Below are 953,951 nucleotides of genomic sequence, written 5' to 3'. Positions count from 1 at the left end.
ATTTCTTTTATATCACCTCATAAGAGAGTTATTTTTACAATTAGATTTCTTCGTTTATCATGTAGTGAGAGCAATATGAAGAAAACATCCTATTTAGCCTCTAAATAAAGTCATATTGCTTTTAATCACTAAAATAGCCATTTTTGGTTCTCCAATTCAAGACCCTGCTATATGACAGAGCTCTCATCTGGGAATCAATAGGCTTTCTTTCTCCACCCAGCTCCACCACTGACTAGACCTTGGACAATTTAATACTACCCATAACAAGATTTCTTATTAAAAACTGAAAATAATAATCTGTTGCCTCTTTTCCAAGCCATAGAATATGAACATTAGAAATGACTTCTAAAGCCCTTAAGGAAGTTTCCTTATTTAAAAAATGCTGTAAAATCCCCCTCATAGTGTTTTGGCTGTTTATTGTTTGCACAGGTGGTAATATGCTCATACTGACACCATCTGCATTTCTTCCTACAAAAGACTGAACGGTAGTAACTGGAACAGAGTACAGACCAGAAACACATTAGTACCTGATGGGAATCTGATTTGACTCTCTCAACTGCACTTCCCTTTTGTTTCTTAGTTTCTGCTTTGTATTCCTTTCCAACTTTTCTCAGGCCCTTGGTTTGCTATTGAAGTTTAACAAGTAGGTCATTGTTTAACATTTCTCAGTACATTCCCTTGAGTTCTTCACAGGAAAGTTGTTCTTTATATGTAAAAATGAACCAATAGGAAATGGAACTTCTATTGTGTTTTCAAGGTAGGTGGTATCCCATTGTTAAATGGGCCAATCCATCAAAGCCAGTGCCTTTATCACCCCCCAGCCACACCTTAACACTACAAAATGTATAAAATGATTTTTAAACATCCAATCTCATGGGAAAATAACATGTTCTCTTTTTTTTTTTTTTTTTTTTGCTAGCAATTTATTAAAAGAAAGAGACTAGTTCTGGTTTGGAGATACTCAAGGAAAAATAATGTAGCTGTCCCAAAAGGAGGAAGTACTAATCTACATACAGGGTCACACCTGCTGCTCACAATCTAGGTTGACTGTTTACCCTGCACTTTGAAATGGGACAGAATGTGCTTGAAATCTTTGCACCTGAGCAGTAATTTCCCTCTCCTCTTCCTTCCCAACTATTGGAACTCTCTGCCTTTTCCTTCCTCCTCCACCAGAAGGTTCAACGCCTGAGCAGTGAGGTAGTCAGAAAGGCCAAGAGCCAGCCTTCTCTTCTCTCCCGCCAAGTCTGGTCACAGAAAAGGAAGCTCTCAGCCCAAAACAGCTAAAGGTCCAGGGAGGGCTACCTGTGTGAATTCTCTAGACTCTGAGACAGGTTGCTCTCTGGTTCTTGCAGGTGTGGTTGTTCCTCCCGTTAGAACAGAAGATCCAGAACTCTGCTCTAGACTCTAACTAAAGGAGAAATAAATAAAGCAGACTACCAGATGACTTGGTTCCAAGCCACATGAACACCTCACATAGGGCCTAGCCCATCAGAGTACTGCATTGGGAACTGAGCCAAAGCCCCAGCTGGTTATGCGAATTAGTTGTCCTTGACCTCTTCCTATATATAGTCACCTATATACAGGCACTTCGGTGGGAAGAGTGACCCATTAAGGACAAGATTTAGGTTCTCTGGAGTCCATAGCCAGATATCTGAATTCACTTCCTAAATTTCACACCAACATCAGCTCCCAACACACAGCACCAAAGTTCCAGAAGAAATGTCCAAAGACAGCCTATCTCATCTAGTAAAATCTTCAGCATTGCAAGGAAGATAAAAATATTCTGAAAACCATATTTGTTTTTGTAACAGCAATGGTAGAAATGAGATCTGTTTGCACACTGATTATAATTTATGAAAAAGTCTAAAAGGAAATATACAAATATTTTAATGATTTTGCTAAGACACAGGATAACAGCAATTTTTTCTATTATCCCACACTTTCTATAATACGTGTTTTGCTGTCTTTAATCCTAATAATATCAATAATAGTCATTAACACATATTGTGCTGGTTAAAAATGATAGAGAAAACCTGGGCTTCCCTGGTGGCACAGTGGTTAAGAATCCGCCTGCCAATGCAGGGGACACGGGTTCAAGCCCTGGTCCAGGAAGATCCCACATGCCACGGAGCAACTAAGCTGGTGAGCCACAACTACTGAGCCAGTGCTCTAGAGCCAGCAAGCCACAACTACTGAGCCCATGTGCCACAACTATTGAAGCCCATGTGCCTAGAGCCCGTGCTCCACAACAAGAGAAGCCACCGCAATGAGAAGCCCGCGCAGCTCAACGAAGAGTAGTCCCCACTCTCCACAACTAGAGAAAAGCCCAGGCGCTGCAACAAAGACCCAATGCAGCCAAAAATAAAAATAAACAAATAAAATAAATAAATTTAAAAAACAAACAAAAACATAAAATAGAGAAAAGCTGTCTTTAAGCTCAGAAAAGATTTTTTTCTTAACTATTCAGAAGCCCACAGAAATTTCAATGACTATAAAAACATAACTTATTTAACTGTTTATAACCAGTAACTAGAGTATGTCCATACCCTGTGAATACATATACATATACATACAAAATACATGCATACATAAATATCTAATAGGTAATAGAACAGCAAAATGCTCTCCCTGCCTTTTTCTTCTCCCCATGTTTTATCTTTCCTTCTTGGACTTCCTTCATCTAATTGCTTAAATAGCCAAAATAGGAAAATGAAAGGAGAGGTTTTTTCTTAATTATTATCATCATGCTTTTGACATGTTAAATGTTGCATGCTCTCAATTTCAAAAGCACTTTGTTGGAGTTTCACATCTACATCTTACAGACCAATCCCACATTAACAATAATTTATAAACTCCAGACAAAATATAAAAAACAACTACCTGAGGATTCTTAGAAGTAAACAAAAGCAGGCAGGTTGTGGAGAAGAGTTAAAACTTATAGAAACACTGACCTGAAGGTGAGTTTCCAGGCTTATTGTGGCTTTTCCCTAAATGCCTTCCATACTGAAGGATGGAATAATGCAGGTGGCAAAGACTTTGATAGAAAGCTCTTCCTCATTCTGGCCAGAAGAATTAGAGAAAAGAGCCCAGGCAACAACCACCACTAAGGAGTGAGAAATCCCAGAGGAGAGAGAGCCAGAGAAGTTAATCCCCCAATTCTGTGCCTAAACCCCACACAAGTCTAGACTGACCTCTGAACATTACACATATGGGACAAACTCAAAGGTCAATAATAGTACCTAACACTTATATTGTGCTGGTTAAAAATGATATAGAAAATAGAAGCAAAGGCTTAAAGAGCTGGACTGAGATTTAGCTGAACTTAACCTCCAACCACAGAGAACGAGATGGAGCTTACAGCAAGTCTAACCTGGTGAACTGCCTGCTAAATGAAAAAAGTAAACATTCTTCAGAGGGATATAACAGAACCCAGAGTTTACACAGTCAAACATTCACAATGTCCAGGATATAATCAAAAAATACTTGGCATAAAGAGATTCAGGAAAATGTGACCCAATGTCAAGAGCAAAGATTAACAGATGCCAGTCCAAAGATGACCCAGATGTTGAAATTATTAAACAAGGACTTTAAGGCAGCTCATAGCTTAACTATGCTCAATGAAGTAAAGGAAAATATGTTAAAGAGGAATAAAAAGAGAAAATCTTAGCAGAGAAATAAAGAAATAGAAACTTTATATCTGAAAAAATATAATATTGTCAATAAAAATTTTACTAATGGAGTGGAGATGTCAGAGAAAAGAGTCAGTAAACTGGAAGATAAATTAACAGAAAGTATCCAATATTTAAAAGAGAAAAAAAAAGTTTTAAGAAAAAAAAAAGTCCTCAGAGCCTTGTGAGAAAATATCAAAAGCTCTAACATATGGATTATCGGTATCCCAAAAGGAGAGGGCAGAATGGAGTGGAAAGAATATTTGAAGAAATGATGTCTGAGACTATCCCAAATTTGGAGAAATACATAAATTTATAGATTCAAGAAGCTTGGAATAAAGAAGCTTTTATTCCAAGCTGGATAAAGAAAATCCATGTAAGCTGCTGGAAACCAAAAAGAAAGGTAAAATACTGAAGGAAACAGAAAAACAACACATTAATTATAGGGAAATAAGTCAAATGACCATGGACTTCCCACCAAACATCCCTGAGACCAAAGGACAGTGAAACAAGATCTGTAACATGCTAAAAGACAAAAAAACTGCCAACCCAGAATTAGATATCTAGCAAGCATATTCTTTAAAAAATGAAGGCAAAATGAAGACACACTCAGATACAGGAAAACTAAGAGAATTACTTACCAGCAGACTAAAACTACAAGAAATGCTAAAGAAAGTTTTTCAGGCTGAAGGGAAATTAAAGGAGTGGAAAATCAAATTTTTCAGGAATGAATGAAGAAGATCAGAAATGGCAAATATCTGGGTACATTTAAAAAACCACCTTTTATCATGTTTTTTAAAATTGTATGAACATTGTCTCATGGGGTGTTTGTATACATATGACAACATTGTCTCATGTGATGTTTGTATACATAGATATAATGCATATGACAACTAAAGAGACTGCGATGGGGGTGGGTAAGGGAAATATGGTTGTTAAGATTTCTGCATTTTATGTGAACTAGATCAATATTAACTCTAGACCATGAAATGTTAAGGATATATATTGTAATTCCTAGAGAAAAAATTTTCTTGTGGCTTGTGGGATCTTAGTTCCCTGACCAGGGACTGAACCCGGGCCACCGCAGTGAAAGCACTGGGTCCTAACCACTGGACTGCCAGGAAATTCCCCGAGAAACAATTTTTTAAAGTAATACAAAAAGGTGTAACAAAAAGTTAATAGATAATAAAATGGAATACAAAAAATTATTGAATCTTAGAAAATATTTTAGACTTAATAATAGTAAAAATACAATATATCAGAATGTCTGGGGTACAGCTAAAGCACTGATTAGAAGGAAAAGTACAGCTTAGATGCTTACATCATAAAGAAAAAAAGGTCTAAAATCAATAACCTAAGTTTCCACCTTAAGAATCTAGAAAAAGAGGAGTAAAGTATACCCAAAGTAAATAGAAGGATATAAGTATAAGGACATATATCAATCAAATAGAAAACAGAAAAAATAATTGAGAAAATTAACAAAGCCAAGAGCTAGTTCTTTAAAAAAAAAATCAATAAAATTTTTATAACCCTTAGCTAATTCAAAAATTCAAAATAAAAGAGAAAAAAATCACCAATATCAGCAATGAAAAAGGATTTCACAACAGATCCTAAAGATAGTAAAGGATAATAAGAGAATATGATAACTTTATGCCAACAAATCCAATAATTTAGGTGAAGTGGGCAAATCTCTGAAAACTGCAACTTACCAAAATTAAAATAAGAAACAAACAACAAAAAATAAGAAACTGAAAATCTTAATAGTTCTATACTAATCAATGTAGTCATCGCCAAAAATCTTACCACAAAGAAATCTCCAGGACCAGATAGTTCTCTCAAACACTCAAGAAACAAATAATATCAATCTTACACAAATATTTTCAGAAAATAGAGGAGGAAGGAACTCATTTTTTGAGATTTGCATAACCCTAATACCAAACCTGACAAAGACATTCTTTTCAAAAAGGAAAATTATGTACCAATATCCCTCATAAACATAGATGCAAAAACTTTTAAAAAAATATGAAATAAATCCAAAAATATATTTTTGAAAAGAGTAATATATCCTGATCATATAGAGTTTATCCCAGAGTTAAAAAATTGATTTAACATTTAAAAATCAATATAATTCACAACATTAACAAAGTGTAGGAGGAAAAAAAATACGATCATTTCAATAGATAGTGGAAAATCACATGAAAAAATCCAACACCCTCTGTGATAAAAATAAATAAGTAACTCTGGGAAAACTATGAATCATAGGGAATATCCTCAATCTGATTAAGAGAATTTACAAAAAACCTGCAGCTAACATTTTATTTTTGCTTTCCCCCTAAAACTGAAAACTAGCAAAAATGCCTCGACCCTTATCACATCTATTCAACATTGTACTAGAGGTCCTAGCCATTGAAATATGACAGGGAAAAGAAATAAAAGGAATTAAGACTGAAAAGGAAAAAGTAAAACTGTCCCTATTTGCAGGTGACATGATTTTTAGGTTAAAAATCTCAAGGAATCTACAAAACAATTACTAGTGCTAATGAGTGAATTATCTAAGTTGTACAATACAAGGTTAACATACAAAACCAATTGTATTTTTATATACTAGCATCAAACAATTGGAAAATAATGCCCCCCCCGAAAATAAAGTACTTAAGAATTAATCTAATAAAGATGTCTAAAATCTCTACACTGAAAATTACAAAACATTGCTAAAAGAAATTAAAGATCTACATACATTTAGGAACCATGTTCATAAACTGGAAGACTCAATATTGTTAAAATGGCAATTCTCCCCCAAAAGATCTATAGATTCTGTGCATTCCCAATCAAAATTACAGCACAGGAGGCTTTTTTCTAGAAATTACAAGCTGATTATAAACTGTATACACAAATTCAAAGGTCTTAAAACAGCTAAAGTAATTTTTAAAAAGAAAAAGTAGAAGACTTACACTACCCAATTTCAAAACTCACAGTTTATTCAGTAATCAAGGCAAAGGTCCTGGCAAATCATTACGCTGCGTAAAGAAACCCAGACACAAAAGAGTATATATTGGATGCTTCCATTTATATAAACTTACAGAAAATGCAACCGATTCTATGGTGTTACACAACAGATCAGTAGTTGGTTGGGGGCAGTAGGAGAGGGTGAGAGCAGGGGTGGACAGCAAAAGCAGTAGAAGAATGAAAAAGGTTCTGTTAGTTTGATTGCAGTAATTGTTTCAAAAGCGTACACATCTGTCAAAACTCATCAAATTGTACACCTGAACATCATACAAGCCATAGATTCTGTACAGCTTATTGAATACAAATTATACCTCTATAAAGTTGTAAATAGGGGAAAAAATGTTAAACTTTTATATTTGAATGTTAACAATAAAAAAGAATTATTGAACTTCTTTAGATCCTTGCAGTGGTAGTCCCCAGTAGATTGATTGTGGATCTGTGGCCTTCGATACCAAATAATTCTTGAATTAAGCCTAGAGTGTCCCACTGCCTACCGAAGAGTTGTAGGACCACACTCAGGAAACAGCTCCCTATTCCGAAGTTAGACACACTGACCTCAGTGGGGGAGGTCACCTAACGGTGTTTAAGGTTTGTCCAAAACAACCAGCCCCCTGTCAAGGGATAGCAGAAAAGGTCAGGGAGTTGGATAATCAAATTCCCTCCACTGTGACCTTTCGCCCTCCCCACCGCCCCTCCGATTCCTCCTCCTTTTTTGCCTTCCTTACTCATTCTTTTCCCTACAGCCCAGTCATCACAATCTACCCATTATTCCCTCCCACCAGATTTTCACTCCTCTCAGCTCCTCCTCAACCCTTGCTCCCAGCCCCAATCCCTTCTCCAACCTCAGCCCTATCTTCCGCCCTGATTTTCATGGAGATTAGAGGGGCGGAACAGAGGAGACAACTTCTCCGCCCAAATATCGCAGCCACTGCTTCCCACAGCCTCCCAGACGAAGTTACCTGAGCCCCAGTTCGCGTCTTCCTCTCACCCGCCTCCCGGGGCGCCTCTGCCCCCATTCAGGTGTCTGGGAGGTTGTCAGGACCACCGCCCGGCCCAGTATCCAACCGGCCTTTCCCGGGCTGAGCTGCCGGGTAGGCTCGCACCAGCTCTCGGGGAAGGAAGAACGTGCGCCGTCGCCCAGCAACAAGCCGCGCGCGCACCTCCGCGCCGACCCTCGCCCCTGGTCTTGGCCCTCGAGGATTCATCCGCGCTGCGGGCTACCACTCGCGCGTTTCTGCCTCGCAGAACCAGCTCCAGGACCGCCTTGGAGTCTGAGGCCAAACAGTTGAGAGGCCTCACCTCCTCGGGCGGTGTAGACGCTGGTTTCAAAGAGTCTCCTGGAGTAGTCTCCTAGGTCGCTGCTTTTGCCCAGCTTAACCCAGCTACTTTCTTGGCACTCTTGTGGTTCTTTCTACGTTGAAATGAATACTGGACTACAAGAATAGAAGTATTCTTTTCTTTTCTTTTTTCTTATTATTTTTTAAAATATTTTTAAGCTATATGTCTACACTACATGCCAGTTAAGGGTACATCTGGGGGGCAGGGGTTGCCATGCTCTCCACCTAGAGCCCAACTCTTAAACATAATCTTAAAATCAAAGGCATGATATTCAGACTTCTGGAGAGTTCCTATTAAAATACCGGGTTCAACCATATTCAGAGTTTTTGATGTCCAAGATAAGAAAGGTTATAAGGAGCAAAAATTGGCATTAGCAAAAATTGGCATTATCTATTAAAGTTGAATATCCACAAACTCTATGACCCAGCAATTTCACTCCCAACAGAAATGAATGCACATGTGTACCAAGAAACATGTACACCAATATTCATAACAGTTTCATTCATAATAGCTAAAAACTGGTAAAAACCCAAATATCCATCAAAAGTAGGATGCGTAAATTAATTGTGGTATATTCTTAAATGCAATACTATACTTGAAGGAGATGAAGAAACTTTCTCCGTGGGGAACAACAAAGATGAATCTCTAAAAAATGTTATGTTGAACTAAGAAGCCACACCCAAAGGAGTACTTACTGTACCATCCCATTCAAATGAAGCTTAAAACCCAAGCCAGCAAAAACTATAGTGCTTATGGATGCATGCTCAGCTGATGGAGTACAAATAAACACAAGAAAGTAATAACTGTAAGACTCAAGATAGTAGTCATCTCAGGAGGGGAGAAGGTGATGGTGAGTGGGTGGACAGTATAGGCGGAGTCTTGAGTTGCTAACACTGTTCTAGTTTTTAACGTTGGTGATGGCCGTTTGAGTTTTTTCTTTAGATAAAGCATTCTCTGTCTTGCTCATTTTCCTGTGTTATATCTCATCATCGTTTAAAAAGGCAAAAAGAAAAAGAAAAACCACTAGATGAAATCATATAGATGATAGTGCTTTGCTCAGTGCCTGGCACTCAGCAGACCCTCAAATGTTTATTTTATATTCCTCTACTCTCTACTAACCTGTCTTTCTCCAAATACCCAAGCAACTAATAAACGAGATCAAGAAAGTGGCAAATAAAACCTTCTGGAAGTCTTCCACAGGACTCCAGATGCTGGAAGGGGGCAATATGCTTCCCAGAAGTGCAGCCCAGCTGTGGAGGTGAATGCACTCAGGCATCCTTAGGCCTCCCTGAGGAAAGCTCCTGCTCTATAGGCATACAAAGCTAGGTAGGGAAGCCCAGCTTTGACACTTGGGCAAGTTGCTTCCCTCTCTGGGTTTCTGTAACCTCATCTGTAAAAGGAAGATAATACTCTTACCTCGAAGGTTTGTTGCTTTACCCCCTCACATAACGCGTTCAAAAATTGTTGCTGAATGCCCACAAAATGAGAAGCATCCTACAGAGAAGGCCCTGCCTCCCACATCACATCTCACGCCCTGTGGGTGTTCCATGAGGGCAGCTTCATTCTAAGCATGGGAGTAACCCCTTCAGACAATAAGAAAATTACTTTTCTGTGCCAATTAAAATAATAAGCAAATAACCAAATGCTTAGGAAGTGACTAATTGTTCTTGGTACCATCTTGGATGCTGCAAAAAAAATAACATATAGGCCACGTTCTTAAACTGGAAAAATTCAAAAATTAATGTAACCTTGAAATATGTATAGCATATGATCAGGAAACAATTTAAATGGTAAATAAATATTGTTCATTAGTACTTCTAATAATCAACAACAGTGCTTAAGTATTCAGATATCTATATCATAGGATAATACAATCCATAAGCTAGATACTATTAGCTTCATTTTATAGATAAGGTACTAATGTTCAAAGAGATTAAGGATTTACCTTGGGTCCCCTAGCTAGCAATCAATCCTGTACTAGGAACTCTATTCTAGGTCTGCTTTCACCAAAAAAAGAAAAGAAAGGAAGAAAGAAAGAAAGAGAGGAAGAAAGAAAGAAAGAAAGAAAGAAAGGAAGGGAGAGAAAGGAGGGAGGGAGGGAGGAAGGAAGGAAAGGAAGGAAGGGGGAGGGAGGGAGGAAGGAAGCAAGGAAGAAAGGAGGAAAGAAAGAAAGGAGGAAAGAAAAAAAGGAGGAAAGGAAGGAAGGGAGGGAGGAAGAAAGAGGGAAAGGAAGGAGGGAGGAAGGGAGGGAGGGAAGGAAGGAAGAAAAGGAAGGAAGGAAGGGGGAGGGAGGGGGGAAGGAAGGAAGAAAGGAGGAAAGAAAGAAAGGAGGAGAGGAAGGAAGGGAGGGAGGGAGGAAGAAAGAGGGAAAGGAAGGAAGGAGGGAGGAAGGGAGGAAGGGAAGGAAGGAAGGGAGGAGGAAGGAAAGGGAAGAGGGGCAAGAGAGAGAAAGGAGGAATACAGTTAGTTATTAATCTAAAAGCATTTCAGATTCATTGTTGATATTGTAATGCCTTCGTATGAAAATGTTAATACTTATGGTGCCATCGTAAACAGAGAGAACTTAAACTCAAAGAGCAACATAAAATTACTCATCAATCACTGGAACGCTGATTTCATCTAGTTCTTGTCACTCTCAAACTGCCACCTACCCATCCTCTTGTCATCTAGTTTTGGAGCCCCCTATTGGTTCACTACATAGCAAGTAAAGGAAGGTCCAATGTAACATTCAGCTTCTGTACCTCCAACGTATCCTCACGGAACAAATTCCAAACAAAGTTTTCCAAAGAGAATTCAAGGCCCCTCACAATTAGGGCCTGCCCCAAGGTCTAACTTTTTGGAAAATAAATGATTAAGGTTATACCTTCACTTCATATAATAAATTCCAACTGGATAAAGATTTTGTTATATGCAAGAGTAGCAGGTGTAGAAAAGACTTGTAAGCATTGAACTACAAAAGGCAGAAACTATAAATTAAAATATTGATGGATGTGTTCTTCAAAATCCATGCATTTAAGAATAAGCAAAATTATAGTGTAAATGAAAACCTGGTGAAAAACTCACAGTATTTATGGCAGACATGGGATTAATATTCTTTAAATGATAAATAGATAAGCACTCAAAACTTTAAATTGGCTAAAGAAGGTGTGAACAGAGATCCCAAAAGAAGAAACATATAGGACCAATAGAAATATAAGAATATTCAACTTCAGTAGTAATCTCTGAAATGCAAATTAAAACAATCGTATGTAATTTTTGCCACACTACAAAGTTACGGGGTACATGCATAGGGGTGAGGATTTCCGTTGCTGTTTTGCTAGGTGTTGTGTAGCAAAATGTCTCAGAAGTCTTAAACACTTACGTCTTTTGATCCAGAAAGTTCACTTTTATTAACTTTTCCTAATAATAGAGATATGCAAAAGTTAACAATAATGATACTGAAGAATCATTTCAATCATTAGAAGGCAAAACGCTTGTCTTAAATTGAGTCTCCTTAGTGTCTAGCACAGAGCCTGGGACATGGAGAGTGCTCATTGATAGACACACCTAAATAATATCACTGACTTAGCATTAGTCAAGACCAAGTTGTTGCCAGAGCACAGGTGCAGGGAGAACTGAGCTCAAAAAAAAAAAGGTTGGATACTATCAATATTTGGTTTTAACATCAATTACTTTCACAATGGTATCAAACGCAAATTAGCAAATTAACACGGCGAATATAAAACAAATATACTCAGAGTTTGCTCCCCTGCTAGACCCAAAGGCAGCCTTGCCTGCAGAAAGCAACCACCACAGAAACCCTGGAGCCTTCACAACTGCACCCCACCATGGTGACAAGGAAAGAGTAGAGCCTTCTGATGAGTTATATGAAGATCACAATGGAAAGAGTTAAAGACATCGTATTTGACTTCCATTCCTCTCCTCATCAGTTAGATCCCCACAGGGGACAGATGGCATGCTCGAAAGGCAGGGGGTTGGGGGGATACACACAGAGAATGGAAAGAACTCTTTACAGGGTATAGGCGGGGTTAAAGGGAACTAACATTCAAGGTCTAGCAACAGCAGGAAGGTATTACCACCCTTGATCTGAAGGGGAAAAGGGGTAAAAAAAGAGGTGTTAGCAGAGCCTGGTGAGAGCTGAAACTGGGAAGAGGAGCTGCCTGACAGGAGCTATAGACACAGAGGCAGTTAAGGACAAAGCCACACTGATGCAGGGAGAAAGCAGGAGGAGTAAGTACTCCTACTGTTCTGTCCTCCTGTTCTCCATGCCTGCATCATTATCCCTACTTTGGCCAAATCCAACTGGAAGTCCCATGGCAAGGAAAACTGGGTAATGTGCCCCCATAGAGATTGGCCTCTGGGGCAGAGGACAGAACAGAGGAGGGAGCTCAGAGGAATAACAGAGAATAACTAGCAAAGTCTACTACCCAAAGTTGCCTGTACTGCTTTAATCCACAGAAACTAATGAACTGAGACAGCTTCCCCTGCCTTAGGGTCCTCCCTGGCATTGCTCACCCCAGCCTGCTCACCTACTTTCCCTGTGGTGACCTAATTAACATATGCCTGGCTTCCCTCCTGACCCTGAACTCTGATTTGACTCTAACACCTGAGCTTACGGAGTTCAGGAATGGACCCCTGGGAAGCTAGCCATCACCCTTCCCTGGGGTATCTCAGAAGTCTGGCGCCAGGCCTGATCTCAGGGTTTTTAAGGTAAGATAAAAATAGCAAGCACAGAGCAGAAAGAAAAGTCTGTGAGTAAGACTATCCACTTGAAAAGAAAAGATACAAATAACACTAATAAGCCTGGTCCAAAGCAGGTGTACCTGGCTGAGAACTAAGGATTTATTTTTCTTGGAGGTAGTGGATGGTATTTGACATTCCAGTTACACTTTACACTTCCAAAGGGCTTTGCTTAGGTGTTCTCCAAGTATGGTAATGCACTAGAGATTTTGCTGAGTTTGGGGTCAGACCATTTTTTTCTAAAGGTAAGCATATAAGACTGTTGGATATGCTTTGTAGCCTAAACACTGAGCTTAGAGAACCAATGCTTGGTTTATGCTTAGAAAAACTAACAACTCTCCCTAAGTAAGCTGTAAAAACAGAAGCTGCATTTAGCTAGGGATCCCTTGCTGTCTGAGACTTCTGTGTACCAGCCCACTTCCCCTGAATGCACCTCCCCCAATACCAATCCAAGGAAAATTAATAAGCTTTGAAGATGTGTTGTTTTTCTGTCCTTCAGTGAAGGAAATATTTTATTTTATCTGCCTGGTTCTTATTACTAAGTGAAGCAGAATTCAAAAACTTACTAGAACCTTGTACACAGGACCTTCTTAGCCCATCCAAGCTCTGTCTGAAATATGTGGGCTGTTATTCATATGAGCTCCAGGGATTCACCCCAAAACTTTAGCTCTTCCAAGCCTCCTCAGTAGGAAGGGTTAATCAACTCATGAATTTTCACCTCATCAGATGAATCTATATGTATCTGGCAAAATCCTTTTGTGGCTTGGTCTTTTCATATACTATAATTATTTGTCTTGATTACACCTCAGTGCCCCACTAAGCTTTCTTGCACATGCAAAGTACTGTTTAGGGTCTTCAATATTTGAAGGGTCAGACCTAAGTCCAGCATGCTTGCTTCATTTCAGATGGACTTAGACTACCAGAAAGAAACTTTTTTATAAGGGAATCTATACCAAATAATGATAAAAGACAGGAACTAAAGTTTCCTTGCAGTAGTATTGTCTCAGGTTTTGAGGACTTTAGAAAATGTCTTAAGTGATACTTCTCCAAATGAGTCCTAAGTGGTTTCTTCTAACTCAGTCCATGACAGGGACAGTGGAAGTGGAGAGGGTGATCCCAGGGAGAAACAAAAAAAGTGTTTGGGCGAATCAAGGGTCCTGCTTTCTCACCTCAGTGCTCCCCAAGTTCAGGTGCTGAGGGTGGAATAGCCTCCCAGAAGCCCAGACTCACTCCCTTCACCTCTCCCACAGGGATGCTTCCTGGATCCAGGCCCCAGGTCTTGCCTGAGGTCACCGGAGCCAGGGCGATGGTTTAGGTCCACCTAGTGTGCCTGTGCCCCGTCGACGGTGGGGAGGGGGAGAAGCAAAGAAGGGCTTCTGGAGCTGGACCTCCCTCCTCTCACCGGAGGGTGGGGGGAAAGACAATTTGTCTGGCTGCCCTGGGCAGGTTTTGCGTGTCCTAGGGGTCCGGAGGCACGGGATCTCTCATCTCTTCGCCCCTTGAGCCTCCTCCTGCCAGAAAGTCCTTAAGGTGTGCCTGATGCAGCCTCCGGACCTTCATCTGCCATTGCCGGCTCCCCAGAGGGCGGCCCCGCGGCTCGGGGAGTTTGGGAGGAGATTCTAGGCAGGGTCACGATGGACGCCGAGACGTGGCTGGGCTTGCGGCCCTGTGCTCAATAGCCACGCAGGTTCTTCCTCCTCCCTGCCAGCTGTATCCGGGAGAGACCATGATTTCCAGGAGCCTGGCTTGTGACCACCTGGAAAAGACTGGTAAAAAGGGAGGGCTGAAGGCGCCTAGAATGCAGGTTCACTTTACCTGCCACTACGTGTTCCAGCATCCAGCACCGCCCAGGTTCCTAGAGTTCTGTGAAGGCGCTTTACTTTTGTTACCATTTATTGTACTTACACTCTGCACTCAACTGGTGCGATGTACCTACTAATGTGCCCATTTTATAGTTGAAAAAACGGAGGCTCAGAGAGAGCACGTCTCCTGCAGAGTACAGATTGGAATCCAGATCTGATTCCAAATCTGTGATCTTAAACATAAACCCTATTGTCCTTGTCGATGGCATGAACAAGCCAGGTTGGAGCTTGTGTAATGAGAGACTAAGACTCAGAGGCCCTCAGCCTCAGAGGTGCCAGCCCTGCACAAGGGAGTGTGCAGAGCGCTGCAGCTGCTTCCTAGCTGAGGAGGCTTTGCCTGGTCTTAGAAACTGAAACACAGCCTCTACTTTTGCTGCTGCTGCTTGCTGTCTTTGGAGATGCTGGGAAATGGAAAAGGGAAAGGCTTTTGCCCAAAATTAACGGAGAAACATAGACCACAAAACTAGAGCAAACAGGAGGAAAATCTTCTGCTACCTGTTGTCCCAGAGTCTTTGCCCCTCGCAGAGAGATGCTTCACCACTCCAGAAGATGAGTCACACCTCCTCACCCTCCATCACCAGAATGGTTTCCTTCCTAGGTTCACACAGGTCCTGGTTCCCCTGGGTAGGGTCTTCAGACCTGACTGTTGCAGCAGCCACTCCAGGCTTTGTTCCTACAAGTGACGGCTGCTGGAACCCAGGCATCAAGTCCAGGCTCCTCATTTATAAAAGGAGGGAACTGAGGCCCGAAGTATCTGTCTGGGTTCCCCAGCAAATTCAGGGTAGGTTGGAGGGTAGCCAAACTCCTGACCACGCCCCTCCACCCTTTTCAACATCCTGTCTGTATCTCCTCCTATCCTCTCCAGTCCAGGCTTCCTCCCTCTCCCATCTCTTGGGACAATGCCTTGGTTTATTCCCATTCCAGCACCTGAAGGAGTTTTAGAAGCTTCCGCCCCAGTGTAAACCTTCAACCCGAGCGCTGTGCTTTATTTATTGAAACCACTTCTCTTGGGGGGGCGTAAGGGGAGGGTCATGAGGAGGTCAGAGGAGAGTAGCCATTCACAATGGAAGGTATTTTGGCAGAAGGAGGCCAGTGGGGTGAGGAGAGTGGGATCCACCCCTCCGACTGCATCATCGAAAGCATTTGAAAGAAAACAAACCACCAGCAGATCTGTTAGAAGCCTAAGCCTCCAAGGTGGGTCGCGCTCCATCCAAGTGCCAAGCCCCTATCCCGGGCCGCGGAATCGGGGTCCCCGTGAGTAGCTGCCCCGGGAAGAAAGCGTGGTCTGAAAGCAGGGAGTTTGCCGCTTAGCTTCCCGGGCGGCATCCGAGCCTCGGCTGAGCTCACAACGCCGGTGCGGGTGGGGTGTAGGGGAACTGCACATCAAAGACACCAGATGCGGCTGGGAGGTATCGCGCTGCCAGGTGGCTTCCCGAGCGACAGCAGTCCAGAGGAAGAGGCAGACATGCATCCTCTCTCAAGGACTCCCACGCATGGTTTCATGTTAAATAAAACTTCAGGAGGAAAAGTTGACACGACGGGTCTCCAGTTAATACCTTGTAACAACATGGCAGGTTCTGAGAGGTTTGGTGGTCCTTTAAGAAAATCATTACATCCCACTGGGAAGGTGTGTAGACTAAAATGCTTTAGATCCTAAAAACAGGAAGACAATTAAGGTAAAAGCCTGATAATTTCGAGCGCGCTGCCACCTCCGTGGCGCGCTGAGCGTCTGGCACCCGGGAGGATCACATCTGTGACTCTCCCTGCGCAGCCCAGCCCTGTTCGCGCCCCGCCCCGCCCCCCAGGCGCCCCCTAGAGCCAGGGCGGGAACTCAGCGCGCCTCCCGCTGGAAGCCCGGGAGCACATCCCCGGACTAGCAGATCTGCTGCAAGCCTTTTTCTTCTCACTGCGTGGGATCGGCTTCATTTCTCGGACAATTTAAACACGGAGGTTTCCTTTACAGCTCCGAGTGAAACATTTTGCCTGATGGAAAGTTGATGGCGTTCTTTAACTTATGATCGATATCTTTATTGAAAGGTGCGCTGCTGCCTTTTCACAGCGGGGAAAGTAAAATATTTGCCTTGGGTCACACGTTGACGGCCCTAGATGGGCAAGCGCGACCACTGATTCTGCCAAAGGACAGGTACAGGTGAGGTGGGGGCATTTCCCATTTGATCATGTCACCACGATGATTTTGGTTTAAATTAAGCATTACTGCCAGGGAAAGAGCCATGCCCAGAGGGCCTGGAAGCCCGAGGATTCCAGGGCTCTGAGACCCCGGCCATTCTGCCAGAAATATCTGTCCATCCATTTGTTCATTCTACTGTCCATTAGTCCATTCATTTCACAGGCCCACCAGACTGAGATGCGTCCCTGGGGTGCTCTCACTTGGAGACTTTGGAGTCAGTGGATACAGTTTCTAGGCTCTAGCATCCTTTCCCGTCTGACACCAACCTGGCTAGTCTCTGGATTGGGGCAGTTAGTTCAGTGATTGAGTCAACAAATCTTCGTAGAAGTCTACTATGCTCCAGGCTCTGCTCTGGCCATGCAGACAACTGTGGTCCCCACCCTCAGAGAGCTTCTAATCCAGTGGGGGAGAGAAAAGAATGAAAAGACACAAATGGAATTTGCTGTCGAGGAGTGATAAGAGCCCGGCAGGAATTTAGAGCAGGGTGTGGACCTAAGGAGGGCAGACCTCAGTTGGTTGGGGAGGTCTGCAAAATCCTCACCACAGACCCAGGGAGGCTGCACCGGACTTGCCACAGGTAATGCCCAGTGTTGGCAGCTGCGTTTCCTTACTTTGATCCATTTACAGTGGGCAACCAGGATGGCAGCATTCAGAAAGTGGTGAGAGTTCCTACAAATTTTGCTAGTATCCTAGCAAAAGGGAATGCTGCCAAGGAGGCCTCTTCCTAGTGTTTCTCTTTAGAATCAAACTCACTGCAATGTGAGCTAAGTACCGGTTTTGCTCTGTGACCCTTAGGACAAGGAAAATCAAGCGGCTTCAAACAGATGCACTATTTTTAAAACAAAACTCTCCTCTGATGTTAGCTCTGGAATAGCTTGCTGGAAGTCCCAAAGCAGCCACTCAATAGTGTCCTCCAATCGAATTTTAATTTCAAATAATGAATGTAACCTCCCTCTAGTCATGCCATGCCAATCCAAAAGCACAATTTTAAAATTAGGAGAGAGATCAGGAAGCCAATACAATTGGAAAAGCCTGGCTATAATGCATTTTTACCCTTTTCCCCCCATGTGTAGGATATGATTTATATAATTGTTACAAAAGCATGTGTTAAATAGAACTATGTAAATTTGAGGGTAATCACATTTGAATAGCCCAAGTTAAACCACCAGGGCAGACTGAAGGGCCGTGGGAAAGCTCCTGGGTCTACGTGTGGTGGGGCGCGGGGCAGACGGGTGGATGGGGAAGGGGGCGGTTCAGGGACTGAGAAGTTAAACATTCGTCGACTGTTAGGGAAGGATTGAGGTTTAAGCTAACAGCCTCGACCCTCGGTTTCCATCACTGCTCCCTACTAGCGTGAGCTTCTGCGCATTTGGAGGAGTCGAGGTTCTGAAACACCAATGCCCAGGCTTCCAGCCTCTTAGCTCTTGCACAGCCGGAGCAGCATACGGGGAAAACGTCGGGATCTCAAAGTCCCCCACCCACCCGCCCCGTCGGTGGCACACAGTAGGGACTCATCCACTCTAGTCCTTTTCTGTTCTCAGACCTAAAAGTTTGTCACGTTTCCCTCGAATTTTTCAACTCTGAAGCGCGCATTTCCAGCTCCTCCCCCAAGACCCCGTCCCTAGAGGTTTTCAAGTAGCCAGAGGAAAAGTGTGGGCACCACTAAGCAGAGATAGCACTCCAGGGGCGTGCAGGAGTGAGGGGAGATTAGTTGGGACTGGGGCACTTCCTCCAGCTGGCGCTGACCGATGTGAATAAAGCAGTCGTCGGTGGTAACTCGGAGAAACAGCTGCCTGAAGACGCGCGACGGCCGTGGGGACCAGGCCTGGGCGGGGGGCGCTTTGTCCGCTACCCTCCAGGGAGAGAGGCTCCCGCTCTCTGCGAGGACCGACCAGACACTTCTACCTCCCAAGGCTAGTGATTGCTCAGGAGGGCAAGTCGCCCTTCCCAACATTTCTCGTTTGAATACATGAAAATGAGAGTTGCTTTTGGCAAGGAGATGCTGGCTCTCACGGCCAGAGAGACGGTTTTGTCGCCCGCGGGCGAGGCCGGGTGGGAAGTAGCTCCGGCTCCGGCATCCGGCTGCGGGCGAGCCAGGCCCGCGCCTCGGATCGCTCAGCAACGCGGCAGCGGTTCCAGGAGCGGTAGGGGAAGGGACACACCCAGTGGTAAAGAATTGGGATTCAAATGTTACATTAAATTTTTTTCAGTAAAGTGAAAGCCCTAGATGTGCATGTGTTGATCCACACACAGAAACACCGGCCAGGGCTGCGGCCGGAAAACTTAAGACTTCCCCGCACGTAACAGACAAGACAGGTTAAGGCGGTCCCGTGGCCCCTACCTACTGAGGGTCGGATGTCTTGTGAATTGTGAATTAATGTCTTAATTAATGACTTAATGATAGAAGGAAGGGCAGAGGAAGGACGGAAAAAAACAAAAGTAAAGGAGAAGAAAAGAGAGGCAGCCACGTAACAGGAGCTCGGTGCTTCTCTTCTGCCCTTCTGCACCTCGCACTGGTCCGGGCAGCTGCCGGACTCGAAGGCCGCGCCTCGGGCCGTTGTGGGCGCGAGGCTGACCGCAGGCGCGGGGGTCCGCCCTCTCGCGGCGCCCCAGCCCTTTCCCAGCTCCGGCACACATCTCTGTACTCGAAGGCCAGTCACAAGCAAGAGCAAACAGTTGCTTGCAGCGTCCCAGGCCTTCCTCAGTCCTAAACCGACCCGGGTCCCGGTCCCGGGCGACTTTGAACCGCGTGAAAGACGACAGATCTTAGTTTCTTTGCGTCTGATTCTCCCCGGGGGGTGGAGGATTTAAGCTTCTTATCCGGGTGGCGGGTGGGAGCCTGCGGAGGAGCAGGAACCACTCTGCAGCGAGCGTGGCTGGGCCCACGGCCGCGGCCGAGATCTGGCTGAGACTCGTCGGGGGGAGGGTTGGAGGGGAAAGGGGACAGACTTCTCGACCCCGCCGCCCCGGCCCTGCTCTCTGCCCACCCGGCTAAACGGTCCCGCTGAACAGGTAGGACCTAGTGCCGCCAAAGGCAGCCAGCTGGGCCCGAGGCGCGAGCCCCCGGCCTTTGCTTCCTTCTCTCACAGTCGTCACCCTCTGCTTCTCCCTGCCCCGGTGAAGATCTGCGGAACGGGCTCCCAGCCACGTTATGCTGGGAAAGCGAAGCAGAGATGGCCGAGTTTGGCGGGTGGTCCACGTGCCGCCGGCTCCCTTGGCCTTACTGCGCGGGGAGCGGACCCCAAGGGCTTAGGAGGCGCAGCTTCCGCGAAGGGCGGGGCCCCTTCCTCCTTCCTCAGTCACCTGGAGTACCCGCGCACCTCACCGTCTTGACTGCCCCGACTCCCTTCATCTAAGGAGCCTGCCCTCCCCGCTACCTGGGCCACTCCAGGCTCGCGCTATTCGCCCTGGCCCAGGTGAGTTTGGCCCGGGACGCCCCAGGAGCCGCCACATGGCTGCCCTCGGGGCTCCCTTGCCTCGAGTCCCCCCTCCCCCAGCCTCCCCGTGCTGAAGGAAGGTCTGGTTCCCCGGAAAGCGCAGCAGTCTTCTGCAACGAGTAAGGACAGGGCCTATTTGGGAGAAAAGGTTGGAAATGGCTGCAGCAGCCAGGCACGTCACCTGGCTGTGTACTGGTCAGCAACCCAGAGGCAGCAGCTTTGTTTTACTTATTTATTTATTTATTTGTTGTTTATTTTCCAAATCAAAGACCCAGCATGGCTCTGATGCTTCTTTTTTAAACCTCGGGGAAAGGACTGACAGACATCTGGGTACACTAGAACTTCACCTTCTAAACTTGTTAGGTGTCTTGGAATACCGCCCCTGAGATGGAGAGAGGCTAGGAGTTCACCGAGCTGCCACCTTTCCTTCTTCTTGGCCTCGGGCAGTCAGCTCTATGAACCAAAACTCTCTGGCTGAGGGAGGCGTGCGGGATTCCAATCTCGCCTGCGGGCGCTCCCGGGGGGCGCCTTCGGGAGGATTCAGCGTTCCCTTCCTACGACAGGAGGCGCTGTGATCGCGGGCATTCCTCGGGCCGCGGACCAGGGAACCCCCAAGCTGGATCAAGGCTCTAAAGCTGGCAGAGGCCACTCTTCACCACCGATCTTGGGCTGTGAAGAAGCCCTAGAGAAACTTCGCTTTGGCCATCCCCTATGAAAAGTGGGCGCTTGTTCCCCCTTAAGCTGATGTTTTGTTTTTAAGATGAGGCCTAGTAGGTTTGAGATGTGGGCTGAAAGGAAGAATATTTGATTTTCTAATTGACCCTCTTTACGGTTACAGCGTTTTGTTTGGTTTGTTTTTCCCTTAAAGCACGGGCTTTTTGTGCACCATAAAAGCTATTACTAAGTTGTTATTACCCATAGAAAATACCCTAGTCATGCTCGATATGGTTGAAGAGCCAAGAGGGCGTTGGAGAATCACCGCGGGGAGGAACAAGGAAGCTCATTAGCACTGAAAGTCCCCCCTCCCCCCATCGGGCTGAGGAGCCTCAGCATCCGTGTACTTTACAAATGAGACTGAGGTCCTGCTGCTGATGGGAACTTTGCACAAAAGAATTAGTTTCTGACTGTCGCCCTGAGAAATATGTGCAGACCCACACATGTGCAGATACATTTACACAAACTGATAGGACTGACTTGCAGTCACAGGGACAGGCTGCAGTTGGGGAGGGCGCCTGCTCTACTGAGTTCCAGGTGGATTTAATTTCACCCTCATTTCTTTTCTTACAATGTGACGTTTCTCCCCCCCACCTTTTTTTGTTTTAAAAAAAAAAAAGGAATTGAATCCAACGCTTTTATCTTTTTTATTTCCTTAACTGCACATCTTCACCCTCTCGTGCTCCCCTGCTGATTTAAGAGATTTGTTTGGTTCAAGGATTTAACGTGATTCTCTTGCCAGATTTCAAGGAAGAAAGATTTAAAAGAACAAAGCTGGGGGGAGGGAGGTATCTGTTTGGAAGACAAGTTAAAACACATTTCTTAAAATGAGATTAATAACAGTTTAAAACTTGGCCAAACAAGAATATTTTGCGGATTCTTAGTCCTTTTAGAAAGACTTTATTGCTACTTAAAGAAACCTAGTGGTTCTCGGAAAGTACAACACATACATGGTCACACACACACACACAAACTCAGAAACTCACACACGCACCATGGTGCAACCTCTCACCAACTCAGTGCTTATCACCCAGTCACTTTAGTTGGTCCTCCCCAGGACTTGTGGGCAATCCACTACCCAGAGCCTCATAGGAGCCAAGAGGCTTTGCTTGGAGGAGCACTTCCCACCGATGTCCAGGACTGATTAGAAACCAAGAGAACACCGGGGGTCCCAGCCTGGCCACTCCAGATCAGAGATGGGACCAAGCACCGCCGTCACCACCGCTGGCTTCGGCCTGGCACCTCTCTAGCCGAGCGGATGCATTCCCGTGCCCAGACTCTCCCAGTGCGTATTTAGGAAGATGTCCCCTCCCCCTGACCTTTCCCTATCAGAAACCAGACTGTCGCCTCCAGCTTAGTCCCCGAGGCTGCGGAAGGGGGGCGGGAGGAGGAGCTGGGCAGAGGGAGGACGGCCCGACTCGGGTCCGCCTGCCCTATCACACAGACATCTGTTCTCAGTTTCTTCCTCTTTATGATCGCTACAGATGACAAGGGGGAGTAGAGCGGACCGAGGCGGAAAAAAAAAAAAAGTTATGTCATAAAGATATAAAACGGTGCTGTGACTCACCTGCTGTTAGCCGCAGGTACGGGTTTCGTGGCAGCGTCTCCACTCTGCTAGCCAGGAGCCCGGATCGGCCTAACGTCACTCAGCTTGGCTCAGATGGCCGAGTTTCTAGTGACGGGGCAAAAGTGGGGCTTTTTCCTTTATCAAGCCTGTAGACCGGGGCGGGGGCGGGGGAGTGGGAGTGGTGGAGGGAGTCTGTATTTTCCAGTCTCCCGCGGTTGAACTTTAGGTCAGGAATCAGAAGGGCGGGGGCTGGAAGCTGGCAGAAGAGTAGGAGGCAGGAGGGGCGCGGGACGGGGCCGCCGCAAGGGCCTCCGGAGGGCCGTTGGTCCCCCTGGGGAGACCCTGGGGTCATGTAGCCGCACTTCCCCGCGAGCCCGGCCTCCAACGCCACCACCCCCAGCCCTTCTCCGGCTGCGACGTTCTCATCCAGAACCCTCGCTAGACCGCCCGGCCCCGCCTATTTTTCTTTTTTCCTCTTCCAAAGGGGGGTCACACACACACACACACACACCCACCACCCCATTTCCTTCTTCCCCCAGCCTCTCGGCTTAAACCAATTACGCCGCTTGGCAAACAAAGTGAGGGTCGGGTTTGGGGGAGGGGGCTCGGCGGGAGGGGGCGCAGGGGGCGCGCGCCGCGGCGGCGTGGCTGGGCGGGAGGCGCGGCGGCTGGACTGGCGGGTGGCCGCCTCGCAGGTGCACCTCGGGCTTTGTAGGTGCGAGCGTCTTTGTGCGGCGGACAAATGGGGAGAGGACGAGGAGGTGGGCACTCGAGCGACGTAAGATCCACATCAGCTCAACTGCACTCATCTCGCAGAGGCCGCCCGCTCACTTCCCGCGGAGGCGCTCCCGGGCGCCGCGCTCCGCGGCCGCCGCCTGCCCCCTCCCGCCCTGTTGCCGCCGCCGCCGCCGCCGCGCACGCCGCGCCCCGCAGCGCCTGGCTTCCTCCTCGCTAGGGTGGCGTTGGGCCGGCGCGGGCGCTCAGTTGACTGCAGCTACTCCGCTCCCCGCCCCCCGCCCCGCGCGGCTGCCAGTCGCTTCGCACAGGGCTGGATGGTTGCATCGAGCAGGGTGGCTCCAGGATGTTAGGGGCTGTGAAGATGGAAGGGCACGAGAGCAGCGACTGGAACAGCTACTACGCCGACACACAGGAGGTGAGAGGCGGGCAGCAGGCGGGGGGTTCCTGGAGCCCGTACTGGGGGAGGCCGGGCGAGGCGGGCCCCCGGCAGGGCGGGGGGGCTGGCGGACTGGGGGCGCCTCCTCCGTGCCACCGGTGCCTACCCACCGGGTTTAGCCCAGGCCGGGCCTGGGCCGGGCCTGGGAGCCGGATCCGCAGCCCCGCCGGGGAACTGGATCCCGGCGATCGGCGCTCAGAGAGGGCGAGACGGTTTTAGAAACTCTGGCTTTGAAAACACGCGCTCTGAGACGCACTTGCCTCTTCCCTGCCGAGAGCGGGAGCCAGAGCCCGGACCCGGGTCCCGAGCGCGGGTTGGTGGGCGGGCGCCAGCACGAGTTTGAAGCAACTTTGAAAAAGCCAGAATTCGCCCGCAGGGCGGCCTCTTCCTTCCGCAGTTGAATTCTCAGGTGTCTTCTGATGAAAGCGCGCAGCCGCTAAGTTGAGCGTCTTAATAATGAAATGATTCCGAAATTTTGTAAAACTTCTTCAAATGCCGTTTGGAGAGAAGTGTGCTCCTTCCTCTCTAGAACCGCTGGGTGGCGCTAGTGCGAGCTGACTTTTCCTCCAGCACTCCGGGCGGGCGGAGAACCTGTTTCTCTTCATTGTCCCCTTGGTGGCACGTTCATGTGGTTTATTTTACAATGTGCACAAAGGGATTGCGAGGAAAACCAGGTACAGGCAGGACCACCACCTACTAAAAGTATTTGTCTGGAAATAGCTGGCGATTACCCTTCAATAGTTTACCATTATTGAAAACGTTTACTGAAACTGTCTTGGATAATCTTGGGAAGAGGAAAAGAAAAGTAAAAAATACTTTAAGACATGGACAGAAAAATATAAAATCAGGAAATATTTTCATAGTATATCTGTTTCATGGTTAAATCGGTTTGTTCACCTTTTATGTTTTCAAATAAAGTCATATTTTCTGATGAAAATAAATTTAAGGATATCATTATTTTTATTAAATCAACAGAGAAGTAGTTTTTATATTTCTGTACTCTATATTTTTTAACATATCTAGTGCATTCTCAGATTGCTATTGATAAGGGTTTTCTCCTACTGATGATTTAAGAAAGAGCTCAGAACTCTTCCTCAGGTTTAATTCAGATACAGTCATCTCCAGTCACTAGTCAATTAAATTCTCTATGAAAAGAGCTTCTTTACAGGTTAAAACTGGGAACTAGGAAGTAGAATAGCGTTAAGAGAAAATAAGCGGACTTTGATTTTGGAATTGTAAAGTATTTGAAACTATTCGTATATAGTTTGAAAAGCCAGGTTTTGAGATTATCAGCGGCAAAATATCAGAATGTGGAAAAAATATGATTATTTCTACAAACTGTGTCACCAAAATTTTCAAGCCTTAGGGGCCTGGAAATAGGTAATGAAATTAGTGCAAGTTTATGAATGGCTGTAAAGTCATGTTAAAGTTAAATGTATGTAGTGCATTGATATTATTATGCACCCTTCCCTACCCTTTCTCCTATTATAGATCTATTCTTAATTTTTTTCCAAAAGTTACTTAACTTGTGAGTTTTTTTTCCCTTTTAAAATTACAATTGCTACAAGTAGATGGAAAACACTACTTCTAAATATAATAAACAACAAAAAGTCACCATTTGGTGAAAACTGCTAAGACGGTAAAGCCAGTTGTTTGGAAATGTTTGGTCATATGGCCAGGGATGATTTGCTCTATCGGGGAGAGTTTAATTAACGGCCACCCCGCGCAGCCCAGGCCGCTACGTGGTCAGCCGGGCCTGGCAGGCTTAGGTGAGATGGGTGCCGAGCTGGTGCTCTTGCCCTCCTGGGGGCGGGGGCGGGGCTGCACCGCCATACACACCGTACCCTTAAGGTGGAGTGAATAAGCAAAGGATCAGAGATTAATTCTGTTTTCGGAGTTTTAACTCCTTTTAACCAAAAGGGCGCTTTGCCGAGGCCGTGCTGGGGTGGAAACTGGGATACCGCCTGGCATGGATAGAGGCGACGTAGGGGCCCTAGAAGCCGGCCCCCGAGCCTGGCGTGTAAGGCGATTACACATCTTCCTGGGGACATATTTTCTGTGAGCTCTTGTCTTTCATGCCTGCGGAGATAGGATTTTTCCCCTGCCGTGCAAGACAACTCTTTGCGGGTTCTGGGGAGGGCGCCCGACGGTTTGCCCCTGGTGGGGAGTCCTATGCTTTGCAGAAATGCTCTCCTCTTGTTTTTGGATTTGCCCCGGCCGGTAGGCCGCCTGCGCCCACTACTAACTCCGCCCTTCGGGGCCTCTTCACGCTGTCTCCGCTCCAGGCCTACTCCTCGGTCCCGGTCAGCAACATGAACTCGGGCCTGGGCACCATGAATTCCATGAACACGTACATGACCATGAACACCATGACCACGAGCGGCAACATGACCCCGGCTTCGTTCAACATGTCCTACGCAAACCCGGGCCTTGGCGCCGGCCTGAGCCCCGGGGCGGTGGCTGGCATGCCGGGCGGCTCTGCGGGCGCCATGAATACCATGACGGCGGGCGTGACGGCCATGGGGACGACGCTGAGCCCGGGCGGCATGGGGGCCATGGGCGCGCAGCCCGCGGCCTCCATGAACGGCCTAGGCCCCTACGCGGCTGCCATGAACCCGTGCATGAGCCCCATGGCGTACGCGCCGTCCAATTTGGGCCGCAGCCGGGCTGGTGGTGGCGGAGACGCCAAAACTTTCAAGCGCAGCTACCCGCACGCCAAGCCGCCCTACTCGTACATTTCCCTCATCACCATGGCTATCCAGCAGGCGCCCAGCAAGATGCTCACACTGAGCGAGATCTATCAGTGGATCATGGACCTCTTCCCCTATTACCGGCAGAACCAGCAGCGCTGGCAGAACTCCATCCGCCACTCGCTCTCCTTCAACGACTGCTTCGTCAAAGTGGCCCGCTCCCCGGACAAGCCGGGCAAGGGTTCCTACTGGACGCTGCACCCGGACTCCGGCAACATGTTCGAGAACGGCTGTTACTTGCGCCGCCAGAAGCGCTTCAAGTGCGAGAAGCAGCCAGGGACCGGGGGCGGGAGCGGCGGCGGCGCCAAGGGCGGCCCTGAGAGCCGTAAGGACCCCTCGAGCGCTGCCAACCCCAGCGCCGACTCGCCCCTTCATCGGGGCGTGCACAGTAAGGCCGGCCAGCTAGAGGGCGCGCCGGCCCCCGGGCCCGCTGCCAGCCCCCAGACTCTGGACCACAGCGGGGCGGCGGCGACAGGGGGCGCCTCGGAGTTGAAGACTCCGGCCTCCTCGGCTGCACCTCCGATCAGCTCCGGGCCTGCGGCCCTGGTGTCTGTGCCCCCCTCCCACCCGGCGCATGGCCTGGCACCCCACGAGTCCCAGCTGCACCTGAAAGGGGACCCTCACTACTCCTTCAACCACCCTTTCTCTATCAACAACCTCATGTCCTCCTCGGAGCAGCACAAGCTGGACTTCAAGTCGTACGAGCAGGCGCTACAGTACTCGCCCTATGGCACCGCACTGCCCGCCAGCCTACCCCTCGGCAGCGCCTCGGTGGCCACGAGGAGCCCCATTGAGCCCTCAGCCCTGGAGCCAGCCTACTACCAAGGTGTGTATTCCAGACCCGTTCTAAACACTTCTTAGCTCCCTGGGACTGGGGGTTTGTCTGGCATGGCCATGCTGGTAGCAGGAGAGAGAGAGAGAAAGAGAGAAATCAACAGCAAACAAAACCACACATACCAAGCCGACAGCAGCATAGTAAAATCCCAACTATTTTTATTTTATTTTTTTGTGCACAATCTTTCCCCTAGTACAAAAGACTGTTACTTTGTTACTGTTGTTCCGAACGCTTTGTGTATATTACTACAAAAAAAACAACCCCAAACCAACAAAAAATTTTCCTGCAAAGTTTAATGATCCAAAAATGTATATATATAAAATCCTCCTACTTCCTTGTCCCTCTCCCTTTCTTTCCTCTTCCACCTGCAGACGTGTTCTAGTCTGTGCAGGATTTATTTAAAAAAAAAAGAAAGATGGTCAAGCTTGTAAAATATTTGTTTGTGCTTTTTTTTTCCCTCCTCACCTAACCCCCATCCCCACATACACACACACAGGAGTTTACAGGTCTGTGGCAATACTCTTTTAACCATAAGAACTGAAAGGGTGGAAAACAAGTAGACACTAGGGCTGTTAAAAGTATTGAAGGACAATGCTGCCACTATGCAGCAAAACATAAACAGGTTATAAACATCAGAGCCACTTGTTTTTCAGCTTACATTTCGGATACATTCAGATAGCAGATGTCTTAAAATGAAATACATATATATCATATATGAACTTATGCACATGCTCAGCTATGTACATCTTCCATATAGTTACATAACATATAGCGGTGATAGGTAGGAGATATACATGCTCTTGAAAGAGTTGCCTGACCAAGAAGTTACAAAGGCACCCTCCTCCCCTCCTCTCCACCCATATATAGCCCTGGGAATCAATTCCTCGAGAATTGCCCTCCTCAATAACTCTGTTCCTTGCTTTACAGAGGGCCATGGTTTTATCATTCTGAGGTCACATAACGTGTAAAATTAGCTTCTATGTATCCATACCATTTAAAGGATATTTTTTCCAGAAAAAAAAAGGGAATATTACAATGTTGGAGGAGAGATAAGTTATAGGGAGATGTATTTCAAAATTTGGTTCAAGATTCCAAAATCCAGTTGATTGTGGTCATTTTAATTATTGCCATCGTGTGCTTGTTTCATTCAGTGTTAATGCACTTTTCACAGTTGGACATGGTGTTAGTATAGTCAGACGGGTTTCATTATTATTCCTCTACGCTTTCTCAATGTTAATTTATTGCATGGTTTATTCTTTTTTTCTTTACAGCTGAATTTGCTTTAAATGATGGTTAAAATTACAAATTAAAATGTTAATTTTTATCAATGTGATTGTAATTAAAATATTTTGATTTAAATAATGAAAATGATAAATTTTAAGCCGTGGAATATGTTCTTGATCATTTGCAGTTAAGGACTTTAAATAAACCAAATGTTAACAAAAAGAGGATTTCTGTTATTTTCCTTAATTAAATCCAAAATGGATATTCTGAATATGATATTTTTCAAAGTCCAGGCACTGAATATAAATGACAAAAAGGAAAATAATCTAAAAAATTTGTTTTGTTTATGTTTATTATATGAACATCTAGCTAGTAAAAAGCAATTAAGGAGATTCAATAAAAGTTGATAAATAAAAAGGTAGATAAACTGATTTAATATCCTAAGACTTGAGATTTTTAAGATTCTTTATTCCCAGTAATGTTTACTTCAATTTTTGACAAGGTCTTAAGCCTTCTGTGTTTCCTTTGAGCCTTTCCACAATAAACTCAAATATTATTATTTTAACTACCTTCCCCCCCTTCCCCAATGTATCATTTTCCTTTATCTGAAAAGTATTTGAGTAAGAATAAAATATCAGATGTAGCTGATAAAATTAAGTTGTCTACCACAGAGGATCCGGAACCCTCTTTTTATTAAAAGAGCAGCAAAATTTAACCATCATGGTAGCTTTAGAGGGGGCCCGGGGAGGCATGAGTTAATTCATTCCTGCAGGGGAAGCTTTGTGCCACCGGGACATTTCGGGGTTGCTGCTATTTTGTATTTTGTGAAGATATTTTTTTAAAATATTGTTTCTAATTTTTTTCGTGAGAGCTTAAAACTGATGATTTGTTTGCCTTCTAAGAAGCTTTTAAATGCAGCTTCACACCCCTACAGTTGGTTGAGATCACAAAATCATTAATCTCCTTTGATAGTAGGCTCACTTTCCAGTCCACCTATTTCTTTGTAAGCCTCGTTCGGATTGACATCAACAATAACAACACCAGCCCAAGCAGAGGCTGGCCTGCCTGAGCCCTTGTGTATGAACTCCATCCTCGCCAGGGCTTGAACTTGGACAGCCTTTACTTTGATCGCCCCACTCCTTACCGCGGACAAGATAAAAAGAGCTGTGTGAGTCCCTTAATTATCGCGTAATTGCCTCCCCAGATGAGAGAAGGGGTGCCATGTAGCACTTGAGAAAAATTCAGAGATCCAACCCCCGCTCTCACTTCAGCTAATGAAAGGAGGAGATGGAAATTACTGGTTTGAGTAATTTCACAATCTAATTTAGAGGCCTCTCGGAAGGACGTTAAAGTCTCAAAGAGAGGAAAAAGCTTTCAATCCCAATAGTTATTTATATTTATACAACCGGCAAACGTTGGCAAATTCGAATTCCAAAAGTAATATAAAGGCGTGAGCTTGGGCCTCGGAATTTCACCCGGCCCCACTGAACCTAAATCGTCTAACTTTGTTCCCTTCCCTCTCTTTAACATGTTAATAATATCAGTGTCTTGCATTCACCCACCAGGCTGAAGTCGGCCTATTAGCTCTTGCTCTTACTTGGCGCAGACGTTTTCAGGGTTTGCGGCGGCCGAGGCGCCGCGGGTTTACGGCCGAGGCCACTTTGGAGACCTGCCTGGGGAGCTAGCCCTGTGGGTGGCGGGGAGCGGGGCTCGCCTCGTGGGCTTCTCACGCGATTTTCTGACCGCTCCCTCAAGCCACCACTGGGCGATGCCATCTGCGTCCCGTGCGTTAGGGAGCGCGCGGGCTGGGGTCGGGGCGGCCGGTTGCCGGGTAAGGAGGGCAGAGAGAAGGACCGCAAGCATCTCGAGGTGACAAGTGCAGTTAGTTCTTCATTGTTTGGGCATTTTCCCCTCCTAGCGAATAAATCTTCTGTTGAGCCCGAGACCTAAAAGTCAACAAAGAAGGCCAGGCGCCTCGTAACCACTCCTGCGGCTCCAACGTCCGCGCTGCCGCGGCTGCTCCCGCTGCGTAATCCCTTCCTCGGAAACCCGGACACACAAACGCCGGAACGCCCGGGGCCAGGGCGCCGCGCCCCAGGGCCAGGAGGAAAACATCTGTGGTTTCGAGGGAGTGCTGGGACCCTCCCGGAGCGCGCCGCCTTCCCGCGACCCCCTCCCACCTCCCTTTTCGTCCTGGAGCGTCTATATTTCTTCACCTCGGAGGCTCCTGCAGAAGAGGGCCGGAAAGGGGATGCTGATCCCTCAGCTGCGGTCCACCGGACTCGCTTTATTTAGGAATTTCGCCCGAGGTGGGGGAGGGGTCTCCAGAGGGGAGGGAGGGAGGGAGGGAGAAGGGAAAACCTTCCTTTAGACCCAAGTGCAAAGCTCCGGAGGCCCTCCGATCCACTGACTACGCCACCGAGCAAACATTTTTAGAAAACAAGAAAAATGTTTTGAGAGTGAGTATAGTGCTGGGGAGGGGAACTTCAGATGTTACCTTCACCTTGTCCCAGCCTGAAACATTTTTTTTAATGGATTAAAAAAAAAGGCAACTAAATTTAGGGAAGAAGAAAAGCTCACCAGTTCTGCTCAGAAACTACACAACTTAGAAGTGTTCCCAAGTAGAAAGCAGCTCAGTGTTTCCTACACGATAGCTAATACAGTGTTTAAACCAAAGATAAAATTTAATTTCCATTGTCCCTTGGTGATCCCCTCATTGTAGAATAAACTGGTGAAAATTATTATGGGAGGAGGGATTAAACAAACAAAATCCTATTAAAGTTCTCAACTTCTGTTTTCATTTTCTGAAAGCTAGATACCCGACTGATTTCACTGAAAGTATAAAAAACATTATTTTACTCAGGAGTCTAACAGATTTGAATAAGCCATAGCAGAAAAGAATTCCTGGAGTGATAAAATTTTAAAACTTTGTTGTTTTGTCACTTTAAAAAATTGATCTCAATTCCACGAAAATGCTTATTACATTTCTTTCCAGAAAACTCCTGTGATCGATACAAATTCCTTTCAGTGGAGGCCAATGTAGGAGACCTGTAGCCCAAATTAATTAACCTTTCCTCAAGATCAATTGGTCTTCTGTTGATTTAGCAGCAATATTGTAGAACATTTAGCTATAATGTATTTTAATGTGATACCTCAATATGTCAAGAGGAAAAGCTCATTGAAAAGATAAAATTGCTTAAATTATGTAATGGATATTTAATAAATTTGTAAAAATGTTTTACTTTCAAAAATTAAATGTTAATTGCTTATTTGAATTGTAGTAAAATGTGTTTGCAACTAAATGGAGTTAAGATAATGTCTAATTACTTCAAGGTAATTACGTGCAAAAAGGTGATTATTTTTAAGCTACCTTGGGCTAAATAGGAAATTAAATTATGCTGAAATTTAGAAATAAGATGTTCCTGAACCGAAAGAATCATTGGCATCTGCAGAAACTCATGAGAGTAAAAATGTAATTAAATGAAGTAACTTGGAAGGTTTTACAATCTTACTAATTAAAAATACAATCCATTTGGGAAGATATAAGGTTTTTTAAAAGAAGCCATTTATTCAAGTTTTATTTTCTACCGATGATCCAATTTACTGTATCCAAATAACATTTAATAACAGATTAAATATTCTGACTTTTTCTTCAAATAGTAAAGTTTGAGGCCATAATGTTTCCATTGGTGTTTCTCTTTTTAGCTCCTAGTCTAGCTCGTTTCATTGAACTTTGGACAGCTCAGACTGCAGCCCTCACCTTTTTTTTCTTCTCCAGCCATCATACTAGTAAGCAATTTGGGGCTGGAAAATACCCATTCAGTTCAACTTTAACTTGTAAAATGCATGCATTTTCCTACTTATAAATATATTTTTTAATCTAAGAAAGGGGAAATCCTCACTTGCTACCTTTCTTTTTCTAACTTCCTCATTTCTCCAGTTGTTAGCTGTGACTGCGCAGTGTAAGAGCAGAGCTCATGATGAGCGTGAGCTCCCCTCTGCAGCCCTGGAAAGTGAGGAGCATCCCTCCTTCTAGATGCCACTTCCTGATATTTTGGGGTTCTCTATGTCCTAGTCAACTTAGAGTATAAAAGCAGAATATTCTCTCTCAAAATCCGGGAAGGAAAGGGCTTGAATGGAATAAATGCTTGAAGACTTCAAAATTCAAGTGGGATGCTAATCAAGTCACATCCAGATCAAGTTCAGACCCGGGCCAGCACCACTCAGTGTGAGGTTACCTTGGGTTGACTTTCTACTTCTTTCCTCAACTCCTCTTCAAGATTACACATCAGGGCCTTTTTCTTTTCTTTCTTTTTTAATTCCTGAAACTAAGAAAAACAACCTGGAAATACTCCTCCCCCAAAGCATTGCCTGGAATTAGGGAACAATGTTTTCAACTGGAAACCTTAGTTTCTTTCCCCTCTCTCCCATAAAATTTCGGTTACTCCTATGCTTGTCTAATCATGTCCCAGGTCAGTTTTCTGTCTCTCTCTCTCTCGCGCGCGCGCTCTCTCTCTCTCTCTCTCTCACACACACACACACACGGAGTTATTTTAAAACAAGCAATTTAATGAGAAGAATGTAAGGGGCTTCGTGGGGGTTTGTTTCGTTTATATATTTAATTTTAAGGACCCATTATGCACGAGGGAGGAAGGAGGCTCCCGCCTAGCGCTGCACTCCTGCAGAATTGATTTTCTTTGCGCGATTCCGGTGACCGGGGTGTTTCTGGAACGTTCCCGTAGTTCTGGGTCCCATCTGGGAGCCTAGTGCTTCAGTCCCATAGCCCAGCTACAAACGCCTAACTCAACTCCGAGGGCCACCTCCTGCCTCGTTCTCCACCGCTTTTTTCCTAGGTGGAGGCTGATTCACAAGCTTAGACTGCAATGAGCCGTATTGCAGCGCAGGGCACCGGCCAGGTTTCCTCGCCTCTTGCTGGAATCACACTGCCTTCTGCTGACACGCGCTTCCTTTGTGTTATGCCTGGCTAACATACTAATGGGGCGGATAACCCAGATCATTTGAGGAGGGGTGGAGGGGGTTGGAGACACGGAAGGGAGAGAAGGGAACCGAACGGCTCTAGCTGCTGACCCTTGGGCCAACGTGCTCAGAGGCGGGCAGGCGGGCGGGCTGGTGGGCAGGAGGGGGAGGGGTGCGCGGGTTGCGAATCCAGGTGGGGAAAGTTTACGTTGAGGGCGCTGTAAGCAAACTTAAATGCCTGCACCAAGTATTTAGAAAGGGTGACCTGATGCTAATGTGCTGTCCTGCGTTCGGAACTGCGAGGCCCGGACGCCACGGACTCTAGAGAACCTGCCCCGCTGGCCGAGCGGCCGTGCGCCGGCTGCCGAGTGTCCGCTTCCCCGCCCCGTCTTCCGCCCCACCCCCCTGCCCTGAGCCGGGTCGCGCTGCTCGGTGTCCTCGAGCCACAGGTGAAAAGTTCTAACTGCGTGTCGCACGGGTGCCCCTCTCCGAGGTGTACACCTTCGCAGACTCATCAAGCTCTAGATAAGCCAGCCACCTTAGATGCTGGGTTCCAGCGACTAAAGACTTCCAACCTCCCCGGCCCGCTGCGCTCAGCGAGAGCCCTGCCTTACCCGGCCTCACCTCTAAAGGGCTGTCTGGTCTCCCACTCGGAGCCTTAACTCATTAACCACGGCTGGAACTCCTGCGCTACGCCACAAAGTGGGCACGAGGAACCGCGACCCCGGAGCCGGAGGCCTGGGGCCCCAGAGGACGCTACCTCTTGGCGCGGGCCTGGTCTCGGGTCCCAGCCTCACAGCTCGCACGGCCGAGACCCCTCTCCGCCAGGCCTGCGGCCCCGCCCGCCAGACGGTGCCCGGGCGCCCCGAGACATATGCTGTCCGCAGGCCGCGCGGCCCGACGTGGTGCTCATTGCAAAGGCGGTTCTCAGCCCATCAAAAGCCCAGGCTTTCTTCAGCCGTATGGGCCGCGAGGTGAACAACAATGCCCGGGCCCCTTCACTTCAAAAGCGGCGATCAGGGGAAAGGCTCCCCTAGAGAATTTTTTTTTTTTCCTCCTTAGCTTTTCATTCCTGGTTTAAAAAAAAGGCATCAGCAACTCCAGGGCCCGGGCGAGCCTAATGCCCTTTGATGGGGATTGAATTCATTATCTCCAATAACACAATTGTGCTTGGCCAACGAAAAGAGCAAAGCAGAGCTCTATCCCGCCCGAGGGGCCCGGTCGGGCGGGGCGGGCAGGCGAGGAGCTCTCCTGGGACCCGCTCGTAGGCGCAGTCGCGGCGGGCCCGGCGGAGATGCTACACCCACTACGCGCGGGGGCGCGGGCCCGCTGGGAGGCTGCAGGACCTGTGGCGCCGCCCGCGGAGGCAGCGCGGGGAGGGGGCGGGGCGGCTCTCTGGCTTGATTTATTTTTCGTGTCTCCCTTGCAACCATTCCCCGAGGGCGGCCCCTCCGGCTGGGTGTTTACTCTCTTCCCTCCCGGCCTCCAGCTGTGAAGCAGTCCCTGGAGCCCGGGCGCGTCGGCCAGAAAGGACGCCCCTGGCTGAGCGCGAAGGGCTTCCAACATCCTGGCCGCGCCGCCCAACCCCGGCGCCCTCGGCTGGGAGCCAGCTTTACTCGCAACCCAGCACTGATAAACCGGGCTTTAAATCGCCCCTGCCCTGGAGCCCCCTCCGCTCAGGCTCTCCCCACTGGCTTTCACACCAGCCACCCGCACTGATGGCGGAACAGCGCCGGGAGCCTGAGCCCGGACGGCGGAACACCACGTCCGGTACCCAGACGCTGGGTCCGAGCCCCGGGCATGAGGCGCCGTTCCTTCCCTTCCGGCCTGGTGGACAGTGTCCCGGACCCCGACATCCACGCGAGCGCCTCCTCCCGAGTTCCACTGCCAGCCTTGCCCTTTCAGCCTCCTCCAGCCCCTGCTGTCCTGAGTGTACGCAGGTGAAAACAGGGGCTAAAACGGGCACTATTAGGTGCCTCGATTTCAGGTGTGTGTGTGAGAGAAATTCCCTAAGACTCATGAAGACTTCTCTATGGTTTACTGTCTAAAATTCAACTTTAAGTCATTTCATTACTAGGCATACTTCCTACACAATCCTATTTCCCCCCTCACTCATTACTGAGGACAGTATGTATTGCAGTTTCATTTCAGTCAGATAAAGTATAATAATAGAATTTAAAGTATGTTTGTTTATTTTTGCAAGAATACATAAAATGCTCTACGGTAGTAACTGGGTTAGGATTAGTCGTCCCTCGCCAATTAGTCATGACTATCCCAATCTTGAAGCAATTGACTCTTCACCATTCTCTTCAGGGAATTAGAGCCAGCCCACATATACTGTAGGAGATAATATAGATAGGTAGACAGCTATATATGCCAGCATACATATGTGTGTATGCACACACACAATTACATACGCTGATTTAGAGGAGCATACCTAAGATCTTTCTGTCCTTATGACTATCCCCAAAGCATGAAAGCAATAAATTAAGTGATCTGTTGACTTGGGGCAAACCAAGAAAAGCATTTCAGATTTAAGACTTTCAGCTAGGCATTATTCTCATCAGGAGATATAGGAATTTAGTTATTTAATCCCCTTCAGCATTAAGTGGTGAAAACTTTACAAATTTAGCCCGTGTAACTCTGACCACTCCCTCCAATTTTTAGGCCTAGGTACCTGGTGGAGGTGGAGGAGAAAAGTCCATTGTGATAGGTAATGTTGAAGAGAAGACTTCAGTTCTTTTTCCATCCCCTTTCTTTTTTTTCTCTTCTTTTTGTCTTATAGAACAGCATCCTGAATATAACTTACATTAAAACATGTATTTACTTTTGTGAAGACTTTATGGTTTTCATTTACATCAAAAAGTATATAAAACATTTACTTGCAGATACTCTAAATCTCTAATAAAGAGGTCTATGGGTAATGCTAATCTTTAGATGAGTTATCAAACTCCAAATATGTATTACAGATTGTCAAGGAATGAGTGACTTCTCTCCTTCACCCTTACCCCACATTTTATTAACTTATTAAAGAATAGGTCTGAATCTTGGTGACCTATACATTTACAGTGTGGTGTTACTTAAGTCACCTTTTATAAAATCTCTTTTGTAACATCAAGTGGAGGTTTAATCTTTGTCCTCAATATGACATACTATTCCACACCTGGGGAACTGCTGTGTTTCCTTTGTCTATTCATTATCACATGTTTAGAAATACTGGGAAGAGAAAGGCATTTATACAGGGTAAAGATGTCAGTGACTTGGATTTTACAGATTAACAATTTGAATAAGAGTTTAACATAACATGTACGACCAGAATAAATTATATATAGGTATAGCTATTTGGGGATTAATTTTTCCAACATTTTGAGGACTTCAGAGTAACCACATTCTGGACTCAGTGTAAGAACCATCCTGTGAGTAACAATATGTTCAAAACAACCACCAAAAAAGCTTTAATTCTGACATATATCTGTCAGACCACAGAAGCTACAGGACAGTCCTGTGGCTTATCACATAAACAATTTGTCTAGTGCCAGAGCACACATAAAGGATTATGTGACTTCAGGTGAGCAGGGTACCATAGGATGGATGAATTACTGAACAAAAGATACCATGATTTTCATGTAGATGTCTTCAACTATGAAACAAAATTAGGAGGGAAGGAAATGTAAAGCATTTCAGTAAAAATGAGAATTTAATGTTATCTAAAGTGTAACCCCAAAGCATATTTTAGCCTTGAGATTCACTGCCTGGGACTATAGAATATGGTAATGGAAAAGACCGATTTATTATGCTTTCTACTCCACTTACCTGTGAGATTCCTCCCCTCAGAGTTTTCACAAGTCAGGTCCAGAATAGATTTAAATGTCAAGAATAGAAGGACTCCCACTTCTTGAGTTTATCAATGTAATGGAGAAGCACTATATTCACAGTGCAAGACATCTTGCCAACAGAATATTTTCTCTGATATTTAGGTAAAATCGACTTAAATTTTAAAAATACTTCTTTGAGGATCCATTTTTATTCAGTCTTAAACCTGTTTCAGATACCTGGATGCCTGTGTCTCTAACTATTTATTTAACCAATCTATACACATTTACTTTCTTTAGTTCTCACCTAAGATTGATCCAAATAAAGTGTCCCAGGTGGGAAAACACCTTTAACAAGTATAAGCATTTGACTTTCTATTCTTAATACTGAAAGGGGAAAAAATAAAGTTAAACCTCAACAATTCCTTTGAATGATACCAGCATTATAAACAGGAGACTTGGTCCACTTGTGAGATGCCACCTAAATGCTACATCATACAGCTTAGCTTCTTCACCTTTTAAGTATGACTATTGTAAGAAGTCAAAGAACTTCAGCTTATCAAAACGTGTTGAGTTCCTAAATTATAAGAACAGAGTCAAGAAACCATCTGGAGGTTGGTTCATTTAGAAGAAATACTGTTTCTCAGGCTAAAGAGGGTTTAGGGTATTTGTTAATTTGTGGCCCACAGATTTACATGTGACCTACCAGGAATATATTATGTCAGAGTTTTATATAGTAAAAGAGACTGAGGAAGTTCATTATTAAACTTCTAAAGAGAAGTTAAAGCTTTAAATTTCACTTTCAGAGATGCAGAAGCCTGGACCTTCAAAGCTGCATTATGATTTGGAGTCTCAGACTCGAAACTGGACTCTGGGTTTCCAAGGCTCTGAAGGATTCACCCACTTTTTGTACAGTGACCACTGGGCCATGCTTTGCCAAGGATTAACACTCCAGGCTATACCTGTCTCTTAAGTTACAACATCTCTACTGAGTCAGGCAATTAGAAAGGAAATGTTTATTGAATTTGACAAATAATTCACTTTGGAAGTATAATCACAGTAAGAACAGATTGAGAGTTAAGTATGGAGAAAAAATGAGAAATGAGAAGTGATTTCCACTGCATTCCACTCACCTATCTCATCTTATAAAATAGAATAGGTGAAAGGGAAAATTGGAATTTTAATAAAAATGAAAGGTTGTAAGGCTTGTGATGACTCAAAGAGTAACAGAAGTTGTGTAATAATATTATTATCTATATAAATGCATTGAATGCAAGGTTGCAAAGATATCAGCTTCTCCCAAGTTGGCTATTGGGTTCTGAGATGCACAAGTTCTACCCAATTCCTGTTTCATGTGGTGTAACAAGTTACGGTGTTGGGTTTTATTTGTCTCTGTATTTGGTATAACCTTAAAAATATTCAAAGAGCCTTCTTAAATAAAGTGAGGTCTGCCTTTTTTCAGGACATATTTAAAGTCTCACATTCACTTACAGTTGTTGCCAGATGATGTGGTTTGTGAAACAACCTGAGATTTTAATAATAAGCACAAATTAACAGAGTAAGACATAGCCCTTTTTCTTTTAGCCTTATCTTCAGCAACAGAAAGCATCATATAGTAGCCAGTGTTCAACCTGAAAAATAAAAAATGTAGAACATAGTGAAAGATCTTTCTTAACTACACTTAAGACTCCTGAAAATGGATTTATCATGAGGGGTAATAAACAATGATTAACATGCTATGACCAAAACACAAGTTTTTTTTTCTTAGTGTTTTCAACTCAGGAGGTAAACTTGTTTTCAAGAGAAACAAGAAAATAGAGATTGTCAGGGAAATGTAAAGGATGAAAAGATGAGGGAAAGGGAGGGAGGGAGAAGTACCATAGCAGAAAAAGCAATGTATTGGATCTTATATAGACTCACAGACCAAGAGACTGAGGGAGTGAGAGATGGGATGGAGGCAAATTAATGGCTGGAGAGAGCTGGAGAGAGTGTGATGAGGAAGGGCCAGGCGTGAAAAGATTTTGTGTCGCCATAGCAACGGGCTCAGCCCTGCTCCCCCTGAAGCCCATTCAGCTCTGAGCTGCCGGAACACGTTTTTAATTAAAGCGTATAAAAGTTGTTTTGTAAGGACTTCTCCTCATCCGATAGATTTCAAAATGGTTAATCAGGCTTCATCTCCTTTTGATGCTCACAAGAGCATGGGCTCCTGTGAGCACAGAAAATGCTGCTGCTGCCACTGCCCCTGAGTAAGTCATCTCTCAATCACACCTAATACCGGGGATGAGCAAAGCATCTAGTTATTTAGACACACATAAACAGAGAATTCAAGTGGGAGTGGTGGTGGGGGGGTCCATTTTTATGCGTGTAAGTGAAAATGTTGATTTTCTTTGCTCTAGATACTATGGAATTCATCCTTCTGGATGACTGTTGTCTCTGGTTGATGTTCTATTTAGCTTTTGAAAACAGCAAGATTTTTTCCCGCCTTGGGAGATACAGTCCAAAAGCCAAAAATAAAAGTTACAAATTATTCGTATCAAATAATATTTAATCTTGTATGGGTATCCCAAGAAAGAGGTTTGCTGCACCACTCTTGTATAAAAAGATGCCAACCCATCCTATTTTTTTTTTAGGTAATAAAAGGTCTTTCACTTCTAAATCCTCCATAAATTCACAATACACAGCAACAGTTGCATTTTCTTTAGTAAAATGGATGACAATAGAAAACAGCATCTTTTGTTGATTCACTAAACAATGTCTTAGCAGATGACTCAAACCTTCTCCAAGCTTTTTCATCTCCCTTTCTCCTAAAGCCTGGCAGATGATCTTATTTCTAAGTTCACTGAAAAAGAAGAAAACTCCAACCTTCACTATAGTTCCCCAGGGCTAGTATGTTAGCCTGAGAAAGAAAAACAGCCCCTCACATTTGGAAACTGGCTTGACACTTCCAGCTAGGCTAGGCTATCCTTACGATTTGGTCCAGCATTCACAGTTAGGCCCAGGTGTTCTGTCAAACATAAACAACTTTAGGGGCTTCCCTGGTGGAGCAGTGGTTAAGAATCCGCCTGCCAGTGAGGGAAACACGGGTTCGAGCCCTGGCTCAGGAGGATCCCACATGCCGCGGAGCAACTAAGCCCGTGCGCCACAACTACTGAAGCCCCCGCCCCTAGAGCCCGTGCTCCGCAACATGAGAAGCCACTAGGATGAGAGGCCCGCGCACGGCAGCGAAGAGTGGCCGCCGCTCGCCGCGACTAGAGAAAGCCTGCGCAGCCACGGGGAACCAACGCAGCCAAAAATAAATATATAAATAGATTAATTAATTAAAAAACATAAACAACGTTATTGAACACCAATAGGAGACAAAGCCACTTTATAGAAAAGTGAGACAAAAAGAAGACTACTTTGTAATTTTTTCTAAGCACAGATATAAAAAAGGCACTGCAAACCACAAAAATAGCAAACACTCCCCACATCTGAGCTAGGATTAGTAACTTGCTTCTTTATAAAGTACAGCTTTGGCTTTGTTTTACTCTTAACTCCTTCTAGATAAGATTTCTTAAGATACTCCAGCATAGTATTATCCCCACATCCTGACGGCATCCAATTAGAAGTCACACTTTCTTGAGCCCTCCCTCAAACCAAATAGCACAAGCCCCCATACTATAATAAGTCTTAACACCCTCTTACTGAAATGCCACGCAGTCCCTTATGATGTGTGGTCTCCCTTATTTGCAACAAGCAATAAACCCAACTTGTTCAACTATAAGTATATCCCTGTACCATTCTAAAAGTCCATCTCTGTCCCCAACGAAAGCTCCCATCTTATTTCTACACCTGTCTACAAGGTATTTCCATGAATATTTAATAAATTTAAATGACAGCAACACATTTCTCTCAGTAACAAGGCATGCCTCCTGATGTCCTTATTTCTCTCATTCTCTTTGTCACTCAGGCTTGAGAAGTCATAGTCTTTGACGCATCCCTCTTATGGCCTATACATCTGTAATTAATTAATATGCTCTATCGATACCCCCCATTCCGCCAACCTTTTATTCCTTAACATCCTAAAGGTCACAATTTTATTTCCTACTACTGTCCACTACCTGCTGAAATAGCCTTCAGAATCTCTTGGCCAATTTTTGTCTGTATACCATTTCTAGCTTAATATTCCTGAGCAATAGCTTTCAGTGAACACAAATAAGTCCTACCTCTTGAGGCTAGAGTTTTCAGAGGTAGAATCAGGACTTACATATGAATAAATAGCATGATTCCCCCCGACACACAACTTACAAAAGATAAATGCCATTGGTGCACACATGGAATAGGGAGGGCAAGAATGCCCTGGTCACCGCAGGATCATTCTAGATCTATTCCAGATCTATTCTTTGAGAAATATTTAAAAAGTGAGGTGCATTTAAAAGATTCTGGATTAGATGAGAACTGGACCAGCCTTGTGAAGGATGGTTTAGATTGAGGCTGTTTGGCCACAGAATAAAACATTTCTGTTACATTGGAGGATAATTTAGTTATTTCAAGCATGTGTGAAAGAAATTAAAATATTTATTGCATATGATTCTAGAGGGCAAAATTAGGGCCAGAAGGTAGAAATTTGAGAGAATTACAGATTATAACTCAATATAAAGACATTTGTAGCACGGCTACAGAGTAGGCGACCTCAGGAAATAGTGAGCATCTCAATATTGAACATTCAAGGGTAGACAAGATGATCACTTGGGTAAACATGTCTCTCAATCTGTGCTTTATTTATTTAGCTATGATCATTAGACTTTCAATTACAATAGATTTGTTTCTTTTGAACAAAATAAACTTTTATTACATGTGTTCTATTTTTTCTTAAATAGTTAGCATTCATTTATTTTCTCACACATTTACCCTTCCAGGTGCTCTCCTTCTTTGCAATATTACTGTGATTCCATCTGTGATCACTTTCCATTTGCCTAGTCAACTCCCTTTAGGATTTCTTTTATTGGAGTTCTGCTTGTGATATTCTCTGATTTTATTGCCAAGTTTTTAATTCTAGGTTATAGGGTTTTTTGTTTGTTTGTTTTTTGTTTTTTTACTTTCAGCACTCTAAAGGTACTACTTCATTTTATTTTGGATTCTGTTTATCTGAGAAGTCCTCATTCTTATTATTACTATTTTGAAATTAATATGTGTTTTTATTCTTATTTTTCCTCTTTTTTAAGTCTGATAATTTCAACAGCTGGGTCATCACTGGGTCTGGTTCTATTGACTATTTTATTTTTTCACATGGCTCTTCTTTCTTTTTAGTGTGTCTTGTATTTTTTAAAAATTAAATGCCAGATATTGTATATAAAAGAACAGTAGAAACTGAGGTAAATCCCCCAGATGGGAATACCCCATTCACTAATGGGGATTTGAGTGACTTTAGTTAGCATTTGAGGTGAGTTGGGTCTTGTGGCTGCTATAGTTACCTTTAACATACCACAGATTTGAAATTCCTCCAGCGGTGAGCTGGACTTCCACTATGTTGTGTTTGGTGTGAGGCCTGGAGAACTGGAGGGTTTTGTTTGTTTTCTGTTTCCCTGCTCCGCCTTCAGACGACAGCAGGTTATCTATGCCTGCAACATAGAGGGAGTCTACTTCCATGTTTCTGTTCCCCCCACCAGTACATGGCTGTTGCCAGTTACTAGATGCAAGGCTCATGGTGGGGCAGGGGAGGGGTTTCTCAGGCAGGGCCTATGCACCTCTTCCAGTAGCAGACGGTCTCTGCCTATTCAGTGCAGGGTCTAGAGCAGCGGTCCCCAACCTTTATGGCACCAGGGGCCGGTTTCGTGGAAGACAATTTTTCTACGGACGGGGGAGGGGGCATGGTTCAGGCGGTAAATGCAAGCGATGGGGGGCGGCAGATGAAGCTTTGCTCGCTCGCCCACTGCTTACCCCCTGCTGTGTGGCCCAGTTCCTCACAGGCCACGGACTGGTAGTGGTCTGCGGCCTGGGAGTTGGGGATTCCTGGCCTAGAGCACAGGCAAGTTCCTCTTCCTCCAAATTCCATCTTGTGTTGGCGGGGGCATCTTAGGTGTGAGTTAGTTTGGGAAGATCACCTTGATATAGTTGAAGCTGGTCTATTTACAATCTATCCTTGCTCCTATGGCATAGCTTTCCCAGGATCTAAGTCAAAAGCTGAGTCTCTCCTCTTTGGTGAGGCTTGCACTCCATTTATTGTCTCCTCAGCATCATGGGACTGACTAATTCTCTTCTTAGCTTTTTATCTTCTTAGCAAGTGTTTTTTACTTGGTTTCTCTGTGTCTTGTCCTGAATTTAGCCTCTTAAAAATCAGAAAATGCCTTAAGGGAAAAATTGTACATAGTATGTTGGTCTCAACTGTCTATAGTTCTCGTCTCCTGATCTTGGCCCCTCATAGCATAGCTGCTTAATTTAGTTCTAAACTCCATTTTTGATTCTCCAGCCCAGCCAAACTGCCACAAACTCAAGAATGCTGCTTTTGTTATACTTCTGTGCCCCAAACCTTGCATAGGCAAAGGCCTCAAGGGAAAAACACAGCTGGGAATGCAGGACTCACCTCAGCGTATTTTCCTTCTCTCCAGGATCCTGGTCCCTCAGGTCCTGGCCGCACTGGTTGTTCTCCAGTGCCTTCAGATTTTGTTTTGTTTTACTTTATATTTTGTCCAAGTTTTATAGTTATTCTCAGTGAGTGAATTAATCTCATTCTATCAACTCTGTTACAGCCAGAAGCAGAACACGTTTCCTTATTCTAAACCCTGGTACTTAACGAACAATCAAGAGTTGGTGATTCTTATGAGATCCTCTTAATTACCTTGTGTTCAAGCCTCAAATTCATTCTCTTACTTATAATTAATGGATTGATGTATATTTGAGGTCACATTATGTTAGCATTTATTTTTCTATAAATTTTGGTTGATTAGTCAATAAAGATCATGTCGTTATATATTGTAATTCTAGAAGAGTTGAATATCTTGGTACTATTTAATCTAGTATGTTTGTTTTACCTAAAGGGCAGAAAACCACAGATTAACATCATCATGAAGAGCAAACTTTCACACGTAAAATTCAGATCAGTGTACAGGGTTCATATTGGAGTTTACACTGTTTGAATTAGATAAATACATAACTGATTCAAAGTAATATAGTAGTTGAACAATATATAGAAAATAAGTACAGTGATACATGAATCTAGGTTAATCCAAAAATTCCCTTGAAAATGAATTTTAAGCTGGGTTTCAGATAGCTGGAGTGATAGTAAACTTTGCTGATGGAAGCAAAGAGGTAGAATGTTCCAGAGGTGAAGGACATTTTAAGCTAAAGATTGTTGGCAAATAGCAAGAAGATGGAAGATTAGGGAAGAAATGGAAGTGTGTTAGTATTAAATAGTTTTATAATGTCTACAGAAAGAAAAAAGGAAAGATATGAAAAGGCATATAATCTGAGTTTACATTCAAAGCTAAGTCATGTAGGGTGGATTGAAAGAAGGAAGTGACTGATGTTGAGTGATCCTTTTAAGAAGGAAGCTGTAGTATGGTCACCAGCTAAATGAGGTAGTGATGGAGGTAAGTGGAAGGATTTGATTAATACTATAATTTGTGGACTCTTTCAGTGGAATGGATGGAGCTGAAGACAAGGAAGAGTGTAAGAGAATAAGTACAAGGAAATCAAATACCATTTTTAAAAAATGCTATTTTAAGGTGGTTAAGCTGAGGAAGTGACAAATTGTGCTCTTGCAGATAATAGGATGGAATTTCATGGCAGGGAGGATAAAAGATTTGGGTGCTATCTTTGTCTAATTGAATTTCAGGGGATGAATCTCCATTTGAGATTAATTTATTCATTAATATGGTCAATATATTTTTGTAGAACAATTACTATGTGTAAAACATTGTAATAGATAGTTATAGAGCTATATCAGATGATTCTTGACCTCAAAGAATGTACAGTCTGATAGGAGTGATGAGATAAAACTCATGGTTATTCAACCATGGGAAAAAATGTAGAAAATGGCAGTTTCAGTTCCTGGCACATAGTAGGTGCTCAGTAAAGTTTTGTTGAATGAAAGAATAAATGAATGAATGAAAGGCACAGAGAGGCACATATAAATACTAAGAGTTGAGAAGAAAATCTATATGTGGGAAAATTAAGAAAGGCTTTTATAGGGAATATGACAACTAAGACCTAAGCGTCAGATAGGATTTAGATATAAGATTTCAGGGAGATGGTAGTTCCAGGAGGAAGTAACAGTGTCAGGAAATGGAAGGCAGAAAGATCAGAGTGCATAGAGAGGAAGGTGAAGTTGAAGCCTGAAAGAGGAAGCTACAGGAAGATAAAGCTGAGAAAGTAGGCTGGAACAAAAGTCTGCAGGGCTTTGAATTCTCTAAAAACTTTGGAGTTTATTCAGTAGGTAATATTTAGCATTAGAAAGATAATGTATGGACAATAAAATATTTGAATCACTTGAGGATATGTGGTTAGAGGTACAAAGAGAAATTATAAGAAAGTTGGAAGAGAGGAAAGAAATAGAAAGTTTCATCAGGTTACACTTTGCAATTGAGACTGTGAAATTCCTGAATAGAAAAAGGAATAGAATTAGGGATCAAAGACATTCATAATGCAAAGGTGTAGATATGACCCTCCTTCAGTGCTAAGGCTCTTGCTGGAAGGACTTATGCTCTTGAGCTTGTACAAGTGGAATGCAATTTATTTACTAACACAGAAAAAGAAATCCATTACTATCATTGCACTTAATTGTGCTATGCAATGTGAAATTCCTTATTAAATCTTTTCAGAGGCAGCAAGCAAGAAGAGTTAGAAGGTAATTTCCAGGCAAAAGTAGTCTATATTCACTGTGTCTATTTCTACATTTTTCATTCACCTTAGTTAACTGCAATTTGGATTTTGTCTCTCATTACAGTAGAAATTGCTCTCATTAAAGTCATCATGGCCTCCTTAATTGCCAATCCCAATGGCACTTAGCTCCAACACCATCTCCTCTGGGAAGCCTTCCTTAACCTCATAGACAGGGCAAGATACACTTTCTTCTGTTCTGCCAAAGCACTCTGAGCCTACCTCTATTATGGTACCTATGATACTACATTACATTATTTACAGTTCTGTCATTCCCTCTGGACTGTGATTTCCAGGAGGATAGAAATTGTGTCTTATTCAACTTTGTATCCCCAGCACTTGGGATGGTGTTGTCTGAATTACTGATAGAAACAAATACCCCCTCTATTATCTCTTTCAATCCTCTCATCAAGATATACTTTTAGAGAAATACTGAAGATTTCCAAAATATAATCAGAATGGAAACTGTCCTGAGGACTTCCAAATATAACCAGAATAGAAAAAGATCCCCTGAGAACACTACTTTCACCTTCACTTGTACTGTAAATTATTTGTATGACCGTAAATGACTAATATATTAATAGGGCTTAGATGCTTTACAATTGATTCTCTTGTCCCCTAGCCCTTACCCATTGCCACAGTACATCATCTGTAATTCTTGTGACTCTATCGTGATTTCATTGGTAAGGACAATTTTAATTTATGCTAAATGTTTTTAAGTGTCTCCTATGGTCAGTATGTTCTAGTTGGTGCTGGAGATTCACAGATAAAATAAGAATTAATACAATAATACATTTCATGAACAAACTCATTATTTATTATTTCTAATTTCATCTGACACGTATTTGTCTAGTAATAGAGCTCATGGTCAGTAAAGATGCTCAGTATTTTATTATTTTGTTTTGCCACATCCTGACATCTTTAAAATTTAATATGTGAAGACCACTCTTGTCTACATTGTTATAAACACACACACACACACACACACACACACACACACACACAATCTCTTTTATCCAGTTTTGCAAATACTTTGGGATTCACCAAAATTCATTCATGTGGCGGTTTGGAATTATCTTTGGTTCTTTCTCTCCCTTTTGCTCCTTTATTTATTTATTTTATTTATTTATTTTTGGCTGCATTGGGTCTTTGTTGCTGCGTGTGGGCTTTCTCTAGTTGCGGTGAGCGGGGGCGTTTCGGTGCTCGGGCTTCTCATTGCGGTGGCTTCTCTTGTTGTGGAGCATGGGCTCTAGGTGTGTGGGCTTCAGTAGTTGTGGCACGTGGGCTCAGTAGTGGCGGCTTGCGGGCTCTAGAGCACAGGCTCAGTAGTTGTGGCGCACGGGCTTAGTTGCTCCGGGGCATGTGGAATCTTCCCGGAGCAGGGGTCGAATCCATGTCCCCTGCACTGGCAGGCGGATTCTTAACCACTGAGCCACCAGGTAAGTCCTGCTCCTTTATTTTGTTTTTGCCAAAGTGCTTCTCACCGTCATCTACGAAGTCCACACTTTTCATTCTTTTCTTTGTTTCTGGTTAACATCTGCCTTTTCAGTCTTATACTTAATTATTACCACTTCCCCCATTATCTTGTTCATCTATCATTTTGACAATTTTACTCCTGTGAAAGATCTTCTTACAGATATCTTATGGTAGGACCATGAATAAATGATATGCTATACAGACATCTATATATGCCATGGATACAGTCATCCAAAGCCATTCTTGGAAAAATCTGGGGGCAACAGATGTATAGGGCTGTTATCTTTTAAGAAAGTTTGTATCAAACCAGTGTCTAATGCAGTGCAAATTCCAAGAGAAACAAGGATTTGAGTCTAAGAAGTAAATTAAAGTGTTCCATTTGTCAACTCATTATTATTGTGAGCTTATAATTTCCATGAAAAATAATACATATTATGAATTTAAATAACAACATAGTATATAATCAAGTGCTAACATGTGGTAGAAACTAAGCTTCAATAAATGTGATATGAGGGTTGATTCGGGTGGAACCAATAAATGTAGGCAGGGCTGAAGTGGGGAACAATGATGCCCTGATTTGATATTTCTTGTGATAAATGTCCTAACATCCTAAATGTACTATGCATGTATTCCATAGTTTTTAAAAAACATCTTTATCAAACTAATTTTAATATAATAGTTTAAATAAAATATACTATTTAATAAGGAAATATGTGACTGTAGGAATCTATAAATATTTTGCTATGAATTTTTTATTTTGCTACGAAATTTTCCATTTAATAATGCTGAAGATAGTTATTTTGAGTAGAAGAATTGAGTACTAGTCAAGTTAAATATCATGTTCATATTTTTAAAATTAATATCTAAGCTTATACTCAAAATTATTTTTTTCTTAATGTAATAAAAGATAATGAAGGAAAATCATTTGAATAATTACGTTTGTTGGTAGATGCTATTAAAGAAACTTCAAGTACTATATATACTACCAAATGTAAAATAGATAGCTAGTGGGAAGCAGCCACATAGCACGGAGAGATCAGCTCAGTGCTTTGTGACCACCTAGAGGGGTGGGATAGTGAAGGTGGGAGGGAGACGCAAGAAGGAGGAGATATGGGGATATATGTATATGTATAGCTGATTCACTTTGTTATAAAGCAGAAACTAACACACCATTGTAAAGCAATTATACTCCAATAACGATGTTAAAAAATAAAAATTAAAAAAAAAGAAACTTCAAGTATTCATAAAAGCAGAATTTTAAAAAATGTGAACTTAAAAGATTTTGGGAAATACTCTCTGCTGCTTATAAACAACTGGTCTGTTATGAGGGCGGGAAGCAGCCATGGAAATTTTGCTTTTACTTTTAAAAAGAAGCCTTGGAGCGTCTATGGATTTAGATACATTAAAAGCACTGCAAGATTATGCAAACAGACTGAAGGAAAACAGAGGTCAAAATTAGTCTTTCAAATACATCTCATCATTCCTAATGTAAACTTTTCTTCTAATGATTCTTTACTTCTCATAAGGCATAAACTATGCATACATGACAATGTTTGCTAGTAAATGAATCTTAGAAAAGATTTTCAGGAAATAATATATTCTTTACAATGTACCATTTGTTAAAACAAGGTAATGAACAATAAGATATATAAGTATAAACTGGCTCTATATTTATTTAATTTTAAAGATATCAGAATTAAACCACTCATACTTAAAAGCAAGGCATAGTTGTTTGCCACAATTATTTTGATATATTTCTCTTCTAAGATTATTTTAAACTCAGGAAAGGAAGATTTGGAATGGGAAGAGTTAAAAAACACGAAGCAACAGTAACCCCATTTAGATAAGGGAATAGAGGGGTGGAGCAAGGGAACAATACACTAAAGTGCTTTTCTTTCACAGATCTTGGTTCAAATTAAGGTTAAATTCCACAGGAGGATGTGTTTTCCCCATATGGAGTCTTAAAGGACATGCCTTTGTTTCCAACTTCCCAGAGAAGATATATGTTAACACAAACAAAGCATTTCATAATAAATTTAACTTTTATAGAGTGACTAATGCCCCGTGGAGATAAGGTAGGCTCTCAGTCACCTGTGTTTAATCCAGGCTGAAGAAATTATGCCAAGAGCACACTGACAAAACTTTATTCCTTTCGAGAGAATGGCAGTAACTTGGTAGGGAGCAGAAAGGGTCTTGGTTTTAAAAGTCTCATTAGAATGACTCTCCCTTCCTCACTGTGAACATAGTTTAGCATTTATGTACTTTGGAAGGACAAAGAGGTGAGGTAAGCCTGCCAAAATTTGAACCTGGGTTTCTGGGAACCTGTTAGTAGGTCAACTGTTACAAATGTAAGAGAAGCTGCAAAGGAGCGTTAAATACTAGAAATTTGGAAGTTGGACTACAACTTTATTAAAGCCTGCATACTTTTTCTTCTTCTCGATCTCAAGTGAGGTGACATAATGTTAAAAATGCCACAGAGGACCACTATTATTCAATCAAACCAGCCTTTGGTGAAGAATAGGCATTAGGAGGCGGAACAGCATAGAGACAACTCTTTCTGCTAGAAATATTTACAGTTAACAGATAGAAAAATAAGTCTTTAAAAATTACTTGGGGTCTTATTAACAATAATTTATTAATCTATTTCTTCCTTGTAAGAAAGACAAATTACTTTTGTAAATAGTGCTTTTCTTTCCTCTTCCCCTTTCTTTTATCTGCACATTATTCTTTATTAACTAGATGCCTAATTCTTACGTCCTTATTCTTGCAAAATGTCTCCAAATTTGTGTCTAGGTAATTCACTCATTGACTATATCATCCTTTTTCCATGTGACTTCAATATTGACTTCAGTTGAAGATTGAAGATGTAAAAATTAGTCCTGCGGCATGTGAAAAAAATTCCTTTTGTCAGAGAGAGACAAAAAACCTATTTGTGTCAAACGTACCAAAATATCTGATCATATAGTATACAACATTTAATTTATTTTGTATATTTATGAATTCATCCTTGATGAGAGGTTTAGGAAATCTATTTAAAATTTAAATAAAATAGAGTAACATTTTCCTCTCCCACTCACTAAAAAAGGAGTCATTGACATAGAAAAAATTTGATTTTAAATTGCTTTATGAGAATCTTGGAAATATCTCTTTAGTTTATTAATCTGCAGGTCACTAATATCGATTCTAGACAAAATTCTTATCATTTATTCCAAGCTACTAATTTCTTTATAGTGCTCAATTTCCTTCTTGTACTCTAAATTAAATTAAAAATATAAACTCCTTTCATCTTTTTATGTTAGCCAGTGACTAACAGAAGAAAAATTTTCTGGTCTTAGACTGCTAGACAAGAGTAAAGAGGTTTATCTTCTCAGGCTATGTAATACCAAATCCAAATTTCAGAAATCAATGAACTATTCAGAGAGGAATACCACAAGGGGGCAGGTGAATCCAGGCTAGGTCCTAGGTAAGAGGGTCTCAGTGTTGGGAATTCTGGCCAAAGGAGGGGGAAAGGTGAAATGAAAATCAGAAACAACTCTAAAGAGAATATTTCTCCATGAACTTAAGCATTATGTCTGGATTGTCCAAGTGAAATTTTATTTAAAATATATCCAAAGACATTTTTTACAATATACCAAGAAAATGAATAAAAGAAACCAAACCAATGTAGTCACACATTGAAAGTGCCTGCTATATTTACGAAGGCCAATGGTATAGTTTTATCAAGAAGAGAAAGGCTATACACAAACTGAGAAGAAATCCAAAATTTACTACAGAGCAATTAGGGTACTTTGAAAATACTTTGAAAATAAATTACAACCAGATGAAAAAGTATCAAATAATTAAAAAGATATATGAAAAGATACCTTTGCTTCAAAGTGATCTTAATAAGCAACAATTTCATAATAGAAGCATAAACTTTGAATAATAGAGCTATACCAGTTTTTTTTCCCACAGAAAAATTGAGAAATTAATTTCAGACATTTTAGGAAAGATAAAAGCTGCTGCTTAAAAGAATCTGCTTTGATTTTCATTAGAAATTAAACTTAGCCTACCAATAGGAGGCAAAAATTGATAAAAAATTACTTCTCCTAAACAAATACTTAAAATTGACACTAGACATCACCCGTGAGACTGTCAATGACAATATCATCAGTCATATATATATATACCTTCTATGCAAAGTAACCAGGATTAATTCTATTTGGTAAAACTGCAAACTATTGACAGCCTCCCTTTTATACTTCACTAAGGAAACACATTTAATTATTTGATGTGGGTAGATAGTGTATTATTTTATCTTTTACAGATTAGTAAAATGAAATGCATAGACCATTGTAGCATAAAATATTGTATAATATATAGTATAAAAGAGTATAATATATAATGTAGTATAATAAAGTGTACAAGTTTTGTCTCTTACTGGTGGATTTATTTAGTTCCTAATAAAAATTAGAATCTTTAAAATGCGCTTTTAAGTAGCTTCTCTTATTTATGATAAAATTAACTTCTTATTTAGGCTTCTATCATAATTTTTTATAGTAACATTGTAGAAGTCACTTCTTCTATTATAAATCTGTTGATTGATGAAGACATCTCCTAACAGACTTTAGGGAAAGCTAGGTTTTAGAATCTGGGGGCCAAGTTGAGTAATCTTTCTGTTATACTATGATATATTTGGTTTTTTAGTACCACAGAACTTAACACTGGCCAAAATATCATTAAGCCTATTTTTTTAAAAATTTATTTTATTTTTTTATACAGCAGGTTCTTATTAGTTATCTATTTTATACATATTAGTGTATAAATGTCAATCCCAATCTCCCAATTCATCCCACCCCATCCCCCTCCCTTGGTATCCATACGTTTGTTCTCTACATCTGTGTCTCTATTTCTGCCTTGCAAACCGGTTCATCTGTATCATTTTTCTAGATTTCACATATATGCGTTAATATACGATATTTGTTTTTCTCTTTCTGACTTACTTCACTCTGTATGACAGTCACCAGGTCCATCCACGTCTCTACAAATGACCCAATTTCGTTCCTTTTTAAGACATTAAGCCTATTTTTAAAGCAAAGCTCTGGATTCAAATATAAATGTCAATTCTTATGTCACCTTAACAAAAACTATTTTTTTCAAATTCACTCATTCTTCTCTTTGTGTGTATATGTGTATATAAATATACACACATATATAATATATGCTTATACACATAAGCTCACACACACACACATATACACACACACATATATGACGCAATCTGCTGGTGATATTTTAGGTTATTCTTTCTTCTCTTTTCAGTCTGTGAATTAGCTTTCTCTTCCTTGTCTTTCTTTATCCTAAGTAATTGCAGGGTCCTCAGAGGCTTTGTCACCTAAAGGACATGGAAGCACCTTCTGCAATACTTGAAAATAATAATGCTTTGATTTGTCAATGTGAAAAGTTGGATGGCTTTTTAAAAGCTGACCAGTCCAGGGCTATTTGCACATAGTAGACATTCAATAAATATTTGTTGATTTGATTTATTCTAGGGTAAAGACTGGGTTACAACTCTTTTTTTTTCTTCACTGATGTGCTATGATTTAGCCTGTGTACAAATGCATTTATGAGTAACTATTAATGGTCATGGTCATTGAAGATGTTTTAGAGAGAAAAAATATCTAGATCTGCAGGCTGTTAGGAATAGCAATGATTGGGAGTTAAAGTTTAATAAAATACTCTAAGTAGTTATAGATGACAGACACCATAAGACAGGGTCTAACTGAAGTGCATTCTGATAAATTATTTGGAAACAAAGTAGCTACTTCATAGTTTTTGAATCAATCACATGTTGAGGGCTTAAATTTTTGACTCCATATAATAAGGCAAAGGACGTTTTCATTTTAAAAAATTAGGGGTTATATTTTGGTGATGAAATTTAGTGAGCATATTAAAGCCACATTATTTCCTTTGGCATATTCTCCCTTGTGAGAGTCACAAAAGTGTTTATGTATGTTTTATTGACAATTGAGAGGTCGTGAACATAAAAAATGAGAATTTCTCTCAAATTTCAAGTCATGTGTAACTTTTAAAGAGTTAAACTCTCTACTCCTATCATTCAAAAGAGCATAATTGATTTATTTCCGTTTCTCGTGACTAACAGCAAAAACTGTTTCTGAGCTTACAACATGTTAAATTTTGGCTCAAGGCAAATTTACAACAGCAAGGTTTATGATAAAATCTGTCAAAACATTAACCATGGTGGCACAAGTTTCAGCTCTTAACAGAAACGGGGAAGCAGGAGCTTAGGAATGGACGCATGTTTGTACTTCTAGCTCTGAAAATGCCTGCTTATGTCGTATATGAAAGTTACTCAATTCCTTTTTTTCTCATTTTACCCTAATGTGAAAGTTCTATAAGGTGATTATCTGTTTTAATTAACTGGTTTCAAAGAGATGGGCGATCCTAGGATTAAAGATATAAATCTAAGTAAAAAATTACTAGCTAAGAGAACTTCAGATGTTCAAGACGAAAGCTAAAAATCTATAGCACTTTCACTTATTGTCTGATGAATTTCAAGAAAATCAAGTCTTAACGTAGGTAGTGTCTTACACTTTTTGCTACTTTAAGACAAAGATTATTCATTTGGCCATGTGCCAGCATTTGAGCACTATTCATTAAGATGATTTTAATCTTTCGACATGGGAAACAATGTTGGTAGTTTGGGTTTACTATTTCTTGATGAGGAAAGATGTATGTCCTAGAAAATTACTAACAAAATACTGTTATCAAAAGTGAGTCTTTCTGCTGGCAGTCAATTATAACCAAGATAGTTAACTTTGTGTGTGAGGCACATGCTAGAAATAATTTCAGAGAAGGACATACTATCTTGAAAAACATAATTTGATTAGACACAGCTAGGAAAGATGTATAAGAAGAAAGTCTTCTTTAGGGAACTTAAAGGTTTTCAGTGTGTTAATGTCATGGTCACACAAGTAAAGTGCAGTGAATTGTCTATGCTTAAGTGTTTCAAAAAGCCTTTGATATTACTGACCTATTTATTGAAGAATGGTAGTCATTTTTAAGCTTTAGAATCTTCCTTCAACAAGGTGCATGATGAAAATTGGTGGACACTAAAATAGAGATAAAATAAAATTAGTAACTAAATATTAATTTTTGAAGCTGTAGCTTGGTGGGTAATGTTCATGAACAATTTATTTTGGCTCTCAAATATCTTAGAATAGGCCTTAGGTATTGAAAGAATAATAAAGAACCAGAAAATAAAATCTCAAGAAAGCTTATCAAAATAATCAGAATTCAGAAGACTTTAGTTACTTTTAGGAAATAAGGAATTACTGAATTTGAAATCATGATTTAAAGTGGATTGTAGCATTATCAGAAAGCATCCAAACATGCCCACTGGTTTATACATTGCTTGCCTTCTCCCTTTCTTTGAATTTTGACGTACTTGGTTCCAGAAAGCAATTTAGTTATTACTGTTGTTCAATAAAGATTTAAATGACCTCTCTTGTGGTCTGGAAATTTTGTGTAAACTTTCCAAGACAACAAAACCACATCTTCACTTCATCATGGAGTGAAATTTCAAACTATGGACTGTATGGGACCAAAATTTAACAGAAACACAAGAAATTCTGATTAAAAAAAAACAAACCTAAAAAAAGAAAAACAAAAAAAACCCCAAACCTAATCAAATCAAACATATTACCCCCTCCCCCCAACCCCAAAACTCTTCACTTTAAATTGATTACAATTAAAAGTTAAAGTCTTCAGGTAAACTCAATGTTTCACCTGGTAATGTGCCAGGTGCTAGATAATTTGACATAATAGTATATTTTAATACCACTATTTTAAAAAAGGATACTCAAATCTTAATCTCTCAGTGTCATATACTTTTTAGAAAGACAGATTACACAGATGTTTATAAAACAAAAATATAGTTTGAAAATTTAGGTTTCATCATTAACAAGAATGATTATTCATTAAGTATTTACCGGTGCAAAGAAATATGAACAAGACTGAATTTCTGACCTCCAGAAGCTGCATGCTAATGGGAGATAGTACAGGAATAATGAAACAACAGGGAACTTAATAACTGCCCTAATAGAGATGAAGGAAGGGCTATAAATCATACAGAGCAGAGATTAACTTCTACTTGGTGGTGGGGTGGAGGTGGGGAATTAGGGAAAGCTTCATGTTAGGAGGTGGTATAAAAGTGTTCTTGAAGGATGAATTGGATTTAAACTCATGAAGTGAATATGACAGAGCAGAGGATTAAAAATGGCAAATGAATTAAATAATAAAAGTATAGAGTAGGAACTGAAATGGGGAGTAGCGTAGGGTCTAAGGTATTAGTACGAATGAGTCACTTTTATTAATATTCTTGCCATCCACAGAAAAACTAACATATCAGAACCTCGATGTATGATTTGGGCAATTGGTTCTTTTAGAAAATTCCAAAATGGGCCCAGAAAACTTGCACATAGGCACTCTTCATTCTTTGATTCTAGAAATGATAAAGTCACTGTTTGTCTTATTGCAACTTAAAGACAATAATATCTGCAATATTTAAACTTACAGTCCACAAGGTAGCTATAATTTTTGAAAAAGTTGTTGCAATTTTTATAAAAGAAGAAATAAAGTGATTATATGACATGATTGAGGTCTTAATTGAAAGGAAACTGATTTCAAGTTTTTCTTATTTGACAAACGAGATTACATATTCACGTTCCTCTATGTCACCTAAATAAAAGTATATAATTACTCTTCATAGTATGACCATAATTTAAGAAAATAAGATGCAAAAAGCAAATCTAATTTTGTAAAGTGGTAAGACTATGATGTAAGACATTAGTAATCAGTGTACACATTCAAGTAAAGAGTAATTCTTCAAAGCAATAACACTGAGACATTTTATGTCAAATTATTATATCGCTGTTCAAACTATATTTGAATTTTCTCCTCCAGAATTATCTTCAGGACTTGTTTATAAGTTGGGGGAAAAAATTCGGTCTCCTCTCTTTTAGTCACCTGGTTTTTGTTTCAAAACAGTATGTTCAGAAGCAAAACGAAGCTTAGAGATTTAAAATCTAACTTGTCTTTAAAAAGCCAATGTGTACATAATCTATATGGGTTTGAGAAACATTCTTTGTGACATTATCAGGAGGATCTCCCTAAGCAACAAAAACTGTTGGCATGGAAGAAAAGTCCACATGAGACAAAGTATATTTGACTGGTGCATTTGGCAGCTCTTACCTTTTCAAATATTACGTAATTTTGGTTTCTCTATTTTATGCAAAGCTCCTAAGTTTTAAAACAAGTATACATTTTGAAGTTTCTGTTACAGTAGGTGTGATTTTTTGAAATAAAAGCCACTTCTTAATTTAAGCTTTCTTAGGTGCTACCTTGGTTTATTTCTTTATTTTTCATACATGTTATGAACGCTACTATTGAGGGGATCAGTTGGAATAGACAGGCAGGAGCATCTTACTTTCCGAAAGACATATGGTTTTATTTATAAAGCCAGAAATGTTGATTGCTGCTGTTTTCTAAGTCTTACCTTACATGGAACCAGTGTTAAAAGTTCGTTAGCTAGAGCTTAACAACACAATGGCTGAAGGAATGGAGTTACCACACAAGTGTTTAAATTCCATGCTGGATCCCTAGCTACAACAGAGAAGAAAGTTCAAACAACAAAAACAGAGTTGCAAGGTCTGAACCTGTGTGTCACGGATACCTCTTACTCATCACCAGGCAGCTCTTATTCAGGGCAACCAGGCCCTCCCAAGCAACATGGTTAATTGAATAAGGATTCTGAACCTTTTGGCTGCAGATAAACCAAAGTGGCACATGGCTCATAACTCAAGCATTTCATTTTAGGCAGCTGTTAGTTTTCTTGCCCAGGCTAATTTGGATTATTCAATCATTTTCTTTTCTGTAATGAAAAACTGCTTGTAGTTACTGTTGGGGACAAACAGCTGCAATTATGGATCTTGGAAGGTAAATTTATTACCTACTCATTTTAATCATGTATACAAGTGATACTAAATTCAGAACATTTTATTAGTAGTATAATTATACCTCTATGTGTGTGTGTAAATTTAATAACATTCAGCCCTGACTAGAGTTTCCTACTATGATGGACCTGGAACCTCCCACAGTGAGCAACTAAAAATGTTGGACAGAAAATTACAAACGTCTCCTCAAATGCATCATGATGTTGGCAAGTTGCTAAGGAATACTCAGAGGCCAAAACCTAAGTTAAACTGGGAACTCTTAATGGTATGTGAAGCATGAAGGGCAGTTTTTACCTTGAGAGCATTTGACTTATGATAGAGGTGAAGTTGAGCTTTGGTGTTCATGGCCTCCTAATGGAGTAGGGGATAGGGGACAAAGTCCAGGGCCCACCCATGAAGAGAAATCTTAGACTATGAATGGAGGATAGAAAAAAATATTCCCCTTATGAATTTTATAAACACAAGCTAGCCCTCATGTGGATTTTCATCCCAGATTATTATTTAAGTGGTCCAATAAAATTCAAATTAAGATTTTAAAGTGTGCTAAGGCCTGTACATGTTTCCAGGCAGAAGCAAATGCAAAGCCTCTATGAAGGAACCCACCTTCAACTCAGGACTGAAAAGACCCACAGAGACTAATCCTAAGACATATAAACTCACATTCATGAATCAGTAAACATCTAAAGAAACAAGGCAAGATAAATGTAGCTAGCAGAAATAATCTCAAAACTGGAGCAGTAAATACTTGAGATTTTAAAATAATCAGAAGTATAGAATAAGCACATTTAAAACATATAAGAAAATTAAAAAGGGGTTGAAAATATGAGATAGAAACGAGACAACAAAAGTGATCAAATGGATTTGGGAATGAACAAAATATAGCTTCCTGAAATGAAAAATATAATAACAGAAATTAAAAACTCACTGGAATTCTGCTTCCAGACAGAACAGAGTCATTCATGGCAGACCAACGCTCCTGCCAAGGAACAACTAGTAAAGCTGGACAAAATACATAACATATTTGTTTAAAAGTATCAGAGAGGGGCTGAAACAAAGAAAACTAGAGGAACTAAGATTCCAGAGAAGAGAGAACTGAGAGGTAAAGTGATGGTCTGCAGCCGCTCTTCCCCTGAAGGCATTTGCTAGCTCTGGGTTCGTCCTGGCAGAAGACTGCTGCTAGGGACAGGGAAACCAGCAGAGCTTTTGGCAATCTTTCAGGGCTGGAGCGACAGACCGGGAGAACCAAAGGGGCCTGAAACACATGCCTAGTTTCCCCTTTAAAGTATTTGGCAAATTCTGGGCTGTCCTAAGTGGGAGGTTAAAAAAGCTCAGATGAGAATATCTAAAAGGACTGGAGTGAAGATATTACCTTCACTGTTGAGAGCCTAGTGAGCTACCCCATAGGAAAAGAGGCAAACCAGAGAAAACAGCCTCACTCAAACTTCAACCCCGCTTCAACTCAGCATACCTGACTGGATTAAGGTGATTAGCTTCCACTCAATCTTTCCAATAGAGGAAAGGCTAAGCCCTCTCTGGTGGAAAACAAAATCACCTGGAGGATCAGGGTGTCTTACATTAAATCAACAATTGACAGGCATGCCAAGAGACAGGACCATGTATCTCGACACCTAGAAACAAAACAGACAATAGAGAAAGACCCATGGGTGATTCAGATGTTGGAGTTGGCAGACATGGATTTTTAAGTATTATTTTACAGTAACTAAGTTACTATAGTTCCTTATAGTTATAAGCAAAGGGGAGACAATATATTTAGAAAGATAAGTATTTCACCAGAGAATTGAAATGTACCAAAAACATCAAGAGGAGACTGTAGAATTAAAAAATACAGAATCTGCAATTAAGAATTGAATAGATGGCTTTAACAGCAGAAGACAGGATTAGTGAAATAAAAGACAGGTAATTTTGAAAATTCAAAACTAATGCACATAGAGAAAAAAATGGAAAATACAGAAGAGATATGCGGGAACACAGTGAAAAAAATATATATACAATTGGAGTCACAGAAAGAGGGGGAAAAAGATACTGAGCAAAGATTTTCTAAAACTGACAAACAATATGAAGTCAGAGATTTAATAGGTCTATGAACTCAAGCAAAGAACATCACATCTAGGCACAAAATAAAACTGCCAAACAAAACGAAACAAAACAACCCCCAAAACCCAACAACGAAAAAGATCTAAAAAGCAATCAGAGAAAACAGAGATTTTACTTTCAGGAGAAGAACATTAAGACTGACAGCTGATTTCTCAACAGGGGAGAGGGAAGCTAGACATTAAGAAGATGACATTTTAAAAGAGTTATAGGAGAAGTTATACTTTTGGCCATGATGGAATAACAGGGACCACATTTACCCTCCCCACCTTAAAAAACCAACCAACCAACCAACCAACCGAACAAAAAACAAAACCAAAACCCCAAAACCAAACAAAAAAAGAAAAAGAACCACCAAAACCAAAGCAACAACAACAAAAACAACAGTGGGAATACCTGAATCAATGTTTTTGTACTTTGGACAACAGGCAGCACAGGACAGTGATCCCAGAGAGAAGGGAAAGAAATGGAGTCCTAAGATTACCCCAGTTTATCATATGGCAAGTTTACAGAGCAGAGTATAGGAGGGGGAACAAAACAGAGCCTGGCAGCTTCCCTGAGTCAAGAACATAAGAGTTGAGAATTTGGGGAGGACAAGGTGGTTAGAATTTGCAATCAAGAGTATTGGAGAGGGGAATTCTGGAACAAAAATTGCTGCACAGAAAGAGAGTGAGAGAGCGAGTGGGCTCTGGAGAGCTACAGAGCATTCCTTGAGTCTTCCTCTGAGTATGGACAAGCATACGTGTGTAAGTAAACTACCAAGGCTAAGGTAAGAACCGCCAGAAAGGCGCAGGCAGAACAATGACCAAAACTCACACATGGTTATGACCAGTCAGAGCAGAGAAAACTCCTACTGCACAGGGCATCAGGTATTCAGAGGGCGATTGCCTGAGCTGTGGGGGGAATCAGCCCTAGACTAAAGGCGCTCTGGTCCCACCTACTGAACCTCTCTCTCTCTCTCATCTCTCTCTCCGCGTCTGTCTCTCTCTTTCTCTCTCTGTGTCTCAAAACTGTTTCCAAATAATGTAACTGCATCCCTGAAGAAAGTTTGAAAGTTTTCAATGAGAAACAAAAATATCTAACACCCAACAAATTAAAATTCACAATGACTGGCATCCAAAAAAAGTTATCAGGCATACAAAGCAGAAAAATACAAGTCATGATTGCACAGCACAGGGAAACAGTCATTATTTTGTAATAACTTTAAATGGAGTATGATCTATAAAATATTGAACCACTATGTTGTACACCTGAAACTAATATAATATTATAAATCAACTATACTTCAACTAAAAAAATATAATTCATGATAAAGAAATCAATAGAAACAGACTTGGAAATAGAACAGATAATAGAATTAACAGACAAGGACATTAAAACAGTTCTTATGACTGTATTTTTTATATTCCAGAAGGTAAAGCATGAAAAAATTAAGGAGAGAGATGAAAGACATTAAAAGGCCCCAATTTTCACTTTTAGAGACGAAAAATATGTCTGTGAAGAAAAAGGCTCTGGATGGAATTAAGAAGAGCACATTAGACACTGCAAAAGAAAAGTCTGGTAAATTTAAAGACAAAACAATAGAAACTATCCAAAATAAAACACCCAGAGGAAAAAGAGACCTTCCCCAAAATGAACAAAGAATGAATGAGCTGTAGGACAATCTCAAGTGGCCTAATATATATTAAATAGCAGTTCCAGAAAAGAGGAAAGAGGAAAGAGTTTGAGGACAAAAAATATTGAAAAAAATAATAGCCAAAATTTAAAAAACTGATAAAGATTATAAACCCACAGTTCAGGAAGTTCAACAAATCATAAGCACAGAAGCATGCATAAATTTATAACACATCACAATCAAATTGGCTAAAACAAGTGATAAAGGGAAAACCCTTAAAGCAGCCAGAGGATATATGTACAGAGAACAAAAATAAAAACGACAGCAGGAACAAAGCAAGCCAGAAACAGTAGAGCAACATCTGAAAATATTTCTCAAAAAGTTAACCTAGATTTCTATAGCCAGCAAAAAACTTTTCTTTTTCACAAAATGAAGGCACCAAAAAAAAAATAAAAAAAGAGAGAGAGAGATTTTCAAACATACAAAAGCTGAAAGAATTCATTACTTACAGCCCTGCATTGTATAAAAGATAAATACAGAAGAAAGAAAATGGTAACAGGTGGAAACTTGGATCTACATAAAGAAGAGCACCAGAAATGGTAAATACGTGGGTAAATATAAAATAAGGTTGTTCTTACTTTTTAAATCACCTTAAAAAATAGTTGATTGTTTAAAGCAAAAACAATAACAAAATTATTATTGTGTACCTATGTAGAAGTAAAATGTATGACAATATCCCAAAGGCCATACATGGTGAGACAATTTTTTTACACAGTAATATGACAGTTTAGATATTACCAGTTTATAGAAACTTTACCCCAACAATTCCTACTGCCCACCCCACCCTGGTCCTCTTTTAGCCATGTACCTTAAGCTTTAAATTCTAAGTTCACTACAGGTGATAGAGTGTTACATAGTCTGTTTATATTTACCTTATCTTGATTGAATAATCAAACACAACAGTAGCAATGTTTTTAGATTTCAGCTATTGGTTACAGCAAAATTCCACATACAAATTCCAAAATTAGTAGAGGTGCTTTGTAGTAGATTTGAATCAGTCTACTATTTTTTAATTAAGAGAATTTGATTTCCCTTCTTAGGTTCTTTTTTACCATGTTTACCAAAAATACTATCTCTCTTTAATATTTTACTCCTGCCAAGTAGTAAGGTACCTAATATATTTGTTCATAATGAATTTTATCCTCATTAAACTTGTCAGGAAAGTCAGACACAGTTTGACAGTGAACTTAATCTGTTTCCTTACTGCCGTATATTTTATAGGCATATTTAGTACAGTGTCTTCAGGACTGAACACTTATAAGTTTGATTAAATGTATAATAATTGCATTGAAATGTGTAGGATTTGCAGTAGAGAGTTTATATGACTAAAAAGTAAATATATATTTCAGATATCTGAGTTTGTGCATTAAAATGCACCTTTGTTAATAATCTGATAGTCAAGAAACTGGTGGCTTCCAAAGTACAAGCATTCTCCAAAACTATATTTAGAAAACAATATACATTAGAAAACAATATACAATAAACATTAAAAATAAGTGTATTAAGTGTATTAAGATTTCTGCAAATAAATATCAATAGGACACAATATTTTAATGATTCTTAAAAATATACATTTATCATTGTCCAATTCTATTTATGAAATCCTACATTAAAAATAACTTCAACCTTTATAAATTTAACTTAAAGTACATGATAAAAAAGAAAAGAAAACCTTTCCAAAAAAAGTTATTCTAGTAAAAGGATTACAAAAAATTTGGTAACTTGAGATGCTATTCTGGAACGTATGCTACTAGTTCAAATGTGCAAGCTCCAACTTAACAAATGTTTAAAATATTTGAGTTTTTAAAACAGTGCCAAAATAAACCACATCTTTTCTAGAGATGACATATTTAGCTAAGCACGAGCAATATAAATCTTTCAGCCATTTCATGTATTTATTTAAAAGCCTCAGAAACCACATGCATTTGTAATAAAAGGTGAACAAAATGCTGAAATCACTGAAGCCTAACAATTGACTTACAAATCAATTTTTTAGAAAGACAAATGTATTTGTGTGTGTAGGTGTCTGTGTATTTATATATCTATATATATCTCAATACGAATAGATAGACAGGTTAGCTGAAAATAGTAGTTATCAACAACACAATAATGTCTTGTGAAAAATTTGGGTTCTATACAAACCTTATGCCAGAAGACAAATGTATAGGCCATGGCTATTTTATCATTATAATGCCTCACTAGTCATGAGTATTTAAAGACGGACACTTCAATAATTATCTTTAAAAATACACTATCTACAAAATGGTTTTTTATGCAACTTTATTCAATATTAAAACTATAAATTTTTAATATTCTAACTTTTTTTGTGCAATAAACTAATTCTATTGGTAAGTGACCTGATAAGAAGATTCATCAGTTTATTTGAATATGGAAATATACAAAGGATCAACTTTCTCACTGAAAAAAAAATATTTTAAATAATTTTAACATAATGGCTTATTTATAAAAGTAGAATGAAACTTTCTCACATATTAACTAATAACTTCGCTATAACTGCTTAGGCTTTGCTTATAAGCAACTCAGGCTATTTTTTATCAACAATGAATTGTCACAATATTCCAAATTAGCGAAGGCTAAGGCTAAGGCTGCCACTATAACACTATAGAGAGGTAGTAATAATGTGATGCTATTTGCATATGCAGCTCATATTATAGTACTTCATTGAAAGAAATGTGTAGAAAATTCACACATATATGTATAAAAGAAATGGTACAATAATAAAATAAATTGCAGGAGTTAAAATCTTTGATTTTTAATTTTTTTTTTATGAAAGGTCTGGAGACCTACGGTTGCACGGAGTTTAGTCTTAAGACCTCAGCTGTAAGTCCTAGCCAGTCCTTGGCAAATTCCTAGCCCCGCTGAGAGTGTTTCCTTGCTTGCAAAATGTACTACTACTACTACTAAAATTACTATCATCATTATCATTATTACGTGGTTGATATATATAATATATTGTTATTATTATATGATTGTTGATAGGATCAAATAAAAATACAGATGGGAAAGGACTTTGTAAATCATCAAGTGCTACACGTTTATATGATCTTTTCTGCTTTTCCGCTGAACTACTTATTTTTTACAAGGGAAAGTAAATTCTCATGTTACTATAGGAATTAGACTTGATGTTTAAAGTAAACTCAAGGCAACCTCTCTGGGCAGTGGTGGAATACTTCAGATGTTGCATTATAATTGAATATGTAAAGAACTGATCTTCAGTGGGTAAGCTTATTCCTTCATACAACCCTCCCCGCCCCCCCCAAAAAAAGACTACTTGAAGCATTTGTAATTTTGTAGACAACTCATTTTCAAGGAGATGTGGTAATTGGGGGAGATTACCTACACTGAGCAATAGTAGATGTTAGAATTGTTTTGTAAATTTAACGTTATAATATCAAATTCTACAACAGTTCTGGATATTGATTATAGGAACTAGTTGTGCTAATCTGATTGTATAGTTACAAAAAGAGATGTTTGGAAATTGTAAAATGTCTTTATTCTACACTTTGTGTTTTATAAAACCTCAAGCAAAATAACTCGATAAAGGTTTGTCTGTTCTTCAGGAATAAACTGAAAATTCAAGTTTACTTGTGATTTATTTGAAGAGGATTCAGGAATGGACTATTTTGTGACAAGAACTGTTTCTCTTTACTTACCCGCATGACTTGAAAGGTGCTCTTCCTTCACATAGGGAGCTGTTACATGTTTCAGTTAGAGCTCAGAGAGAAGACTACATGCATGACCAAATTATTCCAAATTTGTATAGTTATATAGTCACTGGTTTGTGAGAGGCTATAATTCTCTTTAGGACTGTAGAGTAAATCCAGTTAGTTTATTTTTAACCCCTATCGTTCCTTATTTTCTAATTCTCATAGTTAAAAAAAAATTTTAAAGTAGGCAACATGAGTAAATTCTAAATTTGAACTCAGTGGGATGATTCTATCCGTTAATTCAATGGATTTAATAAGAAAGAAATAGAGCTTGTTTGCATCATGATTCTTTTGTTACCCTATGATAAAGCACCTTTATCATAGAGTAAAAAAAGTTCAAAGGCATAATCTCCAATGGTGTATGTAATAAATTATTCTGTACTTGTCCTGAAAACAGGCAATGGTAGATTTAGTTCAATCTTAAAGATAAATTAAAAAATTGTATGGACTTAGAAAATTTTTCACTTGCCTAAAAAATTTTCACTAATTCCATCTCTACTTGTCAATTTCATCCTGCTCTGCTCATATTTATTTTCTATCAGCTTCTCATCTATTCAATCTAAAAAAAAATTTTTTTTCCTATAGCCAAATACATGAATCTTAGTTTTATTCATAATTTCATATGATTAGAAGTGACTGCCATGATGTAATTGTTTTAAATTATCCCTTAAATTAAAAAAAAGTAGGTATCCTGAACCAAATCACAGGTTTACTTTTTTCCCCAAGTCTTTATATTTTAAATTATAATTTTATTGTATATTATATATTAGATTCCCCTCCTCCATTACAAAAATTCAAATGATAATCTAGATAAAGATAATAAAAAAGAATACTTAATATGTTTGATGGGCTCTTGCCTTTTAGCATCATGCTGGCACATGCTAATTTTCAAGCCAAAAGTATCCCAGCCTATTAGACAGACGTGGCAATTTCTACAGCTTAAATAGAGTTTAGATCATTATTCAGACCCAACATTAAAAAAATATTGACACCATGAATTTATAAGTACACATTAACAATACCCTCTTTTTATTGAAAACAGTGTGCATTATTTGTAGTGAAAGAAAAATCATGCCTTGATTAATGTAATTTTAATATACCAAACTCTTATTAAGGCAAATTACACATTTGATCCTTGGTATCTATACTTAATATTCTTTAAAACTAACAAAGATTACATGCATGCATTGAAGGAAGACTATATACTCTTATGTATGTGCTTCTCTCATTGGTTAAGAAATAAACTCTACATTGAAAAATGTATGTATTTGAAGTTTTGACCTAACACAGTGGATTAAGGTTTAGGCAATATTTACTTTGCTGTATTTTGATTCAGAAAGGGCCATATGTGAAGATATGATCCTGACCAACTTTACTATGTTTCTATAATGGTCTTTCAGCAAAAATCTTTATATTAAATACAGTGAGATATAAAATAGTTACAAAATAAGCTGCAACTTTATAGCTACCCATTGGTAAAAGTCTGTAGTTAATACATTTGGATAAATAACTCAAGTCAGCAGCAAAGTGGTTAAACATTTGTGATTTGATTTTATCTCAGCTTGGAATGTGGTTGGAGTGTCCCACTTCTAACAACTGTTTGCTAAGTTAAGGCTTTAGTGTTTACACAGTGTTGAATGAAGCAGCCTGGTCACCAGATGTGATTGCTTCCCCAGACTGTCGTTTTTTTCTCAGTCAGATCACTGTCCTCATGGTCCCTGTTCCAACCTTCTTCCTCAGGACGTCCACCAGCCTTTCCAACCTAAGTTGGGGGCAGGGGGGGCAGGAGGGAAAAAAATGATTATAAAAAGTGCAATTATTGTCAGGAATGTTTTGGCTGAAAAAGGACAGTATTTGCCTGTGACCAAGCACTCTTGGTAGTCATGTTAAGAAACAAAGCATTACTGTAAGTGAGAGACACGGGTGCAGAGTGCCAAGTATTTCAGGTTAAAAAAACAGCAAAAACACAAACTTTAACCCAGATCTTCAGATTATGTCAGCATTAGATGCTACATGAAAAATCTAAGATACTCATTTTAATACATTTACCTACTTGCATTACGGTTATGAATGAAGTCATTACTATGCAATGACAAGATGGCATATTAAACGTAGAGCAGTTTCAAACTGATTTTCACCAAGAGTACATATTTCAATACATAAATACTATCAGCCTTAGATCTGTTACCTAGCTAAATAAGTAACATATTGGTATACTGTACAACTGTTATGCATTAAATTTCTTCTGTTTAAAGCCAGGTATTAGGTGGCTAGGTTGGAAAAACTTGGTATCTCAATGGTATGAATATAACTTAAATGTATAAAAATGATTTGATGCTAATAAAACCAGACTATCTGTACTACATTTTAAAAGTTTCTATTCCTGAGTAATATAAATAGGCTAGCAATGACTACATATGCTTCTGAGTCAAAGATAAGTGATTTTTCAGTTGATTAAAAACTCACCAATTATACTGAAAATAGAGTCAAAAGTTCAGAAGTCATTCTGTAGGTTCTTAGACTACTCTATGGGAGGGAAATCACATTCATTGAGTGAGAGTTTTGCTTGACAAAAGATGATGGAAGCAGATCATTAATTGTTTTTTTTTTCCTTATTATTTTCTTTACCGTAAGCATAAAACCTCAATCAAAAATCCTGCTTGGTGTCACACACACAGAAATCTTCTTTATAAGTGAAAATCACACCCAGCAGTTTTCATATACACAAAGCTCCCTCCTCAAAGACCGGTGAGTGACACAGTCTAGTCTGCTCCAGCTTGCCTCATTTATATGGACCCATGCATGAGGGTCCTTTGCAAATAAACACAGCACAGAGCTAGACACTAAAGGAATGAGGGTATTCTTAGCGTCATACACACTGTTTTAGATGGACTAATTGGATGCATGCAACACTGAAAACAGCTCAAGTTTATTGGATGATTCTGCATATATCAAGACTTCTGTTAATAGAAAACAGGAATATGAAACAAATAATTCAGTGCATAAAAATATCTTTCCTTTGAGAAATGTAGTAATGATCTTAGAGTAAAAAGGCAAATCTTGCTTAAAATTATTACTACAAATTTCTCAAATGTAAATTTTACACAAGTAATATACAACCATTAAACCAGCTTTAAGCTTTAAGCTAGTGATGCAAATACTTGAACTAGAAGATTTACTGGACAATTCACTGTATTCACATAAGTCTGTATTAGTTGGACTTTCCCTAGTGATAAAAACTAGTGCTATTTTATACACTCTGAATATTATGATTCATAGGATTACATAAATCCTTTAGGACAAAGTTTCACTAAGTTGAATTGTGGAGGAGGGGGAAGAAAAATGTCACTATGAAATTTTAACTGTACTGTAAAATATGATAATAACTTGAATTAACTGTTAACAAATGACTCCCAGTAGAAACCCTGATATACCACTAATAGAATTTCTCAGAATGTACTGTAAAAAGTTAGAAAATATTACTTTCAAGTTGGTTAAATATATCCCTCCCCAAAATATCATTTGCACTACTATTAAAAAAACTTCCTCATAATGTAAAAGTAAGCTCTACTCTGCACAGTTATTATCACTATGAATTCTGAATCAATGGAATGCCAAATTACTGAGATGAACGTGTTTTGTGCTTCTTTTGCCTTCTCCTTTACAGATGGACTCATTTTACTTTAGTTTCTTTTTCATACAGTAGGATATCTCTCCATTTAGAACTCTTAATACATCTTGCTAAGGTAAGAGGTTAGGAGGAAATACTTAAATATCACATTTTGCAATGTATTTACTATATTTCAACAATTACTACATCAACCACATTCTCAGTTTATTCAGGTTGAATGATTTATGAAAATTTGATCTCAGAAATGAGAAAAATGTCAATTACTTAGTTTTGTAAAAGCTTACTGACTTTGGAAACACAATGAAGCACCTATTCTTTCCTGTAAGGAATGGACTACACCTGCCAAACATGGACTGTGCTGACAGGAAGGTAGGTGTGTCTGTCTGTCGAACCACCTTGCAGGATCTGCCTGCAGGCTATTCTTTACTGTCCAAATCAATAACATCCTTTAAAAAATTACATAGTTTAATAAAATAGGCCCCAATGGCTTTACATGTTACTCAGCAATAGCTTCCCACAAACTTCATGAATAGGAAAAGGGTTAGATCTAAGATTAGAATTTCCCTATTTTAAATGACAAAACTGAAGCACAGACAAGGAAACCCTCATACAACGTCGTCGTAAGATAAGACAGTAACAAATATGGCCTGGTTTCCTTGTTTCTATTGCAAAGCTACTTCCACTAGAGTTTTGGCTACTAGAAAGCTACAGATTTCAGATTATAGGTTAATGTATTATTTGTCTTAATAGCTTCATTAAACTGTTTCCTCAAGTTACTACTTAAGTCAAACTGGGTATTTTTTTACTTAACACCTTTATTACAGTATAATTGCTTTAAAATGGTGTGTTACTTTCTGCTTTAGAACAAAGTGAATGAGTTATACATAAACGTATATCTCCATATCCCCTCCCTGTTACATCTCCCTCCCACCCTCTCTATCCCACCCCTCTAGGTGGTCACAAAGCACCGAGCTGATCTCCCTGTGCTATGTGGCTGCTACCCACTAGCTATCTATTTTACATTTGGTAGTGTATATGTGTCCATGTCACTCTCTCACTTTGTCCCAGCTTACTCTTCTCCCTCCCCATGTCCTCAAGTCCATTCTCTACGTCTGAGTCTTTATTCCTGTCCTGCCCCTAGGTTCTTCAGAACCATTTTTTTCCTTTAGATTCCATATATATGTGTTAGCATATGGTATTTGTTTTTCTCTTTTTAACTTACTTCACTCTGTATGACAGACTCTAGGTCCATCCACCTCACTACAAATAACTCAATTTCATTTCTTTTTATGGCTGAGTAATATTCCATTGTATATATTGGCCACATCTTCTTTATCCATTCATCTGTCGATGGACACTTAGGTTGTTTCCATGTCTTGGCTACTGTAAATAGAGCTGCAATGAACATTGTGGTAAATGACTCTTTTTGAATTATGGTTTTCTCAGGGTATATGCCCAGTAGTGGGATTGCTGGGTCATATGGTAGTTCTATTTTTAGTTTTTTAAGGAACCTCCACACTGTTCTCTGTAGTGGCTGTATCAATTTACATTCCCACCAACAGTACAAGAGGGTTCCCTTTTCTCCACATCCTCTCCAGCATTTATTGTTTGTAGATTTTTTGATGATGGCCATTCTGACTCGTGTGAGGTGATACCTCATTGTAGTTTTGATTTGCATTTCCTAAATGATTAGTGATGTTGAGCATCCTTTCATGTGTTTGTTGGCAATCTGTATATCTTCTTTGGAGAAATGTCTATCTAAGTCTTCTGCCCATTTTTGGATTGGGTTGTTTGTTTTTTTGATATTGAGCTGCATGAGCTGCTTGTAAATTTTGGAGATTAATCCTTTGTCAGTTGCTTCATTTGCAAATATTTTCTCCCATTCTGAGGGTTGTCTTTTGGTCTTGTTTATGGTTTCCTTTGCTGTGCAAAAGCTTTTAAGCTTCATTAGGTCCTGTTTGTTTATTTTTGTTTTTATTTCCATTTCTCTAGGAGGTGGGTCAAAAAGGATCTTACTGTGATTTATGTCATAGAGTGTTCTGCCTATGTTTTCCTCTAAGAGTTTTATAGTGTCTGGCCTTCCATTTAGGTCTTTAATCCATTTTGAGTTTATTTTTGTGTATGGTGTTAGGGAGTGTTCTAATTTTATTCTTTTACATGTAGATGCCCAGTTTTCCCAGCACCACTTATTGAAGAGGCTGTCTTTTCTCCACTGTATATTCTTCACTCTTTTATCAAAGATAAGGTGACCATATGTGCATGGGTTTCTCTCTGGGCTTTCTCTCCTGTTCCATTGATCTATATTTCTGTTTTTGTGCCAGTGCCATACTGTCTTGATTACTGTAGCTTTGTAGTATAGTCTGAAGTCTGGGAGCCTGATTGCTCCAGCTCCATTTTTCTTTCTCAAGATTGCTTTGGCTATTTGGGGTCTTTTGTGTTTCCATAGAAATTGTGAAATTTTTTTGTTCTAGTTCTGTGAAAAATGCCACTGGTAGTTTGATAAGGATCACATTGAATCTGTAGATTGCTTTGGGTAGTATAGTCATTTTCAAAATGTTGATTCTTCCAATCCAAGAACATGGTATATCTCTCCATCTGTTTGTATCATCTTTCATTTCTTTCATCAGTGTCTTATAGTTTTCTGCATACAGGTCTTCTGTCTCCTTATGTAGGTTTATTCCTAGGTATTTTATTCTTTTTGTTGCAATGGTAGATGGGAGTGTTTCCTTCATTTCTCTTTCAGATTTTTCATCATTGGTGTATAGGAATGCAAGAGATTTCTGTGCATTAATTTTGTATCCTGCTACTTTACCAAATTCATTGATTAGCTCTAGTAGTTTTCTGGTAGCATCTTTAGGATTCTCCATGAAGAGTATCATGTCATCTGCAAACAGTGACAGTTTTACTGCTTCTTTTCCGATTTGGATTCCTTTTATTTCTTTTTTGTCTCTGACTGCTGTGGCTAAAACTTCCAAAACTATGTTGAATAATAGTGGCGAGAGTGGACAACCTTGTCTTGTTCCTGATTTTAGAGGAAATGGTTTCAATTTTTCACCATTGAGAACGATGTTGGCTGTGGGTTTGTCATATATGGCCTTTATTACGTTGAGGTAAGTTCCCTCTATGCCTACTTTCTGGTGGATTTTTATCATAAATGGGTGTTGAATATTGTTAAAAGCTTTTTCTGTATCTATTGAGATTATCATATGGTTTTTATCCTTCAGTTTGTTAATATGGTGTATCACATTGATTGATTTGCGTATACTGAAGAATCCTTGCATTCATGGGATAAACCCCACTTGATCATGGTGTATGATCCTTTTAATGTGCTGCTGGATTCTGTTTGCTAGTATTTTGTTGAAGATTTTTGCATCTATGCTCATCATTGATATTGGCCTGAAGTTTTCTTTCTTTGTGACATCTTTGTCTGGTTTTGGTTTCAGGGTGATGGTGGCCTCGTAGAATGAATTTGGAAGTGTTCCACCCTCTGCTATATTTTGGAAGAGTTTGAGAAGGATAGGTGTTAGCTCTTCTCTAAATGTTTGATAGAATTTGCCTGTGAAGCCATCTGGTCCTGGGCTTTTGTTTGCTGGAAGATTTTTAATCACAGTCTCAATTTCAGTTCTTGTGATTGGTCTGTCTAAATTTTCTATTTCTTCCTGGTTCAGCCTCGGAGGGTTGTGTTTTTCTAAGAATTTGTCCATTTCTTCCAGGTTGTTCATTTTATTGGCATAGAGTTGCTTGTAGTAATCTCTCATGATCCTTTGTATTTCTGCAGAATCAGTTGTTACTTCTCCTTTTTCATTCTAATTCTATTGATTTGAGTCTTCTCCCTTTTTGTTCTTGTTGAGTCTGGCTAATGGTTTATCAATTTTGTTTATCTTCTCAAAGAACCAGCTTTTAGTTTTATTGATCTTTGCTATTGTTTCCTTCATTTCTTTTTCATTTATTTCTGATCTGATCTTTATGATTTCTTTCCTTCTGCTAACTTTGGGGTTTTTTTGTTCTTCTTTCTCTAATTGCTTTAGGTGTAAGGTTAGGTTGTTTATTTGAGATGTTTCTTGTTTCTTGAGGTAGGATTGTATTGCTATAAACTTCCCTCTTAGAACTGCTTTTGCTGCATCCCATAGGTTTTGGGTCGTCGTGTTTTCATTGTCATTGTTTCTAGGTATTTGATTTTCTCTTGGATTTCTTCAGTGATCTCTTGGTTACTTAGTAGTGTATTGTTTAGCCTCCATGTGTTTGTATTTTCTACAGATTTTCCCCTGTAATTGATATCTAGTCTCATAGCGTTGTGGTTGGAAAAGATACTTGATATGATTTCAATTTTCTTAAATTTACCAAGGCTTGATTTCTGACCCAAGATATGATCTATCCTGGAGAATGTTTCATGAGCACTTGAGAAGAAAGTGTATTCTGCTGTTTTTGGATGGAATGTCCTATAAATATCAATTAAGTCCATCTTGTTTAATGTATCATTTAAAGTTTGTGTCTCCTTATTTATTTTCATTTTGGATGATCTGTGCATTGGTGAAAGTGGGGTGTTAAAGTCCCCTACTATGATTGTGCTACTGTCGATTTTTCTTTTGTGGTTGTTACCATTTGCCTTATGTATTAAGGTGCTCCTATGTTGGGTGCATGAATATTTACAATTGTTATATCTTCTTCTTGGATTGATCCCTTGATCAATATGTAGTGTCCTTCTTTGTCTCCTGTAATAGTCTTTATTTTAAAGTCTATTTTGTCTGATATGAGAATTGCTACTCCAGCTTTCTTTTGATTTCCATTTGCATGGAATATCGTTTTCCATCCCCTCACTTTCAGTGTGTATGTGTCCCTAGGTCTGAAGTGGGTCTCTTGTAGACAGCATATATACGGGTCTTGTTTTTGTATCCATTCAGCCAGTCTATGTCTTTTGGTTGGAGCATTTAATCCATTTACATTTAAGGTCGTTATCGATATGTATGTTCCTATTACCATTTTCTTAACTGTTTTGGGTTTGTTATTGTAGGTCTTTTCCTTCTCTTGTGTTTCCTGCCTAGAGAAGTTCCTTTAGCATTTGTTGTAACGATGGTTTGGTGGTGCTGAATTCTCTTAGCTTTTGCTTGTCTGTAAAGGTTTTGATTTCTCTGTTGAATCTGAATGAGATCCTTGCTGGGTAGAGCAATCTTGGTTGTAGGTTTTTCCCTTTCATCACTTTAAATATGTCCTGCCACTCCCTTCTGGCTTGCAGAGTTTCTTCTGAAAGATCAACTGTTAACCTTATGGGGATTCCCTTGTATGTTCTTTGTTGATTTTCCCTTGTTGCTTTGAATATTTTTTCTTTGCATATAATTTTTGATAGCTTGATTAATATGTGTCTTGGCATGCTTTTGCTTGGATTTATCCTGTATGGGACTGTCTGCACTTCCTGGACTTGATTAACTATTTCCTTTCCCATATTAGGGAAGTTTTCAACTATAATCTTTTCAAATATTTTCTCAGTCCCTTTCTTTTTCTCTTCTTCTTCTGGGACCCCTATAATTCGAATGTTGGCACATTTAATGTTGTCTCAGAGGTCTCTCAGACTGTCCTCAATTCTTTTCATTCTTTTTTTCTTTATTCTGCTCTGCGGTAGTTATATCCAGTATTTTATCTTCCAGGTCACTTATCTGTTCCTCTGCCTCAGCTATTCTGCTATTGATTCCTTCTAGAGAATCTTTCATTTCATTTATTGTGTTGTTCATCATTGTTTGTTTGCTCTTTAGTTCTTCTAGGTTCTTGTTAAACGTTTCTTGTATTTTCTCCATTCTATTTCCAAGATTTTGGATCATCTTTACTATCATTACTCTGAATTCTTTTTCAGGTAGATTGCCTATTTCCTCATTTGTTTGGTCTGGTGGGTTTTTACCTTGCTCCTTTATTTGCTGTGCGTTTCTCTGTCTTCTCATTTTGCTTAACTTACTGTGTTTGGGGTCTCCTTTTCACAGGCTGCAGGTTCGTAGTCCCCTTTGTTTTTGGTGTCTGCCCCCAGTGGCTAAGGTTGGCTCAGTGGGTTGTGTAGGCTTCCTGGTGGAGGGGACTGGTGCCTGTGTTCTGGTGGATGAGGCTGGATCTTGTCTTTCTGGTGGGCAGGACCATGTCTGGTGGTGTGTTTTGGGGTGTCTGTGAGCTTATTATGATATTAGGCAGCCTCTCTTCTAATGGGTGGGGTTGTGTTGCTGTCTTGCTAGTTGTTTGGCCTAGGGTGTCCAGCACTGTAGCTTGCTGGTAGTTGAGTGGAGCTGGGTCTTAGCGTTGAGATGGAGATCTCTGGGAGAGCTTTTGCCGTTTGATATTATGTGGAGCCGGGAGGTCTCTGGTGGACCATTGTCCTCACCTTGGCTCTCCTATATCAGAGGGACAGGCCTGACACCTGGCTGGAGCAACAAGACCCTGTCAGCCACACAGCTTAGAAGAAAAGGGAGAAAAAAAGAAAGAAGGAAAGAAAAAAATAAAAGTTATTAAAATAAAAAATTAAAAAAATTATTAAAAATTTTAAAAAATGAAAAGCAATAAATAAAAAAAGAAAGAAGAGAGCAACTAAACCAAAAAACAAATCCACCAATGATAACAACTGCTAAAAAACTATACAAAAGAAAAACCACAAAAAAACCAAAAACGTACAGACAGAACCCTAGGATAAATGGTAAAAGCAAAACTATACAGACAAAATCACACAAAGTCCACTGCGTCAATTTTGGGATGATTTGTTGTCCTTTCAGGTATTCCAGAGATGCAGGGTACATCAAGTTGATTGTGGAGATTTAATCCGCTGCTTCTGAGGCTGCTGGGAGAGATTTCCCTTTCTCTTCTGTGTTCGCACAGCTCCTGGGGTTCAGCTTTGGATTTGGCCCCGTCTCTGCGTGTAGGTCGCCTGAAGGTGTCTGTTCGTCGCTCAGACAGGATGGGGTTAAAGTAGCAGCTGACTAGGGGGCTCTGGCTCACTCAGGCCGGGGGGAGGGAGGGGTACAGAATGCGGGGCAAGCCTGCTGCGGCAGAGGCCGGCGTGACGTTGCAGCAGCCTGAGGTGTGCCGTGTGTTCTCCCAGGGAAGTTGTCCCTGGATCACGGGACCCTGGCAGTGGCGGGCCGCACAGTCTCCCGGGAGGGGAGGTGTGGATAGTGACCTGTGCTTGCACACAGGCTTCTTGGTGACGGCGGCAGCAGCCTTAGCATCTCATGCCCGTCTCTGGGGTCCGCGCTGATAGCTGCAGCTCCTGCCTGTCTCTCAAGCTTGTTTAGGCGGTGCTCTGAATCCACTCTCCTCGCGCACCCTGAAACAATGGTCTCTTGCCTCTTAGGTAGTTCCAGACTTTTTCCCGGACTCCCTCCCGGCTAGCTGTGGCATAGTAGCCCCCTTCAGGCTGCGTTCACGAAGCCAACCCAAATTGGGTAAGTATTTACTGGTGTATTTCATCTGCTAGTTTAGTAACACATTATAAGAAAGTAAATTGATGACATTGTACATAAGTAGGAAATAATAGTTACAATCTATTATTTTCTATAACAAATTTTTTTGTAAACTTAAAAATACATTTGCAGCTACATTTTAGAGAGAAATCCTAGTTTTTTCAGTTAACATCACTTTTATATTTTCTTTGTGTCTATGTAAGATGTATGTACTACAATGAAATACATAGTTTTCCATCAAGTAGACAAACCATAAGTTATTTACCAATTTTCTGAATTGGTTTACTTTCATTTTTCAATCTTAATGAATATTGTGATACATTTTAAAAGGCAAGTAATACGTAATGAATACTGACTATGTGCCAGGAACTATAAGAAGTAATTTATGCACATATTTAATTTTCATTACAACTCCATGGAGTAGATGTTATCATCAGATGACAAACCAAAGCATATAGAAGGTAATTTGGTCACAGCCATACTGCTATTGAGTTTTGGAGTTGGAATACATTGCAAGGTGTAATTACCACATCCCTGATCTCTCTGATGTGCTACATTGCTTCCAAAAGTACTGTGACTTTTAAGGTTTATTTCTGATTTTTTAATGGGGTTGGACTAGATAATATTTTTTGCAAAGTGAGAGAAAAGTGAAAACAGGACAAATTCCTTATCCTCAATTGAAAAATCTCACTATAGATTCCATTTTTGAGAGCAATTTTTGTATCTGTCAATGTGAGAGGAGAATTCTTGTTGGCTGGACAATTTCCTCCCTAGAAAAAAACATTCCATTTCTACTATTTAGGCAATGAGATTGCCTGATCAAACATATTTGGCTTCTGAATTTCGTTTTTCTAGGAGAAAGAACCAGGGAAATCCAAGAGACATGGATAAAAATCATCCTTCCAATAGAGGAGACAGAAAAGCCACTAGAAACGCTGCCCTTTGGGTTGGTCATTAGTATCAAAGATCTTGCCCTCTTTTAATCATGGCAGCAGGGCGCAAAAAACATTTAAATGTAGTTTCTTCTTTTACTATTATGGCTGTTCTTCCTCTGCTGGTCTCTTAGATGTTGTTTTATCACCTTTTCATAACACTTTTCATACTTTCCTCAAAAGTTGTTATTTGTTCCCTTGATTCCACTTAAATGCTTATGGCTCCCAAATACAGACCATTAACCCAAAACTCTCCTCTGAGTTTCAGACTCAAATATCCAACTGCCTTCAAGATATCTCCTCTTGCTTATTCCACAGGCATATGATAATGAGCATATCTAAAACAAAGCTTATTTTACCTTCCATGCATATTTCAGTATTTCTTATTTTGATTAATGTTGCCATTCATTAACTACCCAACCTTTAAGTTGAAAAAATTTAGAAAACCTTGGTCCATTGATTTTTTTTCTCTCACTGCAGCTTGGACCTGTGAAAACTTTGTGATGAAACCACTAATGTAGACAGTGGGAAGCAATAAAAGGGTTTTAACTCATCTAGTAACATCATTTACCTTTTAGAAAGATCACACTGGCAAGAATGTAGGGATGGGATGGAGGCAAGTTGGCCTATAGGTATGGAATCCAGATAGCTTCTAGTGAGCACAAAAATGTGAATGTACTTAAGGTCACAAAACTGCATACTTAAAAAAGTTTATGATACAGATTTAAGTTCAATCAATAAGCATTTGTTCAGTAATTCTTATAAATGAGGTACTGTTCTAGGCATTGATTATTCAAAGACTAGAACATGATTCTTGATGATAAGGAGCAGTAAGGTGGGGAAGCAGATCTTTATATGGTAACTGCAATAAGTTACTGGTAAATGCTGTACTAAAAGGATAAGCATGGGTACTATACAGAACCTAGCTTGGGCAGGGAAAAAGAAGAAGGGCCTGTAAAGGCTTTCTGATGATGCCTGAGTTAAGTTTTGAAGGATAAGAAGGAAACAGTCACCTCAAGAAGGGTGGGAACAGAGACGGGGCAGGATGGGCATTTCAGATAAAGGAAATAATATATGTACAGGCACTGAGGTATGAAAAGCATGATGTGTGTCAAGTCCTACCAGTTGTATGGTTTCTCAGGATCATGAAGTAGGGGGTGGAGGATGACGGGAAATGAGGCTGGAGAGGTTGGTCATGACTAGGTCTTGCTCTAGGTTGTAACTGAAAGCATGGGAGTAGATGGAAATGCCTAGAGAGAGACATAGGAAAGGAGAAGGGAGGTGAGAAGAGGATAGAACCAAAATGAAAACAAATACTTAAAGTAAAGAGACTGACAAAAGAATCTGAGAAAACAGTCAGGGAAGCAAAAGGTAAATCAAGAGTAGGTGCTGTCACAGAATTCAGAGTAAAGAATTTCAAGAAAGGAGTGATCAACAGGGTTAAATACTTAAACAAGATCAAGGTGAAAAATGATCATAAGATTTGGCAATTAGGAAATGACAACCTTTTCCGTGCAGCTTTAATGGCACAATAGAAGTGGGATGAAGCCTGAATGGAATGTGAAAAAGTGAAGACTAAGTATCAGCTTGGTTAGAAAGTATAAAAGCTTGGCTAGAAAGTAAAGAGGATTATAGTTACAGGGGAATATATGGCTGAGGAAGTTTTTAAAGAAATGGATGGCATGTGAATATGTTTATGGACTATGGAAGAGAAGACCGTAGGAAGACGCTAAAGTAAAAGGGAGGAAGACGATACCTTTTAAGCAGGGTCTCAGAGGATGGAATCATAAGCAGAACTTGCAGCAATATCATTCAAAATATGACTGGACAACTTTTCCTTGGAGATTAAAGGGAAAGAGGTGGGAGGAATACAGCTGTGGATAACTTTGTAGGTGTGGAGGAATTTAACTGACAGAACTCACCATTGCTAGATCCAATTTTCCCCAAGGAGTTAAGAGGCAGAGTTCTCTGCTGAAAGCACAGGGTAAAGAAAAAGGCTGGATGAGAATGGTGAAGGTTTAATGGGACAAGAAAGGGAGGTGATCTGGGACATGTAAAAGGAATGTTAGTGGGATTGATGGGCCATTGACATTGAAGTGTCTTAGCATGAACACAGAAGTTGGGGTAGAGAGGAAGACACTGAATCAGGCGCCTGAAACCCACATTAAAGGAATGGCACTGATCAGGAGATCAGTAGACATCACTGAAGAGGAGAGAGAGAGAGTGATAATAAAGCTGGGTGGTATAAACCTCAAAGAAGGGAGGATTTTTACGTGGATGCAGAAGGTATGAAAGTAGCAAAGGGGAACCAGAGAACTCTCCTTCCTAGTATATAGGGTATGGGGAAAAGACCAGTGTCCAGTGGGCTGCTAGGAAAGAAATGCCCTTGGTAAATTCAAGTTTCAGGTAGAATGTATGTGTGAAATATTCAGTGCAGAAGTTGTGGAAAGATGCAAGGTAGTAACAATGGAAAGAAGGTTCCAGAGGCAAAATGAAAAGAGCCGAGATCAGAGGATTATAGAGAAGGAAGAAAAGATGGGGAAGGGGACTTCCTTTGTGGTCCAGTGGTAAAGAATCCGCCTTATAATGCAGGGGACGTGGGTTCGATCCCTGGTCAGGGAACTAAGATCCCACATGCCACGGGGCAACTAAGTCCGCATGCCACAACTACTGAGCTGTGCGCCTCAATTAGAGTCAGCGTGCCGCAAACTACAGAGCCCATGCACTCTGGAACCCGTGCACCACAACTACAGAGCCCACGCACCCTGGAGCCTGCACACCACAACTAGTGAGGAGCCCGCACGCCACAATGAAAGATCCTGCATGCCTCAACGAAGATCCCGCATGCCGCAACTAAGACCCGACGCAAAAGTCTTTAAAAAAAAAAGAAAGAAAAGATGGGGAAGAAGGAAGCACACAGCTGCAAGAATGAGGATAAATAATCGATAGAGTGTACCCACTCTTCCATGCATAAATTGTAACTAATGAAATAAAAAGTTCCTTTTCAGTTTTAGGCACACTATGTAACTGAAAGATACAGACTAAGATACACACAGATGCACATATACATACAAAAAATGTACATATATACACATATTTATAGATATGTAAAGACACGACCACATAAATATGAACACACATGTGCACAAAAGTATGGGTAAGAAATAAGGGAATATCAATAGAAGACAGAATGAAATGGAGAAGAAAAGGAAGAAAGATTATTCACATTTGAAAGAGAATGGAGAAAGAATTTGTCAGTGAAAAGTTGAATGTAGAAGTAGATGGGAGAGTGGGTTGAAAAGGCACGGTGAAGAAAGTGGAAACAATAATTGGTAGAAAGTGGTTAGAATGGTGAACTGAATAATAATAACGCGGTCAACATTTTTCTTATATTAATAGGAAATCGGCCTCCTTGGATCTTCTACTTAGTGCCTAGACCTACCCTTTAAATCATCACCTTATTTGATTCCCTGTATGAGGTGTTGTCAAAATGTTAAGAGAATTGTCATGTCCTTACTGTGTTATTTTTTTCAAGGTTAATACTTCCAGAGCTGTCAATGGTTTTTCACATTAAAGTTAATAGACTGCTCACCATATTGATTATTCTTTGTGCAGGTTCTCCAGCATGTCTAGTGTTTTTAAAAATATTAAGCCTGACCTAATAATAATCCAGTCTAATCATTAGAAAGGAAAGTGGGACTGATATCTCTCTTGATCTGGACTTTTACTTCTATTTTGATGCTGCCATGTTTCACTACTGGCTTACACTGAGCTTTGGTGCAAATGAATCTACCCACTGGCCTGCTTTGCCTACCAAGCCAAGCCAAGTCTCTCCTATTTTGGACATATACAATTAATATTTCTGTATCATTTATTTATTGCTGTGTAATAAACCACCCAAAACTTGGTGGCTTAAAACAACAGCTATTTTATTTAATCATGTTAATTTGGGCTTGGTGCAGCTGGGCAGTTCTGCTGGCCTTGCCTTGAAGCACTCATGCAGCTACAGGCAACTGGAGCTGAGTGTTCATATGCCTGACAGTTGGTGCTGACTTCTGGCTAGGACTCTCTCTTCTTATGGATCTCATTCCCAAGTAGACTAGTCCAGACTTATTTATATGGTGAGCATGAGTTAGCAAGAGGGGAACACGGGCAATACTCTTGAGGCCTTGTTCAGAAGTCAACATCACTTGGTTTATTTTATTGGTCAAAGGGAGTCACAGGCCACCCCAGATTCAAAGGGTAGGGGAATAGATTCTACCATTTGACAGGAACAGCCACAAAAAAATTGTGGCTATATTGATCCTAAATGTTATGTAACTGAAAAAAAAAAGGCTACCAAGTATACCTACATTTTACTATAAAACAAAGCTTTAACCCAAATCTGTGAATCTCTGATGGAGGAATTTCAGGTATCAATCGATAAGTGTTAAAAAAGATACATTTTGGAATTTGCATTATCTCTTAAACAACACCTAGGATGTGACTCTCATCTCTGTCAACATGTAAGATTGTCCCTATTTGTTGTCAACTGGGTGCTTTTTGCTGGATCTACATTTATTTTTAAAAAAGAAAGAAAAACAAAAAATTTGGTACTTGCAATCAATATTTAGTTTTAAAGCATGTTACTAAACATTTACTAATTAGTTTGTTGATTTCTACCATAATTTTCAATTTAATCAAACCTAATTCAATCCTCTCCCCAAAATCTTTTTGCTATATAAAACATATTTTGTTGTTAGAATAAAAAATACAAGAAAATCATACAGATAGATTAATTTAGCTCTTCAGATATGCTATTATACCAAGTACTATCATTCATTCATTCAGAAATATTTCTTGAGTATTTATTTTGTGAATGGCACCTTTTAAACAGTTGTGTTCTAAAACGTTTTTAATGTGTCTACTGTAGATGTATGCTATATGAAGTCTTTTTATAAATACAAAATCCTCTGTAAAGATGTGCCATGAAAGGAATTTTCAGCTATAGCAAGTTATGATACAGTGAGCTCAGGTTATACCTTTTGCAAATAGTCCTAAGGTTTTACATATTGTGGACAAGAGGGTGTATTCACAGGAAGATAATGAGAAAGTGGGAATAAGTTGTCCTCACACATCACAATTTTGGGTCATTTAATTTACTATACTTTGTTTAGCTTCACTTTTAGATTTATGTTAACACTAAGAAATTGCTTCCCACCTTGAAATTAAGCAATAAACTTGGATTTATCTTTGAGATTAAATAGAATATAGAAAAAACTTAATACATGTATATTCAACTGTGCTTAGATTAGATATATGACAGTCCTTATTCAATGTCACTAATATCTAAGGCAGACAAGGCAATGAAAAGTTACCTATATTTTAAACATAGACTAACATTTGCTATCTTCTAAGTAACCTTGAAAAATTAGTCTCACCAATCAATCATAGTATCAATTAGTATCAATTTAGATGACTAGCAAACATAAAAGTTAGAAATAGAACAATCAAAACATGTAAAACTTGGCATTCTTTACTTTTATTTCACCCTGCTTAAAAATTAGAACATGAAGAAGAATTAAAGCTGTATTTCCTTCTTTATAGGATCTCTAAAGTAATTCTACTTCAAGTTTTGGATTTTAATTTAATAACTTTGGTATAATTTTATCCAGGGCTTAATTAAGACTTTGTTAGTAAATTAGATGTCCAGATAGTCCACTGGATTCCAATTGTCTATGGCAGTACTAGTGCAGTGGGTGATACTATTAGGAAAGTACTTACAGAAGATAATGGAGTTATTTTGCTTAAGCCCCTAACTTAACATCATAAAGTGACTGAGATAATAGGATGAATTAAGATCAAGTGACAAATTTATTGGGCTCTTTAACTTTGTCTATCAGAGGATATTTAAGCCATATGTAAGATTCCCAAGAAAACTCAACACGAGTAACAAGCTCATGAAGCTCCATGAGGGCAGGGACAATATATATTTTGTTCATAACTGTATTCTTGTAACTAGCAGAATAGGCTCTCAAAAATCAATAGGATATTATTTGTTTGTGAACAAATATTACACACACATGCACATGTCAAGGGTCTCTGCAGAAGCACATTAAATGATAAAACAGTTATTTGAAAAGAATAGATTTCTCCCACTTTAAATGCAGGGAGTTTGGGGGCTTGGTGGGAAAGATGTTAAATGAAATTTCATTCTTAGTGAGAACTAAGGTAAGGTTATCCTTTTCGTATCAGGAGGAATTTTGTCAATGTGATAACAATAAATTACTAATTCTGAAAACCAGCATTTTCAGCCCTTCTTTTTGATTTTGTATCTTATCAGGAGAAAAAAATGAAGCATACAAAGGAATAAAATTGCCATGGATGCACCTTCTATGCATCTTATGCATCTTCTATGGGAGAAGCCTCAGAGTCAAAAACAAGCAGGCACATGGCAATGTAGGAATAACAAATTGAAAATAAGGTAAACCATTTTTAACTATTCCATTAAAAACTCTTGATTTCTAAGAATTGAAACAGTGGTATGTTAGTGGTATTTTTTAAAAAGGACACAGATTTGGGAAAGTTCCTTTTTCCTTTTTTTGAAAAAATTATTTACTTATTTGGCTGCACGGGGTCTTAGTTGCAGCTTACAGGATCCTTGTTGTGGCACGCGGGATCTAGTTGCGGCATGCGCATCTTTAGTTGTGGCATGTGGGATCTAGTTCCCTCACTAGGGATCGAACCCAGGCCCCCTGCATTGGGAGTGTGGAGTCTTAGCCACTGGACCACCAGGGAAGTCCCAAGTTCTCTTTTCCTTATTCTGGTTTTTATGTTTTGCCCCTGCTCTGCAGCTTCTAGGATAGTCCTATGAATTACAATTTGCATAAATTATATCTTAAGGCACATAGAAGACCTTTATTTCTTTTAGACTGAAAGACTATTGATTATATCACTCTTCTATTTAAAATATCACAGTTTCACTATTTTTAGAGTGTATTTTGTTAAAAATTAAGGGTAATAAGTCATTTTCTTCTTAAATATTGTTTCAAGAATTGTTCAATTACATTCTCCTAAAAGTTCCTTTTTCCTATGAAGAAACTGATCCATGGTTTCAAGATAAGGATACAGTAAACAAAAGTTTGAAGTTTAATCTCATTCATGATATCATTAGATGGCTAGGCAGTCACTGCTTCTTTCTGTCAGTTTAAAATTGTATGTTATCGATCTTAGATACTTTATATATAGTCAAATTTTTAATACGAACAAGAGAAATTAGTCATTCTAAAATATCAAAATTTAGCTAAGTAATATAACCATGAAAAGGCAGATTTCTCTGAAAAGTTTATGATGCATACTGGTCATAAAACATACATTATTTAATTAGAATTGCCATCAGCACATATTAAAGGAAAATATTTTTAAAGATCTATACTATACATGTAAAAGAATGAAAGAGGTTTATATTTTCATCTATCTCAAAAGAGCATCTATTCCAAACATACACACATTTTTTGGGTAATTTATTGATACAGAATTCTGGATGCCTTCAAGGAGAGCATTTCTGACTGTTTCATTTCCTCCTGATTTCTTATTTTTATATGCCCTTGTAAATGTAATTTCCATTCTTTAATATCAATTCACTTCACAGTTAATACTTTTCAAGCACCACAGAAGACTTGACATTAAATCACATGTATCTTTATTTAAGTGTTAGTATTAAGCATGAAATGGGCTTTATTCTCGGTGTCTAGATTATTCACTGGTGGTAAGTTAGTGACATAGGGACACTAACTTTTTTGAGCTGACAGGACAGTAGTAAATTGCAACAGGGACTGAGCTACAAAGATCTGAAATGTGAATTGTACTTATGTTCAAATTTACTTACAGTGAGTAACTTATTCACTGAGATGGATTTTTTACATGATTTCCTTTAGACTTACGGTATTTGTAGTGTTAACAATACATATAGGTTTTTATATTCTAGAAACTACCTTAAATTTGTCACAAGTAATAATAAATAAGGCCTCATATATTTATAATGATTATGATTTACAGAGTATTAGAGGGAAATTTGTAAGGCCAATAAAACCTATTCTCTTATCTTAATTGGTAGAGCTATTTCCATCTGGATGTGAAGAGCTGGGCCTCAAACCTGCCTTCTGATAAAATTGATAAAATCCTAAAGGTTTTTCTCATATTCTATAAGGCATCATGCATGAAAATTATAATTTGTTATTTTTCCTTAGACTAGGTTTGGGTAATACGGTAGTGTTCACATCTTCTGGTATGTGTTTTGTTACCTAAATTTGGTAGAACTCCTTCTTTTGAGTAAGTAATCTAGGTGGTATTAATGAATAATTGCTATAAATCTTTGCTAGTAGCCTGTCATCATCATGTGTCTTTTTAAACAAAATAATTATAAAAATTTTATAATTTTAAAAATTTAATAATTTTATAATTATTAAAATAATTATAAAAATATATGCAGCAGAAAGCAGCATATATCTGGACTTTTAAATATTCACCCACCAGCCTTGTTCAGACAATTCTTCCCAATGCTCTCGCCTCAGGAACTGATCTGCTGCTTGCCCACTAGAGGAGTTACATATTGCCTTTTGAAGAATGACACCTCAAACCACAGCCTTGACATTTGGCCTATCTTTGAATGGCTTCAGATTCAGCTCTTAAGAACAATCTTTATCATCCAGAATAACTTTGGACATTCTGACTTTTAGCACTGAACTCCACAGAAAGAGTTTAATTATGTGGAAAAAAGGGTTATATAATCTAAACTGCTATCACTCTAAAGACATTCTCATGGGTATTTCTATTATTCCCAGAGAAGAATCCTTAGAAGCCCTTCCCTTCTTTTGCTCTTCAGTTTCCGGAAGCCAATTTTGATGAGTTTTATATCTGCCATCTGAGAGTACTGTTCTCAAACTCAACTTAATATTTTTTCTCATAAGTTTATAAGTTAGAGTTACACAAAAAGAAAATGAAATTAGTTCTTAGCACTGAACTAAAGACATTCTATTAATGGCACTGTGTTGTTCCTATCTCTTAGGCAGAAAATCTTAAAATACTGACTACTTCTTTACCCTTCACATCTCTTTAGTCACCAAATTATATTGTTTTTCTCTATAGTGTTTCTGCTATGAATTCCTTCCTCCCATTCTCACTGCTACCAGCCTATACCAGCACACCAGTTCTCTATATTATTAGACTATATTATTGATTTCTTCTTAGCTGGTATTCTTATCTCTAACACCAACCTGCTTCAATTAATCTTCCACAGTACTAAGTGGGACTGATGTTCCTAAAATGCTATTTCCATCATGTAACCTTTGCTACTTTCAAAACTCTACAATGGCTTCTTATTTCCTATCACATGAAATCTAAATGCCTTTGCATACTTTTGAAGGCTCTCAGTAATTCAGCCTAGCCTCGCCTACCTGATGTCATCCCACAGGAACCTCTGCTCCTGCCAGGCTGACCTCTGTACAGTGTCCTCCCATACATTATACTCATACCTGTACCTCTGCTTCATTTATGCTCTTTCTCTCCTCTCTTATCCTTTCTTCTTTCCTCTGTGCTAATTTGTATCCCACCCACTCTACAGGGCCAAGGTCAGTTTCCTTGAGGCCTTCCTTTTCTCTGTGTTACCTGCACTGAACAATTAACAAGCTATTCAGTACCATTCTGAAAAGGGCAATACATATATAAATATCTTACCAGCATTACATACAGATGCAAGATGGCAGACACTCTAACAATCCCACTTCTAGGAATCTATGCCCTCCCTAAACATTTAGCTACAAGTATGTTCACTGCAGCAGTATTTGGAAACAACTAAGTACCAATGATCTAAATGTCTTGTGAGCAAGAGCTGTATAGCATACTTTTCACTTATTCCACCAATTTGAGTGCTACATACGTAAAACAATTTTTTGGTGAGGTGTCTTTCTCTGTACCTTGTAATAACAGTAACGTAGATGAAAATAAAATCCAAATTCATTGATTCCTCCCCATTACTGTTCCATATTTCTCACTAAGATCCCATATCTTTCCAAGAGATAAAATATTTTAAATTCCATATAGTAGTCAGACTAACAAGAAACACAAGAAACTTTTTGCATTAATGCCTACAATGAAATGGCCAGGAGAAAAGGTATCGCCAGCTGTAAAGGAACAAGTTGCAAGAATTAATCTTACTCATAATCGTTACCTTTTTGCCAAAAAGTTTCCACAGGCAGCGTGCTTCTAATGCTATGTACATACACTCAACAACTTAAATCATTCATATGAACCTGTCAAAAGTGCTGGTCCACTATTTTGACATGTTTACTGAGAACAAAGGATAACTTACTATCGTCAAAGCAAGCTATTAACTCCTGTCTAAACTTTCTCTCTCAATCTGAACTACTGTAGGACGGCTCTTTGATGGGAATCACACTCTGCCTTTTTCAGCTTCACATCATTCTGCTCTATTACATGCCAGTGTCTTTGAAGGTTGCAAAAAAGCCATATTAACAAAGTATAGACATTTTGAATAAAAAGATTCTCAGTCCTTGTACCATAAGAAGTACATCTAAAATTCTAGCTATCACTATATATCCTTATATAGTGATATAACTTTTTAACAATTTAGGTCATTATTATAATAGAAAGTATTTATGATAATGTGTTTTATAATTACAGGGCAAGATGAAGTATTATCTATCTACTATTAAAAAACCCAGCACCATATTTCTCCTTTCCATATGGCTGAAGAAATTTAAATCTGCTGTTCTTCAATGGCATCTCTACAAATGGCCTAACTGTATTCCTAATTAATAGAAACCTTTTCTAACAATTCTAAATACTTTTTAACTCAACGATTCCACTTCTAGGAATTTGTGTCCCCTGCAGTAACTGCAGATATGTGCAAATATTTAGATGCAAGAATGTTCATTGCAGCAGTACTTTAAAACAACTAGTAACAAAAAATGAATTAGTTAAATAAATTATGGTATATCATACAATAGATTTAAAGCCATTTATTTAGTAAAACATTATATATAATGATATAGAAAGTTATTCATAACATATCAAGTGAATCAGGTTATAAAACTGTATGTACTATATGAAAACATTTTTTTAAATGTCAAGTTGCTTAGCAATATTTTAAACATTTTCTAAAATTAGTGTATATTGCTTTAGTAATTTGCATATATATATATATATATATATATAGTGGTTAAAAAGCATTTTAAAAATGTTTGGCCTAACAAAACAATATTATTTAATATTTCTCTTGATAAAGATGAACACATGTACTTAACTACTAAAGTGAACAAGAGGTCATTTAAAAGAAAAAAAATGCAACCTCTTTCTATTCTCATTCTCACTTATTTTTTGTTGAACTCTCCACAGGTTTGGGGATCCAATAAGGCTGACAGAGAGCATGAGGCTTAAAAGTTACCCGAGGCTATAAAGTATTTTTATTCAGTATGTATATTTTGCAGGTTTAAAAATTTTACTTCTTGCTAGCTAGAAATTTCCCAGAAAAATAAATGAAGGGGTCATAAGGTACACAAAGATGGAAGAACTATTTATTTCACTGTTTTTTTAACATCATAAATCAAGGCCGTACGATTTTCCAGTTAAGTTTTTACAATATTTAAAAACATTATTTGAAATGAAAGAGACTTCTTATATAGTGAAGGCTACCTCAGGTACTTTCCTTTAATCTCCCACACCCAAATGAGGCCAATCCAGCAACTAAGAGCTCAAACCTCTCATTGTGTTTTGATCCTGTTTGTTTTATCCTTGCAGGATATTTGCTTTGGAAGAGGAGATTTATAGCTGAAGAACTATGACTAAATAGCTTATTTGCTAAGATAAACCAACCTGCATTAGTATTAAGGTAAAAAAACTATTACCTACTGGACTACTGATGAAAACAACCCTTTCTTTAAAAGAAAAAAGGTACACAAAAATCAAGTTTATAAATAGTTCTAATGCTTTTTCTAGACAGATAATCATAAGTAACAATAAAAGAACCCCTCAAATAAGCAACTTAACAAATAAACCTGACACTGTAACAGAAAAAGTCTCTGTTGAAAAAAAAAGTTTTAAACAAAAAAAAGTTCACTGTACATATAATAAAAAGCTAATTTATTTACTATCCAAAGAGTTCTTTCAAATCAACAAAAATTAACAGTCCAATACAAAAATGGGAAAAGGTCATGAACAGGCAGTTCACATAAAAAGAAAAATACACTGCAATAAATATTAAAAATTGCTTAACTTTATTCATAATTAAGGGAATACATATTAAAACGAGATATAATTTTTCATCTTTCAGATTGGAAGGTTAAAAACTTTGATAATACTAAATAGTGACGAAGCTTAGGGAATAAGCATTCTTGCAGATTATTGTTGGTTGATACAACTTTTTTTTTTTTTTGCAAATTCATTTTTTTTTTTTAAACATCTTTATTGAAGTATAATTGCTTTACAATGGTGTGTTAGTTTCTGCTTTATAACAAAGTGAATCAGTTATAGATACAACTTTTTAACAGAACAATTTGGCAATACTTAGAATTAAAGACACATACTTTTTTTAACCTTAAATTTTTCATTTCTAGAAATTTATCCTATAGATCTAGTGAAAGGACTACACAAAAATATGCTTAAGGAAGGCTGTTCACTTGTAGCAATAGTTTGTAACAGCAAATTTAAAAAACCCAAATAAACAAACCCAAATTCTTTTCTCACAGAACTTGCACTCTAGTCTACAAAAGATATAGGTATACAGTAATATGTTTTAAGATTCAAAGTATTATTTCACAATGTTTTGTATTGGCTGGGAATTAGCAATTAATGCTTATATTTTTGAAAATCTGTAAGGAAGTTGATAATATTTTAGAGACTGAAATTTCAAAGTTAATTTTTTTAGCACTATTAAGATACACACACTCGCCTGTATCTTTCTTGGACACATCAGTATACATTCTTATTCATGGGTAGGCAAAATGCTTTGCTTAAAACAGGGATCATATTCACAGAACTGTGAGGAGAGGTTTTTAGGGAGAAGGTCAAAACAACTTAAATATGGGCTCTAATGAGAACTTGATGCTCTAAAGTAATATGAATTGTTTCTAGTTTCTCCTCTCTTTTAGTGGCCCATCCCTCAAAAGCTAGCTGGAGCCTGTAATAAAAGGACATCTTTTCCAGCGAAAACCACAGATCCCTCTTTCAAAAAAAATCCTTTAGGTATGGCACTTGACTTTTTTTAACTTAATGCAACTAATAGGTGGTTATGCATCTCAGTAAACATAAAACTTAATTGACTTGTAAGATTCCAGAAAAAAAAAAATTAACAACAATGGAATAAAGTTTTGGGAAAATGTTGACATAAAAAAAGCTTCCACTGTGACAAATCTCTCTCAATAAATTCAGCCTAGTCCATTAAGTTACTACATTATCTGATACTATAAAGCAGCATATATACAACTACCCTGATCAGAGGCCTGACATAAATACTAGCCTGGAGAAGCTAACATTTAATAAAGTTATTAAAATTTCTATTTAAAAATATTTATCACACTTTTGTGATTCTTATATCCCTAAAACTTAAACAACTTTTGCTATTCCATAATCTCTTAGAAATACTAGTGGTAAAGAAGCCATTAGGAATATTCTCTACTTTTTCCCACTGATTCTCCCAATCATTGAGAGATAGTCAATATACCATCATAGAGGAATGAGTGAGATCTTTCCTTTAAATTTCAATGATTGATATTATAGGCACAAAAATAATGCAAAGTCTTCATTGGATATCCTTTTGTTAATTTATCAGGTTCCAATTACCTTTTTATGGAAAAGGAGGCTCTATTCATAATCCTTTAATGTACAATTTCAAAACTGAAAAAGTTCTGAAAAACCGAAAGTATTTTTAGAAGTTTGTTGCAAACTCATGTAACAGCAAAACCTGATCTAGGGTGGTAATTCATATATGTCACTGTGCTTCTCCACAACAAATGAAGATGTTAACTAATAAAGAGAATATACATCATATTACCTTTACAAAATTTGAAAAATTCTAAATTCTGAAACACAGTACTTAGGGCTTTAAATGAAGGATGTAGATCTGATTAGGTTCTGTGTTGTTATTTCTTTAGTAGGTGAATATTGTACATATGCTAATAGCATATGCAATATTTTAAAAATCAAAATTTGGGAGGGCTTGAATCTTAGACCTTTTTTCTATGGCATGCTGTAACAGGTAACCAAGACTACTAGCAACAAAACCCACAGAATTAATGAAACATATATGCTTTTCACAACTATGAAACCTCCCCTGACTGATCCAAGTCTGATGCAGGTATCCTCTTTAAGTGTTCCCATAGTAACACACACTTCCTCTTCATAATTGCTGTTTACTTGTCAGTATCGTTTGCTAGACTGTAAGCTCAGTGACGGCAAATGCTGCTATCTTTAATTTTATCTACCAGTGATCCCCCGTGCCTACTTCAATGCTTGGTGAATAATACATACTTGGTTAAAATAATAATTGAATTGAAGAGCAGAAGAAATAAGTTTCAAAGAATTTTCTAAGTACCTTCACATAGTTCAAGGTATTTGGAAATGGGCAGGCACTACTCTCATTCAACTTTTACCTTATCATTATTTAAAGCTCTTTTTCATCTTATTTTACAAAAATATTTTAACAGCTGTCCATTCACTGACATTTCTATTGTAACAATAATCATGTTTATTATTATTTCAACTTATTTTTTGGTAATCTTTCATGTTAATGATTATAATTATTTGCCCTTTTAAAATAAGCTTCAGTGTTTAAAGACTTATATTTGGTAACAAATTTTTGCTGAATTTCCATTGCTACTGATTTTTTAAAAACTGCGTATAATCATTAATAGCATCAATATCAACAATGAACAGATCTGAAATACCAATAACCCTGCTACACTTCAGCATATATTCAAATAATACGGACTGGTTTCCTACATTCACCACAGATGAGCACTCCCCCACCCCCGTTATTTTATTTTTCTCATTTTTACTAGTAGGACTGGCCTAAATCTTGACTCAGATTCTCTGCATTCATTTTTATTTGAAAGAGGCAAAAATCTAACCCCTCCCTCCTTGTTTCTTACACTAGCTAGTGGCACTTTGAATTTTAAAATTGAAATTTATAAGTAGGAACTGACAGCACCAGAGACAGATTCTGCTAGCTACCCTGTTCATGATCTATTAGTTTCTGAATATGCATGATTCCTGGTATTGGATTGGCCAAAAAGTTCCTTCGGTTTTAAAGTAAAAATAAAAGACACATTTTTCATGTTCACCAAGAACATTATTGAACAACATATTCACCCTTTTGTTCCACTAACTTCTGTCATTTTTCAGGCAACTTCATAATTCCATCTTCCCAAAGCTTTTTATCTTTTGGAGAACAGAACTGTTCCAGGTGCATTTCACAGTCTTCCAGGGACTTGAAATTTTTTCCATTAAGAGAATTTTGTAAAGACAGAAATTAATGGAAATCCAAAGGTGCAATGTCTGGTGAATACGGCGGATGAATCAGAACTTCCCAGCCAAGCTGTAACAGTTTTTGCCTGGTCATCAAAGAAACATGCAGTCTTGCGGTAATGTGATAGAAGATTATGCGTTTTCTGTTGACCACTTCCGGACGCTTTTTGTCGAGGGCTGCTTTAAGTTGGTCTAATTGGGAGCAGTACTTGCTGGAATTAACCGTTTGGTTTTCTGGAAGGAGCTCGTAATAGAGGACTCCCTTCCAATCCCACCACAGACACAACATCACCTCCTTTGGATGAAGACCGGCCTTTGGTGTGTTTGGTGGTGGTTCATTTCGCTTGCCCCACGATCTCTTCCGTTCCACATTATAGTACAGTATCCACTTTTCATCATCCGACACAATTTGTTTTATTTTTTCTATTTTTAAAATTTTTTATTGGAGTATAATTGCTTTACAATGTTTTGTTAGTTTCTGCTGTAGAACAAAGTGAATCAGCTCTATGTATACATATATCCCCTCCCTCTTAAGCCTCTCCCCATCCCACCCCTCTAGGTCATCATAGAGCACCGAGCTGAGCTCCTTATGCTATATAGCAGCTTCCCACTAGCTAGCTATTCTACACATGGTAGTGTATATATGTCAATGCTACTCTCTCAATTCGTCCCACCCTCCCTGTCCCCCCTACCACTGTGTCCACAAATCCGTTCTCTACATCTGCGTCTCTTTTCCTGCCCTGCAAATAGGATCATCAGTACCAGTTTTCTAGATTGCATATATATGCGTTAATATACGATATTTGTTTTTCTCTTTCTGACGGAACATTTTTGTTACGTTTAAATAGAGAATCGCATGCGGAAATATGATCAATGTTTTCTTCGCTTAACTTATGTGGAACCCAAACATCAAAGTGATTAACATAACCAAGCCAGTGCAAATGATTTTCAATGCTTGATTTGGATATTTTGAGTATGTTGGCTATCTCCTGCGTGATGTATTGATTTTTCTCAATGTCTCGATTTGATCGCTATCAACTTCAACTGGTCTACCCAACTGTGGAGCATCATCCAGCGAGAAATCTCCAGCACAAAACTTCGCAAACCACTTTTGACACATTCTATCAGTCACAGCACCTTCTCCATATACTGCACAAATCTTTTTTTGCATTTCATTTGTGTTTTTACCTTCCTGGAAATAATAAAGCATAATATGCTGAAAATGTTGCTTTTTTTCTTCAGTCTTCAATATTAAAATGGCTACACAAAAATCCACCAATTTTGATAAATTTTTTTTTAAATGCACGCTGATATGACAGCTGTCACAATACAATCTAACAAAACTGTTTTGAAATACGTTAAAGACAACTAAGCCATCTTACGGGAAAAACCGAACGAATATTTTGGCTAACCCAATACTTATATTTTGGCTCAGGTGTTGGTTTCTGTAGAAGTTTTCACCTTGCCATGACCTTTGGTTTCTAGATAGGATCTTGTAGATTTTCAGAGGATTGCGATGGTTTCCTAAGGTCAGATTGAGGTTGTGCATTTTACAACTATCACCGCTCTTGAAGCAATATGATCAACTGAATGTCTTACAGACCACCAATTTTTAGCTACCCAAGGCCCAATAAAAGTAACTTAACCTTCTGAAAACTTTGTGGGATGCAGCTTCTGACATAGCTCTCAATGATGCCTGCCTTCTGGTATTCACACCATTGTGTAATCCTCTCCCCATCGGTATGGACTGGACCCAAGGACTTGCTTCTAATGAACAGAACGTGGCATAAATGATGGAATGTCACTTCTGTGATTAGGCAACAAAAGGCTGTGACTTCCATTCTGCTAGCTTTCTCTCTCTCTCTCCTTCTTGCCTGCATTCCAGTAAAGCCACCTGCCATGTTGTGAGATGCTACATGGAGAGACCCACATAGCACGGAACCAAAGAAGGCCTGAGGCCTTGAGTGTGAGAAGAACTGAGTAGCTTTGCTCTAACAGCTTGTGAGAACTGAATCCTGACAACAACCATGTGAGGCATCTAGAAAATAGATCCTTCCTAGTCAGGTCTTGAGATTACTGCAGGCTTGTGAGACACGTGGAGCCAGAGGACCCAGCTAAGCTGAGATCCCTTATCCAAAGAAACTGTGAAATAGTAAGAGTTCTAAGCTATGAAGTTTTGGAGTAATTTGTTATAGAGCAGAAGATAACTAGGCTAATATAAACCTCAAAAGTATATTTTTTGTCCTGAAACAAAATATAACTAAATTATGGTTTCAAATTATATACTTAGCTGGTTAATATGTATTCATTATATCTTTTGTATGATATGTATTCATTATATCTTTTAATATGATACAAGTGCATTATTAGCAGGAAATACATATAACAAGGATGAATTCTGTCACAAAATATTGACACATATGTATGAATGACATAGTTTTAAAACCTAAACTGATTCTTGGCAAGATGGTTCAATGAAAACTTTTGTATAAAAAAGTTCTGTTCCATTAGATGGAAAAATATACTAACTAAATAGTGTTCATAGGTTACGCCTGGCATTGTAGACATCAATCATATCACAGTATGTTATCTGGCCTCCTCATATAGCCTAATGGTAAGGTTATCATGCAAGAGAACTGCAGGTTATCCTCTTTTCATTAGAATTTTAAGCTCTAAATATAAGTGATCAGTTTAAATATGTGACATAAATCTCAAGTATTTTCTTAAAGGACCTGTTAACAATTCTGAAGGTTTATCTGTTATAAATGTAAGCCCCTTTCTTGAGAAACTAAGATACCAAGAAGGATAGCTATTTGGAAGTCTTGCGTACTACTCAAATTAAACTCGTTAAAAATGTCCTTCCATTTCACATTTGTTCTTCCTCTAGTTTTCTCAGTCTCAATATATGGTATTTCCATCTATCAGGTTGCTCAAGACAAAAATTTGGGAGCTTCCCTTAACACCCCGCATCTTATCCAGGCAGTTTACTGCTTGGATGCCATCCATGTACATCTCAAGTCCCACTCTTCTCTATCTCCAATGATACTCCCCTGGTCCAAGTCATCACAATTTCTCACGACTGCTATTCCTTCCTAGTGAGTCTCTCTACTTCTATTCTTATCTCATTCCAATCTATCCTCCACAGAGCATTCAGGGTTAATCTTTTAAAAATGCTAATCAGAACATGTACCCTCATTAAAATCTATCAACGACTTCCACTGCTTAAGCTAAAAAAAGGAAACTAACAGACAAAAACCTTGACAAGGGTTACAATGTTCTTCAAGATCTGACTCTGCATACTACTCCATCCTCCTTTTTTGTTCCAAGCTGCCCTCTGGCCACAAAGATCTTCCTTCAGTTTCTCCCATGTGCCAAGTTCTTTGCTGTGGTTTCCACATGAAAGGTGTTTTTCCCCTGGCTGATTCCTATTTATACTTCTGGCCACAGCTTAGTAAAAACCTCATCCCTTTTACACAAATCTGAATTAGATCTGTTATATTCTCTTGCAGTTTGTAGAGAATTTTCCCTCATCATGTTAAGCACAAATTGCAGTTACATACTTATTTGTATGAATATTTAATACTTATCTCTCCTGAACGAAGGTTTGCTTCACGAAATCAAGGTAGAGTTTGATTTTGTTCACCTGTGCCTGACACTGCACATGTTTTAAAAATATTTGTTGGATGAAGTCATGAATACAATTGTTCAAGATCCTGCTTATTATAATTGGTAAAATATTTAAATTATGGACTTTCATCCATTAAGAAACTTTCTCTTTCACCTTTTTTATTTAGAATGAAATACATTCATTTTTGAGATCTGAAAAAATTCTAATATTTATATTGGCATGGCTATTTACTTCCTCAATCAACCCAACTGTAATGATTTATACTTACTTTTTCACTTTACAATAACTAATTAGGATATCTACGTCAACCAATTATAAATACAAACAACCACTTTCTAGTTGTCAAAACGGCTATTTCTGAAAGTGACAAAATCTATCAGGAAAAGAGTATCAAAGCTATGTTTTATCATGAAAGTACAGTTTCATTAAAGAATTAGGCAGCCAGATAGGTTAGCTATTTAAGACTTGGCAAAATTTTAACAAGTAATGAAACGTTACATTAAGCAGGAATTATTTTAAAATGAGCAAGACAACATGATTGTAAAGGAACTTCTTTGATGCATTCATTTTATTACCTTCTAAACACATTTACTTAATCAATGTAGAGTTTACTGTGTTAAATTGTTACTTAAATGTATTTGAAAGTTTTTAATGCATTTTTGCTGCTATTACAATATGATATAGAAAATGTATGAAACCAATATAAAATTCAATGACTAAAGATAAAAATTTTATTAGCAGGTTCCAGTTTCACTCCCTAAGCAAGAAATATGATTTATTAATTTGCTCAAAGATACCACTAACATGTAGCTCTTCAGAATAATTACTTAAAATGTATTCCCATGATATAAACATTTTTATTGTTTTAGTATTCATTGGATCTACTATTCAAAAGTTATGAACAGTGCTACAACCAATTTATACCACACAATACATGATGTATACTGTTAAAGTCAAATGTTCTCAGAGTCAATATAATCAAAACATACCTTTTTTGGACTCATGCATTCACTTATAGTTTGCTTATTATTGCTTCATAGAGATAGGATTTTGTACATTACAAGATTTTATTGATTTATTAGTTATAGAATATACTAAGCATACTCAGTAGACCGAAAAAGTTAGCTCTGGGGCTAGTATCATATAATAGCAAGTTGCAGAATACTTTAGAGCAAAATCAGAGTGTTGGCATAAATGATAAATACATAAAACTGGACTAGTAAAGACTAATATTTAGTAAGTCCCCTAACAAAGAAAATCAGGTCTTAAGAGTTGTACACTTTGCTTATAATGAAAGGAATATTTATTAAGCATCTTAAAGCCTATAGTCAATTATTCTATAATAAACTATTAAATTTCCTTTTTTAAAAAATGTTTTTTTATTTGAAGATATGTAAAGAAACCATTAACATTTATTTATTTATTTATTTATTTATTTGTTTATTTAACATCTTTATTGGAGTATAATTGCTTTACAATGTTGTGTTAGTTTCTGCTGTATAACGAAGTGAATCAGCTATATGCATACGTATATACCCATATACCCTCCATCTTGCGTCTCCCTCCCACCCTCCTTATCCTACCCCTCTAGGTGGTCACAAAGTACCGAGCTGATGTCCCCGTGCGATGCAGCTGCTTCCCACTAGCTATCTATTTTACATTTGGTTGTGTGTATATGCCAATGCTACTCTCTCACTTCGTCCCAGCTTACCCTTCCCCCTCCCTGTGTCTTCATGTCCATTCTCTACGCCTGCGTCTTTATTCCTGTCCTGCCCCTAGGTTCATGAGAAACATTGTTTTTTTTAGATTCCATATATATGTGTTAGCATAGGGTATTTGTTTTTCTCTTTCTGACTTACTTCACTCTGTATGACAGACTCTAGGTCCATCCACCTCTTTATCCATCCACCTCTTTATCCATTCATCTGTCGATGGACACTTAGGTTGCTTCTAAAAACCATTAACATTTATCTAATATGCTGTAATACATACGTTTTCCAGCAAATGATTCCTTTCAATAACTTATATCCTAATTTAACTAATTCAGATAACTTATTCAACTTTAATATGTACTTGTTGGGGGGGCTGCTTAATAAATGATGAAAGTATTTTAAAATATGCTTTTGAGGAAATAAATTTTTTTAAACAATATAAAAATGTGTTTAAATTGATGAAAGAGTAAAGTGGGTGTGTAAAACTTGTAATGAAATTCTCTAAAGGATCATTTTTTAAAATTTTGCACTTTAAAAATTCACAGATCATGTAGCTGAAGGTGATAATGTTGCTAATGAGTAGTGTTCTGAGTTCTATTTTTGAAGCCAAAGCAAAAATTATTATTAAACATTTTTGCCTTTAATTAAATTAATTTATATAGCCTTTTAAAATGGACTAGTTTGAGGTCTTCTGAGTGCACATGAATGAGCAAAATGAAGGTTCAGCAAAGATCAGCATAGAATGTTCATGACTCAATCCCTCAGTTGATTTATCATATAGCTGAACATAGCTGGTCAACACGTTGTTTTGAGCATCTTTTTTTTCTTTTTAGCTGTAAATTGTTTAATTTCTACCTCTAATGGACCACTGAAATACTCAGAGGAAGCAGAAAGTAGACTGAATTTCAATTACAAATGAGGAGCATCAAAATAAATCTGTAAATTCACCTCAAGATTCTCTTCACCAGATCTCTATGTTGTGTTCATTTTATCAGACTACTCATATTACTTATTTAGTAGCCGTTACTTAAAAAACAAAGTTAGAGAGAGAAAACACTGGAATAATAATAATATTAAATTTAGTTTTACATACATTGGAGTAAGCACCAAAAACACTCATAATGTGCTATTCGTGGAAATATTCTAGCAAATGTAGGCTAAAAAACCACTATTATTTCATTTTAAAAGTAAAATGTTCAGAATTCCAAATATCATCTCACAAGCAGTTATTTAATGCCATAATACATTACTAAATTTTAATCTATTAATACTTCCTTATATGTATTTCAAACATCATATGATGTTACATATGAATACTAAAGACTGTACTTAAAATAAAACTTATAAAACAATCAATGCAAATTAACTTCTTTATCTTACAACAATGCAAGAAGGATACTTAAAACTGTGCCTAGAGAATATGTATTACTATTAAAGGGAATTAAGAGTCAAGAAAGGTTAGGAAACGTTGCTATAACATTGCTGAGGTTTTTGATCATTTTAAACCCAGAAAAGTTTCAATTAATGATGGAGGAAGTAAGTCACTGATTTTTATACTGCCAAGTGAAATGCAGCAAGCTAGAATAACTGGTTAGTTTTATTAAGGTATCTTATTAAGATGGCTTATTAAGCTACTCACTATTGTTTTCATAGGGCTTTAGGCTGATACTAAACTTTAAAATGTAGGATTCTTTTCTTCCTAACTTTCATAAAAGTCATATATAATTAGCACTGAATGAAATTTTCTAATGTCAACATTTCAAATTTTGATTAACAGGGAATACAAATCAACCTTATTCAAGTTTAATTCAAAAGACTGGCAACATCCTTTGGGAGACTAGTAGAGATAATATATCAATGAACCTTCAAACTTGAGACTAAGCCAGGGGCCTACAAAGTAAAAGTAATATTCAACTTATTAAGCTGAAATCATCACAGTAATTTTCTCTATCTGATTTATCTTCGATTCATAAATACCATATATTCTCAAACTGAAATCAATGCTTAGGGTCTAGAATACAATCATGATCCTACTGTAGATAGATACAATAACCCAGCTACTCAGATGATTGAAATAAAGACAAAGCAACAATTGATAAAACTGGTGCAGGTAATGACCGTAATGTAAGAAACAGAAATTCAGACAGTGGTAGATTTTCTGGACAGTATATAATTAAAAACCTGGTCAATTTCCATAGGATGGGAAGAACCACAGTTGTTCAGCTCCATTATATGACTAACATTTCTGAACATGAAACACCATTCAGTATAAATCATACACACTAGGGTAACTCAGTAAGTTGTTCTTACTTTTGAATGAGGGTAAACTAGAAGTGCCCTCTTAGAGTGTCTTTTTCATATTCTATAGAGTATTCAGCGCCACATCTAGGGTAGGTGAATGGGGCACTCAATTCAGATGAACAATTTAAAGAGGTGTAAAAAATCTCATTATCAGGATAAATATTTAAATGCAATATTCAAAAAAAAATCAAAATTAACACAAAAACTCCATGATAAACAAAATATCAAAATTTAAATAAAGGATCAGTACCCTAGTCTAATATTGATAAAATCTCTAAGGCAAAACTTCTTTACATTATAGTGAGTTTCTTTAAAAGATGAATTTTGATAAAAGGTTGAATGATTTAGGTCTATCTTCTATCATTTACATAAGCACAGAATATTTGAGTAAGAAAAATTTCTAAAGTAAATTTTAATAATAAATCCCTAAATATTGTTTGAAGGCACCTGACATCTTAAATCCCCATGTCTAAGCCCTCTCTGATTTTTAAGCTCTGAACTCTCTGGTATATGCTAAGCAAGTTTCCCCAAACTAGACTGACTGACTTTAGTGCCAAAGTAGCTTCTTTTAACTCATTACATGGCTGATGAATGGTCTTTGCTTGAATTAATTACAGTGGGGGTTACAAGGTGGTGATTTTCTAATTCTATTATTCTATCTGTACTTGTTAACTGCCGTTCTCCTTTACAAAAGAGATTCTTCCTTTCCATCTTCCATCTTTTTTTTTTAAAGTATCTTTATAAACCCTAGATGTAACAATTAAGGATTCTATAGTCAAATACAGTTCTTCTTTTGAAGCATACATTATCCCAAATTTGGTCTATGGGAACGTTGTCAAGCTGCTCCTGTGCCCTTTCTACATGACTCTATTAGTCTCTGAGTACTTTCTTGCTTTCTGGCACAAAATGATAATCTAGACTCACTGTAGTTTCCATGCTCCAAACCTAGGAGCTTTGGTACCCTTTAATAGGAAATGTATTCAGAAACTAAAATCTGGGTGTTAGGTGTATCCCTTCCTTCTAAGGCCTTTTCAATGAATACAGCTAAGGAAAAATATACATTTTTAAAAGCATGAATTCATATTGATAGTTTCAATTCAAATTGAATATTACAGTTGCTTTTTTCTAATGCCATCTATTTTACAGTGAAAATCTTGGCTCCTAATAATATTGATTTACATATTTCCTCAATCCAACAATATATAGAAAATAGTTTCAAAATTTTAATAATCAGTAGTACAACTAAGTATGAATATACTGAGCAAAGTTTAAGATTACTTTGCATTTCTTTTTGTCCTTAGAATATATGCCACTAATGATGTATATTCAGTCTGATAGTCAAAAGATATTTGAGTTAATTATTTTCTCTCTATAAGAATCTAAGCAATCTCATATAGTTAGGTACATTGATTTCTATTTGTATTCACTTTCAGAGTTTGCTTTTTTAATCTTTTTCATTTGATTTTAATTTCTGAATATTTAAAACATATACATGGTTCAAAAGTCAAAACTATACAAAAAGGCAGTTAGAAAAGTTGCATTCCCATCCTATGCCTGCATCTTTTTCCCATCTATCTCCAAAGGTAACTATTTTCATTAGTTTCTGGTTTATCCTTCCTGTTCCTTTTATTCTTATTTCTCACATAAAAGATAGCATATTATAAATACTTGATTTTTTTCAGTTAGCAATATGTCCTGGATTTTTTTTCAGTTAGCAATATGTCAATCAGTATTAGTTTACAGACATCTTCCTTACTGTTTTTTTTTTTTTTTTTTTTTACAGTTGCATCATATCACGCTACGTGAATATTTGCCATAGTTTATTCAGCTACTCTGCTATTTGGGTTGTTTCTGTTTGCTATTAAAAGTAATACTGTAGGGCTTCCCTGGTGGCGCAGTGGTTGAGAGTCTGCCTGCCAATGCAGGGGACACGGGTTCGAGCTCTGGTCCGGGGAAGATCCCACATGCCGCAGAGCAACTGGGCCCGTGAGCCACAATTACTGAGCCTGCGCGTCTGGAGCCTGTGCTCTGCAACAGGAGAGGCCGCGATGGTGAGAGGCCCGCGCACTGTGATGAAGAGTGGCCCCCACTTGCCACAACTAGAGAAAGCCCTCGCACAGAAACAAAGACCCAACACAGCCATAAATAAATAAATAAATAAATTTAAAACGAAAAAAAAGTAATACTGTAATTCTTACATTGTTTCATATTCAGGAGGTATATATTCAGGAGGGATTCCTAAAAGTGATTTTCTTTAGTCAAAGGATAAATGTAAGTTTGTTAGATACCATCAAATTCTCCTCCATAGGGGTTTTTACCATTTTGCATTCTCACTAGTAATGTGTGAGAATGCACAGAATCCTCTTTACTTCCAGTTTCCAAGATCTATGTGGAGAATCACTTTTTCCAAAGTTACATGACATTTACATTATGTCTCTGAGGCTAAAATATTATTTTTCTAACTTACTATTTCTGGTTCCAAAGAGGTAATTATAACTTTTTCTCTAAAGTGTATATTACAAGTAGAAGATATTCTTCAGTCAATGGCTTGCATTTATAGAGTGTATTATATTTTTCAAAGCACTTTTATGCACTTGCATCTTGTTTGATCTGCACAGCCATGCTTTGAAGTAGATAGGGCAAGTCTATCAGCTCCATCTTCTAGATGAGGAAACTGAGAAGAAACACAATTTAATAACTTGTACACACCCAGTTAATGACAGGCAAGGGTCTGTTAGTTTACTGGTATTCCTATTAGATACTAAGTTGTCTCCTTTTTAACTATCAATTCTAGTATTTTATCATATGTTTGTGTCACTTATTAAAGTATTAGGAATACAGACATTCATTATACTTACTTCACATATAGTAGAAATATGAAAGCTATTAATAAGTCATGTTCATATTTTAAGCTTATTTTGGAAAATAAAGTTTAATTTATTTGGGTTTAGCTCAAGAATTTTACAAACTATAAAGTGCTATCCAAGTCTAATAATAAAATTTATTCTGGAAAAATGCCCCATATTTTAATTTAAAGTAAGATTCAGTTATGTAAGCATAAGTAACAAGTTGAATATAATGAATTACTTTTGAATATATATACTATTAGTATGAATTTACAAAATCTTAGAAAATCAAATGCAAAGTACCAAAAATGTAATTTCAAGACTGCATTGAAGCTCAAAGGCTTCCTTTGTACTAAACAATGTGTCTTTGCATTTTCTAAAAAGGCAAGACAAAAATTCTATTCCAAGTATAAAATATTTTGGCCTAAATTTTTAATTAGATTGATTCATCTTTGAGAATGGCAACATATATTTGTCCTATCAAGTGAGCTTCACGAAAACATTAACAGATGTTATAAACTGAGAGTCCTCAAACAAAAGCTGTAAAATCAATGAGTGTAAATATAAACTCTGATTTTGGTCTCTTTTTCATAATGTAAACTGTTTTCCATAAAACACAATCTGTAGGCTTGTCATTTATTTTTGAAGTTGAAAAATAACGAAAAGACTTTAGACCCACATATAAAAGGTACTCTTTTTATCCTTTTCTGAGACACTGACCTGTATACTCATTTAAAAATGAACACCACATCTTTACGTTATTAAATCTTTGTTTTGATCTATTAGTATTCACCAAAGTGCCATTTTATAAAACCTCACACTGAATAGACAAGGCTGGAGGTGACCATCTGCAGCTTTAGAGTCTGCGTTTGAATTGATGAAAAGAGCTTTGTGTTTTCATTGCCAAGTTTGATTCTTTCAGTCATTAGGCATTCCCCTCAGATCGCATCAATGAAGCCGTACTCTCTTACACCCATGTGTTAAATTCTCTTCTCCTCATGGTTTCCTTTGCCAGCTCTACTCAAGAATGACTATTGGGCCTTAGCCACATTCTTCTCACAGCTGTGTTAAAAAGAGCATCAGAAAGTCTTCTTAAAACCCATATGTGTATCTGGTCAGTTCTCTGTCTTAGGGTCACCTCACATTGTGGTGTGATTATACAGAGATTCATTCTTGTTCTTGAACTGTGCTACTCCCATCATTCTGGGAAAGATTAGGCCCTATAGTCAGTAGTAGAGAACTTCTTGGAAGACTGATGTGAAATACACATAGTTCAGAAGGCAGATTAGTTTAAATTAAGGAAGAAGATGTTTCAAGATTTTAAATATGTTTATATGTTATTTTTACCATTATGTAGCTTGTCAAATGGTAACATAAAGAGAAAGAACATATGCTTTCATTATGCTTTTAGGATACTGTTGTATGTGAAGGAAAAAGTCAAATGATGATGATGTCCCAAGAACTATTCGTTTGTATGCTATAAATGCCAGAGCAATTTAAAAAATTAAAATTACTTAAGTTTAGAGAGTTCCAAAATACTATTTACTATTTTTAGTTTTCACTTTTAGTTAGTCTTTCTATAGAAACACCTGATGAAGTAATAATCTGTAGTAGCAAAACTATTCTTTTCTTTATACTTAGGTTAAGAACTGAAGGAAAAAAACTGTTTCTGTTGAGTTGTTCAGGAATATATAACAATATAAGAAAGAAAGAAGATGGATTTAAGCTATATGTGAATGGATTTAATCATTCATATTGCTATAGAATGATTTTTTTCTCTTTAAATGTAAATGATCAAGAATGAAGTTTATGTGTGGACATTGTTTATGATTTCACTATCAGACAGAGTTACCCTGAAATAAACAAGATTCTTTCATTCTATACTTAGAGGGCCAAATGTGCATTTGGGAAAAATCCCTTAGTGGGGGGATACAGTCAAACATGGAATAATGGGGAGAAATAATCAAACATGGAGTCTTAGAATCCAAGTAAAATTTATATTTCTACTTGCTCTTGGGTTCAATTTAGATTTTTCAATTATATTTTGGGAATAAAACCTATACCTAGTAAGGAAGTGTACATCAGATTTTAGATGAGAATACTGACAATTTATTAAAAAAAACTCAGACCCTGATTTATATAAATATGCAGACATTTTCTATATCAACAGATAGATACATTATATCCACTCATCTGTGTGTTTAAGAATAGAGAAAGCAGAAGAGGACGTTCCCAGTGAGTTATCGATGAGGTTGAGCAACATCCAGGCAGGGATGATGAAAACGTCTAACAATCTAATTTCTACAATAGCTTCCTTTTTTCCTTTACTACAGCAGAAGTATTCTACAGTACACTAGTGGTTAGTGTTATTGTTACCTTTCCTAGGAAGTTCAAATCACTTTATATATCTTATTTTTATCAATTCTAAAACTATTCTCAGGTAAGATGGTTCTCCTATCTTCACAGAAGTACCCTGGAAGCAAGGTTTAAACAGTTAAGAAGGCTTTTAACTGGAGCTAAGAACAGAAGCAAGGAAAAGGGTACTGGTTAGAGCATATGACCACTCTAAGGAACTTACATTTCATATACATGTGTGAAAATCACATTAGAATGTCTCTGCGGTATAAGAACTCCTGTCGTATTTTTTTCAGCCTGTCAAGTTTCAGTTAAAGTGTACTTGATCATTGTTTAGTGGGTCCTATAATTTCCCTAAAATAATAGGAATTCTTATCTCTGACTTTCAATTACTGTAACACTGGGATTAATGAAAAACAACAAAAATTCCTGCATTTTATTTAGTCTTAAACCAAAACTGTATGACTCTCTCTCTTATTTAACCCTTTTGTTCTTTTTCTCTCATTCCTCTCCATAGTGATCATCTGAAACATGTTTTATCTATCTTAGTAGGCTGAAATGTGTACTAGCCCAACTCTAGATCACCTACTGGAAGAAAGATTCTGAAATGAAGAAGCAAATCAAATGTAAGAAGCCATGTTGTAATTTAACTTTTTAGTCCCTACTTTCATGCTTTTTATGATTCATGCCATAAAGTTAACTATAAAAGGGAACTAATCAGGGACAGTGCAGATACTTAGGTTTAAAGAATCCCTTTTCTTCTTTAGCCTGGATCCTTCACTTTCCACTTCATTGGAATTTCTCAATTTTAATAATCCCACTTTAATTCTTCCCCGGTAGAAAGAAATGAGCTAGACAATTAAAACTATGTTTCTTTTTCATGTCAAAGTGAGACATTCCTTGAAGATCAAGGTATAAGCCTCAATTCTTTAGTTTTTATAAAGAAATGAATATAATTATATCACCTATCAAACATGGTAGGTATCTCTGTATATAATAAAAGCAGCTCTAAGAAAACCTACTTTATGTACTCAATGGATAAGAAAGGTGATCCACTATACAAATATATAATGGAATTAAATTTTTTATAAAATACATACTTGTTTGATAGAGTACAAGACTTGTATTTCATAAGTTAAATATGTATTTAATTTAAAAACATGTGTTATGATTAAAAACCCAGAACATTAAATTCTTAAAAAACATATCATGTTCAAGAATAAAAATTAAGCATGCTAGATGCTTTACATTTTACGACAATTGTTTAGGAGGAATCTGAGTCCATCTTCCATATATAAATGACAATAAAGCTGTATCTAATTAGATCTAGATTTAGAAGGTGCCTTCCAAAGCTGACTGGGGTGTTCAACTGTACATAAACTAGCACAAATAAATTAACTATTTGATTTATTATTTGCTGAGGTATGTATCATATTTCACAGAGCTTTTTGAATCTCAAACATAAAAAAGATTGAAGAAATTTCCAGAAAAATTTTAAATCCTCTCATTTACTAATAATACTAATAAATCCAAGTCAACTTTCAACATTGTATTAAATATTGATTTAAACCTTGTGCTGAGAATTTATGAAATGCATTCCTTGATCCAATCAACAAGTATTTACAAAGTGTTCAGATACATCTAGCACTGCTTTGCAACTTGTAGTCCAACCAAGAATTTAGAGGAAAAATATCAAGATAAAGTTGGCAAGAAGCAGAACAATTTTAATGAAAACATAATGTAATTATATAAAAAATTCACTGATGCTTTTCATATTAAACTATGTAAGACTATTTTAGCACAATTATTTTACTAATTATTAACCATTATGGTTAATATCAGATTCTGGAAATAGCAACAAAACTACAAAGTTTAGTAAAGTCTTTTGATGAAAAACGTAGGCTTTAAAAAAAAAAAAAGAATAGCAGGCTTTTTTTTTTTTTTTTTTTTTAAGTCAAGAAACTGTGGAAATGCTCTGTTCCCCTTCCCAGCACCCAGAGTCGTCTACCCTGTTTTATAATTCAACCTGCAAACAGATTAAGCAGCTGAGTTTGTGGAAAGTATGTTTGCTCTACACTAAGAACCCTTGTGTGACACTATGGCGACTCCCCTGATACCTCGAAGAGAACTACAGACAGTTTTCACTCATCAGCAGGGAAACCAGGCTGAGAATTCACGATTTCTTTGTAACCTCAACTTCTTCATAGAAATCAGTATTTGGGCAACAGGCAGGAAAGACTTTTTATTAGCTTTACATGTTTTCTTTTCTTTTCTTTCTGTCAATACCACTCAAAAGACACAGGATGCCCTATATTTCAAAAGGAAGTGTTTTATGCTGATCTTTGAAATTTTAATTATGCAATTAAAAATTAGAATACGTGCAAATGTTAAGTAACCGATTTTTTTTAAAGCACAGAAAGAAAATCCTAAATAGTTGATGAATTTTTTTTCTTGAAAATTTGTTAAAAGTTTACAATTTTTTCTTACATCTTTTAGTCCAATCTATTTATTATATAGTTATATTTTATGAGGAAACTTGAATAGTATCAGTGTAAATCTGGCCCACAGTTAAGATGATATGTGATAAAAGTTATTTCATTGTAAAACCTAGATCTTTGAGAGGTCTTCTAACCATATACGTCTGGTTGTAAACACTTTTATTTTAAGTAACTGTGTGTAGCTTAAACATGTTAAATTTAGTAAAATACATTTAAAAATTCCTTTGAGAAACTTGCTCTAGGCCAGAAGAAGCGTATCTGTAGATGGAAAGACAGATGGAAAAGTATAGCACAAAGAATCAGATTTCATAACCTCTTATGATAAAAAACATCATTTAGTGGATTGGTGTGTCAGCTTTCTCTTTAATAAATGAGGATTATGGATGGTCTGGGCAAAACTATTAAAAGAAGTTTTTCTCGCCAAGTTCTCGTGCTCTTAACCTGCTCTCTAGCCTCCACATAACTCTCTGAAACCAAGTGCATCCAGGATCGGCAAAAGAGTCATCTAAAAAGCTACATCACTATGTGCTCTTCTTCCACAAACATACACATTTTTTAAAGAGATGTAGATAAGGAGAGAAATGCTTAACATGAAGGAATGGATTTCCATTGGTGAAATTTTAGGCTTTATGATACCTGGGCCAAGAAGCTATTTTGGGGCAGTGAGGTCTGGCATTTACCACATTTTACTTTATAAGTGACTATCTGCTATAAACACTGGCTTGTTTATGGATGGTAATTCTGTACAACTTTCCTTTCCAAGTATACTCCTATAGGTTAAAAATTCAAGAAAAATGTTAGACTCTCAAAGAAATAAAATATAAATTTAAAATTCTACAATTATTAGAAATAGTATATGATCTCTCTGTCCTATTACTGAAGATTTCAGGTCTTTTAAATGTAATTAAACTTGATGGAAGTTAGTGGTTAGAACAAGGGTTAAAAGCTGATCACTAGCAAGTAAGAGATCCCAACTCTGAGGAGAGTGGAAGGAGTGGTGATGCCAGTGCCATACTCTTCTACGAAACTTGTGAGCTCTAGGTACTTGGCTGGGATAAAAAACTTTATCTAGGGTCTAGAGCACACCTGAAGTTTTCCTGTGTATTCCTGACCTGATCTGCTTTTATTTTATTCTGTCATTCTATTAAACTATTAAATTGTTCTAGTTCATATGTTCATAAGCATTTATGGAGCACCCACTTTACAGCAGGCATCTGTGCAAGTATTTGGAGGCAATGGGGATACAAAGAGGAATAGAACACTGTCTATGGCTTGGAAAAGCTCGATGATGAGTAATTTTACAGGGATTAGAGTAGATATACAAAGCAATTATAACATCTAGATGATTGAGACCTCTAATAAAGGTATGGACTAAGTATTACGAAAGAATTAAAGAATGAAAAAATAAAGAAGCATCATAGGGGTAACATTTAGACTGGAATTTAAGGAATAACAAAAATCTGGCCAGGTACTAAAAGGGAGGAAGTACGTTTTAAGAAGAAGAAATAGCATGTGCAGAGATATTGTGATAGGGGGCATGTGAGGAGATGCCACTAGAACAATGGCAGAAGGCCAGTGATAGCCCTCCTATATCATGCTAAGTTGTTTAAACTTTAACTTGTAGGGGTTGAAGGGCTCCTGAAAGATTTCAAATGGGGAAATAATATAACCTGATTTCTGTTTTAGAAAAATTAACTCTGGTGGTGGTGAGGAAGATAAACTTGAGAGAGCTAGAGGCAGGTAAACTAATTTTATGATTATTTCAATAGTCTAGAGGAATGATTATTTCAATAGTCATGAGGAATGATTAAGGCCTGAATTAATGCAATTAACAAGGGAAGAGGTGGAGGGAATCAGGAGATACTTAGGCAGCAAACAACATGGAATGATGGCAAAGTGAACGTGAATGATAAGAAACAGTGAGGGAACAAGGACAGTTCTGAAACCGTTGAGGACTAGGAAAGTCACATCAACTCTCCCTGTGAAGCCAATATAACTGTGCAAATTTTTTAACTGAAAAACTTTTGCTTCCAGGAGTTAAGCAATTTGCCCTAAATCTCACAGGTAATAGGTAGGAAAGCAGGGACTCAAACACAGGTCTGTCTGACTTGACCACAAAGCTTGTCTCTATCTTTTATGCTGCACTGAATCTCATAGGACGAATATGTTTCTCATGAGGGAAAAGGGCAAAAGGCTCCAAGGAGAGAGGCCAACGTATATAAATGCATTAGTCCTGAAAAGGTAGTGCCCTTCTGAAGAATGAGATAGTGCAGTATGAGTGAAATGACAAGAGAAGGAGGGACTATGCAACACGCATTGTTCTAAAAGCATCACATGTATTATCTCATCTAATTCTTACAACATTATGAAGTAGGTGTATTACTGTCCACATACTATTGCCCACATCAACGCAGTGTTTTAAAATGTCCTAGTTCACATACCTATGCATTCTGAATCCAGAGTCTGAGCTTTTAAATTACCATGTTGAAGATATATGAGCATCTTTACTTATTTTACCATGCTCATATATAAATTTTATGATAAATTATAATTAGGAATGGGCCATTGTATTCAATAATTAGGAAATTACTGGTAATCTTAAGAAGAACAATTTAGTATAAGAGCTAGCCATAGTGTATTGAGTAGTAGAAGAGCAAATGGGAATTGAAAAACTAGAGGTAGTGAATACAGATCAGCTATTTAAGGAATTTGGTTGTGAAGGGAAAAGGGGAAATGTGGACCTTTTTAATTTAAATTTTAATTATTGCCTGGAATAATGACATATTTTCAAAGGACCTTCAAAAATAATTGCTAGTAATAGTGATTTCAGATTATATGGAGAATACTAATACCTAACAGAATACTAATACCTGCTAATATCTAACAAAGTCTTATACGTTGGCTTCCTGGAAGGTTATCATCTTATATCCAACAAAATAGGCTGATGCCCACATTAACGGTACTGAAGATACACTGCACACTTGAGGGCAATTAAAGATGAAATATAGTAGATTAAATATGAAACGGAAAGCCTGATAATATTTCATCTAGGTCTGATTGCTAGAAATCAGAATAAAAGATTTAACATTTAAATTAAAATTTAACATTTAACTCTTGTAAATGACATAACTGTTGCACTTAAACACTGTCCATGGATTGGTGCCATTTCCATTAAAAAGTCTTGATTTGTCTGTTGTTAAACGTGAAGAATAAGGACAATATAGTTAGTTTTTCAAAAGGTTAAACTTATTTAATTTAAAGCATTATCTGAGAAATGTTATTTCTACTTCTTGGGGTACAAAGTTATTTCTTTTAAAAATAATAACAATAGCTGATGAGATCTAAAAAATAAAAGTTGACAACATTTCCAAATTTTTTTAGAAATCTAATTGCTCTCTGGGAAACACTGTTTTAGGGAATTTTAGTTATGTATAGAAATTAAAGGATTACAGGTAAAGAAAACTTTGAAATTTTTAAGTATTTGTATCCTTTAAGCAAATAGAGCTAAATCCGATCTTGACTGTCAAAAGTTACTGATTTGTAATTTACAATGAAATGAGATCTACCTAAATATCTATCTTGGGGTTCTTAGAATGTTAATATACTTCGTGAATAATCAGATACAGTTTCTGACTGAATATAAACTTAATCTTTAAACCTATAAAAATATAACACCATAACTCATAAGTTTCAAGGTACATATACTGTAAAGATTAATTCCTAATCTGTTTTAAAACAGTCTTGACTACATATTTACCTGATCTTGGGCTAGTAATCAAGATATAATTTCAGGGATGTTGAGGAAATGTTTGAGATGACTTATTTTCAAACAAAAAGTAGTGAGAAGTAAGAAACCTTGAAGTTAGCACTACTTTTTCATACTGTAAAACTGAAAAAAAAAATTGTTAAGGAAGAAGGTATGTCTTAGAAATTGAATTCAGTTAGGTGTGTGAATGATGTAATGCTGTTAACAATACATAAAAAAGGGCTCAGTTAAAATGACAAGTTCTATTACATTAAAGCTGCTTTAGAAAATTCTGCTACAGTGTTCAAGTCCCATAAATTAACAAGTGACTTCCTTGTCTGTTAAGATATTTGTTAATATTTTGCTATCTATCATTAAGGACTGACTGATTATGCAGCTTTATTTAAATTTTAATAAAAATGCAAAGATTACTGAAAATAAATATAATCATGTACTGTGAAAAGCTGTATTGAATACTTCAGAAGAACAACACAAGAAAATTAATTTCACTGTACTGGATTCTATGTGCCTAGAGGTCTCAGATTGCAAGGTCATAGATGATTTCAGCTCAAGTAGGATTACTGTGAAGCTAAATGAGTACAGTTGGTAACTTGACCGTCTCTTCCCCTTGCTAATTACCTATTACCTATGAACTGATTTTAATCGTATGGCCTCCATGAACTCCTTAAGATCAATTATTCAATAAAAATGGTTTGCCCTAAATAGTAACCATGATTCCCAAGTAAATGACTTTTTGACCCCAAATATAGATATGACAGGCCGTCTAAAAAAAGTTCATTTGGCTCAATCCACTTTTGTCTTAAACTATTAACAGCATAAATAATAAATAATATATTATTTAGTTGCCAAAAGAATGTGCTTTTGTTTTGTTTTGTTTCATGCTTTTGAAATAATGCAAGATCATTTTACTTACTTCTGAACTTTGTCATTGGCTGCTCGGGAGGCCTCTATGGTGTGCTGAAGCTCTAATTCCATGTTTGCTCGATCTGTCAGAGCTTGCTGCAGTTGGGTAGCTAGTTCGTCATTTTGTTGTTGAGTGATGGAAACAATGTTCTCTCTATTTTTTAAAGCTTCTTCATAGGTACTAAGGGTATGGTTAAACTGATCCTTCAGATTTTCTTCTTGGGATAAAGATTTGTGTAAACTGAGAAAATACAAAAATAAATAATTTAAACATAAATATGTAGGCTGACTGACCAATGATCTATTTAACAAAAATCTCCAGTTAGAAATACCCATTTCTAAAAATCAAAAAGACAACTTAAATGGGTAAATAAAAATAATTTTTATATCACAATATTATACTTGATAATTATCCATTTCTCTGCTTCTAGGCTGAAAGCTACCCAGACAAATGATTATCTTTGCTACCAAAGCATACAAAAAGATGCTGCAGGATGTTAATTTAATTATATCAGTGTAAATATTACATTCAATTCTCTTTAAAAGGAATAGCAAAGAATTGGAGAATAAAGTATCTCTAGGTAAATAAAAGAATATAATAAGCTGACTGCAAAGAAGTGAGAAGTAAGAGAATGGGCATCAGTTTAGGAGATCCAGGGTCTATTCGGCTGAACACGTAATGAGAATGAATGAGATTTGTACAAATACTGATCAGCCTTATACACAGCATTTTCTACTTGTCACAATTGAGATATAAATGAAGTTAAAATCACAAGTCAACCTGCACAGAAATAATATGTATTCAGATATATTTTCTTTTTGTTAATGAATCTTATGCTAAATACATCCACTCATTAAGTCATACAGAGAAACAGCATATAAATTAAGACTAAATTAATGCAGAAGAAAATGCAGACAAATAGAATCTTAAAATGCTAAAGGTCAGATCTTTGATATGTCATTACACCTACCACCTGAGGTTATTTTGAAATGGCACCAAGCACCTCACTCAATTAAATAAAGACATTTTGAAAATATAAATATTTAATAACGGGAAATTTAAAATCCACACAGGAGATGTTCTTTTTTTATTAAATAAGATCATTTCAGTATATGCATACAAAAGAAATGTCGATGGGAGACTTGAAGTAAAACACCCTAACTATATAATACAGATTGATAATGTTGAAAGAAAGTAATATAATTCTTAAAGCTGCAGAAAGCTAGTCAGGGAACTTTAACTCTGGCTGAATATCTAGTCTGGTACTTTATCTAAAACTTTTCAAACTAAAGTAATTATAAATTTCTTCTTTTTGCTTAAATAGCCTATAAGCCTCTGTGGGGTGCTCACTTTGGAGAAGGTGTCACACAGAAATAAGATGGACTTGAGACAGGGATAGTTAGCATACCAAAAGAAATCATGTCAGAATTCAATTTAGTCCCTAAGAAGAGAGATGCTGCTAAACTGTGGTCAAGTGATTACTATATATGAAATAAGAATGGTGTATAGTGCCAGATTTGCAGAGTGCAGAGAAAGTATCTTCCTTCATGGTTTTCACCTTGTTATGTATCTAACCCTTATTTCATTCTTGGTTCTTTCTACCAATCTATATGCTTAAAGACTCCTGTCTCTTGCTCATTTTCCTAATTCTTTCTCTGTTCTCTCATACTTTCTGCATTCTTCCAACTTCCAATTTCTTTCAATCTACTCTCTTTGTTTACTTGAAACACCCAAGAAAGAAAGAAACTAAAAACAAACAAAACAAAAAAACCTTTAAAAAGTCTATGCTCTTTACCTTTAAATATCAATTTCATTTTTTTTTTCTTTAATTTTTTGGCTGTGCCACACAGCATGTGGGAACTTAGCTCCCCGACCAGGGATCGAACCTGTGCCCCGCCACATTGGAAGCCCGGAGTCTTAACCACTGGACCGCCAGGGAAGTCCCCAATTACATTTTAAATTACATAATTTGCACAAATCCAAAACGTAAAGAATAAAATACAGAACAAACGCAGAACACTCCAGTCCTCCCAGTTGATCCCCTTTCCAAAGGTAATCACTAGTCCAACCTCTATCAAGATTAATATTGCCTGTTTTTGAACTTTTTGTCTGACTTAATATTTTGCTTAACATAAAGTTTCTGAGATTCATCCTGTTGTTGTATGTAGTTCATTGTTTTTTATTTTATGAAGTATTCCATTGCATAAATACATAGCAACTTATTTAACCATTCCACTGTTGCTGCTATGAATAATTCCTGTATGTGTCTTTTGATGGACCTAAGTACCCATTTCTTTTTGGCTTGTTTTTGGTTTTTTCCCCCAGCTTTATTGAGATATAACTGACATAAGTACTCATTTCTGGAGCAGAATTCCTCCATAGGGTGTATATATGTTCAGATTTAGTAGATACTGCAAAGTTTCCCAAAGTGGTCATACCAATCTATACTCCCATCAGCAACGGAGTTCCAGTTGCTCTATATGCATCCGTAGGGTGGGATTGCGAGTCCTCTTAACTTCAGCCATTTTAGTGGGGGTGCAGTGACATTTCATTCTCTTAATGTTGTCTTTTGATGAATGTAAGCTCTTAACTTTAATGAAATCTAATTTATTATTATTCCATTAATGTCAGTGCTTTTTTCTGTCCAGTTAAAAAAATCATAGCCTGCCCTATTCTTTATATTTTAATCTTACATATATGCTCCTCATTTATTATTTATTTATTTAAAAAGGGATTTTTATTTATTTATTTTTGGCTGCGTTGGGTCTTCGTTGCTGCACGTGGGCTTTCTCTAGCTGCGGCGAGCAGGGGCTACTCTTCATTGCAGTGTGTGGGCTCCAGCAGTTGTGGCACATGGGCTCAGTAGTTGTGGCTCGTGGGCTCCAGAGCGCAGGCTCAGCGGTTGTGGTGCATGGGCTTAGTTGCTCTGCGGCAGGTGGGATCTTCTGGACCAGGGCTTGAACCCGTGTCCCCTGCGTTGGCAGGCGGATTCTTAACCACTGTGCCACCAGGGAAGTCCTATGCTCTTCATTTAAAACTTGAAGTAGATCAGCATAGTTTGGGAATTCTGCATTTGTTTATGATACCTAAAACACTATCTAGTATATTATAACCAATTAAATATTAAGAATCAATGACTCAATTTTTAAAATCACACCATTATTAAAATCAATATTATCCCCATTTAATCCCCTTATCATTCATCATTTACTAGTTTTCTACCATTTAGTCTTTTCCTTTTTTTGGCAAATTTATACTACCTGATTTTAATTTTTCTCTCAGATGGACCTGTAACTGGGACCCTTTATTCTCAAGCTCAAAAAGCTACTACTCATTCAAAATACTTTGGAAACCTTTAAATCCCCATCAAGTCTTTCTCAAACTGAAGCAGTTGCTGGAGTGATCTCTTAAAAAGATAAATCAGATAATGTCACTCAAAATCCTGCAATAGCACCTCATCAAACTCAGAATAAATCTCTGAAGATAACAAATTACATATTTTAACTCACTAAACCTCACAACAACTTAGGAAGGGAGTCCTATTAATATTACTTTTTTACTAATGAAGAAACTGAAACAAAGAGGCAAGTAATTTAATTAATCTCATACCCCTACCCTAGCAGAGCCAGAACCTGGACACACATCATAGCCTCCTTCCTGGGCTGGAATCCTCCCCTACTTGCCATGGGCTACAAAGCCCTCTATCATCTGGCCTCTCTACCTACCACCTTTTAGCAGACATTCCATTTCTCAGGTACAGTAAGCTTTTCCTGCTTGAAGCATTTCTTTGAAATGCCTTTCCCTCCATGCTTCTATGTGACCAACTCCTACTCATTCACTAGGTCTCAGCATAAATACTACTTTCTCAGATAAACCTTTTATGTCTCTTCAGTCTAAATTTTGATGTTCCCTCCTTGTTATTCTGTCTCATAGAACCTCTTTTCCTTCTTAGAACTTACAATACTTTGTAATTGTTTTCAGTTTCGTCATGTGATTTACTTCCCAATTCCAACATATTAAATTACATAGGGCAATTTTATTTATGGGAAGAATGTATTCATAAATTTAATAAATCAAAATGTTTATAATTTAGGGAAATTTTCTTATAGGAATAAAAGTGAAGTAGAGAGGATATATTCCCAGCATGTATAAATCTATAACCACTGAAGTGTATTTGTGTTTTAGTGCTGCTTTTTCCCTCAGAAAGCTCTTCCCTAAATTGACAAGAGGGCCACATTGTTTAGCTTTCTTCAGAGTCATATCACATTTAACCTCTGTGCAAAGTTGATTGAGATGCATTGATTTTCAGATGCATTTTTTTGTATAGCAGTGGCATTACAATTTAATGGCACTTAAATGACATTGTATGGGAAAATATTTTAAGTTATAGTAAGAATAAATTATAAAACAACAGAAAAGCTATTAAATCACTCTCAGAAATATTGTGGCTCACACAATATTAACACAGGATGGTAATCATCCCTATTTATCATGAAGATAATGAAGTAATATCAAAAATTCAATTAACTCTTCCAGTTTTGAAATTATACAATTCTTAATTAATTTTTCTAATTTAGTATAGAAAGTGAGACTTTAAAAATATTTTTACTTAGTAATCTTTCATATAATCATAATTCAAATCCACATCAACTGTGACTATACATTATCTCTTAGGCTGCTCACCACGCTGAGTCCAACAGCAGGCCAAGGTAGGAGATGCCATTCAATGGGTATTAGACCATTAAGTAGCATGTAATAGATTCCTTTCTGTAGTGGTTTCCGTCTTCATTTCAGTGTCTCCTGGTCTGTTCCCTCATGACTGTGATCCTGACTATTTTCCTGATCCCTAACTCTCTGTACTGCCTCAGCTGAAAATATCTCGGAGTTTTCAGGTTTATGACCCACTTTTACATTTTGCTTGTAGATATTTATGTTCCCCTCAACTTGTGTTTACCTGCTTGTTGAACTCTCTCTCAACTGTAAGGTCACACATGGATGCATCTTATTCTTGCAAACTAGTACTTTTCCATCTATACCAAGTTTTGATGCTACTTTTCTTGGCTTCTTGTTTCTGTGATCAACTATTTCTTAAGTCCTTTCATGAGATCACTTTATTCACCATCCCACAATATGCACTTACACTTCTGTTTATGCTTCATTTATTCACAGTAATTGCTGAAGCATTCATGTGATCTATATATACTGTTTATTTTAATTGAATAAATATTCTTGGATTAAAAATTTAGAGATGAGGTGTCACAGTATAGGCAAATAGTTCTTTTTTAAAAAAAAAATTAATTAATTAATCTTTGGCTGCGTTGGGTTTTCGTTGCTGTGTGTGGGCTTTCTTTAGTTGTGGTGAGCGGGGGCTACTCTTCGTTGCGGTGCGCGGGCTTCTTATTGCGGTGACTTCTCTTGTTGCAGAGCACGGGCTCTAGGCACGCGGGCTTCAGTAGCTGTGGCACGCGGGCTCAGCAGTTGTGGCTCGCGGGCTCTACAGTGCAGGATCAGTAGTTGTGGCGCACGGGCTTAGTTGCTCCGAGGCATGTGGGATCTTCCTGGCCCAGGGCTTGAACCCATGTCCCCTGCATTGGCAGGCGGATTCTTAACCACTGTGTCACCAGGGAAGTCCCAGGCCAACAGTTCTTAACTAGGAGTAATTTTGTCCCTCAGGGACATCTTGTAACATCTGGAGACATTTTTCACTGTTACAACTGGAGGGGGGGATGCCACTAGCATTTAGTGAATAGAGGCCAGAGATGTTGCTAAACATCCTACATTGCAGAGGACAGACCCTCACAACAAAGAATTATCTAGTCCAATACGTCAAGAATGCTAAATCTGGTAAATGAAAAGATGTCAGATTTGGACTTTGAAGAAGTAGATTCAAATTTCAGTCTTGCTGTTCACTCTGTCTGACCTTGGGAAAAATACTTTATACCTTTAAGTATTAACTTCCTCAACTCTAAAACAATGAGAAAAATCTGAGTTCACATGAGAACAAAATAAGGTGATCTACCTATGTGAAAATATCTAGCACAATACCTGGCAAAAAACAGGCATTCATACATTGTATAATCTTTTAAGAAATAATTTATTTCTAATTAATTCTGTATAAGATCTCATACAATATTTAGATATTTTATAAGTAGTTTGATGAAAAACAACTGCCTGTTGCTACAGGTTTTTCATGAATTGGGAGAACTAAACTAGTTTTCCTAACCTTTATCACTTACTGATAATATTATTAAATCATTCCGAAAAAAAAAAAAAAAAGACGCAGGTTTGGCTTGTTTCACTGAATAAAAATAAATAAAGACAAAGCGAGTATGGAAAGCAGAAGTATGTGCTATGTTGTCCTCAGTATACATTTCCTGAAAGGACAGTGTCTGTTTTTAGTTCCTGGTTTATTGCATGAATTAATTTGATCTGAGTTTCTGCCTTACTGTGATTGCCTTTTCTCAGAAGAACTTCTTTTAACATTTGTTTCAAGGCAGGTGTACAGGTGACAAATTCCCTCAGTCTTTGTTCGTCTAAGAAAGTCTTTATTTCTCCTTCACTTCTGGAGGACAATTTCACTGGATATAGAATTCTATATCTAGATATGTCCCACGTTTTAGTCTGACATTCAAGGTGCTCCAGAATTCTGTTCTAGTTTTCTTTCCAGACTTTTCCCTAACTATTCTATCAAAAACTTTTATTCTAGCCAAATGGAAATATAAACTGTTCTATAAAAATGCCCTCACACTTTTCACTCTGGGATTATTGCTCGCACTGTTGCCTCCACTTGGAATGCTCTTTCCCTATCCCTCCAAGCGCCCGATCGCTACACTTCAAGATCCAGATTAACTGCCACAACCGTCATGAAGTCACACTCCCATATCCTGCCCAAGGAGAAACTACTTCCTCTAAGCTCCATACCCTTTCCATACCCCTTGTATTATATTCATCACTTTCTACTATCCTTTATAGCTACTTTATACTCGCTTTATCTTCCCTACTTTAGTCTAATGCTATTGAAGGAAGGGGCCATTTTTTACTCTTCTTTATTTCCTTCTAGGGCCTAGCACAGTGGCTTCTCTATAAGAGGCAGACAAAAAGTATTTACTGAACGTTGTTGCTTAAATGCTCCATTCGAACAAGTGGGCTCTAGTATTATAGAAGAGTCACATCAGTTTTATTTCCCTTCCTTTTCTCCTTATCTTTATGTGCAGCCTCATATTCTCCACTGCTTCCCTCATCCACACTCCGTTCCATCCATTTTTGAGGAATATTTAAAAATTAACATTTTTGCTTTGAGATCATTACAAATTCACATGCAGTTGTAAGAAATAATACAGAAAGATCCCTCATGTCCTTTACCACTTTCCCCCAAAAGTAACATTTTGTAAAATTATAGTATAATAGCACCACCAAGATATTGACACTGATACAGTCAAGATACAAAACAGTTATATCAACACGAAGATGCCTCATATTTCCCTACTTCCTTACCACTCCATCCCCTCCTTAAACCCTAAGAACCACTAATCTGTTTCCTATTTCTATAATGTCATTTCAAGAGTGTTATACAAATGGAAAGGTTTGGGGATTTTCTGTTGTCTCTCAGCATAGTTCTCTGGGGATTCATTCAGGTTGTTGCACGTATCAATAATGGAATAAGAGTTTTTTTGAGGAAATGGTCTGTTACTTCTAAATTGCCATTTTTATGCATGTAGAGCTGTTCATAGTAATCTCTTATTGTTTTTGTCTCTGCAAAGTCTATAGTGATGTCCTATCATTCCTGATATTCAAAATGTGTTTTCTCTCTGCTCTTATGTGCTTCTTTCTGTTCTTATTTTTAGTATTTTCTTCCTTCTGCTTGCTTTGCATTTATTTTTTTGTTCTCTTTCCAGATTCTTGAGGTAGGACCCTAGACTGTTGATTTGATACACTTCCAATTTTCCTAATATATGTATTTAGTGCTAAAAATTTCCCTCTCAGCACTGCCTTAGCTATGTCCCAGAAATTTTGCTATGCTGTACTTTTATTTTCATTCACTTCCATATATATTTTTTAATTTCCCTTGAGAATTCTTCTTTGACTCATGGATTATTTAGAAATGTGTTGTTTAGTTCCCAAGTGTTTGGAGATTTGTTACATCTCCTTACCACATAAGGTAACAAAGGTTCCAGTGATTTAATGTGGATATCTTTTGGGGGGGCCATTTTTGGCCTATTACAATTAATAAAATCAATAAACCTATAGCCAGGCTAACCAAGAAAAAAGAAAGAAGATAAAAATTACTAATATCAGAAATGAAAGAGAGGTCATCACTACTGATCCCAGGGACATTAACAGGATAATAAAGTAATGTTATTAACAACTCTATGTCCACAAATTTAATAACTTAAATAAAACGGACCAAATTCCTTGCAAGATACAAACTACCAAAATTCACACAAGGATAAATAGACAATCTGAATAAGCCTTTATCTATTAAATAAATTGAATCAATAGTCAATGCATTCCAAAAAAGAAAGCACGAGGCCCAGAGGAGTTAATCAAACATTTAATGAAGAAATGATACCAATTCTTTTTTTTTTTTTTGATACCAATTCTTTAAAATCTCTTCCAGAAAGTAGAAACAGAGGAAATATTTCCTAACTCAATCTATGAGTCCAGCATTACCCTAATACCAAAACCAGATAAAGACATTATTAGAAAAGAAAACCTACAGAATATTATCTCTCATGTAGATAGACGCAAAAATCCTCAACAAAATATTAGCAAATCAAACCCAACAAAGTACATAAAGAATTATGCACTCCTATCCAGCAGGATTTATTCTCGGTATAAAACATTAGAAAATCAATTAATGTAGTCCATTACAAAACAATCTAAAGAAGACAAATCATTTGATCATACCAATAAATGCAGAAGAAGCACTGGCAAATCTAATATCCATTCATGATAAAAACTCTCAGCTAACTAGGAAGAGAGAAGAAATTTCTTAACTTGATATAGAACATCTACAAAAAAAACCCTACAGCTAACATCATACTTAATGGTAAGAAATTAGATGCTTTCTCCCAAAAATCAGGGCCAAGACAAGGATATCTCCTCTCATCACTTCTGTTCAACACAGTACTGGATGTCCTAGCTAATGTAATAAGACAAGAAAATGAAATAAAATGTATACACATTAAGAAGGAAAAAATAAAACTGTCTTCGTTCACAGATAACATGATTGTCTATGTAGAAAATCTCAAAGACTCAACGAAAACAAAACAACAAAACCCCTGGAACTAATTAGTCACTATAACAAGGCTGCAGGATGTAAGGTTAATATAAAGTCAATTGCTTTCTTATGTTGCAGAAGTGAACAATTCCAACTTAAAATTAAAACATAATACCACTTATATTACCACTCCCCCAAACGAAATATTTAGATATAAATCTAACAAAATATGTATAGGATCTATATGAGGAAAACTCAGATGAAAGATATCAAAGGCCTAAATAAATGGAGAGATATTCCATGTGCATGAATAAAAAGACTCAATATTGTTAAGATGTCAATTCTTCCTAACTTGTTCTATAGATTCAATGCAATTCCAATCAAAAGCCCAGAAAATTATTTTGTACATATTGACAAACTGATTCTAAAGTTCATATGGCGAGGCAAAAGATCTAGGACAGCCAACTCAATATTGAGGGAGAACAAAGTCAGAAGACTGACACCATCCAACTTCAGGACTTAAAGCTATAGCAATCAAGACAGCATTACACTGGCAAAAGAAGAGACAAACAGATCAATGGAAGAGAACAGAGAGCCTTGAAATAGATCCATACAACAATGGTCAACTGATCTTGACAAAAGAGCATAGGCAATTCAATGGACAAGGAATAGCCTTTTCTTTAAAAAACTGTGCTGGAACAAATGGACATGCATACAAGAAAAGAAAATAATCTAGACCGAGAACTTACACCTTTCACAAAAAGTAACTAAAAATGTGTTATAGGCCTAAGGAGTAAAATGAAAAACTATATAACATCTAGACGATAACATAAGAGAAAACTGAGGTGATCTTGGGTTTAATAATGAGTTTTTAGATACAACACCAACACCATGGATTTTTCATAATCCATGAAAAAAACAGATGTTAGACCTTATTAAAATTAAAAACTTATATGCTGCAAGACACACTGTTAAAAGAATGAAAAGACAATCCACAGACTGAAGAAAATCTTTGTAAAATACATATCTGATAAAGGACTAGTATGCAAAATATACAAAGAACTCTTAAAATGTAACAATAAGAAAATAAACCTCAATTAAAAAATAGACAAAAGAAGCAGATATATCACCAAAGAAGAAATACAGATGGCATATAAACATACAAAAAGAGGTTCAACATCATATGCTACCAGGGAATTGCAAATTAAAACAATGAGATACCACTATACCTATTGGAATAGCTAAATCCAGAAAAGTAGTAACACGAAATTCTGGTGAGGATGTGGAGCAACAGGTACTCTCATTTATTGGTAGTGGGAATGCAAAACAGTACAAGTACTTTGAAAGACAGTTTGGCAGTTTCTTACAAAGCTACACATAATCTTACCATATGATACACTGATCGTGCTCCTAAGTGTTTACCCAATAGTAATGAAAACCTATGTCTACGCAACAACTTGAACGTGAGTGTTTATAGCAGCTTTATTCATAATTTCCCCAAACTGGAAGCAACCAAGATATCTTTCAATAGGCAAATATATAAACAAACTGTGGTACATCCATACAATGGGATATCATTTACTGATAAAAAAATGAGCTATCAAGCTGTGAAAACACATGGAGGAAACTTAAATACATACTACTTAGTGAAAGAAGCCAGTCTGGAAGGCTATATACTGCATGATTCCAACTATATGACACTGTGGAAAAGGCGAAACTACAGACACAGTAAAAAGGTCAGTAGTTGCCAAAGGTTCAGGGGGAGGCAGAGGCGGATAAAAAGGCAAAAGCACATGGTTGTTTTTTAAGTGCTGTGACACTATTCTATATGAAACTGTAACAGTGAGTACATGATGTTTTGCATTTTTCAAAACCCACAGAACGGTAAAACACAAGGAGTGAGCCTTAATGTAAACTATGGACTTTAGGTAATGATAATGTATCAATATGGTTTCACTAACTGTAACAAATGTGCCACACCAACACAAGATATTAATAATGGGGAAACTACGTGTGGGAGGAGGTATATGAGAACTCTGTATTATCTCAATTTTACTGTAAATCTAAACTGTTCTAATAAATAAAGTCTATTAAATCCCACCCTCCCAAGACACACACACACACACACACACAGTAGTAATGAACGTTGACTAACCATAAGTCCAGTAGGAATCAAAAGTGACATCAGATAGAAAAGAGGGCAAGCGTAGCCAGCCATGGCATAATAGCCAAATCAGACCTAATCACACCTGAATTTAGCTATGTCTGTTATAAGTTATAAATTGAAGCATCTCCACAGAAGGGCTTATCAGGTAGGGTAAACCCTACCTGTGATCAGGTGTCATATTTATGTAGACACTAGATAACAAGCTGTTAGAAATAGTGTAGAAGAAATCCCTGCACAATGTAGAAGACTGGACTCAGTCACCTCTAGGTATAAGTGAGCTCACAATGCTGAGGCCTAGTTAAATGCCAGATATCATAATTTGTCATCCTAATTCTACTGAAATGGGTACTCCATCTAAGAACAGTCACACAAAGGAAGAGTGTCACCCGCATAAGGGTCAGTTCTAGACAAAAAGATTTTTGAGGAGCTTGGCACACACTCTCATTAGCCAATTTCTTAGCAGATGGCTGAGAAGTTTGCTCAACTACTGAAAACTATGTCCCATACCATCTGCATGAATAAATGATTTTACTAAAAATGTAAAAACCTCAAATAACCAACTGTTCTTTTTTTTTAATTTATTTTTTGTTTATTTATTTTATTTTTGGCTGCATTGGGTCTTTGTTGCTGCGCGTGGGCTTTCTCTAGTTGCAGCAAGCAGGGGCTACTCTTCATTGCGGTGCGCAGGCTTCTCTTGTTGCGGAGCACGGGCTCTAGGCCCGCGGGCTCAGTAGTTGTGCCGCACAGGCTTAGTTGCTCCGTGACACGTGGGATCTTCCCAGACCAGGGCTCAAACCCGTGTCCCCTGCATTGGCAGGTGGATTCTTAACCACTGCACCGCCAGAGAAGCCCTAACCAACTGTTCTTACATAGGGTAAATATTTTTCAATTTTATTAGTGATCCTAAGTGACTCACTTAGGAAAAGTAAATAAAGTCCTATTAGATATATAGTTTTATTTCACATTATATAAAGCTTAGGATAAGCACTGATGCTGATCTCAGCTATGAGGTTTAAATAAATTCATTTTATGAGACCATTACAAACGCACAGTGCTTGATACACAGCTGTTGCTGTACAGTTATTTGGTTAATTGAATTGTTGGATAGGGTTCAGTCGGTATGCATACTGGAAGCATGTGCTTTGTTTTACTTGGAATTGGGTGGCGGCATGGTGACACGTCAGGCCCTGCTTCCCTACCTCATGTAAATGAATGACTACTGTGTTCTGGGCACTTTGCTAGAGCTAGAGCTAGAGTAGTGACTAAACACACATTTCAAATTATTTTAAGTGTTATAAAGGAAGGGATGTGACATTTGAGTTGAAATTTAAAGGTAAGAGTAGGTATTAACCAGAAGACAAGTGAAGGAAGCATTTCAGGCACATGGAAGAACATGTGCCAAGGCCTTATAATAAGAGAAAGGATGGCTGATGAGCTCAACGAAGCCCAGTTACAACCAGTGTTCGTATCAGTGAACAAGTGGTTGGGTCTAGATCATAGAGGGCCTTTTTGGAACATGAGGACCAAACAGGAATTTGATCTTTTTCTTAAGGCAAATGAGAAGCTGCTAAAGGATTTTAAAGAGAGAGGAACAAGATTTGCCTTTTAAAACAATTGCTCTGCTCTGGCCAGGGGATGTTTTGTGTCTCTTCATCACCTTATACGACAAACAGCCTCTAACCACTAAGATGCACCTTGCTCCTTCTCTGAGTGGAATTTCAAGAGAGCATGGAACTATATACTGAGGCTTAAATCTAGGAAATAAAATTCTAGAACTCACCTTTTATTTATTTTCTTGGGTCAGATATTCCACTTATGAAGATTTTTTGTTTTGTTTTGTTTTCTGCCAGGGATTCTGACTAAGTTCAAAGGTATGCTAGTCTGGTCTAAAAGATGGGATTTCTCTTGGACCTAGTTTGGGATCATCTCATTTAGAATCAAATTGTCTGTGCTTGTGGTCTTCACCTCAAATTCTCTTCAAGGCTCTGCCATCTGCTCTGTCCACAACTGCTCCAAAAAAGATCTTGTTGCTCAGTATAAAAGACATTTTCAATCTTTATGTTATAGGACCTATCAGAAGCCAATTCTTTCTGGAAATGCCTTCTTTCCCTGCTTTCTATGAAAATACACTTCTGGTTTTCTGCTTCATCAAAAGTATTTCTTGATGCTTCTTAATCTCCTTTGGAGGCTTCTTTTCCTTTACCCATCCCTTAACTGTTGGTGTCTTCTCATTCTAGCCACTCTCCCTTGATTTCAACCCAGTCCCATGGCTTCACTCAATCATTTATTTCACTAATGACTCCTAACTTGGAAGTCTTTCTCTCCAGATCAGATTTCTATCCTGAGCACCAGATCTACACAACTGCCTAGTAGACATCTTCACTTGACCATCCTGCAAATATCTACAACTCAGTATGTCTAAAACTAAACTCATGATCTCATTTTATATCCTTCTACTAATCAGCCCTTTCTTTCCCTCCCTTCTCACTGGGCATCACTTTCTACTCAGTGTTCATGCTCAAAACCTATGCATCATCCTTGACATCCAATTCTCACCTAAAAATCTAATCAATCCTTTTGATTGATCAATCTAATCAATCCCTTGCATCTTTCTAGTATTCTTTTCAGCTCCATTACCATTATCATAATTTAGAGTGCCTGCTACTATTTTCTTAAGTGGATTACTTCAATAGTCTTCACTTGCTCTTTGCCTTGAGTGAGTTTTCTAAAGCACAAATATGAATGTATGACTACCTGGATTAAAACTCTTCAATGACTCCTCACTGCTCTGAGGATAAAGTCCAAATTCCTTAAGCATCCTTTACAAAGCTCTTCATGCCTCTCTATCCAGCTCATTTCTCTTTATTCACCTATTTACCTCTATAATCAAGCCAGGATGAACAAATTTCATATCCCCTAGAACACTGACCTTATCTTCTTTTACTTAACTAGCCCCTACTCATCCTTTAGATCTCAGCATGGATATGAGTTTCTCTAAGAAATCTGACCTGTTGTCCAGATTAGGTGATCCTCTCATGTGTTCCTATAGTACTCTGACCTTCCAACTGGATAGATGTTAAGCGATTTATTTTTTCACCATTTGATCTCTGGTGCCCAGAAAAGGATTTAATAAATATTTGTGGAATTGATTAATTAATTACTGGTTCCATAGGCTTGCTTCATGTGGTTCTTAATTTTTTTAATGTTTTAATGGTTGACTAGAATCTCTGTGATTGGTATGTGCCCTGCAGAATATAAACTATGGATATGTAGTACTGGTCTGTAGTTAACTGATGTGGCTTCCAGGTTGATTGCTTTGTGAACACTAAGAGTAATAAAAAGCCTAAGATTTAGAAAGAAAATGAAAGAAAGGAAAGTAAGCAAAAATAACTCCAATGAATTATTCTCTTCTGGAAGGAGATTTTACATTGACTCTCATTACTATGGCACCATTGTGGATTTCAGCAGTTTTCCTGGAATACTAGAAACAAGTGCTACTGGACTCCCCCCTGGTGGATGAATGAACATCTGCTTGTAGTGAAATAATCCTTGAAAGGAGTCATTCATTCAATAAATATTTACTGAGCAACTAGACATATATAGTACCAAGTACAAATTAAATGCTTGAGGATACAACAGTAACCAAAGCAGATAAAAATGTCTGATCTTATAGAGGTTTTGCTCACTACTCTATCTTTAGTGCCTGGAAGAACTGCTTAATATTTGTAAATTGATTAATTAACGTTACTTAAGGCCTGCTTCTAATCTGAATCATTCTGTACTTCCTTACATCTTGATAGCTTTCCATTCTAGATATGGGATTGCATGGCAGATGCATAGAGAAGGAAGAAGGAGAGCTGTAACACAATCCTCCTGGGGGTAACCTCTACATCTCTCCTATTTTCCTTTATATCTCTGATTTAAAGATCATTTTTAGGGACTTCCCTGATGGTCCAGTGGCTAAGACTCCGTGCTCCCAATGCAGGGGGCCCGGGTTCGCTCCCTGGTCAGGGAACTAGATCCCACATGCCGCAACTGAAAGATCCTGTATGCTGCAACTAAAGATCCCGCATGGATCAACTAAAGATCCCGCAAGCCACAAGAAGATCCTGCATGCAGCAATGAAGATCCAGCATGCCGCAACTAAGATCCGACACAGCCAAATAAATAAATAATTAATTTAAAAAAAAAACCATTTTTACCATAATTTAGTGTAATCAACAAATGCTAGCTTGTGAAATTTAAAGCAGGTCTCTTTATAGTGAACAGAGTTATAAGAAATTATCTTTTATCAGAATTTTGTTGATGGTATGGTAACTGTTTGTTTGGCTATGGTAACTGTAGAGAAATGTTATTCACACACACCAGAATGATTCCTTATTTTTTAGGAAATTACACATGTGCTATATACATCTTATTTAAAAGGAAATCAATCTGTTAATTATTTTGTTATATATTTTAGCAGTTGTTCTGTATAATATGTGAAAATTGAAGACATGAATAAAATCAGTCCAAACTTCTATCAGACTACTTTATCTACATGTTTTAGGGATTACGAAGATAAAAGTAAGGTTATTGTTTCTTTGAGGGCTAAAGAACTCAGTGAAGCATTCATTCAGGTTTCTTCAGAAGGGAACACTTGGTTTATCAGCAGTCTGATAACACTAAAACATGCCTTATATCACATTTATAGGCATCAGAATTCTTTCCAAAAAATGCAGCTAATAATGAGGATGAATGTCATTTACTTTTGTTTTGGTCTCCAGGAAATATTGTTTACTTTGCTTTAAAATTTATGTGAGTCATTTTGGTTATATGCCTTTTTTAATTAGGTTGAAGGAAGCAATCACTGGGGAGAAAGCGGAAATCAATTCTGATCTGATATTGATAGCTACTGTGCTGTAAACTGTGTGTCCTTTCTAATTAAATGTAAACATGTTCAGTTCTAAAGTCCAGCAGCAATGACAACAGTCGCTAGGAAAGATTGCCTAAGTACTTACTGCTCAACTGATCTGCTTGGCCTTTATTTCTTTCATAGTTGTGCTTGTGCAATCATTGCTGGGGTGAACGCTGGTTGTAACTGACTTTTTTTAGGTCATCTTCAGAGAAAATATTTGACAAGAATGTAGAGTGCTCTGTAATACCTAAAGTTATTTATTAACTATGTCCTTCTGATAGCTAATCAATGGCATTGCACAGAGTCAAATTTGTTACGCCAAACTGCCCCCTTGCCCAAAGCTGAGTCTTGGTAAATATTTAATGGCAGTAGAGGTGTTTTGCTAGTTATCAACTGATATGTTAAAGGACTCTTAAAAGCAACTTTATCTTGCTTTCCCTTCCATAAATGATTTGCTCAGCAATATAGTGTGTAGGTGTAAAAGCATCTGGCTTTCATTTTACTGAGTATCTTGCTCAGAAAAAGACCAAGTAAGAATAAACATGAAAAAATGCTCATTTTAATCAGTACTTTGTCACTTAAACATAAGAGGGGAAAACAAACCACCAACAAACTTCTCTCCTTGGTAAAATGCCAACTCAAAGCATAAAACAACCCAGCCCCTTTCACTGTACTAAACACTACACCAGACTTATTCAAAATCCATTGTACAGCCGCTGTCATCAGGAAATGTTATAAAGTTTCTGTTGCTACAGAGTTGCTACGTGCTCTGTAAAGATCAGAAGACGTCTGGATTTTTGCTTTTTATTCAACACAGTAAATGTTGGGTTTTACATCTTTACCTTTTTAATTACTGAATTTTAGGCCCTCTTGTTTCACTTACTCTAACTCCTGGCTGGGCAGGAAAAAATGGCAGTTTTATTTTTTAAATATGGAAGAAATCTCTTCAGACTTAAGTTTTATTAGAATACTTGATAACTGTTTAGAACCTTTCTAGAAATTAGGCTGATTTAAAATTTTTTTCACTTACTTAATTCTTATAGATTTAAAAGGAAGTTAACACATTTTTTATTCTGGCATGCCCATCAGTCTAAAAATTTAACACTAAATTGACTACTCAATACTGTCTTATGAAGTATGAATTTTAATAGCCTAAATCTAGAAGGTCACAAAATTATTCTCCTAAATATCAAATAAGAATGGGTGACTCAAAGCATTGTACTGAATTAATGGCCCTTTACGATGCATCCTACATCAAAAGGGTTTTCTTTATTGAAAATAAAGAAAAAAGTGTGAAAGTAAAAAGTTTAAGTTCTCAGAATGGAAAAATATTACAAATGTGCCAGATCTGAGGTGGAAACACTGGATTTCACAATCCTTGGATGATCTGTTTATTTACTTTGTGGTGGTCTGAAAGGAATGTTTATACATTTTTTTGCCTGACATGGCTAGTGTATAGAAGAGAAATAGCCACCTACTATCAGTGACATATAAATTTTTAAGATATTACTGATGGGCCAATTGCTATGAAGGCAAGGTTTCTCAATTTTTCCTAAAATTCTTTCTAAGAGTTATTTAATAATATGGTGCTTTGAGAGAGCAAGGTACCATACTCCAACTTTAAAAGGAGTTTCATTTTGTACATTGCTGACCTCTGTATATTAAAGTTTAGAAAGATGGCATAGAATATGTATGTTTTTAAATAAGTATTTCTGGTTTATGTCTCTTGAAGACATGTCTATATTCATTTTGATATCTGATATTTTATGTGATATAATGGTGTTTCCTTACTTCTCAAAATTTGGCCAGGGACCCAGGTCAGACCAGAACTAGGGGCAGGCCAGCAGGTACATGTCTGGGGCCTCAATTTTAAATGGTCACAAAAACCTCACAGGAATAAATTTAACATATGGGGGTCATTAACTCATGTTGCACAGGTAACCAATTACTCATGTAAATGAAAAAATGTAAATTGGGTTACTGCTGCTAAATAGATGGGTACCTCAACTGGAAATTTAAAACAATTTTTTTTGCTGTCTCTGATACACAATTACATATTATAATGTATGACAAATCACATCAATTACACTTTACCAGCCAGCTAGCTTCTGAAACCACATAATATGGGGTGTGATGCCATAGGTGATTTAGTTCTAATATGTTTCTTCAGAAACTGTCTGGTTTGGGAAGTTGCAAAAGACAAATAGAAGAAGCTATGGCAGTACATAGTAGGGGCACCTAGCCCAGATTGACTGAGAGGTAGGGAGGAGCTTCTTAGACGACATGATGTCTAATCTGAGTTTTGAAAAAGGAATAGGAGTTGCTCAATCAAACAAAGGTATATAAAGGATGTTGTAGCTAAAGAAGGTCATGTGTATCAGCATGGTGGTACGAGAAAAGCTTTGCTGAAAATATTTAACTCGTTATAGACTTGCAAATATGTCCAGGCCTAAAGAGAAACCTTCAGATCTTTGTAAAGTAGGGGAGGGAGAGGAGATTATTTTAAGAGGGAAAGAGAGTGTTCTCTTACTTCCAAGTATTTTCTGAAACTAAGAGAGAAGATAACTGATGCTCTGATTGCTGTAAGGTCAATGTGTGGCAACTCGTTGGTCTGGTTGAGGACATGCTCATTTTTACTGTCATCACTCATTCATTCAACAAATATTTACAGAACATCTACTTTGTGCTAGACATAGCTCTAGGCATTATGGATAGAGTAATGAATGAAACAGACCAAGATCCCTACTCTTCTGAAATTTTGAGAATGAAGTTTACTTGGCTTTATTTAGCAAAGACCCACCTGGCAGGTGAGGTCCCTTCCTAGAGACCTAACATACAGCCCTAGTCTGAGAGGCTCTCATCTCTCACCTGTTTTCCACTCTATCCTCTACATCAAGACTCCCAGATACCAATTCTTTGGTTTTTAAAACTAATGCTTTATTTCAAATCTTGTATATATTTTCATGGTGAGTCCTCTTTTTATATTATATGTATCTCTGGAATAGATTTTCTGTCAACAAAGTATATCTTGCTATAATATGTCCTTTTTAATAGTAAAGGTATATTTGAATATTATGCAAACACCAAAAAGAATTATTAGTTACAATTTTAAAGAACAATTCAATTGTAAAAACAGTTCCTTGAAGGTAGCCTGTAAAGTGAGTTTTCATATATCCATGCTTATTTTCCAAAAGATTTGATATTCTTATAAGAAAAAACATTAGAATGAACTGAAATATTTTGATAATAAGAAAAGGTCTGAAATCATTAATACTAGATTTTGTAGTATTCAACATCCATCTATATTCTGGTAATCACTGCCCATAAGAGGTTTACTTTGAGGAGAGACAAATATAACTTCTAGGTCTCTTAGAAGTAAATCATCAAAACAAACCAACCAACCAATCCAACAAACTGACAGTTAAATGATATAGCAGGGAAATTTCTACTGTCCTTACAGTCCAATATTTAGCTAGCTTTGGATTGAAATAGTGGATTAGGACAAGATGTACTGCTGCTGAGCTTATTGTAACAAAGAATGTTAGGCTCCTTTCAATAAGCAAGGTTGCATTTCCTTTATCTGAAAAATTCGTAGCTGCAACATGCTTGTTTTTCATTTAATAAGTTCCTATTGTGGGTATGTATAGAACTTATCTGTAATACAAATATAAACATGGGCCCAACTATAATTTGTTCTTCACTTGGGGAATATGTATCTGACCTCATTCACTACTCAAGGAAATATCTGCTAATTGAAAGGTAGATTCAGCTAGGAAAAAATACAAAAAAGACTGATTTGGATGGGTAAAGGACTGAAAGCTGGACTTCAGTTTATTTATTTTATTCAGTTTGTTCCTGCTTTGGGTATGGTAAATTCATAAATAAAGAGCTACCAATATTAATATAATATAGAAGAAACCTATATTTTCATCTACATGAGACAGGGCTTCTGCAATAATATTGTCAGCATATATTACTTTTTTTTGTAACTTATTGAAACATATTGCAAAACAGAATACAATAACAAATGATTATTTTAATGAGAAAATTACGTATATATGGATTAAATCTGATTTGGTAAACATGAATTTACCAAATTTGAGCTATTAAAGGGATCACTCACAACACAATGAAATAAATTTTAAAACTTAAAAACATGTAGTTTTCAAGACTAAGACATTTCTAAAAGTGTACCCGTTTCAAAAATATCTGAGTGTCTATAATATACCAAATACACTACCAGCCCAAGTGTTACAAACTGAATAAGAGTATGTCTGCCCTTAAGAAATTAAAAGTGCAGTTGAGAAGACAGATAATTATACTACAAACAGAGCAGAAGCAGACCTAATTTGGCTGGTGAATGGGAGGTGAGGATGGTAGTAGGTTATTTAGAAGAGAACAATTCCTAAAAAAAAAAAAAGTAAGCAAAAGCCTACTGGTGAATCAACTATACTCCAATAAAAACTTAAAAAAGAACAAAGCACACTGGTGAGAAAAAGAACAGCATGTGGGCAACTGTAAGCAGTCTGTTGTGGATGGGGTCTCAACTAGACAGCAGGAAGAGGGCAAAGATGACACTGAAGAGGCAGTCATGGGGGAGATCCTGAGGAGCCCTGAAAACTATGACATTATCCTGTGGGAATGGAGGACTATTACTGAAAGGCTTTTAAGGAGGGAAATGGCAGCCACGAGTGGGGAATGGACCCGAAGATAGCAAAACTGGCTGCAGAGAAATTATTTAGGGGGCTATGCCAGTAGTTCAAGTGAGATATAATGAGGGTCTGAATAGGGTATTGGTAACCATGACTGAAGAGAGAAAACAGATTCAAGAAGTATTTAAGAAGGGAAATAGATGAATTTGTTGACTCAGGCATTTAGAAGGAAGAGCAGTTTTTTAAATAAAGTTGCTGCCTTCAGTTTCAGACATTCTGAGTTGGGGTGCCCATGAAGTATCATCTGGAAATGTCCAGCAGATAGTTTTCATACATAGACTGAAGCTAAAGAGAAACGTCTGGGCTGTGTATCTGCATTTGGGAATCATTAGCATACAGGTGGGGCTTAAAATCAGAGGAATAAGTAGAGGCAGTCCAGGGAAAAGATTTCTAAAATAATTATTATCACAAACAATGAAAAAAATTGCTGAGAGACAGTTACAATAAAAATCATAGACTTTTTTTTCCAGGAGAGACAGTGTCTTTTTTTCTGATATTCTAAGTGAAATAATAATAAAAAATATTTATCAGCTACCTCCTACGTGCTCAGTATTGAGAGAAATAAGAGAAATGTAAGACTTATTCCCTAGTTAACACTGCCAATACTTTATTTCTCACATAGATTCATATATAGATGCTTCTTCCACTAGCTTTCGTATCACAACAGAGTACTTTACATTTTCATTCTGTTATTATCTTGGGACACTTTTGTTATCCTTTGCCAGCAACAGGATCAAAAGCAGTGATTAAGAGGTGAAAAGAGCATGGGGTTTGTGGTCAAAGGCCCTGGGCTCTTCCATTTACAATGTATGCTTTTGGGCAAATTACTTAACTGAATTTTAGATTCCTCAATTTTAAGACAGACAATTTGCTTACTTCACACAGTTATTATGAGGATCAACTTAGATTATGATTATGAAAGAACTCTGCCAAAAGTAAATCTCTATGTAAGTATTAGCTAACACCATCACTACATCTCTGTGGTAGACTACCTAGACAGCATGGGAAGTGAGGAGTGGAAGATCCACATCAAGGTTGGCAAAGAAAACTGGCCCTGTAGAAGGCCAAACCTGGGAAGCACCCTGAAGTCTATAATCCAGTAGGAGTGAGACCTGGAGCTATGAGCATTGTTCTGGTCAGAGAGCATGGAGTCATGAAGAGCCAGCAGACAAAACACAAGGTGCCTTGGATCAGCAGGTATTTATACTGGGGCAACTGTATGACCTAGTGTGGAAATATCTTATGTTATTTATTCTAGGTCATAGCTAACTAGAAACATTTTCCAGATTCTGATAACTGGCTGTTGAAAAAACTCTCTTGATTATAACAGTGTTTGAAAGCATCTCTTTAAAAATAACAGAATTCTTCAAATCACACATACATGAAAAAAAATCTGGGATTCTGGCCTAAATGACAGACATTCAAACCTTGAATTTTGGGGAAAGGAAAAGAAAGTGATGATACTATTGAGTAACATCAGTATTCACCAGTGGAATAATTCTGACTAAAGACCCTAGACAATTTCAATAATTAAGAGGTAGCACTGCATATGCAAAGAACACTGGATTTGGTTAGAATACCTTGGTTCTAAACTCTATCCTTGTCACTAACAAGCCATGATACCTTGGCTGATCCTGTTTAACTTTTCTAGGACTGATTCCAAATCTGTAGATAAAAATGAAAATGATGCCTATTGTTTTACTGAGTGCTTTCAGTGTTTTAGGCACTCATTTGGGCATTTTACGTACATTATACCTAATTTGTACAATAATGCTGAAAGGTAGTTATTATTTCCATTTAAAATGAGAAACTGGAGGCTAAAGAGGCTAAGTAATTTACCCAAGCTAGTAATGGCTGAGTAGGGTTCCAATCACAATATATATTCTTCCAAAAATTATGTCATTTTTGTTTTTTAAAATATGATTTTCTCAGGACTCTTTCAGCCTTAATATTTTATAAGACCAATGTTTAATCAAGTAAAACGAGTGCAAGTACACATTCTAAGTTCTTTTATGTAGGATATCAAAGATTAGTTATGGGATCCAAAGAAAACTACCGAGCCTCTCCTTGTTTCACTTTTTAAACCATTTTTATAAAGATAGTAATTCATGATATTAATTATCTCACAAGAGGTAGGAAATAAAAAGTGCTTATGACCTTGATGTGGAAGACACAAAGAATAATAATATATAATTGCCTATCATACATCTAAGAAATCTTCTGAATTTTTTTTAAATTAAAAAAATCAGTTTTAATGTTCTATGTATGACCTAATAATAAAGATTATCAGATGGGAATTGAAGGAAATTTCTTCCATTGGTAAGCAAAATGTACATGCTAACATCTTTCATTTTCCAATCCATTACTGCAGCTTTGTAATACCACTGCCTGGTTTCTGAAATGCAATTCCTTAGAAGTCCATTTCACCAAAAATACCTAAGGAATAAAGCTTAAGGAAGAAAGAATGAACATCCTGCTACTTGACATTAATCCCATTAACTCAGAGATCCTAACAGACAGATATGGCATTACTCCTAACTGGAAGACACTGAAATTAAAGCACAGGGCTTTAAAATTAATGGGAGTTGCACAACTGAAACACTGTATGTCAACTTGATAATATGCCCCTAAATTATTGTTCATGGAGAGTGCCATTCCTCTGTTTAATCAAGAGTTAAAGCATGTGCAGTAATTCCCTATTTTCATAATATTCTTTCTGACAATAAAGATAACAACTACGAGAGCAGTTTTTAGCTGGCTAAACCTGATGTACTGGTTTTGTTAATAAAAAATTCATGACAATTAATGACAGGGATCTATTAGGACAGTCCCCCAAAGTAGTACAGCTGCCCCACCTACAAATGAACTTCTCATGACCTATATTATTCAGAAAGAACTGTAGTAACTTGCTCTAAAAATTGTTACATACAAAAGGTTCACACCAAATCAAAGCATTACTCAGAATCTGGCAAGATAATTCAAGAGAAGAATGTTTGATATGGCCACCTTTAATCAAGTTTTCATTTGTCGTTCATATTCACGAGACTATTTCTCTAAACAATGCTTTTCTACTATATTAAATTATAATGAATGCAAATCTATATTTTAAACATCATTTTAAGATATTCATAACTAACACTTGGCTGAATTCCAGATTTCATACTTTGTTATTTCAACTGCACTGAAAAGATAGATTACTGAGTAGCCATATCTCTTTCTTTTCATCTCAAGTCCTTAGTGGTCAAGTGCTAGGCAAAGAGAACAGACAAAAGAACTTTAAGATTAAAATGATTTGTTTGATATGCTTTGACAAATAAAACTCAGCAGAACATTTATTTCATACAGTTTCCCCCTTAAAAATAATCCTTTGCCTGAACTAAGTCATGCTTTGTGTTTAAAATCTATTGGGCGTTAACGCTTTTTCTAACATATATATGTATTTTTCTTTCATTAAACAATTTATGACTATCAGGGAGATAATTAACTCCATTTCCATATACAAAAGTCAGAGTCTACACAACAAAGTTCATTGTACAAGAATGACAGACTTGTACAAAAAGGCAGGTTATGTGTTGTGTTGCCCATGATGAGGATATGGAAAACTTATGACATACAATCTTTTCTAAACCAAAGAAGCCTTACCATATTTAATTTATCTTTAATTTAGGAATTAAAATTATTTTAAAAAATCTCTACTTACACAACAGCTAATGAAGTCCACATCAGATACTAAGCCTATTTTTACCTATGAAAAGACATATGATGAGAGCCACCGGATGAAGAAGAATAAAACAACGTAAATAAACAGAAAACCTGATCCCTCAAAAAACAGTTTAGATGACAAAAATAGGAAAAAAATTAATATAGACAGGAGAGATATGAGAAGACAATATGTTGAGTATAAAAGATCAGGATGCTATGAAAAAGGAATAAAACATAAGAAGGCATTTTTAGAGAATAAAAATTTCATTGACTAAATTAAAAGCAAGTAGAAGGACGTGACTGCACAATGTGAATGCATAATGCCAATGAACTGCACAGTTAAAAATGGTTAAAATGGTATACTTTGTTATATATATTTTACCACACTTAAAAAAAACGAATGTGTGAACTTTTATGCAATTTGCTAACTGGGAGAATATTTCCCAGAAAAACTCCTTTTAACCAATAGCTGCGGTAGAAATTTTGTATCTACAAACAACTTATTTTTATTCTTGGAAATGGAAAGCTACTTAAAAGCAACAATGAGGAAGTATACTGCATTATTTATACAAATAAATGTTTTCAACCCATTGACAAAAAAAAAAAAAACTTGATAAAAAGTTGAGGAAATTTCTAAAACCATGTATCAGAAAAAAAAAGAGAAAAATATGAATCAGTCCAGAAAGTACAACATCTGGTAATTAGGAAACCAGAAAGAGACCTAAGAAAGAAAGAAACAAAAAGAGGAGAGGAAACTCTCGAATAATCTTAAGGAGCATTTCTCAGGGATGAAAGACAAGACTCTTCCAATTGAAAACATCTATAAGTACAGAGCACGATAAATGAAAGAAGATCCACTCTCAGACCCTCCCTATGAGATTTCATAACATCAAGGTGAAAAAAAATTAATATCTTTCATGAAAAAAAGTCTACAAAGGAAGACTGATTTGAATCATTATGGAATCAGTTACTGGAAATAGAAAAAGAGAAGAGTAATATCTTGAAAGTTTTGAAGGGATGTAATTTTCAAATTTAACTTCTATATTCAGAGAACTTAACTATCTACCCTTTGTTTGGAAGTTACCTGAACAGGAAATAAAGCAAGAAAGCAGACATGGAATCCTAGAAACAGAGAAACCAACCCATTAGAGAAGTGAAGAGAATTCCTAGGATGACAGCTGTGAAGCAGCCTAGAGAGCAACCAACAGGTCCAATTACAGCAGGAGGATGGAGGGCTCTGCTGAAAAAGGGAACTACAGAAAACAGAAAGTAAGAGTGACAAGATGGAAAAAAGCTGAAATAATAAAGCACAAGATCCAAGAAAAAGAAAGGTAATTAGAAATTTCAGACAAGATGAAACAACTGTAAAGAGAAAGTCATGGCTCAAGTAAGAAAAAGACACAAAATATGGTATGATTTTAAGTACTTGATGGAGTTTAAAAAATCCTTTTGTCTTGATCCAAAGAACATTCTTCTTTGGCACAGGGACTGACAAATTCAACCCAAAGGAAAGGAACTATAATTCTTGAACACCACATGGCCAGCATAGTTAATAACATTGCTTTCTGTTTTTCAAATAGGAAAAAATTTTAAATCTTAACATCATCTGTATATAAAGCAATAAAGAATTTCATTACTAATTCCACTGAAGGACAGGTGGAGAAAAGAAAATAAAATTCAAATTCTTCACCTTCATTCAACTTGTTGAACACTTTTTTAGGACAACTGGGACAATAAGAGTTCTTTACAGATCTATTTCAATGTTTTCTAGAAGTCTACATTTTGTCAGTGATTATACTGATAAACATAATTATTTAAAATACAATCTGAGTGAATGTTTGCCTTATTTTAATATTTTAACAATTGTTTGTGGATTATCTCTGACAAAGATTTCTTCCATTTTTAAAATTGATAATATCAGTGACAGAACCCATTAACAGGGAGATTAAAAGAAAATGAAATAGAGCTATTGATTCTTAGAAATGACTTTGACATGGCAAAAATTTCAGCCTGTCTGATCAAGTACCAATATATGAAATGAGAAAAATACTCCTCAGGTGACAAAAAAAAGAATGTGATCTCACTGCTATTCCCTTCTTTGCTGGCATAAACCAGATTTATTTTAAGGTAGTCTTTGAGAATGTCTGTGGAGTCATACATGAGTTAGAAAATAAATATGTAAAAATAAATACCTTGAGGAATACCTAAAGGAACATGTCTGTCATGGAATTTGAACATAGTATATATTAATAAATATTGACAAATGCAAAAACTACAAGTGATCTTCATACACATGAAAGAGTCAGCAGCATACTGATTTTGAAATCTGAGCTCTTTTGGTTCTTTTAGTATAATTAACAGTGTAAAAGAAGACTTTCAGTTCTCTAAGATCCCTTTAAGAAGTTTTCCACCCCTTGAACTCCTGATTAACCCCACCCCACTGATTTTAAAAGGCAACAGCATAGCAAACAAAATTAATTTCCTTGTAAGGATTTTAAGACTATTTAATATGTAAGGAATAAAATGAACTAATAAGACTGAAAACTGCTAATGATTTTTCTGGTTGTTATTATTTATTGGCAAATCAAACAATCTTTTAGGAAAAAATGGTCAAGATAGTTTAATCAAAAAGAATTTTGCTATGTATTAGAACTTAATTATAATAATATCAACATCAATAATATCAAACAAAAATAACTTCCTGCTAGCAACACTGTGGGCAGTTTATAAATAAACTACTTCAACGCTAGAACTTAGACTAGTTTCAAACAAAGCAGCATATATAGGACACCTTGATTCACATTCTTGTTTCAGAATATGAGCTGCCTTCTGCAATGATACTTCTGTCCTACATCAGCCCACACTGGTTATTGCTGCTCTTGCTATAGTACAGAGAGGCTGTCCCCTTTAAAAGGAAGATTTGTCAGTCTTGAAGAGTTATAAAGGACTATTAGAACCTAACTGGGGTTTTCTCTCTGGTGAGTGATTGAACTAGTATCCTGAAACACAGCTTTGAAGTATTTAATTTTCTGTGGCTCAGACTATTTTTTTGTTTTCTTTTTAATTTAAGAGCATACCCAGTTTGCAGCCAAGTGATGAGGGAGGTATTCTTTAATACAGCCTACTCCTTTAAGGATTGTTTTATAAAATCAGCCATCAGGAGTCCTGAACTTTACCTGCGATCTTGCTCTTCCGTGTCAATGGTCAAGTCATCTTACCTCTCTGGTTCATCTATCAACATTAATCACTGACTATCTACCCATACATTGAAAAGATAGGTACCAATATCCTTTAACTTTTTTGAGCAAAATAATGTCACATTTTATCTATATTTTTTTTTTAAAGGGAGCTCGCTGGGATGAAATATTAGGGTAAATGAATATGTCATGTTGACTCTAGCTGCCAGTGGGAGTAAAATGCAAATCAGCGGCATCAACAAACAGTACTGAATTATCCACAGGCACATATCATTGTTCTGCTTCTTGTTACTCTATCTAAGTTTAACATGTTCTTATGTTTGCCACTTCTAATAAAATACAAATGCAATGACACAAAGAAATATCTGTAAAACTATTAAGCATTTCAGAGCCAGGTGCGTGTATCTGGAAGCTATGATTGTAAAGTTACCCAGATTGACTCAGTGAAATGAGGGAACTAGAATCTGTCTAATTAGGTTATATCTTATTGAAGCTAAAACATAAAGTTTGTGTATCTTTCTAAAAGTGTGATAATCATCTCTCACTGAGAGTAGAGCTAGAAACCAAGAGAACTAGTCTAATCATTTATTTATTACACAAATAATTATTTAGCACCTACTATCAGACAGACAGTATATTAGATGCTGGAATAAAAATTCAAACAAGACAAAGTCCCCATCAAGGTAATTTTTGTGAATGATGTGAGGGTTAATGTTAATTTTTTACATATAGCTATCAGTTGCACTATCACTATTTGTTGAATAGACTTTCCTTTTCCTGTAAACTGTCTTGTCTTCACTGAAAATAAATAGACCATATATGTGTGGGACTCTATTCTATTCCAATGATCTACATGGTACTTCTATCCTTTCACCAGTACCAGTGTCTTCATATCTGTGACTTTACAGAATATATCTTTCAATCAGGTAGTATAATTCCTCCAATGGTTTGTTACATAAAATTGCTTTGGCAATTCTAAATCAATTGCATTTTCATATATATTTTGGAATTAGTTTGTCAATACCTATAATAGTGGTATAATTTTTATTAGGATAGTGTTAAATCTGCAGATGAATTTGGAGAGAATGAATATCTTAGCAATCCTGAAGACTTAGAAAAGTCTTCCCATTTATGAACACTGTGTATTTCTCCATTTATTGTACTTAGGTCTTCCATAATTACTTTCTGCATTCTGCAGTTTTCAGGGCACAGTGTTAGAATCAGCCTTAAATTTTTCATAATTTTGAATGTGATCGTAAAAGAAACTACAAATTTAACTTCATTTTCTAACAGTCCATTGCTAATAGATAAAAATACGATTGATTCTTGGTTATACTGACCTGAATTCACTTATTCCAGTAGCTTTTTTGAAGATTCCTTAGGATTTTCTATGTATACAATCATATTGTCTATGAATAAAGGCAGCTTTATTTCTTTTCAATTTCCAATGATTATGGGCTTCCCTGGTGGCACAGTGGCTAAGAATCCACCTGCCAATGCAGGGGACACGGGTTCAAGCCCTGGTCCAGGAAGATCCCACGTGCCATGGAGCAACTAAGCCCGTGAGCCACAACTACTGAGCTTGCACTCTAGAGCCCGTGAGCCACAACTACTGAGCCTGCGTGGTGCAACTACTGAAGCCCGCATGCCTAGAGCCCGTGCTCCGCAACAAGAGAAGCCACCACAATGAGAAGCCCGTGCACCGCAACGAGGAGTAGCCCCCGCTCACCACAACTAGAAAAAGCCCAGGCGCAGCAACGAAGACACAACGCAGCCAAAAATAAATAAATAAATAAATAAATAAATAAAAATTAAAAAGAAAAAGTTTCCAATGATTATGACTTCCTATGGGAAGCTATATTGAAGTGGTGAGTGAACTTCCCTGTCTTGTTCCTGATCATACATAGAAAGCACTGAGTCTTATATCATTAAATACGTTAGCTGTAAGTTTTCCCCTAGATGTTCTTTATCAGTCAGATTGAGCAACTGAATGGGTTTTGAATTTTATCACATGCTTTTCCTATATCCATTGAGATAACTGTTTTTTCTTTATGTCGTTAACATGGTGAATTACATTGATTTTTAAATGTTAAATCAAACTTGCATTGCCACCTGGTCACAATGTAGTGTCCTTTTTATATACTGTTGGATTTGAGTTCCTAATTTTTGTTGAGGATTTGGCCTGTGGTTTTGGTTTTTTGCAATGCCTTCACCTGGTTTTTACACTAACGTAAAATTGGCATAATCAACTAAGTTGGGATGTATTCCCATCTCTTCTATTTTCTGAGACTTTATGTTAAGATTGCTTATTGTTTTCCTTAAATGGTTGACAAAATTCACCACTAAAACACTTGGCCCTAGCATTTTTTTGTAAAATGTTTTAAACTATGAATGCAATGTCTTTAATAGACATAGGGCTGTTCAGTTTTCATTTCTTCCTATGTCAAGTATGGGTTTACTTCTAGACTCTCAACTCTGTTGAATTTATCTAGATATCTATCCTTATGCTAGCACCACACTGTTTTAATTACCATTGCTTTGTGGTAAGTTTTAAAAACAGGAAGTGTGAGTCTGCTTATTTTTTTATTTTTCAAGACAGTTTTTGCTATCCTGGGTCCCTTGCCATCCCATATGCAATCTCTACAAATAAGACAGGATTCTGACAGGAATTACATTGAATCTGTAAATCAATTTGGGGAGTGTTGCCATCTTAACAATACTTCTAATCCATGCACATGGGATGTTTTCCATTTATTTTCTTTTATTTCTTTTAACAATGTTTTATAGTTTTCAAAGTGTATGAAATGTATTCCTAAGTATTTTACTCTTTTTGATGTTATTATAAATGTTGTTTACTTGATTTCATTTTTGGATTGCTCATTGCAAATGTATAGAAATACAACTCATTTCTGCATATTGATTTTGTATTCTGCAACCTTACAAAACTTAGTTTTTAATGAATTTCATAGGATTTCCAAAACTATGATCATGTAATCTGTGAACAGAGATAGTTTTACTTCTTCTTTTCCAATCTGGAAGCCTTTTATTACATTTTCTTGCCTAATTGCCCTTGCTACAACATACAGCACAATGTTAAGTAGAAGTGGTGAGGGTGGACATCTTTGTCTCATTTGTGATCTTAGGGAGAAAACACCCACCCTTTCATCATCAAGTATGATGTTACCTGAGGGTTTTTCAGAGATGCCCTTTTTCAGATTGAGAATATTCCTTTCTGTTCCTATTCTGTTGGTTATTTTTGTTTTTTGTTTTTTAATCATGAAAGGTTGTTGGATATTGTCAAATGCTTTTTCTGCATCTACTGGTGATCATGTGGGTTTGTTCTTTATTTTATATTATTTTGTTTATGTTTACTTTTATATTAATGCATATGCGATATGTATGCGGATATGATGGTTAACTTTATATGTCAACTTGGCTGGGCCACAGTGCTCAAATAGTTGATTGGACATCCTAGATGTTTCTGTAAGGGTGGTTTTTGAATGAGATTAACATTTAAATTGGTGAACTTTGAGGAAAGCAGATTGCCCTCAATAATGTGGGTGGGCCTCACACAATCAGTTGAAGGTCTTACTAGAACAAAGACTGACCTCCCATAAGCAATAAGGAATTCTAGCAGTAGATTACCCTTGGAACCAAACTGCTACCATGGCCCTTCCCTGGTTCTTCAGCCTGATGGTCTTTGTACTTGAACTGCAATATCAGTTCTTCCCTGGGTCTCCAGACTGCCGGGCTACCCTTAAGATTTTGGATTTGTCAGCCTCCATAATCACACAATCACATGAGCTGATTCCTTAAATTAAATCTCTCTCTATATGTACACACCCTATTGGTTCTTTTTCTCTGGAGAACTCTAACTAATATAGATTTTGGTACCAAGAGTGGAGTTATATATATAACAAATACCTAAAAATGTGGACATGGCTTTGGAACTGGATAAAAGGTGGAGGCTGAAAAGTGTTTTGAGATGCATGTTAGAAAAAGCCTATATTGCCTTGAAGAGACTGTTGGAGAAAATACGGATGTTAAAAGGTGATTCTGGTGAGGTCTCAGATGGATTCGAAGAACATGTCTTTAGAAACTGGAAGAAAGTTGATCCTTGTTCTAAAGTGGCAAACAACTTGGCCGAATTGTGTTCTAGTGTTGTGGAAAGTAGAAATTGTAAGTGATGAACTTGCATATTTAATTGAAGAGATTTCTAATACTGAAGGTGTGGCCTGGTTTCCCCTCACTGCTTAGGATAAAATGTAAGAGGAGAAAGATCAGCTGAAGTAATTGTTAAGTAAAAAGGAACCAGAACTTGAAGATTTGGAAAACTCTCAGCCTATCCATACTGCTAAAACTGAGAAAGTGTGTCCTGGAGAGAACACTAAGACAGGACATAAAGTGATTGCAGGTGTGACTCATGGATCTAATCAGCCATCTCAGCAGAAGCTAGGAATAGACATGGGATTATATCAGGAGAAACACTGCCAGTCTGGACTAAAGGGGACAGAGACAGGACAAAATGAAGGAAGGCTGTTGGACTTCTGAGATTCTGTAAGATGAGACAATAGAGATATCCATCTTGCTGCACAACATGTGTCATCCTTCAAGAAAGAGAAGAACAACCCTAGAGGTGGTTCAGATATCAAGAGGGCTGCCACTCTAAAAACAGAATTACCGTATGACCCAGCAATCCCACTCCTGGGCATATACCCAGAGAAAACCATAATTCAAGAAGACACATGCACCCCAGTGTTCACTGCAGCACTATTTACAATAGCCAGGTCATGAAAGCAACCTAAATGCCCATCGACAGACGAATGGATAAAGAAGATGTGGCACATATATACAATGGAATATTACTCAGCCATAAAAAGGAATGAACTTGGGTCATTTGTAGAGACGTGGATGGACCTAGAGACTGTCATACAGAGTGAAGTAAGTCAGAAAGAGAAAAACAAATATCGTATATTAACGCATATGTGTGGAATCTAGAAAAATGGTACAGATGAACCGGTTTGCAGGGCAGAAATAGAGACACAGATGTAGAGAACAAACGTATGGACACCAAGGGGGGAAAAGTGGTGGGGTGGTGGTGGTGGTGGTGTGATGAATTGGGAGATTGGGATTGACATATATACACTAATATGTATAAAACAGATAACTAATAAGAACCTGTTGTATTAAATAAATAAAATTAAATTAAAAAAAAAATAGGGCTGCCACTCTCACTACAGGTCCAGGGGGAGAGGCTGTCTCCTCCTTAGTTTTAGGGGGCCAGGCTCCCACCAAGGGTGAAGTGGTGACACTGCCAACCTAGAGGGCCTGGAGGTGGGGCTGCTACCTCACTGGGCCTGGAGAATAGAGCACTGAGCCAAAGAAGATTATTCTAGAGCCTTAAAGTCTAATGGATTCTGCCCCGATAGGTTTTGGACTTGACTGGGAACTGTGACCCCCTTTCTTCTTTCTGATTTCTCCCTTTGGAATGGAAATGTCTAACCCTATGTTTGTCCCACCACTGGATTTTGGAAGCAGATAACTTGTCTGGTTTCACAGCTGGAAAGGAATTTTGCCTCAGGATGAATCATACCTCAAGTTTTGCCCACAACTGATTTAGATGAGATTTGGGACTTACAGTGATGTTGTAATGGGTTAAGACTTTTGGGCTGTTGGAATGGGGATGAATGTGTTTTGAACGTGAGAAGGATATATTTTGGAGTGTTATGACTGAACTGTATCCCCTCCAGATTCATAGACTTAAGCCCTAACTCCCACGTAACTCCCAGTGCCTCCGCATGTGCCTGTTTGGGGATACAGGGCTTTTAATGAGGTAGTTAAGATGAGGGTGTTTGGGTGGGCTCTAATACAACCTGACTGGCGACCTTATAAAAAGGGATCAGGGCATACAGAGATAGACATCAGGGATGTGTGCACACAGAGGAAGGGTCATGTGAGAGCGCAGCGAGGTGGCCACCTGCAAGTCAAGGAGAGAGACCGCAGGAGGAATCAGACCTCTGACACCTTGATCTTAAACTTCGAGTCTCCAAAACTGTGTGAAAACAAATTTTCATTCTTTAAGCTACCTAGCCTAAGGTATTTTGTTATGGCAGCCCTAGCAAAATAATAAAGTGTATTCCACTTATTGATTTTCAGGTGTTAAACCAACTTTGCTTGGTCCACAGTAAATAATTCTTTTTATATGTTGCTGGGTTCAGTCTGCTAGTGTTTGGGTTTTTCTTAGAATAAACATATATGAAATATACTATTAGTGACATTTAGTATATTCACGATGTTGTACAATCACTATCACTATTTAGTTCCAGAACACCTTCATCATCCCCAAAGGAAATCCTGTATTCATTAAGCAGTTACTTTCCATTCCTCACTATCTCCAGGCCCTAGAAACCACTAATCTGCTTTCTGTCTCCATGAATTTGCTGATTCTGGATAATCCATGTCTAAAAAGTCATGCAATATGTACATTTGTATGTGGCTTTTTTCACTTAGCATGTTCATTCACATTGTAGCATGTATCTGCATGCCATTCCTTTTTATGGCTGAACAATATTCCATTGTATGTATATACCACACACTCTTTATCTGTTCATTAGTTGATGGACATTGCAGTTTTTTCCACCTTTTGGCTATTGTGAACAAATCTGTTATGAACATTCATGTACAAGTTTTTGTTTGAGTATCTGTTTTCAATTCTTTTGGGTATATACCCAGGAATGCTGGGCAGTATGCTAATTCTATGTTTAACTTCTTAAGCAACCACCAAACTGTTTTCTACAGTGGCTGCACCATTTTACTTTCCTACCAGCAAAGTATGAGAGTTCTGGTTTTTCTGCATCCTTGCCAATATTTGTTATTTTCCATTAAAAAAAATTATAGCCATTCTGATGGCTATAAATGTTAACTGTAATGATAATTAGAACTTTGCTGGAGGACTTCCCTGGTGGTCCAGTGCTAAAGAATCCGCCTTCCAATGCAGGAGACGTGGGTTGGATCCCTGGTTGGGGAACTAAGATCCCACATGCCTCGGGGCAACCAAGTCTGCGTGCCACAACTACTGAGCTCGCGCGCCTCAAGGAGAGAGCCCGCGTGCCGCAAACTACATAGCCCATACATACGCCCTGGAGGCCGCAGGCCACAACGAGAGAGAGAAAACCCGCACGCCACAACTAGAGAGAAGCCCGCGTGCCGCAACTGGAGAGAAACCCGAGCAGACCGCACACCGTAATGAAAAGATGCCGCATGCCTCAACAAAGATCCCGTGAGCTGCAACTAAGACCCGATGCAGCCAAAAAAAATAAGAAAAATAAATAAATAAAATAAATAAATATTAAAAGAAAACTCTGCTGTATTTTCAGTTAGTTTATTATGAGACATAGCTCTGTGACTGTGTAAACATGGAGGATCTTCTTTCTATCAGTATACTCCCATGCTTGAAATGAATTCACTGTATTTCTATTTAAGGTTCATCTCAGAGACTATTTTATGACAGTTCCATGATTCCATATTATACAAAAATTCATATGATAGTCTTCTGAATGGGTGCCAATACACCTCTTTTATGTGATTCCAAACTCTAGTTTCAGTTCATAGTTGGTCAAATTTTAAATAGGCATAGTATATTTATTTTAGTTTTTACCTTTTACCAGCTGTGAGGAATATGAAAGAAGCTAAGAATTAGTGTTAATATACAGATCAAGAACAATGAGAGAAGTAATAGATAATGCAGGAATTAATAGTATAATACATAGTGTAAGAAACTGGCATAGAATTATTAAGTAAAATACTTTTGAAAAAAAAGTACTGTATAGCTAGTCACAGGAAAAAAGTTTAGAATTATACATTCCAAAATATCATGAAAATGGTAGTGGAACTAAAGCTCACTTCTATTTCTGTAATTTTGCATTTTCTACTATAAATATTATAAATAAATTTTGCTTGGATGACTAAAACGTTATAAAATACTTTCTTTGCACAAAATAGATAGCATGCACTTATTGCTTTTTTCTTTCATAGGTTGACTTACAATGTTTCTAATTTCACAAAATTATTGATGAATATCATATAATAACCTATAAAAAGGAATATGTGAAGACTGAAGTGAATGATGTATGTTCTAAAAAATTAGACATGCTCTCTCTCTCTATATATATATACACACACACATACATACACACATATTATAAGTATAAAAAATGGTAACTTGAAAAGTTCATTCAATGCTAACTACCTCATGAGATGAAGATGCAATCAGCAAAATTCTCACTGTGGAAACTCTACAGAACAAAGAAACCAGTTTTTCAACAAATAAATTGTAACAAAAAAAATAAAGGTGTAGTGGAAACATACAGATTAAAAAATATGTATCAACCAACTGCAATGTGTGGACCTTATTTAAATCATTAAAACAAATAAATTAATAAGACATTACAACATAATGAGACAACTAAAAGTTTCAACTCTGGATATTTGAGGATATTAAGAAATTACTGTTAAATTGTTTCTAAGTGTGTTGATGGATTATAGTTATTTATTTATTTTTTTAAACATCTTTATTGAAGTATAATTGCTTTACAATGGTGTGTTAGCTTCTGCTTTATAACAAAGTGAATCAGTTATACATATACATATGTTCCCATATCTCTTCCCTCTTGCATCTCCCTCCCTCCCACCCTCCCTATCCCACCCCTCTAGGTGGTATAGTTATTTTTTAGAGACACATACTGTAATATTTATAGATGAAATTAAATGGTATATGAGATTTACTTTAAAATAATGCCAGAGAGCGTGCGTATGTGCATGAAGGTGTGGATGGAACCAGGCTGACCAAGAGTTGATAGCTCTGGAGGCAAGCGATGGGAACATGTGAAATTCATTCTTTCTTCTTTATATATATTCAAAATTTAAAAATTCATTTAAGCTTTCAAAATGCTTTAAACTTTATGTAAATTAGAAAGTATATTTCTTTTGAGTATAAATTTTATTTTTAATGTTTTTAAGAAAAAGTTCCAGAGTCCCAAGGCTCTGTTTCCCTAGGGAATACAGAATCAAAACTGAATGCAAGCAAGTTGCAGGGAAAAGTATATAGTAAAATCCCATGTATGTGAAACATCAAATTTATGTATTTTATGTGTATATACATGCCTAGGAAAAGGTAGAAGAATAAATTTTAAAATGCTAAAAAACAAAAACAAAAACAAAAACCAACAACTGGATGCATGTTAGCATTCAAATTTCTGCAACTTTCTCTCAATTCCATAGTGTAACACAGTATGTTCATTACAACTTCTTCATTTTTGCTTTTACTGTTCTAGGCTAGAATGCCCTTCTTCCTCCTCCTCTCCTTCTTTGAATCCTGTCTGTTCATACCTCAATTCCCAAGCATTCCATAAAATTTTGTTTATTTCAGTCTGCAATAATTTCTCCCTTCTGTAACTTTCTATGGCAATGCCAAATTATTTGATTTAACAGCATATAATATCATATGCTCATTTTGAGTATACTTTTTCTTTCTTTCTACTTAATTATAATTTATTTGAGGGTAATAATTGCACCTTACCCTTTGTTACTCTATTTTCTATAAAAGACTACACAATTCTTTGCATAGAGTAGGCTCTTAATAAATTCGTATAGTACTGAAAATGGCTACTTGGTTAATGATTAGTTCTAAACATAGTTAATGTTATGTTAGTGATTGTGCTAGGGCACTGATAAAATGACAATACCACAACATATAAATAAAAATAAATGATTGCGGGGATAAAATTACTTTCAAGCATAGTATTTACCTTTGTTGTCTGACATATGATATAATGCTAGAGCTTAAAGGTTCTTAAAAAAAAATTCAGAGGTAGTCTATAAATTCAGACACTGACTGCGGTTGTAATTCATATAGTTTGGCTGAACATAGACAAAGACTGTTGAACTCCAAAGCAGGTCAGGTTCTTTTATCATTTTAATATGTCTTTAACGTGGTCTCAGAGGTGTGTTTTATGTGATAAACATATCAAGCATATCCAAATCAGGAAAATAATGCTGAAGTACCAGTTTTGCCTTAGCATTATTTATGAGAGAGGCAGGGGTCGGGGAAGCTGTCTAGCAGATAGAGTAAAAGGCCCAAGTATAAGACGGGTTAGGTAATATTTATACGTCTGTTACTGGCCCTGATGTGACCTAGAGCATGTTAGTTTATAGCTCTGCGTTTCAGTTTCCTCATCTGTGAAAAGGGATAATACCTCACAAGGATGTTGAAGAAGATAATGTTTGTACTGAACTACAAGATACAAGACAGAAAGAATAAGGAACATAACTTTAAAATTACATCCTTATTATTTTCTGGGGTAGACTTTAAAACAGAAAACATGGTATATTTTGAATGTGTACTCTATGAAAAAAATATTTTTCATAGAGTAGAAAAAATTGAAGAATTATTAAATTTCTAATTCTCAATAGATTTCTGAACATTAAAATTTTCCTGTGTGAAAAACAACACCTGAAAATAAACTGTTAATCAAAAAGGGCCAAATCTAAGTTGAAGCACATCACTTTGACTAAATATTTTTCTAAGTGTCCCGTAACAAGAAAAATATTAACCCTCTAATTCCAGTGAGAACTTGTTCCCAAAGAAAAATCAAATGATTCTGTATTGCAGTCACAATATTGTATTTTGAGCCAAAAACACTAAAAACATTTGAAATGCATTAATAGAATCTCAAAGAAAAGCAAATGATAGATCAGTATAAACTCAGCATAGGCATTATAACAACAATGGTTCACACTTATTAAATACCTAAGTCTGTACTCCGGTACGGTACAAATCATTTGACACACATTATTTCATTTGATTTTTCTCAAAAATAATATGATGCAGATATTAGTACAATTCCAATTTTACAGGTCAGGAAATTGAGGCTTAGAGAGGTTAATTACCTATCAAAGGTCACCTCAGCTAGGACGTCAGAATCTACACCATCTGTCTTACTACAGCATTAGCTAGGAATTAAAACACTATGTTGTACCAACAGAATGACTGCAAAACAAAAATTTTTACTAATAAAAAGATAAAGACCCAATTAAGTCAGATTTAGAAATAAGTGAAGTTTTCTTTATATAAATTATAACTTAAGTCTGTTTATGTCACCTTTTAATCATGTTACTAATTATAAACCAAAAACAAATATCTATTAAAAATCAAGTCAGAGAATAACACTTGACTTCTTGGTTTCACTTAGTTTTCAGGTGACAGAGTACAATAAGTGGATGAGTGATTATTTCAATTTTGAATCATATACAGCAAAACAAAACAAATAAACAAAGAACAAATGAAACCAAACTAGAGTTAGAAAACGTATACATCTCAGTTATGAGCCAACAGTGTGTCCAACTTTCCAGATCAAAATCTCAATTCTCACATCTTTTCATATAATTGATGTTTTAGAAAATTTTTATGTTTTACAGTTCAGATCAGTTAACCAAGCTTGACAAGACAACTAAACTTTCTACGGATTAAAGCAAATTAAAATATTTATCAGCTCAGTAAAGTCTAATAAAACTAAACTAAAAAAATACCTAGGCTTTTGAATTTCTTCATTGTTTCATGAAATAACAGAATATTGTTTATTTCTGATCTAATCTGAACCAGTTATTTGGGGAAATACTGGAACTATAATAGTAGAATACTGACAATCACAAAACCCTTAAAAAACCCAACGGGAACAAGATATACTGCATAACAACATTTAAAACTTAACTAAAGAAAACAGTAAATTAAACCCTAATAAATTCTGAAGTTTCATAAATACCTGAGGTCTGAAATAGCAAGGGGAAAAAAATATTTTAATATTGACCTGAGTTCATAAAACACATTTTTGTTTGGCAATACAAGAAAAACATTCAATTAAGTCTTTTTTGACCTTTGCAAACTTTTGGAACATCACCTTAAACTTCAGAGAACAACTACTTCATGATTTAAAGAGTGAAGACTCTAACTACTTCACAGATAATAGAGACTGGAATATTTACACATTTAAATGCTCAACTGCAGGTAAACATTTGTCCTTTTGGGAGAGGCCCAGGTGGAAGGGCCCCATGGCAAAAAGACAATGTTAAGTCCCGGATATCTGACCGTACTGCCAGTGCCACCCAGTCTTAAAAATATTGCTGGATCATCATTATCATCCTCAGTCAATATTTACTAAGCTTTTTATGACAGCAGTGGCATTAGAAAGTTTATAAAAATCAAGAGTAGCTCAAAGATCTCAGTTTACTGTATCTTGGTCTGTAAGTTAACTTTGATATTTATTTTTTTTTTGCAATTAATGAATCAATGTTTCTGAACAAAGGTCTTTATTATTAGCTATTATTTACATTTATTTTAAATATTTTAAACTAGTTTAGATTCAATAAAACTTTAATACATTTAATAATGTATATACATCATATGCAGAAAGAGAAAACATTTATAATGCAAACATGCTAAATAAATCTAATTGTACTGAGTGAAGTCTCTTGAAATATGAAGGAATTTTCTCCTTTCATTGTCATTTCTGGCCATAACTAATGTTCATAGGATTGAAGTTTTGTTTTGTTTTGTTTTGTTTTGTTTTGTTTTCATACTATGTCATAATATTGACATTCAGTCCAGTAGGGATTGAAGTTTTTAAAAAGGCACCCTTTTCCTCACTAACCTGTCATGGGCCCCCACTTCTACCAAGTGGCAGAAGAATGTTATGATTAACACTTCTTTTAAAGTTTCTAATATTTTTCTTAACATTTTATTTTTTAAAGTGCTTGAATTTCTGAAATGTAAAGTACTTTGAAAAGTAGTTTAAAATATTTGGCAAACTTAAAACATAAATGAGGTTATCATTTATAGGCATCTATTTCATAAGGTAAGTGAATCTACTTTGGATTATCATTCCCTTATATATCTGATTGTGTTGTAAAGCACAACACTAATAAAATATATTAAAGAGATGAACTTCACTGATATAAATATATTATACACACACATATGTAGACATTACAGACCTATTTTTCATAGAAGCTTATTTTCTTCTAGGCATCAAATTTAATTTGTGCAGGTTATTATGAATAAAGGCATTAAAACTTGCAAACTCATTTTTATATAAAAGTAATGTATACACATAAAAAATTCAAACACTTGATTAGGTTATGAACGCCAAGTTAAAATTTCCTCTCCTCTCATTCACCACATATATAATAAACCTAACTTCTAGACATAGTTCCACTTCCCAGAACACCTGCTGTTGAGTTTCTGATGTATCAGAAAAAATTTTATTGACCATTAAGGATGCACCAAGCACGGATTCAGGTATAAGATGCAATGGTAAATAAACAAAATCCTGGTCCTTGCAGAATTTAATTTCTCGAGGACAATCCACAAATATAGTATAGTGTCATGTAGGCTTATTTCCATTATTAATGAATTATTAATTTCCATTATTAAGAAAAATAAAGGAGAGTAACAAATAGAGTGATGCAGTGAGGAGGTAGGTTATTTTAGACAGTGTGGTCAGGGACATTTAAGCAGAAAGTGGAGCAAAGTGAGAAGCTGACTTGTGACACCGGGGTGGGGGTGGGAGGCAGATCACTCCAAGCAGAGAAAAATAAGTCAAGGCCCTGTGATGGGAGCATTCTTAGAATGTTTGAGATAATAAGGGAGCTGGTGTGGCTGGAGTGAAGCAAGAGTAGACACATGTTAAGAAATGAGGTTAGAGAGGTAGCCAGGGGCCAGTGCACAGTTATATGTGTACAAATACTTCTTTTATAATTAAATAAGAACACAACATACATCAGGGGGTCACAAATGTAAATGCCTATATGATTAAGGCAGTTGATGTTAAATGCATGAAGTAGGCAGGATGGAAAATGTGGTAAAATGGTAAATGCATGCCCCTTTTAGAGAAGGTAGCTTCTACAAAGCCTCAGCTAATTGCTGAAATACACAGGTGTGATGGTTAATTTTATTTTATGTGTCAACATGGCTAGGCTATGGTGTCTGCATGTTTGTTCAAACACCAGTCTAGATGTGGCTGCAAATGTATTTTTTAGATATGATTAATATTTAGATCAGTAGGCTTTGAGGAAAGCAGATTACTGTCCATAATATGGATGGGCCTCATCCAATCAGTTGAAGGCTTTAAGAGAAAGACTGAGATCTCCCGAGGAAGAAGGAATTCTGCATCTTGGAACTCCCAACTGCAACATCAGCTCTTTCCTGGTTCTCCAGCCTGCTGGCTTGTCCTGCAGATTTTAGACTTACCAGCCCTCACAAATGTATGAGCCAATTCCTTAAACTAAATCTCTCTCCCTGTATATACACAGTCTATTGGTTCTGTTTCTCTGGAGAACCCTAATACACATGCCATGCTAAGGGTCCCCGCAGTGGGCAGATCTTCCAGTGTTTTTTTTTTCACTATAAGAAACAATATTGCAAATGAACATGGGATAATGATACTGTTTCCTAAGCTTTTTTTTTAATCCTAAATTTCAAGAAAGGTAAAATCCAAACAAATGTTTCTGATAATGATTTTCAAATCTGAACACTGTTGGCCTGAAAAAAAAAAAGAAACTTTGTTGGCAGATGATACTTTCTTTATCATATGGAGACCTCATCTTGCCCCACACCCCTGCAACTGACTAATTGAAATGGCGAAGTAAGTCCATGTTATCTCCAATCATTTACTCATCATTGTTCTTATTACGTGTATTACACAGACTACCACTCTGCAGAAGAAACTTTTAATGTGAAGAAACTTTCAATCTAGAGTTAAATTTGATTATTTATTCACTTGTTTGGCAAATATTTACTGAAGGCCTATTATATATAAAGAATAGAAGCCCTAGCAGGGAAATGAAGAGAAATATTCATACAACTATTACATAGGTAAGCATGAGGTATGTATTGTGAGAGAGCACTGTGAATAATTATGGTAGTTAATTTTAGGTAGAATGAGATCACCTCTGGTTGAGAAGATCAGAAAAAGATTACCAGAATAGTTAGTACTTAAATTGTGTTCTAAAGGCTCAATAAGAATCTGATAGGTTAGAGATGGAGTATTCCAGGGGGAATAAGGTGACATAAAAGAAAGCACTGAAGTGGGAAATTTGGGGGGGGGGTGTCTAGGAAAGAGCGAACAACTCATTTTGAGAGTGCAAGTAATAGTTGATTTAGTATAACGAATATTTGTTGAGTGCCTACTATGTGTAAGGCAGTGTACTAGCATCAGTGACACAAATATGAATGAAACCAGAAGGTAAAAAGATGATTAGTGGAATACTAAATCAGAAAAAGAGGTGGCACAAAAAAAAAAAAAAAAAAAAGAGGTAGCGGCAATATCTAGGGTTCATGAGTGTTAGGTTAAAGAGTTTGGAATTTATTGTATAGGTAATGTGGTATTACTAAATACTGTTGATGGCTGATTGAGAGGTTGAAAATAACGTTTCAGGCATCTTAAGAGGAGTAAGGAATGGAGACAAGTAGATGAAGTAGCTAGAAAAGCCTGGGCATGAAAATATACAAGTCTGGTCTAAGGCAGGAACTTTGCAAAAGAAGGAGACATTGCAAGGAAAAATCTAGCAAAATTTGGTTACTAATTAAATTTGTAAAAAGGAACAAATCAAAGATTACCTATGTAGAAGGCAACAGGCATCTGTGGAACTATAATAATAGTGCCAAGAACAAGGGAAACACTTTACTTTTTTGTTTAACAAAATATAAAACTAAATTTTTCTCAAGCTGATAAAAATAATGTCAATAGATGGCAAACTCCAGGATCTATAATTGGCAAGCCAATTCTAACTTTGGACCTTTTGCTAACCACAATGATTAAATGGCAAAATATTTTGTTAAATGTTTTTAAAAGAGAAAGCTGGGCCATTTTATACAATAAAAAAGAGCACTTGAGAGCTATACATGTTGAATTTTAGTCTTATTCTTATAACTTACTGTTAAAATAAGGCATAGAAAATAGTGAAACTCAGTAATGCAAAAAAAATGTCCTTCTGGATACAAAGTCATAGAAGACATAAAATATTTTGTTAGAAATAGCCTCTGTAGTAATTTAATTGTTGTCTTATATGTCAATAAAGCAAAAACTTTTAGAGTATTTTGATCAATGATACTATTAATATATTTCCTTTGCACAGTACTTTACAGTTTTCAAAAAACATTCAACTAAATCATCTCCCTGATTTTCATAATAAGCAGCTCAGATATTATTTGTTCACAGGTGAAGTAACTGACATACAGGTGCTACTCATTGGTATAAGACGATAGTTCTTGATTCTAAACATCACTAAACAAAAAACTTAATCTGCCTCATATAAAAGGGTTATAAATTTCACAGAATGTTAGAACCAGAGAAAGCCTCAAGTCCAAGTTAAAGAAATTGAAACCTAGAAAGCTTGCAGCTTGCCTACATTAAAAAAAAATCTGATCAATGGGAAAGATGGAAGAAATCAGGTACTCTTTTGTTCTTTTTATTACTGCTTTGACAGTATGGTACCTTGACACAGCTCCACGATAGTTAGTCCCTATAGAAAATATATATATGACAAAATGTTTATGTCTTTGGGCAGTCCAGTTAGCACAACTGATTAGAACATAGAACTAAGAGGTCAGGATCGAGTGTTCAACCCCTCTTGATGAGGGATTTGCATTGAGAAAAATGTTGCTTCATGGCTAGAGTTGCATGCTATCATCACTGCTGATTGTCTTATTGATGCGTAGTTCTGACTAAAAGAACACACAGTTGAATGAAAAACTATCACCATCACACACAAAAAAACAAACCCAACCAGTTCCTAGTGACAGTCAGTAATATTTCTGATTGCTAAGGATAACATATATACAGACAAAAAAATGGACATAAGAAGTAAAAAAGACCCACACTAAATAAAATTTATAAAAAGAATGTAGAAAATAAGCACTTCACCCTCTTTTTGAGTATATTTTACATGGCTTCTACCTTTATGGCTCTGTGACTTTGAAATGTAGTATATCATGAACCCAGTAAGTAGGATTTATTTTCAGTCCTGTATTCACTATGCCAAACACTTAACTATTCTACTTAATTATTTTTAAAAATACTATTACAATTATAGGAAACGTATCACCTTAAAATATGAAGCACACTATTCAATATTTTTGGTCTAGAATGCGAAATTTACCATGTTCTGAAAGGCATCACAACTTCTCACTTGGAATTACACAAAACATAAAAAAAATTTAAAACATAATCTGCTACTATTACAAATATATTAAATCCTAGTCTACTGGCACTAAACAACAGGATCTAATTCTTATCTACACAGTTGAATTTATACTTTCTGTAAGCAAAAGGAAATATAAGGAAGCACTATAAAATCAGCAAACATTGAAACTTAGGCTTTCTCTCGATTAGAAGAGTTTGTTATTATTATGCCTCCTGAGCTTAGGAATGCAGCACTACAGGTTTAAAGAACAGGAAAAGATCATTACTAAATACAAATCTAACTCTTAAAAGTTTAAGATTCTTCCCTGATGAAACTGTTGAGACTAATGAAGCTGTTGCAAAGGAATTCAGCATTCGGCACAAAGGAGGTACTAAGACTTTACTAATAGCACTTTAGTAATATGTAAAATCTATTTTAAAGCTTCACATTGCTATTCCTCTCCTGCTATCCTTTCTGCTTTAATGTGAAAGAGCCATCAGTTATAATGGTAAGTTTAGTATCCCTACCCATTCACCTCACTTGCCTCTGTCTCTAAGTGTGCCAAAGGACACAAAAGGCCAACATTTCCTTTTCTTAGTATTCAAAGTCTTCTAAAACTCAAAGGAAACAAACAGAATAGAGAAACCTCGTAATATCAATATACACTTCCATATTCCTCATTTCCATTCAGGGAAATGGAATGCTTACAATAACAGTAGCTTTTAGCATAACCCAGCAAAAGAAAATGATTTTTGGAAAAAAATTTAAAAAGAATAAGGTCAGTATCACTAATTGGTAGAAGTAAAGGCAAGGTAGAATAAAAGTCATCAGCATATTTTAATCTGCTCCTAACACTAATAACTGATAACACATCCTCTTCTGCTTTGGCTGCTGGAAAGTCTGAGAGCCAGACTTATTCTTGAGGCTTATTCTTTCCCTGTTTCATGGTATACATGCAAGCTGACTTACTCCTGGCTCTAGCTTACTGTCCTATTCCTAGATTTTTCTCAGTGTATTTTTTCTTAATCATTGATGAACAACTTTCTTTGACATGACAAAATACACGTATGTATGTATACGTACATATATATTTGCATGTAAAACTGATTTGAATAACTGAAAGTGTATTTTTTCTTAAACTTTATTTAAAAAATCCATTATCTATGATGACATACATACAAACATGCAAACACACATGAAAATTACAGAATTAGTCTTGGTTTTCTTCACAATAAATATGGAACTTTTCCCTTGTCCTCTGTAACAGAGGAAACTTTGAAGAAACAAAGGCAATATCTCTATGAATTTGTTGTGTTTCACGTATGGATTTGTAACCACCATCTATTCAGGTGTGTAAGAAATATTGTTTACTTTCACTTAAAGCAGAATCTGAGATTCCAGGAAATTTAAGCTTTGTTGTTTTGGGTAATTGCCTCTCCCTTCCTAGGATTCTACATCCCAGGGATCTTACTCCTGTTCCATTTAAAATAAATTTCTGTATATCCTCAAAGAATGTTCTCTATACCTTAAAAAAAAAAAAGGAACTATTAACTGTGAGCTTAAATTTATTAACATTCACAGCTATTCTTATCTCCTTCGCTCCTGTCTATAAGCACAAGGTGACCATCTTCCTGTTCAAGGCAAACCCTTCTGCAGATTCTCAATTGCATCTCTTTCTAAATTTGGGGGAATTCTGTTCTCTCTGTTGGCTCCTTCCTATGAGCCATGAACATGCTCAAGTGTCTGCCATTTTTCAAAATCAAAAAACAAAATCCTTAATCCACATTCCTTTCTTCTCAACTATCATTAACATCTTTCTTATTCAAGTTTATTCAAGGATCACTTTATAGTCCAAATTGCTATGCTTCTTTCCCTCAAATCACTCTTGAACTTACAAAAAACTGGCTTCTATACCTAATACTCTATTAAAACTACTCTTGTAGAGGTCACTAATGACCACCTAATTTCAAACAAAAAGGATATTTTTTGCCCTCATCTTACTTAACCATTCAGAAACATATGACTTTTTAAAAAAAAATCTCCATCCTTGGCTTCAGTGATATCATAGTTTTTGATTCTACTCTTACCTCACTGACTTCTTGTTGTAAAAATAAGTTTATCTTAACATTAGTTGAGCACTAACAACAAGCCAAATACTGTGCTAAGAGCTGTACATACTTAAAATAACTCTGTAAGATAGGTACTATAATTCTCATTTTACAAAAAAGAAATGGTCTTGGAGAGGTTCATTTATATAAGGTCACGCAAGGCAGCGCTGTCAACTGCAAATCCCTGTAGCTTAACGACATCATTAGCAGATTTTTTTTTAAAAAGTAGCAGTGAGAGCGGTCCTTGTGAAGCTTATCTTTGAGCCAATAGTTGTTAACTCTTTATTTAGAAGAGGTTATTTAGCTCTGTTAGATTCATGTAGTTTAAAAAAAGTCTTTGAAAGATAACTGTTTAAGCTTCATAATTTTCAAGATCTTTCAATAATCTTCTGCAATTCAGCAAAGAGGAGCATCAAGAACTGGTATCAAGGTTTGTTTTTCAGTAAGTAATGTCAATTCTTGCAAGGTTATCGCATTGCTCTCAGCATTCTCAGACACTGTCACTTTAACAACAGAGTACCTGCTGTCCTATCTCACAAGGACGGCAGGAGAGGTTTCCATAAAAACTCTCCCTATCAATGGGGTGAAACTACTACATACCATACTGCAATATCCAAGGTCTGGGCACAAATCACACATTATTCATAAGTCTTAATAAAGGGTTTAATAAATGCTTCTATTATACTACCAAGAAGCAACCCTAATTTAATGCAGCTAGCTGAAGTGTGAATGTAAAATGGCAGCCTTCAAACTTGGCTGCACATGGGAATTTCTAAGGAGCCTGAAACACACTGATAGCTGAGTCTTACCCCAAGAGATTCTGAAGTAATTGGCCTGGGATGGGATGGGGATCAGGATTTTTTAGAGGCTCCTCAAGTGATTCTAATGCACAGTTACAGTTGAGAATTCACTGGTGTAAAATACAGAGGAAAGACTGTTACATTTACTCTCTTAAAAAAAAAAAAAAAAGGATGGGATGTCTTCAACGGCTATCAGGGTTCTGCTTACCTACGTGCCTACTGATTCTAACTGCAAGCAAATGATTCCCCACAGGCAGTCATCAAACAAACATACTTGGTATTCGATAACCATATTAGTTTCCTAGGGTTGCTGTCACAAAGTACCCAAACTAGGGGGCTTAAAACAACAGAAATTTATTGTCTCACAGTTCTGGAGGCTACAAGTCCAAAATAAAGGTTTCTGCTGGGTTGTGTCCTCTTTGACAGCTGTAAGGGAGAATCCTTCCATGCCTCTTCTAGCTTTTGGTGTTTGCTGCCAATCCTTGGTATTCATGTGCTTGTAGATGCATCACTCTAGGCACAAGGCTGTCTTTACCCTGGGTCTTCATATAGTCTTCCCTCCTGCTTGTGGCTCTGTGTCCAAATTTCTACTTTCTATAAAAACTTCAGTCATACTGGGTTAAAGCCCATGCTAATGACCTCATTTTAACTTGATCAGCTTTGTAAAGACCCTATTTCCAAATAAGATCACATTCTGAGGTACTAGGGGTTAAGACCTCAATATATTTTTTTGAGGGACACAATTCAACCCATGACAATAACCAATTACTGTATATGTCAATAACATTGCTCCTCGTTCTTCACACGAGGGTGGGAAAAAATTTTCATCTTTATTTTTCACTCTCATGTAAATACAGTATTTCCTACAATTATGAACACAGGCAACAAACTATAGTAGTATTATTAGTGGCTCTTGAGAGTTTGCGCCATAGAAACCACTGGTATTTTCATGTCACATTTCAGTGTTTGCAGTTATCCTCAAAATACCATTTACAGTCCTCACTACTTTGAAATTACAGTTTTTAATAGACTTGCTGTTAGATCTAGTTATTTAATTATTAATATATTAATAATGTATTAATAATGGCACATGTATTTTATTTCAGTAAAACTGATTTTGATTTAATTACATTTTATGCACTTATATTTTAAGAGGGGGACCAAATTTTAAAAAAATCTTTCAATAACCTACAGCCCCAGTTAGTGAATTCTTACATTTCAGATGAGGTTTCTAAAATCTTTGTGAGTATTAAAAAATATGCAGGGCATTGTACATCACTTTTCAAACCTTTTTTTTTTTTTTAAACTATGATCCACTGTGAGAATATATATTTTGAATATAGCCCAAGACACAGTCTTATTTCTCTCTCACACAACACAAAACTGAAACAAAAATATCACAAAACAATATTCACCCTTTCTGCACTCTGACATTTTCTATTCTATTTCTTTTCATTAAAAAATGCCAGTGTGACCTACTGAATTAATTTCACAACTACTCTTGGAGCATAAATTAAATAAGTCTTAAAAATCCTTTAGTGGCCTTCCTTTAGAAACTTCTCACACTATGATAGGTGAAAGGCTATTATTACTGCTTTTCATGTACTACTTAAAAAATGTATGCCATCATTTTAGAGGTGCCATTTAGATGAGCAAATTGTTCAAGAGCTAAGCAGGTGCCATTTAGACAACTAGTTAAGAGTTATGTAAATTTTATAATTCCCATTTTATAATGGGAGTCTAAACTTATACTTTACCAAATGCAGGAAGGAAAAAAGGTACAATAATTAATATTTTATGCCTGAATCATTTTGAAACTACACTACACAAATGTCTTAAGTGAATAATGTTTAATTTCATTGAGGTATTTCCTCATTCACCACTATAAAATTAGGTAGAAACATTTCCCAAACTAACATTTATTTATGCCTAGGATAAAAAGAATTTTACCTGTAGTAAACTCGAAGTGTCTGGATTTCTTCTTCCAGTTTTTTGTATTGTTGAACTGCAGTTTCTCTGGCTTGTTGCATAGCTAACAACTTTGCCTGCAATTAATTAATATTTTAAGAAATTTAATATTGGTTTGGTACTTTAAAATACAGTACTACAGTATGAATAGAAGTCTTTAATTTCTGGGAGTTTAAAACCTATCGTATTTTTAGTAGTGGTTCATAATTTCCCACAAAATAATCCAATTATATTAATAACAGAAATACTAAAGACATGAACATATTAAATTTATCAACTTTGTTCATTACTAAACTTCAACCTTATTCATCTGTATCATCAGATATATGCCTTTCTGCAATGTTTAACTTTATACACAGAATTCAGAAAGTGGAACGTGGGTTCAGAGCATTATCTAGAGATAAGCACAGTGGGTGTTTCACATATAAATTTTATGTGGCTCCACTGCCTGATTGCTAGATTTTCTTTTAACTTTATTAATAGAAACTCAGAAAATTCTAAATATGTTAAGCCATCTTTGATATTTAACATGAAAAAAAATACACAAGACTACAACCTGATTCTTACAGATATGATTTAACCTCTTCAATTCCTTTTCTGCAGAAAAAAAGAAAATCTCTAAAGGGAGAATGGCAGCAATCTTCAATGTTAGAAATATTTTATTCAAGGGATGTTATTGTTCATCTCTGCCTATAATACTCAAATTTTAAAGAGTCTTAATCAGTTTTTCAATAGGGTTCAAACTAGGAATTTTAAAAGAATTGCTACCTTCCAACCATCATTCCCACTGAATTTCAGGCACAGTCAAAACGAGTTATCAACCGAACTTTTAAAGTATGGTACTGGTAAGTCAGATTTCAGTTTTGTTTATTCAAAGTTTAATTTCCATGAAAAGGCTATCTTTCACTTTAAATGGTGTTTGATAGATAACACAAAGCAAACTGGTATCACATACCTCACAAACTACACTAATTGTAATAATTAAAAAGTAATCAAAAGTTGGAGGCAGAAATTCACTAATTTTGCTGAAATCATATGACTTCACTGAAATTATTTTCTTGCATAAGAATGAAGTCACAAGACAAATTGTGAAATCTGATCATAGGAAAATTAATGAGTGTAATATAAATGAACATTAGACAATGCCACTTTTCTATTTTAATAATGCAGAATTATAAAAGCATGTAGCAGTTTAGATCTTTGTATACAAAATTAGGCGCTAAATTAATTAATTAGTTCTCTATCTGGGCTAGCAAATTCTAACAAAGAGTTACTTTTTAATTAAATTTAAGATGTTTGAGTGCTTGCTTCAACATGTCACATTCTAGAATTATAGATGAAACATTCTCAAAAATTAAAAAAGCATGTAAAGCTGGTTCTTGACGCCAATAATTAACAGCTTTGCCGGTTTTGAGTATACTATAATATGTGATTGAAATGGTAACTTGGAAGACCAGATACCCAATGTGACTAATAACAAATAAAAAAGAATTGCCCAAAAAAGGATATATCACATTCAACTTACAAAACATCAGACATCCTGTTGCATGCAATTTAAGAAATATCAAATATTTGACAGGTTATTGAGAATTTGCTAAATAAATATGTGACAATGTTAAATACCTTAGATGATTATTTTGAAGATTTTGTACCTGGTATTCTGCAAAAAGCAAACCAAACCCCCCCCCAAAACCCAAACCAAGAAACAAAACCAACAGTGTTCTAGCAGGAAAAAGTCATAACGAAGATTCTGCCTAAGAAATTTCTGCAATGAAAATGAGATCGTGAGAACTGTACTTAAATTCCCGTGCTTTGGTAATAATGAATATTTCACTTCTCTTCCTATATTTAGTTGGCTATGAAGATTTGGTGTTGCTTCATAGCAATCCACTTAATTTATTAATTCCAAATGCCTAATCTTGTATCTAGGCCCTGGTGACTATGTTCAAAGTTATTATAAACTTTCTGGCGTTACAAGCTCCTTCCGCTACTTTATCAGATATACGCTTACCTGGTCAACTTTGCCACAGTGATCCTGTTCAGTCTTGGTGGCTAGGATGAACTTCCTTCCCCACTACCTCAGGTATATCTGATCTAGATCGTTCAAACAGAGTAGTCTATCCCACTAGGCCCAGAAGAAAACTGAATCTTGATGACATCATTTGTATCCTGGATCCCGGTACACCAGACAGATCTAGATCCATTTCTTGGACTTCCTGGGTACATAAATCTTTTTTTTTTTTTTGGCTTAGGCTAGTTTGAGTTGGATTTATGGTATATGCAATGTAAGAAAATTTAACTAACTTAAATGTGCCACTTACGTCTACTGCATTTCCTACTTCCATTACTAATATCATATAATTCCATCACATTACAAGTCAAAAATATATTTCATCTCAAAAACAAAAAATTAGCAAACAACATACTTTTCCTGTTTCTCTGTCATCATATTTCCCATATTTCTGGTAATTACTTGTAAATCTCCCACCCCCAATCTTCAGTACTACAAATCTCCTTCTGAGATTTCCAGTTACCTGTTTGTTGTATATCCTTCCAGAAATAGCCCATACACATACAAGCATATATGTATATTTGCAACTAAATACATCTATTTACAATATTGATGGTACTCTTTACACATTGTTAAAAACCTTGTTTTAAATTTAAAAGAATTTTTGTTATTTTGCTTCCTATTAAAAAAGAAATCCTCCACCCCAACCCATGTGTTGCACTCGCTAGCTACATTCCCTTCCTTCCCTCCAACCCACAAAGTGAAACACTTCCATGATTTTGGGTTCATCATTTTCAAGAATATTTTATACGTTTACTATGTAGTTATGTACTTACAGAAAATATATCTGATTGTTTACACATTTCTAAACTTTATATAAATGATACTCTACACATTCGCAGACAATTGCTTTTTTGGACAGTATTATGCTTTTGACTCTTATTTGTATTAATACGTTTATCTATTCTGATTATAGTTACCTTCACACGTTGTGAACATGTGCAGTACATTGGGATTACAGATATATTTGGACTTATTTTTACATGTTCTTCATATTTGGCATCCTTTTCCTTTGTTTCTTTTTTCCTCTACTTATACTGGATTAAAATATCTATATTCCCCTTTTTACTTACTATTTGGAATCTTTATATTTATATTCTACCTTGAAATTTTGGATAAACATACCTAAAAATATATTTTTGAGCAAAGCCTACAGTGAGTCAGAATTTCTATATACCGTTAGCCCTCAGTATCTGTGGGTTCCACATCCACAGTTACTTGATGGCCGACTAAGGGACCTAAACATCCACAGATTTTGGTATCTGTGGGGGTCCTAGAACCTATGCCCTCCAGATAACGAGGGACGACTGTATGGACAACTGTATGCTAAACATTTTACACAAGTATAGCACTTTTTAAACTTGAATTTTTAGGCAAAAATTTTATTGAAGCAAAACATGCATCACATATGTAAGTATACACATGGATGAATTTTTTTAGGCAGGCTTATTGAATTATAATTTAGACAAAGTAAAAATTCACCCATTTTTGATGTACAGCTGTGTAAATTTTGAAAAATGTATAGAGTCATATAATAACAATCACAGTCAAGATACAGAATATTTTCACTACCCCAAAATGTTCCTTCATGCCACACTGCAGTCAATGTCCTTCCTTTACACGCAGCCCCTGGCAACCACTGATGTGATTTTCACCTCTATAGGTTTCCATTTTCTAGAACGCCATATAAATATCATATAGTAGGCAGCCTTTTGAATTTGGCTTCTTTTACTTAACGCTTTTAACATTCATTCATATTATTACATGTATCCGTAGTTCATTCCTTTATATCACTGAGCAATATTCCATTGCATGGATGTACAACAATGTGCATATTCATTCACCAGTTGATGAGTATTTGGATTGTTTCCACCTTTTGGCAGTTTTAATAAAGCTGCAATAAACATCTGCATATTGATCATTTTGTGGAAATATGCTTTCATTTCTCTTACTTACATAAACACCAAGGACTGGAATTGCTGGGTCCCATGATAAGTGTATGTGTTTATATACTTTAAAAGTTATGTATTCTATTAAGTTATATACATTATAAAGAAACTGCCAAATGTGCTGCCTAAATTGATAAAACTTAAAAACATCTGTGCTTCAGCAAGGGAAACCATAAACAAAATGAAAAGACAACCTACAGAACGGGAGAAAATATTTGCAAATGATGCAACCGACAAGGGATTAATTTCCAAAATATACAAACAGTTCATACAACTCAGGAACAAAAAAGAACAAACAATCCAGTCGAAAAATGGGCAGAAAAACTAAATACGCATTTCTCCAAAGAAGACATACAGATGGCCAACAGGCACATGAAAAGATGCTCAACATCGCTAATTATTAGAGAAATGCAAATCAAAACTACAATGAGATACCACCTCACAACAGGCAGAATGGCCATTATTAAAAAGTCGACAAATAACAAATGCTGGAGAGGGTGTGGAAAAAAGGCAATCCTCCTAAACTGTTGGTGGGAATGTATGTTGGTGCAGCCACTATGGACAACAATACGAGGTTCCTCTAAAAACTAAAAATAGAGTTGCCATATGATCCAGTAATTACACTCCTGGGCATATACCCAGACAAAACTATAATTCAAAAAGATACATGCACCCCTATGTTCATAGTAGCACTATTCACAATAGCCAAGACATGGAAACAACCTAAACGTCCCCTGACAGATGAATGGGTAAAGAAGATACATATACACAACGGAATACTACTCAGTCATAAAAAAGAATGAAATAATGCCATTTTAGCATCATGGATGGAACTAGAGCTTATCATACTAAGTGAAGTAACTGAGAAAGAGAAAGACAAATACCATATGATATCATTTACATGTGGAATCTAAAACATGACACAAATGAACTTATCTGTGAAACAGAAACAGACTCACAGACATAGAGAACAGACTTGTGGTTGCCAAGGGGGAGGTGGATGGTGGAGGGATGGAGTGGGAGTTTGGGGTGAGCAGATGCAAACTATTATATATACAATGGATAAATAACAAGGTCTTACTGTATAGCACAGGGAACTATTTTCAAAGTCCTGTGATAAATCATAATGGAAAAGAATATAAAAAAGAATGTATATATACATATGTATAACTGAATCATTTTGCTGTACAGCAGAAATTAACACAATGTAAATCCAACTATACTTCAATAAAAAACAAAACAAGGGCTTCCGTGGTGGTGCAGTGGTTAAGAATCCGCCTGCCAATGCAGGGGACACGGGTTCGAGCCCTGGTCCGGGAAGATCCTACATGCCGTGGAGCAACTAAGCCCGTGCGCCACAACTACTGAGCCTGCGCTCTAGAGCCCATGAGCCACAACTACTGAGCCTGTCGCATGCCACAACTACTGAAGCCCGTGTGCCTAAAGCCTGTGCTCCACAATAAGAGAAGCCCCCGCTTGCCACAACTAGAGAAAGCCCGTGTGCAGCAACGAAGATCCAATGCAGCCAAAAATAAATAAATAAATTTATAAAAAACAAAACAAAACAAAAACCATTTGTGGTTAACTATCAATACAATAGCAATGCCATTTGTTGAATGCCTTCTATGGGTTGGACATTGTACCAAGTACTTGAAATCCATTACTATAGTCTATCCTCACAATCAATCTATGAGATAGCTCCTAGTATCCCTATTTTACAGGTGATAAAACTGAGGTTCATGAACATTAAGCAACTTGTAAATATAACAGAGCTAGTGACTGACAGAACTCAAATACATATTCAAGGTGACTTGGTCCAAAATACATATTTCTCCCTTATACTTCAATATACAGCATTCTGGGATGTGTGTGTGTATGTGTGTGTGTTGTACGTTTTCTCTTTTTTTATTTCCAGTTTTATTAAGATATAATTGACATACAACACTGTATTAATTTTAGGTGTACAACATAATGATTTGGTGTATATACATACTGCAAAATAAATACCACAATAAGTTTAGTTAATATCCATCACCTCACATGATTACAAATTTTTTTTCTTGTGATGAAAAGTTTTAAGATTTACTCTCGTAGTAACTTTCAAATATACATTATTTGAATGTATATTTGTACATTATCACTTCTCCAGAACTTATTTACCTTAAATGACTGAAAAAAAATGTTGGTTAACTAATGTTAGGTTAACCTTATAATTAAGTATCTCATTATTCCTAAACTATATCTATCTGCAGCAATGCCATCTAAATAGGACAACCATTTGTACTACTGGATTAGAAATGAACTACATCGTTTCCTTAGAATTTTACCTAGTAATGTGCAATGACAAAGAAAAGACTACACTATTCACATCACTGAACACTATTTGTTATGGATATTGTGGAGAAACCACTTTTATCTTACTTTAAAATCTTGTTATGTTTGTTTTTGAATGTGTTTTTAATAGTAATAGTCTGATACAGTTAAGCCTTCCTTTGGAACCTGCAAGACCATTAACAGAAATCTGTTTTTATCAGAGAACAGAGGCATTTGATCTTTTTTTTTTTTTTTTAACATCTTTATTGGAGTATAATTGCTTTACAATGGTGTGTTAGTTTCTGCTTTATAACAAAGTGAATCAGCTATACATATACATATATCCTCATATCCCATCCCTCTTGCGTCTCCCTCCCACCCCTCCCTATCCCACCCCTCTAGGTGGTTACAAAGCACCCAGCTGATCTCCTGGTGCTACGCAACTGCTTCCCACTAGCTATGTATTTTACATTTGGTAGTATATATAAGTCCATAGGCATCTGATCTTATGTGTGATATCTGCTAAATAAAGAAACATACAGCACAAATTAAATCACGGAAGCAAATAATGTTAGACCTAAAAAGGATCTCAGAGGTAATACAGTCCCCTACTTTTTTTAGGTGAGGAAACTTTTGCTAATACAACATGCTTAGGGAAACATTTGGAAATTGTTCAAGGTTTCATAGCTGGTTAGAAGGAAAGTTGGAACTAGAATACAACTATCTGGAAAATATTGCTTATTATTAACATGTAATTAACATGTGTGTTGTTTTAATAGAAGTGTTTTACAGAGTAACCACAAGTATATAGACTGTGCTACATTATTAAACACATCTGTAAGATACCTTATTAGATGTTTTCAAACAATATGTCTAATTACACAATTGCTCAAACAATATGACTATAGCCATTCTAGTATTTGACTTTTGAACCTCAGAAGCATGTTAAGAACCTAGTAAAGAAACACTGCAAAAGGATATCTAAAAAAATTAGAAGCTACTATATCAGAAAGATACAAATTACTGATTTCAATTACATTTCCCCTTCATAGGAAGACTGGGATTGTCTACCACAGTATATTACTACAGTGTATTGCTCTTCAAAGGTTATTCCTCAGAGGTTGTTATGTTTTGTCCTCATGTCATGTCTCTCAGACCAAGGATGATCAGGTTCTAGACTTAAAGGCAGTTATATATGCACTGTCTAGTGATCTATCATCTGACATGAGAGAGGAAAGAAATGGAAGCAGAAATAAAAACATTCATAGGCAGACAATGGCCTATGAGCAGTGAGCAGAAACCATGAAACAAGAGAAAAGGAGGGTAGAGAGAACTATGCAAGAAAGAGAGCACAGCACAGTGATTAAGAACAAACTTGGGGGCTTCCCTGGTGGCACAGTGGTTGAGAATCTGCCTGCCAATGCAGGGGACACGGGTTCGAGCCCTGGTCTGGGAAGATTCCACATGCCCTGGAGCAACTGGGCCCGTGAGCCACAACTACTGAGCCTGCGCGTCTGGAGCTTGTGCTCCGCAGCAAGAGAGGCCGCGATAGTGAGAGGCCCGCACACCGCGATGAAGAGTGGCCCCTGCTCGCTGCAACTAGAGAAAGCCCTAGCACAGAAACGAAGACCCAACACAGCTAAAAATAAATAAATAAATTTATTTAAAAAAAAAGAACACACTTGGGTTTGACTTCCAGCAATTAGTTCTTTGAATTATTCTATGAATAACTGAACAGGTTAGGGCCACTGAACCTCAATTTTCTCTTTGATAAAATGGGGGTGATAATCATCATGTCTCAGGATGATTATACAATGATAAAATGAGATAACTTACCATACTATATAGCCATATCAAAGTGAACAAATATATAAGCTGTACAATAGACACGATTGAAACTTTGATGTGAAATTATTGTGGAAATAACTTATGTCAGTAAGGAATAGCATTGTATCAAGTAACAGGTCAATAAGGTGAGAAGGAATTGGGCTTAAAGTGTAAGTTCAAGCCATGTGGTCGTCTAAAGCATGGTTGTTAAGGACTATGATGATAGTAAATATTTTAGACTTGTGAGCCATAAAGATTCTGTTGTAACTACTCAATTATTGTTGTAAAGTGAAAGCAGCCATAGACAATATGTAAATGAAAAAGCATGGCTGTATTCCAAAAAAACTTTATTTATAAAAACAGGCAGCCGGTCCAGAGGCCATAGTCTGCCGACTATGTATCTAGAGTGCCAGAGACTACAGGTTTACATAGAGCCTGCTGAATATCTGTTGGTCTTTATAAGCTTTTGGTTAATGATGTCAGATACATGGGGAAATGAAGAAAGGAAATGTTTGATTTGTCTAGATGAACATGTTTCTGGGGGCGATGAAACAAAATACCTGAAATTCACACTGTTCTAGAACAGGTTTGCCAGAGCACATAATGATAGGAAGGAAAAAAAGGAGTTAATAGTGGTTGTATGGCAACCACGAGCTTGCATGGTAACACTGCATTGTGACAGGAAACCATCTTGTCAGTGAGTCATGATTTCACCTATTGTATATAAAGCAAAATAAATGAATTTAAAAACCTTGCAGCTTTAAATTCTATTTTCCCTGATACTAATAGAGTTTCAACAGCATTCTTTTTATTTGTGTTTGCATGGCATATCTTTTTTACATCCTGTTAACGTCAATCTTCTTTACATGCCTAGGTTTAGACGTGACTACTGTAAACAGCATAAAGGCAGACCTCAGAGATACTGCGAGTTCGGTTCCAGACCACCACAATAAAGTGAATATTGCAATAAACAAAGTGACATGAATTTTCTGGTTTCCCAGTGCATATAAATGTTATGTTTATACTACACTGTAGTCCATTAAGTATGCAATAGCATTATGTCTAAAAAACTGTGCATACGTTAATTAAAAAATACTTTATTGCTAAAAAATGCTAACCATCATCTGAGCCTTCAGTGAGTCGTAATCCTTTTGCAATAGTAACATCAGAGATCCCTGATCACAGATAACCATAACAAATATAATGAAAAAGTCTGAAATAGTGAGAATTATTAAAATGTGACACACAGTGAACAAATGCTGTTGGAAAAATGGTGCTGATAGACTTGCTTGACAAAGTGTTGCCACAAACCTCCAATCTGTAAAAAACTCAGTATCTGTGAAGCGCAATAAAGCAAGGTGCAATAAAATGATGTTTGCCTGTATTTTTTTCCAGTCTAAAAATCTTTGTCTTTTAACTGGGACATTTGATCGTTTTACATTTAATGTAATTACCTCTAGATTTGGGCTTAAGTATACATTCTTATTTTGTGCTTTCTATTTGCCCTGCTAGTTCTGTTACTTTTTTGTTTTTTTTTTTTTTTACTTTTTTTTTTAATTGGCAACTCAATCTACATATATACAGTATTGCACAAATTATAAGTGGGTTGACAGTTATATTAACAATACAAATTCATGAGCATTTACATAAAGCTACTGCTCTTGGTTTTGGTGCATTTTGTGCCTGGTACTTTAGTAAATATGACAAACATAAAGGAACTCAGCCACTTCAATTCATAAGAATCGGCTTTCAAAAAAAGCAAATATGTCATCTCACAGAACACTTAATATGTCAAACCCAGGAAAATCAATAACTAAATGACAAAAGGAACACTGTTAAAGAAAAGTTGGTGATAAAATGTCAGGTTAAAATATTAGGCTTAAAAATTTTAGCGATTGGACTTAGGACCCAGAGTGTACACATCATATTGGGAATTATAAGAAAAGATCCCCATGTTCTGCTTCACAATTACTACTACCTTCCAAAAGAACAGTTCTGGGTGGCTACAATGTCTTCTTCCCTGCTAGTATAAATGACTGTTCCACAGTCCTGGTGAAACAAGATGGTAATTCACATAAATGGGTTTTAAAATAAGATTCTTCTCACCCCAAATAAAATAAAACTAAATATGCTCTCCAAATTACAAAGAAATCTTATCCAAATGTTCACCAGATAAAGAAGCCAGATCACCCGTTTACCTTCACTGACTGCCTCGGAGCGCAGGGCTGGCGTGTCACCTTCAAGAGGGGGAGATGTGGGTGGTCCTGGCTCTGCCCCTACCCAGCCTGCAGTGTGAGGGGGGACAAAAGCCCTTCAGCTTCCCTGGGGTTTTGCTTCCCCGGGTATAGAACTGAGGGGATGGGCTAGATGGCTTTTAAGAGACCTTCTGACGAAAAGGATCTAAGTCCGCTTGAGATCCCATATCCGAGCAGACGCTTAGGGTGGGCAAAAGAAATGGACTTAAAAACAGGTGGGTGAAGTATTTACCTTTTGATCCCATCACTCAGAACTATTCTGCACTACAGTTCAAGGAAATCTTTGTCCAGTACTCTAATGGCTGGGGATGCTGCAGGGTAAGCAAATGAGGCATCTGACAATGAAGTTTTAGATAAAAATGTAGAAACGCTGTGCCCAGTTTGGGTGGAAAAACAATGCAGCACCACACCACACCAGTAGTCAAGACTTCCTGCCTCTGAATGTTAAACGCCATCCATCTTGTTGGGAGATGTACGTTCAATCCTTTTAAAAGATCTACCAATCTACACCTATTAAGAACATGTTTTCTGAAATCCTCCCAGGAAGGCAACTTCCATGAAACTAGTTCTAACAGAAAGGATGCAGGAAGGAGAATTTAATTGCAGAGTAAAACTTTTTTTCTTTACAGATCAGAAAGACGACACAAAGAGAGCAATAGATTCTCATTTTCTGTCCCCTATAAAGAACACAAGTATCAATTCTTCTGGAATCTAACACACTGGCTTCATTTTCAAATGCATCAGTTTATTTTCCTTGTAAGGCAGCCATACATTACAAACCTTAAGCATGTGACAGTCCTATGACTTCTTCAATAAGCCCTAGAGCTTCCACAGCTCTCCTGGGGCCTACAGCTCGAGTAGTCCTGAGGAGTCAAATATTAAAGCTTTCTCCACAGCCACACGTTCCTTTGATGTTTGGGTTATTGAACACAAACTCACTGGATAATTTGCCTTCAACATAGTCCATTTCTGTTCCTAAAAGTGTTAGCTGTGCCTTCTTCTCAATGAACACTCTGACTCTGTCTTGAACAACTTCTTCATCAGAGTCTTCTTTTGTCTTTGTATATTCCAGAGTGTAGGAAAGGCCATTACAACCCCTGGTTCGGACACCAACTTTCACACCAACGTGTTCAGGCTTATCTTTAAGAAGCTGTTTTATCTTGTTTACTGCTGAAGGTGTCAAGGTGAGGGCGGCCCGGGTGGGCTGCAGCTTCCTCTTGCTCACAGCCCGGACAGTGGCCCGGACTAACAAAGCCGACATCCTCGCCGTCCCGGCGCCCCGATGCCTCGGGCCGGAGCTCGGCCACCTCAGCCTCTCTCCATGGACACGGCGGGCCACTTTTTTGTTTTAAAATTACCTTTTCTTGTTATATTTTGGGTTCTTTTATTATCACATTTCTCTTCTTTATTTGAACTTAATACTTCCTTCACATTCTTTTAACGGTTATCCCAGAAATTACAAGACTCAAGTTGACTTATCATAAATCTAATATTAATACTCCTGGACAATGAGAGGACCTAAAATCCTTTAACTCTATTTACTTTCCTCCCAATTTATTTGTTACTGTTCTTTAAATGTATTATAATTCATCTTATTTAGGTTTGAACCCCAAAGGACATTATTAATATTATTTTATTGAGTCAATGTGCATTTATACTTGTCACTTTTTTTGTGTTTCATTCCTTCCTGGTTGGAAGGTTCCTTATGGCAGCCGTCCTCAACCTTTTTGGCACCAGGGACTGGTTTCGTGGAAGACAATTTTTCCAAGGACTGGGGGGTGGGGGGAATGGTTCAAGCAGTAATGCGAGTGATGGGGAGCAGCAGATGAAGCTTCGCTTGCTCGCCCACCGCTCACCTCCTGCTGTGCAGCCTGGTTCCTAACAGGCTGTGGACTGGTACCAGTCCATGGCCCAGGGGTTGGGGACCCCTGCCTTACAGAATCATGTTCCTTCTATTTAAAGAAAGTTTCTTTAATACAAAGCTGAAAATGACTAACTCAATTTTTAGTTGTCTGAAAATGTGTTATTTTCATGTTTTTTTCTTTTTTTGGAAATTGTATGTGATTCTTTTTCAGATTTGCCTGGTGTTTCCTAGAAAACACTGTGGCTTATTCACATAGTTGTGATTCATAATCTATTTATTTAAATATTCATTGAAGCATTTCGTACATAGCTATTCTATATTCTACAGATGACTTTATTGTGTTTGTGTGTTCTCTTTTTGGGTTTGTTGTGTCTGTTGACTACCATTTATAACGGTTTTCTTTCTCATGTGCTTCATTGACCTTTGTTGTGCATTCACATTTTCCAGATAATAATTTATGGGAATTGTGCTGGACTAAATTGGCGATGCCTTTCTCTCAGGAGAACTTGTGTCTGTTTTATCAGTGAGTCAGTGGGGACAATTCCTAGATAAAGTTCAAGAAGTCTGGATTAATGCTGCAGTTTCTGGCTCAGATTGGGATCCCAAGTGAAGATCAGAGTACTTCTATAGATGTTTGCCCCTGGTGTAGCTGGGGTACACTGGTTTGCTTACCATTGGAGAGGGGGATGTTTCTGGTTCAACTCCCAATTTTTTGGTGAAGTAAAATCTTTGGAAGCTTTCCTCTATTTTTTGTGAGTCTAGCAATGCATGAATTAGATTTTGTCCAGGACCTGGCAGGTCAGCAGCAGAACGGTCGCCACAGTATGTTTTTGCCACACTTCAGGAAGGAAAAGCCTACATTGAAATTTAACACATATCATGCAATCAAAAGTAGACCAAACTGTTTTTATAATTTAATGTTTGGAATTCTCACATTTGGTACATTAACTGGATTTAATTATTTTAATAATTTAATAATTTTCCTGAATTGCTTTTAAATAGAAAAGATACAAGAGAAGGTTTCAGATTGCCACTTGCAAGCCCTTCTCTGAGAACAACCCACTGTGTGGCTATCCAGTCTAAAATCCAAATATATGAAACGTAAAGTAAAATTTTGAACACAGTCACCCTAACAATATTTTCAATATCATAACTTTTAAGCTCTGTATTAACTAGTGTGACATGATTAGTATTTCTTTTGCTTCCTGTCTTTAAACAATAGCCTCTTTGTTCTACAATAAACACAATATAATATAAGAATGAAAACTATTTAAAACAGTTTAATGGTCAGAATCACTACAGCAGCTAGCATGGTTCAGTTGAGTGATAAACTGTATAATAAGCTTGTTAGATGTCTGATTTCCAATAACTGCCACATATTCTAATTTAACAAATACTTAGAAGTTATCATAGTCTTGCTTATTTTAAAGGGGAAAGTAATTATTTAATTGATAAAATGTTGAAAAGTAGAAATTGAAACATTCCCCATTAACTACCTTTAACAACGTGAATCCTTCAGGAATAAAAATTCCTTGTGGTGGGAGAACCACTTCTTAGGAAATTATTTACTTAAACCTCTCAGGTTTTAAGGTTATAAATAACAGTTAGTGTCAGAACCAGAATTTGAGTACAGAACTCTTAACTATTCATTAAATAAACAATCCTGAGTCTGTGCATTAACTACTTTGCCGACTTCTTCTCCAACTTTTAACAAGCTGTTATATCCTATTGTGATGACTCTAAAGGTAACATAGTTTACTCTAATTTGTAGCTCTTTTTCTGTTCACTGTCATTTATTTTAAAGTCTTATTTTTGTATTTTTATTTTTAGTGTATGATATCATTCAATTTTTAAGCCATAAGTAATTTAACATATTTATTTTGAACCATTTCTTTGTCCATTAATTCAGACTGTGGAGGCTCTATCTTTTCCACTGAATGAACTCTATCTCAGAAGATACTACTTTGATCTTAAATTTGTTGCTAGTTAGATCCCATTAGATGTCTGGCTCCCAGGACTTCTTGACTATACCTCTGAAAGTCTTTTATACCGATATGTACAAAACCACTGTCCATCTCACTGGCTTCACTAATAATCTATCTATCATTTAATGAGATTTGCTTCTTGTAATGTCTAGAAAACAGGTTAATCATGCAGTATTCATAGTCTTCAGAGAATATCCATTAAATTATTGATTTTCTGTCTATCACACCACTTGTTCTTGAGGTTATTTCCTCTGGAAAAAAAAATTATATGCAAGAAAACACTTAAAGCATCAGCTGGAATGTGAGTTCCCCCCAAAAGTCCATTCTCCTTTCTCATGGCATGATACATTCCTTTCACCAAGCTTGCTCTCTCTGGTACTACCTAAGAACATGAGCACACAGAGAAAATTAAATTCTTATTTAAACTCAAGATGCAAACATTTCCCAAAATGACAATATTCCTCTCCTTTACAGGAGTTGTAAACATTTCTCTACAGGCCAGTGCTCTTCTATTTAGTTAGAATTTTAGTCAGCAGTATTTTGTTTATTTGTTCAGGATCGTGTATGTTTTTCACTACATCTATAATACACTTCACCACCTGAACACCTGCTGAACTAAACTTAAACTTGTCCTGCCAGCAAAAAATTTTGAAATTATGCAATCTGCAATTCAGTCCATGGCAAGCACTTGGGTAGAATTTCTTCTATACCTTTCAACATACCTAACAACAATTAAAGAACTGCCTGCGTAGAAATATTGCCAACTGAAAAGTTAGTGAAGCGAGTTTAATCAAGTGAACTTGAGTAACATTTTTGCTAAGGAATTTTCTAATACTCATATTAAATGAGTACCATAATCACTGTCTATCAGATTAACCTTAACATTAATCTAAAATTTTATGAATGTATTAAAAGGAAAACCAGTATGATCATGTAATCTCTAATAAAAATATCATTCACGGTAAAGTTTTTATATATATAGGCTATAAAGAAAATGTAAGACTATGGAAAAGGCTACTGAAAAATCAGCCATGATAACTGGAAAAACATATTCTTATACAAAGGAAAACAACATCTTAATAAGTTACATTCTACATGGAAATTTTTAAAGAGGTAAACATTAATATGTAACTAGCAAAAATTACAATTATATAAAACATAAATATAAAGCTTTATAACCAAGGTTATATGAAAGATATTTTTACTGAAATAGTTCATAATTAAATAAGAGTACTAAGAAATTTCAAAGAAGAGAAATGTTAATTTATAAGTCTCTCATTTGTGAAACCATTTTACTCTGGTTTCTAACACTAAGCCAGTAAATTTCCTAGTCATCTTAAAAATCAACAAGAAATAACTGAAGTTATCTGAATTAAAGACGAAGTTTTAAAAAAGACCAGAACACATTTTAAAGAAAAACAGAGGAAGCAAGATTTCACATACAAATTAAAAGTTTTCTTGAATACTTTAAGTTGACATAGAGGCATTAAACAAAGCAACTGAAGTTTTTAAGAGATGACAAAATGAAGAGAAACTGCTAAACCTGACTTCATTTGTGTTAATCAATATAAACATTAATTTAAACGAAAATTCTGTATATGAACGTGGAATTATTTGGGAGTTGTGTTTAAGCATGTGAAAAGCATAAAAAAAGAGAATTCCCTGTTTCCTTTTGGATGCTGCAGACAACAGCAACACAGCCTAGGGCACACTGCTGCGGATTTTAACTGTTGTATGGAGCTACTCAAAATGCTTTTGATCCATTTTATCTTGCAAGTTAGCAAAGAAATGTTGCAATAAGAAACACCAACAAAGATCTGAAAAAGTTAAGCTCTGGATTACCATATTGTGTTCTCTTGCCATTCAATGCTTCATACAAAGGCAGTGGTGTTCAAAGTAAGGGAAAAAAAGTGGAGGGAGAGAGAAAAAAGAGAAACTGGTTTCAGAGAGCGCAAAGCACAAAGTAAATAATATTCTTCTACATCCCTTCTTTTTCACAGATTGGATGTTAAAAGAGTTGCAGCAATTAGGCTTTTGTTAATTACCAGCTGTTGAAACAGATGTGTTGACTATCCTTATTAGCCAACAGTTGGGTGGGAAGAACAATTGATGCTCCCTAAAACCAACAGCCAGCTGCTCTGCAGTAATTATCTCCAATTAATAATACAGGTGATAAAGGCAAAAAGCTCTTATCCCACTGTTTCAATAACTTTGGTAGTTTCAATAACTATGGCTTTATCATTACACAGTAATAGAGAATACATTTATTACAGCAAGTAAGGTTGTGTATTTGACTCGCATTAACCCTATGGTAGTTTCCATTATGCAATTTCTGGAGAAGGAAATCAGACAAGTGCTAAGAGTAGAAGCAGACATTCGGTAGGCTTTTATTTATCGTATTTCAAATGTCACTGCCAACTTACTTCTCTAGTACTAACAATAATAGCTAAGCATTAAGTTCTTTGAAAAAGAGAAGCATAACTAAAATCTGTTCTTTTTGATTTCCAGGTGTTTTCACTGATCATGTTTTATATTCAGTTCACTGAAGCAATATATTTCCTCTTGGTAGGACTAAATATCAGTGTCTTGTTCCCTAGTTTACATTTCCTCAGTGACTGGTAGAAGCAATTTTACCAAACCCAAAAAGAATTTACTTCATAGAAGTAAACATTATTTTATGTACACAAAGAGATCAGCAAAGCAAACAAGCAAGCAGGAAAACAAAACATAAAACCTTATTTTTATTTTGTAGACATCATCTTATACAATATTCAAGTTTCTAATTATGATGATGTTAAAAAAGAAACATCACAATGGAGCAGACTAATAAAATAGGAATAATTATATGTATAAAAATTACTTTTCCTATTTTCTATTGTCAAATGTTCATATTAAAATTTCACTTAAAAGAAATGTAAAATAAAGATTTTAAACAAGCCAGGCATCCATCTCTATCCTACAAAAAAGGTATCTACAAGAATTTACAACCATATCTATTCACTAATTAGAGAACACTTAAAGACACTGTCTTTCTGAAAACAAGGATTAGAGCTGGATGAATACACCCCTTTCACAAACCTTCCTCATGTCTCTGTTGGGTCATCATAAGCAGCTTGTTCTTCCAGAGTTAAATACAAAAGCTACTGATTATCAGTTCTGAACGCCCTCAGTTAGGCATCAGGACAATTAATAGGGACAGAAACTTTAAAAAACATGTAAATAAATCATTTCACCAAAAGAGTCTGTAATAAAGAAAAATAATGAACAAGGGCAAACTTTCTATAGAAATATTATTTAGGTTGCCACTTGGGCACTCTGGCTTTCCAATATGAAAAATCAGAAGCTTGCCACATTCCATGTAATTACAGGACTTTCAATATTTATATAATTATATAATTACAAACAAGAGAGATAAGCACATTACAAAAAAAGAGAAAGATGGCCCATTTCTATGAAACCAATTTCCCATGAAAATTTGTAATATTTAAAACTATATAATTCATAAGGAAGCTCCTGATATATAGAAGCTAGCAAAATGTGCAAATAGAGGAGCAAACTGTTGGTTTTAATGTCTGGACATCTTTATTAGGCTGTAGAATTTATTCTGTGATTTCTCAGTTCTAATACAAGACCTAATTTCTCACATAGTACTGTTAAGAGCAAACATCTACCCTGACACTGGAGCAGTCCTCCTTTCCCTCTGCACTATGCAGGAATACTGGAAAAGTACACACGTGACACAGCAGCTGATCATGCTTTCTCTTCTCTGTGGAAAGGTACAGGTTGTGGTTACCATCCAAGGCAGCCATAGCTACTACTGAAGCAAGAGGGCTGTCCTCTCATTATATCCTAGGTGACCTAAACACAGGGAAGGCAGAAGTGAAACCTACTCCTAAACTCACTGCTGTTTAAAAATAAGCCAGGAAATATATATCCGCTCTCTTCCCCCCAAAAAGAATGGCAATATGTAGTGAATATCTGATTGCTGTACACAATTCCTCTAAATGCTGCTTTTTTTGAAATTTAAAAATACCTAGGGATAACTCAGAACAGTACTCAAGTATTCACAGCTAATTTCAACAGGGGGTGCTTCAGATATCTTATTTTCACACCAATTTCAATGCATTTCAATTTGAGAATTTTACTGTATGATTTAATAACCTGGGATACACATCTGCATTTTCTCATCCATAACATACATTTCCACTGTTCAGCATGCCTTTCCCACCTTGCTCACTGGCACACTCATTAACTTGCTCTGCATTCTTTCAAATCTCCCCACAAAAACTGTTCTTTGTCCTATGCTTCACTTCACCTTGTGTATATATCTATTATAGCATTCATCTAATTACATTTGCATTTTTTGTACATTTATCTACCCAATAGATGGCAAATTTCTTTTCCTTTTAGTATTTCCAGCATGTAGTATATAAGATCTTATTATATTTTCAGTGAATATAAATATTGAAAAATAACAAAGATATCTTTGTCTACTTATTGTTCAAAAAGTAAATTTTTATAAATGTAAATCATATCATATAAAGATATGGTTTATTTAATTTAGGTTGACCTACCATGTATATCCCCATGAATAGAAAACTTTATCCTCTTAACTGAAATAATCAATTTGGCTTTACTGAATTTCGTATTCCACATACTAATTCCACTTTTACATCACCTCATAATTGATACACCTCATAAATAAAGGTGAAACTTTAAAAGTAAAAATAAGGTTTTTTAAAACCTCTTCTATCCTCACTTACCACTCCTACAGTTTACTTGAAATAGTTTAAAACTGTAGTCCATGCCATATTTTGGATTTTTCCTGTTGTATGTAACATATTTTGAGAATCCTTTCTCAACGCATATCACAATTAAAATCATCTTATCACTGCTTGAATTTATCTATAAATTTTAAGGCATATTGGCTACCACTGGTTCTTATACATTATCTTTCCTTCTTTTGAGATCTGTTTTACTTTTCTTCAGGCTATAATACTTCTTCAAGTAAGGATAAATAGGAACTTTCTTAGACTTACTTGTTAAAAAACAAGTCTTTGCTTTGCCCACTTGTATAAATGATATTTTGGATAGATATAGGATTCTTAGATTGCAGTATTTCCCTGTAAGATTTATTAATATAGTTGCACTGTACTACTATCAGTTTTGCAGGTGAGAAATTTAATACAAGTATGATGCTCTTTCCTTTGCAAACCATTATTCCTATGCTGGAAAGGAAACATTTTCTCTTCAACAGAGTACAGATATTTTAGCCAGATATATCTATACATTTAACATATGTATATAAATTTACATATGAATAAAAAATTTATTCTACCCAGTCCTTGCGATGTACTTTCATTTTGATAACTTGAGTTTTTCTTTGGTTCAAGTGAATTTTCATCTATTATTTCTTTGAATATGGTTTCCCTTACATCTACTCCTTTCACTTCTAGAGTTACTCCTGTTTTCCACACACTAGGTTTTCTTTGTCTAGTATTTCACTCCAATTCTTTGTTTTCTCCCTTTGTTCTTCCAGATCACTAGATTTTTGTCCCTGATCATTCTGTTGTTCAAATCTCCTATGATATCTTTTTTTTAATGCTGGTCTATTTTGATCACTCCCTCAAAATATCTGACGCTCCATAAGAAGTCTTATTTTAATTTTTAAGTTTTCTTCTTGTACTAAAACGGCTTCAATTGGAGCCAACTGTGTGGTAGAATGTGGTCTTTCTCCATGCAGCAATCAAATTCTCTGAATTACATGTGGACTCTCAAGCCTATTCATATCAGCCCATATGGGTTCCCTCAGCACATTTGAAAACTACAGCAGTGTATTTGGAAGAGTGGTGATGAGCAAGATTTAGTAAGTAGTTTCTTCATTAGGCAGATTGGCAAGTTTCTCTTAGGGCATGATCATTAACTGGACAGAGATAGCTTCTTTCCAAGACAAGAGGGCCTACTGGAGCTCTGGTATTCAGCAAAAACGACTTTTATTCCACCACTTCTTTTCCTATCATTCATTCAAACTTTTAAAAGTTGTATTTGTTTTCCTTTTGTACAAATGGCAAATAGTCCTCCTTTTGGATCATAATATTGACTCCATAGGGAGTTAGTATTGATCCTGCAGGGTTCATTGAACTTTGTCCTATCCTTATCAATGATCTCCAGTCCCAGTAATTTGAACTTATGCACTTCATTCATGAAATACTCCAATAGCCTCCAAGCCAGTCTTTCCTACCTTCCTATACCTGCCTTAGTTAACTCTATTAAAACCTGTGAGATTACTTTCCTCCAACTCTGGAATCATCAAGTCACACATTTTATCATTCCTCCAGGAAAAAATCATCAGAACTGCCTTATTTCTATCATACCAAGTACAACCTCCTTTGCTTCACTTTCAAGAGTCCACTCTCTGACATCAGAGTTGTCCACAGGCTGACCAACCATTTTGGGAAACCCCTCCATGGGATGTAAAAAGTTCTGATCTTTGGCAATGGGTGCAGAAGTTTGGCACGGGGGAGTACAAACTCATATGGCAGTCCAAAAAATAGGGCTGAAAGCAATACTGGTTTTAGTATCTGACGGACACAGCAAAATTATCTGCCTTTTCCTCTGCAGTTGCTGCTTTTTCCTCTGGCCACTAATTTAGCAACCATGATTTGTGGTTCACAATCATGGATCATTCATCATTGCATCACTCCTAGTGATGCAACTTAAGTTCAACAAAAGTACACTGTCAGTGTTAACAGTTCATCTCTGACTTGCTCTGTGCAGTAATTGTTGTGCTTTGTATCAAGATAGTCCTACTAGTCCCCTCCACCAAGAAGCCTACACAACCCACTGAACCAACCTTAGCCACTGGGGACAGATACCAAAAACAACGGGAACTACGAACCTGCAGCCTGTGAAAAGGAGACCCCAAACACAGTAAGATAAGCAAAATGAGAAGACAAAAAAACACACAGCAGGTGAAGGAGCAGGGTCAAAACACACCAGACTTTAACAAATGAAGAGGAAATAGGCAGTCTACCTGAAAAAGAATTCAGAATAATGATAGTAAAGATGATCCAAAATCTTGGAAATAGAATAGACAAAATGCAAGAAACATTTAACAAGGATGTAGAAGAACTAAAGAGGAACCAAGCAATGATGAAAAACACAATAAATGAAATTAAAAATACTCTAGACGGGATCAATAGCAGAATAACTGAGGCAGAAGAACGGATAAGTGACCTGGAAGATAAAATAGTGGAAATAACTACTGCAGACCAGAATAAAGAAAAAAGAATGAAAAGAACTGAGGACAGTCTCAGAGACCTCTGGGACAACATTAAACGCACCAACATTCGAATTATAGGGGTCCCAGAAGAGGAAGAGAAAAAGAAAGGGACTGAGAAAATATTTGAAGAGATTATAGTTGAAAACTTCCCTAATATGGGAAAGGAAATAGTTAATCAATAGTTATGGGACAGAGAGTCCCATACAGGATAAATCCAAGGAGAAACACACCAAGACACATATTAATCAAACTATCAAAAATTAAATATAAAGAAAACATATTAAAAGCAGCAAGGGAGAAACAACAAATAACACACAAGGGAATCCCCATAAGGTTAAGAGCTGATCTTTCAGCAGAAACTCTGCAAGCCAGAAGGGAGTGGCAGGATATACTTAAAGTGATGAAGGAGAAAAACCTACAACCAAGGTTACTCTACCCAGCAAGGATCTCATTCAGATCTGATGGAGAAAGTAAAACCTTTACAGACAAGCAAAAGCTGAGAGAGTTCAGCACCACCAAACCAGCTTTACAACAAATGCTAAAGGAACTTCTCTAGGCAAGAAACACAAGAGAAGGAAAACACCTACAATAACAAACCCAAAACATTTAAGAAAATGGGAATAGGAACATACGCATCGATAATTACCTTAAATGTAAATGGATTAAATGCTCCCACCAAAAGACACAGACTGGCTGAATGGATACAAAAACAAGACCCATATATATGCTGTCTACAAGAGACCCACTTCAGACCTAGAGACACATACAGACTGAAAGTGAGGGGATGGAAAAAGATATTCCATGCAAATGGAAATCAAAAGAAAGCTGGAGTAGCAATTCTCATATCAGACAAAATAGACTTTAAAATAAAGACTAATACAAGAGACAAAGAAGGACACTACATAATGATCAAGGGATCGATCCAAGAGGAAGGTATAACAATTGTAAATATTTATGCACCCAACATAGGAGCACCTCAATACATAAGGCAAATACTAACAGCCATAAAAGGGGAAATCGACAGTAACACAATCATAGTAGGGGACTTTAACACCCCACTTTCACCAATGGACAGATCATCCAAAATGAAAATAAATAAGGAAACACAAGCTTTAAATCATACATTAAACAAGATGGACTTAATTGATATTTATAGGACATTCCACCCAAAAACAACAGAATACACATTTTTCTCAAGTGCTCATGGAACATTCTCCAGGATAGATCATATCTTGGGTCACAAATCAAGCCTTGGTAAATTAAAAAAAATTGAAATCGTATCAAGTATCTTTTCCGACCACAACGCTATGAGACTAGATATCAATTACAGGAAAAGATCTGTAAAAACTACAAACACATGGAGGCTACACAATACACTACTTAATAACGAAGTGATCACTGAAGAAATCAAAGGGGAAATCAAAAAATACCTAGAAACAAATGACAATGGAGACACGACGACCCAAAACCTATGGGACGCAGCAAAAGCAGTGCTAAGAGGGAAGTTTATAGCAATACAATCCTACCTCAAGAAACAAGAAACATCTCAAATAAACAACCTAACATTACACCTAAAGCAATTAGAGAAAGAAGAACAAAAAAAACCCCAAAGTTAGCAGAAGGAAAGAAATCATAAAGATCAGATCAGAAATAAATGAAAAAGAAATTAAGGAAACAATAGCAAAGATCAATAAAACTAAAAGCTGGTTCTTTGAGAAGATAAACAAAATTGATAAACCATTAGCCAGACTCAACAAGAACAAAAAGGGAGAAGACTCAAATCAATAGAATTAGAAATGAAAAAGGAGAAGTAACAACTGATACTGCAGAAATACAGAGGATCATGAGAGATTACTACAAGCAACTCTATGCCAATAAAATAAACAACCTGGAAGAAATGGACAAATTCTTAGAAAAACACAACCTTCCGAGGCTGAACCAGGAAGAAACAGAAAATTTAGACAGACCAATCACAAGAACTGAAATTGAGACTGTGATTAAAAATCTTCCAGCAAACAAAAGCCCAGGACCAGATGGCTTCACAGGTGAATTCTATCAAACATTTAGAGAAGAGCTAACACCTATCCTTCTCAAACTCTTCCAAAATATTGCAGAGGGAGGAACACTCCCAAACTCATTCTACGAGGCCACCATCACCCTGATACCAAAACCAAACAAAGATGTCACAAAGAAAGAAAACTACAGGCCAATATCACTGATGAACATAGATGCAAAAATCCTCAACAAAATACTAGCAAACAGAATCCAACAGCACTTTAAAAGGATTATACACCATGATCAAGTGGGGTTTATTCCAGGAATGCAAGGATTCTTCAATATACGCAAATCAATCAACGTGATACATCATATTAACAAATTGAAGGAGAAAAACCATATGATCATCTCAATAGATGCAGAGAAAGCTTTCAACAAAATTCAACACCCATTTATGATAAAAGCCCTGCAGAAAGTAGGCATAGAGGGAACTTTCCTCAACATAATAAAGGCCATATATGACAAACCCACAGCCAACATCGTCCTCAATGGTGAAAAACTGAAACCATTTCCACTAAGATCAGGAACAAGACAAGGTTGCCCACTCTCACCACTATTATTCAACATAGTTTTGGCAGTGTTAGCCACAGCAATCAGAGAAGAAAAAGAAATAAAAGGAATCCAAATCGGAAAAGAAGAAGTAAAGCTGTCACTGTTTGCAGATGACATGATACTATACATAGAGAATCCTAAAGATGCTACCAGAAAACTACTAGAGCTAATCAATGAATTTGGTAAAGTAGCAGGATACAAAATTAATGCACAGAAATCTCTTGCATTCCTATATACTAATGATGAAATATCTGAAAGTGAAATTAAGAAAACACTCCCGTTTACCATTGCAACAAAAAGAATAAAATATCTAGGAATAAACCTACCTAAGGAGACAAAAGACCTGTATGCAGAAAATTATAAGACACTGATGAAAGAAATTAAAGATGATACAAATAGATGGAGAGATATACCATGTTCTTGGATTGGAAGAATCAACATTGTGAAAATGACTCTGCTACCCAAAGCAATCTACAGATTCAATGCAATCCCTATCAAACTACCACTGGCATTTTTCACAGAACTAGAACAAAAAATTTCACAATTTGTATGGAAACACAAAAGACCCCGAATAGCCAAAGCAATCTTGAGAACGAAAAATGGAGCTGGAGGAATCAGGCTCCCTGACTTCAGACTATATTACAAAGCTACAGTAATCAAGACAGTTTGGTACTGGCACAAAAACAGAAATATAGATCAATGGAACAGGATAGAAAGCCCAGAGATACGCCCACGCACATATGGTCACCTTATCTTTGATAAAGGAGGCAAGCATATACAGTGGAGAAAAGACAGCCTCTTCAATAAGTGGTGCTGGGAAAATTGGACAGGTACATGTAAAAGTATGAAATTAGAACACTCCCTGACACCATACACAAAAATAAACTCAAAATGGATTAAAGACCTAAGTGTAAGGCCAGACACTATCAAACTCTTAGAGGAAAACATAGGCAGAACACTCTATGACATAAATCACAGCAAGATCCTTTTTGACCCAGCTCCTAGAGAAATGGAAATAAAAACACAAATAAACAAATGGGACCTAATGAAACTTAAAAGCTTTTACACAGCAAAGGAAACCATAAACAAGACCAAAAGACAACCCTCAGAATGGGAGAAAATATTTGCAAATGAAGCAACTGACAAAGGATTAATCTCCAAGATTTACAAGCAGCTCATGCAGCTCAATAACAAAAAAACAAACAACCCAATCCAAAAATGGGCAGAAGACCTAAATAGACATTTCTCCAAAGAAGATATACAGATTGCCAACAGACACATGAAAGAATGCTCAACATCATTAATCATTAGAGAAATGCAAATCAAAACTACAATGAGGTATCATCTCACACCGGTCAGAATGGCCATCATCAAAAAATCTAGAAACAATAAATGCTGGAGAGGGTGTGGAGAAAAGGGAACACTCTTGCACTGTTGGTGGGAATGTAAATTGATACAGCCACTATGGAGAACAGTATGGAGGTTCCTTAAAAAACTACAAATAGAACTACCATACGACCCAGCAATCCCACTACTGGGCATATACCCTGAGAAAGCCATAATTCAGAAAGAGTCATGTACCAAAATATTCATTGCAGCTCTGTTTACAATAGCCAGGACATGGAAGCAACCTAAATGTCCATCATCGGATGAATGGATAAAGAAGATGTGGCACATATATACAATGGAATATTACTCAGCCATAAAAAGAAATGAAATGGAGGTATTTGTAATGAGGTGGATGGAGTTAGAGTCTGTCATACAGAGTGAAGTAAGTCAGAAAGAGAAAAAGAAATACAGTATGCTAACACATATATATGGAATCTAAGGAAAAAAAAAAAAAAAGGTCATGAAGAACCTAGTGGCAAGACGGGAATAAAGACACAGACCTACTAGAGAATGGACTTGAGGATATGGGGAGGGGTGAGATGTGACAGGGTGAGAGAGTGTCATGGACATATATACACTACCAAATGTAAAATAGATAGCTAGTGGGAAGCAGCCGCATAGCACAGGGAGATCAGCTCGGTGCTTTGTGACCACCTAGAGGGGTGGGATAGGGAGGGTGGGAGGGAGGGAGATGCAAGAGGGAAGAGATATGGGAACATATGTATATGTATAACTGATTCACTTTGTTATAAAGCAGAAACTAACACACCAGTGTAAAGCAATTATACTTCAATAAAGATGTTTAAAAAAAAAAAAGATAGTGCTAGTTTAATGCTTAACACAGTGAATATTATGAACATGCTTTCTAAGAGTTCAGATAATGAAAATGAGAATGACAATCCCAATGCCGGCATGACCCAGACATCACCAAAAATGAAGGCTAAACGAGAGGACACATGCACAGGTAGATTAGGCAGATAAACAATCAAAACAGAACATACTGTAAGATATGCAGAGAGAATTTGGGGTTGGACATGCTGGAGAGGGAGATGTGAAAGAACATATGGAAACAATCTCCCAAGTCTGGGGTGAGACAGGCAAGTGTTTCTAAATCAAGCAAAAGGGTTTTTTTGTCTCCCCAAATCACGCCAATAATAATAAATTACATCAGGCTGCATTAGCCTGGGCATACTACACAAAACAGACACAAATTATTGTTTTGTTTCCTTGACTGTTCTATGAAACTGAGTAAAATTACCTATTTTGGCTCAGAGGCTGCAACTACGGATAAACAAAAAGGGATTTTGATAAGAGTTGTGCTGGCCCCTTACAGTGTAGTGCTGACTTTGTCAGCACTTAATGGCAATCACGCTTTCTATACCATGTCAAGTGATGTGCCAAGTCAGAGCAACAAAAATCATCCCCCCTACTTATTAGGTACTTTCATTTGACAAATGGAGTTTCAAATTGTCTTCTTGATTTCTATGAGGGTTTTAAACTGTAGAAAACATAAAACAAAAGATTGTTGATATCTTGTCCAAATATAAACTAGACTTTTCTCATTTATCTGGATATTAGGCAGACAGTGTAAATGCAAATTTCGGCAGTTTCTTTTCAGTCTATAAACTTCTTCCCAAAGAAAATGAAAAGATCTTACCTGCCAAATGTCCCACACACCTTGTATGCAATACTTCTAAGACAGGGGTATGATCTGTTTACCCGTGACACTGAGGCTTTTATAACGAAAGTTTTTGTTCACTTTTGATTCTCTCAAAACATGCAAAATTATTTAATGAGATTCTTTACTTTATAGAAATGGAGGTAGACAGCCTCCTTAGATATGTGCCTATGATGGCTATCATTGTTGCTGGCCATAGAAAAGATATTAAAAGGCTGGCCTGTAATAAAATCATATTTTCAAAGTACAGGACAAAAAGAATGTCCTTCTATGATTTGGAAACACAATGAGGATATTTATATGCTTTTCTCTAACACTGTTTGATGATCACTGAAAAAGCTATAAGGAGCTTAAAGAAGGAAGAGTGGACCACCTGAGTTGTTTGATGTTATGTGTAGGTTGTGAAAAATACTTATACGACCAAAAAACAAACAAAGAAGACCATTTTTTGGAATAAAACCGTTTTGGAACTCAAAGTCACCAGGAAGCAGCATTATATTAGTTTCCTAGGACTACTGGAACAAACTACCAGAGATTGGGTGGGTTAAAACCACAAGAATTATTCTCTCACAGTTCTGAGGCCAGCAAGGTGTCAGTAGGATTGCTTTCTTCCAGACAGTATGAGAGAGAATCTGTTTTCTGCCTTTTTCCTGGTTTCTGGTGGTGGCCAGCAATCCTTAGCATTCCTTGGCTTGTGTACACATCACTCCAATCTCTGCCTCTGTCATCACATGGTTTTCTTTCCAGTGTCTTCTGAGTCTGTGTCCAAATTTTCCTCTTATAACGACACCAGTCATTAGATTAGGGTCCACCTTCATGCAGTATAACCTCATTTTAACTTGATTGCATTTGCAAAGATTTGATTTCCAAATAAGGTCACATTAATAGGTACCAGGGATTAGAACTTAAGGATTTTTTAGGAGGACACAATTCTACCCACTACAGGCAGACAAGTTAAACAGGGCTTTCTCAATTTCTGTAGTAAACTGTAACTTATTTGGAATCCAATTTTGAATTCACGAGTTCAAACTACTTCTGTGTTCAACCGATGCTGAGAAAGCCTTTGAGAAAATTCAACATCCATTCATGATAAAAACTCTATAGAACGTCTTTGTTGTGATAAAGAGTATCTACAAAAAATTATAGCTAACAACGTACTTAAAGATGAAAGACTGAATGCTTTTCCCCAAGATTGGGAATAAGGCAATGAAGTCCACTCTCACCACTCTTATTCAACACAGTGCTGGGAGTTCCAGTCAGTGCAATAAAGAAAGAAGAGGAAAGAAGAGACATACACATGTGAAAGGAAGAAATTAAAAAGTCCCTATTTATAGATAAATGATGGCCTGTGTTGAAAATCCCAAGGAATCTTAAAAAACACCCCCAAACCCAAAAAACCTAGAATAAGTGAGTTCATCAAGGCTGCAGGAAACAAGATAAACAAACCAAAATCATTTGTATTTCTGTATACTGGCAATATACAACTGGAAACACAAAATTAAAAACAATATTATTTACAATATTGATAATAAATACTTAAGTGTAAATCTAACAAAGCTTGTACAAGTTCTGTATGCTCAAAACGACAACTGCTATTAAAGAAATCAAAGAAGACATAAATGGAGACACATATCGTGGTCATGGACTGTAAGATTCAAAATAGTAAAGATGTCAATTCTACTTGAATCGATCTATAGGTCAATTCCTAGCAAAATCTCAGCAGGATTTCTTGTAGATGTAGACAAGCTGATTTAAAAACTTACACAAGGAAAGTAGAATAGCTAAAATAATTTTGAAAAGAAGAATAAAGTTGGAGTAATCACACTATTTAATTTTAAGACTTCCTATAAAGCCACAGAAATCAAGACAGCCTGGTATTGGTGAAGGGATAGACAGACAGATCAACAGAACAGATTGGCTAGTCCGGAAGTGAAGCCACACAAATACGGTTAATTGTTTTTTTGATAAAGGTGCAAAGCAATTCAACAGAGAGAGTCGAGTCCTTTAACAAATGGTGTTGGAACAATTATTAAACATCCATATGCAAAAAAAAAAAAAGACTTCAACCTGTCACATGTTACACAAAAGTTAACTCAAAACGGATAAGTCTAAATGTAAAATTATGTAACTTCTAGAAGAAAATGTAGGAGAACATCTTTATGACCTAGGATTAGGCAAAGAGTTCTTAGGATGATGCCAAAACACAGTCCATAGACAAAATAATCGATTAACTGGAATTCATAAAAATCAAAAACATTTGTCCCACCAAAAGTACTAAAAAAATAGCTAATAGATCAAAATTCCATCCATCAGTGGTTCCCGCAACCGGTTACATATGAGAATCACCTGGAGAACTTTTTAAAAACAGATTTTCGGGCCTATCACAGACCTACTGAATCAGATCCTCTGAGGGAGGGCTTTAGAATCTGTATTTTTTAAAAACTCTACAGGTAATTTTGATACACAGCTGATCCACAGACTATCATTTGGAAACAACTGTTATAACAAGAGAATACAGGATTGAGAGCACAGCAGATGGAATAGCTCTGAATAGAAGGAGGGATGTCACCTCCTCTGAGACATTAGGAAAGCAAATAAGGATGAGGTTGAGAGATCATACTTATTAGACCCATTTTCTCTGTGAAGTAAGATGCAAGTTTATCTTCTCAGAGAGAAAGAGGAAGAGCACCGGAATTAAGACCTCTAAAAGAATAGTGGAAGTTAGAAACGGTTGTTGTAGAGATCATGCTAAAAGAATCGCTAAGGGGCACTGAGGACAAAATTAAGGTTGAAGATAAAGCCACAATCACAGCAATTGGCTCAACTGGGTAATTATTTTTTATAGCAGTTTAGGATTAAGAATGAAGAAATTGTACTGTATATACTTTGATGTCACCGCAATAACATAATTGTGACAAATCTGTGATGTATCTATAATTCAGACCACATTTGAACCTCGCTTATGCCACAATTTCCCAAACTGAGTGACGGGAAACTCGCAACCGATGTTAACTTGTGCTAAGGGAACAAAGGGTCCCCTGGTCTTATAAGTGTCCCTGCTGTACTTTAAATCTCTTTTAGAAATGCACAAAGAACATTAGAATATTAAAGACTTTGAGAAATCCCACAAAGAAATGTGTTTAATCTTGTTTAATAAGTATGCAAACTTATTTTCTGGGGAAGACTGCTTTTCAACACACTTATTAACATTCCCTCACTATGTTACTTGCAGTTTTGGAAACTGGGAACAAAATATTGATTAATCACATTGTATTTGATCTATTTGATGCAAGATATTCAGGTAAAAAATTCCAAGATTCCAAGTTTCCAAACATTCGCAAAATTCTATAATTAACTAAACATATTTTTATGTAGATTTTATTATATTTTTTAAAGATTTTTTTGATGTGGACCATTTTTAAAGTCTTTATTGAATTTGTTACAGTACATTTCCTGTTTTATGTTTTTTTTTAAGTCTTTATTGACTTTGTTACAATATTGCTTCTGTTTTATATTTTTGGTTTTTTGGCCCGAGGCATGAGGGATATTAGCTCCCCGACCAGGGATCAAACTCGCACCCCCTGCATTAGAAGCCGAAGTCTTAACCACTGGACCTCCAGGGAAGTCCCCTTCATGTAGATTTTAAATGTATTTCTAACAATAATGTTGGACAAAGCACTAGGACATCCTGGATACCTAAAAAGTCCTTTCTTAAATCACAAATTAATGGAACAAAACCAACATCAAACTCCTTAATTTATCACAAAGAATTATAGTCAAGGTCCAACCATTACTGCAGATTTTGGCATGAGGCAGGTCCATCTTAATCCACTTCCAATGATTTTTACTATTAACTTGTTATAGATAATAAACAGTTAAAGAAAGGAAAAAGGTGAAGAAAATGAGATTGTACATTTTTCTTTTGGCAATGCATCTCTGGGGGAAATAAAGGTGAATGAGGTTAGTAATTCGCAGCTCTATTTTACTGGAGAAATGGGGGTGAGACCTTAGTCCTCTGAGGCCTAAAGAGTTAAGAAAGAATTTTTGATAGGTTGTTAGGTGATCTGACATAAGCTTACTGTGGGCAGAGCTAAGGATATGTACCTTATGTGTTAAAGTGAGAGGATGAAAAATAGCCCATGATATTATCTCTACTTTCTCACTTTTCATTCATTCATTCATTCAACCTCACAAACTGAGGTTTGCTTCCATCAAAATATGAAAAGTTAAGGTGAAAACAACATTCAAACTGTTTACGTGTATGAATACATATCCTTCCTACACTGTATTTTTTTTTTCTATATTTCAGATGTATCCTCCTTTGACACAGGTCTCCCTTTAACTACCACACCATCTGTGTAGTTATACAGCAAACTGATACTTGTTTACATTATCTTTACTTTCTCATTACACATTTTCTCTTCAGCTTACTTCCCCAGAGCATTTATACCCATTGCTCCACTGAAAATGCTCCTACTGAGGTCACCATGTAAGACTCCACACAGTCAAATCCAGCGAAAAGTATTTTTCTTCATTTCACTAGATGGACTATACAGCAATTGAAAGAGTTGACCATATCCCTCTCTGACTTGAAAATTTCCTTGATTTCCTAGCTACTCCACTCTCCTGTGTTTCTTCCTACTCTCCTTTGCTGTTCCTTTCCTCTCTTTCACCTCAAATATGTTAGAATGACACAGGGCTTCATCTTGTTCCTCTTCTCTATCTGTATTCTTCCCTTAATACTCTAATCTAGACCCATGGCCTATTAACCATGTATATAGATGATTCTAAAAATTTACATCCCCCGCCCTGGCTTCCTCTCTGAGAACCCCAAATGTCTGTACCTAACTGCTACCATGGCATATTCAAAGTGACTAAAGTGAAAACTAACATAGTCCAACAAAAACTTTGAGTTCTACCCTATCTCTTCTCATCTTTCCTACCTCAACTGCAATACTACCATTCGCCCAGCCTAAAATCAGAACACTGATCCTTGAATCTTCTCTTTCCTTTAAGTTACTCCCCCAAGCACCCCCCACCAATGAACACAATCACCATCACTATGATATCCAAACACAGAATGCAAACATAAAAGTACTTTCAGCCGTTGTCTTGAACCCATCTACTCTTTCTACTTCTTAACACCCTAATCTAAGCCACTATCATCTCTCATCTAAGCTAATATAATAGTCTCCTAATGGTTCTCCCTGCTTCTATTCCTACCCTTTACAAACTCTATTACACATAGTAGTAGCCAGCATGATCTTCTTAAACCTTAAATTATGTCTCTCATTTGCTATTAAACACCACTGATACATACTTATCATAAAATCCAAAGTCTTATCAATGTAAAAGTCACTTTAAAAACATAATAAAGTTCCAGCTTACCTTTTATTCCCCCAAGTTTTAAAAATGTGGTAAAATACACATAACAAAATTTATCATCTTAACTATTTTTAAGTGTACAGTTCAGTGGTATTAAACATATTCATAATGTTCTGCAATCATCACCACCATCCATAGCCATAATTTTTTACATTATGTAAAACTGAAACTCTATGCCCGTTAAATAATAACTCTCTATTTCCCTCCGCCCCCAAGCCCCTGGCAACCATCATTCTACTTTGTTATGATTTTGACTACTCTAAGTATCTCATCTAAGTGGAATCATAAAGTATTTGTCTTTTTGTGACTGGCTTATTTCACTTACCATAATGTCCTCAAGGTTCATTCATGTTGTAGCATGTGTCAGAATTTCCTTCCTTTTTAGGGGTGAATAATATTCAATTGCATGTATTCACCACATCTTGCTTATCCATGGACACTTGGGCTGCTTCCACATTTTACCTATTTTGAATAATGCTTCTATGAACATGGGTATAAAAGTATCTCTTGAGACCCTACTTTCAATTATTTTGGCTACATACCCTGAAGTGGAATTGCTGGATCATATGGTAGTTTTACTTCTGATTTTCTGAGGAATACCATACTGTTTTCCACAGCGACTGAACCATTTTACATTCTCACTAACAGTGCACAAGGGTTCCAATTTCTCCACATCCTCCCCAACGCTTATTATTTTGTCCTTTTTTTTTTTTTTTTTTGATAGTAGCCATCCTAATGAGTGTGAGGGAGTGTATCATTGTAGTTTTGACTTGCATTTACCTAATGATTAGTGATGCTGAGTATCTTTTCATGTGCTTATTGGTTATTTGTATACCTTCTTTGGAGAAATGGTTATTCAAGTCCTTGCCCTTTTTTTAATTGGGTTGTTTTGGTTTTTTGCTGTTGAGTTTTAGAAGTTCTCTATATATTCTGGATATTAATTCCTTATTAATCATCGATATATGATTTGCAAATATTTTCTCCCATTCTATGCAGTCTTTTTACTCTGTTGGTATTGTCTTTCGATGAACAATTAAATAAAATTTTAATGAAATCCAACTTATTAATTTTTTCTTTGGTACCTATGTTTTTTAGATTCATATCCAAGAAATCATTGCCAAATTCAATGACATGAAGCTTTTGCCCTATGTTTTCTCCTAAAAATTTTATGATTTTAGCTGTTATATTTAGGTCTTTGGTCCATTTTGAGTTAATTTTTATATGTGGTGTTAGGTAAGGGTCCAACTTCATTCTTTTGGGTGTGGATATCCAGTTTTCCCAGAATCATTTATTGAAAATACTGTCCTTTCCCCACTGAATGGTCTTGGCACCGGTGTCCAAATTCATTTGATTATATATATACATGGAGGTTTATTTCTGGGCTCTTTTATTCTACTCTATTGGTCTATATGTCTGTCTTTGTGCCAGTAACACAGTGTTTTGATTACTACAGCTCTGTAGTAAGTTTTGAAATCAGGAATTTTGAGTACTTTGGTCTTTTTCAAGATTGTTTTGACTATTTGGGTCCCTTGAGATTCCATATGAATTTTAGGATGGGTTTTTCTATTTCTGCAACAAATGTTATTGGGATTTTGATAGGGATTTTTCATTGACTCTGTAGATTGTTCTGGGTAGTATTCTTTAACAATATTAAGTTTTCTAATCCATGAACATGGGATGTGTTTCCATTTATATATGTCTTCTTTAATGTCTTTCATCAAATTTCTTTTGTAGCTTTCATTGTACAAGTCTTTCCTCTCCTTGGTTAAGTTAAATGCTAAGTATTTTATTCTTTTTGATGCTATTATAAATGGAATTATTTTCATAATTTCCTTTTGAGATTGCTCATCGTTAGTATATAAAAATGGAACTGATATTTGTATGTTGACTTGGAATTTTGTTACTCTGTTGACTTATTAGCTCTAATGGTGTTCTGGTGGACTCTTTAGGGTTTTCTATGTATAAGATCATGATCATCTGCAAAAAAGAGATCCAGCTTAACTTTCAGATCTAATTTTATATATCTATTCCCCCCTCACTGTGTTCCAGCCATTTTGAATTTCTTCCTATTTACTCACTATATCATGTATATTCCTGCCTCAGAATGTTTATTTTATCAACTCCCCCATCCCCAAATGCTCTTCCCATAAGTTCTTGTCTGCCAGGTTCATTGCCATTCAGCTGTTCTTATTCTAGCTTCCTGAGGTAGAATCTTAGAATATTCGCTTTCGGCCTTTTTGCTTTTCTAATAAATACATTTTACGTATATCACTTTCCCTCTATGGTCTGTTTGAGTTGTAAAGTTCTCTCTCTCTCTAACTCCCCCTGCCCCCACTGTGTGTGTGTGTGTGTGTGTGTGTGTGTGTGTGTGTGTGTGTGTGTGTATCAGGTGGTTAACTATATTGTTGAAATCTTCTATATCCTTTCTGATTTTGATTTGTTTGTTCTATCAATTACTGAGAAACATGTGTTAAAATCTACCACATGATTGTAAATCTGTCTATTTCTCCTTTCAGTTCCATCAATTTTCACTTTATATATTCTGAAACTACTACTGGGTGTATATAGATTTAGAATTGTTATATCTTCTTTATATTTATCAATGTTATATATCCTTTATTTCTAATATAATGCTTCTTAAAGTCCACTTTGTTTGCTATGAATATAAATACCTCAGCTTTATTTTAACACCTGCATAATGTTTCTTTTGTCACTCTTGACTTTCAGCTTTTTGTACCATTATAATTTAAGGTGTATTTCTTATAAGCAGTACACAGCTGGGTTTTGTTTTATTACATAGTCTGACAATCTCTGCTTTTTTTTAAGAGAGAACGTCTTTATTTATTTATTTATTTATGGCTGTGTTGGGTCTCCGTTTCTGTGCGAGGGCTTTCTCTAGTTGCGGCAAGCGGGGGCCACTCTTCATCGCGGTGCGCGTGCCTCTCACCATCGCGGCCTCTCTTGTTGCGAAGCACAGGCCCCAGACGCGCAGGCTCAGGAATTGTGGCTCACGGGCCTAGTTGCTCCACGGCATGTGGGATCTTCCCGGACCAGGGCTCGAACCCGTGTCCCCTGCATTGGCAGGCAGATTCTCAACCACTGCGCCACCAGGGAAGCCCCAATCTCTGCCTTTTAATTAGATTATTTGTGCTTTTCATTTAGCAAACTACCCTTATTACAATTATGTTTACAATTTTAATCTTGGTTTCCATCTGATCCATTTTTTGCATTCCTTTTCTCTCCTTTATCATCATCTTTTGGATTATTCAATATATTCTATTATACCACCAACCTCCTTTAGTAGTTCCTAAGTATACATTGTTTCCTCTCTGATCTTTATTATTTCCTTCCTTCAGCTGACTTTAGGTTTTGTTTGTTCTTCTTTTTCTAATTCTTTTAAGTGGTAGCTTAGGTTGTTTATTTGAGATTTTTCTTCTTTTTAAGGAAGGCCTGTATTGCTATGAACTTCCCTCTAAGAACTGCTTTTGTTGCATCACATAGATTTTGTATGGTTGTGTTTTAATTTTCATTTGTCTCAAGGTATTTTTAAATTTCTGCTTTGATTTCATTGTTGTTCCTAAGCATGCATTGTTTAACATCCTTTTTCATGGTTATCTTAGAGAGTCTAACTTTTCTAACTTGTTTTCCTGAATTTTAACTAATATGAACAGTTACTTTTATCAGTGATGCTTAGACATTTTGAGTACATTACATGCTTGCTGGCATTAGGGTTATTTTTGCCATGCATTTTAGTTATAAATACATTTTAAACCTCAGAAGACATTATTGTTGTTGTTTTTGAATAGGCTACATTAAGTCAATATTTTAATGTTTCTCAGCACACTTATTCTTTTGGTTGCTCTTCATTCCTTCCTACATTTCCCTGTTTATGTTTGGTATTGTTTTCCATTTACCAGAAGAACTCCATTTACTATTTCTTTCAATGCAGACAAGCAAGTGACTAATTCTCTAAGTTTTTGTCCTTTCACTTTGAAGGATATTAAACTGGGCATAGAATTCTACATTGGCAACTTTTTCCAGAGCTTTAATTATGTCATTCTACTCTCTTCTGGCTTCCATTATTTCTATTGAGAAGGCAGCAGTCAGTCTTATTGTTGTTCTTTGAACAAACCATTTTCCTTAGTCTGCTTTTAAGATTTTTCTCCTTCTCTCTGAAGTTCATAGCTTTTACTATGTTGTGTCTATGTGTGGTTTTCATTTATTTATCCTGCCGGAAATTCTTAGAACTTCATGAATTTGTGGTTTGAAAGTATTCCATCAGTTTTGGAAAAATCTTGGTTGTTATCTCTTCAACTACTGCTTCTGTGCCACTGTTTTCCTCATCTCCTTCATTGACTCCAATTACACATATACTGGGCTATTTAAATTTCACCTGTCTTCTCAGATACATTTTTTTCTCACCCAAATTTCTTTGTATCTCTGTGCTTCAATTAAAAAATTTACTGTCAATCTGTTATTTAGTTTACTAATCTTGGCTTCTGCCCCTAAACCAATCTAATAAGTTTGCAATTTCAGATACTGTATTCTTCAGTTCTAGAATTTCCAATTGATCCTTTTACAGAGGTTCCAATTTTCTGGTGAAATACCTAATCTGTTTATCTGCTTTCTCTTTCATTTTCTCTATCTTTTTGAATATTTTAATCATAGCTATTATTTCTTTTTCCAATTTATCCCTCCCCCCCATATCCCCTGGTAACCATAAGTTTGTTTTCTACATCTGTAACTCTATTTCTGTTTTGTAGTTAAGTTCATTTATACCTTTTTAAAATTCCACATATAAGCAATATCATATGACATTTGTCTTTCTCTGTCTGACTTAACTTCACTCAGTATGACAATCTCTAAGGTCCATCCATGTTGCTGCACGTGCCATTATTTCATTCTTTTTTATGGCTGAGTAATATTCCATTGTATATATGTACCATATCTTCTGTATCCATTCTTCTGTTGATGGACATTTAGGATGCTCCCATGTCCTGGCTATTGTAACTAGTACTGCAATGAACATTGGGGTGCATGTATCTTTTCGAATTATGGTTTTCTCCAGATATATGCCCAGGAGTGGGATTGCTGGATCATATGGTAGCTCTATTTTTAGTTTTTTAAGGGAACTCCATACTGTTCTCCATAGTGGCCGCACCAATTTACATTCCCACCAACAATGCAGAAGGGTTCCTTTTCTCCACACCCTCTCCAGCAGTTATTGTTTGTAGGTTTTTTTGATGATGACCATTCTGACTGGTGTGAAGTGATACCTAATTGTAGTTTTGATTTGCATTTCTCTAGTAATTAGTGATGTTGAGCATCTTTTCATGTGCTTTTTAGCCATCTGTATGTCTTCTTTGGAAAACTGTCTATTTAGATCTTCTGCCCATTTTTTTAATTGGGTTGTTTTTTGATACTGAGCTGCATGAGCTGTTTGTACATTTTGGAGATTAATCCCTCGTCAGTTGCTTCATTTGCAAATATTTTCTCTCATTCTGAGGGTTTTCTTTTCATTTTGTTTATGGCTTCCTTTGCTGTGCAAAAGGTTTTAAGTTTACTTAGGTTCCATTTGTTTATTTTTGTTTTTATTTCCTTTACTCTGGGAGACAGACTGAAAAAGATTTTGCTGTGATTTACGTCAAAGAGTGTTCTGTCTATGTTTTCCTCTAAGAGTTTTATAATATCCGGCCTTACACTTAGGTCTTTAATCCATTTTGACTTTATTTTTGTGTATGGTGTTAGGGAATGTTCTAATTTCATTCTTTTACATGTAGCTGTCCAGTTTTCCCAGTACCAGTTGTTGAAGAGACTGTCTTTTCTCCATTGTGTGTGTGTATATATATTATATATATATATATTTTTTTTTTTTAATAAGAGAAAAACTTTATTTCAAACAGGGTCAGTGGTATGTACGCTATAGCAAAGGCTGGTTGTAACAGCAGTTTCATTTCAAACCTGAATTGATGCACAAATGTAACACTGTTTAATGATCAATTACTGCTAAAATGTGGATTAAATCCATCAGTCTGCCAATTCTGACATTTATTATAGACCCTATTATTTACTTTAGTAGTAGAGGGTAATTTTCATCAGAAGAAAATGAAAACAACCTTACATTTCTACTAATGTAATGAACTGTATCCCCAGTATTGCTCTGAAATTATACCCCTAGGTTGTTAAGAGAAATTCTAACTTCATCCAAATGTATTATTTAACTGATAATCTTCAGTCATCATCTACTGTTGGCTTGATGTTACTCCTCTTCTTATCTGAACCCAACAATTAAATGCCAGTGTTTCTCAACTCTTCAGCTAAGGGCTATTTTTTCTCCTACTTTTGTGCACACAGGATTAGTGAGAACTATTTTACCCAAATCAGCCTTGACTGCACTAATTCTTCCTCTTGTTGAAAGGGATCCTATGTTCACCATAAGCACTTCATTCTTAGACAGCTTTTGCACCTTTGCTGCTTTTTTGTCTCCTTCTGTGCATACACCAAGAAGTCGTCTAAGTAGGAAATAGGAAATTTCCAATTCTGTGAAGATCTCAGGTAAAGCTCCAACTGCACCAAGCACCTGCCCCACCATTCTGTCAGCCCGGCACAAAGTGGGGTCAGTTTTTGTTCCAACTCCAATAAGACCCCCTGGAGCAGCATACTGAAGATCACTGTGTTCCACAAAAAGTGATACAATTTTGGAAAAGACTGGTTTACACATGAGTTTTCCTTCACTATTTTTGGAAACAATACCAGGTCTGACTGCTATCTCCTGGCCCACCTGAAACATGTAAGTGAGTAATCAAAATATGTGGGACAACACAAAAAAATATGGAACGTTTCACGAATTTGTGTGTCATCCTTGCGCAGGGCCCATGCTAATCTTCTCTGTATCGTTCCAATCTTAGTATACGTGCTGCCAAAGCGAGCACTCTCCATTGTATATTTTTGTCTCCTTTGTCATAGATTAGGTGACCATAGGGGCGTGGGTTTATCACCAGACTTTCTATCTGTTCCACTGATCTATATTTCTGTTTTTGTGCCAGTACCATACTGTTTTGATGACTGTAGCTTTGTAGTATAGTCTGAGGTCAGGGAGTCGGATTCCTCCAGCTCCATTTTTCTTTCTCAAGATTGCTTTGGCTATTTGTGGGCTTTAGTGTTTCCATATATATTGTAAAATGTTTTGTTCTAATTCTGTAAAAAATGCCATTGGTAATTTCATAGGGATTGCATTGCTATTATTAAGTCCTTGTCCATCTAATTCCAACTAATATCTGGATCAACTTTGAGGTGTTTTATATAATGTGCATTTCTCTTGGTTTTGGTCATGTAGTCTTATCTTTTTTTGTGCCTAGTAATTTTCAACTGAATGCCTGTCATTGCTTGTAAAATAATGGTAGACATTTCAGACATTATTTATTCTGGAGGTTCAGCCTTATTTATGCCAGGCAGATGGAGTAGGAGGTGATCAAAGTAATTCAAACAAGAACTGTGCAGTTGTAAATGCCAGTCTGTAGCCTCTGGTTCTCATAAAACAGCTGTGAAGTCCATCCTGATTCTCAGAGACTTTCTGTTTATGTTTTTAATCTCCTACCCTGTACAGCCTCAGATGTCCTGAAGGCACTACTAAATGTGCACTTGAATTCCCCTTCCCTCAACGTCACCACCAAAAATTTGCTGGTTTTTCTGTGTCCTAGCAGTGACCCTCCATGAGTATAAGGCTGGAATTTTCAGATTTCTACGTACAGATAATCAGCAAATGCCTACAGGGTAAAAGTGACTAAAGAAATCAGTTCTCCTTTCAGATTTTTTGCTACCACTGTCTGGGGCAATTTTGTTCTCATTGCCCCCAACAGCTCTCTGATCCCTTTAAATAAATTATTTTTCTCAGTTGTTCTTGAAAGGAGTGCTGGAATGTTGTAAACCACTTGATCCCACCCAGAAGCAGAAGCTAAAGCCTTTTATTTCAAAACACACTGAATTTTCGTAAATAAATGATTCTCAAGAATAAAAAATCAAGGGCCAGAAGACACAACATAGAATATATACCATAAAAATTGATGAAAAAAAGAATAAAGACCTAGATTTCCAGACTGTCAAGGAATCCAACTTAAAAAACACAGATCTATTCCATGTAGACCATGTGATTAGCCACAATATGTATGAATGAGTATGCATAAATATATGAATGTATATACACATATGCATATGTTAAATTTGTGCTTATCTTCTTTTCTTTAAGAGTTGAAAGGGTAAGGAATAGAAACTAAATGCAGTTTTACTACATGCCTGCATAAATTTTTAGTCATGTTATTAAAGTAGAAATCTGTCTTTGGTTTGTTTTATTATGCTTCTTTTTTAGTTCTTCTGGCAAAATAATATTTCAAATTTCTTTTGGAAACCCATCTGTATTAGTCAGGATTCTCCAGAAAAACTGAACCAATAGGGTTCTAAGAAGTCCCATGATCTGCCATCTGCAAGTTGGACACCCAGGAAAACTTATGGTGTAGTTCAGTCTGAGTCTGAAGGCCTGAGGAACAGGGGAGTCAATGTTGTAAGTCCCAGCCTGAGTCTGAAGGCCTAAGAACTATGGTAGCTGATAATGCAAATCCTAGTCCAAGTGCAGGAGAAGATTGATGTCCCAGCTCAAACAGTCAGGCAGAGAAGGAACAAATTCTCCCTTCTTCTGCCTTTTGTTCTATTCAGGCCCTCAATGGATTGGATCATGCTTGCCCACAATGGGGAGGGCAATCTGCTTTACTGAGTTCAACAATTCATATGTTAATCTTATCTGAAGACATATCCAGAAATAATGCTTAGCTAAATACCTGGGCAAACTGACACATAAAATTAACCATCACACCCTCTTTACCCACTCACAATCTAGCTTTAGGGATAGACCTGGATTGTCCTAAGGCAGTCAGTATATTTCATTCCTTTGGCCACAACAATCGTTTCAGAGATAAGTAAATAAGCACATGATCCCTATTAGTCCAAGCCAAGTTAACTAGCCCCAATTCTAGGATTTCTATTTTTGATAATTTGCTTTTTCCTTTTAGACTTCAACTGGGAAGCATAAAGGCTGAAGTTTCTAGCTCCATATAACCTGAAAATTAAGCTAGTATACAGAGGAAAACAAACAAAACCCAGAGATGGAATAAAACTTCAGAGAGCAAGACTTTCCTGAAGCTGAAAAAAGGAATGAACTACTGATACATGCAACATGGATGAATCTCAAAATCATCATGCTGAAAGAAGCCAGATACAAAAGAGTACATATTATATGATTCTATTAATATAACCTTCTAGAAAATGCAAATGAATTTATAGTGACAAAAAGCAGATCAGGGATTACTGGGGCCAGGGGTGGAGGGATGGATGACTGAAATGCTCTGTATCTTTATTATGACGGACACATATCTGTCAAAATTACTGAACTGTATACCCCTACGATGGATGACTGAAATGCTCTGTATCTTTATTATGACGGACACATATCTGTCAAAATTACTGAACTGTATACCCCTACGATGGATGCAATTTATTGTATTTAAATGATACCTCAATAAAGTTGACTAAAATTACAGTTAACAGCTGAACAAAAAGTAATCTCTGGAAGTTAGCCTTATCCTTGGTCTTTCGGTTATGTGAAAAATAAGCATTTTTTTTTTTTTAAAGAAATTTTGGGTGTGATTTTCTGATCCTTGAAACAAGCAAACCGTATCAGATGCAATTATATTAGGTTTACAAAATTTACTATGGTAAGCAAATATATTAATATATTTTTGAAAGATAGTCAGTATTGGTTGAATTACAGGACTTAAGGTGCTTAATGACTCAGCTTTCTTTTAAATAAAAAACATGGTTCTCCAATAATGCTGATTAACTCAAGTTTTATTTTTAATCCTAAGAAGAGAGTCCAACAAAGTTTCTTAAGGTGTTACATTGTTTCAGAGTTGTTACTTAATGATTTTCCTGATCACTGATTTAGTATTTTTTCTGTTCATGCTTACTTCAAAATTGGACAGGAAATAATATGTAATTCTCCAAGTTACATTATCATACATTTGCATAGTTACAAGCCATATCTTTGGCTTTCTCTCTTGTTTCAATTATCTTATCTTGTCTCATTTAATTTTTAGAATATTTTTTGGATCTTAACGTTTTCCCATTTCCCCTTAAAGTTATATGGGAAAATATTAGTTTTAGAGAAATATGAATTTTAAAACACCCAATGCTTTATAATAAATACATTCCAAACATAGGACTGATAGCTCAAGACTCAGGAAAATGTTGTGTATGTATAGAGAATTATGGTCTTACAACTAGGGAAGTTGAAAGTGTGCTTGAGACAGATACACATATTAAATTTTTATTAAAGAATTATACATCTTATAGAACACAAAAAGTGACTACACATGAATTACGCTGAAACTTACATCAGAGATATATACTACTATCTAACAAGAGCTGCCACCAGGACAAAACTGACACACCCAATGGAAATCCTGTATCAAGTTTCAAGAGTTAAGTTAAGCAATTTGACAGTTTCTGGAACAAATGTACTCACCGCACTAAGAGAATCTTTTCTCCCTTTTACTTCCTCATTAGTAGTCACAGAAAAGAAAAAAATGGAAGATTTTAAATAAAATTATTCTTTTTCTCAGCAGTTTCATTTGACCAAGATAGTTTTTCTGATTCAAGTTAAATCATATACAATAAAGTATTATTATAAATCCTTATTAAAACATTTTAGTTATTTGTCATATAACTTATGCCACTTAATTTTGCTGCTTTTCCTCTGTTTCAAACATTTTAAATTGTCTTTTTCTGAATTCTTTCATATTTTAACAACTTAATTATCAGTTATTTTCCTCAAGTTTTCATTATCTTTCAGGTGATACACATTATTATTACACATAATTCCTTTAAGATACTGTCTGTAGCTGAGCATTATCCACCTAGATGGATGCCTACACCAAAATGATTCCATTTTTGAAGTAGAATATCATCTTTTTTGCAGCTTTTATGTAATGATATTAATTGCCTTTATCTTTCAATAATATAATAGGTATATTGTCAATTGCTTCTGTCTAGAAAAATGAGGTAATTATCATTTTTATTTCAAATCCCCTGAGGTGCTGAGATTAGGACACTGACCATGTGTAGCCATCATAGGATTTGAAGTATATTGTTAAAATACTATTTATATTTAAAGCTGGTAAAATCAATGTCTGCTTTATGTTTTTCAATTCCTAACATGGTGATTTGTACTAAGCACTTAATACTTTATTTGACTTGGTGATTCTCTGATATACTAGGTTAACAACTGTCTATACAACTATCTAAAGAATTAACAACTATCTAAAGAAAATAAGACCTAGAATAGGGTTCTTATCCTGGGGCACATGGATGGGGTTGGGAGGGTAATAAACTCCTTGAAACTATAAACAAATTTCTTTGCATGTGTGTTTTTTAAGGGAAAAGCTTCAAAACCGGCATTTGCTTCTCAAAAGGGTTTAAATACATAAAATGTTAAAAACTAGTTATATGGAGAAATAAAGAACACCTATCTCTTACCAAAAGATAGAATTATTTCTTTTATACACCAAGGAGGCTTGACATTAACTGTAATCTCATGGAAATGTCTTGTTATTATAATCAAGAATTTGAATATTACAGGAATGCATCACAGAGTATATGACATCTGGCTTCAGTCTATAATTAAGAGGTCTGAAAACAAAAAAATACTGAAACAAATAAATCAGTAAAAACTAAACTTTGTTAAACTAAACTGTCATAGGTAAGAATACCTCAATTTTGAGAATAATAAAGTTTACACAATATGTAGGTATCATCTGAATATTATAAAATAATAAGAGATGTCCAAAATAATTATTTAAAAAGCACATGTCCCTAAATTGGAAACAATGACCAGCGAAGCAATGATAGGCAAGTTGAAACATCAACCTATATCCAAACCACTAAAGATAATAAATTAACAAAATAATGTAATACATGTTAGACTACATTCATTTCTCTCTGAAAAGGTATTGAATTTTCATTTTCATTTGTTTCAGTAACATCTTTATATTGTGAATGAAAATACATCTGTACAATATACTGAAGAGTTTTTCACCAGCCTTTTTCCAATCAGTGACCAAAAAGCAAAACATATCTATAAAAATAATTATATATTATAATCTATAGATTATGTAAATAATGCATTATCTGATGTACACATGTAAGTATATGAAGAGATAAAATGTATAAACTAATTAAATGCTTGCAAAAGAAAACTGAAGTATAAAGTTTAATTCTTTCTCTGTATTATAAAAAACCCCAGCCGTCATGAAGGCCTGTGCCATTCTTAGGCCACTTTCAGGCAGACTCTGAAAAGCTGGAAAGTAAACACAGGTGTTTTAAAACTAGAGCTGCTGTCACGGACAACCACAAACACCCTTAACTCTGATGTGGCAACGCCTCTTTCCCGCCCTCTGTTTTTTAAAGCAATGCCCGAAAAGAAAATGTCAAATGTTTCACCTTTCAACACCTCAAAACAAGTAAGAGCTTAAAGTATTGTTTTGCAAACCTCTAGCAAATAGATCATTTTTTCACTACTTTTAAATCTAGCCAATTAAACACTACTTGCATAAAACAAAAGCAGAATTTCGTAAAGAATTACTACCACCCCCAACTTTACACCCCCCTCTACCACCATATTTTATAGCACTTTAGTTTCTGAGAGCAAAATCTTTTGTTTGACCACACTTAGATAGTTTGTTCTGTTGTATAATTTTTACAGAAAGTATCTGATCTTCTATAAGGTTTAACATACAAATGAGAAATAAATAAGAATCTTTTTTAAAAAAAGCAGTCAAGTACCTTTGGTTACAATGCAAGGAAAGATTTAGATTAAGAAAAATTCAAAGCTTGAAAATATGTAATTCTCTTTTAGAAAACTGTCCTAATGAATACCTAAATAGGGGTAGAAATTGTTTACAGAGAAAAATAGAAAGCAAAATAATTTGCAAACTGCTACAGACATGGAACTCATATTCATAAAAGGAATCAATTTTCTAATACTGAAATATCATTTAGTATACAAAGTCCCCCCATAATACTATAAAAGAGCCCCCCCAAAGCAAAGATAACACTCATTAACAGTTGATGAGCTCTTACGTAACTAATGAATATAAAAACCAAGTGAATGAATTATTCACATTTTACCGTAATCATCAAGAAACAGGTGCTGTTAAAAGAATGGCCATGTTTCTATCAGTCCAAATAAATCTTGGGGGATATTTTGAGAGGTTTAGCCCTACCCTCAGAATTCCACATATAATTCCTTTCTGCAATTCATATTATAACTGCTTTGTGAAATCATACTTGTGTATTTGAGTATTCATAATAAAACACTAGTAGTTTCTCATTGCCCGAAGTTTTTTTGTAAAGAGAGATACTTGCCTTTCAAGATGACAAGAAAATGATAAAATAAAAAGTAATCAACAGGAATAAAAATTAAGAGTGAATAACGTTTTTAATCAGTACCTACATTTTTCAAAAATTTCCTCAGATATGTTATAATTTTTTCTTGTATTACCTTTTTCAAAATTTAAAGAACTACATCAGAGCTGCACGATATTGGCTAATCAGAGGCAATCAACTGTAAATGAGAGAAAAGCAAATAAACTTTTCCATCTTGTTCCGATTCACGCATGCATTGCTTCATCTCACATGTGAAGGACATTATACAGCATTAAGGGACAAAATAATAATATTAAGTTGTGACATAAACCAACAAAGTAAAGAAATTTAGAATTATGTTTGACAGTTCTGAACTAAGTCCACAGTACTTTGGTATCACTACACATACATGATACCTACAAGCACAAAGGAGCAAGGAAAGGGCAGTGTGTCAGCCTTAGAAGTTAATTTCCTGCTTTTGTTGGTTTATATTACCATCTAATATTACGTAAACAATCTGTTTCTAGGCAATTTATTTTTTCCATGATGAGCTGAGCTCATTTGGATGCTACCTTTCAGCATATAAAAATCCAGTTTAACAGCAACAGCACAAAAACCCACAATGGAATACTATTTAAAAATCAATTTACAAAAATATAAGATATACAATATCCACTTAACTGGAAAGAACATTATTACTTATATTTTACAACCTCTCAAAAGGTAAAGGTAATTGACAACAGAATTTATTAAAAAAAACAAATGATTTACCTTAGAATACTTAGAGTTTATTAGTAATTATTTCTTGGTCTTTCTAAAGTAAAGTGATTACTTGAAAACTTATGGATCTAGATAAAAGTCAACATAAGTGACTACTAACACAAGTTAGATTCCAGAAACTTTTAAGAAGAATAAGTGAATTTTTTAAGAGGCAACTCAGAGTTAAAAGCTGATCACCATATAATGCAACAAAAATACAGGGGACATATGCACTTTTTGATCAGTGATCATGACTTAATTTCATCATCCTCTTATTCTAGTAAAAATGAATAGTCGTTCTACTATTTAAAATGAATAATTATGTAAAAAATTTAATTTTAAAAACTGGCACTTTTAGAAATGACAGAAAAGTTCATATATCTTCAGAGTAAAATGCACAAAAATGATTCTGGACTTAATATAGCAAGTATCAAAAGGAAGTGAAGATTGAATGAAATAGTCATAAACTGCAAATAATACAGTACTGGAAATAGAATATTGGATTATACTGGGAAGACTTCTATGGGGTATATAAAATCACACTGTATGATTTTGTGAAATTATTAAGGAAGCAGAAATACAAGAAAATATAAATGTCATTCAGATACAATTATGGTTGTGCAAGATTCAAAGTTAACGTTTTCTAAAGAAAGGGTTACAAGTCATCAAAACTCCTGAGGCTGCTATTTATCTAAAAATACTCAAGAGTTTTTTCAAGACTATAAAATATATTTTAAAACACGTATTTAATATGAATATAAGATAATAAAAATGTTGGTGGTATATTTTGTATTGTATTGAACTTTAAATACTAAGCAATAAACTATAGGATCTTTTAAAATGTGTCTACGAGTCACTAGGCAAGAGTGATTTTTCAAGATGCCTTTTTTGTTTCAGTGAAAATTAAAATCCATGCTGTCTAATCCTTGGAGTCAATTTGTAATTAAGGGGATTTGATGAGAGACCAGGCACTGAATTAATGATAAAATTTAATATCTGCTTTAATGCGTCAACATAACAGAAAAACTAACCAACACTGAACAACAGAATGAAGTCATTTTGATACAGAAGACATACTATAGCTATGTCAATTTATGTCAAATGTTAGTTTTCTAAATAAATTAAATATGCCAAAGTTCTGCAGATGCATTACTAAAAACTATGTGTCTAAAAACCACTCAAGTCAAAAATGCTACTATAATAAGGATCTGCTTGGTACAGAAAACTACACTGTTAAATATAGTTACTTTTATTGAGAATTTTATGTAATCTCTAATGAAGGACTTAACTGCTTTCTATCATCATGTCTGAAATCAGAAATATTTTTACTTAGTAGCCAAAGTAAATTAATTGTATTTGATAATCAAGTTTTTAAAAAATATATATTTTACTTTAGAAAGAACATGTAATATTAAAAAAATCCATCAAATTAAATTTCATAGTATTTTAAAAAACCATCTGGATTTCGCACTACACTTTTCAGTATTACTACACTGGAATTCACAAGAGAATTTAATACGTCATTTATTCCAAATCACTATGAGGTACAACCTTGTGTAGAATTTGGTTGCTGGAAATGCTAAAAATGAAAGAGAAAATTTTCATTTGGCCAGCAATCTCTGTGTAGCCTCATCCAGCTTATCCCTAAAATACCAACAAAGAACTTTATAAAAGACATAAAACTGATGATGCCACAAAAATACTGATATCAGCCCAATCCAGAAATCAATTAGAAAATTAAACAAAACTAAAGTTAAAAAGCACAATTGGTAGAAAACAAATGTTATTATTTTTAGAAACAAAAATTCCATAGGCCTAAAGAAGGCTGGGGAAATATTTTGTCCCTATTTTATGTCCAAACACCAAGTCTACACCAGTAAGTTTCCAAATTCAGTGCAATATATTCCAATTCAGTATGCTTTAGGTCAGGCCCAGATTTATTATTTTGTAAACATTCTTTTCATGATTCTGATACATGCCTCTGATACATACATTAAGAACCATTAACCTATACTCATTACCTAACAACCAACAGCGTGGACCTTTATTGTCTTTAAAGTTTCCCAGGGTACTATTTCCAACAATGCATCATGGACTCTGCTCTTTTACACCTTCTTGGCCACCATAATACCAAAGACCAATAGGTCAGGAAAAAAAGAGAGGAGATAATGAGGTGAGAGCAGAAGACAAGGGGAAGGTAGGACTGCTGATGTGGGCAGACTTAGGAAAGACTTGGGAAGAAGTCCTGGGAGCACTGAGAGTTTCTCACATATTATATTTCTTTTCAGATCAGTACTTATTTTGTTATTAAAACAATTTCATTCTAACACAAATCCCTCTCCAGTTTGGCCAGAGACAAGAGGACTCTGGCCAAACTGAAGACAGGATGAGTAGATATTATCTGGACAAAGGAAGTAAGGCAATAGATGATGCAGGGCATTTCAGTCAGAGGAAATACTAGGTCCAAAGACCAGATGATACAAAGACTGGAGAAAAATTCCAGGATCTATCTAAAGTCAGCTCACATAATGGTGAATCTGCCTGGTGTGCCTAAAACTGTCTCCTATTGAAGGTGTATGTCTTCATTCAAGTAGTCATTTTGATTAATTTTTTAGCATACTACAAAATGTATAAAACAGGAGGGAAGCATGCAATGTAATTTTATATTCCTATCACTATTTATCAAAATAATATCTAAATTCCTAAAATAGTACTATGAAAGTCAAAATTAAAAAAACATTAGTAACCAATGTTAGGAGCAATTAAATGTAAGTATTCACAAGTATTACGTTTGGGGTTTGCCACTGATAATCTCCACAGGAGTTTCCCACATGTAATTCAGTATTCCTTTTATGTAAGAGGTAATAGTTCACAGTTGTTTCATCTGAACCTCATCAGTTTTATTGTATCTTGGTGTACTTGATGAACTTACACAGGCTTCGATGATTTGGCTATACCTGGTGCAGTAATCCACAGAGCCACCCTTTAATGTAATTGTTCATTTCAGAGAGCCTAGAATGAATGCTGTCACAGCAATTCCCCATTTGGTATGCAAAGACTGTAAACCTGGTCTAGCTGAGAGTCTTGTTTTTTATAAAGAAAGAAAAAATTTATCATGTGGAAAACAAAGCCTGGCATGGGAACAGAATGCTATTAGGAACCAGGATGGAATTTCTCTCCATCTCCCTTGTTCAGAATTTTGTGTTTTTTAATATATTGGCCCCAACTTTTCCAATTGGCTGATTCATAACTTCAGAGTACCTACGGCCTACAGCAGTCTACCTGGCCCTAAGCGTACCTTGGGATCGTTTGGTTCAGCATTCGAAGCTCACTGTCCTGTTCTCTCTCAGTTTCCCAATTCCAAATTATTAAATTATCATCTGACCTACCAATCTTTTTGAACCAGGCTAAACAGGTCATAACTAGCTAGCTTTGGGCTAGAGAGGCACGCATCAGATTTCTTATAAAAGGAGAATGGTTAAGGATATGTTAGCTATTATTCTCTCCATCTTAAAATCTTCCTCCAGGTCCCATTCACATTACACTCTAACCCTTACATTTTTACTTCACAGAAAAGCTCCTAAAAAATAATCTACCTTTCTCCCACTTTTAAACTTTTCATTAACTATACAATTTACTAGATTCAAGGCTACCACCGGAACCACTGAACTGAAACTGCAACTACAAAGCTACCACTGCCTTCCTAACCGTCAGATCAAATGGACACTTGTGATTTTATTTGACTTCTCTGTAGCATTTGACACTACGAACTACCCCCGTCACAGAACTTTATTCTATTCTGAATCTATGATAACACAATCTCTTTGTAACCCTTTTATCGTTCTGACTATTCCTTCTTAGTCTCCTTTGTGAACCACTTATTTTTGTGCACCAATAGAGAAATGTTGGAATTCACTATTGTTTCATTTATTTCTTTTCTTGTAAATCTGACCTCTGAATACTCTTATACACTTCAGTGATTTGAACTGCAACCTGCACAAGATCTGGTATCATCCTCTCCCTTCTCAAGTAATTTCCTGCCACTATACTTCCCACTGTATGGTTACTTATGCTCTAAGACAAAGATGTACATGCAAGACTATTTTTCAAAGTTTTGCTTATGATATTGAACAGTTGGAATCAAAATATTCTAAATAGAAGACAGAAAATTACATGCTATGTATCAAGCACAGGGATCTACAGAGCCAACAAATGGATGATGCAGATTTGTATTTATATATAGAGAAAGATCTTTATGACGTATTTGGTAAGTTACTCCATTTTTGTTTAAATTAAATCCATAACAATATAGAGAAAAAAGGCCTGGAATCATTGGCTTCAAGTGGTACAGGTGCCTGTTTCTGGAGCCACGCTGTGGCCAAGGGAATCTGACATTCTGATTTGTCAGACCTGAGGCCACAGAGGTATATCACCTCCAACAAAACCACATCTGAGAATGAGGGAAAGTCTGTTTCTTACAGGAGAACAAGGGTTATAAAAATCGGGTGAAGGACGAATAAACTCTGAGTAGCAAAATTACTGCTGAACAGCACCATTATACTAGGTAAAGGTAAAAACAAAACAAAACAAAGAAAAAAAAAGAAAGAAAAAGCAGTTGCTATCGTCTGAATTTTTTCATCACTCCAAAATTTCTATGTTGAAATCCTAACTCCCAAAGATGATGGTATTAGGAAGTACGAGCTTTGGTTTGGGAGGTGCTTAGGTCATGAGCGTGGAGGCTTCATGGTACTGATGTTCTTTTAAAAGACACCCCACAGGGCTTCCCTGGTGGCACAGTGGTTAAGAGTCTGCCTGCCAATGCAGGGGACACGGGTTCGTGCCCCGGTCCGGGAAGATCCCACATGCCGCGGAGCGGCTAGGCCTGTGAGCCACAACTACTGAGCCTGCGCGTCTGGAGTCTGTGCTCCGCAACGGGAGAGGCCGCAACAGTGAGAGGCCCGCGCACCGCGATGAAGAGTGGCCCCCGCTCGCCGCAACTGGAGAAAGCCCTCGCACAGAAACTAAGACCCAACACAGCCAAAAATAAATAAAAATAAATAAAAGACACTCCACAGTGATCCCTTGCCCCTTCTACCACATGAGGACACAGCGAGAAGGTGCCGGCTATTAAAAAGGGAGAGGGCCCTAACCAGATCATTATCATACTGCTGCCTTGATCTTCGACTTCCCAGCCTCCAAAATTGTAAGAAATAAATTTCTGCTACTTATAAGGTACTTAGTCTGTGATATTTTGTTATAGCAGTCTGAATGAACCAAGAGAGTAGTGCTAATACATATATCAGAAATAGAAGACTTAAAGGTATGAAGCTGTAAGCAGTCTGAAGAGGAATATTATATAATGACGGAATGTACATGTATAGCCTAAGAAGACATAGTAGTCATAAACACTATATAACAAAGAATAGAGCAGACAAATGTATAAAGCAAGAAATTCTTAGCAATATGAGAAAATTATAAAAATGCAATTACAGTGGAAGCTTAAATTGAGTTCAACTGAATATATATTGAACCTCATGCTCTGTGAACAGAGACTGTATTTTATTTATTTAGTCGATGATACCTTTCAAAGTGGACTATTTACATGGTAAGAAATAAAACATTAATATGTTTTAAAATATAGTAATTTAAATTATATTCTCTAAATTACCCTGGATCAACCAAAAAAATCAAAACAGAACAAACTAGTGAAAAAAAGTGAACATTTGATCCCTCCCAAAACTATAAGACACAGTTGGAATTATAGTCAAGAGTAAAATGTGTAGCCTTATAATTTTACTTAAAAAAAAAAAAAAAAGACTGAGGTAAGCTAATTAACTTGTAAAAATTAGAACAAAAAAGAGAATAAAAAGATTGAAAAGGTAAACAGAAATGGAAAATTTAACAAGTTGAAAGGATAAATAAAACCAAGAACTAATTAAAAGAAAATAAAATGCATAAAGCCCAGGAAAGACTTTATAAGAAAAAAGAGAGAGAGAAGAAGAGAAAGAGAAAGCAAATATATGTCACAATACAGACAAGACAGTGAATACAGAGAAATAGAAGAGATTCAAAAATTAAGAAAATTATCTATAATTCTATCATACCAAATCTGGTAAGTTAAAGGGAATAGGGTGTTTCCTAGAAAAACATACAGACCAACAAAACTGACTTAAGAAACAGAAAAACTAGATAAATATATTGAAACAATTGAAAAGGCAATTAAATATTCTCTGTTATAAAAAGGCACCAAGAATACATGGTTTTAAAAATTGATTCTATTTAATACTTAAGGCAAGATCATTCTAATGCAATTTTTTGTAACTTTTTTTTTGGGCCACTCCCCTCGGCATGTGGGATCTTAGTTCCCCAACGAGGGACTGAACCCGCACCCCCTGCATTGGAAGCGCAGAGTCTTAACCACTGGACGGCCAGAGAGTCCCCATTCTAATGCAATTTTAAACTTGTCAAGACCACAGCTGAAGGCAGAAATTCTGGTCATTCACTAAGCTAGTAACATTAACATCAAAACGGATACAGCCGAGCTTCCCTGGTGGCGCAGTGGTTGAGAATCTGCCTGCCAATGCAGGGGACACGGGTTCGAGCCCTGGTCTGGGAAGATCCCAAATGCCGCGGAGCAAGTAGGCCCGTGAGCCACAACTACTGAGCCTGCGCGTCTGGAGCTTGTGCTCCGCAACAAGAGAGGCCGCGATAGTGAGAGGCCCACGCACCGCGATGAAGAGTGGCCCCCGCTCGCCGCAACTAGAGAAAGCCCTCGCACAGAAACGAAGACCCAACACAGGCAAAAATAAATAAATAAGCTTTCATGAAAAGAAAAAAAAAAAAAAAAAAAAAAGACGGATACAGCCAAAACAAGCCAGAACAAAGTTGGAGGACTCAGGTCATGATGACATGCCTACTACAAAGCTACAGTGATCAATAGTGTGGTACCAACATACAGATAGATATATTAGATCAATGGAACAGAACTGAGAGTCCAGAGCTAAACCCTCATATTTATGACCAACTGACTTTTGAGAAGGTATCAAGACAATTCCGTGGGGGAAAAATAGTCTTTCAACAAATGGTGCAGAGAAAACTGGATATCCACATGTAAAGAAAGTATTTGGACTCCTACCTTACACAGTATCTAAAAATTCACTAAAAATCTGTCAAACATCTAAATGTTCAACCTAAACGTCCATCAGCTAATGAACTGATAAACAAAATATATTATATCTATACAATGAATATTATGTATCAACCAAAAAGGAATGAGGTACTGATACATGCTATAACATGAATAAACCTTGAAAATATTATGCTCAGTGAAAGAAGCCTATCACAAAGGATCACATATTCTATGATTTCATTTACACAAAATATCCTGAAAGGCAAATCTACAGAGGCAGAAAGTAGTTTAGCGGTTGCTTGGGACTTGGGGAAGGATGTTAGCAGGAATGGGGAATGATAGCTAATGTGTACAGGATGTTTTAGGTGAGTGTTGAAAATGTTCTAAAATTAGACTGCGGTGATGGCTGAACAAATATGTGAATATACCAAAAAACACTGAATTGTAAACAGTAGGTAAGTGAATTTTATGGTATATGAAACATTTATCAATAAAGCTGTAAAATGCAAAAAACAAAACCACTGATGGACAAAAGACCAAGAGAAAGCAAACAAAAACCAACAGAAAAAATGGGGAAAAAACATGAACAAATACATCTATTTATTTATATTCACACACACAATCCCTTGAACATATGAAAAAAATTCAAACTTACTAATAATTAGAGAAATACTTTGGTAAAACAAAACAAAACCTGATACAGTAGAAAAAAAAAACCTCTAGGTAATTTTCATTTATATTTGAGATTGTGAACTTTGGAGATCAGGTGCCCTGTTTCAGATCTGAGGTCCACCAGTAACTATTACTCATAACATTGGTCACATTAGTGAACACATGTTGCTCAGTTTCTTACCCTATAAAATTATAAATAGTTGTACCAACTATCTCAAAGAGTCACTTTGAGGTCTAAATACTACTTAAATACTATATGTAAAGCATTAGTAACAGTTCCCGGCACTCAGTAAGTACTGTATGAGGGCAGACTATTATAAGTTTTAAAATTCTCAGGAAAACAATGACAAAACAAATCCAAAATTTATTCAGGAATTGTTCAACATCAAGAACTCAATAAAATGTGTTACATCTACTAATAAAAACTTTTAAAAAATTCTAGAAAGAAACTACTTAAATATGACAAAACAGTATCAAAATCCAACAGTAGATGTAATGTTTATGCCTAGGTCTCAGAAAGCTGGAACAAACTATCATTCCACATTGACAATAAGAAAAGCTGAATAAGGCACAAAGTCATAACTTTTCTTGAGCTCAACAGACAGCTAAGCTCAGAAGACAACCAGTCTTAATTTCAAGGAGGGACAAGCATCCAAGGCAAATGGGGTACACAGACTAGCTCACCTAGAACAGAACATGAGAAGAAGGGTCAGCCAACACATAGAACCTTCAGAAATTCCTGACAAAAGGGGGTTTGCACCTACCGGTAGATTTTTCCCCACAGATCTCCACCAGGTGCTCATGAGAAATATCAAAGATAGGGTGGAAAACCAGAGATACCTTCCTACAGTGATAGACACTTGCAGGGGATATGGGGGAGGGAACTGGCTGCTGCTATGAAAGGAGCAAACCACCTCCACCCCCCCCACCCCAGTCCCAGTTCCTTCTGTGAACAGAACAAAAGCCATATACAGCTAATAGAGGGGCAGTAACCCTCAGGGCACAGGAAAAAAAAAAAAATCCTGCTTGGGAGTGGTAGAAGAAAGAACTCTTTCTATCCCTGGGTGAGTGGCAGGAAATAGACCTGGGCACAGGATCCTATACCAATACCATTAGATAGCTTATACAGAGAGAGGGGAATGAAAGTCTCTCATACAATACCTGCCTCAGATACAGGTCAGAGTTTGTCTGCCATGGAAAGGAATCCTGAGGAAGCCCCACCCCAAAGTCCAAGCACAAAGGGACTGCATAAGATTGAAGCAGAAAACCCTCAGTCCCCCAACACCAGATGATAAAAATCAGCATTCTAATGCTGGGAGAAGGGCAAGAGTGTACAGTGAGATACCCTCCAGGTGTTAGTATACAGGATCAACTGAAAACAAAATGGTGGAGTATGAACATCGAAAAAAATCTTCCAGTACCTGAGCTTCTATCCTAAGCATAAGGCAACAGCAACCCATTCCAAGAGCAACCTGAAACTTAGGATGCACTAACAGTGACCATAGCAATAAGAAAACCCAAATCCATATCAACTCCTGAGTGGATCAACTCAATACTCATACTACTGGCCTGATGGAAGAAGTACTGTTCTACCCACAAGGTCCAGCATTCAAAAAAACAATTATGAGACACGTGAAAAGCAAAAGCAAAACAAACAAACAATAAACATGACAAAAGACAAAGCAATCACAAAACGAGACTCAGAGATGATCCATATACTGGAACTACCCAACTGAGACTCTAAATTATGAAGGAAAATATAAAATCCCATGGTAAGTGTCAAAACTAATTGGTGTAATACAGAATCCATTCTCACTAAAATTAGGTAAAAGTCAGGTAAAATAGAGTATCTGTTATAATTCCTAGTCAAGATTAATTTGGCAGGTCTAGAAACTATGAGAGGGGAGAGGGAAAATTATTAAAATTTCCCTTATATATCTTAGCACTGTTTTCACTGGCTATGATGAATATGTAAATTTTTAAACAATGTATTATTTTGAAATAATTCAAGACCCACAAAAACTTGCAGAGTAAGAAGAATTCCTGTGTAGACGTCATCTAACTTCTCCCAATGATATCATATATGTACCACAGTATATTATCAAAGCCAGGAAATTGACATCGGAACAATTCTATTAACTCGGATATAAACCTTATACGGATTTCATCTGTTTTTACATCCTCCCTCCATTACTTTCTGGTATAATTCTATGATGCTTTAATATTATAAAATTATAACTGTTATCACTACAAAGAAACTCCCTGTTACCCTTTAAGAATCATAGCCTGCTCCGCAACCTAACTCCTAGAAACCACTGATCTGTTCTCTATCACAACGATTTTGTTACTTTGAGACTGTTATATAAGTAGAATCATATGAACAGAACCATTACAGATTGGCTTTTCTCATTTAGCATAATGCCCTTGAGACCCATCCAAGTTGTTGTATGTATCAATAAACTGTTCCTTTTTATTGCTGAGTAATATAAGCATACATCAGAGATAATGTGGGTTCGGTTCCAGACCACTGCAATAAAATGAATATCGCAATAAAGCGAGTCACATGAATTTTTTGGTTTCCCAGTGCATATAAAAGTTATGTTTATACTATACTGTAGTCTATTAAGTGTGCAATAGCATTATGTCTAAAAAATGTAGATTTTAATTAAAAAATACTTTATTGCTAAAAAATGCTGCCATCATCTGACAACACAGGGTTGCCACAATCTTCAATTTGTAAAAAAAATATAATATCTGCAAAGCGCAATTAAGCAAAGCACAATAAACCAACATACGCTGGTACTTCACTATATAGTCATCTATGAATATTATAATAATAATGTAAATACTAAACACTGATCTAACAAAAAGATGAGAAAGGTAAATCCTTATCTTCATAGTAGAAAGTCAATTAATAATAACTAAAAAGGAAATATCAAGAAATAGTATAAGCTTTTCATTTAGAAATATAGTATAGATACAGAATAAACTGCTAAGAGTTGAAAGTGATTTCTTTTCTGGAGCAGAAACCAGGAGAGGTACGATGAGGATGCTGATTACAATGTTTTTATTAAAACCCTTATGTAATCATTCATTTTCAAAAATATGTGCTTTATCAAAAATTAAAATTTGAAAAATAATAAAATTTTTGTTTGCTAAATGTGATTAAATATTTACACGAAAATATTTTTCACAGCAGTGTTTATAAGAGTGCAAAATTGAGAGCAACCTAAATATTTAACATTAAGGGAAGATTTAAGAAAATCATGGTACATTTGTGGATTGCAATTATATAATATATTAAGGTGATATTTATACAATAAATGTACTGGATAATACTTATGAAGTGCTAAGCAGGGAAAGCAGGATACTAAATTGTACATGTGGTATTAATTCACTCAACAGATATTTATTCAATGGCTGCTATAGGTGTTTGCAGGAGATACATCTATAGCTAGTTTCAGCTGGTACACAAAGGTATAGCTATACAAATTGTTAACATTTGGCATCTGTTATGATTGGTCATATTTGTGACTTATTGCCTGTCAAGTATTTTTAATACCATCAGTAGATACAGAGGTATATGAAGTAAACAAAAATCCCTGACCTCATGGAGCATTTATTCCCATCAGGAAAACAGACAACAAATATAAGATGCAAGATGGCTTCAGGCAATCACTTATTTCCCAGGTTTTTATTTTATTTTTTCTATTTCCACTTTATTTTAGTGGCCTTTTCAGATTCCTTATCTTCTCAATAATGTTGTAAAATATTCTTAAAATAATAGCCTTCCTTTTTATTGTTCTTATCAGGAAAGTTATTCACGATATCTCTGTTTTCTTACACTGCTGAAAATGTTAGACTTAGTAAAGGTTTTGGGGTAGAAAAGTGTCACCTGTGTTTTAGAATGACAGCTAATGGAAGTGTGACAACTGATTACAAAGGTGAGAAACTGAGGACAAAAAAGTTAGTTAGGAGGGTACTATTACCATCTAGATCATGAACTTGACGTAGGGTAGAGGTATGATAATACAAAGGAGACAAATCACTGTCGCAGAATTGACAGGACTGGATGCTCTATCACTTTGTAGTAGGTGAAAGCTTGAAAGGATATGAAGATTATGTCAATTATATTAGCCTACATGTCTAGGAGTATGGTAGTGCCATTAATTAATAGATGTTAACTGATCAATTTGGAAGTAAATAGAAAACTGTTAAGAATAATTTAAAATATAGGGCATCATGTCACCAGAAAAATAAGTCAGGGTATAGTTGCTTAAAGTTCTCAAAGTGGCTCACTGGCTAAAGGGCTCAATGATGTTAAAGGCCAGCTTCTCTTGGTGTTTGCTTCATAGCTATAAAATTGCTGCTGCTGTTCCAGGCAGCAAGTAAGTGTTCAAGGTAATAAGAAGGGAAGAAACAGTGCGGGCTGCATCTGTCATGTCAGGAACACAAAAACTTATCCAGAGACACCCTTCCTTCTTCTCCCACCCCTGCTGCAGAATTCCTCTTATGTCTCATTGGCAAAAAAGAAAGGCTCAGAAAGTGTTTAACTTTTCCAGCTTCTATAAAGCTGTCAAGGCAAACAAAGGAGACTATAACTAAGAATAAATGTTAAGTTATACAGTCAATAGTGTTTGGCTCAGGTCCTGACTTCTTCCTAGGTTGAAGAGAGGGCTTAGGAAGTCGAATTAGGGATTTGGTTTTAAGCTTATTGAGGTTAAGGAGTCACTAAGATATTCAAGTGGAAAGGCAGACAAAGCATCTGTTAGGATATAAATGATAGATGATGTCATAGGAACGGATGAAATTAGAAGAGACAACCCTACAATAAACAAAACACCAAATGCTGGCAAGAATACGGAGTAACAGAAACTCTCATTCATTACTGGTGGGAAGGCAAAATGGCATAGCCATTTTGGAAGACAGTTTGGTGGTTCCTCACCAAACTAAACATTCTCTTACCATACGATTCAGCAATCATAGTTCTTGGTATTTACCCCAATGAGTTGAAAAACTTATGTCCACAGAAAAACCTGCATGTGGATGCTTACAGCAGCTTTATTCATAATTGCCAAAATTTGGAAGCAACCAAGAGGTCCTTCATTAGGGGGGTGAATAAATTGTGGTACATTCAGACAATGGAATATTATTCAATACTAAAAAGAATGAAGTATAAAGCCATCAGAAGATATGGATGAACTTTAAAATGCATATTACTAAGTGAAAGAAACCAATCTGAAATGAACTACTACATGACATTCTGGAAAAGGCAAAACTATGGACACAGTAAAAAGATCAATGGCTGGTACATGTTGGGGGGAAGGAGGGATAAATAGGTGGAACACAAAGGATTTTTAGAGTGAATCTCTTCTGTATGATACTATAATGGTACATACTTGTCATTTATATTTCTCAAAACCCACAGAATGTACAACACTAAGAGTGAACCCTAATGTAAACTATGGACTTTGGGTTACACTGATGTAGGTTCACGTATTGTAACAAATGTACAACTCTTGCACTGGATGCTAAAGGCATGTGGATGTATGGGGCACGGAATATGAGGGAGCTCTGTAGTTTGCTCGATTTTGCCGTGAAGCTAAAACTGCTCTAAAATAATAAAGTTTGAGGGTTTTTTCAGAAAGAAAAATTAAGGGAATAATCACATAACCCAGGAGAACATTTATACCTTAGGAATTGGTAGAAAAAGAGGCACCAGCTAAAGAATAACGACCAAAGAAAAGAAAAATGATGAGGATATAGAAATAAAGAACTACAAGAAAGAATTTCATAAAGGCAGGGGCCAACAAGATTGAAATGTGTTCCTCTTAGGCTGACTGGGTTATTGAGAAGGATAGGAAATGATAAGTCTTAAAGGTTTAACCACCAGAGGTCACCTATAATTTAAGAAAGAATGTCTTTCAATGGAATTACAGTGTTGAAAGCCAATTGTAGGAGGTTAAAGATGTGTGATAAGGAAGGTAAATAAATAAAATAAAAGAGGAAAGAAAGGCACTTGATATGACATTTCTTATTAAATCTAATGCCTGCATATTTGTGGCTATTCTACATTTACTTTAAAATCATTAAATGTTCAAAATTGTGTTCACCAAGAAACAAATTTCTTAATATAAGTGGATAAAATTTATTTTAAAAGAGAAAATAGTCTGTCTTTTTAATTTAAGTAATTCTCAGGGTATAGATTAGTATCAGTATAAATTCAGCCCCTCATCCTATATGTACCACTGTGTTCTATTTATTATTAGAGAAAATTGCAAATATTATAAAAGTAGGGAAAGCGTCATGCTAGCAAATTTATCTAGTATATATTCCACGCTACTTCAAAAATAATGCATATAAGTGATCACCAAAAGTCTAATTTTATGCTCTATCATAAAAATTAATTTAGAAAGAATTTCTTGGTTATTAGAATAAACAAAGACATTATTATTCAAATAGCACTAGATTACTTAAAAGTATATCCACGTATGATAATCATGTATTTGCAATAGTCATCACTTTGGAAAGTTCTATGCAATGTATGACCATTAGCTTAGATTTTTTTCCAAACCTATATCTAGGACTGTTTCCTTTAGGAATTATAGCATAATACAATGAAATAAAACATAAAATTTTCAGCTCTCATCCTATTCAAATTTATTTATTTATTTATATTACTTTTATTACTGATACTAATAATAGTACTACTTATGTTAAAATACTAGAAATATTATTGGCAGACTGAAAGCTCCTAGAGACAGTGACTCTCTTTAAGTATTCTTCCTAAAACTCATCTAATACTAAATAAATATTAAATCAGTTAACAAATTAAAAAAATGACACTTATAAATGCATTGTAAGAGATAAGCATACTGCTCAGAAAGGAGACAGTTTGTTCACCAAATAGCTTGGTAGTAAACTTATTATTATCCATATCTTATACGGCAACTTAAAGACAAGAAGTGCAATAATAAAAGAACTAAATAAAGAATAAAGTCCCCCCCCCCAAAAAAAGAATAAAGTCCCTGAAAGGTAAGAATAATTTTTAGAAAATGATTCAGAATAAAGCAGATATATTATAAATGACCTAATTTTTATAATAAACTTAAGGTTTCTCTATGAGGAATTATGGCACAAAATAACTAAAAAATGATCCAACACAGGGGCTTTAAAAAGACTGAATTGATGAGAGTTTTTAAAAATGACTTCTTAGTCTACAAAAAATTTAATTTGGTTTAGTTGATCAATGAAATTATGAAGGATTAAAAGAACAGAAAAATCTGAGACTTTTGCACAAAAAGATGAGCAACTAGAAATATTTTAACGTAGTGTATTTGTCAGGAATAAAAATGTAGCTTTGTTTATATATTAAATTATATAGTCTACAGTTTATAGAGATTTCTATTTTATGGAGGTTTATTTTTATTTTGTTTTGAACATCCAGGTTTCTTTTGGGCTACAGTTTGCCTTCTAATTTTAATAATCTCTTAGAAATATGCATCTTTTTCTCTTCATAAATAGCAGCTGCCACTTAATTCAATTTAACATAAATACACAACCAAAAATACCAGAATAAAGACTATGCAATTATTACATAACTTAACCTAGAATTTTTATTTTAGGTTCTATTTTAAATAGTAATAGCCATTAACACATAGAGCACATAATATCTGTCCCCTAATGCTGGTAATAAATTAGCACTCATAATGGAAGCTGTCTTTAAAAGATTACATTACTTTTGATTTGCAAATATACATCTAAATAATTATATACTTAATTTTACTCATACAATAGTAGATTCCTCAGGGTAACTGAAAAATAATCACAGCAATTCTTTTCTTTCCCATTTATTGTTCTGGTCTATATATAAATTCAAGAGAAATAAAGAGAAAGTGCATTAAAGAATAATAGCAAAGTTATTACACACCCACCACTGAGAATTTCAAAATGAAGCTAAATACATTTTGTAGAAAAATCTGACTTCAACCATATCTCATACTTTATAAACAGGTTAAAATTATTTCCACATCAAAATGTCACCATTTTTCTCAATATTGGTAGATGATTCTGGCTTAATGATTTACCCTGCTAATGACATATTTTTTCATAATCTGCAGCAAAAAACGAATTTAAGACAACAAAGTACAATACAATCCTCTTGACAGCACATCTTTTTTTAACTGTACAATAACAACAATGATGAATCTTTTATGTTTCCTGTGGATATGCTATGTTTTATTTTTAACCCATTAATGAGAACGTAAGCACCTTGAGGGCAGGGACCCCTACTATGTCACAGGCACTATGCTAGGAACTCGGGCAAAGACAAAAGAAGAGAATGAAAAGTATCTTAAGAAAAAAAAGATAATTAGCAGAATTGAAATAATGTCCTTTTTCATGATTACAGGATCTATATTAAAATGAAACAGAACTTTTGTCATGATATGTACTCTTTACTTGTTACAAGTTCTAGTAGAATATATTTTCTTCCTCTTTTTTTGATGTAAGTAACACTTTAAGTACTCTTTCAATTCCCAAACATATTCACATACCTTTCAAGGAGTGTCAGTTCTGTGCGTTACTAATATTACAAGTCATTTAGAAAATTATTGTAATAAATATTGATGCAAAGAAAAAGCCCATTATTTAATTTTTTTTTTCTTTCAGGGTGGCCACAGTTTATTAACTACAAAAGGTAACAACATATTTTGAAATCAGAAACAGAATGAACATAAACCTAAAGTTATTATTATACCACCACTTGAAATTCAGAAAATATGTTGTTTTCATGTACACATACACGAAATAAAATAATACCATAACGGAAGGGTGCTGTATCTGTGTTTAAAGAACGGGTTGTTGGCAAACACCACAGCTCACTTCTGCTGAAATGTACACAACTGATATATGCAGCACAGAAAGCTGGCACTAAGGGCTTACAACCTTAATTTGCCTGCAAGAAGGAATGGAGATTTACCTTCAGAGCACGTTCTTGATTGTTTTCAGCAGTCAGATGTCTCACGTTGTTTGCTGAAGTCTGGTTCTGCTCTTTCAGATGATGAAGCTCCTGCTCTAGCCGTTTGCACTGCCACAGGGGAAGAATCCCATTAAGTAAAGGAGTTATAGCATTTTTTTCACCAACCCACATGAATTAATGTAAATAATACCATTGTATTCTCTAAAAGACAGAGTATCCTTTGCAATAAGAATAGTAAGTTAAAAGTAATGTTGAATATGAACAAAATAATACTGTTTATAATACTCTGGCAAATTCAATTGCAATTTTCAGTTTGACTTTTATTAATCTAAATACTACCATATAAATTAGAAAAATACTTATTTCTTATAAAATTAAGATCAAACTATATTTAAAATTATTTTCTTCATTAGCCAAATGGCTTTCACTATGTATCTGCTGGCTGAATAAAAGTATACTTCTAAAAATCACAATAGGTTCTAAATAAACTACAATATGATATTTGTGATGATTTCTTATTAATTTTTTAAAATAAAAATATATATGAGGTTTTCCAGATTTTTAGAAATATCTAAAGAAACAGTTGAGTAGAGAAAAAAATAACAGCCAGAGTGCTACACGACTAGGAAACAACTAAGGAACAAGTGTTTTTAATTCCTATTTTGACTAAACCTCACTTTTAAGTGAAACAAGGGATAACAAAGATGTGAAATGACATTTTGACCTACTGGTAATATATAAAAATGTAAGTAAAAAAGAAATTATAAACAAAAGCATAAATGGGCTAATAGAAGCATCTATGTTCAAAAAAATCATTGAAATGTCATGCCATTTGAAAACAAAATCTTAATATAAATATATCAAACATTTTACACAATAATTGTACAGAATATAAACTGATATGCTGCATATCAGGACCATATGAAGATACAAGGGTTATTGGCAAAGGAATAAAGTACTAAATCTATCGTTTAGTAAAATATTAAAAAATCACTCCTTAATTTATCTGTTTTTAAATTAGGATATTTAACAACCTATAAGTAAGTACACATACTGATTCAAGATCTAGACAAAGTTACTTCTACATTACCCAACAAATGGTTAACTGTCATAATGAATTAAAAATCATTATTATGATACAAAATCAAGATGCAGTCATAATCCAAACTGGCATTTTTTAGTACTCTAATGATGATTTCTGCCTCTGACCTCAATATTACTCTGCAATCTGTATCAGTATTTCCCAACCTTGAGTAATATACAAATTCTTTTAAAAGAAAAAGTCTTTATCAAACTCCCGATACTCACTTAAATTATATACGTAGTGATGTTTACATACCAATGACATTTTTTAAAATTATGTGCCTAAAACCTTTGTGAGATGACATCATTTGGACTTTATTTGGAGGGGACACATGATTTACATATTTGTATTTGCCCCTTTTTAGTTTGTAACAATTAAAATACCTGGTCACACATGCAATCAAAATACAAATGTGTTTAGTGAAGACACAAATCATGAGGCATGAAAATGAGTAAGACATAGAAGCATTACAGTCTACTAGACATATTCTCGATTAGAATAATCATCTACATTTTCAATTAATTTTAATACAAACGATTACATACTAAGTATTTAGAATGACTAAATATGACCTATAAGGTTACAAAGGTGGGGTAGATAATTTTGGCTGTGGGAGTAAAAAAAAGTTTCATGGAGCAGATGACATCTGAGTTGGGCTTATTTTGGATACATAATTTTATAAGCTGAAAGAGGAGAAAGAGGAAGAATAGAGGAGAGAAAGACTGAAGATAGAAATATCAGGGGTCAAGTGAGAAAGCATGGTCACGAGTTGTCTGACCACCTATTTTTTTGTGTTTCCAAGTAAATCAGAAATGATCCAAAGATAGAAACGTCTTTCTTTCTACATGATACACACAGAAAAATTCACTCACTCTTGCTCAAGAAATAAATGTTGAATTTATTTTCATTTCTTCATAAAGTTTAAATTTAACACTGACCTGGGAATCAAGCTGTGGCAAGCCCACAATAACTTTAAACTGAATAAAACCATACACAAATGCTCTTGTCAAATACATGTTTGTGACTTACACATATTCCTGAAATTGCATATTCTGTATAATTTTTCCTAGTTTGTTTTTTTAACCAAACTCTTTAACTTTGAAATTTATTTTGAATATTTATTTGGCTGTGCTGTGTCTTAGTTGCAGCACGTAGGATCTTTAGTTGCAGCATGCAGGCTCTTAGTTGCAGCATGCATGTGGGATCTAGTTCCCTGACCAGGGATCAAGCCCAGGCACCCTGCATTGGGAGCGTGGAGTCTTAACTGCTGGACAACTAGGGAAGTCCCTGAAATTTATTCTGAAGCAAAAAGACAGAACTGTTTTTTCATTACCAAGTGCTACACTATTAATTATTGTTACTTTATGATTTTACATAATATTTGTTAAGTAGATAAAGATCCTACCCTTTAATTTACATCTCAAGTTTTCTTGACAATGTCACCAATTTAGTCTCTATACATATTTATGTTTAAAATATTAAAATTTAATTGTCATTTAAATATAAAGAAAAGACGGAATAATACAACAGAAACTGTTGTACTGATCACTAGTATTTACTAAATGAAAATAAATTTGCTATAATTCTTTCAGATTTTTAAAATATAAAATATTGGAACTTTATCACAAATTTTTCCTTCACCCAATCTCATTGCCATCATTTTCTCCCTCAAGGAACCCCTATTTTGAAGTGCATTTTCATTCAACCAATATTTGTTAAGCACTTACTCTGTGCTAGGCATAATTATAAGTGGTGGCGGATACAGCATTTAACAAAATAGATAAAAATCTCTGTCCCCATGGGACTCATATTCTAGATGGGAAAAGAGACAATAAGATAAATAAATGAAATACATAATATGATAGAAGGTGAAAATGTTAGAGAAAAGCAGATTAGAAACATATGGAGTACCAAAAGAGTAGGTACGGAAATCTTTTGTAACTTTAAATACGAGAAATTTTAAGTTGAGAAAACAATATTCGAATAAAGACACTAAGAAGACAAAGCAGTAAGTCTTCAGCTCTTTGGAAGCAGTGGTTCAAGCAAAAGGAACAATAAGTGAAAGGCTCTGAAGTGGAAGCTTGTCTGGTATGCTTGAGTATTAACAGGGGGAAGAATAGCAGGAATGAAGTAAGCAAGGGAAGAATACTGGGAGATGAGTTGAGAAGAGCCTTGAGATCTTACAGACCACGGCTTTTACTCTGAGTGGGAAAGTTGCTGGAGGGTTTGGAATAAAGAAGCACCATGATTTGCCTCATATTAATATAGGTTCACTCTTCCTGCTATGTTAGGAATAGACTACAGGAAGACCAGGGCAGAAGCAGGAAATCTAGCTGAGAGGTTACTGAGTAGTCCAGGAGAGAGATGAGATGGCTCAGACTAGGATGGTAGGGAGCAGTGGAGGTAGTGAGCAGCAGTCAGACTTTGGATGTATTTTAGAAGATGTAGCTCCCCAAATTCCCTTTAAGTGGTGGTCATTCTTCTCTTCTTGTTCCTGACTTTAAAAGGAATGCTTCTATCATATAATCATTTAGATGAATTTTGTTAGATATCACTGGTTACATCCATTTAAATATGTGTATATGTGTAGGAAAAATAGATACCTTAATTTGGTTCACAAATATTTTATATATCAGATTGCTGGTATGTTCCTAAGTGAGACTGACCTGTATTTTTCCTTTTTTGTGCTATCCTTTCCAGTTTTGTTATCAAGGTTGGATTAGCCTCATAAAAAGTGTTTTATTTTTGGAAACAGTTTATATAAAATTATCTGTTCTTATAAGAATTGGTAGAAGTCCCCTATCAAACCATCTTAGCTTTCCTTCTGGGTTCAAGTTCCTCTTTTCAGAGGCACAGCTTTTAAAAGATCTCTCAGTGAGACATTCTGCCTAAAAATGTGATTATTTTGTTCTTGTGACACTCTTTACTGGATATAACAGTTATGACAAAAGTTGCATCTTCAGCACTTTGAAGATACTGTTCCATTGCAGTCTGGCATCTATTGTTGCTAATGTGAAGTCACTATTAGTCTGATAACCATTTTTTTATAGGTTTGTCTTTTCTCAATGGTTGCTTTAAAATCTTCTGTAGTTCAACTTTGGAGTTCTTCAATTCTACAATATGTCAAGAGGTGGATTTATTTTAATCTTCTGGATACTTTCTATGCTTCCAAACCTGGAAAACTCACAGCTATTATATTTTGAAATGTTACCTAGTTCACATTTTGAAACTCTTATAGGTCATGTATTAGATTTACTCATCTTCCTTTCATATCTTTATTTTTTATTTTTTTTTATATTTATTTTTGGCTGTGTTGGGTCTTTGTTGCTGTGCACGGGCTTCCTCTAGTTGCGGTGAGCGGGGGCTACTCTTCGTTGTAATACGCAGGCTTCTCATTGCAGTGGCTTCTCTTGTTGCAGAGCACGGGCTCTGGGTGCGCGGACTTCAGTAGTTGTGGCTCAGGCTCTAGAGTGCAGGCTCAGTAGTTCTGGCACACGGGCTTAGTTGCTCCGTGGCATGTGGGATCTTCCCAGACCAGGGCTTGAACCCATGTCCCCTGCATTGGCAGGCGGATTCTTAACCACTGCGCCACCAGGGAAGTCCCTCCTTTCGTGTCTTTTAATCTCTATTTCATATTTTAAATCTCTCAGTATGTGTGTGAATTCTGAGCATCTATCATTAATCAACTGAGATTCCTGATTCTATCTTCAGCTGTGTCTATCTCTTCCTCTGTTCACTTACCTTTTAATTTCAATGACTAGTGTTTTCACTTCCAGATATTTCCTTGTATTCTTTTTCAATTCTGTCCATCTTTTTTTCACAGGGCTCTTTTTTATATGTATTACTTAATGATTTCTCTGTTTAAATACACATATTTTATACTCTTTCATATTTTCCTATTATCTCAAATTGTTGATGGTCTCTTTTAATTGTGTCTCACAGTGGACTGTTTTCTTATGTGGAGAATCCTGTTTTGGTAGAAGTTTTATATTAACCTGTGTGGGGAAGAATTGCCCAGACTGGTTTTGCATTTGCTTCTTGTGGGGGTGACCCAAAGTTTTTATTCATCTAAGACAGGTTTTTGTTTTTTTTTTAAATAAAATTTATTTATTTATTTATTTATTTTTGGCTGCATTGGGTCTTTGTTGTTGTGCGCGGGCACACACTCTAGTTGCAGCGAGTGGGGGCTACTCTTCGTTGCGGTGCACAGGCTTCTCACTCCGGTGACTTCTCTTGTTGTGGAGCACGGGCTCTAGGTGTGTGGGCTTCAGTAGTTGTGGCTCACAGGCTCAGTAGTTGTGGCTCGTGGGCTCTAGAGCGCAAGCTCAGTAGTTGTGGCGCACGGGCTTAGTTGCTTTGCAGCATGTGGGATTTTCCCGAACTGGGGCTCAAACCCATGTCCCCTGCATTGGCAGGTGGGTTCTTAACCACCAGGGAAGTCCCTAGGACAGGTTTTTATGCTAATGTCTTAGTTTGTGAATCCTCACCATGATGGTTATTATATTTAGTGTCCAGCCCTTTGATTTCTCAGTATAATTGTCCCCCTTTGCTCAGTCATGACCAAAGACAAATTTCCTTGTCCCTTTCCTAAACCAGTAAGTTGCCTATTTTTCCTAGATTCCCTTATACTAAAGAGTTGTTCTTTCTATGGTTCTGGATATACATGCAAGGGTCTCCATTCAGTTCCCACCTCAAGTGGTCCCATCATCATTCCTTTTAAGGGCAATAAAATCCAAGTTCCTAGTCCTTGGGATCTATTTCTGGTCTTATATTCCTAGTTAACTGATATGTTTGTAACTCTTTAGGTTTCCTTTTTCTTTTTTTTTTTGGTTTCCTCTTAATTTTTAATCTTCACAGATTTTCTCTTTCATTCCTTCTGAAAATATGGGGGGGAGGGTACTCGCAGGCCAATTTTTATATGAAATACTGTAATCAAGAGATAAATATAGCTTAATAAAGCTATTTTTGTGATGAGGACATTTATCTACATTGCATAGTTGGGCTCAGTTTCCATGGCCATGCAGTACAAGAGGGACAGAAGATAAGGCCCAGGGACCACTCAACGTGGCAAAGTGTCCCAAAGTGCCACACTTTCAGGTGTTAAATGATTTTCCATAATTTAATGAATGAAAAGAAACAAGACAAATGCTATGGAAGAAGAATGTCCCTAAATTAAGTAATATATAATTTATTCTATAGTTTCAGATGGCTTCGTTTTAAACTGACACAATAATAACACAATATCTTCTGTGTTCATATTCTGCCAAACATTAATGTTCTTAAAAGTTCTAATGTGTGAATTAAGACCTAGGAGGTTTTATTTTTCGTATTTTTTATACTTAAAAATTTTTAGTACTCAAATTGAATTTAAGTAAATTCTACCTGTATAGTGTCAGTGTCCTTGAGAACTAGGATTCTCACCATAACAGACAAAACATACAGATAAAGAACAAGTTAACTAAAAACACTTTAGTTCAGAACTTGAGTTGGAAGTATAAATATGAAGATACAAAGTTTTACCTTTAAAAAATGTGTTTGTGTGTGTTTAGTTTGTCCATTGAAAAAGGCTAGAAACAATAGGAGACCCAGTAGCAATGAGTACCCTTAGCACCCACACTGTGGGTTCCAAGTACCATTTCTTACTAAAAATAAAGAACTTCATGGATATATTGTTGACTACAAGTCTAGGACAAGAAATGTACAATGTGATCCAAGAACATATGTTCTTGGCGGAAGTTTTGTATTAACTATCAAAACTAAGGAAATACCAAAGAAACTCAGAAAGGACTCATGAACTAAACTGAAAAACTCCCCCACTAGCTAAAGACAAGACAATCTGAACATCAGATTAATATACTAAGAGATCTAGGCACTGAGATCTGTTAACAACATAGTTTTTTCACAAACTGACATATGTTTCCAGATGAAACAACACAAACCACATGTAAAATAGTCTTGCTAATAAAAACTAATCTACATCTGATCAAGCCTCTAGATCAAATCACCATACTTACAAAAGACAGAAGAGAGGAACATGTTAAATGATACTACAGAGATGCAATGAATAAACTGGGAAATGCTACAATTGACATACTTTGTTTAAAAAAATAAATTCCAAGGGAAAAAAGAGACAGAAGGGAATCTATAAATTTTAAAAAGGCTTTAAGAATCAATTCAGTCATTTGCAATGTGTGATTCTTATTTAGATACAGATTCAAAACAAAGAGAAAATGTTAGGATATTTATGAGATCATTGGAATTTGAAAACTCATTGGATATTTCACAGTATTAAAGAACTGTTAATATTTTTGGTATGATAATGGTACTGTAGTTATGTTTTAAACAACTGTCCACATCTTTAAGAGATACACAATAAAAGTTACAGATAAAAAGGACATTATGTCTGGGATTCCCTGCAAGATAATAATGAGGAGTAAATGAGTGGGGCATATAGATAAAAAAGATGGATAGTTGTTGTAGCAGGGTGAAAACATCACATAGGTTCATGATTCTGTGCTCTGTAAGATCACTAATAAGAAGAAAAGAATTAAATTTGCCTCTGCAAACAAACAAAACTAATTCTACAATACGAGTGAGCTAAACACATAAAATATATCAAAATTTAATGGCAAATTTTTATTAAAGGATTTGACCCATATTTACTATAAGATCTGTTTTCAACAGTAATTTCCTTTTACTCATTATTGTGAATTCTGAAGAATTTTATCAAGCAGAAAATATATTGTTATGATTCTGTTTTACTTTATGTTTACTTCCTGAAAGATTAACATGCCTTAAGTTTTTAATAAAAAGAGGGAATTCCCTGGTGGTCCAGTGGTTAGGACTCTGCACTTTCAGTGCTGAGGGCCTGGGTTCAAACCCTGGTTGGGGAATTAAGATCCCGCAAACCACACAGGGTGGCAAAAAAAAAAAAAAGTTTTAACAAAAAGTTCTCTCTAATATTGTCTAGGTTTTTAACAGCCGTTGTTTCTGCTCCTGTACAATCTCCTTTCAGTCACAAATCATGTTGATTGCGTTACAATCAAACATCTTCCCACTTGGATGCTATACAACTCTTTCCTTTGCAGACAAAAAATAACACCAGACTCTTCCAGTCAAAACAGAAACTAAACTTTGGTGTCAATGTAAATTATGTACTTTGAACTGCAGACGGTTGGAAGCACTTAGGATTATATAAGTAAGTTTTTTTTCTTTTCGTTTAGAAGAATTTAAAAAAATCACTTGATTTTAGATTTAAAAAAAATAAATAGAACGTTTTTCTCACATTACAATAACTTGGAATAAAGAGCTTCCAAATTCAAAATGGTAACTTGTTTCTTCAAAGCCCTGGCAAAGTATCAACAACTTGGTTAAATTAATAATTTATACAATACTGAGGTTTAAAAAAACCAAAGATTAAAAAAGAAAAACAATAATTATGTGAATGAGTCTCTGAAAACACATATGCTACAGCTGATACACACACGTGTGAGTGTGCATGCACATGTACACACAGACAAAACATAAATTATTTAGTAAACATTCATCGAGCATGCACTAGGCAGTATTATACCACCACTTACCAGGTAACATGCCAGAAAATAAAACGCTTCTACATATTTATATATATGATATCTTAATTATGTTTACATATACCATTTTGAAAACACCATATGAAAGTAAATAACCAAGGATTTAATAACAAAGACAGTAATTAATATTCATTTTAAACAATTAAATTGTTCAAAAAAGATTAAAGAAACATTTTAAATCACATAGTAAAAGTATTATTAGTAAACATGACAATTATTTAAAAAGGTGTCAACATGTATGTAGGTATTTGTTTAGTATGCTATGCTATTAAAATACCATTTTTGTAATACTGTTTAAGATTATTACATTAGTATTCATAAAAAAGCTATTCATTTAAAAAATCATGGTTTACATCTGTTTCAAAATAAAGGTTAACACATATGATTAATGATAGTCAATCGACTCTTAGTGAGAAATTAGTATGTGACAGGCCCTGTTCTAAGAACTTGACATGTATTAAATCAGTCAATCTTCATGTGGACCCTATGAATTAGATATTATCCTGTTTGGCAGAGAAGGAAGCAGAAGCAGAGAGTAATACATACCTTCTTTAAAGTCATGCAACTAATAAGTAGGATTCAAATTCAGGCAGAATAATTGTTTATCAACAACATTTATAATGAACACACATAGGAAAATAGTAAAAGCAATGGAAACAGCTAGAACTACAGAAAAAGTTGATGATGACATTTTAAAATTTGAACTTTGAGCATTTAGAGATACAGTTAATTTTTAAAGTAGTACATAAATCTGATATAAGGAAGTACATAACAGATCAGAGTGGAATATGAACTAGCCAGTATACAGGATTACTACATTTAAGTCAGTTCATTCAGACCTAATCAAGTCTAAGCTAAATTAATAAAAACCACCTTAGCAATTATTTCTCACCTTTTAATTGCACATTCTATGGCTAACATAGTATCTGAAATCATAATGTTCTTTTTAGGAATATAAAACAAAAAATTGCTATTATTTTATTAATGGAAGTATTTTCTTTGAAATGAAGGCCTTTATAAAAGCTACATACATATATATGTATACATATATATACACACACACATTTTTACCCCTATATTAGTATGTTAACAAATATACTTATGTATGCATATACAGAAACACACATACATTTATACATAATTATACATACATATATTTATACGTATATTTATGTATGCATATACAAATAGACCTGATATCATCAGGTCTTCACATGAAAATGTCCAAAATATCTATTTTTCCTTCATATAAACTGCAAACTCCAAGAAGGTAGAGCCCATAGCAAGGTATCTAAAACACAGGTGATATTAAATATGTATTTATTGCATTACTGTATTCCCTGCTTATAAATGGCATTTACCCAATCGTCCTTGCTAAACTTGAAAATCATTTTAAGCTTCCTCCTATCTTTATCCTAAAGTTGGAGTAAGTCCTATTCCTTCAACATGCTTTATTCTCTCTCCCCTATGTCATACCTTTCATTCAGCCTCTAAGTTTCTCATTAACTGGCAAGCGTCATGGCTTCAGTCTGACGCCCTTCCAAACTATCCTCTATTTTGGTAGTTCTCAAAGCTGGCTGCAAAACAATATCATCAGGGGAATTTTAAAAAAGAATGTGTATGTGTACGTGTATGTGCACGTGTTTTCAGGTTGCATCTCAGAGCTAATAAATACTCCAGAAAGCTATTTCTAAAATACAACTCTGATCACACTAACTCCTACCTACCCTATCTTGATATCCTTTATTGGTTCTCCCACTGCTTACAGAATTAAGTTTTGGAGAATGACAGTGGCGTTTCATGAGCCAGACCCATTTCATATTTTCTCATTCCTCCTTAATTACACACTTGCTCTAGTTCAGACATGATAAATTATCCACAGTCCCCAAAATATGAACATTCCTTTCAACTTTCATGCCTTTGCACAAGTTTTTATATATATATGATTTACCCACACAGCACTAGACCCCATCTTTCCACTGGGAAGCCCTCCTGAGGAATACCATTCCCTCCTTGCTTCTATGGACTCACTGCCTTTCCTTTATGTTCCCATCTGCAACCACCTGCTTAGCATTCTTGGTCACATCCACCTACAATCCCAGGGACAAATCCAGCACATAGTTCGCTGAAGCTATATAATGCATGCTTAATAAATAAATGATGTGAATTTTGTTTAAAGAAATCTTATTTTTTCATATTAATTTCCTTGTAAAATTATAGGCCTGTGCCACTAGACAATATTTAGGCTATCATATACTGTATTAATAAGCATAAATGCAGCATAAGAATATAGAAATCTGAAAACATTATACTTAAATAAAAATAACTAATTTTTAAATACAGAAATATGCAAAATGTTTTGATGATGATATATAATATTTCCATCACATCAGAAAGGACTTGGTGCTTCCAATCTGCCCTCATAGCCATAGGCTACCATTGTTCTGATTTGTAATTTCGTGAATTATTTCACTGTTCTTTAACTTCAAAAAAAGCAATGAAATCTTTAAGTTGTAATCCTTTGACTTCTTTCAATCAACATATGTATTTGAGATTCATCTATGTTTTTCTGTGCATGAGTGGTTCATTCTTTTCAGGCAAAATAATATTCTACTGTATGAATATACCATAATTTGTCCATATTCCCACTAAAGAAATGACAGTTGAGTTGTTTTTGGTATTTGGATATTATGAAAGAGCTCCTATAAACATTGTTCTAAAATTCCTACAGCATGTATATGTTTTCATTTTCCTTGGGTAAATACCTATAAATGGAATTGCTAGGTCATGAAGTAGATATTGCTCAAGTGTATAAGAAACTGTCAAGGAGTTTTCAAATCCGGTTGTACCATTTTACATTCCCATTAGCAATGGATCAGAGTTTCAGTTGCTGCACATCCTCGCCAACATTTGCTGTTGTTGGTCTTTTTAATTTCAGATGCCACAGTGCATGTGATATGGTATCACATTTAAATTTGTGTTTCCCTGTTCACAAGTTATAGTAATCTTTTCATGTGTTCATCGGACATTTGTGAAGTTTTTTTTCCAGTCTTTGGCCAATTTTTTTCTTGGGTTGTTTCTTTTTATTATCAATTTGTGGGAATTATTTAAATATACTTAATGCAAGTCCTGTGTCAGATACATGAATTGCAAATATTTTCTCCTAGGTTATGGCTTACCTTTTCATGTTCTTAAAGTTGGCTTTTGACAAGCATTAGTTTTAATTTTGTTAAAGTCAAATTTTTTGTTATGGTTGGAGCTATTTCTGTCCTTTCTGAAATCCTTGCCTACCTCAAGGTAATAAAGATATTTACCCATGGTTTCTTACAACATCTTTAAGGTTTGGTTTAAGCTTTCTTCTTTAGGTCTATAATCCACCTTGACTTTATTTTTGAGTATGGTGTGAGGGAAGAGTCAAGTTTCCTTTTAATTCTATACTGACACCCAGCTGTTCCACCACTATTTGTTGTAAATACATACCTTTCTCCAATGGACTGACCTGATGCCTTGGTCAAAAATCAAGAGTATCACAAGCAAAAGAATGAAGTTAGACAACTTTCTTAGGACATACAGAAAAATTAACTTAAATTTGATAACAGATCTAAATGTAAGAAATAAAACCATAAAAATCTTAGGAAAAAACAGGAGTAAATCTTAGTGATGTTGGCTTCGGCATAACTTTCTAAGCCTTCAAGTGACAAAAGAAAAAAGATAAATGGGACTTCATCGCACTGAAAAACTTTTGTTTGCATATGACATCATTAAGAAGTGAAAAGATTACCCACAGAAAGGGAAAAATATTTCATAAATGATACATCTGATTTAAAAAAAACAACCTTGTATCTACAACATATAAAGAACTCTTACTACTCAATAATAAAAAGAACAACATAACCAAACAATGGGCAAAGGACCAGAACGGACATTTCTCTAAAGTACATAAACAAATGGCCAATAAGCACAAAAGGCAGTCAGCATCATTAGCCATTAGGGAAATGTAAATCAAAACCACAATGAGGAGAATGACACCTGCAAGATGGTGGACAAACAAGCTCCAGGCCCTAGCTCCCCAATGGAAAAAAAAGTAAACAGCATATGGACTAAAGCTTTGTGGGAATTCTAGAAAACAATTAAGGATCAGCAGCAATCAAATAAACCCCCAACCAATTTGACACTCTTCAAATTGGTAGGAAAATATGCAGCATTTTTACTTGCTCCTCCTGGACTGTCTCCATGGCACATCATAGTGATGTCAGTTGGGAGGAGGCTGCCCAATTTTCAGTTCCTCCTTTGGATGGAACAAAAGAGAGGCACTTGTTTCCAACATACTGGTCTGTCTCGGGGCTGCCCCAGGCACTTGTTTCTGTCTTTCCTGAACTGAAGTACTTATGGGAACGATGGCATGGTTTGCATATTAGGTTGGAGGTTGCCAAAAGCTGTAGTGAATGCCGCAGTGATTGAGAGCTATGGGGGAACTGTAGAGCCGTGCTGTCTGGAGTCAAGAGATTATTAGCAGAGGACTACAATACATACCAAAGGCTTTGTGAAGAAGCAAGTGTGAGACTCTAAGAGAAATAAGACATTTAAAAGCAGACAAGTATACAGAAGAACTGGAATAAAAGTGCACACATGGGCCCAGGGAAGATACATCTCCAGAAAAGGCTCAAGAGGACCTTCAGTCATCAGAGCAGGCTGATTAGTGAAAGTCTTCTGCACAGAGCCAGTCTACAGAGAATGCGAGATGTGGGTATTATTTCAAATGCCCAATTTTCAACAAAAAAATCAGAAGGCATACAAAGAAACAGGGAATCACAGACTATCTGAAAGAACAAAATAAATCCACAGAAACCAATCTTAAAGAAACACAGGTCTCAAACTTACTGGACAAAGAGTTTAAACCACTGTCTTAAGTATGATCAATGAGCTAAAGGAGAACATGAACAGAAAACTAAACAGTATCAGGAAAACAACACATGAACAAAATGAGGATATAAACAAAATAAAAGAATTATTTTTAAAAAGACCCTAACAGATATTTGGGGCTGGAAAACACAATACCTGAATTGAAAAATTCACTAGGGTGGTTCAACAGCAGACTCAAACAAGCAAAAAGAATCAGTAAACCTAAACAAAGATAATTTGAAATTATAGTGTCTGAGGAAAAAAGAAAAAATAATAAAGAAAAGTAAACAGAGCCTGAGGGACTTATGGTTCTATCAAGTGGACTAATATACACATTATGAAATTCAAAGAAAGTGAAGAGAGAGAGAAAGGGGATAGAGAGCTTATTTAAAGAAATAATGGCTGAAAACTTCCCAAACTTGAGGAAACACAGGATATAAAAATACACAAAACTCAACTAACTCCAAGTAGGATAAATATAAAGAGACTTGTACCAAGATACATTATAATCAAACTGTTGAAAGTCAAAGACAGATAATCTTGAAAGCAGCAAGAGAAATGCAACTGTTCATATACAAGGAATCCTCAATAAAATTATCAATTGATTTCTCAGGAGACACTTTGCAGGCTAGAAGGCAGTGGGATGATATATTTAAATTGCTGAATGAAACAAACAAACAAACAACCTTGTCAAATGAGGATTTCATATCTGGCAAAAACATGCTTCAAAAATGAGGGCAAAATTAAGACATTCTCAGATAAACAAAACCTGAGAAAGTTCATTAACATTAAACCTGCTCTAACAAAAAATGCTAAAGAGAGTCCTTTGAGTTCAAATGAAAGGACAGTACAGAATAGCTAAAAGCCATATGAAAATATAAAAGTTATCCAGTAAAGGTAAGTACACAAATATAAAAAATCTTTATTACTGTAATTTTGGTTTGTCACCCCACTTTTTATTCTTTTATAAGATTTAAAGACAAAAGCATAGGATACTTAGAAATCTATGTTAATGAGTACATAATATATAAAGATGTAATCTGTGACAACAATAACATAAAGTGGGGGAATAGAGCTTTAAAGGAGTATAGTTTTTTATGTGATTAAAGTTATCAGTTTAAAACAGATTGTTATAACTTTTAGGATATTTTATGTGCAACCACAAAGAAAATATTTACAGAATATACACAAAAGGAAATCAGAAGGGAACCAAAGCACATCACTATAAAAAATCAACTGAAAACAAAGGAAGGCAGTAAGGGCTGAAATGAGAGACAAAGAAGCTATAAGATGTACCAAAAACAATGAATAAAATGGCAATACTAAGTCCTTTTCTATCGGTTATTACTTGAAATGTAACTAGACTAAATTCCTCAATCAAAAGACAAAGATTGACAGAATGGATTAAAAAGCCAGAATCCAACTATATGCTGTCTACAAGAGACTAACTTTAGATCTAAAGACATGCATGGGTTGAAAAAGATATTCCATGCAAATAGTAGCCAATAGAGAGCAGGGGTGGCTTTATTAACATTGAGCAAAACAGACTTTGTCAAAACCTGGTACAAAAGACAAATAAGGACAATATATGATAAAATGGTTACTCCACCAAGAAAACATAACAATAACATGGAGGCTTCACACTTCCTGATTTCAAAACTTATTACAAGGCCACAATAATCAAAAGAGTGTGGCATTGGCATAAAGACAGACATGTAGGCCAATGGATTAGAATAGAAAGCCTTGAAATAAACCCTTGTATATATGGTGAAAACTTTTTTCCCAAGGTTACCAAGACCATCCAATGGAGGAAAAGACAGTCTTTTCAAGAAATGGTGCTGAGAAAACTGGATATACACATGTAGAATAATGAAGCTGGACCTCTACTTTACACCATATATAAAATTAACTCAAAATAGATCAAAGACCTAAATAAATGTAAGAGGTAAAGCTATACAACTCCTAGAAGAAAACATAAGGGAAAAAGTTCAGGATACTGGGTTTGTCAATGACTTCCTGGATATGACACCAAAAGCACAGGCAACAAAAGACAAAACAGATAAATTGGACATCAAAATTAAGAACTTTTGTGCATCAAAGAACACAATCAACAGATTGAAAATGCCTCCGATGGAACAGGTGAAAATATCTGTAAATCACATACCTGATAAAGGTTTACTATCTAGAATACATAAATAACTCCTATAACTCAAAAACAAAAACACCAAACCTGATTAAAAAGTGGGCAAAGAACTTGAATAGACATTTCTCCAAAGAAGATACAAAAATGGCCAACAAACATATGAAAAGATGTTCACCCTTACTAATCATTATGGAAATACAAATCAAAACCACATAATATACTACCTTACACCTATTAGGATGGCTATTATAAAACAAAAAACCCCAGAAAGCAACAAGTGTCAGTAAGTATATGGAAATTGGAAGTGCACTGTTGCACTGTTGACGGGAATGTAAAATGATGCAGCCACTATGGATAACAGTATGACAGTTTCTTAAAAAAGTAAAAATAGAATTACCGTATGATCTAGCAATTCCACTTCTGGGTGTATACTCAAAAGAATTGAAAGCAGGGCCTCAAGATATATTTGTACACCATGTTCACAGCAGCATTATTCACAATAACCAAAAGGTAGAGGCAACCCAAGTATCCACTGATGGATGAACAGATAAATATAATGTGGTATATACATAAAACAGAATATTATTCAGCCTTCAAAATAAAGGAATTCTGACACATTCTACAATATGGAGGACACCATGCTAAGTAAGTGAAATAATCCAGTCACAAAAAGACAAATAAAATCATCAAAATGTTAAATATAGAGTTGCCATATGACCCAGAAATTCCACTTTCAGATATACACCCAAGAGAAATGAAAATATAGGTCCACACAAAAACCTTAAATGTATGTTCAGAGTAGAATTACTTGTAATAAACACAAAGCAGAAATAAATGTCCATCAACTGACAAATGAATAACAAAATGTGGTATATCCATATTATTACTTGGCAATTTAAAAAGGATTAATTTAGCAATAAAAGTACTAATACATGCTACCACATGGATGAACTTTAAGTGCATTATACAAAGTGAAAGAAGCTAGTCACAAAAGACCACATATTGTATGATTCCATTACATAAAATGTCTAAAATAGGTAAATCTATGTAGACAGACACTAGATTACTGGTTGCCTAGGGCTGGTGGAGGGCTGTTTTGGTGGAATGAATGGGAATGACTAATAATGGGTACAGAGTTTCTTTTGGGCTGATAAAAATATCCTAAAATTGTGAGAATGTACAACTCTGTGAATACAGTAAAAATGCTGAATTGTAACTTTAAATGTGTGAATAGCAAGTAAATCTCAATAAAGCTATTAAAATGTAAAAAAAATTAAGGGACTATATACGAGATCTGTTTCTGGGCTCTCTACACTGTTCCACTGATTTGTGTAGGCACAAAGCACAGTCTTGACTATTGTAGTTTTAGTGCAAGTCTTGAAATCAGATAGCATGAGTGCTCTAATTTCATTCTTTTATACTATTCAGCAATCATAATTGGTTCTCTCTGTAACTGCTAAACAATCTAGACAAAATCATTAACACTGTAGAAGGCTTGACTTTTCATTCACTTTGACCTAAGTGAAATTTATAAAACAATCAACAAATGCAGAATACACATTCTTCTCAAAGGAACAGTAAAAAAAGACTATATGCTGGACCTTAAAATATATCACAATAAATTTGAAAAGACTGAAATCACAGAGTATATTTCTGCTCACAAGGGAACTAAATGAGAAATTAACAAGAATAAGATATCTAGACTATCCCTAAATATTTGGAGGTTAAACATTGTTAGACTGCTTGATATTGTTCCATAGATCACTGAGGTTGTATTCTTTTATTTTCATTTTTTCCTCTTTTCTTCAGGTTGGATAAATTCTAGAGATCTGTCTTCAAGTTCACTAATCTTTCATTGTATGGTCTCTAAACTGTTATTAAGCTTGTCCACTGAAGTTTTCATATCAGGTGTTACAATTTTAGCTTTACAATTAAGCTCTTTCTAGAGTCTCATTTCCTTGCTGATATGACCATCAGTTCACTCATTGGGATCACCTTTCCTTTAAATCTTTCAAGGAACTTAGAATAACTTCTTCAAAGTACGTTTCTGCAATTTCTGACATATTGAGGTATGTCAAGACTTGTTTCCGTTGACTATATTTTCTGTGGACTGTGGGTCACATATATCTGCTTCTAGTATTTTTAATTATATGCTGGTCGTTGCAGGTGGTTCATTGTAAGGTACCTAGATTATATTGTCTTTATTTGAAGAATGCGGATTTTTCCTCTAGCAAAGAGTTAAGTTATTGCTGGATTCCTTTGCACCCATCAAATTTATTTTTATAATTTATTTGAGGTCTATTCCAGTTTTGAACTTAATCCTAGGGCGTGACTCTTAACCTAGAGCTGCTCTGTCTGATATGGTAGCCAGAAGGCACATTTGGCTATTAAGATTTAAGTATACATTAATTAAAACTAAATAAAATTTAAAATAAATTATTCTTTTGCACTAGCCACATTTAAAGTGCTCAAGAACCAAATGTAGTCCATGACTACCAAACTGAACAATGCAGAGACATTTCCATTATTGTAGAATGTTCTATTAAACAGCACTGCATTCAGGCTTGGTCCTTAACCCAAGGAAGAATCAATTGAATGACCAAGGTTCTCAGCAATGGACTTACTTCTTTTAACTCACAGTACTCTGGCAGTGCTTTTAAACCACTTGTGTGCAAGCCCTGTGCATGCACTGCAGAAGTCTTGGACAAGGACTGAAGGTGAATAAACACACAGATACCTGGTGTTTCCACTCTAGCCTCCCTCCAAACATATGGGCATAGTTTCCTCTGATCTAATATCATCTCCTGCAAGTTTCAGCTATTTCAAATACCTGGACTTAAATTTCTTCTTTTTTAGTGCAGCAAGACCACTGCTCTGCCTGAGTTCTACCTTCCTGAGTCAGCAAGAGTAACTCCCAGGCACAATACAGGGAAATCATTGAGCTCACCTCTGTGCATTCCCGAGCAGCCTGTTGTTCACACATTTTTTTCCAATTTTATAATTGTTTTTTGAGGGAACACAAGATTGGTAATAATTACTGTGACATGACAAGAAGTCTCTATTGCTTTTCAAGGGACCAGAAGTAATTTTTCCCTAATAAGGAAAAGGTTCCTGCAGCATAGACTGGAATGATAAGTTTTCATTTATTTCAAACTGACTTAACACCCAATGAAACTCTTCCCTTCCAATTTCCTATAACTTTTAATATATCTTTTCCTAATATCTGTAAAACTGGTTATTTTCTATAACAGTCAACAGAAAATGAAATTATGTACATAAATTCCTAAACATTTCCTTAGTAGAAATTTCCCCCCAGGTTTTGCAATAATATGTAAATGATAATAATTACTGAATTATGAGTAAACTAAAAGTAAATTAGTAATAGTATTTACTTAGCTTCTAATAACTAGACACTGCTGACCTACCAAATGTGATTACTGAAGTGGAGAGTTATGAAATTACCTTTTCTGGATTTTAATTAGAACATATCTAGAAATGATTACCAACATTTGAGCTGTTAATAACATAAGAAACTAAGAGATTAAAAATGCCAAGTAATACTTCCCTGAATAAAAAAGTAAGCCAAAACTAACTTATCATTTGTCCATTCAACCTACCCCTCTCTGAGCTCTCTTGCCCAGCATCCTAATTCTCTGGCTGTGTATTCTAACTGGCTGTGTATTATGGCACATTGTTCTGGGAGTTAAAAAAGGGAAGAGTAGGCTGATAAATCCAAGGGAGTAATCTAAACATGTTGCCCAAAAAATGAAGAAGGGAGAAAAATAAAAGTCACAGAGTCCCTTGATTTCAGTAGTATCTGCTGTGCTGGGAAGAGGCACCCCTCCCACCATACCCACAGCTTCTCAGGATCTCAATCTGCTGGGGTAGCCTTCAGGTCTAATAAAAGAAAATGGCAATCTAACACCGAGGCTATTGTATCTCACATCTAATGTATGAATTGTTAATTATGTCAATAATTATTAATTATATGGATTCATAATTACTTAATACATTAAAATTGAATTAGAAATGTGTTTATATAAAATTTAAGAAAAGTTGGTTTGTACTTTCCAGATGTTTTAGGATGATCACCTAAAATCTTAAATAGATTTGAGATTACAATTCTAGTCATTAAATTAAAAGTTACAGGGACTTCCCTGGTGGCGCAGTGGTTAAGAATCCACCTGCCAATGCAGGGGACACGGGTTCGAGCCCTGGTCCAGGAAGATCCCACATGCCACGGAGCAGCTAAGCCCCTGCGCCACAACTACTGAGCCTGCGTTCTGGAGCCCGTGAGCCACAACTACAGAGCTCACCAGCCACAACTACTGAAGCCCGCATGCCTAGAGCCCGTGCTCCACAACAAGAGAAGCCACCATAATGAGAAGACTGCTCACTGCAACAAAGAGTAGCCCCCGCTCGCCGCAACTAGAGAAAGCCCACACACAGCAACGAAGACCCAACGCAGCCAATAAATAAATAAATTTTAAAAAGTTACAATTCAAAGTTAATAACACTTCTTCAATTTCAATAATAAAAACTCTAGAACTGCTTTGAATTTTTGTTTTGTTATGAATTATATCAGAAAAGTACTGCATTTCTAGTTTAATAGGAATAACCAGAAATAATGAATAGTATAACAATATTTTATAACTGAAATAATTAAAATAAAGATAACTATAAAATTACTACATAAAAGATCTAATCTAGCTTATTCAATTTCTATAATCTCTTCAGTGCTGCAAAGGCATTTATTTCTAACATGATGACTTTACTTCTCTGGCTAATGCCACGACTAGGATATGGTACTGTGATCCTTTTTGTACAGTTATAACCTTGTAATGCTGAACCTTGTAGGTAGCTAATGGTCAGGAAAACAAAATTCAGTAAATAATACCATTGTAATGAATTGGTTCTTAAGTAAACTTCAATGGATTTTCTCCAAATCCACAAACAAACAACAGTATAACCTAAATGCTAAGTTGGCAGTTATTGCACAAAATAATAGAGATGCTTCTTATACTATTGTAGAACACAAGGCAGAGTTCAGGAAATAGTATTAGTACGCACCGAATGATAGCCACAGTTTAATAGTTTATTAAGCTCTTTTTTCAGTTATTGTATTCGTGGAATCACAGACGCCTCCTCCTCTTGGTTTGAAAACTGTTTGTTTGCTATTATAAATGTTGTAATCTCAATAGAGCTGTCAATTACTTAAGTGCTCATTCTTAATTTTCTTCTTGTATAATGTGTGTTGTCCAAACGTTGTTAAATCCTAACAGAAGCCACTCCAAGTTCTAAGATTACAACAGGATAAAAACTAAAAAATTGTGTGATAAAGAAAAGTATCAACAAGTTGAAAATTATATAAAAGTCATTCTCTTTGAGAGAGAAGACTAATTATCTTTGAATATGTAAATATAACTAGTGTTCTCCATAGGAAACCAGTAAATACTTGTGGACTGATTTAGTGACTACTATAAGAAATGCTTTGGAAACTTGGGACAATTCTCAGGACACTTCCTAGTTTTTCAATGGAGTCAATCATTTCACCTATTTTTATTTATTTATTTGGCCACGCCATGTGGCTTGCAGGATATTAGTTCCCCAACCAGGGATCAAACCCATGCCCCGTGCAGTGGAAGCACAGGGTCCTAACCACTGGACCACCAGGGAATTCCCCATTTCACCTATTTAAAAAAAATGTTTAAATGTTCTTGAAACTGTTTTATTAATATGCATATGCAAAGCCAGGAACATCATCCAAACTATTTAGCAGTGATTAACTTAAGAGCAATCTCAGTGAAAAATAAGTCTACATTATATTCAGCTCCCTAAAGTCAACTAAAACTTGAATTCGCTTCTGGCTTAGCTCTTTCTCTTACCTACTCTCCTTGTACTTTTGGCATTATGGACTTTGGAAGTACTTTTTCATTGCCAAGATACTTCCATACATTCTTAAGCTTAATCCCTTTATTTCCTCAGCTCAATAAAAAACCACCTCACTTCCAGTGACACTTTCATCTACACCCTCTCTAGTACAGCGTACTCTTCTTTCATATACTGCTACTTCAGAGGCAGAAAAAAAGGACATGTATTTTTTCCTGGTTCTCAACTGTCATTTCCAGTCCACTAATCCTTCATTAAACAACCTTTTCACTTTTGAAATTTCTGTTATCCATTCATAATGTGTGGCCCACGGGCTAGTAGTGGTCCGAAACTGATACTGCCATGAAGCTAGTACTAAAATTCAGAAGAAGCAATTAAACATTTTATAGGAATTTCACAGAGCAAAATTTATGGCTTTGAACCCATTAAAAGAATGTTTGCTTGAATCTTGCATGCCTATATATTTCTTCGTTTCATTTTTTGATAAGTCATTTTTATTTTGTTATAAAAGTAGTGGTCCATAACGCATTGGAAAAACGTTTTTTTTAAACTGGTTTTCACCACAGACAGTTTGAGAAGCACTGATTTGGATGACTTGCTTCTCATCTGTACCACTGTGATCTGACAACAAAGGTTACTTTCCCACATTAAAACATTTGTTTTCTTGTCAATATTCTAGACAAAAAAGCAAGAATCACCCATACAACACTCTAGCCTCACAATTTCTTGACTCATTTATTCCAATAAAATTACCTTCAAACAATAACCCCAGCCATATCCTCTCCTTAGTCCTCTTTAATCCTTAACTCTGAAACTCGTCTCTTGGATCACAAACTTTCATTCTCCTACCTTCTTACCAAAACTGCTCTTTACTGTTCTTACTGGAATAAACACTTTGTCCGGATATGGATTTGCTTCCCTGAATGCAATGCTTATGCAAAAACAGCCATCCATGGACTTACAGAATGCCTTACATATCACCATGAGATTCCACACAGCATTGTTCTGATCAAGGAACTCACTTCAGAGCACATGAAGTGTCGCAATAGGCTCATGCTCATGAACACGGATCTTACCAAGTTCCACATCATCCTGATGCACCTAGCTTGATAAAACAGTGGAATGGATTTTTGAAGACTTGATTATAGTGCCAGATATGTGGCAATACCTGATGGGGCTAGGACAAGGTTCTCCATGACACTGTATATGCTCTAAACCAGAATCCAATATATAGTACTTTTTCATCCACAGCCAATATTCACAGGTCCAGGAATCAAGGGGTTGAAATGGGAGTGGCTTCATTCATTATTACCCATAGTGATCCAATAGCAAGATTTTTGCTTCCCATCTCTGCAAACTGAGATTCTGTTAATCCAGAGGTCTTAGTTCCAAAGGGAGAAAAACTTCCACCTAGTGACATAACAAAAATTCCATTAAACTGGAAGTTGAAACTGTTACCTGGTCACTTAGGGCTCCTCATGCCTCTGAATCAATATGTAAGGAAGAAGGTTAATGTACTGGCTGGGGTAACTAATCCTGACTACCCAGGGGAAACAGAGTTGCTACTATACAATGGAGGTAAGGAGGAATATATGTAGAATACAGGAGACCCCTTGGGGCATCTCATAGCCATCTTATGTATTATATCCATCTATATCTAGTGACTATGTCCTTAAAAAATGAGGGTTAAATAAAGATACATGCAGATAAATGAGAACTGAACTAAACAAGAGCACATGTATATTAGAGAAGAGAAAGAGAGAGAGAGAGAAAGGAAAAAGGAAGGAAGGAAAGAAGGAAGGAGGGAGGGAGGGAGGGGGAAGGAAGGGCTAAAAGATGTTATTCAAGTTAGGGAAAATAACAAAAAAGGAAAATTCATTCCAACATGAAGAAACAGAGAGTATCTAAAATCAATGATGGATAAACATAGAAGAGTATATTTTTAATTCTCATAATTTCTTTAAAAGACAATTTATTATTTGAATCAAAATAAATATAAAAATATATGTCAATGTATCAAAAGGATGAAGGCAAGTGAAATTTTACTGTTTTAAGATTCTTAAATTTAAACCATGTGGTGCATTATTAATATCAAGAAGATTGTGAGAAATACCATGGATTTAAAAAAAAACAAACTGAAAACTGTTAAGATGTCAATCCCCCTCCACTCCAATGATCTATTGATTCAACACAATCTAATCATAATCCCACAAGGCTTTTTATAGAAATTGAATATCTGATTTTAATATTTGTAGGAAAATACAAGGAATCTATAATAACAAAAACAACCTTAAAAAAGAACAAAGTTGGAGGACTTTCAATGCCTAACATCAAAATTTACAGCAATCAATGCAGTGTGGCATTGGCATAAGCATAGAAAAATAGATCATTAAAATAGAATAGTATGTCCATAAATAGATATATATGGTCACTTAATTTTCAAAAAAATGACACCAAAGCCATTCAATGGGGTAAAAAACCACCTTTTCAACAAGTAGTGCTGGAACAACTGAATATTAACTTGTTCAGAAAATGATCCTGAATCTTATACTATACACAACAGTTAACTCAAAGTAAATCACTGATTAAAAGTAAAAACTAAAACAATAAAGCTTGTAGAGGAAAACACAGGACAATATCTTTGTGATCTTGGGGTGAGGAAACATTTCTTAGACAAGGTACATTAAAATACTGATATATCAGACTTCATCAAAATTGAAAACCTCTGTCCATCAGAATATAAAATTAAGAAAATGAATAAACAAGAAAAGACTAGGAGAAAATATTTTTACTACATATATCTGACAACTGACTTTATCTAGAATATACAAAGAACACCTACAAATCAATAAAAAGTCAAATCACCCTATTAAAAGATAGGCAAAAGACTTGAACGGATGTTAAAAAAGGAAGATATATAAATGATCGATAAGCACATTAAAAAGTGTTCAACATTATTAGTCATTGGGAGATGTGAATTAGAACCACAATGATATATATATTACTAGACACCGAATAAAATAATTATAATTAAAAATACTGACAACAATTGTTGGTGAGTATATGGATCAATCAGAACTTCCATAAATTGCCGCTGAGACTGTAAAATGATACAACAACTTCAGTGAACAATTTGCGACCCAGCAATTCCACTTTTAGGTTTTTAACCAAGAGAATGAAAACTTACGTCCACAAAAAGACTTGTAAAGAATTTTCATAGTAGCCTTAGTCATAAGGGACAAAAACTGGACAAATTCAAGTTTCCTGTTCCATCAACAGGAAAATGAATAAGATATGTAAGTTTATACACAATGGAATACTACTTATCAACAAAAAGGAAAGAACTACTGATACAAAGAGCAACATGGATGAATATCATAAATATTTTGCTGTCACTGTATAATCCACTTGAATGAAGTTCTAGAATAAGCAAAATAAATCTGTGGTTAAAAACAGAAAAGTTGTTTGGGTGGGGCAGGCGTGATTGGTAGGGAAGGGAAATAAATGAGGGGACATTCTTGGGATACGGAAATGTTCTATATCTTTATAGGGATGTGGTCGTGTGGGTGTATTTGTCAAAACTTGTCAAATTGGTGATTTAGTATTTATGTATTTCATTTGTGTGTAAATTTTATCTGAAAAAAAAACTGTAAATAAAAAGTAAACATACTAATAGCGAAAAACTCTCAATTTCCAATGACCACTAAAGCAAAATAACACTCATGAAAATCTAGAAATGTATTTATGATTTATAGATATATTTATTGAAAAAGTTTCCAGATAAATTATAATTTAAAAGTATATTTTATTATATATTTTCACCTACTAATAACATTATTATAATTTTTTACCACAAAGGTTAAATAATATTAACAATGAGTTAATATATAAATTTGGAATTTTTTTCAAGGGTTTCTAATACTGAAACAGGCTATTAGTAACAATGAAAACCATTACCCCCTGAATCATTGCAAAGTATCGACATTAGATATTTAAATTAATTCTAGGAGGTGGTTTGGGAATCTGATCTTTTGTGATCCCAGAGCTTAGTACTATGATAGATGAGTCAAGTAGCAATTAATCAAACAAACCTTTAGGCAAATGTACAAGCACAGCCACAGAGTCATTTTCAAAAGAGTGGAGGCCTTGATGTTGAGAATACAAGTTTTATTTTAAAGTGTCCTGATACTTTGGACTAAAGACATATATTTTGTGGTGAATGATATATTCAGATATCTTTATGTTCCTCCTGCAATACTTGTGTAAGCAAGTCAAATAATTTTACTAGATATTTGGTTGCATGTAATTGTGTTTTTGAAGATAAAATTTAGCAGAAATATAATCCACCAAGATGTTAACTGAAATCTTTCCTTATGAAATCAGAGAAGTACTGAAGAAACAAAACCACAGCAGTTTGAATTTTTGTGCCCAAATGGCAGTTTATGAAACTATCAAGTAGTTTTCCAAGAATACTACTACAAAATTTGGGAATTTAAAAATGATAAATTTATAACTTATACAAAAAACTTCACAGTCTTTAGAATAAAGATGGCTTTCACACCAAAAAGTTTATAATACAGGCTCCTCAATACTTAGAGACTTCTAATAATTATCAAACCTGTTCATGATTTAAATTCACACTCCTTGCAATCTTACCCAACACTGCTTCTTCTGGAAAATAAGGATGGGTTTACTATTACACCGAATAACAATATATCAAAGAAAATGGTATTGTGTACTTAATACAGTCTATTATATTTTTTAAAGTATTAGTTACAATGCTGGTGAAGACTAATCTTTATGGAAATAATTCAGATTTTGATATCTTAAGATGGCAAAACTATACGTAGATCTTTAGGATTGATATGCTGAAATGCAGTCATCATTCTAACAGAATGACCCACAGGAATTAGCACAGAAAAAGAATAACAGAAATCCTACATCTACTTCAAAAAGATGAAGAAAACCTTAAGAAAAAAAAAAATCAGTCCTTAACAGCAAGATGCAAGATTAGAAAAATACATATTTCTTACCTGCACAAGAATATAAGACACAAATAAATGTGATCATCTTAGGTATATTGAGATCTCAAGCATATAACTTTTCAGAAAAAGTAAAACTAATTAATGATGTAAAAATATCAGATTGGTGATTGCTATTGGGGAATAGTAGGGGCATGGATTAACTGGAAAGATCATGAGGGAAAATTCTGGGGTGATAACTAATGATACGCTATGCTGAAGAATTCAGAGGCCAAACTACTGATGCCTGCATTTAACTGAAATGCATTAAGTGAGTGAGATAAACTGACAGATAGAGGAAAGGATGGATAACACAGAGATAATGTAATAAATCAGGCTTAGCAAAATATTAACAATAGATTCCAGGTGGTAAGTAAATAGATATTCACTGTAAAATTCTTACAACTATGCCATATGTCAAAAATATTTCATAAGAAAATGTCGGGGGACGTCCCGTCTGAGCGAAGAACAGACGCCCTCAGGCGACCTACACGCAGAGGCGGGGCCAAATCCAAAGCTGAACCCCGGGAGCTGTGCGAACAAAGAAGAGAAAGGGAAATCTCTCCCAGCAGCCTCAGAAGCAGCAGATTAAAGCTCCACAATCAACCTGATGTACCCTGCATCTGTGGAATACCTGAATAAACAACGAATCATCCCAAATTAAGGAGGTGGACTTTGAGAGCAAGATTATTATTTTTTCCCTTTTTCTCTTTTTGTGAGTGTGTATGTGTATGCTTCCGTGTGAGATTTTGTCTGTATAGCTTTGCTTTCACCATTTGTCCTAGGGTTATGTCCAACCGATTTTTTTTGTTTTTTTTTTTTACTTAAAAAAATTTTTTTTCTTAATGATTATTTTTTTAATAACTTTATTTTATTTTATCTTACTTTATTTTATTTTATCCTTTCTTTCTTTCTTTCTTTCTTTCTATTTTTTCTCCCTTTTATTCTGAGCCGTGTGGATGAAAGGCTCTTGGTGCTCCAGCCAGGCATCAGGGCTGTGCCTCTGAGGTGGGAGAGCCAACTTCAGGACACTGGTCCACAAGAGACCTCCCAGCTCCACGTAATACCAAATGGCGAAAATCTCTCAGAGATCTCCATCTCAACACCAAGACCCAGCTTCTCTCAACGACCAGCAAGCTACAGTGCTGACACCCTATGCCAAACAGCTAGCAAGACAGGAACACAGCCCCATACATTAGCAGAGAGGCTGCCTAAAACAATAATAAGGCCACAGACACCCCAAAACACACCACCAGACGTGGACCTGCCCACCAGAAAGACAAGATCCAGAATCATCCACCAGAACACAGGCACTAGTCCCCTCCACCAGGAAGCCTACACAACCCACTGAACCAACCTTAGTCACTGGAGACAGACACCAAAAACAACGGGAACTACGAACCTGCAGGTGCGAAAAGGAGACCCCAAACACAGTAAGATAAGCAAAATGAGACGACAGAAAAACACACAGAAAATGAAAGAGCAAGGTTAAAACACACCAGACCTAACAAATGAAGAGGAAATAGGCAGTCTACCTGAAAAAGAATTCAGAATAATGATAGTAAAGATGATCCAAAATCTTGGAAATAGACAAAATGCAAGAAACATTTAACAAGGACCTAGAAGAACCAAAGAGGAAACAAGCAATGATGACCAACACAATAAATGAAATTAAAAATACTCTAGAAGGGATCAATAGCAGAATAACTGAGGCAGAAGAACGGATAAGTGACCTGGAAGATAAAATAGTGGAAATAACTACTGCAGAGCAGAATAAAGAAAAAAGAATGAAAAGAACTGAGGACAGTCTCAGAGACCTCTGGGACAACATTAAATGCACCAACATTCGAATTATAGGGGTCCCAGAAGAAGAAGAGAAAAAGAAAGGGATTGAGAAAATATTTGAAGAGATTATAGTTGAAAACTTCCCTAATATGGGAAAGGAAATAGTTAATCAAGTCCTGGAAGCACAGAGAGTCCCATACAGGATAAATCCAAGGAGAAACAGGCCAAGACACATATTAATCAAACTATCAAAAATTAAATATAAAGAAAACATATAAAAAACAGCAAGGGAAAAACAACAAATAACACACAAGGGAATCCCCATAAGGGTAACAGCTGATCTTTCAGCAGAAACTCTGCAAACCAGAAAGGAGTGGCAGAACATATTTAAAGTGATGAAGGAGAAAAACCTACAACCAAGATTACTCTACCCAGCAAGGATCTCATTCAGATTTGATGGAGAAATTAAAACCTTTACAGACAAGCAAAAGCTGAGAGTTCAGCACCACAAAACCAGCTTTACAACAAATGCTAAAGGAACTTCTCTAGGCAAGAAACACAAGAGAAGGAAAACACCTACAATAACAAAGCCAAAACATTTAAGAAAATGGGAATAGGAACATACATATCGATAATTACCTTAAATGTAAATGGATTAAATGCTCCCACCAAAAGACACAGACTGGCTGAATGGATACAAAAACAAGACCCATATATATGCTGTCTACAAGAGACCCACTTCAGACCTAGGGACACATACACACTGAAAGTGAGGGGATGGAAAAAGATATTCCATGCAAATGGAAATCAAAAGAAAGCTGGAGTAGCAATTCTCATATCAGACAAAACAGACTTTAAAATAAAGACTATTACAAGAGACAAAGAAGGACACTACATAATGATCAGGGATCGATCCAAGAAGAAGATATAACAATTGTAAATATTTATGCACCCAACATAGGAGCACCTCAATACATAAGGCAAATACTAACAGCCATAAAAGGGGAAAACGACAGTAACACAATCAGAGTAGGGGACTTTAACACCCCACTTTCACCAATGGACAGATCATCCAAAATGAAAATAAATAAGGAAACACAAGCTTTAAATGATACATTAAACAAGATGGACTTAATTGATATTTATAGGACATTCCACCCCAAAACAACAGAATACACATTTTTCTCAAGTGCTCATGGAACATTCTCCAGGATAGATCATATCTTGGGTCACAAATCAAGCCTTGGTAAATTTTAAAAAATTGAAATCGTATCAAGTATCTTTTCCGACCACAACGCTATGAGACTAGATATCAATTACAGGAAAAGATCTGTAAAAAATACAAACACATGGAGGCTACACAATACACTACTTAATAACGAAGTGATCACTGAAGAAATCAAAGGGGAAATCAAAAAATACCTAGAAACAAATGACAATGGAGACACGACAACCCAAAACCTGTGGGACACAGCAAAAGCAGTGCTAAGAGGGAAGTTTATAGCAATACAAGCCTACCTCAAGAAACAGGAAACATCTCGAATAAACAACCTAACCTTGCACCTGAAGCAATTAGAGAAAGAAGAACAAAAAAACCCCAAAGCTAGCAGAAGGAAAGAAATCATAAAGATCAGATCAGAAATAATTGAAAAAGAAATGAAGGAAACAATAGCAAAAATCAATGAAACTAAAAGCTGGTTCTTTGAGAAGATAAACAAAATTGATAAACCATTAGCCAGACTCACCAAGAAAAAAAGGGAGAAGACTCAAATCAATAGAATTAGAAATGAAAAAGGAGAAGTAACCACTGACACTGCAGAAATACAAACGATCATGAGAGATTACTACAAGCAACTCTATGCCAATAAAATGGACAACCTGGAAGAAATGGACAGATTCTTAGAAATGCACAACCTGCCGAGACTGAACCAGGAAGAAATAGAAAATATGAACAGACCAATCACAAGCACTGAAATTGAAACTGTGATTAAAAACCTTCCAACAAACAAAAGCTCAGGACCAGATGGCTTCACAGGTGAATTCTATCAAACATTTAGAGAAGAGCTAACACCTATCCTTCTCAAACTCTTCCAAAATATTGCAGAGGGAGGAACACTCCGCAACTCATTCTACGAGGCCACCATCACCCTGATACCAAAACCAGACAAAGATGTCACAAAGAAAGAAACCTATAGGCCAATATCACGATGAACATAGATGCAAAAATCCTCAACAAAAATACTAGCAAACAGAATCCAACAGCACTTTAAAAGGATCATACACCATGATCAAGTGGGGTTTATTCCAGGAATGCAAGGATTCTTCAATATACACAAATGAATCAACGTGATACACCATATTAACAAACTGAAGGAGAAAAACCATATGATCATCTCAATAGATGCAGAGAAAGCTTTCGACAAAATTCAACACCCATTTATGATAAAAGCCCTGCAGAAAGTAGGCATAGAGGGAACTTCCCTCAACATAATAAAGGCCATATATGACAAACCCACAGCCAACATCGTCCTCAATGGTGAAAAACTGAAACCATTTCCACTAAGATCAGGAACAAGACAAGGTTGCCCACTCTCACCACTATTATTCAACAGAGTTTTGGAAGTTTTAGCCACAGCAATCAGAGAAGAAAAATAAATAAAAGTAATTCAAATTGGAAAAGAAGAAGTAAAGCTGTCACTGTTTGCAGATGACATAATACTATACATAGAGAATCCTAAAGATGCTACCAGAAAACTACTAGAGCTAATCAATGAATTTGGTAAAGTAGCAGGATACAAAATTAATGCACAGAGATCTCTTGCATTCCTATACACTAGTGATGAAAAATCTGAAAGTGAAATTAAGAAAACACTCCCGTTTACCATTGCAACAAAAAGAATAAAATATCTAGGAATAAACCTACCTAAGGAGACAAAAGACCTGTATGCAGAAAATTATAAGACACTGATGAAAGAAATTAAAGATGATACAAAGAGATGGAGAGATATACCATGTTCTTGGATTGGAAGAATCAACATTGTGAAAATGACTCTGCTACCCAAAGCAATCTACAGATTCAATGCAATCCCTATCAAACCACCACTGGCATTTTTCACAGAACTAGAACAAAAAATTTCACAATTTGTATGGAAACACAAAAGACCCCGAATAGCCAAAGCAATCTTGAGAACGAAAAATGGAGCTGGAGGAATTAGGCTCCCTGACTTCAGACTATACTACAAAGCTACAGTAATCAAGACAGTATGGTACTGGCACAAAAACAGAAATATAGATCAATGGAACAGGATAGAAAGCCCAGAGATAAACCCAGGCACATATGGTCACCTTATCTTTGATAAAGGAGGCAAGAATATACAGTGGAGAAAACACAGCCTCTTCAATAAGTGGTGCTGGGAAAACTGGACAGCTACATATAAAAGAATGAAATTAGAACACTCCCTAACACCATACACAAAAATAAACTCAAAATGGATTAAAGACCTAAATGTAAGGCCAGACACTATCAAACTCTTAGAGGAATACATAGGCAGAACACTCTATGACATAAATCACAGCAAGATTCTTTTTGACCCATCTCCTAGAGAAATGGAAATAAAAACAAAAATAAACAATTGGGACCTAATGAAACTTAAAAGCTTTTGCACAGCAAAGGAAACCATAAACAAGACCAAAAGACAACCCTCAGAATGGGAGAAAATATTTGCAAATGAAGCAACTGTCAAAGGATTAATCTCCAAAATTTACAAGCAGCTCATGCAGCTCAATAACAAAAAAACAAACAACCCAATCCAAAAATGGGCAGAAGACCTAAATAGTCATTTCTCCAAAGAAGATATACAGATTGCCAACAGACACATGAAAGAATGCTCAACATCATTAATCATTAGAGAAATGCAAATTAAAACTACAATGAGATATCATCTCACACCGGTCAGAATGGCCATCATCAAAAAATCTAGAAACAATAAATGCTGGAGAGGGTGTGGAGAAAAGGGAACCCTCTTGCACTGTTGGTGGGAATGTAAATTGATACAGCCACTATGGAGAACAGTATGGAGGTTCCTTAAAAAACTACAAATAGAACTACCATACGACCCAGCAATCCCACTACTGGGCATATACCCTGAGAAAACCATAATTCAAAAAGAGTCATGTACCAAAATGTTCATTGCAGCTCTATTTACAATAGCCAGGACATGGAAGCAACCTAAGTGTCCATCATCGGATGAACGGATAACGAAGATGTGGCACATATATACAATGGAATATTACTCAGCCATAAAAAGAAACGAAATTGAGTTATTTGTAGTGAGGTGGTTGGAGTTAGAATCTGTCATACAGAGTGAAGCAAGTCAGAAAGAGAAAAACAAATACAGTATGCTAACACATATATATGGAATCTAAGGAAAAAAACCCAAAAAAGGTCATGAAGAACCTAGTGGCAAGACGGGAATAAAGACACAGACCTACTAGAGAATGGACTTGAGGATATGGGGAGGGGGAAGAGTAAGCTGTGACAAAGTGAGAGAGTGGCATGGACATATATACACTACCAAACGTAAAATAGATAGTTAGTGGGAAGCAGCCGCATAGCACAGGGAGATCAGCTCAGTGCTTTGTGACCACCTAGAGGGGTGGGATGGGGAGGGTGGGAGGGAGGGAGAAGCAAGAGGGAGGAGATATAGGGATATATGTATATGTATAGCTGATTCACTTTGTTATAAAGCAGAAACTAACACACCATTGTAAAGCAATTATACTCCAATAAAGATGTTAAAAAAAAAGAAAGAAAGAAAACCTACGGATGGGCTCATGCTTTCATTCATTGGACAAAAAAAAAAAAAAAAAAAAAAAAAAAGAAAATGTTGGGGGAAAAACGTTGAAAGTAAGGAAGGAAAAGGATATGACATTCAGATACTTAAGTAGACTTTAAGGCAAGAAGTATTATAAAAAAGATAAAAATGGACATTTCATAATGATAAATCAGTCTACTGAATAGGGAGATACAGTAATCCTAAAGATTTAAGAATCTAAGAATATGGCTTCAAAATAAATAAGACAAAAGTTAACAGAATTAAAGGGAGAAAAATTCATCATAATCATTTGATACTTTAAACACCTCTCTCAGAAACAGATACAACAAGCAAGAATAAATCTATGAATACAGAACTGAAAAAAATGATTAATCTACTTGGCGTAAATGACATATAGAGAAGAACACGATATTCGGCAACTGCAGAATACACAATATTTTAGAGCACACAGCTCATCTAACAAATAAAGCCTGTCTTGGGGTCATAGAAAAGTATCAACAAATTTCTAAGGACTGAAATAATATAGTTTGTTTTCTCGCCACCATGGAATTAAATTCTAACTCAATGACAGAAAGGTAACGTCAAATCTCCTAATGTTTAAGTATTAAGCAACACACTTCTAAATGCTTCATGGATTAAAGAAGAAATCACATGCAGAAAATAACAAATATTTTAAGGTATATAATAATGAAATACAACATATCAAAAACTTGTGGCATGCAGCTAAAGCAGTATACAAAGAAAAATTAATAGTTTTCATGAAAATATCAATGGTTTGGACTCAATATTGCTAAAAGGCCAATCTTCCTCTAATTGATCTTAGAGTGCATGCAATTCCCATAAAAACACTAGCAGATTTTTTTTTTTAAGGGAAAATGACAAGCTGAACAAAGGACCAAGAATCCAGAAACAGACCCATACATATACAGCCACCTGATATACTACAATTCACTGGAGGCAGGAGGAAAGGACATGATCTTTTAAATACATGATAGTGGGTCCAGTCAACTGGATATCCATAGAAGAAAATGATGTACCTTGACCATATAAAAATTAATTTGGAACTGATGAAGACTTAAATGTGAAAGCTAAAATAATTAAGCTTCTAGAAGAAAGCATAGCAGAATGTGTTCATCACTCTGGGAAAGCAAGGGTTTCTTAAACAGAACACAAAACGCATTAACTATAAGGAGAAAAAAAATTATAAAATTTACCTCATTAAAATTAAGAACTTTTGATGACAAAATTAGTCTTCACCAGCACTGTAACTAAGAGAATAAAAATGCAAGTCCCAAGCTATATAAGCATTTGTATCCAAATTATATAAATCAATAAGAAAAAAACAAATTTAATATTAGGCAAAAGCCTAACAGACACTTCACAAAGGATATCAAAATGGCCAATAAATATATGAAGAGGTGCTCAACATCATTAGTGATTAAGGAAATGCAAATTAAAGCCTAATGAAATACAACTATATCTCCATCAAAATGACGGAAATTAAAATAAATAATGATACCAAGTGTTAACTCTCACAACTAGAGATGCTCTTACATTGCTGGTGTAAACGGGTATAACAACTTCAGGAAAATGTTTGGCATTACCTACTAAAGCTAATAAATCTGTGACAGCTATTCTTCTCCTGTGTGTATACCTGTATATGTAGCAAAAGTAGTGAATGCTTATGCCCACCAAAAGACATGTAAAGAACACCCATAGTACTTCATTCATAATAAATCAAAAATAGAAACAACCTACATTTCTAACACCTGTTATTTTCATACAATAGAACATAACACCACAGTGAAAAAGATAAACCACTGATAACTGTAACAGTACACATCAACATGCTGGCATAAATAACACTGGATGAATGAAATCAGACACAAAAGAGTACATAGCACAATTCCTTTTATATGAAGTTTAGAAACATGCAAAATGACCTATGGTAAGTAAATAAGAGTAGTGACTACCCTTGGAAAGGAATCCTGACTAGGAAGAGACATGAAGGAGTTCCTCTGGAGTGCTGCTTCTGGGTGCTGCTTACAAGACTATATACATTGGTCAAAGTTCATCAAATTTTTCACTTAAGATATGCATTCCTTACTGTAAGTTATACATCCATTAAATTGTTTTTTTTAAGTACAAGTTTAGCTATTCTTATCTATTCCTCTATCATTTTTCTTGTTTAGACCCGCATTTTCTCTTGCCTGCATTATTACAATGGGATCTCAACTATTTCTTCAGCCTTGGACGTGTATTACTCAATTCACTTTATGCAGTGCTGCCCAGAAATCTTCTTCAAGAATATACTTTCTATATTACCAGAAAACTAAAAAATCTCAGGGGACCCCACTGCCTATAAAATAAAGTCTAAATTCCTTAGCATTTTATTCCTCTAAAGTCCCCTTGAATGAAATCTCAAATAACATTTCTATGTACAATTTTTCTAGGAAGCAATTCAAAAATATATACTTATTTAAAATGTTTATATTCTTTGATCTAGTATTTCCACTTCTAGGAATTCTCCCTAAGGAAATAAACATGGATGTACATAAAAATTTAGCTACAAAAACGTTCCCACTACCAAAAGAAAAAAACATAAACACCCTCCCAAATAGCACATAAGTTCAATAAATCTCAATATATCCATTTATAAAAATACAAGAATATCTGACAAAATATAAAATCAAAGTGAAAAATCAGGTTATCAAGTAGTATATATGATATAATATGCATTGAAAAAAAGACAAAGCATCTGAATATGATTGTTTTCCCTTCTTGCTTATCTGTACTTTTCCAAAGTTATCTATAGTTTCAAAAAGTTGTAAAAATTTTATAATAAGAAGAAAGAAAAGTTACCAGAATAGATCAAATAACAACAATATATTTCAGCAAGATGGACTGGAAAAAAATGCACAGGCAAATAACTGTATGATAGACAGGAAAGCAAATTAACAAACTGACAGGGGAAAAAATTAATAAAATTTAGAGTCACTATAATAAAGAATGTTGAACACGTTTCCTACTTTTCTTGAAAAATGAAACTCTAAATGTTATGATTTATTTTCTTTTCAACTATGAGTTTTTTGTCAAACTTCTAATGACTTAACAAATCATTATTTTGCATCTATTAGGTGCTAGCTACTATGTGAACTACAAAGGATACAAAGTGAAGGCAACACTAACAATGGAGAGATTTAGAAACTTGGTTATGTTTTCCTCTGCTAAGGTTACCTTTGATGGTTACATCACTGGCCAAGACTCCGGGTTTACTTGAAGAGATTTGTTATTTTTATGTTCATTTACACACAAACCAAGACAACTACAGGCATCCTGGGGGTATTCACAGGGGATTGGTTCCAGGAGTTCCTGCGTATACCAAACCCCACAAATGCTCAAGTCCCTTATATAAAATGACGTAGTACAATGAATACAGTTGACCCTTGAAAAACACCAGTTTGAACTACACAGGTCCACGTGGATTTTTTTTCAATTAGTATACAGTTGGCCCTCCATAGTCGGGATTTCCGCATCTATGGATTCAAAACCTACAGATACGGAGGGCTGACTATATTTAAAACTATTGCCTCTTTATAAATCTCCACCACCATCCACTGACCTATCACACTGAGAAACTAAATAAACCTAACATTTTCATTAAGAAAAGGATGGCCACCCCACTTCCTAAATTTATCAACTTGCCAACATATGTATCCATCCAAGTTCTTGGTATTCCTCTGTTAACAACGAACATAGTTTCACTGTCCCTAGCAAAAGACAACTCTTCCACTTATGTTCTAGATCACATCCCCTCTCAATTTACTTATCTACTCCAGGACTTTGCTACTGCAATACTCTCTTCTCTCCCTTAAAATCACCTTTCCTTCTTTTCTGGTTCACTTCCATCAACACAACAACATCATGTCTTAGAATCTCCCATTAAAAAAGAAAGAAAAACTCAGCAACAACTCACCCTAACCCTAACCATAAGCCCCCTCTCCATCTATTGCCAATTTCTCTATCTCCATTACAGGGGGATAAAAGTTGTATACATTCAATCGGTTCAGTTCCTCACCTTCCATTCTGTCCTCTAACTACTCCAATGTGGCCTCTGTCCTGGACAAAACTCTTGTCAAGGCTCTCAACATCTCCCATGTGATCAAATCTAAAAGTAACGATTCCATCTTCACCTTGCTTGACCTCTCAACACCATTCAAGGGAACTAATCATTCTCATCTTTTGCAAACACTTCCTTTTCTTGCCTTTTCTGACACCATACTCTCTTCAGTTTCCTTCTACCTCATTTGCTATCATTTCTAGTCTCCCCTGTGCGCTCCTTCTACTTTGGCCAACTGCTAAATTATTGACAGACCACAGGGCTTGATCCTAAGCCCTTTCTTTCTCAATTATCTTTCCCTGGTTTGATCTAGACCCACAGCTTTAACTATCTATATGCTGATGACTGCAATAGCCAAGTGCCTGCTCAATACTTCCATATGGATTTTTAAGAATCATCTCAAATGTACCACATCCAGAGAAAATGTAAATTCCCTTCTAAAATATGTTGATCTTCCCCCCAAAACTTGCCCATCACAAAAATGGAAGTGAATATCTATACACTGTTCAAGCCCAAAATAGACTCAGCCTAATTCTTCCAGCTCCCTTATGCCCCAAACCAATCTGTCTTCAAGGTCTACTCACTATACTATTGAAATATTTCCCAAATCTGTCTACTTCTCTAAATCTACAATTGCCCCACTGAGCTACCATCAGCTTCATCTTTGACTTGGACTATTGCAACAGCCTTTCTCCCTCAATATCTTCTTCATTTATACATAATTTTTAGCCCTTACCATGGCATACAAGACCTTAGAAATTTGTCTGCTGCCTATCTCTTCTACCTCATCACTTGCTGCTATCTTCCTTGCTCACTGCACTTCAACCATATTTAAGCTTGGAGTATTTACATCAGTGCCTTAAGCACACTAAGCTTATTCCCTCTCACAGGGCATTGTTGATGTATTCTTTTCTGATGGAATGCTCTCTTCACAGATTTTGCATGGCTGGATCCTTCTCCTCTTTCAAGTCTCAATTCAACTATTCACCAAAATTCAACAATTAAACAAAAGGACTGCCTTGATCACCCTATTTAAAGTGACAATCCTCCTACCAATTGCAGTCACTCTCCATTACCCTTTTATTTTCATTACATCCCTAACTGAAAATACTTTATTCATTTATTTGTTCACTATCTCTATTTCCATACTAAAATGTAAGTTCCATAAGAGTAAGAGCCTTCTATATTTGGATCATTGCTGAATTCCCCAACACAGACATATAACAGGTCCTCAATAAAATGTGGATGAATGAATAATATTTCACTAACTTCTTTTAGTTCAATGTATCTTGAAATAGATCTAAAACAGCTAAGCTCATCAGTTCATTAATTCAACAAGCCTATATTTTGTGCCTACACTGTCCTAAGGACTAATAGACACAGATAAAGAACAGTTCCTACCTTCACGCTAGGTGGGAAGACAGGCATAAAGTCAATTAACTGTACTGCAGTGTGACAAGTACTATAATAAGATGTAAAGTAAAATGTGGGCACAAAGAAGGTATCTATAAATATTGCTTCATGTGAGAGAACTTTATTGAAGAGATGATACTTAAATTAGCTTTAAAGTAGTAGGTAGACAAGCAAGTAACAAGTGGATAGAAGCATGTGTCAGTGAGAGGGGAAAACATGCTTAAAGGTAGAAAGAGTTATAAAGCAACAGACCAACTGTACTTTTTGTACATTGTTCAGCTGTCTTCCTAGAATTTTCTTCATTGTATTATTGGACTGGATTCATGTCTTCCTCTTATTTGGTTTATCTTTCATTTTGTTGGGGCTTAGTGCATGGTATAGCTTGCGGCTATAGAGAAGGAGAAACCTGACTAGTGAAATGTTTAGCTGAATTTCTTTAATTAACCTGATGATTACCCCTTGGTCCTCCCTGCTTTTTGTATTTGTCAACTCTGGACCTGAAAGATCTCAGGATCTATAGTTTTCATTATAGCATTTGACAAAAATGAATTAACTATCAAAAAAAGATGTGCTAATTATATTCTGGTTAAAAGAGGCACATAAATGTTTTAGAAATATTTTCAACAACGAACACAATTAAGAAAAGTGTACAAATTAAAAGGGTTAATATTGAATTTAGATATTTGGAGTGACTTATTTCCAGAAAATAGTGGTGAGTTAAGATCCTCTGCATGGTGTTCAGGTAATAGAAATTTATGATCAATCATTCAGCCTTGATAGACCAAGAAGGGAAAATTAACAACTAGAAGACAACAAAAAAAAGGAAACTCAGGGAAGGGGTTGAAGGATGCTGAGATGCTTAGCCTGGGGAAAGAGAAAATAGTGCTAATTAAGGTGAAATTTCTGTGGTATTCTTTCCAAAAACTCAAAATCTCACTCTAATCATAAGAAAATGGTATAGTTCCGGCTTGGGTCCGAAGGCCTGAGAACCAGGAGAGCCAATGATGTAAGATTCAGATGTTAATCTCATACAGAAACACCCCGAAATAACGTTTTACCAAATATCTGGACACCCTGTGGTCCAGTCAAGTTTTCACATAATTATCATACTATTCCTTGGGGTTCTGGCTAAATTAGGCTAGTTCTAGGCTAGCTTCGATTTCCAAGTACATGCATAGATGGTCAGAGCCTGGTAACAGGAGGCTTTGGGCCTCACTGATACTTGTAGTCGGTAGGATAATATTATAGAGATTTTCAGTTATTGGAACTCAGCTGGTACCTGATGCAGTAGGTGAAGGGCCTAGCCTCTGAGCACTGAATAAGTTAGGCATGGGAATGGAGGTTGGGATGTGGACTTTTGCCAAAAGGGCCAGGGGGGTTGGTATACAAAATATATCCAAAACACGAAAGCAAAGGCCTTGTAATAAATACTTGGAATATAGCAGGGATAAAGGAAGAAAGTGGTAAGTTCTCTATGTACATGGGTGTTTTAGTTAACAAAATAGATGATTTCTAAAAAATCAAATGTTTGAGTTTATAATTGTTTCAAGCACATAAAAATAGTTTTGGCTATCTCTTCAACAATATATTGAATGATCCAAGATTGAATACACTTGGTAGGGTAGAAAATGCTAAAAACAGCTGCTCACTTTAAAAGTTTAAATTGAACTTTTCCCAATTTCAATCTGAAGATAAATGTCAGATTTCCACATTGAGATAGAATAGAATCATTTGTGGCATAACAATTCTCCAGCCAAGAACAAGGAAAGCCAGATTAATAAAAAAATATCTGTTTAAGACATCAGAAGGTTGCTGCTGCAACAATAACTTGAGCAGCTAGGATTCTGAAGAGGGGTTAACTGGAGACAGGTGATTTGAAGATCTGAAGTCACTGTTTTCCCCCTGAATTTTAAAGGTTTGGAGAATGGGCAAGAGGCTGAGAAATCCGGCTTTGACTATACAGAGGGCTCATGCTGGAGGACAGAGAAATCATCTAAGCTTCTGGCAGTTATGCAGGGCTGAAGTGACAAAATTGGAGATTTGAGACTTGGTTCCATCTCAAATCATTTGCTAACTCTCAAAACTGTATAGGGCTTAAAGTTAAAAAGCTAAGCCTTAAGCCCTGTGAAAAGAATAATGGAGTTTCCCATAGTCTTACAATGCTAAAGAGACAAAACACTAGAATAGAGGATGCTCCAGGAGTAGATCCCTAGTGAATACTCTGCTCTCAGTGTGGGAAGCAAAAGTACAGGGGTGCACCACAAGCAGACAAAGACTTACCAAAACTTTCACCCAGCCTCCATGGGATATAGTAAAGAATTTCACACAGTGATAGAAATGAACTAATAAGGAAACATTTTATGAAGTAGGAGAGAAAAGGGACAATTGGTTAAGTGATAACCTTAAGCAGGCAAGAAAAGATGTAAACTATGGTGAAACAGAGACGTTGTCCTTAAACAGAAGCATGTAAAAAAGAAAGTAGAAAAGGCAGAGTATATGGGTGCAAATGCAGGTAGGCTGGTGAATGAAATGGTGGGGACAAGCAGAAATTCTTTTTTCTATTGGGAAGCAGACGTTGGATGCTTGAGGAGAAAGAAGAAAGATAAAATAGTCTTCCAGAGGCGGAGAGTGAGTGGAAGGTTGCCAGGCAACACCAAGGGTCTACTTGAAGATGGTGGTCATGAACTCGAGGTAAGTTCAGTCAGCAAATTTGTGTGATAGTCTCCTGCCATATAAAGCTGTGAAGGTGTAGAACAGGCAGAAAGTTAAATTTATAAAACTTAGGTTTTGCTAGGTGAGCAGGATAAAGGAAGAGAGGGCCAAAACAACTGAGGTTATATTACATGCAAGTTGGTGATAATTATGGTGAGCCATGGAATCCAAACTAGATAAAGAGGGAAGTGAGGCCATGAGGGGATTAAGGGATAGGAAAAGAGGTGGTAAGATCAATATAATCAGGTGCCAGGAGAGTTGACAATTTGCTAGAGTTAGAGTTCTAGAGTGAGCTGGAAAGATGACAAATGGTGGTCATCAAGCAGGATGCTTGAAATTGAGACTGATAATGACCAAGAACAGGGTATGACCATAGGGTGGATGGCAGAAAGAGTATAGTGTACGTGGATTATTGGAGGAGAGAGATTCAAAGAAATGAGAGGGATATTGAAAGTATCACCTACATAGATATTTAAATCACCAAGAACTGTGACAGGAGTAGGCTGAAGAAACAGACAGTGAAGTAGATCCTAAAATCTTTAAGAAATGAGGGAAGCAACACGGGAGTGTGTACACGACTGCAACAGGAGTGTGTAATGGGTGATACAATCTGATGCATGGGCCTCAAAGCTGGAGGTGTTTAGAGAGAAAAAAGGAACAATGATCTAAAAACACTAATGAGGAACAAGCCTCCAAGCCCAGTGGTCCAACTGCTGGGCGAGGAAATATATTCACATTTGAGAGGACTGCAGTGGAAGCGGTATCCTCAGGGCGGTAGTCAGGTTTCAGTTAGAGCAGGAAGGTGTAAGTAATGTTCAGAAAGGAATACCCTAATAATTTGATTCCTTTATCAATGTTTACTAAAAGGTACTGAATTAGGCACTGGGAATAAAACAGTAATAAAGACAATGTCAGCCCTCACAAAACTGTGACTCAAGTAAGAAGTCTCATATAAAAGTGATTACTTTAAAGAATATAACTAAAATTTTTTAACAAGCTAACAGCTTTATTAGAATGCATATACTTGAAGAATGATATAACAAAATATGTGATTATTTTAATATAGCTAATCATTGTGGTATTAATTATAAGCTAAAAACTAATTCAAATTAAGAATATGTGGGAAAAAGTCATTTTTTAATGTAAAGAAAGAGGGGAAAATGGTAAGTGTATGCTTTTTACAGATATTGTACATGCAGTTACCTGAGACAAAGCAGCATCCCGTTCTTCAATCACTGCATTCATTTCTTCTGCAGTTATTCTCTTTTTACATTCCTTGGTCTTGTAGATTCTATCCACAATTATAGCTCCATTCTTCTGAATAGCTATCCCTGTGTCTGCATTGTTTATTCTGTTCAGTAATTCCTGTAATGTCTACCAACACCATTATATGTTAGTCAGACATGAAGTTTTAATATATTTTATTTAATATAGGGTTTTAATTAATAGGCACATGTGAATTGTAAATTGACTGAGTGAAGTTATTGAATTTTCATATTGCAGCAAAGATGTACATTATTAGTGTGTCAATTCTTCTTTTTCCCACATCTTAGTTCTTGAAACCCACTCAATTGAACTTAAGCCTCTAAGATATAAGACTGACATCAAGAAATCTCCTCAGAGAATGGCTTACCATGTCATTTTCTTCAGGGTTAATATTTTCTAGCCTAGAAAAAAGGGACACAGAAAGCCTGATCAGTAGCATTTCCTTAGTGCAGCAAAATGAGTTCGCTTTTTAAATCTTTAGAACCTCAAGTAATTTCATTCGACTAGTCTTTAGAGTCAACCATGACATTGAACATATTAAAGTGCCACCTGCTCGACTCCATCTTTCAATAATGCTCCATATCTTCTGCACTGACTTCAGACTGTTAAGTTATTAATGTTTACTGCTATATATGACTACAAGGATCAATTGTTCATATGTGCTTAGATGAAGAAAGTTCCCCAGTGATAGAAGTACTCATTCTCATCATTATATTTATTTCTAGACTTTCAATTCTTACCAGAAACTGTATTTCCTCTCCTTTTTGGACATTATCACAAATAAAACAAGGCAAGTATTTTTATTACAAAGTTTAACTATGTTCCCTCAAAAGCAATGACAAATAACTACCACTAAATTTGACCTGAAAATCTCCTGGTGCTACCTATTTGTTGAAACAAATATGCTATATAGAAAGGCTGACCAAAATTGGTCACATTTTTAAATGACTGTTATTTTCTTTTTTGCATAACATAGAATTATTCAATTTAAAGGCAAAAAAAGTAAACTGGTTCCCTTCATAAATGGACTTTTTGTCTTTTAAGAGTCATAGTGTTTACTGAAATGTTTGTTGATGTTGGTAAATTGAAGAAATGCAGTTAAAGTAAAGAAAGAAGTTCTAAATGACATATTTAGAAAATGTATATAATATAATTTAGGCAGTCATTAAATTGGGTAGATTAAATGAAAACCTGTAATGGGTACCAGTGAAATGATGGAGATTTTAGAAATGATTTCAATTATTTAAAAATTGTACTTGGGCTTCCCTGGTGGCGCAGTGGTTGAGAGTCTGCCTGCCAATGCAGGGGACACAGGTTCGGGGCCTGGTCTGGGAGGATCCCGCGTGCCGCGGAGCAGCTGGGCCCGTGAGCCACAACTACTGAGCCTGAGCGTCTGGAGCTTGTGCTCCGCAACAAAAGAGGCCGCGACAGTGAGAGGCCCGCGCACCGCGATGAAGAGTGGCCCCCGCTTGCCGCAGCTGGAGAAAGCCCTCGCACAGAAACGAAGACCCAACACAGCCATTAATAAATAAATAAATAAAATAAATAAACCCAAAGTTTAAAAAAAAAAAAAAATTGTACTTAAAAGCTTAGATATCCAAATTCGTGTTTCAAGTTTTCCCCCTCCATTTCTGTGCTCCTGTGATTTAACATTTACCACAAAAAAAGGATACTAGGAAAAGATTACAAAAGACACTTAATAAATTTGTTACAAAATTGCTCCAAACTCCACAGTTCAATCAAACTGCTATAATCATGGAGAGAAAGTATAGATTTTAGAACATTGCATTTGCACAGGAAAAAATATGAACACATATCAAAAAAACTATTTCTACCCATATTTAAATGGTGTAAGTCAACAGGTAGGTGTAGTAATTTTGAATTATATATATTTAATGTTTATCTCAAACTACTAATGTCCCCTTGGATTCACATTCCAATAAGGGCAAATATGTACTCTTATCTTTTTCTCCCAAAATAAATCAACCGTTTTCAAATATCCTGTTTCATAAAAGCTTAGTCTACAAAAACTATGAGGATAATCACTTCCTTTTTATTCAATTAAAAAACACAGTGGAAAAGTATAAGATAAAATTCTTACACTTATTTATGATCATGTAAAAGTATGTGAAGAACATGAGCGGTATTTAACCATCAGTTATTGGTTGGCTAAATATGATTTTTAGGGAAGCCATATGTGGTAAGGAATATTTACCTTAATGTTGTTCTTTTTAGATGAAATCAAACTAAGAGTCAATTAATGGCAGTTTCCAAAGAAGTTTCAATTTTTATAAACTTCACAATTTATTAAACTTGATCATTTAAAATGTAAAAAGATACATGGAAATTCAGCATTTAGATTCAAAGATTACTGGGAACTTAAAAAAAAATTAGTTCTCAATATTATACAACTCCCTTTTTTTGTTTCAAAGAGTTACATATGATCAAAAAGAATATAACAGTGTAGGTAGGTTAAGTAATTCATATATTCCAAATAAGCAACATAACAAAAAGTACATGAAATTCCTATGTAATATTTATATGTTTTTTCAGGCAATGCAAAATGAAGAACTGTTACTTTAAGGAAAAGCAAATGAAGAGTTTAAATGTTTTAAATTAACAGCTTTCAATAGGAAATGGTTACGATAACTGTATTTAGTCTAATATTAAATTCCCTGCTAACAACCAAAATTTAAAAAAAATTAAAATCAAATTTTCTTATCAGATGTTATATACTAGATCCTCGGCACATAAATTTAGCATTCTGACTATAAATAACTTATGTGATTGCCCTTAAAAGTACATGATATATAGTGATTTATCATTTTCTGATAAATGAATCTGAATCATGTTTTGGTGAGTGAGTGTGTCAGGTATGACATGCAGGGCATGAGTGAGCCAAGTCAACCACTTGGCATGTGAATCTCTATTTTGCTTTATTATTAGCCTTTATAATTGATATAAATATAGTGATAAATGGTCACTAAGAGGAAAATAAAACTTAAAACCTTTTATTATACAGCAGGTTCTTATTTGCTGTACACCTGCAACTAACACAGCATTGTAAATCAACTATACTCCAATAAAACTTAAAAAAAAATAATAAAAATGCCTCTTTAAAAAAAATAAGAGGTACTTCCCTGGTGGCACAGTGGTTAAGAATCCATGCAAGGGACACGGGTTCAAGCCCTGGTCCCACATGCCGCGGAGCAACTAAGCCCGTGTGCCACAACTACTGAGCCTGTGCTCTAGAGCCCATGAGCCACAACTACTGAGCCTGCATGCCACAACTACTGAAGCCCACGTGCCTAGAGCCTGTGCTCTGCAACAAGAGAAGCCACCGCAATGAGAAGCCTGCGCACCGCAACAAAGAGTAGCCCCTGCTTGCTCGCCACAACTAGAGAAAGCCCGCGTGCAGCAACGAGAACCCAACGCAGCCAAAAATAAAATAATTAAAAAGAAAAACTCTTGTACCTACTAAAGTCTGCCTTTGTAGTGCAAACTCATTCATAGACAATGTGTAAATGAACAGTTATGGTTGTGCTCAAATTTGCATTTCTTTAAAAGTTTCAGGAAGTATTTGTCACAGATATCAAAGATCAACTACATAGTAATTTAGTCTCAACTAGATTATATAGAATAGGGACGAGCAAACTTTTTTTGTAAAGGGTCAGATAATATTTTAGGCTTTACCATATGTTCTCTGTTGCAGCTACTAAATTCTGCCTTTGAAGAAGAAAATCATTCATAGACAATATGTAAATGAACAGGTGTGGCTGTATTCAAATAAAACTTTATTTACAAAACAAGTGGAAGGCGGGATTTGCACCATAGGTCCTTACTTTGCTGATCCCTGATACAGAGTATTGAAAAATGAGATCAGATCTTTGATGTTAATACACTGTAATGCCAATTCAGTATATTTGACACATTTTTCTGAGGTGGGTTATTCAATATCTAGTTAAAGATAAAAAACCAACAATAGTGGCTTCCAGAAAATTTAATTCAGTCCTACAATAAGGACATTACTTACTGTATCACTTAAGAAAACAAAAATTAGACAAACAACTTATCTTTAAGAAAAAGGAAGCAATTTGAAACAGTTATATAAGACACATAATTTTCTATGTAAAATGACTTTTTAGGTTTAAGGTTTACAAGCAGCATGTACAACACATAAAGTTTTACCAGCTTAATAAAGACAAAGTAATAGTTGGTATTATATGACATACAGCCAACAAACTACACATTATGTATCATTAATATGAAGTTTACAATTAAACAAAAGAATTTCAACCTTTTGTAATCTTTAAATTATGCCTACAACAGTCTAACTAGACAGTCATGATAATCAGTAAGAATATTGCTGAAGTAAATGACCATGGGTTCAAGTTTCAATTGATTTCCTATACCATGCAAATTCTGACTGACAACCTTGCACTCTAAGTGAAAAGACTCATGCATGAAATGTCACATTTCTTGATTTATTCCTAAATCAGTCAATATCACATCTTTTCTTTCTGAACCTATAGTCCTTTACCTTGTTCAATGGGAAGAAGCAAAACTTTGACCCCCCAATAAAAAGAACTAGTGATCAGCTTATCAAAAAATTCTAAATTGTTTTTATTTTCTCTAAGTCTCCTTTCTTACACAGTGCCACCTTTAATATAAAAAATACACCAACAATAACAGATTGAAAAATAGATACCATGGTCTCAAAAGTTGGAATGTACATATGCAAACATGTCTATATTGGCATGCATATGTAAGTCATTTTAACCTGAATCCTTTTTACTTTTTCCTAGTTTTGAATAAAAGCAAAAGAGACACAGAAAAGAGCATTAAAAATTCAAGAGGTAAGGGAAAGCAGAGAAGCGGGAGAATAATAAGACAAGACAAACATTATACAGAAAGATGCAAATTAGATCGGAAGTGGAAAAGATGATGAGAGAAAAAAGAAGGAAGGAATTTCCAGATTATAGGAAGCAAGAAGTAAGGAATTAAAACAAAAAGATGTGAAATAATTTATACAATTTCATCTTATGCTCAATGCCTCTAAACATGCCTTTCAGTCAAGCAAAGCTCAGTTATAAATTGGTTCTATCTTAACAAAGATTTAGTCTAAAATGCACTATTGAAGTTCAGAGCCTATAGACTTCAACCGAGTAGAAAAGAACCTCCACAGTGCCATTTAAAACTGTACTGACATGCTATTTGTTGTTGTTGTTGTTCTTGTTTCTTATGCATGATTTTTCCTGACCCCCTCACCTGAACCCCTAGACTGTAATACAGCTGTCTATAAACTTTTCTTAGGAACCAATAAGTCTTCATATCACTTGATACTATTTTAAGTATTTATGTAATTATTCATATTTACTTAATGCTGATCTTCTTAACTAAACTGAGACCATAATGCTGTGTTCCCAGCAACTAGCACTGTACTTGACACATAATAAATATTCAATAAATATTTATTGAATGGACTAATTAACTAAAAGATAAGTCTTGGGATGGGACTGTTTTCCTTTTCTCCATTCCCCATTCCTCCCTCAATAGGAATGCTACCAAGAACAAAATGAAAAAGGCTCTGCCTCAAGGAACCCTAATTTTCATGTACTGTAATTAAAAACTATAACAAAACATATGTACAGATTAAAGTAAATAGACAATGGAAGTTTTAAAAGTTTAGGGAAGAAGGATAGGCTCAATTTAGATCCATCACTTAAAGAGATAGAATGAACACAACTAAGAGACCAATTTAATAGGAGTTCTGAGGAAGAAGTTTTTGTTTGGATACGTGGGCAGGTGGTTGTGCTGCTGATAGGTACAGGGAATTAAGGAGGATCAGGTTTTAAAAATAAAATTAATAATTCCATTTTGGATATGCTAAGGTTGAGATGCCTGTATAGCTCTGAGGTAGATAAGTCCTACAATGTGTACGTGACTGACTATGACTCTTTGGGCAGGGAGTCAACCACTCTAAGTTTTTTCACCTATAAAGCCTGAATATCACTCAATGAGTTGTGACATTGTATAAAAAAACTGATTTGTTATCTTTTGGGGGTGAATTTTATTTCTAAAAACAGTAAAAACTATTTAGAAGCAAATTTTATGAATAAAATTGGTGATCAATCTACATAAAAGAATTATGGTCATAAATTACATGTTAAGTATAGTACTGTGCAGCAGCTGACAAATTGAAGGTAATAGTACTTGCAAATCCCTAAAGAAAAGTTCTAAAGTTATTAATAGCTGCATTACTGAAAAAAAGAAAAAAGGTATCTATTTTGAAGAGTATGTTTAAAAACATTTGGTCCCACCAACTGTTTTTGTAGATAAAAACAAACTGATTCTGAAAGGTATATGGAAAGGCAAATAGAATAGTCAAAATAATTAGAATAGTCAAAATAATTCTACAATAAAAGAGCAAAGTTTAGAGGGATGACATTATCCGATTTCAAGACGTAACATAAAGATTTAGTAATCAAGAATGTGTGGTATTGACAAAGGGATAGACACACAGATCAATGGACAGACAAGAAAGTCCTGAAATTAACACACTTGAATAGTCAAATGACTTTTGGCAAAGGTGCAAAGGAAATTAGTGGAGAAATGATACCATTTTCAACAAATGGTACTGGAATAAATAAATGTCCACATGCAAAAAAAAAAAAGACCATTTACATGTACCATGTATCACTTCACACAAAAATCAACTCAAAATAGATTGTAGACCTAAATGTAAAACACGAAATTTATAATTTATACAAGAAAACATAGGAGAAAAATTGGTGCGGCCTTACAAATGACAATGAGTTTTAGATTCAATACCAAAAGTACAAAACATGAAAGAAAAAACAATCAATAAACTGGATTTTATCAAAATTTAAAACTTATATCCTGCTAAGCACACTGTTAAGAGAAGAAAAATACAAAACATGGACTGGAAGAAAATATTTGAAAACCACATACCTGAAAAAGGACTTACATCCAGAATGTATAACGAATACTTAAAATTAACAAAAAGGAAACAAACAACCCAACTTAAAAAACTCGTCAAATATCTGAACAGACGTTTTACCAAAGAAGATATACAGATGGTAAATAAACATATAAAAAGGAGCTCAATATCATCTGTCATTAGAGAATGGCTAATGTTCAAAAAAAGAAAAAAAGCAAAAAAAGAATGACAATTCCAAATGCTGGCAAGGATGGTGAGCAACAAGAACTCTGATTCATTGCTGGTGCGGTGGGCATATCCCTATAAAACATGACCCTGGAGCAGGTTGCAGTGCCAGTAAGTAAGAAAGTGTTAAAAAAATCAAAAGGATGGCAACATGTCAAGGGGATGTAGGAGCCACCTGAAAGAGTTTCCAATGGTCAAAGCTGGAATACTAAACAGTAGCAAAGATCAATAAAACTAAAAGCTGGTACTTTGAGAAGATAAACAAAACTGATAAACCATTAGCCAGACTCATCAAGAAAAAAAGGGAGAAGACTCAAATCAGAATTAGAAATGAAAAAGGAGAAGTAACAACTGACACTGCAGAAATACAAACGATCATGAGAGATTACTACAAGTAACTATATGCCAATAAAATGGACAACCTGGAAGAAATGGACATATTCTTAGAAAAGCAAAACCTTCCGAGACTGAACGAGGAAGAAAGAGAAAATATAAACAGACCAATCACAAGCACTGAAATTGAGACTGTGATTAAAATCTTCCAACAAACAAAAGCCCAGGACCAGATGGCTTCACAGGCAAATTCTATCAAACATTTAGAGAAGAGTTAACACCTTGCCTTTGCAAACTCTTCCAAAATATAGCAGAGAAAGGAACACTCCCAAACACATTCTATGAGGCCACCATCACCCTGACACCAAAACCAGACAAAGATGTCACAAAGAAAGAAAACTACAGGCCAATATCACTGATAAACACAGATGCAAAAATATTCAACAAAATACTAGCAAACAGAATCCAAAAGCACATTAAAAGGATCATACACCATGATCAAGTGGGGTTTATCCCATGAATGCAAGGATTCTTCAATATACACAAATGAATCAATGTGATACACCATATTAACAAACTGAAGGAGAAAAACCATATGATCATCTCAATAGATGCAGAAAAACCTTTTGACAAAATTCAACACTAATTTATGATAAAAACCTTCCAGAAAGTAGGCATAGAGAGCACTTACCTCAACATAATAAAGGCCATGTATGACAAACCCACAGCCAACATCATTCTCAATGGTGAAAAACTGAAACCATTTCCACTAAGATCAGGAACAAGACAAGGTTGTCCACTCTCACGACTATTATTCAACACAGTTTTGGAAGTTTTAGTCACAGCAATCAGAGAAGAAAAAGAAATAAATGGAATCCAAATCAGAAAAGAAGAAGTAAAGCTGTCACTGTTTGCAGATGAGATGATACTATACATAGAGAATCCTAAAGATGCTACCAGAAAACTACTAGAGCTAATCAATGAATTTGGTAAAGTAGCAGGATACAAAATTAATGCACAGAAATCTCTTGCATTGCTATACACTAATGATGAAAAATCTAAAAGAGAAATTAAGGAAACACTCCCATTTACCACTGCAACAAAAAGAATAAAATACCTAGGAATAAACCCACCTAAGGAGACAAAAGACCTGTAGGCAGAAAACTATAAGACACTGATGAAAGGAATTAAAGATGATACAAACAGATGGAGAGATATACCATGTTCTTGGATTGGAAGAATCAACAAGGTGAAAATGACTATACTACCCAAAGGAACCTACAGATTTAATGCAACCCCTATCAAACTATCAATGGCATTTTTCACAGAACTAGAACAAAAAATTTCACAATTTGTATGGAAACACAAAAGACCCCGAATAGCCAAAGCAATCTTGAGAAAGAAAAATGGAGCTGGAGGAATCAGGCTCCCTGACTTCAGACTATATTACAAAGCTACAGTAATCAAGACAGTATGGTACTGGCACAAAAACAGAAATATAGATCAATGGAACAGGACAGAAAGCCAGAGATAAACCCACGCACATATGGTCACCTTATCTTTGATAAAGGAGGCAAGAATATACAGTGGAGAAAAGACAGCCTCTTCAATAAGTGGTGCTGGGAAAACTGGACAGCTACATGTAAAAGAATGAAATTAGAACACTCCCTAACACCATACACAAAAATAAACTCAAAATGAACCTCCATACTGTTCTCCATAGTGGCTGTATCAATTTACATGGATTAAAGACCTAAATGTAAGGCCAGACACCATCAAACTCTTAGAGGAAAACATAGGCAGAACATTCTATGACATAAATAACAGCAAGATCCTTTTTGATCCACCTCCTAGAGAAATGGAAATAAAAACAAAACTAAACAAATGGGACCTAATGAAACTTAAAAGCTTTTGCACAGCAAAGGAAACCATAAACAAGATGAAAAGACAACCCTCAGAATGGGAGAAAATATTTGCAAATGAAGCAACTGACAAAGGAGTAATCTCCAAAACATACAAGCAACTCATGCAGCTCAATATCAAAAATACAACCCAATCCAAAAATGGGAAAAATACCTAACTTGACATTTCTCCAAAGAAGATATACAGATTGGCAACAAATACATGAAAGAATGCTCAACATCATTAATCATTAGAGAAATGCAAATTAAAACTACAATGAGATATCATCTCACACCGGTCAGAATGGCCATCATCCAAAAATCTACAAACAATAAATGCTGGAGAGGGTGTGGAGAAAAGGAAACCCTCTTGCACTGTTGGTGGGAATGTAAATTGATACAGCCACTATGGAGAACAATATGGAGGTTCCTTAGAAAACTAAAAATAGAACTACCATACGACCCAGCAATCCCACTACTGATCATATACCCTGAGAAAACCATAATTCAAAAAGAGTCATGTACCACAATGTTCATTGCAGCTCTATTTACAATAGCTCTATTTACAATAGGACATGGAAGCAACATAAGTGGCCATCGACAGATGAATGGATAAAGAAGATGTGGCACATATATACAACGGAATATTACTCAGCCATAAAAAGGAACGAATCTGAGTTATTTGTAGTGAGGTGAATGGACCTAGAGACTGTCATACAGAGTGAAGTAAGTCAGAAAGAGAAAAACAAATACCGTATGCTAACATATATATATGGAATCTAAAAAAAAACAAAAAACAAAAAGAAAATGGTCAGAAGAACCTAAGGGCAAGATGGGAATAAAGATGCAGACCTACTAGAGAATGGACTTGAAGATACGGGGAGGGGGAAGGGTAAGCTGGGGCAAAGTGAGAGAGTGGCATGGACATATATACACTACCAAACGTAAAATAGATAGCTAGTGGAAAGCAGCCGCATAGCACAGGGAGATCAGTTCGGTGCTTTGTGGCCACCTACAGGGGTAAGATAGGGAGGGTGGGAGGGAGGGAGATGCAAGAGGGAAGAGATATGGGGACATATGTATATGCATAACTGATTCACTTTGTTATAAAGCAGAAACTGACACACCATTGTAAAGCAATTATACTCTAATAAAGATGTTAAAAAAAAAAAAGAAAGCCCAGAGATAAACCCACACACATATGGTCACCTTATCTTTGATAAAGGAGGCAAGAATATACCATGGAGAAAAGACAGCCTCTTCAATAAGTGGTGCTGGGAAACTGGACAGCTACATGTAAAAGAATGAAGTTAGAACACTCCCTAACACCATACACAAAAATAAACCCAAAATGGATTAAAGACCTAAATGTAAGGCCATACACCATCAAACTCTTAGAGGAAATCATAGGCAGAACACTCTATGACATAAATCGCAGCAAGATCCTTTTTGACCCACCTCCTAGAGAAATGGAAACAAAAACAAAACTAAACAAATGGGACCTAATGAAACTTAAAAGCTTTTGCAGAGCAAAGGAAAACATAAACAAGACGAAAAGAAAGACAACCCTCAGAATGGGAAAAAATATTTGCAAATGAAGCAACTGACAAAGGATTAATCTCCAAGATTTACAAGCAGCTCATGCAGCTCAATATCAAAAAAACAAACAACCCAATCCAAAAATGGGCAAAAGACCTAAATAGATATTTCTCCAAAGAATATATACAGATTGCCAACAAACACATGAAAGGATGCTCAACATCACTAATCATTAGAGAAATGCAAATCAAAACTACAATGAGGTATCACCTCACACGAGTCAGAATGGCCATCATCCAAAAATCTACAAACAATAAATGCTGGAGAGGGTGTGGAGAAAAGGGAACCCATGAGAATGTAATGGGAATGTAAATTGATACAGCCACTATGGAGAACAGTATGGAGGTTCCTTAAAAAACTAAAAATAGAACTAGCATACGACCCAGCAATCCCACTACTGGGCATATACCCTGAGAAAACCATAATTCAAAAAGAGTCATGTACCACAATGTTCATTGCAGCAATGTACCGCATGTACATGCAACGTTCATTGTCATACAGAGTGAAGTAAGTAAGAAAGAGAAAAACAAATACCGTATGCTAACACATATATGGAATCTTAAAAAAAAAAAAAAGGTTCTGAAGAACCTAGGGGCAGAACAGGAATAAAGATGCAGACGTAGAGAATGGACTCGAGGACACGGGGAGGGGGAAGGGTAAGCTGGGATGAAGTGAGAGAGTGGCATGGACATATATACACTACCAAATGTAAAATAGATAGCTAGTGGGAAGCAGCCACATAGCACAGGGAGATCAGCTCAGTGCTTTGTGACTACCTAGAGGGGTGGGATAGGGAGGGTGGGAGAGAGACGCAAGAGGGAGGAGATATGGGGATATATGTATATATACAGCTGATTCGCTTTGTTGTAAAGGAGAAACTAACACACCATTGTAAAGCAATTATACTCCAATAAAGATGTTTACACAAAAAAAAAAAGCTGGAATACTCCAAGCAACAAAATAACATAGTATTAGATTATAATTCAAAGTATTAAATGAATATCAATGAGTCCATACAGATGTAACTAAATAAAAAAATGAGGGATACAAATGTTCTGTACTGAAGAATTACAAATAATTTATATAGATATTCTCTGCTGAGGAAGCTAGAACTCAATTAACCTCCTAGCCCATACTCCCCAGCCCCATCATTGAGTATGGGCTGCACTTTAGTGATTTGCTTCAAAGAGTAGAGTATGAAAGAGGAATGTGGGTAACTTTACAGAAGAGAAACATGGCAAGTAGTACCTTTTCCAGGTGACCAAGATTAACATCACTGGCTGTAAGTCATATTGATAGAAGACAACCTTGAAATGATGTGATGAAAATGGCATTTCACCCCTGTACTCTCTGTCCCATAAAACCAATACCTCAGTCTAATCATGAGAAAAACTTCAGAAGAACTGAAATTGAGAAACATTCTATAAAATACCTGACCAATATTCCAGAACTCTCATCAAAAACAAGGAAAGTCTGAGAAAATGTCACAGAGCAGAGTAGGCAACGGAGACATAGTAACTAAATGTCTATGGAATCCTGGCTAGGATCTTGGAAAATAAAAAGGACATCAGGGAAAAGTAGTGAAATCTGAATAAAGTGTGGCCTTTAGTAAATAGTTGTATAACAATGTTGATTTCTCCATATGGTGACATATGTACCATAGTAATGTAAGATGTTAGCAATAAGGGAAATTGGGTGAGGGTTATAGGAACTCTGTACTATCTTCACAACTTTTCTGTAAATCTGAAAGTATTCTAAAATAAAAAGTTTATTGAAAAAAAAAGGCCAAGTAAAGATGGTGGAGTGAAATCTGAAAACAGAAATCTATGTATCCCATCACACACCACTTGAATGGAAGATAAAAATTAATCAAACAGCAAAGGAAGCAGGACATCATGTAGTAATTTTTAAAAGTAGGGATAAGGTGGAGAGTGGAAAAATGATGTTGAACAGGTTCAACTAACTTCTCTTTTTACACATGAATATAGGTATTGAGAAAAGACAGTGACCTCACCAAATCCTGGAAATTTTTCACTAATACCACACAGCTTGGAAATAACCTGAGAGACCAATGAGTTGAGTAGACAGACCAGAGAAAAGTAAAGAAAATCTTCCTGCATTACTGAAGAATCTTTACAGAGGAAGCAAGAATCATCAGGGCTGGCCGTTTTTTTTTTACTACACTGGTGGAACAAATAAAAGCCCAAAAGAAATACTCCATGGAATCAGGATATCTACAAGACGAGACAGAGTGAGCCATCAGAGCAGTGCAAGACACCAAACAAAGTCCTACAAGCAGAGGACAGAACTTCAAACAAAATCGGTATCTAGCCCCAAGGAGGTCTTCCCAACCACTACTCCTACCCCACTGCCTTACAGCAATGAAGAAAAGTGGCCCAGAAGCACTACCTAGCCAAGAATCAGAGGAGAAGGCAAATAGGTTTCAAATAATATGAAATGTTTATCAAGGAAAATTCACTTGCACTGTATCAGAACAAAGAAAAGTTCTTGACAATATAAGCATGAGCAAGATGAAGAGAAATGACATGTCAACTATGAATTCACCACAAACACATGACAAAATATCATGCAAATGAGATAAAGATCATAATATAAAACATAAACCAAGAGAAAGAAAAAAATTGTCCTATCGTGGTTGGCATTCTAGAAAAACATAAGAAGAATATGAATTCAATAAAAGAAGTTCAAAGAGAAGATGCCAAAACAAAAGAGTAGATGAATAGGGAACTGAAAACTTAAGGATAGACCTGAAACTTATATAATTAAAAAAAGAAAGAAAAGAAAACTTAAGGGAACATTGAGAATAAATAAACAAAATATTTAATAAATGAACTAGAAAGAACAGGGAATGGGACAGTAACAATTGGAATTACTAACTAAAGGAAAGGCTTAAGAGTATCACAGTGAATGCAGAGACAAAGACAGGAATTAAAATAATTATTGAAGAGATAATAGATAAGGATAAAAGTTCCCTAAAAAAACAACTGAAGTCTCTAAAATGGAAAACCTAAAAAACAAATGTAAAATTTCCCTGAAATAAAGGAAGAATCAAATAGTCTTTAGAGAGGCATGCTGTGATTCTAAAAATATTATTACAGATCAACACGAACACCCTGATTAAGTTGTTCTACGTCAAGAATAAAGAAGGAATCATTCAAGTACCCAGGCAGAAAAAATTAAACTACCTATAAGTGAGGAAAAAAGCAATATGATTGACCTCAGACTTCTTTTCAGCCAAACTCAATGTCAGAAAAGTCAGTAACATTTTTACAGTGTTTAGAATGAAAAAATACTTGAGCCAAGAATTTTATTCATAACCAATTTGAATATAAGGATAACAAACAGCCAGTCTGGAGTATGTTAAAGTAGAGAATAAAGTATTTATAAACCCTTCCTTAAAAAACTATTTGAAAATGAAATTTGGTCACCCAGGAACTCCCCACAATAAAGAACTCAGGTGTAAAAATGCCACGTATGATAAAAGTTCGAGTAATGATTACTCAACCCTTTTAAATATAAAATAAAGGTTAAACAAGGGGGGCACTTTGGCTATAGAATCCAATACAGCTTTTACAAATTTTTTAAAAGTAGAATTCATAAAGAAAAAGAAAAAAGGAGTTTAAAAGTGTTATTTATTTCATAGCTGATAGTCAAATAATATTGCTTAACTAAAACACTGCACAAAAAATATTGATGAGATTCCAACACCTTAATGTTTTTCCATCTCTTAAATTTAGACAGTTCTTTAGGGAATTAATATATCTTGTTGAGAGAAAACACTGCCTGAAGTTCAAAAATTTCTTCAGTTTCACTTCAATTGATTATTACTCTTCAATTCAAGTAACATTTATACAGCATTTGCTACAAGTCAAGTATTTTTCAATACTTATTAAATCATTTAGTCCTCATAACAACCAATATAAAATAGCCACTATTTCCCTGTTTTGTAGACAAAAAACAGAGTCCCAGAAACTCTGAATAATCTGTCCATGACTGTACAGCTAGGAAGCAAAAGAGTGAACATTCAAAGACAGGTACCTGTGTCTGGAATCTGTGCTCTTCACCTCTACAATATAATGCCTCTCAAATAAAACAGAATGTAGAAAATGAATTAATTTTTATCAAATTAATTCTATGTATGCATCTATTCAACCATCAACCATCTATCCTTCCAGACAGTAGTGTTTATATAAACAAAGAGAAATGTTTGGAATAATGTTTCCCTATTGATAAAGATAGTTATTTGGCAGTGTAGAATTTAGCTAAATTTTAAAATTTATTTTTAGTTGTCAATGAGTTAATGTTTTATAATGAGTCTCTCCATCTACTTTTTGAATGAGCCTTCCAAAAAAAAATGAAACCATTAATATAAACAAAAACCAAATCACATTACCTAGTCACAACCTGAACGCTACAATATTAATTATTTAATGATTCTGTCTAATGAACCACCATGGGGTTTTTTTGTCTTTTTTTTTGTTTTTTGGCCACGCCCTGCGGCTTGTGGGATCTTAGTTCTCCAACCAGGGATCGAACCCGTGCCCCCTGCATAGGAAGCGTGGAGTCCACTGGACCGCCAGGGAGTTTCCCACCACGTCTTAATTAGTATTTTATTGTGATCCCTCAGAGTCTAGCACAATATTGGGCAGAGCAAACATTCGATAAATATATTGAGGGATCAACATAAAAATATTAGATTACTACATTCTATCTATATTGCAAGTAACATTTCTAGATGCTCTAGGGCCTTTCTACCCAAAGTGGACTCCTTAGATTAGCATCACTTGCATGACCTGGGAGCTTGAAAAAAGGCAGAATCTCAGGCTCCACTCCAGACATTATCTAACAAGAATCTGCATTTTAACAATATTCCCCAAGTGATTGGAGTGCACATTAAAACTGGAGAAGTGGCTACCGAGAAGATGGCAGAAGAGTAAGACGCGGAGATCACCTTCCTTCCCACAGATACATTAGAAATACATCTACACGTGGAACTGCTCCTACAGAACAACCACTGAACGCTGGCAGGAAACATCAGACCTCCCAAAAGCCGTGTGGATGAAAGGCTCTTGGTGCTCCAGCCAGGCATCAGGGCTGTGCCTCTGAGGTGGGAGAGCCAACTTCAGGACACTGGTCCACAAGAGACCTCCCAGCTCCACGTAATACCAAACGGCGAAAATCTCTCAGAGATCTCCATCTCAACATCAAGACCCAGCTTCACTCAATGACCAGCAAGCTACAGTGCTGGACACCCTATGCCAAACAACTAGCAAAACAGGAACACAGCCCCATCCATTAGCAGAGATGCTGCCTAAAATCATAATAAGGCCACAGACACCCCAAAATACACTACCAGACGTGGACGTGCCCACCAGAAAGACAAGATCCAGCCTCATCCACCAGAACACAGGCACTAGTTCCCTCCACCAGGAAACCTACACAACCCACTGAACCAACCTTAGCCACTGGGGACAGATACCAAAAACAACGGGAACTACGAACCTGCAGCCTGTGAAAAGGAGACCCCAAACACAGTAAGATAAGCAAAATGAGACGACAGAAAAACACACAGCAGATGAAGGAGCAGGGTCAAAACACACCAGACCTAACAAATGAAGAGGAAATAGGTAGTCTACCTGAAAAAGAATTCAGAATTATGATAGTAAGGATGATCCAAAATCTTGAAAATAGAAGAGACAAAATGCAAGAAACATTTAACAAGGATGTAGAAGAACTAAAGAGGAACCAAGCAACGATGAAAAACACAATAAATGAAATTAAAAATACTCTAGAAGGGATCAATAGCAGAATAACTGAGGCAGAAGAACGGATAAGTGACCTGGAAGATAAAATGGTGGAAATAACTACTGCAGAGCAGGATAAAGAAAAAAGAATGAAGAGAACTGAGGACAGTCTCAGAGACCTCTGGGACAACATTAAATGCACCAACATTCGAATTATAGGGGTCCCAGAAGAAGAAGAGAAAAGGAAAGGGACTGAGAAAATATTTGAAGAGATTATAGTTGAAAACTTCCCTAATATGGGAAAGGAAATAGTTAATCAAGTCCTGGAAGCACAGAGAGTCCCATACAGGATAAATCCAAGGAGAAACACGCCAAGACACATATTAATCAAACTATCAAAAATTAAATGTAAAGAAAACATATTAAAAGCAGCAAGGGAAAAACAACAAATAACACACAAGGGAATCCCCATAAGGTTAACAGCTGATCTTTCAGCAGAAACTCTGCAACCCAGAAGGGAGTGGCAGGATATACTTAAAGTGATGAAGAAGAAAAACCTACGACCAAGATTACTCTACCCAGCAAGGATCTCATTCAGATTTGATGGAGAAATTAAAACCTTTACAGACAAGCAAAAGCTGAGAGAGTTCAGCACCACCAAACCAGCTTTACAACAAATGCTAAAGGAACTTCTCTAGGCAAGAAACACAAGAGAAGGAAAACACCTACAATAACAAAGCCAAAACATTTAAGAAAATGGGAATAGGAACATACATATCAATAACTACCTTAAATGTAAATGGATTAAATGCTCCCACCAAAAGACACAGACTGGCTGAATGGATACAAAAACAAGACCCATATATATGTTGTCTACAAGAGACCCACTTCAGACCTAGAGACACATACAGACTGAAAGTGAGGGGATGGAAAAAGATATTCCATGCAAATGGAAATCAAAAGAAAGCTGGAGTAGCAATTCTCATATCAGACAAAATAGACTTTAAAATAAAGACTATTACAAGAGACAAAGAAGGACACTACATAATGATCAAGGGATCGATCCAAGAAGAAGATATAACAATTGTAAATATTTATGCACCCAACATAGGAGCACCTCAATACATAAGGCAAATACTAACAGCCATAAAAGGGGAGATCGACAGCAACACAATCATAGTAGGGGACTTTAACACCCCACTTTCACCAATGGACAGATCATCCAAAATGAAAATAAATAAGGAAACACAAGCTTTAAATGATACATTAAACAAGATGGACTTAATTGATATTTATAGGACATTCCACCCCAAAACAACAGAATACACATTTTTCTCAAGTGCTCATGGAACATTCTCCAGGATAGATCATATCTTGGGTCACAAATCAAGCCTTGGTAAATTTAAGAAAACTGAAATCGTATCAAGTATCTTTTCCGACCACAACGCTATGAGACTAGATATCAATTACAGGAAAAGATCTGTAAAAAATACAAACACATGGAGGCTACACAATACACTACTTAATAACGAAGTGATCACTGAAGAAATCAAAGGGGAAATCAAAAAATACCTAGAAACAAATGACAATGGAGACACGACAACCCAAAACCTATGGGACACAGCAAAAGCAGTGCTAAGAGGGAAGTTTATAGCAATACAAGCCTACATCAAGAAACAGGAAACATCTCGAATAAACAACCTAACCTTGCACCTGAAGCAATTAGAGAAAGAAGAACAAAAAAACCCCAAAGCTAGCAGAAGGAAAGAAATCATAAAGATCAGATCAGAAATAAATGAAAAAGAAATGAAGGAAACAATAGCAAAAATCAATGAAACTAAAAGCTGGTTCTTTGAGAAGATAAACAAAATTGATAAACCATTAGCCAGACTCACCAAGAAAAAAAGGGAGAAGACTCAAATCAATAGAATTAGAAATGAAAAAGGAGAAGTAACCACTGACACTGCAGAAATACAAACGATCATGAGAGATTACTACAAGCAACTCTATGCCAATAAAATGGACAACCTGGAAGAAATGGACAGATTCTTAGAAATGCACAACCTGCCGAGACTGAACCAGGAAGAAATAGAAAATATGAACAGACCAATCACAAGCACTGAAATTGAAACTGTGATTAAAAACCTTCCAACAAACAAAAGCTCAGGACCAGATGGCTTCACAGGCGAATTCTATCAAACATTTAGAGAAGAGCTAACACCTATCCTTCTCAAACTCTTCCAAAATATTGCAGAGGGAGGAACACTCCCCAACTCATTCTACGAGGCCACCATCACCCTGATACCAAAACCAGACAAAGATGTCACAAAGAAAGAAAACTACAGGCCAATATCACTGATGAACATAGATGCAAAAATCCTCAACAAAATACTAGCAAACAGAATCCAACAGCACATTAAAAGGATTATACACCATGATCAAGTGGGGTTTATCCCAGGAATGCAAGCATTCTTCAATATATGCAAATCAATCAACGTGATACACCATATTAACAAATTGAAGGAGAAAAACCATATGATCATCTCAATAGAGGCAGAGAAAGCTTTCGACAAAATTCAACACCCATTTATGATAAAAACCCTGCAGAAAGTAGGCATAGAGGGAACTTTCCTCAACATAATAAAGGCCATATATGACAAACCCACAGCCAACATTGTCCTCAATGGTGAAAAACTGAAACCATTTCCACTAAGATCAGGAAGAAGACAAGGTTGCCCACTCTCACCACTATTATTCAACAGAGTTTTGGAAGTGTTAGCCACAGCAATCAGAGAAGAAAAAGAAATAAAAGGAATCCAAATCGGAAAAGAAGAAGTAAAGCTGTCACTGTTTGCAGATGACATGATACTATACATAGAGAATCCTAAAGATGCTACCAGAAAACTACTAGAGCTAATCAATGAATTTGGTAAAGTAGCAGGATACAAAATTAATGCACAGAAATCTCTTGCATTTCTATACACTAATGACAAAAAATCTGAAAGTGAAATTAAGTAAACACTCCCGTTTACCATTGCAACAAAAAGAATAAAATATCTAGGAATAAACCTACCTAAGGAGACAAAAGACCTGTATGCAGAAAATTATAAGACACTGATGAAAGAAATTAAAGATGATACAAATAGATGGAGAGATATACCATATTCTTGCATTGGAAGAATCAACATTGTGAAAATGACTCTGCTACCCAAAGCAATCTACAGATTCAATGCAATCCCTATCAAACTACCACTGGCATTTTTCACAGAACTAGAACAAAAAATTTCACAATTTGTATGGAAACACAAAAGACCCCGAATAGCCAAAGCAATCTTGAGAACGAAAAATGGAGCTGGAGGAATCAGGCTCCCTGACTTCAGACTATATTACAAAGCTACAGTCATCAAGACAGTTTGGTACTGGCACAAAAACAGAAATATAGATCAATGAAACAGGATAGAAAGCCCAGAGACAAGCCCACGCACATATGGTCACCTTATCTTTGATAAAGGAGGCAAGAATATACAGTGGAGAAAACACAGCCTCTTCAATAAGTGGTGCTGGGAAAATTGGACAGGTACATGTAAAAGTATGAAATTAGAACACTCCCTGACACCATACACAAAAATAAACTCAAAATGGATTAAAGACCTAAGTGTAAGGCCAGACACTATCAAACTCTTAGAGGAAAACATAGGCAGAACACTCTATGACATAAATCACAGCAAGATCCTTTTTGACCCAGCTCCTAGAGAAATGGAAATAAAAACACAAATAAACAAATGGGACCTAATGAAACTTAAAAGCTTTTGCACAGCAAAGGAAACCATAAACAAGACCAAAAGACAACCCTCAGAATGGGAGAAAATATTTGCAAATGAAGCAACTGACAAAGGATTAATCTCCAAGATTTACAAGCAGCTCATGCAGCTCAATAACAAAAAAACAAACAACCCAATCCAAAAATGGGCAGAAGACCTAAATAGACATTTCTCCAAAGAAGATATACAGATTGCCAACAGACACATGAAAGAATGCTCAATATCATTAATCATTAGAGAAATGCAAATCAAAACTACAATGAGATATCATCTCACACCGGTCAGATTGGCCATCATCAAAATATCTAGAAACAATAAATGCTGGAGAGGGTGTGGAGGAAAGGGAACACTCTTGCACTGTTGGTGGGAATGTAAATTGATACAGCCACTATGGAGAACAGTATGGAGGTTCCTTAAAAAACTACAAATAGAACTACCATACGACCCAGCAATCCCACTACTGGACATATACCCTGAGAAAACCATAGTTCAAAAAGAGTCATGTACCAAAATGTTCATTGCAGCTCTATTTACAATAGCCAGGACATGGAAGCAACCTAAATGTCCATCATCGGATGAATGGATAAAGAAGAGGTGGCACATATATACAATGGGATATTACTCAGCCATAAAAAGAAATGAAATGGAGGTATTTGTAATGAGGTGGATGGAGTTAGAGTCTGTCATTCAGAGTGAAGTAAGTCAGAAAGAGAAAAACAAATACAGTATGCTAACACATATATATGGAATCTAAGGAAAAAAAAAAAAAAGGCCATGAAGAACCTAGTGGCAAGACGGGAATAAAGACACAGACCTACTAGAGAATGGACTTGAGGATATGGGGAGGGGGAGGGGTGAGATGTGACAGGGTGAGAGAGTGTCATGGACATGTATACACTACCAAATGTAAAATAGATAGCTAGTGGGAAGCAGCCGCATAGCACAGGGAGATCAGCTCGGTGCTTTGTGACCACCTAGAGGGGTGGGATGGGGAGGGGCGGAGGGAGGGAGATGCAAGAGGGAAGAGATATGGGAACATATGTATATGTATAACTGATTCACTTTGTTATAAAGCAGAAACTAACACACCATTGTAAAGCAATTATACTTCAATAAAGATGTTAAAAAAAAAAAAAAAACTGGAGAAGTAATTCTTTCCAGAGCGTTGTTTCTCTAAGTGTGGTACATTATTTACCTATACCAGAATCACCTGGTTCGCTTGCTAAAAATGTAGATTCTCAGGCTGTACCCTATTTCAGGTGTCAGGTCTCAGTTTAGGACCCACAGCTAAAAGATGTAAAAAGTAGTGGAAAATAGGAATGAGCATAGTAAGCAGAGAGCAGTAAAAGAACCCAGAGAGCTGAAATAAATCAAGGAGGTGATAATAAGGAGAGGGAAGAAAAGAGGAGTCACAAAGGAAGGTAGAGTAAGGATATCAACAACAGAACTATGAAGAAATAAAGAAAGTAACTGTACTACGAGTGTTGTGCATTTTTCTTTCTTTTCTTTTTTCTTTCTTTTTTTTTTTTTTTTTTAGTGACTGAAAACTACTAGCATGCCAAAAGTTTTTAGAAAAAGACTGTGGGGATATGGAATTTACCACTGTAACATATAAGCATCAGTAACATTTTTAAACATGTAACCACCACATAATTCATGTCCTTTATAAATGCTCCTAATGTCATATGTAGTTTTAATTGTGTACATACGGTTTTAGAGACATTTCCATATGCTTGGCTCGTGCAATTGCTTCATCTCTCTCCTCATTGGCTAACTGCAGTCGAGACATAATAGCTTCATCACGTTCTCTCTGTGCAAAATACACCTCTTCAACCAGAGCTACCAAAATATATAATTCATAATTAATTAGCGAAAATAAAGTGCATACTTTTGGCAAAAATAAAGAGCAAAAAAATTTATTTTATTCAACTGAGTTAGCATCGATTTGTTTACTTGAGAAAACATTATCTTTTTAAGCTACTGCAAAATTGAGATACTATTTCATACCCATAAAAGCAAAAATTAAAAGGTCAAATAGTAAAAAATACTGAGCTCGTGAAATAAAGGAAACACTCAAATATACTGCAGATAGGTGTATATGTTTCGACAACCATCTGATGAGAAATTTGGCAATGCTGAAGTTGTGCCTAGTCCATAACCTGGCAAATCTCCTCTTTGGTATGAAGCCTAGAGAAATTCTTGCACATGTGCACAAGGAAACATGTATAAAAGTGCTTAGGAACAATGTATAAAAATGTTTATTTCAGCATTATATAATAGCAAAAACTTACAAATAACCCAATTGTCCAATAACTGGAGCAGGAATAAATAAATTACTATACATTAAAAATGGAATACTATGCAGCATTTAAATGCATTAACTATGGACAAATGGACAAATCTCAAAAATGAAAATTTGACAAAAATAGCAAGTTGCAAAATAAAGCAAATCTATTATTCGTGGATAGACACAATTAGTAAAAAATATTAAAATAAACATGGAAATGATAAACACCAAATTCAGGACAGTAGTTACCTCAGTAAGATGATGGAAGGAGAGGAAGGGGAGAGTAAATGGGGGCAGAGTTGTGTTGGTTTAGCACTGAACATCTCCGGGGGCACCATTTATATCGATTATGATACAAATGACATCATGTAAACTTCTGCAGCACTATATAGGGAGCTTTTATGTTACCTGAAATTGTCATTTCTCAAACTTAATTTCTACTTGGAATCTTACATAACTTTTAAAATATCACTGCAATTTTAGACAGAAAGGGGCTCAAATACTTGGATCACTTTTAGGTCATAAAACACTGGGTTTCTGCTAAGATTTGTCATAGATTAATACACTGTTAATCAAGATAGTTACTTTTATATTACTTAAATTATAAGTAGTGGAAAAGAAAAAAAACCCTGAGAAAAAAGTAACTGTATCTCTTCCACAATACAGTATAAAATGGAACATGCAATGGCAAAGCAAAAGTCAAAACTACTTCTAAGAAGCTAAGCCTGAGGGAAGATGAATAAATTAATTAATTCATCAAATATTTATCAAGCTCCTGTGGCAGTCATCAATCCAGTTTTAAGGAATATGAATATAGCAGTCTAAGAAGTCCTTGTCATCCTAGAGTATACATTCTACTACAGGGAAACAGACAATAGAGAGAAAAACAGGCCAAAAATTAGGTAGGTAGGTAGGTATGTAGATAGATTGCTTAGAAGGAAAATACAGCTGTATCAGAGAAAAGAGAGTGATTTGGTAGATGGGGAATGGGGCAGGCTATTTTAGAAAGGGTGGTCAGAAAAGACCTTTTTAAATAAGTGACATTTCAGCACATTCAAATAAAGGAAGAGTAACCATATTCATATTTGAAAATAGACTAAGCTGAAGAAAAACCGGGACAAAGGCCCTAGAAGTATTAGAGATATAACAGCAATACGGCTGGAGCACAGTTAGAGAGGGTGAGAGTTTTGGGAGATCACACTATAAGTCACAGCAAGGAATTAAGATCTCATCTGAATATGATGGTAGCCAATGGCGGTTTCTGAGCAAGGAAATGACAGCATCACATTTACGTTTAAAAAGGAATTCTGGCTTCCAGGTGAGAAGTAGTTCATAGGTGGGGCAAACATGGAAGCAAATTCCAGTAGGGAGACTATAGGAGTAGTTCAAGCAAGAGTTCACATCAATAACTCACAAGAATAACCCTTTCCCTGAAACTTTAAGCTACCTAGAAATAAATATCAACCTCTAGAATAGGAACAATTTGAACAGATCTGTGTTTCAGAAGGAAACTCCCAGAGATGAGCATTTAGTGTGTGGAAGATGCAGGGATCACCTGCATCAACTTCCAAAAGTTGCAGGTTGGACTGTACATGCCCCTTAACCCAATATTAGATTATTATAAAAGTCCACATAAGAAACAATGAAACCCTGAAGTAAGACAAGGGCAGCACAGAAGAGAAAGAAAATAGATTCAATTCATAACAAAAAGTTAAGTATGTACCAAATTTCAGAGGAGAGAAAAATAGGACAGGTGACTTCACTAAGGCATCCCTCAACCTACCAAAAGGTAATCTCCATGAAACTCTGGGGTAAACAGGCTACTCTTCTCCTTACTGCTGCCACATAGATTCCAAGGCAAAAAAAAAAAAAGTCTTAGCCCAGCATTCAAGGAAAACTGGAGTCTAGCTCTAGCCTACCTTCCAGCATCATCTACCACCATATTCCCTTTAGGACAGTATTTCACAAAATATAGGATGTGAAACACATTTTTTAATAGTTATGTCACTTTAATGTATATTAGAAAACCATAACTAGCACATCAGACCTATAATTTCTCTGAGTGGCATTTAATTTAATGTCCAGTTAAAATTCAAATTTCTTTAAATTACCCATATTGTTGAGGTAGATGCCAAAAAAGGGTAATTTTCCATTATTTCATTTATTTAAAGTTCAAAAACAAAAAAGAATGGCCTGGCTATTAAACTTAGGATAATGGTTACTAACTTTTGGAGGTAGTACTAGAAGGGAGGATGAGGAACTTTTCGTGATATCTGGTGATATTCTATTGGAAATATTTGGTTTTTTTACATCTGGGTGCTGGTTATATGTGTGTCCGCTTTCTGAGATTCATAAAACTGCACAGTTATTTGTGCACTTTTTGGGTACAGACGTTAAAACTAAAAATAATTCCATTAAAATATATATTTATCTAGTTAAAAAGATGAGATTTTAAAAGAAAAACATTAAGTGAATAATAGGAAAAAAGTTAGCATATATGATAAAATCTTTGAGAGTATATGTTAGGATTAAATTTTAAGCAACACAGCCTTGTCCTTCTGGTCAAGACAGGGTAACAGGATCCAAATTTGTATTCCCACTTAAAACAATTTTTTTTTAACGGCAAAACGTGCATGGGATGACAGCTTTCAAGATGATAAGGAAACAAAGACAGTGACCTGAGAGAGGAAAACAAAAGAGTTGAGCCCTACGACTGGCCCAGCTTAATACATTGAAAGAGTTTTCTGGACATGGCACAGGAAAGGAAGAATCCAGGAGGAGGCCAGCAGACTCCACAATTTGAAGAGAGAAGAGTCTAGGGAAACCAAAGCAGCTAGAATTCACAAGACAGACTATCAGAGGAAAAAACAGCTGCAAAGAGAAAGCTTTGGAGACATGCAGAGGGTATTCCTCAAGAAATCAGCTGAGGACTGAGCACACACATGTGAGTAAACTACCCATGCAGGGGAAAGAGCCACCTGAAAGTTTTAGAGGCATCAGTGCCCTGAGCTCCACAAAACCAAAAATAGTACATGTTCCCACTAGCCAGATTGGAAAAACTCCTGATTCATGAACTACTACATAGAATACACAGAAGGGTCTTGCTTCAGTAGTGGGGATTAATTAACCCTAGGCTAAACACTGCTCTGGTAATAACCTACCTATCTTTAAAGCATGACCCAGAAGTAGTGACCTGTTTCCAAGAAACATAACTATATCTCAGAACAAAGCTCAAAAATATTTTATAAGAATACAAAAATACCAGCTCCCAAAATGGTAAAGTTCATCATGTCTGGTATCCAATTACGAGGCATGCAATCAAGCAGCAAAATTAGGACCCATAAAGAGAAAATTTAATCAGCTAAAACTGATCAACATTTTGTCAACTAATACATAACCTTGTTTCATGTATGTTTCTTTTTAAAAACACCTTAGTTAATATATATTGTTGATTTATTAGCACTGAACTCATGGCCAACAGTACAATAACTCATGCCTGAACAAAGTTTATCCATAACACACAACACAGCCTTCCGTGTTTCAGGAACATTAGATTGCATTTCAGCATGGAGCTGTTTTAAACAGTGAAATCACCAATATAAGGTACAAAAATGCAATAAATGTAGCACTAAATAAGCTACAAAAAGGACACTTATTTACAATATAAGAGCTGAAACATAAAAGCAGAGTGTGGCCTTAAGATGATCAGATTGTTTTTCTTTTCTTGGTGTGTTATTTTGGTAATATTGATAGATTTTTAAATGGTAAACCAACCTTGCATTCCACAAAATAAATCACAGTACCAAATGCAAAACCTAAAATTATGAAAGTTCTGGAGGAAAACCTCTTTGACTTTAGGTAAGCAAAGTTTCCTAACTATAATAATAGCAAAGCATAAACCAATTTTTAAAAATTGGTAAGTAGGACTTCAATTTAATTCAATTAAAAATTTCCACTCTTCAAAAGATGCTAAGAAAATTAAAAGACAAGCCACAGACTGGAAGAAAATAATTGCAAAGCATATATCTGACAAAAAGACTTGTATCTAGAACATAATTTTAAAAACTCTCAAAGCTCAATAACAAGGAAACAAAAAACCCAATTAAAAATTGGGCAAAAAACTTGAACACTTTTTTCAAAGTAGATATATTGATGGTAATAAGCACAAGAAAAGGTGCTCAACAGCTTTACTCATTACAGAAATGCAAATTAAAACTATGAGATAGCCACCACACACAGCTGACCCTTGAACAACACCGGGGTTAGAGGTGGATCCCACCCCCCACCTCCTGCAGTCAAAAATCCGTGCATAACTTTACAGTTGGTCCTCTGTATCCACAGATGCAGAACCGTGGATCATGTAGTACAGTAGTATGTATTTATTGAAAATAAAAAATGTGCGTATAAGTGGACTTGCAGAGTTTAAATCGGTTTTGTTCAAGGGTTAACTATACAAACCTATCACAATGACTTATATGAAAAGCTGATTAAAGATGTTGGCAAGGATGTAAAACAACCTGGAACTTTCATACACTGCTGGTGGAATGTAAGATAGTATAATCACATTATGTCAGTTTCTTAAAAGAGTAAACATACACCCACCACAAGATTCAGCTATTCCACTCATAAGTATTTATCCAAGAGAAATTAAAGCATAGAAATTAAAGCATATGTCTAAATACAAAGACTTCAATACAAATATTCATAGCATCTTTACTTATAATAGCCAAAACCCAGAAAACACCCCCAATTTTTAGTAACAGATGAATGGTTAAACAAACTATATAAAAAATTGTGCTAGACCAACTGGATATCCTCATGTATAAAACCAAATGCTTTTAATCAACAGTTTAGATAAAGTTAAGGAATTCTTGCTATGAACACAGCTTTTGGAAGATCCAGTAGTTTCCAGTACAATTTTCATATATTTTTTAAGGCTGTATCATTACTCCTATGTGGTTGTCTGTGCCACATTATTCTGCTTCTATGTATCAATTCATCATGCTGTTTTGAAAGAAATTTCTGCCCATAATGTAGTACACAGTAATGAATTTTATTTTCCCCTTCTAGTTGTATACAATCTCCTAGGAAGGATATTCATAACAGCTTAGAGAAAACAACACGATGTATTATGAAGAATATGGGCTTTAATTCAGATCCAAGGTGTTGTCACAGTAAAGTTAGGCAACTTGTTTTTTTTATACTTTTCTTAAATTATGTTAGTCACCGTTCAGGTGTATAAAATGCACAGAATACCATCAGTTACGCTTATTAGGGGAAATTAAATGAGATGATATATAAAAGCTCTTAGTCAAATAAAGTAGATTCTCAACAAACGTCAGTTCCATGCCACCAATACCATCATCACCCTCAATCCACAGACTCACAATTTGGCTTCATTTCCAGACCTATTAAAAATGTGATTTTGATTAATTTGGACCATTTATATCTATAGCCATTTCAACATTTCTTGCTTTTTTCATTTTTACCTTTTTCATTGGCATGCAAAAACTACAAATGAGAACTGAAGGAGATATTATTCAGAACACTACAGTATAATGACACAGGTGTGTACAAAATATGATATTCTAAGATATTTTTACATTATAAAATACTTCTAATTTGTGGGTCAGATAGGATGCACAAAATGATGCTAAACAGTCAGCTAGGTACAGATTAACATGTATGTTACATTGCCCTGTAATATTCTGGCATATTGAAAGGTTAAAACACTGTTTACTAAACTTTAAATGCCGACAGGCCTCCTATCACTTCTGTATAGTGTGATGAGATCTTTATAAAGTGACATTTAATGTAAGCTGTGTTCTACTTTATATACAATAACACTTGATTGAAAAGGTAAAGCTGTTAATATCAAGGGCTTTAATAAGTCTCGTTAACTCTATGCTTAAAGACAAATGCTTTACATCAAGGGTATATTTGGTCCTGTGTGATGAAGAGAAAACATTTTTCCCTCTATAATGCTGTATCAACTCTAAATGTATAAACAATGTGTGTATTTAAAGGAGTATTCTAAGGTTAAATTTTAAAATGCCATAAAACACACACACAAAAAAATCTGATTATATATTTTATAAATGCTAAGAAAAGTTTTCCAAAAGTAAGGTATTACAAAATGATAATTTTTAACACCTATTAGGTTATATGTGAAATTTGTTGATTACGAAAAACCTGATTCTTTTTCTAGAATTCAGTACTTCTAAAGAATCAATGTGCAACTCTCAAATATTTTTAGTAAAGAAAACTTAATTGTAAACACTGAGCTTTTCCAAGGTAGATGACTATTACAAAGTTCACTAGAAAATCAATATAGCATTTTAGTTGGAATTTGCTCATTAAACACCCACAGCTCTAATGCAAATTATGATGGAATGAATAAAGCAAATACATATGCTTCTTTCTTTTTATTAAATGTAAAATCTACTGTTAATTGCATCTCGTATGTCATACAAACTTTTCTCCTTAACTATTAAATAGAAGCTTTAACAAAAGTCATTAGAGATTCTCTTTCTTTGACTTGAATAAATTTCAATATTTGTTCAGTAAAGGTTCACAGCAGTTAAATTACATTAACAAATATTATTAGCTACTATGTAAGCCAACCCAGTAAAATACTTGTATTGTAGGTAGAACAAATCATTGGGTGTTTACAATAATATTTGGATATCTCCATTTTTAAACACGGTTATCAAATATCCTATAATTCTTAGTCAAATGAGAAAGATTCAGAGAGGATCACCCCCACCCCCCACCCACAAATACTCAAATTTGTTTAGTAAGCTAATTGTTTTCTAATATAGGCTAAAGTAAATATGAAGAAGCTGAACCATACTAAGTATGAGTTTATTGAATCAAGACAGAGTACATATTTCCTTAGTAGAACCCAAGTCTATTGACAAGCCCATATTCTACACTTCTCAAACTACTTTTAAAATACAGTAGCAGTGAGACAGTATATTGGAAAACATTTTAGTTTAAACACTGAATCATGATTCTCTAAATAACATAATTTGGAGGACAGACATTTCCCAGGAAAAAGAATCCATTTAACATCTTCAAGGTAGTTATGTAAACAGAAAAGGCTGAACTAAGGAGAGGGAAGAAGAAATCATTAGGATTTGAATTTGAAACATGTAAAATAATCACTGATTACAATTCAGCTTCCAAAATTCTAAGCAACAAATATAATATAGATAATAGTTCGGTAAAAGACTTTATTATATATAAAAGAATTTCAGATTGTCTGAGCATTTACTATTATTGCTTTACATGATGTGAAATGAATTCCTTGCAAACATAACATTTAGTGTTTTACAAAACCACTCATATATATTCCAGAACCACAAACATTATGCTATGTCTTAATTTCCTTAAAATTTATAATTTCTCTTTCTTGGCATAAATTGCTTATTATAAATTTAAACACAGATGGTAAATGCCACACACCAGTAGAGAATTAACCAACCTATTCCAAGTAGTTTGATGGTTCTACTCTTGGCATTACACTGCTGGATTCAACTTATTTCGTCAGAACTTCTTTTACAAGCCAGAATATTGTATTTCTAAAACTGGATTTGAATGTTCACCATTTTACATGATTATTCTGTAAATAACCTATTCTGATTAAAAATACAGGCTCGTAAAAATGTGGGGACAGAAATGTTTTGCATAGCTTTGTAACTTTCTGTGTATAATTAAAATAAACAGGATATGTTCTCATATTCTTCAGTATTATTCAAAATTATAAAATAGAATAGAATAGAATTTAATCATTTGGACATGACATATTTGATTGAACTAAGATGCTCCTAAAATCAGATTTTACACTGTTTCCAATTATTCACTATATAAACAACACTATAATGAACATCTTTGTACACAAATCTTTATGTATATACACAGGTAATTACTAAGGAAAATTCCTAGAAGTATGATTATTACATTAAAAAAGTTTTTTAAGCTCTTTACATATGTTTTAAAATTTTCCTCTGTAAAGCTGCTATAAATTTATACTTACCAAGAGTATAGAAACTGCTAAAGCTTGATTAGAAAATTATACAAAATTGTGACTTTAAGTAGCAAAAATATAAAACAGTAACTCTTTTTGGCAAAACTCGCAATCATTATATACATGTATTGAGTACAGATAACTCAAAAGACTATATAAGAACACTTTCTAAAAATGTTCTTTTTACATTCATACCTTTAATATATCTGATATTAGAGCTATAATTTTTTTTACATGTTTATTGGAGTATATAATTGCTTTACAATGTTGTGTTACTTTCTGCTGTATAACAAAGTGAATCAGGTATATGTACACATATATCCCCATACCCCTCCCTCTTGTGTCTCCCTTCCACCCTCCCTATCCCACCCCTCTAGGTGGTCACAAAGCACCGAGCTGATCTCCCTGTGCTATGTAGCTGCTTCCCACTAGCTATCTATTTTACATTTGGTAGTGTATATATGCCAATGCTACTCTCTCACTTCGTCCCCGCTTACCCTTCCCCCTCCCTGTGTCCTCAGGTCCATTCTCTACATCTCCGTCTTTATTCCTCTCCTTCCCCTAGGTTCTTCAGAACCATTCTTTTTTTTTTAGATTCCATATATACGTGTTAGCATATGGTATTTGTTTTTCTCTTTCTGACTTACTTCACTCCGTATGACCGACTCTAGGTCCATCCACCTCACTACAAATAACTCAATTTCCTTTCCTTTCATGGCTGAGTAATATTCTATTGTATATATGTGCCACATCTTCTTTATCCATTCATCTGTCGATGGACACTTAGGTTGCTTCCATGTCCTGGTTATTGTAAATAGTGCTGCAATGAACACAGTAGTACATGACTCTTTTAGAATCATGGTTTTCTCAGGGTATATGCCCAGTAGTGGGATTGCTGGGTCGTATGCTAGTTCTATTTTTAGTTTTTTAAGGAACCTCCATACTGTTCTCCATAGTGGCTGTATCAATTTACATTCCCATTACATTCCCACGGGTTCCCTTTTCTCCACAACCTCTCCAGCATTTATTGTTTGTAGATTTTTTGATGATGGCCATTCTGACCAATGTGAGGTGATACCTCATGGTAGTTTTGATTTGCATTTCTCTAATGATTAGTGATGCTGAGCATCCTTTCATGTGTTTGTTGGCAATCTGTATATCTTCTTTGGAGAAATGTCTATTTAGGTCTTCTGCCCATTTTTGGATTGGGCTGTTTGTTTTTTTGATATTGAGCTGCACGGGTTGCTTGTAAATTTTGGGGATTAATCCTTTGTCAGTTGCTTCATTTGCAAATATTTTTTCCCATTCTGAGGGTTGTCTTTCTTTTCGTCTTATGTTTTCCTTTGCTGTGCAAAAGCTTTTAAGTTTCATTAGGTCCCATTTATTTTTGTTTTTATTTCCATTTCTCTAGAAGGTGGGTCAAAAAAGTGCAGTGATTTATGTCATAGAGTGTTCTGCCTATGTTTTCCTCTAAGAGTTTTATACTGTCCGGCCTTACATTTAGGTCTTTAATTCATTTTGCATTTATTTTTGTGTATGGTGTTAGGGAGTGTTCTAATTTCATTCTTTTACATGTAGCTGTCCAGTTTTCCCAGCACCACTTATTGAAGAGGCTGTCTTTTCTCCACTGTATATTCTTGCCTTCTTTATCAAAGATAAGGTGACCATATGTGTGTGGGTTTATCTCTGGGCTTTCTATCCTGTTCTATTGATCTATATTTCTGTTTTTGTGCCAGTACCATGCAGTCTTGATTACTGTAGCTTTGTAGTATAGTCTGAAGTCCGGGAGCCTGATTCCTCCAGCTCCATTTTTCTTTCTCAACATTGCTTTGGCTATTCGGGGTCTTTTGTGTTTCCATACAAATTGTGAAATTTTTTGTTCTAGTTCTGTGAAAAATGCCATTGGTAGTTTGATAGGGATTGCATTGAATCTGCAGATTGCTTTGGGTAGTAGAGTCATTTTCACAATGTTGATTCTTCCCATCCAAGAACATGGTATATCTCTCTACCTGTTTGTATAATCTTTAATTCCTTTCATCATGTCTTATAGTTTTCTGCATACAGGTCTTTTGTCTCCTTAGGTAGATTTATTCCTAGGTATTCTATTCTTTTTGTTGCAGTAGTAAATGGGAGTGTTTCCTTAATTTCTCTTTCAAATTTTTCATCATTAGTGTATAGGAATGCAAGAGATTTCTGTGCATTAATTTTGTATCCTGCTACTTTACCAAATTCATTGATTTAGAGCTATAATTTTTAATATAAAAGAGATGAGCTCATCCCTGAAGTATTTAAATCAATATCAATAATTTTAGGCACTTTTGAAATATACTATTAAGGGGTATTTAACTTATTTTCTGCACAGAGTTTCTACTTTAAATTTTAACAAATACCAATTTGAAAATTCTGTGAAATATAACTGCTACCTAACCTTTTTCCAAGATCATTTCCTCTTTAGAATTGGTTATTGTTATGTATGTTGGTTTCTCTCTTTTCCTCTGTGAGACAGACTGAAGCAATGGGAAGACTATAAGCCTTGGAATCAGATGGACTAAGGTTCAAGTCACAGTCTTGACACTTAGTACCGACCATGTGCCTTTGGGCACGTTACTTATTAGCCTCTCCAGGTTTACTTCCTCCCATGTAAGATGTAAATATTAACTAATTTACGAGATTATTTTAAGGATTAGAGACAATGTATAGAAGCACCTAGGATATAACTGGTACTCAGTGAATTGCAGCTAATATTAATATTTGATTATTTTTATCTTTATGAAATTCTTAAATCTTTGATAATGTCAGAAGTCATGAAAACATTTTTGTTCTGTTTAGCTTTTAATTTAAATTCATAGTTCACTGTTAATAGATTTTAAAAGGGAAATAAACAGAAAAGTGAAACAAAAATGTTTGAAACGAAGGATTGGATGATGAGAAAAATTACCACTGAGATATATATATTTATTAGCATTTATTACATTTTACTTAAATGTGAATCTGAAATAAAAGAAATGGGATGCACAGAATTTGGGTTTTAATCTAATATATATCTATGATAAACCTTCATGTAGACTGTTACAACAGCATTTCCTTTGCTTCCCTGTTAGTTTTTACATAATGTGAATACTATCATTATAATGTGATCTCATGTTACAAAATTGGCCATACTCTACCTGTAAGCATTATTTGACCTGGCACTCATTATAATTTTCATACTCATAGGATTCTACAGCCAAAGATAATAATATAATCAGCATTCTACCTATCAATATTTCTAACTGCTGTATTTCACAGAGATGGGACTTCTTGTTTTTATCTGAAATGACTAGCTATATTCTTGAAGTCCTTTTTCCTTCCAAATTAAAAAAATATATATATAGATAGATACATGTAATACTCCATTATATTAATACTGTTACACCATTTAAGTGTTAAAGACTAACATATTTTATTAATGCCCATTTATATACAGAAAAATGGGATTCCACTGTGCATTATTTCTTGAAAGCAAATATTACGCTATTTTCTGTTCTTCTGATATATAGAACTAACTGACTCTTGTTCTTCTTAATCATTATATGGTCAGCATCATTTGAGATATGATATATGGTAACAGGTAATTTTTTTTTTACAAGAGAACAATGTAAACATTTTCTATTACACAACAATTTTTATTTTTCCATGTTAATTAGTTGGGATGTCTTAATATATTTGCTATAACGGTAGATTACATACCTATACTTTTAACATTTACATGTTAACCTGAATAGAAAAACTTAAGTTATACGTTTCAGGGATTCTATGTTCTGATGCTTTGGACAATAACATTAAACTCATCTCATCTCTACCAAAAATAAAAGAACATTCTCTGTAATAAGAAGGGCTTAACAATATTTTCTTTTATTTACAAGTCAGTCTAAATATGGGTGCCCAGGGAAGAATCTATGTTTAAAGAGAAAAAGCAGATTAAACGCTTGCAGAATCAGTACAGTATGCTAACTAAGCAAATTATGTAACCACTGAATTATATGTAAAATGTAACTAAGATAAATAGATAGATAGATTGATTGATTGATATAAATATAAGACTTAAAGAACTAAGGAGTTCTTCTGACTAAAACCCAATATTGGCCTTATTTCAGTTTAATTGGAAGAGGATCTCAAATTCATCTTCTCCATGAGATATCAGGAACGTGGATTTCTCTTTGTACCAAAGGTTAATAAGAAATGTGTCTGCAAAAGTCAAACAGCATTAAATACCAAAATCTGATTATTATTCTACAGGAGTTGTTCTGTCATTCATAATCTCTCCATGCTCCAAGCTTCCACAGCTAATCTTTAATGGATGACATGCAAGAAAGAAAAATAACTAACATATAGAGCAGAGACTCTAAAGTGAGCATTTAAGAAATAGAAATATAAGGCTTTTAAAGAAATATAAATATTTTAAATATCACAAAATAACATAAAAACTATTTAAATAAATACTCTTGTGTAAAAATTTACACATCTGTATACTGTAAATGCAATAGATTAATAAAAATTAAGAGACATTAAACACTAGACAATGCCCACTGAGACTGTTTCAGAAAAATGAAAGGCTTAATTAAACAAATTATTTTTAAAAGTTATAACCACGTCACTCACGTAAGAGTGATTAAATTAAATGGATTCAGATCAGGTCATACAATACTATCTCTCACTGTCAAACTTAATTTAAATAAAAGAATTTTTGAAGTATTTATAGTTTAATCATTTTATTTAGATGAGAAAAGACATTTACCTAAAGGACAGAGACAATGTTTCAGTTGTGCTTCTCTAAAACATCCCCTAGTATTTGAAGGTCATACATGTCAATTTACAAATCATATTATCCACATATATAACTTAATGAGTTAAAACATAATAAGACCTACTTATCAAATTCCTTTATTTTCTTTTTTGTAGAGATGTAAAATTTTTTTTCATATTTTCAAACTTTCTAAATCAGGTTAATTCTGAAAGTCAAGGAAAACTAAAACCTGTGTGGATGAGATGAAGTAAATAAAATATATTTTTAACAAGGAATACATATCAATTCTTTGTGAAACAAAACCATATATAAGTAGCTATGAGATAGTTATTTATGTTAGTTACACTTTGATATGCCCCCTATTAGATCAAGAAGTCTTGAGAAAACACGATGGTGACATCATCACCGTATCATCATAATTACCATTTATTGAGTGCTTTCTAATGGGTTAAGCACTTCACAAACATTATCTCACTTAAACGTCACCAAACTATAAGGTAGGTTTTAACCAAATCTTAGTGAGGCTGTCACTTACACATGATAAGCAGTAGAAAGATTAGAACAAAGGTCTGAATCCAAAGTCTAAGCATTTAACCACTATCTACTACAATGGTGTATTATGAATGAGAAGTGACTGCAAACAAAAAGACATGTTCGAAATACCAAATCTGTTTTATTTGCTGATGCATATTCAGTGCCTAGCACAGTGCCTAGTACATAAAAACCCCTCAATAAATACTTCTTTAATTTTTAAAGAAGTTAGCATAGTCCCTATTAAGCACCTAATAAAAACAGTATCAATGGTGGTGATGATGATGACGGTGATGTCAAAAAAGTAGGGGAAGGTAAAAAGGTCAACCATTTGAGATTTTATCATGATGTAGGTCACAACGGAGTTTCCAACTCTCATGAGATCACATTATAATGATAGTATTCACATTATGTAAAACTAACAGGGAAGCAAAGGAAATGCTATTGTAACAGTGTACATGAAGGTTTATCATAGGTATATATTAGATTAAAACCCAAATTCTGTGCATCCCATTTCTTTTATTTCAGATTCACATTTAAGTAAAATGTAATAAATGCTAATAAATATATATATCTCAGTGGTAATTTTTCTCATCATCCAATCCTTCGTTTCAAACATTTTTGTTTCACTTTTCTGTTTATTTCCCTTTTAAAATCTATTAACAGTGAACTATGAATTTAAATTAAAAGCTAAACAGAACAAAAATGTTTTCATGACTTCTGACATTATCAAAGATTTAAGAATTTCATAAAGATAAAAATAATCAAATATTAATATTAGCTATAATTCACTGAGTACCAGTTATATCCTAGGTGCTTCTATACATTGCCTCTAATCCTTAAAATAATCTCGTAAATTAGTTAATATTTACATCTTACATGGGAGGAAGTAAACCTGGAGAGGCTAATAAATAACTTACCCAAAGGCACATGGTCGGTATTAAGTGTCAAGACTGTGACTTGAACCTTAGTCCATCTGATTCCAAGGCTTATAGTCTTCCCATTGCTTCAACCTGTCTCACAAAGTACTGGGAACATTTTGTTTTATGCGGTTTTGATTATACAAGATTCTTATTCTTATAAATTATACAATCAGCTGGGGAGACAAGTTGGACTAACATATACATAAGTTACGTAATAAAGACATAAAAGTAAAAAAGGGAGAAATCTGAAGGACAAGAAAAATGGCACAGGTAAAATGGCAAGATCTGATCAAAGCCATCACATGGATTTCATATGACGTTGGTTTATGTAATCTTTACGTGTTGAACCTATCACAGGAATTATTTTAAGATTAGAGAGCAAGTAACTTAAAAAAATCACATCTTTTAAAAGTAACATTACTTTTTCTAATACTAAATCACTGCAGAAAACCTGAAAAGGCAGAAAAAATCCTGTTAATTGAAGCATTTATACACCCATTAACACTATCAAAATTTGACTCTCATTTTATATTATATACATGTGTATATAGTTTTTTAACAGAAATTATAAATACAGCTTCCCTCTACTTCTTTCACTTAACTTTAATTCATAAAATTTTTTTCATATCATTAAATATTCTTTAAAAACGTTTTTTAATTACTGCACAATGTCTCATACCATAAAGGTACTTGAATTTATTTAACCATTGCCTTATTATTCGATTGATTCTAATTCTATTGCTATCATAACTAATACTGATATGAATATTCTTATATATATATATAAATCTTTACATTTAATATACTCAAAGAAAATGGCTATTTCCTTAGAATACCTCATATTTTAATTAACATTTTATTTGAAAAACCTATAGACATACATTTTTGTATCCTATTTGCAATTTCCAATGTTCAGATATTATAGCATGTATTTCTTTTAATGTGGAATATTTTGGCTTTTAAAACATTTTATATTCTGCTTAAGTATACTATAATACTTTTACGTGTATGCACATTTGTAATATACTTTAGCAAATACATTTTTATTTTGAATATAAAAATGAGCAGTGATAGAAACAAATATCCATGCTTGTGTGGATTCTCTGTTCTTTCATATGACTAAATAAAACATTTATCACATGTACTCATAGTACCATAATGTTCCTCTTTCTATGAGGGTAGTAATATACTTTTTTTTGTTATTGTGTTTAGCTTTTTGATTACACTTACTATTGATCACGTAGGAGATAAGCTTTTTCAAGATTAGCTTTCGTTTTTAAGATAAACTTTTAAAAAATTCATGTATAATGAGAAAATACGAAAAAGTTCAAGAGTTACCAAGAGTCAGTTGATAAATTTCCTGTAGTTTCAAACCAATGGATTTCTTAAACAATTCAGTTTTTTTCTTCTGACATATTATAATAATTCTCTCTAAGGTTAAAATTAAAATATCTTAAAGTTTTTAATAAGATAGAACTAAAACATTAAAAAGTAAAGATACATTTTGAAAATTTATATTTTAAAAAACTTAGGGGATTTAAATTTTGAGTCATTTTTTTCTTTTTTTAAAATTTATTTATTTTTGGCCGCATTGAGTCTTTTGCTGTGCACAGGCTTTCTCTAGCTGCGGCGAGTGGGGACTACTCTTCGTTGCGGTGTGCGGGCTTCTCACTGTGGTGGCTTCTCTTGTTGTGAAGCACAGGCTCTAGGCATGCGGGCTTCAGTAGCTGTGGCACATGGGCTCAGTAGTTGTGGCTCACGGGCTCTAGAGCGCAGGCTCAGTAGTTGTGGCGCATGGACCTAGTTGCTCCGCGGCATGTAGGATCTTCCCGGACAAGGGCTCGAACCCGTGTCCCCTGCATTGGCAGGTGGATTCTTAACCACTGCACCATCAGGGAAGTCCTTGAGTCATTTTTATAACTAAATGGTTGGACATGTTTCTTTAGGATTGCTTAGCTCCAGAGAAACTATATAGCACTGCTATTTTCATCAATTTAGGAAGCTATAAAAATATCCTAAGCATCTTACAAACATTCAACATTTATTAAAATAGTATTTTGTCATTAATGAGAAGAATTTGATGTTAACAAGAATCATAAAGCAATCAAATTCTTTCCATTTTATGCATGTGTGATTCATACTGTTTAGTAATAGGGAACCCTTAAATATATACCAATAAATAAATATGTAAAGTATATGATTAGCTATATTACACAAAAGTTTAAAGAGTAAATATTAATGCTTAATGAATTTTCTCCTCCAAGAAATAAATGAGCTACCCAGATATATGAATTCATGATTTACAATAAATCACAATGGCCTAAATCTTATTAAATTACATCTGTTAAGACACATACAAAGTTAAATTATAATGCAAACACCTTAAAACAAATGTATTTCTTGTAATACCATTCCAGCATTAGTATACATATTTGATTATGAAAAGCCAAGAAACTTCTAAATTGTTCTAAATTTATATTTGAATTATTCATTTTTAACATACTGTTAATTTTTCTTAAAATATATTACTCTCATATTTCCCCACTAAAAAAGAAACAAAAATTTCATAGTTGTTTAACATAATAGAAAAACAACCATCTGGTATTTGGCTGGAGTATTTATTTATGATCATCTTAGTTATATTTTCATGGTGATGTTCTACTTTGCATGGTAATATTTTGAAGACAGACAGTATCTGTTAATCATGTCTCTGACCTAAAACACCAGAATTCTTTCATATGCAACCAGGTTAAGTGGTTTATTTTTTTTTTTAATTTTTTATGTATGTATGTATGTATGTATGGCTGCTTTGGGTCTTCCTTGCTGCATGTGGGCTTTCTCTGGTTGTGGCGAGTGGGGGCTACTCTTCATTGGTGTGCATGGGCTTCTCATTGCAGTGGCTTCTCTTGTTGAGGAGCACAGGCTTCAGTGGTTGTGACACGCGGGCTTCAGTAGTTGTGGCTCGCGGGCTCTAGAGCGCAGGCTCAGTAGTTGTGGTGCACGGGCTTAGTTGCTCCGAGGCATGTGGGATCCTCCTGGACCAGGGCTTGAACCAGTGTCCTCTGCGTTGGCAGATGGATTTTTAACCACTGCGCCACCAGCGAAGTCCCAGGTTAAGTGATTTATAAAGTATGATTATAACTTCAAACTAATCACAAAATACAATTACTTTTAAAAAGCATTCCAATTGATATAAAAATGTTAAAATAAGGGATCTATAAAGTGTCTCTGAGTGCTAATTTCTACTATTCTATGAAATGTCTCTTTTCTTAACACACTAAAACAGTGTGAGGAAAAGAGTCGCAAGGATAATATATAAAATGTAGAGAGAGAGAGAGAGACAGAGTCCATCAGAGACAACTGAGAATCACCTGATCATATCTGTAACACATCACAGATACATTTTAAAAATTTTCTCCTTGCCATGACCTGTGAATGAAGATAGACTCCAAAACATATTTCAGGCATTCATTTATGATCTTAAACTCTGGCAACCTTTTACCAGAAAACATTATCTTCAGGGAAAGATCTTTTCAGGGCAAACATTACCTTCATCATCACCCACGTCATCAGATGAAAATTAATTAACTGCACAAAACAGATTTTTGAATCAAACGTAGGTTTTCACTGGCAATGAATATATGACTCTCTTCATACAAAGGAGAAGTATTTCCTCTCAACAAGCTAAAACAATAAGTGGTATGTGAACTGCTAGTTGAAAGGTAGAGGCACTGGTAATCATTATTTCCCCTTGTTTGTTCAGGCCCTTCCAACAAAACAAACAACCTTTTTGTGATTGGATTGACATGGTGTTAACAATGCATTTAATGCCCAAATCAGTATGAATACAGGTAAAGCTCTCACTAATACCAGTACCAGGATGTTAAAGCCACCTATTTTCTAAGCAGCCAAAAAAAAAAAGAAAGAAAGAAGACAGAGCTTTCCCTCCTTTGACAAATAAGCTAGTATGCTACTATTCACCAAGCCACATCAGATAATAACCTTGTGTATGACTTTGAATGCCATATGTTAATACTGATCTACTATACCTGCTGTTTTTTCAGCAATTTGAGCTTCTGTTGCTTTTTCTTGGAGTTCCAGTTTAAGCTTTAGTTTTCTCTGTTCTTTATCTTCTTTAGTCAGTTTTTCTTGAAGCTAAAACACATTGAAATAAACATAGATTCTTACTAATAAATTTCTTGCACAAATATAATTAATCCCGAAGATAATTTTTGCTTTTCTCTAGACCCTTACAGAATAACTGTATTAACTTACCGAATACATAACTCCAGGGGAAAAAAAAATTTAAGGTTTTAAGATATTTTATAAAATAATAATTACCTGAAATGACATAGAAATTATAAAAACATTTTAACATACACTTAATTTATGTGTGTGTATAGGCAAATGAAATTAAAGAAGGAACAACATTATTATTATAACTACTGCAGCAAAAAGCAATCTGATCCATTCTTTTGTCTTAAAGCAAAAGACTTGGAAGGGACTATCAAAATAAAATAATGGGTAGCACAAATTATAGCTTCTTAGTAATTCTAATATTTTGAAACAAAATTAATTAAGATAATAATCTTAATATTTGATACAAATCTCCCTTTGAGAATGCTATGCCATCATATTCCATTTAAATTGGCATTGGCACCTGGCTCATAATTGGCATGTAATAAACAGCTGGTAAATGAAAATAAAGAAAATATCTCAGGCTTTCATACAGGATCCCTCCAAATGTTTTTTTAATTTCTCCCTCCGTTTACGTCATTTGTGCTGTTTTCCGTCAGACATGATCAACATTCTTAACATCATGCTTCAGTTTGATTAGGTCAAACAACTAGATTAGAATCAGAAAAGTATGTAGAGGTTAAAAAAAAAAAAAAGAAGGCAAGCATAGAAAGTGAACATTATTTAATAACATTATTTAAAGCTCAAAGGAATGTAACTAGAAAAAGAGTCAGAAAAGATAAAACGTGACATGACAAATTGGATTGAACAAAATGTAGCAGTATAAGATAACACAGGGTAAATGACAATATTTCCAAGCCTTGCTACTTTAAAGTTTACATATATTATTGAGGTGAAATAAAGGGCACAGATACTACTAAAAAAAAGAAAAAGAAGTTAAGAAAGTAACATGAAACCAATGAAGTAAAATTTGAATTTTTTAGGTACCACACCTCTATGAAAAAGGAAGTGATATTGCAAGCCACCAAGGCAGGAAACCAAAGAAATTGCTTTTCACAGCTCATGTCTCAACTCAATCACACCGTGAATGGCATGGTATGGCAACAGCATAAAGCTACTGTTAAAGGATTAAAGTACACAATAAAACTGAATTATGATGAGTGACAAAGCAAACTTAGAAGGTCAACAGCTAAAAGTATACTGTACAATCATCAGACTTTCTATATTGTACCTTTTTATTGCTTGCTTTGAGAATGTCCAATTCTTTGAGAAGCAATGCTATTGTCTCCTCTTCATTTAAGTCTGAAGTAACTTGACAAGGAATCATACATTTGTAATGTAAATCATTATTTCTATGTTCCATAATGCTGTAATAAAGAAAACTATTAAAACAATATACATATAATTTCAACTATATAGGATCTATACATTTTACACTTCAAATGGGGGAAACATTTAATTTTAACAGTAAGTATGTAAAGTTACTTAATTTAAATTTTTTCTTGTTATGCACTGTTAAGAAAATACTATGGATGAAAAAGACTAAACATTGCAATTTCACAGAGGTGCTAATATACAATATATCACAGTGGTGCTAATATATCAATTTCACAGGGAGAGCTAAATCTGTGAAAAGCATTTAGTAATGTCTAGAGATTCATGGTTCAGTATACTTAAAGATCGCAGTTTTTAAGGGCTTGTGAATATTAATTCAATTTGTACTTCTTGTCAGGACTCTAGATACATTTCTTACTTTTCTGAAAATGGGAACAATGAATATTTTTTCATTATAATTGACAGAATATCATATTTTCATTATTAAATTCGTAACATTAAAAATGAAAACCTATTCCTGTAACATTTAAGCAAAAAAAAATTTGTACAATATGTATGCTATTTGAGAACAATATTAACTTGTTAGCAAGTACTATAAAGGAAGGGAAGGGAAAAGAGATGACTTTAGCCTAATCTCTATTATTTACTTTTCCCATGTGGTTATAAAGTTTATCACCTCTTCATTCATCCCTACTCCCCAAAAATGTACTCCAAACTGCACTCTGATAAGAATATAACTGATTGCCAAGAAAGTGGAACATATTAATATATCTACTTCATTATATATTAATATTCATTAATATAGCTATTTCATAATTTTTAAGTAAATAGAAATAGCTATTCCTATGTAAAACTCCGTTGAAAAGTATTCCATAAAATATGATTTTTGTCTGGACTGAAAACATAATATTTATATTTCAATATAATTATAAATTATATTAGTTTGAGAATCTTTAAATTTAGCAGTATTTTCATAGTACATGACTAATTATCAAAGTGCTTTTCTCCCATAGGTAAAAGTCACAGGTGTCAAAATTCAAATCCCTTCATGAAATAGGTAGCTACATAAAGTGAATGGGTAGAAACTACAGAATGTAAAATAATAAGGAAGGTAAATGGGAGAGTAGACAACCCTTCTAAAAGCATTCAAATTCATTTAAATGAAGAACAGTGCTGACCAAAATCAAATCATATCTTTGGGCTTATTTCGTCTTGGAGCTGCCAGGTTATGGCTCTGATGAATAATATCCCATTTAATATCAACTTAATAGCTATTTCTAGATCCTTAATGAAAGGTCACTTAAAATAATATTCAACAAAAAAATATAAAACCTCATGACCTTCATTCAAACTCACCTTGTGCTTTTTCACTCAGTGATTTAGATACATTATATCAATGTAATGAAAATAGTAGAAAACTCTAGTATTAGATTCCTCAAATTCTAATAAGTTAATGATATGTCAAATTTAGGCCACATCAAAAAGAAGAAAGGGAGGGACAGAGAGAGGGAGGAAGGAAGGAAGAGTTCTCCCAATTCTTACTTTCTAAATCTAAGGCTGCTAGCACTCACTTGGACTTTTCTGTAGTGCAGTAAGCTGTCTCATCACCTAGATGAGGACTGATGACTTGAAAATTCCTTGATCTCTGCTCTGGCAATTCTATGCCCTCATAAGTAGCTTCATTAACTAATTCATTGGATTTCTGATGCATGCTTCCCTTAGAATTCACAGGCAGTTGCTCATCTAGCTGTGTACTTTTATTTCTCCCCGTGGTCTCTTGTTCAAGATAACCATGGGTTACGTCTGCATTTAAAACAAAACAAAAACACGAGATATGAAACACCATCATTACATATTAAATCAATCAAATGAATATTTTTGTGGAAATAAGAGCTCTCACAGTTTTAAACATGCACTTACTAACCTTACTCCTATTGTTATCAGATAAACATGTACAGGGTGATTTTGCCACAAATATTTCCATTTCCACAGTCAGTGGGCATTTAGGACAGTGGTTTACAACCTTAAGTGCACATCAGCCGAGGAGTTTTTAAAAATCCTCAAGCTCAGGCCACATCTTCTACTAATTAAATCAAAATCTCTGGGAGTGATCACATGATTCCAGTATACAATCAAGGGTGGGAACCACTGACTTAGAGGTTATTATTTTCTACATTAACTTTTCTTTCCTAGATTTTGAAAAATAGGATGCAATAAGTTAACTGATTACAGTGAAATGATAATGCGCATGGAATTTGGGTATTGGCCTGAGTTAAAATTCTGGTTTTGCCAAGCACATAACTTTGGGGAAATTACTTTACCCTTCCATACCTCAGATTCTGGTTTGCAAAATGGACACATAATAGTACTTACTTGAGTTGTTGTAAGGATTAACTGAATTAAGAATTAATGAATGCAAAGTGCCTGGCCTAGTGTTTGGCACGTCAATCAATGTTAGCTATTATTTTTGTAATCATCATCATATAAAAATGGAAATAATACAAGGAGAATTATTTTTAACTTCCATTTTATCAGATATGTATTATACATTAGAGAATATTTTGTAATGCCTGGCTATCTCATAAATATTAGTTATTTTAAGCTGTAACTAGTAAATAACAGCTATTTCAAAGGAAGAGTGTATATCTGATGTTACAATGAAATTCTGGGGAGAAAATGACACACAAGCAAGTGCACAAAACAAACTCTTTTAACCAGTAAATCAGATCAACAGGCACAAATACTGATTGTAACTAGGACTTTATTATTTCCAACAGAAATAATTCTTCAACTTTTAAAAGCAGGTGAATCTCACCTACTTGTTGATGATGCCTTCTTTAACTTGCCGAACTTAAAATCCCTTTGAGGCAGAAGAAGAGTAGTTTTAGAATAAAAACAAATGGGAAACATAAATAAGGTACTCATTCTTTAAGAAGAAATTCTTTGCTTACATATATGCTGAAATTAGGTAGAGCCAGTCATAAACTCCAAGTCCTGGACATTATCTTATGGGTGGCTAAATGCTAGATCAGAAACCATTCGTTTTTGGTCAATTACTCTCTATTTCCCTGTGTTTGTGGGAATAAACTGGGAGAAAGTGCTATCATAATTACATACTGTGATATATCTATGAAATTTCATTATATTTTGTTTTAAACTTTAACAAATATGGTATCTGAAGATTATTTGTTGATTCTTGACATTTCAAAACACTTAATTTGCTTTAGATGTTCATCATGCTACTTTTCTAGAATAGGCTGGTATTAGTACCCCCAAATCTGAATGAGGTATTATAAAATTTTATACATGGACACTAAGGAATACCACTATCATTAACAGGCCATGCTTTTTTAAGACTAACATATAACTTTATAGGCAATTCAAAGAAAGAAAATTATAAATAGTTATGGAAAACAGTATGAAAATAACAAAAATTGTCTCCAGGGGCATATCAGAAGATAACTATTAGGCTCTATGCTATTCTCCAGTTTATGAGGTACAAAGATTCTTCAAAAGGTAAAAGGATAAGCCAAGGAGCATTGCCAGCTAGAAAAAGCCCCTAGTTCCCCATGACAACACCTTATCAATTGCTTCAGAATCTTAAGTCTTGACTCTGTGACCTGTTTTTGAGACCAAACTTACCAGTATCTGCAACTTGTCCCATGTTTTCACCTCTGTATTTCTGGGTCTAGTGCAGCATCTCTCTTCTTTCAGTTTTTTATTTCTAACCTGTGAGTGCTTACTTTACCCCATCCCTGATATCTATATTGCTATTTGGTTACTAGATTTATAGCTCTCTTTCTCACTTCAGCTTACCTAATGTCAAATTTCATGATCCCTGAACTCTTGGTAAATCACTGCCTTTTAACCTGTGACTGTACTATATTCTCCAAACTGAGAGCAGACATGGAACCTTCTCAATAAGAGGGCTCTTTACTGATCCCTCCTGGATCCTACTAATTATAACCCCCTGCAGTATTATCAAAATAAACTCATCAAGTTCTAACACACTTCTGGATTTTAATTTTAAATGTTTAATATTTTTGAAGAATTCATACTGTATGATTTGGTTCTGTTTCTGGATGTTTCTATCCTTGCTCTGTAGCAAAAGCTTTTAGATTCCTAACTGAAACTGTTCACCAGATATTTGGAACCTGCTCTACAACTATCCATACTCTTCCACTGAGAATTTAATTTTACTTTAGAGTAAACAAAGCTGATTTATAAAATTTTCCTTCCGGTCTTTTTTTTTTTTTTTTGGACCAACTGTTTTAGCAAATATTGCTTAAATCCTCTGAATGCTCTCAATACTCTGCCATATTGCATTACCCGATATCAGAATTTGATCATTTGTATAGAAAGTTTGATGCCCTCAATTTATTTATTTGTTCATTAATTTAATAATAATCCATGGAAATGCTGCAGTGTGATATGTCCTGTGATAAGTACTGGGAAGACAAAGATGGGTAAGAAACAGATTCTTCCCTCAAGGACTCTACAGTAAGAGAAGGAAGACAAACTGATCTAGTAATTTGAATACAATGTACTAAGGAGTATGCTAGGGCTAAAGAGACCACAAAAAAAACCATGCTAGACATCCTGATGCTCTACTGGAAGACTCGGAGAAGATTTCACAAAGGCATTTGTTCCAAAACAGGACAAGCAGAAATATGCAAAGTAATGAACTGTCAAAGAGTTTGAGCTTGGTGAAGTAAACAGAAAGTTGACAGACTATAAGAATAAGAGAACAGGAAGAATGAGTACAGAAGAGAAGAAATCGCTTTAGGAAAAACACAAAGACATTTGTTGTTCTGAAAGGACAAGATGCTATAGTTGAGTGAAAACTTGTAAAATGAGTAACACTGTAAAGACAAATTCCAAGATGTGGTAGATCTGGGAATGTGTTGATTAAATAGATTGATGATGAAGGTACTTGGAGAGGAGGAAGTCAAGGTATCAGGGTACAGGGAGTGCCATCTTTCAAGAAACTGAAGTCATTCAGAAAAATGGCAAGAAATGGAGAGGAGAAATGAAAGACAAATGCAAAAGACTTCACTGACTGCATAAACATGCTAAAGAAGACAGAGCCAGATGAGAAAGCTAACTGATGTTAGTTAACAGTCATTTCTTTCTACCTTTTTACTTTGAAATAATTCCAGTCTTATAAAAAAGTTGCAAAAATAGTACAATGAATTACTATACACCCTTCATCCAGATTCCTCAATGTTAACATTTTACCACGCTTGCTTTATTATTTATTCTATGTCTGTCTACCTACACATACATAATTTTTTCTGAAACATTTGAGAGTAAGTTGCTGGCATGATACACTTCGACTTTTCAAGTCAAATTTTAAGATACTGTTGTATCATACTTCATTTTACCAAATTTTCTTTATCTTATTCACAGCTCAACTTAAATTCAGAGAATACGACAGTATTTAGTTACTCTAACTCAGTCTTCAATTATTTTTCCTGAACTCTCCAGCCCCAGAAGAAGGACTTCTATCAAGTGATAACAGGATGATGCCACTAAAAGCTTTAGTTGAGATGCTGTATTACCCCATCACTTGAAAGAAAATTGCATTAGAAATATACCAATAAAATGCAACAAAAAGTGAAGTTATAGGTCTGTTTCATATACTATTCGAATAGAAAGATAAGATAAATGTTTTAAAGAACAATTCACTTCTGATTCAAATTCATCTCTAGGCAGATGAAAGTTTAAACTAAAACTATTCTATTGATTGCTCTCTATCTCTCTCATATGGTTTGAAATGGAAACTCTATAACTTTCTTTAGTAATTTGCTTCAGTGTTGAATCAATGTCATTGTTAATTGTTCCATCATTATGACTAACAGAATTAATACTATTTAAATTCATTTCTCCATAGGAACTTATAGAATAAGTTGTTAATCTCTTCTTCATAATTCATAAGTCTATGAAATCTAACTTTCTTTTCTCAAATAACAGGAAGTTTTTTATGACAACTATCCCTTTATTTATTTGCTCTTCTGCAGGCACACTGCATTATTTGGACATAAGAATTTTAACCACTTCAAACCAAATATATTCCCCAATTTTTGCTATTACTATTTAATGCTATCACTGCCATGTAAACCTATCCTGTGACCATTTGAAAATGATGTTATGGAAGATTATTACTCACTATTCCTCAAATGCCACCTACTGCTATTGTTAGAGACAGTTTATTCATCTGGGCAAAGTGGGTAAATTTAGTAAAGACTTTTTAGAATCCTAATACTTAATACATGTGCCTAGGCCAGCTGTATTATATGCTTTGAAGACCCTGTATCTCCCTAGTGACTTTCATACTGTTTCTAATGGATCATTTTCATGATCTAACAAATTCTCCCTTTACTCCTGGAGGTATTACTATTGTCAACTATCCCAATGTTAGCGTTGCTACTAAATTCTCAGTTCCTTAGTCTAGAAAATTAACAGCATTATACTATTTCCTAACCTAGTAAAGAAAGCTTTAGGATCCCTTTTGAGTTCAATTCTCCAGACAGTTATACATTAATGTCAGTTAAATTGATTGAATTGAATTAATTGAATATACTCAGTTAAATTGATGCTACCCAAGAAATCATAACTCATGGCCAAAAATAACTGTTACTTCACAACTACTATATAGAAGTGAGGAGGCGGCTAGAATCAAATAGGGATTCTTAGAGGCTGGGGAATTTTGTTCTGTCTGGCTTTGTAAATAGTTTGTGACAACTGGTATCTGTGTAAATGGATTTGATGGTCCCCTGGGGGGTCAATACTGTTTACAGAGCTGTTTCTTCAGAGTGGCTGAGCTAGAATTGTCTCTAGGGATCCTACAGGGGTTACTCAGAATAGCAACATCTCAGGTACCTGAGAGCTCAGTGGCAGAAAAGAGAAAGAGGAATGGAGGTGCTATAGGCAGGCACATTCGAATAAATGGATCTCTCTCCTTCAGATGCAGGTGCTACTCAGGGGTACTTGTATCTAAAACGAACCATAAAGGAAGCAATTTGTTAATGTGCTCTCTGACACTTGCTAACATAATTGGTCACCACTTCTTTACACTATATCTTTTCTTTTTTTGGAAAGGTTATTACTTATATCGTAGCATCTGATTTTATAAATAGAAAAAGAACAAAAACCCCACGTTTATTGCTTCTTTTGTATATTGTCTATCACTACATTATGTAAAAACATCAAAATGATATGATACTTTTTGCTATTAAATAAGTGTAAATTTGATTTCATGATGGGAGTACTATAGTAGTCCCACATTTTAAACAAATGTCTTTTTTTCAATGGTTAAGAATTTTTCTAAACAAACATTAGTTTCAACACAGTATCAGCTAGTGGCTCCTAACCAATTCCTTAACTGAGTTACACGTAGATTATCTATCTGTATGTGTGTATAAATGTTCTTCATTCCCTTTACTAAATATTTCCAACTATTTGCTTCCTTTATGTGTGTGGGGCGGTTAGTTTTCCACATAGATGCATATATGGGTTTTTCTATCCCCAAACATAAAAGAAGGACATCAGAAACTTTTGCCATATCATAGTGGTTCCACTTAATATGAGTGAGTACAAGAGCAAAGCTTAGACCTTCCAAGTAGAATACTGGTGTATTTAGAGTTTCCAAGCAGAACCACAGTGCATGGGCTCTGAAGACTGACTGCAGAGTTTGAATTCTGGCTCTACCACACAGCTGTATGACCTTTACCAAATTACTAAACCTCTCATCAATTTCCCTATCAGTAAAAAGCACATAATAAAAGCACCTACCTCAAAAGGTTATTATGAGCATTAAATTATTTAAATTGTATAATCTCTTGGAAAAGTGTCAGTACAGAATACACACTCAATAAATGTTAGCTATTATTATTTGCAAGAATCTACTTAGCTAAAAGTAAAAGATTTTCTTATTAAAATGTAATAAGAATAAATAAAATATAGTAAGAAAAAATTTTCTTATTAAAATAGCAAAAGACATGAACATGGAAAATAAATAAAATGTTACTTCGTTCAATGAAAAACATATAAAAAAGAGAAAATACTTAAGGTTAAAACTTGTAGTTAATACATAATGGTTTAATAAAGTTTGTATAAGATTATAAAACTAATAAATTACAAAAGTAACAGAACTTCAAAATTCAGAAATCCTGACACTAATCTAAAGAAAGATCCTGAAAGAAAATTCAATCTCATAGAAAGAAAATTAAGAGTATATTTCTGTAAACTCAATCCCATGGCAGGAAAATAAGAAATGTAAATAACATGTTTCTGTAACATAATTTGAACACTACCATATTGGCACATGATATTAGATATGATCAGGATCATAGCTAGTAGACCACAGGTACTTATCCTACAGAGATTCTAATTTAGGAGTCACAAGAAATTAGGTAACTTTTGGATCCCTGGCTTAAAATATGCAAACTTGTTACCTGGATACTGTATACTCTCTCAGGGGGTTTTCAATTTATTTTTTGGCTTGACCAGCCATAAGAAGAAGAAAAAAAAGTACTATAACTTTCATTTTCATTGTTCTATATTCTCACTGCTCACATTTCAAGCACCCAAAACTACATATAGCCATTGGCTGTTACGTTGAAAAGCACAGATACAGAGTTTTATGTGATTCTGATAAGGTGTATTATATATATTGAAGGAAAGTCAAAAACATGTGATGGGGGAGAGCCTGGATATAGCTGTAAGATTTTGAAATAAGGCTTGATAAAGGTTTGTTAACCTGGAAAATCATGAAACCTGTGAATGTCAGTAATTTATTCATTTGGACATGAATTCAAAATAAACTATATCCTTTACATTCCCATACATGGTTGTATCTCTAAATAAACATGTCAAAAAGAACTGGTAAGGTTATTTCATCTGTGATTAAGACAATTCAAAGGCTTAGTGTACCATGTTACAAATTATCCACTGACTAGTCATAGAAATCACTTTACTGAAATTTTGTTATTTGTTTTATTATTAAAAAACTAAAGTGGTGGTACTACACCAAATTTTTATAAGTTTTTGTTTGTTTCAAGTCTGAAATAGTCATGAACACATCAATATTCATTCAACACACTTCTGTGCAAGAACTGTTCTATTGTAACGTTTCAGCTTCTAAATTTTAACGTCTTTCATCAAATGAAGGCCATGAACACAGTATAATAGTGTAATTGCCTAAACCTTACACTGCCTAACTTATGAACATATTGCATAAATTAAAGCTTTGTAAAAATTCTTTCACCCTATTTAAACCATTGCAAATATCATTTAAGCTAAAATGATTGTGAAAACTATCCTAAAATTAGATTAACTAGCACAACAGTACGCTTTATTCTCTTTTTTCCCCAGTGATATGAACTATTTGGCTACTTACTATATATTTCTAAGCTTTTCAATTTTCCTGTTATAAGAATAATTTATATAAAGTAATTAAAATATGAATCAACTAGGTAAGTCTTAAATTTCTACCACTGCAAGTGAAACAGGTTTCATAATTATATATTTTTTGTTTACTAAGTATGAACACATACTAATTATCTATGAATTCAACAATTCCATAAACCATTTATGGAAGGTAACTTTTCCAATAACAATTGTAAAGAGAGAAAAAAAACTATTTCTTTATATGTGCCTTTCATTTTATTTAAGAACATTTTTAGATTTGGAAAACAAAACAGAAGAATCACCAGTCAGATACCAAGTGGAAATCACTGAAACACAATGTTAGTTCTAATGGATGGATGATTGTATTTGGTCTTTTGAAACTTTGAAGTATAGGTAAGTCTTGATCACACAAATTAATAAATCCTAAAGCTGGAGTTAACAATAACCATTACACCCAAATTCTGCAGCTTAGCCCAGCCAATTTTTCAAAAGGTCAGGTTGTGAACTGGAGAAGATCAGGGAGGTCCACCGCATAGCTTTGTTGCCAGGCATCTCTCGTCTGGATTGTTGCAGGCATTTATTAGTATTCGTCAGCAGACTCAACAGAGCAAACAAGAAATTCAAGCACGAATAATAAAATGAAATGCTGCTATATAACCCTTTGTCATTCAGCAAATATGGGACTTTTTAGCTACATTGTTCCTAAACCTGGGTTACTACTTTAATTTTTCTCCCCAGTGCTGACTGAATGAGTATGCATGTGTGTTAAATGCAGAGCTCCCCTAACAACTGCAGGACTGCCATTTAATCTGTTGGTAGATGGACCATTTCCTGTGGGAACCCTAGCTATGATTTCCAGATCCACCAAATAAATCTCAGATTAAGATTCCAAATGAAACCTGCCTTTGGCAGATAAAAAATGTCAAGATGGATATAAACAGTAAAATTATAAATTATCTAGGTGTTGCATGACAAACCAATGTTCAATTTTTTTTTGTTGACATGTGCCTAGATATCAAAACTATATGAGACATTCATCAAATGTCACACTTTCATAATATTGGAGGCATCATTAAAACTGTTTGACTAAGGACCTCAAAGTGTTTAAGCAGTAGCTCAAAAGTATATTTGTGCAAAGTAGAAGAATAAATTTACATATCAGCAGCAGCTCATAAGGGATGGGTAAATATTCTGTTTATCTCTCATTGTAATTCAGGTTACTTTAAATACAAGGTTTTAGGAAATCATTATAGTCTATATGGCATCATTACATAACTTTCTATGCAAATGATGTATGTTTTATTCAAATTCACCATTTGTTTTGGGGGGAGGGAACAAAAGGAAAAGGAAGGGACTCTCATTTTATTAATCAGCTGTGACTATTATACTAGTGCCTTGTTAGTTGCACCATAGCATCATCAGCTCCTTGTTAGTAGTATTTTTTAACTTTTAAAAGCAGCATTGAAAACCTGAGACAAAAAAAGCCTAAGTAAAAAAAAAGAAAAAATTATAATGTTTTCGTTTCAAGTGACTCTGGGGAGAGGCAGAGATTTTCAAAAAAGAAAAAGGTAATGAAAGACCAATATAGAACCTATTAGAGACCAATGGCCTATTAAAAATGCAGAGGAAGCCTCTGATGCTAGTCTCTACTGCATTCTCAGGAGATCAAGGACTTCCTTTTTAATGAAAATTTTTGTTTTGTCTTTGCTCTTCTTACCTGGACTAATGCAGCACTATCCTGGTGTTAAAATACACTGGCTGATTATAAAATATAGGCAATCAAGGTTTCTGAAAGGAAAAAATCAGATTTGCTGAACTGAAATCATTATTTTTTTTAACTTTGAACTCTTAAAAGCAATTGAATAAAAAGTTTCAGTGACTCCAAATTCTGCAACATTTGGTTTCTTGATGAAGATTCAGAATTCATCTAATCTACTTAAAATGGGAATTTTTTCAAATTGTAAATTCTCTACACTTATTTTAATCTGTGGAAAGGATACAGAATATTATACATTCCATATTCCAAATGTTAGAATTTATATACAAGCCTGAATCCTTCAGGACGATGTATTTGTCCTGCTTTTCCTATCATATTTCCTCCAATGTGTGTTGCTGGTTCAACGAAACTAAGGCTAAATAAACCCTACCCCATCCTAATCTGTTAGGGATCAACATTAACCTGAAAATTCTGAACAGAAGGGGTAAAACTTTAAAAAACAGGATATTAATTAAGGAAGGAAATAAGGTATTTTGTGCTTAACTTTGATTATATTTCTATATTAAAATGCTCAAAATCAAAGAATGTTACTATGTTTTAGAGTACATCAAATTACCTTAAGTACAGCCAGTGAAACTATTAAAAAGGATATGATTTTTAATTTAAAAAATATTTAATTAGCAAAAACATATTCAGTAACTATACAAGTATAATTTTATCATCGTGAACTGATCACTTTTAACTTTTCATCCACTAGCACCCTGATTTTAAAGTACCAAAAAGTTTCAATATGTGAAGACAAAAATCACTCAAAAAATAAAGTCCAAATAGAATTTTCTAAAATAATTACTTTTACCTTACATTTGTCAGCACAATTATTCCATTTGACAAAAATTATCACTTTTACCCAAAAGCTACAGATTAGAATATTTTTAATTCAATCATTCATTCAGACTATGAAATAATCTATGTAACCAATTTCAAAATTTTATAGCCTGATTTGTTCTAAATTTGTTTTTCATTCCCCAAGAAAAAACAAAAAACAGAAAAGGCAAAACACAAAGAAAATTTGTATCCGAAACTTCTTCCCAAAATATAATAATGTCTTACACGATAGGTTGTTTTGATTAAAACACACTTACATACATGTACTAAAACCCCAAATTTTTAACTACCAGATTTATTTATAACCAAAAATAGTGAGTAAATGTAGCCACATCAGTCCTATTCTACAAACAGCCAGACAGCCTGAATCAACTGTGTAAATGGTCATAAATTCAGTCTATACACCACTGTATACTGATTCAGATCTACAAAATCAACAAAATGCCAATGCACACTCAGGACTTTACAGTAATCACGCTAAAGGTGACAAATGCAGCTACTATGGAGACCATAATAATCATCTTAAATATGATACACTGAAATTTGAATTTCTAGAAAATTTAAGATTCAATAATATTATATTGAGATTTGCGTCGTAACTATGTGTTCCAGGAAGTGCTCTGGCATGAAAGGGCCATAACCAGAAATGGATGAGGACTTTTATCAAAGAGCTCAGAAACTTAAGAATGGAGAACTTACAACAAAGCAAAAAACTTTTGAAAAATTCAAGTAACTTTTCTATTTCAGAAAAATATATTTATATTTTCATGGCCACAAACAAATTTAAAAGAGCTTATTAAAAGTAGAATTGAGTTTCCTTAAACCAAAGAAATAGTCACAAGCTGTACAAGGAGAGGATCATAGCATAGAAATGGAGAAGTAGTCCTATTAAAAAAAGAAATTTACCATTTTTCATGCTTATTCTTCTTAGTAATTGTCATTTTTATAAAATGAAGGACCAAAGGTGTAGTAAGAATTCCATGTGAAGAGTGTAGCCTGAACTGACCTACCTAAAACACTCTAAATTTAGTAAAAACAAACAAAAAAAGAAATAAAGAAAGACTCCTATTACCTCCCAAACTTTTCCCTTATTAAGAATTTATGGGCAGGTTCATCGACTGTAGCAAAGGTACCACTCCAGTGAGGGATGCTGACAGTGGGGGAAGCTGTGCTTGTGTGGGGTTATGAAGTAGGGGTATAATGGGAACTGTGTACTTCATGTTCAATTTTGCCGTGAACCTAAAACTGCTCTACAAAATAAAGTCTTTTTAAAAAACTGCCAAAATATAAAAGTAAAAAATATTTATGGCATAAATTCATAAATGTGAATTACTCATATCAGAAATGATGAGTCTCAAAACACAGTTTTAAACAAACTTCATAACCAGCTAGAAAACTAAGTTGCCCTTATAAAAATTTTTTGGTTTTCCATTACATTTTCTTAATGAGGCCAAGAGTCAGGACAGAATCATTCACATCAAGCTTAAAAAATAGACACCCAGAATCTCATTTATTTTGTAAACTTATTTTAAAAAAGAGAAATTAATTTTTTCTAAAACAGTATAACCTCCATCATGCTTTTAAGAATAGCCTTAGCATTTCCTCTGGAAATGAATCAATCCTTGTTGGCTCACTGCCAGTAGTCCTAAAACTACTCTCTCAAATATTCTGGATGGTCATGTGTAAGAAACTACCAGTACTCTATTAAGTTAGGTCCTATGGAGAGAAATAGTAAATTTAAGCAGACCTCGATATGCTCTTTTTTTAACCCTTCTATGGCAAAATGAAAATTAAAAATGTATTCTTAAATTCACACTTGCCAAAAGGAAAAGGCACATTGTGTGATATCACTAGTCTGAAGATTTTTATTGCAATTGGGATTTCAATACAGACAAAATTAGATTTTACACTAAATGAATATTAACTGATTTTACATTCTATTCTACAAAATATAAATATAGTAAATACAAACTATGCTACTTAAAAGAAATCAAGTTTCTGATATTGAGGACATTATATCTGAAGAGAATAAACATCCTATAAAACTAATAATAACCGTTTCAAATACTAGTATTTATGTTTCTTAATAATTTTGAAACTTTTTTGTAGACCTACTTTTCACAGCTGGATGGAATAACAATGACAACAACCACCACTTATCTAGGCCATGTAAAATACTTCAACAATCTATTTTTTTTATAAACATCTATAAAAACCATTATCACCACCACACTATTGAAAATAATTACTCTGTATGTGAAACCCATATTAAATAAACTCGTTTCCTGTTTCAGGTATTGTCGTAGGGCTTTTACATACACAATCTCTAATCTTCAAAATGCTCCTAAAGGAAGTATCTCCCTATTCCACACACAAGAAAACCATGGCTTAAAAATAATTACGAAACTTCCACCCAAGTCCAGGTAGGTAGTAAATAGAAGATTGAAAAATTAAAACCCAGGTCTATCTAGTTCCAAAACCTATATTCTTTCTACTATAACATTTCACTGGAATTATTAAATGCATTAGTTCTCCAGTGCAATTTTCCTTTAAATTTAAACAAATAAAAATAAAATTAACAAAGAAAAAAAAATTGTGTTACTCATTCAGGGAAAATATACCATTACTTACTAGAAAGCCAATTATTAAATACAATTCAAATCCTATAATTCAATACAGAATGACTAATTACGTATATATTTTCAAAACCTTGCATTTCAAGGAGGGTCTAATCATAATGTCTAGGGAATCATTTTTTTTCTACCAGCTATCTCGCTGATAGAAATGGATGTCCATTCTATGCAAGTTGCCATTTCCTTCCTGTCTGCTTTAAAATAAAATAGTTTATGAAGATGATATGAGATTCCATAATTTTTGTCATAATGATCAAAGACATTTAAAAGCATCCCAGTTGTTTTCCCATGGTGTTTCTATATATGTCTACTCTTATAAAATGCTTGCAAATCATGCAATAGTTTTAGATGTAATTCAATTACAGAACAATATATGGGCAAAAAGTAAAAAGAACACATACTTTGTGAAAAGAGAGAAAGATAAATGAACCAATAATAAAAGAGGTTGATGGTGGCACACAGGTTCCAAATGCCAAGCAAAAATAAATAGTATTCTGACTCAAGAAGAAACTAACAAACCACTTGTAAGTTACCTTTTGCTACGTTTTAGTTCTAGTTACTTATTTTGTTTGATAGAAAAACCATAAAAATCATGGAAACAAAATCATATCCTCTTTAGAAATATAGACAGTTGTTTTTTACTTAAATCTTCAAGATAAGATTTTTAAAAATATTTGCTAGCCTCCAATAAACTGCAACATGTAAGAAATCTATTGACATAAGCAGTTCTAGAAGGTTTTTCATCTCTCAAGTTTCAAATGAGTTGATGATTTAGAATCATGCTCACTGTTTAAGCTTAAAATAGTTTAAAAACATATGATTCATATCTAAATTGAGATAATACATAAATGAAAATACTGTGTATAAAACACACATTAAATATAATTTCCTAAAATAATAAACCTAACAATAATATTAAAGAAACTCATAATTTTAACAAAATTTTAACAATAATATTAAAGAAACTCAAAATTGAAAGGTTTTTGTCTAAAGCTTCTTCAAGCTGTATGATTCCTCCCATTTCTTACCCTCAATTGGTAAGAAATATTTAAAACATAGCAAACAATGTTTAATTTGGGTAGGCACAGTAACCTTCTTTAACCTTTCTTAGGGAACACTGACCCCTAAAGGTTCTAAATTTAAATAAGTTTCACAATATTCTAAATTTAACTGGCATCCAGACCTCATCTTTACCTATATTATTGTGGGTATGTATACTTATGGCAGACATGTTTATTCATAAATAATACTTAAACTATTTCCAATGGACTGTTGTGTACTATAAAACAATTAAACCATGTTTCTGCTAATTTAATAAAAATCACCAAAATTTAAGAGCTATCCAGAAATTTATCATACTATTCCAAATAATTACTCGTAAGAGATTTCTGACCCCCATGAGTTTTTTCTTACATAGTTAAGTAAATAATAAGTAAATGTTAAAAAAGGCTCAACAATCATATAATAACTGACTCTTTCTGAGGGTTAAATTTGCATATGTCCTTTGTGCCATTTCATTTTTTTTCTTAAAAAGCAGGGGGAAAAAAGGAATGCTGAAAAACAGAAAGCTCTCATGAAAGGACAAAACATCATTTACTTCTTAAGAAGCCAGAAGATGTTACCAGTGCTTGCTTGACAACACATGTTTACTCACTCACCTATTGCCTCCATCAACCTAAAATTTCATTCATTCAGGATTTTTTTTTAACTACCTAAAGAAACCTAGACAGTTTGTAGATGTCTTCACTCATCCTACCTACCAACCTCAGCTTTACATTTTCTAAACTGAGACTAATGACAAAAACTGAGAAAAATGCAATCGTTTTACCTGTTAACATTATTTACCTCATACTCTTTGACATCAAATATTTCAGCAATGTTTCTAAAATAAAGCTAGGAAAAGAATAACCATTTCAGCACTCCTTATAATAAAACTTCTAAGATGATGCAAAGTGTAATAAAAGTTTTAATTAGCTCCATTTCCTTAAAAAAATAAGATAACTTTAAATAAAAATAACTATTTACAAGAACAGCCTATGAATATTTGTAAGATAGAGCTTTGAAGTAATCTGTGCTTTATGAAAAATCCCATGAACCCTGATATCAAAGAAATAACCATGTGAGATTTTACTGTTTAAACATATCACTTATCACAAAACTAAAAGATACTACATTTACCTGTTTAACTTTATTCGTTAATAATGTTTCATTAATAGGCCCTTTATATAAAGGAATGTCTTATTCCTATTTCCAATGTCCAAAAAAATGCCTGTAAAAATGCAAATTTTCTTAATGATGTTTCAGTCACGTCTGTGCCTCCTGCAAACTATTTATGCATCTGTCTTTAGCCCTAAAACCTTCCTTTCCATAAGTGTCCTACAGCAGCTAGGACAGCTTAGAGCAGCCTCAGCAGCTCCGTTCCTTAACATCTTTCCTGGTTATTTTACGTTTATGAGAAGTATTTCCTCTATAGCCCCTATTCTTTAGATATATTAAAAATAATTCCTTTGGCTCCTTAAAGATCCTTTTGTCTATAATGTGAACGACATGGCTTTCATAGCAATGCGGCCTCTGAATAGGGAACATAAGCAACAGGGGCATCATTATTTACTTCCTCTTTTCTTATTTTGTACATATATTGAGTAAGAACTGCTCTGAGTTCTTCAAAAGAAGAGTGTTTGCTTGCTTATTTGCATAAATGAGTAAAAACAACTACAACAAATCAGTTTTCGGCTTCACACCAATACATCCTTACCACAAACTTGAATACAAAGAGTAGACTAAAATTAAGTGCCCCAAAATCCATTCACTAAAGCTATTAACTTTGCATTAAAAACCTTTAACTACGTTACTCAGGTATTACTTGCTATTCCTTTATACACAATGCAATCAGTTACCTGGATTCTAAACTCATAACAAGTAGCCTAGAATCACAAATAAGAGGAGAAATGTTGCTAATGGTCGGCATAAACGACAAGAAAATTTATAACAGCGTAGAAATCAGAAACAAACGCAGAAATCAAAAAAGGTATACTCAGTACAGCATCTTTCTATTCCTCAAAAGAATGTGTAGCTATTAACTGATTTAGTTTAATGATGATAGAACAGTTCCCCAAAATGGCCTTTAACCTTCTGAAAAAGGTAACAGTGTGGTTGATAAATGGTAAAGAAAGAGCCCTGTTGAAGGAGGGGGAATCAAGAGAGAGAGATGTGTGCAATGTTTTGGTAATAATTCTATTTTTTTTTTAATTTAGAGGAAATAAAAACGATGAACATAAAGGCCGAAGTCTTCAATTATATGTAATACTATATTCAGAATGATTTGTTTTCCAAGGATTTCAGATTTGCAACTGTATCCAGATTTAGTGTAAAAGACTTCAATTAAAAACCTAACATTTTTTAAACCTCTGTCTTTATGGCCCTCTCTCTACCTTGCTCTATACATAGATAGATGTGCTCTACTTACCTACCTACGTACCCATACATCCATCCATCCCTCCATCCACCCATCCACCATTTCTCCCTTTTTCAGGCCATCTCTCAGTCTGCCTGTCTTTCAAACTGTATTTCTGTCTGACTGTTCTCTCCCTCTGCCTGTGCATATCTGCATCCTTTTCTCTGTTTCTCTCGTTGTCTCTGACTCTGTTTTCATGTCTCTGTCTCTGTTTCAAAGTACCTTTTTCTGCCTCCCTATGCACATCTCTGTAAGTCTCTGTGGCCCTGACTCTCCAGGGAGAGTCCTCCTCTGACTCCGTTTCTTTGTGGGTGTCTCCAGGTGTGTCTTTCGGTGTGCATGTGTCTCTACATGTGTCTCTGTGCCTGTATGTGTCTTGGTCTGTTTCTCTGTGTATATGTGTCTCCCTCTCCATATATGTTTGTCTCTCTCTGTATATGTGTGTATCTTCCATGTCTCTTTAACTTTGTGTCTCTTGTCTCTGTGTGTCTCTTTCTGAGTGTGTCTGCATGTACACCTGTGCCCCTCTATCTCAGTGTGTCTCTTCCCCATCTCCCTCTCCCTCTCCCTCCCTCTCTCTCTCTCTCTCACTCACTGTATGTCTCTGTCTCCTTCTCACCATGTGTCTCTCACTCTGGTATCTCTCCTTCTCTGTGAGTCTCAGTATGTGTGTCTCTTTCTGTGTGTATCTATGCATGTGTGTCTTTCTCTGTGTGTGTGCCTCTGTATATGCGTCTGTGTCTTTCTCATTGAGTTTAGTATCTCCCTCCTGTGTCTGTGTCTCCATTCTCTGTTTGTGTTTCTTTCTCTGAGTATACTTCTCTGTATTCATTTCTCTACCATTTGTTCTCTCAATCTCCTCCATCACTTTGTGTGTGTTTCTCTCTCCCTGTGTGTCTGCTTTCCTTTTTTCTCTCAATATCTCTTGCTCTGTGTGTGTCCCTTTCTCTGTGTGTGCATGTCTCTTTCTCCATGTGTCTTTGTGTCCCTTTTGCAGAATGTGGGTCTCTTTGTGTGTGCCTCCTTCCTTGCGTGTGTGTGTGCATGTGTGTGCACTTGCGCTTGTCTGCCTCTGTCTAATATATTGGTTAGAACAAACACACTTCATTCAGTGCCTTAAACTAGCACAACACCTGGGGTTTGGTATTAATACCTTAAAAGTCCTTACCTTTTGACCAGTCGTCCATTTGTACTCCCGTTCCTGTTTGCTCTGGCAATGTCTCTGGTTTCTGCGCCAAGATTTGAAGCTAAAATAAAGCCAACTCTAGATAAATAAACTTAAAACAATATATCAGAACACACCTAAACCTTACCTTTGTTTAACAGAGAATTTACAGGATAAATGGTTTTCTAAAACATTTATAATAGGACAATTAACTGTGTATTTCAACACATGAAATTAAATCTTTTTTCTCAGAAAAAAGTTCTTTCATTCACACCTATATTTTAGTAAATACAGTTCAGGTTAAGCTTCTAGACATTCTTGCTCCTTTGGTTAGGGAACCATTTAATTTATTTAACTTAAGTCTTTCCAACTACAATTTCAACAATTAAAAAAAAATTAAAAATTTACTCTATTTGTCAAATTTCAAATTTATTGATTTGAATGTATATTTTCATATAAAACGTTTCATACTTGTAAAAGTAATTTTAAATGCTATTCTAATTTTTTAAAAGATTATCATTAACTTGTGGAATTACTGGTATTTCTCTCTTGCATTTGTTTTCATAATAAAAATGATAAAAGCTATGCAAGTTTGTTTTGGTTTTTTTTTTTTTTGCATGCTTTTAAGGAGAATAAAATTAGATTTACCTCACAGCTAGAACTCTGCGTTCTTTAAAAAGTCCTCAAATAAAGCTGTAGTAAGCTTCTCCTTTCCAATTTTCTCTAAATATGTTGATCTGGAGTTGGCAATCTTTTTCTAAGTTCCTCATTTACTTTTGGATTAGTTGAAAATATACGAAGTTATTAATATCAAAGAAATATGTTCCAGTCAATGAAGCCACTTCCCTCCATATTGCCCAAAAAGGTTAATAATAATTGCGGTCTTTTAATAAGAGATTCATATAGCAAGACATGTAGAAAATACAGCCTTTAATAACCTCTGGAGTATTTTCAAACATGTCTTACAGGTCTTAATGCGCTTAGTAATATACTATTTAAAACCATAATTTTATCCCTCTTCAATATACAGTCACTCTTCCTCATCATTTACCCAGCTAATGAATGCCAGCAATTAGTAAAATGTAATCCCATTGCACAATCATTTTAATGCTTTTAGCACTCAGAAAAGTAAACACCAAATTAATACTGCTCAAGCCATATCAGATCCTAGTTGGAAGCAAGCAATTATAGTTCATCTCCTCAGGTGTAATTAAATGATTGGAATGATTTAGTTCCATAAATGCAAGTTAATTCATAAGCAAGCAACAAATATACTGGGAGTAATTACAAGAAACATTGACAGTCTAAGCAGGGCTAATTCTTTTATGAGACTGATATAGTAAAATGCTGCCCTCTCCTGGGCATATAAGTGAATATTTCAGAGCCAAAAACAAAACATGTCCCCCCAACTGAAAACCTAACTTTTAAAAAGACACTAAAAAAACAAACAAAAAAAACAATAAATCAATTTATCAATTTGATTTCATTCCTTATAAAAAAATTTTAATTTATGGCTTACTGTGATAATTTCTACACACCCTAGTAATTAATGCTTTTTCCATTCAAGTTCTGAATATGAGTCCCAAAACATACCAGGCAATTCTTATAAATCTAATGAAACTAAATCACTCATATATAACACTGACTGCAAGTGAAACTTCTAGTACCCTCTTATACTGCAAGACCAATACCTATATTCTTTCACTGGTAAACCCGAACTGGCATGTTAGAGATAATAATTAAGCTATGCTTTTGTAAGTACTAAAATTTTGTAAGAAAAATAATCTCTGATGAATGTAAAACAAAATACTCGGTATTATTGTAACTATACAAAATGGTCTAAAACGAATTGTTTTTAAGGAACTCCAATAACAAAAATAAAAACTAGAGCACAGGTATAATATCATTACAAGCACATTTTAAAACATAAAGAGGAGCAGGTAGTACACAAAATAAAACACACCCCAGTTTTACTTAAGCCATTCCCCACTTTTTACTTTCTTAGGCTAACATTCAAAACAAATTTACTTCAACACTACTCGATGCTTATTAACTAAACTTACACAAACTTTCAGAAACGTATGTATTATACATTTGAGTTATGCTATAATCAGTAAGTCTGTATTAACACATATGTATTTGTAGCACTAAACCTATTCAGAATCATCCCTTTAACTTTCTGCAAAATTGAACATATTCTCAAATATTACCAATAGCACAACAAATGTTTAATTCTCCAATAAATACAAAAGATACTTGCAGAGGATAATGTTTAACATACCAATATTTTTTGGTGGGGGGAAGGAACATTACTCCTTTCTATTATGCTTTTAAATTCATTAAAATAACCATATTCTAAGTCACGGCCTATGCAAGCTATAAAAATAAAATAAACCAAAATATTAAACAGTCTTGCCACTAAGTTTAAAATGTACAGCACATTTGCTTTGCCCTTGATGTCATAGTCTTATTTTTCAATTCATATCTTGTACACTGTAAGTTAATTGCTTTTGGAAAGTACTTATTATTCATGTAAAAATTAATGTGCCAATGTGTTTAAATCCTCTTAAATGACCATTCATGCATCTTTCTTCTTTAAGTACCAATGAAATCTGTCAAAAGACATCAATGCAAAATGGTCTTAAAGAAAGTTCTAATAGAGATTTGTTTCTGCTAACACAAGATTTTCATATTCACCAACTTTACTTAAATTCCATTAATTTTTTAAGCTACTATTAATAAATTCACCAAGTAAAATTTTTAGGCCCCGAAGTCTGTCATTTGTGTTCCAGCTGACATTATGAATATTAATAACAGTGTTATCCTGATTAAATAGGCTTCATATGAAATCCCTGTGAATCCTATAGCTCAGACATCTCATTTTTCCAACTCTTTATGAATTTGGATTCAGACATTAAACTGGAAAAATCTTAAAAAACAGATTTAATGGCACATTTGCATATTGTCAAGCAAAAATTAGATGTTCTAATGATTCAAATAATTACAACTTACACATCTATATATTGTAATAGGACTAGAAGATTTCTGTAAACATCAACATATTTTACACATCTACTCATTATAGGACAAAGGATTAAGACTATTAAAATACTGATTCCTTTCTTTACACTCACCTTAAAGATTTGATATCAAGAACTTTTCAATCAAAAATTATATATTCACATTAAAACCACTGGGATGATTTTTATAGTAGACATCAGATAAACTAGGCTTCTTAAAGTGCTAAATCATTATATCACAGACAAAATATGTTAATTGCTTTATCATTATTAATGTCACCAGGTTCAAGCAGCAAAATAAAATCTAACTAAACTTCGTTTTTAAGTTGTGTTAGAAAAAATTACCCATGTTAAAAAAGAAAAATAAAATCTTTACTATAACAGACAGAACATACCATATCAGCATCTGTTAAACTAAAATTTTCTCCATCACAGATTCCTGACCTCATTCCTCCAAGTTGTTTTTAGTTCTCAGAAGAAGTGAAAAAAGGAGAAATGAATAGCCAGGGAAACCACATACCCCCTTCTCTCTCTAAATATACTGGAAACTGAATATATCTACCTAAATTTCCTACTTTCACCCTATCGAAAAACAGCGATTGAAAAAAATTAAACACCTCTATGCTCTCAAACGGGACTTGACTCTCCTTGTTTACTCAGCAGTAAAATACTTGATGAAACAAAATTTGTTCTTTGACTAGTCTAAAATTTCTAATCTGCCTAAAAAATTATAAGTAATTCTGACATTTATCCTTCAAAATTAAACAATGCTTCTTTGATAGAAAGGCATTTAAAGAAGGAATTTCATTCCCCAATGTAACAACACCCAGGATTTTTTAAAACTTATTTTAAATAGGAGATACCCTTCTACCTTCCTCCACAAAAGCCACACATGGGCAAGGTGATCGGCTGACTTTGTTTAATGGCGTTTTTTTTCATAATGCCTCCTTAGTTAATCACAAATTTGTGTAATGTGAATCCAAAGTGTCAAACTAGGCATCATTTATAATACTGCCTCATATCCAACTATATGTAACTCCAATTATATCTAACTATAACCATGCCAAATTTTGGATTTTCTAGATTGAGAAATGTTGATAATTTCTGCACTGGAATGGTTTCATTAAATGGCCAAAGGAGAGCACTGTATTTCTGAGAGCCAGATATTTTAACATATAACTCAACATATACAACATATGCATATTTTCTACTGCTGGATTTTCATCTTATGAGACAAAAGTCTCTCAAATAGCCACAGTTCCTGGCACATTCTCTCACAAAAAGAATTCCTTTCACATCACAGCCCACTCCCTACCAAGCTCCAGACAACCCAAGTTCCCCACAGCCTGGAAAAGCAAGAAAAGGTTTAGGGAGAAAGGATAAAAGTAGCCCCATGCAATAGCTATCAAAATTTTAAATGCATATACTATTTGACCCCTCCACTACTAAAAGTCTTTTAAAAATATGTAGAACATATTTGTATGTACAAAGATACACACTGAAGCAGTATTTATTTGTATGAGAAAATACTCATGCTTTAGTCATACTGAACTTCTTTCTGTTCTTGAACTCACCAAGCTTATTCTTGCCTCAGAACCTTTATACTTACTATTCCCTCTGCCTAGAATTCTCTTCTCTAGATCTCTAAACCATTTTTTCTTATCATTTAGGCCTTGCTCAAAATTCACCTCTTCAAAAAGGTATTGCCTGGCCATCCTATCTAAAGTAGAAACTCCTCTCTCACTCTCATCACATTACCTGTGCTACTACCTTCATGAAACCCATTTGTTTAGGTTTTATTTCATTGTTTTTGATATGTATCAGCCAACTATGTATAAGGAAATTACATTCAGACACAGCCCTTGCTTTTCTCTTTCATCTGTGTCCTTAGAAGGGTGTTTGGCATACAGTAAGTATCCAGTATGTATTTGATGGGCACACAGGTGGATAGACAGATGTGGAAGATTCTCTCAACAAGTATTTGTTACGCACCTATATATTATGTGTCAGTCAACTGTTCTAGGAGTTAAATATAAAATAAATAGGTAAGACAAATAAATTTCCTACCCAAAATAAATCTTTAGCTAAAACAATACAGGTACAGAACAGGGATAAATTAAAGACAGAAAAAAATGTAAAATTACACTTACGTATGTAAATATACACGCTTGAATAGGATATACATAGAAAACTATTACCAGTGGTTACTATGAAGAAAGGGCCTAAGAGTTGAGGTAGGGAAACTGAGAGACTGAGGGAAAGAAGTATTTCTGTTTCATTTTATATCTATCTATCTGTATAATTTGATTTTTTTTTTACCAAGTACATGTATTATTTTTAACTTAATGATCAAATATTTATTAATAACCTTGGAATTTAACAAGAAACTCTGAAGGAAGCCACATTACATCTAAGAGATTCAAAATGAATAGAAAGAAAGTAATCTTTATGACTCCCTTGAAACTTTGAAAAAATAATTATTGCCTAATTAACTTTTATAATTACACTTTGTTATGGCTGTTTGCTTGCTTGCTTGCTTGGTTTATGTAGAGTGAAAAGTTCTAATTTAACTAATATATGGCAGAAATTTTTTAGAACAGAAAAGTTTAAAATGAATGAGTTTCCTGAGAATTAAGCATATATTTTTTAAAACAATCACACTGCTTTGTTCAATTAGGGACTATTATAATAGCCTTAGTGTTCGGGATTCTAACGTTTAAAAGTTTATAATAGAATTACTATCAAAAAAAACGAACTACTTCCCATCATTTAAAATCATGGAAGGGCATCAAATTAAGAGGAAATAAATATTTAGTGTTTAAAATATATGGCTTTCAGATTTTCAAAACCTGGAACACTGCATATACCAGACGGAACACTGCAATAGCTTTCAGTGCCAGTTACAAATGACACTTTGAGAATGAATCTGGTATTGCATGGCCTACTGATAAAATTTTAGAAAGCAAAACTTTAAAACTAGCGTTATTTTCAGAGGGTTAATGGGATACAGGATTTTCTAAAATATCCTGAAACGTTTTGCCCTAGGCCAAACTAAACTAAATCACTTAATCTAGCACAGAACAGAATATAAAAACAAAGTCATCTTATAGAATAGTTTCTCTACGGAACAAACAGCCTGTTTTCTTAAGATTCATGTGGTTGCCAAGTTCTGATGCAAGGACACACTCCTTCACACAAAGGCTTACATTTCCACACAACCAACTGAAGTTCTTGGCAAATCAAAGGTAAAAAAGTATTAAGAGTAACTTAAATCGATCTGTAATGACAACTGGTATGAGCAGCCACTTGAAATCAAATAAAAGAACAGTTGTCAGAAAACGTCTTTCTAAAATAAAGATAATCATATAAGTTCTTAATTAATTCATCATATTTCATAATGCTTACTAACAGACTTTATCAAAAAACTGTTTAATAATTCTGTATAGTTTATATAGTTAAATAATAAGTAGTAACAGGGACATTAACAAATAACATCAACATACTCTAATAACAAGTTATACTTTTGCATTTTGAATACTTTTTTTAGTATTAATTCTTTTCTTTTTTTATTGAAGTATAGTTGATTTACAATGTTGTGTTAGTTTGCATTTTGAATACTTTTTTTGTATTAATTCTTTTCTTTTTTTATTGAAGTATAGTTGATTTACAATGTTGTGTTAGTTTGCATTTTGAATACTTAATAGCAATTCATACATTATATAATAAATATAATGTTTATCTATGCAATTTGCTAAAATTACAGTACCTAATCATTCCCAATGGACAGTGTGCTGTATGCAAACTATGCATTTCACTTTTTAAATTGTAATGTTAAAGGCAACTTCTAGGTTGCAAAATACAATTACTAGAAACAAAATCTTTAAAGAAAGTACTACAAATGTTATGCTTGCAACTCTAATTTCTTGTTCAATATCAAGAAAGTCACAGCCATCAGCTTCATTTATCTGACGACCTACTAAAGCTCATATAACTTAAGTCATTCTTAACAAATGTTTTTGTTAGTGAAAAGTATGTAATAAGAATATGATCCTAAAGTAGGTAATCCATAGTTAATGCAGAATAAAATACAATATGAAAAGGAAAAATATAAGAAGCCAACCAGATAGAGAAATTTCCTTCAATAAACAATTTTATTCTTTCTGCATTTAAAATTATAAGATAATGTCAACTATAAATTATAAGTATTATACTAGCTCTTTTGTTCACCACACCATAAAGAGTTTCTTAGGATCTAGAAGTATATGTTCACTAAAAATCTGTTTCAGGAAAGTTATTTTTTAAAAAGTCTCAAGATGGCAAATCAACTGAGTTAAAAATATTACTTACAAAATTAATAGTAATACAACTGTACAGTGTTCCAAAGTACTAAATTAAGCAATGTGTGCTGTTAATTTTTTAAGACATTTTCCAAAAGACAATGCTCTTTCATTTTAAAAAATAAGAATTTTATTTAAGAAATTCCATCTCTACGATGTGTTGATTTATACTATATTCATGATTACTGCAAAATGGCTGTATGAATAACCTGACATTTTACACTACTAACTGTATAAGAAAACCTTTTATAAACTGTGTAGAAAATAAAGAGAAACCAAAAACTGAAACTTATCTAGTCATAAATATTAAAACTATTATAAAAGAGCAGTCAAGCATTATAAGGCTTCTGGTGGAAGTAACACTAACTAATAATAACTAATAAAAGATATTATCCTGGGGTAGGAGTTGTGGGTAGAGATTGGGGGAGGGAGGAGAGCAGGATTCACAGGGCAGGCAGAATATGGTGTGTAAATGAAACAAGATTAACTATCATGAACTATGAAGGATAATTGCTGAAGCTGGGTTATGAGTACACAGGGGTTCATTATTCTGTTTCTCTACTCTTCTATGTTTGCAATTTTCCATAATAAATAGTTTAAAATACATATTATAAAATAAAAGAGTATATACACTATCATTTACTTTCACAGAACTAGCAATGAGTATTCCATTTTATAATAGAATGTTATCAAAATCTCATCAGTCTCATGTCTGATACATATATACGCACAACATATCACGCAACAAATATTGCACATCTTCCACGAATATATACACACACAGCTCACACGGATTCTGTACTGCATGTCATTTAGAGAAAAACCTAAAAATTTCATCTTAGTATGTAGGAACCGAAAAGAGAATATCATCCGCTGAGAGATATGTACTTTATCTATTAAAATGCTTTGGAATTACTCCCTGACCTTAAATTTAACAATTTCCTGAAAGTAAGACCTTATGTTACCAATGACCTAGTGCATATGGGAAACTGAATAGGCATACTCTGTCACCTTTAGCAAACATTCTCTTCACCAAGCCTCTTAGAGGCCATCTGCTGAACCCTGAAGCAACATCCTAGTTAGTTACTGCTAGATTTGCAATGTAAGTAACCAAATTTATCATTTGTTGCAGCCATAACTATATGAATCTGAAATATTCCCTAATTTCATCTTAAAAGACATGTATTTCCATTGCTAGATATGTTTTTCATTTGTAGAACAGTCATAGTTCTTTGTATATGCACAATAATTACCTCTTAGCTAACAAAGATGGTGATTTAGAAGAATCATAAGCAGAAATAGTGACAATGACTATACTACCATGTCTCAAAATTTCAACACCTTTCACCATTTAATAGGTAAGTCTATACTTGCTTGGACCAACAAATTTAGGTAAATTTTATACTTCTTCACAATGTTTAAAAATTATTTTAATAAATAACTCTTCATATCAGTGAAAGAAATAAGTATGTCTGTAATCTTTCACTAAGGTGAAATGATAGTTTGTCATAGGTCAGGTCCCACATTCATTTTCATTTTTATCTCTTCATTTTGAGGAACTGCAAATTCAAATCCCATTCCAGTTGAAATAATTAACCATTTGCTGAAATGCCTCCTAAGAACTACCACTGCAAACTTTGAAATACTGACTAAAATATTTTAAAATATATTTTTAAAAACATAGATAAGCTCAAAAGGAAGAACAAGAAACATCCACATGCCAAAATCAAACCATAACAGAGAGTAGGACTTGAAGCCAAGTAGTCCACGAGAAGATTGAGACCAAATAGGCTTAAAGGTTAGGGTTCAACTATGCAGACTTTCCCCTTTTTCCAACCACCTGCTCAATATCTGAGCCAGACACAAGGCACCCACCAAATTAGGTGGAAAAGTTAACTACCTAAGATCAAAACCAAAAGCCTTTGCCATGGTGGGGCAAGGAATCCAAACTTGTACTTAAGCCAATCAATTAATGTAAAACTGGTTAGCAACCTGAGATCATATAGTACAGCCAGAAATTTAAAAGGGTGGGGGAAAGGGAAAAAAAAGAGAGGGAGAAGTAGGTCATGAGCTAGATTCGTTTATAAGATAATTTCTTTTGAAAATAAACACATAGCCACAAAAAACTATAACATATATGAAACAATCTAACATAAGGAAAAGTAGTACAGGCATACAAAAGAGAGAGGTGGAGACTCATACTTGAATAACTAGAGAAAACTAGGCAACCTGAAATCAATCTTCAAAATAGGTATAATTTTAAATTGCCAGATTGATAAATCAACACAACCCATTAAATAAGAGCAGGCAGTTTTTACAGAAGCATAGATCGATATAAAAATGAACCAACTAGAAATCGTTTAGAAATAAGAAATGTTAATTGAGGTTGAAACTCTATAGATGAAGTAAAAACTAGAAAACAGAGCACAGAATTAATGATTTGGAGGCAGAAGGGAAGAAATTCCTCAGAATGATGCACAGAATAATAGAGTTTAAAAATATGAAACAGTAGTTAAGCAACATGGAAGATAAAATAAGATGCTCCAACATATGCCTAATAAGGGTTAGAGAAGGGGAGAACCATAAAAAGAAAGGAAAAGCAAATAATTATATGTACCCTAATTAGGACAGAAAATGTGTCCCTGGAAAAGAGTAACTGAATCAGAATTATACAGTATTAACATCACATAATTCCCATGGAGATGCAGTCCCAGCAACACATTCTGGCAAAGATCTTTCATTTTCTTCAAATTTCCTGAAGCTACTGCACATCTACATTGTTTTGTTAGCTACAAACCACAGTGATGCATATAATACCCTTCATAATATCAAGAGATGTTTGAAAATGCTAAACCTGTTGATCTTTATCCTCTGTTTCCTCAACCTTTCCATCAAGGCACAAGCAGTCACCAATATAACTGCATGTTAATAGCCAGTGTGATACTATTTCTTCATTTTTTATAGTCCAGCATTATCACTTGCACATCTCTTGTCACCAATTTGGTCAAAACTGTTTGCCAAAAATCAAAATAAATGGCAGAATGCAAAGCCATACTTAAAGGCTGAGAGCATATAGTACAGTCTGCGGTCTTAGTTCTCACAAGCTAAGATCATATTACAGCTCTTGGAGCATAGGTAAAATATGTATTAGCAATGTTCTACAAAGTTTTTCTTTATATACACAGAAATAAAAATAGGACTCAAAAAAAAAATCACCTGGACCCACATCTACATTCCTTCTCAGGAAGCTAGTACATGTGCTCCACCAAAACGTGGGAGTAAAGTATGAAAGAGGTGAAAATAACACCCAAGGTCATGGTGAGAAAAATCACAGGACAATAGCTATACACCAGACATACAGAAAAACCATTCAAAGTTGACAGCATTAAGAAAACTCCAGGCGCAATTTGTTCAAGAAATAGGTGTTTGAGAACAGATTCAAATAAATGATAAGAGAGTTTGGCGTTGAATCAATAATAAATACACAGAAAACCAAGCAACAAGTAAATAAAATAGCAAAAAACTATGCAGGGGAGCGGGAAGGGAAAATAATCAAAATATACTACATGTATTAGTTGTGAATAGCATCTACATGACCATAATAATGTAAATGCTATATATTTTTTCTATACAAAATTATAATATAACTGTATTATAACAGAAAGTGAACATGTGTACTGGGGCAGAGGTATTGAAGAGACCTATATCCTTGTCTTAGTTACCAGGATCAGCTCTCCCAACTTTCACTCTTCCTTTCTATTTGGAAGAGGTTAACAGCTAAAAATTATACTTCCCAGTCTCTTTGTAGCTCATGGTCTGAACATAAAAAAAAAAGCTCTACCAAGCAGATGTTCTCTAGCAAGATATGGAAGGAGAAAGTAAAGCAAAGGTCATCTGTCTGCTTTCAGCATGTAAGGTCAGGCAGCTATGATTGTTTCTGGTGGCAGAGACTCTGCAGTCTAATGTCGAGCATGAGCCTCCTAGATAAGACAGCCACTTGTGGTGTCAGCGGCAACAACAGCTTTCTGACCTCTAGATTGCAACAATATCACAACCCTGAACCATGGTCTAGAGATAGTCCCTGACTTCTGTTCCAGCACTTGGAATAATTTTGTAAGCTGTTAATTCCCTATATAAAGGACCTTTTGCTCAAAATACCTAGAGTTGTTGTTTTGGGGGTTTTTTTTTTTTTGCTTTTTTTTGTTTTTTGTTTCTTCTGTCCTATAATGCAGCGGTCCCCAACCATTTTGGCACCAGGGACTGGTTTCGTGAAAGATGATTTTTCCATGGACTGGGGGAGGTGTATGGTTCAGGCAGTAATGCGAGCGATGGGGAGTGACAGATGAAGCTTCGCTCACTCGCTTGCCTGCCGCTCACCTCCTGCTGTGCGGCCCAGTTCCTAACAGGCCAAGGACTGGTACCGGTCTGGGGCCTGGGGGTTGGGGACCCCTGCTATAATGTGACTGATATCCTCCCCACCTTTGAAAGCAGTAAGTCCATTAATTACGATAAAACTAGGGTAAGGAGGATCAAGAAGCTGGCATATAAGCATGCTATACAGAAATATTTCAGGAGATCTGATTCAAGAAGGTGACATAGGAAAATCCTGAACTCACTTCCTCCTATGACCACAACAAAGCTACAAATACATGCGGAATAACGCTCCCTGAAAGGCAGCTAAAAACTGGATGAACAGAGTCTCCACGACAAAGGGTAAAAGGACAACCTTGAGGCAGGTAGGAGAGGCAGAGATGGTCTCCCCAAGCGAAAAAACACACCCCAGCTTCAGCAATCCACAGACAGGGAAGACTACAACGGTATGGTTATTCCCCTGGGAGGGGAGGATTCAAGCTCCACATCAGGCACCCCAACCCCTAGATCCTGCACAAGAGAGAGAAGCCCCCAACAGCTGGCTTTGAAAACCAATGCAGAATATGCCCAGGAAAACTATAGAACTGCAGGAAAAGGAAAACCTGCTCTAAAGGGCTCGAGCACAGACTCATACCACCCAAAAACCAACATGAAAACACCTGGTTGAAAAGCACATGGAATGAAGGTAAAGGGGTTCCACCCACTAATCTTGAAACGTCTGCTGGTGAGGCAGGAACAGTTGGGACACTCCCTGGAGTCTGAGATACTGATGAGAGTCATTTTTGTGATCTCAGGCTACCTTGCAGATGCTGGGGCTGGTGGGTGCCATTTTGAAATTCTCCCTCCAGCTTGTTAGCACCAGAGAGCACACCCTGTTGAGAGCCTTGCCCACCCCTGTCTCTGCTGGGACTCACAGCCAGAAGGGTGACAACTGCACCCATCAGCTCACTGCAGCAGCCACCATGAGGCCCTGAAGCCAGCTCCAACCACCAACACTCCATACCAGCAGTCACAGCCCCAACATAAAAGAATGCAGAAATACAAAGAATCATAAGAGACTACTGTGAACAATTATACACCAATAAATTGGACAACTTAGAAGAAATGGATAAATTCTTAGAAACATATAATCTTCCAAGACTGAATCATGAAGAAACAGAAAATCTGAATAGACCAATTACTAGTAAGGACATTGAAACCATAATCAAAAATCTCCCAAAAAACAAAAGCCCCAAACCAGATGGCTTCACTGGCAAATTCTACAAAACATTCAAAGAAGATTTAATACTTAACCTTTTCAAGCTCTTCCATCTGAAGAGGGAAATCTTCCAAACACATTTTATGAAACCAGCATTACCCTGATACCAAAACCAGACAAGGACACCACAAAAAGAAAAAATAAGAGGCTAACTTCCTTGATGATCATCAGTGCAAAAATTCTCAACAAAATACTACCAAACTGAATCCAACGATACATTAAAATGATCATACACTACAATCAAGTGGGATTTATTTCAGGGAATCAAGGATGATTCAACATCTGCAAATCAATCTACATGATACATCACATTTTAAAAAATGAAAAATAAAAATCATGATTATCTCAATGGATGCAGAAAATGTATTTGACAAAATTCAACATCCATTTATGATAAAAATTCTCAACAAAGTGGGTAGAGAGGGAACATACCTCAACATAATAAAGGCTATATATGATAAACCCACAGCTGAATGGTTAAAAACTGAAAGCTTTTCCTCTAAGACCAGGAACAAGACAAGGATGCTCTCTCTCACCACTTTCATTCAACAGAGTATTGAACATACCTATCCACAGCAAACAGGCAAGAAAAAGAAATAAAACGCATCCAACTCAGAAAGAAAGAAGTAAAACTGTCACTATTTGCAGATGACGTGATACTATATACAGAAATTCATAAAGATTCCACCAAAAAAAAAAACACCCCAAAATGGTTAGAACTAATAAATGAATACAGTAAAGTTGCAGGATACAAAATCCATATACAGAAATCTGTGGAATTTCTATACACTAATAATAAACTATCAGAGAAGGCAAATTAAAAAAAAAATCTCATTTACAACTGCATCAAAAAGCCTAAAATACCTAGAAATAAATTTAACCAAGGAGATGAAAACCTGTACACTAAAAACTATAAGATATTGATGAAAGAAACTGAAGAAGACACAAAAAAATGGAAAGATATTCTGTACTGATGGATTGGAAGAATTAATATTGTTTAAATGTCCATACTTCCCAAAGCAATCTACAGATTCAAGCAATCCTTATCAAAATTCCAATGACATATTTAACAGAACTTGAACATATAATTCTAAAATCTGTATGGAACCACAAAAGATCCTGAATAGCCAAAACAATCTTGAGGAAGAAGAACAAAACTGTAGGTATCACACTCTCTGACTTCAAACTACAGTTAATCCTTGAACAACTCAGGGGTTAGGAGTACTGACCCCCATGTAGCTAAAAATAACCTATAACCTTACAGTCGGTCCTCCATATCCAAGGGTCTGCATCTTCAGATTCAACCAACTGTGGATACTGTAGTACTGTAGTATATTTTTATTGAAAAAACTCTGTGTATAATGGACACACTCAGTTCAAACCCGTGTTGTCCAAGGATCATCTGTATACTACAAAGTAATCAACAGTATGGTTTGGGTGCAAAAACAGTACACAGATGAATGGAAAGCAACTGAGAGCCCAGAAATAAAGCCATACATATATGGAAAATTAATCTACAACAAAGGAGCAAAGAACATACAATGGAGAAAGGACAGTCTCCTAAATCAGTAGTTTGGGGAAACTGGACAGCCACATGTAAAAGAATGAGACTAGAGCACTACCTTACACCATATACAAATATTAACTCAAAAGGAATTAGACTTGAATGTAAGACCTGAAATCATAAAATTCCTAATAGAAAACATAGGCAGTAATCTTATTGACATTGGCCTGCGGCAATGTTTTGGTGGATCTAACCCCAAAGGCAAAGGGAAACAAAAGCAAAAATAAATAAATGGGACTACATCAAACTAAAAAGCTTCTGCACAGCAAAGAAAACCATAATCAAAATGAAAAGGCAACCTACTGAATGGAAGAAGATATTTGTAAATTATATATCCAGTAAAGGGTTAGTATCCAAAATATATAAAAACAACAACAACAAAACAACCTGATTTAAAAAGTGGCCAGAGGATCTGAGTAGACATTTTCCAGAGAAGACATACAGATGGGAAAATAAACAGAAAAGATGTTAGAAATCAATATTTATGAGGGAAATGCAAATCAAAACCAAAACGAGATATTATCTCACACCTGTTAGAATGGTTATTATTGAAAAGACAAGAAATAACAAAATGTTGGAGAAGATGTGGAGAAAAGGGAACCCTCATAATACTGCTGGTGGGACTGTAAATTGGTGCAGCCACTATGGAAAACAGTACGGAGATTCCTCAAAAAATTACAAATAGAACTACCGTATGACCCAGCTATTGTACTTATTTTAGATAGTAATCAGACTCTTTCAACTATCACTTTCTTTTCAGCTGCTTGGATAAAATCATACATAAAATCCACCTAACCTGACCCAACCCATACAGTTTCACATTTTATATTTACACTACAGCCCTGTTCATAATATATAGTTGAAATTTTTGAGTTGCAGTAAGCACATTAGTATTTTCACCACTACACTTAGGATTCAACTAAAACTTTATTTTCTTTACTTTAAAAATCAACTTCGAGATAAAATTTACATCATGTAAAAATGCATCCATTTCAAGTGTACACTTGACGAGTTTTGACAATTGTCTACAATGGTTTAATATAAAAAAAAAAAACACCATTAAAAAGTTGCTCATTGGGCTTCCCTGGTGACGCAGTGGTTAAGAATCTGCCTGCCAATGCAGGGGACATGGGTACGAGCCCTGGTCCGGGAAGATCCCACATGCCGTGGAGCAACTAAGCCTGTGCACCACAACTACTGAGACTGTGTTCTAGAGCCCGGGAGCCACAACTACTGAAGCCCGCGCGACTAGAGCCCGTGCTCTGCACGCAGCAAGAGAAGCCACCTCAATGAGAAGCCTGTGCACTGCAACGAAGAGTAGCCCCAGCTCACTGCAACTAGAGAAAGCCTGCGCACAGCAACGAAGACCCAATGCAGCCAAAAATAAATAAATTAAATAAATTAAAAAAAAATGTTGCTCATGCCCCTTTGCAATGAATCTAACCCACTTCCCAATCCTAGGCAACCATTAATATGTGTTCCTTTACTATATAAATTTGATGCTACTTCTAGAGTTCTGTATAAATGGGCTCAAACAATGAACACTTGAGTAGTCCAGCTCCTTCCTGTGTGTGATTTTTCAAACTCAACCTTAAGCAATTACAAAAGCTTTACCTGGCAGGTGTCACAGGAAGAAGCTGCCCTCCCCACATCAGACTTTGCACAACCAATGTATTTGCAGTCTCTAAAGTGAGTTGCAAAGACTCAGGCCCCCCACCCTGCTGGCCAACTCTTACGTATATCTGCATTCCTAGCCATTCAGAGGTCTCTTTATCTACAGCCTCCCTCAGAAGCAGACCTCCTTAAGGGGGGGTGGGGGGGGAAGGACACTTTTCTAAACTTTGAGTCAGTAAACAGCACTTTCCCATTCCTAGTCCTTTCCTCTCTCCCTCCTCCCTGCACTTCCCCCAACCTAGGTCCATAATAATGCAGCAACTTTTTGTTAGGGGTTCCCCAAGTAGTGAGATGACCCCCATGTTTGTGCTGATTCACCTGCCCCTCAGGCTTCCCTGGTGGTCTAGTGGTTAAGACTCCAAGCTTCCACCGCAGGGGGTGAGGGTTCGATACCTGGTCGGGAACTAAGATCCCACATGCTGCACGGCTTGGCCAAAAAAGAAGCACTAACACCTGACCCTCAACTGGGTGCATCCACACATCCATTGGGGAAAAATGGAACAGCAGGGAGGTAGTGCTTTCTCTGGTTTAGCCTCTTGCTTATGCTATCACAGTAAGTGATTAAAGCCTTGACTATTAATTTCATTTTGGCTTATTGTTTTAATCTGCAACTCTGACACCTGGCTCATCAGCTCTCTCCAGCTCAGCTGAGCCCTGACAATACTCTCCTGTATCTGAATTTTTTCACTGAGAATAAAGTTTATGAGATTCATGTATGTTGTTGTATAAAACAGTAGACTGTTCCTTTTTATTGCTCAGTAATATTCTGTTGTATTGTTTAAAGATACTGCAGTTTGTTTATCCATTCACCTGTTAATGAATATTTGTTTGTTCCTAGTTGTTTGCTATTATGAATAAAACAGTAATGAATGTGCTGATACAAGCCTTTTTGCAGACATATGTTTTCGATTCTCTTGGATAAATATCCAGAGTGGAATTGCTGGCTCATATTAACTTTATAAGAAACTGCCAAATTGTTTCCTCAAGTAGTTGCACCATTTTACACATCTACCAGCCATGTGTGAGTTCCAGATGCTACACAAAATAGATAGATAGATACATATACACACATATATATACATATATATTTTTATTATTCATTGTAGCTTTTATTAATCACTGTAGCTAATATTACAATATTACAGATTGTAATATTACAACCTAGAACAGACAAAACAATATATTTTGCTTTATCAGGTTTTTTGTATTGATATAATTGACATATGACATTAGTTTCAGGTGTACAATATGATTCAGTATTTGTATATATTGCAACATCATCACCATAATAAGTCTAGTTAACAACCGTCACCATACATAGTTAACAAAAAATTTTTTTCTTGTGATGGGAACTTCTAAGATCTATTCTCTTAAGCAACTTTCAATTATGCAACACAGTATCACTAACTCGTGACCATGCTGTACATTACATCTCCATGATTTATTTCATTCTTTTTAATTTTAGTCATTTTCTTGTGTATGCAGTTGTATCTCATGATTTTAATTTGCATAACCTGCTTAATGATAATATGCATTTTCAAATGCTTATTGGCCATTCACAGATTTTCTCGTGTGAAGTGTCTGCTCAACTCTTTTGCCTTTTTTTTTTTTTTGAGTTGCTTGTCCTATTAGTAAGTGGTTAGAGTTCTTTATATATTCTGAAAACAAGTCCTCTGTCAGATATATGTATTGTAAATATTTTCTCCCAGTCTGTGGTCTGCCTGTTCAATTACTCAATGGTGTCACTTGAGGAAATATTTTTATTTTAATGAAGTGCAATTTACCACTACTTTTTTCTTTTGAGCTTAATATTTTTTTGTGTTCTAAGAAATATTTACCAATCCCAAGGTCACAGCAATTTTCTTTTATGTTTTCTCCCACAAGTTTTGCAGTTTTAGGCTTCACATTTAGATCAATGTTTCATTTCAAATTTTGTATATGGTTATGAGGCAAGGGTCAATGTTCATTTCTTTCCCCCCAAACAGATATACAGTTATTCCAGCACCATTTGGTGAAAAGATTATCTTTTCTCCATTGAGTTACCCTGGCACCCATACTGAAGATGAGTTGACTATATATGTGTGGGTCTCATGTTTGGGCTCTTATTGTGTTCCAGGTCTACCCTTTCAATAATACCAATCTGTCTTCATTACATGAACTTTGCAGTAAGTCTTGAAATGAGGTAGTATAAGTCCTACAACTTTATTATGCTTTTAAAATATTACATTCTAGGCCCTGAGCATTTCCACATAAATACTGGCATGAGCTTGTATTAGTAAATTTCTTTTTAAAAAGCATGCTGGAATTTTGATGGAGATAGATGAATTAAGAAAGAATTAAAAGCTTAACTATCCAATCCATGAACATGGTACACCTCTTATTGTGTCTTCTTTAATTTCTCTCAATGTTTCATAGTTTTCAGTGTAAAGGTCTTGCACATACTTTATACAGGTTATTCCAAGTATTTAATGTTTTATAATGCTACTGTAAATGTAATTGTTTTGTTTTTTTCAACGTTCTCAGCTAAACATAGAAATACAATTGATTTTTTTTATATGAACTTTGAATCTTAAAACCTCACTAAATTCACTTATAAGTTCTGCTCATTTTATTTTAGAGGCTTTAGGATTTTCTACATATAGAATCATGTCCTTTGCTAAGAAAGACATTTTTACTTCTTTGTTCACAGTCCATATGCCTTTATTTCTACAAAGCCAAGTAATCAAGACAGTGTGGTACTGGTGCAAGGATATAGAAATAGACCAATGGAATAAAGAGTTCACAAACAGACCCTCACACACACATGCATACACACTTGATTTATGGCAAATGATCCACTGCAGTGAGGAAAAGATGGTCTTTTCAATAAATGATGCAGCATCAACTGGATATCCATAAAAAAAAAAATTACTCTCCATTCCTACTTCATAGCATACTGAAAACTTAATCTGAGCTAGATGATAGATCTAAAAGTAGAACCTAAAGCCATCAAGCTTCTAGAAGAAACTTAAGGAAGAATATCTTATTGACCTTGGGATGGACAAAGATTTCTTAAAAGGGATACGTTAAACACTAACTATAAAAGATTGACAAATTGGACTTTATTAAAATTAAGATTTTATGTTCATAAAAAAATGCCATTATGAGAATGAAAAGGCAAGCAAGAGGCTGGAAGAAGATATTTGCAACATGTTTAACTGATAAAAGACTCATATTCAAAAATATTTTAAAAAGCTCCTACAAATCTATACAAGAAAGACAACACAACTTCTTTTAAATGGGAAAATAAACTTCCATTTGACAAAAGAGTTAAAAAAAAAAAGGCTAATAAACATGTAAGAGGATCCCCAGAATCATTGGTCATCAGAGAAGTATAATTAAAGACACATTACACATATACCAGTGTGGCTACAACTAAAAGTTCTGACAAGGCAAACTGGTGGAAAAGATGTGAAACAACAGAAATTCTTGCATTCTATCTTATTCATATGATATAAATTCTGGCTGAAAAAACCTAACTAAAACTCAAGCCCTGGTCCAATCTAGGAAACTCTGGAGAATGATGTGTGCCAGAAACATCAAAGACATCCTTAATCTTTGAAAAATAATTTAGTATCCCTTATGACCTCTCCCTAGACAGACAACCCAGACTAGTGGGACTATTTGAGTTTTGGCAAAGCCACGTCTTCCACCTAAGGATGCTGCTAAGCCTATTAATAAAATCAAGACAAAGAAATCTGAATTTGAATAGGGCCCTAAGCCAAAATAACCAATAAAAGATTTACAAAGGATTGTCTCCCAGGCAGTGCCTCTAGGTCCTTTAGTCTAGGACATTATGACCTCAATGCTCAAATTATTTTAGAATATCTTCAATGCTGACACAAGAAGGAAGGCAAGAGCCTTGGGCAGAAATCGATTATTACACCTCAGTAGATTTCAGGAGATGAGTAGAGTTTGGAAAGCTTCCTCATGTGTTCAATATAGCCCTTTAGACTACAGCTAACTTGTTATTGGGTATTAGTAGAGACAGCACCTATCATTGAAGGTCATCAAATAATCCTGAGGTAAGAAACACCCATCATGTGCTGGATGACGACAAAGAATCACTCAAATAAGGAGAAGGCTGCTCGGGAGAGCTCACTGATAACACAGAAATGTCACATGCAAGAGGTGTTCTGCAGGGGTAAGTTCAGGAGGAGTTCATTGCATATACACACAGGCCCATTCACCACCTTTGAAGCCACTAATAGAAATACCCTCTCAGGACCTCCCAGTGTGAATTGCTGTATGATGTGAACCCTATGATTCTCAGCCAAAGCAAAACATTTCATTTGTTATAGCAATGGGAGTTCCCTAATTGTAATGGAGTGCTAAAGCCAGCCTGCCAAGAGGCATTTGTATCTTTTGCCAACTTCAAGATCAGTGGTGCCATGTTTTAAGCTTGAAATCGGCCACAGTGTGAGTATGTACACCACAAAAAACAACAAATGTGACAAATAAGAGCTTTTTTTTTCTTTTCTTTCTTTTTTTTTTTTTTTTTGCCAGAGAGCCTATACTTTATCATTTACCAGCATACCACTGCCTATTTAAGAGTTGTGATATTTTTGAAAATCAGTCATATATGGCTTACAGGCAGTAAAACCATGGTGGAAGGCAGGAAAGGTAAATCTGCACAATGGACCTTTGGGGAAAGACCTAGATATTCATAAAATCTTGGGTCACTCCAGTACTGTCTGGCAAAAAGGCCTTGGATGATTGGGAAATAAGAAAACAATCCCTTAAGAAGTGTCCAGCTATAGAAGTCCCTGTGAACATTTATTTAAAAAAATTAAAGTGCTGGTTCTGGGGGGTGGGGTTGGAATGCTGAGGCAAATGCCCTAGTTAGACTCTAGAACTAGACTCCCAAGTTAATGAAATGAGCAAGCATTGGGTCACACAAGCAATACAAAGATAGAACAAATGACAAGATATTTCCTCTGCACTGAATAAAACTGTATTATAAGTCAATAGGAGGGGACTTCCCTGGCGGTCCAGAGGTTGGGACTCCAAGCTCCCAAAACAGATGGCGCAGGTTCAATCCCTGGTCAGGGAACTAGGATCCTGCAGGCCGTACCACGCGGCCAAAAAAAAAAAAAGTCAATAAGAGGAATGTCAGCAAAATGGCAGGCTAGAAAGTGCCAAGCTCTCATTACTGCAGAGCAATTAAAAAAAAAAAAAAGAAGCAGAAACAGCCGAAGCCAATTTTGTTGGAGCTCTGGAAAACAGTCAAAGTTAATAGCAGCCAAGCAAACACCAAATCAAGAAGAAGCCACCTTTAAAGTGGTAGGAGAGTTTTGCGGTGTTTCCCCTCACTGTTCCCCCACCCAATGCAATGATGCAATGCAATACAATGATGGTCTTGTTCCTGAAGCAACAGCAGCCCAGTTCCCAATTTCCTCCTTCTACCAGAGGGAATCGAGAAGACTTGATATGGAAATTATTGTGCAAGTCTTTTCTAACCTGTCTGGGGGGTATCTGAAGGACTGCCACCTAATTTGGAAATTAGGTGGGTAAAAAGGCAGTCAGTGCTTGGAAAAGCTGCAAGAAAACTACAGACCCACAGATACCCAGGGCAAGAAAAATGGAGACAGACACTAGACCACCTAAGGCCTGGAAGAGAAGCTAGGGGGAGAATCTGGGAAATTAACACACGTAAAAGTAGCTAAGCATATGGGAGAATTAAAAGAGTCAACTGCATGCTCAGAAAAGACCTGAGAAGACCTTAAGCTTTTACCTCAGGCTGATCCCTAGGCTCAGAGCAAGCCTAGTTAAGGGTTGAAGGAGTGCTTAACCACAGGGGTAATCTGCAAAGACTGGAAGAGTTGGCATTCAAGGAAGTCTCTGTAAATATATTAGGTGAGCATGAACTAAAGGAACAAAGACTTCAGTGATCACACACAATGAGGAAGAGTCTGCAAAAATAATTTGGAAAAGTCTCAAAACAAACTACTACAGCCTTCAATAGTTAAAAAAAATAGGACAAAGAATTCGAACAGGTATTTCTTCAAAGAAGATAAACAAATGACCAGCAAATACATGAAAAGAGGCTCGACATCACTAGCCATTAGGAAAATCCAAATCAAAACCACTTCGCACCCAATAGGATGGCTGGTATCAAAGAACTGAAAATACCAAAGTTGGCAAGGATGTGGGGGAAATGGAACCCTTGTGCACTATTGGTAGAAATGTAAAAATGATGCAGCTATAGAAAACACTTTGGCGGCTCCTCAAAAAGTTAAACATGGAATTACCCATAGTTCAGCAACCCCACTGCTAGGTATATACCCCAAAGAATTGACATCAGGGACTCAAACAAATACTTGTAAGTGAATGTTCATAGCAGCATTATTTACAATAGCCAAAAGATGGAAACAACCCAAGTGCCTATTGACAGATGAATGAATAAACAAAATGCGGCATACACATACAATGGAATAATTTTCAACCTTAAAAAGAAGAAAATTCTGACACATGCTACAATATGGATGAACCTGGAAGGCCATATGCTACGTAAAATAAGCCAAACACCAAAGGACAAATACTTTATGATTCCACTTATATAAGGTACCTGAAATAGGCAAATTCATAGAGACAAAAAGTAGAATAGAGGTTATCAGGGGTTGGAGGAGGAGAGAATGGGGAGTTATTGTTTAATGGGTACAGAGTTTCTTTCTATTTGGGATGATGAAAGTTCTGGAAATGGGTAATGGCAATGGTTACACAACATTGTGAATATACTTAGTGCCACTGAAATGTCTACTCAAAAATGGTTAAAATGTTAAATTTTATGTTATGTATATTTTAACATATACACATACAAAGTAGAATGGATGCTATCTATGATTAATAAACAGTCCTCTAATTATAATATGCACATACACAAAGTCAATGTTAATGGGTTAAAAATGGTCTAAGACCTATTATTCCCAAACTGTGCCAAGGTATCCCAAAACACTGCAGCAAACATAGTGGGGTTCCATGTATATTTTAAATTTTCAAAGGAAAGAGCAACATCTTTTGAACACCACATGAACTACTAGTTCAAGGAGGTTCATTGTTAGAACATTAAATCTCACTACATTCTTTCAAAGATTTCATATCTTTGTATTGCTGGGAGAAAAAGCAAGTATCGTGCACAAATCATTGTGGAGCAAGAGGAGGGCAGCTTAAAAGCACCATGAGAATATCACTAAGACACTAAGGGCATCATAAAAAAATGTTGAGGAACTTCTGCTTTAAGAATGCAGTAAAAAAATAAAAAATAAAAATAAAAAATAAAATAAAAAATAAAAAAAAAGAATGCAGTAAGTGGACCATACTAGAGCTCTACCAGTACTGCAAAGACCTATAAACGAGTAGTGACTGGAATTGACACCTGTTTTATTCCAGAATTTGCTTAAACTTTAATAAAAGTATTAAACCACCAAGATTCAACTAAAGGTCTGGAACAGAAAACTGCTTATTAATTTGAACCACCTGAATATGTTTCCTCTGATTGTTACTTATGTACAAAAATAGGCAAAGAAATAAAATAGTACATGGACATAACACATTCCTTACCACTCTCAAAGTAACGATCTCAAAATTGGAACGGGCAATTAAAACATTTGTTACTTAGAATGATAGGAGATAGGGCATCGAGGGCTGGCTAACTCAACTGGGCCACTGAGTTAAAAAATGAAATATGAGGAGAAGTAAGAGGGGACCCCACCAGAAAGGTTTCTAGCAACTAAAGTGGCAGTTAAGGGGATGGTAGTAATGCAATTCACAATTTTCTATCTTTCCCACCTCACAAATTTTTCTTTCATCTTGTAGACCCAGCTGCGCCAAGACCAGGATAGCAGTGCCAGCAGAGGAAGATACTGCTGCACAGGACACATTATCCATAATATACAATCTGGCCGTACATATTCCTAAAGGAACTTTTGACTTCACTCCATGTAGCTAAATTAAGATTAACTGTAAGTGCTGTTTCATTACTAAGCAGGAGACAGTCCTTTCATTCTTTACTTGTCAAATTGTACAAAATTTTCTTAGGAAGAAACAAAAGCAGAGGTTCTGGCAAGGCTGCTGTAACTGCCTACCATGTGGACAGGCAGTGTGGCCAAATCAGAGCATTGCACCAGAGGAGGAAAAGTAGAGGTTAAAATGAATAATAAATGGAAACCAAAATAAATAGTGGCTAATAGTAAGGGAGCAGAGAAATGGGCTATGACACAAGGAAGAATGCTATTATTCTTTTTCCACAAGAACTTTTCAGAGCAAGAAAATAAGAATGACTGAGGCTGGGAAAAAGCAGTTAACCTATTATCTCTAGAAGAACTAAACTAATGCTGACTTATGACAACTACCTCAAGTGATTTGGAGAAAGGATACCAAAGAAAATCCCCTTAATGACTCACTTAAATGGGAATAAATTAGAATCATCATTTAAGTCATTTTTGTTGGTTATATTTATCACATTGGTTCCTTTGCAGTGCTTAATAAAAATTCTACCTTTCAATCAGGTGGGATGAATCATAATAGGTAGCAGACAATTGGTGTATTGTATTGCCACCAATCAAGATCACTCCCTCTTAAGAAAATTACTGGGGTATATGAGGGCAAAAGTACTGCTGCAGCTTAGTCACTGTGTGAAAAGCCTGCTGCTTTGTCCCTTTGGTTATAAAAGGCATGAATACAAATGAAATAGCATTCACAGGATTAAAGTGGTCTCTAAAAGAATGAATCTGATACAACATGATGGCTACTTATCACTCATAGATTTACCCCTGGAATTCAGTAAAGGGCTACTGTATTAAACCTTGTGGTTTACAAAGACTAAACTTTACCTAAAAGTGAAATACCCCCAACTGACAATTTCTTGGGGCACAAAATATATTTGGGTGTGTACATTATATTTAAATCACACTCAGGCCACAAGTACTCAATGCCAACAGGTTTTATGGTGGCTCTATCAACACTGGCCCCAACAATCAAGAGGCCACTGGGGAGCCTTAGGGATAAACTTGGATTATTGAACCAAGCTCAAAAAGGTGTTCCGAGAAGCACTTCATCAGGATAAAATATACTTGTTACCTCAAATAGGGACACTAGAAGGTGCTTTATTCCAGAAGACTGGTCAAGACTAGCAGTCAGTTTAGAAAGATGAAGCTATACATGAGTGAATCCGATGCCTCATTAAGCCAGTAAAACAGTATACAACTCAGCTACACTACAGAAGGCTTATACGCTTACCCAGGAAGGACTATTGAATATTTTAATCACCATGGAATCCGGCAGTTTTAAATCGGCCGTGAGATTTCAATCTTTCTGCCATGGCAGTATGATGTAACAATGAGATTATAGGTTCATTAACAGAATTAAATGAAAATCAAACTTATTTGAGCTCCAGGATAAAAAAAAAATTGAGGAGACTGATTTAAGGTCCTCATTTGATATACTTACGGAAAATGCACTAAAAAAAAAAAGGGGAATTTGACTTCAGAAAAATTACACATGCAAGTAAATGCCTCCATCAACAAATATAAAAAGGTACAAGTATCTGTTGATGGAGGAGGAAAAAGAACAGTCAAAATGGCAAGAGTATATTTAAAAGACTTGTGAAGGGATACAGCTGCGATTAATACATCTTGCAGAAGAAATTCTCATTTTCCATTGGATGGGTCTCCTGGCAATATCAGGATATTAGTATGTTTCCCCTTTTATATAAAAGATTGCATATTTTCAAAACAAATTTTGAAAAGATGACTGAGAAATACATGGCAAGGAGATACTGATAAGGGACAGGTAGTAGACGGAATGAAGGAGCTAAGCTGATACATGACTGGGTTCCTCCCACCTAAGAAATGCCTGAGGTGGTTATGACCTTAACCAAAACTTCTTATAAACCATGATGGATGGAATTTATTAGCTGAAATATAAATCTCTAATCAGTAAGTAACTTTTTCTTTTAACTGTTTTACTTATTTTCTAAGTATTAACTGCATTCATGATGTATTACAAAAGCTACACGTTAGGTACATTGTACAAGGAAAGTGTAATTATATACCAATTATTACATATCCACTAATGAGTTCATTATGAATTATATAATTAGGTATAAGTATTTTAAATGTCATACCATGATAACATCTATATATGACTATATAGATGTGGAAGAGTGTTTCAGTGATACATAGAAAATTTCTGGTTAGGGTTTGGGGATGGGCTCATAACACTTTATTACTTTTTCCATTTAACACAATGGAACACAGGTCCTCCCAGTATCAGAAAATTCACTATTTAATACATTTTCACGATGGGATTATATTTGCACAATAAAGATTGCTATATTTATTAAACCCTAGGAAAAAAATCTATGTATCTCCTCCATTTTCTGGTCCATTTGCACATTTATTTTATACCTATTCTATGTCTATATTATATAGAGATAGATTGATAGATTGATTGATCTATATTTATCTATATTTATTCCAAATGCCTTTTAAAAACTTTATGTTACAAAGTTTCTCAGAACCTCAGAGCTGGAAAGGACCTCAAAAAATCATTTAGTGATATTCCATCTCACAGAGGAAGAAACTTAGGGTTTAGGAAGATAAAGCAATTTCCTCCACAGTCAAAGAAACAAAGTCAAAGGTACATTAGAACTCCTAAGTTCAGTATTCTGAGTACTGTATCAGTTATTGGCCAACGTCTAATACTGATCTAAAGCAGTGGTCAGCAAACTTTTTCTATAAAGAGTGAGAGAGATTGGGATTGACATATATACACTAATATGTATAAAATGGATAACTAATAAGAACCTGCTGTATAAAAAAATAAATAAAATTCAAAAAAAAATTAAAAGAGTGAGAGAGTGAATGTTGTAGGCTTTATGGGCCACGTGGTCTCTGTTGCAACTATGCCACTATAGCAATAAAGTAGCCACAAACAACACATAATAAGTGTGCATGGCTGTGTTCCAGCAAAATTTTATTTACAAAAACAGACAGCAGGCAAGTTTTTCCGATGGGCCATAATTTGCCAACTCCTGATTAAAGACTTGACTCAGATACTAAAAAAAATGTGGCTCCCAGTAAATACGGAAATAAGGAAGGTTGTCCATACTGTAATCCTCCTAGAAAAGTTAAAAGATCCCAGAGAAAATAAATCTGTTGACTCTGAAGACAGAGACATTAATTAAATGACTTTATTTATCAAATTATTATTTCAAAGGGTCCTTCATTTACTAATAATCTATCTAAAAACCAAGAGACCTGTGACTGAAAAAAAGTTACCCTATAAGAAATATCCTAAAAGAAAAGGCAAAGATTAGACCAGAATGCTAGAAACTATCTAAAGGTCACTCTATAAGTAAGTGGCTAAATAAAGTTTGGAACAACCAGAGCATATCATTATAATAATAACAGCACAATCATGGCTCATATTTTCTGAGTGCTTACTATATAAAAGGTAATGTACTAATGTAAAACAGATTTTAAAAGTCATTCACTAAATGATGTAGATCAATATGTACTGACACAAAAAGATATCTACAATATAATGAAAAATGAAAGAAATATCAGAAAAATATGCATAACGTGACTGCATTTATTTTTTTTTAAACTAAAAACTATATACATATACTGACATCCGTATGTGTGTTTGTACAAATGAAAACATAGAAATTGGTCTGGTAAAATACCCAGCTACTTTTAACAGTGATTAACATAGAAAAGAGAAATGAGATTGACAGTAAGGTAAAATGCAAAACATTGAAAATGTGACAAATCTGGGTAGCTCAATACACATCTATTATTCTCTATGCTTTTCTGAATACTTGATACACTTCATAACACAAAACAAGATGCTATGTACAGTGGTACATAAATGTTAATGCATAATCAAAATATTACAATTATTAATTGCAAAAGATGAAGTGAAATTTTCTCAGGTGCTTGAAGTTCTGTGGAAAAGAAAAATATCTGCTGATACCTTTGCCTCCATCCTATCCCACATGAAATCTCAGAGGCCCAAGTGGGGGGAAATTGAATTGAGAGCAATAATGCTAAAGAGAGGAAAGGTTTAAAAAATTATACACTGTAACTGGTGGTATAATTACATGTTAGAGAGACAAGCTATTGGGTTCTTGGCTGCTTAACAAGAAAAGGTACAATCTTGAATGAAAATATACAGCTTAGAGAATTTAATGACTGACAGTGGCTATATCTGACAGACTATCAGTTATTATAAACAAGAAGTTACCTACAATGCTCTGATTGTGAGTTTTCCCTTACTTTAAACATGCTAAATTCCTTCCAATTCATTATGACAATGATCTAGTTTATATCATTTTCATATGAAGAGAGATAATCTAAAGTAAAATATTGCTAATTTTCTATTTAAAAAATGTACTTCTTTGAGAATTTCTTAATAACTTACCCTTTTACAAAAACTACATTACTGGGTTTCTTTCTAAATTAATTAATATTTTTCAGAATAATTTCACAAGTTAATGGTTGACCGTTAGGAGAAACACAGAACAAAAAGTTTAAGTCGAAGAATTAATGGTCAGTGGTAAAGTGGTATCTATTAAGAAGTTCTACCTTATTTCACAATATATATGTATATTAAATCACCACATTGTACAACATAAATATATACAATTCTTATTAGTTAACTATATATCAATAAAGCTGGAAAATGTGATTTACAATATAATAGAGCAAAGCTGAGGAAAAAAAGAGTTTTTTTTTTTCATGCCTTTTATTTTTTAAATTTTTTTTTAAAGATTTTTTTGATGTGGACCATTTTTTTTTTAAGTCTTTATTGAATTTGTTACAATATTACTTCTGTTTTATGTTTTGGTTTTTTGGCCACGAGGCATGTGGGATCTTAGCTCCCTGACTAGGGATCGAACCCACACCCCCTGCATTGGAAGGTGAAGTCTTAACCACTGCACTGCCAGTGAAGTCCCAAAAGTTCTACCTTAAGTAAAAAGTTAATTTGAGTTATTCTCAATACAACAAACCAGGTTATTTGGACCAACCTTCCTGAAAACAACAAAAATATTGGATAAACTGTAATAAATAAAGTGACCTACGATCTGAAAAATATAGTAAGAAATTATTAGGCCAACAAATAGCTAAAGCAAGAACTCAGAGGGCAAACTACAGTAGATGCTGTGGTACAAAACCCAGATCTCTTTCAGTACCAAGGATACAACTCCCGCAGCTGCTAAGAGTGTAGCTACTGATGGCTTTCAGCTAAGACTTACCAGGAACAGCCCTCAGACAGAGAGAGCCACCTCGCCCAGGACCATGCCTCCTCCATCAGAGTAGCCTGTGTGCAGTCTGGGGGTCTATCTGGGGGTACAAAAGCGAGCCTCTTGCCTCAAGATGAGATATCTCTAAAGGGCCACCTGAAGGATCAACTAAAGTCTTTCTTGCAATTGACTGTAGTTCAACTTTTTCCCTCTGCCCACTCCTGCTTCTCTCATTCCTCACAGATGTTGTTCCTGACAGTATTCCTCCAAAAAAATCTCAAAGTTTGTTTCAGAGGAAATCTAATCTATGAAAGAAGCTAAACACAGAATCTGATTTAGCCTAAGACTATTAGCCAAACATAACTAATTGAGCTGCTGGATTTCTTGGTCTTCTGAGGATCTATAAAGGAAGATAAATCCCAGAACGTGCCCCAAGGTACAGTCTACTAGAACATTCCTCTTATACAGATGTGGCCCCAAAGGTTATGAAGGTACCAAAGAAGGAGAGTGTACAGACACCAAAGAAATAAACTCCACCCATCACACCCACACTTATAGGACTGCAGCGAAATCTTCCATGGTATTGTCCAGAGCAGGAAAAAGAGGTCTTCAAGAAATTTTCACCACAAGCCAGTTCTCTCAAAGGTCTGCAACTCAAATTCACATCAACTGGGTGATCCAAAAAATGTCAAACTTGAATTTAGTTTCAAATGGATGCAGAGTGGTAGGGCCCTTTGGCACCTGGCACAAAAAAGCAAAGTTTCTCTCAAGAAAATAAATCTTTATACCAGTCATCCAAGAAGTACCACAGAAAAACAAAAACAAAAAAACAGAACTTTTAAAATATAATGAGTATCACACAGTCAAAAGTATCCAAGCACACAAAGAAATAATGCACTAAAATAAAGAACCAAAAGAAAAAAAAAAAAAAGAAGTTGCGCAAGTCACAAGTAATTCAGCCTTTGGGGCTGTTATCAGATATAAATAATAAAACCATTCATACTGTGTTTAAGGAAATAAGAACAGACTTAAAATATCTGCAGAGAACATGAAGTGATAAAAACTGAACTAACATATATTAAAAGGAAATAAATGAAACTTCTATAAATACAATGTAACAACTGGAATGTAAAATTTAACGTGTGGTAACTTCCAGTAATGGCGACAGGGTAAAGTGGTTGAATGAACCTTCTTACAGAATAATTACAAAATTTAGACAAAATTAAGCCAATGGAAAGCATCCCAAAGCAGAAAAAAGACTGACTAGAATTTCTTCTTGAAAAACTGGAACTTCAAGAAGTAAGATTTATGAGTTTATGGCTTATTTGTCCAAGAAAATTCCCCAGGGGCTTCCCTGGTAGCGCAGTGGTTAAGAATCTGCCTGCCCATGCGGCGGACAGGGGTTCGAGCCCTGGTCCGGGAAAATCCCACATGCCACAGAGCAACTAAGCCCGTGTGCCACAACTACTGAGCCTATGCTCTGGAGCCCATGACCCAACTACTGAGCCCATGTGCCACAACTACTGAAGCCTGAACGCCTAGAGCCCGTGCTCCGCAACAAGAGAAGCCACTGCAATGAGAAGCCCACGCACCGCAACAAAGAGTAGCCCCTGCTCGCCGCAACTAGAGAAAGCCCGTGCACAGCAACGAAGACCCAACGCAGCCAAAAATAAATAAATTAAAAGAAAGAAAGAAAGAAAGAAAATTCCCCAATCCTCACAACTACCTCAACAGAACAATGATCACAGCTGGCTTAAGATGGCAGAGGACAGAGATCAGGACTAGAAGACCACCTGGAAATCTAAGGGTAAGACTGGTTACAAGAGAATCAGACAGTAAAAACCAAAATCTGAGTATAAACTCTGCTCAGATCTCTGATGGACCACAAAACGGGGCATGCTCAGGGAAAAACGCAGCATGTCCACCAAAAAAACAAAAACAAAAACATGACAGAAGAGGTCTACCCTTGAAAGACTCTGCTGTTTTATTCCTTAAACTTTTGCTGAGTGTATTCCCCAAACAACAGGCAGCAAGGGCAACAGAGAGCTGAGGCCTGAGGTATTAGGGAACAAAGCCCAAGATAAGGAGAACAGTGGAAAATTAAGGGAACGATCCTCAGAAACAAGGAAAATACAAAAACTGTAAGCCTCCAAATCTGATAAGTGCTACCTAAATCCTTGGCGGACCACCAAACTATACCGGCACACCAGAGAATGAGGCTAAAAGAAAAAAAGCAGCATGTGAAAGATTGAGAACTAAACACAGATAGCAGCTAATGCAATGTTGAAATTCAGAGTTTGTAATTTGTGTTTAAACAACATAACTGCCTCCAAGGGAAAACCAACAAGAATACCAACCTTTAAAAGAATAAAACAGAATTTTCTGACATGCAAAGAAACAGTACCCAAGGTATACAAAAACTATAAACCCACAGATCCAGGAAGTTCAAGAAACTCCAAGCAGCAAAAACCAGAAGAAAACTACATGATAGCACATGATAATTAAACTGTTCAAAACCAGTGTGAGGGACAAAACATTAAAAAGCAGTCAGCGAAAAAAGGACATGTTACATACTGAGAAACAAAGATAAAGATGACATCAGATTTCTTGCCAAAAACAATGCAAAGCAGAAGACAGTAGAGCAACGTCTTTAAAATACTGAAGGAAAAAACTGTGGATCTAGAATTCTACAGTTGGAAAAACATGTTTCAAAAACAAAAGCGAAATAAAGACTTTTCAAGTTAGTCCAATATTGAAAACTCAATCAATGTACTCCACCACAGTAATAGTCTAAACAATAAAAAACATGGTCATATGAAAAGATGCAGAAAAAGTACATCCTAAAATATAGGAAAACTCTCAACAAACTATGAATAAAAGAAACTTTCTCCACTTAACAAATGGCATCTACAAAAATCCTAAAGCTAACATCATACTTAATGGTGAGAGACTGGAACTTTCCCCCCAAGCTCAGAAACAAAGCAAGGATGTCCACTCTCACCTCTCTTATTCATCAGAGTACTAGAAGTCTTAACCAGAGTGTAGACAACATGATTATCCATGAAGAAAATCCAGGAAATCTACACACACACATACACACACACTCTTAGAATACATGAGTTTTACAAGATTGCAGGATATAAGGTCAACACACAAAAATCAATCATATTTTTGTATACAAGCAAGGAACAATTTGAAAAGGAAATTAAAGAAATAATACCATATATAATAGCTAAAAGAAATTTAGGTAATACAGGATCTATGTGCTGAAAACAAACACTGATGAAAGAAATCAAGGTCTAAATTAATGGTGAGGCATATCACGATCATGAAAGAAGATTCAACATAGTAAAGATACCAATTCTCCCCCAAAGTAATCAATACATTTCATGCAATACCAATCAAAATCACAGTAGGATATTTTATAGATACTAAGTGATTCTAAAAATTAAATGAAAACTCAAAGCAATGAGAATTGCTAAAACAATTTTTAAGAGAAAGAACAAAGCTAGAAAAAGCACACTACCCAACTTTAAGATTTACTATAAAGCTAAAATAATGATGATAGCATGGTACCAGCAAAGAGAAAGGTACCTAAATCAAAGGAACAAACTAGGGAGTCCAGAGATAAACCTAAATAAACATGACCACTTGATCTCTACCTACCAAAGGTGCAGAAACAATTCAAGAAAGGCTAATTTTCAACAAGCACTGTTGGAATGCCCAGATGTTTAAAAGAAAAAAAAAACATACACTAAACTTTACATCATTTGCAGAGATTAATTAAAATGGGTCATAGATCTAAATGAAAGCAGTAGGGACTTCCCTGGTGATCCGGTGGTTAAGACTCTGTGCTCCCAACGCAGGGGGAGAGGGTTCGATCCCTGGTCAGGGAACTAAGATCCCACATGCCTCACGGCATGGCCAAAAAAAAAAAAAAAAAAGCAGTAAATCTATAAAATTTTTAGAAGAAACATAAGACCAAATACACCAGCAATGAACAACTGTATTTGAAATTAGGCATAAATCTAACAAAATATGGATAAGATCTATATGAGGAAAACTACAAAACTGTGGTTAAAAAAAAAATCACAGATCTAAATAAATGGATAGATATTACATGTACGTGGAAAGGAAGACTCAATATTGTCAAGATATCAGTTCTTCCCAACTTGATCTATAGATTCAATGTGATTCCAATCAAAACCTGAGCAAGTTTTGTTGTTGATACTAATAAACTAATTCTACAATTTAGAGACAAAAGATTCAGAAGAGCCAACACAATACTGAAGGAGAAGAACAAAGTCAGAATATTGACACTACACAATTTCAAGACTCAATATAAAGCTATTGTAATCAAGACAGTGTGGTATTAATGAAAGCAGAGACAAACAAATCAATGGAAATGGGCCCAGAAATAGACCCACATAAACAGAGTCAACTGATCTCTGACAAAGGAGTAAAGACAATTCAATGGAGAGAGAACAGTCTTTTCAACAAGTGGTACTGGAACAACTGGACATCCATATGCAAAAAATGAGTCTAGACTGTATACCTTTCACAAAAATTAACTCAAAACAGATCACAGACTTAAATGTAAAACACAATAAGATCAAAACTCCTAGACTATAACATAGATACAAGAGAATATTATTCAGTCTTAAAAAGGAATGAAATCCTGATACAGGCTATAACACGGTTGAATCTTGAAAATATTATGCTAAGTGAAATAAGCCAGACACAAAAGGACAAATACTGTATGGTTCCACTTATACAAGATACCTAGAATATTCAAATTCATAGAGAAAGAAAGTAGAACAGTGATTACCAGGGGCTGGGGGACGGAAAAATAACGAGTTACTGTTTAGTGAGTATAAAGGTTCTGTTTGGAACAAGGAAAAAGTTATAGAGATGGATAGTGGTAATGGGGCACACTGTGAATGCAGTCCATGCCACTATATTGTCCACTTAAAAATGGTTAAAATGATAAAACTTTATGTTATGCACACTTTTTTTTTGGTCGCACGTCTTGTGGGATCTTAGTTCCCTGACCAGGGATTGAACCCGGGGCCTCAGCAGTGAAAGCGCCGAATCCTAACCACTGGACCGCCAGGGAATCCCTACACTTTATCACAATAAAAAAAATTCATAGGAACAGACACCAAAAGAAAAAGAAGTCATTACATAATAATTTAAAATGTAAAGTTAAATAGAAATTGTCAAACTTGATTTTTTATAATCTATCTTCATGTTTACAACAGACTCACCCAAAATGAAAGGGATCAGAAAAGTTGAACAACAACAACAACAAAATGATGTAAAAAGATATACCATATAAATATTAAGCAAAAGACCTTAAGCTGCTATGAGGCAAAATAGACTTTAAGGCAGAAAGAGGATCCCTTCATAATAAGTTTCAATTTGCAAGGAAATAAAAATTCTAAATGTATACAAGCCTAATAACATAGCCTCTACATATGTAACACAGAAACTAACAGAACTTACAAGAGAAAGTGGATAAATCCACAATGATGGAACAAGACCAAAAACTCAGTAAGAATATGGAAGATTTACAAATGTCATTAACGAACTTGACCTAACAAATCTGAACATAAATTAATGTTCTATCCAACATCCATAATACACACTCTTGTTAAGTACATATAATATTGACCATATTCTGGGAGCAAGGAGAATCAAATTTCAAAGAACTAAAGCTTGATAGAGGGACTTCCCTGGTGGTCCAGTGGGTAAGACTCCATGCTCCCAATGCAAGGGACCCGGGTTCTAACCCTGGTCGGGGAAGTAGATCCCACATGCATGCCACAACTAAGAGTTCACAAGCCACAGCTAAGAAGTCCACATGCCACAACTAAAAATCCCACATGCCGCAACTAAGACCTGGTGCCGCCTAAATAAATAAATAAATAAAAATAAATATTAAAAAAAAAAACAGTACAAGAAAAAAACTTGATAGAGCATCTTCTCTAATCACAATATAAGGCTAGATACAGATAACAAAAAGAAAATCCTACGTTTAGAAATTTAAATTCTCACATATTCAGAAATCAATAAAGTTCCCATATGTTCAGAAATTAATAAATAAGTCAATGAAAAAATCATGATTACATTTATAAAATATTTTGAACCCTACAATAACAAATTCCACAAAGCAAAACTTGTGAGATACAACTTAAGTACTACTTGGAGGCAACTTTATATCTTAAAATACACATATTAGAAAAGGAGACTGAAAATTAATGAGTTTGAGCTAAGAATCTATCAAAAGGAATTAGCACTAAAGCAAAATAAGCTCAAAGACATTAGAAGGAAAGAATTAAGAGCAGAAATTAAATAGGAAATAAACATATCACTGAGAGAATTAACAAAGCCAAAAGTTCGTTCTTTGAAGAGAGTAAAAACTTGACAACTCTTGTAAAACTGATCAAGAAGAAAGGAGAAAATACAAAAATAATCAATATCAGGATTAATAATATATATGTATAACACAACATTGTAAATCAACTATGCTTCAAAAAAAAAAGAAGAATATTATTAACATCTTTATGGTAACATATTTGAAAATTTAGATGCAGCAAATACCTAGAAAAAAATAATTTCCAAAACTTACTCAGTAGATATAAAACACCTGACTAATCCTATAATTTTCAAAGAAATTAATCAGGAGTGGAAAATATTCCTGGGAAGTAACATATTTCAGAAATTATTATTATTCCAATCTTATGTGGAATTATTCCAATCTTACTTTAAAATTATCAGCAAGTAAAAGACAGCAAAATCTTACAAGGACAGCAGAAATCTTGATACCAAACCCATATAAGAATACTATAAGAAAGAGGCAAACCTCATTAATGAACACAGATGTAAAAATTATAAACAAAATATTAGTAAGCAGAAACTAACAATATAGGAAAAGCAATCATGTACTGTGACTAAGTTGTGTTTATCTCATTATAGATTTATGCAATATTTGAAAAGAAATTAATGCATTCATTACTAACATCAAAGGATAGATAAACATCTATAGATGAAGCATCTGGTAAAATTCAACACACATTTCTTTAAAAAAAACTCTTTGCATTCTAAAAATATAATAATCTGATAACAGGTGTCTTAAATAACAAGCAAGAAAAAAATCCTCTAAGAATGGTGAAACATTAAAAATTGTTCCCTTGATTATGGAACAAATCAAGAATCTTGGCTATTCACACTTCTTTCAACGTCTACTTAAGGTCCTTGCCATTACAACAATGCAAAACCCTGAGGGAGAAAATAATACAACTTTATTGAGAGATATAAAGGAAACCTAAATAAATGGAGATATTTACTATAGTCATGGACTGGAAAACTTAAAATTATGAAGTGCCAATTCTGTTCAAAATGAATGCAGGCAAGCCAGTTAGGATTCAAGGGCAGAGTGAATGGCTATGAAGGCCACTAAAACCTCATTGGAATGAATTAGAAGTATGATGGCAGTTAACTAAGGTTTCTGTATGTCACTCTTATCTGGAAATTTTATAACATTCCTTGACAATACCTACTATATATGCAGTTGTACTGAGTTAAAATTCAAATGGCACTCTTTCTGGTGACCTACCGTATCCAATTTTGAAACTCATAAATATGCTTCCCAAGAAACTGTTGGTTCAGAAGTGAAAAGAAGAGCTACAGAACACTGAAAAATATTTTGCAAAATCTTTTTCAGAAATGTTTTCTTCAACTAGTGAAAGTTAATGTTTTACTGTTCTGTATAATGATTTCAAGATAATAAAATCAGTTTTCCTTACCCCCACTAAGTAAATGTCCAAACAATATCTACAGGTTTAAAGGGGCTATCCACTTGCCTCTGTCCAGTTCTATCTATACTTAACTTCATCAAAGCACTTGTCAAAGTGCATATTACTTACTTACGTGTTCCTCTCAATTAAGCAATCTGATTGAAAGGAGGCTTATATTTCTCATTGTTGTGCCTCACTCATAACACTGAAGTGTGTGTTGAATTAATAAAATCACATTTTACAGATAAGGTTCTAAGAGAAGTTAATTGACCAGGTTAGAGTCTCACAACTAATATGGAGCAAAGCTACTCATTCATTTCTGTACTGAGCAAATATTTATTGTTCTAGGGCCTAAATTCTAGGACTAAAACCTAGACCTTCTGACTCCTAGTCAAAAAATCGTCTACCTTTTCTTAGTAATGAAATTGCTCTCAGAGGATTATAGTGGGGAAGAGAAACTCCTATTAGAGAGGAACTAACTCACTACTGAACAAAAATTGCCTGTCTTGTATATGTGGAAGAAGACAATCCCTTGCTAGTTAAACATGAAGAGGCCAGAGAACCTAAGGACCAAAATTCAAACTTTTGGCTAAAAAAACAATTCAGCAACAAATCATAAAATCTGGAATCATAAAAAGATAAAAATCATTATATTTACTCAACAATAAGACTGAAAAAGGCTATGTATTTGCTAAACTATCTTTCTGGAGCCTTTGATAAAGTATTAATTTTCTTTTATCTAAATACATTTTGTTTTCTACTAATAATTTTTATTTAGATTTCCTCTAAATAATAATCAGTTAAAACAAGCATATGAACTATAGCAAGAAAGTAATATTAAGAGAGAAACAAACTTTAAATTACTACGCACTTAAGTAAATGCTTTAACTTTAAATAACTTTTATCCAGGACATTCAGCATCTTCAAGAAAAATTTTGTGGAGAGTTATCTCTCAGTTATAAGCATCAAAATGTGAAACTTGTACATGTGTAATCGCTCTGTTAAATAAAAGCACCTTTTGTACAGAATTCCAAGCATTTTTCTGCCTCATAAACAAGTGCATAATCTAGGTTTTTTCCACAGCTTTCTCACACCTACTTTGTTGGTAAATTTTTTTAGCCATTCACCTGACTGTTGCTAAACATCACCTTAGCTTTCACAGGAAGCACACTTTTTATAAAGATATTTCCATTAGCTCATCTAGATTGATTTAAATTATATGACACAGATACAACTGGTATAAACAGGTTTGGGGACAAACACGAGTCCTTCTTGGTATGTAAATAAATCAACTGAACTAGTAGGAGCAGAAACATCTACAAGAGATCAATACTAGCCTGAACATTAAGCATACCACAGGCATCAGTCGGTATGTTTATACCAAAGGAAATGCAGAACTTTAGTTATTCTGGAAAATCATTAAGTGGAAGCCATTTAAGATAATTTCAACTGTATACTGAATTTTTAAAATATTTTTGGCTGTTAAGAGACCATCAGAATTAGCAATCCTACCAAAAAAATCAAAATTACACATTCCCCACAGACGACTGGCAAATAACATTTTTATATATAAGGAATAAAGTTATACTTTACCTTTAGTTATTTATTATTTATTATTTACTTCTATTAATATACGGGTTACTGAAGTTTAACCTTAGTATTACCCCATCAGATAAATGGCCTTGTTTGCTAGAGAAATAACAAGTATACGTCGCCACCTAGTGGAAAAATAGACAAACATTTCCAGCACCTCTGTTTCAGTCCTTTTAACTACTTTCACAGCAAACCTAACAAAACTGACTTTTAAAGTCCACCTTTCACTCATAACAATTAATTACAAGTTTTTTCCTAATCAATATTCTAGCCAACATTTTGCATTTGATCAGTGATATTTATGAATATTTGGGATTTCCTCAATATCTTCAAATGAAATTTTCTGTAGGAAAAAAGAACAGTAACAATTGATTTTGCAAAGGAAAAACTTAGAACTCACTGTTCCTTTAAAGAAGAGAATAAGATACACAAAAGTGTATTGTGACAAAAGTCACTACACAAACATACAAGTATGGAGTAATATTCTGTAGGCAAACACTAATGTAAAATGTTCTTCAAAGTTCCTAAGGTCATAATAACAAACAGCTAGGGAGATATGGACAAAACACAAGCAAGGTTTCTAAACACTTTTTTGATCTTTCCCCACTATTAAATAACATAATAAAAAATTTTTATATTTTTAAAATTTTGATGCAAAACTTAAATGTTATAGCAGCCTTTAAAGACTATGAAAAATTCCCCCTTTAATAACTACTTTAAATACACATATTTTAAAACTATAAAAACATTCTAATCATTAATGTAACTAAACTCAAATCAAACTCAATTATTTCTGAATCATGATGCAATGTATATAAATTTAACTTAATATAAAAGCTGATTAAAATCAGGCACCGGGCATGAAGAGGTATACAACCAGTAGTAATTACAAATCTAATACTCATTTCCACATCTCTGTATAAACTCATTATAAAATTTAAATGTATTTCTCTTTATGTTGTCAATTTAATTAAAATTGTTGCTTAGTCCACTACTCTGTGATGTTAATTCATATGAATAATAGGGTTAGCAAACCTTAATCTTTTAATAATGTCTAAGGATTTAATACTACACTAATTCATATCTCTGGTGCCTATTGAGCACAGCACCTAGCAGAAGAGTACATATATTTTAAATGAACAATCCAACATAAAGACTTTTTATGAGACCGTTGGCTTATTTTGGGGAACTTTAACAACATTTTCAACCTTATAACTTTTCTTTATTGGTCAGGGTGCTTATTTTATCAAATCAAATTGTTTTAAATTTTTCTACCTTTTGGATATCATAAGAGACTAAAAATTTGAAGCAATGTACTTGCTTTGATAAACGCGCTTTTAAATTATTATTTCAGATCTTCAACCTGACCTGAGGCGGTGGGCAAGGATAGTATCAACAGTTGGAAGAAAGAGAATCCACTTGCTAAAACAAGAATCATATCCACAAATAACCCAACACAAAGTTTTCTGCTATCCTTGGTCACTATCATCTGACAAACTTTTCCATAGGAAAAGTTACTGGTTTATCAAAATTACCCTCTTGCCTAGATGCAAGGAATAAATTGTTTACTCTATTTATAAGGACAAAAAATGAAACTGTTTCCAGTTAAGACAAGGTTGGAGTTTTTTCCTAAGGATGATTTTTTATAAATTTATTTATTTTTGGCTGCGTTGCTGTGCGTGGGCTTTCTCTAGTTGCGGCGAGCAGGGGCTACTCTTCGTTGCGGTGCGCAGGCTTCTCATTGCGGTGTCTTCTCTTGTTGTGGAACACAGGCTCTAGGTGCGTGGGCTTCAGTAGTTGTGGCTCGTGGGCTCTAGAGTGCAGGCTCAGTAGTTGTGATGCATGGGCTCAGTAGTTGTGGCGCACAGGCTCAGTAGTTGTGGCGCACGGGCTTAGTTGCTCCGTGGCATGTGGGATCTTCCTGGACCAGGGCTCGAACCCATGTCCCCTGCATTGGCAGGTGGATTCTTAACCACTGCGCCACGAGGGAAGTCCCTCCTAAGGATGTTTTATTCAGAAATTAGGAAGGCTTCCAGTTATTCAGAAACTAGGAAGGGTCAAGACAGCAAACTACAAAGATTGCTGGCTCTCCCCCAAAATCAACCTTGAAAAACTTGAAAAGTGAGAGGGAATCATGGACCTGAGGAACCAACCAAAAACTTCAAGAAATCCATGTGTCAGCTGCTTTGAAAGAGGACTGGGGAAGAGGAGGACTATAGCCTTGGGTGAACAGCAGACACTGATGATGCAGAAAGAAGAACTGAGAGAAAAATTTACCTGGCTCTAACCTCCCCCATGTTGCATTAGAACAATTCTTGTCTGTCCCACCAACACAGAAATCAGGAGCAATAACCCAAGCTGCAAGTGCCATGGGGTAATAAGGCAGTGCAAATATCCTACTGGGTCAGGAAAAGAGATGAGATCTGTCTTAGTCCATTTGGGCTGCTCTAACAAAAATACCACAGACTGGATGGCTCACAAACAACAGAAATTTACTTCTCACAGTTCTAGAGGCTGGAAGTCTGAGATAAGAGTGCCAGCATGGTCAGGTTATGGTGAGAGTCCTCTTTTGGGTTGCAGACTACCAATTTCTCATTGTACTCTCACATGGCAGAGAGCAGAGCTGGGAAGCAAACTCTCTAGTGACTCTTTTTTTTTAATTAAAAAAAATTTTTTTCTTAATGTCAGCTCACTTGGAAGATATAAGCTGAAACTTTTTTTTTAAATTAATTAATTATTCATTTGGCTGTGTTGCGTCTTAGTTGCGGTACGTGTGCAGGGTCTTCATTGCGGCGCGTGGGCTCCAGAGCGTTCAGACTCAGCAGTTGTGGCGCGGGCTCAGTAGTTGTGGCACACAGGCTCTCTAGCTGTGGCATAGGGGCTCTAGAGCGCACGGGCTCAGTAGTTGTGGCAGGTGGGCTTGGTTGCCCTGCAGAATGTGGGATCTTAGTCCCCCGACCAGGGATCAAATCCATGTCGCCTGTGCTGGAAGGCAAATTCCTAACCACTGGACCACCACGGAAGTCTCTCTAGTGACTCTTGTAAGGGCACTAATCCCATTCATGAGGGTTCTGCCCTCATGACCTATTGAATCCTAATTACCTCCTAAGTCCCCACCTGGCACACCAAAGGTTTCAACATATGAATCTGGAGGAGACATAAACATTCAATTCATAACAAGATCTAACCATCATTTAATTTTTTATCTTCTCCCCTTGCAAACCCCAGACTGGTTGGATTATAAACCATAGCAATTCCTGTTCCTGACTGTACAGGAAAACTGCATTTCTTAGCCTTCTTTTTTTTTTAATTTATTTATTTTATTTATTTATTCTTCACTCCGTTGGGTCTTCATTGCCGTGCGTGGGCTTTCTCTAATCGCAGCGAGCGGGGGCTACTCTTCATTGTGGTGCACGGGCTTCTCATTGCAGTGGCTTCTCTTGTGGTGGAGCATGGGCTCCAGGACGCGCGGACTCAGTAGTTGCGGCGCACGGACTTAGTTCCTCCGCAGCATGTGGGATGTTCCTGGACCAGGGATTGAACCCGTGTCCCCTGCATTGGCAGGCGGATTCTTAACCGCTGTGCCACCAGGGAAGTCCCTTCCTAGCCTTCTTTACATTTGGGTCGTGTAACTGAGTTGTAGCCAAAGCAGTGTAGGCAGAAGAGATATAAGCCAATTTCAGAAATCATCCTTAAAGATATTCTATGAGATCCTCTAGCCTTCTCTTCCCCTCCTGCAACAACCTTAAAAACCACATTTGAGATGGTGGCCTCACAATACAGAAGGAACCTCGATCTCTAAGCCAAACTCTGTATGGGTGAGAAATAAACTTGTGTTGTATTAGGTACCAACAAATGTCAACAGTGATTCTATGGTACCTGAAACTCTTTAACTGCAAGCTCACCCCATCCCCTCTTCTGAAAATACACTCACTCTCCCTCTCACACACATTTCATTTTTTTAGACCTTGGAATACCTGTTCAGCTCCATTTCCAAACCCCAGATATGGGGAGACATAGTAGACAGTGGCTCTGTGCTGGTTAAATGAAATCAACTGTACTAAATAAGTTCAAAGAACCAAAAACATGAACAGACTATAAAATGTTAACTGATCACCTCCTTGGGGAAATGTACCATAAAGTTGAAAAGCAGACTGCCTCTAAAGCAGGAAAAGACAAGAAAAGAGAACCTCCCTTATAGAGTCTACAAAGGAACACAGTCCTACTAACATCATTTTAGCACAGTGGGAATCATTTCAGATTTCTAACCTCCAGAACTGTAAGATAATAAATTTGTGTTGTTTTAAGCCACTAGATTTGTGGTGATTTGTTACAGCTGTTGCAGCAGCAATAGGAAACTAATACATATGTCTTGTGAGTTTTCCAGCTCTCATACCACCTATGTTCAGAGATATTTTTAGCCTCTCTTACAGAACAAATTTAAAATAAAAGAGGGATCACAGTCATGAATCAACTGGATATTGTGTTCTTGATGATCAGGAGCCTGCCAAAAGGCATATCTCCACTCTCCCTAGAGGAGTTATTTCTCATACTATTCAGAAGAGAATCCTAACTCAGCATAGCCACATATTAGCTGAAGGATAAAACACTTTCTAAACAGAGTTCACTTTCACTCAGTCACTTCCTGTAACTAGTTTAGGGCTGATTATTGCAGAGTCATAAAATGAATATTTAGACACTGATGCTGCCACTTATTAATGCTGTAGCCTTTGGCAAGTCACTTATTTTTTCTGTTCTAGGGAACTGAGGAAGTAAGTGGTCACTAAAAATTTTAGATTTCACAAACTAGTAAAATTTCCAAAACAAAAATTGTTGCTAGGCTATTATTTTATAAAATAAAGAACATTTTAGCAGAATATATCTTCAAAAAAGACAACTGTTTAAATTGAATAAATTTAACTTTGTGCAAAAGTCAAGAACATTCTGGGAAGACCATGGTAGAAGCTGCATAATTTTTGAATCTCCCCAAATATCTCCATAAAAACAGAGAGACCAGGATAGCAAAAACAAACCCATAAACAAAATATCAACCACAAAACTAGGTAAACACAAAAATACAACACCAACAACTATAAGACCTGCATGACATCCAACATCTGTGCAGGAAAGAGGAGAGGGGAACAACAGGGAGCAAAGCGGTATCTGAGAGCTACAAGAATCTCTATAAGCAGCAGGTATGTTTACAGCAAGCCAAGGTCCTCAACAAGGCCTGAAGTGAAGGGGCTGGAGCAGTCAAAGCCTTATGAACTCTCAAAACATTCGGACAATGTTTCTTGTACATTGAGGAGAAACTGAAAACAGTCGAAATTCAGCACGGAAGACACAATATGGACAAAATAAAAACAAAGTCCAGGAAATTCCCTGGCGGTCCAGTGGTTAGGACTCTGCACTCTCACTTCCAAGGGCCCAGGTTCCATCCCCCGTTGGGGAACTAAAAGCCCACAAGACACGCCGCATGGCCAAAAAAAAAATTTTTTTAATTAAAAAAATAAAGTAAAATAAAATAAAGAGAATATGGACAACACACAAAAATCAGCTAAAAAAAAAAAAAGTCCAGACAAAAGCTAGAGAAGGGAATAATTACTTCTAAATAATTACTAAATAATTACTTACTTCTAAATAATTACTTACTTTTAAAAATAATTAAATAATTACTTTTCTATAATAATTACTTTTAAAAATTTTCACAACTCATTTAGAAAATTTCAAAGGGCTTAAAAATCATTATATTCTTAAAATAAATACACTCGTTACAATCAACTATAATCATTAGAACTCAGAGCAAATCCAATAGTAATGTCAAATGATGCTGGATTCTTGATTTGGTAGAAATCACTGATAGAAAAAAAAAATTAGAGATAGAAATTCTAGGCAGTGCCCAAATGACCATATCCCATAGAAAATAATCCAGAATACACTAAAACAAAAGTAGGAAGAAAGAAAAAAAGATCATTGCTTACATTCACCACCAAAATATGAAATACTCTTAAAATCTTAGTGTGTTTTCTTTGCCACTTTTGTTTTACATATTTATATATGTGCAACCAATGTCTACACATACTTGACTTTTTTCACAATATTATATAAGCATTTTTCTTCAGACCACTTCAATGGTTGTTTAATATTCCATTGGATGGCAATATCATTGTTTCCTGTTATGAATATCACTAGCAGGAACATCATTTTGGCAGCTCTTAAAAATCTCATTAATATTAAATGTGGCAATGTTAAAGAGTAGTCTTAATTTTTATCCACTGACAGGCAAATAATACAGTCTTTTGTTTTTCATAAAGTAATTCCTAAAATTAAGAGCATGTTTTAGAAGAAAAATGATTCCAAAAAACTTCAGTGAAGAAAATAATTAATTTCTCTAATTTTTAAGGTATTTTTACATGTAGACCAAAAGCTTCCAGAACCAGCTATTAATCATGTGACAAAATATTTTAAATGAGATTTTACTTCTAAAATGGCTAACAAACAAAAATATAGGCATTTTAAAGATGGGTATGAAGTTTTTAATTTAAACTAAAATGAAAATTAATCACCTGCAAGAAATAAAGGCAATAGAAACTAAGCCACTGAAATCCTACGCTGAGTTTCTTAACCAGTAAAGAATCACAAGGAAACTCAGACAATGAGTTTTTGTATATGAACTTCCTAAGTTACAGTTCACCTACCCAAATGAATTAGAATAATCTTGCCCACTGTGCCAGCTCATGCCACTGAATAAAATGTTCTACTTTGGGAGATCTTAAGCTGTATCACACAATATCTGCAGCTTCCGTGGTGGTAACAAGCTGTTTGACATAAATTAAGGAAATAGCTTCAATTTACATTAAATTTAAAAGACAATAAGAGTATTAAACTACTAATTAGTTTCAAGACATGCTGCTTAAAGAAGAGGTCTGCCACACTTCAGAAAATGTCATTTAAAAAAAATGAATTTAAATATTTTAAAAAACTTTAGGTTTTATGTATATGACACAATGCAAAAGAGCATTTCAACACCCAAATACAAATAGTATCTGTAAGAAATTACCATTCAAATTCCATCCAAGAAGTAGAGCAATAATGCAAATTTTTTTTCTAATTATGTTATGAACACTTATATCCTTGTACCTTAACATAAAATTACATGCTTTTAGGTCATACTTGGTAAGACATTACTTCCTAAAATCAAAACATTATTTAAAATAAATACATAAATAACAAAATGCACACTGTAGGGGTGAAAAACTTTTCCTTGATCCTCTTGGGATCCCTGGCTGGGCCTGAATAGTAAACTGACAAAGACAGATTAACAAGAGAAAAGCAGACAAGTTTATTTAATATAAGTTTTACATGACATGGGAGCCTTCAAAAGGAAATGAAGATGTGAAGAAAGCAGGCCCGAGCATTTTTACACTAAGTTTATGATGAAGAGTGGAAAGTCATGGAAAAACGTTATAGGACAAAAGGATGTGAGCCAAGGGTAGTAAACTGGGGAAAACTTAGCAAGGCCTGTTCGTTCAGATTCCTTTTGGTATCCTCCATCTTTGAAGATAAGGATGTTCCTTTCCTCCAGATAGAGGGAGGGCACCTCTCACATGAGGGTCTTATGACCTGCTTCAGTGAGGAAAGGGGAGGTCTGAGAGTCCTTCCTGCACCTGCCATTTCTCAAAATCCTTCCGCTTTAAAACATTCAATATGCCAAGGTATTATATTTTGGGGTAGCGTGTTCTGAATCCTGTCAACACAAAATGAAAATATCCTACAAATTACCCTTTCTTAACTATATATTATTTAGGATCATAGAGCACAGTGAAAAAAACAAGCAAATACTAATCAAAAGAAAGCGAAGTGGCTATATTAATATTAGACAAAGTGAAACACGAAACATTACCAAGACTAAGGACATTGAAGAGTTTAAATCACTTACAAGACATAAATAATCCTAAATATGTAAGCACTTCACAACAAAATGTCAAAATACAAGAGGCGAAAATTGATGAAAGGAACAACAGACAAATCTGTGATTACAGCTGGAAACTTCACCATACCTCTCTTAGTAATTAAGAGAGTAAGTACTCAGAAAATCAGCAAAGATAGAGAGGACTCAGCCTTATCAACCAACTTGACCTATTTGATATTTATAGACAGCTCTACCCAGCATAGGAGAATACACAATCTTTTCAAGTACACATGGCACATTTACCAAAAAAAACCCTATTCTGGTCCATAAAAAAAGACCTCAACACATGGATAAGAACTGAAATCATACAAATGATGTTATCTTACCACAAAATAAACTAGAAATCATTAACAAAAAGGTATCTCAAGAATCCCCAAACACTTCTAAATAACACATGGTTCAAAAGGAAGAGTAAAGGGAAATTTTTAAATATTTCAAACTGTATAAAAATGGAAACACAACATAACGAAAATCTGTGGGATATGGCTAGATCAGTGCTTAGAAGGAATTTATAGTATTAAACACTTGTATTGAAAAAGAGAGGAGGGTTCCCTTCTCTCCACATCCTCTTCAGCATTTATTGTTTATAGATTTTTTGATGATGGCCATTCTGACCAGTGTGACGTGATACCTCACTGTAGTTTTCACTTGCATTTCTCTAATAGTGATGTTGAGCATCTTTTCATGTGCTCTTTGGCCATATATATGTCTTCTGTGAAGAAATGTCTATTTAGATCTTCCGCCCATTTTCTGATTGGGTTATTTGTTTTTTTTGATATTGAGCTGCATGAGTTGTTTGTATATTTTGGAGATTAATCCCTTGTCAGTTGCTTCATTTGCAAATGTTGGTGGGAATGTAAATTGGTGCAGCCACTATGGAGAACAGTATGTAGGTTCCTTATAAAACTAAAAATAGAACCATCATATGACCCAGCAATCCCACTCCTAGGCGTATACGCGGAGAAAACCATAATTCAAAAAGATGCATGTACCCCACTGTTCACTGCAGCACTATTTACAACAGCCAGGACATGGAAGCAACCTAAATGTCCATTAACAGAAGAATGGATAAAGAAGATGTGGTACGTATATACAATGGAATATTACTCAGCCATAAAAAAAGAACAAAATAATGCCATTTGCAGCAACATGGATGGACCTAGAGATTATCATACTGAGTGAAGTAAGTCAGACACAGAAAGACACGTATCATATGATATCGCTTACATGTGGAATCCAAAAAAAAAGGGTACAGGGACTTCCCTGGTGGTCCAGTGGCTAAGACTCCACGCTTCCAAGGCAGGGGGCCCAGGTTCGATCCCTGGGCAGGGAACTAGATCCCACGTGCCACAACTAAGAGTTCCCATGCCACAACTAAAAAGATCCCGCATGCCATGCAACTAAAGATTCCACGTGCCGCAACTGAAGAACCTGCATGCAGCGATGAAGATCCCACGTGCTGCAACTAAGACCTGGTGCAGCCAAATAAATAAATAAATGAATATTAAAAAAAAAAAAAGTACAAATGAACTTACTTACAAAACAGAAGCAGAGTCATGGATGTAGAAAACAAACTTATGGTTACGGGGGGATAAGTGGGGGTAGGGATAAACTGGGAGATTGGAACTGACATATACACACTACTATATATAAAGTCGATAACTAATAAGAACCTGCTGTATAGCACAGGGAACTCTACTCAATACTCTGTAATGGACTATATGGGAAAAGAATCTAAAAAAAAAAAGAGTGGATATATGTATATGTATAACTGATTTACTTTGCTGTACGCCTAAAACTAATACAACATTGTAAATCAACTGTACTCCCATAAAAATTTAAAAAAAAAGGGGGGGGGGAGGACAGCCTCTCATTAGTACTTAAGCTTCCGCCTTTAAAAAAATGCAAAATTAAGAGAAAATTAAACTCAGAGTAAACAGAAGGATGGAAATGGTAAAGAGCAAAAATCAATGAAACTGAAAATGTGAAATCAACATAGAAAAATCAATGAAACCAAAAGCTGGTTCTTTGAAAAGAGCAATGAAATTGATACCCTCTTGGCCAGACTGATCAAGATAAAAATAAAGATGACATATATTGCCAATATCAGGAAGAAGAGGAGGATATTAAAACAATCCCATAGACATTAAAAAGATAAAAAGGGAATATTACAAATAACTTCACACCTATAAATTTGACAAATTCCTTGAAAGATACAATCTACCAAAGCTAACTCAGTAAGAATAGATAACCAGAATAGCCCTACATCTATTAAAGAAATTGAATTCATAGTTTTAAAAACCTTCCACAGAGAAAACTCCAGCCCCAGAGGATATAAGATCTCTTAATCCTTTCTTTCTTGGAAACCTCCTTCCTGAGGAGGCTTCTCTCAAATCTGGACCATCTGCTCTCTAGGCCTGCTATATAGCTGTCCTTCCTGGGACATCATTTCACTGTTTTCCTGGGTTGAATTTACTATTTCCTACAAGCCAGGTCTTTCTTTCACTTCTTTATTTTGCTAGAGCACAACTTCTGAGGCTTTTCAGGTGTGAAAACATCTTTGCTCTAACTCCTATACTTCACTGATTGTTAACTAGCCATAGTGCTGGTCAAGAAGACTGACGCTGATATATTCAATTCTTTTTTCTTTTTAGGTTTTCTCTCTGGAAACCTTCCAATTTTCTTTCTTTTCTTTTTTTATTCTTGGTGCTGTGAAATTTCACAAACATGTGCCTATGGCTAGGCTTTTTTATTTTTTTAAATTGAGTACTCTTAGGAAAAGAAACATAGAATGCTGTACACCTGGTTTTTAATGAAGGTTATTTTTGTTGGGGTGATAGAATTTGGGGCAATGTTTTGCTGTCAACTTTTTATTTATTTATGTTGCTTGAAAGAGTGTATAATGGTTATGCATTTATTATTTTCTTAATAAAAGAAAAGAGATAGTTGTAAAATAATACAGTATGACCACTGTTATATTAAGAAAATAAAAAAGCAAGCAAACCAAAACCGTGTGTTTGGATACATATATACACATATGGAAATGCATAAAGAAAGGTCTGAAAGCATTCATTCCAGGATTCTACAGTTTCTACAATAGCCACTAAAAGAATTACAAAGCATGTATAATTTCTGAAATAACAGAGGGTAAAAAATGGAATAATATAAAATATGAATGGATGAAATGATCCAACTACCAAATGCTCCAATTTTAAGATAAAGATGTCCCACTGGATTTTTAAAAATCCAATTCTATGTACACATTAATCAAAAGAAGGCTGATACAGCTATACCAAAATCAGAAAGAGGTCACAGATTGGAGAAGACTCAGGAAACATGACAACTAAATACAATGTGGGATCTGGATTGAGTCCTAGAACAGAAAAAGAACACTACTGTAACGGGAAAACTAGTGATAAAATGTATAGTGACTAGTATTGTAACAATATTAATTTCTTGATTTTGATAATTGTACTATGATTATACATTGTGTTAACATTAGAAGCAGGGTGAAAGGTTTACAGGATCTCTCTGTACTATTTTTGCAACTTTTCAGGAAGTCTAAAATTATTTCAAAATAGTTTTTAAAAAATCAGATTAGACATTAAAACAAACAGCATTACTAGAGATAAAAAGGAACACTTCTTCATGGAACAAAGGTTCAATTCATAGGAAGATAGACTAATTAGAAAGTTGACTACGCTTCCAATAACATGACTTCAAAATAAATAAATCAAAAATTGACAGAAAACTCCTAGGGAGAAATAGAATCCAAAATTACACAGCGAGATTTAACACATAGTAAATTGTCAGTAACTGACAATCAAGCACAGGTGTGCGCACGAACACACACACACACACACACACACACACACACACACACACACACACACATCAGTAAGGAAAGAGAAGATTTTAACAACAGCATTAACAAACTTCACCTACTAGTCACATATAAAGCACTGTACCCATCAATTGCAGAAGTTACATCACACATACACACACACACAGAGTCATACTCATACAACATTTTTTAAAAAGCCAGATACAAAACTCATTTCAATGATTATTCAATTGAAAATACCTGATGGTAGTTACATGGGTATTAACTTTTTATTTATTCATTGAACTGTCCACATATATTTATATACTTCTTTTTTACATGTATTGAATTTCACAATAAAGATATTTAAAAGTTAACTGATCTATATTATTTATTTATATACTCATTTATTTGTTTTTTCAGTTTTTCAAAACTTGTTCCACAGTAGCAAAAACCTCAAGATAAAACTATGAAGATGAGAAGCTGGTAAGCTCCAACAGAAAAATAAAACAAGATTCAGGATTAAGGGTTCCAGTAAAATCATCCCTGTTGTACTCCAGTAGCTTCCAAAACTTATAAATCAAGGGATACTAAAGGCAATTCTCAAAATAATATTTATACATACTCAAATCACCCTAATGCAAAACTGCAGATAAATAAGAGCAGACTACCTGGCTATCTACATCCCAAGCAGTATAAAATCTAAATTAAAAAGACCTTCAATACAGACAATATCTGAATCAGAGGTGCTCTTACCAATTGCCAAAAGCAGTTCTATGGTAAGTTTGTCCCATGATTACCCAATTTAATGAAACGCCAAACGAAACCAACCTTCAAAGTAATCATCTCTTTATGTTGCCATTTTTGAGAAAAACAAATACCTAGCAATTAAGTTAAAACAAACATAGAATAGTTAAATGGTTAATATTTTTCTTTGCACAAAGGTAAAAATAATATCTTCAAATATGCTTAAGATGATAAAAATACATTGAAGCTATGTTTATAAAAAACTTCAAGGAGAATTATTCCTTTTACTAAAAATTTTCTGAAATTAGTAAGAGCACTTTATTGGTTAGCTATTGCTACCTAATAAACCACCCCAAAACTTAGCAGCTTAAAACAATGCACATTTGTTTTCTCACACTTTCTGAGGAATTGGGTGTTGCTCAGTTAGGTTCTCAGTTCAGAGTCTCTCACAGGGTTGCGGCCACAGTGTCAGCCAGGGCGACAGTCATCTCAAAGCTTAACTCAGACATTATCTCCCAACTTCCGTCAGTGGTTGTTGGCAGGATTCAGTTCCTAGGGCGTTGTTGGTCTGCACAGGCTACTGGCCAAAGGCTCCCCTCAACTCCTTGATGGGTGAGGCTATCTATAGGTCAACTCATGATATGGCAGTTGGCTTCATCAAAGTGAGCAAGCAAGAGTGCGCCAGAAAAAAGGAAATTATAGTCTTTTATAATCTAATCTCGTAAGTGACATCCCACCACTTTCGCCATATTCTATTACAAGGTCTAGTCTACAGTCAAGGGAAAGGGATTACACAAGACTGTGACTACACAGATACAGGGTTATCTTAGAAGGCCACCTATCATAAGCAGCATAATGGAAAAAGCAACTGGAATAAAAAGTTAGGAGAACTGGATTCTAGTAACTATGGGACTATACACAATCTCTCAAGGTCTTAATATTTTCACTGAAAAAAACTGAGAGGGCAGCCTAAATGACCTCAAGGGTTACTTAAATTCTAAATCCTGTATTTCTCTACTGTGTCTTTTGGAAAGGATTACCAAGGATTAGAGTTACTTGGTCAAAATGCCTCATTTTACAAAAGAGAGCTGAGTTGCAGGAAGGGTTAACACAGACAGGTAGTAAACCGCACTCATTCTGCTCTTATGCTCAGTGCTCTTTGCACTGTAATGTATTCCTTTCGCAATTAATACCCTAAAACAACACTATCCTTTCTTTATAACAGTCTCAAAATCCAATAAATTCAAAGGAAGAGAGAATAATAGTACTAACAAGAGCAGCCAGAATTGGATAATGTTGTGCAAGATCTCTTTTTCTCTCATCAAACCCTAAAGCTATCTCTGTAGGTGGCATGTGAGATGAAACTGAACTATACTCTGCCCATCCCCAGTCCCAGGTATCTGGACATATTAGTAATAAGGGTATTTGCTGGAAGGCAAGTATGAAAGCAACAGACAATAGATCATAGCAGAGAAATATAGTCACCTTAAACAAAGTAAACAAGATTAAGTATAACCTAAATGAAGTATCTAAAAACAGAAACTGCAACCAGAAAGGGCAAGGTTTGTCCCCACTGGAATCCTGGAAAGTGGACAGTCCCAGAAGTCAACAATGGCAATGCACGCAATGAAGGCAACGTCCATGGGAGCAGGTACTCGAGGAAGCTAATGACAACAACTGAACTGACAGATATATCCTATGAACACAGAAGCATCAATCGGGATCTAGTATGATTACACATTTCTACTACATAAATACCCTATTTGCTCCCATACCAGGTAGGGGTGGGAGGCGGTTTTCACTTGTCAGAGAATCCCCTCCACCAGTATAAACCCTTTACCAGCCACAATAATTTGTAATGACTCCAACTCTGGTGCAAGTAGTGCAGTGAAAACATTGCATATAAGTACAACTGTTCTGTGTGGCAATTATAAAGCAGAAAGGTATTTGTATTAGTCAAAATATGTGTGTGTATATAAACACACACATAAATCAATGCATAACTGGATCCAAAATTTCTATATAAGAAAGGCTTAAGGACACTAGTGGGTTGGTGGTGGAAACTGGGGCCCAGTGGTTATCTTAAATCTGTGTCTGCGTAACAATCAAGCAAGATCATCCATATCAAAGAAAACATCACATTGATGGAGACTGCCCCAAGCCTCTCATTAGTATTAGCATATATCTAAGTATATACCTAAATTCACTTCTATAAGCCATCTAAAAGAAAGAAAGTGTTAGCTAAAAATGTTAACATATTTTCCAAAGTTTTTTTGATACTTTTGGTGCTGAGTGAAAGGCAGGGGACCAAAAGTAAGAGAAGATGAACTGGACAGCCCAATGGGGCATTTAAGGAAGAGAGCACCTCCAACTTGGGCAGGGGTGCCACAGTTCAGTTTCATGGCCCAAGCCATTGACTGTTACTTCCTATATTATGAGCATACTCAATTGGGTAGATATAAATTTCAACCAAGCCATCCCATGATGGAACTGCTCAAAAGACAATATCCATCTCAAAGTATTGCAAAAAGTAGGTATGCTTTTTTATACTTTTACTCAGTGTCGACAACTGCCTGCATATTCATCTCTTTCTTAGCCTTTTATGCTAATCAACAAAGGGTTGTATTTCCTTTCTTTTCTTGCTTCTTAACCTCTTTTTTGTTTGTCAGCTTTAAAGGGATGGGAGATAGCAGGAGCAATAAGAACAATTTAGAGAAGTCTCAAAGAGGTCTCTAATTAGTCTCAAGGTAAAACTGGTAAAAAGCAAAGGAAGTATGTTTAGAGATTTGAAATTTAACACCAAAACACTACAGCACACATTACTTAGTACTATTATGTATTTATACTTTTCCAATATAGCCCCATCTAATGATGTCACCAACAATGAGCAGAAGATCAAATGGTCATTTATGAACAGTCATTTTTCAACATAATAGTGGTTAGCAAAGAATGAAATGAAGGAAGGAAGGAAGGAAGGAAGTTAAAGAAAACAGAAAGGGAGGGAGGGAGGAAAGGAGGGAAGGTAGGCAGGGAAGCAAGCAAACAGGCAGGCAAAAAAAAAAAAAAAAAGGAAAGAAGGAAGAAAGAAAATACAACAGAGACTGTATATGGCCTGCAAAGCCTAAAATACAGGCAGTCCTAGCTAGGACTGCTTTAACTGAAACTCTTCAAAGCAAGACTGCCTATATTAACTATCCAGCCCTTTACAGAAAATTTGATAACCCCTGCCAATGGAGATATCCAAATGGCCAATACGTAGACATATGAAGAGGTGTTAAGTATCATTAGTCCTTACGGGAATTAGGGAAAAACCCCAATGTGATATCACTACCCACCAGAATGGGTAAAATGAAAAGGACAATGCTAAATGTTGCAAACATGTGCAGGAGCCAAAATTCTCAAACACTGATAACAGGAGTGTTAACTGACAACTAATTTGAACAACTTTTTGGTAGTGTATACCAGAAATACATATTTGCATATCCTATAATATAGCCATTTCACCAGTAGGTATACATCCAACAGAAATGTATACATATGTTCACCAAAGTACTTACAAAAAATGTTCAGAGCAGCCCTACTGGTAATACCCAAAAAATGGATGGAATACTGCTACATAACTTGTATAAATCTCATGAATATAATATTGAGCAAAAGTGAGACACAAAGGACTATAAACTGTATGATTCTATTTATATAAAGTCAATAATAAGTAAATTCATTGATGTCAGAAATTGAGATAACGGTTACCTTTGGAAAGGGGACACAAAGTGGGGCTTCTAGGATGCAAGTAATGTTTTTTCTTGGATATGCACACTTTGTGAAAATTCAATGAGCTGTACACTTATGATTCATGCACTTTTCTGTGTGTCTATTACGCTTTAATAATTAACACACTAGAAACATATATCTACAAACTCTATGCCTTTGAAGGAAAATTGTGTACATCTCTCGTTCACTTTTTGGGTTTGCCATCATTACCTCTCCCCAATGAGATATCTTAATTCCTGTTACCTTATATAGAAAGCAGCTTTGTTTTAATTAATTCTCTTGGTATACTATTGCACAGGATACCCACGTTTATGTAACCGTCATTTTAGGTTAGTTCCACACTAGATCCCAAGGAGAAACTCTGAAAAGCCAGTAACTTGTTATTGTGAAAGTTATCTGGGGAAGGAAAAAAAAAAAAAAAACCTCCTTAAAATATTGTTTTGTTTGGCCCTTTGTTTTGGTTCACCTTTGTCTACTACCACTGTGATTTAATCTGCATAAAATGTTCAAAGGAGCTTTTCAAAAAGCCTGTTCTTGTGGAAAGTTTTTTCTTTCTACAACATCCTGTCTAATAATGCTGTTATCTTGTGTTTATCCAGTTCCTTTCATCCATGGAGCTTAAAGTACTTCACAAATAACTGTCGGGTGGTGTCACCTTCCAGTCAGCGAAATGTGGGCCCAGAGACATTGTGAACCCCCAAAAATTCTAACAGTACCTTTGTACAGCATGGCTCAGCGTGCCTAAAGAAGCACACATTCTTTGCCGAAACTTTCAAGTGTGAGACCTGAAATGCAAAACGAATGAGTGACTCTCAAGGGCACAGAGTCAATCATAGGTTGAGGCAGGACCTGAACCCTCCAATTCACTGCCTCTTAAGGGAAAAGCAAACAAACAAAAACCTACACCCTTGAATATATGCTCAGCTGCAGAACTCTTGTAATAGGAAACAGGGGAAGATGCCGAAATCATGCCCAGAAAGAAGACCGGAGGACCCCACGACGCTGACCTTCGAGGGAGCCCCATCACTCCCGGCCGCACGGGGCCAACCTTCACCGGGTGCAGTTTCTGCGCGGTCCCTTCTCCAAGGAGGCTACGGCCGGAAATTCCACGTCTGGCCTCAACCCACTCCTCCTTTTCTCCGGTCGCCCAAACCTCCCACCCTACCCGTTTACCTGAGATGCGTCCCGCACCGCCCCAGGAGCCGACTCTGCGCGCTCGCCCAGACTTTCTCAGGCCCGACGCGCAGGCACCACGTCAACCAATCGACGCTCACTCGGGGCCTCCCAGCCCAGGGCTCTTCCGCGCGGGGAGGTGCGCTCGCCTGCGAACGTCCCCACGGGCCGCGACCGGGGAGCGAGCCAGCCGCCAGCCGCGCGAGGGGGCCCAAAGGGAGGAGAGGCTGAGCGGGCGCCGGGCGGGGGCAGGCGGCGCACACCGGGCATGCGCGTGCCGCACCACTAGGGACGTGGGGCGGGGGCGGGGCCTCTGGGCAAAGGAGCGAGCTTGGGAAGTCTTCGCTGGAGTTTCGGGAAGTAAGAAGGTGGTGTTAGGGCTGATCCGCAGGGCGCTACGGTTGTCAGGTCTGAGACGACGGACGCATTCTGTGAGAGTAAAATATTCCCCGGACAAAATCTAATGTGGTTAGAGGAGGGAAACTGCGTGCTTAAAAACGTGTCTTGTGGCCTCAACTTGAGCGTTGTCGAGTCTCCACAGGAGCAGGCGGAATTGTGGTTTCCGGTTTTGTTTGTGTGTGTTTTGGGGCGAGAGGGACAGTGGGGATGGGACCCCAGGGAGAGAAGAGGGCCGTGCTGGGAAGGGATGGTTGAATGAAAAAGGCCGCAGTTGGGCTCCAGTTGGATAAGCAAAAAGCAATACCTAGCTCCTAGACAAAGAATGCTTCAGACTAAAACTTGGAGATGGTTAACTTTTGATTTAAGTACTTAAGAAAGAGATATGGATACTTAACGTTCAGTATATGGATTCTTTAAGACAAAATGTTGAGCCTTCCAGAATTAAAAAATTAAGTCCTCAATTCGTGTACCTCCCTGTTGAAACAAGAAAGGACTACAGCTGATAGTAATTCACGTGTGGTTTTCTTGCACTACAGATCAGTATTTCTTTTACGAATGTCACGTTAACTCCTTAAGACACCACATAGTCATTGAGCACATACTATGTGCCAGGGACTCTCTGGGTTTGCATAATAAGCAATAATGATGATTTCTTACACATTCCCAAAGAACAGGCATAATATGAAGTGTTGACAGTTTCCCAAGTTAGTGGTTAAAGTTAATGAAAGGAACCTACACTTTAGTAAAAAAGAGTGAAAAAAAAGAAAACATGAAAAAACTGGATGTAAATTAGTTGGAAGAAAATAGGTTATAATATTCACAAACTCTTGGTTATTATATTGTAATGAATGCACAGTGCTCTGAAGAGGTTTTTTGTTTATAGATTCAGCTTTGAAATGCATTTTTCTTTACTTCAGTCAAGGTCTGAATCAGATATTTATGGACAAGAAGTACCATAAAAATATATGAGGCAAAAGAGGAGTGATATAGTTTGTCAGAGTAGATGGCAAGGGTACCCTAATCAGGAAAAATGATTTGTGAAAGTGTTTAGGGCCAACTCAAATTTATGTAAGAGAAAGGAGGGAAAGTTGCTTTTTCTAGCTAAGGAATAACAAGAAATAAGGGGGGGATAGTGACCACAACACTGAGAAAAGCCAAATAATGAATTTATAGGTTAAATTTAGAGAACATGCATATACTATTTTGGGGGGGGTTAAAGGTACATTAACGCTGGTTTTTTAAAACTCATTATCTGGATGCCAGAAGTCTCCAGGGTAAGGAGAAAATCCATATTTTCTTTCCTTTTAGTAACATGTTTTTTCTTCCGTTGTTTTTATTCAATGAGTTCAAACATTATGCCTTTTCTCCTTAGTCCTTACTCCAACTTACCTGAGGTTACTCCTTAATGTCCTTTTCCTGAACTTTTCATACCACAAGAGCTAATTTTTTCTCAACCGCCTTCCACCACCACCATCACGCACATGTACATTTTTCATTCTCTATCCTGCTAACAGTTGCCAGTCTACAAGGAATGAAAGGCACCAGTTAGAGCTTTTCTTCTCTTCTCAAGCTAATTATCAAAGATGTTGTCTATGTCCTTATTCCTCCTATAAGTTGGATAAGTATGAGAGGGTAAAGAACATGAACCTCTTTTTCATTACAGAGAGCAAAAGAATGTCAGATCATGAATACTGTCAAGTTCACAAATATCATCAACCTCCCACAATGTGCCAGCCACACCAGTCAGTTGTGGAAATGAAATAATGAATAAAAACTATGCACGCAAGTAGCTGAGAATGTCATGTGTATTAGTCAGGGTTCTCTAGAGAAACAGAAACTATAAGATTAGTTAGATAGATTTTTATTGTAAAGGGTATCTTGTTTTAATTTGCAATTCTGAGCTTAATCCTCTCCTGATATCAGTATCTATTTATCTTCCACCATTCCCTTATGTACCTAATAACAGAACTTCAAAATACATAAAGCAAAATGTGCTAGCACCACAGAGAGAAATTCACAATTAATATAAAATTATAGTCAGAGATTTCACACTCATCTCTCAAAAATTGATAGAACAAGCAGACAGAAAATCAGTAAGTGTATATAAGACTTGAACAACACTATCAACCACAGCTCTATTAACCAACTTACCTAATTGACGTTTATAGAACACCGATTAACAGCAGGATACACTTTCTTTTCAGGTCTGCATAAAATATTCCAAGACAGACCATAATCTATATCATAAATACAAATTCATTTAAAAGGATTAAAATCAGGAGTGACATTAAGAAAATGGCAGAATATGCAACCCCATACCCTCCTTCTCCAATGGAGACACAAACTTAACAATAATACATGGGCCAATTGTCTTTGTGAGAAATCCAGAAACCAGTTAAGTGGGTCCTGCACCCAAGGTTAGTGTGAAACCAACTGCACCAATGCCTAGTGGGAAGTTTTGTGGCACTCACTTGCAAGTGATCCACCCCCAATATAACATGACTGGAAGGAAACCCTCAACTCCCATCTTCTCCCTGAGGAGAGAAAGGAGTAGAACACATGTCCAGTGATCTGAATTTTCAAGAAAGTGCCTGAGTGACTGGTTTCTATCTTGCCTGAATCTAAGTATTGACAAGAATGGGTGGCCAGTTTGGGGCTGCTGAGAACAAAAGCAATCAATGTGCCCCAGAGTCCACCATACTACAGACAGAAGCTAGGTGGAAGTCCAGTACTACAGCTTACTACTGCACCACAGAGGCCACAGTATTGCAGACAGGTGCCAGAGGGAGATCCTGAGTAGAAACTGGCAAACCTCTTCAATTATTAGATTACATGCACAAGCCCAAAGTGGTCACATCTCCAGATAAGGCTTTAAGAGGTCTCCAGGATCTCTAGCTGGATTGATTGTAGAAAGTCCTCCCTGTATGAAACCAGACCACAAAAACTGGGAGAGGTGGCTGATTTTTCAAATGCTGAAGTCCCAACAGAGGATGACAAGCCATACAAAGAAACAGGGAAACATGACCCATTGAAAGAAAAATTAAATTTGATACCTACCCTAAAGAAATGGAGATATATGAGTTACCAAAGAATTCAAAATAACCACCATATGGATGCTCAGTGAATTAAAAGAGAGCACAGATCAATAATTGATGAAGTCAGGAAAACAATACATTAACAAATGAGAACATTAACAAAGAGGTAGAAACTATGGAGAAGACACAAACAAATTCTGAAACTGAATTCTTCACCAGAGAGAGAAGAATCAGTGAAATCGAACACAGGACTTTCAAAATCACTTAGGCAGAGGAACAAGAAGAAAAAAGAATGAAGAGAAATGAAAAGAGGCTAAGGGACTTGTGGGACACCAACATGTAGAATAACATAAGCATAATGGGAGTCCCAGAAGGAGAAGAAAAAGAGAGGACAGAGAGCCTATTTGAAGAAATAATGACTGCAGACTCACCAAATCTGAGAGAAATGGACATACAAATTCAGGAGGCTCAAAAACTCCAACTAGATAAATGTAAAGACCTGCACTGAGATACATTATAATCAAACTATCAAAAATCAGAGACAAAGAGTGAATCTTGAAAATGGCAAGAGAAAAGCAACTTGTCCTGTACAAAGGAGCTTCTATTAGAATATAAGCAGATTTCTAAGCTGAAACTTTTCAGGCTAGAAGGGAGTGGAATGATGAATTCAAAGTGCTGAAGGAAAAAGAAAAAAACTGCCAATCAAGAATACTATATTCTGCAAAAATGTCTTTGAATAACAGAGGAGAAAAAGGCTTTGCCAGATAAATAAAATCTGAAGGAGTTCATCACCACTAGTCCTGCCCTACAAGAAATGCTGAAGGAAACCATTCAAGTTGAAGTGAAAGAATGATAAACAGCAACACAAAACCATATGAAAATATAAAACTCCCCGGTAAAGGTAAATTTATAGACAAATATAGAATCCTACAGTATTGTAATGTAGATGCATCAATCACTTTTTTTTTTTTAAACATCTTTATTGGAGTATAATTGCTTTACAATGGTGTGTTAGTTTCTGCTTTATAACAAAGTGAATCAGTTATACATATACATATGTTCCCATATCTCTTCCCTCTTGCATCTCCCTCCCTCCCACCCTCCCTATCCCACCCGTCTAGGTGGTCACAAAGCACCGAGCTAATCTCCCTGTGCTATGTGGCTGCTTCCCACTAGCTATCTATTTTACATTTGGTAGTGTATATATGTCCATGCCACTCTCTCACCCTGTCACATCTTACCCCTCCCCCTCCCCATATCCTCAAGTCCATTCTCTAGTAGGTCTGTGTCTTTATTCCCGTCTTGCTACTAGGTTCTTCATGACCTTTTTTTTTTTTTTTTTTCTTAGATTCCATATATATGTGTTAGCATACTGTATTTGTTTTTCTCTTTCTGACTTACTTCACTCTGTATGACAGACTCTAACTCCATCCACCTCACTACAAATACCTCCATTTCATTTCTTTTTATGGCTGAGTAATATTCCATTGTATATATGTGCCACATCTTCTTTATCCATTCATCCGATGATGGACACTTAGGTTGCTTCCATGTCCTGGCTATTGTAAATAGAGCTGCAATGAACATTTTGGTACATGACTCTTTTTGAATTATGGTTTTCTCAGGGTATATGCCCAGTAGTGGGATTGCTGGGTCGTATGGTAGTTCTATTTTTAGTTTTTTAAGGAACCTCCATACTGTTCTCCATAGTGGCTGTATCAATTTACATTCCCACCAACAGTGCAAGAGTGTTCCCTTTTCTCCACATCAATCACTTTTAAATGTGGTATAGAATTTAAAACATGAAAGCATGAGAAGTAATTATAGATCTGTGTTAACGGATATGCAACATAGAAAGAAGTCATCTTCTTTTGTGTGTGTCAACATACAGGGTGGGACAGAGATGTAAAGGAATAGAATTTTTATATGCAATTGAAATTAATTTTTTATCAGGTTAAAGTACATTGTTACAACTTTAAGATGTTTTAGGTAATTGCAATGGTAACCACAAGGAAAATACATAGAATATGCATAATGGGGAAGGAGAAGGGAATCAAAACATGTCACTATTAAAAAAATCAATGAGACATTTAAAAATGACAAGAATAAATGAAGGGATAGGAAAAAAACTACAAGACATACAAAAAGCAATTAAGAAAATGGTGGGACTTCCCTGGTGGTGCAGTGGATAAGAATCCACCTGCCAATGCAAGGGACGTGGGTCCAGGAAGATCCCCCATGCTGTGGAGCAACTAAGCCCATGCGTCACAACTATGGAGCCTGCGCTCTAGAGCCCGTGAGCCACAACTACTGAGCCTGTGTGCCACAACTACTGAAGCCCACGTGCCTAGAGCCCACGCTCTGCAACAAGAGAAGCCACTGCAATGAGAAGCCCGTGCACCATAAGGAAGAGTAGCCCCCACTCACCACAACTAGAGAAAGCCCGCGCGAGGCAACAAAGACCCAACGCAGACAAAAAAAATAAAAATAAAATTAAATCTTTAAAAAAAAAAAACGACAATACGAAGCCCTTCCCTATTAGTAATTACTTTAAATGTAAATGTATTAAACACCCCAATTCAAATACGTACATTGGCTAAATGGATGAGGAAACAAGATCAACTATGTGTTGCCTACAAGAGACTCCCTTTAGATCTAAGGAAATACAGGTTAAAAGTGAAAGGAAGAAAAAAGATATTCCATACAATCAGAACTTGCAGAGAGCAGGAATGGCCATACTTGAATCAGATAAAATAGACTTTTAATTTATTTTTATTTTTAAAATTTTTGGCTGTGTTGGGTCTTCATTGCTGCATGTGGGCTTTCTCTAGTTGCGGCAAGCGGGGGCTACTCTTCATTTCGGTGTGCAGGCTTCTCATTGTGGTGGCTTCTCTTGTTGTGGAGCACAGGCTCTAGGCACACGGGCTTCAGTAGTTGTGGCTCGCGGGCTCTAGAGCGCAGGCTCAGTAGTTGTTGCACATGGGCTTAGTTGCTCCACGGCATGTGGGATCTTCTGGGACCAGGGCTCGAACCCATGTCTCCTGCATTGGCAGGCAAATTCTTAACCACTGTGCCACCAGGGAAGTCCCAGATAAAATAGACTTTAAGATAGAAACTGTCACAAGAGACAAAGATGGACATTATATAATGATAAAAGTGTCAATTCACCAGCAAGACGTAACAATTTATAAATATACGTGCACCTAACATTAGAACTCCTAAATATATGAAGCAAACATTGACAGAACTGAAGGGAGAAATAGATTACAATATAATAATAGGAGACTTTAATACCCAACTTTCAATTAGAGATAGAACAGCAAAACAGAAGATCAAATAAGGAAACAGAAAACTTGAACAACACTATAGACCAGTTCAACCTAACAGACATAAACAACACTACACCCAACAATAGCAGAATACACATTCTTAAGCACACATGGAACATTTCCAACATATGTTAGGCCAGAAAACAAGTCTTAACAAATTTAAGAAGTTTGAAATAATATAAAGTACCTTCTCCAATCACAGTGAAGTGAAACTAGAAATCAACAGCAAGGAAAACAGGAAAATCCACAAATATATGGAAATTAAATAACTCACTATTAAATAACCAGTAGGTCAAAGAAGAAATCACAAGAGAATTTAGCAACTATCTGGAGACAAAATAAAACTACAACATACCAAAACTAAGGGATGAAGCAAAAGGAATACTAATTGGGAAGTTTATAGTAGTAAATGCTTACATTAAAAAAAAAAGATCTCAAGTCAACAATCTAACTTTAGACCTCAAGGAGCTAGGAAAAGGAGACCAAAGGTAGCCCAAAATTAAAAGAAGGGCAGAAATAATAAAGATTAGAGCAGAGATAAATGAAATAGAATAGAAAAACAATTTAAAAAATCAACGAAGCCAAAGTTGATTTTTTTAAAGATCAACAAAATTGATAAGCCCTCACATAGACTAAGAAAAAAAAAAAAGACTCATAATTAAATTAGAAATGAAATAGGAGACATTATCATTGATGTCACAGAATTAAAAAGGACCACAAGCGACAACTATAAACAATTATATGCCAACAAAATGTATAACCTAGAAGAAGTTGATAAATTCCTAGAAACACACAACCTACCAAGATTGAATTAAGAAGAAATAAAAAATCTGAACAGACCTATAACTAGTAAGAAGATTGAAGCAGTAATCAAAAACCTCCCAACAAAGAAAAGTTCTGGACCAGATGGCTTCACTGGAGAATTCTACTAAACATTTAAGAATTAACACCAATCCTCCTCAGACTTCCAAAGAATTGAAGAGGAAAGCACACTTTCAAACTCATCCTACGAGGCCAGCATACTTTGATACCAAAACCAGACAAAGACACAAAAAGAGAAAACTACAGACCAACATCCCTGATGAACAATGATGAAAAAATCCTCAACAGAATACTCCCAAATGAATCCAACAGCTCATTAAAATGATTATCTACCATCACCAAGTGGGATTTTTACCTGGAATGCAAGAATTTTTCAACATACAGAAATCAATCAATATAATATACTACATTAACAAAACAAAGGACAAAAACCACATAACCATCTCAATTGAAACAGAAAGAATTTGACAAAACTCAACACTCTTTCATGATTACATGAAACAGGGACTTTCCTCGTGTTCCAGAGGGTAAGACTCCATGCTCCCAATGCAGGGGGCCCAGGTTTGATCCCTGGTCAGGGAACTAGATCCCACATGCATGCCACAACTAAGAGTCCACATGCCGCAACTAAGAATTCCGCATGTTGCAACTAAGAAGCCCGCATGCCCCAACAAAGAAGCCCACATGCTGCCACTAAGAAGTCCGCATGCCGCAACTAAAGATCCCACATGCTGTAACAAAGATCCCGCATGCCACAACTAAGACCCAGCGCAGCCAAAATTAATTATTTAATTAATTAGTACTTTTAAAAAATTAAAAAAAAAAGACTCAACAAAACTAAGAATAGAAGGAAACTATCTCAACATAATAAAAAGCCTATGGCAAACATGCTCAGTGGTGAAAGTCTGAAAGCTTTCCCCCTAAGATCAGGAACAAGGCAAGGATGCCCACTCTCACCATTACTATTCAACATAAAACAGGGATTCCTAGTCAGATCAATCAGGCAAGAAAAACTAATAAAAGACACCCAAATTGGAAATAAAGAAGTAAAATTAGCTCTCTTCGCAGATGATATTATTTTATACTTTGAAAATCCTAAAGGTTCCACAATGAAGCTACTACAGCTAATAAACAATTTCAGTAAGGTTTTAGGATATAAAAATCAATGCACAGAAATCAGTTATGTTTCTATACACTAACAATGACCAACCTGAAAAGGAAATTAAGAAAATGCTTGCACTTACTATAGCATGAAAAAGGATAAAATAATTAGCAATAAACTTAACTAAGGAAGTGAAATACTTGTACACTGAGAACTATAAAATATTTCTAAAAGAAATCAAAGAAGGTACAAATAAATGGAAAGACATTCATGCTTGTAAATTGGAAGACAATATTTTTAAAATGTCCATACTACCCAAAGTGATCTACAGATTCAGTGCAATCCCTATCAAAATCCCAATGGCATTTTGTACAAAACTAGAAAAAAATCCTAAAATTCATATGGAGCCACAAAACCCTCTGAATAGCTGAAGCAATCTTGAGAAAGAAGAAAAAAATGGAGGCCTCACACTTCCTGAATTCAAAACATACTACAGACAGCTGTAATTAAGTGGCATTTTCCACGTCTCTTCACATAGTCTTCCCTCTGTGCATGTCTACCTGTGTCTAAATTTCCTCTTTTTATAAGGATACATCATATTGGACTAGGGTCACCCTAATGACCTCATTTTAATTTGATTACTCTGTAAATACCCTATTTCCAAATAGGTCATATTCTGAGGTACTGGGGATTAGGACTTCAACTCATCTTTTTTAGAGGACACAATTCAACCCATATCAATAACTTGAGAAACACGAAAATGAAAACACAACATACCAAGGTTATGGGATGCAACAAAAGCAGTGCTCAGAGGGAAATTCATAGCTGTAGATGACTATATTAAAAAAGAAGACATCTCAAATCAATAGCTTAACTTTACACTTTAAGGAATTAGAAAATGGAGAAAACAGCAGAAGGAAAGAAATAAGACTACAGCTGAAATGAATGAAATAGAGAATAGGGGAAAAAATAAAATTAGCTAAACCAAAAATTGGTTCTTCAAAAATGTTTTAAAATTTTCAAAACTTTAGCAACATTGACTAAGAAAAAAGAGAGAAGATGTTAATAAAATGAGAAATGAAAGTGGGGACATTACTACTGGCCTTACAGAAGTTAAAAGAATTATAAGAGAATATTATATACAGTTGTATGCCAACAAATTAAATAATTTAGATGAAATGGACACATTCCTCAAAATACACACATTACCAAAACTTACTCTAGAATAGAAAATCTCAACAGACCTACAAGTAAAGAGATTGAATCAGTAATTCAAGACCAGATGGCTTCACAGATGAATTCTACCAAACACTTAAAGAATTAACACTGATTCTACTCAAACTTTTTCAAAAAATAGAGAGGAGGAAATACTTCCTAATACATTCTATGAGACCAGCATTTCCCTGCTACCAAAGCTAGAAAAAGATATCACAAGAAAACTACAGACCAATATCCCTTACAATGCAAATATACTAGCAAACCAAATTCAAAAGCACATTAAAAGGATTACACTCCATGAACAAGTGAGATTTATCCCACTTTTGAGGAATAAAAAGGTGTTTTGACATAATAGAATCAATCCATGTAGTACATCATATTAATGTAACAAAAGAAAAATACCTACATGATTATCTCAATAGATGTAGAAAAATCATTTGACAAAATTCAACCTCCTTTCATGTTAAAACACTCAGCAAAATAGGAATAGAAGGAAACTTCCTTAATATGATAAAAAGCATTTATGAAAAATCCACAGGTAACATCATATTTAAAGTCAGGAACAAGACAAGAACACCTAATTTCATCACTGCTATTCAGCATTGTACTGGAAGTCCTAGAGAGAGCAATTATTCAAGAAAGAAATAAAAGGCCTCCAAACTGGAAGAGAAGTAAAACTATCCCTATTTGCAAAGGAAATGATTCTATGTAGAAAAAAATCATGAAGAATCCACCAAAAAATTAATACATGAATTCAACAGAGTTGCAGGTTACAATATCAATATACAAAAATCAGTTGTGTTTCCATATACCAGCAATGAATTATCCAAAAGGAAATTTTTAAAAATTCACTTACTACAGCATCCAAAATAATAAAATACCTAGTAATAAATTTAACCAAGGAAATGAAAGGTTTGTATACTAAAAACTACAAAGCAGTGTTGAAAGAAGTTAAAGATAATTATATGGAAAGGCAGTCCAAATTCATAGATTAGAAGACTTAATATTGTTAATATTGTTAAGATGGTACTACTGTCCAAAGTGACCTGCAGCTTCAGTCCAATCCCTATCAAAATTCCAATGGCCTTTCTTACATAAATCAACAAGCTGATGCTCAAGTTCATATGGAATTGCAAGGGCCCCCAAATAGTCAAGACAATATTGAAAAAGAAAAAGCTGGAGAACTTACGTGTTCTGATTTCAAAGTTTTCAAAGCTATATTAATCAAAATAGGTACAGGCATAAGGATAGACATATTGACCAATGGAAAGAATAGAGAGCCCAGAAAGAAACCCAAGTGTCTATGGCCAATTGATTTTCGACAAGGGTCCCAGGGCCATTCAGTGGGGAAAGAATAGACTATTCATCTTTTGGATTTCATGAAAATTAAAAACTTGTGCATCAAAGGACATTATCAAGAAAATAAAGAATGGAAGAAACATTTGCAAATCATATATCTGATAAAGTTTAATATCCAGAATGTACAAAGAACTCTTACAGCTCAATAGCAAAAAGAAAAACAACCCAATTAAAAAATGAGCAATGAATGGGCTTTAATAGACATTTTTCCAAAGAAGATATACAAATGGCCAACAAGCACATGAAAAGGTGGCTAACTTCATTGGTCATTGAGGAAATGCAAATCAAAGCCACAATGTGATACCACTTCACATCCTCAAACCAACAATGATGGCTATAATTTTTTTTTAAATGGAAAATAACAAGTTTGGGGAGGAATGCAGAGGCACAGGAAGCTTTGTAAATTGCTGTGGAAGTGTAAAATGGTAAAGCCACTGTGGAAAACAGTTGGTAGTTCCAGTAATTCCACTCCTATGTATATACCTAAGAGAAATGAGACTTGTACACAAATGTTTATAGCAGCATTATTCATAATAGCCTAAAGGTGGAAACAATCCAAATGTCTATCAACAAATGAATGGATAAACAAAATATGCAACATACAATGGAATATTATTCGGTCATAAAAAGGAATGGAGTACTGATACATCCTACAACTTGGATGCATTTCTAAAATATGGTGCTAAGTGAAAGAAGTCAGACATGAATGGTTACATATTGTATGATTCCTTTTATATGAAACATTCAGAATAGGCCAATCCATAGAGACAGAAAGTATATCAGTGGTTGCCAGAAGCTGGGGAAGGGGTGAATGAGGAGTGATGACTTAAAGGGTATGAGGTGTTCTTCTGGCATGACTATGATTCATACACTGAATTAATATTTATTACATGCCTACTATGTGCCAGGCAGTATTATAGTCACTTTTTCATGGACTTTACATTCAGAAGGAGGAAAAGACTAAGAATAAACAAAAAAATACAGAATATATCTAGGTGTTGAAAATTGTAATGAAGAAAAATAAATCAGTCTAGATAAAGTGTGAAAAGATTAAGGAGAAGTACAATTTTACACAGGTAAAGCCTGCCTGTCAAAGTAATATTTGTGTCGATGGCCTGAAAGAAGTGAAGAAGCAAGTCATGGGAATGTCTAGGAAAAGGACCTTCCTGGCATAAGGAAAAGCAAAATGCAAAGAGGGGGAGCGTGCTTGGGAATGTTCAAAGGAATGCCCCCCAAAATCAGTGTGACAAGAGCAGAGTGAAAGAGAAAAGGATTAGGAAAAGAGTCTGAGGAGGTAGCCCTAAGCCAAATTACATAGGATCTTTTGGGCTATGGCTAAGACATTGGATTCTAGTCTAAGGATGACAGGAAACCACTGGATGGCTTAGAACAGGTGAGTAATATCTGAAACATGCTTTAAAAGGATCACTCTGGCTACTGTAACCACAATATTCAATTCAATTTATGGGAAATATCCCAGACATCAATGCCTAGATTATCAGTTCTGAAGTCAGGAAATGTCAGGCTTTCCCACCCAACTCTTCCCCTAAATAGTTTGGTAATTTAGCCAAGGCCCTCAATCTCTTCACATCTCAATCTCCTGAACTGTCAAATAAGAAATCGATTAAAGTCTCTTCCAGATCTGTCATTCCATGATTGTCGAAAGTTAAAATAGGCTTCACTATTATATTAGCTCTTTTACTTAAACCAGTGCTTCTCAACTAAGGGCATTTTTCCCCTGCAGGGGACATCTGGCTATGTCTGGAGACATTTTTGGTTGTCACAAATGGGGAAGGAGTTGCTACTGGCAGCTAGTGGGTAGAGACTAGGGATGCTGCTAAATATCTGGCATTGCACAGGACACCCTCCTATAACAAAGAATTATCTGGCCCACAATGTCAATGGTGCTGTTGTCAAGAAACCCTGACTTGATAAATAGAAAATTCACACTATTTACACATAATAAAATTTATGGCACTGAAGTTAGTGCTTTTCTAACTTCAGATATATAAAGTTCCTGATACATATTATCAAGTCATTGTTTATGAAAGTCCTTTGACTTTACCACAAGCTATTTACTCTGAATAATTGTACATCTTTTCTGTATGGGTAGAAAAGCTGAAATAAAAATTAGACCATAAAAACAATATAGCTAGTGATTCAGAAATAGGCCTCCTAAATTATATATACTTAGGTTCAAATAATATCTCAAATATTCAGTGTGACTTCAGGCAAAAGTTACTTAACCTCTGTGCCAGAATTTCCTCATTTGTAAGATGAGAATATCTCTATGATATTATGAATGAGATAATGGGTAATGAAATTCTTAGCCCAGTGCCTTGCATAAGTAAGCATTACATGAATATTGTAATTATTACAATTTGCAAGGCAGGCTGAATATGGCCTGAAGGTTGCAGATTGCTCTTCACTTTTCTATAATCTCTCGATTTCCCTCTGCCCTATTCTCTCTTTTTAAAAATATTTATTTATTTAATTTATTTGGTTGCACCAGGTCTTGGTTGTGGCAGGCATGCTTCTTAGTTGTGGCAGGTGGGCTCCTTAGTTGCGGCTCACTGGCTCCTTAGTTGTGGCATGCAAACTCTTAGTTGTGGCATGCATGTGGGATCTAACTCCCTGACCGGGGATCAAACCCGGGCCCCCTGCATTGGGAGCACGGAGTCTTAACCACTTTGCCGCCAGGAAGGTCCCTGCCCTATTCTCTTAGTTTGTTTTTTCTAATCTGCTGTGAACCAAGATATTAGATATCCACCCTATCAACCTTTTTAGAATTGGGTCTAAAATTAGTCCTAAGTGAACCTGGGAAGCTCCTAGGAGGAAAGTGCATGGATTTCTGCATGTTGACAGCTCAGAGGCCTTAACTCCTAGATTCACAGTTATATCTCAAATAACAGAACTCTGTAATATAAATGGCCTCTAAGTGTTGTTCTTATATCACAATAATATATTGAAAAAAGCTTCTCAAGTAATTATTTTGTCCATACTGCCCAGTTAAAGTCCCTTGGAACTTAGAAGTGCTCTGTTAGGTGATAGGATAATCTAATGGATCAGAACCTAAGATCTGTCCTAAATAATATGATGCCTTGGTATCTGTAAGTTATAAATCACTGAGAGCTTAGAGCAGTGATACTCAGACCCGCAGATTTTAAAGCACATAAGAGTCTTTCATTTGCAAACAGCATTTCTTTAATACTTCTAATACTTCTGCATAAGAATATTCTAGAATAATAGGTCTTTTGAATAGTTCAAGAGTTATAATCTCTTCTATTGGTCAAGATTTCTTAATCTGGTATTCACAGACCACTCTTCCCAACTTCCCACCGTATTCCATGGATGGGCTCCACGTATGCTAAATTCTGCATTTGTGTGTCTGTGTGTATATAGAGAGTGTTTTTTTTTTTTTATGTTTTAGTGAATAATCTTTTTTTTTTTTGTGAATAATCTTTTTTAAAAAATTTTATTTATTTATTTTTGGCTGTGTTGGGTCTTCGTTGCTGTGCGCGGGCTTTCTCTAGTTGCGGTGAGTGGGGGCCCCTCTTCGATGCGGTGCATGGCCTTCTCATTGTGGTGGGTTCTCTTGTTGCGAAGCATGGGCTCTAGACACGCGGGCTTCAGTAGTTGTGGCATGTGGGCTCAGTAGTTGTGGCTCGCAGGCTCTAGAGCACAGGCTCAGTAGTTGTGGCGCACGGGATTAGTTGCTCTGTGGCATGTGGAATCTTCCTGGACCAGGGCTCAAACCCATGTCCCCTGAATTGGCAGGCAGATTCTTAACCACTGCGCCACCAGGGAAACCCTAGAGAGTGTGTTTTGACATCTAAAGAAGAGAGTCTCTAGCCTACAATGGCTATGTATCTTTCAGGGAATGGTATTTTAAAATGTGACTCGCAGTTATAGTACGTTGAGTACCATGGGATTATACAGCATTTTCCAGTTAGAAACTGATGAAGATAAACTTTAGACTTGAGGAAAACAAAATCTTTCAAAATGAGCAAATATTATAATTTTAAAGTATAGCTCTTTGTTCCTAAACCTTTTCCCAAACTGTGGTTGACACTGCTAGTTGTTTCCCAATATGTTTTTCCCTTTTTCCATAATGGTATATATATTTTTTATGGACACATTGTCACCCGGCAAAATACTACCTTTCCCAACCTCCCTTGTACCTAGGTTTAGCCCTAGTGGCCAAGTTCTAACCAATGAGATTTATGTAATTTCCAGGGCTTTCTTTGCCCTTCTTACCTTTCTTCCTCTCTGCTGACCCGAGCTTTATTTGTGGCTTACAATTGTGTCATTACATGAGGGGGAAATAAAGTTCTATCTTGTTTAAGTCACTATTATTTTGGTCTTGAACAGTAGCTGATCCAATGGCCCAATACAAAAACTTTATTCCAAAAAGATATTAAAGAAATTGCCAGATACTTAAGTTCAGTAAGTATTTTAAGGTTCCCAAAGGTTTAGTTTCTAGTCACTTTGCAAACTGATAAATCAATAATTTAATTATGTAGTTCTCAACCAAGATCAGCTAAATACAGTAAATCAATAATTAAAAAATATAAGCTTGATACTTTAGCAGTTTTGCTCTAATATTACAGCAAATATTAAAGCATTACGTAAAATAATAATAGAAAGAGTAATGTGATGGATTGTGTCTAAGGAATCTGAACTAGTAGGTCAAGTAAATTTTACTTTTCCCAGTGCTAAACCTCCCAGCATTCCAATACTGGCCATGGGCAAATTTGGCTGCAGATAAGAGCTATGCCCCATAATCAGAGCTCTTAGCACAGTGTGTACTTGTTGACTGTGGATCGACACTGGCTGACTCCCAAGCTCCAGAATGTTCTTATACCTAGGCCCTATCTCCTCAGCTAATCTGGAGGTGTAGGACTAGACTACCTGTAATATCAGGCCTTGCTTTTTTTACTCAAAGATATCTGTTCAGAGAGGTTAAAAAGAGGTAGCAATTTTCTAACAGGGTATTTGGAAAGATGTCTGGGAGAGTCTTCTGACTGAATCTGTAGGGATCCTGAGAGATTGAGGTCTTAGTGAGACCACAAACTTGCACCCACCTCCTCAGGTTAAAATATTGAGGTTAAGATATTTATGAAAGAAAAAGATATTCATGGAAATAATGGATGATGTCAAAAGGCTGTCTTTAAATCTTGACCTGGGAGTATTATTGTATTTCCTGAAATAATCTAGGGAAGGCAAAAATTTACTTACATTGCAACATGGTATGATCTCTTCCATTAGATTATATGCTCCAAGGGAGGATTTTAACTGTTACATTGCCAGCTCATAATGCTGACACTCAGTAAACTCTCAATGAATGAATGTAGAATTTGGTTCAGTGTGTGCCTTGGGGTTTAATAGTATTTAATAATCCAACAAATTTCTTTAACTTTAAAAAATTCTCTACTTACATATGAGTAAATGAAATTAATTTTGGTAGCATTTAATTATTTTAGGTTTCAGTGTGACCGAATGTAGTTTGGCCTGTGGTTAATATTTAAATCTATAATCCCACGGCTGTTAGAGGAGGGAATCCTGGCTATACCATTAACTTATGGTGTGATCTTGGGAAACTTAGTTTCTTCAATGGAAAATTAGGGAAACGTTTTCTATGAGCTCTGAAATTCTGATTTTAGTGCTTAGTATATAATAGGTTCTCAGTATTTTTTGAATGAATAAGTGATTTTATATTGTACTCAAGACCTCATATTTAATTAGTAAAAGACTGAAACATAGCTCAAAAGCTTTTACTATATCTAAATAGCAAAAGTTTCTTAAAACTATTTCTTGGTAAACATTTCAAACTTAGTAATTTTAATCAAATATGAGAAAATTTGTTTTTGCGTATCTGATCACATAAGTAGCAAGTCTCTCGAATTCCTCACTTTAAATAATTTTGCCAGTCAGATTATCATTACCAGCTTTTAATAGCTCAGCCTAAGAAATTAAAACAAAGTATAAAACCAATTATTGTATTTTGTACATTTAATTGGAAATCATATGTATTAAGTTGAACCTTATTACATATTGCTGATATTCAATGGCCTTCAAAAATGGCAATTTTATATAGTTCAAACTGAATATGTTTAGTATTAAGTACCGTGTTTAAGAAATAATATGACAATAAGGGTTCCAAGGCGTCTCATTCTCCCTTTTACTCCTATCATTTCCTGCCTGTTAGGGGTGTGGCAGGTATTTTTCTAAAATTTGAGAATCTTGTGTCTCTCCTACAGAGTTTTTGCAACTTGTGGTTTAAAAATAGTATAAACTAGTATTTTTGTTTTGCTAACTATCCTAAAGGGCTAGTATGAATAATTAAATGTTTTACAGAGAAGGATATATTGGTAGTTACTTAATGTTCCTCGATTATTTGGGTCAGTGGTTCGCAAACTCTAACATTCATAACAATCACTGGAGAACTTATTAAAACACAGGTTTCTGAGCCCTATATCCAGAGATTCTGATTCAGTAGGTCAGGGCTGGAACATGAATTTACTTTTCTTACAAACGCACACATTACGCTGATGCCCACGGACGTGGGGTATAGATAGAAGAGACTTATTTGTAATAAGGCCTTCTTTTTTTTGGTCTTTCAGTAAATAAAACTCAAGTTGATGAGGTATGAGATATATTCCCTTACGCCAAAACCATTTCTTAGAAAAGTACTATATACAGTAGCTCAATTGTAAGATACCTGTAAATTGGATTTATTTTGACTTAGTTGCTATAGCCCACAATTTCGGGACAACTAACTCCAAGGAATTTATTCACCTGTCCCTTCTTTAGAACTGCACTGTGCTCTGGCTTTCCAGAGGGCAAGGGTCGCCTGGGCCCTGCCGCTGGAGTTCTAGGCCAGGACCACTTTTTTACTTGCGTTATCAGAGGCAGAGCGGCCAGCTGGACAAACTCTGCAGAAGGCTCCTGATAGGGAAACCCGTAGGCGCCAATCTAGGAGACCAAACCGATCTGCGGCGGTCGACCAACCCAATCGCATCTACGTGTCTTTTCTCCTTCAGGGTCCCTCCCGGAGCCCAGGGAGCAAAGCGGGGTCGAGAGGGAGCACCTGAAGCAGCGCAACAGGCAGGTCCCGACCCGCCGGAGATCACGCGGCGAGTCTGTGGCCCAAACCGCCCGCCGCCTCCGAGCAGTCGCCGGATTGCCGCCCCACAGGGAGCCACTCGGCCCAAGGACTAACCCAGCCCCGGCACTCTCGCTCAGGAGAGGCTCTGCAGGCCGGCATTCAGGCTGGCGAGCTCGCCCACGCATCTCAGCCCAAGCAGTGGTCGTCTGGCTTGCGAAGATGTCGGCCAAGCCCGCTGTCGGCTTCGTGAACGAGGCTTCTCGGCAGATCCTGGCCGGTGGTTCCGCTGGTAAGGCCGCCCCGCCGGGGGCTAGTCGTTTTTCCCTTCGCGTGTTCCGAAAACGTTTCTCAGACAAGTCTCCCCACCGAAGTTTTGCCTTTTTCCTCTGCCTTCCGCGCTCCCGGGGCAGCGCCTGCCGAGCCCGAGCCCGCGGAGCGCGCGAGCAAAGGAGGCCGGGAGCGGGCGGCGGGCGGCGGGTGTCCCAGGTCAAGTCACCGCGGCGCCCGCGCTGGCCGCTCTCGGGTTCCCCACCTTCTGTGTTCCTAGCTTGTAAAGCAAGGCAGGCAGCCCTAAGGCCTGCGACTTGGAGGAGGCCTTTTTGCCTGGCTGGCTATTTTATTTGAAATGATCCAGTTGGCGTCAGACTTAGTTGTGCTATCAGTTGTAGCCTCTTTTTTCCCGGGCTAACTCAGTTCTTATGTAATTCCTACCTCGTTAAAGTATGTACCTCAGGACTCCACAGGTTTTCTTATTGCATGCTATGCTAGCTTGCTTGCAGCTATTCGTGCCTTAATAAGCATATTAAAATTAAATGAATATATGAACACATGTAAACACCTTTGATATGATAGGTTCACATTAATTTATGGAGAGTTATGCTGTGGGGGAAAAAACCTTTAGGAAGAAACCTGTTATAACTAATCATGGAAATAATGACTAAGTGGCTAGAGAAAGTTACCCGTGGGATTATGTTATGTGAACGTATTTTAAAGATATTTTAAAATATAAATTATGAGTTGATTGAAAATTTAATCTTACATACTGTGATGCATTTTTTATTATGAATATATGAAATAATATAGTTCACTAATCAGCATAAAACATTTTTATAAATGTAACTATTCTCTTAATAACTTATTATGGTAACACTAGTAAATCATATTAAGATGACTAGATGTCTAATGTTTAACTTTGACTAGTAAATTTTATTTTCAAACAAATTTGGACAAATTATGACTAGTTATCATCATGTCACAAACTCCTTGCATCTAGGAGTACCACAAGCAGCCAGATATATCACTTAACAATCTCTACACTTTCCTAAAGATGACATCTCATTAATACGGCAATCAAGGCATTCATTTCTTATATGTAATTGTGCTATGTCTATTTGTTGTTATGATGTCAGTGACCCCACTTTCTACTTTTTTAGTTGTTTCCCAGTAGTGATGATGAATTTGCACCAATTTATACACCATTTTGGTCAAATTTCCACAATGTCCAAGACTCTGCCAGCTGTCCCTGACTTGGCTTGATTCAGAGTCCATGACCCTGATCAAATAAAACTCAGCTGGCCCAGTAGGGAAATGAAGCTAATTGGCGAACATCCTAACCTATGACTAGTGATTCATAAGTATCTGTATATTGGCTTGGATGATCATTCTGGGTATTAGACACAGCTAAACTCAAGGGATGTTAAAAGTAGATCAAACTCTAATCCTACGTACGCTGTTTTGTTGGATGATACATATTTGGCATAAATATAATGTGTTATTCCATCATGTTCTTACAATTGTAACTAATATGAACGAAAATTAGTACATTTATAAGATAAATTAAACATAGCATAGTTGACTTACGTATTTAGTACTATGAAATTACAATTGATAAATGATGAGAGTAATTTATACTTTCATCATAGTGAAAAAGAGTCATTTTTTTTCCCACTTGGCCAATAACATTTTCATAAAACTTTATATTTATTGGACTTTTATAAGGCAGGCTAATCATGTTACATATACTACGTCAAGGGCCAAAAAGAAATTAATATGCGAGAGGCAGAATTTTAATAAAAACAGAAAATACATTTGCATTGCTAACACTGAAGTTCTGATTACTGATATTGTCATCAAATGCAACACCAGTGTGTGTATGTATTATATGATCTTTTGATGGTAAAGGTTAGAAATACTTTCTATGACTGTACAGTAGAAGCTAACACAACATTGTAAAGCAACTATACTCCAATAAAAAGTAATAAAAAAATACATTCTAGCTTTCTTAAGGGTAAAAAAAAAAAGAAGCTGGAGAGGTTTACTGGAGAAATACTAGGGTATCTCATGGAATTCAAAGTCTGAAATGCATTCCTGAGAACTGACTATAATCAGGAGCTGGAGTACTGAGGGGATCTCGGGAAGTGAACTCTTGCCATTTCTTACTTCTTCCCTTGGCCAAATGGTTAAGCATTTCCAAGGCAGCAAGGTGGTGGCTAATAATTCGGTCCCAAGTAATACTTCTGTAGCCATTAGGATGGCTTGTCATACCTCCATAGATTTGCCCAGTGAGGAGTAAACATGACCAAATGGATTCAGACGGTTAATTGCTTACACAGACAGCAAAAGCAAGTCATTGTGGTGTCAGTTCCCTGTGCCCCTTGTTCTATAGACAACACTGAACTGAAGAGGCCAGATAACAGATGGTATGAGTGATGGGTCACTCTGTTGTTGAGGAGCCACCTCAGAACCACAGCCGAGCAGTTTTATAGACTTACGCTGAAGTCTGCAGCTTTACCCTAAGTGGGAATGAGGTGGAAAGTCTTGTGCTGAACTGAAACTAGGGAGATGGATGAGAAATGGCCTTATGTCAGTCTTCCACAAGGTAACGGGAGAAACGCCTCCCAACAGCTCCTCACCAGGCTGTTTATCTTCCCTTATGTTAGAAGAAATCACAGGGCATTCTGCTAAGACTCAGGTCAGACTGTGGTCAAGCCTTGCCTACGTGGTCTATGTGGAGATGAGCAAGGATGTCAGGGTGCCAAGCTTTGGAGCTATTTCCCTGTTCCTTCCTGGTATCTTCATCAGTTTTCTTTCTCACAGATGACTGCTGTTTTCTTCTCTTCAGTCCATATGTCAGAATGTTGTCCCTAATAGCTCCTGAGCTTACATGCTCTTGACTTCTGTAAAGAAAGCAAGAGACTGACTTGCTTTTTTTTCCAGTCCCAGTGTAAAATGCTGGGGAAGGACTCAAAATAACCCAGTATTGGTCAGGGGCCCACCTCTGCACCAATCAGTTGTAGCCAGTGCCCACAGGGAGGGGTGAGGATCTCAGGGGAGATTATTTTCCAAAGAAGCTTAAACACTTCATGAGATGGGCAGTTGGTGTCTTTTATAATGATATATATGTGTCTTTTGTTAAAAGATGGTTTGTAATATTTGCATTTAAGAGACCAAATAATGCACTGATAGTTGCTTGGACAATACACATCTAAAGGTCACATCTGACCTTGAGTTTGTAGCTACAGCTATTATATATAGATATTGTTATCAATGGCAACTTTGTTTTATATGATGAAAGCTGTGTTCAAGACAAGACAATATGTACTGGAGTTTTATAGAGCAGGCTCCTAGTCTGCATTCTCAGCTTCAAGTAATAGCATAAAATTCAGGTGAGTGAGTAGAAGCCAATGATGAGAGCATCAGGAGGATCAACAAGGCCTAATACTGCAGAGGGGGTAAGGATGAGATGGAGAAGAGGCCATTGGATTAGTACTCAAAGTTGGTCCATGGATGAGCAGCAGGGAGGGGCATGGTAGCGCCTGGAAGCTTGTTAAGAATATAGGATCTCAGGCTAAGCTTATTCCAGACCTACCATATCAGAACCTGCATTTTAGGAAGGTCCCCAAGTCACTGGTTTGTACTTTCAAGTTTTAGAAGCACTGAATTAGAAGACCTTTGAGAAAAGAGATTCCATAAAGTGGGAGCCGGATGGCAGAAGGTTGCAAGTTAAATCTTTCTTGGCTTTCATTGCTGACCAGAGAGAGAAGAATGAATTCTGTACTCCTTAATTGCATGCCCTCAATTTAGCTTTCAGGCTTATTTTCCTGTCCTTTGCCATACATTCCATTCGGTTTCTGCTCAACAGATCTGCTCACTATACTCGAATGTTGCCTGTGCCTTTCCACCTTTATTCCCAATGCCTAGACTGTCTTCCCCTAATTTTCTCTACCTTTTGAAACCATGCCCATTTTCAAGGCCTGACTTGAAAACCATTTTCTGCATAAATGCTCCCAGATCGCCTCTACAGACACACCAGCTTTAACATTCTCATTAACATTGAATGATACAAGTAATAAAAATAACTAACATTTATGAAGTAAATACTAAGTGCCATACCCAGTTCTAAGCTTTACATGTATCAACATTTTAAATCCTAACCACACCTCCAGGATGAAGAAACTGATACCCAGAGGGCCTAATTAACTTGCCTGTGGTTGCACAAGCATGCAATCATTTCTATAGGAACAGACTACAAGAGGGACTAGGAAAATATTATTCCCATTGGCAGATATTTTTAGAAGTTGGAGAGATCAAGTCTACTATCCTTTATCATCTCTCTATCTTTTATTAGTTTACATCCCTTAAAACAACTTTTATCTACAAATACAATCCTTACAGTCTTTTTGCATAATAGTATCTTGCTCTCTCCAAATAATTCCATGTGTGGGCACAAGATTTGCATTTACTTTGAAAAGGAAATTCTCAATCCATTTAGGGCCTCTATGTACAGTTGGGCAGATTGTGGACTGAAAGAGGGCTCTGGCCACTTGAGCAAGTGGGACCTGAAATCTAGTCCATGCACTGATTCATAATCTATGTATCCTAGAGCAGAGATGAGTCCGCCTTGGGGAGAAGGGAAACCTTTTTCTACTTCTTGAAAAGACACTAAATGGATTGGCAGCAAACCTGACAGCAACACTGACAGAATTCCCCCAAGCTTGCTAGAGCTCCCAAGATCCCTGGGCCTCAGCATCCCCCAGGTCCCATATCATTCTGTTGTCTGCTCTCAGTGGGGCTCTGGCTCTGGGAGGTTTCCCTTTTATGCACATCTCTTCCTTTAGCCAGGAGCATGGCTCCACCTCAGACCCTCCCATTCTCCCTAATGACCAATTTGGGCTCTTCCATGTGTTTCCAAAGCTCATGGGGTTCTTATTTCCCATGTCATGTAGGCGCCTCTTAGGCCTGCTCAAATGGGTATTCTCCTCAAGTTCTCATAGGGCTCTGGCACTCAACTTCAGAAATCTCCCTGGGTCTCTGATGAAGTCCCCTTGACCCCCTGAGAGACCCTGCTTTTGCCTAGGCCTGTCAGGCTCCCTCCCGAGGGCACACCTAGGCCCTGTCCACACTGAATTTTCTCCACAGTGGCATCGCTAGGACCCTCCTCCTCCTGCCTCCCAAAATCTTACACTCATATTCCTTGACGTCTGCAAGTCCCACTCAGAATTCTTCTTAGGGCATTTCTTCTCCATCTGTCTTATACATGATCACCATGCTGGCAGGACACTGATTTATTTCCCAAAATTTCCAGGCTGTTGTTTCTTCCTCTCCAGCCCCATCCTAATCCCCCGTATCTTGTAGGCAAACACCCTACCACATCTTCAATCACTGTTTTTATTTTGTCCATCTGGCTGGAGATGTCTTAGTCAAATTGTTTAGTCAAAGTATCCTGAAAATAAGTTTTCTAGTTTTGCACTAAACGCAGTTCAATTACTTTGTATAGCTCATCTCATTAATCATCTTCAAGGGATCAAATGAGAAAGTGAAATGAAAGACTTTCTGGAGGAGGAAAACCTGGGATTAATGGATAGGCTCCTGGGAGATTAACTATTGAGAGTGTATGTAAAATGTACCTTATATTGATGGGAGAGAGTCCAAGGCTTTCAACCTAAAAAGGTCACTAAAAAGGTATAGGATAATTTTAAATCTTATTTTCTAAACTCCTGATCTTATATATCTTATGTCACTTCATTTTCACAAGATTTCTACCTTTTCTTACTCTAACCCAAAATAGTTAAAATACAGTTAAAAGAAATGCATTAATAGGCAGAATGTATGCTAGTAGTTCTCTGGATTTTAATTTGGACTTGGTAATAAAAGGCGGATGCACCGGGGGGTAATCAAGGTTAAAATTTTGATCAAGGAAAATTCTTTTTCAGAATGCGTGCAAAGGGGACACACACGTGATTTGGATAAATGCACCTTTGGAAATTCAGGATTTGGCAAACTGCATTTGTTTGATAATAAATAGCAGGTTGTAGTGAAACAGGTGAGCCTTTATGACACATCAAAGGGAGGCTGGAACCCATCATCTGGGTAATTAGGGAGGAAAAATTCCCCTTATTTCAACCCCATAGGAGGAAACAACTCTATTGATCAAATTAATTATGAAATACCTTTAAAGGATGTGTTTTAATTGAAATATAGTCTTGTCTCTCTCAAAGAAAACCTAGTTCTCAAAAATATGAATTTAAGAACAAATAAAATATGAATTACATAAGGACATGTCAAAGGATTTATTTTACTGTCCTTCACTGAAACATGTTTTAAAAGTGTAAGTATAGTATGTGGGCACATGATTCAACTGATACAAGAACATAAAACAACGTTTACACATTTTAGGAACACCTTGTTAAACCAGCCCTTCCTCACTTCCCTACTCTCTGGCCCTGTGCCCCACCACTGTCTTGAGTACAACATCTCAGACCACTGAGAATCTGGTGTTTTAGGTATAGCACAATAGGTGCTCAGAAATGTTTGTTGACTGTATTAATGAATAAATATCAGAAGCCCAACCCACAGAATATTATTCTTAGGGTCCTACTCTGAAGAAAGAAAAGTACTCTGGGGTTCTAGTCATCAGACAACTGATACTTGCAACAATATTTTCCTTCAACAATATTTTATTCTATTGTAATCATTTAAGAAATGACGTGAAAACATTCAAGTCTGTAATCTCTGCCACCTTCTGAGTGAGAGGCCCATGATCACTTCTAAAATTTATGTATCATCTTTTGTTCCAGGACCCCAAACTGAAAAGAGATGCACCAGTCATTTTCAAACATCTTTATGATTTACGTATGTGGTATCTTAAAATGACAATGAATGAAACCAGGTTAAGGGACTTCTACAGGATTCTTTATAATTGTTCCAGATTTTAACTCATTTTTCTTACCAATTTTCTTTTCCTTTTGCTTTTAAATTATTATGTTTGTGTCAGTTATTTCCGTACGTTGATGTGATCATGGTTTATACACCTTGTAAATATTATTTTTTAAAAAAAATTTTTATTGGAGTATAGTTCCTTTACAATGTTGTGTTAGTTTCTACTGTATAGCAAAGAGAATCAGCTATACGTATACATATATCCCCTCTTTTTTGGATTTCCTTCCCATTTAGTCACCACAGAGCACTGAGTAGAGTTCCCTGTGCTATACAGTAAGTTCTCATTAGTGATCTATTTTATATATAGTATCAATAGTGTATATGTATCAATCCCAGTCTCCCAATTCATCCCACCCCCACCTTTCCCCCTTGGTATCCTTATGTTTGTTCTCTACATCTGTGTCTCTATTTCTGCTTTGCATATAAGATCATCTATACTATTTTTCTAGATTCCACATATATGCATTAATATACGATAATTTGTTTTTCTCTTTCTGACTTACTTCACTCTGTATTACAGTCTCTAGGTCCATCCACGTCTCTACAAATGACCCAGTTTTGTTCCTTTTTATGGCTGAGTAATATTCCATTGTATATATGTACCACATCTTCTTTATCCATTCCTCTGTTGATGGACATTTAGGTTGCTTCCATGTCCTGGCTGTTATAAATAGTGCTACAATGAACATTGCAGTGCGTGTGTCTTTTTGAATGATGGCTTTCTCTGGGTATATGCCCAGGAGTGGGATTGCTGGGTCGTATGGTAGTTCTGTCACCTTGTAAATATTCTAGTAGGTCTGTATCTTTTGAATGTTATCGGCAGTCCCTGTTTATTAGTTTGTTAGGGCTGTCTGAACAATGTACCACAAACTGGGTGGCATAAAACAACAGAAATTCATTGTCTCACAGTTCTGGAGGTTAGAAGTCTGAAATCAAAGTGTGGGCAGGGCTGGTTCCTTCCGAATCTGTTGTATGCCTCTCACCTAGCTTCTGGCAGTTGCCCACAATCCTTGTGTTCTTTGGCTGTTATCACATGGCTTTCTCTCCCTATTTGCCTCTGTGTCTGTATCCAAATTTCCCTCTTCTTATAAGAACACTGCTCATTGGATTAGGGCCCACTCCAGTCTGGTATGACCTCATCTTAACTTGATTATGTTTGCAAAGACCCTATTTCCACATAAGGTCACATTCTCAGGTACCAGGGGTTAGGACTTGTACATATATTTTGTGGGGGATACAATTCAACCCACAACAGGCACTTCATTTTATTTTTCTCTTCATATTGTCTTTCTCAAATTCACAGTCCGTATCTCAAGCTATGGTCCTGTGTTTCTCTTCCTTTCATTGTCAAACTTTGTGAAAAGTTCCTCACTCAGTTTTCAACCTACTCTAATTGGCATATCTGCCTTTACCTTTTTGCTGAAACTGTTAACTACTGGTTTTCATTCCTAATTTTACCTAATCTTGGTGGAATTTCACATCTGTAACCAATTTTTAAAGTTGTCTCTGCTGTTGATTTTCACCCCCTTCTCCATGTATGATCACTCTTTTACTGTCTTCTTTGCTGGTTCTTCTTCTTTCCCTTTCCTTAAAAATTGATGTTCTGCAGGGTTCCAAGTTCTCTACCCATCCCCACTCTGCTATCTCTGTGATCTCTGGCTTCAGTATTATCCACGTGCAGGTAACTCCCCGATCTATATTTCCAACTTTTCTGTGCCCCGAAGACTTGAATTTCTAAATTATACAGTAAAAATTATGTGGAAATCAAGAGTCATGTGGATTCTAATGATTTTAAAAAATATTTCGGAGGTAAATTTTGAAACTGATGTTAGATCCTCAGATACCATTTTCTCTTTGTTACATAGCTGTGCTCATCCTTATTTTGAGTTCAGTTTTTCTCATTCATTCTTTTTGTTATCTTATGAAGTTGCAAATGAACTTCTCCGGGTGTTTGTTTGGGTTGGGTGGATCCTACCTAATTATTTAGTCAATAATTACAATAAGACAACAGGAAATGATAAGGTAAATCTTAAGTGCTAACACATTGAATGACTACTATGTGTAAACACCTTACTTTGCTTAAATCGTCAATATTAATTTGTAATTTCTTGAGGATGAGGAAGGTGAAGCTTAGAGAAATTAACTTGCTCAAGGTCAGTGACAGCATGGGCTCAAACTCTGTTTTCTTTGCTTTCAAAGCTTTACTCTTACCCACTACCCCACCTTGCCTTGTATAATAGTATGCAGAATGATATATCAGGTTAGCAGCCCCCATACAGAATACTGCCTTTGTAAGACCTCTTTTTTTTCTGGTTGGGTTAAATATTGTAGCTGCTCTGGGAACTTGAGTACTGATGAACAAACAGGGTCTACCCTTGGTGCAACTGGCCATTTCTTGTTTTTGCCAGATCTTTAAGTGCCAGCCACAGCACTGGTATGAAATTCTCCTTATTACCCAGCAGGGGGCTCTGTCAGCATCTACAGGGCTACATCTTTTCTTCCAGCCCCTACAGGCAATTGATTATGAACAAGCTGAGCCTCAGTCCTCAGGTGATTGTTCATTGAACCCTTATACAATTAGGTAAGGCACTGGAATGACTCACTGAGCCGACTGGACAAGCTAATCTGTGACAAAGGAGGACATTTAAGTTGCATTAAAAATTGATTTGTCTTGAGCCTTTTAACTTGTATGAGTCTGGTAGCTTTAGGTTAGACGCAAGGGTGAATTTAGTTGAATGTCTGTAAAGACTAGAATGGACTATTGTAGGGAGAAGATATAACTTTGGAGAAAGAATAATGGAATATATGTTTCAATAGGATTGAATGACACCTAAAATAGAATTGTGACCAAAAAGTTTTACATTGTGTGTGTATGTGAGAGAGAAGACAGGCCAATGTCCTAATATTTCTTGAAAAGTGACCTATATTTATGAATCATCAAGTCTACCCAAATCAGAATAATGCAATTATGTGAAACTTTGGTTTTAGTTCTTGTTCCTGTGGCTGTTGTTGTTATTATTACAATCATTATTTTGGAGAATGGTTGTAGAGATAGAGTAAAATGCTTTGGAGAGATTTAATAATGAACAGGGTTATTCTGGAACTTTCTTCTAGGGTAGTACCTTTGGTTAGCTACTGTATCACAGTGGGCAGTAACATCTAAGAACTTCATTCTGTACTTGGGCAGACCTATAGATGGTGCTGTCTTCCTAATTTTGGTGATTTGCTCAAAAAAAAAAAAAAAAAAGGGAAAAGCTTTCTGATGACAGTTAGATGTAGAAGTGTCTTGACTTTTAATTAGATTCCACCATTGTAAAACATTTGGAACAGGTGCCTTACATAGATTATAGAGGATTACACACTTGAAAAATGTAGAGGACTGTACTTTCAGAATTAATTTTTCCATTTAATTATAGTTCTTAGCTATATATGGAAAAGTAGGTTGCTATATATAAGAGGGGTGGAAGAAAGTAGTGCTTCCATCTATTGCCATAACGTGGTGCTTTTGAATTTAGGGTCCTAGATCAAATAACAATTGTTGATAAGCTTAACATAAATGTCATATTAGTTGCTTGTAGGTCTTGGAGATTACCTTGTGAAAACAGAACTCCTAGATGCCATAATTTTGTTTCTCTAAATTCTCAGGGTTAGAGTGTGTGTTACACTAAAAGTAAATGATAAGCTTCTGTGAGCAGGATCTAGAGTGCTGAATGCATAGTTCTTTTTATTTATCTATCTGAGGCTGCCACTGAAAATGCCGTTTCTTGTTTTAATCTAGTGGGATTTAACATAAGAAAGTGAGAGAGATGTATGAAGAATATAGTTTTCTTTTTTTTTTTAATTTAAAATTTTTATTTATTTATTTTTGGCTGCACTGGTTCTTAGTTGCTGTGTGCGGGCTTTCTCTAGTTGTGGTGAGCGGGGGCTGCTCTTTGTTGCGGTGTACGGGCTTCTCATTGCGGTGGCTTCTCTTGTTGCGAAGCACAGGCTCTAGGCACGGCTCGCAGACTCTAGAGCACAGGCTCAGTAGTTATGGCACATGGGTTTAGCTGCTCCGCGGCATGTGGGATCTTCCTGGACCAGGGCTCTAACCCGTGTCCCCTGCATTGGCAGGCGGATTCTTAACCACTGCGCCACCAGGGAAGCCCCTATATTTTTCTTAAACATAACTTCCAAACAGGAAATTATCTTTCTTTAGATTAGTAGTATAGAGTGTGTTGTGGAGTTAATGGGAAATACCAGTAAGTCCTTTTTGCTGTAAATGAACCTTTAACCACGAGATGGCAGTATAACTTTCCCATGTCTTTTAAGCTATTTCTAAAATGATTACTAAATTAAACAAATTATTTTTTAATGAGAAATGTATACAGTTATGAAATTTTAGGAAAAAAATAAAGAAGATGAATATTTAAAGTACTTAATATAAGAAGTACCAAAGACTCTAGCGATTTTTTTTGATTGAGCAGTTTTCATTGCACTAAACATGTTTATTTTATATTCTTTTAAGTTGAAAGTAGGAATGTGATGATATCAAAATTGTAAGGCATATCAGCAACTTTCCTTTACAGTGCAACATAGTCTCGTGTTTGCCTGATAATGCATCAAGAAATGATAAGACTTTTTTGTATCCTTCATGTTTTCATGAAAATCTGCCTTGGCCTGTACCTTCTATTCGTTCAAGAACACATATGCTGGAGATTAGAAGGCCAACAGAGAAGCAAAGAAAGGAAAGAAAAGAAAGAAAAGTAGAGATACTGGCACTTAAGTTATTAAAAAAAAAAAAAAAAAAGAGGCAGCGGTGATGAAGTCTAGTGACCCTTGCTGGATTTATATATTCTGTGGTTTAAAAATGTATCATCCTTCCATTCAGCATTGGGTATTTAAATAGCCATTATCCAGTAGTATCTGTATTTTTAATGTTTTTATTGGTATGTTTATATATTACGTAGTATTATATTTCACTCTACATGGATGCTTTTCACAATTACTTTAGTTGTTTAAAAAAATTTTTGTGATTAATTTAAAAGGTTACACTGTATCTATCTCTTGTTTTTTAAATCTTGCGAAGAGTGAGCCCCTTTTAGGTGGAGACCAAGTCTTATTTATTTTGTATCTCTAGGCCCAGCACAGTGCTTAGAATGTAGTAGCCACTCAGTAAATCTATTTTTATTTAAATTGCATTTGCTGCAAAGTAATACAGTTCTGCTGAGACCTATTTTGCTTTTGTGCCCCTGCCTAACCAGCCCTCAGTGTGGCAGAGGTAGAGAAAAGACCTTTTAGTTTAGAAGCCAAGTACTTTGAATTTTTTCGTAGCACCTTGTTTTGCCAGTGGTGAGGGAATGTTCCTTGTAGGAGTGATAGTTTCTCAGAACAGCACTGAAAATAAGACTTTTATTTTTTGATCAAAGGTGTCTAAATGAAAATGGTCCTATGCTAAACAGTATGATTTGCTTTCTATAATGGGATATTTGACATCTACTCAATGTAAGATGTACAGTTGCTGCTTATGTGCAGCTATACACAGAAATATTTTATATTGTAAACTCAAAAAGGAAGTCTGTTACTTTCCATTATTTACATAAGTTATAAATGGATGGCAAGTTTTTTTGTGGGCAAGTTAAAATTTAAAAAAAAGACAGTTACCATGTATGGAAGAACATATAAGACAAATATATAAGAAAAAAAGAGGAATGCAGTTATCATGTTTGAGAAAATATAGAGTTTCATGTAATACCTTAAATTTGTAGGTCATGTTCCAAAAATTTGTAGTTTTAGGTTAAGTTTTTTGCAATCAGGGTGCATTTCCTTCTAGAACAATGTTATGAAATTTGTAGGTGAGACGCAAAAGTCTTTTTTTTAACCTGTAGTAAGTGTGAAATATCACTAATAGGAGCCCTGAACTCCCAGGACATTTAGGACTCTTAAGACCAAGTATAGGATCCTGTGCCCTTCTGAGGTTAGCTTCCCTGGAGGGTTCAAGGGCTGTAAGCAATGGGGAGTGAGAGTGAGACATTTATATGTGGAGATACCCTGGTGGCATCTCCTTAGCAATGAGACGGAAATGTGCCAGCAACCAAGAGGGAAAGGGTGCCAGCAGGATAAGGAGGGCCCTTTGAATGCGGCTTCACATTCACAGAGGACCTTGTAAATTTAAACTTTTGGCATTTCTTTCAAATAAAGCTAGACATAAAGTCATTGCTTTTGTCATTGCAACTGTGTGTTTTAAAAGCATTACTATGTGAAATTTAGGCATTTAAAATAAGCTACATGTTAATAACTCTGTTAGTTGCATTTCTTTACTTTTTAATAGAGGAAATTGAGAGTCTCAAACAAAAACCGGAAGATCCTAGGTCTCTTTCAACCTCTGAGAAACTCTGGTCTTAAGGGACAAGGGCAAATGGGTTCTAGAAGTTCTCACTTCAGTTGTTTCTGGACATATTTGTGCAATGAATAAATGGATGGATGGATGGATTTTGAATAGTCAGACAGCAGAGGAGGACCAAAGGGGAAGTACAAACCAAAGAACTGTAATATAGGAAGCATCAAGGTTGGAGAAAATGAGGGTTGTGGTGGTCATTAGTATGTATAGGTTGTTAGGAAATTAATTATTTCTGCATTGGAAAATGTCTGCATTCTTTGTTATGATTTGTGCAGTCTATATGAACTTATGTATTCTTGCATTTGAATGAACATGAGGGAAGTCATACTTTTAATATATATTTTATTAACATTGCATAGCTGGAAAAATAGCCATATATTAAATTAAAAGAAAAATCCTAGTTTTTATATTTTATTGATCTGTAACATTGACATGTTTATTTAAATGTAAGAATTCATAATACTAATCGTTAAATAAGCTTGATGTAGAACAATGACACATGCTAAAACATGTTCTTATTTCTCTCAGTAGACAATAAGCTCCCTGAGGATAAGAATCTTGGACTGTTTGGTATCCTGCTATATCCCCAGGGCCTAAAACAAAATCTGGTACAGGATAGGTACTCAATAAACATTTGTTGAATGAATAGATGACTGAATGAATGAATGTCACATTTATTTTGGTTTTCAATTTTGAATGTTAATTAATTTGAAAAATTCTAAACCTTTCATCAAGACACTAGAGCATATATTGCTTCCTAAATGACCTGAAGGAGTTGGTTCAGTTCCCGCCAGGCCCAGTACATGTCATTGATGCTGAGGAGAATCATTGCTGCTCTCCTGCCACCAAAGTGAGACATTACCCCAGGAACCACGCACTGCTTAAGTTGCACTATTCCATTTTATTCCTAACAGCTGCAAAGGAAGAAAAAGAAAATCCAAAGAGGCTTAGTTTTCCTGCCCTGATTGTTCTAAGTAGGAGTCAATCTTGGAGGGATTTTAATCCTAAGTACTGTATGTAAGTCCCATTGATTCTGCGAATGGATGTGTGTCTGGATCTTGACTGTGCGTGGGTGTAGACCTGTTTCTTCCCAATACCTGGTTTCTCAGGAATGATTATAACAAGTGTAGACTGATTGTTGAGTTGTTTACTATTTGGAGGTTGGTTTATTTTCTCAAACTCAAAGCCCTGTGTTTTAGTTGTGTTTTCTTCCAGTCAGTCTTTCTGCTTGTCCCATGTTCCCTCAAGAACTGCCAAGTCACCCCCACCATCATTGCAGACACAGAGAGATGCATGTAGTTACATGACAGCGGACTTCTTTAGTGGGGTCAGAGCAACCTAATCTTTATTTTCTCTTCTGGTCTATTAAGTTTCTACTCTGGTATCCCAAAGAGTTATTTAACACATTCATTGTGTGTGTGTGTGTGTGTGTGTGTGTGTGTGTGTGTGTGTGTGTGTGTCTGTGTATGAAATATATATATATATGAAAACATTGATCTACCTCACTTTTGTTATTGGATCTTTGTTTTGGAATTACATAGTTTTCCAAAGATAGTTACACAGATGGCAAACTTTTGAGTACACCTTGGGAGCTAAGCAATGAAACAGGTACAACTGAGATCAACAAAGAAGAAAATAGGACATCCCGTCAAGAGGCATCCATGTTTTAATAGTGAACTTTACCTTACAAAGAGAGTAGAGGTAGTACCAGGAGGTGGTGTCCTGTGGGGATTCTGATGCTTTACCACCTGGCATTAGATCCCAACTCGGATACTCGCTAGATGTGTTACCATGGGCAGGCAGTTTAACATGTCTGTGCTTCCTCCATAAAATATGGAGACATTGCAATCTGCTTCATAAGGCTGTTGGAAGGGTCAGATGGGTTGATATGTGTAAAGTGCTTATAAATGTGCCTAGTAAGTGTAGTTGTTATTGATGGAGAGGGAACACATAGAAGTATTTAGGCATATTCCAAGCATTTTAGAAAATCTTCATAGATGAGTGACACATTATATGAATATAAGGTAACTGTAATTCTGTTCTACAATTTATAATGTAAACTCTATTTTTCTGTTTACCTTTTGGAAACCTAATCTTATTTTTGCTTAACTCGACTGATTTGGGGTGGTAGAGTCTTGTTTTGTTCTCAAACCTGGATATCATTAATATAATCGTATTTTTCATCAGATGAAGTGGTCTTTTTATTCCCCAAATGGAGTCATTAGGTTGTGTCTGGAAATCTTCTTTCCAGTATTCCACAGTGAGCCTAGAGGAGTGATTCTCAATTCACAGCCCAGTGGTCACCCTGTCAAATAACTTGGGGTATGCCCTTATCCCAAGGCTTACTTTTTTAAAGGAGAAGGGCATTTATATTTTTGTAGTTATTCTATTATATTTATCATTCATAATAACTTTTCGTATCTTAAAATTGTATAGTAACGTTTGGAGTAAATTTTATCAAGCATCATTAATCAAGACAAGTAATAAAGACCTTGTCTTTAATGTAGTTATTTCCATATCCCACCCAGAGATAAAGAGACCACCTGATCAACAGCTACTGATCTATAGGTTAACTAGGTTCTGTTAGTCTTTTTCCCAGGCAAAATTATTACCCAAGTTTGTAATTAACTGTCTGTCCTCTTCTCATTAGTTTCTGTATCTTTTTCCAATCACTCAACTCCAAGGTTCAGTGCTCTCATTCAGGGCCTGTCCAGGGCTTCCCACCAAAGCCCCCCATGTTTTTTGACTCTCATCAATAGTGGCTTAATCTGACTTTTTTAAAACCCTGATTTTATTCTAGGAAAATTTTATTCTAGTAGCTAAATTGATAAATTTAATTAATTGTATTTTGTTCCATGGGATAGTCTCCAAACTGCGCCTTTCACCCCGAAAACATTTAACTTAACGGTAGGCCAAGCAGGAAAAAGGTTTTGAACCACCTATAAAATAAACCCACCCCATCTGCTTTGTCACCCCAAATGTTGGAGAAAGCATAGAAGGTGCCTTTCATGGAACCCCAAGCATCTGATCCTTGATACTAATGGTTATGAAATTATGAGTCAAATGCCTTCTCTTTTCAACCTGGTTTCTTCCAAAAAACAACACACACACACACACACACATGCAAATGAACATGCACATCAAAATACTTTCTAGCTGGGCTTTAAGCAGTTGTTCTATTATTTACACACTGACATTATTATTATTTACTGTGTATACAGTCTGCTTTTCAAAAATATTTTTTGAATTAGTTCTCCCCAATGTTCATGAATTCATTCAGAAAATATTTCTTATACATACCAGGCCCTGTGATAACAGGTACATGTGGCTGATCTGATTTTAACTATGAGGAATGTGCAGCATGGAAAGGGTGGTAACAGTTAACTGAGTCCATTTGCCAAAAGGCCGGTGCTTAGTTCACCAAGCCTCACTAAAATTTGATATTTTGCTTTCGCAAGCTGGTTAGAAGAATTGCATAAAAATACTGCCAAATTTTGTCCCTTTTTATCCAAACTTTTTTAACTTGAAAAAGGAATTTCAATGTGTAAAACTTTCCATTGTAAGGCCACCTGTAAACTTAAAATAGTCAAACTGTTTTTTCAGCTGCCTTCAGCTCTGTTTCTCAACTGACTAATACTGACAGATAAAGATGGCTTTCCCCTGAGAAGGATTGTTTTGTTTGTGGTTATTCTGTCACTACCAGGAGGGACAGCTCCCCTGATCTGTAGGGAATGCAGAGATGCAGTTTACAGACGGAATCATATGCTGACTAGCAACTGAAAAATAATAGTCAAATAATGATTTCATTGTTCCTTCCTGTGTCCATGACAACTGAGAGATATGCAGCTAGATCAGGACACTGCCTGGGAGTGTTTTTGTTTGTTTGTTTGTTTGTTTTTGCCTCAAATACTACAATTTTGAGAAAGTTTGCAATTTATTCTGACCATCAGGCTAAGGAGAAAAATGGACATTTTCAATATCTTGTTAAGTTTAGTGTTTTTATATCCCTGCAGGTAATTCTTTGGTTATTTCTATTCACTAGCACTCTGACTTGCCCCTTTAAAAGATCTGGTTTATGGCGTGGTTTCTACCATGAGGGTAGTTCCCTCTCTGGACTTGGAGTTGGAGAGAGCTGTCTCTGAGTCCTCTCTCAGCCAATTAACAGTGGTAGAACCTTGGGAGAGCTTCTTAATCTTTTTAATCTTCATGTCCTTATTCATAAAGTAGGAATTAATAACAGAATCTTTCCCCATAAGGTTGTTGTGAGTTAAATGAGATAATGCACATAAAGCCTTCGCCTGCTACTTGGCACAAGGAAGCACCCCATAATTTGGTGTTTGTTGCTGTTATTAGTAATCTCCCCTACAAGACTATAAACTTCCAAAGCAGTGATTCTCAGCCTTGAGTGCACATTAGAGTCACCTGCGTAACTTTAAAATCTCTGATGCCAGGGCCACACCCAAGATCGACTAAATTAGCATCTTTGGGGGTTGGGTCCAGGACTTACAATTTTAAAAATTGCTTCAGCTGATTCTAATGTGCAGCCAAAATTGAGAAATACTGTCCCTGAAGGTGGGGACTGTGTCATATTAAAGCACTCAGACGAATATGTATGAAAATCTTGCTTATGTGGATATTTTGAAAAATAAAAATCAGTATGACCTAGAAAAAAAAGTGACACATAGTGCTTTGCATATTTTGTAACTGAATAGGGAAAAGCCAAATTAAGTGATTTTTCAAGGAGCCACTTACTATCAACATCATAGTAGAGCAAATCTACAAAGAAAGAAATGGAAACTTATAAAATATGTAGGAACCCAAAGTTTGAATGTGAGAAAGTTATACAAATGGAGACTATAGTAAAGCAAAATTATTTTTATATTTCAGTGTTTTTTTAAAAATGGAATTAACTGACAGCAATGATCATAAAGATAAATCTGTGCTACTTTAACACAAAGATCAGTATAAATTCCCACTTAGGTCATATCTGTGTTTAAATTTGGGGGAAAACCACTGGCAATAGAAGAATCATACTGTCATCATTGCTTATGCTGATTCAACATCTTTAGGCATCTATTATAGTATCAAACCTTTTGGAATGGGAAGGCTAATATCCAGGATAAACTCATTTGTATTAACTATATAAGAAGGCTGAATTTTTTCCTGGTAATTCAAAAGACATTAATAAGTTTTCAACATCTTATAAAGTTAAACAAAATGATACAAGACAAATTTTCCCAAGGGATTTCTTAGCCCCCAGTTTTTAAACTGTACTTCCAAAGTGAATTTCTCTTTATTTTGACGTATCACGTTATTTTGGTAAACAAATTATCTTAATTTTAACCTTCTTCAAAAGAATGTCTTTTAATAAATACTTTGTCTCACATTCAGTAGCTGTTTCTCTGTGTATACAGTTTTAACCTACATATATTGTTGAGAATCATCATAATAATTACACTTGTTTACTACTGTTAGTTTCTGGGATACTTTTTTATGTATGTTCTCGTTCAGTTTTCACAATACTTCAGTGAGGGTGCAGGTTAAGAATCATCCTCATTTTATAGGTGGGAAAACTAAGGCAGTTTATTAGCAGGCTGTTTCAATTGAACCAGGGTACAAATTCTTGGTTTTTTAGATGTTCCTTTCGTTAACTAATTCATGTATTGACCAAGCATTATCAAGCTGTAGGTATGTGTCTTATGCAGCTCTAGGCAGTGGGCATCCAAGATGAGTAACACACACTTCTTGCTTTTAAGGAGTTCCATACACAGTGTCACAAATGCATTTTAAAGTTCTTAGCCTGTAGCTATCAAGGCAGAATACATGACCTGAAATTACCATGGCTAAAGCTATCAGTTCTTCTGAGCCGTAGTCAGGAAGAAGAAAAGAATTGTGGGAGTTCTAAAATCCATAACTACCACCTTCTACAGTTAGATTTTGTCACAGCCTATTAGATGCAAGATCAGCCTGGACATTAATATCCCTTATATCCCTTGTGCCTGAATTTTCTGGTGATTTCTGCTACATTAGGGAATGCTACAGTGTTTTTCTAAGAATGTATTATTCAGCGATGCTTTAATTTGCCTTCTCCAGCTTTTCGACTCCTAACGTTCATTTTAGTTTTGGCAGAAACTGTTTTGAAGATGAAGCATTTTGGTTTATTTTTAATGCTAATTCATCTCAAGTATTTAGCTGGTTTTTGAAGTAATCCTGTTGCTGAATTAAAATACTCTTACTTACTAGAAACAAATTCTGCAGTAAGGTATAGAGTTTGTTTTAATTAAACTTTCTTTAAAATACATCAATTTTTTGCTAATTATAAAGTCTTGAAGGGAAATTATTGCCTTAACTGTCTGTTGTAATTAGCCATGTTCATTTTATTTTAAGGCATAAAGCATGAGTCAATTAAATGGATAGAACTATTTTAGTCCTTGTGGAGGATTCATAGTTGCCCTAAAGGAAGAAAAGTTCAGAAGAATATTGTTAGTTTTTCAGTTACTGAGTGGAAGCATTTTGTCTTGAAAATTTTCCCTGAATATTTTGCAATTGAAAATACATGAAGAGATAAAGGAATAGTGTATAATGTTGAAAAGCTAAAATATAAGTATTGTTAAACAGCAAATAAATGAAATACACCTCTTACTCTTGTAAGAAACTATTTTAACTTAATGTCAATAAAGTTTAAATTAGTTCAGACTTTTCTTATTAGAATAAATGTTTCCTTTTAAAATGCATGATAATCATAATCAAGACAAAATTTGTCCTGTTATTTATTTTCAAAATGATTGTACATGTTTAGCAGACTTTTGATTTAAATCCCCAGTGATATATTGGAGACAGATGTTTAGATGACCTCATGTTTAAAGTAATGTTATATTTGGACACAAGATTAAATTTTCCTTAAAATCTTTCCTTATAAGTTAAACTGTGTGGTAGTATACAAAAACTAATCAATGATTTGCAATGGATTAATGCAGTTCCTGTATTTTAAATAAAATTTTCTATCTTTTATGGAATTCCACATAGTACAAAAGAGCTGATTATGAAACAGCTGTTTACAAATGAAAATACTGTTTTTGGCTGGTCAGCTAAATGGGAAACAGATTTGAAAAGTTCCATGAATTTGAATGCAAATTTACCATATCATTTATACTGAACCAAGGAACATTGGTAAAAGACTGCAACAATAGTTTACCAAAAAAAATTCAGTTGAAGACTGTTTCGTAGAATATTATATAAACATTTAAAATAGTTTTTCCTTTTTCAAAATCAAAATTATATTGAATACTTATGAAAATCAATATACCTATAATATGTAGCTAGTATTTTGGGAAGGTTTTGAAGGAACTCATAAACAATATTTAACATTTCAATGAAGAGAAATTAGCAGAGGGAGCTATTAGAAATGTATAGGCTATTGAGTAGAGTGAAATAGATAAAAGATAAGAGATATTGTTGAAAGACAATAAATTAATGTATGTGACAAATATGTTTAAGGCAGAGCTGTTTAGGTATAAGCATATTGTCATTTTCATCAGCAGCTAGCATGTTATCCTGGAAATCACATTGCTGTAGAAATTATAATTTAAAAAACATGGTCTGCAGTGAAAACCTTTACATTTCCCCTCAAATTTTAAACAGTCATTAAGAATTATTTATTTTGGAAATTATTTTACATACAGTTAAATAAGATTTAAAGGTCTTATCATATGAATTTTGAATATGACTCCTTTGAATGCCAAAGTACATAATTTACTTGAGGTAGTTCATGAGTTAAAACTTATAGGAGAACTATTGTTTGTTTCTTTTTCTTTTTCTTTATCTCTTCTATTGTTTTTATGCTTGTCTCAGTTTTCTGTCATTGAGATCATGTTTCTTCAGTAGCTTTTTAAAAATCACATGGGGAATAAATGCCTTTTTGAGGGGGGGATATTACATCTGGTTCTGTTGTCACTATAACAGAGTGGCTGTTAATTCCCTAAATGGTTGATAATCACTCGAGAGAGAGCAAGTGGAATATGTGCAAACTATTTTATACACTTATTTATTTATTTATTTACTTATTTATTTATGGCTGCGTTGGGTCTTTGTTGCTGTGCATGGGCTTTCTCTAGTTGTGGTGAGTGGGGGCTACTCTTCGTTGTGGTGCTCAGGCTTCTCATTGCGGTGGCTTCTCTTGTTGCGGAGCACGGGCTCCAGGCATGAGGGCTTCAGTAGTTGTGGCACGCCAGCTCAGTAGTTGTGGGTCGTGGGCTCTAGAGCGCAGGCTCAGTAGTTGTGGCGCACGGGCTTAGTTGCTCCACGGCATGTGGGATCTTCCCTGACCAGGGCTTGAACCCATGTCCCCTGCATTGGCAGGCAGATTCTTAACAACTGGACCACCAGGGAAGTCCCTGTGCAAACTATTTTAAGAAACAAGTTTTTGGGCAAAATGAAGGCAAGAAGAATCTAGGAATGCAAGCAACATAAGTAAAAGCACTTAAAAATAAAAGACTATTATATTGACATTGATGAATCATGTCAATGGAAAAATAATGGAGGATCCATCTTTATCGTACTTGAATTGTTTTCTACATATTCTATTGAGTGTCAGTAGTTAATGAATACTTGTACAACGAATTCATTTGCATACAGACATGTTAAATGGTAGACTATAAGTTTTAAAGAAAGGTCAATGCCTGTGGACCCTTTAATGATGTATCCTTTGCTTTTGAGAAGAGCAGATATAATTGCCACTTCCTAGATAAGGCAGACTACATGGTAGTGTTGGCTTATATCACATCATCCCATTCTTTTTGGCTTTATTTGTGATTCTGTAATGTAGTGATGTATAAGAATCAGGCAGCTGGCATCTCAGATGAAGATGCATTTGAGAGCCATTAAAAGAGGTTTTCTTATTTACTTATGTTTCAGCCTAATGTCTTCACACACTTGACGTAGATAGTAAGAACGTTTTAAAAAAAATCAGCTGATATCTATGCCTGTAACAAGAAACTAAAATTGGGATTTTTTTTGTCTATGGGCAAAATTTAATTTTGGAAAGAAATGTAAATGATACAGATGAATGAATAGTAATACTTAAACATAAATGTAACATTTTAATACTGGTATTTAAAAATTCATGCCATACTGATTTTTGCCAAATGCATAATGTCATGTATCCACCATTACAGAATTATACAGATAGTTTCACTGCCCTAAAATCCCTTGTGTTTCACCACAGCACCTGACAACCATGACCTTTTTACTGTCTCTATATTTTTTCCTTTTCCAGAATGTCATGTAGTTGGAATCATACAGTATGTAGACTTTTCAGACTGACTTCTTTCACTAAGCAATATACATTTAAGGTTTCCCATGTCTTTTCATGGCTGGATACCATTCCATTGTATGGGATGTATTCAGTACTACAATTTGTCAGTTTACCTATTGAAGGACATCTTGGTTGCTTTCAAGTTTTAACAATTATGAATAAAGCTGCTGTAAATATTTTTATTTTTATTTTTTATTAAAATATGGTTGATGTACATAGCCATTGTTTTATTTATTTATTTATTTTTTGGCTCTGCCGTGTGGCATGCGGGATCTTAGTTCCCCAGCCAGGGATGGAACCCATGCCCCCTGCATTGGGAGTGTGGAGTCTTAACCACTAGACCACCAGGGAAGTCCCAAAGCTGCTGTAAATATTTGTGTGCAGATTTCTGTGGATATAAGTTTTCAACTCATTTGGGTTAAATACCTAGGAGTGTGATTTCTGAATCATTGAAATATTTTTAAATGAACTTAACTGTAACAATGTCTCTGGTATATAAGAATATCCATATCTTTATTTTTTAATTAAATTAATTAATTTTTTAAAAATTATTTTTTATTGAAATATAGTTGATTTACAATGTTTCAGGTGTATAGCAAAGTGATTCAGTTATACATATATATATGCTTTTTAAAAAATTCTTTTCCATTATAGGTCATTACAAGATATTGAATATAGTCTCCTGTGCTATACAGTAGGTCCTTGTTGTTTATCTATTTTATATGTAGTAGTGTGTATCTGTTAATCCCAAATTCCCAATTTATCCCCTACCCTTGGTAATCATAAGTTTGTTTTCTATGTCTGTGAGTGTATTTCTGTTTTGTAAATAAGTTCCTTTGTATCATTTTTTTTAGATTCTACATATAAGTGATATCATATGATATTTGTCTTTCCCTGTCTTCACTTAGTATGATAATCTCTAGGTGCATCCATGTTGCTGCAAATAGCATTATTTCATTCTTTTTTTATGGTTGAGTAATATTCCATTTTGGTACATATATATATATATATATATATATATATATATATATATATATATATATATACATCTTCTTTATCCATTCATCTGTTGATGGGCACTTGGGTTGCTTCCATGTCTTGGCTATTGTAAATATGCTGCTATGAACATTGAGGAAGGATATATGTATCTTTAGATAATAGTAGGAGAGGCAAAAATATGTTTCCTGGATTCATACAGTTGAATTCTAGATAAATATTCACTTTCTGTTTCTTCCTATATAGTATACATAGGCATGAAAAGGTATTCAAATCCATGTTTGTTTATTTTTGATGAGATTTCAAGGTGAGATAAACTCATAATTTGATAAGACCATTACAGTTAATACTTGAGGATGGGTCATCTCAAAGACAGTGGGAAACATAGCATGTAAAAGATGACTACTAGAATATAGTCAGGAGATTGCAGTGTCTCCCTAGGTTTGTTTGAAGGTCTGTTTCTAAGTTAGTTGTACTAGAATTTGGTTCTGTGCTAGGTATCATTCAAAACCTTTGGTTAGATATACATCCTTCTACTTCCCCTGAACAACCAAGGACTTTTTAAGCTACGGCAGATAATATCAATACAAATATTCAAGATGGACTAGTCATTGAACTATCACAACTATATAAATGATATAACAATAGTTATTATCATAGTGCCTAACATTTAGTGAGCACTTACTACGTGCCAGGTACTGTTCTGAGACTAGAGCAGAACCAGGTTTTGTGGGATCTGTCAAAAACTTCATTTTACAAGTAAGGAAACAGGAAGAGAGAAAGTTAAGTAACACTTGCTCATGTGTAAGTGGCAGCACTGGAATGCAAACCCAGATGGTCTGGTTCCAGAGCTCTCACTGAAAAGCATAAAACATTACTATTTTACCTATTAAACTAAATTATTAAATTATGTGCAGAAAGAGTTAAGTATACTTTTTGGATCAGTGAAGAGGGTGCTATAAGATTCAAACTTGGAGAAGACTTTCAACTGGGATAGAGGAGATCCAATAAAAATGATGTTGAGTAAATTTGCCAAGGGACAAAAGGGCAGGAATTATGGAAGAGAAATCTGTCTCTTCCATAATATAAAACTTGATTATGAATCTCTCTTTCAAGGGAATTATTTGGTAACTCCCTGTACTTAGATATTTTTTCTGGACTATTCAGTTTTAAAGCTCAGAACATAAAGACTAATCTAAAGAGTCAGTGTACTACAGTGGAAGAAGTTCTGAATGTCAGGATGCTTGATTTATAGTAATAATTCTGCCATAGAGGACCTCAGGAAAATTATTTTACCTAAGGGCCCTCTTAATTCTAGGACTGAAATTTGAAAATTTTAAAACTTGAACATTTTTTCATGTACTTTTCACATAAATTAAAGTTGGATTTGGTGTGAAACCCATCACAGGGAATAAAGTTTATTTCATCTTTTAATTTTTCTAATACTTCCTATGAAACATCAATCTTCAAATCTCCCAAGCACAAAAACATTGGGTTATTTTGATCTTTATTCTGCTTTGTGTACCCCTCATCAAAACTGTCGCTCATCTCTCTGGCCTACCTCCTTCTCTCTATTTTGACCACCATTGTTTTGGTTTCTTATAGTTTCTTGGCTAGATGACCTCAATAATTATTTAGCTTCCGGGGTCAAATTTCTCAGGTCTTAGTTTAATAAACATTGAGTGTATTCAGTATCTGCCTGGTGCCAGGTGCTAAGCTTGGACATGAGAAGACAACATGGAATAAGGTGGGTCCTGGGCCTGGAGGAGTCCACCTGTACTGTGAGACCCAAAAGAGGGAGCCAGGAACAACTTTACTGACGAAGTAAATAATTGTGTTGGGTATTGAAAGGTGAGTAGGAGTTTTCTGAGTGAACAAGGACGTTCTAGGCAGAGGATGTATCAGTTGCAGTGGCATGGAAGCTTGAAGAATCAAATGGACTTAGTGGTGGATTGGAATGGGAAGTCGAGTGAGAAAAAGCCTCACGGTTATAGACTGGGTGAAGCTGATGTCTGATGCCGTTGAGCATGATAGGGAGTATCAGAAGAGGAACTCAGCAATAGTGAGTTATGTTTTATGTATGTGAGGTTTGAATTATTCAGTAGGTGGTTGGAAAATAGATGGGCTGTCTATGAAGTTTTGAGAGTCATCAGCATATTTATTAGTGATTCTTACATTGTGTGTATGTTGGGAAAGGGTATGTGTATCAGGACCACCCGAGGTGATTAAAAAGTACATCTCTACCTGAGATACTTAAACATTCCCCTCTCCACACCCTCTGCAGCCCTATTAAGAATCACAGTTACTAGAGAAGCCAGAAGGGCAGAAGAGCAGTACATTCAGAAATCAAAGTAGACGAGGAGAGGAGAAGAGGCAGCAGCTGCATTAAACGAGTCTAAAAAATGAATCACCTGAGAGATGGATAGAGAACCAGAAAAGAGTGCCCTGAAAGCTAAAGACCTTTTCAAGTGAGTCAATAGTGTCAAGGGACTTCCCTGGTGGTGCAGTGGTTAAGAATCCGCCTGCCAATGCAGGGGACACGGGTTCGAGCCCTGGTCCGGGAAGATCCCACGTGCCGCGGAGCAAGTAAGCCCATGCGCCACAAGTACTGAGCCTGCACTCTAGAGCCCGCGAGCCACAACTACTGAGCCCGCGTGCCTAGAGCCGGTGCTCCGCAACAAGAGAAGCCACTGCAATGAGAAGCCTGCTCACTGCAACTAGAGAAATCCCAGGCACAGCTACAAAGACCCAACGCAGCCAAAAAAAAAAAAAAAAAAAAGTAGTGTCAAATGCTCTTCCAATCCATCCAAAAATAGTTGCCTGAAAAACCTTTCTTCTACATTTCGCCCCATGTGCATCTGTCACCAGCAAGTTAAAATTCTGTGCCCTGGTGTTTAAAATTTCCACCTTTAAATTTGTACCTCTTACGCATGCTGTTCTCTCCCAACTTACCTGTGAGTATAGTGGAATGGAAGACAATCAGACTGTCTGGCTTTGAATCCCAGCTTCTCCATTTATTAACAGGTGACCTTGTCAAGTTCTACTTCACCATGGTTCAGTTTTTGCATTTTGGGATTAATAAAACTTATCAGTCTCATAGGGTTGCTGTGAAGGTTACATGAGTTAATGCAAGTAATGTGCCTGACTCAATTATTTTTATGTGTTGAACCTAAAAACATTGGTAGTACAGTATTGTCCTAAGTACCCTTAGCATGTTTCAAAGTACTTCACTAGCAATATAATATCTCCATCATTCAAGGTGGGGAAGAGAATATAAGGGCTATTCTGGACTAAAATTGTGATTTTCCTCCTCAGAAATCACAGATCATAGATACAGATAGCTATGACCAGGATGAATGATGCTGGTCTTCCTAAGCCTAAATGGAGACCAAAAGAAACAAAAATGAATTCTTGTTTTTTGTTACCCTAGGGTGGAAACTGCCTGAGACTTTGTGAACCACTGATCTAACCTGATCTTTCAATATGAACCTTTGCCTCTGGTTAAGCATGCTAGCTGTTCCTAATCATAGGACCTTCCTACTCATTCTCATGTTTCTCTAGGTGATGTTACTCTTACCTGAAATGGCTTTGCAATAGGCTGTCAACCTAAGTCCCAGCCTAAGCAGTAGTTTTCATCCTTGGCTTCACATTAGAATCATCTGGAGAGTTAAAATAAAACAAAACCAAACCCATGGCCAGGTCACTCCCAAGACTAATTAAATCAGAATCTCTGGAGGTGGAACTGAAGCATCAGTGCTTTTAAAAATTCCCCAGGTGATTCCATTGAGCAGCCAAGGTTAAGATCATTGCTCTAAACTAGTTAACTATTCTTGGAGATCTTTGATTAATCTAAATGATTAGTCATTCTCCCTTTAATACTTAAAATCTTAGTGTGAATCAGCAACTTGCTGATATGTTACTTACAGGAAAAAAAGGTCAGTCATTTTTATTTCACTGTGGGCATAATACTTCTCTTACCAGTGTAGGCAGTGCTATGCATCTATGAGGTCTTCTGCATATATCTGCTGGCTGACAACTGCATTGGTTAGTACCAAACAGTCAAACATGAAACATCTTGTTGAGTATGCACCAATAAGCTTGGACTGATGCCACACTGGAATGTTCACAAAGGGACCTCATAAGATGAAATGTCATCACAACATGTGTCTGACTCAATGACATGCCCTAGTGTTACATTAAACAAATTCCTTTTGTTGCTGCTTTCTTAGAAACCCACAAAGATTCTGAGGTTAGTCTGTAATGACTCTCTGTTGAGGAGGGGGCATGTTTTAACTTCTTTACATTTAAAAAAAATTTTGTGTAACACACATAAAAATATACAAATTTTAACTATAGAGCTTGATGAATCATTCTAAGTGTACAAACTTGTGTAGCCACCACCCTAGTCAAGAAATAGAATATTACCAGCAACCTAGAAGCTCCCTTTACTCCTCCCTCCAATTATTACCTTCTTCCTCCCCAGCAATGGTAGGGCATTTACCTTTTGCTTTTCCTTTTTAGTGGCTAGATCCCCTCAGACTTCTTTCTCAATGAGGTGTATTTTGCTTGCCCATTAGGAGAACCTTTTTACAGTCTGGCCAAAGCCAGCAGCTTTTTTTCTATGATTATTTTCCCCATCTGTTTAGAATTCACATCCACATTGTATTGTTGCCTCATCTAATCAAGTGAGGGAATGTCTCAAGAGTATGTGCTCCATAAACTACTTAATTTTCTGAAATACTCACTGCCAGGGGCTTAATGAGAAACCACCAAATCTTCTTTGGCTATAAGTCTCTTTCAGGACCCGTGCTTTTCAAAAGAGCCATGCCGTGCACATGAGCTGCTGTGAATTTAAAAAAATGTTTTTTCTTAAATTTTTGCTTAGGTCATAGTTCCTATCATATTTGTAGTTGTAGTAATGCACTTTATTATTTTTCTCTAGATTTGTGCTTTAAGCAACATAACATACTGCATATGCTTGTTATAAGTAGAAAAGTTAAAAATAATCGGAAGATAGATCCAGTTTACATGTTAATGCAGAGCAAACGTCTTGCTGCTATCTCAGGATCTATATCATGATATCTCTGTGGACTCACACCAGCCATGGCTTTCTCTTAGTGGGGACAATCTGTTACAAAATGGATCTAGGCTGCTTTAATAGCAGGACTCAGCTTTATTTTTATTTTTTGTCATTCTAATAGGACACTGTGGTTATTGAGTCCTTGTTTTAAAAAAAGACTTTTAAAAGTTTTGGATAATGCCAAAGACACTGGTCTTGAGAAAAATTATTGAGATAATTTTCAACTGTATTTGGAGACTTTAATTCAGGCAAGAAATAAATGTAGATTCCTTAATTATATTTATAAGAACTTTGAAACCGTATAATATAATTAGAAAAGACTGTAAACTTATTTTGAAAGCTACATGTGAGTACACTATGGAATATTGATTGTCTGCCTTCTGAGTGGACTGTTTTGAGCGCTCTTATGTAAAATGTGTTTAGTACAGTGTTCCTATCTCAATGATAGAATATGGGACCTGGGGAAATGCACAGCCTTCCTCTATCCAAGATCAATCCTTTTATTATCTTGAGGGCTTATTATGGTTTTTGAAAAGTACAGGATTGTTGCTGGTGTAAATGTACGTGATAGTCACTTAGGAACAATCCTGAAAGGAACACTGGGAGGGTCTGGGTCATTGCTGAAGGGGGAGCATCATGTTTTCCATTTTCTCACCCAACTGTGTTCTAATCCAGACAAGTGGAACTGCACAGATAACTCTTGCCAACAGCAAGATCAGGACAATAGCATCTCCAAACTAGATGTTGACCTGCCACTGTGCATAATAAAGTGCCAGTTGTTGCGTTTCTCTAGGATGTAAATCCAAGAAGGTGATATTTATGGGACTGTGGGGTATAGCTGTCGTTGTATGAGTGCTGTGAAATCAGTGTTGGATCAGAAGCCAGAAATTTCTTGAAATAGAAGCAGCGGCTGTAGCAGTGGGTTCTCTGCTCTCTATCGCGTCCTTCTTGACCGGCACGTTCAAGTAGATCTTTCTGCATTGAGGAAATGTTCTATATCTGTGCTGTCCAATACAGTAGCTACTAGCCACAGGTGACTGTTGAGCACTTGAAATGTGGCCAGTGGGATTGAAGAAATTAATTTTTAATTTTATTTAATTATAATTAATTTATGTTTAAATGGTTATATATGGCTAGTAGCTACTGTATCGGACAGCACCATTTAGATTATGGGTTTGTGCAAACCAAGAAATAATGTTTAAAATGTAAAAGAATGGACCGTATTGACCTGTGTATTTACATTGAAGTGGGGAGATTCTTTTGTGTTAATACATCAGAATAACATAATTCAATTTAACGTATGCTTCACTTTAAGAGATAAAATTCTTCCTAAACAATATAATGTTATTGGGCTTAAAATAACAGATACTTACTGTCTTATAGTTCTGGAGGCTAGAAGTCCAAAATCAATGTGTCAGCAGGGTTGATTCCTCTGCAGGCAGTGAGGGAGAATCTAGCCTCTCTCTCCTAGCTTCTCGTGGTTGCTGATAGCGCTAGGCATTCCTTGGCTCAAATAACATAATGTTTTTAAACCATTGTAGTGTGGGCATTTCTTAAAGATGAATGCCTGTTCACATGAAAATAAGGAGATGTGGAATGAGCATTTCTGTTTTTATAGGAATGGCTGTGCTAAGCACACAACAGACAAGAAAACTAGCTTCCGACTGTTAAGTATAGATTGTAACATAATTTTTTCTTGGTAAGTTTGCTTTTTGAATTCATAGGTCCCTTATCTTAGAGTCACATTCTCATCGCTTTTTGATTGATAGCAAAATATTTGGTTTCTCCTAGTCCTTAAAAATTTTAACAGTCTCTTTTTTGACAGCTTGTCATTGCCTTTACCAAGTGTCAATCTGTCCCATCTTTACCAGAATAATTCCACCACCATTTAAAACTGGAATAAGAAATTATGTTGGTTTTAGTCCACTTCCTAACCAGGTCTCTAGTTTTGAGTGTTCCATATGCCAGTGTGTATTATTTCAGACAAGGCGATTGAATGTAGCAGCTAGAGAACTGGCCTTTTTGCTCTTGAAACTTTACTTTGCATTTGATCAATGAAGATACTGGATTTTAGGTTTATGCAAATAAAAAAGAACAATTTGTGACCCATTCTGACTCTGTGCCAAGTTAGTAATTGCCACACCCTCTTTCAAGCTTTCTTCATTGAGAGAAAAAAAGGCAGGAAAGCACTGGAAGTCAAAGATCTAGCTGTAGAGGAGGTCAAAACTGAGAGGGTGCTGGAAATGCATTGTGTAGTATTTTTTTTTTTAATATCTTTATTGGGGTATAATTGCTTTACAATGGTGTGTTAGTTTCTGCTTTATAACAGAATGAATCGGCTATACGTATACCTATATCCCCATATCCCCTCCCTCTTGCGTCTCCCTCCCACCCTCCCTATCCCACCCCTCTAGGTGGTCACAAAGCACTGAGCTGATCTCCCTGTGCTATGCGGCTGCTTCCCACTAGCTATCTATTTTACGTTTGGTAGTGTATATATGTCCATGCCACTGTCTCACTTCATCCCAGCTTACCCTTCCCCCTCCCCATGTCCTCAAGTCCATTCTCTACATCTACGTCTTTATTCCTGTCCTGCCTCTAGGTTCATCAGAACCATTTTCATTTTTTAGATTCCATATATATGTGTTAGCATACAGTATTTGTTTTTCTCTTTCTGACTTCACTCTGTATGACAGACTCTAGGTCCATCCACCTCACTACAAATAACTCAGTTTTGTTTCTTTTTATGGCTGAGTAATATTCCATTGTATATATGTGCCCCATCTTCTTTATCCATTCATCTGTCGATGGACACTTAGGTTGCTTCCACGTCCTGGCTATTGTAAACAGAGCTGCAATGAACATTGTGGTACATGACTCTTTGAATTATGGTTTTCTCAGGTTATATGCCCCGTAGTGGGATTGCTGGGTTGTATGGTAGTTCTATTTTTAGATTTTTAAGGAACCTCCACACTGTTCTCCATAGTGGCTGTATCAATTTACATTCCCACCAACAGTGCAAGAGGGTTCCCTTTTCTCCACACCCTCTCCAGCATTTATTGTTTGTAGATTTTTTTGATGATGGCCATTCTGACTGGTGTGAGGTGATACCTCATGTGCATCATTTAATTAAAGTTCAAGTCAAAGAAATTTGTTTTGGCCAAATGGTAGGTATCCATGTAGGTATCTATACAGGTATCTCTCTGTAGAGGCAGCTGATGAGTGGAAATTCCTGGTGTTTGGAGTGAGACATTCCTGGCTTAGAATCCTGGTTCTGCTACTCCTAGCTGTGTGACCTCAGGCAAATTTCCTAAGCCCTTTGAGCCTCAGTTTCTCCATTTGTAAAACAAAGGTAAAAATGCCCACTTTGCAAGGTCAATAGGATAATGTTTGCAATGTGCTTGGGACTTGGTTGGCACTTAATAAATGGTAGTTATTATTAATCCTGCCTAACCCAGGGCTGTATTATTATAAAAGTGCTACCCCATCACTCTCTTGTTTTCTTTTTTTTAATTTTTAAATTTATTATTATTATTATTTTTTGGCTGTGCTACACAACATGTGGGATCTCAGTTACCTGACTAGGGGTCGAACCCACAACCCCTGCAGTGGAAGCCCAGAGTCTTAACCACTGGACCACCAGGGAAGTCCTCACTCTCTTGTTTTCCTTTTCAGTTTTACCTTAGTGGAACCTGGTGTTTTCAGAACAAGGGTGGGCAAGCAGTATCTCTTTAATATTAGTATTGTAGAAACGTGTTTCAGGAATTTCCAGTAGACCCTGCTATTTTCTTTCAAGTCATATCAGTTGCATCTTCCCAAGCACAGGCCTGTAGCAAAAATATAATTCATTAACTTCCAGAAAAACCTCTTCCTGGGAACTCTATTAAAGAAAAAAAAGAACCATTGATTTTCTAGGACTTTATTTATAAGGGAGACTAAAATGTCCTTGTAAGCTCCTTGAAGGTAGGGAGGTGATGAACACATCTTGAATGTCCCTTTGTGCCCTGAATCTAGCAGCCACTTTGTACATGCTTGTTAAATTGAATCAGACGGACATGTTCATGTAAACTTTTTGCTGTAATTGAACTATCATGTTGAGTTTATGGATATCAGTGTGGTGACAAATAGCCTCTTATTTTTTATGTTTCATTACATGTGTCGTATAATTTTGCCGAAAACATAAAATTATACACATGTACATTCTTCCTTGCTAAACATTCTTTTTTGTAGTCTCAATAACTTGTATGTGAAATGTACATTTACAGTAGTAATCTGGCATCACAAATAGGAAGTGAAGGATAAATACTATATGTAGTATTAAATAAATTCTACAAATGAGTTTTCCTTCCTTAATTGAGGTATACAATGATAAGGGCATTGATATTGGTCAAATTCCATTTCAGTGGTTCCAGTAAAGCACCAGTGCTGCCAAACTTTGGCTGATGGTTTTGTAATGGTGTCTTGTTGAGCCAGTGTTAATGAACTAACAGTTCTGTGACAGTCAGCACAGCTAGTGCTCAGTTCAGTCCTTATTGATGACAAAGCTGTATAACTCCTGATTGTAGTATACACATAGCAGGTGTGTAGGGAAGAAAGCCATCAGCCAGTCCATAGTGGAGCAATGCCCTGACTTATGATTAAAATAAAAATATAGATAGTATTTTTAACCTAAGTTGTGTGTTGGATAAAAAGAGATGCGATGAAAGACTTAGGACCACATCTTTATATATTATCCATTTTGTTGAAAATTATGATATCATTTGTCAGATTATAGGTTGAAAAATGTAATTGCTCCTTATTTATATGAAGAAAGAATATTTCTTTTGAATTGTTAGGTACCTTGCGTTCCTTTTGACACTTACTCAATACAATGAGATCTTGCTGCAATATTTGGACAGCCTTCAAAGTAACTGAAATACTGTATATCCCAGTTGACTTCTTCTCACTGTGCTAGACCATAAGCACATAATGGATATTTAATGGGTCCAAAGACTTTGGAGTCTTTTGAAACAGAAAGGAAAGGGATTTCTAAACACTAAATCCGCCATTGAAGACTGCCTGTTTCTAGTCTATCTTCACTCAAATAGAACAATAGTAATTGTAACTCATAAGGTAGATATTTATAAAGTACTTTCTAGTCGTGAAAAAGTGCTAGATCGTCCTGCCTTCTGAAGCTAATTATTATATGTGAAGTAATGAGTTAGCATTTGGGTAACTGATTTTCTGCCTCTTAATCTAATCATAATTGTTATGTTTTGTTTTTTAAAATAATTGCTCTCTTACCATCAGCTAGAATGTATGTTACTCCCAGTTATCCTTTCACCAAATAACAGAATTAAAGAAAATCTAACCCAGTGTAGAAACAAGGAAGTTAGAGACTTTCAATCCTTTTTTACCTTGTTTCCCTTTGTCCTCTCTAGGTGCATATTTGAAATCCAAATGATAGATTTTAGAGGTAGAATGGAACTTAGAGATCATCTAGTCCACTCACCTTTGTTTTATAGTGGCCTAAAGAGACCATATGATTTTCAGAAAATCATACCGCTAACGAGTGGCAGACCAGGGGCTTGTAGATTATAGATTCTGGACCCTTGGAGAATCTTCTCATAGCTGTTTACATTGACCTAAGTATCACCCCATTCCATATGTGACTCTCCAGTGTTTAGGCATTTGCAGCCCTCTTTTTAGCAGGGTCCTTCCTTAAACAAGTAAATTGTCTAATTCCCCAATTTTACACATGTGGAAACTGACACTTGAAGAAGTTGTGATTTGTCCAAGGTCACACAGCTTTTTAGTGGCATAACCAGGACAAGAGCCTTGGTGTCCTGACTTTTACCTAGTGCAGAGCTCTTTCTGTTGGGTGGCCATCTCTCCAGGTCCCATTCACAGTTTACCCTATATTTGCATATAAGTGACATCTATAACCAAAAGAGGTCTTACTGATAATTGTAGCCTTGGAAATCAAACCCTCCAGCTTAAGAAAAGAATCATTATAACATGGCCATATGCTCAAGAATCGATTTTTATCTTTGCTACGGGTAACAGTAATACACGTGGAAAATCTGCTTAGTGTTGTATATGCCCTATGATGTAACCCTAGGTATTAATCGCAGGTCTGCAGTCTTTAAACTGGATACTTTATTTACAGGGTTGTTGACAGATGTCCTTGGGCAAAGGTGATAAGAAATTGAAAATTCTGTTATTATTCAAGGTCCTAAATCAGTGCCCCTGAAGGAAAAATAAAATGAGAAGGAAGTACCTTTAAGAGGATATTATTTTCTTCTCTCTTTTAAAACCAACACAACTTAATTTGGGGAATTTGGAAAATATAGAAAAGCATAATGAAGAAAATGAAAATCACTAATAATTCTCCCACCCAGTGATAATCATGGTTATTTTGATATATTTCTTTCTGGTCTTTATGTGTTTATAAATGTATATATAGGATCCTCATGATTCATTTTATAAAGTTTCATATTTTTAATTACATTGTAAGAATATTTCTGTCATTTTGTGAGTGTAAACACCACTTTTTAATGTAGGTATTCCACAATTTATTTAATCAATTCCCTGTTGTTGACTACGTGTTCTTTCCAGTTTTTCACTATTTAAAAAACACATCATTGTATTAAATAGGAAAATTTGAAAGCCTAGTCAGAGAGAGTGTCTGGTGGGGCAACAGAATTAAGTGGCATGTTGATTTGCAGAGTTTGTTTTGTTTTGTTTTTCTTTTAGTTTTTAAAAATTGCTCCATAACAAGGAAAATCACATTCTTTACTTTCTGTACACCTGAACACTCTTATCTTGTTTGTTATATGTGCTTGTTTTCACTTAGTTGTTGATGATTGAAAGTGAGGAATTCGAAGGGCAATTTGTCCAAAGCTGGCTCACTCAGCCTGGGTGCATTTATCTACCTTAAAGGATTATTGTGAGGATGAAATGACCTAATACATAAAAAGTGCATGGACAATGCCATCTACATGCTATATGCTCAAGTAATGTTAACTGTTATTTGTTTACTATTTGCTATACACTTTGGAAAACAGTGACACACAGATAGGTGTTTGAGGGGGTGCTATAGGATTCTCTGACCTTGGTTTAGTCTTATTCAGTTGTTTTACTGATTATTAATTGATGACTTCTCAGATGATTGTTTCTTCCACTGTGCTTCTGTAGTATTTTATTTCATACATTTGTCCTCATATTAATTTTCTCGTATATATCTGTTTGGCTTATTTCTGATGGGAAGATTTTAAGGATATTGATGAAATGGAAGATACATTTAAATGGATGACGAAGATGATGAAGGGTCTAGAAGTCATTTCTTATGGGGGAGGGAGTGTTTAGTCCAGAAAATAAAACATAATGAAGGATTATACTATGAAAGTTAGATTAGGCTTCTGCATGACTCTAGAATGTATAATTTGGATTTATGGGTAAGAGTTACAAAGTGGTTTAACATAAGGAAGGGCTTGTAAACAATTAGAGGAATTCAACAAGAAAAAAATAATTATTCCTTGTCACGAGAGACATTCTCAGAAATGCTAGGAAGGAGTTTGAAGACCTATTAGGGCAAGGCACCATCCTCGTTGTCCTGGAGATAACCAAGATGGTTAAGTTCCTCAAGAAAGAAAAAATGTTCTCACAAGGAAAAAAAAGTTCTCATCATGAGAAAAAAAAATGCTTACTATGAGGTGATGGTTGTTAACTAAACTTATTGTGGCAATCATTTCATGATATATACATATATCAAATCATTATGTTGTACACCTTAAACTAATACAGTGTTACCTGTCAACTGTATCTCAATAAAACGGGAGAAAAAAGGAAAGAAAAATGTAACATAATAGAGCATGACAAGGGGGATAGAGAGACTATTGTCAGTAGAGATCAGAAGAGTTTATTGCTGCCTCTGGGCATTAGGGAACATGATAAAGGACATGACTTGCGAGCTAGTTTTTGAAAGAGAAAGATTGGAGCATGCGAGGAGATGGGGTATAAGGAAGGGTGTCAGCTTCTCCAGCATGAATTCCCCACTCATGATGTTTAATGAAGTCAGCACTTTTTTAGTTAAAACAGATTGCGTGCTTGTATCCATATATTGCTAAATTATTATGTGCCTCTCACTCTTTTTTACACTTCCCTCCCCTCATTTGCATTTATATGCCATTTTATTCCCACCCAAAATGTCAGTGATATTAAGAACATTGAATTAATTGAGCTCACATTCACACAACTTACCTCAAGGTCAAAGTCATGCCCCATCATGTAATCAGCCAAAAGAAAGGACCAAATAATTGAAGACATGATCACTCCAGTAAGGATATCATGAAAATCGAGGTTAGTCTTCAATAATTTTCTTGAGCTTTATCTAAGAGCAAGTGGGGTTATTTAACTTTTTGCTCAGCACAAGTGGTCTGGAGTTCTGAAAAAGTTTGAAAATTACTTTTAAAGGGTGCGTGGCCACCTGCTATTCCCTTGGGGTGTTTACTGAAGTCACCAAGGTTAAAAGACCTTGGCCATGATACTTTTTGCAAAAAAATGTTTATTTGCCCCTTTTATTAGCTTCAGACTGTCCTGACCTCCTTTAACGAGTGACCTCAGCTCTGTAACACCCACGACAGCTCTCTCAATTTTCCCCTTATAAGAGGAAATAATAAAAGGATGAGGCTGGTAGTGCTTATACCAATTAGGACATTTTCACTCTTCAAGGTGTCGAATATATTTTTTCTACTTATATAAAATACATGGAAAACTTCTGCATAGTGTTCTCTCGTTGCTGGGCCTGCTGGAAATGCTGCCACTTATTAACACCAAGAAGAGGACCTTAGAAAAAACATCCCAGGTCTTTTCCTTGACAATTTTTTTTTATCCCCCAAATTGAGCCAACATGCCTGGTAATGAAACTTGAAGGATGGCAGACGTACTGTAGTGTGTAGCATCTTTTTATTCAACGGACCAAGGTGAAGTGGTCAGTGATGGTTTTCCTTGTGCTGCATCAGTGGCCTCACCTACGACCTCTGCAGTACAGAGTTGGCAGCTATGCTTGGTGGCCTTTGTTTCTGACTCTGGATGAAAGTCAGAGAGGACTTAAAATTGGCATTGCATTCTCAGAGAACTGAAGGCAGTATTGATGAACATGAAATCCTTTTTGGTCATTTAAAAACATTTGTCATTTTTACTTTCTGTAACACATTTTATAATAACTTTTCAAGACATTTTCTTTCATTAAATGCATGTAAAATATATGCCTGTTATCAAAAGGTCTAAAGCCTGGGATTTCTCTGGTGGCACAGTGGTTAAGACTCCGTGCTCCCAATGCAGGGGGCCCGGGTTCGATCCCTGGTCAGGGAACTAGATCCCACACGCATGCCGCAACTAAGAGTTCACATGCCACAACTAAGGAGCCTGCGAGCCGCAACTAAGGAGCACGCCTGCTGCAACTAAGACCCAGTGCAACCAAATTAAAAAAAAAAAAAAGTCTAAAGCCCAATTGTTTAAAACACAGATCGATTGAACTTGGAGGTGGTGGATGAGGAGATAATTTGCTCCACTAACTTTTATATAAAACTTAGAAGTTATTAGAGGAAGGGGAAAAGTCTCTTAATTCTGATTCATTTCATAGTCAGTTTACTTAAAGAACAACTTGCTTGAAGTTTTGAGTGATTAAATTTACAAGGTGTAAAAACGTCTATTATTATATTTTTGTAGTTAAATTTTAATGTAGTTCTTATAGCTTATATGAAGTGTGTTCTTCATTGGATAGATTCACAAAAATGTTTCTATCTTATTTTCTACTTTCTAATTTTTTCTTTTTTTTGGCCACACCGTGCAGCTTGCGGGATCTTAGTTCCCCAACCAGGGACTGGACCCACGCCCTCAGCAGTGAAAGTGCAGGGTCCTAACCACTGGACCGCCAGGGAATTCCCCTTATTTTCTACTTTCTATTTCTAAAGTCTGAACACTGAATCTCCTTCTACCACTCATGTTGTTAGAGCACTGGTCCTTTATGACTACTTCTGTAAGAATGAGCACATCTTTTTCCCCCTTGGGTCAATGGCCCTTCTTGAGCTTGAACCCCACCTTTAAGGATGTGGGCTTTTGGTGTGTCAGCCAGGGCAGCAGAGGTGTTTTGTCAATGAGTAGCCTGTCTAACAGCTAACAAGATGGTAAATTTACCTTGTTCCTTCTAGACGTCTTTCATAGATCTAATATACCAGGGGGAGAAAAGGTGTTTCGCTAAACAGGGTAGGAGTACATGTGATGGAACTGCGCCTCCTCCGAGCCGCTGATTCTCTCAGGCTGATTCTGTTGTATTCCTCTTTGCTTTGGATCTGAGACATGGCTGCAGTCATAAGTAATCTATTCAGCTTAGGAGTGAGAGATTCTAAATTAGCATTTTTATTCTTTTGGAAAAGATAAATTGCTCAAGAAGTTAGTGATAAAACAAACTGGTGCTTTAACATTTATTTTAGCTAAATAATTCTTTACTATTGTTAATTAAGAATGTGTTGCGTTTCACAGTACATGGATTTTGCCTCTTAAGTCCTATAAATGTAATACCTAAATAATTCCCCGAGAAGCCCTCTTACCCTGAACCTTCCCATTCTACTTACTCTCCACCCACTCACTTTGGTAGTGGCCCCCCATTTGCCACAGTGGCCTCCTCTCTTCTGATAAATCCTGCCCTCAAGAAGTACCTAAGACTAGGATAATCATATAATTTATCAAGATTGATAAAGCAGAGTTTTTAATAATTATTCCAGGACAAGAGGTATCAACTGGCACTGTCCAGGAACTTACTGTCACCCTGTGGGATCATGCACAATAAGATCTACGTACTTGATAATACATTACAAATGTACCTCTCAGTGAGCTCTTTGCATTTTAATAGAGCTCAAATCTTTAAGTTAAAAAAAAAGCATCCTAATGATGGATTTTCAGATATCATTTTCTAGGTAAGGAGACTATTAGAGTCAAAGAATAAGTAGAAAAGCCCTAAAATATAGTTCAGTGAATTACTCTGCCTAAATTTGAGGCTGGCTTTATTGACTCATTAGTAGTTGTTTCAATCCTTATCTTCAAAATAAGAAAAATAAGTTGTATTGTCATCAATAATAGGATGAATAAATTAACTGTATATATTGCCTTTTTGGGAGGGGGGAATCCACAAAAAAATTAGTCATTTTGTAGTTAAAAATATTTGTTAATTTAGTAAAGCATATATACTATATTTAGTAATTGAACCTTTCCTCCAAAATGACAAACATAAAAATTATGTGTTTGGTGAATTTTATGTGTCCAGTAGCTACTTCCTTTTGCTTTGTTATCCTGTATTTTTATCCTAAGATTGCTCCTTGTATTTCAGCATTTAAGAAGGAGATGGCAGTATTGAGCCTTGGCTCTCACTTGACACTATCTGAAGGAGTTTAAAATTCTTCATAAGAAGTATCACTTTAGCTAAATTCAGTTTCATCTCTTGGGATTTCATTTTCTACCCTCACTCCGCTTTGTAATTCCATATGGAGAATGAAAGAGTGCTCTAATATATGTTATATTAGATCTGTCATACAAAGATACTATCAGATTACTTATTCTCATTTCTGCACATCTAAGAACGCCGATTTATGGGACACATAGAAATAACCCTCTTCCGAAATAAAATGAGGGCCAGCTCTTAAGTGCAAAAATATGTTTACAATGTGCCTGTTTTCCCAAGGCTTTGACAGGAAGAATTAACTTTACATTTCCAAAACACAAAACCTTTGCTGAGCCACGTCTTATAGTAAATAAACTGCTCTCTGCGAATAAATTTTTCTTTTCTTTAGGGCAGTAGGCTGCTGCTAAGAAAATGACATTTTTCCAGGGCTGATGCCCTGAAAAAAAGTTTAGATGATGAGAGGAATTATTTACTTAGTCTCCATTCACATCCACTGTTTTGCCTGCATTCCAAGTTTCAAAAGGATGATTCATATACCTTTTAGCTCTATGTTGAAAAATAAAATGAGTAACAGTGCCCTTTGTCAATACCAAAAGCAATTTAACAGTGCATTTTTAGGTTATAAACTTTGAGAAAGATAGAATGCTACCATGTAAAGTTGTAATAAGTTGTTTTTAAAAGTGTAAGCCAAGATTAGCAAACTAAGCTGCCATGTCAAACGATATGAAACAGCAGTTGGAATGGCACCCAATACTACAAGTTATATTTTGAAAAGCTGTCCTACCATGCTTAAAATATGTAAAAGCAATATTTTAACACGTGAGATTATGTGGGTTTCTTTGAAATCTGGGCAATTAAACCACATGCAAAAAGATGTGTAATTGTTTAGTTTGATTATCATTGATAGTGGGATTTTCTTTTGTGCCTTAATTTTTATATGTTTAAAATTATTGTTGAAATGTTACGTGACGAATAATTTATGGATTTAACTAAGACAGCAAGCCTATTTGGTTTCCATTATAAGTGAAGGACCCAACAACAACATCTTCATTTCATATTGTTCCGATAAATTTAATGACATTATTATTTTTTTGAACCAAAAGGAAATTTCTTCTCAGCTGGATTCTTTCACTGTAGGTTTTAATCGCAAACTTTGAAAATGAGAACATAGCTATTATTTTTTATTAAAAGGATATGTTCTGGTTAGTTTGGAAAGGTCTGCTTAGTAAAGGCTTCCAATAGCATGTCTAAGGACTTAAAATGTAATGCTGAAGTTAGAGGATGTAACATATGCCTTTGGTACCAGTGTGTCTTGTGTGTTGTAAGATGCACACACGGCGAATGCACAGGCCTGGTAAGAAAGTTTATACTACTCTCAGAACTCCAATTAAGAGTAGCCTACTTACAGATTCGTTACTTTGGGTGGGACAAAGGTATATACATTCAGTACCAAGCCCATCCTGTGAGGTGGATAGAAGTGAGAGATTGTATATTGTGTGCCATGATGCTTGAAACACAGTGTCTTATGCATAACATGTGTTCACTTACTATATTCTGGCTGATTTAAATTTTATGACTATCCTTGCTCAATAATTTCAACTTTGTTTTTAAAAACACAGCTCATCCTTTAAAAAATCATTTTGAACTTTCTTAGCCTTCGTGTTAGAGTAGGATTGTTTTTCTGGACAAGTTCTATTTTAAATAAATAAGTCTATGATGTGAATTTCTTTAAAATGTATTTCTACTACATGTATTTTTGTATTTTATTTTATTTTTTTGGCCACGCTGCATGGCTTGTGGGATCTTAGTTCCGTGACCAGGGATTGAACCCGGGCCCTCAGCAGTGAGAGCACGGAGTCCTAACTGCTGGACCACCAGGGAATTCCCTTTATATTTTAATTCTTAATGTAGTTGTTAAGTAGAAGAAACACTTGAAATAGTTAAATATTTTAGTTGAAGTGCTGAATAGTTACAATCACAGTATCTGAAGCATTCATTGGTTTTTAGCTTAATTAGAATGTGCTTTACACTTGCTAGATATGATATCTTACGCTGGTATAGAATGAAGCAATACACTGGACATGATGTTTCAGTCATGCTTCAGTTGTCTCACCAGTATTTTAACCTTTTAAATATCTTTGAGGCTGAATGCTGTTATCAGCAGAATCCCCTTAACTTTTCTTAGCAACCTGAATAGGTACAATGTCAAAGTTAAATACACTCTCCTAACCCTAGATGGATTTCTAGGAGGAACAAGTGTTAGGAAAATGCTGTGCACTAGAATTGTTAGTGTTTCTACATAAAGTGAAGAAGCCCTGAGGAGAGCCTTTCAGTACTTTGGAGTTATGTAGTAATGTGGTGAAGAAATTGGTGCGTGTTCTCCCTTTCCCATCAGTCCTTCCTGCGTCTTCCATGCAGGGGGAGGCCTTATATTCTTTTGCTAGTGATGTGTGATCCTTATTAAAAAAATCCTCTTGATGTTTATTCATTCAAATGTTCATCAGACTCTTCTATAAACTAGTGATGCAGAGGAGGAGAACTAAAAATGGCCCTGTCCTGTTTTCAATACTCTGTAGCATCAGTTCCTGGCAAACTTCAGTGGGGCCTTGGCAGTGCTGCCCTCCCCGACGTGTGCTTCATTATGGTGTGTAAAGAGCCACCTCTCTTAGCCAGGCTTGTCAGGATATAGCCCAAGGGAGAAGATGCCAGAGAGTCTAGGATACTTCTTCTTAAAGAAACTCCTTGATTGAGTGGTCAGGGCACATATATTAGCCAAATGCTTGATGATATGCTGGTATCTGGCCATCCCGCATTTGGAGCAGGATATTATTCTGGATAGAAACGTCATTATTTCAATCTCTTTGGAGCCAGAACAATTGTTATCTTCAGCTGAAGTGCCTATTGTGTCTAGATATGTACCCAAAAGAACTCACTTGACATAATTTTACCAGAATACCATAGAAACTTGATTTGAATACAAAGGAGAAAGCATCAAGATTCAACTTTTCTGAAAAACAAAAGTGAAAACCAGCAATACCCCCCCCAATAAAATTACATTCTGTTTAAGTTGTCCCACACTTCCTCACATCTACTTCCTTCCATGTGCTGCTAATTAGAATGAAGCTCTGCGATATATTGATAATGTGAAATTAAACAGGTTGTTTACTCACTGTTAAAAATAGCACGTTTTATTAGAACAACCTCAGAGGGCCATTAAAGAAAATGATTTAAGTATTGCGCAGCAACAAATAATAATGTCTAGTAAAATTGGATTTTTTAACCTTCTAATATACTTGGTCTGTTTAGAAAACAAATGCATTTAATTGTTTCCATCTCTTAAATATGTCTAGTGAGTTCAGTTTTTAGTTGCTGTACAAATAAATTGGTCCTAGTTGCATTGCTTTCTTTTAAACATCATTTCAAATTAGGGCTTAATGTGGTTTGAGCATTTTGCCAGAACAGTCATCCTACTTTTGTCTGAGGGTGGTTGATTACATCTATCTTTTCCCGCTTACAAATGCCAATATATTTAGAGGAATGCAAACCCAACCCTGAGACCATTTGTCATCACACGTTGATTGTAACTCTATGTTTTATTATCGTACATAGGAGGAAAAGCAAACAATAAAGAGTCTGAGGAAAAATGGAATGTCAAGACATGCTAAACATTTTTATTACATCACCATGTTCAACCTATTTTTCTCTACCACTTTTAATGCTTAATTACCTGGATTATTAAAGAATATATAAATACCTTCTCATGTTGGACTCAAAAATAGCTTTCATATATCTTAGTGGCAAATATTCAAGCAGGTATAAAATATATTGAATGGAAGAGAGAAGTTTAGCATTATTATTTCAAAGCAAAAGTTTCAATAATTATATATGGTATTCTCCAAGTAACTAAAGAAAAGGCTCTGAGGAAAGAAGGCAATGTCAGTGATAAAATAACATATAATTGGTTTTGTGCCTGCATATATTCTTGGTGCTGTGTCTGTATTTGCCCAGTTTGTGTACACTCTCTATCACTCTCTATTTTATTGTCACGAGGAATGAAATTAAAGAATTAAGAGACTAGAAATATTTAGTCAGTTCCACCCCAAATCCATCCCTCAAAACAAAATGGAAAGGTAGAGATGTTTGTCTGATAGGGAAAAAAAGGTGTATTTTTAAGCTCCATGTAATAGGAAACTAGTAGACAGCCATAGTGAACATAGGAGCATGGTGAATGATTTCAGCCTCCTGCTGAAATTTCTTTTGGTCTGTTGAAATCTGAACCTAGCTGAAGTGTCTATGGAAACCCTCAGAGTCACTTTATGAAGCTTTCTTAGTGTGACTTGACACTGTAGGAACTGAGCTAACTTAAGACTCCCTGGTGATTTTAGCCCTCATAACATTGAGGCAGAGCCGCTTATTGGGTGTTGTCTCTTTGCATCTATCCCTATATTTTTGTTTCCATTTTTTAATTATAATAAGGTAGAAGGAACTTCTGTTAATTAGAATATAATCTAAGATGCCGTAATAAAGAGATCTTAAAATACAGAGACTCAAAAAAGGAAGAAGGCATACAGGAGTTTCTGTTCCGTAAGGTCAAGGAATATAGGTTACTTCTATTTTTCCCTGATTTCCCTAGAGTATGATCCCCTTCTGCATACTAAAAGCTGGGTTACCAGCACTATGTCCTCATCCCAGCCTGAACTGGTGGTGGTGTGGTCATAAGTAAGGAGGAGAAGCAACCTCCTTAATAAAGATATGACCTGAAATTGCTTACATCACTTTCTTTAACATCCCATTGGCTGGAACTTAGTCATATGGCCACTCCTAGCTGCAAAGGACTCTGGGAAGTGTAGTTGGGAATAGGCAGTTATGTGTTCAGCTAAAAGTAAGTGGTAATGGTGGGGTTTTCTATTACCAAAAGGAAAGAAGAGTGGAATGAGTATTGGAGTGGTCTCTGCCAGAATGGTCTCTAACAGTTGTGATCTTCTCTAATTCAAATTCCTGATTTTCTTTATTTCTCTTCCCTTTACTCTTCTTTCTCCCTCTTTATTCTTATTCTTCTTTGCTTATTGCTTTTTCCCTTATTTTTTTTTTTAAATTTATTTATTTATTTATTTATGGCTGTGTTGGGTCTTTGTTGCTGTGCGTGGGCTTTCTCTAGTTGTGGTGAGCAGGGGCTACTCTTCGGTGTGGTGCACGGGCTTCTCATTGCTGTGGCTTCTCTTGTTGCAGAGCACAGGCTCTAGGCGCACGGGCTTCAGTAGTTGTGGCACGCGGGCTTCAGTAGTTGTGGCTCGTGGACTCTAGAGCGCAGGCTCAGTAGTTGTGGCGCATGGACTTAGTTGCTCTGCGGCATGCGGGATCTTCCCGGACCAGGGATCGAACCCGTGTCCCCTGCATTGGCAGGCAGATTCTTAACCACTGCGCCACCAGGGAAGCCCTCCTTTCCCTTATTTTATACTGTAGTAATGACAATGCTAATATTCAGCGTAAATAACTAGTGTTCATCGGTGGCCTGTGCCCTGTAGGAAGTAGGTAGAAAAAGAAAAACGAAAGCGCGAAAGTGAGAGAGAGAAAGGAAGAAAAGAGGAAGAAAGAAAGAAAGAAATAAGGAAGGAAAGAAAGAACGAGAGAAAAAGAAAGAAAGAAAAGGAAAGAGAAAGAAAGAAAATGAAGGAAATGAAATAAGACTATAAGCCTTAGGAAGGCAGGGATTTTTGTCTGTTTTGTTCACAGCTGTATCTCCACTATCTAGAATATTGCCCAGCTCATTGTTGGTACCCAAATAATATTTGTTAAATGAATGAATGAATGGATTTATTTTTCCATCTCAGTATTTGTCTTCAAGTTTGTTTCAAACTTTCAGCTCATCCAACATATGTACTAGTTCTCCATTAGAAAAATCTTTCCTGAGTGCAAAGTACTAGGAATTTGCTATCTGCAAATTCTCAAACTGCCTCATAGTAACAGACTTAACTTTTTTTGTTTTGTTTTTATTTGTTTTATTTATTTATTTTTGGCTACCTTGGATCTTCGTTGCGATGCATGGGCTTCTCATTGCAGCAGCTTCTCTTGTTGCAGAGCATGGGCTGTAGGCACACGGGCCTCAGTAGTTGTGGCACGAGGGCTTAGTAGTTGTGGCTCATGGGCTCTAGAGCGCAGGCTCTGTAGTCGTGGTGCACGGGCTTAGTTGCTCCGCGGCACGTGGTATCTTCCCGGACCAGGGCACGAACCTGTGTCCCCTGCATTGGCAGGCGGATTCTTAACCACTGCGCCACCAGGGAATCCCCAACAGACTTAACTTTGTTTTTAGTTTGGATTTCATCTTTGAATAACATTATAATTAGTTGTTTCTCTAAGGGATGGTTGACATAGAATTATTATGTAAAAGAGCAAATGCACAGGAGGCAACCTATACCTTAAACATAATTTGGCTCTCCTTTGACAGGAACGTGATTGGTGAAACTCTGGTTTCCTGCCCTCTTTTCAACCAGAGCAGGTTCACTCTTATCATTTAACAGGTTGGGTTCATTAGTAAATTTTGTTGAAAAAAAAAGGGGTTCTTATTCTAACAAAAGTTTAGAATCCTTCCATTGAACTCAACTTCCTTAATTTATAGTTGAAAACACTGAGATCTAGAGAGAAGTAATTTTTCAAAGATTTCAAAGGCAGAGCCTGGTCCAGAATTTGTATCTCCTTACCCCTGGGCTGGATATCTTCCCGCTACACTGTGCATGCACTTGTTCCCAAGCATCCTTATATCAGTGATTTAGCATTGTTGTTCAAAAAATGAGTAGTTATCATTTTTGGGATTATCTAGTGAGGTTTGGCATAAAATAGGAAACCAAGTTCTTCCAATAGTTTATAGTCTCTTAAAAACCAAATAACATGTATGATAAGTATTGATTCAAACAGGTTGTTCCTCCATTGTGAGTATTATATTATCAATTATTATTATTGATAAATAGTTTGGGAATGAAATATTTTCATTGCCATGGCTTTAACTGACAATTATTGAGTGCAGTATGGTGGGGTCCCTTACATAACTGAATCATGGTGCTGGGGAGGTTTTGTGGGTGGGGATGACCCAGGCCCAGCACAGGGACTGGCCTAAAGAGAAACAAGTGACCCTATCGCCTTCTCTTCTGCATTCTTCAACCCAAGCAGCAGGTACCTTCCTTGTATCTTTATCATAAAAAATTAAGTCTGTACATCCTGTGTTTTCGGTTCTGAGAAATAAAAGTTGAAGATTCCTTCATGCTTAGAAGGGCCTGTGTATGCCATATTTCAAATGGATGTGCTTAATACTTCAGAATTGAATGATACTCACCTGTCCTCTGTAAGCCTATTAGGTGATTTTGGTAAATGTGAAAGTTGCCTTCATCCTGCTATTTACTATCTTATTTTGCATTTAATAATGAAGCAAGTTCCCTAGGGACTAGTTTTCTGGCTAACAAATGCCTTTGCAAACCAATACAAACTCTTAACATAAAACAGAAGTAATAGAAGTTCAGAGGAAATGAGCTTATGGTTACCCTAGAGCATGGTTAGAAAGTCTGAAGTAGTGTTCATAAACTATTGTTTTATAGCAATTATACATTTTTTTTCACAAGTATGAAAATGTTCTTCATGGAAAGCATGGGTCAACTTAAAGTCAGAAGCGCTGGTTCTTGGGATACTATGATGTTATAAAGAGTACTCAAAACATTTTAATAATATTGTATTAGTTTCATTATATATGTTTAAGCTGTTTTGGTTTTAGACATGCAATGTTAATAATTTTCACATCTCTGTGAGAAATCTAACTGGCAAAATATTATTTATTAAATTTCTGTTTTTATTTTCTTTCATAATGACCTCAGATTATCTGTAAAAAAGAATTAGTCAACTATATGGCAGTTTTGCAATGTGAAAAAAGTTGTGAAGCACTTAAGGTATAATCCCTACCATTATTTCGCATTCTGAGAAATGCCTCAGGAACCATGACAGAATCCAGGCCTATGAAAACCAAGTGACTTGCTTGCTCTTGGGCAGTTAGTTAGAAGTAGAGCTAAGGCTAGCATATGAGTCTCCTGACTGCATGACATCGTTTACTTTCACAACCACTCCTTATGACAGGTAAAGACAAAACGATTTTTCAAAAAGCCGAAATTGCATTTATGTATCTTGGCTTCGTATTTCACATTCTAATGACTAACAGATCAGATTTCACTGGAGCAAAAAATTAAGGGAATGCCACAAATCTGACACATGTTTTTATGTACCAAAAGGTTTTTTCCTTCCCTCCTTCCCTCCTTCCCTCTTTCCTATCCTCTCTTCCTTCCTCCTTTCCTTCTTTCCTACTTTTCCTTCCTCGATCCTTTCTTCTTCTATTTGACCAGAGATTTATTGCTTAATTGAAGCAGAGTCAGTTGTTATGGCAATTTTTCTTCCCAAAGGAAGATAGAATAATTCACACCATCATAATTTCTATCTTTGTCTCAGTTTGAAGCATTTATTAAAAGCTCCCCCCCACTCACACAATATATTGTGATCTACAAAGCTGTGAATTTCATGGTGATCAACTGAATGAAACTTCTTAATTTATAGGTAAGGAAACTTTAACCTAAGCTCTGCTTTTGCAAAGAGGACAAAATGTAAGAAAAAAATGCAAGGAATATACTTAGATTTCTTCCCTTATTTTCAAAGAGATGAGTGCATTTGGTGAGATAGTAAATCAAAGAGGAGCAAAGGAAGTGATAGACTGTGATATAATGGCCAATATGTCAGAAAGTAGAGTGTGGCGAAGTGAATGGATAGAAATCAGGGAACAAAAACTTGAAAGCTGAGGAGAGATACAAAAAGATAAAAAGGATATAATACCTTTATCCATTTTAGATGATCTTCTTCTTCCTGTATTTGTGAATTTCCATACCAAAAAGCCAGAACACAAAGGAATAGTCCCTCTCTCTCTCTCTCTTCTCTCTCACACACACACATACACACACACACAGTTACACCCCATGATAGAACTCACACCTTTTAATTCCTAATATGTACGTTATTTGCCTGAATTTCAACTCATTTCTATAGCAGCAAGGTCTCATTATACTTTTTCTTCTTAAAAAAACTATAACTTTTCTTTCTGATGAATTACTTAGCAGTACTAGCCTTTTAAACTGTATTTTTAAATAACAAAACAGTTTATTCTTTTCATTCTGTTCATTTTTCTTGCCTATATGGAAATAATGAGCCAACCCTAAAGTGGATATTATATAATGAAATTAGCAAAACTTCCTTTTCAAGTTTCTTGACATAGTTTCTGGTTCAGTAATAATGGTTAAGAGTGACTTAATGATTTGTTTGTTTGTACTCTATCCTGACACTAAGGTTTCTATCACAAATGTTTGTTTTGTAAGAATAAAAAAGGCATTATAGGGGCTTCCCGGGTGGCGCAGTGGTTGAGAATCTGCCTGCCAATGCTAGGGGACACGGGTTCGAGCCCTGGTCTGGGAAGATCCCATATGCCGCGGAGCAACTAGGCCCGTGAGCCACAACTACTGAGCCTGCGCGTCTGGAGCCTGTGCTCCACAACAAGAGAGGCCGCGATACTGAGAGGCCCGCGCACCGCGATGAAGAGTGGCCCCCGCTTGCCGCAACTAGAGAAAGCCCTCGCACAGAAACGGAGACCCAACACAGCCAAAAATAAATAAATAAATTAAAAAAAAAAGAAAAAAAAAGGCATTGTATACTCAAGGGCAATGAGTCCGCTAACAAACGTAAAGCATCCACCTTCATGCGTTGTGCATGATGGGAGATCAGCAGTTATAGAAGCTTCCTGTGCAGCTCTCTGACATTTGTAACATTGCAAAATATCTTACATTTATACTCTTCTTTATAATGCCACAATAATATCATCTTGGGAGGTAGAAAGAGAGCAAACATTAGCATTCCCATTTTACAGATAGGGAAATTATGGGTAACAAAGCTTAAGAGCCTTGCCCATGGTAGCAGAATAGGGCTTTTCTAAAAGGTTGACCCTGTAATTTATTGCCCAAACTTGGACAGTATTGAGAGTGAAAGGGATACTATTAATAATTATTGGGACAATAGTTATGATCTTGGACTGTCTCAGGGAAACTGAGACCTATTGTCACTTTTACTAGGATCCACAACTGATTCTTACATATTTCCATTTCTCATTGGTTCTCAGACTTCCCCTCTGTTCTTGCTAAGTATGTACAAATAAATATATTATGAGAGGGAATGGCTGGGTTTGAACTTCACTTATTAGCTGTGGGCTCTGGGCACGCCTCGAGCACCTTAACCTTTCTCTACTTCAGTTTCTCAATGAAATGGGGGTGATAATAATAATAATACTCACATTATAGGGATGTTATATGGCTTGAATGAGTAAAATTCTTGGTATAGTGACTAGCACTTAGTAAGCACTATGCATTTGATAAATAAAAATTTGAATATTGACCCTGATAACTACTTTTTAAAGGAAAAGTTAGAAGCTCTTTAGCTAAGAACATTCTTTTTATCCCAGAGCACATTTTCTGAATAAATTCTTGGAATATTGTCTACTTTTGGTGTACTTTGAATATCTATACCTGAAATTACTAATGTCTGTACTAAGGCTTTCAAGGGACACGATCTTACTATCGTGTTAGTATGTAGCACTATTAACATGTACATGGTAAGACAGCATTAGCAAGCTAATTCTCATCTTGGAGCATTTTGGATTTGTAATGAAATGAGATTTAATAATAATCTACCATTTCTTGAATTTTGCTAATAGAATTCTATTAATTCTATTCTATTCTACTAATAGACCTTTATGTCTTTCTTTAAGCTAAGTAATCTGTTATAGTTGAGATCACTCGGTTTCTTCATTTTACTAACTCAGGATATCTGTTTTTTCCCCTTTTGGAATGGATAGCCTTGATTTATCCCCACACTGACTCTCCTCTTTCTTTCTTAAAATTGAAAATAAAATTAAAAAGCACAGTTTAAGATAGGAAACGCACAGAAAGGCATTTCCCCTGCAGTTTTGCATTGTGGTGATTTGGCCCTGAGGAAAAAGACACACACCTCCAGCCCCCCAGGACCTGGTGGGCTTCTGTTTTGGATTCAGGATTGGACACCTCATTTTCCTTTAACCCTTTAGGCTTGCACCTTTTCAGTCAGACCACCTTTGACTAAAGCCATCACTGATTTGATGTCCACAACACTGAGATATTCACTATCTGTTTTATTTGGTGCATGAGTGAGTCCAAATCTAACTCTTTCCTGTGCTTCAAAATTTGGCTTTATTCTCCATTATTTGGGAAAAATGGTAGCATCCAGTTCTGAATTTTTTATTTGATCCCTTTTCTATCTCCTCCCTTAAACTACCACCCTTCTTAATATTTTCTCTGCCTTCCCAGTGATAACAATGCCATAGCTAGGGGAGGTAAAGGAACAGGAAATCCTAGGTAGCTGGACAAAGTCCCAGAAAAAAGAGCTGCACATACATTACTTTTTTTTTTTTTTTTTTGACTGTGTGGCACGGCATGCAGGATCTTAGTTTCCTGACCAGGGATCGAACCCGTGCCCACTGAAGTGGAAGCGTGGAGTCTTAACCACTGGACCGCTAGGGAAGTCCCATACATTACATTTTTTAAAACATTTTTTAAAGAAAGTAAAATTTCCAATCCTAACTGCTGTAATTCATACATATAATAAAGTTATATTGTTGTCCAATAATTTAATATTTAATCATTACTTTTAAAATTTGTCAATTATTTTTATGTCTGTTATCTCATCTGCTGCATTATAATATTTGTGAAACAGATATTCTCGTTGTCCTCTTCTTACCGATGAAGAGACTGAAATGTGAGGGAACTCACATAAGACATTTAACACAGTCTATAAAAGTCAAAACTGGAACTATTAATGATAAAGAAGAAAATAAAATCACCCATAGTTCATCTCATTACCCAAATAAAACCACTGTTAACATTTTAGTGCATTGTCTTTCTTTTGCTTTTTCTATACATATATGGGTATTTGTATAAACATATTTAAATGTGTAATTTAACATAATTAACTGAATTTCTGTATTCTGCTTTTTAAAGTTATTCTTATATTGTAATGTCACTTAAAAATCTTGGCAAACCTTTTTTTTTTTTTTTTTTTTTTTGCCACGCCACACAGCTTGAAGGATCTTAGTTCCCCCACCAGGAATTGAACCCAGGCCACAGCAGTAACAGCTCCAAGTCCTAACCACTGGACCGCCAGGGAATCCCCTTGGCAAATCATAATTTAAAATCCATTGCATGACTATAAAGTTTGTTAGACCATTCTTCTATTATTGAACATTTACTTTTTTCAAATTTTTAACAATTAAAAATATGATAACATTATAATGAATGTCTTTGCATGTGAGTAGTTTTCATGTACCCAGTTATTACATTTTAATAGATAGTTGAGGTTTTTAAAGCATAGGGTGGTATCTTTACCCACTGGCATCTCTTGTGATAAATGATTTTCATCAGTAACATTGGCTAATATTCAGGGTAGATTCTGTAGCCATCAAAAAGGGAACAATCTGATTTACAAAAGGAATGAGTTTATGACCTTGACCACATCAGCATTTGTGTGTTCACACAGGGTCAGACAAGCAGAGTTAGAGGAAGTAAGAATGAAGAAAAATAAACATAGAAATGTAGAGTTTAAGTAGTGGAAGTTTTAGAGGTGGAAAGCAGGAGGTATATCTGTGTTGGGAGAAATTGTACAAGTGAGAGAATGTCTGGTCAGTTAATAATTGTGCTTTGTTTAAAAATCCTCACACCTGTTTGGTGTAGGCATTTTTAGATAAGATTAATACATTACTTTGCAGTACATGATAAAGGCCTTTCGCGAGGCTTCTTTGTGAAATAATCATGTTAGATCATTTTATTTAATTTCTTAATTTGTAATGGCTAATTAAGTTGGCTAACAGTGAAAGAGGAAGAAAGGAGCTGGATGACCCAGGGAATGATAGTAATAGCTAATATTTATTGAACTCTATGTTTTAGGCAGTATTCTAAGCTTACATATAATGTCTACAATATAAATTGTGTTCTGCAGCCACCCAACCTGGTAGGTTATTTTCCTCATTTCATTAATGTGGAAACTGAAGTTACATAAATTGCCCAAAGTCAGGTGTGCTGACTCCAGAGTCCATTCACTTGACCACTGTATTATACTGTCTCCGTTGTACAGCTCTACTCTACTGATGGTGCTCCACAGGGTATATCTGGATACAGTCAATAGGGAGTGGAGAAGTAAGCTCCCAACCTGAGTGGTGTCGGGCGGAGGAGGTCATCTGCTTGTTTTAACTGGCCATATCTCCAGTGCCTAGAATGAATAATGAATCAATGGATGCCATTTCCACCTCAGTCTTAAGTAAGAGATATATCGAATTTGACGGACATCTATTAAGTATCTACTCAGGGTTGGGCCCTGGGAAGACAAAGATGAATAAGACATGATCCTGAACTCAAGAAGCTCATAGTCTAAAAGGAAAATGGACATGAAAAATATGACTAGATTACAGTGTGGTATGACAAAGAGGGATGTATAAGACAGCAAAGAAGAGTGAAACCTTCAGGGAGGAAGTGACATTTGAACTGGGAGGAATAAAGATTGCCAGGGAGACAGGGGTGAGAGGGCCTGCCAGCAGAGCCTCCAGCTATGGAAGTTGGAGCACCACCTGTCGTTCGTTTTTAAATTAATTAAGAAGGAGTGCAATGCAGCATTTGGAGTTAGTCACACCTAGGTTCTTACCAACTATATGGTTTTACGCAAATTAGTCTTTCAGAGTTTAGAATTCTGAATCTGGAAAAGTAGGAAAAAATATGCTTACCTCAACACGAAGGTTAAAGAAGATATAGAGTTCCTAGTGTAGAGCGTGTCATTGTTGATGCCCAGCAAATACTAATTATTAACACCCCAATTATGTAACTAAAAGAATGTGAAAAGCATCTTAGAACAAAGACTTTCTTACCTAAGGGGAGGAAAATGAAGCCTGGCAAGGTCTACCAAATAAGTGCAGAATAATAAGGATAAAACACTGTCCTTCTGGAGTTCAGATTCCATTTATGACTGCTAAATGGAGACTGCTAAGAATAAAAGGCCTTAAAAAGACTCGAGAGGATTCTTGGGACAACAAATGACTGTTACATCAGAATACTTTGATGTGTTAAGTGTAAATTACTCAGAAGCATATTGATTAAATTTCCTTTCAGCAATGCATGGGTTTCAACGTTAACGAGAAAGAGATGCGAGAACAGAGCCCCTCCTGGGTTAGGAACTCTGATGTTTTCCTCAGGAGGGTTTTAGGTGGACTCACAGAGCAAAGGCTGAGAGATGCTCCCTGGGGAAGGTCAAGAGGAGAAGGAGCAGGGAAGGACATCATACCCTCGGCCCCAACTTTGGTGAAGTCCAAATGATTACAAATCTGTGTGGCCTCAACTCCAAAGGCTTGAAAAACATTCTAAGTCCTATTAGGAGTTTAGGTAATAGCCATCGGCCCAGAAAATGGTAGATCATTTTTTCTTCATGTGAATGGTAAAATTCAGAACTCTTCCTGTAAAAGAAGATAGAGGATTCCCCAGACACCCAAAAGCAGAGAGTTCCTATGAAACCTTTCATAAGTGGTGTGAAGTGAAAGAAGCAGTTACCTTAGGACACATCTTGCTAACGGATGCACAAAAAAAATTGAGATAAGGCTCAGATGCTCACAGACACAACAGTTCAAAGCTGTGGTGGCTTGATGCTGAGATGCTGAGTGTAGTTTCCCGGGAAGGAGCTTGGCGGTGACATTCTTGCCGCCATTCTCGCCGCTTGGGAGTGCTGTTACACTCCCTGCAAAACAAATGATGAACACTATTTTCGCTTTTCACCTTTTTTGCCTAAAAGCAAAAATCTTTGGATTTCTATCAGTTACTGAAAACAGGTACTAACGTAGGTCTTTGATAACAGTGAAGACGAGTATAAAGAACTTTTGAAAAGCGGGGGTTAACTGTAATATCCTGGAAAACCAAACCTCCTTTGTAGCAGAAATGGACTTGAAAAGAAATATGGTTGTTCTCTCCTTTTATAGACAAGAGACTTGAGGCCCAAGTAGGTGAAATGACCTGCCTAACACTCCCCAATGAGTTCGTGACAGAGCTGCAACAAGAAACAAGGTCATCTAAGGAATTTCACACTCAAGAAAATTACTTGACTTCATCAAGGCCACACCCTAGGTAAAGTGGGCACTGAGGAAATTTTAACCAAGATCTGTCTAGCTCCAGAGGCCACACACTTTCTACAACTCCACACTGCTGCTTTAGATTAATGAGGCATCCTTTTGACAAAGGTAGCATATGTTCATATTACATTATGACAGTAGAGAAAGATACTAAATGAAAACTGAGTCCTCCTCCCTCTCAATGATCCTATCCCCTCTGCGCCCCCCCAAGCCCTATATTTTCATTTCCTAGAGGTAAATACTGTAAACATTTTTTAGTATTTACTTTCAGAAACTGTGTGTGTCTTTTTAAAAAGTTTTTATTTGGAGAAAAGCTCAAACTTGCAAAAAAGTTGCAAGAATGATAGAAAGAAACTTTTATCCAGATTCAGTGCTGTTGACATTTTGGCCCAGTTGCTTTATCATTTATTCTCTATAGCTGCCTCTCTGTCTGTCTATATATCTATCTACCTATCTATCTATCCATCCATCCATCCATCCATCGATATTATTTTTGTCTGAACCAGTTGAGAGTAAATAGTTAACACTGTGGCCCTTTAATTTCTGTCTTAGTCCATTGGGCTGTTATAAAAGAATACTGTACACTGGATGGCTTATAAATAACAGAAATTTATTTCTCACAACTCTGGAGCTGGGAAGTCCAAAATCAAGGCATCTGCTGATTCAATGTCTGGTGAGGGCCTGATTCCTGGTTCTCAAATGGCTGGCTGTCTTCTCGCTCTGTCCTCACAGAGCAGAAGGGGTGAGGGAGTCCTCTGGTCTCTTTTGTAAGGGCACTAATCCCATTCATGAGAGCTCCATCCTCATGACCTAATCATCTCTCAGAGGCCCACCTCTAAATACCATCATATCAGGCATTAGGATTCAACATATGAATTTTGGGGGGACATAATCATTCAGTCTGTAGTAACCGCTAAATATTTCAGTGTGTATTTCCTAAGAATTAGGATATTCATAAGCATAATACAGTCATCAACTTCAATAAATTTGTCACTGATACAATACTTCTATCAGATTGATCCAACAATATATATTATAGTGTTTTTCCCCCATCAGCATCAGGTCTAGTTTAGGATCTTGCATTGCACTTAGTTGTTATATCTCATGAGTCCCTGTCAATCTGGAATAATTCTTCAGCTGTTCTTTTTTATCTATAACATTGACATTTTTGAAGAATTTAATAGATTTTCATTTTGGGTTTGTCTGATGTTTCTTCATGGTTAGCTACTGGCTATACAGTCTTGGGTGGAATACTATATAAGAGATATGGTGTTCTTTTGGGATATCAGAGGCAAACATATTCATATGCGCCTCATTTGTGATGCCAGTTAAGGTGTTGTTTATAGATATCTTTTTTATTCATGCCCTTTCTTCCATATGTTTTTACGAATAACATAGTTATTTCAATTCAGCAATATTTATGGAGTGCATATGTGCCAAACACTGTTCTAGACCTTGGTGATATAGCAGAGGTCAAAACAGGCAAAATTCCTGCTCTTACAGAGCTTACATGTTATTTTGGACATATATTTTGTACTACCATATGTAGAGCTATTTCAGTTTTTAAAAAACTGGATACTAGTTTTCTACTTTATTGTATTTATGTACCATAGTTTACTCAACCAGTCACCACTAATGACATTTAACTTGTTTCCACCTTTTTTTTTTTTTTTTTGCTATTACCAGCCATGCTACCATAAGCATCCTGCAATGTGGCATATTCATCTAGATGCATGTGTGTAGGTATGTATATCTGTGTGTATGTATGAATGTTTGTGTGTATTTGTGGGTATGTGTGAATGTTTTGGCAAGTATGTATGTGTGTGTATAAACTTGTTTATCTGTGGAATAATTCCCTAAAAAAAGAATTTATGAATCAAACAAATTTGGTTTTTACATTCTGATAGATGCTACCATTTCCTTCTAGTTTTTGTTTTCAGTATAGTGTATTTTGTCCTCAGTACAGTGCTTATTTCTCCCAGTCCTCACTGGGCATTGTCAAAGGTTTTCATCTTTTCCATACTAACTGCGATCATTTTAGCTGGATAGTCCAGCTTTTTCCAGGTCTGGCATGTAAAGTGCCCGGTTTTGTTTGATTGTTGCAGTGCTACTCATCTTGTCCTCCCCAAGACCCACCTCTGGTGAACGGAGAGACTGATCACAGGGTGGCTACTTATATCTTTAGAAAAAAATGCCTAATTATTTTCTTCTTCCAGCTTTACTGAAGTATAATTGACAAAAATCGTATGTATTTAAGATATACGATGTAATGTTTTGGTATATGTGAATGGTTACCACAGTTAAGCTAATGACCACATCCATCACCTCATATAGTTTCCTTTTTTGTGTGTGAGAACAACTGAGATCTACTCTGTTAGCACATTTCAAGTATACAGTACAATATTGTTAACTGTAGTCACCATGTTGTACATTAGAACTCCCAAACTTCTTTATCTTGTATATCTGAAGCTTTGTACTTTTTGAACAACATTTCCCCATTTCCCCCACCCTGCAGTCCCTGGAAACCACCATTCTACTCTACTTCTAAGAGTTGGACTTTTTTAGATTCCACCTATAAGTGAGAACATGCAGTATTTGTCTTTCTGAATCTGGCTTATTTCACTTAGTATAATGTCCTCCAGGTTCGTACATGTTGTCACAAATGACAAGATTTCTTCTTTTTTTAAGGCTAAATATTATCCCATTGTATATATATATATATGTATATATATATATATATACACACACACATAGGGTTGGCCAAAAGGTTCGTTTGGTTTTTTTCCATAAGGTGGCTCTGGTAGCACTTAGTTGTCTTTAACTTCATTCGAAACAATTTTGTTAGATTGTATTGTGACAGCTGTCATATATCAGTGTGCATTTAAAGAAAAAGCTTATCAAAATTGGTGAATTTTTGTGTAGCCATTTTAATATTGAAGATGGAAAAACAAGCAACATTTTCAGCGTACTGTGCTTTATTATTTCAAGAAAGGTAAAAACATAACTGAAACACAAAAAATAGATTTGTGCAGTGTATGGAGAAGGTGCTGTGACTGATCGAACGTGGCAAAAGTGGTTTGCAAAGTTTCGTGCTGGAGATTTCTCGCTGGACGTTGCTCCACAGTCAGGTAGACCAGTTGAAGTTGATAGTGATCAAATCGAGACATTAGTTGAGAACAATCAACGTTATACCACGTGGGAGATAGCCGACATACACAAAATATCCAAATCAAGCATTGAAAATCATTTGCACCAGCTTGGTTATGTTAATTGCTTTGGTATTTGGGTTCCACCTAAGTTAAGTGAAAAAAACCTTCTTGACCATATTTCCGCATGCGATTCTCTACTTAAACATAACGAAAACGTTCCATTTTTAAAACAAATTGTGATAGGCGATGAAAAGTGGATACTGTACAATAATGTGGAACAGAAGAGATTGTGGGGCAAGAGAAATGAACCACCACCAACCACACCAAAGGCCGGTCTTCATCAAAAGAAGGTGATGTTGTGTATATGGTGGGATTGGAAGGGAGTCGTCTATTATGAGCTCCTTCCGGAAAACCAAACGATTAATTCTAACAAGTACTGCTCCCAGTTTGACCAACTGAAAGCAGCACTCGACGAAAAGCATCCGGAATTAGTCAACAGAAAACGCATAATCTTCCATCAGGATAAAGCAAGATCACATGTTTCTTTGATGACCAGGCAAAAAAACTGTTACAGCTTGGCTGGGAAGTTCTGATTCATTTGCCGTATTCACCAGACATTGCACCTTCGTATTTCCATTTATTTCAGTCCTTACAAAATTCTCTTAATGGAAAAAATTTCAATTCCCTGGGAGACTGTAAAAGGCACCTGGAACAGTTCTTTGCTCAAAAAGATAAAAAGTTTTGGGAAGATGGAATTATGAAGTTGCCTGAAAAATGGCAGAAGGTAGTGGAACGAAAGGGTGAACATGTTGTTCAATAAAGTTCTTGGTGAATATGAAAAATGTGTATTTTATTTTTACTTTAAAACCGAAGGAACTTTTTGGCCAACCATATATCTATCTATCTATCTATCTATCTCACATTTTCTTTATCCATTCATCCATTGATGGATGCTTAGATTGTTTCCTTTTCTTGGCTATTTGAATAATGCTGCAGTGAACATGGGTGTGCAGATATCTCTTCGAGATACTGATTTCCTTTCCTTTGGATATATACCCAGTAGTGGGATTGCTGGACCATATGGTAGTTCTGTTTTTAATTTTTTGAGGAACCACCGTACTTTTTTCCATAGCAGCATCATTCTACATTCCCACCAACAGTGTACAAGGGTTATAGCTTCTCTACAACCTCACCAACACTTGTTGTCTTTTGTTTTTTTGATGATAGCCATTCTAACAGGTGTGAAGTGATATCTCATTGTGGTTTTGATTTGCACTCCTCTGATGACTAGTGATGTTGAGCATCTTTTCATATACCTGGATATCTTCTTTTGAGAAATGTCTCTTCAGGTCCTTTGCCCATTTTTTTTTTTTAATTTTTGAATTTTACTTTATTTACTTTTTTATACAGTAGGTTCTTATTAGTCATCAATTTTATACACATCAGTGTATACATGTCAATCCCAATTGCCCAATTCATCACACCACCACCCCCACCCCCCCACGGCTTTCCCCCCTTGGTGTCCATACGTTTGTTCTCTACATCTGTGTCTCAACTTCTGCCCTGCAAACTGGTTCATCAGTACCATTTTTCTAGGTTGCACGTACATGCGTTAATATACGATATTGGTTTTTCTCTTTCTGACTTACTTCACTCTGTATGACAGTCTCTAGATCCATCCACGTCTCAACAAATGACCCTAATTTCGTTCCTTTTTATGGCTGAGTAATATTCCATTGTATATATGTACCACATCTTCTTTATCCATTCGTCTGTCGAAGGGCATTTAGGTTGCTTCCATGACCTGGCTATTGTAAATAGTGCTGCAATGAACATTGGGGTGCATGTGTCTTTTTGAATTATGGTTTTCTCTGGGTATATGCCCAGTAGTGGGATTGCAGGATCATATGGTAATTCTATCTTTAGTTTTTTAAGGAACCTCCATACTCTTCTCCATAGTGGCTGTATCAATTTACATTCCCACCAACAGTGCAAGAGGGTTCCCTTTTCTCCACACGCTCTCCAGCATCTGCTGTTTGTAGATTTTCTGATGATACCCATTCTAACTGGTGTGAGGTGATACCTCATTGTAGTTTTGATTTGCATTTCTCTAATAATTAGTGATGGTGAGCAGCTTTTCATGTGCTTCTTGGCCATCTGTATGTCTTCTTCGGAGAAATGTCTATTTAGGTCTTCTGCCCATTTTTGGATTGGGTTGTTTGTTTCTTTAATATTGAGCTGCATGAGCTGTTTATATATTTTGGAGATTAATCCTTTGTCCGTTGATTCGTTTGCAAATATTTTCTCCCATTCTGAGGGTTGTCTTTTTGTCTTGTTTATGGTTTCCTTTGCTGTGCAAAAGCTTTGAAGTTTCATTAGGTTCCATTTGTTTACTTTTGTTTTTATTTCCATTACTCTAGGAGGTGGATCAAAAAAGATCTTGCTGTGATTTATGTCAAAGAGTGTTCTTCCTATGTTTTCCTCTAAGAGTTTTATAATGTCCGGTCTTACATTTAGGTCTTGAATCCATTTTGAGTTTATTTTTGTGTATAGTGTTAGGGAGTGTTCTAATTTCATTCTTTTACATGTAGCTGTCCAGTTTTCCCAGCACCACTTATTGAAGAGACTGTCTTTTCTCCATTGTATATCCTTGCCTCCTTTGTCATAGATTAGTTGACCATAGGTGTGTGGGTTTATCTCTGGGCTTTCTATCTTGTTCCATTGATCTATGTTTCTGTTTTTGTGCCAGTACCATATTGTCTTGATGACTGTAGCTTTGTAGTATAGTCTGAAGTCAGGGAGTCTGATTCCTCCAGCTCCGTTTTTTCCCCTCAAGACTGCTTTGGCTATTTGGGGTCTTTTGTGTCTCCATACAAATTTTAAGATTTTTTGTTCTAGTTCCATGAAAAATGCCATTGGTAATTTGATAGGGATTGCATTGAATCTGTAGATTGCTTTGGGTAGTATAGTCATTTTCACAATATTGATGCTTCCAATCCAAGAACATGGTATATTTCTCAATCTGTTGGTATCATCTTTAATTTCTTTCATCAGTATCTTATAGTTTTCTGCATACAGGTCTTTTGTCTCCCTAGGTAGGTTTATTCCTAGATATTTTATTCTTTTTGTTGCAATGGTAAATGAGAGTGTTTCCTTAATTTCTCTTTCAGATTTTTCATCATTAGTGTATAGGAATGCAAGAGATTTCTGTGCATTAATTTTGTATCCTGCAACTTTACCAGATTCATTGATTAGCTCTAGTAGTTTTCTGGTGGCATTTTTAGGATTCTCTATGTATAGTATCATGTCATCTGCAAAGAGTGACACTTTTACTTCTTCTTTTCCAATTTGTATTTCTTTTATTTCTTTTTCTTCTCTGATTGCCATGGCTAGGACTTCCAAAACTAAGTTGAATAATAGTGATGAGAGTGGACATCCTTGTCTTGTTCCTGATCTTAGAGGAAATGCTTTCAGTTTTTCACCATTGAGAATGATGTTTGCTGGGGCTTTGTCGTATACGGCATTTATTATGCTGAGGTAGGTTCCCTCTATGCCCACTTTCTGGAGAGTTTTTATCATAAATAGGTGTAGAATTTTGTCAAAAGATTTTTCTGCATCTATTGAGATGATCATATGGTTTTTATTCTTCAATTTGTTAATATGGTGTATCACATTGATTGATTTGCGTATATTGAAGAATCCTTGCATCCCTGGGATAAATCCCACTTTATCATGGTGTATGATCCTTTTAATGTGTTGTTGGATTCTGTTTGCTAGTATTTTGTTGAGGATTTTTGCATCTATATTCATCAGTGATATTGGTCTGTAATTTTCTTTTTTTGTAGTATCTTTGTCTGGTTTTGGTATCAGGGTGATGGTGGCCTCATCGAATGAGTTTGGGAGTGTTCCTTCCTCTGCAATTTTTTGGAAGAGTTTGAGAAGGATGGGTGTTAGCTCTTCTCTAAATGTTTGATAGAATTCACCTGTGAAGCCATCTGGTCCTGGACTTTTGTTTGTTGGAAGATTTTTAATCACAGTTTCAATTTCATTACTTGTGATTGGTCTGTTCATATTTTCTATTTCTTCCTGGTTCAGTCTTGGAAGGTTATACCTTTCTAAGAATTTGTCCATTTCTTCCAGGTTGTCCATTTTATTGGCATAGAGTTGCTTGTAGTAGTCTCTTAGGATGCTTTGTATTTCTGCGGTGTCTGTTGTAACTTCTCCTTTTTCATTTCTAATTTTATTGATTTGAGTCCTCTCCCTCTTTTTCTTGATGAGTCTGGCTAATGGTTTATCAATTTTGTTTATCTTCTCAAGTAACCAGCTTTTAGTTTTATTGATCTTTGCTATTGTTTTCTTTGTTTCTATTTCATTTATTTCTGGTCTGATCTTTATGATTTCTTCCCTTCTGCTAACTTTGGGTTTTGTTTGTTCTTCTTTCTCTAGTTCCTTTAGGTGTAAGGTTAGATTGTTTTTTTTTTTTTTTTTAAACATCTTTATTGAAGTATAATTGCTTTACAATGGTGTGCTAGCTTCTGCTTTACAACAAAGTGAATCAGTTACACATATACATATGTTGCCATATCTCTTCCCTCTTGCATCTCCCTCCCTCCCACCCTCCCTATCCCACCCCTCTAGGTGGTCACAAAGCACCGAGCTGATCTCCCTGTGCTATGCGGCTGCTTCCCACTAGTTATCTATTTTACATTTGGTAGTGTATATATATCCATGACACTCTCTCACCCTGTCACATCTCACCCCTCCCCCTCCCCATATCCTCAAGTCCATTCTCTAGTAGGTCTGTGTCTTTATTCCCATCTTGCCACTAGGTTCTTCATGACCTCTTTTTTTTTTTTTTCCCTTAGATTCCATATATATGTGTTAGCATACTGTATTTGTTTTTCTCTTTCTGACTCACTTCACTCTGTATGACAGACTCTAACTCCATCCACCTCATTACAAACACCTCCATTTCATTTCTTTTTATGGCTGAGTAATATTCCATTGTATATATGTGCCACATCTTCTTTATCCATTCATCCGATGATGGACACCTAGGTTGCTTCCATGTCCTGGCTATTGTAAACAGAGCTGCAATAAATATTTTGGTACATGACTCTTTCTGAATTATGGTTTTCTCAGGGTATATGCCCAGTAGTGGGATTGCTGGGTCATATGGTAGTTCTATTTTTAGTTTTTTAAGGAACCTCCATACTGTTCTCCATAGTGGCTGTATCAATTTACATTCCCACCAACAGTGCAAGAGTGTTCCCTTTTCTCCACACCCTCTCCAGCATTTATTGTTTCTAGATTTTTTGATGATGGCCATTCTGACTGGTGTGAGATGATACCTCATTGTAGTTTTGATTTGCATTTCTCTAATGATTAATGATGTTGAGCATTCTTTCATGTGTCTGTTGGCAATCTGTATCTCTTCTTTGTAGAAATGTCTATTTAGGTCTTCTGCCCATTTTTGGATTGGGTTGTTTGTTTTTTTGTTATTGAGCTGCATGAGCTGCTTGTAAATCTTGGAGATTAATCCTTTGTCCGTTGCTTCATTTGCAAATATTTTCTCCCATTCTGAGGGTTGTCTTTTGGTCTTGTTTATGGTTTCCTTTGCTGTGCAAAAGCTTTTAAGTTTCATTAGGTCCCATTTGTTTATTTGTGTTTTTATTTCCATTTCTCTAGGACCTGGGTCAAAAAGGATCTTGCTGTGACTTATGTCATACAGTGTTCTGCCTATGTTTTCCTCTAAGAGTTTGATAGTGTCTGGCCTTACACTTAGGTCTTTAATCCATTTTGAGTTTATTTTTGTGTATGGTGTTAGGGAGTGTTCTAATTTCATACTTTTACATGTACCTGTCCAATTTTCCCAGCACCACTTATTGAAGAGGCTGTCTTTTCTCCACTGTATATGCTTGCCTCCTTTATCAAAGATAAGGTGACCATATGTGCGTGGGCTTATCTCTGGGCTTTCTATCCTGTTCCATTGATCTATATTTCTGTTTTTGTGCCAGTACCAAACTGTCTTGATTACTGTAGCTTTGTAATATAGTCTGAAGTCAGGGAGCCTGATTCCTCCAGCTCCATTTTTCGTTCTCAAGATTGCTTTGGCTATTCGGGGTCTTTTGTGTTTCCATACAAATTGTGAAATTTTTTGTTCTAGTTCTGTGAAAAATGCCAGTGGTAGTTTGATAGGGATTGCATTGAATCTGTAGATTGCTTTGGGTAGCAGAGTCATTTTCACAATGTTGATTCTTCCAATCCAAGAACATGGTGTATCTCTCCATCTATTTGTATCATCTTTAATTTCTTTCATCAGTGTCCTATAATTTTCTGCATACAGGTCTTTTGTCTCCTTAGGTAGGTTTATTCCTAGGTATTTTATTCTTTTTGTTGCAATGGTAAACGGGAGTGTTTTCTTAATTTCACTTTCAGATTTTTCATCATTAGTATACAGGAATGCAAGAGATTTCTGTGCATTAATTTTGTATCCTGCTACTTTACCAAATTCATTGATTAGCTCTAGTAGTTTTCTGGTAGCATCTTTAGGATTCTCTATGTATAGTATCATGTCATCTGCAAACAGTGACAGCTTTACTTCTTCTTTTCCGATTTGGATTCCTTTTATTTCTTTTTCGTCTCTGATTGCTGTGGCTAACACTTCCAAAACTATGTTGAATAATAGTGGTGAGAGTGGGCAACCTTGTCTTGTTCCTGATCTTAGTGGAAATGGTTTCAGTTTTTCACCATTGAGGACAATGTTGGCTGTGGGTTTGTCATATACGGCCTTTATTATGTTGAGGAAAGTTCCCTCTATGCCTACTTTCTGCAGGACTTTTATCATAAATGGGTGTTGAATTTTGTCGAAAGCTTTCTCTGCATCTATTGAGATGATCATATGGTTTTTCTCCTTCAATTTGTTAATATGATGTATCACGTTGATTGATTTGCGTATATTGAAGAATCCTTGCATTCCTGGAATAAACCCCACTTGATCATGGTGTATGATCCTTTTAATGTGCTGTTGGATTCTGTTTGCTAGTATTTTGTTGAGGATTTTTGCATCTATGTTCATCAGTGATATTGGCCTGTAGTTTTCTTTCTTTGTGACATCTTTGCCTGGTTTTGGTATCAGGGTGATGGTGGCCTCGTAGAATGAGTTGGGGAGTGTTCCTCCCTCTGCAATATTTTGGAAGAGTTTGAGAAGGATAGGTGTTAGCTCTTCTCTAAATGTTTGATAGAATTCGCCTGTGAAGCCATCTGGTCCTGGGCTTTTGTGTGTTGGAAGATTTTTAATCTCAGTTTCAATTTCAGTGCTTGTGATTGGTCTGTTCATATTTTCTATTTCTTCCTGGTTCAGTCTCGGCAGGTTGTGCATTTCTAAGAATCTGTCCATTTCTTCCAGGTTGTCCATTTTATTAGCATAGAGTTGCTTGTAGTAATCTCTTATGATCGTTTGTATTTCTGCAGTGTCAGTGGTTACTTCTCCTTTTTCATTTCTAATTCTATTAATTTGAGTCTTCTCCCTTTTTCTCTTGATGAGTCTCGCTAATGCTTTATCAATTTTGTTTATCTTCTCAAAGAACCAGCTTTTAGTTTCATTGATTTTTGCTATTGTTTCCTTCATTTCTTTTTCATTTATTTCTGATCTGATCTTTATGATTTCTTTCCTTCTGCTAGCTTTGGGGTTTTTTTGTTCTTCTTTCTCTAATTGCTTTAGGTGCAAGGTTAGGTTGTTTATTCGAGATGTTTCCTGTTTCTTGATGTAGGCTTGTATTGCTATAAACTTCCCTCTTAGAACTGCTTTTGCTGCATCCCATAGGTTTTGGATCGTCGTGTCTCCATTGTCATTTGTTTCTAGGTATTTTTTGATTTCCCCTTTGATTTCTTCAGTGATCACTTCGTTATTAAGTAGTGTATTGTGTAGCCTCCATGTGTTTGTATTTTTTACAGATCTTTTCCTGTAATTGATATCTAGTCTCATAGCGTTGTGGTCGGAAAAGATACTTGATACGATTTCAATTTTTTTAAATTTACCAAGGCTTGATTTGTGACCCAAGATATGATCTATCCTGGAGAATGTTCCATGAGCACTTGAGAAAAATGTGTATTCTGTTGTTTTTGGGTGGAATGTCCTATAAATATCAATTAAGTCCATCTTGTTTAATGTATCATTTAAAGCTTGTGTTTCCTTATTTATTTTCATTTTGGATGATCTGTCCATTGGTGAAAGTGGGGTGTTAAAGTCCCCTACTATGATTGTGTTACTGTCGATTTCCCCTTTTATGGCTGTTAGTATTTGCCTTATGTATTGAGGTGCTCCTATGTTGGGAGCATAAATATTTACAATTGTTATACCTTCCTCTTGGATCGATCCCTTGATCATTATATAGTGTCCGTCTTTGTCTCTTGTAATTGTCTTTATTTTAAAGTCTATTTTGTCTGATATGAGAATTGCTACTCCAGCTTTCTTTTGATTTCCATTTGCATGGAATATCATTTTCCATCCCCTCACTTTCAGTCTGTATGTGTCTCTAGGTCTGAAGTGGGTCTCTTGTAGACAGCATATATATGGGTCTTGTTTTTGTATCCATTCAGCCAGTCTGTGTCTTTTGGTGGGAGCATTTAATCCATTTACATTTAAGGTAATTATCGATATGTATGTTCCTATTCCCATTTTCTTAAATGTTTTGGGTTTGTTATTGTAGGTGTTTTCCTTCTCTTGTGTTTCTTTCCTAGAGAAGTTCCTTTAGCATTTGTTGTAAAGCTGGTTTGGTGGTGCTGAACTCTCTCAGCTTTTGCTTGTCTGTAAAGGTTTTAATTTCTCCATCAAATCTGAATGAGATCCTTGCTGGGTAGAGTAACCTTGGTTGTAGGTTTTTCTCCTTCATCACTTTAAGTATATCCTGCCACTCCCTTCTGGCTTGCAGCCTTTCTGCTGAAAGATCAGCTGTTAACCTTATGGGGATGCCCTTGTGTGTTATCTGTTGTTTTTCCCTTGCTGCTTTTAATATGTTTTCTTTATATTTAATTTTTGATAGTTTGATTAATATGTGTCTTGGTGTGTTTCTCCTTGGATTTATCCTGTATGGGACTCTCTGTGCTTCCAGGACTTGATTAACTATTTCCTTTCCCATATTAGGGAAGTTTTCAACTATAATCTCTTCAAATATTTTCTCAGTCCCTTTCTTTTTCTCTTCTTCTTCTGGGACCCCTATAATTCGAATGTTGGTGCGTTTAATGTTGTCCCAGAGGTCTCTGAGACTGTCCTCAGTTCTTTTCATTCTTTTTTCTTTATTCTGGTCTGCAGTAGTTATTTCCACCATTTTATCTTCCAGGTCACTTATCCGTTCTTCTGCCTCAGTTATTCTGCTATTGATCCCATCTAGAGTATTTTTAATTTCATTTATTGTGCTTGTCATCGTTTCTTGGTTCCTCTTTAGTTCTTCTACGTCCTTGTTAAATGTTTCTTGCATTTTGTCTATTCTATTTCCAAGACTTTGGATCATCCTTACTATCATTATTCTGAATTCTTTTTCAGGTAGACTACCTATTTCCTCTTCATTTGTTAGGTCTAGTGTGTTTTGACCCTGCTCCTTCATCTGCTGTGTGTTTTTCTGTCTTCTCATTTTGCTTATCTTACTGTGTTTGGGGTCTCCTTTTCACAGGCTGCAGGTTCGTAGTTCCCGTTGTTTTTGGTATCTGTCCCCAGTGGCTAAGGTTGGTTCAGTGGGTTGTGTAGGTTTCCTGGTGGAGGGAACTAGTGCCTGTGTTCTGGTGGATGAGGCTGGATGTTGTCTTTCTGGTGTGTTCGTCCACGTCTGGTGGTGTGTTTTGGGGTGTCTGTGGCCTTATTATGATTTTAGGCAGCCTCTCTGTTAATGGATGGGGCTGTGTTCCTCTCTTGCTAGTTGTTTGGCATAGGGTGTCCAGCACTGTAGCTTGCTGGTCGTTGAGTGAAGCTGGGTCTTGATGTTGAGATGGAGATCTGTGAGAGATTTTCGCCGTTTGGTATTACGTGGAGCTGGGAGGTCTCTTGTGGACCAGTGTCCTGAAGTTGGCTCTCCCACCTCAGAGGCACAGCCCTGATGCCTGGCTGGAGCACCAAGAGCCTTTCATCCACACGGCTCAGAATAAAAGGGAGAAAAAATGGAAAGAAAGAAAAAAAGAGGATAAAATAAAATAAAATAAAGCAATTATAATAAAAAATAAGAAAAAAAATTATTGAGAGTAAATTTATTAAGAAAAAAAAATTTTTTTTAATTTTTAAAAATAGATTTATTAATTTTTTATACTAAAAATAAGAAAAAAATTATTTAGAAAAAATTTATTAAGAAAAAAAATTTTTTAATTTTTTAAAATAAAAAATATGAAAAAACTTATTAAAAATTTTTTTTAAAAATAGAAAATAAGGAAAAAAGTATTAAGAAAACATTTATTAGGGAAAAAGAAAAAAAAAATTTTTAAGCCAAAAAAAAAAAAAAAAAAAAACAGACGGACCTAACCCTAGGACTAACAGTGAGAGCAAAGCTATACAGACAAAATCTCACCCAGAAGCATACACTTCTACACTCACAAAAAAAAGGAAAAGGGGAAAAGTTAATATATCCTGCTCCCAAAGTCCATCTCCTAAATTTGGGATGATTCGTTGTCTATTCAGGTATTCAACAGATGCAGGCACATCAAGTTGTTTGTGGAGCTTTAATCCGCTGCTTCTGAGGCTGCTGGGAGAGATTTCCCTTTCTCTTCTTTGTTCGTACAGCTCCCGGGGTTCAGCTTTGGATTTGGACCCACCTCTGCATGTAGGTCCCCTGAGGGCGTCTGTTCCCCGCCCAGACAGAACGGGGTTAAAGGAGCAGCTGATTCGGGGGCTCTGGCTCAGTCAGGCCGGGGGGAGGGAGCGGTACGGAGGAGGCGGGGCGAGCCTGCGGCGGCAGAAGCCGGCGTGACGTTGCAGCAGCCTGAGGCGCGCCGTGCGCTCTCCTGGGGAGTTGTCCCCGGATTACGGGAGCCTGGCCGTGGCGGGCTGCACAGGCTCCCGGGAGGGGCGGTGTGGAGAATGACCTGTGCTCGCCCACAGGCTGTTTGGTGGCGGCAGCAGCAGCCTTAGCGTCTCATGCCCGTCTCTGGGGTCCGCGCTGATAGCCGCGGCTCGCGCCCGTCTCTGGAGTTCGTTTAAGTGGCGCTCTGAATCCCCTCTCCTTGCACGCCGCGAAACAAAGAGGCAAGAAAAAGTCTCCCGCCTCTTCGGCAGCTGCAGACTTTTTCTCGTGCACCCTCCCGGCTAGTTGTGGTGCGCTAGACCCTTCAGGCTGTGTTCACGCAGCCAACCCCAGTCCTCTCCCTGGGATCCGACCGAAGCCCGCGCCTCAGCTCCCAGCCCCCGCCCGCCCCGGCGGGTGAGCAGACAAGCCTCTCGGGCTGGTGAGTGCTGCTCGGCGCCGAGCCTCTGTGCGGGAATCTCTCCGCTTTTCCCTCTGCGTCCCTGTTGCTGTGGGATCCGCGCTGATAGCCGCGGCTCACGCCCGTCTCTGGAGCTCGTTTAGGCGGCGCTCTGAATCCCCTCTCCTTGCGCGCCGCGAAACAAAGAGGCAAGAAAAATTCTCTTGCCTCTTTGGCAGCTGCAGTCTTTTTCCCGGACTCCCTCCCGGCTAGCACCGAAGCCCGAGCCCCAGCTCCCAGGCCCCGCCCGCCCCGGCGGCTGAGCAGACAAGCCTCTCGGGCTGGTGAGTGCTGGTCGGCACCGCTCCTCTGTGCGGGAATCTCCGCTTTGCCCTCCGCACCAATGTGGCTGCGCTCTCCTCCGTGGCTCCGAAGCTTCCCCCCTCTGCTACCCGCAGTCTCTGCCCACGAAGGGGCTTCCTAGTGTGTGGAAACCTTTCCTCCTTCACAGCTCCCTCCCACTGGTGCAGGTCCCGTCCCTATTCTTTTGTCTCTGTTATTTCTTTTTTCTTTTGCCCTACCCAAGTACGTGGGGATTTTCTTGCCTTTTGGGAGGTCTGACGTCTTCTGCCAGCGTTCAGTGGGTGTTCTGTAGGAGCAGTTCCACGTGTAGATGTATTTCTCATGTATCTGTGGGGAGGAAGGTGATCTCCGCGTCTTACTCTTCCGCCATCTTGCCCCTCCCTCCTAGATTGTTTACTTGAGATTTTTCTTGTTTCTTGAGGTAGGCTTGTATAGCTGTAAACTTCCCTCTTAGAACTGCTTTTGCTGCATCCCATAGGTTTTTTTTTTTTTTTTTTTTTTTTTTTTTAGCAAATTGATTTTATTATTTATTTATTTATTTATTTTTGGCTGTGTTGGGTCTTCGTTTCTGTGCGAGGGCTTTCTCTAGTTGCGGCGAGCAGGGGCCACTCTTCATCGCGGTGCGTGGGCCTCTCACAATCGCGGCCTCTCTTGTTGCGGAGCACAGGCTCCAGACGCGCAGGCTCAGTAATTGTGGCTCACGGGCCTAGTTGCTCTGAGGTATGTGGGGTCTTCCCAGACCAGGGCTCGAACCCGTGTCCCCTGCATTAGCAGGCAGATTCTCAACCACTGCGCCACCAGGGAAGCCCCTCCCATAGGTTTTTTTTTTTTTTAAACATCTTTATTGAAGTATAATTGCTTTACAATGGTGTGTTAGCTTCTGCTTTATAACAAAGTGAATCAGTTATACATATACATATGTTCCCATATCTCTTCCCTCTTGCATCTCCCTCCCTCCCACCCTCCCTATCCCACTCCTCTAGGTGGTCACAAAGCACCGAGCTGATCTCCCTGTGCTATGTGGCTACTTCCCACTTCCTATCTATTTTACATTTGGTAGTGTATATATGTTCATGACACTTTCTCACCCTGTCACATCTCACCCCTCCCCCTCCCCATATCCTCAAGTCCATTCTCTAGTAGGTCTGTGTCTTTATTCCCATCTTGCCACTAGGTTCTTCATGACCTTTTTTTTTTTTTCCTTAGATTCCATATATATGTGTTAGCATACTGTATTTGTTTTTCTCTTTCTGACTTACTTCACTCTGTATGACAGACTCTAACTCCATCCACCTCATTACAAACACCTCCATTTCATTTCTTTTTATGGCTGAGTAATATTCCATTGTATATATGTGCCACATCTTCTTTATCCATTCATCCGATGATGGACACCTAGGCTGCTTCCATGTCCTGGCTATTGTAAACAGAGCTGCAATGAATATTTTGGTACATGACTCTTTCTGAATTCTGGTTTTCTCAGGGTATATGCCCAGTAGTGGGATTGCTGGGTCGTATGGTAGTTCTATTTGTAGTTTTTTAAGGAACCTCCATACTGTTCTCCATAGTGGCTGTATCAATTTACATTCCCACCAACAGTGCAAGAGTGTTCCCTTTTCTCCACACCCTCTCCAGCATTTATTGTTTCTAGATTTTTTGATGATGGCCATTCTGACCGGTGTGAGATGATACCTCATTGTAGTTTTGATTTGCATTTCTCTAATGATTAATGATGTTGAGCATTCTTTCATGTGTCTGTTGGCAATCTGTATATCTTCTTTGGAGAAATGTCTATTTAGGTCTTCTGCCCATTTTTGGATTGGGTTGTTTGTTTTTTTGTTATTGAGCTGCATGAGCTGCTTGTAAATCTTGGAGATTAATCCTTTGTCCGTTGCTTCATTTGCAAATATTTTCTCCCATTCTGAGGGTTGTCTTTTGGTCTTGTTTATGGTTTCCTTTGCTGTGCAAAAGCTTTTAAGTTTCATTAGGTCCCATTTGTTTATTTGTGTTTTTATTTCCATTTCTCTAGGACCTGGGTCAAAAAGGATCTTGCTGTGATTTATGTCATAGAGTGTTCTGCCTATGTTTTCCTCTAAGAGTTTGATAGTGTCTGGCCTTACACTTAGGTCTTTAATCCATTTTGAGTTTATTTTTGTGTATGGTGTCAGGGAGTGTTCTAATTTCATACTTTTACATGTACCTGTCCAATTTTCCCAGCACCACTTATTGAAGAGGCTGTCTTTTCTCCACTGTATATTCTTGCCTCCTTTATCAAAGATAAGGTGACCATATGTGTGTGGGCGTATCTCTGGGCTTTCTATCCTGTTCCATTGATCTATATTTCTGTTTTGGTGCCAGTACCAAACTGTCTTGATTACTGTAGCTTTGTAATATAGTCTGAAGTCAGGGAGCCTGATTCCTCCAGCTCCATTTTTCGTTCTCAAGATTGCTTTGGCTATTCGGGGTCTTTTGTGTTTCCATACAAATTGTGAAATTTTTTGTTCTAGTTCTGTGAAAAATGCCAGTGGTAGTTTGATAGGGATTGCATTGAATCTGTAGATTGCTTTGGGTAGCAGAGTCATTTTCACAATGTTGATTCTTCCAATCCAAGAACATGGTATATCTCTCCATCTATTTGTATCATCTTTAATTTCTTTCATCAGTGTCCTATAATTTTCTGCATACAGGTCTTTTGTCTCCTTAGGTAGGTTTATTCCTAGATATTTTATTCTTTTTGTTGCAGTGGTAAACGGGAGTGTTTTCTTAATTTCACTTTCAGATTTTTCATCATTAGTATACAGGAATGCAAGAGATTTCTGTGCATTAATTTTGTATCCTGCTACTTTACCAAATTCATTGATTAGCTCTAGTAGTTTTCTGGTAGCATCTTTAGGATTCTCTATGTATAGTATCATGTCATCTGCAAACAGTGACAGCTTTACTTCTTCTTTTCCGATTTGGATTCCTTTTATTTCTTTTTCTTCTCTGATTGCTGTGGCTAACACTTCCAAAACTATGTTGAATAATAGTGGTGAGAGTGGGCAACCTTGTCTTGTTCCTGATCTTAGTGGAAATGGTTTCAGTTTTTCACCATTGAGGACAATGTTGGCTGTGGGTTTGTCATATACAGCCTTTATTATGTTGAGGAAAGTTCCCTCTATGCCTACTTTCTGCAGGACTTTTATCATAAATCGGTGTTGAATTTTGTCGAAAGCTTTCTCTGCATCTATTGAGATGATCATATGGTTTTTCTCCTTCAATTTGTTAATATGATGTATCACGTTGATTGATTTGCGTATATTGAAGAATCCTTGCATTCCTGGAATAAACCCCACTTGATCATGGTGTATAATCCTTTTAATGTGCTGTTGGATTCTGTTTGCTAGTATTTTGTTGAGGATTTTTGCATCTATGTTCATCAGTGATATTGGCCTGTAGTTTTCTTTCTTTGTGACATCTTTGTCTGGTTTTGGTATCAGGGTGATGGTGGCCTCGTAGAATGAGTTGGGGAGTGTTCCTCCCTCTGCAATATTTTGGAAGAGTTTGAGAAGGATAGGTGTTAGCTCTTCTCTAAATGTTTGATAGAATTCACCTGTGAAGCCATCTGGTCCTGGGCTTTTGTGTGTTGGAAGATTTTTAATCACAGTTTCAATTTCAGTGCTTGTGATTGGTCTGTTCATATTTTCTATTTCTTCCTGGTTCAGTCTTGGCATGTTGTGCATTTCTAAGAATCTGTCCATTTCTTCCAGGTTGTCCATTTTATTGGCATAGAGTTGCTTGTAGTAATCTCTTATGATCGTTTGTATTTCTGCAGTGTCAGTGGTTACTTCTCCTTTTTCATTTCTAATTCTATTAATTTGAGTCTTCTCCCTTTTTCTCTTGATGAGTCTCGCTAATGCTTTATCAATTTTGTTTATCTTCTCAAAGAACCAGCTTTTAGTTTCATTGATTTTTGCTATTGTTTCCTTCATTTCTTTTTCATTTATTTCTGATCTGATCTTTATGATTTCTTTCCTTCTGCTAGCTTTGGGGTTTTTTTGTTCTTCTTTCTCTAATTGCTTTAGGTGCAAGGTTAGGTTGTTTATTCGAGATGTTTCCTGTTTCTTGATGTAGGCTTGTATTGCTATAAACTTCCCTCTTAGAACTGCTTTTGCTGCATCCCATAGGTTTTGGATCGTCGTGTCTCCATTGTCATTTGTTTCTAGGTATTTTTTGATTTCCCCTTTGATTTCTTCAGTGATCACTTCGTTATTAAGTAGTGTATTGTGTAGCCTCCATGTGTTTGTATTTTTTACAGATCTTTTCCTGTAATTGATATCTAGTCTCATAGCGTTGTGGTCGGAAAAGATACTTGATACGATTTCAATTTTTTTAAATTTACCAAGGCTTGATTTGTGACCCAAGATATGATCTATCCTGGAGAATGTTCCATGAGCACTTGAGAAAAATGTGTATTCTGTTGTTTTTGGGTGGAATGTCCTATAAATATCAATTAAGTCCATCTTGTTTAATGTATGATTTAAAGCTTGTGTTTCCTTATTTATTTTCATTTTGGATGATCTGTCCATTGGTGAAAGTGGGGTGTTAAAGTCCCCTACTATGATTGTGTTGCTGTCAATTTCCCCTTTTATGGCTGTTAGTATTTGCCTTATGTATTGAGGTGCTCCTATGTTGGGTGCATATATATTTACAATTGTTATACCTTCCTCTTGGATCGATCCCTTGATCATTATATAGTGTCCTTCTTTGTCTCTTGTAATAGTCTTTATTTTAAAGTCTATTTTGTCTGATATGAGAATTGCTACTCCAGCTTTCTTTTGATTTCCATTTGCATGGAATATCTTTTTCCATCCCCTCACTTTCAGTCTGTATGTGTCTCTAGGTCTGAAGTGGGTCTCTTGCAGACAGCATATATATGGGTCTTGTTTTTGTATCCATTCAGCCAGTCTGTGTCTTTTGGTGGGAGCATTTAATCCATTTACATTTAAGGTAATTATCGATATGTATGTTCCTATTCCCATTTTCTTAAATGTTTTGGGTTTGTTATTGTAGGTGTTTTCCTTCTCTTGTGTTTCTTGCCTAGAGAAGTTCCTTTAGCATTTGTTGTAACGCTGGTTTGGTGGTGTTGAACTCTCTCAGCTTTTGCTTGTCTGTAAAGGTTTTAATTTCTCCATCAAATCTGAATGAGATCCTTGCTGGGTAGAGTAATCTTGGTTGTAGGTTTTTCTCCTTCATCACTTTAAGTATATCCTGCCACTCCCTTCTGGCTTGCAGCCTTTCTGCTGAAAGATCAGCTGTTAACCTTATGGGGATGCCCTTGTGTGTTATTTGTTGTTTTTCCCTTGCTGCTTTTAATATGTTTTCTTTATATTTAATTTTTGATAGTTTGATTAATATGTGTCTTGGTGTGTTTCTCCTTGGATTTATCCTGTATGGGACTCTCTGTGCTTCCAGGACTTGATTAACTATTTCCTTTCCCATATTAGGGAAGTTTTCAACTATAATCTCTTCAAATATTTTCTCAGTCCCTTTCTTTTTCTCTTCTTCTTCTGGGACCCCTATAATTCGAATGTTGGTGCGTTTAATGTTGTCCCAGAGGTCTCTGAGACTGTCCTCAGTTCTTTTCATTCTTTTTTCTTTATTCTGCTCTGCAGTAGTTATTTCCACCATTTTATCTTCCAGGTCACTTATCCGTTCTTCTGCCTCAGTTATTCTGCTATTGATCCCATCTAGAGTATTTTTAATTTCATTTATTGTGCTTGTCATCGTTTCTTGGTTCCTCTTTAGTTCTTCTACGTCCTTGTTAAATATTTCTTGCATTTTGTCTATTCTATTTCCAAGATTTTGGATCATCCTTACTATCATTATTCTGAATTCTTTTTCAGGTAGACTACCTATTTCCTCTTCATTTGTTAGGTCTGGTGTGTTTTGACCCTGCTCCTTCATCTGCTGTGTGTTTTTCTGTCTTCTCATTTTGCTTATCTTACTGTGTTTGGGGTCTCCTTTTCACAGGCTGCAGGTTCGTAGTTCCCGTTGTTTTTGGTATCTGTCCCCAGTGGCTAAGGTTGGTTCAGTGGGTTGTGTAGGTTTCCTGGTGGAGGGAACTAGTGCCTGTGTTCTGGTGGATGAGGCTGGATGTTGTCTTTCTGGTGTGTTCGTCCACGTCTGGTGGTGTGTTTTGGGGTGTCTGTGGCCTTATTATGATTTTAGGCAGCCTCTCTGTTAATGGATGGGTCTGTGTTCCTGTCTTGCTAGTTGTTTGGCATAGGGTATCCAGCACTGTAGCTTGCTGGTCGTTGAGTGAAGCTGGGTCTTGATGTTGAGATGGAGATCTGTGAGAGATTTTCGCCGTTTGGTATTACGTGGAGCTGGGAGGTCTCTTGTGGACCAGTGTCCTGAAGTTGGCTCTCCCACCTCAGAGGCACAGCCCTGATGCCTGGCTGGAGCAACAAGAGCCTTTCATCCACACGGCCAAGTACGTGGGGATTTTCTTGCCTTTTGGGAGGTCTGACGTCTTCTGCCAGCGTTCAGTGGGTGTTCTGTAGGAGCAGTTCCACGTGTATATGTGAGTTGTTTTAATATCTTTTCTGCTGACAGCGTCCTCTGAGAGCCTGGCCCTGTTCTGGCTGGCGAGACCTGAGTAAACTCAGTAAGGTCACCACCCACAGCCGTTCTGTGGTAACGTTTCCTCTACGGTAGCCGGTGGGAGACATAGGTTTTTGATCATTGTGTTTTCATTGTCATTTGTCTCTGGGTATTTTTTGATTTCCTCTTTGATTTCTTCAGTGATCTCTTGGTTACTTAGTAACATATTGTTTAGCCTCCATGTGTTTGTGTTTTTTACATTATTTTCCCCATAATTCATTTCTAATGTCATAGCATTGTGGTCAGAAAAGATGCTTGATATGATTTCAATTTTCTTAAATTTACTGCGGTTTGATTTGTGACCCAAGATGTGATCTATCCTGGAGAATGTTCCGTGCGCACTTGAGAAGAAAGTGTAATCTGCTGTTTATGGATGGAATGTCCTATAAATGTCAATTAAATCTATCTGGTCTATTGTGTCATTTAAAGCTTGGGTTTCCTTATTAATTTTCTTTTTGAGTGATCTGTCCATTGGTGTAAGTGAGGTGTTAAAGTCCCCCACTATTATTGTGTTACTGTCAATTTCCTCTTTTATATCTGTTAGCAGTTGCCTCATGTATTGAGTTGCTCCTATGTTGGGTGCATATATATTTATAATTGTTATATCTTCTTCTTGGATTGATCCCTTGATCATTATGTAGTGTCCTTCCTTGTCTCTTGTAACATTCTTTATTTTAAAGTCTATTTTATCTGATATGAGTATTGCTACCCCAGCTTTCTTTTGATTTACATTTGCATGGAATATCTTTTTCCATCCCCTCGCTTTCCCTCTGTATGTGTCCCTAGGTCTGAAGTGGATCTCTTGTAGACAGCATATATATGGGTCTTGTTTTTTTTTTTTAATTTTTTTTTTAAAGATGGGTCACCATAATGGTTTTTTAAATTAATTAATTTATTTATTTTTGGCTGTGTTGTGTCTTCATTTCTGTGTGAGGGCTTTCTCTAGTTGTGGTGAGCAGGGGCCACTCTTCATTGCGGTGCACGGGCCTCTCACTGTCATGGCCTCTCTTGTTGCGGAGCACAGGCTCCAGACGCACAGGCTCAGTAGTTGTGGCTCACAGGCCTCGTTGCTCCGCGGCATGTGGGATCTTCCCAGACCAGGGCTCGAACCCATGTCCCCTGCATTGGCAGGCAGATTGTCAAGCACTGTGCCACCAGGGAAGCCCATGTGTTTTGTTTTTGTATGCATTCAGCAAGCCTGTGTCTTTTGGTTGGAGCATTTAATCCATTCACGTTTACGGTAATTATCGATATGTATGTTCCTATGACCATTTTCTTAGTTGTTTTGGGTTTGTTTTTGTAGGTCCTTTTCTTCTCTTGTGTTCCCCACTTAGCAAAGTTCCTTTAGCATTTGTTGTAGAGCTGGTTTGGTGGTGCTGAATTCTCTGAGCTTTTGCTTGTCTGTAAAGCTTTTGATTTCTCCATCGAATCTGAATGAGATCTTTGCGGGGTAGAGTAATCTTGGTTGTAGGTTCTTCTCTTTCATCACTTTAAGTATATCATGCCACTCCCTTCTGGCTTGTAGAGTTTCTGCTGAGAAATCAGCTGTTAACCTTATGGGAGTTCGCTTGTATGTTATTTGTTGCTTTTCCTTTGCTGCTTTCAAAAATTTTTCATTGTCTTTAATTTTTGCCAATTTGATTACTATGTGTCTCAGCATGTTCCTCCTTGGGTTTACCCTCTATGGGACTCTCTACGCTTCCTGGACTTGGGTGGCTATTTCCTTTCCCATATTAGGGAAGTTTTCGACTATAATCTCTTCAAATATTTTCTCTGGTCCTTTCTCTCTCTCTTCTCCTTCTGGGACCCCTATAATGCGAATGTTGTTGCGTTTAATGTTTTCCCAGCAGTCTCTTAGGCTGTCTTCATTTCTTTTCATTCTTTTTTCTTTATTCTGTTCCGCAGCAGTGAATTCCACCATTCTGTGTTCCAGGTCATGTATCCGTTCTTCTGCCTCAGTTATTCTGCTATTGATTCCTTGTAGTGTAGTTTTCATTTCTGTTATTGTATTGTTCATCTCTGTTTGTTTGTTCTTTAATTCTTCTAGGTCTTTGTTAAACATTTCTTGCATCTTTTCGATCTTTGGCTCCATTCTTTTTTGAGGTCCTGGATCATCTTCACTATCATTATTCTGAATTCTTTTTCTGGAAGGTTGCCTATCTCCACTTCATTTAGTTGTTTTTCTGGGGTTTTATCTTGTTCCTCCATCTGGTACATAGCCCTCTGCCTTTTCATCTTGTCTATCTTTCTGTGAATGTGGTTTTTGTTCCACAGGCTGCAGGATTGTAGTTCTTCTTGCTTCTGCTCTGCCCATTTTTTAAATTGGGTTGTTTTCTTGTTATTGAGTTACTTGAGTTCCTAGTATATTTTGGATATTAATCCCTTATCAGATAGTTTGCAGATATTTTCTTCCATTCTGGAGGTTGTTTTTTCACTCCGTTGATTGTTTCCTTTGCTATGCAAAGCCTTTTAGTTTGATGCAGTACCATTTTTTATTTTTGCTTTTGTTGCCTGTGCTTAGGTTTTCATATCCAAAAAATCATTGCCCAGACCAATGTCAGGAAGCTTTTTCCTATATTTTCTTCTAGTAGTTTTACAGTTTCAGGTCTTACATTTAAATCTTTAATCCATTTTGAATTGATTTTTGTACATGGTATGAGATCAGGGTCCAATTTCATTCTTTTGCATATGGGTATCCAGTTTTCTCAGCACCATTTATTGAAGAGACTGTCCTTTCCTTTTTGCCTGTTCTTGGCACCTTTGTCAAATATCACGTAATTATAAATGTGTAGATTTATTTCTAGGCTCTCTATTCTGTTCCATTGATGTACATATCTATTTTTATGCTGGTAGCATACTGTTTTGATTACTGTACGTGTTGTAGTATACTTTGAAATCAGGCAGAAGAACAATGCCTCCAGCTTTTTCTTGCTCAGGATTACTTTAGCTAGTCAGGGTCTTTTGTGGTACCATATGAATTTTAAGATTGATTTTTCTAGTTTTGTAAAGAATGATATTGGAATTTTGATAGGGATTGCATTGAATCTGTAGATTGCTTTGGGTAGTATGAACATTTTAAACAGCTAATTCTCGATTGAAATCTGTTAGGAAAGAAATCTTTAAAATCTAAATTCCATTCTCGACTACATTGCTGTGATGTAAGAATGTTATCTAGGACTTAGAGACATTTTAGTAGGAAGCTAATGAAATAGTATAATCATAGATATATAACAGAAAAATGTACATTTAGACCCAAATTTTTTTATGCTATCTGATATATTCTATGAAGAATGGGCTGTAACAGTCTCCAAAATTGCTAGAGTATCACTCAAACATTTTTGAGACATATAGTAAACTGAAGAAGAAATATTTGTTCATGGCAGATGGCCTTAGAATTATTTTAAATGTTTAGCTAGATGTCCTGATTTCTCTTTAAGATTATTACTGAGTTTATTTTGGTGGGGGGGTGGTTGGGTAGAATTTCAACATCTTGGGAGAAAAATTCAGATTAAATGGGTTTTTGTTGTTGTTGAAGAAACCATTAATTTTTCCATTTATCCCTTATCACTTCATCCCCTCCCCCCCCTTTTTTTCCTATAAGTCTGCTCCCCTCCATTCATCCTCCAAAAAGGAGGTGTGGATATTTTGAAAAGGAAGCCTCTTTCTTACATGCAATGAATTTTGCACACAATGGGCTAATTGCCAAAGCAGTTGGCCACCTGTGGGAGTAATTAGTCACTTGTCAGTCGTTCTGAAGTTAGTCAATTGCAGTTGCAATTTATTATACGCACAGTTTTGCATCCACAAATAACCGTGGCTTTTAAAACTACCCATGGAGAAAGAAAAGGTGGACAAAAACTTTAAAAAAGTTAGCATATTGCTTTACATTCATGAACGAGACTTGGGTAACATTCAGCCCTATTCATTTTATCCCAATCCACGGAATCTGAAATTAGGGATACTGAAGAAAATGTATTCCAAATTTGTCCTACTTGGAGGGGTGGGCTGGAGATATGATCATGTTTTCTTTGTAATTTTACTTGAAAGTAAAAAAATGATTCTTGATCAGTTATATTAAGATTTTAGCCTTCTGTCGGACATATGTATGTAATGTAAAATGAATCACTTTATGTTTAAGGTAAGCATAAGAAGAACTTTGTTCTCACGGGTGGGCAGCAATGTGATAGCAGCCATTTTGGTTAACCATTGTGTGGTTAACTTGGTTTACTGTTATGATTACATCCACAGAAGGTATTCTCCATTCTACTAATTAAATTTTATATATTTATCAATGGCTGCTATTATCAGTCATGATGCCAGGAAGTAAAGAGTATATAAAAAGATGAACAAAAGATAAATCAGGTAATTAATGTTTCTGTGTGTGTGTGTGTGTGTGTGTGTGTGTGTTTATGTTAGGAGCAGGAGAGTAAAAACTAGCATGTAAATATATCAGGATTCTCTTGGGTACAAGAAAAGCAGAATCTCACCCAAGTTGCCTTAAACAATGAAGGATATTTATTAGTATTTATTAGTTATTGAATTGAAATATTAAAAAATAGATTGGGATAAATGTGAGACTTTTTTCCAAAAGCACAACACTATCACCAAGGACCCAGATTCTTTGCATTTCTCTGCTCTGCTTTCCGTAGTGCCTGCTTCATCCTGAGACTGGTTCCCACCATGGCTCTTACAGAAAGGAACTGTTTTTCCCAGATGAACTCAGCCAATATCTCCTTGTGTGTCATTAACCCAGACTGAGTCATGTACTTGTTCCTAAATGAATCGGTGTGGCCAAGGGGATGGATGCACTAATTGACTTAAAGGCCAATAGCCTAGTCCTAGAGACAACTCCATTTAAACAGCATGAGTGGAAAATCTGAGACCTAGGTAGGTAGGGGGAGGAGGGAGATGGATGCTAGTAACAAAAACTGTCCACTACAGCAAATAACAATAATTTAAGTGCTTCAATAAGGTAGGGGCACAGTACAGAGTACTGTGTAAGATGAGCTGGGTGTGGGTTGGCACTATTACTGCAGTAGTTATAAGTGTCATCAATGTTCATGTTCCTAGGATGCTAAAGAACAGAGCATATTTGAAGGACTTTGTAGCTTACCATGTTATTAGGAATTCTGTGGCCACCTACTTTATCAGTTAGCTCATGAAGGCTTTGCTTGACTTTTAGGCTATGACCCTTGTTTACGGAGAGAAAAAACTCTGAGACCTTCAGTGAGAAATCTGAAGGGAGAAAAAAATGTATGAATGTATACACAGTTGATCCTCATTATTTGCAGATTTAGTATTTGTGAATTTGTCTACTTGCTAAAATTTATTTGGAACCTCAAAATCAGTACTCGTGGTGCTTTCACGGTCATTTGCAGACATGTGCAGAGTGGTGAAAAATTTGAGTCATCTGAAGCCCACGTTCCCAGCTGGGGTTGAATGAGACGATGCTCTGCCTTCCTGTTTCAGCTCTTGTGCTGTAAACACGTGTCCCTTTCACAGTGTATTTAGTGCCACGTTCTTCACATTTTCGTGCCTTTTGTTGGTGATTTCACTGTTTAAAATGGCCCCCAAGCATAGTGCTGAAGTGCTGTCCAGTGTATCTAAATGCAAGAAGGCTGTGATGTGCCTTATGAGAAAATACATCTGTTAGGTAAGCTGTGTTCAGGACTGAGTTATAATGCTGTTGGTTGTGAGAGTTCAATATTAATAAATCAACTATGTATTAAAATAAAGTGTCTTTAAACTGAGACACACATAAAATAAAGTTATGTACTGATTGGTTGATGAAAAGGATGTGACCAGAGGCTCTAAGGAACTCAGCCTTGTTATTTCCCTAGGAGCAATGGGTTTCGTATTCACTAATTCGGTGTTCACAGTGAGTTTATAGAATATAACTTCTGCAAGTAATGAGAATCGACTGTATATGTGTGACTGCATTCAAACAAATGAAGAAAATATCTTGGTGCTATATCCAGGCAAGGATTCAACCACAGAATTCTAGTATGTAAAGGGATAAATGCTTTATTTTTAATTCCTGTTAGTTAAAAGGAAAGAGTTCAGAGTTTCTAAGTAGTCCATTTGAGGAGACATATCCAATCTATCTGGAAGTTACATTTCTCTCCACCTGGACTCTTCCACCTACCTCCTCTCTACCTTCTCTGAAATGATAGGCCATGACTTACAGCTTCAGCTGACTATAGCTTCAGCCTCATTCACAGGATGTAATAAACAATAACACATGATGAAATCTGCTGTCTTGTCAAAGACCACATTTGTTATCTTCCTCTCCCTAATGCCCCCAAACCAAATGTCACAAAACTTTGAGCTGCCCCAGGAGATCATGAGTTGAGACCCACTAAGTAAATCGTGATGGGTAGGGTAAGGAGGTGTCTTCTGCATCTAGGGCTCTGCTTGCATCATTCCATTTGACTTTTGTTTCGCTCAAGCTTGGGGCTGTGTTGCCAGCAGCACGTATGCTGACTGAAAACTGTCACAACAGCGATCATTACAATCTGGGAGTTGAGTTTGACTAGAACATATGTCTTCAATTTTAATAGCTCAGCTTCCCAGATGCCCTAAAGGAGAATATTGCCTGAGAAGGAGCTTTTCATGTAAGAATAATTTGTGTTAAGTAGCTCAGTGATCTGTTTGTTAGGTTAGAGCTGACAGTTTGTTTATATTTCTAAAGGGGTATGATGAATGGGGGAGAAGTTGATGCTAATTAGCCTAAATTGTTCCTAAGAATGTAGAGGGCTTTGCCAGTTTCATTGTTTCTGTTTCTTTGCACATTTTAAATAATTGAATGGAGCTCAGACCATTCATCATAATTTCAGGCAAGATGGAAATAAATGAATTTAGCACGGGTCTGCATGTGTAATGGAAGATGTCACTTTAAAGGGCAATTAGATAAGACATCAACTTGGGGCTAATGCAGACTAGTCTAATCCATTTGCATAAAAATATCAAACATGAACGTTTTCATTTACTCCATTAATTATCTCTGTCATCATAGGAGGATATAGTCCTTCTTTTTGAAAGTCCATCTATGTCCATTAAAGAAGTAGTGCTGTGGTATAAAATTTGAGCTCAGGCTTCTGGACAAAAGATCTGTGGCCATCTCGCTAAGAAAGTACCCCCCCACCCCCACCCCCAATGTCATCAAATGCCTCTAAGAAACCTGTTTGATGGTGGACTTAGTGCCTGGCCAGGTAGATAGTGAAAAAGGCAACAGAGAAACATTTTTGAAACTTGGGATTCATATAATGTTATGAATTCCCCAGTAAGAGCTAATGTACCAGTGGGGGAATATTTTCATTATTTCTCAAGAGTTCTCATATATTTATTTCTCATGTATGCTGGGTTACATAGTGATATGATGCTAAGCCTATGATGTAACTTCCTATCTGAGTCGATCCAGCATTTCCTCTGGGTAATAAGGTTAACATAAATGGATTATTTTGTAAGAGTGTAAGAAAATATATATGTTTTGTTAACACACATTTTGAGAGTTAAAATAAGAAAAAATGAAACTAAATTTAGAAAAGCCTATGATTTTTTTCAACCTTTTAATCCTCATTGGAGGCCATTCTTTTTTAATTTATGCACGTAAAATACCACAGGAAGAGATGGTATAAATTTGTGGACTGTGGAGAATGAGTGAACATTTTTGAATCAGGATCTTTAAAAGGGGTGAAATTTGAGTATGATTAAGTTAGGAAAAAGCCTCGCTTACGGCGGAAGTCGGAGACTCTGTATACATTATGGGCATGTCATGGCTTTTAAAAAGTTATGTTAGACTTCTATACAAATTGTGAAGGAATTTGTATAACCCCAAACAAAATTCTGTGTGGTTCTGAACTTTACAAAGTTGATAAAAGAGAGAGAAATAATGCTGGTTATTATTCTGATCAGGAGCAAACCTTACTGTTGGTGGGCTAGTTGCTTGTACTGCTTGGGTGTTTTCTTGGTGGCTAGTTTTCTCGGAAGGAAATGATCCTAGGCTATGCTAGCCATGTTTGTGCATATATGCCCTATAATTGGCATTTATTAAGGAGACCTTCAGTTTGATGGATGACTGTCAGAGCCGACCCTACTGGCTTTGAAGAGAGTTGACTTTGCCGAGTTTTGTTACATTAACTCATTAGAACTCTGCACTGCTTCAACCCGCTCTTTGTTTACTTTCTTATAATTAAGCTTTTTGAACAATTGATTTTCAGAGACTTGGCAGGGGCCCATTCCCAACTCGGAGACTTTGCCTGACAGAAAAGTATGCAAGAGAACAAATATTCAAAATAAGAACCTGTGACTATTAAAAGTAAGGTTTTTGTACTCTCTTTAGTTAGCTGCACAGTTAATGAATTGCTCTTAAACATAAAATGGTTTATTAATTATCTTTATTTCATTAACTGCATTATTCCTCTACTTAAAAAAAAAGTGAGTCCTACAAAAGCAACAGCTGTAGAAATATTTTCAAACCAGGGTATTTAAAAATAGAGCTTGTATGTATTATGATATTTTAGCAACAATGTAAGCAAATAATTAGGAAATAATTAGAAAAACAAAAGGCCATCTGAATTTAAAGATACATTTTCAAGAGAAAAAATGCATTATACATGCATTTAAACATTTGATTGTGAATAACCAATACATCCAATTGTGTTTTTACTTTTACAATATGAAAATCCCCAAAGCTGTGATGACACGTTTAAAGTTAAAACTGGTATTTCACTTTCTCTTTTGAAACTCCAAAGAAAGTACACATGAAAATGCTGAAAACGAGGATCTTTCCATGCGTTGGTGAGGCGAACCGTATTTCCTCTAGGCTTGATGTCCCTCTCACACACTATCTGGAGAGGCACAGAATGGTGATGTGGTGTTTGGTGTGTGCATTTTGAAATATTTTCAGTTGATAACTATAAAAACTAAACACTTGAGGAGAAAGGATGTGCTTTTACAAAAAGCAAACATGGTTGGAGAGCGTTTGCACTAGGATTTCAGACTCACTCATGGTTGTCTTTTTTCGGACTTGTTATAACCAGTTGATGAGGTGATTATCTGTGAGGTCTGTTTACCAAAGATGGAGGCTTGATGAGTAGGTGCATTCATCACGTTGTCCCAATATCTAGATGAGTGAGAAAGGAAAATAAAGAATGAATGAGGAAGGAAAAATAAACAGCATCTATTTATGAAAATGAAGACCATGCTGGGTCATAATTTACAGGCAGCTCTCTAAGTAATGGGCTTTTAAAGTAATTTTATGGGGAGTGCTACTGTAAAACTGTACTAGGTCACTTGACTGGTGTTCACAGAAGGAGAGGGAAAATGAAACTTGGTTGTTTTCAGGTCACAGATAATTCAACTTTCCTTATTCTCTAAAAGCAACTTGAGTTAGCAGAAAATAGACTTCTTTGCCAATGAAGACAGCCTTTTAAGTTTAGTGATGAAGTTGATTCATTTGTATTTCATTCAGATGATGGAAGATACAAGTAATTGGCTGCCTTTTTGGTCCACGATGTTCAGTTAATGTATTCACAGTTATTACTAGATTAAAAAAATGAATTCACAGGTCAAAACTTCTTTTATTGTGAAGGAAACTGGCAGTCATCAAAAGAACCATTAAAAACAGTTTAATGAGGAAATATGTGACTGTTTAAGAAAAGCGTCTAGTCTAAACTTAGCAGGAGGGCCATGGATCCTTTTCCTACGAGGCTGCAACAGTATAAGAAAATAGTCTTGCATCTTTTAGGCTTCTGCATAAATTTTCACTTCAGAAAGTCATTACTTTAGCTGCACAAATAAAATATAATTTTACATGGAAAGCCTGAAGCTAAAGTCAAGTCTTCCTGCTAATTTTATGTTAAAATGTGTGAAATTATGTTTTAAACTTTTACTTGATATATAAGTGGTAACTAAGACTTTAATTTTAAGTGCTTTTTCCTTTCAACCTAAAAACAATAACTAGCACTTATTGATGGTTCCTATGTAACAAGCACAGTTCTAAGTACTCCACCTGGTTAACATTTAGTCATCACAGCCCCTTGAGTTGGGTGCTATTATTATCTTCACTTTAAAGGTCATTAAACTGAGGTATAGAGAGGATAAGTAACTTGGACAATGTCACACAGCTAGTAAACGGTAGATTGGGGATTTGAACATAGGCATCCTGACTCCAGATTCAAGGCTCTTAACCACTCTGCAATGCAGTCCTTAGTTTGTTTAAGTAGTTGAAGATCTATACATAAACATCTAAATTCCCCAAATTTATTATTCAAAAGACTTTTGGAATGGTATTCCAAAGAATATTTCATTATGTTTAGAAAACTTTTCTAGAAGGAATATTATGTTAATATACCTATGCACATAGTAATATCCTTTTTTCTTAACTTTCGTATCCTGGCACATGACTAACAAAAGGGTTATAGGCTTAACAGTGTGGTCAAGTTTATACCACGTGTGGTTGTCGCATTTTGGGAGGGACAGGATTTGACCTATGGCCTACCCAAGCAGTTGTAATATTGAGCCATATCATAACAGCGTTCTGCATTGTTTTAAAACACAACCATTATTTTGAAAAGAAGATAAAGAAACAACAGTAAAAAAAAAAAAAAAAAAATCTAGGCTCCAAGAAGTAGTTTCTATAAAAATTTGTCAAGTTTTCAGAAGTAAGTGTTTTGAAGTCTGTTTAACAAAGTCCAGCAATATTTAGCTTCAATAAAGGAGGCTGGTTTTTATCACTAGAGTGGAGTAATGAATTCTGGGATAATCTAAGCTGATTAAGTGTTAAAAAATTATGGGGTTTTTTGTAACTTTAAGAAAGCGACATTGCAAAGTTGAGTGAATTACAGCTCATAAACCTCGTTGAAGAGAATTCAAAGGTATAAAATGCAGTACGTAATTTTTTTTTGGCATTCAGACTCCTAGACAAAGAGATTTTGATTGTCCAGACATCTCTGAATTATCTAGCAGAATACAATGTCCGTATAGGAAATACTCTGATGAGGAGACGGGTGAGAATCAGCGTTTTCATCTCAAAGTAAAAAAACAGAAAGTGTGCACAAAGATAAAACTTATTTGAAGAAATTTAAGCAGTAGATAAAATTTTTAGTGTTTGTTTATTCACCGAAACTGATTGAATGTGTTCTGTGGATTGAGTATACAGGAGTGAGCAAGACAGAGGGGCACTAACGTTCTAGCAAAGGAGACAGGAATAAACAAGTAATATAATGTCAGATAATCATAAGAGTTGTAAAGAATGTAAAGCTGAGTAACGGGACAGAAAGTGATGTCATTTGGGGACATGGAGTGGTTTCTATTTTAAATAGAGTGGTTAGGGAAGGCTTCCCTGAGATTCCTTTTGAACAAAAATCTAAACAAATAATACAGAGCAACAGTGGCATTTCTAGTATATTTGTCACCTGGGATAAATAATTTAACATTTCTCTCCTCTTTAGACAAAATTGTTTTTAGTAATATTCATGCAGTGAAAGAATGATAATAATGGCCAGAAAAAAACAACAATGAAAAAAAGTTGCTGAACTTCATGTATTATCATGCCAGTAACAAAATTATTTTAAAAAATAGAATAAACATACTGTACAAAAAAGGGGGTGGAAGTAATGGATTAGTACTTTTTATCACGTCATTTTTTTTATAAAAAGGGAAAAATAACATACTTACATCATATGCGGTTTGCACTGTTTCACTATTTTAAATCTTTTTTTTTTTTTGAACAGTTTTATTGAGATACACAGGCTGTAAAATTCGCCTATTTAAATTGTATAATTCAGTGGTTTTTAGTAAACACATAGAGTTGTGCAGTTATCATCACAATCAATTTTAGAACATTTTCATCACCCCAAAAGAAAAACCTCATACTCTTTATCAGTCACCTCTTGTTTCCCCATACCACCACTCCTTCCCCCCAGTGCTAGGAAATGACGAATCCACTTTCTGGGTCTATAGATTTGCTTGTTTTGGACATTTCATATAAATGAAATCATAAATATGTTCTCATTTGTGCCCAGTTTCTTTTATTTTGCATCATGTTTTTAATGTTCATCTGTGTCATAGCATTTATGAGTACTTCATTTCTTTATTGCTGAATAATATTCCGTTGCATGGATATACCATATTTTATTTATCTGTTCATCAGTTGGTGGACATTTGGGTTGTTTCTACAGTTTTTCTATTATGAATAATGTTGTTATGAACATTTATGTGCAAGATTTTATTTGAACATATGTTTATATTTTGGGGGGTATATTCCTAGCAGTGCAATTACCAGGTCATATGGCAATTCTATGTTAAATCTTTTGAAGAACCGTCAGACTGTTTTCCAAAGTGGTTGCATCATTTTACATCCCCAGCAGTAATGTATGAAGGGTCTAACTTCTCCAACACTCCTTGCCAATGCATGTTATTATCTAAAATTTTGATTCTGTCCATCTTTGTGGGTGTGAGGTGGTAGTTTATGGTGATTTTGATTTGCATTTCCCTGATGGCTAATGATGCTAAACATCTTTTCATTTTCTTATTGGCTATGTGTATGTTTTCTTTGCCCATTAAAAATTTTTTTAAATTTATTTTAAAAAAATTTGATATAATTTTAAAGGTTACTTTCTATTTATAGTTATTACAGAATATTAGCTATATTCCCCATGTTGTACAACACATCCTAGAGCCTATCTTACACCCAATAGTTTGTACCTTTTACTTCCCACTCCTATATTGCCCCCTCCCTACACTGCTAACCACTAGTTTGTTTTCTATATCTGTGAGTCTGCTTCTTTTTTATTATATTCACTAGTTTGTTGTATTTTTTAGATTCCACACATAAGTGATATCATATAGTATTTGTCTTTCTCTGTCTGACTTATTTCACTTAGCATAATACCCTCCAAGTCCATCCATGTTTCTATGAATGGCTAAATTTTGTTCTTTTATATGGCTGAGTAGTATTCCATTGCATATGTATACCGCATCTTTATCCATTCATCTGTTGATGGACACTTAGGTTGCTTCCATATCTTGGCAATTGTAAATAATGCTGCTATGAACATTTGGGATGCATGTATCTTTTTGAATTGGTGTTTTTGCTTTTTTCGGATATATACCCAGGAGTGGAATTGCTGGGTCATATGGTAGTTATATTTTTAGTTTTTTGAGAAACCTCCATAGAAAAAGAACTTTTCCACAGTTCTTTGCCCATTTTTAGTTGCTTTGTCTTTTTATTATTTAGTTGTAAGAATTCTTTATATATTCTAGATATGTCATTTATTAGATTTATGATTTGCGAATATTTTCTCACGTGCTATGGGTTGTCTTTTCATTTTCTTTTTTCTTTTTGGCTGTTTCGGGTCGTAGTTGTGGCACGTGGGATCTTTCGTTGTGGCACGTGGGCTTCTCTCTAGTTGTGGTGTGTGGGCTCCAGAGCATACGGACTCAGTAGTTGTGGGGTGTGGGCTCTCTAGTTGTGGCGCACGGGCTCCAGAGTGTGCGGGCTCAGTAGTTGTGGCACATGGACTCTCTAGTTGTGGCATGCAGGCTCAGTAGTTGTGGCACGCAGGCTTAGTTGCCCCCTAGCGTGTGGTATTTTAGTTCACTGACCAGGGATGGAATCCGCGTCCCCTGCATTGGAAGGTGGATTCTTAACTACTGGACCAGCAGGGAAGTCCCATCTTTTCATTTTCTTGATGGTTTCCTTTGAAGCACAAAAGTTTTTAATTTTGATAAAGTCCAATTTCTATTTTTCTTTTGTTGTTTGTGCTGTTGGTATTATCTAAAAACTATGGCCTAATCCAAGATCACAAAGATTTACACCTATTTCTTTTTCTAAAGGTCTTATAGTTTCAGGTCTTGCATTTGGGTCTTTGGTACATTTTGAGTTGATATAGATGGGGGTCCAACTTTATTCTTTTGCATGTGGATATCCAGTTGTCCTAACACCATGTGTTGAAAAGACTTTTTCCCCCATTGAATTGTTTTGGCGATTTTGTTGAAAATTAATTGATTGTAAACATGAGCATTTATTTCTGGACTCTCAATTATATTCCACTGACATATGTGACTGTCTTCATGCCAGTACCACACTGCCTTGACTACTGTATCTTTGCAGTGAGTTTTTAAGTTGAGAAATGTGATCTTCCAACTGTTCTTCTTTTTGAAGACTGTTTTGGCTGCTCTGGCCCCCTTGAATTTCCCTATGTTTAAAATCTTAACTACAAATCAAAATTCCAAGAAGTCAAATAAGATGACAGAATTGAAATAAGTCAAGTTCTATGTCTTCATCTTTACAGTCACTTCCACAATTTATTTCAAATCTACTGCTTAAATTAAGAAATATGTAGTAACAAAGGGGTTGCGTAGTAACACATAGTTTATCCCAAATAAACTATGACTATTCTGAAACTGTTGGGAATTTACTCTTCAGATGAATGCAAGCTGAATATCTGTGTTTGTGTCTGTTGGGGGCCACCTATATACCTGAGAGTTCTCCATATTAACTTCTCTGTAGAATACAATGTTTATTAAAGGACAAGTAACAAAATATTTTGGGTGGGAGCAGTATTTTATCACTAACATTGTTTAAAATTGCTGGTGCATGGTGATAAATAAAAAGTAGACTGACTTTTAGTTGGCTTTACTATTGTTTTAAAATTCTCAAAATTGCCTGTATGCTGTGCTCCACCAGCCCACACTTGGGATGCTACTGAGGAGGAGCAAATCATTCTGAGATCTAGAGGAAGAGCTGCCCTGGAAGGGGGAACAGAAATGTTAAGGCCTTGAATGAGTTTGAGATCTTTAAGGAACTGAAAGAAGGCCATTATTGTAGCTAAAGAATAGAAATGGGGGATGAGTGGTAGGGCATGTGAGGTTGGAGAGACTGGCAGCCAGGGAAAGTAGTATCTTACTGCTGGGACTACCATGTGACTTGTCGTCCGACCCGTAGCACTACTGAGAGTGAAAGAGGCCACTGTTAATTATATCATGACTACTGTTAATTAATGGGATTTTCGACTTGGTTTGAATTTCAGATTTCTTGGCTACCAACAGGGTGAGCTTGGCAAGTTAAATATTCTTTCCATAGCTCTTTTCTTCATCTGGTAAAATAAGGATTATAATAATCCCTGCTTCATATGAGTGTTGTGAAGAGTTAATGGGATAAAGCACTTGTGTTGTGTCTAGCAGTATGATAAGCACTTAGCATATGTTATTATTATAGTTAGGAAGAAGATAATTCTCATTAGATAAAACTATGAACGTGTTTTAGGTGCTGCATTGTGAATCAGCTCTAGAAGTATATACCTACAACTGTATACCCTAGAACAGTGTATCAGTGCCTGGCATGTAGCAGGCTTTTAATACTTGTTGACTGAGTAAACGAATTTTGAATCCACTTAATAGTACTGTGTGGACTGAAAGAATGATTTCCATCCTATTACACCTCTTTTACTCTTAGAGCCTACCTTACCTGCTGATAAGTGTAAGAATAAGAAACATAAGCATAAGAAAATAAGAAAACATAAGCATAAGAAAAATCCTGCCTCACAGCTGCAAACAATTTGATGTATTAAGCCAGTTAGGATAGATTTAAACTTGAAATTGATGAGACAGTTACATTGGGAGTTTCCTGGTGTTTGGGTATACAATGAACTTTAAACTTATTATACTATCTTCAAATAGAGGTAGTTGTAGAATTATATACTTTAAAATCAGTTTTATTTAGGTTGTTGTGCCGAATTATTGCTGAGTTAAACACAGAGTTGCAAAATGCACTTTATTCACTACCACGGAAGAAATACTTCAAAAAATGACAACCCTAATTTCTATAGGAAAAATAATAGACCAAATTACTGTAAAGAGAGGCCTACGGAATGGGACCTACTCATATCAGATATGAATGGTTTCTGTTTTGTCCAGTGGCTGTGTGATTGCCACAGCACGAAGTAGGTACTTGAGTGTGGGTGGGGAAAGGAAGAAGGAAGAGAACTAAAATTTCTGAATACCTATTATGGGCTAGGTACTTATGTGCTAGGAGATATGCATGTATTAATTCGTGGCTCAGAACCGTCATGCGAGGTAGGTATCATCACTCTCTTTTCATTTCTGAGGACTGAAGCTTTAAAAAGACAAAAAAGAGAAATAAGTGGGCCAAATTTCTTCTCCAGGTGTCCCTATAAAACCCATTCTCTTTTTTACTACTACCTTTGGAAAGGGCACTTATATAGAAAGTCGCTATGTGGTTTTCCAGAAAAGTTGCTGCATTGTCGTAGTTTCCTGGCTCGTTACTAACAACCTTAGATACTGAAGAGATTCTAGTATGGTAATTGAATAGGATTATTCTTGCTAAGCCTTTATGTTTAGCCAGAGTTGATCTAATTCATTCCATAGTTTTCTATACAGTATCTTACTTTATATAATTTACAATGCTGGGATTTGAAGCATCTGTAGTTGAAGTGCAGAATTAAGGAGACCACTGAAAATGTTTTAATTTTTAATTGTTACTATATTTCATCATGTAAGCAATATAGAGTTACAAAACTGTTAAGCCAGTAATGATTTTGGCTTCATAATGTAGTCTTCTATCAGTAAGTCTTAAGAATAAATAAGACAATAAGAAATTCCTGTTTGATGTAACACTTGGGAGACAGGGACTATTTATTTGGAGATGGTCATATTGATAGCAGCAAGGAGCAGAACATTATAAGTGGACTGAGTGCTGGTCGTGAGGCAAGACCACTGCAGGTGGCATGCCTTTTGTTTGGATCATGTCTTCTGACCCAACTTTGGCACAATTGTGTCATTTTCCACGCTGTATCACTAACATTGCATCTTCTGTCAGTTAAACTATTGTAAGAGATTATATCTGATGTTTTATCTAACATCATGAGGAAACATACCCAAGGGTTAGAGAGAGTTAAAATGGCCCTTAAAAAAAACTCTTCTAATTTAGGTATCATTGTAATGCCTGTATAAACCCATGATTTTTCTCATGTTCTCAAGGTTGAAAAAGTTCACAAAAGCACCTTACTGGCAACATGGTCAGGGTCTCAGTGTGTCATTGGTAGTTACTATCAGTTAGACTCTGGGGATGGGTAAAATATTCCTCCAGCTTACTAGCATCTTGAATAACCCCCCACCTTTCTCTAAACTAGGTGACAGGATGAAGGAGAATAAATGGAGGTAGTAAATAACCATTTAACAACTTTGTTTATTTTACTCACAACTTTTGGATTAGCCAAAGGCAAGCATGTCTTTGGGTCTGGCTAAGCTTAGATGACCCTGCTACTATCCTGTTAAGTAGGCAAAATGTGGGGCAAGTGATGCCTATAAATTCTATGAGATGTCTTGATTATGGAGCATCCTGAATCTTAATTTCTATCTGGGATGGCTCACACTTCCTCTGTGGTGAATGAACCAGTCACTGATAAGTATATAGCAGGTCATGTGGCCTGTTGTGCCAATAAAGAAAGAAATATATACATAAGTACATTCATTTGTTCAAAGAGTATTTATTAAATACCTCCCAAGTACCAGGTGCTGAGTAGTAATTAATAAGACAAACGTGGTCCCTGTCCTCATGGAGAGTACAGTAATGTGGAGGAGACACGCACACAATTAAATAGTATGTGATGAGTATTGCACTAGAAGTTTGGATGTTTTACAAGCACAGCTGGGACCTTAATCTATTTTAGATCAAAGAAGTGTGTCCCTAAGAAATTGACATTTGGGTTAAGGATAGGCAGTGAGAACTGCATGTTCCAACTGAAAGCATGGCAGGTTCTAGGGACTAAAAGATGCTCAGTGTGACTGGAAGGGGAACTGAAACCTCATCAGTGGAGAAGTAGGCATAGGCTAGACAGTAAGAGTCTTTCAAGTTAAGATGTTTAGACTTGACTGGAAGGATAATGAGAAATTATTGATGGATTTTACATCTGGCATGTCATGATCGGATTTGTGTTTGATGAGGATCATTTCAAGAAGGATTACTCCGAGGGCTGTGTGGAGGGTAAATGAATCGGATAGGAGTAAGATTAGTGGTAAGGAGACCGGTTAGGATGCTGTTTCAGGAAAATTCATCAGAGATAACAATGAGTTAGGATGACGGTGGAGATGGAGATAAAGGATATTAAAGTGATATTGGGGAGGCAGATTGATGGGATGTGGTCATTAGTTGGATGAGATAGAAGAGTCAAAGAGATCCTTGGATTAATTATTTGGGCTACCTGGGTAGACACTAAAGACAAGGAATGCAGAGGAAAACTTAGAGAAGAAAGAAGGGCAGTCAGTTCACTTCTGAACGTGATGCACTGGAGGGCTTATGAGATACCAAGTAGGCTGTTGTTCATTAGGCAGTTAGATAAGCGGGTCCAAAGAGCAGCAGATCTGGACTGAGATAAAATATGAGAGTGACCCGTACATGGATGCTAACTGAGGCTCTGCAAGTCAATGCAGTTACTCAAAGTGCCTGGAATGAGAACAACAGAGGTCCTGTGACTGAGCCCTCAGAGAAACACTGACATTGAAAGGATCTTTTTCAAAGTGATGATTTAAAGATAATATTAGATGAAAACATCTTAAAAATGTTTTTAAAGAAAAGAGGAAAGCTTGCAAGCCTGAGAGTTTCCTTTCTTTTTCAGAACTGATTTCCCGTTTACTTGCACCTCAAGTGAAGTCATACAAATTCCAAATCAAAGTCTCTTCTGTTGTGGTTAAATTGATTCTTGAACACAAACCATTTTAAAACATGCAATGAAAAAAATGGGGAATAAAGGAAAACCAAAGCATCAAATTATCCATGGCTAAAACTTTTGAATTTAGCGCATAATCAAAGCAACCATAAAAAGCAGTGTTGCCAATATTCAGTGATGGCCAAAGAAGGACCTTGCTTCCTTTCCCTCTTTTCACTGCTGACTTGCAGTATCTTTCCATTTTTAAAATCCTTTAGAGATTTGGATCTCTTTGTATGCTCTCCCATCTTGATCTCACAGGTGTGTGGCAGAAACCAAGAATAATGGCTCCCAACTTGCTCTTTAACTGCTTGTAAAGGACCTTTGAGTAATTGGCAAAGCCACTCTCTTTTTTATGTGGACAAACCCATGTCCACAAAACTTTGATTTTTGGTAAGATTGTAGTGGAACTCTTCCTCCTTCTTAAACACATGGTGGACCTATTCCTTATCCTGACATATCATCCAACTTTGTTTCTGTTTTCCCCCCCTGGGGAAGATAATGTGGTTTACATTCTTTCAGAAGTCTTGGACACCAAGAATGTTGAGGTCAGCCCAACTGGGGAAGTGAAGGAAAGAATGTCAGCTAACCCAGCAGTGAAACCTCAGGAGTGTGCTTCATAAAGCCCATTTCTCCCTGTTTTTCTTTTTTTCCCTTTTGTATATTAACCACAAATAACCCATAGCCTTTAAATCAGCTTCACAAGAAGCCACCAATAAATGTTTAAGGCATCTCAACAAGGTTTCCAAGAAAGTCTTGAATGAAATTGTGTTTGTATGATGAGCAATGTATCAGCTTTCTTTTTTTTTACCCACGGTCTCCTGTTGATGCAAAATTTACTGAAATGTCAAATTTTAAGAAATCAGGAAATGTAGCAGAAGGAATGGTTGTATTTCTCTAAAGTAACTACTTTTAAATGAAATAAATGAAAGCTTAGTTGGACAGGGAAAGGTCAAGGAATGAGAGACTTACACGCCCTCCAAAATAATTGGATATTAGTGTGTTTTATGGGCAACTCTCACTGAGTACAGAGAAATATCTTTCTTTAAAAAATTTAGAAAACATTTCTAAAATGTCTTTGGATTTAAGTTCTTTTAATTTGGGAAGAAGGAAAGCAAAGCCCGATGGAGTAGATTAACATTGAGAGTGTTGTTCCCGGCAGATTTTAGTGGCTTTTTTGTTTTGGTGAAAACCTGTATATTTAACTGAATATTACATTAATACTTTCATTTAGATTTGGGCAAAACACACAAACATACTCAAATATACACACATATGTAAAAGTACTTTCTTTTCCTTTAGGAAATATTTTTAATACTATCCAGCAAAGATTATGAATGGCATGTAAATAACCAGTGTTGGATGGTATGAGAAAGAATAATACCAGGTTTTGAGTATTTTTATAGAGGGATCTGCTCCTTGTACACCTGGTCTTTCATCTGAGGCATATTTCCATGTACTGTGTTACATGTTCTAAAATTCCTTTGTTATTCATTCCACAGAAATTTCCATGGGTTCATAGATTGTGCCTGGGTGTGTAACATAGTGTGAAGATAGTCAAGTAAAGGAATAGACAAAGGGAAAGCAAAGTAATTCACTTGAAATCCACAGACCTTTAGAATGCTGAAAAGTAAGTAAAAGCAGATGTTGTAAAGTTTAGAAAATCAAGACATTATTTTCCTGTTTCCATTGAATTTTTTCTAAACACATTATAAATAAGCTTTGAAGTAATACAAAGTCCTCTGTTTGTTTTGCTGATAGCATCTTTTGTAAAAAACTTTATCAATGCTTGTTTAAGTTATAGACTAAATGATATCTCAGTTGGTGAAAGAACTAACTGTATCTCCTGGCAAATACAATGCTGCAATGCTGAAATTACTTACAATGTCTGAGTCACTTAGATATATTGTTGATTAGATCTTTGAGGTTTAATGTTAAACAGCTCAGATATGTTGCTATCAGAGTACAAACATGGAACCCCAATATTTCATTATTCATACAATTTACATTTAATTTTATATTTTATGGAGACTTTATTTTACTCTGTAATAGAGAGAACCTACTCTATGAATCTTTGGAATTATTCTGAAGAAGGTGGGCTAGTAATTTGAAAATAAGGCTATTTATGCCACTCTCCTCCCTTCTACTATTCTCTAACGCAGACTCTTATTCAACTTTTAAAAGTCTTACAATGTGGTCTCTAGATATGAAGGCCATTTCAAAGGAACTGTCATTTTTCAGATTTGCTTCTAAAGCTTAATACCTAAAAGAGCCCAAGGGAGAGTTCATTGCCAGAGCAAGGTGTTTGCCAGATCAGGGAAGTTCCAGGACAGGTGCCCATCTTCACACACTCCTGCTGGCCCTCATCATTTGGAGTCACTGAATGTCTTCCAGCTGTTAGAGAATGTCCTAGGCTCAAAACAGCACCCCTGCTGAGGATATTTTCAGGGTCTAAGCCAATTCTGGAACTGACTGGCTGCTAAAATATGGAACGAGGGAAATCAGTTTCTATCAATGACATAAACCGTCATCTGTCTGTTATTACCCATTCAGCTGGGTCACATATGACTCAATAATCAAATTACCACCCTATATATCTTAAATCTGTACGTTCATTTGACCACCATATGGACATGGGAAAACAAAAATAATTTAGGCTGTTCTCTTTATTTTGTTTCTTTTGAATGTGTTTTCTCTGTATATATAAGTAAAATGCCTGTAAAATTTTGAAAATTATATAATATAAAAAGCTAAAATCTCCAGTGGTGGCCTCCCCTCCTCCCCCTCACTTGACATGTATTATTAACAGTTTGGTATGTATCAACCACTTAATCATTAATGGAACTTTCTATTGTTAATACTTTACTAATGCAATTTTGGCCTTTTAAAATTAATTTAAGTGGAAAATTAGCTGGATCAATCAATAAAAAAACTTCAAAGGTAGATAAAATTTAAGGGGGAAAAATAAAGCAATTTTTGTTTTGTTATTTATGCTTCAACTTTTTTCAAGAAGCATTTGAAACAGCTTACAATACAAACTAGGGCAAAGGAAAATACAACCAAGAACCATTCATAAAGTGTAAATTAGAGAAAGAAAGGAGAAATATTCAGAGAAGAGGGGAATGTTAAGTCAAGAAGTTGGAGTGGTAGAAAGCTGTACTGTCTGATAAAAAACATTGCACAAGGTTTCAAAGTGGTCTTCCCAGTTCTTACTGGAATGCAAAAGGAAACCAGTTCCTTTGAGAAGAATTTGCATAGGAATCCATCTATGGTCAAAACATGATCCTCACAGGGTCTATGTGATTAACAATGCTTCTTTCAGGTAGGGACAGTGCCTCACAGAACTTTGTGTTTCTAGGACCTAGCACCATGCTGTCCAATAGCAGACCCTAAACACATTTTATACAACAATAAATGAATGAAGCAGTGAATAAAGCAATGAGAGAGTGACCACAGTACTTGTTAGCAGTTTATTTATAATGCATATGTGTTCCACCTATGATTGTTCTTTGTTATTGTCTCATCACCCATTAAATTCAAAAGCATAATGTTCAGTGCATTCTTTTTTTTTTTAAACAAGTATTATCGAGTGCCTAGTGGCACAGTTTTAGGAGCTGTAAATACTGAACTGTTTAAGACAGTTTGTGCTCTCACAGAGCTTGTAATCAAGTGGGGCAGATAGATAAGTAAGATTAAAAAAACAGCTACAATGTAGATAATCAAATAGATAAGTTCAGGATGCTGTGAGAGCCTATAGGAAGAATTGCTAATGCAGACCAAGGAAATGGGAGAGTCAAAATCCTTTACAGGCAAAACAGTGCTGCAGGATGTGTACAGAGAGACATGGTTGAGGTATAGCTTCCTTGTGATCTGGCCTAAAATAAGGATAACACTTGGGTGCTTGAGTGGTTAACATATACCATCCTCTTGACTATCAGATGTTTCAGGCAGGATTTGACAGTAACAGAATGGTTAAAGTTCTCTTAATTTTTCAAAATTGAGATTATTAGCAAGTATCTGAGGAAGAGATATCCTTCGCTTTAGACTGAAGGACAGAGCCACATGAAGCATTAGGTAACATGTATTGTTGTAAACTCTGATGTCTCCATTAGGTCTCAGCAGGAAATGGCACACTTAAAAGGCATAATTGAAGAGAGATTAATAGAAGAACTATTGAAAAAGTTGGGTACATTTAAGGAACCAACAGGGGAGAGTGCAGCACCAGGGCCTGGCAACAGTGGGAAACCATTACCAGCCCTGGCCATAGCTGAAGCAGGAGGAGAAGGCTGCCTTAGAGGATCTGTGGCCTTAACCAACAGAAACAATTCTAAGCCAGGTTTGGAGAGGAGAGAGCTGGGGAAAGAAATATTCAACCCTCTCTCCCCTCTTGCCTTTGAATTCTTGTAGGTACCTCCCTTTGGTCGAACCTAACTGGATGCCAGAAGGCAAAAAGGGAGTACAGTTGATGCAGTCCTTAGAAATTAGCCTCCTGGGTAAAAGGTGGAGAAGAGAGGATGTAGAGGGGCAAATGAAGAATATCTAGCATAACTGAGGATCCTGATTTCTAATTCCACAATGGAGAGCTGTCCAATTTCATTCAATAATGGATATAAAGTATATGTTAGGAAATATAGAAAACATTGATTTCAACCCTAGAAAAGAGTACCAAGTCATTAGAAACAAACGTCTTTGTTGTAGAAAACACTTTATCTTTTTGATGCGTTTGAGATGTTCTGTTGTTGGCAATGCTACAGAAAATATTAAAGATTGATCCATTAAGTATTAAGCTGTCTTTGGAGTAATATTTCTTTCTTCTTTCCTTATTTTCTAAAGTAAGATGCTGCCTGACTGATTTGGACAGAGGTGAACTTTCCTTATTTTCTAAAGTAAGATGCTACCTGACTGATTTGGACAGAGGTGAACTGGGGAGATAAGGAGACTGGTTCTCAAGACAATTGAAGAGTAGATTTCTGAGCCTCTTTCTAGAGCTTTATCGGGATTTTGTATCTCAGATGCGCAAAGGGATTTTTTTTTTTTTATGTAGAAGAAAGACAGGAGGTGATTTGGACACTACGGATGTGTTTCAAGAGTATATAAGTCTAGAGAAATGATTAAGTTCCATGGTCAACCAATGATTGATGTATTCCCGGGAGGCCACCCTGGGTTATGCTCAAATCAGACAGGTCAGCACTTTATCTTGAACTGATGCCAGAGTGCACAGTAACAGAGCATTTAACCTGGACACTAAGAGATCCTGTTGGCTTCAGGAGCAATGCCAGGAGAGAACCTGGGTAGCAGGGGCAGGCTGTACAGAATCAACCTGGGAACCAAGCTCAAGGGTAATGCCTTGTCCCAGGACTAAGTTGTCACATAAGTGTATATGTTTTTTATTATTATTGTTATTATTTTTGGTATTGAAAGACAATATATCTGATGGTGACTGTGCTTTCTACACGTGCATGTGTGACTGAAAGGACTACTTCATAAGCAGTGGTTCTTTTAAGACTGCTAGACAGTTTCCTGACTTCTTATTTTAAGTGATATTTCCAGAAACTGTTCTCCTTATGACTCTTGCTCTTTGGTTTGCAGTCAACCAGAAGCCTTACCTCAAATAAAACCCTGCTTGTCCCCTACTTCTGACTGAGTGTGGGAGGCTGCTGACAGTGATGCAATTTCCCAAAATTCACTAATTTGAAGCTGCCTTTAGGACAGCCTGTGGAAATCAGAGCATGGGGCCTGGATGAAGAGTGTTCTCAGAATTTGGGATTGGTCTGAGAAAAATATGAAAATGAAAATACTGTATTTCACGGATTTCAACATACATTGCCCCCCACACTTTAACATCTCTGAAACCCGGGTGTATTTTATAATTGCATTTTCCTGCTGCCGCATAAAACAATGGTGCATTCGATGATTGATGGACTCTTAGAGTCTTTGAAAAACTGAACCTTGAAAGGATGTTTGTAAAAATAATTTGGGTATTTCTCTATCTTGAGTGACCGGAATGTATCTCTGGCACTAGAATATAACCCAAAAAGGCAGAAACCTAGTTAATTACTAGTAACCTATTAATAATTTTGTAATGATTACCAAAAATACTGAATTAAGAAACATTCTGAAGCTGCATTCTGACTCAGAGTCTGTTCCACTTATAAGGACTTTAATGGGTAGGGGATAGAAAGATGGCTGCATGTGAGCCAGGCATTTATCTTCTTTCGTATAAAGTAATTGGAAAGGAATTGTCTGCCTGGAGTTTATATTAAAAAGGGAATTGGAAATTGCTAACTTATAACTGTTTGTCTGGCATTGTCCAGGTCTCTGAAAAATAGTATCTGATGGGCACAAGTTGTCTGTATCACTGTAATGATAGTGATATATTCTGCAGTAGGATTAATTTAGCATACTTTTTCATTTTCATCAATACCATGTAAACATCTTTGCTTTTATTCTATGATTGCCAAGAAACCTTCTGAATTAGCTTTCCAGGGGATTTATGCCCTTGAAGATCTATTGGATATTTTATAAATGGGTAATCACTTTGGAATGTGGCTTAATATGAGCACAAATGGGCAAATATCCTAGTATCTTTCTTCTTTCTCTTTTGTATGGTCACTGTACTTTAGCTTGTCTTATAAAATTATCTGAAAATTGTGCTTTCAAGGAAACTCTTGCTGTTTCAGAGCCTTGTGTGAAGAGGCCTTATCCTGGAAAAATTGATGTGACAGCTTGTCCAGTGAGGAAGGCAGCCCAGAATTAAGAGGAGGTGAACCTGACAAGGGCAACTTGCTTCTCACCTCTGCACCCTATCTTCACTGACAAACACCATTTCACCCAAAGCCCTTCTTGATTCCAGTGTGGTGGTATGTGGTGATTCCACAAGTGTCTTAATCATTTCCAGGCGTGCTTATAAATTGTTTTAGAATAAACAATCTTTCTTTGTACCTCATTATGCACTGTACCAGGAACATGGTGTGCAGTTCTGGTCAGCAACCCTCAACGAAGACATGATTAAAGTGAGCGGGTCCAGAGAAAGTTAACTAACATGGGTGAAGGAGTAAGCTTCTATATTGATTAATTAGGTTAAATTGGTGAATTCATTCACTAAATATTTTTCTGCGTGTAGCATAAAAGGAGGAGGGCTCTATTTACAAAGGAAGAAGGTTGAGATAGAGGATATGATTAAAATCTATAAAATTATGAAAGCTATGCTTTCTCATTTATTGAATTCTGGTATCCTAGAACTCAGAGCACTCTCAGAAACTTAAAAGAGGTCTACAATGAGTAGAAACTTGTGGAAAGCATTATCCGAGGATGTGGTGCAGATTGAAAATATAAACAGATTTATTAAAAGTTTAGATAAGCTCATGAATAACAGATTGGGGAAACAATGACACTTTGGGGTATGCCCACAACTCTTGAAGGAGATCAGACATACTCTTCTATTATATGTCCCTTGGTATGCCCATCAGAGAAGGAATATCATGCTGAATGGGCCATGGGGAAGATATATATTACAGTTGGATTAGGCAGGTAAGACAACTGCAAAAATGTGGGAAAAACTGGACTCATTAAATTATCCAGGTTCCAAAGACATGTAAATAAAATAACCGCATGTGAATTCTAGGGCATTAGTGGTGGAAAGCCTCTGTGAAAGAGTGTACTTTGTACACTAGGAGCATCTGATCTTTGTTATCAGAGGAGCGAACAATAATGTGCATATGTTGGACACAGGCAGAATTAGGGATCATGTAACCTTCTGTTTCATAGACCACCATGTTGCTTGTGTCAAGCCTCTTTCTGCAGAGAACCAAGGTTTTGTCTGCAATTAATGCATAATAAATGAGACCCAGCCATATATATAAAAAAAGAAATGAAAATTTCCTTTAAGCTATATCCTTTTAAAATGTTCCTGGAAGGGGGCCTCTATTCTTTTATTTAAAACAAAACTGGAAATGTGGTAGAAATATTTTTGTAGTAATTTTTTTGCAAATAAATTTTATTGGCCTTCTTTGTTGTCTCTCCCAGTATGAATTAGTTCCTTACATGATTTACTTCTGTTTTCAACAAAGAAGGCTGAAACTAATTTAAATTAAAACAGCCTGCAGTTCTGTTAGGATGCATGTGGTACTGTTTCTCACCTTCTGTCTTCAGTGATGATAATAATGTATTTTTTCTTTCACCAATTTGCTGGCATGTTTTAAAAGGACATCTCCACATGTGTTCATAAGCACATATTTTACACTCATGAGGGACAGAGGCGTATAAAAATTATGAGGGCATAATCTATTATTGCCACCGATACTCACAACCAAGTTATGCTCTCAGCACTTTATCTTATGAGATGATGGATAAATATAGTTGCTCTTGAAAACCATATCCTTGAGTCTCAAAAATGATCAACTAATATGATCATACAGTTAAGTATTATAAAAAGTTATAAGAGAAGTACCTTAAGTTTTTTTTTAAAGACTTGAATTGCTTGATTTAGCTCCTAATGTTTTGGTAGTCTCAAAAATTATAGGAAAATGTAAGACTGTGTTTATAGCTCTTTTTCTGCTGTACTATTTCGTTATGGCCTTTTTATGTCTTTTACATGGGGTATACCTATTAGGTGTCAATAAGAAGTCAATGCCTATACAATATATTTTTCAACTGAGGACCATCATTTGTAACTGAAGAGGCAAGTACATTACACTGAATATTAGCATCTGGAAGCATTTTTCCAGGCAAGTGACTAATGAGTTTAAATCAATTAACACAGTTAAATCACATCTAAAATTTGATAGTACTAAATGATTTCAGTATAACTATGTGATACAAATATACAAGATGTATTACTATCAAAGAATGCAACCAGAACTGAGAGAGCAAAACATATATAACTCTTTCTGACACATTCATTTAATGAAAATCTACTGCAGGTAAAATCATCATACCTTAATTTGTTATAGTGCTTTTACAGTTTAAGACACACTTTATTACACATTATTTTATTTGACCCACAAAGAACTCTGTGTGAATTATCACTCCCACTTTATAGACAAGGAAACTGGTCTCAGAGAAAGCACTTTAATCAACATCACAAAAAAAATCTCCTAGTGTCTGATCTCCTCTATTCCTTTTACCACATGGCAGCTAGAGTGACCTTTCTCCTGCTTAAAATCCTTTGAAGACTTTGCATTGTCTGTATGTTTCTGTCCACAGCATAGTGACTTATGAGCCTATGCCTCTCCTGTGCCTGCCCATGTTCAAGCCAAAGGGTTGGAAACTTTTTCTGTAAGGCACCAGGTAGCAAATGTTTTAGACTTCATGGGCTATACAACTGTTGTTGTAGCATGAAATCACTCATAGGTTATATGCAAACAAATGCCCTCTAAGATTACTTTCCTTGAAGTATATTCTTTTAAAATTCCTTTATCTTCAGTCTACTGGAGGAAAAAATCTCTTTATTTGCCTGAAAACATCTTTATAATAAAGATACTTTTGCTGTATATAGAATTCTAGGTTGGGGGTTTTCTCTCAGCACATTGAAGTTATATTGTAATTCCACTGTCTTTTGAATTTCAGTTTTGTTTTTGTGAAGTCAGCTGTCAAATTGCTGCTCTTCTGAAAGTAATCTGTTCTTTTTTCCTCTACTTTCACTGTTTTGGTGTAATGCAGTTTTACTATGATGTTCCTTTAGGTGCATTTTATTTTATTCATTGTGATTCATGAATTTGTATTGGTGGCTTTTATCACTTCTAAAAAAATGTTAGTCATTACTTCTTCAATTTTGTCCCTGTTCCTGCCTCATTATTTTCTCCTCTCTTTCTGGAACTCCAGTTAAACATATGTTTGCCCTTATTCCTTAGCCCATGTATCCTAACCTCTCTTATAGTTCCATTTTTTTCCACTATGATGCATTCTGAAAAATTTCCTTTTCCCTACTTTCTAGTGTACTAATTTTCCCCTTATCTATGTCTAGATTGCAGTTGTATCCATTCATTGAGATTCGTTTTTAACCTTTTTATTTAGAAATAACCTTCAAACATTTAAAACATATGGATAAGTTGAAAGAATAAAAACAGTGCAAAGAACATCTGTAAACTCTTTGCCCAGATACGCTTACTATCAAGATTTTACTCCATTTGTTTAATCATTTGTGTTCTGTTTATGTATAATTTTATATCTTATATAAATTATAGGTAATAATTTTTATATAGTTATACATATATACATATATGTATGTACATATATGTAAATAATTTTTTTCTGAAGCATTTGTGGGTAAGTTACATTCGTCATGGGCCTTTACCCCAATTACTTCACTGTTTATTTATGAAGAATAAGGGTATTTTCATGTAACTATAGTAAAGTTATCAATTTCAATAAATTTTTACATGGTAAATTTAAATTCAACAATTAGAAAGTATTGGTACAGGGCTTTTGTCTAATCTGCTGTATTCCATTTTCCAGTTGACTCTAGAGTGTTTTTTATAGCCTTTTTTTCCCCTCCACTTTAGTGTTCAGTCTAGAGTCAGGTATTGTATTCACTTGTCATGTCTGTTAAGCCTCCTTTAACCTGGAACATTTCCTTAGCCTTTCTTTGTCTTTTATGATATTTATATTTTGGAAGACTATAGCCCCTATGCCTGCCTTTTATAAATAGAGTATTCCGAACTTGGGGTTTGTCTGATGTTCCCTCATGATTAGAGTCAGGTTATGCATTCTTGGCAAGAATACTACATCTGTGATGCTGTGTCTTTCTCAGGGTATCATATCTGTAGGTGGTGATAGTAATTTTGATCAATCAGTTAATTTATCTGATTTCTCTACTGTATAATTACTTTTTCCTCTCTCTTGCAACTAATAAGTAGTTTGTGGGGTAACACTTTACGATCATACAAATATCCTCCCTCTGGGAGGGGGAAATGGGGAGTTGCTGTTCAGTGGGTATAAGATTTAAGTTATACAGGATGAATAAGTTCTAGAGATCTGCTGTACAACATTGTGCCTACAGCTAATTATATCATATTGTAGACTTAAAAATTAAGAGGGTAAATCTCATGTTAAGTGTTCTAACGTCAATTAAAAAATAAACCCTGTGTCTGGAGAAGATAATAAAATCAAGTAAATAAGTTAGCTGTGCATGCAAAAACAAACAGACAAAAACAACAAACCCAAATAGATTGCTTTTTATCAAAATCTCCCCCTAGATTTAGCAATCACTGATGATTCTTGCCTGATCTAATCTTTACTGCAATTGTTGCAAAAACATTTTAAATTAATTTTATTTTTCAATTGTAAAAGATCTATTCTTTTCAAATTTTCTAAGGGTACATTTTGATATTTTCCTTTCCCTTTTAAATTTTATTCTACATTTTCCTTATTTCTTTCAATATACTAGTAGGAATAACTGTTTTATAATATATGCCCAATGATTTGCTGTCTAAAGTCTTTGAAAATCTATTTCTGCACTTTACTGTTTCTGCTGGTTCTTGCTCATGGTACCTTTCTTTAAGTGATGTGAATTTGGTCTTCACATTTACTCAAGGGTCATCTTATGGTTGCAACTTCTCAGGGACTTTCCCCCCAGTCTGCTCAGCAAAGACATGTTTCTTTATAGTCCTCTGGGGTTGGGGGTGGGATAGGGTACATTTACTTCTAGTTCACCCTTTCCTTTGAGGATATAGCCATTTGGGGAAACAGCAGAATGTAGGGATTTCTTTGATTTGTCTCCCCACCTTAAAGGACCTGAGCTTTGATTTCATTTCTCCTCACCCCAAGAGGTCTACAAATAAAAACTCAAAGTTACCTAATTGACAAATGTCCTGGAGCAAAAGCAACTCCAGAGCTCTGCTCACCTCTCTGAGTTCCTGCTTCACTTAGATTTTAACCTGGTTATTCTATACTCGTCAGCTTTTTAATGGGTTTAAGATGTTTTTCTGCATTATCTAATATTGTTTTCAGTGGAAAGACTGGTTTGAATAACCTAAGCTGCAATATTCCCCCATGCTATAATCTCTACATTGAGTGTTTTTCTTCATCAGTTCAAGTGTCACCTCCTTCATAAAGACTTCCCTGAACAAATCCCTCTCCCAAGGTACAATAGATTATTCTCTTACTCCAGTTTGCCTTCCTGTCTGTCTTTCCCAAAGAGACTATGAGTTCTTTGGGAGCAGGTGCCATATCTTGTTCATTTTTGTATCCCCAGGACCTAGTATTGTGGCTGGCAGATAATAGGCCCATAATAGATGTTTGTCAAATGAGTGAATGAAAGCAGATCCAACTTTCCTCTGGACCGTACTCTTTGAGAACTGGTGTGTCTTATTTGTCTTCCCAGTGCTTAGTATAGTGTCTGTCACATAGTAGGTGTCTAATAACTATTTGTTGACAGAACTTTTTTGTCACCCTGGAATTAGATAGGCTATGGGACAGAATGACCAGTGCAGTATACTAGTATACTAGGCCAGGGGACCCAAGCAGGTTAATTCATAGAATGGGTTGTTGGTGATGGTGGTAGCAATGGTGGTAGAAATACTGTGAGTCCTGAAAGGATACAATCTGGTTTATCTAGCCAAACAGAAGCAAATTTGGAATGTTTGGGGATTTATAATTCACAGTTGTTCAGAGATACAGGCTAGGGAAGAGGATCCAGATAGAAGTCATAGTTCAAACAACTCTAGAACTAGAAAGTTAGGTGGTGACTCTTAATGGCACAAGTGGAGGTGGTTTCAGGAAAGGTCTTCTTTGGCTTGCATTCTGGTCTTGAGACTTGATTGTTGTATGTGACTGTTGTGTGTATTGAGCAACACATGGGCTGCTCTTTAGGGTAAGGCAAACTTCTTTTGGGTTAGCTATTGCATCGAGGACTAAATTCTCTGGAGAAAGATTTTACTTTCACCAGGCCTGCTTTTAAGACTTCAAAATTTGGCTCCTTCTAGCCTGATTCATCTGTCACCTTTCCAATAAGTGCCAGTAGAGCCAAAGTGTCCCAAAATCCTAGGAGTAATTGCTGCTCCTAGCCCTCCCTCCATAACAAATTCTCCAATTTGTGCCTTTGCACAAATATTTTCCCATTCCAGTATGCCTTTCTTTGTATCTACTCAGAGTTCAAGGCCCAACTGAAATTCCACCTCTGCTTAGATACCCTCTCTGTTATCCAGCCCATTGACCAGACTCCTATAAACTTATCTGAACCCTCAACATTCCACATTTAATTATATTCAGTTTTGTCATGCTTCTTAATTATTTCACAAGGGTTACTCCTCTTTCCCAATCTTGATTGTTGACTCCTTAAAGACTATTGTATTCACCCTGGTGGGCCATTCATCGCTCAAGAAATACTTTTTGACCTGTTGAGTATAGATAGGGAGCATCCCCATACCTCTCAAATCCCCTGTCCTATATGTGATAACATCCCAGAAAATTCTAGGAGTTGGATTGAATAGACAGTCCTTTTTGTTTTGTTTTATAATCTTTGTTTTACAAATATATGAGAGGAGATTATGTGGTTTGCTCAGCTTCAGGCATTTAGAGATTTAAGTCTGGGAGTGGCACAGCCGGAATTATAGTCTAAGCATGATGACTGCCGTTTAGGACCTATTCTCCTGACTTTTCTGTGAGAACACAGGCGTAGCATCATTTACCCTATAATAGGTAGTATACCATGGGGATGTGGTATTGTTTTCCTTTCCTGACTTTCAGTGTCTATAGAATTTGGTTTAAATCAACACATTGGTGAAAGTTATACCAATTGGATTTGTTTAATCCATATGTAGTTAAAATTAAAGAATCACCAAAACAAAGTCTTTCATTACTTCTGTTCTGTTTACAGGTTCTTTTTAGTGTTTTATTTAGACTGTCACAGCTACTCTGTACATGGCAAGAGCTATCAGTGGATTATTGTACATGGGGTTTCTACAGGGGGGCCATGGTGTTCAGACCATTTTCCCATGGAAGGCTCTGCCAGCCCTTACTGTGCCCTGGTGCTTTAAGTCTTCTTGTGGAGGTGGCCTCCCCTTAGGCGGTCATTCTGAAGAGCCTTTCAAGAACCTGAAATGTTGCCATTGGAGCGTTTCCCAGAAGGAAATTGAACCACAATTTTTTTGAAGTTCAGGGAACTCTCTACCAGGAGTATGTCATGTGTCTAGACATATTCTGATGTGTTTTTCATTACAATAATGTAATAACATGGGCTGCACCAAATGATAGGGTAAATTCATTAAGACTGTTTTCTTGTCCATTTCTTTCAAAACACTCAGCAAAAAGGACACTATGAACTATGAACTACCTATATGTAGCATCTCCCTTCTTTGTTTCTTTTCCCTTCTAATCTCTTTGTACTTAATTATTTCTCTCCCTTTTTTTTTTTGCTTCTCACTTTTCTCTGAATAGAAAAGTAAGAGTTTATCAATTCTACTATATTTCTCAGCTGATTAGAGATTTAAAAAATCATCCTGAACTAATAGAGAGCAGGGAATTACAAATAAATCAGCAGTTGCATAAGGGAGGGAATGAAATTTAACTAAGGAAATTGGGATCTCTGCTGCCATGAAGAAAATAAATGAGACAATGTAGAATCATTATAGGAAGACTGGGTGGTCTACAAGAAAGAGGGCAGATTGTGCAAACTGACATTTGAGGAATCAGCCTGAATGTTGTTGCTTGGGACCAGTGCTGTTCATTGGTGTCATAGCAAAATGTGCTTTATTTGTAGAATACTCGAGGAGCCCTGGCAGACAAGGGAGGCTCTGAAATACAGGAGGGCTTAACCTTCTTGTCTCTGAGGAGGTGTGCTTCCTGTTTAGAATGGAAAGTTCAGGGACCCTAACCCTAAGAATCTCCCTGGAATCCCAACCGACTGTCCCTGTTCCAGAAGCATCAGAGCACACCTGCAGGGAGAGGGCTTCTCTTCCAACCACCTGCATTCACTTCCTTGTGCGAACTGTGGTTCCAGAGGTGGTTACCACCCTCTCCCAGCTTCAGCTTACAGCAAGAAGTAGGGGCTCTATTGGGCAAAACATCCCCTGGCTCAGGTTGCTCTTTGTGGTTTGGATTTCTGGTACCATTGTCTTAACCCACTGAACTTCCTAGCTTCTGGGCTCTCTCCCTCTTTCATGTCCAGGATTCCTTTGCTTCTCCTCACCTTGTCTAACTTGCTGAATTCTATTCTCTGTTTTTATTTCTGACCACAAGTAACCATATTTGCCCATGTAGTTGTTTCCTGTTTTCTAAATGTCGGGGAACTCAGAGCCTCTATTCCAAGGTTGCAAACTGGTGGGCCATGGGCCAAGTCTGACCTGCATTTATGTTTTGTTTGCCACATCTAGAGTTTATTGGCATCGTGTGTGTGTTTTATTTGAATCAGTTGCTAATATTTTCAAAATTGAAAACTTTCACGTTAAAATCTGGATTTCTGATGTCCCATGAAAAATTGAAAGATTTGGCAACTAATGCCTGGAACGGTGTATGTTTCTCCCATTAGTTCTCCATAGTTCCCACCATTTCCTCTTTTTCTCATGGTTATTATTATTATTTTTTTAATGTAGTGGAGTTAAGAGAGAAATGAAATATCTTCTTTTATCCCAGTGTTTTTAAATGTTTTCCTAAAAAGATATCCTTCAATCTTGTTAGCTTCCCGATCCCCTTAAAAGCATTGACTTTGTGACCACTCCTTAGGCCTTGCTGGAGTGGAACTTGCTAGGTGTTGGCCCCAAGTTTGGATCCAGAACTGTTGCTTGGTGCTCCTCTAGTTTTGACTGGGACTCTGCCAGTGCCCTTACCTGGACATCCCAGACTAGTTAATGGCTATACCTTGGGGTGGCAGTATTGGAAGATGTCAGGTTCCATCCATACAGGACCCTGTTTATGTTTGTCAACTCTGTGAAGACTTCCATTATAGAAGATGATGCTTGCAGGTTCTGCCTTTGTGGTCATTTTCTCCCAGTGGCAAACACCAAAAAATCTATTCCTCGTGCTTTGTCTTTTTGCTTTTTTGCTTTTTTGTTTGTTTCAGTTAACCTATCCCAAATGGAGTTGTAGCTATTTTTAAAAATACAGTTCTGGGAATTCCCTGGCGGTTCAGGGGTTAGGACTCTTTGCTTTCACTGCCTAGGGGCCTAGGGCCCGGGTTCAATCCCTGGTCAGGGAACTAAGATCCCACAAGCTGTGCAGTGCAGCCGAAAAAAAAAAAATGTGATTCTACTTCATATAATTCTATATGTAACTTCCATATGTCATCTGGAGGCCCAGCCTAGAAACAATAAGCCTTGTCTTAGAAGGAGGGGAAGAATAATTTGAGTGATAATATATATCACAGTAACATACTGAAAGATACTATCATGTAATAATTAACCACTACATAATAGTTAATAGCACAGACTTTGGAGCCAGACTCTTTGGATTCATATTCATATCTGTCACTGTCTAGCTGTGTGTAGCTGTGGACAAGTTACTTAACCTTTTGACTCAGTTTCTTCATCTGTAATGTAGTGATGATAGTAACAGTATATACTTCATAGGGTTGCTGTCCTAGGGTTAAAAGCTGTTATTTATAAAATGTCTGCCACTTAATAAATACTCTATAAATGTTGGCTGTTACTGTTATTTGAACATCTCCTGTGTGATAGGCTCTTGTGTCAGATACAAAGATAAATAAGACATGATCCTTACCCTGAAGAAGCTGATGGTTTAATATATGAGAAGATAATAAATAATGGTAATACAGTATGAGCGTAGCCACAGATACATTGAAGTTAGAATAGTGATCAGGGAGGGAGGGACCCCTATCTGGAGAGGTCATGGAAGGCTTCATGGAGATATTTAACCTTTCTTGAGAGAAGAATTTTAGGGACAGGGAAGGAGTTGCCACCAGTTCAGATACCATGTACATTCGTCTGATCCAAGAGTGCAAGGCCAAGCAAGGCTCTCAGGAGCAGACTGACAACTGGTGCCAGTCTGTACATTCCTCTGAGTGGAAAAGGATCAGTCTCCCAGATCAACTATCAGCTTTAGCAAAACTTGACCACAAATGTGACAGGCCCTCAAAAGATCTTGCTATGGCCTTTGAACTCTAATGTCCCCCCAATCCAATCAGTATTTCAGATATTGTTACAGTGCACAGAGCATCTGTCTAGTCCAGGTAGCGCTCCTTCTCACCAGACAAACAGAATCCAAGTACCCTAACACTGGCTGGTCCAATCCCTTCATCTTACAGCTGAGAATATTAAAACTCATGAAGGAAAAGTAACTTTTATAAAATGATTGATTACCATATCTGACATGCCTGGACCCAAAGTAAATATTGAGATGCCTTTATTATTTCATATTATTTCACAGAAGTGATATAAAACAAAGATTGCCACTGAAGGTCTGCTTTAAATTTATTTATTTATTTATTTATGGCTGTGTTGGGTCTTCGTTTCTGTGCGAGGGCTTTCTCTAGTTGTGGCAAGCGGGGGCCACGCTTCACCGCGGTGCACGGGCCTCTCACTATCCCGGCCTCCCTTGTTGCGGAGCACAGGCTCCAGATGCGCAGGCTCAGTAATTGTGGCTCACGGGCCCAGTTGCTCCGCGGCATGTGGGATCTTGCAGACCAGGGCTCGAACCCGTGTCCCCTGCATTGGCAGGCAGATTCTCAACCACTGCGCCACCAGGGAAGCCCCTGAAGGTCTGCTTTAACAGTTGCATACACAAGTTGGTCAAATGAGTTATATCTTTACCAATTTAAAGTCTACCGAAAGAGTGGGGGTCACCTTAATGGTAGTAAAGATATAAGGGCTTTGTTAGGTACTAAGGATTGTGTTTTTCATCATTAAATTTCTGGCATTTAATACTTATTTGCTGAATTGATTTCAAAAGATTTAATTGAACAGTAAGTATGGAGAATAATTTGCCATTTATATGCTTTAATCATTTTTCTAATTATTTAATAACATTTTGAAAGTTTTATATGAATAGACTGTACTTCTACTGTGCTTTGAATATGGGAAAGTTCTGGCTATAGGATCTCATGAACACATTCCAAATTCAAAATTGCATGGATATGATCATTGCTGCGTGGGTAGAAAGCTGTTCATATGCCAAACATAAAAATGCAAACCATTCCAGGCACTATGAGGGTTAGGCTGAAGGTTCATCTGTGCAATCTGTGTGGGTATCTGGGTCCTCAATGTTAATTTGTTAAGATATCAATGTTCTGGATCTTAATATGTATATGTTGTTAAAATGGAAAATGCACTCAAAATACTGAAGGAAGCATCCATCAACAAGATAGAACTAAAAATCCAGGAATAAAATATTTTACCAAAGGAAAGCTTTTACTTGTATGAAAACTCAAGTTTACATAAAAAGTGACAACAATGTAATTCATCATTAGAAAGAAAAAAGGAGAGTAAGATTGGGTTTACTTCCAATTGTCCATAAGTATTCACTAGAATCAGTCAATGCTGTAAGCCTTTTATTTTTAAAGGATTATTATATTTTATCTTATTGTTGCTAATGTCTATTGATTTAACTGGGAGAATTTAACAAGATTTTCAGATCCAGTAACTTTTTGGCTGAGGATATGAAAAGGGAGCTAGAAAAATCAAAGGAAACTGCACAGTTTGTATGAATATCCTCCATTTATAACAATTTGTCCTTTTTCTAGCTGAACTTGCTGAAATTTTCCTAACTTAAATTTATCATAAAATTGACTGGCCAGAAGAAAAAAATACTTTATAAAGGACAACTAACTCAGGACACACCTGGAATACTGCTTTAGGTTCCAACTGTCATTGTATCACAGATGAAAGTGAAACAAAATTGTTTTTTAAAAAATGAGCTGGGATGAAGAATGTCAAGACTGAAAAAGCTAAAAATAGTTAGGGAGCCCATGACTAAAGAGAGGTTATTGTAGCCATGTATACATATTTGAAAGTTCTAAATCCAAAGGGAAGAAAATGGTACTGCGTTACTTTAGATATAATGGTAACAATTTAGAGGAGTATTTACATTAAATCTCAATTAAAAAAATAATGAATTTGTGAAATCTGTCTTAAATGGTCTTTTACTTTCTCTTGAGACATGGTTAAAAAATCCAACTCTTAGTGTGTGGAAATTTATTTAAATGCTTCCACGGAGGGGAATGAGAAGATTTTGAAGTGTTTCTAGTCTTTATGGATTGAGGTTAAAATCAATACCATGTCTAGGTAAAGATTTTTGGAAGTTCGTATGTGAGAAAGAAAAGCCTGATGGTTTGCAAAGGTGTGATGGATGTGGATGAATGCTTGCCCCTTGTATGTAAAAATAAATTACCTTTCAGTGTTGACTTGGCTACAGACTCCAAGTCTGTAGTTGGAGGTCAGTGCACAGCAGGGTGGCCAGAATGTAAGGAAGAAAACTGTGGCAGGTCCATCGTGTGTGGACTTGGTGGAAAAGGGTGTGAGTCATTCATAGACTTGGAGAATGTGTAGATTATGGAGATCTGTGTTTGTCACTTTATGGATGTACAGATTGGGTATTCTACTTTATAGAATTTATAGTACTTGTGAAGTTTCATAGTGTCTTCACTTAGCCTGTTACCTAATCTTTTAAAGAACAGAGTGAGATAGGAATCTTTGTCTCCAGTCTACAGCTCTGGACAGTCATTCCTGTGTCTGATGCATTGATGGGGATGCTTGCAAGACTAGGCTCAGCTAGGACTGTCATCTGGAGAGCCTACCTTTTGCCTCTCTAGCAGAAAGATCTCAGAGTAGTTGGATTTCCATGTATGACAGGTCAGGTCTACCAGCAAAACGTTTCAAAAGGGCCAGGTGGAAGCCTTAAGGCTTCTAAGTCATAAGAAATCCTAAGAAGTCACCTTTACTGCATTCTTTGACCAAGCAAGCTACTAAAGCGAGCCCAGATTCAAGAGGAAGGACATGAGATGCCACCTTTCAATGCGAGAGGCAGTGAAGAGTTTGTGGCTACACATAATTTACTTCAGGCTACATTCCTACATTTCTACTAGGCGCAAAAGAGAGTTATCTTCTTCCCAATTCCCCCAAACTCTCATCTCATTACGGTCTCTTCTTTGAATCCTAATACTCATTGTCTGTTATGGACTGAATGTTTGTGTTCCCTCTGAAATTCTTATGTTGAAATCCTATCCCCCAGTGTGATGGTATTAGGATGTGGGCCTTTGGGGGGTAATTAGGTCATGAGGGTGGAGCCCTCATGAATGGGATTCGTGCCCTTATAAGAAGAGGCACTAGAGAGCTTGCTTCTTCTCTCTCTGCTCTCTGCCATGTTATGAAACAGCTAGAAGACGGCCATCTACAAACCAGAAAGTGGGTTCTTATGAGAACCAAATCTGCCAGCATCTTGATCTTAGACTTCGTAGCCTCCAGAACTGTACAAAATAAATGTTTGTTGTTTAAGCCACCCAGTCTATGGTAATTTGCTATAACAGCCTGAACTAAGACATTATCTAAATCAGATCCAGATGCTAATGAAGCTACTTGCGTGTGATTTCTCAGGTGTAGCATAGTTCCTTTCGATCTGAAGTTCTGTGAATTAGAGACAAGTTTATCTAACCTTCCCCCACCCTTAACCCCTCCCCATATACCTAACATATGATGGTGGCAAAGGTATAAGATACCTACAATATACATTTCCATTCACAAAGGGGTAAAACAGGAGGTGCATAGCCAAGAAGGTCTATGACAATTCTGAATTCCAGCTGGGCAGATGTCACCAATTCAGTGACCAGGGCCCAATCCTTTTCCCTAGAAATGATTCTCTGTAGCTCTTGGCATGGACCTCTGGGCTTTTGTTTTCACACTGAGTCATTCTTTCTTTTCCTTTTTATTTGCAAAGTAACAACCTTCCCAGTCTGATTCCTGCTAGTAGAAGTTTAGGAATCAAGTTCCTCTTTTTCTTTTGGATTGTCTTTGCGCCTTTTATTTGAAGCTGATACACTTTCTTAAAGCAATTTATGGGCTTCCTGTGTATCAAATTACAATCCACTTAATTAGACAAAAGAAATGTCCCCATTTTATTCCAAAAATTTGCCCTTCTCAATGTTGAGCTGACTGTCTGGGTGCTGTGGGACAGTGACTTTAAAATAGAAGACTATTATTTAGCTGAAAAGTGCTATGAGGCACACCCTTAAGATTCCTGGAGGCCAGATTGTCTAGCAGAGAGGGTCTAAGAGGCATACCTGTATGATTCCTAGAGACTGTACTAGGCATACCCTTAAATGTTTTGGAGGTCTCACCAAAGAATTTTGGAGCCACAACTGACATCTTTATTCTGAGGCCATGCTTTACTTATGGGGCTCCAGATCTGATTTTTGCCCTGAAGCCATTTCTAAATTGAGAATATTTTGCTGGGAGAGATTAGAGATGAGAAACAGTTTTATTTAAACTTAGAAAGCCCTAGATCTTTTTTTCCCCTCTAAATTCTTCTTAAAAACCAAACAATTCTTCTTTTAGTTCCTTTTTTTCTTCTATATTCCAAATTACTGAAGGCTGTAATATTGTCAAACTTTCTGCCATCATATAAGGGTCCCCCCTTTTCCAAACTCCATTAGCGTTTTCTCACTGTCCTTTAAGTCCTCACCAACAGTCTCCCCAGACCCTTTAGCTGTCCCTGCTAGTCTCCTTGAAGCTCTTCCGGCTTCTTCCCACCACCTAATCCCAAAACCAATGTTTTTACATATTTTAGGTTTTTGTTACTGCTGAACTCTACTTTCCAGGTGTAAAAATATGTTCCAGTTATGCATAACAAGCTATTTTATTATATCACATGATTTTGTAGGTCAGGAATTTGAGCAGGTTTTGGCTGTGTGATTCTTTTGCTCCATGTGGCATCAACTAAGGTCACTTGGTGGTATTCAGCTGTAGATGAGCTGGTTTGAGAGATCCAAGGTGCTGTGTATGTGAGTACATGTCTGATGATAGTCAGGATGGCTGGGAGACTAGGCTCAGCTAGGACTGTCAACTAGAACTGTCTTATTAGTGACAACTCAGGGCTCCCAGAGAATGTTCTAAGAGGATAAGATGAAAGATGCAAATCTTATTTTGACCTAGACTTTGAAGCCCCAGAATGTAATTTCCACAGCATTCTATCTCACAGGCAAGTTGCTAAAGCCAGCCCATACCAAGGGAAGAGAATTAGATTTCACTTCTAACTGGGAAGAATAACAAAGAATTTGTGGTCATCTTAATCTACCACACTTATTATTCTAAGATTAACTTCTTAAAAAATGGATCATTCACTCTGTATGACAGACTCTAGGTCCATCCACCTCACTACAAATAACTCAATTTCGTTTCTTTTATGGCTGAGTCATATTCCAATGTATATATGTGCCACATCTTCTTTATCCATTCATATGTCAATGGACACTTAGGTTGCTTCCATGACCTGGCTGTTGTAAATAGTGCTGCAATGAACATTGTGGTACATGACTCTTTTTCAATTATGGTTTTCTCAGGGTATATGCCCAGCAGTGGGATTGCTGGGTCATATGGTAGTTCTATTTTGAGTTTTTTAAGGACCCTCCATACTGTTCTCCATAGTGGCTATAGTGACCACCTAGAGGGGTGGGATAAGGAGGGTGGGAGGGAGGCACAAGAGGGAGGGTATATGGGGATACACGTATGCATATAGCTGATTCACTTTGTTATACAGCAGAAACTAACACAACACTGTAAAGCAATTGAACTCCAATAAAGATGTTAAAAAAAAAAAGGATCATTATCAATTCATGGATAAATATATTTGATGTGCTTCAATCCATTGAAGCTATTATTTTTTTATTGATGATCAAATTGTCTTATTTTTGACTAATATGAGCCTCCTCAAGTTGACTTCCGGATTCTTTTGACCTGGTCCTAATAGCATGTGATACTTCCTCATTATCTGGTATGACAAAATGTTTCAGGCTTTACATTTCTTCCCTAAACCTAGAGTCAGCCATTTATCCAAGAAGTCCTGGTATCTTGTAGTGGGAGATATCAATAGTATTTTAAGACCACAAATTGGATGGTCCCACCAAAAGGATTATGAAAACAGTTAAGAAAATTATTTTTGCGCATGCTTTACCCCATTTCCTTCATTTGTAAAAATAGTTGTACTGTATTTACATTGCCAGAGTATGTGGCCATTGCATACTTTTTTGTAAAAATAAAGTTATTTATTTATTTATTTTTGGCTGCATTGGGTCTCTGTCGCTGCGTGTGGGCTTTCTCTAGTTGTGGCGAGCTGGGGCTACTCTTCGTTGTGGTGCATGGGCTTCTCATTGCAGTGGCTTCTCTTGTTGCGGAGCACGGGCTCTAGGTGTGTGAGCCCAGTAGTTGCGGCTCGTGGGCTTTAGAGCACAGGCTCAGTAGTTGTGGCACACGGGCTTAGTTGCTCCGTGGCATGTGGAATCTTCCTGGACCAGGGATTGAACCCGGACCCCAGCAGTGAAAGCCCAGAATCCTAACCACTAGATCACCAGGGAACTCCCTCTTCAGGTGATTCTGATGCATTGTCATGTTTGGAACCATTGGCCTAAAGTTCACAGTATCATTCTTCAGTGTTCTGTAGCCCCGTCTCTGTATCAAGTTATATGATCAAAAACACATCTCTTTAGGAGAACACTGGAATCACAACTAACTGCTGAACAATCACTGACAGGAAGACACTGGAATTCACCAAAAAAGATACCCCACATCCAAAGACAAAGGAGAAGCTGCAGTGAGACGGTAGCAGGGGCGCAATCACAATAAAATCATATCCCATAACTGCTGGGTGGGTGACTCACAAACTGGAGAACACTTATACCACAGAAGTCCACCCACTGGAGTGAAGGTTCTGAGCCCTACGTCAGGCTTCCCAACCTGGGGTTCCGACAGCGGGAGGAGGAATTCCTAGAGGATCAGACTTTGAAGGCTAGTGGGATTTGATTGTAGGACTTTGACAGGACTGGGGGAAACAGAGACTTCACTCTTGGAGGGCACACACAAAGTAGAGTGCGCATCGGGACCCAGGGGAAGGAGCAGTGACCCCATAGGAGACTGAACCAGACCTACCTGCTAGTGTTGGAGGGTCTCTTGCAGAGGTGGAGGGTGGCTCTGTCCCACCGTGAGGACAAGGACACTGGCAGCAGAAGTTCTGGGAAGTACTAATAGGCGTGAGCCCTCCCAGAGTCCGCCTTTAGCCCCACAAAACAGCCCAGGTAGGCTCCAGTGTTGGGTCGCCTCAGGCCAAACAACCAACAGGGAGGGAACCCAGCCCCACCCATCAGCAGTCAAGTGGATTAAAGTTTTACTGAGCTCTGCCCACCAGAGCAACAGCCAGCTCTACCCACCACCAGTCCCTCCCATCAGGAAACTTGAACAAGCCTCTTAGATAGCCTCATCCACCAGAGGGCAGACAGCAGAAGCAAGAAGAACTACAATCCTGCAGCCTATGGAACAAAAATCACATCCACGGAAAGATAGACAAGATGAAAACGCAGAGGGCTATGTACCAGATGAAGGAACAAGATAAAACCCCAGAAAAACAACTAAATGAAGTGGAGATCGGCAACCTTCCAGAAGAAGAATTTAGAATAATGATGGTGAAGATGATACAGGACCTCGGGAAAAGAATGGAGGCAAAGATCGAGAAGCTGCAAGAATTGTTTAACAAAGACCTAGAAGAATTAAAGAACAAACAAATAGAGATGAACAATACAATAACTGAAATGAAAAATACACTAGAAGGAATCAATAGCAGAATAACTGAAGCAGAAGAACGGATAAGTGACCTGGAAGACAGAATGGTGGAATTCACTGCCATGGAACAGAATAAAGAAAAAAGAATGAAAAGAAATGAAGACAGCCTAAGAGACTCTGGGCCAACATTAAACGCAACAACATTCGCATTATAGGGGGTCCCAGAAGGAGAAGAGAGAGAGAAAGGACCAGAGAAAATATTTGAAGAGATTATATTTGAAAACTTCCCTAATATGGGAAAGGAAATAGCCACCCAAATCCAGGAAGCGCAGAGTCCCATACAGGGTAAACCCAAGGAGAAACGCGCCGAGACACATAGTAATCAAATTGGCAAAAATTAAAGACAATGAAAAATTATTGAAAGCAGCAAGGGAAAAACAACAAATAACATACAAGGGAATTCCCATAAGGTTAACAGCTGATTTCTCAGCAGAAACTCTACAAGCCAGAAGGGAGTGGCATGATATACTTAAAGTGATGAAAGGGAAGAACCTACAACCAAGATTACTGTACCGCACAAAGATTTCATTCAGATTCGATGGAGAAATCAAAAGCTTTACAGACAAGCAAAAGCTCAGAGAATTCAGCACCACCAAACCAGCTCTACAACAAATGCTAAAGGAACTTCGCTAAGTGGGGAACACAAGAGAAGAAAAGGACCTACAAAAACAAACCCAAAACAACTAAGAAAATGGTCATAGGAACATACATATTGATAATTACCTTAAACGTGAATGGATTAAATGCTCCAACCAAAAGACACAGGCTTGCTGAATGGATACAAAAACAAGACCCATATCTTTGCTGTCTACAAGAGACCCACTTCAGACCTAGGGACACATACAGACTGAAAGTGAGGGGGTGGAAAAAGATATTGCATGCAAATGCAAATAGAAAGCTGGAGTAGCAATACTCATATCAGATAAAATAGGCTTTAAAATAAAGAATGTTACAAGAGACAAGGAAGGACACTACATACTGATCAAGGGATCAATCCAAGAAGAAGATATAACAATTATAAATATATATGCACCCAACATAGGAGCACCTCAATACATAAGGCAACTGCTAACAGCTATAAAAGAGGAAATCGACAGTAACACAATAATAGTGGGGGACTTTAACACCTCACTTACACCAATGGACAGATCATCCAAAATGAAAATAAGTAAGGAAACAGAAGCTTTAAATGACACAATAGATCAGATAGATTTAATTGATATTTATAGGACATTCCATCCATAAACAGCAGATTACACTTTCTTCTCAAGTGCACACGGAACATTCTCCAGGATAGACCACATCTTGGGTCACAAATCAAGCCTCAGTAAATTTAAGAAAATTGAAATCATATCAAGCATCTTTTCTGACCACAACGCTATGAGAAAAGAAATGAATTACAGGGAAAAAAACGTAAAAAACACAAACACATGGAGGCTAAACAATACGTTACTAAATAACCAAGAGATCACTGAAGAAATCAAAGAGGAAATCAAAAAATACTTAGAGACAAATGACAATGAAAACACAATGATCAAAAACCTATGGGATGCAGCAAAAGCAGTTCTAAGAAGGAAGTTTACAGCTATACAAGCCTACCTCAAGAAACAAGAAAAATCTCAAATAAACAATCTAACCTTACACCTAAAGGAACTAGAGAAAGAAGAACAAACAAAACCCAAAGTTAGCAGAAGGGAAGAAATCATAAAGATCAGAGCAGAAATAAATGAAATAGAAACAAAGAAAACAATAGCAAAGATCAATAAAACTAAAAGCTGGTTCTTTGAGGAGATAAACAAAATTGATAAACCATTCATCAAGAGGGAGAGGACTCAAATCAATAAAATTAGAAATGAAAAAGGAGAAGTTACAACAGACACTGCAGAAATACAAAGCATCCTAAGAGACTACTACAAGCAACTCTATGACAAAAACATGGACAACCTGGAAGAAATGGGCAAATTCTTAGAAAGGTATAACCTTCCAAGACTGAACCAGGAAGAAATAGAAAATATGAACAGACCAATCACAAGTAATGAAATTGAAACTGTGATTAAAAATCTCCGAACAAACAAAAGTCTAAGACCAGATGGCTTCGCAGGTGAATTCTATCAAACATTTAGAGAAGAGCTAACACCCATCCTTCTCAAACTCTTCCAAAAAATTGCAGAAGAGGGAACACTCCCAAACTCATTCTATGAGGCCACCATCACCCTGATACCAAAACCAGACAAAGATACTACAAAAAAAGAAAATTACAGACCAATATCACTGATGAATATAGATGCAAAAATCCTCAACAAAATACTAGCATACAGAATCCAACAACATATTAAAAGGATCATACACCACGATCAAGTGGGATTTATCCCAGGGATGCAAGGATTCTTCTATATACGCAAATCAATCAATGTGATGCACCATATTAACAAATTGAAGAAGAACAACCATATGATCATCTCAATAGATGCAGAGAAAGCTTTTGACAAAATTCAATACCCATTTATGATAAAAACTCTCCAGAAAGTGGGCATAGAGGGAACCTACCTCAACATAATAAATGCCATATATGACAAACCCACAGCAAACATCATTCTCAATGGTGAAAAACTGAAAGCATTTTGTCTAAGATCAGGAACAAGACAAGGATGTCCACTGTCACCACCATTATTCAACATAGTTTTGGAAGTCCTAGCCACGGCAATCAGAGAAGAAAATGAAATAAAATGAATACAAATTGGAAAAGAAGAAGTAAAAGTGTCACTCTTTGCAGATGACGTGATACTATACATAGAGAATCCTAAAGATGCCACCAGAAAACTACTAGAGCTAATCAATGAATCTGGTAAAGTTGCAGGATACAAAATTAATGCACAGAAATCTCTTGCATTCCTATATACTAATGATGAAAAATCTGAAAGGGAAATTAAGGAAACACTCCCATTTACCATTGCAACAAAAAGAATAAAATACCTAGGAATAAACCTACCTAGGGAGACAAAAGACCTGTATGCAGAAAACTGTAAGACACTGATGAAAGAAATTAACGATGATACCAACAGACGGAGAGATATACCATGTTCTTGGATTGGAAGAATCAGTATTGTGAAAATGACTGTACTACCCAAAGCAATCTACAGATTCAATGCAATCCCTGTCAAATTACCAATGGCATTTTTTACAGAACTAGAACAAAAAATCTTAAAATTTGTATGGAGACAGAAAAGACCCCGAATAGCCAAAGTAGTCTTGAGGGAAAAATGCGGAGCTGGAGGAATCAGACTCCCTGACTTCAGACTATACTACAAAGCTACAGTCATCAAGAGAATATGGTACTGGCACAAAAACAGAAATATAGATCAATGGAACAAGATAGAAAGCCCAGAGATAAACCCACGCACCTATAGTCAACTAGTCTATGACAAAGGAGGCAAGGATATACAATGGAGAAAAGACAGTCTCTTCAATAAGTGGTGTTGGAAAAACTGGACAGCTACATGTAAAAGAATGAAGTTAGAACACTCCCTAACACTATACACAAAAATAAACTCAAAATGGATTAGAGATCTAAATGTAAGACCGGACACTATAGAACTCTTAGAGGAAAACATAAGGAAGAACACTCTTTGACATAAATCACAGCAAGATCTTTTTTGATCCACCTCCTAGAGTAATGGAAATAAAAACAAAAATAAACAAATGGAACCTAATGAAACTTAAATGCTTTTGCACAGCAAAGGAAACCATAAACAAGACGAAAAGACAACCCTCAGAATGGGAGAAAATATTTGCAAACGAATCAACGGACAAAGGATTAATCTCCAAAATGTATAAACAGCTCATGCAGCTCAATATTAAAGAAACAAACAACCCAATCCAAAAATGGGCAGAAGACCTACATAGACATTTCCCCAAAGAAGACATGCAGATGGCCAAGAAGCACATGAAAAGCTGCTCAACATCACTAATTATTAGAGAAATGCAAATCAAAACTACAATGAGGTATCACCTCACACTAGTTAGAATGGGCATCATCAGAAAATCTACAAACAACAGATGCTGGAGAGCGTGTGGAGAAAAGGGAACCCTCTTGCACTGTTGGTGGGAATGTAAATTGATACAGCCACTATGGAGAACAGTATGGAGTTTCCTTAAAAAACTAAAAATAGAACTACCATATGACCCAGCAATCCCACTACTGGGCATATACCCAGAGAAAACCGTAATTCAAAAAGACACATGCACCCCAAAGTTCATTGCAGCACTATTTGCAATAGTCAAGTCATGGAAGCAACCTAAATGCCCATCAACAGACGACTGGATAAAAAGTTGTGGTACATATATACAATGGAATATTACTCAGCCATAAAAAGGAACGAAATTGGGTCATTTGTAGAGATGTGGATGGATCTAGAGACTGTCATACAGAGTGGAGTAACTCAGAAAGATAAAAATAAATATCGTTTATTAACCCATATATGTGGAACCTAGAAAAATGGTACAGATGAACCAGTTTGCAGGACAGAAATTGAGACACAGATGTAGAGAACAAATGTTTGGACACCAAGGGGGGAAAGCAGCAGGGGTTGGTGGTGGTTGTGTGATGTATTGGGAGACGGGGATTGACATGTATACACTGATGTGTATAAAATGGATGACTAATAAGAACCTGCTGTGTAAAAAAAATAAATAAAATAAAATTCAAAAATTAAGAAAAAACATCTCTTTGGTTCTTCAGTTAAATGCTTTAACAGAACTATACTTTAATGCTGTGAATTAGACTTTTATCATATTAAGGGAAACATGTTAAGTATATAACTTGACTTTTTAGATGCAGTGACAACAATTTTATATTTAAATAATTCAAATAATGGTTTTAGCTTAATAGTGAAACATGAAGTGACATAAAACAAATCTCCCTTTAAGGTTGCATTTCACAGGGTCTCCTGGATACCCTTCACATCCACTCTTCACTCTTCTCCAACATGCTCTGAAACTGGAGGGCTGGCCTCTGGACCACTCAGTGGGCTCCCTTGTCCTCTGGCTTCCTGTTGAATTTAGCTAATGGGAGGCCCTGGTGGGAGACCAGGCAGGATAGAGCGAGAATGAGGTTAGAGTATTTTTCCACTATCTCCCTCGCTACCTGGTTGGGCTGTGTCCCCAGGACAGAGACTGCAGCTCCTATCAGCTGTGGATAGCCCTTTCCATGCACCTATCTTCTCAGGGTCTGGCCCCCCTAGTCCTTTTAGGTTCTGGGGTGGGAATGGTTTCACTTATCCCAGGGTACTGAACTACCTATTGTTCGTTTCCTTAAACCCTGCCTACCTATTTGTAAATAGTCCCTTTACTAAACTCTTCTTAGGTTATCCAGTTTTCACTTGCCATCTGTTTCATACCTATCCTGACTGAATCACAGGTCATCATGGTCCAGGAATTCAGTGTAGGTGAATTAAATTGAAGGAAACGCCTTTTGTAAATGTTAGGCCATTTCTAGTATTGTCTTGCATTCATCAATAATATTTCCTATTTGTAGTTCTGGAATCAGCCATGCTATTCCAAGCCCCCAAGTCATCATACACAGTATTTTTGCTGCCCCATTTTCCTCAGGTGGTCTTTGATAGCTGGCATTTTGAGATTAAGAACCCTAGAATATTTCTTCAAAAGGTATTTTAAAGAATATTTATGGACTGCCTAGATTCATGGAGTGGGAATGAAGTAGTGAACGAAAAAGTTCCTTTCCTCATAGAGCTTGTATACTACTGGAGGTCCCTAATATTAAAGAGGTAAACAAATACATGAACAAGGTAATTAAGATAGTTCTAAATCCAGTGGAAAAAGATGGAATAGGCTAAATTGATATATAGTAAGAGGGGGGTAGGAAGCAGTTATTTTAGATGGAGAAGCCTGAAGAGTAGATATTCTGTGTTATTGTCTGAAATAAGGACAAAATATTTGAAAACCAGGCACGTAGGTGGCTAACCTGATTTTTTGCTAGGAAACTAAAATTCTGATTTGCTTTATGCCCAGAGAGTGGGCCATTCAAGCTTCTTACTAGTAGAGGCTGCAGGTTAATATTTTCATAGGAAGCTACCTTGGATCTCAGAACTACTTGGTTGCCACTTCAGCTTTGCATTATTGAGTTTTAGCAAGGAAGAGATGACTTTGGCTTGGAAGGTGTAGAAGATGGGCCAGATTTGTCATCTACGTCTACCCAAATGAATTAATTCTAATAAAGCTCCTAGTGCTTCCAAGACTTAGGACAACCACTAGAATATATGGTTCTGTTTTGCTGTGTTAGAAAAAAGGTGTGCCCCTCTAGGCTGATGAATTGAAGAAGAATCCAAGGCACCTCTGCCATTGGTAAACAGAAGGAGAGCTGGCTTTCAATTACTACTTGCCCTCCTTGTTGTGAATCTTTGTGCAGTGTAGAAACTGCTCAACTCTATGTGCTGCATCCCCGGATAATTACATGGAGTTACTTCATATATTCATGAGTAAACATGAAAGATGTCTGATTTCCTAGGAGGAGCAATGCTTCTAAAGGACATTATTTTTGAAAAACTTCATTCGAGGTACACTTTATTTTTCTACCCTTCTTATTATGTATTTTTTCACTAATATTATAAATTATTTTGAACACACTTCTCACCATAGGTAAAGTAATCCTGCCCAGTAGCTACTGGAAATAGTCATCGACTTTATTACTTCCTATGACAGCCGATCCGCATTGCTGTCATACAGGTGTGAAAACTAGTGTAGTGTTTTTACGCGTTGTGAAAGGAATTATATCAGTTTACAGTCACAGACGTATGTATTACAGTCTAGAGCTGTGTTGTCCAGTACAGCAGCCACTAGCCACATGTGGCTCTTGAGCACTGGAAATGTTGCTTATCTGAATAAGCTGTGCTCTAAGTGTAAAGCAAACACCAGATTGGAAAGACTTTATGGGGGTGGGGAGTGATGGTGGTGGGATGAATTGGGAGATTGGGATTGACATATATACACTAATATGTATAAAATAGATAACTAATAAAAACCTGCTGTATAAAAAATTTTAAAAAGGACTTTGTACCAAAAAAATGAAATATTTTATTAATAATTTTTATGTTGATTACTTGCGGAAATGATAGTATTTGGGGTATATGGTGTTAAATAAGATATGATGTTAGAATTAATTTCATTTATTTTCAATGTGGCTACTAGAAAATTAGAAAGTACACACATGACTCACAATCGTGGCTCATTACCTATCTATTGCACAACATTGGTCTAAAGTGTGTACCCTTTAATTCTTATTTTAATAATTCTTGGATTCTTTGAAAGATGTGATGCCTCTCGATCTTTTTTACATTCATGATTTATTTTTTTTTTGCAAGACTTAGTGACCGATTTATTCAGTTACTATTTTCGAAACTTTGGAAATTCAAGAACATTTGGCAGTTGTTAGTGGTTTTTAACTCTGCTTGCTTTATAACCTGTATGGAGATTAAAAGCAAATAAATAAAGCTTACCTTAACCCTACCCCTGCAGTTTCTGATTCAGAAGGTTTTTTGGGGGGTGGGAGGAGGAGTGGTGTGGCATATGTTTTAAAAAACAAAAATTAAAACAAACCCCCCTAGAGTGAGAATTGAGAATAGCTAGTTTATGAGGCTACGACAAGATACAGTATTTGAAGTCAAGGCTGCCAGGGTAAAACTAGAAGGTGTAGCTGCGCTACTTACGTGTTTGAGTGGCTAAGCCCAAGGTTCCCACCGAGATTCAAGCCTGTAAAGGTTTGAGTGCTCAGCATACATTAGCTCCCTTGATCCTCTGAAGAACTCTGAGTGTGAGGCACATATGCCCAACCTGTGTTTCACAGATGTGAAGCTGAGACTCAGAGAGGTTAGACAAGTACTTTCCCATTCAAGTTCCTGATTGCTTCCATGACCTGACTATTGTAAATAGTGCTGCAATGAACATTGGGGTGCATGTGTCTTTTTGAAATATGGTTTTCTCTGGGTATATGCCCAGTAGTGGGATTGCTGGGTCATATGGTAGTTCTATTTTTAGTTTTTTAAGGAACCTCCATACTGTTCTCCATAGTGGCTGTATCAATTTACATTCCCACCAACAGTGTATGAGGGTTCCCTTTTCTCCACACCCTCTCCAGCATTTATTGTTTGTAGATTTTTTGATGATGGCCATTCTGACCGGTGTGAGATAATATTGCATTGTAGTTTTGATTTGCATTTCTCTAATGACTAATGATGTTGAGCATTCGTTCATGTGTTTGTTGGCAATCTGTATATCTTCTTTGGAGAAATGTGTATTTAGGTCTACTGCCCATTTTTGGACTGGGTTGTTTGTCTTTTTGATATTGAGCTGCATGAGCTGCTTGTGAATTTTGGAGATTAATCCTTTGTCAGTTGCTTCATTTGCAAATATTTTCTCCCTTTCTGAGGGCTGTCTTTTCGTCTTGTTTATGGTTTCTTTTGCTGTGCAAAAGCGTTTAAGTTTCATTAGGTCCCATTTGTTTATTTTTGTTTTTATTTCCATTTCTCTAGGAGGTGGGTCAAAAAGGATCTTGCTATGATTTATGTCATAGAGTGTTCTGCCTATGTTTTCCTCTAAGAGTTTTATAGTGTCTGGCCTTACATTTAGTTCTTTAATCCATTTTGTGTTTATTTTTGTGTATGGTGTTAGGGAGTGTTCTAATTTCATTCTTTTACATGTAGCTGTCCAGTTTTCCAAGCACCACTTATTGAAGAGGCTGTCTTTTCTCCATTGTATATTCTTGCCTCCTTTATCAAAGATAAGGTGACCATATGTGCGTGGGTTTATGTCTGGGCTTTCTGTCTTCTTCCATTGATCTATATTTCTGTTTTGGTGCCAGTACCATACTGTATTGATTACTGTAGCTTTGTAGTATAGTCTGAAGTCCAGGAGCCTGATTCCTCCAGCTCCGTTTTTCGTCTCAAGATTGCTTTGGCTCTTCAGGGTCTTTTGTGTTTCCATACAAATTGTGAAATTTTTTGTTCTAGTTCTGCGAAAAATGCCAGTGGTAGTTTGATAGGGATTGCATTGAATCTGTAGATTGCTTTGGGTAGCAGAGTCATTTTCACGATGTTGATTCTTCCAATCCAAGAACATGATATTTCTCTCCATCTATTTGTATCATCTTTAATTTCTTTCATCAGTGTCTTATAATTTTCTGCATACAGGTATTTTGTCTCCTTAGGTAGGTTTATTCCTAGGTATTTTATTGTTTTTGTTGCAGTGGTAAACGGGAGTGTTTTCTTAATTTCACTTTCAGATTTTTCATCATTAGTGTATAGGAATGCAAGAGATTTCTGTGCATTAATTTTGTATCCTGCTACTTTACCAAATTCATTGATTAGTTCTAGTAGTTTTCTGTTAGCATGTTTAGGATTCTCTATGTATAGTATCATGTCATCTGCAAACAGTGACAGCTTTACTTCTTCTTTTTTGATTTGGATTCCTTTTATTTCCTTTTCTTCTCTGATTGCCGTGGCTAAAACTTCCAAAACTGTGTTGAATATTAGTGGTGAGAGTGGGCAACCTTGTCTTGTTCCTGATCTTAGTGGAAATCGTTTCAGTTTTTCACCATTGAGGACGAGGTTGACTGTGGGTTTGTCATATATGGCCTTTATTACATTGAGGTAAGTTCCCTCTATGCCTACTTTCTGGAGGGTTTTTTATCATAAATGGTGTTGAATTTTGTCAAAAGCTTTCTCTGCATCTATTGAGATGATCATATGGTTTTTCTCCTTCAGTTTGTTAATACGGTGTATCAGATTGATTGATTTGCGTATATTGAAGAATCCTTGCATTCCTGTGATAAACCCCACTTGATCATGGTGTATGATCCTTTTAATGTGCTGTTGGATTCTGTTTGCTAGTATTTTGTTGAGGATTTTTGCATCTATGTTCATCAGTGATATTGGTCTGTAGTTTTCTTTTCTTGTGACATCTTTGTCTGGTTTTGGTATCAGGGTGATGGTGGCCTCGTGGAATGAGTTTGGGAGTGTTCCTCCCTCTGCTATATTTTGGAAGAGTTTGAGAAGGATAGGTGTTAGCTCTTCTCTAAATGTTTGATAGAATTCGCCTGTGAAGCCATGTGGTCCTGGGCTTTTGTTTCTTGGAAGATTTGTTTTTTAAATTAATTAATTAATTTATTTATTTTTGGCTGCGTTGGATCTTTGTTTCTGCACAAGGGCTTTCTCTAGTTGTGGCGAGCGTGGGCCACTCCTCATCGCGGTGCGCGGGCCTCTCACTATCGCGGCCTCTCTTGTTGCCGCACACAGGCTCCAGACGCGCAGGCTCAGTAGTTGTGGCGGGCCCATTTGCTCCACGGCATGTGGGATCTTCCCAGACCAGGGCTCGAACCTGTGTCCCCTGCATTGGCAGGCGGATTCTCAACCACTGCACCACCAGGGAAGCCCACTTGGAAGATTTTTAATCACAGTTTCAATTTCAGTGCTTGTGATTGGTCTGTTCATATTTTCTATTTCTTCCTGGTTCAGTCTCCTAAGGTTGTGCTTTTCTAAGAATTTGTCCATTTCTTCCAGGTTGTCCATTTTATTGGCATATAGTTGCTTGTAGTAATCTGTCATGATCCTTTGTATTTCTGCAGTGTCAGTTGTTACTTCCCCTTTTTCAATTCTAATTCTCTTGATTTGAGTCTTCTCCCTTTTTTTCTTGATGAGTCTGGCTAACAGTTTATCAATTTTGTTTATCTTCTCAAAGAACCAGCTTTTAGTTTTATTGATCTTTGCTATTGTTTTCTTTGTTTCTATTTCATTTATTTCTGCTCTGATCTTTATGATTTCTTCCCTTCTGCTAACTTTGGGTTTTGTTTGTTCTTCTTTCTCTAGTTCCTTTAGGTGTAAGGTTAGATTGTTTATTTGAGATTTTTCTTGTTTCTTGAGGTAGGCTTGTATAGCTGTAAACTTCCTTCTTAGAACTGCTTTTGCTGCATCCCATAGGTTTTTGATCATTGTGTTTTCATTGTCATTTGTCTCTAAGTATTTTTTGATTTCCTCTTTGATTTCTTCAGTGATCTCTTGGTTATTTAGTAACGTATTGTTTAGCCTCCATGTGTTTGTGTTTTTTACGTTTTTTTCCCTGTAATTCATTTCTTTTCTCATAGCGTTGTGGTCAGAAAAGATACTAGATACGATTTCAATTTTCTTAAATTTACCAAGGCTTGATTTGTGACCCAAGATATGACTCTCCTGGAGAATGTTCCATGAGCACTTGAGAAGAAAGTGTATTCTGTTGCTTTTGGATGGAATATCCTGTAAATATCAATTAAATCTACCTAGTCTGTTGTGTCATTTAAAGCTTGTGTTTCCTTATTTATTTTCATTTTGGTTTATCAGTCCATTGGTGAAAGTGAGGTGTTAACGTCCCCTAGTATGACTGTGTTACTGTTGATTTCCCCTTTTATGGCTGTTAGTATCTGACTTATGTATTGAGGTGCTCTTATGTTGGGTGCATAAATATTTACAATTGTTATATCTTCTTCTTGGATTGATCCCTTGATCATTATGTAGTATCCTTCTTTGTCTCTTGTAATAGTCTTTGTTTTAAAGTCTATTTTGTCTGATATGAGAATTGCTACTCCAGCTTTCTTTTGATTTCCATTTGCATGGAATATCTTTTTCCATCCCCTCACTTTCAGTCTGTATGTGTCTCTAGGTCTGAAGTGGGTCCCTTGTAGACAGCATATATATGGGTCTTGTTTTTGTATGCATTCAGCCAGTCTATGTCTTTTGGTTGGAGCATTTAATCCATTTACATTTAAGGTAATTATCGATATGTATATTCCTATTACCATTTTCTTAATTGTTTTGGGTTTGTTATTGGAGATCTTTTCCTTCTCTTGTGTTTCCTGCCTAGAGAAGTTCCTTTAGCATTTGTTGTTAAGCTGGTTTGGTTGTGCTGAATTCTCTTAGCTTTTGCTTGTCTGTAAAGGTTTTAATTTCTCCGTTAAATCTGAACGAGATCCTTGCTAGATTGAGTAATCTTGGTTGTAGGTTTTTCCCTTTCATCACTTTAAATATGTTCTGCCACTCCCTTCTGGCTTGCAGAATTTCTGCTGAAAGATCAGCTGTTAACTTTATGGGGATTCCCTTGTGTGTTGTTTGTTGTTTTTCCCTTGCTGCTTTTAATATTTTTTCTTTGTATTTAATTTTTGATAGTTTGATTAGTATGTGTCTTGGCATGTTTCTCCTCGGATTTATCCTGCATGGGACTCTCTGTGCTTCCTGGACTTGATTAACTATTTACTTTCCCATATTAGGGAAGTTTTCAGATATAATCTCTTCAAATATTTTCTCAGTCCCTTTCTTTTTCTCTTCTTCTTTTGGGACCCTATAATTCGAATGTTGGTGCATTTAATATTGTCCCAGAGGTCTCTGAGACTGTCCTCAATTCTTCTCATTGTGTTTTCTTTATTCTGCTCTGCAGTAGTTATTGCCACTATTTTATCTTCCAGGTCACTTTTCTGTTCTTCTGCCTCAGTTATTCTGCTATTGATCCCTTCTAGAGAATTTTTAATTTTATTTATTGTGTTGTTCATGATTGTTTGCTCTTTATTTCTTCTAGGTCCTTGTTAAACGTTTCTTGTATTTTCTCCACTCTATTTCCAAGATTTTGGATCATCTTTACTATCATTATTCTGAATTCGTTTTCAGGTAGACTGCCTATTTCCTCTTCATTTGTTAGGTCTGGTGGGTTTTTACCTTGCTCCTTCATCTGCTGTGTGTTTCTGTGTCTTCTTATTTTGCTTAACTTACTGTGTTTGGGGTCCCCTTTTTGCAGGCTGCAGGTTCGTAGTTCCCGTTGTTTTTGGTGTCTGCCCCCAGTGGCTAAGGTTGGTTCAGTGGGTTGTGTAGGCTTCCTGGTGGAGGGGACTAGTGCCTGTGTTCTGGTCGATGAGGCTGGAAATTGTCTTTCTGGTGGGCAGGTCCACGTCTGGTGGTGTGTTTTGGGGTGTCTGTGACCTTATTATGATTTTAGGCAGCCTCTCTGCTAATGGGTGCGGTTGTGTTCCTGTCTTGCTAGTTGTTTGGCATAGGGTGTCCAGCACTGTAGCTTGCTGCTCATTGAGTGGAGCTGGGTCTTGGCGTTGAGATGGAGATCTCTGGCAGATTTTCGCCATTTGATATTTTGTGGAGCTGGGAGGTCTCTGGTGGACCAATGTCCTGAAGTTGGCTCTCCCACCTCAGAGGCACAGCCCTGATGCCTGGCTGGAGCACCAAGAGCCTGTCATCCACGTTGCTCAGAATAAAAGGGAGAAAGAAAGAAAGAAGGAAAGAAAGAAAGAAAGGAAGGAAGGAAGAAAGGAAGGAAGGAAGGAAGAGAGATAAAATAAAATAAATTAAAATAAAATAAAAAGTTATTAAATTAAAAAAAATAATTTTTAAAAAAAATTTTAAAGTAATTAACAAGGAAAAAAAGAACAGAACAACCAAACAAAAAAACAAATTCACCAATGATAACAAGCGCTGAAAACCATACTAAAAGAAGAAAAAAAACAAGAAAAAACAAAAAAAGCAGACAGACAGAACCCTAGGACAAATGGTAAAAGCAAAGCTGTACATACAAAATAACACAGAGAAGCATACACATACACACTCAAAAAGAGAAAAAGGGAAAAAATATATATATATATCGTTGCTCCCAAAGTCCATCTCCTGAATTTGGGATGATTCATTGTCTATTCAGGTATTCCACAGATGCAGGGTACATCAAGTTGATTGTGGAGATTTAATCCGCTGCTCCTGAGGCTGCTGGGAGAGATTTCCCTTTCTCTTCTTTGTTCGCACAGCTCCCGGGGTTCAGCTTTGGATTTGGAGCTGCCTCTGCGTGTAGGTCGCCTGAGGGCATCTGTTCTTCGTTCAGACAGGACGGGGTTAAAGGAGCAGCTGCTTGGGGGGCTCTGGCTCACTCAGGCCGGGAGGTGGGAGGGGTACGGAGCGCGCAGCGAGCCTGCGGCGGCAGAGGCCCTCATGACGTTGCACCAGCCTGAGGCACGCCGTGTGTTCTCCCGGGGAAGTTGTCCCTGGATCACGGGGCCCTGGCAGTGGCGGGCTGCACAGGCTTCCGGGAGGGAAGGTGTGGATAGTGACCTGTGCTCGCACACAGGCTTCTTGGTGGTGGCAGCAGCAGCCTTAGCATCTCATGCCCGTCTCTGGGGTCCGCGCTGATAGCCGCAGCTTGCGCCCGTCCCTGGAGCTCCTTTAAGCGGCGCTCTTAATCCCCTCTCCTCGTGCACCAGGAAACAAAGAGGCAAGAAAAAGTCTGTTGCCTCTTCGGCAGTTCCAGGCCTATTCCCGGACTCCCTCCCTGTTAGCCGTGGCGCACTAGCTCCCTTCAGGCTGTGTTCACGCCGCTAACCCCAGTCCTCTCCCTGCCATCTGACTGAAGCCCGAGCCTCAGCTCCCAGCCCCCGCCCGCCCTGGCGGGTGAGCAGACAAGCCTCTCGGGCTGGTGAGTGCAGGTCGGCACCGATCCTCTGTGCGGAAATCTCTCCGCTTTGCCCTCCGCAGCCCTGTTGCTGCGCTCTCCTCCGTGGCTCCGAAGCTTCGCCTTCCGCCACCCGCAGTCTCTAACCGCGAAGGGGCTTCCTAGTGTGTGGAAACCTTTCCTCCTTCACAGCTCCCTCCTACTGGTGCAGGTCCCGTCCCTATTCTTTTGTCTCTGTTTTTTCTTTTTTCTTTTGCCCTACCCAGGTACGTGGGGAGTTTTTTGCCTTTTGGAAGGTCTGAGGTCTTCTGCCAGCGTTCAATAGGTGTTCTGTAGGAGTTGTTCCACATGTAGATGTATTTCTGATGTATTTGTGGGGAGGAAGGTGATCTCCACGTCTTACTCTTCCACCATCTTCAAGCTCCTCCCTATGGTCTACCTTAATCTTGCAAAATCAGAATGTGTTACTGTTCTCATGAGTTCTTAGGAGACAGCATTTTTTCCTGCAGGTTTTCCTTGGCTTCCTTTGAGATATTATGTTGAGGAAGGAATGGAAGTAGTGGTCATTTTTCAAAACAGCCTGAATAGGTATGCAAACATTGTAAACAATGGAAGAACTTTGTGAATGGACCTGGAAAGAAGTTTTTAAAGAATAATTTTCTGTCTAAAAAAGTCTTCATTCTTTGGGTGATTGTGGTCAGTTCCACATTAATTTTAAAATTTGCTTTTTTTTTTTACCCAAAGAAAGGACAAACATATATATATACATTTCTTTTAGGAGTGGTAAGAAATCCAGCAGCTACAATTCTGTGCTATTAATATATGCTTATTGTTTTTCCTTATAAGCCTGATAAAGGTAATTGAAAGCCTGACATGGAGTGGGTGAAACATTGAAAACCACATCTACTTTGCATGAAATTCAAGAATGGTTTTGCTTTCTGTCACCACGTATGGATATCAATAAAACACTTTTATTTTCTAAGAGCAAAGCAAGTCAAAAGCACAAGATTGTATTTTGGTTTTTAATCAACGTGAACTTCTTTACTGCCCCATTTCAAAACTCTGCCGGGACTGATTTAATAGTTCTTGTTATGTTACATATTTTCTGTGTTTCTGGAATGATCGTGCTGTTTGATAAATAATTACTCAGCATTCATTCATTTATTTTTGCATTGCCATCTGGGTTTGGTGAGATCCAGAACCTCCTACTTTTGCCTCTTAGCAAAGTTCCAGCAATGGACCATGGTCTGCTCTTTGCTACATTGCCACTTAAGGTCATGTTTTGCTTATTGGTCCCATACTTCTGACTTTGTTCTGGTTTCACAGCAGTTGATTAGTATCGGTTATCCTTGTGTTAGTGCACAAAATGTACACTTCAAAATATGTCTCAGTTACCTAGACAAAGTGTCTTACATGTTCCAAGGGTCTGGACTTGACACCCAGGCTTCATTTCCTTTAGCCTGCAGTGTGCTCTTCTTAATCTCACATGAATCGATTTCCAGATTGGTTTGAGGTTAATACAACCCCACCAGTATGCGTTTCCTTAGCCTCAATGCCTTTCCAAATCCTTTGACTCATTGTGACTTTTAGAAGTTATTGAAGTCTTGGAAGGAAGACTCTAGTTAAATTATTTCATAGTTCCTGTACGAGAGACTTCTTTGTGATTAGTGCAACTCAGTAGTTACTTAGAGGCTTTTGAACTGTAATGTCTTAAAACAAACTACAGTAAGGCCAAATGTTCCGGATACCATTGTCCTGTTTGGCTCCTACTGAAGACAGACCCAAGGAATCTTGGGGGAGTAGGAACCAGGGGCTTTCCATGGGGCAGAAATAGTTCAACATTTGCAGCTGTGTTCATCAGCCCAATACACTTTCAGTTGTTTTCTCATTTCTGCTGGGACCTAAGAATCCCCTATCCTGTACAATCTGATGATAGAAGTTCTAATGGTGGGGGGCAGTAAAGGCAGAACACAATCATGAATGTATACAGACTTTACAAAGTCCATCTAACATCTGCTTCATGGAAACTTGATCTGCAACAGTTTTCACTTTACAAGCTGTTATCTTGTTTGTACTTTGATATTAATTGCAAAGTGTCTCTAACAGAAAGTTCAGGATTTGCCATTATTATTAAAATGACTGTAGGGAGTAATATTTAACAACATTTTCAAATCCTTTTTTGTTCTAAATACATACATATTGAGAGATAGTCCAATTCAGTTAAAATGCCATTTTGAAGTTATTTAACCCTCCCCCTCCCCCAGCTGCCTGCATCCTGCAAAGCAATAAAATCCTTCTGTAGGGAGAAAACAGTATAAGGCCAATGTATGTCATAGACTATGATTGTGTGAGAGAAAACCTAGTTAATCTGATTAGACAGGCAATTAAGAGATGAGATATGCTCTAGCCTTCCTGTTCATAGCAACAGGTCTGGGAAAACCCAGCAGCTTCTTTGGAGAAGAGGTGGTGCAGCGTGAAGAGCAAGGACCCTAGAGCCAGGGTGCCTATATTAGAGCTCTGGCCCCGCCACTTACTAGCTGTGTGACTTTAGGCAAGTTACGCAACTTCTTTATAATTTTGCTGTCTCATTTGCAAAATGAGGATTATGGTACACCTAACTAATAGGGTTGTTGTGAGAATTAAGTGAGTTAATTTATGTAAAGAATTTAGAACAGGCCCTGGCACAGAATAATCCCTCAGAAAGGTGCTAACTGGTGTTTTTAGGTATTGAAATGAAAAACATTGGTAATAAAGTATCAGCATAACCTTGTTTAGCATATTTCCAAGGGCTAGGAGACAATATAATCTCTATAATTCCTCCTTCATCCAGAGGGGAAAGATTATTTCACAAATACTTTAGAGGGGAGAAATTGTGACTCTTCAAAAACCCTGGGGGTGAGTCAATCACAGAATCAGATAGAGAACCCAGGTTTCCTAATTCCTCATCAGGTGCTGGACCACGATCAGGATGAATGATATTGAACAATGGCTCCTCTGTTCAGAGCCTGACCTTCCAGGTCCAAATGGAGACTCCAAAACAAACAAACATGAGGTCTTGTTTTTGTTACCCTGGGGTGAAACTGCTTTCGACTTTGGGGAATTAAACTCATTACTTTGAGTCTCTGGATGTCTTGGGGTTTCTTCACATTGAGTTCCTGTCATTATTTTGTGGTTCCCGATGATGAAACCCACTCTTTTCACTTTCCAATTTTGAAATATTAGTGAAGTTTTTTTTCTCCAGGAGTTTGTCTTTTCATTCAAGTGTACATGCCCTCACAGACTCCTTTAAATGATGGAAAGTATTAGATTAAAAAAATAATTACAGAAACATTATAGAATTCATTAATTCTATGATAATGATTTCCAGAGAGCTTTCCTTCATAATTGTCGTTTTCAGAAGAAACATGCTCAATTTTGCATTTAAATAAATAAGACAAAGTAAAATTTTGTATTTTTGTTTTCATTTTTTATATATTGTGAAACTAAGAGCATATGGTTAAAAAAAAGGAAACCTAAACACATTAAGAGTTAAAATATTATTAGTTACAAAATGGGAAAGATGTTTTTAGTCCTCGGCTTATGTTTCTTTACATACTTTTATTCATTCCTCTCTCTGCTGAGTGTCTACTATGTGCTAGACTTTGTTTTTAGCACCGGGGGTGGAAAGTAAGGCATAGTCCCTGCCCTCAAGACGCTTACAGTCTAGAAGAGAAGACAGGCAAGTGAACAAGCAGTTACAATAAAGAGTGATAAGTGCTTAAGTCTGGGTAAGTACAGGGAACTTCCAGAACATATAGGAGGGGCATTGTCTTCTATATGTTAAGGGGTGGAGACTGGTCAGGGGAAGCTTCCTGGGAAGATAATATCCTGAAATGAGATGTTGAAGGCAAGTAAACAAAGGCAATTCGGAAAGAGTTTAAGAGGGTTGCAAACTCATGTTAGCCAGAACAAATGAAGTGCCAGTGAGGGGGCACACAGGGGACTGCAGGTAGCTGTGTAGGTTTGGAGTTCAGACTAGAACGTGGGGAGGAATGGAAAGAGGTATATCCTGAATGGTCGTTTATGCCATGCTAAGGAGTTAGGCCTTATCCTGGGAAATTCTTTAAGCATTTAAGCAGGAATGATTTACTTAGATTTATAGTTTTAAAAGATAATTGACTGTGATATGAGGAATGGATTAGAGTAGGGTCCCACTAGATGGCTGTCTGTGCATTTGTGTAAGGGGAGTGGAGTTGGTCTGAACCAAGGTGAAAAGTGGAGAGGGAGAGAAATGAATGCATATAGGTGATATTAAGAAGGTGGAAACCAATGGACTTGAGTTGGATCTGTCATTAAATGTGGGGAAGATTTGAGAATGTCCCCGGGGTCCTGGCTAGGCCTGCAGGTGGCTGGTTCAGCAGTTACCTGAAATAAAGAATTAGAAGGGAATCAGGAAGATGGAGTGATGCTGTCAGTCCTAAATGCATTGGATTTGGATTTCCATGGGTTAAACAAGTGGAGATGTCTCGTAAGGAGTTTAATCTATGCGTCTGGAGTGCAGGAAAAGTATTTAACCTGGTGGTACAGAGTTGGTAAGTTCTGGCATGTTAGGAGGAAGTTGAATATGTAAAGGGAAACAGAAGAGAATGATAACCTGAGTATCATAGACCCATTGTTATAAAAAACATTCACACATGCCTTGGATTACACAATAAATGTGTTTCCCCAAAGGTTGTGTGAACAAAACTTTTATAAATTAATTTTTAAGTTCTCTGAAAAGATTAATATATTAACAAATCTTGAAATGTGAAGAATGCTTTTTAATACAATTAATATCCTCCTAATTTATCTTCTTCATAAATTTTCTTAAATCAAGTTATATCTAAACAATCATTCTGTAAAGAGTTAGGAAATGTACCTAGAACTCAAACCAATGTTGTTTTCTACTTTCAAAAAAGAAACTTCAGAAAAATGAGAGTCTGAGAAATTCCTTTGAAAATTGTTAGACATCTTTTGGAGATGGTAAAATTAAGTTTGTTGTTTTTATTTCATTTGTAAGGTTTTCCACCTAGAAGAAATTGGAGGGTATTTTGGAAATAAGTTTGATAATATCAAGAATAAGAATTTTTCTCCCTCAACACAACATAATATTTTTGCTGTTCTTGGAAATCAGAATAGACGCGTTGCTATGTCCTGAGCTCGGCTTCCAGCTAGCCATGTGGCAGTTGAAGCAAAAAAATTTCACATTCTGCACTCTGTTTGCACGCCAGCTTTAAAAACATGTCAACAAACTCAGAGTATCAAATTCACATGTCTGTTTTTCTATGGCAAGTAAAGGTTACTCCTTATTGTATTATGGGGAAGAGATCATGGAGGAAAAAAGTTACAGAGGAAGCACTTTCCTTAGCAGAAATTGCCTAAATCACAGCTTCTCCACTTGATGTGGTGAGAAAAATGAGGACTGATTCACTGAAGTTTTCCTGACCTCCTTACACTCATTTACCTTGAGTTGATCTAGTTTAAAGATACAATAATATTTACAATCTTTTGATTTAATTTGGATTAGGAAGGCTTTCCCAGTTTTGGTGAGGGTGTTGTTGAGAGAATTGGGATTCTTAATCATTTACGCAAAAATATATCCAACTTGTCACCTGCTAAGTACTGCATGATGTGAAAAAAATGGCAAAAGCGATGTTCATTGTGTTGTCTGAATTTTTTTTTTAGCTGTATATGTAAGCCCACTGCTGGACCTGACTGTCATGGTTTGGCTAAAGTCACATTACTAGATTTGAACCTGGAAGCACTTTATCCTTTTACATATTTCGTTAAATACCAGAAAATTCTGTAACTACAATTTCTGTTCCTACTCAACAGAAATAGATTACATCTATGTGGTGGTGATAGCTCATGCCCTGGCACCATTAAACAGTTGTTTTAGCATTTTAGTATGCCACATGGATTGATTTCTCAGAGACAGCTAGTTATAGACCCAGACTGACCATATTTCCGATTTACAAATATGCAAATAATGAGTGAGTTTTGAACCCCTTCTTGGTCACAGGCACTGAGTTACTGAAAAGTTTAAGGCAAAGCCTGTTCCTTTAGGAATTTCCAAACTAATTAAGGAGCAAAAATAAATATATGAGTTACATGAGCTACTTTTTCCCCACAAAGACAGTGTTTCCAAGAGCTGCATTTTAAGCCTTTTGCTCTTTCATTCTTTATCCCCTTCCTCCTTCAAGCCTGTAAATATGAGGAAATGTATCTCCATCTCCAAACTCCTGCACAGTCTAAACCCATATTTATATCCATCTAAGTTTTGGACTTCTCCCTTTGAATTTTATCATCCTCCCAAACCCTACTTTCACTTCTTAATCCCTTGTCTATTTACCTAGTTGCTCAAGTCTTAAATATGGGAATCTACTTAACTCTTTCCTATGCATTTAATAAATCAAGAAGTACTTAGAATTCTGTTTCCTTTGTCTCTTTCAGTTTCTTTGTGGTCTTTCCACTTCCTCCAGTCTCTGCATCCACCATATGAGCCTACACCTTTATCCCCTCTCATCTGGGAGCTACTTTGATACCCTCTTAATTGGTCTTCCTATCTCTGGTCTTGTTTTCTTCCAGTTCATTCTACACAGTAAGAAGTATATTTAATTATGTCATTCAATTGCTATTTAAATGTCTTTAATAAATCTCGATATTAATTTAAGCTTCTTACCCAGCATAAAAAGGTCCTTCTAACTAGCTTCCTCTGCCCCCATCATGCCAGGCATATAGAACTACTTGTAACTCTTTGACCTCACTCTGTAACAAATTTCTACATATCCACCAAAACCCACCTCAAGCACTAGTTCCTCCAGGAGGCTTTGCTGAACCTCTCCTCCCCAAGTCTAATTTACAGGGTCTTGTCTGAGGCTTCAGAAGCCCTGTATTTACCTCCCTTGCAGCATAGATCGAAAGTTTTTTGTCTGTCTCTATATTAGACACCAAATTAGATCCTTAAAGGCTGAGACCTAGCCTTTAGTGACTGTATATTCCAGTGTCTAGCACACTACCTGCCACAAAGAAGAGGCTCAATAAATGCCTTTCAGATAGGCATATCCTTACAATGAAAGGCTACTCAGCAATTAAAATAAACATACTAATGATACATATGACAACATGGATGAATTTCCAAATAGTCATGCTGAGTGAAAGAAGCCAGACAAAAAGGAGCACATACTATATGGTTCCACTTAAGTAAAATTCTAGAAAATGCAAATTAATCTATAGTGACAAAAAACAGATCAGTGGTTAGAGAGGCAGAAATGGGAGGGAGGGATAACAAAGGGGGATGAGGACATTCTTGGGGGTGATGAATATATTCATTAATATCTTGAATTATGGTAATAGTTTCACAGGTGTATACAAGTGTCAAAAATTATCAAGTTGTACATTTTCAATATATACAATTCATGGCATGTCAATTATACCTTAGTTAAAAGCAACACCAGTAAGACAGAGGAATGAACGTGTCAATGCATGCCTTTAAACTTTATTGGGATATGTAGTCAGGGACTTGACAAAGAGGCAGGATCATGTCTGCTGATAACCATGGTGCTCTGGTGGTGGCACCCCACAGTGTGCTTGGGCGGATGGGTCCCACCCCCACCTTACTGTCATTGTACCTCACCTGATGACTACTTAGTAACTGTTCCCTACTTCTAAGGCAGTGTCATACTCAATTGTTTGGGGGTATTGGAAGTAACTAAAACTTTGGATCATGGGATTATTGATTATATTCTAGAAGAAGCACAGCGGGGGCTGGGGAAAGGCATATCCCTTGTCCCTGTGGTGGTGGGGTGCGGGAGGTGTATGAATGGCAGTGATGCTGGAAAACCCAGGCCAGGTTGAGGGCATAAGACCGCTGGCATTTGTACGTCTTGAGGCACAGGAATCTGTGTATTAAGGAAAAAGGAAAGGCAGATACTCTGCTAGTCTCTCACTAAGCCCAGAATTAAATGCAGCACAGACTTTAGGGCCAAGGAGAAGACTTCTCTACACCCTTCTCCCCCTATAACATTCTCACTTCCTGAATGTTCTCTAGACTCCTCTCTCAGGAGATACTTTTATTGCATAACAGGAAATGAGGCTTAAAATTGAAAATTCTTAAAAGAGTGAATATATTTGTGATAATCAATTTTAGGTAAAGTATAAAAAGTATTACATCTTGCTGTTTTTATTTGGAGAAGTTAGAAATTAAGAAGGCACTTAATACCTGAGGTTGGTAAAGGAGAGAGGACTCTCACAGATACTGAAGGGGAGACTAGAGGCAAAAGACACATTTTTCAGATGTTATTACTTTGCCAGCTCTATTATTCTTCAATTTTGTACCAACAATAGAAGGTGGCTATATGCTGTGTAACCTCAGAAATCTTGAGTCCAGAGGATGTTACTAATAAGCCTACATGATAACAAAGGACAGTGAGTGAATGGTCATTTAAGATATGCTTCGCTATCACAGACCAAAAAGCACGACTGCCAGAAAAGCAATTTCAGTCTTCAGTTCAGTCGGGTAACCATATTTCTTGATTTTCCTCCATTATAATACAGTGAGCACTGAGCGGAGAACTTTAGAAACACACAAAAAGTATTTGGTTATAAGATCATTCCGTACTTACAAGGAGCTTTACGTTTCAGTAAGGACAAGAAGATATATGCAAATGAAAGAACAGAAGCAGAAGAATCATAGGAAAAATATAAACATCTGCAGAATATAGAAACATCTTTCTAAGCGACTTCTGTCATTGTGCAAACAGGATTGTTGAAGTGATTTGGTTGAGCAGAGCCCTACCGGGTTAGTTTAAGAGATGATTCCTGGCAGCGTTCTGAAGGAGGAGGGACATGCATTGACAAAGATGATCTGTGAAGACTTCTGGGCTGGGGGAATGTAGAGGTAGGAGCAAGAGGCTAAAATTCTCTTGAAATGTGAAAAATGACAAGAATCAGATACTGCTAAAATGTAAGCTAGAAATGTGTCAGAGGGACAGGGTTGAACATAAACAAGAAAGAAGGGAAGGAATCACCAAAATCACCTCTGAAGTTTGGTGAAAAAAATTGTTAAGTAATGGGGCAAAAGAAAAAGATGAAGTAGCATGAAAAGGGAGAAAAAAAGAGATGGAACTCTAGCCTTACTTGATAAATTGTCAGGTAATGGCTTCTTCCATATGGAAGCAATGCTGGCGATTTTAGGCTTCCCTTGTGTAGAGAATTCAGATAAAATTCAAAATCAAGTTAACTGTTTTTTTTAAAAAACGACTGATCATTAGTAGCAAAAGTAAGATCATGGTGTGACGGTTCAGGGAACTCAGTACTGCGTACTAAAGGGGATCTTCTGAAAAATCCAAGTCTGTTACATTGCAAGAATGGTTAGAACTTAGAAATCCTGCCAAAGAAGGGGACTAGGAAAGGAAGGTGTGCCAGGTTAAAGAGCAAAATGACTTATCCGTTAGCAAAACATTTGAAAATTTTTAAATAATTTTGTTTCACCAAGAACTCCGAAGCCAAGTTCCTCAGTCTCCCCCCAACCAACACTCAGCTCCCCGTCCCGCTTCCCCCCTTCTTTCTCCCCTTTTGAGATTATCTTTGGCTTCTAACCTGTCATGATGCATGTACCAGGGCACATTGTAAAATAATTTGATGTTCATTTATGGAAAGAGAAAACATTTCCTAAATCTTCTTTCCAGGCCACCTGTAAACCAGTGACAAGGCTAGCTAAGTAAACAGGAAAGCCAGCATCCTCTGCTTCAGAAACCAAACACACACAAGGACTGATTCTCTGGATAGGTGGGTTAGTCATATCTGAACATCTGCTTTTCTTAGCCTTCCTCTCCTTTTGCCTCCCTTGATGTAGAAAGTCTTTGACTTTCTCTACTCATGTGAAAAAAACGTTCCCTTTATTAATAATGCAATGGAAGCAGGTTTAGATGACTTGAGCTTTAAAATTTTGGAAAGTCTGGGGAAGGGGTAGAAAAACAAACCAACCAGATCCATTGATTAAAGAGCATACAAAAGAATACATTATAAAGAGATAGGCATTTTGGAATTTTTTTTTTTTAACTAAGAAAAGATTTCATATTGTTGGTAAATGTTGGGTATGTATGATAACAGAGCAGGTGTATTTTAAAACTGCCTGCAGCAAACAGAAAGGCAGGTAGAAATCCACATATTGCATGGGAAGAGTCGGCTTAAGCCTCTGGATTTCACTCCATGTTCCTGATCTGCAGTTACTTTTTGATTATAGCACAGCCTTGGCATAAGAATTCGACTTGCTAAAAGTGTTCCAAAAAAAGAAAATCTCTGGCATTTCCTGTTGGTTGGAAGCTGTTTGGCTTTCTGCATTACTATTTAGTGTTATCATTGGCCAAGCACCTTTGCTGGGTAGAAAAATACTGGTGCAAATTTTACTGGCGATGTGGGAATAGAAGCCATAAAAATTCTCAATTTCCCTTTTAAAAACTTAACTCATTTGTCCAGGAGGAATGAATACAGAAAGACAAGAGATTTTAAACTTCCCGTACATCTGGGTACAGCAGTGTATTTTGACTCCAAGTACAATAAAACAACCTTACTTGCTGGTGGTATATGACATAATGACCCAAATATGTTTTTAAAAAATCATTTATTGCTGTACATAAACAGCGAAGTTAGCGCAAGGGATGATAAAATAACACGGGTAATTCTTCCTTTAGCTGGGAACCATTGGCGGCCCATTAGGATTCCAGATGTAGCTGTGTGTGCTTTTCCATTTGTTTTCCAATGTCTAGTGCTTATGCCCTTGGTACCTTGACGGTGCTTGTCAGGCATGTTGGCTTTTCAGCTTGAGGTCTTCCTTGGAGAAACACACTGATCAGGCTCTGGGCTATAAAGCACACTATTGTCTTGGGCCCAGTTTGTTGAGAATATAAGACCCAGGGCAGCCTCCTGCCAAAGGTCAAATACCAGCTTGACCAAAGTTCCTCAAGTCAACACTGGACCTCCCCAGACAAGAGACACTTCAACTCTTCCTGAAGAAAAAATGTTTTTATGTTTTTATCACTCTGTAATAACAGAGATTGTTAGAGTGCAAGTAAGCTGAAATGCATTTCGATAAATTATTTATTATAGTTACTCTCATAAAAGACAGCTCACAGGGCCAGAAGCTTATAGATAAAATAAAAAATAAAATTTATTCCCATGTTTTGGGCATTTAAAAAAAGAAGCAATCTCCCAGGCCAAGAGACAGTCTTAATAAGCAGTAGAGGAGGGCATAGCTGTAAAACTGTACAGATAGAATCATTGTATTTCAGGCAGAGAAAGAAAGCAGCTAAAAATAGAACCATAGCTAATTTAGCCAGCGCCCTGACTGCCAAAAATGCATGTCTGAAATCAGGTGGGTGTTTCTTTATGAGTGACTTAGCCAAATGTAAAGTTTATAGCCCAGTCTTGTATATACTCTAGCAAAGATTCAGTGCATCAGTTTATTACAAGGCTACTATTAAGGATGCTTAAAATTCCCCAGCTTTACACTCCTCACTCCAAGGGTCTAGCCTTAGCTAGTTTTGATTGGGCCTGGCCCAGACGCTCTTATTAGAGAGGGATTTCAGTATTCAACAATACAGTTAGGCCTTTTCTGTGGTGCTGAATGCTCTTCCTCCAGGGGAGCTCAGTTCACCCCTCCTGTGTCCAACAACAGCAACTTCCCTTTGCTTCTTACCACTTTTCACCTGTGCCCTGGCTTAGCCAATCGAGGGGAATAATGCTTAAAGAAAACAAAATAAATAGCAGATGGTCGAGTGTACTCTGGGATGAATAAATTACGGCTGCAAAGGGGAAAAGTGACTTAGTGGATGCACACTGCTGTATTTGTCGCTGACATACAGGATGCTCAGCACGCTGACCTCAACATGTATCAGGCCCACCACCATTAATCACTCCACATAATCCAAGCCAGAAATTTATTGAGCCCAGGGGATCCATGACCCCTTGGAGTGGGAGCTGAGAAAGTGAACTAGAGGCAAAATATAAAATACAAAAGTGGCTCCAGATAAGATGGCAGTGGGTTTTCAGTGCCCAAGAAATTCAAGTGATTTTGGATGGACTTCATCCGTGTGGAATCAGATGGAGTACAGTCATCTGAAGAGCTACGTCCTGTATGGTAGGTTCATTTTCTCTAATAGATAGTAAAACAATTATCCCCCCCATGATATCACAGTGTCATTCCGGAAACTTTTCTAAGTTGCTAAATGGAACACAGCCTTTTAGACGTCAAATGGTTTATCAAATTCATCATCAAAATAAACCATGGAATACCTGTAACACAAATTTTCTTTGAAAAATTCAGGACTTAAATGTAATTTTTATTAATCAGAAGAAGTTTTAATCTGAAAAATTTGGCACTCTCCCAGTCTTCATCCATCCATTTGTGGTACTTTTTTCTCAGTTGAGCTACATCTCTTAACAGCTATATCCCTAGACTAAGGGACTAAAAATATATTTATATCCATCAGCATCCCCTGAATAGTTCCATCAAGAAAGAATACCAAAAGAAGAGGGGAGTAGAAAACAAAAGTAGATAAATAATAAATTTAGTTTCTTATAGACCCACGGAGTAATTTCCATCAGGTGTGCCCAGTTTCTTATAGTCCCTGGAGTGATGAATATCAAGTGGCTAGACTTTGTTCCAGTAATTGAATATCCATTCTTTCTCCTTGTTGCTTAGTTGAGTTTTTCTCACAGCATATTCTATTTCAGTTTCCTCAGAAAATATATTAAGATGAAGACTTTGAGGTGGAAGTAACCCAAATGTCCATCGACAGGTGAATGGACAAGAAATAAAATGTAGCGTATACATACAATGGAATATTATTCAGCTTTAAAGAGGAAGAAAATCCTGTCACATGCTATAACATGGATGAACCTTGAGGACATTATGCTAAGTGAAATAAGCCAGTCACAAAGAGACAAATACTGTATGATTCCACTTACTCTAGATATCTAAAGTAGTCAAATTCATAGAAATAGAAAGTAGTGGTTTTCAAGGGCTGAGGGAAGGGGAAATGGGGAGCTGCTGTTTAGTGGGTATAGAGTTCCAGTTTTGCAAGATGAAAAAGTTCTGGACAGCCATTGTTCAACAATGTCAATATACTTAACACTATTAAAGGTCACTTAAAAATGGTTAAAATGTTTAACTTCATGTTATTTTTTTTTAACACAATTAAAAGAAAAGAGGAAGACACTGGTTTTATTCTCCTTTACCTTTTTACTGTTCTTTAAAAATTTAATTTATTTATTTATTTTTGGCTGTGTTGGGTCTTCGTTGCTGTGCGCAGGCTTTCTCTAGTTGCAGTGAGTGGGGGCTACTCTTTGTTACGGTGCGAGGGCTTCTCATTGTCGTGGCTACTCTTGTTGCGAAGCATGGGCTCTAGGCGCACATGCTTCAGTAGTTGCGGCACGTGGGCTCAGTAGTTGTGGCTCGTGGGCTCTAGAGCTCAGGCTCAGTAGTTGTGGCGCACGGGCTTAGTTGCTCCGCGGCATGTGGGGTCTTCCCGGGCCAGGGCTCGAACCCATGTCCCTTGCATTGGCAGGCAGATTCTTAACCACTGCGCCACCAGCGAAACCCCCCTTTTTACTGTTGATTACAACAGTCCACTGGTATACATTGGGACTTGGTAATTGTTTAAGTTCTCCCAAAGGGCAGTATGTGGATTAATTTTTAAAATAAACAATATATTATGAAAAATTTCAAATATTCACTGAATAGAATAGTATAATCAACCACATATATCTATTACCAATGGTAATTTTACAACAATTATAATTATAATTAAATTATAATTACAACTGTGATTTTGCCTATCTTGTTTCATCTATTTTTCCACCTTTTTTTCCCCTGGAATATTTTGAAACAATGAATAGATTAATTTTTACTTACAGACTTGGCACTTATTTCAGAACTCAGAGTGTATTGTTTAAGATTTTGTCACATAAAAATAATATTTGTGATTTAGATGTAATATTTTCTATTGTACCTTAATTTCTCAAATATAAAATTCAGATAGCTGTATAGGGAAAGACTGTGGGGAACGTCTGTGATTACAGGAATAAGAATGTTGAATGGGAATGATCAAACCCTCATGACTGAATTTGGTCCTGCTTTGGAAGTGCTAAAGAGTAGAGGACTAAAATGTTTAATTTTAGGCATTGGGAATTCTTTAAAGAGACCATCTCTGTTTCTTCTGAATATAATATGAGATAAAATCTTTTTTTTTTTTAAAAATGTGTTGTTTTACTATTCCTGCCCAGAGAAGAAGAAAGAGCTAGTCTGGGTTCATCCACCCACCAGCCATGTGACCTTGGGTGATTTGCTTCATCTTTCAGGGACCTTAATACCTTCATATGTAAAATGATGGCTTTGGAAAGAATAGTTGCTAAGGTCTTTTCTAATTTAACAATCCTATGATTTGAGACTAGGAGTGAATATTTTACTACAGAATATTTCAGTTGATTAAATTCATGGCTGAATTTACTCTAGCAAAGGCCCTAGCTTTTGATGTGGTAGCCACTATTCACAGGCTATGTAAGTTGGGGTATCTTCTCATAGCTCAGCCAAAAATCAAGTGAAAAAATACCTGTGATTCAAGGTAACCTGTAAGTTAGTGTGGAATAGTTGCCAAAACATCTTTGTAAGATCTATGAAAGTTTTATCGAAGTTGATGTGATAAATAGTATTTTATATTCTATACCCATTTTATATTCTAAATTTTTAAAACTTAAAATGAAAATAATCTATAATGAAATAATTTGAACTAAGGGGCTACTTGGTTACTTTGAACCAAGGAATTTTTTAAAAGAGGAATTTTTTCATTAGGGAATCTAAGAGGAAAAGGAAGAATCTGTGGGAAACATGCTTTGAAATGGTTGGCTGGAAGGGTGTAAGCTGTGTGATTGTAAGAAATACTGCTCACCATTCAAGTGCATATGTTCTTTTTTTTTTTTAATTAATTAATTAATTTATTTATTTTTGGCTGTGTTGGGTCTTCGTTTCTGTGCGAGGGCTTTCTCTAGTTGCGGCAAGCGGGGGCCACTCTTCATCGCGGTGTGCGGGCCTCTCACTATCGCGGCCTCTCTTGTTGGGAGCACAGGCTCCAGATGCGCAGGCTCAGTAGTTGTGGCTCACGGGCCTAGTTGCTCCGCGGCATGTGGGATCTTCCCAGACCAGGGCTCGAACCCGTGTCCCCTGCATTGGCAGGCAGATTCTCAACCACTGCGCCACCAGGGAAGCCCTCACATGTTCTTTAGGGTAGTTTTTTAACAAGCATGCCCAGAAAGGCTTGCTGCCTTGGAAGGCTCTGGGTTGTTGTGAAGTGGCTCTTGTTAGAGTCCTGAGGAAAAGGAAGAAGGCGGCAAAGGGAGGAGCTTAGAGAATGCCAATCTTTGCAAAATCCATTTCCTTTGAATAGTGGTATCCTGCTCATCTTCAGAGTAAATGTGAATGATCAAAGAAGCAAAGGAAGTAGAAAAGAATATCAAGAGTAACTAAGAGCTAGGGAAAGATCAGGGACTCAAAAGAAGTATTTGAGCATAACATAAGGGATTTTCAGGGAGGGACATTCTCTTTTCAGCATAGGGATTCTATCTGGAGGTACTGCTCTGACACTGCTTGTGGAAACCTGTCTAAGGAAAACTGAATAGAGTTTGACCTTATACTTGACTTAGCAGTTAAAGATGTACTGTTTAAGTAGTTCTGACTATGCCCCATTTTCTTTATAAATTTGAGTTAATGACATTTGCCTATTCACTAGGATTTACGCAGTAACAAGAGCAGGCTTTGTGTTTCTTGAAAAGAAAACACTGACTATGAAAAGTGGTGGGACCATTCCTCCATGTTACCCTCCTCGGATTGCAGACAGCTAAGAATGTAGACTGGCTTCTTGTGCCCTATCATTTTTGAAGATCTCAGTTAGTAGAATTTACATTAACTGTCTGAAAGGGAAAAATTAAACCTTCCTTTTAAATATTGCTTTTCACTGAGTTCCTCTCTAATCCTTAGGTAAATTGTACACTGTTGATCTAGTTCCACAGCACATTTTCTGAATGGAAACCCCAAACATGATATATTCTCCTATTTAAGGAATATTGACCCCAAAGAAGGATCAGAATGTGGAAACATTTTAGAGAAATAACACATGTAACTCTGTTGTTTCTGTTGTTCTGATGTGCTGGCAAGCACTAGTTAGAATAATTGGCAAGGGCTAGCAAGAAATACTGTTTAGCCTTAGGAAAGTTATGAAACTAGTCCACTGGAAAGGTAAATATGTCATGTTTTGAGTCCAGCAATAATAATTACAACAAGAACATCTGAGACTTTTCCCTGGGCTTTACACCACTTAAGTAATTTTCTTCAAAATATTAATTTTCTGATGCAATCTTTTCTCTTTCCCCCTCTCTGTCTTTTTTGTTGGCAACCAAATTAAATGTATCTAAATGAATTTCAGTGCTCTAAAGATGACACTTTATTGAAGAAATAATTTAAATAGTTGTTAGTATTAGAAAATATTTTTATGTTATTGTTTATTCATACATTTAAGTATCCATTCAGTGATATAATGGAGATTGACTTAAAAATTAATAGTGGCCAAGACTTCAGTCCTTGTTTTCTTCAAGAACTTAACGTCTTGCGTTAGACACTATTTAAAATTTTTTTAACCATTTAAAAATACTTACTGGAGCATCATTTAAAAAACTACCAACAACCTACCAGTGATTTGTCCTTTGTTATCACAGACAAGCTGAAGCAGAAATAAAGCGTTTAAATAAGAGAGGAATAGCATTGATGATGGTGATAGATGAAGGAGAAGCAAAAGTCCACAAACAAGAAACGGAATTTGAAATGACTTGAGTAATTTGTCTTACTCTGAATAGTGTTAAACCCAAAAGCCTCTTCTTCAAGAATTTTCCTTTGCTGTGATTCTTCATTATAATTGTTTTTCTTCCCGACCACTGTTGGTATGCCAAGGTTGAATTAAAAAAATAAAAAGATTTACACTATTAGAATAGACTTGTTTGGGGGCTCAAGAAGTAGCTATTCATTGGTTACTCTTCATAAAATCTCTATACAAAAATGATCTTTACTGTTATTTGAGAATGGGGATATATCACTTCAGTAAAACTTGAAAAACTTAGTGTTTTAAAGTTAAAATATTAAAATATTTTCTCAGCATAGATACTGAAAGTTATTACTGTAATGTAATTATGTATTGTGTAATTATGTCTTGGAAGATTTAATCAATCGGTATTTGAAAAGGTTTATAGGTAAAGTTTTTAGAAGATTACGTTTCTGGAATTTTTTATACAGTGGAATTTCTGATGCTACAGTAAATTAAAAAGTTGGATGATTTTCATGTGATATCCTATTTCACTAATACAGAACAACCTTGAACCACACTAGAGCAATAATTACTTAACCTAAATCAGAGACCAAGCCAGGCCAAACAGCTGTTTTCATTTTGTTAGGAGATCCATTTGATTTACTCTTTTAGTCAGCTTTCATTACTGTAGAAGACAAAACTTCCCTTGAGTTTTTAACCCTGAATTCTCTGCCTTGTTTGCTGCCTGCTGTAAAATTGCATGGTTGAGCTGCCACAGCCGCTGAACACGCTCCGGAGCTACTGTAGTGCTGTGGGGAGGCTGCACTTCAGCTCTGGGAAAGAAGAGCTTCACGAAAAGAGATAACATCTAGGTGCTTCCCACTGCCCTTTAAAAAAAACGAAACAAAACAAAACTGGTCATCATTATTCTGACTATAAGAGAAGCCTTTAGGAATGAATATCTGATTTGAGTTCCTGTAGTAACTGTGTCATAGCTCATCTGTCTTGGAAACTAGGGAAAGGAATGTTCCAGAGACACAGAGATAAGATATTTGAATTCAAATGAGTTACTTAGAGCTAGATTCAGATGTATTGGTATTAAGTCATTACCCCTAAAAATTGATCTCTTATATGCCGTAGTATGTCCTCTTTTAAATTGTGAAACCAGTTTTCCTATAATTTCTAAACACGAGGATGCTCCAATATCTTGTGGTTTGTATCTTGGTGTTTGTAATTCCATAAACGTGTTGTCCCCACGCTCCCCAGTGAAAATAAGGTGAAACAGTATTGGGACCTTGTGACTTCATGGAAAAGGTAGCTTAAACCATTTCTTAAGATTGCTGTCACTTGGGGGAAAAAAAAAAATCCTTGGAATTGTTGGTGCTGATTAAATCTGTTTTTCCCTTCCCTCAAAGCAAATCTGTATCTACTTCTTAAATAAGCAGAACCTGGCAAGACAATAGGTTCTCTGTGGCTACACAGATTGGCATAAATAGAGTCAACCACACAAAGACAACTATCTGATGGTTGTGATGAACTCTTTGACATATTTCTGCCATATTACAGACCTGCATTTCTTAACCATGTCTATTCCAGATTTTTAGAGTTCCCTGAAAAAGACTTTCCTGGTCAAATAAATTTTGTAAACACTTCTTAGAATATCACAATACATGATAGCATATTGTAGCTCTGAGAAATCCAGCAGAGAAAAAAATCTTTTAAACCTAGTTTAATTCTGTTTCCCAAATTTACTTGAGTATGAAAGACTTTTTTTTTCACATGACACCATAATATCCCACAAAATAGTTTTACTTTGGACACTAGTTTGCCAAGGGGCATATGCTATATAGATATTATCTAATACAATTATTCCTTCAAATGCAAAAATATGTGGAATTTAAAGTTGGTGGAGACAAGGAGCTCTTTTTGGTGCTTATTTTTTTAATAAAAAAATAATTTGGAGGTCTTGCTGCTGCTAGCTAAGAAAGACCCTTGGGAGATTACTAGCTTGGTCAAGGCTCTTCATAAGTACCTTTATTAAAGGGTAATCATTTTGACAAAACCCAGAGAACTACAGTGATGCCTCAACCTTTTTCTAGCCAAGTCATAATAGTTAGTGTTGGGGAAGAGTCTTATTGAAAATAATTGAGAACTGATGATATGTAGAAAAACAAAGATTATTTCCTGTGGTGCAACAGAATCTTTACAAAGAGCCATGGATTGCATCTTAGATGTTAGTACTTCACAAAGAGGAAAAGCTAGTTGAAGATTGCTTCTTTATTTAGGGAGTCTAGTCTTTAGGAAGAGGGCTGGTATCCTCTGTTGCTTTCCTGTTATCTAAGACATAGAGGATTATGTCTGGGATAACTCCTGACTCCCATGGTGAAGTGTAAACGACTGTATGCTCGATCTAGGGCTTCTTTCCTTCACTGCAGGTTCTGATATTTACCGCCCAGTTTTGTCCACGCCAGCTTGAATTTATGCTCTAGTCTCTTTATATCACTTCTTTTTTCCCTCTTTTTCTTTCTTTCTCCTTTTTCTTTTCTTTCTTATTTTTTTAAAGAAGGTTGTACAGGAGTTGCTGAAATTGCATTTGCAACAAGCAAATCAAGGAAGCCGAAGGCTACAAATCTCCATCTGAAGTTTACTCTTTTCACAGTCAATTTAATAAAATATGATTGATATGTGCTAACAAGTTTGTTCTACAAGAGTGAGGAGGAAGCCACATAAGAAAAGGACTCCAGTTTGAAGAAACATGAACTATAGTCTTTTTCTAACAGAGCTATATAGTATATGTGTTTGTTTATTACTCTCTATTTAAACTATTATAAGTTGTTTTCACTTGGTGTTGAAACAAATATTTCAGCCTTGCAGATGGCTGAATCTGAACAAAATTAATTTGATGTCATGATAATTACGTAACTAACACCAGAGCATTAGCGATACATCTGATGGCAAATGTCAGGCCATTACTACCATCAGCACCATCAATATCCACATGCCAAAATAATAAAAATGATGTCTTTATATTGTATAGCTTTCCATAGTTTTAAAATTACTTCCATTTATGTTATCTTATGTTCTCAAAACAACCTGAAGAATTAGATAAGGGTGGAACTATTATTTCTATTTTAGAAACGAGCAAAGTGAGGTGCAGAAAGTTTCAGTGACTTGCCCAATGTCGTGAAGTTTACGACTGGCAAAATGAGATTCAAACTAGGATTTTTCTGACATCCAGTTCTTTCTACTTCTCTATACTGCCTAAAGTAGTGTAGTTCTGTCTTATTGTAGTTTTCATTAAATATTTTGTTTGCCAGTAATTTTAAAAAGTACTCATCCTGCTTTTAAATCTTTAGGGTATAAAAAAAAAATCCTGTAAGTTTGACAGTGTTGATGTCAAATATAGTTATGTTTTCAGTGTAGTTTTTTTCAGCTATTTGCAAAGTAAATAACTGCTTATAAATTGAAAGATTTAAATTTACCTATGCAAACAAAGTGTTTTCTGAAAATTATGCTTCCTCATGAAACACATAAAAGCTTTTTCCCCATTTCTGAAGCTAGACATGTGTACATAAGGAAATTAATTACAGGCACAGAATGACAAAAGATGAAAAGTGTTTCAATTTCAATCTGTTGCTTAGTTGTTTGAGTAACTTTGCTTTTCCTGCTTAGATCAAATACAAAGTATCTGGGAAAGGAAAGATGCCAACAAATATATACAGTATAAGTAACAAAGCTGTTGGTCTGTTTAAAAAGCTACATTATTTTCTTCCTCTAACAATCCTTCAAATCCAGTAAAGATTTATCTTCATCCCCAAAGTTAAACGTGTTGAGAGACCCACCTTACTTTTTGTCTAGAGGATTATGCAGACTTCATTTGGAGAATCCATGTGCTAAAAGTAGAATTAGTTAATATAACTTGCTAACTTTGATATATAAAGTAGGTACCAGTGACTCACTATATTAGTGGGATGTGGTCTTTAAAGTGTGGGTTCAGTCGTGGGTTTCACGGAACTATCTACACTCTGCCCTCAACTGACCCTGCTTGGAACCAATGACACTCCCATGAGACATTGACAGGGATTAGGATGTTATTTTTGTCCTGTGCACAAGAAGTGTAGGGTATGTTCAGCATCAATATAAAACAGGTGACTCAGTTATAACACAAAGCACAGGAGAGAATAGGACTGCCCCACAGAGGTCAGATTTCCCTTAGCAAAGCTAAGCATTGGAATGAAATGATGGATTAGATCAGTTAGGCAAAATCTTGCTTACTTACTTTGCCCAAATTAGCACATTTTTTGCTCTCAGTGATCTGGATAATTACTTCATTTCACTGCTGTCCTCTGTTTGTGGAAGCCTGGCCTTAACCAGTAATTAACATGGCCTGAATTACAATTTGTCAATCCAGTTCAATTCGGCAAATAAATTTACGGAGCACCTAGTATATGTTAATTACTATGCTGTGTTTTGAAATTCAAAGGTGGCTAAAACGTGGTCCTGTCTCTCAGGAGTTCACAGACTATGCTGGCAGGGAGGAAGCAAACGCACATCACCATTGTAATACAATGTGGTAAGTGCTGTGTTAGTGATGCAGGTGGGGAGAGACTGTTCTGTGAGAGCACACACAGGAGAATCGTTAATCACAAGTCAAGGAAGTACTGTTTGGAGTAAGTGTAAGCAGGAGTACAGAGTATTTGGAAGAACATTCTCATTATTTACATTTGAGATTGTAAACGCCAAATAAGCAGAGAATTAAAGCTCTTGCGCACAAAGGCAAAGATAGTTTTAGAAGAAAGTTAATTTACTGATCAATCAATAGATGGAGAAAAGAGAATCCATTGGTTTTCCATTTCTTTGCTATTGTTAAGGTAAGTTAGTGCTCCTTCTAACAGAGGAAGTAATTATGAACTCTTGACCAAAGGTGCAGGGAAATTGGATCGTTTTAAACAGATTTTTTAAGGTCCCTCTTGAACTTTAGAGATGGAGCACCAATTTAAAACAAACACACCATTCTTAAAGCAGCACGTGGGTGCCCAACTGTGTGCCCTAAGGCTTTTACTTCCATTTAAAAGTTCAGTCTGAAGTTTCCTGGCAGCACAGAAAAGTCCCTAGATAATAATCCATGTTAAGGGAAAGGTTGACTTTTGGAACACTTCTGGAATAAAGATTGACAGAGAGATCCCTTCCAGAAAGCCAACAGAAGCAAAGATTGTTATAGAATGTCACTCAGGTTTTCACCGGAGGAGCAAAACCGTGCTGGAGGTGTGTTCAGCCTGTTGGTGATCACAGCAATCAGAGGCAGGGTTTGAGAGCTGGGATGGTGACCTGGAGAAGTGATACTGGAAAAGGAAAAGGACCCTGTAGGAAATTACCTTAAGTTGATAATCATGCCTACACCAAGGGTTCCATTACATTATCTTTTAAAACCTCTTCCAGGGAATTCCCTGGTGGTCCAGTGGTTAGGACTCCGTACTTTCACTGCCGAGGGTGCAGGTTCAGTCCCTGGTCAGGGAACTAAGATCCCACAAGCTGTGTGGTGCAGCCAAAAAATAAAAAATAAAAATAAAATAACTTAAAAAAAAACCTCTTCCGCTTTAATAATTATATGCTATTGTTTTTATGCTAGGAGGGAAATGTTGACAAACAAAAGCATTTGCTTGGAGTAGTTTGTCTAGAAGTGATTTGTCCCAATCCAATTATTTTCTTATTCCTTTACAGATGACATTAAATTTCAGCATAATTGGGCATAATCAAAAGTTGTTGCCTGCCACCACAGAACTAAGTTAGGCAAGTATCTCAGGTTCCAGATTTTATTAACTCATGATTAGAGTAACGTTTTAGGAGGATTAATTGGAAATGTGTGCAGAAGCTGAAGATCTGATAAAAACTCAAAGCAAAAAGGTTTGGACAGAATGAAATAGTAGTAATCTAGGGTAGAGGTGATGAGATCTGGTACTAGGATGATGGTGGTAGAAAAAACAGTAAAAAACAAAATAAGAGAAATACAAAAGGAAGGACGGACAAGATTAAGTAACAATGGAATGTAAGTGGAATAAGGTGTAGAGCTGGAATGCTGGTCACAGAAACGGCCAAGTGGAAAAGGTAAAAAGTGAAAACAATTTGAGGAGAAAAGGGGAGAAGTGTTGGTTAGGGCCAATTGGGAAAAGATTTGCTGAGAGATTATATGAGAGAGTCAGAGAGAGAGAGAGAGAGAGTGGGGCAGAGAGGGAGAGATCTATCTTATGTATTGATAACAATAAAAGAGTCTGCTAAACTGAAGTGATGGGGTCTTGTATGGCATTGACCTTCAGAAACAATTTGGTTTGGAATATTGAACTGCCTTCCTTGTCCCTGTTCTCACTGTTGTTCTATTTCAATAAACACTTGGTTCAACTTGAATGTAGTGTTATTTTTTTTAATAGGAACGTTTAAAACCACATCATGTTGGATTTTTAATGAAAATATCCTAGAGTCTATTTCCTAATGTGATCAGTGTTGGTATAATATGTGTAAAATATTCTTATTATGAAGTAAGTTTTTATATAATTAGCTATGCTTTACACCCTAGTTGTTATAGTTATTAACCATTATTTTAAGTGAGACCTACACTATACAAAAAATAATGGCAGTCTCTCGAGTGTCTTCCACCTCATCAATGGATTTCTAGAGGATTTTTCATTTGAGTAATAAAGGCATCTGAAGGCTTATAGGAAAATAAATTCCCTATGAGCCATCTAATTCTCAGAGGTTTATTTTAGAAATAATCCTCCACCACCACCTTTGTCATACAACTTCACTCTTTTTAAGGTGCTCTATTCCATTTAGAAATCTTAACTCCAAGGAGGCATTAGTCCAGCTTACATTATGCTTCTGATACACTCTGTTGGGCTTGTAAGAATCCCCTGAGAGTGTTCTGGGGAGAGAATCTCCTTTGGATATTCTTTTTCAATCCCTAGTATTTCTGGACCGCCTGTGTTCTATATCAAGGCACAATAGTTACTGGAGAAATTAACAAAAGTACAAGTTGTGTTATAAGCTCTTATTCTGGTACCAAACTCTCCTTCCTCCCCCTACTTCCGGCCCCACCAATTTGCAAGTTGTCCCAGCCTAACTCAAGCAGGGATTTAAAATCTGTTCGAGAGCTCAGCCTTTGATTTACAGAGCTGAAGTCTGCACAGAGGAATCATCTGTAATGGGATTCTTTGCTCCCTGGAGAGACATTACACAGCAGAGCTGTAAATTACTGAAGAAATAGAGGAGGAGGAAGGGGAGGGAGGAAGAGTATGCTCAGCAAAAATAGGTTATACTATTGATCAGAGCAGTTGTCTTTAACTTTTTATTTTTCACCATAAAATGAAGTGGTTGTCCTGAGAAAAGGAAGAGTGGATATTTAAGAAATTGAGTGTGCTGTATTTGTTGTCCCGTTTACTTAGTATAAGACGTTTTGATTTGTTTGGTTTACCAGTGGTCTCTTAGTAAATTCTCTTTTTTTCCTCCTGGAATTTATTTTTAAGGCATTCATTTTCTTTAAGTCTATGTGACTGTGTATTTGAATCTGATTTACAGCCAGAAGTCATCAACAATCAGCCCTTTACCCTCTCTGCATTATCCCTGAATCAAACTATAATACGGGTTTGATCAGGGTAATGTAGAAGGTGTAGCGATATAAAGTTCTAAGTGAAAATGTCCTAAACACATTGCCAGTGCAGTGAGACTAACCAACAGAGAAATAGATGACCTCAGGAAATGTCTGGCTTAACAAATGTATATCTTTAAATTGGAAATCTAATTATTTGCCTTAGATTTGCACTGCTGGGAACCTAATGCAAGACCATGTTAAATAAACTTATTATTTCCGTTTTTCATTTAACCTGTGGGTTGTAGTATGACCAATCTGTTTTATATCCTCAATCAACAGATGATTGTATTTGGTAATAATTTATCAAGAATAAAAATCTGTTTTTGAAACTAATCACCTCATGTTAGGTCTGCCCTTTTTCAAAACCACCATCTGATATTCATTTTGTCTGCAAAACAAACATACTGATGAAAATGCATATACCACAGGATACAGCCAGTGGAATGAAGCGTTTCCACTCTTTGTATATATTTAGAACATTTTCTGTCCTCCCAACAGATGGACCAAATTTTAGTATTAAAGAAAAAAATCAATTTTACATAGTACAAACAAATCGAACAAGTACATTTTATATTTCTAATTACTTTGTAGCAGAATGTCCAGTGGAATTTGGGGTCAAATCAGGTCATATCTAAACTCTGTGATTTGACTTTTTTCATGTTTACTAGGTTTTTTTCCCCTAGATTACTGGATGAATCTCTAAATGGAAACTAATGTTTCATGTATTTTCCAATTAAATTGTTTTTAATTTAATGACTTTTCATTTATGTACAAATATTTGACATTGTTTGTTTTTCTGTAAGTCCAGCAACCTTACCATATAAGGTTTACCAAAGTGATACATGGATTATAATCCTCAAAAATTTTTTTCTTTTTAAATTAGGGCAAATTACTCTGCTCCTGTTCTTATAAACTAGCTACATTGACTGACTTTTATCCTGCACAGTTTTGGCACTGGCTCCTTTGGAAAATTAGCTGACCTTCCCCAAACTGCATTACTTTTAAAAAGTTAACTTTTTAAAATATATTTGAATTTATACCAAAAATTTACATGTAATTTTTCTTATATATTCAACTTCAATTAAAAATTATACTTATTTCATCTCTCATGTTTTAGATTTGTATTACAGATCTTAATTTTGTTAATGAGGAGACTTGGGGCTATAGATTTGTTTTTTAGAGGATAGTCTCTAGTCTTTTCTCCTTTTACTGCATCTAAATCATAAATCTAATATTTCACTCTCTTTCTTTTAAGCTTCCTGTGACTCCCCAGTGTGTATAGGACAAGAAGAGGCTCCTTAGTCCTTCAGCATCTGGTTGCACCTATCTTTTCAGCCTCAATGCCATATTCCTCACTTTCCTCCTTAGGCCCCAAATATAGTCTTCAGGAATTTACATGCTTTTGCCCAGCTTCACCAATTGTCCCCTTGACCTGGAATAACCTTCCTCATTTCCTTTCTTAGCACAGTCCCTTAAGTTCAGGACTTAATGTCATATTCTAAGAGGTCTTCCATGACTCATAGCTCCCCCTACCAATGCCTCTATCATGGCTGTGTTGCACAGAATGTCCAGAATGTTGGGAAGACAGCTGACAGACAAGTAAACAAACAATTTCAGTTTGTGTCAAGTGATATAAAGGAAATGAATATGGTGATATGAGAAATAAAAGTAGGAGTAGGCTACTTACTGGTCAAGGAAAGACTCTCTGAAAAAGTGATATTTAAGCTGAGACTGAAAATATAAGAAGGAGCCAGCTATATAAAATGTGGAAGGAAAAATGTTTCAGGCAGAGAGGCACATACAAAACTCCAAGATGAAGAGACTGGTGTATTTGAGCAACTGAGAAGAGGCCACTTGCCTCAAGTGTAGTAATCAAGGGGATGATGGCATGAGATAAGGTTGGAGAGCTAAATGGGGGCTAGATCAGGTCGGTCTACAGCATTGGAGGCTTTTAAGCAAAGAATGTCATGAATATATTACCTCTCTTGATGCTGTATGTAGAATAGATTGGAGGGGAGCAAGCATCTCAGGGAAACCAGTAAGGAGACTATTGCACAGGTCTGGGCAAGAGATAACTTTCAAAAGGTTGATCCTGAGATGAACCCACTGCTATCTTCAGAGTAGTTACTGATAGTTACAGTTGACCCTTGAACAACATGGGTTTCAGCTACGTGGGTCCACTTACACTCGGATTATTTTCAGTTATTATGTACTGCAGTACTACGTGATCTGCTGTTGGTTGAATTTGCGGACGCAGAACCACGGATATGGAGGGCTGAATGTAAAGATACTTGGATTTTTGACTGTTCAGGCGTCAACTATATATTTCTTAAAAGTTCTTTTGAAACCTAAGTGAGGAATTATTTGACAATATCATTATTGCTCTTGCAATAATAATGCCATTCGCTGGAGAAGTAGTCAGTGTTGAGATAATGCAGTTGGTGTAGGCTAAGGAAAAGAGAGTAGATTTTCTCTAAGTGCAGAATGACTGCATGGAATGTTTTAGGCATGGAGTGACATGCTCCAAAATTTTTAAAAGGGTATAAAAAGTGGATTAGAAAATTGCCAAAGTAGAAGACAACAAATAAGATAGAGGCTATTGTAAAAATCAGGGGAAGTATGATGGAGGTATAGGGTAATGGCAACAGAGATAGCAGGGAGTAGACAGATTTGAAGTGTTTAGGACTGGATTGGAGATGGGAAATACGAAAGAGGAAGATGCCCCTGGTTTCTTGAATGAACAAGTGGATAGAGGTATCATTTAGTAAGATGGGGGACAGTGTTGGGGGAAAGAGCAGTAGTTCAATTTTGGAGACATTAAATTTGAGACATGTGTGCCTAAATAGAGATTTTTAAAGTAGACAGCTAAATATATGGATCTGAACGTAATATACATGTAAGTGTTTATAAATTAAAGAAATATCATACTATAAATATTCTGTTTGGTTTTTTTCATTAAAACCAAATTATGGGAATTTTTCCATATCTAATATAGAATTACGTTACTATTTTTTAAAGTTGCATGATAGTATAGCTATACTATAATAAAAATTTACATATATGGTCATTATTATGTATATCATTACATAATTTTACAAGTATTTCTATAGGATAGATTTCAAAAAGTAGAATTTCTGGATCAAAAGGTGTGCACATTTTGAATCCAGATAGAAACTGCCACCCTTGAAAGGAACGGCACCATTAACCATGTATTAGAGTGCCAATTTCCCTAACTTTGGACTCTGTCAATTTATATTATGCTTTACAATCTGAAAGGGGAAAATGCAATCTCAGTGTTATTTTACTTTACCTTCTTGTGATCCATGTTGCTGAGCATCTTTTGATATGTTTATTAGCTATTCCATTTTTTGGTTTTACGTAAAAAAGATATGAAATGATTCTAGAAATGAAAAAGCAAAATAAAATTCAGATATTTAAGAGAAAGAAAATGAGAAGTTGAAAAATGAAGGAAGAAAAGAAGGAAGGAAGGTAATAGGAAAACATAAAGGAGAGAAGTGGAGACCTATTACTATTTGCTTATTTGTTTGTCATTGGATGACTTATGAGAATTTTGAAGAGTGGTTGGTGGGGGGAGGGTTAAATACTTTACAAAAATCACCAGTTATGCTTTTGTGTATAAAAGTTGTACATTAACAAAATATTAAAGGTAGGTTTTGGAAGGCATTTTAGAAATCAATGTTTTAATGTCTGTTTTAGTTACCTGTATATTAAGAGACTTGAAAACAAATCTGCAAATGCTCAAGAAACTTTGATGGTTAAAATAGAGAAAGTTAACAAGGAGCCTGGTGAAGTATTTTTTCCCTTGGAGTAGCCAAGTGTACTTCATAGAGTAGCTGTTCTTTGCAGGCTGCCACAACAGTCATAGCAAACCCAGCAAGAGGTCGCCCACAGCCATGTGTATCCTGTTCTATTAATAAAGGAAATGTCGACTAGGACACTGGGGATTAGACACAACTAATTTTCTAAAATGCCATTGAATTGATCTTTATCTGTAAAGCCAACACAGACATACAAATAGTTAAAATGAGCTCCTTGCCTCTCAGATTTCAGTGGGATAAAGCCTGGTGTTTTATTTCACACCCATAGAACAGCAGCTCTGAATGGCAAGAAGTCTTTTTTTTTTTTTTTAAAACATCTTTATTGGAGTATAATTGCTTTACAATGGTGTGTTAGTTTCTGCTTTATAACAAAGTGAATCAGTTATACATATACATATGTTCCCATATCTCTTCCCTCTTGCATCTCCCTCCCTCCCACCCTCCCTATCCCACCCCTCTAGGTGGTCACAAAGCACCGAGCTGATTTCCCTGTGCTGTGCAGTTGCTTCCCACTAGCTATCTATTTTACATTTGGTAGTGTATATATGTCTATGCCACTCTCTCACCCTGTCACATCTTACCCCTCCCCCTCCCCATATCCTCAAGTCCATTCTCTAGTAGGTCTGTGTCTTTATTCCTGTCTTGCCACTAGGTTCTTCATGACCTTTATTTTCCCTTAGATTCCATATATATGTGTTAGCATACTGTATTTGTTTTTCTCTTTCTGACTTACTTCACTCTGTATGACAGACTCTAACTCCATCCACCTCACTACAAATACCTCCATTTCATTTCTTTTTATGGCTGAGTAATAGTCCATTGTATATATGTGCCACATCTTCTTTATCCGTTCATCCGATGATGGACACTTAGGTTGCTTCCATGTCCTGGCTATTGTAAATAGAGCTGCAATGAACATTTTGGTACATGACTCTTTCTGAATTATGGTTTTCTCAGGGTATATGCCCAGTAGTGGGATTGCTGGGTCGTATGGTAGTTCTATTTTTAGTTTTTTAAGGAACCTCCATACTGTTCTCCATAGTGGCTGTATCAATTTACATTCCCACCAACAGTGCAAGAGTGTTCCCTTTTCTCCACACCCTCTCCAGCATTTATTGTTTCTAGATTTTTTGATGATGGCCATTCTGACTGGTGTGAGATGATATCTCATTGTAGTTTTGATTTGCTTTCTCTAATGATTAATGATGTTGAGCATTCTTTCATGTGTCTGTTGGCAATCTGTATATCTTCTTTGGAGAAATGTCTATTTAGGTCTTCTGCCCATTTTTGGATTGGGTTGTTTGTTTTTTTGTTATTGAGCTGCATGAGCTGCTTGTAAATCTTGGAGATTAATCCTTTGTCAGTTGCTTCATTTGCAAATATTTTCTCCCATTCTGAGGGTTGTCTTTTGGTCTTGTTTATGGTTTCCTTTGCTGTGCAAAAGCTTTTAAGTTTCATTAGGTCTCATTTGTTTATTTGTGTTTTTATTACCATTTGTCTAGGAGCTGGGTCAAAAAGAATCTTGCTGTGATTTATGTCATAGAGTGTTCTGCCTATGTTTTCCTCTAAGAGTTTGATAGTGTCTGGCCTTACACTTAGGTCTTTAATCCATTTTGAGTTTATTTTTGTGTATGGTGTCAGGGAGTGTTCTAATTTCATACTTTTACATGTACCTGTCCAATTTTCCCAACACCACTTATTGAAGAGGCTGTCTTTTCTCCACTGTATATGCTTGCCTCCTTTATCAAAGATAAGGCGATCATATGTGCGTGGGCTTATCTCTGGGCTTTCTATCCTGTTCCATTGATCTATATTTCTGTTTTTGTGCCAGTACCAAACTGTCTTGATTACTGTAGCTTTGTAATATAGTCTGAAGTCAGGGAGCCTGATTCCTCCAGCTCCGTTTTTCTTTCTCAAGATTGCTTTGGCTATTCGGGGTCTTTTGTGTTTCCATACAAATTGTGAAATTTTTTGTTCTAGTTCTGTGAAAAATGCCAGTGGTAGTTTGATAGGCATTGCATTGAATCTGTAGATTGCTTTGGGTAGTAGAGTTATTTTCACAATGTTGATTCTTCCAATCCAAGGACATGGTATATCTCTCCATCTATTTGTATCATCTTTAATTTCGTCAAGAAGTCTTTAAAAATCATATTTGTTAAACTATTATTTTCAAATACTACTCCAATTATTAGGGTTCTTGGAGTATATATTTTTAATTACAAAGCAATTTAACTGTTGTTTAACTAGACTCTAAGCCCTACATTCTACCACTATCTCCCCAAGAAGTCTGATACTGTGCTCTCAAGAGTTCCAGGTTCATGGTGGTTGGACCAAGTTGGCATGTCCCCAGAGTACACTGGCCTTCTTTGGAGACTATCTATGATCAAATCAGTTTTGTCATTTCAACAGTAGGAATGACAAGTTAAACATAGTCCAGCACTGTGGATTTTTTGTGGTGACCCCTAACTTCAAGAGCAGTTATTTTACACTGAATGTCCTAAGTGGTTGGTCTATTATGAAAATTGAGTCCTTTAAGCCAAATAACTATTATTAAAATTGGGAAATTTGGCTACCACACACATGCAGACACTGTTCTAAAAACAGTGTATTAAATGATGGAATCTTGAAATAAATAAGAGTCAGAATTTGACTAATATTTATCAAAACTAAAGAAAATATTAAACTTCTGTTAACGCCTTGAAACTGAGGTTAACTTTTCAGTGACAGTTGAGAGTTATTTACTAGTTTCTGCATGTACAGTTTATACTATTTGTGGGCATGATATTACTCAGACATATAATTTAGCTTCTAATTTCCTAATCTCATTTTAAGGGTGGTAGAGGCAGAAGTCACAGTACTAAAGTTTTCTTTTAGTAGGTTAATTGCAAGTGCGATGAAATATGTGAATTACGTGTAAAAAGTACACAGCAAGCTAACATAAAAAAGACATGTGATGGCAGCGGCTTTTAAACTTTATTCCTAAATATTACAGCTGTGTTCTCATTATGTAGTCTCATTATGTAGTCTATACATCATGCTGTCTCCTAACTTCAGCGATCATACACAATAATAGGCCTTTGGATTTAATATCCTTGATTTCACTCTTCATGCATGGTCCCAAAGTCCTGACAGGGTACTAACTTGTCACCTTGCTGAAGCATGGCTTGAATTGCTTGTACTGGGTAGGAGCAAATCACTGTGGTTACAGAGTAAGCCCAGCCGACTACTCTGCAAGAACTTCTCAGGGCAACTTAGTTGTTCCGATTTGATCATTGCTATGTTGTAGTTCTTGTGAAGAGTAATGATTTGGTTTATTTGTGAAAAGTAGTCCAGAGGAAAAAAGCTAAGAGCTATGTGGTGAGTATGATATGAAGTGAGACGGTAAAAACCTATGAAAAATGATGTTTATTTATTTCACCATGATTTAGGTGTATGAAATGAGCCTATTATATGCTCCACAGAGAAATAAGAAATGATTTATAAATCTGTTCTGGGAATGCTGTAGCCAGTGTAAGAATTGCTCATCAAATAAGAATTTTTTTAGCAAAATTGAAAAGGCCGTTGACTTTTGGTATGATAAGATGCTCACCATTTGGGGGAATAAATGGGTTCCTATCTGTCAAGTACTTGAGACAGTATTTAGCACATAAAAACCATGCAAGTATTAGCTGCTATGATGATGGTGATGTAATTCTGGATGAGACTGTGATTTGAGAGAAAACCAAGGACCTCTATAGGCATTTCCATACAACAAATATCAAGGGTCTGCTGTGTTGTCTCCCAGTTAATAACAAGCATGGAAAAGTAGAATGTTTGATGTGGTTTTATCAGTTTATTCCCATCACTGTTTATTCCTTTAGAAGTTCTCATGAATCTCAAAAACATAACTATCTATATTACTTTTAAAATTATCTCAATTAGAGTCACTGGGGAAAAATGGGTACAATTATGAATGGTTTAATATGGACACATAACCCATGAAAATTTAGAATTTAGGCACCTTCAAGAGGAGCATTTTAAACATTTAAAAATATTTTAGAGTTTGGATATCTTTCTTTAGGTTCTGTCTGGAAGACTTCCCCACTCTCTCGGATGCTTGGCAGATTCCTTTCCTGATCCCTAAGCCTGAGTCCAAGTCCTGCTTCCTGCCGAAGCCTCCCAGGCTCCCCTCAGGCTCCTGGACTCCTCTTTTCCCCGATGCTGCCAGTGGACCACCATCTGCCTTGTTGTGGCAGTTACACCCTGGGTTGTAATAATTTGCATTTCTCTCTTACTGCAAGCTTGTTGAGGAAGAAAATAGGCCCTCACTAAATATATGAATGAACCTCAAATCATTTCACATATAACAAAAGGAGATAAGAGAGACCTAATATTTCAAGCAATGCAGATGCCAGGCAGTGACCATATCAGGAAGAATATAAGTTTCTCCCTATCCCCCAGAAAAAGGTTTTAAGTTATGAATTGATAGCACACAGCTGCAGTGAAGGAAAGTTGTTTTTGTAAAATGTTTATTGAGTATCTACTGCATTTCAAGTACTATGCTGTTGTTTCTCATGTTTCATCTTATTAAATCCTCCCGACAATCCTATCCTGTATGTAGTTGTATTTTCCCAATTTTCAGATAAGGAAATTAAGACTAAGAGAAGCAGTGTCTCCAAAGTCACAGGTAGAGTAAAATTTGAACCGGATGTTCTGACTCTTAAGTGGAGTTTTCTCCCCACCATTCTGTTCAAACCAAGTTTTAATTCTTATTCACCTAGACTAGGCAATTATTTGAGCTCTAGAGATATTCTTCACACTATGTCAAAATGTCTTAAGTTGTTAAAGCTTACAAAGTTATGATATATTTCCTGAGCCCTGCCTCTCCCTGCTATCTATGATGTGAATTTATCCTTGATTTTGCCTGTCCTATCCTGTCTTGTAAGCATTAACACCTGAACTAGTAGGACCACTGAGAGGATAATGTCAAGACATCAATCTATCCGTAACTTTCATTGAGCATTCTATAGCTAGGTTGTTGCTCTTACTGGGGGAAAAAGTTGCTTAGAGGGCGACAAATGAGTCGGGATTTTCATTATGTTTAGACACCAACAGTAATTCAGAGATGTCACCAGTGATGCTAAGATAACATTTAGGGACAAATGGAAGCCTCCTTTTGTTTCTTCTCTTCTCCAGGTTTTTCTGAATTAAGATTTTCCTTACAAAACTAAACTAAGTTCTTTATTCCTTAGTTCCAAGGAAAAGCACTAAGCCTGTCATTGAGGTAAATCAATATATATTGGCTCTGATGGAGTGAGATTAAGAAAGGAAAGAGAAGGCTTCCCTGGTGGCGCAGTGGTTGAGGGTCTGCCTGCTAGTGCAGGGGACACGGGTTCAAGCTCTGGTCTGGGAGGATCCCACATGCCGCGGAGCAACTAGGCCCATGAGCCACAATTACTGAGCCTGTGCGTCTGGAGCCTGTGCTCCACGGCAGGAGAGGCCGCGACAGTGAGAGGCCCGCGCACCGCAATGAAGAGTGGCCCCCGCTTGCCACGGCTAGAGAAAGCCCTCACACAGAAGCGAAGACCCAACACAGCCAAAAAAATAATATAATTAATTAATTAATTAAAAAAAAAAAAAAGAGTCACAGGCAATTGAAAGCCAGGTGTGGAAGCCAGAGGGCCTCTTAAAAAAAAAAAAAAAAGAAAAAAGAAAGGAAAGAGAGAAGCAAGAACAGGTATGGGAGGGGAGAAAAGAACTAAGAGAAGGCTTATGTTTGCCTTGCTGCACTCATGCCTTCACCTGGGCCCTGGGTTCCTCCCACACATTTTATCTCCATGCACCTCTGTCTATAAAGAATTATTCTCCCAGACTAAGATTGTCTTCCATTTCAACTTGTTTGCTGGATTCCTTTGGTTACACGGATGTTGTATTAGAAGCAGGAAAGTATATTTGCAGCCTCTTGATATAAAATTGTTTTTTGTTGTAAACAGTCCTTTAACTTGACCATAAAATAATTGAGACATAAAACTCTAAGGGAAAAACTTTAAAGAAGGGACAAAACATTAGCATTTTTTTTAACATCTTTATTGGAGTATAATTGCTTTACAATGGTGTGTTAATTTCTGCTTTATAACAAAGTGAATCAGTTATACATATACATGTGTTCCCATATCTCTTCCCTCTTGCATCTCCCTCCCTCCCACCCTCCCTATCCCACCCCTCTAGGTGGTCACAAAGCACCAAGCTGATCTCCCTGTGCTATGCGGCTGCTTCCCACTAGCTATCTATTTTACGTTTGGTAGTGTATATATGTCCATGCCACTCTCTCACTTTGTCGCAGCTTACCCTTCCCCCTCCCCATATCCTCAAGTCCATTCTCTAGTAGGTCTGTGTCTTTATTCCCGTCTTACCATTGCAGCTCTATTTACAATAGCCAGGACATGGAAGCAACCTAAATGTCCATCATCGGATGAATGGATAAAGAAGATGTAGCACATATATACAATGGAATATTACTCTGCCATAAAAAGAAACGAAATTGAGTTATTTGTAGTGAGGTGGATGGAGTTAGAGTCTGTCATACAGAGTGAAGTAAGTCAGAAAGAGAAAAACAAATACAGTATGCTAACACATATATATGGAATCTAAGGAAAAAAAAAAAAGGTCATGAAGAACCTAGTGGTAAGATGGGAATAAAAACATTAGCATTTAATGAAAGCTTCTCTTCCTTCTCCAGCATCATCTCCTAATTGGGGTTGAGCTGTACCTCTTTGTCAGGCCATCTCTGCATTACACCAGCTCGTTAAAATTATGGGGTGCTGCTCTAGCAGGTAGAGTGGGTGGATGTGGTGAGTCATCATAAAATATAGTTTAAAACTCAACAGCAGAACAGAAAAATCAGGTTTATATGTAAAAGGTTCAAGCTTGATTTCCATTGCTTTGCTTTCAACTCTTCTATTTTTAATTTATACAAACTAGAAACACCAATTTGGGTAAAACTATAGCAGATTGCTCCTTTTCAAATGTTACCTTTCTATACAAATATCTTTGGATTATATAAAATGAAAAAAAAAAAACAAACAATGGCAGAGGAGGTGCCTTTCTATTGATGTGGTTCCAGCTGCTGCAGGAGACTGTGTGAGCTTTGGGGCACCACATGTATTGCAATGGCTGAAACTCCCCCACTGCCCCCCATCCCAACCTCCTTTGTCAGGTTCTATAAGGACGGAGCAGCATCATGACTATTTATCTAACCTGTAACATTTTCACACAAATATGGATAAAGATAGTTGATGCAAGTGTCTAGAATTCTGTTCAGTAATTAAGCAGAATAAGCTCTTGTTTTGGAGCAAAGAATACACGCAATGCTATTTGGAGCAATGAGTAGCCTGGCAATTGGTTTGATAGTCTCTTCCAGCAATCAGCTTTGGGCAGTCTGAAAATCTGTACAGTCCTTTCAGCCTGATGGTTTACTTGCACGTGCTGAGTGAGAAATGATGTTGGGAGTTTGAGTAGCAATCATATAGACACGTTCTTTAAAATAATCAGAAGTAAATGCAGAAATTTTGAGATGGTAGAGGTTTTAAATGGAATTTGGTATATTTTAAAATGTGCCTATCATACTTTGGTTGAAAAGATGAATGAATATACAAATGAATTAACTATTGCTAATCTTTCCCTTAAAGTGTGCCAGTAAAATCAAGATAGATGAATGAGCTTTTTTTTTTTTTCTTTCTTACCAAGAGAAATAGATTTCTTGGGCAAGTTATAGTGAGTGGTCTGAAAATTCTGGCCTTTTAATACCAAAATAAGTTCCAGACCATCAGAGGTAATTTTTAGCCAAGGCTTTTGCATGAGTAGTTCTTGGAAGTACTGCATGTAGTCTGGCCAAGCTAGTGTAATGGCCAGTTCTTGGAATAACAACGTGTCATCTCATAAGAGAGTCCCTCTACAACAGATAATTCATACGGGCAATTTGGCAACTAACCTTATTATTTTTCAGTAAGTTTTGGTCTCTATTATCTATTTTTCTAATCTCTAAATCATTCTCTGGTGTCTTCACTTTGGTAAGTGATAAAATGACTTGGCATTAGTTGCCATTGTAGAAAAAAAATATGTTAAAAAAAATTGATTGGTTCCAGGATTATGCTGTTTCTTTGTTTTAGGAGATTGTGAGAGCTCCACTTTGGGTAGGGTGAGTTGTAACTTTAGCAAGTATTACTGGAAGAAATGGCAAATTAAAAAGTACTTAACTTAGAGTTACCCTTGGTGAGTAATACTATATTTACTATATTTCTATGATTCTGAATCTCTATCTCTTATCATATCTGACATCAAGTTAGTATAGTTCTTTCTTTTTTAAAAGGAGAACTAACATAAAATGTATATGTTCTTTGTAAGACAATCCCAATTTTAGAAACATTAAAATATAGGGAAAAATAGGAATTAAGGAAATTAAGGAAATAATGTTGGCTAAGATTTCTCTGAGATTCTGGCACAGTGTTTTAGGAAATTAACAGTTGATAAACTTGGACAGTATGGAATTTTGCAGGCTCTCTTTTTCCAGCCAGTATAACAAATTGTTGAAAGGCTGTGCTAGAGATTCCCTTCTTGTCAATCCTGCTTTTGCACAATTTTGGTAAATCTTTTCACAGGGATCTTATTTTAGCAAGTTGTTTAATAAATATATGAATATGCATGCTGTTTTACATATATATAATATTTTAAGATTGGGGTATGATTTGCGGTAAGGAGAGAAAAATACGGATATTATACTTCAAAATAAAATGCTAAAACTAATACAGGAAATTTTTCATGAACATTTGAAAATACTACAAAAAGTTTAGAAAAGGAGGCCAATGAGTGTTCTTTATCATTAGTGAGACAACAATGGGAAAAGCTCACACTTTGCAAATGTGATACTATGTATGTTATTCAGTTATTTAAACATAAACATGTTAATCCAAACAGTTTACATTGTATTTCATATAATGGTATTTTAAAAAATTAAATATCTTTGGAATGATTGGTGGGCTAAAGCCAAGATCACAGTACATTTACCATTACCTAGCAGTATTTTTTTAAAAAGAAAACTGCATTGTTATTTACTCAACAAGTGGATAATGGGCTTTATTTTTTAAGAAAAAAAAAAAGGAAAAAATACTCTAGGGAAACAATGGCCATATACTTTATTTTATATAGGCAAGGAACATGCTATCCGTGTTTTATGCTATAGTTCTTTTCATTTTGTGTGTAATGTGCTTTAATTCCACATGTACTGATTTTGTATGTATAGCTTTGAAAAGTCTTAACTTTTGAATCACATGCAGATATATATATATATATGTATATATATATATGAAAGGTATACAGTATATTGATTTATAGGGGAAAGTAAATTACAAAATATACATAAAACAAATCTAATCCATAAGTGCCATATTTAAAAACTAAAATGTATGATCACTAGGTAAGTGAACTCAATTCTTAACAGATGCTGTATTATGTTTCATAGTTTGTAACAAACTTTTTTTTTAAACTTTTGTGTATCATTCTACTATCCAATCATGGCTCTTTAATAAAATATAATGGATGGATATTGACATAGTTCTTAGAGTACAAATAAGAGAAACCAAACAAGATACCATGTTGGCTACAGATGGGAACTGAGAACCAAAAACAAGAGGTTAATTTTGAAGAGCTGCCTGAGCTTCCTGTGGAAGTCAGTCAAAATGAGATTGAACGTGAAGACTTGCTTCTCTGACCTCTGCTGTGTCTTCTTTTTGTCATGACGTGTTTGTGCGCGTGCGCACGCATGTGCGTGAGGTGCAGATGTATAAAGGATGGCTACTTAGATGGAATAACTTGGAAGGTAGTATTCCAGAGAGCAGTATCCTTAGGGGATTTGGTGATTCCACATAAGTATGTGTCACATGGAGCACTGCCTCCCAACAAATGGCTGGTTGAAACCCAGAGCAGGGATCTGAAGGGGTGGGTATGGATCATAATTATTCCTTGGCCTGGCCTCTGTTCTTATTCCACTTGCTAGAATGAGGGCAAAAGGAGGTGATTTAAAATGAGGAAGCAGTATAGCATAATAGTTATGAAATTGGGCCTTGGAAGCAGCAGATTTGGTGTGAGCCCTGGCTCTGCCCCACACCAGTTTTCCATAGCAGGTGCCTCTGACTAATGAGCTATTTACTGGGCTCTGAAGGGAGGGAGGGAGGATGTGATCTCCCAGGGCTCAGCAGCTGGTCCCTCTTCTGAAGGAGCCCTCAGCCGGCTGATGGCTGCTCACGCCAGAGGCAAGAGGTGGTCAGAGAACGGCTGGAACAATTCTGGATCTTGTTTTTCTCAGAGGTGTTTACCTGATCATTAGCCATTTGGTGGCACAGAAAATGTTCAGTCCATCCATCTTCCTGTCTAGTGGCTTTTTCAGTTACCCCGTGAATTACACATTTTCACTGACTTAACACGTAACCTTGGCCCAGGTGCCCTCAAATGCAGCACTAACATGAAATGCATGTGTTGACTCTGCGGTCAGGTTTCAGGTTAGTAGATAAAACACTCTTGACATCGTTAATACCCTTTATAGGGTCTTGTGTAAATAATAGTTGTCAGTCGATAGTTTTTTCTCCAGGCATTGATGACATTTCGAAATAGAATTTGGTGGGCGGCTGCAGGTTGTTTTGGGGAAATAAAGACAAGCTATTTACTTACTTTACCGTCAAATGACTCTTGCATTATTTTGCCATTTTAAAAATGTTTTAATGCCCCATAGAACATGTGGCACCAGTGAGCTAATCATAGTCAAAGAAAACATTGATTCTAAGAGTGGTTTGCAGGAATACTCTCTACTCCCATTATGCTTACAGAGGGAAAGATTATTAACGCTTAGATTGGGTGGGTTCTCAGAGTGTCTGGCCTTTGGTAGAGTGACACACAAAGCTAAGAAACACGTGGCCTGGGTGTTGGGACAGTGAGGGGAAGATAACGTTTTGTGGGGGTGTTTTATTGAAAAATAACATACATTAAGAAAAGTACATTTGATGAATTCTTACCAACTCCCTATGACCACCTGACTAGGAGCAAGAAACAGATGTTACGAGAACATTAAAAACCCCCTTGTAACTCCTTCCGGTTACTATACCCCTAAGAAACCATTGTCCTAACTTCTAATATCATAGATTAGTTTTGCTGTTTTTGAACTTGATTTTGATTCAAAGAGCAAGTTTACTTTTGTATCTGGCTGTTTTGTTCAACATTGTATCTGTGAAATTCATCCGTGTTGTTGCCTTCCATTGTGATTTGTTCATTATAACTGCTGTCTAGTGTTGAATGAATATACTACAGTTTATGTTGATGAGTATATGGGTAGTTTCCAGTTTTTACTGATTATAAATAGTGCCATTGTGAATATGCTTATAAATGTCTTTTGGTGAACATATATGAGCATTTCTGTTGGGTATATAATGATGAGGGGGTATTACTAAGAACCATAGAAATGTTTAGTAGGTACTCCCAGTTTTTCATCGTATCTATTACCATTTTAAAATGCAAATAATCACTGAAGCTTTCTTGCTACACCATGGTTTCTGAATTGTAGACTTAATGGAAGGACTGCACCAGCAGATTATGGACTAGCCTTATCTCTAATACATACACATGTTTGTACATAGACATATAGTATATTCACTATATGCACTATATTTACTAGTGCTATTATGTACAGTTTGTAATAGTTCTACCTGAATATTACTGCATGTTATCTAACTAACTGCTCTCAGTTTTCTTCTTGCTTTTTACCATGTTTGTACCATCACTGTGTTGTAGATACTCCTATTAACCTCACTTTATAGATGAGGTACAGACAAGCAGCTTTCTCAACGTTACATAGTAGGAAGTAGGGAAGAATGTGTGCTCCTTCTTTACATGTAAGATCTTTAAAACAAGATCTTTAAAAGTCTGACCAGGTAGAATTCTGAAGACCAGACCTATATGCAGAGAAAGCTTATAGGGTCAGCAGAGCCCTTAAGAATTCTGCAGAAGACAAAGCGTTTGGATAATTTATGTTAAAATATCTGAGATGAAAATTGTCTACCTTATAATGTTTACCAGTGCTAAACCCATATCAACCTCAGTGAGCGCAGTAGAGAGCCATGGTTAAGAATACAGGCCCTGGAACTGAGCTCTCTGCATTTAAATCCTCAACAGCCCTCCCAGAGAATCTAGTTCTCTGCAGAAAACACATGGGACCCTGCACTTCCCTTGTGATGCTTTCTGCTGGAGTCTTGCACTGCAGTTATTTCTTCTGTGTCCCTCTGCCTGACCGTGACCTCACTGAGGAGCAGGTGCCATGTCATAGTCATTTTTAATCCTGCAGGGTGCCTAATGCTGTGCCTTGATTATAAGTATCAATAAGTAATTGTTTAAGGAACAATGAAATACTTAACATTTTATGTCATTTACTATTTATACTGAATCTACTTTCCAAAGAACCAGAAACAACTTGCAAGGGAAAAAAATACAAAACATGGTCTTTACATATTTTATGGCAATTGAGATAAGCAGATTACAACATTTAGGCAATGACTGACTAAAATTTCTTGCAGTTTAATGCAAAGCGAACAATATGTTGCGTAAAATGATTCCTATTTTCTGAGGGAAAATAAATACACATCTTGGAATTATTTGTTTATATGTCTGCCTTCCCTCTAGATAGGGCAGCTCTTTGTGAATGGGGAACATGTCTTATTTAAATTTGTATCCCCAGAGCCAATCACAGTGCTTAACATGTGGGTACATAAAAGAAAGAATGAAAGAACAATAGGAAAAAAGGAGGAAAAAGAGGAAGAAAAGAAGAGAGAAAATACATATCTGGGAACTGTCATGAAAATAAGAATATTGGAATGACTGATACATGTTCACCATAGCAATGTAAGCAGAATATAGAGCACAGAGGTTCAGAGCCGGAGCTGGCCTCCTTGGGTTTAAATCTTGACTTCTTTACTGGCTAGATGTGTGCCCTTGAGCAAGTTACTTAACTTCTCTGGGCATCAATTGCTTCATCTGTAAAGTGAATTAATAATATTAACTGACTCTTTTTATTTATTTATTTATTTAGGCTACGCCGGGTCTTAGTTGCGGCACGCGAGATCTTCATTGCGGCATGTGGGATCTTTTAGTTGAGGCATTCGGGCTCATAGTTGTGGCATGTGAACTGTTAGTTGCGGCATGCATGTGGGATCTAGTTCCCTGACCAGAAATTGAACCCAGGCCCCCTGCATTGGGAGCACGGAGTCTTACCCACTGGACCACCAGGGAAGTCCCTAACTGACTCTTAAGGATCATGAAATAGTGCATTTAAAGGTCTTAGTGTATAATAAGCATTTGACAAACATCAGCAATTAATTTATTTAGCACATTTTTGTCAGGGCTACAATGTGCCAGGTACTATTCTGTGTGCTGAAGCTACAGAATTTAGCAAAACGAAGTCTCTAGTTTTATGGAGCTTGCATTCTAGTAGGGTACAGAGACAGAGAACAAATAGCCATACAAAATCAGAGAGTGGCAAGCTATGAAAAAAATAAGGATAGAAGCATGGAGGGAATCATGGTGGTAAGGCTGCTTTTTTAGGTTTCTCGGGTGAGGTAGCCTCCAAGAGAGACCTGAAGGAAGCAGGAATGGAGTGTGGATGAAACGAGGGAAGATCCCCAGGTGGAGAAGCAGTGAGTGTAAGGCCTTGCAGTGCGGAGTGTGCTGGAGGTAACCAGGGACAGCAAGGGGTCCAGTGAGCCTCGAACAGCAATGAGTGAGATGGAGATGGGGCTAGATCATGGCCTTGGAAGGTCTTGGGCATGGGAGCAGTGGAACCTGATTTATAATTGTAAAGGACAATTCTGGCTGCTATGTGGAGAAGAGATGCTAGTAGGGTATTAGAGGAAACAGGGAGAACAATTAGGAGGCTATTAAAATAGGCCAGACAAGAGTTGATGATGGCTTAGACTAGGGTGATAGTAGTGGAAATGGGAAGAAGAGATCAGAATTGGGATACAGATAAATGTAGACTTGATTTGGTTTGCTATTTGATTGTAGGAGGGTGAGAGGGAAAGAGGAATGAAAGTAAATTCCAAGATTTTTGGCCCAAGGAACTAGGTCAACTGGAGTTGTCATTAACTAAGATGGAAAAGATGAGGAAGATTTCTTCTGGGTGCTGGGAGTGGGTGGAAGAGAGATCAGAGAGTCTGATTTGACTGTAAGTTTCTTTTATTCATTTATTTATTCACTGTTATTGATCTCTGACTGGGTGCCATTGCCAGGCACTGTTCTAGACACTTGGGGTAGATCAGTGGGAAAAAAGTGAAAAAAAAAAAACTCTGCTCCTTAGAAGTTTTCATTCAAGTAGGGGAAGATAATAATAAATATGTAAGTATTATAAATAATACATAAGTGAATTTGCCATTACTGCCTCAGTCCCCTGGTGAGCTCTCAGTCTGCTTCTAAAGGTGTTGGACCACAACCTTTTCTGTTGTGTCTGATGATGCTTTCTTCCAATTGGATTTTTCTCCTCATCCCTGTTCAGATGCAATAAATAGGTTCTTTTTTTGGTCACACAATTCATACCAATTGCTGTCTCTAACATTATTTATATCTGAATTCTCCCTAATGAAATACACACATGCACACTTATCCAGACTTAGCATTGCCTAGATATTTATGGATCTGTGGTGGTCTAGTTTAGGGACACCAGCTCCTTTCTGCTTAATGGTAAGTTGTTCCAAGTAGATAATTTATTCCAGAATCATCTTGTCATAATTCTTCTACATCAAATTTATATTTCTCTGCTCACACTCAAAACCTGTCTAGCTTCTTGCTCATGTCAGTCCACATTGGTGCAGCATTTTTCAGTGTGTTCCACATTACTCTATGTCCAAGAAATAGACCATGAGAAAAGTGTTCTGTGATCAAATAAGTTTAATAAAAGCCACATTCTACATCACCTATTTGGAAGCTCACATTGTACGTGATCATTTTTAAGGCTCTGAGAAGTCTCACAGTAAGAAATTATTTAACTGTTCACTCAGCATGTCCGACACTTACTTTACTATAAAATAGAAACTTGCTCACATTCTATAGAACTAGTGTTTCAGAGCTCGACTTTGGGAAAATGCTGAGTGGTCGACAACATCATAGGCAAGAAATCCAGAGAAATGTGTTCCAGTGTTGAGGCTGGCTTTGTTTGTGTAACCTTAGACAGGCAGTTAACCTCTCTGTTCCCTAGATTTCCCATTTGTAAAATGGTGATAATAACAGGCTCTCCTAGGCTTGCTTTAGGTTTCACTCAGTAGCTCTAAGTGTATAAAACATGAATGAAGGCACCTTCTACAAGTTTAAATAAAACAGTTTTAAATCTTACTTTTTGTGTCTCTTCAAGCATTTAATTTCCATCTCATGCATATTCTGAAGTAATATTTATTCTTAACTTACATAGTAATTTTATTGCCAAGTTAAGTTTCTTTTACCAACGGTCTAATTTGTACTTGTGATCCACAGCTAAGTGTAAACTGTCTCCTCCTACACGAAGTCATCCTCAATTCGGCCTCCTCTCATTTCTCCCCTTTACTCCTTTGGTCGTTCATTGAGAAAGTCTGCCTCTCTTCTGGTATGTATCTCTGCAAGGGCACAGACCATATCTTCAGTACCTGGCCCAGAGCAGGGGTTCAATTAATATTGAGCTGAATCCTAGATTGTTCCATTTTTAAGAATTATATCATCCTGTTTTCAATTATGGTACCCACAAAATTGGGGGGAGGGGTGCTCTCTTTCCTTCATCTTGAGTGTGTTTATCATCAGGATTCCCACAACATAATCCTTCACTGACTTTGCTTTGGTTCTAGTTCTGAGAACAAATTGTCCTGTGGTTCAGGGCACTCCCTGCTTTCCTACCGGGATTTGGGCTGTTTCTTCTCTCTCATTCCTTCTTTTCCCTTAGTGAAGTCAAACACTAATCAGTAGAAGTAGGAACAACTCCAAGGCTTCCTTCTTCTTTTGAATTAATAGCTCTTCATTTTGAACCTCTTTATTTCGTCTGCATTTCATATACTCTGTATTGGTCACCACATTTCTGTTTGAAGACACTTGGAAGAGACAGAGCCCATGGCTTTGTCATTTCACCTGTGAGTCTTAAGAAAATGTTGACTTCCTGGGTAATTCCTGACACCATTCTCCCTCTTTATCCCACTGTTTTCTCCTTTATTTCTTCACCTAATTGTTTTGGTTTTATTGCTTTTAAGTTTTCTATTATGCCATTTCCTCATACAGGCAGCAGGCTGTGGGAAATTAAGGAGAGGAGAGCAAACATTCAAACAGTATAAAGGAGAATGAATAGGATGTACATAGCCAATGTGATTAATCAACAACTTCTATTCGCTGCTCACAACAATGTATTATTATCCCCATTTGGATGATGAGGAAATGGAGTCACAAAAAGGTTAAGTAACTTGCCCAAGCCAGAAAGTAGAGAATCCAGGCTTTGAAACCTGGACATCTGGCTCCAGAGGCCCTTCTTTTAAGCACTGTATTATACTATTAACCATATACAGTAGGAAGTCATTAATATCTGATGCTGAGCATCTGTGAGGACCTGATTGAGGCTGGCTAGTGTGGCTTCGATATTATGATCAAGTGAAGCACAGAGAACTAAGATGATGAAGATTTGGTGGACCAGGAAGTGGAAGTTAGCTGAACAAGAATGCTAGGTGCAAAAATTTCTGACGTTAATGAAGACATTAACCAAGAGATGACACAAGGGACGTGATAGACTATGAGGGCAGGGAGAGTGGAAGCCAGCTATGGCAATGACAGAAACAACGAGTAGTTGGCGAGATGGTACAGCAGAAAGGTTAAGAACTTTTGAGGCATAAGTTGGAAACCAGGCTTTGCCAGTTTTAGCTGACTTTGTAGGTGGCCTACCTACCATAATGCTCAAAATGCAGTGGTTGACTGTTCCAAGATCTGAACAACATGTTGACTCTATATCATATATTGCTTTCTTAAAGATTCTTCCAAGTGCTTAGAGTCTCTATACAATTTTCTGATATATTTGGCAAGTTTGGGACAGGATCATAAGCAAATAAAGCATCTTAGTTCCCGATGAGGAAGAAAGAGGTTTGGCACAGTTTGTAGTGGCTGGCATGGACCCTACATAAAATGAAGTGTCCTGTGTTCCTGTTAGTATTCTTGTTCCAGACAATACCAAATAGTCTCAAAATCTGATATTTAAGACATATTCTTTTTGTAGGCTTCAACTCAATAAATACAAGTCTTTCAATATTGTATATGGCTCTGGTTTGCCTTTGGCCTGAGATTTTTTTGCTCAAAGAGATGTATGAGTTCTCTCCATATCTAAACCTCTGAGATAACAAATTACATGGATAAAGAGTAAAACCTGAAATAGAGGTTTTCAAATTCCACAGTGGGCTTATGATGTAGGAGCCATCATTTCATCCCTACTTGTTGACTCAAATTATAAAAATGAACTGGACTTGAAGGAAAAATTCTTTAAAATATCAAAGCTGGATTAAGAGCAGGGGCAGTTAGTTATTCAGGGCACCAACACATTACTGTATGTAGTAATGTGGTCACCTCTATGAATGAGTTGCTTAGGTGAGGGACCACAAAAGGTATACAACAATAGTGACAGACGGTTGCCATATGGCTTCCAAGTTCAGTGGGTCCTGTTATCTAGGCCTTGGTGTACAGATAGGGATATGGTGGTCCTCCTCCCCAACCCCCCACTTCCTCTCCCCTCAACCCCCCACAGTTAGTTCACAACAGTGTTAGGTGAATAAATAACATCAGCTTGAAGAAGCCAAATTATTAGCCTGCCTTGGGAATCCAGTGTCTTGGTCCGAGCTGTGCACTATCTAAGGGAATATATTAAACAGAAAAATGTTCATCTATTGATATTGCAAAAACGTAAAATCTAACAGCTTGGCTCTTCATTATGACAAATTATGAGAAGGAAACCTCACGAAGACAAGAAAATATGATGAATAGTCAAGAGACTCAGGTTCCAGTCCAGAGCGTATCCCTAACCAACACTGGGCATTTGGGCTAATCATCTAAACATTTCATCAACTGCATTTTTTCATTTCAGTTTCTTTACCTTACTTATAATGCCTTAAATCCTAATGACAGGAGTACTAAGCAAATCAATTACTTTGAAAAAACCCTGAAAAGGCATACACTTCCAGGTAGAATATATACTGAGGAAAAATATATTATAATGTTACAAAAACTCACAGACTTAACTAAAGCAGATGTTTTTCACAAATTCAAAGAATTTTATTGCTGAAAAGAATATCTGAGTTCAATTTGCTTAGTACACTGAGGCCTAGAGAAGTTGCTAAAGGCCACAGAGCTTTGCCCTGATATTTAAAATTGCTGAATGTTTGGAAAACACTTTCTCAAAAAAAAAAAAAAAAATACACTTGGAATTGCAAATGGGAGAAGGAGAGAGTTTTATTCCTTTCCCCTAAGTAGCCCTTTAGTTGTTTCCAGCTCCTTTTCTTTAAATATGAAATGAAAGAATGTGTTTCTGACTTTTACTGCCTGCATTTTGCCGTGGTGTTTATTTCAAGTAAAATGTTGCAATCACAACTATAATTCTCACTACATATTTTTTCCCCAATGAGCTTGGCTCAAAACCCCACACTACTTCTTAAACATTTTATGTTATTTTTTGGAGAAAAGGGAAACCTCAACACTAAGAAAAAAAACTAGCTTGAACCCATACAATTAATTTAAAAACCGTATCAGAGGCCTGGAAGGGCAGGGTGAAACTCTGTGACTTCCACTCGCTTGATTGTAGCCAGGTTTGATGCCCAAAGGAACTAATTTTAGGGGAATTGCACTAGAATGTCCTCTTAGTCAGCGTCTTCTGAGCAGACACCAAACTGGGATTATATATGCAAGGATTTTACCGGAAGATACCAGGGCCAGCCTTAGGGGTGAGCTACCTGGGCAGTTGCACAAGGCCCTGCGTTTAGAACAATTGGTTTAATGCTCTGCTCTCCCGGTCTTAAAATTCTTAATGATTTTTGAACAGAGGGCCCCACATTTTAGTTTTGTACTCAGATTATGTGTTTGGTCCTGGAGGAAACTCCCGTGAAAGGAAATGGGAAGGCAGGAGAGGCAGAGCAGTTTTGTCTGGCCTCTCTGCAGATCTGACCCTGAGTGGAGGTGGGAGGAAGGGAAGGTGGTTGGAAGTGTCCTAGCCTGCAGTGCAGTCTAAGGAATGTTCCGCAAGGCTATCATGAAATGAGGCCTCGAGATAGGCAGTCAGAAGAGCTTGGTGTCTCCTGGAACCCGACTGCCTCAGTATGGCCGCTGGCTCAGTCCTGAGCTGGGAGCAGCTGTGGGACACACGGTCTCTGCACAGACACCAAGGTGGAGTGCAGAGCAGCAGCTGGGGCCCGAGGGCATTTATGCTCCTGGGAGTTGGAGGGTCTGCGAGCTGCATCTCCTGACTCCGCATAATATTCCTCGTCCCCCTTCCTCTGCCTGATGACTGAAGATTCAAAATCAACATCGGTATCTGTGCTAGTCTCCTATTGCTCTTGTAAGAAACTGCAACCAACTTGGTGGTTTAAAACAACACAAATGTTTACCTTACAGTTCTGTAGGTCAGAAGTCCAGCATGGGTGTCACTGGGCCAAACTAAAGGTGTCAGCAGGGCTGTATCCCTTTCTGGTAGCTCTGGGGAAGAATATGTTTCCTTGCCTTTTTCATAAGCCTCCTGCCTTCCCTGGCTCTTAGCCTCATTCTCCCATCTTCAAAGGCACCAATGTTGCATCTCTCTGTGCCTTTATTCAGTAGTCAGGACTTCCTCTGACCACAGCCGGGAAATGTTCTCTCTGATTTTAAGGATCCTTGTGATTAGATTGGGCCCACCTGGATAATCCAGGCTACTGTCTCCATCTCAAGGTCCTTAATTTAATTCCTTTTGCCATGTAAAGAAATATACTAGGCTTCAGGTGTTAGGATGGCACATCTTTGGGGGCCATTATTTTGCCTAGTGTACTATTTTTCCCTCCAAAGTAGCTTTTCTTCCTAAATTTCTCTCTCTCTCTCTTTTTTTTTTTTTTTTTTGCAAGAGGGTGTTTTGTTTGTTTTTGTGACCAGGTAGGTAATGAAAGAGGTGGCATTTTGTGGCCTATACAGTGTTCACTGTAAATGATATTGATGTCAAACGAGTGAATCAATGACGAGGACGCTTTCACTTCAAACTAATGGTAGGACACTTAAAGGAAAAATTACAACTTCATTAACTGTGCATGTGTGTGTTTGTACACTTTCATTCTAAAGCAGTGGTTCTCAACTTTGGACTTAACGTTAGAATCACCTGGGGCATGTTTCAAAGTCCTGATACCCAGGCACAGCACATACCTATTGAATCAGAATCGCTGGGGCTGGGACCCATCAGTGGTTTTAAAAAGCTTCCAGGTGATTCCAACATGTAGCCAGGGTTGTGATGTTTTATAAGCCTTAAACTGTGTGGCTTAATTTTAACTTGGGCAATGACAAGTGAAAAGGTTTTAATATTAGACTTTTCTGTAGTAGGTGCTCTTTGTCTTTAACAACTTTGATTTGTAAGATCCTAATAAACTGATGAAAAGCATTATAGTTTCATTTATCAGCAGCAACCCATGACCTATAGTCAAAGGCTTAAAGGCACCAATGATTAATTTGCATTTTTAGAAAAATAGCGGGTAAATAATGATTTTGTTCATATTCTCTCTGCCAAAGCCTTTAGTATTATAAAACCCTGAAAAGCTTAACATTATAGGCCTTAAAAGCAAAATAACTAACAGAACAATTAGATATTTAAATTGCACAAATAGAAAAATAATTGACAAATGGAAAACTTAGAAGTAACATATTCATAATCCACAATTGCAATTAAGAAATTGTGGGATATTTAATTTTTAGTAAAAGTTGGTGTTAAATTTCTATGATCTTAAGATTTGCTAGCCAGTATGACTTTAAGTTGAATAAAACAACACCACTTCAACACACTTTGGGAAGTATAATGAGACATCAAAAAAAAAAAAAAATCCCAATAGAAGACTCAGGACAGACCTTCGAGGGTATCATTTCAGACAAACTTGAGTAACCACTTGACCCAGCATCAGGAAAAACGGAAAGAGAACTTCAGTCATTTGCTTATTTAACTATTTTTAAAGACATAATTAGTTCTATTGAATTATTGCAGTGGAGGAAGGATAGAAATATGAGAACTGGTACAAAGTAAGAGGGGAAATAAAGGCAATGGTGACTCAACTTGAAAATTTCAAGAGCTAAATAATGTTGAACACAAGGACCACTTGGTTTAATGGCTTGTTTCCTTTTGTTTATCACTGGGCACTAAGCAGGAGGTCCATGGGCCGGTTTATGGAAGAGGTGCTGGTAGGTTCAGTGTACCTGCCTTCACTGACCTGGTGCTGCTCAGGCTCAGCTGCAGGCAGATCTAGACAGATGGGCGATAGTGCTGGTCTATGTGTTTGTTCTCAGATGATGCTAGGTTCACCTTATACCCCAGACTCACATTCTGCCTGTTGTAAAATGGATTTACACCCCTGTGTAGAGTGTGTAAAGCTGCTTGGACAGAGAACAGTGGGGATGAATCAACTGCAGACAGAATGTGGAAACTTGTCCTCTTCAGAGAACATTCACATGAAGGAACAAAATCCGTTTTCCAGCCATTTTATTGAATACTTCACAAACTTCCAAGTTCCTAAATAAGGATTAGTGAAAGGGAAATATCTGATTACTTTATTTTCCCTCTTCTCCAAAGAAATTGATTCCTCCCCTGTTCTGTACCTTTTGTGCTTCCCTCCTCTCCTGAAGGAAATAAACAGAACAGGCTGTAAAAATCTTTGGGACCACCTTTAAGATATGCATTTTCGTTTTCTAGACTTCTTACCAACCTGAGAAGCAGGTAACATACCATGGTTTGGACAACAACATCTCCCCCACCCCCATTGTCTGACCACTCAGGTTTAATTTATTAATCAGTCATCACTCAGGATATACCTGAGAGAAATCAGTTATTAGAAAGTTAATTGTCTTCTTTGTACAGAGCTTGTTATTTCTGAGGTTACTAATATTGTGTATGGCTCATTCATCATTATGTGTAAGTGAAAAGAAGCTCTTCTCTTTACCCAGTGCAATGTAAAAACTCTCATCTCTTTCCAGTAAATGGAACGCTTTCCTTGTAGACTTATTTTGTTGTTGTTATTCTCATGGAACGTAGTCATTTTCTGGGTTTATGGTAAACTTAGGTGAAAGATTGTCAAGTGGCCACATTTGGGGGATTGATGAAGTGTTCCATTCCTTCCTTACAAATTCACCCCAAGGTACACAAGTTTTCTAGGGATTTTTTTCCATGCAGAGAGCTGTATTAGCCCCATATTAGTTAATATTTATGATGAAAATGATAAAATTTTTTGTCTGGAAATGAAAATATCAATCTCTCATACCCAGTTTGTCCGTTGTGCTTTGGTATAACGTCAATCAAAATGGAGTTAATCAGGAATGACCTCAGAGGGTCACTAACTCTAAAATTAATTCTGGTTTTAATGATATATATCTCTAATTTATACCTAAAAAGTGTGGACCACCTGTGTTTTTGACTGGTTGTGATCATCTTGAGACCTAAGGGATTTGTATCAAGAGAAAATCCAGACATGCAGGATACATGTTTCTTTAAAGTGATGCTATAAAAATTATTTTCTCAATTGAATCTGTGATTCACTTTTTATTTTGTAAAGCCATAAAACTCGTGGCTTTGAAATGATTGAATATATGTTTGTGATTTGTTTTCACTAGCCTCTTTCCTTATTACCCTTCTCCAATGACACCATTCATGTAGCATAACCACAAGTCTTTTAAAGCACATTTCGTAGCCAGGGCCGCATTTGGCACTGGGCTGTAGCTTTCAGTGATACAATTTTATAGAAAATAGCAGTATTAATTAGATATATTCTGGTGAGCTAGAAGTAAATGTTTCTGATTGTTGTCTAAAGCCAAACAGGAAAATGTAAAAGCAATAATAAGTATGTTCTTCCTCATTCTGATATACCAGCATAGGCAAATTTTTGGCTGGAAAAGCATAAGTGAGTAATTAGATAATTGCTGCCTTGATTGAGCTTAATAGGAAACATTTCAATTAGGCTAAAACTACATAGAAAGGAAGTGGGTTTTTTACAAAGGGAAACATTCCTTGTCATGCAACTGTCAGCTTGTGCCCACACTAAGAGATGGGATTAAGTGGATCTCTGCAAAGGAAACAAAAAAGAAATGATTGCGGTAATTAGACCTATACTTAAACATTGTGTCTTCTGATAGAATTTCTTGATGATTCTAGCTTCGATAACGCAGCCCCTAGAAATGTCTTGCCTGTAACAAATTACTGCCTTAAATCTGTGGCAAAACAAGTTCCTGGAAAAAAAAGTTATGATTTTCTCATACCACAAAAACTAACATTCTAGAATTGCAGTCCTCTTCTCCAAGCCACCTGCATGCTAGCAAATAATCAGAAAAGCCATTTGGGGCTAGTTTGCATGGTTAATTGTTTCTCCTTAGCATACCTTGAGCTTATGTAGCCGGTTGCTGACTCAGGACTTGAACCAGATGTAAAAAGGCTCCTTTACCAGAGTGAGTGACCAAGGAACAGAGCTATTCTTAATATCCTGGGAGTTGAGGCAGTGATATGACCTCTCCAGCCCATCAACATAGGAGTTTTATCCATGGGAAGGGCAAATGGTTCCACCCACACGTGGTTAAGTTTGTGGGGAATCATGTAATTACTGATGCCATTTCATGGCCCCCAGCCTAAGGCCTCACACATATAGACACTTAATAAATCATCAGTGTTGTTTTCATACTGCTTTATGTGAAAAAGAGAATCACTTGAGCTCTTGCTAAATGAGAAATGGAGAAGCCACTGATAGAACACCCAGCTACTATGCTACCTCTGTAGAAACGTGATATGTTGCCCAAATCTTAAGGATCTTGTCAAGTCAAGCATAGGTCCCACTTAAGGTATGCTGGGTCCTAGGCACTGATGTTACCTGAAACAACCCCCAAAGCAGTTGATCCTTTCTGTCTCTCCTGAGTGGGCATCCTTCTCCCTCAGTGTTTCTGCTGTATGAGGGAAGAGCCCAGGTTAGGAGACAGCAGCTTGAAGAGATCATTAATTTCCTTGTATTGCGTGGTGGTGAGGAGCACGGACTTTGGAATAAGGTAGGCCCAGTTTTAAATTTGGGCCTTCTGGCTGGGTGATCTTGGGCATGTTACTTAACGTTTTCAAACCTTAGTTTCTTCCTCTGTAGAATGGGAATAATAGTATTACCTCCCTCCTAGGGTGTTGTGAGGAATTAATGAAGTAATGCTGGTAAGGCCTTGGCACAATTAAGTACTCAAAAATTCTTGGCTCTTCCTCTTATTACTAGAGGGTGAAAATTCTCATAATGGAGCAAAGTGCTTAAATGCTTTTTGAAGTCACTGTTGCCAAGGGGTTGCTTCCACGTACCCTTCTCTAAACCAGCAGCCAAGTTCATAAGTTTTAATGCCTTGTATCAGGGCCACCTCTTGCCTGCTTCAGTCTGGCAGAGTGTAAAACTGGTGTGAAGCTGAGGAGACAGAGCGAGATGAGCTGAAACATTGCGTCAAGTGGTCCCCATTAACAGTCCTCCCACTTCTGGTCAGTGTTATTCAGCTGTCTGACAGATGACCCATCTCCCACTGTGATCAACTGCTCTGTACAGAAAGCAGCCCTCCTTGCTCATACCCAGGTAAAGCTGGCGGGTGTGTGATGTTCTTTCAGTGCTAATGACTAAAAATGCTCCATTTGACTATTTACATTATTAGGACTTTTACATAAAACAGGCTTCAGATGGAGTTAACTTTTTAAAAGAGTCCATTTGAAGGGAAAACTGTATGCTGTTGAATAGAGTAATTTGCACTGATTTGTTTCCCAGCACATGGGGATAGGAACTCCAATCCTACTGCCTGGGACATGGCTGATTTTAGAGTCTTAGAATTAGATTCTTGCAAATCTGTACTTTGCAGTTTGTATACTGGCCATGGTAGGGAAGATTTCTTTGGGGGATGAATTTGTAAGTATATCATGCACCACATACAGAATTCTTTCTATTTCTTTTTTTCTCTTTCCTCAAAACCAACTGTGATAGGTTAAATAGAACAAAAATTTCTGGCTCTCATTTAGTGTGTAAAACCTTAATTTGTTTTTCTTTCTTTGGGAAGGTGGCCTACTAAATTGAGTAAGTGGAAGAGGATCCACAGATTAGTTCCATGGAGGGAGCTGGGGGCAGTCCCATGGAGGGAGCTGGGGGCAGTCCCATGGAGGGAGCTGGGGGCAGTTCCATGGAGGGAGCTGGGATCAGTCCCATGGAGGGAGCTGGGATCAGTCCCATGGAGGGAGCTGGGGGCAGTCCCATGGAGGGAGCTGGGGGCAGTTCCATGCAGAGAGCTGGGAACAGTGCAGTTGGGGCTGGGGATGGCTTGTGTAGGTTGATAGGTCGTTGCTTCTCTTGAAGAGCTGATAGAGATTTTCAGTGTCCTTAGACTGTTTATGAACAATTTTCCTGTGGGGAAGTGCCAGCCTGGAATCTCAGGTAGCAGATCCCACTTCTGTGGTAAGACTCAGGGGCTGTGTGTGCCCTAACGGACAGAAACTGCTTGTCTTTTCTATTATACTTTCTCCTGTGTGGTTCTGTGTTCAGTACTGTGTCCTTTAAGAACCCCTTTCACTGAGAGTTCTATTTTATGACAGCAGCTTGACTTGCTGCCAGAGAAGCTGGAAATGAAGGAAGTTTAAGATAAATATCAACGGTGATTTTTTTCTTGGTCACTCTCTCTTGCTTTTTTTTTTTTTTTTTAAAGGAGAGTCATATGCTCATATCCTAACTTGTCCCAGTAGGGGGTCAATTACAACCAGTTGGCTGTAAATCCAATCCAAGAAAAACACTGAAAGAAGGAACTGTAGCACTAGATACCAAGGGTCTCTAGAATCACTATAAATGTTAAGAACGTGTCAGCTGTGAACTCAGGGCCTTTAAGCGATATTTTAGGACACAGCTCTTCCCAACATGGCCCCAGATGAATAAAAATTAGCAAGGCATTTTTGTATGGTTAGATATTTTTTTCTGGAAACTGTTTAAAGTTAAAACAAAGCTGTAGTTAAGACTTCATAAAAGACGTGATTAAAAGTTCATTAGCAGGCTGTCCAGAGTCAAAATTAAACTGTTAAAAACTGGTTTGTTTAAGGCCTTTTACCACCGAAGGTCTTTAAGATCATCATACCTCTGCTATTGCTGACCTAAGCAACATTCAACATTCACCCCTTCCCCAATATCTAAAGAAGAAACAGTAAATGTTAAGAGAGGGGGTCTTCACAAATGTTCATGGCAATAATAATAATTACATTTTAGAAATTTAAAAGAGTTTTGGAAATGGCAGCCCATGGAGAACCTTTCTGACAACATCTACACCTCAACCATTGCACTTTTAAACAGTTTTGAAAACCAAGAGTTAAGAGAACTTAATGTACTGTGGAGAACTAACAAAGATTCTGCATTGCAGCAACAGTTGCTCACTTCTCAGGGGAGAGCAAATGGCAAAGCAAGCATTTTTGGGCTCTTCATCCAGGTGAGAACTGAGATATAATTTCTTCATTCTGCACATACGTACAATATGAAATATGATAATTTAAAAATGAGGGCAGTAATGACCCCTTGCCAAATGGCAGTAATTGCTTTCAAAAAATTGATTTTTGCATTTTATGAGATGTTTGTCTTCTGTCTAATAAGCTTCTTTAAGACATTCTGGCAGTGTGCTAGAATTCTAGGTTTTCATCCTGTTATTACCAAACTATGTGATATTTAGCAAGTAATTGAACCTCTGTAGGCCTTATTTCCTAATCTATAAATAAAGGGTGTTTAATTAAAGGTTTAGATGACCATTTCCAGTTCTTTCATTCCAGAATCTATGAACCACATTATTCATTAAACCTCAAATTTGGCAGTGAATCAGAATCAGCTAGGGAGCTTTAAAAAATACAGATACCTGGGCCCCATCTCACAGAAGTTCCAATTTAGTATGACTGGGTGAAGCTTTTAAAAGCATCAAAAAAGTAGATGTACAACTAGGGGTGAGATTGCAATAAATAGTTAACTCCTTGCCAGGTCCTTCTTTGTTCCTAGATAGAGCAACCCTATCTGATCAATTGAAACATGATGAAATATCTTATGCATCTGTTCCATTTTGGCTTCTATATCCTAGATGCCCTTTCCCCTAGGCCAGTCCTTTGAAAGTCCCATGCTTTCATGCTGCCACATTACAAAATATAAGCATCCAATATATGAACTCACCTGTCAGGTATATAGTAGAATGGTGTATATACTAACTGATGTGTGGATACTAACTGTGACCTGTGTAAGAAGCATGTCCTGTTTTATCTAGCTCATGAAATTGTCTTAAGGGTAGATATTCAAATCTGATGGGGAGGCATAATTAGGGGATAAAGAAGTATCAGGCAATTTTACATTTAATCCTCGTAATCAGATAGGCATCTGTAGTTCATTCTACAGATAAGGAAAATAAGTCTCAGTGAGGTTTTATCTCTCTTACTCAAGATTACACAGGTAATAGGTGGTAAGAATGGGACAGGTATGTCTAACTCCAGAGGCTGTGATCTTCCCACAAGGCCATGTTGCTACTAAGAAGGGAAGAAGTCCATTCTGCATAAACAGGGCTTTTCAGGTGTTCCTATGATCATTCCTACACAGGTATGTCTAGTTGGAGATCTAGACATAGATCCATGGATCCATCCATGGTATCCCCCAGGCTCTAGTCCATAATTCAAGAGTCCTTTAACTTGGAACTTTAGAAGAATAATGAAAAGGAATACTTGAGAATGATCCAGCCCATATGGAAGAACCATGGTAAGGACATGGTAAGACCAGCTTTCATAAACCCATAATTTGTATCACAAATTGTTATATCTTTTTGGAAAGTAATTTGGCAGTATATATCAGGAATCTTAATTACATTCACATCCTTTGACCTAGAACGTCTGCTTCTAGGAATATGTTTTTAGGGAATAATTATTGGTGTGAACTAATATTGAATAAAAATAATGTTCTTTAGAACATTATGTATAATAGGAAAAAAGTGGACAATCTAAATATTTAGTGAAGGTGAATAGTTCACTATACTTAAGTACATCCATATGATGAAATATTATGTAGCATCAAAAATAATGCTTATGAAGAGATTTTAATGAGGTGAGGAAATTTTAATGATATTATGTGAAAAAAAGATGCAAAACTGTATGGTATGATCTCAGCTATGAAAATAAAGGATGTAAGCATTAAAACCCCAAAATGTTAACAGTAGTTATCTCCAGGTAGTAGGATTATAAATAAGGTTTATTTTTAAATACTTCTTATGCATTTAATTATTTTCTAAAATGATCATGTATTATTTTAATAACTGGGAAACACATTAAAATATACTTATAAAAATAATCATAGAGTTTGGTTAAAAAAAGATTGGACAGAAATAAATTAAGGATAGTAGACCAGAAACCTGAGTTCCAAACAAATCTAAGCAAACTCACCAAAATGCCATTTATTTTGGTAGAAATCCTTCCTCTCTATTTGGGCTACGTTTTCTCCTTGTGTCAAATTAGGGGAATGGATCAAAGTAATGTTAATGATCTTTAATATTTAAAAAAGACTTTACCTTATCACAACCTTGTTATAAATAATCTCTATTTTCTGATAAGAACAAAATAGAAGTGTTACCCAATAATTTCTCTGGTCTCACTTTTTTTTCTGCCTTGAAACAGTAATCAGGCTGTAGCAGAGATTCCCATGGTGTTTCAAGGGCACCAAGTTTTGTGACATAGGAAAGATCAATCCAGATAAGCATATAGACACATAAAGACAAATTATGGCTGGTTAGAAACTCTGAAGGGCTCCACTACTTAGTACAATGGGATCTGGATAAATTAGAAGGCTAACTTTCAAAGCATTCCTGGTATTGCAAGAAACCAGTGGAAGTCTTTAAGGGCAAAAGCAAAAAATAGAAACAAAGAATACCCAAACAAACAAAAAACAAATAACACAATAACAAAACAAAAAATAACAAAACAAAACAGCAAAGAGTACCCTACCCTCCAAAAAAATTCTTCCCCCAAACACTCAGAGAACTGAAATTGGAAAGGAGAGCAGTAAATGGTGGGATAAGGAGACTTTGAGGCTTGCTGTAATATGAGATTGCTAACCCAAAACTTCTGAATTAGCCAGGATTCTCTGTAGGGGAGTTTACCTGATCTCACACTGATTGTGCCTTAGGCTCCTGGTAGAAGCAAACCCAAATCCTCTTTATAGGAAAGCAACCTCACTGTAGGCCTTTAGGATTCCCACAGACTAAGTCCAGTTAGATATGAGATTATAAGCAGATAAGTGGGGGTGGAGGCCCAGCAGGGTCAGGACATTGGCTACATAAGAGGGAATGAGCACACAAGTGGATGGATTGAGAATAATGGGAATAAAATTTCTTACTTTTGAAGATGGATGTTACTAATATGAAAAGGGAGAATACAGAGTAAAACCTTGTGGTATTGAATTGGAATTGCAAGTATTGGTGTGACCTCATGACTTTCAATATATGTTGATAGACATAGAAATAAATACAAATCTAAAAAATGTGTGTATATAGATATGTGTGTGCATGCATGTATTTTGTTGCTCTGTCCACTTGAGAGTGTCTGAGAGATCTCAGTAGTAAAGAGCACACCTAATACCTAAATCTTGGTTTCTAAACACCACTCTCCACTAAAAGGAGAGGGCTCTTTGGAGAAATGGTGGATTTCAGGGCTGGGGCAGGGATAGTATAAGATAAGATTAGAATGTCTTATATCAGAAAGTAAGGACATGCTCAAAGAATGATGGGTATGTGAAAAGGACATATAAAACAGTTTGAAGGGGCTCTCACTGGCCAAATCTGGGACAATATGAGCATTAAAATAATGATACGAATGAATTCTAGCACATTGAATAGAATAGGAAGCCAGAGTCCTCACTGATATAAATAAATGAATGAATAAATACATGGAGATAAGAGAAAGTTCTTTTTTATAATAGAATGCTGACTATTAAATGTAGAGGGAGTAAATGGGATCATTTCCACTGGACAAGTTGCAATTGGGTACAGGCAAGCATGGCTTCTTTGAGTATATAAGGACATTCATCCATGTTTTAACTCCATATTCATCACTTGTTGGTGTAGGTGTTAAAATGTCTGGGTAGCCCTAATGAGAACCCAGAAAGGAAAGGAAATTCTAAAATGTAACAATACCCTCCTTTTTGGGGTACATTATTTCATACTCTTTCCGTTAGTCTCTTTCAAACAATATCATAAGCAGTTTCACATAATACCAGAGTAATTGCAGTTCTTTGTTTACAACATTGTCCCTTAAATAGCCTTGATAGGGCAAATGAAGAAGAGACAATACATTATACAGAATCCAATTAATTTTGCCACTCACTATTCTGAGGTTACTTGGAATGTATTACCCTTAAATACATGGGGTAAGAAAGGCAGAGGTAATATAAACCTATGAGGATAGGGTTTTTTTTTGTTTGTCTTGTTTACTGCTATATATTAGCACCTATGCCAATGCCTGGTATATAGTAGGCACCCCAAAATGGCCTATTTGGCCTATTTTGAAGAATTCAAAAGAAATTAGTGTCTTTAATGTAGGCTTAGAAAAGGAAACGAGTATGTTTCCTTAAATAAGGGGGATGTTATTTAGTAAAGTATATCTACATTAGCCAATTAAAAATATCAATCTACTAAAAAATGTACTAGAATCTTTGATGGTTAAGAATGCTATTATTCATGTATTCCTGTGCTTTTTTTGTATGTGTGGTTAGTTTTTTTCCCCCCTGTGCTTATTTTATTTATTTATTTATTTATTTATTTATTTATTTATTTATTTATTGCTCTTTGTTTCATGTGTGCAAGCCCAACAGAATGAAAATAAGGTTACTGTGTTGTGATTTTTGAATAATATTTTACTATTTTGGGACACTACAAAGTTATTCATTAAGGAGTGTTCACACTAAGAATGAAACTATGAATAATACACAGTGAATAATTTAAATTCTTAAATGAGTCACACTTTCTGTGATGGTACATTTTCTTTTTTCTTTTCTTTCTTTTTTCTTTTTTTTTTGGCCATGTCACGTGGCACGTGGGATCTTAGTTCCCGACCAGGGATCGAACACGTGCCCCCTGCACTGGAAGCATGGAGTCTCAAACACTGGACCACCGAGGAAGTCCCTGTAATGGTGTATTTTAAAAGATCTTCCTATATGACATACATTCTTTAAAAATGAGTTTAGAAGATTCCAAAATCAGTTCTACATTCAGTTGGTGCTGAACTTTTACTGCTGCCTATAAGCACTAGGATCACATAATGTTGACAGTAACAGACATTCTCCATGTTTTACAGGCACTTTCCAGAATATTTGACTATGTTACTCCAAAAGACATAAAATTATAAGAGATGGCCAATAGAAAACTCAGAGTATTGCTTGCATGACACCAAAACAATCATTCAGTTAAGTAAAAGTGCAAAGAGTGAATTCAATTAATAAACAAGCCTATTGGGTATCAAATGAAGCAAACAGTGGTTTTTTTTTTTAAAGTAGTTGTCACCGTATATACCCAGCCTACACTTTAGGAAATAAATAAAAGGTAAGGAACGACCCCTTCTTCTGTGATGGTCTCATCCTGCAAGCCAGAAAAAAATGTCAGTGACCTTAAGGTTGCCCTGTAGATAATGCTGTTGAGTTAAAGCATTGGACTAGGTCCGGGGGGAATATAATCAGAGAATACACTGTCTCTGCTCTCCAGGATTTTATAGGGGCTATTTTTGAAAAGGAAATCTCATTGTTTAATGGAGAAAGAGCTTCCAGACAACAGGTTAGGAATTTTTGTTCTCTCTATTTGAATCTCTGTGGCCTTAGAGCTTGCTGGATTATAGGTCTGCAGATCCTTTGCCCCGCACAAGATTCTCCTCTCTCTGTACAGAGAGTCAAAAATGAAGATGTTAGCACTGTATCTAGTTTACACACAAAAACTTTTCAATTGGGTTTTGAGAGCTTGGCCTTTTCTCCATGATCTGTTATTTATTTAACCAATGAAAAGATTATTTTTAGACAGCATAAGCAAGTTTTAAAACATACTACTTCAGCTGGTTGTTTAGATTACCTCACAATCTTCTATATTAATTTTCACTGAAATTTTTGGCTGACTTGTTTTCCAAAATAGTAAAATAAGCTCTAAGGTAAAAGACTCCATATTCTACTTAGTTTGAATACCTCAAAGGACCAGGTACTTGGCAAATACTTGGGTTTCAAAAGTACCAGCATCATGGTTTCTAACCGGTTACAGCATATTGTCCTCTTATGGGAAACTGTCTTTTAAAGACTAAGAATAGCTGCTTAATAGCAGTGATCAGTCAGTTAGCTAACAAAGCAATGATCCTAGCAACGTTGATGAATGGCTTAGGCACTGACATCATCTAACTCTCTGGGGAAAGGACATTTACTTCCAATCTAGTAGAGAATAACTAAGTCTAAATAGAAAATGATGTGCAATACGCAAAACTCAATCTTCCAAGCCAAATAATTGTAGTATTCTAGAGCATACTGAAAGTATGTGGGTATTATATTTTATACTTTTATATTACATTAGATTTTATACTCTACTTTGAGGCATGAGTTATCATCATGAAATAGAATTTACTTATTTATTTATTTATGTGGATGAAAAAAGCCTCCTGCCATATCAGTAAACAAAGGATGTTGTGGCCATCAAGCCATCAGCCACTGTAGCCACCCCTAACTGTGCACCCGGAGGGGATTCAGGATGGAGAAAAGCAGGATACTGGCCCTAGATAGTTAATGTGCGTATCAAAGGAATGATTTCAATGAGCCCAGACTCTTGCATCTTCCCATACTTAGAAAAGCACTAAATTCATGAACTTGAGATGTCTGGTTTTCTTAAATTAATAGTAATCTTTTGATGTTCTGACTACCTGGCTTTTGTTGCAAAGCTCCTATATATCCTAGGCTCCTCCCTTACCTCTTCAGAGCAGCCCCTCAGAGCGATCTGAGAAGCTGTCTTCCAGGCTTAAGTCCTCAGTTTTGTCCGCCGAATAAAACATAATTCTCAACTTTTAGGTTGTGCATAAATACATTTACATGTATTTATTCATATACATGTATATACCATTATTTATATGTAGATAAGTATTATCCATCAAAATTGTCATCTTAGAAATGTTGCTGCAGTTCTGCCACTGCTCAAAAGTTTTTGTCTTAGAGCTGGGTTGAATTGCGGAAAAAAACAACTAATCACTCATATAGTACTTTACAATCACACCTTGATTTTAACCAAATGGTATCCCCCTTGATCATGTTATTGCCGATGGTTGCCTCCAAATTTGGATATTTACAAAATTCAAATTAATTCCCAAAAGAAAAACTTCATGACTACCGAGGGGAATATGCAAATTAAAAAAGGAGAAGGAGAGAAAAGCTCTGAGGACATTTCCAAAAGAATTCCTAAAGTGTCTTGTGCAAAGAGAATGTTCCTGATACGCATTTGCCTTAACAAGACCACGACTTTGAAGGAGACAAAACCTGTTTCAGTTTTGAAAATTAAGTAATATCTTTATCTTTTAAGTAATATCTTCTTTCCCTCTTTGGGAATGATGTGTGGTATAAATAATACTGCCATAGATTATACTATATAATTGATAGTATCTAAGAAAACAAACTTTATTAAAAGATCCCACTTGCATTAGAACATATAGAAAATTATTGTGTGGTAACATTTTCCTCCAAAGGCCGTCTTGCTGTAAGAGAGGAGAAGTATCAACAAACATTCTGTTTTCTCAAGAATTTGGGAGAATTTTTTATTTATTAAAACACTCAGCATTTACTATGTGCCGGTGGGTCTGCAAAGCAAAGAAAATAAGACAGTCCTCCCTCTCTGATCAATCAAAATACCTTATTTATATCAAGAAAAAGAGAGAAAGTGTTCATTTAAAAATGAGCTAAATCTCCTCCTCCCCAAATTACAAAACCCAAATCTAAACTGTTGAGGACAGATTAGGCAATTGATCACTAGGTCAGAAAAATAAACTAAGGAAAGAGGATGGAACAAAGAATTAAATGAAGGTAGAAAAAAATTAGTGCCTTGAAAGCAAAGTCCTAAGTAGAGAAGTGTAACATGTTTAAGAGGAAATACAGGTCATGTAAACATTTTGTCCTTCATGTGCACAAAGGGAAAACTTAACGATTTTGAAAAATTCTGAATAACATTTACTCCCGAGTACATGTGATCTGGCTGAGAAAAAGATTTGAGAGGCTGTGGTGATGATTAGCTGGTGGGAAATGGGGCCCAAGGCCTTGCATCCAGCAGGGAGGCTGGAAGAGATCACTAGTGCTTTTCACACAAGGCTCTCAAAAAAGAGGATTAACTCGCATAGGTAGCAGGTGTGGCAACAAAGCAAGGGGAGCACACCTGAGGTGCAAATCCTAATTGAAACTTGGTTCCTTCTGAAGCCGAGCCTCTGCTGTCCCACCTGGTGCCTGGTGAGCGACTCGGCAATTTCCAAGAACCCCGGTTTGAATCAGCCTCAGCCTGAGGGTGAGGTCCTTCTGGAGCTTGGGATAGCAGGAGAGGTGAGATGCAAATTCTCTCACCATATCCTGACCCCACTTTTCACAGGCACTTCGCATTTGAGTTTTTTTCATCTACAGACCATAGCTTGTTCTTAAGGAACCGCTAGTCATTTAATTTCAGTGATGCCTAAAATGTGGGCTAAACAAAATCAAATGATATTATAGGCAACAACAGAGAGAAGTCTGAGAGGTAACTGTGTAGTTTGAGCCTTGTGAAGATACTCGAAATAGGTTAGGGTTTGCCCACTGAAGTTTCTCAGGTCCCTTGGGGACATTCCAACCACTCCTTGCCCAATACTGATCTCACGTTTATATGTTCTCGTGTGACATTTACACAAGGGGGCCCCCACCACGTGTTGGGGACCTGCCTACAATCATTTCTTGGGCTCCTTGCACGTTCCTTCTCTCCTACGCTGCATGATTGGTGGTCTGCTGTACACTGTGCAGATGTTCTCCTGTGCTATTTCATGATTATTTTTCAAGTGGCCTCTTAGTCAAGGGATGGCAGGTCAGCACATGGAAACATCTGCTCTTACCATTTTTCTAAGCAAACAGCAGATGGCATTGCTGCTGTCCTTTTGATCTGGAGCAAAAATTCCCATGGCTAAGGTGTTGGTTTACATTGATGCTGCCTGGTAAGGGACTGCCTGAGGGTCTGCTTCCCCCAACAGTAGCACTGCTTACAGATGTTTTCTCTGGAACTCTCATTTTTAGTTTGTTTCTTCCTGGGACTCTACTTCTGCAGGGTATCTTGAACTTTGACTCTTCTTTCTGTGATTGTTGCCTGATCACCTCACTGATATCAGTCATAGTTCCCAGGTTTCTTCCCACTTGTCACCTGTTGGGGTTCTCCTCCTGTTGCCAAAGAGGAGACGGAACTGTCAGTCTGGGTCACCTCAGGATTTGGACACCAGATATGTATGTGCCATGGACTAAACAAGGCTATCTGGGAAATAGCTGAACCACCAAGCTTTTTCTAGGTGCTTGTTAAGCCAAACAAGACCATCTTTTTTTTTTTTTAACATCTTTATTGGAGTATAATTGCTTTACAATGGCGTGTTAGTTTCTGCTCTATAACAAAGTGAATCAGCTATACGTATACATATATCTCCATATCCCCTCCCTCTTGCGTCTCCCTCCCACCCTCCCTATCCCACCCCTCTAGGTGGTCACAAAGCACCGAGCTGATCTCCCTGTGCTATGTGGCTGCGTCCCACTAGCTATCTATTTTACATTTTGTAGTGTATATATGTCCATGCCACTCTCTCACTTTGTCCCAGCTTCCCCTTCCCCCGCTGTGTCCTCAAGTCCATTCTCTACGTCTGCATCTTTATTCCTGCCCTGCCACTAGTTTCATCAGTACCAGTTTTTTAGATTCCGTATATGTGTGTTAGCATATGGTATTTATTTTTTTCTTTCTGACTTACTTCCCTCTGTATGACAGACTCAAGGTCCATCCACCTCATTACAAATAACTCAATTTTGTTCCTTTTTATGGCTGAGTAATATTCCATTGTATATATGTGCCACATCTTCTTTATCCATTCATCTGTTGATGGACACCTAGGTTGCTTCCGTTTCCTGGCTATTGTAAATAGTGCTGCAATGAACATTGTGGTACACATATCTTTTTGAATTATGGTTTTCTCAGAGTATATGCCCAGTAGCGGGATTGCTGGGTCATATGGTAGTTCACAAGACCATCTTAAAATTACCTTTTTAATGGTTGGATTTGTAAAGCTTTAATGTTTGTGTTCCTTTAAGTCTATACCCATTGAACAACTATTATCTTTACAAACGTTGCAAATATACAAAGATATTTCTTCAACTTTGTTTTCTAGTTGGAGTGCTAGTGTGTTGGAAGAAAAAAAATCTTACATTTTTTCCTAGTTATATTGGATTTTCAATGGATATTTCATTGTAATATAACCTTTAGTCATCTGTTGTGCTTCTTCATTCTCTAGCATCTTTCTTTGGTAGGGGTGTTTCTTCTTTGATGTCATCAGTCAAGACCTTTATGTATGTCTTTACTTCTTCTTCCTAGTCTTATATATCCTGCCAAGAGTTCTAGGAAGCTTCAATTTCCTCATCTGTAAAATGGAGATAATTATTTTCCTTATAGAATTGTTGTGAGGATTAAATGAGATAGTGTGTGCCTAGGGAGTGCTTTCAAAGTGGCAGTCATCCTCATCTTATTCTTCATCATCATTCCATCATTAGTAGGTCAAGGAGTCAGAAGACGCAGCTTGATCATTTCCCTGCTGAAATGGGCACTATTATTATCTCTTCTTTCTCACCGTAGGTCCAAGTTTGATTGCCTTTTAGTATACTACTTGATTTCTTGTTTTATGTATTCCAGCTCTGCATTAATTTTTTTATATCCCTAGAGAACTATACTCAGATATAGTTCTTGAAATGTTTTTGGTCTTACTTGATATAAATATTATAGCTTTCTGGCTCAAGAATCCCCATAAGTCATAAGTTCGTACTTATGACTTTAACATAATATAGTAATTATCACATATAAAGATTTATTCTAATCTTTGCCTTTGGTTTTTAGCAAAAGAAAAAAACTACAGCCATACAGTTAAACCCTCACAGAGAGATTGAAATACATTGAAACATGCTGCAGAGAGAGTCCATGCCTTTCCATGTATTCTCAGTTTGCTACTCTCTCCTCAGAGTTCCAGCCCCTCTGATCTGCACAGTCTGTGATGATTCAAAATGGCAGGCATGGGACTTCCCTGGTGGTCCAGTGGGTAAGACTCTGCGCTCCTAATGCAGAGGTCCCGGGTTTGAACCCTGGTCGGGGAACTAGATCCCACATGCATGCCGCAACTAAGAGTCTGCATGCTGCAACTAAGAAGCCCACGTGCCGCGACTGAGACCAGGCACAACCAAAATAAATAAATAAATACATATTTCTTTTAAAAATGGCAGGCATGTACGCACGTTGATTGCTTCTTGTGTATCAGGTGGCCCGGCTATGGTAGCTCCATTCAATTTAGGTTTTATGCAGCTACTAATATCTGTTATATTCTTGCAAATCAGACTTCAAAATGGCCCAGTTTTTAGGGTATGTAATTTTTCATAGCAAAGTATTTGGAGGCTTAGGAAATATAAACTTTTAGAATATTTGGCAGCCGCCTGAAGTGATTAGAAAAAAGAAATAATATGTGTGCCTACTGTTTAAGACAAGTTCTCAAATGTAGAAGAGTTGTCAAAATGAAGGTCTTGGTACATGCCACTCTTTCAGAATTATATTAGCAAATAAAAAGGGAGGAGTAGAGGGGATATTTAAGAGAAAGTATGAGTCATAATTCTAACAAGAAAAGGCAGTCACCAACTTTGTGTGGAAACAATGTAGGAGCACGTCTGTTAACGTCTAAGTCATTCTAGAAGTTGGGATTACCAAGAGTCAGTAAACTTTAAATACTGGTGATTAGTTTACGTAACACTGGAAAAACAAATCTCCTTCTATCTTTCAAACAAATATTTCTGGTGAGCCCATCCCAGTGTTCTTTTATTTCACTTCCACTCAACTCTTTTGGAATTTGTCAAATCTTCTTATTCAAATGTTGCTGTTTTTTTCCCCTCATGTGTAGCCTTAGGAATAAGGCTGTCCCCGAAAGAGGTTTACCCATTCTTAGCTAACTTCTTTCTTAATTTAGTACCACATTTGACTTTGTCCTTGAAAATTTTGATTTGAAAATTCGATTTGCCACACTTCCTTCTCCTGCCCCAGTTAGGCCTGATCTTTATCCTTTAAATGAATGCTCTTGTGCTGTTTCCTTTCCCCTTTCCCCTGAGAGCTTTCAGTTCATTTCTCCATTTACTTTGTTTCCTTCGATCTTTACAACTATTTTGCAATCCAATTGGATCAATTTAACTGATTAATATTAATGTGTTATAACTTATTGTACTTTCAGTTTAATTCTCATGGTAAAAACCGTTCCTCTTACTAGTTATGTAGTCTTTCCTGAATCAGTAAATTGGTCAGTTTTCCACTCGAGGTTAACTCCAAAATTGGCCCTGCCTCTCTCCTGAACTCAAATCTGCCTTTCTCATCTGCTGCTGAACATCAGTTACATTGGTGTCCCTCCAATGCTATAAACTCATCATGTCCCCGTGTTTGGTAATGGAACCACTCAGTTATCCTAGCCAGCACATTTGGTGTTTTCTCCCGCTTATGCTTCCTCTTCTTGTTCCACATTCAACTGGTCACCACATCCTGTAAGTCAGCTTCCAGTGTGTTTCTCTCATTGATGTGCTCAGTTCCACGCTTATGTCACTGAATTCATTCAACCCCTCACCACTTTTCTCCTCCTCCATTGTTCCCGACTTACAACTCATCCCCCTGCCGTTACCACCACCCCACACACGTCCCAGCCTCAGCTGCCCTGCCTCCTGCCACTGCCGATCCAAGATACACACAGCCACCAGATTTTTCTTCCTAAAATGTGGCTCTAATAGTTGTTTATTTCTGCCCCAAATTCTTCAGTGCCTCTCTGCTGCCTACTACCTCCCTCCCCAATCACTACCTGCAAGGACACTGGTCATTCTTCAAGACCTGCTCCAGGAAGCCATCCTTGGCTCTGCCATATTGCTTCCCAAGCCTGCTGACCATCTCACTTTACTTGTTCCTCTTTCCTAGTCTGTCAACCTCTATCTCCTGTTATAGCTTATGTATTGCTTTCTTTCTTTCTTTTTGGCTAGAATTTAAGATCCATGAAGGTGACAACCATTGCCTTAAATATTCCTGTATTCTTCATGGTGCCCAGCATAAAGCCTAATACATGCTTGGTACTTGATAAATATGTATATTTTGAAAAAAAAAAAATATATATATTTACATATATAATATGTATATAATTAAATTTTAATCTCCAATATCTTCACTTATTTGTTACTTTTTTTAAACATAATACTCACACCTAGTGTTTCTTTACTTTTGTAACACTCCAAGACTCAGGACCTCCCCTTCCCAACCAGTTCTTATACTTTGCACAAGAAAGTGGGAAAGAATCCCTCAAAAGCCTGTTATTATCACATTTGGATTAATGAGGAAATGCTGAAGGAACTCAGAAAGTTCATTTCAGTTTGCCTTGCCTGGCGAGCTTACATATTTACCTGAGCTTTAAAAATCTGGAAGAGCTTTATTTGCTTATATATTTATCTCCTCTGCCAAAAAGTCTTTGAATCCCTACAGGCAGGGACTGATTGAATATATTCAATGTGTAAATGTTGAATATACAAATGAATGTATAAATATAGACTGTATAAATGTAAAAGAAGCTGGACATTTTAACATAACTTCTTTTAAGAGCTCTTTGAAGAGTAAAAGATTAGTCATATGACTAATCTGTAGTAATTTGTTACCTTTACTTTTAGTTCAGCACAAGGATACCTGCATGAAAATATTAGGTTAAACTACATGAAACTGATGTTTGAGCATTTTAACAAAAACAGCAATTTCACATGGCTCAACCTATGGAGGCATGGAGTGGGATCAGTCTTGAATCTCTAGAACTTAATGTTTGTACTTTGGATCTGTGTACATCTGGTTCTTTCTTCTCCCTAAACTGGTTTGTTATTTTACTTTCGACTCAGCCTATAGAGACAAAATGCTAATTAGTAATGCTACTTGTTAGTCATTACTGGTAATTATTGGCTTAATTCCCTGCAGTTATAGGTTCATATTAGTTCATAATTAGTTGGTTTTATTATACCAGTAATTAAAATAGAAAATTAATTATTTCCTTTTCTTTGATGTTGGCCTAAAGGTATATACATGCCATGTCATGACTCTGACTCAGTAACTTTCATGAATGTTGGTAAATTATGCTCTTAAGCTCATCCATTCATTGACGATTCCATCAGCAAGTGTTTCTTGAGCACCTACTCTGGGCATACGACCTCAAACAACATAGGGCTCCTGGCCTCAAGGAGAGATGGTATGAAAAGTGCCTGGCCTACGATCTTTGCTCAACTGACGGTCGCTGTGATAATCGTTATTGTGATGGTGGTCACAGACCCAACTGATAGTTAGCTATATTTTAAGAATTGCTCTTCATAATAAAAAAATTATTGTTATACTTTTTTTTTTCCTTCTGACATTTTCATGACTAAGGAGAGTGAGAAGAATCTAGAGGGGGCGTCATTAAGTAAATGTTCAATTGTGACAACTTTATAGGAATTCATTTGGATCTTTGCTCAAGGTGTGCAGAGACAATGGGATCTGGAGCCTCTTCCCTCTTTCTGCTCTTCCCCTGCTGGGCACTAAAGCACATGAGAAGTATTTCCCCTGTGAGAGCACGGCTCAAAACCTGTACCACCAAAACGGTCCTGCTTGCATCTGCCTCTGTCGCCTGCTTGGGATAGAAGATTTGAAGTACAGAAGTGAGTGTCTAGGGTTTCTTTGGACTCTAATACTGAGCTTGGTTGGTGGTAATAAAAACTAGAGTGTGATTTCAGGCCCCCAAGTATCGAGTAGATTCACTGTGGTCCAGCCCCTCATTTCACAAAGGTCTTCCATAGCCCACAGAGGAAACCAGATTGTGAGACAAGATAGCAAAAGCTAAACAAACCTATTGCCGCTCCTGGAAAAGCAGCTTAGCTCCTGGAAAAGCAGCTTAGCCCACAAACTCTAGAGCAGGACCCTGGAACATCAACCTTGGGCATGAAAGACCACATATTTATTTATTTATTTATTTAGTTAGTTTCTGCTTTGTATATAAGTCATGTTTCCCAAAATTTAATTGTGATTGTTATGAGATTATTCAGAAGAGGAAAAAGCTAAATTTTCCAGTATACTTTCTTAATTTTTATACTTTTTCTGATGCCATCCTTTGATTTTTATGTCTCTGCAACTTCGTAATTTAAAAAAATCAAGGCTGAATGAACTCTAAAGGCCTTTGTTCTTATTACATTTATTAATCCTGCTTTATTGAGAAGACTTGACCCCGTGGTTGCATTATCTTGGGATCAGGATATATTTCCCTATATTTTCTTTGATATATGTACAGTAAAATACCAGACCCTAAAATAAAATCCCTTGCTGGGCCTCTTCTCCCTGGGAAAGAATACACTTTATGGCCAGATGGAATGGCATCATGTCTCACTGCTGGGGTAGCAAAGAAAGGACAACATCACTGAACGCTATCCATTCTCATTCAGCGGAGCCTCCTTAGTTTTGTCAGGTGCTGTAACTTGGACCCAACACTGAGCTGCAGCTCAGGAGACAAAACAGTTGGAAAACTTGGGGAAAGGCTCTAAGGGTCAGTGAAATTTACTGTGGGCAGCTGCTGCTTCAAAGCCACTCTCTGTGCAGAAGCCTATTAAGAAGTAGTAGGTTACGTTCCTGCCGTTTCCCCCAGCATGATGGATGATGCTCTGAAAAGAGAAAAGACTTCCTGTTCCACAGAGGTGGCTTTCCTCTAAGCCTGCCTCACTGTGTTTCTCAGGCTCTCTCCGTTCCGTTTCTAACCATTGAATTCACTGCTCCACTACATTTAATAATAACCTGGATTTGTCAGGAATGACTGACTGTGACTCACCAGTGACTGCTTGTCAATCAGCAGGACCTCCCACTCTCAGACAAGGGGCTTAGCTGTGCTGCCCATGCAGGGGAGAAGCTCTGTGGGGGAAAAGAATCAGGTTGCATATGGTCGAATAACAGAAGAATAAGTGGCTTCAGCGTTTGCTTGACCTCCTTTGCCTTCAGAAGCATTTTCACTTTACCTCATGTAAAGAAATTATTCCTCCCTGGCCTTCTCTCAGGCCCTGGTAATTGCCAAGCTTACTCCTACCTTTTGTACAGGCTGTTCCCTCGACTATGCATGCTTTTCCCTCCTTGCTTTGCTTTCTTAACTGCTACTCATCTTTCCATTCTCAGATTATGAGAGAATCCCCCCCCCCCCCGCCCACTTCTTGCTTAGGTCACAGCTCCCAGCTCAAGATGTCCATAGGACAATGTCCCTTCCTTGGCCGCAGAGTTTCAGTGACCATTCAATGGATGTCTTTCTCACTCTCTATGTTATTAAGTACTATGGGTCTGTCTGTCTGTCTCTCCCTCTCCTCCCCCCCACCCCACACCATTGCACAATGCCTGTCCTCCCTGCCCCAACTTCAGGTTCCTCAAGGACAGGGATGGTGGCTGCCAGTCTCCATCATTTTTACTTCCATTGCCCACTACTCAATGCATGTTTGTTGTGGCTGGATACAGTGACATTTAATTTCTCTGTCATTAGGAAAGCAGAAACTTGCCATTATATCCTTTCCACAGGCATAAACAGATACACAACATTCATGGTATGAGGTACCTTTTAAGAGAAAAGCCAAGTTGCTTGCTTAGTAAAAAGCATAGCAACCCTTCTTTTTGTGGATGGGGAGGGATGGTTCATAACTAATGGATTAAAAAAATCCAGTATTTTCAGATCAAATGAATATACATATTTCAAATAAATTCTCTCCTACTGACCCTATCAAATAACGGTTACCAAGTGCTGGTTATTGTTTAGTACAGTCCTTTGCTGTTGTGTGGAGATGACTAACATAGATAAAATCCCTGCCCTCCTGAGGCTTATCATCTAAATAGGAAACATCAGATAAAGACCAGAGAAGAAAGTGTTCACTTGTGGGAATGTGAGAGGATCACAAACATGAAGGAGAGGAAAGTTTAATTCTCCCTCCTTCTACAGGGTCAGATCTGTGGACTCAAGAAAGATAAAAATGTAACTGACCCTTGGTTAGTGGTGATTTATATAGACCTACAACCCATAAATCTTGTGACTTCAGTCAAAAATTAACCCAATATTCAAAAGGAAAAAAAGTCAAGATTCCTTACAAGATTTTGGGGGTGGCAGCAGGTGCATTTTGTTGACATTTGTATTTAGCCAGAGCTAAGGAGTTAAGTATTTAGGGAAATAAAAATTCACACAGAGGTTTCCTCTTGCTGTATGATTTAGAGGCTTTGCATTCCCTGTGAAATCCCTGCAGGAGCTTCTAAAGGAGAGGTCAGGAAAGGAGGAGCGCAAGGGATAAAGGTCTGGTCCCCCCAGTCCTCCAACCAGAAGGGCTCTGTGTTGAAACCTTCATTTTAGACTTTTAGAATCTCATTAGAAGAAAGAGTTCTGCTGCCATGATTCGCTAACTTTTGTTTAAACTGCAGAATTCAAGAATTCTTGCGCAGGGCAAATGACAGTAGTCAGTGAATTTGAATGTTGGAGGCCAAGAATGTTAGTAAGCTGGGAAGTGTGAGTATAATATGTAGACAGATATGTAGTCACATGTCCTATAAGAAAAGCAAGGAATTGGTAAGATCGTAACACTGATCCACTGATCAGTGAGGACTTTAGGTCAAGCTGTGCTGAATCTACTCCAGCACACACAAGGGCTCTTCTTTGAGGTATCTGAATTGAGTAGAAAGAGACTCTTGAGCAGTTCCTTTGATCAACTCGGGAATTTCCTCTAACATGCCTTCGCGTTGCTTAGAGGTTCATTCTCTATGGTGGAAATGGGAGTTGTTGGAATGTCTGGGAAGTCATAGATCGCTGTGCTGATGGGAAACTCCCCCTCTTCCCTTTTTTGGATACTTTCTTGTAATGTTTCTTTAGAGATAACAAATGAGACAGAAGAGCAGAGGAAAGAGAGAAGTCACCTTGAAAATGGAGATTCAGCTGTTTCTCATGACTGTGACACCTCTGAGCCATCCACTTTCTTATGTTCTATGTAGTTCCTATCCCAAACCAAAAGTATGTTTACAAATTGTTGTCAGACAGTTAGGGCTCTCTTAGAGGCTATGATTTATTTTTATGTTTAAGTATCATATTAAAATATTATATTAACTAAAATAAATTATATTAAACTAAATGAAAATATTATATTAAATGAAAATACAATATTTCATAAGAATATGTAAATTATTTGTCATAATTTAATGAGAATCTGTTAGAGTAAGAGAGTGGGGAATAAACTCAGAAGGAAAATATTTCTGGTCTAGTGTACTCTAAAAAATATTGGACTTGCTCCAGAATATTTTACTTTTATTTTTGATAGGAATAAATAGGAATGCTATAGTTCTTACTTGGAAAGTATGTCTATATATAGTGTGTGTGTATTTATATACCAAAACCAAGTGAGATTATTCAAACATTGGAATGTTAGAGATTATAAAATTCTCTGTAAATTTCACTGTCTCATGGGGTCTTTGTTCTTTGTTAAAAATTAAGAAATTTAAAGGTCTATTGACAATCCTCAAAAATAATAAACATTTGAATCTTAAATTATCAAAAATCATAACCAAGATTCACTGATCTGGTTGAGGGGAGATTCATTTTTAAAAGAATATAGCCTAAGATTTTAAATTTAGTGGAGTGGAAAAGATGGATAATAACTGTAGAATTGTGAATTTATTATGTTTACATGGAAAGTCATGATGATTGTGATATGAAATAATGATGTCCTTTGATTAAAGCATAAATCTATTCCATAGGTCAGGATCAAAAGGCAGCATTTTCACCTTCAATTTGATCAATTCTGAGGATTCCAAAAGAGAAACAAAGCTAGCAAATATTAAAAAAAAAATAAATCAAATTAGCACATCTGCTAGCCAATTGATCCCTATCCTTTGAAAGGAACCACAAACATTTAAAACCGACTGAACATGAAGTAGGTAATTGGAAGACAAAGTCAGATCCCAACCACAACCATTCCTTTAACTTAGAAAAGCCTTTTCTCAATCTTAGAAACATCCACATGGGTAGAAAAAACAAACTCATCTAACCACACAAATCAGAACTAAACTGATAAGACAGATATAAGGAAATTGTTACCCTCCCCATCACAAGCAAGTCTGTAATTCCAATATTAGAATAGATATGTCCATGTTAAATAGTTTATCTTCTTGGAATGCATAACCAAATTATAGTTCTGGGTGAGCACACTGGGTGGGATTGTGTGATTATACTGCAGGCACTGATTCTACTTATATTTATATTCACTTTTGCTTAATACCTACGTGTATTGTTTGAGTGTTGACAAGGTACCAAAAATGTTACTTTGTCCTTTTACTGCACCTCTCATGAGAGGATCTTTAAGAGCTTTACTCACATTAGTGTGTTATTCCCAGGATTATTCTTCCTGTTTTATAACTGAGGAAACTGCTTCCCATGGATATAAGTAACTTGTTCAAAGGCAGCAAACCAAGTCTCTAATGTGGCTACAAAGCCGCTCCTGATTCCAGGGCTTGACTGTTCCACGCTTGAGATTAACACTTGAAGGAGGCATTCTGTGATGGCTGTCACCCAGAGAATGGTCATGTGGACCCCATTAAATTAAGAATTTGTGAACATGCATGAGGGATCCACTTTGTAGAGTCCATACAGAAAAGGGTTGCTGAGCAAACAAAGTAATAGAAATACAGAGAAAAATGGTTAACTTGCTGCGTCGAAAGATTGCCAAGCATTTCATCTGTACTGGCTTAGACTCAATATGCTGATTATAAACAAGCTATTGATTCATAAATTAAGATGCATATACTTAGAAACATTTTATTGGTATTTGGTTTGAGTCCATGATAATTAGTATTTATGAGAAGGTAGTAAAACTATATTAAGTTAAAAATATATTTACTCATTTTGGTTTTTCATGGATTTAGACTAGGAAATTGTTTATGTACATAAGAAGTCTTGGAAAATGAAGGCACTAAATAGCCTTTGCAAATATAGCAAAAGTGCAATTTCTAAAAGAGGTTTCAAGGGAGAGATGGAGAAGAGTATTGTGGAATTGTGAATGCAGCAATCCTGGTAGACAGGAAAAGCCATTTTTCACTGAGACTTTTGAGTGTACCTCCGTTTCAGTTAACAACTTTCTTCACAAACAAAAAACAGTGATGTCCTATCTGTGATTCTTTTGGACTTTGCCATGTAAGGAGAGGTCACCAGGTGCTCCTGGCACTCTTTGAGCCGGCTTGCAAAGTTGGAGCAAGACTGGCCTGGCTTGGAATGAGGGTAGATGCACTTGTGTGCATGTACCTTTGGCAGCTCATTTTGCAGGCAGGGTTAAAGGTTGTAGCAGCTCCATTTTCCATTGGTGAAGAGTCAAAACATGGCTTCTACCAAGCGGGTGCAGAATACCAGCAAGAATAGCCTGCTTGGTCATGCACATTGATTCAACTGTTTATTTTGATCACAACCCCATGCATGGTCTTGTATCTCTCTGTGCTGAAGGCGGATAGAGCTATTATTATTATGGTCCCTGCATGAATAATCTATTATTTTCAAATATAAATTTTCCCTTTACTCTGTCAGCCATAAATACCTTCTTTGCTAACATGCTGTTCAGGATCACCATAATCTGGGGAAGGGCCATTTTATATCCTCTGTTCACATGATCTAAGCAGCATTTTTGCATGGCTTTGGGGAATAAAACAGGAAAAAGGGGGAAATTCTAAAAATAGAATAAGCTTAATGGCTTTTTCACTTATCTTTTCTTTAACCACTTTAATATACTATGGGGGGATATGTACTAACCTTTGGTAAAAAGGGGGGCCTATTTTGTAACCAAAAGAAAGTGGAAAATATTTCTGGAACATTTTGACTTTCTTTCAACCTCTTAAATGACTCAAAAGAAATATGGAATAATAAAATAAAAGCTTGAAGGCTGCCAACTCAGGTCTCACAATAACTTTTCTGCCAAAAACTAAAATTACTGCTATTCATATTAATAGTTCTACCCCACTACCAAAAAGAAAATTTCTGGCTCAACCAAAACTACATATCTACTACCTCCACCTCAAATTCTAGGATCAAGGAAAGCAGTAAAATTATAAATTTTTAGAAGTGAATTTCATTGTGTTTGTATGTCTCACCCCTAAATGAGACTGTTATCCTTAGAGGCAAGAAAGGCTGGATGGTTACATGGCATTCTATGACCTTTAATTCAACTTTTGAAAAATTTCTTGATTCCTTTCTGGATGAAACATACACTATTAATACCCTTTGCAGTTGTTTTCCAGATATTGCAGCTACTTACTTAAATTTGATGCTATTTGATTGTGTTTTAAAAACATTACACCAAGGAATAGCATGGAGCCTAATAGAAGCAAGAATATTAACACTAATAACGATTTATATGTGAGAAAATTAACTTTGGTAGAAGAATAGAGAAAGGACAAGTGGTAGAAGAGAGTGGCGGCAGTGAGCCACCTTGAAAGTAGCTGCAATTACCCAGACAAAGATGAGGAGATCTCACACCGGGACTGTGGAGCTGCAGTTGAAATACTTCCAAGAGGTGGCATTGTTCATAGGCTGGTCTGGGGTTCTAATTCTCCTTCTTTCTTGTTTGTATGGGAAATTATGTCTTAAGACATACAGGAAGGAGGGAACATGTCTGTCCTGGAGGGAGCTCTCACAACTGCTTCAGCATCTAGTGGACTCAAGGAGTTTAGAGTAGGGGTTCAGGGGATACTTCTTACCTCCCCAACTCCAGAGAGGGGATGTGCCTCTCCACTTCTGATGCAGCATTTGTGTGCTAAGGGCATTTGTAAGGCACTTTTTCATCACTCTGGAAGGGCCTGTATTTCCTTTGCTCTTCCCCTGCATAGCCTATAGCTTTGGGAGTCAACTGGAGAGCCCAGCTGCCCTCTGCTCCTCACCAGCAATGGAGCAGGGATGGCAGGAAGAGGAATGGCCCCTGAGCTTGTGGGTCAAGACTGAGGCTAAGGATAGTAAGGGGTAAACACCAGGCCTGGTGCCAAAGTGACCCTCTTGGGACCATGCCCTCTTAGAAGATTTTCAGGCCTTATATAATAGTGGCCACTTTCTCAGCAAAACCTTAGAGCAATGTTTTTCAAAGTGTGGCCCTTGGATGTTGTTTATCAGAATGCCTGGGGAAGGCTTGCTAAAGCTATAGATTCCCAGGTCTTACCCCAAACCTTCGGAATCAGACTCTGAGAGGGTGGGTTTTTACAAGCTCACTCAGTTCCACACATGAAAGTTTGAGAACCATTGTCTTAAACCTCCTCACCTTAACAGATTGTGATTAGTTTAAAAACTAGTACAGTGATGACAGCATTATTGCTGTCAGAATTCCATTTGAGCGGTTAGGCTGTTGTGTTCTCTATTGTGTGAACCTTCCTTTTTCTGATTAGTGGCAAAAAGCAAGAGTTACATATAATGAGAGTGGCTCCATACTTGGGGTGGCTTGGAGAGCGGAATCACCACTGCTGTTTAGATAGGTGTTCCCACGAACTTTCTTGCTTGTTTTGGCTGTAACTGTGTTTGGTGCTGCTGAGCAGGGCTGTGCATAGAACTACAGCCCATAGCTTTACATTTCTCACTCAGGAGGGATTTGCTGGAAAGATACAGGCCTGCAAAGAAACCAGAGAATAATGGTGAGGCCATATTCAGGGAGAGTGGATCAGAGAAGGGACGGGAGGAAAGGACTGAGGTGGCAGGCTGGGTCAAGGAGGAAAAAGAACAAAAGAAAAGAGATGGCAAGAGCATGACACCAGCACAGAGTCTGCGTTGTAAGGTAGGAAATTTACATGGAAAAGGCATTCTTGAGAATAGAAATAATTATTGATATTTTTATGATTGAAAAACATAGCAGTTTAATATTATCTCTACCTATCCTCTTCTCTCTCTATTCCTCATCACATGAAACCCCGAACATGAAAATCTAGTTCTGTTTTGTGAAAGCAAATTTTCTCAACCCTGGCTTATTCACTATTGGTATCCTAGAAATTCCACATAGCTTTCTCAGTCACAAACATATGTCTGTGTGTGGTTAAGTGGTCAAACTACTGAAATGAAAAAGGTGGAATTAGATAGGAATAGGATTCACAAGACTAGAAATAAGGATGACATAAATTGGCCAGTGAAAATAGATTATGGTTGTATAAACACCTTGGTGTATTTTGGTGTATTTTGAATTAAATGATTAGATTCCCATTTTCCCTTCTAAATTAAAAAAGCAAAAAAAGACACTTGTGGAGCTCTCCACATTAGGCTTTTGTGAGTTTCACACCCACCTCATCTCATTTGATGCTCTGAACAGTCTGCGGAGAAACAGGAAGTGAATTCTTGCCCTAATTGGACAGATGGAGAACCTAACAGCTAGAGAGCTTATGTGACCTGTTGGACATTTTATGATCAGCAAGTAACATAAGGAGGACTCAAGTCCATTTCTTTTGGCTCCGAGTTCAATGATCTTTCCAGTGTGCTGCCTTTTCTCTTAATATTCCAGAAAAGATAGATGTTCAGACTGCTTATTGATCACTGATTAAATTATTACTAAATAGGTACTGGAACATCCATCATGTGTTGTTCTGTTTACTGGGATCAGACAGAGGAATTGTGGTCTAAATTGTGCAATCTAGATTTAGGAAATTCAAACAAAGATGTGAAGGTGGAAATGAGCCAAAACTTGGGTTGCCCTTCCTTCCTTTCATTTTTTTCTATAGGTGTCTCTGGTCAGTTGATGGCCTGAGCCCTTTCTTCTCCATCTCTTTGGCTTTGTGGAGAGCCTCCCTTTCTAAGGGCCCTTAGAAACATGGGCACAACTGGGCATGCTTGGGTTTGGAGACCTTATTTGTCAGGTTGTAAAAGCAGGTGAAGCATCACCTCCTCCACCTGCAGTCAGTGGGGGATTATAGGGGATTAGAATATTTAAAGACATTTCTTGGGGTTTGTTTTTAGAGACAGTAGAGAGAAGAATGTCCTAGTTTGAGTGAGTAGGATCAGATACAAAGGGCTTGGGATCTAGCAATCAAACCAGTCAGCTCCACTTGCCCTCACTCCATCATAGGATTCCTAATGGAGGGGAGAAAGGGAGGAGAGTGAGGCAGTTGGAGGAGGAAGCAGTGAGTCAGCTGCCCTCAGGCTGTGTGCCCTGGAAGAGTGGGGCACATTTGTTGTGGCAGCAACACCCACTGAAAGCAGAACTGAGCCTTGAATTCATGCCACACACTCTGAACACCCTCATAAGACATTTTCAACTTATAGTCAAAGCAACCACAAGAAGCACATGACAGGACTTCCCTGGCAGTCCAGTGGTTAAGACTCCTCGCTTCCACTGAAGGGGGTGCAGGTTTGATCCCTGGTCAGGGAACTAAGATCCCACATGCCACATAGCACGGCCAAAAAGAGAGGGTGTGGAGAAAAGAGAACCCTCCTACGCTGTTGGTGGGAATGTAAATTGATACAGCCACTATGGAGAACAGTATGGAGGTTCCTTAAAAAACTAAAAATAGAACTACCGTATGACCCAGCAATCCCACTCCTGGGCATATCTCCTGAGAAAACCATAATTCAAAAAGAGTCATGCACCCCAATGTTCATTGCAGCGCTGAACTATTTACAATAGCCAGGACATGGAAGCAACCTAAATGTCCCTCAACAGAGGAATGGATAAAGAAGATGTGGTACATTCATACAATGGAATATTACTCAGCCATAAAAAGGAATGAAACAGTGCCATTTGCAGAGATGTGGATGGACCTAGAGACTGCCATACTGAGTGAAGTCAGAAAGAGAAAAACAAATATCGTATAATATCACTTATATGTGGAATCTAGAAAAATGGTACAGATGAACTTATTTGCAAAGCAGAAATAGAGACACAGATGTAGAGAACAAACTTGTGGATACCATGGGGGGAAGGGGGGGGTGGGATGAATTGGGAGATTGGGATTGACATATATACACTACTATATATAAAATAGATAACTAATAAGGACCTACTGTATAGCACAGGGAACTCTACACGATACTCTGTAATGACCTATATGGGAAAAGAATCTAAAAATGAGTTGATATAAAAAAAAAAAAAAGAAGTACATGACAGTGTTTTCCCCACTCCATGTTTGTGTATGGCAGATTCATTTATTTACTGGGCAGCTAAAGGGCTAAGAGTTTGTGGAGTCAATATGCACAGTCTAGCAATAAAGTTTAAACAAAGAAGCCTGAAGCAGTATGTTGTCAAATCTACCAAGAAGCTGGTTGCAGAAGACAGTCTTGTTTCTAGAGGCATCCTTTGGTGAGTTTGGCTCTTTCCACTCCGTTCTGATTCATTTGTGTGGCAGCCCCATGTAAACTCTTGAAAACCACGTGGCTTCACTCAGTGTTCCCCTCCCTCTGGCTCCTTTGCACACGCACGTGTGCATGTGTGTCCATGAACATGCATGTGTGAGCTTGACAGTGTTATGTGGGCGGAGATTGCCAGTCTCCCATATCTGGGTAAGGCCTTAATACCTGGTGACAAGACCAGTTTCCACAGGGCACAGTTAATAACTCTTAATATCTCTGATGTCAGGAACCTTGCTTCTGAACTAGTGCTGGGTGTTCATTGCATAAAGGACCATAATGAAACATACCTACAGGAAGACTTCAAAGGAGTTTAATCTTGGAGATTCCTAAAAGGTTGAATGGTTTCTTAATTATGAAACTTTGTTCAGACTCATTTTATATTTCATTATGTGGAATAAATGTGTGCGCTGATTAAATGAGACAAAATATAAAATTGAACGTTGCCAGAGCTGTAGTTGTCTGTGCTTCTGAGAGTTGTCTGTCTTAAGCAGCAGGGCCCAGGGAGGTGGGTGTGGTTACTTGCTTGTACCTATGGCACACAGGCAGTTAGGCAAAGTAGGACAGTGGAGGTGTTTTGACAGTTAGGCTGTTCTGGGCAAACACATCTGGAAATGGCCTAGTTGCATTATCCTCAGTAGCTGTTTATGTGTATGATAATGGCCTAATGGCTGAGTGAAAAAATAAGCCTTAAAGAGTAATTTCTGAAGACATTCTTCGTTTATTCTCTGCTAACATGTAACCCAGTCATGCCCTATGTTATTATATAAGTTCAAGTTAGTCAACATTATATTTTATCACTTCCAGTGGAAAGATTAGACTCTTACCCAGAAAAGAGAGCTGTATTAACAATGAAACATAAGCAAAATTGAATATAAATGAATATCATTAAAGAACAAGTTCTGTATAATAAAACCATTTTCCTGACCTGGCCAGAAGTCTTTACTAATGCTGATTGTTAAGGTAGACATAATGCATTACATTGAAAGAGAAATAATTTAGCAGGCACATTTTTCTCAACAGAAATATTGCTGTTTCAGTTGGCATTTATACTGGCAGCTGCATTTGAAATCCTAATCAAAGTTAAATTTTGTTCAGGCAATGTGATTGGTTTCTCAGATTTGGGGGTTTTATGCCATTTTAGTTGTGGCTGATGCAAGGTGCTTTCTGATCTTTGGTGGTTGTCTGGGAGGGGGTCATAAGACTAAAGCCAGGAAGGATCTATAGAGATTACCTGTGGTACCCCCATCCCCACACCCAACCACTTTATCTTATAAGTGAGGAAATTAAAATCCATTGAGTTGGGTTCCCTTATTAAAGTAGCATGTTAGTGAGTGGACCAGGACGGGAACTCAGGGTTCCAGCCACGGTCAGCCTGGTTCAGCCCTGCATCAGCTTTGAATACTTCTCATAGGCATCCTGGTGAACACTGAGGAAGGCGCCTCTTACTCCCTAGCCTCAGCAGGTTGCTGCCCTTCTTTGAGTCTCTGGATCTCTGCCACCAGCAGCACCAGGCCCAGGAATGAGGAGGAAGCAAGAAGTAAGAGGAGAAAAGAAGAAAGGGGGTGATGACCATGGAAGAGTGTCCTGGTTTCTAAAATAATAAGATGGACTTTCTCTGGTGACCGCAAAGCGTCTCTGATGGCCAAATTCAAGACAAGGGCCAAAAATGCTTTCAGCAGCCGATAGCATCATTTGAATATGCATCCAGCCTTTCAGTGTGGTGCCTTTCAAAAACAATAGAAATTTGGATGAAAAACTCTGATTCCATTTCTGTTTGTATGCATACAGAGACATGAACTTAGGGGTACCTAAGAACTTTTTTGCATTATTTGTACATTCTCCTTACGTCCATGACCAAACCATGTGACATCATATATAAATGAAGGTGTCTATTTTTGTCACTCTAAAAATAATTGTTAGATGATAAGGCATTTAGCACAGAAATTTTATAAATTTCAGGGTTTTTCCTTTCAGCTTTGATGGATATCCCTGTGATTAGTGAGTTACTTCTGCTGAGACTCTTAGGGGAACACATAAATATTGATAAAAATGGTTTGAGGTTCCATATATATAAAAAATAACATAATTCCCCTCCAGCTACATAAAGTAGGTATGTGATAAATATTCTCTTTGTTGAAAGAATGAATGAATGAATGAGGGAATGCTAGGGAACTAAAACTGGCTGGCTAAATTAACACAGATTGGGCTGCTTTAAAAAAACATTTGGCGACTGATGTTATTTAGTAGACACAGTAAGGTACAGTATGCATTACTAACCTCATTAAGTTCCAAATAAAACTCTATACTTTATACCATTTCTACAAGAGGTTTTATTAGATTTCCTTAACTGGTGTCATATTTTTTGGCCAGGGCATTTTTAACCAGCTTCACATAAATAAAGTTCTATTTTGTCACCATGTCATAGTAAAATAAACTGCTTGTACTATGCATCCCTGCCAAAGCCAGAGCAGACGGGGAAAGGATATAAATGTGTCAGTATTCAGGGAGAGAAAACACATAAATGCACATGGCAACTCTCTTAACTCCAAGGCTCAGCGTGATACTAATTCATTTGGGTGACATTTAGAAAGCTACTCCCAACATAAATAATATGTATATGGTGGGGGGTATCTCTGACAGACACAAAGTTGAAAAAAAATGGCCTGAAAGAATGCACATCGGATTTTACAGGTGCTCAGAACATTAATGTACAGTGATGGATGACCTTTTTGCTGAAGGTTGACATAATGTTGAATGGAATGTTTTGTTTATATCTGGTACCGGGTTTATTGACCAGCACCAAAGGGTAGGACCAAGCTGGGATTTGAACAGTGTCTACTTTTTTCTTTTTGTGGAAACTGTTTTCTGTGTCCCACCCCCTCACAGGCAACAGTTCTTAAGTTGTTTCACAGATATCATTCCTCAAGATGGATTACTCTTTTTAAAAAAATATCTTAGGCCTAAGTATTCATTACCAAAGGTGCAAGTTTTGATGGGTAAATATGAAAAATTAATCACAGAAGGTTTTTAACACATTTATCATAAATCTTGAATCTTGGTTTGTCATCTCTAATGTGTCTGTGGTTAAAATTCTCATGGTTAATGGCAAATTGCTACTGAGAATGCCTGTAGATAAAATCACGAAGTCTACAAATATAAGAGACCAACAAGTCAACCAAGCCATTTCAATGACAGCATAGACTTGTCCCCATGGTGCCCTTTCCCATGTGGATGGACACAAAGTTAGAATAAAAAATAGGAAAAACTTTTAGTATCAGTCCAAGTGATAATCTCCTTTCACCACTAAGTAGGAAATTATCACTATACAAAAATAATTCCTTTGGGAAAATTTTCCAAGTACTTAGCATAAATTATTTCTTTCATAATGTCAGCCATTATACCTAGTTATTATAACCTCTTGAGCAATGCTGTACATTCTTTTTTCTCGATGGTTACACCTTTCAAGTTAAGTTTACCATGACCGTCTTTAGTCACTTTTAGTTTGTTTGCTCATTTGTTCATTCTTTCACTTATTCATTTTATTCAATAAATATTTCTAAAGGCTACACTGTGCCAGGTTTTTAGGAGGTGGCAAAAATGCCTCAGACAAGGAACTTTCAATGGTTTAAAAAGTAGTAGAGTAGGGCTTCCCTGGTGGCGCAATGGTTAAGAATCCACCCGCCAATGCAGGGGACCGGGTTCGAGCCCTGGTCCGGGAAGATCCCACATGCGGTGGAGCAACTAAGCCCGTGCGCCACAACTACTGAGGATGCGCTCTAGAGCCCGCGAGCCACAACTAATGAAGCCTGCAAGCGTAGGGCCCGTGCTCTGCAACAAGGGAAGCCACCGCAATGAGAAGCCTGCACACCACAACAAAGAGTAGCCCCCGCTTGCTGCAACTAGAGAAAGCCCGCACACAGTAACAAAGACACAACTCAGCCAAAAATAAATAAAAGAAAATAAATAAATTTATATTAAAAAAAAAGGTAATAGAGTAAATAAAACAGGTGCAAAAATGCCCCAAATATGAGGTAGAATGTGATACATGTCCTTAGAAAGTTACAGATAGCATTGGGAGGTGAAGATGCAGGGATGGCCATTAGTTCTTTTCCTTTAATTTTTTAGATTTTTAAATTAAATTTATTTATTTATTTTTATTTTTGGCTGCCTTGGGTCTTCATTGCTGCACACGGGCTTTCTCTAGTTGAGGCGAGTGGGGGCTACTCTTCGTTGCGGTGCGCAGGCTTCTCACTGCAGTAGCTTCTCTTGTTGCGGAGTGCGGGCTCTAGGCACGCGGGCTTCAGTAGTTGCAGCATGTGGGCTCAGTAGTTGTGGCATGCGGGCCCTAGAGGTCGTGGGCTTCAGTAGTTGCTGTGTGTAGGCTCAGTAGTTGTGGTCCATGGGCTAGTAGTTGTGGCTTGTGGGCTCTAGAGCACAGACTCAGTGGTTGTGGTGCACGGGCTTTGTTGCTCCACAGCATGACCATTAGTTCTTGCTGGAGGGCTCTGGAAAGACTTCCTAGAAGTGACAGTATTTGAGGTGGGCTTTAAAGGATGCCTAGAATTTGCACCTCCAGAGAACAGGATGAAGTAGAGGAAAGCCATTGAAGGCACAAGGAAAATGAATAAAGGCACAGAGGAAGGGAAGGAAGGGAGAAGTGGATTAACCAAAGAATAATGGAAACAGAAGATGGGGCCAGATCACCAGGGACCTTGAGAGGCGAACCTAAGGATTTCAGGCCTTCTTCCCTAGGCAGGAGGGAGAATTGAAAGTCTAGCAGAAACAGACTTGATTAGCACTGTGCTTAGGAAAGTGTTCTCTAGAATGGGGTGGAGGATAACGAGACCAAAGGTGAGGAGGCAAGTTTGATGAGAGGGAGAGAATTCCTGTAAAAGAATATGGAGAGAAAGAGGGGAGCAGTGGAGTGGAAACATGAGGCAGAGGTCACATCAGAGGGTCAGAGACATGTTTGGGGGGCTGATGCCTCAAGGTTTCAGCTGAGTGACTGGTAAAGTCAGTAAAAATGGGGCAGGTTTAGAAGGGATGGAATGCCAAGTTCATTTCTGGACACCAGTATGATAACCTGGTTCTACAGAATCATATTATATGCATATATATCTTTGAATTCCCAGTTTCTAACAAAGTGTGGATGCTGAATAAAGTTGGAATGTTACTTGACCAACAAATTACCTCATATGAAGATGTCCAGTAGACAGCTGGAAAATCAGGCAAGTCACAATTTATTTTCTCTCTTCACAGTGCCTGGTATGTAGAATACACTTAAGCATGTGTTAAATATCTAATAAGTTTTATTTCTTAGCCATAAGAGTGGTTAAAATGCATAAATAGTAAATAAATATTTTTGAATAAATTTCTTTCTTATTGTGATAATTTGCAAAATGATAGATTTATGCCTTCTTTTCCCAGCTAATACAAATCACAATATTTGAAATATGTGGTCTTATGCTGAGAAAAATTTTATGCCAAAAAACTTGGTGCCAATATTAGTTTCTTCCAGTAAAAGACACTCCCAGCCATTTGCTTGCAATACAAATAAAGAAAATTATCCAAAAGTTTTTACCTCTATTAGTTTTGCCATCTATTGAATATTAATTTTAGCAGGCATGGATTTACATTTTTCAGTTTGGAGCTAACCACTTATAAATTTTTATATCCTATTTTGTTCTGTTTTGATTTTTCCTTGGTATTCCATATCCCTGACTTTATATATGCTTTAAGATTTCTGATTTGATTTTGCCAGCTGTTTATGCTATTTTCATGTTATGAACAGTGTAAATCTTATGGGTTACAAAATAGAAATATTAATGCAATCTTTGTTATTTAGCCCAGCCTGCCATTTACACAAAGTAGCCCAAAAGTATCCCACTGTATTTATATTAAATTCAAAAGCTGATGATTAAGAAACATCTTAAAGTTCAAGCACATTGCTGATTAGTAATAGTTTATACGTAGTATGTCATGTTATCATTAACCAAATATTTTCTGACATTCAACCCCTTATAACCAAAAGCAGTGTTTAGACATGGACCATAATGCAGGCAATTGATACTTCAAAACTAAATAAGTAGAGGTGGAGATAGAATAGCAAAATGATAAAAATCAAATTCCACGACACCGCTGAAGGATTCAGAGAACACTGGGTGGCCACAGCTTGATGATAGATGAGTAACCAGATCTAAATGTTCTGTAAATACCCAGTCATTTGAGAGAAGTCTTCTTGAATATCCCATTCTTAATACCTGAAACATGACAACTTGGAGACTGAGCCCAAATTCTAGAAGGTGTAGTCTTTTTGCCCAAGATCATAGTCTTGTGGACTGGATAAAAATGGGATTTATTTGTATTATACTTTGGGGATTTGTCTTTTTAGGATTTATTGTTATAATGTTAAGGCATCACTGTTTTTTTGTTTTGTTTTGTTTTTACCCTTATTTATTATAGCACAGAATTCCCAAGAATTGTCCGTTTGAACTCCAAATATCAGGAAAATGGTGGGACCTTTTGAGTCTAGACTTCTTTGGTCTATGATTTGCTTCTAATCCTGATGTCACTTCTGGTACTGAGTATTTATTTAGTGAACATTTATTTAGTGAACCATTTATTTAGTGAACGTTGGCATGTGATAATACAGTAATAAAGTTAAGAAAAGAATTCCACTTTTTAAGAAACGTATCCACAGAGACAATAATAGTCATAGAGATATGTAAATATAGGAATCTTTAAGAACATCAAATGACAGACCACCCCCCACCAAAAAAAATTGACACTCTATTTCCTGCTTCAATAGCAGTACTGCCAAGAACTGAAAGGAAGAAGACAATTGTTCATTCCACTGTGATCCCCTTTTTTTTGGTTCAGGTTTACCCTGCATTCATTGTACCTGAAGCAAGACTACCTGAAGCATGAGCAAAAATGAAGCCATTTCAGGACTCCCCTGCCTAGGGTGTGTGTAACCAGTGAATCATTCTTTGGGGTTCCAGAATGCAAAGTCTTAGCTGGTGAAATCTCTAGATAACACCCAAAACTTTGTAATCCGAAGCTCTGAATTGATTTTATGTATGTGGATAGAACTGTACTGTACATCCACGATGGCAGATCAAGACTGATCTCTTAGCGATGTACTTTCTTTGTAGGAAATATCAGGATCCCTCAGCCATCTATTTTCCCAGTAGGGAAAAACAGGCTAACCAGTGGAATTGAGTAAGTGTTTTTGGTGTGCCTGGATTTCATTCATTCATTTGGTTATTCTTTCACTGATTTATTCTCTTATTCATTCTCTCATTCATTCATTCATTCATAAAAAGATATTCAGAATTTATTAGATTAGGCATTGAAGTCAGAAGATGAATAAAATAATCCTTAACCTCGTCTAGTGGGACACACACAAATGAACAACTATATGATACAATGTGATTACTTCTATAATAGAACTAATATGAGCAAATTCTTAAGGGAAATGGAGAGAGAAAATACTCTGATAGGGTAGGATTAAGGAAAGGCTTTACAGTATAAATCAGTGATTCCCAAATATTGTTCTCTAATTCATGCCTATTCATAATAGAGTCTTCGCTGGTTTGTGAAATAAGAAAAGTAAAGAATACATCTTCATAAAATTAATTTTAATCAATTTAAGGAACTGTCATTTTAAAGATTCTGTTCTTTCTACTTCTGTGCTATTAAAATGTCCTTTCTTTTGTGAAACAATGGTGAGAGTAGATGATAGTAATCTAAAAAATTTTCTTGCTTGGCAAAATAAAAATTGGCAACTCTGTTATTACTCAAGATTTAAAAAAAATAATTTACTGGTCTGTGAAATCTGGTAATTTAAGAACCATGTAGACAGTATTTGAAGTCAGCTTTTGCTTAGGTTTACCTATTTTCCAAATCCTGACAATAGTTAGTAACTAGTAAATCCAGTAATATTATTTTTTTGAAGGGTAAGACAATCTGAAAAGATAATTAGTTTTAAAGAGCATAAAGTGTCCTCACGGACAATTCTTAAGAGGCGAAGTCCTCAGTGAATAAGCTTTTTGGCAAGCGTTCCTTTTCTCGTCCTCTTTGTGAACTCATGGTGGTCAGCTATGCGTTACCACAAAATTGACCCTGGTTCAACATCAGAGACAGAAAATTCTGTAGCATGGACCAGTGTCTGCTTCAGTGAGATATAGTCCTGTAATAAGTGGATATGTTTGTGCTTCCACTATGATTATAAAAAACTCCAAATTCATCTGCTTCATTGATAAGGAACCACTGAATTGAATGAGATTTCCTAACATCTACCACTTATCTGAAAAGTCAAGAGTTTTCCTCACTGTGATCTGCACCCCTGGCAGAACTCCGGAGACACAACCAAATGCTTACGAGTCTCACTTCCACAGCCCTGGTTTGTGCAGATAGTAAATGCCCGAACAGAAGGGCCAGGCCCCAGAGCCCCGCTTCCTCTGGGTCCTGGGCATGTACAGTAAAGAACAGGGATTAAGAGCGATAAATATGTCCTGAAGGGAATGATTTTACTCTGTCTGCATTGATACTAAATTGCCAATTGTTACTCGATCACAAGGCAGAGTATTTAAAACAATGTGAGTGTGTACAATGATATACAAAAATATATTAACTGTTTTTATACAAGCAGACACGTAATTAATTTGTACAAATCTCATACTCATTCCTTCCAAGAGATTGGCCTTGTCTCTATTTCTAGACAAAAAATAGTAGCACACAGTTGGCATTGTTTTGCTTTTTCTTGCTATTTAAATAAAAACCACATCTCAACTGTAGTTTTGCAATGGCGAAAAGTTAAATAGAACTAGCCTATTTTCTTAGTGGATCATGAGTTGACTAAAATTTAGAATTACAAAACATAAAAGGAATGGAGTTTTAAAGATAGCTCTGCAGTTAATTTTTTTCAAGAAATCATTTTTTATTTAATAACGGCATTTAGGGATATTTTAGAGATCAAATAAACTTTTCCCTTCATTTTGAGTTTGAGGAAGCAGGTTCAGAGAGGGTAAGTGACTTTTTCAAGATGTGATAGCCAGATCTAAACTAGATCATCTTAATACCACTGGAATTGTTTGAATGTTACTACATTTTAATTGTTTGTTTATACTTTTGCAAAATAATTCTTTGAAAAAAAATCTATTTCTTGCACAAATATTTAGACAAAATAATTAACTCTGTCTAATGGACAGGTCTGTGTCTAAGGAAAGCCCCATTTCTTTTATTTGCTCCAGTGGCACAGCTAGAGGAATTGACAAGGTCTGTGCAGTGCTTAGTAGGGAGTTTGGCATTTGAGATACAGAGAGTTGCAATGATTCAGAGACAGTGCAGTGGAAAAAGTAGTAGAAATAATGTAACTAATCAGCAGTCCCCAAACTCCTTAAGTTATATATTTTTAAACGTTATTACTATTTTAAGTTATTATATTGTTTACACCATGTTTCTGAACACAATTATTGATTGCTTAAAAATAGGGTATTTGTCTTGGTAATAACTAGGTTTGTTTTTTGTTTGTTTGTTTTTTTATATAATGGCAAGAGAGAAGTCAAATTATTGCTCTTTTTGTGTAATTTTAAAGGAGAAGCATATAGTTCATGGTGTGTGACTTGGTTACCAAAACCTTGTCCCTGAGACACATAGAGGAGGCTGCATCTGTAAGTTGCCGTGGATGGGGTTGGCTTCAGATTGCCGCCTTTTTTCTTTTGTAGATTCAGGGCAGAGGGTGTCCACAGTGTGGTTTCAGCACCATAGCAGAGGAAATCTTGGGGTTAAGGTATGGAGCCTAGCGTTTGGGCTCCTGTAGAGCTGTTGGGGGATGGGGTGGGGAACGTGGAATGTATATTCCTGGCTGGTTGGAATATCCTTCCACACTCTAAGACAAGGGTGAAGGGACTCAGGCTTTGATTCTTGGGATTCCAGGTTTTTCCTGAAGATGAGAGGGAGGCAAGAGGTCCAATTGGCCCATTTCTCCTTCAAGTAAGAATTTACAAAACAAATCATTTGATTATCCCTTGAAATGAGAATGTAAGTTGGAGGTTGAGCTGTGGGGCAAGTTGTTGCTGACCCCAAGTCAAGTAATTGACTAGTCTAACACCAGAAGGTTACTCGATGTTTCCCACACTGCCCTTGAAATAGAATGCAGACTCCTAGTGGCCAGGGACTATTTCTGTTTATTCACCATGTGCATCCTCTAAAACATGATAGGAGCTATGATTAGTCTGCTAAGGTGGCAGTAACAAAATACCACAGACTGGGTGGCTTGAACAGTAGAAATTTATTTTCTACAGTTCTAGAGGCCAGAAGTTCCTGAACAAGGTGCAGCAGAGTTGGTTTCTGGTGGGACGTCTCTTCCCCCCTTGTAGACAGCTGTCTCCTCGCTGTGTCCTCACATGGCCTTTGGAAAGAGAAAGATCTCTGGTATCTCTTCTTCTTTTTATAAGGACATTAGTTGCATCAGATTAGGGACCCACCCTATGACCTCATTTAACATTAACTACTCCTTAAAGGCCCTGTCTCCAAATACAATCACACTGGGGGTTAGGCTTCAACATATGAATTTGGGCGGGGGCAGGTGTGTGTGTGTGTGTGTGTGTGTAATTCAATCCATAACAAGCTAATAAAAGTTTATTGGATAAATGAATTGATAAAATAAATGGTAGTTATTCAGCAATAATACAAAGGTTAAGGGTGATATGTAATTTTATAAAGTATCTTGCAGTAAATTCCATGGTCCAGGGTTTCCCCAAATGTGTTCTATGGGATACTATTCTCTCAAGATGCTCTCTGAAAATAGGATTTACATGGTTTAAGTAGGTTTGGAGAACTCTGTAGCTGTATCCCTCTCTTGGAGAGTCAGATTACACATTAGCATAGTAAAGTGTGTGATGCGTACTTCAGAAAAGAGACCGTTTAACTGTATTTAGCCCAAGGTTTCCTCCCACATATTGGATACAGAACCTTCCCTCCATTTTTTTTTTGAAACCTGTTGCTGTTTATTGCCCACTTTGAAAAATGCTTCAAACCGTGCTGAAGGGTAATATCCTTAGGCTCAGAGTTGGGAGGGGAGAGGCAAATGGAGATCTCTAGTCCATCCTGTTTTCTATTTACCATTTCACCTCAACCCCAGACTCTCAGGAAACTGTAATCTAGAAATGGACATTAATATATAAACTTAAACTTGGCATCATGGCAAGAACAATAAAAATAAAAGTTGTTTTACTGAGATTAAAAAAAAAAATTATCTCAGGACTTCCCCACTGGTCCAGTGGTTGAGAATCCGCCTTCCAATGCAGGGGACGTGGGTTCGATCCCTGGTTGGGGAACTAAGATTCCCACATGCCGGGGGGTGACTAAGCCCGGGCGCTGCAACTACAGAGCCCACATGCTCTGGAGCCTGCGCGCCACAGCGAAGAGCCCACGCGCCACAAGGAAAGATCCCGCATGCTGCAACTAAGACCCGATGCAGCCAAAAATAAATAAATTTAAAAAAAATCTCTTAGATATGGAAATAATTGTGGAAAGGAGAAACCCTTTGTATGGGCGTGGGGCATGGAGGGAGCGAGGGATGGTAGAGCGGGAGGGGGAGAGGGTGGAAAATTCCTTAGATAGAAAATGGAGCTCATGTGAACGGTGACTTAGCCTTTCTTGTGCTTTAAAGACAAGTTGAAAGCATATATTAAATTGGTTTGGTTTACAAACTTGTTCACCTTCTAATTAATTTATCTTAGTTTATGACATGAATTAAAAATCTTCAGTGAAATACATACAAATAGTGTTAATGGTACGTAAAAGACACATCTTGGGGTAAGTGTCCACCACCAGAGTCAAGCAGAGAATGAAGACAATTGCATAGACGACTGTAAGTCAAGATCAAAGTTTCTTACATTACAGCTCAAAAGATGAGAGAAGGGTTTTGAAACTGCCTGAAAGTAGAGTACCTTTGATTGAGAGATGAATCGTTATCTCTCCTTCACGATACTCTCATAGAAAGAAAGGTGGATTGATAGACACTGGCCTCTGAAAGAATCTACAGCTCATTCTGGGCTTAACCAGAACCCATCACTTTATCTAAGCCTTGGTTTTCTTGTTTGTAAAATGGGGGGGTTTGAACACTATGATTTGTAAGTTATCAGCCGGTTTTCACATTCTGTAACTTTATCCTTTAGATCAAGGGTTGCAAACCATCCATGTAAGTTCAAATTTTTGTGTAGCCACATTTTAAAAAAGTAGAAAGAAACTGGTGAAATTGACTATATTATTTTAATATAATTAATTCAAATATTAACCTCTCAACATGGAATCCATTAAATATGTTAATGAGATTTTACATTCTGTTTTTAATACTGAGTCTTTGAAGTCGATGTGTATTTTACACCTACAGCACATCTCAGTTCAGACTAGCCATATTTCACGTGCTCAGTTGCCACTTAGGCCTCGTGGCTCTCGTATTTGGCTGTGCAGCTTTAGACTCAGAGCATTAGAAAGACAAACTTTTCATCAGTATTTGGTAAAGAAAGTAACTTTATTCTGCTTTTCAATGTTGGTTATTTTATTATATACTACTAGATGTCTAGTTACTTCCATTATCTTCCAGCAGATTTTCATTAAATGATTCCTTATTAGTTTTTTCCTGCCTCTTTTTCGTTTTTCACGATGGAACAGTTTTCTTTGAGTGCAGACTTGTCACTGATGCCAAACTATCTGTGATGGATTTGTAACTCTTCCCTGCTGAGGATAACAAGCTTAACTGAATCCATTCATATTCTAATTTAGCATCTGAACTCATGCTTCCATGTATATCTAAGGAAAGTATATAAATCTATATACCAGCTAACTTTAAAAATTTATTGTTTTCTGACTTGTGTTATTATACCAGCTAACTAGGGTGGCAATTTTTAAAAACTGGAGCCTTTGACTTACATATTCTGCACACCTATGTATGTCATACATAAGGCAGTACTTATAGCCGTGTCTATAGTTGAATGTATGCATGATGTAGATGTAAAGTCACAATTGCACACTTAGGAACCCATTTCTAAACTGATGTGTCCAAACTTCCATCAGCACTAAAGCTCCTTCTTATTAATACTATATATTTTTCTGTGCTCTTATAAAATATTCATACTTTGGAGTAATGATGGTCCCTTCTTAGAAGAAAAATAAATATCTAGTTACTAATCCAACATTCCCTGAGAAGCTTTTGCTATTTATTTCCACATACACATCATTTAAAATAGAGTAATGCCTAAAATGTGTTTTGGGTGCAGTACTTCTAAGTCTTAAAAATAGTCCCTTCTAAGAGGAAAAATGAATCTCAGGTTACTAACCCAATAAAACCTGAGATGCTTTTGCTATATATGTTCAGATATATATCGTTTAAAATAAAGTACACCCTAAAATTTGTTTTGAGTGTCACGTTTGAGAGGGAAAATGTGTGCAGGTGACCAAAACTCTCTGGTTTTAGTGGCATAAAAGTAAATCAGACCTGAAATATCATCAGATGTGTGTGTCTGTATATGAGAGAGACCTTTTTGGAACAGTCTGTGTCATGGATTTCAGAGCAGACATGGTAAATCATCATAAGCTGAGGACCACCACTGTGTTTGTGGAGCAAAAACCCAGCCTTTCTTTGCTGGATAATAAATGATTGCAGGGCTGGAAAGGAGTCATATGTTTCAGACTGGCCAAAGACAAACTATCTTTGAGTCCAGTCTTCTTAATTCACCTGTACACATCCCACATTATTACTCAGGTGCTAAGCAGAAGTGCTTTTTGTCTTCGAGGCTGAAAAGACCCTTTAGTTTAAACTATGAACCTTCTCTGGTTTTCTTTGAGAAAGTAAAATAAATGCTGTAGTGGTTACTAGTTGTAAAAAGTTGTTAAAATACACAAGTTCTGCCCCATTTCCAGTGAAATGCTGTGACTTAAGAATGCCTGTTTATTGTTACTTGGTGTGCAGCTGAGCTATGCAGGTAGATGTAATTGGATTCTCTTTCTCATTCCTTTATGCATTTCATTATCACTTATGGGCTGTTTCAAAAGGCCAGAGTTGAAACAGCCTAAGAGTGAAAAACTAAATAACTTTAAACTTTTGCTGAGCATATGGGGTGGGGCAAGAGGGGTTGGAGGATACGGATTTAAGAAATTTCTCAGCATTAAAAAAAAAAAATTGTTACAAAAGAGAAATCGTTTCCAGAATGGGGTTACTATAAGACAGACTGAAGAAAAGTTGTAATGTTATGCCAAATAAACACATATAAAATACTAAAACGTGGTCTGAGCACAGGTTGGTATGTGTTAATAGCTCATTTCCATTATCTGTCAAGTTAGATTTCATGCTCAGGCCATGACACGCTGACAGCCTGGAGGTATTAGTAAGATTATAGGGGTGGCCATCTTTCATAGGACTGCTAGGCTGGACAGTTGTTGAGCAAAACCAACTGTTACTTGGATTTTAATTAACTGGACTTTTGAGAATTGTGACAACACTTTTGTAGTAATGATTTATGGAAGAAAAATTTCACCTACTCAGTATTTAGCAGGTCTTTTTCTTAATGCTGATTATATCAGGCAGGCAGATGCATGTATAAAATAGAAGTTTAAGGGGGCACATGTTCATGTTATTGAAAGATTTAAAAACACAGACACTAAGCTTTTGTTGGAATTACTATTACTATTATTTACCGATGGGGTTATATATTTATTGGCATTAATAGCTGACAAAATAGGAGTTTATTTATGATATGCTTGGTTAAACTCAATGAATTACATTTAAAGTAACCACACACACTTCTTTCTCCTGCTTTGATAATGGCTAGTGGCTAGTAAATACAGAAATTATTTAGAAGCAAGAGGATTTAATCCTTGAATGCACCTATAGTTTGTGAGATCCCAAACCCTGTTTAAAGCTTTTAACATTGTATTTTAATAATAACATTTTACTATATTAGTACAATGCAAAACAAGGAAGTAAATTGGCACTTGCAAACTTGTTTCATGTATTATTCATAATTGATATCATCATTCTGCTTGTTTCTTGTTCTGAATCTAATATTATTTTTATATTCACAACATTCTTGAGGTATTCACTAATTTATCGGATGCCTTTATCTTGTACTAACAGAATGATGAGCATCATTCACATCATAGGTGCATCATAGGATTAGAGAGTATGTTGCTAGCTTGCTTACATTCATATGTTCAAACTCCTAGAGTTTGAATGGTGAGATATGATTTTTCCAGCTTTTTTCTTTATTGAATAATATTAGGTATGTTCTTTATTGTGATAAAATACATATATCATAAAATTTACCCTCTTAACCATGTTTAAGTGTACAGTTCAGCAGCATTAAGCATATTTGCATTGTTGTGCAATCATCACCACCATTCATCTCTAGAATTCTTCTCATCTTACAAAACTGAAACTCTGTACCCATTAAACAATTATTCTTCATTTCCCCTCCTCCCAGCCCTGGCAACCACCATTCTGCTTTCTATCTCTGTGACTACTCTAGGTACCTCATATAATCATTTGTCCTTTTGTGCCTGGCTTGTTTCATTTAGCACAGTGTCCTCAAGGTGCGTCTATGTTGTAACATATGTCAGAATTTCCTTCCTCTTTAAGGCTGAATAACATGCCATTGTATGTATATACTACATTTCGTTTATCCATTCATCTTTTGATGAACACCTGGGTTGCTTCCACCTTTTGGCTATTGTGAATAGTGCTGCTATGAACATGGGTGTACAAATATTTCTTCTACTCCCTGCTTTCAGTTTTTCTGGGCCAATGCCCAGAGGTGTATTAACTGGGTCATATGGTTGAAATTTGTTTTAAATAGGCTAAAAATGAGATATATCATTTGGGTGCATGGTTTCTACTTCCATTTGTAGCAATGTTCTTAACTTCAATGTCTCACTTTCTTCATTAAGTGAAGATAACTTTGCTCATTGCCCGATAGTTTTTTTTTTTTAAAACATCTTTATTGAAGTATAATTGCTTTACAATGGTGTGTTAGCTTCTGCTTTATAACAAAGTGAATCAGTTATACATATACATATGTTCCCATATCTCTTCCCTCTTGCATCTCCCTCCCTCCCACCCTCCCTATCCCACCCCTCTAGGTGGTCACCGAACTGATCTCCCTGTGCTATGCGGCTGCTTCCCACTAGCTATCTATTTTACATTTGGTAGTGTATATATGTCCATGCCACTCTCTCACCCTGTCACATCTCACCCCTCCCCCTCCCCATATCCTCAAGTCCATTCTCTAGTAGGTCTGTGTCTTTATTCCCATCTTGCCACTAGGTTCTTCATGACCTTTTTTTTCCCCTTAGATTCCATATATATGTGTTAGCATACTGTATTTGTTTTTCTGTTTCTGACTTACTTCACTCTGTATGACAGACTCTAACTCCATCCACCTCATTACAAACACCTCCATTTCATTTCTTTTTATGGCTGAGTAATATTCCATTGTATATATGTGCCACATCTTCTTTATCCATTCATCCGATGATGGACACCTAGGTTGCTTCCATGTCCTGGCTATTGTAAACAGAACTGCAATGAATATTTTGGTACATGACTCTTTCTGAATTATGGTTTTCTCAGGGTATATGCCCAGTAGTGGGATTGCTGGGTCGTATGGTAGTTCTATTTTTAGTTTTTTAAGGAACCTCCATACTGTTCTCCATAGTGGCTGTATCAATTTACATTCCCACCAACAGTGCAAGAGTGTTCCCTTTTCTCCACACCCTCTCCAGCATTTATTGTTTCTAGATTTTTTGATGATGGCCATTCTGACCGGTGTGAGATGATACCTCATTGTAGTTTTGATTTGCATTTCTCTAATGATTAATGATGTTGAGCATTCTTTCATGTGTCTGTTGGCAATCTGTATATCTTCTTTGGAGAAATGTCTATTTAGGTCTTCTGCCCATTTTTGGATTGGGTTGTTTGTTTTTTTGTTATTGAGCTGCATGAGCTGCTTGTAAATCTTGGAGATTAATCCTTTGTCAGTTGCTTCATTTGCAAATATTTTCTCCCATTCTGAGGGTTGTCTTTTGGTCTTGTTTATGGTTTCCTTTGCTGTGCAAAAGCTTTTAAGTTTCATTAGGTCCCATTTGTTTATTTGTGTTTTTATTTCCATTTCTCTAGGAGCTGGGTCAAAAAGGATCTTGCTGTGATTTATGTCATAGAGTGTTCTGCCTATGTTTTCCTCTAAGAGTTTGATAGTGTCTGGCCTTACACTTAGGTCTTTAATCCATTTTGAGTTTATTTTTGTGTATGGTGTCAGGGAGTGTTCTAATTTCATACTTTTACATGTACCTGTCCAATTTTCCCAGCACCACTTATTGAAGAGGCTGTCTTTTCTCCACTGTATATGCTTGCCTCCTTTATCAAAGATAAGGTGACCATATGTGCGTGGGCGTATCTCTGGGCTTTCTATCCTGTTCCATTGATCTATATTTCTGTTTTTGTGCCAGTACCAAACTGTCTTGATTACTGTAGCTTTGTAATATAGTCTGAAGTCAGGGAGCCTGATTCCTCCAGCTCCATTTTTCGTTCTCAAGATTGCTTTGGCTATTCGGGGTCTTTTGTGTTTCCATACAAATTGTGAAATTTTTTGTTCTAGTTCTGTGAAAAATGCCAGTGGTAGTTTGATAGGGATTGCATTGAATCTGTAGATTGCTTTGGATAGCAGAGTCATTTTCACAATGTTGATTCTTCCAATCCAAGAACATGGTATATCTCTCCATCTATTTGTATCATCTTTAATTTCTTTCATCAGTGTCTTATAATTTTCTGCATACAGGTCTTTTGTCTCCTTAGGTAGGTTTATTCCTAGATATTTTATTCTTTTTGTAGCAATGGTAAACGGGAGTGTTTTCTTAATTTCACTTTCAGATTTTTCATCATTAGTATACAGGAATGCAAGAGATTTCTGTGCATTAATTTTGTATCCTGCTACTTTACCAAATTCATTGATTAGCTCTAGTAGTTTTCTGGTAGCATCTTTTGGATTCTCTATGTATAGTATCATGTCATCTGCAAACAGTGACAGCTTTACTTCTTCTTTTCCGATTTGGATTCCTTTTATTTCTTTTTCGTCTCTGATTGCTGTGGCTAACACTTCCAAAACTATGTTGAATAATAGTGGTGAGAGTGGGCAACCTTGTCTTGTTCCTGATCTTAGTGGAAATGGTTTCAGTTTTTCACCATTGAGGACAATGTTGGCTGTGGGTTTGTCATATACGGCCTTTATTATGTTGAGGAAAGTTCCCTCTATGCCTACTTTCTGCAGGACTTTTATCATAAATGGGTGTTGAATTTTGTCGAAAGCTTTCTCTGCATCTATTGAGATGATCATATGGTTTTTCTCCTTCAATTTGTTAATATGATGTATCACGTTGATTGATTTGCATATATTGAAGAATCCTTGCATTCCTGGAATAAACCCCACTTGATCATGGTGTATAATCCTTTTAATGTGCTGTTGGATTCTGTTTGCTAGTATTTTGTTGAGGATTTTTGCATCTATGTTCATCAGTGATATTGGCCTCTAGTTTTCTTTCTTTGTGACATCTTTGTCTGGTTTTGGTATCAGGGTGATGGTGGCCTCGTAGAATGAGTTGGGGAGTGTTCCTCCCTCTGCAATATTTTGGAAGAGTTTGAGAAGGATAAGTGTTAGCTCTTCTCTAAATGTTTGATAGAATTCGCCTGTGAAGCCATCTGGTCCTGGGCTTTTGTGTGTTGGAAGATTTTTAATCACAGTTTCAATTTCAGTGCTTGTGATTGGTCTGTTCATATTTTCTATTTCTTCCTGGTTCAGTCTTGCAAGGTTGTGCATTTCTAAGAATCTGTCCATTTCTTCCAGGTTGTCCATTTTATTGGCATAGAGTTGCTTGTAGTAATCTCTCATGATCCTTTGTATTTCTGCAGTGTCAGTGGTTACTTCTCCTTTTTCATTTCTTATTCTATTAATTTGAGTCTTCTCCCTTTTTCTCTTGATGAGTCTGGCTAATGGTTTATCAATTTTGTTTATCTTCTCAAAGAACCAGCTTTTAGTTTCATTGATTTTTGCTATTGTTTCCTTCATTTCTTTTTCATTTATTTCTGATGTGATCTTTATGATTTCTTTCCTTCTGCTAGCTTTGGGGTGCCCGATAGTTTTGAGATGATTATGGGAACATTTTAGAGGCAGAATGAATAATTACCTCCTCTTACATTCACAGGTAGTCAGTCCTTAATAATTAAAAATAATAATCTGGATTAGAGGAAAGAAGATTTATTGTTTGGTTTGATTTTGGTTGTCCTGAGAACTTTGGCTGGTAAGGGCACTCCTGGAGAAAGAAACATGGTTTGACATGTCCTTAGCAACTATTCCAGGGCTTTTATGAAAAGGACAAAATGATGACAAAGCATGATATATTTCAATTCAAAAATTAAAATTGATTCACACAACAAAAATGAACTACGATGGGATAATCAGCTGCAGGCTGTGGACCTAATTTTGGGCACTCAGTCTTGGTTCTCTGTTTTGTTGGTTTGGTTTCTGAAGTAATGCTCATTATACTTAAAAAATGACAGGAGATAGAATGGGCTGGGAGAAAGAGAGAAAGGTGGAATTTATCATTGCTCTTGAGGCCATGGGTAAACTCAGTGGGCTTAGAAATACTTCACAAATGTGCAGTGGTTTTCTTGTGGACTAACTAGGGCAGTCGTGGTCACTTGTTCATGCCTATGCCCAGGCTGGCTGCTGGGACCTCCACCCTGCTGACGCTGGAGCAGATGGCTTTCTCCTCGGGTTGTCTGGCTCAGGGGGAGAGGAGATCCTGTCACCATCTGCAGTGTATCCTCGTACACGGTGTGATGGTTTCCCAAGTCCTAACCATGTCTCATGTCTTAGCCACCTCCTTTTGGAAATCTTCTTTGATCCCATCATCCCCAGATCCCCTCCTTGAGCTGCAGGCAGGTCCCTTCCTCTGAATTCCCATAACAGTCTATCTGAGCCCACTGTGGCTATCGCTTTTTTCTGCCACTTGTCCACATGTCCTTCCCTCCCACTCACGGCAAGCTCTAGCTCTTTCATCTTGTCCTTGTCCCACAGCTGGGTCAAGGTCCCAGATGCAGACAGGCTTCAGGACATGATCCTGACAACTGACCTTCTGGGGACAGAATCCTTTACCTCTGGTCACTCTTAGGCAAGGTCACCTGAAAAAGTAGAGACATGGCCAGAAGACCATGGTTCTGTGATGTGATTGGAGTGGGGTTAGGGAAGAGGTTATATTTGTGTGAATTTGGGATTTCAGAGGGAATTGGGGTGTCCTTTGCAGGGAGCTTTCTCTTGCCAGTGAACTAGGACCATCCATGTGTCCATTTGGGGTCTGTCTGTCCGTCATTCTGTTGGCGCTGTGCCCTCGGCTATCCCAGAGAGAGGGAGGACTCCGCTGCAGCTCTGCCGATAAACTTTTGTCTGCCTGCAAAAAAAATTCTTTTCTCTTATAAATTTCTTATTTTTTCTCATAAATTTAGTGTGATAATATCAAACTTCATATAAAAAGTCAGTTGTTGTATATTTTTTCAGTCAGTTAATCATACTTGTCACGAGGAGGTTTCCTAGCCAGCCAAAGGATACTTGCCAACTGGAAGGCATAGTCAGGTGGCCTAGGCCACGAGTCCTGTTCTAAGTTTTGAGAAATATTTCTGACCTGACCTGGCAGAGCTTTGAGGTTAGGTACGATATCAGCTGTATGGAGCCAAAGGAGTTATGCTGCTGTGAATGTGGGCTGTCCGACAGTTCCCTGCAATTTCAGGAGAACCAAAGTCACAAGGGACAGTTGATCTTGTTCTCTCATGTTGCAGCAAAGCAGTGGCCGCGAGGGCAGAACCAGCCCTGGGAATGGTGTGGTACTCGGAGTAGTTCCTCCACGTCAGCGGTCCCCAACCTTTTTGGCACCAGGGGCCGGTTTCGTGGAAGACAGTTTTTCCACGAACAGTGGGTGGCAGGGGGAGGGTCAGGTGGTAACGCGAGTGATGGGGAGCGGCACGTGAAGCTTCGCTCGCTCGCCCGCCACTCGCCTCCTGCTGTGCGGCCCGGTTCCTAACAGGCTGCGGACCGGTACTGGTCCGTGGCCCGGGGGTTGGGGACCCGTGATCCATGTGCTCTGAAATGAACTTCTAGATGTCCTAAACATTACATGAAACAAACCAATTATATTAGCTAAAATATCAGTTTTTAAAGTCAAGTGTCAGTAACGTAGATAGGATAAGCCTTAGGCACATGATTAGGTGTGAGATACCAGGTTAATACAACAGGATGAAAACAGGTTGCTCTCCATGATTAAAAATGAGGAAAAGGTTATTAATAGGAAAGACTGTGTATGTAAACTTCTCTCATCACGTATATGTTAGTTAAAAATTAAACTAGCTTCCTAAAACAATGTAACTGCTTGATACAGCAAAGGAGACTTGGAGTAAATAATGGGGTACTTGTATTTTAGTAACCTAAGTTATGCAGTTATGGAAAACTTGACTCCTAACCTACCATAAGACAGTCTTGGTTTGACTTTAGTATGATTTGATCCTTCTGTGTCTCCATCATAAAATAATTACCAACCATTCCAAGAATAACAAGAAATAAGAAGATAGATGCAGTCCTTGGAACACTAATAGGGACAGTGAACTAAAATCCATTTCCTAGTGTAGAAAAATATAAGTAAACGTTTTCTTTTGGAAATCATAGAATCTCCCAATTGGAAGAGATTGTAGAGGCACTTGAGGAACTAAACTCAAGTTTACTTGTATGATTCCCCCCGGCAAGTTGTAGTAATTCTGCCTTTACTTGCTCTCGTTGGATTGGGGACTACATTGCCTTCTGAGGCAGAAGCTCTCCACCAGAAACATACCTGTCCCCAGTCCCAAAAGATAGAGGAGGCAGGGCTCAACTTAAAATTTGTCCTTCTCCTAAAAATGCTGTGAAGCAAAAATAACTATACCTCTGCATGTAATACTGACATTTGAAAATTCCAAATTTAATGTTAAGAGGTGTGTGTTAAGTAGTGTTTGGTGACGTATGTCCCCAGTACAGACAGATCTTCACAAACAGCCTGTCAGTTGATTTCATAAAAATTCTTTGCTTGACGGAGAATAGACTAGTGTGACCAGGTTTGGCAGAATTTATCAAGGGAAAAGAAAATTGCACAAGTTTTGCTTTTACTATGTTTTCTTTTTCTTTTTTTTTTACATTAGATAATTTATTTTTTTGAATTTTATTTTATTTTTTTAATATAGCAGGTCCTTATTAGTTATCTATTTTATACGTATTAGTGTATATATATCAATCCCAATCTCCCAATTCATCCCACCACCACACTCCCCCCGCCCCACCGCTTTCCCCCCTTGGTGTCCATACGTTTGTTCTCTACATCTGTGTCTCTATTTCTGCCTTGGAAACCGGTTCAAATGTACCATTTTTCTAGATTCCACATATATGCGTTAATATACAATATTTGTTTTTCTCTTTCTGACTCACTTCACTCTGTCTGACAGTCTCTACTATGTTTTATTTTTCTCCATAGCTAGTCATGTTCCTCTCTACCACCCTCACCCCTCCAAATTTTCTTTTTGTCTTTACAGAAAATTAAAATCATAACATTTGGTTGCATACTTAAGGTGAATTACCCCAGATACTTTTCATTTGTCTTCTTTTCAGATGTGTGTGATAGAAAGCATAGATTTTTCATAATTAAAATGTGTCCTTTTCCCAGCATGACTCTGAGACCCAAGGTAATGACTCTTCTACTGCCTTGTCCACTAGGTGCCAGCACAGCACTGCTCCCTGTTTTTGTTCATTTCTGCAGATGGTTATTTCAGACTCCTTAAAAACATGGACTTTGCATGTATGGTGTATTTTTGTTTGGTTGGTTTGGTTTGGTAATTTTGACTAAATTTAACCAAAAAGAGTTCCATTAGATTGGTTTTCTAATCGCTAAGAATTTCATTTTCAAAAACTATTCAAAGTATGATGAATGTAGGTCGATACAAGCAGCAAGATCTTTTATTTTTAGTCTGAACTCTTGCCTTCAAGCTCAGTATTAATTGTGAAAGAATAACTAATAGTCAAAATAATTGAAAACTAAACAATTGTGTAATATAAATAATTCTGAAGCGGGGTGGTGTATTTCTAAAGTAATAAGAACAAAATTAGATGTTTACCAGTTTTGTCATTCAAGAATTAGTTTTTCAACTTGATATAATTATTCCTCTTTCAGTGTTGTATATGTAATTTGATGTATCATTTGTTTTGCTTCATTCAATTACATGTTTTAAATTTATTTGAAAGAATTCTTATACATTTCAAAATGAAGATAACACTACCATATTTGCACTCAGTCTTTTACTTGTTATAGTATTCTATGTACGTAACAAGCTCTAAAATTACGTATTTAAGCACTTCATTGTTCACCTACTCTCACAGGTTTCATTATTTTTAAACTAATTTTTTAAAAATAAAAACCTTGAATTTTTCAATAATTAGAAGTTAATATTTTGACTACAAATGAATAATAGCATGTAAAATTATTCTCTGAACAAAAGCATAGGTATATTTAATTTTGTATATCCTAAGCTATATAAGAAAGCACAATAAAAAAGTCCATGCCATAACTAAATATATACTGCAGATCTTCTACCTAGAAAATACGATCAAAAATGCAAATTTTAAAAAATTTTATCTTTTTTTTAAATTGAAGTATAGTTGACTTACAATGTTGTGTTAGTTTCAGGTGTACAGCAAAATGATTCAGTTATATATGTAGATAAATATATGTATATCATAATATGTGTATTCTTTTTCAGATTCTTTTCCCTTATAGGTTATTACAAAATATTGAGTATAGTTCCTTGTGCTATACAGTAGGTCCTTGTTGGTTATCTACAAAACGCAAATTAATGTGGTAAAAATATTTACTTAAATGGTGGGAACTGTAAAATTCAAGGTATATATCAAAATTATATGAATTTCAAATTTATTTGATGTAGTTATCTTAATAATGTAAGCTAAAGCTATAGTCAGTACTATTGTTGCCATCATTCCTATTTTTTTTAAATGTCAAATATATAGTCAAAACATTCTCTGTACAATTTTGTGCAACATAATGTTTGAAAATGATGAAAGCCATAAAATGTTGACTGCCTACACTGTATATTTAGGCTAATAGAGCAGTTTCATTTCTAAAAATGTGAGACGATTTCTTTCCCCTGTTTTATGGTATATTATGGGATAGGGTCGCTGCTGTTACTGATCACACACATTGTAGAAAAGACCGCTGTGTGCTCCCAGAGTTTGGTTTGATACTACCTAGTGTCAATACTTTGAGTAAACCTTGGCTTATTAAAATTTCAGGAACCTTCTGGACCTATGTAGGTATAATACATCCTGCATAATTCTGTTACTCCATACTGGTTGTTTCTTTTAATCTGTAGAAGTAGTTTTGTGTTAAGAAAAAAAGAAAAAGGAAAGCAATGAAGTACTGTTTAATCTGAAACAGAGGTTTTTAAGTTCAGTCTCAGAAGCAAGATCAAATAACCTATCCAGTCATTCTATATCTGTAATTCTTTCATAGTACTTTTCTTAAGTTTCTCAGATCAGACCAAATCCTGGTTGGAATACTGTATTCTGTACTTTGTCCATTTTTAGTATCAGACCATCATAGTATGGTCAGCATTCTCTCCAACTTCAAAATGGTCATCTGTAAGTTTGAAATTCTTTGTTGCTGTGAAGTTCAATAAAAGATTTCAGTGTTGAATTCAACCCAGACCACAGAATGATTAAATTCATTGTTTTTGATATGTTGCATGGGAAGATATTATGCGTTGCTTCCATCTTTGCAATTTATTTTCTTAAAAAAAAAAAAAAAAAGGTCAGGCTATTAACTATATATGGCAATTAAAGGAAAGTGCACTGAATGTCCTGACAACACATCACTTTTTTTCTGTGTTTGATTTAGGCGTCTGTAAAAGGACACCACTCATGCCTTTATAGTTAAAATGCTGTCATTTCCACCATAAACTCCTGTTTTTAGGAGTTTTGGTTTATAACTCAACCGTTAAACAAACAAACAAAAAACCTACACTCAGATTAGTATATTTCTTTTTTTAATCTGAGAGAAAATTTTACTAAAAACTTGAAATCTATGCAGTTTCATCATTTTAAATTTGGAAGAAACCAAATGAAAAAACTGTCAGTGGTTTTGAATGCATTTTTGTTCTTTTTCAACTCCAAACTAGCTTAGTTGTGTGGGAAAATACGTTTTAACATATTCAATCAAAGAGACTGTCGATAGTAGTTTTTTAAAGTTGGCTGAATTTAAGTATAATTATGAAACTTTTGCAATAAGCATTTTAGAGTGTACATTTTAAAATTTCTACTTAGATTCCCTTTCTATAAAACCATGTGGGAAAGTAGGTATGTACAGAGAGAGCTAAGGTGATTTTTAAAGTCTACTTCTGTACCCTGTGGATAGCTATTGGTGACCCAGATCTCTTTAGGAAAGTCTGAAGTGAAAAAGAACGCTGAGCATAAAAAAGAGAAGCACAGTAATCAGAAACTAGATTTCCTTATTTCTTACAGTTCACATTTTTAGTCACTAAAAGTGTCCATGTTTTCTGTTCATTCATTTATGATTCTAGCTAAGTGTTGCTAATGGTGTTTATCCTTTCAATTTCCCCGTGTCTTCTGAATCCGTTTTTTCCCTCTTGTGAGATTAATAAAATGTAAGTAAAACTGTACGTATACAACTTATTTACATGTGTATGTAAATATTGAATACTTTCCCCTCAAAGAACCCATTGATCTATTTGATTTAAAATACACTTTCTTAAAAAGGCTTCTTCGCATAGGACAACAGGAGGCAGATTATTGTGAAAGTGAGAGAAAGGAGAGAGACTGGGTTGTGGGAGATTTGAGAAAACTCAGGTAACCTGGAGATGGTATGTCAGGAAGGTTTAGGTGGACAACAAGAAGATTATAGGTATGAGAAAGAGGGGCATAAGTTATGTTTACTTGAGAGAACCATTTAACAAAAATGCTGTCTTAACAAGCAATGCATGTGAATATATTCTTTTCAATCATATTGCAGTGAAACCCCTCACAGAAGGAAATATGCATGATAGAGAATTCATATTTACATTTCCCCCCTCTGGTTCCAACTTACTGGATTAGGAAAAAACAAGCTATCCCCACCCTCACTTCTTTGAAACAGAGAAACATGACTTTCTTGTATTTTTCCATAAATGAGTCTGACCACAAATTTAGATTTACTAAAAATTGTTACAAGTTATCTGGGAAACACAGAATTTTGCAACAAAACTCACTATTAAGCAAAATCTGTCCTATGAAATTCCAGCTCTACACAAGAGACGTGTTTGAGGGAACTTCATTGATTATACACAGATTCATAATTTAAGTAGTAAATTCTGTTAATGTATTTAAAGCATGATTAGATTTGCAAAAATTTGGTTTACATAAAACTTTTCAGAAACGCAAGCTGAAAGAAGTGAACAAATCTGTTATTATCTAAGCACAAGAGCATTAAATCTGAATGTAATACAGGTTAATCTATTTCCATGATGCAATGAAAGAAATAGATTTATTATTTAAATAAATTTATGTTTTACTCATCACATAAGCCATACATATACACACACACACACACAACCCAACTTGACTGTTTTTCATCAGGTTCTTGTTTAGAAGTTTATGAGATTAACCGATTGCTTAAAGAGCCACAATTTCTTCATGGTTGATCCTGTTTGGTCATTAAAATGAGTAAAATAACCAGATGTGATCTTGGTGATTAAATTGGATTGGCTGTGCAATGATCCCATTGATTGTTTGGCAATCCTTTATTATTATGTTTTGAAAAATAAAAATCCATCAAGCAGAAGAAAGCCTTTTTGATCCTGCATTTAGACAAAAGCCGAGTGGGATGCATAATAGAAGGGGCTGACACAGAGGTGCCAAGGATCCCAACCTTCCTGCTCCTCTAACACTGTCCAGAGCCTGATAGTCTCCAACAGTACTTTGCCCCAACGTACAAACAAGGTGGCCTTGCCCTTGTGAAGAGCTGTGTCATCCGGCATCAAGTAAACTTGACTAATGAGAGTCCTACATCAGTAGACTCCTGTGGAGTCTTGGTCAAAGCCCAGGGCACCATCCACCCTGTGCCATGGGGACCAGATTTGTTGCCATCCATCATTCAGTTTAAATAAACTTATAGGTGTTGCCAGGAGAAGGCTTCTCTAAGAAAGATAAAGTAAAAAAAAAAAAAAAAAAAAAAAAATTCAACAGTGGGCCCTGTATTTATAGCTTAACAACATGTTTTCAGGGGTGTTTGAGAAAATAATCTAAATCAAGAGTAGAAATATAGATTGCTCAGGCCTTATCACAGTATTTTCCTGGGCTCTCAAAGGAAAAAACAAGCCAAACATATTTAGTCCCTGGAAAAAAAAATAAGTAAAATAATAATAATAACAACAACAATAATAATAATAATAAAGTGTTCTCTCCAGAAAATGTCTGAAATAATAGATTAGTTTTAAAAGTAAACATATTTAGTTAATCCATGCTTGTTTATTATATACTTTTGTTTATTTCTTAGCTATCCGTTAGAAGCTCAATCATCAAAACAACAACAAAAAAACCTTTTTTCCTCTGTACCATGAGTTTTTGAGCATTTTCTATTCTTTCTTACCTCATGGACTTTGTATTTGCTTTATTCTCTGCCTGGATTGCTCTTCTGGCTCCTTGCATGGCTAACTCTTTTTCCATTTGATAGAGTATTTTATCTATAATAGTCCGTCCTCTCGTTGCCCCATTACTCTATCCTGTCATTTTTTTGTTTGTTTCCTTCATGATCCAAAATTATGTTGACATGGTTTCCTTTATTTTTTCCTACTCTCCACACCTGTCCACTCCAAATTAGCCCAAGTGGGAATCCCACTTCTGGGGGGTGTTCGGTGGCCCTGTTCTTCCTAGGGCCCCCAGACACTGTGGGACGATGTGGGGCAATGTGGGACAACATGCCTTCAGCATCGCTCCAGTTTAGTCAGACACAGCAGTTTCTACAATGCAACTTCAGGTTTTTGTTCAGCGACAGGCATTCAATCAACTAGCAAAAAAAACTTAACAGTGCTCTGAGAAGGAAGCAAATATTTAGTAAACTCTCCTGCCTTTTTTTTTTTTTTTTTCTCTCAAGCTGAAATGTAGTGTCTATCTGTCCTCATCGTACCATAGAAAGAGTTCTGGCTGTGTCCTTGTACCTCCAGTTACACCATTGGTCCCCAACCTTTCTGGCATCAGGGACTGGTTTTGTGGAAGGAAAATTTTCCACAGGCGGCAGGGGGAGGTTCAGGCGGTAATGCGAGTGATGGCGAGCAGCAGATGAAGCTGTGTTTGCTTGCCCGCTGCTCACCTCCTGCTGTGTGGCCCGGTTCCTAACAGGCTGTGGACCGGTACCAGTCCGCGACCTGGGGGTTAGCGACCCCTGAGTTACACTATTATTGAACCTCGGGCGGAGGGGAAGGGTTATGCTTTGATCTCCCTTCATTTAAGCATTTATTATGTTTCTAAATGAAAATCAAAGTTTGTAATTCTTCTAGGGTATCAGATTGAGAAATTGTATGATTTTCTTCTGGATAATCTAAAAGGAGAAAGTGGAAAAAATAAAAGCAATTTTAAAACTATGACCCCCGCCAAAAAAAAACCCAGTATGTATACCTTTATTACTATTCCTGGTATTCCTGCCGATTAAACAACAATGAAAATAGATCTTGCCTTCCACATGTGCTTTGAACAGATCTGTGGGTGAAATCCTTAGGAAAAGAGAACTGAGAAGTTCTGGTGTGTGATTGAGTTATCGCTTTACATTGTCAACACTTCTATCACAAATCAGTTACCAAACATGGAAAAATTGTCAGAGGCTTTGAAAGCTAATGCAGGGTGGTAGTAATCATTTAAAGGGCTTATCTGTCTGCCTTGAGCAACACAGAAACTGAGAAAAGGCAAACAGGACAAACGGTGGCCAGGGTATGGGAACTGGAGACGGGATGTGGGAGGGGGGCTCCTGAAAAGCATTCCAGTCTGTTTGGGTCCTTCACAAATCCTAATGAGATAATAGCTCATCCAGTCAAGCCCATTCCTTACTTTCAGGAAGTGCCACACAGGTAAATGAAGAAATTATTTGAAGAGGGATCATGATGGGTGTGGACTGTTTGTGATTCAGCTTGGAAGAAATGTAGGTGCTAAAGATTTCTTTAGCCTGACTAGGATTGATTTCCCCTGATGGGGTTCTCTCAACTTCTGTTGATTGTTGGCCTGAGGTTTGCAAAACTGATGGTACTGACAGATAAAAACCCAGTACGAGTAGCTGAAGGAAATGTGGAATAATTTACCCCAGAGTAACAATCCCATCATTTAGAGACAAACTCTTTCTTTCTTGACATCCACACCATGCAGAATTCTACTCATTAAACTCTTAGGACTCTCTAAGGTGGCCTTTTTGAAAATAGAGGATCCAGATATATTTGTCTTTTAAAAGAAAAGCTTAAAAATGTTATTTTACAGACACTGAAATTTAAAATGGAGGAGATGAAAAATCTATCACCTTTTTTGGGGAGGTGGGGGGCAGAATCTCAAAATAGATACAAACAACATTTATCCTGATGGTACTTGAAGGGTGCCCACCCCCACTTCCAGGTTTCTTTGCTAGCTTTGCAAACAGTGTTTTATTCTGTGTCAAATATACTATAGTCTGATATATTCAAGGAGATGGCAGTGAGGAAAACTTGGAGTTAAATCATCTAATCACTGTTAAAGAATGACAATAATGAAATAATGTGCATCTATTCCACTAAAATGTCGTGATGAATGTAGATGCTACGTGGCTCCCGTATGATCCTGTTTGCTTCTACAAAATAATTTAGTTCTCAGAAAGGAACCATAGTGTGCACAGTGACATCATCTTTCACATAGTCCAGGTGAGAGAATCCCTTGAAAACAGTTACCATATTAGAGTTGGGACTGGGGAATAGGGGGACCTCTCAAGTCAAGCTCTGGGTCAACCCCCTGTTTGTCAACAGCTTGGTCCATGCCAGGATAAATTGAAATGGAAAGATGTGGAATGAAGAAATTTAACTATGATTCTAAATTATCCTGTTAGGAGATCCCTGTGGAACATTAAGGGACTTAGCTAGAACAGCATTCTGCATACTGTGTAGGCAGCTAGAAAGTCTACACTAGCTCAAGGCTTTAGGATCCTGAAGAGTTCTTTGTAGGTGTCATTGGCAAAATAGGGAATTTAGACTGGATTTCCCTATTTAAAATATGCTCACAGATTACTGAGAGTCCTGGTGATGGCCCTCAGGAGAAAGGGGAGGAACCGTGAGGTTCTGGCTGCTGGATATTGATTCATTAAATAATTCATTCATTTGTCAGGGGTAGTGCTGGGTAGGTTGTTTGAAGTATCTTGTGGAGTGAAACTCATAAAAGTGAAAAAGTGAGGCTACTAAGATGGAGACAGTGCCTAGAAAACATAGTAGGTGCTTAATAAATATTAATAAATAAATCTTAAAGTTTTGGGAATAAAAGACACTAAGCATGTAAAAAGTTTCAAAATCTCAGCTCCCCTACTATGTGTGTGTGTAAAATCTAATTAGAGACCAAGAGTGAGAATTTTCACAATTGTATTTTGTAAACTAAAAGCAGAGAGTTCTATTACCTTCTTTTCACCCTGTAAGTCCTGGAGAATTAGAAGTTAAGTGGAAATGGCATAAGAACTAGTATCGTTAATTTCAGTCAGTGGTTGGTTGCTGGTGATTTATAGCTTTAATATAAATGAAGAGTTAATTCCCAAGGGATTTTATATTTTTAATTTTTTTATATCCCAAGATAAAACAGATACAGATTTGGTGTAAGGGAGAATTTGAGTCTAAGAATTTTAAGTCTCTGGAATGTGTTGCTCAGAAAGTTGCGGAACTCAAGAATTTGTGGGCTTGCTTTTGCTTAGATACTTTAATTATTAGAGATTCACCTTTTGTAAGGGATTTATTCACCTTTCAAAAAAAGTGTGTGAGGTTCCCTGGATTATAATGAATAGAAAAGGCATAGTTTTGCCTGAGATTTAGACAGTAGTTCTTAACTCATGTCCTAAAAGATTAATAATAATGTAATTTCCACTTGTTGTCCAAATAAGCCTCTTTTTAAAACAATTTGGGTTTAAACAAATATGAATTTTAAAAACACTATTTTGAAGTTTAAAGAATCTAGTTAAAGTTTTGTGTTTTTCTAACTAATCTTTTCCCTTTATTTACTTTCCCTGAAAGCTAGCTTGCAGTCAAAAGCCATATCTGAAGATTTGCTTTCATCTTTCAGCCATGCTTAGCATCAGAGAACTTTATGCTGCTAAAATCTTAGGATCCAAATGTCTCCTCGCCCATCTCTTCTATTCATTTCCTCTTTCGGTAACTAAAAGAGGAATTGTGAGTAAGATTAAAAAAAAAAAAAAAGAAACCCCACTCTGCTCTTTTTTATCCTCCTATTTACAGCACAGAAGCAAAAAGAGAAAGAGATACCATGATATTGCTAAGTCCGTTGTTTCCCTAATCAGTAAGCTTTCCATCCCAGGATGGACTTGAGGAGGGCACTGAATAGCTTTATGATTACTCTTACTGAGCTTAGAGATAGGTCTAATGTGGAGGTGGGTGGAGGTTTTATTAGTTTAGCTTCTCTGTTTGGTGTTAGTGTCTGCCTTAGCTCTGGGTATATTAGCCAGAAAAATTTCATGAGAAATTGTCTTCTTCTGGAGCCTGGATATTTTATAATAGATCTTTTGAACAAAACCTAAGTAAAGTTTTTGAGCAAAGACCATTGATTTCCATTACAGTCAACCTCTCAAGGTTAACAAATGATTCTGCTGTTGAAGTTGACATACATCAAATACCCTGGTTTGGAGGTGTCCCTGTTTTGGCACTGGAGAGCTGGTAGCATAATCTTCAATGGAGGCATGATCCCCACCAACTGAGTTTCTCTATGAAAGCTGCAACCTGATGAAGATTCATTTTTAAAATCCAAGAGTGGTCAACCCAGGTGGGGCTCATGCTTGCCTTCCCAACTTTATAGACACAAACTAGACATCTTGTAAGTTCTGTCCTATGTGAGGAACCATCTTGTAGTCATGCAGCGAATTCCAGTTTTAATTTTAGTTTTTAACTAGATCTGATTGGGGTGTGTCCTGATTTTAGTTATTCAACTAACCATGCTTTCATCTTGGGATATAAACTTCCGTTAGAATAACTACAGTAGGCTTTTAACTTTAATGTAATTTTATGTAATGCTACCAAACAACAATACCTAATATTTATTTAGTGCTTTTTCTTAAGGCTTGAAGTAGTTAATGTGCTTTTACTTATTTAATCCTTATAATATCCTGTGAGGAATATTAGAAGTAGGCCTTATTATCTCCATTTTATAGGTAAAGAAATGGAGTCACAAGGTAGTAAGGGAGTTTGCGAATGTTCTATGAGTTCCTAGTGCACTCATGATGATTTTTCAGTTTTCCTGCCTTCCCTTCTCAGGGGACCTTGTTGCCTTGCTATATACTATAAATACATTATACAGTGTATAGTTTTACTATTCTCAGGCCCATCAAGTTTAATAGGGTAGCCTGGCATGGTTCCTAGAGCAGGATCATGTACATGATAAATATTACTTTATAAGATGATGGATTTTGGCTTGAACATGGTTTACAGTTTAAAAATGTAACAAAAGGGAGCATGTCTCATTTAGTTTTGTTTCTCTAGCAACTAATGTGGTGCCTGGCACATAGTAGGCACTCAATAAATATTTGTTAAACAAATGAAAACACCTCATTGAAAAGTAGCACGATAAAGAGCTAGGCTATTAAGACAAATAAAAGGAAGTACTACTTCACTCAGCAGGAAGTGCTTAAATAGGACAACCTACCTCCACCATAAATCCCTTGGTTCTTGTTGAGGATCAGCCGCTGATCTGGGTAGAATGTAGCTCCAACCAAGTGTTTTGACTTATGGAGTTATTGATCTTAGAGCTGAAAGGGCCATTTGAAATCATTTAAGCCTTCTCTTCAAAAAAATTTTTTTAATAGAGGAGGAAATTGATATTGTATTTCATTTTGCCTTTTGGAAACAGAAATTACCACACAGGCAAATTTACTTTTAAATTGTTTCATTGAATTATCTGGGAGGCATATATTTTTTCTTACTTATATGGAAAAATTTGCAAGATTGAGGTGCAGAAAGTTTAATGACTCTTTGGGATCACGCAGAGAATCCATGGCATAATCCAAAAGAATTATATTTCATGACTATTTCATAGCAAATGGACACTAGTGTCAGAAACATCCGTGTCAAAACATCATGCTTCATATTACAAAACATCTCTAATTAGCTCAAAATACATGATTAAATTCTCAAAAATCCTTGAAAATTAACTTTATTTTAATTTGACATCACCAACCACAAAATGACACAGAGCAAAATTCTGAGAAGCCTTCTAGTTGCCCCTCCCTTATATACAGTTAACAAATCTTGTGAATTCTAATTCCATGTCTTTTAAATTTACCTGAATTACTGAATTAGACTCTTAACCACACCTCTCTGCTCTCTATATCCCTCCTTGAATCAATTTTCCACAACTAAGCTTTTTAACACGTAACCCCAATGTTTCTCTTCTGGTTTAAATCTTGTACTGGCTCCCCCTTGCCAACACAATAACGTATAATGTCCTTCTCAGAGCACCTCCCCACCCCCCACCCCCACCCCCCCCCCGTCTTCTGGCTTCTGCCCATCATACCAGCCTCACAAGCATTTGCCACACTGATCTATTTATGCTTCCTGAACTCTGTTAATCTACTTCTACATTTTTGTGAAGGCTTCTCCTTCTGCTAGGACACTTTTGCTCTCCACTCTATCTGGCAAGTTATCCTCATCCTTGTTACAGTGACCTCTGAGAAACTTCTCATTTACCTCTAGTTTGAATTGCGTGCCCCTCCTCAGAGAAACGATTTTATACTCACAGTTGGAAGTAATATTTATGATTTTCACTGTGTAAATGAAAATATCATGGCTTTCAGTAGTCCATTTATTCCCTCAAGGAATGTTTATTGAGGCCTGATATGTGTCAGGTATGATCGCAGTCTCCCATACTTTAAATAAGGGACTCAGGAAACTATCTCAGGGTGCACTGAACGTACAAGCGGAAAAGCAAATGAGTCCATGGGAGTCTGAAGGAGAGGTGTCAAAATTAGATAGATCAATTCAGGGAAACCTTCCTAAAAGAGGTGATTTTTGAGCTGAATTTTGAAGAACAAGTAGGAGTTAGATTAAAAAAGCAGAGGGATGGGTGTCGTAAGCAGAATGCAGAACATTTGGGTAAATCATTGCAGAGGTACCTAACTCCCTCAGATGGCTACAAGAAGTTTGATATGGTAGGATGTGCGTATGGGGACGAGATGGTAGGGGACAAGACTTGAGAGGCAGGAGGATGCCCGATCATGAAGGCCCTCATGTGTTAGATTGAGGAATTTAAAATTCATTGTAACCGTTATTGAGAGCCATTGAAGGATTTTAAGTAGAAAGGTGAGAGGAATTTGCTGTGAAAAGATTATTAGGGTAGTAATGTGAAGGATAGATAGATATGGGGTTGTGTTATGAATGGTAGAGCAGGGGTTTGAAGAGGGTTTAGATGGTCTGAAGGAAGGAATATTAGTTGTGTAATTTAAACAAGAAGTTCAAATGTTATATAAGGCAATGGCAATGTGGATGAGGAAGAGTACATAAAATCAAGTGATATTAACAAGGTTAACTGGAGAACTTGGTGATTAGAGGAGGGGACTGAATGAAAGGGAAGAGTTTATCATGACTCTCAGTCTTCTGATTTTAGCAAGTTGTAGAATGGTGAACATTAGTTTGGTTTCTACTTTATGTTTTTCTAAAATCTCACTTTTTTTTTAATGTTCAGCAATAGAATAATGTTAAATGTTATTCTGAAAAACCTGACTGATGGTGGTTTTGTGTGGTGTTCTTTAGCTTGCCAAAACTTAATGGCTTAAGACAACAATTTATTAATATGTCTCTTGTTTTCGGGGGTTGATAAACTCAGCAAGGTGGTTCTCACTTGGGGTGCAGCTAGATGCAGGTAGGGCTATAGTCATCTGAAGGCGTCTTAACTCACATTCCAGGCTATAAGGACTGGTTGGACATTTCTCTCTCAAGAGGCCTCTGCATGTGGCTGTCTTGGGTTTTCTCATGACATGGTACTCTTAGAGTAGTTGGACTTCTTACATAGTGGTTGCTTCCCCCAGAAGTGAGTGTTCCAAGAAGCCAGGTGGAAGGTACAAGTCTTCTTATAACCTAATCTGGGAAGTTATACGGTGTCATATTCTATTGATCATGGTAGTTCTAGACCAGCCTAGATTCACGAGCGTAGAACAGATTCTAGCTTTCAAAGGAGGAATGATTGCACATACATGGAAGGAAAGAATTAATGGTAGGCATCTTGGAGAAAAGCTATATTATAACCTCCTGTCATAATTCTTTTTAAGTCAATCAAGGTGACTTTCATCCTTTCCCCTTAAATACTTTTTTCTCTATCCTAATGGTAAAAGAATTACAGAACCACTTTTTATTTAGAAACTCAAGATGTTTTCCAACATCCAATGTTTACAAGATGTTTATTCTATTTAACATTATAGCCAAGCCTTCTAATTCTAACCCATACAATTCCTATCATTTTTCCTTGGTCACACCCCCCAAATCTTCTCTTATCTAACAGTCTCTAATTGGAAACAGACTTATCTTTTAAGAAGAAAAAAATAATTGCAATGTCTACTTTTCCCATTCTTCTCCAAGACAGGGATAGTCAATGAACTAAAGCAATGAAAAACACATTTAAAACATAATACAGTATCTCTATAAAAGCCCCTGTTAGAAACTACTTAAGATGGGAATCTAATTCTCTACCGTTTTGATAGGAACAAAAGTCCCATGAACTGTGAGTGAGATATTTCAGTATTCACTTGACACATATTTATTATAGATGACTGTGTCCAAGCATCTTGCTTGCTAGAGTTGTTTACTTTTACAAGAATATGCTTGCTTGTTTAGAGCAGATTTTATTTTTTATGGAGGCCTTACATGGTGTTGGTACTAAATTGCCATTACTTTGAACTTTTTATAAAATATCATGATGTTAATGTAGCTATTCCTTATATGTCAATGGAGTCATATGAGATTGTTTTATAGTGACTTCAAGTTTTCAAAAAATGCTCCAAAATAATAAATTCCATTTCCATTTTCTCTGTGTAGTTATTTCTAACAAGCCCGCCATTATGCAAGATGAGGGAGTTCTTTCTTCACTTCCATTTAAGTGCTGTTGATATTTATAGTGTTAGTTTTTCCTGCAAATAAACTCCTTGAACAACTGGGCAAACTGTTCACATTTCTCCAGAATGATTCTTAGCCAGGAAAATGGAAAATGGCGTACATTTTAGGAAGAGGATTTTCTTTGCAAGGATTTTGTTCTGATTGAATAACCAGATGGAGAGTCACGGATTTGAAAATGTTTAGCTGAGTAGTTCGGCATTCTCAACTGGGTTCCACAGTAGGATGGCAAATAAAAATCACAATTTAAGCTGTTATGGATTAATGAGAGCCTGCAATACACATACCTACTCATTCTAACCCAGACCTAAATGTGCATGCATTGTGGATAAATACATCGGAGGATAAACATGGATCCATAATGTACAACATTAACCTCCCATTAGTTAACCATGGTAAAGTTTGGAAAAGTGCTTCCATTATTTTTTTAAAAACACAACACTCTACTTAGAAGCTTAATCCTACCATAAAAATTGATTGAAATCCGGCAAAAAATAAAATAAATAGTAATTAAATTAACCACATTTTATTTAAAAGCAAAACTATCACGTTTAATGTTTCTGGCATTATTCCTTAAGTAAATTAGTCCTCTTTGGAGTACCTGTTTATTTTTGACATGTGTCTATTATAAATTCTTATGCTGTGACTATTGCCAGGACTTATGAATTATTCTGAGTTGTTTTAAAGATAAGGGTATCAATTCGATGTTGTCATAATGAGGCAAACTATACCAGGAGGCAAAACCGCTCCCTGGGAAAGATTAGATGCTTTAGGAAGTCAGCATTAATGCTTCTGGGCCTCTGAGGTATCATTAAAGAGTCAGTGTTTTAGGGCCCTAGCTTCCATTGCCTCAGGTTGTGTGCTAGGTCCCAAGAATTCCTAATGAAGGCTGGTTTCTACACAGTAAAGGGAATAGGAAGATTTTTTTTTACCCCAAATAGTTGCTTATGGTCTACTGCTGAGGCTATTAGCTGTTGAATCTGTGATTTCAGACACCACAGAGTTCATTATTCATATTTTTGGGGACATGTACAAAGCTGGATTCAAGTCAGTTTTGGTTGCTATTTCCATGCTTGGATAAGGCAAGGGCACTGTGGATATAATGAATTTGCTATAAAAGATAAAGTTTTTCCCCACACAAACTATATACTGAGCTGGTTCTCCATACTACTAGAGTTGCTTATTTCCTGGTCATCTAGCTAGAGGTAGCATCAGAATCTATATCGAGTAAAATAGGGACGCAGTCAAACATTTCAAATGCATGCTGTTGCTACAGACTCCCATGGGAAATTCCTAGCCCTGCTGCAGAGCTGTCAATTTCCTTAGCGTTGTCCAGGAAAATGAAACAGAAAGAAGCCCCTCTGTCGCTTCACCTTTCAATCTTTAGCACTCCAAACATAGAGATGACTCTTGGAAGAGAGAATAAGTGATAAAGAATAGGTTCAGGCTATTTCTAGATTGAGTTACCTAAAGATGTATTGAAAACATTCTGATTTATTCAAATGTCTAAAATATCATTTTATGAATTCAATAATTTTTCATGCTTTTAAAAAAAAGTCATTAGTGGCATCAGTACAACCTAGAAATTTCTCTAATGTGCCAAAATGAAGAAATGAGACATATTCTACAAGGGCTTGGTTATTATAACTTTCCAGTGGTATAGAATTAGTACACAATGCCCTCTTTAGATTTAGTTGGAAACAGCAGATAGTCTTTACAATTCTTTTTTTTTTGTGGATGGGGCACCATACAAACATTATGAATGTATTCCAAAATATTTAATATATGAGTGCCAGTGTAGTTAAATATCCAAACTACTGTAGGAGCCAGTGTTCTAAGCCATGATCTCTTCTAAATCCACCGAGCTGATCCTCACCCAGGTGCTCTTTCATGTACTAATCCTAATGTGTTTCATTACCTATGTTGCCCTCTCTGCTTTCTCTTTTACCTGACTTCTTGGTTTTGTTATTTGGCATCTTAAGGTAAATGTCATTCCACCTGTATCCTTAGATAGTTCTGAGAAGTTCCCTACCGCAACTGACTTATCTTTCTTCTCCCTATTCCAAGGGTCTTCTTCTTCTGTTCTCCCTCAAATGTCTTTGTTTAAATTTATTACTTCCGTTTTCTTTTATGATTAATGCTTTTTGTGCCCTGCTAAAAAATTGTTGCCTACCCCAAGGGCAAGTTTTGATACACTGTTTTTGTTATCATTCAGCTAAAAATATTTCTAATTTCTGTTATAATTTCTTCTTTGTGACATGCGTTATTTTGAATTGTGTTCTTTAATTCCAAATAATTAGGGATTTTCTGGATATTTGTCAATTATTGATTTTTAATTTAATTCAGTCATAGTCAGAAAATATACTCTTTTTGATTTCAATTTCATCCAATTTATTGAAACTAGTTTTATGGCCCAGTATATAGTCTGTTTTGGTAATGTTTCTCATACACTTGAAAGACTGTATATCCTGCAGTTGTTGAATGGAAGGGTTTGTAAATGTCAGTATGGTCAAGTTGGTTGATGATATTCACCTCTTCTTTATACTAACTGATTTTCTGTCTTCAGCTAATAACTACGTTTGCGAATTTGTCTATTTCTTTTTTCACTTTTGTCTGTCATTGCTTTATGTATTTTGAAGCTCTGTTATTAGGTGAATGCATATTTAGGATTATTGTGAGGTTTTTTGATGACTTTACCCTTTTATCATCATAAAATGTCTTTCTTCTGATAATATTCTTATTCTTAAGTCTACATTGTCTAATATAAACAGTCATTTCTGTTTTTTTTAATAATTAGTGTTTGCACAATATATCTTTTTTGTTTTTTTTAGCCTATCAGTGTTGTTATATTTAAAGTGGATATCTACTAGACAGCATATAATTGGGGCTTATATGTTTTAATTTAATCTAACTGGATAAAATCTGACATGTAATGGTTTAAACCTTTCACATTTAATATAATTATTGATATAGTTGGGTTGAAGATTACTATTCTGCTCATTGTTTTCTTTTTGTTCCACTTTAATTTGTTCCCTTATCTCTCTATCCTTGCTTTCATTAGGATCATTATTTTTTAAATTAATTAATTTGTTTATTTATTTTTGGCTGCATTGGGTCTTCGTTGCTGCACACGGGTTTTCTCTAGTTGTGGCAAGCAGGGACTACTCTTCGTTAGGGTGCACGGGCTTTCTCATTGCAGTGGCTTCTCAATTGTTGAGGAGCACGGGCTCTAGGCACGTGGGCTTCAGTAGTTGTGGCTCACAGGCTCTAGAGCACAGACTCAGTAGTTGTGGCACACGGGCTTAGTCGCTCCTTGGCATGTGGGATCTTCTGGGACCAGGGATCGAACCCATGTCCCTTGCATTGGTAGGCGGATTCTTAACCACTGTGCCACCAGGGAAGTCCCAGGATTCTTTTTTACTGTTGTATTTTACCATCTTTATCGCCTCATTAGCTTTACATTTTTACTTTTTATAGCTTTATTTGGTTTTAATTGATATACAAAAACCACATATTTAATGTATACAATTTGATGGGTTTGGACATATACATACACCCATGGTAGCATCACCACAGTCAAGGTAATAAACATATCCAACACCTCCAAAAGTTTCCTTGTGTGTGTGTAGTAAGAACACTTAACATGAGATCTACACTATGAACAAATTTCTAAGTGCACAATACTACATTGTTAACTATAGGCACTAGGTTATACAGCACATATCTAGAACTTATATGTACCATAACTGAAACTTTATACCCATTGAACAACTCCCCACTTCCCCCTCCCCCCATTCCCTGGCAACCACCGATCTGTTTTCTGTTTCTATAAGGAAAAGAGACTTTTTAGATATTTTAGATACTTTGACTATTTTAGTGGATCATGCATTATTTGTCCTTCTGTGACTGACCTGTTTCACTTAGCATAATGTCTTCCAGTTCCATGCATGTTCTCACAAATGGTAGGTTTTCTTCTTTTTGAAGGCAGAATAATATCCCATTGTATGTATATACTGCATTTTCTTTATTCATTTGTCTGTTGATGGACATTTGTGTTGTTTGCATATCTTGGCTATTGTGAATAATGGTAGAATGAATATGCAAGTGCAGGTAATCTCTTTGAGGTCCTGATTTCAATTCTTGTGGATATATACTCAGAAGTGGGATTGCTGGATCATATGGTAGTGCTATTTTTAATTTTTTGAGGAAACTCCATACCATTTTCCATAGCTGCTGCACCATTTTACATTCCCACCAACAGTGTATAAAGGATCCAATTTCTCTACAGCCTCGGCAACACTTGTTATCTTTTGTTTTTTTGATAATAGCCATTCTAACAGGTGGGAAGTGATATCTCATTATGGTTTTGATTTGCATTCCCTCATGATTAGTGATTTTGAGCACCTTTTCATATACCTATTGGCCATTTGCACGTCTTCTTTGGAGAAATGTCTATTCAAAGTCCTTTGCTCATTTTTATTTTATTATTTTTACCTGCGTCGGGTCTTAGTTGTGGCGCACAGGCTCTTTGTTCCAGCACGTGGGCTTCTCTCTAGTTGTGGCACGTGGGCTTCTCTCTAGTTGTAGTGTATGGGTTTTCTCTCTCTAGTTGTGGCGTGCAGGCTTAGTTGCCCCACGGCATGTGGATCTTAGTTCCTCGACCAGGGATTGCACCCGCGTCCCCTGCATTGGAAGGCAGATTCTTTACCACTGGACCACCAGGGAAGTCCCCTCCTTTGCTCATTTTTAAATTGGGTTATTTGTTTTTTTGGCTCATGAATTGTAGGAGTTCCTTATATATTTTGGAAATTAACCCCTTATCAGATACATCGTTTGCAAATATTTTCTCCCATTCTATAGGTTGTCTTGCACTATGTTGATGGTTCTTGGTTGTGCAGAATCTTTTCAGTTTGATATAGACCCACTTGACTATTTTTGCCTTTTGTTGCTGTGCTTTTGGTGTCATATACATGAAATCATTGCCAACACCAATGTGATAAAGATTTTCCACTATGTTTTCTTTTAGGAGTTTTACAATTTCAAGTCTTTTATTTAAGTCTTTAATCCATTTTTAGTTGATTTTTGTGTATGGTGTAAGATAATTGTTCCATTTCATCCTTTTGCATTTGGATATCCAGTTTTTCCAACACTATTGGTTGAAGAAACTGTCTTTTCCTCATTGTGTATTCTTGACATCTTTGTTGAAGTTTAGTTGACCATGTATGAATGAATTTATTTCTCAGCTCTCTATTCTGTTCCATTGGTCAGTATGTCTGTCTTTATGCCAATACCATAATTATTAATGACTATAACTTTGTAATATATTTTGAAATTATGATGTGTGGTGCTTCCAGTTTTGGTCTTCTTTCTAAAGACCACTGGATCTTTTGTTGTTCTGTATGAATTTCAGGATTTTTTTTTGCGATTTCTGTAAAAAATGTCATTGGGATTTTGATGGGAATAGCATTGAATTTGTAGATTGCTTCAAGCAGTATGGACATTTTAACAGTATTAAGTCTTCCAATTCATGAACATGGGATGTCTTTCCATTTATTTGTGTCTTCTTTAATTTCCTTCATCAATCCAAAGCTAGATAAGGACAGTACAAAAAAAGAAAATGACAAGCCAATATTCCTGATGAACATAGATGCAAAAATCCTCACCAAAATATTAGCAAACCAAATTCAACAATACATTAAAAGCATCATACATCATGATGAAGAAGGCTTTAGTCCTGGGATGCTAGAATGGTTTAAGATACACAAATCAATAAATGTGATACATCACATTAACAGAATGAAGGATAAAAATCATAGAATTATTTCAATAGATGCAGAAAATGCATCTGACAAAATTTAATACCTTTCTTGATAAAAATGATGAACAAATTAGCTATAGAAGGAATGTCCCTCAACATAATAAAGGTAATATATGACAAGCCCACAGCTAAAATGGTGAAAAACTGAAGGATTTTTCTCTAAATCAGGAACAAGAAAGGATGCTCAACTTTGTCACTTTTATTACACATAGTACTGGAAGTAATAGCCAGAGCAATTAGTCAAGAAAAAGAAAAGCCATCCAGATCTGAAAGATAGAAGTAAACTATCTGTTTGCAGTTGACATGATCTTTTACAAGCAAACTCTAAAGACTCAACCAAAAAACTGTTAGAACTAACAAACAAATTCAGCAAAGCTTCAGGATACAAAATCAACATATAAACATCAGTTGCATTTCTATACATTAACAATGAACTATATGAAAAGGAAATTGAGAAAACAATCCCATTTACAATAGCATCAAAAAGAATAAAATACTTAGGAATAAACTTAACAAAAAAGGTGAAAGACTTGCACACTGAAAACTACAATACATTGATGAAAGAAATTAACAAGACACAGATAAATAAAAAGATATCCTGTGTTTATGAATTTGCTTTATTTTTAAGTGCTTGCTTAAGGGTTTACAATAAGTATTCTTACTTTAATTTAGTCTACCTTAAACTAATATTGTACCACATTCCATATTATGTAATAACTTCACCACAGAATGTTTCCACTTTTTGCATCCTGTTCTTTGTGCTATCGCTGTCATGCATCTTACTTCTGCATATGTTATAAACCCCACAATACATTGTTATTATTTTCTTGCTTTAAGCAATCTACTGTTGTTTAAATAAATTTAAAAATAAGAAAAATTATTTTACATTTACTCACACATTTATCATTTCTGATGTTCTTCATTTCCTTGTGGCGATCCAAATTTCCATCTGGTATCATTTTCCTTCTGCCTATAGGACTTCCTTTAATATTTCTTATAATAAAAGGAGGTGCAGGCAACGAATGCTGTCAAATTTTGTGTGGAAAAGAATATTTATTTTACTTTTGCTTTTTAAAGATATTTTTCTCTGGATATAGAAAGCTAGGTTGTCATTTTTTTCTTTTTTTAAATACTTTTAATTAGAGTATAATTGCTTCACAATACTATGTTAGTTTCTGTTGTACAACAAAATGAATCAGCCATATGCATACATATATCCCGATATACCCTCCCTCTTGAGACTCCCTTCCACCCTCCCTGTCCCACCCTGCTAGGTCATCGCAAAGCACCGAGCTGATCTCCCTGAGCTATGTGGCTGCTTCCCACTAGCTATCTGTTTTACGTTTGGTAGTGTAAATATGTCCATGCCACTGTCTCACTTTGTCCCAGCTTACCCTTCCCCCTCCCCGTATCCTCAAGTCCATTCTCTACTAGGTCTGTGTCTTTATTCCCGTCTTGCCCCTAGGATCTTCATGACCATTTTTTTTTTTAGATTCCATATATATGTGTTAGCGTACAGTATTTGCTTTTCTCTTTCTGACTTACTTCCCTGCATATGACAGACTCTAGGTCCATCCACCTCACTACAAATAAATCAATTTCATTTCTTTTTATGGCTGAGTAATATTCCATTGTATATATGTGCCACATCTTCTTTATCCATTCATCTGTCGATGGACACTTAGGTTGCTTCCATGTCCTGGCTATTGTAAATACTGCTGCAATGAACATTGTGGTACATGACTCTTTTTGAATTATGGTTTTCTCAGGGTATATGCCCAGTAGTGGGATTGCTGGGTTATATGGTACTTCTATTTTTAGTTTTTTAAGGAACCTCCATACCATTCTCCATAGTGGTTGTATCAATTTACATTCCCACCAGCTGTGCAGAAGGGTTCCCTTTTCTCCATACCCTTTCCAGCATTTATTGTTTTTAGATTTTTTGATAATGGCTATTCTGACCACTGTGAGGTAATAGCTCATTGTAGTTTTGATTTGCATTTCTCTAATAATTAGTGATGTTGACCATCTTTTCATGTGCCTCTTGGCCATCTGTATGTCTTCCTTGGTGAAATGTCTATTTAGGTCTTCCACCCATTTTTTAATTGGGTTATTTGTTTTTTTGATATTGAGCTCCATGAGCTGTTTGCATATTTTGGAGATTAATCCTTTGTCCGTTGTTTCATTTGCAAATATTTTCTCCCATTCTGAGGGTTGTCTTTTCATCTTGTTTATGGTTTCCTTTGCTGTGCAAAAGCTTTTAAGTTTCACTAGGTCCCATTTGTTTATTTTTGTTTTTATTTTCATTATTCTAGGAGGTAGGTCAAAAAAGATCTTGCTGTGGTTTATGTCAAAGAGTGTTTTCCCTATGTTTTCCTCTAAGAGTTTTATAGTGTCTGGTCTTACATTTAGGTCTTTAATCCATTTGGAGTTTATTTTTGTGTATGGTGTTAGGGAGTGTTGTAATTTCAGTCTTTTGTATGTAACTGTCCAGTTTTCCCAGCACCACTTATTGAAGAGGCTGTCTTTTCTCCATTGTTTGTTCTTACCTCCTTTGTTATAAATTAGGTGACTATACGTGCGTGGGTTTATCTCTGGGCTTTCGACCCTGTACCATTGATCTATATTTCTGTTTTTCTGCCAGTACCATACTGTCTTTATTACTGTAGCTTTGTAGTATAGTTTGAGGTCGGGGACCTGATTCCTCCAGCTCCGTTTTTCTTTCTCAAGATTGCTTTGGCAATTTGGGGTCTTTTGTGTTTCCATACGAATTGTAAAAGTTTTTGTTCTAATTCTGTGAAGAATGCCATTGGTAGTTTGATAGAGATTGCATTGAATCTGTAGATTGCTTTGGGTAGTATAGTCATTTTCACGATGTTGATTCTTCCAATCCAAGAACATGGTATATATCGCCATCTGTTTATGTCATCTTTGATTTCTTTCATCAGTGTCTTATAGTTTTCTGAGTACAAGTCTTTCATCTCCTTAGGTAGGTTTATTCCTAGGTATTTTATTCTTTTTGTTGTGATGGTAAATGGGATTGTTTCCTTAATTTCTCTTTCTGATTTTTCATCATTAGTGTACAGGAATGCAAGAGATTTCTGTGCATTAATTTTTTATCCCACAACCTTACCAAATTCATTGGTTAGTTCTAGTAGTTTTCTGCTGGCATCTTTATGATTTTCTATGTATAGTATCATGTCATCTGCAAACAGTGGCAGTTTTACTTCTTCTTTTCCAATTTGGATTCCTTTTATTTCTTTTTCTTCTCTGATTGCCATGGCTAGGACTTCCAACACTATGCTGAATAAGAGTGGCGAGAGTGGACATCCTTGTCTTGTTCCTGGTCTTAGAGGAAATGCTTTCAGTTTTTCACCATTGAGTATGATGTTTGCTGTGGGTTTGTCATATATGGCCTTTATTTTTTTGAGGTAGGTTCCCTCTATGCCCATTTTCTGGAGAGCTTTTGTCATAAATGGGTGTTGCATTTTGCCAAAAGCTTTTCTGCATCTATTGAGATGATCATATGGTTTTTATTCCTTAATTTGTTAATGTGGTGTATCACATTGATTGATTTGCATATATTGAAGAATCCTTGCGTCCCTGGGATAAATCCCACTTGATCATCATGTATGACCCTTTTAATATGTTGTTGGATTCTGTTTGCTAGTATTTTGTTCAGGATTTTTGCATCTATGTTCATCAGTGATATTGGTCTATAATTTTCTTTTTTTGTGGTACCTTTTTCTGGTTTTGGTATCAGGGTGATGGTGGCTTCGTAGAATGGATTTGGGAGTTTTCCTTCCTATGCAATTTTTTGGAAGAGTTTGAGAAGGATCGGTGTTAGCTCTTCTCTAAATGTTTGATAGAATTCGCCTGTGAAACCATCTGGTTCTGGACTTTTGTTTGTTGGAAGATTTTTAATTACAGTTTCAATTTCATTACTTGTGATAGGTCTGGTTATATTTTCTAATTCTTCCTGGTTCAGTCTTGGAAAATTGTACCATTCTAAGAATTTGTCCATTCCTTTGTGGTTGTCCATTTTATTGACATATAGTTGTTTGTAGTAGTCTCTTATAATCGTTTGTATTTCTGCAGTGTCAGTTGTGATTTCTCCTTTTTCATTTCTAATTTTATTGATTTGCATCCTCTCCCTTTATTTCTTGATGAGTCTGCCTCAGGGTTTATCAATTTTTTTTATCTTCTCAAAGAACCAGCTTTTAGTTTTATTGATCTTTGCTATTGTTTTCTTCATTTCTATTTCATTTATTTCTGTTCTGATCTTTATGATTTCTTTCCTTCTACTGGCTTTGGGTTTTCTTTGTTCTTCTTTCTCTAGTTGCATTAGGTGTAGGGTTAGATTCTTTATTTGAGATTTTTCTTGTTTCTTGAGATGAGATTGAGTTGCTATAAACTTCCCTCTCAGAACTGCTTTTGCTGCATCCCGTAGGTTTTGGGTCATCGTGTTTTCGTTATCATTTGTTTCTATCTATTTTTTAATTTCTTCTTTGATTTCTTCAGTGATCTCTTGGTTATTTAGTAGCGCACTCTTTAGCCTCCATGTATTTGTGTTTTTTACAGTCTTTTTCCTGTAATTGATTTCCAATCTCACAACGTTTTGGTCAGAAAAGATGTTTGATATGATTTCAATTTTCTTAAATTTGCCAAGGCTTGATTTGTGAACCAAGATGTGATCTATCCTGGAGAATGTTCTATGTACACTTTAGAAGAAAGTGTATGCTGCCACTTTCAGGTGGAATGTTCTATAAATATCAGTTAAATCTATCTGGTCTATTGTGTCATTTAAAGCTTGTGTTTCCTTACTTATTTTCTGTAGGATGATCTGTCCATTGGTATAAGTGGGGTGTTAAAGTCCCCTACTATTATTGTGTTACTGTCAATTTCCCCTTTAATGGTTGTTAGCATTTGCCTTATGTATTGAGGTGCTCCTATGTTGGTTGCATAAACATTTATAATTGTTATATCTTCTTCTTGGATTGATCCCTTGATCATTATGTAGTGTCCTTCCTTGTCTCTTGTAACATTCTTTATTTTAAAGTCTATTTTATCTGATATGAGTATTGCTACTCCAGGTTTCTTTTGATTTCCATCTGCCTGGAATATATTTTTCCATCCCTTAACTTTCAGTCTGTATATATCCCTGGGTCTGAAGTGGGTCTCTTGTAGACAGAATATATATGAGTCTTGTTTTTGTATCCATTCAGCCAGTCTGTGTCTTTTGGTTGGGGCATTTAATCCATTTACATTCAAGGTTATTATCAACATGCATGTTCCTAATACCATTTTCTTAATTGTTTTGGGTTTGTTTTTGTGGGTCTTTTCCTTCTCTGTGTTTCCCACCTAGAGAAGTTTCTTTAACATTTGTTTTAAAGCTGGCTTGGTGGTGCTGAATTCTCTTAGCTTTTGCTTGTCTATAAAGCTTTTGATTTCTCCATTGAATCTGAATGAGATCCATGCTGGGTAGAGTAATCTTGGTTGTAGGTTTTTCTCTTTCATCACTTTAAGTATATCCTGCCACTCCCTTCTGGCTTGTAGAGTTTCTGCTGAAAAATCAGCTGATAACCTTATGGGAATTCCTTTGTATGTTATTTTTTGTTTTTCCCTTGCTGCTTTTAATATTTTTTCTTTGAATTTAGTTTTTGTTAGTTTGATTTATATGTGTCTTAGTGTGTTTCTCCTAGGGTTTATCCTGTATGGCACTCTCTGCATTTCCTTGACTTGGGTGACTATTTCCTTTCCCATGTTAGAAAGTTTTCCACTATAATCTCTTCAAATATTTTCTCAGACCCTTTCTTTTTCTCTTCTTCCTCTGGGACCCCTATAATTTGAATGTTGGTGCGTTTAGTGTTGTCCCAGAGGTCTCTTATATTGTCTTCAAAGTTTTCATTCTTTTTTCTTTATTCTGCTCCTTGGCAGTTATTTCCACCAGTTTGTCTTCCAGCTCACTTATTCGTTCGTCTGCCTCAGTTATTCTGTTATTGATTCCTTCTAGTGTATTTTTCATTTCAGTTATTCTGTTCTTCATCTCTGTTTGTTTGTTCTTTAGTTCTTCCAGATCTTTGTTAAACATTTGTTGTATTTTCTCAATCTGTGCCTCCATTCTATTTCCGAGGTTCTGGATCATCTTTACTATCATTACTCTGAATTCTTTTTCAGGTAGATTGCCTATTTCCTCTTCATTTATTTGGTCTTGTAGGTTTTTACCTTGCTTCTTCATCTGTGACATATTTGTTTACCATCTCATTATTTTATTTTTTTGGATGGGTGGGATTGAGTTCCTGTCTTACTGGTTGTTTGGCCTGAGGCTTCCAACACTGGAGTTTGTAGGCTGTTGGGTAGAGCTGGGTCTTGGTGCCGAGATGAAGAACTCTGGGAGACCTCACTCTGATGAATATTCCTTGGGGTCTGAGGTTCTCTGTTAGTCCAGTGGTTCGGACTTGGAGCTCCCATTGCAGGACCTTCCACCCGCCCCCTGGCTCATGAATCAAGATCCTGCAAGCCACGTGGGGAAGCCAAAAAAAAAAAAATGGAGAATAATAGCAAAGAGTAAAAAATAAAATTATGTTAGGAAACTAACAGATATGTTAGAAAAAATATAAAAATAAAAATATAGATGAAACAAGAACCGGAAGGTAAAACAGAACCACAGTAGTAAAAAAGAGAAGAAAAAGAAAAAAAAAAAAATATGGGAAAGGTCTTGGCTGTGGAGGGTGGGGCCTAAACAGGGGTGGGGTTTAGGCAGTGGGTGGGGCCTATGCTTAGGACCCACAAGGCTGGAAAAGGCCCTGGTGGGGGGGGGGGGTGGAGGGTTGGGCTTAGGCTCAACAGGAACAGAAGGGGCCCAGCTGTGCCTTGTGCCTCTGGTCTCACAGGGTGGGGGACCCCACCTGGGAGCCCAGCAGGCTTTCTGGGCCCAAGTGGGTGGGGCAAACACCCTCTGCTCCTCTCCCACTCCCCTGGTCCTGGAGGGCCCCTCCCACCTGCCTCTGTTGCTCTCCCCAGGCCTCCCTCCTACACCCCCAGGATCCACAGGCTGGAGGGGGCTTTTGCAGGTGGGGGACCTGATGTGGGAGCCTAGCAGGATTCCCTGCCCGAGTCCATTTTTTTCTATCATTACTTTAAAAATGTTTGTCTAATAAATTTCTGATAATAATTCCACAGTAATTTTTTATCTTTGTTCTTCTGTACATAACATCTTTTTTTGGTGGCTGAAATTAAGATTTTCTCTTTATCATTGCTTTACAGCAATTTGATTATAGTTTGGCTTTGAATGGTCTTCTTTTTCTTTATTCTACTTGAGATTTTTTTGTGCTTATTAAATATACAATTTATAGTTTTCCTTTAAACCCTTGATATATTTGCTATAGCTGCTTTAAAATCTTTGCTAATTTCATTATCGCTGTCATTTCTGGGTCTTTTCTGTGGATTGATTTTTCTTCTGGATATGGGTCATGTTTTCCAGCATCTTTGTTATTTTTGATGGGACATTGGACATTGTAAATGTTACATTGTTGAATGTCTGGATTTCACTGTTCCACTTTAAAGTGTTTTTAGTTTGTCTTTCAAGTAGTTAAGTTACTTTTGGATCATGGTGATTCTTTCAAAGCTTGTTTTTAAGTTATTTAGGATGGATCTAGAGTATCTCTTATTTTACCACTACTTTAGCCCTGCTACAAAGTTGTGACCCTTCTGGAGTCTCTACTGAATGTTCCATTTTTTCAGTGGTATCTCTCTACTCTGGCTGTTTAGAACATGTGAATGTCTTCCAGCCCTATGTGAGCTCTGAGAATATTTTAGCTCCAATTCCCTCATAGTTGTTCACTTGGTCTTGTAGAATTTTATTATACACATGTGCATCCTATATTTAGCAAAAAAACAAGACACCCTCGTGAAGATTTCTGGAGCTCCTTCTCTGCATAGCTGATTCCTCTTTGGTATTTTGTCTTCCAAATTAGAGCTGCCTTGGCCTTCCTGAGTTCTAATCTGTCTCCTAATTGAACAGACCACTGTACTTTGGTTGGACTGCCCCTTCCTGCACTTCAGTCTAGAAATTATTTCCAGGAGGAATGCAGAGGCGATCATAGAGATAATTTCATTTGTTTCCCTTCTTTTAGGGAAAACAGCCCAGCACTGCTGCTTATCCATTTTCTGAAAATAGCTGATTTGTATTTTGTCCAGTTTTCTTGTTGTTTTTTGGTGGGAGGGCAAGTTCATATGTTTACAGTGGGAGACAAAATCACGGCCAGAATTGAAAGTTTTCATACTGTAATTTTTAAAGTGACTTTTAAAGTATAGCATACATACAAAAAGTGCACAAATCAATAAATGTTCAGCCTAACAAAATTTTCACAAAGTGAACACACCTATCTAAACTAACATCACAGAACATAATCAGCACCCAAGAAGTCCCCTTTTTTCCCCTTCAAGATATTACTTTCTCCCAAGGAAGGGTAACCACTATTCCCGAAAAATACCACCCTAGATTAGTTTTGCCTTCTTTTGAACTTTACTGAAGTGGAATCATACAGTATGTATGGGTCTGTATTCTTTAATTGAATATATTTATAAGATTTATCCATTTTGTTTTATGTAGCTATAGTTCATTCATTTTAACTGCAGTATAGTATTACAGTAAAATAATTTATTTGTTTTACTCCTAATGATCTAATTTGAAGATACTATTGATACATTTATGAACATTCTTATACATATTTTGTGGTGAATATATATCTTTCTGTTGGAAATATTCCTAGAATGGAACTGTTGTGTCATAAGATATGTGCATATTTGGCTATAGCAGATCCTGTCAGTTTTCCAAAGTAATTTTACCAATTTATAGTCCAGTAATATATGGGAGTTTCAGTTGTTCCACATCCTCAATGACACTTGGTAATGTTTGTGTGTGTGTATATGTGTGTGTGTGTGTGTGTGTTTGTGTGTTCATTCATTTTAGCCATTCTTTTTTTTATTATTCATTTTTATTGAAGTATAGTTGCTTTACAATATTGTGTTAGTTTCTGCTGTACAGCAAAGTAAATCAGCTATACATATACATATATCCCCTCTTTTTTGTATTTCCTTCCCATTTAGGTCACCACAGAGCACTGAGTACAGTTCCCTGTGCTATACAGTAGGTCTTTATTAGTTATCTATTTTATATATAGTAGTGTATATATGTCAATCCCAATATCCCAATTCATCCCACCACCCCCTTCCCCCCTTGGTATCCATACGTTTGTTCTCTACGTCTGTGTCTCTATTTCTGCTTTGTGAATAAGTTCATCTATACCATTTTTCTAGATTCCACATATAAGCAATATTATATGACATTTGTTTCTCTCTTTCTGACTTACTTCACTCTGTATGACAGTCTCTAGGTCCATCCACATCTCTGCAAATGGCACTATTTCATTCCTTTTTATGGATGAGTAATATTCCATTGTATGTATGTACCACATCTTCTTTATCCATTCCTCTGTTGATGGACATTTAGGTTGCTTCCATGTCCTGGCTATTGTAAATAGTGCTGCAATGAACATTGGGGTGCATGTATCTTTTTGAATTATGGTTTTCTCAGGGTATATGCCCAGTAGTGGGATTGCTGGGTCATACGGTAGTTCTATTTTTAGTTTTTTAAGGAAACTCTGTACCATTCTCCAGTATGGCTGTACAATTTACATTCCCACCAACAGTGCAGTAGGGTTCCCTTTTCTCCACACCCTCTCCAGCATTTATTGGTTGTAGATTTTTTTTGATGATGGGCATCCTGACTGGTAGGAGGTGATACCTCATTGTAGTTTTGATTTGCGTTTCTCTAATAATTAGTGATGTTGACCATCTTTTCCTACATTTTTTGGCCATCTGTATGTCTTCTTTAGAGAAATGATTGTTTAGGTCTTCCACCCATTTTTTTTATTGCGTTGTTTGATTTTTTAATATTGAGCTCCATGAGCTGTTTGTATATTTTGGAGATTAATCCCTCATCAGTTGCTTCATTTGCAAATAGTTTCTCCCATTCTGAGGGTTGTCTTTTCATCTTGTTTCTGGTTTCCTTTGTTGTGCAAAAACTTTTAAGTTTAATTAGGTCCCATTTGTTTATTTTTGTTTTTATTTTCATTATTCTAGGAGGTGGGTCAAAAAAGATCTTGCTGCGATTTATGTCAGAGTGTTCTGCCTATGTTTTCCTCTAAGAGTTTTATAGTGTCTGGCCTAAATTTAAATCTTTAATCCATTTTGAATTTGTTCTTGTGTATGGTGTTAGGGAGTATTCTAATTTCATTCTTTTACATGTAGCTGTCCACTTTTCCCAGCACCACACATTGAATAGACTGTCTTTTCTCCATTGTATAGTCCTGCCTCCTTTGTCATAGATTAGGTGACCTTATGAGCGTGGGTTTATCTCTGGCTTTCTATCCTGTTCCACTGATCTATATTCCTGTTTTTCTGCCAGTACCATACTTTCTTGATTACTGTAGCTTTGTAGTATAGTCTGAAGTCAGGAGCCTGATTCCTCCAGCTCTGTTTTTCTTTCTTAACATTGCTGTGGCTATTTATGGTCTTTTGTGTTTCCATACAGATTGTAAAATTTTTTGTTCTAATTCTGTGAAACATGCCATTGGTAGTTTGATAGGGATTGCATTCAATCTGTAGATTGCTTTGGGTAGTATAGTCATTTTCACAATATTGATTCTTCTAGTCCAAGGACATGGTATATCTCTCCATCTGTGTTTGTCGTCTTTGATTTCTTTCATCAGTGTCTTATAGTTTTCTGAGTACGGGTCTTTTGCCTCCTTAGGTAGGTTTATTCCTAGGTATTTTAGTCTTTTTGTTGCAGTGGTAAATGGGATTGTTTCCTTATTTTCTCTTTCTGATCTTTCCTTGTTAGTGTATAGGAATGCAAGAGATTTCTGTGTATTAATTTTATATCCTGCAACTTTACCAAATTCATTGATGAGCTCTCATTTTCTGGTGGCATCGTTAGGATTTTCTATGTACAGTATCATGTCATCTGCAAACTGGCAGTTTTACTTCTTTTCCAATTTGGATTCCTTTTATTTATTTTTCTTCCTTGATTGCTGTGGCTAGGACTTCCAAAACTATGTTGAATAATAGTGGCAAGAGTGGACTATAGCAGATCCTGTAAGTTTTCCAAACTAATTTTACCAATTTATAGTCTAGCAATATATGGGAGTTTCAGTTGTTCCACATTCTCAATGACACTTGATAATGTGTGTGTGTGTGTGTTTGTTCATTTCAGCCATCCTGATGGGTGTATTGTGATATTGCATTGTGGGTCTAATTTGCATTTTCATGATGGCTAATTCATTGGAGAACTTTTTCTTATATTTACTTATATGAAATGACTTTAAGAGTTGTACCCCTTTTTTCATATTGATTTGTGAGAGTCATTTACATGTTCAGGATAAAAGTCATTTGTCGATATACATATTGCGAATATCTTCCCCCACCCTGTGGCTTTCCTTTTCACTCTTGTAATTATTCTCTTGGTGAAAATTTTTTAAAAATTAATGTAACCTAATTTATTTTTTCTTTTATATAGCACTTTCTGTAACCTGTTTAATAAATCTTTGTCCATCCCAAATATCTGAAAATTATATTCTATGTTTTTTCTTTAAAGTTTTATTGTTTTACTTTTGATGTTTAGATGTACAATCCATCTGGTTTTGATTTTTGTATATAATGTGGTATAAGAGTCAAGATTTCTTTTTTTTCCTATATGGATATCCAGTTGTCCTAGTACCATTTATTGAAAATACCTTCCTTTCCTTATAGTTCTTCAGTGGTGCATTAGCTATAAATCCTGTGATCCTATATGCATAGATTTACTTGTGGATTTTAAAATTCTATTCCATTGATATATTTGTTTATTCGTATGCCAATATCACATTATCTTACTATAGTTTTATCATACATCTTGATATGTGGTAGTGTAAGCCCTCTAACTTTGTGCCTTATCATGATAGACTTAACTAATCTTAGCTTTTGCATTTCCATGTAAATTTTGCATTTTAATGAGAAGAATTAGCTTGTCAATTTCCATAAACATACTGTAATTTTTTCTATTATATTGTCATTTCACTGAGGGTAAAGGACTCCATTTTTGTATCTTTAGAACCCAGTATGTGCCTTGCATGTAAAAAGTGCTCAATGTATGTTCATTGAATGAACAAATGAAATATTATCCTCTTTAATGGAAAAATCATTGGTACCACTGTTATCTCCTTTGAGTATGGTACAGATCTCCTTTGAGTATGGTACAGATATGGTACAAATTCACCAGTTATGACTTGGTGAATTTCACATAGAAACAAGGACAATTGACTGTCAGTCTAGGGCAAAGTTTACTGGGCTACAATTTCTAGCTTGTTTGTTAGTATCTAAACAATCTTAAAGGATGACTCAATTTTTAAGAATGCATTAGACCTAAAAATCTAAAAGTTGTTTTATGCAACAGTTGAAAGCAAACAGATCCACTTTCCCATATGATTGATTGTAAATCATGAATCAGTAATTATCAATGTAATTTGTTTTCCTAATACACAGGTAGTATGTGACCAATATTTATTGAACAAAAATGAGTGAATTAACTTTGGTTAATTTTAGAATTCCTGTTTGGTTAAGTGCCATAACATTTCCCATAAGATCTATGGAATTGCTAGGGCTTTTCCTTTTCTGTTTTTGTTACTTTAATCTACTATAATTATCTGTGAAACCCAGACTGCAAAAATGGAAGTAAAAATGTTAAAATTTTCATTCAGTGTAGCATTACTACATAAAACACGTTTGTCTTCTCTCTCTCGTGACACTTCTTCCAGGGACACTTAAAGGAGGTATGATGGAAAGTCTCTACTTGGGAATGGCCCAATTTTTTTTTAAGACACATGATACCTTCTCAGCATGTGGAGCCTCTCAAATAATATTTACATTAGTTTGTTTAGAGATTCTGTTAGGGTAGCTGTCCTGATTATAAAGAATATTTAACCTGCCATGATTTTAAAATGATGTAACTATAAACATAGTTAAACTGACTTAAATCCATATTTAAAAAAATTATATCACATTCCTACCACCTGTGTGTGAACATAAAATTTTAATGGGAGCCCGTTTTATAATTCTAAATTTTCTATGGAAATAAAACTGTAATTGATACCAAGAATTATTTTACCTTAATCAATAGTTTTTTCACACATGTGTCTCTGTAAGAGGATAGATATATTGTTTAAAGAACATTCTGCCCTTCCATAAATGTAAGTAGGAGAAAAAGTTCTTAAAATTAAAACAGTATCTAGAAGAAAGGTTAACTGGTTTACTTGCCCAATCCAGAAAAACTTCAAAACTTGCCTCTTCAGCTACATTTTGTGTGTTTGTTTTTATTTATTTGGCTGATTTCCAGAGTTGAAATGAGTAATCAGAAAAGAAAAGGTTGGAGAACTGACAAAACAAAATATCTTCAGGACATCTATACAGAATAAGAGCTTTTTATTGTGGTGTAATTTCACTTACAGAGAATGAAATTCATTGGCAAGATCTTTACTTTCATTCATCACCATCATTTGTCTTCGTGTTTAAGTATGTGATATAATAATGTGGTCTGCGGTCTTTATTAAGGAAACATTTTGATTGCAAATCAAGTGAGTGTATATCTCTGATTCAATCAAAATTCCTACTATCTGTTCTCCTGAATAATTACCAAAAATTCAGCCCTTGGACATTTCAAGTCTTTGGGCTGATATATATACATATATACGTATACGTACATATACATACACACACGTATATTTCTCCCATTCCATGAAAGGAATATCAAGGAGAAACTTTTTCATTTCAGGAGATAGAGAAATTGCTTTGGACATAGGAAGTGCCATTATGAAGTCCTAATTCTAGAGTCATATATTATACCAACGTCAATTTGCTATACCTCTTAGCAAGTATTCATACAAAGATTAAACTGTACTTAGAAATAATTCAGTGCTTTTAAAGATGGATTAGGAATTTTTACCCAAAAAGATGACTCCATAAACAAATCATGTTCAAACATGGATAGACAAACCTAATGAAGATATAACCTAATAAGTAATTTCCTAATTCCCAGCATGGAAATAGCTGTTTAAATCTCATTGTGAAGCAGTTTAAAATAAAGTATTATATCTGATGCTAAAGTGGATTTGGTAAAGAATTTTGGTTTCAGAAGATTTAGAGAGGACTTTAGCATCTGAGGTTATAAGAATAAATTTATCTTATTTATCTTTTTGAGGTGAATATTTCTAGGAGCGATGGGAAGAACATGAACTCTGTTTTGGTCTCCAAGGTTGGACCTAACTCTTTTTAGTGTCTGTTTCTCTCTGTTTTAGTTACTATCTAGAAGTTCTGACTGATCACATAAAACCTTTTTTTTTTTTTTTTTGTTCCCACAGAGGAGGGCTGTTAAAAAAAAGAGAGAAAGAAAAATTTATGTGCCTTACACTTAAAAGGATCTTTTGGGCTTTTCCTTTTACAGCTTCTCTCTTTTTTCCCCCCCATTTGATTTTTGTGTGTGTGTGTGTGTGAATGTTTTTCATTAGTTATTTTTAAAGGTAATAAAGATGTGTGACAAAGTTATAGCTTCTGCATTTTTTTCTACATTTACAGTTGTGTTGGTTTCTGATCATTTACAATGAGAAAACATGAAATTTATATTAAATTGAAGGCAACTTCTAAAAATGGCTCTAGATTTACACAGTTATTGTGGACAGTATTTCTCTGCCCTTGGTGAAATCCCTTTAAAGCCCTCTGTGTTGGACTTTCTCATCCTGCAATTCTGAGAACAGTTCTGATTCAAGTCCAGCCAATTCCCTAGGTCCAGATCGGGAGTCTGTAGTAAATTTTGTTTTTCAGGAAGGATTTAAATCAACTTGAGGATGATAGCTTTTCAATAAGTTATTTAGGAAACTGAGGATGTTTGAGAAATACTTGCTTATCATGTTGAGTTTGGCATTTTGGTGGAAAATCATGGCATCCCACAATCATCCCTGGATCTCTATAAAGACATGTGATTCTGGGATGGGTGACCCATGGGTCTGACTCAGTGTAGCAAGGCTATTTGTGGACATCTGGAGCTCAAAGTATGTCTAACATCTGCTATACTGATGTTAAGATTTTTTGCAACTTTTCAGCTCAATCTTTATAGTAAATCTTATGCAATAAGAAAGCTGGCCTGAGCTAAGGAACTTATGGGGCTTTCCATTTTATATTCCTTTTTAGAGACTGTACCTCTGCATCACAGTCACTTAAGAAGTCTTTGTCTCTTCCCCGAGGTCTAGTGCCTTGATCACTGTAGATATTCATACAAAAAAAGTGATGCTAAACTACACACCTCAGACTCAGATAACACTGTATAATCATGAAATGGTAAAAAGTAATAGGATTATGATGTCATTTTTAGTTTTTCAGATGAAAACATTTAATTTGCCCTTAGGTTGTATTTGACTGAAAATAAAATTCAGATTTCCTGAAATTTCACCTTTATCTGTAAGTGTTTTTACTCTTTTCTACTAATGTTATAATGCAAATGCAAGGCACCTCCTGGATCTTTATATAATTAGCATTATGTTTCTCAGGGACTTAATTTTCTTCCTTATAAATAATATTTCACTAATGTTTGATTAGGAACTATTCAAACTGTGCCATCAGTTTGCCTCTATATTTTCTGCCTTATTTATGTAGCTTTGAATCTAAGAGTTGAAGCATCTTTCAGTGCTTGATTGGTTCATTTATTTATCTACTCAACATTATTAAGTTTCTTCCTGTGCCCCATGCATTGTGATAGATGCTAAGACAGAAATATGGACAGCACATGGATTCTGTTTTTTGAGGAGCTCACAGTTTGGTGGGAAAGGGAATAGATATGTGTAAAATTATAAGAAACAAGGTATAAACATGGAACTGTGGAAAAGGGACTTCACTCTGTTTGGAGGTGCCCAAGTGGCATTCAGAAGGCAGACAAGGAACTCAGGGCATTCCAACCCCTGGTGTCCAGAGGGCCAGGGTCAAACAGGACCTGCAGTTACTTTTCTAGGGCCAGAAAACAGGAGGCCCACTGAGGAGAGAGAGTTGAAGGTTATAGGTGAAGTCCTGGACGAAGAGATGGCATTTGGATGAGTCTTTGTCCTGTGGGTGGTGGGTAACCACTGAGGTAATGGAGTAGTAATATTAGAGATGCGTAAGAGTGAAGAGAAACTTGAAGCAGAAAGAGCCATAGTAGAGGATATTGTTGAAGTCCAGTCAAGGGACTTCCTTGCTGGCACAGTGGTTAAGAATCCGCCTGCCAATGCAGGGGACACGGGTTTGAGCCCTGGTCCAGGAAGGTCCCACATGCCGCAGAGCAACTAGGCCTGTGCACCACAACTACTGAGCCGGCACTCTAGAGCCCATGAGCCACGACTACTGAGCCCGCGCGCCACAACTGCTGAAGCCCGCATGCCCTACAGCCTGGGCACCGCAACAAGAGAAGCCACCATAATGAGAAGCCCACGCACCTCAACGAAGAGTAGCCCCCACTTGCTGCAACTAGAGAAAGCCCACGTGCAGCAATGAAGACCCAATGCAGCCAAAAAAACAAAAATAAAAAAGTCCAGTCAAGAAATAATGAAGGCCTGACATTTGATAAGGATAGTAGAAATGGAGAGAGGGGAAGAGATTTGAGAGAAGTCAAGGCGTTAGAAATACCAGCATTTAGAGACTGCTTGGAAGTGAGGGGTAAAGGCATCTAGGATGAAGTCCAGTTTCTGATTTGAATTATTGCATGTAGAGTGTGTGGGAAAAGCCAAAGGAGGAGCAGGTTGATGGTGGGCTGGGAAGAGAGCTGAGAGATGTGTTCTGGTCACATGGAGATTCGGGGGCTCCTGAGACATCTAGGTGGAGCTGCCCAGGAGACAATTCAAAAGCTGGGTCTGGGCCTTAGAGAGATCCAATCTAGATAATACAGATCTGAAAGTCAACAGTTCGAAGGTAGTAGTTATAAGCTAATTACTTTAATAATTCCTATAATTATGTCAGGGTCCGCGTCCATTTTTTCTAAATTAATTTAACTTTAAATCTGTACTATTGAAACAAAATCAACAATTTACACCATGTGGCCTACAATTAGATAGCATCTTTTTTGATGTTTCAGTAGACCCCACCAGCATATTCACATTACCCACAGTTGTTAAAAAATGGGTTTAAATGAAACCTCAATCAAAACTAGGTTGGAAATACATTGTGTTTTGTTTTGTTTTGTGCTGGAACAGTATGAGTAGCTCTGGATTATATATGCACAAGAGAGAATGAGAAATATTTATATTTATTCTCCTTGACAGGAGGGTATAAAACAAATTAATTTTTGAGGGAACACAGGATAAATAGCCCAAATGAGAAGTGAGCTCCTCAACAGACAACATCTGAGCTCTTTTTCATGTCATTTTATGATCCCCAGGATGCTATTAGCATGGTCAGAGGCCACTTGTATTGAAGACAGTCCAGATCTTTAGATCTCTGTTCTTTTCTCAGTGAAATTTTCTCATATTGTTGAGAATCCAGGAAATGCTTTAATCAATTTTTTTAAAATCTGAAAATCACCTTTTACTTCTTTGTTTTCTCAAATCTTACCAAAAGTTTTGAACATTTCTTTTTTGTTTCCATGGTCTTTCCACATAAATCCTTATGGATCCACTTATCTGAGAAAGGTTTCAGGTATGTGGGCAGCAATGTCCCTCCAGTGTATGCCTCTCAACTTGACTCTGACAAATTATTTAGAGATGCTGATTAGATTATATGGGGGCCATGACCTTCAGGGGCTAGGCCGATTTGTCCTGTGGCTGCTGGTCATTTTTCAAGGTCAACAGGCATGGGGCAGTGCTAAGAGAAGCCATCAGATAGTGCGTAACTTGGCTGGGGATAGAATGTTGACCTCTTGTCATTAAAGGGGACATGGGGCAGATCACGGCCAAGGCTGATGCCTCAAAGTGTGATGATGCCTCTAGGATGTCACAGCAGGAACCTCAATAGCTGTTCAATTAGAGTCAGATGTTCCGTAGAGGAAGGGACGTGGCATGCATCACAATAAGCTGAAGGGCATGATCCTTTCACTTTGGAGGGATCGCAACTCTCACTCAGATGGCCATGTGGTTCTTAATTAGAAGAGTTTGTTCCCTGACAAGACAAACAGTATTGTTTTCCAGTTCCATAGTTAAATGTTCATGGTGGATTTTGCATGATTACTTTACCTTTTGGTTGTAGAGTTGTCTCTAGCCTTTCCTCATCCAACTCTCTCCACTCCTGTTTGCTGTACTTCGGCTGTAATTAAGTTTTGAGAGAGAAGAAAGTATGTGGGAGTTTGCCCCTGTTAAAGACAGGTTAATTCTAGACATGGCTTTACATGTTGACATTTCCCAGTTAGCTTACAGCTCAGAGTAGAATTCTGTTGAAACTGTGCCATGATATACTGCCAGCGAGTGGGAGTGGTGAAAAATACTAGGAAGGCTAGTGACGGCTAAAATAACACAAAATAGTACTGCTGTCATCACCTGTTTCGACAACACAGATCTTACCAAAAGTGCAACAAGAAGACCCCTACATATTTGATAATATTTTAAGGAGGAATAGTTAGCTTGCATCATCCTGATCTTTTTATCGAGTGAAAAAATAGTAAGTTTTTTTTTAAAAAGGAAACGAAATCATCTTGTATGAAACAAGCTGGCCATCGGATGGTTTACTTACCCCCCTTTATTTATTTTTATTTAAAATGCTTTGTCTCTATTACTCCTTGCAGTTTGAAATCAACTTTCAGTTTCTTTCCTTCAGGGAAAAGACAATCATTTAGTCCTTTAAAGTTCTTGCTTTGTGTAATAGCCAAATTTTAGGGAAATATAAATTAAAACCACTTGCTGTGATTAAATCTGAAACTAACAAATACTTCCATGCATGCAACATAACCACTTTTTTTACTGACATGATTATTTGGTGCAAGATACCCTATTTGTAAGATGTTTGCATTTGGCTCATCATAAAAGGTGTCTTCTTTTTTTCTCTGAAAAATACCAATTAGCCCTGATTATGTGTTGTCACTCACTTTACGTTCTTTTTCCAATGCAAAGAAAAAATAAACAAAACACAGAAGTTGGTCTTAAATATCAAAGATCAAACAAGATGAAGAAAAACAAAATCCATTACCCTATGGACTCTTGGAAATTAAAATATAAAAGTCTCCTGAAATAGCACTGCTTTATGTAATGTTGCTGTGAAGCACGGGCAAAAACCTGTTTATATTAATCATCCTTTCCTGTAGCTTCCATTGGCAATCAACTGCTGCATTTCAGCTGTAAGAGCTTACCTTACCAATGTTTTCTGTCACTGGGTAGTGCTGGAAAATGTTTTCACAAGCCTTGGGTATACCAGATGGAGACTATACTGTCTCCTAAAGCACTGACAAATCATTTATTAATTTTCATTGTGGTGATTAAAACCACTCAGGTACAAGGGAATCTGGAAGCAAATTAAATGCATATTTATTCTAAGTTGGAAGATTTCCTTAAACTCTTCCTGATTTTTATGTTTATGTTCATTTGTTCTTGTTCACCTTCCACCGATATTAATGTATTTAGCTTATAGGTAGAAGATCTGCCTTGGAAAAGTTGCTTGTTAAGGGGAATCCTTATATAATTGCAATTGTACCATATTATTATGACTTGTTATTACACAACTTAGTAACATTCTGCATAATCACGTTGTAAAAGCCTAATATTTCTTGGAGTCTTTTGATCCTTCTTAGAAGACTCCTCAAGCCTTGCTTTATTGTGATAATTCAGAATATTCTGATTTATCTGATTCCAAATTTCCATGTTTATCAAAGACATGCTCATGTGGCACTTTCCATTTATGTTTAAATATTTAACTTGGTATTTAAGAAAATTAATGTTTAACATTTGCTGTGATTAGTTTACTCTGATGACAATGAAATGATCCATAAAAGGTTCTTTTGACAATATATGATTTACCATAGACTAAGAAATCTCTTCACTTAGACTTCTTAACCCTTGTTCTTCTACCGTTAATGGTGGAAGGGATTGTAAACATCTACTCATACAACTAACTCATTCTTGTCCTTCAAAATTCAGTTCAGACATCACTATTTCTACCTCTAGCTTAAAGTGTTTTCCTTCCCAGGATATGTTTTGGATTTTAATTATCTAAATAATACAGAGGATCATACAGTAGCCCTTGTGTTAGGAATTTTCCTTTCTTTTCATATCATTTTCTGATTCTTAAACCCATACCGTGTAAGTTAAAAGTCTTTCGAAATGGAAAGAAAAAAAATGACTTAAAATAATGAAAACTTTGTTCATTATAACTTAAAGTTATGTTATTACTGTTATTTCTCAGTAGGATGAACAGATTTTCTCAGCCACTGGCCAGTGGAAGGGCAGCCCAAGTGGGTGGCTGCTGGGAGAGGAAGGAGAAAAGTTGGAGGGAGGCCTCCTTCTACCCTAGGATTTATTCTTTTGCCAAAGATGCTGCAACAACATAGATTAAAAAATATATATTTCTTGTTCTCAAAGTCTTCTCAGTCCAGTATGAGTGGGAGAGAATTAGGAAGTAGATTGGTGACTAGAACATTAGAATTCACTGTGATACATTACATGACAGTTAAGATTGCATCTAACTAGACTGGGGTAGTCCAGGTTGGTCAGTTACCTAAGGAGTAGAAGATTGAGCTAATAATCTAAGCACTGACTTTAGCTAGGCAAAGTCTTAAAATCTTTGCAAATTAACCTGTGGGTAAACTGTTATCCATGAAAAAGAGTTTTATGCATCAAACACTAATTTGTGTTTGTATATTAATTTGAAGATAATCTATAGACATCTTAAATTGTAGACTATATCAGTTTAAGTGAAAACTAGGAATAGGCACTTTGAATGCTTTTTTTTTTTTTTTTCCCTTGGCCATGCTGCGTGGCATGCAGGATCTTCCCCAACCAGGGATGGAACCTGTGAGCCCCCTGCAGTGGAAGCACAGAGTCTTAACCATTGGACTGCCAGAGAAGTCCTGAATGCTTTTTAATGAGACTAGGTATTCAGTGATGCTTTCAGTCAGATTCTTAGTCTGTCATAATTTACAGTGCCTGTATGGCAGCATCAAGTGCAGCAGCATGTGAGGGAAAAGCTTGGACTCTAAAGTTAGACGGACTTGAGCCTTGACCCAGGCTCTGCCACTTACTAGCTGTGACCTCAGGCATAGTTCCTGGTACATCCCCAGTTCTTGGACAGCCTCGTGGTTGTGAGGAGCAAATGTATGTAGACTGTTTAGCGTGGTTACCAGCACATAATATTTGTGCAATAAATGTTAACTATTTGTTGAATGATTGAGTAAGTGAATGAATACTATTGTTATGAATTCTTAGCAGAGTTAGTGAAAGAGATGTAATCCTTTCTGCAGATTGGTTCTTGTGGTTAAACTGAACGTGCTTGGCAATGGATAAGAAGTTTGTTAGTTTTAATTCCCAGGTTACATTTTGGATTTACAGTAGAAATTTATAATAAGTAATATAGTATACCACACAGAAAAGACAAATTTTATAAATATAAATTTAAAATAAGTAATTATGATAAGTATACAGTAAATAAATACTCATTAAGTTATTTACATATAATATATATGTATTTTTTATATATTTAAATATATATTTATATATTTTAAGTGATTATTTATATATATTTATATATTTTAAATGATTATTTAGGAAGGTAACTTCAGCTCAGGACAGCAAAGTGGTTAAGAGCACAGATTTGGAGCCAAACTTGATTGGGTTTTGTTTTGTTTTTCTATTTCTGTATAATAAGTCACCCTAAAATTTAGTAGCTTAAAACAACAACCATTTTTATTATCTCTCACGATTCCGTGGGTTGGTTGGACTCACATGGGCAGTTCTGCTGGTCTTGATTGGAGTCTTTCCTGTAGTTACAGTCACATGGTGGCTGGGACTGTGGTGGCTGGGATGACTCCGTCACAGGGCTGGCAGTTGGTTCAGGCTGTTGGCTGGGACTGGAGGGCCTCTAGCGTCCTCCAAGTGGCTGGGTTTTTCAGCACATGGCAGCTGGGTCCCCAAAAGAAGTGTACCAGCTGAGCAAACACCAATGTGCAAGCAACTTGTAAGACCTTGCTTGCTAACACATGCTAATGCCTCATTGTTGAAAGCAAGTCATGTGACCAAGCTTGGCCTCAGTGCTAGAGGGCATTCCACCAGGGCAGGAATCCCCGGAGGTGTGGTTTATTGGTGACCACCTAAGTAATAGTCTCCAACAGGGTTGCCCCTTAATAACTATGTGACCTTGGGCAAGTTATTTCTCTACCCTGTGCCTCAGTCTTCTTATTAATCAAATAGGGGAAATAGCGGTACTCTCCTCAGAGTGCTGTTGTGAATATTAGTAAGTCAGCTTACTAATTAAGCTGACTTACTAATGAATTAATACACGGAAAAGACATGGAACAGTTTCTGGTACATAAAAGCACTTAAAGTAAGCCAGTTTTAGTAGTGATGGTGATGATAGTAGTAAGTAGTTATGGTAAGAGTAATAGTAGCATTATTAGTAGTAGTAGCAGTAATAGTAGTATAGAAGAAATATCATCTTAGGAACAGAGTCTTCATGACAGCTGCTGATTTAGTTTTACTAGAGCTTTAAATGTCTATGGTATGTTGATACTTAGAAAACTAACAGGTTGAGTTTCCATTTGATAATATTAAAGACTAATGAAATTTTCCTCACAGTTCAGGGAATAGAAAACACACACTGAAAGATAGGTACAATTCATTTAGAGAAGCAAATCAGAATATAGAAAATCCAATAAAAGGATCTTTGATTTAAAAAATTAATTTAAAGACCTCCTCCCGGTTCAGTTAAGAGTTTTACAGATCATTAACTTCTTGACAGGGCTGTTCAATGAAGAAATAGCTAAAATTCCAAAATAAGCCACTAATGAGTGCTTAGCACTTCCATGGTATTTCTAGGGGAGTACCACAAATAGAGGCTGAGAAATAATTAATATCTTTAGAGACACCTCCTGAGATCAAAAATGTCTACCCAATCCTCCCAGATAATAACCTCGGAATTATTTCTCAATTTGCAAATTGACTTCTAAATATCTTTCCGATTAATCCCTTTCTCTCCATCCCCACTACCGCTTCCCAATTTCAGGCACTAATCTTTTCTCATCCAAGTTAATGTAAAAGCCTCCATTTAGGAGGCTCATGAGGCCAGTCTCTCTGCACTAATTCTGCTCCCAGCGTTCTCTCTTTGAAAACATAGATGAGATCCTGTCACTACCACACTATGTCTCATCTCCCAACACTCTGATGCCTTCTTTTCTCATACCTATGAAGTCCAAACTGCTCAACATAATGCTCAAATCCTCTATAATTTGATACTTAGTAAATGCTTAATAAGAGGTTGTTAAATGAAATAGCCCAACATAGGGTCTATCATGATCTATTTATGTGTCAGTTGGGTTCTTGAAATAAGAATGACCCATTAATAGTCCCTAGATTTATATTTGCATTGCTTGATAGTTTTTATGAATATTTGAGGTGCAATAAATAACGTCTCAGTTAATGCATTAGCTGTGCTTCCCCAAATAAGAGCATTTCACAGTCTGATCCACCTACATAATTGAAAGTAGTACTTACATACCTTTACCCTGCATGATTTAAAAAAAAATTTTTTTTTTTTTGATGTGGACCATTTTTAAAGTCTTCATTGAATTTGTTACAATATTGCTTCTGTTTTATGTTTTGGTTTTTTGGCCTACGAGGCATGTGGGATCCTAGCTCCCCGACCAGGGATCGAACCAGCACCCCCAGCATTGGAAAGCAAAGTCCCAACCACTGGACCACCAGGGAAGTCCCCTACCCTGCATGATTACAAGTTTTATGTAGGAGAAGTGGCACCCTCTATTAAGGCTCTTATTTGCATAATAAAAACTGTTGATAAAGCAAAGTAAAGTATAGTTGTCTGGAATGGTATCATTGTTGTTTGTATTTATCTAGGAGAGTTTGTATTATGCTTCCACTTTTACTTTTTTTTAATTTTATTTACTTATTTTTAGCCATGTCAATTTTCTTTCTGCTTTAACATACTCGTTATAGCCATCAAACATTTTGGGGGCTATTTTTAAATTGTGGTAAAATATACATAGCATAAAATTTATCATTTTAACTATTTTTAAGTGTACAATTCAGTGGCATTAAGTATATTCACAGTGCTGTGCAACCACTTGAAAAGAATGTGTACTCTGGTTTTTTTGGATGTACTGTCCTGAAAATATCAATTAAGTCTAATTGTTCTATTGTGTCATTTAGGATCTCTGTTGCCTTATTGATTTTCTGTCTGGAAGATCTGTTCATTGGTGTCAGTGGGGTGTTAAAGTCTCCTACTAATATTGTATTCCTGTCAATTTCTCCCTTTATGTCTGTTAGTATTTGTTTTATGTATTTAGGTGCTCCTATATTGGGTGCATATATGTTAACGGGTATAATATCTTCATCTCGTATTGATCCTTTTATCATTTTTATAGTGGCCTTCTTATCTTTCTTTATGGGTTTTGTTTTAAAGTATATTTTGTCTGATATGAGTATTGCTACCCTCGCTTTTTTGTCATTTCCATTTGCATGAAATATCTCTTTCCATCCCCTCACTTTTAATCTGTGTCCTTCACCCTAAAGTGGGTCTCTTGTAGGTAGCATATTGTAGGCTCTTGTTTTATTATCTAACTAGGTAGCATATTGTAGGCTCTTGTTTTATTATCTAACTACCACTCTCTGTCTTTTGATTAGAGCATTTAATCCATTAACATTTAAGGTAATTATTGATAGATATTTATTGCCATTTTAAACCTTGTTTTCCAGTTGATTTTGTATTTCTTCCTTGTTCCTTACTTTTTCTTATTGTTTTTTCTTTTGTGGTTTGATGGTTTTCTTTTGTCTTGTGCTTGTGTTCCCTTCTTTTTGGTTTTTGTGAATCTATTGTATGTTTTTTTTTTTTTTTTTAAACATCTTTATTGAAGTATAATTGCTCTACAATGGTGTGCTAGCTTCTGCTTTACAACAAAGTGAATCAGTTACACATACACATATGTTGCCATATCTCCTCCTTCCCGCATCTCCCTCCCTCCCACCCTCCCCATCCCACCCCTCCAGGTGGTCACAAAGCACCGAGCTGATCTCCCTGTGCTATGCGGCTGCTTCCCACTAGTTATCTATTTTACATTTGGTAGTGTATATATGTCCATGACACTCTCTCACCCTGTCACATCTCACCCCTCCCCCTCCCCATATCCTCAAGTCCATTCTCTAGTAGGTCTGTGTCTTTATTCCCATCTTGCCACTAGGTTCTTCATGACCTCTTTTTTTTTTTTTTTTCCCTTAGATTCCATATATATGTGTTAGCATACTGTATTTGTTTTTCTCTTTCTGACTTACTTCACTCTGTATGACAGACTCTAACTCCATCCACCTCATTACAAACACCTCCATTTCATTTCTTTTTATGGCTGAGTAATATTCCATTGTATATATGTGCCACATCTTCTTTATCCATTCATCCGATGATGGACACCTAGGTTGCTTCTGATTTGTGGTTACCCTATTTTTCAAGTATGTTAACCCATTACTGTATCTCCTTGCTTTAGACTGGTAGTCACATAGGCATAAACACATTCTAAAAAAAAAAATCTACATTTTCTTACTCTCCTCCCCCGCATTTTATGATTTTGATGTCCTGTTTTACATCTTCATGTTTATCCTTTTGCTGTTCATTGTAGTTATCATCACTTTCACAAGAAATTTTTATATTACTATTATCTGTGTACTGGCTTATTTAAGTGATTTACTTTCCAGTTGTGGTTTTTCTCTTTCCTATAGATTCTTGCTTCTTTTCTATTTAGAAAAGACCTTTCAATATTTCTTTAGGATAGGTTTAGTATTGTTGTGTTCTTTTGGTTTTTCCTTGTCTGAGAAATTCTTTATGTCTCTTTCTATTCTAAATGATAATCTTGCTGGGTAGAGTATCCTAGGTTGCAGGTTTTTCCTTTTAGGGCTTTGAATGTATCTTGCCACTCACATCTGGCCTGCAACGTTTCTGTAGAGCAATTAGCTGATAACCTTATGGGGGTTCCCTGGTGACTAATTCTTTGTTTTTCTCTTGCTGCCTTTAGAATCCTCTCTTTAACTTTTGCCATTTTAATTATAATATGTCTTGGTATAAGTCTGTTTGGGTTCATCTTGTTTGGAACCCTCTGTGCTTCCTGTACCTGGATATCTGTTTCTTTCTTTAGGTTTGGGAAGTATTCAGCCATAATTTCTTTAAATACATTTTTGATACCCTTTTCTCTTTCTTCTCCTTCTGGGATCCCTATTATGTGTAGATTGGCGTGCTTGATATTATCCCATTGGTCTCATATATTGTTTTCATTTTTTTCATTTGTCTTTCTGTCTGCTGTTCTGATTGGGTGATTTCCATTATTCTATCTTCCAGATCACTTATTCGTTCTTCTGCATTATTCAGTTTGCTAACTATTGCCTTTAGCTCAGCTTTCATCTTGGCAAATGAGTTTTCTAATTTTAATTGGCTCCTCTTTGTAGTTTCTAGTTGCTTTTTACAGTAATCTGCATTTCTATCAATAGCCTTTCTTTTTTTCCCATAAATTTATTTATTTATTTATTTTTGGCTACGTTGGGTTGTCATTGCTGTGTGCAGGCTTTCTCTAGTTGCGATGAGCAGGGCTGTTCTTTGTTGTGGTGCGCGGCCTTCTCATTGTGGTGGCCTCTCTTGTTGCGGAGCTTAGGCTCTAGGTGCGCGGGCTTCAGTAGTTATGGCACCTGCGCTCAGTAGTTGTGGCTCGTGGGCTCTAGAGCGCAGGCTCAGTAGTTGTGGCGCATGGGCTTAGTTGTTCCGTGGCATGTGGGATCTTCCCAGACCAGGGCTCGAACCTGTGTCCCCTGCATTGGCAGGCAGATTCTTAACCACTGTGCCATCAGGGAAGCCCTCAATAGCCTTTCTTAATTCCATCAGTATTTTCATTACCTCCTTTTTGAACTCAGGATCTGGTAGACTGGAGAGGTCTGTTTCATTGCTTATTCTTTCAAGGGAATTCTCTTGATCTTTTAGTTTGGAGTGGTTCCTCTGCTTCTTCATTTTACTTAGATTTCTCTGACTCTATGAGTTTAGGAGAAACAGTTATCTACTGTGGTCGTGAAGCACTGTTTTTATGTGGGAACATCCCTGTGTAGCATGTGTGAGTCTAATATTTTTGGTGTGAGGGCTGTCTTTAATATGGATGCCTGCCATGTCTTTCCTCAGTGTGCGCTGGCCATCATCCCCTTGATAGGGGGTGTTACTGGTGTTGTGGTGACCAGAGCCTGCACTAGAGGTTGAGCAGGGCCTCCTCTTTGCTCTGTGGCTGTCACAGCCCTGTTGGGGGCAGGGTCTGCTCCCCGGTTGTTGGAGTAGAAGCCCCCAGATCTATCTCGGAGTTGTGGTGTAAGGGAGGCAGGACTGCAGTGCTCCCGCTGGGAGAGGAGCCACTGGGTGTTCCTCCACAGGCGGTGTCCATCCAGAGTTGCACTCTCTGGTGTCGCCTGCCACCCGTTGTGTGGGCTCACTGTTGTTGGCACTGCCCCCAGCCCCTCTTCAACCGTGGGAATGCAAGCAATCAGCCTGGGTGTCCCTCAGGTGCTGTGCTCGCAGCGCCACCAGCGCAGATTCATTGGTACAGATCTGCTGAAGTCAGGCACTGGGACAGCCATAGCTGGCACCTGGACCTGCTGTTGGAACTGCGGAAATCAGCCTGGACCCCGGCCCCGCCTCTGAGTGTGGCAAAGCCACTAACGCCAGACCTGTCCCAGCCACAGGAGCACCAGTAATCCGCTCAGATGTCCCACAGGCAGGCACTGAGCTTACAAAGCCACAGGAGGCATGTAAATCTGGGGCTAGCACAGCTGCTGGAAGATGGCTCATCGGCTCAGATTTCAGCCCCACCTCAGCATGTGGGCAACCCTGTCAGCGCTTGTGCACTCCCAGAGTTCATACAGGCAGAGCCCTGCCCCCTGTGAACACACCGGGAATGAGGCTGCTATGGTAGGGTCCCACCCGTCCCTTTGCATGTGCATGTCTCCTCCTGGTACACCCCCAGTTGCAGCTTGGTATGCTTCCACTTTTAAAAATCAGTATATTCCCTCGTTTTGCAGTTAGTTGTTGGTGGTTTATTTGATGGCTTGCCAGATGTAGGAAGGGCACTGGACATTTGTTTGATAATAAATTTACAGGGGAGAGAAACACTTGTGGATATTTTTTTGTTTTATTTTAATTTTTTTAATTTATTTTTTATAATTAATTAATTAATTATTTATTTACTTGGTTGTGCCCGGTCTTAGTTGAGCAGGTGGGCTCCTTAGTTGTGCCTTGCCAGCTTCTTAGTTGTGGCTCACTGGCTCCTTAGTTGCAGCATGCGGGCACCTTAGTTGTGGCATGCGAACTCTTAGTTGTGGCATGCATGTGGGATCTAGTTCCCTGACCAGGGGTTGAACCCCGGCCTCCTGCATTGGAAGCATGGAGTCTTAACCACTGCGCAACGAGGGAAGTTCCTTATTTTTGTTTTTTAAATAAAATTTTAATTTTGGAATAATTTTAGGTTTACAGAAAACTTTCAAAGATAGTACAGAGAGTTCCCATATACTCCTCACCTATTGCCCATAAAGTTAACATCTTACTTTACCAGAGTACAACTAAGAAATCAACACTGGTGCATCACTATTAACTAAATTCCAGATTTTATTCATATTTCACTAGTTTTTTGTGGATTTTATTTTTGATGACTGTGTTATTAACTTCTTTTAAAGCACACTTAACTATTAAGAATATAGTCTCTGTTACCAGTAATTTTTTTTCTTTTTGTATTAACGTTTACTTTTTTATCTGAAATTGTGTCCTGAATGAAAAAAAAATGAATTTAGAATAATACTTTTCATATGTCAAGGTGTCCTAACATGGGGGTTGTGAGGAGAGAGAATCTCAACTACTCATCTGTTGAGAGAGAGCTGTGGGGTGCTGAGACTGTGAGCTTGGGGTTTTTATTTAAAAGACTCACGAGTGCAGATTAATATGGTTCACTACAATATGTAGGAATGAATATGCAACTGACTTAAAAGCAAAAGAATCATGTCAGGGTATTGGTATTCTTGGGGTTTGGTCCTAGGCCCTCTTCTCACTTTCAGACTCACTTTGGATGGTCGTATTCCCTCCCGTGGCTTCCATCTGCATGTACATGCCTCCCAAATGTGTATCATCCCATTTGGATGCCTAGCAGGCCCCTTACACTCAACGTGTCTCTAACTGGACTTGTCTGCAAACCATGGCACCACCATCTACCATTCTTAAGCCTCGTATATCCATTCCTCTACCTCCCTCATTCCTAACATCCAATCCATCCTTTCTTCCACCTCCCAAATGTCCCTCAAGTCCCTCTATTTCTACCCTTTTGGGTCATGACATCTCTTGCTTAGATTATCCAATAGCCTTTTCCCTGGTGCCCCTGCCTCCTAGGTAAACCATCATCCCAACCCTAATCCATTCTTTTCAGTGTAGCTTGAGGTCAAAAAGCAAATAAATTGATCATGTTAGTTGCCACCCATCTTAAATCTTTGCATTGGCTTCTCATGTTCCTTAGGATAAATTTAATCCTCCTTAACATAGCTGGAAGATACTCTGGTATCTAGCAATCTCCTATATAATTCCTGTATATCTCCTATATAACTCTATATCTTCCATATAATTCTCCATCCCTGTGTCACAGGACCACCACTCCATGCTCTATCCTACACTATTCAATATGGTATCTGTTACCCACATATGGCTATTTAGATTTAAATTAATTAAAAACAAATAAAAACAAAATATCATTTCTTCAGTCATACTAGCCACATTTCATGTGCTCAGTAGCTACATGAGGCTAGTGGCTACCATATTCGACAGCCCAGATTATAAAATATTTCCATCATTGCAGAAAGTTCTGTTGGACAGTACTATGCATACTGAAATCCTTTTGTTTCCTGGAACTTTGCCTTCTTTTCTCATTTATAGTCTTTTATCCTTTTCCTGGAATGCTTTCTAATTCTTCTTTCCTCACATTCCCCATTAATGCCTTGTGCTTTCCCACCATCATTTTCTTAAGTAGACTTTATTTTTTAGAGTATAAATGAGGAGAAAATACATAGGATTCCCATAGGCCTTCTGCTCCTGCACACACACAACACCTCCCACTTATCAACATCCCCCACCAGGGTGGTGTATTTGTTATGATTGGTGAACCTATATTGATACATTATTATCATCCAAAGTCCATATTTATATTAGGTGGTGTACATCTATAGGTTTTGACAAATGTATAAGGGCATGTATCCATCATTGAAGTATCATAAGGAATAGTTTCACTGCCACAAAAATCCTCTGTGCTCCACCATTGATTTTTTTTTTTAACACCTTTATTGGAATGTAATTGCTTTACAATGGTGGGTTAGTTTCTGCTGTATAACATAGTGAATCAGCTATACATATACATATATTCTCATTTCTCCTCCCTCTTGTGTCTCCCTCCCACCCTCCCTATCCCACCCCTCTAGGTGGACACAAAGTCCACCATTGATTTTTACACACCATTCCACCTCCCTGAAATCCACTCTTTGTCTGCTCTCCCAACCCTATCTTGTCTATCCTTCAGTAACATCAAACCCAAATTAGACTGTAAAACTTTCCCATATCTCCCTCCTCTAAAGTCCTGTGTAATTACAGAGTATGAATATAAAGTAACCAGTTCTTTTTTAAATGAAGAAGAAATCAGAATTTATTCACTCCATTTAATACTGCCCTTGTAACCAATAGCTTATTTTAAGGCACTGCCTTAATCAAAATATTTTTGGGATACCCACTGTTGGAGAATACTCTTCAGAAATAATATGTCTTATGTACAATGATTAATTTCATTATTCTGTGGCCACATGTTTTTGCTATCTAAGGTAGTATGATCCAGTCTGATTAGCCTCTGCATTCACCACTCTTGGTTCCATCTGATGCTTGGTTCTTTCCAGAAACTGAATCTATCTTCAAAATTATCACTTCAGGTTTTTAAAAACTATATACCATAGGCTCAAGGAATCCCATAAATTTCAAAAATGTTTCAAAAATGGCAATACCTTTTTTTTCTTTATAAATTTATTTATTTTATTTATTTATTTTTGGCTGCATTGGGTCTTCATTGCTGCGCGAGGGCTTTCTCTAGTTGCAGCGAGCAGGGGCTACTCATCGTTGCGGTGCACAGGCTTCTCATTGCGGTGGCTTCTCTTGTTGCAGAGCACAGGCTCTAGGGCGCAGGCTCAGCAGTTGTGGCACACGGGCTTAGTTGCTCCGCGGCATGTGGGATCTTCCTGGACCAGGGCTCGAACCCGGGTCGCCTGCATTGGCAGGCGGATTCTTAGCCACTGCGCCACCAGGGAAGCCCCAGCAATACCTTTTTAGTATGCCTGTGGATGGCGAAGGTGATGACTTCGAAAAGGGTAACACTCATTTTTGTTGGTTAGTTCTGATATGTGTGTTTAGGAACAAATAAAAACCTATACTTTAACATCCCTTCTCAAATTTTTACAGTTCATTTGATGGTTATCTGGCACACTGCTTGCATTGTAATTTGAACCTATTTTCAAATTTTAATTAATATTTTATTTGTTTATATATTGTACCTGTAAGTACATGATAAAAACTTCTTGAAGGTAAGTTCTTATTCATTTTTAGTGTCTTCCACAGCACCTCAATTACTGCTAATAATAGTTAATTAATTAATTAATTAATACTTTGCAGTTTCCAAAGCATTCCCAGAGATACATCTCCTATTTCTTTCGAAAGTCCTGTGAAGTAGACTTTTTCCCTATGATCTTTAATCTTCAGTCAAGAGAAAGTGGAAGTCAGGGTATGGAGCTTGCCATTCTGGGCCTATAACAAGTAAGCTAACAGGCAGACCTAAGAGCTATCCAATCACTTTGGGGATTATACAGTGGCTTTTCTTTTATCCATGCTGCAGATGTGCTTTTAGGAGATCAGTGCAGATCCTGACAGCCATTTTTCTGGTGTTGATAGAGGTTAATGACTTGCCAAAAACCAGACTTTTTGCTCCATCATCCATGCTTTGTAGCCGTCTTGGCCATCTACAAACAGGTACTGTGCAACTTCACTGGGGTTTTTTGTTAGTAGTACTCAAATTTTTTCTCTTGGTTTAAATATAAACCTTAACGAGATTCTCCCAGAGGCTGTGTTTTGGGAGAATTTCATTTTCTTTCTTCCATGTCTCTGGGATTTTTCAAGTATTTAGAATGAGTATGCATTGCTTTTAAAATTATAAGAAGTTATTGTTTCACTTGAGAGATTTAGATTTAATAACATTAAAAAAATCAGAACAATTGTAAATTTTTAAAAAATATAAATACTGGGGCTTCCCTGGTGGCGCGGTGGTTGAGAATCTGCCTGCCAATGCAGGGGACACGGGTTCGAGCCCTGGTCTGGGAAGATCCCACATGCCGCGGAGCAACTAGGCCCGTGAGCCACAATTACTGAGCCTGCGCGTCTGGGGCCTGTGCTCCGCAACAAGAGAGGCCGCGATAGTGAGCGGCCCGCGCACCGCGATGAAGAGCGATCCCCACTTGCCACAACTAGAGAAAGCCCTCGCACAGAAACGAAGACCCAACACAGCCATAAATAAATAAATAATTATAAATAAATAAATAAATAAAAAATAAAAGGAGAATATTCATTGCCCATTTGGAGTATAAACCTCACATCTCTCCTTTAAAAAAAAAAAATATATATATATATATAAATACTACACAGGAGTATTCTTAGTTCATTTTCTTTCAAGTCAGCAGAATAACTATCACCTCTCAAATGTTACCTTTTATAATCTGATTACCTACCACTACCTCTTTATAACAAACCATTGTATTTTTAATGTGGCGAAAGACTCACTGCTTTCCAATGGAAACTCCAGGTGACTTCTACATAATTCCAGTTAACTTCACTGTCATTTGCATTCTTCTTCCACAGCACTTCCTCTTTCTTAAGCCACACCCTGAACATTCCTCCCTTTTTTCCATTTGTGTATAATTTGAGACGTATCCATTTCTCAGGTTTGGCGACAGTTCAGGACCAAGGGACAAGGTCACAGAGATTATAGACTGTTGAATGTGTGACAAGGCGGCTCATAAAGAATCTGGTCAGATGTCCTTCATTTGCCCTTAATTAACTACAGCTGCTTTTTATGTTGCAAGCTGATCTTTGATCTGCTTTCCCCTTCAGACCTCTGCACACAAGGTAGTTAAAAACAAACTAGGAGGCCGTTTTAAAGACAAAAAAAAAGGAAGAAAAAGAAAAAGAAAAGAAAATCCCTCTGGGGTAATCAAGTGACAGTTGAAGCAGCCATAAGCTGTTAGCTTTATTCATTAGAGAATTTTAAACATGTCAAGAAATAGAATAATGTTCCTGCTGTTAGATCAGCCTCAACAATGAAGATTACAACAGCTTTGGGACGCATGAGTGGGCAAACTTCTTGTGAAAACAAGTTTATTGAGGAGCATTTTACTACAGTGGCACAGAATCTAGCTTACACAGTTTCATAGCAGGAATATTGGTTCAATATGCATTGAGAAAGTTGGCCCTGTAAGAATGGCAGATTTACAGTGCAACCTTGCTCTAACCCAAATGGCCCCTGCTATTAGGTTTAAAAAAACTTCCTGTGGTCTATACTGCTGGAATGGATGGCCTCTTTTACCCCATATTGCTTTTGCTGAAGCATCTACTATGTAGTACATGATCCAACATAAATTTTACTTTGGTAATGACTGTATAAATCTTGAAATCTTTCACAAGTCAAGCTAACTGATATAATCTTCATTTGAATTAAAATTCCAATGCCAATATCACCAATTTTTAAAACATAGAGTGTTTCTTAGAGCAAATAATCTTGAACTAGAGCTTAAGAACTGTTTTGGAAAGAAGTCCATTCTAACCATATCTAAGTGGGTTTCCTGCTGTCATTTTTTCTTCTTTATTATAACCCATAGCATCATTATTTGGGGACCCTTAATAACATGAGAGAACATTTGATTTGAAAAGGAAGATTGGGTACTTCCTAACCCTTCATTTTTCACTGTGCATGTTCAGTTTTTATAGTGGCTCTTCCTCCTCATAAGTTCCAGAGAAAAGTCAGTCTTATGCAATCTCTTGTAACCTATGAAATTTAAGAGAAAGAAACACCATCCTATATTTCAAAATTTTCTTATCCTTGAAAGTAACATTTTTGCTGAGGATAAAACTAGGAGGCCTTTTGAGTTGCTGATTCACTTCGAGTTCTCCCAAATGATATGTCAGCTGTCTGCCTATTTCTCTGTACCTATTGACTTGTCCATGGTCAAATTATGAGTCATGGTCAGAACTTCGCCTTGGCTAAAATGGCTTTTCCTCAATCTCATCACATGCATCTTTTTTGGATCTTTTAATCACATCATGGGTCTTGCCCTTCAATATTCCTGTTAGAGGACATTCTTTCAAAGGACAAGAATTCACTAATAGAAAAAGCAATGTATATGGAAAATATAGACACTTTGTCCTCAATTGCCTGAATGTCTATGCTGACTATTGTATATTTGCAGTTTGAAAGAACTTTCTAAGAACAAAAAAGGGGGAGGTGGCACCTTATATATTTTCAAAGCAGAATGATTATACTCAGTTAAGATTTAGAATTAACATCTATAGGATAGGGACCCTTATGTGTCTAGTTAGTCAAAGGAGAGGAACAGGAGAACTAGATTCAACTGTGGGGGGTGAGAGGGGTGGTGGCACACGTCCCTGTACTCAGCGCTGGCTGCAGGAAGATGACTCAGGGCTGCCAGATATTTCAGTTTTCAAATAACCTGGAAATCTGATTTTTTTTAATATGAAAACTTCTGATTGCTAAATGTTGACAACCAATTCATTTTAAAAAGAACGCTGTGTGAACTGAACAAAACACATCTATAGACTATTTTCTGGAGGTAATGCCTCAATCTTCTTTTCAATGCTTACTGCTTGGGCAAGCTATGACATGCTTGCAAAAAGTAGATGGAAGATTTTCAGGTCCTTGTGGGTGACACTGAGTAATCGGAAATGTTCATAGAAACTGATAAAAGAAATACTGACAGCAAAGTTAGGAATAACAAACGCTTGTACGGTGATGACTTTCAGTGTGCTTTCATATTCTGTTTAAAGGAGTCCTCAGGACAACTCTGTGGGACCAGTAGGACTATTATTTTTATTCCTGTTTTACAGAGGAGGAAATTGAAGCTCAATGAGCGGTTCTTGATCATTTTAAGGATGCAGAATCTGTGGAGAAATTGTTGAAAGTCACAGACTACTCTTGCCATAAAATTGGATGTTAAAATCAAAACTTAACATATAATTTCTGGGAGTTCGTGGACACCTTCCTCGTTCCAAAGTCCAACTACAGGCTAAGATCCTTGGAATAAGTGATCTGTGAAACTTCATACAGAACTCAAACTGAGGTTTTCAGAGCCCTGTGTGTGTGTGTGTTTGTGTGTGTGTGTGTCTTTTTCTACTACCTGATTCTTCCCTCCTTAGAGAAGGGTATAGTTGAGACAGCAGCCACCAGAGTAGAGCCTTCCCAGGCTGAAGAATCATTTGCAGTCCCATCAGTGTCACCACCGCTGGAATGTCTGGACTCTGAGATGAGGCTGGGACTGGGGAGGATGACATCAGCAGTGCAGCTGGAACCCTCATCACTGTAGACTCTGGAAAGCTTCTTAGGGTTGTCTAAGAAGTCTCAGAGTTACAAATAGTAGTAGCAACAGTAAAAGTAGCCACTATTTATCCCATGCTTTTAATATGCCAAGCATTGTGCTGAGTGCTAAAGTCAGTACAGTTTTTACCTCCATCACACAGAGAGGAAACTGCTAAACCAATATTATCATCCTGACTCGATCTGACACCAATAACCACTCTGCTATACTGTTTTTCACTGTAGAGTGAGCATATGAGGGAGAGGAAGGTGCGGGGGAGGATCCTTTATTCTGTCATCATTCTTAAGATATATGATAGTACAAAAATTCCTGAAAAGTTGTTTTTCCTTTTAAGACACAGTGATTTTTTTTTTTTTTCAGATAGCATGGGTTTAAAAAAAAATACTGCGCATTTAAGAAGGTAAAGGAAAAACTTTAATTGTACCTAGTCTGGTGGGAATTTTCATGTATATATATCCGGCATTGCTAAACCCTTGTTAAGCTGACAAAATCAGTGATAATCTATGTAATCTTCAGTGTCCCTTAAAGGCCAGTGATACCAAATTCATTTACAACCCAACTGAGTATCCCGTATTTCTAAACATTTGGGGAAATAATACATTATGGATTTAATTTCTTCACTTTTCATGTATAGTGTTATATGAGTCATGTAAAATGGGATACGTGCCAAATTAAAATGAGCAGATGCCAAGCATGAATAACTTATACAAGATACAGAATTAATCATATTTTTATGTGGAAAACTTCAGTACCCAAGAGTATATCCCCTTAAAAGAAGTGCATAACTTTTAATGAGTTCTATAAACCCCTTGATAAATGGATAATCTTGGAGTTTATGGAACTAGAATAATATTTGTTATGCATACAGTGTATAGAAGATTAATTTGCTATGTGGATAATACTCAAAATAGAAACTTAAGCTTCAAGTGAACATCTAAAATGGAGAATTTGAATTTTAAAAAATATTTTACTGTTATTTATATGATGGGAAATGTAAATAAAGAGTCAAATTTTTTTGTCGCTCTATATTCTTGGGAGTAATTTCCACTTAAAAAGTTATTTAGGTTTATAAACAAGATTTTATATTGGGAATCCAGTTTAAGTAAAGCAAACTCTTTGTTGTCAGTTGTTAAATACAATTCCCCATTAACTGGTACTCTAGAACTCAAAAATAAAATAAAAATGGATATTTTATGGTTTCTTAAAACCAGGTGAGATTCTAAAAGGATGTGTTCTATTTGGTTTGTTTTAGTATTATTGTATTAGTAATATTTTATAAAACTCTATTTATTTTTAAATGCACAATTATGTATAATGCTTATGCTTATGAATTAGTTTTCACAGTACATCTCATCCCCTAACCTTTCTAGATAATAGTTTACCATAATTCAAGTTAGCTCAAAATACGTCATTGTATTGCCTTTATCCCATATTAGTTGAGATTACTAATCTTATATAATTATACCACTACTTTGAAAGTTTTTCAGCCCTCACTTCTTACTTTTTATGTTTATTTAACTTCTGCTACTACTCCTTTGGATCATATAAAATATTGTCTCACTTTTTCTGGGGAAAAAATTGTGCGATGTGTCTTTAGCTTATTACAGATCCATTTCTAAAACTTGCAAATTAACCTGTTTCCTTCCTCATCATTCTTTCCTCTTCTCCCTCCTTCCTGCCGTAGTGGTCCATGCCCCCTAAGTTTTTCTTTGGATTTCTATCTCATGACCTAATGCCTTAGGTTTTTTCTTTTTTTCCATGAGGCAATGTTTGCACACAGCTGCTCTGTAACGTATAGCATATATTGGCTTGAGAATGGAAATTTCACTTCTGTAAAGTGGTTTGGGATACACTTTCATGCAAGATGCAATGCCAGACTGAATTGTGGACTGTAACATGCAACCAGAGTTACCTCTGTTGCCCCCCCAGGAAGCAGTGTACAGTTTTAATAACCATGATGCCCTATTGCAATGGCTTCCAGAGTTATTATGGAAGCCATTTCAAGCAGGGATTGCCACCTTTCAAGCAGCGATTATGTCTTCCCTGTTGCTGCACACCTTTCCTGATACAATAAATACTTTATACATGACAAGTTTAGGTGAGCCGGGCCTTATCCATAAGTGAACATAACATCTTATGCAATATATGTATATTTCAAACCTGAGACATTTCATTTTCTTTCCAAGTTTGCTCATTACACAGGAATATAGAATAACCAACCCATAAACTAGAGCTCCTAGTAGAAAAGTGTTTTTTGAAATGAAGTGCAATTAATTAATCCAGTACCATTGTCATTGGATGGTTAGCAGTGTGGAAAAGAAGTCAGTTAATTAGGATGAAAACTTAATTATTTAGATAAGGAAGCAGCTAGAGTGTTGTTTAAATATTCCAAACCCAGTCTTATTTTCCAAAGTACAAAGAAAAAGATGTTACAAAGAGATTTTAAAACTCTGAAATTTTATTTTCTATAGCCTTCCATCCAGAGGTACACATGTGACCAAATCCCCACCAATCAGATGTCCACAACCTCCTTCCCACAGTGATTGGCCCTCTATCAAAACCCTCCCAGGATTTTTCTGTTGGAGCCCTCAGAGAAGAGTCCTGCTTGCCTCTTGCACCTGAAAGATGACAGGATGGGAATCAGGGGTTCTCAGAGGCAGTTTACCTCTCTGTGTTAGGAAACCTCTGTAGCAGGAGTGAATAAAGACAAGCAGAGACAAGCAGATGAGGGAAGGGGAGAGAAGGTCTTGGAGCCAAGCATCGCTGCCAATTCCATCATTTCAATTATGAGCCAACAAATTCCCTTTTTGTGTTTAAGCTGATTTGTGTTGAATTTTGACTGAAACAACCAGAAGAGCCCTGACAAATGATTTTTGTTGGAATTGACTACCTGCATGAATAAGAAAGCACTGTTTCTCTCACACCAACTCCTCCAGCTTTTCATTGGTAAGGTAAAACAGAAAGCATGGAATATGTGTTCATTCTGGAAAACACCCTTTTAAAACACAAACAGCTCCTTGTAGGAGTGTCTTTCAAGCTGTGTGAAACAAATACTGAATAAACTCTGCAATGGAAAAAACAGTATTGTTTCATTTTTTAGACAATGACATTTTAGACTCTTTGCTCATTTTAATAATTGTATTATGGTCCAACTTGAGCCATATCTTTCATATCAACTTTAAATCTCACGTTCTTAAATTCAGTTTCAATTACCAGTGCTCCAAAACCCATTCCAAGGCAAGAGAAAGCCGTAGGTGCAGCTTGAGTGAACCCACTGTAATTTCACAGCCCTGGTCTCAGCACACTTCATAATGTCACTCTTCTTCTTCTTGGGAGAGAGGGGAATCCTCTCTCCTCTATGGTCGTAAGTTGAATTTAGTTCAGAAAAGGTGCCATTTATGAATTCATAATACAGATAGCAACTGTGTGATGGTGCTAATTGATTTGGCATTTGTAACTGCTGTATCAAAGAGCCCCAACCATACAGTGGCTTAAAGAAAAAAAGTTTATTTTTCTTTCATGTGACAGTACTTAAAAAAAATTTTTTTTAATATTATTTTGTTTATTTTATTTATTTTTGGCTGCATTGGGTCTTTGTTGCTGCGCGCGGGCTTTCTCTAGTTGCGGCGAGCAGGGGCTACTCTTCGTTGCGGTGCGCGGGCTTCTCATTGCGGTGGCTTCTCTTGTTGTGGAGCACGGGCTCTAGGCGTGCGGGCTTCAGTAGTTGTGGTTCGCGGGCTCTAGAGCGCAGGCTCAGTAGTTGTGGCGCACGGGCTTTGTTGCTCCGCGGCGTGTGGGATCTTCCTGGACTAGGGCTCGAACCTGTGTCCCCTGCATTGGCAGGCAGATTCTTAACCACTGCGCCACCAGGGAAGCCCCCATGTGACAGTTCTGATGGTAATAGTTCAGTTCATCACGAAATCTCTGCTCCTCATAGTCACTCTGGGACATGGGTCCCTTCCAATTGTTGCTCCACCATCCCCTAGGGCACTGTTTTGTCATCTGTAAGGCATAACTTGAGTTACTACCACGCTGAAGTTCCAGTTAGTGGGAAGGGGAAAGTGGGTAGTAAAGAGGCATACTCATGGTCTTAAGCTCTATGCCACTCACATTCCGTGGGTGAGAACTTAGTCACATGGTCACACACAAGAGATGCTGGGAAATGCCATCCTTCTGAGATATCATGGATCATGGAAGAAAGAGAAAATGGATTTTGGTGGAGCTCTGGTGTTGTTCCCAGAATTATAGTACCCTTTTAGTTTCTGCCATTGTTTCACATGTCCTCTAGATTACTTTAGTGCATAGGAAAAAAATGAAGACGTTGATCCTTGGAGCATCAAAGTAGCACATGAAGAAACTTTATTTGTCTATATTTTCAGACTTTGTAGGCACCCTGTAGATTTCCAGGGTAGACTGTCATAGTTTTAAAATTCATCCATCAAGAGATTCTTCTAGTGAGGATGCGTTTTAAGTTGCTTGACAAAAAGTTAGGGCTGCCTTCCCTAGAAAAGATGATTAATTCATTTACAATGTTTCATTTATTACTATCTAAACTTGCTTCAGAATATAAATATGAATGTGTCCTTTTACTTTTGAGGACTTAATATTGTAGATTCAAAATCTCTTAAAGTAGTTTTGTTTGGGTTCTTGACCCATCTTTAGAGGCCTGTGTTTATTTGTATAATTATTTTAGTCGATGTTTCAAATTTTCTACATTTCTATATGATGTACATTGGCTATTAAGTATATTAACTGCTTAAGGTGTACACATTCTGGTCATTATAGGATTCTAGTTAAATATTTGTCAAACCATAAGCTCAAAGAAACCTTGAAGATCAAAACAAAACAAAGAGAATATCTACTGAATCTAGTTCAGGGAATGGTGAATGTCCATCAGTGTATTTGTTCTTCACATACCTGGTATTACTCAATAATAGGATCAACATTTTGTTCATTCAACACTTTCATTCAGTATGTAGATGATGTACCATACCTTGTGCTAGACACTGGAGATAAAGAGAGAAAAAAGAAACAAGCTTTAGTTACTATGTATTAATAAAAATGGAACTTAGTAGTCATCTCAATGTTACCTCCACCTCTTAGCTTTCCAGCTCTCTCCTCTAGTATCCTGTCTCCAACAGGACCAGCAAGCCTGTGCTCTTACCACCATGTCCTCATCCCCATTTGTCCTCACTTCCCTCCTTCCTAGCTTCCGTAGTCAACCATTATAATCACTTTCTGGCACACATTCTTTTCGTTGCCCTCTGTCACTTCCTCATATTCATTTGGCAAAACCTCATCCTGGTTAAATATTTCCCTGCCTACTCTTCCTGCACGCACACAGCTGAATGTGGCTACCGAAAATGACGCTATATTCATGACTGCTGGCCTCAAGTGGACCCAGTGCTACCTACTAATCATACTACGTTTCCCTGATCCATCGCCTCCCTCACTCCTACTGACAACTGTTTCATACCTTCTCTCTGCTTTCTCTAACATCTCATCTAACATCTCTTCCTCATCATCACTCTCAATTGATGACCTTGCTTTCTGAGAAAATGGAAAACGGAAGCAAGCAGAAGAGAACCAACATCTAGAAATATGCTGGAATAACTAGGTACACAGTAGGCACTCAAAAAAAGTTGGTGAATGAAAACCCTTCTGGACATGTACTTGTCCAACACCTAGAAAACTGAGATTAGGTACATTTAATGTTATACAGTAGCAAAGACACATACCACGGTGCTCGTTGGGATGGAAGCCATGGAGGAAAATATTGTTTCTAGTGAGTTAGTAATTTAAGAATATTAACTGAAATCAAACATTGATTATTATTTAGATAATGTTTCTGTGAGTAGTAATATATTCAATGCTATTACAGCTAAATATTTGCGTTATGAAATCTACCTGCCGTTGTGTTTATGTAATGTCTCACACTTTAGTATCCAAATATTGTTTTTCAGCTGGTACTTATTTTACTTGAAGTGCAGTTTCATTTTTGCAAGTTTTTCATGTGGAAATAAAGATTAGCTTAATCCATACTTAGTAGTAATTCTTTGTGATTAAACTGTATGGCTGAAAATGAATCGGCTTTCTTCTTTTTTTTCCCCATAAGCCAGACCTTGATAAAGCATATGGTGTATTGGGATTTACCTAGAATACTTGACTCAGTAAGCTGGATTTCCTGGGAGCATGGTACGGAGGCTGGTGTGGAATAACAGTTCAAAAATAAGAATTTGTGTAACTATGGCTCTAGCTCATGGCAAATAAAAAATTAAGAGCTATCACCTAGAGGCAAGTAGTAAAGCAGTGTGATTAAGTGCAGAAAACTTGGCTATATATTAATTAAGGCAATGGTGGCAAATATTTTAAAAGTTCTAAATTTTTAACTCTTTCAAGATGAACAATATGATTGCAGGAAGTAGTACTATTTAGAATAGGGAGAAAAACATTATAATTCCTTCTTTTTCTTTGATGGTAATTGGTACTGGTGACTTTATTTTCTAAGGAAGAACTGGCTACTTGTGACCTAAAAACCTGAATTCTTCATTTAGCAAGATGCTGTGTTATTTGCCCAAGGCCTTCTTCCTGTTTCTGGACTTCCGTCCGGTGACTAAGGCGAAGCTGGCTTCGTAGCCGCATTTCCTCTCCTCTCTTTTAAGGTCCTCACACTCTTGGAGGAGGGCAGGGGCAAGAAGCTGTTTTCCTGAGAAGTGGAAGACTGTTGCGCTCATTACCAAATCTCTATGTGGTCTAGAGAATAGAAGCATCTGCACAACAGCATAGCAAATCATAGGTGTGGTCGGTAGTTTGGTGGGTTGGTTGGTTTTCTTGGGTATCAGTTCCTAAGGATTTCTTTAAAATTCTGGGGTAGGATCATAATTCTTATTGTTAAATTGTCGTGAACAGAGAATATAAGCTAAAGATTAATTTACGGCACCTTTGGAAATTTGCGACAAGCAGAGTTAAAGAACTACTGGAAATTTAAAACTCTCCATGTACTATACTTTTAAAATTATTTGAACCTAATAGGATAGTCAACAGAATTTGTGGTTAGATTTGGGCAGCGTTGTGCTGGTAAATGTTTAATTTGGCTCTCTGGAAAACAAACAAATAAACAAAATCTCTGATTTGTAGCCTTTGCCATTTTCCTTAGTGTAAATACTCCCAGCGTGGCCAATTTCAAGCTACGAACGTGATGCCACTGAATGCATCGTTGGGAAGAGAAGCATAGTGTCTGGCCTGTGAGAGCCAGCTTCTGCGCAGGACTGGAGGGGTGGGCAGGGAGGGGCTGAATTCTGTTCCTGAGTCTTGTGACAAATAGAGGGATCCTTCTTTCCAGGCAATTCAATAAAAGAAGAAAGCAAGACCAATCCTGTAAAAAGTTATCAAACTTTTGAAGAGACTGGAATTTAATTATTCCAACCACTAAGAAGAAAAGATAATTATGTGATGTGATAGAAGTGCTAATTATTGCTACAGTGGCGATCATATTACAATACATAAATGTATTAAATCATGTTGACACCTTAAGTTTACATAATGTTATATGTCAAATATATTTCAATTAAAAAAAAAAAAGAAATCCTGAGGCAGAGCAAATGTCTTTTTCTTTCTGGTTGATAGAGAAGTCCCCAGAATTGGGCAAGTCTTCTGTTGAGTTGGAAAGAGAGGTTCTGGTACTTGGCAGACATATCATAGATTCCTAATCCCTTCTTCAGCTGCCTTTCTGCATTTTGATAAACTTCCAATGCTGAAATGCTGGTCAGCTTGAACATTTTTTTCACTCTAGATAAACAAAATGCAATGCAAACTTTTTGTGAATGTATATATATTATACGCACATATAATCTGTAAAACAAGTGATAAGTCTCTTTCTCTCTCTTCACATTTCCTTCTCTTTAAAGCATTTTATACATTTCTAAAGGTATTTTACCATCTGCCAACCTAATCCACAGCTTATTTTTCCCCTGGTGTTTCTCATTGCATTACTGATTGTGTTAAGGCCCGTATATAGCAGTTAACTTTCCATAAAAGACCAACATATCTGAAAATTGGACCACTTACCTAAGTGCACTTGGAGCTTACTTGGGGTCTAATATAAAGTTTAATAACAAAAAAGGAAAATAAAAGGATAACTTCCATTGAATTAAAATAGCAAACAACAATTTAAAAATACATTACATTGGGACTTACCTGGCAGTCCAGTGGTTAAGATTCTGTGCTCCCAATGCAGGGGGCACGGGTTCGATCCCTGGTCGGGGAGCTAAGATCCTGCATGCCACATGGCATGGCCAAAAAAAATATGTGTGTGTGTGTGTGTGTGTGTGTGTGTGTGTGTATTACACTGAGCTGAAATTGAGTTTAAAAAATATATACGAACTTTGCTTACAAGTGAGATTTTCATTAGTTTAATAATTTTCAAACTTTCTGTCTCTGCATTCAAAGTGTGATTTTAAAAACTCACTTATTTTTAAACTCTGCCTAAACTTTTCTTCCTCCCTTGTACATGCTCTATCTACCATGATTTCTAGACCATAATGTATGCATATGTTTATAACTGAAATGTATTTTCCTAAATTCTTAAATCAATGAGATAATAAACTCTACGAGAGCAAGAAGTATGCACCAGGAAAATTACTGCACTCCCTTTAGATTCATGCTAGTGGCCATTGCTTAGGGTTAGTTTCTTTAGAAAAATACATGCTAACAGTAAACTTCCATGAAAATATTTGCTTCAGAATTTTCAAGGAAGGCTGTGGCTTGCCCAAAAGCATAACATTTAACAACATCTTTCAAGCCTGCCAAATCACATTGCCTATTTAGCCAATTCAGTGTGCATAATATTAATTTACTGTGCCGCAAAGGTAGTACACTTTAAATATTATTAGGGGAAGGTATAATATATTTGATTTCCCTTTATGAGTCTCACATTGCTTGTAATTCAGTAGGGCTACCACATTTTCTGGGCAGGCTATCAAATAGGATGTTGTAATGATTTGGTTGACTAGTAGAGTAGATGAAAAAATATCAGTTCTGTCTGTAGCTGTTCTATTTTTGAATTTCAGATTTACACAGTTTGAAACCATTTATTCCCTCTGTGGTTCTCTTTAAAAAATAAAAAGATTCTTTTATATTTTAAAGAGTTAAACATGTCACACAAAATCAGTTAAGGTAATAGGATAGTGTGAATTTCAGAGAACAAATGAGAAGTCTTAGATTTAATTTGAAAATGCCAAGGAAGGGGCTATAGTACAATGCAAAAATTTTTGGTTTGATGAAAGGAAAACATAGGTCTTACTTGTAACTGATATCTTGGGGATGCTTGAATGCCTCAATTCTCTGTCTGCACTGCTATTCCTTTGTGTCTTCACGGAGATGTTGAGATGTTCTCTGATTCGTAAAATGTTACTTAACAAAATTATCTTTGGAATAATCCATTCGTTCTACAAACAAACTCATAACATTTCGGTAGACTTACTCCCTATATTAGACATTATCGTGGATTCCTTGAATGACTGGGTGAATTCTCTTTGTGTACACTAAATTCTTAAAACTTCATCTTCTACATACCACTGTAAAGGAATCCCATTATTGTGTCAGGTTTATTATTTTATATCATTCCATTTCTTTTTTCAACAAATATTTATTGAGCAACTCTTAGGTGTCAGGAATATTCTGGGTACTTAGTGCATATCAGTGGACAATACAGACAAAGATCTCTGCCCTGGTGAAGCTTATATTCTACTGGGAGAGACAGGAAACAAGAAACATAAAAAAGAAGTAAATAATGTAGTATGTTAGAAGCTGATAAGTACCATGGAAAAAGGAAAAAGCAGAGCAGCATGAGGATTTTTTTCGGTGCTGGGGTGGGGAGGAGCAGACTTCTGTGTTAGACTGGTCAGATTACTCGTTGACCATGTGAAGGAAGTTGGCCAAGTAGAAGCTGGGGGAGGGGCATTCCAGGCAGAGGAAATGGCTAGCACTAAGGCCAAAAGCTGAGATAGTCCTGGCATGTTTGGGAGACAGCAGAGGCCACTGTGGCCAGAGTAGAATCAGTGAGGGGGAGAATAGTAAGAGAGTTAGTTGGTGAGAGAAGTAATGCAGGCCCAGATTATGTATGGCTTTTCTCTGAGTGAGATGGGGAGTCATTGCTGACCAGAGGAATGACATGAAATGACTTACATCTTAAAAAGGATCACTCGGGCTGTTGGGTGAGAATAGATGGAAGGAGTCAAAGGTGGATGAAGGGAGACGTGTTAATGAGGTGCTGCAGTTAATCAGCTGAGAAACGGTGACCATGACTTAACCAGAAAGGGGACGAGGGCACAGGCGGTAAAGGAAGTGAGAGATGGTAGAAGTCTGGTTATATTTTGAAGTAGAGCCAATAGATTGGAAGAGGATTTTGAGAGAAAGAGGAGTCCAGGGTGACTCTAAGGTTGAACAGGTTGGCTTTTGTTTTGTTTTGTTTTTTGTTTTATTTTGTTTTGTTTTGTTTTTTGAGTAGGGGTGTTGGTGAAGACACTCAGGAGTCCCATTTTAAACATGTGAATTTTGAGATGGCTGTTAGATACCCAAGCAGAGATGTCAAATAGGCAATCAGATATTTGTCTAGACTTTGAAAGAGAAGTCTGGGCTGGAAATGTAAGTTGGCAAGTTGTTAGCATATAGATGGTAATTAAAACCATGGGTTGGAATGAGATTACTAAGGGAGTGAGTGTAGATAGAGACCTTCCTGAGTGAATTTCATGTATTTAGCGTTATTTACTCAGTGGGCGGATAAAGTTAAATACTCCCTCTTCTCTAAGAACTCATGGTTTGTATTTGACTACACATTTTCACAAGTGCAGGAGATGCCATTCACGTAGACTACAGTGTCTGGAGATGAATATTGCAATGGCCAGTATGGGGATGGGGGGAGCAGTGTGGAGAGACAGTTATATATTTCTGTATATTACTGGCCATAGTATGGTGTGATAAATGCTATTCTTGATATATGTAATGGAATTGTAATATAATATTGGTAATGTAAAATGTAATATAACTGGTATATGTCATGGAATTGTAGAGAAAGGAAATGTGAATTGACTCAGTGATAAGAAGTCAGAGTAAATTTAGAAGACTCTGTTCTCAAGTAATTTATCTTAGAACAGATTAATGTATAATAGCATTGTGTATAGTTAAAATCAAAATTAAGACCTGAACTGAAGGATCACTTGGCATTGTCCTTTAATAATCTATATTCAAGTCTACCTTTGGGCACCTAGTTTGTCTTCTGCATTCCCCCATTTTATTGCTAAAAAGGTTACTGAAGCCATTGCAGCACTGTTCATGGGTGAAGGCAGAGGTGGACCAGGAAGGAAGGCACAGGAATGACAACAGCATTCTTGGTTTCTATACTTGAGGATTCTGTTAGGAGTTAGCAGGGGTGGTGTGTCCCATGGTCAGTCCATCAGTGTGGTCCTGTACCTTCCATTGTCTCTTTTCTGTGGCTTAGGTTGTAAAGGGATAGTTTGGAAAAAAAGGGTCTTCTGCTTTACGTTGTAAGCATTCTAAATCTCCAAAATAAAAAAAGAACCATCCCATCCACCATCCATTCTGTGAAGTGTGATGCCTTTAATGTGACTTTCTATTCCCAGCTTTAAGGATACCCTTGAGTCCTCCACCAGTGGTTATTGGCAAAGTAGGTGAAAATTGTAGAAAATGCTTCCTGGTGAAATATATATATTCTCTCTCTCTCTCTCTCTCTCTCTCTCTCTCCCTCTCTCTCTCTCTCTCTCTCTCTCTATATATATATATATATGTTTAAAATTTTTTTGTAAGGTCTTTACTTTACAGAAATCAGCCTTGTGTCCTAGGATGAATAATCTCAAATATAAAGCACACCCAGGCCACAGCTGAATTAAAATTTTACTTAAAAATTGTAAATATTTGTATTTTCTGTCATTCATTTTATGAGAACCATGGCATAGTTCCTTGAAGACAGTTGACAATTTGACAATAAAAGTAAACTGTTATGCAAGACTAGAATTGGTACAGAACATAAATAGCAACATTTCACACTGTAAATAGCAACACTAAATCACTGGGCCTAAAACTTAGTTTTATGCATATTGCTGTTCTCTGTTCATTGTTTTCCCTTTACATGTAAGGTTGTTCTCAGTGTCACTTCTGTGCCCACGTTTGAAATTCTTCATTCTTTCAGGCACCCTTGATACTGCATCAGGCTATGTCCCAGCACTGAGCACAATACCCTGCATGCACACCCCTCTCAAGAATCATTTGTCAGTCTATTAGGTGTTGAATCATTGGTCACTTTCTCACATTTACATAGCTGCTGAACATCTGGATATGTTATCAACAATATTGCAATTCTGCATTCAAGTACTTCCTGTGCTTTATTTCATATCATATTTACCAGTATTTCTCTGTCCTTGCTTGCTTATTTGTGTTATGTTCAAACTAATGAAATAAATGTAGAATAAACTGCTGCCAGTTCAGTTCATCTAGAGAATTAGCTGACATAGTGGCATGTGCAGTAACCCTAATCAGCATCAATTTATTTATTCAACAAATTTTTATTGAGCTGACTGCCAACTATTGTGCAAAGTGATGGGGATATAAAGGTGAATAAGGCAGGTGGAATCTCTGTCCTTGTGGAGCTTTTAGACAAGAAAACAGTTACAGTGCCGTGTAATAAGACAAGTCCAGGGTACTGTGGGAGCACATCAAAGGGTACCTGTATCAGAATTAGGTTCAGGTACAAGTGGCAGAAAACCCAAATAGCAGTAGTTTAAAGGAAATGAAAATTTTCTTCAACATGAATGTCTGGAGGTAGACCATGACTCCATGATGTCAGGGACTACTTCTGTCTTGTTGCTGTGCTACGTGTGACCTCCATGCCCAAAATCACTTCATTGTGCAAAATGGCTTCTCCTGCCCTAGGTCCACATTCCACCAGCAGGAAGTAGGAAAAGGAATGAGAGGAGCAGCCTCCTTAACTTTAAAAGACTTCCTAGAAATTGCTCAAACCACTTGCCCTTACCTCCCATTGGCCAGAACTTGGTCACATGTGACCTAGCAGCAAGGAAGGCTGGGAAATGTAGTATTTATTCTGAGCGACCAGGAAGAAAAGGGGATGAATACTAGGGGACAACTAACAGTCTCTTCCCCAGGATTTCTGGGAAAATAGTTGCCCAAATTGAGATCTGGAGGTAAGTAGGATTCTCAGAAGAAGTGTATGTGTGTGTATCCTCACAGGAGGACAACATTCCAAAGAGAAGGAAAAGTTCAGGGAATTGAACACTGAAAAGAAACTGTTCTCCTTGGATGATAGTATTTGTGCTCTTCTTCTAGTTGGACATTGACTCTTTCAGACTTAGAGGTGCTTGTGACACCAGTACATCCATGCTGTGATGAGAGAGATGGTGCATCTACCAAAGGGGAGAGGGTTGGAGCATCACTGCTTAGGTGTTTGCATGTTAATAAATGTGATTGGGAGCAGTGGGAGGGTTAATGGACAGATGATTAGATTGTTGGGAGAACATATTAATAGAAGTTAATATCGCTCCTCTGTTTAAAATCTCTGTTTGTGCCAGAGCACTTATAAAGAAGTAATCACTCATGTATCTTGCTCCCATAGAAATAAAATCATGTTATTCATTGGTCTTTTGCTATTAGCCTCTATTACCTGTCATGTCCAAAGTCCCGAGTTTTTAATTTGAAGATTCATACTTGAGAGACCAATAGGGTCAAGGAAATAAGAACCAGTGTTTACATAAGTGTTTATTGGACTTTTCTTTATCATCTTTCAGGTCTTGTAGAAATTTGCCTGATGCACCCTCTCGATGTGGTGAAAACCAGGTAAGGTTCTGCATGAACAAGTTTTATTGACTTTGGCTGATATCCAAATTAAGATCTGTCAGAACACTAAATGCTAGAACTTGTCCTAGGCCGGTAGCTTCTCCCAATAATGGCATTTATATTTACTTCTTAAAGAAAATACTATTTGACAGATAAAATGTAAGCAGTGAAAAGCATTTCTGGATAGAGGTCATCCGAAAGTATATAATATTTTACTGCCTTCACATGACAATCATAAGGTATAATTTGTGACTAAACTGGTAAGTGAGGGAAATTTATCAAAATGATGTAAAAACTAAACTCTATCTAGTGAATTATGACAGCAGACTTTCATTTGGCATTGCATATAACATATATGTTATATAGCATATAACAGATTGCTATTTAATAGTGAGCATTTTGATGTGAAACTCCAAAATTTCAAGTAAACTTCTTAAATGGTGCTTAAAGAATTTATTCCTACAACTGTTTGCCAACACAAAGTGCCATATTTCCTAGAAAATGCCTTTGCTCTTAAATGCCTTAAAATCAGGGCAATGTATTAAATCTGTTTACCAAGAGAAAAAAAAAATCTTGTGGGTTTTAATATGATCTAGAGCAGTTTTTTAAAAGTTAAATCCATGGCTAAATTACTGAACTCTATTTTTTCCTATTAAAAGCTCTGAAAGTATAGTGAAAGTTTCCATTTATTTGCATTGTGTAAAACGCAACAACACCATACCTAGGTTGGAGCTTAACAGCAAAAAGTGCCATGCAACAGTGATGGTCAAACAAACCCTTACTGCCACAATTAGGAAATACTTGATGAGTCAGGCTGGTCATTGAAGGGACATGTTGCTTAATTTACCTACAGAGGCAACAGAATCTTAGTTAGGCTGGTTGCTGAAAGCAAGGGAAGGTGTCTGTGACGTGCAAATAATATTACATTTCTGACAGAGATAGAGAAGATAAGAATTTGGCTTCTTTCTTAGTCAGCTTGGGAAGCTATAACAAAATTTCATAAACTGGGTGGCTTAAGCAACAGACATTTATTACAGTTCTGGAGGCTGGGAAGTCCAAGATCAAGGTGCCAGTCAATTCGGTTCTTGCTGAGAGCCCTCTTCCTGACTTGTAGACAGTCACCTTCTTGCTGTATCCTCATGTGGTGATGGAGAGAGGAAGCTCTGATGGCTCTCTTTCTTCTTATAAAGAACACTAATCCCGTCATGGGGCTCTACCCTCATGACCTCGTCTAAACCTAATCACCCCACCACCACCACCAAAGGCCATCATATTGGGGGTTAGGGCTTCAATATATGAATTTGGGGGGCCGCAAACATTCAGTCCATAGCAGCCTCAAGTCGCCAAGCCCAAACAGAGAAAGAAGGAAATCCAAAATTATATTCAAATGTAAGGTGGGTGTACTTCCTGGAGCATCTTTTATATAGAGTTCAGAAACAGAAAGCAAAACTCACTGGCCTTTCCTTCTTAGTTTCCATATTAACCTTCTTTGAAAAGCCAGATTATTGTTAATCTCTCTGAGGAATAAATTGTCTTTTTCATTTAATGGTAATTTCCTAAATTAGTGCAGTGTTCAAATGAGCAAGGAGAAATAAGAATGATTTAAACAAGACAATATTGACATTACGGTTACTCATTCATTCCCTCAATACTTCATTCATTCATTTAGCAACATGTGTTGAGCATCTAGTGCGTGTGGGTTCTAGGTTAGCTCTGCCCTCAGAGAGCTCACAATCTGATGAGTTAATAGGAATCTCATCACAATGAATTTCAAAAACGGTATCATTTCATGGTACTGGATATGAATCGGATATTTCTTGAAATGGATGTGCCAGGTTATTGGGGCTTTATGTCTTCTTTGTTATATAGATATTTTTATGAAAAGGGCATTCATTGATTAGAATTAGTCACACACCCTTACCTAACTTCAAGGGAGAGGGAAAAGTACAATCCTTCCAGGGACCCTGAAGGAGAAGGGAACTGGATGGTGGATGGTATTTGACCTGCATAACAATAAAAACTGTATTGAATAAAGACTCACAATCATAGAATAAACTGAAAGCCCCAAACTTTTGCAGTTGGCTAAATCAGAAGTAGAATATGCAAGATTGGTAGCATTTATCACTGGGCACTAACACACAGCTGGTAGGGAGTGGACAGGACAGACTAAATTATTGCCGAAATCTTCACTATTATAGTACCGGAGATGACCACGTTTCTAAATAAGACAAACTGTAAACCATAAAGGATAATTCATGAAACCATGTAGCATTAGTGATGTTAGCAGGTTACTTTCCTTAATGACATCCAAGGGCATTGGATTCTAAGTTGTAGCAGGCATTGTCAGAGTGGGGCATGGGATACACCAGGCCGAACCTCACTTGCTTCAGTTTTCTGTGGGCTGTTTTTGCCTCTCCTTGGATATTTTCCTTGAAGAATGGGACAATGAATTAATCTGAGCATGGAAATGGCTTATTTCCCACATCTCATGTGCTGGAGTATGGCAAAATCAATAAGTTTAGTCTTTTGGGGTTCTATTTGTGCCTAATCCTTTTCTCTGCAGAAGGAAAGAAAATAGATTCTAAAAGTGTACTTCCAGATTCTTTCTTCACCGGAATTTTTCTTTCATCATTTTTTTTGCACTCTTTAAATTACCGATTCTGTTACACCCGGCTCGAGGGAGAGGGGAGGTGGTGGTGTTACCTAAGCCCAGGCACCAGGACTACCTGATGAAAGCTAGAACCACAGTAGATCTGTCGAGTGGTAGCTGGTCTCAGAGGAACCCCAGCCACTGCCAGATTTCCTGCCTGAGGCAGACAGGGAGAGGGGAAATCCTCTGGTTTCTCTCTTCTCTCTACCCATTAGTCTCTGATCAGTGCTCCTATATGCTGAACCCAAGGAAGACTGGGAGGCCCAGCCTGGCAGAGGGCTGTCCCTCTGCATAACAGAACAGAGCAGGACAAGGGAAGAGTGAGAAATGGTCTGAAGACAAACAAACAGAACTGACGCACTGTTATTTTAGTGGGATTTGGAGAAACAGCTGACATAAACATGCATTTTCTTTTTTTAAATTGAGATATAATTGACATATAACATTATATTAGTTTCAGGTATACAACATAATGATGCAATGTTTGTATATATTGCAAAATGATCACCACAATAAGTCTAGTTAACATCCATCACAGCACATAGCCACAATTTTCTTTTTCTTGTGATGAAAACTTTTAAGATCTACTCTCTTAGCATCTTTCAAATATACAATATAGTATTATTAACCATACATTACATCCCCAGGACTTACTTATTTTATAACTGGAAGTTTGTACCTTTTGACCATCTTCATCCATTTTCCCCATCCCCATCCCCTGGCAACTACCAATTTGTACTCAGCATCTATGAGTTTGATTTTTTTTTAGATTCCACATATAAGCGAGATCATACAGGTATTTGTCTATCTCTGCCTGATTTATTTAACTTAGCCTAATGCCCTCAGATTCCATCCATGTTGTTGCAAATTTCCTTCTTTTTATGGCTGAATAGCATTCTACTGTATATATATGATATATCACATTGTCTCTATTTATTCATCATCCATTGATGGACACTTAGGTTACAAGCATGCATTTTCAATTCAGCATGTTTAACAGGAACTCACTTTGCATTTTAAAAGATGATTAGAAGTTGTAACTGATAAGAAATAGCTTATTCTCCTCCATGTAAGTGTGGCTCTAGGGATAGACCTAATGTGAGCATAGGCTAACCACATGACAACAGCCTTGTTCTAAATGTCCCCACCTGATTTTGCAGAGGAGATTTGGCTAAGATGCCATAAACATGGTAGTTAGGTAGAATCAAGGTCTCCTTTGAGATTCTCCCCAGAGACATGCATATACACTGTTTTATAGTTCTGTTTATACACCAAGAACTTTGTGTACAGTTACGGTTGGACCCCCAGTTAAGAACCCATACCTACAAATGACAAAAGACTATTCACTTGTATAACTATGAAGACCAAAGGTAGTTTAGTTTCTCACTTTATATCCTCCAGAGATTCATATTAAATAATCAGTAATATCTCATACATCTCTCATATTGTCTCTCTGTCTCTTTCCCTGTCTCTCTGTCTCTCCCTTTCCCTTCAGCTTTCCTTTCCCTACATGGGCTTCATTTTTGGCGTGGCTTCTCTCACTTGGCAGCAGGTGGCCTTAGCAGCTTCAAGCTTACATGGTCCTTGGTGTTTGTTTGTATTCTCTCTGAGACAGGATTACCTAGTATTTAAGAACCCTGGCTCTAGAGTTAGGCTGCCTGGGTTCAAATTCTGCTTCTTTATCATCCGTGTAACATCAGTTACAGGGAAGTTACTTAAGTTCCCTGTGCCTCAGTTTTTCTCATCTTCAAATAGGAATAATGTGGTACCTACATTATTGTAGGAAATAAATGACTATATATATATATATATATATATAGCTATATATATATATAGTTATATATATAGTTATATATATATACACACACACATACATACCTATAGATGTACATATATTTATATGAAAGCATGGTGTTTAATACTGTGTCAGCAAAGGAAATGGGAACTACAAAGACAAATGGAGTTTATAAGGTAGTCAGGGAAACATGAGGGAGAATACAAAGTGTGAGAGAGGGGAAGTGTTTAATATGGAGTCAGAAGGTTTCAACTTTCCAAGCCGGAAGACTTGTGTTATGTGAGCACTGCATTTAAATCCTTCCTCAGAAGGGTGTTTGCAACTAGAGAGTCCTTCTGGCTCTGAGGGCAGGAGAGCATCAGTTTCATCTATGTGTTCCTGTTGACATCATTCCACACATCATTTTAGGGCTGTGTGCTGACATTTTTAGGTAACCCCCGTGGCAAGCACAGTGCCTGGCCTCCAGGAGGTGCCCAGTGAATGCTGTTGAACAAATGAATAAATGAGTATTGGGAAACAATCAGAAATAATAGCCCTATGAGTTCTATGGCCAAATTGGAATGTCTAGAAAATGAGTAATATGCAGCTGTGTTGTCTTCATTGAAAAACTTAAGATTTCATGAAAGAGATGGGAAGTGAGAATCTGTTGAAATAAAAAGGGTGAAATGACTTGATAGGATGGTGGGCAAAAACATTTCAAGCTTTTGGTGGAGTTGTGGAGACTGGACTGGAGAAGAGTGAGATGAGAGGGTTTCCAGTAGGCACGTCAAGATGAAAGTTGGGTGGAATGAACCTGCACACGGCATTGAAGGTACCGAGGGAGCACGAGTGACAAGCTTTGAGATGAAAAGCAAAATGCTGGACTTCATCTAGGACAGCACTGGCTAATTGAAATACAATGCATGACACATACATAAATTTAGGTTTTCTAATAGCCACAATTTTTAAAATAAAAAGAAACTTTTTATACAATTACTTTTAACAATATATCTCATTTGACTATATCTTATTTGAGCTCATTTATCTAAAGCATTGTCATAGCAACATGTTAATCAATATAAAAATTATTGAGATATTTTGCATTCTTTTTTTTCATACTCAGTCCTTGAAATCTGGTGCCTATTTTACACTTAGAGCACATCTACATATTGATAGTCACATTTCAAACGCTCAATAGCCACATGTGGTTAGTGGTTATGGGATTAGACAACACAAGCCTAGAGTGCAATGGGGAAAGGACTTCTTTAAGGGGAAAGAGAGGTGGTCCAGTGGTTCCTTAGTAAGAAAAATACTCTTGCTTAAAATGGGTTGACAGTTGCAAATAAGCAAGGTCCTAGGTGGGAGGGAATTCTACTACATATGCATTTGATGGTCTGTACTGGTGTGTAGAGAGTGGTATTCAAAACCCCACAGATTTATCAAAGTCACAGTCCAAGGGGGTTTTAGCTTACATCCCCTTCACACTTTTATTCCCAGGAAGGGAAATGGCTCATTGTGCTTCAGGAAGACGGAATTACTGAGGTGTTCATTCCCTTTTGCCCAGAGTCATTTTTCATCATTTTTGTTTTGTTTCATTTTTGAATGGGGCATAAATCAGGTGCAAATGAACTAAATTACCCATCCTGTAAAGACTGATCTTTTAAAAGCCTGTCCTGTCAAAGAGCTGTGAGGCATGTCTTTTTGGTGGATGCTGGGGAAGGCGGGGAGAGGTGGGGGTGAGGAGCGTCCTCACAGCTCCTTACAGATGCACAGTTATAGGCTGCTGGTGAGTGGACAGGCCAATACATACCTTGGCTTTCATCCTTCCTCACATTAGGACTTAACTTGCCCTGAGAAGTCTTATCATACTTCTCTCCAAACATGTTAATCACTGTGTGAATTCTAAAGACTCACATGGTTTGAAAATTTGGCATCCACGTGTCATTATGTAAGTGCTTATGGGGCTTTTACTGAAGCTGTTGAGATTGATTTACACACTCTCTCTCGGTGGCTCCCAAACCCCAGACCTGCTGAATCTGAAACTCTGGGGGTGGGGCCTATGGATATTTACGTGTAACAACCTGCTGGGTGAATCTTAAGCCTGACTGGTCACTGGGTCAGCCTTTGGGAACCATGGCTGAATACCCCATAGGCAGTTCTGTAAAAAGTCTTCATGTAAAGAATTCTTTGTGTGTGTGTGTTAAACATCTCATTAACCTGTGGTTCTCATTGGGTTATTTTCTGTAAACCGCTTTGTTAGCAGCGACGGGAAGTGGTAGGGCAGAAGTTTCCCTGCAGAGCTCATTCTGTGGTTTGTGAGAGCGATATGGGAATATATTATCTACAGCCAGAGAAAACACATTCTGTCATACTGAGTGAGGTCACAGGGGCAAAAAATCAGTGCCAGGCGATGGGAGAGGAGTGAGCGTTGGTTGTTACAGAGGGAACGTAAATGGCTCTGATGAGTAAAAATGATTTAGAGGCATAAGCCCACCACAAACTTTATTAAAAAGAGAAATCTGAGGACAGGCTATGGTGAGAGGCTGCTTTGTGGGGAGCCCAGCAGAGAGCGAGGAGCTGGGGCTGGGGAGCATCCACACCTCCCTTTACAGGGGGAGGGGAGCACAGCAGTGAACTTGAAAATGAACACTTAATTTAGAGGTTGGAGAGGGGACATGGAGCAGCCATTGGGGCCAACAGAACAGCAGGGTGGAAACAAGGAATGAAACTTTTTTTTTTCCCCAGTAGATCCTTTAGAAAGAAAAGAAAAGGAAAAAAATCCTTTTATAATGGGGAGAGAACAGTGGAAAAAGTTCAGGATGGAGTATAAAGTCAAGGCAGTAGAGTCTATAGGATTTAAAAAATTACAGAGCAGCTGAGAGGGTTATTTCCATATGTTAACGATTTGTCCGTGGTATAAAACATTGAGATCACATTCAGGGTTAGACCATGGTTATGCCTGATTTCTCACCGTGCATAGAAATCCAGGGCTAGACCACTGTCATGGCTTGTTTCTAACCATGGAGAGAATGTGACTGAAGTAAAGCAAGCAAGGAGTAGAACCACGTTTTTATAAACTATATTTTTGTTGCGTCTTTGTCATTTAGCTAAATCAATCAATGGCAACTCATAATAGTATAAAATGGTTACAGAATCCCAAAAAACGTTGGTGTAACTTCAACTTTGCTTTTGAAGTTGCATGACCATATCCGGGTTTCTCTGGGATTTGTTTTATTTAATTGAAATGTCTTTCTGTACTTACTGAGCCAAAGCAAGAAAGTCCTGGGTGGTGGGCACACTGCAGCTCTGCATTGATTATGTCATTCTTTCCATGTAGTCATCATTAAAGATTTTATTTATTAACATAATCAAATAAAAATGGCACACAGGATGGATAATATATTTGGAAGAGGTAGAGGTGACAATTTTTAATAGTTTTTTTTTTTTTTTAATTTATCCACTTATCCATTTATGGCTGTGTTGAGTCTTCGTTTCTGTGCAAGGGCTTTCTCTAGTTGTGGCAAGCGGGGGCCACTCCTCATCGCGGTGCGCGGGCCTCTCACTATCGCGGCCTCTCTTGTTGCGGAGCACAGGCCCCAGATGCGCAGGCTCAGTAATTGTGGCTCACAGGCCCAGTTGCTCCACGGCATGTGGGATCTTCCCAGACCAGGGCACAAACCGTTGTCCCCTGCATTGGCAGGCAGATTCTCAACCACTGCGCCACCAGGGAAGCCCCAGAGGTGACAATTAACTATGCTCTCCTTGGCATATTGTAGGGCTGCAGTGAATATGTGTTAAGTGAATAAATGTGTGCTTTAAAATGCCATTTGCTCCCACCTAAGTTCTTTATTACAAATTAAATTCGTCATTGCCAATGAGTTCATGCAAACTTTAAAAGGTCCCACATTTGTATAATGATTTAATTAAAAAGACTAATATAATCTAAGCTTGACCCTAAAACAAGAGAAAATAATCCTATTTTGTGCACTGTTAAGAATGCTGCATGACGTTCTAGATGCATGTGACTTTCTGGGGAAAGACAGAAGGTTTGGGGATGAGAGACCATAACCCCATGAAGAGATTTCATTAATATTACTCCTGGGATTCTTACTTTGACAATGTTCTGCCTCTTTGGGAAACAAGGGTTCTATCTACACTGTGGAAAACTCAGAGGGGCCCACAGTAGACAGCCCACTGAACATAAACCCAGGCCATTGGCGGGGCTGGTTGCAAAAGCTTCCTGATCCATAGGAAACACTCCATGTACATGGGCCTTTGCTGCTACCGAACAGTTTTAATCATTTCTCTAGTGGCCCAATAATAATGAGGAGGAGATAGAAAGAGAAGACATCTAAGGACCTGTTGCTCTGAGGCACTGGAGAAAAAATTGGTCCCAAAGATCTTATGCAGAATAATCTTGCTACCATAGGCTAAAATTATTTTTCAAATTTCTTAATAAGGAAAAAAACTTTTCTTTTAAAAAAAATCCAGCCAGTTCTCCCTACATAAAATAACATAGTTCTATTAGGTTAAATCAACTGTAATTCACTTTATAGTCTTCAAATATTTCTAATCTTTCTTTCTTTGTCTTTCTTTCTTTCTTCCTTCCTTCCTTTCTTTCTTTTTCTTTCCTCCCTTCCTTCCTTCTTTCTTTCTTCCTTTCTTTTTTTTTTTAATTTTTTTCTTTTTTTTTTAAATTTTTTTCTTTTTTTTTTTTTAGAGAATGTTTTGCTTATCTCTTTTAAATTTTATTTATTTATTTATTTATGGCTGTGTTGGGTCTTCGTTTCTATGCGAGGGCTTTCTCCAGTTGTGGCAAGTGGGGGCCACTCTTCATCGCAGTGCGCGGGCCTCTTCACTATCGCGGCCTCTCTTGTTGCGGAGCACAGGCTCCAGACGCGCAGGCTCAGTAATTGTGGCTGACGGGCCCAGCTGCTCCGCGGCATGTGGGATCCTCCGGGACCAGGGTTCGAACCCGTGTCCCCTGCATTGGCAGGCGGATTCTTAACCACTGTGCCACCAGGGAAGCCCTTCCTTTCCTTTCCTTTCTTTTCTTTTCTTTTCTCTTTTTTGTAAATGGAATTCTTTTTAAAATTACTTCCTAGAGGAGCATACTATTTTTATGACTCACATTGTGGAACCTTTGTAAAATGTTTCATCTCTCCTTAATTTGTGTTTTTGTCTAAATTTTTAAAATACAGATTTGGTGTTTGTTTAAAGTACAGTAGCTATTATTCCTCAACTAATGAAATGGGCTTAGAAGATTCTCCCTTAGCTAATAAGTAAGGTGTGTTCTATTTTGACACTTCTGTCTTCCTTCTGCTTAACTGCAAAGGCTTTTCCTTCTATGAGGAGCCCAGCCTGGAGGATGAGGAGAAGCATCTGTCCATTCTTCATGCCTGCCAATGGGCTTCTCCAGACATCCTTTTTTTTTTAAGCTGAAAGGTAAATAATTCTTAAATGGCTTTCTTATCTTTGTCATGGGAAAGTGAATTACTTCTAAAGTGAGTGTCAGCATGAAGACTACTGCCTCTGTTCCCCCCGCCCACCCCCCGTCCCCATCCAGGGTTTTATCCCAATTGCTTTAAAAATTTCAGCAACTTCATTTAGCGAATGCCCATCACAGGTTCCCCTATAATGAGATATTTTGCCTTAACCATGGCTTAGATTCCAATTTTGGATTATTAGAATAGAATATGCCTATAAAATATAGGAATAAAATAAACTGATTTGGGATTATTTTGAATTAAAAAACAAATGGGAAATTTTTAAGTGTTTTTTAATGCAGTCATAAACTTTTCTCAGATAATCATCTATTTTAAGTACAGGTTTTGGGGGAAAGAGAGACTCTGAAACTAATAACCATGTCTATTTTGAGATAAGCTCTAGCTCTAAATTCAAGAAGTAAAGTAAAAGTTCAAAATGTTTGCTGTTTATTTGGCTATAGTGCTTATTTTATTTTAAATGATTTCTAGTTAAACTCTAAGCAGTGTCACCAGTGAAAATAAAATTGTCTTATCAGAGGTGTTTGTTCCTCATCTGCATTTATAAAGAGCCTGTCTCAAAGAGCTGGAATATTCCTTAAAAGTCATGTGCCATGCAGGAAACGCTTTAGGTTACTTACTTGGGTGCTTCCTGTATCACCAGAGAACCAAAAGTGTTGAGAAAGGAGCTGCTTGAGAAGAGAAAGCACAACTGTGAGCTGACCCTTGGAACCTCGGGCCCTGCCCATGGGATAGCTGCTTTTGAGTTGAGCATATAGTGGGAATGATGCCGAATGAAATCGGAATTGCTGGGATTGTAGCACAGCTGAAAGCTATGGTTATCATGGGCATGCTAGAAGATTGTTTTTCCTTTTTGTGAAGCAAGAATAAAAATCATAAATTTCTTTAGACAAACATAAATCCAAGGCTGATAATGTAATACCATAACTGTGAACCTTGACCAAAATTGATAAAAGTTGTTTGAACATTCCTGGAAAATCGATTAATTCTCAAAATATTCTTGTTGAGATGGCTTAAATTGCCTGTATTGCTTTTGCTTTGCAGTCAGGGCACAGCTGAGATTTAGTTTTGACATAATGAAGAAGTTTGCAAGATGATAAATAGAGCTGTATATTCTCTGGATGCAACTCTACGTGCTCTGGGCCAAATTCCTACAGAATAAAATTTTCCCATTTGGGGCTTATTGAATAATATTTTCTCCAGTGAAACTTTTGCAAGTACTGAATAGGTTACATACTTTCATAGCAAAAACAATCCAAAATTAAACTGACTATCCTCAATTTTTGGTAATCAAACTCTATCTGGGATATGCATTTCTCTTTTTTATGAAGAAACACAACATATGGCAAATGTCTATCAGATCTAATTCAGTACTGTTAAATTCTCAAGAAAAAAAAGCCTTTAGAATTTAAATTATCTCTGTATTTGTGTCCTTTTAAATTCTGAAAAGTAACCAGTAACCAGCATACTTAAAAAAAATTTTTTTGTCAGATGTTCTAAAGTGGGAACTGGTTAGAATTCTGACCCATTTTCCTTCCAAAAGAACAGGTTAGCAGAAATGATCCCTTTGTAGACAGGCTTTAAGTGTCAAGCGAGAATGTGATTAACACATTAACTCCGAGAGACATCTAATCAAGCAGGAAGATGAATGCAGGAGCCCAGCATTCTGGTTCAATGCTGTCGGCTCCAGCGATGGGAGTCAATGGAACGCTCGGGGACTTGATTCTTCACCTGGAAATGAAGGCTAGTCTCCTAAATGATCTCAGAGTCTTCTTCCAGTTTGATATTCTATGTTTCCAAAGCCACGTTTTCATTGCTCAAAAATAACGTGATCTTAGTACATGTCCAGCAGCGGGATTTCTCTGTTGAACGTACCAAGCTTTCTCCTGTCTCAGAACCTGTGTGCTTGGTATCCCTTCTTCTGGAAGGACTGGCTCCTTCTCAACCTTCAGACCTCGGCTCACTTGTCATATCCTCTGAGAGTCTTCCCTGGCCGCCTCATCCAAAGTGGCCTCTTGTGCTTCTCTCTTTCTCATTACCCTGTTGATCCTTTTGCTCTAGTCTTCTGATCTCGTCACGTTGATTTCTTTGTGTACTCATTAACTGTTTGTCCACCTCCCCTGGAATGTAGGCTGGGACCTTCTTTCTCTTGTTCACTGATGTATGTATGCAGTGTCTAGAAGAGTGTTGGCACAAAGTAGGTGCTCGATAAGTACTTATTGAATGAAGGTAGTTTAAAAATTGATGCATGTATATTTTAAAATTATATATTTGGAAAAATAAAACAAACAAAAACACTAAGGTTGTCTTTTGCTCCAGTCATGAGCCAAGCTTCACACAAGGGCAATTCACATACTTTATGCAATTCACATATTTCTTTTGGCCATGTAACCTGGGCATTTTATACAGCACATGTTGTATTTTCTTCAGTGCTCAACTTGTGGTTTATAGCTTTATACCACAGAGAATTAGAAATGATATTCATATATTCACTCTGTGTCAGTGAATTTTCCAGGACCTCTGCACCCGACGCTCCTTTACTACTCCTGACACTGCGAAATTTTCATCTAGACGCAGGATAGTTGTGTCTCTCTCAGTCCTGTCCATTCTTCTCTGCCAAGGTTCAAGGCTCTTTTTTCCGGTGCAGTGCAGGGACAACCCCTACCCACTACCGTGGTAAGAGAAGGACTCACTCTCGTGGGTGATGCGAGGACTGGTGGGCATGATTCTAGGGATTGGTGGGCTTCCTGAGGCCAGCCTGGACACTCCTTAAGGAAGTGTTTTTAGTGCACACAGTTATTTTTACTTGCACAACTTATCAGGCTAGTTTTTTTGTTTGCTTGTTTGCTTGTTTCTAATGAATATGCCAGATGGAGTAGGGAGAGACTATTGCACTGCTCAGTTGATTGGCCTTGCCTCTTATTGAATTAAAAAGTATAGAAATCTCTTTTTGATCGGGATTTGCTAGGGATCTTAAGCTTTTTCTTTTTCAAAGCAACCAGGATTAATAGAGTAGTAGTGTCAAGCAGGGCTCTAGCTCCATTTCAAAACAAAAATAATGCATGACTTCCAAAAGTAATATTTTCTAGGCTCTTCTCCTGGAATCTGAGAGAGGCAGAGGCGGGGGAGGGGGCGTGGAGGAAGAGGGAGAGGGAGAGGGAGAGATTTATTAAGAAAATGTTAATCGTTGCTTATGAAGTAATAATCTTGGAATAATTTTTGGCTTTTTGCTATGCTTGGTCCTAAAGAATCTCAAATTAGCATTTCTGTTTCCTTGTTACATACTGAAAACTTAAGTAGATTATTTATTTGATTTCCTTTTCGTACAAAAACAGAGAAACTTAGATTAAATAGGAAAAAAAGAAAAAGAAATGACCTCGAAATTTATCCTCAGGTTGAAGAATTGGAAAAGAACTATTGCTTTACATTTTGATTTCCTAGAGTGTGAGAAAACTGTCCCTGTCCAGATGCTTGCCAAGTTCTCAGAGAACACTTAAGAGTGTTTTTGGGGAGCACAGGGAGATAGTCAGGGTCTTGTATGCGGGTGTTCCAGGTTTCAAACTGTAACAAGGGAACAGGAGAAAAGAGGGAAGCATTCCCAAATCAAACATAACTCTCAGGAAATGAGCCAGAACACCTGTGAGAGGTCGGGGGTCAGAAAAGACAAACTCAGGGTTCGCTATTTTGATCACATTACACAAAAGAAAATGGTCATAGATAGTGGACAGAAGAAAATCTGGAATTTTATGGAGAAGTTAGGAGCTAAGGACTCTGCTGTTCTAAAACTCCTTTCTCCCATGACTCTATGATGTTTCAAAAAATATTTTCAGAATTGACACTGAAACTTTCTGGTGGTCTCTTGTTGCTTAAGCATCAGGTTGAGGAATTATTTATCTCTTTCTCGTAATTCCCAGAGGTTCACTTCTGGGAACCTTCTGAGGCAGATTCTTTGGCCAGTGCTTACAAGGCTCTTGGCGGGGCGGGGGTCCAACAATCCGAGATGGAGAGACATCACAGCCCTGAATCATGGGCAATTCACTTCTATGGAGAGAAAAGAGGTTTGCAAACGTTACTTCATGGGACCTCCTAGGGAAAAAGAGGGTGTTTTTTCCATCTCATTTCCCAGCTCCAAATTCTCTGAAATCTGCTTGATTTTTGCCAGGTGTCAAATTATAACCCTCCTTGTCAACCACAAATGACTAATGATTAGCCTAATGACTATGCAAAGTTTGAAACTCACATTTACATTGTAACTTACTGGCTACATTGTGTTTTCATAAATAGTGAAAACAAATTTTTTTGTCCCCAAAAGCCAATAAAAACAAAGTTTTAGAATCTAATTGCAATATTCATTTGCAGTTGTTGACCCTGCAGGTGCTCAATGAGAAACAAAATGGGAGCTGCAGCGGCCCATCTTCAGGCCTGCAGCCGGCCAGCTCAACAAGTGATGCCATTGCCCTTCTCCTGGGGAGAGTTAAGAGATGTCAGCACCGCTGGGCACAATATTTGACCCTTAAACTCCTTCATATACAAGCAGCTGTTTTCCTCTTTTCACCATTCCCTGAAGGAAGCAGGAGGGCTGAAATAACTGATACTCTTTTTTTTTTTTTTAATTCCCCTTGCATAACGTAAATTGAAAACTTTAATTGAACGATGACCAATTTGCTCGCTGGCCGTTTACTGGTAGGCTGTCGTGCTCAAAAAAAGCCTTTGCATAATTTTCTTTTCTTTACATTGTGTGTAAAAGGAGCAAGATCTCAGCAAGTTTCCTCCATATTTACTCCTGGCCCCCAGTGTGTGCCTTGAGAGCTCATAAAAACAAATCTGCCTCTCAGCCGGCAAGTCGGTAATGGGATCTGGAGCCTCTCTCCGCAAGGTCACCTGTTTAAATAGACTCCCAGAGAGCTGCCTGAAAGGTGTTTCCATCCTTGGGCCTCTCGCTGCCTCGCTAGCTGTCTTTTAGGAAGTGAGCCTTCCAGTGTGGGTCCTGCCTCCCGAGGAGTCTTCGTACTGCCCATCTGCACTGCAGTTGATGATAAGAAATCTGGAGACCCAACCCAGGCAGATTCAGACCCCAGGTCTAAGATAAAGCACGCTTTAGACTCTAAATACAAAGAATTACCTTTAAAATTAAAATAGAACTGTATCCCATTTGCTACTGGAGTGCATTATAGAGTCGTCACACAGTAGTAAACGTGAAAAGACCCCGTGGCAATGTGAGGGCTGTAAAAATCATTGTGAAAAAAGAAGCCAAGAGTTGTTCACAGGAATTTAATAGCCGTTTGCACCAGGGGCAAGCTTCCTTGGACCGCACAGCAGACAAGCCTCCCCCAGATTACATGAAAAAACAAGCCAAGTATTTGTGATGCTCGTTCTGATTCCACATTTTTTGTGTGGGACATGCTTCCAGTGTCCAGCTTTCAGTCTCCACAGATCTGTCTCCTTCCTGCCCCTCTGTCCCACAATTAAGCACAATTCCTGCCTCGTTCAGGTTCTAGCCAAATTCACTCAGTAAGTGGCCCTGTGTGCCCTCCTCTACTGTACCAGCCGTGCGCCAAGGTGTGGGGAACCCAGGGCTTCTTCCACATATGGATCACCCCCTGTGTCTGGCACAGCCCTAGCCAGCTCCAGATCTCTCCAAAATGGTGCTAGTGGCCCCCTTTCCACTGGCTTCTCCTGACTTAAGAAGGGAGGGAGTCTTGGCATCAGCAATTCAGTGAGGTTGTCCCCCCAGCACCCACTACTGGAACTGCCAGTCTCCAGAATCCCCCCCTCTCTTTTTACAAGCCATGTCTGAGCAGCCAGGACTCAAGGCTGAGATCCAGATCAGGACTGGCCTGACGGCTTTGGAATCAAAGAATGAAGTCAGGGTAGAAACAATATACAGAAGGACAAGCTCAAGAGAGGGAGAGCAAACAAAGCCGGCAGTTCCTGGTTAGGGTCATAAAGCTCCTACTTCCTTTACAGACCAACAATAAACAGAGTCAGTCACCAATCAGTAAACATTCCTCACACACGAGTGGGGATTTGTGTTCAAAGACACCAGATTGGACGCCGACTTCCCCACCTTGCTTTTCCCTTCCCCCAACGAAATAGGGATCCTAAAGAAACTTCTTTCTTTGTAAGGTTAACCTGGGTTTCTCAGTCTCAGCTCTTCTGACACTGCGGGCTGGTTAATTCTTTGTAGTAGGGGGCTCTGCCCTGGGCATTAGTAGAATGTTTTAGTACCATCCACAGCCTCTACTCACTAGATGCAGGAAGCACCTTCCTCCCAGTCTGACAACCAAAAATGTCTTCAGACATTGCCAAATACTGCTTGGGGGACAAAAATCACCCTCTACCCCCTTTGAGAGCCATTGGGTTAAACAAAGGATCGAGTCCATTGGTCTCATGCGTGATAGGCTTAAATATCGATATGTGACAAATGTGACAAATACCAGTGAGGCATCAGAACACGTATGATGTTATAACCCAGAACATGCAGTACTGGACTTCGGGAGTTGCTCGGCAGACGGGAAGAGCAGTGATTCTCAAACTTCAGTATGTGTCAGAGTCACCTGGAGGGCTGGTTAAAACACAGACGCCTTAACCCTACCCCAGCGTTACTGATTCAGCCGGTCTGGGTGGAAGCCAGTAATTTGCCTTCCTGACAAGGATGCTGATGTTGGTGCTCCTGAAAACCACAGGGCTGGACCTTTCTGGATTGGCACTTGACCTATCAACGGTGAGGTAGCTACAGATGAGGAAGCTACATTGTTTGCAGCCTTCTCTGTGTCTGTATCTTCCTGTATGTTGCCCACCGTCCGGTATCACATGACTTCTTTCTCCCAGGGTCTACTTGATGGTGCCTCCCCCTTTGACCGTATGTTGCCCACCGTCCGGTATCACATGACTTCTTTCTCCCAGGGTCTACTTGATGGTGCCTCCCCCTTTGACCGTTTTTCCTTGGAAGATGCCCCCAATTTTTCCCAACTACTTGGCTAGCTAGAACTTTCAGTTTGGCTGTTTGTTCCTCAGGTCTACTTCCTGCTCTTGAATTAACCCATACTTAACGTGTCAGGAAGTACTGATGGACACTTCTGGGTGCTTGTTAATCCTCCTCAGATTTCACAAAACAAACTACCAAGCCGTGGCATACCAAGAAGGTGGCTTGCCCAGCAGGGAAGAACGTATTTTATCACTGACATTGTTCATAATTGCCAGGGCATGGTGATAATAAAAAGCAAGCCAAAATTTATTATTTTTTCAAAATTCTGTACAGACAGTGCACCTCCTTATCGTCTGCACCGCAGGCAGACTGCTGTCATCACTTGCCCTTGGTAGTTTCCAAGGACAGCAAAATACCTCCCCAGCCTCATGCCCTAGAAAAGTAAAAAAGACACCAATTACTCTTCCTGCACTACAGGTTTCTGTACGTTATAGGTTTCTTAGCAGGTGCTTTACTGAACTCTGTGACCATTCATCGTTCCCCTTTGTTGATGAGATCAAATCCAGACTCCGTAGCATGACATATGAGGCCTTTTGTGGAAGACCCCAACTCACCTTTTTCAGAATCCACTGTATTCACTGACTCTGATCCATATACCTACTATCTGCACCAGACTATCATTTATTATTCCCCAGACATGGCCTGTAACTACACATAATAGTGATAATAGTAATAAAAATAATTAGCAACTACCTTATTGAACATTTCCTATGTGCTATGTACCGTTCTTTACCACGTTGTCTATTTTAATCCTTCCAACAAGCCTGTGAATTATTATACCCATTTTACCGATAGGAACCTGGAACCTAGGTCAAGAAATGAGTAAAGAAGGGAGTCAGGATTTGAACCCAGGCAATCTGACTCTATACATTGGACCTTTCTGGATTGGTACTTTACCTACCAATGGTGAGGTAGCTACAGATGAGGACAGTATATTGTCTTAAGCCTTCTTTCTCTCATCTTTAATATTCTGTGTTAATCATCTTTAATTTTCTGTGTTAAGCACAGTACGCACTATTTATATTTGCAATGATTACTCTCACCCAGCTTCTCCTTGGGCAAATTCTGTCATCTTTCAAAACTCAACTCAAATATAACTACTTCCATGAATCCTCTTCTACATCTCCAAATGGAATGAACCATTCCTTTCTCTGACACTGAATAAAGCTCTGTACGTGTGTATGTGTATGTATGAGGGCACATGTGCCATGTGCATGTGTGTCTATATATAATATGCATGTTTCATATCATAGCATTAATAGATTTTTGTAGTCCCCTCTGTTAAAATATGAGATCTTGTCACATTTATATTTGTACTTCTAGCATCTAACAGTGTGCCTGGTACCATATAGATATGATATATGTGCTAACTGAAGGAGTGAGTGAGTAAGTAAAGGAATGATATATCCCAACTTTAAATACTGCTTTCAATGTACACAGTCCACATCAATCTACCTGTTGTCAAACATGAGTTGAAGCGAAGACTGAAACATATACTTCTCGTTTCTATAGTTTAAAAGATTTCACCCTACGCAGTCTTGTATAAAAGAGGGAAAAAATAAGACAGTATATGAACTGTGCTCTCTAATCCAAGTGGAACAAAAGCACCGGATGCATAATGCAGCAGTGTTTGTTGGAGGGTCTCAGGGGACACCTAAGACCTCTGAAAAATAGGGTGTTGGCTGATGAAAGTCCCAGGGATCAGACCATTAAAAAGCTGTGGCATTTGTCACTGGTCCAGCAGAACCAGGAGTAGCCAAGCTGGAGCAACTGCAGCCGTCAAAGCACGTCTCCCCGTTATAACCAGTTATTTATTGGAGTAAGTGCTAGTTTGCATGTCCACATGGGCAGAGGAAGGGCTTCGGAGGAGTGAGATAGCAGGCAGGCCCTGCCTAGGAACTGGGTGCTGATGACTTGGGCTGCGAGCAGGAGTCTTGGGAGGTGAGGAATTAAGCTGGTCCTGGCACTGCTTGGCATATTAGGAAATGATTTCTAGAAGTTAGAAATGAATGCTTAGATATAAAAAACAGTGTGCCCTAGCCACACCGCACTTCAGAGAGGGCTGTTTGTTTGTTTATAAGAGATTAATAAATTGAAGTATGGAGTGTTATGCTGAGAAGTGTTCAGACAATCTGCTGTGAAATGCTTTACTTGAGTACAACATTCACTTGGTTGGATCTCAGATTTTGCAGTTTTGGGGTTGTCCTTGGGAGATTTTAATGGAAGCAGAGCCCTGCCAAAACATTTATCTGGAATATGTGATTCATATCTTATCATTACTGTTTTCAAAAGAACAATTTAATCATACTGTTTCCCCCTGAACAACTGTTGTTTTGTGCCAAATTCCTTTGTAATATTCTGTTTTATTTTGGCTACTGAAACAATCATACAGTATAAGTACTTTGCTGCACTCCTGGTTTTCACAATAAGAATGTCACAATTTATTACCAGGGATATATGTTCTAACAGATTTACAATTTTCCTTTTTCAGTGCATGGAAGCAATTTGATCCCATTTCATGTTTATGATATTCGTTATATTCAAATTTGGTATATTTGGTTTCCATGTAAGATTTTAGGAGTGTTTCCTGTATGGTTTTTTAATATATGTATTTAAAGCTGAATATGGTTAGCTGTGTGTTTGTCTTGGAAATATTCGAATGACAATTTTCTTATCCAGAATTTCCTGTATTATGCCTAACACATGATGGTAGACTCCCAAAGAATGCTATGACCATGCTCTAAATGCACAAACAAAAAAGCCAGTAGGAATTTATAAATTTATGTGAAGGTAGACTTCAATTTTTCTAGGTTTTTATAATCTTGTGAAAATTACATATTTCACATAATATATGAATTTTTGGCACTCCGAAAGGGTCAAGTTCAGTTACGTAATGCTAGGAACTCTAACTGTACTTTCAGCAGCTTTAGCCACGTAATGCACAGGAATTGCATTGACATTTTAATATGCTGTCACTTTAAGATACACTGTGAACACTGTGTGAACAGAGCGCAGGATACTTTAAGCAGGTGTGTCTAATTGTTTTGCTTTTTCCCAAATAGCAATTGTATATTTAAGAAAAGATTAGAATCCAAGAAGAGTATTTCAACGCTAAAGCAAACTAACCAGGTTCACTTTTGCTGGCTAGTGGTAACAGATTGGACCTTATCTTTGCTGTTGTTCTGTATGTAGGTGGTTTTGCTTGGTAGGTTCTTCCTGCTCCATGCAGTAGAGGAAAGGGTCCATAGCACGCTCATTTGGATAGCAACAAGTGTGTTTCCAGTACTTTTTGGCTTTGAGTTAAAGTCTGCAACTGCAAAAATAATCATAAGGTTGAGGGGAGGTAAATCTATTTTATTATTAAAAAAATATGTAACTGTTTTCGCTAACTCTTCCAAATGTTTAATGTCCGTGATATCCTTCCAGAATACCATGTTCATTATTTAGGAATTAGGGAAACCTCCTTAAAGTAGCTGATCTGTCCCAGGAAAAGACTTTGTTTTTAGATGTGGTCATCATATTGGCAAACAAGCGAGCAAGCAAACATTAGTATATATAAAACAACACTTTGTGAGGTTCTGGGGATTAACAACTCAGAGAAGGCTCTTAGCTGCTCAGGAGAACATACATTAAAATGTAAGTCTCTCTCTCTCTTTTTTGTAATAGGAGACACAGCATTTTGAATACCCAGATATTATGCCATTGAGAGTAATAATTTCCATTGTTTTTCTAGTCCCCATTTTTTGTCTAGTTTACCAGTTTATTTTATAATCAGCCACGATCAACTGATTAATTCTCCTGACACCCAGAGTGAGCATGTTGTTACCCAGAAAATGATATTATTCATGAAAAATAGTCTGCCTTATCCCAAGCTAACAGGTGTCCCAGCTCCTTGAAGTGACATGGCTTAGAGCTATTGAATATTCCGAGGTGACTTGCCTTTCTGGGTTCTTAAATTCTTGCTGCTGGATTGTAGAAACTCATGGGTATCAACTTGTTAGCCAGGCTCTAGTTAAGGTAAAGGAATTCTGATCAATTTGCTCAGAATTGTCTCCAGCTGTGCAGGTTTCCGTCCTTGGTTGAACAGAAGCTGACCAAACTCGCCCTTAATTGCTTACCTCTTTTTCTTCAGCCACTGAAATTAGGTGTGATTGGGCCCTAACAAATCATGTGACGCATATGGCTCCCAGGTTATCATGCATACTTTACTTTGTGCATAGTAAAGAGTACGTTTAATAAACTAATAATGACTCCAGCATCTGTGAGCTTGTTCATAATTAGAATATTTTCCTTTAAATAGAGATATCAAGCAATTCCCTGTACCGAACATACGTTATCCTTTAAAATCTTAAATTGTATCTCTTATTTAAAGAGGACTATAGAATGTCAAAATCTCTAATCACCATTTTTACCACTAACATGTTTAGTAGAGGGAAGGAATAGGTAGAAAACACGATTCTCTGTCATCTGCTGTGGTTGCCCTGTGAACTGCCTGTATTATGCATTAAATCTGAATTTCTAGTAGTGAATGAAGGAGTCCCATGGAGCATAATCAAGACCAAAATATTGCTTCCTAAATAGATGCTAAATCCCCACTCTCCTTTTTCACTGAATGGTGCTGAAATCCATGCAGAGTCTTTAGTAGGCTTTTGTGCCCTGTGCTACGGCTCTATTAGATGCCTGGAAATTACAGGTAATACGTAGAAAGTAATATGTTATAACAAAGCAATGAACTACCAGACAATTTTCCAAGGTGGTTACAAAGTACTCTGGTGAACATCATTTTTGAGAGATTGAAAAAAAAAAAAGGTAGTCAGATCTGAGTTCTGATTAAATAGCTTTCTGTAATCATGAGCCTTTTTCTTAACAGAGACTGCAGGTGGGACCTTTCTTTTCATCTTCGACTGCTTTTTGTAGCTGGCAAGCTAAGGTATGGAAAGAATTTGAGTTTTAGAGCAAGACAGGCCTGGGTTTGAATCCTGACTACAGCTTACTAACAGCGTGACTTGACCGATTACTTAACTGATCCCCAGTTTTCTAATCTGCAAAATAGAGATCATGATACCCACCTAATGAAATAGTTGTATTAGATGCTATGAAATATGTAAAATGCCGTGCAATTTCTGCTAAAGAGTCAGTCACTGGTAGCAATCATTACTTCTCTGCAAACACGGATTGGTGTGATTGGAAGCCTGCATGAATATCTTGTTTGCTTTGTAAGCAGGGAGTCAGGATAACTCTGTTTAGACAAAGTTCAGGCTCCTCTCTGATCTTTGGGGCTCTGATCCCCCTTACCCTCAGATAAAGCCCACACTCCTCAGCCCTACTTACAGGGCTGTCAAATCTAGCCCCTGTGGCTTTTTCCTCCTCCTCTCCTGCCATTCTCCCGTCCTGAACTCCTTGCTCCAAGCACCACACTCTTGTTTCGCTCCGCCGCTGCCGATGCTGGTTCCTCTGTCTGGAACACTCTTCTCCCACCACTGCATTCCTTCCCCTTCCCCTGGATAAAACGCCTCATCCTTTAGGTCTTTGTTTACACATCACTTCCACTTGAAGGCCTTCTCCCCCTGAGATGTTAGGGTCAGGTACCCACCTGCTACTGTCCCCACGCCCCCATCACCACACTTCATATGCAAAGTATTGCCAATTACCTGGTCACTTACCTGTATCCACCTGAGACTGAAAGTTCTGTGGCTGTGGGAGCTGTACATCATCCACTGATCCCCAGAGATTGGCACATAGCTGGAGAACAAACAAGGTTTGAAATAATGAGTAGATGAATTAATTAATTAACCGGTCAATTAACAAATAATTAGAAGTAAAATAAGTGCAACTTTTAAAAAGTCTAGGACTTCCCTGGTGGCACAGTGGTTAAGAATCTGCCTGCCAATGCAGGGGACACGGGTTCAAGGCCTGGTCCGGGAGGATCCCACATACCGCGGAGCAACTAAGCCCGCGTGCCACAACTACTGAGCCTGTGCTCTAGAGTCCGCAAGCCACAACTACTGAGCCCACGTGCCACAACTACTAAAGCCTGCACGCCTAGAGCCCGTGCTCCACAACAGGAGAAGCCACCACAACGAGAAGGGCGCACACCACAGCGAAGAGTAGTCCCCGCTCGCCGCAACTAGAGAAAGCCCGCGCACAGCAACGAAAACCCAACACTACCAAAAATAAATAAATAAATAAATTTATTTAAAAAAAAAAAAAAACTTAAGCCTTTGATTCTGAAAAATTAACTGAGCATGATAACAGATCCTAATGAATCCATTACAGTTCTGGCATGAATTTTAGCAGGAAATAAGCTCTGGATAACTGATTTTCAAGATCCACCAGAGATAGACTTTCCCAAATATTAGCATAGCCCAAAGCTTTAGAAATTCCATCTCCATTTTGTTGCATTTTGTATCACTTAGAGTTATTTGTACACAATAGGCAGTACAGAAATTTTTATTTCATTGAATTGATATGAAAAGAACCACCTTCTTACTTCTCCCCTTAGAATGGTATTGGTAAAATAATTTATGTCAACTGGAGTTAGATTGTTTTGAATTATTCTCAGACTGGTAGTAATAGTTTTTGCTTATTATGAAACATATAAGCCCTTTTCATCACCGTTATTTCCTTAACGTCAGATTTGCTGAACTGGGGAGTCGTTTCAAAAATGTAATTTATCCTCCTGTTATCCAGAAGAGCCATACTTTAAAATAAAAGTACTTATTATGGCAGTGTCTCATAAAATTATTCCCCAAATTCCTCTCCATATCAAATGAAAGGGGAACAAATACAGATGGGCAGACAGGGAGAGGAGGAATAAGAGGAGACCTGTCTAGGGATGTACCTGAGTAGTAAACAGCAAACTCAAATTCCCACATTTTATCTTTAAAACTTATTTTAATGTTACATTGCACTTCACAGTATATCAATTTTGGTATTTATCCCAAATCTTAGAATAAATTAGAAGCTCCAAGTATATTAACTATGTTGATTTTATGACTTTGCAAATCCCCTGCCTTCCTTAGTTGGAAAAGCACAGAATTATGAGAATATTTTAGGGGGTTTACTATGATCAGCTGGGCCTGAGCTAACAGGAAGAGAGATGAAAAGTTAGGATTTGATTGGGTTGCAAAAGTGACCCCTCAAAAAATCCAAACTTAGATGAAAAAACAGTGGATTTGAGCACATGAGATTCCAAACAGCCTGATTCAGTTCAATTCCACAGTTGTTTATTGATCTCTTTAATATGTGAAAAAGAAATGAGGTTCCACCTGAACCCACCATGTCCTGATCAACTATTAAGGAAGTCATTTCCAAAATAAGAAATGTAATTTGAAATATATAATATAACTGATTTTCTTAGGCAAAGGACTGGTATTGATTCCATTCACAGGTGTTTTTTTGTAAGAAAGGAAATCTGTTGACCATTTGGGGATAAGAATGCATTTCTGCTGTGCTTCTACTAAGCGTAGATGAGACCCTGTTTGGGCCAAGTTCCATTTTGGGGAACTGCGTTCCACAAACCTAAATGCTGCGGGGAGCCCCACGGAGACTGTGCCTCTTCTCTCTTGTTCTGTCCCCGTGGCAGAGTGCTGCTGACAGCTGTTGGGCAGCTGAGGCAATTCACCTCCAGAGTTGCATAATTTGGAAAGCGCTTTGGGATCCATTCAGTTGAAAGGTTGTTAATTATGATGATTTATGACACTGGAAGTGAATCTGGGCCTTGACAGTATGGAGAATATACTTAATGTCTCTTTCTTCTGCTTGTCCCACTAGAAAGTCCCCAAGTACAAGAAAAAAAATTTTAATCTTATTGTGCCTTATGAATAGGACCCACAGTGGTGTAAAACAGAATATAATTGACCTTTCAAGGTAGGGTGATAAAAAGGACAACATCTGGGTGTTGATGGATAATGCATAGCAAGCCCTTAAGAGCATCTTAATTTATGCTGTTTTTCTCACTAGTGTTCCAGGTTAAACACCCTGACTCTTCCCTCTCCCTCCCTGCACACATCCATTGGTCACCGCACCCTTTTGGGTCTGCCGTGGAAATGTGTCTTACATCTACCCTCCTGCCCTCACTGCCCTTGCCTTGGTTCAGCCTTTATCACCTCTTCCCCAGGGCCTGCCTTCCAGTATTGGTCCCTATTCAAACCTAACCTTCATACTGCTCACAGAGTGATCTTCCTGAAACAATAAATGAAACAAAGCAAAAAGCTGAGCATTTTACTTACCTCCATGCCTGTAAAATATCCTGTAAAAAAAACATCTATGCCCCTTTGCAAAGCCCCAGACAGGCCTTCCTCCAGTCTTTTCCACCTTGGAGCTGTCTACCCTGTGCACCCTCTGCTACCACCACAGTGACCTTCTCACCTTTTCCTCAAACGTGCCTTATCCTTCTCAAATTCTGTGAGCCTTTGAACATAGAAATCCACCTCCTGGAGGGTCCTCTCTCACCTCTGCCTGGAAAACAGCTACTCATCTTTCAACGCTCCTTAGATGTCACCTCCTCTGTCCAGTCCTCCCAGGCAAAATAAGGTGATTGTGGCATTTATCACAGTGTATGACATTCTTCTGTTTTTATATCTGTTTCCCTTACTGGATTATAGTTCACAAAGACAAAGACTATGCCTCATTCACTTTAGTCTCCTCAGCAAACCAAGTAGGTGTAATAACTGAACCAGTAAAATTAGGGCCAGTAAATACCACATAACCTGGGTTTAGGTTGTAGACATTGCAAAATGTATAAATCTGCTGATGCCTAAGTATTTTAATTGTATTATCAGACTCACCTGAAAAAAATAATTCTAAACATCTATTTATTCATCCATTCATCCATGCATCTATTCATTCACTTCCAGACATTGTGGTATACAGATCTAAATTCCTTAACCAAAACTCTTGCACACTGTTGGTGGAAATGTAAAATGGTGGAGTCACTATGGAAAACAGTATGGAGGCTCATCAAAAATGAAAAATAGAACTACCATATGATCCACCAATTGCATTTCTGAGTAAATATCCAAGAGAATTGAAATCAGGATCTTGATGAGATATGGGCACTCCCATGTTCTTTGCAGCAGTATTCACAAGAGCTAAGATACAGAAGCAACCCATATGTCTACCAACAGATGAATGGATAAAGAAAATGTGGTATATACATACAGCGAACTATTATCAGCATTGAAAAAGAAGGAAATCCTGCCATTTGCAAAAACATGGATGGACCTGAAGGGTATTATGCTAAGGGAAATAAGCCAGTCACAGAAGAACAAATACTGCATGATTCCATCTATATGAGGTATCTAAAATAGTCAAGTTCAGGATCAAAGACTACAATAGTGGTTGCCAGGGGTTAGGGGGTGGGGGCAGTGGGGAGTTGTCCAATAAGAATAAAGCTTCAGTTTGCTAGATGAATAAATTCTAGAGATCTGCTGTACAACATGGTGCCTGTAGTTAACAACACGGTAACAATTTTGCATTTCAAAATTCAAGAGGGTAGATCTCATGTTGTGTTCTTATCACAAAAACAAAAACAAAGGTACACAAGGAAACTCTCAGAGGTGTTGTCTACATCTGTTACCTTGACTGTGCTGATGATATCACAGGTTTACATATGTCCAAATTTATCAAGCTTTATACATTAAATATGTGCAGTTCTTTGTAGATCAATTATATCTCAATAAAACTGTCTTTAAAAAAACTCTTGAGGACACATATGTTTTGGAACTCAGAAATTTTTGTATTTTATAAAAGTAATATGGTGCACTTACTTATCATGTGTCCTACAAATGCCCCGGTAGGGTCTGGGGCAGCACTCCATAATCAAATACAATAATTCTGCAGCTTACCATATAACTGTTCACACCGAATGGCAGAAAGACTACAGATAGCCTCACTTCTTTTCAGGTGAGGTTTTGCCACTAAGTGAGTTTGCCACAAACTCAGGGGAAAACCGTGGTTTTTTAATGTTTTGAGCATTTGGATTTGGGAATAGTGGAAGGGATTAGGACCTGTTTACGAATTTGCCTGTTTGTTTATTGTTCATCTCCTTCCCTGGATTATAAACTCATTGGGGCCACAGACTTTGTCTTGTTCACTCCTGTATCTCTAGTTCTAGGACTGTTTCTGACGTCTAGTATGTGCTCAATAAATTTTTGTTGAATGAACGGATGAGTAGATGAATATATGAATTAGACAAAAGCCTAGCTTAATATAGATATAATCCAAAGAATGGAAACTATTGTGTATTTCTAAGCATTATTTTTTCATGGACTGTGCGTTCTTATGGGTCAGGGTACTTCATTTTGATCACATCTTGTTCTCTGTTGCTTTGTATAGATTTAGTTAGTGTTGCCTATGTATAAGGAATTATAAATTCCTTTCACAACTAGAAAGTGGTAGTTTGGATTTTTTGAGAACATTAAAATTCCTTCTAGAAAGTTCACTGAGTTGCAAAGCAGAGCAATGAGGTTTAGGGGTTTAAAAGTAAACACTATCAGTCACTCTTCACTGGAGCCCTGGGTATAAAGAAGCAAATAAATATCCTAATCACCATGTTTTAGAAATATATTGCCTTACTCTCCAGTTTACTATCCATGTCCAGTGCTGAACTATAAACTTTTATTTCCCTCAAACAAACCCCCAAACATTTATCACATTAAAAATGAATCATCTGTTATGCTCCAACCATAAACTGAATAATAAACAGAGGCAGGAATTATGATCTCTGGAAAACTGGAGAAGCGCCGGTGTGCGATCACAATATCCCGCCCCATAAATCTTCAAATTCATTATTTACATTGAATTCCCAGACTTGCCTGGCAAGAGAATGCCTAAAATTCTGGCTAATTGTTTTGCAAGAATAGGTGGAAACTAATAGCAAGACCTATTTCTTGAAAGAGGAGTTTGAGGCAAATACAATAATTTGGCCATCAATTGAATCATATACTTACTTCTACGGAAGTTTTACTTGAAATAGTTCAATTTGAGGCTCTCTCAAATGTGTAAACGTTCTCTGCATTCCTGAAAATCCCACTGCCTCATACATGGCTTGGCACGTTTTAGGCTTCTGCTGTGTGTAAGCAAGGACATTTTTAGAATATGATTTGACTTATGGCATATCTAAGTCCATGTACTAGGTAACTGGAATATAAGTTCTACTATATTTTAAAATAAATCTAAAGGATATAAGGTTTGCATCCATCCATATGAAAGTGGCATCTGATCTTTACATTTTTCTGTACGGCTTTTTCTTACACTCTGAAAATGATACATGCTTTTTTTCAGAAAGCCAGTCATTTCTGTGTTGCAATTCTAAGCAATTAAGACAGATTTTAAAAATAATGTAAAACGAATCCATGCTTGATTCTCTGGGAGATGTGAATTTTTCTAGGGTCAGTTTTAGTGAAATTGTTAGTTTGCCTTATGTGCTTATGCCCCTAGAAAGATGGAGTAGCTAATTTGGAGGCTGGCTTTCTACAATGCTACATGATTGCAGTAGGTCAAATCTGACATGGCGTTGAAAGAAAGTTCCTTTTGCAGATAATTAATGAAATGCAGCACAAAGCATGCCATCACCTAATAAAAACATCAGCTTGTGAGAAATGTTTACTGCCCTTTTCAGAAACTTCCCCTTGGACCTGGGCATACGGAATATTACCCTTCATGTACGACTCTGTCTTCCCATGCATTTTTGGAGTACTTGCTGCATCCCAGCTAAAGCAGAGATTCTATAAGGAAACTATTAGCCTTTGGCCAGTCTCTCAGGCTCATGATTCAAAATGACCAGTGTTCATTAAACTTTATTGCTGAGCTGCATGAAGTTTCTCTGGATTGGGAGACGGCATGACCCTCTGTCCAGATTTCTGAATGGTGCTGAAGCTTTTCATTAACCTGGAAACCTTCTATTTACATGGTTCGCAGCCTGGTCTCAGCTCACTTGGAGGTAACAAAGAGTGTCGGGACAGGAGGGCAGTGGGGGTCCCACTCCTCTAAGGCTTCCATCTGACTCTGATCAGGCCAGCGTTTAAACTCCTGCCTCATTAGGTAAAATAAAGTGAAAATGAGTACTCAGGGATCGTATTTCAGATTTGGCTCGTCTCTTCCTCACACCTTCTCTGGGCAACACAGTTTTACGTGATCTGGTTTGCTGGACTCTCCTCCTGTGTGCTGCTGACATTGCTGGTACCCGTCTGTCGCCAGCTACTAGCAAGGGTACATGGAAGGGAAACAGTGAGTGACGCTGTGTCCACATGTTGTCTGGAGCAGGAGCAATTCTCCTTGACAGAACGCTTGTCAGAAATAGGAAAACACTCCTGTCTCTAATGAAAGGGGAGTTGTAAATTAGGAAGGATATGTTCTTAAGGTGTGACGAGAAAATGAATGCTGAGTAAATTGTTAGTAACCTGGTTAATGCTGGATTAGCATCCTAATAAGTTTGATGCCTTTGAAATAGCTGACTTCTTTAGTATTGTACAGCATTAAAATCTGTAGCTTTGCCCACTTCTAATGGAACAAACTGGCATTGTGTGCCTCCTTATGTGACATATGAAAAGGACAGAACATCACCTAATTTGTATTTTTATCAAAACTGATTCTGTTTAACCTAAAAAACTGTAAGGAACCAGTCGGTCAAATTCAAATTATGGGACATTTTACAAATAGCTGGTCTATATTCTAAAAGGTCTATGTCTTGAAAGGCCAAATAAAAGGTCAGGGAACTTTCTTAGATTAAGGAATATTAAAGAGACATGACAATTGAATATAATTTGTGATACTGGATGCAACAAGCAAACAAACTACAGATGATGTTATTGGGACAATTTGGAAATTTGAATGTTGATTGAATATTAGATAATATTATTGTACCAATGCTAAATTTTGTGAATGAAATGATAGCATTTGGTTACGTTGGAGAATGTCCTTGTTCTTAGGAGATATGTTGTGAAGTATTTAGGGGTGAAGTGTCATGATGTCTTCAGCTTAATATCAAGTGATTCAGCAAAATACTCATGTTAAAAGCCTATATCTATTGATACACACACATATGGAGAGAGAGAGGGAGAGAAAAAAATGTGTGGCAAAATGTTGAAAACGGATAAATCTAGATGAGTTTTATGAATGAGGTATATAATATTTACCTCATAGGACTGTTTTAATAATTAAATAAAAATTATGTAAGCAAGGTGATTAGCACACTGATTAGCAAAATGAGTGGTCTCTGCTACTATTTCTAGTGGTGTTAACAGTAAAGTCTTGATAGCCTCACCTTCCTTATGTCAGCCGTCGAGTTTCCATCATGCAATATCCTACCTGATTAGAATTCTCAGACTGATTGACAGCTATTGTGAATGTCTTACTTGACATATGAATTTTTAACCAAGGTTCTGTATAATATTAGCCAGGCTCCAACCCTTATGGTACCAAACATGTCCCCTGCAATTTCTTTCCTTTTAATACCGCGGGGTCAGCCCTCTTAGAATAATGGACCCTGGTGCATTGGTCCCTTAGCCCCCTTTGGCTGCCTTCCTCAGCCCAGGTTTCCACTTCTGTAGCATCAGGATGGAGTGCCATGTGGGTGGACCTCTTGATACGCCATGTCTTTCTACCCAGTTTTTAAACCTTTTCTGCTTTATTCTTTTCCTGCTAATACCAAGGATTGTGATTTTCTCCTCACTTTAGAATACCTTACACCCAAGCCTCTTTCTCCTTTATTGGCCCCAAATAAGTTAGGATGTACTTAGCTGTAAGTAATAGGAAGCCCTCTTTCCCAAATGAATCAGGACTGTAGTCCTACAGTATCATCTGGGACCCAAGCTCCTTCTGTCTATGGCTCCTCTCTTTTTTGTACCTTCCATCATTTTTGCAAAGTCACTTCATAGTACAAAATAGCTGCCAGAACTCCACCTATATGTCCAGCTTCCAGGCAAAAAGAACATGCTTCCCAGCTGAGTCAGCCCCGTTCAAAGTAGTTTCCTGGGAGTCTTACCTAATAATTTCTGCCAGCACTTTGCCAAGTAGCACAGAAGGTTGAGAAATGTAGTCTTTCCCCTGGGCACATTGCTGCCCCAAATAAAATCAGAAGATCTATTAGAAAGAAGAGGAGAAAGAACACTGGCTAGGCAGCTAGCAACCTGGTGTTCCAGCATCTGTTAGGGTATCATTCATTTAGTCAGACGTTTGAGTATAGACTTTGGGCTGAGGGGGGATGCGTATAAAATAGGAGACGTCTCCCATACCACCTAATCCCTTGGAAACTTACAGTTATTAGAGGAGGCAAAAGGTGTGGAAAAATTAGAAGAAAATTTGGTGCTAATCTAAATGGAACTCAGAGAAAAGAGAGCCAAAGTCTTCAGGCAAAGTTTCTGAATTTGCATAAGATTTACATGAGAGATTTGGTAAGAGAATTTTCCAAGGGAAAGCAAGAACACAGAAGCAAAGCACAGAAGAAGAAATGGTCAGACTAGTCGGAGTTCAGTGCCTTGGCCTCATTACTGGACGGAGGGGATGGTTTGGAGAAAAGCAGAAACTAAAATGACAGGTGAAATGGGGATGGATTATGGAGGTGATTGAACCCAAGACATGTGTTTGGCCCTGATGGACTAGGCAGTAGGGAGCCATTGTAGGTTCTTGAGCAGGATATTAATGAAGTGAAAGTGGTATTTTTAGGAAGACTGCTAGTTGCAAATAAAAGTAGGTAGAGGCTGGAGTTAATAAATGAGTACAGTTGTGATTTAATATAGACCTTGTGTGAAGAAATCAATGGAAATGGAGAGGAAAAGACAAACCTGCAAGATGTTTGAAAGAAAAATTGAGGTAGAATGATGATCAAGGAATGGAGGAAAAGAAAAAAATACAAGATGATTCTGAGATTCCTAGCCTGGGAGATTAGTGGAGCCTTTGGCCAAAGGGGATAGTTGTGAACTCTGGAAGACTTTGTACATTTGAGGAAGAACTGTAAAGGGTGGATAGAAGAGATATAACAAAGGTCATTAAGTAATTCTTATACAGTTGAAAGTCCCAAATGTATTTCTGTTGAGTTAATTGAGACCTGAACTATGCTCTTGTGTTTACCTATGTGTATTTCTAGTTAGAACATATCCAGTATTTTGTGTGGTTTTTTTTTTAAGGGTAAAGTCTTCATGAGAGAGACCACTACCATTTTTGAAATCCTTATGTACTCCATATAGTAGGCAAACTAAGGTTGTGTTGATACTTTGGATATGCTTCAAAAAATGCAAGGCTTACTATGTTAATTCTTCACAAAAAGGAAATCTCATTAATTTGTGCTATAATAATAATAAACTAAAATATAAATTAACATTTAACACTTTGCCAGACATAATTTCATTTCAACCTCCAACACGCTTATTTTTAGACTCAGAGCAGGTAAGTGCCGTCCTCGGTTACACAGCTCAGTGGTGGAACTAGCATTCAAACCCCAAAATACTAATGTCGAAGCTGCCACTCACTCTTTTCCATACTGTCCTGCTTGTCTTCTTAGTTACTCCTTCCTTCTTTCTGGTGCATCAGATTGCAGATCTATTGAAAAATTACTCATCGACGATTTCTGGAAGTCACAGCTTATTAAAATTTAGAAAGATTGTGAATACCTTGTGTGTTACACAATTCATTTTATAATATTCAGTGGAAGAACTTTCAAATAGCAACATTTGGTTGTTCAGAGCCTAAGCTAAGGAGATCAATGCTATCAAGCCATTTGAAAGACAATACATTTCAAGAAACTTTATCTGGGTAAAGTCTGTCCAAAACAAATGGATTCTTTTGTTGTTGTTAGTGAGGCTAGTAAGGAATTTGCTCAAGTTACTCATTTGGAGACCTTATTTTTTTAATGTTGCTGAGAACACGGAAATATTTGGTAGATAAAAGATAATTTTAAGTAGAGATAGCATAACAGTTCTTTTGCTTGAGAAATTCAAAAGATAAAGACAAACAAATATATTTGTGGTTGAAATAAACTCTTCCTTTCATTGTGCATTAGAAAAGTTTCTTACCTCTAATCGCTGAGGATTGACTCTCCTGCGTTTTCCCCAGTGACTTCTTGGATAATAATTTTTCTTTAAAAACTCTTGTTTTGACTCTGTAAGTTCAGTTTTACTCTGACGTGTGGCAGTGAAGCCTATCAAAGAACGCTCTTGTGGAGTTAGCTCTGTGAACCCGTTTCCCTCCTGGAAGCTCACCTCTGTGGTGCTGCGGGACAGTTAGGGCATGAGTCATCTCTTTCCCCTCAAGTCACAGCCCATTTCTCACCCACTTTGACCATCTCCCAGAAGTGAGCTAGATCCTCTAAATCTCTTTTGCTTAGGAGCTTTGTGTCCCAGTTATAATTGTCAACGTTTGACTGGATTTGAGCAGATAGGGAAATTTGTTTCAGATATGTCACATTAATGTTTCAGAGCAATTTAGACTTACAGTGTGGCCTTTTACTAAACTGAGCTATAGGAAAGTTAATTTAGTTCCCTTTGGTCAGTTCCATTTAAGCGATGGGGATGATTTACCTGCCAGTTGCTATTTAAACAAAACTGGTTGTTCTCATTCCCAGTTTTGTGTTCCCTGGGAAAAACACCCACATCATAGTAAATACCCAATGAATGTTTATTAAATTTCCCCTAGTACATACAAATACAAATGCTATCTGTTTCTAGAATTTGGTTTGAGAAATGAGTTAATGTGTTAAGACCGTGGGGATTTATAGTAAAATTTGTCAATATAATTTGAATGAGGGGAAAAGACAAACCTGAGAGTCTCACGGTTGACTGTAAATGCATTTTAATTAACGTTTAATAACCTTCAGAAAATGGAAAATTACTATAAGTAAGTGATCTTGGATAAATTCCAGTGACTCCTTTAAAGGGAACATCAAATAAAAATATAGCAAATATATTTTATGTAGCAATTATGTAGATTAAAGAACCTCATTCAGCTTCATGCTTTTTGGCAGATTGTAGAATGCACACTCCCTAGCAAGTGAGATGTTGAAAAAGGTACCAGCCTTGTAACAACTTGAAGTTTCCATTCAGAGACTAGTAGATGTACTGGGTATAATGTACTTAGCCAATTAAAATGCTTATTAAAAGGGAAAGGTGTGTTTCTTCTGGCAACTACTGACTACTCACAAATGAATAAGGCTTCCCACTCAAGTCTAGAGGTAAGCATCACTGTTTCACACCACCATGAACAAAAATGCTGGCTAATGTGTCAAATAATATCTCCCTAACACTGTAGCCTAGAATATCAGTCCAAGTAATGTAAATTGCTTCTGACAATGATCTTTCCCCATCTTCCAGCCCTCCTGAAATGTACTTTTTCCCATCTCTAAAATTGATTTTCTGAAGACCAGGCCATCTTTCTGGGATGTCAGGTTTATGATGTCATGTCCTGTCCTTTACACCCCATCTGCATTACCTCAGGTAGGCTGGAGCTTGTCAGGAAGAGACATGCAGTCATGCTCTGTGAGTCTGTATTACAGTCCTGATTTATTGAGAAAAAGCTACATGATCTGGTAGAAGCTAGGTGGCCAGCCAGAGCAGGTGCAGCGTGTCCCAGTGTAGCTGCCCAAAGACCTCAATAGGACTGTGCAGCTGCCAGTACCAGTGTTTGAGAAGGTACCAGTATGCTGTACTACAGCTCTCTTATAATTTGCACTTATTTCACTCTTCCTGAAGCAGGTAGGACGTCTTTACAGTCATCTGGGCCCCTCTGTTTTCCATCCGAACTCCACATCAGCAAGCCCAAATCCTCACCCATAGGAGAAAGCTGATTGAGAGCCCTGGCAGCCATGAGCACTTTGCCCATCTCTGGCCTCCTCAGTTTCTCCACAGTCCCGCCTCTTGACTCTGACTTAATTCCCTGCATGAATAACCTTGGTGTTTGTGGTACCAGTTTAGTTTGAGGACCATGATCATAAAACCGCTTGCCTCTGTCAACCTTCCATGGGGAAAGCTGAGGCACACCTGGATCTCTGATCCCTTCATTGACTCTGGGGTGATGACTTGGTTCCTGGTGCTCGTTGCTAGTGCAAACCTGGAGCCCATGTGCAGGCCCTGCTGCCCAGGGATGGGGTGGGGGAGATAGTAACAGGCACTGGGTCCCGGGACTGAAGAGCTCATTCCCCGGAAAAATCGGAGGGACAAGACAGCAACGAGTCGATGTCTGAGATCACGGTAGTGGAAAGTCTCCCAGTGTGATGAGGTCAAGCTTTAGCTATATGGGTGGGTCACAGGAGTGACATGAGGAGACAGAGGGCACTGGAGCTGAGAAAACCAAGGAACTACAAAGCCAGGGTGTCCTCATGCTCTTGGACCCCAGGCTGGGCCAGCCTGAGGTCACCCTGAACTTGCCCCACCTCTGGCTGCTGCTCCTTGCCCCCTCTTTCTACCTCTTGGCCTGATTCTCTCTAATACTCCTCCCAGCTCTCCAGAAGAGGCTGCCGCTGCTTCTCTTCTCAGTTCACACAAGGGGCTGGCATGTTCCTCACCTGCCATTGTTCTTGACCCTCATTCAACATCTCTTTCATTCCTTGGTCATTTACCAAATGCCTGGACATGACGCCACCACCGTCCAGGACTCCAGAGCCTGTTCCCTGGTAGCATCAACTTCAGTGCTACCAAGCATTGAACCTCAGTCCTCACAATTCATGCACCAACCCTCGCCTTGCTCTCCATGCAAGGTGGTGACAGGAAACGCACCTCCCTAATGTCAAATCTGAAATATTCCCTCTTCTTGCTCTTCCACTTCTCTCCTCTCTTGTGTGTGCTGCACCTCCTCTTCATCCTGTTCAGGATGCCCTTCAACTCCTTCTTCTTCCCCTAATCTTCCATTCCCTTCTAACTTCACTTGGCTGTCAATCTGGATGCCCATAGTTGGCCTTTTCAGCCAAATGTAACCCCAGCTCCATGTTTTCTGGTTCTACTGCAACTTGGCAAGCTTTAGCTATATGGGGGAGTCACTAGTCACTTCTGACTAGTTTCTTTCTAAGTCCCCATCTCATTCCCACAGCAGCCCCTCCAGGCCCCCTCCCACTGCATAAGCCTCCGGTCGTTCCCCATCACTCTGCAGGTGAACTTGCCTTCCTTTCTCCGGAGGAAACTGGGAACATCTGACATGATTTCCTTCTAAATTCCTCTACTTGGCCTTTCACCTGGGTTGTTTCTTTTTATTCTTATTTCTAAAGAGGAAGTATCTGGTCTCTTTTCTAAGATTAGTTCCTCCGGATTCTACTCCTCCTCTAGAATTTACTTTATCCCTCTTTCTTTTGCTTCTTCGGTTTTCCCCTTTAACTACAAATATGCTCATCTCCCCCATCCTTCTAAAAAAAATTCCTCTTGCTGTTGTCCTCTCTCTCTTTTTCTAAGTTACCAAACTTTTTGACGAAGAATATTGTCTATATCTGTTTTTCTCTGCCACCTGCTCATTTCCTTACACAGTTACTCTGATGCCCACCTCCACCATTCTACAGAAGCTGCCTTCTCAAACGTAGCTCTTGTAGCGTTTCACTCCAGCAGAGCTCAAGGGTCAAAGCTTAGATCCCTCCATCTCCATTATATAATGCTTCCGTGTTGGCCCTCAACACACCTGTGTTTAAGAAGTACCTACCCTACTGGTCTGAGAATACACATGAAGTGCAACAAGATCATTATGGGCCCAATTCTAAAGCCTTCAAGCTGGCAAATAAGAATGTGAATGTATAGAAACATTATCTACTGTTCACAAGACAATATTGTGAACAGAGGCATGCTGATACATCATAAGAAAACTATATTGTGCTTTCCCATAAGATTCATGGTTTGAACCAAGTTGGGTTGTAGCAAATACCAATGGATGTCCTAAGCATGCCACATTTTCTCCTCCTGCTGCTTATTAGCAAGTTACAGAAGTAGCCAGTCTCACTTTGGCAGAAGTTGGTCCATTAAATAACAGAACAGCTTCTTAACAAAAGCACTCTTAATTTATGCTAAACACTCCTAAATTTTAACTTCATAGATAACAGCAACCACATGTTCTGCAGATCCATTATATTTTCTTTTCTCCAAACATTGTACAATGGAATCGGGATATGGTCAAATGTAGAGGCTGGTTAGATTCGATTTCGCCAAAAGAAGCTGAGTGTCTACTCTGTGAAGATATTTGGTCAGACTCTGGAGGGAGAGGATGCAAAGGTAAATTAAGATGAACTCCCCACCCTCAGGGAGCTTACAGTCAAGTAGTAGAAACAGGACAAGTACCTGGAGACCACAACTGAAGAGAGGCAATAGTGAGTGCTATTCAGAGGAGGCAGGGACCACTCCAAAGGAGGGGGGCCCCACTCTAACCCCCAGCAGGAGAAGATGGTCCTCTGCGAATGAAGACTAAGAAAAAGCCAACAGATTTGATGTCTATGAACAAACCATACCTGTTATTTAAGAAAGGCTCTGTTGAGAAAAGGATGCTTTTATCTGAAAAATCAGAAATCTCTCTGAACATGTATTTTCACAAATGCTAACCTATTAAATTTGTATTTAGAAGATAATAGGTCCTTGTGAGTTTGTCAAAATTGAATTGTGTCATTTGTGTTTTCTGGAGAGTGTCATTCTTGTGGGCTCCTACCTCATGACATTGTGTCCATTTAGAGGTTTTATGACCAAAGAAAGGCTTCTGCAGGGAGTCAGGGGCCCTATGGAGATAAAATGCCTTATGTTTCCCTGCAGGAGGTCTAGCTCTCTCAGGCAAGTGTAATAGCCATTCATGCACTGAGAAGATCTTATCTTGTGTCCTATTGGTTCAGGGTCACTTGCTGGCTCACATTATATTGAAATGTGGACAGAGAGAGGGAGTAATTTGTTAATGTCATGTAGGATGAACTTGGTTGGAAAGGGAAGTGTGCCCGCTTTATAATAACACAAGTGTTTCCTTACTAATCCCTTGGCAGGTTCATTATCTGTGCAGCCCCGGGCAATGGTTAGCCTATGGTGAAAGTGAAATTTAACCCTCAGCATGAAATTAATCCTCAAAGACTTATGCCTGCTCAGTCTAAAACTAATACATTCTAAGTGATTTTATAATCCCTGACTCTCTCTTTATTGCGTAGGTGCTAAATTGTTATCAAGATGTTATAGAGCACGCTAGGAAGTTGATTTTTTGTTTACTTGAGAAAACTGGACAAGTCTGTAAGAACAAGGAGACTGATTTCCCAGTTCAAGGTTGCAGTTGTAAACCTGACATGGTGGGATGGCTATATTTTAAGCACTAATAGAGTTACCATTTGTTGGTGATCATACTCATGTTTGCTCTATGTTTTCCCTAATATGTACAGGAATAAAGAATTAAAAAAATAAAAATCACTTGACAAGGAGACTTTCGTTCAGCTTATTGACATTTGACATGGAAAAACTGGGAAACACCGGGAGAGTGCCAAATAAGTGTGAATGGTTCCTTGTGGGGTCAGGAAACCTTTAACAAGTGTTTAAGAGTAAAATGAAGTAAGGCTGTGTCCCTTTTCCTGTTTCACAAGACAGGGCTTTATTCTTAGCCTTTTCGTGTATCTTTCTTTCCAAGGTGTATATACCGTTAGGGAGAGAGAGGAAGGAAAGATTAAGACTGAGAAGTGGTGGAAGGGAGCCAATATTTACTGAGAAATATACATACCAAGCATTTTACACACATTGTCTTACTTAATCCTCACTGCAAATGGCAAGGTAGGTATCACTTTTTCAGATAAAGAAACAGAAAGTTTTAAATTCCCTGCTGAGGTTTGTACAGTGGGTAAGTGACATAGTCAGAATTTGAATACAGGTCTGTATAACTCCAAAGCCTTTTCTATTTCTACTGTATCACAGAACCTAAGAAAAGATCAAAGATTTGGAAAATCAATGAAAAGATCAAAGATTTGGAAAATCAATGAAAAGATCAAAGATTTGGAAAATCAATGAAAAGATCAAAGATTTGGAAAATCAGTGAAACCTTGCCTGATTGAAATTCAATCTTTTTCCCCCCAAAATGCAAGAGATCCTTGAAATTTACCTAGTTGCAGTGTAGAATATTAATGTTCCTCTGTGCTAATTTGTGTTTTCTTTTAATGCAACATGATGACTTATTTTTACCATATTTATAGGTTGCTCATAGTTCCATATACTGCATTATTACAAAATTAGTTCATACCTTCACTCCTAACACTTTAAAAGGTGGTTGTGAGATAAATGCCCAAAAGGCTCAAGGGCGTGGGATAAGTGTACCCTAGAATTCACAGAATTCTTTATTCCTAGATATTTCAAAGAAATCGAGGGTCTCCTGAAATTAGGAACTACATCTGACATGCTATTTTAATCCAGAAAATGCACATTTATTAGAAGTCTACTGTTGCTTCATTATCTACCGCCACAATTTTAAGTGATTTCTACATAGGGAAGGTGGACTTTTAAAAGAATTACAGCTGTCCCTGTGTGTATCCTTACTTTGCCAAACCCTTATCAAATTAGTGTTCCAGATATTGGTTCTCTCGTGCCTGGCCTATTTTAACATCCTTTTTTGCTGTTGCTTCCTGTTGGTTGACATTGCCTATCACTCTGCTGTGGAAGGAAATTAAATTGGTCTGGCACAATTTTCCCTTCATAGAGCCAAGTTCAGTGGAAGCCAATGCCCTTTCCTGAGTGGACACAAATCAACTCTTTGATTTACTAATTTACTCCCATTTCAGCTTATTGTTTAGGTACTTAACTTCTTTCTGACTCTAAATGTACCTTTTTGTAAACTTCTAGAACATTCCTCCTAAGCTTTCAAAAATCATAAGCTTAGTTCTTAGGAAAAAGTTATGAGCCCTTTCCGATGTACCCATACCTCCTTTTAAAACTCTCTGCCAGGCTCTTTTCTGTGCTGGTTTAACTTCCCATTTACCCAGGAAAACACGTGCTCACTGCCCCAGAACTGTCCTTCCTGGCTTCACAAGTTAACTGCTTCAAATAAGTTTTCTCCATTTAACCCCATATTTTCTCCAATCCATCAACTCAATTTGTATAACCTATCTCCTTTAAGTGTTTATTTATATTCTGTGTGTGTGTATAAAATTTATTTTAATAGTGCTGTATATTTACTTTGAATTCCCTTCTCACTGACTCTGATTTTCAAACTTCCTTGCATCTCACCTTTGTGTTCTTATGGCTGGTATAGTTTGCTATGCACTTTATAGATGGACTGAAAAATTAACTTTGATGGACTTATATGGAAGTTTTACATTTTAGTGAAATTAGTATTTTTTTCTAATTTTAAGCAAAGCAAAATTATTCAAACTCTGGTAAATGAGTATTTAGTAAAGTTTATAGATTCTGATAAAATGTTCTTTGTTGTTTAATCACACAAAAAGGGGTGGCATCTGCTTTGTTTTCTGAAATTTGTTTCATCATTGTAGAGTGCCACAAGATGTTCCTTTGAAGTGATGATTTTCTTAAGGGTAGAAACAGTCATTTATAGTATTAAAAAAAAACTTAAAAAGGCATAAAGCTGAAAATAGGCAGTAAAAATTTGTTGTAGATAGATTCTTTAGAGTGCCTTCCTGTTGGCATTTGTTTATAACTTTGTTTTTCTAAAATTACTTCCAAACTGTCAGCCTGCAGAAAAGCATGAAAAGTTGTAATAATCACACTTCATATCCATTAAGTTAATACAGAATATTATGGAAAATTGTTTTAACTCTTGAAAATCCCTCTACAACTATAAAAGTGCAAATGAGATTGTCCCTGCTGTTTTAGCCAGGCCTGTGAGCCTCAAAGCAATAGGATATTTATAAGAAAATTCCAGACATAGCAGTGCTGCCATGATCCATATGACCCAAACTTTCCAGTTTTCGTCTCTTGTCCTGCCTGAGGAAAAACAAAGAGGCATAAAATTTAAATTGGAAGATCTCAAATCATTGTTATGACTCGTAATGAAGATAAGTGCATTATTTTATAGAGTCAGTCGGTTGATTTGGAAGAAAAAAGCACTTTTAATTTTCATTATACTCTGGTGATTTTCAAATCACTGTCTCTCCATAAATAGCTCCAACTTCTCTCCAGCACTGTCCTGAGAAACTGGCTATTTCTGTTTTTGAGTGAGGGATTTGGTTTTCTTTAAGACTATACTGACAATCCCTTAAGTTTAAAAGATTCTGTTTAATTTTTTATCAAACTAGCAAAGACACAGCCTGAAAATTACTTGAGCATATCTATGTATTGATCTTTCTCACATTTTATACTTGGAAAAGACTACACTGGTATCTTCAGCTGGGGCTCAAATAGCTTGAAGGAAAAGTACATTGTGTATTTAAGAGTCTTTTCAATGTTTCTAATTTGGTTTGGAATTTAATTCAGTAGATTCCAGTTTGGATTTCTCAGAAAACATTTTTGCCAGCCTTATGGGCACCGTGGCTTCATTCTAAGGGTTGATGCATCTCATGGAAGATTGTTTGAGAAATACCAAAGAGGCATCTTTAATCAGTTCAAAACTGGCATAATAAAATTATCTTGTGGTGGAAACTCATTTTACTTTAAACCTAGATAAACAACTGAAGTAAGGAGGGGCTATATACAACAAGTAATACTAAGCTTATAAGAGGAGAGTTGAATTTAAAATTCAGGATTTTTTCCTAATTTTATACCTACTGTATGTACTAGAGATGTTCCCCCACGAACTCTGATACTGCTACATATATTTGGGTGCCGCTGTGTGCAAAAGATAAACTAGCATTTTAGCCTTAAATCTTAGCTTTTCAGCCAAAGCTTTCTAATAGAAATATAATGTGAGCCATACATATAATTCAAAGTTTGCTATTAGCCACATTTTAAAAAGTAAAAAGTACATTCTTACTACAGTATATCTTATGGGATCCAATGGTTAAAGTAAAGTGTAGTCCTAGCAAAATGATGAAGTTATGATTAATGGGAAAATATTTTATACTTCTTGAGCTCTTAAATTTAAATCTAAATTAATTAAAATAAAATAAACTCATTTCCTGAGCTGCACTAGCCACATTTCAGCTGCTCAGTAGCTACATGTGACTAGTGACTACCATATTGGACAATGCAGTTTTAAGCCTTTGTGGATTTTACTCAAAATTCTAGTGCTATTTTAATGGTCTTTTTGTATGTAGTTACTGTTTAGAAGAAACATGATAAAACAAAGATAACCTGCTTTCTATAGATCCACTAGAAATCAGTGTAAATAAAATTCTTTTGTGCTGGACTGACTTCTAAGCACACTTATTTCCCATTATTTTAGTTATACACTGCACGTGTGTACTGGGAAGCTTGTGGGGATGGAGGGATAGAAATTGTGGCCATGTTATCAATCTATGACTTTTAAAACCAGATAACCATCTCCCACTTCGAAACCCATCATGAAATTCTAGTAAATCTAAGCTTTCACTTACATCCCAAGTCATGAAATTGATGACGTAGGGTACTGAGGAGGGAATGGTGTGGGTTTTCATATGTATGGTGAAGGGCAGTGGTAATATTTCTTAAGAATACATTAACTTGGAAAAATAACTATCTTGCAATATTAACCTTTTTTCGCCTTATATAAGACATGCAACTTTAAAACTAAGTAGAGTGAAAATACATATTTTCTCCCATTTTGTCTTCTCCCAGAGGAGGAATGTGAGTGCTTTCTAATTCCCTATTTCCTGAAATAAGAAAAAGGATACAACTGTTATCACCAAAGTCTTACTGGTATCCTAGGATAAAATATTTAGAGAAAAATAAGCCCTTAAAAGGGAATGTATGCATTCTGTACCTGGATATTCACACAATTTTCATAATGCCTCAGGTTACATACTTTACTGAAACTACCTGTCCCCCCGCCCCACATGTGAGGCACTTTTCACACTGAATGGAAGTGATGAAATGTTTGGTTTAATAATATTAATAATTTCCCATTCAATTTGGTGCTTGTGTAGCATCTTTTGCTGGGAACTAATGGCAGTAAAAGAACGTGAATGATACCAGAAAAATGTGAAAGAGAAAATTGTGATTCGTTCCTTGGATGCAAATGTATGACATATTCATAGCATATCCAGGTTGTTAACAAAGATTTTTTTTTTTTTTTTGCCCTAAGAAATAACATGGCAATGCATGATTCTGTGGTGATTTCTACTTGTTTCTCCCTTTTAGTTTTTATGAACATTTGCATTTTTAAATGTAAAGACTTAGATTCTAAATGGTGTACTAGGAATATGCACTATTCACAGTGTACTATCCTATAAAAAGCAATAATGCGTTATCTCAGCAGTGAAGCAATCCACAGGGGAAAAAAATGCAACAACATGTGATGGCAATCATATAGCTGAAGAGGAGTGAAAAGAAGAAGGGAAGCTGTTACTGGAAGAAATGAAGGTGTACTATTTGGTAGACATGTTTTGAGGTACCTGCAAGTTCCTGCTCTGCAAGTTGCCATCACTCAAAGGCTTTGCTGAAAGGGTGGGCTTGACATCCATGTTTGCACGATAACTCCATTCCCTGGACATGACTAAGTGAGCCAGGGATAGATAGCTGGCTCCCTAGAGAATTTTAATTGTGATGTGATTTTGCAGTGAGAAAACCAACAGGAGACAGAAAGCACTCTCAAATTAGGATAATTTGAAGAGGGTTTATAAATGGATTCATTATAAGAGTATGGGCAGGGTGTAAGGAAATTACAAGGAAGAACTCAGGATCCTGGGGCTACCAGCAAAAGGAAGTAAAGCTGCTCCTATGCCTAAGCTCAAAGGTGTGTGTGAAGGGCAATGTTAGCAAAACTTGAAAGATGAAAGTCACAAAGAAAGGGCTCCTTAGAGGAGCAGTGAACTTCTGTTGATAGAGACAAGCCTGAGGAAGCCTCACGGGAAGGAACCAGACAGATAAATATCCCCAATGCATTTTCCTCCCTTCTTCTTGTCACCTGCCATGGCTTCTTATTGACCAAATCCAACTGGAAGGCAGAGAACATAGTAGTCTTTTGATGTAATCAGTTCAGATCGCCTCTCGGGGCAGCAAACAGGGTGGAGAAGAGTAGAGAGTGGATCTGGAGGAGCAAATGAAAGGTATTTGGCACATGTAGTGGCAGAAAGGAGTAAGTGGTGAGCGCTGGTTTTGTGTCATATTACACCGGGGCTGGGGTTGCTCTGTCAAGGTCAGTGCTGTGGAGGAGCAGGAAGCATGAGCTGGTGTACAGAGAGGACATGGAGAGAGACAGAGACACAGTACAGTGTTGATCCTTGGTCAGTTAAGGCAAATCTAGCTGCAGTAACAGATAAACCCCTAACTTTCAGTGGTTTACCCCCAATCAAACATACTCATATAATAGTACAATGTGAGTATTACCAGGTGGTAGGAGGTTCTCCTCAGTGTGTGATTTAGTGATCCGGGCTCCTTCCATCTAGTGGCTCTGCACGCACTAGAGCTTTGGAGTCCTCTGCTTTCTTCTTGCAGGTGATACAGATTTGATGTAAGATGCAGCTAGTCTCTGCTATAAAGGTATCTTGCAAAGTACCTCTCGCAGGAGCAACAGGAGAGAGAATGGAGGAGCCCCACTCACTTCTTTAAAACCTCAGTCTGATATACACTACCAAATGTAAAATAGATGGCTGGTGGGAAGCAGCCGCATCGCACAGGGAGATCAGCTCGGTACTTTGTGACCACCTAGAGGGAGGGTGGGAGGGAGATGCAAGAGGGAGGGGATATATGTGTACGTATACCTGATTCACTTTGTTATGCAGCAGAAACTAACACACCATTGTAAAGCAATTATACTCCAATAAAGGTATATAAAAAACAAGCAAAAACAAAGCAAAGAAAAACAACCTCAGTCTGGAAGTAACATACATTACTTTGCTTAGATTCCACGGAAAAGAACTAGTCACATGACCTACACCTGGATGTACAGGGGGCTGGGGATGCACTTACTATCTGGCTGTGTAGGTATCTCCCAGCATCAACTTTACACAAGGAATCACTTCCGCAACAGTCCCTGGTGGATTCCCATGTCCCAGTCCCAGTTCCCAGGAGACCAGGAGACCTCATTACACCTACTTGTCACACATGGTCTCTGTAATAACCACCTCCGCCCCTGATATGACACATGTCACATGGCAGTGCTAGCAACCAAAGCCCTCGGTGAAGCCAACATAAAAAAAGGCATCTGTTTATGCCTTCAGATTTCTAGAATGTTTAAACTTGGGATTTTAAAGAAAATTTTGTTTATCTTATTTGTATATAAAAGTGTGGTATCTTGAACTGTGTACTTGTTTATCTGTATACATGAAAACTTTCAGAAATTGTACAGCTTTTTAATTCTCATGATAGTTAGCTGAAACTCAACCTGACACAAGTAATATTAATATATACATATATATATATATATATATATATATATATATATATATATATATATATATATATTTGAACCAATCTTCATTGCAGAAAGTTCTCTTGGCATCGTATATTTAAAGTTGTGAATATACTCACTTCATCATTGAAAATACTCATTTCTCTCCTTCCTTTATTTCAAAAGTTGTCTATATTCAAGGGAATGAAAAAAACAGGGAATACCTTCCAACTCTTCTATAAATTATATCAAGATTTCTTTCAATAGACATTTCAAAGTATAGAATTGCAGCTGTCCTGCGATTTCTGCCAGAATTTGACCTAACACACATGAGTAAGAGTGGGCCTAGCAGTTCCAAAAGTATTTGTACTGGGAAGTAGAGTGTTTTACAGTGGTTCTTCCCTTTCTTTCTTTCTTTCCTCCCCCCCTCCCTCCCTCCCTGCCTCCCTTCCTTCCTTTCTTTCTTTCCTCCTCCAAAAGGGCTAGTGTAGTACCACCAGAGCCAACAGAAAGCCACAGTGATTTGGCCAGATTTCTGAAAATATATACATTTCTCAAAAGAAATTTCCATATTTTCTCAGAGTTTTCAAACTAAACATGCATCTCTGAGAATCTAAATAACAGACACTTACCACTAGTCCATAATGCAGAAGTGGAAATCAAACACAAAAAAACAAGAAGGGCATTTTATTTCAAGAAACAAACAGAAACTAAATCCACAAAATACATAGGGGAACAGAATGAAGAAGGGATCGTTATGGCTGCGGTCAGCTGTGCTATGTGTCCTCATCATCCTCATCATGTTATATTAGTTCTTGCTTGGCTTCCAGGAGCAATAGGACTCCTTATTAAGCCCTCAAAGTGAAGAAATCCCAGAGAGATAGGCACATGGCAGCAGGGCCATCCTCCCACCAGGAGGAGAGACTGTACCTGCCTGAGGTGCTCTACCTCACTGTGACCACAGTACCAGGGGAGAGAATACCAAAGGACATTGGAGGCTGCCTGCCCCTTCCTCCTCTCAGGACGACCCATTTTCAAGGAAAGTTCAAACTCAGCCAGAGGCCACTTATCTCAGAAGCTCAGCTCTAGTGCAGAGCTGAGAAACGAAACACATGCAAAAATGGTCTCTGGACAGCCAAATTGCATGGTGTGCTGGGAAGGCTCTGATGTTCATGGACCTGACTCATAGTCTGGCCCCTCCAGTCCCTACTAAGGGTCATGACCAAGCTGGGTTATCTGGTCCTTAGTTCACTGCTGGGTGTAAGTGATGAATTAAAGGTCATGGGAGGAATGCAGGAGAGAAAAATGGGAGAAAGAGAGAAAAGCAGGGAGAGTGCTTAGGGGCAGACACACTGATGGGCGAGAAATGATAGCTCATTGCCTAGCAAGAAAAGATCGAACAAAACCATGTCGGGAAAACCAAGAACTAGAAAAGCACTATGGGGCCATCAGTGCAGGGACTGGCCTGCCCATGCCATGCAAGGCCTGATGAGATCATTGTGTAACAGCACAGGAGGGTAGTTCCTAGTCAGAGGGTCCCCACCAACCCCAGGCACTTCAAAAATGCTGTGTCGCCTTCCCTGTGTACTGTTCAAGGAAGCAAGCAAGAATACCTCAAATTTGGGAAGACTTGCCTGTCATTAATGTTTTAATGCTACATGTTTGTCTCCTATTAGAATGCAAACTTCTGTAAGAGGGTCAGTGTCTAAGTTAAGCAGAGTCTCACACCCAAGTACCCCATACAGAGTAGGCATTCCATAAATGCTAGTTGGCTTGAATTCTCTGTGAATTTCACTGTTTCAGAACACTTTTGCTCTTTTATACTCAATGGTAACATATTACTTGTGAAGGGAGGGACTAAAACTCCAAATGTTTAAGTCTAATCTTCACGCTTAGAATTCATCATGATTAAATGAATGAGAGTGATTGGAGTTTCATTGGAGACCGCCAGAACTCACCCTAGCAAAAGTTTGAAGGAGGGGTTTTAAACTCATGTATTTACTATAGGTTTCTCGCTTGGGTGTCATTTTATATGAATGTCATGTTTAGTCTTTAAGATTTTAGGGAGCCTAGGTTAACCAAGATATCCGATTATCTGTATCTTAAATTGTAGAACAGGGAGCTATTATTTAAAAAACTAATTGTTTTAAAATGCAAAGTTACATTTATGTGAAAGCTGCTAGTTGGAATTAGATGAGCATTTTATAAAATTAAATGACTTGAAATGTCTTGAAGTGCTTTGTTACCTGCCAAAGTACCCATCTATAATTCAGCCAAAAACATTAGTTGTCTTTTATTAAACATTTGGTTAATTAGTGAAGCATAGATTCCTATACAAGTTCTGTGGACAAGTTAGGCCTGCTCCTGGGTGGGAATAATTCATGCATCTTTTCTGTTGCCAGTGTTCTAAGTGATTTTTATTTATTTTTAGCATGTTATTTGATGGTAATAATGAAACCATACCCTTCCACTGGGGCTGTCTTTAGTGTGGGTTCATGACATAATGGTATAGTCATCATTAAAAGTATTTAGTTGAGAGAAAGAGAGAGCGAGCAAAAGAATTTACAGAGTTATTAGACGGTGGCCTTGACAATGTTCCCCAGGCACACAGTAGGCACTTAAAACACTTGGAATATGGAATAACGCAGATGTAGAGAATGGACTTGAGGGCACGGGGTGGGGGCCGGCCGGGAGGGGAAGCTGGGATGAAGTGAGAGAGTGGCATGGACATATATACACTACCAAATGTAAAATGGATGGCTAGTGGGAAGCTGCTGCATAGCACAGGGTGCTTTGTGACGACCTAAAGGGATGGCATAGGGAGGGTGGGAGAGAGGCTCAAGAGGGAGGGGATATGGGAATATATGTATGCATATAGCTGATTCACTTTGTTGTACAGCAGAAACTAACACAACATTGTAAAGCATTTATACTCCAATAAAGATGTGGGAAAAAAAAAAAAAAACCCTCGGAAATAAATCCCACAGAATAGATGCTAGGTAAATACAGAAATGTGGCTTTTTGGTCCAGAATGTATCAATCGTTCTGTCTACAATGAGAGGGCTGAAAGGAATCACATGATGTCTTTTGCTCTTCAAAAAACATTGCATCTAAATTCTTCTACCAAAGATGTCCTGCCCACCTTCCCCATGCAGAGATCTCTCTCCATCCATAGTGTATACCCCGACAGGGAGAGATCAAATTAAATGAACACAATTGCTGTTCATTTGGGCGATGTGCAAGTAACATTATTCCCTTTTTAACAAATGAAAAAGCTTGGCTTCAGAATAGTGATTTTACTGGTCCTTCACTGAACTCGAGAGACAAATTTCTAGTACAACTGGGAGACTTCAGGGAAACCTACTCCCTCCAGTCTGCTGCCTTTCTAGCTCCAAGCTGCTACTTTTTCTTTTTTAAGTGATTTTAACCCTACAAATAGAAGGAACTGTTAAACTAAGGGGTACCCTGAGATGAGATGAAAAATGTAAAAATGCAATCTAAGTTAAAAGTGCTTTACAAATAAGCAGGATTATTACCATTTTGGGGTCATTTTCAGGTCCTGTCCACCTATGAAATGCTTTTAAAAACTGTTCTCATTTGGATCCGATAACTCACCCAAATCTTGGTAACATATGAGGTCAATCTTGGTATAAAAAAATAAACTTCCCTTGAAATTTTCCTCAACTCTGATAAGCATAAGCATGTTTACTTCCTTAATAGCCAAGTTTATTATCTCCATTCTTCAAATTTCTTTCTAGAATAAGCATTTATGCTTATGAATACAAAGAAACCACCCACTCTTTTCATCTTTCTTTCTTTGACATTATTGAAAAGCGTCCTTTCTTATCAGTACTAAATAAAATAGGCACATTTGATCAGTTAAAATAAGATGGATTGTGTATATTAGGTCTCCAGAGACTCTATCTTGCCTGACATTCCCCCTCACTGGGACCCAGGCTTATGGTCTCTAGTGCATAATTAATTTCTGTCAAGTGGCTCAGTTCCCAGGGCAAGTAAGATTCGGGTAGATTTGACTGCTTTTGAATCCCCTGTTCTGGAAATCTTTTATGGAGACAAGAAACCAAGAATTTGAGTCTCATCCAGAGCAATGAGCTGAGGTTCAACAGGTAAGAATGATGCCATATGGTCCTCTGTCATGAGATAGTAGGTGCTATTGGTGAACGTTAGGGAAAGTTGTGAACCCAAGTTGGTGCGGGCAGGAAAGGGAGGATCAGAGAGAGAAAGAACATAGCTAACTTTTTTTTAGGGGGGTTAAATTTTGAAAAACTATCATTATTTTGGGAATATGGGAAAACTATGATACTTGTCATGACTGTGGTTATTTTAATATTTGATTGCTGAAGTTGATTTAGCCCTCTCTATTTTCATCACCTTGGTAATAGGTTTTATTTCCAATCTGTGATCCATCCTTCCCTCATTTCCCAAGTATGAGTTGGATTCATGCTAATCAACCACTCTAATGGCCAGCCTAGGTTAGTGTACTTGGGAAAATGTAGATGGGTGTATCGGGGTGTAAGGTCATTTGTTGGCATTAAATGTGAATTTTAATTAAATGTAGGCATACATACACACATATGTATTTTCAAAGAGTGGCAGAACTATAATCTGATATTAAGCTTAGTTTTATAATGTGACTGGTATTTTACAAAGCAAAATGACTGAAACACATGCTAGTCAAGCTTTTGTTTAATTGAGACCAGTTTATGCTTGGAACATTTTAATCATACAGCTCTGTCAATTAACCTGTTTTATTGCTTGTGGTTTAACATTATTAGATTTAGGTTGTTATCTCTAATGATCATTTGTCTCTGACTTGTTAACTAGCATATCATCATTAAAATAAATTGTAGAATTATATTGTCAGTGTACTTAGTTATTATCCCTTAAGTAATATAAACAACTGGAAGAACTTGTGCCAGATGGTAGCATAAACTCTCTTATCATGATTCATTTTACAATGTCAAATTTTACCCAGGTTCTAAATACTAGGAATACTATATGTCTTATAATTGTGTTAAGATGTACAAAACTAGATCTATTTCATCACACTATTCGGGACAAGTAGGTAAATGTTTATTGTAACAAAATTTGTGGTTAGCAAAATGATGAACCATTTACAGGATATTTAAGTGTACTGTTAAAGTGTGAACTGTAAAATGTACAGTCACAGACTATCAGGTTTTAAATCTTCTTGGCTTGTGAAAGGAGACTGCAATTAGATGTGTCTAGGATCACAGGAAATTACCAAAAGTATAATCAGGCTATCTGGGTTGATCTGATAGTTCAGAGAGATAATATTTTTGAGGCTCTGTTCAAAAATGTGTTCGAAATTACATGGCACAGAAGATTTCCCTTGCTTTTGTGGCCTTGCCAAGATGTTATTACCTTATCTGTAGTAATTATCTAGGCTGACTGAGCACTCCAGGTTACATATTTCTTCAAATTATAAACTGTTCTATAATAACATAGAGAAATTTATTGGTCTTCTTTACAACATCATAAACGCTAAGCCAAAGCATAGCCCAGCCCACCTACTCCTAGTAAAGACATTCAGACTTTTAAACAGACGAAGGGCATCTTAATTTTTACCAGGTAAAGGTACCTATTTCTTTTATAAAGAGACTCTCTCCTAGGGAAATGACTGAGCAACAATCAGGAAAAGTATATTTCTTTTCCATGAATTTTCAGAATAATTTGATGAGTAGCCAAATATGTGAGTACAGCTTTTGAACTTCAGTCAGTGATCACTGCTGAGGCAGAGCCAAACTCACGACCCTTGTGGATTTGTTAACATTATTTTAGGGTGTTAATTGATGCCAGGCCTAGACTGTGAACCCAACAAGCAAAGGCAATGCTTAAATTGCAGATAAACTAAATTCCTAGAATCTCTATTTAATACTTGTGTTCTGCCTTATTTTATAATTGATTACTAACATTTCCCTGCCCCCCACCTGTTTGTTCCATTCGTGGTCTATTCATTGTTGGGTCTCCAGAACTCTTAACCTTGCCCCTTGTGCAGATGGGTATCTCAGGAAATGTTGAGACAGAAATCTGCGTCTAGAACTGTAAACCACACCCTTCCAACATGATTAAAGGACTCTTGTGCTTATCATGGCTAAGGCAACGTTATGTGGATTTTTGTTATATTTAATCTGGAGTAAAACAAAATACCCATAGCTGAGATTTTTTTTTTTTTTTTAATTACCATTCACAATCACCAGGGACTTAAAATTAGAACAAGAAACCTATGGATATAGAGAAATGTTAGGAGAAAAACTTTCTCCCCAGCACTTGCTAAAGAAAACTGATAGAATCATCTCCCAAATCAGCAGTGTCAACTCCCCATCCGATGCTGTCTTTCTACAAGGATGACAAATGCAAAGTCCCCTTCCGCCTTCAGTTCAGTGGTTAGCCTTTCATGGGAAGGGGGTATTTCTTCTCTTGGGGCAGCCTCAGTATAAGGTGATTTTTCAGAGTACAAGAAACAAATAGGGCTTCCCTGGTGGCTCAATGGTTGAGAGTCTGCCTGCCAATGCAGGGGACACGGGTTCGAGCCCTGGTCTGGGAAGATCCCACATGCCGCAGAGCAACTAGGCCCGTGAGCCACAACTACTACTGAGCCTGCGCGTCTGGAGCCTGTGCTCTGCAACAAGAGAGGCCGCGATAGGGAGAGGCCCGCGCACCGCGATGAAGAGTGGCCCCCGCTTGCCGCAACGGGAGAAAGCCCTTGCACAGAAACGAAGACCCAAAACACAGCCAAGGAAAAAAAAAAAAGAAAGAAAGAAACAAATATACATGATTGGAATTTTTCTAAAGATGTGCTTTCTAGGGCCTTTTTCCAAAGTTTGTAACATAGGCGTGTACACCTAAATTTCAAAGCCTCAAACGTGTCTTTGCATGTTCAGTGACTTTGCCCATGCTCAACGAACCAGTAAGCAAGCAAAAATACTCTGTAGGAACAACATCTTATTTCAGTAAGATAGGCTAATTACAGTGAATTAAAATCTTTATTTAATCTTCCTACAGTTATCCTTTTAATGTGTTCTGTAATTGCAAACCTTTAGTCTGTTAATCTCTGATTCATTGGTGGGTTTCTTAAGTGTTTATTAAGGAGCACATGTAACATTCTGGTAATTACTAATAATCTTTGTTCATAGCACATTTACAAAGATCTCTGCAGGGAGTTTCATTAGGCTCATCACCACTTATTGACAGTGTACAATTTTTATTAACGGTCTCCCACCCTTATAAAATATGGAATTTGGAGCTTTACTTTACAAAACACAATGAAATGTCTCTTCGAGAGAAGAGACATTTGTTATGGCTAACAAACTCAAATATTAAGTTAGTGTGTCACCGTCCCTTCAAAATCAAAGTGTCCTCTAATGTCTGTGGTGCCATTTTACCACTGAGGAGAAAGGCAAAGAGGGGTTAAATTACAGTTCTCACCAGTTTACACTATTTATCAATGACAGCACTGGAGCTGAAACTGGTGGCTCCTAGTCAATGTCTCAGTTTCCCAAGTGCCTCACCTCCTTTGACACAAAGGTGTAATTTTTATGTAGCAGTGCATTATGGTAGCATAAAATTCCACTCAGGAAAAAAAGAACCACTTAGGGCTGTCTCTGGTGGGAAAGGTACCCCTGCATCCTCACCCTAAACAAAACCAGACCTTCATGCCACCTCCTTGAGAGCTGAAATCCCTTTAACAGGGGACAAGTTCTGGAAGACAGCATATCAAATTAAAAGCCACGATAAGGATAAATGATTGGTGTGAATGCTTTTCTGAGAGCAGGGTTGAATAGGGGAAGGTAAGAGAGAGCATGAGAATACTCTTGGACTGGAAAATGATCTGGAGATGATGCTAGAAATAAAACCCACCTATCTCACTGCTTTGCTTAAGATTGGTGGCAATGCCAAAGGGATGGGTTAGGATGGCTTTTGCCCCCATTCCCAAATCTCCATCAGTTCTCAACCCTAAAGCACCGCAAATAATCATATGATCTAACTAAAAAGCAGAGCATGTGCTATGCAAATATAGCTTCAGGACAAATCTTATCCCCTACCCCAATCTGACTCTTTGCAACTCAATTGCTGCCCTTCATATAAATATATAGATTACATATACATATACATGTATATATACATATATATATGTGCATGCGTGTGTGTGTGTGTGTGTGCCCTAAAGCCTCCACTTCCCAGTATAGACTCCATCAGCCAACAGTAGATGAAGATGATAGATGTAAAATTTACTTTGGAAAATAAAGGCATTGCATAAATGTGAGACTTAGGAATTTTCAAACAGCCTCACTCTACAGCTTTTAAGGCAGTAATAAAGTCATTGTATTTCTCAACACGTATCATTCTTATGATATCTTAGGAAGTGCGCAGACAAGCTGAATGCCTAAAGTGGCATTTCTAACAGTGCTAAGAGTCAACAACAGACTTTGGTATCACTGACTAAGCACACAATTAAGTCGGAGGACATAGTGCAGTAATTGTTCTTGACCAGTTTAAAGAAAAATATTTTAGTGAGTGAGAACATTCTTTTGCTTTTAAAAATATGCTTGTACATTTGCTCACTAACATTGAGCAGCTCTTCCTTGCCCTGTCGTAACCGCAATAACTTGCTTCATATTTATGGTGTGGTGGATGGTAGGGCTGTTCCCTCCCAATTGTAAGAGTGTGCAGTACCAGGCTCCCTGGCTCCATGGCAGATGGGACCACTGGCTGCTGGGCAATGGAGTGTAGGGTTTGAGCCACACTCCTTTCCCTGTGTTTCTTTCTGACCTGATATTAGGCACTGAATATTTCTTAAGTATTACTCCATTGTCCAGTTTGCCCATTTGGCAGCAAGTTTTCATTCTAATAAAAGAAGTTCCTCAGATGGAGATTCCAGATGTGGCTAAATTGCTTTTATTAGGACAATGGGAAAGTCCAATCTTTTCTTCTAGATATCTTGATTGTATTTAGAGTAGTGTGGCTTTGCCTTTGTAATTTTACAAAGAGTTCTATTACGTAACTGGAAAATTGTCTCCTCGAGCATAGAGAGAATTTGTTAGCACAGAACGCAGTTTGGAAAATGCTGATGTAAAGCCTCAATTCGAGAGAAACCTTTTAAGTTGCTGAAATGTAATGGAGACGAAGAAGGAAATTGCTGTTTTACATGATTGACCAAAATGCACTGTAATTATATCAACTTGAAACAGATTCCTTAGAAGAACTGATAACTCTGTGATCAGAATAAGTCATGTGTAGTGGAACTAAATACAGCATGGACTTTCTCTGCGGAGTGCAGACATGCCGTAAGTGAGATGTGCAGTAGAAGAGACAGCTGTGCTTGCCTTAGCCTGTTTAATGGGACCTCTAGCTGCTTTAGGATAGTAAGGAATGGTGGGAGGCTTTACAGAGGAATTAGTATGTACCATGCCTGCCCATCCTTTTGCATTGCTCTGCAACACAGCTTGTGGACTCTCCTCATGTGATGCTATTTGGTGTTGCCGCTCCTGTTTGTAATGAACACAGCATCACTCATCAGACAGTCAGCTTCTAAATGGAACACTCCTCAAAGATTCCACTGACTGTCCTTGCTGCCTGTTTTAAAGTGGGAGGGTAAAGTTTAATCACAGATATTTAGCCCAAATATATCCTTCCCGTTTTCCCTCTTCCCTCTAATGTCACTGCATAGTATTGATACTATTTTCTGTCAGCCATAGATAAGATCATCTCCAGTAAAAGTAATACTAGTGTTTATTCAGTGCCAGTAAAACTCATTGGCTGACATGTGATACTCTGAAATACTATTCCTAAACATTATTCCTTGCCTATGGTAATCATCTATTTGTACATCTCCTTCACATAACTATAAGCTTCTAAAGGGCAGGATTATATCTTATTTCTTCATAATGCCCCAAATAGTGGAGTACCTAATACATAGTAAGTATTCAAGAACTCATTAACTGAGAATAGTGGATTAGAAATATTATCTGTTGGATTCTGAAAAAAGAAAGAAATTGCAACTAATGAGTGAAGTGCCTAGACTTCCAATAGCCAAGTTAGATAACTAGTTAATTAAGAAGTAATTGCACTCTGTATTCATTTTTGTGTAAGCTGACAGAAGACCCACCTTGGTATTACTGAAACATGCAGACATCATAGACAAAGCTGATGTCTCTAACCCCATCAATAAAAGAGGAGCTAAGGTCAATTTTCTTGCCATTAGGATTCACTTGCTTTGGTCCCTCTCGTGACTCACAGTTCCTTCTAGGACCGGGTCACATGACTGTGAGATGGCCACAGAGTTAGCTGAAATGCTCCGCTGAGGAAAAGGCCAAACGCTCTGTATTGGTCATTGACTTTATCTCATAAACACCCTCCTCTAACCCGCTCAGGTCTCCATCCACCCTGAGCAGCTGAATGCCACCAGCAGGGTGCTGTAACATCCATCCTGAACGAAACACGGGAGGTTGTCATGGTGGGAGATCTTTTCTTTCACTTCTATTAAAAGGACATCTTTCCCTCTCTCAATTCCCCACCTGAAATGCTTTCTCCTGGCTTACTCTTTTTGCCTCTCTGAATCCTATAGGACCAGCTTAAATCCCTTCTCCTTCCTGAGATCCTTCCTGATCCTCTGCAGAAAGCAGTAATTGCTCCCTCTGATGAACACCTGGGCAACTTGTGCTGATGCTACTTGACATTTTGGATATTTTCCCTTTTATTGTAAAAATTTTTTCTCATTTATTTACTGTGTTTCTTGAGAGTGGGGATAATGCCCTGGGTTTTTGTAAAACCTATAGCATCTTATTTCATATGGCAAATATTTTAAAAATACTTGGTAATTTGGGAGAAAAGTATCCAGAAAGGAATTTGACAGAGGGAAATGAACTTAATGAAAATTATTACAGTTATTATGAGAAAAATCTATAAGCATGTAATGTTTTTATAATATATAAAACTATTTTAAGTTATTCTCTTGAACGTTAGACATAAGAAATTTTTCATACTCAACAATGAATGTAGGTTACAAATATGCAAATGCAGAGATGGAGATTCTTTTTTGAATTAGAATCAAAGTCGTATTTTGGAAATCGCTCTCTATGTTCCAAAATTATTTGTTGTATAAACTTACATGTAGTTATTCCATTGTACTGTTTTGTGTTTAGCATTATTAATTCATTTGTATCCCAAGTCCCAGATTATCTCATCTACATACAGTAGTCCAGAAATACCAAACGTGGTCCACCTACCTGACCATCAAATCATGTTCTCGATTCTAGACAGAACTGCTTACTGAGTCTTCTAGGCCAGTGGTTATACACACACCAAATGCACCGCTGGATCCAGAACAGTTTAAATGAGTTAGTTGTAAAGCTTCATGATCTTCTGATAAGCTCCATGCAATTTAAATTTTAGGGATATAGTTCTTGCCTAGAAACTAACCTCCTAAAAATGATCATGCCAATAGAGATGTAAGTTTGACAAGCAAAAACATTATGAATATTTATGACATTGTAAACATTGGCAATAGTAAGTCTAGGGCAGTGGAATATTACTTGCTGGGTTGATGAGGATCAAGAGAGGATCATGTTGAATGTATCATTAAAAAAACCCATTGATTTAAAGAGAAAAGTGATCACCCAGCAAGCTCACCTCTTTTACTACATTTCTGTTTCCTCCATTCATATTCTGGCATCATTATCTTCACCCAGACTATCATAATTGCCTTCATCATTATTCTGCCCCCCATACTCCCATTCTAATTCACCCAATCAGACAATAAATATTTTATTAGGAATTTGTATGTTTCAAGTACTCTACTGGAAGAATCAACTCCTTCATCTCAGGACGGCTACTCTCCTGCACAATCACGTTCAGCAACTCTCCACTTTACGAAGTCAAATGTAATCCAGCCTCACTTTCCAGTCTTATAGTCTACTTATTCTGTTCATATGCCCAATCACTTCAATCAAAGCGAAATATTCACACTTCTCTGTGATATATGTGTTAGTTTTCAGCATAATTCCCTGGGGCCTAGAACTATAAAATAAATCATTCTCAGAATTAGAAGTTATGTTCATGTCATAAATCTAACAATCTGAGAAAAGCATCTTAGAGTAGACAATATTAGAGGTGTTTCCGAGAATTTCTATTTTAAAAGGCTTGCTAAAACTGTGGAGGGAAGTACAGAAGGAAGAAGGGGCTTAACTTAGAATTGGGACAAGAAGGTTAAACCCAAGGAGTAGGCAGCCTAAAGAAAACCGAAAATGGAGAACTGGGGTGTAGGGAAATGACAGTACTTGTCATAAATCTCATTAGAAACAAACCCCAGGGTAAGATACAAAATACATAAGACCCTCATACTGGGAACTTCCACATTTTGAAGGTTAGAGTTCTGAGATGCATGACCATACCAAAAAAGAAGAAGAAAAAAAAGAATTTGGCTTTCCAAAATGGGATACATTTTTATTGCGCGCAAACTACGTGCAGAGCACTGTGCTTCTGTGAAGGTCCAGGTAACCTGAACTACCCCTAGTGACCAACTCTGCTCCATCATGAAGTACTGATAATAAATTGTATCACGGTACGACCCGAATTCTTGCTCTAAACGCAGGCTCCTGTCTGCCAGAATGAATTCCAAATTCATAATCAGGATCAAAGTTAGGCCATATTAGCTGCTCTGTATTTTTAAACTTTGTATTAAATTACCATCAAAGAGCACTAATTAAGATAAGAAATAGAGCTACTTATTTGTTTCATATGCATCTTCAGATTTCTGAATTATGCATTAAAACAATCTATGACATCTGTGTGTGCTTTTCGCAAAAGAAAAAAGCATAAATGCCTCAGGGTGCATCTGCCTAGCTAAGAAACAGATGAAAAAAACTCTTTCTGCAGTTCTATTAAAGTACAGAGAAATATCATAATTTTAAAGGCTACAAAAATAAGGTAAAGATTATACAAGACAAATAAATCAGTAAAATCTGTAGCAAAACCCAGAATATTTTAGATTAATCTGAAAAGGCTGAGTCTCCTAAGACTTTGAAAAATGAGAAAAGCCATTTGGCAAAATCCTTAACTTGTATTTTGTTTGTTTGTTTGATTTTGTTTCTAGGTTCCAGATTCAGAGATGTGCAACTGATCCAAACAGTTACAAAAGCTTAGGAGACAGCTTTCGAATGATTTTCCGCACAGAAGGGTATGTATGGTTCTTTATATATAGTCTCTATGTTGATGTGGGCATTTTAATATATTACTACATAACATGTTTTCTCATTTTGAATGATTTCTTTTCCTAGTCTTAGTAGGGAAAAATATTTAAAAGGGTGTCTTCCTATTTTTGTGTGTGTTTTCCCTGATAATACGATTGAAAATTAAATATGTATATGATAGAAACTACCACAAAAAGGATGTTAATAATATCCTTTATTAATAATAGTTTGATGACTAGAGGAGAATTTTTATTTTGTGCTATTGAGGCTTTTTAAAGTTCTTATAACTGGGGATATCTAAATGTGATAGTTCTTTATTTTGATTCTTAAATATAGCGCCCAAATGTGTTCCTTGTTTGCATTCTGGTTTATGAATATTCAGTCAAAACATATCTTTATCAAAAATTGATGTGTCAAGTTCATCATCCTATCTATTAGATGATCAGATAAATAGAATATTTTTGTTACATAAACTAAAATTGTCTTTGATGTATAGATTCAGTTAAAGCCTCTATTGAGCATAATTTTCCAAAGGATGTTAGATGTGCTTTTTGAAGTTGTTTTCATAAGAGAATTGGTTGAAAATAATAATTATACCAAAAAGATAACAGTAATAATAACAACTAGTACATGTTTAGCCTCTACTATGTACTAGGAATTCTCCATATAGCTCTTTGAGGTAGGTTCTGTTAGGATCCATTCCAGTTGGACAGATGAAGAAACCAAGACTCAGAAAAGTTAGTAATTTTCACATATCTGGTAAATCTTGAAGCTGGGACTCAAATCCAGTGAGCTAGACCCCAAAGCCCATGTGCCTAACCTCTGTAGTTCACTACCTCTCTTAACAGATTATACTGGGGCTACTATTTTGCTAATTAAACATATGTCATTGATGTCATTCCATGCCAATAGATTCTTTTTAACAACAGCATAGTAACTTATTTATCTACATACTGCAGTTTATTAAATTGATCCCTTTGGTGGCCCATTAGGTTGTTTCCATATTTTCACTATTATAAACAATAGTACAGTATGTATTCTCATACTATTTTTTCACATTTATGTGTGTATGTATATATATATATATATATATATATATATATATATTTCTATTTTTTAAAGTTGCTAGCAATGGACTTATAAGATCAAATGATATGCACATTTTATATCATAGATGTTGCCAAATTATCTTCCAAAAAGTATGTACTGACTTTTATATCCTTAGTATTTGAGAGTTCTCACTTCTCCACACCCTCTCAAACACTGGACATTATCAATCGTTATTTGTTATATCTGTCACTCACATGCGTCTCCTGTTTATAATCTAATAGGTGAAAAATAAAAGTGTCTTAATAGTATTCCTTTGATTGTAACTGGGGTTGAGCATACTTTTATATCATTAGGTATTGTTTCTTTCATGAATTGCTTATTTGTGTCTCTCGCCCATTTCTCTTAGGTTAGATTTTTTTATTAATTTGTAGGAGTTCTGTATATATTATAGGTACTAATCCTTTAACTATTACATAAATTACAAATATTTTCCCCAACTTGTCAGTTGTCTTACAACTATAGTGTCTTACACCTTTCAGAAGTTTGTGATTTTGAAGATTGTGATTTTGTGATTATATCTATCTTTTCCTTTGTGATATCTGACCTTGATGGCACATTAAAAAAGGACATCCTCCTCTAACCCCAAGATTATAAACATTTACATTTGAATCTTTAATCCATCTGTGATTTCTTTTTTTAATGTGCAGTATGGCATATAGGAATTAAATTTTATTTTCAAATGGTTATTCAGTTGTCCAAACACCACTGGTCGAAAAATCCACTCCTTACTCACTAATTGGAAATGCTAGCTTTTTTGTATATTAAACTTCCACATATATATCAGCTAAATTTTCTATTCTGTTTCTCTATTTCCTATTCTGTTTCATTAATTTATCTATCTCTGTGCCAGTATCATACTGTTTTAATTATTTTATCTTTAGAGTGTTTCAGGAATATGTAAAAATATGGCCTGCAGTGTAAAGTCTAAATTCCTTATCAGGTGTACAGAGCCCTTCCTAGGACAGCCCTTGCTTCTTCTCCAGGCTCATTCCCTGTGCACAGATCTGTTATATAGCGTGCACCACCCTGATTTATTGAGTTTGTTTTCTGTCTGTCTCCCCTCTCCCACCTCAAGAATACATTTCCCTGAGGGCCATGTCTCATTTCCCTCTGTTTTCCCTATCCCTGTGTTTGGCACTGAGTAGAGATACTTAGTAAATGCACGTTGAACAAATGAATGAAAGTCATCACACCAACATCATGATGATGCAAAATGAAAAAGAAAGATGATAATTCTTGCTATAGACCACTCCCTCTGAAGCTATGATAATGATCCTGAAGGCTGATTAAATATTTTGAGGTCATCTAGTGACACAGAATCAGCAAATTCTTGCTATTCCTCTGGTGATGTGGTACCTAAGTGTCATTGATAATGTGCCCACATTTATGGCAGTTGGGATCAAAATCATGTCCATTTTACCCAGTACATATATATAAAATTGAAGAAACCATAGTGTATTATATAGTCAATAAATTATCTCTTTCCAGTAAAACAATAGTGTCAGCATTGCCAAGTTCTGTAAACTGTAACAGATATCTTTGAATTGGATGTGGGAGTTCCTTAGCCAGACTCTTCATTTCAAGTGTGTTTTAGGAAGAATTTGATGTTTCTGCTTTGATATCAAGTAATGTAACAAACATGCAGTATGTGTGGTCCCTGCATAGTAAAATTGGCCTTTTCCTCGATTGTATGTTTAATTGCTTCTAAAGCAAATTGACATTCTTTCTGTAATGCCTTTAGATCTGGACATGTTGTTAGCAAAAGTCAGAAAGCTCCAGTCTTAAAGATGGAAATATTTGTAAAAATACAAAAGAAAAAGCTGCCTGTTATTTTTGATACAGAGCAAGAGCATTTCATAGCCTTAAGTTTAAAAAAAAAAAAAAAAGAGGAAGAAAAAAGAAAAAAAAACCTTTTAACACATGCTGTGTTGAATTTTTTTCCTAGCAAAACAGTTCCTTTTGATTTTCTTAGTTAGCTTTTAGAGTATACTCTGCTTTCAAAGATGGTTTTTCACTCAGGTGCGTAGAGGCCAGTTTGCTCTGTGGCCTGCAGGGAGGATAGTGCTAGTCAGTTTGACTATTAACAATTAAGAGAGCTCATCTTTCCTGGTTCTTCTTATCTAACTCCCCCAGCCCCGCAAGTTAAAGGTTTTGAAAGCTAGTCCTTTTCTGTTGTTTAAAAACATTAAAGTCTGTTAATACACTTAGAATCTGCACAGAGCTCCCATTTCCCCACTGTAAGAAAGTGAAGTGGTATTTTCACCATTCTTAGAGATGCAATTCCCCACCTCTCAGCCCAGAATTCACATTTCTAAGAGACAAGAGCTCATTCACATGGGTCTGAATCCCTTTACTGCTTCTAAGATTTTTTTTCTTCTTAAAAGCATAGATACATTGTGCTGTTATTAAGGACATAGTTTTTCAACCCAGCTTTACAGAGGTGAAATTAACTTAAGTTTTTAAAACTAGGCCTTCCAAATTCTGAGTAAGGATTTCTGTTATGTGGAATTGTCATATTTACTTAGCTTTTACCAAAAAGGTCGTCATTGCAGAAAACTGACAGGGAAGGAATTTGTCACTGTTGAGAGTACCTCCATCGTCACCATGATTCTTCATCTTTCTCTGGTTTGACAAAATACACTAACAGGTCCATCTACTATAATCATGAGCCCAGAAGACATGAAGATTTAGCCTAGTTGATTAGGTGCCTTCAAAACCAGTAAGCTTCATTTTGTAAACTCCCCTGGCAAATAGCAGCTGGTATCTCTATTTACCATGCGTTCATGCATCACACCTAATTTCCTTTTGCTTCAGAGTATCTCATGAGAGTTCTTCTAGTCTCTTTTGTACTTATCATTCCTTTAAAGAGAGTGATTGAGATGTTCACAGATGGGTGAGGGGATTATAAACTATGCTAAAATAAAACCAGGACTGCCCACCTCCTCACTCTTCCTTCTCTGAAAACATCTAGTGGCCATTCTTTCTGAAATGAAGGGAAAAAAAGAGTTAAACAGAACTTAAGATATTCTGGTGACATAGGTAAAGAAAGATATGAAACTCATATTTATTTTCTTCAGTGTACCAGGCACTGTGCTAGGGACTTTTCCATTTCAGCACATCACTAGTCTCAACACAGCTCAGCATCATTATGTATGTCTGTATTTTGTGTGAGGTAACGGATGATCAGAGAAGGTAAGCAACTTCCCCAAAGTCAAACAGGTATTAGTGACATACCATGGTTTTTCCATTACACTGTATCACCTTTCATTAAACACCAAATTCTGTTGTTTATTAAATGAAAAGAAGACAATGTGGAAGTAGTGGCTGTAAACCTCTAATTTTTAAATAGCTATCCTAAAACTTTTGGTATTCCTACCCTCAAATCACATACCAATTTAAAGCAGCTTTTATCTCTTCCTTCAAGTAAAGTATGCGAGACCAGTATATGGTCAGTCAACCAAATCCTGTCGATTCTGAGGCAGCACCACAAACCTCTGACAACTCGAGACTCTTAATCCAACCATTGTTCCATCTCTTGCAGAGAGCTCCATATCTCTGATGAATTCATGGTTTTCCATCAGTCTGCTCTCATCCTGCTTGTTCCTTAGTTTTCTTATGAGGAAAATTCTTGGGCATTGGTTTGCCCAAGGCAAATAACTAGGAAACAGGAGGTCAGATTAAACTTAGTTTCAAATGAGAAACATGTTGATTGCTGGTGCCTTCAGAAATATGGTATTCTTCAGAAAGTATTACTGTAGAAAATATGTGGTTGCATTTGGGGGGCATTCGAACTGTGTTTTGTTTCACGATTTGTTTTCTGTAACCACTGATGCTGCCCCAAGTATCATCTTACAATCAGACCACTTGGTGATTATAATATTTTCTAGTTAAATGACATTTAAGGCCTCGTTTTATGAGCTCCAGCGTAATTGGCTAATTTGGTAAACTCCAGATGCGTGAGATAATGTGCCACTCGTTTAAGTGCCTTTCAGACGGCATAAATGGCACAGCCCCAGGAGGTATAATCACTCCCTCTTGTTTTCATTAAGAAGGGGAATGAGTGGCTTGTGACACAGACAAATGAAGCGGGCGTCTACGACTCAAAAATCAACAACTTGGTAAGATTTGGACATTTTTCTTTTTACAGGTGGACTCACTCCAAGATCTTTAGCTTAATTTGGTGTCTAGGTGGGTCTGCCTTTTAAAAAGTGGTTTACCTAGTCTAACAGGGCCAGGTGATTTTAAAGCAACCTCTGTAAATAGAAAGACCCGCTCTTATAGAAAACCCTCCTAAGTAAAGTAGTGTCTGGAAACTGTCTCTCACTCTCACATGGAAGTGAGGGCAAGCATTGGATTTGAAGAGACAGTGGAGGAGATAACTCTTCCCACTACCAAGAATTGTTATTTGAGCAATCAGCAGCCTCACCACCTAAATCAAGTTCCAACTTCACAAGGCCCAGTAGTTGCTGCTACTTTTTCTCTCTCCTTTCGACCCGACTTCTCATCCAACAGAAACCCACTCATCTACCCAGTATTGCCAAGTTGGAGTGGAGCAGGTGATTCTTGGCATCACCGGTCCCTGGATCCTCGGGCTGGTCCCTCTTATCTGACAACAGATCCAGTGGAGGACTCACTGCCACTTAACGAATGCAGAATTTTTACTCAGATGAATAATTACAGACCGTACCCCAGAGCCCTAAGCAGATAACCCACAGTATAAATCAATTATGTATAGATCACTGGGTATTCACTGGGTTTGCAAGCTTGGTTTACCCAAATGAATTTGATCTTTGGTGGGTGCCAGATGTGCAGTGTGCCTTCTGTGATGAGTTTCCTGGTGCCTTGAGTACCTTCTCTCCTCTCCTTTTTACTTTTCCAAAGAGGCCCTTCCTGGTACCTACTGGACCTCCCTGGAGTGCTCCCTTGTTTTGTTTTCTTTTGTTTCCATCTTTATAGAGGTATAATTGGCATATAACTTTATGTAAGTTTAAAGTGCACAACATGATGGTGTGATACATGCATCTATTGCAAAATAATCACCACAGTAGGGCTAGTTAACACACCTATCACCTCACGTAATTACCACTTTTGTGTGCGGTGAGAACGTTAAGGTCTACTCTCCTAGCAACTTTCAAGGGTACAGTACAGTCTTGTTAGCTGTAGTCGCCATGCTGTGCATTACATCCCTGCTCCCTTGTTTTTAAGTGGTGATGAGAAGGAAAGCAGACAGTCCCCACTGCTCTTGCTCCCACACTGCGGAGTTCAGCCCTGGCCTGCCTGGGCTTCTTAAAGATGGCAGAACAAACGTCCTCTTTAGTTAGGAAAAAAGGAAAACAAGAAAAAAAAAAAACATAGCAGGTGAGAGTTTGGAGAATGAAACCATAGCAAATCCATCTGGCAAATCTTATAAGTGATGGACCCAGGTCCAGAATACGGTGTTCAATAGACTGAAGCCATTGTCTTCTCCCAAGCTTTCTCCAGTTTTAGAAAGACAGAAAAGAGATGACCTCAATCCAGGCATGGGCCTACTATTACTATTCTCTGATGATCTGTGTTCCTTTTAAAAATCATTTATCAATACTTTAGTATATTATACTCTTAAAATTTTAGTCCTAAAGTATATGTAATAGCTTTTCACGGAAAGCTATGCTAAGAATTTTAAACTCTATTTAGCAATTCAAGGTTGAAAACTTTTTAAAAATGAAGGGTAAGGAGAAAAAAATACTAAAGAAGAACATTTTTTTAAAATAAAGAAGATGTGATATATATATATATATATATATATATATATATATATATATATATATATATTTTCAATGGGATACTACTCAGTCATTTAAAAAGATGAATTATTGCCATTTGCAACAACACAGATGGACCTTGAAGGTATTACGCTAAGTGAAGTAAGTCAGACAGAGAAAGACAAATACTGTATGATCTCACTCATATGTGGAATATAAAAAACAAACAGGGCTTCCCTGGTGGCGCAGTGGTTGAGAGTCTGCCTGCTAATGCAGGGGACACGGGTTCGAGCCCTGGTCTGGGAAGATCCCACATGCCGAGGAGCAACTGGGCCCGTGAGCCACAACTACTGAGCCTGCGCATCTGGAACCTGTGCCCCGCAACGGGAGGGGCCGCGATAGTGAAAGGCCCGCGCACGCGATGAAGAGTGGCCCCCACTTGCCGTAACTCGAGAAAGCCCTCGCACGAAACGAAGACCCAACACAGCCAAAAATAAATAAATAAATAAAGTAGCTATTAAAAACAAACAAACAAAGAAAATAAATGAACAAACCAATCCAAACAAAAACAAACATGTAGACACAGACAACAGAATAGTGGTTACCAGAAGGGAAGGGATGGGGGGAAGATGAAATGGGTAGAGGGATCAACTGTATGGTGACGGATGGGAACTAAATTTTTGGTGGTGGGCATGCTATCGTGTATACAGAAGTGAAATATAATGTTGTACCCAGGACACTTACATAATTATCATTAACATCAATGTTACCTCAATAAAAAATAAATTTAAAAAACAGGCAGTTGAACCCACTAGTACATTATTTAGCATTTCTATTTTACCAAATTATTTTACACTGCTGCTAAAGCAAATAGTTGTTGGTTTAAGCTGTATTGGGTTGTAAAGTAGTCTTTACAATCAGGGAGTGGATAATGAATTTTCAGAGTGCTCAAATCGCAGTGTCCTGGTGCTTCCATGTCCCAGAGTTCTGTTTCCTTTTCTAAATTAGAGGTCTTTTGTTCTGCCCACAGAGTGACCTTTAAAATGGTTTCAGCTCCTAGATTTGCCTCCTGTCATCACCACAGATTGCTAGCTGACAGTCACACTCCCACTCCCCCAGCCTCGCACTAACAGTGCTTTCTGACTTCACTGACTGGCCTTTGGCAAGGATTTAAGTGTTGCCAGAGAGTAAGTGAAAACGTTTGCAGTGATGTCAGCCCGTCAGCAAGGTCTGATTAAGAGACCAAACACGGCCTCTCTCAGCGAGCAGTGCTGACAAGAAGGAAGGGAGGACCAGTTGTTTGGGTGGAAGTAGTTGTCTTTTGGGAAGGTTGGTGTCTCGATTCAGAGCCTGAGCAGATATTCTTCATGTTTTTATAGACTGTTAATGGGGGGTGAGGGGATTTCACATCTCAGTGGGAGATGTCCATTTGAAAATATTTCCAGGCCTTCATTTTAACTTATTCTGGATTTCTGATGGGCTGGATGCATAGTCATCTTGGGAGGAAAAATGTGTTTACAAAAGCCAGAATCCTTTTTCTAGGTTGTTGAACTGAACATTTTCAGATGAGAATGAGAAAGAAAATCGCCAAAAACTCTTCTACCTTTGTCTGATTCTCTTATTGTAGAAAACAACTTAAGGATGATTTGACATAGACAAGGTTAAAGGAGTTAATATTTTATCTTCATCATTGATTTCAGCTAGTGTCTCTGACTTTGTAGAATTACATCTTCCAATATACTATTTTTTTGGTAGGAAGTCTTCTATTCCTGGCCATATGCATATTTGATCTCGTTTTATTTTCCTCAGAAAGAAAAAGGTCACATGGATTTTTAATATTCTAGAACACTGTTAAGAAGTTGAAAGCATTGGCAAGATACATACATACATATGCACACGTACATGCATTTAAACTAAATTTAATTGCTTATGGTTTAGATTGCTACGTTTTCTCTGTAAATCCCATGAGTCAAGTGCCATTGGAGCATGCATGAGTGTGAATTATGATAAGCTTCTACTCAGTTCCTGCTTAGGAATCTGTTTAGTTACCCAGTTACAATGCTCTCATCAGCAGCCCGTGAATTTTTTGTCTAGTCTCATGGCTCTAGCTTTACTTCTCCTCCAGCTCTTTCAGGTGGTTTGAAACTGGAAGAAAGGAGAAGGTTCAGATGCTGTTTTTATAATAGTGATTATATTCCAATCAATGTTTGCCATTTTGGCCCTTTTGTGAAATGTGTCCACATATCTTACTTCACTTGATACTCACAAGAACCCTGGCAGGTAGAAAGGTCGGGAGTATGATCTTTAGTTTTCTGGTCAGGAAACTGATAAGAGATGTTAAAGGCCTTGCCCAGCACCTCATAGCTGGTGTTTGTTGGGGCAGGCATTCATCCAGGGTCTTCTGCATCCTATATCATGCTCCCCATTCTGTCAATAACTTAATAGTAGTATCGGTAATAATGAAAGCGACATCTCAGATTTACACTGTTCCCATTGTGGGTTCAAAGCATTGCCACAGATCTCATCTCACTTGGCTGAATAGCATCTGGGAGAGATAGAGAAGAGATGGTATGGTTGGTTACATTCTACAAATCAGAAAATTTCAGCAGAAAGTAATCTATTGAGATTCCCAGAATAAGAGATTGGATCCGGGCTTCCCTGGTGGCGCAGTGGTTGAGAGTCTACCTGCCAATGCAGGGGACACGGGTTCGAGCCCTGGTCTGGGAAGATCCCACATGCCGCGAAGCAACTAGGCCCGTGAGCCACAATTACTGAGCCTGCACATCTGGAGCCTGTGCTCCGCAACAAGGGAGGCCGCAATAGTGAGAGGCCCGCGCACCGCGATGAAGAGTGGCCCCTGCTTGCCACAACTAGAGAAAGCCCTCGCACAGAAACGAAGACCCAACACAGCCATAAATAAATAAATAAATTTTTTTAAAAAAATTAAAAAAAAAAAAGAGATTGGATCCTAAGATCAGCACGCAAATACAAAGGTTTAATTTTTTTAATGGCATCTTAGGCAAATGAAATTAGAAAAAAAAAATATTCTGAAGTGTGGCACCGTCATCTCATGAAACCAGGGTAGAGGCTCTTGATCCTTAGGACAGAGCCCTCTCCAAAAGGAAGTTACAGGATGCAGTTTAAGGTTAAGGCTCACTGCATGAACTAACTCAGTTATTTGACCTGTTGACGCCTTTGCCTAACTCAACTTGAATATTGGATAATAACCAGGAAAACCTCATGAAACATGAGATAAGGCATGTAACCAAAGTTCCTTGGATGACTTGTCAGATGGGGTGGAAATCATCATATGATTGCAATATATGTTGAAATATGCGGTCACCAAAGCCTAGAGCAGATGACAGCCATATGCAGTGGCCTAGTTCTCCTGCTGATAAACACTATGTTCATAATTCTCCTTCTCTGGCCACAGAGAACTCATGGGAAAACAAAGCCAGAGGTACCAGGAATTCTAATGTAGACACAGTCTCAGTAGTAACAAAAAATGAGATAAAGTGTGGGATGAGTTTTGGAAACTGTTAAAGAGAGTTTGTAAGTTTGTGTTAAGTGAATGAGTTCTTTGATTTCCTTACATAAAGCTTTTCTTGAATTAGAAGAATCAAGAACCACAATAAGAGAAAAGGCCATGCTCTGCTGTCATTACCATTTTGTATCCTTTAAGTTTTTAGTGAACAGGTCAACATGAATTTCAAAATTCAAATAAAATTCCCAGAAGTTGGCACTATTTATAAAGGAACCTAAATTAAAAGTGTATTGCAATGTAATCCACTAAGCAATAAGACATATCAGTTACTAAAGATCTGGCTTCATGTGTAAAATAGAATATGTGTTAGATTACAGAATGTTTCTTAACCACTTGTTCACTCCTTAATCCTCATGATCTGGCTTCTGTCTACACCCATGTTTACAAACTGCTCTCTCAGAAGCCACCACGGGACCCCTATCCTCTTCCATAGAATCTGAGACACTAATGATTGTTAGATGTGCTATTATTTTATGTACCATTAGAAAGAAAAAATGCTGACCATTAAACTCCTTGGAGTGATGTGACAAGGGATATGGGTGTTGAATGAGAAGGAGAAATTTTGAATGACTTCCTAGTTTTGAGCATGGATGACTGGTGATAGCCAAGTTATGTCATTTGCACATTCAGAAATCTTTGATGATTTCCCATTGATCCATGTGGTAGGCCATCACTAAGATGGCCCCAATGACCCTGCCTCCTTGTATTTATGTCCTTGTATAATACCCTCCTCTTGAGCATGGACTAGGCTTATTGACTCTCTTTCAATGAAGTGAATATGGCAGAAGTGATGAGATGTCACCTTTGAGATTAGCATATAAAAAAACTGGCTTCCATCGTGGTAGCCCTTTCTTATTCTTCCTGCTCTTTTGGTTTCTTGCTTTTCTATTGCCTTGAGGTCACTGCCCTATGGAGGAGCCCATGTGTCAAGGAATTAAAGGTATCTGTGGCCAATAGCCAGTGAGGAACTGAGGCCCTCAGTTCAACAACAACCTGGAAGGAACTGAATCCTACCAAGAACATGAGTGAGCTTGGAAATGAATCTTTCACCAGTGAAGTCTTCAGATAAGACCTCTAGCCCAGCTGACAGTGTGTCTGCAACCCCTTAAGAGACCTTGAGTCAGAGGCACATGCTAAACTATGCCCAGGAAGTGTGTGATAATAAATTTTACCACGAAGTTCTGGGGAAATTCGTTACACAGAAAAAGTTAACACAATACACAAAGGCAAATCCGAAACACTTGATATGATTTTTATTTGGGGCCCTCCTTTCACACTTTATCTTACCTAGTGTCATCACATGCATCTTATGTTCAAGCCCTGTGGACCAATTATAACTGCTGAAACAATTTTCTGTGTTTTTCTCATGCACATTTATCAGCCAGAATGGCATTTCGCCTTTTGTCCAGCTATGGATATTCTGGTCATCCATAAATGCCCAGCTCATATGCTACTTTCTCTTTGATGCTTTTTCCTCATCATCCAAAATGGAAACAGTTTTCTCCATCTGTTCTCTTATGGCACTTTTCTTCTACCGTAACATTTCCCTTCAGAGTCAGAGAAACCTGGATTCGAATCCTATATGTAAGTTTTGGGACCTCAGGCAGATTACTTAATCTCATTATACTCCAGTTTCTTTATTTGTAACATGGAGATAGTAATATCTACTTTACTATGTTGCCAGCACTAAGTTTAGGTCTATAAATATGCAAACAATCATTGTTAGCTAGTTCCATTATTAGTTCCTTATATTATAGCTAATTATTTGTAACTGTTCACAATTATTTAAATGTGTGGAACTCTGATGAAATCATCTTTGGGGCTTCTAAAATATATCACACAGTTCTTTGTATATAATCATCATCCAGCTTATGTTTGCTGAATTTAATTGAATGATTGCTATTTCCTTATACTCAGCTCTTCTGGCCACATTAATATAGAAAATAAATATGGTCAAATCAAAGCAAATACCAAGGAAAATTTATGGCTCTGGTAATATCATTAAGACCAAGATTCTAAAGATTATAATTTGTCTCTATCTCCAGAGTAACCTCTTTTAACAGCCTTGGGAAGACAGTAGAATATTTTTAATGGCCATGTGGTGGCTGAAGGTAGGGGGTTGGATTTTGGCATGTGGGTTTTAGATTCAGGGGACTCACCATTCACAAGTGTTGCTGGGTGGTATTGGGGGATTTGGAAGGGCTGATGACCCAAGTCAAGAACAAACAATTTACTCCCATTGCTTAGAATGTGTTCAGTCTTCACCACTGAACTTATGACACTGCCTGACTGGGGTTTAATAAGCCCAGGAAGCTAAAACAGTACAAATAAAAACCAAATACACAGGTCAATAAAAAGATGAATTAAAATGAAAGCAAAAGAGTGTTTAAAACAGAATGAGAGGCAAATCAAGAGTTAGAATTTTAAAAGACAATATTAACAGGCTTTCGGTTACAACCACCATAGTAGCTTGTATCAGAGCAGCTCTCCTGCTGAAAACAATTATAAACATTGGACAAAATATACAAACTACTTTTTTAAGGCAATAGAGAGCCACCAAACCAGGCAGAACTTGTGAGGGGCTACAAGACCTGAGGGAAAGAAGCCCATCTCAGTGAGCTCTACATTCACTCTGGCTTTTTCTGTAAAGGCTTTGCTAAGTCTTACAGGAAAGGTTGGGGGAGGAAGATGAGATCAAGTCTTAGTTGAGGAGAGAGATGAGTTGGAGGCTGGCGTTCAGGGCTGGCAAATGGCTGGGACCTAAGAAGCAAAAATCGCAGAGAAGAGGGAAACTGCAGAGGAGTGAACCCAAAGATCTATAAGCAATTTCCCCTTGAGGCATTTGCCAACTCCTAAGCTGCCTGTGAGCAGGAAGAAACTCCAAGAAACCCAGCAATAACAAACAAACAAACAAACAACAGACTAACCAAAAAAAACCCCAAAAACAACAACAACAAAAAAAACCCAGAGGGGCTTCCCTGGTGGCGCAGTGGTTGAGAATCTGCCTGCCAATGCAGGGGACACGGGTTCGAGCCCTGGTCTGCAAGATCCCACATGCCGCGGAGCAACTAGGCCCGTGAGCCACAATTACTGAGCCTGCGCGTCTGGAGCCTGTGCTCTGCAACAGGAGAGGCCGCGATGGTGAGAGGCCCGCGCACTGTGATGAAGAGTGGCCCCCGCTTGCCGCAACTAGAGAAAGCCCTCGCACAGAAACGAAGACCCAACACAGCCATAAATAAATAAATAAATAAATAAAATTAAAAGTGCCATGATCTTCCTAGTTTTAAAAACAAAACAAAACAAAACAAAAAACCCAGAAGTTGAGAAGCATAGAGATAAGCAGAGATTTCAGCAGCCCCATGATGCTGGGGAGACAAGGTTTGGCGTTCAAGCCCAACCAGGTGGAAGAGTTCTGGTAAACACTCTGAGTTTTCAGTTGAGACCCAGAATGTCCACTCCTCAGATAAGGGCTATGCCTTAGGAATAAAACAAACTCATTGTCCCTATAAAGCCTAAATCCAGCCCTCAGCAAGATGAAGGTGATCTACTAGACTCCATCTGTTTACTAAGAGAAAATTATTCCTCTTTGGGGGGAGATAGCACCATCCAGAGGCTCTTTGATTTTTTTTTATGCACAATGTCCTGTATTCAATAAAAAAATTACAGGATCTTAGGGGGAAAAAGACCAAATAACCAAATAGCAAGAGAAACAGAGACAGTAAGTGACTCAAATTTTGGAATTATCAGACAGGAATTTTTAAATTTAATCTAATTTTTACTGTGGTAAAATATACATAACATAAAATTTGCCATTTTAACCATATTTAAGTGTACAGTTCAGTGGCATTAAGTACATTCACATTGGTGTTGAAACCATTGCCACTATCCATCTCTAGAATTTTTTCATCTTCCCAAATTGAACTCTGTAACCATTAAACAGTAACTCCTCCTTTTTCCCTCCCCCCAGGCCCTGGCAAGCACCATTCTACTCTGTGTCTATGAATGTGACTACTCTAGGTACTTCATATAAGTGGAATCATACATTTGATTCATATCACATTTGTCTTTTGTGTGATTGGCTTATTTCACTTAGCATGAAGTCTTTAAGATTCGACCATGGGAGCATGTGTCAGAATTTCCTTCCTTTCTAAGTCTGAATAATATCCCATTGTATGTACAGATCCCATTTTGTTTATCCATTCATATGTCAATGGACACCGGGTTGTTTTCACCTTTTGACTATTGTCAAGGATTTGAAGAAATATTTGTATACCCATGTTCATAGCCACATCCTTGCTTTCAATTCTTTTGGGTATATATGCAGAAGTGAAATTGCTGGATCATATGGTAGTTCTATGTTTAATAGACAGAGACTTTTAAAGATGTAATAATTATGTTCAGAAAAGTAAAAGAAAAGATGGAGAATTTCACCAGAGATTTGAAATCTGTTTTTAAAAAAAGACAAATGGAAATCTTGAAAAATACTATAACAGAAAATAAGAATTCAATAGGTGGGTTTTCAACCCACATGTTATATTGTCAGCATGTAACTTGTTAACTGTTTTATGAGTTCTTAAATATTAGGGACTGTGTTTTATCCTACCAGTGTGCAGTGGTAGGTACTCATTATTACAATTACTTGATTGAATAAGTACAGGAGTAATAATAATGATAATAATAATAATTATACACATATTTTTGATGAGGGAAGTCACAAAATTTTTTAAAAACTCATTTTAAGCAACCAAAAAAAAAATTAAAATTTACCAGAGGCCAGTCACTTTGCTAAGTGACTAACTTAGCATGCACTAACTCGGTTAGTTCTCACAACCGATAGGGAGGAACTATCATTCTTCCCATTTTATCGATGAGTCAGCCAAGGCCCAAAAGCTTGTGTAACTTGTCTAATGTTTCATAGGTTGAAGAAATTTGAACCCACGTGATCTGGATCCAGATCTTTACCTCTACATTATTTAAAAAGAATTTTTTTTAAAGAAACATAGATTGTTCTGCTTTGGCTGACTAGCTAGGTGCAAATTTTAGAAAATAAACGGAAAATTGAGACACCAAATTGCATAGTGACATCTGCTAGGGCACTAAACTCTTTTTGTAATATGACCTTTACATTTTTTCAGATGTTCCTTCTGGACAACAGGGCACTACTTAATGTATTTTGGCATGGGCTCTGTTATGCATGTTTGACATATAAGAAACACCACGATAATGAACAGAATGTCCCTTCTTTCTCCTGAAACTCCAAATTGCTCAGGGCCATAAGATACAAACTGTGGGTTTAAAGTTGACACTCTCAATTTCCTCCTTTCATGTTTGTGGATCTCATTTGCAGGATGCTGACATTTTACCTTTTCTGCATCCCTGTCTTCACTCCTCTCTCTACCCCATCATCTGTCTTAAATGTTTAATCTTTTTGCTGTGCCACCTCAGAGCATGTTGGCTTTTGATGGCAGGTGTCTTCTCCAATGATGGGACATTCCTTGGGAAAATCCATTTTCTTTCAGCCTTGGCAGGGAAGATCATACACTTAGTACACAGAACAAAGGGAGTATTCATCAGGACCTTAAGACTCCCGATATATTTGCCTTCAGCTTTCTTTTCCTCAAACTCTTTGTTCATCCAGGTTACAGCTCTAAGTGTCCTGCATCCTATTTTGATCTCTTCTTTTGGACCCTCCAATATAAGAGATCTTTTCTTTATCTCTCTCCCTTTCTTTCTTCCTTTCTTCCTCCCTTTCTTTCTTCCTCTCTTCCTTCCTTCCTTCTTTCCTTCCTTCCTTCCTTCCTTTCTTTCTTTCTTTCTTTCTTCCTTTCTTTCTTTCTTTCTTGGAAAAAGAGCTACTCATTTCAGACAGAATTAAAGTAAATAAAATTTAAAAAACAACTCTTTTTTGTGATATTAGACAATTGTATTATTAAGTATCCCTATTCCTCTCTGGTGTGAGGGCCAATTCCCTAAAGTTTACAAAGCTTTTTTATATAGGCAATGAACATTATGCAAGCTAAGAACAGATATCTACATCTTTTCTATATTTATGCTGTTTCTTTGCCAGCTTAGAGGAACACTTGTAACCCACCAAGCAAATAGTATTTAGTGGCTGCCCATGTATACACAGCCCTCTGTTAGGCAGCACACAGAGTATGTAAAAGAGATACAGCTTTGGCCTTCTAAAAGCTTAATTCTGCAATGCAGTGACTGTAATGAGCAAAAATTCTTATTTCAGTCACATGACTCTATTAACCTTTGTGATAAAAGTATTACAAAAGCAACAGGTAGAGATTTGACCAGTTGGAAAATAGATTTGCATTTTCAATACCTCCGTATCTCTTAACACTCTTACAAAACCATTCTCAATCACAGGGAAAAGACGCAGGAAAACTGCATAGGGACTTTCCAGACAGAAGTAAACTGTCCCAATAGGAAATAAAAATCTTCAAAGTGTCCCTTTCATTGGACTTGTTTCTTTTCCTACAACAAATGGACACATCAGACATAAAATTTAATTGAGACACACTAAAGTACGACCTGGCTTACCTGAATAGGAGAGGTCACAGCATTCCATTAAGGAGACAGCAAGGCGCTAACAACGCATTGACTACTTTATATCACAGTATATTGAACTTCTAGTCACCACCAACTATTTAGGATTTCAACAGCCTCCCGTTAAACTCTGCTGCGTGATTCTATTTTACATTTCTCTTCCTGTGTGTTTGTTTTAATTTAAGAGCCAGTATGCATATTGACAATTCTTTGACAGCAAAGGTAAAACCACCAGGAGTGTATCTGTTTATTGAGGACTGACAGCTTTATAGCTAACATAAAAATAATCTAATGTTTATTGGGGCAAATGTTTGGACGGAGGATTAAGTGAAACTACCGAATAGAGAAAACCTTTTCATCCTACTCAGACTTTGCAAATAAGGTTTGGGATCAACTACATAAAAACTTTTTTGTTGATTTCTTTAATGCTCTTCCCTTAATTTGTCCCACTACTCACTCCCCTCCACTTCGCTACCTCAAATGATGTTTTACGACAGGGGTTTTGAATTGAGTAAAACTTTGAAAGGGAAGATGCTACCGTCATAGATTCTTTGCTGTAGAATTTACATGAGCCATGCAAACTTGCTAGATAACAGTAAAGCAAAATCTAAACCACATTGCTCATAATATAAACTGTCTTTTCCTACTGTTTCCTATAGCTTACATATAGTAAGAGCTCTTACATTTTTTTGTTTTTGTTTTTTGTTTTTGTTATTTTTAATACTTGTAGGTGGGGAAGGGGAACAGAAATAGCTTTTAAACTGTTTCAAAACTGGTTTTAAACTGTTAAGGAGTTTTCAGTTTTGCCATTAGCCGAGTATCAGCAGCATTAGATTGTTATCTTTATTTTAAAGGAGCTTTTTGAAATGTTTTAAAAATAATTTATTCTTTCTGTTAGTGGAAATATTACCCATTTGGAAATTATTTAATTTAAAGTAGTTCATCAAACTATTATTAGATTAACAATGCTTGACTTTAGTTTTTTTAATTTGACGTTAATTATAATTACCATTAATATCTCTTTTCCTAACATCTTTCCTTTGAAAATTAAGAAGAATTTTATACTCACCTAACTCCCCTAGCAGTGTTCAGGTCGGCTATTACTACTCCTCTCTTCACTATGCTCCCCGACCCTCACCTGATCCCATTTTACGTTGAGGAAAATAAAAGGGAGAGAAAAATTAGGCAGCTTGTTAAAGGTCGCTTGCTAAGGAGTGGCTGCAGAGCTAGAAATGGAAACCAGGTTTACTAGCTGAGTCCAGAGCCCCAGGGTAATTAAAGTGCTTCAGCTTTTTCCCTTTGAAAAATCTACTTATCTCCTGACAAGGCCGATATGTGAACATTCAAATAGCTCAGTTTTCAACTTTATCACCGGAACTAAACGTCCCCACAGATATGGGTAGGTTTTTGGGCAAGTGTGCTGTGTATCATACATGCGAATAGACCAAAGAGATTCTGGGAATGTCAGAATCTTCCAGCAGCTGAGATGTAGTTTTTTCAAGGAATCTTATACCAAGTATGCATCTAAAGCTAATTAGCACATCACCTCTAGGCAGTATGAGGTGTTCAAGGGTCAGGATCCTAACGAGCTATCTTGAAGTCCCTGGGACCCGAATCAGAGATGGAATTCAACCAATGTTTGTTTAGCTCAACTAAACCGTATTAAATTTTTAGCTCTGTTTAAAGATAGATTTGGCCCCTTTTTTTTAAAAAAAGAAAATAACCTACTATTTTTTAAAATTTACTAAGTGGCGGACTTCCCTGGTGGCGCAGTGGTTAAGAATCTGCCTGCCAATGCAGGGGACACGGGTTCGATCTCTGGTCCGGGAAGATCCCAGATGCCGCGGAGCAGCTAAGCCCGTGAGCCACAACTACTGAGCCTGCATGCCACAACTACTGAAGCCCACGTGCCTAGAGCCCATGCTCCGCAGCAAGAGAAGACACCACAGTGAGAAGCCCGCCCACTGCAACAAAGTGTAGCCCCCCTTTGCCGCAAGTAGAGAAAAGCCCACGCGCAGCAACGAACACCCAGTGCAGCCAGAAATAAAATAAATAAATTAAAAACAAGAGGGGAAAAAATCTTTTAAAAAAATAAATAAAAATAAAATTTACTAAGTGGAACACATAATTTATTCCTCAATAGGTTTAATTTATTCTTAATTCCTTTCTGCCTCATCTCCATGGTGGTGATGATTGCCTACATTTTAAAGGGTTATAATGTCTTGTCATGCAGAAGTTGTAAGTTGCTAGTTATGGTGTCTATGGAATTTTCATTTCATTTCCAGAGCATCAACATGAGGCTTAGAGGCTTGTGGGCCCTTCTTTTGATTTACACTGTGCAACATTTCGCTTTCTTAATAAATGAGGGAGGGCATCTCCTCCCTTGATCAGACACACTGTTGTCCTTTGTCACATTTCCCATGACTCTGATGCACTGGAACAACTCCTTGGCATTTAGCTTGTGCCCGATCTGAGGAGGTTATGTACATGCTATGTTGCATGTATTGAATTCTGTTCCTCTTCCCCACGCCCTCCGGGTCAGTCTGCATGAACTGCCTATTACTTTTCAGCCTCTGCTTATGGTACTGCCATGGTTCTCTAACTCATTCTGTGAGTTTGGTTCCTCCTCTGGGTTGGTGACAGGAATCTTAGCTTGGCAAACAGTCAGCTACTACGTGTCATCCCAAGAAGGACTGATGGGCTTCATTAGGGCATGTGAGTCACACTGCACAGATGCTTCACACACCCACACTCAGTCTTATATCCACACTAGCCCCAGTTTTAGAAATAAATTCTTCCTCAGTCTTGGGCTTCTATGATTAGAAACCTAGAGGTTACCATAACCACTTGTAAATCCATTCTTCCTTTAAAACCCAAACCAAAAACCTCTAGCAACATGCTAAGTCTAAGTGATTTGCGTTTTATTTTACACTTTCTTGAAGACATCTGGACCCTTGTTAGAATCTGCCAGGCAAACAGAATTGTGGTGCAGGTGTGCTGTACTCTCACCACAAGAAGCTGGACTTCAGAAATCAACCTAAGGAACCATGGAACACAACAAAATCCTGCTCTGGGCAAAGTTGTGCTCAGAATGGATCGGTTTGCCTGTAACAAATTGACCAAACTGACCACTTTATTTATGACCCTTAGGACTTAATAACAAAGTTAAAATCATTTCCAAGCTGTATATCACTCAGCAGCATTTTTAAATCATGTCCTAGTTTTGTTTTTTTAAAAAGCAGCTTCCCCGAAAGCCCCCGTAACAAAAAGGGCAATTTAAATAGATTATTTTGTTATTGTATCTTTAAGGTTATTATAATAAGTTATAGTCATATAGGGTGACCTGGAAATTCCCTCTTTTCCCTTTGATTCACAAAGTTGTAATAAATAAAGTCTTCACCATAATGGTCTAATGGCCTCCAATAATATAAGCATGGTGTATGGTAAAAACAAATATAGTGAATGCATAAATTCATGCTGCAAGTAAAACTTAGATTATTTGAAATTTATGAGAAATTTATATTGTTGATTTTTGAGTCAATTTTATGCACTGAACTACTGACATAAACATACCTTTAGTTTTTATTACTTGGTCAAGACTCTTATTTTACTAGTATGTTTATAATACATCATCAATAAGCAGGTCTACAGTTAGATTTTTGATTCATTCCATAATCATATTTTCTAACCCTGTTTCAGTCTGAAGCAAGCATATTAGATACCGGCGTTGTGTGTCTGTTAAAAGACTCATTACAATTTATTTTATTATTTTATTAAAGGTGAGGGTTAATTTTTTTCTTCTTTAGAGGAAATAAAACCATTCTTGTGGAGAAATTAAAAAGTGAACATCACTAACTAGGAAACACTTCTTACTCTGTCCTACACCCCTGTTAACACCCCATGCACCTGCCCCTGGTTGTACGTGATCATTACCACGTGGTATTTTATCCCCACTAGCCTTAGCTGAAGACCTTTATTTTTACGCATTTGCCTCGATGCTTGATGCTTGCTGATTGACACCTTCATCTCTATTAACTATTTATTTGCCTTTGAGGTTATATCATATTCACTTTCCAAGTCTGTATTTTTTTCATAGCCCAATAAGATAAATGTGTTTCATGAACTTCTTTGATTTGCCTCTTCCTGCCAAGTTTTTTCTACTTCTTTACTGAACTTCACATGAGTATTTTACTCTGGTTCTCTTGAAGGTGTGTGTGAGTTGATGAAGTCCCATTGTATAAATAAAACCAAGCCAAAACTTGCCACTCACAAGATAAAGCCAGAAGAGAATAAAGGCCATGTGTCAATACAGAGAAAGAGACTGACTGCGGCTCTTTTCCCCTGCTTGATGTTTATACTTATTTCTATGGAAACTGCACGTGGCCTTTTGAGGGTTGAATTTGACCCTGGGGTACATGAGTAACTCTGAAAACAATTGGTCCCTGAACTTTGGGTTTGTCACATACGTACGCTTGTCCTTCTCCTTAACTCCTAGCATGATATGGATGAGACCATCAAGGTATTCATGCTGGGGGATTTTTGTGTGTGTCTTTCGGGGCAGAGGAGGCAGCAGAGGGTAAAGCAATGTGGGAAGAGGCTTCTCCTTCAGGATGACTGAGAGGTACAGAATAATGTATTAGCTTCCTTGTTGCTTAGAAGTAAGAACCGGAGGTTCCCCAATTGTTCTATTTGTTCAAATTTTCCAATTAGTAACTTTGCCAGAATCAAAAACAATTTGCCTACCTACCTCTTCTATCCCCATTCCCCCCCACCCCGCCACCCTACCTCTATTTTCTCCCAGTAAATAGCTGTTAGGAGGTTTTAAATTATGAGGGACTTCTCTTTTTGCATTCCCCACACAGTGTAGAGAGGCAATCAGACCACAGTATCTTTGCCTATACGTTGCCTATTTGCGTCCACATCTTGTGTACATACATGTATGTTTAAAGATGATATTTGTATTTTACTCAGATTTGAAAAAAAACGCAAAAGTCAAGCCAGTATAAGACCCCATTTCAGAGGGTAAGAGCACTACAGGAAGACAAGGATTAGCAAATAAGAACATGAAAGAGGAGTTTTAGGAAGAGAGAACCAGAGAGGACTGCCTTTAGGATGTGGGGTGTAAGATGGAGGAGGCTCTGTGATAGGGGTAAAAATATTTCTCCTTCGGAGAAGTCCTGGCTGTGTTGGGCAACTGGGCACTATTTCAGCATGCACAATACCAAAAATCAATCCTACACGTTGTTTTTAATTTTTTAATCGGAGAAGAAATATTACGTTGAAAAAAATGGAAGTAGTAAATATTTTTATGCTGATGGACTAAACCTTAGAGTCTTAAATACCAAAATTCACAATAGAGCAAATGTGCAAATTAAGCTTTTGCTACATAAAAGTATCTACTTAATGTGTCCAGTTCTAGAGTTTTTCAGGGGATCATCAGCTGGATGGTGTTCTTTACTTGCCCTGCAGTTGCCTAAACTTTGGACATTTCACAGTTTATTAGCAACTCAAACACGGACCAATTTTTCTATTTATGTAATACTTGGGCCCCTAGTTGGATGGGGGAGGGGGATATTCCAGCTCTTGACTGTGGGTTTTCAATTACCCATGTGGCCTGCCTCCCATTAACAAGAATAATTGGAAACTGGATGTACAGAATACAGATTCACAGCCATAGAAAAATTCTGCTAGAAATATGAATTTTATAAGCCTCTGTTAAAGTTTTTTCAAAAAGATCATGTGTTTGTGGAGATTTCATATATGAGACCTCCGATACACGCTCTTTCTCTCTCACACGTATTTTTCTCTCCTAAAATGTAAAATATTACCCTATTCTCTGCTTCTTTAGGGCTAGCATGGGACGCATCACATAAGCCACTGGCATAATTTTTAGTTCTAGTAACACAGTTTTGTGGCGGAAGAGTTGATGGTCCAACTATACCTCAGAGTACAAAAAAAGAGTACTTATCTAGTTACACTAAATTTTTTTCATACTATCATTAAAACAGAAAGTATGCAATCTCTTTTTAAAACTTTTCATTGAAGTATAGTGTAATACAGAAAGTATATGTAAGTGTCTAGTTTCAGTGAATTCTCACAAGCTAGATACCCACATATCCAGCGCTCAGATCAAAAAACAGAATATTTTCAGCTCCCAGAAGCCTCCTGGGTGTCTCCCTCTGTTCACTGTTGCACCCCACCCCCAAAAGGTAAGGACCATCCCGATGTTGACTCTTTTCAATTTTCAAATATCACATCGTTTTCTCACCAGGTTTATTGGCTGATTTTTGTGGGAGAGCAAAGGGGGGTGGTTAATCCCCTATAGCTGACTTCTTTGCATTGTGGGATTTTCCTAGCTGTTAATTATTAACTTTTCCTTAAAATAAAACTCCCATTGTGTAAGGAGAAAAACTCCATGAGCACAGTACATGTGATATAAATCACTTTTATGTCTGTGAAACAGCTGAGTTTACATTTTTATTACATTGTTTGAAAAAGTATCTTTTCATCTGGAAAGAATCAGTTTAAAATGTGATTGTCAACACAACTAAACCAGTTTCTGCTTAAAATAGCTGCTCGTGGAGCTAACTATAATTAAGCCAGGTTTTTCTCCATAGGCATTAGTTGCTAAAACCTAGAGGTTTTCACTGAGATTTGTCAAAGAAATTTCTAGACTTTAAAAGGCAGGTAAAGTGTTTTTGTTTAGAGGGAGGAAGTAATAATTAATGAATAAGAATATTATTGTAAAGGGCAGAACGTTTCCCCGTGAAAGGTGGTTCAGTGGTGTAGTTTTAAGTTAAATTCAAAATAATACATGCATTTATAAAATGTTGCCTCACAGGAATACTTCAGTTTGAAAAAAGATGCTTACTTATTAATTAGCAACTTCTAGCATAATTTTCTCTTTAAAATGTTTTAGATATAAATAATTCTGAGAGGATCCTTTTAGAAATATACTATAGTTTAATTACATTAACCATTCTACTATAAGCATAAACAGTAGTTTTGAAGCCTGTAGTCATTTGCTTATTTTCACTAACTTCTTGCTATTTATTTTGAAATTTTAAAAAAGGAAGGACAAATCTTTTGGAGGTATTTTTTTTTTTGCTGCATTTAATTTTGAACTCTATTATTAAATGAAAATTGATATATAGCATGTTCCTTTTATTGCTGAAATACTTTCTTTGGAAGATGTGATATAGATTTTGGTTATACACATCCCCTTGTTTCCAGTACTGTGATGCCATTATATGTGTAATTTTATAATAGCCCAACCTTCCCAAATTCCTGCTTTCAAAAGTTTATTTTTCAAAACGTAGGGCAGTCATCACCATGCAATTGTGTGTGCTCACTAACCTTTCATCTTAAACCAGATTTCCCAAATCCCATTATTTTGTGGCTTTTCTAACACAGGACTTATTTTTACACCCTCAAAAGTGTTGCAGGCTTTTTTAGAGAACAGCATTTCTCAATAATCCATAATTTAGTGATCTGTTTAAATATGAGCCGAGCAGAGACCATCTTGAATATACAATATAGGTTCATCAGCAAAAGAATTTTATGAATTCACAACACTAAATCCATAGTTCTTTTTTTTTAATGAGCTAAAGTAGAATAAATTCAGCACTTTACTTGGCAAGAGCAGATGTGGTAAAACTTCAAAGGCAGGAGGAGAGATATAGACAATTTATAGATTTAAACAGAATATGGCACCAACCCTCAAAAATTAGGTTTAGAAATAATTGAAATTTTTGCACAGATAGAAACTTTGATGATGATGATTTATTTTGGATTAGACATTTCCTTTGAGATAGTTAATAATTATTATTCTACTTATTACCTTTGAATTATCACTGTAAATATATTTCTATCCTAAGATGCCTCCACACTTTAGAAAGAAAAATTAACCTTAACAAAAACACTTCTAGATCCTGGGGCCAACAGATGTTAAATGCCACCCCATGAAGCCGTGGATCTCACCTTGAACGCTCCTAAACAGTACTTTGTACCTACCTTTCTCTTTTTATCAATTATTAATTTAGGTGGACTGCTTTTCTCTACTAGAAAAAATATGTGTATAAACCTAACTCTAGTAAGAAGATGAATTCTTATATGAACAAGATGAACATTTTTTTCCTGCTTACATTTTAGTTTTCTATATATTTTCTTAAATGTTGTATTTTTATCTGACCCTGCCTCATCTGTGTTTGTGCCAAATGACAGACGCAGGGTATAGTGAGTGTTGTCTGGTTTCCTTGATGAAGATTGAAATAATTAAATTTTTTCAGGAAGGAAAGGTGTTAGTAAAACAAAAGCACAGCATAGGTATATCAAACTCCCAATGGTTTTCTCAAAACAAAATGGCATGTTCTTTCTTCACTCTAATACTTGTCCTTTCTTCCCTGAAGATACTTGCTTCCTTCTCCCCCCACCACCATCCCCCCCAAAAAATATAAAATCCTTTAAGGAAAACAGATTGCCAGTAGCAGAAATTCAAAGGACTTCTACTCATTTCACTGAATTTAATTATTTATGAGAGATTATCATAGTAATGCAATGTCAGTATTAACTCCAAATAATTCAACTTCCTATAGAGTTTTTAAAACTTCTCTTATAAAGTTAGTACTTTTTATTTCTGTCATAAAGTTAATGTTTGCATGTATTATACTTATCAGCTCATAAATGAAGTTTATTGAAAATAAACAAAGAAGTCAAATGTTAATACATGATTGAAATAAAATACACGTACAAAAGCAACAAAGAAACATTAGGTAAATACCTTTTTCTGGGAAATCTGTAGATATTTTGTTTGGTTGCGGGAGCAGTAAAATGAGTAAAATCAAATCTACAAAAATCCTATTTTCACCTGAAATTTATAAATTTGACAAGTCCATTAAACCATAAACGCTTATGGTTGGAAAATTGATCTTTTCTAGGTAAGTAAAATAACTAGAGAGAAAGCAGTGACTTACTTTTCTTGAGGGCCAAACCAGTAAGACAAGTTTAGTTCTCAGGAATATGAGGTCCTCTTAGGAAAGGAGAAGAATGATAGATGACAGCAAAGCACATACTTTCAATATTGATAGAATCCAAAGATTTCCATCAGAATTTTAAACATATGCACAGACTCATTCCTTAGTTGGTTGTGAAATTAAAGATGCAGTTAAAATACTAAATATTTTATAGTGTTACAAGAGAATGTTTGGAGCCTTTTTGTTTTTCAACACCTACAGATGTGGGATGCCTGTCCGCAATTGCTGTGGTCATCCACAATTAAAGCGTGGTGCCGTGCTTGGGCTCAAGTGATCCATAAAGGGGGTGGGCTATGGGGAGGCAGTGTCCCTGGGCCCCTGCCTCGGTGGCTCAGCCTTCCATGACCGCCACTCTTTGTTGAGAATTGTTGGCAATGGCAGCAGTTTGCAGCTCCAGATAAGAGCCGCTATTCTCAGGTAATGCCCTCGATCTGGGCCCCTGATGACAGACTGTGGAGTGCAAGTTTTTTCAGGCGCTCTGTTTGCTCAGTAATCCTTCAGTGCCAATCTCCTGCAAAGAGTGAGCGGGACCCATCAGTAATGGACATCAGCCATTAAGCTCGTAATATTTGTCATATATCAGGTTTCTGCTTTGTTACTCTCAAGTGATGAATGGATGCTGTTATGCTTTAAGAAAATAAAGCAATGTTGTAAATACGTCCAAACCTATAAAGATGGCTGCTCTATTTCTTCCATTTCTTGAGAAATAAAGGCTGAGTACCCCAGACCTGCTAGTCTTTTCCTTTCAAAGTACAGAGAGCAATGCACTTTAAGTTAGTGTTTGTTGTTGCCTAGGGTCCACATCAAACAAATTACTCTCAGAGTGTCTGCACGGTGTTTCACCTTGATTTGATACAGCTAAGTTTATGCGTTATCCAAGCATTCTGATTAAAACAGGCATGCTTGCAAAGAACTAGTCAAAGAAACCATTTGTTCCTGCATGAAAAAACCCAAACAGGGAACTTAGGTGTTAAAAAGAGCATGAGGCCAAAGCAGTTCTCCGTCTTAGTTATTCCTCTGTTAGGCAGACATGTTTCTGCATCACAGAAAGAATAATTTTTTAAAACTTCTTGATATATTTCAAGAAGAAAAACTTTCTAGAAAATGATACTTGTATTTAATATTATTTTGTATACAACATTTGCATCTGTCTTGTTAATATATGTATACAGTTATTTGGAATGATGTGACTTCTGTTTAGTATGAAATGGGCTGTGTTTTCGCTCTTTTCATCTTTTCTAAATTAGTGTCAATTTCACCATTAATTTTTGAGATTCTTCAAGAAAGTTTGTCCTTTTTGAAAATATCCAGAAATTAAATTCTAGAACTGGCATGCTAAGTATGCTTTAAAAACCTGTGTGTTTTTATCTATCGTTTCTGTAAAGTTTTTGGAAAATGCCATTGGCAACTTTGTAAAGAAAAGGAAAGTTATTGGTGACAGTCCTGAGGTAATACTATAATAAATGAGGACCCAGGCAGGATTAGAATCCATGACTCTCTCCCACCCCACCATGGTATTCATGGCATCTCAGGCTATTCTCAGCAGAGTGTATTTGGAGGGCCGTTTCCTTGGCTCTGTTTTGATGGCCACTCTCCTCCCCACTGCTTTTGCCAACTTACGCAAAACTCCTTCGCCTCACTGAGAGAAGGTGCCTGGAGTTATGTGTGAATCCCTCTCATCAGGGCCACTGAGTAAATGTTAAAGAACACCGCCCCAGCCCCAGCCCTGACATCTTTCATTATCAAGACTCTCCGTGTTGATTCTGCAACCCTTGAGCAAGAAAACTTATAGAGGACAGTGGCTGTGTGTGTTTATTTTATTACCACGGGCTCATAATTGTCAGAGAGGTAAGGGGCCTCACCTCCGACAGCTGTAATCGCTGTGAAAGCCTGGGGGCCTCTACCGTCGCCCACGGCATGGCCCAGGGCGATATGCCATACTCTTTCAAGGTTTCCCCACCCCACCCTCATTTTCATGACATTTTTTTCCTCCTTTTCTAGATGGCCCTTAAAAGGCATTTTAAAGTGCAGGGCCATCCAGTAGGATGAAGGGAGCAAAAATTGTACAGGACCTCTGTGCTCCAAGAGAACAGAATTGGAGTCATCTCAGGACTCAGAGGAAGAACTTTGCACAGACGTTGTTGGAGGGATTAGACTGTCTAAGAATTTAGGTTCTGCCTGCAGAATGAGGTCTCTGGCAATTTAGACACAAATTAGGAATCTCCTGGAATTCATTTAGTGGCGATTCTCATGATTATTTTTCAAATGGGTCTGTTCTAGTCAGCCTGTTCTGAATGGGCCTGTCCTAATTGCAGAAATACTGCAGAACATCTCTTTTAGTGAGTTATCTATAGAAAAGAAAGGCACCTCTGGGTTGCTCAGCATTTAGATTCAGGTATTCAAAACTAGGTATTTTTTACATGCCAGTATATCGATTATATTTGAAGAATAATATAGATGCTTGAAACGTGCCAAACAGCAGGGAACAGGAATAATCTTTAACGAGTGCCTACTGTGGTGCTGGGTTCTTTATACACATTACAATATGTGATCTTTGAGGTAGATTTATTGTCCCCATTTTATAGGTGGAAACCAAGGTGCCTGAGGTCCCACAGCTAATAAATAAATCCAGGCGCGTCTGATTCCAGAGCCCATGCTCTTGCCTGTACACCAGGGTGCCTCCCGAGGATCAAACCAATGGGCAGGGTCTTAAATGACTAGAAATCTCACATTTGTCCCCAAGATGAATGTTCTGTGATACCACATCTTTAGTTTCTATCAAAATTCTTCACTTATCAAAGCAAAATTTCAGTATCTGTTTCCAGCTGTTCTCAGGTCACATAATCTGTACATTAAGCACTTAATAAAGACTTGTAAGAGTCTCCCAACTTCACTGCGGTGGGACTTTGTAATATAAACATGCATTAAAGAAATGAGAGTTCAAACATCCATTTTGCACAGGTGTTACCTGTGCATGTCTGTTCTTGCATCTTCATTATTCTTCTTGCAGGGTGACTACATCTGGCCCCTTAAATGTACTTTCATCAAAAGAATGCTTTAATATGCGACCTGAGCGTGCAAAGACAACCAACTTCAAATTGAACTTAAATTATGCAGGATGCTGACACACTGATCTAAAGACCTTGCTTTTCATATTGTAGTTTTAAACCACATAACAATGGTAATGCTAATAATAATTTGTTTCCCAGTAGCACCTTTTGGTAAGAAGCTCAAATGGCTTTATGGTTATTGTCTCAGTAAACCTCTCACCATCCCTGGGGTAGATGAGGGAAAACGTATACATCTCCACTTTCCACATGGAGAAAGTCTAGCACAGCGAGGTTACTCTCTAGATGACAGGCAGAGGAACATGTCGGACTATTAACTGCGTGTTGATGAATCCAACAAACATGTTTTTGTTTGTTTGTTTGTTTGCAAGTTGATTTGGTTTGGTTTGGTTTGATTGTCAAATGGAATAAATTTCACGGGAAAGAACAATGCAGCCCGAGAGCATGTGATTGGCTCTGCTCCATTCCTGAGCACCCACCTTTATGCCAGAGAGGAATGGTCAGGTCTTAAATGACTTTCCCTGATCCATTCTTGAAGAGGACTGACCACATATTCTTGAGTCAATTTTGCATCCCATGAGGGAACAGAAACTCATTGAGACACTGTGTTGGACCATCTTTCCTTGGCTACCACCCTTTCTGAGAGCCACTCAGGCCAAGGAATAGTAACGATAGAAGTCACTTCCAAAACATCCAAGAGTTCATTTTAGCTTTCTGTTCCAATGTCACACCCCTTTGCTTCCGACATAAAACATCTTTTAAAAGCAAACTGCCAAACGTAGATAGCATAGTAAGCGTATGCTATATACTGGAACTCTGTTTTCTTATCTATAAAATGGGAATGGAGATAGCCAGCTCTGGGGTAAGATAGCAAGTGACACCTGTAAGTACTCAGTGATTTTTCCATCCCCACCTCTCTTCTGCTCTTGTGCAGGAGAGAGACACAGAGCTGAACTCATCCAGTTCAGCCCCTTATTCTGTTACTCTTGCTCTTGTCTCCAGATGTTGTCTGGCTGGCCTTAGCTTATAGGTCTGTTTCCAAAAGGAAGGGATGTGCTCCTATCTGGGGACACCTGAGGTTACTAACCCAGTCTAGCTCGCTCAAACCCTGAAAGAGATTATGGTTGGCCCTAAAGCTGACTGGGGAGGGTGAGGTCAGTTCTAGAAAAGACAGCTTTCTTCTTAGGGGAGGTCCCAGACCTCTCTCACATAGAAGTATTGCCACCCATGAGCTAACTCTTAAGAACTCTCCAACCCAGACAATAGGAACAACCAGGGCCAATGTTCTGGGGGCACGTGGATCATCCAGACTGCATGAAAGTAATACGTTTCTATTGGGAACTATTGACTTCCTTGCATAACAAGCCTAATTTAAAACACTATCTCTTGTGCTAATAGTCGTGGAGATCAAATCTGTCTCCTGAATTCTGTGCTGGAAAATGCCCCACAGCTTGACTTAAACATTCTTCAAATCTGTCATTAAGAGCATATCTATGGTGCCTGGGCTCCTCTGCTAAGGACTAGTAACTTTCATCAACAAAGTATCTGGCAACCTGAGTAATCATTTTGGGTGGTGCAGAGAGACTTTCCACCAAAAAAGGTGAAAAGAAGGTCTAAGCCCTTAAACTTCCTTTCATATTTTGAGTTAAAAAAGTTTTTTTTAATTTACTCATCCCAGGAGCACAATACAGGTTTGGGCAGTGTGCCTCACTGACTGGTGAATGCTCTCGGGGTGGGAGGTGGAGAGCAGAACCCAGGAGGTAGTTCCTGCTTTGTGTTAATTCCTCCCTCAGTCTGGGACTAGTTCTGTGCTCCCTTGAGCCTCCATTCTAATGGTAAGGCTGCACCCGCCCCTCCAACCATGCTTTGTATGTGTCTTTATTGAATCTGGTCTTCTCTGAACAATTAGAACTCATTATTTCACAGCCATGGTGAATTGATCTCCCCACCCACCTCCTGCCCCCAATTTAAGTTCATGCTCAATTTAACTTAAAATGATTGAGTACAATGGAGAATAATTTAGACACTGAAATAGTTTGCATCATCCTAGAGTCAATAAAGTTACCTAATCACTTAATTTCTACTTTTAACTGTTATCAATCACACACACACACACACACACACACACACACACACACAGAGCTTGGCCCTGGAGGGCAATTTTTTTTTTTTTTGGATTTTTTTTTTTTTTAATTCAAACAGAAAGTCACAAAAATTATAATCATCCTCATCAGTTCACTCAGTCCCATGCTGGAGGGCAATTTTGATGTGTGTGGGGAAACCAGATGAGCAGTGCTGCTGCTTAAACACACTTTTGTGCCTATGCAAAGGCTTGTGACAAGCGACTGTCTCCTGTGAGAGCATCTTTAGATGATGTCAAGATCAGAAACCCTCTGAGCTCTGCAAGGCCAATAGAAATGCCAGTGGGCATTTTTTTTTTTTAATGACTTTATGGCTTGTGAGAATCATGTATTAGTCAGAATCACTTCTTAATTATTATTTATTTATTTATTTATTTTTGACTGTGTTGGGTCTTCGTTTCTGTGCGAGGGCTTTCTCTAGTTGCGGCAAGCGGGGGCCACTCTTCATCGCGGTGCGCGGCCCTCTCACTGTCGCGGCCTCTCGTTGCGGAGCACAGGCTCCAGATGCGCAGGCTCAGTAGTTGTGGCGCACGGGCTTAGTTGCTCCGCGGCATGTGGGATCTTCCCAGACCACGGCTCGAACCCGTGTCCCCTGCATTGGCAGGCAGATTCTCAACCACTGCGCCACCAGGGAAGCCCCCAGTGGGCATTATTAATGCTGCTGTTGTTGAGAATGCTTTAGGGAGCAGAATGAAAACATGACTAATAATGAGATGCTGTTGCATTAAAAGCACATTCCTTGCAGGACCATGTGCTAAAAAGAGATGGTTCTCTGAGAAGTTTTCAATGTGGGCATTTTGCTGTACATCCTGGAAACATTACCCGTGTATTTATTTCACTTAGTAAAATTTGGTAGAACTGACTGCAAGTTTTCTGGGAAGCCTGTTGGATCCATACATTGGTTTCTGGTTTAGACTGTAAGTTGGTAAAGGGAACAACTGTGCTGGGTTTAGTTTGGTGCACCCACACTATCCTGTGAGGAAGATATCACCGATGGTTTTGCCCCCTGCTCCACTGGTCCTCCCATCCTCCAGTCTCTTTCCAACTCTAGATTCCTTAATCCATCCCTTGCCAAATCCTGGCTGTGCTTCTGAGATGATTCTTCTCTGCCTCTCCATTCCCGCTGTTACCATCGTAGCCACTTGTGCCAGCCTTTCTGCGTCCTGTCCCCCTCGCTCTTCTCTTCTGTGTCCACTTTCTGAACATCACTAGCATCACGTTTCCTCTGCTCAGAAATTTATACAGGCTCCTCATTGCCTTCCCTGCGCCAAGTCAGATTTGACGCTACCTTATCCTCTTACATCCTTTGCTCTGCTCAAGCTTGCTCTAACATCTGCTCAAGTGGGTCACCTTGATGTCCTCCACATCATGCCTTTATTCATGCCTTTCCTCCTGCCTTGAACACCCTTTTCCCTCTGCTTACTCAATCCTAACCATACCTGAAAATCTAGATCAAGCCCCACCTTAACTGAGCCTTGCCAAATGACTTCTTCCCTCACTAACCTTCATACACAAAGTAGCTTTTCAGTTACATTCACCGGGGTTGAGAGCAGGAAGTGGAGTGCACACGTGCTGACTGACCAGCCTGGCGATCAATGTTCACTGAGCAGGGATTTTTTAACTTAGGGTTCATAGACCTCAACAGGTGTGACGCTGTCAGCCAATTTTTGTGTGTACACGTGTTTTTCTGGGGAGAGTCCATTGTCTTCATTTCTCAAGGACGAATCTCAAAATAGTCCTTATAGGATGGAAAAAAAAATAAGGTTAGAAGCACTGCTGCTGTTAGGAGGTATGAAGGAAATGGTCGGGTGCAGCCACTGCCCTCGGTGCTGTTGGAGTCTTAATGAAAGCTAAACATAACCCCACATGGAACAGTTGAGTTATAATTTAGTGCTTGACTGGGTGGGGCTAAAGGCAGAGCTACATTTTGGAGGCTTTTGCAGTAACTCAGGAGAGAGGTCATGTGGGCCGCAGTGGATGTGGGTGCTGGGAGAGTGGAGGGGAGGGACCTGATGAAGGAACATCAGGAAGGAAGAAATTATGGGACTTGTAGGGGGACAATTAACAGGGGTGAAGTGATAAAAGACAGAAATGAATCAGCTTTGTGATCCCAAGGGCTTCTACTGGGGCGATAAAGAGAGATATAGTGTCATTAAAGAGCAAAGAAAACTTTTGGGAGAGAGCGGGTGTTAGATTGAGCTGGGGGGAACGGAGACATTAAAAGTGGACATGTCCTCTGGGTCATGAGAAGCACAGAACAGGAAATTAAGGGAGAGATTTGGGCATTGCCCACATCGTCTTGGTCAGGTAGTTTAGGTATGCCCTAAAGCTAATTTTTTAAGGTCTTGATGAAAAGACTCTATTACTTTTCTTGTTCCTTAGCGTTGGGCTCAGGGACTCCAAATTGTGGCTGTACGACTGTGTGCGATCAAAAGTATGTTATTCTCTCTAAGGCTCCGTTTCTCTCTCTGAAGGGTGGGGTACCTACCTTATCAGGTGACTGTGAACATCAAATGGAACAGTATGTGTGTGTTTGTCTGCTTGGGATGCCATTACAAAATACACAGATTGGGTGGCTTAAATTGTTACCGAGTCTAAGCTCATACTGCTTGCTGCACGACAGGCCAATAATCGAGAGACAAATTGTTGGGGCCAGGAATAGTGACTTTATTCAGAAAGCCAGCTAACCAGGAAAATGGTGGGCTCGTGCCCTAAAGAACCATCTTGCCTGAGTTAGAATTCAGGCTCCTTTTATACTAAAAGGGGAGGGAGTAAAGTCAAACACTTCCTGATTCCCATCACCCTCTGGAGGGGATGTGTTAATTTCTTCCTCCCTGCAGTCATTCACAGGTGGGCCTGGTCAGGATGTTTCCTGTGAGCTAAACAAAGGTATTTTAGCTTAGTGCTCATTACCTGGGAAGCAGGGTTCCCAGAGGTGGGCCATTATGTATAATTTAAGCTTATAGGCAGCATCCCTTTAGTGATTAACTTGTAATAGAATACAAAATGTTCTTCCCTGTTACAAAACAACTGAAGTTAATTTTCTCACATTTCTGGAATCTGTAAGTCCAAGATCGAGGTGCCAGTATGGTTGGTTTCTTGTGAGAGCTCTCTTCCTGGTTTGCAGATGGCCACCTTCTCTCTGTGTGCTCACATGGCCTTTCCTCTGTGCACAGGCAGACAGAGAGCTCCCTGGTCTTTCCTCCTCTTAAAAGGACACTAATCCCATCAGATTAGGTCCCACCCTTATGATTTCATTAGCTTTAATTACTTACCTAAAGGCCCTGTCTTCAAATATCATCACATTGGGGGCTAGAGCTTCAACATATGGATATGGTGGGGGGGGGGCATAAACATTCAGTCCATAACGTATGTAAAAGCTTAGCTCAGTTCCTGGCACAAAGTGCTCAAAATATGATACATCCCTCACTGCCCCCATTCATCCATTCAACGGTGTTTTAATGAGAGTCATCTATGTGTCTGCTACTATGTTAAGTGCTGAGATAAAAATGTAAATCTGACAATGTTCACCTCTAAGTCATTCCCAGTCTAATCAGGGAAATGATACATAACTTAATGATGCGTGTTATGATAGCTGTGTCCACAGGAAAGTTGGGTGAACTATGAAGGAGTAGATTACACCTGAGCTGAGTCTTGACCAAATGGTTGAAATAGCCAGGTGAGAAGAGGAGAAAGAGTGTTCTAGGCAGAGAGAAGACCACGTGCAAAGGCATGACATATGAGACTACATGGCATGTTCCGGGACAGTAAGTGATCTGGTGTATCCAGAGTACAGGGTGTATGCAGAGGAAACCAAAGCTGGGGAGGGAGGCAGGGGCAGATGATGAAATAGCTCACACTCTAATCCTAAAAGTCCTGGGGAGCCGCTGAGGGATTTAAGGCAGGAGAGTGACACATTCAGATTTATGTTCAAACCCTACTTCTTGGATTCAAATCCTGGCTCCATCACTCACTATCTGTGGGACTCACGAAAGTTACTTAATCTCTTTGTGTCTCATTTTCCCGTCTGTTAAATGGAGAAAATAGATAATAATAATACCTACCTTCAGAGGGTTGCTGTGATGTGATTAAATTGTTCGCTATGTGTAAAGCACTCAGTGTCTGATACATTTGATATGTTCCATAAGGTTATCTATTATTAGTATTTTACAAAGATCACTCTGGCAACAATAGGAAGGATTCAAAGTGGGAAGAGACTCACAGGGACAGCTCCTTTCAGAAGCAATTGCAATCATCCAGATGAGAGATTGTGGCCTTTCCCTGCTCACTATTCTCCAGACGCTGTGGCCTCCTTCCTCTTCTCAACCCCACCAAGCTCATTCATACCTTATTCCTTTGTACTTGAAGTTCCTTCTACCCAGAATGTTCCTTCTCCCAGCTCTTTGCAAGGTTGGCTTCTCATCACTCAGCATTCAGCTCAAATGTAGCCTTTCAGAGAGATACTCGCTGACCACCCTAGCTAAAATACCCCCCTTCCTGGTCATTCTCTAATATATCAGTCTATTTTTTTTTATCCTTTATAGAAGTCATTACTATCTGAAATGTTTCTTTGTATTTATTTGTTCATTTTCTTTTTCTTCCACTAGTATGTAAGTTACCCTGTCTGTCTAGTACCAGAACAGGCCTGTTCATGGTAGTGCTCAGTAAGTATTTCTGGAGTGAATGAATTAGTGAATGAACTTGAGCTAAGGAGATGGACAGGGGAAGGAGCTAATCTATGTTGAGTAATCACTTGTACTACATACTTTTCATGTCTTGGGTGCAGCCCTACAAGTTGGTGGCCTCATCATAATATAAAGGAGGAAACTGAAGCTCAGAGAGATTTGTGCATATGAATCTTTCTGCACACCATCCTCTTCTGACTGTATTAGAAAGATTAAATGTGAAGTATGTGTAGGAGATGGAGCCAGAATGCTCTGGAGAGTGAGAAGAGGGCCAAGGAAGAAGCTGAAATTTAAGACAAAAAACAAGTGCACTGAAGGGACCTTGAAGGAACAACCAAAAAGTAGGAAGTACTCCACGGGTAGGAGGTATCATGGAAGGCTTGGGAGAAGTGAGTTGTGAAGAATGAAGGAGGGGACCACAAACAGTATGGGATGCACCAGAGAGCTCAGTGAGGGAAGGACTGGGAGTTCCCATTAGGTGCGGGTGGTGGAAGACAATGCCTTTGGGGAGCACACTTCCTGTGTCACAGGCAGGGTAAGAGACAGAGTATAATAAGTATAGACTCTTCTCTTAGAAGGGAATAAAGGTAATGAAATCGTTGATAAGTAGCAGGGCTTATAGAATGGAGTATATATTTGTTTCCTAAGGCTGCTATAAAAATTACCATAAGCTGCCTGCATGGCTTAAAACAACAGACATTTATTCTCTCACACTCTGGGAGCCAGAAGGCCCCAGAGAAATCAAGGTATCTGCAGAGTCGGTTCCTTCTGGAGGCTCTGAGGGAGAATCCATTCCATGCCGCTCCACTGGCTCCTGGCAGCTGCCGGCAGTCCTTGGCTTGTGGCTGCATAACTCCACTCTCTGCTTCCTCTTCACATGGCTTTCTCCTCTGTGCGTCTTCTCCTCTTCTGTCTTTTCTAAGAACATCCATCATTGGATTTAGGACCCACTCTAACCCAGGATGATGTCCTCTCAAGATCCTTAAGTTAAGTGTATCTGCAAAGACCCTATTTCCAAATAAGTTCACATTCACAGGTACTAGGAGTTAAGATTTGGACATACCTCTTGGGACCACTATTCAATCCACTACAGAGGTCATTTTTTTAAGATGAAAGGGATTTATTCTAGGTTTTATGCAAGAATGAGGTAATTTCCAGATCTAAACCTCTAAGGAGGCAGGAGTTGATGATGCTGGTAGAGAAATACACTCTAACAGGATGCGCTGTCTCCAATTCTCCGAGACAGGATGTGTGAAGGTAAATAGAGTTAAAGGTGGGGAGCTGGATGTTGACAGATATCCTCCCTGATAACCACTATTTACTCTGTGAAATGGAAGGCAAGATTATCTGCTGATAGTGAAGAGGGAACTTGAGAAAAGTGGTGTGAAGGTTAGAAATAGCACCTGTGAGAATAGAAAAGAGAAAAGACCAGGAACTCATAGCAGAATTGAGTCATTGAGTTCCCAGTTGACATGGGGCACCATACATTTGGGGTGGCACCAATTTTCAGATCATGTGATATTCTCCAGTGATGCTAGAACCTGAGGATAGGGGCAAAGAAAGCACTTGGTGGAAGTTTTTAAGAAGTGATAGATTGAGTGTGATTGCAAAAAGGAAAAGAACATACCAAGAATAAGGAAAGAGGAGAACACGAGAGAAGTTCCATTAGACTGGAATGAGTGGGAGAGATGAAAGGAGCAAGTCCGGATGAGGTTGAAAGGCAGGTATACTGAACCAAGGCAGTGAGAGGGGCAGGGCAAGGATAGAAAAATGGGCTGGTGGCACTTAGTGTCTCGGAATATCTCAATTACAGGTGACGTAATGCCCAGGCCTTGGGAACAGGTTGCTAAAATGAGGTGGTGGTAAAAAAAAAATTTTGAAATGAGGAAGTCAAGGAAATGTTAGGTTAGGGCGTTTGGGTGGGGGTGAGGGAACTGTTCAATGCGATGACTAGTATTAATGAGTGCAAAGTAAAAGAACTTCAATCCTCACTAAATGTGGGCCCCTGGAACAAAGGTCACTCCCAGCCCTGAACAATGGGAGAAAGCAGAATGAGCGCCCCTCTGCCTGGGGACAGTCAAGAAACAGTTATTTATTGGTTGCTTGATTATGGAGTATAGACGGTTCTTTCTCTTTCAGTGGGTTTTATACACATCCAGTCTTCCAAACCTTGCTTTCAGTGTCTATGCTGCGACTTCAGCAGTGCAGAACCCCTTGCTTAGCTAAATATTCTGCCCTCCCTGCAACCCAACACTGAAACCAATATTTCTTTTTCCACAACCAGAGTTGACTGTTTCTGACTTGCAAAGCCCTTAAATATTTGACAATTTGTAAAATTATACAAATTAGCTGGGAATAGATCTTTTCCAGAGCTCTGTACAAACTTCACATCCCTGGTTCCTTTCAATCATTCTTATGTGTAGCTTCTAAGAGTAAATCTATCTAAGTATTCTGGGAATCAAACTGAAATATGGCACTGAGTTTCTACTCTTCCCCTCTTCTGCTGTTGATTTCCTGAATGGCAATCGTTTACCTTTCACTAAAGCTGACATACTTCTTCTTACAAGTCCCATGGGAATTAATTTCTACTCAAACAGTTAGTTGGAAATGAGCAATTACAGAATGTCCCATAGGCAACTCTTGAGTGAGGGGAGTAAAATCTTATGAATGATAAGAATGAAGTATGTGATTACTGTGGTTATATTTATTAGTGTAGCAAAGGTGATTAAAATAATAGTGCACATCAGTACCATTGGGATCAATTTTAAATTATTTAAATTTTTATGAAAATATTTTAAGTGGTGGTGATTTCTGAAATAGAAACATCAGCTTTTCCCTTTAATTTGCAACAATTTGTTTAAATAAGATGACAGGATGGTTGAGGAAATTTATACTATTAAGGAAAGAAAGGTTTCTAGAGTTAGTCAACGTCCTCAAAGACCAACAGATAATGTGAGTTCTTACTGTACCTTTTTATTTTCCATTTAAAACTAGGCTTTTAAAAAACTCAACTTTTGTTAATAAGATGGATATAGATCCTTCTGTTCATCTTAGAACTTGGAATCCAGAACATATTGTTATCAAAATCTATCTAGCAAGCTATCAGTTCTTTTCCTTTTACCGGCTTTACCTGAAGTAATCTCAAGAAAAGAAGAATACTGAAAAAACATTTTATTTTTGTTTGCTTTTAAAGTATTTTTCCAACGTCACTTGGAATAATATCTGCTAACGTGCAAGCTAAAGCACTTTGTAGAAACTAACAATATATGCAATCGAGAGCATATAGAGGTGACTACTCCCTATACCTGCTGAGTAATTGATGAAACTGTTAGAATTTACAAATGTCAAGTTCCTACCATATATAAAACACTTGCTACCTGTTAAGAAGGCAACCAAATCCTTTTTATTCAAGAGCTTACAGTCTAGTACAGAATTGTAATAAATACATAAATCACTACAATAAATGGCAAAAGAGTGACATGCGTTATTAAGGGAGGATGAAGAAAGACTCCTAGAAGGTCTCCCACAGAGGAAAGGAGGAATTTGAGCTGGTATCTAGGCGTTCCCCTCACCTGCTCAGCAGAGGTAGGCATATTAATCCAAGACATCTACCAATGTCCATCAGATGGACATTTAATATAGTTCATGTTTATTCATTACATAAACCATCAATGAACACCACTGACTCTTCACCTTGTAACAATTCTATTTTTCCCCACTGGTGTGTGTGTGTGTGTGTGTGTGTGTGTGTGTGTGTGTAAGTATGTATGTATGTGTAAATCATGTAATGGTTAAAAGCATGTGCTTTGGAGTCAGAGAGACCTGATTGGGTAAATCATTTAACGTCTCTAAGCCTCAGTTTTCTCATCTACACCCTGTTGACAAACTTAGAACTTTCCACATAGGATTATCATGACAATTAAATGAAATTGCACAGCAGCAGCCATCTGGTAAGCATTCAGTAAATGGCACTATTATATTTGCTCTTAGTATGCTGCTTCTTATCAACACAATGAGATTTGGAGCTCCTTTAGGACAGGGACTGTTAATTTTTCTTCTTTTATAAGTTATTCAAAACAGCTCTAGATTTTGAACAAATACTTAATAGATGTATGTTGCTTGGACTTTTAAACTTTTGAACATAATCCCTCTGAGACTGATGAAATCTGAGGACGAGCCAAGCAGGGAGTCTTTTTCCATCACATATTCTATTTCTGACTTATCACTTATATGCCGATTAGGGGCCTTTCCAGGTGAACGTGAATTGATATGGCCTTTGGTGACATGGGCACCTTAGATGGTGAGCCCTATATCACAGGAGTGTCTGGGAGGGCTAACTCATCACTCACAGCTGAAAAGACATAAACATACCACACTGTTGTTTAGCCATCCAGTGGCTGGTAGGTGACTTTTTTTCTTCTCAAAATCTGTCATCATGCATGCAACCAGGCAAAGTATTTTAAGTTTATTTTGAAAGAACATGAAATCCTCAAGAATGCTGGTAAATGTGAGCTATTTTTTCTTTAACATAGTACCTCGGCACTAAAGAAACCTTTAACTAGCTTTTCCTCCTGAACAATGTTCAGCTATCTCCCAGCTTCTTAATTCATAATACGCATTTACCGCCATGCCAGTGCGTAGTGAAAACAAGAGAAGTTCATGTCGGCAATTGGTGTGTTAGTTTTTAAAAATATATTTTGCTTGTATTCTATTGTGCTTTGAACTGCAACAAAAGATGATGTCGTTAGTGATCGTTACCATTCCAACAGCAGCCTGGGTTTCTCACCCCAAATTATATAACACTGAACTGCCAGAGAACTATGCGGGAGACCCTTGGAATCCACAGATTTAACACTCTAGGTTTTGAATATTTGCAATGGACCATGAAGGTTTGTGATGTGTTAATTGGCGGTTTTGCTGAGGTTCAAATTCGAATCACATGTACTTTGAAGCTAGTGTTGGGGGTGATTGAGGAGCTAGTAAGTAAGCCTCGTCCCAGCCACTCAGCAGTCCTCTCCAATCAGACTTTTTTCTTCTCCACTCCTGGCCTAGGCAGTAACTCTTGGGGTGATTAAAAACTTGGTTTCAGTGAAAAAGAGAAATAGTCATCTTATGAAAGATAAGGTGAGTAAATCTTTCAAAAACATTTGCCTGGTTTCAGAAGATGATATGCTTTGAGAATACATATGTCTCCAAAAAAAACCCGCCAAACTAATTCTTTAAAAGCATGAGGAGCCTGTGCAAATATCTCCATATTCACAGATTTGGAGATTTTTTGTGTGTCTCGGGATTTATCCCTTGCAAATATCAAGGATTTCCAAACATGTAGCTTGGAGGATCTAGATGAGATTTTAAAATAATAAAAAATTTCCCTTGCTTTGCTTCTGGTAAAGCTGAAATATGAGTGCCTAGTGCCAGGCTACAAGAGTTCTCTTTTCACTGCCCACAAAGGCTCTCTGTGGCATGACTTGCTCCTAAAGGAGCCCAGGCAGCATGAGAGCAGTGCTTTGTGGCCAAAGTGTGGCCTTGAAGTGGCACATGCTGGGAATGTGAAATCTTAGGGTTGACAAGCTCTCCCATCGCCTGGCCCTGAGGAAAGTGCTGCCCCACCTGATGGTGCTTGTGGAGTCAGACATCTGAGCATCAGTAATCAGCACTTATCGGACAGGGGCAAGGCCACTGGGCCCAAATACCATGCTGTGTAACAAACTGTTCTCTCACACCCCGCAGAATAAGAAGACAGGGATTTTTGGTAAAGCTTAAATGTATTCAATTTTAAAAGGCCATTCTTTATTATTAACATTTTTATGTTAAAATGTCCTTTTTAATAAAATGATAGAGATGGTAGATGGTAGGGTTTTTTGTTTGTTTGTTTCTTACTCAGCATGATTAAAAGTTGGCAATTTTATGGAAGTCCCCCAACATTTTTTGAAATTTTACTGATCTGGGAAATCCAAAAGGCTCTATCTAGTTCTAAGATTCTAAGGTTTAGCAAGGAGGAAACTTCTGTAGAGAGCACAGGTTTTTCCTCTCAATCAGGAATAGACACAGTATGTATGGCCTCTGGGCTTTTTGCACAAGAGCATCTGAGTTCTCGGGTCACACCTGAACCCAGCTCTTCTGTGGCAGTGTGTTTCATTGCCACTCAAGCTATTAGACCAGCTGTGTTTACATATCTTGAGCCATTCAAAGTAAGTGATCTTTGTTCTGATAACAATGGAAGGAGTTTGAATTCATAAGCCGCATCAAAAAAAAAAATCCATCCTTGGCTATCATCCAAAAATGACAATTGCAAAAGATAAGATTGAATCAATGATTTATTTTTGTATCTTTTGTTTCTTTTTTTTTTTTCTTTTGGTTATAGTCTTTCTGTTTTTGTAGGACTCATACAGTACTTGAGGAATGGTGAGATTTACAAATTAAGCAAAATTTTAGGCAGTAATTTTTTAAAAAGCATATTAAAGATTTAAATTTAGCAGCAGACTGAAGACCAGATGGGCTGTCAGATAACAAAACTCGAGCTAACAAGAGATTATTCTTGAAGACCTACATCTTCACCTGTTGTTTATCATAGTAGAATGTTGACATATCAATTACTGCTCTGTGGAGTCAGAATCCTGCACCTTAGACCTGATCCCCAGGAAGGGCCTTTAAATTTAGACTTGAGTGTAAGGTGGACAGCAGAGCATAAGTTAAACAACATCTAAGTAAAACAGATATGCAGAAAGTCAAGAGGGTTACAAGAGAAATAGAATATAGCCAACAAATTTTTAAGACTGATTATATATATAACGTAATTACACATGGCAAAATGAAGTACAGGCAGTCTCCAAATCTACGTACACTCCCAGTAAAGGGAACGTAAGTAAAAAAAGACATAAGTCAAATCTGATTTCCTCATAGAAACTGTTATAATAGGGGATTATATGCCTCACCAAGAGCATGATGTCTAAAGTTTTCTAGAAATCACCAGAAATCATAAATAATCAACAACAAATGCTATGTATACATAGTGTAATGCTTTCTGAAACAGATGTAAACCAAGCTGGGCAATCCTTCAGGTTCCAGTCTTAGAGACAAGCTCTGTCTAGACTGGAGCCCCTTAACTTGGATGAGGATGAATTCTAGACAGCTCTCTGAACACATGTAGCTGCTGTGTTCAAAGATGCCCGTCTCTGACCTGCCAGGAAATGTGGATTTTTCATTCTTCAAACAAGGCACCATGCCACGCCCTGTGAGGATGCAATACTAAATAAGGTAGAAGACAATAGTGGCCCCAGAAGAAGTCTAAGAGTAAGAAGTCTCCATTAAAGAAATGTAAACATTTCTTCATGGAGATGACACAGCAATTTAAGTAGTTCTGTGCCACTTGAGGTTTCCTATTGAGAGATGTGTTCGGTTTCTTTGTTATGAATTAATATTTTTGTAGGAAAAACATGGGTCTACATATTTTAAAAAGAATTTTAAGCAACTAAGGAAAGTTTAAAAATCTTAATATACCCTTGGGAGAAGAAATATGTAAACATGGGTCATCCAAAGATAAATTGCCATCCTTGTTAAGCATTTAGATAATATGGAAATGTGATGAGAGTAGTTCTCCTTGGGATTTTTAGAAATTTAGCTCTGTTTTGTAATCACTGGTATTTTATTTTAAAATACTCTTCCAATGTTGATAGATGAAAACTTTCCAAATTATGAATGACCTTCAAAATGTATATAGTTTCTAAGAACAGTAATACTTGAAGGGCTATGGAGAACTCCTTTAAAAATAATAATAACAAACAAAGAGAGCAGGAGGAAACTTTTGGAGGTGATGGATATGTTTATGGCATAGATAGTAGAGATGGTTTCATGGGTGTGTACTTATCTCCAAACTCATCAAATATGTACAGCTTTCTGTATGCCAATCATACCTCAATAAAGTGGTTTAAAAAAAGAAATGAGAAAAGAAAACTCCTTCAAAAACAAGCTCTTCCATTCATGAGGATATTGAAGAGAGAGGGAGAATGTATGCCTGCCTGACAATTCCCAGAGAGAGGAAAAATTTGTAATTGTTGGAAGTGTGATAGAAATGTTAACTAGAACCAAGGTAGAAAACACAGACAAAGGAAACTTGAGAAGAGCCCCATTATTACACTTCCAGATAAATCTGTTTTATCCACAGACATTTAGTAATGCCCCATCATCATGTTCCCCTTATCTTTGGCTGCAACAATACCAGGTGACATTGCATTAAGTGATATCATATTGCTGTGTGAAGGAGTATAAAGAATATCTAGCACATGGATTTTTATCACCTTGAGCAATTATAATAGTAGCTACTATTTATTGGGTATGTCCCCAGGCATGGTGCTAGGCTTGAACATGCATTACCCATTGTATCTTCTAAACAACCCTAAAATATGGCTTCTACTACTATCCCGTTTTACAGACATGGAAGCTAAGATTTAGAGCAGTTAAGTAACCTCCCCATTGTCATAGAATCTGGAGAGATTTAAACCCAGGTCTGTCTGAAAGCAACTTTTGGTCAGCTGAAAGCAATTTGTGTCTTATTGCCTCAGCCAGAGGGATTAGGGATGTGGTAAGGATGCTGTAGCCACAACTAGAAAGCCTGGGTAAGTCAGAAGCAGTGTCAGAATAAGAGAGACATGCAGTGCTACTCTTAAAAAAAGGGATGGACACTAAAATAATTTTAATCATTAATTTATTAAAAATAAATTAATTGGTAGTTAAGCCCCAGTCATTGTCAGTTTACTGATTTGGGTTTTCTCTCTGTGTTTTAAGGCCGTCAGCACTAATAGAAAGTGACACAGTTGCTTCTCTCCTTGATCATTTTGCCCCTGGCACTGATGTTAGGTGCATCTCTCTTGCTGGTTCTCAAACTGTAGCTGGCTCACTTCCACCACCTTCTCTAGGTCAGTAACTTACTGGGCCCCTCCTTCTCTGATACTTACAATACCAAGCCCATCCCAAATGCACTGAAACCATTAAACAAAGGCTATTGCTAGTGAGTGATTCCAGGGCCACAGAAACGTGAAGAGTCAGTTGGAATCCTGAAAATTCTTAGAGTGCAGCTCTGTGGGCCGCTACACGTTTTTCCACACACTGCAAATTTCAGTGAAACAGTGCCGCCAGAGTGGGCCCAGATGTGTGTCAGGATTACAGCAGCCTCGTCACAGTAGTATTTGCAGCACCAGATGTCCAGTAAAAAAGGGTTAAAACTTCAGATCTGAGGAGGTTTTGCCACCTCCTCACAAAGTGCCCTGGTGAGACAATCCTTTGTGATTACCTCATTATTCATCACCTCCCAGCAGATACCAGTGGGCTTGATTTGCTGGGCTAGAAATCCTTTTGGGTGTCATGTGTCAGCTAAACAGGCTTAGTTACAATAGAGCCTGATTAGTTTTCACCTTGGCCTCATAAAATGTGGCATATGTATTAGCATAATGGATTAGGAGGAAAAGAGCATTCACTACAAGAAGTGAGTAAGTGCAGTCCTGGGATTTACACATTTGATCTTTGGTGTGTTTGACTCACTCCAACTTTTCAAGATTTGATGGCTCCTTTTTCTCCTTAAAAAACTAGTTTCGGATTCTCACAGTTTTCACTTTTATACGGACTTTCCCAAAGTACCACACAGAATTTATAGACTTGATCGTCATAGCCTCTCTCTAAGACAAAACGTAATAATACCACAATCTATTTTTTACTCTAAGAAGAGGTCCTCATGGATATAGACTTTAAGTTTTATATGTATGCAACCATCCTGTGAGTTCAGAACAAAATCAGAATAAAGAGTCAGGATTCACTCTCAGTTCATTTATACAGGGCCCACAGATGTAGAACTTTTCTCTGGCTAGAATACAGCGTGGTAGCATTTCTGTTTCTAATTCCATTCGATTGTTTTTAACACTACTTATATAAAAGCCATTTTACTAAGCACTATGAGATACAGCAGATAGTTTTTTTTTAAATCCCTCATCTAGGAGTATTAAGTCCACTGAAAGATTAACAAGCGCAAGAATCACTGAATTTAAAACAGAATAAAATTAGGAAGAACGCTTGGAGTGAAACAAACAAACAAAAAAAGAACTAATATTTGAGTGTCTCCAATATGCCTGATATTTTGTTATATTTGTTTACACGTATAACAATATAAGTGGTAGCTATATATCATTAGAAACATAAATATCATCACACAGTATTGGCATGTTGGAGACATTCATAGATATCTACCAGCTGCTACACACTGTGCTGAATGCGTTATGTGCTTTATCTCATGTAATCCTCATGCCAATCCTACAAGGTCCCTCTTAGAGATGAGGAAATCTGGTCTCAAGATTATGTAACTTGTCCACAGAGTAAGTGACAGAGCCTGGAATCAATTTCTGGTTGGTGTGACTCCAAGGCCTGTCCCTTTCCACCAGACACCACTGAAATGTGGACCCACTGAAATGTAGTCAACATGTGGAGATGTCGGAGAGACCAGGGCAGGCAAAGGGAGCAGCAGAAGCAAAGACTCAGAGGACAGAAAGCCTGGAGTATATTCAGGGAACAGATCACAGCCCACTCTGGGATGGAGCTTATAAAGACAAGTAGTAGGAGATAAGCTACAAAGGGGCTTAGGCCAAGTTGGGAAGGTTGTGGAACCCAGAGTGAGAGTGGCACTTCCTTTGGTCAGCAATAGTTAGCCATCAAAGGCGTTTGAGCAGTAGAGCAATATGACCAGAGCTGTACTTTAGGAACATTAGTCTGAAAGGAATATACAGTTCAGACCAGTGTTTTCTCACTTTTCTTTGATCACAACCCACGATAAGAAGGACATTTTGCATTGCAACCTAGTGCATGCATATTTAAAACATGTTTTGTTTTGTTTTGTTTTTAATTTAGGGAAGGCTCTTTATTTATTTATTTTTATATTTATTTTTGGCTGTGTTGGGTCTTCGTTTCTGTGCGAGGGCTTCCTCTAGTTGCGGCAAGCGGGGGCCACTCTTCATCACGGTGCGCGGGCCTCTTCACTATCGTGGCCTCTCTTGTTGCGGAGCACAGGCTCCAGATGCGCAGGCTCAGTAGTTGTGGCTCACGGGCCTAGTTGCTCCGTGGCATGTGGGATCTTCCCAGACCAGGGCTCGAACCCGTGTCCCCTGCATTAGCAGGCAGATTCTCAACCCCTGTGCCACCAGGGAAGCCCCTAAAACATGTTTTTAATTGAAACAAAAATTGTGTAAGATACTTCAACTGTATGCAAAATACTGATACTTTCTATTCTGTTGTATTATATTCTATTTCTGTTTCGTTTTTTTTAATAGTACTAGTTGTAATTGATTTTCATAACTCAGCCACGGGTTTCAACCCACAGTAAGAAAAACAGTGGTTTAGATCATAGTTGGGAGAGATGGAACGAGGTGGGGAAACCAATTCTAGATTCTGGCAGGAGTGGAGGCTAGGTCCAGGGAAATGGGAGGGCCACATAAAAAAGATATTTCAGAAGGGAATGACTTGGCAATTCAAGAGTCTCCAGGCTGACAGCCATTAACAGAAGTTGGAAAGATCGATGGAGAAACTGGCTTTGTGTGGGATGAGAGTTTGATTTTGGATGTGCTGAGTTTCGGGTTCCAAGAAGACGGTTTCAGGTTCCAAGAGGTATCAAGCAGGCAGTCGAGTAAGAACCTGTAGGCCAGAAGAGACTTTGGGACTAGAGTGTTCTGTACTGAGTGTTCTGTATTGAGTAGTGTGTATTGAGTATTGTGTATGGCCATCTGTACAGAGAAGTAGTTGAAGTTGAAGAGAGTAAATAATATCCAAGTGAGAGAAGGGAGAAGTCCAAGGACAGATCCTTTTGAACACATATGTTTGGGGTGTAGTAGAGGAAAAGGATACACAGGAGGAGCCAGAAAAACCAAAACGCAGGAAGAAAACCCAGGCACTGCAGTGTGTAACTTCTTCCTGTTTTAATTTTTCATCTTTTCTAGTACAATTTGAGTTTTGACAGGCCACAGCAGACTGGCCCCAAACAGTAAAAAATGATGAACAAAGTTGGCTTCTACTCTCTCACATCCGACAGCAAAATCATTGGTATTTGTACTTTTCCTTCAGCCCTCAGGTTCTAGTCATCTTCTGCTGTGTAACAAACTACCCCCAAAACATTGGGGCTTAAAACAACCACAGTATTTACTTCAACCTTTTGTGGGTCAGGAATTTGGGAAGGGTCCACTTGGTCAGCTGGGGCAGTGGGAGCAAAATGATCCCTTCTGAGGTGGTTTCTTCACTGACAGGTCTGGTGCCTCAGGCTCCTTGGCATTTAGCTCTCTCCATGTGGCGTCTCATCCTCCAGGGCCTCTTCTTAGAGCATGGCAGCCTCAAGGTAGTCAGACTTATGATGCGACAGGTCAGGGCACCAAGAGCAACCATTTCAAAACACAAGAAGTGGAAGCTTCTGGTTGCATAAGGCCTGAGCTCCAAAATTGGTCCAACATCACTTCTACCATGTTCTATCGGTCAAAGTAGTCACAGAGCCCACCCAGATTTAAATAGAAGGGACACAGATTCTCCTACTCAACTAGTTCCCGAAGTCTGTACAAAGGGTCTCAAATGTGCTCAAGAGCAAGCTGGCCAGTTATCTTGTGGTCCACTGTGTTCTTCCTCTGGGTTCAGGTCCCCTGTGTAGAAGGGCTCCTGCAACATGTGAAGCCATGTGGGATGGCTTGTCACGGACCCTGCTAGGGGGCCTGCCATCAAAACAACACTTTAGCAGTGTTGTCTCCAATTACTGAGAAAGCTCTGGTCACTGCTTCCCATGCTGGTGGAGTGCTTCATGTTGGGCCACTGCATCAACTATTGGAGCTCCAGATACATCAAAGCCATGCTGGGTCCTGTGCCAGAAGAGTGTGTGTGCGTGCGCACACACGCCCGCATGTAAAATCACTTTTGGTACTATTACCTTGGTCTCCAAGCAATGCAGCTTGTGCTTTAAAGTCTCAAGGACATTTTATATGAAAAACACTCTTCTTGGACTAACTTTTTTCTCCATTGTTTCCATTTTTAATAGGAGTCCCCAGGACTCAGCCCTAGTTCCTACTGGGGGCTGGACCTGGGGAGCAATCTCAGTGAAAAACAGCACTGACCCAGGGCTGGGGCATTGTTATTGGATCAAGTGAAGGTTCCTAGATGGCTCCTCCCTTGGGATGCGTTTAGTCCTGAGAGGCTACTCAGTGTCTATTGTAGTGAACCTGATGGGGCTTCTTTTTCTGATCTTCTCAATGTGCTCCACTGTCTGACTCCTATGTAAGTACCACTCTGAATCAAGCAGGGACCACACCCCAGCAGTGAACATATGCTATTTCAAGCTCACCACTCCTACCCAAATACCTGAGGTAGTCTAGCAAGCATTTCTTATCCAGCACAAGCAGCTCAAATTTCTTCCTGGTCTCACATCCAGTGGGAAATGACTAAGAGACGTATAGTTCTCATTGAAAGCATTCATCACCTTTCTAATAAATCAGTTATTTGTTAATAAGAGAATATCCTCTCCCTCCCAATGGACTATAAACCCTACAAGGACAGGGGAAAAGCTCCTGTGATTCACCCCAGTATTTCCAGCACCACCCGAGCACAGCTTAGTAACACTCAATAAATATTTGTCACGTGAACAAAAGAATGACTGAATGAATGAGCAAAAAAACAAATAAATGTTCTCTTCTGTCCTAAATCCTTCCAGAGAAAAACCCAGGTCTGGGCCTCTGCAGTACTAATTCAATCCCATCCTAGAATCAGTATGTCCATTTTTTTATTTGGTGTTTGGAAGCCTACATGGAATATAATTTAATTAGCATGTCTCACTTGTTTTGTAAAATTACAGTGTTACTTTTTGAAATTTCAAGATCTAATCTCTTTGCTTTGCATGGTTTAATGCAGGCTCTTTAAACTTAGACGAAGATAATTATCACATGATGTTCACCTTACAGTAAGTTATAAGCTCGTGCGTTCACATAACTACCAGGGTCTATGTAATTTAGGTAATGGGTTTATTTTGGCTAAATTGTCTAAGTACGTTGGATTAATTCAATGACATATTCTTAAACTCTACTTTATGCTACAGAGATACAATAATACTAACATTTATTAAGGGCTTACTATGCACCAGGCAAAGGTGTAAGCTCTTTACAGACGTTATCTCAATCACCATACCAACTCAAAGAGACCTGCATAATGTCTCATTTTACAGATGAAGAAACTAAAGCTTAGAGAGATCCATGTCAAGGTTACACAGCTGCGAAGCGTCAGAGCTAGGATTTGAACTAGGATCCAGTTCCAGATTTTAAATGCTTGATAACCACATGTTACACTAGAATTGATTATGGTTTAGATTTTCAAACTCAGATGAGTTTGCAACATTCAGGGAAGTCTGAGCTTCCTAAATACCCCGTGATTCTGGTGTGACACACGTAGTTTCACATTTTTGCTATCTATGTGACTCTGGACAAGCCTCAGAGCTGCCCTTCCCAGAATGAAGACACAGTTTCCATTGAGGGCAGGGCCAGAGGAGCAGTGAACGGCAGCACGCTGACCCAGGCTACCCTGCGCCCACCCACACCCCCTGCTGCTGGCACTGTTAGCTCAGTTTCCTCATCTGGAAAAAATGGAATTAAGAAAATCTAATCTCTTATCACGAGAATTAGATGACATAATATGTATAAAATAACTAACTCAGTGCCTGATAGGTAATCAGCCCCCCAACATGAATTGGTATTGATATGATCATTTTTACTGTTGAGATGAAAGTTTTCTGAATACATAACGGATTTCTTCTGAACCATCACTGGCGGAGAGAGCACCTCCGTTCTGTGAGGTCTAACTAGCATTGGTGGTGTTGCCTTTGCTAAGGGTCACTCATGATACCATCTTACACATGCAAATATAGCTCGTGTTATTCAAATCTACCTATAATCCCTTATGGTACCTACATTTTGAAAGATTTTGACAATAAAAGTGAGCAGATTTGAGCTATACAGTTTCTCCTCTCTTGTCTATACCCCATTTTTAAGTGAGAGTTTAAACAGAAATCTGGCAGCAGGAAAGATACAAAGAACAAAAACTAAAAATGGACCCCAGATATTATCTATACAAGATGAATAACTAGCACCTAATAACCAGAATTCACCATGTCCTTGAATCCCGATCTATTATTATGAATCAATTTGCATATCTTTGTGGTTGACTTGATAATCTGATCAAACTACTAAATGCTATATAATAGTCCGCATTTTCATGTATCATTTTTTGTTGCTATAGATCAACCCCATTTTAATTCTTAAGTTGCTTCTATGCAGATATATCCTAATGTCAGTAGACCAGAAGAGTGATTCACAAACTGAGCTTTTAAGCCGGCTCTTTTCCAACTGGCTGTGTGACCTCTGAGAAGTCAATTAAGATTATTGGTTTGTTACTTTATTTACAAAATACAGCTTATGATCCTCCATGAAAATTTGTGCAGATTAACTGACTTTCAGTAATTGTTGCACATCATTTTAAAATGCTCATTAGCAGGCTCTGCAACTTGATTGGGTCAGCTTTAAAATGAGCCAACTCTATAAAGAGAGTAGCAGATATTTTCCTGATCTGCATCTTTTAAGAGAGAGGCGTGTGGTTGCTGCCCCTTCAAGGAAGCTGTCTGAAGTGAATGCTGTCGTGAGGACATGTCTGGCACAGGGCAGGACACTAATGTGATGTGTGCTCAAGAGGAGAACAAAAAAAGGGCGAGGGAGACTAGCAAAGTCACACCCCGCGGCCTGGCCGTGCCAACCTAAGCAAGAGAAAAATGCTTCAAGGCTTCTGTTTGGATGCACAAACTGAATGGTGACATGGCACGTATAACCTTTCGGGAGATAATGGCGAGGGCCAGAGCCGAGCCCTAGAAAGGCCTGAGATGAAAGGGAAGAGGAACATCTCTGTGGCTGTAATTAAAGAGATGCCTTTAAGCCTGGTCTAGACATCCAGTTGGTTTTCAAGGAACAGGCTCTGCAGTCTCTAAGAATCTGCCAGCAACTTTGGCAGCAATGAGAAATAATGAGGCAGAAACCATTTGATACCCTTTTCTTTCTTTTCCTCTCTTTCCATTCTCTTCTTTCCTTTTTTTTTTTACCCCTTCTTTCTCTTATCTTGTGATCATCTTTCCTCCCTTCCTCTTTCCCTCTCTCTTTGGGAAGGAGCCAAGTATTCTCCTGAAGGGTATTCTCCTCAACACACACTCTGGCAGTCCATGTCATTAGTAGGTATGGAAATCAGTGAGGGAGTTAGACAGGAGGTGAAACCATTTTCAAAAATTAATAAGGTTTAAATGGGTTGGTAACATAGCTTCAAAATACATAAAGCATAAATTGACAGACCTTAAAGGAGAAATAGATAAATCCACAAACAGAGATATTTTAACAATTTTAAAACACTATTCTAAATAACTGGTGTAATTAGATGCAAAAGGTTTAGATAAAATATTAGCCAACTGAACCAGTGGCTTATAAATAAGATCACACATCATGAACCTAATGAAAGGTTAATTTAGCATGAAATAAATCAGTGCTGGATATAAAATCAATATATTAAAAATTCAGGGCTTCCCTGGTAGTGCAGTGGTTAAGAATCCGCCTGCCAATACAGGGGACACGGGTTCGAGCCCTGGTCTGGGAAGATCCCACATGCCGCCGAGCAACTAACTCCGTGCTCCACAACTACTGAGCCTGCGCTCTAGAGTCCGTGCTCCACAAGAGAAGCCACCGCCATGAGAAGCCCGCGCACCGCAACGAAGAGTAGCCCCCGCTCGCCGCAACTAGAGAAAGCCGGTGCACAGCAACGAAGACCCAACGCAGCCAAAAATAAAATAAATAAAATAAATAAATTTATTTTAAAAAATTCAGTTGTATCTCTATGTAGCAGCAATAATCAGAAAATTAAGCTTTAAAAATTATGGCATTTATAATAACATCAAAGAAAACATTACATTTCTAGTAAAAAACCTGACTAAATAAAGATGTGCAAGATTTCTACACTGAAAACTACAAGATAGTAAGAGAAATTAAAGATGACTTAGATAAATAAAGACTCAATTCTGGGAAGATATCAACTCTACCAAAATTAATCTATAAATTCAATAAACTTCCCAGATGGTTTAAAAAATCAATGAGGTAGGGGCTTCCCTGGTGGCGCAGTGGTTGAGGGTCCACCTGCCAATGCAGGGGACACGGGTTCGAGCCGTGGTCTGGGAAGATCCCACATGCCACGGAGCAACTAAGCCCGTGCGCCACAACTACTGAGCCTGCGCGTCTGGAGCCTGTGCTCCGCAACAAGAGAGGCCGCGATAGTGAGAGGCCCGTGCACCGCGATGAAGAGTGGCCCCCGCTCGCCGCCAACTAGAGAAAGCCGTCGCACAGGAACGAAGACCCAACACAGCCATAAATAAATAAATAAAAATGAAAAAAAAAAAAAATCAATGAAGTAGCTTTTTGCTCTCAGACATCTCTGGCTAAGCCATTCCCTTTAGCACAGAAAAGTCGTGGGTGCTTAGACAAACTGTGGGTGTGCCGGTGTGGAGCTGACAGTTCCTTCCCTGTAACAGGCAGGGAATGTGCTTAGTTTTGTGTTTAATTTTAATTTTTCACTCCCAGCAAATTTGAGAGGATTTCATTGGGACCAAGCTTCTCCTTGCCTTCATAAGACAATGCAAGAAAAAAAATTGTAGAGTTTCTTCTCCAGATATTATCATCTACAAGGTCTTTTTCTTCCCCCTAACATGGTAATAATGTCACAGTAATTATTTAGTCACACCTAGTAAAATGTGACTTGGGCTGACTCTGCCATGGCTCGTGATGATGCAGAACAGAGCACTGCGAAGTGTCCATCACAGGGGAGGCAGACCTTGCTGCCCCTGGATTGTAGTGTCCACATCTCTTGGGTGCATCCCAGGAGCACGAGTCCTCAGTAAGCTGCCAGTGAACATCTAGGTTCTCTCCTCACTCATCCAGATTGAACACATGCCCGGGAAGATGTCAGCTGAATTGTTTACTGAAATAACGTAAGGAAAAAATTGCCCAGGGACTTAGCAGTTTACTTTTGTAACTGCTTTGGTCATTATTATCTGGAGGTGAGAGCTATATGCTGTGAGGGAGAGATGGGCGATCTTTTTCTACCCATATTAACCGAGTTACTCTTTGATCCTGGCCTTTCCCCCTTTGGGACGTGGTTTTCTCCTCTGTAAGACATAAACGAGGTCATCTTAGGGCAAACAGCAGTGAGAGAACATGAGGGCTATGAGGGCTCACTTGTAGCCAAGGGATTATGTCAGCAACGCAAAACATTTAGAGCCTATCTGCGGAGAGTTTTGGAAAATCAGGGAGTTTGAAGACAAGAATAAGCATTTCCATGTCAGCACAGCAAAATGTCCCTCTTAGAACTTTGAAATGGAGATGATGTTTACAGAGAAAGTGTCTCCTGGCTTTCTGAGAAGAAAACTAGATACACATTTAAAAAATACTTTCCCTGGATTTAGATGGCAACCTCACTTTCATACAAAAGAGACTGAGAGCAGGAAGGCTGCCCACTCAAAAGAGCATATTCAGAGGAAAAAGAAAACATTTCTGAAGGGATGTGTAAAGCAGGCCTGCTGGGGCAGGTTTCCATTCAAAGGGATCTTTGCAGGGTTTTAAAAAAATCCTACAGGAGCTGCGTGTTAGGGGCTGGCAGGTCACTGATGAAATGCCAAGCCCTGAGTCCTCTCCCAGCGCAGGCAATGCCTGGGACTCAGGGTGCCATGTCAGAGCCCAGACTGAGCAGGAGATTCATAATGAAAACGCTCCCTCATCTCCGGGTTGTTAGCAAACCTCTCTTCAGCCTCCTTTGACGTGGGTAATGCTCGCTCCAGAAGTGAAGCTGAATCAGCCTTTGGTGAAACGCATCCATTCTCCATGTAACTTAAACTTGGTTGTTAGCCTGGATGCTTTCACTCAGGGCTGCTCTCGTCAGGACCACTTGAGGTTTTAGCAAGACCGAAGAATTAGTTCCCCTCACTGCCTCTCAGTATGCGTTGAGTTCTCATGCAAGAGAATTTCAGGTCTTGTGAGCCTTCGGGGTATCCAAAATTATTTTTCTTCTCGATTGTAAATGCAGAGGGAAGTTATTGCTGGATTTCCCCCATCTGGGTTAACCAAACCCAAGTTGATGAACTTCATGGTACAAACCTAGAACCTCCTTTTCCTTTTGACCTGGCTAACCCAGGAGAAAGGAAAACTCGTCTTTCTGCCTGAGCAGTTTTGCTTCAACACAAAATCCTTTCCAGGATCTCCATACGTGCCTGGAGACCTAACCTAATTGGCTGTGTTGGAGCCATCCAGAATATAAACATCAGAAACACTACACCCCTCCCTGGGTCGTGCCCTGTGCCTGGAGTGAGAGTATTGGAGCCAAATGCTCAGGTTCATCTTGACTAGACCTGCCTGCCTGGGAGTGTGGTTTACCCACACAAAGCTGACTGCTCCCTCAATGGGCCACTTGAAGCCTGAGCAGTAATGTGGAAACTCACGCAGGTAATCATGTAGAGCCCCAAATTCAGCAAAAAGACTGCCAGAGAGGAACTGGGCACTAGCCTGAGATTAGTCACCAGGCAGACCTCCCCTTCATGCAAGCTGTCTGGTAAAGTCTGAGGCACCAAGTTAAGAGCTGAGCGTTGGTTGAGTGGCGGTGGCGTGCGGGACCCCCCGAGGCAGCCTGCATTCTGGTTGCGTATTCACTTTTCTGCTACTCAATGGAAAAGGCAAAGCCTGTCCATTAAAGTATTCATCCCCGCCTCCTTCAGTCTTGCAGCCTCTGAAGGAGGAGGTGCCTTATGCCATGCGTGGTGACAAATGCTTATTCCAATCATTTCACCACCATTGTGACTCTGAGAGCTCAACAAGCTGGTTTGAAGGAAAAGAACCTTTGGATTGCAAGACATTTTGCTTTTGCTCGCAAAGTCTAAGTTCTAACAAGTGCTTATGGTGACTTTGGCATCACAAGGCGTATGGAATTAATACCACTCCATTTCTAGAGGTCATGCCATCAAATTTGGACTATAAACAAAATCTAGATACCATCTGCATGTCCATAAATATTGAGGCTAGCTAAAAATAATTGTAGTATATTCATAATGTTGAATACCTGGCAGCCACAAGAAAAGAATGAGGTGGATTTTTAAGAACTAATGTGAAAGATGTAAGAATATATTAAGTACAGAAGGCAAGTTATAGACCAATACGTATACTATGATTCCTCTTATGTTTAAAGAAATGTATCTGTATGTACATATGTTTGATATGTGTAGAAATTTTTTAAAAATCTCCAGTGGAAACGAGTAGTCAATGTGTGGCCCACAATAAGTACAGAAATTGAGAGTGTTTAGAAATGTTATAGCAATTTGATATTTTCACTACATCCAAGTGTGTGATCTGTTGAACTTAAACTTTTTTTGGATGGGTTTGTATTTTGTATGCCTTTGGGTGCTTTTTTGTAATTGTTCTAGTAATTCATTTTTATTGTATTTTACAAGAGTACTGGTCCATGAGGATTGGAGATAAGGAAAATTTATTCCTTTACCTCAGAACATCTGGGAAGCACTGTTCTAGGAATGTGAGCAAGAAATCCTACTTACACTTTTGCTTCACACTTTCCATAGTTATGTATTGTTTGAGTAAAAAATTCAAACCTTGAATTACTTTTATGATTAAACATTTGGAAATGTTTAAATTTGGGTGTAAGAAATTACACCAGGTCCGTGGTCTTATCTAGCAGAGCCTTCCTTGACATATTTGTCCTAAAGCCTCAATCATAGCATCTCTCGAGCCTTCCTTGTGTTCAGAAATTGCCCAAGCTTCAAAAGAAGCATTTCTTCGGCAGAAAGGCCAAAGGGTTCCAGGAGAAATGGGCAGGCAGTGACCAATCAAGACAGACTGCCTGTATTTTGCAAAAGAAGTTTTCCACATCCATGAGCACAGCTGGAGTGAGATCCTCTCTCACAGATGAAAGCACTAGGCTCATGTCTCATTAAAATCTCCTCACTGGATTACAGATCCAAAATCCTCCGGGGAGCCTTGTGAACCACGTAATGTTTCTCGATTTGCATCTTCAATTATGCATCTTTGATTTAGCTGACAGATGTGAAGCAGCGTGCATAGCCAGGCAATCCCCTGGTGGCCACACATGTGCAGAGGAAGGCGGCAAAGAGCCATCTTCCAGCTCCATCTGGCACCGACTTCCAATCACTCAGAACTTTTCTTCATCCACCTTCCCAGCCCCCGCCCTCCCCTCCTCTGCCCAGGCCCTGGCATGGATTGGGTGGACACACCCACTTTTATTCCAGCACCTCTTCCTTTTGGAGAGACTCCCAAAGCGAATGGGAATGGTGTGCCAATCTGAAGGACCACCCCTTTTATTATGGGATGGCACCACCCCAGCATTTCAAAAAGCTTTTCAGTGTAGAAATCAGGCCAAATTCTGGCTCTGTCCCAAGCCATGGCTGCCAGGACCATATAGAGAAACATCTGGCTGGATGGTTGGAAGCTCTTGGCTCAGCTGTGCAGCAAATCCACTTTCAGCCCTGAGTCCCAGGCTCTCATTTGCTGTCCTGGTAGAGAAGCCAGGTCTCTAGACAGAATCCACTTGGTCTCCAGGGAGAGAGGGACAACTCTGAGGCTGTTACCAGGAACATCAACTGGTAGCTCTGTAGCATAGATGTGTTGCCAACCTACATGGGAGTGGGACACGTAGCGTTCAGTGATCATCACAACAGGGCACTGATAGAGATGGAGAGAAAAGCCCTCCACGTATGTGAGTGTGCCTATGTGTGCACACATGTGATTCATGGTATTGTTCTATGTGCAAAATGCCCACTTTCTGAATACGGTTTTGGTTTTTCATGATGGGTGATAACTGAATTCTTCTCAGGTATCACACTGTTGCTTCCTTCAGCGAATAGGGAACTTCCATACCTATGGCTGGATGAAAACTGTTCAGTGTCAGATTTTTCTAAAAGGTAGTCAGAGAGCAGATTTGTCCCCATTCATTATTACTTAATATAAATGGGGTATGTTTTGGGCTATGATTTTCAAGGGTCAAGACTAAATGACATTCTCTATTTTATTTCCTTTTTTTCTCTTTATTTTAGAAATGTAGATAGGAGTTTGTATTATTTTAATTTAAACTTTTATTTTCCTACACTGTTGTTCCGTCAGCACTTATAGTTTCCATCATAAATACCAGTTTTAGTTAACAGTCATGATCACTGAGTGTGTATTTTTAAATTCCATTTCCTCACCCCTTAGCTCACCTGAAAAACATATAATTATTCCTCCTTTGCCACATATTCTGCTACTGGTGATAAGACTTTTTCTATGAAAATTCTTGAATTCTGTAGGGAGGTATACAAAGAACTAATAGATGGATTAATAATACCTTTGCTATTAAATTTAATTTTTCCTTGCATTATTCTTGTCTTCCTTTTTCCTCTTTTGGGCACTGTCTTTCTCTCATATTTTCATACCATCACCTTATGTTACTCTGGAGATTATTTTAAGTGCCCACAGTGTGCATGCTGTATGGTGTGGGGCAGTGGACAGACCATGGGTTTCAGGATCAGAAAGCCCTGGACTTCAACCCCATCTTAATTACTTCCTAACTGTGAGGATGTGGATAAGTTACTTAGGCTTCAAGAGTCTTTTTTTTCCTGCATCTGTAAATAAAGATAAAATAAGATTATGTATGTCAAGCAACTCTTGTTAAATCTTATTTCCCTCCCCTTTAGTGTACTTGGAACATATTTATCCTTACTCATCCCCCTTTCCTTCTATCATGGCCTTAAGGAAGTGGAAGAGGGGTAGGTTTACAGCAGCAGGTTGTACGTGTGTGTGTGTGTGTGTGTGTGTGTGTGTGTGTTACACATATACACAACAGAATGGCATGGATGAAATCAAGCTCAATTGGTCTTTGGTCGCATGAATATAACATGTAGAACAAGGAGGTAATTGTCTTGCTCTCCTGTGCCCAGATCAGCCCACAGTAAATGTGGATTTTGGTCCAGGGAATCCGAGGTGGATTGATGAGAGGTCAGGGACCCTGTTATATAAAGAGCTGAAGTGTTTTACTTATGGAAGAGAGGCATCGGGGTGCTCAATAACCACATTCAAATATTTTGCAGTTCCTCAAGAGGACTGGCATTAAACTTATTTTGTGTGGCCTGGTATGTTAGTCAGTGTTCTCCAGAGAAACAGAATCAATAGGATGGATGGATGGATGGATGGATAGATAGATAGATAGATAGATAGATAGATAGATAGATAGATAGATAGATAGATTTATTATAAGGAATTGGCTCACAAGATTATAGAGGCTGGCAAGTCCAAAACTGCAGAGCTGATGTCCCACTTTGAGTCCAAAGGCTGGAACCAGGAAGAGCTGATGTCTCAGTTTAAAGGCCATCAAGCAGAAGAATTCTCTCTTACTTGGGAAGGGGTCAGCCTTTTGTTCTCTTTAGTCCTTCAACTGATTGAATGAGGCCCGCCCACATAATGGAGGGCAATCCGCTTTACTCAATCTATTCCTGGCCCAGTCAAGTTACACATAAAATTAACCATCTCACCTGCTGAGTAGAATCAGCTGAAGGTCACCTGAAAATAGAACTGAGCTCAAAGCAGGAGGGTCTCTCTTTCCAACTGCAAAATCATCCCAGGATCAGATGGACACTCTGAAAGGATATAGGATCCTGGCATCTCGAAGTGTCTAATCAGAAGCTGGGTGCTAACTTGGCAGGGACATTGTAGAGAGAACTCAAACTTCAGAAGAGAGGACTAATGAGTTAAGTTCCCTATAGGGATAAGAATGAATCTAAAGCGCAGGAACTATTTTTAAAATTAGTTTTTAGAACATCCCAAGAGACTACCTTGGAAATCATGGTTTCTTCCATGATTACATGAAGAGTAAAGCAAAAGCTTATAAACTGCCGCCTTAGATTCTCCCAGGATGTAGTGATTTTTTTCCTAAAGCTCTCCATTTCTAAAAATTTCTCTCCCCTTCCAGTAGATTGTACCTCTTCTAAATACAAACCCTCTTAGCTCAGCAGGTATCTTCTCAATGAGGCCCTCCCTGGAGAACCGATCAGAATCTGTAGCCTCCTTCCTTTCCATATAGCAACCAGTTATCCTCCTGTTTTATTTCCTTTATAACTTTTTACTCTCTAGCATCATTTTTTTATTGTGGTAAAATATCCACAATATAAATTTTACCATTTTAACCGTATTTAAGTGTACAGTTCAGTGACATTAAGTACATTCACATTGTTGGGCAACCATCACCACCGTCCATCTCCAGAACTCTTTTTATCTTGCAAAACTAAAACTCTGTGCCCATTAAATACTAACTCCCCATTCCCCCCTTCCCCCAGCCCCGGGCAACTACCCCTCTACTTCCTGTCTCTGTGAATTTGTCTTTCTGTCTTTATGAATTTTTCTATTCTACGTACTTCATTTAAGTGGAATCATAGCAATACTTGTCCTTTTGTGTCTGGCTTACTTCGCTTAGCATAATAACGTCTTCAAGATTCATCCATGTTGTCTCATGTATCAGAATTTCCTTCCTTTATAAGGTTGAATTATATTCCATTGTGTGTATATACTACATGTCGTGTATCCATTCATTTGTTGATGGATATTTGGGCCACTGTAAATAACGCCGCTGTGAACATTGGTATACAAATAGCTGCGCCTCTGCTTGCAGTTCATTTGGGTATATATCTAGAAGTGGAATTGCTGGATCATAAGACAAATCTATGGTTAGCTTTTATGAAGAACCACCATACTGTTCTCTGCAGCTTCACCATTTCACATTCCCATCAGCAATGCATAAAAGTTCCAATTACTCCACATCCTCCCTAACACTTGTCATTTTCTGGCCTTTTTCATAATAGCCATCCTAATGGGTGTGAAGTGGTATCTCACTGTGGTTTTGATTTGCATTTCTCTAATGATTAGTGGTGTTGATCTGACATCATTTTATTCATTTGTTTTTTGCCTGTTCATTGTCTGGCTCCCTCAACAGGACACAGGCTCTGTGAGTCTGAGAATTGTGTCTGACCTGTTCACTGCCTTATCTCTAGCCCAGAGAGCCATGACTGGAACGTAACAGACACTCAATTATTTGTTGAATGAATGAATAGATAGATTTACTAGAGAGAAATATTCAAACTCCATATATGGAATCCAGATTAATCCTCAAGCACTCAACTTTTTGCCCAAGATGATAAGTAAATATAACCTTTCCATGACTCAGTGTTCCTTGAAAAATGGGAGAAAAATATACTTGTGCCTTTCCTGCCTTATGGACAAACTACACAGGTTAATAGAATACTGTGGCTGGATCTCTCTAGCTTATGGACTTGATACTTGACAAAATTATAGCATGTTTGCTATTTCAATGACCAAATTAAATGTACTGTTGATAATTAGTACTAGGTATATAGTAGGTGCTCAAGAAATACTTGCTGATAAATAAGTAAATGTTCTTGAAAATGGTAACCAAATGGTAACTAAAAATACAGACTGTATGTAAGAGATGTGGAACTCCTTGGAACAAAAGAGCCCCAGACACTTAGTGGCTTTGGTGGGAAGTCTAAGCATCAAGATTAGTGGGTAATTCAGAGGTCTTTTTTCTTCAAATAAGTAATTATCTTAGAAGCTAAATCTGTAGCCACACTCCCCATGCAAGACCACCTCTCTAAAAATCAGTCACCTGCAGAACCCTAGAGAAGCCTGACTTCTTTGTTAGTTCACTCCCTAAAGCATAAGGAAAGCATTTTCCTATTCTTCAGCTCAAACAGCCATAGGTGTGGTCCTGCTTGCTTTACACCAGGGGCTACTTCCTGTTGTACCTGTTCTGCAAAATGCACGACTATTTAGGAATGAAAGAAAAGTACCCTCATTTGAATTTTGTTCTCATATTCAAACAGTGAAAACATGCTTCATGCCAACCAAGATTTCTGCTACTCTTGTGGGAGGTGGAATGAAATATTAACCTCTTCTGAAAAGATGTGGGTAAGATAATAATCTGTTTTTTGCATGTCTCAGTGTTGTTCCTAAATAAACCAAAGAGGAAACCAAGAGGTAGGAACAAAGTACCCCTAACCAGCATGTCTTGGGGGGATGCAACCTGGTATTTAGCAGTGACTGATGGTAAGAATACCTGTACCTTCCTGGTCTTGGAGGCCAAGATGGAGCACACCTTCAATTAGCAGTCTTTGGCTCAAAAAGTGAGTGCATTCTAGACTAGAAAGTGGAGGAAAGTGAGGGTGATTTCATGACCTTCCTGGAGTAATTACCTGATAATGGCACTGAGTATTTGGCCTGCTTCCTAACTGATAGACATCTGGGTAAGAGCAGCCCCAGGTCATTAACCTTATAGGGAAGTTTTTTGTTTTTGTTTTTTTTTCTATTTTTCAATACGCAGTTCCTGGACTTTCCGCATCAGAATTGGGGGTGGTATTAAAAATGCAAATTCCTGAACCTCCACTCAGACCTACCAAATCCAGATTTCTAGAGGTGAGGCACAAGAATCCTATTTTTTTAGGAGGAGGAAAAATCCTCTCTCAAAAGCCCCCTCAAGTTTTATTGGCTAGAATTAAGTTGCATGCTCATGTCTCATTCTATTACGAGCCAGGAGAATAAGACCAGATGATTTACTCCATCATGCCAGGGCTGGAGAGAGTTCCCTTTCCAGAGCACATGGCGTCAAAGGTGTGAACACTAGAATTAGGTTCTGCCAGCAGGGAGAAGGGATGGGTGGGTTTGGTGGGTAAAAATGCCGTTTGCTACCATGGCTTGCCAGCTGATGGGGGATAATAACTCACACAAAGTCTAGGCTTCCTCAGTTGCTATTTCTTGAATTCCACTCATGTGCACTAGATCAAATGCCCAAAACTTTCCTCTTTGATAGCCATTTTGGTGACGTCTAGGTGATTCCAAAGAAACCAAGAAGAATTGACATTTGGTAGGAAAGTGTAAGAGATTGATCTTGGAATAGTTCAAAATGCTAGGTACAATTTTCTATTCACAACACCATCACACTGGATCAGTGGGAATGTAATGCATCTATTCTTTCATTCAACAAGTCTTTACCAAACACCTCTTATGTGTCAGTTCCCATATTTAGCCAGGGGAATACATCAGTAAATAAAATGGACAAAAACTCCTGCCCTGTCCTCATGAATCTGGCATCCTAGTGGGGGCAACAGGCAATAACCAAAGCAAGCAGGTAAACTACAAACATGTTTGAAGGGGATAAGTTCTATAAAGAAAAATAAAGCAGGCAGAAAGGATAGGTAGTACTCAGGTGAGGGCGTTGCAATTTTAAGTAGAAGAGAAGTGAGGTCAGGCCTCACTGAGAAGGTAACGTTTGTGCAGTTTAAGGAGGTGAGGAGTGAGACAATGGGGATAAGTGGCGGAGAGGATCCCAGACAAGATGCCCTAAGTGTCAAGGCCCTGGGGTGGGAGCGTGCCTGCTCCAAAGAATGAGAACAAGGTCAGTAGACTGGAGGGCTGTGAGCCAAGGAAGGCATAATAGGAGATGAGGGGGGAGGTATGATGCAGTGTGTGGAAGCAGATTGCCTGGGGCCTTTGAAGGGATTTTGGTTTTGTTCTGAGGGAGATGGGAGGACACTGGCAGGTTGGGAGCAAAGGAGCGATATGATCTGCCTTTCATCTTAACGGGACTATTCTGTCACTGCTTTGAGAACTGAGCATAGAGAAACTAGTTAGGAGACTAACACAGAGGTTCAAGTGCAATATGATCAGGGCTTGGGCCAGGGTAATAGAGATGAATACTAGAAAGACAGAACTCAAGTATGCTTTCAAAGTTTCTGGCCTGCGTGCCTGGAAAGATGGACTTACCGTTAAGAGATTTGGAGAATATTGTGGGTGGAGCAAGTTTGTGGTGGAAGAATCAGGAGTTTCTTTTGAACAGGCTAATTATGAGATGCCTCCTAAATATCCAAGTGGAGGTGTTGAGTAGATGACTGGGTGAACTGGAGATGGATGACAGTTAACAGCATAAGGATGATAATTAAAGTCATATGACTGAATGAAATCACCAGGGAGAGATAGATGAGGTCCAGAAACTGAGCCCTAGGGTTGGCTTCTGCATTGTTTTTCAGATGTCTTGAATTCTATGTAGTTTATCCAACTTGTAGTTTTCTAGAACACTGACTGAAAGAGTTCGTTAGGAAAACAGTTAACCCTTAATTATTCATTGATAATAATGTGGTATGAAGGAAACAATTTTTCAGAGTGATCTGGAAGACTGTGCACATCCAGAAATCCATAAAGTACAGATAGACTTTGATTTATTAAATCCAGAAAGCTTGGTGACTACCCGTTTATCTTGTGTTTAAATCAATTAACTAAGAACTCAGGTGCTTAAAAAACTGGTGCAGAGGACTTGGATGACAAGAGGGGCTACAAACCCTGGCTCAGCTGTTCTTCCGTTCAAAACCCAGCATTTTAGCCCCTCCCAGAAACCAAGCAGAACCTGGGGCCCAAGTACTGGAGACACAGGCACAGAAGGAGCACTAGAGCCAGGAGGTGGAATGACATTTCTCAGTGACCTGACTCTGACTCTCTCCCTGAGGACGCGGGAGTCAAGCACAGCGTTCAAGGGTAGAAGTTTCAGAGTCAAGTAGACTTTCGTTCTTATCACAACTACACCACTTACAAGCTGTTTGACCAGTAGGAAAGTTGCTTAACTTCATGGAGTCTCTTGTCCTTGTCTATGAAATGGAAAGAGTAGAATCTATTTCATGTAAAAGTTGAATGAGATAATAGTTGTAAAGCATTAAGCACAATGATTGATGGTTTTCTTTCTCAAGTTTCTCTCAGTAATCTCAATTCCGGTAGAAGTCCAAGCTGTTATAATACTGTTCCTTTGGAGCCTAATTTAGTGAATTGAAAGTCTGCTAAACCAGACTGTAATCTGTAACCTACAAAATGCCCTGGTCCAAAGCTTTGTCCTTTGGCAGGGTTGGGACAGTTGTTGAGTTGCATTTAACTCTGGTACCACTAGGGGGCACTTCAAGAAATTAATTTGGAGCCTACTGTAACAACTGGTGGTCATAAAGAGTTAATACATTTCCAAATGTGACTTATACTTTGGGAGTAGCCTGCTTAATGCACAACATCTTTGGTCTCAAACATGTATGACTTGGTTGTAGCAGAATTCCACAATGGGGTGTGAATTCCTAAGGCACTGGGTCACACACTTAGGTAAGGTTCCATTTGTAAAGGACATCTCTGAATACTGAGGCTTTCTGCCCCAGCTGTGGTCATATACAGCCCTGCAGCTAGGTCAAGCTATAAAATCAGGCAACTTACAACAATGTACTAACTCATTTCCATAAGCACTTGTAGAGAGAGCTGGCATAAAAAAATCTCTATTCTGGCAGTAATCTTTTGGAATTAATTTGCTCACCTTTTGTGCCAACAGTTTTTCATGCTAGGTAAACACCTAACACATGGTTGAGCTAGAATTCCAACCCAAGGAGGGTTGCTCCAGAGCACACATTCCACTACATCATATTGCCTTTACTGACAGGTAGAATCAAATGAATATTAAATGCTAGAGGGTGGTGATAAAGAACAGCAGTGGCCATTGTCAAGCAATTTATAGGGACTTCCCTGGTGGTCCAGTGGTTAAGACTCCAATGGTTAAGACTCCATGCTCCCAATACAGGGGGCCCAGGTTCGATCCCTGGTCAGGGAACTAGATCCCGCATCCCTCATGCTGCAACTAAGACCCAGCACAGCCAAATAAATACATATTTAAAAAAAAAAAAAAGCAATTTATAATCTGGATTAAATATGGTAATCACGTGAATAATACTCTGTTCAGTTAAAAATATACAAGTCATTCAGACTGTTAATATGGATACCAAGTCATATCTATGTGTATGGACTATATACATACATATGCATATGTATAGACATATATGCATAAGTATATACATTTCTTATTTGAATATCAGTGTATTCAATATAATATCTGAGTGTTACCAAGTGCCAAGCACATAGTGTAACATGAAAGGCAACATCTTGGTCAAATATTGCAAGCCGGTGCAATATCAAGATATTTGTCTACATCCCAGAGAAAGCTTCCTGGAGAAAATTAAGGTCTTAGTTGATTTGGGGACAACAGAACTACTCTATCAACATTTGACCCTAGAAAAAGGTGTTTAGCTTAGTGCTTGGAACAAAATATACTGAAAGTATAAGTGAGTGAATAAATGAATGATGACTTCACAAATGGGGAGGACAGAAATTGGAAACAGAGGAAGTACAAAAAAGGGGATTGGTGAAAGGATGGGGGTGACTAGAATGGAGCAAGGAATTTCTTCAGCAGGACTTATTTAGCAGAGAGCTGGGAGCTGGCTGGCAAAGGACTTTCTGACTCCACAGTCAGGTCCTTTTTTCCTGGTTTTCAGTCCCAGTGCAAGAAATAGAGTTGTTTTGGTTGCTTTTTTTTTTTGAGTCTTTTTCCTCAGAGTTACCATCCACATGAGTGAAAGACTTCCCTTACATGATTCTTATTCCCTAATGGAAACATGTTCATCTTCATAAGCAAGGTAATCTGCTGTAACTGAAAATGACTACACTTTTTGCATGGTCAGTTCTAAATGTGTCTCTTCACTTATAGATTCATGGAGCAATTAACACCACATTCTACCCATATTATTTACCATGTGAGTTGCTTCTCAAATATCTCTTTTGCTTTTTCTTTCCTTAGCGTTTTCCATCAGGGTTCTGGTTCTTATATCACGCTAATGCCTTCCTTGGGCTGAGCTGTGCAACATGTTTGGTGCATTGAGCATCCTGCCAACTTTCCAGGGAATGGAGCCATGGACCTACCTCCTAAATGATACTGACAGCTAAACTAATTTTTTGTATCTTAGAAAATCATAGTTGTAGTTTATTTTAGACACATCAACAAAGTTTAATTGTGGTGGTAAAAGCATACTGAAAGTTCAGTTAAAAAGTGTGTTGAGGAAAACTTTAAAGAATTCCTCCGTACGGCATGTAATGAAAGTGGTAGGGTTTGGGGTAACAAATATATCCAAGGTCCATATGCAGAAACTCAATTCAATTAATTCTCTGTAATGAAAAATAATAACTGTATCGTTTGTGCCCGGAGACCTGATATGAGTTGAAGCAGGGAGAACTTTTGTTAGTTTTATGTTAGAATCTTAGCTGAAATTTTCCTTAAGTTGCCCTTTCTTGAAGTTCAGTCACTGCTTTAAAAGAAGAACCTGTGTCACTTACTCTCTGTAAGCTGTTTTTCCTCTCCTTTGAAGGATATCTAGTTTTCCCTCTCTCCTTTGCCTAAATGAAAATGGCCCCAAGATGCGTGCAATTTTGAGAGCTTCAGATTGCAGATTCTACATAATTCAAATAATAGAGCCATGGAACTGCACTCTTTCATTTGGATTCTGTGAGCCGCTAAGACTTGCGGAGTGTAAATGATATCAGAATTATGCCCTAAAGGTGTAGTGTCAAGGCCAGAATTCTGCCCTGGGATATGGGACCCATCGAGCAATGGGAGCCATACACTCATAACCCGGGGCTGAGTGCCACCCTCATTGTTTTAATTACAGAGCTACAGCATGTGGGTAAGAAACTTGGATTTGACAACAGCAGAAGAAAGAGGATATTCTATGCCTTCAATCAGCTTTGTATTAGGAGATCCTTAAAGGGAAAATTATGTGAAAGAAAGAAGGAGGAAGAAAACAAACTAGCAAGATCCCTATTTCAATGTAATTTGGAGGAAATGACTGATTTGGGTTGGTCATGTTGCCAGAACAGATGACTCAAGGCTTCCAAACAAGAAATGGAAATCAGGAGGATGCCTGAAGCCTGAAAGAAGAACAAATTGTGAAGATATGATTGACTATAAGGCTTCAAAATCAACTGTACCAAAGATGAGCTTGGATCATTGCCCAGAACAGAACTGAATGGTGATGTTCATTTAGGTCCTGACTGTTGAAACAAAATAAAATGTAGTAATTGTGCTCTGTTAGGTACACAGACATGTTAATGTTTTCCAATTTCCCCAACTGGGGATCTGGTGTCACTTTCCCTGTCGCTCCTATTTCATGCTTCAGCGGTGAGAGTTATTGCTGCTCTGGACTTTTACTGAATGCCAGGTTTTTGGCAAAGAAGTGGGATCCAGGTGAAAACATCCATCTCATGCTGCATGAGAGTATGCTGCAGGTGGCTTTGAAAATGGCTTTTCAACTTGGAAATCATTTCTTTAATTGGCCTTTTCAGGCTTGGATGATGTGCACCTCCATCCTGGTGTGTGATGGTTGCTGGACCCAGGTTATGAATCTCAGCAGTTTGGGCCCCAGAACCCTTCATCTCCAACAACCAGGGAAAGCCTTGGTTTCCACAGGCAGCAGATGTGTCCATTGATCTTTTCCTCCCTTAAGAGGGAAATAATTTATTCACAGTTTCCTCACACTCATTTCTCAGGAATCTATCAGTTGAGTTTTATGATAACCTTTCTGATGGACAACAGGTATGACTCCCTCTAAAGGTCACGTGTGAAGCAGCTGCACTGTTTCCCTTTCTCCTTGGGAGCTGCAAAGAAGAAAAGATTCCATGTCGTGGCTCCTAAGGCCAAAACCCTGCTTACCAGCCTAGCAACTTTGGAAATTTCCCAGCCCGCCTGTAGGAGCAGTCCGACTCTACAGTACAAATGACTTCCAAACAAACATTTTCTACATACTAAATTAGAAAAATAACAGCAAAACCAACAAGGAGGTGACTCAGAGGGAAAAAATGAGGGGCAGATGGGACATGTGATTTATCTACTCCTTTTTGATTTCTTTACCTGAGTCAAATTTTGAGAATGTTAAGCCCTCTCCTGTCTACCCACTATTTACCACAAAGTCTTCAGATTTCAGTAGTTGACTTAAAGCAGGTAACTTTTTTTCAGCCTTCCAAATGCACTAAAAATGTTGTCAGGTACAAGATATTTCATTAAGGATCTGTCTGGTTTCTTGTGGGGGTCTAAAGTTTGGGCCTTAAACAAGGTAACCTAAAATTGGTCCCTACTAATGAGAGACAGCAGGAAGGCTTCTTCCAGGGTTTGTAAATGAACCACCAACTGGAACTCAAAGAAAATTCCACATCTCCTTGCTTTGTACAATCAACATCTTTTTACTAGTTGGTGTATGACCTTGGAGCCACCCAATATGTTAAATAGCTTCACACTTTAAAAAGGGGGATGGGGGGAAAATGAGGGGTAAAATTATTTTGCAGGGTTTGGCATAAATCTGTATTTCAAATAAGCTATGTGTGAGCTGAGTCTTTGAGAAGAACACGTGCAATGCAGTTTTGATCTTCATTTTATAGATGTACATAAGTAATACAAGGCCTGTTTTGATCATATAATTAAAAACAAATGTGATCCAGTATTGTAATACTCTTTGTCACCGATATTCCTGAATAACAACTCTCAATCAGTATGGGAACCATCATGATCGAATGGCTTTGGAGACCTGGAGCTCCGTCCTCATTTTTGCCTGTGAACTTCTCCACATTCTGTCTGCAGGGTAGGGGCTCTTTCACAAGTAATCATCCTAATGGGATAGTGTTTTAATGCGTGACAGGCTCCTGAAAGAAATAATGTAAAAACATTTTCAAAATGGTTTTCACAGTCTCCTTCTAAGTGCTTTGCTTAACATTTAACAACTATCTACACTATGATTATGATTTAAGAATTACAATTTAAGACTTTTTCAGAAATGGTGGTGTTAAAGCTGTTTGTATCAGAATGCTTTTAGCTGTAGGTTAATAGAAGATGTAACTGAAAGCAGCTCAAATAGTAAAGGTTTATTTTTAATTTCACATAACCAGAAATCTGGAGGTAGGATGCCAGGATTGGTTCATTGAGCAGCCCAGTGATGTCATCAAGGTCCAGGTCCTATTTGCCTTTGATGGCCATGCTCAGCTTGTGGGCAATGATATCTTACTTGGCCGCAGTACACAGGGATCTCATGCAGTGAGAACAACATCTAGTGGAAAAGAGGGGCTTTTCTTCCTATGTGCTCTTTTCCTTAGGCTAGAAATCCAAGACTTGCAACATGCATCCTTCCCTCTTTGCTGGTACAGTGGGCTAGGCTTGGGTCGTATGTCCATACTCAACCCACTCACTAGTAAGGGAATGGGACCACCATGATAGGTTTGAAGAACTCTGCTTCACCCCCTGGACTGGAGAAGGGGACATTGAATACCTGCACCTCAAGGAACAAGGAGGGGTGAGGAGGGTATCTGTTAAGTCAACAGCCAAAGGTGCTCCCCACTGACTTTTTGGATAACAACTGTTTTTATTTTAATATTTAGTATTAATATTTCTGTGTTTTATTATATTACTGAACTATGCATTGACTTTTTCCCACACTGACAGAATTATCCTGGTGTCTCTCTTAAGGGCAAAACTTTATCCTATGGGGAAAAAAAGTTGATCCTAGCACCTACTTTTTTTTTTTCTCATCTGATCCAACTAGAAAATATTTAATAAACAACCCAAAAGTTTTCCCAGAAAATGATCCTGTTCATCTCAGCCCAGATCTATCAGTTATGCAGGTAGTGTGGTATATTACTTTAAAAGAGAATTGAAGGGAAATGGACTAGAAACCTGATTTTTAATTGCTTCTTCTGCTTCCTCCTAAAATAAGAAATGACAAAATATTTTTGCAACAGAAATAACTTGACTTTTCAAAGGTGTTTGTAAAAATGATTTTCTTTTAAGAAAAACTACAATACCTTTACAGCTCAGTGGTCAAGGAAAGAGACTGTGAGGACAGTGGAACTTGATTTGAGTCGCCGTCCCCTGTTTGGTAGTGATAGGCTCACAGGCTTCACCTGCAAAATGAAGAAAATAATTATTGCTACTTCAAAGGATTGTTGTGAGAGTTGGATGAGATTAAATATGTCCATATGCCTTCATATATTTAGTCTTTTTTTTTTTTAAACATCTTTATTGAAGTATAATTGCTTTACAATGGTGTGCTAGCTTCTGCTTTACAACAAAGTGAATCAGTTACACATATACATATGTTGCCATATCTCTTCCCTCTTGCATCTCCCTCCCTCCCACCCTCCCTATCCCACCCCTCTAGGTGGTCACAAAGCACCGAGCTGATCTCCCTGTGCTATGCGGCTGCTTCCCACTAGTTATCTATTTTACATTTGGTAGTGTATATATGTCCATGACACTCTCTCACCCTGTCACATCTCACCCCTCCCCCTCCCCATATCCTCAAGTCCATTCTCTAGTAGGTCTGTGTCTTTATTCCCATCTTGCCACTAGGTTCTTCATGACCTCTTTTTTTTTTTTTTTTTTTTTTTTCCCTTAGATTCCATATATATGTGTTAGCATACTGTATTTCTTTTTCTCTTTCTGACTTACTTCACTCTGTATGACAGACTCTAACTCCATCCACCTCATTACAAACACCTCCATTTCATTTCTTTTTATGGCTGAGTAATATTCCATTGTATATATGTGCCACATCTTCTTTATCCATTCATCCGATGATGGACACCTAGGTTGCTTCCAAGTCCTGGCTATTGTAAACAGAGCTGCAATGAATATTTTGGTACATGACTCTTTCTGAATTATGGTTTTCTCAGGGTATATGCCCAGTAGTGGGATTGCTGGGTCATATGGTAGTTCTATTTTTAGTTTTTTAAGGAACCTCCATACTGTTCTCCATAGTGGCTGTATCAATTTACATTCCCACCAACAGTGCAAGAGTGTTCCCTTTTCTCCACACCCTCTCCAGCATTTATTGTTTCTAGATTTTTTGATGATGGCCATTCTGACCGGTGTGAGATGATACCTCATTGTAGTTTTGATTTGCATTTCTCTAATGATTAATGATGTTGAGCATTCTTTCATGTGTCTGTTGGCAATCTGTATCTCTTCTTTGGAGAAATGTCTATTTAGGTCTTCTGCCCATTTTTGGATTGGGTTGTTTGTTTTTTTGTTATTGAGCTGCATGAGCTGCTTGTAAATCTTGGAGATTAATCCTTTGTCCGTTGCTTCATTTGCAAATATTTTCTCCCATTCTGAGGGTTGTCTTTTGGTCTTGTTTATGGTTTCCTTTGCTGTGCAAAAGCTTTTAAGTTTCATTAGGTCCCATTTGTTTATTTGTGTTTTTATTTCCATTTCTCTAGGACCTGGGTCAAAAAGGATCTTGCTGTGACTTATGTCATACAGTGTTCTGCCTATGTTTTCCTCTAAGAGTTTGATAGTGTCTGGCCTTACACTTAGGTCTTTAATCCATTTTGAGTTTATTTTTGTGTATGGTGTTAGGGAGTGTTCTAATTTCATACTTTTACATGTACCTGTCCAATTTTCCCAGCACCACTTATTGAAGAGGCTGTCTTTTCTCCACTGTATATGCTTGCCTCCTTTATCAAAGATAAGGTGACCATATGTGCGTGGGCTTATCTCTGGGCTTTCTATCCTGTTCCATTGATCTATATTTCTGTTTTTGTGCCAGTACCAAACTGTCTTGATTACTGTAGCTTTGTAGTATAGTCTGAAGTCAGGGAGCCTGATTCCTCCAGCTCCATTTTTCGTTCTCAAGATTGCTTTGGCTATTCGGGGTCTTTTGTGTTTCCATACAAATTGTGAAATTTTTTGTTCTAGTTCTGTGAAAAATGCCAGTGGTAGTTTGATAGGGATTGCATTGAATCTGTAGATTGCTTTGGGTAGCAGAGTCATTTTCACAATGTTTATTCTTCCAATCCAAGAACATGGTATATCTCTCCATCTATTTGTATCATCTTTAATTTCTTTCATCAGTGTCCTATAATTTTCTGCATACAGGTCTTTTGTCTCCTTAGGTAGGTTTATTCCTAGGTATTTTATTCTTTTTGTTGCAATGGTAAACGGGAGTGTTTTCTTAATTTCACTTTCAGATTTTTCATCATTAGTATACAGGAATGCAAGAGATTTCTGTGCATTAATTTTGTATCCTGCTACTTTACCAAATTCATTGATTAGCTCTAGTAGTTTTCTGGTAGCATCTTTAGGATTCTCTATGTATAGTATCATGTCATCTGCAAACAGTGACAGCTTTACTTCTTCTTTTCCGATTTGGATTCCTTTTATTTCTTTTTCGTCTCTGATTGCTGTGGCTAACACTTCCAAAACTATGTTGAATAATAGTGGTGAGAGTGGGCAACCTTGTCTTGTTCCTGATCTTAGTGGAAATGGTTTCAGTTTTTCACCATTGAGGACAATGTTGGCTGTGGGTTTGTCATATACGGCCTTTATTATGTTGAGGAAAGTTCCCTCTATGCCTACTTTCTGCAGGACTTTTATCATAAATGGGTGTTGAATTTTGTCGAAAGCTTTCTCTGCATCTATTGAGATGATCATATGGTTTTTCTCCTTCAATTTGTTAATATGATGTATCACGTTGATTGATTTGCGTATATTGAAGAATCCTTGCATTCCTGGAATAAACCCCACTTGATCATGGTGTATGATCCTTTTAATGTGCTGTTGGATTCTGTTTGCTAGTATTTTGTTGAGGATTTTTGCATCTATGTTCATCAGTGATATTGGCCTGTAGTTTTCTTTCTTTGTGACATCTTTGCCTGGTTTTGGTATCAGGGTGATGGTGGCCTCGTAGAATGAGTTGGGGAGTGTTCCTCCCTCTGCAATATTTTGGAAGAGTTTGAGAAGGATAGGTGTTAGCTCTTCTCTAAATGTTTGATAGAATTCGCCTGTGAAGCCATCTGGTCCTGGGCTTTTGTGTGTTGGAAGATTTTTAATCACAGTTTCAATTTCAGTGCTTGTGATTGGTCTGTTCATATTTTCTATTTCTTCCTGGTTCAGTCTCGGCAGGTTGTGCATTTCTAAGAATCTGTCCATTTCTTCCAGGTTGTCCATTTTATTAGCATAGAGTTGCTTGTAGTAATCTCTTATGATCGTTTGTATTTCTGCAGTGTCAGTGGTTACTTCTCCTTTTTCATTTCTAATTCTATTAATTTGAGTCTTCTCCTTTTTTCTCTTGATGAGTCTGGCTAATGGTTTATCAATTTTGTTTATCTTCTCAAAGAACCAGCTTTTAGTTTCATTGATTTTTGCTATTGTTTCCTTCATTTCTTTTTCATTTATTTCTGATCTGATCTTTATGATTTCTTTCCTTCTGCTAGCTTTGGGGTTTTTTTGTTCTTCTTTCTCTAATTGCTTTAGGTGCAAGGTTAGGTTGTTTATTCGAGATGTTTCCTGTTTCTTGATGTAGGCTTGTATTGCTATAAACTTCCCTCTTAGAACTGCTTTTGCTGCATCCCATAGGTTTTGGATCGTCGTGTCTCCATTGTCATTTGTTTCTAGGTATTTTTTGATTTCCCCTTTGATTTCTTCAGTGATCACTTCGTTATTAAGTAGTGTATTGTGTAGCCTCCATGTGTTTGTATTTTTTACAGATCTTTTCCTGTAATTGATATCTAGTCTCATAGCGTTGTGGTCGGAAAAGATACTTGATACGATTTCAATTTTTTTAAATTTACCAAGGCTTGATTTGTGACCCAAGATATGATCTATCCTGGAGAATGTTCCATGAGCACTTGAGAAAAATGTGTATTCTGTTGTTTTTGGGTGGAATGTCCTATAAATATCAATTAAGTCCATCTTGTTTAATGTATCATTTAAAGCTTGTGTTTCCTTATTTATTTTCATTTTGGATGATCTGTCCATTGGTGAAAGTGGGGTGTTAAAGTCCCCTACTATGATTGTGTTACCGTCGATTTCCCCTTTTATGGCTGTTAGTATTTGCCTTATGTATTGAGGTGCTCCTATGTTGGGTGCATAAATATTTACAATTGTTATACCTTCCTCTTGGATCGATCCCTTGATCATTATATAGTGTCCGTCTTTGTCTCTTGTAATTGTCTTTATTTTAAAGTCTCTTTTGTCTGATATGAGAATTGCTACTCCAGCTTTCTTTTGATTTCCATTTGCATGGAATATCTTTTTCCATCCCCTCACTTTCAGTCTGTATGTGTCTCTAGGTCTGAAGTGGGTCTCTTGTAGACAGCATATATATGGGTCTTGTTTTTGTATCCATTCAGCCAGTCTGTGTCTTTTGGTGGGAGCATTTAATCCATTTACATTTAAGGTAATTATCGATATGTATGTTCCTATTCCCATTTTCTTAAATGTTTTGGGTTTGTTATTGTAGGTGTTTTCCTTCTCTTGTGTTTCTTTCCTAGAGAAGTTCCTTTAGCATTTGTTGTAAAGCTGGTTTGGTGGTGCTGAACTCTCTCAGCTTTTGCTTGTCTGTAAAGGTTTTAATTTCTCCATCAAATCTGAATGAGATCCTTGCTGGGTAGAGTAATCTTGGTTGTAGGTTTTTCTCCTTCATCACTTTAAGTATATCCTGCCACTCCCTTCTGGCTTGCAGCGTTTCTGCTGAAAGATCAGCTGTTAACCTTATGGGGATGCCCTTGTGTGTTATCTGTTGTTTTTCCCTTGCTGCTTTTAATATGTTTTCTTTATATTTAATTTTTGATAGTTTGATTAATATGTGTCTTGGTGTGTTTCTCCTTGGATTTATCCTGTATGGGACTCTCTGTGCTTCCAGGACTTGATTAACTATTTCCTTTCCCATATTAGGGAAGTTTTCAACTATAATCTCTTCAAATATTTTCTCAGTCCCTTTCTTTTTCTCTTCTTCTTCTGGGACCCCTATAATTCGAATGTTGGTGCGTTTAATGTTGTCCCAGAGGTCTCTGAGACTGTCCTCAGTTCTTTTCATTCTTTTTTCTTTATTCTGGTCTGCAGTAGTTATTTCCACCATTTTATCTTCCAGGTCACTTATCCGTTCTTCTGCCTCAGTTATTCTGCTATTGATCCCATCTAGAGTATTTTTAATTTCATTTATTGTGCTTGTCATCATTTCTTGGTTCCTCTTTAGTTCTTCTACGTCCTTGTTAAATGTTTCTTGCATTTTGTCTATTCTATTTCCAAGACTTTGGATCATCCTTACTATCATTTTTCTGAATTCTTTTTCAGGTAGACTACCTATTTCCTCTTCATTTGTTAGGTCTGGTGTGTTTTGACCCTGCTCCTTCATCTGCTGTGTGTTTTTCTGTCTTCTCATTTTGCTTATCTTACTGTGTTTGGGGTCTCCTTTTCACAGGCTGCAGGTTCGTAGTTCCCGTTGTTTTTGGTATCTGTCCCCAGTGGCTAAGGTTGGTTCAGTGGGTTGTGTAGGTTTCCTGGTGGAGGGAACTAGTGCCTGTGTTCTGGTGGATGAGGCTGGATGTTGTCTTTCTGGTGGGTTCGTCCACGTCTGGTGGTGTGTTTTGGGGTGTCTGTGGCCTTATTATGATTTTAGGCAGCCTCTCTGTTAATGGATGGGGCTGTGTTCCTCTCTTGCTAGTTGTTTGGCATAGGGTGTCCAGCACTGTAGCTTGCTGGTCGTTGAGTGAAGCTGGGTCTTGATGTTGAGATGGAGATCTGTGAGAGATTTTCGCCGTTTGGTATTACGTGGAGCTGGGAGGTCTCTTGTGGACCAGTGTCCTGAAGTTGGCTCTCCCACCTCAGAGGCACAGCCCTGATGCCTGGCTGGAGCACCAAGAGCCTTTCATCCACACGGCTCAGAATAAAAGGGAGAAAAAATGGAAAGAAAGAAAAAAAGAGGATAAAATAAAATAAAATAAAGCAATTATAATAAAAAATAAGAAAAAAAATTATTAAGAGTAAATTTATTAAGAAAAAAAAATTTTTTTTAATTTTTAAAAATAGATTTATTAATTTTTTATACTAAAAATAAGAAAAAAATTATTTAGAAAAAATTTATTAAGAAAAAAAATTTTTTAATTTTTTAAAATAAAAAATATGAAAAAACTTATTAAAAAATTTTTTAAAAATAGAAAATAAGGAAAAAATTATTAAGAAAACATTTATTAGGGAAAAAAAAATTTTTTTAGCCAAAAAAAAAAAAAAAAAAAAAAAACAGACGGACCTAACCCTAGGACTAACGGTGAGAGCAAAGCTATACAGACAAAATCTCACCCAGAAGCATACACATCTACACTCACAAAAAAAAGGAAAAGGGGAAAAGTTAATATATCCTGCTCCCAAAGTCCATCTCCTAAATTTGGGATGATTCGTTGTCTATTCAGGTATTCAACAGATGCAGGCACATCAAGTTGTTTGTGGAGCTTTAATCCGCTGCTTCTGAGGCTGCTGGGAGAGATTTCCCTTTCTCTTCTTTGTTCGTACAGCTCCCGGGGTTCAGCTTTGGATTTGGACCCGCCTCTGCATGTAGGTCCCCTGAGGGCGTCTGTTCCCCGCCCAGACAGAACGGGGTTAAAGGAGCAGCTGATTCGGGGGCTCTGGCTCAGTCAGGCCGGGGGGAGGGAGCGGTACGGAGGAGGCGGGGCGAGCCTCCCGGGAGGGGCGGTGTGGAGAATGACCTGTGCTCGCCCACAGGCTGTTTGGTGGCGGCAGCAGCAGCCTTAGCGTCTCATGCCCGTCTCTGGGGTCCGCGCTGATAGCCGCGGCTCGCGCCCGTCTCTGGAGTTCGTTTAAGTGGCGCTCTGAATCCCCTCTCCTTGCACGCCGCGAAACAAAGAGGCAAGAAAAAGTCTCCTGCCTCTTCGGCAGCTGCAGACTTTTTCTCGTGCACCCTCCCGGCTAGTTGTGGTGCGCTAGACCCTTCAGGCTGTGTTCACACAGCCAACCCCAGTCCTCTCCCTGGGATCCGACCGAAGCCCGCGCCTCAGCTCCCAGCCCCCGCCCGCCCCGGCGGGTGAGCAGACAAGCCTCTCGGGCTGGTGAGTGCTGCTCGGCGCCGAGCCTCTGTGCGGGAATCTCTCCGTTTTTCCCTCTGCGTCCCTGTTGCTGTGGGATCCGCGCTGATAGCCGCGGCTCGCGCCCGTCTCTGGAGCCCGTCCAGGCGGCGCTCCGAATCCCCTCTCCCCGCGCACCGCGAAACAAAGAGGCAAGAAAAATTCTCTTGCCTCTTTGGCAGCTGCAGTCTTCCTCCCGGACTCCCTCCCGGCCAGCACCGAAGCCCGAGCCCCAGCTCCCAGGCCCTGCCCGCCCCGGCGGCTGAGCAGACAAGCCTCTCGGGCTGGTGAGTGCTGGTCGGCACCGCTCCTCTGTGCGGGAATCTCCGCTTTGCCCTCCGCACCAATGTGGCTGCGCTCTCCTCCGTGGCTCCGAAGCTTCCCCCCTCTGCTACCCGCAGTCTCTGCCCACGAAGGGGCTTCCTAGTGTGTGGAAACCTTTCCTCCTTCACAGCTCCCTCCCACTGGTGCAGGTCCCGTCCCTATTCTTTTGTCTCTGTTATTTCTTTTTTCTTTTGCCCTACCCAAGTACGTAGGGATTTTCTTGCCTTTTGGGAGGTCTGACGTCTTCTGCCAGCGTTCAGTGGGTGTTCTGTAGGAGCAGTTCCACGTGTAGATGTATTTCTCATGTATCTGTGGGGAGGAAGGTGATCTCCGCGTCTTACTCTTCCGCCATCTTGCCCCTCCCTCCCATATATTTAGTCTTAACAGAGTGGCTAGTCCATATTAAGCATTCAACAAATTTGACTATTTTTACTCATAACAATGTCAACAAAAGTCTATACACATCCAAGTTAACATTTTCCTACACAGGATAGTTAAAATCGAACTCACAACTTTTAGAAGAAACAAATCTGAGAAACGATATATGAGGGCTTCCATACAGTTCATACAACAGTTTTATGGGAGGTCTTGCATTGGTTCTTGTGTCTCTTTCAAAGAGTTCTCCAGTTGGCTTGATGTGGGTCAAAACTTAAAACCACTGTGGTGGTTTTACTGTCTTTCCAGTAGACATTAGAATCTCAGTTTCCATTCATTCAGGGAGTCGACTGAATGTCCTGGGAAGTAAGCAGGATAATGCATGTTGATATGGGTGTCACAAATCTCTTAACTTCCCTGCTTATTGTCCTGGTAAGCTATATGCTCTGTATTTCAAGCCAAAATACATGAACACAGAAAAAATTGGCAGAATGAACAGTGCATGTGAGTAAAAAACATCAGTTCTTTAGCCAAAAAAAAAAGTATCTTCTTCATAAAACATTACAAGTCCTTTTGGTTTTTTAGAATCTGTATATCATACTTTACATTAGGAAAACTTCCAGTAATTATCTAATCAAGTCAGAAAAATATGTCATCAGCTTGAGGCCTTACCCACATTCTCTTGCTCACATTTTTAAAAAAATTTTGTTGAAGTATAGTTGATTTACATTTACAATGTTGTATTAATTTCTACTGTACAGCATAGTGATTCAGTTATGCATATATCAATATATACTTGTTTTCATATTCTTTTCCATTCTGGTTTATCACAGGATATTGAATATAGTTCCCTTTGCTATACAGTAGCACCTTGTTTTTTATCCGTCCTATATATAGTAGTTTGCTAATCGCAAGCTCCCAATTCTTCCCTCCCTCACCCCCTCTCCCCCTTGGCAACCACAAGTCCGTTCTCTGCCTGTGAGTCTGTTTCTGTTTCATAGATATGTTCATGTCATATTTTAGATTCCACATATGAGTGATATATGGTATTTGTCTTTCTCTTTCTGACTTACTTCGCTTAGTATGATAATCTCTAGGTCCATACATGTAGCTGCAAATAGCATTATTTCATTCTTTTTTATAGCTGAGTAGTGCTCCATTGTACATATATACCACATCTTCTTTATCCATTCATCTGCCGATGGACATTTAGGTTGTTTCCATGCCTTGGCTATTATAAATAGTGCTGCTACGAACATAGGGGTGCATGTATCTTTTCGAATTATAGCTTTGTCTGGGTTTATGCCCAGGAGTGGGATTGCTGGATCATACGGCAACTCTATTTTTAGTTTTTTGAGGAACCTCCATACCGTTTTCCATAATAACTGCACCAATTTACATTCCCACCAACAGTGTAAGAGGGTTCCCTTTTCTTCACACCCTCTCCAACATTTATTATTTGTAGACTTTTAAATTATGTCCATTCTGACTGGTGTGAGGTGGTACCTCATTGTAGTTTTGATTTGCATTCTTGCTCACATTTTGGGTGTGACTCTTTGGATTGACCCAAGTGCACTCTTACCTGACCAAAGGCTTTTCATGGGAGAGGGCGTGGTACAGAGGTACAGCAGCAGCCACTTTGGCTGTAGGGGCCAACTTCCCGATCCGGGACTTTGGGTTGTAAGTAAATAAAGGAATTTATTGTAAATGTTACCGGGTGTCTCAAAGGATCAAAAGCAAAGGGAAATGTCAGTATTTAAGAAGGGTCAAGGTGTAACTAGGCTTAAAGAAATCCTAGCAGCGGGATCACGCTCACAGTACCAGAACTTCTCTATCTTGCTTCTTTGTTTCCCTGAACGATGGCTTCCTTCTTTCTTACCACTGCAGATTGACAGAAAACATGACTGCTGTTGATATTCTAGCTTTATATCTTAGAGATTCGACCACACAGAGTGAGGCTGACCTTTTCAATTCCAATTCCAAAATCCTGGAGAAAAGCACTGCTTGGGTCAGATTAACTGGGGCACAGAGGCAGAATACCACTTGGATCCATTTGGCGAGATGCCCAGTCAACCACTGCCTACAAGCAGTATCATATTGTACTAATACGTTGGTTCCAGTGGTTTAAAAAAAATTGGGTGGGGCAATTCTCAGCAGAAGAGGTGCCAGCCTGGCTATTCCATAGTTGCCCACTACTGCATGGATATACTGTAAAAATAATGCAAGGAAGTACATAGTTCTAGCTTCCCATTTGCCAGCAAACGCTGCCCATGGTCCTTGAGAATCTCCCTTTAAAGCTCTTCATTCCTCATTAGAGAGTTCAGGATGGTGGGATGGCTGGAGCTGGCGGGGGAGGGGAAGATGATTGCACATGAAAGGAGCAGAGCAGAGGGAGGAGAAAGAGGACGCATCAAGGAAGCATCGCCAACATGAAGCAGAGGGCTCTGGACCTCCCAGCTCTTTTCAGATTAAATCCTTATGGTTCTCCCAGCTGCCTTTCTTCCCTCCTGCCTTACACCTCTTTTTAATATTTTCTCTCATCATTTTTAAAATGAAGACCTTCTGTGTTGCTTATAAGACTTCTGTCCTCCTCCAGAGAAGCAGTGCTCCATGTTAGGCAAAAGTTTAAAGTAATGCAGAGTTTGTCTCTTCAGAAAAGTGCTTTCCCATGTCTTCTTGTTCTTTTTCTTAGCATACCAAAATCTGAGGATTGGAGTAAACCGACCTTGAGGTCCCTCAAATCCTTCCATTGCTGTGTACGTCCATCTCAGGCATCCATGATGAGTGGCCATCCAGACTGCTTGACCACATACCAAAAGGAACTCATACTTTTCAAGAGAGTCCATTCTATCTTCAGATAGTTCTGATTATTAGAAGTACTTCCTTGTATTAAGCTCCCACTGAGCCAAAAATGTGTCTTTCCTTGCTGCTTGAACCTGTTGGTCCTAGTTCTACCACCTGGAAACAAACAGAAAAGTCTAATCTCTTTCCTACATGCTCATTTTTCAAAAGATCCATCATGTTCATCATGTTTGTCCCTAAGCTGTTTCTTCTCCAGGCTGAGCAACTGTTCGTCCTATATCTGTTCTCCGTTGTATGGGATTTCAAGTACCTCTATTAACCAGGACACTCTGTCCTAAAAGCTTTACTTACTTAAATGTTCTTCTTTGTTTCCCCCCTATAACCAGACATAATCTTCCAGATGTGAAAAAATCAGCCCAAGAAGAACAGAACTAATAATGTCTTTTATTATAAATATAGAACTTCTATTCAGGAAAATCACATTTATCTTTTAGGAAGACCAAACCTATGCTTAGTCACTCTCATGCTGAAAAGTATATAATAATTAATTTATAATGAAATTTAAATGACAAGAGTATTTCAGTTTTACAAGTGAATTTCAGGCATCAGTAGTTGGAATGGAAAGGAGGTGGGGGGAATTCATGAATTCCCATAGTTCTTCAAAGCAGATTCTGCTTTACTTCCTATGTACAAATGCTAGTACTATTCATTAGGTTGAAAATAGTGGGCAAAATAAGCCCACATCAGGGGATCATTTGATTCCTTTCTTCCTCTTCATAAAATCCATAATCTTAACAAATATTTGGGTCCTGGTTACATACACATGCGCACACACACACACACACAAACACTCTGGGATAAGCACTGTAGTGCACACCTAGCCGTCAAGGAACTAACAATTAGAAGCTGTAAGAAAAGCCTTTTGCTCCCCACACTGAAGGGTGCTGTGTAAGCCAGTGAATCGAGGAAGAGCAAGAGGTCACCATGTTGGATTGGGTGGCACAGTGGGTTAATCTGAATAAATTCTTAATGTTATTGTTCCAGAAGTTCAGCTAGAAGCAGAACCCAAATAAGGGAGCTGGAGTGATGTTTGACGGGTCAGTCAGAGAAGCTCCAGCTTTCTCTAGGATATTAAATGTATATCCTAAAATAGGAACACGTTGAGTCCTGCCTTTATCTGTAGCCACTTACGGGTTCACCAGGGAAACTGATTATCTCAGAAAATGATGCAGAATATTCTCTTCTGTTGAAATATTTTCAGGTTTAAATGAGGGTATAACATATATATATGTAAAGATTCCAGGACAGACAAATTTAAAATTTTGAATCTTAAATTTTAATGAGAAATAAGTGGTGACTTTTTATAAAACTTATCATAAGCATATGACACTCATTCTTCTTTTTTCCTAAAAATGTCTGAATATGTAACCATGAGTCCCTCAATATTGGCAACAATAGCTCTCCCATGCCCTGTGAGATTGCATATCAGCAGGGGAGTTTGACATTTCTTCTGTCAGCAACGTATATCCCTGTAATTAGCCCTCCCTGACCTCCTTCCATCTCCATCAAGGAAGTTAAAAAAATTATGACTAATTCAGGACAGAGCTGGGAGCCCTAGTTCCACAGCCATAGAGTTTGTTAGTTCCCCTGTGTTAGTAAACCTAAAATTGAGGTTTTCATCACCTGGTTAGCCTCAGAAGTTTCAGTCTAGTGGGCTTAGGTATAGCACTAACCTCATTTGGTGACCACAGGGAGGAGATGCAAGACGGTAGACAGCTTGAGGTTACTACCAACCACACAACTGGGAAAATAAATTCAAGATTCCTTAGATTAAGGAGGGTTGACTTTATCTTTAAGGTACAACTCATGATTATGTTTAGCAACTTACCTAAGGGGTTCCAGTCTCAGTATCATTTATTCCTCTTCTGAATGTCATAGTAGACATAGATGTAGAATTCATAATCTCTTCACTTTAGAATTAAAACAAAGGAAGATTTCATGACTGATGTGCTACATTGAATAATTGGGAATACTTTAAGATTAGTTGCTTTATCCATAAACAACGGCAAAATCACCTGTTTCCTAATTCCCTTACTTATATAAATCTTTTTATTTCTCCAATAGGTTGTTCGGTTTTTACAAGGGAATTCTGCCACCCATCTTGGCTGAAACACCAAAAAGAGCAGTGAAGGTAAACATTGTATGCCTTCCCACCAACTGAAAATAGACTGTAGTAAGAGCTTCAGCATCAACACATCCCACCATAAACTATGGGACATTAATGGAAATTAAACATAAAATACTAAAACTTTTAAATTTTTTAAATTTTTAAAAATCTTAAATTTTTAAAATTGTAACAATTTTTATCATAATTAGACTTGGTCAGTCTCTCAAATATTGCTATATTGATTTATGGATTTTTTTTTTCCAGGTAAAGGCATTCCCTTCTAATGGGGAAATTATACAAAAGGCACAGTGGTGAATGAAATTCATGTAATCTAACCACAGCAGCCACAAAAGAGCTTGGACTTTTTCTCAAGGCAATTCATAACTTTGCCTTTGGAGCAATAATTATTAAAGAGAGAGGGAGAGGAGAGGAGAGAGGCGAGGTAGAAAAGCCTTTCTCCTTAAATCAGTCTCATTTTATGAACAGAGCACACTAAGACATTATATTTCTTTGTGTATGATTCTCATATAGCGCATTTATTAGGTGTGCTAACTTCATTTTCCCCTCTGGTCTCCTCTGTTAAAATTCTCTATTCTGGTTTTCACAAAATCATTACTTCTACTACACTGATTTCCATTCTTTTTTTTTTTTTTGACATCTTTATTGGAGTATAATTGCTTTACAATGGTGTGTTAGTTTCTGCTGTATAACAAAGTGAATCAGCTATACATATACATATATCCCCATATCCCCTCCCTCTTGCGTCTCCCTCCCTCCCACCCTCCCCATCCCACCCCTCTAGGTGGTCACCGAGCTGATCTCCCTGTGCTATGCGGCTTCTGCATAATCATGTAACTATGGACGCTTATGTACTACCTGCTGGTTCATTATCTGGATAAGAACATGGAGATCTAGCAGGATCTCCGGGGAGAAAGAACTAAATCTGATCGCACTTTTATAAGTTCTTTCGGACAAAAGTCCTGATCCCAGTGGCTCTGACGGGCATTGCCCCTCCCCCCACACTACTGCCATCACCAAATATGGCTTTGTCTTTCCATAATAAGGATAACATAAACTTAGACTGAAAGACTTCCTTTCCAGCTAATGACATAAAGCTTTTTTCACATACATTACTCAATTTGTATTCCCAACATTCCTGAAAGGTAAGAAAAACAGCTTATATACTTATATCAGTTAATTAAGAGGGTGACTGCGTTAAAAATTATGATTTAAAAAACCCCAACATATATACACAGACACCAAACTTTTACATCCTGTGAAAATGGTGATTTAATAGGATTTAATTCAGGTCTAGAATTCAGAAAGCAAAGCTTTAAAACATGCTTTCTCTGTAAATTCATCCTCTTCATTGCGATAGTTTTTGTGATTTTATATTATTACTTCAATACAAATTTCATTATAAGGATCTGAATCAAAAAAAAAAAAAAAAAAAAAGAAAAGGATCTGAATCGCAATAGAGAATCTGGAAAAAGTTCACCAAAGTACACAAGAGGGCTGAATTGAATTATGAAATGGCTTCACTTGATAAAAGATTGCCCAAGTAAACAAACAGAGCATAGTTCCTGTTCAAAAGGAAAGTCACTTTGTCTCCATGGAATAATATATTCATTTGTTCAGAGTTTTACGTGTATAAATAAAGTAAACTATAATTAGTTTTTCATGGAATATTTTTGCTTAATACTGTGTGTTGGAGACAATTTAAACGTTAAGACGATTAAGGTTTATCAATGTTGAACAGTCTTTTACGGAAGAAAAAAGACTTGAGCTTTACAAAACTGAATTAGTCTCTACTTAAAAAAAGCAATGCTCCCTGCCAGAACAATGGTTAACAGATGAACTTTTGGGCAACTGGATATGGTGTATGTGTCCCAGACATCTTGTTTCAAGTAGATTTTACCTTAAAATTATTGAGACATATGGTAAGTACGTTGGCTTTTTAAGTATAACTTCGAGTTTAGTGTATCTTTGCCAGATGGATAGTACTAGTTTTTCAACACAATTTATGAAAACACTCATTTTATAGATACTTTATCTTAGGATTTGTGAGGAAAATGATCATCTGATTGCAACAGTTTCATACATCATAAACTGCTTCATTGTATGTCATCAAAGTTTACTTTGAAAAAATATTCAGAGACCATAGATATATACACACACACACATACAAATATATGCTCTCTGAATATTATGTGTGTGTGTGTGTATAGAAACAGACAATGTCTAGAAACAGATAATGTTGTTTTTTCTGTACTTTATTCTTTGAAATGAGATTCATCATTAAAATAATAAGATTCATTGATGCTAAATAAATGAAACTTCCCCTTTCACAAATGAAGACAGAATTAGTATTGTAGTTAGCAAAAGGAAATGAAGACCTCAGAAAGAGACCAGCTGTTCACTCAGGGATGGCAGGAACAATGTGCCAGGTTCCAGGATCTAGTCTTGAGCTTCACAGGTTCAGAAACACCATTATTCCATGGTCAGATTCTCAAGGACTGCTTAATGCTAACCAAACTTATGAAAGATTATATTGATATACTGTGAAGTCTATTTGTTCACCACTGTATTTCCAGCCAAGATGAAGTCACAGGGACCAGATTTACTCTCCTGCCTGAAACAGCAAGAACAGAAAATGAACAACATATATGAAACCACAATTTTTAAGACACTGGACATAAGACAAGGAGGGAGCGTCATACCTGAGATGGAAAGCAAATGAGATGAGCCCTATGGATTGCCCCAGCTCACTGGCTTGAGAGAGTTTCCAGGGACACACAGGAGAAATCCAGTTGACTCCCTCAACCAGTGGACTCCCTGGGTTGAGAAGGAGCTGAGAGGCCGGGGAGGGCAAGGCACCTAGAGTTCGCAGGCCATAGCACCAGAGAAGGAGAGAGCTGCGCAGAGAGAGACACCGAAGGTCTGCAGAGGGACGCCTCAAGTATTCAGCTGACCTGAGCACATATGAGGAAACTAGCAAGGCCTGGAAACAGCCATCCGAAGGATTCGAGGGATCAGTGCTGGGCAGTCATGCGGGGCTGGGAACAGTGTCTGCTCCCACCAGCCAAACTGGGAGGCCTCAAAATGCACAGGGTGGAAGAGACCTTCAAGATGGCGGAAGAGTAAGACGCAGAGATCACCTTCCTCCCCGCAAATACATCAGAAATACATCTACATGTGGAACAACTCTTACATAACACCTACTGAACGCTGGCAGAAGACCTCAGACTTCCCAAAAGGCAAGAAACTCCCCACGTACCTGGGTAGGGCAAAAGAAAAAAGAAAAAACACAGACAAAAGATTAGAGACAGGACCTGCACCTCGGGGAGGGAGCTGTGAAGGAGGAAAGGTTTCCACACACTAGGAAGCCCCTTCGCGGGCGGAGACTGCAGGTGGAGGAGGGGGGAAGTTTCGGAGCCACGGAGGAGAGCGCAGCAACAGGGGTGCGGAGGGCAAAGCAGAGATTCCTGCACGGAGGATCGGTGCCAACCAGCACTCACCAGCCCGAGAGGCTTGTCTGCTCACCCGCCGGGGCGGGCGGGGGCTGGGAGCTGAGGCTCAGGCTTCGGAGGTCGGATCCCAGGGAGAGAACTGGGGTTGGCTGCGTGAACACGTCCTGAAGGGGGCTAGTGCGCCACGGCTAGCCGGGAGGGAGTCTGGGAAAAATCTAGAGTTGCCTAAGAGGCAAGAGACCATTGTTTCAGGGTGCGCGAGGAGAGGGGATTCAGAACAGGGCCTAAACGAGCTACAGAGATGGGCGCGGGCTGTGGCTATCAGCGCGGACACCAGAGACGGGCATGAGATGCTAAGGCTGCTGCTGCAGCCACCAAGAAGCCTGTGTGTAAGCACAGGTCACTATCCACACCTCCCCTCCCGGGAGCCTGTGCAGCCCGCCACTGCCAGGGTCCCGTGATCCAGGGACAACTTCCCGGGGAGAACGCATGGCACGCCTCAGGCTGGTGCAACGTCATGCCGGCCTCTGCCTCCTCAGGCTCGCCGCGCATTCCGTACGCCTCCCTCCCCCCCGGCCTGAGTGAGCCAGATCCCCCGAAGCAGCTGCTACTTAACCCCATCCTGTCTGGGCAGGAACAGACGCCCTCAGGCGACCTACACGCAGAGGTGGAGCCAATCCAAAGCTGAACCCCAGGAGCTGTGCAAATAAAGAAGAGAAAGGGAAATCTCTCCGTGCAGCCTCAGGAGCAGCGGATTAAATCTCCACAATCAACTTGATGTACCCTGCATATCTGGAATACCTGAATAGACAACGAATCATCCCAAAATTGAGGCAGTGGACTTTGGGAGCAACAATATATATGTTTTCTTCCTTTTTGTCTTTTTGTGAGTGTGCATGTGTATGCTTCGTTGTGTGGTTTTGTGTTTATAGCTTTGCTTTTACCATTTGTCCTAGGGTTCTGTCTGTACGTGGTTTTTTTTTTTTTTTGGTATAGTTTTTAGTGCTTGTTATCATTGGTGGATTTGTTTTTTGGTTTGGTTGCTCTCTTCTTTCTTTCTTTTCTTATTGCTTTTTAATTTTTTTATTTTTAATAATTATTTTTTATTTTAATGACTTTATTTTATTTTTTCTTTCTTTCTTTCTTTTTTTCTCCCTTTTCTTCTGAGCTGTGTGGCTGACAGGGTCTTGGTGCTCCAGCCGGGTGTAAGGTCTGTGCCTCTGAGATGGGGGAGCCGAGTTCAGGACATTGGTTCACCAGAGACCACCCGGCTCCATGTAATATCAAACAGCAAAAGCTCTCCCAGAGATCTCCATCTCAACGCTAAGACCCAGCTCCACTCAACGACCAGCAAGCTACAGTGCAGGACACCCTATGCCAAACAACTAGCAACACAGGAACACAACCCCACCCATTAGCAGAGAGGCAGCCTAAAATAACAATAAGGTCACAGACATCCCAAAACACATCACTGGACACAGTCCTGCCCAGCAAAAAGACGAGATCCAGACTCATCCACCAGAACACAGGCACTAGTCCCCGCCACCAGAAAGCCTACACAACCCACTGAACCAACCTTAGCCACTGGGGGCAGACACGAAAACAACGGGAACTACAAACGTGCAGCCTGTGAAAAGGAGACCCCAAACACAGTAAGATAAGCAAAATGAGAAGACATAGAGACACACAGCAGATGAAGGAGCAAGGTAAAAACCCACCAGACCAAACAAACGAAGAGGAAATAGGCAGTCCACCTGAAAAAGAATTCAGAATAATGATAGGAAAGATGATCCAAAATCTTGGAAATAGAATGGAGAAAGTACAAGAAACGTTTACCAAGGACCTAGAAGAACTAAAGAGCAAACAAACAATGATGAACAACACAATAAATGAAATTAAAAATTCTCTAGAAGGAATCAATAGCAGAATAACTGAGGCAGAAGAAAGGGTCAGTGACCTGGAAGATAAAATAGTGGAAATAATTACCACAGAGCAGAATAAAGAAAAAAGAATGAAAACAATTGAGGATAGTCTCAGAGACCTCTGGGACAACATTAAATGCAACAACATTCAAATTATAGGGGTCCCAGAAGAGGAAGAGAAAAAGAAAGGGACTGAGAAAATATTTGAAGAGATTATAGTTGAAAACTTCCCTAATATGGGAAAGGAAATAGTTAATCAAGTCCAGGAAGCACAGAGAGTCCCATACAGGATAAATCCAAGGAGAAACATGCCAAGACACATATTAATCAAACTATCAAAAATTAAATACAAAGGAAAAATATTAAAAGCAGCAAGGGAAAAACAACAAATAACATACAAGGGAATCCCCATAAGGTTAACAGCTGATCTTTCAGCAGAAACTCTGCAAGCCAGAAGGGAGTGGCAGGACATGTTTAAAGTGATGAAAGGGAAAAACCTACAACCAAGATTACTCTACCCAGCAAGGATCTCATTCAGATTCGACGGAGAAATTAAAACCTTTACAGACAAGCAGAAGCTAAGAAATTCAGCACCACCAAACCAGCTTTACAACAAATGCTAAAGTAACTTCTCTCTGCAGGAAACACAAGTGAAGGAAAAGACCTACAATAGCAAACCGAAAACCCAAAATAGCAAACCCAAAACCCAAAAGCAAACCCCAAAATTAAGAAAATGGTAATAGGAACATACATATTGATAATTACCTTAAATGTAAATGGATTAAATGCTCCAACCAAAAGACATAGAGTGGCTGAATGGATACAAAAACAAGACCCGTACATATGCTGTCTACAAGGGACCCACTTCAGACCTAGGGACACATACAGACTGAGAGTGAGGGGATGGAAAAAGATATTCCATGCAAATGGAAATCAAAAGAAAGCTGGAGTAGCAATTCTCATATCAGACAAAAGAGACTTTAAAATAAAGACTATTACAAGAGACAAAGAAGGACACTACATAATGATCAAGGGGTCAATCCAAGAAGAAGATATAACAATTGTAAATATTTATACACCCAACATAGGAACACCTCAATATATAAGGCAAATGTTAACAGCCATAAAAGGGGAAATCGACAGTAATACAATCATAGTAGGGGACTTTAACACCCCACTTTCACCAATGGACAGATCATCCAAAATGAAAATAAATAAGGAAACACAAGCTTTGAATGATACATTAAACAAGATGGACTTAATTGATATTTATAGGACATTCCATCCAAAAACAACAGAATACACTTTCTTCTCAAGTGCTCATGGAACAGTCTCCAGGATAGATCATATCTTGGGTCATAAATTAAGCCTTGATAAATATCAGAAAATTGAAATTGTATCAAGTATCTTTTCTGACCACAACACTATGAGACTAGATTTCAATTACAGGAAAAAATGTGTAAAAAATACAAACACATGGAGACTAAACAATACACTACTTTACAACCAAGAGATCACTGAAGAAATCAAAGAGGAAATCAAAAAATACCTAGAAACAAATGACAATGAAAACACGACAACCCAAAACCTATGGGATGCAGCAAAAGCAGTTCTAAGAGGGAAGTTTATAGCAATACAATCCTACCTCAAGAAACAAGAAACATCTCAGATAAACAACCTAACGTTACACCTAAAGCAATTAAAGAAAGAAGAACAAAGACCCCAAAGTTAGCAGAAGGAAAGAAATCATAAAGATCAGATCAGAAATAAATGAAAAAGAAATGAAGGAAACAATAACAAAGATCAGTAAAACTAAAAGCTGGTTCTTTGAGAAGATAATCACAATTGATAAACCATTAGCAAGACTCATCAAGAAAAAAACGGAGAAGACTCAAATCAGTAGAATTAGAAACGAAAAAGGAGAAGTAACAACTGATACTGCAGAAATACAGAGGATCATGAGAGATTACTACAAGCAACTATATGCCAATAAAATGGACAACCTGGAAGAAATGGACACATTCTTAGAAAAGCACAACCTTCCGAGACTGAACCAGGAAGAAATAGAAAATATAAACAGACCAATCACAAGCACTGAAATTGAGACTCTGATTAAAAATCTTCCAACAAACAAAAGCCCAGGACCAGATGGCCTCACAGGCGAATTCTATCAAACATTTAGAGAAGAGCTAACACCTATCCTTCTCAAACTCTTCCAAAATATAGCAGAGGAGGGAACACTCCCAAACTCATTCTACGAGGCCACCATCACCCTGATACCAAAACCAGACAAAGATGTCACAAAGAAAGAAAACTACAGGCCAATATCACTGATGAACATAGATGCGAAAATCCTCAACAAAATACTAGCAAACAGAATCCAACAGCACATTAAAAGGATCACATACCACGATCAAGTGGGGTTTATTCCAGGAATGCAAGGATTCTTCAATATATGCAAATCAATCAATGTGATACACCATATTAACAAATTGAAGAATAAAAACCATATGATCATCTCAATAGATGCAGAAAAAGCTTTCGACAAAATTCAACACCCATTTATGATAAAAACCCTCCAGAAAGTAGGCATAGAGGGAACTTACCTCAACATAATAAAGGCCATATATGAAAAAGCCACAGCCAACATCATTCTCAGTGGTGAAAAACTGAAACCATTTCCACTAAGGTCAGGAAGAAGACAAGGTTGTTCACGCTCACCACTATTATTCAACCTAGTTTTGGAAGTTTTAACCACAGCAATCAGAGAAGAAAAAGAAATAAAAGGAATCCAAATCAGAAAAGAAGAAGTAAAGCTGTCACTGTTTGCAGATGACATGATACTATACATAGAGAATCCTAAAGGTGCTACCAGAAAACTACCAGAGCTAATCAATAAATTTGGTAAAGTAGCAGGATACAAAATTAATGCACAGAGATCTCTTGCATTCCTATACACTAATGATGAAAAATCTGAAAAAGAAATTAAGGAAACACTCCCAGTCACCATTGCAAGAAAAAGAATAAAATATATAGGAATAAACCTACCTAAGGAGACAAAAGACCTGCATGCAGAAAACTATGACACTGATGAAAGAAATTAAAGATGATACAAACAGATGGAGAAATATACCATGTTCTTGGATTGGAAGAATTAACATTGTGCAAATGACTGTACTACCCAAAGCAATCTACAGATTCAATGCAATCCCTATCAAACTACCAATGGCATTTTTCACAGAACTAGAACAAAAAATTTCACAATTTCTATGGAAACACAAAAGATCCCGAATAGCCAAAGCAATCTTGAGAAAGAAAAACGGAGCTGGAGGAATCAGGCTCCCTGACTTCAGACTATACTACAAAGCTACAGTAATCAAGACAGTATGGTACTGGCCCAAAAACAGAAATATAGATCAATGGAACAGGATAGAAAGCCCAGAGATAAACCCACACACATATGGTCACCTTACTTTTGATAAAGGAGGCAAGAATATACAATGGAGAAAAGACAGCCTCTTCAATAAGTGATGCTGGGAAAACTGGACCGCTACATGTAAAAGAATGAAATTAGAACACTCCCTAACACCATACACAAAAATAAACTCAAAATGGATTAAAGACCTAAATGTAAGGCTAGACAGTATAAAACTCTTAGAGGAAAACGTAGGCAGGACTCTCTATGACATAAATCACAGCAAGATCCTTTTTGACCCACCTCCTATAGAAATGGAAATAAAAACAAAAATAAATAAATGGGACCTAAGGAAACTTAAAAGCTTTTGCACAACAAAGGAAACCATAAACAAGACTAAAAGACAACCCTCAGAATCGGAGAAAATATTTGCAAATGAAGCAACTGACAAAGGATTAATCTCCAAAATATACAAGCAGCTCATGCAGCTCAATATCAAAAAAACAAACAACCCAATCCAAAAATGGTCAGAAGACCTAAATACACATTTCTCCAAAGAAGATATACAGATTGCCAACAAATACATGAAAGAATGCTCAACATCATTAATCATTAGAGAAATGCAAATCAAAACTACAATGAGGTATCACCTCACACCAGTCAGAATGGCCGTCATCAAAAAATCTGCAAACAATAAATACTGGAGAGGGTGTGGAGAAAAGGGAACCCTCTTGCACTGTTGGTGGGAATGTAAACTGATACAGCCATTATGGGGAACAGTATGGAGGTTCCTTAAAAAACTAAAAATAGAACTACCATATGACCCAACAATCCCACTACTGGGCATATACCCTGAGAAAAGCATAATTCAAAAAGAGTCATGTACCACAATGTTCATTGCAGCTCTATTTACAATAACTCTATTTACAATAGGACATGGAAGCAACCTAAGTGTCCATCAGCAGATGAATGGATAAAGAAGATGTGGCACATATATACAATGGAATATTACTCAGCCATAAAAAGAAACGAAATTGAGTTATTTGTAGTGAGATGGATGGACCTGGAGTCTGTCATACAGAGTGAAGTAAGTCAGAAAGAGAAAAACAAATACCGTATGCTAATACATATATATGGAATCTCAAAAAAAAAAAAAAAAAGGTTATGAAGAACCTAGGCGCAGGACAGGGATAAAGACTCAGACGTAGAGAGTGGACTTGAGGACACAGGGAAGGGGAAGGGAAAGCTGGGATGAAGTGAGAGAATGGCATGGACTTATATATACTACCAAATGTAAACTAGATAGCTAGTGGGAAGCAGCCACATAGCACAGGGAGATCAGCTAAGTGCTTTGTGACCACCTATAGGGGTGGGATAGGAAGGGTGGGAAGGAGACGCAAGAGGAAGGGGATATGGAGATATATGTATACGTATAGCTGATTCACTTTGTTATAAAGCAGAAACTAACACACCATTGTAAAGCAATTATACTCCAATAAAGATGTTTAAAAAAAAAATTGTAATGCAAAAAAAAAAAAAAAAATGCACAGGATATTGAGAGGGGTACCCAGAAGGGGTTTGCCTCTGTATGGGGGAATAGTTAGCCCTAGTCTGAGCAATGCTCAGGTCCCACTTGTTAAAAGTAAGACCCAAATGGATCAAACTGTTTCCACGTAATTTAACTGCCTCCCAGAATAGACGATCTGGGAGGTCAGCTTAGTGATCAGACTGCTTAGTGAGCGTGGATGAAACAAAGGGGAAAGTTCCGTCCGGAGGGTTGGGTCGCCCAGGCAAACTGTACCCACCTCTCCTGCCGAAGCACAACTTGACACTTCTCCAGGGACCACATGGCCTGTCCCCGAGGTCCAGCCCCTCTTCCTGGGATAAATCCAACCAGACTACCAATTTCAAGGTTCCACTTTATAGGTTATATATAGCATATTAATTTGGATTCAATATTTTATATTCAAGGTTCCCAAAGCCTTGACTGACTACAAATGTTTTCAAAACTCTTTAGTCACACATTTGCATGACTCTGGGTAGGTAACATTATTACACGTTGACCCTCCTAATTTCATCCTTAGAGTATAACCTCATGTCTTATGTGATAGGGTACCTTTATCACATCTCTGCACTAACTAATGTTGTGGATGAGAAATATTAAGAAATATCATGAAGGCAGTGAAAGAGTAGTGCTGTATAGAAAGGAATTAAAGTAACAACTAATCTACTAGTTCTTAAGAATATAGTTGTAGTATAATGTCTTCTAAGCTTTGCACATGGGAGGCATCCGGTAAATATTTGTTGAATGAATGAATATTTTTATTTAATATTGGTTTCAAACTATAATGACATTATGTTATTTACTATTATTGCAAATCCTTTTTAAAAGATTTTAATATTTCCTTTCTTGAGATACTGTTTTATTTTATATTCAGTAAATTAGACTTTGGTTGCAAAGGTAGAAATTAAAACAAGATTTTTTATTTTTAGTTTGAAGCACTATTTGCTTATTAGAATATGTAATATATATTGTTCACTACTTTTCTTTAATATTTATTTATTTATTTGGTTGCGCTGGGTGTTAGTTGCAGCAGGCGGGCTCCTTAGTTGCACCTCACGGGCTCCTCAGTTGTGGCACGTGAACTCCTAGTTGTGGCATGCGTGTGGGATCTAGCTCCCGGACCAGGGATCAAACCCAGGCCCCCTGCATTGGGAGCGCGGAGTCTTATGCACTGCGCCACCAGGGGAGTCCCTGTTCATTACTTTTGAATTTAATACATTAGCAACTTATCTCTGATCTGTGAGGCTTCTTTATTCCCAGGAACCTGAATCACTTCATCCTAGCCATTCACCAGAATCTTCCAGCCAGACTGCTGATGAGTACCAACCAGGTGGTGGTAGTTTTTTTTAAACAGTTTTAGAGATGAGGAAATGAAAAGCCTAGAATTGCCCCAAAGTGTAGACTTGGAATTGCCTGTGAGAATTGCTTAGAGTGACAGGTCAAGTCTATGTCCCCACACTTCTCCTCTGAGATCTCAGTTTGTTCCTTAATTCTTTGTCATGGCAGAAAGTCAGAAGGAAAAAAAAATGCATCCTCACACTGGAAGGGAACAAGGTAGTGAGGCATTCTGTGAGGTCCATCATCTCCCAGAACTTTCCCGAACTCACATAGACCCCTTAGAGCAGTGTTTCCAAAGTATGGGTCATGACCTGTGGGTCCTTAAATCAATTTGATGGGTCACTAGATGTAGTGGTTCACCAGAAAATTTTTTGATGAAATAGAGTAGAAACAGAATGCATTACACATAGTGAAGATCTAAACATTGTTTTACAGCAATGTTTTGTTTCAGTTATGAACATGAGTGTGTACTACATGTGCATGTGCACCTGTGCTGGGTAAATAGATTATGGTAAATAGTAGATTGTGGTCAGAAAAGTTTGAAATCTTCTGCCTTAAGGGACTCAGCTTCCAGGGTCAGGGAAGGCAAGAAGACCTCAGCAGAAAGAAAACTCTAGCACAGAGAACCTCTTCCCAAACCACTAAAAATCATGGCTCAGCAGTGAGCAGTACAGTGTAGTGGTTAAGAGCATACCCAGGCTTTGGAGTTAGACTTAGGGAGAAATCTCAATCCTTCCATTCACTAGCTGCAGGACAGGTATCTACAAGTGGGAATCATGGTTGTACTCTAACCTGTTACCTGGTGATGTTGTATGGATTAAATGCGGTAGCACATCCAAAGGCCTTAGGATGTTTCCTAGACCACAGCAGGCTCTTATGAATGATACATGTAAATAAGGGATCTATGGTTCCTTTAGTAACCAAAGTGAAGAAAGGAAATGGAAACTGAGATTTTCTGAAAGTCTCCTATGTGCCAGGCATGTCAAGAAATCTTACTCAAGTTCTCTTATTTAAGGACTACTCTAGAAGTTTTGTGTTCTTGAGTGTTAGAAAGGTCAAGCTATGCTTCCATAGCTGAGTCAGGATTCAAACCTAAGACTGCTTGTGTCAAATTCCACGCAGGGTGATTATCAAAGAATAGTTACCATGATGACCATGAAAAGGAGGAAAAAATAAATTATTTTTTAAACCCAAGATCGTAACCCTTTTCCTTTTAATCGTTTCTAGTGCATCTCTCATCAAACCTGTTGTGGCTCCTGGTGGTATTATTTGAACACTAGGATAGTTTCAGGGTTATCACCATCCACTGGAATGTTAGACCAAGAAGGCAGGGGTTTCTCTTTGTTTACTGTTGCATCCCCAGTGCGTAGAACCAAGGAATATTTGTTGAATGAGTGAATGAATGAATTCCTGTTCTACAGAAATCTACATCCATAGTTGATCTAAAGGAACATAGCACAAAAATAGTTCCTGAGTCTTCAAGAGAATCAATCTATCTGGTGATGCAATGACTCTGGAACTGCCCAAAGACTCATGAGAGCCATGTTTACATGGAACTACCTCTTTCTAACAACAGAATATTATTTGGCTCTCAAGTCTATATTTATTTCTTGCCCCATAGTACTGGGTTATAAAGTAATAGAGTAGAAGACATATAAGACCATAAAATACCCAGGCCATTTCTGAGGTCTTGAGAATCAGACCCCAGCAGGACCTAAGAGTGTGTTTTATCAGTGTTGTTGGTAGCTACCTAACAGTACCCCAGGAGCAAACCATCATGTTCAAGCAGATCGTTGTCCAAAATGTATAATATAGAGAGGAGAAAACTTTATTTGGAACATATTATACAAAGTGATTGATTAGATTTGCCTCCATAGAAATCCATTTACAGAGAAAATTATATTAAACATCATCTACTGAAGGAACCAACAAAATCTTCATCATCATCAGATTTTTAAGGGAGGAATAAGCAGCTCTCTTTCTTCACTGAGGTTGAGGACAGTCTTACTTTCAGGCAGGGAATGGACTAGATGTCCTTGTTGGGTCCTTCCCTAGTTTATCATGGCATCTCCATCATCATTGAGTGTTTAGAAATCCCATGGAACAGTAGAGATACACAGCAGTATAAATGCGAGTTAAAGCTGAGAAGTGGATGTCTTTTACAAGGGTTAGAAAATTGGGCATTCACTGGGAAAGCAGGCCATAGAGAAAACATAGGAGACCAAAGATTTCAGGTCTCTATGCCTATAATTTTGAATCACTGCCATAAAAAAGGAGTCTATTGATGTCTGGGGAAACTGAAAATGGTCATGGTAAATGGAAGCTGTATGGTTCATTTACTGCTATAAAGGATTCCATCAGCTCTTCTGTAGGTTATTATAGCTGCATTTGAAAATGTGAATGTTCAAGTAAGATTCAATAGCAACTACCCAAGACTGGATTAAAAACTGTGTTTGATGGTTTATCATTTTTTAGAATGCTGGTGAATATAATGATTTACTGAAGAAATTTGAGTCAATTGAAAGGTTTGTTGCAAGAAATTGTTATAAATCTCTGGGTTTGGTTTTGTTTCACAGTTTTTCACCTTTGAGCAGTACAAGAAATTGCTAGGATATGTGTCACTGTCACCAGCATTGGTAAGTGAGAGTATTTATTATACTTAAGTGTGTGTGTTATTTCATACAGCAAAATCTGGAAACAAAAACCCTTTTGATTCCCCAAGCTCAGCTACTAAAATATGAATTCGAGTTATTCAATGTTCAGCTACTTGTTGAAAGCCATCTTCCTAATAACTCACAATTTGGCTATTTTATAGCTCCCAGTGATGAATTTATGATAATAATGATATGTGTGGAAAGGCCCATATGAGATATGGTCAAGAATATAAAGAGTACATTTGTCAAAGACTCTTTTGAAGCCAAAACATGCGTATGTTTACATACATACTGCACATATCTATTTATGTGAAAGTCACTGTACCTAAAATTATTTCCTAACAGGTCACTTTTCCAGCTTTTGCTCAAGCTGTATTAAGTATAGGACTTCAGGTCACTCTGTGGTCAGATGCAGGCTGAGGGGCCTTTTATAGTTGGGGAGAATAGTGATCTTACAATGACACATCTCAACTATTACATGAAAGTCATTTGGTGATTTGAACATTTGCTGATGCCACTCCTTTCCTTCTTCGTGATTTCGCTGCTTTTCACAAAACAAGTTAAATTATATTGACCAAATAGGTTCTATCAATATGCGTGCAGCGAGAGCCCCAGAGAGAGCCAATGCACTAATTTCTCCCCCGAACCTGCAAAGCAAAACAAAACTAAACTAAACTGAATCTGCAGTGGCCCTCCAATTGGCAATGTGCCTTCCAACTTCCAGGAAAATCCCCCAGTTTACCTGCTGGAATGCACCTTAGAACTCAGCCAGAGGGGCAGAGTTCTGAGCTTCAACTCTTTCATTACTTTATTTCTAAAGATTCATTAATAAGAAGTAGCTGCTATTTAAAAAATCATACATACTCCCTTTCTAGGAAGGATCCAATTAAGAAACCTAATAGTGTCACTTTGTTTTGTGACAAAGAAACCTCTGGTCCAGCCTCCTGCTTAAACAAGGGGTCTGTGAAGCAGCCTCTCATGGAAGGAGAAGTGGTAGCATGAGTCCTGAAATTAGCTGAGATTTTTTTTAAATTCCTCAGTGTCTTCCCTGACTGTCTCCCTTTACTTTGAAAACATCTTGTTAAAAAGAGGATTAAAAACTTCCTAGCAAAGGACAGTAAAATACAGTTTCCAGAGGGCCGTGGCTGATCCTGTGTCGAGCGTTGGTACCACGTGAGAGACTGCACTTCTGTCTTGAGAATTCAAGCAGAAAAGCATTTGGCTACTTCAGCTCCTCTCACCGAATTCATGCAAACTGTATACAGTTTTTCTCTTTTCTTGAACTCATTTATTACCGTTTCTTTTAGATACAGCTAGACACTTAAACAGCCATTAAATGTCCCCTGGTGCTCTCACATGAAAAGCCTGGGAGGCTGGGAACCCAACAGTTACCACTGGTCTCTGGAACAATCTGAGTAGCATGACCTGCTGATAGCTGATCAATTCTTTTGACAAGGGACTGCTGAACACTATTTCTGACAGCAAATGTAGCTGAGTTTTATAGAAGAACAAAAAAGTGAATTACTTGGAAGATTGCATATAGTAATAAAAACCTGAACATCTGGATTTTAGCTTTTTCAGTCAGAAGAGTTTGGGACTAGTATTTTCTTTTTTTTCTGCCTTTGGATTCCATGATGGAAGTCTGAGGTAAATCAATAAAATATTTTGTCTGTTACCCTATACAAATATGTTTAAAATTGTAATAAAGGGGCATGAAAGGAAAACATCATTAGTTATGCCCTCTCTCCTAGAATCTGTATCCATTCCCATTCTTCCTTGTCGTGCAACTGTAACAATGGTTTTGTACAGCACTTTACAAAAGGCTTTCACACATTATTTTGACCCTCATAATAACCTTATTAAATCAAAGATTAGATATTGTTGTCTCCATTTTACAGATGAGAAAACAGTGGCTTATGAAAGATTCAGTGATTTTTTTTTCATGGAAAGGCATTTTATTTTAAATATAGCAGTGTGTACATGTCAATCCCAAACTCCCAATCTATCCCCCTCCCCTAACCTTCCCCCCACATAACCATAAATTCATTCTCTAAGTCTGTGAGTCTGTTTCTGTTTTGTAAATAAGTTCATTTGTATCATTTTTTTTAAGATTCCGTGTGTAAGTCATATCATATGATATTTGTCTTTCTCTGTCCGACTTACTTCACTTAGTATGATAATCTCCATGTCCATCCATGTTGCTGCAAATGACATTATTTCATTCTTTTTAATGTCTGAGTAATATTCCATTGAATATATGTGCCACATCTTCTTTAAAAAGACTCAGTGATTTAAACACAGAGCTGCAGCTAACACACACGGCGTTTTTGTGTGGATTATGAAAAGGTGCCCCTTTCTCCTGACTGATGCCTTTCTGGCTTGGCAAGTAGGGTGCAGGCTGATTTCAGCCTCCACATGCACCTTTGTGCCCAAACTACTGTACATGGCATCTCTGGTCACACAGCCAATAAAGTGGCAAAACCAGAACCTAAACCCAGACCTCCTGGCTCTGGATCCTACCCTGGTTCCACCTTGCCTCCCCTTCTAAGGTTATAGAACATTCCTTTCTCCCTTTTCTCTTTTAGTCTCCTACTTTGAAGAAATTAGAGACTCCGGATAAGAGCTTCTCTTCTTTACTCTTCACTGACTTTTTTTCTTCTCCTAGTTGTATACAGTATTACCTCTTCCCCTGGAATTAGAGCTTCAGCACCAAAGAATTATTTTTTCCAGCATCTGTTTTGAAGGTTTGAGGCTTTGTTTCATTTTGTTTTCCTGCTGTGTGTGTTTTTGTGTGTGTGTGTGTGTGTGTGTGTGTTTTAATATTTGTGGTTATTTTTGATACAAAGTTTCTGAAAATCCGTTAAGCATTCTACTCAGTGGAAAATTCTAGAAAGTTGTTCTTTCCTACTGCAGAAGTTCTTAACAGATAGCAAATAAGAACCTGATACACAGCCACCTTTTGATAAATGTTCTAGATTTTATCTGAGCCCTTCAAGACAACCTATTTATCTCTGACCTCAACTTTTATTCCTCAGCTTCTAGGTCTAGAAGGATAGGGCAATTATCAGTTTAAAAAGACAGATAAAGGATGAATTTTAAACTGTTTTTTTTGTTTCTTAATTTCCTAGAATAATGACTCTAAGAATATGGCTATACATTTAAATAGTTTTGGCTATACTGTTTGGTTACCTGAAATTTAGCTTTTTATAAGCATTTTATTTGTGGTTCTCCTCCTTGAATTTCTGATATGCTCAATAAATGTATTTAAGTAGATGTTCAAAAATGAAGCTCTCCTTTTATGAGTCAAACTCTCTTTTAGTTGTTACATGTGCAGATGTTTTAGTATCCACCTTAAATAAGTAAAACAACCTTTCTTTTCATTAGAGGACGAAGTCATTGTTGATGGGGCTTTGACATTTTATTTTGAATTGTTAGGATGTGGTTTGTGGCTTCTGTAATTTCTTCTTCATGAATTGTCAGCATCTAATCAAGATCTAAAGCTGTTTAGTAATGGTATATGGTACATTTATGTGAGTTTCTCCATTTTCATTATAACATTCAGCTGCATAGTGTAATGAGTAGGATGTTTAACCCCATACACATGATGACTTGTTTTAAAGTATTGATTGACTTAATTTTTCTAGACCTTTGCCATTGCTGGATTGGGATCTGGACTAACAGAAGCCATTGTGGTCAACCCTTTTGAGGTAGTAAAAGTTGGCTTGCAAGCCAATCGGAACAAATTTACAGAGGTAATCATTTAATGTTTTCCTGTTGTTGATGGAATGTAAAAATTATTTTTCAGAATATAACATCAAATTATGAACCCAGCCCATAGCCACTTGTTAAAGCCATAGTAACTTATTGTTAAGGAAGTAGCATAAGAAAAAGTAAAATTTCTTCCACAAGGAAAGCATTAACAAAAATGCACTAAAGTCTGATGGACACCGTAAAGCAACCATACTCCAATAAAAATTAATTTTAAAAAAGTCTAATGGACAAACACATGTTTAGACATTTTTATTTTAGAGTTGTAATATAATCTATAATGACTTGTTTGGAAATGTGTTCTGTACTTTTGGCAGAACTTCTATTTCACATTTTACTAGAATAGACTATAGCAAAAACCACTAGGGTGAAGATATTGCTGTGCTTTTAAAAAAAAATTATGAAGTCATTTGTAAAATTACCTCACGCTTTTCCCGACTCCACACACTGCCCTCCCCCAAAGATTCTGATAATCTGTCAAGCTTGTCTTTTGGTTAAATCTGAATGAGCATATTACTAAACCTGTGTAGACGTCACCACTTGGACAATGATGGGTCTTGACATTTAGTCACTGGTACATGATGTTCCATGAAGACAGCTTGCCTTGGTCTGTGCTGCCTTCACTTCCTTGAAGTTGCTGAATAATTCCCTTTAAACCACCAAGTCCAACTGTTCTTGTTTTATTCTTTTGGGTGCCAAGCCCAAGGTAGGGAAAAAATAAGGGGATTGGCAGTCCAGGTCCTTTCTTAGCATTTGAATTTACTTCCACAAGTGGGTAGCACATGGTATAAATTGGTATGGAGTATCTGCTAACCTGAATTTCTCCATAGAAAAGTTCCCCTGCCTACTACTTAAGCATCTGCTAATGGGTGGAGACCCCCCTCACTCCCACCCCACTTCCTGCCTGCTGCTACTGCCTGAGAGCTCCCTGGCAGCTTCTTGAGCAGGGGTGTGGGAACGGAGAGGGGGCCCCTACTCACCTGTAACTGCCAAGAGCTGCAGAGGACAGGGTTGGGCTGCTACAGCAGATGGTATCTACTCAGAGGATGTCAATCTTAATTAAGGTAGATTTTTTTTGTTTTAAGTTTCAAAAGATTGTCTTAATTGCAGAGATATATAGCACTTCAGAAAAGGTTGAAAATTCCTGTATTGCCCTAGCCTCTGTTTCTGTTTTGCTTTTTCTCTATTCTTCCTTGAATGATGGGAAAAGATGGCAAGGACCAGGAAGAAATAAAAAGAAACACTTTTCAAATGTCCTGTCAATATGGAGCATTAAAGACAGCCCCCATGGAATCTGCTCAAGGAAAATTTGGCTGGGAGAATTACCAGCTAGAAGAAAACTTGGGGCTCCCCATTCAGTGTCCCATTTTTACCCATTGGGAAGCTTGTCTCGGGGCAGCAAGGAGTAAGCAAAAGAATACACAGGCCTTCAAACTGCAGTCCTTTATCAAGACAGCATGTAAGCAGAGGAACACACATGGGACAGAGCACCAAGAAGCACTCACAGGAATGAAAATAACGAAGTATCACAGCACCCCTGCTCATGCCTAATGTTCTTTTTCTCTCCTCTGCCCTCAGGGAGGTTCTACACTGAGGCCATGTAAGAGCTGCTAATGTTTTGCACATGCTGAGGCCTTGCTAGAACATGGTAAACACCCTTCCAGCCCAACACAAGAATGCTACATGTGCACGTGCTCCTAGTTCATTGACACGAGTGTGGTCTGTGTAAATTGTTTATGTATATACAGCCATTTTTTTAAGTGGGGGAGGATGGGGAACTTGTTTGAGGTTGTTTCTTTTGCAGAATCCACTGAACTGGATTCGTTGTCAGATATTTACTTAGACAAAATAAAATCTATTAGGTACCCTATAAAATATTTGTCATATTACTTCAACTAGTCAGAACTTGATAAAACAGGGATCACATAGGTCACACATGTCAGCATTTTGTTTCCAGCAACTATCAGGATTCAGTAGCTGATCAGAGGTGACACTTTATTGGTCAAAGGTGCCGATATTGATCAAACTGAAAAGTAGTTAGTGCATAATCAGTCACCCAACATAAGGTCATGGGACTATGCCTATTACAAAAAAAAATCTGAGTGAAAGGAATGACATGATTGATAAGAATAGCAAATTTCAAACTGACAAAGGATTAATCTCCAAAATATACAAGCAGCTCATGCAGCTCAATATCAAAAAAACAAACAACCCAATCCAAAAATGGGCAGAAGACCTAAATACACATTTCTCCAAAGAAGACATACAGATTGCCAACAAACACATGAAAGGATGCTCAACATCACTAATCATTAGAGAAATGCAAATCAAAACTACAATGAGGTATCACCTCACACCAGCCAGAATGGCCATCATCAAAAAAATCTACAAACAATAAATGCTGGAGAGGGTGTGGAGAAAAGGGAACCCTCTTGCACTGTTGGTGGGAATGTAAATTGATGAAGCCACTGTGGAGAACAGTATGGAGGTTCCTCAAACAACTAAAATTAGAACTACCATATGACCCAGCAATCCCACTACTGGGCGTATACCCTGAAAATACCCTGAAAAATAATTCAAAAAGAGTCATGTGCCACAATGTTCATTGCAGCTCTATTTACAATAGCCAGGACATGGAAGCAACCTAAGTGTCCATCAACAGATGAATGGATAAAGAAGATGTGGCACATATATACAATGGAATATTACCCAGCCATAAAAAGAAACGAAATTGAGTTATTTTTAGTGAGGTGGATGGACCTAGAGACTGTCATACAGAGTGAAGTAAGTCAGAAAGAGAAAAACAAATACCATACGCTAACACATATATATGGAATCTAAAAAAAAAAAAAAAGGTTCTGAAGAACCTAGGGGCAGGACAGGAATAAAGACACAGACATAGAGAATGGACTTGAGGACACGGGGAGGGGTAAGAGTAAGCTGGGACAAAGTGAGAGAGTGGCATGGACATATATACACTACCAAACGTAAAATAGCTAGCTAGTAGGAAGCAGCTGCGTAGCACATGGAGATCAGGTTTGTGACCACCTAGAGGGGTGGGATAGGGAAGGTGGGAGGGAGATGCAAGAGGGAGGCGATATGGGGATATATGTATATGTATAGCTGATTCACTTTGTTATAAAGCAGAAACTAACACACCATTGTAAAGCAATTATACTCCAATAAAGATGTTTAAAAAAAAAAAGAATAGCAAATTTCAGATCTAGACATTTAAAAATAACTACCAGTCATTTTGGGCAAGAGCAGCTGTTTCCTCTGTCTTTTGTCAAGGACTCATTAACTCCAAAGCCTTCGTCTATTGACTAGCACGTCCTTTTATCCAACAAGGGATACCCTTTTGTTAATCTGTACCTGTGTTGAATTAATCCAAAAAAATGTTAGGTGCGCTCACTTCAGCATCTGTATGGTGAAGAATAATTATTACTTTCTTCACTCTGAGGCTTTGTAGGTTGTCAAGAAGTATGGGGGGGGGGGTGCGGGGAGAGGAAGAGAAAGAGAAAGGGAGGAAGAAAGGAATTTTTTTTTGTTTTAGGAATTAATTTAATGCCTAAAGCATTTAAAGATTATGCTTCCTTTTTTAAGAAAAAAAGTTTTAATTCTGGTATAAAGTTTTAATTATGTATAGATAATGCATATTTATGTTAGGAGACACCAAAAAAACTATATATTTCTGTATGTACATGTAAGTGTACAGATGTACTAAAAATGGTCTAGACTCTCAAGCAGTGCTGTCCAAAAATAGAAATATAACATGTGCCACCTATATGTAAAAAGGTAAAAAGAAACAGATGAAATTAAATTATATATTATTTAACCCAGTATATCCAAAATATTATCATTTCAAAATGTAATCAATATACAAATTATATGAGATATTTTACACTCTTTTTTCATACTGGATATTCAAATCTAGTGTGTATTTTATGCTTACAAGCACGTTCCAGTTTAAACTAGGACATTTCAAGCACTCAGTAGCCTCATGTGGATGGTGATGTCCTTAGAAGACAGCGCAGGTCTGGAGGAATTCATACAAACTTCTCACTGTGGCTGCCTCTGGAAAGGAGACAGGAAGTGGGGAGAGGAAGATAAGAGTTTAAGGGAAGAGCTTGGTGCATTTGAATGTTTAACATGAGAATGTATCCAGTATTATCTGTGAACATTTACATTAGAAGGTAACACTTGCTCACTGTAGAAAATTTAGAAAATACAGAACCGTATAAAGAAAAGTAAGTAATCCAAAAGAAATGTTCTAATGGCTCTGCCGGGTCAAACCCACTTCAGGGAGAATCTTTTCAGCTAATTCAGGTGGGAATGACTTGCTGACCCATCTTAGGACTCAACCTTGTGTAATTCCGGTTCTAGTACTTCATTTATAGTAGCAGGAACCCCCGTTTTTTCCTGCTCTATAATTTCTTAAAGAGTTTAAACCTTATGTGCAAATTATCAAAGAACATATGTAAACAAAGCTGTCTAGAACAGAAAGGCAATTGGTTTGGGGAGCAAAAACCCATAAGGGTTTGCGGAGAGATGTACCCATCAAGCTCTTTACCATTTCCTAACAGTATGGCCTTGAACAAGTTACTTGCAGTTCCCTCTGTGGTAAAATGATGGTGATCAGTCCAACTACGTTACAACAAGGTATTTCTATAAGGAGATAGAAACACAAGCCCCGCAGGGCCATCTAAGTTACTGACTTTGTGACAGCCCCCTGCTTCCTAGTCTGACCATAGCCCAGTTTCCTCTTTAGTTAGGGAAAAATAATAGTAATGGCCACATCAAATGGTGTAATAGGGTTAGTTGAGACATGCATATAAAGCTGTCAATACAGTCTGTCACGTAGTGGTGGTTTAGTAAGTGTTAGTAGTTATTATTACGACCTGCTTTTTATGAGAATTTAAATGTGATGGTATACCCAAAGGTCTTAACACAGAGCCTGGTACATGATAGGCACTCAACCAATGGTAACTATTTCTAGATGCAAATTGATCTTATAAATCCTTAAGGTTAACTAGAGACAGATCTATCTTGAGATATTGCTGCAATGAACAGTCACACCCGACTCCCAGTTGTGGGCTCAAAAACAGCTTGCTGAACAATGGTTCGCCTTAGGTCATTCCCAACTGCCAATGCAATCCATTCAGCCTGAATTCTTTATCAGGGCTTAAGGGCTGGCAGCCTAGTTACAGTGCCTATTGACAAGATCTTTAAACTTAGATGCAGGTCTGTTATCATAAACAATAGTAGTTGGGTACCTGTTTGCTATAAATAACTTGCATATAGCAGCAGAAGTTCAAGAGGAAACTAAAAACATTTGAAGCCACTTTGGAAAGAGTTCTACCACAATCAAGATATTCTTCCTCCAGAATAGTCATATAAATTGAACGTGGATTCTTGATCAAGCCTTCCCGGCCACTTCACCTGGAGGCTGTGAACGAAGCTCATTTTCAGCCTTTTCAGTCAATTACAGCTGCCAGCTGTGGTGAAACACTAGCTAGATGGGCTGCATGCAGAATGGCCAGATGGCTTGACAACACCTTTACGAAAAGCAGAGCAGTTTCCCCGGAGGCTTATTTTGCAGGGAGATAACTCTTGCTGCTCCGCCAATAGTAGGAGTTTCTCAGGCCACAGGTCTGTGGCTCAGCCTTTCTACCTTCCTGCCTTAGATTTGAACCACCATGGATTCGTACACAGTAATTGTGGATTTTCCTATTTCGTCAGCCTGAGGAGGTGAGTCTGCGTGGTCCTTTAAACATGAAAATTTCCCAAGAAGTTATCTGTAGTGGAAGACAGCCTAGGGTAACAGTAGTCAATATGACTCTTAATATTAAAGTCTTGGAGGCGATGGTAGAGTGATAAAGATGGAACAAAAGGACTGCCATGGTCCCAGGTGCACAGAGCATGGTCTAGAAGGAGGTTGTGGAATGGAGGTAGATGTCCATTTGGCCCTGTGGGGAGGGAATGGCTGGCAAAGGGCCAGAATGGGGCCCTCTAAAGCATGGGGTCCAGGAAAGGCGCCCCTCTAGCTGGGGTCCAAGGGCAATACTGGCTGAGAGCAGAGGCTGTGTGTGCTATGTTCTTGGGACCCTCAGTGAAATTCCTGACAGAATTTCCCAAGAATGGCAGGTACGCTGCTGGCTCCAGCTGCCTGTGTTCTCCCCTCTGTGGTCTAGGACTGGTTTTCTAGCCAGTCAGAGGTATGTTATCCATAAAATATGCCTTCCCTCCCAGTTAGCCCTAAACTATGCTAGAAATGTAAAGGAAATTGTGGTTAATTTGGTTATTGATACTTCCCTTATATCCTTCCAGCTTCTGTATAAAGTATTTCAATAGGTGTACTTGTCTTGCCTCCACTTTTAAAATTACCACCATATCAGTCAAAGACTATAACCCCTGCCACACTTCCTTCAATTCCAATACCAGAATCTTGGCCAGCATCTTAAAATTCGCAGTGAATAAAGAAAACCGGTCTCTAATTTAAATACGCTTGACCTTCTGTGGGGAGCAAAGTAATCACAGCTTTGTCATGCTCTGGTTTGGTTCAGTGGGTATAAAAACATGTTCAGATAAAATCAGGATAGATCCAAATTTCCCCCCATCCTTCAAACTAAACCCAACCAAAGTGTTGTTCTGGTTTGTAGTCTTTTTGGCTTAGGACTAGGCTTGCCCAGGGATTTCTCCATTGGAGATGATGTGTATACCCAGTCTTGCCAAAAGTGTGACTTTGTAGCTTGTTGTCCTTGTAAGACCCTGCTCCCTTCTAACTAGGTGCATCGTTTTTTTCTGTACACTTATAAGAACGAGAAGTCCCCTATCAATTATGCTAAACCAAGTGATGTTTTGCTGGCATGCTCTCTGCTAGCCTGGAAAATGTGAATTTCTCCCCAGGAGCAAAATCTTATATGAATTGTTTCCCAGTTTTTCTCTCCACTTTGAAATCTACTTCAAAGTTATTATTTGGCTAATGGGTTATGTTTTCCTTCCCTTGAGGTCTATAGGATTTGCCTCTGATGTGTGGATGGGGCACAGGTTATCCTTCTACTCTGTCATTTTTATCTATGTTACGTATGAACATAATCATTCTCACCCCCAAATATGAAACTAAACCTTTAGGAAATTGCAAAAGCCTGTTTCACCTCTATTTAGTCTTTAAAGATGTTCAGCCCAAGAAGGGAATAGTCTTCCACCTATGCTCTGTGATTAAAACTTAAGGATCAATGAACTGATAGCAAATGTATCATCGATGGTAGAATCTTTAAAGATAGGGATTTTTTAAAAATTAGTTCAGGGTTTGATTCTTGTTTTGGATAACACCACTAAATATAGCTCTACACACTCTATCCTGGGAGCTTAATAATCTAATAGATACCAGGTAGATCATGTACAGTATCACAAAGCTTAGTGATTATTTTCTCCATAGGCAATTAACAAATGCTTAAACTTAGTCATATTATGTAGAGACAACACAAAGTGAATAGGACTGTACTTTGCGATCCTCTCTTTCCAGAAAGAGAGAAGTTGAGTTATATAGAGAGTGAATGTGTGGCTCTGTTTTCAGAACGTGTGAGAAGCTAGCTTCAAGGGCATGTCAACATTCATGATGACGTATTGAGTTAAGTTCAAATTTTTCCTGCATTACCATGTGAAATCCTGCCTGGAAGCTGTTCAGTACATAAATTATTTCTTTCCAGTCTATGATTCTTGTAGGCAGAAAAGTGAATTATGTGTATGAATCCATTCCTATAGTTAACTTTCAACAGTACCTAAGGCAGCAGCCAAGTTGCCTCTCTATTATCATTTACAGAAAATAGACTTCAGTCTTCCACTCAGCTGTGCCAGAAACCCTAGACTTTTGCTTTCAGAATTGAGACTTTGAAGTAATGATAATAGCTATCATTTACAGAACATCCACTATAGGCCAGATACTGTGCAAGATACCTTACATGTTTTTTCCTTTATTTGATTTTTTTTAAGTTATACAGTTTTTGTAAATTACAAAAGTAATTGTTTTCACAAATCAGGTAATACAGGGCTATGTAAAGAAAAAATAATTGGTGATTGCTGCCGCTACCGCCCTGCAATTGCATCGCTCTGGCAACTAACTGCTCTGTCTCCTTCCACCTTTTACAGTGCTCACACGCACCTGATACCTAATCCTCCCATTATCCCTATAAGGTCAGTGGCTCTATCTCTATGTTATGGATAGGGGAAATAAAACCTAATGCAGTTATTAGCTCTAAGGAACTGAGCATTAACATAGAGGTCTCTTTCTAGAAACCACACTGTTTTCACTGGGATAAAGAAAAGTGGGTAATGCAGACGCTTAAGGGAAAATAGTTAAGTGTTTCTGGAACCATGAAGAAGCAAAGGCTCCTTCCATGTTGCCAGTCCCCTCTGAGTAGTCACCCCTGTGTCCACAGCGGAGTCACCTTCCCTCCTGCTCTGCCAGCAGTGCGGGGGCAAAGCACAGGGTCAGCGTCTCGTCCCGTCACCCCGAGGCCCCGTGTTCCTCCAGGCGGTTATTGGACAGCAACTTGGTGTTGACATAGCTTTGTGGCTCAGCATCTGGAAGAGTTTGTTTAAAGCAAATTATCTTCCACTCACAGATTGTTTAAAAATAGGCCTGCTCATCAAATGTAAATTCTAGAAAGAATATAATTATATTTTGGATGTCTTTTTGTCCCTAATCATGCCCTAGTAAAATAAACTGCAACGACAAATTAGTGAAATACCTAAGCTAAAAGAGATGTGTAACTGTGGAATTTTGAGCCCGATTCCTCTTCTTTCACTTATATTTTGTTCTCAAATAAAAGGAAGAGTTTTCTTCTTTTTTCAAATTTATGAAAATGCTTCAAGACTTCGAGGAATGAAGAACTTAAGTGATCTGTCTCCTAATGAGCAAGGGTATTCTCCTACCTAAGTGTAGCAACTGGATATCCTCTTAACAACACAGTATTTTTCTTAAGGCCCAGATATGGACACTCACTTCACTGTATAAAGGTCTCGTCCGGTTTGCTTTCCAGTCATGTGATGAAATCCAGTGCAACACCTTATTCCACTGGCTCTAAAACGCACCCGAATTCCCCTTGCCATGGGAAGCAAGTAAAGGGACGCATGTGGAGCGTGCTGTCTTTGGACATGGTGTGCCTAGAGCTCTTCTCTCGCTTTAGAGAGGGAGGAAATCCACTGACACACACCCCACGTTTGTGCCTACCGGCCATGCTCTGATAGCTATTTACCCAAGGAACAATGCCTAAAACCTCTGTCCATGATCTCACAAGGTAATCAGAGCCAGCTATGGTCAGTAGTTGGATGGAAGAACTCCAGAAAAAATAGCTGAGGCTGCCATAAGTCATCTTGGTGATTTGTTGGTAATTCTGGGCTCTCAGAGAGTAAGGAATCAGTGTCCCAGAGTGGTGCCTGGGAGCATTGTGTAGGCAATGGATCTTCCCTTTTATTTAAGCCCCTTAAGGACTTTTAATTTTTAAAAGAATTTTTTATTGAAGTGTGTTGATTTATAATATTATGTTTTAGGTAGGCAGCATAGAGATTCAGTATTTTTACAGTTTATATTCCATTAAAAGTTATTACAAGATAATGGCTATAATTCCCTGTACTGTACAATATATCCTTGCTTCTTATGTATTTTATACACAGTAGTTTGTATCTCTTAATCCCATACCCCTAACGCACCCCTCCCCCTTCCCTCTCCCCACTGGTACCCACTTGTTTGTTTCCTATATCTGTGAATCTGTTTCTGTTTTGTTATACACATGCATTTGTATTATTTTTTAAATTCCACATACAAGTCATATCATACAGTATTTGTCTTTCTCTTTCTGACTTATTTCACTAAGCATGATAATTTCTAGGTCCATCCACGTTGCTGCAAATGGCAGAATGTCATTCTTTTTTATGGCTGAGTAATATTCCATTGTGTATATATAGCACATCATTTTTTTTTTAATTGAGGTATAGTTGATGTACAATATAAATTACAGGTATACAACATAGTGATTCACAATTTTTAAAGGTTATACTCCATTTATAATTATTATAAAATGTTGACTATATTCCCTGTGTTGTACAATATATCCTTGTAGCTTATTTACTTTATACAAAATAGCTTGTACTTCTTAATCCCCTACCTCTATCTTGCCCCTCCCCCCTTCCCTCTCCCCACTGGTAACCACTAGATTGTTCTCTGTACAAGTCTGTTTCTTTTTTGCTATATTCACTATTTTGCTTTATTTTTTAGATTTCACATATAAGTGATATCAGTTTTCATTCTTTTTTATGGATGAGTATTATTCCATTGTGTATAAACACCACATCTTCTTTATGCATTCATCTGTTGATGGACACTTAGGTTGCTTCCATATCTTGGCAATTCTAAGTAATGCTGCTATGTACATGGGGTGCATGTATCTGTTCAAATTAGTGTTTTTGTTTTTCTCAGATGTATACCCAGCTGTGGAATTGCTAGGTCATATGGTAGTTCAATTCTTAGTTTTTTGAGAAACATCCATATTGTTTTCCATAGTGGCTGCACCAATTTATATTCCCACCAACAGTTTATGAGTGTTCCTTTTTCTCCACATCCTCTCCAACATTTGTTATTTGTGCTTTTTTTTGATGTTAGCCATTCTGACAGGCGCGAGGTGATTTCTCATTGTATACCACATCTTCTTTATCCATTAGTCTGTTGATGGACACGGATTGCTTCCATATCTTGGCTATTATAAATAGTGCTGCTATGAACATTAGAGTGCATGTATCTTTAAAATTTTTTTTGGATATATGCCCAGGAGTGGAATTGCTGGGTCATATGGTAGTTCTATTTTTAGTTTTTTGAGGAACGTCCATACTGTTTTCCATAGTGGCTTCATCAATTACAGAAATTCGATTTCATGTTTCATAATCACTATAGAATATTCTCATGGGTAGATATAAAATTTTTCAGTATATCTCTCCAAATAAAAAGCAAAGCAAAAATATTTTTATGTTTCTCGAATATGAACAAAGTACCGTACTAGATAGTTAACACAGTGCATGGCACCTAGTAGGGCTCAATAGGTGTTTGTTGAATAAATGAATGCATAAAAGAACATGGAGTTCCCAGAATTAACAATTGGCAATCGCTGACATCAGAGTTAAAGTAGACTTTGAGTTCCTTCCAATGGAAATACTTCCGGCAGGTACCAGTGAACTGAAGATTTTTCTAGATCAACGTGGAGAGCAGTGTGATATCACAATATTAGCTACGTTCCGACCCACTTATTCTTCCATGCTTGCAGCTCTGGTGCAGTCAATGAAAGGTCTATCTAGGAGAGTTAGAATGCAATTTGGCCCACAGCTGGTAACTAAATATGAAAATTGGAGTGACTCTAAATATTGAAAGGAAACTGAATTTGTGGGTGACCTGCTGGGTTGGATAGCATTGGAATCATTTGGCTGATGATGCTAATCAGTCACCATTTCATTTTGAAATGGAAGCCCAGTAATCAAATAAGTTTAGTAAACTTTGTGTTTACAGAGATCTAGTCAAAATGATTCTCTATTTTCCTAGTGGAAGTCATGTTTTGCCTTTCTAATTAAATATTTGCTTACATATGTGTGATACAATGTCTCTGAATGAAGCAAAAAGGTCACTTCTAATTCTTACGGGAATTAGAGTTTAGGTTTTTCTTTGTCTCAAGGCCCCAAGTTGCCAGAAAAATACATTTGTATTTATCTGTTACCTGTATCAGTTGGATTATCAAACTCTGAAAATCTTACAGCATGTGTATAACAAGAATGAGTCAACAAGCATGAGAGCACCACTGGATGAGATGTAGAATTCTGCTTAAGCCATTTTCCAGTACTTTTCCCTTAGGAATATTACTTAATCCTTGGTTTCCTCACCTGTAAAATGAGGATAATGTACCTGCTGTCCACATTACAGGTTGTTGAGAGAGGCAATCAGATATGATAGGATGGCAGAACCATGCAGAGTATAAAAGTATGAACTTGGAGTCTGAGGGGCCTCAGTTTGAGCTCTGGACCTTCCACTAACTCTGTGATATTGAGCAAGTAACTTAACTTTAGTCTCCTCATCTGTCAAATGGGGATAAAGATAATACCCATCCCACACACTTGTTCAGAGGATTAAGTAAGATGATATATATAAAGTACCAAGTATCTATGATAATGACTAACATTGATGAGCACTTCCTGTGTTCCAGGTACCTGGTAACATGCATGTATATGCTCTCTAGGGTATAAATAAACTGTGTCAGGTGGAGGCCTGGTTAGCGTGCTTTTCCTTTCCCAACCTTTGCTCCCGCATGGTGGCCTTGCTTCTATAGTCCATAGACCTGTCAAGTGAAGAGTTCTTACCGAGGATGTTTACCAAGCGGTAGCAAAGAGACCATTTTACAGGATCTACTGCTCCCGAGAGGAAAGCCCTGGGGTGATGACCTAGGAGATCTCTAGCCCACGAGTTGGATATGGTTGGCTCCCAGAAAAAGCAGACCTATGATCTTGCACTCTGGATGCATTTCTGTAGGAAGGATCATGTCACAAGGGTCCAGGGCTCTGGGAAAAGGAAACCACAGCCAAAAGGAATGAGCAGGAAGAGGCTAGTTATGCATGTCCTTCCTCCCCCTCAAATCAGCCTCCACCTTTTGATTGTCATTGCCTTCAACTACCAAAAAAATTACCTGTTATTTTACTATTATAACTAGTTTTATTATCATCATAATTGCCATTATTATTAACAGCTAATGTATAGTAAATGCTTACATAGGGCAAAGTTCATTGACTTGTTTATCATCACAACAACAATCCTATGAGGAAGATTCTATTATTATCCTTATTTTACAGATGAGTAAAGTGAGGATAAATCAGAGGATAAAATACCCGCTTAAGCTAGCAAGTGGTATTGCTGGGATTCAAAGCTTGGGACTGTCTGGCTCTGACCCCCTATTTCTAACTACTGTGCTACCCCCTGATTTGCTTAATTATTCACAGCTGAGTTCAAACTCAACAAGGCACTTGAGTCAAAATCCATGTGTTATATTTCTTCGTACCTACCTAACATCCAAGCTGGTAGAAATCAGGCAATAGGCCATCAGTAAATGTTACTTGGATTGACGTATACACACTACTATATATAAAACAGATAACTAATAAGAACCTACTGTTAGCACAGGGAACTCTACTCAATACTCTGTAATGACCTATATGGGAAAAGAATCTAAAAAAGAGGGGATATATGTATATGTATAACTGATGCACTTTGCTGTACAGCAGAAACTAACACGACATTGTAAATCAACTGTACTCCAATAAAAATTAATTTTAAGAAAGATCTAATGGAAGTCCTCTCTTTACATTTTGATGATTTAGCACCCTAGATTTTTAAATGATAGACACATCTTTATACCTGTTTTATTTAGGGAAAGCCATGTTAATCTGCACTTTCATTCAAAGCCATTGGTTCCTCTGTTGCTGAAGAATCTAGATGGCCTCTGACCTCCCCATCTCTCCTGCCCTCGGGGCTTCAGAGTGGGTGAGGATGGAGAGAAAGCTTGGGCTAGAAGCAGGGAGGACTGGTGTTGGTCAGTCTGGACCCAGGCAGCCTTACTTCTGCCTAGTTTCTTTCATCCCCAGGAGAGCTGCCTCCTTTCCTTGCCTCTGCCCTCTAGACTGCCTTTCTCACAGCAAGAGAGCAGTGCCTAGGAGTTTGCTCAGCACTTTCAGAGTCTTTCCAACAGAAATGAACTTCTGCTCAACTTGTCCTCAAGTCTCTTTTGAAAACCAAAATAAATAACTGGGGTTGATAGTCAATGTGCCATAACACAAACAAAAAAATCCCATTTTGTAGCAGAGAGAGTGAACTTTAACCTTCTGAGAATTTTTGGTTTTCCTATATGAAATGTCTTTTATTGTTTTAAGATACGTTCTCATGTGTTTTTTTCATGTCACAAAAAAAGGGTTTTCTTGTGATTAATGTAATTTATTGTAATTAATCCTCTTAAATGAAAAGATGAATTTGAGTGTAGAATTGTAGCTAGTTTTTAAACATTTATCAGTAAAAGCTATAGGGTTTACTCTCTAAACAAGCTTATTTAAATGTATCAGGTTAATTACATAGCTACAAAGTTGGATGAAAAGCCTTGATTGAATTTGTTCTGTTCTGTTCTGCTGACACAGACTTAATTGCACATGATAAGAAAACACTTTTAGTCAGTAAGTGCATCAGACTGCCATGACCACTCCAGCAACCTGCTCCAGTGAAATTTCAAACGAGTGTCATGTCAGTGCTTGCCTTATGGGAAAAAAATTAAATGCTGAACGTTTCCCCTTATTTACTATTCAGTATTCAAAATTTAAGAGGGTGAGAGATCCTTTGTGCTGTACCTCCAAAAAGGAAACAGTCACTCAACCTTATTTAAAAACCCACATGACTTGTAATTGTATTGTAATGAATTATAAAACTCAGGGCAAACTACAGTGATTTCTTTAGCAAGTTCCAAAAGTAGCACTGACTGGATTCCAGCAGTCAAGGTATTTCAACCTTGGGTAATCAATCAAAGGGCTGGAAAGAAGTAAATTAAAGGTAACCCAGTACTCTCAACACCATTGATTTATCATTTATCACAGCAAGTGTTACACACACTGATTGCCCACTTTCTTGAGGAAGTCTACAATCAACTGCTATTTATCCACAGCCGATTTCTAACCTAACGCCAGTTTAAACTATTGAGGCAATGGAATCAGGACTAACTGTAACATTCGCTTTAGAAAAACATAATTAGAAAGGTAAATATGCTGGATTCAGGAGCCAAATATACATTCCTTTTGGATTATGCACAGTCATGGATTACCAGTATGGATTACTAGTTTATCTATATGGTTAATCCCCTCTATTAGTGTGGATGATCCAGAATTGGATGCAGCTGTTGACATGTTGAAAATGATGTTAGTTATTATATGACATTAGTTTCACTAATTCCATCAAAGATATTTTTTCTTTGCCAACAATCTTCCCTTTAAGGCCTGTTGTTATGCATGCAATTTTGTTTACTTTTGGGGTTTCCTAATTTTAAAAAGCATGAATCTAAGCATGATTATTCATCTTTGGGGAAAAATAAGTCCCTAATAATTTTGGGCTTGAAGGGAAGTTAAAACAGTAATTTATTCTGTTTCACAGCCCCGAAGATGACCTTTCTCCTCTCTCGTGCAGCAACCATCCACCGTGAGTTATGCAAGACACATCATTAAGAAGGAAGGCTTGGGACTCCAGGGCCTCAACAAAGGATTTACAGCAACTTTGGGACGTCACGGAGTTTTCAACATGGTTTATTTCGGCTTCTACTACAATGTCAAAAACATTATTCCTGTCAATAAGGTAACTGTTTAATAGATTAAAATACTGGAGGAAAAATCCTATCAATGATGATAGCTGCATTTGTAGAGTATTTATTCTTCCAAGTCACTGTGCTAAACTCTTATGTCTGTTATCTAAGTTGATCCCCACATCAGTCTTGTTCATTGAGTGTTGTGATTCCTATTTTGAATTCAGAAACAAAGGCTTAGAAAGATCAAGTAAATTGCTCAGAGTCACATAATAAAGAGCAAAGCAGAGCCTTGAACCCAAGTCTGACACCAAAACTCATCTTCTTGAAGAATGCACCATTACACCTGAATGCTTCACATTTATCACTAATAGGAATTTGTAGAAACTGTTATTACTTAATTTTTATCTCAGAAGCATAACTTTCTCAAGAAAGTTGAAATTTGCATAGTGTAAATAAATGTTGAGTTCATGAGGGAAAATTATCAGCCTAAAATTTAAATTTTACCTAGATAGTAATTTTTAAATTCACCTAAGTTAATTAGGGTAAGTAGTAAATCAACTCTTCTAGGATCATTCACTTTTGATATAAAATAATAATAATAATTTTTAATGGTAACTTACAGATGTCAGCAGCCTTTCAACTTTGACAAGATAAAAGTAACACATGATGTGTTTTAAAATGAGCATCTTTTACTAGAGCATAACAGAATTTTCTCCCACCATCATACTGCTTGCCTGCAATCAAAATTGCAATTCTGAAAGCACCAGCTGGGGAAACATTTTTCACATGCAGGCAGTTTCCCACAGGGGTTCAGTTCTTCATTTTGCTTAGTACAAAAGTATTGAAGAACTTTTTATAAAGAATAAAAATATTTCTAATATGGCTATCACCTGATTCTGTAAGGTAATGTTGGTTACAGTTGCCTTTTTCCAGCTATCCCCTGTAATCTAGGCCAGTACTTATCTCAAGTAACAGCTAAATCCAAGGCATGTTCCCTGTTAACCATCTGTTGACATTGCCTCACTCGCCAAAATTGTTAACCAGGTTTCACTCTATTTAGAAACCTTACTTTTTGAGTATAACCTCATGTTTTGTTGGTCTGAGATCTATGAATGGCCACAGAATATATAGATCCCCCCACTGACTGACAATTCTGACTCTGGTGGTCCTCAGAGATCTTCTCCTGTTGAGTTCTTGAAATACAGAAGTAGAGTGTAATAAACACTTTGGTCGTGGATGACATGAGAGAGTTCAACTCTACATACATTAAAAAAATGTTTTTAGCAGGAACAGATTAATAATCTTTGGAGCCCTGGGCGAAATGAAAATGTTCAAAAATTAAGAATTTCAAGACAGCAACTGTAGAGCAATAAACCAAGCATGGGGCTCCTCTAAGTGCAGGCTCTGGGCAACTGCACAAGTCACACACCCATGAAGCTGATGTTTTTGAAACTCTGAGATGAGTGATTCATACAACATGGGAGAAATGTCCATGCGTCTATTTCTCCAGCTATCCAAAGGCTTGCAGCAGATAGAAATTACACACAATGAAATGAATGATATAATTTACAAATATTATATAAATAATATATATTTTATTGTATATATTTGTGTATGTATTTTAATGCATATGTTATTACAATAATATGAACTTGGTCATATTTAAAGAAGAATTTCAGAAAGATCAATAAGATTTATATATGATCGTGTTACTAATGCTTAAAAAAATCCACAAATGCAAACTTCATTCTAAAATTAGTCAATACACTTAAGTTTTAAATGTTATGCATTATGAAAAAAACAGAAGCTTAAATATTTATTTATTACTTAAAAGACATCATAGTATTCTGAAATTATGGAAAGAGCTTTATCTTGCCAGCTTACAAGGGTCAGATTATATTGGCCCTTATAGGCCACACTAAGGATTCTTCTGTTTATCTGAAGAGCCCTGGGAAGCCAACAAAAGATTTTAAGCCGAGGAATTACCTGATCACTCTGGCTGCAGCATGGAGAATGGGTGGAATGGGGGTGGTGTGCAAAAGACAGAGTGTAACATGGAAATGATTGTTATGTACAATGCTGGAGTCTTGGACTGCAGTGTTCGTGGTGAAGACAAGGGGAAGTGGACAGATTTGAGAAATGTTTAGAAGGCAAAATCTATAGTATGTGGTGATCGAGTCTACGTGCGTGTTGATAAAAGGGGTAGTGGGGAGGGATGGTGCCTAGGTTTGGGGCTTGAACAACTGAAAGGATAATGGTGCCATTCGTTGAGGATGAACAAGTTTTGGGGAGAATATTATGGGCTGAGCCTGGAAAACTGAGTTTAACCACATTTGGACTCTGAAGTGCAGATGTTGAATCAGTGATTGCACGTGGCATCTTGAGAGGAGAGCTCTGAAATGGAGATAGACATCTAGACAGCAGTAGTATACCTGGGCGAACATACTTTAACTGGGGAATGATCATGGGCCAATCACTTTACTGCTCTGAGCTTCAGTTTTTTTAATCTGTAAATTGAAAAGCTAAGATTGTCCTTTCTACCTGACAAAATGGTTTTGAGGATTAAGGTAAATAATACGTGAAGTTGTTTGTGCATTTAAGGTGCTGTGGAAGTGTTAAGCGTGGAGGTGCTGATGACAGGGATGGGAGGAGGAGTAGAGATGGCAAGGAGGGTGGTGGAAGCGGTTAGCGTCTAGAGCTGTGTGAAGAACTTTTCCCCAGGACGGTTCCTTCTGCACTTAAATGAACGCTGTGGGGTTAGTTGTGGGTTTTGCTTTCAGGGTTTTTTTGCCTAGAACAAAGTCATTGATCTTATGTGTTCTGTAATCTAAGCCTGATTCAAAACTGGGAAACCAGTATTCTTTAAATTTAAACCATAATAAATCAGTCCTTTGTGAAGAGGAAGATATGATAATCATTAAAACATGTTGAAGAACGTCATCAAGTTGTTAACCACGAGGAGGAGGTGGTGTTCCTTGAAGGCTTTTTTCCATCTTTGCTCTAGGCTGGCTCTAGCCATACACTCCAGACAGTTTGTTTACAGGGTTATTGTTTCAATTCCCTCACCCAGCAATTGGTCATTCTGTTGTCCCAAGGGAATTTGAGATTTCACCAACTCTGACTGGCATGGGATAATTCTAGATTTTTCTTTAATTTAACATTTTTTAAATTGATAAATTGTCTACCAATGTTTTCCATTTTCAAAGTATTTAATTTTACAAGAAACTGTCCATAATGATCATGTCTGAGGAGTGGAAATGGAGAGTCCCATGCGTGTGTGTTTGTGTGGAGCGGTGGGGAGAGCAGGAAAAAGCAGGGAGCAGTGGAGGGAAAGTACTTTTTCTTTACAGCATTCTGAGCTGTTGGAAGCTTCTACAAGAAGCATGTATTAATTTTATAATAGGAAATAAATCTGTGAAAATTTTAATAGAATCTTATAAAATAGAGTACCTAGTTAACTTTTTAACACTTAACTCTAAGACTATGTCTACAGAGGTAAAATAAGAACTTGAAACAGTAAGTTCAGATAACTCAGGTCAGATACCCACCCTGAAGTTTTTAACTTTAACTCTTCAGATTGGTGATCTCTGGTAGATACATTTTTCAAGCTTCACAGAAATATCCTGACCTTCTGTGCCATTTTGTACTATTAAAACCATTTTTGTAGACTTCATGATTTTGCCTGATCCTTGTCACAATAACTGTCATTTTCAGATAAGGAAAGAAAAACAGGAAGTAAAGGCCCAGAGCTGAAAGTTACTGACATAATTTATCTGAAGGTATACAGCAGGGGGAAGGAAAGAACCAGAGGCCAGAACTCTTTCTGCTATACCATGTAATGCTTTAACTCTACATCTTACCTTGTCTTTTGAAACACATAAATTGTCACTTTAAAATGATTACTAAAATTTAAATTAGTGAACTGGCTACAATATCCAGACAGTGTAACCAGATTCTGCTTTTGCCTCATTCAGACCTGGAACCTGGTCTTCCCTTTTCACATCCTTAGTCTCTGATCCATAGACACAAAGAATTACGAGACATGACCCTGGAAGAGCTGGGCATTACCAGTTTGAAAATGGTGCTGTGTTATATTCTTGCAGACTTATTTTTAGAATCTAAATATTCCTATAGAATGGTGAATAAGTGGTTACAAAGTGGTTATAGAAAAGTTTGCTTTGAATATTAACTGACCATGGAATTCATTTAATGGTGACATTCATTTTCATCTTGCAGTAAATGGAATGGAATGTCAGTATAAAGAATTATCCCTTCTCCCCAGAAAGAGGCCATCACTTCTTAAAGTAAAGCCTTCTAGAAATAGGTATTGATTAACTTAAATACTGACATCTTTTTCAAATATTGATGAAGGTAAGCTTTGATTGCAAAACTGATTTCTTTCATTTCCATTCCAAGGTAGGGTGTTCAGAGCATTTTATTTGTGATGTTGACACACAAATGAGAATGGTAAGATTTAAATGTTACATCTCTTTGATAACTTTGTCTTCTAGTTCCATATTTACTGCTTTTCCTATATTTCCATAAGTAAAATAATAATAATAATAGTAGAAATTGATGTCTAAAGTTCATGGCTGTCAACAGTATTAAACTGTGCTTTCACTTTGCATCCTAATTAAGCATGTTTGCAGGTTATTTTGCCAAAAGCAATAGACCGTTTGTGTTGAATTCTGCCATGATATAAATCACATGTGTGGGTTAGAAATATTCTAGGAGAGAACAATTTTTCATAGGTTCAATCCTTCTTACTTAATAAACCATTTAGACCTGTCCCTGTGGTCATTTTACTACAGACAGGATTAAGTCAAACATTTTATTTTCTCCTAAGGTAATATCCATAAAAGATTGCCTTTTAGAAACGCAAATGTTTTTCTTTTACTTTTGACTTTTAATATTATCTTTGTTTTGTAAATTCTGTAGAAAGTCTGAGGGTGGTGCCAGATGCACTTCAGTTTATCAGAAGAAATGTGGAAATATGTTAGTTTCATGATTTAGAGCTCTATCCTTCCCTAAGGTGTGCACTGGGCTGAATGAAAAATGCACCTTTGGGTTCCAGTGGAGAACTTAGACAGAGCTGTTTATATTTTGAAAAGAAGAATCTCAGTAGAATTAGATCATAGTAGGATTTAATTTATGACCATTTATTTTTCTGATTCTCTCTTACTTGATCATTAGTCTTACCAATCATCCGGTAATAGGAAGGGCAAGAGCATTAAAGTTTCATTAAGAACAAGTCTCCTTTCTGGTAACCACTGGGGTAAAACAACAAGTATATATTATCTATAAAATTCCGGGACATGTGACAAGATTCTGCGGTAAAAAGTGGTATCTTTCATTGGCAGTTTTCACAGACTCCCTGGGGGGGTGGGTGTGTGTTTCAGGAGAGGAGGGCATGGGGGAGGGCAGAGGGAAGCGGGACAGGGGTTCAGGCACTTTCTTAAATAAACTTCAGGCCAAAAGTTTCCAGTCAGGTGCCACCCAAGTGGATGGAAATGAGGTGCAAGTGGCTTTAGATTCTTAGTGGGTGCCTTCTATTTATTCATTCCAGAAGTGTTCATGGCACATCTATCATAGGTCGGGCATCATCTCGCTAAGTGTCAGCACTGCTCCTGCCTTAATGGGGTTTACAGTCTAGTCGAGGAGACAGACAATAAACAAGTCATTACACAGGGAACTGAATCATGGCAATTGTGATAAGTGCCATGAAAGAAAACTGTGAAGGTGTGGGAAGTTTTAACCAAAGGCCCTAATTAGACCCACAGCAGGGCATGGTGGGGATATAGGAAAGGCTTTCCTTTAAAAAAGATGTTTAGGCTGGAGCTCAAGGATGAGGCTTAGCCAGGCCAAGATGAAGAGGATGAGCAGACACCAGAGAGAACAGGATGTGTGAGGGCACAGAAGCAGAAGGAGGCTTGGGGAACCTTGGAGAAGATAAAGAACGAGGGTAGCTGGTGTATGGTGAACCGGGGGAGACAGGAGGCAGTGGAGGCTGCAGGGGGTAGCTGGGCCAGAATGTTTTAGGCATGTTTAAGGCAGTTGATTCCCCTTAAATGATTTAACTGAGGGGCATGTCCAACAAACGTATCACATAAGTGGAACTAAACGGGCATGGGAAAGGTTCATTTATAGAAGTCCAGAGGTGGAATCTCATGAAATAAACATGCTTCAAAGACTTCTTCTTGATCATCTGCCGACCCCCACATAAAAGCATCTCAGTGTGTCCTTGTCCTGACTTCTCAACATTTAGGATTTTGTTCTGGGATCCTGGTTTGTTAGTTTTCCTTGGGGTCAGTGCCTTTATTAAGGCAAGGAATAGAGTACACAAAAACAGAAAAATCCTACTGGGTTCCCAAGAAAATATATTAATACTTTCCTGCATTTTGTCTGATAATACTCAGTGATATAAGTGACTCTCAGAAGATATTATCTACCTATCTATCTATATTTATTTATTTACTTGTAGAGAGATACTTACAAATAATAGATATAGAGAGGGGTGTGTGTATATATATGTACATATATGAAATAATCAAGTGATAACTGTTATGCATAAATCCTAGCCCATTTTGACATTGTATGTATTTTATAATTTGAGCTAAGTGGGTAAGACCTTTAAAATTATTTTACATTTCACAACCCTTTAAAGAACAGATATCTTAGAAGGGGAAAGGAATTTTCATGCCTATTTTCTGAATGGCTACATTTAGATGCTGAGCTTTTAACAAGACTTTGATTTCATTCCAGAGCCCAGAGCCCTACAAGGATAGGATCTTGGGAATACTCCACATTCCTTAAAGAATGCTTATCAACTAAACCATCTCATTTTAGTTAGTGACCTTCTGTGGAGTGAGGAGCTAGCATTTCCCCAAATTATCTCACATGAAGAAAAAACAAACACTGTAATAGATTCTTCTGATAGCTGTGAAGTGGAAACAATTTAACTTTTAATTAAGCTCCAATAGCAGGTATTTTCATTGGGGAACAAGACAGCATGATACCATAACGTTAGGGGAAAAAATGTTTTTGTCAAAGTTTATGATCAAAACAACAAAATAGAGCCAAGATTAGAGAAAATGAAAGGTGCACACTGAGAGCTGAATTTACTCCTAGTTGACTTGGATCCACTAAAACTAACAATATCTAAAATGCAAATTTCTTCTTTAAAAAAAAAAAAGGCAGTTCACTCTCACCTCAAGCTGCCTCTTTGTTCAGTTACCTGGAGGCAACTATAATTTCAACACACCACATCATCATTTTCATGACAAGCATGGTCAGCTGTGGGGAAGGCAATGCTAAGCTGCATTATTTGCCTTGCGATTGCCACCAGGTGCTTAACCAGCGTGTGTATTTACCTCCTTTGCAATTTGCTTCTTAGACCTTGGTTCTTTGTGTATTATGTCTTTATAAAGGAGAGATACAGCATTTATTAAACACCTGTGATGTGTGAGGAACGGTATACCTACAAAGATGAATGTGACATGGCACAGCCCCTTCCTTTAAGAGGCTCTGGGCTTTGGAGTGACATTTATTACTAGACTGGGTTTTCTGCAATTTCATCACGTGGGGATAATCATGAACTTTATGCTTGTATCATCTCTTACTTGCAGCCTTGAGAAATGAAGGACTGCATCATGACCACCCCTTCAACTATTGATGATGATGTGCTACCAAAGGGATGGAATGGATTAAGTATAGAATTGATGTGTGCTAATAGCCCAAACTGACCATTCGTAAAATTAGGGAAATAACTGTGATAGATCCTATTAAAATTGGTTTTGACCACATGTTTATATATCATCTAATTACTAATTAATTGATTTGTTAAAATGTTCGATTCTTTTTTAGTCACCCTTGTTATGGTCATAACATTCTCATTATCAAACAATTTACTTACCCGCTGGGCGAGGGAGGGAGCTGAAAAGAAGAGTTCTGCAAAGAAATACTTTGCAATACCCTGAAAATCATGTGACTCCTGGTACGACCACCATATTGTCTTTAATTTTTTTATCCGAAGCATTTTATGGCAGTCTCTTTTAGTCACTTCTAAACAATAATTTTAGTTCTTCAAATGGCAAACCCATTTTAGCAATTTTTGACAAGGAACATGAAATCCACTCTAGAATCATCCAAGGCCAATCCTGAACAGAGACTGAACAATCCTGAACAGTCCTCTCAGTGTGCTCATTTTAATGTTGTCTGAGGAAGCAGGATATACTGACTTCAAGTTGGGTCATTAGGAAATCTGTTAAAATGACTCAAAGCTAAAATCAGAGAGGATCTCAGATTTGGTGTGGTACCAAGAGGAATTAAAGGATGAGTGAATTGCAGCAAAAGAAATGTGATTTGGGTTGACATGCGGTAGGAAGATTCTAAGAGTAGACTTTAATGTATACATTCATGCCGAGCTCCCTTAAATGAGAAGCCCATCACTGCAATTTGCTCAGCCTAACCTTGTGAGGAGCAGCAGGCTTCCTGGGCAGTCTCCCTCACCACCCCTACCTCTCACTAGCTAACAAATCCTGCTTTCCCCATCTTCCTTCACCCCCTCCTTCTGGCATACCTCTGTGTGGAATGTCTTCTTAAAGATGCCAGACCCTAATCACAAAGGCCTGTGAGATGGGCGAAGGTTCTCTGTTTATCAAGCTAGCAGCCAGCTGGCCAGTCACTAACCAAGACATCAAAGTCCATGCCAGGGAAGGTAAAAAGGGAGGCACTTGCTTCTTTTGATGAAGATATTTTGCCTCTCTGCATATTAACTCCTTAAGTGCCATTGCTTTAAATTATTGGTGCAGTCTTTAGCTGCTGTATAATGTTTGGATTAGATGCTTAAATTAGTTACAAATATGTAGTGTGTTGATTGTTAACTACTTTAAGTCATATGTTCCCACTTCTGAGGACTTGGTGCCTTTTGTTGAATTTTTAGAGGTTGTGGAACATCACTGCCACCAGTGTTTTAGGATCACTTATTAGTGTCTCTTGTTAAGTTGTAGAGTCTATAAACAATATGTCCTGTCAGGGAAATTCGTTGATCTTCCCAAAGAAGGGCTGGTAAACACATCTCTTTAGCTCTGCACTCACACAAAGATTGCAGTATGATAGAAACAGCCAGAGAGTTCTAATAAGAGACCTGATGTTAATTCTCAATTCTGATACTTACTAGTTAGCCATGTCGCTTTGACAAATTATACCTGTCTCTCTGTCTCAGTTTTCTCATTTGTGAAATGAAATTGCTAACATCATCCTTAAAATGTTTTCAGGAAAATTGAATAATTTTAAAAATTATGAATGTTGGACTTCGTATTGCTATTGCAAAATAAGGTCAATGCATGATCTCTAACACTTAAAGCTACTCAGCTCCAGTTTAAAGTCCCATATTTTATGAGAAAAATTAGAAAATATTTAGGGGACAAGAAGAAAACTCATCTGTAGATAGGGAGTTAATACACACTACTACTCAAAATAAATATTTAAAAGGAACTGTGGTTTTTAAGCACGAGGAAGAAAAAATTATTGCAATAATGGTTTTTAAATCATGATGAATGGTGACAGTTGATTACCCTTGCAAGTGAGCAAAAAACTGGAGTAAAATAGTTCAGGCATATGCATGAGGAATGTGGGTCAGGAACAAAGGAAGTTCCCTGATTGATGACAGTTGGAGCAAATTATGGAAGTTAGTTGGAAATGTTTAATAACAGAATACATTTTTTATCAACATTAATATCTATTTACATAATTAAGGTGTGATCCATCAAAAATATTTTACTTAGGCTGGGTGACCTTTTTTTACCAATCAATTTTTAAATTTTTTATTTTATTGTGGTAAAAACATATAACATGAGATCTACACACAACAAATTTTTAAGTGCACAATACATCATTGTTGTCCGTAGGTACAGTGTTGTACATCAGATCTCTAGAGCTTATTCATCTTGCTTAGCTGAAACGTTATGCCTGTTGATTAGTAACTCATTTCCCCCTCCCCCAACCCTTGGCAACCACTGTTCCACTCTTTGATTCTATGAATTTGAGTGTTTTATATACCTCAATATAAGTGGAATCATGCAGTATTTATCCTTCTGTGACTGGCTTCTTTCACTTTACATGTGTCCTCAAGGTTCATCCATGTTGTTACATATTGCAGAATTTCCTTCTTTGTAAAGATGAATGGTATTCCATTGTATGTATATACCACGTTTCTTATCCATTCATCTGTCAATGTACATTTAGGTTGTTTCCATATATTGGCTGTTGTGAATAGTGCTGTGATGAATATAGGAGTGCTAATATCACTTTGAGATTCTGATTTCATGTCTTTTGGAGAACTACTAAGAAGTGAGATTGCTGGACTATATAATAGTTCTATTTTTAATCTTTAAGAAACCTCTATACTATTTCCCATAAAGCCTACACCATTTTGCATTCCTATCAACAGTGTACAAGGGTTCCAATTTCTCCACATCCTTGCCAACACTTGTCTTTTGTTTTTTTTAATAATAGTCATCCTCACAGATATGAAGTGATATTTCTCTGTGGTTTTGATTTACATTTCCCAGGTTATTAGTGACATTGAGCATTTTTTCATATACCTGTTGGCCATTTGTAAGTCTTCTTTGGAGAATGTCTATTCAAGTCCTTTGCCCATTTTTAAATCAGGTTATTAGTTTTCTTGGTATTGAATTGTAGGAGATCCTTATATATTTTAATATTAACCCCTCATCAGATATATGGTTTGCAAATATTTTCTCCCACTCCATAAGTTTCCTTTTTACACTTTTGTTTCCTTTGCTGTTCAGAAGTTTTTTAGTTTGACATAGTCCCACATGTTTACTTTCGTTTTTATTGCCTGTGCTTTTGGTGTCATATCCATGAAATCACTGCTAAGACCAATAACATAGAACTTTTCCCATATGTTTTCTTCTAGGAGGTTTATGGTTTTAGGTCTTATTTTAAGTCTTTAATCCATTTTGAGTTGATTTTTGTGTATGGTATAAGGGTTCATTTTCATTCCTTTGGAAGTGGATACCTAGTTTTCCCAGCACAATTTGTTGAAGACTGTCCTTTCCCTATTGTGTGTTTTTGGTACCTTTGTTGAAGATTGGTTGACCATATATGCTTGGATTTATTTCTTGGCTTACTGTTCTGTTCCATTGGTCTGTATGCCTGGCTTTATGTCAGTACCATACTGTTTTATTTACTGTAGCCTTGTAATATATTTTGTAATATATTTTGAAATCAAGACGTGTGATGCCTCCAACTTTATTCATCTTTCTCAGGGTTGATTTGGCTACTTGTGGTCTTTTGTGATTCCATATGAATTATATATTTTTTAAATTTCTATGAAAAATGTTATTGAAATTTTTACAAGGATTGCATTGAATCTGAAGATCATTTGGGGTAGTATAGAAATTTCAACAATACTAAGTCTTCCAATACATGAACATGGAATGTCTTTGTGTTTGTTTCTCTTTTTAAATTTTTTCACCAATGTTTTGGGGTTTTCAGTATACAAGTCTTTCACCTCCTTAGTTCAGTTTATTACTAAGTATTTTTATTTTTGTTAGTGCTATTGTAAATGGGATTGTTGCCTAATTTCCTTTTCAGATAGTTCACTGTTACTGTGTAGAAACACGAGTGATTTTCATATGACGATTTTGTATCCTGCAGCTTTACTAAAGTAATTTATTAGTTATAAATGGTTTGTTATGGAGTCTTTAGGTTTTTCTACATATAAGACCACGTCATACGTAACAGGGACAATTTTATTTCTTCTGACATTTTTTTTTTAACATCTTTATTGAAGTATAATTGCTTTACATTGGTGTGTTAGTATCTGCTGTATAACAAAGTGAATCAGCTATACATATACATACATCCCCATATATCCTCCCTCTTGCACCTCCCTCCCACCCTCCCTATCCCACCCCTCTAGGTGGTCACAAAGCACTGAGCTGATGTCCCTGTGCTATGAGGCTGCTTCCCACTAGCTATCTATTTTACATTTGGTAGTATATATAAGTCCATGCCACTCTCTCACTTCGTCCCAGCTTACCCTTCTCCCTCCCCGTGTCCTCAAGTCCAGTCTCTACGTCTGCGTCTTTATTCTTCTCCTGCCCCTAGGTTCTTCAGAACCATTTTTTTTTCTTTTTTAGATTCCATATATATGTGTTAGCATACAGTATTTGTTTTTCTCTTTCTGACTTACTTCACTCTGTATGACAGTCGCTAGGTCCATCCAATCACTACAAATAACTCAATTTCATTTCTTTTTATGGATGAGCAATATTCCATTGTATATATGTGCCACATCTTCTTTATCCATTCATTTGTTGATGGACACTTAGGTTGCTTCCATGTCCTAGGTATTGTAAATAGAGCTGCAGTGAACGTTGTGGTACATGACTCTTTTTGAATTATGCTTTTCTCAGGGTATTTGCCCAGTAGTGGGATTGCTGGGTCGTATGATAGTTCTATTTTTAGTTTTTTAAGGAACTTCCGTACTGTTCTTCATAGTGGCTCTATCAATTTACATTCCCACCAACAGTGCAAAAGGGTTTCCTTTTCCCCACACCCTCCCCAGCATTTACTGTTTGTAGATTTTTTGATGATGGCCATTCTGACTGGTGTGAGGTGATACCTCATTGTAGTTTTGATTTGTATTTCTCTAATGATTAGTGATGTTGAGCAGCCTTTCATGTGTTTGTTGGCAATCTGTATATCTTCTTTGGAGAAATGTCTGTTTAGGTCTTCTGCCCATTTTTGGATTGGGTTGTTTGTTTTTTTGATACTGAGCTGCATGAGCTGCTTGTATATTTTGGAGATTAATCCTTTGTCAGTTGCTTCATTTGCAAATGTCTTCTCCCATTCTGAGGGTTGTCTTTTCGTCTTGTTTATGGTTTCCTTTGCTGTGCAAAAGCTTTTAAGTTTCATTAGGTCCCATTTGTTTATTTGTGTTTTTATTTCCATTTCTATAGGAGCTGGGTCAAAAAGGATCTTGCTGTGATTTATGTCATAGAGAGTCCTGCCTATGTTTTCCTCTAAGAGTTTTATACTGTCTAGCCTTACATTTAGGTCTTTAATCCATTTTGAGTTTATTTTTGTGTATGGTGTTAGGTAGTGTTCTAATTTCATTCTTTTACATGTAGCTGTCCAGTTTTCCCAGCACCACTTATTGAAGAGGCTGTCTTTTCTCCATTGTATATTCTTGCCTCCTGTATCAAAAATAAGGTGACCATATGAGCGTGGGTTTATCTCTGGGCTTTCTATCCTGTTCCATTGATCTATATTTCTGTTTTTGGGCCAGTACCATACTGTCTTGATTACTGTAGCTTTGTAGTATAGTCTGAAGTCCAGGAGCCTGATTCCTCCAGCTCCATCTTTCTTTCTTAAGATTGCTTTGGCTATTTGGGGTCTTTTGTGTTTCTATACAAATTGTGAATTTTTTTGTTCTAGTTCTGTGAAAAATGCCATTGGTAGTTTGATAGGCATTGCATTGAATCTGTAGCTTGCTTTGGGTAGTATAGTCATTTTCACAATGTTGATTCTTCCAATCCAAGAACATGCTATATCTCTCCATCTGTTTGTATCATCTTTAATTTCTTTCATCAGTGTCTTATAGTTTCCTGCATACAGGTGTTTTGTCTCCTTAGGTAGGTTTATTCCTAGATATTTTATTCTTTTTGTTGCAGTGGTAAATGGGTGTGTTTCCTTAATTTCTCTTTCAGATTTTTCATCATTAGTGTATAGGAATGCAAGAGATCTCTGTGCATTAATTTTGTATCCTGCTACGTTACCAAATTCATTGACTAGCTCTAGTAGTTTTCTGGTAGCATCTTTAGGTTTCTCTATGTATAGTATCATGTCATCTGCAAAGAGTGACACCTTTACTTCTTCTTTTCTGATTTGGATTCCTTTTATTTCTTTTTCTTCTCTGATTGCTGTGGCTAAAACTTCCAATACTATGTTGAATAATAGTGGTGAGAGTGGGCAACCTTGTCTTGTTCCTGATCTTAGTGGAAATGGTTGCATTTTTTCACCATTGAGAATGATGTTGGCTGTGGGTTTGTCATATGTGGCCTTTATTATGTTGAGGTAAGTTCCCTCTATGCCTACTTTATGAAGGGTTTTTATCATAAATGAGTGTTGAATTTTGTCAAAAGCTTTCTCTGCATCTATTGAGATGATCATATGGTTTTTCTCCTTCAATCTGTTAATATGGTTTATCACATTGATTGATTTGTGTATATTGAAGAATCCTTGCATTCCTGGGATAAACCCCACTTGATCTTGGTATGTGATCCTTTTAATGTGCTGTTGGATTCTGTTTGCTAGTATTTTGTTGAGGATTTTCGCATCTATGTTCATCAGTGATATCGGCCTGTAGTTTTTTCTTTGTGACATCTTTGTCTGGTTTTGGTATCAGGGTGATGGTGGCCTCGTAGAATGAGTTTGGGAGTGTTCCCTCCTCTGCTATATTTTGGAAGAGTTTGAGAAAGATAGGTGTTAGCTCTTCTCTAAATGTTTGATAGAATTCGCCTGTGAGGCCATCTGGTCCTGGGCTTTTGTTTGTTGTAAGATTTTTAATCAGAGTCTCAATTTCAGTGCTTGTGATTGGTCTGTTTATATTTTCTATTTCTTGCTGGTTCAGTCTCGGAAGGTTGTGCTTTTCTAAGAATGTGTCCATTTCTTCCAGGTTGTCCATTTTATTGGCATATAGTTGCTTGTAGTAATCTCTCATGATCCTTTGTATTTCTGCAGTGTCAGTTGTTACTTCTCGTTTTTCATTTCTAATTGTATTGATTTGAGTCTTCTCCCTTTTTTTCTTGATGAGTCTGGCTAATGGTTTATCAATTTTGTTTATCTTCTCAAAGAACCAGCTTTTAGTTTTATTCATCTTTGCTATTGTTTCCTTCATTTCTTTTTCATTTATTTCCGATCTGATCTTTTTGATTTCTTTCCTTCTGCTAACTTTGGGGTTTTTTTGGTTCTTCTTTCTCTAATTGCTTTAGGTGTAAGGTTAGGTTGTTTATTTGAGATGTTTCTTGTTTTGTGAGGTAGCATCGTATTGTTATAAACTTCCCTCTTAAAAATGCCTTTGCTGCATCCCATAGGTTTTGGGTCATCATGTTTTCATTGTCATTTGTTTCTAGTTATTTTTTTAATTCTTTGATTTCTTCAGTGATCTCTTGGTTATTAAGTAGTGTATTGTTTAGCCTCCATGTGTTAGCATGTTTTACAGATATTTTCCTGTAATTGACATCTACTCTCATAGCGTTGTGGTCGGAAAAGACACTTGATATGATTTCAATTTTCTTAAATTTACCAAGGCTTGATTTGTGACCCAAGATATGATCTATCCTGGGGAATGTTCCATGAGCACTTGAGAAGAAAGTGTATTCTGTTGTTTTTGGATGGAATGTCCTATAAATATCAATTAAGTCCATCTTGCTTAATGTATCATTTAAAACTTGTGTTTCCTTATTTATTTTCATTTTGGAAGATCTTTCCTTTGGTGAAAGTGGGGTGTTAAAGTCCCCTAGTATGATTGTGTTACTGTCGCTTTCCCCTTTTATGGCTGTTAACATTTGCCTTATGTATTGAGGTGCTATTTCTTCTGACTTTGTTGCCTTTTATTTTTTTTTTCTTGCATAATTGCTCTGACTAGGACTCCTGTTACTATGTTACTATGGTGAGAGTAGGCATCTTTGACAAGTTATTTGTTACTTGTTAGTTAGATCTTCGAGAAAAAGCTTTCAGTTTTTCACCAGTGAGTATGATGTTAGCTGTGGGCTTTTCTTATATGGACTTTATTATGTTGAGGTACTTTCTTTCTGAGTGTTTATCATGAAAACATGTTGAATTTTGTCAAATGCATTTTCTACAAATATTGAGATAATCATGTGATTTTTCTTTTTATCCTTCATTCTCTTAATGTGCTCTAACACATTAATTGATTGTCATATGTCGAACCATCCTTTTATCCCAGGGATAAATCCCACTTCGTCATAATGTATGATCCTTTTAACGTGCTGTTGGATTTGATTTGCTAGTATTTTTTGAGAAATTTTACATCCATATTCATCAGGGATCTTTTCCTGTAGTTTTCTTTTCTTGTGGTTTCTTTGTCAGGCTTTGGTATCAAGGTAATGCTGGCCTCATAAAACGAGTTGGATGTGTTCTCTCCTCTTCAATTTTTTGTAAGAATTTAAGAAGCATTGGTGTTAATTCTTCTTTAAATGTTTGGTAGAATTCACCAGTGAAACTATCTGGTCCTGGGCTTTCCTTTGTTGGGAGGTTTTTGATTGTTGATTTAATCTCCATACTAGTTATAGGTCTGTTGAGACTTTCTATTTCTTTGTGATTTAGTCTTGGTAGGTTGTTTATTTCTAGGAATTTATCCATTTCTTCTAGATTATCCAGTGTGTTTGTACATAATTTTCATAATAGCCCCTTATGATCCTTTTTAGTTTTATGGCATCAGTTATAATGTCAGTTATAATGTCTCTTCTTTCATTTCTGATTTTATTTGAGTCTTCTCTCTTTTTTTTCTTAATTAGTCTTGCTAAGGGTTTGTCAGTTTTATCTTTTTAAAAACCCAACTCAGTTTCATTTTTTTTCCATTGTTTTTCTCATCTCTATTTTATTTATTTCTGCTCTAATCTTAGTATTTCCTTCCTCCTGCTAACTTTGGGCTTAGTTTGCTCTCCTTTTTCTAGCTCCTTGAGCTGTAAAGATAAATTGTTTATTTGAGATCTTTCTTCTTTTTTAGTATAGGTGTTTATCACTATGAACCTCCCTCTTAGTACTCCTTGTGCTGCATCCCATAAGTTTGGGTATGTTGTGTTTTCTTTTCCTTTCGCTTGAGGTATTTTCTTTTTTTTTTACTTTTTATTTACTTATATATTTTTTATACAGCAGGTCCTTATTAGTTATCCATTTTATACATATTAGTGTATATATGTTGAGGTATTTTCTAATTTCCTTTTTTATTTCTTCTGTGACTCAATGGTAATTCAAGAGTGTGTTGTTTAATTTCCACATATTTGTGAATTTTTCCATTTTCCTTCTGCTGTTAATTTCTAGTTTAATTCGATTGTGGTTTAGAAAGATACTTGGAATGATTTCAGTCATCTTAAACTTAAGACTTGTTTTGTGACCTAACATGTGATCTATCCCGGAGAAAAATCAATGTGTGCTTGAGAAGAATATGTAATCTGATGCTTTGGGGTGGACTGTTCTGTATATGTCTTTTAGGTTCATTTGGTCTATAGTGTTGTTCAGGTCCTCTCTGTCCCTGTTGGTTCTGTCTGGCTGTTCTATTCATTACTGAAAGTAGGGTATTAAATTCTCCTATGATTGTATTGCTCCCTTTAGTTCTGTCAATCTTTGCATTGTATATTTAGGTGCTCTGATGTTGAAAGCATATATAATTGTTACCTTGGTTGATGACCCTTTTATCATTATATAATGTCCTTCTTTGTCCCTTGTGACAGTTTTTGACTTAAAGTCTGTTTTGTCTGAAATAGGTATAGCTGCCTCTGCTCTCTTTTAGTTACCACTTGCATGGAATATCTTTTTCCATCCCTTCACTTTCAACCTATGTATGTCCTTAAATCTAAAGTGAGTTTCTTGTAGACAATGTATAGTTGGGTCTTTCTTTTTTTTTTTTTTTCGTTCAGCCACTGTATGTCTTTTGATTGGCAAATTGAGTCAATTTATACTTAAAGTAATTAATTAGGGAAGAATTTACTATTGCCATTTTGTTAATTGTTCTTTGTTAGGCTTGAAGATCTTTTTTTCTGTTTTCTTCTCTCTTGCTGTCTTCCTTTTTATTTTGTTGATTTTTTTTTTGTACTCATAAACTTTGATTCCCGTATTTTTTTCTTTTGTATAACTTCTATAGGTATTTTTGTTGGAGGGGGCTTACATAAAATATCTTATAATTATAACAGTCTATCTTAAGCTGATAAAAACTTAAGTTTACTTTTACAAAAAGTGTACACATTAACTTCTCTCCCCCCATACTTTATGTTATTGTTGTTACAGTTTACATATATTCATATTGTATCTCTTTTAACCTCTTTTTTAGTTATAGTTTTAATATTTTTGTTTTTTAACTTTTATCCTAGATTTAAAAGTGATTTACCCACCACATTGCAGTAATACAGTATTCTGATTTGTCTATATGTTTATCTTTACCAGTAAATTTCATACTTTCTTATGCTATCATGTTGCTGTCAACAAACATCCTTTTAAGTTGAAGAACTCCTTTCAGCATTTCTTGTAACACAGGTCCAGTGGTGATGAACTCCCTCAGCTTTTGTTTATCTCGGAAGGCTTTATCTCACCTTCATTTTTGAAGGAACATTTTGCTGGGGATAGTATTATTGGTTAGCTTTTTTTTTCTTTCAGCACTTTAAATATATTATCCCATTTCCTTCCAACCTGCAAAGTTTCTGCTGAAAAATTTGCTGATAATTTTTGGGGTTTCCCATGTGTATGACAAGTCAGTTTTCTCTTGATGCTTTCAAAATCCTCTCTTTAACTTTAGGCAATTTGATTGTAATGTGTCTCAGTGTGGATTTCTTTGAGTTCATCTTACATGGTTTCTCTTGGGCTTCTTGGATCTGGATGTCCATTTTCTTCCCCAGATCTAGGAAGTTATTAGCCATTATTTCTTTGAATAAGCTTTCTGGTCATTTCTCTCTCTCTCTTCTCCTTATGGGACTCCCATAATGCTTATTTGGAGCTTTGTAGTATCCGATAATCTCTTAGGCTAGCTTCACTCTTTTTCCTTCCTTTTTCTTTTTGCTCCTCTGACTGAATTATTTCCAGTGATCTGTCTTTGGGTATGCTGACCCCTTCTTCTGTTTGATCTAGTCTGCTGCTGAATTCCTCTAGTGAATTTTTTGCTTCAATTATTTCTTCAGCTCCATGATTTCTGTCTGGTAATTTTTTACATTTTCTATCTCTTCATTAAAATTCTCTTCATTGAAATTCTCACTTTGTTCATGCATTGTTCCCTTGACCTCAGTGAGCATCTTTACGAGAGTTATTTTGAATTCTGTATCAGGTAAATCATGTAATTCTCTTTCATTATAGTCAGTTTCTGGAGCTGCATCTTGTTCCTTTGTTTGGAACATCTTTGCCTGATTCTTCATTTTCCTTGACTCTCTGTGTTGGTGTCTGTACATTAGACAAGGCAGTCTTCATGGACTGGCCTTATGCAGGAGAAGACGCCCATGATTCAGTCTGACTAGAGATTCTGGGGACCTGTACCAACTCTTTCCCTCCTCAGGGAAAAGTAGGCAGCTGTCATTTTTTTTCTGCTCACTCTATACTGAGCAAGAGGAGAGATATGGCTTCTACCAGTCCATACCTCCATCTCAGTTCTCCCCCAGGTGGCTAGACTCTGCAGGACCCATCAGAACTCCAAGACTGGCAAGTAATATACCAGTTCCTTGGGCAGCCCCAGAGAAATTGGACATGAAAACCAATTCCTTCCCCCCACCCAACCCTGGGAGAAGCTGGAAGCTAGGGAGTCTTCCCGATTATATGGTGAAACACTCGGGGCAGGGACTCTGGTGGGAGGTTGTGCTGAATCTCCCTACTGAATTCTGTAAGTCTGTTAATGTTCTCCCAGGGTGCAGAAGACTTTCAACCAATTTCTAGATTTCTTATGCAGAGAATTTGTCCATGAATTGTTGTATTTGTGGGAGAAAGGAGGATCCAAGGCTTCCTACTCTGCCACCTTGCTGATGTCACTCTTTAGGTTAAGGGACATTCTGAGTTCACTTCCAGTCTTGTGATTCTAAGATTTTATTCTCTACCATTTAAGTCTTTGCTTGGACTGAGAGGTGATCTCCTTGAATGTTGAATTGGAGTACAGTCCTGAGAGGCAAGTGTATATCTCTAATTCTGCTGGGTGACACCTGACAGTCTCAGAGCTTCTCAGTATTTTGGCGTCTTCACTTCCAAATAATAGAATCTTGGCTCTCTTTTGGCTAATTTAAAATTATAGGAGATTGATTCAAGATGGGGAGATTGGTTGAAGATGGCAGAGTAGAAGGACGTGTGCTCACTCCCTCTTGCGAGAGCACCAGAATCACAACTAACTGCTGAACAGTCATCGACAGGAAGACACTGGAACACAACAAAAAAGATACTCCACATCCAAAGACAAACGAGAAGCCGCGATGAGACGGTAGGAGGGGCGCAATCACATAAAATCAAATCCCGTAACCACTGGGTGGGTGACTCACAAACTGGAGAACAATTATACCACAGAAGTCCACCCACTGGAGTGAAGGTTCTGAGCCCCATGTCAGGCTTCCCAACCTGGGGGTCCAGCAATGGGAGGAGGGATTCCCAGAGAATCAGACTTTGAAGCCAAGCAGGATTTGATTGTAGGACTTCGACAGGACTGGGGGAAACAGAGACTCCACACGTAGAGGGCACACACAAAGTAGTGTGCACATCAGGACCTGGGGGAAGGAGCAGTGACCCCACAGGAGACTGAACCAGACCTACCTGCTCGTGTTGGAAGGTCTCCTGCAGAGGTGGGGAGTGGCTATGGCTCACCATGGGGACAAGGACACTGGCAGCAGAAGTTCTGGGTAGTATTCCTTGGCATGAGTTCTCCTGGAGTCCGACATTAGCCCCACCAAAGAGTCTGTAGCCTCCAGTGCTGGGTCGCCTCAGGCCAAACAACCAACAGGGAGGGAACTCAGCCCCACCCATCAGCAGACAAGCGGATTAAAGTTTTACTGAGCTCTGCCCACCAGAGCAACACCCAGCTCTACCCACCACCAGTGTCTCCCATCAGGAAGCTTGCATAAGCCTCTTAGATAGCTTCATCCATCAGAGGGCAGACAGCAGAAGCAAGAAGAACTACAGTCCTGCAGCCTGTGGAACGAAAACCACATTCACAGAAAGATAGACAAGATGAAAAGGCAGAGGGCTAGGTACCAGACGAAGGAACAAGATAAAACCCCAGAAAAACAATTAAATGAAATGGAGATAGGCAACCTTCCAGAAAAAGAATTCAGAATAATGATAGTGAAGATGAGCCAGGACCTCGGAAAAAGAATGGAGGCAAAGATCGAGAAGATGCAAGAAATGTTTAACAAAGACCTAGAAGAATTAAAGAACAAACAAACAGAGATGAACAATACAATAACTGAAATGCAAAATACACTAGAAGGAATCAATAGCAGAATAACTGAGGCAGGAGAACGGATAAGTGACCTGGAAGACAGAATGGTGGAATTCACTGCTGCAGAATAGAATAAAGAAAAAAGAATGAAAAGAAGTGAAGACAGCCTAAGAGACCTCTGGGACAACATTAAACACACCAACATTTGCATTATAGAGTTCCCAGAAGGAGAAGAGAGAGAGAAGACCCAAGAAAATATTTGAAGAGATTATAGTCGAAAACTTCCCTAACATGGGAAAGGAAATAGCCACCCAAGTCCAGGAAGTGCAGAGAGTCCCAGGCAGGATAAACCCAAGAGAAACACACCAAGACACATAGTAATCAAATTGACAAAAATTAAAGACAAAGAAAAATTATTAAAACAAACAAGGGAAAAATGACAAATAACATACAAGGGAACTCCCATAAGGTTAACAGCTGATTTCTCAGCAGAAACTCTACAAGCCAGGAGGGAGTAGCACAATATATTTAAAGTGATGAAAGGGAAGAACCTACAACCAAGATTACTCTACCTAGCAAGGATCTCATTCAGATTCTACGGAGAAATCAAAAGCTTTACAGACAAGTAAAAGCTAAGGGAATTCAGCACCACCAAACCAGCTCTACAACAAATGCTAAAGAAACTTCTCTAAGTGGGAAACAAGAAGAGAAAAGGACCTACAAAAACAAACCCAAAACAATTAAGAAAATTGTAATAGGAACATACATACCGATAATTACCTTAAAAGTGAATGGATTAAATGCTCCAACCAAAAGACACAGGTTCGCTGAATGGATACAAAAACAAGACCCATATATATGCTGTCTACAAGAGACCCACTTCAGACCTAGGGACACAAACAGACTGACAGTGAGGGGATGGAAAAAGAAATTCCATGCTAATGGAAATCAAAAGAAAGCTGGAGTAGCAATACTCATAACAGATAAAATGGACTTTAAAATAAAGAATATTACAAGAGACAAGGAAGGACACTACATAATGATCAAGGGATCAATCCAAGAAGAAGATTTAACATTATAAATATATATGCACCCAACATAGGAGCAATACATAAGGCAACCGCTAACAGCTATAAAAGAGGAAATCGACAGTAACACAGTAATAGTGGGGGAATTTAACACCTCACTTACACCAGTGGACAGATCATCCAGACAGAAAATTAATAAGGAAACACAAGCTTTAAATAACACAATAGACCAGATAGATTTCATTGATATATATAGGACATTCCATCCAAAAACAGCAGATTACACTTTCTTCTCAAGGGCACATGGAACATTCTCCAGGATAGATCATATCTTGGGTCACAAATCAAGCTTCAGTAAATTTAAGAAAATTGAAATCACATCAATCATCTTTTCCGACCACAATGCTATGAGATTAGAAATGAATTACAGGGAAAAAAACGTAAAAAACAGCAACACATGGAGGCTAAACAATACGTTACTAAATAACCAAAAGATCACTGAAGAAATCAAAGAGGAAATCAAAAAATACCTAGGGAACAAGTGACAATGAAAACACGATGATCCAAAACCTATGGGATGCAGCAAAAGCAGTTCTAAGAGGGAAGTTTATAGCAATAAAATCCGACCTCAAGAAACAAGAAAAATCTCAAATGAACAATCTAACCTTACACGTAAAGGAACTAGAGAAGGAAGAACAAACAAAACCCAAAGTTAGTAGAAGGAAAGAAATCATAAAGATCAGAGCAGAAATAAATGAAATAGAAACAAAGAAAACAATAGCAAAGATCAAAAAAACTAAAAGCTGGTTCTTTGAGAGGATAAACAAAATTGATAAACCTTTAGCCAGACTCCTTAAGAAAAAGAGGGAGAGACCTCAAATCAATAAAATTAGAAATGAAAAAGGAGAAGCTACAACGGACACCACAGAAATACAAAGCATCATAAGAGACTACTACAAGTAGCGCTATGCCAATAAAATGGACAACCTGGAAGAAATGGACAAATTCTTAGAAAGGTATAAACTTCCAAGACTGAACCATGAAGAAACAGAAAATATGAACAGACCAATTACAAGTAATGAAATTGAAATTGTGATTAAAAAATCTTCCAGCAAACAAAAGTCCAGGACCACATGGCTTCACAGGTGAATTCTATGAAACATTTAGAGAAGAGTTAACACCCATCTTTCTCAAACTCTTCCAAAAAATTGCAGAGGAAGGAACACTCCCAAACTAATTCTACAAGGCCACCATCACCCTGATACCAAAACCAGACAAAGATACTACAAAAAAAGAAAATTACAGACCAATATCACTGATGAATATAGATGCAAAAATCCTCAACAAAATACTAGCAAACAGAATCCAACAACACATTAAAAGGATCATACACCATGATCAAGTGGGATTTATCCCAGCGATGCCAGGATTCTTTAGTGCACACAAATCAATCAATGTGATACACCATATTAACAAATTGAAGAACAAAAACCATATGATCATCTCAATAGATGCAGAAAAAGCTTTTGGCAAAATTCAATACCAATTTATGATAAAATAACTCTCCAGAAAGTGGGCATAGAGGGAATTTACCTCAACACAATAAAGGCCATGTACAACAAAACCACAGCAAACGTCATTCTCAGTGGTGAAAATCAAAGCATTTCCTCTAAGATCAGGAACAAGACAAGTATGTCTACTCTCTCCACTGTTATTCAACATAGTTTTGGAACTCCTAGCCACTGCAATCAAAGAAAAAGAAATAAAAGGAATCCAAATTGGAAACGAAGAAGTTAAACTGTCACTGTTTGCAGATGACATGATACTATACATAAATAATCCTAAAGATGCCACCAGAAAACTACTAGAACTAATCAATGAATTTGGTAAAGTTGCAGGATACAAAATTAATGCACAGAAATCTCTTGCATTCCTATACACTAACAACGAAAAATCAGAAAGAGAAATTAAGGAAACAATCCCATTCACCACTGCAACAAACAGAATAAAATGCCTAGGAATAAACCTACCTAAGGAGGTTAAAGACCTGTACTCAGAAAACTATAAGACACTGACGAAAGAAATCAAAGATGACACAAACATTTGGAGAGATATACCATGTTCTTGGATTGGAAGAATCAATATTGTGAAAATGACTATACTACCCAAAGCAATCTACAGATTCAATGCAACCCCTATCAAATTACCAATGGCATTTTTTACAGAACTAGAACAAAAAATCTTAAAATTTGTAGGGAGACACAAAAGACCCCAAATAACCAAAGCAATCTTGAGGGGAAAAAATGGAGCTGGAAGAATCAGACTCCCTGACTTCAGACTACTACAAAGCTACAGTAATCAAGACAGTATGGTACTGGCACAAAAACAGAAATATAGATCAATGGAACAGGATAGGAAGCCCAGAGATAAACCCACGCACCTATAGTCAACTAATCTATGACAAAGGAGGCAAGGATATACAATGGAGAAAAGACAGCCTCTTCAATACGTGGTGCTGGGAAAACTGGACAGCTACATGTAAAAGAATGAAATCAGAACACTCCCTAACACCATACACAAAAATAAACTCAAAATGGATTAAAGACCTAAATGTAAGACCGGACATTATAAAACTCTTAGAGGAAAACATAGGAAGAACACTCTTTCACATAAATCACACCAAGATCTTTTTTGACCCACCTCCTAGAGTAATGGAAATAAAAACAAAAATGAACAAATGGGACCTAATGAAACTTAAAAACTTTTGCACAGCAAAGGAAACTATAAACAAAACAATAAGACAACCCTCAGAATGTGAGAAAATATTTGCAAATGAATCAATGGACAAAGGATTAATCTCCAAAATATACAAACAGCTCATGCAGCTCAATATTAAGAAAACAACCCAATCAAAAAATGGGCAGAAGACCTAAATAGACATTTCTCCAAAGAAGACACACAGATGGCCAAGAGGCATATGAAAAGCTGCTCAACATCACTAATTATTAGTGAAATGCAAATCACAACTACAGTGAGGTATTACCTTGTCCTGGTTAGAATGGGCATCATCAGAAAATCTACAAACAACAAATTCTGGAGAGGGTGTGGAGAAAAGGGAACCCTCTTGCAGTGTTGGTGGGAATGTAAATTGATACAGCCACTATGGAGAACAGTATGGAGGTTCCTTAAAAAACTAAAAATAGAACTACCATATGACCCAGCAACCCCACTACTGGGCATATACCCAGAGAAAACCATAATTCAAAAAGACACATGCACCCCAATGTTCATTGCAGCACTATTTACAATAGCCAGTTCATGGAAGCAACCTAAATGCCCATCGACAGATGAATGGATAACGAAGATGTGGTACATATATACAATGGAATATTATTCAGCCATAAAAAGGAATTAAATTGGGTCATTTGTAGAGACGTGGATGGATCTAGAGACTGTCATACAGAGTGAAGTAAGTCAGAAAGAGAACAACAAATATCGTATATTAACGCATGTGTGTGGAATCTAGAAAAATGGCACAGATGAACCGGTTTGCAAGGCAGAAATAGAGACACAGATGTAGAGAACAAACGTATGGACACCAAGGGGGGAAAGCGCGGGGTTGGGTGGTGGTGGTGGGATGAATTGAGAGATTGGGGTTGACATATATGCACTAATATGTATAAAATAGATAACTAATAAGAAACTGCTGTATAAAATAATAAAATAAAATTCGAAAAAAAACCTTTTATACTTATAAGACTATAAATAAATAAATAAATAAAATTATATTCCTTTGTAAGGTAGACAGTTTCTGTAAGCTTCAGATACCTCATCTGCTCAGCAATGTTGTGAGGCTTAAATATACAGAAAGTGCTTAACACAGTGCCTAGCACATCGTGTCTTATCATTATCATCATCATCTTTTTCCAGTTTTTAAAATAAACTAATGGAAAGGGCAAAATGACATTCCAAGTAATATGATAATCAAGCCAGAAGGCTAACCATTCAGCTAATGCATGGTGACTTGTAATAATGAGATGTCTTCCATTGAGTTCATAAAACCCAACAAGTGACTAAGTTTTTAAGAGGCAGAAGTTAGGTACTATCTCATTTAACTTTGATAGTGAAAGTCCAGAAGTAACTCCCTTCTCTTTACTGCATGTTTACCCCTGCACTTTGTTCACACCCCCATTTCAGTACTCATCACATTGTACTATGATACTTCATTATAAAGCCACCCCATCCCCTCTCTGGACCATTTACCTTCACACTCAATTCTAGCACCCAGTGTAGGACCAGGCATTTGTAGACATACAATAAATGTATGTTGCATGAATATACGACAAATGAATGGTGAATGAGAAGGAATATAACATAATGAATGGGATATAATATTACAATGGTTGGAAGTCTGAAGAACTTGAGTTCAAATCCAAGCTCCACCTCCTATAAGCAGTGTGATCTTGATCAAGTGACTTAACTCTTTAAGTTTCATGTCCTTATCTGTAAAATGGTGTTATGTACTTAACTCATAGGGTTCTTATATGATATATAGGTTTTGTACATGTTTTTTGCATATAAAATTGTCTATCAATAAGTAACTATTATTAACAGTACCATTAATTTTCTTAATGAAAGTTATGAAAAATAGCACAAATATCATACCATGTACATTATTTTATTACTTCTCTTTACTTTTACTATTAGTTTCATTGTTATTTGTTATTATGGTTATTGACAGAAATGCTGGAATGATTCACTGATGGCCAGTACAGAATGACCCATTCAAACTATGTGATAGGTTTCACTCAGACCCAGCAACCTCACAGATGTGCATTCTTGCTTTGGATGGACCTGGGGTAGGAAAAGGTGAACAGAGTTAATAGCATTGTGTTCAGTTCTGCAGCCTTAAAAAACAAAGCCCTGCTTCCACCAAAGAAGGCTTTAAAATGCTTCCCAGCACATCCAGATCCTTTTAGAGCATCACTTATCCAGTCCAAGGATCCAAAAAGATGAACCATAAGCTTCAGTTAAGCAGTGGTTCTCAGACAAGCGTCCATCAGGATAATTTGGAAGACTTGTTTAGACAGATTGTTGTGCTCCATCCCGAGTTTTGGGTTCCGTAGGCCTGGGGTAAAACCCCAATTTTCATTTCTACTAAGTTCTCACATGATACTGATGATGGTGGTTCAGGGACCACACTTTGAGAACCATTGAGTTCATAGATATGGTTGAGGTATGAGTAACCTGAGTCCAGAGTGGAAATATTTGCAGAAATCTTTTCACTAAGGTGAATTGCCTGATAACGCCCATGAAAATGAGGGCTTTCTGTTTTCAGCCCCAATGTTTTCAACACTGCACTGTCCTTTTTTTTACTTTATAAATTTATTGGTAGGGGAAATGATTTGATGAAGTTGTTTTGAAGCTTCTATGAGCCTGATAAAATATATAGATATTTTCTCCTGAAAAGCCCGTCTGCACATACCCAGAACCATTGCTTATAATTTCAGGAGGTTCTCAGGCACCTCCCACAACAGCCCACCCACCAACCCTTAGGAGTATCAGTAGAAAAACTATCCCCTAAGGCAAAGTCTTGGGTTCACTTGGATGTAACAAAAATTCCCTTCTTACACCTAAGCTTTCAGTTCACTCATTTGTAAAATAGGAATAAAAATAATAGTTCTTACCTCAAAGACTGTGAAGATTAACTGATATAATACACTGAAGAGCCTAATTTGAAAGCCAGAAACACTAAATATTACCTTTTGCTCTCTCTTTATAGTCCTGCTACAACAATCCTCATTCTTGAGGTAAGTGGATGCCTCTCCCTACTAGGGGAAAGATCAGGAAGTGTAAGAAAGAAGAGCCAGCCCAAAGAGTAATATTTCAAGACTTTACTCTGTGCCCACTGCATTCTTTTGCTAAAATCTGGTCACAGGATGCCATATCATGTTTTTTTCTGTGAGTCCCTGAGTAATGGGGTCTGGCAAGCCCAGGCCTGGCTCTATGACCTGAGAGCCTCAATTCATTTGCCTGGAAATACTCCACTTTGCAAATGTCCTATGCCTTGTCATGTCCCCATGTTAATGCCTCCTGGCAGAAAGACAGAAACATAAAAGTTCTAATAGGGGTTCATTTACAGGGTAGAAGATACTGAGTTTTGAGAAATAGTGATTAAGGTCAAAGCCTGATTCTCATTGTTTCTACAAAGATAAACTACAGTGATAGGCTAATCCGCAGACATTTATTTAGCACTTACTGTGCACACTGTGTAGTAGGTGACACAAAGAGGAATAACACATGCTCCTGTTCTGTGCCAGCTCACATTCCAGCAGGGAAGATGGATACACACAAAAATAAACCAGACACAAAGAGAGCCAGAGCAAGGACAACGATCGCGGATCAGACAGTGTTTCAGGAGTGCCCAAGAGGGAGAAATCAATTTTGATGGGGGTCCACGGAAGTCTCTTGGGCAAGGTGGGATTTAAGCTGGACCGTAAAGAGTGGGGCTGCTATCTGTGAATATGATGGAGAATGACATTCTAGGTTGTGGGAGTTGTTTGAAAAAAAACGTGGACTTAGAAAAGTGTTCGGTAGAAATGTGCATGATTACGATTTAACCAGCATGAGTGTAGTTTGGCTTGGGGGTAGAGGTGTAGAATTTGAGGCTAGAAAGGTAGGTTGGAAGCATATCATGGGAAACAAACCAAAGGCCAATGAGGAGCTTTGGCTTTACTCTCCATGCCGTGGGGAAGGGTTGAGGGTCTTTGAGTAGGGAGGCACCAGAAGCAGATATGTTTTTACAAAAAAAAAAAAAATCCCTGGCGCCACTGTGAAGAACAGATGATAGAAGCAAGAAGAAAGCAAGACTTGGTGAAAGTAATGGGAACCTGAGCTAAAGCCAGAGAAGTAGCTAGAGCAGCCAGAGGGGGACGAAGGGGAGGGGCATTTGAGGGGCTGCGTTCATCCGAGGATGGTTGATGACATGCAGCAAAGAAAGCAGAGGTGAGCTGGCAGGGCTCTCCTTGGCGCATCCGATCCTAGTCTGGGTTGCTGCCTAGAGCAGACCATGGACTCAGAGGAAGAGGCTGGAAAGGGGCCCAGAGGCCGGGTAGTGAGGGATAGCTCTTGGCCATCCCCAAAAGACTTTTCTCCTCCCTAGAATGCCCAGAGGGGTAGCAATTGACCATCTGCTTTGCCTGCCTGGAATATCAAAATCAGTGATTCCCAGACATGGGCCCTCAGCCTGGCAATGTCAGAAGTCCTGAAGTTCTTTTTTTTTTTAAACATCTTTATTGGAGTATAATTGCTTTACAATGGTGTGTTAGTTTCTGCTTTATAACAAAGTGAATCAGTTGTACATATACATATGTTCCCATATCTCTTCCTTCTTGCGTCTCCCTCCCTCCCACCCTCCCTATCCCACCCCACTAGGTGGTCACAAAGCACCAAGCTGATCTCCCTGTGCTATGCGGCTGCTTCCCACTAGCTATCTATTTTACATTTGGTAGTGTATATATGTCCATGCCACTCTCTCGCTTTGTCACAGCTTACCCTTCCCCCTCCCCATATCCTCAAGTCCATTCTCTAGTAGGTCTATGTCTTTATTCCCGTCCTGCCCCGAGTTTGTTCATGACCTTTTTTTTTTTTTCTTAGATTCCATATATATGTGTTAGCATACAGTATTTGTTTTTCTCTTTCTGACTTACTTCACTCTGTATGACAGACTCTAGGTCCATCCACCTCACTACAAATAACTCAATTTCGTTTCTTTTTATGGCTGAGTAATATTCCATTGTATATATGTGCCACATCTTCTTTATCCATTCATCTGTTGATGGACACTTAGGTTGCTTCCATGTCCTGGCTATTGTAAAAAGAGCTGCAATGAACATTTTGGTACATGACTCTTTTTGAATTATGGTTTTCTCAGGGTATATGCCCAGTAGTGGGATTGCTGGGTCGTATGGTAGTTCTATTTTTAGTTTTTTAAGGAACTTCCATACTGTTCTCCATAGTGGCTGTATCAATTTACATTCCCACCAACAGTGCAAGAGGGTTCCCTTTTCTCCACACCCTCTCCAGCATTTATTGTTTGTAGATTTTTTGATGATGGCCATTCTGACCGGTGTGAGGTGATACCTCATTGTAGTTTTGATTTGCTTTTCTCTAATGATTAGTGATGTTGAGCATCTTTTCATGTGTTTGTTGGCAAACTGTATGTCTTCTTTGGAGAAATGTCTATTTAGGTCTTCCACCCCTTTTTGGATTGGGTTGTTTGTTTTTTTGGTATTGAGCTGCATGAGCTGCTTGTATATTTTGGAGATTAATCCTTTGTCAGTTGCTTCATTTGCAAATATTTTCTCCCATTCTGAGGGTTGTCTTTTCGTCTTGTTTATGGTTTCCTTTGCTGTGCAAAAGCTTTTAAGTTTCATTAGGTCCCATTTGTTTATTTTTGTTTTTATTTCCATTTCTCTAGGAGCTGGGTCAAAAAGGATCTTGCTGTGATTTATGTCATAGACTGTTCTGCCTATGTTTTCCTCTAAGAGTTTGATAGTGTCTGGCCTTACATTTAGGTTTTTAATCCATTTTGAATTTATTTTTGTGTATGGTGTTAGGGAGTGTTCTAATTTCATACTTTTACATGTAGCTGTCCAGTTTTCCCAGCACCACTTATTGAAGAGGCTGTCTTTTCTCCACTGTATATTCTTGCCTCCTTTATCAAAGATAAGGTGACCATATGTGCATGGGCTTATTTTAAAACAACTTTTAGGCACTTTCCCAGGTGATTCTGATCTGGGAACCTAAGGTGGGTCTGAGGTGGGGCTGGGCATCCATATGTTGTAAAGCCCCCAGGTGACTCTGATGCACAACTGGATTTGGGAACTACTGTGGGATCTTACTGTTGAGCTGGGAAATGTATAGAAAACGTGGGTTCAGTGTATGCTTGTGCTAGTGAACACTATGATGGCTTGAAGACCTTAGGATTTGGTCCCCAACAGCATCTCAAACATAATGACCTTCATTGAGTGTCTTAGCCTCTCCTCCCTCCCCAACTCCAATCCTCAGCAAACACATCAGGAGGTGGGAGAAGCTGTGTGGTTGACAGGGTCCCCTGAACTTCCCAAAAGGTCATTGTGCATACAAGTCATCACTTTCACCCTTGTCCTTGGCTGTGTCACAGGAGCACCATGAGAGGGTCTCATCACAGGTGTTTTGAGACTTTAGAAAACAGGTTACATAAAAATACTATCCATTTTCTGCCAGGCTTGTACAATATTCATAGCACTTTTACTACTATTATTGTTTTTATTTCTCAGAAAAACCATGCAGTACAAAGTTAAGGTGGGTGTTAAAAACATCCCTTCTACACACTGGGCTCCATGGGATTCAGTGACTCGTGCAAGGTCAGACAACCAGAGCTGGCCCTGAATCCGCCATCCTCCCGAGCTCCAGTTCTGCTTCTGTGCCAGAATGGAGAAGGGTAACATAAAGGCATTTTTCTCTCCTTGTAAAAGAGAAAAAAATGGGGGGAGGGGAGATTATTTAAACACACCTCACTCATACTGCAATCACTGCATTGTTTCTCCTGTTGAAACACCCTGTTGGTTTTTAAATCCCTTTAAACCCACCCGACACCTGTATGGCCCAGATCCAAGAATTATTACCGAACCCCTCACTTTTTATATTTAACCACATAGGAGTTTCTGTGATGGTATCTGGCTCTTGGTTCAGTTGAAAATTTCAGAGCTTCCAGAATTTTTCTTCTTCCATCAAAGCTATAAGCATGCAATGCTCAGACCTGATTTTTTTTTTTAATTAAGCAGAGAATGGTTCCCCCTTTTACTTCTCCTGCTGGATAAAAGTAGCATCATGGCACTACCCTGTATTGTTCCTCTGTGAAGATCCTTCTGAAGTACTGACCAAAAGAGAGGGCAGGGGAAGGATGGGAGAGGTCTCCGTCAGCAACTTACGGTTTGTGAGATGACCTCTCTTCAGGGCAAGAACTGAGGCTGACAGCAAAATGAGAACTTTCCAGCAAATTCATTATAACAAAGCATAATGTGAGCTCACTAGGCACAAAAATAGGCAAAAGGAAAGTGACTTCCACATAAGACCTAATTAAATACTTAGATGTCAGAAGCAGAGCAGGGAGGGGTGGAAAATCAAATCAGACCGAAGTGAAGGACCCAAATTCAAATGGAAAGAAGAAATATTTTTCTCTCTTTTTCTCCCTCCCTTTCTGTGTGCGTGTGTGTCTCTCTCCGTGTCTCTCTTCTGTCTCTGAATCTCTCTCCCCTTTTATTCCTTTGCAATTGAAGGAAGAATAAGATTCAGGAACAATGGGTTGAAAATTCTTCAGCCAATTAGTCCAGTGACTTACTACTGTTTATAATGCGCAGAATGTCACAGGCTGTTTTGCAGCCTCCCCAAGTTGGTTTGTTAATAACAGGAAGCTAGCACTTCTCAGTACAGTGGATCAGCTACACGTGAAAATAAATGCAAAAAACCTGGAGGGGAATAGCAGCAGACCAAGAGTAGCCTTGATTTAATTTAACATTTGGGGGTCCACACACAAATGAGCATTTTAGTAGGCTTCATGGTGGAAGTTGCTGTCATTTGTAAAATATTCTGGCCAATTAGCTAATAGTGTGCTTGGATTTCTCCTGTTTTGATACAGTAATACTAAGTACATTGTGAAGCCCAATTATACAAATCATCCCCATATGCCATACCAGTCTTTCTTTATGAACTGTGTTTATAAATCCTGTGTGAGGAAATGTGTACTTCAGCAATTTAGACCATGTGTAAAAACATAGCCAATGGGATTGTCAAGAAAACAAGTTCCAGCCTAGGAAATCCTAATGTGTTCCGCTGGAATAACAGGAGGGTGCCGGGGAGTGCAATGCTGTGCTTAAATACATATTGCTTTATAGTGTTTAACCAACTTAGGGGCTTCCGCTTCCCTTTCTGTTATTTTATTCTTCTTTTCTTTTAGGATCCAACCTTGGAGTTTCTGAGAAAATTTGGGGTTGGTCTTCTCTCGGGCACAATAGCCTCAGTCATTAACATCCCTTTTGATGTTGCCAAAAGTAGGATTCAAGGGCCTCAGCCAGTTCCTGGAGAGATCAAGTACAGAACCTGTTTTAAAACAATGGCCACGGTCTATCAGGAAGAAGGGTAACGCATTCTTATTTTAATAAATGTGCAAGACTAAAGCATTGCTAAAACCATATTGTACTTCCATTTTGATGAGAGCCATTAAGCCCTCCTGAATTGGGTGTGTGTCTGAGAAGCTCTAGGGAATAGATGAGAAACTTTGTGAGATAACACAGTAATGAGATGTTGGCAAAACCTTCTTACGCCATCAAGAAACATGAGCCACGATCATTCAATACACTGTATGTTTGTCCTAGAATGCCAAGGTGAACTTTTTGCTTGTCAGTTTGCACAATATGCTATTGCATATAATATGCCCTGTTCCCACATGGGCAGGAGAGTAATTGTCTTCTGACTATACATCTAATCAAAATGTCACCTAATTATATTCTCCTGGGAGAATTAAACATGAGAGTTCTGTGAAGGTAGTTCTCTTTTAAGAATTTAAAGTATGTGCCTTTTTCTACTGTTCTTTTTTTTTAAGTCTTATTTTTGTCTCTTCATCCCTCCTCAGCAGGTCTTATTCTCAAGTAAGCAAGTAATATTTTACTATTTTGATCTAAACTGCATCGTATTTCCTTCCGTGAGGACTGACTTTATGGTCTTTTAAACTCAATTACAAGAGTCATTTTGTCCATATACACAGCTGTCTTGAAAGTAAGGCCTGTCTGGATAGCAAAAACCATCTCGCTGATGAAAGTCCTATTTGCGATGGGACTAGATCAGCACAGCTTGGGTATTAAAGAATTAATTCTTTCCTCTCATCCAATTTGCTGCAGAGAATACTTAGCCCGATACTGTCTGTTTTGGGATTTGAAAATTTTTTTCAAATGACTTTTTTGGGTAAATGCTGGGTCAGCATCTCAGTAAAGCTGAGGGACAACTCCATTTTGTTTTCAGAATAAGAATGTTGCTCTTTCCCTTCCGGTTCTAGCATTTTAGCTTTGTATAAAGGCCTGCTTCCCAAGATTATGAGGCTTGGACCAGGTAATAATGTTTTCATTACTTATATCCTTCCTTCCTTCTTTCTCTAGTATCTCTTTTTTCTTATTTGTGTCTATCTGTAACACAACTAAAGTTTGTCACACTGTGAAACATGGAAACCTTAAGGATAAAAAGTTGTCTAGGAGTATTCAAGACACTAAAGGCGTCCATTAGAAATGTTCTACCTTTGTTTATAAGGTACTATTTGTGGCCTTACTGGAGGCTGATAGAAGCCAAAGCCCACCTTAAGTCAATAGGAAAGGATGCACAGCCAGTCGGAGTTTGAGTCGCTTCTGGCTGAAAGGGAGGATTTTGCACGGAGTGAGGGACCAGCCCAATAAAACTTTCTCTGGTGCTTCTAGTTCATTCTTGCTCCTGCCTCAACTTCGCTTCAGAAAGAGAAAAGGAGGACAGCTCGTGTCCATGAATAGCCAGAGCAACTCTTCTCACAGTCGCCTCTGGGGAGCAAGAATGGAGGAGCTGCAGCCTGGCGCTCACCTTCCTAGCTCCTCTCAGCATGCTGGTGGAGGCTCCTGGCTCAGGGCCTCACCTCAGGATGCCAGCCCACAAAAAGCCGGCTGCCATTCCCACAGGGAGAGTCAGCTGCCTCTGTGTAAATAGATAAGAAAGCAACTGCTGCAGACTCAACCACCTGGGCAAACAGTCTTGGATTATAAGCAACCTTGTGAATAAGTACAGAAGTATGCACTAGACCACACATATTATTTTACCAGGCTACGCTCACCTTCTTAGACATCCTGGAAATCTTCCCCAGAACTGTCCCCTACTCCTCCCCTTTCTCCCTTTCCCAGTCCTCCCTTTGAACACTGATGTCCCCTTCCCATGCCACACTCACACATATGCACATTTACCTTTAAATCTCAGCCCAGTGAACCAGCATTTCTGCCAACCTGAGATATAGAACAGCAGTCTGTAAATTGAAGCTGGTGAACAGTTCATACTTTCGTATATTTTGAAGACACTTCCACAATTCCCAATCCATCTATCCCAGCCTTTCTAGGCATTTAAGCATGGATTTTTGCTTCATATTTGAGATTCAGACCTGCCTTCTCTTTGTCATTGGCCCGTGTGTCAACACGAACCCAATGATAAAGAATATTGGTGATTTTGTGCCACTCTCTCTTCAAGAATGTGGTGTTTTTCCTTCACCACACAGTAAAAACCTGCTAGTAGACCTAGTATTAGAGAAAATCATAGGACTGGCCCTAATCCAGCTTTCTCAGGACGGGATGGGCCTGAAAAGGGAGAGCGATCAGGGAGAGTTTAGCTAAAACGGTAATTGACTGGAACCTTAATCCAAAACTCTTAAATAATCTGACCCCAAGTTTTGTTAGAGGCTTGCAAATGTTTGGTTGGCTTTTTAAGTGTTTTTTGCATGAGGTGTCCTGAGTTGCTGTGGTGTTAAATCCAATGAAAAGGGTTCTTGTGAACATACTCTCCAGGCTAAACAAAATTGTGAATAACTGGAAATCTCATTCAAGGACCTGGCCTCCACTCTCATCCCAAACATACCGGTCCTAGCAACCTCAAAGGAAAGAAAGGTGTAGAGAGAAAGGTAAGACTTTTGAGTTAAGGATAAGATTTTTTCGAGAGAGAGAAAGAGGGAGAGCGAGAGACAGTAAAAAAGAAAAGAAGGGTGAACCTGGCATTTTCATCCTTCGTTCTAGAGAAGCATCCCATCCTATTTTTATAACAGCCTTAGCAGCTCTGTGGCTAATGATCAGGACCTCCCATGAAAGGAGAATCTTGAAGTCTGTGGTTTAGACTCCAAATATCACTAGGCTGCAAACTAACCCGATTCTGAGTGTTCTTGTCTTATATGATGAACAGTTAATAAGAGTAAACAGAGCAATTACATACATATTAACAACCCTCTGTAGTGCATCCCTTTTTGTTTGCCAGAGCCAAGAGGGCTACAGCAGCTGAGAGGGGGCTATTAGAGTATTTTCAGGGGTTAAAAATGAAAATTACAGGCAGATAATTATCTTTGGTATAAGGTTACACAAACATGTGCGGCCTGTAGATTAAAAAAAAAAAAAAAGCATATGGTAGTGTGTACAAAATAAGATCAAAATCAAGTTCTGTTTCTTTCTGTCAGAAGTCAGTCTTCTGTTCATGCAGCCAAGTCTCTAAGTTGTACTCTGGATATTTGTCCACATTTTTTTAAATTGGGCTTTACAATGTTGTGTTAGTTTCTGCTGTTTGTCCACACTTTGATTTTGTAATATTGTTCACATAGACATGAAAGGATAGAGAATATCTTAAAGGGCACAGGATATGTGCTATTTACTGCATCAGACAGAACACAAAATCATCCACATGCAAATGCTTCTCCCGATGTCTAGGTATTCAGCAGCCTCAGTGCTTGTTTTCCATATCATAGTCCTGTTGACATATTACATAGCAAGCCCTTTTGCAGCCAGTTATATAACTCTTCTCTTCCAAGATAAATGATGGTCTTATGACACTCAACCTCGACTACCAAATTTTCAAGTGCAATCCGTATATATCTGAGGCAGATGAAAGGAATGAAGGCAACAAAAATCTGAGGCAACAAAAAGAGGTTGAAAGCTAGCTAAGTTTTGAAATACAGATTTTAAAAGTACTCAGAAGCTACTTTTCACATTGTAATCCAGTTTGAAAGCTGTAAGAGAAAACCAGGCTCATCCATCAAGCACCATCTTAGAGATTTCCTTCTTGAATGCAACTACAACAATGCTAATAATAAACTGAAAAAGATAAATCCTTTGCCTACATATGACAAATCTGAAGGTTTCTGTTCGCGGGAAAGCCACATGCCCTTACATGACTAAATGTGTCTGTATTTACTTACTTTTAAAAATTAAAAGTGCCTGAAAAAGAATCTGATGAGAAATGATGAGAGTTACAGAAACTCATGGGGAAAAAATGTATTTAGAGACTCAAGATGGTCTTGATTTCGCTCTGAGAATTTTCCACAGTTTGCTGTGTCTTGGAGCTTGAGAACTGATGATTCTGAACGGCTTCTGCCTGATAGGCTGCATGGGACTCCAGGGATTCAGAAACCCAGTGGGAAAGACAGCACAATTTCACAGGACTTGGGATAAAAACCAGCTCTTTTCTTTTGTAGGTGGTGCAGTGATGCTGCTGGTTTATGAATACACCTATTCATGGCTTCAGGAGAACTGGTGATTGCCTACAGAGTATTTTTCCCCCTTGTGATAATAGATATTCATTATACAGCACCATGAGAAGAAGAGAATATCGATCAGCTGAGCCGATACAATGATAAATTATAATTATACAATTATATACAATTATAGAGGGTAAAACAGTTTGTTCAAGAACAAAACCTATTTTGATACTTCAAAAATTATCTCTAGACAATTTGAAACTGTCGTTTTGGTCATATCCATAAAACTGTGAGAAGAAAAATACTACTATGAAGCAATGAGGTATATAAACTGAATATAGAAAAATAGCATGAAATCAGATATATTCCATAAAAGCAATATAAATTTTATGACCTATGTTCCTCTTACACGGCTTCACAAGGAAAATTCATTGTGTTGATGATTATTTTCTCCCAAAAGGTCAAGAAGTGCTAAAAAGTGAAAAAAAATTAAGCCAAAATTTAAACAGTTTTTATAAGGAATTAAATTCTTCCATAAATAGTGTTTAATCATATACAAGGAAAATATTTCTAAAGTGTAGTAAAATGACCTTTTAAAATTTTATGTTAAAATGTGAATTTGTTGGTTTCTTTTAGTAATAATACTCATCTCAGCTATATTTTCCTAAATCTACTTTATATTTTTTGCACTGTTCGTTAATATTTTAAAATCATGATATTTGAAGTCTTTTATGACAAATATAAGACATGAAATTATATTAAACTACTTTCCCTTTGAAAACAAGTTTTAATGCTGAAATATTTTCATGCTAAATCACAAATTCGAACCACTCCTTGGGCCCGTTTGTGCTATCTGTATTCGCATCAAATACCTTTGTTCAGAACTCTTACCTACACCATTCTTAAAAATGATGTTTAGAATAAAACTACATTTCTAGGTTATTAGTTTTAAGTGACAGTTTCAGGTGTGAAGTCGACTAACTGCAGTGTTAAAATCTGTATTATGAAGGGGAAAATGTTTCAAAGGAGAAGTACATTCTTAGCATTTCCAAAGATTCCTGTACTAACATGCACTCCAAAAATTATCTCCTTGGCGTTGATATAACCAAACTTAATTTTATATCTGCATCCTGAAATGATACTACTTCAGTAGCTAGAGGCAACAAAAATATCTGCATGTTCGAGATGGCACCTGTTCTTAACTACTACAAGGTATTTCTACCATAAAGCTGTGTCACTAAAACATTTTGAAAATAAAAAATGAAAGATAACATGGTAATTATTACTTTTTATTAATTTAGAGCATTTAAAGTATAAAAATAAAGGCTTTTTGACATACTGTATATACATACACAGCCTTCGGTTGTACATCCTTTCCAACGTGTTTTTTAATTTATATTTCAGCCCAGTATTTAATGAGGGTCGTTAAAAGTAGGACAAAACAAGAGAAATAAGAATGTGTCTGTTGTCCAACTGCATTCTATCCTTCAGGTAATACTCTTGCCTTCTGTGAAAGAGAGCACTGCCTGCATAGAGGCCATGAAATTGAACCTTTAACCTCTCCATGTGGATGGGATGGAAAAGGATCTCTGAAGAGTGCATTTGCCAGGTTAAAAACAACACTTTTACCCCCTAAGAATCAGAGGAAATATGTCAACAGTAACCAATAACAATAATGTTTTGAAAATCAAACAACCCCATATCCCATCCCACTTTCCTTCTCTCATTTTTAAAAGCAGCTTTAAATCATAATGTGCTTTAAATAGCCAATTGTTTTTGGGCTTTCTCTTTTTAAATTTACTCCATGTGAATTCACTGTTGCTAAGAAAAAACCTAGGGAAAAAAAGAAAAGGAAAACTTTGATACTATTAATATTAGATTTTTAAAGATACAAGAACCGGAAAAAATATATAAATAGCATAATAACAAGAGATTTCTTAATTTAGATAAAGAAAATAACATTTAGTTATGTTTCCATACAAACAATTGATATTTTTTAAAGACTCCTAATAGCCGCCTAAAAACATCTGATAAGGAATAATTCTGCACCTTATGTCAGTTTTTCTGCATGGCAGGAGAGTCCCTGTACAGTGTGGTTTTAAAGTCTCCACCAAAATATTGGACTGGTATTTTGTTCCATTCGGTTTATAGTCTATTTTCTCACCAGACTGGGAACTCCAGATGTCAATAGGAGTTTTACAAGATCAAAGGAAGACTACGGCCCTGAGAGTTCATCTGCTGCTCTGCTTATTCTTCTCCTGAAGTTATAATCCTCTGTTTGCAGCACTGAATTTCGGTTGCTTTAGAAATAAATGCAGTTCAAAGCTCTCTATGAGATATCTGCTGCTTGAAAAAAGCAGTTCCTCGAACATAGCTTGTGTGTCAGAAATCTGCTTACTGTTTATATCCTGGTGATTTGAAAACCTAGCTAATCTAGCCATCTGAGTTTTAGATGAGGCCATGAAACCGATGTGACAGAACTGGATTGCCAATGTGGGCTGTGCACAGCACAGACAGGAAGAAATCAAAATCACCTAACGAACGCATCTTTAACAACATCCATATCTAGTGATGTGCCCTGTTAGTTATTGCACAGAATTAATACCAAAAAACCCGCAATATATTAACTTAACTTTCCAATAGATGAATTGTACCAATGTTTTAAAAACGTATTTTCAAGCCTATATTGCCAAGCAGGAAGAACTTTCTAAACAGAAGCAATTAAAACTGTAGAATTTTGCCCAAGAAAATCAACTGTTTTAAAATACAACACATAATCACATGCTCACACACACACACACACACACGCACATACCCCTCAGCTCTATGATTAACACTAAAGTGAAGAACAAATTGGTTTAGAAAGATCCATCAGTTAAACTGTGTCCTGTAACTCCAGAAATGAATAAAGGGAATTTTTAAAAATTAAATAGCATTTGTATTTCTAATACCACCACCAGTTTACCTACACGTGAAACATGCTTCTGTACAACAATGTAAACTTCACAGCAAGCCATTTTTACATTCATTAGAGCAGAATTTTCCATTGTCTTTAAATTACAACGTAATTTTGGGCTGAGATTGCTGAACACACAGGTAAGCCAACAATAACAGTACAATTTAGTTTCACAGTGGTTTTCTTAACATAAAGTTCGTTTTAAGTGTCTTTGCAAAGCATTTCACATTAAACTTAAGTTTCTAAGTGACTTCCTTTAGAGCCTTGTTCAGAGATTTTCCACCCTCTTGTCTTTATATGCTTGGCATGTGTGTTGTTTGATTGGGATACAAAATGGGAGACTGGCTTGTTTTATCTGTGTTTTGAGTCCTCTGTTGTAGAAAGAAAATGTCCTTCATGAGATGTCGAAGCCTTCACTGCACACACAAAATCTGGGGCAAGTCCAGGTCCAGGAGCCTGAGCAGCCCACCACCAAACAGAGACAAAGACATTGCCGGAAAGTCACCTTTGCAAAAAGAAAGGAAAAAAATAGAGAGGGGTGGGGGCAGGGGAGGGGCCTAGCCCATGGAATGAAAACACAAATGCACCAGAGTCCATATTTACAAACTAATAGAAAGTATAAACATTATTGTATTTGGAACCAAGTCAAAACACCAGGAGGAGCTAAATTCAGATATTGCTTAAGTTATACATATATTTTCCAACAAAATATGCCATCTGTTAAAAATAAACAACGGATCACTCAAGTCAATTGTTGATTGGTTTCCTAATGATGAATTAAGGATTATTTTGTTACCTTATTTGATTAGAGGGTGTAGCATAACTTTTTCTATATTTTCTTTTATTGATTTTGCAAAATCTCAACAATTGCACGTTTCAGAAGTTCAGGTTGATTTAGAATAAATATACACGTGTGGTTTTACCAAAGACTAGTTTTAAAAGTTCCTTAAGCCCTTTGAGGGGTGCAGGTTTCTTCACTACGTTAAAACAGTGTGTGGCCAACACAAACGTCTCATTCAGTCCTTAACATTGCTTTTGTTTTTAACTCCTACAGTCATGTCAGGTGTTCTGTGAGAGAGAAGTTATGGTAAGAGATATTTAAGTGTCATCAGCACAGAGGATGTGAGTCCGTAAAGCCAGCTTTCGAGGCAGGAGGGTTGGAGGGCAGAGGGGTGGGATCCGAGACCAGGGAAGAAGGGGAGGGTGTGCCGAGAGGCGGGTGGGGGGGGGGGGGACGACTCGGGTGAAGCTGCGGCAGACGGAATCTCCCATCAGAGTGCGGAAGCCGTGACAGAGTGGCTACCTTCTCGGGCTGCCTGCATTCCCTTGAACGCCAGCGACGCGGGAATGTCACAGTTGTGGGGGGAAAGTGGGGTGCCACTGGCATGTTGCCACCCGTGTCCAGCAACATAACCAGAAGGAGCAGCGCTGTAGGTCATGTAAGGCGACACTTGGGCTGGGGTAGGATAAGGAGCCATGCTGGATGCTGACACAAAACTGCTTACAGCTGGGAGACCATTTGGTGCCTAAGAGGAGTAGGAAAAGAGAAGAGGTGAAAATAATCACATTAGAGCGGTTGACATTTCACGAGTTCTTAGAAAGAAGCAGAATGTCAGTTCTGAGTAGTAACTAACAATATTCTGACCCTACTTTCTGATTTTTTGTTGTTGTTGTTTAGACTTGACTCTTTTTATATTCTAAATGCGTTCACCGTCTTGCTACTTAAACATATTCTTTCCACAAAGATTTTGAGGAGGCTACAACCAGAAAATTCACAGTATTTGCTTTTGCTACTTGGAATTATAGGAAGGAAATGCAGGGTGAGAAAAGAATTAATTGTGATTAAGTACTCTTAGAATCCATTCAGCTCTCTATCTGCCTTTGTCAACCTTCCCCATACTTCAGTTTTGTTTGACTCTTTTGTTGAGGCATTTGTGAAGGGCCTGGTTGGTATAGCTTTCATTTCCAGTAAAGAAGGGCAGAGTATGGGCTGTCACTTTAGAAACTCAAAATGAGCATGACCTTTGATAAATAAAACGTGGGCCCTATTTTAAAACATCATGTTGAAAATGCTTGTTGGACGAAGGACATGCAAAATCAGGCAGTTTGTCTATAAGGGTTTTTTAATGACAATTGGGGGTATATTTTCCAGAGCTATTTTATCAGAAAGGAAACTGTCAGAATATAAAAGAATCGCATATGCATGGTTTTGAAATTGGAAAATTTGCTTGCTAAGTTTTAGGGCCCTGTGATCTGAATTTTTAGAAGCCACATGGATAAATCTCTTGAAATGAATTTAAATGTAAAATGTTAGTTTGCAAACAAAATGCAGCAACGCTGGCAGGCAAGTCTGCCTAGAAGCCAGTGTTCTCTTGGCAACCAATAAATTATTGTTGGTATCGTTACTATTAACAACACCAAAAACACCCTGATTTCTAATCCTCATTCTGGCATGAATACTCGGCATCCTTCTTCAACTAACTTCATTTTACCCCCTGAATTTCTACATTGTTGGGGCTTCCCTGGTGGCACAGTGGTTAAGAATCTGCCTGCCAATGCAGGGGACACAGGTTTGAGCCCTGGTCCGGGAAGATCCCACATGCCGCGAAGCAACTAAGCCCGTGCGCCACAAGTACTGCGCCTGCGCTCTAAAGCCTGCAAGCCACAACTACTGAGCCTGCGCTATAGATCCCACGAGCCACAACTACTGAGCCCGCGTGCCACAACTACTGGAGCCCGCGTGCCTAGAGCCCGTGCTCTGCAACAAAAGAAGCCACCGCAAGGAGAAGCCCGTGCACCACAAGGAAGAGTAGCCCCCGCTCGCCGCAACTAGAGAAAGCCCGTGCAGCAGCGAAGGCCCAACGCAGCCAAAAATTAATTAATTAATTTAATTTTTTAAAAAATTTCTACATTGTTTAGAAATAAAGAAAATCCTGTTTCCTGGTAGTGATGTGAATAAATAAACATATCACCATATTTCCTAATGAAACTATAATGTAAATAATAGAAATATTATTCATAAAACCAATTTAAGCCTTAGAGGTAAGAAAAGCAGACATATGTTGGATACTTCTTCCAATTCAACTGCAATACAGAAATTGTTTTCTAATTTAATTCATTTGGTTATTATTTTCACTTCCACATCTATGAGAATGCAACAGTGGGGTCTCAAAAATGATTTTCTCAATTTAGAGTAATGCATGGAGTAGAATATATACATTAATGTGATTTAACACTACTTGTGGATTTCTGACAAAATAAGAATAAAAGCAGAGGATTTAACTTTGCTTAGTTGGTTCTATAAGAAGACACATCTCATGTTCTTTTTGTCAGAGTGCTTGTTCTTTGAAAAATGGGGAAGAGGAAAGGAAACTGAGGTTTCCTGAATCTGTCCTATGTCCCAAGCACTAAGAAATATCCAACATATTTTATCGAATAATTGGAACTGACAAATTGTATCTCATTTTAACCTATTGAGTTTATAATAATTACAAGATAATTTATAATGAGTACAATGTGATGTTCAATTGAAATTAAAATGTGTTACAAAGGATGATGCTCTGTTTTTTAACAAAGAAGCCATTGCATATCACTGTTGAATACAAATGAAATATTATCCTCTTTTTATACAAAAGAATATAGATTAAGGAGTTTAGCCATTTACCCTAGGCCAATCAGCAAGTCCATGGCCATGTGTTAAAAGAAATTATCATCCCTGTCTGATGCAGGATCTTCTGTAGCAAATCATGCTACTCTCCCAGACAATTAAAAGATAGATACAATTTAATTTCAAACTAGAGCATCTTTTCTGGTAAAAGATTCTTTCATCTTCTAGAACCTGATTCTCATTCTTAGATCCTAATTCTGTTTCTTAACTTCTAAAAGAAACTCTTTTTCCTGCTTTCTGAAAATGGCTCATTAGAAAATGGCTCAAAAAAGATACACTTTAAGACTCTCAACAGATGAGTATGAAGATAGACAACTGTCAAATTGCAGAAGAAATTTAGCATTGCATAGAGATTTTATTTCTGATCATTATTATCTAGAATTTTCCCAATAACCTAAGAGAAATTAGTTTGGAAAGGGATTGTTCCAATTCAGTTATGGAAAGGTGTTTGCATCTATATTTGGCCTCTTCCATTCTAGCATTAATTAATATTTTATACTATTTGTGCCAATGTGCACCAAGAATCATAAAATAAGAATGTTAAGGCTGAAATTACTTTTAAAATAATGAAAACCTTTGCTCAACAGTTTCCAAGTACATAGGTTAGATTATTTAGTATAATACAGAAACAGCATATTGTTTAGCAATACAGTTAGCAGAAAAAAACGTATTGGTGAGTTCTATTTTTCATCACAGCTAAGTTTTTCCTACTCATTCTGTTTTCTTTATATTTTTTCTATCATTCAACATTACATTTCTCTCTGAAATACTTGCTTTGTTGTAGTCCCTTTCCCTTCCTTACACCCTTGCCCTTGGAACCACTGCTCCCTGATGTGACCCCTTTTTTTGGGGCTCTTCAGCCATTCTGATATAATGTCCACAATCCCTTACATGGGTCCACTTCTTTTTGCCCAGAGATGTTCTCCCTGAGAAGCCAGGCTGGACTGGACTCTCATTTTAGATAATGCTCCTAGGATTTGAGGGGAGGGAAAATGTTGGATTTAGGCCCCTGTTACCTTCAGGTGCCTTACTTACTCCATAACTACATTTGTTTGTCAGGTGTAAAAAACACTAAGAGTTCTTTCCAGATTTGTCCATTTTCTATTAAGGCAAACTTGTTTTTTATGCTATTAGTCCTATTAGTATGAAATATTTCAAAGTTCTCTAAAATCTGCAATGTATTTAGAGTCATTTTAGTGATGTTGGCCCCTCTGTACTGCAAAAAGGAAAGTTGGGAACGGAAGCTCAGAGAGGTTTGACATCCTCTTGTAGAAAAAGGCAAGGGGAGGCTAACAAAGTGTTTGCTTAAAAAAAAAAAAAAAAGAAATCTTTAAACTTAAACAGTTTAAAAATAGCTCTTAGCTTTCCCTCAGGTTAAATTATGACCTAGATTTGGGGTGGAAAAGTTTTGTCTTAATTTCTCTTTTTACTTTTAAAGTTCAGATTTAGAAATTTTAAAAAATGGCATGAGCAAGATAAGAGAACAAACATGCTTTAACTAAAGCGTACCTGCCACCTTCACTATTCATTCGTTCTAGTAACTCAATAAACACATCAATTTTCTCACTATTAATTTTGAAACATGACATTAGTAAAAGGTATAAATCTCTACCAGGTAAAGTAATTGTTATTTATGATGCAATCACTGAAAGAGTAAAATTTTCCACCACAAAGGAAAACAACTACAGGTAGCATTGATGTTTGTTTATTCTTTCCAATAAAAGAGTACATGACTTAAACTTCCCAAATCTGTTTAATGTTTTCAGTGAAGGGCATGTAATTAATCTGAAAAGCTAGTTAGGCTGAGTAGAGACTACCAAATGTACACCATAAATATAGTGGGAGCAAACATGCTAAATTGCTCTATTTAATTGGATTGTAAATATGATTTATAAATCGACCAACATATGGAATCCCCAGGGAAGAGTAAACAAATTTTCCAAATGAAACCCCAGCAATGGGCATGTAATGGAAATCTCACTTTTGAAAATGACTTTACCTAAAGATTCCATAAATAAAACATCAATCCATCAACCCCTTTTTCATGTGGATCTTCCATGAAAGCCCTGAGAATCCTTTCCTCTAAAGAATTGTACAAGGGTCCTCCCTAAGGCAAACTATCTTCTACCTAATGTTGAGAACGAGATTTACTAATACAAAATAAAATAGACCAAATTGTATACCCTGGAAAAAGTAAGTTCCTTGCTCTGTTGAATGTTTCTAGAAAAAGATGGATTTTTATCCCACTGACATTAAACAAAAGAGTCCAGAAAAAATACATAAGATGCAATGTAGTCTAGTTAAGGTCATCACAAGAGAGAATGAAAGTATGAGTTTTCATTGCATTTGTTCTAAAATGTTAGAAATACAGATTTGCCAGTTTTCAAAAATATTCCTAAGTGAATATGTCAAGAAGCTATAGTGGCAGAGAGCTAGACTGTAAACAATTTGAGGACAGGGACTTGTCTTTAATCATCTCATAGCCCCACAAAATGGGACACATTATAGGCGTTTCATAATCATTTGTATACTTAAGTTAGTGCAGCCTTTTGAAAGCAAAAGATGTGTTGCTCTTGCTTTTAAAAAACAACAAGAAAAGAAAACAAAACTGGGCACCCTTTATCACAGAACAAGCATAACACTTTAAGTAAGCAAAATGAGTAAAGCTGTTGAAAAGGTAAATAAAAGTTGTAACCTAGCTATTTCATTATTTGATTTATGGTCATTCCATTTATTCCCCACCCCCACCCCCAGAGAAAATGGAAATGCATTAGTATCCAAACACTTGTGACCACGAAAAACTGGTATGACAACTGTCTGGCAATTAGATGTTATAGACTATTCTTCAGATGCTGGTAGTTGTCTACTCAACATTTTTTCTCCTGAAGAAAATGCAAATAGCACTGCCAAGTCTTCTATCCACAGTCTTTCATCCACTCATCAGTTCTACCTGGTTCTTCCCTTATGACAAAATCAGTTTACCTTGGCCTTATAATAAAGTAGGTTCAGCCACAAATAGAGATGTGCTTCACCTAGAATTTCAACCTCGATATCATAAGCAAGAAAAAGCTTCAGATCTGAAAATAAACAAGATTCTCTCTCTTTTTTGGTGAAATCATTTTTCTGACTGCTGTTCTACCCTTCTTAATTCGTTATGCAATAACCTAGTAAAATAAATCTGACAAAATGAAATGACAGTTGTAAATACGGTTTCAACATTCATCCAAAAGGATCTTAATTATGGATAATTGCAGATCTAAATGTCTCTAGGTAATGGAAAGCTGCTATTTAAAATGTTTTTCTAAACTTTATGTTTCCAAAATGTTATTAAAATTGATGTAGCCTTGAAAAAAATCTAAATCGCTTTTTTTTGTATATTATATGACACATTTTAGCAATACATAATCATTAATTTTGTTTTAAAACATAGTTAAAAGTTAATCAGGTCAAAGAATATTTTTCATAATAAATAACATGAATTTCAAAGACTATTGGCATTTGCCTAAAATTGCATTCTCTACAAAATTATAAATTATTTAACACAAAGTTAACTTTGTTTGATATGAAGAAGAATCCACGGCAACTTCATTTATATTTTCACAAGAACAGTGTGTCTTCGAGGACAGCCAATCTGTTAAATAATGCACTAGAAAATTATATTCAGGATGCTGAAATACTATCTTTATTTCAAATACAATGTACAAATGCATGTTTCATAAGAATTTCAGATTAATTTACGTCTCCAAATTAAACTCTTTTCGCATCTCATTTAACTCTGAACTTTTTCATAAATTCAAGTATTTATAGACTAGTTTCCATTCTTGAGATCTCAATTTGTAGCTAATTTTATATTAAACTTGCTGTCTGAGTTGATGTATACTACCCCAAAATGAAGATACTCAAAGATTATAAATCTACCATTCAGATTACTTTAATTAGAGTACCAGATACTCATTTTTTTCTGACAAAGCATGCACAATTATACAAAGAAAATTTCAAGAACTATACAACTGTTTATAAACTGTTAGAATGAGGCATTAATTCACTAAGTACCATGTATAAGGGTAGATCTATTCCAACCTCATGTTTCTCTGTATGTTTTTGTTTTTGTTTTTTTGCCATGCAGTTGCATTCAAGAGAGGTTTTACACTTTCCACAGAAAAGGACCAGCGATTAGGAACCAGAGAACATTATTGTCATTCAGAGTTAGATGAGATGAAAGAGTTCTAGCCCAATATTAAATGTGGGTGAAAAAAAGCCAAAATAAATATCCTTTTTCTTCTATCCTCAAAGATAGACAATAAGGACTTCTGAAGGCACTATAAAATATCAATTGCAGTGTAATATTAAAGTGTACAGTTTGAATATTCTAAACTAATGTTTTAAAAACAAGATAGATGTGTGCATAAGGTTCTAATTACTAGCAATCGGGCATCTTTCTTGGCAGTTTAAGCTGAAAATAGAAACTCTAGATTACAGTAATCAATAGAACCTATGATCAGTTGTCAATTCAGCCCCTCTGGTAATTTTACAGGTATATTCTGACAAAGGATTATGCTCTAAATCCTATAATCCTGAACCCTTGATTTCCTCCTTTATACACTAAAATGAAACTGAGATTATATAATACTACACTATTTAATAACAACCATAAATGCACTAAAAGTATTATGTGCAAAAATTTTGAGAATTTTTTTTTTGCCAAAGACTTTCAATTTTTGTTTATAATACAAATAGAGAAAAGTTTTACCTAAGTTTACACTAGGGTTGTGGAAATGTACATATGCTGATAACATTTTGAAAAATAACTTTAAAAAATAAAACTACCCTTTGAATATTTGTAGGAGATATGCATATATATATGGAATACACACACACAACACACCTTACATTTGCATGTTTGTTTATGAGCAAGTTTTAATGTATAATTTTACCCTCAAGGAAATCAACATCTAAATTCCAAAACTGCTTACAAAATGACACAGTCTAAGTGTATGTGTCTACTTCGCACACCTTCAGCATTAAGCACTATTTTGATAATTATAATAGAGTAGCTACTGATTTAATTATGCACAGAAATTTTTCAAGTTTTGATATTTTATATCATTTGTATTATCTTGCTACATGGCAATGCAGAAGATTAGCATATTGCCATTAAGAACTTTCCAAATGAAAGTTTGATACAAATGTCTTTTTCTTCTGCAAAAAAATTTTAACTTGTCCTCAAGCACTTAGAACAATACTTATTTGGCCACATTTAAGTTACTTACTCATAAATCTGATAATTAAGTGACTTGATACTCACTGTATAAAATGTAATGGATTTTTAATGTTCAGAATATGCAGGATAGATTACTTGACACAGTGTTCTATTTTTATTTTAAATTGATTAGTTTCATTTTGAAGTGTATGTATTACCTAACCATTTCTAAACAAGATAATACACTAGGTCTATAATTCAAGGGAGTAAAAATAAAAGTAATCATAAAGATTTTTGGATTATGATGCTGCTTTATATATAAACTGGGTTCATCAACTACATGTGGGAATTAGAGACCTTTTTTTTCAACTCTGTACTTCACAATGTTATTCCAGGAAATGATGACCTAATAAACATTACCGAGCACCAATTAAATGCTTACTACTCTGTATGCTAGGTGCTTTATAGATGCTCTATTGTTTGTAAAAAAAATACCTTGACACTTTTTGACTATGAGCTGGCTGACCAAAGTATATTCTGACAAAAGAAAAAATTTGTTTTTGAGTCAATCTCTAACGCCATTTCTATCATGGTAATATTTAATGAATGCCTACTATGTGCCCGATGGTTGCATTATCTCATTGAAATTTCACATATCTTGAGGTTGGCCCTATTATTTCCCTATTTTATAGATGAAAAAAATGGAGGCTCTAAAAGGTTAATAACGTAAGTGGCAATGGTGCCATTGTACATAATGCCTCTTCTTTACCAATTACCTGCTCTTCTGTGGAAGGTAGTGACAAACTCTTACAATTTCTCTTTGGCATTCTTTACAGTAGAAGGAGATTCAGGAAAGGGACCCTCCTTCCTTGCTGCTATTTTCTGTGATATTTGTCATGGGAGAGCTACTAATCTATATGGGATTCTGTTTTAACAAAATAAGGGAGGGAAGAGGAACTGGAAATGGGGTTTGTTAGGGAAAATAAAGACTAGGATTTTTTTTCCCAATTGAAGAAACGTTGCAAGTTCCATTGCGCTTAAAAAGTTTATTTTAACAGATAAGAAAACATTAAAAGTTTTAAGATTTCAAAATAATAAAATGAAAACTGGGTATTTTGAGGCTTTGGAATTGTAGTTTGGTATGAATAAATTTGCAAACCTACACAGGTCTGCTCAAAGAAACCTTACGCTGCTTTAAGGTCCAGGTTTGTTTTTGCTGTTGTTGTTTGCTTTTTTGAGAGCTTTGAACTCCTGACTCCACCGTGGTGATGAATTTAGACTCAAAACTCTTGGGCTTTTGTTGTTGTGGTTGCTTAGTTTTTCTCAAAGGAAAAAAAAAAAAAAAACACGGGTGTTTTAATTTTTCTTTTGGAGAGTTGGGGGAGGGAGACAGGGAAAGAAAAATTAAACGGTCCACAGCCAGTCCGTATAATTTGAGGTTTTCTCACTAACCTCCCTGGGGAGATTACGACGTGACCTTTAATCGGGAAATGGTAACTTTACGCAGTTTATCTGCTTGCCCTCTCCTCGCCGTCGCTGGACCAGCCACGCGCGCCCGTTCTCTGGGAGCCGCGGACCGTCCGCGCGGGAGGAGCCGCAGCGGCGCGCCCTCGGGCGTGCGGACCGCTCGTCCCGCGCGCAGCTGGGAACCCACGGCCGCTCTCCCGGCCCCTCGGAAGCGACTTCCCGGGTAAGTGTACCCCGACGCGAGCCGCGGAAAGGGCTTCAGGCGCGACCTCCCCGCGCCTCCAGGGGCCGAGCAGGCCCGGAGGCGCTTCCAGGGCCGCCGGGGTCGAGGCCTCACTACGCCCTCTCGGGTCCGGGCCTCCGTCCCGCCCCCATCGCCCCGGCCTGGGGCTCGTGGCCGCCACGGGGAGTCGACCTGGGCCTCTCCTCGGTAGAGGCTCCGAGAGGGGCCCGGGGCCTCCGTCGCCCGAACCCCCGCGGCCCACCCGGCGGGGCCCTCGCCTCCTCACCTGCGCGTACTTGGCTTCCTGCTCCAAGGCCCCCTTCTCCAGCCCGTTCACCGCGTGCGGGGCGGCGGCGGGGAAGTTGCTGCGGCCCAGGCTGCTCCACTCCTCCACCTTGGGGCTGTGGTAGGGCGAGCTGTCGCTCACTCCTGGGGAGGAGGAGAGAGGGCGTCAGGCTGGAGGGCCAACCGCGCGCCCCCTCCTGAGACCGGCTGCGAACCCGCGACCCGCGAGCGCGAGGGCTGCGACCTCTGCCGGCCCCCTGCGCTCCGCCTCCCAAGGGTGCGGGAACGGCCCCTCCGGCCGGGAGCCCAGGGCCCGGCCAAGGTGACTCGCCTCGAAGTAGGCCTCTCCCCGCCCTCTCCCCCACGCCCGCGGGAAGATACGTTTTTCTTTTTCATCCGGCCTTTGATTACCTCCTCCCGTCCTCGCTCCCCCGGGGAAACGAGTTTAAGGAATCTGAGAATTTTCCCCCAGTTTTCCCAAATCGGGGAAAGAACCCGTGAAACTGGATGCGCCGTTCTCCCCATTCCTAAGCCAGGGTCCCAATCCTGACCCAGGGTCGACTGGGGTTCGACAAAACTCTGAGACCGGTGCCTTCCGAAAAGGGAGAGAGGGTCTCCCAGGCCTAACCGCGCCTATGCTGGTGCTCAGAAACATCCAGAAAAGTGCTCACTGTGCTGTGGAGATCTAGTACTTATGTCAACAGATGGAACAAAAAACCTGCACAGTCCTTTGCAAACAAATAACTAAAGGATGCCCACAATATACATGCAAAACATAGGTGCACAGGTTTCTGCCTTCCATATGTGCCTACCTTGTGTGAGACTACCCTCGATGCTCTATCTCTACACATTAAATACATGAGGTTATGTGTATATGACTTAAAAAATAAATACTACAGTTACCACTGTAAATGCCACCAGTGTCAGAGGTAAGGTTATAGGTTTTCTTTTTCAATGAAACAAAAGGTTAGGATAATTAAAGTATAATTAAGTATTTTGGAAAAGAAGTAAAGCCATCAGCTATCCTTTATGTTTTTAATAGAGATGCAAAGAAAATTATACGGGCGTAAACTGATTACCTAGAGGTGTGCATATTGAATCACTGGCATCTTTAAGTGAGCAAGTAGAATTTTAAAGAGAAGATACTTGAAAACTATGAGCAGTTGGTCTTTGGGACCCATGGGTGGAGGACTGAAGTTTGACAAAGCTACTACAACTTGATTTTAAATACTTCCATCTGATACAGTGCTTCAAAGGGGCAATCATTTTGTAGAAACGATCATTGGTAGAACTAATCATTTTATATTCACAGATTTGTCAGAAAACAGGTTGTTTAAAGCTGGCATCCAGAATCAACAACATGTAGAATGAAGAGTTGCTCCTCTCCATAATCTAATACTTTTTCAACTGACATTTGGTCTGATTGTAGGCTCCCTAGGGAAGAAGAGTTTTCTTTTCAACTCTGTCAGTCTTTTTTCACTATGCCTCCCCCTCTCCAAAGAATTAGATTGTGTTCCAATTTGCACCAGGAAACTGTATTTTGGCCCAGAACTGCCAGTCTCTTCTTGCCTTCCCAGACAAAAGGCAATCGGTGGGCACAAGCCTGAAGTTATCTTAAGAAATTGAGATCCCCCTGCGCGCCCCCATTTCTGCTGATCTCACACTTTCCCATGAACCGGGGCTTCCTTTAAGTGTCAGTGAGGTCAGTTTATCCTATAAATCAAGGGCAAACTCTCTTCAACTAAAGCTCCAACCAGCTCCGAACAAGACAAAACCGGGCTCTTAGAAGGATCTTGTAAAGTCACAGTCAGAAAACAAGAAGATGAGAAATCAGGGCTATGCTTTAATTATTTAAAAAGATAATTGTGCCAATGTGGTGGCAACCGAGAAAGGCAGGAAACAATTAAAGGAACTATTTCCCCTTTTCCTATTTAATTTTTCCTCTGCTCTTTTTAAACTTCTGTCTGAGAAATTAAGAAGGTAGGCTCTTTATCTCTGCATTATTTAAATTTTGCGTCTAGGGCATTTTTTACTTTCTTTTCTCCCTACCGAGGAAGAAGTTAACGCTGTTTTTGTTTTGTTTTGTCCTGTTTTAACAACGCAGTAAAAGAAAACAACCTCGGGTCTCCTGCGGAAGCCCGACTAAGCACAAGGGCTCGAGGAACCGTTCTTAGCAAGCAGAAAAGACACTCACCACACGCAAGGTCAAGGGTGAGAAAGGAAAGGCACCACTGAAAACGTGCAGGGACTAGATGTCCACTCACATTCCCGGGGACTGGGGGACCCTAAACGGAAGCGGCAGGCGCGGGAAAAACGGGAAAGAACAGAAAAGAGGACAGCATGGAATCGCCGTGAATTTTCTCTTCATCACAGCGGTGGTTGGTGCCACTTCCTAAGATATATATGTAGTGAAATCTGTTAAGGTAAAAAGTGTTGGGGGTGGGGGAAGGAGGGGGGAGGGGGAGGAGGGGGAGGACAAAGAGAGAAATAAAGCAGAAAATTAGTCTCAGAATGAGCAATGCTGTAACACGCAAGTTACTAGTAGTAACTAAAGGACCTCCGTTTCCGAGGAAAATGAAGTGAAGCATAAGAATGAAACCAATTAGGTGACATTTGAACTTCCTGCCTGAGCAAATTTGGTCTGATTGCCAGAATGCAAGAAGAACACTGCAGTTTCCACAGGGTGCCCGACTCCTCGCGGCCGCATCTGATCCCCAAACAAGCTACCCACAACAGTGTCTGCAGCCGGCAGCCCCACGCCTGCTCAGGCCTCTCCGGCTGCGCCCCAAGTCCGGCCCCGGCGGCGCTCTCCAAGTGAGCGAGCTGGTCTGAGGCTGCGGCGGCGCGCGAGGCGGGGGAGGGTGGAAAATGCGAACCATGTGTCGGGGATGGGGGGATGCTGTGGGTCTGGTCGTTTGAGAAGAGGCAGTAGACTGCGTGTGGCAAGGAAACGAAGGGCATGAGTTTCACGTTAATGAGATCAGGACACCCCCTGGGAGGGCCCCTTACGTTCCGAAAGGAAGAAGCCTCAGGCAGTGGGATAGACGCGGGCCCCCCCGGAGGCCGCAGATACAGAGACCCCAGAGAGGGTGCGGAGGGAAGCTCTGCACATCCACACATCCGGTCCCCGAGCCCTTACCTTGGTCGGTGATGGAACGAATGCCCAGGATGTCGGTGACGGAGTGGGAGGAGGGCCAGGTGCGCGGCATGGCCACTGAGCCGGGGATGGCGGGCACGCCGGGCGGCGTGGGCACCTTAGCCGCGGCCGCCGTGATGGGGCTGGGGTACGAGTAGATGTGGTTATAGGGCAGCGCCGGCTGCGGCGCCGGCTGGTGCTGCTTGTATGAGTCGTAGTGGCCCTGTTGGGCCAAGTTGCCGATCTTGTTGCGCAGGATGCGGCTGATAGAGCTCACCGAGGGCACGTTGTACTTGTCACACACGCCGTCCGCCAGTAGGCGGTCCCGTATCTCCCAGGCGAAGATGCCGGGGTCCCTCTGCTTGTAGGTCCGGATGTGCTTCACCACAGTGGGGGTGGTGACCCGAGGCTTGCTGCCCCCAATGGCTCCTGGCAAGATCGAGCCTGTCTCATTGTAGCGCGCCAGGATCTTGCTGACGCAGCCGTGCGAGACCCGTAGCTGGCGGCTGATGTCACACGGTCGGATGCCCAGTTGGGCCAGCTCCACTATGCGAAGCCGGATGGCGTTGGGCAGCGGCCTCCCGTTCACGAATACTCCTCCCAGCTGGTTCACCTCCCCGAAGGCTGGCTCTGCAAAACGAACACATGGCGCGCGGGGACGCGCATCCGCAGTTTGGGACAAGCGCTTGCCACTCGGCCTCCGCGCGCGTCATGGGACAAGGCGGATACACCCGCCTCGGACTAAGGACCCGGGCTTTCACCAAACCGTAAGGTCCCTGAGCCTTGAGGGACGGCCGCAAATCACCGCGGTCGAGTCAGACCCTCCTCCCTCATTCTGGTAGTGCCTGCGGCCGCTACAGGCAAATGTAGTGGTGAGACGCAGGGCCTCTCCGAGTGCTCAAAAGTCTCCGAAGCAGGCGGGGAAATCGGTCTTGACGCCTGCAAGCGGCTGCTTCTCGCCTACTCGGCGCTAAAGTCCTTGTGCCGCTCCCCCTTGATCCCCAGCGCCCCGCCTTGGGACCTGCGCAATTAGACAAAGTCTAGTCTTTTTTTCTGGTTGGCTTTTTCCCCCCCCCGTGTCTGCGTGTATGTGAAACAAAATTTGGTCCGCAACTGGGACCGCGGGGCTTGCTGATGCCACCGCTCCCTACTCTTGAAATCAGAAAATGGCATCAACAGCAGCAACCCAGTAGCCCGCGTTCAGACTGAGCTGCTGTGCGTCGCTGACCCTTAGCGTGTTCCTACAAGTTGTAGGAACACGAGCAAAGTCAATAAGGAGAGTGTGAGCGCTCAGTGGTGCGCGCCCTCGCGCGCCCTCCCTCCCTCCCTCGCCCGCTCCCTCCCTCCCTTCCCGGTTCTGACAGCGTCCCCCGCCGCCACTCACCCATTGCTCCGAGCAGTACACCAACCGGGCCCCAGTTCCGCACTCCCAGAAAGAAACTTTTCGCGTGGCCTCAGTGGCCCGGTGTATCGCTCCCCCGGGCCGCTGGTGCCTCCGCTTCTCCCCGGGAGGAGGCGGCGAGAGTGCAAAAGGAAGGAGTAAAAGGAAGTCTGTGCCCCGATGAAAGAGGCTTGAGTTCTGCATTTCAATCTAAGCAGCAACGTGGGCTGGGCTGAGCAGGGCCGGGCGGCTCCGTCTATCACTCACTAGGGACACGCCCCCAAAGAGGAGGGCCCGAAGGCAAGCTGCATGATGATTGGTTTGGTCCGTTGAGCGACAGCACAGTCCGGGAAAGTCCTTCCGCTGTCTCTTTCAATCTTGCTCTGCACCTGGGTGACTAAATACAATGAAAAGAGGTGTTTGACACCTTCCCAGGGGCAGCGCAAACAGACAGCAAAATCAGGCTGTTAAAAATGCTGAATAAGCAAATGAAAGCGTTTGTTCTGAGTATGAGAGACTCGAAGGGAGAAGGGGCTGAGAATACGTCTTTGGGGGAAGGATGGACATCTCAGAATTTAACTTCAAACTCTAGGTGGGAGGTGAGCGCCACCGTCTTTGGTGGTGGTGATGGTGAGCGTTCTTAGAATAGCCTGTCCTGTAAGCCTCGAGGGGATATCAGGAGAGGATGGCTGTTACCGGCGGGTCCTACCGCACTCCAGCCTACGCCAGGTGGCCAGAGCCCAGGTGTGAGAAGGTAGGCCCGTCGGAGAGACGAGGAGAATTAGGGGAGACCAAGCCAGAGATGGAGGCCTTTGTTTCCACCAGGTGGAGACCTCTCCCCCGGCCTCGTGACTAACGCCCCACATCAGTCTCTAGGGAGTTCATCCAGGAGCGCGGGGTAAAACCCTAGCCTAGGCTCCAAGCAGGAACGTAGCCACACGCGGCTAAAGCAAGCGCACAGCCAACGTCGACCAATTGCCAGCGCATGGGGCACCCTCTGCGGAAGCCAGCGCGCCGCAGGGCTCAACCGTGTTGCTGGTCCGCGGGCCCTTGGTGCCGGCCGAGGTTCTCCGGTATTCCCCCACCAGTGAACCACTGCAAAGGGCTTTTGTTTAAATATGAGAAAGACTTGGTTCCAAGAAGGTGAACACTGAGCCTGCACATGTATGTGATTCCCACGTCTTCTGACTAGCTGCCAGAGGCCCTGCAGTTCAGCCTACCTTCTGAATTTTCACTTTCATTCATGCTAAGTCTAATCCAAAGTGTACAGTATTCTTTTTGGCAGTCAAAGTTATTCACATTTTGAGTACCGGTTATGGAGAATGCTAATCAAAATCAAAAGCAAGATGGGGAACATTTTTAATGAACTTGGGAGTTTGTACTGCTTCTGGTCGAGGATACTGATACTGCTACTTGACAGTCATACGTTAGCTCTTTCTTGTGCACACAGGTTTCGGGCTGATTGTCCCACAGTCCCGAGGGATGGGCTCTGGTTTACACGTAGGGAAGCTGACTGGGCCCCGATCTGGGCCAGTAAGTGACAAGAGCCCAGGAAAAACTCATGATCAGCTGCGCTTTTTGAAACGAACAGTAATCTCCAGATCCTCAGGTTTCTATGGCGGGGGTGCCCTCTAAGTTGAAATTTACAGGTAGGAAAGATTTGAAAGATCTTTTGAAAGAAGGAACTATGAAGTCAAACATCCTTAATTCTTTACAATCAGGTTCTTGTGGAAAGTCCCACAACTAGAAATACTTGAACTTATCTGCCTTTTTGGTTGTTGTTGCTGTTTCAATTGTTTAAAATCTCGAAGTTTGACTTGACAGCGATTTCACCCCGGTCTGACCTGCAGTACCTGTTGTGTGGCACCCTCTGGTGCTCTACAACTCGGAGGTCCTTCGTGGATCCCAGATTTTAAAAGCAGCAGCTCCTTCTTGGGGCAATTTAGTTGAGTCTGTGGTATCTGAGGGGAGTATACGATTTTGCCTGAGGCTTGTGCGTTGGAATGAACGTGCTGGGCATCTTGATCGAGAGTCTCCCTGACCCCTCTTCCCCCTCGCTGACACACACTGAGTAGCGACCCCTGCGTGGACTCTGTGCCCAGCTGTTGGGTGCCCAGTGATCACTTCTCGGACTCTGCAGGGCTGCGAAGTTGATAAAAGGCTGTTCGCCTTCTGACTGGCAAGACCCAGTGCTGTGATGTGTTTCTATGTGCTCTGTAAGGGCTTTAGCACCAGCACCAGCCTGGAGTGATCCAGAGGCTCGTATTGTTTGGAGCTCTGGCTAGGAGGACCTAACACACAACTCCCTCTCGTTCGCCCCCACCTCCCTCAGTTGCCTCATATTTCCCGCACAGGTTTGCTGATGCCTCTCCATTTCCACCTGTGGTAGCAGGCGGTCTTGTCTGCGGTGGATCCCCTGCTCCGCGCCCCTCAGGGCCCAGCAGGCCCTCTTTACGCCGGCGAGGGCGGATGTTCGGCACTCTCAGCTCAGCGCATTCCCGAGAGCAGGCGAAGGATCTTGTTTGGGGACACTGAGTATTCGCACCAACCTGAGGCCCGGGCTCCGGGGGCAAAAGGAGTCGAAGCTTCAGGGGACAGACAGAGGCGCCCAACCCTAGAGGAAGGGGCTGATGCAGAACCCTCCCAGGACGTACACTGAGTGCTGTGGCCAGGTAGCCCGACACCCGATGAGCTGGCGACCCGATGAGAGACAAGTAACCTGAAGGGGGAGGAAGAGGGATTGGTAGGGGGGTAAGAGGGATTGGTAGGGGGGAAAGAGGGATTGGTGGGCGGGGGGGGGGGAAGAGGGATTGGTGGGGGGGAAAAGAGGGATGGGGGAGGGAGAGAGAGAGAAACAGTAAGGGCCAGTAAGCCTCGACCGACGATGGGCGTAGGGATGCAGAGAAAAAGCAAGGGTCAGTTGAGGTCAGCGCCCCCTGGTTACTGCCTGCTCTGAACCCGGGAGATCACACAGAGATCGGAAGAATTTCGACTAAAGAAATTTAAGACCAAAACCAAAACATAACCAGTAAGGTCTGCAGCTGACACAGGCCGGGGAGAAGCCAAAAGCCCTTCCCAGGGCGCTGTCTAGGCCTCCTCTGAGGAGCGACCCGTTCTCCGGGTAAATATTTACTCAGTGGGAGACTGGAAGCTGGCAGGGCGGGAGGGTGTGAAGGAGGGGGCTACACGAGGTGGAGAGAATCCGTACGCTCGACACTGGCGGGGACAGACGTGTACAACGGCCCGAGGGGAGTCGGGGCCCGGGACCCCAGAGGCGGCCGGGTTCGGGGTCTCGGCTGGGGAACTTTAGCCTGCCTTGCGCCTCTTTGGCTGGACTCCTTCCCTGCCCCTGCGGGCCCCGGCCAGATGCTGTAAAGTCTTCATAAATCTGTCAGCGGTCCCAGTGCTGCGGGCGGTCACCTGCGCCCCCCCTCCCCTCCCGGCACCAGCGGGGTCTGAGCAGAGGTGCGGAGAAGGAACAGGAGTCTAGCTCCTTCCGAGGCCGCCCCAGCGCCACCCGGCAGACGGCGCCCGGGGGCTGCCGAGGTCGGACCCGGGAGCAACAGGCTGTGCAGGGAGTGGGGAGCCCTCCGCCCTCCAACGCGGAGCGATGTCCTGGGCTGCTCCGCCGGGAGCCTGCTTCCCGCGTCCTGCAGGTCAGCTACGACTGCAGACGGGATGGGGGGCGGGGGGCGGGGGTGGTATAGCGAGAGAGGGGCGTGTGTATGCGCGGGAGAGGGGTCCTGCTGTTTCCAGTCGCTTTTAGGAAGACTAGAGTTGGCCGAGGAGAATATTAAGGAGCAGATTCCTCCAGCTTGCCCCCTCTGTCGGGAAAAGACAGGACCGAGGGTGAGGCCCAGGCGACGGCGGCCGCCTCTCGCCCTGCCCGGGGAGTTCCGGGGATCGAAAGCAGCCAGAGTCTGAGCTCCCGGACGGGTTTTCAGAGCACAGTTCCTTCTTCCAGTCGTCTGAGGGAGAATATGGTAGAGGCAAGACCTCCGATCCTGTTCCCCCACGGGAGTGCCTCTTCCAGGGTAAGTGAAGGATTGCGCGCCGCATAGAGAGGAAAAAGAGGCCAGACTTCTCCAATCCTCGCCAAACCGCGCTGCCAACGCCCGGGCCGCGGGTTCCAACCCGGATCGGCCCAATGTTAAGTCCCGGCCCGGTAGGGTCAGCGGCCGCCCTCTGCCCACTGGACCTCCCAGCGTCTGCTGCCGCACGTGGCAGCCGGAGGCGCACCCGGTGCCTAAAGAGAGGGAAGGTCCACCCTGAGCTGCGGGCTGGACTCTGCGCGTGGAGCCGCGGGCGAGGTCGGAGGCGGCGGCTACAGGGAAAAGCCAGGCGGTGTGGGAGAAACAGCCCGCACGGGCCCTCAGCCTCAGCCAGGCCGGGGGGCGGGGGGGTGATGGGGGAGGGAGGGAGTGTCCAGACACTGACCTGCCAGCCTGTACTTCTCTGGGCTGCGGACGCCGCGGGACCCACCAGCCCAAGTAGAGGCCGCTGGGGCCCCCAAGAGGAGCCTGGAAAATTCTCCGAAAGCCTCTAAGGCCTCTCCGCGTCCTCTCTGCCTTCCGGCGGGTGGTGCTCACGATTCAAGACCCTTTCCCCAGAGGGCAGCAGCTCGCGGGGTCCTGCCAGAGCGCGGAAATTTCGCTGCTGGCCGTGGGATCCGCCCTGGGGGTGCGAGCGCTCCTCACCCTCTTTCTCCTTCCGAGGGCAGGGGAGGGGCTTGTTGCCGCCTGAAACCCGCTTTTAATTCTCCGCCTGCCTGTTTCCGATCACCCAGGGTTGGTTTTTCTGTTTGCACACTCCTTCTGTTACAATAAAAACAATCGACATTTCTTTTCAGTTTCCCCATATTAGCGTCACTCAGTAATTGTTCTCCACCCCCTCCCCATCCCCCCCGCTTTGAAGGCAAGCGGGATTACTGGTACCCTCGCAGTGGAAGGTTCCCGAGTATATAAGCAAATCTTCCCTAAAGACTTTAAAGTAAAAATAAACAACGGCCCGGGAAATTGCTGTGACCCTAACATCACTTTCTGAACGCAAATTACACCCATTTTTCAGTTTTCAACAGCGGAATTGCTTTCAGAAGGACGGCGTGGTGCCCCATGTGATATGGTTATATTTGTTTATTAAATCCACAAATGAAAGAGAACACATTTTTGGGGCAAGGGGCAAAACTCTAGGCTGCAGAACGGCAAGTGTGATCAAGGATCGGATCCCGGCTGGCGGCAGGGGCAGGGAGGACCCGGGCAGGGAGGAGCCCTGCAGGGACGCCAGGCTGAGCGTCCAGCCAAAGGGAGGGGGGACTTCAGCCTGCCTAGTTCGAAGCATCTGTGGAAGGCACATAGCTCGGTGACGAGAGGAGGACACTGTCCGCGGTCACTCTACAGCCCTGAGCTGCGGTGGCTTAAGAGAATTGCTGCTGCATGTGGGAAAAGCAAGCTTTGGGGTTCTTAAAGATCTTGCCCTCAGGGTCCATGTGCGGGCAGTGGGGCTGCTTCCTACTGAAGACCCAATTGGTCTAAAGGCTCCCTGAAAAGAGAAACGAGAGCCGAGCCAGGCCTTGCCTGTAAGACTAGGTTTCGGGTCTCAAGCAAACACAAACCCTTCGGGTCCCCCATCATGGTCCAGGTTCTGTTGAACGCAGCGTGATTGGGGTTGCCTGCAGGCTTCAAGGGGCTGGAATCAACGTGCGGGCCGGAGTCTTGGTGCTATGCATCGGCGTTCCCCTCGTTTTCAGTGAGGCCGAGAACAGGGATTCGCTCACTTCGCAGTCCCCTCGGATTGCAGCTGGCACAGTGTCCCCACGAATCGCCTCGGGTCCTGCGCAGCTCCGTGAGTCTTCGCACCCGGGCAACGGACATGGTGGTGGGACCGCCTGGCGCGCTGCCGTCGAGGTGCAGGATTTCCAACCTGTCGCCTTCTCCGGCCTATTTCCACCAACCAGCCCCACGCTGACCCCAAGGACGGAGACTCATGATGCACTGTCCTCCGCTGTCTCTCCGAAAACAGGAACCCGGGTTTGGGAGCAGATACTTAGGGTCGGATTCACGGAAATTTTCCCGCGGTCTTTGAGTCGCTGGCTACCTCTCTCCCGGCAGTCACCTCGTCATAGCGCCACCTACAGGTGCAGGTTTGATCGCGCTCCCATAGTAATTTTTGCGGAGGTTGGGGAAGATTGAAAATCCACAGAATTTCTATAGCCCGAAATTTTTAGTTCTCCCTTCCAATTCCTCCTCCAGCCTCAACTCTCCACTGGGTTACAAACCTCTGTACCTTTTCCCACCATGCTGCAAGGCGAACCTGAGCATCAGTCTTCTCATGATTCACCAAAAGCCCGTCTTCCACGGGATGCCGGGCTGGATCCTCTCGCGGTCCCCAGGAAGTACTCAGAGCCCTGGGCTATGAACGGTTCCTGCGCTGGGAGGAAAGCCTGAAACTGCAAAAGGCTCCGCGCCTGGAAGGGGAGTGATGGGCCCACCCTTCACCAGCTCATCCTACCATTTGCTGAGGGCTCCCAACGTCCAAACATTCACAACAAACTTTCAAAGGAGGTATTGTCTTTCCCGTTTCAAACAACAGATAAATCAGAGACTTAGATTAAATAAGAGCACACCAGACACTTAGATTAAGTGAGATCACACTGTGTATGAACCCAACTGTGTCCCCAGTGTCGTCGCTCTCCGAATTTCCCTATTCTGCAGGGACAGCTCACGTTGAAGCCCCAAGAGAAGCCCCTTTACCGTAGGTGTCTGCACGTATAGTGGACATTCCCCTTCCCCCCTCCACTACCTAGAGGAGACAAACCCGCCTAAGGCCGCACTGAGAGCCTGCGGCAAAGAGGACCCGCACGCGATGTCTCCTCACTGTGGGTACAGACTCTGCGCCCGCCGAGGAGGTCGGGACTGACGGGGCGAGGGCGGGAGACCTGGATCAGGCTCCGCTGCGTGCACTGTTCCCCACCCCACACCGGCCCAGGCTACCCCAGGGTATGGAAGCGGCAGCTGCAGCGACCGCGGGGATCCGCAGCGGCCCCCTGGAACGCCGCGGCGGAACGGCAGGGAGAGGGGCACCGCGAGGACCAGGAAGTATGGGAGGCTGCTCTTCGCTGAGATTTGTTCCCCGGCTGCCAGGACGTGCCCATCTGGCTCCCCGTGCGCTTTCAAATCAGTCTACAGGCAGAGAAATCCACGATTGCCTTTCTTGGGAATTCATTCGGGTGTGTGCCTGTGGGTGTTTCTTTTTAAGACCACTCTAGTGGGGACAAACCGGGAGGAGCCGAGATGCAATAAAATTAGAACTCGTTATGATCGCAGCTAGTTGGGCCCAAGTGCGTCGGAAATACAGGTGGTAGCTAGACTGGCTTTCTCGCCGGAGGCTGGGTTACAATTAGGTTTCCCTTGCTCTGGAGTGCATCTTGGAGTCCGGCTCAACTGTTTTCGTCATCTTAGGTACAGCGGAGAAATCAATCATTTCATTTAAAAAACCATAGTGATAAAGGGATTTCAGCGCACCCTGGGAGAGGTGGTAACCAGAAGAGAAAGCCGCCAGGTTGTTATGGGCAGGGGTCATTTTTACTAGCTTGGGGAAATGCTCTCTAGCCGTGGCCCACACAGAATTCGCTCTATCTTTGTCCACTGAGTGGGGATTGGGCACGGTGGAGCGGAGGTTGGGGGGCGGTGTGCTAGGGGGACGCCTCCCAGTCAAGGACCTGGACTTTGAAATCCCAAGCTGGTGCTTTCAGGTTTTGGAAAGAAACTGCAATCCACACCAGGATCTGTCTTTGCTAGGGTTACCAGAGCTCTGCAGGCCAAAAGGAGCCTGACTCTATTCTTGCAGTAAGAGCCGGTATTCCAGCAATCTTCGGCGTGGGGCGCGAAGGTCCTACGCCACAAATCTTCCTGGCTGTGCCCGTCCTCCCCACTGGATAGGCTCAGGTAGGCTCCTCGGCTCTCTTCCTCCGTCTGCCAGCACAGCGTCCCGTCAGTCTAAAAACTCTACCCTCCCCGCGACCAGCGAAAGAGCTGGCCTCCCACCTCCTCCGCAGTGGCATTTGAGACAAGGTTTGTGCCGAGCCAGTGGGAACACAGAGGGTAACCACTTCTCAGACACGACTGGAAAATAGTTCTGGGGAAATTGAGGAGGGATGTAACAATGTGGTTTTCAGTGAGTGCATAGAGACTAAGGAAGAGAAATGTAAAAAAGAAATAAACTTAACCTCTCAAAAGCATCTCTTTTCTAAGCCAAGAGAGATAAAACATGGTACATCTTTGCAGAGTAAACGAATTTCAATTTTTTTTTTCCTAAGAAGACAAGGAGGGGGGGAAAATCACTGCCTTTATATGGTTGACTTTCTTTCTCATTCAAATGAAACGTTTTAAAATTCTTATAAATTAGTACAATTCTTTTTTCAGGAAAACCCAAGTAAGTGCTATTGTACACGTATATCCTTTGTGCAAGTGTGAAAAAAATTTAAGGTTTTTTTATGCTGTAAGGAATTTGCACATTTAAAAGCTACTCACACATTTTAAATGTGTGCAAAGATGTTTAAGTGCATATCTTAATTATGTAGATTTATTTTGCTAGTGCACTTAATAAAAAATCAATTTTTTTGGTAGAGCTTTTAACGAAAATCATTATAATTAGTAAGGATGGGCATAGGAAAAACAAAGGAGAAAGAAACTTCTTGAGGGGAGAATTTAGGAAAATAAAAAAGCGTTTTTAGACAATACCAACCCATTGTATTTTATCGCACTTGCTATGATTTTGTGTTATTTCTGTTCTTACATATAAAGAAATTACAATTTTGGTTCTGTTGCTAAATCACATCCAGCGTCTAGGTTTAATGTCTGCAGGGGTTGGGGGGCAGGGGAGAGGATTGCACCAACCAGAGATTAGCACCAGAAATGCTGGACCAGGGTCTCATGTATGACGTGGAGGTTACAACAGTGCAGCTGCCATTCTTGACGGACTCCCAGGGTGTAGAGGATTGAGAGAACAGGCTGGTTCCATTTTCTGCAGGATCAAGATGGGAGCCTATGACAGTGGCTGGCCTGGAAGCCACTTCTTAGAAGGATAGAAAGCCAAGGTCACGGCAAGAGGGGACCTTTAAAAAGCCCCCTAGCACCTTCTTGCAGGACCAGAGGTGTGAATCTGATGTTCTGGTGAGCTGACAGCACAAATTCCCTTAGCAGTTTTTATTGCCTGAGCGATTCCTGTACAGTTCCCTTTGGGATTGCATTCTGCCTAGACGCATGGTTCTGTTCTTGGATACATCCCTTTCCATGAGGGGAGAAATAATGATCCCATTACTCAATGTAAAAACCTTCAAAAATGACAGTATAAGGCTAAAAATTTAAACCCCTGAAAGTCAGGAAATAGAAAAGTTTAAATTCTTTTAGTTAGATT

At 37.5% G+C, this 953,951-nt stretch overlaps 5 protein-coding genes, 2 non-coding genes and 1 pseudogene across 13 annotated transcripts; 3 read left to right on the top strand and 5 right to left on the bottom strand.

Annotated features, from left to right (window-relative positions):
• Positions 1-23,601: 23,601 nt before the first annotated feature.
• Positions 23,602-27,305, top strand: FOXA1 (forkhead box A1). Its single transcript, XM_061182472.1, has 2 exons — positions 23,602-23,673; positions 25,980-27,305. Exons 1-2 carry the CDS (start codon positions 23,602-23,604, stop codon positions 27,303-27,305), a joined length of 1,398 nt encoding a protein of 465 aa, XP_061038455.1.
• Positions 27,306-38,866: 11,561 nt separating this feature from the next.
• Positions 38,867-387,607, bottom strand: MIPOL1 (mirror-image polydactyly 1). Of its 7 annotated transcripts, none has more exons than XM_061182468.1 (13): positions 387,403-387,607; positions 331,019-331,097; positions 313,322-313,553; positions 311,647-311,782; positions 310,268-310,373; positions 291,372-291,501; positions 269,425-269,458; positions 268,995-269,165; positions 226,296-226,403; positions 162,663-162,757; positions 112,684-112,914; positions 54,658-54,736; positions 38,867-38,923 (listed from the first exon to the last, which is right to left on the bottom strand). In XM_061182468.1, exons 2-12 carry the CDS (start codon positions 331,035-331,037, stop codon positions 54,685-54,687), a joined length of 1,314 nt encoding a protein of 437 aa, XP_061038451.1. In that variant the 5' UTR covers positions 331,038-331,097; positions 387,403-387,607; the 3' UTR covers positions 38,867-38,923; positions 54,658-54,684. The 7 variants fall into 7 exon arrangements, with proteins under 7 accessions (XP_061038451.1, XP_061038448.1, XP_061038449.1 ...); XM_061182467.1 differs by lacking the exons at positions 38,867-38,923; positions 54,658-54,736 and adding exons at positions 66,883-66,914; positions 75,142-75,212; XM_061182465.1 differs by lacking the exons at positions 38,867-38,923; positions 54,658-54,736 and adding an exon at positions 66,374-66,914.
• LOC133085427 (iron-sulfur cluster assembly 1 homolog, mitochondrial) lies at positions 173,820-174,425 on the bottom strand. Its single transcript, XM_061182464.1, has one exon. It carries the CDS (start codon positions 174,354-174,356, stop codon positions 173,967-173,969), a length of 390 nt encoding a protein of 129 aa, XP_061038447.1. The 5' UTR covers positions 174,357-174,425; the 3' UTR covers positions 173,820-173,966.
• On the bottom strand, positions 201,517-202,075 carry LOC133085776 (eukaryotic translation initiation factor 2 subunit 3-like; annotated as a pseudogene).
• LOC133086514 (U6 spliceosomal RNA) lies at positions 202,111-202,217 on the bottom strand. Its single transcript, XR_009700268.1, has one exon. It is a non-coding gene; the product is annotated as a U6 spliceosomal RNA (small nuclear RNA).
• Positions 387,608-405,984: 18,377 nt separating the features above from the next.
• SLC25A21 (solute carrier family 25 member 21) lies at positions 405,985-926,337 on the top strand. Its single transcript, XM_061182462.1, has 10 exons — positions 405,985-406,063; positions 713,256-713,304; positions 771,685-771,768; positions 855,213-855,279; positions 869,541-869,600; positions 873,263-873,370; positions 888,634-888,798; positions 921,945-922,126; positions 923,040-923,092; positions 926,220-926,337. The coding sequence occupies exons 1-10, from the start codon at positions 405,994-405,996 to the stop codon at positions 926,279-926,281; spliced, it is 900 nt and encodes a 299-aa protein (XP_061038445.1). The 5' UTR covers positions 405,985-405,993; the 3' UTR covers positions 926,282-926,337.
• Positions 606,840-606,912, top strand: TRNAR-CCU (transfer RNA arginine (anticodon CCU)). Its single transcript has one exon. It is a non-coding gene; the product is annotated as a tRNA-Arg (tRNA).
• A 4,112-nt stretch (positions 926,338-930,449) lies between the features above and the next one.
• PAX9 (paired box 9) lies at positions 930,450-943,869 on the bottom strand. Its single transcript, XM_061181475.1, is given in 4 exon segments — positions 930,450-930,704; positions 940,022-940,164; positions 943,160-943,803; positions 943,805-943,869. Coding segments are annotated over 4 exon segments (1,107 nt in total).
• Positions 943,870-953,951: the final 10,082 nt, after the last annotated feature.

This window comes from Eubalaena glacialis, chromosome 2 (assembly GCF_028564815.1).
Source record: "Eubalaena glacialis isolate mEubGla1 chromosome 2, mEubGla1.1.hap2.+ XY, whole genome shotgun sequence".
In the NCBI taxonomy this organism is placed as follows: domain Eukaryota; kingdom Metazoa; phylum Chordata; class Mammalia; order Artiodactyla; family Balaenidae; genus Eubalaena; species Eubalaena glacialis.
Note: the sequence above shows the minus strand (reverse complement) of the source record. Positions and strands in the feature narration are given on the sequence as shown.

Coding starts and splice junctions, on each gene's coding strand:
- FOXA1 (XM_061182472.1), top strand. CDS start 23,602: ATGTTAGGGGCTGTGAAGATGGAAGGGCACGAGAGCAGCGACTGGAAC. Junction 23,674..25,979: donor ACTACGCCGACACACAGGAG/GTGAGAGGCGGG, acceptor TCTCCGCTCCAG/GCCTACTCCTCGGTCCCGGT.
- LOC133085427 (XM_061182464.1), bottom strand. CDS start 174,356: ATGTCGGCTTTGTTAGTCCGGGCCACTGTCCGGGCTGTGAGCAAGAGG.
- MIPOL1 (XM_061182465.1), bottom strand. Junction 226,404..268,994: donor GGGATGCTGCTTTGTCTCAG/GTAACTGCATGT, acceptor CCCCTGTGGCAG/TGCAAACGGCTAGAGCAGGA. Junction 162,758..226,295: donor ATCAAGAACGTGCTCTGAAG/GTAAATCTCCAT, acceptor AATTAATTGCAG/GCAAAGTTGTTAGCTATGCA.
- SLC25A21 (XM_061182462.1), top strand. CDS start 405,994: ATGTCGGCCAAGCCCGCTGTCGGCTTCGTGAACGAGGCTTCTCGGCAG. Junction 713,305..771,684: donor CTCGATGTGGTGAAAACCAG/GTAAGGTTCTGC, acceptor TTTTGTTTCTAG/GTTCCAGATTCAGAGATGTG. Junction 869,601..873,262: donor TGTCACTGTCACCAGCATTG/GTAAGTGAGAGT, acceptor TAATTTTTCTAG/ACCTTTGCCATTGCTGGATT.